The sequence below is a fragment of the Platalea leucorodia genome (genome assembly GCF_965183815.1).
Source record: "Platalea leucorodia genome assembly, chromosome: 7".
In the NCBI taxonomy this organism is placed as follows: Eukaryota; Metazoa; Chordata; class Aves; order Pelecaniformes; family Threskiornithidae; genus Platalea; species Platalea leucorodia.
The window spans coordinates 20,923,445-22,076,877 of NC_138829.1; the positions used below are offsets into that span (position 1 = coordinate 20,923,445).

Below are 1,153,433 nucleotides of genomic sequence, written 5' to 3' on the forward strand. Positions count from 1 at the left end.
TGTTTGTAGAACTGTATAACCAAGGCTGACAGACAACCTAATTGCTTGGGTGAAGACAGAGGCATGACTCGCGTTTGCAAGTTCAAACCCCCATTAGCCTTCAGAGCGGTTCAAATTAAAGGAAAAAGAAAATCAGTGAGTGCGTAATAATGCTTCCTGGAGGTGGCATTTTCTAGAGCATCCTTGAATTCTGACAGGAATTTTCTGTGCTGTGTTGAAGAACTTTTGCTGCATCTGATGTAAGTGACTGCTACTTGTCAAATGGGAGACCTGAAGTTAGGAACACGTTGAGTGTTTGAGTAATAGTTCCACAGTATTATGGCTTCAGTCTCTTATACCTACTTTTCTGTCTGGTGAATGCAATTCAGTTGTTTTTCTCTGGTAATTTCCTTATAATCCTACTATAGGTCTAAGTATTTGTGACCACTGTGTCAATCGTAGGTTTCTGAAGCAGTAAACTCGGGTGTGGGCATCATACCTTACCTCAGTATTGCTTTTTTTTAGGTTGGAGTGAGAGCACTTGTTCCTCTTAAGAAACTTAATTTTTACTGATGTTTTCCTGCTTAGAGCAATCATGAAAGGATGTGAAAAGAAAATTGAAATGTACCCCAGAATGCATTCAGTTGAACTGTGCTTTCTTATAGGCATGGCAGTGTATGAGGGGTTATCCTTTCTGCCACAGATTGCAGTATGTTGCAACAAAAGGAGGTGATAATTGATTATATCTTTCTCATTTTCTTTATACATTTGTGAGTTCAGATTTCTAGTGTTTCTCTCTGAGAGACTGGTACTTTAGGTTCAGGGTGGATTGGGGTTTTGAAGTGATGGATGGGCTTTTCAGAACTTGCAAAAGTATTACGGCAGTTGCTACACTCAGAGAACGGAGGTGGGACTATTGGTACTACCTTGAAACAGACTACTTGCTATATTTCTTTCGTTACCTAGAGTTTTCATTTGTACGTAATTTGGCTCATTTGTACCAGTCTTTCAGAAATTAAGTGTACAAAACATTTATAATTATGTGATTTCTGTCTGAAAGTTCTGGTGAGTAGCTGTTATATTGTTTCTATATAGACTTTGTTTCATGTGGTTGCAGGTACCACTGGTCCTTGTCTAGCTGCTAAGCAAAGGCCTTTCAAGATCAGTGGCTGAATATGAGTGTGCCATATTTAACTTTTAAAACTATTGAAACAGCCACAGGGAGAGCCTCTTTATATCTAAGATGTAATGGTCTCATCTAGCTCTGTGATATCTTCTTGATTTTTCATTGGTGGAAAATTCAATCCAGTGGAAGCTTCTATTGAAGGTGTGGACATCAGGTATTTGGCCTGCATAGCTATTCTTGTGAGCGTAAAGCTAGCTGGACTCATACCAGCAGAAACTGATCTGATTAAAAATAAAAAAGAATGAAAAATAATAAAAAAGAAGCCCGCCCTAAACCACAGGTTTGTTAGGTTAGACTGGGGAAACACATATTCCTGATGAGAAGTTGTCACCTAGTGTCTTAGAGGATAGTGGGACCATGTAGTTGTAGTGGACTTAAGCACCAGACCCATAACTGTATACAAAAAGAAACATATGTCGAGATTTTTTTTTCTTTCTAGTAACTTTTCTCCAAAGGTTCAAAAAGCTTATCAGGCTTCACAGATGGCAAATACACAGACATCACTGAAATGGATAGATAGAAGAGCCTGCTATCCAACTGAAACTTATACAGCATTTCTTCTTTTATTTTCCAGTTGCTTGGTTCCAATTTTTCCACCTTTGATTTGTGAATATTTAAATACAGTAGCACTTGATCAGCAAAGAGCAAATCGTAGTACTAGAAAATGGATACAATTGGAAATAAACCATCATCGCTGGGAAGATTGTTCATTTATTTATGTTACTGCTGTGTCTTAGTCCTTTTCTAAAAGGATGTGCTGCAAAGCAAATCTTGACCATTTACTGGTGTGGGTCTTGGGAGCTTTGGGGTGGGGCCTGGTATTGGGATCTGACAGGCAGTTTGGCACCTCTGTGTAAGTCAAATGATCATTTTGGTTTGAGCCTGGTAGGACTTCACTGATGCACTTACAGCATCAGATGGTGGAGTTACAGCTTCTCGAAGTGGGAAGGCAATATTAGGGAGCAAAGTATTGTGAAGAAAGAAAAAGATCTATTTCAGATCTGTGGTTTCCACAGCAATTTCCATTAAATGGCACTAATGTTAGAAGACTGCCTTCATCTTACATCTGTGATTCTTTTTAAGAGTGGACAATTAATGTATTATCTAGCAAAAAGCCTCCAGTGGACAGCAGGGAGTATAGCCATGCTTTATGTTCCTCTTTAGACACACAAATCAGTCTTTCAGTGTAGTGTCCCATAACTAGACACTGTTGTTGATGAAGCTTGTAGAATTACCAGTATGTCATTGATGATTTGAGTTAATTTGCACACAGCCTATTGATTTCAAACCATACTTTAATTTGGGAAGGTTTATCTATCATTTTCAGCAAATAAAAACTTTCATCAGATTGGGTTTTACTGCCTCAGATGGGGCAAAAAACAGTTACTGAAAATGCATTCTAGCTCTAAAGCCAAATCCTAGTGGTTCCATCAATACATTGTGCTACAGCTTTCAGGTTTTAATGATCAGTGTCAGTTCTGACAAAGATGTGCTAATTTTTATTGAAAGAGAAATTTCTTCCTTTTTTCCACTCAGTAACTCAGCTTGTTGCTATCACAGAACTGACATCCATGCCTGTAGGCTTTAGTAGTGCTGCCTACCAAGAAAAGTTTCCTTCTTTTTCTAACTCTGAATTTCAAGCCTTTTAGGCCTGGAACGAATGCTTTTCCTGAAGAAGTGGGTTAGTGATACCCTTCTGAAGTCTGGCTGCACTTGAGTAGGCTGAGGATGTTTCCAAAAGCTTTGATCCAGATTCCAAGTCTGGACTATTCCAGTGTTTGACTGAATTCACCTCTCACTTTCCTAGATTTCTGATGGCCCCTTCATTCTAACTAATAACACAAATTAGAAGATATAGTAACAAAGCTGCTTCATAAATATCACTTGTGCTAACTATTAGTGCATGTTGTTGTTATCACTATTTTACAGATGTGGATGTGGAGAGAGACTTCCCCTTAGTCAGCTTACCTAGTCTGACCTTGTCTCAAGTAACTAGTGGTAGAACTGGAATCCCAGAACTTCTGGCACTTTCCTGTTCATCCTTCGTTGTTTTGGACCTCTCTGCCTTGTTAAAGATGCTGATCTGTTCCATTTTGAAGGTCCTATTCCATTTTTTAAATCTTTAAGACAGAAGGCTCTTATGAGCACAGGAGGATCATGTTTTATTCTGCCATTAGCAGTGAAAAAAATGCTAGAACAGTGTTTCTTTTTTGTGAGTTATTTCACTACTTCAGCTTTTAATTTCTTTAAACTTTATGGGAGTATTCATGGAAGGAATTCATTTGACAGCAGAGAAATCTGGACAGAGAGGAGCACTGATACTGCATGGAAGCATTCCTTGACTGTCTTGCTCTGAACAAAAATACATCTCTTCAAAAATTCTGTGGTGCTTTCTCTAAGATGCAAGACAACAAATTGGTAACAGCTATCATATTCTGCCTTACAGACTGCTGAATTCAATGGTGCTGGAGATCACAGAATCACATATTGAATGACATTGGAAGGGACTCCAGAGGTCATCTGGTCCAACCCGCCTGCTCAAGCAGAGTCACTTAGAGCAGGCTGCCCAGGACCATGTCCAGACAGGCTTTTTAATATCTCCAAGGATGGCGACTCCACAACCTCCCTGGGCAGCCTGTGCCAGTGCTTGGTCACCCTCACTGTGAGAAGGTGTTTCCTGATATTCAGACAGAACCTCCTATGTTTCAGTTTGTGTCCATTGCCTCTGGTCCTGTCACTGGGCACCACTCAATAGAGCCTAGGTCCCACTTCTTTACGTCCTCCCTTCAGATATTTATATACATTGATGAGATCCCTCCTGAACCTTCTCTTCTCCAGGCTAAACAGTCCCAGCTCTCTCACCCTTTCCTCACAGGAGAGATACTCCAGTCCTTTAATTGTCTTAGTGACCCTTTGCTAGACTCTGTCTAGTATGTCCATCTCTTCCTTGTACTGGGGAGCCCAGAAATAGATCCAGTACTGCAGGTATGGCCTCACCAGTGCTTAGTAGAGGGGAAGGATCACCTCCCTTGACCCACTGGCAACGTTTCTAATGCATTCCAGGATAGCATTCACCTGCTTTGCCACAAGGGCACGTTGTTGGCTAATATTCAACTTGGTGTCCATGAGTTACCCTCAGGTCCTTTTCTTGAGGACTGCTTTCCAGCTGGTTGGCTCCCAACTTATACAGGTGCATAGGGTTGTTCTTCCTCAGGTGCAGGATTTTGCACTTCCCTTGTTGAACTGGGAAAATGGCAAAGTGTAGAAAATGGGAAAATGTAGACTGTCTTTTTCAGGGTAGCCACAAGCTTTCTATAATGCCAAATATGGTGTATATCCATGCAATAGACATGGAAGTATCACTAGTGGCAAAGCTACTGTGTATTTTGGACTAAGCAGGATGATGAAGGCCCCATGTACCTACATTTTAGTATTCAATTAGCATAGAATAAATACTTTGGATGGGTAGCATGTGAAATATCTTCATAAGTAAGAGAGGCAGATGGATCTGGAAGTATAATGGGCTCCTATCCATGTGCTGAATCACCTTTTAGGAACAGTAGAGGGCTTTGGGAGTGGTTCTGGCATACAGAAGGAAGCACTCTGGGTACTCGTGACAGTATAATGGTATAAATCCAAGTACCTCCGCTGAAGTCGACATAAGTTACTTCAGGTTTTCATTGATGTACCTAGGAGTGGTAGCTTAACTACCAAGAGCGGTAAGTCCTTTGAGGTTAGACGTACCTTGTACAGGCTCTGTTTATTATATTTAGGTAGAAAGGCTGTCAAGTGCAAGTGTAGGTGAAAGATTATGTTGACGCGTGGAGTGTCAGGTACAGATATAAAGAGGGGATAATAGATTCCCATTGAGTAGGGATTCCCTCAGTGAAGACTACAAACATGTTTTTAATGTGTAGTAGTCTCATTCCCTGTCGTCGATGTGACACTAATATTTTCACTGGCTTTATTGTCAGATGTTTAAACTGACCCAAGCTTTCCCTTTTGCACTGTCTTAACTTCTCTGGAGTGAAAAGTCTCACAGTATGACCTTGTTTGATAGTTTTGGAGCAGCGAAACAATGCCGGTAAACAAAGATGGGAGGGGTTGTTTAGAGTTTTGGGAGGATGTATCAGCTAGTTTGGATTTGGGGTTAGAAAAATATGTGGAATGTACAGATGTTGAATTGAATATTTTTAACTTGCTCCTTTAACAATGAATCCTTTCTGGTTTTCGGACATTTGAGGTATTATTGTTAAAATAATGTCAGGAACTTCACAGAAGGATTTGATTCAATGATCTGCCACCCTCTTTGTACAAACCTTAGCAGATCTTGTGATTTTTTTCAAGAATTCTACATTCTTAGAGCTCTTTTTTCATGAGTTCTTAATTCTTATATTCTTCATGAATATAAGGTCTTTTATGACACTGAGAGATAGTCTTTCAAAAATGTATCTTAATTTTTGAACTATTCCAATAAAAGCTGTGCTAGAATGAGTTGAAATCTTGGGGGGGAGTTTCCTTGGTGACCTTGATCATCTATGCTTCACTTTTTCTAAGGGTAAAGCGGGAGGAAAAATGGCACCTTCATACATCTCTCTGTAGTGAGTCACAGTATAATGTTCTGTACTATGAACTGGTTACTTGGGTTTTTAACTGACTGAGAAATAAAAGAAAGGAAATAAAACTCTTTCATATACCTAGCATTAAGTGACTTTCATAAAGAAACAGATGAGAAAAATATTTAGATACAGTGTTATATTGCTTTCTCTACATCTATGCTTATAGCACCTGTCACAAGAATCTTTTGAAATGCTTTGTAGTGCTGTGCTAATTAATATGTACTTTTAATCTCCCTTTGGTTGCTGGAGGAACTGAGGCAGGTATTTAATTTGTCTGCAATCACACAAAGAATTAATATTAGAATGATGACAGAGTCTGGGAGTTGCCCATCCCAGACTGACCCTCTACATCATGTTACAAATGTGATTCAGTTCAGAATGTTAATGTTGATATGCCTTCCTCAGAGCAAGCATAGAAAGGAGAAAAAGTAATTTTGGAAATTTAGGATACCTAGAGTATCTCAGAAATTAGAAGGTAACATTGTGAGAAAAACATTAAAGGTATGGTAAATTCAAAGTAAGGTTAGAGATGAAAATGCTGTTATGTTCATAAAAGGTAAATAGAAAGCTTTCTTAGGGTAAGTGGATGATTATTCAGAAACGAAAAAAAAGTACAAAACTGTAACAGTGTGTAGAATTGGAAAAAGGTATGTGAACAATTATGCTGACGGATACAGGGCTCCTGTTGCTTCCTTTTTTGTGTGGAAATCTATCTACATCACTAATATGGGGTTACAGTCACAGAAGAATTGGGCTGATGACATCTGGCCCCCTTTCTCATTCTAGCATTGAGTCTGGTTTTCTAGCTCTGAGAAAATCATTCAGCTTATCTTTGTGAGCTGTGATTCCCTCTTACTTACTTTCAAGCTTTTTTTGGAGAAGCTGCATGTAAATGTTCTCTTTCCATATATGATGTAGGAGGAGAAAGGATCTTATGCATTTGTTTCTCGCATGTTTCTTCTGAGGTGGAAGACCTTACAGCAGTCATGCGCCTCCGTTAGTCATGTCCCCTAGCCAGTAAGACCGGAAGCACAGCCACTTAGGACTAGTCAGTGTGCCAGTTGATATACACATGAAAAATGGAGGATCTGGCATCAATGCAGTACACACAGGTGGATTTGCTGTGTCCTGGCACTGAGAAAGCAAGCATCTTTACATGTTTTTTCTTCTAAATTTACATTTGTTCCAGGTTAGGAAAGAGGTATTCCTCTCCCATGCCTTGGTATATAATGTGATACTACTCAGTCTGAGTATCAGACTAAATCTTACTTGGAACATTTAATACTAACAACTCCTTTGGCCACTTGATCATTTCTATCTATGAAGAGTTTTCTGTGTGCAGCAAGGAAGAAAAGGAAGGAGCTGAAAGCATCCAGGCATCCTGTTTATTTGCATCACGTTGGTGAATTAACTCAGTTAACAGCAAGTACAAGGTGAAGGCTATAGATGTGATGGAAAACGTTTTAAAACTTTATATTAAGAATTATTTTACAGCCCATCTGTTTTGAGTTTTCTGTGTATTTTTAAAGTAAGATAATCCCTTAAAAGTAGTTACTACCCTTTTTTTGAACTAATACTGAAATATCTCATGAACATTCTACAGGTCTATATTCATAACAATTTATATATATATTATTTTAGATTATATAGTGTGAGTATATGCTATATACAGCTTGGAACAGAGAAGTATCTTTACATTCCCACATACTCTGCAGGGACATGGAATATATTTCTCTTTTTTTTTCCATTTTTTTCTAAAAATCAGGAATTTAATATTATTCAGTGGAATAACTGCAGTGGAAAAAATGCCCTTTGAGCTCCTAAGGTGAAAGAAAAAAGTTCTGTGAAAAACACTGGATTATTCCTAAAATTGTTCAGCAGTTTTGTGTTTAAGTGTTTGTATTGGGTTTGCATGGCAAGGTTTTGGTAGTGAGGTGGCTACAGGGGTGGCTTCTGTGAGAAGCTGCTAGAAGCTTCCCCCACGTCCAACAGAGCCAATGCCAGCTGGCTCCAGGACGGACCTGCCGCTGGCCAAGGCCAAGCCCATCACTCTGATAACATATTTAAGAAGGGGGAAAAAAAAAAACCTGCACAAGAGAAACTGCAGTGGAGAGAGGAGTGAGAATATGTGAGAGGAACAGCCCTGCAGACCCCAAGGTCAGTGAAGAAGGAGGGGGAGGAGGTGCTCCAGGCCCCGGAGCAGAGATTCCCCTGCAGCCCCTGGTGAAACCCATGGTGAGGCAGGCTGTCCCCCTGCAGCCCAGGGAGGTTAACGGTGGAGCAGAGATCCACCTGCAGCCATGGAGGACGCCATGCCTGAGCCAGTGGATGTGCCCGAAGGAGGCTGTGACCCTGTGGGAAGCCTGTGCTGGAGCAGGCTCCTCGCAGGACCTGTGGGCCCATGGAGAGAGAAGCCCACGCTGGAGCAGGTTTGCTGGCAGGACTTGTGACCCTGTGGGGGACCCACGCTGGGGCAGTCTGTTCCTGAAGGACTGCACCCCATGGAAGGGACCCACACTGGATCAGTTCATGAAGTACTGCAGCCTGTGGGAAGGACCCATGTTGGAGAAGTTCGTGGAGGACTGTTTCCCATGGGATGGACCCCACGCTGGAGCAGGGGAAGAGTATGAGGAGTCCTCCCCCTGAGAAGGAAGGGGTGGCAGAGACAGCATGTGGTGAACTGACCGCAACCCCCATTCCCCGTCCTCCTGCACCACCCAAGGCGGGGACGAAGTAGAGAAATCAGGAGTGAATTTGAGCCCAGGAAGAAGTGGTGGGGGGAAGGTGTTTTAAGATTTGATTCTATTTCTCATTATCCTGGAAATTAACAGTTTCTGTGGAGCAAGTCCCTGGCTAGGAATAGCTGGGAATTCAGGAACGAAAGGAAGAGGCTTTACTGTAGGATATAACACAGATTTTATTCAAGCTAACCTAGAATATGTTGAACTTGGCCGGTCATCTCAAGAAAATATTTTTTCTGGTGAGATTGATAATCTCTTGGAGATAGAGTCTGTTCTTTCAGTCTGTTCAATCTGAGTACTTCGTCCTTTGCAAGTCTCTGGCAAAACATGAAAAACTTGAAGTAAAGAGAAACAGGCCAAATATGTATAGAAAAGCTCTATCAGACTGTAAGGACTTTAGTAGGTTTTGCTTAAGCTTGGTTCTAACAGTAACCAAAGAGTGTCAGATAGTACAAGTAAATTGTTGGAACTGCTTTGTTCTCCCTTTTTATAGCTCACGGTTACAACCTGTTAGAAAGTCTATGTAGACATTGCCTGATTTGGACAACTAATTACTGTCGCTTAATCATGTATCTGTTGGTGCTTTGGTGTTCGCATCATCTGGAAAATAACTTGCTAGCTTCTAAATGCTTCCGCAAGATGCATAAACTGAATAAACAGAAGAGATGATAAAGAAGCTTCATGCTATTTCTTCATATGAATGCCACTATGATTGATTTCAGAAAAAAGGAAATAATTTCTCTTGAGAAGTATATTATCATTTCCTTGCATTCCTTGATGCCTTCCTTCCACCCTGCATGTGAAGAGTAGAGAGGTCTCCTCCTGGGCTATAATGCTTAATAACTAAAAGACATGTCTGGATAAACTGCTCTGTGACCAAAAGGATTTGAAATGGGTCAGATATAGATTATACTCAAGCTGACATTTATAAATGATGCAATCTGTTGGCTCCAGCTGTGGAGCACAGACAAAGCAGAAATACATAGGGACAGGGTAAGACTTCTTTGCTGCAGTGAAGGTTTAACATTGCTCAGAGGCTGGTTAAGTGGAAGGCAACCAGACAGCACTTAGTTGGTCAGATTTACTGATTTACTCATTATTATGATAAGATACAATTACTTAAAGGGAAAATGTCAGCTCAATACAGGAGAAATGGCTTGGTTTATTTAAAACTGGTGAGAAACAGAGAAAGAATAAGGTGACTGCAAGCTCAGGAGCAGAAATGTTATCAACAGATATGAATTAAAAACCCAGTGTATGAGACTTCTTTCAGTTATTGTTCCAAATATGACAATGTTATACTTTGGAAAGAACAAAGAAAACGGAAGTTAGGATAACCAACCTAGCTTGACTGAGCTGAGCAAAATGGAGGAAGAAAATACCACCTCAAAACCCCACTGCCTTGATGCTGGACAGCGATGAGACAAAAGCCATGAATTGAGATAAGACATTGAGATGCTACTGAAGATCCTTGATCAGCCCAGTTGAAAAAGAAAAGCCCAGAAGGTGGTATTTCAGGCTATCAAATGCCGGTCTGTTTAGTATGGTTGAGTGTTAGAAAGAAAATGATTAAATAAATATCTATATAAATAAAACATTATATATACATGCATACACACACACATAAATATAAATCTTAGATATAATTTGTAATAGGGAAAAAAATCCTCACTCTTCTGTTCTCATGATTTTCTTTTTTCATTTGAGCAGGTAGAAATTACCGTGTTCTGAAGTAAAAAAGAGATGGCTGCTTGATTGAATTAATTTCATATGGTTGGTCCTGCCTTGGAACAGGGATGTAAGGGGTATACCAGATGACCTCTTAGTATGACCGCTTTTCCTATTGAGGCTATGTTGCCCTTTCTTTGGCAAATGGTTTGAAAGTCAAAGCCAGTTGAGACAGTGGCAGGAGTGTTGATAAGACAAGAGCCAAGGAGGCACCTGGAACCAGATAAGTGTTCCTCTCCAATGCCAGGAGCTTCTGGGTCTGAGCTGAGCAAAGGTGAGAAGAGCAAGGGCCCGTAGGAGAGATGGAGAATGGTTGCTTTCAGAACTTCTTCCTGTTATCTTCTTATGCTTGGCACTGGAGACTCTTGCCCCTGTGCTAAGGTGGGCAGTGGGCAATGAAGGGTTTGGAGTCAGGAGAATAACATCTATTAGCTTCAGTGGAGGCAAGCAGGGCAGGGAAACCAGCTGAATTTCCAAACTCTGGTCTGACTGAACCTCCATACTGAACCACTTCTGAACAGTCCTTCTAAGATCTGTAAATAAGTCCATATTTAGAACATGAAAATGCTAGCAGAGTCATGCTGTTGCAATACTGAAAGGCATGAATTGTCATTTATTGACCTCCTTTACCAAACTGGAATGTGCGCAGATTGCCCTTCTAAGATGAACATGAAGTAGTTACCAGAATAATTGGCCTTTGCTATTAAAACTAGTACACCTATAGTCATATAAGGAGATTATGGGAGTTTTAATTAAGCAAAATAGTGAAGACATCAGCAAGGTTTCCAGCTCCCTTAATTTTATTGTAAATTTTGTGATACTTGGCACTACATTACAGTATTGGCCGCTGAACCAATAGGTCCCGGCCTGAGAATTTCAGCCACCATTCAGAATAAATAAGCTTCTACCTTGTGTGGACAAGGAAAAAGTTTAAAACATGGTGTTACAGGAATACAGGAGATAGATAGCCTCGAGGGCTGTTCAAAATTGCTGAAGCCAGTCGCTGCTTTGTTAGCTTGCATTTTAAAGCAGTTTTTGATTTTTTTTTTCCCCTCTATGGCTACGTCGCCAAGTAAGTATTAAAGATTGAGAGATCAGAAAGAAACTAACCTGTCCACATTTTTTTTTGCTTTTTGGAAATATGACTTTAAGGATTTTTATGATCTGGCTCATAACCTCTGAATACTGCTTCATTTTCCATCTTATTTAAAGCACAGCCTTTCCATTAGATCATAATCTTTTAGCATTCTGGGAAGCTGGCTCAATGTTGATTTAAAGGTGAATTCAGTCTGCAGAGCTACCAAATTTGTTTCCTCTCTCAAATGATTTTTCTGTAATAATTTTGCAATAACCTGCTTCTTTGGAATGTTTACATCTTCTAAATGAATAGGCCAGTTGAATTTGCTGCAGCTAAACTTTTAAACATCATCCAAGGAGACATATCTTTCCTTGTTTTTTTAATCACATGTTTATTTCTTTTTTTAGAAAGAGGTAATGAGGACAAAAGTACAAAAACCCCAAGTTGTTGGATGATGGTTTTGCTCCTGTTTCAAAAATTACAGTTTCTCCATCCAAAGATGCACTCAGCAGTGAGGGTCTGTTTTTTGCTGGTAGATATCCCATTGAAATTCCACTAAGGGCAAGAGACACCAGTTGAGTGGAATGGAACAGAATATGTGGCTGCAGAATCCAGTGACAATTATTTTGGGTTTTTTTGAGACCTGGACCTGCAGTTACCTGCAATTCAGGTCGCTATTCTGTAGCTGTGTAATCTTTCAGTAAAGATAAAATGTGGTTTTCAAAGTGAAGGAGATCAGAGAACAGGAAAGAAGAATCTTCACAGCAGCTCTAGAGATGGGGGCATTTATGTGGCTTGTGAAGAGAAGTAGCTTAAAACCATTGTAAGAATTATGCAGTGGAATAATATGAAAGGCTTCTGGAAATGTTTCAGATTGTTGTTCCTTCATGTCACTGCTGTGGGTGGAAAGGCAATAGTTATAACTGATACCAGTACAGTGGTTTAGCATCAGTGTGCAGAAGCATGACAGTGATGTATGGGGTTTTTTTAGTAATTCCAGTTTTCATTCCTGAACAGAACTGTTTTTGATAGAGCCTGTCTAGAACCAGCAGTAAATTTTTAATGAAATGCTTTTACACTATGGTTGCAAGAGAAATATTTAATGAGAAATATATTCTAGAATGTTTTGCCTGGATGAAATGAGTACTTTTTGTCTACTTCTGCAAGTGAGAGCAGATAGATCCCGAAGAACCCAAGTGGTGTATCTCAGTGAGCTGATCAATAGAGCGCGTTTTTTCTTAGTGTCAGTAGACTTTCCTGATAAGTCCTGTTTGCCTGTCGGGGGCATATACACTAAAGAAGCCATTTAGCAGTTGCTGGACCTTTCTTACAAAGGAAGTTTTCCTTTAAAGTTGGAGCTGTGGTAACTTCATTGAATTGGGTGTTCTCTCAGCTTTCTAAGTGGTGCAACGGCCAACATATTTCCGTGCTAAAAGCCAAGAATTGGCTTGCGAATAGTTACTGCAGAACTTAAAACTTCTCTACACCTTTGACAAGAGACACTGATGAAAAAGGAAGCAGAAAGGAGTTGGTGTTGGCTGTGGAAGCTGGGCGAGCTGCGGCTGAGCTGGCTGGCCCTCATCTGTGGGAGCACAGAAGAGGCTCTGCAGCTGTTGGAAAAGAGCCCTGCTCCTGTCTGCATGACTTCTTCTGTGTGATGTTTTGGTTTAGCCAAATGTCCTGTCTTTAGACCAAATATTTAAATTCCCACATAAAACAGCTGAAAAAATGGTATTTTTTTCCACCATCTTTAAACACAAATATATAAAATATTTACAGATTTGTAGTCTAATATTTGCTTTTTTAGAAAAAAAACATTTCCAAAGCTTCCAGTGGTTTGAAGACCTGTTGCCTGAAAATCTATAGATTTCACTTAAAAGCACTTTGGCTTGAGTGGTGATGCTTTTTTTATATGTATGTGTATATATGTGTGTGTGTGTGATTTATACATATTGTAGTAATATATATAATATATAAATGTATATAAAAACAATTATATATGTAAAAGAAAGATATCTATCTATATAATTTTTTTTTAAAGGAGAGGTGGTAGAGGTACTATTAGTGTAGAGGAACATAGTTGTAGCCACAAAACCTGTGTAAATTATTATTTCTATGTGCATGTGACTGTATGCTTTGATGACAAAAGAGACTTTCAGCCTTATCCTGAGGTCTCAAATATTTCTCACTTCATTTGTGGGTGCTCTGGATGTGTAAATAGCACTGCTTATGGGTAACCTGTCTCTGTAAGGAACCCATGCACCTGGGATAAGCAAAGCTGCTTTACAGAAAATTGGTTATGATATTGGTACAGTGCTGTGAACAGTGTAGACAAGAAAGAAATACAGCCTGTTAGAAAGACCCCTCCTCCCCAGTGACTTACAGTTATCTAAGGCCATGGAATAATTTTTCTTCTTCTTAAAGAAAAACAAAACCAAGAGGAAGAATGAGTTTTCATTCCATTAACACAATGTCTGTTTTATTTCTAGGGTCTCTTTTGGGAAAGGATATCCTGGCAGAATAACTGAGTGACAAGAGTGAGTGTTTAAACCCCTAGAAAAATAATGTGTCCCTCATGAAAAATTCTGACCACAGAAATGTTGACCCACTACATTAAGTTGAGAACATGATTGATCCAAGGGTTAGATGACGTGAAAACATGTATACACTTTGTGTTAACCTTTCATGTCTGTGAAGGACAGATGATAAGCCCTTTACCCTACTGCCAAACTGAAAAGGGATTCACACTCTCCACTGGTTCCACTCTAATTAAATGTGGATTTTATGTAAACCACAACCCATACTTTTTATGAATTCAGAAAATGCTGGTTTCATTTTTCTTGTCAGGCTACAAAACTAGACCATGACAGATGAGTTTGAGCATTTGCTGATCATTCATCTACAAAGCATAATAGTTTGATTCTTTCACTTACAGCTATTTACAGAAACAGAAGTTAATTAATTGAAGCATCGATGCTCAGCAAATTCTTTTTATTTTTTCCCCTTTAGCCAGATTTCATTGTATCCTAAGAAAAATCTTTAAAAACATGATACAAATGAAAGATCATAGACACCATTTCCTATCGAAAGGGCACATTTATTTAGACTTAGTGTAAGAATAACACTGGCTACATGTACCCATACAAATATACTGTAACTCAATCAAGAATGCAATCAACTAATTTGGTGCTATTCATGCGGCACCTAAATAATTCAAATTAATCAAATCCCCTAGAATCAAATGGAGCAGTCACAGCTATGCAAAGCTAGTGCAAAATTTAATTTGTGCTAATCTGCCTTGGAGAGTGGAAGCACAAAATATACTAGAATATTAGCATCAGTTGCCTGTTTTGGAGTTCAGTTCTCTCTTTTTTTCTTCCTCTTATTTTCTCTGTGTCTTACAGACATGAACATATTTAAGCAAATGTGATTTTAAATTTATTGTTTACATTCTAGAAGAGTAGAAAAGTCCTAAAAAAATGTTAACCTTTTAGCACTATTCCATTAAGGGGCAACTATGTTGCAGGAATATCAGAAAAGGAAATTATTTATTCACAAAAATGAAACCAAGCAACCTGTGTTTAGCAATGTATAGGAATGAAATCCATAAACCAAATTCAGATAATAAATAGAAGATTTTAAAATAACTGCTTTCTTCAGTGATCCAAGGCATAGCAGTAGAAGTTGAAATCAAGACAAATCCAAGTGTCAATTTAAGGGATGAATTTAGCTCTAGATTATTTCTTTCTCAGGTTCCTTTGGTCTGAAATAGGATGTTATATACCCAACACTCCAACAAGCACACTGCTCCCCATGTAATATTGGAGGCACAGTATTGGTTAAAAGAAGCAGAGCAATGCCACTTCTGTACACATTCAAATGTGTATACAAATTTTACATGAATACTTGGTTCCAAGATGATTGGTTAACAGTCATTGTCAATACTTTTCCTTTAATAAAGTAGGGATTCTCTATTAAGATTTTTTTTTTTTTAGCTTATAGGTGAAGTCATTACATATTTTAATAGACTGAAATGTAGCAAGTGCAAGTTATTTCTTATTCCCATGAGAAGCAAGGACCTGCATAACTTAGCTTAGACACATAAGATACACAGGAGAAGTGAAGAGGCATTTTTAGAGTGGTAGCGGAGGCCATCATGATCTGTTTGATAGTCCCAAGCTAGGGACTGGTGTTGGTATTAATGCAGACTCCTTCGCTTACTTACAGAGTGACACTCTAAAAGGCCCAGTGGTGCAAAGGACCCTTTGTGGTAGAAAAGTCAGGTCAGTGTAAATACTGATAGGCACAGGTGACCACACGACTTGACAACAAAGGGTAAGTTGAAGGACTAGTGTGATCAGACATGCCTTCCCTAATGTAAGCAGTAGGGAAAGGCTCACTCAGTGTGCTGCACTGTACAAGTCATCTACCACCAGAAGCCCCCTTTGGCCTCCTGCGTGAAGCAAAACCTCTCTGTTTCTGTGTAGTCCATGATGATCGGTGCAGGAAAATAATCTGAAGTCTGAAGCTATATTGATTTATTTGAAATGGTATGAACAATATTCTCTACTGAGTAACACTGCTTGGCTGGCAGATATGTCCCCTCCCTTGTGGTGAGGGAAGGATTTGAAGAACAGTCTTCTGCAAAGGTGGGTAGGTTCTGCCTCACCTGTGAGGAGCAATGTGGAAGATGAGAAACAAAGCACAAAGGTGCATGTTTAAAAATGTGACATACCAGGAAAGGAGTCTGGGATCATGGGCTAATACGCAACAAGAAATAGAAATGAGAGGAGAAATGGGCTGTGAGAGGCCATGTCAGTGAAGAGAAAGAGTAAGGGGGATCAGTAGAGAAATGACCAAAGAGAAGTGACATAGCTGAAGTAACACTCTGCAGGACTGTTTCAAGTGCCTGTAAGGGAGGAAAGACTGTCTTTAAAAAGGCAAGAAATAATATTACTGCTTGAGGAGAGTTTGGACAGATGCTTTAGCTGTGTGGAGAGAATAAATAGGAAAGGCTGGACAATAGAGACGTTGCTTAGAACAGAAATACAGGATTTATAGTGCGATCATGGTGGCTTAGAAAAGTTATGGCATAAAATGAAATATTGTGATGAGAATTATGCTAACTTTCTGCTTCTACAAGTTTTATAAGATGAAGGTGTTGATTCATCCTAAACCACAATGAAACTTTTTTTTTGTGTGTATCTATCTGCAGCGGTCTTCCTACCTGCAGCCCCAGGGACGTAAAGCCACAAGAACATGCCTAGTTATCTGTGTGCTATTTGGGCTGTGAAGTTTTGCTTGAACAAGTAAGTCAGTTGATTTATTTCTCATTTCTCTTCTGCATATTAATAGTTATCAAAGGCAATTACAAGATGTTTAAAAAGAAAGATTCTCAAATGCCACTGCATCACCAGAGACTGGAACCAGAGTCTGAGAGCATTTTTTTTTTCTAAAAATGCACAAGCCAAAATGTAAGCTGCTATATATCAGCTTAGGTCTGTAGAAGCAGTTTTACACCAAAGGATAGTCTGGCTCTTCTTCCCTGCAGTTTGGTTGATTCCATCCTGTTTTCATTCAAGTGTGTGCTTCTGAGAGGATAAGCACTGAGCTGTACTTCTTAAGGGCTGCAATCTCTTAAAATATAAAATAAATAACTGGCTTTGGGATAAACATTTTATTTCTGCCAGCGGCATAATGCTTGGTCTTGAAATGTTATCATCCAAGGAAGTTTTATCTTGAAAAACTTTTCATGCTGTCTGGCACTGAACATCAACCCAAGTAAGATCCTGGAAGTACTGAATCATCTGCAAAAAAAATGAGAACTGAAAAGTAGCAAGAATTCAAACCTTTCCCTAACCATTGCTTTGAGCAAAGGCAGGGTCAGGTCTTGCATATCTGTCATTAGAACAGGCTAATCTGAGACATTCATGCAGCTGAGGCATGACTGTATGCTCTATCTGGCTCCATTTGTAATATTGCAAATCTGTACAAGCAGAAATTTGGAATTTGCTGTGTTATCATTAGAATCCTCATTATGGGAGCATAAGTGACCACTGCAGATAATGTTACAAAACTGTTTCTACTCTAACATTTCAAATTTACTTTCTCAGAAGTGGGAAACTTTATGCCTTTTATGCTAAAGTTTTCATGCTTTAGCACCGCTGGAAATTTATTTATTTATTTAATTTTACTTGGAAATGAAGAAAGAAAGATCAATGGTTTTGGAGAAGTGTAGAAGAAATATATATTTATTGTACATGTACCTCTGAATAAAGTAGGTACCCTGAAGTTGTCAGACTTACTTCTCCAATAATTTGTTTCAAAAATGTTTATTCGACTGCCTCATTCTATTTCTCTACTTTTTGCTGACTTCCTCCTCCAGTTTTCTGTGGCCTGCACAATAACAATAATTAATCAGCTCTATAACTGCAGCCTTTGAAAATCCTTTGAAAAAGACCTTTCAGGCCACGTTGCTGGGCTCTGTGACAGGGTGGTCAGAGCATATGTCTTCTGAGGTGAGTCTTCTCCTGGATGCATCCATAGGCTCAAAAAATCTTTCTATATAGATGTCTTCCAGTGAGGGGAGTAAATCTTCTGTCCTATTACCATATTTTTATGCATATAGTACAAATTGCATCTGATCCACTCTCATTTTGAAGTACTACTTCTGCTTGAAGTATCCTCAGATAACCTGCACCCAAGATATGCTCCATTAAATCAGAGGAATGGACATAGGGCAGATGAAGCCATGTACAGGACTGTAGTACAGGAAAGCCTACTTGGACAGAGGAAGTTAGCTATAGGAAAGCAGAGACAGGGTGTTCCTGGGAAGGAAAGGACTCTTGAGGTAACTTTCGTATTTTGAAAATGGAAATACAGTGGAAACAGAAATACAACATATTTCTGCTGCATCACAGATTAGTTTTAATACAGGTAAGTTGAAGCCTATACATGTGAAAATGAAGGGGAAAGGACAATTTTTAGGCAAGTACATTGGTGTCTTAAAAGTAGCTTGATCCCTTCCCCTTTTCTTAGTCTTTTGCTATGGTGCAACCACGTCTATGCAACCATTTAGTTACACTGAAATTCAGTCACTACATCATTTAAATCAAATCTGGAATTTCCAACAAATGTTCACACTGGATAAAACACATCAAAAAGGACAAATTAAACAAGGCCAGCTGTGGACTATGGCAAGCACAGTTTATTTCTAGTACTGCCAACGAAATGCCTCCTGTCAGAGGAAAAAGGATAAAAGAAAACCGGGTCTGGATTATTCTGAGCTTTTTAGCTATTTTTCACAATTCTATCTCCTTAAAACAATAAGGAGTCATTTTATTTTAGTGGTTTGGCTCATGTAAAATAATGGTTCAAATTATGTTTCCTAATTATGCATTTAAATGGAAGAAGATTGTAATTTAAATTCTCATTGACTGCTAACAAGTTATTTAATAAGGATAACCAGAGCTCAGCTGCGCATATTACATAGTTGTTGCATGATTTAAGATCCTGTGGGGTGACTCTCCAAGTGTTTTTCTTTGATAGCAACCAAAAAGTTCAAATTCTCACTCATATTATATGAACACTTTAAGCTGTTTTACGGATTGAAAGATTGTCAAAGGCATCTTGTAAGAGTTCTTTCTTGTCATGTATTATATTGAAGTCTGTAGTCCTTGTATCACTGTAATACCTGAGCATCTTCCAGAACTGCATTAGTGACTTGTCGAACATCTGCTGTGTGTAGTTTTCTTTGCTATTCCTGCTGTTGTTCAGCTGGAAAGTAAATAGTAAATCTTACCTTTTTGTTCTCTCCAGGTTCTTATAATGTTGCAATCACTATGGTAGCTGAAAGCCTGAGGCTGGAGTTACAGGATAATGGCTTGATATTTTAGGCTAATCTCAGTTTATTTTTGGTGGGATTCATGTGGTGCAAGCCCTACTAACAAAGCAGCTGTGTACTGGCTCAAGATTTGCCCAGCCATCAGAAACTATACGTTGCCTTCACTGTGAGGAACTGTAGTGCTAGGTAGGAACTGTGCCTTGATATTTGTCCCAGCCTTCAGGCTGGCAGTGGGCAGTCTGGCTGACCTGTATATTCAGGAAATAGTTGGTTTGAGTAGTTTGAGTCAATTTTTAATGTTGCTTCTTGTCTCCAGATGTAAAAAATTTTGTACTAATACCATGTTCTTTTGATTACAATTTAGGATATGCAATGTTGGATCCTGAAAATCTTTTATGGAGGAGGTTAAACTTCCCGTCTAAGAGATGGGAAGGAATACATTTGCTTTGTATTTCTTGATCTTTATTGCTGAGGTGGTAGATTGGTTCCTGTTATGAACTAGATGACCTTAAGGACAGCTCTCATTTGTAGCCACAATATCTAACCCCAAAGGATCTTTGAAAGGGGGAGTGGTTACAAATGTTTAAAGGACAGTAATGCCACACCTGGCCAGCTGTTCCCACTCAGAGCCAGCTGTGGAATCTTTTGTGCTGAGAAAGTCTTTATTGTCTAATTAGGACAGCTTTAAGAGGAAAACTGTAGGAATGACCTAGCTCCCAGGGCCTAGCTTTCTGTGGGTATTCAGAGGGATGGAGATAAATCAGGTCTCTGAGAAAATCAAACTGATGAAAGCCTAGGAAAACCCTGGGTTTTGCCTCGGAAGACTCCGTTCAAAGTATTAGCTTTCTCTGCTGCCTATCATTATCCTTTCTAGAGGAGACTGGAGTTAGTACCTATATAACCTAAGCAATAAACTGTCAGTTTTTGCTATCTGTGGTACTCTTTGGGAATGTAATTATAGGCTCGGCTTCATTTGCTCCATGTGTTAAAAGAAAGAAACTGTTGGGTTCTGGTTTGCTTATTTTATTCTTTGTGTGGTTATAACACTTGTGTGAGCAATACTGAACTGCTATTTCTTAGATTTTTACCACATATACAAGATACTTTTGAAGCATATCCAGAAGGTTGCGTGAAGAATTCTTAAAGCACATTTGTGAATGAATGTTTCAGAGCAAAAGTCAACTTTTTACAGTGTTTGCCTTTCAAAACTGCTTCCTTTGTTGCATATCAAAAGTAAGTTAAATCTTTGCGATCTTTCAGTAGGATTAATTTAATGGGTCATATGAATGAGTGTATCAGGTGGAATATAAGTGATATTTGTCTAGAAGGCAGGTGATGATCATCATAAGATCACAGAATAATTCAGGTTGGGAGGGACCTCAGGAGACCTGTAATCCAACCTGTTGCTCAAAGCAGAGCCAGCTATGTGGTCAGATCAGATTACTCACTCTGCTTAAATACCTTCATGAAAACAACTTGTATAGGCTTAAATATTTTTTTAACATTTTAGAAATGTTCAGTTTACTGCAAAAGGAGGAGTATTCAACAAGATTTCATGGAAATCTATGACCTAAAACTTGAAAACTTTTTAATGACATTTGTGTGTCTGACATTTATTCAGTTCTTGGTATGGAGAGAATCAGGTGCTGTTCTTGGAATGAAGCATATATGTTAGTAGTTAATCCCTGATGTATGAGAAAGAATTTAACACTTAATATTGGCAGAGTTTTGTCATCCGAAAGAAAATAATTGCTTTGAAGTGGCCAACGTGGCAGCAGAGTCTGTTAGAAAGGGTACATAAGATGCCGATAATAATTCTGGTGACAAACTTGATGTCATGTGTACATCATTAAATTAGAAAAAAAACATTGCAAAATTGAAATCTAGTCTGAAAGTTTGAAAAGATTTTCAGAGTCATTCTGGCTCCAGAGCATCCTACAATGTTTTTTGTTCCTGAAATATATTTTTGGCCTCCATACTGTTGTGTGAGAAGTCCTCTGCCTCAGATCACAGATGTTAGCAGTGAACTGAAGCACTCCTGCAGCATATGAGTTAAAGGAACCAGGGAGCAATTCAAAGTGTTAACTCTCCAAGGGTGCTGGACACAGCATCCCTAGGCAGTTAATGGAGAGAGATGGGATGTCACGTAAGTTCACTGAAATTAAATTTGTTACAGATGATGTGAACACAGCTCCAATTTTTTTTCTTTCTCCCCCCTCATTGCAAGCCACTGTCCAGCAGCCCTGGTGGTAAGAAGCTTAAATTTCTGTTGTGCTCTTGAAGTCAGCCCTCAACAACATGATGGCAGAATTACAAGTGCGTTTCTGTGCCAGATGGGACCTAACTGATCATATAATTGAAACAGTGAGACCACCTGGATACACAATGCTGTCAACTATAAAAAAGGCTACTCCTAATAGTTACTGGTATAAACAGACCAAAAAACTTTTACTGGCATGTTACTTTTACTGGCAGTATGGTGAGTGTTAAGGAGAGTTTTGTTCCTTTAAAACCTGTGCAAATTCCAGTTGTGGCTGTAGATTAATGCTTGCTCTGGAAAGATGATTTAGTGGGTTCCTGGCGTAGCTTTTGGTTCTCCATTTACCCAAACACCACCCAGTCACCATGACATAGCTTTCATTTTCTCTTGTGATTTGAAGAAGAAGTTATGCATAATCCACCTCTTATTAATAATCCAGTCCTCTGAGGTACCAAATACTCTCGTTTCGCATTCATTTCATATTTTACAGGGCCCTAAAAGTTGATGTAAAGGAAATACGTTTTGGAACACCTATGTAGGTATTATGATTTTTTTTTTCTTAAAGTAGATAAATTGGTCCCATAAGGCTTATTGTGATTAAAAGCTTCACTGCTTATGGTGAAATTCTAGAGCTACCCATATTGCTGTTATTAGCATATAAATGCTCTTATCTGCCAGAGTTGGACATAATCATGAAATATGCCATCATTCTGGGATGAAGTTGGGAGCTGCCTGGGGTCCCATAACATTATGAGAATGAAGTAGCAATACTATTGTCATGGTTGAAGAAGCACATTCATTACCAGCCCCTCTTTTTTGAAACCGGTAATTTTACAGGAAAAAAAGCTTACGTGTTAGGTAAAATTTCTGAGACTTATTTTAATGTCAGAGGTGACTTTTTTTTTTCCCCAGTACAGTGATTTTAATACCTTTATTTATTGTAATTTTTCAGTAGCAAGAAAAGCTGTTTTAACTTTAATTATTCCAGATTCTTTGCATGCACATGGAAAACAAATAGCTTCTTAATAGTCAAATTGTTAGGGATTTAATCTACATGTAAAAGAAAGACCTCTGGAAAACTTTAAGAGATTTATGCCATATTTTAACTGTGTGGCTAGTTTTTCTGTGGAGCTTTTTAGGATCCACTTTCTTCTTATTTGCTCTGTATTTGTGCAGTATTGACTACTGCTGCACAAGAACCTCTGGCTGGGATCAACTACAGGGCTTCGCAGGGAGGCAGAAGCTGAAATAGCCTTTCAGCCTGCTTCTTTCTTTGTCTGTGAGTATGTGGAACATAGCTAAGAACATCCTTGATGGAGTTTTTCTGTGGACGTAGAGGAAGGCAAAATAGGACAAGCATCCTTCCACACAGCTTTATTTTCCAGAACCACTGGGTGCGTTTACGTTCTGCCTGTAGTATTGCAATATTCATGCCTAAGGAGATCTAAAGGAGATCTACACTCCACTAATGTGTATAAAAAGATAGATTAAAAAAATCTGGATCAAATAAACTAAACTGTTACTTAAATTGCATGTTTCTTTGAATTTCTTATCGTTAGAATAAAACCTTTTACTATGCATATTTTTGTTGTCCCCAAAGGCTTATAACGCCATGACAGAGGCTGTTTTTGCAGGACATGTAGCCTGTGTGAAACTTCAATAGAAATCGTAGAAGAGAGTCTGATCATGCAAGGTTTCCAGCTCAGTTTGCAGACTAACAGATAAAACTGGCTATACGACAGATAAGCATCAAACCTTTGAATTCTTATCTAAGATGAACCTTTTGAGGTTCTGTCCTCACCACTTTTCTAAGGGGTACAGATAGTATCAGCTCCATCAGTTCCCAGTCCCAGATCAATCACTGTTGAGCCTGGGTTTATTTTCAACAGTTTGTGGAGGATCCCTTGATAGCATGCATCCTGTTCATTATTTTTGACCCACGCTGTTGAGATTGAATCCATATGTTTATTAATTCCACAAGAAATCTGCTTGAAATCTAAGGTAAGTAAGTAATTTATGAGCTCTGGCTATATTATGGGAGCCTTTCTGTAAGAAAATACAGTATTCTAAAAAAAATTGCTCACTTATCTTCATAATCATAAATTATTTCATACCTAATTACAAACAGACAGTCTGAATAATTGTCTTCATTGAGAAATGTTTGACACTGAGAATATAATGCCTTATTTTATAAACTTTTTAATGTGCAGCCCATAAATATGTCACAGCTAAGGAGTACTGCATCTTTAAGTATATTAAATGCAGTCTTGTGTAACCAAACGTAATAGGATTTTTAAATGAATTATAACTGAAGTATTTAACAAACAACTTTTTAAACTTTCTACATGTGTAAAGCTTCTTTAAACTGACCAATTCAAATTATATATCTGAAAAGAAACAATGTATTTGGTAGTATTGAAACAAATTAGTATGATTCTTGTCTCATGTACATTTAAGAGCAATAAAAGACTTTCAGAGAAAATGGTTTTAATTCCTTTAAAAAACACCTGTTAATGGGTTTTAGAGCAAAACCAAAGTCAAAGAAATGTGAGAAATGAGAATGCCTGTGCTTTGTTTCAGTGAAGGTCATGCTAACACCTTTATAGCTGCTTAAGTTCTGAACCTGATATACAATGTACTAACTTGCAGTAGGCTTCATTTTTAACAATCATTCTGTACTTTTATATTGAAAATCATCTAATTCAAAACTTCATCTTGAGTTGTTCTGCATTTGTTAATAATGCCTCTTTTTGAGGGGATGGAATTTCATATAAAAGACATGGGTGACATAAGCCATGTAGGAAACTTCAAAGATTCTGATCCAAACAGCAGGAGAAGTGTGGAGGGGGTAAGGGAATAGAAAGGGAGGTAATAAAAGACAGAAATGTTGAATTAACTGAAATAAACAAATAAGTATCTTGTACTCCAAGTACTAACAACTCAGGCTAAATGATGTATTCAAATACATTCCGCTTTAAGTATTCAACCATAATTTCATCTCTAGTCTGTTTTTTTAGGAAGACGACTAGCTTTCATCCAAGCTGCATTGTTTCGGTAGTTAATTATGGCTCATTTCCAATCTGAATTTGCCAAGCTTCAGTGTTCCCCCCGCCCCACCCTGTTACAAAGCAGCAGTTCTGGTAGCAGAGTCCCTGTTTTGTTGTTTCATAAACATGCAAAACGCTGTGAGAAAACTTTCACAACTGGAATTAGGTTTTCTTCCTGCCCTTGAATCATACCTGCAGCAGCTGTGTGCAGTTGCAAAACCTGCTAAATAGAGAAATGATGTATAGGCAATATATTGTTCATACTCAGACTAATATGATTCCACAAGAAACGGTGACTTAATATGTTAAAATAATCCATTTATATGCTTATAGTTATGCCTTTCCTGAATAATTATGTAACCAGATTTGGACTACAATTCAGAGGCAGCTGGTAAATTTCAATTTTATAAAAAATTTATTTGTGAATTTCAGTTATATTTGATTAATATTTGGGAGGAAAAAAAAGGAAGTTCCTGAAAACATTGAAACATTTCATCTTCGCGTACTTGAAAGGATCTTTTGCTTTGGAACCACAAGCTTATTTTGTTTTGACATTTTTCTACCACAAAATTCCTAAACTTTTCATTTTGAACTTGAAACAACTTTTCATTTGAAAATGTGATGAGATAAAATAAAGAAGGTGAAATAAAAGTACCAAGTGAAGCAACTCTTTGGTTTGAGTTAAATAGATATTATATAAAGTGGTGTTTTCTGCAGTCATTTTTGTTTTTTTCAGCATTGTTGAAAAACTGTTCTGTTTCAATTGACTTACCAGAAAATGCTGGAGAGTTTATTCAGAAAGAAAGAAAAATTAAAATCAAACCCCATTAATCATTGTACACAGTGTCTACAGTGTCTATGCTGTAATTTTGTTACTCCTTTTTGTTTTATTGCATTAAAATTTAGGCATCTATCCATCAAACATCTTAAACATACATGGAGCTTAATAAGATATTTGCTCTAAAAAGGTGCTGAAGTCTGGTGTGCTGTGACCTTAGCGTGCACCCAGAAGTCTAGGCTTCATTATGAAGGCTTTCAGAAGGGGGGAAGTAAATTAGATAGATTGATAAACCCAAGTATAGGTTACCTAAGAGTCCAATTGATTTTGTCAGATATGTTGAGCACCTGATAGTTTCTGGGGTTGACCGCTGGCTGAACATGAGCCAGCAGTGTGCTCAGGTGGCCAAGAGGGCCAATGGCATCCTGGCTTGTATCAGGAATAGTGTGGCCAGCAGGACCAGGGAGGTGATAGTGCCCCTGTACTCGGCATTGGTGAGGCCGTACCTTGAGTACTGTGTTCCGTTTTGGGCCCCTCACTCCAAGAAGGACATGGAGGTGCTGGAGCGTGTCCAGAGAAGGGCAACGAAGCTGGTGAAGGGTCTGGAGCACAAGTCTGATGAGGAGCAGCTAAGGGAGCTGGGGTTGTTTAGCCTGGAGAAGAGGCGGCTGAGGGGAGACCTTATCGCTCCCTACAACTACCTGAAAGGAGGTTGTAGTGAGGTGGGGGTCGGTCTCTTCTCCCTAGTAGCAAGCAACAGGACGAGAGGAAATGGCCTCAAGCTGCTCCAGGGGAGATTTAGATTAGATATTAGGAAAAATTTCTTCATGGAGAGAGTGGTTAGACATTGGAACAGACTACCCAGGGAAGTGGTGCAATCACAGTCCGTGGAAGTGTTCAAAAAACAGTGGATGTGGTGCTTAGGGACATGGTTTAGAGGTGGACCTGGCAGTTAGGTTAACGGTTGGACTTGATGATCTCAGAGGTCTTTTCCAACCTTAATGATCCTATGATTCTCTAAGTCAGAGCTATGTTTGCAAAAACACTGTCAGTAGCTAAAGCTGAGGCAGCCTTGTTTAAAAAACAAAAAACCCAGAACAAACATCTTACCTTAGGTTTTCCTCTGTGCTTTTGTGACACAGCCTACCATACATCAGGCATTGAAAGAAAAATTAATTTTATAATTAAATACAGTAAATAACATATTGAAGGAAATGGGCGTATGTGCACCTTCCTTCCTGAGCCCTGCAATTCTGCTGTTGTAAAAAGTGTTAGTGGATTACGGCAAAATAGGTGTGGTGGTTGGTTTCTTTAGCCAACAGTGTTTCTGTTTTTCCCCCCAAAATACTAAACCCAGAGAGGGAACATTTTGTCTGCTTGCATCTCACTTTTTAGCCTGTGAGCTTTCTGGGTTAGGTACATGGAAGACGAGAAAGTCTAGTGGTGGACATACAGCTGGACTGGGCTGCTGTGACAAAAGACAGTTGCAATTCTGAATTCTTTATGTGTGGATGAAGCTGAAAGAAAATGGTGCTGGCTAATGTCTGGTGCCAGATGGCTTTCTGCCTGTTTCAAGCAAGAGCTCAGATGCTAGACCACACATTAAAATGATACTTCTGGTTATGTTCAGTTTTGGGTTCACATCGCAGTGTTCTTTAATGCATGTCCATTATTGTATTTTTTTTATTTCCATTAAAACTTGTTTCTCTTTAGTTGCAAAATGGTCACGTCCAGTAAGGCATTCTAGCATTCAAATTCCATTGCTGTCATGGGATGTTTTAAATTACTTCTCATTTCATAACTTCTTGAATCATCTGTGTGCAAAAAAATGTCCCTTTTAAAATATTTGAACTGGAAAGATCAGAGATACAGCGTGACTTTTTACAACATAAATTAAGCAGTGTGATTCATCAGCTGCATTGAATTCAGTTGACTTTGGTGGTGGCCTACCTGGAAGTGATTAGCAAATTGATATGGTAATTGGAGGTAAAGAGGCAAACACTCAACTTCCCCTGTGCCTCCAAAGGGCTATGGAATACAGCCAGGCAGTTGCCTGCATTGTTTATCTGCCTGCCTGCCTGCTTTGAAGTATTAAGTCATAGCAGCAAAGAAAATTAGGAATACGTTCTTTCTAGATTATGTTCAGAGTTTCCCTTTGTCCTGTTTTTATTTGCATAAAAGACATAATATCCATAAATGCCACATTCTACCAACTACTAATTCTCTCATAAGGCCACTATGTATCTCTCAGATCTGTACTGAAAGAGAAAAAGGTTCAGAGCAGTAGTCATCTTGCCCTGATCTTTCTTATGTCAGCATTCAGCACTGGAGATGTCAAGGCAAGATAAACTATATGTTATAGGCCATAGTAGAAGCAAGTTAAACATGTGCTCAGGATAAGGTTTGTCAAGGAAGAGAGTACTGGCTGTGCTCTGACTTCACACATATTCTGTTTTAGCACTGAATATGCTATATTCTCAGACATAATGCAGGTACTGTCCTGTTAACATTAAATATCAATGACATTTTTCTCCTACAAATCTGGTGCCTAATTTTATAGTATTGCATCACTTTTCTGCCTAAAATATCAGGCCTATTTAAGTAAGCGGATGCTTCCAAATGAAACTGGAGTTTGTGGTGGTGTTTTCCAGACTCTTGTAATTACCAGTTTCGTGTCCGCCTCTGTAAGCAACAGTGAACTCTGCTTCCATGACTGACACTGCCTTGGCCTCAGGAATGTGTTGACTAATCTGAGATCAACTGGAGTAGAAATTCAACAAATGAAAGCTGTAAGCTGTAAAGTAAGATTCAGGAAAAAATGAGGTGGCTAAATGAAATAAGTGGTAATGGGGATCTCTTTTTAGATGTCTTTTTTTTTTATTCTGCTTACGTTGGTACACAGAACTGGATGCAGCTGATAAGCTCCATCTTTTAAAACAGAGGAACCAAGTTCTCCTGTAGCCCCTTTTAAGAGCTTGACATACGAAGTGAGCTCAGCACACACTGACAAGGAGGAAATTTCTAGAAACAAAAATAGAACAGTCTAGGGTGTGAGAAATGCAGGGTCAAAACTCTCCTTTGCAGGCCATGAATTCAAATCTGCCACCTGTGAGAATACTGCAGTTACCAAACTAGGCTGAGAAGAAATACAGGAAAGCGCTATCCATTCTCTGGAAAGTGTTTCACTCTGTGACAAGGGGCTCAGGCAAAGGGTTATCACTGGAGCAGAGAAAACAAAAACCTGTGCACTGAGACTTGCTCATTCACTGGAAGGGTTCAGATGAGTTCCTCCCAGCACTGCTTATACGTTTTACTGAATGTAGAATATTCATGTACACCAGTTCTGTAAAAGATGTGGTAATTGAGATGTGAGCCATTTTAATATCTTCTGTTGATGACTTTTGGGGCTTTTTGGGCTGCTGCCCCAAGGTGCCTCACTGTCCCTGTATATTGAGTGTCATGGGTGCTACAGAGTAGCCCAGTCACCTACAAAACTGTCTTTGTAGTGGTTACAGAAGATGCCTATGATCTTTACTGGTTCTTGCTCCATGTGATACATCCATGTATTTTTGGAGATGTAGGTCCTGCAATCTAAATGAATGCAAGTATCTTGTGTCTGTATGGGCAGAGAGGTTGACAATTATTATATGGGAAGAGAAAAAGAATATTAGAGAAATGTTACCTGTTGTAAAAGGCTTTGGTCAGGGTTCTCAGAACTTGTCTTTATTTTGACTGTTTTGAAGCCCCAGCTGGGAATACAAGAGAGGAATATACTTGCTGCTTGTAAGCTGCATCCTAAGTAGATCTGAAGACAAGGGTAGAGAGCTAGTGGATGTAGATAAGCAATGTTTATTAGGAAGCTAAAATTAATTTATTCATAAATGGGTCTATAAATTAGCATTGCTATATACTGTACTTACTTTCTCATATATGTCTCGGGTGATCTGAGGCAGCAATTTAAGCCATTGAGGGCTTGACAGAAGAGGAAATCAAAAGGTATTGATAGTTTTTCCTTGTATGCTGAGACAGAAATGTCCTTGCTTTTTCATACTGTTTTTTGAATATAAGGTACCACTGTTCGTAATGCAGTGGAAATAAAATTAGAACCTATCAGATGGTACAATTGTTTGGTACAAAACTGTGCCAATTTGTACCAATTGCTTGGTACAAAACTGTAGCATACTATTATGTTTCTCTATAAACAGGAAAAAAATATACTTTTTTATGTGTTAGCTGTTCTAGAAGGGCCACGTGTTTTAGAAACAGCAAGTGTGTGTTTGTTGTAATGAACAGCCATGTGTATCCAGGAAAAATTTTCCTGCAAAGTTACTGCATATTCTGCAAAGGACCCTGCATAGTTTTTTACTGTTCCAGAAAGGAAAATGGAAGAAGAACCATTTGTGCTGAAGGACATCCAGACGGAGTGAACCTTTTGCAAAGACAAGGATTTCAGCAACATGCATTTAGACTCTATCTTATAGCCTCTGGGATTTTTCAGGTGTTTTTCAGGTGTCAGGAGCTGGAAATAAATCTACTGGATGGAAGCTGGGCTTATGTATGTCTAGGCAAAACACACCTCCTAAATCACTAAATTTTCCAAAGTCATCAATGCATGATGTATCTGCTATGGAAGTGAAAGTGTCAGTGATTTCTTAATAGCTGATTTAAATGGAATTAATTTTTAAATGGCATTCATGCTGTAGGTGCAGTGAGAGGGAAAAGCAGAAGCAAAGAGTGTAACGGATGTTGGAAGTCAGGCTAAGAGACTGTATGGCTAAAGGAGATGTAGGCCATCAATTACTTTTTTGCTTTGAAAATCTTATGGCCACTGTTAGAATACAAAGGTGCTTCTTTTAGTTTAGGAGAATAGGAGCTGTGGAAACAGAACAACTCCGTGAATCAAAAATATAATTAAAGTGTTTTGTAACCTATTTGAATTCCTGACTATGGGAAGTCTTTTTGGACTGCCCTTATTAGTTCTGTATGATCATTTAAAAACATGCAATGCTGAGACCCAAATAACTCGGTAAAGGGAATTCGATGAGACAAAGTGCTTTCCAGCCCTTCAATAAGTGTAGTTGTTGACTAATAGTTTTGATTAAAGCTGATTTACTTTCTTTGGGCTGAAGTAAAAATGCCTTTAAGAGGCTTGATTAGAAGCATTTGGATTTCATCTCCAGGGGAAACTACTGCTGAAGACGAAGAAATCTAAGGGGCACATGGGGTTTGCATTTTGTTATGGAATAAGCAAAACCAAATGTGTAAAACAGATGGGGCATGCAAAAGTTAAGCACTGCAGCACCTAACTTTTGAGCATCTGGCTCCCTGAAAAGCAAGAATGCCAAGTTACACTTTTCTGAAGTGCTAAGTGTCACTATAAACAGGATTTAAATTAGGCGGTGGAAAGCACATAGATCTGTCCAACTGAGAAACAGTGAAGAGAAGGGAGTCTGTCTAAAATTCTCTGCTTCTCTGGACTAGAGAGACCTCATCTACAGCTGCCAAAGAATCCACCAGCACCAAACCTTCCTTGAAGCTAAGTGGATACAGTTGGTTTTGACAGACTTGTTTTTTAAATTTCAGCTGTAAGGATTGAGTTCATCTTCTACATCCTGCCCAAATACCGATGCTCGTGAAAAGCAGGTGACTGGCATGTCAGGTCTTTGTTAACTTGCAGGTTCAAATTGATACTTCTCACCTCTGGATTCTGCATTCCTTCTGTGGACTGTGGGACTCAAAAGTTAATGGTTGCAATGCCTAATTTATATGTGTTGAAATCATCTAATGACTTCAGTTCTGAGTCCAAATGCCATACTGTAAGGGTCTTCTAATGAAGACCATCACACCATCTTTCTTTTAAAGTGAATACTCTTGCAGGCACCCAACACCCTTACTGATCAATAGTCAGCCACTCTATGCACTTTCTCATGATGTTTTGCTTCTGTTGTCAAACGTAAATCTTGAATGATGTACTAACCGAGGAGATATGTTCCCTGTCTCAGTTCTGGTAGCCTTTCATTACATTTCTAGATGCAGGAGATATTTTTATTTCTTTGGTTTCATGCAAATTGTTATGTTAGACCCCTCAGCATTATACAAAAGACATCTCCAAATCCGGTATTGTAAGTGATAACTCATATTGTTACTATCAATTTGCTTGGGCTCTGGATGCCCCTGAACATTGCACACTCTTTATTGAAGTGTATTTCTAGTTGTGCAGAACCATGTTGGTATTTGTGCATTCTGGGAAAATGCCGCAGTGCTCAGATGGGTACTCTGAGGAGCTGCCACGACAGCAGCATCAGTAGACGATGTTGCAGTGCCCATCTGCAAGAGAGCTTAGGGAAAGGCTGGCTGATTCAGACTCACAGGCTGATAAAGGAAGGATTCCTAAAGTTGTTTTGTACCTTGTATGAGGAATGAGTACAAGATTACAGGGTGGGTCCAAGAAGGAACAAGAACATAATATGTATTTCTAAATCAAAGTGAAATGTTATACTGGAAATCCCTTAGGTAGCTCTTACTGAGCTATTATGTCTACAGTGTAAATTAGTGTGTAGCTGTGTTATTTCTGGAAAGGCACTGTGCTGAAACCTCCTCTTGTTAATAGGGCTAATAACATCAGGAGCAGTGTAGTAGTAATGTGTGTTTCCAGTTCCAGAGATAGCTTGGTCAGCAGCGGGAAAGGAGTAAGGCCAGGAATGGTAACCACAGGGCAAGCAGTTTGGGAAACACTGGCCTAGAGGTTTGCTTACTGAGAAAAGCACAATAGAAATAGACAAATTCCACACTATGAAAAATGTTAAAGCATTTGCACTGAAGGAAGACCACATACATACTATCTTGGATTTGATTGCTGTGGTTCATTCATAACCAAGTAATAGCTGAGCAGTGAACGGGCACAAATCATCCTTAGAACATACAGTATCATTCTGCAGCAAATTATCAGGTATGTGTTAGACGGTGTTTAACCTATGTAAATGTGCAAGTTCACATCTTTCATATAAAAAGCTCTTCTTTTTTTTCCCCTCTCTGTATCTTCTATATAACAAATAGCTTGGATTTAGTCCTTCAGATAAAAGTCAGATACTTTTAACTTAATCCAGCGTTAGATCTACCAATCAGTTGAGTCCTCCGTTTGTACTACTGTGGAACACGAAGAGATGAGAAGGACTTCCAAGGCCTTGTTTAATAGAGCTCCCTAATAAATCATTGTTAAAATCTAACGTGTATCTATGGATATTAGGGGAGCTCTCATTTCTTTCTGATACATATCAGAATCAGAATATGTATCAGAATGTCTTTATCGTTCTGACATTTTAAAAGAAAAACTTGCAGAAATGAAAGTTTCAGCAAACAAAAGAGAGATCAAAATGGTTGAAAAAAGGAAATGCCTGTGGTAAAAGAACTATGTTATGAAAATATTTCAAACTAACTCAACCATCCGAGTGTCCTACAGAACAATGGAGAAAAGAGAAAAGGAAAATAAATCAGGAAAATATAAACTTCAGATTTTAACTAATAGAAACATCTAGAGTCTAATTCTGTGCCTGTTGAAACAGTCAATTATGCTGTTATTGCACAGGTAAGGGCTGTAGGGTTTTTGCCATGACTGACTAGGGTGCAGCAATTAGGTGTGTTGGTGGTGTCACATTGCCAGTAACCCACTGCTCACTGCCATTTGAGTATGGCACGGCCTTTATAGCAACAAATTCAATAATTAACTGGTATGGAAAATGTTATTATGGGAGCCAGCACACGGATTTCTGGTTTCTCTCTTAGTGCATAGTGCAAGGTTTCTTTTAAATATACAGCAACACAAAGTAATGAAAGGAATATCACTGTCTCATATCATGTAGCTTTGGGAAACATAGCATGTTCTGTGAACAGGGAAAATGCAGTTTGGGGCCTGACTGACTGGGAAAAGTCACAGTGCACGCTTTGAACAGAAAGCAAGGGCTGGTCTCTTAAGATCACATTAAATGGCTCACAAACTTCCCATTTTCACGAAAATTGACAAAGCTTGCCTGTTGATTTATTATTCATATAGAGAGTACTGCTTCTTCAAGAAGATCATAAATACAATTTCTCTGGCCCAATCAGCCTCTCTGGGTTCCTGATGAAGTGATAAGCACAATAGAATTCAGGAGGATTAAAGGATGAGGTGGAAAATGAAAGCTGAGCTGTGTTTCTGCGTGTTGCCTCGCGTGAAACAGCCGCAGAGAGATAAGAGCCAAGTAGTATGAAAATATCTGCATAAACCCCCTTGTAATGGAAGCCTGGGGCTCTGTCAAAACTCTCTTTCCAGGGTGAATGATTCAGATTCTCAGTTACATAGATTTGGGAGGTTAATCCTTTCTTAAAGAATTCTTCCACTTATATTTATTTAGAGAGTATGATCACTACATATTGAAAAAGATACTAAAATCCTCTTCAGATTAGGCTATTTATTTACTGATATCTGTGGAAATCTTAGGGCTATTACTTTTATATGTATTAACTCCCTGGTGTTAATGTAGCTCTTGACTGAAAAATTTTAATAAGTGCGTAGGAAGATTATTTAGCTGGGATGGAGAACAGACCTGGGGATCAGGACCATTTGCTTCTCTGTTCAGCTCCCTGTGTACTTACTGTGTGATATTGTCACATTAGCTATATGCACCTCTGTTTATCTGTGTGTAAAATGGGCATAATATATTTCAAGGGTTTGGTGAGATAAATTATGCTGAACACTCTTTTGAGATGAAGGGCTGTCAAAATAATTGTAACCAGTTTTATCGAGCATCTTTGCTTGGCAGTGATCTGGTTGCTTGGTTTCATAACTGATCCTAGATGAAATTTGAAGCACTGTTGGGCTGAGGCTCTGTTGTATGGTCATTACTGCTTTATAGTATGGCTTGCAAAGTCTGGAAAATGTCTGCAACTGATAATCTGAGAGACAATTGTTTGTGGAAAGGTATTTAAGTACTACATCCAGATTATATTAATTTTTCCATTAGAGTGTCACAGCTGGAGGATGAAGACTTTTTAAAGCATTGATCTATTTTTAAGTTTACCAAGCCTCTGACAAAATCCCATCAAATTGTCCCTTTCCTAACTCCAGCAATACCTATCATATTTGATTTCAAGATACTGTAGTTGCTTTGTAGCCTGAATTAAGGGTGCATTTCAGCCTTAGCAAATAAATGTTGAACTCCAGAAAGAAGAGCATGGACTGTAGGAGAGAGGTGTCCAGGGGAGGCCCTGGGCAGTGAGACTATTAGCTGGGAAGCTTGCAATATCTTTAGAAAAGGATCCTTCTGTTAAGCAGCCTGGGGAATCTGTCCTGAGTGTATCTCCTCCTCAGGTTTCACTGCAGTACAACATCCAGTTTACTTTGCAGGTGTTGGTAACAAGGAGACAATAACATGCTGATAGAAAACGGATCTCTTATTACTGCTGTCCTATTCTTCACAGGCAGAGAAATCTCCCTGAATAAACCTTCTGTGGGATTTTGAGACATTATTAGGATCATAACCCATGAGTGCTTAATCTCTACTCTTATATCTGAGATCATTGCTGGCTTCTGTTTTGTTGGTAACTGTGTATTAGTGTTTTGTTACTAGTGAGCAGCATAAAAGCATATGAAAATGGAAAGAGGCATTCCGTACTGATATTTTGTTTAGACCTAACTAAAGACTGTTGCAAATTACTTCTCAAAATTGTAAATGAGTTCTTCACAGAACTCACAACCTCAGCTGATATTCTGGAATCTCTTTTCTGTGGCCTAATAGCCTTTCTAATAAAGCTAATGCAAAATTTCTATCATCATCAGCTTCATTGATGGAGGATAAAACTTTGTTTTTATTCACACTGATATTAAAAATTAATAGGAAATTTGCCTGGTGAAGTCTTGAGGAAGATCAGTCCTTGACAGTGTTCAGAGCACAAAAGTTTTACTGTATTAATTTACTGACAAGTTGTGGATGTCCAGCACTTTTTCAGAAGGTGCCCCACACCTTGCAGAAGTGCATGTTAAATAACGACCTTTGCTTTTGGTCTCAGCAGAAATAGTAGAAACCGACAAGGCAATTTTCACTTTTAAACAAGCACAGTTCCTAAGGGGGGAAACCAAGGTGGCAGCCCTTGACTTGCCACTCAGAGAAGGGAACTATTTTTCCCAATGCATAAACTAGCCTTTCGGTTCTGCAAAGAGGAGTCACTTTTCAGGAGAATACCTGACTAACTTTAGTGCATACCATGCTATTCTTTTAGCTCAGTGAAGAGTTTAAGAGATCTTCTAGACATCTTAATAAGACTCAGTTCAATGATGTAAAACATTAGCTGAAAGGTACATCGATTCCAGTACACTTCAGTAGAAACAAAACTAGATATAGGCTGAGGACTTCGCCTAAGGAAAGCAACATGTCAAAAACTTAAAAAGGGAGAACAGTTTTACATGGTCATATGAAGTGTTTTATACTGCCATTTTATGCTGTCTTATACATGGAATTCTGATGAAGAGTGGGGTACCTGGGGACCGTGCTTCAGACCAAGTACAGATATAGAAAGCCTCTCTTGCACCCAGGCACTTACTCTCTCATTAGATTCTTATTTATTCCTGACACATCTGACTAGATATACACCTATCAGATGTAAAATTATATTAACCTGCTGCTCACTCTCTCTACTACTTGCTGAAGGTCAATGCTAATGCTTTATTCTTTTTTCATATTAAAAAGCTACAGGTGTGATAATAGACACGTTCCTAAAATTCTTTTCCTGATAAAGCATTGCTGCTCTTAGGCTGGTGCTGTTCAGCAAAACAACTGGAGAAAGGACAAGAACTGAGCAATTGTACTTGTGAAGAGAGCTGCCCATGAAGCTGTGTCTTTGTTAAAACACTAGAAGAGTCTGCGGAAAGATTTGAGAACTCCAGTTCAGCCAGGAAAAACATTGTTAGTAGACATGTCCTTCATCTTGTGAATGTAGCTCAGCAAAGGCACACTCATTAGTTGGATGATGGTGGTGGGGATAATTATTTTTCCCAAAGCCAGATGCTTATTTGATCTTCATTACAAAGAATTCTCCTGTATTTGTTAAACAGAGCTGGCAGGCCTCAATCCTCTAAAAGATGAGGTGCCAGAGACAGATCACTATGGGGGAGAAAAACACCAACAGCTTCCAGGAACCTAAAGCCTCCGTTTGATCCAGCCAGACATCTTTTGGAGGAAAAGGCCTCTCTTACAGTATTTTGGAGAGATCTGTGTCCTCTGCCTGCTGGAACATGGAATCACAAAGCTAATGCTCGATCCACTGTTTTTCAGCTTTTCAGAGATTGAGAAAGCTTCGGTTAGAGTTTGGAAAATACTTTTGGTTTTGTTTCTGTTTCATCAAACACAATTTACCCCAGGCATGTGTTAGTGGCTGCAAAATGTTTAATGTGTCAGACTGCAGAAAGATGGTGGGGGAATATTAAGGGTATCTCTTTTCTTCTGTATGGATGTAAACTAGTAGGAAACTTACTGAAATCTTTACAGTTATGTTACTGCAACACTATGAAAGGAGAAACAGTTTCCTCAGGAGATACTAATAACTTCAGTGTGGGTAAAAATTTGAAGTTGAAAGTTGGCAGTATCCCTTTAAAAGAACAAAAACTTTAGTAGACAAGGAAAGTTTAAGGCATAAAAATGATATCACTGTGAAAACAGCCATCACTATTGGGTGGTATCTGATTGTCAAGTAATCTGCTCACTGGCACCAAAATGGGAAAATTTACCAGTCACTTCCACAGGAATGACATTGGCTCCCAGATGAGATCAATGCAGACTGCACTTGTCATTGATCTCTGCAATTTACCTCAGCTGATCTGCTGCTGCATTTTGTGCTTGACTGACATTTTTTCATATGAGACTTGGTTTTACAGAATAGATAGTTTTTCTCACATAGTTTGCAAACAAGATTGTAACCTGCTCTCTTGATTAAATTTTATCACTAGGCAGTGACAAAATGTCCATAGTTGTTGTTTTTATTTTTTAATTGCCTGTGGAATTTTGAAACTCCGCCACTTTATTTCATTTGGACATTGCCCTTATATAGGCACAAACCCCCTTGTATTTTATGGTTAACTGGTGAGTCTAGTCGCAGAAGACCTAAAAGTGCTTTAAGTTTTAGTTACATGTCATTCCAGATAAGAGTAACGACCTAGAAATATGTTGTAAAAAAACAACTGAAATTAAGATTTGCTGCATTAAGACCAATGATTACATTCAATAATAAAGATTTCAGTGTTCTATCAATTATCCTCCAAGGTCTCCACAAAATGTATAGCTCTTGCTGCTTTCTTGCAGCATGTCCTACATGTGTATGTATTTAAATGAAGCACCCAAGTACTGGATTCTGAGATAATATATGGAAATAATGTCACTTGAATGCATATGTAATGACAAAATATGAGATTGTTTCTCAAAATCAGCCCATTGCACTGAATTTTATTGCAATGACTAATAGCTAAGTAAACCATTTTAATAGGATGCATCACGCTAATGAAACTACTATGAAGGTGTTTTGCCCCTGTGTTTATATAGCATCTAGCGCATCTGAGTCTGTATTCTAGGTGCTATGTTCATGCAGTTAATAAATATGTGGCATACAAGTGTTTTGAATTAACTTTATGTATGTAGATATAATTGCCTGTCCTTGCAGCCTTTAGGAGACCTCACTGTAACTGCAGACATATTATTACCTATAAAAATGAGCAATGATGGCTTTTTGAAAATGATGCTTAAGTCTGTGCTGTTAAAGCTGTCGTGAAAATTCAGAGTGTCCGTCCTGATGTTCCACACTTTGAAACACATCAGAACTCACACTGGTGTCAGTCCAGCATTTTGAAAAAAACAAGCCTTTGATCTTAGGAAACCAGTCTTAAAAAATGTTGGCTGTTTCAAAGTTGACTCTATTGCTAATCCTGTACTCATATAAGTAATATATACATGTATTTAATGGCAGACTAGAGATAAGATTAAATGAACTAAACCAAAAAAAGTCTCTCTGCAATTCTCACTGTATGTGCAGATTGCATATGTATTTCTTGAATTTGACTTAATATCTGAAGAAATAAAATGCGCAGGTAAAAGCTGTTGCAGCTTCCACTGAAGTCAAAGGACCTGTGCAGAAAACAAACCTCTTAGGTAAGGTCTGTGATTTAAAGGAACAAAGGCAGGACAAAAAATGCTGCTACTATGGCTGGATCTCTTCCTCAGCTTTATTTAAAAATGTTTTTTTGACTTTATATGAAAACAAAACACTGAAAGGGACTTCTCAAGAACACTAACAACTACCTATTGTTCATATTATGAGCAAGCTGACAATTATAAACTTCATTGGGTGGCACTGAATATATCACCTCAAATGGCAAAGCTGTACCATCATCTTAATTTATGTGTAGCTTGATAGCATATATAGACCTTTTCTGGTGATCATCCTGTGCACAGCCATATGAAGACTAGTGTCCCACTTCAGGGAGCTTCTCATGAGACATGAGAAAATTGATACCAGAAGCATGTGGGGAGTACAAGGTAAGGTAATAAGTGATGCACATTAATTAAAATGAGCAGATTCTGCTGATAAAAAGAATTTTTGTGGAGAAACAAATTTAATTAGACTTCAACAGTCCCACTATGTTTAGTGAGCACAAATAATGCTATAGAGAAATACTCACATATGTTCACGTGTATGTGTATAGCCATTGAGTGCACTTATGTACAAAAGCAAGCACATTTTCTGGTGATGCTTTAATAATGTTTTCATGTGGGAAAAGATATAATCAGACTACTTTTGATATGAAGTAGTCTGTGAAATGCATTGTGTGTCATCAGTTTCTACAACACAAACTTTCATATTTTATGAGCTGTACAGCTAATATCTGTACAATATAGACATTAAAATGCCACCTGCTGACTGGAGGTTTTACATTTCCATATACTGTTATTATAAACAAAATACAATTTTAAGTGACAGATATATTCTGCACTGATTTATGTTCTGTGTAGCCCTGTTGCAGTTAATATGCCCAATTCATTCCTGGTGCAATTCCACTAGAGTCAGAATGGTAATGTCAGTATAGCTACAGTAGGGATGAACTAAATCCGGTAGGGTTACACTAAGTGGATAAGATTATTGAAATAAATATCCACTTGTGCATTATGTCATAGTTTTAAAAAATCAAATCAAAATTTGATTCTGCAGTTCTCCTTACATACAGAAGAATGATCAAAGATGTCTAACAGGAGTGCTCTTGTGAATGAGGGCAGCAGCTTGGACCCTGATCTTAGGAAAAATAGTAGGTTCATGCTGTGTCCCAGATTCAGCAACTTTATAACAGTATATACCTGACAGAAGAGTAAAAAAAAAATTATATGGTCCCACTGGCTCTAACAAGACTACGATTTGACTCTGAAGGCACTCATAATTAATAATATTCATACGGATGTTGCATACCCATAACTTTGGAATACTTGCCAGAAATAAATGAATTCAAATTGCTATTGGCAATTAAATGGAGAAAGGATGCTATTCTAGATCTACCTGCCATTGTGCATGGGCTTCATAGATTTGTATTTCTTGATTCAAAAAGGTAACACTGATTCAAAATAGCTTTTCAGTCTTGCCATTCTCACTTGATTCCTACCTAGCTCTAATATTCATCTCTTCTGTGATTTTGCTTTCCTTCCCTGAAATAGCCTCTATATTGATTTTGAATTTTTCAAGGCATTTTTGGGGGCCCAGCTTGTTTGTATGAACGATCCCCTCTCTGAAGTGTAGATGCCACCACACTTGTTTCAATGTGATATCTCTCTCCTATAGTGCTGGTCAGATTTCAGTCTTGATGACTTAGGAACAGAAGCATGCCTGCCCTTAGCCTAACTTTGCAGTGTATCTTTAGAGGAATTAAAAAACATCCTCTTCTTGAGCTTTTCTGGAGTGGTCTGTTCCATGAATCAAGTATCTAGCGTGTTGTCGTGGTTTAACCCCAGCCGGCAACTAAGCCCCACGCAGCCAGTCGCTCACTCCCCACCGGTGGGATGGGGGAGAGAATCAGAAGGGTAAAAGGGAGAAAACTCGTGGGTTGAGATAAGAACAGTTTAATGATTAAAGTAAAATAAAACAGAACAGTTAAATAGGCAAAGGGAAAACCGTGCACGCAAACAAAGCAAAGCAAGGAATTCATTCACTACTTCCCATCGGCAGGCGGGTGCTCAGCCATCCCCAGGAAAGCAGGGCTCCATCACGCGTAACCGTTACTTGGGAAGACAAACGCCATCACGCCCAATGTCCATCATCATCATCATCATCATCATCATCATCATCATCATCATCGTCGTCGTCGTCGTCGTCGTCGTCGTCGTCGTCGTCGTCGTCGTCGTCGTCGTCGTCGTCGTCGTCGTCGTCGTCGTCGTCGTCGTCGTCGTCCCCCTTCTTCTTCCCCCAGCTTATATACTGAGCATGACGTCATATGGTATGGCATAGCCCTTGGGCCAGTCTGGGTCAGCTGTCCTGGCTGTGCCCCCTCCCAGCTTCTTGTGCCCCCGGCAGAGCAGGGGAAGCTGAAAAGTCCTTGAGCGGTGTGAGCGCCACTTAGCACCTATTCAGCAACAGCTGAGCACTACTTAGCGAGAACCAAAGCATCAGTGTATCCTCGACATTGTTCTCATCCTAAACCCAAAACACAGCCCCATACCGGCTACCAAGACGAAAATTAACTCTATCCCAGCTGAAACCAGGACACATATCAGAATATTATTTCTTTAAACTTGGTTGCATTTTAACATTATTGTTCAGACGGCTAGTTGACATATCATTACTGTTTTGAATGGGGATCAATGATTGCCTTCAGCCATTTTTCCTGAAGCTGTTGCAGATCAGGTGGGTGAGAATACACAAGTGTTGCACCAGAAGTGATCTGTTATGCACTGACAGAGTGCAAACCACTTCCAAATGGGAAAGCTCTGATATACTGTCCCTAGTTTTCACTGCCCATGAGCCCATTATCATCATCAGTGCCATCTGAGGTCTTCTGAAAAAGGTGGCTATGAACCCAATATCAGATAATGTATTTTCTCAAATTCTGAATTTGTATTTCTGTGGATTCTGCTGCATAACCCTTTCCACTGAGGAGTTTTGTCTCTTTAGATTTGGAGTCTATTGCCAGCTTTACAGCCCAGTCTATTCTCTTTGATTGTTTACAGCTGGGTATTAAGTAAACCATTGACACAGTATACATTCCAGCATGTTACAGTAATTCCAAAATAGGAAAATCCTTTCTTATAGTGTGACAACTTTGCTCATTTTGGTGTCTGGCTGTAAATGAAACCAACCAGATGGTCCTCACTGATCTGTATTGTGTGTGAGACATCTCAGTGCTTTTATGTCAGGGCACAGATTTGTCTCATCTAACAGTGGCAGAGAAGCAGCTCTTTTGTGTGTTTATTTGATGTTTGTGGTTCAGATGGCTGGCAGCGTGCACAGTCCAAGAATGGCAGTCCTCCAGATTTAATATGATGCTGAGGATGACTAGTAGAGGGAGTTGAAATGAACCGAGGAGGAAACATGAAAGTTGTGTTGTGGTATTTTGTTAAAATGTTATTTTCACACAGAGCCTGGCCAGAGTTAGGGAAGAAAACAAATGATCTGTCAACTGTTTTGTCAAGATCCCAAGCTAGGGGAGGACTGGTAAGTGGAAAAGCCTGTGTGCCCGGTGATCAAGTGTTCTCCAGCATGCCCATCCTTGGCCAAAATAGAGTGGACTTGAAAGACTTTGAAGGGAGCATTGAGCAGCTTTGCTTTGTCAAACAAATTAGGAAGTATGATACCATAATAGGAGAGCATGTTGAACAGAAAATAAAAGTAGTAATCTGCAGAAGAGGATTACTGGAGCGTAAGAGAAAGGTGAAGTTCAGTTTCAGAGAGGAGAAATTTTGAGGTCTTTTACTTTGTCACAGTAACTAATATATAGCCATGTCTTTTCAGGCGTGATGGTTTGTCATGGAGACAAAAAACCCACTTCCCCCAAAAGCCTGGAGGCTCAATGGCTGCATTGTAGAAATATTTCTGCATGGTAGACTGTCTTTATTCTCTTCCTTAAGCACCTGCTATTGACCACAGCTAGATATGAGACACTGGAGGAGGTGAATGTTTGGTCCAAGCCTGGACAGCCTTTTCTGTGTTCTTATGTCTTCAGTTGTCACTTTTCTGCACCCTGGAAATAGCCAAGTTAAATTTCATTTGGAAGAATCAGTATTCCTTGCTTATTATCTGTTTAATTACAACTGGAAGTAGTTTTTGTTATTACCTTTCTAAACTCCTAAGCAGTGCTATTTTAGTATATAAAAACATAGAGCTGACTATCTCAGTGACTGGGAAGTTATCTGCAGTTTAAAGCACCTATAAAATCTCTAACATTTCTTCTATGTTTTAATGATTTTCTGACCAGGCTGGAAAAACTGAAAAACAGAGGCCAACCATGGGAATCTAGAGGACACCTAAATTGTGATGGTTTCTTGACTCTGGGCTTTATATTTGAATCTGTACTTGTTGCAAGTAGAGACAAGTAGCTCCCAATTTAGACCTGTACAGCATCCATGTAGTTCCTGTAGCTTTTGATTTAGGTACATAAGACACATTGTCATCAGAATTAAGCTTATAGTTGAGGAGGAAAGGCGCAAAGAAATAATGAATCATTATTTTATATCACTTTTTAACCAGAGTTTTCCAGGGTTGTAAAAGAGGTTGGTTATCGTTAGCCTTATTTTACAAATGAGGAAACTGAGTCATGGGAAAGGGGTGTTCTTCCCAGCAGCCTAGAGGTACAGTTGGGAATAGAACGTAAGTCTTTAAACTGACATGGTTTGCTTTAACTATATCGTCTATATTAAGATCAGAAGACAGAGTTTTCCTTCTGTAGTCAACCATACACATCATAAAAAAAATATTATAAATGCCAGTTGTAATGTTTCTTTATATAACTTGAGACACTCTAACCACTTCATCCCAAACTCAACAAATTCTAGCAATATGTCAGCTACTGGTCACAACATCCAGTCACAACTGTAACTGTAACTTTATTCACCTGCCTTTATTGTAGATTCTGTCAGTAAAAATTATGGGCTGTTTACTGAATCACAGAAACTTCCTGTGGAAGGGGAGAACTCTTCACTGTGAGAAGAACTGGCTTATCTTGGTAGACAAGAGGAAAAGAGAAAAATTTGGTTTTAAAACCAATTTTTTAAAACCAATAGGTGTTTGCCGCACTACCCATTTCCTATTTGTAGTGTGACTAACTGATTGCTAATAGCATTTGGGAAAGTGTGTTAACGAAACTTGCACTCATGTTCTCTCAGCAAATAAAACAGAGAGCAGAAAGGCCTTGTGTGGGCCAGGCTGGGATGATGAATGTGAGAGATGAGCCTGAGCAGAACAGAAAACTCCCAAGAGCACTGATGGCATGAACTTTCTTCCCCACTCTTGCTTTAGACAAGTGAAAACAAATAGGTCTTCCTTAAGAGTTCAGCTGGTATCTTTTTCTTGCCAGGACGATGCTCTGGCTTGTGATTCCTTACCAGCTTTATTGTATAATTGTGCCTAGATTTCTGCCTTTCATATTCAAGATAGACTATTGTTCTACTGGCCAGCTGTTACTTTGATAAGTAAATGTTCTTGAAAGAAGTGATAAGAAACAACTTCTGATTATTTTTTTCCACATATTCTTACACAACTGAAGCCTCTGCTATTCTGCTGCACTCTTCACAAACATAAATTAATGTCTGAACATTTAATCACTTACCTGTGTCTTTTATGTGGGCTTTTATGTATGCAAGTGGAATTTGCTACTCAATACCCTGTTTATTGCAGAGATACTTGGGAAGATTCAAGGCAAATGGGATAACTCAAGTTCAGCAGGGAGTCCTTCCCCTTCTGATCAGGATCCTCATGAAGAAGAGAGGAAGGATACATTTTCTCCTTTTTAGTAGCCTATCAAAATGACAGATTTTTCATGTGTTTGCTGGTATACAAAGTTCACAGTTAAGCATTGTCAAGTTCCAGTCAGCAAATTATCAGGCCTGACTGGGAAGGCAGAAAATGGGGAAGGGATGCCTTTTTTTAACAGTGCACATTCTCCTTGGGTTGCCTTGAGTCACCTTCAGCTGTCTAGCCAGTATGTCTCTGAGACATAGACTGAGGCTTTGCCTCATGCTGTACTACATCTATTGGAGATCCACATAGTAGGTGCATGGTTTTACTTCAATGCATGAGTTAGTTACATTCAGGAAATTAGCTCTTTTCAGTGCATGGAGCCTTTAGGAGCATTACTGTGTTTTAGGGTTAATACCAATGTTAGAAAAAAGCCCCACAGTCCACAGAGGAGAAGATGCTCCTGAAATATGACTGTATTCATGGTCACAGTCCTTGCAAGGATGTGTTCTGAGGAACGGTATTTTTTTATACATTTTATAATGGGAAGATGAGAAAAATCTCAATGATTTTAATTGCTAGGGAAAGTGTTATAAATGATACATAAAAGTTTAGATCCTCTAATAAAGGGTAAAATGAAGTTATAAGACTGACTGGCAGGAGAGTAGAAGACATTTATACAGGAGGGACACAGATTTTCACCTAATAAAAGAAATCCCTTTTTAGTTTTCACACTCTCTGAGTGTTCTCCAGATTTGCATTGGCATTTCTTTCCCAGGCACTAATGTGCCGGTTGAGAGAACATTCTTGGTAATGAATGACATTGAACTGATGACAAAGCAGAAAGTGAGTATAGTAAGGGAAGAAAATAAAAAGGCTAGCACAGTTGTTAAGATGAAACACCTGCTGCGAGTGCCGTGAAAGGCTGCTGGGGAGCAGGCAGCTTCTGAACAAATAATTTTCCAAGGAAAGCTAAAAAATCCCTGCCTGCCCACAAGGCCTTCTTTCCTCCCTTTCCTCAGTCTCTTTCCTATGGATTACAGTTTTCATGCGTACGTTTTCTTTGGTACATTGTTAACAGCTTGTAAAACCGAGGTTGCACGTAAACAGTTTTTGTTTCAGACTGTTATCTAACCAAGATTTCTTATTCTTTGTGTCCCATCAGTTTTCAAACTAACATATTCTTTCTGAGCATGTCATATAAAATTCCAGCAAGCGCTTTTGTGAATCTGTAAGATGTGTTAACATCTGTTTTTTGAGTCTAACCAGACTGTTTCAAGTGATAGCTCCAAAGGCCTTCACTATGCTGGCTCCCCAGTACCACAAAAAGTCTTTTCCTAGGAAGCCAATAATAGCATCTTTAGCAATCCATTGTGTCTCAGCTTAGAATTCCCCCCTTTTACAAGTAATGGGATTCTTTCCTTTGCAAATGCAAAGAAATTTTGACAAAAGATGGCACTGATATCCTCTGCAACCTGCCCCCAAAAAACTTATCCTTGGCTGGCACTTAAACTCAGATACAACTTGCATGGCATTTCCTAAGTGGGCCTGATACCAATCTAATGATGGGCCTATGGGGGAACAAACACGTACTTCAATGTTGAGTGTTTCAGGCACTGAGTTCCACTAAGGAGCATTTGGACTGCAGTCTGCTGAGAGGAACATTAGGAAAGATCAAGGAGACATGTGACCTCTGGTACTCCAGTCATCAGCAGAATTAACTTTGGCTTCTGGTATAATGTAAGGCATGTTTTGGTGCTCATCAGTCACAACTAGTATTTTGCTCACAAAGGAAAGAGTGAGAAGGAGCATTTTGACTGCTCTATTGCTGATTTGAAGATCATGCCCATGGAACTTGGCCTAAGTGCCAGTAGAGGTTTACTGGAGTGACTTTACATTGGTCTGTGCTGTTGGTTTTCCAAAAGACTTGAACTCTTTATTAGAATCTCTGAACATTTAGTGCACATAATCTTACTTTAACTTGGGCTGCTGCTCTCCATTCAGCAAGTTCATCAGCTAGACTGCATTGTTTTTTAGTCATAAACAGGAATACAGTGGATATCACCTATGCAGAATATTTGGTAACTTTTTAAATTTAGTTATTTTCCCTCATATATTTAGGTAAAACAGTACGCTGAGCACAAAGGTGCTCTAATACTGTGGGAAGTATTTTATTAATAACAATGAAATACAGAACTATATTTTCAAACAATCTGGAAGAGGATCATTCCCAGACCATTGTGACTGCTCCAAGGAGCTGACAATAAGATATGTTTAGATTCCTTTAAAGCACAGGCTGCTTTAACGTGGTAGCAAAAGGTTTTATACTTGTTGAACTTGTGTTTTCTGAGTTTTCCAGGTGGCCTCAGCTAGAGCCATATGAGAGAGGCACTATAGCATATGTTCATTCTCTTAAGACTGGGTCATCCATAAAAATGACTAGTGACTACATCAGTGGACAAGCAAAGAGCTGCTGATGTCATCTATCTGGACTTCTGTAAGGCCTTTGACATGGTCCCCCACAACATCCTTCTCTCTAAAGTGATGAGCTATGGATTTGATGGATGGACTGCTTGGTGGATAAGGAATTGCTTGGATGGTTGCATCCAGAGGGTAGTGGTCAATGGCTCAATGTCCGGATGGAGATCAGTGATGAGTGGTGTCCCTCAGGGGTCCCTATTGAGACCAGTACTGTTTAATATCTTCATCACTGACACAGACAGTGGGATCGAGTGCACCCTCAGCAAATTTGAAGATGACACCAAGCTGAGTGGTGCAGTTGACACGCCTGAGGGATGGGATGTCATTCAGAAGGACCTGGACAAGCTCGAGAAGTGGGCCCATGTGAATGTCATGAGGTTCAACAAGGCGAAGTGCAAGGTCCTGCACCTGGGTTGGGGCAACCCCTGGTTGCAATACAGGCTGGGGGATGAAGGGATTGAGAGCAGCCCTGAGGAGAAGGACTTGGGGGTACTGGTGGATGAAAAGCTGAACATGAGCAGACAACGTGCGCTTGCAGCACAGAAAGCCAACCATACCCTGGGCTGCATCAAAAGAAGCGTGGCCAGCAGGTTGAAGGAACTGATTCCGCCCCTCTGCTCCGCTCTGGTGAGATCCCACCTGGAGCACTCCATCCAGCTCTGGAGTCAATACAAGAAAGACATGGACCTGTTGGAGCGGGTCCAGAGGAGGGCCACAAAAATGATCAGAGGGGTGGAACACCTCTTCTATGAAGAAAGGCTGAGAGAGTTGGGGTTGTTCAGCCTGGAGAAGAGAAGGCTCTGGGGAGATCTTATTGAGGCCTTTCAATACTTAAAGGGGGCTTATAAGAAAGATGGGGACAGACTTTTTAGCAGGGCCTGTAGCAACAGGACAAGGGGTAATGCTTTTAAACTAAAAGAGGGTAGATTCAGAGTCGATGTAGGGAAGAAATTCTTTATAATGAGGGTGGTGAAACACTGGAATGGGTTGCTTAGAGAGGTGGTAGATGCCCCATCCCTGGAAATGTTCAAGGTCAGGCTGGATGGGGCTCTGAGCAACCTGATCTAGTTGAAGATGTCCCTGCTTATTGCAGGGGGGTTAGATGAGATGACCTTTAGAGGTCCCTACCAAGCCAAAACATTCTATGATTCTATGACTCTATGATTTTTATGATTTGATGAAATATCTCTCACATAGTTAGATCTGGTGATTTTAATAGATCTGTTCATTTAAAAGATATGCATTAGTGACGTAACTAATGGCTTACAGTGCTGTTTCATTGTAAATTTTTCAGGGAAGAGAATGTATATTTTGTTTTAAGAATACTTTGTATATTAGTAGTTCTGTTTATACAACATTCTTCATAGTATTTTGTAAAGAAGTAGGGTCAAATTCATTGCTGGTGTAATTCCAGCAAAGTTACACCATGGATTAATTTATTCTGAAATTATTTTCAGAATATTCAGAATTGACCTATTTTGACCAGATAATTTCAGAATTACCATTATTTCGTTCCTCTCATTCTTAGTTCCTGAGTAGGAAAGAATTAGTATCATTGTATCTTGCTTATTTGCAATAGATGAGTAAGAAGGTTTATCTGTACTTTCTTGTGCATTAGAATTTACTGAATATTTCTTTTTATGAAAAGTTTTGGTTTTCGCTTGCATCAACTGTGCTGTTTTAGCCTACCACCTGAGGTCATTTCAATTATATCTGACAAATGAGTTACGGTAACCAAATGAATTACATTTCTTTTTCATAAGTAATTACAATGCAAATTGTAAGTGTTATGCCCAGTTTTCTGGAAATGAATTGGGCAGAGGTCTCTCTTTTCTTTAAATACTTCTTGCAGGAAAGATACGAATGATTATATAGAAACTAAAAGTCAATCAATAACAGAAAATTACATTTGAAAAGCAACTTTGTTCCATGCAGCACTGGATATTAGTAGTGGCTATGTGTGTTTCCAGCAGGCCAAAAAGACAAAACAAAAAAAATCTTCCAAAGAACATTTTATAATCTAACAAGAGGAGAAGAAGTCTTGGTTTGGATCAGATAATGCACTTACAAGCTCCTACTTGTATCTAAACATACTAAAACTATTCCTATATCCTGGGTCTGGGAATTCATATGAAAAATTTTTATTTTAACATTAGCATTTTCATTGTGCATCCTAGTTGAATCAAAATAAAGAAAAGAAAGGAGGGGGAGAAATATGATGGTGTGTGTGTTTGGAGAGTTTAAAAAAAAAAAACCACTTTCCTAAAATATAGCATTTTTTAAAAAATGTAGTTTCCCTAAACATCGTCAGAGAATATTGGCTTAGTAGAACCTCTGGCAGAAGAGCATTGCATAATAAACTACAGTGTGTTTCCTGCAGCACCTAGGGTTTTCTTTGAAATGTGTCTCACTGAAAATCAGGTCATGTTGTACTGTCCACAAATCATAGCTTCTGGGACCTTGGCTGTGATAACAATGACATTGGTGTGTATTAAATTGGTTACCATCAGTGTGATATCTAAGATGCAGGCAGTTAATATGAAATGTTTGGTTCTTGCCAGCAGAACCCATATTTGTTGCCAAAGAGTAGGTAGTTTATGAATGTTTTCATGAATGTCCTGTTTCCATTTAACAGTTGTGTCCTGTTGGGAAGTAGAGGAAACGCTAATAGAGGCCAGACTGACTCCTTCATTCCAGCTAATTAGCTCTTTCATTGAAGTTGGTGTAAAGGAGAGAACTAAACCTGAAGTACAACGAAAAGTTGCTTTAAAGAACTGGGATACAGCCCTTAAGAAACACAGTTATGCTTCTTTTCTCAGAAGTGACATTCAGAGGTACGTATTTTTGAGGCTTGGGTTAGGGACAGTGATGAGAGGAGTTTAGCTCTTGACTGTCTTGGAACTTTGAGCAATAGCCTGGCAGAAATGCTGGGTGAAGTGAGAGCAAGTAGGGGCATGGCAGAATGATGCCAGTGAAAGCGAGCCTGTGCTGATTTCAAAACTGCACCTTAATTTGGGGCAGAATATTCTTCCTTAATCTGCCTTCCATGAAGACAGAAGTGTTCTTCATGTTGTGTCAATTTGCAGAAACCCTGCCTAATGGCTTGCATTATAATTTGAATTAATTATGCCCTGATGATACATCATGAGGAATCTGATAATAAAAACAAGCCCCTCTACTCATCTTTAAAACCATCCATCAATTTACTTGGCCAGAAATTCTTCCAGATGTTTCATCATCACTCTGTGACTTTGAGACCCATTTTAGTTAGGAGCTTAATGAAGTAACTAAATCCCAAAGATACTAGGAACAGTGGCAGAAATTTTCTTTTTCAGTTCCAACAGACTTAATTTTTTTTTGGTCATTTTGTAAGATTCCTGGACCGTGTGGATTTAAACAATACATTTGCTGGTCTGAACTAAAGCTGTGGCTAAAATAAAGTGTGCAGAACAAATTTGGTTATAATATAGCAGTGATCATGTTGTGTTACATGTAGTACAATGACAAAAGTGTAGTATCTATAGTAAGACTCTTGAATCCTGCTGTTTCCCTGAAATCTGCCTGGACGTACTGTTTTGTTTCTGGGGCAAGGGATGCAAGGCTAGAAGAGAGTACATTCTGTACCTTGTGTCTTTGTGAAAGAATAACTGGGAGTCAATTACTACAAGGAGAATGTTGTGGTAACATGTATACTTTGGCCTATTTCAACCAGGTTTCCTAATAGAGAGGATGATTGATACCTCTGATGTTAAGTGTACCCCTAATATCAGAAGAAAATTAAGTAAAATACAAGATTTGACTTTTAAAATAACTATATTTGCCATAGTTTAAAAGTGATTCAGGTGCCTAAAAAAAAATTCAATGTCTTTGATAGGACCTAGATGTATGAGACATCTGCACAGGGCTAGTCGGACATCTGCACAGGTTGCTATGTCCACGTGCAAGGGGATAGCCTGCATATTTAAACTCTCACTAGATACCCGTGTTTGAAAAGGAAAAATTAAAACTAAGCAGAGGAGAGACTTTCACAGTACCTAGGGACTACTTAAAAACCATTTGTGAAGCAAATTAGAGCTCTTGGTTTTTTGGGGGATAATTACTGCCGTAAAAGACAGAAATGTCCCTGACAAGCTTCATTTGAAAGAACACTGCTTCATACTAACAATAACTTGATTTGGTTACCTGAATCTATTAGCAGTATAAGGAAAAAACCTGAGTCTGGTATGCAGTGTCAAACTCCATTTGAATCAGTCAGTGAGGAAGCAAGGAGTGTGATGGAAGAGAGAGATGAGGATGAAGTGTATCCATCTTTCTAGCCTCAAGAGAAAACCAGTGGCATCAGAAAGCTTCCTGTTCAATTTCTGGGATATCATTAGGTTTTTTTGGCATTGGGAATTAGCTGTTAAGGCCATTCTGCAAGGCCAAGAGGCCTTGAAGGACTAAAGTATTGGTTGCCTTTATCACAGGCAAGAATTTGCCTCACTCTATGTTGTTTTAAATTCGACTAGTTTTCGAATGCCTTTTGCAGGGGAAAAAAACTAAATTCCTCTGATATTGGAGGACTTTTCCTTTTTTTTACTTGTCTTCATCAATTTTAGTGACAATTTTCAAAAGGCAAAGGCATGATCCCATTGATAGGCTCCACAGTGTGTGCACACAGTGTAAACCACTATCATTCTCTGTCGGTAGATTTTTAAGTCCTTTCTTTAAAAAACAAAACTATTTGGGTAAATGTAAATATATTTCGGAAATTTTGAGTAAACACCAAATCCCTTACAAGCTGGGTGGTTCCTACTTTGAAGAACAGGTATCACCTTTTAAATCTGAACTTATCTACCTCCCTTGCAAATTGTCAGTACTCGTGATTGACTGACTGATTTTTCTTGTTAGAAATCATGAGGCTGAGATTACAGGAAAAGTTTGTTTACCCTCAATAAAATCTTTCTGTATTTGTTTCAGTTGCCTAGTAGAATAATTTTTTGTCCCTCTATTTGGATCTGTGACAAAAATCTTTGTCATCCTATGTTTAGGCCTTGGCAAACTGGGAATACGGCTGTGGCACTTGAGTTTGTTATTTAATGCTTGTGCTGTTCTTAGTTATACTGATGAAGACAAACAAAACTAATCTCATTTCTCAGAGAAAAAATAAATCTTGCATACTCCAAAATAATTCCAGCAGCCAATACCTTCCTCAGCCTCCAAAGTCACAGATGTTGTTTTCTCTGAGTTGTCAGTTTTATCCAATTTGGTAGGAAGATTGGTGCAGGAAGCTATCTGTGGAACTGCACAATTTTCTGTGTGCCATGATGACCATCCAGAGAAATACCCTTTGCCCAGTGCAATATTTAGAAAGGTAACATTTTGAAAACATTTTTTGCAATACACTTCTTATTGAAAAGTATTGTAGCTAATAGCTTACTAATTGCAACCAAAGAAGATAAAGGCACAAAGATCATCAAGTGAGCAGGAACTAGACCTTAGGGTTTTTCAGTCCCAGGAGATGACCTAATCACTGAAGTATTGTTTTTAACACTGTTAGCTTTCACATAAGTGTATGGTTCAGCATCAGCCTCTGGCATATTGGTACTTAAAACATTTATTATGATTCTAAATAGTAAAAAGCTTCCTAAAACGAATCTGCTAACAAGTAGGATTGTCCAATCAAACTGATATTAAGTACTGTAAGGCAGAATTTTGAGAGAAAATAATCTGTTCTTTTTACGTTAGCAAGATAACAGCTCTTCTCTAGCCCCAGGTAGGCTTCTAAAATTCAGATGATTCATTTAGTTGAAAAAACACCCTGACTTTTTTTTTTTTTTTTTTTTATTTTCTCTGGGATCTCAGTATAAGTGGTTACTTCCTCAGCATAGTGCATGCCTTTTCAACAAGACCACTGTAAAGTTGCTCAAAGCAAACTTGAAAGGTTGTTATGAGTTTTTTTCATGTCATAAATCATCTGTGACAACAGGGAAATGATCCTTAATATAAGGATGACTCAGAGAGCCTAAATCAAACTTATTCTCTGAGTTACTCTCTAAAGAAACCTGTCTCAATTGACTACAGAAGAAGCAGCAACCTCCTAACATGGGTGTTTGCATGTGAATAGTCTCCCTAAGTGTCCAAAGTACTTTTGCAACACGAAACTGAAAACATAAACACTCGCACATTGTTAGTGTTGATAAATGACTTGCAATATTTGAGGAGCTTCAGACTTTTAATGTTAATGGATAGAAAATCAAAGATGCCACCTTTTAATAATTAAATTCATCATTCAAAACCATGAAGTTCATTTCAGGTGGAGGTGTATATTGCCACAGCTCCAATGAAAGCTGATTTTGAATTCTTGACTGAGACCTGTATTTTCCCTTCCTAGGTCTGTTCTCTACCTATAAAGTAACACGTAACTAAAAGAATTGAGCAGTATATGTCTCTATAATTTTACTCCTATAAAATCTTTTCAGATATTGGAAGAAGAAAAATTTGACATACACTTTTATATATATATGACTTAATTTCAACAGAAAACATAACAAAGTTTGTGAAGTGATTTGTGAGTGCTTTTGTTAAAACTAAACTTCCTAAGAGTATCTTGGTTTTGCTTTATCACCTTCATTCTTGGTGATGGATAATGTGGCTGAAAGAATTAATTTTCCTAATATATACTTGTTCACCCCAGGCAATTGCTGAAGTATTGGTTTTGCATTTGTGTTTCCTAGCAGAAGGGCAACTGTAGAACATTTTCCATAGTACCAACTATTACAAGTTAAATTTAGAAATAAAGGAAATACCCAGTTCAAGAAATTAAATTTTAAAGCTTATGCTTATATTTTAGTAGCACACAATAGTCTTCTTAAAAACACTGAAGAAAAAGTTACCATTTTAATTAGAGTAACATATGAACTTCTAATTGCCAGTTGAACAACTTTGCCTTTCACACTTTGGGTTGTATCAATTGATCACAGTTTGCTTTTGCCATTGTTGGAGCTCATCTTGCCAAGGCCTGTGACAACATTTTACTTTTCAGTGCTCGTAATGTTCAGCTTTCAATTCCTGGATGACATCCAAAACCACAAAGTGACAGTTGTTTTCCAAGTTATAAACACAGTTTTGAATCCATTAGAGTCTCTTCTGCTGTTTCTTGTGTGACTTCAGCTGCTGTGTCACAGAAAGAATGAAAGTTCCTTTGCTCCTCAAGAATGTAATACGTCACGGCTCATTTGAAGTAGCATCTCCACAAAGCAAACCTTTATAGCACAAACTAAGTGTAGCATCCTCGAGTGGCATCTGGCAGTTTGTGATATAGAGCAAATAAGGTTGGAGGTTGTTATTCCCCAGAGCATTTTATGCAAAGGAGCTTAGACTAAGCAAGAATGACTTAAAGTGCCATGGGTTTCATGCTGGAGAAGGCTGGCGTTAAATTCTGTATATCTGCAGCCAAGTTCGTAAAATGCATTACAATCTTTTAATCTCTTCCTTTTATCAAAATTAATGATAAAAAAAGGAGAAGAAACCAGCAGTGAAAACAGGTTTTACATGTACTGAAATAGTATATAGTACTGCTGGAAACCCCATAAAAGTGGAAGGAGACCTGGTCTCTGCTGAGCAGTAATACTGCATTTCTGTAAGCCTCTTGATCAGCTCTTTGAATTGGTGAAAAGACACTCCATCTTCTATTTTATTTAAGTAGAACAAACAGAATTAGGTAGAATAACTGCCACTGACATGTAGGGCTGGATGACTATGAGTAATTGGAGAAAAGAACTTTAGAACTGTAAAATTAGTCAAAGAATTAGGGAATTACCTTTCAACCTTAAATTAACCCTAATAAATTTTTTTGTGACCCAAGTATCTCTAAAACATTTCCTTTTCTGAAAGAAATTGATGGAAGCTCCGTGGAGTCACTTAAAAACAGGGAAAATAAGGCTGGCAAAAATCCATTGTAGAGCATAATTCTGTTTTGAGAAAGGAAATTCAATAAAATGCAATTCTTTTCTACTGTGGCGAGTGAAATAAAATGGCAAGTATTGCATAGTGCAAATATATTAGTTATTGTCCAAGATTCAGATGAATAGTTGTGGTTCTCAAACTGAGAGTTGGAAACAATCTTTTCTTCCCTTTGTCTTGGGCAAATATAAGTAATAACCATCCCAGCTTCACAGCTTTATACTGATAAAGTATAAGTAAAAATAACGCAGACAGAATTTGTTCGTTCTTAACTTTGTGCCGTTCATAATTCTAAGTTCTAAAAGAGAATTAACATGGGACTGTGTATCTGCCTTTTTCCGCCCTGCTACAAAGGGGTACTGCATCTGGCTGGGACAGAGTTAATTTTTTTCATAGGAGACCATATGGTGCTGTGTTTTAAGTTTATGACTAAAACGGTGTCGATAACAAAACAACGTTTTAGCTATTGCTGAACAGTGCTTACACAGCATCAAGGCCGCCTCTTTTTCTCACTCTGCCCCCCCAGCAAGCAGGCTGGGGGTGGGCAAGAGGTTGTGAGGGGACACGGCCGGGAGAGGTGGCCCAGCTGACCAAAGGGGTATTCCGCACCGCGTAACGACACACTCAGCAATAAAAACTGAGGTGTAGTTCTCTCTTGGTTTCAGCTGGGATAGAGTTAATTTTCTTCTTGGTAGCCGGTATGGGGCTGTGTTTTGGGTTTAGGATGACAACAATGTCGATGACACACTGATGTTTTGGTTCTTGCTAAGTAGTGCTCAGCTGTTGCTGAATAGGTGCTAAGTGGCGCTCACACCGCTCAAGGAGTTCTCAGCTTCCCCTGCTCTGCCGGGTGCCCGGGGGCCTGGGAGGGGGCACAGCCAGGGGGGCTGACCCAGACTGGCCCAAGGGCTATGCCATACCATATGACGTCATGCTCAGTATATAAGCTGGGGGAAGAAGAAGGAAGGGGAGGGACGGACATTGGGCGTGATGGCGTTTGTCTTCCCAAGTAACGGTTATGCGTGATGGAGCCCTGCTTTCCTGGGGGTGGCTGAGCACCCGCCTGCCGATGGGAAGTAGTGAATGAATTCCTTGCTTTGTTTGCGTGCACCGTTTTCCCTTTGCCTATTTAACTGTTCTATTTTACTTCAATTATTAAACTGTTCTTATCTCAACCCACGAGTTTTCTCCCTTTTACCCTTCTGATTCTCTCCCCCACCCCACCGGGGGGGAGTGAGCGAGCGGCTGCGTGGGGCTTAGTTGCCGGCTGGGGTTAAACCACGACAAGTTCTAACAAAGCAGTCATTGTTCAGAGACTGGCTGGGCATCGGTCTGTTTGTGGGAGGTGCATCACGTGTGTTCTTTTTCTCTTCACTTATTAAACCATTTTTAAATGGACCCACAAGTTTTTCTCACTTTTGCTCTTCCTGTTCCCCCCCCCATCCTGCTGCAAGGGAGGGAGTGAGTGGCTGGGTGAGTGCTGGGGTCCACCCACCACAAAAGGAGTGAACTTAACAATAAACAGTTTGGAGTAACAAAATGGTTCTTTCGGTGATGTAATAAACTCAACACAAGATAGAAAAACGAATAAATATGAACTCTGAAGGAGAAGAACAAATAACTTATTTTTGTGAAAGTCTACAATAAGAAAGCTGGTTTGTACCTTTACTTCCAGATGAAGTACAATAATCTTGCTGAATTATAGTATTTGTTCTCTTTCAGTTCAAAAGCTGCCTGAAAAATATTGCCTGGAAAAAATAACAGTACCTTTCTGAAAATAATTGCATGCTTTTGTGGATATCTGCAGTGCACCAATTTTACACTGCCCAGGAAGTTTTATCCTTTGCATAAGAATCCCATTAGGTCTTTGTAATAGTGTGCGGGTGGTCTGGAAAGAGTGAGACTCCAAAGTGTAGCATTGTCTGGTTTCAGAGATATAAAACCATTCCCTCTTACTAAAGGAAATAGTGAGTTACAAGGGAAAGTCACACCCAAACTAGTAGAAAACTACCCCTTGCTCTGCCAGTTTATTCTAAACTTAGTAAGTGGTCATTGGTATAGGTATTGTTAACGAAGGAAACTACTAAAACATTCAGTTCCAACAATAAAAAAAAGTCAAAACCCTCTACAATTGAGTTACCTTATAATTTTTCATCTTCATGCCTCATAACCTGAGGGAAACAGTATTATAGAAAGATTAATACTTGATAAAACAAAAGTATTAAGAATCCAAGCGCCAATCATCTTTTTCTCCAGGTTCACAGTTGATCTGAAGCAGCATCTTTTCTGTAACACAATCCTGAAGAAAAAAACCTTGATCTTTACTCAAATATTGCACAGAGCCCTTTTGATGTGTGCAGGTACTTAATGATTTTGTTCCAATTTGACTTAGTATGATTTTTCCTGAGACAGAAAGGAAAATAATCTCTAAGAAAATGGTGCTTTTCACCAAAGGAATAAAACCAGGATTGAAGGCAAGGATTTCAGCCTTGCACTAAGAATATATTATGAATATAAAGAATTTTTACTGTGAGACGGAGTGAGAAATTATGTGACAGAGTGGATCATCTGCATTTTCTATAAATAGACAGCCATTTCCCCAAAATAGAGTCTTAAGTAATTCTAAAAGCTATTTAGAATTACTCCTCAAAATGGAAACTATTACTTTTTCACTGGCAAGTTATCCTTTTCCCGGGGATATTTCAGTATAATTGTTTGATTAGGTAGTATAATCTTATGCATTTTTTGTTGATAATGTGGTTGGAATTTTGATCCTCTATTTTATTACTGTATTGCTGTGGCATTCTGCATTCACTTGAAATAATTTCTGACTATTTTCACAAAGAGAAGTTTGACTGAATACTGAAAAAAACTGTTAGAATCATTGTAAAGCATGCATCTGATCATTAATTGTTTGTCACTTGTGTAGAAATTGTATTGGATTCACCTACAGTGTGGTGTCTGACACAGGTGATAGTACAGTGTATGAATAGCTTAGAGAAACAGTCATATTATTTGCAGCACCTGTCTGAGTAGACTATGCCTGCCACTCAAGGGTAAAAGCAAATCTTAGAGTTTGGACTTTCTGTTGAGGACTACATGTTGGTATAATGTAACGCTGAAAATGTGGAGTCTGATTTGATTTTCAAGCATCTCACAGTCTGGAGATGCTGAGATACCTTCTTATAGAAATACAGGACTGAAAGAAGTTTTCCAGGTCAGTATCGCACACTGCTGCGTAAAAAAAAAAAGGCAAAAAACCCCACCAGCTCTTGTGTGCTTTCATAGCTAATACCTTTGAATTGCTGTTATTAATAAAAGTCCACTATTTTCTGTCACTTCATAGTGTTAGATAGAAACTGTCTCTCTCATTAGGCCTGTTGTGAAGAAGAGGGTCAAAATGCATTTCAACAACTCTGCCGTTTGCTACCTTGCAACATAGAGTGTTTGAAGTTAGCATATCTTATCTAGAGTCATGGTAAGAAACAAAAGAATGATTCATACAGTGTTGCAGAGATCATCTCTGTGTTTTTGAAAGGAAAAAGAAGCATGAATTATTAATACAGCTGTCAGATACTTTGACAATACTTTATCTCTTGTAACTCTTAAATAAAACAGCCAGTCATTTGCTTGCATTGAATAATTACTCTACTTTGTACCAGTAAACAAACAACATTTTTGTGAGATATAAGAATTTTTAAAAGATTGGAGTTTATTTACTGCAAGGATATTGAGCTGTGACAAAAAAGTCTTTGTTTTTTCTGAACATAGACAAAATAAAAAAGTATAATCTTCCATGGAAAGTAAACTGTTAGAGAACTTTTTCTCTGTGCACTAGTCAGTAACTAGCTAAGCTTCGCATCTTAAAAAAATAAAATCTTTGGAGAAATAAATCCCAGGCAACATTGCTATGGAGAAGGTCTCAATATGCTGTTTGGCTTTAGCCAGGCAAAACCCTATAAAATGGGGTTTTTTTGGCCCAAAGAACAGAATTACAAAAGTACTTGGGTGCCAGAAGATGCACCCAGGGAGAAAATCCATGGGATTTTTCCAAAACTGATGAAGTTGTTGCCTAACTCAGTGAAATTAAGTCTGGCTTCAGAATGGCATTCATTAAATATGATGGAGAAGGTACAGTGATGGTGCTTTCTTTTGCCATCAGTGATCTCTCTGTCAGTGTCAGAATTGGGTATTATGCTACCAACAAACAGAATCGCACACTCATGGCAATAGCGATTTTGGATGTTGATCTGTGGTTTGCCGCCTTCTTTAAGAATGATAAGCAGCAGTAACTGCTAAAGTCTACCCAAGGTCTCTGAACTGTTTAGAAAGCATGATTGAAACAAATTGACAAAGGAGAAAAAGGTCAGTATAGAGTGCTTAAACAGGTACTGTAATTCTGCATAGACTGAGTGAATAGCTGTAGCCAGAACAAATGAACAAGTTGTAAAAGCATTAGGCATTCCTGAAGACAATAAGAAACTCCTGAATCAGCAACATGGGTATTGAACAAAGACCCTTTGTGTAATTTTTATAAATGTGGCACCAGTATAAAGGAATATATTTTGTTCACATCTCCAAAATGACTATTTATTCCTGAGTTTATGTATTCAATTAAACCTAAACATCTCTACTTAAATATAAATGCAACAAGTGTAGAGTTTTCACTCTGCTGCACTCTTACACCTATGAAGAGAGGAAATCTTTTTGTGAAATTGAAATTTAACTTCATGGGAAAAATACACAAGCTTAAATATAATATACTTGCTCCAGAGATTCTTCTTGGCCAGTTGATGACAGAGGAAAACTGAAAAGTATGCTGAACAACTGGTTACTCTTCATCCTTTTATATAACCAGCTCATTGCACATGTTTTCTTTTTCTAAAGTTACTTGATGTTTAGTCATGAGAAATTTTTGTTTGCTGGCACTGTAGTTAAGAACAGCCAAGGGCAAGTTAACAGTTTTCTTTATTGATGAATTTAGAAGACACAAAAAGTATTACTTTGTGTTGAATGAAGTATTATCTTCATCCCCCAGTGAGAGCTGTCATTTCAGCACTTTTTTTCTGGTATATATTTCCTTCTGTTTTTTTTTTTTTTTTTTTGATTAATGAATTGAAAGAAATGTTAAAAGTATAGTTCAAACTGAAATATGAAAAATACTTAACATCACAGGAAAATATTTTGTTGCTTTAACTTCTGTTTTCTCCATTTGAGCTATTTGACAAAATTCAGAAGAATGAGGAAAACATGTTGATGGTTCTGATTTTTTTTGCTAAAATAACCTCTTTAAACCAGAAACTTTCACTCAGGGTCTCTGTTGCTTCTGTAGATTAGTCAAGAGACTGTGCCTTTGAATAGTGATTTTCCTTTACTTTCCCTTTGTTAGATGTGCTATTTAACAAAAAGGTGATTTGCTGGTAATCATGTTTTTTGTTTGACACTGCTTTCAGGCCATGAAATAGACCCTTGGGCAGCGGAGTTTGTACAGTATGTGTGGGAGGAAGGCAGAGATAAAGATGCTCTTTAGGAAATCAGAAAGTACATTAAATTGCTTCTTGCTTCACCTCAGTTATTCTCTTTCCTTGCTCTTTGCTTTGGTTGCCAAGCCTGGAGGAGAAGGGAAGAGGGGGAGGAAAAGCCAAGTATTTATGAATATTATTACCTATTAATAGTTCAGTTTAAATAATGTGTAGCAATGGCTACCAAAGTGAGAAACATAGAGGCTTAAGGTAAGAAAAAAACATCAGCACAGCATCAGTGGCAGCAGCTCATGGCAAACTTTAAAATGCCTAATGAGTAGCTGTCAAAGCAGAGAGTCAAAGCAACCAAGTGCTTGTGCACAATAATGGACTAATCTGTGTAAGAGAAGAGGGTTAGTGTGGGTTTGGGGAAAAAAAAAGGACAAGAAAATACTGCCTTTGAAAAAGAGGAAGATTAGTCACTATTAAAGAGGAATATTTATGAGAAGCACCCTTTGCCTTCGCCTCTCACCTGTCCTTATACCCCTAATATAACCAAAGTGGTGTATGTTGGCAATACACATATACTATATGTAGGTGACTAGGTTTTTTCAAAAGCCAGTTGAGCTGCTTAACTCATTTTCACGTTTGCAGGAATTTCAAAGCAATGTCTAATTCATGCCCAAATTTTCTGAAGGCTCGGTGACTGAGTCAATCAGAAAGCTGCTTCAAAGCTTCCTGAAGTCAAATGGAGTTTTTCTGTTGGCTTTAGATTAACCACCTACACAGGCTCCTGAAGAGTTAAATCCACTACAGGGTTTAAGAGGCTTGGCTGTAGAACAAATATGTCCAGTAATTTACATAAGCATCCTTGTGGTTCAGTTCTGTGCCCTTGCTTCAGCCACAGAAAAGATTTGGCTAATCTGGGAGGTTCTCCTTGAGCCACACTCATATGCACCATTTCCCGACTGCTGTGCAGTCCACATGAAAGGAGAACAGTACTTTCATCTGATGAAAACAATTTAGAAAGAATGAGTGGAAGAGATGATTGCTAATCACAGAATCATACAGAATCACAGAATGGTTGAGGTTGGAAGGGACCTCTGGAGGTCATCTGGTCCAGCCCCCTGCTCAAGCAGTCTAGAGTCTTTTGCTAAGGTCCATGTCAAGATGGCTTTTAAATATCCCCAAGGAGGTAGACACCACAACCTTTCTAGGCGACCTGTGCCAGTGCACGGTCACCTGCGCAGTAAAAAAGTGTTTCCTGATGTTCAGGTGGAAAATGCATCTGTGCATATTAGAGGTGGTTTGGCAGCCATGAGACATGGAAAGTAACACCTTTCTGTCTTAGGTTTAGCTGTCTGTCTTTTGGGATTATGAGGAGACTTCATTAATGTAGTTTAGCCTGGGGACTGTTGTCTAGGATGCAACAAATCACATCTCCTTTTCCATGGAGAAGAACTGCTGCAAGTGATAGTGTGTGACATTGCAATAGGAAGAGAGATCCATGATAAAATACTAGCTGTTTACTGAGGAACAATCTTAGGTATCAGTATTGCTGAAAAAGGGCATTTGCTTTTGGAAGAGTGAGTACCAAAAAGCCCAGTTTGATTCTCATCAGTGATGGTAACCGAACAGAAGCTGCTGCTGCTGATGTGCCTGTGTTTTTTAGCATGTTGCAGGTGAGCTGCTGCATTGACTGACTGACCAATGAGTGTCCTCACATTTGAAACCATCATTAAGAGTGAGAAAATAAATAAAGTATCTGCTCTAACTGGAAGTTAGCATCTGTGTAAAAGCAAAGACATAAACTAAAATACTTATTTGTCAGCAAAATTATTTCCTGTTAAAATCGGCAGATATTGCTAACAACAAAGGCAAATCACTAGCAAATTATATGTTTCCTTAGAAAGCTAAGGATTTAATGAGAGAAAGCAAAAAGCAGTCATGTTTATCCTAGGAAAAGGGTTAATGCTGCCATTTCTGCTAGGATTAGAATAGGTGCTGCAAAATCTACAAATTGTCTTTGATGTAATGTGATGCGAGTATCTAAATGTTGCAAGATTCTCAGATTTATGTAGATCTGTCTCCCTGCTTCGTGGGTTATTTGGAGATAAATGCTAGCCCATTTTTTTTTTTTTTTTTTTTTTTGTATTATCAGAACATAACAGAATCAAGAATTGCAAGACCTAGAATGAGAAACATTTTGATGGACTCAATCCCATTTGTTAAACTGAAATGCCATCACAAGGAAATAAAAAAATTCCCCTGTTGTTGAATATCAATTACTTGTTTATAAAATCATTAACAAAAGGCTAACTTTATGCCTGAAAGCTCTAAGTTCCAATAAATAGCTTATAGTAGTAGGAGATAGCTCTATTTTTTTTTTTTTTTAGGTATTTTATAAAGGCTTTCAACTACTTACAGCTTTCAGCAAGAAACTGGTTTGAGTCAAGGAAACTATAATTACAAAAGAAGCCACTGAACCATCTTCTTACAAAAGGAGACTCTGGAAGGTACTGTGGTCCTGTTTTATGACGCTAATCTTTCAGTCACATCTGCATGGATTTGTTTCTAGGCCTACTAGTTTGAATTCTTAATGTGTACAGTTCTTTCTGCAGAGTCATTTTTATCCACCACTTTAGGATAAGGATCCACCTTATCCTAAAGAAAGGATGGTTGACAGCTTGATATATGTGAAGAAAAGCTTTGTTCACAGGGAAGTACAATTCATGATTCACCTCACATGTTAGAAGAGATATTGAATAAAATTCTCAGTACGTATAAAATTGAGAGCCATGTGGGAGCCACATCAGTGTGTAGAATTTGCATAGACTGTGGTGGTTTGGTTGTTAAATACTCATTTTTGGGACAGGCTAGTGGCAGATACTGGGATACATGCACCAAAAGCCAAAACTCTATTGTAGCTTATCATTATGCTTAAATCCTGGAACAAACCTCTTATGAATAATTTCCTTCACATACTTTCTGTATATCTTTATTATCTTTAGAACACACAAGAGAGGGCTCCCATGCTGAATTCTTCCTTTGAAAAAGACTGTCCCTGTCTCAAGCCAACAGCTGCCTTACTCCCTGCACTGAAAACTGGAGACCTCTCCAGGCTGACCACTCCTATTCACCTATCCATTTGTCCACGTCTTAAAGTCTTTCATTGGTGATGTCCCCTGCTTGATGTTCAGAGTTATTCATGAAATAGCGAGACTAAGGTTCTGAGGTGACTCACAGTCACAAGGGCTTTTGTGTTACACAGGGATAGACACTTGCTTACACTTCAGGGTTTGATAGCTTCCAAATGTATGTCTTTCTCCTTATAGTTGAAATATGGTCTTGGCCATCAGAAAGCTCTGGAAATTACATCCCTTTGACCTGGAATCCAGCTGAGATTTGCAGATGATTGTTCAATGTGTTAATTACAGCAGTATGTCAGAAGAAAGACCCTCTTCAAAACCAGCTCCCAGAAACACCCATACTTGAAATGGGCTTGCTAACACCTACAGAAGTAAGGTGGATGGCACTGTCTCACAGGCTGCTTCCTGAGCATGGGTGACTACCTTACCTGGGTTTTATCTCACCTCTGAATGAGTTCTGTTGAACTATGAAGAAACTTGTAGGCTCTGTCTGAAAGACGGCTGTACCCTTGAGCATGTTCCAGGGAGATGGCAGAGCTAGCCAAGCAGCCCTTCTGGGTGTTTTCAGACAAGATTGCTTTTGGAAAGGACCATGTTATGTCAAATAGGAAGTATTTTCAGATTATATTCTGAGGAGGATTCTTTCATCTCTCTCTCTTTTTCCATATCTGTGCTCATACACATACTTTACATTATAAAGACATATTGTTCAGTTATCTAGGTATCCCATATTTGTGGCTGCAGTAGTCATCAGTGCTGCACAGCGGCACGGTCTCTCTCCTGTCATCTGCCGCAGAGTACAAGTAGCAACACAATGTGCTAATGAAAGCATGATGGCACAGGGGCAGTGAGGATAGTGCTTTTGTATGTGCCCTTCTCAGGAGCTCAGGCCCTACCTTTCAAATTCCTAAACAAGGATCTGAAGGAAGTGCCAGATCTTGTTGATTGCTCGTTATCAGGGGCCTGGCCTGCCCCAGACAATTTGCAGATTGCTTACAGACCACTGTCATCAGGCCTCCAACAGTATCCCTGAAATGCCTAGTTGCTTCCTGTGAATAAATGTGAGGACAAGTCTTTCAGCAATTTCTGTTCAAACATTTATATTTGTTCAGGTGAACTTCATATCAAAATGGAGCCATAGTAATGATAATAAGTAATAACCATACTTTTCCATAAACCACCATAGAACAGACATTTTGTCTTATCTAATGCTGTAATTTAGGCCATTTAAGAAAAGTTATGATTTCATTGGCATTTAGTTTCCAAGAGAACATGGAACTGTTAAATATTTATACAGATAAGTCCATGGCTAATGTATTTCTCATTCAAACATTGCATGAATTTTAAGTGGCAATATGAATTTTATGCTGTAGGATATTGTACTGTTGTACACAGTTGGAAAAGTACACAGTCAAAAACACAAAGAACTGAGCCCTGAAGAAATGAATACAATTTGAAAATCATCCTTTCACATTTTTAGTGTGATTCTTTCCTTAATTGACTGTATTGAACAAATTGCTTTGTCTTTATGCTAACAAAGCCAGTCTGGTTTATTGCTGAATTTATAGGTCAAGTTGTATTTCTTGGCTCAGGATCTTAAGCATATACAATCCTGCCCACATGTCTAAAAGCTCAAATATGCTGAATTGCCATGAAGGCAAAAAAGGGCTGTCACGAGACTGTTCATACCATATCTACTGTCTGCCTGAATTATTTCTGAACTAGAAGCTTCTGGTAGTGGCTATGTAGCTGTATAGCTAGGGTTTTCTTTTACTTCAATTCATGCAAGGTTACGTGAAATTCAATAAGTTACTGCTCTCCTCCTCACCAAAAAAAAAAAGAAAAAAAAATCCAGAGAAGAAATGTAGCTTGTGTGAAACATGAAAGGAATTTATTAACTTCTCTCAGTTTAAATTCCTGAGTCATTGAAGCTTCTGAATCAGAAGTCCTCATCACCTTCAAGAAATTTAAGAAAAGATGTTTTCCATGATAAAAATGTCTTGCTGGGAAAAAAGCCATCATTCTCTATGTCTGTTGCCTCCCTGGGAGTAAGAAAGCATTTAGTGTGAGTTATTACAGCTCTACATCAGAAAATGGTTCCCCAGCTGCAGTCTTAGGCAAGAGATGCTTCTTCTTAGAATGAAATAATTTGGGATTCATGAGCTACCTCAACCCTATCAGACTGGCCACAGAGCAACTCAAGCTTCTTTTTTCCTACTTTATCTACTTCTCACAATGGTCAAAACTGTACAGCTTGATGCCTGCATGTGGAAGCTCTGAAGACAGGCTGCACATGTGCTGCTAGGTTAAGGGTGTGCTGTGGTCCCCTGCTGTAGAAGGCATTAAACATTCTCTGTTTAAATACTAGCCTGATTGTACTATAGAGAAAATGAGCTCAGGATATCTGCTGGTAGACAGGGTTTCACTGCAGTTGGTTTTGCTTATGCACTGTATGTCCAGGACATGAGCCTTGTCAAGGTGCCAAGTATGAATGGACACTTTCTGCTGAGAGAGTTCCAGAAACTAATTATAATCTGCAGAGCATAGACCTGCTCAGAGAATAAAAAAGTATGATCTGTGAACCTGGATATAGGCCTGACAATGAGGAGACATGAGTTTCATTGGTGGTACTGCTTTTGAATTAGTATCTGCTTGCCAGATCTGGTTAGATAAAACCTGGGCAAAATGGAAGCAATTCCTGTGAAAAACCATTTTGGATAAACCAACTAGAAATCTAGAACTGATGAAAAACCTACGCTGATTGCATGAATAGTGGGCTTCTCAAAAGAATGAAACCACTGGTTCTAGCTGTCCTTCCTGGAGAGCATGGACTCCACAGTGGCCGTAGACTAACCTGCCCTGTCTGCCAAACACTTCTCAAACACACAGGTGCCTTGTAGGCAGTCTAAGCGGTCTGCCCTGTTTAATAATTTTGAGGGTGTATTCAAGAAAGGGGATTTCTTCTGATTCTTCAGGGCATGTTCTAGCTGCTTTTAGCTTCTGTCTGCAGGCAGGAGTCTTATGACTGCTCTTAGCAGACAACTCCATGTGACAAGATAAAGAGGGAGATTGGTGACTTTGGGGAGGCAGGGGGGAAACTGGCTATAGGGAAGAGATCCTCACCACACACAGATGAAGTTACCCTATAAAAGGGATTCCCAAACTCTTGTTTGGACTGTTGTTGATATTTAAGGCTGTAGTGCATAGTCTGCAGCTTGACTGTTTTGCAGTAAGCATTATTTTCAATCATTTTCTGTGCCGAGTTTGCAGTTGAGGGTACATGACCGGCCAGAGGAGTGGTGAAGGCTGACAGGAGTCTTTTGCTCAAAAAAAAAAAAGAACCAGCGTGCTACATAATTCACTGACATTAGTCCAGATTGAGTGTAAATATCTCTCCTGAGAAATACTTTGTTTACAGCAGGATCTGATTTCAACTTCCACAGAATATCAAGTCGGTGTGGGTTACATGTATTTTGCACACCCAATAAATGTCAAGGCACTGGAAGTTATTGTAGCCACTTGTAGCCTCTTATCAAGATATTACTTTTCAGACCACCCTGCACTGCATTTGTGCCTGAGTTTTCTCATCCATATGATGGGAACAAGTCCTTACTAACCTCACAGTGTGTTTCGGTTCATTCGTTACTGTTTGGAAAGACCAGTGAGACCATTTAATAGATGGATTATAGAAGGACAAAGTCTTAATTCTTGTTAGATGGCTACAAGTTTAATTATTCTCACTCTACTACCTGAGAGCTGTAGAGTTAAACTTTAAAGGCTCCAATTATTCCGGTGGGGACATGCCGTTTATAGCTCAGTACAGTATAATTTTTCATGCAATGATCTTTACTTTGAGATTTAAATCTAGTTTTCTTTAATTTAAATTTTGCTGAAAACAGCCATATTGCTACAAGCGTAAATTAAGGTAGATGAACATTAATGATGTCAGTTCACAGCTGTTCTTAACTTAAATAATTACCACTCACTCCCTATGATCAACATTTTAAATGCCTAAACTATTCAATTAGAAGCACAAAGCACTTGCTTCTGTTATTACTATTAAAATCAGGCCTTAGCTGAAGTACCTGTAACATTCATGTTATAGAAAAATATGATTGAGGCTGTTGATTTATTAACCAATTTGGTTTGTGTTTGATGGCAGTTCTGAATATGTGTAGCGTTGCAAATGCATTTAAAAAACCATTGAAATTAATGCTACATTAATTACTGATTCTATGAACACTCTAGCATATGCTGCTATTAATTGCATCCATTATCACAAAATAAACATCTCTTTATAAAAACAAATGATGCTTCATCTTAATATTCTTGATTTTGATATCCTCCTTCACAGCTGTTGCTACTTCTGTTTTAACATTTTTGCTGTAAAGAGCCACCTGTTAATTATAACAGATATTTGGGATGTTTTTATCCTTAGGAGAAAAAAAGTTTAACAAATCAAAAATATAATGGAATCTTAACCCTCTGAATCATTTACTAAAATCTCACTAAGATTTTTGCAAGAATTACCCTGCTTAAATACCTTGAGGTTTTTTCTCCTTTTATTTGAATAATAAATCAAATAATCAAATGCAGTATCCTGTTAATATTTGTACTACAATAATGATGTTTGTGTTCAAGAAACGGTTTAGACAGGTAGTAAGGGAAGTATTTGCTTAAGGTAAGATTGCTAGTTCTGTTCTGTGGACAAGAATTCCCTTGACCGTAAGCCCAAAAAACTTGTTTCAAATGGGCTATATAACTATCTGAGAAAGTAATTTTGGATTAAGTTTTGCTTTGACCTAATGAATGATCGCTCCCTACCCTGTAAACCTGCCATTTCTTAGCCAGCCATTACCATGGTGAAAATCTTTAATCAGAGAGAACAGCCTGGCTTTTAAAGTGCCAGTTTCCTTTGAAAAGTGTCTCATTATAAATCACAGTATAAGGTTATATTGATTTTGTTTCAGATTTATTGTCTTTCAGTTTAGATTTTCTCAATTACAAGCAGAAAGTTTTTGCTGGGGGAGAGGACGAATCTCTTTATAATTTTCATCTTTGCAGACTCAACCTGGGTTTGCAACTTTTATGTTTTCTTTCTGCCCTGCACTTCACCATCTGTTAAAGATCCAGCTGGACCAAACCTGGTTGTGAGTCACTGTATTGTTATTAACCCCTCTCCACAAATGTCTTAAGTAATCGTATCTGAGGGCAGGATTCCTGGCAATGAGAATGTAATTACCAATTCTTTCGCTGATGTGCAGTAAGAGAGCGTATCTCCTTGTCCTTTGGCCATTAGCTAGGGTGAGACTTAAGCATTAGCTGTAGTAAAGACTTTGGAATTAATGCACAGAGAGATGTAATTTGTGATGCTTGGTGGTGCTTTAGTTTCAGGTGGTTCTCAGAGTGGCATCCACAGGCCTGACTTAGATGTCTAAACTGTACAGTTTATGGGGTAAGTTAGACACTTCAGATGGGATTCACAGATGCTTACAATTTGGGAGGAGCCACCCATGATATGTATTTTGAAATGTGAAGTATAAGCTTAGCTTTCTGATCAGACTACATGGCCACCTTCTGAGGTGGGGATACAAATTCAAAATGAGATCAAGACTTTCTTCCCTTTGTAGGACCACAAATAGAGCCAGTTCTCACTGAATATTAGAAGCAGGATGACCTGCCCTGTCTGCGCTATTTCCTTTGACACTGAATGGGGACATTGCAGCTATTTCTTGCAGTAGTCTTTATGTCTAAATATTTATCTTGGCAGCTTTTGTTTGTTTGGGGGATAGCTTCTTTTACTCCAGAAAATAAGTACAATAAAATCAATTGGCAGAGAATATCATTGAAAGCTATCAATATTCCTAAAAAAACCCCAGCTTTTATCATATAGTCTAATTTTCTTACAGCCCTCCTTCACACATACCCCAGTCTTGCACTAGTTCACTTTTCAGAAGAATGCTGCCATTGCCCAGCTCAGTTTTCTGGACTTTCCTGTTTCAAACTAGTCCGTTCTGCTTTGCCATTCTCTCTTTATATCCAAAATGTATTCAGCATACCCTCAAGATCTGCAGCTTATGGTCACAAGCACTTGTAATATTGCTGCTTTTTTATTTAGTAGCATAGCAATTACAGCAGTCATTCAGGTATTCAGTTTCAAGGCTGTCCTCCATCTGAAAGGTTTAAAATCAACATTTCTTAACTCCAGATAAGTGTCCTAGTCAGCCATTTCTGTGCAGGGCGTAAATGCTCTCTTCCTGTTGAAGTAGTGCCATTTAGAAGAGCTAAGGGCTATGAACCTATTATAGACTGTTACGGAGAGTCACTGGACAGAGAAGAGTGGTTGACTCTAACCCTTGCTCCCAGGACAGCTTTATGCACTTTATGTTAAGCAATCATTGGCTTTATCACTGAAATAGGTTTTGGTGCTATGATGAAGGCTGAGGACTTCTCTCTCTCGAGTGCCTGGACCTCCTGTGTAAGGGGATTATGGCTTCTACTAAGTTCTTTTTCTAGTCCACTGAATCTTGAACTCTTTGTAAAGCACTATGCCTTCAAGGAGAGATCTCAAGCATCCTTCATCCCACATGACAGTGCTCTCCTCTCCCTTAACTTTTTACTAGCCTCTATCATTTTGTGTGGGGAGGTACTTTCTTAAGAGAGGAAAGAGATGAGTCTGAATCTCCTCATGTGAAGATACTTGGGTGCTGTGCTTTCATTTCACTTTCATCACTGTGTGCCAGGTAGTATTTTAATAAAGCTACCAAACCAGGTCATTCAGGGAGCATGGACATTTTGGGGATTTAACATGAGATCAGGTCTGAAAGAGGAAGGGAACTTCTTAGCAGAACCCAGCAAACCTTCTAGCAAAAGCTTGTATTCCTAAGAATTTGGGCATTTAAGGTGTTAAGTGAGGGTTATGAAGTTCACATATTTTAATGAGTTAGGCATCTTTGTAATTTCAGCTACTTATGTTCTTTCAGGGATTTAGATCTTTGTCAAAAGAGATCTCTTGGACTGTACATAAAAGAATCTGACTAAGAGAACATCATTTGGCAAAGTCACTTTTCAGATTTAAAATATATCTCTATTCTAATGAGAGCTTTTGACTAGAGATTTTTTGTCTGCTACCTGGGAGAATGGTTCTGACTTCTCCCTTTTCTTCACATCGCCCTTGTTTAATGTTCTATTTCATTTCTTTTAAAATAACACTACCTGAACTGTGGTGTTTATTGTAAATTCTTTTTTTCATCACAAGTTAAGGTCTTTGAATTATGTTCCCTTTGGGGAGAGCCAAACTGAAGAAGTAGAGCTTATTTGTAAGAGAGATGCTCATCTGCTGGCAATTTCAACATCCTCGTCAGTAATTTGGAGCCAAAATCCATGTGTCATTGATATATTTTGTTTTAGCTTTACCAATATTTGTATATATGAAAAAATAGAACAAAACCTGGGATCGATATGATGAAACTGTTACTATCTATTAGTACCTAAAGATAATAAATGGGAACACAAAATAATTTCTTAGATTAGTTCAGTTCAACATCACTTCAAGTAAACCTCCTCTTAAAAAGGTTTGCTAAGCTTTGTAGAAAAGCAATGAAAGTACTATTATTGGAGATGTTTAAAATTAGGCTGGACAAAAACTTCAAAGTATATACTGAGATAAATTATGCATCAGTAGGTAGATGCACTAGATGAAATAATACATCTTTTTCTTTCTCTGATGTGTCAGATCCTGTGATTCAAGTCTTTTTTGCACCAAGCTGACTAATTTAATCAGCAACTGTTATTATTATATGCTACTCCATGTATCAAATGTAGCTTTTTAATTTTGGCCTAATAAGTCATTCTGCTACATTATTAAATACAAATTGGTTGCTATGAGATACAGTAAGTGACTGTTCACAGTAGGCATAGACAGAGAAGCTAGCTCTTATGTAATTAAGTCAAAATTATAGAACCCTGAAAATGTACGCATTTTTGGTGTATCCCAACATGTTTTAGCATAATGGAAAAACATAGCAATTTAATCAGATATCAGTTAGATAACATAATATGACATTGCTCTCTAAATATATTAATTGGTGTCTGACTTGATACATCTGACTTGTTATATATAGATTAAATGGTGAAGTAGTCTTTTTTAGTAGAACTAGAGTCAATTTATAGTGGAATGGGCTTTGAATTAATGTGCTTCTATTTTTTTTTATCTGTTGCCATTTTCTGCCGAGTATTGTCTTTAAAAAAGGTATTTCTTGGATTACTGTCATACTTTTGGATCCTGACATCACCTACCCATACCAGGGTTATCATTAGGAAGTCAGTGCTTAACCTGAATGGTTACTTGCTAGATCTGACATAATATTATATCCTATTCTATTCACGGTTGAGAACGGAAAACAATCGGTGACAGAAGACATTACTCAGGATAGCAGAGAGGACTAGCAATAGCTTTCAAAGTATAGATTATGTACAAATAGAATCTGATCTTCTGAACAGTCATTCAGTGCCCAAAGTTGTGTTCATCTATTTCTAGAATAAATAGCTGTATATATACACTCTCTCTATGTACATGTATGCACATACATATATATATGTATATATAGCACAGATACATATTTGAAACTGTTGCTGTGGATCTTGTCCTGAGAATGTTGATGGTGGTTTGGTATTTACTTTCAGCAATTTTTACGTTTCTGTTGCCATATTTCTGCTGCTGTCATGTGCAGGACTGCCTTTGTGTTTGGCTAACAACTCAAAGTCATTTAATTCTTACTCTACAAAAAGGTGAAAGAAAGAATTTTACTTTTCAGATGTGTTTTTCCTTTGCTTTTCAGAGATGAACCCTTATTACTGGGCAGGAAGATACTTTACCTCTTATTTCACTCTCCTTTAAAATCCAACTTTTCCTTGACATAAGCAATTACTTTTCATTATATTGACTTTAAAGACACTTTTAATTATGCTTCAATATTATATTACATATGCGTAACTTTAAGCACTTCAGAAAGAATGGGGCGACATCTCAATTTTTTAATTTATATCCCTCTAAACCAATCACAAGTTAAAGTTTTAGATAATCAACATTTAATTGGACATATTAGTAGCAGTAATATGTACATGTATGTATTGTGCCAGGGCTTAGATTTCCTGCAGTGCAGCTGTTAAAAGATGATGTGGTGATACAGGGCAATGTCAATGCTGTAATTTATAGAATAAAATAAAAGCCTATTAGTAGCATTTATTTTGCCATTAATCCCATTTATTCATGGAGAGAGGGAGCCAGGAGAGAAAGATTTCCCAGTGTCAGACAACGAGTCAGTTGGCAGTTTAAGTTTGTTCACTGGAGACTCTGTGCTCTCCCATGAATCACAATACCTTACTGAGCTCATGCTGTGTAACAGTGTGTAAGCACTATGTAGTGGGACGTGACCGTATACGCCTGAAGCAGGTACAATATATGCTAACTACTAGAAGGTATCTTACACATGCAGTATGTATTGTGGAATGATTAATATCTATGCAGCACTTTATATTGATTTGCCTGTTAAATCTCAAAAAACACCTTTGTGACACTTGCTTGAAGTTCAATTAACTTACAATATACGTCTTTTCAGGCTGTAAGCACAATTCAATATATTACTGAAGATACTATTTGAACAAAGAGGGCTAAATGGATTCCTTTTTGCATCCTCTTGTTTGTTTTCAGAGGTACTAGGGAGGATCTCATGCTGTGTTTGTGTTACTCTAACAACTCCCCTTGTTCACCTTCTGGTAATTAGACATCTTCATTTTAGTAAAGTTTTAGCATTTAAAATGTACTTGCTCATGTGTATTTGATTTACTCCTTTAAAGCTCTCACTAAGATTTTTGTAAAGTTGAAAAAGGCAAGGTCTGTGGAAAGACGTAATGTCTATTATTATACAAACAGATGCAGCTGGAAAAAGAGCCCTTCTTCCAGTCTGAAACAAAAGCAGTAACATTCAAGGCAGTATGAGTTCAAAAGCAGAAAAGTGCTTTCAGCGTGGCTGAGACTGTGATAAACTGATTACTCAGACCTCCAGGTAACAGACTAGCTGGACTATCAGGGGAATCTTACACATTTTTAAAAACTAGTACAATATCTAAATAGACTGAGGAAATGATCTAGCAGATTTCATACCACTGCTAGCACTATGACAACCAGCAGAGAAAGCTACATAAAGCAAACATCTAGAAGTCTGGATAGGGTGGGAAGGTAGTCTGCCCTTGTATAAGCTGTGAGGCCAGCTGTGTCCTATTATCCCTACCAGCTGCAGTAGACATGAGGAGTAGATAAATCAGTAGTGGAGAGGTTGTTTTGGTGTGTAGCTTTTAGAGAGCAGAAAGCTTGGAGTAGCTGTGGATTTAGTAGATGCTTCTCATTATAGCTGGTTGAAGAAGAGCTACCTCAGAGAAAGGCTGATGATGGGCATGCTGGTGTACCAAGAAACAATAGCATGTTGTTTCTTAAGATAGGGCTTTAGTGCTGGAGCTTACAGTTTCCTGTTAGTAGTCTATTCATTAGTGATTGAAGGTCTGGGGAAATCAGCAGATACTGCTCTAAGAGGTGAAGCATACTAGAAGTCTTTGCTGAGAAGGGATGTTGCCGAAAAAGGAGCAGGCACAGGTAAGGGGTCTGGGAAGGGAAAGAAAAAAAAAAAAAGGAAAAACAAAACAAAACCAAATAACTCCAACTAAGAGATGTTAGTTTCTTCTAGGATGCTGAGTGGGTCACAGCAGTAGCTACCTCAGGTACCACCAAAGGGCAAACTTCCACCATTTTTATGGTGTACTCTGAGAGGGTTGTACTTCCTGATGAAAATTAAGTATATAGATACAGCTTCTTTGTATGAAGCATTACAGTTTTCAGATAAAAACAGTTTGCAAAGATTGAATACAGCATATGAATCTGCATGCTTTTTAAAGTTTGGAAGAGACTACTAGCTCATGTAGTCTGGCCTATCCTGGGCTTTCAAGTTTTCAACTCCTTACCTTAAACTTAAGAACTGTAGCACCTGTGAAATTAAAATCTTTGTCCTTTTAATGGCAGGAGTAATAACGGAGTGAAGTACGCCTAGATAACTCTGCTAGTGACTAGTTACCCTCACTTCTTCCCTAACCCTGCTGGGATGCATTGTTGGGGAGGGGTGGGGTAGGGGGGGTGGGAAGCTCTTCCCTAAACAGGACTTTTGAAAACTTTACAACCCTGACCATGTGAGTAAGGCAAACCAGACAGACTTCTGGAGCAAAACTGTGACTTCCTTCTTAGTAACACATCAGAGTGACAGTTTGCTAGTATATTAGTGCGTCATCCCCAGTTTGGACAAGTTCCTTTTTGAAGAAACTGTAAACATAAGAAAAACAAACACCCAATGTCCCTAGACTGTGCAAGGGTAGCCATGGAGGGATTGGCCCTAGTTTTTACAGGTGACCTGAAGCATGAGATTTAGTTAGAACTATGGTCTCAATGTGCTGGATATACTTGGAGCCTGCTGAGGACAATGTATGGTCCTTTCCTAGTAATTTTCTGCTGTTGGACACTATGGATTTCAAAGAGTTGGAGGCTGTAGGGGCCATTGTGACTTTCCTGCCTAGCCAGCTGAGTGCATGTGTTAAAGAATTCCCTCCCAATGCAGGATTAAAAATCTTTTGAAAAGAGACTTCCACTGTAAATGTTCAAAATGATGCATGTGTATGACTTCTCTGCTGAGTGTCTTATGTTTAATCTTATCTATTGTTGTGATTTAACCCCAGCTGGCAACTAAGCACCGCACAGCTGCTTGCTAGCTCCCCCCAGTAGGATGGGGAGAGAACTGGAAGGGTAAAAGTAAGAAAAGTCATGGGTTGAGATAAAGGCAGTTTAATGGGTAAAGCAAGAGCTGCACTCACAAGCAAAGCATAACAAGGAATTTATTTATTGCTTCCCATCGGCAGGCAGGTGTTCAGCCATCTCCAGGAAAGCAGGGCTCCATCACCCATAACAGTTTCTTGGGAAGACAAACACCATTACTCTGAATGTCCCCCCCCCACCCCCTTCTTCTTCCCCCAGCTCTCTATGCTGCGCATGACATCATATGGTATGGAATAGCCCTTTGGTCAGTTGGGGTCAGCTGTCCCAGCTGTGTCCCCTCCCAGCTTCTTGTGCCCCCCCCAGCCTGCTCGCTGGTGGGGTGGGGTGAGAGGCAGAAAAGGCCTTGACTCTGTGTAAGCACTGCTCAGCAGTAACTAAACCATCCCTGTGTTACCAACACTGTTTTCAACACAAATCCAAAACATAGCCCCACACTAGCTACTAGGAAGAAAATTAACTCTATCACAGCCAAAAGCAGTGCATTGTCAAATAACGTTTGGGGAATCTGATATGGCATGTGCACTCTACTTGTTGCAGTTGTGTTAAATTGCTGGGTTGCTTTCTAAAGCTTGCACAAGTATGCTTTGGACCTTGCTAATTGCTATTCTGGCACATATTGCTTGTTTTACATTAGCCAACAGAGGAACGTTGACTTCTGTCTGGGACTAGTCCATCAATTCTCAGCATCTGAAGTTTTGGGAAGTCTAATGCTTTGGTTCAATGCAGACTTCCACTGCCTGCCTCTGATGCCTTCCTTTTCCTGTTGGGCAGCAAACTCTACCTTCCCTTTCCCTGTCTCTAGCTAAATTTCTGTCTATGCTGAGTCAGGTGGGAATACTTCGTTGTTTAAATGTTTTACTGAGCTCAACAAGATTCTCTTGAATCAGGTTAGAGTAGAGACTTCAGAATGACACCAAATTTTTATTTGGTGTAGAGTTTTATGAATGGAAGCACTCTAGCTAGTCAGCAGTATATAGTCTGTCATTTGTGCCTCTCCAGGTATTTTCAGAATATGTTAGGTATTGTCAAAAGTAACAAAATAATGATCGATAATTCTTTCTTCTGTGTGTGCTTCTTGATCCTTCTTGAGGGGGAAAGATAGTACTGTGGTTGCAGTTACTAACCTAAAGAACAAAAATGACACAACTACAATTTTAAGCATCAGCACTGAGAAACCATGTGGGTTCCATGCTGCCGATAAGCTTACTTTTTGCGTATCGCTTTCACGTTGAAAGAGAAACTAAAGTTTTATAAAATGTTATGAACTCAGAGCTGATTTTTTTTGTTGTTGTTGTTAAATAAAGGTTTGTGGCTTGTCAGTTGACCAACGTTTTTAGTTTACATTGGCTTTCTGTTTTCATAGCTATGCTAAATCCCCATTAGTGTTTTCTGCAGCATTTTTCAGACATCCTAAATGAAGTGAAGCATGACCAGTCCACCTTGCAACTGACCTTTTTTGCCATGGAAACAGGATTGAGTTGCTAGATGACAAAGTGGTACCAAACTTGAAAGAGCACAGGAAAATACTTAGCATGTAGACAGTCATAATTAATTGCAACAATTCATATCCTTAATATTTTCCTATTGGAACAAAGAAATTATTTCAATCAAAGGTTATTTTCATGTGCTTGGTATGTAAACTCTGTTTATTCTTTCAAACACTGGAGTATAAGAACCACTATGGTGAAAAAGGTCCAATGGACAGAATCCTATCAGACTTTTTTTTGAAGAAAAGATTGTAATACGCCTACTAATACGGAATACATATTAGAATCTTTATGAGAATCTGAGTGAACAGTAAAATCCTTTTGATGGCTGTACTGCTGACAGGGGCACCTTTCTATTTTCCAGCAGTGTCAATAATGCTACCTTCTGCTTTGCATGATGATGTTTCTTCAAGAATCTTGGTGACTTTAAAGAACCCTAGCCACAGCACCTTTGAAAGAAGAGGCAAGGTGCTGCTTCTCCAATTTATGGAGTCTTAGGAGCTTAATTTGGGACTACTCATGATAAAACTTTAAAAATGTATTGTTTTTGTCAAGGAACATGGGTTTAGGATGCTTCAGGTTTTGGATGGCATATCACTGAAAAGCAGTTCTCCTATAGGTGCATCAAATTGTGCATTCAAAGTCTTGAGTCTGTTTGTTTAGATCCAGTGTGTCTGTCTACGTAATGTGCTGTGCTCTGCAGAAGTTTAAGGTAGCTATAAAGAACTGTGTAACTATGTTTAAGTTAGGTGAAACTTCATGCTATCTGTGTATACATAAAAAAAATAAACATGCATGCATATCTATAAATACCTCCCCCCGTTTGAATCCCAACCCTGGCTATGAAATGTCATGCTAGACTTTTTCTTTTCTCCGCTGCAGCACTGTTTTTGTCTCTTTCAAGACCCTCTAGCCTCAGAGCTGTCAATTCCTAGCTTCTGAAGCTGCTAGATTTCCTTTTTCCCTATCTTGTCCCATACCCTGGCTGAGTTCTGTTGCCTTCTCCTCGTCCAGGACAGTAATCACAACTGTATTACTATTCCGGCTGAAATGCAAAGAAACGAAGCTCTACAGAAGAAAATTGTCTCATTTCTTTCTTTTAGAAATTGTTGCTGCATAGCAATTGTGAAACATTTGTCGGTTTCTATAGAGAAGTCTAGTAGTGACTTTCTATAAATATAAGAAGGTGACAAATATCCTTAGTGCTATCCATTATTTATCCTCTTTCAAATCTTACAATAGGCATATGCCACATTTTTATTGTTACAATTTCAAAGGAGAGGTGGAGGGCAGTCATCTCCTTGTTATCCTCTTGATAGCTCCAAACCATAACATTACTTCCTGCAAGCTCTCTGTCAGTCCTAAGACCTGAGTATGCAGAGGGTTTGATTAGTCTGTCATTATCTTTACTTAGTGGTTTAAATTATAATAATTTATTAGATTACTGCTATGTCATTCATTATGAATTCACAGTGTGACTTATTTCAGTACTATATGTTTATTTTAATTAACTTGTTTAATATATGTTGATGGAAGAAGTAGGCTTGGGAATATTTCATTAATATTTTATCTCGGGAGAAGTTATTTCAAAACCCAGTGTGACGGTGAGAATAATTATTAGTGTTTCTTCAGTATATCAAAACTCTAGATATTTGGTCAAAAAAGTCCTAGAACACAAGCTTTGGCTGAGTGCGTTGGGGAAGAGGAACATTTTCCTTCTAAATGTGATGCATTGGTGGTTATCAGTGCATATGGTTTGATAAACTGTTTCTCCATAGCTTCAGTCCTAATGTTCTTCAAACTTTGGAATGAGCCCTAAACAGAAACAGTAAGCATTTACAGGTAATGGTATCATCTTCCAGAGCATTTTGTGAAAATAAGGTGCAGATTCACACTGGCTAACCTCATTGCCCTCATGTAGGAAGCCATCATATCCTGTATTTATAGTCTGTGCCATCTGGACAGGTAATTGGGCAGGGTAGATTTGCCAGAAATACAAATAAATGGTGGTGGGCTGAGTGGGTGGGTGGTGTGGTGTGTATTGGGGCATGGCAGTCTCCATGGACGAGCCCATGATTTGGTACTCCTGCCCCTAGCCGCTGTCAGGATTTCCAGGCAGCACATGCAGCATCAGCCAACTCTGGGCTCTCACTGGTGACTGGATTTTTAAGAAGGTATTATTTTGTAGCACTAGCTGTTACCCTGTGCCTAATAAATGAACTATTTGTGTATATAACTACCCATACTTTCTAAAGTTTAACTGCAGTAGTGGAGAGACACAGTTCAGCCCTTTGTGTGGTACTTTTCTAAAACAAATCTGTGGTGCAGTTCCTCAGAGTCGTACTTCTGTGTCTGGCACTGTGGAGTAAGTCACAGGTACTGGCCACCTTTGGCAGTGTTTTTTCTGTGCCTTTTTAGAAACCTCTGAGAAGTAGAGGTCATTGCAGGAACAGTTTGTACTGTTTACTTCGAAAACCATGCAACCCCCTTTAATGACCAAAATCCCAGGCTACTCTGGCTAATTTACCCTGCTGCTTCATCAACAGTTAAAGAGATGTCTCGGTTCATACTGATACTGAGGTTATCCAAGTTAGATTTAAATGAGATAATTCAGCTGTAGGAAGAAGGGTAATTTAACGGATGGTGAACTGTGAACTCCATACTTCTGTAATTAGACTGCTACCAGTATCTGAGTTAGCTCAAGAAATTGTAGGATACATGGAAGTCTACATTATAATGTATATAATGAGTGTCTCAAAGAGCATAGAGCTCTGGACTTTCAGTAAAGCCCATTTTTCCGTAGTACACTATGCTGAACAACTAGGTAGAAGTTTTGAATTGTTTTGTTCTTTACTGCTTTTTTAGTTCATTTTTCCATGGATATGTGACTTTAAGTGATTAAACTTTGTTTGTATGTGAATACGAACAGGCAAATCTGTTTCTCTTGAGTTACCAATTTTACACCTTCAAAAATTATTGAACCTACTGAATCATTTCAGCCGAAGTTGGCAGAAGTAGGTGTCTCAAAATAAAATTTATGTGTGCATACAAGACTTGTGAAAATAGAGAGGTAAGGAAGGAAGATCCTAAAAATGTGTCAGTGGAGAAGTAGATATTATGAGATTCCGAACAATTTGTCCATGTAGATTCCTTGTATGCCCTGTGTTGGGAACAGCTTCAGTTGGAAATTATGTTTTCTTAAACACCAAAATCTGTCAACCACAAGACTTTAGGAAACTGCACGTAATTAATTTTTTTGCTTACAGAAGAATGTGAGTTTTGTGTAGCACCTTTGAAGTGGGATTTTAAATCTTCTTATTGGTATATTTAGATTTCTACAGTATTTCTTATTTCAGGATTTAAGAGCAAAATTTCACTGAACACTAAATGTATTAGTTTCAAGTCTTAAACTTTGACAATTGTATTTATATACAAAGGTTAGAACATCTTCCTCCTCATCAAAAGCTGGATAATGACCTGGTCAAAATGAGAAACAGGTGCTGATATATGGTGGTAGAAGAGGCTATGGTTAAGTTTTATGGTTGTATGATCAGATCTTTAGGAATACCTGAAAGAATTTTCTAAGGATCTAGACATTTCAGAAGTGCCTACAAGCCCTCTTTTTAAAGATGAGTGATCGAGTAGTTGTGCTTCTGGGAAGTAATGTTATGTCATCAGTTGCTACATCCAAATATTGGAAGCATTTGAATCAATTTCTTTAACTCTCATTGCATACAATTTGGGTATGTGAATTGTTAACTTTTTGGTGTATCTAGATGAAGAAAAGATTTATTATGTTTGCCTGCAAAACCAAGTTTCATAGTGTGTTTTGCTGAAATAAGCTCATCATCCTAGAAGAGGTTTTGTTGATCTGGCTTCTCTCTTCTGCCCTGTATGATACATGTGTATGTCCCACTGCTGCAAGGTTCAGAAGATCAACATGGAAAAAAAGCTCCTATTTGTACTTTTCTGACCTCCTCAGGAAGTTTATTTTGTTTAGGTTGTTACATTTTGAGATTTTTAGATGGTTGGAATTTTCCTTTGTTTTCTGAACATGACCCGAAGGTATCTACAAATGCCCTGTGATACAGGTAGGTGAAAGAAGCAATGATTACGGTAACAAAAGCTTGATTTAGGGTAGCAATGGAAAGGAGCAAATTTACTGGGGGAAGTGTATAAAAGGAGACTATTGAATAAGGAGAAAGATGTGGCTAAGTTATACCTCCAGTGTCTGTCAGAGGTAGTTATGTCTCAGGACTTGGTCATAACCAAAATCTATTAGACCAATAATCCTGCAAGACTCAGCAAGGCAGTGTTATTAAAACACTGGCCCAGAGGACAGCGCTGTAATGTTCCTATGAGAAGGTACAGGAGGCAGCTTAGTAAAGCTACCCCCCTGTGGGGTACATAAAACTTTGGTTTCTGTAAATGGCCATGTCTAATTGGATTTAAAATTAAAATGCTGCTGCTTCACTGGGCTTGAAACTGTGCCTAGGGATCAGGGAAAATGTGGACAGAAAGAAAAGCTTGGCTGCTTGCTTACTTTCTATAGTCTGCTTTTCTCTTCTGTATGTCTCAAAGTACTGTGTGATGTCTCACCTGAATTATGGTGATTGGCTTCCATCTGAATCAGTGCAGATGGACCAACCTGCCAACCCTGAAATCTTTGAATTTATGAAATTGCAGATTATGATTTTCCCAAATCAGTGTTGCATCTTGACATAATAAAATAAAACTAGCAGTTTCTTAACTCAAAGGGTTGTGTAAACTTTGAGGCTTTCCTTTTGATGTATTGTAGAATCCCTTGGTAGCTTTGGTGCAAATGAACTTGATTTCATTTTAGTTGTGTACAAATGGACTGGATGCCAAATGCCTGTGTCTTTGTGCCCTGGAAGGGTCAGTTGCAACAAAACAGGAAGCAACTGTGACCGAAAATGGGAACGGCAATTGGTAAACGTTCACTTTACTGAATGCTCAAAAAGCCCCAGCAGAGCGTGAGTCACACTGATTGGAAAGTGACTCCAAGGGGATGCGAACGCTATTATGAATAATAAATGTATATTACAAATGGATAAAAGAGGAATTTAATAATGTAAATCAAAAACTGGAAATTGCAGAGAACTGATAAGGGAAGGACAGAAGGTGAAATTTATAGTCAGCAGAATTAAGAAAAATAAGAGGATTAAATATATGAAGAACAAGATAAATCCTGACAATTTTATCAGTATGTTGCTGGGTGACAATAGTGGAATTGATCACGCAAATGCAGAAAAGGCAGACATGTTCAATAAATATTTGTATTTGGGGAGGAAGGGGGAAGGAACTAGATGATGTAATACGCTTTGCTTTCCAACAGTAATTAAGGAGATTAAGTCACAGCTACTAAACTAGACATTCGTAAATCAGCAGGTCCCAATAACTTCCTTATTACAACCTGGCAGAACTGCTCTCTCTGGCAGTTTGACAATTAAGCCCTTTTTTCCAGTCACTTGATACTTTTTCATCTTTTCATGCACTACTGCAGATATTGAGTAACCACTCAGCAGTTCTCTAGACATTGTACATAACCCATTTAAATCTCCCATTAGTAATACATCATCATTCCTTCATATGTTGTTTAGCACATCTCATACCGAGCTATAAAATTCACCTTTCTCCTCATCCATCACACTGTCTTTGAGCTATAAAATTGTATGATAGTAGTATTTGCATCTGGGGTAGAAAAATGTGTAACTAATTTTTTTTTCATTCACTGTGTTTAATTGTACTGCTATTTTTGCCGAGACCTCTACTAACAATAATGTCTGAGAATCAAAGGGAGATAAAGTAGTTATCTTGTTGTCCGTCTGGCTTTATGGTCTACTAATGTTTCTGGTCTATGTTTACCGTGGCAGTCAGCTGCAAGTTTGTAGAAATTTTGCTCAACCTATTCATGTTCCAAGATAAAAGGCAAGATTTGTTGCTAAGATAACAGAGTTTTTGGTATCAGTATTGTTGTTGCTATGATTGTTATCTTTCATACTCTCTATATACAACTTTGAGCATTCCTTCTCCTTAGCATGTTACTGGTAGTGCATTATTATGATATTAAGACATCTAGTATAATATTGTTACCTGTGCCCTCAGCATAGTAAGGGTTCAGGCATATTTCTGACTACCATGCAACCTGTTTGGGACTCTTCCTGGCAAGTATCAACCATTGGAAACCCCTCTTTAAATAAGATTTCTTCGTTTCTTCGGAATAGCCTGTTAAGCCAGGCATAACATATCATATTAGCCTTTCAAAATCAGAGGAAGAACACTTGGTTGCTAGATCCTGGAAAATGCTACAATACCTTAAAGAAATTGCATTTGCTGTTTACCAATGCCCTGAAAGTATTCTTAACACAAGTCTGTCTTTGGATATTGTAAATAACTGGCAACAAAGTTATTACAAAGTTTATGGAAACAGGCGAGTAGAAGTGAGAAGAAAATGAAAATAATTCCTCATACTGCTTATGGTCAAGCTGAGAAGCTATTAGGTGATCGTAGCAAGCTGGTTTGTGTAGTGCAACTGTATTTCTGCATGCTGGATTCACTGAAAAGTGGATCTAGTAGCTTCCGCTTCCTTTTCGTATCCCAAATATAAATATGTTCTTAGAAATATTTCCTATGGAAATGATTTTTCTTCCTCATTTTTTTTTCTCCATCTCTCTGAGCCTCCCTCCCCTGTCCCTTGCTGCCTCATTTTCTTAGTTGTTAATTCCTCCAGAAGGAAGTTTTGGGCTTATTTCCACCAGACCCCTGGCTGCTCTCTGCTGTTTAAATGTCCATGTACCTTGTATGTGATCTCTCTCCTGCTGAGGTGATAAAACAGAATCAGATGATGACTTCTGTAATACATGCCTAAACTCTAGACTGACTTGTAGTCACTGAGAGGCATAGTGCTTTTTTGGGCCAGACTGGGAAATACGAAATCATAGTCACGTATTTGGGTTTCATTTCTGCTGCTCGTTACTGACTGCTGCTGAGTTTATATATGATGGTAGTCAGTTTAGAGGAGGAGTGGAAGGTAGATTATCCACAAGGTCTGTCTTACAGCCCTTACAACATCCCTTACTTACTGTGCTTCTCTAGCATCAATGTGGGGGAAGGTATGTAGCTTTTTAACAGGGTTTAGTGGCTGGCTGCTCTCACCTGTTCATTTACTCTGGTATAGGGCTGTCACCAAGAGTAAGCTGATAGAGTGACAGTATTGGTGACAGAGTTAGTTACGTAACAAAGAGCAATAACAAAGTATAACAGTGTAAAACAGAAGTACTAGAGCTAGAACTTGGACAAATTCAGTTTGGAAGTAATATAGAGGGTGGGTAGGTTAGTTACCAACTGAAAAAATCTATTTCCATGTTTTTTAAAAATTCTTTTTTTAAGTAATGTTTTAATTCAAAGAGGAATTAACTCTGGCCTGTGTTTGAGTGGAGGTCAGACTAGATGATATTCATGTTTAGCTTCATCTGTGAAGATACTTAAAGATCTCTATTTCTTTTACAGTATGAATGATGCTGTTTACTAGATTGTTTTCATTAACAGATTCCTTCTGCTTGCTAGTGAGACAAGTGCCTTTCACCTTTTCTGCATACTTTAAATTTTTAAATGATTTTCATCTGCTTCAGTTAAATGTTGGTATGCCTGAAGTATTGCCTCCAAACCATGTATGTATTTTCCTTTATGCTGGCTACTTGTGGATAACAGGACTTCAGTCAGATATATTCAAATAAAAGTGGCATCTTGTTCTGTGTCTAATGAAGTATCTGTTCCCTTCATCTCTGTCTGGATGCTTTTTTCCCCCTCCCTATCCTGTTTTTCCTTCTGTCACATGAAAATCTTTCTCAAAATAGTCCTTCCTGTCTTCCTGGAAACTAGACTTGCATTCTTGGTGGGGTGGAGATGAACAGATTGACATTGGTCCTTTTTTAAATAGTATCACCATAACAAGACCAGGAATTCTGAAAGTGTTTAGCAGTAGAATGAGAAAATACAAGGATAAATATATCCACTTTTTGTTAATGCAAATACCTCTCCAGTATTTATTCCCCTAGTGAATCCTTCCTCCTTTATAGAATGAATAGAGAAGGACTTTTTGCTTTTGTTTGCACTGCAGATCTGTTGTGCAAATGAGATCTGTCATGCACTCTGTATTAGTTCTGTGTACATGATACCTGCTGTTGCAGAAAGCTTATTAGCAGGAAGGGCAAAAGAAACACATTCAGTAGAATACCAACCATGCTTTAAATAATAAGTGTGGAGCGAGGAGCACCAGAAATAATAGTTTTATCCGTGCTGTAAACTTTATTTTAAATATCCAGTGCCTTCTAAGGATAATACAGGATATGCCACAGAACCCATTTTTGTCACATTAAATTCTAGAGATGATGTTGAAGAGATGTAATATGTCATAGTCCACTTGGTATCACAGCTGCTTGAACGATGGATTCAGTAGCATAATTTAGATTGACAGCTCTAGGTGAGAATATTGTGTATCTCTGCATTGGTGGTATCTTGAATGGAATTTGTTTTCAGGCATGTTATCTGGTAATATTTAGTATGTTAAGTGTGTTTCAACTGTGTGTTAGGAAGTGTCGCTGACATTTACTGCATGTTTATTCTCTTATTTTTGCTGTTTTAGAGTGAAGGAATGGCCTAAAGCTCTTAGTGCCATCTGTGGTGCTAAAGAGATGACTTCTGTTATGGTTGGGATTTCCACATACCCCATTTTGTAGACATGGATATTTCAACCTAATTTCTAATATGTTATGATTATCCAACCAGAAGGTGGTGCGGTTACGAATAACTGGTGACCTGTCTTTTTCTACCAGTATGGGATTGAAATGGTGAAAGGTATTGCTGCCAGACACAGGAGAGCTTACTGTCAGCAGAGATTCAAAGTGGCTAATTATAGACGTATGCTTTTAAGCAAAGGAGGCTGTACTGTGAGTGCCCTTCCAAAGGCTTTCCTTTGCTCACTAAGGTTGTCTCTGTCTTGCTTGGTTTCAGCTATTCATTTATGAATGAATTCCATCAAGGCACTGGTAGCTGTGTGGGTTGTTGAACCTGTGTTGATGAATACATGGAGCTGTGCATCATCACTTGCACTTGAACTTTCAATGTCTAACAGATTCACTCAGTTTAACTTAAATTGCCTAGTCAGAGAGTGGGATCAAGGTTAGTGTGCTCTCTCATCCATCTTTTCATGTCCATATTGCTTTTAATAGTCTGCCTGTAATACAGCTGCTGGCATCCACAGCGAACTTGGAACACCTACACATACTTTCTGTTCTTGCAGTGGATTATGTTGAGACATTTCTAGTAAAGGGCCACGCATAAGGGATGATGCTATAGGGCAGACAGACTGCAAAGAAACAACTATGCACTTGGGTACATACTAAGCTTTCTTCTAAGGTCATCTCAAAATGGTGCTTGAATGCAGGATTGCATCTGTATACTGTACGTACAAGACAAGTCTAGCTTTGGTTGCAAAGGCTAAAATTGTTCTTGTTCCTTTTTGAGGGGCACGGTAATGAAAAAAAATCCGTTCAGACGCCCCTTAGAGAGGCAATTAGGGCATGAAGACATTCTCTTGGGACACAGAGGGACTGACTCTGAAAGATTAGATGAGCTTCATGGACTTTTTGTCAGGCTGTATGGCTGTGTCATCAGACCTGCATTTATATGCAGGACTCTAGTGCAATCTGGCCATTTCTATCAGCTGGATCTGGACTTTGAGGGATAAAAAGGAGGATGTTGCATCCCCCCTCCTCCCTTTATCTCTGCTTTACTCTCACTCCTGTGTTGCCTGCAGTATGCCTTGCTTCCCAACAGTGAATCTGACTGTGACACCAGTTGATGCAGGTTATTAGAAGGTTGCAATTTTGGAGGAGGCATATGTCTGGAACAGCATTTGAAAGTACTGTCCAAATGTACACTTGCAATTTTCCACTGTTTTTATAGCTTTGCACACTCGTGCACACAGCAAAACAAAAAGATTAATGCTATTGGATTAATCTGGTATTATTATTTTTACTTAAATAATAGTTGTAATTTTAGAAATAATTGTATGAGAAGAAAGAAAATGTATGGAAAATTGGATAAAAAAGAAATTGTAAATAAGTTCTCTTTTGGAATAACCCGGAGAAGAGGTGCTATATTACTATTGTAGTTCAGCATTTGTATCCTCCAGGACACAAAAGTAAAAGCATTTCTTATGCACAAAGAATACTCTGCACTCAATATACTTAACAAGTATTCTTCTGAAGTGGATAACCTGAGCTTTGTGCAAGTAAAGCTAGTAGAAACCCTATGTAGCTGCAGCCTAATATACATATTTTAAATTGTCACTGCAGAATGTAAATGAGGCAGGCACCATTTTATGGTATTTTACTTCAGCTTCTGATATTTTAAAAAACTTTTTTTTCCTGGCTAATTTTAACTTTTGTTAAACTTTAACTGTTTGAATTGAAAGTTGGTGTGCTGAATTTTTGCCTCAGACTTTTTATTAAAAAGAAACCCAAACCCACAAAAAAACCAAAACCCAAAAAACTTTAATCAAACCAGTTTTGGTGTTTGAGAAAATAAAATTAAAGAATATTACTATGCTTATACTGGAAGATTTCTCACCTATAAAAAGCTCCTGTACCTCCTCACTTGAGCTCAGGATTACCACAGTTATACTGCAGTGGGAGTTTGTGCTCCCCCCTACTCATGGCACTAGTGTATATTTCCCATGGTTATGCCAAGTAGACTCAGATCTGTCTTGGAGGCTCTTTACATTAGTTCACCATGCCATGTAGATGCTCCTGCTGGTCAAGGTGTGCATGTTGGGTTACACTGTCTCCTGTGATGGTTAACTATCTTTGCATGTAATGTTTCAGCAGCTGAAGCCAAGGGAACTGACTTAGTGTTTACAGTACAAGGGAAGGTTTTTTCACTAGACCACGCTTGTCCATGGAAATAGAAATGACGTGTGAGAATGGGGTTTCAGCAGAATCCTGGCAGAACCCAAGACTTCTTTTTGACAGAATAACGTTTATCTGGTGTCCTCCATGATGTGTTGGTGAGAAAGCCAAGAACCTAGAAAGGTCAGTGTGCAGGCTTGGTGGCCTAGGGTCTGGAGCTCACTTGTGGTATCCTACCAGGTGAACCACCGAGGAAGTCCTGGGACAGTACTGGTTACAAGCCTCAGTCCTCTGGCTCGCTGCCTTGGCCAGGCCTGGCAGTTCACTTGTTTGCTAAATCACTCTGTGAGCCAGTTCCTGTGTTAGGCTGTGCCCACATCACTTGTTAGTGTGGAATAGCAGAGGGGATCTGGAGAGCCAAAGAGGTAGTGCTGAGGACCTGATGTCTCCTTTATGTGTTTCAGTGGTTTTGTGTTGGATGATTCCTGTCTGGGTGCATTGTACTGAAAGCCCTTTAGCAGTTGGAGTCCATTACGTATGCTGTTGGAAATTGTTCTTTGGGTTTACTTTCATCTCAAACAAGAGCAGTTTGAGTGTCAGGACCTCTTCATGATGCAAATAAAAGTGCTAGCTATAGGGGATTGATTTCAAAAAGATAACTATGGATTTGAAGCAAAAAAGTAATGTTTGTGTACTCTAGGACTGCCTAATCTACATTCCACAAAGAAGTGTCCAATGCAATACTGTTTCTCTAACAACTTCTGTTTCTCTCACTGTTTCTCTAGCAGCTGAACCATGTTGGCTTAAATTCTCAAATTAAAGCAAATCAGTCTAAGGTAAAGAGAAAGCATGGGAAATATTGAGTCCAAACAATTTTGAAAAGTTATAAGCAACTGCAAAGAAGGGCTTAAAATAGAATTAGACAGACCTCTCTATTTTGCTATCAATGCTAAGTATCATGATGTCTCGTTTAATATTTAAAATATTTGTATGTGTCAGGTACAGTGGTTGGGTTGTTTTATCTTTTAAGCTCCTATTAAATATGAGGAATTTTCTAAAATCCTGTGTTAGATTGTAAAGCCAATCATTGCCTGTTTCTCCTAACCTGCCATGATGTTCGCTGCCATTCAAGGGCAGGCCTTCTGGCAGACATTTTTTGCTGTTATATGTGGAACCCCTCTTTGTTTTGAACACTTTCAGCTCCGCCCACAAAGTGACACACTAAGAATGTCTAATTCTTGACAATTATGATTTCAGTGCCTTTTCTACTGCCACAGAGAGATCTTTCAGAAAGCCATTGTTCGGATGCACAGTTCTTTATCTGAAGCACTGCAATCATGTTTCCTCTCCTATTAGTACATCAAGTCGTTATATGTTTATTCTTAGAAATACGTAATACATTGTTTTGTTGCTATGATTCATATTTGTTAGAGAAATAAAATTGGACTTTTAATGAAAATCCTTTTGTGGATATAAATAGAATTATTAAAAATTATTTTTTTAAGCAAGTCAGTATTTCAAATCTGACCTTACCCATCCCTTCACCCAATTTGCCACTTAGCCTGAAATTTTCACTTGTCTTGAAACAGGAGCGTTCTGATTTATGTCTGTCAGGGAGCTGGCCTACTTCCAGCATCTTTATCTTTGTATGACATAAAGAAATCTTCTTGTACCGTGGCAAACCACTGAGTTTCCTCAGGAGTGTCAGACCGATCCCAGCCGCTTGCTTTATGCTTTCTCAAACTACTTATTCATGTGTCTTTCTCCAGGCCTGAAGACTCATACTGCAGTGGAGAACAAAAGACGGGTGTTGCTGTACTTTACCCAACCACAAACTTCTTCCCCCTCGCATTGTTCCCGTCCTTCTCTGTGCTCTACCTTTCAAACCAGGCGTGTTCGGTAGCACAATGCACAAGGCAAAGTAAATGTCTAACTTGATTTTGTAAGGAAAAGAGATTTCTTTTTTGTATTGTCTTTGAACTAGGCCAACTGCAGTGTTCAGAAACTAGAAAACAGGAGAATCCTTTGTAGTGGTATTTTTTAAAAAGAGGTCATCCACAGCTTGGCATCACTCCATGCCTCTTACATATGGAACTGCTAGTTCTACTTTGCTTAAAGAGAATGATGGCTCCCCTGCCCAAAGGCAGCAGCTCTGATGCCTTGCTGGAGATCTTGAATGCTGCCTCTAACCCTGGAAAGTATATGCAATCTTGTTTTGCTTGATTTGTTTTATGAATTATATTCCAAGGCAGTATGCGATACCAAAACCAGAGATACAGCCCAGTAGTTCTGGGTATTTGTATGACCATATTTCTATGCCAGTTCTAATAGTACCTATAGGTCTTAAGGAAATATCATCTTACAGACAGTATAGTCCAGACTCCAGTTTGGGCAGTTTCCCATTTGGGCCATGTGAAACAAGACATGTTTCAGAAACAGAAAATATCTTATAGGGAGCAAGTGTCAGATGGACTAGAACATGAGTTGGATCATCTTTTTTCTTATTAATTTGCAAGATCGAGTTATCAGTGCTTGTTATAGTAGTTTTTGACTGCTTCCCTTGTGGTGTGTCATTTTCTTTGCCCCTTCAGGATTAAAACTACAGATATTGACACTTCTGAAGTGAAAACAGGTACATATGAGTGATCTTAAAATATAACTTGAATCAGGTAAATGATGTTTTAGAAAAGATTTCTGTTTTGTGGCGCAAGAAAAGCGTATGCTATAGTTACTCTAAGGCTGGACTAAAAACCTGGCTATCTACTTTCATGCTAAGTTTAAAAACCACCCTTTAGAAACTCCCACTCAGTGGATACTGGGGACAGCTAAACTTGCCCTCAACAGCATAAATTTTCTTAGGTGCCTCGTGCTGTGCTGCTCTGCATACTGAGAGTTGTCAGCTCCTGGATCCCACCGAAGCCTGACTGGGATTCAGAGATCAGATATTCTGCTTGCATTTTCTGGAGTGCTTGGTGTGGTAGAGTTCTCCAGGTACTCTACAGCCAGCTTCAGCTCTGCATAGAAATGTGCTGAAATTACAAGGAGGGAAGATTGAAGAGACTCTGGAGATAAAGAGGTCTAAATAGAGCTAGGTATGAATCGGGGCAGCTGCAGATCTTTGTAACTTACACCAGATGCATTATTGTGAAGCACGGAAGCATGCCAAGTCTAGCGTATGACATGGACATAGTTTTTAATTTAACCTGTTACAGGGATGCTATTTTTGCTGTATGTGAAGCCCAAAATTTCTATAGTGAAGAAATTATCAACTGATTTAAGCAGTTTTAAATACTGATGCTGCTGCTGTGTCTGGTGATTCTTGTGATTACAGTCCCTCTTCTCTCCCATCTTATGCAACTACAATGCAACAAGACAATTGACTACTAGCCTTCCTTCTCAATAGGAATCAATTCATATGCAACCACGTTTTGTTTATTGTCATTTTAGCCTGCGTAACTACAAATGCTGTTATTGGTCCTAAAATTCTCACTTCTCTATGCTAGTGCATCAATACTTCAATATTTTTATTTCCTTGCTCATTTATTAGAGGGTGGCAGAACATATTAAAATGCTCCACCAATAAAGGAAAGAATGACTATTAGCCTGCAGTTACGCTACTAAATTCTCAAGGCAAAAAAAAAAAAAATCAAAGAAAATGATTATTTGTTAATAAGAAAGTTATTAAAAACCTGACTTAATTAGTTTGCCTTTCAGAATTTCTTGCTGTGTGTTGTCTTGTATGTTTCAGCAGCATTTCATAAGTTAGAACCGACTCTCACTGCATGCAAGTATTAAAGAAGTTTTAATGGTCTGGATAATTTTCAGAAGAAAATTAATTAAAGAAACCATTTTCCTGGTGGCTATCAATCTCATGGCTCTCCAAGCCCAAGCTATACTTTCCTTCTCCTTTGCGGCATACTAATGTGCTACCAATTTACAAGAGAGTAATTGCATTTTCATGCCCATGGCTTTTCATGCATTCCATTTTAGAAAGCTGAATGGCTATTTTTATTGATAAGGCAAGAAGTTAGAAGCATCTCAAAAAATCCTCTGTTGACCTTTTATTTTCCCTCCTTCTCCTAAACTGTCTAACTAAAGAGCTGCTAGAAGTGTATTTTCTAACAAATTAAGTGCTGTGACATCATTAGGCCTTTGAGTTTAGTGGCCCTGAGTTTTAATTAAATGTCAAACAAATACCATTCAATTCTGCCAACAAAAACAGAGTGTTATTTGCAGAAAACCTCAGCTTGTCACCACTTTACCTTGCTTGCTTTCTCTCTGCCTAGCGATATGCAGTGACATGCCACAGAATAATTCCACTGAGTATATTAAAAACAAAACAGTTACTGTGTTGTGCATCTTGATACCTCGTGGGTATCATAAGGTGACTTGGATTTTATCCTGGTATCATTTAGTTAAAACTGATTTTTTTGTAGTATCTGCCATCATAACTCTTTGCTGCTATATAATCTATCTGCTTTCAGGGAGATTTTTTTAATACAGTTTCCAAGCCACGTGACATATAGTCTCCCAAATGGATGGAAATGGTTCCTGTCTTACCATGCTTTGAGCACTGTGTTAGATAGTTGCCCCTTGTAAAACTTGTTCTGTCCTGATGTAACTGGTGTTGCCCATTGCTGGAGATTACTTCTTGGACTGGGAGCACTTCTGATACGAGAGACTGCCAACTCCTACGTTCATTACATGGGTAGCAGTCAGTGCAGGCACTCTCTAGGAGGAGATCTGAAACAGGTTTGTCCTGGCAATTGGAGGAGAAAGTTGTGTTTGGGAAAACTTGATTTCCTGTCAAGTAATGAATAGTGCTCATGGAGTCCATTCTGTTCATTAACATGCAGTAGATCCAGAATCAGGCACTGACCCAACCTGACTGTTTAGATCTCCACTCGTCTTTCATTCCTTTGTGTTAACTTTGGTGATTTTTTTTTTTTTTTTCTTATATGGAATAACACTGTTTTACTTCTTGGCATCACCTGAGGACACTCTCTCTTACCTGTCTGCTCAACAGTGCTGTGTTAGAATCATGACCTAATGGAAATCATATAAGCTTACCAGAGCTTAAACATTACTTAGGGTCAGTTATGTCTCACTTGGTCAATTGTGCTAATTTCTGAAGGCCAGTTAATGGATATATTTGATTCCTGTATTTCATTGCTTGGCTAATCTGTACAAAATGAGATGCAGAGAAAGCAATTTTTTCCAATAATTATTGAAAGCATGGTTCAGCTCTCAGTTGCTCTGGTATACTGACATTAATTTTAGTGCACTTACTCCCAAATCATGCCAGTCTAATTAAGACTTATACAATATTCTAATAGTACCTAGATTTCAAGTATCCTTTCTCATCTGTACACCTCTAAGCACATTAAGACAGATGAGCTTCCTTATTCCCTAAATTTTGGTTTAAAATTCCAGTTTTCCAGGGCCTTTGCTATCAAAGGGTTAGCTGGGATCCTCCTCTCCCCTCATGGATATAGGGTACCATATCCATGTACTTCACCTTTGGGAATTTTTCCTGGACTTAATCCTCTGAGAAGACAATGACAGTGTTGAAGGCTAAAAGATGGGCTGTAGCAGGTAAATAAATAAACTAAGCCCCAAATAAGAAATAGTTGAAAAGGAGAAAAAGGAAATTTATGGGCAGTGAGGAAAATGACAGAGCTGCACCTACCGTGACTGGCAAAGACACGAATCACTTTGGCCTTTTGGGTTGAGTTTCTGTTTCCCTAGGAACCTGTTACATTACTGTGAGAAGGATCTCTGAACCTCTTAAGTTCATGGGTCTAGTGCAACCACATTTCTCAGAGGGATAGGGATCTTGCTGCCATGAATTTCCAAGACTTGTTATAGCAGCAGGTGGTTGGGCAGAGGAGGAAGGCCATACTCATACAATCATATCACAGGCTCTCCTCTTTTCTCATTTTTGTATTGGTGGTGCTGTTCCTTTTGCTGTCGACACTGTGCAGGCAGGCTGGCTGGCTGGTCCACTTATCTGCTCCCCCAAAGTACTTCATGCAGTAATTGCCTTGGTTTTATTTGGGTTTTGCCTTTTTTTTTTTTTTTTTTTTTTTTTTTCCTCCTTCCACCTCCCTTTTGTTGGCTGGAAGTGTCCTGAGAAAGAGGGTTGGAGATTTTGTTTTTGTGGTCATCCATAGAGACTGTAGTTTGCGGAACCTGCAAATGAAGATCATCACCTTGTTTCTGCAGATGGGGAAGAGGAGGCCTAGTGAAAGGAAGGCCAAGATACAGATGTATGCTACAGAGACATTTCCCCAAGGCCACTTCTGGCAGTAGCCATTCTCCTAATGGAGTGTTGTACAGGACTAGAAGGTCATAGCTCCAGGCTTTGTCTTCTGGCCTGTACGTGCAACCAGGTGGCCCTGCAGTGTGAAATATCTGTTACAGGATAGGAAGAGAAGTATCTTCCCCTCTTGTTTTGATTTCTGTGAACATCATGGATTTCATGACTGAAAAGCTGTATCTGAGCTAGCTTTAAACAAGCACAACATAATTAACTCTGCAAAGAAGGGCTAATAAGCTGAATAAATGTGTGCCTTGCTCTGGGGCACAAAACAAGCATCCTTAATATCAAATTATTATTAAAAACCCCAACACCCTACCAAAACATTACTCTGTCAGGTTTGAAGTACTGTTTCATTATTTTGGGCACTTTGAAGTGGAAAATGACCAAAAAAGTAATTGTCTCAGAGGCCCAAAGGAGAATTGGAGCAAACGTGCAATTTCTCCGCTTCAGAGTGCATGAGTCCTGGGGAGCTGGACAGGAGCCAGCTCACACCAGCTGGCCTACAGCCAGCCTTCTCCTTCTGCTGCCATTCAAACAGTGTGAATAGACATGGACTGCCTCTCCCCTGCATGGATTAATCCCAAATGGACACAGAGTACTGATTAGGTATGAATTTTACTAACTTTGCTTTGGATAGCATTGACTACCATATTTATATATACGTGTGTGTATAGACATATACAGGATTTAGAGACATGCTTATGTGACTGTGCAGTGCCCTTTCCCCAGTGGAAAAGGCTACTCTTTCATATAATAGGTGGGACAAGCTCAAAAGGTAAATCACATTTTCAACGAGCTCCTCAAAAACTAGGTGTCATCTTGATTCTCGTTATAATTCAGTTACCACAGAAAGGCTGAATTGGAAACCTCATAACAAAATATATTGACATTTCAAGCCTTTTTCACCCCCATTATTTACAGTTTCTTGCCTTGCTGAGTTTTACTGAAACTCTTATTTTGCTCTTTTGTTGAGCATCTGAAAACTACTGGGCTGAAAAATACACTATCTTTGCTGTCTGTAATTAGCTCTTAAATTATTCCAATTCCCAATGAAATGTTTTTTACACATGGAAAAGAAATTTATTAAAAATTTAATAGAAGCTTTGTAAGTACATTCTCCTTTGCAAAATCAGGAAGAGAATTATGGCATAAAAGCTTTGAAATATAATTTTCCCCTTAAAAATGAAGCATAAACCTTATATAAAGAGTAACTACAACCTGTTCATTGGACACAGTTTTCCATGGCTAATACAATTACAAATCACAAATAAATGTAATAATAAATGTTTAATAGAGGGCTGGAAAGAATGGTTCATTTGGTGGACTGGAAATATGTGTGCTACTGGTTTTTGCTATGTTCCACTTTAATCTAGCTCAATCTGAATCAACTCAATACCAAATACTGCTGCCATTTTAGGGCCAGAGTTACAGGCTGGACTCAGTTTGCAATCTAACAAACAGCTTTATGTGTTTACAAAACCACCACTACATTTTGCACTGTTGTTAGCAATGTTGGTAGAAAAGCAGAAGGATAAAAAACCCCTGTACATAGTCCTTTAAGCCTGGTATTTCTTCCAGTTTAGGCCTGACACTGCATCTGAAAAAGATTGCATGTTGGCACTGTCAGTATTAAACATGGGGAATGAATAGAAGCTTTTTCTCTTGGAAACCTGACATTAGTTAACTCTGAGAGTAAAGTAAGTATGATGATAAAATTTGTGACTAAATAGAAGGAGTCAAAGAATTCAATTCAGCTACTACTGATGTAGCTGCAGTTTAAATAACTTTCCATTAACTTAAGGACACTTGCTGTAGAAATAAAATTTCAACCAAACCATATGGCTGAAATTTTAAGAAGTTTTTATGTAGCACCATATTTTTCTTGTGTGCCCATGTTTAGTCTTCACTGTACCAAGCTGTTATCTGCAAAATGTCATAGTGGATAGAGATAAATGATAAGCAACTTAGTTTTCTGAGAGTTTTATAGCATTTTTATAGTGCCAGTAATCATAAATTGCACTGAAGTAAACAGCTAACACTTGTCCAGACTGATGTTAATACAAACGTGGAGACTGTGCTACTTTACAAAAAAATCTACTTTGAAAATGGTATTGAAAAGCCATTAGATGTGAGAAAAAATCCGGTTGACTAATGGTAGCTTGGGCTGTGATCCAGTGTTGACTGAATTTGACTAGGAAGGGGTCCTCATGATGTGACTGTTGAGCTAGATGCAAGGTTAGTGCCTTCCTAGGAACTTGGTCCTTAAGCGGGGTCCTGGGTCTGAGCACTGAGCAGACCTTGGATCCTGACTTAGAATTCCAGGGCTCAGGGTCCTCTCTAGCAATAATTTGTTATTGATGTCAGAGTAATGCCCAGAGCATTGCAAACTTAATACTGCACCCAATACCCCTTGTCAGCGTACAAGCATATAATAAAACAAATTGATGCATGCTCGTGAAACGTTTAAAAAAAGTCCCTTGCACCTGGAATTGTAAATGAAAGGTAACATACCCACAAGAATATTGTGTTTGCATTTGAGTGGTAGTTCACTGAATCCCTAAGTGAAAGCCTGCCATCAAACAAGTCACTTTAAGTCTTGCTGTTGGCTTTATAGGGCCTGTGACTTCACTGCGGACTTTTTTTCAGGGGTATGATGCTAAATATAGATTTTTTTCACAGATGAAACCTTGAGAGGGCTTTTGGGGTTTTTCTTTCTTTGGGGGGCAGACTTGGGGGTTGGTTTAATTGATGAAAAATGTTGGTAATAAATTGAAGGTTTTACCTGTGGAAATACTTCATGACCTATCAGCAGCTGATAGTCCACAATGCTTTCTGCAAGCTAGTCTCAAATAAGTTATAGCTGTCCAAGTAATATCTCTCTTTAAGGGTGTTTTTTTCCTTGTGTTGAATATGAATTCTCCCTTCTGTAACTCTCATAAAGCACTTAATGTTTTCTGGGTTTGTTTTTTTGAACAAGTGAAGAACTTTCAGCATTTTTTTTTTTGTTGCCTCTCACTACATTTCATAATCCCTTTCTTTAACAAAAAGAAAGGAAAAGTCCCCAAATGACCACCAAGTAGCAAGCCACTTGCAGAACTGTATGAATTACAAACTACTGTGATAGTTAACCATTGAGCAGGGTTTTTTTTAAGCAGCATTTATATATTTTTGTCACTGGCAACCATTTTCACTTCTACACATGGATTGTATAATTTCTTAGCTGAGATAATCAGCCAGACTTTTATTTATTATATTATTTGATAGATAGGGTGGTGTTCTGGTTAAGCTATTAGTTTGGCATGAAGCAGGTTGAAGTTCAATCCTAAATTTGCCATATACAGTATGTCCTGGACAGACCACTTCATTTTGATGCCCCTTAGTTGCCTTGCTCCTGAGTGTTCTCAAAGCACAGGTTTTTCCTTGCTGTGTGCATGAACTTCCACAGCAGAAAGGAATCTTCACCAAAAATAGTTTTAGGGCATGAGTGTGTAAGCTCAGTAACAAAATACTTTGAACTACCATTTTGGAAAAGGGAATATGTGCATGTAAGATGGTTAGGTAACTGATTTCCCTCCACTGTATAATAACGGGTTTTTTTGCATTGCTCCAAGAGGTGATTTTTTTCCTGTAATAAAAAATACCTTTGTAGCATTAGGGTGAAGTCTTGACGTAATGCTAATCAATTTATTATTTATTTGTTTATTTTGTAATTTATCTTTCTGCAGACAAGACTTTATCAGCTTCTGCTGACTTTGTTTTAGATCTTAACAGATGGATTTTCAAATTCCTGTTTTAACACCTGAACCTCTAGCTGAAGTATCTTTCTTGTAAGATGTCAAGACCTGGTGGCCCTGTCACTGTATCCACTTTGTACTGAACTGTAAGTGCCTTCCTCATTTTCTGTGGCTATCTACGCACCTGGTCACTTTGTTCAAGACTAAAGTAAGCAATAAAATTGTGTGCTGCTGACTTGTGATGTTCTTAGCTCCTTCATAACAGTAGGAAAATGCTTCCATTCTGCTTTTATAGGCTACGTGTTTTCCCCAATAAGTAGTTTATTGATCTCTAAAGGTGTTTGTTTTGCTGTATATTTTAAACACGTGCTTTTATGCAAGGATTTGTTGGTTGTCCATTACTGTTGCAGAGAATCTGAATGCAGATTGTGTTCTCTTATACGTTTTAGTGGTAATAAAGCAACAGTCTTATACAGCTGCATGTTAATCCAGTCAACTGTGCAGATGGACTGTAGCCTGATGCTGATACTCTGAGAGCCTTTTGAAAAACCTTCACTGCTGCCTTTCTGCTGGGGAGAGTGATTTGTGAATGATGATTAAATATCTAAAGTCATGTTGTATGGTGTCTGGGGGTTCACTAGTCTACCAAACACAGATTTCACTGCTGTTTCTTTCTAGAAAGCTGAAAAGTAAATATTAACTTAGAAATATCCCTCTGCCTCCCAGTAAGACAAATCTGAGTCAAACTGCTTCTGCCAACGCTGGCTGCTTTAGCAGGCTGCAGTGATTGCTTCAGATACTATTTCCTCTTATTTCATGACTCTTCTTTCAGTGTAATGGGGAGTGATCCTTTCCTTTCTGATACCGGCTTGTGTTATAGTTCAGGTCTGAGTGGACACTGGTGTGCACCTGAGCATGTGGACACATGGTGCACAGTGACAGATTCTTGTACAGTTCTTGGCCATGATAATTTCCAGAAGAACTCTTTTCCTCTCTTGCTGGGATCATAAGGCTGAGGTGAGACCATGTCTTCCACCTGGCACAGTCAGAAATACTTGCATTTTCATTTGAGGAAATGGTTGCACTCTTGCTAGGGGCATACCTCATAACATCCATAGCATTGTTCCTTTAATTTATGTTAGTGTTACTTAAGAGTGATTCAGCTGTGGTCATCTGCTTATTTTACTAGAAAAGAAGGGTAAAATTAACAGCTTTGCTTAAATCACGTCAGATTAAAATTTGTTCTGCAGTATGGGTACTTAAGAGTGTCAAAGGATTTTTATGTTTGAGTTACGCTGTCCAGTACTTGTTGCATCTGCTTAATCTTAGCAGCTCTCCCTCAAAATCTATGGTGAGTCTTGAGTACATGAAATGTGGAAGAAGCCATCTCAATAATAAAGCATATTTTAAAATACTTGGAATTGCATGCTAGTGAAAGCAAGAATATTACCTGAAATGATCATGATATAATGGATATATCTCACTGGTTCAGTATGTATGGTATATCACTCTTCCTCAGGCTCTATTAGAAGTGATTAAAAAAAAAAAAAAAATCTCTTAGATGCTCTGGACAAGATTCAAAGGTAGTGAGCTAAATTCACTAAATTCTGTGTACACTTCTGCCCCCACTATCTTTAACTTTGTCACAGGTTGTTATGTACTCTACGCTAAAGTCTGAGTCAGATATTGTTTAATTTATACACATTGGTGCTGAAAGAAGAAAAATTGTTTTAGTCTAAAAATGTTAGGTCAAACATTAGGAGTTACTGGGAAAGGAATAAAGAAAAAAAAATTTGTAGGTCTGAAGTCCTCCTATGTTTTCAGAAGTGTGTATAGTATTTATTTCCCTTTTTGAGGAAAAAGAAATGAGAAAGTTATGGAGAAGGGAAATAAGAATGATCAAAGATGTTAAATGATTTCTGTTTGAGGATTAATTGAATAAACTAGCGTGCCTCAGGCTCAGAAAGAAATGATTGAGGGGATATGAAGGCTTATAAAATTCGGAGCAATTGGGAATGATTGTTCTCTGTCTCTTCCAATAAAAAAACCCTGTTTTTATCAGTTGAAACTAAAAAAAAAAATTAAAAATAGAAAAATAAAGATAATATGCGGTTCCTGTTACATGGAGAGGTAACTATTTGCCAACAGGGACTGTGGATGCTAAAATACAACATACATCTAAAAGTGATTGGGCAGATTTCTGGAAGTAAAAGCTATTAAGGTCTATTTAGGACAAGGATGTCAGCTCTACTTTGAGAAACCCTTGTGCTACAGATCTCTAAAATTGAGAAGTATTCTGAGGAAGAATCACATAATGCCTGGGGTGTTGCCTATGTATCTTCCTGGTCAACTTTTTCCTTTAGGGACATTTATCCAGCCTTTCAGTTTGTTAAATCATGATTTTTTTCCATGTGGAAGCATGGAAGTAAGGAATAAAAGTACATCTGTGTATGTGGGAGAAAAAAGACTCTAGAAGTACTGTTTTCTATGCCTTATTTCATTATTGGCAAAATGCATATATATTTTCCGTAATAATCTTGACAGCTGACCACAACTATCTGTGACTTATCCTTTTCTAACAGGTATGGGATCACTTTCTGTGTGTAAACATAGAGTTTATTAGTCTTTGTACAATTTTCTTTCATAGCAGATGCTAAAACAGCAATACTATGGTTCAGTATAACCACAGACAGAATATATGTTGATACTCAACAAGATATACTTTCACATTAGACTGGATATTTGCTTTATGGCACATCAAATTTAAAGGGATATTCTACTAGGCATCAGTCAGTCACTGTGGAAATGCTAACCAGTATATTAACGTAGTAATATGGCAATTTTTCAAAAGGAAGAGAAGTCCTGATGCAGAAACATGTACGTAACACTAGAGATATAGGTGGTCACAACTCTACTTATCTACTTGTATTTAAGCATGTGCTTTGTGGTTGACTGACTAACAAATGAATTCAGCTCAAACTGCAGGAAAACTTCAGGTAGGCAAAACGTAATTTAGCCCCTTGTTTATCTGCAAAGCAGCTCTGGATCTTTAATGACCGCAGGTGCTCAGGGTTTTGATTTTACATCTCATATGGATATTTAGTTTATCATTAACCACATGATCTGTCTAACATTCAAACATAATTAATTAGCATGATAAATAAGTGGTGATTTTTAATTTCTTTCATCTGGTGAATGTGTGAGTGACTTGTTCAAATGCACTAAGAAAAAAAAATATGCCATGGTACATAATAGAGAAGCAATTAAGCGTGTTTGAGCAAAAGAGACTTGCTTATATTCTCTATGGAGTGGCTCTCATCCTAGTGGTAAGAATTTTTTTTGTCTACTTGTGAAGTAAAAATAGCGATAAGAACAATATTCTGGTGCTGGTTTCACCAAACTTGTGTTTTTTTAAATCAGTCCTAATCTGTTCTAATTGATTTGCCCAACTGGACTGATTGACACTGAAATATTGTACCTTTTTTGGTGGTGAAAAAAGTAAACAAAACTTTTTCCAGGTAAAATAAACTGCAATTTAAAAAATGGATGCTGTCACAATATTTCAGTTATTACAGAATTTATTATTATATATCTCCTAGTGGAAAACCTTCCAAAGCTTAGAACAAGGAAAACGTACAGTAGCCTTTCACAACACCTGTCATCCTAATGATAGGTGCTGTAAACTTTTAGCAAATTAAAATAAATATTTTTTTTTTTTAACATAAGGAGAGAGTGCAAGCTGCCAAAATTCTGATAGGTTTCACAAATATCTTTTGATATGTGTTGACATCTCCCCAGCAGGGTGAATTGGGGGAAAAAAAAATAAAATCATTAAACAATGGGGTTAAGGCAACCAAAATGACAGACAAAATACAAGGAGGCAAATGGTAGCTGAGATCAATCAGGCTGCAGGTGATCCTCAGTGCAGCTGACACAGCCTTGTGTTTGATGGGCAAAGTGATTATTGTGGAGTGGCCTTTCTGGCTACAAGGGTTTGGCTTCCTTCATCAAGTACCCCTTCAAAAAGGGAAGGACCTTCTGTGCTAGGAAGTGCAATTTATCAGCATCACAATAATGATGGCTTTTGTACCTGCAGGATGATATTAGGCAGGAAATACAGGAATCTGAGCTGCTTTTTTCCTTCTGTTCTACTTTAAAAAAAAAAAAAAGGAACATTTTTCTGCTGATATGATCTACCTAGTCATTTCAGTCAGTTGGAGGCATAAAGTTTTGGGTGCCAGTTCCCTCGCTGCTGTGTTATAGAGTTGCTCTCAGTTACTTTTAGACCTGTTTTTGTACCAAGTCAGAGCCAGTATTTGATTAACAGGAGACTTAATCAAGAACTAGGTTAGGATCTCTTGGTCTTCCCATGTACAAACTCGATGGAGACTCATGCTGTTAATAAACTTTATGTTTTGGAACCTCTCTTTTCCTGTAGCCTCAAGATGGGATATTCCTTATGGATGTTTCTTCTCCAAAATGTCTCATAACAGTAGACCGCTGCTCTATAGACCCTATTGCATTGAATTTTTTGTGAATTTCCTCTCTAGGATTATGTACAACCACCTCTCCTGCCTCCCTTCAGGCATCCCTCTTTGTAAGGACCTTTTGGAATTGTCCCTCTTATGTTTCCCTATCACTGCCCTCAGGGAAAGGAGTGAACTGTTATTTCTTCCTAGATCCCAAAAGACATAATGAGCTTTACACTGCAGAAAATGCAGCTACGCATAAAGAAATGGTAGTTCAGTCAGGACAGGTTTTTCTTACCAGTATAAACTCTCTCAATCTTTTGTATACCTGCTGTGAATGCCTATTGTTTTGAATATCATGATAAATGACAGCCATTATGAGGTTTGACCCTTTGAATTGTAGACACTCATAAGTACAAACTGAGTGTTTGTTTCAATGTGTGTAATGACATAGCTTAGAAGAAATTGAATTTGTCTTTTACCATGGTTTTATCTTTGACCATTGCAAAGAGAACACTTAAAAAAAGGTAACATTTAGAAATATCAATCTGATAATAAAGCAATAAAAAAAAACAATAAGAATGTACTGAATTACATGCAAATCAGTGGATATATCTTAAATATGTCTGAGTCACTTTAGAAGATGATTTTTAATCTTTCTATTCATAGGAATTTTTGTTCCCACTTTTTTTTTTCTCCTTTCACATATTCCTTCCTTATTTAATTATTCTTTTCTGGCAGAATAGCCCCTGAGACCATGTCTAACTGATATTTTCTTAAACCTTGGCACTTAAAAATGACCTCTCAGATTTCAGTCACTTACAGTGAGGAACACAAAATGAAAAAAGAAACCCTATGAAAAAAATAAACCCTGAATTTGTTTCTGAAAGCTCCTTGGATATCATGTATCAGAGCTTGATGCAATCTGAAATGTCCCCGGGACCATGGAAAGTTGGGATTTCTGACAGAAACACCAATTCAATCTGAACTTGAATATTGGTAATGACTCCCTTCTAATGAAGCTTTTACTGTACTAGAATGATATTTCAAGGTTACAATAATAGAAAAATACCTTTAATGTTGAACACAGTTGAGTCTGGCAGAAAAAAATAAATCTAGTCTTTTAGAGTCTGATTCTGTTTTCATCTAGTGTTAGTGTAATCAGCAACTAAAGCAGTGTGGGGAAAGATGCAAATCCACAGACGCGTGTCTTTGTTCCCTGCAGACTTCAGGAAAATTTAGTTTTCCCAAGGGATCTCCAGTTTTCCTGTGTATCTTGAGTTTCTTCATTGCACATTTTGCACTGTCTTTCCTGGGTTTAGCCCTAAGCTTCTGAGGGCTGAGAACTGTCTCGCACAAATAGGTTATTATGTCTGCTAGCATTAGAGGTGGAAAACAGGCATGAGAGAGACATGCAACTTCTCTTTCACTTTATTTGGGCTCCTTCCTAAGAAAATAAATGTTATTTCTTTCCTCTCCCAAACTCTCAAGTATCTTCTCTATGTAGAAGCTCCCATGTATACGTCTCAACCTCCAGTCAATCAACCAACTAGCTTGTGGAACCTGTTTTCAAATTTTTGGGTAATGTTTTGGGTCTCTCTTACTTTTTCATCCTTCTTAGTGTCTGGCATCTAAGCCAGGTAGCAACTAGGGTCTGTCAGACAGTTCTATCAAGTTCATATCCTTGTGAATTCCTAGGAGAGGTATTTAGCTAGGCAACTCCCAGATAGAGAGGAGATATGCTAGATATCTCCTGATATGCTATATATCTACTGCTAGGTATGCCTGTTAGATATTCCACAGTGTTGAGACTGTGAAGGTTGAGTGGGAGAACTGGAGGGATGGACCGTAAGTAGTTGGAGAGGTGTATAGCATCTTGTAGACCTGCACTTAAACAACTGTCCGCAGGATTTCAGTGTTGCATTACTCCCAATTAGTGATTTGGAGCCTATCAAGAGGACATAGGTGTCATTATTCATGATGCATATGGCTCTCAATTACTATTAAAGTTACTATCATTGGTGAGGAGAGCATAATAATGATAATGATTACCTCATTTTCAACCTGATTTTCTAGAGATGTGTAAGAATTGGGAGTAGCCAACGATGTCCACTTGGGCAAATGCCTTGTAGCAAGAGTGCTCCTGCTGGAAGAAGGGTATCAGATTGTAGGACACGTTTTGAAAGGTATCCTCTTTATTCAGAGAACAATTTCACTCTTTATTTCTTATCCAACACCTGGAGACTAAAATGGCTCAACAGTAGCTTCTAATCTGCTTTCTCCAGAACAGTAACTTCCATAAAATATTTGCTGGATGTTATGTTGGATGCTGCAACTGCTGCAGCCTAGTTTGATATCCATGGGAATTCAGGATGGCTGTAATTTCCTCCATTGTTGAAGATCGTTTTGAGTTGCTCAGACCACTTCCTTCTAGTTCATCTAATCTTTTCTCAGGGGTGCATATGGCCAAATGAAATTCCTCACTGAACTCAGTAGTAGCAACAGAAGTAGCGTGATTGGGAATATGTATGCAAGAAGGTTCTGGGGGTGAGGCACAGAGGTATGAAATAGCTAGAGTAGCGGAGTATGCTCCTGCAAAAAAAAAAAATACTAAGGAATCAGGATGGACAAACTCGTGTGCACTTTGTGATACGCACATTTCAGTAGAAACACAGGTATTCATGTGGTACAGCTATAGCCTGTAAGGTTATGCTTGAAATGTTTTCTTTCATCAGTATCTTCCCATTCATAGGTTCTCAAAATATGTCAGTTGAGTTGGTATTTAATCCATTTTAATAGATACTCTGTTAACTCCATTTAACATAAGTTTTTTAAAATGAAGATTCGTGTTATGTTAAATCAAATGGCTTGTAGAAATCTGCCTATCAACAAAGTGGATATTAGCCATCAAATCAGTAACCCCAATTCAGTAATCCTTTGTTCAGTAATCCTTAACAAAAGCCACCAGTGTTTGATTGGATTTATTTCTGTGAGACAGCACTAACTGATATTCATTGCTTACTAATATTCTTAGACCTTTTAAGAATGGCACTCCTCCACTTCTCTGGAACTGCCTCAGTTTTCCAGGATTCCTTAAAACAAAATATTACTGGTATACAAAGCTCCTTAGCTACAACCATTCTATCTATTGATGAGAAATTATCCAAGACTGTTGATTTTTGCATTCTTTTTGCAAAAATCCTTATTTTGATGTTTAAAATGCTTCCTATCAAGTACAGTTACAGATAGCAATCTTTTTGTCCTGTCCATGACAGCATATGAGCTGGATACAGACACCTACTTTGCTCCAGGTACAAAAGAGAACTAGCTAATGCACACACTTCAGCTGTTCCTGAATTATTGAAAATGTTACCATTTACTCCAAGCAGTTGACCTACACATGGCCAAAATAGACATTTTTGTTCTTAATTGTTTAAAAAATGTCTTTTGATATTTCAGATTTGTTGGGCACTGATATTTCAATGATTTCTTTAACCTCCTGTATTAGTCACATGGATTTATTTTTATCTGTATTGTCCATCATTAACCTTTTTTTTCTGATTCTCTGTGAAGTAACTTTTTTTTTTTTTTTTTTAATTCTTCGTTGCATCTGTATCTGTTTTTGCTCAGCAAAACTACGTGGCTGCAATAACTTTTTCTGTTCGTTTGAAAGACAAGCTTTCACAGTTTTTCCTGGGATGGCTTCAGATAGTCCCCGGGTTTTGTTAACAATTCCTTTTGTAGGTTCGCTGTCAGTTATGCAGACGATTGGTTTAAGCTAATGGGAATAAAATCAAATTGTGAAATATCAAAATCCTCCATAAAATGGATTTATCTTTCTCAACAAAACTCTAGTGTGAAAACAAGATTTTATTGGAAAACAGATGCATCATAATCTTAGACACAGTTTTGGACATAAATTAAGGAGTAATGTGCTGTAGTTCATTCCCGGTTCAGTCTCTTACCGTGACGCCTAACTTACAAGTGGGTGACTTTCTTCAGAAGTCTGTGCTTCTAAGTAATTTGTGTTTTCAGAAATCCTACCATGGGACATAGTGATGCCTTGATACTGAGAATCTGAATTTCTAACTTGAATAACAGGGAATTATTGTCTTATAGGATTAGTTCTTCAGGAAATTTTATTTAGTGTTAAATTAGATTGTAGAAGAATGCTTTTTGTTTTTATGGATCCAGAAGCAGGGTTCAGCAGTTTTCTTGTTAAATTACTGTCGTGGTTTAACCCCAGCCGGCAACTAAGCCCCACGCAGCGGCTCGCTCACTCCCCCCCGGTGGGATGGGGGAGAGAATCGGAAGGGCAAAAGGGGAAAACTCGTGGGTTGAGATAAGAACAGTTTAATGATTGAAGTAAAATAGAACAGAACAGTTAAATAGGCAAAGCAAAAGCTGCGCACGCAAACAAAGCAAAGCAAGGAATTCATTCACTCCTTCCCATCGGCAGGCGGGTGCTCAGCCACCCCCAGGAAAGCAGGGCTCCATCACGCATAACCGTTACTTGGGAAGACAAACGCCATCATGCCCAATGTCCGTCCCTGTCCCCCCCCCCCCCCCCCCTTCCTGCTTCTTCCCCCAGCTTATATACTGAGCATGACGTCATATGGTATGGCATAGCCCTTGGGCCAGTCTGGGTCAGCCCCCCTGGCTGTGCCCCCTCCCAGCTTCTTGTGCCCCCGGCAGAGCAGGGGAAGCTGAAAAGTCCTTGACCAGTGTGAGCGCCACTTAGCACCTATTCAGCAACAGCTGAGCACTACTTAGCAAGAACCAAAGCATCAGTGTATCCTCGACATTGTTCTCATCCTAAACCCAAAACACAGCCCCATACCGGCTACCAAGAAGAAAATTAACTCTATCCCAGCTGAAACCCGGACAATTACGAAGGGCACATCAGCTTTCTTGGTCCCTAGATACAAGACAGAAATAAGGAATCCAAAGAAAGGCTTGAAAAAATAAAAAGTAAAAAATAAGTATGATAATGTAGTGTTAGATACAATATGCTGTATTTCTATATCATCAAGTAAATAGAATATAAACAAATCTGTAGCAGATCTATTAAAAACATGGAAACCTCAAATGTTACAGTTTAAAGAAGGCGGTGTCACTCTGCTGCCGGAGTTTCCTGTGACTGTTTCCCAAAGAGCCATCAATTGAATTTTGTTGTTTCTGTGACAGGCTGTCTCTCCTATACTACTGGAGAGACGTGGAGCTGGGAGAGGTGTATATGGAAGTCTTTTCCATCGCTTGAAGGGAACTGTTACAATGCGAAAGAGCCAGGCTTGTCAGAAGATTATCTGAAATATTTGTGTACAAAATAAAAATAACTTCCAGTCCTTTTATGTTCAGAAAATTTTACTTCTCAGAGAGGGCAGAAATGATGCATGCCATCCATACTCCCTGACTCAGTGTATCCTCTTTGACTCCTCCCTCTTCTGTATACGCTTCACTTCCAGGCAACGTTCAATCACACCTGTCTTCCTTGTCCTTACCCTCATGACATACCTGCTTGTTTCAAACTCTTTCTGCTTCCAGTCTCCTCTGTAGCTTAAAGAGTTAACAGTAGAAATGCTTGATTCCAGAAATTGCTTCATCATCTTCAAAATGGAATATAAAAATGTGCTTCAAGCTTCATCCTATTTCTTGAAGAACCCTTGTCTCTCTGCATCCAGTAGCATAACTTTCCCTACAGTATTAGCATTTGTTAGAATTTTTCCATGTGAAGGGCAAACTCCTGGTTTAGAACGAACACCAAGAAGTTTAGTCTGGGAAAATAGTAAAAAATAGCAGGTGTGATGACCTGGTCTCACTGGCAGATAGCAATAAAAGAGCTGGCATTATGAATTAATGAAGGCTGCTCTATGTAAAAGTGCTTGTACCAAGGTAAACTGAGATGCAATAGTCTTCTAGCATCTGGTTGTAATGTTTCATCCTTGTACTCAAGGCCATCATCTCACAAACTTATTCCTTTCAAGTTAAGATTTCTTGACTGGGCTTGCATCCTATCCATTCTACTAGTGATTCTTTGGCATCCATCTGCTGTCATCTTGCACTATATTTATGCTTTATCCCATGTTGTCGCATACACACCGACTATCTAGATTTACAAGCAACTGTTGAACTAGAATGGTCTTTTTTGTGTCTTTTGATGTGGCATCAGTAGCCACACAAGGAGCAGAACTGCATTCTATCATGATCTAGGACCATCCCTTTTTGAAAAGCAACTTACCTTTCCCTGTTAATGCCTTTGACTCTCTGAGTTGTGGTCTTATCAGTCCTTCATTGAAATTGGAAAAAAAAATCGTTTTCTGACTTACCTATTTATCTTGAATTTTTTTTGTGGTAATGCATGTTTCTCCTGCTTACTACTTAGTGGCACATTGAAAAATTTCAAAGTGCTTTAAAGAGTTATATAAATACATCTGTTGTGTTTTATACAGAGACAATAAGACTGGTATTTGCAGATTTAAATATCTAGCAAGGGGTGCAAAAAATATGGGGTCCATACTAGGCTTTCTAAATAGTTGATATAACTATCGAGGATTTTGCTGGGAATTTGCCTGAGCCGGGTGACATGCATAGGCTTTGGCACCTGACCCAGTATAGTCATGTAATGATGTTTTTCATCCATGTGCATCCTGTATTGTTTGCTGACTGCTTTTAATTTGAGGTTACAATTGTGTGATTTATGCTATGCAATACAGAGCTATCTCAGCGTTCTGGTTACCTTGCAGTATATGGTAGCATTTCAATGCTAATGTAAAAAGAGACAAAGAAAACAAAACAAAAATGTTCTCACCAGCTTTGCTGAACTGCAACATTATGCCTGTGTTTTCCCAAGTAATGAAACTTGAATTTTTGCTGGGCAGGGAAATGGAATAACTTAGTATTTGTCCATGATTATCAAAAAGAGATACCACTCAGAAAATCTGAATGCTTTTATAATTTCCTACATAATAAATCACTCTTGTCCTATAGTTCTGCAGTGTGCGGCACAGCATTTCCTTCATCTTTGTGACGATATGCTGCTTGATAGAACAGAAATCCAGAAAGTGGTGAGAAAAGCACCTGGACCATCCTGTCTGCTTGACTGTTTATTCTTAGTTAGGATAAAAATTGTTTGCTGTCTAAGATGACATTCTCTGTCATAAATCTTGGATGGGATTTTGATTCTTTGCTGAGAATGACCTGTTTTCTGCCCAGGAAAGTCCTGACTCTGCAATGCATGGCAAGAATGTGCCACAAACAAATGAACTCAGGGCACGCAGGAAGAGACATCTTGTACAGCCAGGGTTTATTTTCAAAGCTGAAAGAGTAACATAGTGTAAAAAAATCTTTATCCTTTCCAAAAAGCATCTTCCTTGTTCAAAGTGAAATAACTGGCATTAATGAGCTGGAATGTACCAAGTCAGGAAAAACCAGGAAAGGACTCGAAAGTCGATATTACCTTCCTACGAGCTTCTGAGCCATGCAGAGCAAGCTAAACCACAAGGCTGTTATGGTACACAGTAGTGAAGATAAATGATCTAATTGCCTCTTGGGCTATTTTATTTATAGGTACATAATATCTGTTATCTATGCCTCTTATCCTTCATGCATGGAAACGAACAAACAGTTTTGTTCTAGTTAGATGTTTACTTCAGGAAAGAAATCAAAATGTAAATCAATAATGGGCTGAAGGAGAAGATGACTGCATCAGTTTCTGCTTCATTTGCATGATATTTTCTTGCTGTATGGCACTTCTGGGTGAGGATTCTTACTGGATCAGGAGTCCCACTGCAATTTGTAAGTTATTGCTCAGTGTCTGTGGCATGATCTGATCCTCCCTGCTTATGAGGTGTTGTTTTAAGAAATAGACGTGGAATTCTTTTTCAGCAAAACTTAACATCTGAAGCAGAAGCATCAGTAGTATTACTTAATCATGGAAAAACTTATACAGGTTTCTAAATTTTAAATGTATGATATAGTCTCAATTACCTTAAAGTGAGTAATCCCAATGACTTAATTAGGACTGCTCACATATTCCTAAATTTAAGAATGGGTGTAAATCTCTATAAGATTAGGGCCTGTTTTTGTTCCTGTATATTCAGTATGTGTAGTGTTTAATTGCATTACGAAATAAAGGAATGTTTGAGCCATCAGTAAAGTTTTTGTCCCTTAACTGAGGCAGTTGTTTCTGTGCAGAGATAATTGTTACAATAAAAAAAACCACAATTGATTTTAAACATGTTAAAGAAAAGAAAGATTCTGTAATATTTTTTGAATATTAGAGGGGGGTGAAAAATCTCTCCCAAACAAATTGTTTATGTAGGTGGATATTTACCATAGTGCAGGTGGATATTTACTGTAGTGCTGTAGTTTTCCTTGTATGCACCGGTAGGTTGTTGGGCAACAGATGATTCAGATAATATTGTTTTTTTTTAACCCCCAACTGTGTATCTCAATTCCATTTTTTCAGCTTGCTTACAGTGTAACTTAGTGCTATATAAACTTTGCTAAATTTATTTTTAAAACCAAAGTGTTGGCATTACTAGACTACAGCTAGTGATGATGGCATTTGAGTCAGGTGGGTTTTTTTAACCACATGATTAGTGCTCTTCCTATTTTTTCCTTTATTTTATTCCCTTTTCCTTCTTTGTAACCATTTTTCTTCTGGATTTGTCATAATTAGTTATTGCATTGAACAAAATACTGGATTAACTCACCTTGTGTCTTTAAGAGATGTTTGAGATAACCATACACACTGGGTTTCTATTATGGACTCATTTCTGTAGACTGAATCACACATCCAAAAACTGGGAATTTCAAAATCTTACATTAGAACCAAATATTTTCCCAAGCTCTGTAGCCAATAGCAGCTTGTATTGTCCATGTGCTGCATAGGCTGTGAATAGGGGATGCAGGGGACTGAAAAATATGCCTGATTCAGGCGTGAAGCCAAGCAGTTATTGCTGGAAAAGATCACAGGTTTTGACAGACAAAATACCATATGCAAGAAGCATAAGCAATTTAATGTAAAGGCTCAGTAGTCATGGGCAAGAGATTTAAAAAAGTAAAAAAGAAATTCAGAATGTAAAATGTAAGAAACAGTCTTGTAGAGAGACAAATAACAGGCGTTGCATGTTTGCATAATAGGCAACATGACTTCTCCAAAAAGTAGAATAAAATGAAAGGAACACCCCCACTCCCCCAAATTAGCAGGTGAAGCTGATATGACAAGTTCGATTTGCTGGAAAGGCAGACATCACAAACAGAAAGATCTACCTTTCAACCTAATTGATGAGGAAATAATATTCTCATTGTATAATTTTGGAGATGTACAATTTTGGAAGATGTCATAGCTACTGAATAAATTGTTAATGGCATAAGCTAGGTAAAGCCCAACAACACATCCCCTCTTCTTGGGAAGGAAGTAAAACAAAGAGATAAATGAAAATATTATAAAGCAGTAATTATATGTAATGTTAATTCAGAGCTTATATGTATTTAAGAGGAATTTCTCATATGATCTCATGTTGTGAACTTTTAATGCAACTTTTCTTTCTCAGGATAAAAAAATAAAAAATAAGCTGTATGATTCATAGTTCATTTTGTGAATGTAAGGTTTCCATAAACTGTTTTGTTGATTGACATTTCAGCATGAGATGTACAGGTGTATACTTTAATGTTGCTGCTGAATTAGTGTTGAGTGACTGGCTGGTTTAGGGTGTCTGTGTTGGAAATATCTAAGCAGCCTACACTTTCTGCAGGCTTTGGGGATCAAAATTCCTGTAGGCTGCTTGCCTGACATATCTCAAGTTTTTCATCTGCAAAAGACCATGTCAGAAGTTCAGATATCGTCTCATATTCTCCATTTCAGGAGAAGAGAAGGAGTAGGCGTTCTTAAAATGTGCCTACAGACACTGAATATCTTAAATGCTAACTTAATTAAGGTTTTTCCCCAAACTGGCTCTAGTTAAGGATAACATGCCTCAGACTTTAGCAAGTCATGTCTGAGGGTTCAAAAGCAGGTCTTTCACTTGGTTTTTGTCTGAAGAATTTTGAGATAGCTGACTGACTTGCAAACACAAGGTATGAGGGATAAGGCTAAGATGTCTTTTTGTCACAGCAAAATAGATATTTGAGTTTATCAGATTAATATGGGCAAGTCATTCTGCTATCTAATAAAGACATTTTTTTTTTATTTTTAACAGTGTCTTTCTGCTTTAAAAGGGCTTTCTAGTACTTTACTGGAAGAAAACTGATTACCTGGCAGTTCCTCGTCCAACTCAGTAAGCATCAAAAGATACAGATTCAACTTGATAGTTGGGATCAGTCATGCTTTCTGGCTTCAGTCTGGAGTGAGCCACTGGAATGAAGCGCTGAATTGGTGTTTGAGGTGGGGCAGTTTGTATGGGGGTATTGGGGATGCTTGGGCAGCATGGAAGTATGAAACTTGTGTTGCGCTGATTATGGTCAAGCTGAGTACTCCAGAGGTATTCACAGCTTTACTACCTGAGCCATACTCCAAATTCTTATGCAGTGCCCTTATACAGTTTCTTCTTGCAGGCTTCTGCAGCCTCTCAGGAAACTGGAGCCCTTTCATTTCTAGGAGATGACTTCTGACAATATGTTGGTCCAGAGGAGAGCTGTTTAAGATACGTATGGCACTAATTTGCTCATTTGACTTGGAAATTACATGCATTGCAGTAATTTTTGGTGAGTCACCCCAGCCATAACTGAGGGCCAGAGGGGCAGGAAACCATATAAGTGCAAACTAAATACACATAAAATGTGAAGCAAAATTAAGCAGCCAGAGCTCTAAAATCGTGAGAGGCATCTTCCCCTTCCACAGAGACTTTCAGCAGGTTCTTGGTTAAGAAGTCATAACAGTAGATGCCTTCCCTTGACAGAGCACTGTTTTCATGTATAGCTGTCAATCACATTGGGTCAAACACTTCATATTGTAAGAAAAATGAGAATTATGGAGTTGACCAGGTTTTTAGGTTGAATTTGGACTTCTAAATGACTTGTATTCTCAAAGGTTCTTGGTATATGTTGCCTCCCAAATAATTAAGGCTTTTGATATCGTGGGTGTCAAGGTCTCTGTATGCCTAGGAGCAAAATTGCATGGAATGACTGGCACACTGAATTCACCCGTGCCAGAGTGTAGTGCAGATGTAACTGGAGTGAGCTGTTGACAGTATAGCTCCAAAGATTTAGATGCTACTTATTGTCTTGTTCTGAGGTAAAAAATATTTGATCTGTCTCAAGTCCTGGATTTCATTAAGTTTGGTGCATCATCTTCACTAGGGTTTCTGAATAACCAGGTGGCCATCATTTTAGAGTTGTTTATGAAATACCAATAGTATTTATTCTTCACATTAATGATTTAACTAATTTAAAGATGAAATTTTATTTCAGTTATTGAGATTTCATCTCATTTTCGCAGCTGTGTTGCTCCTTCTCAATCAAATGTTTAAATGTAATTCATATTTGATAATGTTTTCTTTATCTCTTATTTTTGTGTGTTAGAATAATGTTTATAAAACTGGTAAATATGATGGATTATTTCAGTAAATGGGAGGGATGGAGCGAATGTTTGCCACTTATGCAAAATGCCTATCCAGCTTTCTGTTTTCATTCCCAAAACATAAAATTTTTGATATCATAAAAAGTTAGCCTTTGTGAATACTAACCGGTGGTGCATGAGCTTGTTTAAACTTCACTGTATGCTTCAAGTTTGTATTTATATTTGAGGTCGAATATGTGAATCCTTCTGAATGTAGTGTAAGGTTCCCCAATCTATTCTGGGAATAGATCTGTGAATTTCTGTGTCTACTTGGTTGCCGCCAAATTTTCCTGCATTTTGTACTGCTCAAGTACAGTGGTAACACTTCATTGGGCAAAGCATCTAGCAGGGAGTAAGTTTCTGTCACAGTAAATTTTTGCTCACACCGTAACATTCTCTTTGATTGATCATACATTGATATGTTTCTGATTAATGAAGTTCCTGTTCTAAATTATAAAGCAATTTAAGAAAGCCTTTTGACTTCACTGAGTTGTATCAAAGACTTTATTAGTATTATGTTTTAATACCTGTCCATTAACAGTCTTTAAGCAGAATTTTAAAGTGTAGGTCTTGCAAAAATCCATACAGGCAGATATTAAAATGTCCAAAAATAAATCATGTAGATCTAGGAGTAAGTGCAGTATATTCTTAAAACCTGACTGTGTCTTGCATATTAATGGGTTATATCTTGGTGGCCTACCAAAAAGGAAAAGACACTGTGATTAGCAGCAGTGGTATGGAATGTAGTAAGTAACAACACATTCTCCATGCCATAACTCCTCGGATGATGTTTGTCATTTCCCAACAATGGAAAATTGTCATCGGATGAGGTAATCTAGACAGTTTGAATATCTCCATGAAGACAAGCAGAAGGTAGTGTTTTGTCTTAAGCACCAGGACTTCAGAATTACTTTGCTAAATTCTCCCAATTTGGTTTTCTGAAGAGAGTTATTGTTTTGCATTCTTTTCTTCTGGACAAGTCAGAACTGTGGTGTCAGAAAATATTGTTTCTTTTTTCTCCTATTTCATAATCTTATGTGAATCATTAGGTGCAGATATTACACTCCCAATATTCTTTCAAATAGCGTCTTCTGAAGGTTCATTGTATAGACTTTTCAGGGAGAAAACCCCATTTCTGATGGTGAAGACTGCAGTCTTAAAATATTCCTCAACTACTGCTTTTTACTGAAAAAAATAGTTTATTATAATTGAAATTAATGGAATAAAATTAAGAAGAAAATATTTTAAAATCTTAAAATAGCAATATGAAGTTTCGCAGCACTACATTTGGATATTTTTTTTTTTTTTTTATATATTAAATAGCCCAATAGAAATCTCTGCTCAATGAACTTCAGGATACAAATAGCAGTGAATGATGCCTCTGAAGTTAAAAGCACTGCCTGGGAAAATGTGGTAACACTATAGGTGCGATTATGTATTATTGAAAACAGTGATGCTAGTCCTCCCTTTTTGACATTCACTTTCACTGTATTCCCAGTCAAATATTTCTCCGAAATAATTACCTGGTTAATCAGAGATAAATCTCAGTGAGGGCTGTTTGTTTTTTTTTTCTTCTTTTTAAAATGTAAAGACTAATGGGTTGTTCAATGTTGATGATGAATGCAAAAGTGTATTATTCTTCCTAAATACATACATATGTTTTGTATAATGCATTTTAATAAGAACATAAGGTCAGACTGCTCCTTACACGCTTTTAAAGGTTGTCTTTAAGGAAATGGGGAGAGTAGAGACAGGCAGAAAGCAAACTGTAAAATTTGCTTCACTCTGACTGAGTTTCCAACTGAAGATGGATATTGCCTTGACTCTGTACAAAGTTAACTACATCAGCTGTGGGCATCTATTGAAGATACTGGGCTGCTTTGTTAGCTGCATTGCTCCAAGGCTTTCTTTTTCTCTAGTTCTCCATATAGCAACACCTATTGAAAATTTCACTTTTTATACAGGTTCCTTAATGCGTAGTTGACCAATAAGAACACTGATGCAGTCTCAGGCTATGATGTTTTTCCAGTGAAGTTCATACAAGTATAGCCAAAGCATAATGTCCTACAGCTTTCCATCAGTCTTATCATTTTGACTTCTGAATTTTTCTTTTGCCTTCGGGGAAGTCTATTATCCATGGACATTATCCATGTGGCTCTTAGACTCCTGATATCTAGGCACAGCGATGTACAAAGGAACAGCATTAATTTGTGCTTGGCAGGTCTCTTCTGTGTTCTTATCTAGAGGGCACAAGCTAACACAGTACTAATTCCAGCTTAATTTTTGTAACAAAATTTCATTCTCAGGACTTAACATGGTTATCCCAGACTGACCAAAAGCTGAGGTTAATAAACCTCACTGCTTTGAAGGTTTCAGATTTATTATATTGGAATCAATATATTTTAGCAGACCTTGTGAACCAGTTACTACAAGTTATTCCAGCAAAACGCTGCAACTGAGAAGTGTGTGTATGAAACCTGTTCTCAGTGAACATGATGGCAACACTTATTGTGGGCTGTAATATGAGGGCATCTCTTTAAACAGACTGCAGTGAAATGTGCATCTTGGGAGCTGCCAGTGCTTTATGAGGATAATCTTGGCATATGGTTACGGGATCATTAGTCACACCAAAATTTTCATGAGAGGAAGCTCTATGATTGTACGAGATTCTTAGATGAGTGCAGAATTTGAGAAAGCTGATGATTCATTCCGATACCAAGGAGGCAGAAAAAAGGGACATCAATCTTTGCTTTTTGCAATATTTTCTATGGCAAGAAGTAGGCCAAAAAAGCCAGTTCACGGCACAGCGAGAAGAGATTTAGTCACTACTTGAAAATCATGGGTTTTGGCACTGCATTACACTAGCCTCATGCTTCTGGGCTTCTGCTGATCATCCAGAGAAGTATGAAGATAATTACTTTTTCCTCCTTGAAGCCTTCCTAGAAAAATGGTGCCAAACTGGATTTCAAAACTTATAGAAGTTTTGGGAGAGAAGGCTAGGACATTTGGAAGACTGCCTGCAAATTAAATAATAGCACAAATTCCGGCTACCCAAACAAGAGACACAAACGACACACACAAAGATTCATTTGGAATGCTGCAGCTTTTCTGAATGCACTTGCCCATCCTTTTTCACAATTTTAGATGGAACTGAGCTAAAACCAAAGAGTTTACATCTCCAAATAGTTCTTAGATGAGATTTTAACTTGGTTCTTTGTCCCTGCAATGAATGGAAGGAAAATACACATAAAATCAACAGGACATTTGGGATGTTGTAAATTCAGACCCACGTGTTGTGACCTAGCCCTAGAAGTCACTAAGGAATCTTAGCTCCTTTCCCTGCAAATGGCTGAGATGACATTCAACAAAGTGGTCTTCATATTTGGGATAGCTGAAAAACAATCCATACTGTTTTAAAAAAATAAGAGCAGCTCCAGGTGAACAATGGAAAATATTTTGGAGTTATCCTGAAGGTTGTATAAGGGACTGTAAAAATGTGGCCATGCCCTCCGGTTACCACTCCTGGGACTCTCCACCTCCCCATGGTCCCCCAGGGCAGGGAAGCCTCTGTCTGAAGTGATGCTCCGCACAAGCAGAAGCAGTGCCTCTGCCACTCCAGGTAACTGCGGCTTAGAAAAGTTCCACCTGTAATTTCTCTTTCAAAAACAGAGCCCTCTCTGATTGAGAGATGAAACGAACTCTCAGGCACTCTCTGAGATTCTACATGATGTATTATATCTGGCTGTCATTATTGCTGGTTTTTGGCATAGTAATTAGTGTCTCACAGAGCTGTATAGTCAACTTGGGCTCTGAGGAAGACAGAATACTGTGCTTAGGGTAATTCTGAGCTCGTTTAAACACCTGGAAGCAAGAAAGCCTTTGTTTCTTGTTTTTCTTCAAATAATAGCCTAAGGGAAAGTGTCCCTTCAACCACCTTTCATGTGTCAAATGAGGTGTTTGACACCAGAGACTGTTCACTATGCATATTTAGTATAGCTAAAATAATATTTTTTGCAAAATTCCACAAACTTATTTTTTGTGACAGTGATGACTTTGAAGCTCATCTTGTCTTTGGTGATGCAGTCTTGCTTACTTAAATTCTTCCTTGGATAATTACTTTAGTACTGTATTAATCATCAGAATAGCTTTCCACATTTTATGATGTGCTTTTTTTTTTTTTAAATGACATTCCTTTACAAATAACAAACCAAGTTTACACTGAGAGAGAAAAATACCAGACAGACATGCAGTGAGGTAAGTAGGCATTAAGATGAATTACAAGCATGCAAATACACGATGTTTCCAAATAGATTCATATAGTAAGGCTGAAAGTGCTTGTATTGTCCTTAGGAGAAGTTGAAACACTTTAGGCTAGGGTAATGGTTTATGAATAAGGAGTAAAGAGGTAAATCAAAGAAGGAAAAATAAAGCATAAAATTAGCAATCCAAACTAATTCAGAAAGTTTGCTTTTTAGGCAGTCAATTACAGCAGTAACTGCAATGTAAAACCTGAAAGGGGGAAAATCCCCCAACTTTAGCAATCTGTTGGACTTCAAACCAAATGAAACCGTGCTGCTCCGTTCACCTCCAGTCTTTTTCTACTAGGTTCATACATTTCTTTCCACCTTTTCTCAACTGAGCCTTGTCAGTGAAGCTGTTTTGTTAATATCAGTAATTAAGAGGCTGGGACTTGGTGTTCCACCTACACCCAAGGTTTAGTGAGTTTAGAACAGTTTATAATTTATGAAATGGGTAATTTGAAACTTGGTTGTTGTTTTACAAGCCTAGGAGGTTTAGTATTAGCCCAGGGGACTTTGCTTCTTATCCCTGAACTTTTTTTCACTGGGAAAAAAGGAAAAAAAAATTGAGGCGTGGCAAGCACTCAAGTTAGCCAAGTCCCTCTGTGATTACAAGCTTCTTTCAATGGTGATTAAAGTTCCCTGAAATAGCATCCCACTATCATAAACGCTAAATAAGAGTCTAAATATGCCTATTCTATCCTTGTATTGCTTCCCCTTTTCCATAGACTGTGGAGGCTGGCCTTTGTCTTTTGCTTTTGTGTTTTGCTTTGCACAGCAGTGTGTTGAGCTGCCTGCTGTCCATTTGGTTCTGTCATCCAGCTGTATCCTGTGTGGTTTGCCTCCTTGACGTGCTGCTCGCTCTCAGGCCAAAGAGCAGTTTTTAGAAAGTGGGCATTCTCCATCTGGCAGGTGCATCCAAACAGATGGAGTTCCCTTTGATTTCTTCTGGCAGTGCAAACCTCTTTTGCATCACTTCTGTCTCTGGATCATTTTGGTTTTGATGGGGTCCTGTCAGTTAACTTCAAGCAACTGCTGGTAGCAACTGACTATGTGTGTTTCTGCCTTTTTGAAGGTCCAGAGCAGGACTGAGAACCCTTAAGGATAACTTTTCTGGCAAAATATTCAGTGGGTCGTAGTGTGCAAGCACATATGAGGTTAAGAATTTCTGTGGCCTTGGTAATTTAGTGCAATGTGCACAATCCATTTGTGCCTTGATGTTCATTTGAGATCAGGACTCAACTGTACTAGGATATTACCACAACATAAACAGAAGTTTTTGTACTAGAGGGATTAAGCAGATAAGGTAAGAAAGGTAAAGAGGTTCAGTGACTTTGCTTAAAGTATATAGCAACAGCAAAGCTATGAAATCCTACCTTAACTGATACCAAAGGAAGTTTTGCTATTGATTCACTGGGGTTAGATATTCACTCTGTGTACTCACCTCTGATTCTCAGTTCAGTGGCCCTCAATGTCATACAACGTGATCTATCAATGGCAGCCTGCCTGGAATGAAATGCAGCAGCTGCTTAACACTGCCCAGTTTAACGCTGCACACGGTTCATATTAGAAAGAAAGAAAGATGTCCTAGCCAACTGAAACTGGAAGGAGAATTTTAGCCAAAAAGAATGTAATTATCTAAATTAGAACTCTGGCCAGGATTACAAGACAAAGACTGTCATGGGAAGTGTGACAACCAGAACTGATCACAGCCTTGGTTTCACATTTTCACTGTGCCACTGCTTCTGATCTCACCTAAATCCTTTCTCCGTTTATTTTCTTTAAACCTTGTAAAATGTTCTAATTTTACAAAGACTGAAGTAATTGAAAGCTTCCATTGCTCATCGCTTTCTCAGACAAACAGGACAGGCATCCTCCCAGTGTTATCATAACATCCTGTGAAGCAGAACAAGTACTGGAGACTGATTTTCTAGGGGAGAAATGTCTTGTAGCTGCATCTAGAAAAGTGCTAGTGCTGCCTTCTCAATAAGACATTATACATGGGTGATGGATTCATTGCTCCGGGCTATCTTTTGTGTATATTTATGTTCCTGTTCTGAGGGTTATTTTTTCCCATAAGACACATGTTTAAAAATTACCATCTTGCTTGTAGTTTTAAAATTGATGAGTAGGAAACTAACAATTCTTCTAAGGGAGAAGTGCTGTTTAGTGAAGAGAGTGCAGCTCTAGGGAGCTTTTATTGTTCTGTGACCACTGGGTGACAATGGCTATGGAAGTTCATCTTTCTGTGCCTTGTTCCCCTACCTTTAGAATGGCCATAATGATCTTTGTAACATACTTTGAGAAAACATTAATATTAAGCACTGTATAAGAACAAGTTATTGTAATTAAAGTCTAGATCTTTTGTTAGCAGAGGTAATGCAATATTTTAAGAGCAACCTAAATGAAATTCTGTATTTCTTCTGCAAGGATCAGACCTCAGTTCAAATAGAAAAAGTTTATTTCCTCCACTCCCTACCTTAAGAAGGGTAAACTGGTGATTACAATAATAGTACACTAATTTTTAGTGTTAGCAATTTGGCCACATCTGTTGACTGAATGCTATTCTGCTTTTCTGCTGCAGAAGTCAGTATATACTGAGTACATGATCTCTATTTCTTACTCTATTTATCTGTTATAGAATGCACTTTCATCATCGTGTATCTACCTTTCTAGTCATATGCCTCAACATCCAATGTGTTTTCTTATCCAATATTAAACATCTCGTTTTAACGCAGGTGAATAAATAAGAGGTTTTCATACCAGAAGTTGAAGAAAAAACCCTGTCTGTGTGCAACTGTTGATCATACATAAAGTTCCCTAAAGATGTTCATGTATTACTGTTGACTCTGAGGGCCTGCTCATCTAATGAGAGCCAATATAAATTTGACCCTGTTTTTTATATATGTATGTTCACTTTAATATATACATATGTAGGCACGCACACACATGCACACATGTATATGTTAAAGTGAACATACATATATAAAAAACTGGGACAAATATATATTGGCTCTCATTAGATGAACAGGCCCTCAGTCAACACATCTATACATATGTATATATACATACTTTAACCCAACAGAGCTATTTGTCATTGTGAATTTATCAAATAATGAAAGAGGCAGGGAGATTTAAATTTTGTATTGCCATTTTCTGTGATCTCAGCTTTCATCTTCAACTTTGTATTCATAACCTGTCCTTTATTTTTTAATGAAAAGATTGCAAAATACTCCAGAAATCACTTTTAACATCATAAGATAGAAAAGGGGATCTGCATAAGTGAGAGAGCTGAGAAAGATAATGTTAATATTGTAAGATAAGTACTCTGGTTAGCTGTTGTCCAGGAAACTGCTCTCCTCCCAAAACAGTGTTGTGTGAATAATTCCATGTATTTTTGAAGAATACATACAGTTTCTTTTTGCTGATAGAAATATGCAGACATATCAAACATAATGTGTTGATACTCCGTCTCAGAAAATTCATATAGTCCTCTTTATGTGTTCTTCTGCAGAGCGCTCCCCTCTCGTGATCCTGCCTCACAGCATCTGTCTACCTGTAATTACCCGCCCAACTTTATCTGATGTTCTCTTTATAGAGTTCTTTGGCATTGATAGATAGTTGTCATGGTGTTGCATAGTATTGCGGTCAGAACTGTTTATACTTTCAATAAAAATTAGTGCAAAAGGGTTAGGTCAAAGATTCCAGACTTTCAGCTGTTGTAAATAAAATTCTATAGGTTAAAAAAAAATAAATACAACATGAATGATACTGGTTTAACTGTCTGAGTATCCCTCATTCTGTTTTGCAAAGCTGTTTAATTTCATTTTCCATTTAGCAAGAGCCTTCCCTCCTGAAAATACATTTAGCTCCATCTGTGTGGCAAGTTTTTATTCAGCTGATCTTGGTATGATCAGAAATTCAGTTCAAACTTTCAGTGAGAGGTCTGACTGAGCAGAACACTTTTGATCTGCACTGAACTGTGTGCAGTTAATAATAATACAACATAATAATAAGACATAATAATAAAAGTTATTCTTCCATCATCTCTTTGTGAACACCTGAAATCACTGACTTGTTATGCAGAGACCAGCTTTCAGTCAGTGACCTATAATGGACATGACCTAGCAACCAAGCAGGGAAAGTTTTATCCAATTAAAAATCCCCTGAGTCATCCAGTCTCTTTAAAATGAAGAATCTAAATAATAGATTGTATGAAGATAGATGACATTCTCAGCATCTACTTTGTTTCAGTCTTCAACACAAAGAGAAAAGAGAAAGAAGACGGGAGTCAGCTAAGTGAGATAAATGTGAATGAGGATCTGGGCATGCGAGGAAACAGACTTAATAAGAAGCAAGTAAAAGAATGCTTCAATAATTTAACGTATCTATAAATCAGTGAGGGCCCAGTGACATTTAACCAACAGATCATAATGAACAGCAACAAGAACTGTGATGATCCATCAGCTGTATTGCAGGATGGCTAGAGTACAAGTGAACCATCAAGAAGGAGTGAAGCAAATGGTAAGTATGCTGTAAGAAACTTTTAAGTGCAGGAGGCAAAAGCTTCCCCAAACTATAAGCCATTTCCCTCACACTAAGAAATACTGTATTTTGCATATGTGTAAAACTTCAATTGCTATGTCAATTACAGAAACAAACTCTAAGCATCCCTTAGTACAGCCTAGAAGTTTTTTTATGTATACCTTTAATCTTTTGTGGAAAATGTTGAGATGTTTTTCCTAGAGGAGCAACGAATATGCTCATGTTATTTTTTAGTGTCATTTCTATGTGCAGCAAGTTGCATCTGGTTGGTTTTAATCTAACCCTGCTTTCGGGCTAGAATTTATCTGTCTGCATGCAGATAAATCATCTCCCCTTCTTCTCACTAGAAAATCTTTAGCTGAGTTCTTATTTGGTTTGTTGAATGATTTGGAAGAATGGTTTCCTTCTCCAGGCAGAATATCCATTGCTCAGTCAATTCGCTTCTATTTGAAGAAGCAGCCTTTGAAGGAAGTGAAATTACAAACTGGGGAGAGAATTTCAGAAAGATAGGGTATTGGCTTATATACAGGTTATTGGCTGGATGATAGATGGTGGTTTTGCACAGTTCAGCTGTAAAGGACTTCATATGCCAGAATTAGCTGTCCTGTCTACAAGAGAACAAAGTATTTCTGACATAGTAGAAAGTGACATATGAGTCAAAGAAATAAAATATTTGAAGTATTAGAGTAGCTGAGATTTTTGGCCAGTAATTTTAGTGGATAAGGTTTTGAATGTGGTAGTGATTTTCTTTTCATAATCCCAGCGTATCATGGCACAGATGAAATGAAGGGAGCAGTTGGAGTTGGATTGCTCTCTGAGTGTGGGAAAAGAGAGTAGAGCCATCTCCATATGGATCTGTTGTCTCTGGAAGTCATTCCTCTCTTAACTGAAAAGAGCCTCAATGTGATGACCTTAATGGCACGCTGCAGAAGACCACTACAGGATGGGGTTTCTGGGAAGAGTTTAGGACCTTCATTGAAATGATTTGATGCTGTTCTACTTCTATTAGATTGAATGCTATTTCTGTTAGATTAAATTGAATAATAATTGCAATTATTTTTCTTTAAATGTAATTGATGTTAGGATTTCTAGAAGAGTGTCTTAAGCCTGTGAATGTATTCTACAAATGAGAAACTGAAACAAGTTTGATACGTTAAGTAAATATATATATATATGAAAATACATATTTCATAAGGAGATAAAAAAGTATTGTTCTGGGAATTAGATGGAAATCTGCAGTGCCATTTTAGGGACTTCTCAGAGAAGCACTAAACATGAAAAATTTCAGAAGATTAGAGCTATATGTCTCTGGGTCCTACTAATTGTAATCATGATAATGATCATGTGCATTAACTATATTGTTATTCTGAGTTATGTAGTTGTAACAGGGCTATAACAGAAAGAAAAGTTGAATATACTTAATTTCTAAATGATCTGGTATGCTTTAGTGCAAATGGCTTGAGCTCTTAAATAGCTAAGTCTGTTTTTAAAAATGTAAATATGTATCTTTGAACCTGAAAGGAAGAATTTCTTTGAGATCTTTATATAGGTCATAAATAAGCACATAAATTCTCTGTGAAGGTGTAGAAGACAAAATGGACTTAGGCTGGAATTGAAGAAACAGAATGACACAAAGTGGAATTAGGCTTGTGCTCTGCTGAACTTGGAGATACTGGTGTGCATATTCAAAATTAAGCTGGGTTCCAGTGCTTTGCTGAATTTGATCTTGATATATGGTCTGAGGTGCTGAACTATGTGTAAAGGGATGTCTGTATGAAACACTAGTCCAGTTTTTGGGACAATGGGCTCCTTATCCCTGACTGAGCTCATTATACTTTTACTTTCATGATGGTAATGAGGAACAGGTAGGGATAGACTCCTCGCTGTTGCTTTTTTGAAAAGCTTTTAAATGTTCTTATTTGTTTCACAGAAAAACAATCCTGTTTCAGATAAATGTATTTCTTTCTAGTGCATAAATCTTAGATGCATTTTACTAATGAAACAAAGTCTCAGTCAATTTCTTTCTTTTCTTAAAGTCCATTACAGTTCTCATTTAAACATCGTGGCAAATGATTCATAATTACTTCAGCTTCAGGAGTATTCATTCTTTACCTTGCCTAGAATTACAATGAAACATTTGGGTTTTTTCTATTAAGGATAAATTAATTTTCCCCTGGATCAGGTGCATTTAATTTTAAATCATTTATTACAGTTGCTTTTGCAAATGTAGGTACAGCTTCCATGATTCAATTTCTTAGACAAGGCCAATGATTTTAGTATTAATTCATTCTACATATAGTATTTGCCCTAATAAATTTCTCTTTTTTGGTCTTTTGGTTACAAGTGACAAATTAGAGAGGGATAGATTTTAATTTATTTCTTTATTCATATTTGCTATAGGACAAAAAAATTGTAAAGCCTTTATATTTGTGGCTCACTGCCAATTTAATGGGGCAGTGAACTATTTAACAGGGTTAAAATTCCTCCTTAAGCAGTCAATATGTAATAACGAGCACTGAATTATAAATGGAAATATGAAGACCTGCAAACCTCTACCTGGCAGGTGATTCCCTTTTTGCTTAAGAAAAAGATAGAAAAGAAAGGAAAGAAAGGCATTTCTGCAGGTTGTTAGGATCCCAAATTGTACTCCTCATGTACTTTCACATGGACTTTTCAACATGGCTGCAGCTTCTGCCTGGAACTTCTTGCTGCCTGAGCAGTAACAGCTTAAGGTATCCACAAAAATTGGCTTTGATGTGGTTCTTGTATTTCCCAGTCCTCGACTGCTCCTCTTGACATTTCCATGACCTGGGTGGTATTCCCTGCAGCACTGAAATGTAAGGACTAAATAGAGCATATTGTAGGCTTGAATGAATCATTACTTGAAACTTCTGCCAAGATAGGAAATCACAGAGAAATGTTGTCCCGTGCTGAAAGACATGCGGCATGGAACTGACAGCGAAATTATTTTGCCCAAGTGTGGGCTGGAGCTATCCAGGTGATCTTAAAAACGTCTCAGTGACAGCAGCCTCATTGGGCAGGATTGGATCTCACCAGTGCTGTCACATTAAGTTTGTCAGATTCCCCTCTACTCCTCACTTCACCTCTTGCCAAAGGAACATTTCCTATCCAGGGAGAATACACTTAGAAAGCAAACTTACAGCTGCATCTGCAATACCTGTCTTGGTAAAAACATTCTCTGCTCAACACCAAATAAGTTTTAGGAGCCTTTTAAACTATTCTGTCTCTTTTTTTGTGATTTAAAATCTGCAAATCTGAGGATATAAAACTTCATTGCAGGTTGTTCTCCTTCTATTTCCCTCTTCCTCACTGGCAGAGAGTCTGCTTTAGATCCTCTGTTTTCTTACTTCTCTTCCTTGCTGTGATTTAGGCTCACTGGAATAGGAGTCCCCTTGCTGTAGACCTAATCAGACTGTACTGAAGCGTCCTGTATGCACAGAACTGGAGTGCTCCCACTGTACCTAACGATCCACCACACTTACTCTTGGCCTCCTACTCTGGCTCTGTTCTCAGAGCTGACCTGTTCTCCAGTCTGGGAAACTGCAGAAGGATGTGCCCTATCTCAGACTCAAGATTTCCCCACAAGGCGATAGAAATGCATCACAGTTGGTTCTTGTTGCTGAAGCCTCAAGTCAAGCCTAGCTAGGAAGGAGACAGGTTAAATATAGCCTTATAATTCCTTTTGTGACTTTGACACAGATAACCAAACGCAGAAGGATTAGAGAGTGTACATACAATCTCTTCAGCAGTGCATATACACAGAAGAGAGTGTGAAGTTAGTATAGATGGTGGAATAACGATTTTGAGTATTTGTAAGCAGAGTGTACTTGCTTCCAGCCTGGCCATGACCTCACCATCCAAGATGTCCTGTTTGTTTCATTAGGGCTGATGGAATAAGGACATTACTTCATGCAGATAAAGACTGATTATTTTGATCTTTAGAGTCAGCTTGAATTTGGATTTGAATCTCCTCTGGCAAGCACCGTTCAGCGACTCTTCCATATTTCTGTTCGCCCAAACCTTTCATTTTTAAGAATTATACTTCCAGGTGGATATACTTCACCCATCATGTTAATTATTTATTGCTCTTTAAGAACCAAGCTGTTCAAGTCCCTCCCTCTGCAGTTCTCTGTAGAGAGACCAGTCTTCTGCATCTCACCGTGTGAGACCACCTTGGTGAATACATGATTTGCTGAGGGAAACAGAAGTGCTCTCTTAGATGTTTTAATTAGAGTCAGTACAGGCAGACATGTCTGCATTTAAGGTTGCCCAGCAGATAAAGCTACATTTATAGAAACTTTTAATTCTTTTAACGGTAACGGCAAATGTAGTGATTTGTTGCTTTTTCTGAATTTGGGAGAAATGAACTTCCAAGACAGATAGGAATTCATGCCCTTTTCATACATTTTAAGGGGTATTTTTCTTTCGGGTACTCTTGGTCAGATTGTCACAGGTGGTCATTGACACTGAGCTAGATACTCACAAGACCTTGCATTCCCTAGTCACAGTAGTGGCTTCTCAGCTAGCAAAGTGGCAGGGCTAAAAGAATAGATGTTTCCTTGTCAATTGTAACTTTGGTTCCCAGGTATGTAAGTACAATGGAAACTCATAAATAAAAATGAAAAGAACACAGAAGGCTTTGAACCCCAGCAAGATTTCTCATTCAGGTAGAATGTAGGTAGAACACTGAACTTCTTATAAATTCATATAAACAATTCAGACATCCCAACATCTCAGAATGAGATGCTGTACATGGCACTCGAGTGTGCTAGAAATCCCTGAAATGGCATTTGCTGTGGGATTTAGGCCATTGTAATGATAAGAAGTCCAGTGCACCCTGGAGCATCACAATAATGATCAGTATATAGTATCTAACCAAGAGAATGATTGAGACTGGAAGGGACCTCTGGAGGTCATCTGGTCCAACCCTCCTGCTCAAACAGGGCCACCTAGAGCTGATTGCCCAGGACTGTGTCCGGATGGTTTTTGAGTATCTCCAAGGAGGGAGATTTCACAGCCTCCCTAGGTAACCTGTGCCAGTGCTCAGTCATCCTCACAGTAAAAAAAAAGTGTTTCCGGATGTTCAGATGGGACCTCCTGTGTTTCAGGTTGTGCTCATTGCCTCTGGTCCTGTCACTGGGCACCACTGAAAAGAGCCTGGATCAGTGTTCTTTGCAGTCTCCCTTTGGGTATTTGTACACATTGATGAGATCCCTCCTAAGCCTTCTCTTCTCCAGGCTGAACAGTCCTAGCTCTCTCAACCTTTCCTTGTAGGAGATATGCTTCAGTCGCTTCATCATCTTTGCAGGTCTTTGCTGGACCCTGTCCAGTATCACAGAATTATAGAATATCTCAAGTTGGAAGAGACTCATAAGGATCATGAGTCCAACTCCCAGTAGCTCCATCTTTCTTTTGTACTGGGGAGCCCAGAACTGGACCCAGTACTTCAGGTGTGGCCTCACCAGTGCTGAGTAGATAGGAAGGATCACCCCCCTCCGCCTGCTGGCAACACTCCTCCTAATGCAGCCCAGGATACTCTTAGCCTTCTCTGCCACAAGGGCACATTGCTGGCTCCTGTTCAACTTGGTGTCCACCAGGAACCCCAGGTCATTTTCTGCAAAGCTGCTTTGCAACTGAGTGGCCCCCAGCATATCTGGGTGCATGGGCTGGTCCTCCCCAGGTGCAGGACTTTGCACTGCTCCTTGTTGAATTTCATGAGGTACCTATCAGCCCATTTCTCCAGCCTGTTGAGGTCCCTCTGAATGGTGGCACAACCCTCTGGTGTACCAGCCACTCCTTCCAGTTTTGTATCATCAGCAAATCTTCTGAGGGTATAGTCTGCCTCATCATCCAAATCATTAAATGAAGATGTTCAACAGGATCAGACCCAGTATTGACCCCTGGGGTACACTGCTAGCTGCTGGCCTCCAACTAGAATTGATGCCACTGATCACCACCCTCTGGGCCCAGCCATTCAGCCAGTTTTCAATCCACCTCACTCAGTATGGGCTTATCCAGCCTGCACTTCATCAGCTTCTGTGTGAGGATGTAATGGGAGACAGTGTCAGAAGACTTACTTGAAGGTGAGGTAGACAACATCCACTGCTCTCCCTTTATCTACCAAGCCAGACGTTGCAGTAGAAGGTTATCAGGTTGGTCAAGCATGAACGGGTGTTATTGCCTAGACAATTGCATTTCCAGCAGGCAGAATTATTGGCAGCATGTGTGAGAATAGACTTAGGGAACTGTGACAAAAGGCTGAGACACGATGTGACTTGGGGCCTCCTGTCTTTGAATAAAGTTAAAAGTGAAATAAGTGCCATTTCCCCCATATTAATGGTCATATGTCTTTTTCTTGATGTTGATAACACTTAGATCAAGATAGTCCTTTCTTGAAAAAAATTGAAAAGAGAAAATACCTTTCTTATATCTAACTAGAATATTCACTTCTGTTGTAGGATACCACAATTAACATTTTTAGCTAGTTTGTAACAGAGGAATTAAGCATCTGGTTTCTTAAACTGTTGTAGCTTTTGGGCCATTAGAGCTCTAGGAGCAGGGTCATTCAGCCCTCTTGTCGGGGATATTCTGCTTTGGGTAAACAGTCAGCTACTCCCTGGCCTGAAGAGATAATAGTTCTGCAGTTGGTGATAAGGGCACTCAAGATACTTGGATACTCATCCCAGTTCAAATGAATATTTAAGGATTTTATACAAAGCAGACAAGCCTCAACAAGAGAGAGAAGATCCTTAAATATTCATCAGAATAGGGATTAGGGCTTGGGTCTCTCTGGTGAATGCCCTAACAACTGGTCTGCAGAACTCTCCTTTTGCTTTCTCTATTGCTCCCTGAGTAGCTGTTTCTTACAAAACAGAACAGCTTCATAGCTAGACCACATAGACTCATAATTAAGCACAGGCTTAAGTTCAGACTTAGAAAAAGGAATTAGTACATTGGCCTTCTATGTGCCAGCTGAAGACTTGAATCCTTAGGTTTCTGGATGTGCAAGGAGGCATGTCTTTCTCAGGTGCTTTGTGTGGGATTATATGTGATCTGAACCATGGTACTCTACAGTCAAATTGTGCCCAAAGTCTAGAAAAGTCTAAGCTGTGCATCCCATGGGGCCTGAGGAATTACTAAGTACTAGGTACTACTCTGTGGCTGAAGCACTGATAATACTGGGGCTTTAAAAGGGAAAGAGACAGTAGATTTTCAAAAGTCATGTTTCCTGAATGATGGCTTTTAACACCCAGAGTGGGTTTTGGGCCCTTATACCCTTCTTGGAAATCTGCCCCTAACGTGTCAGGTCTCTTTAATGGAAAGCATTCTTAAAATATAAGTACAGTGTCAGATCACTTTCATCTTCTGGAAGAAAAAAAAAAATCAAAGGAAATAAAGACTTTTTTCCCATTAGTGACATGTTTATTATATTTCTAGTAGAACTTTTGTGTCATGATTGCTCATTAAGAACAGTGTCTAGGACACAGAGCCCTTCCTGGAGTTGTAAGATTTTTCTTTTTTTTGGGTTTGTAGCTAATCATTATGAGCATCTGAAGCAGAATGATAAGCAGGAACTGTCTGGGTAGTGATGTTTTAAAAAAAGAGTAGTGTCACTGAGTAGAAAATGAAATGTCAACTTGACCCAGATCTTTTTTTCATGAAATGGAGCTTCTTACAGTCACATTAGTCAAGATATCATTGATTACATGAGTCCTTATTAAAATTTGTTAAAAGCTCACACTTAGCAGACAATTTTGTTGAAGATTGCTGGCACAAAAGCACAAATCCTTCTCACTATCAGCAAGCAAATTTCCATAAAGCTTTTTTAAAAAAAAAAAAAAAAAAAGAAAAAGGAAAGAAAAAGTAAAGGAAAAAAGCACCATTTTAAATGTTATGCTGTGCATAGCTACTGTTTGGCAAGGGGGTGGAAATCAGCAGCTTTAAGTCATTCATATAGCAAACTCTTACATCTGTAATTACAGTTTCTCTCCCTTCATAAGGTTTTGGGACATTTATCTTCATTCATATTGTCTTTAGTAAGATTGCAAGCTGTGTGGATCAGGGGCCATGTCTCACATTTGTCTGTGAAGTATGCAGCAGAATTTGGCTATTTTGTAAATCAACTTGAATTATAGGGTGCCCCCTTAGAGGTAATATCTTTCATCCAAGAAAAAATATTGAAACCTGTCCTTGGCCTTTATGTAGCCTGGTTAAGCAGAATTTCTCATGTCAGTGAAAGTTTCACATGAGTCAAGGTGACATGAAGATTTGATAAATAAAATTATTCTTCTGTGTCCTGGAGCTACATCCGTTTCCTTCTTATACTGTTGTGCCCAGGAAGATATGATGAAAGCAGTGGTAAAATTAAGTGTTCCATATATTACTGTAGTAAATCCCACATATATTTATGTTTGTGTTTCAGGGAAAAGAAAAAAGTCTGTCAAGCAGCGATACTACCTTTGTGTATGTGTTTCAATTCAGTTGTTAGAAAAATGCTATTGTAAAGAGAGATTTATGAAAACAGTGTTTTGGAGAGAAAAAAAAAAGATGGAGAATTTCTTTTAACTTTTTCATAGAGAACAACTGTCTCCTCATGCTCAGGAGAAGACAGACAGCTTAACACCGTTCTGCTTTGTAATTTTTTTTTTTTTTTAAACAGATTATACCCTATATGAATGATAAAGCAGCATTTGATTGATACTAAAAAAAACCCCAGACTTTTTGTATGGGTGCAGCATGTGAAACTTGAAATGTAATGAACCAAAACGGTAAACCAAGGGCAAAGGAAAAACACATTTCTGTGTAGACATTACAGTGTTTCCACATTCTCTGAAAAATTTGGACCACATGGTCCCTTGGCACACTTATTTTTGCATGTTGCTTAGGATCAAAGCTATGTTTTTGCTGGAGGTCTCCTGATTGCCTCTGCTTACTGTGCTTTGGTAATCACTGTGGGGTGGCCTTGGACGCTTGCTTTCTGACCCTCCTCACCCATCCTATCTGTCAGTGCAGGGGCTGTGTTCACAGCCAAGAAGATGTGGCCAGGACATCCTTGTGTCTTGCAACCTCGAGCTGAACTGGGGCCTCTGAATGCAGGACAGTACTGTATGCTGCCTATTGACCTGGGAGCCTGGAGGATTTAAAGCTACTTTAGGACCTGTACATCACTATGCAGCACTAGTCGCAACCCAGCATCTGCGTGAAAGCTGGTTTAAGCAGTAAAATACCAAAGACAATTTCTACAGTCTCTGGATTACTGCTCACTATGTTTTGACTATTTTTAGTATGACGTGTTACTAATCCATTGGTTCCACTGTCACAAAAAAACCCCAAAGGTTTTACCTATGGCAATTTGTTTACATATAATATGAGGAATGGAATTGACCCTTCTTTGCTGGGACAGTTTTTTATTCCAAATATTTCTTCACCCTTGCCAAAATATCAGCAAAATAATTTAAAGTAATCTGTTGAAAATAATAATAAAAAACATTTAACTGTTAAAGTATAAACAATCAAACACATTACAGACTCCCTTTTTATGGTTCTAAAATCATTTGGGCTTGAAATTAAGATTGGCAAGCCATGACTGCATTTAGTAAAGAGAAAATGAAGTATTAATTATTCTATTTTTCAGTATCCACTCTGCAGTTTGAATATCTAATCAGTTTCTTCCGTAACCCCTAACTGATATAAGAGTTTGCTGCCTTGGAATTGTTCACACAGAGTTCCAAACATGCCCTAGTTTTTTTTTGGTTTTTTTCTTTTTTTTGCATTGGCATTGAATATTCCAGCTTTCTTTTCAGCTTTGCTGCTCCTGTCATTGCCAGTGAAATGATATCAATAATCTGAAACTTTCAGTATTTCACTTCCTTTGAAGTTGTGAATAACTGATATTTTGAGAGAAGATGCTGTTCAGGGACTTTGTAAAATGAAATGTACTAAGACACAAATAAGGTTTTGACTTGGCTGGCCTACTTCTGAGATATAGGGCCTGATTCTGCTCATTGTGTGAGCAGTAGGAGAGCTACAATTGATGGTATTCCAGTGGTAGACACTTCGAGTGTTCCTCCTGATAAAGTATCTTCTGTCTTGCTTAAAACTTTATTTACTACTTGTGAAATTATGAATTTAAAATTAAAAAGTATATTGTGGCCCTTGTAAACGCACCATTGTTCCATATGCCTGCTGTCTAACCAGATGCCTCATACTTCTTCAGAATGAATGGAAATAAATTAAAAGCAATAAAATCAATACTGGTCTATTTTGTGCATACTCAGTGAATGAAAAAGTAGGCTTTCTTAATGAATAGATTCAGGCATCTGCACCACTAAGTACTTAAATGTAAACCTGTTATCTGTAGTCATTTGTTAATTAATGATCTGCCCAAGTAGACACAAGAGGGAAGAAAACAGAGGTAGAACTCTTGGAAATGGAATTAATACTCAAATACTAACAACATAGTTTTCAAGAGGGCAGTCAAGGGAATCAAATGAATAATGAAGTGTGTCTTAAAATTGCATAGGAACTGATGGACCTGTGGATAAATGCATCAGGTCAGTATGGAAATGAAAGGATGCCTGTATGGGAGGGAAAGGAAAGGGGGAATATTCAACATTATTAGCTACATTCTCTATTTTCATATCTTTACATATACAGTATTTGTAAGACACGATGTGGTGCCAACTAATCTAGTGAAATCTAGAGACATAACCTTGCTCAAAATGTGTGGTAACCCAAGTAGAAGAAATGATAGCCTGAAGCAGTAATGGAGAGAAGGGATGTTCTTGTCATTAAAACACCAGCAAAGGGGTCTTGGGAGATCTGGGTTCACCTATCAAAGCTGCTGAGAACTCCATGTGATGTTGGGCAAATTGCTCAAGCATAGGCTCTTTCCTCAGCCTCTGGAGTTCCTTAGCCTCGTGGGTACTTTTGAAAATGACTTTCCATAAACTGTTAGCAGCACTTTTGCATTTATCACAGTTTTCACCTATGTTTTTAAATTTCATCTCTATCATAAGAGAGACGGACGTCTCCTGGTTGCATTGTAGAGCACTAGTGAACTGAAGCCCCTCATGTGAGTTTCTAAGCACTCTGTGATGGTGCATGTGTATTTCCACATCCTGGAACACCCAATTCTTAAACAAGGATAAGCTGAACTTAGACTGTGCTGTGGCCTCTTCCATTAGAAAAGTCATTCCTATACTTATACTACTAATTCAGATTGAATAATTCTTATTATGCTATTCCTTGAATAACTGTTGCTATCGGTCCTGTGTGCAAATGTGCAAAGCATTTGATACTGTCCCGCACAACATCCTTTCCTCTAAAATGGAGAAACATGGATTTGATGGGTGGACCACTTGGTGGATAAGGAATTGTCTAGATGCTTGCACTCAAAGAGTTACGGTCAACATCTCGATGTCCGGGTGCAGACCAGTGACGAGGTGGGGTCCCTCAGGGGTCCGTTTTGGGACCAGTATTATTTAACATCTTTGTCAGGGACATGGACAGTGGAATTGAGCGCACCCTCAGCAAGTTTGCATATGACAGCAAGCTGAGTGGCGTGGTTGATACTGTCAAGATCCAGAGGGACCTTGACAGGCCAGAGAGGTGGGCCCGTGTGAACCTCATGAAGTTCAACAAGGCCAAGTGCAAGGTCCTGCACATGGGTTGGGGCAATCCCAAACATGGATACAGGCTGGGGGATGCAGGGATTGAGAGCAGCCCTGTGGAGAAGGACTTGGGGATATTGGTGGATGAAAAACTGAATATGAGCTGGCAATGTGCGCTCACAGCCCAGAAAGCTAACTGTATCCTGGGCTGCATCAAAAGAAGTGTGGCTAGCAGGTCAAGAGAGGTGGTTCTGCCCCTCTACTCCGTTCTGGTGAGACCTCACCTGGAGTACTGTGTTCGGGCCCCTAGCATAAGAAGGCCATGGACATGTTGGAGTGAGTCCAGAGGAGGGCCATGAAGATGATCAGTGGGCTGGAGCACCTCCCCTATGAGGACAGGCTGAGAGAGTTGGGATTGTTCACCCGGGAGAAGAGAAGGCTCTGGGGAGACCTTATAGCAGCCTTACAGTACCTAAAGGGGGCCTACAGGAAAGATGGGGAGGGACTCTTTATCAGGGAGTCTAGTGATAGGACAAGGGGGTAATGGTTTTAAACTGAAAGAGGCTAGATTTGGATTAGATCTTAGGAAGAAATTCTTGACTGTGAGGGTGGTGAGGCACTGGCACAGATTGCCCAGAGAAGCTGTGGATGCCCCCTCCCTGGAAGTGTTCAAGACCAGGCTGGATGGGGCTTTGAGCAACCTGGTCTAGTGGAAGGTATCCCTGCCTAAGGCAGAGGGTTTGGAACCAGATGATCTTTAAGGTCCCTTCCAACCCAAACCATTCTATGATTCTATAACTTAGTTTTGCCACTCTCTGGAGCTTTTGTTCTTAAATCTCCCTGTAAAGAGATACACGTGTTTGTATAGAAGTATGAAATGGTTGTCACCAAAGCCTGGGCTGAATTGTTTGAGGCAAAGTTTTCATGTGAACTTTGCTCTGTGAAGCTGGTTTCATGTGATGTGATGATTCTGGCTGAAGGGCTTCACTTCTCATGCCTACAGCTCACTTCTGCCTGGCATCAGAATTTAGTCTGTCACTTGGTTTGGCAAAACCCTTCATAGAGCCAGGCTTTCCACTGGAAACTGATCTGGTTAATAATAAACCACCTTTAAAGGCAGAGGTCTGCAGAAGGCATAGCTGTTGAATTTTAAGCAGGTATATAATAAACCAGTACTACCCCTAGACATATTGTAGTATGTAGGCTGTCATTAGATGATTTAAAACTTTGTACAGGAATTCACAAGTTTTTTGAGGATCTAATTGTAGGAATTGGATGTCTGCATTTCTGAAAGACTGGTCTACAGGTCTTTCATGCTAATTCCTGAACCTCATCCCACCCTCTTGGTTAATAAACATAAATTTTTGTGTATATGGAATGCTAAGGACAATTCATAAAGGCTGTCTCTATGACCTCATTTTATGTAGACAAATAGACAAATCTGTTGTCAGAATCATAAAGCTGTGTTTCTGACACCACCATCAAGTAGCAGAGGAATGATTATGTTGTCAAAAGATTGACATTATATTTCCCATGGTCAAATTCTGAGAGTAAAGACTGGACTATGAGAGAAAGAAGTCCATTTTTTTCAAACGTGCACTTGTATAATGGGACCGTAACTATATAATAGGACTATAAAAAAAATAAAAAGGGTCAAATCTTTACTGTTAGAAGCCAAGACATAAAATGAAAATAGAATTTCAGATTTGATTGGTTTGGTTTGGTTGGACTGGTTTAGTATTCAGGCTTACCTGATCATTCTTGTGGAATTGTCTTTATTTTCTCAATAGAGTAGGGGTATCATATCATTTTTCTTATGTTCTCTCTCTTTTAATCCACAGAAGAAAAAAGCAAGAGAAATAAATTGGTGTTGCAATATCTTGCTGACTATTATTCTGAAATTTTATGAAGAAATGGAAAGTCAGTGATAATGATTCTTTTCACATTCTCTTGCCTCTTCTCCCAGTAGAGTAAAATAAAAAATCATGTCTTCAAAGTCTGATATTCTCATGAAAAAGTTAAATTAACTAAACTTAAATCTTTTTTTGCTCTGTGGGGAAAAAAATCTGAGATGGCTTCTCAGCAAATTATAGCTCTCTAGAGCTCATTCTCTATCCCCTTTTTATCAGTTTAGTAAGAAAAAAAAAGAGGAGAGGAAGACAACAATAAATACTCTATGCAAATGCAATGTAAGAAAAGTGTTATGATTATTCATAATAATGGAATAGTTTCAGATGTTAACTTGTGAACGTCAGTGCAGTTACCCATCTTTGCCTTGTCATCTGTATGTGAGTACTAGATTTTTTGAATGTGTGATAACTCAAGGGTGGCTAGGGAAGATGGGCATACAGTGTAGTACCATCTGCAGCAACAGTGGCTTTAATATCTGGAAAGAGAAACGTCCTTCTGACTTGGGTAGTCTGCTGTGGGGTTGCTCCTGAGCAGGTGCAGATTGGAGCCCTATTTAAGCTATTCACAAGTGATGGATCTTTGAAAGTTCCCCAACAACTGTGATTGTATAGAAATACCTGAAACTAGTTCACCAGACAGTGAAGGATATTGTTTTTTTTTCCCCTGTGGTTTTTGTGGGTGTTTGGAAACTGGTAAGATCAAAGGGTCTGTGTACTGCTTTAAACAATTCTCTTTTGGTAAGATGCTTTAATTAACAGATACAGATGTGTTAGGTGTATCACAAAAGTCTCAGGGAAACCATGATGCAACCATTTTGCCAGACTTTTTCCACTTCTTATTCTTGTATCTCGCGTGATTTGTGAGCCCTTATAACAAAGATCAAAAATACTCTTTCATTCTATAATTTTGATGCTTTAATTTACAGTGCAATTTCTAGAAGCTGACCTGGTGGCCAGATCTCTGCAATGTCCTCCCATAGGCAACATATAGGATCATCTTTCTCGTAGCAACTTTTGTGAGTTAGGAATGCAGGTGTATCCCTTGCACAGCTATTTGACAGGGTGTCCAGTGTCACTGAATCTGTATGGGTACCTTTCTTACTTCCCCAAAGTACTCTCGACTCTCACATTGTTTTCTGGCCTGCTTTAGCATAGAGAACCATGTTGTAGAAGCCAGGACTTTTGCCTGGTTGTGCAGCTTTAGTGGAGAGGTAAGGAAACACCCGCCTTTTCTGGAGTCAAAGGACAAATATCCTAGTTGTCCTGCTCTTCGAGGATAGCTTTTAAAGATTTAATTAAACAGCTCTGAACTGGAAAGGGGAGAAGGAATTTCTGAAAAACCAGTAGATTTGTGAAATCTAAGGCATTTTAACATAAGAGTGAGCATAGGGTGAGGATAATGTAAATCATAAAACCTCATTGAACCATACTGTGACTACTTGCACCTTTTAGGAGAAACCATATTACAAATCCTTGACGTTCCACTGTGGTCTGTAGTATTAATAAAAAAGCCTTGCCTGGTTCTATTTCTAAGCAACAAAGATTAGTCTCTAGGACATGCAAAAAATGTGTAAAGCTGTGCGGTATAATTTTACACCTGGAGCAAAAAGAAATGTGTTTAAGAAGTAGGAAGATGTATTGGAGACTGCTTTTTCTGCAACTTGCTAATCAGTTAAGATTCTTTAAGGGAAGGAGAGAGGATACGAGAACAAATATTTATCTAAACCTACTGTTAAGAAATACAGTAATCAGTTATCAGAGCAATGCAAGTGAGATTGACTTTCTTTTTTCCCCAAGAGAACTGTGCTGTGATCCATGATTTTTTTATAACCCCTGTTGATGTTTCACTGCCTCCAGGTATTAAATGGAGGCTTAATAGAGCTTGTGGCAGGCAGAATGACTAATTACTTAAGCTTCTGACCCTGTTCTGCTCTGCAAAGATTGAGTATCTATTGACATGGGTGCACCCACCCCTGTGTTTTGACTATTGATCATCCTTTGGCAGCCACTGGCTGATGCAAGCACTACTGTAATTGTAAAAATTATGCAATTGTGTGTGCTGAAATTATGCATCAGTGAAGAACTGAACTAAAAGCTTATCTTTCAAAGAGTCTTGGGATGCAAGTTTGCCCTTCATTCGGACTACATGTGGCCATACACAAGTATTTCCCAAATCAATCATCTCTATTTGTCATATCACGAGGACAGGCTCTGCTGCGCTTGTCCCCCACCTGAGATTTCTCTTCTTTGTTAATGGTGGGGTTTGTGTTTTATCATGAGTCTCCCCATCCATCTGAGATGGCACCAAATGGAATGAAATGAACACCATCAGTGGATTTTTCATCCTTTTTAGAAAAAAACCCTTGTTTCTCTGACTGCTTTTTATGAAAAATAGCCCCATCAAGCTTAAAAATGAAATCTTTCTCTATGTTAAAAAAAAAGGCATGTCTTCATTTCTTTTTAATGATTCATTACTGGCAACATCATAGAACTTGCCATGCCAGGATGTTGTTGTCTATGACTAGCAGCTTGTGTCGACCAGTGTATTACAGGTATTTTAGAAAGTTCTTATTAGTTTACAAAGAAGCATTTCATTTTTTCAATGCAAAAAATATTCAAGGGGATGCATAATTTTACTCCTGTGTTTGTCTCCTTAGCTCCTGACTTTTTGTCATAGAAAATGGGTATTTGAAAAGAGGAAAACTTCATGTCATGTAAGACATATCTGTTTTGGATGAAAGTATGCTGTCTCTCTTACAGTATGTGAAGGATTGTCTTTGACATTGTGTTCAATAAGGGATTGCTACAATTCCCCAAGTAGTTACTGAACATGCCGTGTATGCTTCCAGAACATTACCAGACTCTTCAACTAGAAAGGCAGGAGGCAAAAGTTTTGCAAATCCTCTTCCAATGAAGTCAAAGACAAATGGAGCAATGTTTGTCCCTTTGTGAGCCATGAACGAGCATTCCACAGAATAAACGGATCATCAGCACCATGTGTCATCCATTTTTTTTGTCTGTTGAAGGACTTTCATATATTTTGGATAGCACTTGCATGATAAATAGTGGGTATATTCCTTCTGTAGTTGCTGCCAGTGATCGTATTCTGTATTCTAAAGGGCAGGACTGCCATCCTGAGAGAGTCAGACAGGCTGGAAGAATGAGCTATCAGGAACCTTGTGAAATTCATCAAGGGCAAAGGTAAAGTTCCGTATCTAGGAGGAAATAATCCCGTGAACCAATACAGGCTAGAGACTGGCTGAGGAGCAGCTGAAAAGGACCTGAGAGTCTTGGCAGACAGCAAGCTGAACAGTTTGGTGGGGGATGAGAGACAGCAGATTATGGATGGGCAAGGTTTCAACGCATACATTGAAACAAGGGAGATTCTGACTGGATATAAAGAAAAACTTTTTCCGTATGCAGAGAGTGAAACATTGGAAGAAGTTGCCCAGAGACGTTGGATTCTCTCCATTCTTGGAGGTTTTCAAGACCAAACTGGATAAAACCTTGAACAACCTGGTCTAATCTCATAGATTAGATGCTTTGAGCAGGAAGTTGGACTTGAGACCTCCAGAGGTCTCTTCCAAGCTGAATTATCCTATGATCCTATTTTAAATATCAGTAAGTTCGTGGATGCTAATGCATTGGGTAATATACCCTCTGTTTTCACTTTTGTTATTGCTTCCTTGTTCTGTTAGATAAAATGTATTGCAGTAAGCAATACTATCACTGGTATGTTGAGTGTCTAGCAGTTACTCAAGAGAGGCAGTGACCAGTGCTGAAGGACCTTATGGTCTTTGAATAATTTTGCAAAGCTTTGTATATTCTTACCTGCAAGAAGAATAAAAGAAGTTGTTAAAACTCTCTACCTTTCATTGCTATTTTAAGAACTTGGATGTGTTTCAATTTTCTTGAAGACCTGAAGCTGAAGATTTGTTGCCTGTTTTATAGAAGTCTTTACAAGACTTTATGGATGCATTTCACACTGTGAAAAATAGAAGTAAGAAAGCGTGACTTGCAAGAAGTCATTTAAAATTAATAGAATAAAACAGAAGACTGGTCTCTTCTGTAATCCAACATTTATGCACAGATTTCAAATAAGGAGAATTGTTTTCCACTCTCTGCCCGTTTATGCTGCCTCTTCTCTTTTCACCACTTCTCCTCTGCTCTCATTTGCTTTCATTTCATATTTTGGTACAGAGTTCAGAGGAAGGGAATAGCCTCAGGCTCTGATGTAAATATGGGCCAAAAAATATTTTTCCAATAGCCCGAAGTCAGTGGCTTCTCACAGGCAGAACACATAAGAGTTCTTTTAAGAGAAAAACCTTTCACTTTAGTAGTTTCAGTTTGAAGAAGTTTAAGAAGTACAAATGGACAAATTTATTTAAAAATTATGTAGAAAGCTATAAGCAAATTTCTTAATAGAAATCACATTTCAAAATCAGTTCTAGTATTGTCTACAAATCTAGTCCAGAAGGTAACATTGCTCTACTGAATTCATCAGAGTTTTGTCCCATCACTTTGGACTTGTAATGAATGTGACTCCATTGTGAAAAGTCAGAAATGGCTATCAAGTGTCCCTTTGACATGATTTCTGCCAGTGAAGCAGTCAGTCATTGGAACACCTGAATCTCAGACAATCTGTTTAAAGATTGTCTGGTCTCATTTAGACCATTTAGTTTGTGTGGGATTATTCATTAAAAAAAAAAAAAAGTTCAGTGGAGTTTTTTGTGGTACTATGTGAATTATTTTTAATAGACTGATATCTATCAACTTCCTGATTTAACAGAATCTACTTTCAGGGAATGTTCTTATAATAAAGCTGGAATAAATGATGAAGTTATCCTTTTGGTTCTTCTCCCCTCTAACACAATGTATCTCTGTTCTTTTTAGCTCATGTATGTATGTACGCTAAGAGTTTTGCCTAACTGAGTCAGCAGGAATCTTTTTATTGACTTTTCTGGTTTTTGGAGTAAGCTTTTAGGTCTAAGAGTCTTTCCTTACAAGCCTGACCTTCAAGCTCTGAAAATTAAGTTTCTCTCTAACATTCTAAATACATTTAGTGACAGGGAATCATGATGAAGCAGTTTCAAGGAATTTGGTTTGGGGATCTCAGAGGAAGGACTGACTGCTTAAATGAAATATTGTTTCAAAAATAATTCACTTATCTTTCATTATTTCCATGGTACAAGAAAAAAACACTGTAAAGAACTTCCATTTAATTAAGGAACTCTCTATTAATCTCCTATAACGACTGAATAGACATGTGTTGGTTAAGATACTTTGTTTCTTTTAATTCCTAATAAAACATTTCTGTTTGAATAAAATACTTGTATTGGTTCCTCTTGAATTGCAATCCCTGTTTTAATGAAAGGTTGGTCTAAGAAGGCTGGAGGCCTGGAATGCTCTGCACCAATGAGTCTAGTCCTCTGCTAGAGCAGGAGAGAAAAGAAATAAATGGTAAGCTAGAATGGATTTATGGAACTTCTATTCCATACAGCCCAAGACCTTCTGATAAACTTTTGACTTATACTGTCACCCTGCCCCAAGCTATGACTGTCGTATGTGTCAGGAAGAAACCAGGGAGTCATCACAGTAAGTATTTTAGATCCCTGGAAGGTATTTCTTTCTAAAAACCCCCAGCGGACCCAAGGAAGCAGGCCATGCGTTATTTTAGAGTATTTAATAAAGTCATATGAGTGAAAATATTTCTGCTGGATGCCGAATGATGTTGCTTTAAAGCCACACATAAGTAAAAAAATCGCAGCTGCATTTCCAAGTATTTAAAGTCGCTAGGCAAACCAGTAAGTATTATGTCCTGTGACACTCATTCATGCACTGGTGGAAAATGAAAAACTATGCAAAACAGCCATGACCCAGAGATAAAATATGTGTTAAAAGAAGTAAAAATCCCTTTTTGTTCTTCCTGGGATATCAGAGGAAGCTTGAGGTGTGGGATTAATTCAATGTATTATTTATAGTGCTAACAATTGTTGATTGAATAGTCTCAGTTTTCCCTGTTTATACACTATCACAACCCCAAAAATTTCTACCACAGACTTGACTTGTATCTCTTGAGCTCTCACAGTTCAATGCTGGAAACAGCTTCAGAACCTCACTTCTCCTTGGAACCGAGTAGTTTGGCGTTTATAATCTCTCACTAATAACAAATGACTAGTATTCACGTTACAGGGATGTTTATGTAGGAAGGACTTAGTGTGGTAGCCGAATTGATCAAAACTACTTCTTGCATGTTAATAATTTGAACCCACACTTTCTCACAAGCTGAGGTTTTTGGTTAATGCTTCTGACATTTCAGTCTTAGTTCCAGCCTGTGCTCCACATTCATCCTATCCCTTTCTTTTCACCTTCCCAAACTTCATGTCCCTTTTCCTACTCCTCTTTTATTTTAATTGGGCCTCAGCTGTTCCTTCATGCTGTCAGTTCTGAAATGTTCACCCACCTTTCTGTGATGCTGCTCTTTACAGATGTTTTCAGCCTTGCCACCTGAGCCTGACTGAACAATAACTAATTCATCTTCCCATGTAGGCTCTTTTGTAGGTATTATTTCTGGGATCTTCAGTCATATTATGGAAGGGAAAATTACACCTTGTCTCTCCCTTTCATATTTAATAATACATTTCAAAAAGTGATTCTTAGAGTGAAGGTAACATTTCAATTGCATTAGACTTTAAATGAAATAACACTTATTAAACAATAGTACTCCTAATGAACCATATCCTAAGGTCCTCCATATTTAGTCAGTCTTTACCAAGCAAATCTTCCATCGATTTCAAAGTAAAAATTGTTTTTAAGAAATGAATTGAAGGCTATTGCATATTCTCATTCTTGTTATTATTAAAATAGGATAGTATTTTTTACAGGTTACTAATTCTTTGCAAATCCACACTGATTAATAATCAACATTCATCGTCATTGACGATATTGTGGTTTGTATGGACTTGCTACTCTTAATTTAATGGAGGTAGGCCATTTTTTCTCTTTACTTCAGAAGCAGTGATAACCTGTATAGCAATGGTCTTTAGCTAAATATTTTCGGAATTCAGGATTTGGAAGAATCAGCATTTGGCTTTATTCCTGTAAAGAATCCTCAGAACGAAAGGGGGAAAAAAACCCCAACAAACCAAACATATGTGGTGCCTTTGGTAATAAATCTCATTGAACAAATCAAGCTGTGAATAACCAAAGAGGTAGAATTAAACATTTTTTCCCTTGAGAGACTGGTCCTGTAGGTCAAACTGGAACGTGTTAATGGTGCAGTTTTGGAAGGCTGCACTACCACCATCTCTCTCCTACTCTCGATGTGTCAAGGCTCCAGGGACTGTCAGATTAGCCACTTTCATAAGCAGTAAAACTGATACATGCAATTAAAATATCACTGTAAATATAATAGAAAGAATAGCAACACGCTTCTCTCAGCCAGGGTGCATGGTGAACTACACAAACAATTTAAATTCAAGTGCTGTAATAAATACAAAAGGAAAGTTTAGTAAGTTTCTGTAAAGGAAATGTTTTCTATAGTGCTGTATATAGAAACCAAAAACATACCAAAACTCTAACTAAAAGCTTATGTCATAAAAAAATGACACTGAAAAGCATTAGAAAAAAAAAATGGCTTTAGATGCCTAAACCCATGTCTGACAGAACTCAACAGTGCTGACTCTGAAATGACTTCACCTCATGAAGGGTGTTTGGCTTTGGTCCTGTAATTCCAAAGAAGGGTTTCTAAGTCTTCATTAAGAGTACTGGGGAAATGGGGTGCCAGAAGACATGGTTGCATGGTACGTTGCCTTTGAGAGATGCCAGCCCAGGAGGCTCCTTCCCGCTGACTGTTGCCAGCAGACCTCCACACAGGGCTGCATGCCTGCTGCCCCAGGGTATGGTATTGCTGGGGCACCAAACAAGCCCTGGAGGTGGGAGCTTCCTTGGCTAACTGTGCCACCAAAAAAACCCCACTATGTAGAATTACTGCCTCCACCTGGGAGTAGTGAAAAAAAAAAAAGGAGTCCAAGGTGAGCTGCTTCAGATAATTAGTCTGGAAATACTATTAATGGTAGTATTAAATCCCACCATGTTCCAAAGCTGAAGCATTTGTGTTGACTTGAGGGGAGGGAGATGCCTCACTCAGCTTGGATATCTTAGGTGAGGGCTCTGGAGATGAGTGTATAGGCCAGGTCTGAGGCAAGAACGTGGTCACTGGTACCTTAGATACCAAGGAAAGCTCTTCAGTCAAGCAGATGCTGAAAATTTAGGAGACTCTGGTGATCTCATTGGAAGTTTGAATCAGTCTCTGATTCAGGGCAGAAAGTGTTTGTAGATACTTTACTGTGGTAGCCTGGCTATTTGTTAAAGTGCTGTTGGTGGGCTGGTCCTTCCTTCAAATGAGCTCATACAACCTGGGCACCTATAACATCACTCACTGCTTTGATTAGGAAATAGATGTTAAATTCAGCTCTTTTGTCTAGAAATTTATTTTTTTCAGTAAGTGTTTTGGTGTGATTCATGTAATTCTGCTGCTGTTTCTGTGAGGGAGAGGGTGTCCTGGAGTTACCACGATCCCTTTTATACACATCCAATATGCCTTCCATCTGGACTTTTAGTCAAGACTCAGTTGTGAGGGTAAATATCAGTGAAGGTATTTCAGTTACTTCTGGAGAAGGAAAGAGTGATATAAAATATAGGGTTGGGATCTAGCACAGAAAGGTGATTTCCCCCCCTCCCCCAGGACACCTGTATTAGAGCACAGGTAATATACAAAATACACAAAATCAAAGAAAACTCAAAAATACTTGTCAAGGATATCCATTTTGTACATTCATTCTTTTTTTTTTTTATTTCAAGTTTGATCTAGTATGACAATATTCCTATTGAAGCAGCAATGCCTATGCACAAAAACTTGTCCGCACTCAGGGGATTTCCCTGCCTTGTGCAAAGCTCAACCCTTCCTTTACTGCTTTTTTGTTTTCCTGTCACTTGATGTGGAATTAATTAGAGACCCATCACTATTAGTTTCAAAATCTATTTCTTTCCACTTCCCTTCACTTTATTCTTATTGGATTCAATGATTGGATGTACGTTTTACTTCTTTAAAGAAACATACCATTACTCAAAAGCTGGTGTTTCTTCAAGCGACTTACTCATTCTCCTCTGTAACATCTCTATCGATAGCTTCTCTGAATGCTTTTGTGTTTTTCAGAGGGAATGCTTTGTGAGCTTAAATGTCAGTGATTTCCCCAAAAGATCACATCATTGAAATCATTATATTTCCCAGGAATTTAGATTGTGGTTCCTGACAGAAAAGAGACTGCAAAAATAACACCTAATTAATAAATCCCCTTTAATGAACATATAGGGCTTGGATTTGTCTCTTTAATGACAAAAATAGCGTGAGTGTTATTAAAACTGAGAACATGGTAATTGCTATTAAGGTTAACATTTTCAGAGTAATTATTTTTGTGTGAAAGCATCCAAACTTATTGTGGTCAAAATTATTTACAATTTTTTAAAATGAAATTGATCATATTGAGTTTTCTGGCTGACATGCTCTGATTTTTCTATTTTGCTGACATTCGGTACTCAGAATTAATTTTTAAAGATATAGTGCCTTGCCCCACCCCAAAATCTCTGAGTTGCTTTGTTGAAGCAAGCAAGCAAGCTAAAAATCTTTTAACTGATCTAAGACATCTTTTCAGTGCCTTTGCTCTGTGTACATCTCTGGGGACACTGTGGCAACTGTGTAATAAATTTGATGGTCATGAATATTATATATTGTTTTACTCATCTGCACTATAATCCCTAATTCATCTGTGATGAGATTTCTTCGCAAATGCACCACCAAAGTGCTATAAAAATATTTTCTCTCTTCTGAATGAAATTAGCTGGTAAGAAAAGAGCTCATTCAGCCATGTGCAATATTGGTGTATCTCTGGAGGTCAAGAGCGAGCTTCTGGCAAATTTTAAATAAATCAGGTGTTTGCTTGTTAGAATGATAAAGCTGTGCTCCTTTGAATTGTGAGTTAATGAACTGTATTTTTTCCATAATATTATGTCAAGATACCTCGTATTGTTTAGATAAGTAATTAGATAGGTACTTTAAGCTCCAGAATAATGACGTTACCAGTCATGACCACAAATAGATGCATGCTGTATACGTTACATTCTCCTTAAGTCATTTGAATTTAGGTATGTGCCTGTTCGTGTTAGGATTTATTGAAGGCAGTCTACTTTACTGTACATCTTGCAGGTAAAATTCTAATGTCTGGATGAGATGAAATGAGCACAAGTGGAACAGCATACAAAAGAAGAGTTTTGTGGGTGACTGTGGAGAGGCTAGTCTAGATTTCACTGAGAGAATTAGGTCAATAAATTTCCACCACATGCCAGATTTTTTCCGCTTGTCTTTATCAGTACTGCAGTTAGAAGTGAGTACAGGTGAGCAAATCCTACGTACTTCCACTGTGAACAATAATAAACTTTATTCACTTCCTTCTGATTGATCTGAACACAAAATAGATGTTTACCTGTTGTTTTTTTTAATTTACTGCTACACTGCTGATGCATTATCTCCTTTGTTTTGGATTGCTGTTTTTTTTTTTCTACTAACTTTTGTGGAGATTTCACTAAGCTTTCAGAGGCATTTAGGTTTTTTTGGTTTTAATTCTTTTAAAGACTTTTTTCCTTTCATCAGGTTTTTTGGGTTTTTTGGTTTGTTTTTTTTTGGCTTTTACAGCTCTTCATGTAACACTTTAAGTAATTGCCCTACTCTATTTAATTGGCATGACAAACAGTAGAAAGTTAATTAACAACAAAAAAACACTTGACTGCAGGGCAAGTTAGTAGAATGGTAAAGAAGTCATGATTTACAGTATTTGCACAACTTTCTTTATAAAGCAATTGTTCTTCATTATAATAATGCCAGGAGAGCAAATAGAAAAAGAAAAATGTGTTGCATTAGCAAACAATTAATGAGCATTTGTAGCTGAATGGAACCCACTTTTATGTATTATTTCATTAAAAGTTTACAGGATCCATGAGACCAGAGAATAAATAAAGGTAATGATTGCAAGGTAATGGTCTCCTAGGGGGCATGAATACTGAACAAATGTGTTAGTCTTGCCTACTTACCTAGGCCTTAAAACCAGGGGCTTTTTATACCTTAATTTTTCTACTCACTCTTTCATTAAAAGATCAAAGTGTGCTATTACATAAAAGACAAACTGGCACAGGTATTTCAAAATTATCATTAGAGCTATATTCTCTATTGTAGCTTAACAAGAGCTCCCCTTTTATGTTAAATCCCCAACAATTTAAATCCTTTTTTCCATTGTGAAGGATAGCTCTTTGTGTCCTTGCAGAAAGTAGCAAGTCTTTTGTAGAGGCTGATAACTTTTGAAAGAGTGATCAGCATTTCCTTGGCTGTATACCAACCTACACTTTTTATTTGGCAGTCTTCCACCAAAGCTGTACCAGCAATCTCAGTGCTTGCATGTACACTTGGGTAACGGGGAGGCTTTTTGCCATCTTCATCATTGTTTCACATACTTGGCATTTGTAGCAGACCTAGTTAGCACCTTCTTCCTTTCAGCTGCCAGAGAGGTTTGATAATGGTTTCAATACAATACGGCTGTCTTGGTTCCTTATGTCATGAAAAAGTCACGTAACCGATGGGCACACAGACTGTCTGCAAGGACAGCTGGAGTTTATGTAAAGAAACATACATATGAGGATCTTGGGAATTTCAGGATGTTCCTCGAATCCAACAGTTTAGATATGTACAGAAACAGCCGCTGATGCTCATTTTCTTGCTGTGTCTTTTTATTCCTGCTTGCCTGCCTGTATTCATCTGTTGGTTCTTGTCTTACATTTAGATTGTAAGTTTTGGGAACAAAACTGCCTCAGTTGTGTGTTGCTACAGGGCCTAGCACAAAGCAGTGCCGGTCCTTGGCTGAGCTTATTAGAAACCAGAAGTACACATAAGTAATTGTCAGGTTTCTAGTAAACCTCTTCAAATCCCATTATTGCTGCTGCTTTACCATCCCCATTTCTAAGTATGTCCCATATGGTCTAAGAATTCTTTTTTAACTAGGCTATAAACTGCTCCTTGTTTTATTAAATGGCTCTAGAATTTGATAAACATTGTTTTAATGAGTGTGAGTGTGGTTACAGCAAAGGTTCAGGCAGGGGACTTGGAACATATGAGTGTTATTTGTGGCCTTACCACCCAGGTGAGATGTCTTGCACATCTGTGAAATGGACACATCCACACTTACTGGATTATTGAATAGGGCGTTGCTACGTGAGAAAACTTCTAGGCTGACCGGTCGTCTGAAAGGGGTGTTTTAAAGCATGTAAAGGACTGTTATGCTATAGTTTTGGGTTCTTTGTAGTGCTATAATTTTACTTCATGACAAAATGTGAGTAGTTTTTCCAGCATGCAGGCTGTCCATATCCATCCTTTTCAGTTATACTGTACACCCCACCTCTCTTAAATTAATTTTTAGTGGTGAATTAGGCTAAGAATGGTGCAGATACCTGCTCTAGCGCTGTTGCTCACATTTGTCATGCTCTTGGGGTGGAACAGCAGACATGCTCTTTGCAATGGATCAGAGGAAGCAGCACTCAGTCAGTAGATGTAAGAGGATCACATAGCAGACTGTGAGTCCACAGCAGCAGTGAGTACCAGCCTGCAGAACATATTCGTAACAGCTGTCGTAACCATGCGGCTGAATGAGCGGCTGAGACAACCTTGTTCATTTAATTGAATGCATTATCCTAATATGTTCTCTCTGGTACAGAGGTGTTCCCGGATAACTAATACTGATCTCCAGTGTGTAGGATAACAGTCTGTGGAGCCTGTAATTTGTGAGCAGAGGTGGGTGAGGGATGGTGTGATAATGGGGGGCGGTGAGAAATGTGTGTGGCTGAAACATGCTGCATGGTCCCAACAGTAGTGTCTGCATTGCCTGACTGGAGGTCCCAGGGGAAGGTCAGAACTACAAGGTGCTCTAAGGTTCTCCTGTCACTTTCATTGGACGGAGAATCAAGCACAGTAGCCTGGAAGATTGAGACAGGTCATGGTGCCACTTTTGGAGCATTTCATCAGAGCCAGATTTGCTAGACCTGAAGATGAAGTCTTCTGCCTTTCTCTTTCATTGTTTGGAAGGGGTGAATGCTTTTACAGAGCAATTTGTACAGAGGTATTTTTGTTTGTCCAAATTGTGGAGCCACGAATGTCAATACCCAGAATTTTGTACTGCCTTCATGTTAGAAATCATTTACCCCCAACTTTGCTCCTGTGTAAATGGTTACACAAGGCAAAGGAATACCAGGAATAGCTAGGGATGAAGAAAAAGTGGAGGCATTCAATGCTTTTTTTGCCTCAGTCTTTAATAATACTGATAGATCTTGGGCTGCCCAGTCCCCTGAGTTGGAGGACCACGAGTATGGGAACAGTGACTTTCTTTTTGTGGACACTGAAATTGTAAAGGGCCAGCTGTATCAGCTGAATGTTCACAAGTCCATGGGCCCTGATGGGATTCATCCCACACCACTGAAGGAGCCAGCGGATGTTATGGCAGGACCCCTCTCAACCATCTACCAAAGGTCTTGGGAGTCTGGGGAGGTCCCTGCTGACTGGAAGCGAGCCAATGTTATTCCAATCTACAAAAAGGGCGTGAGGGAAGACCCAGGGAACTACAGACCTCTTAGTCTAACCTCTGATCTGATCTGAATTCTCTCAGTGCCAGGAGGCACACAAGGCGCGAACATCGTTCTTCCACTTCGATCGGTCTGTGTCTGCGTGCCGTGCCGCTTCTCATTCCTCTCAACCTCCACCATCCGACGCCAGGTCGTTTTTGGACGACCCCGCTTTCTTCTCACCTCTGGAGTCCACCCAAGGGCCACAGCGCAGTCTTCTGTCGTTTTTTTCAGGACATGACCGATCCAGTTCCATCTCCTCCTCCTCACTCCGTTACTGATTTTCTCCATCCCCGCCATTTCTGATGCTCGTCGTTTCTGCAACTTTTTATTTATTTTTTTTTCCGGGAGGAGATAGTTGGCCTCCTGCCCAACCCCCATGACTTGGAAGGCCAGTGGCTTTTCTGTCAGGGTGGTCTTCCCTTAGGCTGCGTTGGTTCGCGGCACCTTCTTCAATTTTATCCGGTGCACCCTCCAGAGAGGGATCCCCTATCCACCACCCAGGGGACATGCCTTCTAGCCGTGCAGCCCCAGCCGAAGGAGTCTAACCTCAGTTCCTGGAAAAATTATGGAGATGATCATACTGGGTACTACTGAAAGGCATTTAAGGAATAATGCAATCATCAGGCACAGTCAACATGGGTTCACAAAGCGAAAGTCCTGTTTAACTAATTTGATATCATTCTATGATAAGATCACCCGCCAAGTGGATGAAGGGAAGGCAGTGGATGTAGTTTTTCTGGATTTTAGAAAGGCTTTTGATACTGTCCTTCACAGCATCCATCTGGACAAGTTGTCCAACAGTGGAATGAGCGGGTTTATGGTGTGCTTAGTGAAGAACTGGCTGAAGGGCAGAGGTCAAAGGGTTGTAGTGAATGGGGCTATATCTGGCTGGCGACCGGTCACCAGTGGTGTTCCTCCCCAAACTGGGAGGTGCTGTTGACTGTCTTGAGGGACAGGAGGCCTTGCAGAGGCATTTAGATGGATTGGAGCATTGGACAGTGATTAATGGGATTAAATTTAAAAAGTCCAAATGCCAGATTCTGCACCTGGGACAGAGTAATGCCAGGCACAAGTATAAATTGGGAGAGAAGCAGCTGGAGAGCAGCCCTGCAGAAAGGGATCAGGGGGTGCTGGTCAACAGCAGGCTCAATATGAGTCAGCAGTGTGCCCTGGCAGCCAAGAGGGCAAACTGCACCCTGGGGTGCATTAAATACAGCATAATCATCCCGTCAAAAGAGGTGATTGTCCTGCTATATTCAGCGTTGTTGTGGCCTCACCTTGAGTACTGTGTGCAGTTCTGGGCCCCACAACTTAAGAAGGGTGTGAAGGTCCTTGAATGCGTCCAGAGGAGGGCAACAAAGCTGGTCAAAGGGCTGGAAGGAATGTCCTATGAGGTATGGCTAAGGACTTCGGGCTTGCCTAGGTTGGAGAAAAGGAGGCTGAGGGGAAACCTCACGGCTCTCTACAGCTTCCTGAGGAAGGGAGGTGGAGACGGAGGTGCTGAGCTCTCCTCCCTGGGTCCAGTGATAGGCTGCATGGAAATGGTTCAAAGCTGCACCAGGGGAGGTTTAGACTGGACATTAGGAAGCGTTTCTTTACCGAGAGGGTGGTCAAACACTGAACAGGCTTCCTAGAGAGGTGGTCGGTGCCCCAAGCCTGTCAGTGTTTAAGAGGCTTTTGGACAATGCCCTTAATAACATACTTTAACTTTTGGTCAGCCCTGAATTGGTCAGGCGGTTGGACAAGATGATTGTTGTAGGTCCTTTCCAACTGAAATACTCTATTCTGTTCTGTTCTGTTCTGTTCTATTCTATTCTATTCTATTCTATTCTATGCTACTTCTTCTGGAGCAGTACTAGTTGCTTTTTTGCAGTGTGTATAATTGTGGTGGACGGAAATAACAGTCAACAATTTAGGATTTTGTCATTCAAATACCAAAATTCTTAATTCTCGCTTGTATTTATCCATGCAAATTCCCTGGGAATTTAATTAGAAAATGACTGAGAAAAGTCAAGGAATCTTTTTTTTTAAGGAACTGTTTGGTTCCTGCAAGGAATCTCTCCCTAGCTGGCTAACTTAATATGTATATGGGATTTGGTAGCACTGAGACTTTAGTCATGATGAAACACTTGTTCATTGATATAATCTTTGCTGTGTAAGAATTAAAAATCTGCTGCACATTTATGAAGGTTTTGAATATACTCATTTTATAGTTAGGCATTGTTATTCTTAATTACTAAAATAAAATAAACAGAAATCATTCTAGACAATGAATTATAATGAAGAATTTAAAATGTCCAGTATTAGAAAGAATTACATTTTGTCATTGAGATAAGTAACACTATTATCTCTTCTTAGCTTTACATCTTTCTGTTCTGTGCAAAGTATTTGAGACCATCCAAACTGCAAAAACAAATGCAAATAAATTTATCAATACAGTGTGGCCTGGTAGCTGATACTTCTTTTATGAGTTTGTATTGGCTCTGGCTGAGATGGAGTTAATTTTCCCCATAGCAGCCCTCATAGTGCTGTGCTTTGTATTGGTAGCTAGAAGGGTGTTGATAACACACCAGTGCTTTGGCTACTGCTCAGCAGTGCTGGCACAGCATCAAGGCTCTCTCTCCAACGCTCCCCCCTCACCAGTAGGCTGGGGGTGGGCAAGATCTTGGGAGGGGACATAACCAGGACAGCTGACCCAAACCGACCAAAGGGATATTCCTTACCATCTGATGTCTGCTAAGCAATAAAAGCTAAGAGAAAGGAGGAGGAGGGGGAGTGACAGAGTGGCTTTGGTGGTCACCGGGCATCCAGCCAAGGTCAACCCACCACAGAGTTAGAGAAACGGGCCTGGAAGTCTCATTCAAAGAAGAATAACCCTGGGTCTCCCCCTTTGTCTCTCACTGACTGTGAGGATGTGGCCAAAACAGTAGAGTGGGATGTTATCCTCATTTAGAACATGCCAATTCCCTGGTTTGTAGGTTCATGTTAAATTTAATTACCAAAAGGATGTGTTTGTCTTTCTTTAAAGACAAATACAATTAATGTTTAGCGAGCAGCCTCTATTAGGTACCTACAGTGCTGGTGTTTTGTGTTGGTATTTTGTATGAATATGTATCATAATCCTCATTTTGAAAGGAGATGTGTAGCAGAACAGTTTTTTCTGGTTGTCAGTTAATTCTGAGACTCCGCAGTAACACGCACTTTCACTTTATTTCCCTCTGTCTCACAGTACTGATTTAAGAGTTGGCACTTAAATCATGGGATTCATGAAGGATGAATTTTAAATACTGGGGAAGTTTGAACAAGGGATGTGAAAGGTCTGGACAATCTTTTGAATACTCAGGAAGGAAATTCCAGTGAGGACTGAAGATTAATTCAAATCTAAGCCAAAATTCTCCTGGATGGACTCAATTGAGCTGGAGGCTTTGTGCAAGTCTGGATTTCTACATTTTAATCAAGCCAGAACCCTCAGAAGAAGATTTAATAAATTATAAGCATAAAAGGAAACTAACAGGGAGGTGGTGAACTTCTCAGAACCACTTAACAAAGGCACCTTTAATATTATTTTGAATTGGGGAATCACCTTATACAAACTGGTTCATTTTGTATAAACTGGTTTGCACTTTTTTTTAGTTTAATAGTTGGATGAACCTAAAAGGACAGCTCTTTCCCCAGTCTCTTGTACATCTAGATTTGCATCCAAAGAAGATGGATGCAATTTATTTTTTTTTTAGGAAAAAAATTCTTGAGAGGAGCTGTAGACAAATGCTGTTCATCTGAAATGTTGGATTTTCACCAAAATATAGCCTTAATCTTATAGAGTTTAGGAGATTTTTATTTGTGTTCAGGCAGAGAAACTGAGCTCCTTGTGGGGGAAGGAGGTAGTATTTCTTTGCAGACTTGTCCATCTGATTTTTTTTCCCAACTGGCGGTATGACTAGCTTGTTGCCTGGAAGAAAGAGTAGTGGGATTGGAAAGGCATGGACATGGTTAAGTATCTTTATAAAATTTAAGTCCCCTGACATTTCCTGATGAAGCATGTGGTAGTATAAAGTAAATTAAAACAGAGGCCAACTTGGACAAATGTCTGACAGGCATCGTTTGGTGGTTCTTCTTAATGAGGAGTGACATTTCTTTCTTTTCTTTCTTTTATGCAATTCATCAGGGCAAACCAGCCCACAGATCTTTGCAATAACATACAAAAAAATTTCTAACCCCAAAGACTGTGGCAATTCAAGCAGCAATTGTACAAGCAAAGTGACAATCTATTGTACTTCTTTAGAGAGTTCATTTTTAGTGTCAGTTATAGCATCATAATGTGCATTGTATTATTGTTCTACTTAGACAGTGAATTGCTGATGTGTATAATGATGCACCTGTTAGTCAAGAAATCCCTCAGAAGCCAAACGGTGCTATAAAATTGACATACTCCTGCACCGCCAGAACTGTCAGGATGTTTCCTCTGCATTATGCAATATTTTCTGCTTTATGGCCATTAAAGGCAATAATAAAACAGCTGTCGCTGAGTGGTATGTTGTCAAATATGGGTGAAAAGCAGTGAGATGATGACAGCAATGTGATGTACAGTGGAATAGCTAAGGATGGGTCAGTGTTTTTATTATCAATGCTGTTTTTTTTTTTTCTGTGTGTGTATGTCTTTGCCCTAGGCAGGAACTTGCCATGCAGCAGATAAGCCCTGGAGCAATGACCAACTTTTGCGCTTGCAAAATTTTCAGTAAATCTAACTGTATAACTTTATTTAGTTTCTGGAAATAAAGTTTTGTGACAGACTGCCAATGAATTTTGCAACTTTGTGGATCTACCACTGGTGCTGACAAGTCTGCTGACTTCTTTGTCTCTCCGATTGTTCAACTGGACTGCCTTTATTACCATGGAGAAGAGGTGAAGGGAGAGGGCAGAAAGACATTCAGTACATCTTTAATCACAACATCGTAAAGAATCTATGTGATACGTATTTGCTGCATTTTGATCAGACCTTTCTTGGGGATCCCAGGAATGCTCTGAATACTAGGGAGCATTGGAGCGTTCGCCCACATTCCTGTAGCATCTCTCCTGGCCACCTGAGTTTGGGATGAGGCTGCCTGCACTTCTAAGGAAGACCTCAGGACCTCTGCCAGTTTTCTGGCTCTGTTTGGAAGCTTTTTCACTGAAAGGGCAGAGGGGATAGATGATCATCTGAGACCCATTCACTGCACAAATCCCTGTATCATGGAGGGTGTGCTTCAAGCACTGGAGGTGTAAAAGACTTGTCTCCACAGATGGCCCAGGAATACTCCTGTGGAGATGAAATGTCAGTGGGAATTACCATGACCTTGAATGCTGTTCTATGGAGCCATGTAGTGTTTACCATCAGCATAATTTGAGGATCACAAATGTTATTTTAATATAATCCAAAGAGATAGGAAAGTAATATTTCTTTACATGACTACTGGTAGTAACATTTTTTCATGTAGCAAACACATACAAAAGCTACTGCCTGTCAGAAATGTCTTAGTACTTTCTCCTACTGTTACAGATATGTCATATAGATAAATAGTTCATCACAAAAGATTGATAAGAGTCAATAATTACACCCAATTATGCTAAGTTTCACTTCAGTGCTGTGGAACAGGACCATGCCTCTCTCTTTAGATCATGAGTCAGCATCCTGGTTGGTTTGGTGATCACTTGTTAAGATAAGGAGCAGATTATAACTGGACTAAGACCAGAGAGCAGAGATGAACAAGTGATTAAATACTTTTTGATATAAATTTGACTTTCACTTGTTTGAAAAGAATAAACCAGAAAGGAAAGAACTGAACTTAGACATGAAAGCCCATTGCAGAGATTGTTTTCTAGCTAAACAAAACCAAGGGCTGTTACCATAACTGTTTCAGCTGGCTTCAAATTAGAAAAATAAGATCTCTGAAATACACAAGAACCTGACTATGGGAGGCAACAGAATAGCATGATCTTTGAATGTAATTCAGCAACAAAAATTGTCAGTTAAGTTGTTGAAAAAGGGTAACTTAAACCCTCATTCAGAAATTAAATGTATTTCTTCCAAAACCAAACTTCTCCCTAGTTCTTAGGGAATAAACTGCATCTTTTTTCCATGGGCTATGCAGATGGCATTCCCCCAACCTTGACGATTTAGCATTTGAGTTCTTGGAAGCCATGTAGGTAACAATCTGGGGGCTAGTGAAGCCAGAGACTTGTTTACCAAAGTGGCTTCAAGTTGTAGAACAGCAGATTAAAGAGTCACAAAGCATTAGCTCAGGTAAGAGTTCTCAGATATGTATGGCTTACAATAACTGAGAATCCCAAATCTCTCAAAACTGTAAGTTACACTGATATTTTTTTCTTCTATTTCTAACCTTCCATAGCCCCACCCCCCTATTTTCCTATATTCCTTCTCTCTACCCCTGCATGGGAATTTGTTAGACTCAATAGTATTTGTGAGAAAATTTCCCTGGCTAATTTTGTATCAAAGCTGCAATGTACGCTGTAAATTGGTTTTACAGTCTTTATAACACCTCTGGCTACTCAGCGTGAGAATATTTGCATTTCTGATAAAATAAAATAATACATCGATAAAGATACTTGCTGGTAGGAACAGCATGGTTCCTGTGTGGTGGGTGATAGAAACCTTGAATCTCATTTTGCCTTTCTTGGTGTGTCTAAAGTGGATGTATCCTAAGTAAGTTCTCTATTCAGTCATTCAGTTATTATTATGTGCATTTTAAATATATGCATTGCTATGAGTACTAAATGAATAGATGACAGAGAACAATTTCTTATTCCACAAAGAAGAGGAAAAATTTTTCCTTTCTTTGCTTCCAAATAACTTCATTTGATTTAAACTACTATTTAAGAGGACTCTCAGCTAAATCTTAAGTTCCAGTCCATGTCTGAGGACAATTATGATTATTTTGGTTTAATCCAACTCATTTTAACTAATTTAATTAATTTAAATTTATTCACATTATTTGAAATGCAGGCAGTATCGCGGGATCAGCAGCCATGATTCTCATCTTGAAATCAAACAGTCCAAATATTCTGTATACAGACTTAAACTCAAACTGCAGCCAGACTTTTTTTTTTTTTTTTTTTATGTTGCTTTTTGACAGGACTGGATCACCATGCATGTCTGTCTTGCTGTCTAGTGATTGGGACATTCAGTTTGAACACAGAAGAGGTAACTTTGGATCCTGTTACACTGCAGAGCACATTAACCCCAGCTCTCCTGCTCTCTGGTTATGAGCTCAGATTGCTGTTGTGTGGTCGCTGTTGCGTCATTTTAAAGCAAATGGAGAACCATACCCAGTTAACAAGAGTCCAAGCCCTGGACCCTGAAGGGGAGGAGGTACACATTTTCTGGAGATGGTCAGAAGGATATGCCTTTTGACCAGAGGTTTCCTCAGTTCATCATGTAGTCTACTTTGGACCATGTTTGAGATATCAGTGTTTCTCTATTCATAGTGCAAAGTTTGTAGGTATGTAAGTCAGCGTTCTGGCAGAGCCTGTATACTTATGAGTTTGGTAGAGAGCTAGGGTACAGTAATCAGAAGCAATAAAGGGGAATCCATCTGTTAAGGACTAAATTTTCAAAAGGACCCTAGATTTATGGCATGGCCTGCAACAGGAAAATAGGCTTTAAATTTGGGACTGAAACTACTTTTTTTCCCCCTAATATTTCAAGATAATTGGTTTCCTATTAAATCTTTTTTTCTATAGGTTGTTGATGCAGACAATTGTTTGTTCTGCTGGAAGTTGTTAGAAATTTCTTTTTTTTTTTTCATATTTCATAACAAAAGAGCAAACTTCTTTTAAGGTATCTGAGCCTACAATGTTTCACGAGTATATGGGGCAGGAAATTGTGTTGGATAACACCCTGAGTAAAAGATAGCAGATTTGACCAGTGATTCCTTTTTTAGGGATAGGACACTATAAAACATATAGGAATTCGTTTTTTAGAAAGTGATGGAGTGATTAGTTTCCTTTGTATTTAAGGATTATCTCCTTTAGTCTTAAGGATTAAAATGGAGTTCCTAAAGCCCTCTATGTTTAAAGACCTCAGCTTTTTGGCCTTCATGACATTTTGTGGCAATGAGTTTCATAAGCTAATTAGATGCTGCGTATGAAAGTATTTTAATATTTTTGTACAGTTTTCTGTTTCTATTTCAGTTTCATTGGATGATTCCTTTTTGTATGAAGGCTAAATGGTATATTTTATCTGGATTATTTTCCTTTTGCTTCTAATGTTTCCATCTTATAATTTTAAGGGGTTCTTTCTCATGGCTCGTTTCAACTGAACTGGTAACGGCATGTTTTAGAACACTATTAAAAAGGTCAAGGCCTTGAAATAACATAATTTCTGGTACACCTGTTATAGCTGCTTGTACACTTACAAAGGCATGAATTTTAAATGGATGGTTCATGTTCCTCAGGAGACGAGTTTATTTTGTTACCTTAAAACTATCTTTCTTTTTTTTCGCCCAGGGAAATGAAAAGTATAATGAACCCCAAGAATGCTGTCTTGATTACTCTTTTAACATCTCATGACCTTCATTGATTTTTCAGTGTACAGTTTATTATAGATATTACAGCAAACGTGGCTAATTCACCTGACTGACAGAAACTGGCAGAGGCTAATTCATTCGTAAAAAAACCAAATGATATTTCAGTGTTTACAAAGGAAAAGAAGGAAAGAGCACAACAAGAGTTCTGGTATACTTCAGAAAGCATGGTGATAATGGGGCATGTGCTGTGTTGTGATTTGTGAAGCTAGCTGCGATGATTGGTGAAGCTGAGAAGCCACTGTGGCAAGCTGCTCTCCTGAACTGCATGTCACAGCTCAGCTGTATATAACACAGTTTGAAATTAGATGTGATGTTTTGGGGCAAATATTAGATAAATATTGTTTTATTGACTGCTTTGAACATATTGTAAAATAACGAAAGGGTGCTTAACTTCCAGGGAAAAGAAATTCAGTGTAAATTATTTCAGTTCAACTATACTTTCCATAACGAATTGGCCAGTTATATATAATGGTGAATCTTCTTCTTTGTTCCATGTCCAAAAGAAGCTAAGCACTCACTGGAAATATGAGTTAAGATTTGTTTAAAGACTTGGTGTTGGCCCCTAAATGAGTTGCCAGGGGTGACTGAGCTGATTAAATGGTTAGAAAGGGTTTTATTAGGAATTTTGTGTTAGAACATATATATTAGACTACCTTTTCTGATTGTCTCAGTTTTGAAGCTTTAGATTTCAGAAGACTTCCTGTGATACCTAACATTTTCTAGGTCTAATCTCTGCTTGAAGAATAATGGGTAAAATTTATTAATAAAAGGAAATTGCTAGCAAACAAAAAAACCCCTCTTCTCATAAACCTTTACGCGAGGATTTTTTGACATAAGATGTTATTTGGGAAAGCAGTCTTGAACTTCTCGAACTCAAGAAAATCCTAAAGGCAGAATATGACTCAAGGAGATACTGTTTGAAGCAGTCAGTGATTCAAGAGATGATGACATGAGCAGTGACAGCTGGGCATTTGAAGAAATCAAGTGTCATCATGACAGGTACAAAATCTGTTTGGTCATCTGTGACCCAGGTTCTGTATCTCTCCAATAAATTAAAACTTATCCTTCATAAGCATGTTTTTCAGTATTTGGTGCAGAGGGTGATATCCTTCAATGACAGAGAAATCCTCTTCTATTTTTGCTTTCACTGCAATCACTTGTAAATGGATAAAGTCGCTGAATGCACCCTCCTTGCTGTCAACCTTTAATTAGGTGTGAAACCATCATCTCACAGAGTGAGCTTCCTTTGCCCTTAGAAGCTTTCTTCCTTTCACTTTGAAGTACCTCTGGCAAGACATGTCCCTTTCAGTACCTTCTGTTCTCATCTGACTCTCTCAAAATGCCTGGAAACATCATTTTTTGTCCTCCCAGCTTGATATTGCCTTTATATTCCTTTTCATCGTACAGTGAAATATTTGTTATTGAATAAACTGTTTTCTGAATTGATGGATACTTTTCAATTCCACATACTGTGTTCACTGAGAATTAAACAATCATTTGGAAATGTAATGAATATCCTATGATTTCTAGGAATAAAAAGGGAAAAATTGAATAAAATAGTGAGTGATTTATATATGACTTGTTAAGCTACATTCACCACATACTGTAACAACAGGACAGCAACAACTGAGGTGATACCAGCAACATGGGCAGAAAGCAGACCTGGACTTCCTTTTAACCCTGCAATGTAGACCTAACTTCAGAGGCTGGGACAACATCCAGTCCATCTCCCAGCTTCCCTACATTCACCACCTAGAAGCTATAAGGACTGATAGATCAGGAGACTACAAAAAATTTCTACCTGCAGAGGCTGTATTACTCTCTCCATTTAGGGTATGATACAAGCATGGTGAAATATAGAGGCATAGGAAAAGCCTAAATCGCCTAAAGGTAACGCTGTGCCTGGTAAATGGTATCTCATCACAGGCCCTTGAAATAGTATAAATGGACTATTCTTTATGGCAAGAAATATGGTTTCAGCCTAGGGAAGTGCTCCCCACTGCACACATTTGGTATTTGCAGCTGTAACAGAATTAGACACTGTGAGCTGCTGCTAAAAGGAAGCTTTACAGGATGAAACTATCCCACTGGTTACTGAGGAATCAGGATGCTCCTTATCAGTTGAGGCAAGGTGAATTAAATCTTTGCACCTGTGTAACAAAAAGTGGTGGAGTCTAAAAGGAAAGCAGAAAAATGGACCCCAAAATGTGTTTCACTGCTCCATCTGTAGTCATTTAGCACCCTCTGAAATAAATTTTCTGAGCATGCAAGTTATACACATTCTAACTAAATCAGATAGGAGAAGTGAAATGAAGAGAGCATCAGCTCTTTATTAGAGGAGCAACATGCCATTGTGGAGAAAATGTAAACCACAAAAGTAATGAAGCTGTTAATCCATGCCAAGACAAGGGTTTTTTTTAAATACTAAAAAGAATCATAACACATTTTTTAAATGCCTTGTACCATTTACCACAGTATCAGGATTTTCATTCCTTCTGGTCTTGCACGTGTTTTATACTTGTCCTTGAGTTAGAAACAGTGTGGTTACACCTCCAGAGGGGAAAAGCAGTGATAGAGTTGTGATTCTTGACTGCGAGGTTTGATTTATGCTGGTGATTTGCAAATATTAGTTGAGTTTTATGATATCCAATTTGGGAACTTAGGGGTTAATAAGAGAAAACATTTTGGTGAACTGTTCTTAGTAATATAATCACAGTGTGAGAATTATAATGTGAAGTCCAAAGCCTTATCTCAGATTACACAGTGAGTCAGACTGTTAGGGTGAGAGATCTCCAAAGCTATCATAATAGATGAGATTATTACATGGTGGAGCTGAGTGAATCATGTAGTATTTAATTTAAAATCTGAACTGTCACTTTATTTTTATTTTATGTAAACTTTACTGTGATTTCAGTAGGTCTTATAGAAAGTTTTTGCAACCATGATAAGCATATACTATTAATTTTACACTAGCTTTGTATAAGCATAGAGCAAGGACTAGGTGAATTATAGTTTTCTAGAGAATTACCAGTTTACCGGTTTACTTGCTGCTAGATGAAGTAGATCATGGCTCTTGATACAGTCATATTCTTGTTGATTCCCAGTCTTTTCTAAGGAGGAGTGGTTCAGCTGATTGATATTATTTGATATTACTGTTATAAGTACCCAGAGATATCAACAGAAAATAGACCTGTTGCTTTGATATCAAGGCAGGTATCATGCTCAATAAGAGAAGGCTTAAAGGCAGATACCAGGTCAAAGGTGTACTGTTTATTCTCAGGAGAAGGTTGGTAAGTGATTCAGCTGCTACACACCAGGGGAAGATGACTTCTGTGCATTGCCTCACCTTTGTGGCAAGGCCATGTGGCTTGTATCAGGCAGACGAGATAATCTGGCGTCCTTTCTGGAAGAGCCGTGATGTTACATGCTGCAACACCAACTTGAGCCAGGCTTATGGTTGCTCTGAGAGATTACAATCTCTGGCCATTGCCAGCTGAGTATCACTTCCCTGTAGATCTCTCAACTTGAATAAACAAGAAAACCAAAGGCTGGAGGGTAAGCTCTATTCAAGCGAGTTGAAATGACAGTTGCAGTCAAAAGCAGAATGAGGAACTGAATGCATAAATTACGCTATCCTGCTTCCGTGCTGATTATATGCTTGACCTGCCTTTTCCAATTTTGAACTTCCAAAGCAGTTTATTTCTTTTTTTGTGTTTTAAATTTGCTCACACCTTTACCTTTTCTAGTTGCAGTTCAAAAACCTGAAATGGTGTTTGGAAGATTACAGACTCATCACAAGTTCCTATCAACCACCAGAAGCTTAGTCTTGATAACACTTGTTTAAGCAAAATGTATGTGTGAGTTTTTCTTACATAGAAACCTCCTTTTTTGTCACTTAAAAATTATGTTAGTCAGGGAAAGTCTCATAAAACCAGCTTGTTGATCGTCTATAAGTAATGGTGTTAGGAAATACATCATAGACCTTTGTGAACAGGTCTTCTACTGGTACTCAGAGTTGTATAGCCTTTTGAAAGCTAGTGTTGGCAAGACCTGATAGATTCATTTCCTAAGTGCTTTCATGAATTAAGTGACTCTTTCTTATTGCTGATAGCAAAATACAGATGCCAAAGAGGAATGTTTTCTTTTGCAGAAATCATTCAGTGCAAAGAGTGTCTACAGTTCGTATACAATAAAAAAATGTTTACCCTGTAGACAGCTCCAGAGTGAGTATGTTAAGATTAAGACCTGCATTTGCTTTATACAATGATCCCAGCAAAAAAACAATGTGAGCAAGATGTATAGAGTAGTACGTTTGGCTTCCGCAAAATGAGCTGATGAAAAGAAGACATGCCCAGCATATCCAAAGGTAAAGAAGCAGAAGTGTGCGCAGTATCCTTATGCTCTCAATATTGATCTACAGAGGGTCTAATGTAACATTTTTTTTTCCTACTGTATGAGATCTGCAAAATGTTTCTGTTCTATTTGACTTCTTAAATACTTCTGAACAGAGGTGGTATGGGACATTTCAAAAAGTGTTTGATGAAACCGAGTCCAGCCTCCGATTCTGGTTGTGCCTTGGGTATTTTTGTGTAACCAGCTGTCTTCTGCATGGAAGCTTGACCTTTAAACAGGAAGAGGCTAGGGAAAAGGAGGCGGGCTCGAATGCCCGTGTGTCATCGTGATGTAGTGTGTTCAACTCACGTTCGGTTCCAGGAACTACGAGTTAGTTCTGAGTGCAAGGCTAGATGTCGTCAGGATGTAGCCTGGAAATCATGAAGAACTACCATTAGGAGATGACATGAAGGAGAAGCATGGGAGGGAGTCTGAGATCCTTTTCAGTTTCCTTATTATTTTTTTTTGGTGGTTACTTAAATCACAAGCCTGAGATAGTTCTTGTGTACTCTCATAAGCACTGAATCCAGAAGAGATCCTGTATGTGTCTGCTCAGTGCTTGTGTTGGAGCGTTGGCTAAATATGCTGCTCCAGATCTGGGTTTTTGAAAGCAGAGATTAAATATCCAGATTTCTAAAGCCAGTAAGTTAGTTTCTGATTATTAAAACTAGTGATAAGCCAAAAGTTTCAGAGCTTGAATTCCATTTAGATGGTACTTAAAAACACACCCAATAAATATAGTGAAGATGAGCTTTGTATTTTCACGAAAGAAATGTAACAAAATATTGAGCACAACACAACAGGGCTAAACCTCACAAGTTAAAATACTGACAAAACACCTCTATAACTACTTTGGTAATGGTTTGTTTATCATGTCGTAAAGACAGTGACTACTTGAGGTCACAGCTCTTGTTTTCCTGGCCACAAGGTTTGCTGCCAAAATCATGTAGCCCTTTAGTATAAGGCATTGTCAGGCTATTTGCCAAATGAGAAGCCAAAATCTTAATCTCTATTTAGGTAATTTATAACCTTTCCTGCTTCACAATGAAAGGTGTGCCTTTTAAGAAAAAGAAAATTTACTTAGAGCAAATCAGAAGTTGAGAAATACCCAAGCTTTAACCCCTTCAGCATCTAGAATTATCCACTCTCTCAGCAGGTAAATAATTCATAGGTCTCTGTATTACATGAAGGGCTGATCCATATATATGGTATATAAAATATACCATAGCAATTTATATTTGTAGAACGGGGTCATATATTACTTAGTTTGGGAAACGTGAATTTTTGTGAAATTCTGCATCACCATTTCCAAATTTCCATTTTTCCCACATATGCTACTTCAAAATTTGGTAGAAAGGCATCTTATTTTTGTGGCTCCTAAGTATGAGCATAGCTTCCGTAAGTTAAAAATGTCCAGCAGGGAACCTGGCTCTCTCTTTCATATTAAAAATATCAAAAAAATGGCACTATAGTTATAATCTCTTTTTTTCTTTTTTTTTTTCAGTGAGAGCCCTTTACAAAAGTCTGTAGCACCAATTGGAAAGAATTTTCTGCCAAAATGGATTTAGCAGTGGTGTGCCAAAGCCTGTTCTTGTGGTGTTGCTCTGAAGAGCTTTCTGATGCCTTCAATACAGATACAGACCTCTTGTGAGTCTAAAGCTTAAAGCTTAGGAGTCTAAGGCTCCTCCTCCTCTCTGAGTGGGGTCACCTAATGGGGACATTTGCCCCTATTCTCATACATGTGTCATGGGCATGTCCCAGTCAAAGGTCACGTAACAGACACAAGTCCACAAGTAGGGACAATAAATTTCCCATTCAGTAGTCTGGAAGACATGCTCTGGCTGGTTGACTCTGTCCCACAGAGGAAGGAACTGGAAAAGAGCCTGTTACATGGAAAATATGACTTCCAGCACTATTGCAGGGACATGGAATACCCTAGTAAATCCATGCAGGACATACCTGCATATATATATATATATAGTTATATATCTCTTCAGTACAAAATTATTAACAGCTGTCTTTAAAATTACAATGTATATACTGAGTACTCACTGCATTTTATTCTGTTCCTGAAACTATTTTCTGCTTGCTGATTGCTAGCTTCAGGACTCTGATTTCTTTCTAGCAGTTGCACACCACTTTTACTATACTGACAAAAGCAAAGTTCTCATAATTTCCTCTTAGCAGGTTCAGGTTCTGGTATGCCTGTATGCAAGGTTAGAGGTATGCCTGTATGAAGTGGGAAATGTTATCCTTCGTTGTGCTAATAACTGATACATTAGTCTGTTACAAGTGTAAAACTGTTCCCTATTGTTAACTTCAAATATTCAAAAAATCATAAATTAGCAAAACTGTTAGACTGGCTTAAAATGAGAGTACAAATGCTAGCTCTGGCACTTTTTTTAAGGAGAGAAGGTCAAGAGCTCTTTTTGAGCTCTTAAAATGCATATCAACCACATTTTTGAGGTTTTACATGTTACTGCTCTAAGCTAAATTTTATTTCTTAAAAATGAAGTCTCAAGGCTTCACCTATAGCAGCACTATAGAGAATGTTGGAAATTTTTATATTTTGCAGTGAAATATGCATGACTCGGTTAATTTCCCTACTTTTGCGCTCTTTTCTACCCAGTTCTTCTTTCTATAGTTACAGGATGGTGTGAGAAATGGGTAATTGACAGATCTGCTTATCAACAGTATTTTGTTTGGAATGGGTGAGAGTTAAAATACTTGATCAAGTCAATCTGGGCAGTACAGTGGTCATGCTAGAGAGGGTGTCTACGCAGAGGACCAGCTTGCTCTGTGTATCTGCAGATGACTGGAGTTTGGAACAATGGAAAATTATCAAGGGCTTAGTGAAGACAAGAAATGCTGGAAGTAAAAAGGCAGGAATGGGAAAAAGAAGGACTAGTTATTATAGTGTTAAGGTGTATACAGACTCAAGTGAACTGGGGACCATGAAGAGAAACAATGATTTCTCTGTACACAGATATTTTTTCTAAAAACTTGGTAAAAAAAGATGAAACAGAATGTGGAGTGTCAAATTCAGGATTTTTTTAATGATTTGTGTATTTTCTGCTAATATTTTATTTTAAAAGTATATTCAGAAACGTTGCAAAGCCTGCTTCTAGCCTATCAGTTGTGAGAACTGTAAAACAGAAGATCATACACATAAGAAGATTTTTGGAGGAAGTATGTGTGCAGTCAGAGACCTGGCTTCCACTCATGCTACAGGTCCTACAGTGCCGATAGTCCAGCGACCAGATTCCTGAAAGCAGCCTAGTTAGTGGACCAGTTTTGTTCAGCTCCAATAATATGTCTCAAGATTAAAGATAAAACTGTAAGCGTTGGCAACCGTATAGTTTTATCTTTCTGCTGTTTCATGCAATTTGATAAAGAAACTTGGCAGGTTCCTTCTCATTTTTCTTAGCTTGGCTTAGTGGCTCTTATCTGTGTCAGGCAACCACAGTACTATCGGGGTGGGTTAAACCTGGCTAGACGCCAGGTGCCCACCAAAGCCACTCTGTCACTCCCCATCCTCAGCTGGACAGGGGAGAGAAAATATAACGAAAAGGTTGTGGGTCGAGATAAGGACAGGGAGAGATCATTCAGCAATTACCGGCATGGGCAAAACAGACTTGACTTGGGGAAATCAGTTTCATTTATTACCAATCACATCAGAGTAGGACAATGACAAATAAACCCAAATCTTAAAACACCTTCCCCACACACCTCCCTTCTTCCCAGGCTTAACTTTACTCCCAATTTGTCTAGCTCCTCTCCCTGAGCAGTGCAGGGGGATGGGGAAAGGGGGTTGCAGTCAGTTCATCACACCTTGTTTCTGCTGCTCCTTCCTCCTCACACTCTTAGAATCATAGAATCATAGAAATGTTAAGGTTGGAAAAGACCCTTAAGATTGTCAAGTCCAACCATTAACTTATCACTGTCAAGTCCACCACTAAACCATATCCTCAAGCACCACGCCTACCCATCTTTTAAATACCTCCAGAGATGGGGACTCAACCTCTTCCCTGGGCAGCCTGTTCCAATGCCTGACTACCCTTTCGGTGAAGAAGTTTATCCTAATATCCAGCCTAAACCTCCCCTGGCGCAGCTTGAGGCTGTTTCCTCTCATCCTATCACTTGTTACTAGGGAGAAGAGACCGACCCCCACCTTGCTACAGCCTCCTTTCAGGTAGTTTGAGAGACCAATAAGGTCTCCCTTCAGCCTCCTCTTCTCCAGGCTAAACAACCCCAGTTCCCTCAGCCGCTCCTCATCAGACTTGTGCTCTAGACCCTTCACCAGCTTCGTTGCCCTTCTCTGGACACGCTCCAGCACCTCCATGTCCTTCTTGGAGTGAGGGGCCCAAAATGGAACACAGTACTCGAGGTGCGGCCTCACCAGTGCCGAATACAGGGGCACTATCACCTCCCTGGTCCTGCTGGCCACACTATTCCTGATACAAGCCAGGATGCCGTTGGTCTTCTTGGCCACCTGGGCCCACAGCTGGCTCATGTTCAGGCGGCTCTCAACCAACACCCCCAGGTCCTTTTCTGCCAGGCAGCTCTCCAGCCACTCCTCCCCCAGCCTGTAGCGTTTCATGAGGTTGTTGTGACCGAAGTGCAGGACCCAGCACTGAGCCTTGTTGAATCTCATACAGGTGGCCCTGGTATGACTCCATACAGTTCTTCCCCTGCTCCAGCATGAGGTCCCTCACATGGGAGACAGTCTTCTATGAAATTCAATGATGTGAGTCCTTCCCATGGGCTACAGTTCTTCATGCACTGCTCCAGCATTGGTCCCTTCCATGGGGTGCAGTCCTTCAGGAACAGACTGCTCCAGCATGGACCCCCCACAGGGTCACGAGTCCTGCCAGCAAACCTGCTCCAGAGTGAGCTCCTCTCTCCATGGGTCCACAGGTCCTGCCAGGAGCCTGCTCCAGCACAGGCTTCCCACGGGCATCCACTGGCTCCGGAGTGGGGTCCTCCACGGGCTGCAGGTGGATCTCTGCTCCACCGATAACCTCCATGGGCTGCAGGGGGACAGCCTGCCTCACCGTGGTCTTTTCCATGGGCTTCAGGGGAATCTCTGCTCCAGCGCCTGGAGCACCTCCTCCCCCTCCTTCTTTACTGACCTTAGTGTCTGCAGGGTTGTTCCTCTCACATATTCTTGCTCCTCAAAATGGCTGCAGTTGTGCAGGTTTTTTTTCCTGTTCTTAAATATGTTATCATAGAGGTGCTACCACTGTTGCTGACTGGCTCAGCCTTGACCAGCAGTGGGTCTGTCTTGGAGCTGGCTGGCATTGGTTCTGTTGGACATAGGGGAAGCTTCTAGTAGCTTTTCACAGAAACCACCCTTTGGTAGCCCCCCTGCTACCAAAACCTTGCCATGCAAACCCAATACATTCCATCCCTCACCTCCCTGAATCACATATGTAAGAATTTTCATTAAAATCCACATTTATCACACAGTCTTCATGATCTTCACAAACTTCACTCACATAGAAAAAAGAATTCGCCACACCAAAATCAAAATAACATCATCACAACACCAGACAAAAGTGGACAATTTACACACAATCCACACCTCGTCCCTTCACCACAATTACAAACAGCAGAAATTCCCCACGATCATTCCACTTTTCACTCTCCAGCAGTGTTCAGTCCATGTTTTGCCCATTACCTCTCCCAGTCACTATCCTTATCTCGAATATCTCATGCCCCATATTGGGCACCAAAAAGGACTGTGGTGGGTTGATCTTGGCTGGATGCCGGGTGCCCACCAAGCCACTCTATCACTGCCCTCCTCAGCAGGACATGGTGGGGAAAATAAGATGGAAAAAAGCCTTGTGGGTCAAGATAAAAGCAGTTTAATAAAGCAAAAGCAAAGGCCATGTGCATAAGCAAAGGAAAACAAAAGATTTATTCTCTACTTCCCATCAGCAGGCGATGTCCAGCCACTTCGTGGGAAGCAGGGCTTCAGTACACGTAGTGGTTGCTCCGAAAGACAAATGCTGTAATAACGCATGCCCCCCCCCCCACTTTCTCTTAGCTTTATTGCTTAGCAGACATCAGATGGTAAGGAATATCCCTTTGGTCGGTTTGGGTCAGCTGTCCTGGTTATGTCCCCTCCCAAGATCTTGCCCACCCCCAGCCTACTGGTGAGGGGGGAGCGTTGGAGAGAGAGCCTTGATGCTGTGCCAGCACTGCTGAGCAGTAGCCAAAGCACTGGTGTGTTATCAACACCCTTCTAGCTACCAATACAAAGCACAGCACTATGAGGGCTGCTATGGGGAAAATTAACTCCATCTCAGCCAGAGCCAATACAAGTGATTAGTTTCTGAAACTGGAAAAGGATGGGATACAGATTATTTTAATAGTTGTTTGCTTGTTTTGTTTCTATGTAAATCTTTTATTCTCACTAGCATCTACAAAACCTATAGAAAAGATTTATTCCCACTTAGCAGTTCCCAGGTAATATCTGATCCCATTTGCACAACATATGGGTGACAACTTTAAAAACTTTTAAAATGTACTTCAGCGAAGTACATCAGTAATATTTTTACCTTGTTTTGGCTTTGCTGCTAGCAGCAAGTTACATCAGAGTTGCTAGTGTCACGGAGCCAACTAGTGGGTGAATTTTTCGTTTCAACATAATCTTATTCATGGTTTGTCTGCTCAAGTAAACATGGCTCTTTTTGCTCTCAGGCCACTGATAACATTCATATAAGGTCAAATCTAGTGAAAAAGGAAACCTGTGTCCTAAAGCATAGAGAAAACATGCAACATTTTTTCAGCATGTTTTGACCTCTTATTTTTCCTCATAGCTTTATATGCTCTGTATAGGAAAGCCTCATACTACTGTTGCTATTCTTGCTGGCAAGTGCAGTTGTTTCAAGATCCTTTCCCTCACAGGACTTGCTGTTTAGTAGAAAAGCCCGACGCAATGGAGTTCAATAGCTGCCCTTTCCTTCAGACAATTGAGCTTTCTGTGCTGACAAGTGTGCTGGGAACTCTTTGACCTCCTCTTTCACATTCCCTGTTGCACAAATAACACTGAGTTGTGGCTTCCACACATAATACAGTGGCTGACTTCACCAGTTGCTGAAGCTTCCATTATCCCTCTCAAGCAAAACCAAAAAGCACTGTGACTTGGAATCATGGAAATTACAAATCTGATCTTCAGCTGTAAAAGCTGGCACAACTTTGCTAAGGCTGATGCCAGTTTACAGCAGCTGAGGTTCTCAACTTGCAGGGGAGGAAAGGAATTTCAAGCATTACAATCCATCTTAAATATATAGATATAGTTAAGGATGAAAGTGACCGTTTTATAATCTAGTTTGTCTTAGAGTAGGACTCTGACAGTAGAATTTAAATTCTACGATGATGGGGGTACAATAAAATGCTCTGTATTTTTCCTTCTCTTTCTTCACTTGAGCAGTAGCACAGCTATAGTGTTTGTGGTGTTGGACAGATAGAAAGACTTGAAACAGATCTAGTTTGAGTTTGAGCCATATTTTGGGGAAGGATTGTTTTTTATTGATCCATACCAGTTGCACCTTCATCTCGAATGCAATTATATTTCCAGCTGGAAAATATTATAGCCTTGTAGCTACAATATTGTAGTATTGTAGCTTTCCAGCTACTTCTGAGCAGGAAAATGTTGTTGAGGCTATATAATCTAGTATGGTTTTGCATTCTAGTAAAAATGAGAGTGTGGGATCTCTTATTTTTTCCCCAAAATCCCACAGAAGAGGAACCTTGAAATAACAAGTAGCCTGATGAGATGGGCACGAGTCTTAAGTGTAAGAAGCTGCTCTCTGACTTCTTAGGTGTGCATCCTAATGGCCTCCTTTTAATAGTGCAAAGAATCTAAATGGCTTTGAAGCCAGAAGGCAGGAGCCTTGTTCTGTAGACTGCCCACGTTCTACCTTAGCAGCTCAGCAGTATCTAATCAAATCTCTAATTCTGCAGCCTTACCATGGAATTACAACTTCATAGTAAATATATGAGTTCCACTCTGGTTCTCTTTACCCCAAAACTGACATCTTCTTGCATCCATGTTGTATTTCACGCTCCGCTGCAAAATGTTTCTTCCCAGCAATGCATATGTAAGTGTGTATGTGTCTTGGTATCAGTATCATTGTAATAGTTGTCTCATTTCCTCATTAAATCGGGGCATCAGAAAATATGCAGCTGTAACAAGATTAATAGGTCAACTATCCCTAAGCTGTTTCCTGCATGAGATGAAAGGAAGTTGGTGTGTATAGTTAGGATAGTTCATTGAACCTGAAAAAAATGCTGTGCTACAGCTGGCTTTTGTGTGATGGATGATACCATAGGTAGAGATGAAACCTTGGATTACCATGGAGTCAAGTTGCTGTCTCTGGCAGCATCACAGGTACCTGGAGTTATGAATTTGATGACTGTGCTCTTCTAATGTAAAAGTAACAGGAAAAAGAAGTGAACATTTGAAGTATATTGAAACCACAGCTGTTATTAAGAAACTACTCCCTGCTACATTCAGAAACTGCCATTGCCCAAATGCGTCACGAGACAATGAGGCTTCACAGTGTTGGGTTGCTTCCTGCTGAAAGCAAGACTAAACTGAACAGGCAGAGGGAAAGAGACAGTAGATGAGAAAGACTGGCAGAGGCAACGGCTAGACCTCTTTGTTCAGTTACTTGCCAGCTATGATGGCTGCCTCTGAGGCTTAGCAAACCCCTAATTTCCAGTCTACTTTTTCTAGTGGCTGGCTACACCTTCAAAGTTAACCTGCAATAAGTTGCCAGGGAGTATAGAAGAGAGAAAAAAATTGCCTATAGATAACCTCTTAGCCTAGATATGAGTGCTATGCAGAGTTAATAATGACCATTCTGACCACAGAGAATGGAAATTATTCTAATAGAAAGAAGAAATAAAACTATTTGTGTCATTTTGAAAGACTATGATCTAGAATAACAATAAAAATGAAGAGGCTGAACACACTAATGGCTAAAAAGGAGAGAGAAAATCTCCAATAAGCTAAATTCCTTTTGACGTTTCTAATGTTCTGCTCCAGTTCCCAATAATCACTAGGATTATTGGTGTATGATTCCTGCAAGCCTTAAGACAATATGTCTGTTAAGGATTTGCTCCCTTTTTCACAGCTTTTATTTAATCATGTAAATTGCTATGAAAAACGGATAGTTGCCCACAATGTAAAGGGAAATAAAGAAGAATGCAAAACAACCCTGCAGACAAAAAAGGATGAAAACAGCAGAGAGCCTACGATGAAAGTTCAGATTGCGTCTCACTGGAGATGAGTGAGATAACTGAGCTGGGTTATTTCCAAAGGCTCTCTCTCCAAAGACCCAGGTTGTGGTAATTTGCTTATGGTCTGCCACTGGCTTTGATGCCATTCAGCTACTGCAGTTGCACAGTTTGCAAGTGTTCCCTCTGAACTTAAATAGGGCAATCCAGCACAGAGGGGAAGAGTAGCTTTGTTAAAAGGCAAATTGTGATACTTAGTTCATCATTGTCATTAACTTCATTTGTTCCAGTGACACACAGCTGTTGCAACCACGTGCATGTGAGCTGCTGTTCAGCTAAATACTATATGAACAACTCTATTCTGAAGAGAAGTGTGATATGCAATTATGCAGTATTTTAGGACTGATTTAAGAGGGTGTTAGACATTTAGATGTTTTGAAAACCACTGGAAGTTCCAGTCTGTATTTTCATTAAGGACCAGAAATAACTCAAAGGTCTTCAAAGTTGTTCACTGATTTTCAGTGGGCATTAGCAGGCCGATGTCTCTGTCACTTGATGGGTTAGATCAGTTGTTCTGCTGCTTCAAATTACTTTTATCTCTCTGATTATGAGCACCTATCTCACAACTGTCACTCATTTCTAGGGGCATCATACATATTTGCATGCAGGTTTCTTATGTGTGTCTTAAGTCTGAGATTTGGGCTCTTTTTTCCTCAGGAATAAAATATCCATTTAACTTAGAGAATAAAAACCAGACCTTCCAGGCTGTGATGTTTGGCATTTCTCCACGTTTATGACCTTAGACAGTAGTGAAATACAGTTTCTACTGGACTGTATTTGTTTTTTCTCAGTTTCTCATTGTTTCAAGTGTTGTGTGATTCCATATGGTTTTGTTAGTTTTTTTATAGAAAGTATTATCATGCACTTTTCCATGATTTCCAGCACAAGGAACTGTGCTTCTGAGGCTTGAGCCACCAAACCTTATCTAAGCCAATCTTTTGACTTTGTGATTTCTTGGATTATTTATTAATTTGAGTAGGACTTCTCAATCTTTGCTTTCAGGTTTATGTGTGCATAAAGACCTTTCTCATACAAGAGAACCAAAAGTGGTCTTAGGCTTGCAGTAAAAAGAAGCAGGTAAACTTATAAGAATATGGGCCTGTGGTTTGTGACAAGAGCCTTTTTCTATGTAAGTATACTTTTATTTAAAACTGACTATTTAGAGATGAAACATTTTACTCTGATTTTTGAATGTTTAATCACAGAAACCCTGGGATTTGGACAAGTGTTTTCTGCCCAGAATCTTGGCTTTGCTGCCTTTTATATTAAACCCTATTACATCAGTATTTCACTTTTTTAGCAAAGCAGCAGGTGGAATATTTGAACATCTGCCCGTTAGCCATGAAATCACACCTCATTTATTGAGGGGACTTACCCCATTAGCTTTCAACCCATTTTGACAGGGGCGCTTGTCCTTTTATACACTGTGCTGGAACTTGATTTAAGTCTTCTATACATTAAAATTTGCACCACTGAAGGCTTTTGGAATGCAGCTTTCACTAAGCTGGTTTTACAAAGGTCACTATGCTAGGAAATTCATTCATTGTCTTGGAAAATTAGTTTTGAACATCAGGTGCATATAACGTCTACCAAACTGAGTCTTGTTATGCAACTTTATTGATTAACTGCTTTTGTTAATGAGCAGCTACAAGTATAAAAGTGGTGCTGAGATATGATGCTAATGACTTCATACGTTTTATGAAACAAGCAAACATGAACTATAAAAACTATGATGCGTAGATAGAGTTGAAGAATTGTTTTTTCAACAAGAAACAACTCACTCTGTGTACTGTCCTGAATAGGCCTGGCCATTCCCCTCTCGTAATGGGATTGACTCCTGACTCCAAGTCTGCTCTTGAAATGAGATCAAATGTGTGTCTTCTGATGAGTCGTGATCTTACATCTTTGGGGAAGGCTGTTTGCTGAAGGTTGAGTTACTGTGATGTTTTCAAGGAGGGGGTTCTGTGGAGAAGAACAAGGGTATGAGGTGACCAGAACAAACAGCCAGGACTCCTGTGATGGCGTATTTGTGCTGAAATGCTCAAATTGCCTGTTGAAATAGTTCTACTTGTCACCATAAGTGTTTTGGGACTTTCATGTTTTGCTCAAAATTTTTAGGGAACCTAAAACTTTTTGCATAAAAATTACTTTAATGTAGGCCATCTCCCAAATACATGGGAACACTCAGGTGTGGTTGCTGTAGTGTGACGAAATGCAGAGGCCGCAGTACTGTAATATACCAACTGTTGCAGCTGTGGGATAAGCAACCAGCGTAGTTTCACTATACAATTCATCTGACATTAATGAAAAGGTATATAAAAATGAGTTGCTTATAGACACCTTGACTTCTGTAACTTAAAGGGATCTTGAGTATACCCAAAAACCTAAGTTGCCAGATTCTTGAGTGCTGGAGGTAGTAAAAATAGGCTATGAAGACATGCACAGTACAGGTATCCCATTCCAGCTCCACAAAGCAGAGAGAGCTGATCCTCTGAGCCCCAGTGCAGCTCTGCACTGTGTGCATTTTGTACCTGGATTTGCCAACCATTGTCTGCAAGCTAGTGATCTCTGATTACCCAGTTCTTGGCTGGACTTCTCAGCTGGGGCACAGCTCCTGGTAAGCGTGACTAGATTGCTCCCAGGACTGTGATGGCTTGTGTCCATCTGTCTCAGGTGTCTCTGCTCCTTGCTTTCCCACACTTCTTGGTCTGGGGTTAGAGCCGACAGAGCCAGATTAGGTCTGACACGTTTGGCAGCAGTAAAAATACCTTGCCCTTTGCCTCCCCTGCTTTCTTCACTGTGTGGTGTCTCAGAATGGGTGCCCAAAGGGCCCGCTGCATTACTCTCCTTATTTACTCCCTGGTGCAGTCTGTGGATAAAAGAGGACAGTGAAGAAACTTATGCAGAAGTTTACTAGTTTTGCCATATGGAAAAAAAAAATCCTTTCCAGGTCCTTAGCCAAGCCCCTGGTTTCACAGCAAATGAAATACCCTGTGGTAGAGGCAGCTAAATGATGGTGGTTTACAATTGTGAAGGTCTAGAAAAAAGTACTACTGCTGACAAGCTTAACAAAGTTTGGAGAAATATTACAATATTGGCAAAAGTTGCTTGCTTGTGAAAGCTGAACTTTACTTGTTTTTATACATTTCTGTGTTCTTCTAGTGCATTAAAAGGTAGTGGTGAGTGTATTTATGATATAACTATAAATTCTTCAGTTTTGACTAATGCTGTATATACTTGTCATTAGAGATGAAGTTGTGCTGTATGCTGAGTGTTTTTCTTTGTTCAGTGACATCTCTAAAATAGGGAAAGCTAAAATGTTCAGTATAGAAAATATCAATGCTGTTTACTTGTAAGCATAAAACAAGATTATATTACAGGCTTCAAAACCAGAATTTTAATAGAAACATAGGAACTCAGGTAAATAAACATTTTAAATTCTAGTTAAAGTTTGGAAAGCAAGCAGGCTGTTCCTATATAGATACAAATAAAAACAGAACAGAATTGAGGGGTAATAGTAAATTTAGCACATTGTGTACAGATCTATAGTATTTATAATTTCCTTTATAATAATATAATGCTCTGAAGTAAAGTAAATCCATTTAAAAATAAGTATAGGAAAAATTGTAAAGAAATGAACTGTTGCATCAGTATCTTTACAAATCTTGCTCAGAGTTGGGAAAACATATCTTACTAGGTCTCCCCCCAAAATTTTCAATTTTAGGGCATTCTGCTTGCCCCATTCCTTCTTTCAAAAGCAATGAATTGCTTTTTCTGTTTCCTTTGGACCCTCACATCTCTAGATCAGATTACAAGGCAATTCACGTATTCAACCTCAGCTTATGCAGTAGAGTGCAGGGAAGGAGAAAGAGGCATCTTCTACATATAGATTGTGAAGGTGATTCAAATGCAAAAAGCAAAATGTGGCACCTTGTCTCTGCTGAGCCTGGTTAAGATCTTTCTTTTTTCCAGCCTCAGCTAGTGCCCTTGGGTATCATTCAGGGATCATTCCTGGTGAAAACAGCTGGATAGAAACAATTACAACCAATGCAAAACAGAAGTTGGATTCTGGACTCGATGATGTCTTGTCCCTCTGAGCAGCGAAGCGTCATCTCTAACCCTGCTATTTCATAGACGACAATAGTACAGTTGATGGAAAAACACACAAAGTCAGTGCCAATGATAGTCCCATGCTGTTTCTGTAGTCAGTGTAAGTAGGGCGGTGCAGGTGCACAGAGGAGGGTATGCTGCCTTCTCTTAAGAGAGAGAGTGGATGTGATTTTCCAGCTCCCCCACATGTGCCTGTTTGAGATGCAGCAGCTGGAAGCCCAGTGCTTAACTGAGAGGCCCAAGCTGTAAGCAGGGATCATTGTTCCTCCTCCTTTGTGAATGCTGCATGAATTTGCATGATTGCAAGTACCTTCACTGCAGGGATGACATGCTATGAGATTTTAATGCTTCACTGAAATTAGAACATTAACTCTGATATTGTTTTGATGCTTTTAAATTATTCTCTTCTGAACCAATAACATGGAACTCTATCGATCCATAATTTGAAACTATTTTGAAGCAAATAAATAGTTTCAAATATTGTTTAAATTTTGAAGCAAAATTTGTCTTTCAGAGCTTTCCCGTTTTCCTATATTTTAGGGCCAAAAATCCTCATTAGATTATAGAGTTTGCATTCTCTGTGCTGTGGAATATTGAATTGATCCCAGTTACCTTTGCATAGAGTTCATCAGCTCATGCTTGACTGAAGTATCTCTTCCAAAAGAGTATCTGATCTTGATTACAAGAAAAAAGGTGGAGAATCCATACCTGCCCTTAGTAGTCTGTTAAAAGGATCATTCACCTTTGCTGTTAAAAATACAAGCCCAGTTTAAAATGAGAACTTACCTGGCTTCAGCTTCTACCTCTTGGATTTTATCCTGTATTTCTCCAGAAAATTAATAAGCTCACTTTATATGTTTGTGAAGGAAATAAATGTACTTCTGTATTATAACCAAAGTACTCTTTTACACCAAGACATTTGTAACCTATTGCATGTAATGTGACAGAGTTGTAATACCTGTGACTTAACTGGCAAACTAAACCTCTGTGCTGCTGGTGGAGCAGTGGAAAAACCCACACAGCAGCTTGCCAGATTTAATATCAGTGACTCAGATGTCTCCTTTGTCATCTCTTAAAGGACCATTAGCTCAAGTTACTTGGGCCTGCTGGATATATAGAGATGTTTAATGTTCCCTTCGGTTGCTTGTATGCTGAAAATTTTTCACCCAAACCTGTGAGAACAGGGCAACCTCAAATATCTTTCCAAATACAGAGCAGTTGTGAAAATCTCTGCCATCGTATTAGCAGTTACACTCTCCATCTTCTAATGTGGCTGCATGATTGGCTTTTGTTCTTTGTTTTTAATATTCTTTTTAAAAATATTTTCATTCTTAATCATGCCAGCCATGAGTCCTCTAATCCCATCAAGCTCCCCTGCCAACTGCAGGTACATCGAAATGTCTAGCTTATTTATTACTGCCCTCTTCTCCCCAGTGTGCACTTTTTATTGCACGATGTCCCTTCCCTCTCCACACCCTTTTTTTGTTATTGTGCTATTCACTTTGCCACAAAGCCAGGATGGGATTTTTATCCACAAACGGTCCTCTCTCAATCTTGGAATGATGTTTTGGCTTTCTAATGAATTCTTCTGACAGAATTTCCCATGTAAAAGTCACATTTTCCTGCCTATTTTTTTCTGACCATGAATTTTTGCTGAAGTTTTTCTTCAGCTTTGGGAAAATAAAAGTAATTAATTCAGTAATGACCTTGCTTCCTCTTACTAGCCCCTCAAAATACTCTAGAATATGCAAGATCTTTAAAAGTGCTTTTCACAGACACTTCCATCAGTTCCCACTCATACCGATTAGCAACCTGACTGGTTGTGTTTTCTGGGATTTGATCTGATTTTTCTCTTTACTTTGGCTTAACTTGAAAGGGCCCTGATTCAAAGATGCAATTTTTTACTAAATAGCAAAAAATAACATGCATTTTAAAAGAGTATATATATATATATATTTACATATATATATTTATATATAAGTCAATAATATATATACATAATACAATAACAACTTGAAAATGTAAATAATTCTCTGATTTGAAGCATGGGATGCTCTGGGGTTGCAGAATTGATTATCAGCTGCAAGAGCTATCAAAATGGAGATGCACTGGCATTATGGAATCTGAAGCAAAAGCACTAAAAATAGATGAAATTCTAAATTTTATTCAAAGAATCCAAGGAGAATACTGTAATAAATTAAATAATCCATGTTCTGTGGGGTTCATGCCTTCTACAGATTGCTAAACTGGAAAAGACAGTTATAGTGTATCACCTAAACCAACTCTTTCTCTACTCAGGGTTGCCCCCTTCAGTCTATTTACAAAGGTTTTGTCTAATACATTGTGAAGTGAATCTCTTCTGGGACTTCCGTAACTCCCCCAGGAACCTAACAGCTGCCATCATTAACATATTTCCTTCCTTTGCTTAAGTCCTCCTCCCTTCCCCATTTCTCATGCTTCCACCTTTCTTACCAAAATTTATTCCCCCCTCCCCCCATTAAATATTTGTGTCTTACAGTTCTTGCATGCAGTGTCCTCTTCATGCAGGTTCATTGATAGCAATTTTCCCAGAAAAACTGGGATTTTTTTGCTCTGAAATTTCTGGCTCTGTAGATAGATGTTGGCCAACATTTACACTCAGCCTTTTTTATTTTTTACTCAATTTTGAAGACCTGAATGCATATTTATTCTTTTGCTTGTATTTCTCGTATTTATGTCAAGTTATAATCTCCAACAAGCAGCACTGGACTCTCTCATTATTTATTGTTTTGATGCAGAGAGCAATTAAATATAATTAACTGGATGATTATCATTTGCTGGTAGAATTTGCTAAGAATGCATATGCTCCTGCAGGGAGTTACTGGCTATTTCCTGCACCACTGATCTGATGCTGTTTGGAGAGAGCCTTTTTTTCCCTCTCTATTTACTGCTTCACTGATCTGGGGAAGGAAAAAAGTAAGTGTATGAAAATAAGTATGCCCTAGCTTGTGAATAACTATCTCGCAGAAAGCTACGGGATAGAGTTTCATGTTGGCTTTGTTTCAGTGCTGAGATGCAGAAACACTAAAATATTCATAATTGGACCATGAAAGAAAGGTAACGATGCAAACTTTTTTACTGCCCGTGTGATACTAGGGAACTCATTCAAGTCAAAAGGTTTTGGTTTATTTTTGATTTATTTTCCAAGATGTGTTTGTAGATGTGAGATTCTACGTCAGTAAGATGCTCTTTAAGTGCGTAGAAATGACAAATTTCCTGCATTAGGAATGAAAGTCATCCTTTTTCATAAACCCAGTCTAGTCTGCATGCCACTAAACCCTTACTTAAGCCTTAAGACATTCTACACACGAATTTAAGTGATGCTTGGCTGAGGAATAGGTATTCTGCGCTGTGGTTTTGTAATTGCCACTATTAAGCTGATTCCTCAAAACTGATGTTAATATACTGCTGTTTGCCATCACACAAGGTGGCAATTTGAGCTTCTGAGATATTTAGCAGCTCATCTCATCTGAAGGTAAAATTCCTTTCATTAACTTGCCACTTGGTCCTCCCTGTTGGAATTCAGACTGGGGTCCCATTTAACATTTCATGCCCTGCCTTGCTAATAAAGTGTGGCAAAGCATTTTCTGTGCAGCTAAGCTGTGGCCTGATACAAAAAGGATACAGACTTTGTTTTGATAAATAATTATTTGAGGGTCCATTTTATTGTCGTCCAGAAACACACTCAGTTCGTTTTTGTTTACATTTAGGACTTTTGAGAACTGCTGTACTACCAAGCTTCTGCCTGTTAGATCGCTATTTTCAGTGACCAATAAACCTTTTTCTCCACCCATGTTAGAAACCCATCTAACTCTCTTCTTAGTGCACTGCTTCAGTGAGATTTCTCTGATTGATTCTCATATTCATGTAATGCAACCTTACCTGTAAAATATTTTTCCCACCTTTGCTTTTGAGAATGTCTGACCCCTTTCTTGCAGACTTTCAGGACTTTGTAAACTTCTATATGTTTCTGTTCTTTTATATTCTGCAATGTTCACTAAAAATCTCTTTGGATATGCTGGCAAGAACCACACTTAGACAAAAAGAGCCTTCAGATGACTGTGCAAATGTTAGCTAATTATGTCTCCTGTCATTCTGTGAGATAGGCTAGTTTTATCATCTGCATTTGCACAGATGGGAAATTCAAACACAGACATTTTAAAGTGATTTGCCCTCGGCCAAGCCACATGAAGCAGTCTCAGAGCTGAAAATGGAGCCTGGGAATTGTTGCCTCCCACAACCCAGAGCAATTCACCTATGTTTTGGACACTAAATGACTCTGCATAAATATATCTGGTGAAAGTGCTGTGAGTTTTGTACAAAATATTCTCTGTTTCTGGCAACAGCAATAGCTATCCTGGAAAGAACTGAAGATGCATGCATCTTAATGCCCTAAGGGACAGCTACGATAATCCAAATTGCTGTGTAATATAGCCTATGTATTTCACCCAACACTTCTTGCATCTGGCCCCCAAACACAGAAGCTGAGCCATAGCTTAAGCAGGATATTTTTTAGTGTAGAGGTTTTATGGGGTTATTTACAGTCCTTTCCCTCTCTTATTGCATGACAATAAATAAATGCACCTACACTTTGTAGTTTTTTAAGGCAAAGCTACTGAAAGGAATATTCTTGCTACGTTTGTGTGTTTTTTTAGTAAACATAAGTACACAACATTATATGTATATATTTTATATATATTAAATGTGTATGTATAAAGGATTCTAATAGTCATTGAGTCATGTAGCAGTTCTGAGTGAGCAGGAAAGCAGCATGTGAACATGAGTAGAGAAGGCTTAGGGGGGACCTTATCACAGTATTCCAGTACCTAAAGGGCAGCTACAAAGAAGACGGAGGCTCTCTCTTCACAGGGAGCCACACAGAGAAGACAAGGGGCAACAGGTACCAGTTGCACCAGGAGAGGTTTCATCTCAATATAAGAAATAAATTTTTTATAGTGAGAACAATCATTCACTGGAACAACCTCCCCAGGGACGTGGTAGAGTCCCCATCTGGAGGTGTTCAAGATGCGATTGGATAGGGTGCTAGATAATCTTATTAGGGTTCCACAGAAGTTGGACCAGATGATCTTTTGAGGTCCCTTCCAACATGGGCTGTTTGATATTTCTGTGAGAAAGCTGAATAGTCAGAGTTTCATGGGAAAATGTACCACTTCATAAAGACTGAGTTTTATCACATTTGTTGTGCAGGCAGAACATTTAAATGGCCCAGATGTGCTAGGCAGCTCTTGTTGAGTTCCTTCAGAGCTATTTTCAGCAGCATTTGACAGAAAGTTGCTTAAGGTCTTTTGTTCATCAAAAAGGTACACTTAGAACCAACTTTCAAAATGTGTTAAAAAGTTTATGCCAACAGACTAGCTTGTATTTTGCTGTAACTTCAGTGGGTCCACTGTATTTCTTAAGGGTAACTTGGATCGGACAATGCTGTTCAAAAATCAAGAGTAGGATTTTAAAATTATTTAGTTAACATGCAGGGAGCAGAACTGCTTTATACAACTAGGAAGAGCAGACACAACACGCATAGAGTCTACCACTTGGAAGGTGATCCATTTTTTCAGCTGTGTTTGTTTTATTTTGCAGGGTTTTCTAGACCTGAATTCGCAGGTCGCTTCAACAGGCTGCGAGGGGCCAAACCCGATCTGGGTGCTCTCAATATAGACCCTCAGTGTTGCGTGTTCACCGGTTTCACAATGCTCTTCAATTACTGTCTTCATGGCCAATCTACATAAAGTATCTGCCAATGCAACTGCTGATTTAGACAAGTAGCCAAGTAAAACTAGCACTTTTCTGTACCTATTTTTCAAGCTGGCATCTCTATGTTTATTCTCTTACCACCTTTTGGTACTTCCATGCCATGTTGTCCTTCTTTCTGACCACATCTTACTCTCAGTAATTTTCCCACATTAATTGTGTTGTAGAAGAGGTAGGCAGAAGTAGAAGATTTATTATCTGTAAGATCATAAGCCTGCGGTCCACTTGCTGAACTAAAAATTCTTTAATTTGACATTTTTTCCTGATATCATCTTGATATTTACCTTTGGGGGGTATATTCATAGTTTGTAATGAAAAATGCACTTTCAGTCCAAGCAATTGAGAGAGGCAGTTTGTTCTCATTACTTGAGGGAATTATTAAATACAAGTTTGAGGTGTGCCCATCAATGACGTCATGAGGGATCTGCTGTTGTAAGAGGAAATATTCTGTGAGGTTTATAAACCTTTAATTTAGAGTTCTCTTGTTTCTTAGAGTTACACTTTTAAAATACACACAACAGCTATGTTCTGTATATTTAAAAACCCCTAACCTGTTTAGAAATGTGGTGTTGGGCATTGCCAGATGGACTAGCTCCATCAGTAACAGTTTAAAAAAGTTTCACCCATTTTAATCTTATTTGGGTTGTGAGAATTATTCCTCCTTTCTCTCTTTATTTCACTGTATCTTTTTTGACCTGTCTATTTTGTCTGCCTTGACAGATAAGTTGTGAAATCTTAAAGGCAATCTCTGAAAGGGACCTGCTGGAAGCCTGGCTCCTATAGGAGGTGCTCAGAGCAGGCATTTAGAGTAACCTGAGAAAAATTGCTCTTTAAAGATTTCCCATTGAGATAGGAACAGTGCACATTCTCAGCCCATCAAAAGATAAAATTTTTGAAAAACATTCCTATGCTGAATTAGGATGAAATGCTGACATTTATTAATTAAAAGAAAATCACTCCTGGACAGAATAATCTTCCTGTTCAGAGAAGTTTACAGGTTTTATTAAAAATTAAAATTAGAGCTTTCTTTTTTGAAAGTGTCAGCTGAAGCCTTGACAAGCACTTTGAGACTGTATTGCAGAAGATAATTGATTAAATTTGAACTTCAGAAAACTTGAAAAATGTTGAACAGTGTTTTCCAATGAAAAACACATTTTCGTGAAACTCTCCTGACCAGTTATATCCCATACAGTATTCAGCTGCCTGTTTCCATGGACAGCATAGAGGGATGTGGTACTCTGATTTTACAATAAAGTCTGTTAGAAAAACAATAAGAAAGAATATTTTGGGGAAAAAGTGAAAAAGAAAATGAGGGGGTAATTTTAGAGCCCTATTAATTATGGTTATCCTGGGAGGAGCACCCAGGTAGCATTTAAGTTACTATCACCATGAAAAAATATTTTACTTCTACATTATTAGACATTCATTTGTAAGGCCTCTGTTATGTAAAGTATCTGTCAGCTCTGGTGAAATCTATTACAGGTATCTTTATAGCTTACATTTCACTTATATGTGCACAGCCTTTGATCTAGAAGAACTACATTATTGCAAGGGAATATTCTAACTATATATTTCAATTTTTCACATTTATAAACCAATCTAAATATAAATTCAGCATATGGAATCCACCTATAAATATGACTCCACATATCTTTCCAGAAGGTATTGGACTTGGAAAAGTTACTGTTTGTCAGACAGGTACGTTCCATGAGTAGTATTTGAAAGTTTCACATACTACTCAGTGTTTTTCATGTCTGTCGGACTGCTTAAGACCTGCAACAATCTATATATATCTTGTTCCACCTGCTGCTCTGTCATTTCTGATAATGGGTTTTGAACTTGCAGGACATAATCGATCAGAGAATTATTTCAAACCACTGCATTAGCTTCTTTGGTGAAAGGTGTCAGATGTGGATCTTAATTCCATCCACTGTTTAAAAGAGGGATGTTTTGAATTTGCCTCTTCCATTGGCCACAGTTGCAATGTTGTCTGAGAATTGTTACCCTATATTTAAAACTGAAACCTAAAAAACTGCAGGATGCAAAACGCCATATGCAGGACAGCTATTGGCATATTTTGATGTTCTACTAGCAACCACTGCACATCTATTACATTTTTTTTTTGCATTCTCAGATGTTATAAATCTTCTAGTGTTTTTTATTCCTGTGTAGACAGGCAAAATTAAATTCCCCAGTTGACAATGACACTGCAGCCATTTCCCACTCTAAGCAGCAAGACATTACATGAGTATTGAATATACTTTTACTTCTGTGTTACTAATAAACGTATGTTCCCCATATACATAGAATCAAATCCTTTTCTGTTGCTTTTCAATATATTTGTAATACCAGTATGTGCTTATTTCCTAGGTAAAGGTGATTTTTTCTGACAAAATAAAATCTTTCTTCCCTCCCATCTGTGAACTTTTGCCAAAATGCACAGTGAATTATTTGTTGCTGTTTTAAAGACGACAGCTTATTTGATTCCATTGTTCTCTTTACATCCCCCTGTTCACTATGTGTTTTCTCCCCCTGTTCGCTATGTGTTTTTCAAAGTATTTTGGGGAGCTAAAATCAGAAATGTCAGAATAATCACAGTTAAATATTGACAAAAAATAAAACTTTCCTGATTTCTGGTCAGATCTGCCATTTCAGGAGAAGTATTACTGGGTTCTCTTCCCTGCTTATCAAATCTTAACCTATGGCCAAGACAAAGTAACAAATCTAGAAAAGTCGCAGTCCAGAAGCGGGGAGGAGCATAATTACAGATGTGCTTTATAAAATTAGTGGGAGGCATTGTTATTCCAACATTATTCATGACCCCTACAACCAACTTACCAAAAGGGTTGGAACTGAAGGAAGCTGACCTTTTAGCAAAGAATGTGCTTTTTGCCTATATCCTGTTTAATGATAGCACAAACTTAATTGAGATAGTTTTCAAGGTCAAAATAAGCAGAAGGTAACTCATTTGAGGGTCACCTGTCTGTAGTGGATGTGATACAAACCTTCCGATTGGACATGATAAATTAGTTCTGCGTAGAACCAAATAGCTCAGAAACACTGGCTGGAAAGGGAGAGAAGAAGAAAATAGGGGAAAAAAAGGTCTGTATCAGGCAGCATCAAGGAGCAACATTAGAACGTGCCCCCCTCTGCTGTTACATGGAAGATAAGATAATAAAAACTTGCCTAATGGTAGCTTTGCTGATTTCTACCAGAATTAGAGTTAATGTGACGTATCCTGTAGCATCTGGCAATGAAGTTACACCTTAGATGATGTAGAGTGTTACTGTGCTCTCAAGGTGTATGGTAAGCTGGCAGAGCTATTGTAAGTCCCAGCTAGCGAGTGGTCTGAAATGGCAGGTGCCTCCAGGACTGGTGGCAGACCGCTGTGCAGTCTTTGCTATTGAAGGGACAGTGTCCAGTCCACACTCATGAATGATGGGGCAAGCAGTAACCTCCGTTTGCATACTACTGGTTTCTTACCTAGGAAACAAAAAGCTGTGGAGGGAATAAACTATTCCTGTGTGGTGCCTCATTAGTTTGCTCTCTCCTCCCTTCTTGCTCAGTGATATCCCACTGATGCTGGAGTCCCTTTATGCCTGTAGCATTCAAAGCAGGAGTCACATCTCTCTAAACACAACAAACTCCCAACTGGGAAAATATATGCCCACTCCTCAAACCATCTGTACTCATATGTGGATAGAGATAGATTCAAGAGATTTGTTACACATTCATGCGTAAAAGTGGAGAATACCTAATTCTGATGTGCTAGAGGAAGCTGCTGCAGTATTATAACATTCCTAAGAAAAATTATCACGTTTGTGCAGCCTGTATTCAATATTTACAAACAGAACAGAGATGGAACATTTGATCATCTGGCAGTGGACCAAGAATGCTCCCCCTGAACTGTGAGCAGGGATATCTTGAAGCCAATAAAATAGACATATAAAGTGGGTTCTGCCTATAAAAATGTGTAAGTAAATAAGGCCATGGGAGAGTATAACAATCAGGGAAAACTGACTGGCATTTTTTCAGGCGGTACAGTTGAAAAGAAATTATGGGACTTGTGGATAAACAAGCAAAATCCACATGAAAAAAACCTTACAGATGTTTTACTAAATAGGCAAAGTTTGCAAATAACCCTGAAACTGTTTGGAGAAGATTAACAAAATAAAAGAGACCGCAGTATTAAAAGTCAAGAACATAAAAAACGCGTGAGCTAGCAGTGCAAAAATGTGTAGAATAAGAGCCATGCAGAAGGCAGTATATTTATTGATAATAAGAGACTGAGTGAAATAAAGACCTTAATATTGGGATTCAATTGATTCAGCCTGACTTATAGGGGAAGATGTATTTGTGAAAGCAAGAATAAAATTATGTGTATATTTGTTCATAAAGAAACATTTATATAGTGTTTGTTATGAGAGATATTTGACAATTAATTTTACATAACATTTTCCATATTAATTATTGTTTTTCCTTGTATTCTGACAGTAATAAATTACTTGTAGGCTAATGAAAACTGCCAGAAAGAACAAAAATAAAGCCTACAAAGGAGCTTGCTGCATATCTTTATCTCCAGCAGCTCTGACAACAATATTTACATATAATTGGACTTCTGGGAAATACAGAGATTCTTTGGTGGCAGTCTGAGGAGCTGCCTGAAAGCTGGTTAATTACTGGTTGTTTTACAATGATGGGATTAATAGAATAGGGTTTCAGTGATAGTAAAGTCTACCTTTCGGCCCCTTCCTTCAGCACATCAGCAGTCTTTCCTTTTTCCACTTTATGGCAGTATTTAGGGTATTTGATCGGCTGGCTCAGAGTGAACACAGGGGAGTGGAGAATGCAGTAGGGAAGGCAAACAAACCAAGAAAATAGCAGTGCATTCAGAGTGACATATCTGCTGCTGGCACTGAGGACTGAGATGCTCACAGCCATTTCAGCTGTTCAGGGTTAAATTTGCCAGACGTATTATCTCTTCCGAGTTAGACTTTCCTGTATTTGTGATGTTAAAGTCTAAGAAAAAAAAGGATTCAGAAATTGTTTTGTCCTGCTGCAGTTAAGGCAGGATTTTTAAAATTGACAAAGAAATGTATTATTAGGCACAGTAATGTCCCATTTGAGAAACAGTGTATGCTGATGCAATTAAAGGCATTAAAAGCATTAAAGACATTTTCAAAATTGGTCTTTGACATACACATGCTCACTTTGATTGCACTCAAGGTCAACTAGTCCTGTGATGGCAGCAATCAAAGGTTCACTTGCTTCTGTGCCCTGCAGCACTTGCTCTGTGATTAAGCTACTTCCTAGGAATTAACTTGCACACTGGAGTAAAAGGGCATCTTCTCCCATGCCTCTCCACTTCCATGCCTCACTGTGCTTGATTTGTCCTTTAATGTTCTCTTAATGGCATCTGTAGGTTTGCCTTTGCAAGAACTGGGTTGTGGGTCTAAACAGATCAACTCTGTCAATAATAAATTCAGGGTAACACAAGAATTGCTCACTGGAGATTGATGTCAATGGCATATTTTTCTAATAAGAATATTGATTTCACTCTGCTGTAATGATAAGACTATCAAAATTTTAAAGGCCAAGAAAATTGCAACTTGTAAATCTCTGTGTTATATGTTTATCGTATGCAAGTGCTTTGTGCTTCAGATTCCAAGATCCAAATTAGAAGTACCACCCTTTATGGCATTTATCATGTTGTAAACCACAGATTTATTGGATCTTTACAATGCTTTATTCAGGATGAGGCAACAGCAGCATTTAATATATAGCATGAAAATTGATCATTGAAAGTTACAGTGCATAAATGTTTCCAATCAAGAAGTGAAGACCTCTAGCATAGTACATGGTGTCCAAAAATGCAGAAATATGCAAGTAAAGTTTGCAAATTAAACAGTGATGATGGACTAACTTTATGTTGTGAATGACAATTTGGGCTGAAAGCCAAAAATTAGCCAAAACTGAGGAATTAACAGACCAAGCAAAAAGATAAGAAGTGCAGTATGTGATATATGTGTGGCAATGCACAATCCATCTGAACAAAGCATGACTTTGTAGAGCGTTTATAATTTCACCAAAAATTCTTCTCTCTTGTCTATAACAGGTGATGTTATAAATTTGGTCTAGGATCAAGACATAGGTATCTTTAGTCTCTTTGCTTTGGGTTCTGCCTGTCTACTCCAGTCATACATGAGGAGGCCTAGGTGATGCCCTACGACCTGTGTAACACGGTCCCAGCTTGTTGCATGTGGATAATGTTCCAGGACATGCAGATGGTGTGCGTTTCCTTAGCAGTGGGAAAGAAACAGTTGAATGACTTTATTTGATTTGAGACATGCTTTTGGGGTGAAAAATATCTTTTCTGATTTCACCATTTCCTTTCTCCTGTGAATTTCCTTTTGTAGGTAATCACTTGTGGCCCCCTCAAAGGGCCTTTTAATATTGAGGGCAGTGTTATCCTGACAGTGACAGTGAAACAGAGGAAGGGAGAATTTAAACCCGTGTTTCTAGTATTGCTTCATCTCACTTACTACTTTTCTCTTCTTTTTATGCAGCCAATTTTCCACATATGTCAAGCCTTGATCCATTATAATCGTATCAGCTGAAATTAAATGGCAGTTAATATTTATAGGGAGATTTACAACTTCATGATTTATCAAGCACTAAAAATTATTATAGCAATCCCATAATTCCATGTAACAAAGCTACATCTATCTTCTGTTTCGGTAAATCCTAGAAGTCTGTTGCATTGTGGAGCGTATCTCTGACCTGGACAGCCAAAATGAAGTTGGCTCTTCATCAACAGAACACACTTGTCACCAACAAGACACACTTGGATTAAACACCAGAGTTTATTCATGTTTATTGTGCCTGAGGTATTTGTTAGATCCAAAGAAAAAATAAACCATGTAAGACCCAATTAATGAGCACAAGCGAATAACTCATTTCTAAGACAATGACCTAGTTGCCAAAAGCTGGGAGCATAAAACTGGAGAGAAATCAGATAGCACTGTAAGGTCTATTATGAGCTCCTTGTTACTTCTAGACCAAGTCTACAGTATGGTACATGGTGTCTGTACTTTCCCAAATCTATTAGGCTTATCCTTAATTCACTAAAAATGTGGCCTCCACTGTTATGAAACATGTAAATTGCTTAAAAAGTGTACTTGAGTTGCTAAAGGTATTTTACATTAAAACAAGATTGACAAATTTGGCCAGATGCATCAGCATTTTTCCTTCAATTCCCACTGGTACTAGGTAGAGTCATAAATAATATATAATTATTAAAATATGCTGTCAAGAGTTTTCAAGAGAGTAGATCACCACAGATTTATATATGCACATCTGCCAGTTTACTTCAGTTCAGGGTGCATAAATAAAGGTGCATAAATGTGCAAAGGGGTATAACATGAGTAAGTGAACAGAATCATCCTCATGGATAAAGCCTCCTCCTTTGATTCTGCAGTGTTCTGCGCGTCTCCTCTGGGCTGTATATACCACTCTTACATAGGCATCTCCTGTGGAATCATACCAAATTAGGCCTTTAGAGGGGAAAGTTTTTTCCAGAGAGACTTGTTATTCCACAGTGAATGATTTTCAGCCATCTGCATTGTTGAATGAAGCACACTTTGTTAGAGGTATTAAAATATTAGCATCTATCAAAACCAATACCTAAATAAACCTAGAAACTTCTCTTTGTGCTTGCCCCATAATTATCATGTAAAGGAATACTTAGATGTTCATCATACTGGTAATTAAAACTCACTGGGGTGCTAGCAGTGGCTGACTTTTGGGTAGGCATATGTCAAAGGCATTGTGAGCAGCAGCCTGAGTTACTTGTTTCTTGTGTGATTTCTTAGTGACGCTGTAAGATGGTCCCTCCATATGCAGAGGCAACTCTGCATGGTAAGACACTGCTTCTCTTATTACAAATTAGAGAAAAACATTTTCACTTGTGTACAATTAAGGATGGACATGTAACTGCTGATGAAATACAGTTCATGCCATCCTAATTTTATTTCAAGTATGAGTAATGAGTAAAGCTGAAATACAATGGTTTGGTTTGGTTTCGTTTGGTTTGGTTTACTTTGCTTTGCTTTACTTTGGTTTTAAAAACCAAAAATGTGAATTCTGATATTTGGCTTCTTCAGTGTTCAGGTTTTCCAGTGAGAAGGGAGATAAAGCACTATGGAGTTCAAATGTGGAAGCTGTTGTTCTGATGTTGTACATTTCTAGCCTCCTCCTTAGGCCATAGCTTCTCCTTCCATAGCTATCAGGACTTAAGATGAGCCCGGGTGAATACTTAGAGTTAAGTAGTGATAATTGAAGGGCAGCTTAACTCAAGCGGACTGGGCAGATATGCAGCAACTGAATAAACAGCTTCTCTGAAATATTTCAGGTTTTTGACAAAGTAAGAGCTGACCCATTTACATTAGGAGATGGGTTTGGTAAAAAAAAAACAGTCGTCTTCTATGAGTTATAGCTATGCTGTTGACTAGAGCTTTATGAAGAAAGTTATTTCTATGCTGGATGCTGCAGTGTAGTGCGAGATACCTAAGCTTACTTGGGTCTAGTCATACTGATGTCAGAGGCTTGCTAGCCACAGCAGCTCACAGCTCAGTGAAAATACATTCAAATTGCATAAAGTCAGATCTATAAGCGTTTCCCAAGCCTTGACCAGAATACATCTTTATGCTGTAAGAAAAGAATATGAAGGTACTGCAGATATTGCAAGGGTAGGTGGAGACTATATTCATCAGAAACACAGGTCGGTCTATGCTAGCTGGTGTCAGGTGTTGAGGACACCATGGCAACCACTGTAAAATACCTCAAATAAAGCAGATGTCTCAGACAGTCAAAAACGTATAGCATGCTTTTGTCACTGCTTAGCATGAAAGAGTTAGGGAGGGTTTGAACACAGGCCTCGTCTGTAAGGGCAATGGCAACTAACACCACTGAAATATTTTAACAGTTTATTGGAGATACAGAAAATAGAAGTCAAAAGAGTTGAAGTGGTAAGGCAAATCTTAAAAGACTTTTATTTTAGCAATATCACTCATCCATCCTCTGTAGCTGTCAACATTTTTACAGGGAATCCTCTCATTTCCATTTTACCATTTCAAAGTTTTTTAATGATGGCAATAGCCAACCTTTTTGGAGTTAAAAAAAAAAATCATTGTAGAGGGCTAGAAGAGCCGCTTGTTTTTCATTCAACTGACTTTAACAGGATTCTGTTTTCCTGAAGAAAGAAGGCAAGTGTAAAAAGAGGTTTAAAAAGAAGGCTAAAGAGAGAAAGAGTAGCTTTTATCTTTCACAGTGACTTTTTCTTAATCTTATTGCTAAGGTATCACAGGTACAAAGCATAGCTTTTTAATTCAGTCTGAAATGTGGCAAACCTAAGCTCAGCAAAGAGTTATTTAAGCCGTTGTCTTCATTTGACATGCTTTCTGACAGGCTTAGAGGAAAGCTGCGGAAGATATACTACTGGTCAGTTCAATCGAACCATTGTAAAAGTGCAGGGGAAAGTGAAGACAGAAAGAAGGCGGCAAGTTAAGACAGTCAGAAAGCCAGCAGGAGGGAGAAAAGGCTCCAGCTTTACATGCTTGGTGGTACTGAGGATTTAGTTAAAACCTGAACTGGCAGTGAGGTCATTTAAGCCTGACTCCTTTGTCTCGTCTGCTCAGACCATCACTATGACGATGATAAAAGTCCACTGATATTACAACGGATTGTGGGGTCTCAGATAAATTTGATGACAGCTATCATAGAGAAACTAGTTCCTTTCAGCTCATTCCTGGTAACGGTATAATAGTAGTATATCTCCTGCTGGCTGGCTGGTTAAGCTTAAGGAGCCAACAAAGTAATTGTGGGTGGATTCACATACCTTCTCTGTCTTTTCTATGGTAGTAGAATAAAGTGATGTCCCTTTGCACACTTGTTTCTCATATGTTTAACTGGAAAATATATTGCAAAGTAATTTCTAATTATTGGTCATGAAACTTCAGAACATATTTACTGATTTTACAAACATTGAAGGAATATAAAGACAATCTGGTAAGCTACAGAAATGTGATCGCACCATGGCACATACTTGGATGCCATGAAGCATTCTATTAGTATTCTTTGAAGCTAGAGCAAGATATTTTATAATTTCCATTCCAAATGAAAATTAACTTAGCAAAACTCAAATGAACAGAAAATGATGTACTAAAGAGATTACATGCAGAGGGCTGGATCAGAACCTTAAATTAACTAAAAATAACTCAGTAAGGTGAATGAAGAGGACTATCGATATCAAATCAACTTAAAAAGAAATTGGTTTTGTAATGCCTTTTATGGTATACTTTTTAATATGTGATAACCATATTGGAAATTCATTAGTATGCAGAAAACCATGGGAACCATATGGAAATGCATCTTACAAAGGACTAGCACACAATAAATTTTACAAAAGGCATAAAATATCTTTAGGATGAATGATCACCCTGAAAGTAATGTGCACTAAAATTGTAGGAGTGGTATTCACTCATTAGTTGTATGAAGCCATTAACTGCACAAAATCATTCTTTTTTGCATAACCATTTGTCATATAAAATCATTAGCTCCCTCATAAAATTGTTAGAAATGTGAAATGATTTTTCAGAAAAAATCATTAGTTACAGGGTATTACATTATAAAAATCAGTGGCATATTACTTCATCATTTTCTGCATAAAAATGTGTCGGTTATGCAAAATCATTTATGTTGATAAATAACTTTTTAAGTAGCTTTATTGTCTAATAGTCAGGCTGTTAGCTGTTCAGTTTCAATAGTAATTTTTATGGCCAAGACATTTATTAGTTATGAAAAACTCTGAAATGAACTAGAACAAACATTACTATCCACCCTGCTAAAATTGACAGTTTTAAAAAGCGATCTTGTTCCCTGTAAATGTGCTCTAAGAGTTTTGAATAGTGGCAGCTGTTCCCATTTATTTACCATAATTTTGTCGCTGTTTGAATTCTATTCACTACAGCTTTCAGGTTCTCATTCTCACATCTTAAGCTAGATTCAGGTAAAAGCTTTCATAACAGTGTTTTTGGTCATATCATGGATGATTTTGTATAGACCCCAGTTGTGCTAGGAAGAGTGATTTACACATCAAAATGGAACACGTTGTCTCACTCCCTTGCACAGTAGTCAGAAAACTTTTAGAGCACATTAGGATCAATTTATTTCTGGATGTGAAATTTGAAATTTGAAAGTTGTGCTTTAGCAGGAACTGATATCTGTGAGAGCCACATGAAGATAGCCAATACTGTGGAGAAAAACCCACAGATTTCTAGCTCATAAGACCTCTGCTGGGGAAAGCAGCCTTGTTGAGCATAGTTTGTTCAAGGCCAATTATTTGCTTTGATAAACTGCCAAGTGTGCTGGTTTTGGCTGGAAGAGAGTTAATTTTCTTCCTAGTAGCTAGTATGGGGCTATGTTTTGGATTTGTGCTGGAAACAGTGTTGATAACACAGGGATGGTTTAGTTACTGCTGAGCAGTGCTTACAGAGAGTCAAGGCCTTTTCTGCCTCTCGCCCCACCCCACCAGCGAGCAGGCGGGGGGGCACAAGAAGCTGGGAGGGGACACGGCTGGGACAGCTGGCCCCAACTGACCAAAGGGCTGTTCCATACCATATGACGTCATGCTCAGCACATAAAGCTGGGGGAAGAAGAAGGAAGGGGGGGACGTTCGGCATGATGGCATTTGTCTTCCCAAGTAACCGTTACGTGTGATGGAGCCCTGCTTTCCTGGGGATGGCTGAACACCTGCCTGCCGATGGGAAGTAGTGAATGAATTCCTTGTTTTGCTTTGCTTGTCTGAGCAGCTTTTGCTTTACCCATTAAACTGTCTTTATCTCAACCGATGAATTTTCTCACTTTTACCCTTCCGATTCTCGCTCCCATCCCACCAGGGGGGAGTGAGTGGCTGTGTGGTGCTTAGTTGCTGGCCGGGGTTAAACCACAACATCAAGTAATAACTTCAAATAGCATTGTGTGCAGTTCCATAGAAGCAAGAAAACTGTTTTTTCACCCAAGGTTTCTATAGGCTAAGACTTACTTACTATTGCCAACCTATGGGGCAGGGGTAAGAGAAACAAGTAACATATCATATACTAACCTTGGTGTTACAGAAGCAATCCATGTCATGTCAAACCCACTGAGGTTCCTTGAATCTCACTTGTGGTGGGTTGACCCTGGCCAGCAGCTAGGCATCCACCCAACTGCTTGTTCACTCCCTTCGCCAGTGGGACAGGGAAGAAAATCAGAAGAGTGAAAGTAAGAAACAACTCACGCGTCAAGATAAAAACAGTTTAATAAGTGAAAGAAAGAGAAAAAAAGTGATGCAAAGGCAATCATTTGCCATGCCCCACAAGCAAGACCAATGCCCAGCCAGTCTCTGAGCGATGGCTACTTTGCAAAAACTATATCCCCAGTTTCTATTGCTGAGCATGACATTACGTGGAATATCCCTTTGGTCAATTTGGGTCAGCTCTTCTGACTGTGTCCCCTCACAACCTCTTTCCTGCCTCCAGCCTACTCACTGCAGGGGCAGGGTAAGAAACTAAGAAACTTGGTCAGAGAAAGACTTGATCCTGTGCAAGCACTGTTCAGCAATAACTAAAATATTGGTATGTTATCAACACAGTTTTAGTCACAAATCCAAAACATGGCACCATACGGGCTGCTATGAAGTAAGTTAACTCTATCCCAGCCAGATGCAGTACATCACTACATCAGCTGTCTAGCAAAACTGTACCTAAAGAGACAGCAAACAAACTAACAAAGAAAAAAATGCTGAAAACCAGAAAAAGCTTCCCCAAACCCCGACCCCCAAAGCTATGTTGCAGTATTTTGAGGAGGCATGCTGCTGACTCAGTGATACGTTCTATTTCTGGCAAGAATTAAGAGTTTAAAATAGTGTTTCACTCTATATCATTTGGTGTAGTCTTTAAAGTAGAGAACAGTAACGTCAGCCAAAATTCAGTATTACAGAAATTTTTTAAGAGCACACAGAAATACTGGTAGTTTACTCTAGGTGGGTAACTTCTGGTTAAGGGCTAGGATCTGGACCAGCTTTAGTTTGTAAGGTTAAGAATGAGGGAATTTAAATGGGGTGATGAACAAGTAATGACTAAACTGCACAAAAGTAAATTTTCTTTCAAAAGATATTATGTATGTTCTCTTCCATCCTGTCTCACCCTGTTTCTCTCAATAAATTTATTATTCTTTTTAGGTCTTGATGCTGCATCCATCCCTCTGGAATTTCTGAGTTGGTGGTATTAGGCTTAAGAGCTAAAATGGTGATAAAGTATTGCTTCATTGAGATTATCTATCTATTTACACAAAAGCAGAGCACGGGTGGCCTATAGCCCTTCATGACTCTCTGTTAAGGTGCCTTTTCATTTCTGCATGTGCTTTCATGAGATATTCTGTTTTAAGTCCTCCAGCTCTGGATTGCTGGGTCCGTGGCACAATCCACCTGTGTATTGTGAAGAGATTGATTTACTTGTCACAGTGTGACTCTGGTCTTTCCAGCTGTGCAAATTCTTGGTAACAGAAAAAGCCAGATCCTGGAAAGCAATCCTGAGGCAATACTTTCCTCTCAGGATAGCAACTAATTGGAATGTAAGTTTTCTTATTGTTATGATTATTGCTGGTGTAAGAAGGATTTCGGTCCCATACAGATATGTGCAACCCTGCATACATAATTGCTTCAGCAAATGAAGGGGAAAAAATGTGGGAGAGAGCGAGAGAGAAGGAGACAGGCAGCATGAGAGAGGAGGCATGCAATTCCTCACAGGCTCCCAGCAATTCATCCTGAACAGGTAAATGACTACAATGTGCAGAGTAGCTGAGCAACTCCACTTAAAGTAGAAAGCATAAAAATCAATATGCCTTCCCTAAGCTATTAAAAAGTACTGCAGTTGTCCAGGTCATTATATAGCAAACAGGTACTGCATTTTTCAATACGAAACACATATTACAGAACAAACAGGTTCCCTTATTTCAGTGCTTGGAAAAATCTCTTGCTGTTCTAACTTCTGTGGCTGGTGTCTAGCCACACACCTGGCTGTTGGTTGAACAGATATGCAATCGCTTTATCCATCTGAGCCTGCCTCTTTCACCTCAAGGCATTGGTCTTGGCTGATATATTTTACAATTCTTATTGTCTCTCTCATCCTCATTCCAGAGGGCCACATTTTTAAAGAGTCTTTCAAGTGACCCTTATAATTGCGATTTTTCTCCTCCAGCTGACACCTATATCACTTACAGTCCTTTCCCAATTAAATTATTTTCCTCACTTAAAACCTGAAACTAATATTATAAATGTGATTTGAGCTCCATTAGGTCTTCAGTCTTCCTGAATTTTTCACAACCTGTAACTTGACCAGACTATAATTCATGTATTTTCTAAGAGCCCCTAATGATGTCCATGAGGACAGAAAAAATTTTGAAAGAATACCTGAAATACGGTCCTCAGTACTACCAAATTATGAATAGTACAGACAGTCTTAACTGTGGTTTCATCAAGAAAATAGGGTTGGAAAAGAACTTGAAAGGACATTGCAATTCATTCACCACTACTGCTGATAGATATTTGTCTAACTTGCTCCTGAGAGCCTCTCCCCCTTTCCAAAGGATATTCTGTAACATTCTCCAGACAGTTTTTTTCCAGTGTTTGAACCTTTAATGTTAGCAAATTCCCTTCTTTGGTGCAATTGAAGCTCATTGTTTCTTGCCTTGTCATAAATGATCCATAGTCTGTCTGTGTTCTTCCCCATCTGTCATATCAAGTAACTGTCCCACACATCTCTCCAGAGAAGTGGAACAACAGTTACAGATTTGGAAACCTCCCATTTCAATTCCTTCTTTCTTTTTTTTTCTCCCACATTTTATGCTGCTGTCTTGGTTTAACCCCAGCCAGCAACTAAGCACCACACAGCCACTCACTCACTCCCCCCTGGTGGGATGGGAGCGAGAATCGGAAGGGTAAAAGTGAGAAAATTCATCGGTTGAGATAAAGACAGTTTAATGGGTAAAGCAAAAGCTGCTCAGACAAGCAAAGCAAAACAAGGAATTCATTCACTACTTCCCATCGGCAGGCAGGTGTTCAGCCATCCCCAGGAAAGCAGGGCTCCATCACACGTAACGGTTACTTGGGAAGACAAATGCCATCATGCCGAACGTCCCCCCCTTCCTTCTTCTTCCCCCAGCTTTATGTGCTGAGCATGACGTCATATGGTATGGAATAGCCCTTTGGTCAGTTGGGGTCAGCTGTCCCAGCCGTGTCCCCTCCCAGCTTCTTGTGCCCCCCCGCCTGCTCGCTGGTGGGGTGGGGCGAGAGGCAGAAAAGGCCTTGACTCTGTGTAAGCACTGCTCAGCAGTAACTAAACCATCCCTGTGTTATCAACACTGTTTCCAGCACAAATCCAAAACATAGCCCCATACTAGCTACTAGAAAGAAAATTAACTCTCTCCCAGCCAAAACCAGCACAGATGCTTGTCATAAAATAAATGCAACTCAACTGGACAAGGCTGTGAGAGGCTACTTTAAGGTCGCCCTGCTTTGAAGAAGGGGTTGAAGTGCATACACTTCAGAAGCCCTATCCAGTCTAAATTATTGTATTTTTTTATTAGGAACAGCACATCCCTGGCATGTATGCCAGTCACAAGCCAAATTTAAAGGTCCTGCAACAAAACACAAAGGTACTGAAGTCTTTCAGAGTCAGTCCCTTGAGTATTTGTGCCTTTGTGCCACAGCTAAATTATTGTCCTTTATTTTTTCTTAAAAGACTGTTTCAAAACAAATCAATGATGTACTCTGTTTAAAACTACAAACCAGAAAACACCACCCCCCACCCCCCCCAAAAAAAAAAAAAAAAAAAGCATTAACTTCAATCTTAGGCAGGTACTCAGCATGAAGACTTCAGCCTGAATACTCACAGGCTGGAAAAATTACAAGCAGCTAAAAACTAGTGCTTATAAAGAGAAAGTGATAGGCAACTTCAGTAATAAATAATTCTAAGCCCCGCCACTATTATGAATGTATTATTTCAATGACAATAAAGTTTTAGAAAATAAAAATACAAAACAATATCTGTCCTCCCCTCCCACCCATTAAACTAATCAGAACATGTAACACCTTATTTTAAATGCATTTTAAAGACATCTTCCATTTCTATGTGGAGGTTATCAGCTGCCTTATTCGCAGTAGCTTAGGTTGAAATAAGTAGTTGTCTAATGTTGCTGTGGTTGAATGCCTCAGCGTCATATCTATGCATGCTGTGAAAGCAGTGATAAACAAGATATATTTTTATTGCCCTGAATGTTCTATGTGTCAATAAGGTATTTGTTAGTCTAGAAGAGGGTTCTGCAATGAGCCTATATGCCCTGGAGTGCAAAACCTAGCTTGGCCGGGTTGCCCATCCAGCCCAGAGGAGAGGCGCATCAATCACACCTGATGGAATTAAGTACAGATAGCTCATGGCTTGTAGGATGTTATACTGTTAATATCCTAAGAGTTAAAATAAATGCCAAGAACATTTCAGTCACTTTTATTTCGGGAATTATACTGTGATTATAATCAGCATGGTAAGCAACACGACCTTCATTTGAAATGCTTTGTCATCCTGCAGTAGTGCACTGACTGAGGACTGGCTTAGGTGAAATGCAAATCCTCCCCCAAAAATCCAAATTTTGGTACATTAACTGTGCTTTCATGGGAAAATCAGACATACCCATGTGGGCCAAGATCAGCACACCATTCTGTAATACACTCAGGTGTTCTCTGATAGGCTGCAGATATAGTCACAGGAATTACATGGGTTTTAAGGACCTGTAGAATGTGACTATATGTTCTACAACTTTTTCTACAGCCTTTCCCTGGTTAAACTTCAGTTTTTTCTTCCATCAGTCCTGGATCTATAATGCACACAAACAGGAAACTGAAACTATTCTTTTATATATCCGAGGGCCATTAAACCACAAAGTACAGAGCCATGAAAGGCACCTTTATAATGAAGAAATTTTATCCTTATGGGCTTTAAAGGGCTTTGATCCCTTGCTGTGGTAAACTAACATTTGTTTGTTAATGTTACTTGAGCTAGGTTAATACCACTTAGCTAGGGGTTTGGTTCTTAGTATTCATGTGTGGAATAAATTTTTTATCCTATGCCTTAGGCATCTACATTGAAGAGTTAACCAATGACTCTGTTCTTGTAATCCGAAGTGTGTGTCTGACACTGCTTAAGGGACAGACTGGCTTCGGCTCCTTTCACCCTTTTTCTTTCCTCTTGCTGAAGAAGAACACAGTGAAACCACTGTGAAAATTACATGAAAAGCTCCCTGCCTTGGAAATCAAGCTCCCAGGGGCAATAGTGTAAGGTCCTGAATTGCAGCTCTCACGTGGGTTTCTTGTATTTACGTAACGATTCAGTGTGCATTTAGATTCTAAGGGTCAGTGCCCCAACTTCTTCAGATATTGAGTGCTTTTACTGGCATCAGATGCACAGCATTAAAATAGATTTCCATTCAGTTAAAGTTCATTCTCATCCCAAGTTAACTTGACACCTTTTGGAGTAATGTGGATTGAAGGTAGTGAAGGTCAATCCTGTTAGATAGCAGAAGTGGCATGTTTGAGAAAGATAAGCAATACTATTCATGAGAGAGTGGATTAAAATATTAAGTAAGAGAAGGTCAATGAATGTTTCAATGAGACCCAAAGTTTTGCTTCTTGTTCAACATGTTGGAGGTGCATGTATTTACATTTTTAGGCCCAGTAGCACAGGGACAGTGATTTAGATGCCTTTTTCAGAATGTGTATTCTCCCTTCAGTAAACAACTTGGGTGTCGTTGTGCTTATACAGTTGGCATTGAAAGGCTTAGAGTTCTTAGAAAACGATGGTGTGCTTAAATAAATAGTATTTTAGAACTCCACGTTATACGTTCATGCTCTAATCCAGCCTGTAGTCTGATGGGAGGCTGTGATGTGAGTCACATCAACTGAATCCCAGGATCTGCTTGGTTACTTTTAAGTGCAGGTGGACTAGGGAGAGTCCGTAAAAGGCAGAGGCCACAAACACTTCTTCTACATGTTTCAGCATACTTGTCTCTGCTTGGCTTCGAAATCAGATCTGTAGTTCCCTGACGTCTGATTAAGTTTCTGGTTAAATTGCCAGCTGTGGCATTGTCCTGCAAGAGCTGGATATTTGGCTGTAGATATTTCCAGTGCGGCCAAATGCAGATGCTGATATTTGGCTTGGAAATGTGACTACATTTAACAGCTAGTAATGTCAACATGCAGTCATGCGATATAGCTCATTTGTCATGCAAATCAAGAGTTGCCAAATGCCCTTCTTTGCTTATGTGAGCTGGCTGCTAGGAAGATGTGGCAATTGTCTTAGCACAGGTTCTTTAGCCTTAATCAAGAGACATTTTAGACGTTTATTAGAAATGCCTGAATCCAGGGTCCCTGCTCAGCTATCAGTGTTACTTTTTTGCTATTGTAAAGCAGGAAGCCCATAGTTTGCCTCCTTAAATTCGTTTTTTGAAAAAATAAAGTTGCTGGCGGAGATGAAGCAGTAGGGGTTACATTAACTCCTTTCAACCCAGCTCAGAGTTTGGAAAAGAAATACCCTTGCTCCAGGGTGGTAAGGATTAACACTATGAACAATACATTTTATATTTGGAAACACATGCTTGCTACATACATGTACCTTTAACATACAGTAAATATACGTAAGGTCACTGAACATAATTGCGGAAAGAACCTGCCAAACTTGTCAGTACAAGCTATAAGGATTTTAAGGAGGACTATTACTTGCTGTGTTTCATTTACAAATGCACAGAGTCAGCAATTAGTGTTTTATGCTTCTGATGTTTGGCCTTCCTCCATCACGTGATTCTTAACTTATACGGTAAAAGGCCTACCACTTCAAGATCTATGAGCCCATTTATGAGCTGGATAATGATATTTGTTCCTAGTGTTTGTCACTGTTTGTGAGCCTGCTTTAGCAATTTCTCTGGGACCACAAGTTATACTGTTTGTGCAATTTGCCAGAACATCCTGTGTATGGTAATGAGATGCAAAAACAGTTAGTACAAACACAAACCAAAGATTTATGTGGCCAATGTTATATGGCTTCTGTTTGAAAAACAGTTTCTCTGTATCACGGCACTGGCAGTCCTGTGTGTACCAATCACAAAATGCATTTTCTAGCATTCTCTATGTAATGTAAAACACATGCTTTTATTCACCAAAAAAAATCTTTGGATAAAATAGTGTTTTCTTTCAGAGAAACTTTACAGAAATTGGGTACAAATACATAATTACGTAGAAGGCAGTATATTAATACATTATCAAATGGCTGGTGGGAGGAGAATGTTTTGCTCGGTGATATTGGCAAAGAGGAGAACCAATACCTAAAATGAAAGCACTTAAAGAAAAATTTAAATGTTGCCAGTTTGCCAACTTCAATAGCACTAAATTTTGGTAATGGGATATTAATTCTCATAATGGGTATATGCAGTGATAAGCCAAGGGCACCATGGATAAGTGGTGATTCCAGCTTCTTCCAGCTCTTTCTTACCTTCTCTTACTATGCTACCCTTCTCAGAAGGCTGGGATAGATATATTTTTTTGTGAATTGAATACTTACTGCTGAATGACTTGTGTCAAGAGGGCTGCAAAACAATAGCAAGTTTCATTGAATCCTGTTACCCCCGTTCACAAGAACATATGCTGACTGTTTAGCTCAGCCTTGCTTTTCAAGTCCGTATTAATGGTATTTTATGTAGTTGGTTTAGACAATTGGCAGAGGTTAACTTTAAATTTACGTGATATAATCTCTGCAGCTAATAATGGTAAACAAAGTTCTTTCATCCCCAGCTTTGACTATGAGGTTCCTTTGCAGACGAATATGTATATTTTTCTAGTTTACTTAGACATTATAGCTATTTACAAGCAGGTGGGCATAGTGTATACCCTCACTCCATTAACAAATTTCTCCTGGCACTGTGTGCTGTACCCATGTTTTATTCCACCTGGCAAAGGCTATTGCACAAATTGAGGGACTGGTGACGAAACTGATTAGTGACTGGAAATACTTCAGCATGAGGAAATTGAAAGTTTGGCACTGCTTCTTACAAATAAAGTAAATGAGAGAGTATAGAAAGTCATAAATGAAAAGGCATATTACTGTTTGTCATGGAGAACTGCCTTTCTCTCACCAGATTAGCCCAACACACTGTTTAGTCAGACTCTATGGAGGTGGTTACAACCAATGTTTCTATGAATAAGAGTATTGAATTCTATAGATTTCCAGGATAATTTCCATAGAAACTGCTTGGTTTTATACTTATTCACTTCCATACCGTTTTGCTGTAAGGCATGTGTATAGCTAACGAGCATAATAAAAGTGGTTTGCATGTACAGCTTTATACTCTTGTACCTCCTGTACTGGATCAGAACTGCCATCAGCTGGGCCTTCCATAAAAATTTGAAACTCTGAGATAATCAGGCAGAAGGGAATTTTTGCCTATAGATTTTGCAACCTTAACTTGTACAAAGGAAATATTACTGAAGAGGTATAAGATTCTGCTAATTACATGGAAAAACAATACAGTCCTTTCTTTGCTTCCTGAACCATGCTTTCCATGTTGTTCTCTGCTATTCTTTCCTCTGCTATTCTTTCCTATTCTTTTCCATTGATCAGACTAATACACCTTTGGTGTGCACTGGCCATTCTCCCCCGCCTGGCTAATCTTTTTTCCCAATAGAGGCTATAGTGCCTTGGCAGCTGGTGGTTGATGAAAGGGAGGGTTAGTCATGGCCATATCTGGGAGCTGTGTGACATTCCTGGAGGGTAGGTGGCTCTGGTTTGCAAAACTCCATCCAAGAATAAACTTCGTTTTATGTTTCACAACAACACAAAAAGGGGAGGAGCAAGGGAGCTCATAACATCTATAATTTCAGGTGGAATATGATCAAGTATAATAGTTACATTCAACTAATAAAATAGAGAAATTTCCAAGTCTTATTCTATCTGGAATTTTCTGCTGAAATTTTCAGTAGGAATTAATTTGTGTTATTAAATATATTAAATACTTATTAAATAGAATGTGATCAGATCTTCCTGTAACACATTTCTGTTGTCCTCTTAAATCTAGCTTATCTGTCCCCAGATAGCTGAAAGTTCTTGCTAGGCTACTGTCTTCTCTACTTATGATCTGGTAACTAAGCTTAGCCTAAAATTTGCCTGGTGCCTGAATGTGGCGACACTATGACACCTGTATAGCTTCTGGAAGTGCCTACCCAAGGGGAATGTTGGGGAAGCACAGAGGCTGGGCATGGGCTGCCAGGAGGTCAAGAAGCCCTAGCCAGCATTCAGCTGTCCCTGTTGGCTCTCTCCAGAATCAACCAGTATGTGAGCCAGTGCCTGGGCAGTGTGGATGACTGGAATTCAGCCTCCAAATTAACAAGATGATAAAGACATACACCTCATTTTTCATCGTTTTCAGCCTGTAAGTGAAACATTTCTTTTTCATATAGGAGAAATCAAAAAGAGAAGGAGGCTACCATAGAACTTACTAAGTTACAGTTCTGTTTCTCTTCAGATGAGCTGCTAATGACTATTTCTTCCCTTTGTTGTCTCCTTTCTTGGCATCTCCTGCTTTTGCCTCATTTCCCTCCTCTGCTCTTCATTCTTTACTGCCTCCTTCTCCCTTCTTTCTATGAATCATGTTCTTTTGCCTGATTAGTGTCAGTCTTTTCTGTCTCCGAGACATTGCTTTTATAGTTACATTATAGGTATGAAGTCTACGGTTGTTCTTGAGTCCTTCCTTTCTCTTTTTAACATGTTTGCTTGTTGTGCTAGACACAGCCATGCTCATCTTCAGCCTCAGACTTGAAACATGCCTAGAGGAAGTAAAAACTTCTAAAAGAAACAAACTTTTAAATGACAAATCCAAACAAATTTGCATTAGTAGCAAACAACCTGTGCCCCAGAATAAGAAAACAACAAACTAAGAAAGGAAATACTAATAACACACAGGTTAAGCAAACAGAACAAGAAAGGGAAAAATAACTGGAAATAATGATCAGTTTTTGAACAGCTTTGATCCCTCTGTCTCCATCTGCAGCTTGCAACATAAACAGTCTTCATGTTTAAAAACGTGATGTATCAAAGGCAAAACTCTCACCTAGATGTATTGCCTTGCTTTTTCAATGGTCCAAAATGCCAAAATGTTCTCTCCTGCACATATGACACAACATCTGTGGACCTCATATGGTTTTTTTTCATTTCTTTTAACTTTTGTGAAGTCTAGGTTATTTCCTTAAAAAAGTTATACCTTGGGAGTAAGGCAGCTGTTTCAGCCTTTTTTATGTTTGTTTTGGAATTTACTGGACTGTATTTTAAAAGCTAAGTAAAAAGCTTAAAACCTGTTTTTAATCATAGATATTCCAAGAAAACCTATCAATAGTTTTGAAACCTTTTACATTATTGAATACTGTATTATTAACATCAAACTCATGCCTTACAGCAGAAATATATATAAGAAAAAAAGTCCATCAAATCATTTTGTGAAAATAAACTGAAACCAAAGAGCCTGACAGTAGGAATCTCAAATCTAGTATAATAACAGAAATTCTATTTATGAATTCATAGCATATATTTAAACATAAATATTATGTAAGTAGCCATTTATTTAAGGCACTTACCAGTTTAGGACATTAATAAGAATGAATGAAGCTGCATATTAAAGTTTAAAGCTATTTGTTTTATATTGCCTCATTAGCCTAAAAAATATCTTTAGCTGCCTTGCTAAGCAGGGGACCATCTCTGAACACCCCAAGTCCTGATCCCTTGGTGGAAACATAGACTAAATGAACAGGGTTATATAGTTTGGGTGGAGCCTGAAAGTTTTTGGATCTGGAGCTTTAGTTCTGCTTGTCATGGAGACTGTAGGTAAACCAGCCCTAATCAGCTGAGCTCTCTCCAGAACCTGCAGAGCAACAGGATAGCCACACCTAGGCTTTTGTTTGGAAGAAGAATTTTAGGTTAGTTTAATGTCTAAAAGAGGAATTACATTTATTAATAACATTATGCTTTTTAAAAAAAAATCATTTACTCATACAATCAGTGTGAAAGCAGTAAGTCTAGTTGAAAACAAAAACTAAGTACCCTGTTGTCTTAGGCCTTTAGTTTAAGACATAATGACTGCTGTCAGGAGTTTGCAATCTAAATAAACGGAACAGAACAAGGGAGGCTAAAAGGACTCAAGTATCCTGAGTTTTATTGACAGGAAGTGTACAGAGATTAAATTATTTGACTAAGGACATATCAGGAGAGGATGATGATTAGTTTAATGAATGCTTTTACTGTAAAATAAGATCCCTTGTACCTCAGCCTCTTCATACTTCAGTCTGCTTTGATCAGTGGATATCAATGCCACTTTTTAAGACATTTGAAAATAACTCGTACAGGAGATTGTCTGAGAACATCAGGCAGGTCTGATGGAGGAATACGAAAGTCCTAGCCTGCAGTATGTCATGGTTCAAAGGTCACAGTGCTAAAAATAACTTCTTCAGTTTTGTTCTTTAAACCTTGAAGTATGCCAGTCATTAGTGTGATGCCTAGGAAGAAGCCTGGATTTAGCACTTACGTATTTCGTCTCCTCATCCATATAAAAATTAATGCACTCTTAACAGATTATTTCATACACAATTTTGTGTTCAGGGAAGAACCAAGAAACAGTCCTTACGTATTTCTTCCGTATTGTTTGATAGGCATAAGAGCACATGGCAGGGAAAAGAAGCCAGACCTGCAGCAGCCAGTGGCAGAGCAGAGGTGGCTTCCTTGGGGGGTGGCTGCCATTACTTCATGTGACATGGACACATGGTGAGGAGATGCGCTGGGCTGTCACAGCAGGGAGTTCATTCTCTTACCTTCTGTCTAGGAATCTGTGCCTGCCTCTGACTGACTTCGCTCTGTCCCATGTTGCCTCTGAAGTGCGATGTTTCTTTCTTTTAGAGATTCTACTAAAGCTGCTCTTCTTTTCTTCCTATCACCTCTTCTCCATTACCCCAACACCTGAAGAGCAGCTGTGGTGTATAGTGCTATAATAAGCCTTAAAAGAGACGATTTGTGAAGGGAAGAAACAAATGGGCCTAATTTTCAAATAACCAATTGCTCACACATGGCAAGTGTTCAAGGATTGAGATGCTGAACATGTGCAGCTGTGATTTGTTGCAGAGTGAGAACTGCACAAATTTCATTTGCAAATGTATGGCTTCTCACAGAACAATCTGTTGACTGTCAGCTGCAGATGACTTCTCCTTGCTTTACAACTTTCCATCCATAATTTTGTAATCTCATGACTTGACAGGACTACAATGGCCAGATATTTCAGGTGCTCAGAGATAGTAAGTAGTGATTTGAAGAATGTTAGACTTGTGGAAGAGGCAGATGCAGACAGTCATATCCTATCCAGGAGCCTAGTTGACTCATGACTCTCCTGTATTATCTGGCAGCATGTAGTATGCACCTTCACAAGGAAGAGAACTTTTCCTTGAAATATGGTATTTCCTGACAGAAAAGGAGAAAAAGCAAACCAGAGTGTTCATCAGTGACCACAAGGATTTTGTTGTAGCTGATGCAGAATGCATTGCGATGTACTCCTGAACAGGAAAAGAAGGAAAATTCAGAATTCCTGAAATGTTCCTTTTCTACCTGTGTGAGTAGAAGAGAGTAGTGGTTGAATAAGCTTGTTAAAAGATCCTCATCTTCTTTGCGCATTTCACAATGAGATATATCTGCTTTGTCTTAGTTTGTGGGAAGTAAGATTGCAGTGTAGGGACTTTGTATTTCCAGTGGATCTCAAGACACCAAGAAATCAGCAAATTTGGGGTTGAAACTAAACTGATTTAGTTTCATCTGAGCTATTTTGGGGTTAGAATCAGCTGTTTCCACATGGATAGTAGTTCCACAAACCTGAAATTATTTTTCCAGTCCACTGTAGAGGTTATCTGAAGAGGTTACATCTGTCACCTGGAAATATTCAGCTGTTAGTGAATCATGTGAATGTCCTCTTGTTTTGCACTAGAAATAGCTACGTCTGGAAATGCCTCAATAGCAGGGCTTGTGAACCGTTTGGCTGTAGTGACACTGATTTCTGGTTTCAAACACAGGGACAAAGGATTTTCAAGTAGTCCAAACCTTAAAAATTCAGTTCTCTGTTAGAGAGCAAAAGCATAACAGAGAGCTGTGAAAGTAGAAACATCTCAAAAAGACTTATCAGACCTATAACAGCCCCAGGCAGTTCAACTCCATCAGCTTGTGAAGTTGTCTTATTAGTCAGTGGCAAATGATGGCATTCCTGATCTAGGTCTACTGTCAAGCTGTCAGCAGGCTGACATCTTAACTTCATGATGAAAATAAATATAAAAGTAAAAAAAAAAGTCATTCTCACTTATTCCTGTAGTTTTTACCGACTCAAAGGTTACAGAACTGATGGAAGATAAAATGAAGCAAATGACTAAAAAAACCCAATGTTCAATCAAATTGATATAGGCCCACAAGAAAACAAGTGGAAATCATTATTTTAAATGAGAGGTTTGTGCAAGGCTATCAGTAACTTTACCTGTGTAGGAAAAATCAAAAGTAAATAGGACAGATGTATGTAATTTTCTGCAATTCAGTTTGTTATGCAAAAGTATTTTTTGAGTAAGAATCTTGTTGAGAAAACAGAACAGAGGCTGAGCTACATTTGGAGATAGTTGACAGACATAAATACCAGAAATGGAAAGTGTGGTGCATTGACCCTGGCTGGATGCCAGGTGCCCACCAAGCTGCACTATCACTTGCCCTCCTCAGCTGGAGGGGGGAGAGAAAATATAATAAAAGGATCATGGGTTAAGGTAAGGTCAGGGAGAGATCACTCACCAATTACTGTCATAGGCAAACCACATTTGACTTGGGGAAAATTAATTTATTACCATTCAAAATCAGAGTAGGGTAATAAGAAATAAAACCAAATCTTAAAACACCTTCCTCCTACTCCTCCTGGGCTTAACTTTACTCCTGAATTCTCTACCTCCTCCCCTCCAAGTTGCACAGGGGGATGGGGAATGGGGGTTGTGGTCAGTTCATCACACGTTCTCTGCCACTCCTTCCTCCTCAGCGGGACAACTCCTCACACTCCTCCCCTCCCATAGGAGACAGTCCTCCATGAACTTCTCCAACATGGATCCTTCCCATGGGCTGCAGTTCTTCATGAACTGCTCCAGCGTGGGTCCTTGCCACGAAGTGCAGTCCTTCAGGAACAGACTGCTCCAGCGTGGGTCCCCCGCGGGGTCACAAGTCCTGCCAGCAAACTTGCTCCAGCATGGGCTCCTCTTCACAGCGTCACAGGTCCTGCCAGGAGCAGGACCTTTTTTCTCTTTCTTAAATATGTTATCCTAGAGGTGCTACCACCATTGCTGACTGGCCTGGCCTTGGCCAGCAGCGGGTCTGTCTTGGAGCCGGCTGGCATTGGCTCTATCAGACATAGGGGAAGCTTCTAGCAGCTTCTCACAGAAGCCACCCCTGTAGCCCCCACCGCTACCAAAACCTTGCCACGCAAACCCAATACAGAGAGCAATTGTCTAGTCTGGCAAAAGTGATATAGCTAAGCACAATACTTTGAATTTGACAGGTAAAAATGACAACTGGGTTAAAAAGTCTAGCAGTCAATGAGGTAAGCCTGTGAAAGAGAATGGCTTTTTTAAGGAACTGGAGGTATAACTTAGGATATTGGAGTTACATTTCTGACTCTTTGCAGATTTCCTTGGATAAGGGCCAGATTTCCTCAGGATATGATCTCTGTCTTGAGTTTTTGTACTAATCTCTTCACCACAAAAACAAACAATCTCTTGCAACGCATGAACCTAAAGAGCCATAAACCTCTTTTTCTTTACCCTACTGTTTTTATTTATCATGAAACATGATTAATAATAATAAGCATTGTGTCATACTTTGTTTTTGAGAGAAGTCCTGGGAAGTGTCATTGTTTGGTCTGTGAAAATTAGCTTTTAACAGCCAAGGCAGAATAAAAAATAATTACCTCCTGTTGCCTTTTACGTCTTTTCCTGTAGTTTTAGACTAATGACTTTCAGACTTTCTCTTCTGAATTGTAGCAGGTAGATCAATCTGTTGTTTGTCATGCTGAATGACCTAATACTTAAATAATTTTACTGTTTTGAACAGAGCAGACTGAAACAGAGCAAATAGGTCTTCTAAAAGATTTCAATATTCTTTATGTTTAACCAAAAGAGCTTAAAAACTGGGAGAAATCCTTTCAGTTATAGAAGGAATTCATTTTTCCTATTACCTCTTTCTTGAAACTCTTCTGCCAACATATTTTGAAAATAAGGCTTTCATGTACATAAGGGAGTTATCATTTGGTTAGAGAACTACCCAAAAATCAAAATAATTGAACAAAATATTTGCTGAAGTTATTTCAACATTCTTTGGAGAAAAAGCAGAAGCAGAGACTAGGAATTTTAGTCAAAGCTAACGGATGATCTGTTGCAGAAATTTCAGGGACTATTTCTAATACTTTGCTCATTCCCACTAATTGCCCTTTGGGATCTCACCAGTTTTCCTTTGGGACAGTACCTGATGCTTATTAGATCCATTTGAATTTCAAGAACACCTGGGATCAACAGGAACGTATTTTCTTATTGTCTGTGAAAACAGGACAGAAATAAGCATTTTTGACATTGTCGTGGTTTAACCCCAGCCAGCGACTAAGCGCCACGCAGCCGCTTGCTCACTCCCTGCCCCCGGTGGGATGGGGGAGAGAATCAGAAGGGTAAAAGGGAGAAAACTCATGGGTTGAGACAAAGACAGTTTAATGGGTAAAGCAAAAGCTGCTCAGACAAGCAAAGCAAAACAAGGAATTCGTTCACTACTTCCCATCGGCAGGCAGGTGTTCAGCCATCCCCAGGAAAGCAGGGCTCCGTCACGCGTAACCATTACTTAGGAAGACAAACAGTACCACTCCAAACATCAGCCCTCTTCCTTCTTCTTCTCCCAGATTATATACTGAGCATGACGTCATATGGTATGGCATGGCCCCTTGGGCCAGTCTGGGTCAGCCCCCCTGGCTGTGCCCCCTCCCAGCTTCTTGTCCACCCGGCAGAGCAGGGGAAGCTGAAAAGTCCTTGACCAGTGTAAGCACTACTTAGCAACTACTTAGCACCACTTAGCACTACTTAGCAAGAAGCAAAACATCGGTGTGTTATCAACATTGTTCTCATCCTAAACCCAAAACACAGCACTATACCAGCTACTAAGAGGAAAATTAACTCTATCCCAGATGAAACCAGGACAGGGGTGTGTTTTTTTTTTTCTTCTTCCACCACAACCAATCTCTTTGCATTTGGTTCTTGGATATATTTATTCACTGAATGTGGCTTACAATATGAACTGATACAAACTTACACACACATGCACAGATATAGATGAATCCTGACACCGTGGAGCAGTTGGTATTCCTACACTTTCAAAAGAGGAAAGGCATTCTTCCCAGTGCTTGTTTTGTTTGATTTCTCTGATACTTCCATCCATCAGAGTATCTTAGCTTGAAGTAACAGGGCAGGCCAGTATTTTTCTTCTTCAGAAGAGACTTTTTGGACAGGGAGTCTGCTGATACTCTTTCTAAACACCTGAAATGACCTGAAACGGATGCAGAGCTTTAAGAATCAGAAGAAATTCAAAATCCTCCACTGCACTCACATTCATACACCAGTGCCAACAAATAATTTTCTGGAAATCTGTTGCTTCAAAGGAGAAGGTTGCCTACCTCTTTGGATGTGTCGCAGCCAGAGGCAACCAACAGGGATACCACCATGGATATGCCACTATCAGCTTGTAGATCCTTTGCCTTCACAGTCACCACACCGCTGAACTCATGCAAGTCTTTGCTCACCAAGCATTCTCCTCCTTCAGGATGGCACTTTGTGAAAAAAAATCTTCTCACCTTTTCTATTTTAAAACTACAAAGAAAACCACTCACCTAAGCAGCTGTTTACTTAGTTAAAAAGGAGATTCACAGTGGCTTTTAAAATGCCATTTAAAGTGATCAAGAAATGATACCAAATTCGTTTTACTTGTTTATGAAATTTTAACACTGACTGAAGTACACCTGTATTCATTCTAAATCAACTGAAACTGAACAAAATTTTTATTTTCTTCACACTGGGACAACAGCATAGAGGTGCATTACGATCTAATAAATATACAAACGTATTAAAATAGTACACAGTAGGGACTTGTTGAAAGTCCATCAAGCCTAAATCTTTACTCAATCAAAATATCCTGTTTTGGGATGTAAAGGGGAAAATGGCTGATACCAGTGGTAGTGATTACAATCTCACTTGCAATTGTTAAATCTATTTAAAATTCCCTGAATTTACCAGATTTATGCTAATAAAAAAACTAGCAGAAGTGAGATGAGAACTAGCCCCAGCTGGTGCTCAATACCTCTTAGCATTAGGATTTTGATTCATAAGTGCACTTGTGACTTCCATGTTATGTTTTCTCTACAATAGGGAGATTCTAAATCATCTGCTTGTGTTTCTTTATGAATAAATTAGTCCTCTCCCTCACCTTACAGAAACCCAGAGGGGGAAACAAAACCAAAACCCACCACACTTAATAGAATCACAGAATGGACCATGTCCAAACCGCTTTTGAATATCTCCAATGACGGAGACTTCACAGCCTCTCTAGGCAACTTCTGCCAGTGCTCCTTATGGTCAGACAAAGCTTCCCATGTTTCAGTTTGTGCCTGTTGCCTCTTGTCTTGTCACTGGGCACCACTGAAAAGAGCCTGGATCCCTCTTCTTTGCACCTTCCCTTCAGGTATTTGTACACATTGACGTGATCTCCCCTGAGCCTTCTCTTCTCTTCTTCTAAAGGTCCCTTCCAACCCAAACTATTCTATGATTCTATGATTCTCCAGGCTGAACAGTCCCATCTCTCTCAGCCTCTCCTGATATGAGAGCTGCTCTAGTTCGTTAATAATCTTATTGGCCTTTAACATCTTCAGGTCTTTTATCAACTTACAGTATATTGACACTTTAATTCTTCAAGCACTGAGTTCAACTGTCCTCTAAGAAAGAACAGTGTTTTGTTTTGATACATAATTTGGGGAGAAAAAAGAGTCATCATTTAGGACATATTTTACAGTAATGAAGTCTGACATTCTGAGAAGACAACATTGCTTTTTAACTTTTGCATCCAGGGCAGAAAAAGGAACCTCAGAGGGGAATGGCAAATGTTATTTTTTATTAGTATTATCTTATTACTCCCATTACTTTTCACTATCATTGCATTATATTGACTCTCAACTTACAGATTTTTGGGATGATTCAATATTACAAAATACAAAGACATATGTGAGTGTCTACATCCAGATAGTCCTGCAGGAAGGAGGAGGAATGTGTAAGGGCAGGTTTCTCATTAGTGGGAAGTATTCAGAAGTTCTCTTATACATGTGTGTTAATTGCCCAGATTTCTAAAAGAGAGCCTGCTCTGAAGGCTGCTACTTTTCTTATAATCCTGACTAGCTTTTTATCCCCGTCAGCTCAACAGTGAGACTAGGAAAGTTTACTCAGTTTCGATCAACAAACTCTACTGTAAGTCGCAGACTCTGTTGTGAGCATGCTACTTCTCAGGACTGAATTGACTCTGACATCAGATAGCATAAAGGCATATTGAGGGGAGGAGGCGTCAACAACAGCAATTTCTCTTGTGCTTTTTTTGGTAGTAGACATCTTGCAATTACCATCCTCTTCCATTCTGATATCTTCCATCAGCACTAAAGTTACTTGTTCCAAGTTGGCCGGAGTCTGATCTTAGCATAATGTTAGCAGTGGTGCTGTTACTATGAATTCTTGCAACTAGAATAACTGAGAATAAAAACAAGCCTTTATATATCCTAAATGTTTCCTGCTAAATGTGTCACACCATTGTAAAACAGTGATGGCTTTTAAAAACAAACTAATCACCTTAAATACAAATATTATGTGAAGTTGTGACATTAACTGTCTCTTTGCATAAGCCTCAAAATAGACTTCCATTAGCAGACTCTGAAACTTGATCGCAGAAGTAATGAATGATCAGTCTCTTTAATTTATAAATAAAAGAGACCAATTAATTCTTAAATTTAATAGGCATCATTATGGAAGATATGGAAGAAAAGACTTTAAAATTAGCAAAATGTAAACCACCAGTTTTGTATGAATATGTAAATGACACATTAGTATTGTTAAAGGAAGACAGGAATAAATCTAACAAATTCATAAGGGACATGTGAAAGGATGGCATGTTACTATTTCTTGGTGTAATGATCATTAAGAAAGATGATTGTCTTTCACAGTTCAGAGAAAGGATACCAATTCAGATGCCAATTTAAATTATAAATCAAATCTCCATCCTACAGTTCCAATGTAAAGTAGTCAAAACACTCGTTGATTAAGTACTTAAGAGTTGTGAAGCAGAATTCTGGAAGAAGGGGAACTTAATCATATTAGAACTACATTGCTAAACAACAGTTTTCATTTACAACCTATTAAGAAAAAATAAAATAGAAAGAAATGTTCAACCTGAAGCCACAAAGGAAAAGTAGTCTCCATATGAAAACAAAAGAATGCCTGATACACAGTACACAACAATGATGTTCAGAAATGTTCAGTCTTAACTAAGCCTGCAGCTCCTGACGGGTATGGGTAGTCCCCAGTTCAGGAGAAGTTCTGGCTCATTTTGTGGAGGGTTGGTTCCTTTAGGAAGGCATAAAATAGTTACATTTGAAAGTGAAGAACATTTTTTAAGACAAGATAAATAGCAAGTGTTGTGTATGGAAAGACTGAACAGAAAAGCCAGTTACCACACATTAAGGTCCTACCAGAAAGGCAGGCCGTTCTCTGCAAGTCCGAGGTTCCTTTTTTTTACTTCTGCAGTTACTCTCAAAAACTTGGGTGCTCCATTGCATCCTTCTTGTAGGCTTTCTATGGGACCACACTGACGGGGAAGAGAGAGGCAACTCTTAGATCTAGTGTCCTAGTAAGATTCTAGTGTCCCATAAAAGCTGGAAAGAAGCATACCAACCACAGTCAGTGTCTTCTGGAAGACTCATAGCAAGGGACAGTCCCTTTCATTTTAATAGGACTTTTTGCTGTATTTGTATTGGAGGATTTAAACTTTGCCTTTCAAGGTACATAAAAACTCCACTTGAGATGATGCAATCCTATGGTTCTTGAGGCAATATTTCAGGCAAGTGTAATGCATCAGCATCAGAGATAGAAATCATAGAATCATAGAATCACAGAATACCAAGTTGAAAGGGACTTCAAGGATCATCTGGTTCAACCTTTCTTGGCAAAAGCACAGTCTAGACAAGATGGCCCAGCACCCTGTCCAGCTGAATCTTATAAGAGTCTAATGTTGGGGAATCCACCACTTCCCTGGGGAGATTATTCTAATTGCTGACTGTTCGTTCTCATTGTGAAAAATTTTCCTCTTGTGTCCAATTGGAATCTCCCCAGGAGTAACTTGTACCCATTACCCCTTGTCTTTTCCATGTGACTCCTTGTAAAAAGGGAGTCTCTGTCTTCTTAGTAGCCACCCTTTCAATACTGGGACACGGTGATAAGGTCTCCCCTAAGCCTTCTTTTCTCAAGGCTGAACAAACCCAGTTCTCTCACCTTTCCTCATATGGCATGTTTACTCTTTTTTTTTTTTTTTTCCCCCTTGTCTTTTGCCCGTTACATAGCAGTTAGAGGTCCAGGGCCAAAACAGGTCTTCTCTGAACTTCCTTAAATGTTCCCCACTAATATGGCCCATTATCACAAGTGGCAGATGAGAACATGTTCCCATTTTTTCATTCAGGATTTTCTGATTTATTCTGGGGAACTGATCAACCTTAGAACAACCTCAGAGTACTGAGAAGACAGCTAGGTTTTCATTAACAGAGTTAGAGGAGTCTCAGCAGACAACAGCGATTAGTTAAATATCCTTGAGCAAGATAGCACCATTATTAATGTTATTTGGCAAAATTAGTGTTGGGTTACCTGTCTCTAGAGAAAACCACAGTTGTAAGAGAAAGTACAATGTTTGTTGAATATTGCTAGTCTGAAATCTTATCAAACTTTAAGATTAAGGCTAGAATTCTGGGCCAGTATTTCTGTCTTGTGTAACATACTGGTATTTTTTTTTGTAAGTAAGTGAACTGCATGCTTTCTCTGGTGTCCTAAGCAACAGATGTCTCATTAGCACCTGAGCTATGCCAGCTTCTGTGGAAGGCTGCAAACTGATTAAACACATGCTCCATTTTTATCTCTTTATGAGTCATTACTTAAAGGTTTTATCACCAGACTGCCACACTTAATTACATGTAGCCATAATTAAATATGAATATCCATAGACCTGGCTTAGTTTTCCTATAACTTCAATAAAATATTTACCTGTTTGCTAATAAAATGCTATAGGAAAGGAGAGAAATAAAAAGGGAAAGAAGAATCCAACAAGAATTATCAAATATATACAAAATATCTATCAAATATCCTTGTGAACTAATTAGAAAAGGCACTTTTTTCTAAACAAGGATGACATTATGGGATAACAATATAAGGCAGAAAACAATGTTTTGATATTTAAAGATGTCATCTGTTATCCACCACACAGATCTAAGCTTGCAGAAATCACTCTAGTCCTTGGGAAACTCACTGTGTGAGTCCTCTTGGAACACAATTTTGGGCACATAAAGAAGTCTTTGGTAACTGTCAGCATGTATCTACCAAGGCTAAACAATGCCTAACAAGTATCTTCATCTTCTATGATAAAATTACCAGGTCGGTGGATGGGTAGAGAGCAATAGGTGTCATTTAACTCGACCTCTGCAAGGCTTTTGATGCTATCTCCCTCAGTATTCTTGTATCCAAGTTGGGATGCTATGGATTGGCTGAGTGGCCAACTAGATCATGATAAACTAGGTCATGTTGACCAGAGGGCCACAAAGGTAGCCGTGCACTGGAGCACTTGCCCTGTGAGGAGAAAGAACCAGGGCTCATTCAGCTGGGAGAACAGATGGATTCAAAAGGACCTAGCAGCAGCCTCTCCCAGTACCTCAGAGGAGGTTGCTGTGAAGAGGAAGCCACACTGTTCATCATAGTGGGTGGAGTGAGGACAGGAGACACCAGGCATAAGGTGAAATGAAAGACCTTCAGACTGTGTATAAGGAAAACTTTTTTCACCATGAATATAGCCAAGGAGTAGCACAGGTTGCCCAAGGAGTTTTTGCAATCTCCATCCTTGGAGATTTTCAAGACTAAACTGGATAAAGCCCTGAATAACCTGGTCTGATCTTATAGCTGATCCTGCTTGAAGCAAGAAGTTGGACTAGAGACCTCCTGAGGTTCCTTCCAACCTGAATTTTACTATGATGACCCTAATCTTTGCCCATTTAGGAACCTACCAGGATATGTACTGATGCAGGTTTTTGCTCACAGAAAGCTATGAGACTAAATGCTTTGGTCCCCCTAAGAATGCTATTCACAGAGGACTGTGAATTTTAAAAAATACCCAGGTTAAGAGTCTGGGATTTGACAAGATATGCAATTCAAATGACCTTACCTTGGTACATTATGGGCACATAATGATTAAGTATATCCAAAACACTGTTTCTTTAAAAGATTATGGAAAAGGAAAGGCACATATGGACAGTTTCTAGTTTTTCAAAAGTTCCCCAGGTAGGTATTATACCTAAAAAAAAAAATCTAATTGTTAAGGTAAGAGCATATTATTTCACTGAGTTTATTTCATCAAGAACATTGGTATGGCAAGAGCTATGCTAATGTTTTTTTAACACTTATAGGCTCAGAAGGCACAACCTGAGCTGAGTGTTGCACAGTTCATTAAATGTGCCCTGCTGTCTTTTCTAGCTGACCTGACTCCTGAGTAGTTTCCAAACATACTGATAACGTTGCTTTTTTCCTCAGGCTCTTTGTCTCGCCGATAATACCTCTTTTGGTAATATAGTATGTCTATTGCACGTCATCTGTTGAATGTGCTGTTATTCCTTTCTCTTTATGTAGGCTGAGCTCTGAGAAACTTTTTCTCTGAGTTTCAGACCAACTTCTGTTCCATAAAGCTGAATTAAGTTTATAGATAAAACAGCTTCTGCTTTTTCAAATTCTACTCCTAGTCCATGAAAGCTGTCATTCTAATCACAGTGCATTCCCTTTCCCATCTCCTCTTGTTATGTGGGTTAAAATAAACCGTCAGTCTCAGAATTGTGTATTAGCTTTGAATTGCCTCATTATAGCAACACCAAAATGGGATATTTAAAAAGAAAAAGAGAAAAAAAACCCCAACAAACCCTGAAAAACTTTCCGTCGCTGTTCAGTAATGATTTAGACAGCCCTTTAATCTAAAGCCTCTAGACAGGATCTAAACTACAGGAGAGTTCTGCAATGGGTGGAATAATATTATAATGCATGATGGGATGTCATACTGTAAAAAAAATGGAGTTTGGGGGGAACTAGACAGAAAGTTAAAATTGTATTAAATCTGGCTCTGTTGAAGGCAATGGGAATTTTGTCCCTTCCATTGTAGGATAATTTTTATTAACTGTTGAGTTAGTGTTTTTGAGTTGATGTTTTGAGTGAAGAAATACATCCAGATCCCCATAGTCTGGAATGCTTCAGCAGAAGCGAGACTGCAGTTTGATCATAGATACAGTCCTGGATTAGGAGTGTTGTGTAAACTGTACTATGTCAGGAGAGGGGTGCAGACTGCTGGGCAGACTGACTCACCGAGTTCATGCCCACAGTAAAGCAAGGAAATGTTTGCTGCTGCTGGTCTGTATTAGCAACAGACATGCTCAACAGTGTAATTTTGGATGTAGGAAACTTGCCCTGGTATGCACAAATTGCTGAAACCACTGCTAATAATCTCCATTAATTTGTTTAAGAAAAAGAGCAAAATATCCTTTTCATTACTTCACAAGAGATCTGAGACCGAAAATTAATACATGTTAATTGCCTGAAAGATAACAAGGATTGTATATATGCTTAAAACTAATTATTTGCCAAAATAATTTCAATATTATATTCTCAAAAATATATTCTTGTGCAGTAGGTAGATGAAGATATTGTTAAATGCAAAATGGTTTGGTTTAGTTTGACTTTTAGATTCTAGCAAGAATAAAGAATAGGATGTTTCATAGTGTAATAATTTTCATGATATACTTTTTCTACACAATGGCTTTGAGTTCACAAATACAGAAGGGCATCTTTGAATTGGTGGCGGTAATTAATGTGAATGAATTCATATGTAAACTGGTGTTTGTTAGGAAACTCTTAAATACATATCTTTGACATCTTTACAAGCTCTTTAAACTTTTCCTGGAAAACATCAGTGGTTTAGATGATATTGACACAGGCTGTTAAAGACAGTCTGAGTATAATTAAAGACACCTGCCAGCATTTCCTCATGTAAATGTTTGAAGTTGGGAAGGAAAGAGCTGATTTGAAACATCTGGGAAAATGGAAGGGAAAAAAGAAAAAAGAGAGAAAGTGAAAAGCAAGCTACATCATACGATCACTCTCTGTGGAGGCTGCCTGCTTGACTGGTAGCACATCCTCCCGTAGTGCCTGGCAGTTACAGGCTTCCCGTGCTCCCCATGGGGGATTCAGGTTTCAGAAGGTGCAGGGAGTTGTGTTTCCTGGATCTTTGCCTGTCCGAGTATATGAAGCATTTTTCTTCTCCAAACCACAGAATCAGCACTGATGTCTTCAAAAGGAAGGCTAAGAGCTTTTTTCCTGTTTTTATTACACTGGGACTTCTTAGCACAGTGCATTGATTTTATTTAACACTTTTATAGGCACAGATAGTGGCTTTATGCTGAAGCTCTTAGAGTTTCATAGCGCTGTCTCAGTGCCTAACTAACTTCTATTGGCACTAACACCATGGCAGTTATGCAAGTGAGGTGAGAAGAGAATAAACGATATAATGAAACTAATGAATAAATGGTTGATAATAATTTAAAACATCTATGAACTGCAATACTTGACAGCATAGATGTCTAAGTGCTAGAAGATGTATTCCAGATATAATTCCTGAGAGTGCTTTCTCACCCCTGAGGGCTAGAAGAGATTCTGAATGGTACAGTTCAAACGTTAGAGAGAAAAGTCCTGCAACTTAGAAAATATGTGGTCATCTTCAACTTAGAAAATATGTGGTCATCTTCTTGGATTAAATGACAATATCCATTAGATATCAGGGAAAATGTGTATCCAGGATTATACAGGACATAAAAAAATGAACTTAAGGAGGTTGGAGACAATAAAGACTATTCTGACATCCCCAGGACCAATCCAAGACCTTCCAGAGAATTTCTGTTGAGCATGAGGTCATATAAATGGACATTTCAGACACATGCAACCATGTCCTTGGTGACTGCAGCCACAAACTTCATATGATCATGGAGAAGTACTCTGTCATCACGTGCATCTAAGCTGTGTAGACTCAACAGGACAAATTAACTTGGTAGAATCTCCAGTCTTTCCTAGCCAGACTACTTCTAGTACCTGAGGTAGATCGCGCAGAGCTACAACAGCTTTGTATGATGGGTTTCAGGCTCTCTGCTATTAAAATTGAGTAAGACTATGCCACATTTCTGAGATTATGATGATGATTAATTGATTATGAGACCATTGAATATGGGCATAGACCTCCTAAAAATCTTCACATATTGCCAAAGATAGTATCCATTTATGGGAAAGAATAAAGAAAAAATGACAGGCAATGACAAGGAAAACATGGGTGAATGAAAGACAGAAAGTAGAAAAGTATATGTGTCCAAGAGATACTTCAAAGGCCTTTTCCCTTTAGCACTATGAAAGCTAAGCTAGTAAATTGCCACTTTCCTATCAAAGTAAATAATTTCTGCTTTTTGAAATCTGTTCCTGTGAACATATTTTACAGATATTTTTCTAAATTGGTGCTTGTGTTGCAGACAAATCACCTTCTAAGGGCTGAGAAAATCTAATGATCTCCTGTAGTTAAAACAATCCCTCTTCTGGTGATATCATTAGTATTAACAGTTTCAGAAAACTGCCCAGCACTTAAAAAAACTGTTTTCTGTGATGGAATCATTGATTCACAAATATGCAATAAATACAGGTTACAATAATGCAATAAATGCAGATTGAAAAATCCTTTTAAAAAAGGATGCATTACTTTTAATGCTGTGCAACAGATCAGAGGGCGATTCTTCCTTTATTTCTGTATGTTTCATAAAATATTCATGTTCAAGGTGGTGTGGTTTTGGGGAAAAGGTTTTATTCTCTTCTCATATTTGCTCTTGTCCCACAGTTTGCCTTTTGGATCATTTTGAAGCAGTCTTTCACAGAACAGTCAGCTATGCTGAAATGAAAGGAAAAAAGATAGCCATGCTCATCCGTTCTTCCTGATATAAATATTAAAAGTGTTGAGCTTGCCCCACTGGAGCACAAAGAACACCTGTAATGGTGACATTTACAAAGCAGCCAGTTCAAGTGTCAGCTAAGGTGAGCTGTTACGGAGTTGTACAAAGAGGAAGTGGAAGAGCAAACTGTCAGTGTTAACCAGGAGCAGAGCCATGCTGAGATTACATTCCCAGATTTAGGTATCATGACTCATTTTTTGCTCCTTCCTCCAGTGTTTTGAGGTTAATTTTCCTTTTCATGAAAATTCAGTGTGGTACAGAGGAAACAGAGATGCTATCACTCCCTCATCAGTCAGAGTGGCCTGGGAATTTTACTCCTGTGACTTGATATCATTTAGAATAATCAAAGTGAATGGATCGAGTACTGCTCTGTGGTGGCACAGCACACTATGCACTTGATCACACCCTCTTTTTCCTAGATGATACTGGAATCAATGTACTGGGGAAAAGTTCCTTTTCCTCAGTCGCTGTCAGTTCTGTCATTAGGAGGCTGTTCCTTCATAGGGAGACATCACAATGCAGCTACCTAATGTTGCTATTTTAGGTTATGAATTAGGATGGATGAACAAATAGATGACAAATGAACCCTCCGCTGAAGACAGGGTGAACTGCTGAAATTTACTGGTTTGGGTTGGGGCAGGGGAACAGAAACAACATAATGAAGTGCTAGTTTATCAAGCGTATCTGGTTAAGATACATAGTAAGAACTGAATGAGTGATGATTTTAACCCCTAGATTAAAAGTCTGTAAGTCCACAGCTGAAATGTGCAGACAAATGATTCAGCCACGCAGTGAAAGAAAGAACAGGTGCTGGTAAGGGAAAACCCAGGCTGATCTATTAACCTGTTGGTGTTAAATCAAGCTAAAAAAGCTCTTAGCAGAATCAATTCTGAGCTTGATTGTGGGTAACCTTTTCTCCATTGCTATGCATACCTGGTGTAGTTCTCCCATTCTGTACCTGAGTGAATGCTAAATTCAAGGGAATTAATGCATCTGAACTGGCCTCTGTGCTAGGATGAGAATACCTAAAGCAATCCCAAGAGAAGCTGGTGACAATAAACACAATCAGAACACTGTGTGGTTTCAGTGCTTTAACTTACTTGTTATGATTTACTCACATATGGTTAAGCCTCACATTCAATTTACATGGGATAGTTAGCATGGGCCCTAATATCAGAAATTAAATATGGATCCTTTATCTGGCCAACAGCATGGGCCCAACTCCATATTTCTTCACCTCTGCAACCTAGTCAATGGACTCTTCCTACTTTTCAGCTGACTATATTAATGAACTACCCTTTAAGAAGCAACTTAATGAAAGATAAAAAGGGACTGAAATCAAAATTAGCAAAATAAAGGACCGAGTTATATGTTAAATGTCTCTGAGTCAGAAGAGAAAGGTATAGGATAGAAGTATAACATCCCGTAACTGCCCATTGTGCAATCAAAGGGAAAAATTTACAGGAATATTTCCTGCATCTCACCTCTTCCAGTGACTGGTTTCTTCAAGTGAAAGACAAATCTGCAGGTGCACGTGCAGTATTGCATTTCTGCACAAAATTATTGCATGGCTGTAGGAAAGCTTAAAGAAAGCAGCTCTGGAATATATTGTTTGACTTGGTAGGAAACTTCTGTAGAGATTACTGTAAAAGGAAGAAACTGAATCATCAGGATAAGAATGGGAGAAGGAGCTCTAATTCTTTGAACAAGTTGTGTCAATACCAAGGATCTTGGTTTCCAAAGCTATTAAATGGAAATAAATAATAACACTGTCCCTCTTTGTGAATACTGTGAGAACTACTGATGACAAGAACACAGTAGGCTAATAGTAAAGGTATCAGCAGTATGATTTCTGAACGTGTGGTAGTGACAGTAATGAATTCAAACAGTTAAATATATGCATTTTCAGATACTACAGTAATGAGTGCTTCACATAACATTATAGATTGGCAAGCGCACTAGTAATTGTTCTAGAAGTGGTTTCGTTTCATCAATTGTTCATAAACTATTCCATGTGATTAACTGACTGTTCACAACCAAACACTTGTATTTAATCCGTACTTTAAAAAATAAAAAAATCATGAAGATCTTTGTCATATTGATTCAAATAACAAGCACATTTGAGAATGTTTTGATGTGCTTCTGGCTATTTGGTGACAGAGTACAGGATTAAACATATTAAGAAGCCCCAGTTGTCGAAGAGGTGGCAGTCACCCACCTGCTCCTCTGCCTGAATGCTCACAAGTCCATGGGGCCAGATGGGATCCACCTGAGGATACTGAGGGAGCTGGTAGAGGAGCTGGCCAAGCCACTCTCCATCATTTATCAGCAGTCCTGGTCAACCAGGGAGGTCCCAGATGACTGGGGATTGAGTGCACCCTCAGGAAGTTTGCAGATGACACCAAGCTGGGGGGAAGTGTCAATCTGCTGGAGGGTAGGAAGGCCCTGCAGAGGGACCTGGACAGGCTGGATCATTGGGCCAAGGCCAACTGTATGAGATTCAACAAGGCTCAGTGCCGGGTCCTGCGCTTCGATCACAACAACCCCATGCAATGCTACAGGCTAGGGGAGGAGTGGCTGGAGAGCTGTCTGGCAGGAAAAGGGCCTGGGGGTGTTGGTTGACAGCTGCCTGAACATGAGCCAGCAGTGTGCTCAGGTGGCCAAGAGGGCCAATGGCATCCTGGCTTGTATCAGGAATAGTGTGGCCAGCAGGACCAGGGAGGTGATAGTGCCCCTGTACTCGGCATTGGTGAGGCTGCACCTCGAGTACTGTGTTCAGTTTTGGGCCCCTGACTACAAGAAGGACATTGAGGTGCTGGAGCGTGTCCAAAGAAGGGCAATGAAGCTGGTGAAGGGTCTAGAGCACAAGTCTGATGAGGAGTGGCTGAGGGAACTGGGGTTGTTTAGCCTGGAGAAGAGGAGGCTGAGGGGAGTCTTTATCGCTCCCTACAACTACCTGAAAGGAGGCTGTAGCGAGGTGGGGGTCGGTCTCTTCTCCCAAGTAACAAGCGATAGGACGAGAAGAAATGGCCTTCAAGTTGCGCCAGGGCAGGTTTATGTTGGATATTAGGAAAAACTTCTTCACTGAAAGGGTAGTCAGGCACTGGAACAGGCTGCCCAGGGAAGTGGTTGAGTCTCCATCACTGGAGGTATTTAAAAGACGGGTAGACGTGGTGCACAAGGACATGGTTTAGTGGTGGACTTGGCAGTGATAGGTTAAGGGTTGGACCTGATAATCTTAAGGGTCTTTTCCAACCTTAATGATTCTATGATTCTATGAAATGAATTATTCAAAGAGAATTTTTGTTCAACTCTAAAGGAAATTAATTGGAAAAGTTAAAACTGTATAAACTTGAAGCACAAATGATATTGAAATATGTAGGAAAAATGCTGAGAATGCTTTATTTGTTTATGGGGCAGAAAGGAACAATACACTTTCGGTAGTCTGCAAAATAGGCCCAAGATCGAGACACACACTTATGTACTCAAGTGTAGGGCACAGGGGTAAAACCTGTGCGAGGGAAGACTTCCTACTGTATCACAACTAACATTAAAAAGTGAACAAATCTCTTACCAAATAATAGCAATGTTGCCAATTTACTGCTACTCTTTGGTTAATTAAACTTTTTTGATTGGAAGAAAAGGAAAGGGAATGTTTTTGTAATACAGATTACTTCTTTTCATTAACTTCTTTTTTCTTGTCTTTATTTAACTTCAGTGAAGCACAAAAAGAAAAAAAGAAACAAGATAATAAAAATATTAGAACATCTAAAATGAATGTTTTGAAATAGGAGTGTTTTGGAATTGATATGATCAGGAGCAAGACATAACTGGGTTTTCAGTTTTATAAAAGTTGTCAAATGTCCTTGTTATATCAGAAGTCTCATAAAAATTGACGCCTTTACTTAAAACCACAGTGATCTGTGTACTGTGATTGTGTGAAGATCCTAGCTTTTCTTGTTTTGACATTGTATTTACAAGATACAAATCTTAATACATAAACATATTCTACAGCAGGTGACTAAGCATTCCAAACAAAAAAGAACCAAGCATATCTAGATTTTAAAAGCAGTATTGTGATCTTTTCTAAAACCTGATCGTTTCTCTAAAAATCCATGAATTAGCAATATTAATTTCAGTCCTTTCTGAAAATTAACTATTTCTATTTTATAAACATTAAGACTTTACATGGCCAAAGGATACAGAGTTTCTCAGTGATTGCATTAGCTGAATCCAAACAGTGAGTAGTAAAATGCAGTGGAATAAATGAAAATGTCTTTTTAAATTGAGTATGTTAAATGATGTCTTAAGTAGCCTCTTTATTCTCCTGTTATGAAGTGTCATTTGTCCATGAAAAATCATACATCTTTTCATAAATGCACTGGAGTTAATTTGACTTGAAACAAGAGTTCTTTGGTATAATGAAGAAGACTCCAAGGAAGCAGATGCAGTAAAACAAAGTCCTGCTTAGAGGGTCTTTTACAATCTCTGCATTTGCATGGCTACAGAAGGAGAGTTTCATACCTTCCGGGGACTTAAATTTTGATACAGATGGTCCTATAGCGTGCAGCAATTCACATCAATGCCTTGAATTTTGCCTCTTTTTCTGCCTTGGGCATATCCAAAAATAGACTGTTTTCCTCAAACGTAGTCATTATCTGAAAGAGTTGGACTTTTTTATTGCAAGAAGACATTAAAGTTCATGAACATTGCTCTGCTGGATTCCTGTCTGAACTGTGTTCTTCTGTTATTAGCTAAGCCATGCCATACAGCACCTGTTCCTTGATTTGAATGGGCATGCATGCTTTTGCTGATGAATGTACATAGAATAAGTAACTTAGATATATGTTCTCTGAATTTGAGTGCACTAAAACTCCATCTCTTGAATATGCAAAAGGACAAATTATAAATTTGTGGATTTTGCATGAAAAAATCCCGAACACCCCCCCCCCCCCCCCAAATCCTTTTATTTTGTTTTGTTTTGTTTCTCTTTTTGTACCCATATGTCTGGGTGTGGTATGTTTTTAGTATTCTTAGCAGAGAAGCAGACATAAAGCAGATCCAGAATGTGATAGTACTTGACACATGATTCATCAAGAATAAACAGTGGCAGATGGAAGCTTGCAGATAAACTCCCATTGCCTGAAATAAACTGCCTGGACTCTCACATATCCACAGGGAATCACACAAGAAGGTTACAGGGAGGTCAAAGTCCAAAAGATGAACATATCCATGAGAGGTGATTGAGATTCTGCTTTGGCCAGGTCTAACAATTAGTGTTTTCTGTAGGATAGTACTGTGAATCTCACATACTTTTGACATATTTATAATATTCCAACTCCTGAAATCCTGTGATTTTTACATTATTATTTATTTAAAATATTATTTAAGTGAACGAAAAATACTTAAAAGAAAAAGAAAATAACATTTTTTTTAATCTCAATAAATTTCAGGGTGATCTCATAATTTTTTCAGGCCTGACATGGTTTTTGAATACTTGATGTCAGCAGTGCTGGGAAGGGAAGACAGGACTAACATTGTTATTGTGACAGGATTCATCCCTTTCTGAGCTTATTATCCTGATCCTGAGGTTGTGTGGGTTAAAAGAAAACCCTCCTTAGGATTGTGATATTGCCTTAAGCGAACCATGGTGAAGGTTCTTGCTGTACTGAGTGTGGTCCCTCCCTTCATCCCTTTGCATCCTCTGATGCTATGATACTTAGCAGGTGAGCTCAGAAGCAGCCTATAGTGGAGCTGCTTGGCTCTAAGAGCAGCTGTGCATGATAAACCATTGCCTCTCTCTAAAGGCTTGTTTTAAAGTCCTTTCTAGCCAACAGGAATCCCTTTCTGGATCAGGTCCGACATCCAAATTCTGCAGTTCCCATTCAGGCTAATGCCATAAGTGGAATGACGCACCTGAGTCACTCTGTGGAGTAAAAATAGCAGGGTCAGAACCCCAGACAGTGAAGTTTAAACGATGCAAAAACCTCCCCTCATGAAACTGAATAGAAACCTCCAAATAACCAAACCAGATGTTACAGCTTGTCTTCGGATTCATTTATTACCCTGAATTTTTATAGGAGGATTTGGATTCACCCTTTTCTTTTTTAATGTCATCTAGCAGTGATTATGTTTAGTCAATAAATTTAAGCATAATCTACACATGTTTATGACAAGTTGATATCCAATCTTGTAAGGTATAAAAAATTAATTACATTTAAATATTCATTGTTAGAAGAAGCTGGATTTCTATTTGTGATAACAGAAATCAGTATGAGCAGGCAGACAAAATATATTAGGAAGGTAATTCAGAAGAAAAGGAAAAACAATGCAAAGTCTTTACATGTGTCTGATTTACTAAAAAATGCATAAGGATAAGAAGCTGGCTTTGAGAAAAAGTATTAGTTCAATGCGGAAATCAGACATACCCAATTAGAAACACCTCCCTTTTAAGCACAAGGCTCACCAGCTTGTAAATGAATCCTTGGTGGTGTTTCCTCAAGGAGCAAGCATCTGTCAGTTGTTATCTCTGCAGTGCCCCCTCAAAGACTGCAGCTATGCTCTGGGGCAGCTGCACTCCCTGCAGCATCCCATATTCCTGGTTCCCCACTGCTGGAGCACAGTGTAGCTCCCTCCTTTCCAGCCACTTGAGTTTCTTTCCATGGGAAATCAGGGCAAATGGGGGGATTTGGAACATCCATGTTTCTTCCCATTATGCAGTTAGGACACAGCTAAGAGGCATATCTGGGTACCAGAATCACGGAGGAGACACAGCTCACAGTATTGACACAGTTATAATTGTTGATGTAGGAAGTAACATAAACGTATTCTAATATCTTAAGAAGTCTGGTTTAAATGCCTGGAGACAAGGTTATAAAGATGTAATTTATCTCATAAAGGAAGAGTGGGACTCCAGAGGCTCAGGATATGGGAATGAGACATAAAGACTTCCACCATTCTGCTCTCCGATCTATGCTTATTGATAAAGTGAAATATCTTACTCGCTGATGGTTGTGGGATGACCGCAGACCAGACCCCAGCAGAAGCACAAGAACATCCTCTAGCCTTCTCACAGTTCAGAACCCAGGGTAGTCTCAAAAGGGAGAGTTCAAGGACAGAGAGAGGCATGAAAACATAAGATGTGTTTCTAATTATGTCCCTCCAGAGCAACACTGAGCTGTATTTGGAGGGCAATATGAGGAAACTTGTACAGCTACAACTTCTATATTTTGTAGATAAAAACACAGGACTAGCTGTCTGGAATTTTTCAGCAGTGCTAGAATCACACTGTTTATTACAATTAACATTAAAATCCTCATATAGTTTCCTAATTTATTTGCCAAATAGATGAAAAATTATCTCTGCAATTTATTAACAACATTTTTACATGCTATCTCAATTAAAAAAGTCATTGTAGTTTAAGTTGGTGTCATCAACAGTGATTGGTGTACTTTATGGATTGATCACTTACTAAAAGAATCCACTTCTAATGAATTTAAAACTCTTTAAACAGACTTGGAAAATCAATAACAAGACAGAAAATGTCATGAAAGAAGTTTCTGTTTGTCTTCTTAAAATATAGATGCTGGTTCCTGCCTGTAGGCTTTTGTTTACTGTTGACCTAATATTACAGTTACCAAAAAGTAGATGGATGAAAAGGAGATGGTAAGAAAATGAAAGGTTTGGTAAAATGGGAATAAGTGGAAGAAACTTTATTGTACTCTAACAATGCATAGCACATACTCTAGAAATGACTGTAAGGAGAGATGGCCTGACCCAGACAAGTGCCTTTAGCAACTTTATTCATCAGAGAAAGAGGCAGTTCAGCTCATGCTTAAGACCACCACCACATCTCATGATTCCAGTCTCTCCAGAATCATGTATTAAACAAAGGTATCTCCCAGTGATACCCCCAGTGCAGTATGGAAAAAAACCTGAATTTCTGCCTTTCCTCCCTCTCTCTTCCAGATCTGACAGTATTGCATCTAACAGCTTGTAGAGGTCTTAGGAATGCAAATAGACAGCAAAAGAAAACCATCAAATCAAATTACTTTTCATCTTATACTCTCTCACTTATTTCTCTTGCAACTTGTATTTAGGCTTTTTGTCCCCATTTTTAAGGCTTGCCATGACTCTGCTGTAGTTTAATCTGTTATTCCCTCCACAGTCCAACCAGGACACCTGTGTTCTATACCTCTCTTTTAGTAAACATTTTTATCTCCTTTCTTACTTCATCTCACAATCTTTCTTTCACCTGTGAACTAGCTTAAGCTTCTCCACTGCTCTCTCCCTCGGACCACCACAAGGACATGGGCTTACACATGGTTACGGAAGACAGGGGACAAGTCACTGCACATCTGCTGAGCCTTAGTCCATGAGCACACCACTAGTATGGACTGACTAAGCTTAGTGGAGTCCACTTTCACTGTGAGCTAAACTTGTCTTAGTCACAGCTGCCTTTTGGGTTTAAAATCACCACAATTGTTCAGACAGCATTGCCTACCGATTGAAACAAGCTGATTACTTTTCGAAGAAGTATACTTGTGCTTTTCAGTATACAGATTAAGTTTAGTGTAATATCTGCATTTTAATTTTGGATTTATAAGGAGACTTTGCCATTTATATTTCAACCACTGTAAATATTTCAACCAGTAGTGAGGTGGGGGTCAATCTCTTCTCCCTAGTAACAAGCAATAGGACGAGAGGAAATAGCCTCAAGCTGCGCCAGGGGAGGTTTAGGTTGGATATTAGGAAAAACTTCTTCACTGAAAGGGTAGTCAGGCACTGGAACAGGCTGCCCAGGGAAGTGGTTGAGTCTTCATCCCGGGAGGTATTTAAAAGATGGGTAGATGTGGTGCTTGAGGACATGGTTCAGTGGTGGAGTTGGCAGTGTGTCGTGGTTTAACCCCAGCTAGCAACTAAGCACCACACAGCTGCTCACTCACTCCCCCACCGGTGGGATGGGGCAGAGAATCGGAAGGGCAAAAGGGGAAAACTCGTGGGTTGAGATAAGAACAGTTTAATAACTAAAGTAAAATAAAAATAGAACAGTAGTAATAGTAATAGTAATAGTAATAGTAATAGTAATAATAATAATAATAATAAAAACAAGTAATAGTAGTACAATAGTAATACAAAGCAAGCGATACACTGTTCAATTGCTCACCACCTGCCGACCGCTGCCCAGCACATCCCCCAAGCCACGATCGTTGCCCCTCCCCCGGCCAACTCCCCCTGCTCATATACTGACCATGACGTCATGTGGTATGGCATAGCCCTTGGGCCAGTCTAGGTCAGCCCCCCTGGCTTCTTGTGCACCCGGCAGAGCAGGGGAACCTGAAAAGTCCTTGACCAGTGTGAGCGCCACTTAGCTACTACTTAGCGCTACTTAGCAAGAACCAAAACATCAGTGTATCATCAACATCCTAAACCCAAAACACAGCCCCATACCGGCTACCAAGAAGAAAATTAACTCTATCCCAGCTGAAACCAGGACACGGTGCTAGGTTAACGGTTGGACTCGATCTTTAGGGTCTTCTCCAACCTTAACGATTCTATGATTCTATGATTCTATGAGATCATATTTTAATGAACACTGTTGATGCACAATGGATGCTATTTCAGAATATAGTCTAAGCTAAATTAAAATATGACAGGACTGGTGAATGTCTTTCAAATATTTCTTGAAATGAAAACAAAAGAAGGAAATATTTGCCTCTCCTTCTTATAGGAATTCGCACCCAAGTGGTGAGGCATCATTATCTCTTACCCTAGAAGTTTAGCTGATAAAAATGGAGGAAAAAATTGTAGTCTATGATGGTAGGCGGGACACAAAGTTAACTACTGGAATGCTACTGTACTGCAGCTGTAATAGAAAATGCCAGTAATCAATGGTGACACATGAAAGAATTATCTCGGCCAAGAAAATACAACTGTATTCTCTATCTTGGATAATATTCATCCTTTTATCTGTTAACAGAATGAATTCCTAGACAGGACATTAAAAAGGAGGTTGATGGAACACCCTTTTCCCCCAGAAAAGAGAAAGAAAGAAAAGATTGCCAACTAAAATATAAGCAAAATTTTCTTTTTTTCTTTAATGAGGTGTTTTTTCCTTTGAACATCTGAATAACAGAAACATTTATTTTACTTATTGGTAATCTGAAAGACGTTTAGCATCTTGGTATTAAAAAAGCAATAGAAAGGCCTATGTGTCAAGGCAAGAAGAAGGAATATGTAACATTAAACAATACATGGGTCACAGATATCTGAAAGAGAAGGGGTGAGGGTCTAGGCAAATAACTGGGGCAAAACTCCACAGGTTAATTCACCAGAATTGTATCGTTGAGCAAATCTCCATAGCTGGAGTTTAGAGGTGTTTGTTTGTTTGTTTTGTGGGTGGGTTGTGGTGTTTGTTTGTTTGTTTGTTTGTTTCTATTTTGCTTTTAATTCAATATTTAAATGGATCTGAAGTTTATGGAACTTTTGGGTTTTGTTTTTTGTTTTTCCCAGGCAACACGAGCATCATTTTTTCCTTGCTGAATGAAAGCAAGCTGAACATTATCCATATGTGCAGAAACTCATGCTAAAGAGTAAAGTTACTGATGCAACACAGCAAACCAACTCCCAGAGTCAGCACATCGAACCCAAGGTCCTGCCACAGAACCCAGCTGCTCTCAAGGTCACATATGGCAAAAACAGAGGTAATAACACTTAAGTTTTTGATGCATGCAATGATGATTTGGTCATCACTAATATGACCAATACCTGCTTTCTAAGGCAGCTGCTTCATGAATAATCAATGAGGGAGCTGTGAATAAGAAGATGGATTGTAGCTGATGAGTTCCCTCTGGGCAGGCATAACACAGTCAGCAGTTATGTATAACAAGTATCATATAATACAAGAATACCACACTACAGGCGCATCACTAAAAGAAGTAGATAATGCCAAGGGCAGCTCTGCATGGATTAGTGTATAAAAAAGAAGGGTGACTCAGAAATGTCAAACCCAGATGTGAGTTTGTTTAAGTGTGTGTTTATGTATGTGTACTTTAAAGAAATAATGCACCATATATAGAAAAGGGGAGAAGTTCCCCGCAGCAAAGGAACCTGAGAACACATTGTATTAAGTGCTATAAATGTGTAAGGGAACTGGCAATTACTAGTTTTCCGCAAGGATTGCTGGGATTAAAGTGGCTGATATATATTTGTTTGACATGTTTTTCAAATGAAAAGACCAAGTGAAAAAACAGTGGCAACTTGTTTCATTCATTTTATCTTCCTCAGTGAATATCCGTGTCCTGTGTCATTCATTTAAATAAATACAGATACTTCTTTCACATACTTTTAAGGGCCATGTGAAGAAATTGGCCTTGTAGCTAAAGCACTCAGGCAGGACTCAGGCATTTGTCTTCATTTTTATAGTCTTCCTCTGTGACCTCTGACAGGTCACTTAATGTGGTATCTCATTTTAGCCATCAAAATCTAGGCTGAATTGTTGTTCCAACTCTTTCTGTTAGATATTAGACACAGATAGTCACTTGCAGAGGGTAATTCACCCTATGGATTTTAAGGTATTTAGATCATTATTTTAGGTAACGTCTTTTTCAGATCCCACCCTTGCTCCAAATGCTCTCCGGATATTTAGACACGAGTGGCATTGCATGTTTATTTGAAGACCTGTAAAAAGGGAATAATAGCAAGAACACAATGATAACAATAACAAAAATATTTGTTGTCACATTGTGTATCTAGATTGTTAACTTTCTATATATAAAGGTTATGTCTTAAGTTACATAGTATAATAAGGTCCAGTCTGGATTGAAACATCTAATTATTGCTGTCATGTAAATAATAATTTCATCATTTTCATCCCACAGCAGCCACGATGGCCCTAGCCATTTTCATAAACTAACTAATTAGTTTTTTATAAAAGTGATATGATCAACAAGAGAAATACATAAGTAGAGAGGCCACTTGATTCCAGGATCTAAAAGTTCATTAGAATTGATTTACTCTTCACGTCTGCTGAAGTAGATGGAGAATGTATCAGATCAAATCAAACTGGCTGCTGAAGAACAGTCATGTCTTGAGAGGAAGACAGAAATAGTTTAAGGACATATATTATTAATTACTTCAGGAATAAAAAGTTAGAACAAATTTACCCAAATTGAAAAAAGAAATAAATTCTAACTAGACAATAATTATGTAAGGTGGACTTTGTCCAGGATACTGTGTTAACACCAAGTTTTGAAGGAAAGCACCATAGAATTTTTTAATGATTAGAACTGATGAAGAGATGAAGTTTAGAAATGATGGGTACATGGAGTACCTCTTGAGAGAATGGATGTAGAGAGCTGATGAAGAGCTAGCTTTTCTAGTTATAGGCAATTTCATTTTTCAAAAATGCTGTAAGAGAAAATTATGAACTACATCCACTAGTGAACAATATTTTCTGTAACATGATTTTATACATCATAGCTCTCTCAATACAGTGGTGACCTGATCCAATTCTATAAAATACAAAATACCTCCAAAATATAGGGTGTTCTGTAGTCATCATGCACTTCACAAATAGTATGGTATATTTTTCATCTTGTAATATCCAAACATCATAACACTCCTATATCACAATGATGACAGTACTATTTCACAAATACGATCTCTTTATATGTCTTGGGCAGGGTGAGGAGAGAAATTATTGTAAAATGGTTCAGGCATAATAAGAATAAGAATAATGATGAAAATCCAGAGTTATGTAAAAGTATATCTGCTTAAAAAAATTCTTATACAATTAAAATCTTCTGTGAATCCACAGTTAATTTTATTATTTATCTCTAACTTTGGTTATGGTTTTCATTTTCGATTTCTGCATTATCATTGAAAATATATAATAGTAAATGACCCAGCCTGGCTACCCACTGCCTGTATCTCTCTTTAAAGCAGATAATACATAAAGTGCTATCCTTGTAGTGGGCTCAAAAATGTTGGCAGTAATAAGTAAGTGCTATATGGCTTAAATGTGCTTTAATGTGCCCTGCTCACCCATACTTGTTTTCTAGCACTACTGCTGGCTTAAGTGCTCCAGCCCTCTCATGCTATAAGCACAAGGACAAGGAAGAGTGTCCGTCCTTCTTGAATGGAGGCCAAAGATGAAAGCTGCTTTCATCTTCCCTTCTGATTCCCTTCATCTGTTTTTAGAGTTAGGCAAATATAGATTTTAGGAAAACTCTGTAGATGACTGAAAGCAGTGAGATACAGTATGTCATCTTCATTACTGAAAGAAATAGGGGGAAATGTAAATCCATTTGTTGTTGCCCAGACGAATGGGAAATTATCTGGGTCAGAAGCTATTGTGAGCGTAAGAGACCATCATCATCCTAAAACAAAGAACTTCAGCAAGGAAACTACAGCTGAGTGTAACAAAAGGGAAGAATAAACAAGCAGAGAAGAACCACAAAAGTAAGTGTCCATAAATGGATCCTTTGAACAAGTTAATAATTAATCTGACTTTTATCTTTAAACACAGAGTTCTTTTATTTATTGGAGGAAATGCTACCTGGGAGATAATGTGATGATAAGAGTAATCCAAATGTTTCCAGCAGATGGTTTAAATACTATCTGACATGTCCCTGCCTGCTAGAAATCGATACAAAGTGCTGTAGTCATTCTTTTCATTTTCAAGTTATTGCCTTGCTGTCCCTCCTCCCTCTTCACCCCATTTTCTCATACATTTTGAATATTTTATAAATACAAGAACAACACTGAGGTCTCTGTGGAAAATGTAATTGCTGGTAAATGAGCCCACTGTTTCTATCAACGAGGCACATACCCAGACACGTAGAAACACCCATACATATTTTTACATGTACACACAGCGTAGGCTTCAACAGACATCATCTTTGCACTTTCTGCTGTATGCTTTTTTATGTTTTTGTCAAAATGATGATCTCAGCCCACAAAGCTGATTTATTATTACTAAATTGCTTTAAGAAAGGGAGCAAAGACTCTTTGTGGCTGGCTTCAGAGACCTACCCCAACCTCTGCATATTTTAACATCCTTTAATTAGAGGTCACATGCTTAAGCTGGAATATAGTTATGAGCCAGCTACAATCCTGAGTGACAGTAATCAGAGGCTTTTTTTTTACCCACCTTATATGCAGAATAAACCATTGTTCTCTGTATTGTATCAAAAGGCTGTTTTTTCATAGGCTGAGTTAATTCTTTATGTAAAAGGAAAAATTAAAGTATTGTTAGTTTAATTGTCAGTGCTTTACTTTTAGCTTCTCCTTTCTGATACTTGAAGTTGTGATAGCATATGACTCATTTCATTAAGGGCTTACATACCATTTGCATGGGTTCTACATAGGAAATTCAGTCCTTAAAACATGAAATTCACTCCTTCAAGTATGACAGTCACAGCTCTGTTACAGTAAGAGACACTTTACTGGGCCCTTATAAGACATGGTGAGAATCTAACTTTTTCAGTATGCTAGACATAAAAACCACATGGCTGGTGACTTTCAGTTTTGAACATGAGTTTAAAATACACCTTGATTTAAAATTCATTATCAGTTGTCATACATATTAAATATTCCAACTATGAGCCTTCCTCTTGATGCACCTAATGCACATGGCTGAGTCTTGCAAACCAGTGATCACAGAAAGGGCGTCTTCCTGAGCCAGCACTTCCATTTGCATTGATAAAGTTGCTTTTGCCATTGAAAGCTTGCCATAATGGAGCCTAACATCTGGATTTAGAATCATTTTTACCCCTAAACGTAACTGATACGATACAGAATGGTATATGAGACAGTCCTTTCCCACAGTTGAGCCCATCGCTCGGGGAGCCCTGACATGGGTACGCCATCACCATTGCACACAGTGGGGACATCTGGGTTTGTGCCTTTGCTGTGACATGCCTTGGCACACCCTCAGGTGCTGGGGAATTCACCACCGTCTGTGGAAACCCTTGCAGTGCCATGCTGTCCTCAGCCCAGCACCGCTGCAAAGGAGGCATACTGTCTCTGTGCCTTCCCACCTACAACAGCTGAGGCAAATTTAGCCCTGAATGCTGGTGGGGAGGGTGGGAATTAGCCTTTTACACTCCTGGGTTTTAAAATGTGAATATTTGGTTAAGTTGTAAAAATCTACCTTCTGCAGGATTTATAGAGCAGTGGCAAAGTAAACAGACTATCCATTACAGGCTAGCCATTCCTGTCTCTGCAGCAGATGTGTTAATCTCACAGCTTTCAGGGAGTAATGCATGACCATTAAACATCCCTGCACAAGTTCTGCTGACCACCTGTCATTTCTTTGGGCAGCTATTAATGGAAGTGACATTACAGTTTATGAGAAATCAAATTACAAGACAGTCAGGAAATTAATGCTTCAGCACTTCATTATAGGAGCAAAGGGTAACAACCTATCCATTCTTTTAATTAGTTATTCACCTGGATCTATTTCATCTCTCAAACCAGTGTGTGATGTTGACGATAACTTTACTCGCAGCTATCCACAGCACAGGAATGTCCTGAGGTTCCTGAAAAAAATTGGTGAACACTACTAGAAATGTTTAATGGCTGACTTTAAGAAGTAGAAATCCCCTAAAGGTTCAGATAGCAGCTACTGTGTTGGATTTACTAGATATCTAACAAAGCAACGTATTCACTGCCTGAGTAGAAGAGGTCATTAAAACATTATAAATGCCTTTATTGGAAGTTAGGAGGGACAGATCAATGTAGCAAGGTTCATGTGGAGAAGACAAAGCAGCAGTCAACCACAGATGAGAAAGATCGCCTCTGGTGTGCTAAGATGTTTGGTGCCTGTCGATTCTATGATTCTATGATTCTATGATTCTATTCCTGGTGCCCAGGGCAGAAGAGCAGAGTGCAGGTCAGAGCCCTAAATTAGCTACCCCCAGCTGGTTAGCCTGAGTGAGGAGCGTAGGTTTGGAGAAGGCGTGATGCGGTGGTTTGGTGAATTCAAAATTGTATCTGAGCAATTATGAAGCCTGAAAGTAATGGCAACACTGATGACTTGAATATTGAATACCTAATTTTGCCATGTTACCTGCATTATAACAGAATGAAAATTACAGTAATGTCAGAAGAGGTATAAACAGAGAGCATGCAGATGGAGTTTGGTTGAGTTCCTTTTCCCAAGAAGAAAATATATTGGCGGCTAAGAATAACCTTTTCATAAAGAACTGGACATTTACTTTTGAATGCAAATTACTACAGGTCACTGAGCTGCTTCATTCGAAAAGAGAACAGTGTGTCACTGCCTGCTCTGTTTAAATATGTGAGGAGAAAGATATGAATTGGACATGGCATTATAATACTATTTAGGGAAGATTACAGAATGTACAAGGAAGTTAGATTACATTAGGTTTCTGCAACTTCACTTTGCAGCTAATGACTTTCCTCGTTACAACCAGCAGGATGATTATACTGATATCACATAATTTAGTCATGGTCAGCTTCTCTTAGTATGGACGTGACCAGAAGTTGTGCAAGTGTCCATTTGTGGCATTTTTCTTCCACCCTAAAAGTTCACGTGTTTGTTATAGATATTACGTTGGGTTTAGCACATGTTTTTAACTGATCATAAAGAGAATTTTACAGTTAGAATCTGCTGTTTATAAAACAGAAGATGTTTATACCAGCCCTATCTTCATCACCAGCACCGTGATGATCATTTCTTGCCATCAAATCAGCTGTCTAAGGAAGATCAGGTGTGGAAAATGAGCTCCCTCCTGTGTGCCACAAGTATTTGAAAAGAGAGTCACATTTAAAGATAACTCTGAAAATCTCTCTCCAGGAGATGACATGTGACATGTGTTGAAGAGAATATGAAAACAAAACCACAACAAAATATCTCCTGTGTGATTCTGGAAACCTTCCAAGGGAATTCATGGAGGGATTTTTGTTACAGTTGCTGCTGTCAGGTAAATATTTCATTTACTCTTACACAGAGTATCAGTTAGCAAATTGTCAAAAATATATATATATATATATATATATCAGCTGAATCTTTCACATTTACAAGAAGGTGGATGAGGGCTTCATAGATTCCTTTCATGTTGCTTTAAGTTTTTATTTCACTTGAACACATTTTGAATACTGATGCTCCAAAATCCTTCTTTATTGATTATTTATCTCTTTTTTTGTTGTTGTTGGTTTTTTTTTTTGTTTGTTTTTTTTTGTTTTTTTTTTGTTTAATATGTGTACTGCTGTAGCATTCTGTGGTGCCAGGCAGGTTTGAGGCTTCACTGTTAGATGTAGTGTACAAATAAAAGCTTTTCAATAGCCTACAGTTTAAGGCCCAGATACTGTAAGCAATTAGAACAGAAAGTCTTCTAGCATGATAAGCTTGATATTTAAGGATGCATCTCACATTGTGTGTTTTTTACTTGAATAGCTCAGAGCCACTGCAGTATGAGCAGAAATGAGGAATACTTGTGCGTTTGGCCACATGTTCAGTTTTAGCCTTTACGTACAATCACGTGTTATCTCTGCAAGGCTTTCCATGTTTCCTGCTTATGGCATGAGTTGGATCCTTTCCACTGGTAGGAGTAGTTCTTATGAGACTCTGTGTGGCTCCAGCTGAGAAATGTGGTCCCCTCAACAGACATAACATTTGTTCCTGTGCCACGGTGTTTAAAATGATAAACCAAAAGAACGTGCATGTTTCAGAAGAAGTAAGTAATGTTATTGCTCTTCTACAGATGGGGACATGAAACATATAACCTGGATTGCCTGAGGTAACTATTTAAAGTAAATGGAAAGAACTCTGTAGTTTCTACAGAACCTGTTGCCCAGACTCATACTGAAAGTAGATCTAAGCAAAGACCTTGGATTTCCAGCTTTCATCACAAGCTGCTTTATCTTGAGTCTATTTTTCATTTATAATAGTCAGGAGTCTGTATTGTATTCCCACTTAGATGTGAGTTTCAGCAAATAGGATAAAGAGGTCCAATGTATGTCATCCAGTTGTGTCATCATGTGTAAAGTTTATTTTTTTAACTTAAGATGGAGTGATTACTCTATTCATTTCTCTAGATGCTTTTTTATGAGTGTCATGTATGCAGAAGCTTGCCATCTGATTTGTTTTAGGAAAATCTCAAAGACAGTTCTGAAACTGTACTTTGGAGATATTATATGCAACTGTGTTTGCAGTAAGTAGACAAAGGTTATATAGTTCTTTTGTTCTTTCCAAGCATTTTTCATCCTTTTCTGCTCCATGTTCTTTAAATATTTTTCCCATTTAGAGAGCTTTGGGAACACAGCTCATTCCTTGCAGTGCTAATTAAGTTCACTCATTCATTGTAACAATAGTGGCAAACAGAGATGAAAAAGCTGAAATCAACTGTCCCCTGGCATAGAAACTAAAATGTTGCTATGCTTAAAAATAACTGTTCTCCTCATCTCCCCCGGTTCTCTCTTATTTTAAGATCTTAAATCTACTTTCTGAAAGAAATGCAATTCTATCAATACTACAATCTAGACAGCATGTAGACCATTAACAGCATTGTGCAGTATATGCTAATGTTAAATTCAGATTCACAAAACATTTTATTTGGGCTAATAATTAGATTAAAATTATACCAGCAAAGCCCCTCTTTTTACCTATTAATACATGAAATTTAATTTTTCTGCTTGAAATCCATCAGTTCCAGGACATAGCCCTTACATACCTTTTGACAGTAAAATTACAGACATGGAAAATTGCTGCAACTTTACTTCTTACTACTTGAAAGACTGCTATAATTCATGAAACAGGCAGTTTTGCAATCCATTTATGGTGAACTACATGGCTAATGGGTTATTGTTTCAGGGACTAGGGATAGTTAGAAAAAATATTACTCCCTGATCTCCATTTTATGTGCCAATGGAAACAGGAGAAGGAATTTATTTTGAAATAACCAAACTTCCTTTTCTTCCTATTTCCATATAAACATCTTGGTTTAATATTGGAAAATAAGCATGCTGGGGGAAAATCTTATCACTTACAAGGACCATATCTTCTACCAGAGACAGTATTTTAGGCAAGTTTTGGGGTTTTTTTTGCTTCTGCTTATACAACAGTATAGGGCTAATATCTCTGAGATCGCCCAGCAGATGACAGGTACCATACAAGTCTACTACTACTCTCCAGATTATTCTGTAACATCTCTGAAGGCACTGATCTGCTATTTTAAAGTCAGATATGTCTTTCACCAGTTCTGTTAATACAGAACAATCTTTAGTCCATTTTCTTTCCTCCAGACGCTTTTACAAATCTTGTAGCACATATGCAGATATTTAGTAGGATTCTTTCTACTCCTTTGCTCCCCCAGCATTCTTCTAGGTGCTGTGTTCTTCTAGATGATGGGTAATCCATGCCAATGCTGGGTTTGATTTTCCATGGAAATTCCTTGCCGGTTTCCCTGAACAGCTTTGCGCCATGAAGAACTCTCTGTGTTTAAATGCTTCTCTCTAATCTAAGTGGAAGCAAATTGAAAAAAAAGGTCATGCATTAATGTAGATATCAAAAGTTTTCAAATCTGATTTTCAAAACTATATAAAGAACATTCTACTTTACTGGTACCTGCACTTTTCTGTGATCATTGCAGCAGTGAGTGAAAAAAAAACTAGCTTGACTGGAATCTGAGTGGGTAACACTGATGAACCCCATGGGTACATAAAATACTCCAAGGGATACTCCAATACTGGTTTTCTTGCGATGACAGTCTCTCCAAATGACTGAACACAGTCTAGCTCTACAGTCAGAATATTACCCGAGTCCTGAATAAATAACGAGGGTCTTTCCAATTATCTACTGGAGAGCTGAATAGTAAAAAATATTTTCTAAAAGTGATTAGTTTGCCTTAAAAAAAAATGTTTTCTTTTTCTAAAGGGCAAAAAATGCAATTATATTGTTTTCCTCAAGCCTTTGACTTACACCAGATGTCTTGGAGATAGAGATGGCCTATGGTGTATCTCCAGCTGAAAACATACTAGGGAAAGGTTAGGAGAAATGATATATAAAGGCATGCAAATGAAAAAAAAAATTAATCACAGAAATGTAGAATTTGACTAGGACAATATGCTAATATTAGCATAATTAGCAAATGCTAATACAGTGTAGAAACCTAGATGTGGGCTTTGTGTATCTTTCATAAGACAGTGTCACTCATTCAGTAGACCAACCTGTGTTTGTAGATGATCAGTAATGACTGCAAAAGATCGTGGCCTTATGAGTTACCAATACCATTCTCTGCTGCTCCTTTTCCCCCATCTTATCTTGGCCAGCTGCCGTACAGGCTGAGGCCTGTCCTGCTTAAGTTACAAGACATAATTCATAGAGCTGGTAAACATCTGGTGTGGCAAAACTTTCTCCTGCAGACTTTTGAACTTCCTTTGCTTAGATTTATGTCTGAAGACTTTCCAAATACTTTTTGTTGTTTTCTATAGCATTTTATTCTTTTATGTGGCAGGTTATTTTTAGATTTCCTACATTTATAAAGCCGAAGTCTAAAATTGAATTGAACTGTTTAAAAATAGTAACAAACAAATAGGACACAAAAATTCAGGCAATCTAAAGCTCTGAAAATCAGCCCTCTGTGTAGTTGTGTATGTGCAGCAACACTAACACTGCATCTGACTGAGTGAACCTGAGTGAATGAATATACTGCAGTTTGAGACCTGTAAAGCACTCTCTTTAGAATAAAAAATATATGACTGTTCTGGTTTCCAAAAACCCTTTCAAAAAGTTACAGTACAATTGCCACTCAGCTGTGGACTGTCGTTCACTTACTCCACTTAGTAATTTACATTATAAAGATGGCTCAAGGCAGTTCACATCGGAATTATTCCCGTGGAGTTATGTTTGAGATAAACCTTAGCTAGAAATTTAGAGCTACCAGTGCAAGGCCAGCTTTCAATCAGTGATGATGGATATCTAGGACAAGCAATGTTAGACTGATTTGCTATTGATGTCTGAACAAAAGCAGATCAGAGTCACAAAACATGTCCAGCTAGACAGTGTCCATTAGCTGTATGTTCTGTTATTCAGAGGGAACCTTTGGAAGGCTCACATAGAAATAAAGAAGCAGAAGGATGAAGCATGTGTGCTAATATCAGATTTTGTAGCTAAAAAAATGGCTCCAGTCCCATAAGAAACTCAGCATACATAGATTTCTGCATTTATGCAAACATCTACTTAGGTGAATGAGTTAGCCTGGGGAGCCTTCCTCCCAGGATCAGGGCCAGAATGAACTGCTGGTGAGAACAGGTGGTATAAATACAAGGATGCAGAAGGCAGAAAATAGGAGAATCAATTATGCCAATTTATCATACAGAAAATACTGGCAAATCTTTTGACTGCAATTAATACTATCAGTGTGTCAGCAACAGCATCTTTGCAGTTGCATCCAGACTTGTTATTTAAAAAGGAGAAAAAAAATCTTTGAGTTATGTCTGGTGACAGCATTGGAGAATTTATGAGCATGAGTCAGATGTGGGAGCAGGGGAGAATGTTAGTTATGCGATGCAGGGAAGGATGCTCTTGAGGCTAGATGTATGTAGATTGGTTTGTGTTTTTTACTAAATTCTGCCAGATGCACAGTGCATTTCAAGAACTGTTTTGGTGCATTTGGGAATCTTCTGTGTTATTGCTGCCTGGTTTTTGTCATAGTAGAAAGTTGTTGGTTTGTCAAGGCCACAACACTCCATCAAAGGAGGATGGCTATGCTGTGTGCTTCTCATCTATCCAGCTCTGAGAACAAATACTGCTTCTGCTTTTCTTTCAGAAGAATGAACCACTGCAGTCATACCTTTATAATGTTGAATTTACAGGTCTCCTGTGACACAGGCTGTGTTTGAGGTAGCAAGGTGACCACTGTCAGATATAGCTTCCAGCAGTGCCACTCAACAGTTAAGTCACACCTCTTCCCCTGCTTCTTTGGGCCAAAATCAGGTACATTCCCTCTTTTCCAATGCTCCTCTTGTTTGCATTGCTTAAGGGCAACATCTGTACAGTGAAGCCCAACCAAGTGGGAATTCTGCAGAGCTGGTGCTGCACTCATACCTGCACCCTGTTCTCTGAGAGGTGACACATTTCTTCTCACCATAGTATTTTATCACAGTGCCTAGAAATACCTTGTTAAGGTCAAGTCCCTATGACAGGGGAATGAAACAAACATTGGGACAAAGGTGGGAGTTACAGCCTGCTGCAGCAGTGTAGGCAAGCTCCTTGTCTGCTGCTGAGAAAGAGCAAGACCGGAGGAGGCAGAGACATACCAAACTTGAACAGACTGTAATGTTATCCCGAGTGGATTTGATTTACCTCTGAGAAATGCCCGAGGGGCTCTGTCTTAGATGCTTTGACAATGTTTGCATATACTGCCTACGCTGCAGCAGGGTTTGGTTTGAATGCTCCCTCTCCAGCATAGTTCAGCCCTCCGAGCAGCGAATTTCCAGCTCTGGCTACAGGGAAATGGGAGGGAGAGAAAGAAAGGTGTGGAAGAAATTCAGGGGTTCTGTCTCATTCCCCCTTCTCCCAGCAGCAGATCAAGGGGCCAGTGGCTGATGAATGCGGTCAAGCTGCTTTCAGCATGGAGCACAGTGTTCAGATGGGGGAAATTGAAGCAGATCAGTCAGCGCTTTGTTTTCCAACACCAACACTGTTATGTATGTGCATGTGAGACAGATGAGTGAGGATAATGAGAATGGGATGGAACTTTTCTGCTTTCCAGTGAGGGAAAAGAAAGAAAACCAGGCAGGTAGAATACAATGCATCCTCATCCATGCTGATTCCTTCATGTGTTGCTATTACAGGAGACTACTTCTGCTCTAACCATGATTTCTTGTTATGCTTTCTGTTTGCATGGCATAAATACTGCACATGGAAGTTGGGAAAAATTCTTTCTAAGAACTGAAATAGTTACACACCCTGAAAGCACAAACAGGTATGGCTCTGCCCCTGAACTGAGGTTCTTGTACAAGAAAATGTGTGTTAGCCCTGCCCAGAGAAAGAGGAGGCAAGGGGGAGACAGAAAAGGTAAGGGTATGCTCTAGGTTCAGGTCTGAGCTGCTCCAGTGTACCGGATCAGAATTTCTCCTGGGCTTCTCAAACATCATATAATTTGCACATCTGGTGGCCTGTGGCAACCTCAAAGTAAGAGGTGGGTAAAAAAGTGTGTGAATGGAGAATGTCAAGAAAGTTAACTCAACAGCCTTAAGAAGGATTTGGTGATGAAATGGGCAAACCCTGACATACCACCTGTTCCTAATTCTCAGGAACTCTTTTATGGGAAATTTCACAAGGGTCTTTCATTGTGAGTCTAGCTGGTATTGTAATTTGTAATGGGATGGTTTTTTTTTGTTACAGGACCTAAATGACAATAAATGTACCACTATCTAATGACAATACCTCCACAGATGGATAATTTTAATTTTAAAAGAAAATAGGATGCATAGTCTTACATTCTTGCAAAGATTCCTTGCAAGAGAAGACAAGAGAAAATGCCATTCAGACCTTTCTATTGAGTTTATTTACACAGAAACCCCTGTGTTTAAACTTAAGACATTTCCATTCAAAGAATTAGTTTATACAGTGTGCATGCATCAGGGCAGGAGTAACATTTGTGGTTAAAAGGTGTACAGCTGGAAGGTGGTGGTATTTGCTGAAACTCCCAGGATACTGGGCTTATTTATTTTAAATGAAAGAGGACAAAGAAATGTACAAGCAGAAAACCATGGTAAAAGGAACCATTCCACATAAAACACTGTCAAGTACTTTTTCTAGAAACACTAGTCACTGCACTGGAGTCACAAATTCTGGAACAAGTTGTGTAGCTCAGTGGAGTAAAATTTCAAGATGCCTGTGACTAGTGGGATGACAACTTATAATAATTACCACAGTACAGAAATTACATGAATTGTCAAAGACCGTAGGAAGGTCAGTGGCAGTCAGGAACAGCCTAAAGTTAAATCAGCAGCCTAGTATCCTGCCTCCCAGGCTTTTGGTCCAAGTATGAGATGCTGCTTCTTCTCAGATGTACTTTCTGTTTACTTTCTCAGTGTATCTCTGCAGCCAAAATAACCAGGACATTGGCTTCTTACTTACAAATAAAATAGTTTTCCAAAAGATACGAGATCTTACAAGGCCTATCTGCCTTATCAATACCTTCTGAATCCAAAGTAAGCATGGTATCAAAGTGAGCTCCCCAAACAGACTCTGGGTAGCACTTGTTTGGCAGTTTGTTAATTAATTTTCAGGTGATAGAAATCATTGATTATGTATAAAGTCCATGATGTCCCATCTGAAAGGCTTGGTTGCAAGAATTGTATGTAAGGTATTTTAAGGTTCTCTCATCTCTAATACTTTCATTTGGAATAGAGGGGGAAAATAAGTTAAAATTATTAATAAGTGGGTTTGGTTGTCATGGGAACCAATTGTCTCAGGTGCTCTGTTCCAATACAGCTATTAACCCCTAGTCCATATTTATTATTCAAGGGAAATAATTGACTTGAAAAAGGAAAATTGGTTGTCACAAAAAAGACAAGTCACTGTGCTAAATTTGATTCATTTGCATGCAATGAAAATGAATTAAGGAGGATGAATCTTCTTCAGCCCTAAAATGATTTACATTTGGGTTAGTGCTCTATTTTTCTCAGCTCTCAATATTATAGGACATCAAAAAGAACTGGGAATAGCAGATCTGGAATGAAATACAGTACCCTATAGCTACCATGCTCTTACTTAGATCTTTATCATGCTTTTTAAGAATTTCACCCAACTCTTAAAGCTTATTCCAGTACATACCAGGTAGTAAAATCCATAAGAAGAGCTCACATTATTAGTAATCTGATTTTTATTTTTTTTGCATCAGCCACTATTTATTCAAGTTGCAATTGTGAGGTTGCCCCACTTAACTTGACTGAACAGAATGAAGGGGATTGCTCAGTGGACATTTTAAAAGAATTTTCCTTGATGCAATAATATTTATTTCCAAGGAATCTACCTATAAAGTTTTATTCTTAAAATATCAGCAGTCCAAGACTGGAAAGCAGCTTTTTGATTTTTGATTTTTTTTTTTTAATCATTCTAGTTAGCATTTATTAAAAATGTCATGTATTATCTCAGGGATGTACTATATGAATCCTTCTCTAGAAAGTGTTGGCCTTCATTCACTTTGTCTGTTTTTCCCAATACCCAACATGTTCTAACACGCAGTCCAACATCCACAGCCACCAATTTTGTTACAGGTGTGCTGGTTTTGGCTGGGATAGAGTTAATTTTTTTCATAGCAGATAGTATGGGGCTATGTTTTGGATTTGTGCTGAAAACAGTGTTGATAACGCAGCGATGTTTCTCCTTATAGCTGAGCGTGCTTACACAGAGTCAAAGCCTTTTCTGCCTCTCACCCCACCCCACCAGCGAGCAGGCTGGGGGGCGCAAGAAGCTGGGAGGGGACACAGCTGGGACAGCTGACCCCAACTGACCAAAGGACTATTCCATACCATATGATGTCATGTGCAGCATAGAGAGCTGGGGGAAGAAGGAGGAAGGGGGCAGATGTTTGGAGTGATGGCGTTTGTCTTCCTAAGTAATGGTTACGCGTGATGGAGCCCTGCTTTCCTGGGGATGGCTGAACACCTGCCTGCCGATGGGAGATAGTGAACGAATTCCTTGTTTTGCTCTGCTTGCGCACATGGCTTTTGCTTTACCTATTAAACTGTCTTTATCTCAACCCATGAGTTCTGTCACTTTTACCCTTCCAATTCTCCCCCATCCCACCGGGGGCGGGGAGTGAGTGAGTGGCTGTGTGGTGCTTAGTTGCTGGCTAGGGTTAAACCATGACAACAGGTTCCCTCATTGAATCCACATCTATTCAACTTGGCATGGGATTTGTGTTTTGGATGATGGCTGCTACTGTGCTGATTCTTCTTTTTCAAAATAATAACAACTTCTACTTTTCATTTTTTTTTTCCCCTGACCCTAGACTAAAGGCAAGTATTTTACTTTTCAGTTTCAGTGATGTTTTAGCAGTCACAAAATAACCATAAAGTATGCTTTTACCTAGGTTACCAGGAATTAGAATGAAATGATATCCTGGTTGCTTGAAATAGAGGATTTTGGAGTGATTAGTCAGGAACTTAATTTTTTGGCTTTAATTTTTGCTAATGGAGTGCTTTAGAGAATCAAAAGTAGGACTTGGTTATCTCATGTTTAGAAATATTGAAAACTGCATATTGTGTTTATTTTTAAGAAGATGTCAGACTTTCCCTGTATGTATCTAGAGAGAAAATAGCTACAACATATAACAAATAACAAACAGAAATCTTTATTTATAGAAGTTCCTGTGATGCATTTGAAGTCTTGGGATAAACGGTGATATAAATAAAAGTACTGGCTAGAGGAAGATGAAGTAGAATCTGGCACTTACTACCACATTTCCTATTCTGCCTGGTCCTCTTTTGCTCTTCTCACTTAATAATGTATTTATGTTGGATAACCCTTAATGTGAACTAGCTGTTTCTGAGAGAACAAACAAAAATCACATCCCTAAAACATGACCTCCTCTCTTTTCTCCCTGTTTTTGTTTACCCTTTGCCTATTGCACATTATCACTGCTATTACTTAGTGTCATCTACCATTGACATGGTAGGCAGATTCATTTATCAACCTGAGAATTGATAACACTTTGTAAAGTATTCTCAGCAGTGCAGACAGCCACTAATCTTTTCTGCCACGGAAGGTCCCTATACTCGTAGTACTGCTCTCCTTGCAATCTTTTTCAAATCATACATTGCATCTGCTTGCAAATATTGCAATTTATCTATAGGTGGCAGCAGACTTACACTGTAAGACTAAAGCTAGAACTGTCAATTATTTTCAATTACTTGTGCATAATCAGTTAATCTCTGTAAAGACAGTATATAGGACAAAAAGGGCGTGGAGACAAATACATGGGTGGATTAGGCCATAATTTTAGCAGCTGAGAAAAAAATAGAAAAAGAACAAGAGAGAAAAAGATTTGAAAGGAGGGAGAATGTTCATGCAATAATAAAGTTTACTTTGCAGATCATAATAATTTACTGTCTCCTTTTTACAAAGCTATCATTTGGGAATTAACCTACATATTTGAATACCATCTCTTTGCAGCTGGACTCCACAGAGTTTGAACAGAGCTCTGCTGTTGATATTTTGTATTTTTCTTTTCATTGTAACATATTTAAGGCAAAGCTTTTCTTAATCCTGCCACTAGAAAACCACTATGAGAATATTTATGATGGGATACCTTGTGCATACATTATAGAGTAAGTGGACATGCTTCAAGGGACCAGTTAGCCTCTGTATTAGGTTTCAGTGGCTGAAAACGATCATTGAATGTTCTATTGCCATGATCTTATTATCTTCTGGTCCTTCCTAAGAATCATAAAAGAGATTAAATTCAATTTATTGAAAGACAGGCCATTAAATCCTTGATACGTGCTGCATTGCGTCCATCAGATTTCATAGTGGAAAATGGATTTCTTATGGGAGATAATAGAAGATAATGAAGGTAAAAACAATTATAGAAACTAGGGTCCAGTGATTATCAGCACCATCAATATTTGCATATTAGGCCCTAAGGACTTACTCATAGGACATCTGGTTTATTAGTGAACTTACATGAACCAAAGAGAGTTTTGCTATCATTTGTTATTGTTTTTAAAAACCTATATGAAAGAAGAAAAGTGCACCTTGAAATTTTTAGGCTTCCTGCACTTCAACCAAAACTGGTATCAGGTGTCTTGCAGGGTGAAAATAACCAAAGTACCATTAAATTACCTGAGACAAGAACAGGATAAAATGTTTGCCGTTTCCTTCTCAAGTGATTTATTGGCAGTGAACTGACACCAAAGAATTGGAAAGACTCAGTTTTGATTGGGTGTGTGTACACACATAAGGAAAAGGTCAGGGGCAGAATCAGTCTAATTTGTATTTTCAGAATAGTTTAAGCTCATTTTACTCTGGTAAGGTAAGACTTTCCATTCAAAATCTCAGCCTTCTCACTACTCATCACTCCAGGCAATTCTCATCTCTTTTTTCCTCATGGTTCATGTTGAGAAAGCCTAGTTTGCTTGTACAAGCACACTCACTGGTGTTGGGGTCAGTCAACGCTCTTGACTTACTCTGTCATCTGTGATCCTTCTTGTACAAACAGGTTAGGCTTGTTCAGCATGTAGCTATCTGAGGCCAGAGGACAGGGAATAATAAGGTAAGAGTGCTTAGGTAAGAACTACCCACCCGTCTCATAACTGAGACACCTCGTGGACATGCAGAATTCAAATCTGAAGGTGCTAGGAGCCTTGAAGGTCACAGCCAAAAGCACACCTACAGGCTAGGTGACAGCTGAGGGTCAGGACTCTGGGTTTAGGAAACTAAATTCCCACTTTAGAAGCCTAAATCTTTTTGTGTTTGTGATCCTTGATTACCTGTTTGACATTAGATTTGCAAGGATTGAGTCCTTCAGTTTGCTGTAAGTGAAAAATTCTTATACCAGATTTTTGGTTTAGAGGTCTTAGGTATCTATGTGGCCCAGGTATAAGATTTTATATACTTTATATAAATATCATTTTTATATATATTATATATATATGTTATATTTTTATATTGTACTTTAACAATAACGTGAGACTCTATAGAGACTATGAACCTGCCATTAAAGCCAGACACAGGTATTTTTGTTCTTTTTTGAACAGGTTTTCCTCTTGAATGTCATAACCAGAGCAGAAGATGTAAGGTGGCTTAGAGGGTAATGCAAAGAACTGAAGGTTGAAAGAAGGTAGGTCAGCTCAGCCAACAACATGCACAAGTCTTCATGGGCTGGTGTCTCAAGTGTTTACCTTCGTTTGTTTTTCTGTGTCTTTCTGTATTGTTAATTCTTAACTTGCCAAAAAAAGCACGATGATCTTCTTCCAATATCACTTTTTTCGTGATTTGGTGTGACATTCATTCTACTTGAACCACAGTGATAGGACAGATACACTTTTCACATACTCCACTGAAAAGAAATTTTCCTTTTGAGAAATCTATGAAATGTCATGGTCTGCAGAGATGAAGCTTCTTAGAGTAATGCACTTTATTTCATTTTATATCTGTTATGTAAGAAAAATGAATTAAACTTTATCCAAGAGAATGAGTCCATTCAAAACTTCTACTCTACCCTGAGAAGTATCTTGGTTCAGTGGCTGGAGTCCTTGGAGAAAGCCGGTGAATAAATCTTCATCATGGAGACGATAATGGAATTTTAGTAGTTTAACATTTAGAAAACCTCCACCTTTATGGCATAGGCATAAGTGCCTGTAGGGGTTAGAGGTAGTTCTGAATAATCATTAACACTGGGAAATGCAGTCTGTAGCCAGTAGAACATAGCTTCCTTAGATGAAGTTATGTGTTTACCACATAACATATATCTGCAAGATTGTGCCCTTTCTCTCCTGATAGCTTTCTCTCTCCATTTCATTCCTCTCTGGGAATATCCATAAACTTTAGAGAAATAAAAAATTAGGTATTAAAAGCTAGATACAACAAAGATACTAAGCTCTTAGAGTTTAGCTCCTGGGGTGCCTTATCTTTAGGTGTTTTGACCCCAAGGTGCTATGTAGAAGAATCATGAGTCTGGTGTATGCATTTTCTTTACTGTATTCACGTGCCTCAGATGCAGAGGGATGCTTCCCTGCTATCTGAGATCCAAGACTATTAGAGATAGGGAAAAATCAAGTTCAGTTTTCTGCTCAGGCTGAAAAGGTTCAGCTTATTATTCTCACTTCTAAAGGAGTGTCTCAACTACCATACTAGGTTTTCAGTTGTCCTCTCCAAAAGCTGTTCACAAAGCCCTGGCAATGCATAGGAGTGATCCTCTAGTTAAAGTCATGGCACTGTGCTAGCCCGTAGAGATGGCCTCTTCTGCATCTATGTGGGAGATGTTGAAGATGTCTCCAGAAGTTTCTTGCTTCTTGCTAGTTGGATGTCAGCTCAACCAGTTGATTCAAAGCATCAATTCAAATGTGTAATGTACCACAGCTGATTTTAAATGAAGGGGGACAGGTTGAGCTCACACAAATTTGCTTACAACAAACTCTGTGGGGGGATAACCTCTGGAAGACAGGAGATATAACAAATTAGTGGGTGACTGTAATGTCATAAAGTTGTGCAGCTGTTTACTAAGTGAACATCTGCCTTAAGCCTTAGTTTTCCTCTCCTAATACAGAGAGGACTTCAGCAGTTCATAAGCAGATTCAGCTTTCTTTCACTGCTGTGCTCCAATTAGATTGAAAAATATCACCTGCCATCCTCAAGGCAATCAGCTTCTTCTCACAAAATCTGATAGTTCTAGTTGATTATTCTGCTTAACTCTTCCTAGAACTAGATGATGGTGTCTAAAAAGAAACAGCTGAAAAAAGTCACTCAGCAGGGGGAAAAAAAACAACATGGGAATAGAGCAGATAAAATGGAAAAGAATGCACAACAGTGTAACTGTTTGTAGGTGGAGCTTTATCAGCTGTTTTGGTAGATAATATTTGCAATTAGTGCTATTCATGTACTATAAAACCCATATTTCTTTTAGTGCTTTTTATCAGTTTTTATAATAGTAAAATAAAGAGTACTTTGCAGACAGTAATGCTTTAGCACATTGAATGACAATAAGTTTCTCAGTCCCCTCTTCCTGTGAAATCCACAGGATATGTTTCTTACATGGCCAGCTTTGCTACTGCAGAATAGCTAGTAGCATGTAAGGCAAAATCTTCAAAAAAATTAAAGACATACAATATTTTTGTTGATACTTTTGGCCTTCATAAAAATCCTTTGGTAATATTTTCATATTTCATGAATAAGATTGGCTGCTTTTTGGTAACTCTTCAGCTCCAGATAAAAACAGAAGAAAACACATTTCCAGGGCCAGGGATAAGGACATTTTTTGTATTTACAGGCAGATTAAAAAGAAAGGTTAATCCCTCATTTCTTCTTCTGTCAGGTTTTTGCTTCAATTTCAATGTCATTTGGGAGAGAAGAAAATCTGTAGTGAGATAATCTGGAGTCTTGGGAGAAGAAGAATTAGAAGAAGAGTTAATTTGGTTATGCAAAAAGGTATTTCTTTCTTTAAATATCCAAACAAGCTTTGGAGTGCTGCTACCAGGGGTGAAGGGTAAAGAATGTGAAACATCAGGAATAAATAGCGTGAAAAAAGGTAAGCATATGAAATCAGACAGTAATTTTTCATGTTACCTGGGATGATCAGTTCCTTCTTTCTCCAAGTACAGGGTAAAAAGAGATTCCAGTGAAACAGAGAAGTTACCTTTCAAATGCAGATCATGCAGATCAGCTTGCATAGGGGATTCAGAGATTTCAGGCCCGGCTCTAATCATCACAGCCGCTCTTGTCTAGTGAGGCTGTCCCACCAGCTGTCAGCATATTGGTTTATCTCCACAATTTAAGAGTTCTCTTTTTGTCTTTCACAGCACACTGATGAAATATAACTTGCAAAGGCAGGAAGCAGTGGAGTCATAAATGCTCACTTTTCTTAAAGAGCATGTGTCGGAGTAATTGCAATGGCTGTGATGTAAAGAGAGAAAGAGTGAAAAAAGGAATGCTCTGAGTAGGAAACACTGTCCTACACTGGCCAACTGTGTACTTCTGTAACATGCACAGAATTTCATAAGCATGTTCTTTTTGTCAGGAGCAATACAGAAATTTAGGGCCCAGGCTGCAAAGAAGTTGAAGTGAAACGTGAATAATCCCAGAGAAATCAGTGCAAGTAAGCCTTCCCTCAGACCTTCAGGATTAGGCTGATAACAGCAAAGTAATATATCTCTTATAATCCATGGAGCCTATTAAAATCAGAAATATTTCTGAAACTTAAATGAAATCTAAACCTCATTTGTTAGATTTTATCTAACAAGGAAATCTTGAGTTATTTATTAAACCACGTTTCTTGGTGCTAAACAGTCACTATTATAATTTGTTAGCTTTGATAATGTGCCCACTAGAAAGCTTTTCTGAGTTTTTGGAAAGCATGTTAAAGTAAAAAATCCTCTAGATAGATAAACAACTAATAGAATTAAACCCACAATATATTCTAAACGAAGCAAAATTATTAGATAGAAACTGAGGTCTTACTGAGCATTTATTCCAGTTGTTATTGGAATCTTAAATATTTTTAAATGCTTTAAATATTTTTCATACTTGAAATGAGACACAGACTACTGGAATTTGAGACAGGCCCATTGCCTTCCCCTTCTGGCTTAATTCCATCATGTCAAAGACTATAATAATTGCTGGACTAACACTGAAGGATGGATATCCTACCTTCATCTCTTACAACTTCAACTATATCAGCAAACTACAACGTTCTCTCTCCTCTGATGTATTTCGTTATAAAACGTTTCTTAGCTTTTATTCTCTCTCTAAAAAGCCGCTTCCAGACCATCTATATTACACGGGGGCCCTGATCCCACTGTGTCCTGAGCCACAGTCTTGACTTGTAGAACAAACCCCCCTAAACTTCTGACGGAAAGAATTTTTCATTAAGGAAATACCCTTCTGCTGTTTGATATATCTGGAGTGATCTATTTTAGAGAACTAATTTTAAAGCAGTGGATATGAATCCTCTACCTCACTGCTACTCAAAATCATGAATCATACCCCTAAACAAAAAAACTAGAAGGTTGTTTAAGCCAATTGTGTTCCCCTTTAATAAAGACTGAGAAAGTCTAGCTCCTGTAAAATGACCAGAATGTTTCTTTGAGAGAATTGTTTGAAGATTCAGTATTTTATTTTTCCTTTGAAAACTTCAGAGCTCTCTAAAATGAGCCATAGGTAACTGGGAATCGGATTAGCTCTAAATTACACCCCTATTAGAGAAAGACAAAGGCCAAACCAATAATGGGTTGCACCCTCCTCCTTTTTATTGAAAAATGAAGTGAAAGCATAAAACCTGTAAGAATGGCCATGTAGCCTGGATCAGACAAAAATCCAAGAACCTAAAACCACCACAAAAACCAGCCCAGTCTCTTTTCCCTGAGAATGGACAAAAGTAGATGCCTAGAGGAGTATAAAAGTACGGCAGTCGCAGATGATACATCCATTTAATGCTTTCCAGACTCCAGGCATTTTCAGTTCTGGGGGTCTGAGCTCTAGCATAACTAGTATGCTCAAAGCCCCTTAACAAAGCAGATGTGCTTGCCATGTGTTACCAAAATAGACCTTTAGCTCCCACCACACTTTCTGGAAAGGAGCTAGACAACTCAACGACCTGTTATATGGAGAACCATTTCCTTTGGAAGTTGCCTCCCATTAGCTTCATCCAATGCTCCATTGTTCCTGTCTTGCAGGAGTGTACACACAGTTGATCACTATCTATTATCTCATGTCGTTCATGATTTTGAAGACCTATACCATATCCCCTTCAGTCATTTCATTTTAAAAAGGGAATCCTAGCTTAGTTAGAAAGAATCTGCCTAATTGTTTTTTTGACTGTCAATATTGTTCTGTTTTAAACCTTCTTCAATTCTGCTATCTTCTTTATAAGATGGAGAGGAGCAACAGAAAGTGTTCAAGATACTGTGAATTGATACAGTAGTAAAGTAAAACCACAACAAGCAAACACTGTTGGAAAAGAACAGAGAGAGATGTCAAAAGTTATGAGAAACCGTTTTATTATCTTAGCACTGTATCTTTATCCCTTTCTCATATGTGGGAATACCTCTTTGGTGTCCTGAGGACCAAAACATTTGGATTAGTTTCTCTTTCAGCCAAATAGCTAAACCAAACCTTTAAACATTTTTTTGATTCATTAACAGGACTGAAATTGTTTTCTCTACCTCAGAGGTCATAAGAAATTACTTCCTCTGCGTGCCATCTGTGAAGGTATGATTTCTGGAGCAGTCACACATGTAACAAGCTGTACCTCCCTCCCACTGGCCATTTCCTCATGCTGCTTCCACCTGTACAGACACGCACTGCCTGCAGAGAGGTTTCTTGGGTGTTCTCAGCCACATGAAGAATAAGTAAACAGAGCCAAAGCACTTCATACTACAGTGATTCCAACAGAAGTAGTCAAGAAAATGTGTACAATTTTAAATTATGTCAAAAAGAAACACAGTGCCTTTTCAATAGTGTGCATTGATGGTGCATATGCCTCATATCTAAAGATTCACTGGATATTTTCTGTTTCAATGAAGACATTCCCGAAAGATAGACTGAGTAAAGCTAAGCATACCTGTTCTTTCTTCTGTTCTTTCTCCATATGTGAAAACATTTGCCTAGTGTCTTACCATTGGCAGCTTTGCTGTTGTTGTTTTTGACATATATCCTCTTGTAGGCTTGATGAATAGAAATGCATGAAAATAGTGTCATATGGCCTAAAAGTGGAGTAACGTCAAGCTGTAAACAATAGCATAAAGTGCTATTAAGTCTGCACTGTAAACACACACAAGATGATAAAACGAGCCAACTGATGATATTTCATGGATTTAAACTAGCTGAAGTGAACTGATCCTCCTCCAAACTCAATCACAGTTCTCTTTGGAATTGTTTATAACATTACTAAATTCTAGAGAAATACGGATAAAAGCCTGTTTTATTTTTTCAAGTTGATAGTATTGCTTTAAAAATAAAACTGAAATATAGTGACTAATATATATTTTCATAAATGAACTTATAATGAGCTTTGAAAGCAAACTTCCCGCTACCATAGATAATTTTATAGTGATTGTAGGGCTATTCATGATGCTTCAAAAATAACAGCAAAATATATTACAGGAGCTTGTAATTATGAAACACTCATAAGCAAGGTGAAGACGTTTACATATAGATTGCAATTGAAAATGGTGATGGCTATATGAATGCTTTATAATGTTTACACAATATCATCTGTTTAGCTCTTATTATATTCAATTATTTTAAGATGAGAGATACATTTTTAGTAATTGTCATTGTATTACTTGATTACAAGAAGCATGTGTTTTATATGAAAGACAAACACAGTATTCCTTAGAGAAAAACCCACATGAAGGAAGATGAAGTGATTGTGATTTTCTCTTCTGAAGGGAATTAGGTTATTATGATCATTTGCTGGAGAAGCTAGACCATAACTGGCTAAACCAAGGAACTGTGCCTTACTTATTAGTGTGATCTGATTTTCTAAAAACTTCCTGAAGCATAAATGTTCATGAATTTGCAGAAGTATAAATGGAACAATTTTTGCTGCAGTGAGTATAAATATGAACTGGCTGTTAAGTTAACTGGGGCAGAGAATTTAATCAAAAAAATCCCTTATTAATATATCTTGATCTCAGAGTGAAGTATTTTTTTGAATTCACCATTTCAACGGAAGTTTTTTGCCATTGCATAGGATGACAATCACATTAGACCTTCTTATTCAATGTAAATATGTAGGACCTCCCAATATTCTGACAATGCTTCAATAAAATGAGAAAAAAAAACCAGTGGGCTATTTAATACAGTTTGGTTTATCCACCATTCTTAACCAGACTGGGGGAATATAAAGAAAAAGAAGAACATGGGAACAGCAGATGAATGTTAAAAAAAAAAAAAAATTAAAATTCTGTAGTGGTGAAATAGTGCATATATTAATATAATTTTTTACATACTTGAAATATTTTCATTGAAAGAAATAGATCATTCTACCAACTAGGAATGATAGTATGGTCATAAAAGTTCAGCTTGTCCTGAAAACAAAACAGTGTTGGACTGCATAAAAACTTCACATTCACTGTGTTAAATGCTGTAGTACTTTTCAGTATATTTTAAAGCATTATCACCTTAACTGCAGTTTGAAATGATCATTACTTCATTAAAGAATATTGAGGGGTAGAACTTTTTCCCTGTAGAAGGCTGTGAGACTTCAAATTTTGTCACAGTAAAAAATGGCATTTCCTGTTCTCTTTCTATGTTCTTGGCGCTTTTTTTAATTATGTGAACTCTGAACATACCATTAATGATGGCTTTGTTTAAAAACTCTACCAAGTCCGCTTACAAATGGAAGACTGGTGGGTGAAAGTAGTAGGATTTGATTTTCCTCTTCTGTTCTTTTGAGGAAGAAGTTAGGTTTTCATTAAAATATTAATCATAGAATCACAGAATGGTTTGGGTTGGAAGGGACCTTAAAGATCATCTGGTTCCAACCCCCCCTGCCATGGGAAGAGACACCGTCCACTAGACCAGGTTGCTCAAAGCCCCATCCAACATGACCTTGAACACTTCTAGGGATGGGGCATCCACAGCTTCTCTGGGCAACCTGTGCCAGTGCCTCACCACCCTCACATAGCAAAGAATTTCTTCCTTGTATCCAATCTAAATCCACCCTCTTTCAGTTTAAAGCCATTACCCCTTGTCCTATCACTATGTGCCTTTGTAAAAAGTCCCTCTCCAGCTTTCCTGTAGGCCCCCTTCAGGTACTGGAAGGCTGCTATAAGGTCTCCCCAGAGCCTTCTCTTCTTCAGGCTGAACAACCCCAACTCTCTCAGCCTGTCCTCATAGGAGAGGTGCTCCAGCCCCTGATCATCTTCATGTCCCTCCTCTGGACTCACTCCAACAGGTCCATGGCCTTGTTATGTTGGAGGCCCCAGAGCTGAATGCAGTACTCCAGGTGGGGTCTCATGAGAGTGGAGCAGAGGGGGAGAATCACGTCCCTCAATCTGCTGGTCACGCTTCTTTTGCTGCAGCCCCAGGATATGGTTGGCTTTCTGGGCTGCAAGCGCTCATTGCCGGGTCATGTTGAGTTTCTCACCAACCAACACCCTTAAGTCCTTCTCCTCAGGGCGGCTCTTAATCCATTCTCTGCCCAGCCTGTATTTGTGCTTGGGATTGCCCCAACCCATGTGCAGGACCTTGCACTTGGCCTTGTTGAACTTCATGAGGTTCTTATGGGTCCAGCACTCCAGCCTGTCAAGGTCCCTCTGGATGGCATCCCTACCCTCCAGCGTGTTGGCCACACCACACGGCTTGGTGAAGTTGGCAGACTTGCTGAGGGTGCATTCAGTCCCACTGTCCATGTCGCTGACAAAGATGTTAAACTGTGCTGGTCCCAATACTGACCCCTGAGGAACGCCACTCGTCAGTGAGTGGCAAGCCTACATTAACATGTATAGATAAGTCCTGGCTCAGAATAGCAGCCAGTAGACATAAACTCCCTCATGCATACATATGGATTTCCAGGTCAAGACATGTTGTATATGATATTTACCTGACATTCCTTATCCATCTAGGTATTGTCTGTAGTCAGTAGAGAGGAATATGTGGCTCTACAATGTGATTCAGATCCCAAGGGGACTAAATTGCCCTTCGTAGATACTTGTCCAGTTCTATTAGTTAGGATGAAAGCAAGGGCAAGTAAGTTCCAAATTTACACATTATATGCTTTACAGGAGATTAGCCTTGTTTTTTTAGAAACTAACTTTAGGCTCTGGGTGTCATTGTGAGGATGAAGAAATTTAATCCTGATGCAAGTTAACTTTTAAGCACTTAAATACGGTATTGGATTTGGTCTCAGGTCAGCTATATGACAGTGACTCCTAAGGTACTCCGTCAAGTTAGTTTGGTTTGGTTTTTTTAGCAAACATCTATGACAATGAGTCAAATACTACGTTGTGGCAGTCAGTTCAATATCAGATGAATGGCAATCCACTCCATTTCTTTCCTAGTCTCTGATATCTCAAACCAACCATGCTTGACTTTCATACCTCATGCCTCCAACACCTGGCACTATTAATGCAAAAACATTTAGCATACCAATAAATGCATACCTATCACATTAGCTATTACATTTTGTCCCTTTTCTTTTTCTGTTTCTTTCCTTGGAAAGCATGCAGTTCCTCCTGATTCTCTAAGACATTTATTAAGATCCTTAAAAGATGAGAGATGGGAGGCATCGGGATAAGTACTGTAGACTTCATGGCCAGAAATGCAATGAGGCTCTTGAGAATATTTCAGGGCATTACTTTATTCATGAGCTAAAGACAGTGACTGCTGAGTGAACAGTGATCATAAAAGTATACCCAATGGGTTTGAAGCCTCTTGCAAGGATATACTAAAAGCTTTTAATATTCTCTCAGCTTGTAGCAAATCCCTTCATTATTTGGTGTGTTAAATGAATGCGAAGTGCACTCATCTAAAAATCTGTCTGTCTAAAAATAATATTTTTTGGAAGAGCTACTTGGAGAATAGAAAAGAGGAAAAAAAAAAACCCTCACATACTTTGACAGAAAGTTATTTTATTTCATATGCATTAGCAAAACTGGAGTCAGCATAGGCGTTTTTTTTCTTTCTTTTTAACATATGGGAACAGTGTTGCAAGTTAGAGATGCTGTCAGAGAATATGGTGAAAGAGAAATAGAAGAACAGTTACCGTGATACAACAGCTCTGAAAGAAAGAAAACTGCTGAGAATGGTATCTCATTTTGCAATAACCCTTGTCTCGTGTGGGTTACCAATGCAAAGTAGGATACCATCTGGAAATGGATACATTTAAAAATACTTCTATGCAGTGAATTTCTTCAGCTGATCTCAGAGGACTTTAATACATATCACTTTAATGCAGATAAAATTAAAAGTAAACTAAAAAGAAGAATGCTTATTTAACTTTCAAAAGATCATTCAATAACAATCAGGTTTGTGGAGTCATGGTCTTTGGCCACCTTCCTCCTAGGTGTACCATGAAGGACTGCTATTACCAGGAGGCATTTTTTCCTAATGAGTTGCTGCAAGACATGTTTAGATTTGGGTCACTGAAAACAGGGAGTTGCCAAACCTAATGGCCTCTGGATTTAGTGATATCAGTGCTTGTAAATATGTCTCTGTCTACCTGCTTTTAACCTGGAAAGAAAATATTTGTCTGGTAACACAAAGAGAAGACACTTAGACTATCCTTTGCCTCAACAGGTAAGCTCCGTTTTGTCAAAAAGCCTGAAAAAGGCCTGTCCTGTATTATTATTTAAATTTATTTCAGCTTTGAAAAAATGATATATGCATTTCTGTTCTAAAAGGAAAGAAACTGTGGTGTCATTTTATTGTTTTTCACATAATCACTTATCTACTTAAATTTGACAGCATGATGGGATCTTTTTGCCTTCAGAATTGTTGGCATTCTTCAGCTTAACCTGCAGTCATGCACAGTTCAGAAACACACAGAATCACAGGCACTTTAGAGTTAGTAAGCACTGGTTGACTATGTTGTGATCTCTGAGCTCCCTGCTACACCAAGGTGTACATGACCTTGCGGTAAAATATGGACAAGTGGTTTAGTTTTCAGTTCCTTCAAAATCTGCCAGGAGACCTTCTCTTTAATTTACTTCCTCTGAATTCTGAATGCAAAGGGCATTTGTTATTATTTATCTGTGCAGTGGATTTTCAGAGTGTTAAGATGCAGTTACAGGTTATTTTCTGTTGCTGAGTCTGTAAAGTGGTAACGGTATGCTATCCCCATAGCTCTGTGGTGTGTTAGTGCTGCCTCTCCACAGCTGGCAGGGCATCTCTGTCAGAGCAGGATGCAACCAAGCTTGTGTGTTGAACAAGCTCCTGATTTTTTAGTAATGTATATTGCCTGCTCTGATGCTAAACTCATCTCACACTTGGAAGCTGGGCTGTATACTAAGATGCAAGACCACTCAATAACTTTATACTAATCTAAGAAATTAGGTGGTGGGGAGAATGGTGCAGAAAAGTTGATTTCAGTCCAAGAAAAGGAGGTGGTATTAAGTCCTGTATGTATACATGGAAGGGGTTGTGTTTTTGTTCCAGAGTGCCATGTGGTCATACACAGCATAGTTATTGTGCTATATATTCTAGCATAGGCAGAATAATTTTCATGTACCCACATTACTAGGGAGTGGGATATACTTCAAAAACAGCACACGTGTATGAATTTAGACCCAGATCCTCAAAGACATCCAAGTAACTGATTCCCACCAAAATAAATTATAGCTAGGTACCTCAGTGCCATGGTGCATTCCTACCCTTGATGACCTTTTATGGGTTTCAGTAAAGATGGCATTTGAATACAATACTGATGTTCAATTTACATTGTTTACAGAATGGGTCTTAATACACATGATTAATAATGGCAACTGTAGACATGCAACATAAGGGTTATTTATCTACAATATCTTTGTCCATCAGTAGTTACAAAGAACGGAAGTAGTGGATACTGTGAATTTCAGACTGACTACATAATATATTAGTGCTGACTCAGCAACCCAAAACACTAGAACACTGGAGAGCGTTTTATATCCTTGCTTGAGGTCATTGAGAAATACAATTCCTATCTCTCAGGAAATTCCATCATTTACAAAAATTTGATATGAACCCAAAACAAAATCAAACCTTAACATTCTTTACCATAACAAATACTTTTAAAAATTAACCCATTCTCATCAAAAGGAAATATTTTTTTAATATTGATAAAATTAAGGATTTTCAGGCTGTATTATTGAAACCCAGGAAGAATTTTACTTTCATGTAGGAGAAAACATGGACTGTGATTAGGATAGAAACATTATTTTTCATCTCTGATGTTATAATTTGGAATCCCACAGATGAAACACTCTTTGACCAAAAAAGAGACATCTTCAATTAGTTACTGCTAAAAGAGACATTTTCAGTTATTTAGGCCTGTAGTCTTAAAGAATTTAGGTCAGTTTCCAATAGCATTGTTTTTTTTTAAAAGCATAATATATTTAATTTAAAGGAAGCCTTTAAAGTGAAGACAGAAAAGACCAAACTTTTCAGTTACTTATGCCCTTATCCCCTTTTCTTCACTGGAGTTTCCTGAGGTGAGAATTGGCTCTAGAAATGTCAACTCATTTGCATTTATGTTGGACTATTACACACCATTAAAAATATGGATGCACCAATGTTCGATAAGAGTCTTAAATATGCATTTGTTATTGGCCAGAAAATGAATGAAATGTTGGCCAATAAAATGCTGATTCAGCAGTGACAAACAGAAAGCCAGATGTTATTCACTTCATCATCATAGCAGAATTCAGGGAACATATGGAAATGAGAGTTTTAAATATGTGAAGAAGTCAAAGGTGCAGCTTTTAGGAAACCACTTGACTTTTCATTTTCTCTCATAAATTCCTAGTGTACATCTAGGAAAAAACATCTCCTCTCTCTAAAATTTCCAGAGAACATCCATATTTTATTGTAGCAGATTTGTCACTGGTTAAACAAACTTGCCTAAAGCGAGTCTCTATGTTCTTAGCCTCTAATAACATGACGGAAGTATAAAATATTAAATGCACCCCACTATTCATCTGCAAGTGAATGAGTATTTCCAACAGATAATATTCAAATCTGATGTTTTTAAAAACATGCATTAAACAAACTATTATTAGTTATTGCACTTTGAATGCATTCTTTACTTAATCAAATAATTCTTCAGTGTCAGTCACTGTTTTTAAAATATCTCTTAAATAAGTAATAACAGTTACTAGTTTGATGAACTTCAAGGATAACTTCCAAGACTGGTGCTCCCATTAGCCTCCAACATTTGCTTTAGGCTTTAGAGTAACCTATGTTGCTTGGGATATTATATAAAGGGAGACAAGAATAAATGTTTTTATATACTTACTGAAAAGTAAAGAAGGCTCTCTTGGCATTATAGGCAAAAATGCAAGTAAAATAAATATTAAAGTAAATATTAAACACCAATTAAATGACAACTAGGTTTTTTTAGATCAGTTTGAATGTAAACTTGGTATTCGCAAAAATTAATATGGAGATTTTAGAAGACTGATGTGATTCAAAGAAATTGTAAAAACTTTATGCTGCAGAAGTCTTGGAGAAATGTAAGGGCTTCTGTGCCCTAACTGAGGAATGGAGGTAACCACACAGTGCCACAGGATTACCTGACACTTTAGGAGCATTAACATTTTGGTACTTTTGCTGATGCTCATGAGTCCATATAAAAACAGTACTGCATCATCCATATTTTTCTCTTTCCTCAAGAGAGTTCGGGTCAGTTTTCTGAAAATGGAAGACTTTACATGGGTCTTTTCATTGACCTGTCTGCAGTGCAAACATTTTTTTTTTCTGAGTAGGTTCAGTTAGACTGAAGGTAGACTTCATTGTTTTCTATCAGCAGTTGGTATATGCAAGTATATGCATAGAAGGGCATTGTCTACTGACTTAAGCAGAAAGTACAGCTTTTTGTATAGGCCAATAAACGAATGTTTTATTTTTCAGAATGCCATGGTTTCATACCTTCTATCCATAATCCTGATAAGTGTTGTACCTATTAATAATTTGTAAAGCAAAGCTTTCCCACATGGAGAGCCTTAGAAAATTATAAAGTCTAGTTTTGTGTTACTGTTTGCTAGTCTTTCCATTTCAGAGGATCTCAAGGTATTTTATATGGGAATAGGACTATGAGGTTCCCATTTATAAATGCTTAAAGTCAGTCTTGGAAAGCATAGCAAAATTAATGTTTTCTTTTGTTTAAAAGAGCAAGGAACTAATGGAAGAACTGTAATTTTCCAAGAAAAGTGAGAAAAAAACTGTCTACTTTGCTTACTTTGTCTTTTCTTTGTTTTGTTTTTGTGGTTTATATAATATTCAGTGCATGAATTATATTGATGTGATTTGCTAAGTGTGTTTTCTTTTGACAAAGATATTTGAAGGAGGAGATTATACAATTGTAAGGTCATCTTTGTCATGTTCCCTGCTTCAGTTATAATACATAATGTAAAGAAAATACTTCTTTTTAGTAACTTCTAATGGAATAGTTCTCATGATCCAAGTAAGAAGTTTGGCAGAAAATGTCAAAACAGGAAGTATGTATGTAATGCCTGGACTGTCCACAAGTCTGAGGTTTGGAGATCTTAGCATCTCCATGGGTGGCTCAGCACATCTGGCCTTTGTTAGTAGTCTGTAGGGACTCTCAATTCTTTTCTCCCAGAGTCTTACATTACAGATAAATGAATTCTAAATTATAACCAAGTTCTCAGGCAATTTGTTTCCTTTTTTGTAAGGTATTTTGGGAATGTCTATTAAATTAACTAACCTGGGAAGACGAAAGCATGCACACACACTTCTATACTGGAGATTAAATTCAACATCAAATTAACAGTTTGTGGCTAACCTCATCTCTCATATGGATGAGTTCTTGTGACTGCTAGAGAATTCAAACCAAAAGAAATTAGTAAATGTCCCAGCTTTAAACAAAGTCATTTTACAGTGACTCTTAATAACTAAATCTGTCGGAAGTGTATTCTCCATGTTACAAAATGCAATGTTCTAGCTAATGCTAGAACTAGCACAGACAAAACTAGGAGGATTCATATTCAGATAGGTGAAGTTCATCTCAGCTAGAAAAGATCTCGTCATCTCTTTCATCTCATCATCATAAAGAGATGAACTCTACATCTCTTTAACTGATTTACTAATAGATACACAATTCCTCTAGTTATGTGCCTTACTCTCTTCTACATTACTGCCTGCTAAGAACAGATATCTATCTATCTATCTATCTATCTATCTATCTATCTATCTATCTGTCTATCTATCTAATCTATTGATCGATGTATCTATCTATCTAATGTATCTATCTAATCCAGTAAAAATATGTTTTACAGGTGAGAGAGTAAAGGATAACCCATAGTTGGAGACAAGACAATAATTTTAATTTGAGACTTTGAGAAATGTGTGTTTGGCTGGTAACAGTGAGGAAATTTCTTCTAGTTGAAGATTTGTAGAAACCTACTAAACAAAGGTGATGATGTAGGACCTAGCTGGAGATATCAGAAGAGAACTCAGTGATAGCAGTGGTGTTTCTTGGAGGTCTGGTAAAAACTATTATTCTTTTACATTGCTGCTACTTGTATTCCAAGGTAGCGCATCAAGCACACATATTCACAGGCTGCATAATATCAAAAAATCATCTGAGATCTCATTTTATTCTGCAGTAAAGAAAGGAGCAACACTATTATGTATAGTGAGAGATGAAGAAGGTGAACAAGTGATGGCATTCTTTGCTGTGTATAACTGCCTCAGTGTTACGGAAGTCCTGGTTACACATCACTAACATGCACATGCCTGCTTATCTACCACAGATCCACTGAACAAAACTGTGACGATGAGGAAAAGTCCATACACATGTCAATCAGATATTGCTGGGAGATGAATTTTCTTCCCAAGAAGAAATAGGCACTTTTTCATTCAACTGTTCCGATAAAATTAGTGGTGGAAAAGAAATTAATTTTGAATTGTTTTTCTTAATCATGTCTTCTTTATAGCACCATACTACCAAGCCCTTAAAGCCCATGGAAGTTCTTAGTACCAAACTCTATCTGCTCCTTATTTATTATTATCTTAAAATGAATGTGTTACAGTTACAGTAAGGTTTTATTAGACGTAGTTTCTTCATATGTGGCTCAGAAGTTACTCTCAAGGAAGAATTTCTTTGGAAATACACAATTAATTGTTTTAAATTGAGGGTTAGTTTCTTTTTCCTGTCTTTCTTTCTTCCCTTTTCTACAGCAATTGGTTTAAAAATACACTATCTGTTAACACAAAATGACAATAAAGCAAGGGAAAATAGAGTACTTAGACATGATTTCATTTTGAAGAATCATTGATTTTTCTGTAAGACTTTTGCTAGTTTTTTTGTTTCCTATTTGCAAAACATTATTTTGTAACACATGCAGATTTCTGTCATCTTTGATGAAAGTTTTATTGGTTCTTTCACACATAAATAGACAGTGTCTTGTCAGTCAAAATTCCACACTGAGCATTAGGCTAATATCAGAATATTGTGGAAAATACAGAGCTGCTTCTGATTCTCAAGAAAGCTCCCGTACACTTCTATGTTGCCATATCAAAATCTGCATCTTTATACTGACAAACTGTCAGCTCTTGCTACTTGATGTCAGGTGGAAAATTTTGGGTAGGAAACCACTGTTTCTAGAATACTAGAATTACTGTGTTATTGCCCTCACACCTTTCTTGTTTTTATAAATTGATATTTTTACCCTTGTCTGTCATGAAAATTATCCCTATAGTCTTGTTGACTGAGAGCTCATGGAAGATTTTCATTAGAATACACTTGATGTACCTACCCCAGAACAAATGACAGTTTAAAATAGCACTTGTGCAGGTATCAGCTGAATTGAGTATTCCAATTTACTAGAAAACATGAATTTCTGAATGTCTGAATAATGCTGGAAAAATGCATCTCCAAAACTTTTACTGCCATCCTTGTGTTGGATGGTGTTGACTATGGCTTTGAGTTTTTTGGGGGGTTCTGTTTTTTTTTTTTTTCTGACATGAAACTCTCTTATGCTGCCTGCCTGTATATCAGAAATGTTTCCTAGTTCAATGTTCAGACGATGAGGCATCTAGGAAAAAAACAGAGAGAAAGTGTGAGAGTGAAAGACTACAGGTAGAGATCAATTAAAAGTATTTAGAAGTCAGCCTAACTTAATTTAGGTCTGCAAAAGGAAGCAATTATGCTGAGAAGGTACTTTCATTAGAAGCACGATAGACAAAAATGATGGGGTTTATCTGCTGAAATGAGGGACTGTACATTTGAGAAAGATACTTCAGACTCCCTCTAAGATCAGTGAGAAGGTGTTCAGTGTAGTTAATCACATTTAAGGTTTGATTCATCCTTCAGTATATGCTTGCTTTGGACAGATAATTAATTTCTTGAACTCTTCCGACTATATTAACTGGATCTCTATTGGCTGTAATGGAACCCAGTGCAGCTAGTTGAGGTATGGACAGATATGGTATTACAGCTGTCTGAAATTAAGTGGGATGAATTCTATTGTATCGGAACAACTTGCACTGTCTAGGGTGAAAATGAGGTACAGAAAGAGGAATATACCAAAGATCTAACTGAAAACTCTTATCCACATTGGGAGTCCATAATCAGAAGAGATGAAAACCCTAATCACCTTTTCACCTTTAAAACTGAAGCTGATGATTGATATATATATGTAGACACATATGTATATAGATATACATATATAAAAGAAATTGCAGAACATATTGTAGTGAGAGCAGAGAATAGGACTTAACCGATGATATCCTTTCCTGTCCTATGTTATATTCAAGTAAGCCTAAAGAAATTGGTTCAGAGTTGTAGTATGAATATTCATCTAAGCATAAGTTAAAGCCTTCCCCAATTCTTATTCAAAACTTGCTATTTCCAGTAAAAAAAATCCTGCAAGTAAATTTAGAGCGAGAATACACTAATAGTGTGAATACAAGTGCTACAACGCAATCAATGAATGCTATATTTTATCCTAGCTAATACTCATGGAAAAGGTTTTTTTAAATATATTAATGGCTAATTTATTTGTGCATTAGCTGACTACCCTTATAATTTTCATCCTAATTGTTGCTTTTCATTCCTTATCAGAGCTGGTCAGATAACAAAAAATCCCTCATGAATATTTTAATGAATAAATAGAGTGAGTTGCTATGCTGTTATTCTGTGTACCTTATTGTATATTATTTGACAGTATTCTGACAACTGACAATTTGCTCATGAAAATGAGTGCAAATCCCACCAGTGCAAGTTAGTGTGATTGTTCATCCAAAAGTCCACACCAGTAACATATTCTGAGCTTTCTCTAGTTTTCTCTTGTTACATGCCTGTTTAAAAAGATTCACATATCCACTGGGCTCCAAAAACAATACTATGAGACTTAAGTAAAAGATTAAATATGATGAAGGAATACCCCAAACTAACTGATTGTTCTGAATTGTGGAAGGCTACAATTAATTTAGATAATCTGATCAATGATTAAGTATTTACAGTATGAATAATTAAGGCTGCAATCAAAGCACAAAGAATCATTGAAGTAAAGGAGAGAGCTTACATGGTTAAAGAGAAGCACATTTTTAAGCTCTTTGCTGGTTTGTAATAAAACTTGTTTACAGATTGTGGTCCTGCTTGTCAATGGTGCTAGAATTAATAAGCAAGGGAGAGGGGGAAGAGGCAAGAAGCTGACAATTGTTCTGTGCTGCTTCTGTTTTATACAGATGTCACCACCACTACTGATTGTACTGGGGCAGGTTGGGAGTAAACTCTCAATTAAACGTATTATCCACAGCAACAAAAAAATCAGAAAATCCAAGTATTTGAACAAACACATAAATACAAAACAGCCTGTGCTCTTATTTTAGGAGCCTGGATAAAAGTACATGCAGGTAAGAAATAGCATTCTGTTTTACCCACAATATCTCTGGCTTTTTCCTTTGACTCCTCTATGTCTAATTATTTTTGTTCCAGCTGCCATCTCATCATTGCTAGAGCTCATAGTTGCAATAGTTCCTCTTTTGGGATAAATATTTCAGGTTTATTGCCCTTTGTGAAATGGGATTTTTAAAATCTATAAACTATCATTTTGTTCTCTAATTCCTTAATTTTCGAGAGAACAGTCTCTTTAATGTCTGCTTCTTCATCTTTAAATGTTAGGGTTGGCCTTGGATTTGATTTAATCTCTGTTATAACTTTATAAACCTTGCATGGATTGCTTTGATGTTCCCTTGCATCCAGTGAGCATACATTCAGCTTTTTCAGTCTTTTTCATACTACAAGTCTTTGAAGCTTGATATAATTTTTTTTTTTTGCAGTAAGATGTACTCAATCAGCAACAATTATACTGTTGCCAAGATATGGTACCTACGCAGGGTGAATACACAGAAAACCAACCCCAATCCCCAAGCCACATGTTTAAAAAAAAGATTGAAACAAAAAATGGAGTTGCCTATAATATTAAACAAATTATTGTTATTTTTAATATACGTGAGCTAGACTTTTGTATTTGATATTTATTTGAGATATATATCTTTAAATATATATATATGTCATGAGTCATTGGAACAGCTCATCTTGAGAAGAGGTAAATTCAGTTGTACTTGCAATCTGTCTTTACATCTGTGATGTAAAGGCTTGCTTCTAAGAATTCTTTTATAAAGAGAAAGTGACACATAGGCAAACTCAAAAGTTCCTGCAGGACCCTATTTTCTCTCCTATGTTAGACTGCTTAGTGATCTGTCTATCTTATTTCCTACCAACTTCTCCTCTTCATGTTTAACGTTAGGTGCTAGAAAATGATCCAGGCATGCGAAAGCTGGTTTATATACCACATAAGTGACAAAACTATGTCAATTTACACCAACTGAGGATTTTTTTTGCAGTCTATTTCAGATATTCCTTCTCCATGTTAGTTAGTCATGGTGGTACAAAGACATGAGCATATAAGAGAAACTTTTAATAGCTGCACATTGTGATGCACTATTGTGAATATTAACAGAATTTCACCCTATTGTCAGCATGAAATTTTTCATGATGGTGAATATGCATTTTATCATGATGGGAACCAAGACTGGCCCCATCAACTTCTACTCTTGGAGTCTCTGGAGCATCATGAAATACATGATGAATTTAAATCTGGTCATGGCCTTAATCTGTCTCTCTTCTAAACATGATGGTGTCTCCTCCTAAAAGTTTACAGAGAGAAAACAAAAAATCCTTTATATATTAGAACAAAAAGGCATCTTATCTCTTAACTTTGACCTTTATAAAAAGTTGCAGAATGACAGAATGAAAAATGGATCTTTAATTCTGTAATTTTTCAAGACTTCCCCCAATTTCAGAAGAATTGCACAGTCTCATTTCTCCTGTGGTGACTCCAGGTGCACAAATACATCTTCACTAGCCAAAAGAAACAATGGAAAATAAAGAAAAAGTACTCTTTTTTTTTTATTAAGAGGAAAATGAATATAAGAAAAACAGTTTTTTTTTTTTTTAAATTAAAAAGAAACAAAAGAAACAAAATGAACATGAATAAATTACTAAAAAATAAATTACAGGAAAAAAGGCATCAGTTTCCCTAGCAGCATTAATGGCAGAAGCAGAAGAGAAGAAGATTCAGAAGAAAAACAGTTGGAGCAATCACTACTTAGAGATTTTCTAATTGATTGAGGCTTTCCCTTAGTGTTTACAAATTTGGTGGGTAGCTACCAGACAAAGCTACAATTTCAAACCTCATAGGTCCCCTGTTTGGTAGAAAACACACAGAAGGTAACTGCAGATTAAGCCCCAGTTCTGTAACTGAAAGGAAAATCTGCTGCAAGTGTAGTGAGATTCTGCACCTGCCTGTGTGTACCACTGGCCTTAGGTGCTTAGTAAAAGCACGTTGATGAACAAGCTTTGTTGAGTATGAACTGTGCTCATTCTAGGAAGCACTAGAAACCAAAGCTGCCTTTCTCTCTGCTGCTGGTCACGTTTTTGTCTACATAACTGCTGTTTAAGTCAGTGACTACAAGCAGTTTATTTAAGGGAGTTCGGTCACCTGTACAAATAAAGGAGTTCCTAGCAGTAGATGAATTGTCTGTTAGCTGCCTGCTTGTCTGCTGACTTGAACTGACTTCACAAAGTGTCGATTTCATGCAAAAGTGGTGGGATAGGAGAACAACAGTAGGACACGAATTTTCCTTAGCAAAACCTTTGCAATCCGCATTTGAAAGGCATTGTATTAGCACAGTCTGATACAGTAGCAACATATTTGCAAATAAAAGAGATATCTAGGGTTAGACATTTGAACATACAAGTGACAAAAAAGCACTATAAGAAAAAGTACCTTTTCCTTCTCACTTTATAGCCTTTTCCTTTCATTGGTAGGTTAAATGATTACAACTTTTACTTAATAGAAGGTGATCTTGTCATTAAGGGCCTGATCCATGTAAAAGGGGACTTAGGTAGCACTTACCTGCCCAGATCTGAAATACATCTGAACTCTCATGTTCATGTATCGCCTGATCTTAGAAGCTCTAAGTGCCTTAAGTTTCTAGAGTTTTTCTCTTTTAATGCTTTCAGGGTGCTACGTATCTAAAAATGTCCCTCTTGACAGGCCTGACGTAGCCAAAACTTTTTCACACACAAAGTAGAAGCAGGCTAAGAAAGATATGACTAGTATTGCTTGCCTTAAACTCAGATGTAAGGACATTAAAATATGTGACAGTATGTAGACCTTTTTTAATATGGTAACACTATCAATAGCAGAACCAGCAACAAACATTTTGTAATGCAGATAAACAAAAAAGTGATATATAACTGCAAACAGGCAAATGGAGATTTGTGGTATATTTGCTCCAACATGGTAGTTTGTGCAAGTAGCAAAATCTACAAGATTAGAACAAAGGAATTATAATGAGAGATGTCTGACAGAATCAGGATAACTGCAGAACAAGCAGAAAAGATGCTTGGTGAAACCAGAACAAGTCTTGCTCCATCCTCCAAAATTGAACTATGTCAAAAGCAATATGAGATCACCTCTTTTCTTTTATGGAAAGTGTTGAGCAGAACAAAACATGAGTAAGGAAAATGGAGAAGGAAGACCACCCATACTTGGGCCACACTTTCCCTCATCAAAGAGCTCTCAATCCTGGCCACCTCCATCTCAGTGACTAGGTACCTTAGCCATCCGCCCTAACTTGCCCTAACTGGAGGTGTGTGGTATTGTTCACCTTCAGCTGATTTAGGATAAAATTATTAAGGATTAACTATTTGAATATGTAGTGATTATGATTATATTGACCACGTGTATTGTCAATGAATGTCAGTCCAGTAAAGTGTTGAAGTTTGAAACTAGCCTGATTTATCAGTCTTTTGAGCGCTTGTATGAGAATGGTCTCTAATATATGCAATATACAAATACACTCATTCTGTGGCACAGTCTGTCTGCCTTACCGATTTGCTCTGTAATGGAAGAGTTGTTTCTTAATGTACTTTCAGAGTGTGCAAAAACCTTTTCTAAGCTGATACTTTTCAGTGCTACTGTAACACAATTAAATAAGAATTATTTATTATTGTATTAAGAGAATACTGAAATTTCACCCAAGGCAATTATTTTGTAGATTTGAATTCTATTATAAGGACAAATAAATAGTTCCTGTTTAAAGACATCTACAAAGACCTAAATGGTTCATTATAAGAAGTCTTTAAGATGGGGGTATATTCCTTTTCTGGCTTTTTTTTGTTTTGCTTTTAATTATATATTATGCTCTGACAAAAGCAATGTAGTATGTAGATGTGTTTTAGCTGTGCTGCAGATATCAGCATATGAGTATATTTAGCAAATCCAATAACACTTCACCACTCATTCTCAGAACATTTAAAAATGTATGCAAGTGTGAAGATAAATGCCCTCAGAGAGCCTCTTATCTCCAGTGGTGCACAGTAACAGGTCTCTAGCAGTTTCAGGCAGCATGGTCCTTGTATTTTTCAGATCAATTTTTCTAATGAAATACAGCAAATTATGGATTAGAATTGGTGAAGTATAAAAGAGTGAAGGCTCAAGATCATTTTCAATGATTGTTTGGGTTTGTTTTTTTTTTAATTTTATATATGTTTTGGAATATATACATAAGGTGAAGTCAGTGCTGAACCCTTTGAAACTCATTGTGCCCAAGTGGGAGAGAGCTTCATCTACATATTTCCCCTGGGAATGGACTAGGCAGCAGGTAAGGTGCTGATGGGTGAGGAAGAGCCTCACATCTCTATAGATGTGTCTTCTAACATTACAGAATGCAGAGTGGCTGAAGAAAGGTATATAAAAGGGACTCCAGTGCAATCCCACCTCCTCCTTAGCCCTTGCTTGCAAGTTCTGGCAGCACAGTGTTGCTGAAAGAGCTTTGGATGAATACAGATGGTCTCTGAAAAGGCGATTGTACAGCCCCCTCTGATTTGAGTGGAAGCTGCATGGTGTAGGCTGTAACTTCCAGAATTAGTCAAAGTACTGCAGTGACAGATTCTTGAACCAGTCTCTGATTATATAATGTGATAGATTCTGGATTCAGAGATGCAGGGACTAAGTTATAGCTAGTCAAGTACACACCTAAAGGTCCCATTTAAGGAAAATGCATAAGTACAGCTTTAAATCAACCATATAGCTGAGATCCATTAACATATGGAACTCCTTAAGTCTGTGTCTAGTATTAAACAAGTACTTAAATATTTTGCCAAATATAGATAGATTACTTACTTTGGAATGATGAAGAGCTTTGCTGCAAGAGCACTTTGTAGAAAGAAAAGACAAAGCCATTACTTCCCACATTGCTAATGTGCCATGATTTGCTTCTGAGAGTATTTCAGTCTGCATCCTGAAGGTAGTAAAAGGCTTCTTAGGTCTGCTGATAAATGAAACAAATATCTCTGTTCTAGTAAGAATTAGAGCGGATCATTATGAAAGACCTTAGGAATTAGGAAAATGCCTGGAGAGCACAGGCTTGACTAGGGATCTCTGTACGCTGAGTTCAATTAGACCCTGAATTTAATATTGTGTTTCCTCTGTCAGTTCTTGTCTTATTCTATGTCCTTTTCCTTCTACTTCCTCATTCTTACCCACTTGAGCCCCCTTATTCTTTCCTTTCCTGTCTTGGATTTGAGAGCTACTTTTTTCTTAATTTCTTTCCCTCACCTTTCATAACAATTTTTCTCTGAATCTGTGCCAAATTACTCATAGTCTCTGCTTAGTATTTAATTTCTTTCCTTGCTAACCAATGTCTGCCCTACTTTTGCTCCACTAATTCTGTCTGCCCATAACAATAAAAGTAAAACAACACAGCATGGGCCTAAGCACTGATCCATGATCCTCAGCAATGGTTACTAGCCACCAAGATCCCAGGCACAGTTTGGCTCAGCCCTGCTTGTACTTCTGTGGGCAATACGCAGGCATGATTCAGGCCATAGCAAATGCCAAGGATATTCTCCACAAGCAGCAAGAACAAGGCCAGACCAGTTTCATTCCACTATTCAACACTATATAATTTGGCTTTGACCCCTCAAACACCTCCACGCACCCTTATGACACAGATCAGTGTATGTATCACGTGCCCAGGCTTTTTTTGCTGATGGGTTGCCATACAGCACACACATTATTTCAGATGTTCTGAACTGACCAAATATATATTTATATTTTACAGTGCCTTGGGGCTTCAGCAGTACCACATGGGGCTAACAGAGGACCCAGGGCCAAGCTCTATATGTAATGTATATTTGAATACTCTGCTTTAGAAAGCGCATTATGGCTGTGAGACAATCTGTGCCACTTGATCTCAAATGAGAAACCGTCTGTCCTTGTTTCAGCTGGGATAGAGTTAATTTTCTTCCTAGTAGCTGGTATAGTGCTGTGTTTTGGATTTAGTATGAGAATAATGTTGATAACATGCTGATGTTTTAGTTGTTGCTAAGTAGGGCTTACACCAGTCAAGGACTTTTCAGCTTCCCATGCTCTGCCAGGTGCACAAGAAGCTGGGAGGGGGCACAGCCAGGACAGCTGACCCCGACTGGCCCAAGGGCTATGCCATACTGTATGACATCATGCTCGATATATAAACCAGGGGGAGCTGGCCGGAGGGCAGCAATTGCTATTCGGGGACGAGCTGGGCATCGGTCAGCGGGTGGTGAGCAGCTGTATAGTGTATCACTTGCTTTGTATATTATTATTGTATATTATTATTATTATTATTATTATTATTATTATTATTATTATTATTGCTACTACTATTACTACTATTCTATTTTATTTTACTTTAATTGTTAAACTGTTCTTATCTCAACCCATGAGTTTTCTCACTTTTACCGTTCCAATTCTCTCCCCCATCTCACTGGGGAGGGGGGAGTGAGTGAGCAGCTGTGTGGTGCCTAGTTGTTGGCTGGGGTTAAACCACAACACCGTCCTCAGCTTGTTTTACATACTAATGTAGATTTATCCTAAGGACAGCCAGGGATTGGCTTTGCAAATACATCTTGTTTCCCCAGCTGCATCCTTTGTTCATACACACCTAGGAAGAGTGATCTGCCAGAGGCTCTCCGCAGGAGAAAGTGGCTTGGAGCAAGCTGCTTTGCTGTTGCCTTCTGCTAGAAGTCGCTCATAGTGGTCATAGCGATATATCTCCAACTAGTCACCCTAATGCTAAACTTCACAGATCTAAGTAGATCTGTCACTGAACAAGCCCTGCCGCCTGAACATAGGGTTGCAGTTAGGGCTATCAGAGAACAACTTTGCAAGAGACATAGAAATGCAACAGTCAAATTGCATTGATGCTTATCTAGGGACAGGAAGATGGTTATTGGTGGGAACTCTAATTTATGTGTAAGGATATTCACTGTTGCCTTACCTTTGCTTGCGCCTGAAAGGAGAGCTTATCTCCCACCAAAGACCCTCAAGCTCAGTCTTATTATTTTTGCTCCAGTAAGGACTACCCGAAAAAGCAGAATTGGTTGCCAGGGAGTCTAACTTTACTACATTTTAAGAGAGCAGCTTTTTACTCTAATAAAAATTATCTATTATTAGTAGTCAAACACACACACACAAAAAGTGGATTTTGAAGTTTTCACTTTTAGCCTCCACTTAAGCTTCAGCATTTCATTGTTATGACTCCCTCTAACACATGCTTATTTTATCAGCTTGCTCATTATTTTTATGAATTTTCACAGGTGAAATGTGGTTGCCCACTTCTCATTTTTCTCCCTAAAGTCTCAACACAAAGACAAAATTCACCAGTTTAATTTGAATGAACATCCTTCTTATAGTTTCAGGGCTCATTTATATTGTTCCCAAATGCATTAGTATTGTACCTATAGGTATAAGAAGCACCAGTAGATGGCTCTGTAATTCCTGAATTATAAGCAAGGAAACAAGGGAGGCTTTGATAGCTTTGACTTTCGTGAGCAGATTTGATTTGGTGACACCAATGACAGGAATGAACTTCACGCCGACTTGCTGAAATGGGACACTTCCATTTGTTATGTCACGCCGTTTCAAAATGGCCAGTGTGTCCTCGACCCACATCGACCTTGAGGACTTCCGATGGAGCAACGGGAATGCTGTCATCCTGTACAGGCAACAGCTCCAAATAAATTGGCAGCAGGATGACACCCAGCTTATGGGAGAGGGCAGAATTACTAAGCATTGCCATGCCCTGCTCGCTGCAGAGTGATAAACATGAAGATGTGGAGGCTGCTACAGATGCCTGAGCCCAGTGGTACCGTACCCTGGGAAATGGGAATAAATCTGAGCACAGCAGAACTATGCTGAACATATGCCTGCACTGAAATTAACTACCAAACCCTCAGAAAAGGTTGTTTCTGTTTTGCTTAAAAAACAAATCTCTCTGTGAATGGGATAGATAAAAGCAGGAAGGAAATGCACTGTAAAAAAATCCTGCTTTTATTAATCAAGGAGTTTAATCATTTGTTACAGGCAATTTAGATGAAGTAGTAGGATTTCCTCTCTGCACAGCCCCCATTCCTGGGCGCAGGACCAGGGTGTGCTTGCAAAGGGGATTTTAAGCATGCTTGAGTGCTCTGGCTGAGGTCTGCTGGGCCCCCTCTGTGTATTTTTCCACAAGTTAAACTCCTTTGAGTATTTGTAAATATTACTGTAGAAAAGGGGATTTTGAAAATTTATATGTGGGACCCATATACATGCACCCAATACAAATGTTGGCTGTATCTAAATGTAAATGAGGAATCTAAGTTAAAAGCATGGGCATAGTGGGAATCCTTCTAGAGTCTGAATAAGAGCAGAGAAAAATTCAATGTCTAACAAAGCAAAGATGTTTCATCTGTACCAGCTGAGATGATTATTTGTACATTTTAAGTAAATCCAAAACCATACGAAAATAACATGGAAAACGTTAAACTTAACTTTATAACTGCTATTTTCTCCCTGAAGTGGGAATTCTACATGACAAATATTTCATTTCATACTTCATAATAAAAATATATTATTATTAACCCCCCCAGAAAATCGTCCTACCTGTACTTCCGAAGGAAATTTATTTTCCAGCTAGTCCTAGTGTGTGTTTCAATGGCACATAAATACTGTCTCTGCTATTGTTTATCTGCTTTAAAAACAGATACAAGGTGTTTTAAAAAGAAAGATTAATCCATTTAATACAAATAGCAAAAATATGCGAGGATGTTGCTATTTAAACATCAACATTAAATGTTATGTGTTTATGTCAATAATTCACACATAACCAAAATAATGATCTGCTATGCTTTTTTATAAAAACAAGATATTCTCTAAGCCCCTTACTAGCTTCCCTTGCCATTGGCAATGGTTTTCAGAGTAAGGAAATTAAGATCACAATGGAGAAAATTCATATAACACTATTCTTTATTTTGCTGCAGAGAAGCCGCATGTGGAGAGATCATTCCTTTTATATAATGCAGTAAATTTCTGTGACCTTTCATTTACTTAGAAAAGGCTAAAGTATCTCACAGCATTCAGTATTCAGCACTGGTATTATCTCAGGAAACAATGCTCTTTAAATAATCTGAGGCACAAGTATTATTATGCTTTATAATGTACAAATACAGTCATATCTAGCTGGGTAAAACACAAACCTGAATTTAAGGCAACCCGTACCTTCTCTAAATTTTTATAGCCCAAACCATATTTTAAATTTACCTTATTAATGACCAGTAAATAAATTTTGTTTCTATTGAGAATATTATTATCAGGGTAAGCTACCTTGATTTACATTACATTCACTACCTAAGTGCAGGCAGTCCTAATGGAATAGCTGATGTGTGGCAAAATACTTCCCTGATAGCTATATTCAACTTCTGCCCTATGGCAAGTCTGAGATAATTCGATTGCAATATGTGAGTCCAACATGATTCATAGATTCAAATACCTAAAGAATGGGGGGGAAAAAATACCCTCATGTTCAAGTAAATACAGCCTATGCACCTGCTTAGTTGCATACGGTGGTGATAGGCACTTATGAAAAATGTTATATTATTTGGTAATACTAGTTTATTAGCAACATTTGACTTCTTCATCCTCACTTTGTCATGTGGCAGATCAGTATCTGTCTGAAATGAGACTACTTCTCTATCTTCCAGCTTTAACCAGCATCATAGAACTGACAGAAGCTGATAGAGAGATGCTTCTTCATTCATTTCTGAATTATAGAATTATCCTTATCCCCATTCCTGTCCTGGATCAGGAGCGTGTTTGAACATTGCAGTCATATTACATTTCAAAATTAGAATTCAGAGTTTTATGGCCTGTAAAAACCAGTCTCAGAAAGTTAGGGAGAGAACAGATTAAATAACTGCCATATATAATACAAAAAAATCTTTTCAATATTAACACTATATTTACTAGCTCTAGATTTTTTTCTGGGTTTCTCGATCCATCTACTGTAGGGGAGTGCCTGTGTATATTAATTTTTTTTATTCTAACCACTAGCACATTACCATGATGTGAATAATACAATTCATATTAGTTGAGATAAAAGCAGTAATTTTACTAAAGAGTTAAGAGAGAAACGCCAACATACTGAATTTCTAGTAATTTTAAGTTAAATGCTAGAAAATAACATCCGTCCTTCTCTGCAATATACAATATTAAGACCAGATTTTTTCAAGGTTCTGAATGATTACACTTAATGCCACTTATCCATATTGGTACAATAACTGCTGGAGAATCACAAATCATTTCCTTCTCACTTATGCTATAACTTGTATATAATATACACTTAATATAAAAACTGTATAGTATATATGCCTTCAAACTAATATATAGTTTCCACTATAGATATAGTGGAAAAGGGAAAAAAAGAAAATGAAATTGAAGACACAAACAGAAACCTCTCAATGGAGACCTTCCAAAGGTTTTGGAATTGTTTATGGGTACAACAAAGAACATTGGCAAATATCATTATCTTATCAAAAACAAAAACCATATGCATAGACACATGCATATACACACACACTTACAAGCTAGTTGATATATTGTGATGTGATTGTTTGCCCTGATTGTTCTGGGGGTTTGGTGTGTGGTTTTTTTTTTTTTTTTTTGACAGAGAAGGTTTGGGTTTTGAAGTTTTCCTGCTTCCTAAACTGGCTGTATCCTTATCCTCCATCAAGTAAGATTGGAGAGAACTCAAAGCAGATGGTATAAAGTAACTAGAGTGAGAGATGAAGCAAATACTTCAGAAAGAATTGCGAGAAAGCCGTTCTATCTGCATCATGCCAGGACACTTCTCAGCCCACATCCACACTATAATTAGGTATCACACGGGATCCATGGCTAGTAATGCTTTCACACGACAAGCTCAGAATGATTTAGTACAAAATTTAGAAAATGTACAGATGGACATCTTTACTTTTTGGCACATTAGGGAGTCTTTATTTGAAAAATGTTTTGATATATATTTTAAACGCTTTTAAATGTATACACATATAATAGCATAAAATTGTAAATATCTAGTAATTTGCCTTCAAGTGTATCTATTTTTCACTGCTGTGTACATGTGCTCTGCTTTGTATAAAAGCAAGTTCATGCAGTATACATCTCTTAAGATCATTCTTGACAATATTGGGTGAGAAAGCAGCCTTTCCCCATAAAAGTTCTCAGTAGATGCTCTTTAAGGAATACTATTTGTGTAAATGAAAAGTATGTTTCTCTAGGGGACTGATTGTACCATTGGCCAAATGAAGAAAACCACAGACTCCACAAACCCTGCTAGGAATGAGTGGCTAATGACAACATATCCCTTTATGAGCCAGAAGGAATTATATATCCTATCCAGACCTCTCCAACAAGGATTGTTTTATTGATTTCAGGAAGCTGAGTGAATTGAATGGCACAAATAAATACATTATTAACATGCAACAGCCTCAAAAAATATAGGTTTAGATCAGGTCTCCAATATTTGCTCAGTTGAAGGATGCATTGGCACCTTACCAACAGCCCAGAGGTTGCATATAATTTATATAAAGTAGATCAGATTTCCTCCCCTCTCATCTGTTTGAAGGTAGGATGAGATGTACAGATTCATTTGTTCAAGCAGATGTTGGTGGTTAGACAAATATATGTAAGGAAGTCCTTGGGTGATTGATAAACAACTGTTCTTACAGGTCAATATAATGTGACCTTGAAATCAGGAATTTTACCTTTCCTTAGTTACAAACAGGTATCTGAACAGTGACAAGGTATACTGCTTTCATTTTGTTTCCTATTCAGTGTTGAAAATGCTGCTGTATTTCTTTCTGTATGAAAAAAAAATTAATGAATCTAGAACTTCTGAATCAGGAACAAAAAAACCCCTGTACATTAATCAAACACTCCAGTTCTCTAATGGCCACCATTACTAGAGACTATCTTCCCCTCGTCCACCTGGGCTTTGGTAGAGAGACATGATTATGAAGAGTATCAATCCATTTGACAGTAACAAGCATATTGAGACACATTGTAAACTGTCACCAGTATGAACTAAGGAAAAACATAAGAACAGCAAAAACAAGCTGCAACCTTCAGAAAAAAAATTTTAACTGTATAAGCATAGTTCTTTAAAGGAATAAGTAGAATTTTTATATGACGTTTTTATGAATAGTAACAGTTTTGGAAGTTTGAATTATACCAAACAGACCATTCATTACTAAAAGGGATCTGAAGAGAAGTGATATGTAGAAAGATGTTCTTTTAAAAGCTATGGGTTTGATCATTCCTAACTCCTAAATTAAACAACACAGTTGAAAATACATGATTTTGTATTTATTCAAAGAGTAAACACTCAAAATGTAAGAAAGATAGATTGCACTTGTACAAAGCTAGATGATTGAATCCTCACTTTAAGTAAACTGCTGAACACAACCTTAATTATTAATTAGGAATCAGCTGAACCTAAGATTAATTATAGAACAGCTGCTGCTGCAGACCCACAATCAAGTGCTCTTGAGTGAGCAAGGGTACTTGCAGTGAGAATTTAGGGTGATAAATTCTTCTATGCTACTGAATTGTTTGCAAGTCTGCCCAGAAAATACTTCAGAAAGTGTCAAATGACAGTTATAGTATGAATCTATTGCTTGTAACCAAGATCTAATAAAGAGAGTGAGCAGCAGATGAGGAGTTGGTATAACAGTAAGGGCAAGTATCTTCGCAATGATTGAAATAGCCCTTGATTGCTGTAGTGCAATATATCCAGCCATGCTGAAAGAGATAAGGAATGCTTCTTAGTACCAGACAACAGTTATTTGAAGTAATTGCATGTCCAGAACAACTTCTATCCAAAACCACAGGAGCACTATGGGGTTATTTTGCGTCTTAAGGTTTACCAAAGCGGTGTCCAATAACAGACCACAATTCACTACAGGAGAATGCCAACAGCTTGCAGAGCTCAACAGGAGGAAATACTCATAGGCTTTGCTAGCCTATCTTAAAAGCAGCAGAGACAGCACTTAAAAAGAAATGCTGAGTCTGAAGAAACAAAATGGTCCTACTCTACTACCCGGTAAACTCTCTACCATATAGAAGTGTGCTCAAAATTCCTGTAGCTGGAGATCTTATTTTCTTTCCTCAAATCTCATTTGTTTCCCTTCTTGAACTATGTTTTTAATGAGGAAATGAAAAGCCCAGTGTGGTAAATCTCATGGTGCATTTGTTAAATGGAAATAATTGGAAAAAGAGGATCACAGCAGTCTTTGCTTGGGCAATTTGATATAAATGTATGTGGAAAGGTTGTATCTAAAACTTCACAAAATACATATATGCATGTATTTTACCCTCAGGAGAAGGGGGGAAACTGAGAATAGTTGAAAACTGAATGTCTTTGAGAATTGTTTTCTTACTGTAAAATTGAAACTTTTTCAATTTTGGCTATCACAGAACCAATTGGGAGAAAACCAGCAACAAGAAGATAGACTTGGCCAGTGTATGGGTTTCAGTGTACCTTTCAAATGAATAACAGTACTAAGTGGCAGGCTACTACACAACTGGCAACCGAAATAAAGTAAGAAAGATGAGTATTCTAAAGTGACTGCAAATGCAATGCAGATGGGATAGTATGTGGTTAAATTGGGTGGAAGAAGGTTAGCCAAAATACCTTCTAAGATGGGCCAAAATGAATTCTAAGCTCCTCCTTATATGTTTACAACATCCAGGGTTCTTTCTTTTCTATCTGCAGAAATCTATACAATTTAATATCCTGGTGCTCTGCATATTAAATAACAAGCCTTAAAATTCAAGGCAGGGTTTAATGCACTGACGATCTATGCATAAAACAATGTCAACTTTGGATTAAGTGATATTAGCTCCTAATGTCTGTGTAGTTGCTCCCAGTTAAAATTAGATCTGGTTTTAAGAGCAGATCAAAGCATTTCAACTACATTTAGTGTTTGTCTTGGAAAGGAAGAACAATTTTTATGGTTGGAGAACTAGGAAAGGTATCAGATATGTGAATTCTGCTCTAACCTCTGGACAGGAACACACAGACTGCTAACTCAAAATTGGAAAACTTCATGAAAAAATATTCTTCTCTGCATTGCATAATGCCTTTATAGGCTTATTTGTTTGCTTGTCATGGTAGCTGCTATACAATACCTCATAAGATCATGTCTGTTGTATGATTTCACATCATGCATGATAGCTTACTTTCATCAGTACTGGGATTAGTGCTGTATATCTAAATGAGAATTTCTTTTCTCAGCCCTGTTGGCTTAAATATTTCTTCCTCAAAGGTTTTACCAGTGCCTGTCTGAAGAATCACATGAATAGAACTGAGGTGATGAATAGATGAGCTAAAAGGCTTTCACAGCTCTGGGACCCAGATCCTCTGCTGCTATGCAGTGTCATAGCTCTATGGGTAGTTTCCCCCTGGAATTCAGAGGGGTCAAGATTTTGCTCATGGAGACCCTTGAAATACAGTCCCAATGGAAAATGATCTTCCTTGACACTACAGTGCATGTTAGCATTTTGCTATGATTGTAATTGAGATTGCTGGCGTAATTTATAGGTTTAGATTCTTCAGTATAGCAAACGTTTTGGTGTTATGCAGTACATTTGTCACTGCATTTATTTCTGTGTGTTTTATTTCCCTCATATGGTCTGCATATTGTGTCAATTATTTGAAGAAGTATAATACACATATATTTGGAGAGAGAGAGAGAGAGTATATGAAAGTTTGCACTAAAAAGTGTGAATTTATACAATATATCTATGATCATTTTGGACTGTAAAATCAAATATAAGAATGAATGACAAAGATTTGATCATTTCAATTTTGAAACTGTCACTGCCTCCACACACTCTGCTGACTTATCTTTCAATAATTTACATATCTCTGTCTAACTTTGGCAAAGAAAACAATTCCTTAAGATAAACTTGTTTGAGATTTACAAATAGAACATCTCTAAGCAGCTTCAAAATCGAAGTCTAATTTGCTGTGATTTCAAAGCAAGAAGGAATGTGGTAAAAATAATAATTCATAATAGCAATAGTAACAGTAATGATGATAATGTTAATAATAATAAGCATAATAATCAAAAGTATTTATTTGTATTTCAGGGGAACACATTTGTTCCAATGAGAACTCATGATGTACTGAATTAGACAGTACTTGAATACAATATGGCAATATCTGAACACAATAGAACAAGATTCAATTTTCATGAGTATTCAAAGTCAAGATCAACCAAAAACTGGACAGTTGAATATAATAGGGCTGAGATGGCATTTAAGGATCAGATTGTTCTGCTTATTTACTCTCTATTGCTGGAGGAGCCTAAGTTCCCTATGGCCACTGGTTTTTAATGAGGAACTATAATAGAGACCTATTTTTACTTTCATAATCAGAAGCACGTCAATCGTGGCAGCACTGTCATATTTTGTAGCTCATATTTTAAAACAGAAAGTAGACAAGCATTTGCCTTCCTAGCAGCTTGATGTCATAGGTACTTTCTGAACACATTTCTGAAATGTCAAAAAAACTCTGAAAGGATTAACCTGAAACTAGAGTTAGCAGCTTTTTGTTTAAAAAGGTGCGGGTACTGTTCGTCACGTCTTTCTGAGAAGCGATTCCAGAAATTTGCATAGGCTCTGGGGTAGTAGAGTTCAGTTGTCTCATCAAGATTTAGAAGACTGAAAGTTACATTTCTCCAGCTTTCACAATTGTGTTGTAAGACAACAAAACCAACAACAAAATGATTAGTTATCTTACTTTGTCACAGATACTCACAATTGTTCTTTTGAAGCTACTCTAGCATACCCCTCCTCCCCCTGCCCCGAAAACTGGACATCCGAAATAAAGAGAGAATAAAATGTTCTTGTTTTGTGTTTAGGGCACACACCAAGCAGAGGGATAATCTGGATTCTGTTCTCTATGCTGAGGACTGTTTATGCATTTTCAAAGAAAACATGTATTTGGCAAAATACATAAGTGTCCTGAGCTGGGAGAGGAGCATAGGTCTCTGCTTCCAAGTATCCCCATTAGTGTAGAGAAACATGGTCTCAGGTGATCATACTGCTTTGTATATTCAGCCCTAAAATCCTGATTTAATTTCTTCACCGTGACACACTTTTCACTGAAATGGGGGATAACTTGATTATGCTCACCAAGCCAGTGATGAAAGCACACACAGACTGTTACTCTTTATATCCACAGCCTTCCTAACTTGATAAAAGCATCCGAATCTCTGGCTCCTGGATCTCTTGAAAAGGCTTTAAACCTCAGATGGCTGTGGTAAGAATTAGGTCCCTGAATTAAAGGTCCCTCTAAGAACTAAATAATATGCCTAATGTGGGGATGTGCACTTAAAATTCTCATTTCCATGCAAAGTTTTAAAATTGCACTATGAGATATCATGCTTTCTTTCCCCTTGGTGCAGTAATTTAGTAAAAGGAAACAGAGACCAATGCGCTGAATTAATAAAGTGGGCAGATAAAAAATAAGTAGGCATGGGATTGAGATTAAAGTGGAACATTAAAAATTAGTTTCTTTATCAGTAACATTTTGTTTTATTTTTACTTTCACTTTCAGATTCTTCTGGCTGGAAAACTGAATGTTTTGGATTCTCTCTGTAAGTGTATAGACCACTGCTGAGCTCTCGAGGAGCTGTGGCTTCTGGAAGGGTCTAAGTCTGGTAGACCAGCTGCCAGAAAGCAGTCTCAATGAAGGTGAGTTGGCAAATAATCAGACAAATTTTGAGAACTTAATCAAAAGTGACTTATCTCTGTGAAACTCCCTTAACTTGATGAACAAGCAAAGTCCAGTGACCCCCAAACCAACTCACTTGCTTTGTCAAGAGCACTTTCCATGTACAAGTCATGCTGTGAGGAGAAGTTGTTGAGAGTACAACATAAAAGAGAAAATCAGTTCATTGCATGTACTTGCCAGTTATGTGAGAAAGCATGTTGTTCTGCTGCATGTGGGATACGGAAACAGAAATTCTCTCAACCTCCTGGCCAGAACGAGGCTCTAACCACAGCTTTCACAACTAGGACCGCACACTTTCATTGCTTGGTGTGAATGTGTCAAGAAACAAATGAATGTTAAGTCTCCCAGACAGCCAGTACATCTGGCTTTTATCCTTCTCACTGCCTCACTCAGGAAGGAATATGGTTATTTTTAAATCTAAGTTCTGTGTGTGGAGCCAAATAAACATAATTCTCTAGCTGGTTCAAAGATGATAGGAAAAGATTTTAAATGCACTAAATTGTATAGGCTTATTTATCGTCTGCTAAATCCTCTCCTCAAAAGAATCAAAGGCCTCATTTGTTCTTCAAGCACTCATTACAGCTTCAGTCACCCTGTCAGAGCCTCAAAAAAACCCCAAAACATGTGATTTCATGTACCAGAATTCAAATAGCAAATTACAAATATTCTTCATGACCAGCTTGTGAATACTTTATGATACCTAATGTATAAATTAATTGGGACTTTTCAAGCAGCTGTAACATTCAAACAGTTGAATAGAATTCCCACCATGATGGTGCAGCTAAATTATGGCCAGGAAGCGGGGACCAAAACTCCCCAAAACTGCTGTTGATTGGTTGTCCAGCTCTTCCTGTGACCAGAGTTTCTTTTGCTTTTAATCTTGTCTACTTAAATATTTTGGGTGTTTGTTTTTTTGTTTTTTTGTTTTTTTTTTATATCTACGGTTACTATTGAAAATAATCTCTTAATAGGTGTTTGGGAAAAGATATATGATTTTGGTGGCCACCATGGAAACTCAATTACCAGGACTTTTTGAAGGTGTTAGCAATCAAGTCATTCATAACCCCTGGTCCTACAGCTTCAACAGGCGTACTTCTCCCTGAGTCACCTGTGCATGACTGATTTGCAGCTAATTACAGGTTGTGTGATTCACTTGGATATATGTTTATATACTTTTGCCAGTCTATTTAATGAATGACACTAAACAAAAAAAATGGCCTGTATAGTCTTCTTGTTTAAACAGGTAAAAGGGTTTCCTTTTTCTATGAGTATTTTGTACATTTGCAAAATAAGGCTTGGTCTGTATTTTGAATGACTGAAATATCTAAAGTTTTGCCTGATTAGTTTAAATATGAACACTTTAGATGATATTAGTACTTAAGAATAGAAAACTGTAGTGGTTCAATTATTCCTTATTTCTTGACCATTTTGGTTAGTGTTCTGTTTTTCATCTAGTCTCAACAATGTTATTAACTTTAGCAGGTATAATAGAGAGACCTCATAGTATACTAAGTAAAGATCTTCTTTAAACATAATTTTAGCAAAGTAAACCCACACAATTATGTTAATATTATTTAAACGGTTGTAACATTTAATATGTTTAACAATTCTTTCTGGATCTGCCCAAATGGAATTTTCAAATAAAAAGCAGATGAAAACAAAATGCAATATAAGAATTGAAAACTCATGGTAAAAACAAGAGTCCAAAGCTCAGAGCTGTATTTTTACCTTTTCTTGTAGGGAAAGTATGTTTCTCATAACTTTGCCAGTGTTTGAGAACTCCAAATCAGAGATGGTTTCCTTCTTTTTTTTTCTTTTTTTTTTTTTTTTCTTCTGTGAAATTGTAAACAGAGTCAGAGGCATGTAAATGTTTTATCCTCTGCTAATCTGAGATGGGATCTGTGGCAGTTTGCCTGTTCAATGGTATACAGATTTACAGTATATATTGTAAATCACATTAACTTGTCATTATATAATTAGCTACATCTGCATCAGACATAACTAATGCTGGTTATCAAAATTTGTTCCTTGTATTCAGCCATTCCAAAATATTTCTATTCCCCTCTTCACTTTCTGCTCCTCGTTGACTTATCGATCATATCTTTGTTAGATTATTCTTTTAATGTAAATCAGAAGACTACGACTTTTATTTTCATGCTATGTATTATTATTCTGGTTTTCATTAGTAGTCCCAGTCATTTAAGTGAAAACAGGTGAGATCTTTCTGGAAAGGAGAGAAAAAACAGTGAGGCTTTGTGACTGTAGGCTAAGGATTTTTTTTCTTTGTTTGAATATGCTATTCATTTTTGAGATCCTAATGATCAGATCCTCAGCCCAAGTTAAACCCCTTTCTGCTTCTCTAGTTGTGCACAGGGTACATGAAGTCAAGCTGAAGGAGCAAGTGGAAGTTTTTTTTCTTTTCAAACAAATCCCCTTCCCATCTGGTATTAATCCAGAACTCCCACCCTCCATCATACTGTGGAACAGTTTTGGACCGGGGCTAGGATGAATGAACACTTTTTTGTCCCCTTCCCTACTGTCCCCCTTACTCCCTCCCCCGTTGTGAGTAGAAGCCCTGCAGTATTGTGCACCGGACTCCCAAAGCTTGGTAATGGAAGGGAAATCCTTGTCCTACTGAGAACAAGCTGTTTTATCCATGCACAGGTTCCTCATGTAAGACCATACATGAGATTTCTTCACACAAATAATTATTGTCCCTCACAGTACTGGCCAGCTTCAGCTCTAATTGAGCTTTGGCCATGTGAATTTCTTCCTTACCATGGTGAACAGCCTCTGTAGTCCTCCCATGTCACCTGACCTTGCTTCCACTGGCCATACATTTTCTTTTTTCACCTTAGTTCTAGCAAAAGATCCCTACTCAGCCAAACCGGCCTTCTACCTCACCTGCTTGACTTCTGACATTTTGGAATTGCCTTCTGCTGTGCTCTTAGGAGGTGGTGCTTAAAAAGTGACTGGCATTGATGGACCCCAGCACCTTCAAAAGCTTTTTCCCAGGGGACTTTACTAAGTAGTTCCCTGAGCAGCCTGAAGTCAGCTCTCCTCATATCCAGAGTTGAGGTCTTTCTGGCAGTTTTCCTCCTGTTACCATGGATTTTAAACTTGACTACTTCATGGTCACTGTGGCCAAGGCAACCACCAATCGCCACTTCACCCACGAGACCCTCTCTGTTAATAAGGAACAAATCGAGGAAGGCACCTTTCCTGGTCAGTTCCCTTAGTACCTGTACCAAGAAGTTATCATCCAGATGGTTTAGGAATCTTCTGGACCTGTTTGTACCAGCTGTGTGATATTCCCAGTTGATATCTGGCAAGTTGAAGTCCCCCATAAGGACAAGGGCAGATGACTTAGAAGCATCCCTTAGTTCCTTAAAGAATAACTCATCAGTGTCGTCATCCTGGCTGGGTGGCCTATAGTCGACTCCCACAACGACATCTGCTTTATTTGTCTGTCCCTTAATCCTTACCCAGAGGCTCTCAACTGTGCCATCACCAACTGCTAGCTCCATGCATTCCAGCCCCTCCACCACATACAATGCCACCCCCACACCTTGCCTGCCCTGCCTATCCCTCCTGAAGAGCCTGTAACCATCCATCAAGGCACACCAGTCACAGGACTCATCCTATGATGTCATACTTCTGGGACTGGGCCAAGGCACCTAGCTCCTCTTGCTTGTTCCTCATGCTGCGCGCATTTGTGTAGAAACACTTCAAGTATGGTTCATTGTGCCCATTGCCTCGTGGAGCAGTCTGAGGAATCTCACTAGCACGCAGCTCCTTGAACTGTGGCGTGCCATCCCATTGCTCGTCACTGACTAGCCTGGTATTGTCCCTTTCTCCCTTCCCACCTAGTTTAAAGCTCTATCAATCAGCCCTGCTAGCTCCTGAGCAGTAACCCTTTTCCCCTTCTAAGAAAGGTGCATCCCATTGGATGTCAGTAGACTTGGTGATGAATAGACCATCCCATGATCGAACAACCCGAAGTTCCGCCAATGACACCAGCCTCGGAGCCACGTGTTGATCAGCTGGGTCTGCTTGTTCCATTCAATATTCTTCCCTGCTACTGAAAGGATCGAAGAAAACACTACCTGAGCACCTGGTCAGGGTTGCCTCTGAGCCTGTGAATGCTGCATGGAAAGCCCACAAGGGGTTCATATACGGAAGTTTTTGGAGATGGTTGGGCCTGATTTTAAGTGGGAAGTAAGACAGATGTATGGAGACTGTAGTCTGCATAGATGAGGCACCTGCTTTAGTTAATGCATAAGAATAATCACATCAACAAAACAGTAACCAGTACATTAAAAAGCTTTGTAAAAGTCCTGATATAGTCTAAGTGAAAGAGATTACTTTTTAAAAGAATAATGATTTAGTATTATCAAACCTTGTTAATCCCATGGATAGCTGAAAGCTCTCATTGCAAGAAAATTCCAAACTCTAGACCAGACATAACTCTATTCTTCTCCAGATTCCTGGCAGGAAAGAAAGAAATATTTCTATGGCAAGTCGATTTTCCAGTGAAAATCTGCTTGATGCTGCTCAGAAATTTGGAACGTGAAAGAAAGTGTTGGAGGGAGACGTTAGTTATCAGAATCTGCATGAAATGCTCAGAAAGTTGTAATGCAATTCATCATGTGGATCACTTTGACATGTATGTGGTCTTTATTTATACATGAACATCTATCATACCAGATATTTTCCAAAGCTCTGTATACTGTTGTGGGTACAGATTTTACACAGATACTTCTTGTGTTCATTGCCCTCTCATGAAGCACAAATACCTTTCTCTCTTAAATATACATATCTCTTACAATTGGAGTCAGTACTGCAGTCTAAATGCCTGGGCTATGTCAAATGAAAAGCTACATTCTGTAAATGAATTAGTAGCACTTTCTCCTACTGCCTTCCTCAAACACGTGCTGTTGAATGCTCAGTATTAACCTGTAAAACATCTTCAGTATTTGCACATTTTAGATAACATAACAAAAATGAATACTTATAGCAATATTTTCCTGTTACTGCTGAGGGGTGGAATCCCAGCCCCAAGTCACTGGCAAGGTTCCCATTTGCTTTATGATAGGCCCAGATTTAACTAATGAGGGCTGCAATCCGGGAGACTTTGAAAGTAAAGTCTGAGCCTCATTCCTCTGCCGTCTGGGCAGGCTTTTCCACGCAGCAGCCTACACAGTGATGAAGAAACTCTTTGTCAAGCCAGCTGGCTCTGCCTGCAAGCCCGCTTGTGCTGCTGAGGAAAAGCTTGTCTCTGTGCCTCAAAGGGATACCAGCCTTTTCACTTTTAAACAGTTTTTTTCTTCATGGATTTAAGTGTGTTTACATTTCCTTGCCCAACTGCTGATTCTGTATGCTCGCTGGTTTTCTCATATCTGGCTTGTAGATGCTGTTCATATTTATAGCTTGTAGACAACAACACCATCAAGCCTCATACTCTGGACATTCCTTGGCAGAGCTTTTCTGACAGGTTACTTTTCCATTAGGGGCTTTTTTTCATTTTGGCTCCACTTCTAAACTCTCCACAGTCTGTCTGGATGCTGGGAGTGCACTTCAGACAGTCTCCAACAAAATCTCTGGATTTGTGCTCACTTCTTCTCAGTGAGATATTTGTAAACATAATGTTTTCTAATGTAAGCTCACAGTAAAGTTCACACAGTTCTTTACTGAGACTGAAGGGAAGTATTAAGTGAAATTTAATGCGAATGTATGTGTGAGAGATTGGAGAGGAACTAAATTTTGCTGTGAAATTGTGCTTCTATATTACAGGGAGGCTCAAAAATTGGATTCTCTTCAGTTCCAAAATTAGCACTTGTTTTCTTTTAAAAAAAGGCCAACATGTGGCAAAATGAAAGATTTGGAGCTCTGGTACCTGCCTGAATTTGTGACTAATCTGAAAGTCTTTTTGATTTTTTTCCTGCCTCAGACCATAGGGTTTCGGAGCCTATTTTACCTAGCCAAATGCATTGTTGAAATCAGTTTTGTCTTAGGATAAGAAACTAATTTTCAGATAGACAGCTTCACAAAATGTAATGTTCTAAAGGTTTTTAATATTCCACAGAAATAAACTGAGCTGCAAACAGAATTCTTATGCCCCTTGGGTACAAAATTGACACCTTTTTTGTTCATTTTCTTCTGGAGGAAGAACAGAAAACTACTCTAGAGCAATGGTTAGGGCATTCAGCTGGGGTGAAACAAATAATTTCTTCTCCCATGGCTTAGGCATCTAGTTCTTATGTTTAGTGTCCATAGTCTAATCCCTGGGATAGGTGCTACTCAGATGCCGGTCCAAGGGTAAGAAGTGATTACCTTTCTACTTTCCATCTGAAATTGTTTTCTAGACTAACGTTTTTCTGAAACTGATAGATTTCAGAAGAGAAGAGATGAGAATGAATCTTCGATTCATTGCCATTTTCTGAGAGAAAAAAAAGTGTTTTGTTGCAGAATTCCTGACTATAAAACCCTCCAAAAGTCAACAGTAATTATAAAATACTGAAAGAATGTGGTGCTCATAGAGTAAGTTGTAAGATAAACAAAAAGGGTGGAATATAGTATGAGAACAACTGCATGTTCACTGCATGATCTTATATGAAAACAATTCAGTTTCATTAATCTTTCTCAGAATGAATATGTCTGTTCCATAGTAATTTATGAACACAATATATAACCCAGTTATTGAGATATTTGTCATATGAATATATTGGTTAAATTTAATAGGGGGTAAGCAGAATGTGAAGACAAGCCATTACTTTGTGAATGCTTTTGGACTGGAATGAGATGATGGCTGAGTTATTACCATGAAGGCTTTGCTGCTTGCCTTCAGCCGCCTAAAAAACTTCGTTCCCTATTCAGAATCAAGCAGCAGGGAACCAGCAGAGCTAAAGAGCTACAGCACTTACTTACAAAAGAGGATACTTCATAGATATCTAAGCAGATGAACAAAGAGAGTTTTTGTGATATCAGAAACTGCCAGACCTGCCTGGTCTATGTCTAAGGGACAGTAGATTATAGCTATTACAGACATGTGTGGAGTACTTGGGTTTTTAAATAAAATTAACTAAATCCTGTGTTCTTTCATTAAAAGTGAAGCTATTTTGTTTTAAGAAAGTTGTCTTGGCAATTAATTCACCTCTGGTCACGGACTCCACGAGGGGAGAACTGCCAAATAAAATTGCTTTTGTTGGTAAGCAATAATGATATACAGAGTACTGTGGCCAAGAGCCTATTCTAAAAGTGGGAAAATCATGTCATTTTTCCCCAGGACAGGTTAAAGCATTTTTGGATAAGGACCAGAGGAAGGTGAATGATATACTTATCCTTGTAACCCTGAGAGAAGTGTTACCTCATGTTTGGAAAAAAAGTACTGCCAGACAGAACAATTTAAATCAAATAACCCCTGGTCCACTGAAAATCTGAAGCAAACCTCAATTAAAGTGTCAAAATACCCCAGATATCCTGTTTTCAGAATCTCCAGTCTGACTCAGCTAGAAGTGGGGAAAAAGGTTAATGATTTTTTTCCAATCCAACTCTGTAGGGTCAAAGAGCTTCATTTGCCTCCTTATTCTTAATCAAATGGAAGCCATATTCGAACCATTGAAAAGCTTGTTCAAATAGCTGAAACCATTTTAGGCTTCTTCTACTTGTTAACTCAAGTGAAACATGCTGTGTGTCCTGCTTAGGAATAGAAAATTGCACCTTAGCACTCCTTAAAGCTACTGCTAATTGTCGCAGGGTTGTTATCTGTTATATACTGCTTTAGGTAGATTTTTCTACTTATACTGTACTGCTACTTCATAAAGAGCATAGCTATTATTTTCCAAATCACTGTCTGGTTTCTGCTTCTAATTCATCCAAGTGCATCTGAAGTCACATTTTAGTTATACTTACACTTGAAGTGCAATATGACGCGGCAGACTAAAGTCCCACATCTAAATATTATTTATTTTTAGTAAACCGCTACTCCAGCTCATAAGCTAATTGTTACTGTAATGATAGGAGTACCGCAGGAATTCTCTGCCAAAGTTCATTTAATTTGCATTTTAAGATACTAAATCTTCTTTCCATTAATAGTGCTGATACAGAAGTTTGACAGACAAAATAAAAACGTGGGCGTGTTTGTGGATACACTCTGAAATCCACTGTGGCATATAAAAGCAAATGAGAATCCTCTCCTTGGCACCATTATCCAAATGCCTCTCCAGTTCTTTTCTGTCTGAGGTGAAGGCTGTGCAGATGGTTTGGCATAATTCACTCAACAAAATGTTTCAGAGGCAGGGAGATAAAGCCCATGTTACTTGAAACTTCATCCCTTTCTTTTTGCAGTGTGCTGCAGGAATTTACTACCTGGAATACTTTATTTCTTAGAATTTTAACAACTTAGTCTAATAATACACCGTATTTTTCCAGCAAGTATATAACTTTGCTTCTTCAAAAGGCCTCTTAGAGAACACTCTGTAACACAGTTATCGCATCTGCATTTTGAAAGAAGGAGCTGCAATACAGGTCTTAAAATGTCATTGACAGCATCACATTTGTAAACTTTTGTGTGTGCCAGCTTTGTATCAAAGACATCTAATGAAAGCACAAATGAAAGTAAAGAGTTACCAGGAGAAGGCAATATCTACCTGCATTAGGAGACGTGTTTGAACCCTTTTGAGAGATGTAATTTCTAAAGAACCATAATTGAGGACGAAAATCAATTTGTCGCAAAGTCTCTTTTTTCACTCTTTCTTTAAGTGCTATTCTTTTATGTGTCTTGACAGAATTTACCCAGCTGTTTTCTTGTGTATCTTAGATAAAATGACCGTATTTTCAAACTGCAGCCAAACAGAACAGTTTTCTGATGGCATTTTTACAGGGTTACAAAAGAGCCTCACAAAATGTGTGATGGTGTGCTTTTAAAGTTTACCTCAACCTCCGTATTATCAGCTTATGATTCAGCAGTGACACACACATATCTCTCACGGGAACTGAGGAACTGAGCAGTAGAGGATTTTTCTTCAGGAACTTGGGATTTTGAATAGGATTCTCACATTTTACAGAAAGCTTTGAGATCCACCCTGAGCAAAAGAGCAACATTCATAAAGAGTCTCTTTTCTTACTAGTCAGGGTTCTGCCACATTTACTGCTTTGAAGTATCTTACTCTGCAAGTAGTGCCATTAAAAGCAATGAGAAAGACAATCTGAACCTTGAAAAGAGAAGGGAAAACTTATTGTCGTTTTTAGGAAATGAAGCTGAGAGCTCAAACAAAACAGCTGGTTTAGAATCTGCCATCAATCCTATATGTAATGTATTATTCAGCTCAGCACTTACAATTTTGTTTAGATTGTACACTTTCTCTAGCTATTTTTTTTATATTTCCATACCTTACCACCATATCTGTCTGCCTGATGATTTTTAATGTTCCTGTTGCTTCATAAGGTATTGTTTTAAAGCCAGCTTACACATGGAGAACTGAGGCACAGAGAAAGTGTTATGACCTAGGAGAACTATAACTATTACAGTCGTGGGTTGTAAGTAATCTTGCCTAACATTAGGTAGGCTGATTTTTTTTTTTCCTCACATGGGTATCCATTAACATTTGAGATGACCTTGGGTATTCTACTTAACCTCCATCTGCCACCTTAAAGGGTTGTTCCTGTCCCATAGGTCCTGTAACTGTCCTGTCCAGAAACCCCAATAATATATCATAGATACTTCAGGTGATCTCAAGCGACACTGGACACCAAGCTGACACAACTGAATCAAGCCCTAGGTGTCTAACTGATCATGGTATCAAAGCTCTCTTGATCCATCAATAGCTATCAGTATCACCAGTGGCATTTAGGGTTGCAATTCATCTTCCCAGATGTGCAAGTCTACAAATCTACCACAGGATGAGGTAAATGACAGTGTGAACCCTATTGAAATCACTGGCTTAGTCTTCACTGACTAAAATGGAAGCTTGGGCGATGATGGAGACACAGATAAGATAAATGCTTACTTGAAGTCCCTGACTGCTGATCTTTGTCTGTTGGCTGGTTTGCACTTAGTTGTTTATTTCCTTTATTGTTTTCAGTACTCTTCATAAAAAATATATATAGTCTGCTGAAATCAGCGGAATTTGGTGTTGTTTCCTTTGGTATTTTTAACTCAAAAGCTCTTGGTTTGCTCAACTGCTTTTCAATGAGACAAAAAGGACCAAGCCTGACCATTACAGGCAGACAGGCTGTCAGTGAATCGAGCATTGGATGTGATGGTTAATGAGGGCAAGCTGCCCCTCCATTATCTCAGAGAAGAGTGTTTTTTAGGTTTATGTTATCAGTGATACATGTGTGGCCATGTTTTAGTCAAGAGAGAGTATGGATCAGTAGGTAGCTGCATTCTCACCTCTCTCAGCCAAACTGAGAAAGGGAAAAATGATTCTAAATCAGCATTATGGAGTTGGAGCTATGAGAAAAAAAACCTGAGAAACAGAAAGGTGCTTAAAAGGGTACATGTGTCTATAGTGAGTGATCAAGGAAAAACAAGAGATGCTTCTGTTAGTCAGAAAGGGAATGGGGAGCCTGAAAGGCCAAGTCACTTAGCCATCCAAGACACATCTTTTTGTTTCCAAATTCTCTTGCCTGACTTTTGTGGTCTTCCCCCAAATGACCCCAATCCAATCAACGTTGGTACTTAATGATTCAAAGTGCCTCAAAACTGTGCTACTTATTTCAGATGAATGTTTGTGCCAGTATCTTCATACATATGACCATGCAAATTCTTCACATTGTTCTTCTGAAAAATTGCCTCATAAACAGTCCTGGTAAGAGAGGCAGCAGGCATCTTAAGTGAAACTTATCATGACAAGTATGCAAATAATGTAATCAGGCTCAACCAATATAATGTCAGATTACAAACCTGATCCAGCATCTTTGCTGTCACGTGTGATTCAATGCTTCTGGACTTTGTCAGCAAAAAATAAATCACGGGTCTGAAAAACTTGATGATATTTCTCAGACATGGCAAGGATATATGCACAAAAGTGACTTCAGATCTGATTTATTAAGAACTCTTTTTGTCTCCAGAGGACGACTGGAACACATGCATTTTTATTCTTTTCCTCCAAAATGCTCATTTATGGAAGAACATGTTTCAACCCCTAAATGATTATTCTATGCTTGTCAGTTTTAGATTGCAGCACCAGTTACGTTAATGATTTCTGAGGTGATGCTGATGCCTCTGAGGCTGCCTGGCAGAATTGCTAGCATAAAACTAATGAGTATCCCAGCACGACCCTGCACTGTTAGAAGATGAAGGGGAGGGGGGAAATAAATTAGAGACCTGGGTCTGTGGAAAGAATATCTGTAAAGGCACTTAATGGAGTCTAGAATAGAAAATTAATCACCCATAATGATTAGGGTTTGTGAGAATATATGATTTAATTCCATTTATAAATATTTCTCACCCAATGATAAATGAACTCTGAGATAGCTTGTAAGCAAAATCTGAATCTGATATAAGCTTTAGAAGTGCACAGAGTAGAGAGATATTAGACCACAGCAGCTTCTATCTGCTGTTTTCATTCTACATCTAACAGGCTTCACATAATCTTTGGGTACAAAATGATGTGGCAACACTGTAAAGTGACTGTTGGAACATACATAACCTGAAAATGCTTGATATAATCAAAGTGAAAAATGGTAAATTAAACAGCATTAGTCTGAAGCAGCCTATTATTAAACTATTAGGAAGCTAAAGACATTACAGATTATTGTTTATAATTCCCCAGCCTCTAAAGTCTTATTTAGCATTTCACATTTTCCAGGTCAGTAATATGTTGATTTTTTCTTCTTAATACAGTCATTAACCCCTAGCTCTTCTTGTGAGGAGAATTTACCATATTTTAAAGCTACGGCAATGTTTGTCTTAAAAGTAACTATCAAGCAAACAAAAAGGAGACATTAAAGCTTTAGTCTGCTTTGTCATTTGAGTGCACAGGTTAATGAGAAATCATTTTTATAATTTGTGTCACAAATTTCTGAAATTCAGTGTAGTATGTTATGCAGCCAGTGAAACTGCATGGTCATAGTCATTCTTTCTGGCATTAAAGTCTCTGCATGTGTGAAATGGTTTTAGAAGAAAGATGATAGCATTGTTCCAAAGACGGAAACAAATTCATAATAATACAAATGGCATAAATTCAGATCTCCTGGGTAGTACTTCCGAGTCTGACACCTCTCTCTGAGATTGACAGCTACTGATCTTGTGTAATTTTTCTTCAGAGCTGCATATTATTAAATGAAGTAGAGATTGCATGCTATTTTATGCCTGCATTTAAGGGCTGCAAAAGGAAAAAAAAAGAAAAAGTGAGAAAATGTGTGGTAAAGTGATATATTATAAAAATATAGATTAGATATTAATCAAGTCTATTTTTAAAAAATCAGCAGCTTAAAACTTACACAATACTGGAGACTTAGTCATAATAGCACTGAGCAAACGAGGAACAGAAAACATAGAAATAATATGCGAGTTTCATTTCCCTGGGTGTGGGGGGTGGCAGAACAGTTAATTATTTTGTTTTCAAATTGGCGTGAAAACAGGGAAAAAATAATCAACATTTTCTATGAAAGAATATTGTGAAAATTATAAGGGTTTTTTTGGTTTTGACTTTCTAAATTTATCTTATTTCTTGCACTTTCATAGTTTTCTTCTAAAAGAGAAGCTGGGATATATCCCTTCTTTTCAATTTGGTAGGAAAGTTAATTCTGACCAAAATGGTTGGATTAAAAGTCCTGCAATTTCACAAATATTAGAAGTTACACGGTGGAAATAGCCTGACAAATTTTTAAAATTTATCCCTCATTTAATCGGATAGTGATCTGGTTTATCTATTCAGATATTTTGTATTAAAATTATATTTTCACCATGTTAAAATAATTATGAAGGTAAGAATACTTGTAAGAAATGTATGGGGTTTTTTTTTGGTAGCATTCTTTTTCAATTAAAAGTAAAATGCTCATAGGCCTGTCCTGATAATATTCACTCCTCTGGTTTTTGGGAATCCTGCATTTGGGTTGAGACAGAATTGCCTAAAGACTGACATCTTGTAAGGTGAATCTGTATTGAACATTTTACGAAATCTATATTTTGTTCCATTATTCCTTTTTAGTATTCGTATCAGTGCTTCTTTATTCAAGCACTTAAGTAGAGGTAAATGTAAGCTCATGTGATATCTTGCTTTTGTGAAAGGTAACTGCAATGGATTCATATCTGGGTAGCACTTCATGAGTCAGCAGAGCCTACCAAAATTAATGTGGAAGAGGGTAGGTATTTAAATGACACAAGGGCAAGACAAGCAGTACGAAAGGAAAGTGAATTGTTCTCAGTGGAATGGGGATGTGAATAAGTAGGAAATTTGAAGGTACTCAGGTGAAATTTGGAGAGAGTTAAATAAGATCCTGATTCACAGCTTGTAGATTTTACCTTTGACTTCAGTGCATGGAAGCTTTTAAAAGACTATTTAATAATCTAAGGCTTCTGGAAGAGAAGACTCTTGTAGAAAAGTCACTGGAATCATAGGGAAGGCACAGGAAAAGTTAATTCTGGATCAAAAGAAATAAAAGAAGAATCGCTAGGTCTAAATTTGTCTTACTTATGTTTAGCTGTATAGAAGTTCAATATCTGGTACTAAGCAGTTGGTTATTTGGCTTTCAGCATATCAACAGAGGTAACAGGTAGCTCATTCTAAGTATCCATATGTGTGAGAATTTTCTCTGAAAATAATACCTTTTAGAAGTTCTCCATAGACAAAATTTAGATGACTTGCTGATGACACAAAACTAGGAGGAGTGACTGAAAAAACAGTGTTGTGCTACCACCCAGAGGGACCTCAATGAGCTGGAGAAATGGGTTGATGGAAACCTCACGAAGTTCAGCAAGGGGAAATGCCAAGTCCTATATCTGCGGAGGAGCAAGCCCATGCACCAGTACATGCTGGGGGCTGACCAGCTGGAAAGCAGTTTGGCAGGAAAGGACCTGTGGGTCCTTGTGGACAACAAGTTGAACATGAGGCAGCATTAGGAAGAGTGTTTTTAAAAGTGAAAGTCTTAAAAATTTTGTCAGTTTTATCTCCAATACCAAAAGTGCCTGTTATATTAAGTCCCTCTGTTTCCATCAGCTACTGAAGAATTAGTTACCAATACACATAAATTTAGATATGTGATGATTTACTTGTGATTTTTCACACACTGCCAACTGATAACTTTACCTTGCAGTCCTTATCCAGTCCTGTCACAGTTGAATGCAGCCATCTATAAGATTACATGGAGGAAATAGAGTCTTAGCAGAATAAAGGAAGAGAGCTCAAAGATAGTCCTATCCAAAAAGCGATTGGAAAAGTAAAGCTGGTAATGCTCTGAAGGAATAAAGGGAGCTTACCTTGAATTTCAGTTGCTTCAACTCTTCCTTATATAATGATAAATCACTATTTATGCTTTGGGTTGACAGCTGAGCGAAAGTGTGTCAGATATGGCAAACACATAAAAAGTTTTGTGCAATAGAAAAGTTTGCTGTCTTGCAAGTAGCAGGTTCTTTGGAAATACAATCCTGACAGGAAGTCATGTAAGAAATCCTGTACAATACCTATTGTATCTTTGAATATCCCTTACATGAAAGTTCTATTAAATATACCCAGTAAGATTCTATATGCATTTTTTAACATCATTTAGACCAGAAGCTTTAAACTTTTTTTTTTTTGAGCCGTATTGTTAAATTCAAATAGTCGAGATAGATAGATAGAATTTTTCATTTATTGTCAAAAGGTGCTTACAAAATCCTCTAGAAAATAATCAAAATAATAGAACTGCACTTTGAGAGGTCAATTTGCAGTATCTAACCTCAGTTTATTGTTTTTCAAATTTATTTATTTGTTTATTAAGAATCACTAGGATTAATATATTTTTGTTTAAAAAAGTAAAGTAAAAACTTACACATGTATACTACAACATAGAACCATTACTGAGTTAGAAAGCACATTGACATAAATAGCATTTGAAAGCATTGGCAAGGTTAGATATGAAATAACTTCAAGAACAAAGAATCTGTGCCAGACATCTTATGTTAAAATTATTAACAAATATAACAAAAGAATTCCTGAAAACACTTTACACTGTATAAGTCATTCTGAAGCAATAGATGTATATCAGGTTTTTGTGGTGAATTAGTTGCATACACTGAATCAACATATTTCTGCTAGGACGTTACAGTTTTTTGTCATAGAATCATAAAATCATAGAATGGTTTGGATTGGAAGGGACCTTAAAGATCATCTGGTTCCACCCCCCTACCATGGGCAGAGACAACTTCCACTAGACCAGGTTGCTCAAAGCCAATTATCTTCATCTCTCCTCAGTGGAGAGTCTGTGAAATATCAGTGGTCCTTACAGAGGACATCTAGACATCTCAGATACAGGGCTCACAGATAACTCCAGAAAAGGATTTAATTACATAATTTTAATGGTTTATGTTATTAAATATTATTTGCTTCAGGAGACTGTTCTCATTTGTTTAATGCACACACACAAAATGTTCTGGCTGCTTTATGTATATATATGTATGTATACACACACAGGAGACAACATTTCTGCTCTTCCATGATTACAGTTTGAGCTGCTGGTGTATTTCCACCTGTATGTAAGTAATGGTACTGAATATAGCAGAAGAATACCCACAGGAGCAAAAACTTGCAGAATCTCACTCTAATAAAGGGATATATTTTTTTTTATCTCCAGCCTAATTAGGCTAAAATAATTCTGTAGCAGGAAAGAAGTCCCAGTCTAGCAAAGAATGTAAATACATTAATAGTTTTAACCATATGGAAATCTCATCAATTTCTATAAGAATATATATACACTTTAAATTTCTTCTTTCACTTGCATCCTTTCTGGACTACAGTTTATTCAAGTGTGAGACTTGTTATCCCTAATTAAAGATAAATTCATATGCTCTGATTAACAGCTACTTTGACATCTGTACATCTAAAGCAAGCTTAGATCTATGTTGCCATGGAAGCATTCTTGTGGGAAATACTGGTTCCACCCTATTCCAACTGAGTCATGTCCTAATTCCCTGGTCATTGCACTAAGCCATTGGGAAATTCCCAGTAAGTCATATCTTCAAAGGCTGGCATCAGCTTGTGAAAAAACAACCCTTTGAACTTTTGCTTAATCAAGAAAAGGGGATGCAAAACTGTTTAGAACATTTGTAAATCTACTGAATAATATATACTACTATAAAACTGAAACTTTATGATAGCTGGATGTTACATGGAGTGGACCTGGGAGAAGGTGCATTACTAGTAAATGTGGAATTGGATGGTAATGAAGTTTGAGCTGGGTGATGTTTTTCTTTTAATTAACAGAGAGTGCAATGGAAGTCATTCTAAACTAATTCTATGCAAAGATATTTATTCAGTTCATTTAAAATATTTCCTAGCAAGGAAGTGGGCATAGGAATTCCTCTATACTCATACTGCCCTGCAGGCTTCCCAGAAAGACTCCTGGTATCTTTGAATTCACCCTATAGTTTGTGAGCCACTAAGTTATTTTCATAGCTGTTACATTGCTGTTGCATAGGGCAATGGGTTACCTATACAATGAGATTTTGGAATTCAGATCTGAATTATACAGTGATTTGAATTTCTCAAATGCCCCCTTTTCACCGTTATCTGAATTGTCTGAGAATTAAGTAAGTCCTGTGGTTGCAAACAGTAATAACCGTGTGATAACTAAATGGCGGGGGATGAGAGAGGGCATTGCGGATGACATGATGAATGGTGCAAAATACATTATACAATAGTTTTCTCTCAATGCAAGAACCAGCAAAATGTAATTCAGTTGAAAGCTTACAACAGGAATAAACACCCAATTGATTGCATAGCTGAACAGTAAAATTTACTTTTGAAATATAATGAAGTCAAGAAGTCACTAAAACTTGAAAAAATAGAACGCATTTAAATGACATACAATATCCAGCACTTCATAGGCTAAAAAATAAAGCTGCAAATTCTTCTTTAACTGTCAGGAAAAGATTCCTTAAGAATCCTCTAAAGCATCTTTACTCAGCTGTGGTCAGAAAATACGAGAGTAAATGGACCATGTTGCCTATTCTAAGTGCTTCAGTGAATTTACAGTTTGTTATTTGGGATTTCTGGTTTTGGAAATTAGCTAGCACAGCGTATTTCTTCTGCTGTTTTCTTCTCTTTCAAAACTCCATGTAAAAAGGCCATCAGCTATGCTTATTAAACTTAAAATAATGACAGTCACTGTACATTAGGTGTTACAGAAAACACTATAATAAAAAAAAAATTTAGAAACAGTGTCCCATCTCAAACAATTCAGTACATTTTGCTTAAACAGCAATCTGATATGCACACAGGTAACTTTTCTGATCTCAGTGAAATATGTTTCCAGACTGATACCTTTCAGCAAACAACAGACACAGCCATGCGTCAACACTTGAGCTTCAGTTTAAAGCCTGCTAGAATAACTGGAAATAGACCTAACTCACACTATAAGGATTCAGATCAGCCCCCACATCTCAATTTCCTCCTAATCAAAGTGAGGAATTTTTTCTCATTAGTTCTGCAATATCTCTGAATATACCTACTAGTAAAAAATAGTCTTATGCATTCACTAAACCAAAGTGTTAGCAGCTTTAGACCTTAATTAGAAAGACAGTATGTGTTTTTAAAAATGCCTTGTTTAATTAAATAGGTCACGAGTATTCAGATTGAGTAGTGTATTCTTCTGCAGTCCTTGTCTGGGTTGGGTCAAAGTTTTGTGCCGTGGATACAAATTAATGTTTCATAAAGCTATAGGAGACTAAGAAATCAGTCACTGGATCACCAACTCAGCTACCTGCTCTGAAAAATCTCTGATTACCTACTCCGCTTGGTTTCATTTGTGTTATTGCGGTCCAAGACAGAATTTGCCCTTGGAATTTCTTTAAGGTAGAAAGGAATTGTTCACATAAGAGTCCCTGAGCTGTGCTCAGCTGTGAAAAAACAGCAGTGAGGAAAGGCTCATCCTTACGATTATGCATGGATCCTCTTATATTTCAGCCTGTAATGGCTGACTTTTGATTTATCTGTACAGAATAGCTGGTGTTTTAGAGCATGCACCTAGAAATGCCTAGAGCATTCTGTCTGATCCCACTGTTATAAGCAAATCTATAGAGGAACATAACATGGATAAAAGAATTGCTCTTTCCAAAAACAATTGCAAAACTTCCAGACTCGTCTTTTCATTCATTATGGTCAGTTCATGCAAACATGTGTGGACACATACTGTGCACACACAAAACTCTGTATCTTTCATCTTGACTAACTCTTATCATGTACTTTGCTGTACACTGTGTTAAGGAGTTGAGGAAAGAAGGGGAGAGAAGGGTGAGTCTCATGCAAGCAGTAGCTGCTGCCCATGAGAACTCTCTATAACACTGTTGGGTGTAAGGCCATGAGAGCAACAATATGAGAAAACCAGCTTGAGAACAGTAAAGAAAAATTACGCCTACAGAGTCTCTGGGAAAACACTGCCTCAGCAGCCCAAGTGAAAGGGTTACAGTACTGTAAATAGCAAGTCCTTAGTATTGCTAAGGCTGACGCACTGAGGCACCAAGGCACCGAGGCACCTAGGGCACTGTGAAACAACTTCCATGTATAAAATAACAATAAGTGCTTTGCTCCACTGTTGTTGGAACCTCACAGCAATCGCTTTATCAGGGATAGTAAGGAATTAGAATTGTTCAGACTTACTGGCTCCATTTCAGACAAACCTCCCAGACCCCAGAGATCTACAGAAGGTCTGTAGCTTTTCCACTCACATCAAAAGACTCATGGAACATCAACAAATGGTCTGCAAGCCGACAAAGAACATGTGTTTCTCTCTACCAAGGGAGCTTGTTTTCTCAGTGAAAGTCCAGATAATCAATTCTTTTATGTCCCAGAGGAGAGAAAAGCTCTTATTGCTAGAATCACAACAAATTAACTATGGAGCAAACGTACTATATTGTGAAGGAATGTCCTTGCGCTCATCGACCAGCACTGGAAAACAAAGAACAGCAAGTGTGACTTAGTGATGTCAAATAGGAGATACTACATCTGCTTAAAAACTATTCTTGGGAAGAGTCTCATTTTAGTTATGCTACGTGTAAGACCTCAAGATTCACTTGCATGGCCAAGAACAGCACCTTTTTCTAAGTCCCAGTACACTGAGCCTAGTCAACACTTTGAACCTAGGCAGTTGCCTGACTGCCTTCCAACTCATTTAAGCATCATGAGAAGGAACTCAGATGTGATGATCCATTGTAGATCAGTGTTATGTCTTCTTTCTTCTCCCCCGTACACCCATTCTTTCCCATGCAGACACATCTTTGTGTGTGTGCGCTGCAGGGGTGTTGCACTGCAAGATAACCACTTAGCTTCGGCATTGTTGAAAACATAAAGAAGAAAGAATATTTTCCCCTAGCCTACTTTAGATGACATAAGCAACTGACATGAAGACCATCATAACTTCAGAGTTATTTCCACGTTTAAATGTTGAAGAGTCAAATATGCAAAGAATAGCCTGACAAGCATATTTGGCAGAAATTTTTTGTATGGATTACTGTTCCATCTGTAGAGTGAGGTAGCCGTTAAGCTATGGTTAGAATACAACTCTAAGCTTGAAACTGAACTTCTGCACATAAAGAGAGGGACAATGGCCTATACTATCTCACAATCTGGTCAGAAGAAGCAGTACAACCCATGAAGAATTCTGGTTTATCCTCATGTCCATTGTCCTTGACTTCTCTAACTCCTTATCCAAAACCAAGGTGTCAATTCCCTGCCACGTATCTATTCTTCCCTCTTTAGGGTAGATGCCAGCTGTGAAGATATGTACCTTCTTTCCAAGAAATTACGATCCAATTTTTTTCTGATACAATATGAAAGATGAGCTTGTGTAGAAACTCATCTCCATGTATATGCAAAGCATAAACATTTGTTTTATCATAAATAACTTAATTTCATATACTGGAAATGCCTTTTTGTCCTTAGATCAGTACAGAAAGCAATCCTTCTCCACTTGCAGCATAGAAATAACGAGCGTTTTTCTCTCCAGTCCTTTAGATTGTCCAGTATGTATTCTGTTTCATTTCATCCTTTGTTTTTGATCAAAGGTATATATAATTTTATATCTGCATGTTATATATCATAGTGACATCAACAGGTCCACTGGAGAGGGAGTGGGCTTGGATTCAAACCATTTGCCTGTCTCAGAAGCTGGTAATTTTCAGCATTTAGTGCTTTCCAAGATAGTAGAGTTTACATTGTAAAAGTGCTATTTTTTTTCTGATGGTGGAAAATTACTAAAAATTCTTACACTCTTTTTCTGAAATTACTTTTACATTGGTGTTTTTTTAGAGGACAAAGTACATACACATGCCTATTTAATAGGTCTTGGCATGACTGTATGTGAGTTTATATATGACACACTGATATGTACACATGACATCTCATGCAAGTACTCTGAGGATTTCAAATGCAGCTTTCATTACAATGAAAGCATTCTTGTCAAAGGCTATTATGGCTTAAATCTCCTTGTTCCTCTATGAAAAATATTATTTTATTTGTATATATGCACGCACTCGTGAAGGCCCAGATTCATCCTATCAAACTTTATTTATTCATGTTGGGAGATCAATAACCTGGGATCCCTCTATTCTTAGGCAGAGCTTGTTCCCATGTTCATAAAAAGGTTACTGTTTCTATAGAAGCTCTCATTCATATATACAATTTGATGAAATTTTCATTTGTGTGACTTAACGTTGTGATAAGATGTAGAACTAAAAGTCAGGTAAGCTGGTGCACAGAAGGCTAAAGAGACCACTTCTGGCCCCCATAAAACCAAAGTTTATGTATCCTCCTGCAATCCAATGATTTGACATAAGTCCTGAAATGACTTGTCCTGTGCTCTAATAAGTAGCAGAGGCAAACAGTCAGATTCCTTTTTCAGGGGACAGCATTTGTAACACATATTCGACCCAATGTGACAGACACACAAGAGAAACATAGTACTACTGAGACTGACTCAGGTAGTCTGTGAACAGTTTATCTGAAATTGATTGTCACAAAAGTGTGTACTCTCATTCATCATCTACTCATCAGAGGCTAGCATGGGAGTCTCAGTGAAAGAAATAATCAACAAGGATGATTAAAGGATGCAATTCTCTTTCTCAGTTCAGGCTTTGGCACAATAAAGAGTTGCTAATGGATAGAAGATATGTTTTGAGAGATCACATGTGTCTTAAACTACTTTTCTGAGTGGCCAGATCCAAAGATGTCTTGAGATGTTATTTTTGGTTTTTTTTTTTTATTTTTAAGGGATTGTCTTCACCCCTAAGTTGAGATCAAACTTCTAACTAGAAAGTAGATAAAGAATCTCAAATGTAATAATACTTTTTACTGTTGCTGAAGTGAAATACGTATATATTTTACAAATAATGGGAGAACAGAAAGTGTCAGATGAAGATATTTGTCACTAAGTATCTGATTATTACTGGGTTTTTCAGGTCAGTTTTTAATTCAATTTGACGTATCCTTTATGTCTAGAATTTACAGGGAATATAGAATATGATTGCCTCATAAGAGACAATGTGTAATACAGGAAAAATCTTTAATACTGGAGATACTGCTGTCATATTAAGCACTTCCTTAAAAATCTTTCCATCCTGGTTTTCTCTCTCCGCCCCAGAACCCTGCCAAAAGCAAATCAATTTAAGAATACTTTTTTTCTTTGACAGGCTCTAAAAACCAAAGCAAAGTAAAACAAACAGAAAGGTCCTTTTTCATATGTTATGCATGAAAACACAGAGAAATATTAAAAAACAGAAAGTATGTACATTCGTGCTTGCTTTCACAGAAAGAGAAGATTCCCTCATGAATTGCTTTCCTGTTGGAGGACTCTGTTATCCTTACAGTCTGACAACTAATGTCACCGTGCACCAAGTTAATCTATCTCTATATAATGCCAAACAATCAGCAGTAGGAAAAAAATATCATGTAGCAAATGGCAAAACAACAAATCAGACAGCTACTGATGATTAATTTTTCCCTAGAGTTTCCCTAAGGTGGTCTGTGAGAAAAGAGGAAAAAAGTTCAAGCTCTATCATTCTTTCAGAGAAAAAAAAAGTTAATAAATGAGTAAATAAAAATCTATAAATTTAATTATTTCTTGTATTGGTTTGTAAAATGCACTATATTTTTTACTACTTAATTCTCATTGATCTGTTAGGGAATAGGGAATAGGGAAAGGGAAAGAAGTAATCAACCAAGATGATTCCAGGCACAGTTCCTTTTCTTTTCTCAATCTGCCATTGCAGCTTCTGTCCATCAAAGGCTCAGGCTTAGGAATTATGCATTAACAATCTGATCTTGAAAATCTTAACATAAGTATTATAGAAGAGAGTATTTTGTTCTCAAACAGGGTTTGTTTTCTTTTGAAGCATGTCTAGGGTCATTAGCAGCCTATGGCATTAAGCTCATAGATCACATCTAAAACCTTAATGTTATTCTCAGAGCAATTATTTTCTGAATGCTATTTGGAACAAACTTCAACTCCTAATTGTCTAGGAGGAGCTCTCAATCGAAGTATCCATTCATTCAGATGTCCCAAATGATGAATATGCTAATGAAGAACAAATAGGGAAAGACTCTTGAAGTGAACATAACTTGTCCTTGCACAGATTTCATATCATCACCACAAGCCTGTGCAGGGATAGAATAGTGCTGACATTCAAAATTAGCTTGCCTGTTTATCACAAACTTTTTGCTTCACTTTTACTACTCTTTTAACACTTCTTGGTCTCTTTGCACAAAGCAGGCTGCCTTGCCCCTGAATTTACCCAGAATAGTTTATAATTTAATAGTCAGTGACACCCTTTGAAAGGGGAAAGCTACAAATTCGTATTGCTACAGAGGGGTGGGGATTAAACCTTTCTTTAATTTTTTGGGCAAGCATTCCAGCACTACTGCTGCCTGGGAATGGTGATCTACTGCATGTTTTGGGGTGCCTGACCTGTTAGCATGTGTTCAGTACACTTAAAGGGGAACAAGGATCCTAATTCCTCATAAGAATTAGTCATCTGTGTTCCAACACTACTGAATGTAATGCTAAGCCAACTCTGCTGATGGTTGTTTGGGTGAGTTATGCTGTGAGGCAAGGTGCACTGTCATTCTGATATGACCAAAGATGGCAGATCAAGATAAACAGTTACAAGTCCCTCTGTCACAAAACAAAATAAATGCCTGAATGCACAACATTTTGGTGGTTTGTCATGCAATCTGACTGGACTGCCTAGACACTCAGAAAACATCACCAGGGAACCAAAGTAGGTTTCTACACAAATTCTGATCTATTACCAAATTGATGTAACAAATCAGCTTAGCACCTATCCCAGGTTGAAGCCCTTTTGGAAACCTCAGCCTACTTGCCACTTTGCAGGTGGCAGACAAGAAATTTAGTTCAGTAAGTTAAAGAAAATTGAGTACTCAGCATGAGTTATCCTCCAAATAGCTGTAGATACATAGTTCACTTAGAGCTAGTCATTTGAATTCTCTCCTGTGTACTCATGATATGTAAATGAGAGGACTTATCAGTTTTCATCTAAAATCACTGAAATGAAGGGGCTGTATGTGAAGTATGCTTAGAAACTGCAGAAATCAAGAATCAGAAAAGAACACTAAGTCCTGGAGGGAGAAATGCTAACAGTAAACTTCAGAGGAAAACTGGGGATCTATGTGTAGCCTTATTTTTGTGCTCCACAGAAGTCCAAGAAGAAAAACTGTATGCAGTGGCAGTGAAATCTTCACCTTAATTTAAAGTCACATTACAGTGTGCCAAAACATGTTTGATCTTCATAACAGGAGTAAAAAGATTCTTGAAATATAAGAGGCAGTTATGTATTAAACCCATCAAAATAACTACAATAGAGATTAGGCTAAATGAGTTATCATTTCACTCACAATTGTTCAGAAAAAAATCTGAACAATTCTACTGTATTCCTTCATTTTTAGTCAAAAATGGAATTGAGACTATTACCAAATATACATACTTTACTAAGTAAATAGCATAAATTGCTGAGGAGCTCAAATACTGTTAAAAAAGCAAGGAGGGTATGTAACAGTAATTGAATTGAGTTTGTAAATTTAGAAAACTATTTGAAGTTTTATCAAGTAATCATGTCTTCTTAATTCTTTCAATAAATTCCTGTCACAAAATTGTATTTTTCCCAAATGATCTTTCAGTTGTGCTGGTTTTGGCTGGGGTAGAGTTAATTTTCTTCATAGTAGCTAGTATGGGACTATGTTTTCGATTTGTGCTGGAAACAGTGTTGATAACACAGGGATGGTTTAGTTACTGCTGAGCAGTGCTTACACAGAGTCAAGGCCTTTTCTGCCTCTCACACCACCCTGCCAGTGAGCAGGCTGGGGGGGCACAAGAAGCTGGGAGGGGACACAGCTGGGACAGCTGACCCCAACTGACCAAAGGGATATTCCATACCGTATGATGTCATGCTCAGCATAGAGAGCTGGGAGGAAAAAGAAAGAAGGGGGGGAAGGATCTTCAGAGTTATGGTGTTTGTCTTCCCAAGTAACCTTTAGGTCTGATGGAACCCTGCTTTCCTGGAGATGGCTGAACACCAGCCTGTCAATGGGAAGCAGTGAATGAATTCCTTGGTTTGCTTTGCTTGTGTGCGCGGCTTTTGCTTTACCTCTTAAACTGTCTTTATCTCAACCCATGAGTTATGTCACTTTTACCCTTCTGATTCTCTCCCCCATCCTACTGGGGCAGGGGGAGTGACTGAGCAGCTGTGTAGTGCTTAGTTGCTGGCTGGGGTTAAACCACAACATTGGTACAGAGTAATATTTACTAATAGTACTAAAATGATGAATGTTTTGAATACTGATCATTGTTTAACACTGAACCGCTTTCTATAATGATTATAATTTCACAAGAGTCACAAAATCTTGTTAAAGGTCTCAGTGGTCTGCAAAGCCAGAAGGCTTAGAAGGTCATTGGAATCACTTTAATTATACATGGTCCTCTTCATTCCATTTAGATTTGCAGATAATAGCTTCGCTAACTAAATAGAGCCTTAGGATCATATTGAGTTTAATATCAAAACCTCATTGCTTTAAAAGCCCTGTTCTAAATTTAACTTTCATACTTATCAAACAATACACCTTGATGCAACTTTTCAGCTTTTTCTTTTGAATTATATTCAATAATCATCATACAATTAAAATCTCTATAATATTTTTTTTCCAGTTTCTACCAGATGTGCAAAAACAATAATTAAAAATCCGTGCCCTCTTGTACAAGGGAGGTATTAAAAATCCACAGAATCACAGACTGAATGAGATTGGAAGGGACCTCTGGAGGTCATCTTTTCTAACCCCCCTGCTCAATCAGGGCATCTAGAACAGGCTGCCCAGGAGCACGTCAGGATGGCTTTTCAATATTTCCAAGGAGCAAGACATAATGACCTCTCTTGGAAACCTGTTCCAGTGTTTGACTGTCCTCATAATAAAAAACTGTTTCCTGATGTTCAGATGGAACCTGTTATGTTTCAGTTTGTGCCCATTGCCTCTGGTCCTGTCACTGGGCACCACTGAAAAGAGCCTGGCTCCCTCTTCTTCGCACCCTCCCTTCAGGCATTTATATATATTGATGAGGTCCCCCTGAGCCTTCTCCAGGGAGAAGTCTCAGCTCTCTCAGCCTTTCCTCATATGCTTGAGGTCCTTAATCACCTTCACGGCCCTTCACTGGACTGTCTCCAACATGTCCGTGTCTCTCCTGTACTGGGGAGCCTGAAACTGGACCCAGTATTCCTGGTATGGCCTCACCAGTGAGGAGGGGGAAGGATCATCTCCCTAAGCCTGCTGGCAACACTCCTCCTAATGCAGCCCAGGATACATTTACTCTTCCCTGACACAAGGACACATCGCTGGCTCATTTTCAACTTGATGTCCACCAGGACCCGCAGGTCCTTTTCTGTCAAGCTGCTTTCCAGCCAATCAGCATGTAAGTTAACAGAGAAATGTTTACAACTTCTATGTTATCTTTGAGCATCTGCCTAAAACTTTGTTAAAACATCATTACACATAAAAATATGAAGCTATTAATAAAATTATTTTGACGTGGTGTCCAAGTTGAATAAACAATGAAATAGTGCTCATTTGACCATTAGAAGGAACATTTCAAAGCAGAGATAAAATCTGAAAATAAGTTTGCAGGAAATGGTATCTCTGCTGCTGCATTTCATGAGATTTTTCTTTTGGGTTATGTGTGTGAGAAAAGCTTTAAACTATCATTGTGTTTACCTTTTTAGCGTCAAACTTTCTAATTTGACTTGATGTTGTTCTTTTACCCTTTACATTGTAGCAGTGACATTCTTTTGGTTTCAGTAGTGGCTTTCTGATAATTTAGCAATTCCTTTTAACGAATTATGAAATAAATTGACCTGTAAGCAAACAACTCTCTAATCTATTATTCTACTCCTTAACAATTTCTAATCACTTTAGTGGCATCTTCCTTCTTGAAACTAAGCAATGTTTTTTATTTCTTTCTTCTTTTTACTAAGTGTGCAGATTTATTAATTGTCACTATCTGCCTCTCTCAAATTATTGTTTCAGCTAGATTATTGTATTTGAATAAGTAAAAGATTTCCCATTTAGAATATTTTTTACAAATATTGCTCTTTGTACAGAGAAAAGAAAACAAATTAAGAAATATTCTCTTGACCATGAACAAATTTACCAATTAATGCTCAGCAAAAATCTTTTCTCCTCATAACTCCTTTTTGTGTAGACAAGTCCAAGCTACTCAGAACTAGAAATAGGGATCAAAAAGAATGGGAGAACTGGAGGACAACTGAAATTAAAAAACAGATGTACAAACAAAATCAGGTTTTCCAATATTTCATTGAATATTTTAGCTTTGATCACTGACCAGGAACTTGGGAGTTCTCTTATAGAATCATCTGTGGGGATATACCAAGTGAAAAAGCAATGTTGCCAAATCTGTTATTTCTTTCTTTCCTTAAAATCTCTTTGGATAATGAAAAGGTCTTTTTTAATGTCACTGATGAAATTATGTTGTTCACAATATAAATACTGCAGTCATTTATTTTCCTCCTTTTAATGTATATATCATTGCCTGTGATACCAGGTAACAAAACTGTTGTAAGAGCTAAAACCTGTTGGCCATGCCTGTGTTAAGCTTTTGTTTTTAAAAGGACTTCTGCTGTAGTGTTTTGATGTCAAAGACAATTGAATTCATTCGTATCACCCAGCACAACAGAATCTTTCTATTCCCATACTAAACTCTGGGACAGTATAAAACCATTGCTACCTAATGGTTGATGCTTTAAATGAAGATGTCTGAAATTGTGTGTAATGTTTGGCAGTGACTTGTTTGGAAACCACAGGCAGTCACCAGTGCTCCATATCTTGGTTTATCCTCCTGTCAAACAGGATTATTATTTACTTCCTCAAAGGCTCAGTAAGATTTAATGGATACATATAACAAGCTTTAGGACCTCCAGGTGAACATCCCTGTACAGAAGAGTAAAGTGCTACTGTGAGGCAGACTTTGGGAAATGCAAGAGGGCCCTGTGCCAGAGCAGTTATACTGGGAACTGCCAAACCAGACCAGAAGCCAAAAAGTCAGCTGTCACCAGATTTTTTTGTGCCTGGACTTGACTGTCAGATACCCCATTCCCTAGCTTTACCAGGATTACAGCTCTCTACCTTTACCTCCCCAGTGTCACATCTCCTCTGTCCTTCAGGTGTCTGCCCCACCTGAACACCAACTGATGGGAGCTGATGACGTTCTCTCTCTGGTTAAAACCATTATGGTAGTGTGTTAGGGAGAAAATATTCTCTCATGGAAAGTTTTCATCTGGTTCCTGTAAGAGAATTTCAATGCTATTTTGTCTAAGTCCTGTTGTTCCTAGATCGTGCTTTTCCTATTGCGCTTGTGGGCAGCTCCTCCTCTCATTGTATGGAATAAAGTTTATTTGCCAAGGACCTATTGCAGGTCCTGCCCTTTACAGGAGATTTAAGCTTGTGCTGCATTTGCAATAAAAAGAGCTGTGTAGAAGGAGAAAGTGTCATCTTTGTAGAAGGATGAGATATTTCTGCAGTCAGTGAAGGACATTAGAGGATTTTTGCATAGAGATCTTGACAGAAATTTCTTCTTTACTTTCAGACATTACCACCCAAAGAGATGCTCATTTCCAGTGAGTTAGCATTTCATTGTTGTGTAGTTGTTTAGTGTTTCTTTCCTTTGACAAATGGTACCTTTTCAACTAAATAAAACAAGTTAAAAATGAACTGTATGAGAAACTGGTTAGCTAATATTCATGTGAAAGCTTCAAACCTGAGTGTAGAAATAAAGCTAAACTAATGGAAACCAACTCAGGCAAGTTAAGCAAGTGAGGCTGGAATTCACAACTGGACTTGTTTTGAAGATGCCTGTGTATCATTACAGATATGCTATATGTTTATAAGTGTATTTATTCAAATTGCTTCTGCTCTGGTATTCATTTGCCATGAGGGCCAAATCACTGAGAGAAAGAAGGTCAAATTCTGTCTTCAGATAGGCACGTTCATTTCCTGCTTCTTTAATGAGAGCTGAACTTTCAGAGCAGTTCTGCTTCCCAAGTGTTGACAATGCAGCTGAAGTCTTGAAGTAATAGAGTCTCAGGGGAGGCTTTGTTCTTCTGAAAATTTCACATAAACTTCAGCTGGGGTGATTCAGATAAACTAAAATCAATCCCAGCACAAATATCCAAGCTTAGTGTCATCTTTATGATTATTTATGATTATTATCCTGGAAGCAGCACTCAGTCAGCCAGGCACCCGGCAGCAGCAACGGTAAGTCCTGTGACTGGGAACTAGATTGGGGTGGAAAACAGGGTTTCCTGTGCCGGGGAACCCGATAAAGAGCCTGGTGGGACCCTCACGCCAAACAAAAACCGACTGCTCTCATGAGCGAGGCAGACGGGGCTTGGTTGTTACTGGGGCAACCGCGGGAGATTCAAACGGGCCCCTAGGGAGTGCAGCGAACAGGGCGGGCAAACAGGGTGTGGCACAGCAGAAAGGACGTGGCGCGGCAGTTTGCGCAGCAGTTCGCGCAGGCAGAGCGAGCAGGCAGCTGGCGAGCTCTCCTTGTGGTCTACACCCTCCCGGAAGAGACTTAGCCATGGTTTCCACTCGGACAAGAGCCATTGCCAGAAGGGATGTGGTGATGCAGACGGAGCTCCCACTAAAACATGCAGCCACCCAGGTCTCTGGCTGCAGGGAGTGCCAGAGCCTTGCTCTCGTGACGGAGGGCTCCTGAGACAACACCTGCGTGAGGTGCGAGCAGGTGGAGGATCTGCTCAGCATGGTGGCAGAGCTGAAAGAAGAAGTAGCAAGACTGAGGAGTATCAGGGAGTGTGAGAGGGAGATAGACTGGTGGAGCCACTCCCTACCATCCCTAAGACAATCACACCAGATGGAAGCATCAAGAGAAGGAGAGGCTCCCCTGCCCTCATGCCACCAGGCGGAGGGAGGGGACCCAAGAGACGGAGGAGGATGGATGCAGATCCCTGCTCGGCGCAGCAGGTGAATCCTCTCCCAGCTGACCTTGCTCCCCCAGGTGCCCTTACACAATAGGTATGAGGCTCTGGAACTCGAGCGCCAGGAGGATGAAGATACGGACAGTGATCCATCCAAGGGGTTGACTAGGGGGAACCAGTCAGCCCTGCGCATTACAACGGCCACTGGTAAGAAAAAAAGAAGCGTAATTGTCATAGGTGACTCCTGAGGGGAACAGAGGGCCCGATATGCCGACTGGACCCATCCCATAGGGAAGTCTTTTGCCTCCCTGGGGCAAGGATAAGAGACATTACCAGGAAGCTCCCTAGGCTGGTAAAAGTGTCCGATTATTATCCACTAGTAGTTGCTCGTCAGCAGTGATGAGCTAGCCAAGAGAAGTACAAAAACGATCAAAAAGGGACTTTTGAGAACTGAGGCGATTACTTGAAGGATCAGGAACGCAGGTAGTGTTTTCCTCCATCCCGTCAGTCGCCAGGAGGGATATGGAAAGGAACAGGAAGACCCACGTCATTAACGTGTGGCTCAGAGGCTGGCGCCAGCGGTGGAATTTTGTTTTTTTTTAATCATGGGGCAGTTTACATGGCACCAGGCCTGCTGGAGACAGATGGGGTTCACCTGTTGCAAAGGGGGAAAAGGATTCTGGCTCAGGAGCTAGCAGACCTCATTGAGAGAGCTTTAAACTAGATGCGAAGGGGGAAGGGGATAAAACCAGGCTCGCTAGGGATGAGCCTAGGGATGGCATGCCTGTGTTGGAGAAGAGATCAATAGCCCAACTGAAGTGCATTTACACCAACGCACGCAGCATGGACAATAAGCAGGAGGAGCTGGAAGCCATTGCGTGGCAGGAAGACTATTATGTGGTCGCCATCACGGAAACATGGTGGGATGACTCACACAACTGGAGTGCTGCAATGGATGGCTACAAGCTCTTTAGAACAGATAGGCAACGAAGGAGAGGTGGTGGGGTAGCCTTGTATGTTAGAGAGTGTTTTGACTGTCTAGAACTCAACGAAGGTAATTATAAGGTTGAGTGATTATGGGTAAAGACCAGAGGGAAGGCTAATAAGGCAGATATCCTGGTAGGAGTCTGTTATAGACCACCCAACCAGGACGAGGAAACAGATGAAGTATTCTACAAGCGGTTGGCTGAAGTCTCACAATCCCTAGCCCTTATTCTCGTGGGAGACACCAATTTACCAGATATCTGCTGGAAATACAACACAGTAGAGAGAAAGCAGTCTCGGAGGTTCCTGGAGTGTGTGGGAGATAACTTCCTGATGCAGCTGGTAAGCGAGCCAACCAGGGGAGGTGCCCTGCTGGACCTGCTGTTTATGAACAGAGAGGGCCTGGTGGGCGATGTGGTGGTCGGAGGCTGTCTTGGGCTCAGTGACAACGACATGACAGAGTTTTCAATTCTTGGAGAAGTAAGGAAGGGGGTCAGCAGAACCGCTACCCTGAACTTTAGAAGGGCAGACTTTGGATTGTTTAGGAGTCCGGTTAGCAGAGTCCCTTGGGAGGCAGTCCTGAAGGGCAAAGGAGTCCAGGAAGGCTGGATGTTATTCAAGAAGGAAGTCTCAAAGGTGCAGGAGCAGGCTGTCCCCATGTGCCTTAAGTCGAGCAGGCGGGGGAGAAGACTGGCTTGGCTGAACAGAGAGCTTTGGCTAGAACTCAAGAAAAAGGGGAGAGCTTACCGCCTTTGGAAGAAGGGGCAGGTGACTCAGGAGGACTACAAGGATGTTGTGAGGTTATGCAGGGAAAAGATTAGAAAGGCAAAGGCCAAGCTGGAACTTAAACTGGCCACCGCCATTAAAGACAACAAAAAAAGTTTTTATAAATATATCAGCGACAAAAGGAGGGCCAGGGAGAATCTCCCTCCTTTGTTGGATGCAGAAGGTAACCTTGCCACGAAGGATGAGGAGAAGGCTGAGGTACTTAATGCTTTCTCTGCCTCAGCCTTTAATACTCAGACTGGTCATCCTCGGGGTTTTCAGGCCCCTGAGCTGGGAGATGGAGATAGTATGCAGAATGAAGCCCCAGTTGTCAAAGAGGTGTCAGTCAGCCACCTGCTCCTCGACCTGGATGTTCACAAGTCCATGGGGCCAGATGGGATCCACCCGAGGATACTGAGGGAGCTGGCAGAGGAGCTGGCCAAGCCACTCTCCATCATTTGTCAGCAGTCCTGGTCAACCAGGGAGGTCCCAGATGACTGGAAGCTAGCAAATGTGACACCCCTCTATAAGAAGGGTCGGAAGGAGGGTCCAGGGAACTACAGGCCTGTCAGCCTGACCTTGGTGCTGGGAAAGGTCATGGAAGAGATCATCTTGAGTGCCATCACGCAGCACGTGTGGGACAACCAGGGGATCGGGCTCAGCCAGCATGGGTTTATGAAAGGGAGGTCCCTCCTTCACTAACCTGGTCTCCTTCTGTGAGAGGTGACCTGCTTGGTGGATGAGGGAAAGGCTGTGGATGTTGTCTGCTTGGACTTTAGTAAGGCCTTTGACACTGTCTCCCACAACATTCTCCTGGAGAAGCTGGCTGCTCACGGCTTGGATAAGTGCACTCTGCGCTGGGTTAAAAACTGGCTGGACGGCCAAGCCCAGAGAGTGGTGGTGAATGGAGTCAAATCCAGTTGGCGGCCGGTCACAAGTGGTGTTCCCCAGGGCTCAGTGTTGGGGCCGGTCCTGTTCAACATCTTCATTGATGATCTGGATGAGGGGATTGAGTGCACCCTCAGGAAGTTTGCAGACGACACCAAGCTGGGTGGAAGTGTTGATCTGCTGGAGGATAGGAAGGCCCTACAGAGGGACCTGGACAGGCTGGATCACTGGGCCAAGGCCAACTGTATGAAGTTCAAGAAGGCTCAGTGCCAGGTCCTGCACTTCGGTCACAACAACCCCATGAAACACTACAGGCTGGGGAAGAGTGGCTGGAGAGCTGCCCAGAGGAAAAGGGTCTGGTGGTGTTGGTTGACAGCTGCCTGAACATGAGCCAGCAATGTGCTCAGGTGGCCAGGAAGGCCAACGGCAACCTGGCTTGTATCAGGAATAGTGTGGCCAGCAGGACCAGGGAGGTGGTAGTGCCTCTGTATTCGGCCCTGGTGAGGCCGCACCTCAAGTACTGTGTTCAGTTTTGGGCCCCTCACTACAAGAAGGACGTTGAGGTGCTGGAGCGTGTCCAAAGAAGGGCAACGAAGCTGGTGAAGGATCTAGAGCACAAGTCTTATGAGGAGCGGCTGAGGGAACTGGGGTTGTTTAGTCTGGAGAAGAAGAGGCTGAGGGGAGACTTTATTGCTCTCTCCAAATACCTGAAAGGAGGTTGTAATGAGGTGCGGGTCATCTCCCTAGTAACAAGTGATAGGATGAGAGGAAATGGCCTCAAGCTGCATCAGGGGAAGTTTAGGTTGGATATTAGGAAATACTTCTTCACTGAAAGGGTAGTCAGGCATTGGAACAGGCTGCCCAGGGAAATCGTTGAGTCTCCATCCCCGGAGGTATTTAAAAGAAGGGTAGATGTGGTGCTTGAGGACATGGTTTAGTGGTGGACTTGGCAGTGATAGGTTAATGGTTGGACTCGATGATCTTAAGGGTCTTTTCCAACCTTAACAATTCTATGATTCTATGTTTCTATGATTTGTTTTGAACAGTAGGCCGTAAGGATATAGTCAATATTGTTATACTGTGTGGCTATATTGAATTTTTTTAACATAAGCAAGGGTTCAGCCCTTAAACTAGAAATAAATTCATTATAGGGTGGGCTATAAACAAGATGATGATAAGATGTTATATTTTTATCATAACACCCCTCTTTGTTTTGAACTGATGAACTTAGGAGTGAAATTGGCAGGACAGGAAGAATCATATTTGGGTGGGGGAAAATAGCTTTATGATCTTTGAGAAACTCTTGTGTTTACCATGGATAGCAGTGTCCAAAGTGTAATTTGATAGGCATGCCACACTGGTGGATTTGCTCCTGTATAAACTGTATGACTGGAAGGAACTTTTAAATGTGAAGTTAGCAAATGCTCAGTAGGAGTATACTGAAGTCTTAAGAGTTATTCTCTGCAGAGTCACCCTCACCGAGCTCTCTCTAGCCCCTTACAGCTACTGTGTGACAACCTGCCAGCAGGACTTTGCATTCTTCATCCCCGGACTGCGAGCAGGAAGCTTGGGTCTCCTTCACTGCCTGGTTCTGCCAGAATTGTGAGGGGGCAAGAAGAGATTGTTTCTTCTACACTCTGAGTAACCCTACTGCTGGCAACAGGTGCCTATGGAGGCCTTTTGGCATGAAGAGACAGGAACATGAGGAAGAGGAGGATAAGGACGTGTTGAGATGGACAGAATTATTCTTGGGCATTGTGGTTGGCATGTTGGGAAGCAATGGATACCTAGCATAGGCTGCAGGGGCAAAGGACCAGAGGAGAAAGGGGGGAAACTCTAGAACAAAAGAGAGCCCCCCTTATCTTCTCAGAAATAGTTGCGAAACACATAGATGTCATCAAATTGTCATGGCCATAGTCATGAAAGGAACAGAAGTGGCACAGATCTTTCCTGTCTGTGTGATCATGAGACAAACATTCCTTGGAGGGTAGTGGGGGAGGAAGAAATTAATCACAAAGTAATAGGCTGACTGCCTGTGCCACAATTGTAAGCATGAGTGGTCTAGGAAATATTAGATCAAAAGTTTCCTAAGTTGTCAGCATTTGTGTTAACCTAAAACAGATTCTTCAAATGTAGATTTTTATATTTGAGGGCAGCCTTACATGGAGAATGACATTTGACTCACAAAATTTAAAAGGCCTCTAATAGTGGGTACCCCAGGTCAGCAGCTGAGTAAGTCTTTACAGGAGAAGGAGCTACCATCCAGCTTGTCCGCATCATCTCTTTCACCAGTCACTACATCCATGCAAAACCTTTTTACATCTGGATTAAGATCTGAATTGGTAAATGGCATTGAAAAAATGTAGGCCTTGTTATGATTTCAGGAGACTGTTTCTTTCTTAATTTCCTAGGTTAATGTATTCTCCTGATGACAGAGTAAGACTATAACATTGATGATAGAACCTTTTTTTTTTTTTCCCTTCTTTTTTTTTTTCAGGGAGACGATTTCACTAAGCCATTTATAATTACAAAAGAAAATGCAAGCCAAAGGCTGACAATTTCAACATGAAGAGCAGCTGCTTTAAGTCCCCTCACATTCCTCATTGGATGATGCTTCAAAAGCATTTCCCTAATCTTTAATGGCTCTTTTCAAATCAAAACACCAATTCTTGGGCATTTGAAACTGTGCAGATCCACATTTCTGCTCAAGAGGAAGATCTTCTGCCACATTTTTCACTAGTTCATCTTCATGAGCTTTAGTACCGTTTTTGGTGTATGCCAGGCAGACCACCATCATTTCACTGACTTCAGTGATGTGAACATGGTAACAGTTTCCCATCTGGAAAAGCATTTGAGGAGTTTATACGTTTGCTCAAATAAGGACAAAATCTTTCTAATCCTCAAACTGCTCTTGAAATGTTGAATAAAAGAAAAAAAAAAGGGGGGAGTAGACATTGGTTGGGTCAATCGAAGTATATTGTGTCAGTCTTTTTGAATCATTTTGCTTTCATTTGATCTTTCAGTTTCTTTCTTGTATAATAGGTAAGCTACAACTAGTAACCACTAGAAACAGGATACAATTTTATATTGAACCTGGAACTTGGATTTTCTAGCAATTTCAAGCCTCCAACCAGCAGTAGCTTGTAATAATAAAATAAGAATGTAGTTTTTTAAAAGGTTACAGCATTGCAAATTTAACCTCAACTTCAAACCCACCTCCACTAAAAAAGGGATTATTTGTGGATTGTAAAGTTCAAACATATTCCTCCCTCGCTTTTGTGCATGCTCGTTTTTCCTGGTCTGACTAAAGAAGTGTAGATAAAGGCAGAATTGAGTTAGAATTTAATAAGCTTTTAAAGTAATGATACAAAAAGGTAATAATTGAGCTTGATTTATCACAATTCCACTGGGAACAAAAATTAAAAACAATTTGTATTTTACATATTTCATTTTTCCTTAGGTTCATTATTAGCCCCAGACTACTCATAGGAAGGATACTGCTTTACCTCGATATATCTCCTGTGTTCATTTACAGCAAGGCTGAGAAAGGGTGCTGAAAAAACTCCTGGAAGAAGACAGGATTGCAACAAAACATTAAAAGAATAAGAGAAATAAAAGAATAAGAAGACATGGTACCCAATAAACACTTACGAACCAGCTGATCACCAACACTGCTTTATATTTCTTTCAGGTTTGATGACTTGTCATTCTGAAAGCATTTTAATCTTCAAACTTCCTATTTTGTTCTCCACAAGGAAGGAGAAGTATGGTATCAACCAAATGCTTCATCACTTCGGTTCCTGAAAAGTAGTCAGGCATTTAAGCCACTTTTGCTCACATAAAATGCGGCCGTATTACTTTCACCAGGTGTCCATGAGTACCTAAATATTAACAGTTAATTAATTCAAGTCACCTCTCCCTTCTACATGTATAGATGACATGGCATTCATAGAGGATTGTAAAAGCAGGAAGACAGACGAAGCCTGAAAGCTAATAAACAGCCCTTATGGAGAACTTCATAAGTCCAGCTGAATGTTCTCAAAGGCTGAATTAAAAAATTATATTAGTGAGGAGAGATAGGGTAATTTGTTCAAAAATTCATGCCCCTTTTCCTTTCCCTTGACATTTATAACATACAAAGTAATTGAAACCACGGTCGGGGCAGTTAAGGTAGCTCTGTGAACAGCAGTAATTCAGCAGGTGGTAACAACACTAATTTGGAAAGGAACAGAACTGACCTCTTCACTTTTTTAAACTCGGGATTTTATTTTATTGTTTTTGAGAAAGCTTCAAAGAGAATGTAAAAAAGCCTCTGTGATACTTGGAGAAATATAGAATTAATTCCCTTATCACCCAGATGCAGCCTTGATACCAAAGTAATGAATGCATTAGAAAGACTCAAAGATTAGATTTTCTTTACGTTTCTAATCACAGACACTTAGTTTAGGTAGCTTAGATCCACAGTTTTGGATTTGTAAAAAGCAAACAGCTTATGGTTTCAGAAAGACCTTATGTAAACAAAACCCAAATGAGGTTTCCTTTTGGCTTGGAAATGAAAGAGGACCCAATCTGGAACATTAGATCTCTCAGCAAGCACAAGTGGCCCATTTTAAATAATTTTACTGCACATACAACTGCACTTAGGTGCATGCAGCACTTTTCCAGACATAACAGAAGTATATCGCCAGAAAGTAGAAGTACAGATATTCTTGCAGGATTTCAGTTCTGTAAACATAAAGGCATACCAGGTGTTCGTGACAAAATTTATTTAACACCAAAAAATCTAGTATTAGTTTGGAAAGTTAAATCTGTCATTTTGAGTCTGAGTCATAGTCTTTGTTTATTTGACATCTTTATAGCACAAATCACTCTGAGTGCCTCTCAATAAATTCAGTGTCATTGCAGCAAGTCATAAGGAATGCATCATTACCACCATTTTACAGATTTGAAGACCAAGCACAAAGAGCTTAAGAGAGCTTCTGTTGTGCAACAAGGACTAAAAACATTATAACCAGTTGAAAGACTGCTCAAAAGATTGTACTATCTGCCTGTTTTGCTGTAAAGCTAGACTCCAAGCTTCACTGTAAATTTATATCCATGAAACACTTCATTCACAGTTTAACACCACTTATGCTAACAATACTGACTGATACTACCTAATTTAATAGTTGGAGGCAGTGACCTTACCAATGATTTTTTACAGGTTTTTTTTTGTTGGATTTTGGTTGGGGTTTTTTTTTTGGTTGCTGCCATTAACTTATTGGCAAAGTATTTTTCTCCTGTTCTATTTTTTCTCTGTTTTGGCCCACTTTCCTTTCTGATATTATCTATATTTAGAGGTGATTTTTTTTTCCTCCTCCCCTTGCCTTTTCCCAGAGAAGAACTATGTTCATTGCTGATACAAATAATCTGTGTATGGACACATAATTATCTGTTTTTTACTTTTATGTTTCTAGATGTTGGGGATCCAATTTTTCTGGATCAATATATATGTCCTAAATGAATTAAATATAAAATGAACAGCAGTCTGCACTTCCAGACTGTTGTTCCAGATATTTCTACTTACATGGTTCATTTGCAGCTGCAGCTGTAAGCTTTTGCTATAATGTAATTTTGACATTACAATTATTTCTTCAGAAATCAATGTTGCTGCCATGATAAATAATAAAATTACCTCAACAAGGTAAGAAAAGTCCAGGGCATTTCCTCTGGTTACAGGCCACTTGTGAATATATCTACCTCCCTGTGTTTGCCTTGACAAATGTCACATGAGTGATAGAACAGATGAATTTCAATGAGATTTAGATCTAGAAGTGTGTGGGAGGGGAGAATATTACCAAATGTTTTACAACAACATATGTTAGTGACTAATGGTGTTACTCAAAATCATAAATAATGAAAGAAATTGATATCGCGAGTACAGTTTGTCTAGCATCTCTCAATTACACAAGCGCTGGATATGTATCAAGTTTATGGTATTGCGTAAATCTTTATTAAACACTATAAAAGGTTTACACTTTTGTAACAATATGCAAATAGACCATTTAATTTTCTTACAGCCCTATCAAAATAAAATCCCCATAGAGTATCTAGGCAGCATTAAACAAAAGTCTTTCAGGAGTTTGCTGCTGACCCTTTTATAACTGCTAGGCTTCCAAGTACTGTAGGGAATACGAAACTTGCTGCAGTAGCTTCTCCACCGCAGCAGGTAATGATAGATGAAGTTTTGGAGGACTGTGTATTTTCTTATAGTATGTGTTAGTTCACGATGAACATACTGTCCACATGGACATACTTTTTCTTAGCTGGCAAGTGGGATAGGAGTTGTTCCGAAAAAGCATCAGGAACTGAGGGGTGCAGGTCCAGATTGCTGTCCAAAGGCTCTCGCTATAGTGCTCGGGTGATGTAGGTTCAGTTGAAGCTGAATTTCATGGATACTTCCCTATTTGTTATGTTAATCACCTGATGAAAGTAACTCTTTGTCCTCACTGACCACAGGGAGCTTTGGGCAGCTAAACACCTGCTCTTGAAGATACTCTACAGGGTATTATCTGTCTTCCTCCTTCTGACAGGGAGTTGAAAACCAAACACAAGCTGCACTCAAGAAAAGGTAAGGCCTTTCATATCAGAAAAAGGAGGAGTGTGTTCTAGGAAAAAAATAAAATCATGGCAGCTTCAGAAAGAATATGATAATTATCTGCACTGTGTATTTTATCTAATGATTGTTAATAATTTTCACTTCCAGGGAAGCATCCTAACCCGAAGGACACAGATATTACTGTTTCCCCTGCCTATATTTTAGACTGGGTTAGTTTAATGTTTGCACTGCATTTAAAGTATGTTATTAAGAAGGCAGACTGCAGATACCCGTATTCAACACTGCTCTTGGGCCGGTCATAGAGAATTCAAGTACAAAGTGGGAAGAGTGCATGGATGTGAATTTAAAAATAGGCATGTCTTGGATCCTGAGAGAGTAGTTAACCTGAGTCACTCATTTCTGGACTGAGCACTGTTTCCTCTAGACAAGTTGCTCTGAAACAGAAATTGAAATGCTGAAGGGCAAGATAGTGTTCTGTGTTGTGAGTCTTGTGAAGAGAGTGACACCTCTGAGAACCTCTGAGTCAGATGCCTAAACCCCAAAGAGAAATGGGATTTAAAACAGTTTCCTGATGTTAGCCTCACTTTCTCTTGGTCTAGTTAGTGTCTTGGGCAGTACTGCATGTTTTTTATTTCTTTCTGGGGCACCTCAAAAGTACCTGTGTTTTGCTTGTGTTACTATCGTTAATGTTTCTAGTCAATTTCTAGTCGAGAACAACTTAACTGAACCAAATCTCCACTGAAATAATCAGAATTGTCATGAAGTAAAACTGGACAATAGCACCCATATCAGGTTTGCCCAGTTCATTACTCCAAGATGATGATTACTCTATCCCTGCTCCTGCTAAACACCTAAATAGATGTGAAATACTATTGGCCTAATGCTTCAAGTCAAATACATGTTTAAGTGCACTGCTGGATTTGTTCCAGAGTCAGTAAATTGAGATTTCAAGATGGAAGTGCTACAGAAGTGCAAAGGATTATAACTACTGCTATTGAACAAGTACATTCTGTTCATTTATTAATGTATTTATATTTATAACTTTTAATGCAGTTTCCCCTGCTTGTCCTAACACTTAATAGAAATGTTTGCTAGAGTAAGGGGACAGTAGACTGAAAATCCCTGTTTTAAATATTAACTAAAATTCACGCATTTTGAAGCCACACATTTGAAGAATATCTAACTATAATAAAGCAATTTGTTGATTGGTAAGTTTGCTTTCTCCTCTCAATATACCCAGTAACTATTATACCTTTGTTATTTACAATCCATTGGTAATACATCATTCATGCATCAGCATTTGTTTTACTACTGCTAATAGTACCTTGTTTTTCCTTAGCTGCACATATCTCCATTTTGCATTTCAGGTTCTATGTCTTAACTTTAAGTCATTCATGGCCTTTTTTACTATGATATGTGAGTCTATGCTTGTGAGTGCATGTGCATACATATGGCAACATATTTTGTCAGTTCTTATATTTTCTCCATTAGCTTTAGAAAATACCTTTTGGTCTCTATGCAATACAGACATTTTATTTTCTTTATACACAGTTGAAGCAGACTTGTAAGCAACTCTGGAACAAAGATTTACTGCAAAATAAAAATGGTAATTGTAATTAACATTTAGATAAGACTCATCAAAGTGGTTTGCAAGCTTCCTACATATAAGAGTAGTGATGAAATGCAGCTCCTTCCAAGCTGTGTGCTCAAACAAGACGGCTGGCAAGCAGCAGAGACCAGTGTTACAAATGCTATATATTTAAATAGCTTTTTTTTTTTTTAATTCCTTCTACTGTATAGATTCTGGGTGTTGGTTTTTCTTTCCAGTAAAGTTGAAACAAATTCACAAAAGGAGTGTGAGTAACACTTTTCTTTCTTCTTCTACCTTTAAAAAACTTTTAATTCTTCTTCCAGCTGCAGTGATTTGAAATCTAAAGGTCTTCCCTTTGAAATATTCTTTTCCTTTAAAAAGATTTACAGACTAAAATAGGATTAATACATAATGAGAAAGTAAAAATCATAGAGAAGTGCAGATTGTATTATAACTTGGAGAATTTAGGGAGAATTTGGGTAGCAGTCTGAGGGCATTGGAAGTTAACATATATTTTATTCCCTGACCTAGTCCATATGTTTCCAGTTGTCTCCTTTTATATTTGTTATTGGACATCATCCTTCAGGAATTCTATGTATAATAACATTATAGTCATTTTGAATGTATGGTGTGAAACTTCTTTTCTGGTTGAGTCATGAGTTTGTAGGTTTTCATTTTCCTAAATTTTTTTTCCATTTCCTTTTGAGTGAGTTGCTTTGATCAATAATAATAATAAAAAAAACCAAACCAAAAACAAGCCAGAAGATCTGACTCTGGAAATGAGTTCTGACTGAGATTTGAGGTGACAACTGACAGATCCAATAAAATCCTGAGCTGATTTGTGTGTGCCTGGATGCATTTGAGAGATCTGTTAGCTAAGCTAAGACCATATGAATTAGATAATTTGAAGAGTACCTATTTATTTCTTTCAAAGGGGATGAGTAAGGGGAGAAAACATCATAAATAAACAATGGAGTTTGATGAAGGTGACCACTCCTGACGTCAATGAGCGTCTTTCCTTCCAGGACATTCAGGTCACTCTCTAAACTAAGAGAGTGGTAAGATCAACTGAGAGGCAGGTGCAATAAAGGAATTGGTCATATTTAATGGGATGTAGGTGAAATTTAAGTTCTAATTAAATATTCCTCACTTGACTTCAGCCTTAATCTGGCAGCTCCTAACTTCCACAAACATCTTGGGATTCATCTCACCAAATGTAGGCATTTTTGTCTGCATTACTTGTCTAGTCTTGCTTTACAGTCAGTTGAAATAAACAGATACTTCTAGGTCACATTTGTCTCATTGTAAGCCTAGTGTTTAAAATAGATCAGATGAATCGCACTCCAGAGAGGTCCATTTCTCTTCATTGATTATAAAAGGAGCCTAAATGTCTAATGTTAGGGGAGATGGAGTCTGTCCCTCAGGTCCTTGCAACAAAGGATGGTGCCTTGCAGGCACCACTCAGCAAGCTCTGGGCTAGGTGCTTTGTCTACCAGGGCAGTTTCTAACCGTTCTGGAAACTGCATAATCATGTTGGTGTAGTCTCCTGACTACACTCTTTTACCTGCTGGTATTCCCGCATTTGGAGTGAAATGTTTGGCATTGACTTGGTCCCTGCCTGGAACTACAGTGCTGTTATAGAAATAACCTCCAGTTTTCACTTGCAGGTTCTCCAGATGTTGGGAGCTATGCTGCCGTTAATGCTGGACTTTCTTAGGCTTCTGGTTTGCAGGTTCAAATCTAGACCACTGATGTAGGCTTTCAGGGTTCTTTCACAGGGACACTTGGGCACCAAATCTTTTTCCATGTCAAGTAAGCTACCAGGGAGTCAGAAGTCGCCTGTACACCAAACTTAGAGACACAGTGAAGTTGTGGGGTAAATATCAGAAAGGATCTCCAAAGGTAACAGAGCTGGGAACTGCTTGGGTACAAATGCCTTTCAGGGCTCTCAGAGCACATGCCCAGAAACCATTGCAGAATAAGCACAGCAGTCCATCTACCTCAGGACAGCAATCATATGGACAATGGATGACGCTTAATCAACTGTAGGGTTAGACTGAAGGAGCTGAAAAAAGAAAAGGTGAGGGAAAAGAAAACTGGATCTATGTACACACACAGGCATGCCAGATTCACTTTTCCATATGCTAACGCACTGCTGGCCATGAAACACACTTTCAGACTTCATCACAGTCCAGCACACATAAGCATGTCCTGCATTGCTCTCATGTGATGCTCCTACATCTGTGCCTGGAATTAATCAAATATCTGAGTTATGGAACAAATTCCTGACAAGCAAAGATATCTAGAGGCTGCATCCCAGCTGTTATTTACCTCCAACTCTTGATGAGTCTCTTCAGAACGGAGAAGGACATTACAGTGTTTTGGAAGTGATGAAAATTCATAAAAGATAAATGTTTTAGATAAAAAAAAATAGAATTCTACAAGTCAGTGTTTTCCTCCCGATGGACTTGTAGTGAGGAGCTGATTCTTCAAGCACAGTAAGTCATCAACCTTCACAGTCATGTTTGTGGAAGAAATAAAGTCTGGATTGGATTTTCCATTCTTTGAGATGCCTTTTATTTTCTTCTCTAAGTTGAGTAATGAAATTCAGACTATGGCACATTGCTATCTGAACCTGCATATTGAGGAAAATTCATGCTATTGAAAAAAAACAGAACAATACCTATTGTTAAATACATTGCATTTAAAGCCTTCTTCATAGATATAAGTAAAAAGTCGAAGGTCACAGGCTTTGGAAATTACCTTGCACTGATGTTTCTTCTCAGCACAAAACTTCAACAGAGCGGTTACTCTACTTGTTGGGGTTTTCTTTTTCCTGAAGGAAAATATTTCTATTGATATTTATATATTTATTTATATATGTTGTGGTTTAACTCCAGCCAGCAACTAAGCACTACACAGCCACTTGCTCACTCCCCCCTCCCCTGCCCCTGGTAGGATCAGGGAGAGAATCGGAAGGGTAAAAGTGACAAAACTCATGGGTTGAGATAAAGGCCATTCAATAGGTAAAGCAAAAGCCGCACACACAAGCAAAGCAAAACAAGGAATTCATTCACTACTTCCTATCGGCAGGCAGGTGCTCAGCCATCTCCAGGAAAGCAGGGTTCCATCAGACCTAAAGGTTACTTGGGAAGACAAACACCATAACTCTGAAGATCCTTCCCCCCCTTCCTTCTTTTTCCTCCCAGCTTAATATGCTGAGCATGACATCATACGGTATGGAATATCCCTTTGGTCAGTTGGGGTCAGCTGTCCCAGCTGTGCCCCCTCCCAGCTTCTTGTGCCCCCCCGCCTGCTCGCTGGTGGGGTGGGGTGAGAGGCAGAAAAGGCCTTGACTCTGTGTAAGCACTGCTCAGCAGTAACTAAACCATCCCTGTGTTATCAACACTGTTTCCAGCCCAAATCCAAAACATAGCCCCATACTAGCTACCATGAAGAAAATTAACTCTCTCCCAGCCAAAACCAGCACACCCTAAGTTTTCAAACTTTTTATTCAACGACTAATACGAAATATATTTCCATATAAAATGTAAGAGTCTAGTAGTGGTGCATACCTGAGTAGTATAGAAGGATTTAGTTTTGCTTATCCAAAGTTTAGGTGGTAATTGAGCAACATGCATTAACATGCAACATGACATTAACAATATGGTCTGACTTGGAAAAAAAAGAAAAAAATACTTGTAAGGCATATCAAGATAAATCAGAAAAACTTTGCATTGCAAACAAGAATACTTTGGCTGACCAAGGAACTGAGAAGGTACAGAGTAAGGTAAAATACAGACTCTAGAAAGTTAATAGATGTATTCATATACAAAAATTAGGGTTAGATCTGTTTCCCCTGGAAAAATCCAGGTAAGTATACAGCCATCATTCTTTAATACTTGTAAAATAACAACTGACAAAGCCACAATAGCTGCCGCAAAATCCTTTTTTTTTTTTTTCAGGTTTGAGTTTTATAAGTTAAAGTTTGCCTGCTTTTTCCGAATAGATTAGGTGATCTAATAAAATCTGTCACTTCTCCTTTCAGATCTTGCCAGTTTTGGTACAAATCATTATGAGATGGAGCGGCCACTCTTTCCTTTCTGAGTACAAATGGTTCTCCTTTAAATTTTTCTGATTTTAATTTATAATCACTGATTCTTGTTATTTCTTTGCTATTTTGCTGAAGGTACATTTTCACTGCCATGTAGTTCTCTCTTTTTATTATTTTTGAGAATTTACACACATTTAACCTTTACGCTTTCAGTCCACAAAATAATTTTGTGACTCCTGTACTTGTTCTTCCATTTTTGAATATCTGATAAAAAACACTGACAGCAAAAATCATCCAAAGTTGTTAGCCATGAATTCAGAATTTCAGAAGCTTTTTGGCCATAACACCATTTCACTTTGAGCTGATTTTCCAGTACTTCCATAGCCTTTTAGCATCAAGACTTTTCAAACCACCTTTAGATATCAGTAGAGAAGGTGTCGGTGGCATGAATCCCTTGTTAGAGGTGCACAGCTTTGCTATTCTAATAATCCCAGGCTGCTCAGTCATATGCCTCTCTAGTGTAAGCCTGTGCCTCGCTGTTATTTACCATTCTTCTCATCTGTCACCTACTTTTTTTTTTTTTTTTCCAGCAGAAATTTCATATTTATTCCTGAATCCTGGATAAAAGAAATATTGAATAGTGTCAGATTGAATACCATCTCCTCTGAAAACATTCTCATTCAGTGATGAATCCTCATTGACACCTACTTTTGGAGATCCATCACTTTTTATTCCATTTAGCATGTGCTTTATTTTGATGCAGTATAGAGGTAAGTTTTAAAAATCTGAATGTCAGATGGTTTGAGTCAAAAGTCTTACAAAAATCTAAACATATTCAGTCTTCAATAATATCTTTATCAGCTAAACATGTAGTCCCATAAAAGAATTAAATCAGGTTTGTCTGACAAGGTTTATTTTCTGTAAAACCATTTTGACTGGCATTAATTATATCCCTATACTCTCATTCTTTATTAACTGATTACTGTATTACCTCTTCTATTATTTTGTCCAGATGGATGTTAGACTAACCAGCCTGTAAATACCCTGGTTAACCTGTCTGTCCTTGCTGTGTCCTGGCACTTCCGTAGCATTGTTCTATTGTTCTGGAATATTCCAAATATTTGAAGAATATTAAAAGTTAGGATTTCTTGGAATTTTTTTTTAAGCTGGATCTGATATTTGTGTTTAGCAGCTGTTAAAACCTCTTCAGTTTCTAGTAGGCTGGAATATACTTCATCATCCTCTTAAGGGAAAATACAACATCCTATTTTTTTTTCCATGCAGTGCAGACATATTTATCAAACACATCTGCCAGCTCTGCATCAATTTTTAACAATTTCACCATTTCCAATTAGTACACCTACAACAATGTAGGATTATTTTTTTTTCCATTCTGCTTTAAAAAACAACTTTTCTTTGTGGTTAATAATCAGCAACATCTTTACTGTTTTGGATTTTTTTAATCAGCTTTCTGCACTTCATAACTTTTAATGTATTTTGTCTCCTATTTTCCACTTTCTTCTTTGTTATACATTGCATTTTTAATTTCTTATGAATGCCTTCATAGCATCATTGAATCAAGTGCAATTTTTAACTAAAGCTTTTTTTTTAATTTTGCTCTTCAACAGATCTCATTAGCTGTGGACAAAACACAGAGCTACAGAAAAGTGCTTAACTTCTCGATGCCTTCTGGTGCAGCTGGAACTAGGTGGAGTGATGTTATTTTGTTATCTGCAAGTTTCATAGTCAATGTATGGACAGCTGGATCAGAAGTCTCTTCACCTTTAATATAGGCATGCTGTAAATGTACAGGAGATATTGCCTCTTTTTGCCATTGTGCTTCTGTGTTCCTGGCTGTAATCAGCGTGGCTCCGCAAAGACTGCTGCTTGTGAAGTATCATTTAGTAAACGGCAGAGTGCAGGACGAAGAGGTGTCAAGATGTACTCTGTGGAAAACATTATGTCATGCAAATTTTTTAACTCATTGGTTAATTATAGAAAAATTTTTTTTCGGTCTTAGCTGATCATGTCATAACCTTTCTTATTTAAAATACAATGTGCAAAAACAATTAAAAAATCCATCTTCCTGGCAGAATACTGTGAGGATTTAATTCAAACTTGGTTTTGCAATGTATCTTTCCCTATGATCTGGAATCTGAGAATCTTTGATACCTCAAATGCTTATGATTAAATCATTACTCTACTGAAGTTTGGTTTTTTTTTTTGTTAATCAGTCATTATGTTTGAATGGCTGTAGAATCTTTACCAAAGATCCACACTTTCAATAGAGTATGTGTGTATTATGGCCAGGAACCTGGGAAAGCTGATACTGAATTGATCTTCCTTATCTGCACTGAATAGTTCAAATTCTGTAAACCCTGGGGTAATTTCAAGAAAGAGTTAAAGTCAATTTCAAATGAAACACCAGCTGGATCCTCCATTCAAACTGAAAAATTCAATTGCAGTTTCACAGTGAAACAACTGTAAAAAAGAAAAACTACAGGCCTTTAAAAGCCCCCTAGTAACTGCATCTCAGATCAGTTCATATTAAAACATTTGTTTTCCTTACCTTAAATCTCTGATTCCATTTGAAAAGAAGACATGCCCCAATTTAAACCTTCCTATTTATTTATTTATTCATGGTTTTTAATATTGGGAAGGCTATAAATTGCTTCTGAACTATGACATTTTCAATTTTATACTCCTGGTGCAGACCATCAATGAGAACACCTCATGCTCTGAAATATTCAGCTGTTTTTTTTTATATTTTGAAGCTTCTCACCTGTTTGTTAGTAGTCCATTTAAATATATACATAATACATATCCATACATTATGTATATACAGTAAAAGTACTCCAGACAGATTAAGACAGTTCCTTGGGTCCTGACGTATAACCTGCCAGTACAGGAAGATCTGACCTGCACAGGTCAGCTGCACGCTACTGGATCTTTCTGGCCTTTTCTGGACAACACCTATACTCCCATGTCACAAGGTAAATTTTTTCCTATAGTAGTTTAGGAACTCATTGAACATGACAAAAAAATCTTTTAGATCTAAAATTCTCATTGTTTATAATTCCGATAATTTCCATTAGCAGAGCAACTTTCATCCAGATAGATTCCAAAGCACTTTGCAAATTATGTCTAATAGGAACACCCATTAGTGAGTGGAACGGCTCAGCTGTTCCTAAACATTTAAACTACTCAGTGAATGACAGTGGTGGAAAATAATTCATCAGACTGAAAATGGTTTGTGAAAATAGGTGTTTAATTAAACAAGGAGTTTGGTTCAAACAGCAGCCCTTGTACACCAGCACCTTACCAGAAGTTCTATAGAAATTTCAAATACCGAAGAAGTCACCTAGGATAAAAATGTGTCCTGTGAGACTGGATTTCTCCCATCATAAATGTGAACCTTCCCCTCACAATTTCCATCAGCTTTCAAGAATGAACCTGATCTATTTTAGAGATTTATCATTCATGGTCTAAGCAGGTGCAATTTTTTTTTGTCTCATGAGATCTGACATGAGATGTGCCCAACAAGTGCAGGAAAGCATGTTTTGACAAGAGTATAAAGTATTTTTATGGCTTGGATGTGTTCCTACTGGTGTCATATACCAAGGGATAGTCACAAATGCTTATTTTTACCCAGGCCAAGTCCCACAGGTTCCTGCAGAAGGTAGATTCTGGTCAATTAGATTAAATTTCTGTTATGAAACATCCAGTAGGGAACCAGTTCCCAGTATGGTCTCAGAAATGTGTGCCACACTAATGGCTAATATATAGAAGCAATTCCATTCATTAATACTGAAAAAGCTAACTGCAAAACACAATATATTTTTTATGTTCAGTGCTACATCAGTGATAGCTGCTAGTAATTCTATTAATTTATTTCACTAGAGAGAGGTTTTATTCAATGTATATTGTCAAGCAGAAAGCATCACTAGTCTTAGAATAAGTGAGAAATGAGGATGTATAAAACCACTGCTGCACAGCTACAGAAGTTATTAAACATGAAGGAAGGTTAGCAGAGTCTTTTTATGGAAAATGTACTCTTATCAACTTGATGAAGTTATCTCAAAACCAACAAAATTCAGGCTTTCTCAAGTTTGGGAAAGCTAAGATTGAATGACTGTGAGGGAAAATAAAATAAAAGCGATTTTTAAAAGAAGTAAATTTGAAACAGGAGCCCAGTTATAGAACAATGTTCATGAACAGCAGGGAAATAATTGCTCAAGGTCTATAAAGCAACTCCCTTCCCTGACTGGAAGCTTTATAGTGTTCAGTTGCTAACTGAAATTTCTTTAGTGGATGGGCAACTGTAGCATGTTTCTGCTTTGGATATGGCAAATCTTACCAAGATTTAGCACCCGTAGCTGTGAGCTTTAATGATGACGCAAGAGAGAAATCCCTTGGGAATGGAGACTGAAAGGACTTTAATCTCCCAGTACTGTTTCTTCCAAAACAGCATTTAAGTATCATAGAAAAGTATAATATTTGTGTATTCAGCTCTATCAGTAAAAGAAGACTTGGTCTTTATGACAAAGATTCTTGCATTTGTCACACCTCTAAATTTGTTAAACATGGGAGGACAGCCTCTCTGTTTCTCATGAACATCAGTATCCCTATACAGAGACATGCATGTGTGCACACCCAGAAAGACTAGTGAGAGACATGAACATAGACAAAGGGGACAGCAGAAATCAGCTGTTATGAAAAGAATGACGGCACAGACTATTTTGCACTGGAAACACTCTATGGGTCAGATTAAGAAGTCCTGAAACAGCAAGGGTAATAGTATTGATTTGGAAGGAATGTCTGGTTAATTTTTCACAAGGCGTAGATTCCTCAAAAATCAATAACTTTCTGCTGTATCTTTATTCTTCTGAATAAACTGTGTCTGTCTAAGAAACTTGATTCCTAAGCTCAATTAGATTCATAAAACATTCACAGACTTACACAGCACAAGAGAAACACAAGCTTTCCCAAGCAGCAGTGAGCATTTAACCCCAAGGTAGGACAAAGTGAATTATTCTTGCTTGATATAGGGTTGTCCTTGCACAGATGTGATTTCTTTTTTTCTTTAGTGCTATAATTTTCTTTATTTTTGTTGGCAATACACAGACATCTACTCATATTTTTTTTAAAAGTTATGCTTCGTCCCATGAATATTACATTTACCATATCACATTTTACATTTTTAAAGCATGTGAAAGAAAGACAACTACTCTTACAAATGATACAAGCAAGGATGAACATGGCATTTCTGCTACAGTGGTCTGGCAAATGCTCTTTGAAGGAGAGATAACACAGCCAGAAGGACAACAAAAGGAAGAAGTTGAGAGAGATCAATGCAAAATCAGAGAGTTTTACCTAGAGGAGGTTGGAGCAACTCCGCTTTGAATAACACTCCGTGAAACCTAGCTGTGCTATGTTAGCTACTAAGTTAATCTTTCTGCATCTTATTTGTTTAGCTCCATTGATTACTGAGCCCATGGGGAAATAAAGCTCTTGAGATAAGCATCTGAGTTTGCATGTCTAAAACTAAATCATGTAAATACCTTTCCTCTTTCTTTGGAGAGATGCTGACTATGACTACGCACCCATATTACACAACTCCTCATCTCAGTTACAGTTTACCAAGTGTATTAAATTTGCCTTTGCATCATACAGTTTGTGCTAATCTGGCCTCCAAGCAGATTTTATGTTGTGTCAGGTGGATGCAAAAATTAATCAAGACTTATATCCTTAGCAGGAGCCTCTTCTGCTCATATGAAAGCCCATAGCCAAGAGTTGCATCCTGAGCAGGAGCCTTCCCTAATCACATGAAAGTCAGTCAAGCAGTAGTCACTGCCATTCCTCTTTTTAAAGGCAGTGAATTAAATGAGTTGTGAACAGCACTCCCCTTTCCTCCTTAATCTGCCTGCCCCTTCTACCTCAGAGTCAGTCTATTTCAAGCAATGAGTGAAAAAGCTGGCAGACAGGACAATTTCACACCAACTGAACCCATTTTCTGCAACAATTTTGATGTCTTCCCCACACCAAATTTGTATTTTAAATGTTTTGCAGATATTCATACATATTTGGTTCCTTTTGTTATAAAAAGACTATCTAGAAGGTCTGTAACCGATATGCTGTGGCAATAGGGAGGGAAGGAGAAGTAGTTAATTAGCATTAGAATGACACCCTCTCCTCCAGACACTGAACAATGAAGCGCAGGACTGGGATGCAAACCTGCGGTAGTGGATGTCACCTTGGGTACTGTTACTTAATCGCCATGTCTGCGCAGGCACAAACACATCCTTACCTGTAGATGTAAGGCATGTTAAAACATACTTTGAAGCTTGAGAGTGGATTCAACAGTCCATGTAGCTACAGCAAGCTTGGAGAATTGCAAACTAAAGAAGTTTTGGGTTTTTTTTCCACAGAATCAATGACAGAGAGTGTATAAAAACCTGGATACATCATCAAACCTTCTTATTCTAAAATTATTTCTGATGAAACATTGCAGCAGTGAAGACAGGTAACCTCAGCAGCAGAGATGACTCTCTTCACAGAAATTTCCCTTGTTTTAGGTAACTGGCCACACTGTTGGTCAGAATGTACAAAAGTTACCTCTAAATCCTAAACTATGTAGTTCTATTTTCTGTCATTAATTCAGTGTAGTACCATCTGAGGGTTGTTATGGTTTTTTGGGCATTTTTTTTTCTTTTTTTTTTTTTTTTTTTTCAGAAAACTTATAGCAACATCAGGAAAGAAAAGAAAAAAAACCCACATTAATTTCACTTTCAATTCCACCCCCCCCACCCCTCTGCCCCGGATTCTGATCTTTCAAATTTTACTTCACAAATTTTAATGTCCTTTAAAAAAATTCTCTGTGGATGTGGAACTGAAAAAGATAACCCTAATGCTTATCACCCCCAATACTTAGTTATTCTGCTTTAGGTGGTATCTCAAGGACAAACTATAATAGGTTAAGAGCAGGAGATTGCATACGCAGTGGAGTATGTCCGTATCTGACTGGAGTACATCTGTAACTAAGTAGATTCTATAAGACTGAAAGGTTGCTTGAAATCTTACAATAATAGATTTCCTCATGAGCTATCTGTAATCACCTAAACCTTATCTCACTCAAGTTACATCGGGAAACAGCCTTTCTCAGAGTTAGGTGGCACAGTGTTCCAGCTCGAATCCATGCAAAGAACAGTAAAACAACTTTGCATTCTACTGCCATCATTAGAGAAAAGCCCTCCCACAGATGAGCCATTCTGATATATTTTTATTTCAGTAAAGTATTGCACTGACTGTGGGAAAAAAACCCTTTGCATTCTTGCTTCTTAATGGGAGAATGGTGGAAATAACTTGATATTCAAAGGTACCAAATTCCCTGTGGAATAACATGAGGTCCTAGTTATCTAATTAATCCCAAATAAAAGATCTCTGACCTCCATAGATCTGCACTAAAGATGAGTGTATCCTTAGGAGTAAAATTGCCACAAGTCTTACTTGAAGTTTCAAGATGGAATGAAGCCAAAGCCAGTCAAAACCCACCAAGTTTCCTTTGGTTTAACGTCAAGTCCATAAGTTTCCTGTGGTTTTCATGAGAGCACATACATCAGTCTGGGATTAGCAAAAAGAGCATCCACATTTTTGCCCTTCTATACCTTCTGCTGCATTTTATGCTTAGAGCAAAATTTGTGTTACCCTAAGGTTACATTATGAACATTTTGCAGCAATCTACTGAGAATAACCAGAATATATACAGAAAAAAATCATACTATGGTATTTTTATAACTGCATGTATTTTTTCTATACTTTTTCCAAGTACCATTTGAAATCTCTCATTGTATGAAAGATTGTGTCTTTGAATTTCAAATAAGAGAGGAAAATGCATTTTTGAACTCTAATTTGTTCATAACCATTGTCATTGAACAAAGACAAAGCTAGTTTTTAAACCATGTTCTATAATAACAATAGGAACAAGAATAACATATGCTGAATGCATAAGTGAAATGCCAACGACTGGAAGATTAAGGCTTTCTCTTGACTTCATGCAAAACATTTCACAGCTGGTATTTCAGCAGAAGCATGCTCAGTGAGAAACCTTGTTGCCAAGGAAAATGTTTCATTTTAACAGCTTTTTCTCTTTATCGGGTGTTTGTTTCAGAGTACAGAAGGGTTTGAGGAGAATATCTTGGTTTTAAGAGCATAAAAAAGAAAGTGATTCCTTTAACAGACTTACTCATTTCATCTTTTTCTTCCCTCAGTAAATTGCATTTATTTTCTTTTCTAAAAGGAAGAGCACATTGAGTGTAGAAGTCAAAGGACATGGAAAAGATCAGGTTTTGTTACTGGTGGTCAAATTCATCAAATATCAGCACGTGCAGGACTTGGAAATCAATAGTCCCCCTTCGTCCTGTTCCATCCTTCCTCCCGTCTCTTCTCCCGATCCTCTCCATTACAAGTCCACTACTTTGCTGTTGCTCTTGTCTTATGTCATGTTTGCCTATCAAAAGCAAACAAGATTCATTCTTTGAATCTTTTCTAAGTTGAAACTAGTGATGCTTCAGAGTGGTTGGTGAGGTGGGATAAGCTTCCTCCCAAATGAATCTTTAGCCAATGCTCCAGCTTAGCAGTTATGGTAACAAGAGCCTCAGCTTTCAGAGCACCAACTGCTGGCCCTGTGGCGGCCAATGTTAGAACTTGATTACTTTCTATAGGGTCAGTATTCACCCTGAGTTAATGGTCAAATAGTAAATATACCAAAACTCTCTCAAGACTTTTGAAACTTTTTGGTAGAAAACACATAGTGTTTTTCTATGGAATCTATTGTATAGGATATGTTATTCCTTGCAAAAAATGTGAAAAACTAAGGCTTCTGCAAGTATTTGCAGGCTGTTTTTACCTAGTTAGGAGTCTTCTTCAAGCTAACTGGCATAGAAACTCCAGATGGGACATAACAGTAGTGGAAACTTGCTACAGCTCTCCCTATTTCCCTTTGTGCTCCACCAAGAATAATTTTCTAGCTGATGTAAGGCATAGTGCTGGACTTGGGAAGGGGACATTCAGTGCTTCACTGCTGTAGTTTTGATCAACAGAGCTTTTCTGGAGTGCCCAAGAAATCCTTTAGGCATGGAAGGGCCCAGAAAAGACAGTGAGGAGCTGATACACCACAGGCAATACTACAAGGTTGCTCGGGTTTTAACTTTTTTTATTGCTTCTAGCTGCACGCAACGTCAGAGGGTCTCCTGGGAAACATGTCACCAGTGACATCTGAGGGACCAGCTTGGAGGCAGCTGCTTTAAAAAATTCAGCCTCTAGGAATTGCCATAGTTAAATTCATAAATGGATCAACTCTATCATTTAGAAGATCCCAGATGCAGTGAGAGTTAACATAATTGTAAAGGACAGCTACACGAATGAATATCTGAAGAACAATAGAAACAGCCCATGGGAATGAAAGAGCTGGTACAAGAAGATTAAACTTGAAGTAAATGCCAAAATGGAACAAAGGAGAAATATGCTCCAAAACCACTTTGTGACGTATATAACACTAATCAAGAATACACACTTAAAAATGGTTTGGATTATTACCTGTGATAAATCAAGCTGGTCCTCATGTTTATGAGCCTCAGCTTTGTACAGCTTCCACAACAAATACTGAATAAACCCTACAACTGTATTAGTTTACTATTATTATTGCAATATTTCTAAAATGTAGCCTACTCTCATTTTTATTACACTTCTAGATCAGGATAAGTGACAAGTGTAGGCTTTTTATGATTTGCAGAACCCAGCCTTGTAGGAGATAAGCTACCATTGGCTCCTGATCTTCAGATATACGTTAATTTATTATAGTTAGAAACTATACTGATGAAAATGGTGTTCATGATGCTAAGGTCTGAATATTGGCACTATTGTGCAGACAGAGGTCATACAGAGTTCTCAATAGCTCCTTTCAGTGCTCCTTAATCCATACTTAATCCTCTGGCTATTACAGGCCTACAGTCTTCACACATTGCTCTGCCAACATACATCAATCCTGGTCTGTGAAGTGTCCTCTGTTATTCCTGTTCCACATTTTTTTTAAGAGAAAAATGGATGTCATTCTTAATGGTATAGTGAAATCTGTAACGTGGATAAACTGCACCCGCGGGATCAGATTGAAGCCATTAAAATTATTTTCACTATGGGTCCTAATGCAGAATTGGAGCACTAATCTCCAGAGATAAAGGGCTAATAGCTGATTTACCACTTTAGCCCCTTTGTTTGCTCTGTAACTTTCATCTATTTCCTAGACCCTTGAGCATTCAGAAAGTCTTGGCAACATAACTGCATTCAAACGTACTGTGTCTGGCTGATAGCTCTGAAGTGTTCAGAACATACCTTCATTATCCAGACTGGAATTAATTGACTCTTTGTAGCACAGATTATATTGATATGAAATAGGCTATTATACAGTAGGAATACAGCATTTAAAAACCTTGTGGAATGAACACAATGCTCACTAGCTTCTTATTGATTTCTCCAAGCAGGAATTATGATCAAAAACTAATTTCAAGCTGAGTTAAGTTTCACTAAGATTGAATAAAGCTTTCTATTAGTTCAATTACTACACACCAAAGAGTGAGATAGCATTCAAAGAATGACACTTTGTTTGGAGTGATTTCCAGATCACTGAGATTCTCTGAAAAACAGCTGGTAAGATTTACCAATACACATTCAAGAAAACCTCAAAGCTTGGTGCACCACTTTAAAGTTATTCTTTTGCTGCTTAAAGCTGGGAACTTTGACTTTCATTGCTTCGTGTTATTGGAATAGGTGGAAGAATATAGATATTATGTGCCTCTTTTTACATGTCTGTATTCTTTTTTCTGCATATGAAATAAGAGATTTTAAATATTTGGAATATCTAAATTAGACAGGCAATTAAAAGAGAAAAAGTGTCATTTTTTTGTTTTCTTAGGGTTGAAGTCTGGCAATGAATTTAATGACTTCACTATATCCTTAAGGGATACTGAGTGTGAAGAGCAAACACCTCTGGAGATGCGTTTTGAAACATTGCACAAATCATGGTCTCCTGAAACAGTGGATGTAAACTGTTTTGATGGTTCACTGAAAAATGTTTCAGTGGCCATTTGGTATAAGAAATGCTATTTTCCTCCCTTTCTATTTGTCTTGGATGGAACATGTAAGGACTGGGAAATTGATTAGTGGTTTGGGAGAACTCTCAAGAAAAAAGCAAAAAGGACGAAAAGGTCCAGCAAAGGAAATGCAGTTTCTCTCAGTCACCACAAGAGCCATGCTATGATCCATTTGGCTTTGACATTTTTCCATCAAATATTTCCAGATATCTGCAATAGCATGGTCTCATTGTCAAGAAATATGAGTATGTAAAGTACAGTATGTGGTTATGGGAATAAAACCCTGCAATGGCTAGACAGAGTTGATCTTGGTACAGAAATGTTCAGGGTAAAATCTGCAGTTATGCGATTGTAACTGTATCACAAAAGATGTATTTGATGTTAGATATGTCCTCAATAAATTTCTCCTTTGGACCAAACTAATTTCTTCTTCTGAGGTATAGGTAGCATACCCAGAGTTTTGATTCTTACTGTAAACAAAGCTACGGCTAGTCAGAACATGCCAATCTTTCATCAATAGCATTTAAATTACTTTCACAGGTCACAACAAACCACAACGCTCTTCCAGGCTTTTCACGAATTAAAGAAGTAAAGTTGCATCTACAGAAAGATAAGTAAATTATACGCACCTAAATCCTTAATGTGAAAATGCTTGTTCTTAACTATGGATCTGTTGGAGATGTTCCTAATATATCCAAATTTCTTTAAGTATTAAAAATATGTTTATGTGAATGTTATTGTTTATGTATATTATTGACTGAAGCCCTGTTGTTTACTTAACTGTAAAACAGTTAAAGGCTCAAGGAGGAGCAAGGCAAGCTGCTTTATATTGCCTGTCAGACATCTCACTCTTCCCTAGGAACATAAGATGTATCTTTAGCTGGAGAATGGCCTTTTTTTCATGGAAACTTAATGAATGAAAGCTGACCAAAAGAAATAATGAGTCTTGAAAAATAAAAATAAAAATTTAAAAAACAAAACAAAAAAACCCCACCCCAAACCCCAGGAAACAGAAAATAAGAGTTTATAAAATCCTTAGTGAGATGGGGGTAAAGGTATTGGACAAGTTAACTACAAAGTTGTTATCACAGCTCTGTCTGCTATTTCAAGTCTACTTTCTGTATAATCACTGCTATTGAGCTGATCAATGGGAAAAGTGAAAACAGGCCAGAAGGGACCACTGCACAATCTAATCTGATTGCCTCTGCGCTCAGTATACAATTTTACAGTGATATTCCTTGACACAGACTCTTGTGTACTGTTTACTGAACTGGGTGGAAAGTAGGGTAACTCTGAGCACCTGGAAATTTTAAGAGGGACTGAAATTAATAAAATTAGGATAGTAATTAGAAGTTGTTTCTAGTCACAAAAGAAATAAAGGTCTGAACCGTCTTCCAATAGGAATGAATAGTGAGAACAAACCCCTCTCCCAAGCCATCTGTAGGCAGTGTAATGTGACATTATGAATTACATGTACAAGGCACTATGAAATAATTGCCTGCTTTTATGGGAATTGGATTCACTGACCTTGGAGGTTCTTGCTAGTCTTATATTCCATGTCTGTCTTTTTGATCACAACAGTGGGAAGGGTGCTCAAGCCCTCGGCCCTTGTCTTCTGAGACTGAAACTCAATTTATCTTTATTACACAATCACCTAACCCTATAATTTGATTTTTTTTCTCTTCTCTGTGGACTGATTTTTCATGTGTTCATCTCTCTTTTTTTTTTTTTTTTTTAGTTTGTGCTTTGGCAAAGGTTTTCTTATGAGTTCCGTTTTTTTCACACAAGGTTTTAATGTTTTTCAACCCAAAGTAGAATATAAATTTAGTAATATTTGAGTCAAGCTTCTAAACTCACACAGACCAAGTAGATTCAGAATCAGATGTGTCAAACATATCATCTCTATTTTAACACAAGGTATTATGATATCAGGTGGACACTTGGCAAATATAGAAACTTCATTGTACAGCTAGGTGCATTTTAACCAAGTCTGAAACACACAATTAATATGATATGATGGAAGGGTTTCACATAGTAACTTTGCTATGTCATGTTGGTAGCACAGTAGCAGCTAAGTAAATATGGATGCTTAATGGAGTATGCTGCTAGAGCATTGTATATCAAATTAATGGCCCTATTTATAACTTGCATTAAATTTTCCATCGTCTTCTTTTAAGACCGGAGGCTATTTTTTTTAAGTTGATATGGAGTGTTCCTTTTTTTCACCTTCCTCTCTCAGTCCTGAGATTAAGCACCACATTTTGAGCTGGCATAAATTGTTATCACCCTTCTGAAGGCAATGAAGCAATTCCAATTTACACTAACTGAAGATCTGTCCAAATGAAATGAAGAACCTGATCCTTAAAGGGAAGTAGGTACATAGCTTCTCTGACTACAGTGATAGCTGGGAGTGTGAGAACAGTTTAGGATTTAGGCAGAGGTGGCTTATTTGTACAACTAACTTCTGTAATTAGTGGTGAAATCTTGTTTACATATCTTAGGGAAAGCTGTCCTTGTAGGATCATACACAAGTTGCCAGGCTGTAAAAGATAGGATGCTAGCAATTTTAAATCAGTCACTTTCTTATGTTGACAGTAAAAAGAAAAAAAACAGCCCTGAGTTTTATACTCAGGGAAAGTGTCTGTTCATGTGCAGTACTCATATTCTTTATGAACTTAAAGAGCCATGCCTAGCAGCAGTACAATTTAATAATTCATTATATCATACCATTACAGTACTATTTTCTCCCATCTGCAAAAGTCTAGGTATCAGCACTGGAAATACCATGTGATATAAATGATCAAGAATATTTCAGAAGTAATAAAAAAGCATACAAAGAAAACAGTTCTGGACACTTACTTGACTTCATATAGTTTCTTCCTTTACATAACAAATTTACTGAATAATCAAAACGGGTTTATAGGCCCTTAATGATGGCATGAAATCCCAGGGTCATTTATCCACAATCAAACAATGTGACCTTTACATAAACTTGAAGTCCTGACAGTCACAATGACTGCAGATCAGCTTACGGCATCACTGTACCATAGTAGCAGATGTTTGCAATTGTACTTGTTCCACCACCTCTCTAATGATGTGCAATTGTCTTCAGGGAGAAGCAAAAAGCCAACTTAATTTAAGGATCGAAAAAGTGTTTGTTTGAACAAATTAAGAAAAGATAGACAAAGCAGACAGTAGGAGATCTCTAAATAAGGCAAACCTCCAGGGATGAATTAGTTTGACTATATCTTTCATTAAGCTTACAAAGAAATAGAGCTGCCAAAAGTACATAATAATATGAATTAGTGTATCTATTCATGTTTTGGCTGTTTCATCTCAATCAATATTAACTTACTATTAAGTCAACATAAATCTAGCTGCTATTCTCAAATGTGTTTCATAGCCACTTCCCTGCAATGAAAGATGCTTTCATTTTATGCTTCACATAGCACAAAAGGATGCATTTGCATGATACCTTCCTCATTTCACCTCACCTCCCAACATTGTTATCATTTTGATGACTTTTTATCCTGTTTCCAGTGATACACAGCCCACAATTGTGCTCACGGACCAGAGGCGAAGGAAAATACATCAAGTTAACAGCAACTTTGTTACTGATTTTTAAGAAGGGAAAAGAATGGAGGGGAAAAGTAAAAGGAAAACCTTCTTTAAATAATTCCATTAGCATTTTTTAATTTTAAGACTATAGAGAGGTTGTTTAATCAAAAAAACATTTGCCGTATGGTGTAGTAAAATATCAATTTATAGAGTTACATTCTGATATAATTTAAATGCAGTGCTTTTAGATTTGTATTTCATTTTTCCCCCTTGCTGGTAACCTTGCTCCAATAGTCTCTGTTAGCACATTAGGGCTGATTGAGAACCAGATTAATAACGCTATGTATCCTCTTACTTTGATTTCTCATCAAGCTGTAACCCAATGTTCATTAGTGTCAATGTTTAAAAAAAAAAAAAATGCTGAAAATCTTAGAACCACAGCAGAAACAAAGTCAACTAACATAATAGAACTTTGAAAACAGGCAATATATTTTTCCCCCCAAATCCAATAGCCCTCTCTACTTCTTGTTCACTGCACAGCATAATCCTGCAAGACAGCAGATGCCCTAAATTCGACACAGCAGCATTTCACCTACGTGGATCTCTGAGGACTGGAAATTCCATGTGAGGCTTCCCTGTACTCAGAAATATTTCCTCCTGTAATTTCTTGGTGGGAATTTGCTGGCAACTTTTTTTGGAGTACCAAAAATCAAACCAATGCTTGAGAAAGAACAGGTGTTGATAAGCTTTTTAAATACAAAAACTGTTGACAAACTTTGAAAAACTTTCTCAGTTTGATCACCAAATATGGAATGACCTTCTGCCAAATGGTCTACATAACTCCTTCCCATCCCTTACTCCTACAAATATGTATATTTAAAGTGTGCGCACACAGTTGGGTGTGCGCAATCATAAACACTCAAATCTATAATGTTTCAATTAACATTTTACAAGTCTTTTTTACATTTTGTGTTCTGATATTTACTTAAGATAGAAAAAGCTATGAAATAGAAGTCTAGCGAGGCTCTTCCAGAAACTGAATTAGCTGGAGGAATTGTAGGCCACCACATGAAAGCTGTAAGGCTCCCTGAATGCATCTCCTCTGTCTCACCTCCACCACTTCACAATGACTAAAGCACTCCTTCATATACTCTTTTATACGCAGTATATTTAATACATGAGAGCAACAAATTAGAATAATGTGCCCCAGAAAATAATGTTGCTAATGGTATAGCCTTTTGAAACAGCCAACACGCTGACTTGAATTGCCACAGCTAACCTAGGAAGTAGACTGCACTGCCTGATACAAAGAAAGGCAAAAACTCTCTGATGTCATTGCCAGTCTAACCAGGGAGAGGGAAGAAGATAAGGTGGGACTTTTTCCTGACTGCAAATCTGGAAATGGGTCTAACTCTGACATAATATTGGTTTAATAAAAGTGAGTTCAACCGTAATACAATTCTAACATAGTGAGCAAAGCACACCAATCAGTCCAGCTGAGATTTCTCAGTGCTAGTAAGTACACAGAAATATCTTACCTGTGGAATGACTGGGATTCTTGAAACACCTACAGTTTTCACAGCATGGGGAAAATATTTCTTGCCCTTCTTCAGCTCATTCACAACAACCAGCCTTCTCCAAGAATAAGAAGTCATCAAGGACATCAGTTCCTTCTTTCAGTGGCAAAACACACTCCTTCTTCCAGTAACACATAATTCAATGCACTGATAAAGCCTATCCAATGCATTTGATTTTATACCTGTGCCAGGCTTGGACAGATCATTTATAAAGCAAGGCGATGGTTGTAAAAAAGGACATTGCTTTCTCATTTGTCTTTAAACTGTTTGAACGTTAGACTGTTGCACTGAGTTTATGAATAGTCCAGCATTTCCACACAATATGCATTATATGCATTAAGGTACCAACCCAGTACAATGCATAAATATGACTTTGACTTTAAAAACGTGAGTTTACTCTTTGAAGACATATTCAGCAGAACTGGTCAGAGAATAAGATTTTTCCTGAAGTTTACACCTCTGATTTCCATTAAACTGCCTGAGACAACTATAAGCAAATGACAACAATAAGCAGAGAAGGTCCCCCAGCTTCACGGAATGCTGTTGTTCTTGAGGGGTATTTTAACTTTCTTCAAATTTAAGGGCAGTCACTCAAAGTCTGTATTCTTATCAGCCTAACCTAATCTCAACACTTTAGACTTCTGGATGCTGATATGTCAAAAAAAAAAAAAAAAATTCCTCTTTTGGCTCAAGGTGTTCATCAGCCATCTGGAACTGCTTCCCTAGTCTCATCCATTATGTTAATGAAATGTAGTATTTGTTATGTTTCATCTACTGATGCTAATACATTAATGTGGATGTTACAGCTTGAGCCCCTGAGAAGGAATTGGCTTCACATCACTCACTGGCTTGAGATCACATCCCATTACTTTTAATGGCCCTGTGGCATTTAAGGTCACTTGGTTCTTAATACAGCAGATTTCTGTGATGTCAGTAAAATGGTAGCTACCCCTCCTCATTTGCTTATCTTTCTTTTTCTCTCCCCAAGAAATTATAATATTTCAGACCATTACATATCTCATTTGTTCTATGAGATTCTATCTAATTTCTTCATTTACTTTCATGTCTTTTTACTGTTTGAGAATACAATAGCTGAAAAGTTCTTTCTCTATCCTAAAATAAAGCAGGGGGAAAGCAAGATTTAAAATATCAGGGAATTTGTTAACAGAATTAATATGGAGATTTACACAGGAGCTGAAAAACAGTTCAGTTCAATATTTCATGTGTCTTTGATTTTTGATACGTGAATGAGACAAATTCAGTCTGATAATATCATACCTGTGTAAACAGCCTTTAGTCACTCAAGTGAGTAAGTTGAAATCAATATGTAAATAAGCATTACGGCTCTGTCCTTGAAAAGCATAGTTTGAAAGTACTGCAAACTCAGTCAGTCACATTTATAACTACGAAGTACCATGCAGGATTGAGCCCTGTCAGCATAGGACAGCAGACTTTGATGGAAACAATAGGCATATTCCAATCCACTACCATTTAACTTTTAAATGAAGACTCGCTACATGTCAGGGATTTAACATGCTTGCTCAATATTCCAAATCACCTATAGTGTAAAAGGAAAGAAATGTATAAAGTACAATTAAAATCTGTCATTTAACATGGATAATTTAGATATGATTTTCCTGTATTAAAAAACTGCTTGCCAAATTCAGAATGGAAATGAACTTTAAATGCAATATAAGCTTTCAGTGAGCTTTATGCAGAGAACTATCTGACTAGAAAATATAATCAAATTGTTTTTTTCAGTTATGGAAATGCATTGCAATCAGGCAAGAAAAGTAAAACATGCATCTGTATTGAATGAGGTAAACATGCAAGTTATTAATAAATAACCTCAAAACTGCATTTTTTTCTTATTCAAGTAACCTTTGGCTACTTTGAGCAATCCCAGGGTCTGGAGCAGGGCTATTTAAATGAGAGGGGATAACAAGATGAGATTCCAGCAACTATTTCTGTAAAGATGATAGGCTTGGTAGAACATGTCAGTTCATAATTTTTAGCATTATATGAGGCTACAGCATAAGACTCATTTAATAAACATACACGTGATAATTTTCAAAATGAAAGAACTAGCTAGATCTAAATTTGTCCATGCTGAGGTTGGTTCATCAGATCATAGATGATCAGATGTAGTATCATGCAGTTTTGAATTAGGACAGGTATAAACATATTATTTTCCTCTTTTGGGCTATTCCTCCATTTTCTTATTATACATCTGTATTTATCATCTTGAAACAAACCATAATGTTTTGCCTCAAAGTAAAATGGAGACAAAAATATATTTTTGCTTTCTCCATTTTATCATAAACAATATTAATAGATATTCATTTGTATTTTCAACTTAAACCCAAGATGAGAATGACAGATAGAAAAAGTTTATGGAAGAAATGATCTCCTTTCGCATCCTGGAAGAACAAATTCTCTTCACTGGTATCAGCAACTGTGAACAAGCTACACAATAAGATTATTCTGTAGGACTAGCTCTCATATGCCCTATAGCTGATTCAAGGATGGATTAGATGCTGGCATTTTTTGCATATTCAGCACACCCATATTTTTTTACACCAATGTTCAGTTTAGCAGGGAAAGAGGAGAGGTTTTCTTGAATTTTAGCTCTGCTACTCTTTATCTGCTTTTTCACTTTCTTGCTGCACATCATTGTTATTTTCATGCTTTCTGAATGCAGTCGCAAGGGTGGCATTTAACTTCATGGCTAAACTATCAAATTCAGCATTGTTCTTTACTCAGCATATCTTATTTAGAGTTTGTTTGTGTGGCAGTATATGATCTGCACTTGCTACCTGCAGCAATATCTAATTACAAACACAGTTTTCCTCCCACAGAGTGCTGGAGACTTTTGAACAAATTATGCTTTAACACTGACATCAAATGAGCTTGCAAAATTTAAAGCAGAAATGGTTTCAGAGTTTCGCAAGGGAAAAATAATGCCATTTTTATTGCTGCTGTTTACTATGTTGTTATTCACTGATGCTAAATGTCAGGTATGAAAAGTCACCAGTACTAATTAACAGTTTAATTAGAATTGCAAAGATATCGTGTAATTGTGCTCTTATTTCAGTCAGCTGCAAAGGTCCGCTACAGATACAAATGAAATAAGAAATAAAGTAAAAGCAAACTATTTTAAATACATTCTTCAAAGCTATCATGTTGAAGTTAAAACATACTGATTAATTCTTGACTGGAACATTTTACAGAACAACACATGCATAGAAACAGAAGATTCCCAAATATCATGGCACAGCTGGAAAGAAACAGGCTAGTAACACACTGGTTTGAAAACAGGCTAATTTGATCAGAACTAAACTAATAGCTTTGAATTTCTGCAGCAAGTGCAGTTTGCAAAGTCGTATTAATCTCACTGAATTCAAGCTTGTATTGTACTTGTTCACAAACAGAAACATTCATTAATTCGGATTCAGCTTGTAAGTTACATATAAAATCCAAATATTTGAGAGCTGGAACATTATTTCAGTTTTGCAAGAGGAATTAGCTTTCCATTCTGCAATGTACTGTGAAATAGATTGCACCTGTGCCAATAACTGTAGTGAATACAGGAAGTAAAAGCATAATTTTTTATATCTCAGTTGTGTACCGCCAGTTTTTTCATCTGCTCACAGTGCAGGATGGGCTGTTTTGGTCTGTATTAGAAGTAGAGGATCAAGTATCAGCATCCTCTGAATCTCAAGTGTTCCCCATGCCAAAATGTGGGTTTGCCTCCAAGTAGTGTGGATACTCAATAAGTCCAGACTTGAGAATAGGCTGAGAGTTATGCTTGAAAGCCATGTAGACTTAGTCAGAAGCAGGCTGCTTTGGTTCCTCAAGTAAGTCAAGTAGTAATATATATTTTTATTTGTTCAGTCATGTTATAAACAATATCCTGTAATGAGCCATACTGGGAAGCATTACACTACTTTTACTTCTGATGTCATGGTATGATTTTAATTATCTGTGTCAGATTTGAGTGAAAATGGACTGATGTGGAAATTCAGCAGTTCTTCAACTCCAGTTACAGATAAAAGTTTTCTGTCTGTTTAGGAAGGAGTAATGAAAGATAATTTTATACCAGGAAAATGAAAAAGCTTGGCAATTTTAAAACAGGCTTAACATTTTATAAAAATCCAGCTTTTGTTTTCTATATGCACGATGATGCTATGACTGTTCAATTTAAAAACAAAAAAAAAAAGAAAAATGTAAGTCTGGGTATGAAGATCTCTGAAGAATTGATCTGAATTGCTGATTCTGTCTAAAGACAGAGGAGATAGGGAAAATAGTTTGTGAAAGAAGCAAATCCTGAAGCAGGTTCTAACCTCTGCTTGCAAGCTGAGAAGATCAGTTTTCAATGAAACAAGGCTGCCTATCTACAGATCAACTTAGGAGCAGATTTTGAAAAACTGCCACAGAATATGTACCGGACTGAAGAAATCTCCCTGAAATCATACTGCAGCCTGTCTGGATGGATGGGACAAGGCAGATTCTGCATTTTCACACCTGTCAGTTTGCTCAGAAGAGTGCTATGCCCAAACTGTGGTAAACACATTGCTATTATGTGAAAAAGGATCTCTACTCAGAAAATAGGTCTCTAACTTGTGTTTGGCCCTCATCTTGCTTTTCTAACTTAAGTACTGATTCCTAATGAGGTTGACATATGTTGTAATTGGTACACTTGCTACTAATAACACTCCTTAAATCTATCTGGTCTTCTTCCAACAACCAAATTTTAAAGAAACTACTGGTGAAACAACTCATGGCTCATGGAGCAGAACTTCTGTGGAGGGAAGGACAGGGCTGGCTTCTCTTTCCAGTGAAAACAGCCTTTCAAAGTCATTTGTCCAAGGATCATCTGGGAGTTGTAAGTCTCTTATTACAAAAACACAGATGTTGGGACTGGAAATTAATTTTGTGGCTTTGTTTGTCACCTTCTGGAATGGAATTAAGCCAGTGCCCTGAAGACTGCTGTCTGTACAGGCTAGTCTGTTTTCTTGTTTGCTGGTTTGTTCTTCCCTCCATCAACATCCATGCAGCATGAAAATGAAATATATCCTCCCTGCTTCAGTACCACTGAAATCCACTGGTGTTCCTGCTTTAATGAAGTGGGAGGAAGTGAAGATCTGGGTGTGTTGAAATCTCTGGCAGGCATACCAGTTCCTCTTTACTTGTTGCTACCTTTTGTTCAAATAAAGCCTTGTATACAATACAAAGGCAGTTTGAAATGTCTGCATTCCGTTAATCAACATCAGTACACATCACAGCAGCTTAAGCAAATTGTTTTTTCAGTACATGACTCATTGCTGCATGTGAGCAGTGCATGAGAATATACTGTCAGAACTGCACCTAGACAGAGAGCTGCAGAGAACGCCCCTACTTTGAAAACACCTCATTCTCATTCTCTTTCTTTGCAAACAGTACTAAATTGAAGATTATTAGCTGCATAAAATCCAGACAGGGAATTTCAAGTTGCTGACATTGTGGCATTGAATATACAGAGCTCAGCAGCAAGACGCCAGCAGCAATCTGAAACAACCTTCACTAGACCCCCCTGTCTAATAACTACAGATTCAGAGCATCATTGGATGTGCAACCTCCCAAGGTTATTGAATAACAATCCTATTTCTGCTAATAGTAGATGCTCCTAGTTCTCTTATAATTAGTCACCATGGAGTTTTTATGAAGGTTATTGGGTTGAAAATTATTGCTGTGATTTGTTTTAAGGAGGAAGGAAAACACACACACACACTTACACAAACACTCACACACACATAGAGCAGAGGAAATTATCCTTCTACCATTCATTAGCAATAGTCACAGTTACCTCCGGCATTTTGTCTGTATGTTGAGGGCCTTTTATGCTCTGCATCCTCTGAGTGATTATTGTGCTGGGAGAGGCTGGGACCTGAACATCTGCAGCTCCCCTAAAGCCCGTTAAGTCAGTTCACTCTGCATGATCTGCAATGGCCACCTAACTTAAACACAACAGATATTCCTGGGTCTAGCAGGGAGAACATTAAATCTTTCCTCCAGCAGACAACGTGACAGCGCTTCCCGCTGTGGGTGAGCGAGGCTGTTCTCTCTGCATTGTAAACTGCAAATGGCTGGAGAGAGCAGAGTTCCTCCTTAATCAACAGTGATCTTTCTCATTTCTTTGGTTTTAAATAAAAGTTTCACAACTTTGCCTGGTGATTCAACAATGGTGTGGTCAGCAAGCTGGCATGACATCAGATTGATGCCGTCTGTTTTAGACTTCCCCCTAAAGGTCAAAGGAATGAGGCGTGAATAGATAAACAGGCTCATCAATAATAATATCTTTTATTTTCCAGACTGATGAGCCGTAAGTCAGATTGTTAGCACACTGTGATGTGTGGAGGCAGGCAGGTTTTAATACCCATAAAGACAGCTGTATCTGCAACATGGGAAGCTTAAATTTTAGTTTAAGTATTTTGAGGATGAATACTGAAATGACAGATTCCACAGTGCTTCTACCATAATAAGCACTGAAAGCCGTACACCGAAACAGCACTGACTGGGTTTGGGTCCCAACTGGTCTATTCTTTCACTGCTGAAGAAAAGTAGAGCTCAGTTCTGGCTCTCTGTAGAAATCTGACAAAAAAGTGTTGACTGGGGGGACACATGCAGCGCTGCAATAATAAGTGCTCTGCACAGTCTCAGGGATGTGTGCTTGCTTTGAATGCTCAGATCCATGCAAACACATTGGCATCTGTCTGCCACTGCCCTTGCCTTCACCAGTGACTGCATCGCTTGCATTTTAATGCAGAGATCCTCTGCAGAATTCGCGTAAAAGTAGCACACAGAGTTTGTGAAAATTAGTTCAATTACTCTCTCTTCTGGTCCTTCCAAAGTCTCAGAAAGAAGCAAAAAGTAGGATTTCTGGCTCAACATCAGGAAAAAACACAAGCTCTTTTTTCCAGTCAGGTAAGGCTCAGTGTTTTCAACATTTTCTGTTTGCAAAGGTCTGTGTCATGTGAATAACCATGAAGTTATCCAAACACAGATGCGTAGCTCTGCAATAATGTCATTCATTTTCTAAAACAACCAGAAAGAACCACACATTTTCCCAGTAGATAACTCAAGCTTCTTTTCCTATAGTATTCCATTATTGACAAGATTTCTTCCCTAAACCAGAAAAATTAAACTGTTAGTACATATTGCAAAATTCTCAGCCCACCTTTGCTAAACTAAACATATTTATGTTTCAAATGGAAAGCCTCTTAAAGACACTTTTAGAAACATATTTCTGTGATTTGAGACACAAATTTCTTTTCTCATCGCCTGAATCTGCATTCTCTCTTCAAAGGCTGCTATTTTGCATTCAGTTCCAGTATGCTCAGCTATTGTTTCCCCCTATCGCATTGTTATCAGATGTTCTGCAGGTTGACAGTTATTACTGTGTGCCAAGAGAAAATGAAGTCAGCACAGTTACATGTGCTTTTTCCGTGGCCAGTATGCATGATATCATCCTAATCAGTGTATCACTCAACAGTCTTCTCACCTCGTTTCCAGGCTTGATTTAAGATACATTTTGAAAACACAAAATCAGTGCATGTGACATTCTGGTCTTTATCTGTTCTAGTTCAGAAATAATTTTAAAAGTTACATATTTCTGAGGCTAGTTGTGATTCATTAAACTAATGTTCTGCTTCTGGCAAATGACCTGTGTCCTATGAAAGGATATAAAAAGCAGAAAGAAGCCAGACTTGATTTTTTTTTTTTTTAAATGACACCAGAAAGATAAAATTTCTTTATGAAATGTGAGGAAAATTTATTGCTAGTATGCAATACTGATTTTGTATTCAAAAATATTTTTGATTTGTATTTCATCATCTTAGGCAATGCCTCTAGATTTTCTCATCTTTCTTTAATTCTTTTTTTTTTTTTTTCCTGATAAGGTAATTTTCTTTTTCTCTGACCTGACATTAGTGTTCTCATATGTCAATATATGTCTGCAGTCCCTCTGTGGGAAGGATTAGCAAGGTTGTGCATATTTACACATGCACAATTATTTTATTAACTTTTAAATACATATTTTCTATTAGAAATTTTACATTATCATTTTAACTTAATATGTCATTGTATATTTTGTATTTTTATTTTTATTTCATATATATACACATATATTGTGATTTTGGAACAAGACAGTTTTCAGGTTCTTGGCTTTTCTCACTATATGTGTGACTAGAAACTCTATGATTTTCTTTAAATGAAATTATATGTTATATACTGTCTGGAAGCTAAGAGGCATTATGAAAACATCAAATAATATGAAATCCAAAATAGAACCATTTATTGTCATTAATGAAAGTTAGAAGATGATTTTTCAAAAAAGACTAAGTTTTCTCAAAACAAAAAAATAGCATAAGAGGAAAAACAAATTCATATGCTTTCACTAAAATAAGACTTTTTTTTGAAACATAAAATTATTGATATTAAGAAATGTATAAGAAGAATACGCATCAGCTCACTGAAGTTCTGATATATCTTCTGTGCATACTAATATAAAGTTGAACTATCTGGGAATATTATTTCTACTCATTCTTCTCCTACAGAGAAAAAGTCCGGTTTGCTTCTTTCAAAAGACTACTTAGATTTTGAAAAATCTTTGAATGAAGATGGTAAAAAGAAGCAAGTAAAGTAATTAGTAGGAGTAGAGAAGAGTAGAGAAGGAGTAGAGAAATTAGAAATTTTAATCTTCAATTCAAAGCAGCTCCACTTTTAAATTCTTAATGTATTAATGGTAAATTTAAAATAAACTGTAAAGATTAAACAAACTTTTCAAGATTATCAGGTAATTTCAATTTATTGACCAAGTAATTTGATAGCTTAATTTTTCTTTAATATTTTTGTTTATATCTGTGATGATTTCACTGCATAATTCAATATGAAAGGGCATAGATAAAATTAAAAAATGTGAAATATACTTCCCAATCAGCTCTGAAATAAAATTTCACTTTTGTGTGAGTAACCTGAGCAGAAACTTATGTCTGCAAAATTTCTTTCCTACAACAGTGCAAGTATTAGTCTGTCCAACATAATAACTAGTTAGGCATACATCTAGAAATCAATTTAATAAATATACAGAAGCATGAATGTCCTTTTATATTAGGAATCGTATCCCACATTTAATATAATTGGAGAAACAATATAAGTTACCAGGTGATTATGTGTTATTATTGTAAATAAATCTACATCTTAGTGGAATGATAGAAACTGCACTTATTGAACTTAAATTTATCATTGTTTATAACTTTTTCAACTGACTACATTAATCAAATTTAGTTTTAATATGTGCATTCGGTCTGCTAAAAACCCTACAGTTTTCTCTGTTAAACGGCTTTATTAAATAGCTTTTGAAAAAAAACAAAATTTTGTGTTTTCCAAATAAGACTTTTCTTTGATAAATAGACATAAGTATATGGCTAGGAAATCAGTTTTTTCTAACCTGAATGAAAATAGCATTATTTCTAATTGTGGATAGAGAACATTAAAAAGAAGAATAAAAAAGGAGGAAACTGCAAAAAGTGTCTACTGGACAATAATGAAAATGTTATTTTCTGGTTTGCTTTTTCTGTGAATCAAAACGGTAACTCCATTTTGAAAATTTCCTATAAACCAACAAATACTGTTGTTAATACACTGGTTTTTTTCAGAATATTGTTTAAATTCAAATACAATTTTAGATTAAAAAGAAAATTTAAAATCAGTTTTAAAACAGTAAATCTTTCTGTTTCTGAAATGGACCTTCTAAATTTCTAAATGTTGACATAGAAATTTCAGATATTGGATATTTTTTCTCTTCTTTTTACTAAATACTTTTAATAATTGTTTCTCCAAGATCATTTTCTGTTTAAAAGGCTCTGGAGTGAGTGCACTGGAATTAAATTTTTATAATTTTTTAAAAAAACAAAATTTTAGCTTCAACTTATTCAAATAAAGAAATTAAAAATAAAGTCTTCTATAACAAAAAAGTATTATTAAACAACACTGTACTATCAGTTTTCATTCTGATGTCACTTGATAATGAAATGTTAACTGGAAGAATTTGTGGCTAAAAAGTGACAGATCTTCCTATCAACAGGCTTTCTTCTGTAGAAAATGGAACACCTTAGTGAAGAAAAAAGACAAGCTCCTCAAAGCAAGAAAAAGCAGGGAAGTAAGATTTTTCACACTGTTATTTATTTTAGAGCTCATTTGACCTGGTTTCCAGTCCAAAGATCAAAACCAACTAGTGACCCATTGGAAGTGCCCTCCTTTGTAATGCACTAGGAATATTGGGACCTGATTTTTTCTTTTTATTACACAGCAAATCATCATGGAAAACCTCACCACCTCAAGCATTTCTAAGCAAAGACTGATCAAAACCTTACAACAGATATTCATCGTCACTGTAGACTGGAAGACAGACAAGAGAGCCTCCTCTTCCTCCTTAGTGCTGCCAAGGGCCTGAGGGCACCCATAGGGCCTGACTGCCCTGGTGAGTCCCCCATGGCCCCCATGCACTCTCTGCCCTGGCTCCAGGGCTCCACTTCAGCTTCAGCTGATGATATCTGGGAATGGCTCAAGGGAGAGCAGGGCCACAGCCTGCTCCTGGCACCCAGTTTGGGTGAGACTACACCAGCTGGGAAAAAAACAAGGAAGGGGAACAGCATTACCTGACTGAGCATGAACTGTGTCCTTTGCCCCCAGATGCAGAGAATAGGCTCTGGCCTATTTTATTTGTTAGTGTAATACCAGCCTGAGACACCTCAGGGACTATTTTTCTTGGACTATTTCTTTTAGGCACTGTGCAGAGTAAATAATACTGAGTATGTAAAAGTCAGATGATTGTCATTATGGCTAGATGACTTTGTTTATTCTGGGAATAAACAAAACGTTAAATTCTAATATTGGGATGAGAAGTTGAATTTTTAAGACTTCTCAATGAACAATTTTTTTTTTTTTTTAAATAGTAGAAGTTTTGCTTTGAGAGTACAATTTCATGGCCCCAAGACCTAGAAGAATCCTGACAAATATTCAGTGTTTAACTATACTGTTTAACATGAGTCAAATGATTAGATTCCTACAAGCAATCAGAAAAATAAGCATATCTAGAATTTGAAACAACCTTTGTAATTGCTATGCATAAGATCAGTCACTGCTAGCTGCTGAAGGTGTGTTAAGCGCCTAAGTATAAATGAGGTACATTGCATTCTTAGCCCTTACTCACAGTCTTTCTTGGTAGACTAGTAGGCTACTTTGCTCAGCCTCCCAGGCTTGCTGCATTAATGTGGGCCTAAAAAGTCCTTTTAAGCACTTATTTTCATATTACTTTTCCTAATTTCTTTGTTCAGTAAAGAATTCAAAATGACATTTGCTGCATCGTGATCTATGCTTCACATCAAATGATTTAAGACTACCATCATTTCCTTTCTTGACTTCAAGTAAGAAATATAGAATACTTCACCCACACACATTGTCTTTCACACTGGGTTCATAAAACACTTTGCAAATGCCATTCTGTTGATTTATGTAGTTATTTAGCTATTGATCCTGTCTTACCCTTATTAAGGTAATGTCCTGGTTTCAGCTGGGATAGAGTTAATTTTCTTCTTGGTAGCCGGTATGGGGCTGTGTTTTGGGTTTAGGGTGAGAACAATGTCGATGATACACTGATGTTTTGGTTCTTGCTAAGTAGTGCCAAGTAGTAGCTAAGTGGCGCTCACACTGGTCAAGGACTTTTCAGTTTCCCCTGCTCTGCCGGGTGCACAAGAAGCTGGGAGGGGGCACAGCCGGGGGGGCTGACCCAGACTGGCCCAAGGGCTATGCCATACCATATGACGTCATGCTCAGTATATGAGCGGGGGGAGTTCGCTGGGGGGCAACAGTCGCTGCTTGGGGGACATGCTCGGCATCGGTCGGCGGGTGGTGAGCAATTTGCGGTGTATCGCTGGCATTGTATTACTATTGTGCTATTATTACTTGTTTTTATTGTTGTTATTACTATTACTACTGTTCTATTTTTATTTTACTTTAGTTATTAAACTGTTCTTATCTTAACCCACGAGTTTTCGCCTTTTGCCCTTCCGATTCTCTCCCCCATCCCACCGGTGGGGGAGTGAGCGAGCGGCTGCGTGGTGCTTAGTTGCCGGCTGGGGTTAAACAACAACAGGTAAGAATTGAGATGAGCATGCTAAGCTGAGGACTTTCATAATTCTTGTTGTTCTCATTTTGGTCTAACTTAACTTTTTTATGACCTTTAACAGAACCAACTACTTTTGATTTTTTAAATCTCTGAACTGTTGATTAACTACTCTTTTCTTTCCTAGGAAAGTGAAAGATGTCTGAGACTTATACTGTTCAACACCTTACTGGAAGTACAAGATGTTAACGGGTCAAACCATTGTCACGAGGGAGCTATGTCAATGATATTTTAGGAAGATTGTTCATCTTTCAAAGATTAGAATTAGATAATACTATAGTGAAATCTACAGTTGAAGACAATCAACAACAGATGAAAAATTCAGCTAAGTATGTACAACTGAACCACATTCTCTGTTTTTGTCTTAAAGCAAATGCAGAAATAAAGGTAAATATGGTGATATAGGTTATGCAGGTGAGTTGATTAAAATGAGTATCTTCAGTCTCACAACACAGTCACTGGCACCATGAAGAGAACTAAGAAGTGCCAACCCTTACTGTCTTTGTGTAAATCGCTTTGAGGGAACTAATTTCCTTGAACTGCCTACCTCTTAAAAGGCTAAAGTAGTCACTCAAGCACCTTTGATAGGGGATAAAAATGAGCATGTTCAATGGCAGTTACCCATGTTCAAAGCTAGGTATGTTATACTGTAGTTTCACAATCAGTTTAAACCAGATTAAGCTGGCAGGGCTGTAGAAAGAAGTAGCCTCATCGTTCTGCACCTCTATTTCCGCCTTGTGTCAGCACAAGCATTTGCCTTCCAGCTAAAACTAAATAGTTGGGTTTTTCTGCCATGTTAGTTTTAAGCAAGATCAGTTCTCTGACCTGGTTCACTGTGCAGCTGTACAAAGCTTCCCCAGGAGGGGGAAGATGGCAGGGAGGTGAAAGGGGAATGATAGAAACACTTCTCTTGGCATCAGTGACAGATGCTGCTGCTGTGAATTGATTGTGAAATTACAGCATAAGATGCAATAGGTTGCCTACCTCTATTGATTACAGATGGGACCTCACTGACCGGCCTTGGCTATAGGGGAGTAGAAACCACCCTAAAGATGCCTGTATAGAGTAGCTGAAAAGACTTTCTTTAAAACATTACATTTTTCATATAAAAATAGATTTCTTAATGAAAAGGAGAGGATTTTCTTCTTTTTTTTTTTTTTTTTTTTAATCTTAGAACACTTCCAAACATGCTGTATACACAAAGCTAAACAGGGTAGTTTTTTAATAGACATCAAGAGAACAAAAAGAATTCATTTTCAGAATACTAAATGGATACATATTGTACTTATATTTTAATTTTAACTAAGCACAAGGGAACTAAATACACCCTCTAAGTCATATAGAAATATGGGAGAACTAGACCCATGATATATCTTGTCTACAGTTTCTAACAAAGGCTTGAGTCCTTTGGGATTCATATGGATTGATAAAAAAATTAAAAAGGAAAAAAGTAATAAACTGTAATGGAAACCATGTTTCTGTTCTGTTGCCAGAAGGGATTATAATATTCTGAGTACTATATACCTCTCAGAATGAAAAGTGGGCACAAAAAAGGAGGGAAAAAATAGCATGGGGGAAGGGAGGAAAACAAACTTACCTTTTTTTTATATCTTGCAACATTAATGATTCGAAGGTGCTCATTTGATATGACAAATAGATCTTTCATCTTTTAGCTCACCAAATGGTGAAAAAACTCAGAGAACTGACACAGTATTTTTAGAAGAGGAAGAGGGAGAGAGGAATCTCCCAATGGATTGAAAGCCTTCACTTAGTTTGGAAACAGGACATTTAGATGCATTTTCCAGAGATAGGGGATGGTGTTTGGGACACTAATTTGCTTCTCTGCCCTCTAAAGACTTTGCAGTAAATTTCCTCTGCCCATGACAAATGCTCCTAAGTACAGTAGAGCTGATCCAGTTCCAGGGCCTTCAACATGCCAGAACAATAGTGAAATTCAAATTCTGCCACACATTATATAAAACTCAAAGCTTTCTGAGGATGAATTTCCATCATACCTTAAATAAAATTTGTCTGAAGTGATCAATAAAGCCAGGCAATGAGTTTGGCTAGCAGAAAGGTACTGAAAGTTATAACAATACAGAGAGCATTGTTCTGTTTTAGATTAAAACTTGATTTTTAGATTACCCTAAATCATGAGCTTCAGGCAGTAGTCAGATATGAGGTTAGTTGAACTAGCTTGGATAAGATCTGAATTAATTTGTCTTTTTAGTCCCTTTGCTTTGTGTTATAATAGGTCCTGTTGTCGTTGTAGGTATGAACATTATTTATGGCCTCTGAAAAATACCACTCCTAACTAATCTTACCAGGTAGATGTAGTCAAGTATTCAAGAATTTTTTCAGATACCTATTTTCTTCAAAACATGTTTGTTGTTCAAACAAGTTGTGATTCTCAGTGTATAATGGCCCTGGCTCAGCTTTTGGTGTTGTAGCTATGACTGGGGGAAGCCAAAATCCCAAATTTGAAGCAGGCTCTTCTAACTTCACCTCTCAATCGAGAAAAAAAATCCTTGTGTATCCAAATTCTAGTAATTTCAATTATTATAATCCGCTTGATTTCAACTGTTTTTAAATCTGACTTGGTTTAGAATTTAAGTAAGTTTTCATCTTGCAATAGAAACAACCACTGTCTGCTTTTATGAGACTTCTGATTGTATTTAAGCAAAGACTTCTCTGATTAACTGTAATGGAAAAATAGCTATTCTCTGAATAAGAAAATGGTTCTTCTACACTTCAGCAGAGGGTATCATATCTTTCTTAAGATTAAGGTCCACTTGTTTTTGTATCAAATATAAGATCTTATAAGTACACAACTCAGAAATAGTCACTCAGAGTTGTTGTCTTATAATCTACTTACATTCTGCTTATATAGACTACAATCTATATGTGCATTCCATTCTCTTTTACCTTACTCATCTTGAGTGCCATTACGTGGCACATGCGGGACAACCAGGGGATCAGGCTCAGCCAGCATGGGTTTATGGAAGGGAGGTCCTGCTTCACTAACCTGGTCTCCTTCTATGACGAGATGACCCACCTAGTGGATGAGGGAAAGGCTGTGGATGTTGTCTACTTGGACTTCAGTAAAGCCTTTGACACTGTTTCTCACAGCATTCTCCTGGAGAAACTAGCTGCTCATGGCTTGGATGGGTGTAAGCTTCGCTGGGTAAAAAACTGGTTGGATGGCTGGGCCCAAACAGTTGTGAATGGAGTTCAATCCAGCTGGCAGCCAGTCACAAGTGGTTTTCCCCAGGGCTCGGTATTGGGGCTGGTCCTGTTTAATATCTTTATCAATGATCGGGATGAGGGGATTGAGTGCACCCTCAGGAAGTTTGCAGATGACACCAAGCTGGGTGGAAGTGTCAATCTGCTGGAGGGTAGGAAGGTTCTACAGAGGGACCTGGACAGGCTGGATCGATGGGCCAAGGCCAACTGTATGAAGTTCAAGAAGGCTCAATGATGGGTCCTGCACTGGTGTCACAGCAGCCACATGTAATGCTACAGGCTTGGGGAAGAGTGGCTGGAGAGCTGCCTGGCAGAAAAGGACCTGGGGGTGTAGGTTGACAACCGCCTGAACATGAGCCAGATGTGCTCAGGTGGCCAAGAGGGCCAATGGCATCCTGGCTTGTATTAGGAATAGTGTGGCCAGCAGGACCAGGGAGGTGATAGTGCCCCTGTATTTGGCACTGGTGAGGCTGCACCTGAAATACTGTGTTCAGTTTTGGGCCCCTCCCTACAAGGACATCGAGGTGCTGGAGCACATTCAAAGAAGGGCACCGAAGCTGGTGAAGGGTCTAGAGCACAAGTCTTATGAGGAGCGGCTGAGGGAGCTGGGGTTGTTTAGTTTGGAGAAAAGGATGCTGAAGGGAGACCTTATTGCTCTGTACAACTACCTGAAAGGAGGTTGTAGTTAGGTGAGAGTTGGTCTCTTCTCCCAAGTAAAAAGTGATAGGATGAGAGGAAATGGCCTCAAGCTGCGTCAGGGGAAGTTTAGGTTGGATATTAGGAAAACTTCTTCACCGAAAAGGTAGTGAGGCACTGGAACAGGCTGCCCAGGGAAGTGGTTGAGTCTCCATCCCCAGAGGTATTTAAAAGGCGGGTAGACATGGTGCTCGAGGACATGGTTTAGTGATGGACTTGGCAGTGCCAGGTTAATGGTTGGATTTGATGATCTTAAGGGTCTTTTCCAACCTTAATGACTCTATGATTCTACGATTCTATGAAATATTTTTTTTTCACTAAGCCTTGATACCCTCATTTTAAAATACACAGAAATTTTTGGGAAATTATTCCAATTAAAAACTGAATATATGTCTCATGATTATATCTAAAAATTGTTCTTCATTAGTTTCATAAACTTTATAACTTTGGGAATCTCAGATTTTGCCTGTAAATTTTTAATTGTTTTATGCCATTCCTCAGACTCTAACAATATGACTGAAAAGATCACTTCTGCTACTTTCCATGTCCTTCCACACCTGCCCCTGGACAATTTTCATTAAACAGGATAGATACTAGCACTGTTTTCAATTGCAATTTGACATGATTCTCTCTGCATAATTACCAGAACATAAAGGATATCAAATAGCAGTGAGAGCATATTTGATAAGCTGTGATTATTGTGATTTTACAAATGATAAATGGTGGAGAAATGCTGAGATATGCCCTTTTTAAAAAGTAGCTGGAAAAAAGACTGCAAGTAGAGACAGTGTGCACATAGAGTTCCTGGAGTGTGTGGAAGATAACTTCCGGACACAGCTGGTGAAGGAGCCAACTAGGGAAGGCGCACCGCTGGACCTGTTGTTTGCAATCAGAGAAGGACTTGTGGGTGATGTGACAGTTGGAGGTCGTCTTGGGCACAGCGATCAGATAATGAGACGAGTTTTCAATTCTTGGAGAAGTAAGGAAGGGGATCAGCAGAACTGCTACCTTGGACTTCCCAAGGGGACACTTTGGCCTGTTTAGGAGCCTAGTTGACAGAGTCCCTTGGGAGGCAGTCCTGAAGGGCAAAGGAGTCAGGAAGGCTGGATATTCTTCAAGAAGGAAATCTTAAAGGTGCAGGAGCAGGTCGTCCCCATGTGCCGAAAGACAAGCTGGCAGGGGAGAAGACCAGCCTGGCTGCACAGAGAGCTTTGGCTGGAACTCAGGAAAAAAAAAAGAGAGTTTATAACCTTTGGAAGAGGAAGCGGCAGGCAACTCAGGAGGACTACAAGGATGTCATGAGGTTATGCAGGGAGAAAATCAGAAGGGTCAAAGCCCAACTAGAACTTAATCTGGCTACTGCCATAAAAGACAAGAAAAAATGTTTCTATAAATACATTAGCAACAAAAGGAGGGAATCTCCATCCTTTATGGGATGTGGGGGGGAAACATAGTGACAAAGGATGAGGAAAAGGCTGAGTTCAAAATGGTTGGACTCAATGATCTTAAAGGTATTTTCCAACCTAAACAATTCTATGATTCTATGATTCTATAACCTCTGAAGTGTGATACTTTGGTTAAGTATCTTACTCACAAGAGGAAGAAAACAACTATTCTCCTGGTAAGATAAGTCATTATTCAGTGGGAAGCAATACCAACTCTTAAAAAGAATCTTTTAAATCTGAAGCTTACTGAGCAACAGAAGCTTCAGGAAAAAAGAACACTCAGAAAGCTTTTGTGTGATTTTTGGCACAAAACCAAAACAAAATGTGGAGCAAATTATGGTTGATATAAACGGTAGAATCTGAGGTTTGTCTGACATCATTTATGGAATTTTAATTAATACAGAGACTAGCGAAGCTGTCAGACTACAGAGACCGAAGCAGAAAATTAGGAGCTTGGAAATACGTTGTGTACAGCTGCATTTTATGTAATCTATTGTGGATGCTATCTCTTTCCTTAATATGTTAAAATAAAACTATAAAATTAAGGTTTGGTTGCCTCTATTGATAGTTTTCCTTCTCACAGAGATGCTTTGGCTTCCTGAACATATATTTAGAGTGTAACGTGTATAACACACCAAAAAAATTAATGATGATATTTTTAAAATGTTGAATTATCTAATCTTTATAGATGAATTTTGATTTTTATTCTAAACTGATATGATGCCATTTGCTTTACCCTACAAAAACCTTTAAACTTATAGGGATTTTCGTTGTTTAGAAGACATTAAGATAGCCACTGTGACTTTGAAAAGCAGGTGGAAAATAATTCAAAAAACCAGATCCTATTCTCATTTGTGTTAATGTGAATTGAGCTTACAATGAAACAAATGGGAAGGGAAAAAAAACAACCAAGGAATAAGATCAAATACCAGCACAAGATCATGTAACTAATGAGATCAAATACTGATGTTTCTTCTTATTTTCTTTCTAAACCGTGGATGTTCAGTTTGTGCAGTGTCTGAGCCCCTCAAATGGAAACAGAGCCTGCCATTAAAATGTGTTTGTCCGAAAAGCAACGCTATCTCCTTTTCAAAGGCAGTAAACTACATGTTATTGTGTCTTCTCAAGTACAAACAGTAAATTTGATGTTGAAGCTGAGCCTGGATACAAACAGAGGTCTTCTGAGCTCATCCTTAGTAAGGTGTCAGCTTGGGAGAAAAGATGGTCTGTCCCTCCATCAGTCAAGCTAGGTTGATTTCTGGCAACAGGGAATCTATCCTTGCTTACACATCTTCGGGAAATGCATGCACTTATTCTTAAGAAGACAGTAAATTACACCAGTCCCACTGGGAGTACGCCAGCAATATAGTTTATTTCTTGTCTTTTCATTACAGTTAATCTGCTGCTTTTTATGTTATAAAAACCTAATGTACCTTATTTGCTCTTTAGATAATTCTCCAATGCCAAATTAATGGCGGTGGGAAATGACAGACAAATTCACTTTGTTTTTAGTCTTGTAAATCCATGAATCTGAGGGCAAAGAAGTCAAGATTGATAAGGTGTATGCAGTCTCTAAAGTAAATGAAGATGGGGATGCAGTTTGAATCAAAATTAGTTAGCTAGCTGAATTAGTTAACTGGCTTGACCAAGTTAACTAGCCTGAATATTTGGCTGGTGCAAGAAAATTAAGGAGAAAATTAAGTGACAAAAGCTGAAAAAGAAAGTAGAAAAGTATTCAGTACTCAGATCACAGGAACTGAGATGGGTGAGAAGATCATGTCACATCTTTGAGATGAAAAAATAAAGAGGAAAAAATTACAAATAAAAAGGGTGTGCAAATTTTGTAGATGAAAAGTCAAAGGCAGAAACATAAAACATACAATGAATGGATACAATCAGGGAAAATAAACAAAAGGTTTGAGTCAAGTGGAAATAGCACCCTGAAATTAGAGCCATGTGTGACAAAAAGATGGAATACATGTAAGTTAAAGAAATACTTTGCTTTGTAAAACATTGGATATATGTGAAAGTGGGTCTTATTGCTAAGAAAAAAATGGCAGAGAAGAGTGAAACAGAATGACAAGAAAGGGTGACTATAGAAATTAAAGGGCAAAAGTACTGCTTTTACTTAGTGTCAACACATGGTGTTAAATTGCAATGGAATAGAACAGCACACTGGTTGCTATCATATGCAACCAGTGTATCAGCATAAAAGAGTGAAATATTCAAAGGTACATAGGCTGAATATAGACACAGACAAAGCCAAAAGCCAGCAACAATACAATTATGGACAGGAAAAAACACATTTAGGTCTTTTCAGTATCCATTCCACTTCTTAGTGCCAATTACAGGGATAATATGTGGAGAAGAAGGGCTTCTTCTTGAACTTAGGTTGCATGTGGCTTTTTGCAAATAGCATGCTTTCCGCTATTCCTACCCAGTAAGCAGGACAGCTGAAACATCATTTGAAATACATAAGTGACCAAAAGATGGGTGAATGTGGCATTTGGTGAAGGGGAAATAGAATAAACAAATTCAATAATTACAAAGAAGCATATAAGAAAGAACCTGGAGCAAATAAGTAAAAACCTGGAACTACAAATAATGAAAACCATGGAACTCCTCAGAGTTTTTCCAACTGATTTTAGGTGTCATCAGTATATAGCTCAGAAAGGTCCCCTCTTCCATGAGAGACTTAGTTAAAGAGGAAAAGATTTTTAGACAGCTGAGCTAGATAAAAGTAATGGAAAGTGCCATGGTAGCATAGGAATGGAGAACTACAAGATTAAATGGCTTGATTAAACACAGATATGATAACTCAAATACAGAACAAATAACAATAAGGAGTACTTCTCAGTTCTTTTAAAGCCAGATCATGAAGGTACAGACGGTTACAAAATATGAAAGACTGGTATATTATGCACATAAATGGCATTCACAATCCACAGGACAGAGAGCAGAAGGAGACGCTAAAACAGGCAAAGGAGCATACTTTGAGTTCAGATAGACATCTTGAAATGAACCATGTCAGAAACAAAGAAAATATGCCAGATCTGGTTGGTTTTCCTTCTCCAGCATGATGGCAATATGAATAGCTTACATTTTCAGAGAGTGGAGAGAGCAATAAGGATTGTTAAGATGACAATGTTCCTTAAAAAATCTGTACTGCAACTTCCACTTCTAATTATGCTCTGCTTCTGTTTTACAGGTAGTATGTATGTTGGGTAAATGAATGCTTGAACCTGGACAGTCAGAGGACACAAGCAGCTTAGAACCATTCGCATTTGTGTGCTGAAGGCACATTTGCAGACAATATCATGTGAGTGGCATTATAAGCTTCCAGAGGGAAAAGAGGTAGTAGAGGAAAATCACAGTATTACTTCTTGTCAGCACTTGCTGGAGACCTGCATCACATTAAGTATCCTAATTAGGCTGGAGCAAATTTCAATGCAATATGCTCCATGTATTCTTGTCCTTTTACAATAACAGACAAAGTAGATACTTGTTGCAATACTATTAGGCCTATATACATTTCTTGCTCAATTGGTCATGACCTGTTGAAAATCCTCTCTTTCGCATCTTGAAACGCATTTTTTGGTCATGAGTTTTTGTAATTTAACATCACTGGACAGTCGTTTTCATACTTGAAATGAAATCTTGAACGTATTTTTAATTCTTAACATTAATGCCATGGGAAAAAAGATATTAAAGTTCAATTTTCAATACTTACGTATTTGTTTTTACAGTATCAAGCAAAAAGTGTCATGTAATATATCATGCCACCTTTTTCTTTTAGGCAAACTTTAAAGATTACCTTGACTTTTTAGAATACAACGTAGTGATTACCACCCATGCCACATTCAACCAACATGAAAAAGCATTCTCTAGGTTTTATTCATCCAGAACTGTAAAGAGTACAGAATGAATAATAACATTTACCTGGCAAAGCTGCCAGTGATGCATAGGGTGGAACTGAATTCAACTTGCTTTTGAGCAGGTGATGTGCATGCCTTCACACTGGGAGCAGAAAATCTTTCAAGTTGGAGGTGAACTAAAGAGCTCAAAAATGGATGCAGTAGATATGAGATAAGAAGAAACTGCTCCACAATACTTTTATGACCATAAATATGTTTCATCATTATGTAAGGCTGAATTCCCCCACTTCAGTATTATACGTTTAGAGCTCACATAATTCCACGAAGAATGACATGAAACTGAGGTGCTTAACTTAAACTACTTTGTGCCAAAAGCTTTCAAGATTAACTTCCGTGCACTACAGTCAACACAGTTGTTTTTTAACATTAACTAGCAAAAAGAGAGCGCAGACATAGCTATAGAAGCAAAAATAAGAGTGCTCCTAGCTCTAATAGAAACAGCATGGGCTACGTAGAGGACAAACACGGGGCTTGAGAAACACCCAGGGCTGCTGAACACTTTCATCATAGGTAGCTGTTTTTTTTTTTTTCCTGACACATAGTTCTCCAATTAGTGCATCACCTTACAAAGTGTACAGTTTTTCTATGTAATCTTCCAGAACATTGCTATTTGGGATATTTACTGAAAGCCATATTTCAACACCTTGCTTCTACAAAACCCCACCAGGCTTTTATAATCCATGATCTAACATGTGACTAGAATTCATGGTGCACATTTTGATGGCTATTTTGAAATTTATCAGAAATTGTGGGATCTAATTAGTTGTAGAAAATGTGCATGTTTGACAAGTGTACAGAAACCAAACAGCAACAAACTCTTAAAACATGTTTTATTTTACCTTATCTAGAGACACCTTCCTTCATTTTATACAATTTCTCTCTTCAGAGGTACTGGTATTTTAACACATTATTCAATCCCACTTGGAGATTTTGAGCATACATAATAATATTCTGTGAATGTTTTTAATCTCATTATAGTTTGTAGTGGAAATTTGATAACTGGAAAATTCTGTGTTAGTATTTTGTGAGGTCTGAAGATTTTTCATAGCTATTTGTAGCTATTTGCAGTTCCAATGATTTAAAGCCACATAAGACATTGCATTAAGCATCTAAGACCAATTGTTTCAACTACTGAACCTCAGTACCATTTCAAATCAGCAATTTTGTATACCTAAATGAAAACTTTTTTTCCTGAACTTTCTTCTTGACAATCGATGTACTTATCCTTGCAGTTTCCTCTGAGACTGGCAAATTCTATACTTTCCCATTTTACAGATGAAGAAATGCAGCATAAAGATCAAATGTCTTGTCCAAGATCAGACAGACAGTCTATGGCAAAACTATGAACTCTAAATCCCAGGATACCACTGTAGTCATTGGACCACTCTTCAATTTTTACAGAACTACCCTCTCTGTCAAATATCAGCTTTAAACTTGTTGACTTTTGAAATTACTTGTCGCTTGAAAATGACAAAGATGTGTGAAATGCTTTACAATATTGGGAAAATTGGATGTTATTCAATTTTCATCACAGTGAAATGAAAGCCTTGAAATATGAAAATGACAGCATTTCCCTCTAGTGGCTTTCCCAATATCTCATAGTGTCAGTAAGACAAATTTTTTCCCTTAGCTTTTATCTTTTGGCCTGTTCTTTCCATACAGAGTTTTTTCTCTCATTTAGTAACTCAGTTTTTAAATTTCTTCCTAATAAATCTTACTTCTTACACTCTTACTTTACACCAAAAAAAAAAAAAAAAGAGAGAAAGAAGGAAGGAAAATGTTATCAATTCTTTTTTAACTGAAACACATTTGAGTATATTCATTCCCATCCCACATACAGTTCAAAAGAAAAAAAAACCAAACCAACCACGCTGAGGAGTAGAGCTCTAGCAGCAGTTCTTTCCATTCCTCTTCTGGTTTCCTCCTTCCTCAGTTCATTGATAATCACTGTACAAAGGCATTTGAGCATCCTTAAAGCATCCTAACTTTCAGGAAAAAAAAAGCATTGTAAATAATTAACAAGATCAGCCTTTTTCAGGTACCTAACGTTGTAAAAACAAAGAAAAAGAAATGAAGAATGTAAATCCATATGCGTTGGTAATTTAGGTCTTCATCTTTTTCTTTATGAAATAAGAAATATACCAGTGAAAATGTAAAGATTATTTTTTTTTTTCTAAAACATGGGTAGGCTAAAATAGAGCGTTTTTTTTAAATTTCAGGATGCTGGTAATTCAAAAGGCAGAAAAGGTTTTATAAATAGATGATGCTGAAAGCTTGGCTGTTGGTTGTTGCTGTGGGTTTTTTTGTTTGTTTGTTTGTTTGTTTTTCATTTGTGTGTGTGTTTTGTTGTTGGGTTTTTATTTTTGTAGTGTTATTTAAAATTTCCAAAAGGATTCAAAATGGATTGCTTCTCTAGCATTATGAAATTGATATGTATCAACAGATAAAGATCATAACAACCAATTCTTCCCAGGAGCTTCCTCCACCTTTATTACTGTTAAATCAACAGTTTTCTAACTCATCAGATTATTTCTGTCTGAATCTGAACACTGTTTTCTGATGCAGATCAACCACCTACCACTGGTTTTTCCCTCTTATTTTTCAGTAAAGAGAGGAGATCTGGACTGACTTAACAATAACTTGATGCCTCAACAGGCTCTGCATACCAGTCTATTGTAATACAAGTATTTCTTCATGCTATTTGTTCTATATAGTGTGCTGTTAGAGACAAAGAGCTTTATTATGGCACTGAGCTTGGTTAGGTTTAGGGATCAGTCTGGACAGGGTTGACAGGAATATCAGCAGCTTCAGAAGCAAAAGATAAAGAAAGGAATCAATGACAAAAACAAAGACAGGAAATAATTCCACAGGAATCACCCACAGGAATCACCTGATAATGACCATCCGTATTCAAATTTAGCTGACTGGTGGGATGAGAATCTGGTAATATTTTAATTTTATTTCTTAACAGTAGTATTCTCAGAAATATTAAAGCATCTGCCACTGATTTCATGTAACACTCAAGGTGACTCTGGGAAAAGTCAGATACAGGGATCAAATGAATAATTGTTATCGGTATAGCACAGAGAACAATCCCAACAGTCAACTGTTCGAGTATAAGAAATTTATCTGTAGCTCCCTGTGCATTGCAATACAAAGTGTTGTCCAAGGTTTGTTCAAATCAGACCTCATTGAAAAAGGCACCTGGCAAATGACTGAAAGGAGCCATACTCATTATGAATCAAAGTGACATACATAGACTGTTTATGGAGAGCAGTGTTTCAGAGATAACAAGGTAGCTTTCTGCGCTTTGTCATTTAGATAAAACACTGTCTAAGATGTTATGGATAGTGGCAACTACAATATTTTAATGAGCTACTCCCTAGAGTTACTAGAACATTCTTTTGCAAAACCAGCTCTTTTGATTAAGACAAAGCTATTATTCTAGATGGCCCAAAACATTTATGGTTATATAAGAGAAAATACTTGGAACCGTCATTAATTCTGACTTTTGATTGCATTCCAATTTATTTCTTACTTTCTAACCTTGAATGATTCGTAGTTTTGGTCTCCTATCTAAAGGAAGAATACATAATTCCTTTTGAGACTGTTCTTTCAATTAGCCTTTGGTGATAGTTTAAAATTTAAAAGGTGTTTGTTAATTTGCTCCTGCTGCCTACAGAAAAATGGAGAAAGACAGGATGAGGTTCCTGCAGCTGTTGCAGCCTCCTGTTGGCTTGTTTGACAAGATTTTACTGGTGCAGATGGGAAATAGTCTATTGCAGAGATGGATATTAGTACAAGAACCAGAAAAGAAATACACCTCACACTGAGCCTGATCAAAGATCAAGAATATCAGTATGAAACAAGAATAACCTTTAAAAAAAAAATCATGCCAGTCTGGTCCTTATGAAACATACAGAAAAAAGACATCTCATACTGGGCCTGATCTAAGATAAAGAATGTAAACATAAAGCAAGAATTGCTTTTAAAAAGTTAAGTGTACCAAGACAGTCTGGTCCTTAAAAAACCAAAAAAAACCTACAGAAATTGATTTGATTTTTTTAAAAATTGAAATAAAAACAAAACTTCAAGATGTTGATGAAATAAGTCTGGAGAATCTTCAAGATGATGAAGGAACTGGCAAATTAAATTACAAGTAGAATAAAGTTTCATGGTTCTTGCCACATGTTGTTGAGGGGCTGGTAGTGCAATGCATACTTGAGCAACACTAAGAAGCTATACAAGATGAAAATCACTGCCTGCATATCAATGGCCTACTCCTGCTAAAACTCCTTGGGGGCAATAGACAATTACCTAAATCAAAAAGTTGAAAGAATTTCTAATAAATTAAGTCATGCTGTCAATAGTTTAAAAAGTGAAAAGTATTTTGAAGATTCCTAGGGGTAGGATGACACTAAGCATTGGCTGTCATTTCTACTTAACCTTACTAAAGAACACAGGTAATGCTAAGTATCAAAGCAGTTTCCAACCAGAAGAGCTATCTTTTTTAATGACTCAATCTCTTAGCAATTAAAATATATTTTCTGATATTTATTCTATTTTCTGGGTAATATGGTTGAAATTTGTGGGTAATGTTAGACAAGCTTCTGATAGACAAATACTATTTTTTCCATAGCCAACTTTGTTTCCAATTGTTTCCAATTGTTTCCAATCATCTTGGATCCTTTTACTGATCCTCAGCACATCTGTACATATATGAGGAATAAATTCCTTCTTACACCTAGCTTTCTAGAGAGAGCTATATCTACTGAAGTCTTCTCAATGACCTATATTTTATTCTGGTATAACTTAGAAACACTTGGTTGACGAACCCGCCCTTTTTTATTCTCAGAGCTAAAGGACCAATTTCTAAAAGAGATGCAAATAATCACAAATCTTTGTAAGACATAGGACTAAATAGGTGCTTCCAGTTCCTTTGGGGAGGGCTGTCTTCATGGCATGAAATACACCTCTTTCTTCTATCTCATTTTATTAAGTTCTTTTGGGTCAAGGCTTGTACTACATCAGAAAACAGCGTAATAGCGAAGGGGGAGAGAAACAGAGATGAAATAAAGTTTTCATAAGGAGTCTCCTTGATGCATTTATGCAAATGAAATATTTACAAACTGGTGACTCATGAGCACTTTTGGAAGTGAGAAAACTCTTTATAAAGTAATTTGTTGCATTGCACTTTCTGATTCCAAAAGGTCAACTTTCTTAAGACCTGTATCTCGGTCTTCATTTCCTTCTATACCGGTGTGGCAAAAATATTTTTTTTTTTTTTTATCAGCTCTTGGAGAGAAAAAAAAGGAGATCTTAAAATTTTCAGTAGGTTCACAGAGGAAAAGAGAACGTAAAGGTCTTTTTACACTAATGAAACTCTGGGAGTTCAGGTCAGTACAGAAAGCACTTTGGAATGGGAATTGAAATAGTTTTGGAGAAACTCTTATCCCTCTTTCTTTTAAAGGTGTCATTGTTACCATATTTGGTCTGAAATATATTAATCACATACTCATTAGTCTGTCAGTTGTTCGGTGAGAGACAGCAAGTTCTTTTCAAAGTGCATGGTCCTTCATGAGAGTCCATAGATTAAATTATTTTTTAACCTCTCTCTTTCCTGTTTTCCTGACATTTGCTTAATAAATGTTGAAGCAGTCCTTATGATCTGTAGTCTGTACCACTAACTTCTTTAATAAAAGTGAACAGGCTTTTATTTTACTGAATTATTTTCAAATGGAGCAGTTTAGGCCTTTGTGAGAACTTCCAAAGGAGATGGGCAGAACAATTATCTTCAGGAATTTCCTAAATTCTTTTCAACCAGCTGTTTTCTCTGTGCATAAGAGAAGCTGGGTTTTGACAAGAATGTCAGGTATTTTCTATAACTGATATGAAGACTCTTTCTTTAGTAAATTTGTGAGATGTGTAAATCTGAAATTATCAAAAAATCTTTCATTTTGTTCTACAGACATTCTTTCTGTTCTTTTAATTCTTTATATTTCTTTTAATTAAAATTAATGTTGTTTTGAGAGTTTCCCACAGACAATGCCAAGTAGCAAAGCATTAAATATCCTTAGGAAACAGTGCAAAAGGAAGGAGTTTCCCAGGTCTACTTCTGTCTTTTAATAGCAGTGGTAAGGATCTGTTTTTCTTTCTGGAAACAACACACAAAGATACAGGGATAGCTAAGAAATGCTGAGGGCTACGCTAACGTGAATTGCCTTGCTTTTATCAGTGGATGAAATTGTACATAAAAATGGTAACTTCAAATCAGTGAAATCTGCACTTGCAATTCCTAGTGTTGATATTTTATTCTAGTCTTAATGTTTATCAACACAATGAAGAATGGTCACTGTTCAAGGACCCTCTAATGTCCATAATTTATTTCATTTCAATGATTACTCCTCTAGTGGTCTTCAGAATTTGAAAATCACAGCAATTACCATATTAACAATTAAGAACTAACAACCTAACATTTAAAGTTTTCAAATTTAAATAGACCTGTATTAGATAAGTACTTGAAACTTGTTGCTTAATGGGAATGGATTCAGAGCTAACATTAGATTAAATAAGCATAGCGAACACTTTTCCGTCTGGTAATGCAACAAAATGTGTCAGTATTTTTTCAATAACAAGGAAAACAGTTTCTGTAGTGATATCTATATGTATCAGAGTTCAGGGAAGTACAAATCTCTGTACTTATTTTACACATAGTTCAGGGCAGCTGAGTATGGAAAAATGCATTAGCTTCTAGGAGATTTTTTTTGCCAGAAATGTTGAATATTAATTAAGGTACTGGAAAAATACAGTGCTACAGGCAGTGAAAAGATAGCTATCTAATCTTGCCTTTTAGTCATTGTTCATTATGATCTTTCTGTAAGTGAGGTCTGAAGATTTACTATCTGGCAGGAGAACTGTGATTGTTGAGAAGCCATGCTGTGGAAGCTTACAGAAAGAGACCGAAGCTCCTGCACTTTACCTGCAATGAGAGGGCCCAGATTAAAGACCTTGAGAGAACAAAAAAAGAATCCGTTCTGCACTGCTAATAATGGGGACCAGACAGGAATGACAGTAGGCAACTGCCTGTGCCTCTCTGAAATAAAGTGATAGGTTTATTACTACCTTAGAAAAAAATCTAAACAGAAACAAAGAAATGTAAATGTTCCCACAAGAGGGGGAAGGTTACATTTTCCCTTGTTTTTTGTTTACAAATAACCCTGACTCATGTTTCTTACGCTCCTTTTCTGTCTTCATTTCAACACTGAATATTACATTTACTGAGCCTCCCCATCTGTAAATTTTTTTTGTTTTGAAATACTTTCATTCACTGTTTTTGTTTGTGTTAGAATTTGGTTAGAATCACTGACTGAACTCATCCAACTTTTGCTTTTCAAAAAAGTGACGCAGTTCTAAAACATTCCCAGAATCTGCAAATATAGACTTGATCTTGGTTTTCCTAGTGTCTAAGAAACAAGTATTCAGGCAAAACAAAAACTCTTGATAGGACCTAAACAATTTATCAATTTCTTCGTAATTCCAAAGAAGCATAGGAAAGAAACAATAACAAGGGAATAAAAATGCAGCATCTAAGTGATGAGGGGGTTAAGGGAGTAGGGGGAAGAAATGGGGAAAACTGATTAAGAAAAAAGCTAGTGGTTTTCTATTTAAGAATAAATTTGTCCTCGCCCAAACACACACACATGCAAGCACAAAAGATTTGAGGAAAAGAGGACAAAAGCAATTTTTTAATTTTGGCTATTTCCAACGGAGAAGGGAAAGAGATGTCAGGAATGAAACAAAAGCTCAATCTGCCCGCAAAGGAAGGAAAAAACAAAACAAAACAGACAAAAAAATAAAAGCTTGTGCAACCCTTTGCTTTGGCCAGATGAACTATATTGAGCTGCTCCAAAAGAAAGTTTAATTTTTTCTTTCTCCTGGACAGAAGCAAATGTCAAAGTGGTGTGTGTTGGTTCAGCACAATGCAGCTGAGGAGTTGTTAATGGTCTTTATTGTCCCACAATCAGTCGAAAAAAAAAAAAAAGGACCTCTCAGTTTTTGTTAGGATTTCCAACTGTTCAGCAGTCAAGAAAAAAAAAGAGCTTGGTACTTGCTCTTCATATGTGCATTGTTGGGAGCTTCTGGTTCAGCATTCTTAGTGAATGCCAGTGGCTGAAGAGCAACATAAGCACTGCTGTGTGTGCAACAAGTAGACCATAGACTCTGCGCTCAAATGTGAGAGCCAGGTTGATTCCTCTATTAGCTCATTGACTTTAAATCATTTTAGAGGCCACTACATTTTGAAATTATTCATTTAAATTGTGATAGATTGCATCAGTTTATATGCAGGGAAACGATAAGGAGGAAGCCTACATTCACCTCTCAATAATGCAGCCTCTCCCAATATTGTGCCTCAATGATAATAGGAATACTATCCCTTATGGCTTTTTTGATACTTAAAGACCATTAGAGCTTGACAGCATGCTATGCACTGGTAAACATTATTGTTTGACTGATGAGTCCACTTTTTTGAGAGAGTGACTGTAGTACTATGAAATCAGGTAATAGAGAGTTCAGGCACTACAGGTCTGCACTTAACTGTAGTTTATTATATTGAAAAGTTATGATATAATTCAAGTACTTCCCTTTCAGCACACAGTCACTGGTACAAACAGCCACTTTTTGCAAAGATAGAAAAATAAATGTTTGGAAGAGGCCTTCACAGGTCAGGTAGTTAGACCTCTGGCTCAAAGCAGTGCTAACTTCAAATTTAGACCAGATGATTGCTCAGGTTTTTCTCCAGCCAGATTTTGAGGATCTTCAAGGAGGAAGATTTCATAATTTATATGGACTACCCTTTCCAGTGCTTAGCCACCCTCATTGTGAAGATTTTTATTCTTATGTTCAACAGGAGATTATCTGACTAATTGAATTAAGCAGAAATACTCAGTGAGGGTCAGAGGAACAATGACAGGATGGGAATAACCCCTGGGTCTTACAGCCCACCAAAGCTGGCTTTAGCTGACTGGGAAGGAGAAATACTCTGCCTCCAGATGTGCAACAGATTCAGCTACATGTAAGTTTCCATTATTGTAACTGGTGACAGTTTCCTCTTGTGTTTTCACTGTATACCTCTTGTCCTGTCACTTCCCAGGAAAAGGTTTCCTCCCTTTCCTTCTTCTCTACAACCTTTCTATAGTGTTGTCTTTTTCCCCTGCTTAAACAAACCCAGTGCCCTTAGCTCCTAAGCATTTTAATGATCCTCCACTTGATTGTCTCTAGTTTGACAGTGTTGTCGTTGTACTTGGGGAAGGCCCTTTTGCATGCTGAATAGCAGGGAAGAGGTACTTCCCTCAACTTACTAAAATACTGCAAACACAGATCTGTATGTAGTTAGCAAGAGTGCACTGCTGGCTTTTGCTCAGCTTGCTGTTCTTCAAGACTCTTCAGTCATTTTCTGCAGAGCAGTTCACTGTGCAACCATTCTCCATCCTGGACTGATGCAGGTGTAGGGCTTGCATTTATCTTTGCTGAACTTCATGCTCAATAGAAGACTAAGCAAAAATACCAGTATGGAAGGCAAGCTGCAAGCTTCTTAGGACAGCAGCTGTCATTGGCAGATGACTGTCCCTAACTCCCATAACAGAAGAGTGTCCTTGACTACTATATGTGTCGTCTTCTCCTGTGGCACTGGAGCTGATTCATCAGACAGGTGTGGCTCTCCCCTATGCCTGCCCTACCAGAACTTGCTCTTTCACTCCTGTTGCCAGAGCTCTATAGTTTTTCCACATCTGCAGGTAGAGAAGGAGTCTTCTGGTGGCCAGAACTTACCATCTTTCAGATTCCACCATCGAGGAAATCCACGTATCTTGACTGTAGCTTCTGGTAGTCCCTGTTCTTGTGGGAAGTGGAGCTTGGATTCCTCCTCTCCCTTCCCCACCTTGAGTCTTTGCAAAAGACCTTTTGTTCTCCTGTTCATTCCATTTATGCTATGCAGTGTGCTCACCACACCCCTCACCTGGCAACTCAGTGATTCAACTAGAGCACGCACCTACCACTGATGAGGCTGTCATCGCCACCAGCTACAGCCTCAGGGGAGAACTATGAAATCAAATTGCTGCTGAATAGTTAAATAGTCACTGCTTAACTAGGATCTCCTCCCACTGATGTAACCTTCCAACCTTTAAGTAGTTTTTCTTTGTTTTGTTTTGTTTTGTTTTGTTTCCAAGTACATTAAGGTGCACCACATGTAGGACACCATAGTAGTATAAATGCACCATTAAACTAAGAGTAAAGAGATATTTCTAGCTCTGCCTCTTAATTCCCGAACACATACAAGGGAGTGAATATTTCCCTTCCACACATGCAGGCTTCTGGGGATTGGATTTTAGTGTGTCTCTATACAGTGTCTAGCCCTCTGGGGCTTCTGTCTTAGAACTGAACTTCAAGGTGTGACTGCTTTAAGTAATCAAATTATTGCATGTGTTTCTGAACGCAGCTAATTGCCACCTCTTTAACACTGATACATGACATCATCATAATTTAAAAATACAGTGGAGAATAAATAAAAGAATCTGTGGATGATCATCAGCCAGCTTACTTTAACATTTAGCTGATGAGTCTTTGAGTATGTTTCCCATCAGGGTAAGTCTCTAAACGAAGAGCTGCACAATGTCATTATTGGTGAAGGAAAAGGCAGCAGCTGCATTTAATTAAAAATTCATAATAGCTTAGATTGTAAACATTCTCTATTTTACTTGGTTGTATCTTTTGCCCCCAGAGCTCTTGACCAAATCTGAATTTATTTGGAAAGACTGAATGCAAATGGTCCAGCTATTTTTGCACATGATGAGGATTAAAAATATATCATTTTTTGTTGTAAAAATATTATTCTATTATAAAAATATTTTCTTGAACAGCTATATAACTGGAAAGGCTGTTAATAGAAAGTTGAGATTTCACTTGGCATCCAAACAGTCTATGTTGAGGAGACATGGCTGTCTATGTTCAGTATTCAGTTCCTGAATTAGGACTGAAAAATTGAGGTCTGCATGTAAACACCCATTCCTCACAAATAATTTATTCTGTATTTATAAAGTTTTACATAAAGAGTCGTTGTGTTTTATATTCAGGTATAAATTAGCTTGAAAAGCGGACGTTATACAGACAGTAGGCTGGGCTGAATAAATGTTAGTTGCTTGGGATATGGAGACCCTGAGAAATAGGAAAGTTTGGTGGCTATAAACTACATGATATTCCATCCTTATGGTCCCAAAAAGCTAGAAAAATCTTGGCGAATAAGCTTCTGTTGCTAATTTAGTTCTGTAAACAGATTATAAAACTCAATATACAGTTCAATAAAGTACTCAACAGTCAGAAATTTTCCTCATTAACAATGTACATGCAATCTGTAAAGAAGTCTTCTATGCTCCTCTTCACTCCAAAGAGAGGACTCAGTTCAAGGTCCTTCCATCTTTTTTTATGGCTTATTCTACCACTAGGTGAAATATCATTACCTTTGTAACCATCCACCCTCTCCAAGAAAATGAGGATGCTTCTCCAGAAACAAGGCTATTTAATATTCAGCATGATCTTTAATGTACTTCTATGTAAAATTTACTTAATCTACCATAAAAAGGCAGAAAAAATATAAGAGAAAAAAAAAATTATGCCTCATGTTATCATTTTATATATTTCATCCAGTTTATATCTCTTCTTCACCATCTTCTGAGTCCCTCCTTATTGCTCTTTGCTCAATAACATTGCAGCCTGTAAGATGTCTCTCTTGAACACAATGTGCAATAAAGGTGTAATAAATTTACATTAACAAAACCCAGTAAATCTGAGGAGACAAGTCAAGGTCCAGAACATAGAGATAAGTGTTTACGCACCCTTGCACAATGTGGATGTAACACTCAGCAACACTTAAAAGAAATCATTTCTCATTCAAAATTCATTGTATTGTAACTACAGATTTAGTAACATACTGGCAGTTTCTATTGATTAACCCAGGGATATTGTGGAAATTTGAAACATACTGAAAGTGCCTTTAAAAGGAGATACTGATTTTATTTGGGAAGAGTGGTACACAAGCCTGCTAAAAAGAGGTGACCAGTGTAATTCTCTTACAGCAGTAAGAGGTGATGAGCCGTAAGTTATTGTATTGTATGTGATCTTTTATGAAAATATTTTATATTTTAAAATCAACCATTTAACTCCCTTATAGCAGGTTAGGATGATAAAGGTTGTCATTTGCATTGATGGAGGTGAAAAAGAGAAGGAAGAGAGATACACGCATTTGATTGAACAACTAGAACTTGAGAACCCCATAAATTCAGGAGTAAGACAACTAGTGGCTATAGCACATTGTCAAGCATATACTCCTTATGACTCATCTTGAACTTGCCTGATACTAGTTGCTGAGTCTATAAAATACATGGATTTAAACAAATACGTGGTGACTTACTGCACATCCAGGCACATGAACGTTTTTGAGCATTACTGCATTTGATATCTTGTAAAATAATCTGATATTTGGAGACAAATTCTATTATCATTCCACCGTAGGAATTCCTTAAAGAAATATTTCATTATATGAGAGTGGTGAGGCACTGGAACAGGTTGTCCAGAGAAGTTGTGGATGGCCCATCATTGCAAGTGTTCAAGGGTAGGCTGGATGGGGCTTTGAGCAGCCTGGTCTAGTGAAAGATGTCCCTGCTTATGGCAGAGAGGTTTGAACTAGATGATCTTTAAGGTCCCTTCCAACCCAAGCCATTCTATGATTTTATGATTCTTTTCTGCAACTTGCTTTTTGAATTATTTTTTCTATCTCATTATCTCGTTTGACACAGTAATAGATTTTCTTGAAATTACTTAGAAACAAGAAACTTGAGAGACATTTCACAGAATTAGGACTTGAGCCATCATGACTTGATGATTTATCTTCATGTAATTTATTGGAATATCCATCTCTGCTATTGTTATGCAGTTGGTTTCCATAAATTATCAGAAATAGTCTAATTTCAGTTATTGAGAATAAGCTTATAAAATTCAGAGGGCAAAGATTTATACTGATGTTGAGCATATTTGAATGAACCACTGTCTTCAGCAATAGTGTCACTGGTAAAATCACTATATGAGTAAAATCTTTCCTAAATATTTTCCATATATGCATATATATATATATATATATATGTATTTATATATGCATGCATACCCACAAAGAAGCAAACAAAAACTTCAAATCAAGGTCAATCTCTACAGAAAAATAACCTTATATCATAAAGGAATCTGCAGTTATTTGCATTTACACCGTTTAAAATTTTTAACAGGAATTTTCTTTTTAAATAAGCATGTCCTTGAAAGTTACAGACAAGGACTCAAATTTTTGGCCTGTCTGGTGTTATTTAACTAACTTCTTCCCTCCACCTACCATCTTCTTAATGTGATTTGGTAATTTCGTGCCTCTGGAATGTCAGCAAGAGTAATAAAATAACAATTTAAGAACATGTTAAAAGCCTATCTAAATGGCACCCTTCTTCTGAAGCTATTAAAAACAGAACTCACAGCAAGTCCTCATGTTGTTAGACAGCTCTGAAACTTTCATGCTTAAAAGGAATTGTTGTTTTGGCTCAGGGGATATTCTATAAGATGAAGGGCCGATTCAGACCTCACAGACTAATATCTTCTCATAGCAGATTATACAGTTTATCTTTTTACACTCTTCTAAAGAATGCCCTCCCCTTTACTACTCTTCCTTTCCACCCTGATTTTTTATAGCACAGATGTTGACATATTTTATGATTCAAAAGTAAATATTATTACTCAAGGAGAAATCTTACATGGTTCAGAGTCCTGGCATAACACCCAAAGGTATATGTGTTGATTTCAGTTTTTTGGATCTGCCTAATGGGTTTCCCAGCATTGGAAGACTGATATATCCTTCTTTTTTTTAGTATCTAGAAGGGGGAGTGAAATAATGGACAGAAAAAAGTGGGAGAACGAAGGTTATAATTAGGAACTGTAATTACTGAGAATCAGGTGAGGCAAAAAATTAGGCAAGAAATTAAGGTTGTTAATGTGTCTCACTCCTCCCTCCACTTTGGGGCATTCAGCTGACAATACTGCAGATGCGTCTACATTAGCATTATAGTTCTGATCAGGGAATGTATTTTTGAAATTAATTTCCTGATTGACCAAATATGTAATAGTTTAGTTTGCACTGGGGGTGGTCTCAGAAAGCATGGCTGGATGCCTTTCAGAAGGGAGTAAAGAGAAAGACACAATCCAGATGCATCCCTACTGAACTCCACCGTAAGTGTGCAGTCAGTCCATAGCAACAGCCTAGAAATAGGTCAAAGCACAGTACCTGTGAATATTAGGCTCTCAACATCAACTGCTTTGCTGTATAGATCCATTCCTATTGGTCTGCATTATATATGTTGCCAGTCCACAAGAACCTTGTTCACCCCCAGGTTCCCTTCAAGAGTAAACTAACTGGTTCTCCCATCCTTTCCCTACTCCTGCTGCCTACCCCTCTTTCCCACCAAAAGAAGGAGACTGAAACAGAGGGTTGGTCTCCTTAAGGACTGAAACCAAATAGCATAGAAAAGACATAACAATACTTTTGAACTTCAGGCATAAGCAAGGAAGTTGCAGAGAGAAAAGTGGCTTAGGCAAAGATATTACTACGTGTTTTGTGTCCTTCTAATTTGTCCCTGTACAAAGCACTACTTTTGATGACAAGGTGATTCTGTAATACACCATGGATATTTGTCTCAAGTCTCTTTCTGGGAGGTCTTCATCTGACTAGCAGTAAAAAGTGCCGTTAAATCTTGAAAATACATGGTGGGGAGTCTACACCTTTCTATTGGTATCTGAAAGAAAATAAGTAGTACCTATCCCCAAGACATATATCAAGACATCTTTGGAAGAAATGTCTACAGAAAAACTTGCTTCCTAACCAGAATTATCACGTGATTTATTCAGAGAGCGCTTTAATATCCAGGACAGATTTGGTAATACTTCACCTCCTACAAAAAGAAATGATTGTAGTACACACATGGAGATACTACAATGAGGGACTTAATCATTCTGAATTAGAAGGGATAAAATACCTCTATGTTTTGGAGAGCTTTCCAGTCTCTGTAACTGGATATGGCTAATTCCTCACAATTTTGCCACCTTACTGATAAGATTACTAAGAAATCTTTCTTTTCTGAATAATTTGGTGAAATATTATTTCTCTGAATAAAGGAAAAGACATCCCTGAAAACAGATACCCTATCATAACTTTATTGCAATTCATTTTTTTGTGGTTACATCTGTAAAATCATTGACATTTACACTACAGTGTGATGAGAGAAACTAGCTCCTGAGAAAGGGTTGTAGCTTTAACTTGGGAAGCCTTTTGCATCACAGCCATATTGCACTCTAGGAGAAGAACATAACACCTTTTATCTTATCACCATCAGGTCATCAGCCACGCATGACACCTGTCGTACATCCAGCATAGCCTGTGTAGTGTTGTTTGTCCAGACCTCAGTGTCTCTATCCTTGTTTCATAAACACATGGCTCTGGATTAGGGCCTGGATCAATGGGGTAGAAGCCAAGGCATAGACATGACAGTAATGCAGCTGTAGTGTGGGTCATGGGCTGATTGAGAGAGGGCCTCAGCTTAAAGAAAGCTCCCAAGCAAAGGAGAAGGAGCTCTATCTTCTAGCTCTTTCCTCACAATGGCTCTTCCCACCAGCCATTCTTGTGCAGACAGCTATACCCCTAAAGGAAGGGGAAAGTGCGCTTCATGCCCTGACAATGGTTGCTCCAGCTGTATTGAGCTAGAACAGCATTACATCCTCTTCTGGTCCTCTTCCCAGCATGCTAGCAACTGTCCACAGAAAGGAGAATACATACTTCCTCATCCTTTGACTACCACTAGCTGCCTAAGTCCCACATCTCTCCTCTTCAAATGGGTAGCTCAGCTCCCTCTTCTCGCAAGATTGATATCTTGTTCCTTCTCACAAGGAACAGGATATCACTAGTAAAATGATACCTATCAGCATCATGTCACCAAATGTCCCAGAAGTGAAAAAATAGGGATTTTCATGACACATTTGCATGACCCATTGCTTCTCTCCCCTGACACTTGCCTACCTTCTCCAACTGTCTCCCTTTCAGAGATGGTCCTACACTACATTTCCACTGCAAATTGTGGTCTCACGTGCCATCTCTCTATCAGAAGCTAAAGTTATTTTGGCAAAAAGCTACAGAAAATGCCATGAACTAGTAGACATACTATAATCAGGGTGACTATCAACACTGACTCCTCCTATCTGGAACTGAATGAGATTGCCCATCTCCTGTCCTGAGCAGATTTTACGCTACCTGTCTTGGCAGACAGGGAAGTTGTGAAAGATGTTGGTGTAATGTTGTCCCACAGTGAAGCATCCAGCAGTCGTGTCCTGTTTCATCTTGTTTCCTTCCTTTCTCTTCCTTCCCTGGAAGATCAACTTACTGAATAATACTATCTTGCTCTGTGCCAAATCACTTCTAAAGAGAGCATTATATCAAACAAGGAAACTTCCTAGAATGCAGTTGAAATTTTGAACAGATTTTCAAGTGTTTAAAAAGAAGGAGCAATGTAGAAGAAAAATGGGAAACACCAGGACTGCTAAAGCCATTTTGTGCATTGTCTTGCTTATGCATTCTAAACAAGTCTTCCAATGGAAAAAGTATCGCTAAACTCAAAGGCCATATTGGGAAACCAAACAACAATTCCAACAGAGTAGTTGTTTCCGAAAAGATCCATTGTGTTTCTTTTACAGTATATGTGGCACTTTTGAAACTTCTACCACAGCAGTTTGTCTAATTAAGCAGCAGCTATGTTCATCATTGGGTATGGGTGCCTGGAAAGCCCTTCACTCCTCAAGTACAAATACTCAATCTGTTTTTTCTGTGTTTGATGGTCACGCAGAGTCTACAGGTTTATATTAAGTACAACTGCAAGCCAGCTTGCGTTGCTGGCCATTGTTGTTTCCCAACAGTGCAGGATCTTTCCTGTGTGCAACTCTTAATTCAGAGGATAGGCTGTGCCGCTTTTGAAATCTGTTCCTTGTCCCAAAGTCTATATCTGATGATGTCATCTACAGCCAAAGATGTCTCCTGGATCCCTGTACCGGTTCACAATATTAGACAGCATACATAGCACAACCATGCATAAAACACCCAGAATGCAGCTTTTTGCAATTCCTTGAAGTCTGATCTAGTCCAATTTCTCTTTTCTTATCTCAGTGGCCAAGATACTGAAATTTGTGTCTGACTGATAAATCTGGAATATTGGCACTGGCCATAAAAGCTAGTAAAACTGCAAAGCTGGGTGATTGCTTTCACTCTATGTATTTTATAAATTATAATATTTATAATTGTGATGTGTATAACAAGCAACCCTTGAAGCCTGGTTTCTCTCAATGGCATAGACATAGGCAGCTTTTAATCTAAGTTTAAATTGGCACTGACTGCTGCTCTAACCTTTTGGAAACCTATGAGCCCAGATATGTTCAAAAGTATCTTATTAATCCCCTCTGAGTTCCTGCCAGGGTGGCACAGCAAAGTGCTAAAAACGTTTGGTATTTTCTCATGTGAAGTTTTATTTACAGACAAGAAGAGAGGTGAAATGTGTATGTGTTGATTTGTGGCTGACAGAATGTTCTGAGGGAAAGAAAAAGGAGGAAAAGCCAGTGGGAGTCAGACCTGGCAGAGTTGTATCTGTATTGCATGGAAGAGGATGATCGAAGCATGCAGTGGATTTCTGTTATAGCACAAGATGGCAACAACCAGGCTCAGCTCAGAGGGCAGACAAGTATGTAGACACTGTGGTTAAGTGGTGCAATAGGATTCCAGGGCACCACTGTAATAGTATTTATGTCTTAAGAAAGGTCATGAAATAAGAGAATGTCTAATGACTTTTTGAAGTATGTTATTTCTGGAGAGCATTTCCAAAGTGGATTCTAATTAATAATCCAGATTTCTGAAGAGAGAAATCTCCAGAGCTTCAATTTGATGAAGACATAAACCTGAGAAGTCAGTAGGTTTCTTTTTGCAGGTACTCTCTACAATGTCTTGAATGAATTGCAACTTTATGTGTGTAAAGGAGCTTCAGCTTTCAGTGGTAGGAGAAAATTTAGTTGACTTAATTCCTTTTCTCTAAGGAAATTCAATTTGTTTCTTAAGTTTTACATAAAAAAATAAAATGTGAATAGTTATTATACTTCTACACTACTTTCCATTTATTGACTCATTTAATCCAGCAGTTTCAATGTACTTTACATATTCAAAGCTTTGGGCATGCATATGCAGGAGGCAACCAACTAGACTGATTGACAGGAGCATTAAAATAGACAACAGACATGTTTGTAAGAATGTTTTATTAAATAGATCCCCATTAATAGAGTTACATTTTACTCTGATAAATTAATTGTTTTTGTGAAGCTTTGAAGTGTATGAGTTTAAATCAATCTTACTCTTTGCAAGTCATGTAATTTTAATGAAGCTAAATGTAAAAGAAGTTATATAAAACAATAAATATATATTATTTTAGGACAACTATGAAAGGAAGGTCTTATTTGATGATGGGAAAAAAAAAAGTCTTCATTTGAGTTCAATATGTTTCCTTTTCCTGATCCATTTTTTACTTTTCTTCTGTCCTTGTCCATAAATGGATTTTTATAAGACATTCAACTGACTGCCAAAGTCAATAAGCCAGTCTTTGTTTCAACTACAATTCTTCATTCTTCAGTCCAGGGGGTTAGAAATAAGTGATAATGTACATTTTGAGCTGTAACTCATAATGTTCTATACATGCTAGTTGACACTAATAGACTATTTACATTTCTCCTGAAATATGTCTTATTTTCTTGAGTAGATCAATAGCCAAACCTGCATATCTGTAGCAACATGAGTTTTGTCCTGTTCTAAAAATATGACCTGCTTTAGTGTTGTGTCTTATGAAATGCATGCAGTGGTAATGCCTATGGAAGGTGGAAAGGAAGCAGAAAAGGAAGATGTGAACAGGTCTGCTTTAGAGCTTAGCAGCTTGTATGTTTGGCCAAGTTATCTTATAGCAAAGAAAGGGTTAATCGATGGATTACAAATATCCTCCACCCAATGGTTTCCTCCTTCTTGCATCAATTTCTCATCTCTCTCATTTTAGTGAGGACAGCAAGAGAACTATATTTAGCATTATATTTAACTTCTCCTTCAGGATGTTTTGCTGTACACAGCTTTGATAAAACATTGCCCTCCTCCATGCTAGTATTTTAAGTTCTTCTGTATTTTATTTATTCAGTAGAAATACAGCTTCTGGATTTTTGCCATACATGGATATGGTGATTTTCCATTGATTCTCTCCTGCCTCCAATTCCATTATTTGCAAGTTTTCTCACAGGGAACATGCAAATGCCAGAAATTTAATTTCAGAGAGTACAATACTAATTGTATTGCTCAGCTGATACATTATTTTTAGCTTGAATCTCTTTCTTGCAAGGCAACCCTCTAAAGACTTACCTTTAGTAGGTACACCAGGTTTTCACTCTATGTATAACTCAACTCTCCAATTTGCAGCATACACTCACCTATCTATGGGAATTGTATCAGGCATACTCGTGACTGACTTGATAGACTCTTAACATCTGTAGCTGTGAAGTGAAAGCTGCGTATCAGTTTCCCTTTAAAATGGAAAAAATAAGTGTGGAAGAGGATATGTTTCTAAAGCAAATGTTAGCAAATGGTACCTTTTTCCACAATCACTTCTTTATGCAAAAGAATATCAATATATTTTAGTAAGCAAGGATAACTCCTTTAAATCTCTGTGTATGTTACAGATCCAAGAGTTAAAAAGTCTGAGGCAAGTCCAAGTTCACTGAAAGGTTTCAACAAGTACAGATTGCTAGATATGCAAGACCATAACCACCCCTTACATCCCACAATTACGACCTCAAAAGAAAGCCTTGTCAAAAACTGGTCATAGTAATTGCCTATGTGAATATTTTCACTGCTTAAACTCTGCCACTTATTCCTTTGTACCACACTGGTTGCGTGCCTGAGATCACATTAAACTCAGCTAAGCACAACATGCAAAGGAAAAGTGACCCTCAAAGGTCCCTTTCAAGCACCCCTTCCTTCCCTGCATCATTTTAATGTGGTTGCCATACGGTTCAGGGGCCATTATAAGGTTGTGTGTTTGTCTACTCCTGCTGTAAATGTTTCTTTTATCCCAGGAAGATAAAAAGACTGTCCCCTTATATTAACTGCAAAATTACCCTTTTTTTCCATAAATGTTAAGGGGGGGTGGCAGTATGGAGACAGCACTTTGACAGACTGCTGAACACCAGTCTGCACCACAGGCATGTAGCATTGGACACACTCAGCGAAAACACTACTACAGAAGAAGAAAGAGAAAGAATAGCAGCACAGCTAAAAGTGGAATAGTTGCAAAAACTGGCAGTAAAATGGCTAAATTGTGAAAAGCCAGCAGACCTAGGAAAGTTTCAGATTTAAGGAAGGTATACATAAGATACATCAGATGACTGAAAGCAATGGTAATACCCATCTTGGAGAATGAAGACAGTGGCAATCCAAATGAGACAGAACCATTCTTTTGTGGCAGTACAGGGCAAAAACACAATGAAAAGTATTGTTAAATGAATAACATTACTGTTTCGTATCAGTCTGAAGTGGCATTGATCAAATACTCAGCTTCCAAAGTCAGTGGGGAAAAAGAAAATGAGTTTTTAAAAATATTTCTTCTTTCCATTGAGCTTGGGTACATTTGGGGGGGAGTTTTACAGGAAGTAAAAAGCATAGAAGTCACTTATAGCTGCAGAAACATTATGCTGTATTGTAAGAATATGTGGAAAACAAAATATTATCTCTAACAAAATATAAGAAAAGGGATTAAGGAATTGCCATCTTTTAATTATTTGCTTAAATTTGAATGCTCATTAACTATGTAATAGGATGGAAGAGTTTAATTACCTAGTTTATAAAAACAACATCACTGACATTTTATGACAGTTCTTGACAGTTCTTCTAGAAAATTTTTGATTAACTTGCACTGACAAATCCATGATAAAATGAAGTTGCTATACTGGCAAAAAGGACAACATAAAATGTTGAAATGTAGCAGTAGTGAAGTAATCAGACTATTACATATCTAGGAAATAGATCAGAGCTAACAGCACTGTCAAGAAGGGAGTTAAAAGGTGCGTCTTCACCACAAAGACAGATATTGTTAAAATTATGCATTTTTTATGGATCACAAACCTTACACTTTGCTGCTAAGTGAAAATTCATGAAACTAACATTGTTACTGTGGATTAGATACAGTTGCATTAAAGGTAACAGGTACCATAAATATGGAGGCAATAGAAACAAACGTTTGAAATGCCAAGTAGGGTTAAATGATTGTAAGGCAAACAAAAAGTTAGAATGAGAGTCAGATATGAAATTGCAGTACAGCATGGCCTACAACCAAAAGTATTACAGTAGTGGGACAGTTGAAGACAGTAATAAGAAAATATGAAAGTCAAATAGCAAGCTCAGTCAATCTTTCTGAACATAGATATATGCCGAAAGACACCGGAGAAACAATTGCTGCAAGTTAAATATGTATGCCATGTAAAAAATGTTATTTTCTGCTGAATTGTCCTGTTTGATAATTTCAAGGTTTTGTTTTATGGAAAAAGTGAATAAATGTTCTCTTTTCAGACAATTCATGATTTTAAGGCTTTGCTATGTTCCTCTCAACCATCTATTTGAGACTGAAAAGTCCTACCTGGTTTTTGTTTATTCTTCAATCATCCCATTGCTCTTTTTTGCACTTATTCCAGTTTTGTTTTTCTAAAATGTTTTGAATATAACTGCACACAATATTCAGTATAGATGCTATGGATTCATAAAATAATACTCTATAGTTTGCTTTCATTTCAGTTCTAATGAATCTCAACTTTTTATTTACCTTTCTGTTTTGACTTATGCAAAATACTGCCTACAATAATTTTAAGATTTTTTCTGAATAACTAATTTAGATTTCTGTAAGAATGTATTTTATTCCATGTGAATTATTTTGTGTTTATCAGCATTGACTGTGTTAAATTATAAGATGAATTTCACTTAAAATTGAGACACCATTCTGGAACTGGTCAGTCAACTACAGTTTTAGCTATCCTGAATAATTTTTAATTTTTAATTGGTAGCAAACCTTGTTATTTCACTATCTATCCCTTGTTTCACATGGTTTAAAAGTTGAATAACACAGATTGTTACCGCCTACACTGAGTTCCTTCCCATGTTAAAACCAAGCATTTGCATCTACTATTTTTTTAGATCTTTTAGGTAGGAAAAAAGACACATGTTCTATTTCATGGCATCTCCATTTCTTGAAGAGCCTTTTAACACAGCCCTTTGCAATGGATTTGAGGGACATATTCAGAAAATAATATATATATTAAAAAACCCAATTATATCTACACTTTAGATCTCCTAATATGTCATCTGGAGTACTATGTCCACTTTTGGATCGCATGGTTAAAGACTAAATAAAAAGAGACTAAAACCATAAAAGAATTGTAAAAAAAAAAAAAAAAAAAAGAATTGTTCTTGCTAAATTAAAGGAGAAGGATTGAAAAGGGAATGATAGCAGTCTTCAGCAGCTTGAGAAGGCTGTTGGAAAGTGAAAGAAAGGATCTGCCACCCAAGCCCTGTCACACAGGATAAGCAGTAGAAGATTTAAAAATGAAAGGAGGAAGAAGTAGGTTCATGTATGGGATGTAGGTGTCAAGGTATTGGCAGCAATGTGGCTACAGGGTGGCCTTCATGAGAAGAGTCCAGGGGCTGCCTCATGATGGACAGTGCTGGTTCCAGATGATTCTAATGGACCCACTGCAGGACACTGCTGAGCCCATCAGCAGAGCTGGTGGTGCCTCTGGGAAAATATATTTAAGAAAGGGAGAAATGCTGGACAGGCAGAGGAGGAAGGGGGGATAAAGAGCAAGAAAAAGCAGAGAGAACACCAAAGTCAGAGGAGAAGGTGCTCCATGGTGGAACAGGTATTCCCAAAGGGACTGCAGCTCACAGAGGACCCACGCCAGAGCAGAAAAGAGTGAGAAAGAAGGAGGCATCAGAGAGAAACCTCTCCATCCTGACCCTAACCCCAGCACCAACTGTTGCTGCACTGAAGGGACTGAGTGTGAGCTGTGGTGATAACAGGGCAGGAGGAGAGGTGGCTGGAGTGAAGTTGAGCCTCAGAAAGGGGGAAGAAAGATGTTTCTTTTTTGGTTTTGTTTCCTAATACCCAAATCAGTATATATATATGAATTGATCATAAATTAACTTCCCTAAGTCAAGTCCATTTTGCCTGGGACAAGAATTGGTAAGCAATCTCTTTGTCTTTATCTTGACTTTATCTGTCTTTATCTCTCACTCCTGCTCTTCCTCTTTCCTCCCCACCCTGCAGGGTGTGGGGAAGGAGGGAATGAGAAGCAGTGTGGGTGTTTGGCTGCTAGCCGGGAAAATGCACACCAGTTAACTTTTCTAAAGATAGGGGTATAAAACATGGGAAGAAAGTGAAATCTATCCGGAATATCATTATTTTCCATTTGGGTAGGTAAATATTATTTCTCGGGTACTGATCAAATTGTGTCAGTCATCTTAAACAGAATACTTCAGGGGAGATATTGTGTGTCTTTGTTTTAGAAAGTCCTAAAGTACCTAGGTTTCTTTAGCATTATTTGCTTTGGAGCTGTCTGATATCTCAGTTTACCATCAATAAAGTGAATCAGGAATTTATAATTTTCCATGTAAGTGACCACTTGGTTTTCAGCAGAAAATCTGTTCATGGAAAGTTTAGTAAAAAGGATGTTAGATATATTAGAAGTGGTAGCCCTGTGAGCCGATACAAGTCAGATACTGCCGGGAAGGAAGGATAAATTCAGATAAGGAAAGTAGATCTTAAAAAGAAGATGATCAACATTGAATTGACTGTTATTCAAAGGCCATTTCCCCATTATTTCTCTTACTGTTCAAGCATGCCTTCCCTCTCTTCTGGGTTCAGTTTGCTGTCTTTTTCCTTAGATATGTTTTCTTCCATTCTCTCCTGAGACAAACCTCCTTTTAGTGATGTAAAATGCCAAACTCAAAGGGATTAGCTCCGGTTTACACAGACTCGGGTCCTTCCATCCCCTGCAGCCTTTAGGAAGATTAATTGGAGTGATCTGAATTCTCCATGTCCCAGTGAATTATCTAAACACGGAATTACCTGAACATGGAAAAATAGTTTCTCCAGGGATGCCTGAAAAAGAGAAATACACAGACACAAATCATAAATTTATGCTTTCCACTGAGAAAATGTTCACTTCTGTACTTCAGAATAAATAAACTTTTAGGTTCAGATTGTATATCCTTCAGTTGCAGGAGAGCATTCATACATGAAACCAGTGAGACACTCATGTAAATAAGGTTACTGCTACATTTTAAGGTACCCATTTTAAAAACAAGCAGAGCTGACTAAAAGTTTCTCAAAAGAGAAGACAAAATTGAATTTTGAAATTTGAGGAAAATATAAGTTTTACTCAATATTTTTTTTGAAATTTTTGCATTCGTGGATGTAGGTGGAGGGAAAAGGTGATGTCTGAATGGAGGAGAGGAATTAAGGGGAGCACGTTGCTCTTTCTGTCTCACTGTGACTTACACTCCTGCCCTCACACTCAAACCACCCTGCACTGTGTGGAGTGGAAGGGAGGAGGTGCAGAGACACAGGGTTTTCAGAAGGGACACCCTCACCAGCAGTCTGGAAGATACCTCTTCCCCACAGACAAGTTACAATGAAAAAGATATTGAGAAGGATATGGCCTCTGGCTTCTTCTGAAGTTGTAAATTTTAATGATGAGAGTAGTCCCTAACAAAGTCAATGACCACTCTGAAAGATAAACATATGTTTGAGCATCTTGCTGCATTGGGGCTGAAGTGGGAATAAATGTCTGTGTGAAGGCCCTCCAATTACAAGAGAAAAAAAAGTACAAATTGGAGTTACTGGTAGCCTTAATGACTTCTGTCTCAGTCAAAGGATTTAGCCAGCCAAAGCAGGAATTTAGGTATCTAAATCAAAAATACGATCTAGAAATACACGTCTACTTTCTGTTCAACCCTCAAAGATCCTAAACTCCCTAGGAAACACCTTGCCTGACTGCTTCTGCACATGCTTAGCCTTTGGCACAGCTCACTGTGTACTTTTGCAGTTTTAGCAGCTTGGGATGCCTAAATATAACCTGCATTTGGAAATTCCTTTTCTTCAACTGTCTGCAGATATCTTCATCTGTCTGCACCTTCTTTTTCTTCATCTGTCTGACGCACATGCCTATGCTTCATTGATAGACGATGATCCTCACAAAATACTGTTGCAGCCATAGTCTATGTGTTTGTGTATGTGGGGGAGGCAAGGAGGAAGGGGAAAGCCTTCTCTTCCCTTATCTAAGCTGTTCAGCAACACACACAAAATTAACAAAACCCAAAAGGGAAAAAAGAGAACGCCATTGTAATCTTGGACCTTGGGAGAAAGTGAGCTTGGGTTGTGTGGTGGGAGCACCACGGCCTTGGCTTGATTGAGAGCTGAGTAACTGCCCACAACGAGCCATAGAATGGTGCAAACATTGGGTTTGATTGGCAGTCTGTGAAGAAATCTGGCTATAAACCATCCAGTAATAGCAACTGGGAGGAACACTGTTGCGCAGATATCTGCCACAGTGCAGAAGTGGAGGATGGGTGCATGCCAAGCTACTGCAGAGACCTGGTCTGACTGTCGCATGGCTCCCAGGCTGGGCTGTGCCTCTGTGTGTGTGTGTGCGCGCGTGTGTCTGTGTGTCTGTCTGTGCATGTGTCTCTGTGTGTGTGTGTGTGTGAGACACATTCCTTGCATGATCCACTTCATGGTGGATCAATGGTGGTTAGCAGTGCCATACTATTTTGTGTTTCTTCCCCTCGATGACAGGCTCTAGGCCCTGCTCTTGGCACTTGTCTTTCCAGCTGATCTTAGCCACTGCTGAATATAGGCACACATTTCTCTCCATGTGTGACCTTGCTGATTGCCAACGGCTGCACCATCAGATGTTATTTAGAAAAAATAAAAAAATAAAAAAATTGAGAACCAGAGCTTTTTCTTTCCCACCCAAGACCATTGTCTTTGAAGCTGATGATCTCTTTTCTTAACCATTGTCTCTAATTGCATGCTGACATGTCATCATCTGTCTTGCAATACTATGTATTCTAGACAGAAAACAAATCATGCTGTGTATTTTAATACATTGGCTTACATCTATAATGTTGATCACTGCTCCAGAAATGTGTCCTTCTTCTATCTGTTTTGCTTTCTTCAAAGTAACTTCAATTTTACCTGAATTCTTTGGAGATATTTTGAGGGCAATATTTCTTAAATCTGTTTTGGGATCATTATGCTTCAGCACTGTTCTTTCTAGCAGCATCATATCTTATTAGTTGATCTGGACAAGTTATTTTTCTTTAATCTTTACTGAGCTGCATTTGACATCTATTACCATGGGTACTTCAACAAAACAAGAGCTGCAGTTCTGTGACGGTGGTCCAGCACAGACCTGCATGGCAAACTGCTGTAGACCAATACAGACCATTTAAAGATTCTTGCTCTTAGATAATGATAACAGGTACATGTCAGCTCTTCAGCAGTCCTTTAGTTTTTAACACTGTATGCATGTGCTTCAGCTGTGCAAGCCTCCAGCCTTTATTTGAATGCAGAGCCAGGAAGATCCTATTCTCCTGGATCTACACACTACACAAAATATGATCTAAAGTGCATAAAACATCTTTCATTTTCATGTTGTCTGTTTCTGAATCTAGTTTTTATTTTCTTCCAAATATTTAAAAACACTGTTAATGACCATCTGTGACCTGCTTTTCCTCCTATTTATTGGTTTCATGGTATATTGCTGTAAAAGTACATTTACATTTCTCTTAGTAGCAATTGTTAGTCTGAAAAAAACCCCAAACTTTAATTATTTTCTTAAGTAGATACAGCTCACTTACTGCTTATAGTGTTTTTAAATGCATATAGTTTAAGGTGCTTTAAATTAAGTCACTGTTCTTTCACAAGAATAGTTCCTTTTCCTGTTTATTACATGGTACCACTAACTGCCTACAGGAAATATTGTAAATCTATAAGGCTAGAAAGGAATAGAGATATGCATAGTATTTAAAGAATAAACAAAGTCTTTGCCTGGAAGAAGTTATAGCCTAAGTTATATCAAACAACAGATATGCAGTACAGAATATTCATGTTTATGTATAGTTCTTAGCTCCATTATTGCCTAGTTAGTATAAAAATATTCGATTCAAATTCTTATGCTTTTTATTGTGCTGATTTTACTACTGTAGTTGAATTACTCCTCTATACTGACATATGTGAAAACGTGATCAGTCATAAGAATTTTAACAGTTCAATTTTGGCCATTAAGAGGCAGGAGAGCAAATAAGCAGAAGACTATCTATAAACAAAGAGTGTAAGCAAACAAAAAAATTGAAAGATGCTATTTGAAATATGAAAAATGTAAGCAGGATGCCTATGTAATTAGTAATTAAGTGTTGCTTGACCTTCTAGTACTTTTTCAACTCAAAAATAAGCTAATAATGTATAATTTTATGTTGGCTCTTATTATTAATAAAAATCAGTCAGTGTGGGGCTAGAAACAGGAATCAATGATAACTAAAGAACAATTCTAAAAGAAATAAAAAAGAGAGGTCCACAAATGTTTTAATACTTTTATACTGTTATTAAAAATTCATTACTTCAGGGTGCAAAATCTCAGAGCTAGATGGGATTATGAACAAAATTCATCATGTAGGAAAAATAAATAAAAATCAGAGAGAATTACTGATTAGATGACCAAAGCCACAATTTCTTCATCAGGAAAAGAACTATTTTTAGTGTAAAACCGATCCAGATTCAGTGATAGAAGATCACTGAACAATTAAAACCAGAAAACAATTCAAGAGAAATGTTAAACATAAAATATGAAGATTTTACAGAAAATAAATAAGATAAGGTAACAGTATCCAATGGAAAAAAATCTATGCATGCCCATTCAGAGGACCGCAAAGAAGAAAAGAATGGGAAACTCAACAATGGAGCAGACCTTTACTACAAATAGAAGCTAAAATGTTAACATTGTTAAGTATTAATATTTCAGGACAGAAAGAGACATTCTAAAGATATTTTATCTTGCATTTTTAGTAATGTGAAGATGAAGAATTTTTTTCCTGTCCTCTATTAACTGAGGCAGGTTCAAATACCTACCAGCGATACACGTGCTTAACTCATGACACCTGTGCAACTTCTACTAGTTATTGATACACAGCAGAGTCCCTCCAAGACCAGCTGTATTTACCTTTGTTTTTGTGCAATCCTTCCAGACCATGCAAAGTGATTGCCTTAAGCTGATCTCTGGATCACCCTGAAGAAGACAACCTATCATAGTCAAAACCTCAGAATAAATCTAAGCTCCTGTTTGCAGAGTCTGAACAGACTGAGCACTTACAGGGCTGGCCAGAAATAAAATTGAGGCAAAATAATAAAAAATGTAATATAGCAAAGTACGGTAACATAGTTGATGATAATCAACATGTGCTTTCTAAGGAACTGATGTATTCAAACAGTTCTGATTTCATGCTGTGCTGGGGTTACAAGTTTAAATTATAAAAATAATTAGTTGTACTTGAATTTTGGAACTTGATTTAGTACAGCATTTTTATTAAAAAGTTATGATACACTAAGACTAGAACACATAGCTGAATAAATACAGGCTGTCTGAGGTGAAAAACAAGGACAGAAAGGTAGTCGTACTACATAGTCTATATGATGCAGTTATCTAAGTCAGACAAACTGTATTTTAACACAACTGAAGCATGATCGTATAACTAAAAGGTAAAAATACAGTTAATCCCTTTCTCATGGCCATCTCTATCCTAGGAAGAAGTAACCTTGAACAGGTTTTGTGCTTTATTTGGCAAGAGAGCAATAATTCCCAGCAATACAGTAGCTAAAAGGTGCTAATATAAAACTTGTGCAAATCTGGGAGGTTCTGAGTGAGAAAATGATTTAATTCTGTGTACAGAATTTTGTGAGAGCCAGACTGAAATGTCTAATTTTGCCTCTTAAGTTTTAAAAGGATGCTGAAAATTTTCAGATGGTACAGGAAGAAATAAAAAAATTAATCAAATTCTAGAGAAAATTACTTGTAATGAAATGCTGCAAAGGAACTGAGACATTAGTTGATCAGACAGTAGATGCTATAATATGTTACCAAATGCAACTGCATCTTTCTTCTTTTGTCCTCTAAACACAATTTGCTTTTTAATAAGACAAATTGTGCTTGAAACAAAGGCAATTTCTTTCTCAATTCTTGTTTTATATACTATGAATCTTTGCTAAGTTTCACTTAAGTTTTCACACAGTGCAGAATTCCTGGTGCTAGTTCTCTTCTCAGGAGTAAAATTTCTGTAGAAAGGATGATACAGAACATGGGCCAAGACCCCCTATGTCCCTGCAAGCTGATATGAGTCCTTATTTGCTGTCTCTAGTGGAGCTGGAGTGCTCAGGACTGCAAAGAAACAAGCCTGTGGAGATCAGACACTAGTTTCACCAAGCCTAGGGAGTTAGAGAGCACTTTTAAAGAATAAACAATGCAATAGTCCTAGATAACCAGGAATGTGTGCAAATGAAGAAAATTCTAAGAAGTCAGGACTAAATTTGCTCTCAGTGAAAGCCAGAAGTAAGAGATATAGTGAAAAATTATTAAAACTGTGTTGATTAGCCATAAAGTAAAATAAAAAAATATATAAAGTTACACCAATTAACTTTTATGTGGCAGTCTTAAAACTAAAAAAACATTAATTCAGAAATATTGCCATATCATCCTTTGTTGTTTAGAAGGAAAACCCAGAATAATGACAAGGTCAGATACAGATTACAATATATTAGTAAAATCTCATCCAATTCTTAATATCAGTAGATTTTCCATTTTAATTAGGTTTTAATTTTTTTTTAGGCAAATCATTTGACATTCACAACCTGATTGAGATGAAAGGGTTACACTAGCTTTACCTTATTCAGCTGACAAAGCTAAAGAGCAATAGGTAAAATAGGATGCAGGAAATGTCATTTTCACCCTGTAGCAGCTAATATAGATATTGAGAAGTCTGTAGATGAAACAAGTTCTGATATATAGTGGGGGGAGACTTTGAGCAGCATATTGTTAAGTAACAAGAAATCCTGTTAGGTTATGAGGATCATGGCTTTCCTGTCCTTATCATATCACTCCAGTGCCTACTCCAGTAAAAAAGCAGGAAGAAAAGTACTTCTCTGCAGATCAGAGTTCCAGTGACAAGTTTGACAGACTGGTTATTTTTTTATGGACTGTCATGAATAAGTTGGATTCAGTAATGGATTTATTAAAGTCTTAAAAAGAACACCAAAACAGAATAAAAATTAAGGATGAAAGAGGTATAAAATCGTTCTGGCATTTCCTTCTCATTGCTTAACCTGTCAGAGAAGGTAGACAGCATCTTCAGCAGGTTTCATGACAGATTTCAAAAATTCATTATTTTTAGCATCAGAAAGGCATGGGATAAACCTGAACAAAATTATATAACAAAAGGCAGATGTATTTCAGAGAAACAAATTTAGTCAAATCTTGGACATACTTTCTGGATTTCCTTGGTTTAGAATAAAAACCTAAGAATTCATGAGAATTAAGTTTAGCAAAATAGATTTCTGATTTTATTTGCATTTTATTAGTATAATCATAATGACTTACTATTACTTTGTATCGAAAGGTCTACTTTTTGTCACAGTAGGGAACAAGACAAGAGAGAGAGAAAAAATCTATATTTATCTAGTAATGAGGAAGAAAGTTAAGTGAAAGTGTGTTTGAGGTCAAGTAATGGACAAAGAACTAGACCAACTCTAATACCTGAGCTTTGTCTATTTTTCACTTGAATGAAAAAAAAAATGTAGTAAAAATGAGAAAAGTGATACTGACTCTTCCTATCATTTTTTCAGGCACAGCTTAATGGAAAGCTCTATTTCATCTGTCATCTCAAAATGTAGGTTTTAGTATTGTTTTAAATAGCTGACTTGTCTAATTTGTTTTAGATGCAAATGCAAAAACATCTAAATGTTTTGGTATGATGATATCAAATTACTGTTAAGCCAAAAAGTATTGAAAACCAAATAATTTTTTAAATAACATTGAAACATTAAAATTTACAATAAAATAGTATATTTATGTATATTGCATAATAATCATATGCATATGGTAGTAAATATTATAAAACAGAAGAATAATTTTATTATTTTCCCTTTGAACATGTCATTGGCACTGATCATGTTACCACAAATACAGTTTAGTCTCAATCTCTTTATCGTCAGCGTTTCATTTTGACTACATCTATTATCATATTCATATTCTTATTTTAATTGCAAACATCCAATCAAAATCCCTCCTAAAAATTTTGATAAAATAACTCCTTACCATCCTTGAAAGGAATTGAAAAAGTAGAGTAGAATTATAGCAAAAATCTTCACAAGGTACTTTTGTACCTTCTTAAATGTGACAATGAATTAGTTAGATAGATAGATAGATAGTTAAGCTAGTTAGACAGCTAGTGGGCAGAATCTAAGAGAACTTTATTTTTTCACTGTTGGAATGACTCTATGATGTGTTAAATTAACTTAAAAAGGGGGCAAGCAACAGGTCAAATCAAGCAAAGACAAACAAGCTCTTGGAGCTTTGATAAAGCAATTAATTCTATGAAAAAGAAGAAAATAGCAACCTTCACTTCATTAGATAGCCACACAAGAGAGTCAGTCACTGACAGATAATACAGGGAAAGAATAATCAGAGGAGGATTTATTTCAATGAAGATATTTTTCCAGGTTAAAGAAGTTAATATAAGATACAAAGCTGGAGAGCTCTTTTATTTTTCTTGAAATAAAGTGGGTTAAAATCAAAGTTCAAGACCCAAAAGCAAAATAGCTTTAATTTTATCAAATAACAGAGACTTTTGAATATTTTGTCTAAGGAAGGAGCATAAGACTTGAAAAATAGAGCATTTGGAAACCAACGAGTTCCTGTCTGCACTTACAAACTCCATTCATGACTGGGAAAGTTTCCCTATGTTCAGAGACTATTAAAACATGATTACCTCCATTATAAATTTGTCAGAAGTTTTTTATTCTATTTCTCAATTTCTATGAAGTCCATCCACACAAGGCAGGTGACTGATTTTTCCCCTTCCAAGAGCAAGGGTGTGGGGAAGAGTGTAACACATTCAGTCAATGCTTATTTGAACTGACTAAGAAAACCTTTAGTTAATTAGATGAACTGGGAAAGAGGATTGCACTTGTAGTACTTGCCAGAAACCACTAATGTTATTTCACAACAACTGCATTTTGTGACTAGATGGTGCTGACATGAAGCAAGCCAGTATCAGCAGTTCAGGGTGCCCTGCCTGGCTGCGTGGAGGTGAGATTCCAGTCCTTTTGCTAGCTGGGTGAGGGTTCCCACATCTTGGGACTGTGCTTTAACCACCAGAATACTGACTTTTAGAAAATCTCTAATACTATCAGGAAAAAAATCCTTCCTACATCTAAGAACACTATATTTTACTTACTTGCTTAAGACTCATACCTTTATACAGCAAAAGAAAAACTTGTGGTTTGGAATATTTTTTTATCATAGATGAATATGTTAAGAGAAGCATTCCCAAAAGCTCTACCAGACATCCTGGTTAAGTGAGACAGCTATGAGGAAATGACAGTAGCTGCAGCCTGGGCAGTTGGTGCTCTAGGATGCAAAAGGCTTAGATGCTGAAGACTGGCAAGAGATTTGATCTTTGACAGGCAGAAACAGTGGCTACCTCACATACAGGAAATTGAAATTGGATTCCAGTGACATGCATAAAAGTCCAAACATTAACCCAGGTTTGCAGCTGGCATGCACGTTTAAGAACATATATTCTGCCTTTCATGGAGTATAACATTCTCCTTCAAAGTGTTCAAAGACTGTTGAAGAAGGTCTTAAATAAAAGTCATCCAAAGGCAAGTTGCCACTTTGACTGGAAGGATGGGGGACATTCCCATTCAGCTGCCTGCGGAGGTCTCTCATGGTAGGGGGAAGAGGTACTTGCTGATTTACTGCCCCTCTGAGCCACAGCTACCTAGTGGGGTCAGGAGTGAAGCAATGCAGGAACTTTGTGCTAGTTCTTCCACATAGACATGGGGTGAAATGCTTCAGCCTTTGGATCTGGCAACACATATTTCCCTTTGAAAGTGAGGTAAATCCATATGACCACAAGACCAGAAAGCAGCGGGAGCATTTCTGTTGCAGTGGACAGAATACTTTGATGCCAGTACCTACCAAAAACAGATGGACAAGGAGGTACAGAAAGACCTTCTTGGTTTTCTCGTTTGCTGACTTAGACTAAAGTGATATCAACAGAGCAGGGTTAGGAGTGGAGACAAATGAGGTGACCTCATTAGACATAGGCTGTATGGGTATCCTGCTTTTCCTTCCGTGGTAGTGACCACCACTGCATCTTGCTCTATGACCTGCTTGTACAAAAGACACGGTAAAGTAGACACAATGTATTGATGTGCATGTTTGTTCTATGGGCTGTCAGCTGAACCACTAATTTTGAGATTCCTCTAAGGAAAACTTCAAAGGAACCTGAATGTTTTACCTTAAAGAGGATGAAAGTAAACTGAGTGAAATGATTACAGTGCTGCTGAGAACAGAAATGGTGAAATAGGAAACCTATAGCCAGAATATTCTAATTTTCAGTGGGACTTGGAAGAGTATGCAACAAAATAATTTCCTTATTATTAATCTTATTTTATTAGTTAGGTTTCTGTTAATCTTCAGATGGAGTATCTGGCTGCAGGAGGTATTCCCCAGAACTGGACCTAATTGTAGTCTTGACTTAGCAGGTATAAATACATAACTGCTCCATAGGAAATAAGAGTAGTTATTTAAGATTTATACAGTGAGTGATGTGTGACTTACTGAGCCCCAGTCTTGTGTTTGTATGCGTGTATACAAATACAATTTCAAAAGAGACAAAAATGTGGACCTGGTGCAGCAGCAACATGAGTTACTCGGGAGACTTATGGTTGCAGTCCTTAATAATTTTTATTTTTAAATATTTGATACTTTCATTGTAGGAATTGAGCAATGAGACAATTGAAGTAGCTTGAGAGAGTTGAAAGAACATTATCTCACTTTTAAGCAGAAAAGCACAAAGTGGAATTTGTCAGTCTGCCTGGGGGGAGAGGAGGGTGCAGAGAAACAGGCTGCATGGCTTCTTCTTTGACCAGAACTTCTATTCAACAGTCTTTTCCTGAGGAAAATATTGTGGGAACAGTTATATTTGCATGAAAAGTCTGAGCTATAATGGAGGAACATTTCCTACAGAAAACTTTTCATAAAAATACATCAACACAATATCTCACAGAAACACTTCAATGTATTATGTACATAAAAGCTCTGATACTATAGGGCTGTTGAGATTATCAGGTTTATATACTGGGACAAGAATCTCTGCAGGGTTGCTGCAGAAGTTGAATTTTAAATGTAAACTATTGTGTACATAAATATAAAATCTATTTGTTATTGTACAGATGGAATTAAGCTGTTAATGCTCATAATATAGAAAAATATTACCAGAAATTAAGCAGACATTTCCTTCCACATCAGGCAATCATTGAAAGCTTCACAGGAAAGCTTTTATTAGTATTCTGTCGCAGGATGTGTAGTACCATGAATTAGTTTTTAACTTCACATCAGATGAACGCCTAAGCCAAATCATTCAATGGAAGGTGATTTTCTAAAAAATGAAATTCCATGGAAAAATTTCACCAAGACCAAATTTCTCAAAAGGAAAATAACTTTGCAGTCAAGGAACATATTCTAATAATGCTAATTTCACAATTAAAATCTAGCAACAGAACTGATTAAAACATAAAAAGAGATTGGTTTACACTGGAGCTTTATTCAAAAAAGTTAAGCTTATTTTATGTTATCTTGGTGTTCAGGTAGACTTTTCTCCAGAATGGCTGTCTTTCCATTACACAGGCCCTTTTTTAGGAGGCAGATGGCAGCAGATTTCCTGCTTCTTAAGAATCTGATTTCCAACACTATTGTTTGATCTGCCAACTAGGTTTTACATTACATAGTGACATAACACAGACTACCAAAGCAGTGTTTTCTCTAAAGCAAGATTGCCACCTACTAGAAGCCTTATAGTCTTGGAGAAAATTGATTGGACAACACTCACGGTAAGAAGATAAAGTAAATCACTTGCAACTTCATTCATCAAGGACAGAAAAAAGACAATTTAGTTGTATCATCTCTATGTAGCCAGAGAAAACAAACCCTTTGCACTCAATGTCAGTCACAATTTCCTGTGAATTAAAAACAGTGAAAGAACTAAGTACCTTCATTTAAAGCAGGGGAGACCATCACTTTAGCCCTTTCATATGAAGAGGAACTGGGAGCTCTCTTCTACAACAGTAGCTCTTTCAATTTCAAGCACCACACAATGTTTCCTCATGTGCAAAGTTATTTCCTTTTGAAGATGCCTTGGCTTTAATCTGTTCTCATGAGAAAACTCCCCACATGAATAGCATCCCTTGAATCTAATAATTTTCACCACCCTTGCCTGAAGTGTTAATGTTGCTCGTGTGTTCATTCATCGTTAGGTGATTGCATTTCTATTATATGATGCATTCTGCATGTCTGCAATATTAAAGTGGCTTTATTGCAACCACAAAGGGACACAGGAGCTCATTGATCATTTCTTTCAGTTCTTTCTAGTTCAAATTACACTACATAAAACTGAAATATGTTTATGACCATTTCAATAGAAGATGGTTAAATTTTGTGTTGTGGGTAAATGGTGGAAGACCCCTCAAAAGGCTAAAATATATAAAATGTACGTTTTTATAGTCCCAAAGGAAGACATCATGGTGTGATAACATAATATTTAAATGACTTCCTGGGAAGTAAAACACCTAAACTCTTAATCTAGGGATTTTCTCATTGGATCACAGCTGGTTTTATGCACCCTTCATGGGTTCGACATAGAATTTCAAACTATTCTATTAATTTTTTCTTATCTGATAATACAAGGCTTCTTCTATACCAAGTAGAGAGTTCTTTTTTGTACAAAGGGACTAATCATAAAGATATAAAGTAAACAAGAAGACATGCAAACTGCATTTGCAAGAGTGCTTCCTTTATTGCTCCTGCATTGATCATTTCAAAGAAGAACTGAGCAATTAAATTGTCCTCATCAGTTGACCTGGAACTACTCATGTACCATACCAGCAGAAGAGGCATCTTTGAAAAGCAATGCATTATTTCTTATTTTCCATTTCACACTATTCCCATGTAAGATTTTAAGATCCAAAAAAGTGGAAGAACATATGCAAAACTGAAAAGCTCTTAAGCCTTCAGGAAAAGGTTGCTGAAGGCAACATCTTACAGAACAATGCTTCTTGATTCAGAGATAGTTTGCTTTAAACCTTTCTCAAAATGCCTGGAAGTTTTAAATCTTGAAAGACAAATGTGTGATGACATCCAGGGGAAGCCATTACTTGCAGGTATAGGAGGCCAATCTTCCTCAAGACAGATGGTCACACACCAGGGTTTTCTTCTGTATCCTGACCTTTCCCCTATATTATCATTCCATAAGAATAAATAAATGATTACCTTTTCTGCTGGTAAAATCTGATTTAGGACTAGAAATAGATTTTATAAAGAGATGTCACCTTTATAACAGACTAAACAGAAAAGTGATGTACAATATGAACATCTCTGATGTTCTGTAATATACATATGGAGACAAAATGATCAGAATTTGCTTTCATTGGTTTTCTTCAGTAATTGCTCCATCCCTCATTTCCTTCTCACCAAAAATAAAATATAACTATTTTCCTCATATGAAGACAAATGCCTTTATGAACTGCTGTGCCATTAGATTGACAAAGCCCAAGTGGGCTCAGTACAGTAACACTGTTAGATGAAGAAAACTTTATTTTACGAATCATATTACAAAAACAATGAGTAAAAATCCTGCTTATGAAACCCTGACCATATCTGGGATGTCAACATTTGCTTCAGTTTGCTGAGTAACCTACAGAAAACAGAATGAGTCTGACTAACAGTTTAATTTTAACGATAGAGCTATTTGAGCTATATTTTGGCTGGGAGAGCTCTGCATTCATTATTATTCTCTTCACATCTGTTGCTGTTCTCAGCAGTGAGACCCAGTGACCCTGCAGGCTGCCTCCTTCAGATGCCTGGAAAATTAGCCATTACTTCAGAACTTGCCCTTTAAATTTACAGTGAGCAGACTTTATCCTACCACTAAGCCCGCTGATTTAAAAAGATGGTACTGGAGAATACAAAAGTGCCAAAACAATTCTGTAATATTTGAGATCTACCTCTCAGGTTAGTTAGGATGTGAGATACTTAGTAGTCAGCTCTAGTTTCTTACAGAAATTCCTGAGAGGCTGGCTTTACTGCCAATGATTTGGAGTCTTTTTTCTGTCTTTCTGGTATCTTTGTGTTGGAGTTTTGTCAGCAAAATGTATCCTCCAAGCCAGTTCATCCACAACAGTTATTACTCAGTCAGGTTCACAGGATGAGTAACAGTCCCTCATAGCATCGTTTGTCACCCTTTGAACTCCCTTTCTCCCTTCAACTCAACTGACATTCCAAAATGGGGGTCTACAACTTCCTGCTAGAAAACAGCTGTAAAATGCGATGAAGTTCTCCATCCAGCAGATGAAGGGAGTAAAATTAACTTTTTCAGTAATAGCAGCAGGGAGGATACTCTTCTCTGTTTTGTTAGACTAAACTAACGAGCACTGCCTCTCAGCTCCCACTGACGCTGGTTGAGTCTGGATGGGCTTTGGTGTAGCATAGAACAGAATTTGACCTGGAGACATTTACATGCCAGACATCAAGAATGACTGAAAATCTGCAACTGAGGCTCGAGTATTAGAAAATATATATTGAATTTCTGTATGCTTGCTCCTGCTACTTAATCCCAGCAATGACCATGGTGACTGTTGCAGAATAATGACCTCAGAGGTCAAATGCAGTAAAGCCTGTATGTCAGAAAGCAATGACTAATTTAACTCTTCTCAAGCTGCTTTTTGCAGTTTCCCACAGTTAAAGAATCAATATAAATATAGGTATTTTTATAAAGTAGCATACTATGTCTGCAGATAGTACACAAATGAGTTTTAAGTAGTCTATGTAAACCAAATATTGTGTTTTATGATATGATACATCTCAGTGTCAAATATCCAGCCTGCATTATACTTGCTGTATGATTATATAGCACGCATTACCAGCTAAAGGGCTTTGGTACTGTTTAATCTCCAATAAAATTATTTACCAATGTCTTCTGTCCCATTAATCCAAGCAATTCATATTCATTTCAGATTTCTCTATACAAAGCAGCCGTGTCTGCCTGTCTAAAGGGTTTAAGCTTACATGCAATAAAATGATATTACATTTCACTCTGATTGAAAAGTTGTGCTATCTAGGGGATTATGGAAACACTGCAAGTGGCACCAATCATCAAATAAACTCCAAGGGGAAGAGGAGGATTTGTCCTTTTTTTCTCTATGAAATATGAAATAAAAAAAGAATCCTTCAATTCCTTCCCTCCCCCAACTTTGTCTTTCATAAGCTCTAATCATCTCTTGGGTTTTCTCCAAAGGTTTTATGGGCCACTGTATGAAACATGCTGTCATACTGATCACTGCAAGATGACACTTTAAAAATATAAATCCAGAGAGAGCGTGATAACCTTCATTGTCAAATGGAAGGCAAAAAGGTGGCAAATGCACTCAAGTGAGTTTTTTAAAGCTAAGTAAGAAGGTGACAGAAACACTGCAGAGCATGTCAGCCTGGGCTATGTCTGGTGGTTGGAAGGAGTAAAAGAAGTCTAACACAATTCTTTTCAGATTTTAAAATATTGCAGACAATGATAATATTGTGTCTAAAGGAAATCTTCAGTGAAGAACTTCCTTTATTTAAAAAGCAATAAACAAAGAAGAATGAATTAAACCAGTATAGGCTATTACTTGTCATCACCACCCTCAAACTGCAGTCTGGCTTAGAGATGAAAACATCAGGCTCTTCAGAATTCCTTTTAATGTGGGAAGTAACACAAAACTATGTTAGCATTCTTGGATAACAGAGAGAGGGGGAAGCCCGGAGAGCAAACCAAACAAATGGATCATCTTCTCTGTTGGAGTATATTGGCTCGAAGCAAAAAACACATTGCTGCAAGACAAAGAGAATCAGTCCATGATGTATGAACATCACAGCAGTGTTTATATAAACTGGAAAAATGAATGCTAAAATAAAAGTAATGAAAAATATACACCAGTCTTTATGAAACTAATCAATTTACTTAATTTTCATTGAAGTTTTCTTTGTTTCCCTTCTTCTCTTTCCTGATTTAGACCCTCTAGGCAAGTAATATGTAATATTTAATGGGATCTGTGTTAATGCTAATTGTTTTCCAAGCAACTGTGATCTTTAAACTGATTTGATTTTATTGCCTGCTTTATTAGTTTAATAAGAGTTAATTCTCCTTTTGGGTGTTTCTCTTAAACTATATAATCCTCAGATGAATGAAGTAATGTCTTTTGAAGTTGAAAATCTAGCCCCAAGAGCTAGATTTTTAAACTAATTTTTAATCAGCAGCTTTATAGGTGATTTTTGTCCCAGCTTTAGTCACAATGGTGGATGTATGAGGGACCAGTTCTTTCTCAGTATGGCACCTCAGTGCTAAACTCCAAAGGAAAAAAAAAAATGTACAGGCACAAAAGATGATGTAAAGCAGTTTCCGTTCACCTACCAATAAGCCTCCTTTTATCTGAGCTAACCTTTCCCAAGGCTGGACGCAGCTGTCCAGGCAGCGGGCAGCTGCTTCCCTATTGGGTGATTAACAGTGTACTTAGGGAAAGGGGAAGAAACACCCCACGTCACAATCCCAGATAAGTCCATCTCAGCTCTTCCATGTATTTATTTGCAGTGTCATCCTTTTATCCAGTTTTCAAAAAACTATGACTTTATATTTGGTGGCCATATTTGGCTACCTCATTATGCATTCATAAAGACAAACATCAGGGCATGTGTATTGCAATAACAGGTACATATTTTGCTCACTTTTTTTCCTGAGCAGATAATTAAATCTAACAAGAGCCTTTCAAAGTAATGGATGATCTTACTCAAACTTTCTCCAGTCCCACAGCCTGAACCAAACCAATGAGCCTTGGTAATGACTACAGAAATAAATGAAATATACCCATCACAGAGAGAAATCTTCTGACCTTCTTTGAAACATGGCTCCCCATGCAGTCAATGAGTTTATGACATATCAGTCACTTTGTATCATTTGATGGACCTCAGACTCCAGATATATAAAAAAAAATAACCTCTGAGGATGGGAATGCTTTTGCCAATGCCAGCTATTTAGCTAAATAAAAGACTTAAAGTATAACTGCTGTTGTAATAAAAAAAAGTCATACCTGAGTTTTTAGTAGTCTTTTCTGGCTTTATACTTTTAGCAAGGATGAAATTCTAGAAAAATTCAGACTAATAAAAAAGCAAATCCCTCTTGACTCAAGTGTTGATCATCTATGATCAAAAGTATATTTTGAAAACAAATTCCAGGGGATTAGAAGTCTGAACTGAATTTATGTTATAAAACCTGTGATTTAACAGGGGTCTTCTTTTCTGGTTTGATTGTAAATGCATGCAGAAAGCATCGACTTTGCTCCCTTTTTCTGCTCTCCCAGGAGTTTTTCCAACTTTGTTCAAAGGCTGGAATAGGGAGAAAAAGAGGTGTTTTAAGACACTCTTAAAAGCAAAAAATAGAATTTAAATAGCCATTCCCAAAATTGTTTTCTTACATTTTTAAATAGAACTAAGTTATAGCTACAATGGAAATGATATCTTCAGAAATAATCATTCAGGATTTTACAGTGTATCAGCTCTAACTAAAATCTACATGGATCAAGCTTCTGATAATTTCTTCCACCTTCATAAACCAAAGTAGTTGTGTCCCACTGTAGGGTAAGCATTTGAAATTAAGCTTAATTCTCTGTTTCCCAGGTTCTCTGTTCTTTATCAGGCACAACAAGAAACAACAGAAGAGATGACATCTCATAATCTGTAAATCTGTAGGAGTAGATAGATAGCTTTTCTTAGCATTACTGATTTAGCATTGCATTTACAAATCAGTGGTTTTGCTCCCTAGCAATACATCTCCATCCAATTCAGTTCTGTTCATCAAGAATGTTAGACATCAAGCAAGTAACATATGAAAGCAGGCCTTTTTCAGGCTAGAAACTACTTCAACATCAGCCATCAATCTAAAAATAAAATAAAAATGAAAGTTAGCAGTCTTCCCCTCCCAAATCAGGAGATTCCAAGTGCCTCACACAAATGTTGGGACTTAGGACACTTGGATGTACTAGTGAAAAAACATGAAACTGCCTACTTTTCCCTAGCCCTTTAAAACAGGACTGAGGGAAAATTACCTGTCCGGTCATCCTCTGCTAGTGCCTATTCTTCCAAAAGGTCTGTTTTGTTCTATGAAACTTCACTGTTTCTTTTATTTTCTTAAGATAATGGAGAAGTCCTGCGAGAACAATATTCCTAATACAAACCAACCACAAGAAGAATGCCTGCAAGCAGCACAGTGCCTTACTGCAGTGTGCCCGCGGAGAGGGGAGCTGGTTCTTTCCAACTTCCAGGGGAGAGCTGTAAAATGTAATGAAATTTCCCCTTTGGTGAGGGATGCAGTGATCCCATGGAGTCCTAATGATTCTTTCTGCTACAAGGAGGATTCTTTCCCTGCAGCCTGAGATATGGTGCAGAGAGGAGGAAGTAAGGGCTGGAGTAATGAAGAGCATGAAGAACACAGATCAAGAGCAACAGTGTACCTGAAGTTTTAAATAGATTTTCGGTTGACCGGGTTTTGCTGTCTCTAAAATCGGGGAAGTATATCTGTTTTAAAGCCTGAAAAGTGTTTTCTACAATTAGAACAATATAAGCATATAAACCATACTGTCATATATCCTTTTATTTGGATATCCATTATTTGTCTCATCTGGCATTAAACTATTGTTTTGCTGTATTTTGTTAAGGAAGCTACATGCTGGGTTCTAGTCTATGCATAAAATGAATGAAGGTGAAACCGAAAAGCATGCAATATACTGTACCAATACCCTGAAGCAAATGGGAAAATTTGAAAGCCCTATTACACAGCATGGAAACGATCCTAAATGTCATGGATGATGTGTGTGAAACAGAATAATAGTTGATACCAGTACTTTCAAATCATTCAGTTCAGCTAAGAAATGATCTGAGAACACAACAGCTGACAAACTTAGAGCAACAAACTTTTCACAGACTGAATACACAATAGACAGTTTAAGTGATAAGAGGATTTAAACAACCAAATCCTATTGTTTCAAAAAGAAACCTTTAAGTACCTTATTAATTTTAGTTTTATAGCTCTAGCAGATGTTGTATTTACAGAGATTAACTCATCACTAAGGTACTAGCTTCACTAAAGTGTTATTAAAAACAAGTATTTTTTTAAATTCCAAAACAGTGTCGTTTCCAAAACTGAAGCAGATCTCTGTTAAACATATAATTTTTTTGTAACTTTGCAGTACTACAGGGATCACAGTAGTGGCCTTGAAACTAAGCCTGTTGTTCTCTACTTTTCAATGTTTATTTTGTGGTTGCTCATTCTGCCTGACGACTTTTGAAACATCCTGATATTTTGATCATTTTCAGAGTATCTTCAGATTTTGACAAGGAGGTCAGGGAAGAAATAGTGTATTCTTTATCTTATTAAAATCCACCTAGATTTTTACAGTCATCAGATCTGTCATTCAAAGTCCCTGTTTAGTGTGATTAGATAGAAATGCTGCTAAAATTACTCTTTACTCAGTAAAAACTGATCATGATTTTGAGAACTCACTTCTGTATGTCATGTAACTGAGTTTCTAGAAAAGACGCAGACAAGCTAACTTCATATTTAGCAACTGTCATCTAACTGTTTGCTAACTCTTTTTGGACTAGGAAAAATGCAGTAAACAGGAAGACCATGTATTCAATGTTGTATTAATATTAATAATGTGCCCTTTGTAACATTTTTGTGCATCAGAGATTTATACCTTAGCAAAAACCACATATAATCTATGATTAGAACCCCGATGTCTGACATGATGGACAAAGGTTGCCTTCTGTTAACTGCACTGCCTCTAAGAAAGGATCTCTGAAAGTTGATGCAATTGGTTACATGACCTGTGATATGTATGTATATGCAATCCACTATGTATTTCCATGTATTCTGTCTAGCAGCTGCTACACTGTGGATAACAGCTTATAGCAAACTCTAATAATTAGTTCTCTAAAAGAAGTACTAGAAATTTGGGGAACTTTTGTGCACTCAAGATCAATGGTCCAAGCTTCAAATTTTATTGATGAGAGCATTATAGTGGATATAATGGACAAGACAATTGTGTAACTGAAGATTTCATGACTGGCAAGCGAACTCATAAAGGGCAAAATTATTGTTGATGGAACAATCTTTAGCATGCTTTTTCCTTAATTTTGATAGGTTTGCAACCTGTTAACCTCTACTGATTTGCTTTGATAAACCAAACTACTAGTTTAGTTTGATAGCATGCCTATACATATATTCATATTCCTTCTATATATTCATAAAATACATTCATAAGCATTAACTTCCCCATCACCTTTCCAGCTGATATTGGTACGATCTTCCCATTAAGAAGTCAAGGGATATAGTCAGCTTTTATGGTGGATAACATAACAGGATACAAATAACTTGTTATGCAGATCACGAGACTTATTTTAGAGTTCTGTATTTATGAAATGCATTCATAAATACTTGGAGATGGCTTCTGAAATGAAATAGTTGCCATCACAAGCACTGCTATTTTGATAGACACTTTTCAAGAAACTGGTGAATTTACAGGTTGACATTTACCAATTTAGGTTGTATAGGAGAAACATATTTGAAAATCACTAAATGGTATATAGAACTGTCTATTTCTATTGTCATTCTGGTTCACTCATACAGAATATGTTAGTGTTTACAGACCAGACAGTCCATTTTCAGCATTTTTAATTTTCCACAGATTTGGCCATGAATCGATCCTGGTTGGGAGATCAGTTGTGAAAGAATTAACCTAGCAGGGTCAGAAAAAGAATGGAATAAAGAACAATCAAAACTTGAGAGAGAAAAGAGATGCTCCTAAAAGTTCTCACATTGCATTGAACATTGCAATATTTATCATTACAGAACTCAGAAGAGTTGTGCTTTTAAAAAAAGCTCTATATTTCCTTTCTTACATATTGGAAATTAAAGTACAGGGGGGTAAGGTTCAGATCTTAAAAATATTGAGACAATTTCTAGTAATTTCAATTGCAATTCCTACCAACCCTTCCTCAAGTGCAGAGAAAAAATTTGCAGGCAATATGGAACTGAATTATTATTTTCTGTGGCCATGTAGACAACTAGATGCTCCCCCCTTACACACAGAACATATTCATGTTTAGAGTTTCCCATATAAATGAGATAAGAAGTGCATCAAGGAGTCTAAACTAGTGCAGTGAATCAGTAAAAGTTCTGTTTCTTCATAGAATATGAGCTATAGTCTCAAGTTTGTTCTCAGTCCCAAGGTTTACCAAGTATATTTTTATGTATTTCTACATACCAGTTCCAAGAGACTAATTCCTGCAGAAATGTCTATGGGCAGGACTATAAGAAAACTGCTGGATGGAAATGTTCTCTCTAAGATTTCCTTTCCTTTTCTGGAAAGTTTTGCATGCAATAACAAACTCTTTGACAATCCCTACCACTCACCACAGGATCATCAGGATCCATGCTGCCTTCTGGAGTGCAGTACCTGTTGCTCCTCTCCCCTACTCTCATTTAGTAGCCTACCTTCTTGGGAGGAATTAACTTGCTTTTATGAAGAAACAGATGTTGTTAACATCTGTACCTTATACATTATGACATGTTTAGTTGAACTTTCAAAATCTGATGATCCTACCATTGCAAAATTTCTGGTAAAAGCCTTCCTGTTCCAAACCCTTTTTAAAAGAATGCTTTACTTCTGATTTCCTACCCATTCTTATTCATTGTGTGACATGAAGGATTCTACTGTATGCCTTACAGACCATACTTTATTAGAGAGCAAACTTGCAGAATACGAATGAGTCTGTCATAGGAACCTGCGTATAAAATAACAGTGGACTTTTTTTCCTCCTCCGCTAAGATATTATAGTCTCCAATAATACCAAGACCAGAGATGTATTAAGAACAAAAAAACAATGCAACTAGATTCAGTAAGGTTTAATTTTTTTAGTAAGGTGGCTAGACCAGTAAGCAGAAAAGGCAGTATGAGTTAGGGAATGGTAAAACTATTAGCCTGAGGGCAAGGAATTGAAACTGAGAATGTGTGCAACAGAACCACAATATTGTTCTACCCATGCCTTAAAAAATGGACATGGAAGATTTTCATAGAATCATAGAATCATTAAGGTTGGAAAAGATCCTTAAGATCATTGAGTCCAGCCATTAACTTAGCACTGCCAAGTCCACCATTAAACCATGTCCCTAAGCACCACGTCTACCCGCCTTTTAAATACCTCCAGCGATGGAGACTCAACCACTTCCCTGGGCAGTCTGTTCCAATGCCTCACTACCCTTCCGGTGAAGAAGTTTTTCCTAATATCCAACCTAAACTTCCCCTGGCGCAGCCTGAGGCCATTTCCTCTCATCCTATCACTTGTTACTTGGGAGAAGAGACCGACCCCCACCTCACTACAACCTCCTTTCAGGTAGTTGTAGAGAGCAATAAGGTCTCCCCTCAGCCTCCTCTTCTCCAGGCTAAACAACCCCACCTCCCTCAGCCGCTCCTCATAAAACTTGTGCTCTAGACCTTTCACCAGCTTCGTTGCCCTTCTTTGGACACGCTCCAGCACCTCCATGTCCTTCTTGGAGTGAGGGGCCCAAAACTGAACACAGTATTCGAGGTGCAGCCTCACCAATGCCGAGTACAGGGGCACTATCACCTCCCTGGTCCTGCTGGCCACACTATTCCTGATACAAGCCAGGATGCCATTGGCCCTCTTGGCCACCTGAGCACACTGCTGGCTCATGTTCAGGTGGTTGTCAACCAACACCCCCAGGTCCTTTTCTGCCAGGCAGCTCTCCAGCCACTCCTCCCCCAGCCCGTAGCGTTGCATGGGGTTGTTGTGACCGAAGTGCAGGACCTGGCACTGAGCCTTGTTGCATCTCATACAGTTGGTCCCAGACCAACGATCCTGCTTGTTCAGGTCCCTCTGCAGGGCCTTCCTACCCTCCATTTTGTAGATAAATCTTTGAGCTTCATGTGTGTTTGGAGAAATCAGGACTGAAATTAATACAAAATAGTTGGCTTGTGTTTTTTTATCCAAACTGCATTGTTCAGTACTGCACATCTAGGGAACTAGTGAAGGGATTGGTTAAAGCAGGCTTCAGCATTCTCAGCTCTGCTGCTGAAATGCTGTATAAATTTTAGAAGTCACTAACTCTGTCATCTATCTCAATTTCTCAAGACCCTGAAAATAATCAGTTTCTCTCATTTATGTCACTACTGAAAATGTTCACAATTATAGACTGTTTGTTCAAGATGTCCTGTTACACCAACTGGATTTTATTGTTTGTTTGCCAAGAACAAATAGTACAAAGGGCTGAATGCTCAGTGCATGAACAGTCTTTGGAGTTTAGTGTAGATATAATCAAAAGATCAAAGCTGTTGCTTTGCTAAAAGTGAATGTCTGTGACAGTGGTTCATTTGTTTCGTGATAAGTCATTCTGAACTGTAAGACTCTGGAAAAATCCTGTGCTCTGACAAATTTCAATTAGGTTAATTACATTCTGCTTCCCTAAATTCCCCCTGCAGTTTCAGATGGAGACAGCTTGCTTAATTTCCTTTCCTAGCATGTTGTATAGAGTTGCTGTGTTTTGGTAAATAGTTGCTACACTGCACCCAACATGTGGCTGATCTAATCCCTTCTTCTTCAGTAGCTGCACAGTGTGAATTTTGCCTTATTACACTGGGAAACCTTCTGTCTTAGGCAAGATGAAAGGACAGATTCCCTTGGTGCTTTACATTTCCAAAGTCATGTAAAAGGGTTTAAGTGAAAGTGAGAATCCAGCCCCGAACCCTTTTTCCTGGAATAACTGAGCTGAAGAGAATAACTCTGTGTGTGTGTGTGTATGTGTGTGCACGTTTGTGGTGGCAGTGAAGGAACAAAACAAGGTCAGTCAAAGATTTTGACATGCATTTTCTTTAATTTTATCTTTGAGATGCTTTTTCTCTGTCTTGTTTGCAAAGAGGAGTTAATCTTGATTGTGGTTAGGGAAAGTGCAGTCACATTTCTCTCATTTCTTTGTCTCAGTCATATAACTTGACATAGGTCTGACAACTCTCCATCTTTACTTTTTTTTTCCTATATCAGTGTACGACAAGAACTTGGTCTTAACATAGAGTATATTTTTACCAACTCACTAAAAACAGCTGCATGTTAGCTATGCTGTGTGTCTGTGTTGTGGCAATCCCGGCTCTATGTACAGTTTCTTCCTTCTCTACCAGCACTTTCTGTGGGTGGTATGATATCATGAGGATTGAGGCTAAAGATATGTTGAAATAAAGTGGGACTGTACATCATTATTCACACTAAAATTTGATGTGCTTTGTAACAGGATTGATTCAGGGGCTCAACCAGCAGTTCCTGATCTTGATCCTGAATGTTAAGTGAAAAAATCTTTTTTTCCTCAATGTAATCTTTAAAGCATTATATTTGGTGGACTTATAGGCCTTTAAGGCATTAAAAAATCCTGAAAAATCCAATCTACTCCCGCAAACCGCTCTATCCTGAATTTAGAAGTGATATGCTATTTTATGTTCCACTGGATTCTTTTAATATGTAAATAAGCATTTTAAAAAAAAAAGTACATCAAGTATGCTTTGACATTTCTTTTTAAAATTAGAAAATATGGATGGAAAACAAAGTCTGAGGCATTTCATAATACATGGTAGGTAAGATAAATAAGAAAGTTGTGTTTGTGGATAGGCTGAAATTTCCAAATTATTTTAGTAACTCATCAAAACATCACCAAGTCAGGCAATATAAAGGCAATGTTCAGATTCTGATATAAGAAGTGTATCCCAACTTGTACCTGGCCACAGACAGTAACATGATTTGACAGCTTCTGTAATGTAATCTTATCAAACTTCCAAAAAGAACACTGAAAATGTTTTATTTGGATTCAGGAGGCTGGAATACAGCTGGTTCAGATTCCAGGTCAGACAGTTTGCTTTGCTTTTAAAATATTGGGGCACTGTTACACAGCCATATGGACAAAGATTAATGTCTCAGTTCTTTTTTCCTTTTTTTTTTTTTTTTTACATTTAAAATATGCATAGATAATCAAACACCTGTACAGTATCTGTGTTTCCTTTGCGTTACAGATCACGACCACATCTAACAATTTCCCTAGTACCAAACCCTGCTGATTATTAATACAACTAAACTTGTTGAATAGTCACATTTGGACCGTTGTATTTCAAGGTCACTGAGAGTGAGAAAAGGGTCAGGCGCATGCACTACAAATCCGAAACTTACAGTAAATGGAAACATTTCTGTGCAGGTAGGTCCATATATTCCAGACATCAAATAAGTAAACTTTACCAGTATCTCCTTGATCTGAATCCTATCAGGAACTAGAACTTGCAATTACCTATTAAAGAAAAAAATAACAATGATGTTATTTGAGGCATTCATATGAATGGTGACAATGTATTTATTGTAACCAGTCTGTCATATTTTGTTTGAAACTTGAAATTTATCCATTAGCTCAATAATTGAGAATGGATCAGAGATCTTACAGAGCAACAGAGACAATTAGCTATCCTAGTATGAGTTCTGAGTGGGAATTAAACCTGGCTGCTGCTTATCTTGTTAATGCACAAACTGTTCTACTTTTTCTTGTCTTCTTAATTTATTTAATTTATAATTTTTACTTTTCTTGGCTTCTTAATAACCTATCTAACCAGCATTATTTGCCTTGTTAGCTAGGAAACTTGTGAAGAGTGTAAGAAAATCATGGGTGGAAAGAGAAAATTAGTTTTTTAAAGAAAGAGAAAGGGGTAAAAAAAAGGATTAAAATTTCTCATTCCATTTCTCTTTTTCTTCTCTAAAACAAAGCTATTAACTTAACATCAATCATTCTTAGCAGTAGAGGCAGGAAATTATTTTGAACCTTTTTAATATACGCAAAAAGTTCTAATATGAGTTTTTTCATATGATTATCACACTCTTGTCTTACAGAGACTAGAGTGAAAAGGACTGAATCCTGTTTAGAATGCCTCAGTTCCAAACTACTCTTCTATGAATAACAATAAAAGAAGAACAAACAATTAGCAAGATACCATAAGTTTCCTTAATTTTTCTACTGTGACAATTCACTCATACAGACTCTTCATTCCAAACCCTGAGTGTTCACACCTTTTTTCTTACACTGCTTCAAGCTTAGAAAAGACTATAGGTTTTTACTCTTTTTTTTTTTTTTTCTTCGAGAAGACTACCAAATCCAAAATTCCTTGGAGCTTGGGAAGGACCATTTTCTCCAGGAAAGTGTAAAAATTGAATTAGAAAGTTGCCCACTCTTTTCAGTAGCATAATAGACAGTTATGGGAACAAGCAAGAAATGCCAAACAACAAAAACCCCCAGTAATATTTAGAAGAACGTTAGTGGACAGTTCTGATTTTTTAATTTTTGTCCCATTAGTTTAAAAATAAGTTTCATACTTAATTTTTCACAAAAAATTCTATCCCTTTCACGTCTATGTTCTTTGTCATATACTTGAAAAATATTCTATTATCAAAGACAAAATTGAACAGTTTAGAAAATGTTTAACTTATTTAGTAGTAAAAATGTATAATTAAAAAATCACTCATTATTTTAAACAGTTAAAGATACTAGTGGAAAAAAAAGGAAAAGAATGAGCTATCCTACAGGACAGTTGACAGTAGAATTTGCTTCTCAGGCAAAGCTTATCATATATAGCATCTTTTGGGTGGTATTTTGCTGAAGCAGACAGATTTTTTTGCACAATAGAAGAAAGCAGGAATATAAGATTCTCTTAACTTCATATGGAAATGATGAGACATTTCTTGCAAAACTCTGCAGATGTTGTTAGTTCATTATTTTTGTTTTTAACAAAACAAAGAGTGTCCTAAGAACAGTCCACTCTCCATATATCTCCATTAGCTCTCTGTTATATTTATTAACTACATGAAAAAGGCAAAAAATAATAAGCGAAGAATTATCTAGTACTTTCACCTCAAAGCTTGATTGGTACAACAGCAAACAAGCACTGTCTGGCACCCACATATGCTCAAAAGCCAATATGTTTTAAAATAGGAGCAGTAGCAAGTCAGTAGATACTTGCTTAAAATAGCAAGTCAGTAGATACAGGGGTAAATTTCACATGTGTACAGCTGAAGGTCAAAAAGCCAAGAGGTTAAAGTCAACTGAGAAGACTAAAAAAAGAGTACATTGAGAAGAATGGGGGGAAAAAAGTGTTTAGCTCTCCTCCTCTTTTTTTTACATATTATACTTACATGCCATAATCTACTACATGCCATATTTTTATATTGATTTTTACTGCTCTGCTATAAAAGCATGTGCATCCAATGCCCTGGGTATAATTAAATACATACTAACTAACATCTCTGTCAATTATCCCTGTGTTCAAACCAACTCACTCCTCAGCAGTGTAACTACAACAAACAAATTAATTAACCTCCTGAAAAAAATCTCCTTGAGGATCCTAAACCAATGTCCTCTGGGGCTGGCCAACATGCATCTCTTTATGATCTCAAGAGAAAGGGTAAGATGCGTTCTGAGGAAAATGTAGGGTGGGTAAGATATGTTACTGAGGGCTGACTGGCTTGGACTGTTGCACACTGCCAAATGAAACCCTGGCACAACTGATAATGTCTAGGGAAACAGAGACAACTTTGATGTCATCTGAAAGACCAGAGAAATATCATAGCCTAAAATCTTTCTACAGATTTTTTTCAGTGAAATGAGTAGGCACCAGCTTAAGACGAAATAAGCAGCACTGAAACAACAACCCCAGTGTTTCCAAATTTTCCTTTCAAATGAAAAGGAGTTTTTCTACTTTTAAAGAAAAGAAAAGCTAGTTTTCTTTACTCCATGACTGGCTGACAGTAAGGCCATATTAATGGTTAAAGAAAATACTTCTCTGCTTCTTTAAAATTTCTTTTCAGACTTCCTCATAATTGCCATCAGCTTCATAAAGGAAATCATATTGTTATATTGATTAACAGTGGCTGCATTTTCCAATTATTTCTATAATGAGTTTAGTGGCAATGACCCAGAAAATGGACAAAGACCTCACTTCAGATTAATGTTAATTTGATGTAAATTGTTATTTTTTCCCTTCTCACCAGCAAATGATGATGATAGATCCCCACTGTTAATTAATCAAAACTTCTCAAAATAGAGTTCACCAGGTGGAAATAATTAGCAGTTAATTGTCTCCTGTTTATTACTCTTCAGAGATGTAAACAACAGTCTGGATTCATTTGACAGTATCTACTAAAAGCCCTTTAATAAATAAATTAGAGGCACAAATGTTGTTGTTATGGTATGGATATTTGTGGTTGTGCATTTGTTTTATGAGACAATTTAATGGACAAAGAATCAGCAATTTTCCCTCTAGAAAAACAGCATTTCAGCAGGTGCAAATATTTGCCTTCTGTTTCATCTGTAAGATTTCTTTTTGCTTATTTTTTCTTGACTGAATAATTAAGTGGTAGAAAAAAATGAACAGAGTGTTTTAATGTGAAATCACACAAAAGAAGGAGTTTTTTGTCTCATTTGCACTTTGATGGCTACAGAAGTTTTGTATTTTAGAAAAAAAACATTCTTTACTCAGGCAGAGTAGGAACTTAAGTAACAGATGTATCATCAATATCTTGATGATAATGATGATAGTGGTGCTGACTATTTTTTGGAGTTGGTGGTCAAATGTCCCGTAGGTGCCTTGATCCTGTTATCAATTTATACCCAAAAATTAGGTACTTGCCTAATTCAGAGGAAATTTTAGAAACTAGTTTGCTATTATATTTACAGTAAAGTAGATTAACCATCAGATTAATAAATAAGGTTGTTTATGACCTCTGTTTTCAAAAGAAAGGAAAGCGATTAATCAAAAAATTACAGTTACATTAAGTTGATCAACAGTCATCAGTCTGCAGCTTGTTCTTAAAAGTGTCATTCTAAAGCCACTGAGATTAGACTCTTTCCCCTTAGAGCTTGGTTTGATCCTCAGATGAAATGTAGCTCATGGTTTCCGATCAGGCTAGAGCTGAGATTCAAATTCAAAATCTGTGTTCACTGAAGCTGCAGGCTTTGTCCAAGAACTTCTTTCTTACTCTCTGGACTGTTTGCCACAAGCAATAGGAAGTGATTTCTTGCCATTTCCACTATTACCATTGCACAGAGAGTATTTCAGTTTTTCCAGTTTGTATCACAAACAATGTTTTTTAAAATATGAGTGAGAAAACTCACTAAAAATTGAACTTTGGTAGTTTTGTCAGCAAATATTATGGATGCCTCCTTCATTTTTACTATTGTCAACATGGTAAGTATACCCAAATAATTGTGACCGACCTAGGTTTTAGTATTTTTAAAACCCAAAGAGCTTCTATGAATTTTATAATAAAAAAGAAAATCAGTATTTACATGTGTGTATGTGCAACTTAGAGGAGAAACTTTCAGTGCTGCAAACTTCCTCATATCTTTGCCATGTAGAACAAGCAATTAATATAATCAGAAAAAAATGTTGAAACTTTAAAACATCTCTTAATTTTTGTTTAGGAACTATCATATTTAGTTCCAGACAACTTTATTGTTTTCTGCAAGACCTGATCTTGCAGTAAAATATCTGTCTGGTGCTGGCATAATTTTCTCTCAGATGTCTACATTGTGGAGTCATTAGATAAGGTTCATTGATTATTTTTTGTTTCACTGTGAAGATTTAATATTTGATTTCATTTCTACCTATAAAGAAAATGCTGGATGTCTTGAAAAAAAAATAAAAAACCACACTTGTGCTTGCTTTAATCAAACATTACAGTAAAACAAAAGGATAAACTTAAGCTACCACTTAAAGAACTTAACTGTCAGCTGGTGATAAGCTAGTGTCAGGGCAAGGTCAGGACTCTGTAAGAGGGAGATTTACACTGTTTTGCCCCTCTGGATCAAGGTGGTCAACTTTCAACTGCAAGATTAAGCTAGCAAATTAGAAACACTATGGCCTACCCTAGACATGTTTTTCTGTATAATATTTCTCATTTACTGTTCAGATTGGAGTTTTCTTACCATTTTGTCTGTCAGAACGAAATTCCACTGAACTTTATCTCTCATTGATTATTTTGAAAAGACCTTTGGAAAAAATCTCTTTAATAAAGAATATATTTCTCTACCAAAAAGGACATAATTCTTCCATCTGACTGGGTAACATTCTTCAAATAAATCAACCTGAATTCCCTAAAATTAATTTTTAATTTTTTCCTCTACTGTGATATTTTGTGGGTTACTTTTAGCTTTAAGAATTCCAAAAAGGCCATTTAGCACCATTTTAATTAGAATTTTTCTTTATGACTTTAAAATGTCCTGACTGTGATCATATATTTGTTCTACATGCAGATAAAGGACTCTTTTCTTAATGTTGTGTGTTAAACAGCAGGGAGTAACAGCTGATTACTAGGTTTTTATACCTGTATATGTTTATATACACACCTATAAACTCACACATACATTCATGTGCACACACATATACGTATACACACATACACACGTAACCCACTGGATTGGTATAATGGCTGTAATTTTATCTGCAGGTGTACGCTCAGAATTTATGTCATCACTCCCCTCTACTGAAATTAGAGTTTGAAGCTCACATGGTGGCACGTTTTATTTGTCAGTCTAAATTTAGCATAGATAATACTGAAATATATACCAAAAACTGTTTTAAGAAGTACTACTGACATCTAAATGATACATAATTCCCTGTCATGGCATTCCACAGGAGAATTTAATAATAAGATTACTCCAGTTTTATTATTTTCTCCTTGATTTTTCTTTCTCTTGTTTTATGCTTTCATCAATCTCAGCCAGAAAGTAGAAACAAAAACCCAGGTGGATTTGCAAGCTTTGCTTTTTGGATTAAACAGAAACATGTAATATTCAGATAGTTTTTTTCAGCCTTGGAATTAGAGACCTTGAAATTGGAACTGATTTTACACTTTCCTATAATAATATTTTTATGAGTGAAATTGGAAGAGCAGCACTCAATGGGAGAAGAGGGAAAAATGGAGCTGGCTGCTGCTACAGGGATATTTATGGGGAGTTTGATGTTTTGCTTGGAGAATAAAGGAGAGCTTTTACTGCAAATACCTACATAAGGGTCTTTTTGTTCTGCAGAGCACATTCTTTTGACCCTCCTTCTTGCCTGAGTTTCCCCCTCCCCTTCTACTAAACAGGAAAAAAGAGGCTTAATCTTTTAGGGATACAGTTGACCAGTTTTAAATGTTGGCATTGTCTTTGGCCAAGCAAATGGAAACCTTTTATTTTTATATTCACATTAATAATATAAAACATTTTATATAGAGATTTCTGCAACTTGCAGAGGTGATAGGTAACATATTCCATACTTAACAGGTAAGGAACTGAAACAAAGGACCAAGGTTATCCTATAGGCTGGTAATGCAGTCTGTACCCAAATACTTCTTCCTGGTCTAGTGTCTCTACCAGTTACTGTGCAACTCATTTCTCTTTGGACCTCCCTCTTACAACAGCTGGAAGGGCAGATCATGGATTACCCCAGAGTATTGGCCAGGGGCAAGGAAGAATTTGTATGAGCCATCGATAGCATGCTATTTTGTTCCATATAAAAATGATATTCTATTATTAATAAATAATGCCAAAACAAGCACAAAATTGACAGAATTGATGAAATTTCATATGAACGTGAAGGGCTCAAAATTCTCTACCCACTTCTGTCAGCTTTGCGTTTCATATGACCAAAATTTCACTTTTATGTCCCTTCAGAGATTTGAAAAGAAATGCTGAGACTATCTGAAGTAGAAAACTAAAACAACAAAAATGCCACTGGCCTAGATATCAGCCAGAAGACTCCCATTTTAAAAGTTTGAGACTTTTTACAGGCATGTTGAGACTTTGCTAGACAAACAAAGAGCAGTGCACACATACAAGGATTCTGAGGACACACTGGGGTGGCTAAATTAAAGTGTCAAATGTGGTTGGTACAAGGTGTCAGAAGTGACAGAAGATACAACCTAGAAGACCAAAATGAAAAGGATGTCATTAGCCTCATTGGAATAATTTGTCCCATGCACTAGCATGACTAGGGCTCACAGATGCACAAGAAGAAGACAGGAGCATCTCCAGGGTACTTTCACAGCAATAAAGGAAAGAGAAACACCTCTTCTCATACAGTGCTCTTAAGCAGTCAGAATGGTTGGTCCTCAATCATTTTTTCTGGAAGTCCATTCATGTTTACATCAATATCACCGAGAGAAATGTTTAGGTTAAGCCAATGTTCCCCTCCTCCGGAATTCCTGTTCCAAGTGCTCTTTTAAAAAAAATCTTAGGAGCCAAATATTCTGCTGCTTTATATAATGCTAATTTACCCTAGCTGAAATTTGTACCCTTCATAGCAATTTGCACATGTTAATTCATGTCTCGTCTCTGACATGTTAATATTTTATATACATTGTTCATAAGAATAATGGTCACAAAAGTTGCAACAGAATGAAAAAAAGTCAGTTATTCTGAGACATGATGTTCTGAAAATAAGGGAGTACTTCTGAATGCTTTGTGCAATAAAAATCCTTAAAAAATCCAGCTCATATTTACGTTTACTTCTGAAAAAAGTTCTGGAAAGGTACCAAAAGTTGTTTCTAAAAAAGCTGCATTTGGGGTCTCATCAAGACAAGTCTTTGAAATTAAGGGAAGACTTTATATTCCTACTGATAGGTTTTGAAGAAAGCTTACAGAAAGTAAAAATTAATGAATGAGAGCATTCACATTAGAGACATAAACTGATGATACTCTGACAGTAATATCCAATAAAAATAATCAACCTACCTCAGTAAATGAGCATCATGTACTTTATATTTACTTGAATAGTAAGCACTTTGGACTAAGACCCTCCGCAGTACATGCATACAAATGAATGAATGAATGAAAAAATGAATGAATAAATAACCTTGTCACATTTGGCAGGCCAAAGAGGATTCACTAAACTTAAGCTGCGAATCATTTTGGTTGTGCAAATGTAATAAAATGATATGCTTTTGCCAAACCGTAAATAAATTCAGCAGATGACTTGGCTGTTTCAAATGTACTGGAAATGCATTTGAAAAATAAGAAGGAAAGAAGAAGGAAGTACTTTCCCTGTGAAGAGCAGGATTGGTAGACCTGTTCCTGTATGCTCCCCCATGGCTTCAGCTTTTCTCTCAAACACCATGAACCTACAGTACATAAGAAGAGGCCATGAGTTGAATTGACATGAAGGTTCGTAGGTATAACTTATGAATAGCAAGTGTATTTTGTGCGAGTTCTATAAATACAGCAAGAGACGTGTTTTTTAAACTGTTTCTAGCCTTCTCTAAACATCAAGTGGAAACAGTTCATGTACTGTGACTTTAAAAGCTGAAAGAAGTTGGGGTAGAAGTGCAGGAAATCAAAGACACTTCATCATCAATGTGGTGTGAAAGCTAGGAAAAGAGGAATAAAAGACCTTGTGTGACAAGTAAAAGAGAAATTGTTTTTATCAGATGAAATAAGAAAAGAACAGCAAGAAGACATCTGGTTTTACAACATGCAAGTTTCTCATAGCACTGAGTGAATCCTTCAAAGTGCTAGCTAGACCTGTGCCCCCATTTAACACCTCAGACTGCATTACCATGTATCTTGATTATTTCCTCATTTTGACTTTACAATTTTGTGTGCCTGGTAGAGCGAATTTGGACAGGTTTTCTGGTATCTAGCAGTTCAGCAGAAGTGGTACCAGCAGCTCCAATGAAAACAACAGATGTCTGAAAGTCATGGGGAAACTATCACTCTCTGTGGGCATCTTGGACGTTGCTGACCTTACCACATGTGTGATATAGAGTCCAGAGCCACCTACTGATCATCTGCAGAGTATCCAGAATACCCTTTCTGTGCAGATCCACACCATATTCTTGTCCAGAATTGCTAGGGAAAAAAAACCCCAGAAACATTATGGAAGAAAAAGAACTGAATAAGACAGGTGTTCCATAAGGATTTGAGATGAAAAGCTGGGGTGAGGGAGTAAAGAGCTGACTGGGATAAAAAGTTTTACCACTGCTAATTTATCAATTCTAGCCTAGGTTGTTAATGATTAAACATAATTTCTATCAACCTGACCGTGCAGTGGACTGTGTTGAATGAGACAGTGGCTCAGCTCACAAATGTGAAGCTGTATCCCCATCACATTGAAAAAAAGGAGCCTGTCAAACAGGCAGGGTTTCATTGTCTCAGCAGAGAGATCACAGTAACCCTAAGACGATCTCAAGCTGGTCACATATGAGCTTTTCTGGTAGGAGAGTGGCTGGAGAAGCTTGTGTTACTACTTCTGTGCTGTACATGCTCTTAATTCTTCTTCCCCAAAGGCTTATCAATCTTGGATATTTGCTGAATCATAAATCTGATATAAAACAAAAAAGGTAAAAATATAAAAGAAAATAAAGGGGAATAACTGCTTAATAAGAGGATGAAATTCAGTAGAGTTAAAAACTCAAAGCCCAGTTAAAGGCAGTTAAAACTCTAATTAAACTGCAGTCATGTTGTATTCAGAGTCCAATCATGTAATCATAAGGACAGAAATTTTATTTTTATGAGATGGGGGATAAAAACCATGAAGACATCACATTTACCAATTTATTTAATGCAGAAAGCAAATTCTGAAGAAGGTTAAGGAAAGCAACAAGATACATGGAGGCCTCAAGCTTTCTTACACAGAAAGAAGTTGGATGTAGTTCCTTTTTTAAGTCACCTTCAACTTCAGATGTGGGGCCTTGAATAACATGTTTAACTTGAAAAATGTAGGAGTACCCCTTCTATGATTCATTTGCCTTGAGAGAGTGCTAGCTCCTTCATCACACAGCCTGGGCTGGGTGGTGCGAGAGGAAAGGAGCCAAAGTCAACAGGATAAGGAGTCAACAGCTCTAGTGTACAAAATAGAGTTATCCGTTACCAGCACAATTTTTAAAAATAACTTAAATAGCCCAGTGTGTATCATAGACAGTTCACAAATAATTTTAACCTACACACTGACAGGTTATGTGGATTTTCACATGCTAATTTACCAGTTCAATAAAAAAACCCCCAACTGAATAGCCCAGTGTGTGTCCTTGTCTAGTTCCCAAGCAACTTAACTTACACACTGACAAGTTATGTGGGTTTTTACAATGCTTATTTACCACTTAAAATCAAAATGTATCTACCATAGTAGTCCCTGTATCAAATTACATGCAGAGTGTGCTTCTTGTAACACTCAATAAATGATCTCATATGTGTACCATAAACCTTCGCTCTGTTTGCCAAAACTGAAGAAAAAGAGAAGCAATGCAGAAACTGATCCTTAACATTAATATTAAACAAAAGGCATAGATGGAGAATGGCAAAACCAATTCTGCCTGCCTCAGAAGAGCAATTTGCACCAGAATGACCTCATAACAACATTTTGAGTCTCCGTGAGCTTCTCAATTAAGAACATCAGAGACTTCTTCAAAGAAGGGTGTGCAAATATAACGTCATTAATGTAAAATGCTTGAATCAAGGAAAAAGAAAGTCTAAAAGCAAGCTAATTAAAGACAGCCCCCGGTTTGTATTTTTACAAGTTAAAAGCGTATATCAAGCTAACCCACCAATTAATTATTTTAAAAAAGGCAATTTTTAAAAAAATCTTGTCCTAAAAGACTTCTGTTAACAAAGCAACTGAGAATTATTTTGTAGGATGGAATTCTGCCTGTAAGCAATTTTTTACAACTACGAGGAAAGCCAGAACCCATAATGATAGTGAAATGATTACATCAGTTCATTGGTCTGAATGGAAGGAACTGAGATAAAGTATCTACTTAAAGGAAAAAGAAATAATTATATCCATTCTCCTCCCTCCACTCCCCCAAGAAGAAAAAGAAAAAAAGGAAACTAAAAGTCAGTAGTTAATATTTGGCATAATACAGAGTCCCATCTGTTTTGAACATATACATTTCTCAGAAAATTTTGGACAGTGAAGGGTAGCAGTAATGCCCTGTTTCACAATAACAGTATGAAGAAACGTTGACACATTCAAACATTCATCTATTCTGATTTCAGTTTCAGTAGGCTGGGGAATACTAGAGATCTGTTTGACTGATTAAATACTGAGATGCTATTTTCCTCTGAATATGGACATTTACTTATCCTACCTTCCTATGAGATATCAGTTACTTTGTAGATAGACAATTTTCTTAAGGAAGTTTTATCATTTCAATCCAGATTCTTGTTTCTTCAGTCAAGTTACTAATGCATTTCAGGGTGCAGGATGTATTTGTCTATATATCTATATCAAGACTACATGATGTGCTTGTGGCTGGAATACAAACAAAAATAAAGCTCCCTCAAAAACCACTCTGTGTTATTCTGGGAGACTTTGAAATTAGGACATATTATGCCATTAAAAAAGAAAGTGAGCATAATTTGGTAATAAATAGGAAATAATTTTATAATTTGTATTAGTCCTCATCTACAAATAAATTAGAAAGAAAACTAACAAGTCAAGGTTTACCTGTTAAACCAGCCGGATTGTGAAAAAGGTGAACATCACAGCTAAAAAAAGTAAATGCAAGATTTCAGTGTTGCTTCCAAAACCTCTCCCTGAGTTGGAACAAAAATGGCATCCTCCTGATTTTAAAAGACGCTTGGCTCTCCTTTTCTTCTAGTGTCTAAAATTGCACTAGAAGTAATTTAACTACTTCTTCATTACTGGGAAATTTTGGAAGATAAGGCTATAGGCAGATGTTCATTCTGTAAACAGCTATGCTGGTTGAAGATGTTAACAACCTTCAGCTTGCTATCAATTCTCTTTCTCCCATACTATTGTTGATGGAGAGATGTGTGTGAACATTACTGCTTCAAGCCAAACCTGAAAATTCAGTTCAGTAATGCGGCTTGAGTTAACCCATGTGATTCTACTTAGCCAAAACAAACACCTTTCAAAGACAAAGACTGCTCCCAGGAAGAGGACTCTTAACAGATGTAGAACTGTGACAGTGCCTGTTATATACACCTGTTCCTTCCCAGTACCCTAGTGCCGTTTCTACTGTTTCTTTTTTATTTCAGAGTTGCATACTATAGATTTAAGTCAAAACTACACTCAACTCATTCTGAGGGTGTCAGTAAATATGCATGAAATTCAGTAGCTACAGTGCTATATTTAAAGAATGTTTGTAATCTCTAACCCTTTTCCTGTTCAATATAATTCAGAGGATCTGACTCAATGTCTCCTAATTCTTCATTATGCTACTGTAAGGAAAAAAAGGCTGTGCTAAAATCAATAATATAATGTTACTGACTCATTCTATCTTATGCCATTTCATGTCATTCCAAAGTGACATTGAAATACCACTAATGGAACAGTGAACCTATTTTGCAATTATAGTAATAGCAACAGCTACTGGTTGGAACAATTTGTGAGAGAATTTGGAAGGCACTAGTGCAGTTATTAAGCACTGCCACATTCTTTCCAAGCTGCGATGATGGTATTAATTTAGCTCTATTCACCTCACAATAATAATTTCCAGATAAGCCATTTTCAAACCCAATGGTTCAGGCTCAGCATTCCTGGAAGTAACACTGAAGGGCAGGACTGGCTGATGGGACTGGTCTTGAAATACTTGCATAGAGAACTAGCTTCATAAATAGTTCTTTGAAAAACAGTGTGCCCACATGTTAAACTGATTATCATCAGGAAATGTGCATGAGAAGAATGCATTCCAGCTGTCATCTTGACTCTGCTTTGGGATAATGTTTTCTCCTTCTGGACTAATTTCACCTTCTAGAAGTATCTGTGGTGTAATAAACAGACATCTCCTAGCTGAAAGGTCAGTGAAAACACAAAAAAAGAGCAGAGTTCAGTGCTCTCTCCAGTGGGAACCAGGACTCCACACAACTAAATTCCAGTTCCGTCTTTGCAGCTGTTGTGTGGGCATGACAAGTCACTTTTCCTGTGTGTTAGCTGGCATTTTCTTACCTGCAAAATGGATTAATGACACTGACTTGTTTTGCAAAGAACTTGTAGAATCATAGAATCATGGAATCAACTGTTAACCTATAAGTTTAAAGTTTTTTGTAGGATAAAACAAATGGCATCATATCAGTTTAGAATAATAATCAAAATTCATCTGTAAAGATTAGATAATTCAACATTTTAAAAATATCATCATTAATTTTTTTGGTGTGTTATACACGTTACACTCTAAATATATGTTCAGGAAGCCAAAGCATCTCTGTGAGAAGGAAAACTATCAATAGAGGCAACCAAACCTTAATTTTATAGTTTTATTTTAACATATTAAGGAAAGAGATAGCATTCACAATAGATTACATAAAATGCAGCTGTACACAACGTATTTCCAAGCTCCTAATTTTCTGCTTCGGTCTCTGTAGTCTGACAGCTTCGCTAGTCTCTGTATTAATTAAAATTCCATAAATGATGTCAGACAAACCTCAGATTCTACCGTTTATATCAACCATAATTTGCTCCACATTTTGTTTTGGTTTTGTGCCAAAAATCACACAAAAGCTTTCTGAGTGTTCTTTTTTCCTGAAGCTTCTGTTGCTCAGTAAGTTTCAGATTTAAAAGATTCTTTTTAAGAGTTGGTATTGCTTCCCACTGAATAATGACTTATCTTACCAGGAGAATAGTTGTTTTCTTCCTCTTGTGAGTAAGATACTTAACCAAAGTATCACACTTCAGAGGTTATAGAATCATAGAATCATAGAATTGTTTAGGTTGGAAAATACCTTTAAGATCATTGAGTCCAACCGTTAACCTAGCACTGCCAAGTCCACGTCCCTAAGCACCACATCTACACGTCTTTTAAATACCTCCAGGGATGGGGACTCAAACACTTCCCTGGGCAGCCTGTTCCAGTGCCTCGCTACCTTTTCAGTGAAGAAGTTTTCTTAATATCCAACCTAAACCTGCCCTGGTGCAACTTGAGGCCGTTTCCTCTCATCCTATCACTTGTTACTAGGGAGAAGAGACCGACCCCCACCTCCCTACAACCTCCTTTCAGGCAGTTGGAGAGAGCAATAAGGTCTCCCCTCAGCCTCCTCTTCTCCAGGCTAAACAACCCCAGCTCCCTCAGCTGCTCCTCATAAGACTTGTGCTCTAGACTTTTCAGCAACTTCGGTTGCCCTTCTCTGGACACGCTCCAGCACCTCCATGTCCTTCTTGGAGTGAGGGGACCAAACCTGAACACAGTATTTGAGGTGCAGCCCCACCAGTGCCGAGTACAGGGGGATGATCACTTCCCTAGTCGTGCTGGCCACACTATTCCTGATACAAGCCAGGATGCTATTGGCCCTCTTGGCCACCTGGGCACGCTGCTGGCTCATATTCAGCCGGCTGCTGACCAACACCACCAGGTCCTTTTCTGCCAGGCAGCTCTCCAGCCTCTCCTCCCCAAGCCTGTAGCATTCCATGTGGTTGTTGTGACCCAAGTGCAGGACCCAGCACTTGGCCTCCTTGAACCTCATACAATTGGCCTTGGCCCATCAATCCAGCCTGTCGAAGTTCCTCTTTAGAGCCTTCCTACCCTCTAGCAGATCAACACTCCCGCCCAACTTGGTGTCGTCTGCAAACTTCCTGAGGGTGTACTCAATCCCCTCGTCCAGATAATTGACAAAGATATTAAACTTCAATTTTTGTTCATAAAAATAAGGTGAATATCATTATTAACACACACAAGGAAATACCCTGTAGTTACTGGTGTCCTATTAGAAGACTGATTAGCTTGTATAAGCACAGTTTTCTATCAAGGACTGACATTCATTGTGCATTAAAACTGTCTGAGTTTTTTTAGGCATTCTGCTCTTTTGGACATGAGAAATAAGAATCTTAAAACCAGGCATTGCAATGAAAATTTATTGCATTTCTCAGAAAACCCCAAATCTATAAATAGATAACTCTAAGATGGCCATTCTAGTGGCAATTTGTAGCTTTACCTTTGCAGTGTTTCCTGGGATGCCATTGTCTGTAATCTGATTATATTGCTCTGGCAAGGGATAATTTTGTGATGAATTACATAGTCAAGATGAGCATGAAGTAGGAATATCGTGTGGGATGTTACTGAGGTTAATGAGTATTATATGAGCATGCATCGAAGAATTTCAGAATGAGCAAACTGGATATCCTAATACAGTCAAGTTGATGGGCAAACTGCTGCATTCTATTGGTGAGATTCAGACCTGATCAGCTGAGTGCTGTAGTCCTTATATCCACAACTGAATTTATTACCTCACTTTGTGGATCAATACTCCTTAGGATTACTGCTCCAAAATAAAAAAAACAAAAACAAAAAACAAAAAAAAAAAAAAAAAAAAAAAAAAAAAAAAAAAAAACAAACAAAAAATGAGAAGAAATAAGAACACTTTTCCCAAAGATCCTTAAAGTTACTTCTCATAGGAGGTCCAGGTTCAAAAAGAAGCTGACTTTTTTATGTTTTTAAATGGAGAGCTCCATCTGAAATCAGGTCAATAGTCTACAATGCCACCAAAGTGTAAAGCTGGTAAACATTTTCACAAATACTTAGGGATCATTCACACATTCTTTACTCTTCACTAGCTTGATTTTATAGTGGATCATATTCAGTAGAATATGTATGTATTTTTGAAAAAGAATGAGTGAGGTATCTCGATAGCATAGCATTTTAGCATTCATATTGTCCTATGTATGAATAATAATTTTTTCAGCATAGTAATGTCTTTAAGTGTGGAATTTTTCCTGAGAAAGATAAACCTTACTTGTCTCTTTTCCCTTTGTTATGTAGCTTAAAGACAAACAAAAATATTACTTTTATTGATACTAGAAGAAGAAAACAGAGAAATCTTATTCTTCCAGTATTTAAATCAGAAAATATTTGAACAGATTTTGGCTTTTCACTATAGGATTTAGGTACTAATACAAGTCCAAACATTTGAGTTTCACCCACTCCTATTGGAATCTACATTGTTCATTAAAGGCCATATGGTAATCTACTTACAAGGGCTGTCTAGCAACTCTCTCCTTGAAAAGGGTCAGCGTAATCAATAGGACTATTTGAAGTAGAAGCCATTCCTTTGAATGTATTAAAGTAGCAAAATCCAGTCCTTATTTAAAGTCCTGTCTAGATGTGTTTTTAGCATTCTTTACCGCCAAGTCAATCAAACAGATAAAAGCATTGGCAGAATAGGTTTAACAAGCCATTTAATAAAATGAATTATTTCCTCTGTCCCTGAAGAAATTAGCATTTATTCCTATATAAATTCTGCCTTCATAGTGATTATGTCATCTGTCATGTGAATGGCCTAATGCATTCTGTAAAAATGACTTCACATTCCTTCACGCTTCTTTGAGAATGACCAGTGATTATGGACTGCTACATACATAGGCAATTAATAACCAGAATTCATTTTAAGTGTTGATATCTGTGATAGACATAGCTAAATAAATCTTGTGTGTTCAGTTCTTTGTATACCCAGGAAATCCAAGGCACTGAGCTCACTTAATGTGCTACATGAATCTGTTCCCTACGTACGCAGGTCAACTGTGTAGAGTATATTTATCTCTTCATGCATGGTTGCCATTTTTCCTACCGGTTGCTGAGCATTTTTAAAACAGGGAGTTGTCATGAATACAGAGGCATAGCTGTATCTTATCAGCCTTTCACACAGGATATGGTACCAACCATACAGGTTAATTCTGCACTGGTAAATAACTTAACTTTCCTCTTTGTTCCCTGATCTATTAATTTGCAGGCTGCATATCTAAAAGCTCATGTCTAGGATTGTCCCCACATGATGATGCCTAACCGTGATCCACAGGGTGATGAACTTTAGAGATTTCTCCAAGAGGCTGCAGAGATTAGGTCATATCAAGTGTGATTTCCTCTACCATACAGAGACCTTCAGGACAACTCTTGCAAGCATGACGTGTAAAAAGACCATATGAGCCTACTACCATATTCGAGGTCACAGAGCAAACATATCATAACATTACATCTTCTTTCCCTTGAGGATACACTTTAGAAGTGTGAAGATAGCAACAGAAAAAGACAACTCAAGTTATCTGAGATATTCAGCAACCCTACTTGGCACAGAGTTTTTCAGAGACCACTCTCAAAGTGAAGAACCTTTCTGGCTCTTCTATCTAATATCAGGACACAGTTCTAAGTAAAAAGCAATCTCTGAGTAAATATATACACCAACTCTATCCTACTTGTCTTGGCAAGAGATCTATGAAGCTGACAGTATGGTTCCACAGAAACAGATTTCTGTAGCTAGCTTTGCAAGTTATTCATTATGCAGTGTCATATTTATTTACATTTGTGGATACACCCTGTGTGTCCCAAAGAAAGCCTCTAATAAAGTAAGCTTTTTCTTGACCCTAACTAATATAATTTAAATTAAGTCTTCCATTCTCCCTGTCCTTTTTATGTGAGGAACTCAAGACATTTGCTTTTATCATTTTGTTTGCTCTACTTATACAGATACCATGTGTAATTAAATAAAAATTTTTGTCTGTAACTAACAATGATTCTACTTCTCCAAGACCAAGTACAAAAAGCAAATATTCCATAAACTCAGGTTTTTGGTATTACTTTAATAATTACAATCAGTTAAAAATGATATAATACAAAATTAGTGCCCATTTTAATAATACAGGCTAAAGGACAAAAGGGAAAGAGCTTTGACTGGTTGAGAGATATAGGAACTAAGACGCAATTATGAGGTAATCTGGGTTTGGGCAAATAAAAAAGTTAATGTGGTAAAGTAGCAACTGTGTGTGTATAGTCTTACACTGTGATGTCAGCAACCCTGAACTGAGAATAGACTATCACAGGCTATGATCATTCTCTGGGGAATTCACTATAACTAAATGAGTCACTTAAAATTCACATTGATTTACTTAGCAGAAACTTATTTGTCAGGTAATACTGTAAATGAACCTTCAACCTAAAATAAGACATTTTAAATCTCTCTCTTTTATGTTACCAGTTCATTAAAAGGTTTTATGGCAGCATTACATTAATGTAAAGTGGACTGATCTCCTCCAGTGAAAGAATTGCAGACCTTTCATTGTTGATGCTATAAGCTTTAATTTTATGATGGATTGTTTTTAACTGTTCACAAATATGCTAGAGATACTTCTGTTGTTCAGAGAAACCAGCAAAGGTACTTTTTTCAGAGAAACATGCTCTAGATATGTGTTGCACATTTGTTATTCATCAGTTTTAATCCTGAAATACATTGAATCTGACTGAAAATGCTTTATAGACTGATACCTTCCTGCAATTTTATATTTTTCATTTATGGACGTACTTGATACAGTTTGCAAATTACATAGTATCCATAAAATAGGTAAAATTTTCACCAACTTGAATGTTATGCTATCAACTAAAAAAATGCAAGTTAAATACTTGAAAAAAGAGCTGATAAATTAATAATAAAAACATAAGAATGAATAAACTGACTAGCATGATTGTAGCATTTCCTGGAACACAACAACTACTACTTCTTTAACAACTGACATTTTAATGTTTTTTACAGCCAGATATAAACACATTTAGATTTATATTTTACAAAAGAGATGACTGGAGTCTGCTTAGTCAAAGACTAACGTACACACTAATGTAAAGTACTTAGTAATGTATGTACTAATGAAATACTAATTTATGCATGTTTTCAAGGGTTTAATGTGGTACAGTAACAAAGCTGCACAAGAATGACATGCCACAGTTATAATAACTTGTAAAGAAATGAATGCATTTTTCTGGTAAGAAAGAAAGGAAGGAAGGAAGAAAGGAAAAGGAAAAGGAAAAGGAAAAGGAAAAGGAAAAGGAAAAGGAAAAGGAAAAGGAAAAGGAAAAGGAAAAGGAAAAGGAAAAGGAAAAGGAAAAGGAAAAGGAAAAGGAAAAGGAAAAGGAAAAGGAATATTGTTTTTACTAAAAATATGCTAATAATATTAAAGCTTTTCAGGCAATTACAAGGAGCTATACGGATCCAAAATCAGCACCTCTTGTCCCCTCCCATTTTTTATAGGATACTAGCTATTACTTTCTGTTGGCTACAAAATAATCTTAGCAAGCAAGAATTAGTTGCCCTGTTACTTCATAGGTACCAGGAACTGATTAATACTCTGTTTTAGTCTGATTTGTTGTATGTAGAGAATATAGACTTTCTTACAGAAAATACAATGTCTCTTCAGTATCTACTACTGCCACAGGTTTCTGACATGACAAGTCTACCCCATCTTCCATAATGCTGTTCCAAAATTTAAGACTGTTATTCCGAGACTTGCATCTAATTTAAAGTGCAAAGTTGTACAGACAACGGATATACATATATACACACACATATATGTATGCTCCAAGGTTGTATATTTTTTCCAGGTATTTTCATGACCTTTTATTGAATTGTAGTATTTTTGTATTCTTATAAAACTGGACTAGTTGCTGTCTTATCAAAGGCTACATACAGAAGAAAACTGAGTTTCCTGTTGCTACCTGATGTGTTCCTTTCTCATATGTTCTGTGATCTGCTTCTGTGATCTTAATTTTATCTGTTGTCTTAAAAGCTTATGATTAAATGTTTACTCCCAGCCCCCATATGAGTAGGCTTTCCTGTTGTGTACTAAAAGATTAACTTGTGGTTAGATTAACCTGTCATGTAAATGGAGAATCAAAGAGTGCAAATTTAGGTGTGAATGAAACATGCAGGACTAAATGTGCCCAAGCCCATCTGCTAGATTACCTTTGTCAGGAGTGTACGTACGGCCTGTCTTCAGTCAGCACGCAAACAATAGTAGAGATGTAAAACAGGCATTAAGGGTAGGAAGATGTGCTTAAAAGTGCCCTTGAACCTCTTCTCTCAGCCCTGGGTTTCTAGTACACAGTGCCTCAAACTGTGCAGGGAGGCATTTTTTTTATTCCAGGATGACCTATTTTGACTATATCTATATTAGGAATATGTTAATTCGGCTGTGATCTTTTAGCTTTCCATCATTTAAGTTCTGTCCACTTTGTGTATTCTACTTATGTATGCCCAGTGCAGTCTATCTTGCAAGCCCGAAAAAGGATCTTATACTCATACTTGTATGACTGATAAAATATTGAATAGTATTGCCCAGCAACTGATTTTGCAGAAGGTTCTTGTATTACCAATCCCAAATAATCATTAAGGACTAAGTAAAAATCTGTCTGTAGCTAATTTTAATCTTCTGCAAAATGTGCCTATAGTGCAAGTTTTAAAATCAGGATTTCACAATTGATTGATTTTGGTATTAAATAAAATAGAATAGAGAAAGATTATATTTTCACAGCACAATCATATCTCAATACCCTTTTTTTTTTTTAATAGTCAGATTATAATCTTTCTCAAGAAATCTGACAAGAATTATTTTATGAAGAATATTTTCAAATAATTTCTTGCAAAATGTTCTTTATAAATATCTACAAACTGAATATCCTTTTTAGTTACTTCCTTTAGGGATTCACTTAAAAAAACAGTCGATATGCAGGCCACATGTACATAGTGCTGCTGTTGTTTAAATGTATCTTATGATATAAAAAAATCAGAATTTAAGTCTGCAGAGCATAGAATTTTTCAAATTGGTCCTTCATTTTCTCATTAGCTATGTACGACATCTTCCACTAAGATGAGACATTGCAGTCTTATACTGGTTTTGTTTGTAAACCGTATAAATGTTGAGTATTATGAGGCACTATGGATGATGAATTTCTGGTAGAAATTATGACAGACAGTAGAGTCATTAAAACCTACAAAGTAGTACTAAGTCCTAAGATGAACAAACAGTGGAGAATATTAGGAGATAATTAGAAGTCAAAAGACCAGCTCATGAGTTATTAGTTAAAGTAGAAAAAGTATAATGGGAAATGCGTTGTTATTACACTTAATTCAAAGACAAAAATAATTTGCTTTCCCACATTTCTTTATATACTTATTTTATCCTCAATGAATCCCTGTGGATAAAATTTAGTACTTAAAAAGGAGAGAATTCAAGCCCTGTTGATGTTGCATTTTATACATTATATTTCGGAAATATTTGTTCTATTCATTTTGTATTAATTTGGAACCCTATTCTGAACAAACTTAAATTGTCCTTTTCTGTTGACTTATTGACAATGGGTCTTCATGCAGACTTTGTGTAAACACTGAAAAAAGGGGGTGTAAGATGAAAACAGTGTTTATTCTAAACTTAATATGGAATATTATTGAGTGGCATGATAAAGAAAACTGAGTACAGGGTTAAACTAAAAGTTATAAACTGAGACTCAATGCCTTCTCATCCCTAGCAGTTCCTCTCCTTTCGGTTTTGAAACACAGAGTGAATATTCAACAATTTTAAAGTCTCAAGGACTGTCACTATCATCTACAATGTCGGCGATTGAGTTTCAGCAGCCTAAGTGAGCCTCTGGCGCTGCTGTGCCTGTGAAACTAAAGATATTTTCTCCAGCCATATTTTGGAGATATAGCAGTTCCCTAATTTTACCTCATCATTCAAAAGTAGCTGATTTCTAAGCTAAAGTTTGAGATCCTACCTAGTTTGCTGCTAATGAGTTTGAGAATGGACTGTGTGTTTCACTTCGATTCAAAGCATATCTAACTTCACTGCAATTCGAAAGGGAAAAATGAAGTAAAAATGTAGCCAAACAAACACCACCCAACACAATGCTTACCTCAGTAGCTCCATTGTGACAGGCAGCTCCTTTTTGTCTTTTGCTCCTTAGCAAAAGATTCTTGTTGCTAAGCGGGGATTTATTCACTCTCTGTCTATTGTTACTTCAGTATTTTTCTTTAAGACCAAAAAATCTGCTACCTTATTGTTCTGTCACCGATTAACAGAAATTCATGGAGCTCTAGTAAGCAGGTGGCAGAAAGTGCTATAAAACATGCCTGTACAGATATGTGTTTTTCCTTTGTTTTGCATTTGTATCCAGCTATTATCCATTCCAACTCTATGTTGTGGATATATATCTATTTTTTAAAAAGTTATGATTTGATGGCAGTTATACTTTCATTGTCAGTTAGAAAGAAAAGGCACTTTTCCCACCTGTAGTGAAGAGAGCAGGATACTGTTTTGAAGTCTATAGATAACAAGTGGTATTTAAGAGTTTATTATTACTGTTATTAGGAATGGTATTCTTTTGGCTAGACACTTTTATACTAGATCATTTACTAGTTCATATAATGTCCATCTTTCATTTATTTTCCAGCTGTGTTTATGTTACCAAATATTCTACATTTTACTTTTGTGACTAAGCAAAAAAAACCAACCCTTACATTTACTTAGCTTTTGTTATTTCTGATAGTAAGAACTTTTTGAAACAGCTTTGCTATGTTCACTTAAAATAGGGTACATGCAAATTCAAAGAGAAACATGGGGTCAAAACAACAGATACTTGGGATACTCAAAATACAGCGTTGGTTCAAAGTTTTTCTGCTCAGTCTTTATAATTAAAAAAAGCTTTGTTTTCAAAATACTGCTTCTCCAGTGTTTCAAAAGCAGTGTCTGAATTTGTCTTCAAAAGTTTACGCATAGTGCAAAACTGTGAACATTCAAGGATAGTGTTGTCCAGTTGTCACAAGTCTGGAAATTAGTGCAAATATCATCACTTTACCCCACTGATAAAGCCCTTAATAATAAAAACAAGTCTTCAGTATTCTGCCTGCCAGGCATGTCAGCTCTGAATTAGGAAAAGAGACATTGTCTTTCAAGTTTTCTGATGCTAAAGTGTTTTTAGACATTGTTGTCTCATAATAGCAAGGGAATATACTGAAAATGTACTACTGCAGCCCAAATCTTTGTTCCAAAAGAATTGAATTTATTTTGGCAACACTTGTAAATATGTTCAGTCTAATGGAGTCAGCCTAGAGAAAACAAATGGGATGCGGGTTATGAAAGAGCTACTTTCTCTGTATTTTGAATTTTCTCGTTTCAGGGAAGTAGTAATAATTAAAACCCAAACAAACTGAAAATCAAGTGCATAGAGAAAGCAGAATGGGAGGCAAGGTGATTAATCACACATCTCAGGCTTTTCAAGGAAGCCAGCTCTAAAACTGAAGCAGTATCTGTGAGGAAGTATTTTATATAATTACATTTAAACCTGGGATAGATCCTACAAAATGTGCATTTCTTTTCTGCTATTGAATCAAGACATTGCCTCTTGAAACAAAGCATCCAAATAAGGTTCTTTTAATCATTTAAGTAATTAAGCTGTATATTATTCCAGTTGTCTCCATTCATTGCTTCTTTCAACATCATCTTACCCATAAACAGCCTTCTTCTAAAAATCGATATATAAGCTACCTAATAAACAAGATTATATAAGCATCATTCATTACATGACAGCAAGTCTGTCCAGATGAAAGACTACAATGTAATGCTCCTTTAATTTGGCCAGACTTCTTAGAGATGTTCATATCTGTTCTGTCAGTAGCACCATCTAAAACCTACAACACACCTTCCATCATTTTCCTTCCATTGTTTATCACTAAGACAAAAACTTATTTAATACTTATTGTTTATCACTAAGACAAAAACTTATTTAATAACATGCAGTTCATTAAGCCCTTTAGAATGGTGGCATGGAGACACTTCCTTGCTATTCTGGGTCCAAACATCAATGACTTAAAATTCCTGGAAAACATTTGCATTGTTGCAGAACTCTGAGACTGAACACTTATCTGCCAATGAACATCCAGGCTGATTGGTATTTTTGTCCTCAAACTGTGCTTGAGGTCATTATTAAAAATGAAGTGTGGACGGCTTCCATGTTTCCTCTTTCCATAACGACATACATGGACTGTGGCAAAAGCGTCAGACCTCTTACAGATTACTCTGGGCAATTTCATCACACTTTTTACAGGATGATGAAATTGTCTAGAGACTGCCTTGAATGTTGTATGAAAAAACGGGAGCTGGGACTGGAACATGGGTGACCTCACACCCAGTTCTACACATGGTCTACAACACACTTTCTTTGTCTGACTTATTTTTTGCGTTGAATCAAATCACCAGCACTCTTACTGTATTGTACTTTATATGCATGCTTCTATGTTGAGAGATCTAAAAATGCACAGGCAGTTCTGCAATACAAGTACCAAGGGAAAACAATATTTTCTCCTCTGTGAATGTCAGTTGAAAAACATTTTAAGACAAATATTTAAAATATTTTCATTTTGCTCAAAGCATTTAATCATTTCCCTAATTATTTTACCTGGAGGTTCAAGAAATGAGAGCAAATAAACTGTAAGAACTAGGCCTGATGTGTTCCCCCCAATTTTTGCTTTAATAATTAATACTGGAAATGAGAGAAAATAAGAATGCAATTGGTATGCATAAAGGCTTTACTTGTATTGCAAATCCAATATAACAAAATATTTCCTGCAGATTTTCTGTTGCGAGTAAGTATTTATTTAGAACAAATTCTCTGCTATCAAGGTAGAGAGTCCTGCTTGAGGCCAAAAGAAAAATAAAAGCCATGAGTCAATCGCAGCCGTACCAGTAATATACTCACACAAGTAATCCATTTGAATCAATGTGACAATTTGTTTATGTACTATTCATTGTATTAAAACACTGCAGAAATTTATCCAAATATAGTTTCCAAAGCTACCCTCTCATCAGTTTGCTAGGCAACTTCTAATTAAGGATGAAGAAAATGCATACATCCCCATCACGAGTTGAATATTACTTTCATGACAGTTTCACATGGTTATAGGCAAGTACAGGAAATGCAGCAGTGGAATACAGCAGGATTGCTTGCTCTACTTCCAGTGGCATAAGTGATGCATTCTGCTGTCTTTCCAACCTCCTTTTGCCATCTGTGAACTTAACAGCCTGTGACGTATCCTTTTATACAGATAGTATTAAGAGGTTAAAGACAGAAGAGAGCTAGTTATTCTCACATTTTCTTGTGGAAGTTCATAAATCATAGCCTTAAAATAATGTGGAAAATGACTACGGTATGAAAGACTTCTGCAATAGCTACATTCTGAAATTAGTAGAGGTAATTTGTATTTGTCTAGCCTGGAAATGACCTTTCAGGTGTGGATATAATTTCCAAGGCAACTTAGGCAGAGCAGGACAGTGGCATGTGATATTTCCACCACTCCCTGTTGTAAATTTAACCCAAAAACTGAGATTCGTTGTGAATATGATTTCTATGACTGAGCAAAATAAAGGTAACAAATTTCTGAATACTTCCAGCATTTTTTCTGGTACACAGGGCACTACGTGTCACATTCATTAGTGTCTACGGCTTGCATTAGCTCCTCCCAGAAATCTGTCCAAGGTGTCTACTTGCATAACAAGTCATTTTGCTAAGCCTGATGTACTGTGGAGGGGAAACAAAAAAGAAAAAAAGAAAAAAAGTTTTAAAATGTTACATTTTAAAGAAAACTTAAATCTGTTCTGCAGTCACAGAACAGAAGATCTGTATTAATTCAGTGAAAAGCTGTGAGTTTTGATCATCTGGATATTCAGGTCAAATTGCTGAACATTTTCACATAGAATTTTTCCAATGCTGGATTCACAAAAGAGAAGGAAATTCCTTTCTATACCATATGTCAAACATTTGCCTAAATTCTTGCCTAAATCACCTGAAAACTTCCTCTCCCTTAAGAAACTTAAACTTCAGTGTCTAATCTTACAGAAGACTATAACAGTCAGCACTCCATAGGAAATTTAATAAGACATGGAAGGAAGATGGGTAAGGACAGAAATCAGGATAGGATTAAGGGAGAAAAAAAATACCACTATCAATACTTGCATGAATATTGGAACAGGTTGCACAGAAAGGTGGTACAGTCCCCATCCTTGGAAGTTTTCAATATACAGCTGGACATAGTCCTGAGCATCCTGGTCTGACTGAACCTGATCTGGCTCAGTGCCAATGCTGCTGTGACCAGGAGGCTGAACTAGAGGCCTCCTGATGTCCCTTCCAACCTGAAGGAGTCTCTCATCAGAGTTAGCTATTCAGGTAATTCTAATCCATTGATTTTTTTCCCTCTACAATCCAGAGTGTATAAATTGTCATTTGGTAGACAAAGAATAAAAATGTATTGCTCCCTTTATGGTTAGAATTCTCACTTGGGAGGACTATATTTTAGTTCCAGCTTCATTATGTGTTTATTCTAGGAAAACAGGTATAAAACATTGTAGCTCGGACACTTGTTCCAAACACACCCAATAACTTTGGGCTGTTCCTGAGAGGTAGAAGCTGTGGATTTAAATACTCTCATACAGAAAACATAAGTCTTCCATACTTTAAGAAATGCAGTTGTCTATCTAAAGGAGCTGTCAGATAAAATATTAACAGCAAGAAATCCAAAATAAAACATAGAATTTATTAAGCAAGAATTTTTTTTACACTTCATTTAATCACAAAAATGAAAAACAAAATTCCATTTCATCTGAAGTGACCGCTGTCTTTTTTTTCCCCAATTATAGATTGAGATGCTTGGAAAATTTACATTAGAAGGTGTTAGCTTATGAAAGATGCAGTTTCTACAAGATTTTGCCGAGGGAAAACATTTTTTCTTTGTTATTATTACTTATCTCCAGCAGTAAAATTAGAATAAAATATTTTGTTTCACATTAGGAGACTTTCTGAATGGTGGGTTGAATCAAGATCTTTTGTTAGGGAGGGATCAGGCACTAACTTATATATCTCAGTTGTTGTGATGCTTCAAAGAACTTTGAAAACTGGATGTTTCATAGATATTACATCTTGTATCTGTCATTGTGCATCATCGGCTTCTTATTCTCTTATGAGAGGTGAATTTAAAAAATCCTATGATTCTTAAATATCCTAGGAGATACAACAGTCTGAATGCTTATTCTGCATCAGAAATGAGAAAATGAGGGACCATTATTCCAGCTTCCATAAAGCACTAGGATAACCTGAGCCAATACTTCAATCTTAAATCAGGCTGGAATAGGACATTTTAGTCCCATTAAAATTTTGAAGATTTTTGGTTGATGACTTTCTACTTCTATTAAAAAAAAAAATTCCTATTCCAATCTTTTATCTCTTCAGCAGGGAAGCCTTGAAATATTAGAAATTTCTAAAAGAAATAGAATTTTAAAATTTCATTCATGGGAAGGTAAAAATAGAGCCCTGTCTCTAGAGAGTGAGCTTTCTGGGAAAAAGTTCTACTGGCAGAAGTAAGGAGCTAGGGAAAGACACAGAACTTCACAACAGTTATAAGAGTTAATCAGTAGTTTACAGGCTTGTAGCTTTATTAGTACTGATTTTAATAATGAAAGCATTATTGCACCCTAAATGTCCTTGCAGTAATCTTTATTTTGTAATAAAGCACCTTCTCTACTCTCATAGTGGCCCCTTCCATTCTTATGCTAAACATTTATCAGTTTTTATAAGACAAGTTTTGCAAATCAACTGTCAGGGCACTGGCAACTCCTGGAAGCACAAGCAAATGGTAGACGTATTTTGTAAATCAAGCCATCAAAATCTGTTTAGATTACCTTCAGTAAATTGATGAGGGCAATCTTTATAAAAAGTAATTTATGAAAGATTACTTTTTCTTCTAATTTCCAAACTTTGTACAGAATAACACAGCAGGAGTGGTCCTGAGCCAAAAGGTACTTAATTATATTATGTATAGTGGGAAGAGACAAAAACCAAAAATCCATTAATAAATTCTCCCCAATCATTCTCCAGATGAAGTTCAAGCCTGTACTTAAAGCACAAAGGAGCCGACACAAACTCTCAATAAATTGCCTTTTATGAGGGAAGGTAACAGCTTCTATGTCATTCAGGTGTATCGCTCTCTTAAACCAATGTTTCTCCCTCATACTAATCACAGAAAATTGATCCCCTGGCCCATGTGTAGACAGTCTTTTCATCAGCAGTTAAATCTGTTTCCAAATCTTTTGTTATCACCCTTGGAAAATCTGTAGCTCAATTGTAGTGCGTGGTCAGGCAGGAAAAAATGTTCAACATCAGTTGTAGTCTCCCTTTCTCACCCCGAGTTGTTCCCTTCAGCTACAGAAGAAGTTGCAGACCCACTTGAAAACTACAGCCCACCCATGCTGAAGTTGCTAGGAGTGGAGAAGCCTTTTGAAGATCGCTAGCCATCAACTCTTTTGAATAACATAGAAAGAGTTACAGTGTGAGAGCTTCAAATGTCTGCCCAGACACTACTTTTCTCCACCGCTCTTTCAGGACAGCATGTAAAAGTGAAATATTAAGTACTCAAAGGTTAGAGAAATACTGAAACATTTAAGAAAAGCTTTTAAAAAGTCAGTTTCCTGTTTGTAGGACATGTCAGAACAACAGGTCTGCAGATCAAAATAATTTTCTGAATTGCTGCCACCAGAGCAGCCTCCTACTTCTGATGAAATGCCCCAGCCACAACTGGAAGGCTCACTTCTTCGGGCACAAGCATTAGATTAAAACATGTAATGCATGGCTGAGACATCTTTACACAGGCTACAAAATTGTTCAGTTTTCCAAGTCTGACATGTGATGTCTATCTGCAAATGATTGGACAATAATCTTGAAACTTAACCTTATGTACTTATTCTTGATGAGTCGTTGAGAATGATGAATGATTATCAAGTGCTTATGACTTGCCAGTGCCACAAGAAAAACAGTGGATGAAATAAATGGTGCTATTTATACCATAAAATGTAAAGACAGTATTTCTTAGATGTAAAATGCCCTAATATCTAAAGCAGCTTTATCTCATATATGATTTATTTATTTAAGGGGGATTTAGGGTTTTTTAAGTGAACATCTTCAGGTGCTTATGGAGGCTGCATTTCTTCAAAAGCTAATATTATTTTCTCTTCAGTGAAAGACAAGGAGTTTACTGAGACCAAGGGCAAAACTATTGTGGTGGGTTCACCTTAACTGGATGCCAGGTGCCCACCAAGTTGCTCTATCACTCCCCTCCTCAGAGGGACAGCAGGGGGAGAAAATATAATGAAAGGCTCGTGGGTCAAGATAAGGACATGGAGAGATCATTCACTAATTACCGTCACAGGCAAAACAGACTCGGGGAAATTAATTTAATTTATTACCAATCAAATCAGAATAGGGTAATGAGAAATAAAACAAAATCTTAGAACACCTTCCTCCTACCCCTCCCTTCTTCCTGGGCTCAACTTCACTCACAAATTCTCTACCTCCTCCCTTCCTGAGTGGCGCAGGGGAATGCGGTCAGTTCATCACACATTGTTTCTACTGCTCCTTCCTCCTCAGAGGGAGGACTGCTCACACTCTTCCCCTGCTCCAACATGGGCCCTTTCCATGTAGTGCAGTCCTTCAGGAGCAAATTGCTCCAGCGTGGGCCCCCCCCAGGGTCACAAGTCCTGCCAGCAAACTTGCTTCAGCATGGGCTCCTCTCTCCACAGGTCCTGCCAGGACCCTGTTCCAGCATGGGCTTCCCATGGGGTCACAGCCTTCTTTGGGCATCCCCCTGCTACGGTGTGGGGTCCTCCACGGGCTGCAGGTGGATCTCTGCTCCACTGATAACCTCCATGGGCTGCAGGGTGACAGCCTGCCTCACCATGGTCTTCACTGCTCTGGCGCTTGGAGCACCTCCTCCCCCTCCTTCTTCACTGACCTCGGTGTCTGCAGAACTGTTTCTCTCACATATTCTCACGCCTTGCTCCAGCTGCAGTTTCTCTTGTGCAGGTTTTCCCCCCCTTCTTAAATATGTTATCACAGAGGCGCTACCACCGTTGCTGACTGACTCGGCCTTGGCCAGCGGCAGGTCTGTCTTGGAGCTGGTTGGCATTGGCTTTATCAGACACAGCTTCTAGCAGCTTCTCACAGAAGCCACTCCTGTAGCACCCCTGCTACTAAAAAAAACTTTGCCACATAAACCAAATATTACTGTACAGTCAACTTCTGAGATATGAGGATAGGAACATCTCTTTCTGATGTCACGAGGAGAAGAATCACCAAAAATGGGCACAAAGACCTTTCTTTGTAATCAGAAAGCTTGCTAGACAAATTCTCAGTGATTGACCAAGCAGAAACATGGGATGCCTGTTTAGTTTAAAATCCATTCTGCTCTATTAATCCAGAGAGTAGTCTAAAGGTACCTGGTGTTTAATTACTTTAGCTTTCTTTCTGGAGAGTAAGCCTGAAGAAACAAAGTTATGAATAATTAGAGAGGCATACCAAAACAGAAACGAAATAGAAGGACAGAGTAAAACTAATTAAATATTGCTCCTCTTCAGTGGATTCTTGGGACACATAACATCAAAATGACATATTTTGTTATCTTCCCATTTTTTCTTCTGAAGCATACAGAAGTGGGAAATAGGAACAGGACACACACCTGTAACTGTGATTCTCAAGTAGCTGTGTTGGTTTTAACATATTCAGGAGGATATCTTTAATCATGACACACCTATCACAGGTAAAAATGAAACAACCCATGAGAATATGGTGTAATGCTGAGTTGCAGCTAGTGTGCTTCTTGTCTTCACAATTTTTCCTCATTAAATAAATGAGGACATGAAAACAACCCAGTGATCACAAAACAAATGTGCTATATCAAGCTCTAAATGCAGTCACACAATGATATACTTTCTATCAAAAAGAAAGAAGGGCAGGGACAAAAATTTCTTGAGAGGCACATCTGGGGGGAATCTATCATTCCTTCACTGCCTTTAGAATCTGCAGTCTGAGCAGAGCCTGTAGTGATTACATGATGGGGAGATTCTGTGTTCATGTTAAGAGAAGAAGAAAAAAAAAAAAAAAAAAAAGTGTTTACCTAAACATTCACATTCAAGATTTGCTGTGAAATCTCTGCAACTTATACATCACCAATTCAGTGACACCTAACAACAGCAGAAGCATGTTAACAAGGCTGTATAAGCCGAGTGTATAATGGGAATGCTGTCTAGAATCCCAAGGGAGATAGCAGAGCTATATCACTGAGATAAATCAGGGATTCATGAGAGGAATGCCTCCCATGCTTTGTATTTGAACAACCATTGCTTCCATGTCATATGGTTGGCATGCTGCTCTGCTGTTCAGTTACAGAAATGTATGTTTGTAGCCTTTCCACTACGAACTCTGACCTTTCAAACATGCTGGCAGAGCAGAAAGATCCAGCAATACAGCAAAAAGGAAAATTTCTGAAAGATAGCAAAGATATCCTGGCTCATATTTGGTGATGCCTGTGAACTAAACAGTATACATACTACACATCTGGTTACAATTTTATCCACACCAACAAAAGTAGTTCTATAGATTTTTAAATGTGTGCAGCCTACAAGAGTTGGTTTAATGTTTGGCACATTTGATAGTTAGGAAGAAAAACACTAACTGCTTCGGACACTGTAAATAGATTTGTCTCAGACCTCAGTGGTGGATTCATTTTAATGATTTGGACAATATGAGTCCAATGACAAAGCTCAAGCTAAACTTAAAATTAAATTAAGAATAGGAATTGCTTACTTTTTTTCTTAGTAGATTTTGGTTTGGTTTTCTTTTTTAAATATCTCCAGTGATGTTATGAAGAAGAGATTTTCACTGAGGGATTTGATCTTGGCCAAACTTTCCTTATTACAAACATCTGCCTTTCCTATACTTTGCCATAGCAAATTTGCTACAATTAACAGGAGAGGGAAAAAAAGGACAGAAGCAGGCATACACGCTTCCTTAGAGCTCAAAAACTAGCTGACAGAAGTCAGCTTAGGCACTTCAGAAATATACACACTATATTTCTGCATAGAATATCAGACAGTTAAACCTTTGTTTCAAAGTCCACTTGCTAGACACCCGCTGATGAAACCAAAACAGGAAACAACATAGTTTTTAAATATTGCATATATAAATACAGTTACTTTACATCAATATATTTCATACATGGATTATATCTTCCTTTTTACTTTATTTGCTTTTCACCTTAGCAGAAGTGGAGTGCCAATCAAAAAAAATAAATCCAGGACTTCGTGTTATTTCCCTTTTTTCTCTACAAGCTCCTCTGCTGACACCAATAACAGCTGCCAAATTACAAACGTGAAACACACCTCTGTCTCAAAGATCACCTTTTCCAAGAAAGAGTAAAACAGGTTCTGAGTGTCTTTAGCAAAACATCTTGTTATTAATTTCCACATAAGAGGTGGTCAGACATCACATGGGCAATCCCCACACAAGTATTAGGAAAAAACACCAGAATGAAATCTGGAAAAGTAAATTGCCTTAAGAATTTACACCAATCAGAAATCAAGGTAAAGCAAAAAATCATCACCTGCTCACAGCTCCCTTTCTTCAAAATCTTCTTCAGTCAGGACATCACATAAAACTAACAAAATAACAAGCTCTTCCCAATACAAAACACTTATTTACACCCACACACTCATATTGTTTTTACTCCTCCACCATTTCCAAGGTGTTTTAGAAAAGCCCCAGTCTATACTCATTTTATCCTCAAGTACATTACCTTACTCGCAAAGTTTTAATTTCATGTCCCACATATTTTAAAAAATAGTTCCACCTGGCAAAACACCCCTTCTTCCTCTAGGAAGAGCTGGATCTGGTTTTTGCTTTTCTTAGATATCTCTTATGCCACAATCCTCTTCCAGTAATAAGGATTAATTGGAGCCACCTGCCTATATTTCCTTAGGTGCATGTGTTCACTCTGTTCCAGGCATCAAATAACCTTGTTATACTTGCAGATAAAAAATTTTCAAGCTATTAATTTTGCAGTACTTCAACACATAGACAGAAAGTATTTACACCCAAAGAGGAAAACGACTTAAAGAGCGAAATATTCCCTCTCCTTATAAAACACAAACCATAGAAAAACAATGTTTAACGAATGATGACATTAGATTATTTTTAGAAATATTTCTGTGAGCTTTTACCAAAGATTTTTTCCCTTCTTTTTTTTGACTATTTTTGGAAGATGTATATATTCATCATATAGTTTAATTTCTAGCTGTGAAATCACTTCCTCAAAACACTTTTCTTACACTCCTTTCATTGAGGAGATCCTTTCTAAATTGTAAATAGCTGGCAAAGGTAAAACTACCAGATTAGTGCTGTATAAAGACAGAGATTTATTTATTTTCACAATACTCTTTTGTAGCTTATCCACCCTTTGGTTAAATGGTTCCTACATATACAGCGTATAATTTGTACTCTTACAAATTACAGTAAAGGACTACCACAAGATGCTAAATAAAAGATAAAAATCAATATAACTAATATTTATATGCACATTTTAACACATAGAATAAAAATAACTAAAATAGAACGCTAAAGCAAAAGAGAAGTTTGGAACCTATTTTTCAAGTTGAATATATACACACTTTGAATTAATAAATATCTTTTTATGCTATCTTGTATGATACTTCCAGTACTTGAAAGAATCCAGGAACAGATATTTTCCAGAAACATGCAGCAGTGACTTTAAGAATTAGCATAAACAATTAACCTACAAAAAAAATGTCAGCCCCACCATCAAAATGAAAATATAGCTATGTGAACATATTAACTAAACATAATGAAATTTATAAATAATTATAAACACTTGATAAGATACAAGAAAAGGCAAAATTATGGTTGCATTAACAGAACGAATAAGTAATGATATTTCTATGAATAATGCTGTTTGCTTTATTATTTTTTAGAATTATCTGTTCTGATGCCATTTGAGGAGAGTCCTGGTCATAAAGCACATTGTCCTGTCTATCAGTTCACAAGAAAATCATGACCTAAAACTTCTTTGGGGTAACAAATAGTTGGATTTTAACAAATATGAGGCAACTGGAAGTAACAGACTGTCTAAAACTTCCAGAGCTGAATAAACAATAAAATGAGACTAAATAGAAAAGTGTTATTAAAAATACAAAATTAATTAGTATATTTCAATAACCAATACCTAATAAACTCCCACAAACTGAGAGTAACTAATGCAGACCACATTTTTTTTTTAAAGAGAGAGAACAATCAATAACTCCCTCCTCAAAACTCTAATAATTCAATTTTATTGCTAAAATAATATAAAACTAAAGCTATTTTTTACATATATCTTCAACATTTATGTTTTTTTAAATTGGGGATTTTAATTATAAATGATGGAATTTGGACAAAAAATATTTTTTTATTTTTAAGTCTGTTTTTGTCAGTCAACATGGAGTTTATACTAAAATTGTGAAAAAAAAAATTAAAATATTTTTCATATGAAATTGTATAAAGCTGAAAACATTTTCTTTTTTCCCCACCCTCATTTTTAATTAAGACAAAAAGATCAATATAATAAAGTTTAATTCCTTTTTTCTTCATTCTGCAAAATAAAAATCTGACCTCTGTAAACTCTCCCCAAAAATAGGTTATTCCTGTTACTGGTCAATTTTATTAAAAAAGAAGCATATGCTAAGTATGGCATTCAGACCAACTCTTCTTGAGTCATGCTTTGATAGAAGTGCTAGCAGCCGACATCCAGCTGACTCCAAGGCAGGCTAAGTACACCAGCAGCCTGAATGATGGATGTCTTTTAGGAAGTAACAGGAACGTGGAGGCGTTACACCACGAATTATTCCTACAGTAGCTTTCTCCTTTTTCTAGCCTTATAAAGATAATGTGGACAAAACCATTATGACTTATTTGAATATATGAACAGAGCAGGGAATGGTGAATACCTGTTACTTTAGAAGAGGTAGTTTTAATAAAGAAATTTAAGCAAAAGGAGGTCTGAAACAACATCCTTTAAATTTCAGAGGGCAAAGCATTTTCAAGTAAAATCAGTCCAGAGTTCCTGATACACTGAAATCTTAAGAAATGGCTGAAAGACACACCGCTTGATATTTCAGCAAATAGTTTCTCTGAAATTAACAGAAAGCAGCAGGTGCACAAATGAATGAACTGAACTAAGCAGGCTTTTTTTTTAATCAGAATGGATGAAAATGATTTTGAACATCAGCAAAGTTTCACTTCAGGGATCTCGGTAAAGGACCTGTGTAGGTTTCATAATGGCACCTCTTTAAAATCAAGGCAAACGAGCACTTTCTTTTCTGTCTGCGACACATATTTTTGAAATCTGTCTGCTATTTCCTCCTCATGACCTGTATTGAGAATAAAATATGTAATACTTTTATAAGAGGTTATCTAAACAATAAATGATCCTATTTCACCACTAAATTACAATGCAGACTTTTTTTTTTCTATTGTCCTCTTAGTACACTCCTTTGGGACATAAAATTACCGACTGGAATAAACATCAGCTCTCTGAACAGACACTTAGCAGTAGTTCAGGAGCACTTAATTTTGAAATCCCTTTACAAAAAGTCCTCACACTCATTTGTATCCATCTGCAGTTGCTGTCCTTCCTGAGCGCTGTGACTAGTTTTACTGTGGCACTCCAGCAAGAAGAGTACCCATGGAAGATCATTACAATTCACCCAAAGACAAGTCATACCTCTAGAATGTTGCTAATCTTACTCTGAGTTTGCAAAAATTATTCCAATTACGTTGATCTTTAGGTTATGAAAAAAATAACAAAATAAATTTCTATACTTATCTGTTTCCTTCTTTCCATGTCTGAGAGCCAATCTTTCTGAGTTTAGCAACACTACTTTTGCCAAATTTAAGATAGCTTTGTGGAACCTAATACCCTTCAAAGCTGACAGCACTTTTCTCTCTTTTTTTTTTTTTTTTCTCTTGACATACAGATGCGGCATTGCACACATATGTAATAAATGTCTACACAGCAGTATACGTTGTATACAAGTATTTTAATTTACGTACATCAACCTGCACGTAATCTGCTAATACCAGTGAAAAGGAACTCTCAAAAGGATTAGAGGATTTGTTTTGCTTATTATAGGAGCAAGACTTCCAAGAGGAGGGATTTGAACTGAGTATTTCCAAAGACATAGAGGACATTATCCAGTCACTCACTTTATAGCTATACCCCAAAGTCTTGGATCCATATCTTTCTTAGACATCTACAGTCAATTCCATTTGGAGTTTTTTTGCTCTAGATCCTTACTAGTTTGCCAGCATATAGAAGATGACTAGACTTTTCATAGTTTAAACACATATGCTAGCACTAACCAAAGAAAATCCTACACTTGATCAAATAGTTAAATTCATAAGAATTTTTTAATTTAAAAAATTAATGAAAATGCATGAGTTTCACTAACATTTTTCTGATAATATTTTTCAGTCTCTGGAGTATTTTCTGTGGAAAATTAGCATAAGTGAGATTAAGGAAGCAGAAACAAAACAAAAAAACACATAGCCCAGGGTAGCTGATTGCCAAGGAATGATGATGTCTACCAGCGATGTCAGAAATTCAAATTCAAATTCTGCTCTGACTCGGTGAATGTTAAAGTCCTTGTTCTCTTAACAAGTGAGAGCCATGTCTCTTTTATGGTTGGAAGAAGACCATTTCTTTCTCATTGGAATTCAATCAAATGTAATTATTTGGTAAAGCAGTAATGTTTCATTGAGCAGTCAAGGTTTCTTTTCTGGATATTTTTATTATGGACAGTCAGACAGGCATGTCCAACTTTCCTCTCAACGCTGAATCCTTACACAGGGACAAAAAAAAGTTAGCTAAATTGGAAAAGCACTGAGAACTTGTTAAAAAGCAAACCAGTGGATGATGAACAGCAGGGGCCAACAAGAGACTCATTAGTCATACTATTTCCAGACATAGATTGAAGCTGAATTTTAGAAAGAAAAAAAAATCAAATCACACTTGTTGCTTTGACAGTCAAAATTGGGCTGAAACCCTACTTTGAAAAGCACTTTTACAGGTTTGCTGGCACTGTGGTATGGGCTAGTAATTTAATACCTGTCAAAGTATTTATCACTTTCAAAATCTTATGGATAATTTAAAAGAAAGGAATAAGAGTGAAGATAAAATAAAAGTATAACTAAAAAAAATATTTCCAAAGCCAAGAATATTTTTTGGCTCAATTTTTTTTTTGGCTCAAATTTGATTTAATTTAGTCTTGCCACAACAAAATCAGAAAATAAGTATGAAATCATATTAGTTCTATCAGTCCTGAACAAGGCTGAATGGCTAGTTCCTAAAGCTCTAAGTTTAGCAATAGATAGCATGGGCAAGATTTTTCCAACATTATCTTTCTTTTCTGCTACATATGATTCTTCATACTTTTGTTTTCATTTTAATTTTATTACATACTCTTTTGTCAGACTATATAGCTCATCATTTAAGCACTAAAAGGAGTGATTTTTTTCCATAGATTAAGAAAATTATTTATTTGATATGCGCCACTTCATTGAAAAAACATTTCTTCAAATGGAATAATAGTTCCAGTACCATGATTCAAACAAAGACTCATCCTGTAGTTACTCAAGTGGTTGTTTCTTCAGAACTAATTCAGGAAAGCTGCTTTGAGCCTTCCCTTTATCTTGTTTTCCTCTATCTGGAAGGCAACAGGGCTTTCAGACAAGTCTTGAGGGACATAGTCGACTGAATTAGGGACCTGACACTGAATGCAAGATAAGTGATATAGAATTTCAGCAACAGAAATAGGAGGCCATTAACCTAGCTCAAATCAAAATATATAGAAGGGGAAATCTGCCTGAAGGAATTACATCCTGCATAGCAATTTGGAAAGAAAATGTATACAAGTGTCATGAATAGTAAGAATTGTGACTTTGCATTTAGCATTTCTACTGCCTTCTGGATTATGTGGGTAGCTTTGAGAATTTCATATTGCAGGTTGAACTATAACCTCATCACCACTATAACTGGTGTTCTGCCCTTAGATCCAGTTTTGCATCTAGAAAACTAGATATTTTTGCAATCTAAAACATGTTTGAATCTAAAGAAGAAAAAGCTTTTTCAAAGGTGGGTATTTTTAAAATATTTTAATCTAGCTGAAAAACAGAAATCTTGTGAGTTGCCTTTCCAGAATATTTTTGAAGGGAGCATTTTTCAACAGTTTTCTTTCACCTAGCATTAAGTCCTATTTCAGAATTACCCCACTAAGTGTATTCTACCAAATCAAAATTTATTTATTACTCTCGTGTAAATCAGGGTCATAATCTAATTTTTTTAATACTTTCTCTTTCAGAAAAGATTATCTGTATCTCTCTGCATATCTCCATATATGCACACAGTTCTGCAATGGCATACAAAAGGATTTTAGGAAAAAAATCAGGACTTAGTTGTTTACCACAAAGCAAGAAACAAGTTCTCTCCCTTGGTTAAGATTATTTAGAATGTGATCAAATCTTCAATATATTTTCAAAATATTTATTTAATCATGGTTAGTCTGGGGACTCAAATAAAAGTTAAAGCCAATTTAAAATTGATAAGAAAAAAAAAAGGCTTAGATAAATACCGTAGAAGACAATGAACAACTTTATTAAGATGTCTAAGCAATATCCTCATTTGAGCAAAAAGATGATGAACCACTAACCATTGACAAAACACTAATTTCCTCTTATTTTAAACTAGCTGAGTAAAATTTTGAGAAGCAAGAATTATGCACATGCTGAATGTTTTCAAAAGTTGTGTTGATATATTTTTGGCTGCCATTGGGAAAATTATATAAATACCAGACAAAGCTGGGTGTCTATATCTCATTGAGTTTATGTCAGGTGGAAGATTTTGGAACATAGTTTCTGCTTCAGTTAGTTATTCATATTAACCGAATGTAGGATCACTAGGAATATCTACTTACTCACATCTCATATTCTTCAAAAACTCTTTGAAGATGAAGTGATAACCTTACAAATCAGTCTTTATTTTTCCCCAGTATGATTTCTATTATTCTCAGAAATGAAACAAACCAACACAAACAACAGAAGTACTAGCACATAATGATTGATATACTGCTTGTAGATCTACAGTTAGGACTGAATTGAGATGTACGTTAAAGTTTAGACCAGAAGGATGGCTAGCAGTCTTTTCTGTTTCAAAGTTTCATTAGTTTTTACAGCATAATGCAATTCAAAGTATTTTGAATCTTAAATGAGGCTTCTAACATTTATTATTCTCTAGGAATACAAAAAATAAACAGTGAGAGAATTTTAGATAGGAAAGAAAATCATGAGAATGCTTATCAAATCCCTATCGTATTCAAATATACTGTTCACATAGGTATGCAAAGATGTCAATTTAAAATACAGACTGTAGCTTGAGATGAATCTAATTAGAAATATTTCATTTTCAGAAGAGCCTTCTGGAATCCAAAATTTTTTATTCATTTTAATTCACTATGAATCAAGGGAAAGGTTTATCACAAATAATTTTCTGATCTATGAATCACTTTCTGATCTGTGCATCATGAGGAATAAAAGTACAATCTTCTGTGCAAATCAAGAAGCAATCAGTTATAATGTTAAAATCCATCTTAAAAGCTATTTGAGAACAACTAAGTGTTGAGAATGAGGCAGTGCTTATACATGTAGAAACAAAGTAGAAATAATAATGCAACTAACTCTTGCACACTTAAGTAGTTTTACAGAGGTAAAGTTAAATGTGACAACATTCAAGTCTTCATCCACTGTCTGACGTTTCTGACTGAAAGACAGGATTTCATGTAGAATTGCAGCACTAGTGTAACTCTCCTGCTTAAAGATCGTGCCAAACACAGCCATGGCACATTTTCAGTTTCTATTGATATTTTCAAGTGCAAACTTTGTCAGTGTCATGACTCACGAACTTGTCATTCTCTGGGGAGCTGATGTGTGCGTACAGCTCTCGGGGTTCCAACTGCCTTGTTGTTTCCTCTTCTATTCAAAAATAATCTTGATACCAGAAATATATACATGTGAGAGTGAGCCAGAGAGTGCATAGGTGTGTATGAGCATGTAAAAGACAGGGAAAGAGAAAAAGTGGAATGTAGAAAGACAAGGAAAAAAGAAGCGTGATATGCAAGGGAGTGCGGCATGGAGGGCTTATTTATATCATATAGTACATAAATATATATTAATAGAAGCATATCCAAATAGAATCTGAATATCTTCTATCTGAATTGTGGCAAAGATTTGTGTTACTGAATTATTATTATTTTTTAATTTGACAAAACCAGGGATGTATGTCTGAACCAGATTCTTGATCAAAGTAAATTTTCTTCTGTGGCAATACACTGATTCACAGTAAATGAGAATATCATCAACTACACTATCATTCTCATATCTCCATTCAAATGACTGTACTCATAGTCAAGCCTTTTACTCTCTGTCCTGGTTTCAGCTGGGATAGAGTTAATTTTCTTCTTAGTAGCTGGTATAATGCTGTGTTTTGGGTTTAGGATGAGAATAATGTTGATACACTGATGTGTTGATTCTTGCTAAGTAGTGCTAAGCTAAATAGTTGCTAAGTAGTCCTTACACTGGTCAAGGACTTTTCAGCTTCCCACGTTCTGCTGGGTGCACGGGGCGCTGGGAGGGAGCACAGCCAGGGGGGCTGACCCAGACTGGCCAAAGGGTTATTCCATACCATATGACGTCATGCTCAGTATATAAGCTGGGGGAAGAAGACAGAAGGGGAGGACATTCGGCGTGATGGCATTTGTCTTCCCAAGTAACCGTTATGCGTGATGGAGCCCTGCTTTCCTGGGGATGGCTGAACACCTGCCTGCCGATGGGAAGTAGTGAATGAATTCCTTGTTTTGCTTTGTTTGCGTGCGCAGCTTTTGCTTTACCTATTTAACTGTTCTATTTTATTTTACTTCAATCATTAAACTGTTCTTATCTCAACCCACAAGTTTTCTCCCTTTTCCCCTTCTGATTCTCTCCCCCATCCCACCAGGGGGGGAGTGAGAGAGCAGCTGTGTGGTGCTTAGTTGCTAGCTGGGGTTAAACCATGACACTATCACACTTTCCACATATGTGATTCCTATTTGGCTTTCTTCTGAGACCAAAAATTTGCATTTCAGAATTCAAGAATTGACTAAGACTGTCTTAGAATGTCCGATTTTGATACAAACCCAATAATACTCTTCTAGCGGAGAAATCAGAAATTTAATCTTGGACTGTCCAGCTTAATGGAGCAAAAAAAGACCCAAAACAAAACCACAATATAAAGTCATAAGTCTTCCAGATGCAGGAAAAAAATTGAGGTTATCCCTGGCTGCGATTTATCAATTTTATTCTCTAATCCTGAAGTGATTAGGGTTATACAGTCTAGTAAAGAAAACTTGTCCCCAAACTTAAATGTTAAAAAGATTCTCTAATGTCTTACTAAATAATACCTACCTGATTAACTAACCTCTATCTGAATCTTCCCATCACATACTAAGCAGGTCACTTTTTAGTCTGCCCTTTGTAGCTACGAAGAGGAACTCATGTTCTTGAAGATTTAACTACTCTTTACAAGATTTTTTCTAGAACGATTAAACTTCTTCCAGCATTTCTTCATAAGCCTAACTTGTAAGCCATTCATCACTCCTGCTTTTCTCCTCTGTGCTTTTTCCGGTTTATCTGCTTGTTCTTAAAAAGCCACATCCCAGTCATAGAAGTCCTTCCGATTTACAGTCTCATTCTGTGCTTAATAATATCTCCTTCCTCTCTTTAGAAATTCCTTTTATGGAAGTCCATCTTCCTGGCTGAAGTTTGCATTTTTAATCTATTCCTATTATTCTGTTCTACTTCTACATTCATTTGCAGAGAATTATTAACTTGATACTTTTTGACAGTTTCAAACATATACCTACTTAAAAATGTTTCCTTCCCTTTACTTAGATGCATCTTTCCCATAGCACAGCCTAAAAGTCCTCTTAGTGTTTATAAAAAAAAAAAAAAATGCTTTCAGCACTGTCCTCGATAATTTATTGGTAGTTTATAATTATAAACATTATAAACAGTAATTTAATAATATAATATAAATATAAATTAAATAATATAATTATAACATTATAAACAGTAGCTTGTTTATAATGCTTATTCAGCAGGCATTTTCCTTTTACCAGAAGGCCATGTCCTTCACGTATTAGACATCTGAAATAAGGTGCATCAGTCTTAGTCTCTCTTACTATGATTCTACTTTGTTGTATTTCTCTATTTATATTTATTTGAAGGCTTTCAACAGGTCCGCTTCTCACTTCCTTCTGAGCTTCAGAGAAAACATAAATACTTTAATCGTACAGTAAAAAGCTTTCTTTTCTCCTTACCTGTCTTTCTGTATCTCTGATTTAGGCCACCAAGTCTCTGAGAGGCCAATTAAGCTTTGTTTGTACACTAAGACTTCTAGTCGTTATTGTTTGCTCTTGATACACTTTGCACTAGTGTATAGATATCTAATATATCAGGCACATTCCCCCATTATTCTTTTTCCTATGAGCTACCTAATAATGTCAAAAATATTATTATCTTAAAATATGAAAGAATTTGTAGTTGCTTACCCAGCAACCACTGGTCTGATGCAGCTAAAATTCCTCACATATGGCTCTATCTTTCTGTCTTTGCATCATTGTATTGTGACTTTTCATCATAAATCAGTTTATTTGGTTTATGTTACAGCAATCCCTTACATAGCAGTCTCCTTGAAACAGGTCAAATCCAAAAACGCTATTTTGTTAGGACAGCAATATGTATGTGTGGTTAAGCATGCTTGCATTCCTATGTATATAACTTACAGAGATATTACTTAATAGCTTACAGAAATATTAGTTGTGCTAGGGATATTTCTTAATTACCTCTCATTCACCCTGGTTTCTGTAAGAAGCACTTACCTATTAAAGCAGGAATATAGTCTCTAGTCAGCCCTAAAAATACATATGATATTAATAAATTTCGTTTGATAAATTTGAATATCCCAAGTATCATAACTGTGTCATATCTCAATATAATGTCTTTTGAACATTCCGTGTTTGAAAGTATCACATATGTCCGAACTTCTGTTCATTTTTTACCTTAAAACTTACAATATATATCTTGTCTTTATCATCTTTCATCTCCACATTCTGTTCTATCCTTTTGTGTAGAGTCTGTGCAATTCTGTTTCTGCAGTAAATTAACTCTGGAAAAAAATGGTTTTGTTTTTATTAGGACAGGGTGAATGCTGAAAAGCATTTTCTGCAGACACTTACTCAATTTTACATAGAAGTTTTATTTGACTGTACTTCTGCTTATTCCCCACAAGTATTCCTGGAAAAAAGCTTGCCAGTCATAAAGTAATCAATCATAAAAACCAAACATTAATTGAGTATAGGATTCAAAGATTCTATAAAGCAGTAGGAGTGGAGGGATATAGTGATGAGATATTGCAGACAACCGAGAAAAATTGGCATTCCCTCTGCCAGGGCCCCGAGGGCACCGATGGGTTTGACTGCCCCTGCCAGCCTCCTCAGGGTCTCCCCGACCCTGCTCATGGCCCAGGACGCCCTGTCAGCCCCTGGGGCCACCAGCCCCTGCCCCAGTAATGCCACAGCAGGGCTGGTCTCCAGCTCCCCACAGCCCTGCCCTGCCCTGCCCAGCCCTGGGCCTTGCTGAGCCAGGCCCTCAGCCCATCCTGGCCTCGTCCTGTCCCTGTCCCCAGCAAATGCCCAATGCCCAGGGGTGGGGCTGCCCTCGGTGCCCCCAGCTGTCCTACTCCTGGCTGGGGTGGTGGGATGGGCCTCGGCTGCCAGGCCCTACCCTGCTGTCGCATGGGAATCCCTGCAGAGGCCCACAGGGAGCCCTGGCACTGTCCCCTCAGGTGCTGTGTAAGGCGTCTGGACTGGGGCTATGCAGAGCAGCCATTTTGTGGCTTCCCATCACAGAGGCACAGCTGCAAGGTGACAAGGATGCTTTGAACTTCAGGAAACCTTCCCTTGTTTGTGTTATTCCAGTCATTGTGCTGTTGCTTTTCTCTGTGCATATACACTGTTTGTTAGTGTGATAAACAGAGCAATCTCTTTTTCTAAGGCTAAAGAAAAAATGTGTCTATGGGAATGAAATTGTTTCAGTCCTCAGGCGCTGAGCATGTTGATTGTGAAGAAAATCTTTTTTTTCCATGGATTTTCTAAACCACAATAAGAAGACCATGCTAAGGATCTGCCATCTGGATGAGAGGTTGATGCAGACACATTTCTGGGCAGGCACAAAAGTACTTGAAGACTACTTTAGTTCTTCAGTACAGTCCTGAAGAGCAGTCTGGTCTGCGGCATTTTAATGTGGCTGTTCCTGCAATTCCAAACACAAGCTGCATCTCTAATGTTAACTTCTACAAAGCTAATAAATGAGACCATGAAAAGTTTTTGAGCAGCACAGCTAACTTCTGCAGCAGGTCCCTAGTTTCACTGGCTTTAGTGCTGTTACAGGTGGTCCTATTTTTGTATGAACGGATTGATCTAAAGCAATTCCTCTGTTTCATTGGCCTTTTGAAAGCTTCCTTTCATGTTAGATATGAGACAGAATTATGTTTTCCACCTATCTTTCAAAAAACATAATGAAGACCGTGCAAACAAAAACTGGAAGGGATGAAAGGAGGGGATGAAAACTCCTGTTTGAGTTTTCTTTCATTTCTCATGATAACTTTATAGCGGCAGGGCTTTTCTGTCTTGTCTCTGACTCACTTATTAAGGAAAAGAAGTAGAAGCTGGAGAGAAAAGAAATGCTAAAGAGGAACTGCACTAACTGCTTTCTTCTAACACAGAGCAGTTTGGAAGTGAGAGTCAGGAGCAATGCAGACACCACTAACATGCTCCTTTGCCTTCCCAAAAACTCAGGAAGGGGGGGGAGTTGTAGCTGGAGAGCAGTGCAGGTTCCAGTACAAAGAGCAATTTGCATGGCCAAAGGCAGATTTAGACAGAAGGCAACAGATATTCAAGCCCACATTGAATAAATAATCTGTTTCTAGTTGTCAGAAGAAAAATACCATTGTACAAAAGGGCTAAATTTGGGCTGGCAAATGGTCACATCAGCCTGTATTAGAAGAATGTATGCATTTTTTCAGGAGGAGCAATCAACCTAAATTGTAGTTTAAAGATAAGCAATTAAGCAGTGACATAAGTTGGGTTTTTTCTGTTATAATTTAGTAGTAACCAGAGTTTTCCTGCTCTCTCAAGTGCTATTAAACAAAACATATGCTATTAGCCATTCTATTCCACTTAACAATCACAATGGCCCAAAGGAAAATCTGTATGTGCCCTATTTTTTCCTTGTACCTGGTAGCCAATTGCTAACCAAACACCCCCAGCCCGTGGTTCTTACTCTCACATGTGCATCCTGTTCCACTTGTGCATTCCTGCAATTTCTGTTTCATCATCTTTCTATTGCAAACTGACAGGCTTTCCTCGGGATTTAACCCTTTACCTTTAAATTATTCTCTTCCTTTACAATAAGCTTTCACCGTGATAGAATAAATATGTTTCCTTAACGAAGCAGTTACAATATTGGCACAGGTTATATTTGGAAATTCTGTACACTCTGTGGAGGAAGTGCTACATATTTCAGAATTTTATATGAAATTACTTGGTTCCCAGAAGCAGATTAGGCTCATACTTGTCTTGTGATTGTTTCCAAGCCTTCCATCCCAGAGTGCATCCCCCTTCTAGGAGTTCAGCTGGAGAAGTTACAGAGTTCAGCTGGCTGAGTCCAAGGTCAGCTCCTTTGGTGATAAGAACTCTTGTGAAGAAAGCTAGAAGTGCGGGTCTGCCCCTTCTTTTCCTTGGGAGCTGCTTGTAAACTGAGAATTTAGCACTCCCCCAACCTGTGCTACATCACAGCTGTGTAGCATCTATGTCTGTGCCCAGTCCTGTACCTCCATGAACATGATCCGGACTTGCTGGTTTGGCTTCTTGGCTTGGCCTTGGACCTGCCTCACTGCTACAAACTTGCTGATCAGTCTCTGGACTCAATCCTGACCCAGACTTGCTGTTATACGTCTTGCCTTTTTGTCAGTGAGGTCACTGCTCCCACCTGCACTATTGTCGCACTCAGCTCACGGCTCATCTTCCCTTGTGGAGCAGAACTATACTTCCTATCTTCCAAAGCAGAACTAGGATGAGGATTTTTTCCTGTGACTTCTACACATATTTAAATATATTTTTGAAGGTGACGTTATCAGTTTATCAAGCAAAATATCCACTACCTTCAGTTCTTGTTTGTAAAACAGCAATTTAATTAAGAAGGTATAGATCCATTAGAACTTAGTGAATTTCCATTAGTGGAAACAAACCCTCCACTGTAGGTACCTTTAGTTTCACAAATGAAGACATTATTATTATAAGAATCTCAGTCTGGTGATGTCCACATAAGTAATTAATGGCAGCCTAATAGTTTAAAAAGGAACAAGTGTAAGTCAGTGAAAAAAACATGTTTTCTTTCATATCAGACAGATAGGCAGTATGGCTAAAGAAAAAATGGGATTTTTAAGTCCAAGGAGCTTTTTTACTATGTTTTCAGTGTCCAGTTTCCCAATACCTAAAGGTCTTTGGCCTACAATAGGAAGGAATCATATCAAATGTCTTGCTGAAGTCCAAAAAGATTAAATTTACCTCATTTCACTTGTCTAGAGAATCAGTTATCTCATCAAGTTATCTTATCTGAGAAAGAACCTTACCACATATTAGTCCTCCAGAGCACAGTTCTGCTGTTCATGAGTTATTAAAAAGACAGCAATGTTCTTTCACTTCACCCAGTCACGCTTAAGAAATCTTAGCCACTTTAATAGTTTCTGGGAGGCACTATGAAAAAGCAAAGCTTCAGAGGTGGAATGAAGAGAGCTTATGTAAAGGCTTGAAAACTGGAAGACTTACAGTCTTTGCAAAGTCAATACCATTATTCTGTTGTAGAGTTATACCATTAAATAACAACTTCTAGTCCAGATGTACTTCATATTTAATTATCATTAAAGCAAATTTTACTGTTGATTTTGGATTTATTACTACTTGGGAGTGACTTCTGTGTTTGGAAAACATGTATGTCTTATACCTTAAAAATCAGTGATGCTTGAGAAGTGCAAACTGTTTCTTTAACTTTTTCCACATGTACTTAAAAAATCTTGCAATGATTAATAAGTTTTCTGAAAAACACAAGGTTGGAATTGTCCCAGTGGCTCTAAGCACCGCATAGGAGAAAACACTTCTCTCACATTGCTGATTCTGGCCTAAATTGTCCACAATCAAAGTGTTAAACCTATCTGTCCCATCACTAGTTTCTCAATGTCAGTTATGAGTTTAGATTGCTCTCCATCATTCTGCTTAGTACTTACTAGAATTTCTCCTGCACCTATCGTATTAACCTTATTGATCTGTGGAGTTTCTGGAAAAAGTGGTTCATAATCCTTGCTCCAGAGAAACCATGTTTGAGTTAATACAGAATAATCAATTATTGCCTAATTACGACTCCTGGTTAAGCAGCAGATTTCATATCTGATCTTGCACAAATGGAGTTTCTCATCTGCAAGGTGAAGGCAACAATATTTCTCCAGCTCACAGAGGCAAGGAGTTTAGATATATTAAAGCACCCATTACAGTTGTTAAGGGTATTATAAGCAAGGGAGATATTAGCCCCTTGCACCTTGTAAATTATTTCATATGTAGGAACAGCCTTGACTGAACTGAGCAATAAAGCTGATTATTGCAATCACAACAGATATGTCCATTTAATGTTGTGGTTTTTTTTTTTTTTTGCTTGTCCTTATTTTTTTACAATGCCTACTTTACCCAGAGTTATTTATGTGAGGGGACTGAGAACACAGGGCAATAGCATCTATACAGATGTGCAAAATAATAAATTAGTCATGGTTGAAACCACCTATGGATAAATGAAATTATTGACCAGCAGTGGTTGCCTGACCTGTATCCATCAAAATGTCAAACCATGTATAGGTAGGGAGCAGGGACGCACCCTAGAAAGAACAAGGAATGCATAAATCTCTGATGCTGCTCCATACTGCTTCAGGTAATTGTGACATAGTATGCCTTACAATACTGTACACGTCACCAAAAATTGATTAAAAGCAGCACTAGCTCATTGCTTATTTGTTTTTAAATTAGATATCCTATTAGCTACTAAATAACCTATCCTCACATTCTATTGAAAATAGTTTGGAGTAAATGAGTGTTTTATGACAGACTTTCTGCTGTGAAGTATTACCATTGAATAGTTCTGTAGAATTTAAACACGAACAGTAGTGAATAAAAAATTCTTAGCAAACCTAAAACAATTAACGCAAAAGTAACAGCCCTACTCCAAAATTGTAAAGCATGGTTCAAAAATTCAATTTAAATGGTCTTTTTTTTCCTGTAAATGCATTCTATAAATTATTCCTGTAATACTCTATAAACATTTGTAATATTATGTTGGTTTAACCTATATTGTATTCTGTAGGGCTTTTCCCTACATCAGTGTTATTAACAGGAAATGTCAGCATCTCTAGGTCGTCAAGGTTAGCTTTCTACCTTCACCAAAAAGAATATTGAAAACACACTACATAGCCCAAACTTAACTATTTCCGTGTTGTCTTTATTGGTAACTCAAATTACAATTGCCAGAGATTATATAAAGTCCAGCTTTTTTCCAGCTGTTCCTTATCTCTGCAATATTAATAGCAGAATTTTTTTCCATCTACTCTATAAATAGCAAACATTCACAAAGTTTGTTCATCTACAGTTTTAGCATATAGAATCTTAAATTTATGCATTTTCAAGGCTGTTGCTAACGTTCCAGTGCCTTACTTTCAGAGACCATGGAAGTCAACAGAAAATTTTTCATTTACTTCAGTGAAGCAGGGCTCAAAGTCCTTATCTTGTTAAATATCATCCCTGCCATGTACTAGAATATATTTATATAGAAAGAAAGGGACTTTTCACATTTATGAGGTTCTTCATTTGGTTAAGTGTGGAAAAAGGGAGTCAAACTATAGGAGATCCATGGGAATTTTTGAGATGTGGAAATGAGAATACCATTACAATTTTAATTCTGCGTACTTTTAGAGCATGTCCACCTTCTTGAATTCAGAAATCTGACTTTATTGGATTAACCCCCCTTTAAGATGATTTTTTAAAAATTTCCAATTCTAAAAACCTGTGCATAGCACATGGATTTAATTTTCTGCTTTTATATTTTTAATTTTATTTTCTCATTTTACATTTTATATTTTCTGCTTTTCTATTTTAGTCTGATATTCTTGTATTGTAAGTAAAAAACAATGGACAGATCGATGGACAGACACTGAAGAAATAAAATTAATATTAGCTCAACCTAGTCTTTCATACCTATTTAAAAACAAAACTACATTAAAATAAATATTAAACATTGATCAGTAGAGGTACCATACACTAGGAAAATTATATTTCTAATTTCACTTCCCAGTGCCTTTGCCAGATATTAAAACCGTGTTCCTTTAATATCACTATTTAGGGACTGAAATTAATTATATTATATTATATTCTGCAATGTGTTCCTGCAATGTGTAGAGGACTGCTTCCTCATACAAATGTTAGATGTGCCAACCAGGAGTGAGACACTGCTGGACTTGCTACTTACAAACCAAGAAAACCTGCTTTGTAATATCTCAGTTAGTGATAGCCTTGGCTGCAGTGATTACAATACTATGGAGTTTGGGATCCTGCTGAGCACACTGAAGGTTAGTACTAAGACAAAGGTTTTAGATTTCAGAAAAGCAAACTCCAGCTCACTCAGAGCTCAGCTGGGAGGGATTCTGTGGGAAGCTTCCATGGAGGATAAAGGAGCTAGTGAGTGCTGGGAGTTTTTCAAGAACACTCTCCTGGAAGCACAAAAACAGTTCATCCCCTTTCAAGGTAAGGGAAGTAGGTGGAGCAAGAGACCCCTTCGGCTTAACTGCGAGCTGAGTCTGCTCAAAACCAAAAGAGAAGCATACCAGAGATGGAAAAGAAAATGAATATCCATCGAGAACTACAAGGGCATTGCCAGGATGTGCAGAGATGCAGTTAGAAAAGCAAAAGCTCAGCTCGAATTGAAATTGGCCAGATATGTAAAAAAATAAAAGAAAGGGTTCTTCAGGTAGGTAAAAAAAAGCAGAAACAGACAGAAAATATTAGCCCGCTTTTAAACAGGAGAGGTGAATTAGTCACCAATGATGCTGAAAAAGCAGAGGTTCTAAAATCTTTCTTCACCTCTGTCTTTACCAGCACTGTTGGGCCCCAGGGCTTGGGAACAAAAATCCAGTTTGAAGCAAACACAGACCCACCGTCAGTGAAGGAAGAGTTGGTATGTGAACTATTACAGGAGCTTGACCTCTACAAATCGATGAGCCCTGACAACATCCATCCAAGGGTGTTAAGAGAGCTGGTGTCGTTGCAAGGCTGCTGTCCATAATCTTTGAGAAGTCGTGGAGATCGGGAGACATCCCAAAAGACTGGGAGAATGCTAATGTCACCGCCATCTACAAGAAGGGCTTAAAGGAGGATCCAGGAAATTATAGGCCCATCAGTCTTGCTTCAGTCCCTAGGAAAGCTATGGAATGAATCCTCCTGAGGGCTATCACAAGTCAAATGAAGCACGTGATTGGGAAAAGCCAGCATGGATTCACAAAGGGCAAATCATGCTTGACAAAGCTGATCACCTTCTATGACAAAGTAACCTGCTTGGTTGATGTAGGGCAAGCGGTGGACATTGTCTACCTGGATTTCTCCAAGGCTTTTGATACAGTTTCCCACAGCCTCCTCCTAGACAGACCATGTGTTACAGTCTAGACAAATGGTCTGTGCGGTGGGTGGGGAACTGGCTGACAGGCCGCACCCAGAGGGTGGTGGTAAATAGCTCCTTTTCAAACTGGCAACCCGTCACAAGTGGGGTCCCCCAGGGATCGATATTGGGCCCAACACTGTTTAATATCATCATAAGTGACCTGGATGATGGGATCAAGTGTATCTTGATGAAGTTTGCCAATGATGCCAAACTGAGGAGGGAAGTAGACACTTCGGAAAGGAGAGTCACACTTTAGGAAGATCTGGATAGGCTGGAAGAGTGGGTTAACAAGATCCTTGTGAAGGTCAACAAGAAGTGTAAGGTCTTGCACATGAGGAAACATAATCCAGGAGTGCAGTACAGGCTAGGATCTACCCTGCTGAGGAGCAGCTCTGTGGAAAGGGATCTGGGGGTCCTGGTGGACAACAAGCTCAATATGAGTGAACAGCGTGCTGCTGTGGCAAAGAAAGCCAACAGGATGCTGGGTTGCATCAACAAGGCCATCACTAGCAGAGCTAAAGAAGTCATTATCCCACTCTACTCAGCGCTTGTCAGGCCACACCTGGAATACTGTGCTCAGTTTTGATTCCTGCTATAAAAAAACGATGTGAACAGGCTGGAGAGGGTCCAGAGAAGGGCCACAAAGATGAACAAAGGACTGGGTAGGCCTGCCATATGAGGAAAGGCTGAGAGAACTGGGTTTGTTCAGCCTTGAGAAAAGAAGGCTTAGGGAAGACCTTATCACCATGTTCCAGTATTTAAAAGGCGGCTACCAAGAAGATGGAGACTCCCTTTTTACAAGGAGTCACATGGAAAAGACAAAGGGTAATGGGTACAAGTTACTCCTGGGGACATTCCGATTGGACAAAAGAGAAAAATTTTTCATAATGAGAACAGTCAACCATTGCAATAATCTCCCCAGGGAAGTGGTGGATTCCCCAACATTGGATATTTTTAAGATTCAACTGGACGGGGTGCTGGGCCACCTTCTCTAGACTGTGCTTTTGCCAAAAAAGGTTGAACCAGATGATCCTTGAGGTCCCTTCCAACCTGGTATTGATTCTATGATTCTATGATGATTGATTAACTGAAACAATTTCAGTTACTTAAAAGCCATTTTAGTAATAAAACATGATGTGATTTGGGGAGGTTTTAGTTATACTTCTACAAGCAACAAAAGGAGAGCTAAGGAGAATCTCCATCCTTCATTGGATGCGGGGGAAAACATGGTGACAAAGGATGAGGAAAAGGCTGAGGTACTTAATGCCTTCTTCGCCTCAGTCTTTAATAGGCAGACCAGTTGTTCTCGGGGTACCTGGCCCCCTGAGCTGGAAGACAGGGATGGGGAACAGAATAGAGCCCCCATAATCCAAGGGGAAATGGTTAGCACCATGTGTCGAGGACTAATCAGAATTGTCTCGACATTGCCGTTCTACCGCCATCTTCTGGGTCTGACATCCAGCCCCCGATGAAACCACCACAGCCCATGCAGAGACCAGGACACGAAAGGCGGGACCATGGACTGCACGCACGCCTGCGCAGACACCAGGGCGCGAAAGGCAGAGGCCAGGACGCGGAAGGCGGGGCCATGGACTGCACGCACGCCTGCGCAGAGACCAGGGCGCGAAAAGCAGAAGCGCAAACTGCATGTACGCAGACCTGCTCTGCGCATGTGCATGGCCCTATAAAAGGACCGCGTGCGCCTTTTGAGGTCCTCTTTTTCTCCTCGTCCTTCACCGTGCACCTCCTTGGAAGCTGCTCCTGCGGACACAGAGGCTGGACCGACTGGACCTTTGATCGACGGGACAACGCCGGACTCGGAGTGGCGGTAGCTAGTTCCCCTACGTGGCTCTTTTCTCACCCGCCTGAGCACGCTCTTTCTATTTTTCTCTCTTTTCCTCTCTCTCTTTTTTTTTCTTTCTTTCCTTTTTCTTTTTTTTTTTCCCCCTATCTCCCTACCCGGTCCTCACCCCTTCGTTCGCCAAAATAAAGTCAAAAGGTTGTACGGCATTTGACCTCGTTTGCGTCTTAATCTCGTCCTTGGGATCGTATCGAAACCTCTCTCGACATTGGATCGGGACATTTAATTGGCGTCACGGACAGGATGCCTTGAGACGAGAGTGTCATACAACCTTACGGTGTGCTGAGCGAGTGTGTGTGAACGAGACGTACGAGCAAGTACGAAGCGAGTGCGGAGTTCCGATCCGCGGTTCTGCTCTCCCGCGAGGGAAGCAGCCGGAGACGAACGAAGCGCAAGGACGGAGTGGATGTTGAGACCTTTGCACTGAAACGCGCGTAGCAGTTTGTGATTTGAGCTCCTGAGGGCGTATAGGGGAGACTTGAATTTTATAGTGTGACCCCCTCAGGATGATATCCCCTTTGTAGGCTCTGTTCTGTCCCGTAGTTTGTGATTTGATCTCCTGAGGGCGTATAGGGGAAACTTGAATTGGTGGTGTGACCCCCTCAGGACGATATCCCCTTTGTAGGCTCGTATTTGTCTTCTAGTAGTGTGCGGATTGGCCTCCTGGGAGCGTATAGGGGAAACGTGTTTATTTTAAGGTTTGACCCTCCCGGGACGAACTCCCCTTTGTAGGATATGGCCGCCCAAAAGGCAGGCGATTTTTGTGAAGAGGCAGAGAAATTATACGAGTTTTTAGAAACGTACCGCTCTCGCCCCTCACCTCCGGGACGAGATTGGGCACGGGACCATTGGTTCCAACTGCAAAGTGTTATGGACCGAATAGCGGTTTTGCATAAAGAAGCTAGAGCGAAGAAGGGAAAAGGGAAGGCTGTTGTTTGTGCTGTGTTAGGAGCGTGTCTGGCAGCGGCGGTGGAGGACAAGAAACGAGCGCCCTGCCAATCGGAGGCTGTGGCCGCTGCGTTGCAAGCGGCGATAGCGCCGCTGCGAGAGCAACTACTAGAGACCAAACGGGCGCTAGAGGAGGAGAAGCGCCAAAATATGATTTTGAAGGAGGAGCTGAGGGTTCAGTTCCTGAGGGAGGCAGACACCCTCGCTGAGGCGGAGGTAATGTTGGAGGAGAAAGGGGTACGCCAAATTTACCCCCAGAAAGACTTAAAGCAATTAAGGGAGACGGTGGATAACCGCCCCCATATGTGCCCGCTGGTAAAAACGGAATATATATATGAGGACGATAGCGACAACCGTCCCCAAGTTGTAACCAAAGAAATCCCTTTTACCGCCACCGAACTGGCTAAACTCCGAAAGGATTTTGCTAGGACGGCAAGGGAGTCCGAAACCGAATATGTGTGGAGGATATCCCTGTCGGGGGGGGACGGGATCATGCTATCGGAAAAAGAAGCAGAGGGGTATTGGGGCCCCGGCGTCTTCCTCACCACGGGCGATCGCCGGGCCCCATGGTCTCTGACCCAGAGGGCAGCATATTGGGCGGGGGGGCTGAACCCATTAGAAAGGGGGGATCCCCTAGCTATAACTGGTTCGGTTGAGCAACTGCTAGAAAACGTACAAAAGGCAGCATGCCTGCAAATGATGTATGACCGGGAACTTAAACCAAATTTAAGCTCTCCGATGTTGTTACCGGTAGACCCCGAGCGGCTGACACCGCTAATAAGAGGACTCCCCGACTCGTTAAAACCTATCGGGATCCAATTACAGGGGAAAATCCAAAATGTGCCTCGTGAAGAGCGAATTGCAGCTGCCCTGGAGGGAACAGTAACCCCCGAACAGCGGCAGTGGGGGAGGAAGGTGTGGACCTGGGGGGAGATAGCTCAGGAACTGATAAACTATGGAAGGAAATACGGGCCAGTAGGCAGAACTTACCACAAGGTGGAAACTAGGGCCGTGCGGGCAGCGGAGCCGGCAAATAAACCGCTGGCTTTTTCGGGGACTAGCCCCGACCCAACAAAAAGGGAAAAACCCCTGCTCCGACAAGAATTGTGGCAGAAGGGACTGCAAAAGGGTGTGCCCCGAGACCTAATGGATGGGCTCCCCACCAAAAAATTAGAGCTCCTGGTGCGGAGGTGGTCCGGGCAAGGACCCTCTCCCAAACCAAACGCGCCCTCCGTGCCGGCACTGGATAAGGAGGAGGGGTTCAAGGGGGATGAAAGGGTGGCGGAAAACTAAGACCTCCGCCCCCTCAGGGTGAGGGGGGAGGCGGGGGGTGGATGTTTATTAGACAACTCACCTGCAACAATAAAGGGGACCTCCTCATTACCGTCGCAGTAGGGCCGAGGAAGAGGCCCATGACCTTTTTAATTGATACGGGGGCCCAAATTACAGCAATAAAACAAAGCGAGGCAGAACGGTGCGGCATCTCAACTCCTTCTAAGCGCCTGATAGTATTAAACGCCCTAGGGAAAACCCAATCTGTGCCCATGACCCCGGTAACCTTATGGCTACCAGGAGATGAGAGTCCGGTGAACACCATGGCAGCCATAGGACCCTTTCAAATGAACCTCTTGGGCATAGACGTTTTAAAGGGCAGACAGTGGCACGACACCCAGGGAAATTCGTGGTCTTTCGGCGTCCCGCAGATCAGGCGGCTGGCCGAAGCCCCCGGCGTGGGGGTGCGCCTGTTGCAAGCGGCGCCTGCCCTCCCCCCTTCCAAACTGACAAGCGTGAAACCCTACCCGCTACCGATAGGAGCAAGAGATGGAATCATGCCAGTGCTGGAGGACTTAAAGGGGAGGGGGATTATAGTTCCCACCCACTCCCCCTTTAACTCCCCGGTATGGCCTGTCCGAAAACCAAACGGCAAGTGGAGGTTGACAGTAGATTACCGGAGGCTGAATGCCAACACAGGCCCATTAACAGCTGCTGTACCGAACATTGCCGAGCTTATAGCCGCCATTCAAGAGCAATCACACCCTATTATGGCGACTATTGACGTTAAAGACATGTTCTTTATGGTCCCCCTGCAGCCGCAGGACCAGGACCGCTTTGCTTTTACCTGGGCGGGGCAACAGTACACCTTTACACGGCTCCCTCAGGGATACAAGCACTCCCCCACCTTAGCCCACCACGCTCTAGCACAGGAGCTGGAAGCAATTCCCATAAGGGCGGGGGTGAAAGTTTACCAATATATAGATGATGTACTCATAGGGGGAAATCAGGTGGAAGAAGTTGGGGAAGTCCAGAAGGACATCATCACCCATCTAGAGAGTATAGGATTGACAATCCCACCTGAGAAAATGCAAACCCCTTCAAGTGAGGTGAAATTTTTAGGAATTTGGTGGAAGGGAGGGATGACATGTATCCCACCAGACACCCTTTCCTCCCTCGACCAAATTAAGATACCCGAATCGAAAAAAGACTTACAGCATGCGTTAGGGCTGCTTGTGTTCTGGAGAAAGCATATCCCTGATTTCTCAATTATCGCGAGACCCCTATATGATTTACTACGGAAAAGGGCGCAATGGGAGTGGACCCCGGTCCACGATGAGGCGCTACGGCTGTTGGTGTTCGAGGCAAATGCATACCAAGCCCTGGGGCCTATCCACCCGACAGACCCTGTGCAGATCGAGTGGGGGTTTGCCGCAACCGGGCTATCGATTCATTTGTGGCAACGGGGGCCAGCAGGGCCCATCCGGCCCATTGGCTTTTATTCTCGGAGTTTCAAGGATGCAGAAAAACGGTACACCATGTGGGAAAAGGGGCTGTTCGTAGTCAGCCTGGCTTTACGAGAAGCAGAGCGCACCATTCGCCAGCAACCAATAGTGCTCAGAGGTCCTTTCAAAGTGATTAAACCAGTTTTAACGGGGACACCTCCCCCTGACGGGGTGGCACAAAGAGCTTCGGTGCGGAAATGGTACGCGCAAATAGAACATTATTGTGGTATTTTTGAAGTTTCTGAGGGCGCTGCCAAAAATTTAGTTATCCAAGAGGGAGTGGCCCCAGACCGGGAAAGTGACGTGCCTCCTTCTGCTGTGCAGGTAGCCCCCCCATTTTCAGAACAATTACAGAACGCTTGGTTCACTGATGCCTCTGCTAAACGAGAGGGCAGAACTTGGAAATACCGTGCTGTCGCCCTACAGATAAGGACCGACCGAAAAATAATTACCGAAGGAGAAGGCAGCACTCAAGTAGGGGAATTAGTGGCCGTATGGAGTGTCTTTCAACATGAAGCCCAATCTGCCTCTCCAATCTATATCTACACTGACTCCTTTGCTGTCTTTAAGGGGTGTACAGAGTGGCTCCCCTTTTGGGAACAAAATGGGTGGGAGGTTAACAGAATACCTGTATGGCAAAAGGAGAAGTGGCAAGATATTTTAACCATTGCCAGACGGGGGAACTTTGCGGTAGGATGGGTAGCCTCCCATCAGACGGGAGAAAATCCGTCCGGCCATTGGAACAATAGGGTTGATGAGCTGGCCCGCCTCGCCCCCTTGCAAAGTGATCCAGTAGCAGAGGATTGGGAGCGACTCCTGGAATGGTTGCACCTTAAGAGAGGGCACACTGGAGCCCAAGACCTCTACCGAGAGGCTCAGGCCAGAGGCTGGCCGGTTACCCGAGAAAATTGCAAAACTTGCATTTCGGCCTGTGAGCAATGTCGTATCCGCTTAGACAGGCACCCCCTGGAAGACAGTCCCCTACATTTGAGAGAGGGAAAAGGTTTGTGGGAGGCCTGGCAGGTTGATTACATTGGTCCGTTCCGTAAATCAGAAGGGAAGTGCTATGTATTAGTGGGTGTTGAAATAGTATCTGGCCTAGCACAGGCTAAAGCCTGCGCTAAGGCAACAGGGGAGAATACGGTGAAGGCCCTGAAAGAATGGTTTGGGACCTTCCCTAAACCGCAGTTGATTCAATCTGACAATGGTACACACTTCACAGCCAAGATGGTCCAGGAATGGGCGGCTTGGGAGGGGATTTCATGGGTATTCCACACTCCATACTACCCTCAAGCAAATGGGATTGTGGAGAGAACAAACGGCTTGCTGAAGCGCTTCCTGAAACCGCACAAACCGGGGTGGGCTGAGCGGGTAGGAGATGCAGTGACTAGCGTCAATAGCCGTTGGGGAACAAACGGATGCCCAAAAATTACGGCGTTTTGCCCACTAGCGCCTACAATCATGCCCACCTCACCTGGCCCTGACCACTCCGTCAACCCATCCTGTTTCCCCGGACAACCCGTCTTAGTTGAACTCCCCACCGTGGGAGCAGTACCACTAACATTAGACACCCCAGTGAATAAATACACGTGGAAGGCAAAAGATGCTTGTGGAAAGATCCACAAAATTCATGCTAAATGGATTGTCCCTTCCTTCTGACCCGAGAAGCGAGTTTGCTTCTATTTTTGTTTTCCAGGAGGAAGCAGCTGACCTGGACACACACCACCCGACGGAGACTAGACAGACGCCGATTGCTGCTTAATCAGGATGCGCGCGTTATTGGTGGCTGTACTAGTTTGGAAATGTACCTGTAACAGTGGCGGAGAGCTAATTCCTTCACCCTCCCCTGACCCGTTTGATCCCTTCAAGGACAATGAATTTGTATTATTAGCCAAAGCTATAAGCCGAGCTTTTAATTTAAGTCATTGCTGGGTTTGTGGGGGACCTCTGGGGCTGTCGAGTTGGCCGTGGACGTCCACACCCCTCACCCCAGCCCAAATTGTGAGTAATTATAGTGAAACCACGAATGACACTTGGGGTGATAGTGGAACATGGCCAGTTCAATTTCCTGCTGTGGGGCAATATTGTTTAAATCGTACTCAAAAGGGAGGGGTCTATGTGGGAGAAAGCAAGTGCCAATGGACACTTACGAACAAGTTGGTAAATGCAGATAGGGGTATCTCCATATGGGCATGGCTTGATAGTGCCGGACGCAGTCGAGGGTTCAAAGGGTACTGGGCAAATAAAAATGAAACGTTAATTTTCCAACAATCTAGGGACCACGCTTACAAGCAAACCTGTGAATGGAAAAGCAGCTTTGGGGCCTGGTATTGCACCGGCCGGATGAATAATAACCCAACCGTCTTTTTTAGCCCTGTGGGCAACGACAAAACAATGTATTTCCAGTTCCCCGGGGATGCAGCGGGACCATTCGCCAACGGGGCCACAGCTAAAAGGGGCCATTATTGGATTTGTGGACATACTGCCTGTAAACGACTGCCAGCGCATTGGTCAGGGGTCTGTTATGTGGGAATTATCCGGCCTTTATTCTTCCTTCTTCCGCAAACGGGTGGCTCTCAGTTGGGGATAAGATTGTACGATAATCTGGAAGATGGAAAGATTGCCCGCCGCAAGCGAGCTGTTGAGGTGAACATAGGTGGAACACAAAAATGGGGGGAAAATGAGTGGCCTCCTGAAAGAATAATCCAACATTATGGGCCTGCCACCTGGAACCCCAGTGAACCGATATCAGGGGCAAGGGAACCAATCTATAATTTGAACCGTATAATCCGATTACAAGCGGTTTTAGAAATTGTTACCAATAAAACCGCCAATGCTATAGATCTTTTAACTCACCAGTCTCAACAAATGCGCACGGCAATCCTTCAACACCGTATGGTTTTAGATTATTTACTGGCTGAAGAAGGAGGGGTATGTGGGAAATTAAATGTTTCTAACTGTTGTTTAGAAATAGACAATGTAGGCGAAGTAGTCCTCCAATTAACCAAAGACATTAGGAAAATAGCCCACGTCCCCGTCCAGACCTGGAATGGTTGGAATGGTAATTTATGGTCCTGGCTGCCGGGGGCGCCCTGGGTGAAACAGTTGCTGTTATATTTGCTATGTGCATTTGCCACTTTAATGTTTTTACCCTGTATAATACCCTGTTTTGTTCAGCTAATACGACATGTGGTATCTAATATGCAGTTCATACCTACCACCTCACCCGAGGGCATACAACAAATCCGTGCCGTTCACCGGGTAGAACCCACCACAATAACCATTGTTTAGACCTCAAACAAAAAACACACCAAAACAACAACAACAAAAAAAAAAAAAATTGCATATTCCTACCCATGTCATACTCACTAGTTGTTCTATACTTCTTATAATGGTGAACTACCTCGCGCAATGGATTTCTCAGGGTTGTTGAACATTGTTAAACTTAGAAAGATTAAGGAAAAAGGAGTGTTTACATTGGACAATGTTCCTGTTTGTTTGCAATTGAACACTCTTGCCATGTCCCATGTTCCCTTTTTCTCTGCTTCTGTCTCCACCTCTGCTCTGTCCTCTCTCTCTCTCTCTCTCTCTCTCTCTCTCTCTCTCTCTCCCTCCCCCTCTCCCTCTCCCTTCCCACCTCTCTTACCACTGTGAAGACTGCAATGTCGAGCCACGGGGTGGTGTCGAGGACTAATCAGAATTGTCTCGACATTGCCGTTCTACCGCCATCTTCTGGGTCTGACATCCAGCCCCCGATGAAACCACCACAGCCCATGCAGAGACCAGGACACGAAAGGCGGGACCATGGACTGCACGCACGCCTGCGCAGACACCAGGGCGCGAAAGGCAGAGGCCAGGACGCGGAAGGCGGGGCCATGGACTGCACGCACGCCTGCGCAGAGACCAGGGCGCGAAAAGCAGAAGCGCAAACTGCATGTACGCAGACCTGCTCTGCGCATGTGCATGGCCCTATAAAAGGACCGCGTGCGCCTTTTGAGGTCCTCTTTTTCTCCTCGTCCTTCACCGTGCACCTCCTTGGAAGCTGCTCCTGCGGACACAGAGGCTGGACCGACTGGACCTTTGATCGACGGGACAACGCCGGACTCGGAGTGGCGGTAGCTAGTTCCCCTACGTGGCTCTTTTCTCACCCGCCTGAGCACGCTCTTTCTATTTTTCTCTCTTTTCCTCTCTCTCTTTTTTTTTCTTTCTTTCCTTTTTCTTTTTTTTTTTCCCCCTATCTCCCTACCCGGTCCTCACCCCTTCGTTCGCCAAAATAAAGTCAAAAGGTTGTACGGCATTTGACCTCGTTTGCGTCTTAATCTCGTCCTTGGGATCGTATCGAAACCTCTCTCGACATTGGATCGGGACACCATGCTACACCACATAGACACACACAAGTCTATGGGGCCAGATGGGATCCACCCAAGGGTACTGAGGGAGCTGGTGGAAGTGCTCACCAAGCCACTTTCAGTCCTTTATAGCAGCAGTCCTGGCTAACAGGGAGGTCCCAGTTGACTGGAGGTTAGCAAATGTGACGCCCATCTACAAGAAGGGCCAGAAGGGGGATCCAGGAAACTACAGGCCTGTCAGCCTGACCTCAGTGGTGGGGAAGGTTATGGAGCAGATCATCTTGAGTGCCATCACACAGCATGTATGGGACAACCAGGGGATCAGGCCCAGTCAGCATGGGTTTATGAAAGGCAGGTCCTGCTTCACTAACCTGGTCTCCTTCTATGACAAGGTGACCCACTTAGTGGATGAAGGAAAGGCTGTGGATGTTGTCTACCTGGACTTCAGTAAAGCCTTTGGCACTGTTTCCCACAGCATTCTCCTGGAGAAACTGGCTGCTCACGGCTTGGATGGGCATAAGCTTTGCTGGATAAAAAAACTGGCTGGATGTCAAGGCCCAAAGAGTTGTGGTGAATGGCGTTAAATCTCGTTGGTGGCCACTCACAAGTGGTGTTCCTCAGGGCTCAGTAGTGAGTCCAGTTCTGTTTAATATCTTTATCAATGATCTGGGCGAGGGGATTGAATGCACCCTCAGTAAGTTTGCAGATGACACCAAGTTGGGCGGGAGTGTTGATCTGCTGGAGGGTAGGAAGGCTCTACAGAGGGATTTGGACAGGCTGGATCGATGGGCCAAGGCCAATTGTATGAGATTCAAGAAGGCCAAGTGCTGGGTCCTGCACTTGGGTCACAACAACCTCTGCAATGCTACAGGCTTGGGGAAGAGTGGCTGGAGAGCTGCCTGGCAGAAAAGGACCTGGTGGTGTTGGTCAGCAGCCGCCTGAATATAAGCCAGCAGTGTGCCCAGGTGGCCAAGAAGGCCAATAGCATCCTGGCTTGTATCAGGAATAGTGTGGTCAGTAGGACTAGGGAAGTGATCATCCTCTTCTATTCGGCAGTGGTGAGGCCGCACCTTGAATACTGTGTTCAGCTTGGGTCCCCTCACTACAAGAAAGACATGGAGGTGCTGGAGCATGTCCAAAGAAGGGCAACGAAGCTGGTGAAGGGTCTAGAGCACAAGTCTGATGAGGAGCAGCTGAGGGAGCTGGGGTTGTTTAGCCTGCAGAAGAGGAGGCTGAGGGGAGACCTTATTGCTCTCTCCAACTACCTGAAAGGAGGTTGTAGTGAGGTGGGTGTCCGTCTCTTCTGCCAAGTAACAAGCGATAGGACAAGAGGAAATGGCCTTCAAGTTGAACCAGGGCAGGTTTAGGTTAGATATTAGGAAAAACTTCTTCACTGAAAGGGTAGTCAGGCACTGGAACAGGCTGCCCAGGGAAGTGGTTGAGTCCCCATCCCTGGAGGTATTTAAAAGATGGGTAGACGTGGTGCTTAGGGACATGGTTTAGTGGTGGACTTGGCAGTGCTAGGTTAATGGTTGGACTTGATGTTCTTAAAGGTCTTTTCCAACCTAAACGATTCTATGATTCTATGATTCTGACTGTGGACCTGTGTAGGTCTCTTTTTCATTCCTTTATGAGTAACTGGACATCTGTCTTGTATTCATGGACAATGTATTGAAAGTTTCTTGAATTTTACCTTACTTTAGCCTGGTATGAAAATCTCATTATATATCCTTGGTTAGTCTTCTGCTTATAAATTTGTATACATCTAGTCAGGGTGCAGAATCAACACCATTATGCTTAGGTGATCTGTTGCATGCAAATCCCAAATGGTGAATACACAAAGCCAGCAGTTTACAAATAAGCTCCACTGAAAATTATTCTTTCATATCTCTCAGTGAGTACCTCTGAATGTCAAAGATAATAGAAAAAAACCTTCCAAATCAGCTCATGAATGATTCACTAATAATGGAATAACGTACATTAATAATGGATAATACTGATAATAAATGCTTCAAACATTCCTAATTACCTTTTGCAGACCTACAATCAAAGCTGCTTTCAGTCTGTCACCCCCCATGCTCTCTGATTGTAGTCTGCTAGTTCCTCCACTCTGAAGTAAGACTCTTTTGTTTTCACCTGGTCCCAGTGATACAGTGGTACACAGGAGAATTTAGTAAATTGTACGGGGTTCATAGTCACACAGAACTTTTTTCCAGGAGCTAAGATCTAATAAGCATTACACTTCATTACAAGAGAGGGAGGGGAACAAAGAGAATAATGCTGTGTGAAAAACAACCCAAACCCTTCTCTAGTAGCTGAAAGGAATGGATGAACCTAAGAATGTAGGGAAGGAGGAACAGGGGCAATAGTAGCCATTGCTTAGTTATGTGTTCAAGTCAGAAACAGAGAAGAGGATAGATGTTCATAGGAAGTACTTGAGCAGAAATGAGATGACCAGGAAACAAGATATCTTGATATGAGTTAAGACTAAAGCATCAACAAAGAGTGCTAGTAAATGTGCTAAACTGAATTTTTGTAATAAGGTATTATTTGAGCTCAGTGTTAGCAAAACAGTAAAAAATAAAAAGGAGGGGGTGTTCTTTCTAATTTAGTGTAAAATCTATGTGAATATGTACAAAGCCCTGACTTCTCCAAGGATCACACAGACTACTGTTCAGTTTGTTCCTTAAGCATCTGCTTATCTATCTTTTATCCTTCAGCTGCTGTTCTTTTGAGATTTCCTAGTGTGTGTTTCCTGTCTATAACAGGTCTTCAATTTATAAACCAGATTACTAAATGTGGAGTAGTTACAAGTAAATCTCTTGCTTTGTAGTACCTGCACTGCCTCTTTAAGTTTGGAAATAAACTCTAGTCCCCATGCTCTGGACGGACTCTCTGCTTGAATTAAGCACCTTGTAATCTGCAGGAAAAACACAACTATAATAATCAGGCAAACAAATAGACCATATAATATTAATAAACTATTACAGGCATCTCCCACATCCTTCACAGTTGACTGTCTAAACAAATCAATACAAAGGGAGAGATCTAGTTAAGGCTGGATGAAAATCTAGTGCATCTTTAGAGCAAGTCAAAACATAACAATTCAACTTTATTATGTATAGTGTGGCTCATACAAATTGCATTCCAAAGGCTTTACAGAGGTAGATAATGCTCTTCCAGAGTAAGCTAATAATAATAATAATAATAATAATAATAATAATAATAATAATAATAATGGAAAGAGAGAAATTATGTCCACAGTCACATCCCTCTTTCAATGGTGTAAATTGAAACTAACACTACTGAAATTAATATGTTTTACACTGATACAGCATTACTTGGAGATTAGAATCAGGCCCTGGTTAGGTAGCAGAGAAACTATGTATTTTCAGTTGAGAATTACAATGGAATGGTAAGACAATGAGGCAGAAAGACACAGGAAGACCGTTTTCAGATAGCATGAAAATTAAGTGAAGAAAGAAAGCATAAAGAAGCAGCAAAGCAATATGGACAAAGTCTGTCAGTGTTTTTAAATTCAAGAGGAACAAACTGAAACTCTATATAAAACAATTGTTGGAAGGATATATGTGAAGTTCTCACTATAACGCTGTGGAACTCAATGGGAGTTTTTCATCAACTTCAGAATTTCACTCTCTGTATCACAAACCAGGGGCCTGTTGCTGGGGTACAGAGACTGCTCAAGGCAGCAGAAAAAGAAATAGACAAGAAGTGAGAAAGTTTAAAGAAAGATTTTAGCTGAGATATATTGGATTACTTACAGACAAAGCAAAATTAGGGAGGCATAAGATACGATATTTCTTCAGTACGTAAGAGCAACAGTAAACTTCTCAATTCTGTGGGCTTTCTTTATCAAAAAAAAAAAAACCAACAAAAAGCAAAAAGTAATATTTTTAGTCATCTTTGAAATAACAGAGTGATATTAAAAGGTTGGAGGTTGAAGTAGCCCTACCTTCTCCTATCAGCTGGCAGACTTCTTGCTAACACCCACATATTCTGCTATGCAGCCCTTTATTCAGATGTGGCCACCGGAATGCATGTATCAGGCCTGATGCCTGATTCTGCTTCACCATGACATACTTAGACATTCAAATACACAACACACACAACAAATACATTCTGTAGTTACCTACAGAATAATATGAACATTTGTAAGTGTGTCCTCTTTCTGGAGATATGACACAAGTAAAATATGTCTGTCTGACAAGTCTAAGAGGCAGGCCCTTAAACAGAAAAGAGAAATTTCAAAACTTGCATATATTTAGGGATAATTCTTTTTTTGCAATGTTAATTTCTTCTCTCTTTGGGCAGTAGCTGGTTTTTAAATTTGGGTGAGCTGATTATTCCTATAGCCATTGGCTGAGGAAAAAAACATTATGAAATGACAGTGAAGTTTTTCATCATTTATTTCCAGAAATTCATGTTGCTTTTGCCAACCTTTTTTCTTGTAGTACTCTCTTTTCCTTGCTCAAGGTGGAAAAGACACTCTAAGAGGATCTTAAAAGTTAACAACTACCCATCATGCTTTTTGTACAGCATCTGCCATTCTAGCAGTGTGATGAGCCTGTCTTTGACAAGCTTATGGTTTTAAAAAGTCTCTGCAGCATTCCCTTAAGAAAGAATGCATTTGGGAGATCAATACTTTTGCCTGTTGGCCTTGTTGAACAGAAACCAATGCATGTACAAAATCAGCTCAGCAGATGTGATTGTGAAGACTACCAGGCCACTACACAGACAGAGGAATGCCTAATTGGGCCAGCTATCTGTATAGCTCTAAGGTGTGCCATTAAGCACTGCACTGCACTTGGTTCACATAGGGTTTGTGATACCTCAGGCTGTGCAGTGTTAATCTGTGTTGTGTTTTAGCCAATTTATGTTGCTCATGCGAAGTTAGGGGTACTCTATCTATTAGAACTTTTATTCCTTGTCCAGGGCATTAATCAAGTGAAGATGACAGCTATGCCCTGCTCAGAGAATTCTCCTAGCAGCCCCCAGGCATCCTACAGAGAAAACATTAACATATGACTAAACTTTGCCAATATTTGGCACCTCGATGTTGTTGCCTGGCCTGTTTTCTTATGTAGATGGTATTGTCAGCTTTCCAGGTGGAGTTGGAGACACTATTTAATTTCACTGCATAAGGGAGAGAGAAGTCCATTAGCATTCATAGCCTGTCAGTGAATATTGTGGCACTAGCTACTATAAACTGCAAACGTGCTAGATTGCTCAGCAGAAACTGAAGTGGCAGGAGACTGCAGGTAACAGGGTCGCATGAAATTTATCCTCTTTATTCCTCAAAGAAAGCTACTTCCCTTCAGGAAAACTCACAAAATGCACATACTTCTCCACAGCAATCATTGAAAGCATAGTAAAAGGTTATGCTGAAGTAGAGCAAAATACAATGCTTGGGCTAGACTCTCAAAGGGAACTTAGGCACTAAACTACCTTTTTAAAAGCCAAAACACCCAATACATCAAAATCTTGAAAGTGGTTACTTCCCTCAGAACCTGCATTTCCACTGAACTGTGTAACACCTAAGAGCTGCATTACATCACGTCCTAGCAGAATTTGCAGAGCAAGTATTTCCCTGCTATAGCCAAGCTAGTAGACATACTGAGAGAACACCTGATGATGAGTGAAGAACAGTTTGTTTTGCCCAGCTTGTTTTCCTCATATGAGATCAAAATTCTAGCTTCTCCATATATGATATGAAGGAAGGATTTCATCTGGGCTCTTCCATTTTTTCAAGAAAGTTCTTGAATAATTGAGCAGCTGGAATCCTGGCATAGGTATCTTTCTCTGTTTCTTCCCCAGTGAAACAATTCTGCTTTGTGCAAATTTTTTAAGTATTCAATAGGCAGCAGTAGAAAAGAAAGACCAACTGCATAGCTTGGCAGCAAAGGCATTCATGTGCGAGAGTCAGGCTCAAATCCTTTCTCTGGTGATCATTCAGTCAGTTACAGAAAGCAAAGCAGCTTCAGTGGGACCAACTGACAGAGACCTGCCTGAGAGTATTTTGAAAGTCGTGTTGTGAAAACTTTTTCCTGAGTGATGAGAGAGAACAAATCTGTCCTGCAGATCTGCAAAGAGGAAACAGACCAATTTCCTGTGTTCCAGATGACTGTACTGGCCACTAAAATGCTTGGTAAAAGGCTGCCAGGACCCTTTGATATTTTGAGAAAGAAATAACGTCACATAGGTTGCTAACTCTGCGATGATGTTCCTCACTGTGAATCCTAAATGTGAGAGGCATTTCGCTACCCGCTGCTAGGTGATCATTCCCTTTGGGGATGATCCCACAGTACTTCCTACAATTTCCTCAGCATTTCTCACAAAACATGTTTCTATCTGCTCGACATGTTGTCAGTCAATACCTAACCATGTTTGTGCATGTACAGAAAGCATAGACCCTGCAGTCAGACCAATGACTGTGCAATTTATCTCTTTCCACTGTGTCCAACACCAGTTTAGCACCTCTGGATTGCAGCTATTCTGAGCTGCTCTTGAGTTTGAAAGCCATATAAGACTTTCTAAATACAAAGTGCACAACCTGGGGTTGGGAATTTCACTATCTATTAGGAAATCTAAAAGTTTGTCATTGTAGTGCTGAACATTTGTTCTTGCAATTGTTCTTGCAAATTGAAGCCCATAAAGAAATTCTTAGCATTGCAAGACATACTCTGCTGGGTTCTTTCATAAATGATACCTCTTTTTTAATGAGAGGAATGTTTAGATTCCAGAAAATATAATTAAAAATGAGGTTCTCACACTGTTGTTATCTCACAGTGAGCATTTCAGTAAGACTCCTCAGTGTGGAAAGATGAATCTGACCCTTTGCAGTAGGATATAATATTTAATTATTTGACTACTGCAGCTCTTACATTTCTCTACCAGTCCACTAATGAAAATATAAATATATTTATTAATTTAGTACACTTTTACGTATGTAAAGTGACATTAGGATGATAACATGTTACTGGGCATTTTGTCTAAATCTGAGTGAGGACTTGGAAAGTATTGGTGGCAGCAATCTACAGGTGGTAAATCAGAATGCCTTTAAAGTGTACTAAACTCACTGCAGCTGTAGTGCCCCAAAGTTCATATTTTTTTTTCTGATGTTAATACATTATCTTCAGTGTTTTAGCTTACACTTGCCAAATCATAGTCCTGCCAAGCCTAATGCTAATCATAGCTTAGTTTACCTAGCTGTTCATATGCACATATGCACTTTGTCTCCCAGTTTTTCTCCTTCTTAGAGACACACACAAAAATAATACACACACACATAAGCTTTACACATGGGATTTTACTACCAGTGGATAGAAGTATAATTCTGTACTAATGGCAAGCAGCCAATGCAAGTCTACATGATGCATCTTACTAAAAACTCTGACATGCTGTACATCCCTCCTGATAGATCAGTTCTGAGTTCTCCTGTCTGAGACGTGGTCAGGGCCAGCCTCTCCTCGTCGAACATTCCACAGAGTTCCTTTGTTCTGCTGGAGAAGCCCCTATGTGATGGTTCAAAACTCTTAACAGCAGGTGTTTCAACTTACACTATCAATACATAGATTAATGCACAAAAGACTCCCTTTCAATGTTTCCTTTTGCTCACATTTCTATTTCAGCTACTCATTTTCATACTATTTAGACAAGTTCTCTACCATCTCCTAAATTTGAGTCCTAGTTTTATTGAGGTTAATCTCTTTGGTCTTCTCTGAGAGTTCAGAAATGTTCTTTTCAGTCACAACAAAGTTTCCTTTTTCCAACAAAAACAAAACTAGCCTCTTCCCTCTCTTTCTGGATGTAATTTTTAATTATCTCCTGGGTCCTAATACTGAAAGTAGGATTAGTAGTCATTTTTTTGTTGTGGGCTGACCAATAATTAGTACATTGGAAAATGAAAGAGATCCAAATTCTGGTAAATATGATAGCTGTCTTAAGCTAAATTTAATGAAGTATGTGGATGCCAAAGTACAGCCTCAGCGCTGCTTTGAATACCTAAGTCCAAACTTAAGATTTCCAAAACTTTTTAATCTGATGCAAACTCTGGATACACCTAAGTTTTTCCTGTACATAAACCAAGTGTTTATTTGCGGCACACTCACTTGAATTTTCACAGTGCTTTACAGCATAGTGACTGCTTAAAATTATTTCCCTTGGTATCAAGAAATTAGGGGTTTTTCTATTGCCTCAGAGATAGCTCAGGGTGGTAAGCATTCTCACATCAATCCATCTGAGCCCTGCACAAATGATCTGTATAATCTACCCAGTCTAGATATGGTATTTACTAATTTAGTGGTTAAAGCAGACACCCTGAAATTAGTGACATCTTCAAACAAAGAAAGGAATTGTACTTCCCCTCTCTTAGAGTCAGCAAATGGAATAGAGGAGAAGCAGCTGTTCTAATCATTAGGATATTATGTAAACCAGCAATAGAAACAGTGATCTAAAGGAGGCTGCAGCAGCCATAGCACATTTATTGGAAGCCTTAATCTGGAGATATGGGTTATGTGTTCTCACTATTTTGTCTTTTCCGTGTCAAGCTCTATACTGTCCTTGCTAAGAAAGTTTTCTTCTACAACACTTGTCACAGTTTCATCTGCTCAACTAGAATAGTCTGCATGTTCCCACCTCTTCTGCCATCCACACCTTCATTTTTCTGGCAGCCTTTTGCTTTTCTGACTAGAACTGACTACCAGTTTCTTTCCATATCATTGATTATCTCATTATTTAAAACATCATAATAAATAATCATCTAAACTGGGACTTAGACAGCTGAAGTTAATTTAAGACCAAGACAACGTCTCCATCCATCTGGACTGTCTATATCTATAGATGTTTCTATTCAACTGGTGCGTCTTTATTTAATTTGGGTTCTTCGGTTGCCCATCCATGTATAAAAATGCTTATTCTGAATAGATGAGTGAAAGTCTTCCCTTACTGTAGACTGTAATCCTGTCTAGCTGAATAGTCACCCAAATTCTCCTTAAATCCTGTGAAGAAACCCCATATGGTATAAAAGGCTGGGCCTACATGAAACTTCATCTGATGATGTCATGATGATGACATACATTTTTTGCATAAAGTTTGGGAGTTAGAAACTCCAGGAAGTTAAAGACACAGGTTCTAGATGTAGCTCTGTCTGAGAGAAATCTTTAGGGCTAGGGTATTAACCATTAACAGATCAAGGTGATATGATGAACCCCTTTAAAAAAATGCAGCCACTGTAAAGTCAGAAATTCAAGAGTCATGAGACCACACAGAAGAAAGGAAGACTTGGTTCTACCCCAGGAATTAGGACATTATCTGGGAATGGAGTGTATGTGTGGAATTCGTATCTGCATTCCCTAGATGGTTCATGCATTTTTTTTTCTGTTAAACCATCACTGGGTAAAAGAAAAACAGTCTTGAAAGGGGATGTGAAATATCCCCTAGAAGAACCATACATAACAAACCTGTTGTGTAAAAGAATTAGGAGAGCATAATACAGCTGTCTAGATACAGCTCACTGTTGCATGGTAGGAATTCCTGTGTTAAAGAAGAAAGGAAGAAAGCTGCTTTAATAGATTTCTGCTTACACAGGATAAAGGGATAAATGAAAAAAAGATGAATAGAAATAAGAGTTCTGGCATATTGTGTGTATTAGGAAGAAGCTCTAATAAGATATTCTCTGTCAGCCAAATTACAATACAGTCCTGTTATTTTCTTTTTGTTAGGGAAAGGAGGTCTGGAATGAAAGTGTTGGGGGGAGCGGGTGATAATGCAGGAGACTCTTAACCTTGAAACTTTTCTGAATAATTTGCTTTTCACTCTTGGCTGCTCAACATTAGTGCAGTACAATTATGAAGATGTAGACATCACAAGGACACATGGCACACAGCCTGTCACAATGAGTTAAACTTGAGTACCTGATTCCCTGCGCAACCATGGAGAGAGAATGAGCCGCCTCATCAGGAATTCAACTGTGTCAGTTTAGGGGGAGGTGAAGATGGGAGGAGTTGATCCATCAGGCTCAGACATGACCCTAAGCGACCTTCTGTTTTCTACTTTCATTCAGGCAGTAGAAGCAGATCATAAATGGACCTGTCAAGTCCACAGTCAGATGACCTCTGCTAAGAGACAACCTGGAAGATACTTCAACCTCTACCTAAATACTCTTGAAATACTTTTTTTCCCAGTGCAAATGCTGCAATTTGCTTGTTTTAAAAGGTTATCAATCACACAAAGAAGCAAATTGGCTGGAGAATGGAACATTTAATTATTTTGTTTTCACACCATTAACAAATTTAAGTTGAGGTATACTGCAAGTTTGATGGACCACTAAGCTGTGTGCCTTCAGGGTCCTTCATTATCATGTTAACCTTGCTGCTCCTTTTTCCCTGACATAAGCTTTAAAGACTTTTAACAGAGAATAGGTGCTACTGATTAGTAAATTAAATCTGGACTTTTAGTGATCTTTCGATATTATTACCATTTAAGAATCCTTGCAGTGAGAACTTTGGCAAATATATTGAAATACTTAGTACCAGTATTAGAGAACAGGAGTCTAGTTCTTAATTAATTAGTAAGTATGTTATGTTTTCAAATACCTATGAGAAATAGGGCCTTTCTTACCACATTTCGGAAAAATCTAATTCTCATCTCATTTAATGGTGGTGCCATGTTAAGGTAACTTCATTGACCTCATTAAGGACTCATTAAATACAGTGTTATGAAAATATCACATTAGCAAAAATAGAAAACCTGCTGGGGGGATGATATAACTTTTCCATTACTATTTTTCCAATGCTTTTTCCCATCCAGATTGTTTCAGCCTAGCATACACACCCTCCTTCTTTCTCTCTCCATTTGTCTCTTTCTCTCTGTACATGCCTGTACATATATTGCCAGCCTGTGCATACATTGTCAGCATATATATATCCTGGCTAGCTATAGCTTAAAATTACCATATTGCCTGAGCTACCCACAAACCAACAATAAATCTTGTATAAACATGTCATTCAAATATTCAGTCATATGGTAAGCATCTTTGTAAAGTAAGCTGAAATTTTATGTTGCATCTACTGTTACAGTTGCTCTGATATTTATCTTGACTTATAAAGTAAAGCAACATTTTGAACTATAATGATCAAAATTCAGCCATAATTTCTGAATAAAAGGGTACTTACTTCCTTAGTTTAATCTTTTCAAGATAATCAAAGTGCTGTTTGGAGATATTTAAGAGGTGACAAAATGTCACATCAAAGCTTCTCAAATAGCAAGTAATCATACTTAAGAAGGACTATGTTTCTCCATAAATTAACAGGAGTTGGGTTTAATGCATTTTGTAGTACTCTTTGCAACTCAACTCTGCATCTGTTCCAAGAATGAAAAGGAAGTGGTTCTAGTGAGGGTGAATATGGAATGCAATAAAGGTAGGAAAAGAAGAGAAGAGATTTCTTAATTATTAACTAAATTAATGTAATAAATTTTATTATTACAGATTAATTATTTTTTAACCATGATACTTTGCATACATGCATTTCTTGTATGATGTTTTTTTAACTCTTCGTCAATGGGGATAGTAAGGACACTCACTGTTTTCTTCTCGTGTGCAATCACTTGCATGTAATATTTATTTATGTTTAATGAACTTTTTTATTCACAGCCCAAAACATGTAATGGGGTGCTGGACACTATCAGAGTGTGCTTTTACTCTTATTTTAGGCTTGTCATAATTTTCTGGAATAGTGTGCTTTGATGTTTCCCAGCCAAAGTATCCTCTATGCAAGTTGCATTAAAATTCTTACAAAATCAGTCACTAAATTACACAAATAGATTTCCTAATAACAGTTACAAAAGTTTATAAAAATATCGGTGAAAGAAATATAAGCAAACCACACTTTGTCTACTGATCTCAAAATAATACCATCTAAATCTCCACCTCTTTAGATGACTCATCACCACTCAGCCTAGCACTTTGGCCAGGAATTTGATATACCTCACATCTCACATTCAAAGGAAAGAACAAGCTGGACTACAAATCAGCTTTATCCCATCACATCCTTATCATCACTCCACTTCCTTGGGGTTTAACATATTTTAAAATTCTCCCTTCCCTACCAGCATTATCAACTTTCAACATATTGCTCTTCCCTGGGCTTATCTTGTTCTTTGTTTTTCTATCACTTTCCTAACTTGTATATGCAACTACACTCACCTTTGTGTCTTTTGTGGTCATACTGTTCACATGCTTATGTAAAATGCTTACACACTGTGCCTAGCTATGCCACCACTGGCATCACAAGACAGAGAAAGGGGCAACCTTTCTGATAAGTTGTTTTGGAAAGTGAAGATGTTGAAGTAGTGATAGTTGTAAAAGAGGGCATCTCAGTACAACATGGACTGTAGTGTATAACTAGAAGAGAAGATAATTAAATCTTTGCTTTGATCACAATACCTAGGGAAATAAATTGCACTGCCTTTAGCAATGAGCAGCTTATGCATGGCAATATATGTAGTTAACACAAAATCAACAATAATCAAACAATCTATGAACAGATTATATGGGAAAGCAAGTCATATCGTTTGTAGTGAATGTTTGACCTGGTAATTTAAAAATATTTCAAAGTAATTTACCATTAGTCAGTCAAATCACTTATTCTAATAATCATTTATTCAATAACAAGTATGGAAAGTTTGTGAAAAATGAGATACTAAGTTTTAAGTTGCAGATATTTCACAAATAAATTAATGGTTTAATCTTCCAGAGTGACTGTTCCAGTGAAAGTGAGAGGATGTTTTCTGCAAAAATATTCATATTTATTTGGAAATCTACTTGAGGAATTAATTAATGTATCCAGACTGCTTTAAATACAACTTTGTTAGTTTTAATTTTACCATAATAAACTTGGTTAATATTGCCATTTGGAAAACAGGAAGACTTAAACTGTAATTCTGAGAGCATTCCACCCCCTTTGTAAAAAAAAAATATGGTATTTTGTATGTTCAATGTGAGAAAAGAGGGTATAGACATATATTGGGTTGCATGGCAAGGTTTTGGTAGTGGGAGGGCTACAGGGGTGGCTTCTGTGAGAAGCTGCTAGAAGCTTCCCCTGTGTCTGATAGGGCCAATGCCAACCAGCTCCAAGATGGACCTGCCACTGGCCAAGGCAGAATATGTGAGAGGAACAACTCTGCAGACACCGAGGTCAGTGGAGAAGGAGAGGGAGGAGGTGCGCCAGGTGCCAGAGAAGAGATTCCCCTGCAGCCTGTGGTGAAGTCCATGGTGAGGCAGGCCATGCAGGTCCCCCTGCAGCCCATGGAGGTTATCAGTGGAGCAGAGATCCACCTGCAGCCCGTGGAGGACCCCACACCGTAGCGGGGGGATGCCCAAAGAAGGCTGTGACCACATGGGAATCCCATGCTGGAGCAAGTTCCTGACAGGACCTGTGGACCTGTGGAGACAGAGGAGCCCACACTGGAGCAGGTTTGCTGGCAGGACTTGTGACCCTGTGGGGGACCTACGCTGGAGCAGTCTGTTCCTGAAGGACTGCACCCCATGGAAGGGACCCACGCTGGAGCAGTTCATGAAGAACTGTAGCCTGTGGAAAAGGACTCATGTTGGAGAATTTTGTGGAGGACTGTCTCCTGTGGGAGAGACCCCATGCTGGAGCAGGGGAAGAGTGTGAGGAGTCCTCCCTCTGAGGAGGAAGGAGCAGGACAGATAACATGTGATGAACTGACCACAACCGCCATTTCCCGTCACTCTGCACCGCTCGGATGGGAGGAGGTAGAGAATTCGTGAGCAAAGTTGAGCCCAGGAAGAAGAGAGGGGTAAGGGGGAGGTGTTTTAAGATTTTGTTTTATTTCTCATTACCCTATTCTGATTTGATTGGTAATAAATTAAATTAATTTCCCCAAGTCTAGTCTGTTTTGCCTATGATGGTAGTTAGTGAGTGATCTCCCTGTCCTTATCTTGACCCACGAGCCTTTCATTATATTTTCTCTCCCTGCTGTCCTGCTGAGGAGGAGAGAGACAAAGCAACTTGGTGGGCACCTGGCATCCATCCAGGGTCAACCCTCCGCAAAAGCATAGAAAAAATACCCTTTATCATGTATTAAATTCAAATGATAAGCTGGTTTAAGGGGCTCAGAGTTGCACCATTCTAGAAGACAAGAAACAAGCACTGCATTTTTAATAACTTGTGCTCTTTGGTGCTGTCCTCTATATTTCAACTTTTAAGCTTTATTTTTACACTTCTTGCCTCCCTCCCCCCGTCAAATGGAGCAAAAAGTACCCTTAAGGTATATAAGAAACCACAAAAACGTATTCAGTCTTGGAGTAATCTAAAAAAAATCTGTATATAGTTCCAACAGAGCAGTTTCCAAGCCAAAACTTGACTAGTGTATATTTAACTTACCTAATGAAATATACTGCGGTTATATTATTCTTACTGAAATAACTGTGCACTGCTCAATTCCACTGCCTCTCTGGCAAATCCATTTCGCTTCATGTAGAAAAGATGCTGGTATAAATTTTTCTAATTTCTATTTATTCCTAATTTACTAATTTTAACACCTCCCTTCTAGTTCTAACCTAAAATAGACCATCCGGTCTAATTTTAAAATAAACTCTAACCAGCTTAACTGATTCAGTCATGTCATTTTTTAATCATTGGGAGCCTATTCCTGGCAAGGTGGTTTGGTTACAGGTCTAAACCCCAATGCCAGTTAAAATAAAAATGTGTAATCAGAGCAAAAGTATAATTTTGAGGTTCAGACCACTTTGGGATTATCTCATACTTATGATATCTTGCTTGCACTCTCAGTGAAAAAAATCAAAAGGAAGAACTTTTGTATTTTGTAGGACAGATAGCACTTGGACTGGATACTGTCACAGTGGAGTGACAGCTCATGCTTTGCAGCTGCCAGGATCTAATTATACTGCCTGGGACCAGAACAAGAAATTGCACAGTTGTGTGGAATCAGGAAGACTGAAAATGTACCCCATGTAGACCTGAAGACTTGTGTGGATAATAAGGAGTGATCACTGAAATTTTCTAATGGTATTGGAGCAGGGATAAGGTAAGGAGAATGTCCCTGAGTGCAGTTATTATTATAATTGACTTCAGAAGTGCCAAATCATAATGTACCTAAACTGTCGAGGTAGGAGCTGACCAGATCCAGGTTAGACTAGTGGTCAAAGAAGCTTGCAGTGCTCTCAAGTTGTGTTCCTAAAGGGAAGTATTTTGTACAGTAACATTGTAACGGAAAGTATATGAAGAGTGTGCAATGGCAAGTATGTGAAGAGTGTCCAATGGGAAGACAGAGTCAGAGACTCCCTGCTTTTCAGAGGTATCACTGAGCTGCAGGATGTAGTAAGGTTCCTTATTCTTTATTTTCTTGCTGTCCCTCCCACACTGCACAGGTTGAAATTACAAGGGGGTTGAAATTACAGGGGGATTACAAGGATGTTCTGAGGATATGCAGGGAGAAGATCAGAAAGGCGAAGGCGCAGCTGGAACTTAAACAACGAAAAAAGTTTTTATAAATATATCAGTGACAAAAGGAGGGCCAGGGAGAATCTCCCTCCTTTGTTGGATGCAGAAGGTAACCTTGCCACGAAGGATGAAGAGAAGGCAGAGGTACTTAATGCCTTCTTTGCCTCAGTCTTTAATAGTCAAGCTAGTCATCCTCGGGTTTTTCAGGCCCCTGAGCTGGGAGATGGAGATAGGATGCAGAATCAAGCCCCAGTTGTCGAAGAGGTGGCAGTCACCCACCTGCTTCTCCACCTGGATGCTCACAAGTCCATGGGGCCAAATGGGATCCACCCGAGGATACTGAGGGAGCTGGCAGAGGAGCTGGCCAAGCCACTCTCCATCATTTGTCAGCAGTCCTGGTCAACCAGGGAGGTCCCAGATGACTGGAAGCTAGCAAATGTGACACCCCTCTACAAGAAGGGTCAGAAGGAGGATCCGGCGAACTACAGGCCTGTCAGCCTGACCTCGGTGCCAGGAGCAAATCATCTTGAGTGCCATTATGCAGCATGTGCAGGACAACCGAGGGATCAGGTTCAGCCAGCATGGGTTTATGAAAGGGAGATCCTGTTTCACTAACCTGGTCTCCTTCTATGACAAGGTGACCCGCTTAGTGGATGAGGGGAAGGCTGTGGATGTTGTCTGCTTGGACTTTAGTAAGGCCTTTGACACTGTCTCCCACAGCATTCTCCTGGAGAAGCTGGCTGCTCACGGCTTGGATAAGTGCACTCTGCGCTGGGTTAAAAACTGGCTGGACGGCCAAGCCCAGAGAGTGGTGGTGAATGGAGTCAAATCCAGTTGGCGGCCGGTCACAAGTGGTGTTCCCCAGGGCTCAGTGTTGGGGCCGGTCCTGTTCAACATCTTCATTGATGATCTGGATGAGGGGATTGAGTGCACCCTCAGGAAGTTTGCAGACGACACCAAGCTGGGTGGAAGTGTTGATCTGCTGGAGGATAGGAAGGCCCTACAGAGGGACCTGGACAGGCTGGATCACTGGGCCAAGGCCAACTGTATGAAGTTCAAGAAGGCTCAGTGCCAGGTCCTGCACTTCGGTCACAACAACCCCATGAAACACTACAGGCTGGGGAAGAGTGGCTGGAGAGCTGCCCAGAGGAAAAGGGTCTGGTGGTGTTGGTTGACAGCTGCCTGAACATGAGCCAGCAGTGTGCTCAGGTGGCCAGGAAGGCCAACGGCAACCTGGCTTGTACCAGGAATAGTGTGGCCAGCAGGACCAGGGAGGTGATAGTGCCCCTGTATTCGGCATTGGTGAGGCTGCACCTCAAGTACTGTGTTCAGTTTTGCGCCCCTCACTCCAAGAAGGACATCGAGGTGCTGGAGCGTGTCCAGAGAAGGGCAACCGAAGTTGGTGAAGGGTCTAGAGCACAAGTCTTATGAGGAGCGGCTGAGGGAACTGGGGTTGTTTAGCCTGGAGAAGAGGAGGCTGAGGGGAGACCTTATTGCTCTCTACAATTACCTGAAAGGAGGCTGTAGTGAGGTGGGGGTCGGTCTCTTCTCCCTAGTAACAAGTGATAGGACGAGAGGAAACGGCCTCAAGTTGTGCCAGGGGAGGTTTAGGTTAGATATTAGGAAAAACTTCTTCACTAAAAGGGTGGTCAAGCATTGAAACAGGCTGCCCAGGGAAGTGGTTGAGTCTCCATCCCTAGAGGTATTTAAAGAATGGATAGATGTGGTGCTCAAGGACATGGTTTAGTGGTGGACTTGGCAGTGCTAGGTTAACAGTTGGACTCGATGATCTTAAGGGTCTTTTCCAGACTGAACGATTCTATGATTCTATGATTCTATGAAATGGAGAAATTATAAAGTCCTTCATACTTTTCTTCTTAATCAGGTAGGCAGAGCACATTTTTCTTTAAAACAGAAATCATGAATCTAAGCTCCAGAGGTTAAGGACTTTTTTTTTTTCATATCTTGGATCAATAAACGTATGCTAACCAGCAGGAGGCAAGAGATCACCTCTTTTCAGAAGGACTCATCAGCTTAGACATCACTGTATATTAATGTTGCTATATGGCTTTGAGATTGAAACTGTTGTCATGTCTAATCAGCTTGAAATGAAGGCAGGGGAGTTTGCATCAATATACTTGCATATCCTAATATTAAACAGAGGAGTCTGAATCCAGACAGCTATCTCTTGTGTAAGGAGGGGGGGAAAAGAAGGATATTCTTTGCTTTTCTTTGAAGCAAATGTATGGAAGTAAAAAGTGCTAGGTCTTTTCTGTGTACAATTTGTTACACTTAGATAAGAATTTTGCTCAGTAGCCCAGATGGACTTACAGGTAGAGGCTATCATTTTTTGGTTTAAACTTTATTAATTTGGGATTTTATCATAATTTTTAAACAACTGACTTCAAGCTGAATTAGGTGTTTCATTTTTCTCTCCTCTACAGTTGTGTGTTATACATATCTCACTAAGAAAGCTTTGCTATGTATATTATTCTAATAGCCCCCATTACTGGACTAAATGCTTTATTTGAAAGGGTCATGTGTTTTTAGACATCATGAAATCTAGGAGCAAATGGCCTTTATACAGTCTCTGGATTGATTACAAATATTTTGTTATCTGAAAGGTCTTTCACCTTTTTGCCAGGAAGCTCTTGCTTTCTGCTTATCTTTATTTGAGGCTTAAAAACAAAACCCATAAAGGTGAATACTCTTTAAAAATAGATTCCTGCTCTTAGGCTTTGAAAGATATGTATCAGTGTTCCTAGGAAGAAAGCACAGGAGGATTTTCAGTTTGTTATTGCAAAAGTATTATAAATGCTAATGACTATTGCCCAGTCTCTCTCTAGCCTGGTTATTTTATGCAATGAAGGTTGTCTTGTTCTTTAAATATAGTCAGACACAAACAAAATTGCCAAACTAGCTATGGTTTATGTCAGTGCTTTGAATTTGCTTCTGTCACTGTTCACTAACAATGTAACAGTAGCTGAGACCAGATGCTCAAATAAACAAGTGCAAAGAACAGCTCATATGTTATTTCAGATTTGATTAGTTTACATTTATCTTCTTGCTAAAATCCTTTGGGCTTCATCTGTTTATATCTAATTAAAGAAAAAGGAATTGACTGAGAGAATGAGGCTTTGGAAGGTGGTTTGGTTTAAAATCATAATTACTGCCAATACTGGCTTCATATTACTTAGCTAAGATTAATTCGCTTTTCTTGAGGCCATTTACATTACAGGCTTAATTCTGATGCTAAGCTTCTCTCAAAACTTGTCTCTAGTTTGCAGAAGTGACCCAGTATGTTATTCAAATTCAGCATGATTCTTCATGTTTATAGTTATCTCATTATCAAATTTCATCTAGCTAAAAATACCAGTTTCATCACAAATAACTTTCCTCTAGTGTTTGAAATTATCTCTTTACAGGAATGTTTGGGTAATACTGAAAAAATGGTGATAAACTTATTTTCCAGATAAGGGTTTCTGAATCGTAATACAGTTCATCACAGCTTAATTTACAAAAGAAACCATTACTTACCCTGAGACCTAAGTAACTTAATTTTCAGATTCTAAGCAATCATATTGCATATTTCATTAAAATAGTATACAATTAATCAATAACCTGAAATATAATGCTTTATAGAGTAACAAGATTCTGTCTAAAATTCTACAATACCTGAAAAGAGTCTTGAAATTACAAAGCCATTTTACCTGAAGAGCTCTCAGTTTAACATGTTGCTTTTCAGATGAATGTGTTTCAATTTTCATTATGATTTTCAGTATTTTGCTTAGGATTAAGGAGCCAGGTCCAAATTTAGCCACTGGCATATAGTGGGGCCACTTCACTGATTTGATGCCAGGAATTAACCTAACTATAGGAGGTTCATCAGTGTTTAAATCGGATTTTGGTCTTCATATTCAGAAATCTGTAAGTATTTAAAAGGTAGCCTATGGTATTTCATTGTCATCACTCCTTTCAATTCTGTATTGATTGAAGGTTAGAGCATTTCCAATATATTTTTTATGTACAGTTTTTAATATGCACATCATTTTTTCATTTTAAAAGAGGAGCTATTACTGTTTTGGGGTTCCATACATTATTTAATACCTGCTTATTTTAACTTGTTTCTAGCTAGAATTTGTTTTGCCTTGGTTCACACATATCTTTATCTTGAACCCAGGAATTACATACATATATTATCTCTTTACTGCATCCCCAGTTTGCATGGTTTGATACAATGTGAAGTAAGGGATTGGTCAGTAAGCAGTTATTCCTGACATATATTTTCCTTTATAATGAGAAAGATCAAATTTTGTATTGGTTTTATTTTCCATGACCACCTTCTTTTATTTTGGTGATAAGTCCTACTTTTTTAATCTATTAATATTTCTCCAGTCAAAATTCTTTTTACATGAGTTATAAAGGTTTTCATGGCCATATAAACAAAGATTACTTTGGTCTATAGAAATAAGTATATGCTACCAGTTTAGTGGCATTTAAGCATAACTAAAAAGAGCATATCTTGTCTTGTTACTTTTGAGATTCTTTAGACAATGCATAAGAATAAGCAATTTTGAACTCCATTCTCAGCTTGTTTACTGAGGCAGCAATATGAATTCTTTTTGTAATAACATTTTTGTAAGAGATGTGTTTCCTTTTTGAGTATGCTGAGTTCAATAGCAAGAGAAAGAAACTCTGCAGTAAATTACAGTTTCTTCATACAGAAATTCCTTTATAAACATTGCTGAGTAATAATCAGTAATAGGTGAAGACTTTGATGTTCTACTTCCAATTGTATCCACATTCTTTCTGCTTTTCAAAGAGATAGAATAAAAAAAAATAATAATTTTCTTTGTCCTACTTCTTTCTCTATAACCTCACAGCAATTCATCCTAATGTATTCAGCAAAGTTTCCGTGACAAACAACGTGTATCATTTCAGCTTTGAGGGCTTGGGAAAGGTATTTTTCTTTTCTGTTAGTTAGTATGCTTTGTTTTAAATAAAAATACTTTCTTCATCATGGACCTTCTCCTCTCTTTCCCCTTTGAAAGTGTCTCAGTGAGGATCATCAGGGCATGGCAGAATAATTTCAAATCCTAACTGTGCAGAAGTTTGGAAAAAAGAAAATACTTTTGCCTATATCATTTAATAAAATAAATGCTTTAGTCCTTTCAGTTGTTTTCTTATCATAAATGAAAAGGCTTGTGTTCACCTGGTTTACATCTCTACATCAGGGAAAGCCTGTTTGAAATGTAACATCAGGTTTCCGGGGCCACTTGAGTTGCCTTAGGACAAGAAGTTTCTGCAATCCAAACAATCTTTAAAAAGGTATTGTTATACATATGCTAGTAATGGATTACTTCACATTTGACAGCAATATGACAAACCGTTATTTGGAGTGCTCTGTGGTCTGCCAAAGTGTCCTTTGTTTTCCTTTAGTTTTCCTAATGTAGCACAGCTATTTGCAGAATTAACATTTCTAAAGTCATAGTTTTAAAGCATCTTGTCAGGTAGCATGAGAAAGGACATGAGTCCTGCAGAAAAGGACAGCTCTCTTTTATGAGTGCATTATCCATACACTTGTATGAGTACCCTGCTTCCTTCTATCTTAGTTACATCGACTGCGTTTACATCATCTACCCACATAGCAGCTATTTAATTATTGTTGTTGACGTTCTTTGCCATCCCCTAATTTAGTATTTAAATTCCTAGCTCTAAATGTGGTAGTTTCAGAGTTTCAGTAGCATCAGCAGAGCCAAAGCTAAGCCAAAACAAAACAAACAAAAAGAACCCTGCAAGATTCAATTAGTTTTCTCCCAGATGCTGCTGTTCCTCTCACACACTGTTAAAAATCTGCTCAGCTCATACAGTATAACTGGCACTGTCTCATCAAAGACGAAAGTAAGATGCAGTTATGCAGAAACTGTATGCTCAGCTACATAGGATTGCATGGGTCATTTCTTATCCATATGTATTCTTTCAGCACCTGGGGAAAATGTGAAAGAATGGACTGCACAGGCTACAGCGTAGAATGACAGAATGTTAAAAACAGGGATTGTTTTTAAAAGAAAGAGGAGGAAAAAAATGAAGATCTAGTTTCAATCTGTGGGAGCCAGGAACTACAAGCACCTCTCTTAAATAAAAGAGAGGCTGAAGCGATTGTCATTTCATTGATTGGAAACACAGCTAAACCGCATTGCTGGCTCGTATTGATTTCTTTAGTAAGTACCACTCAAAGTTGTCTATAGGTGGTATGATGTCTTCTTTTCCACTGACTGTGGAACAACTGGAGAGATCTGCAAAGATACATAGCTTTCTCTAGAAGATCACAAAATGAATGAGTTGTTTTTAGGTAAAATTCCAGGATTTTAACATGTGCATGTTTGTGTGTGTGTGTGTGCATGCATGCGTGCTTCAATGAGATATCCACAAGAAACTAGGCAGTTAACTCTTTAAAATTAAAGAGAGCAAGGGTCTAAGGACCATTTGAAATTTCTAGTTGAAGTCTTCAAGCATATTAAAGGAATGTAAATAAATACCCTTTCAAACTTGGCTCATAATTCTTTGACTTTTGAAATATTTTTAGCTAGTAGGTTTCTTTAAAAAGGGTTGGAGACCTTTTGTTCGTCTGTTGATTCTGGTGAGTTGAAAAATGTATCGCATGGTTTTATCACACAGCTCATGTCCCAGTCAGATGCTGTTGCTGAAAGTAAAATAAAATGTATTTAAAATAAAATCAAAAGTGTTTTAAATCCCATCTGACTGCTAGAAGATATGGCCATTGACCTGAAAAATAAGCAACCATACTACAAATAAATAGTTTAAAAAAATTTTAAATGCCTAGATTATAACCTTATGGGTAAGAAGTTTATCTTCAAACCAGTATCACACTGAGTTTATATATTTGAATAAAAGCAAGCATTGACAGTCTGGCAACTCATGAGCACAGGGGAGATGAGAAGCCTTCCAAACTCCTCCAGAGCTAGGATGCCTATGTGTACTGAGAAGCTTGGTGAGGAGAATATATCCTCCTGAATATATCTCCATAATCTCACTTTGATGGTATCAAGTATGACAGTTTTGGATTGCTTAAAATAAGTCTCTGCCAATATTCTGTTTACAAATGTCTCAAATATAAGCAAGGTTTAAAGATGTGTGGCCACAAGTTTGTTCTGTAGCCTGAAATCAGAGCCAGAATCCAAATGCCATGAGTTAGGGAGCTTTTTCACCTAGCTGCAATTAATCATAGGCAGCTGCTTATGTCCTGCTGAAATCTATATTTATACCACTCTTAAACAGGACCTGTAAGAAAGATGCCTCCCACTTACCTTCCATCTGCAGAACCATAATGCAGATACTGAAAGCTGTCTCCCGTGAGACCTGTTGACATTATTTTCAGCCACAGCACATTAAAAATTCAGTAATAACTTTGGCTATTACTGTTTGGCCTGACATGAGGGCAAAGTATGATGCTGTTTTCAGCATTGATACTCATGAGTTAGTTGAGGGAAAAGAACCTTAAGTCTCTAAACCATGATGACACCAGCTAAAACTCTGCAAGCAGAATGAAACCATAAGCAGAGATTTTCTGGCAGACTACTAAGACCCAAGAATTCAAAGACTGAACAGAACCTAAGCGGCAGATGGAGAGAGATTGCTACTCGCTTCCCACTACTTTGCCTAGGAAGAGAGGAATTGCTACTGACAGCAACTGGGGACCATCATTGCATTTATTTTTTTAATAATAGCCAGATAATAGCTGAAAAAAAAAAATCCTTCTTTATCAAATTGCCTAGACTGATAAAAGATGGTTCTAACTCTAAATATTAGACTGCAGGCCACTTGCTAAATCTCAATGTTTGGCAATGTCATGAGTAAGAAGCTCTAAAAAAACCTTAGGTTCTTTTAAATTCAAATAAATTCTGAAAGGTTTCTGTAAAGAATGACCAGGGATGTACTGATGAATACTTTATTTTGATCCACAGTTCATATGGAAAACTTTTTTTAATCATTGTATATTGTCTGTATACGATCATATGTTAACATATTTCAGTTGTGCTATTTCTCATCTGATTCTCTGTTTAAAATAAAGGACAACATATGGTCTTGTCTTTAGTGCTAGTTAGGGCTAACATGATTTTTTTCCCTTGCTCTGAAAACAGGTTTTTCTTATAAACAATTTTGTTTGCTTGCTTGAAGGAAGTCCTAGACTTCCCAGACATGTGTAAAGCTGACATTTTCATGATAAGGTAGGAAGTTGGTAGGAAGGTGATGATTTTTAGTGATTAATTTTCAACCTAGCAAATTCAATTTCCTGCTTTCAGCAAGTTTGCATTTATTGAATGCTAATAGCTGAAACATTGTAAACAAATTAGGAATGGTTGTGGATTTTGTTTTGAACTAGCTGTGGTAGAAATTTTGCTTTTTTGAAGTTATAGGCTTGAATAAACTCACTAATCTCTTGCCCAGCTCCTGCCTAAATTCCGGCCACTAAATTCCTGCCTGAATCTACCTAATTTTATAGTAAGACCATACCCAATGTAAAGTTTATTCTTTATATATTATATATATATTCTTTATATATTCTTTGCGAATAGTGCAAAATATATTCTTTATATATCATGTATGTTATTCTTTATAATAGTGCTTAGGATCACTGGTAATGGAGTAAAACTTCATTGCATTAATGTCTAGACAAACAGAAAAAAGTAGGTTTTTCTATCTCCTAGGAAGGTTATGCCTCTACTTGTGTGCCCTCCTATTGAACACTGGCAGAATTTCTGCTCCTCCCTAGTTTAAAAAAAGAACTGTTCAGCCTGGAAAAGGACATTTAAGCAGGGGATAGATGTCTATACAGTCATGAATAGCATAACAAGCACAGATCAACACTTTGATGCCTCTTTGAATAAAAGAACTAAGGAGTAATGAAAATAAAAATTGACAGTCTGAAAGGGGGAGAGTTAGATTGTGTGATGTGTGTAGTTAGTCTTTGACTGATGCAGGAATTTGTGGATGATAACAATTTCAAAATCATCTGAACATATTTCTGAGAAAAAAAAAAAATTCATCTAGGGTTATTAAACACAACAGTTATTAACCCTGAGTGCTGTGACACCCTGCCTATCTCATGGAATTCCCAACTCAGCAACTACTGTGGGGGGCATTGAAGAAAATACTGCTACAGCCTATCTACTCTTTTCTGAGCATCTATTATCATCCATTCTCTTGTTGGAAACAGAAGAGTTGGCTAGATGGGCCTTTGTATTCTGACCTGGAATAACTGTCCTTTTATCTTATTTTCCATTTATATTCTTATTTTCCATTTATATTCTTATTTTCCATTTATATATATATAGGACTAGAGGAAATGGCCTCAAGTTGCGCCAGGGCAGGTTTAGGTTGGATATTAGGAAAAACTTCTTCCCCGAAAGGGTAGTCAGGCATTGGAACAGGCTGCCCAGGGAAGTGGTTGAGTCTCCATCCCTGGAGGTATTTAAAAGAAGGGTAGACGTGGTGCTTGAGGACATGGTTTAGTGGTGGACTTGGCAGTGCTAGGTTAACGGTTGGACTTGATGACCTTAAAGGTCTTTTCCAACCTAAATGATTCTATGATTCTGGATCATCACATACTTACAGTGAAAAACAACACAGTATTTGTTAGCATCGTACATAGATGATCTGAGTAGATAGTCTATTGTTAATGTAGGTATGTGGACACACAGAGGAAGCTGTACTTTCCAACTGTCCAGAAGATCATGAGAAAAACAAATATCTGCTCTCCTGTGCAGTTCCCACATCCATATTGCAACTATATCCAGACAGTCGAGCATCTCACTTCAGCTACTGTACTGAAGGGTTTCTTTTCCTTCTTGATATTAGATTAATTTCACTGAAATTCGGTCATATTAATATGAAAATCTAATTAGCCTTTAAGAGGTGCAATATCTCTCTGATAGTACTACAGTTATCCTAGGTTTCTTTTACAGATCTAGAGGAGAAATAACTTAGGAGGAAGGCATGCCTACAGTGACGGTTGTCCTCTCAGTGTATACGGTCTATTGTAGCTGACTGGGAAATATTTATGTATGAGTTAGTGATAAACAGCTTTGGTTGCCTGCACGTGTATAGGCTGAAGACCTCTGAAGTTTATGAAATGTTGTTAGCATATGGATAATTACAATGCTTTATTTTCTTTTACAGGCTTGTTTTAAGTGGTATTAATTGACAATACATTCCATAGTGGAAATAAAAGATGTCTCATTCAATTAGATAAAAAAGAGCCTTATTCTAAAGCAAATCTTTTCAAGTTTATTTCCGCAAAGAGTGTATGTAACTTTCTGTGTAGAGGACCTTAGCACTCAGCTGTTTTGCATAGTCAATACAATATATACCTATAAATGCATTATACCACAGGAAATCTTTAGAATAATGAACTATTCCAGGTATTTGATTTATGAAATTGGAATAGTTTGCTCTGGTACTAAGAGACTGTATTTATTGAAATCAAAGCATGTGTTTCAAATAACCTTATTATGGTAACTAGGCTGTTTGTCATGGCACCTGTCTAGCCATGGATATTTGTAATTGTCCTAAGCCTTTTCCCACAGCTGGACTGAAGTCATTTAAATCAGAGAGCTTTGTCCCTTCTGCAGTCTAAAATGCTTTATTATGGAGGAAGAGAAAGATCAGGGAGTAGTGATTCTAATATCCTGTCAAAATGTTATATTTGCAATTAATATATATTTGCTCAAAAATAAAAATTAAATTGGCACGGGACTTAGTGTCAACCCTTTTAAATTCATGCACAGCAATGTTAGTGAGTTTCTTGTGGCTTGTTGGTTTGCAGAAATGTGAGGATTTTCCAGATATGACTGCATTTGTTCCATCTATTTGCAGTAATATTGCCTTATAGCATAACAAAGATAATTAATCACATGGGAAAAGTAAAGCCAAAAGGAAAAGTGTCTGTGTGTTTGCCTGCATTTTATCCTCTGAGGACGAGTTCAGTTACATGTACATCAATATATCCATCCACGTACAGCAGAATAGTCATAAATACTCAGCCAAGAATAACAATGTTCCAAGCGGGAAGGAAACATGAAATTCCAGGAGAAAGACTTTTTTTCCCCTAGACCTGTATCCATTTTTGGCACTCAGTAAATTTATTTATGGCCCTTTGGGGCTACTCCTGCATTAGGATCTTACGAAAGCCTTGCCGTTTGTGTTGTGTTAGCTTATCATTTGATGTGGTTAATATGATATAAAAAACCCTGTAATGATTTACTGCTTTGGATGTTTCTGCCCAGCCAAAATATGAAGCAAAGATAGCCAGACAGACAAGAGATGAATAAGAACTCTCCCTTTGTGCCTTCAACACTGTCTTACTTCAAAAGCTATTTTAACTTTTCCCATATTTGAAGAAAGTCTTTCTGAAATTCTTATTACCATCCAAATAAGGAGAAATCCCTAATGACAGTATGTAATTTTTGGCAGAATCTTCTACTTTTATGTTATAGAAACCAGCTTGGGGGTTGAGTTTTTTGGTTTGGGTGTTTTGTTTTGTTTTGTTGTTTTGTTTTGTTTTGTTTTGTTTTGTTTTGTTTTGTTTTGTTTTGTTTTGTTTTGTTTTGTTTTTAACTACTTTGGAGTTTTGAGAAGGAGCTAAGTGATTTAAAAGCAAAGGATAGAAATTTGAACTCTAAAAAACTAATGAAAAATCCCAGTCTAGATCTCATTTTATCCCTTACTCCTGCTCTGCAAGTATAATTGAGTCAAAGAAAGGACTGCATAGGGGTACAAGAAAAAGTGTGAACTATACTGCTGATTCTCTAAACAATCATGGCAAAGTATTGTTTGACTCTGCCTGGGAAATAAGTATCAGCTTATCTTTGAATTTTGAAGCTAAATCTACCAGTCCAGCCTAGGCTTCTTCTACCATTCTGATGATATTCTGGCCATAAAACTCTTTCAGAATTAGTCCAGTGGTACAGAAATTTTATTCTGGCATAAACTTTGGCAGAACTAGCTCTGGCACCATCAGACAATCTTTCCCTTGATCACGCTGGAGGAAAAAATGACATATATGCAATATAAGCTCAGAACTGATTAACTGTATGTTAAATGCATGTGTCAGCTAGTGACATCTTTTAACTTGAAAAGTTGTGCAGCTGGCAGTACAAGCCCCATACATGAGCTAAATTTTATTAATGCTAATGACATTCTTGAATGGGTATGGTTATGAATTATAAAATCCAGAATGCTTGTACTTTAACCAAAAATAGTAATACCATGGATATTAGCCAGATATTCTACCTATTCTGAAGAATAGCTTGCAGCTGAAGATGGAAATTCATATATATATGTATAAATGTATGTATACATGCATGCATAGATTTATAGAAAAACAAAAATTAATATTTAGCATGGGAAAAGGAAATGGAACTATGTAATGAATTACCAAATGTATAATAAAATGTGCTGGAATATATATTGCACAGGAGAGAATTACAGCTAAGTTTGGTTTAAATTAAAGCTGCTGGGTAACTAGACTTCACTATACTGATGTCTTAACAACTGTGTACTTTGCACTTTCTTGTTTGCTGTATTATCTGAATAAATGAAATCGACATTATGATTTTGGTGTGAAGTATAGCTACTGGCCTCAGGGTCTAGGTTGCCTGTATTAAAAATCAGACTTTTGCAGAGTATGTGATGAAAGGTACAGGAATATTCAGTAAGGGGATAGAAAATAGTACATGATTGTTATGATGCTCCTTCCTACACATACATTATTCTCTAATGTAAAGTCTGTGCACTTAGCATGCATAATTCACTCCAGGACTTACAGAATCATGCAATATTAAAGAAACCTCCAGAGACCATCCAGTCCAACCTCTTACTTAAAGGAGGATCAGTTAAAAGAGGTTGCTCATGGTCTTGTCCAGTTAAGTTCTGAATATATCCAAAGATGGAGATTTGACTTCTTCTAAAGGTTGACTACCTTTTGGGGAGAGGAGAGGAATCCTAATATCTACTCAGAATTTCCCTTCTTGCAACTTCTGTCTGTTGCTTCTCATGTTATCACTGTTTACCTCTGAGGAAAGTCTGTCTTTGCCTTCTCCACACTCTTCCATTGTATAGTTGTAGACAGCAGTAAGATCCCCCCTGAACCTTCTCCTCTTAAGTTCGAACAAAGAGTATTCCCTTGGCCTTCCCTTGTATGTCATGAGCTTCAGGCCCCTGACCATCCTTACAGTCCTGTTGTAGTACTGTATACTATCTGCTTTTCAAGACTTTGTGTATCTTGTAGGGTTTGGGAATATTTTCTAGCCTCCAAGGCTGAATATGTGCCCTGGCACCATCATTATAAAACATGAAGACAAGACATGGGCATAACCTCATCTGTCCCTCCTTCTTTCTGCAGTACAGAACCTGGATATACAAGTCAGAAAGAAGTTACTGTGTATTTTGGCAGGGTGGTATTTCAGGTCTCATGACGGCGAACAGCTGCACCACAACCTAGAAGTACTTGGTTCAATTAAATTTTTAACATAGGCTGTTTATTTTGTCAAGGCAACCTCTGAAGTTTAACTGTCCTTCTATTAACTATACTATTTGCATAATACTTATGCCTAAAGTACACATTTAATTTAAGAATGCGAAATGTTTTGTTGGCATCAACATTGTGGACATTAATGGTGTTTTTTCATGACTGGCACTAAGAACTTGAAGAACTATTGATTAAGAAGTTCAAGATTTACCCAAAGCATGCTGCACTACAATTTACCCACGAATAACTTGTAATTCAGTCCCTGATGAAACCACATTGAAGATTTTTGCACATCTCTGACTTCAGATACTTTGCTGTGAGTAGCACTCAGATATTTTGCAGAACAGATACTAAATTGTCAGCTATAATTTACATTTTGTCATTTTGCTCCATATCATGCTTATTTGTCTGTCGTGGTTTAACCCCAGCCGGCAACTAAGCACCACGCAGCCGCTCGCTCACTCCCCACCAGTGGGATGGGGGAGAGAATCAGAAGGGTAAAAGGGAGAAAACTCGTGGGTTGAGATAAGAACAGTTTAATAATTGAAGTAAAATAAATTAGAACAGTTAAATAGGCAAAGCAAAAACCGTGCACGCAAACAAAACAAAACAAGGAATTCATTCACTACTTCCCATCGGCAGGCGGGTGCTCAGCCATCCCCAGGAAAGCAGGGCTCCATCACGCGTAATGGTTACTTGGGAAGACAAACGCCATCACGCCCAATGTCCCCCCTTCCTTCTTCTTCCCCCAGCTTATATACTGAGCATGATGTCATATGGTATGGAATAGCCTTTGGGCCAGTCTGGGTCAGCCCTCCCCCCGGCTGTGCCCCCTCCCAGCTTCTTGTGCACCCGGCAGAGCATGGGCAGTTGAAAAGTCCTTTACCACTGTGAGCGCCACTTAGCAACTACTTAGCAAGAACAAAACGTCAGTGTATCCTCGACATTGTTCTCATCCTAAACCCAAAACACAGCCCCATACTGGCTACCAAGACGAAAATTAACTCTATCCCAGCTGAAACCAGGACATTGTCTTACAAAAATAATCAAGCTGCATGGAATCCTTTTGAAAGCAAATTCTTCTGCCCTAGAAAAAAATATGAGAGGTATCATCCTTCAGGGAGAAGCTTTAAAAATGCTTTCTGGCGCTTTTCAAAAATATGTCATTTTTCAGTGAGGGTTGTTTCTTTTTTGATAAAGAAAAGCTACTCCATTTTCCTCAGTAGGAGTTAGCATAGAGCCAATATGCACAGCTCCCTAGGATGAGGAGAGAAATGAAATGTTTTCTATCATTACTATTCTGAGTACTATATTTATAAAAATGTTATGTGTATATATATATCTATATATATATATTTGAACTAGAATTGAAATACTCATCTGTGCTTGTTGAAGCCTCCTAAGTATTTTTGGCAAAGAATACATGCTCATGGTTAGGGGCCCATAAGGATTATGTGTCTTCTTGCATTTGCAAAAATAACGTCTTCAGAGGATTCTCTTCATCTTCATGTGTGAGCAGGTGATAGTAACTACTGCCTAGATTTGAGATTTCTATCATCAGGTATCTTACTTCAGCTCCAACCCAGATCCCATCGTAGTGGTGCTAGCTCTGGCAGCCTAGGGCAATAAAGACCAATCCCATAATCATTTAGGACCTTTCTAACGATCTCTAAGACACTCCTCAGTTTTAAAGAAGCAAGGGCCATAGCTTCTTCTGCTGTTTCCAAAAAGCTTTGTACCACTTGTTTGATCCTTGATGAGAAAAAGCCACAGGACAATTCAGCAGTGTGAAATAGGTAGTGGTGACACGTAAAATCGGAGTAATTAATTGATTCTTGGTGAGATTCAACTGGATGCAAAAAGTGTGAGGAACCCACTCAAACAGAATAAAGTGATTTCAAAAGCTCTGCAGGATGATGTCTATAGCACTGCTTTTTGGAATAGAATTCAATACTTCTTGGGAGTCTGTTGGGACTTTGGGGAATACTGTAAATGTAGAGTGGAGTTCTACACTTAGGGTATCATGCAGTGCAGACATTTAAATTACCAGTTGAGATCACATCCAGTAGTATTTCCTGGGGCAACAGAGTACAGACTAGGGTTACTGATCTAAGAGTTTGTGATCTGGGCAGAACCAGAAGGTATACCTTCTGCTTCTGCCTGTGTCTAACATAGACAGTCAAGAATCACCACCTTCCCCTTTACCTGTGTCCTCTCCCTAAAAGAAACTATGTTGTTGCCACCTTCTGGCCAAAGCACAAGATATTCTTGAGAGATGTGAAGAGATTAGTACTATCTGGACAGGGGATTATTATGTCGTGACATAAGCCCTTCAGAGACAGGTGTTAAATCAAGGATATTGGAAGCATGCCACAGGATATTCCTCAAAATTTTGAAAAAGAAAAGATATTTAAGAGAGGTCCTAATTGCAAGGAAGCCTTTGGAGTACATGAAGAATCTATATACATCTCAGGCTGCTTTATACACAGAGCTTGTATCAGTGAGAGTGTATATGCATTCATGAACAGAAATTTTTACAGTTATAAAACACATTGCATGAAAAGGGTTGCTGTGAAAAAATTCTCTTTGTGTGTCTGTTCTGCCAAAGAATATGTATATTTATGTTTATGTGCTTATGTGTGTTTGTGTATGGGCTACTCCCATTCTCCTTCTCCCACATGCACAAAACTTAAGTTTTACCATTTTGGCATTTTTCCCAGAGAAGCAGGACCCATCACCCACTAAGCATCCAGGAAATCATGAAAAGTTGGCACCAACTGAATCATAGCATTCCTTTTCTTCGTGTAACTACCAATAAAGCCATTGGCAAGTTAACAAACATCTGAAGGTGAGGTCAAGATTCATAAAAATACCAATGACATTCAGATGAAGTAAATTAATAGAATTTGTTGGAAAAAAATTCCAGACATATTTTATATCATACAGCCATAAAAAGGAAACAATGGATAGGAGGCCTCCTAATGTAATATGGAATGAAGCAGAAATTCCTTTGTACAACTAACAATGTAATCACATAGGTGAATCTAATTGTCTGTGTCTTTAAAGAATTATCTCAATATCACTTCCCACCATAAGATACATAACATACCTAATATCTCAAGGTTAAATACCTAGTCCTAAACTGGACACCTGGTTGCCCCAGTTTCTGTTCAATGGGGAGAGGCACATTCAGAGCATGACTCAGATCACATACCAAGTAAACTGGCATCTGAAACTGCTGATTTCTCTCCATTAACAATGCAGACAGCCTACAGCAATCATGCTCTTAATTTAGTCATGTACATTAAAGCAGCTAAGTAGAATGAATCTGGGCCATGCTGTCTGTGTGCATGTAGCCCTGGAGTCACTGTCATTTGTACATGGTTCCCTACATACTTCATTAATGTTGTTCTATTCACCAGGGCACATTTGCAATTTCACCCTTTAAATTAGGAATCCATGTTAAAATAGAGAGAGAATATTGCTCACTTATGAACATGGGACTTGCAAGCAAGCACACAAATTCATAGCAAATAGCTCTAATATAAATAAAGAACAAGCATATCAACTGTATGATTACGCTTGTGGGTACAACGAAAGAAAATGAATATAACTACATTATGTCATGCTCAAAGGACATTCACACTTGTATGGAACTTTTTATCTTATTAGAGAATAACACATACTACTATGTTAGCTAGCATGTGCTATAGTTTTTTTTACAGCTGATCAAGTAAAAGCAAAAACCAATCCCCAGTATTTATATATTATGTATGTGGCAGCTTCATAGTCTATGGACTAAAACATTTACTGTTGGCTTAAAACATGTATAAGACATGAAGAGATGATGCAAGGTCAAAGTAGAACAAAATATAGGTTACATGCCTCTCTTTATCACAGTATGTCATAACAGGAGTTGGTTATTAGTAACGCTTGTTTTGAGTTTGTATTTATTGATCCATATTTCAACGAGATGTATAAACCTATCATCAATGTGTTTATAAGGCTGTATAAAGACATGCAAAAAGAATACCTGCTGCTGCTTGTCTGGTGTCTCTCCTAATGTGCCAATGGATTAATCAGTCAGTCCTGCATATAGCAACAGCCTTATTGCAATTATCCTAAGTGTCATTTTAGGGTAAGATGAAAAATCTCATAGGATCTATGAGAAATCAAGCTGAGCAGCATTTCTGATTGTCATGAAAGTGTGTGACTGTCACAGAAAATACCTTGATATTCTGTCATGGATTCCTCCTGGGTGTTAACAATGCTTAGCTAAATATTCCACAGGGGCTGACCTGGTTGTGTATGAGGTTTTGTTTATCTCTTCGTTCAGTCACATGCCATTTGGAAGATTTGCTTCTGGTTAGTGCTTTGGATTTCAGTGTAGAGAATGGAAGCATCCATACTTTTGTGACTTGTGCCATATCAGTAAGCATTAAAACATATCTTTTTAAATTCAGGTGATGCAAACACGTATATAATAAGGTATCTCATAGTTGTCGTCATCTCTCAAAATTAATAGGGGTTTAACTATACAGATTAATGTTTGAAATTCTCTTTTGGGAGATAAGTAATTACAGAGTCTCTTCTTGGTCAGTCTGGCCTGATTTAGTAACCCCTTAAGTTTATGTTAAACTAGCTAGTGAGGATGTTTTCAATCCTGATCATAAAGAGCAAAAGTGAGATATTCAAGTCCTAAAAAACCCTCTGTGGACACAACTGACAATTATGATAATTTGGTTTCCCTATAGATACATGCTCCTTCCCATCTCTGCCTCCACCCCAAGCACACACACACAACTCCCTTTCATTCCCAAGTCCCTGCCATCCAGATTCCAGCTACCTTGAGTATAACAATATTCTTGGCTGATTTGTCCCCTTCTCTTCCAACACCTGCACCTCAAATCCTTACACCCCAAGATCCTTACACTCCAGCTGTAGCTGCTGATAGACACTGTACCCTCATTGTCTCCTGTTCATTTTCTCAATCAGGTCCCTGTACGTCGTGGTTTAACCCCAGCCAGCAACTCAGCACCACGCAGCCGCTCGCTCACTCCCCCGCAGTGGGATGGGGGAGAGAATCAGAAGGGTAAAAGGGAGAAAACTCGTGGGTTGAGATAAGAACAGTTTAATAATTGAAGTAAAATAAATTAGAACAGTTAAATAGGCAAAGCAAAAACCGTGCACGCAAACAAAACAAAACAAGGAATTCATTCACTACTTCCCATCGGCAGGCGGGTGCTCAGCCATCCCCAGGAAAGCAGGGCTCCATCACGCGTAATGGTTACTTGGGAAGACAAACGCCATCATGCCCAATGTCCCCCCTTCCTTCTTCTTCCCCCAGCTTATATACTGAGCATGACGTCATATGGTATGGAATAGCCCTTGGGCCAGTCTGGGCCAGCACTCCCCCTGGCTGTGCCCCCTCCCAGCTTCTTGTGCCCCCGGCAGAGCAGGGGAAGCTGAAAAGTCCTTGACCAGTGTAAGCGCCACTTAGCACCTATTTAGAGACAGCTTAGCACTACTTAGCAAGAACCAAAGCATCAGTGTATCCTCGACATTGTTCTCATCCTAAACCCAAAACACAGCCCCATACCGGCTACCAAGAAGAAAATTAACTCTATCCCAGCTGAAACCAGGACACTGTATCCATAGTCAGTGATGCCTAAACCCCCTACAGTCCATGTGCCTTTACCTCGCAGTTTCAACATCTTCACATATATTAACTGAAACCACTGAGGTCTGTTCAGCAAACCTGATCTTCTTCAAGTGCATCCACAGCAACTTACTCTACATAAATTAACTTGGCTTATTACTGTATACAGAGAAGGGGTAGTCAGAAGGAGGAGAACCTTACATAGCTAACAGCCACAATATGCGGACTATGAACTGCAGGCAACCTTTGGCTCCATTCACCTCCTGTCCCCCCACTCCTTTTCTTTGGCTCATGATAAATGTTACATTCTTCATGTGGTTGCCCAAGAGGAGAATGGAGAGACAAAGGTTGGTTAGAATTCTTATACTGCTTTCCTCACTTTCTCCCTCTCAGAGATAGATTCCTGATCCTCTCCAAGTCTTCTATTGTCTCACCCTATTTTTAGAATTGGTATGAACGCACCTTTGGACTGCTATAATATCTCTGCATTCTTAGGAAACACATTTCACATACCTTTGTGTCTGTTTTCCTTCCCCATGCTTTAGGCTGTTAGCATTTTAGACAGATGATATCCTTCAGAAAGACTTGTTTTATTCTGTGTTTTTAGAACAATAGGGCTCTGGTCCCATACCAGGAGTTAAGTGAAATACCAATAATAATTGATGATATTGTCATACTATTTTTGCATGATCTAATCACAGATGAACAAGAAAAGGGTTGGTTGCTGCTTTATCACTTTATTCTTAGGGCTTATATGAACACCAAAAAAAATTGCTCTAGAAAATCAGGGTAAAAGATCCTTCAGAAGCTTTAAGAAAATCCACTTTCCTTCTTTTTTATGGATGCCTTGGTCCCTCACATCCTTTTGTTCACTACTAGAAAACTGTGAAGGTCAGCTTCTTACCTTACGGAAGACGAGAAAGGGAAGTGTCCCTTTTGTACTTATAAAAACACTTGCAGATGTGAGTAAATAGTAGCAGCATTTGTGGCTACTGTAGGCTGGAAGTTCCTAGGGAGACATATCAAGAGGACAAAGTCAGTTACAGTGCTATCAGCAGCAGGTCCAAAAAGCAGCAGGAGGTTTCCTGTGCACCAAAGCTCACACTGATAACTAGCTATCTAATGAAGCAGCTGAGAACACAATAGTTATTTTTTGTCCTCCCAGGAATTTTCTACTTTCTAATTCTATTCAGGTGTCAAGATGAGGGAGAGTTTCCAGTGGCTGAATTGATGTAGGGTTGGAAAGGACATCAAAAGAAAACAAAATTATATATCAACAGAGTACAAATTCTGATTTTGCTCACACTTCTTGAATTTAGTATATACACATAGATAATTGTTGTTTCATTAAGTGGAATATTAAAGGCATTGCAGGATCTTGCCTTTATTTCTTAGGATCTGTTATCTTGAATGTTGTACTGAACCTTCTCCACAGACAAGGAAAGCATTATTCCTGGAAACCAGTACTCAGCTTACTGCAGACTTCTGATAACAGTAACATGATGCTGCAGTATTTATTAATGAAGTGCTTATGTACCTACATACTACAACTGTGAGTGTGTGTGTGCGTGCACACATAGAAAGAAAAAAAGCATATCTGAAGTACATATGTTTGAATGATCTTGTAGGAACTGTAAAGCTGTATTTTTTTCCAGTTTACTGCATGGAAATGAATAGTTCCTATGGCATTATCCATTTCCTGTACTGTATGCATTGAATCAGAAGAGAATGCTACTCTTTCTTCTCAGCCAAAATGTGTCAGAGCCACCTAAAATGTTCTGTTCCCATTAATACCTGCCTTGGTGTGCAACAGAGTTTTGTAGCTTCTTTCCCACCCAGATGCACCAATACCTTGTATGAGACCCTCTCAGTGCATCTGGAGCAAGTCTGGACTATCATACAGATAAATGTCACATATTCAGATTGATTGATTGCTGAAAGGGTGTATATGAATATATCATATCAACCTTCCCAGGTGAAAACAGCAAAGAAGGAGAGGTGAATCCTGAGAAGTACTTACCTATAACACTTCAGTGACAATGAAGAAGAAAAATGGCATTATGATGCCTTGATACTGCATTTCTTATAGCTCAAGCATGTTTTCGATCAGCAAGGGTAAGAAGTCTGGAAAGGGGAATATAGCATCTGATTGCCTTTAGAGACTGTCTCCTTACAAAGGCAGAAGTTTTGTAATCAGGTAAATCCAAACTCAGAAGTTTCTTATAACGGGGGAAAATGTATCTATTTTGCCTGTAGGAAAGTTGGTGCATAGAAATCGTGTTATCTTAATAATCTTTTTAATTCTTTGCTTCCAGTGTTAAAAGGAAAGAAACCTTCCTTAACAAATACTATCTGAGTTGATTGTATTCCTGCCTATATATGAACTCCTGATGGGGAAAAGAGCAGCTCCCGTACCTCCAGTCCAGATCTCTGTATCCCAATGCTACTGCACCACATGTATTAACCAAAGTCCCATCTACAGGACAACTCCATCCCACACCAGATGTGGTCTCTAAATGTAACTGTGATGGTATGGTGGCTCAAAGGAAAGGTCTAGGTGGGTCAGGTGTCCCATAATTCTAAGAATCATAATGTCCATGACAATATTTGAAGCTGTGCTAAATCACATCAGTTGAGACTTTAGACTCTATTTGGATGAACAAAGTTTGCAGACAATAGAGTTACAGAACAGGAAACTCCTAGACAAATACATGCAATTTGAAATGAGTTTTATGATATTTTCTCTCTCTTTAACACAGTCTTCTTATCTGTCTCCCTCCCTCATTAGTTTCCTTCCTTATCTTTTTAAGGTGACTTTATTATTAGCTTTCCTCTTTTCCTAGCACAATATGATCTCCACCAGGTTCAAGATCTGGCCGAGCCAGTCACTTTAAATATGCAGAGCAAAGCATGATGGTCTTCCTAGCAATAGCAAACACTTTAAACGTTAGAGTGGAAACATTCGCTCACACACAATACATTTTCCTTCAGTTTAGTGGGTGGCACATAATGTCACCTCCCGCAGAGCATCAGGCATTTGTTTCTGCAGTGAATTGCTCAGACAAAATGAACAAGGATAAGTAAAATTCTCCACGTAGTGTGTAAGTATGCAGGCAAGTTCAGCGCTATTCAGATTATTTGGGCCCAACTCAGAATATTGTCATTCCTTAGAAACAGTCCCCTCAGCTCTGCCATGGAAGCCATAGGCAGCAGCAGGTTATATCACATCACTGGAACAGCCTGGCTCTCCTAGGGCCCTGGTTCATGAGCCTCAAGCCAATGCCAGCTGCATTTCATTAGAATAAATAAACAGGGGGTGAATGCGGAATACCGAGCAGATATGGTAATGGATGATGTCTGTGCCCACTCCTGTCCAAAGAAAATACATTGCAGATTCCTTGCTCTCCTCAGGGCACATCTCAGCACGAGGTCTGGAAGGCCAGGAGGGGCCACAACCCAGCAGCCATTTGCTTTGAGGCAGCTCGGGAGAGAGCAGTGCAGGGTATGAGGTGCTGCTGGGGCTGCAGCTCTTGGTGTGAGCTGCCACTCTGGGCAGCTGCCAGCACAGAGACAGTGTCTGCTGTCCTCACCAGGGAGAGACAGACAGATAGGGCTGCAGCCAGGGCCCTGCGGGCCTTGCAGTAGTCAGTACTGCAGTGGGGCGGCTCCTCTGCATGGGGCTGCGCAGGGCCGCTTGGAGGTAGTGTGGCTGTGGTTTTCGCAGCCACATGGCACCAACCAGGGCTGCTCAGGCCCAGGGCTGTGGAGCGGGCTGGGTGTTTCCTGCCGGAGCAGCTCCAGTCAAGGCGCTGAGTTGCAGGGAGAGGCAAGAAGGGTGTGCAACAGCCGGGAAAATGAAGGGGAGATTGAGAGGGTCTTTGAGGAAAATCTGCAGGAAAATCTAAGCCACACAAAGCAAGGGAGGAGGGAAACTGGGGACTCTGGTCACATGGGCAGTGGAGGGTGGCTGCTGCGGTGGGGAAGGCTGGGAGCTGATGACTCCTGGCAGCTGGAGGAAGGTTCTTGATTCACCTTCAAACCCATTGCTGTGGGATAGGCTCAGTGTCAAGCACTGGGGAAAACAAGCAAGACCTGTCAGGGCCAGCTGATGAACAAACAAAGTGGAAAAGGTGAATGGTAATTTTAGGAGACTCATTTCTGCAGGGAACTGTGGCAGCAATCTGCTGACCCGACCTGGTGTCTCAGGCTGTTTGTTGTTCACTTGGGTCCATGAACCGGGATGTTGCAGTGAGACTGCCCAGGTTTGTCAGGCTGTCAGACTGTTACCCCTTCCTTCTCTTCTGTGTGGACACCAGCAACACTGCTAGGGGTAACCCAGAGCATGTTAAGAGTGACTCCCTACCTCGTGGGGTGTGGGTAGAAGGCAGGGGAGCCCAGGTGGTGTCTCCTCAGTCCTTCCAGCAGGGGAGCAAAGCTCAAGCAGAAGTGTACTCATCCAGCAGGTCAATATCTGGCTGAGGTTGTGGGCCCTTTTCAAGGAGTGACAGCTGCTGAGCAGGGATGTGGTGCATGTGACCAAGTGGAGCAACAGTGTCTGTGCAATCAGGATTGTTACCCTTTTGAGGAAGGCTGTAAATTAGGTATCCTGGAGTAAGATCACCATATCTTGAAGAGAAGTAAGGACATAAGGGATAGAGAAGATAGGTCCTGGGGAGAGCACGATAGAGAGTGTGTCACACCTTCTTTGTCAAAACAGCTTGATTTGGGGGTCATCTCAAGTGTCTATACACACGTGTGTAGCATGGGGAACAAGCAAGAGGAATGAGAAGTCCATGAACGGTCACAGAGATAGCTCTTTGTTATGCAAACATGGTGGGATAGCTCTCCTGGTTGGAATGTTGCACTGGATATCTGGGCTCTTCCGCAGAGATAGGGTGGGAAGGCAAGGAGTGGGGGCTATAGTCTATGTAAAGGGGTCACTTAAATGCATGGAGCTTTGCTCTAGGGCAGGAGATGAAGCAATGGAGAGCTTGTGGGCGCAGGTTAGAGGACAGACCAGCACAGATGATGTTGTAGTAGGTGTCTGCATACATCCTGATCAAGAAGAGGAGGCAGAAGAAGCAAGAAGATTTCTGGAAGGTACTGAAGAAAATCTCATGTTGCAGGTGATGGATAAACCAACTAGGGGATGACAGTCTACTCACAAACAAGAAAGAACATCTGGATGATGGCTGATGTTCTCCAAGGGCAGCCTTATCTGCAATAACAATGAGACTATGGAGTTTAAGATCCGGAGAAGAATGAGCAAGATAAAAAGCGGAATTACCACCCTGGGTTTCAGAAGAGCAAATTTTTTTCTTGTTTAGGAACCTGCTTGGCAGGGTCCTGCGGAAACTGTCCTGGAATGCAAAGGGACCCAGGAAAGCTGGCTAATCTTCAAGGTTGATGTTGAATGTGACTTGACATGGTCATGAGAAACCTGATCTAATTAGACCTGTTTTGAGTAAGGGATTGGATTAGATGACATCTGGAGGTCTTTTCCAATCTAAATTATGATTCTATAATTCTGTGAGATGCGGCAAGCTACACAATGGCTCCTAATTTACCACCAGGACTCACACTTTGCAATGTACTTTATCTGATAAGAAAACATTTTCTAGAAGATGAGAGAAAGCACTGTCTGAAGCACTAGAGCCCTGTGGTCTCATCTTCCATACAATCAATCTAGCTGTACTTGGTAACCGCTGCAGACAGGCACCGACAAAAAATTCTGTTTTATCACACTGCCAAAAGTATTCTTGTGTTTCAGTAAGTCCATCCAGGAGGGGGAAGGCAGTGAATGATATGCCCATTTATCACTAAGATAATGTTATACCTTCTGGAATGACATAAATGGCAACCTTGTGGAAGTGGCTTGCCTCAGACTTATGTCGATGTAAATAATAATTTGAATTTTCCAGAACACTGGCGATTTAATAAAAAACTTGTAGCATAGATTCACCCTACACAATCTTTTGCATTTATTTGAGGTACCCAAGTTAGAAGCATAACCATCAGAGACTTTCTTAATGAAGAAAGACAAACTAACATTGGAATGACCCTGTGGACGTGCCAGTCTCTTTCTGTTATACATAAAGAAGCCTTTGGTGACTAACCTCTCCTAGTTTATATGCCTAAATTAAGTGTGTCTCAGTAGATCACATCATTGTTGCTCTCTGATCTCTTTCTCCCCTGGGAGAAGGAGGTCCACAAGCACACACTAATCTTGCATTTAAGGGCCATGTATTGTTAATTTACAGTTCTTCCTATAAACACTTGTCTCTGTGCTGGTGCATGACCACTCCTGTCCAGCTGCATGCTCATAAAATAGACATTTCCTCTTACACATGGAGTTGTGAGAAAAGCATGCTAAGAACATGCTTAACTTCATCAAAAGAATGTAAGAAGCATAATTTTTTTTCAGTTAATAGATCTGAAGTTAGATCGTATATTTTAGAACATTCTAAAGGAGGGATTAATTATATTTTCCATGGAAGCTGATCTATTTTGCATGTAAAGTAACTATCCACTAGTCCATCAGGAGAGCCAACGCTTCTTTAGATTCCAGTAGCAATGAGTGAGATTAGGATCAGACTGATAAAATTTTGAGCCCTTTCAGGCAGGTGTGAGAATTGAACCTAGGTCTCTGATTTCTCTTACATGTGAGTTATTTGTTTCTCCTTCCTTTCCCCCTTCTGGAAAAAACTGATTCCTCATTTTTGTATCTGAATGAAACGATTAGTTGCTTGCCTCCTGCAGATTATACAGCATTATCAATCTTAAACAAAGCTGGTGCTATCTGCCAGATAACATTTACACATTTACAAGGATTTAAGCCATGCGTGTCTCTTAGATGCATTCTGTTAGCTGCTAGTAAGGGCCTCTAATTAGCATTTAGTCTTTTGTGAACCTCAGCATTCAGTACCTATTTCTTTTTTACTTGGAGAGCTGAAGTGTTTAACTCTGCCTTGTGATAATCTCTTTTGTTCAGAGAAGTTGAATCTTCAGCCTGTTTTACTGGAGGATTCCAAGCTCTGTGTAGACTCCCAGCATGTCCCAGAAGCTTCAATACAACTTTTCCAGCCACAAAGACTTTGAGGATTATATTTTACATCTATGTAGCCGCATGAGGAATGCAGCTACATAAATACTGCAAGAAGAGATAGGATAAGGTATAAATTTAGAGTTCATCAGCACCTCGCAAGCACTTAGTAACATGCTACCATGCAAATAGCTTACCTTTTAGGGAAAGCAGGATGTTCTGAGTATCTGTACATCCCATCTATCATAATGACAGATTTTATACAGGATTCTAAATCATCTAATTACAGCTCTAAACAAAACCACTGTTATATAGTCAGCTCTTAGATGCAGCTTCCTAGAAGACTAGAACTCTCACATAATCCAAGCTCCTCCTGCAAGTCATCATGTGTTTTTGTTGTATCATGAGTCTTTCTAGTTCAGGTTGCTTTCTAAAGCCGATTTCCTCATGAATCTCCCTATTCCTGTCAAAAAGACTCTTCTCTGCCACTCCTATATATTTCTCTGGGGCTTGACCCATTTGTGTGCATGTTACTGCCCGTTATATTGCTAATTTTCTTGTGTTCCATCTTCCTTGCTGGCAGTCAAGAAAAACAAAAAGCAAACTAGTTCACCAAGATTCAAAGAACAGTATCTGAACACCATGCAATACATTTCTATTATCTGCAGTCTTACAACATATGAAAAGATGGATATACCTGTACATTTCACAGTGCAGTAAATTTCTGAGTAGCAGTTTCATAGTTTATGTAATAATTTGATATTTTCCTGATCATAGAACTTTAGAAAAAAGGACTGGAACAGACCTTCAGATAAGAAGACCTGTTGTTCTCTGGGTATCCAGCCCCCTGAGCTGGAAGACGGGGACAGGGAGCAGAAAGAAGCCCCCATAATCCAAGGGGAAATGCTTAGTGACACCACATAGACACACACAAGCCTATGGGGCCAGATGGGATCCACCCAAGGGTACTGAGGGAGCTGGTGGAAGTGCTCACCAAGCCACTTTCAGTCCTTTATAGCAGCAGTCCTGGCTAACAGGGAGGTCCCAGTTGACTGGAGGTTAGCAAATGTGACGCCCATCTACAAGAAGGGCCAGAAGGGGGATCCAGGGAACTGCAGGCCTGTCAGCCTCACCTCGGTGCCGGGGAAGGTTATGGAGCAGATCATCTTGAGTGCCATCGCACGGCACGTATGGGACAACCAGGGGATCAGGCCCAGTCAGCATGGGTTTATGAAAGGCAGGTCCTGCTTCACTAACCTGGTCTCCTTCTATGACAAGGTGACCCACTTAGTGGATGAAGGAAAGGCTGTGGATGTTGTCTACCTGGACTTCAGTAAAGCCTTTGGCACTGTTTCCCACAGCATTCTCCTGGAGAAACTGGCTGCTCACGGCTTGGATGGGCATAAGCTTTGCTGGATAAAAAAACTGGCTGGATGTCAAGGCCCAAAGAGTTGTGGTGAATGGCGTTAAATCTCGTTGGTGGCCACTCACAAGTGGTGTTCCTCAGGGCTCAGTAGTGAGTCCAGTTCTGTTTAATATCTTTATCAATGATCTGGGCGAGGGGATCGAATGCACCCTCAGTAAGTTTGCAGATGACACCAAGTTGGGCGGGAGTGTTGATCTGCTGGAGGGTAGGAAGGCTCTACAGAGGGATTTGGACAGGCTGGATCGATGGGCCAAGGCCAATTGTATGAGGTTCAAGAAGGCCAAGTGCTGGGTCCTGCACTTGGGTCACAACAACCTCTGCAATGCTACAGGCTTGGGGAAGAGTGGCTGGAGAGCTGCCTGGCAGAAAAGGACCTGGTGGTGTTGGTCAGCAGCCGCCTGAATATAAGCCAGCAGTGTGCCCAGGTGGCCAAGAAGGCCAGTGGCATCCTGGCTTGTATCAGGAATAGTGTAGCCAGCACGACTAGGGAAGTGATCATCCTCTTCTATTCGGCACTGGTGGGGCTGCACCTTGAATACTGTGTTCAGGTTTGGTCCCCTCACTCCAAGAAGGACATGGAGGTGCTGGAGCATGTCCAAAGAAGGGCAACGAAGCTGGTGAAGGGTCTAGAGCACAAGTCTGATGAGGAGCAGCTGAGGGAGCTGGGGTTGTTTAGCCTGGAGAAGAGGAGGCTGAGGGGAGACCTTATTGCTCTCTCCAACTACCTGAAAGGAGGTTGTAGTGAGGTGGGTGTCCGTCTCTTCTGCCAAGTAACAAGCGATAGGACAAGAGGAAATGGCCTTCAAGTTGCGCCAGGGCAGGTTTAGGTTGGATATTAGGAAAAACTTCTTCACTGAAAGGGTAGTCAGGCACTGGAACAGGCTGCCTAGGGAGGTGTTTGAGTCTCCATCCCTGGAGGTATTTAAAAGAAGGGTAGACGTGGTGCTTAGGGACATGGTTTAGTGGTGGACTTGGCAGTGTTAGGTTAATGGTTGGACTCAATGATCTTAAAGATCCTTTCCAACCTAAATGATTCTATGACTCTAAGAACGATTCTTACCTTCTACTCCAAGTCAGGCTCAGCTATCAGCTGTATCAGAAGATAACTTCTGACAGTGACTAGCTCAAGGAACTTTGGCTACCTATTTGAACAGGTAAACATCTAAAGCTTCTAGGATATGCTTATATTTAAACACACAGTTAGCTTTTCATTACATAAAATGATTAAATGAATAAATATTACCAAAAGTAATAAAATCTTTTGTCTCTGCCACTAAAGATTCCATAAGCTTATCTCACTTCTTTGTGGAATGTGTGAGAAGCACCTTTTGATTTGCACATTGTATTAAAGTTCTTGCAGTGACTTTCAGGAAGATGTTGGGGTCACTAATTTAATGAGTACATATATCTGTGTCTTTATTTTTTCAAGTGACATATCATAAGTCAGTTGCCCAAAAGGCAAGAAGATTATTATCATCTCTGCCATAAACATGACACTTAAGCTATTCTAACATAAGTGGGATCCCTGCAAGATCAGAAATTAGAAGCTAGGGTCACAGGAAAAGTTCTCCAGTTATTTTATGTTAAACTTTCACAATATTGTACACCAGAGACTGGTAGCTTTGAAGGTCATTAAAACTCTTTACTTCAGTGAACTGTATTATCTATGAACAGTAAAACAGAATTCTGGAAACGCTCTGAAATTTCTAAAAGTACAGAAACAGAGATGGGTCAGATGACCCTAGGCTTGGGTCACCTGGCAAAAAGACAGCTAGTTACATACTAGTATACTTTGATTTTTCTTTAGCTGTGTTGACTCTGGACGTCTATGAAACATGCTATTTACATTTAAAAAAAAAAAACATTCAAACTTTTTGAAGTGTTTGAATTAGGGAGAAGCTGTAAGAATGACTCACAATACATACAGATCAGAAAATGAGTCTGGGAGTTGAGAATTTTGTATTCATGGACTCTACACCAGAAAAAAAAATGCATACTGCTGATTATGCTGTCTTCCTCAAATGCTAAAGAGGATGCACGTATTTTAATAACCGAAGTTTATGCTTTGACTAAAAATCAAAGCTTTCAGATGTCTGTATCATAAGAATTACCGTAAATAATTCATTTAGACCCTAAGGTAAAAATCAGGAGTGCAAACATTTAGAAATAGTGATATGAAGATTCAGGAGTCCTGAAATCTGTTAAATCTCTTTTCCCTTCTGTGAAAAGTGCCAGTATTGTATTGGTCTGATTCTATGGTATATATCCCAGTCCATTGCAGTAATTCATATCTAATTGTATGTTCCTGTTTAGTCAATCAATAAATAGTCATCTGACAGTCTCTCTAATCATATCATGTGATGTTACTGGTAACTGAACAGGCTGCCTCTCAAATGCAATGTTGTTGGTCACTCTCAATACTTCTGGTGGTTTGTTCCAAAGGTTTTAAAATCTTTCATTCTTCTTGTGCTAATAATATCTTCTAGGCTTTCTCATCACTGTGTTTTCACTCCAAGATATTAGACTACCACATATACAGGTAGAGGAGTAGGAATCATTTAGTGTACCCATGCTGAACTGGCCATGGCAGGCTTAGGTCTGTCTAGCTCTATCTTGTATATATCTTCACATACAGCCTATTTCCTATTTATGTACCTGGTCCTGGGAAAATATGAACAATATATAGCTGAGCAAGTAACTAACGGTAAATAATTTTACAAAGAAGTTTGCATATTTTTTAATTGCTGCAAGTACCATCTAACTGTTTTTATCTTAGCTTAATTTTTTTCTGAGATAATAATTGTGAATATAAATATCTTGAATAGTTTCAGTATGCCATGTTTGCTTGACTTTCATGAGATCTGAAATTTTAGACAGCACTTGATGTTCTTCTCAGCCATATTTATAATTAGGTAAATATTGTGAATAACTGGATATGTCTGTACTTTTAAGGAGTATTCTGCTTAAAATTCTTGGATTCAGAAGTAAGCCCTCCTGCCAATAATCCACAGACAATCAACCCAAAAAGGAGTGAACACAGTTCATGAAAATTCATTAAAAATTTAAAAAAAAATTCACAGATTGATTGTTTTTGTAATATATAAAACTTTTCTAATTATAAACACTTCATAAATTTGTGACTTGACAGTAGCAAAATGGATGCTTAGAGGCAGCAACCTGAGAATGGGTGTTATGGGAAAAGACTGCTAGGACACAAAAAACTGATGGTGGAGCTAATACTGTGAATGGTCATTTTGTGTGGGTGCAGGTGCATAGCACATGGAAGAGTGGAGAAAGCTGCATTTCCTGCAAAGAGGGAAATTGAGTCTTTGTTCTTTCCTGGGGGAAAAAAGTGCTATAAGTTACTGTGACTCTATCCTTTGTTGTAAAATAATTTTGATAATGAACATACTGCAGTAACTAGTGGATATCTATTGCAAGAAGTTACCAAAGCATTATATCTGCCTGTGTCTGTAGATACATATGCCTTTGAATGGTTCATTATTTTTGTAAAGTGAATGATTCAGTGACCTTGGAACAAGGATCTATGTGTGATGGGGTTGTGCTAATAAAACATTAGTTATGCTATTAGGAAACCACAGCTTGAAGGCTGTTGAAGAAAAACAGAGGATTGTAACAGAGACTCCCCAAAAGTTCAAATATAGGATAATTGCACAGGCCTGGAAAGTGCAAGTAAGGAACAATACTAGAGGCGCCGTGTCTATTAACACAGATCACAAATGGTCATTTCCTGGTCATTAATGAAATGAAACCTTGAGAGCTGAGTGGAACTTGTTTCAAAGATAAAAAGGAGAACAAAGAACAAGCATTACACGTATATGAACCTTACATTACATAGTAAATTTGAATATACCATCAAACTGTGAACCAGTGAGAAAAGAGCAAATAAGCATAGTGTTAGCAAACGTATAGAAATGCCCTAGGCAGACCCAGAGTGAGGAGAAAGCATCAGCTTCAATGCTTCTCCCACAGAAGAACTTGAGGTGTTACAAATTTATCGTAACCCCATGCTTATGCTTGTCTTCAAAGAAGATTGATACCCCGATTTTAGGACCCAAGGGGTAGCAAAAGTGTAGAGATAGTGCCAGAGAAAGAGGTAGATACTAGAAAGTTTGTGGATATCAGTTTTAACTCCATCATTATTGGGAATGAACTGTAATAGTTGTATAATCATAGAATAATTTAGTTTAGAAAAGGATATCTGGAGGTCGTCTAGTCAAATTACCTTAGTCAGAGCAGGACAAACAGATATTATTTAGGGCCTTCTCTAGTTTTGAGTATCTCTAGGGGTGGAGAATTCACAGCCTCTCTGGTCAACCTGTTACAATATCTTACCACACAAGGTGAAACATTTTCTACTAACATATAATCAGAATTGTCATGTTGGAAATTGTGCCTGTTGCTCATCCTGTTATCACTGTACACGTTATCTACATCAGCTTGTGGTGGGTGTCTTGCGTTCTGTACAATTAAGGGGGAAGTTGAGAGAAAACAACTTTAACTCAGCTGAATCAATGATTAGGGTGCAATCATGCTTCAGAAATCTGAATGCATTGCCTTCAGTTTCCAGAAGCACCGTTTTATTCATGCTTCAGGGCAAAGCATCTTCTCATCACTGCATGCCCAGGAGTCTATTTAAATAATACAAATAAGTCCGGTGGTGATGAATAGCTTACCTTTTATCCATAGCTATAATATTTTGTCATCACCACCTGACTAAATTTTCTCTTATACATTAATGATGGGCAGAGCTGAAAAGGTTCAGATTTCATGTGCCACTTCCTACCTGAATCATTTTTGAATCAACAGTATTTTGAATTGCAGATCTCCTTGGGAACAGTTTTTTTATTTAGAAGGAGCATAAGGCATCCTATTCCAGTTCTTGGACAGACAAGTAGAGTGTACTATGCTGTTTCTGCCTAAAGCAAGTCCCCAGAAATATAAAATGGTTAACTAAATTTTTGAGAGTTTTCAGAAAAATGGGGAATTGAATTCAATTTCAAATTAGTGCCTTTCTTAAATCGTTGCATGTTTCACAACAACAATCAATAGAAACCAAATATTTTTAGGGAAAGCATGTAAACATTTCAAATCACTTCTGTAAGGAGAGCAATGTCTATGTTTCTTGCAGCTCAGAGAGTGCTTTCAAGTGAAAACAGACTTGACTGCTGGAAGAATATGGAGCCTCAAGATACTATTTTGTCTTCTGAAGCTTCTGTACACTTTTTGACCAAAGAGGCTGAAAAAGTTGTTGCACACACAATTATCCCTCTGATCATTCCCATTGGATTACATGAAAGAGTGCTTTGTAAAACAAACTGAAGGCATACATACACAGTTCACAAAAATCTCTTACTGATTTTTTATCTAATTAAGCAAGAACATAATAATATTTTCATGGATACAGAAGTATTTTTCATCTGCACATCTGAAAGCACTCTAACACACCTTAATTAGAGCCACGAAGATGGTGAAGGGTTTAGAGGGGAAGCCGTATGAGGAGCGGCTGAAGTCACTTGGTCTGCTCAGCCTGGAGACGAGGAGACTGAGGGGAGACCTCATTGCGGTCTGCAGATTCCTCAGAAGGGAAGGAAAGAGGGGCAGGTGCTGATCTCTTCTCCCTGACGGCCAATGATAGAACCTGAGGGAAGGGCAGGAAGATATGCCAGGGGAGGTGTAGGTTGGACATTAGGAAAAGGTTCTTCACCCAGAGGGTGGTGGAGCATTGGAACACGCTCCCCTGGGAGGTGGTCATGCTGCCAAGCCTGACAACATTTAAGAAGCAATTGGACAATGCCCTCAGACATATGGTGTGAATTTTGGGGTTGTCCTATGCAGGGACAGGAGTTGGACTCGATGGTCCTTGTGGGTCCCTTCCAACTCAGGACATTCTATGCTTCTATGATTCTATGATTCTAATTAATTCCATTCCAAAGTTCCATTTCATAGATAAGTAAAAGGAGAAATAAAGTAAAATGCCTGGCTAGTGATCCCACAATTGGTCTTAAATGGGACAGAAGTGAGGTATTGTTGTTCCAGTCCAGAGACAGCAAAAGATATCTGAAATCATCATCTCTGGTCATGTGAAAAGGAGGTATTTGCTTGGGCACCAGGAAATCAGAAGTTCAATAGTAAATGTGAAATGGGAAAAATCCCAAGGTTTTCACTTTTTCCAAGGACACAGCTCACTTCTTCCTGAAGTGAAGAGAAATGCAGACAGGCTGGAACTTATATTTTAAAAGCTAATTCTAGTTCAAGCTCATCTGAAGTGAACTGCCTTCCTGAACACAACACCCCCAAAAAAATTCTTAAAAATGAACTGAAACACGATCAATAAATAAATAATCTTCCCCAGTAACAATAAAACCAAATGTAAGTAAACCAGGTACTGAGAGTACAGCTGTGAGACAGAGTTTTTATTTCTCTTGCTTTAATACTTTGAGTGTAACATGGCTGTAAACCAACAGGCAGTCATAAACACCAACACAAAGAGTTTAAATCAATATGAAAGAAAAAGTTTTCCAACTGCAGCCTTTGTGATCTTAAAAACAGCACTAAGAGGCAGAAGGAACCCATTGCATTCACCATACAATTTTATGAGTGTCACAGAAGTTAAGAGTGTCCTTGGACACATCAGCAGGTAAATCCTCTTCATTTGTATGAAAACCAGTAAGGACATTTGTAATTTGCAGCAAGGGATCTGGGCATGGTCTTCAGCTTTTCATCAATGAAGAGCCTTTCTGTTGTTTAGGCACTGTGTGTGGCAGAATTTCCAGTTGTTTGTTTACATAAGAAAATTGACTCTGCTAAAGTTTATGATGTGCATACTTGAATTAAATCTCAGACATCTCAGATTTATTTCTCAGATCATATTTCCAACAGTAGAATTTTTGTGTCTTGCACTCTTTCCCCACTTCCCCAAGTCAATGGCAATGCAATCGTTTAACGCTTGGCCTCCTGAAGACAGACCCATATTTTTTTTAACTACCAGTGAATGTGATGTCATAGCTACCTAGCAGATGAGCTGCAGCTAATATGACAGTAATCACAAATCACTGGCTGGGTCGCACAAGTTACATTCTTCCTCTTTCCAACTTAATTGTTCCAAAATTTTAATAAAGTATAAGTCAATTGTATTTTTATGGAAGAAAGAAGGTTTTTTTGCTTGTGGGAAAATCCAAAGGACCTGTTCTCCTGAGTTTTATAGTACTGAAAAACACAGCTGAAAGAAATATGTTGAGGAAATTCCATATACATGTGCTCATTTTGATAAACAAAGATTCCAACATTTAGTTTCAGCAACAAAACTAGTCTGAATGATCAGCCCTTCTCACCTCTATGATAACAAATTTACATCTGTAGAGGAGATAACATATTTTTTAACTGTCTGTATGTCAAACTTTGAAGTAATTCATTTTTGTGATTTACCAAATCTTGAATTTGATAAAGTTAGGAGATGGGTGTTGTTCATGATATTACTCTTTGACTGATCTTTGATGTTTTTACTGTTCTTTCTAGAAAGGGCTAGTAATAATGCTGATGGTCTTTAGTCCAAGACAAGTTTCCAAGATTACTGCTGAATTGCCTGGGTTACTTGGATTGTTAAGAGTTCTGCTATTTGATTTCAGCTGTAAGAAGCTATTTCAAACCTGTAAACTAACAAAAACTCCTTTTTGACTGTCAGGAGATATTCTCACAGAGGCATAAATCACAGTAGTTTTAGGAATCTAATGAGTATAGTATAGAGGAACAAAGTTAGAAAATAAAATCTTGCTATACTCAATGCAGTTAATATGTAATTACTATTATACTTAATATTTGTATAGAAATAAGCTACTTTTGGTCTTCTAAGTTTTCATCATTGTTGCTCAACACTTGTTTCACTGGTGAACAATTCAATAGTCATATTTTTTTTCTGAAAGGTGTCAATGTTTGGATCTTTCTCTGACACCTATAATCAAGGTTGTCAAGGTGGATGGAGGAGAGGAGTAGCTGGGGCAGAATTGCACAGCTGTTGTTGAGACATACTCAGATGCAGAGTTATTTGCAGGGTCCATCGCTAATGGCATACATTAGCTTTAATGGTAAACATTATTTTGGGGAAAAAAAAGGAAAGCAGTTTCAAAAAAGTCTATAAATCATTGAAAACTACAGAAATTCATTTAAATGACACAGGTCCTAAACTGTCACCATCCATATAAAGAAAACTGTCAGATTTAAACACGAATGATCAACCTGTTAATTTAAGGCCTTTATTGTGTCCAGGTTCTTAACACCTGAAAGCAAATTGTTCTGTAATTTAGCACTAATGATGATTTGATGCTGTAAATGTTAATACTATGTAAATGCAACTGCAAAGTTTTTTTTTATTTTAAGAGCACAGACTCAAAATACTGCTCTGTCACAAAGTGAATCTTTCATACATTTTGTAATGCTAGTTAAGTAAAAAACAACCAACATGCTTCGTTGATAGAGCTACGCTGTTTAGTTTGCAAAATATGACACTTTGAAAGATAATTTAAGGCTACTCAAGTTAAAAGCTGTTTTTATCTTTGAAGGTACCAAGTATATTTCACACATGCATCACATTATTTTGCTATGCATTATGGTCCTTTTTCTCATCATACCATTGTGTGTGTTTATATTTAGTGGAAAGATAAAATATTCACAGCATGGTATCTACCTGAAAAAAACAGTAAATGTTACTGTATGATATTGAAAGCACATACAAGATCACCTTGATAATTTTTTTGTCATTCAGACGTTATGTGACAAAGTTTGTCTTATATACATCTTAATAGTCATGAGCATATCTGTTATTTTTATATATTTGCAAAGTTGTTTGGCCTCTCTACTACATTTTAGTTTAAAGGAACATTGTTAACCTACTAAAAGTGGTAATGAAATTTACGTGATCTGGCAAGTTATGTGAAACTACCTGTACTCTTTACTCTGAATTTTAACTATATGAATGAAAAGAAGAGGAAAATTCCTTACCAGCAATTTCATGTCTTAAAAAGAACAGCCTCTTCTACTCCAAACAAAATTATGGTAAATTTAAGGCTGTGACAGAAAAATTCAAAGGAAACAAAGCACATAAGTCCCTGGTGAGATAAAATTATGCATGTAAAATTACTTTCATTTATTCATGTTGTATACCAGAAAGGTTATCTGTTATTAATTTACATCAATGCATCTTCAAGAAGCACTTGAAAATATTGTTTTACTTGATAGAAAATTAGTTTGCTTTCTGAACTCTGAACTCACAATAAATTATGAGAATGGTCTGAGCAATTTATTTGGTGAGCTGATCTTTTAAAAGTACATTTTCAACATTTTCTTCCGTAGGATTTCTTCTCTCTTATAGGTGAACCTCAGAGTTGGCAAAAGGTGGTTTCCACAGGCACTGGAACACGCAAAACTTTATTCAGCCTATATGTCCCTTTAGCAAATAATGATCAGATGGAATCCTCAGGCAACGTGGACGTTTTGTAAAGCTAAAAGTCTCTATTTCCTAACTGGTAAGGAAAGGATAATGACAGTGGCTGTCTTGGTGGAGTGCTTTTTAGGCTTTTGAATTCAAGGTGTTATATAAGAACACAGTCTTTTATAATTTAATTTCAGATCCCGTCCAGAATAAAGAATTCATGGTGGGCAAAAATTGAAAACAGTGGCTGAAAGGAATGAAGCTAGTACAGAAACATTTAAAGTGCAAAAATGTTCAGATCCTGTTCACTATGATTTTCAGAGTAATTGCAAGTCATTTTTTATCCTTTCTAAACTGATTTGTTCATCTTCAGTTAGTGTTATTGCTCTTACTGCATATATTTTTTGTTCCTCTTGCTTTTGCTCTGTCAGTAGCACATTATACTTAATGACGCATACCTTTTTTTTATTTTTTCACTGCATAGGACACTTTAGTATTATACTGGAAAAGAAGTGCCATCCCAATGAATAAATGATGGTAATTTTAAAATATAATAATTTAAATATGAAATAGGAATGCAATTGCTAAGAAGAGGAAATGTTGCATTTACTATTTTTAGTCTTGTAAATGTATGCAATATAAGCTTAACACACATGACCATTATAAGAGGGTTTGAATTTTAAATTTGTTCTCTCTTCTTTGAAGAAATTGACCAAACCCCCAGTGACATGAGTATTCAAAACCGTACCTCATATTTTTAATTGCCAACATAATTCAGAATTTTTCTACTTAAAATCCATTTAAAAAATGGACAAAGTCTAATCATAAACCTCATGAGAGCAATTCTTTCCTTGTTTTAATAGATTAGATTTATTCCACTGGTGTAACTCGGAACATGGGACTACTAATGGTTATATCCATTCTTTTGCTGTACTGAAGAAATATGCTTGGGGAGGTCTAGAATAAAGCATAAGCAAAATAAACAGTTGCTTAAGGCAGGCTGCATATGACTAATTACTGAGACTAGAGATCTCATAAAAGAAAGTCCTGTTTGCATAACTCAGTAAAACGAAATTATTTTGTTCTCGTATTTGAGAACAAAATATCTTTTCTTGTTGTTGTTGTTCTTTCTTGTATTGCAGAGAAGTTTTCTTCTGCATCTGGAAACACAGGTTGGTTAACATTGCTCCAGAAGTTGTCCGATCTAGCCAGGTATTACAGATATGTTCTTCATAGACATCTTTCTTTGTTTATCATGTAGACATGTTGTTCATTTATGTTAGTAGTCCTTGACACAAGTGAGCACGCCTCATCATCAAATTGATACGTAAGGTGGATTCTGAAGTCAGGTGTTTGAAACTAATTTTAAACATTTTGCATAAATCTGAATTGTAAATAAAATCACATTCATTTCACTGTATCAAGATAATGACAGACTATGGAAGTGATACTTTCCTCCCTACTCAGATTAAAGTTTATTTTTATTTTAGAAATAAATACTTTTATAGAAGTAATACTTTTGAGATTTGCAGGTCTGACCTTGCCTTGAAGCTTTCTATCTGAATGCTTTTGAAAGACACAGTTTTTCATCCTGGCTTAAATCTCTAGGACAGAATACAGCCCATTGGCTTAGACTTGATTTTCACACTTCGCTCCCACACACTGACATACACACAGAAATACATACACAGAAAGGTTGGATAAATTCCTTATGTTTAGAAGCATTGAGAACGGTATACTTTCTGCTAATTTAAAGGGAACATTTTTGCTGAATGTGTGAGGCAAAACCAATCTTACTTCCATGTCATAACATCTTAGCAGGCAGGCAATGCCAACAGACTTTTGCAGTTGCAGCTTAGAGATCCACAGCCAAAACACTGCAAGGACATGGAAAAGAGGCTGAACCTTGAGATTCACATTTAAATAAAAATCTTTCCTAAGGTTTGAAGGTATTTGGCTTATCTAGCTTTTGCTTTGCAGTTCTCCAGTAGAGCTTGGTTTTGTTTGCTTTAGAAATACAAAAGGCTTATTTGAAGTAGCTGAGACTGGAAACTCCAGCTCCACTGAGCATGAATGCTCAGCTCTGAGGCTTAGGCAATACCGTCCCCAATAGAAGACCTTGGATTAAGAATGTCTTTCTCAAAATTATTTTAATGGTTAAAACTCAATTTATTTTTTTAATTTGATTGTCAATTTCTATTAGAAAGATAAATTCCAGCAAATAGCAGGCTTTTCTGGGAGGTGGGAGTGAATTCACAATTACTCTTTAGGCATTACAAAAGATCCTCCTGAAAACAATGGGCTAGATCCTGTAGCTGTGACAATATATCAAAGCAGTGCATAAGAATATGGTATGACTGCTTGTAGAAAGGACAAGTTAACAAGTTGTAAATTAGATGTAAAGGAATCCTAAGAAGGCATGGTGGCTTTGTTTGGTTCAGAGAGTAAGATCGTGAAGAAATGTTTCAAAATTAGTCTTACACTTGGTTCCATATGTTTATTTCTGCTCTTTAACGTTTGGTTTAGGGGACATTCCATCAAAATTCATGTTCACTTAAAAAATAAGTGTAGGCTTGCTAACGTGCCTACAGATTTACAGGAAACTTTAAATGTAGTTTGATTAAACAACTTCATTTATATGAAGTGCAGCACCTTTTGCATAGTGTCAAGTATCTTATGAAGTCACAGGGGCTTTAAATAAAATTCAGTTGTCAAAAACACAGAGGAAATATCCTGAAGGTAATAGGCTCACTTTGTCAGGATTTTGGGAATTGAATGACAAAAAATAGGCTTTGGGTCTTTTAATTCTTTGGATTTGGTGAGAAAAATTTAGAAAGGTTAAACAAAGGTTGAATGAGGTCCTACAGCACCTTCAGAATGGTGTTATGCTGCTCGTGTGATAAGGTTAAGCTAAAAATTCTGCTGCCTTTCTTTATAACAGGCTGCTCATTTAATGTTCATTATTTAAAACTAAAGAGGCATAAAGGAAAGATATAAATTATCATTTGGATGACAAATTATAAACTAAACTTAATAGGGACTTAATAAATTCAAGTACGAATTGGAGATTAAATACATTCAACAGACGTTATTCTCTAATACACACCATACTCCATTAAAAACATAAACTGAAGAAATGAAGTCTAATGATGGCTTTTGAAATTATTGAATGACATATACTAATCCTTTTTAATCCTAAACTTTCCTACTAAGAAATTTGACTGTTTTAGTTAATACACACTAAGCAGGTCTCATTTACTCAGAGCTGGTTAATGGACCAAAAGATGATGATAGAAAACATCCACTCCTCATCTTACTGTCTGTCTGCTTCCCCTCCCTCAAGAGAATTGGTCAGCTGCATTCCGCAAGCTGTACCCTCCTAAGCTTCAGTACAATTTTGGTAACTGTCCTGGACCACAGTTAGGAGACATTTTAGAGCAATGCAGTTTTGAGTGAGCTAATTTATATCAAATTACTGCTGATGCACTTCTTCCTTCAAAATGGGAAATGGACTAACTTTTCTAAGTTAAAATCTTTGGAAAATCTCCTTATACCCTTTGTGTACATTTTCCATCTTCTACATGCAGTTCAGTATGGGAATGGAAGGCAGTAACAGAAGTCCACAAAACAATTAAAATTACTGAAATTTCATGTGAAAGCTTTTCCATTACCATTAGAGAAGCAGCCTGGACAAAGTTTGTGTAAATATTTGACTACTGATCTGGACAAAATATTGATCTCATTCCCTTAAAGCCAAGAAAAGGCATTATATAAATTTAAAATTATGTATTTAATATTCTGGATCATTCTATTACACTGATCATTCAATTTGCTACTATATATTTGCAGCTTTATATCATCATCATAATTACTGAGAATTATTGAATGAGAAGATACCTGCTTGCCTTGCTAATGATTAGTTTTCACTTTTATAAAAAGGCACCTTTCTAGCCTTTTTGTTTTAAGTGAGCAGGTTTTCAATATTTATTTTCGATTAGTATTTTCAATATTTCAGTCCCTGTTCTTAGGGAAAACTGATAAAAATCCATCTGAAATACATATAGTTGAACTGACAAACTAATTGAAAATCAAACTTTCTTAAAAATGTAATAATTTTTAAATTTATAAAATATTATGTTGTTTTGGAAATCCTGAAAATATTTTTTTTACAATGTCCAATCTAGGGATTGTCTAAGTAATCAATTTTTTATGAATGCCTTCTCCTGTCTTTTCTGGTTCTGTATTTCTGTAGTGTGTCTCAGTCTGAGGAGCTGACCAGCATCCAAAGTATCATTAAATAATAAATCAGTAAGCAGTACTCGCCTCATCATACTCCAGGTCACACAAATCCAACATTTCTGAGAATTCTCATTAACTCTTGTGGTTTAGTAAACTGTAAATATACTTTGTCATTGAAATGAAGGAAGAAGATGCAAGGAGAAAGATCTCTTTTGTAGGTTCCACTTCTCAGAGCAGGATAACTTTGTCCTGAGAGGGACTAACACCATTTCCCTTTGGAACTGTTGTTTCTCTTCACATGCTGATTGTATTTTACAATGTGTTTGGGTTTATTGTGCTAAACATACATTGAAACTTTATTTATTGTTCTTAATCTTATCTGATGACAGAAGGAGAGAAGCAGAGGGGAATAACTTGTGTTGGACATGTCTTGGCAGCAGCTGACAGCAGTCACCGTGTGGTGTTTGATCCTGAACCATGTGAACCACTGTTGAACTACTATGATCTGTTTTGGTGATTCTGGTAAAAATTCTATTCAGTAAAGACAAGCAAAAAGGAACTGCGGAAAAAAAAGGAAAAAAGGGCCATTCTTCAACACAGGAGTAGCAGTTTAGGAGAAACACATTACCTGCCTGTTTCCTGTACTTGCTACTAATTCAGGCTAAATACTTCTTTGGTTCGCCCCTTTTGTGTCATGAAAAGGCATTCATTACTCTAAATGCAGTTTCAGGCTTTGTGTCAGCTTGTAATAGTGCAGTTTATCAGCACAGCAAGAGCGAAAAGCACAGAAAAATTAGGTTAATCAATACCACTGCAGTGTGTTTGACATTACATTCAGGAAAAGTTTAGCATGTCATTCCTAACTACAGGCATAATCTGCCTGAGGTCTGTGTATGCTCTTGATGTGAATGCTGGTTCTTCATGCAGATCGAGGGCAGAATATAGCCGTAAGCTTTTGCTAATCATACACCCCCTGCAGACCACTAACACCTTGGATTGTAAAAAATGCAATACCACTGCTTCCAATATTCCTCCTCCTGAAAAAAACTTACAATGTTTCTGAGTCTCTAACTGGCAGACCTAGGCAAAAATCCCTAACCAAATGTTGTGTTTAAAACCTGCGCTTATGAGCAATATTTTTTTTTAACATTTAAAACTATTCATTCAGTGTTTGGGGAGTGGGGATTTGTTGTTGGGGGCTGGTGTTTGGGTTTTTATGAGCATTTTGGTACCTTTACACTGGGTCAAGGTGGGAAATGACAACCTGTCACTGGAGAAAGTATTTTTGAGGCACTTCATTAGCAAGAGATGGGTTGTAGCACAATATGTTTACAACCACAGGGAACTTAGGGGGAAAAAAATACTCTTTTTGTACTGCAAAACCACAGGGCTTCCAAAAATGTGCAGATTCACTTCTGTGATAAAAATTCATGTGAATCACCTTATTTATGGAAATACAATGTTCTTTTATACTGAATGGGAACTTGAGCAAATGCTGGTGACGGCTGTGATGATGCTTTGTGATGACAATGACAAACATGACACATTTTTGTAACACTGAAAGTTTATGCCTGTGTCTTTCATCTCAAAACTTCCCATAGCCTTGTGTGTTGTAATCCCCTGTGAAGTAGGTAGTTTTTATCTTTAACTTATTTGTTAAAAGCCACGAATTTTCTTGAAGTTTGTTCAGAACAAGGACTGAGCACCGTGGGTTTTAGCATTGTACAAAACATTGGTATAGTTTAAAACATATTTTATATCAGTTACTTTAAATAAGATGTTGTTGAAGATACATCATCATTTACTGTAAACCCTCAATAAAAGATTCCTTTGTTTAAGAGATCATAGAATCATAGAATGCTTTGGGATGGAAGGGACCTTTAAAGGCCATCTAGGCCATCCCCCCTGCAATGGGCTAGTTCAACTCCTCTGCAATAAGCAGGGACATCTTCAACTAGATCAGGTTGCTCAGAGCCCCATCCAGCCTGGCCTTGAATGTTCCCAAGGATGGGGCACCTACCACCTCTCTGGGCAACCCGTTCCAGTGTTCCACCATCTTCATTGTAAAAAACTTCTTCCTTATATCCAGTCTAAATCTACCCTCTTTTGGTTTAAAACCATTACCCCTTGTCCTATCGCTATTGGCCCTGCTAAAAAGTCTGTCCCCATCTTTCTTGTAAGCCCCCTTTAAGTATTGAAAGGGTGCAATAAGGTCTCCCTGCAGCCTTCTCTTCTCCAGGCTGAACAACCCCAAAGATGCTGTGTACAGTTTATACAATTAATAGTCTGAGATAAAGTTCAAAGCCTCAGCGATGAATATCACTCAAATTTACAGAAACCTGCAGTCCAGATACGTAGTAAGCTTAAAGAGACATTATTTCATTGAAATCAATGGGGCTATACAGACTTGCTCCAGCTCAGAATCTGTACTGGAATGTTTACCTAAAGCTAATTTAAAAATCTTTCATCTTGAAATTGAGTAAGGTAGTTCATAAATACGGGCTTTCCAGCAAGAGTTTTGGTATGAGTGTGATTTTTACTTCAATGAGGACAAAAGGGCTACTCCCTGCATAAATCGGAGATAAAACAGGAAGAGGAAAAAAAGACAATTAGAAAGATTACACTGGTCAACTGATAAGGCTTGAGTACAAGTGAGATATGTTCAGTGAATTAACCCTGAGCTTTTTATACTAAGAGTGGAGTTCTGATGTGCTATTAAAATTTCACAACATAAGGTTTATTTCTGATGTCTTTTTCTACTTCCATGTTTAAAAAAAAAAAAATGTTAAAAACTCCCCTCCCCAACTTTAGATGAATTTATTTTAGAGTCAGAAGGGGACCATTATAATCATTTAGTCTGAACTTTTGTATAATGGCTGCCACATGTTTTGAAGCAAAATAATACTATTTCCTCCATAATAATTTGTATTTTTATGTCTGTTATTTTTTTGCACAATATTTCTACAAAGTGAGATATATGGATTTCACTGGGGACAGTGTCTCACCCTGTGCTTTAAGTTGGCTGTGTAGAATAGGTAGCATTTTGTGGGATAGGCCTTCCAAAGCCTTCCAGTGCTTACATCTTACATACTAGATTGTTTGGTCTCTGAGCCTGTAATCATTTATTCAGAAGCACATTTAAGGGCTTATACATTTATTTGTAAAAATGAGTCTTAAAGAATTGCATTTTTAATTGGTATTTTGAATGATTTAGTTGTGGTTTTGTCATTGACTACTATCATTATCATAATTTTTAATCATGGTAGAATACATATTTCTGAAAAACTGGAGGGCAAAACTCAGGCTGGCAGCTCTGCAACATCTCCTTATAGCCAATTCCTTGTATTGCTTTGCTATATTAGTCTATCATTTGACATAGGAGGAAGGACAGAGGCAGTTAATAATATATATTAAGATATTTCTCCGAAAGGAATCGGTGTTATTCACGCTTGCAGGCCCAAGTATAATATGCTCATTACAAATGCAAACTCGAGAAGGAGTCTAGCTGTGATTCTGGATGAAATTATTTAGAGGAATTTTGCAGTTGTAAGCCAAATGTCAAATTCGGTGAGAATCCAAGGGGATAGTAATACGACAAGGGTGGCAATAAAGGTGCTTTGGACCACAGAGTGATTCACCTAGTCTTGGGGCCCCTTCAAGTGTTGGCAACAGTGCAGTGGATGCTTGTAGGCAGACCAATGTCTTTGAGTACTTTATTCTGGCAGCTAATAATAAATTCACTGTGTATTTTATCAGTCCTGATATTCTCTGGGTAATGGCCAAAGTGAAAAGCATTTATCTACCATGTGCATCTACTTAAAAGCTGGAACAAATCTTCATTTTTATTAAACAAGTCACTCACTCATAGCCTTCGTTCTTGCATAGCAAGTGCAAAAGATTTTCTGGAGCATTTCTGTGCAATTATGCTCTTTCCTGGAAAATCTACATTAGGAAGGAGATACATTATTAATATCAAATGAAATGTTGTTAACCACCTAAAAGCCAAAACTGAATGAAATTTTGTAACTGTGCCTCTCTTTTAGACTTAGCATGTTCATCACCTTTTTTGTACCCTGCATATCATCCAAGTTTGTTTAAATGAATTTTATACTGCCATATGATGTGATGAAGTAAATAAGGGGAATGATAATCATCATGACTGGCTAAGTATGAAGATTGGAAAATTGAGATTGGACCCATTTGCTAAAATCCAGGGGGCTTTTTATAGTAATAATAATTTTGCTGAGTTTTCAAATGATAAAATTCAGAAATGTTAAGTACTATTACCTTATCAGACATGATTACATGGGGAAAAAATTGTGCTGTGAAACTGAAAACTTTTGGAACCTGATATTGGGTCCATGAAAAGTTGTTACCGGAGTTGTATGACAATTTGGCATGGTGTACTAAGTGTATATTGATCATTTTGAAAAGTGGCATTTTTGATTTGTAGAGATTCATATGAAACTCTAGTTAAACTTCACTTCACATCTGCTCACACCACCTGAAAACTCCGTGAATGATGCAGAACGGTTCTCTATAGTTTATTAACACAATATGTGAACAGATTATTGGAATGTTTCTCAACATTGTTTAATAGCAGATTGTTTGACAAACAGGCAGGAAGACATGACTGGAGACAAGCATTTTCATATAACTTCTGGGCTTATTAAAAATGTGTTTTGAGCTATTTTAATTAGGACATTATACTTCTATGGCTAGAAATTGGAAGAACAATGTTCGGAAAGAACAGGCTAAAAACATAAAAGGATTTTCTTATACCACAGCAAAATCTTCTGGGTGTTTAAAATAAATAGATGCAAACAGCTCTGCTCCCCTCTGCTTGAGATATAAATTAATAAAGCTTATCTGAGTGTAGAAGATTATTTTTATCTTAAGGTATTCCTTCTTCCTACTATTAGGATTAAATAATATTTTAGTTTGAGAAAACTAATTTAAAGCCCAGTATTGCTGTAACATTGGGTACCTCTGCTTTGCGAATTGACTGCATCAGATGCATCTAAAAGATGGAAATTTGCAAATTTTTAGGTTGAATGTGTTCTTGTAGTATTTACCAGGAACCTAAGTGGAGCTCCTCTGGGATGCTATTGAGAGCACCACATGTGCATTATGGGCAGAAGATACCATCCTTGGGAGGAAAGCATACTTTCTCTCAGGACCTCTAGCAATTTGTTCGCTGTGTATGCAGAAGTTTCTGTTAGTAATGGCAAGACAATCTGAGATACAGAAATTTATTTCATATCATCTATTAAGCATAGACATACATTGCCTCTGTATGACCAGCAACTGCTGCAAGCTTCGTTGCTAGTAAACAAGCAATGGTGATAGAATCATACTGGTCTACAACACATGAAACCCTGATCTTTCTGGCTTTGCATCATACCAGTTGCTAATGTAGATTAGTCCAATGATGACAACTGGTAAATGGATGTTCAAATGCATTTTACTGGATGAAGTATAGAATGAAGTTTGATCTCTTATGAGGAAATTGAGGCTAGCCCTGTGGAGAAGGACTTGGATGTACTGGTGGGTGAAAAGCTGGACATTGAGCAGACAATGTGCGCTTGCAGCTCAGAAAGCCAACCTTATCCTGGGCTGCATCAAAAGGAGCGTGGCCAGCAGGTTGAGGGAGGTGATTCTGCCCCTCTACTCTGCTCTGGTGAGACCCCACCTGGAGTACTGCATCCAGCTCTGGAGTCCTCGGTACAGGAAAGTCATGGACCTGTTGGATTGGGTCCAGAGGAGGGCCACAAAAATGATCAGAGGCATGGAACACCTCTCCTTTGAGGAAAGGTTGAGAGAGTTGGTGTTGTTCAGCCTGGAGAAGAGAAGGCTCCAGGAAGACCTTATTGCACCCTTTCAATATTTAAAGGAGGCTTATAAGAAAGATGAGGACAGACTTTTTAGCAGGGCCTGTAGCAATAGGACAAGGGGTAATGCTTTTAAACTAAAAGAGGGTAGTTTCAGACTAGATATAGGGAAGAAATTCTTTATGATGAGGGTGGTGAAACACTGAAACGGGTTGCCCAGAGAGGTGGTAGATGCCCCATCTGTGGAAACATTCAAGGTCAGGCTGGATGGGGCTCTGAGCAACCTGATCTAGTTGAAGATGTCCCTGCTTATTGCAGAGGAGTTGAACTAGATGACCTTTAAAGGTCCCTTCCATCCCAAACCATTTTATGATTCTGTGATTCTATGAAATTGAAATGTGTGAAATCAGCTGTTCTTATGAAATATTCTGACTGCTAAAGGGATGTGGCAATAGTCACAGTTTGAAAAAGACTATGATTTAGTCATCATTTGTTCTTAACTATCTTTTATTCTCTTTTTCTTCTTTATAGGGTCAGTATCCACTGTGATTTCCTGCTTGACTAATATAGCATTAAGTAGCATCTTCTACAGAAGATTTCTCTTTTATATTCACCCTGGTGTTCAGGCACCATGAGAAAGGTTTATAAGCTCTAGCACTGCTTTAACCGTGACACCTACTTAGTACTGATTCATGTCTATGTGGCTTCAATCAAACATGAAGTGACCTTACATCCACTTGCAAAAGATTATGTAGATGTGCCATTATAATATTAATGGTAACCCAGGTCATTACAGAAGAAAAGAATTATTCAAATTCTTAGCATGAACTACTGTGATTTTTTTGAAAATCTTGAACATAATGTTGTTTCTAGTGTCTCCCAATGATAAATCCAAAGGGGATCTCCTGGTAGATGAGGATCTTCAAGTCATATAACAATTTGGCTTTGCCATTTTCAGGCAACATAAACTGTCACGTGATCTTGATCTTAACCCTGCACAGACTTTGCCATAGTATGTTCCATGAGAGAGTAATTCCTTATCCTTAATAAAGGCATCCTGACTGGAAGTAATTTGATCTTCACTGACTATGAAAGCACATTACAGATGTAACTTAATCAAGACTATCTTTTGATAGCTAAATCAAGATGAGATGGATCCTACTTTTGCTGAGTTTCTCAAAACCTTTATAAAAAATTTTCCTGATAGAGCTTAGTCATTCTGTATTCCTTTCTAAGATAAGGACTTGAAAAGTATCTGATGATAAGTGCTGTGGAACAATGACATTTTGATTCTTTTTTCTCCCAGAATGTTGTTGAAACATTCCCATGAGTTTCTACTTTAGCAAACTTAGCAGGGGGTGGTAGGATCATTATCCATACTGAAATATCAGAGCAATAATGTAGTATTGCCATGGACAGAAACACTGGACATAAAATAAGGCAGTTTCCAAAGCATTATGAAGACAATTGATGTCTTCACTGTTTTGCACTGGCATCACACACAGTTCACTCGTTCACCTATATGCTGTTGGTTGTATAGATCATTGTTCTAACCTCCTGTTAAGTAATAAAGATATGTGGTATGTACATTTGTGAGTATAAATCCTGTGTATATGGAGTACATATTTCAGAAGAGGAACACACCGTCTTTCATAGAACATCTGTGATCAAATCAAGAGCTTTAAGCACAGTATAATAAAGTTTTAAAGTACTGCAATCATATATATGGATATATAAATATGTATATATTTACACAGTACTTAAACATCTTCATTTGATCACAGCTGTTCCATTTGGTGTGCAGATGTACTTGCATTTTAATCTGCAAAACCTCAAGTTTGTGGAAACCTTGACTGGTGAAAGTATGAAAAGCATATTTCAAGGTTTTATCTTCCCTTTGCTTAAGAAATGCTATGAAACGTGATGCGAGACATGGAATGTTTCATCAAGTTGTATAAATAAGTGAAAACATTTGTCTTTCTGATCCTCTTGAACCATGTAAATGCTGTCAGGATAAAATGGCTATTAAGAAAATGGAACATAATTAGACCTGACTTATTCCAAATACCCTCTGTATAACTCAAACTGAGGAAGCTTAATATTTAAGAGGAGGCAATTAAGATAGCAGTCTTTTTTCTTAACATTTCTCCTCAGTGTTTCTTTGTCAAGCAATTTGGGTTGTTTATATTCAGTATAGCTTCTGTATATAATATGACAGGAAAATGCTGGCATTCACTGGGGCACTGGTAGTTTAATGCGACTGCTACTACAAGAGAAAGGTCTGCAATAATTCTGCTACTCCTCTGAAAAGAAATCTTTAAATCAACAGAGGACTGAAATTCATTCTTTTTGTCTGAGTTTGAATAACTAAGACAGTTCATTAGTTTTGGATTTCACTTATTGAATCGTTGTAAACAAAAGGAGAAATACATTCATCAATACAAAAATTAATCTAAACAAAACATTTCATTTTTTTCTAATTTAAATTGGAATTTCCAATCAGATTAACCTTTCATTTTTATTTAGATTGTAGTCTGCTGAGGCAGGAAACTTTATATTGTGTCTAGCATCTGCAAATGTCTATTATGGAGGCTCCTCTCTGCTACTCCAGTAAAACTGGAAATCTGTTTTTAAGTACATATTTATATATCTTCATGCCAGTTAGAATGAAACTGTCAAGATACAGAAAGTCATTTTTATTCTTTTCTTGATTTGACAGGTTACTTGCCAGGCCAATAAATTTTGAAATAAAAAAGATAAACATCCCAAAACAGCCTATATATGTATACAGGTCACTTTACTATACCTCAAAGTCTGAGGGGACGAAATAGAATTCATTTTACCTGCTCTACTGTGATTTTCAATTAATACCTGTAATTTATTATGAAGTTATAGACTGTAATCTGTAGTATTTTAGGTACTGTTTAATTGTAGATCTTTTATCTCAACTGAAATTATGCCTATTAATTTTAAGTCAAATGGTGGGGCAGCATGATGATTCTTGTTAAAGTTTTGAATTTCCTTAAACATTTGTACATCAAATTAAGTACAGACTCCTCTGGAGTAATCGAGATACTTAATCTTGTATTTTTCAGCTACAGGGTAGGTTATTTAATTCTGGAGCAGAACAGAGTTTCATTACACTGAGCATTTTGTGCAATTTTTCGTTTCCTCAGTTTGCCACATGTCTCAATTTCCTTAGTGCAAGTTTTTTCATTTGCATCCAAACTTGTTAACCAAAAGTCAGCTCATATCCAATTGAATACATCATAGTCCTTTGTGGATGCAAGCATAATACATGAGGCAACGGGATCAGACAGAGTAACCCATCAGAACAGATAGACTTTGAGGCTTAACTATACAATATACAACAGTAATGACAGACATCTTTACTGAGTGTAGCTAAGCAAGGTAAAACAACTACATGAAATATGAGACATTCATTGGTGTATTTGCATATTTTTGTCCTTTGGAATGACAAGAATGATGGTGAAAGAAGCTTTCTGTCAGCTGTGATGGTTAAATTCCTCTGTGTTGCTAAAAGAATATCTTGTAAGCTTTCATATGCTGCCTACCATGCCCTCAACTTTGCTTTCTTGGGACTAAGTATAGGACTGGTAGAGTAGTGAGGTTACACATATATCCACTCTTAAGCTTTTAAACGGAGACAAAATAAACAGAAAAAAACAAAGAAGAGGAAACGAAAAAATACACTTTGCTCTGATTCCTCTGATTACTTCCCTGACCAACTAGGAAAAAATGTAATTTTCTTCAGCATGGCCCATTTGACAAAAATACGCTTACAAAGGATATGGGTAGTGCATTTATGCAAATGCTGACTAGGTAGTGAGACAGGTGGATAGTAACTACTCATGTTTTAAGGAGAAGGCAGTGATATAGAGCTCAAGCATATTAATTAGAAATAAGATCTATCAGAATTATATGTTGATAAAATCATGACCAAAACAAGGATTGTGGCTCCTTAGTGTTGCTGCTGGGATAACTGTCCTTGATTTTATTTAGAAACTCCAGCTTTATAATGTCTGGTTCAGTTGATAGAATAGATACAGTTTCCTTTCCCTGCTGAGTGATTTATGATTCCTATGCTACATGTAAGAATCATGAAGACGCTCTATAGCTCTCCGTCTAAACTTCTTTCCAGTCCAGATAAAGAAACTTGAGTTGGAATCATTCTTCACCTGCCAGTAGATGTATCCCTCACAATGAAAGAGGGACAGATAACTTGCAAAGAATGATTTATTGGCTGAAGTTAGACCATCTTTCATATTCGTGAAAGCCAATGTGAATTTTAAATTCTCTTCAGAAGTAGTTTTTTTTCCAAATAATGTTTTTGAATTTTAGAGTTAATACTTCTTGCTAGTATTCTTCTATCCATTACTGTAAATTAATTATTTGAGAGATTTGATCAATTAACTAAGACACATAAAGTTTTTTTTTTTTTTTTTTGTCTGATATAGGATGAGTTAATTTTACTTTGAAGGCACAATTGCTTATTCACAAAAATATTTTAAATCTTAAAAAATGAAAATTTTTTCTTTGTTCACATATTCAAATGATAATATATTTTTCTGAATATTTATTAACAGAAATTTAAGAGTTGTTCAAACACATGAAATAATATTTCCAAATTTGCTGTTTGGTATTGGGTAATTTCTTTAAAAAATATTTTACTTTTCAGAATATTGGAATATCCTTTTTGTCTCATGTTTTTCGTCTCTGTTGTGTGCCTTCTGTCTTCCTATACTTGGCTGCACATCTAATTCTTTTTCCTGTAGTAACTAAGCACCACAAAATTCTGGGTATCTATCTTTAAATACATTTTGGAAGAAGAGAAGATGTTTAAGACACTGAAATTCTGGAAGTTCTGAATGTAATTTAGCTAGTATTTTCCTCACTTTCAATAGTTTACGTAATCTAAAAATAGGTATTGAATGTGAAAATCTAAAAGCCAAAGGCTGATCTTTGAATAAACCTAAAAAAGGCTGAGTGATCTCTTACTGAGATTTCAGGAGAAAAATGTCCTCAAAAGTACCATGCCACCATTTTCTTAGAAAAAATAATACAATTAAAATAGTTGTTTTATCATGCACACGGGATATGTGGGTAATCTGACATTTCAATCACTGGAACAAATGAATGACATATAAATGAATGCTCAGTGAGTACAGCAAATACAGATAGCGGTATGCATTCATTCTAAAGCTATGCTGAGAAATATAAGATAAATTAAATTAGTTTTAAAAATCATGGTTTTTAATCCATGGAAAGACAAAACTACTTTTTTTTCTTCTCAGCTATTGTTGCTGAAATGAATAGAAAACTGTATGTTTGCTTGAGAATCCTGTGTCTTGCATGTCTCACCTCCTTCTGCATCTTTTGACATGGTATCCTTCTAAAGCTCTTACCCTGAAATGCCTCAGCCAGACAAGAATCATGATGTGGCAGTGAGGGCACCCCAGCGGTATTTGGCAGGACTGATAGGTGCACAAGGGTCTGCGAAGAATGTTTCAACAAACACTGAGAAACAAAAGAGCTCAAAGATGAGATGATACAAAAGAACTCAAAGATAAGAAACATTGCAGTTGTGGAATAATGGGAGGCAGCACCACAAACCAGCCTCTTATTTTATGACCTCTTCAGCAGTGGATGATCTGGCAGAATGCATCCATTTTATAAAATCAATATACCTGTTCATGATGTTTGTAAATGCAGTCCTGATATATTAATTTTGGCCACAGTTATTTATTGTGTCATGCTAAATTGAAATTCAACTAAAGGTTTTTTTTCGTTTTAGTTTGTGTTCTTTAACTTAAACTTACTGGGTGTTTGATAGGTGGTTCTTAGGCTCTTCCTCATAAACATAAAGCATAAGGTATGTAAATAAATCTAGACAGAAAGATTCACAACATAGCTGTGCTCTACGGAATGTAAAATATGGATTCAAATGCCTCTCTACAGCATGGACAGTGAAAACTACTTATTTCTTGAACTTAAAGTAAACTTCCGGTGAAATCTAAGAAGTGAAGTATTTCAAAGCTCTGTGTAAATCCTCTTTGTGATTAGGCTTCCTTGCTCTATACTTTAGGTTTCTGAGACCAACCTCACTTGTCCAGTTCAGTATGAGATAAAGAACAAGAAAAGTGAAACTTTACAGATGTCTTATCCCATCTCCAGAGCAGATACTATCCAAATTAACTGAACTCTAACATTTCAAAGTATCTAGAAGCTGGGAAGCTTTTTATTCAGAGCAAGTCCAGCTACATTTTACATGACTCATGGAATATGAAGGAAAAACTGCAGTCAATACTGTATTGAATAATCCAGTTTAGTAAGCAATATTCTGACAGTGCTTAGAAACATTCTCAAAAATGCCACCATGCTGCATCTTTAGTTATAAAATGTAAAATAAGTTTGTTGCAAGTCTTTGCAGTTTTGTGCAAATCTTCTCAGATGAGGATATCTGCATTCATTATGATTTATTATAAAGCATTTTACTTCTACAAGAGCAGCTTGCCAAGAAAATACAATACTTGTTGAATCAAAATTAGAGACTGACCTTCAAAAACATGAAATTAACCTCTTGGTGCATGAAATGTTAGAATCAAATTTAGTTTTTTTGATGTGTATACTGGTTTTTTAACTTCCTCTTTTCAGTTTGTATGGTTATAACAATGTGTGTCATTCACACAGCTAGAAGTCTGGGGAATGCTAATCTACAACACTGGTTGGAGGACAGGGCTCTGCCTTAAGTGACAGATGAAGAACAGTTAACGATAAAACAAAATGAAGACATGACTGATCCAGGAAAAGACAGAAAATCCACTAGGCATCAACCTGGTGAGAAAGTACAGGACAACAAGCAGAGGACTTTTTTCTTCCTTTATGTTGTTTAAACAAGGATACCTACTGAGCTAGGTGGGCTGAAGAGCATAGGAGATGGTGAGATGACCTGGCTACAGAATTGGCAGAGTGCAGTGAAGGAGTTGCCCTCAACAGTTACCTCTCAGCTCATTTAAGCGCAAGCATTCACCTGTGAAAGTTTGCAGCAATGAAGGTGTGAGAACTGGAAGTGATCGTGTGCATACAAGAGTCTGAGGTCGTGATGCAGAAGAAGAAAGAGGAGGCAAATTGTTACTAAGATATAAGTCTGGAGTTCAAAGAAAAATGAAAATGACATTCAGGAGATCATAAAGGAAAAGAGAAAATAGGACAATCATCAGAAAGAAGGATGGCAGAGAGGAGGAAAGACAGTTTTATACCAACATCAAAAAAGCAGGATTCTATGATTAGGATTTTTTTTGTCAAAAACATTCAACATGCTGTTGTCATAAAACAGCAAATAAAAAAAAAAAAAAAACCAACAAAACATTTAGTAGGCATGGTATCATAAAGTATCATGCTTTGGAAGTGTCTGTCTTCCAGAAGCTACCTGACAGAAACGTATAAGATTTGTTTAAAAGATATATTTCTATTAAAGCTAGCAATTCATCAGCCAGAAATCATATCTGATGAAAAGACAATATTTAGTTAATCACAATATGAGTATGAGACACTGAAATGCTGTGGCTGTGGAAAAATCCAGTATCACTCTTGCACCAGAGAACGTATTTCCAGAAGACACTGGCACAATTCACCAATGAGACTTCACACGCAACCTCATATATAATGGGTCTGCTATACTGAAAAGCTAAATGAAAACAGAGCTAGTGCTTTCTTTTAATAGACAGATTTATAAGGCCTACATTGATAACCAGGAGGCTGGAAAATCTGTCTTATTAGTGAAAATTGAAAGATAGAAAATTGAAGATTATGTGGAAAAAGTGTTTGCACTTTAAAAATACAACAAGTGGGTATGCGCCAGAAAGAAAAAACATAATTTAATCTAGGTGAAAGATAATGCTGGTATAAGAAGAAATTGATATAAACTGATGATGCGTACAAACATTCAGGCAGTAAACTAAAATAGTAATTAAAATTACGGAAATAAGAATTTGGAAAGCAAAACCACCTCTTAGTTAATGTGGTGAGGGAAAAACCTAGCTAACTTTAAGATGGACCCTGATGGATGTACAAAATCAGCTAAATTGTGTGCATATCTACAACATTGGGAGACAGGATTAGTGATCCAAGATCCCACTTGTAATCCTGTGTCCCTGGGTTTGAAGGTATTTTCATACAATTTAAGATATTGCTCTTGTAACATACAAACAAGCCTGAATACTTATAAATGGAGAAATAAAAGTGACATCCTTAAGGATAAACATGGGAGACTCTTCATCCAAGATATGTCACTGCTGTCATTAAAGTTGTTGATGTACTGTGGCGTCCCTGTCTCTGTGAGTGATCATTGTTGTGCAGTGTCAGTTCAAGACCTACATGACATTAGTGAAAAGAAATCTTTGGAACATAAATCCTTTGGCACTGGCACAGCATATAATACCTTTCCTGATTTTTATTCATTTCTGACTCAGGAAAGGCAGCATTTTATTTCACTGCACAGTTTTACTGGCTATTTTGAAGTACTAAACTTTCAAATTTCTGGTTTCTCCAAACAAATTAAAAATAGCATGGGGCCAATACTGATGAGGTTCTAGCTCAAGCCAGGAGGAAAAACTCAAAACTCTCTATAGAGGATAGGTTTTCTGGCTTGTAGTATCAAATAAACCTATAGCATAGATTATAAGATTTTATGGTGTAAGGGACAAATACCACCATGGGACACAATGGGAGTTGCACTGCAAGATCAGAAGAGAATGCCTGGCAATACTCAAGCACTGTGAGCATTATCAGGTAGTGGGCGTTGGCATGGTTACATATAAATTTGGAGCACCTGCATCTCCAACAAAAGGGCTACATATATAGGGGAACGCCTCTGGTTTTTCTTAGACTGAGTTGAGCAGTTTTTCCCTGGGATGTCTGCCATTTGTGTCTGTCGGTAAGTATTTGTATGCAGGAGACAGAAATGAAAGTAGGCAGACACCCCAGGACCTTGCCTTCAAGGTACTCTATGTACTTTGCCTTCCAGCATCTTCCAAATGTTAAAGTGTTAGAACTTCAAAATAGTCTTTCCTAACCTGGAGTCTGGATATGTTTATTAGGTATCTTACCCAGGGCTTCCTAGTTCATAATCCCTTGGAAAGAGTCCCTGCTCTTGTCTCTGTAAAGGTTTTCATTTAGCAATCGTTAACCATCTTTCAGCCTTCTCAACAGTCTCCTTATACCTACCAAGATAGTCAGTGGAGTTTGCAAAGAAACTTTCCCTATGCATCTTAAGAAGAGTTTCTTAGCAGCTCCTCCTCCAACTCCTCACAGGCTTCTACACCAAACACTTGATGGATTTTCAGCTGGGCCACCCGATTGAAGTGTTGTTTAATCCCAGGTATGCTGGCCTCTAGCCAAGCCCCAAATAGTTCAAACGGTACAGTAGATATTTGCACAATTAAATATATCTCCTTTTGGTGGTCTATGGGGGCACACAGCTGGAGAGGATCATAGGCCAATGTGCAATAATTCAGAAGTCCTCTCTTTTAAGTGCCACCAGAAATCATAGGCTTTCATGCACTTCAAAACACTCCATAACAGACTTCATAGCAGTTAAAGATGAAACTACAACTGTTGTGTGCATGAGTAGGGCATGAGAGTGTAAAAACATATTTTTAAGCCCTTCGGAAAAGTGGTTAGCCCCATGTATAAACCAGTCCTCAATCAACCTCACACAGAGCTCTTGCAGATCCAGCTACTAGATCCACTGAGAAGTAAAACAACCTGCCCAAATTAAATTTCATTCTTGTGAGGAGAACTTGCATAAAAATTACATACTACCTATGTTTTTATGGAATATGGATATATATAAATGCATAGGCCTTCTGCCCAGAAATAAGTTGGGGAGAAATGAAGATGTTATATTTCTGAATGTCAGAAGCAGCCCAAAAAATGCATTTAGTTTCTATTTGCTTCAGCCTATTGTACCTTACCACTGACCTCAGGCCTTTTTTATGTCTTCTGAGCTAGTTCTACTTAGATTAGGTACTTCATTATTATTAATTTTACTATTCTACTTATTTTCTTCTTCCTACTGACTTTAAATATATGATTCATAGTCAGATCAAACCCTAGTAGGTATTACTTCCCTTAGCCACAGCCTGGACAATACTTGAAGTTAAACCTGAATTTTAACTTCGAGAAATAATGAAATCAGTGTTAGCAGCAGCCTGTCTGCCTAGTAATGCATTACCACCAGCCTGCCTCTAATTTGCCTGTGTGCATGGGACACCTACAGTAGTGTGTGAGAGGCAACAGATAATAATTTATATAAACTAAAATCAATAGTGGTTTGAGTACTGAGGCCAGTGGAATATCCTCTGGGCAAGTGGGAATTTTAAAGACTAAGGGCTTAGTCTTAGCTGCTTGGCTTCTTTCGTCAAGGTAAGATTTAAAAATATTAATTATAATTTATGAAATATTAATACCTGGAAAGCTTTTGAGTGGAGATATTATATTTCTGTACAGTCAAAATGAAGACTTCTTCAGGTTTCAAAGTACAATATCAATATGCTGAACTTTTTCAGCTTTAAAAAGCTTTTTATTTTCAATCTCATTAAAGGGAATTTTTTTTCTTTTTCCCTGAACATTTTTTTTTTTTAATAATTAATTTATTACTAAGAAGCATCATTTCTGATATCTTTGAAATTTGTTTTCTGGCCCAGAACCAGATTTTTTTTCTTCAAAATCAGAAGGGAAAATGTTTTTCATACTGTACTTCTATTACAATATAACTTTGTCACTTCTTTGTGTGTGAAGTTTGGAAAATTCATGCTATCCTTTACTTTAGTAGGAGCACTGGTTCTCAGGGCTATACCTTACAGTAGGTAAGAATTTGGCTAAAAGCCTTCATGAATATATTTATACAGAGAGAATGAACATATGTGTATATATATATATATTTCTGAAATTTGAAATATGCACCCACCTGAAGGACTAAAAAGTCCCTATTATTGTAATGGCTGCAGTGCTGCATTTCACAGAGCTGTTAATGACATCTGGATGCATTGAGTGACTTATTTAAAGTCATTCAGCAAGGAAATGGTGGTGTCCCAAAGCTTCTTGCTGTCACCATTAGACAGAAAACACTGCTTCTCTCAAAGGGTTAAAGTTGACAAGCAATAAAAAAACCCTTTTCTTAAACAGTGAGCAGATAATAATTCATGCTAAAATCTACATGTTAGTTTCAAGACACATACATTAGCCTCCCACAGAATTATATTATAATTTAATTTGTTCTTTTCTGCCCTGACATCTTGTATTTTAGTCCTGTTTGCAATTCTGCTTATTCTCACTTAACCTAGACTGTAAATGCTTTGGTGCAGGGAATGTATCTTTATTGATATTGTGAAGTGCACTGTTTATCTGTTGTATGGTGTGGGTCTTGTAAATCTAAATTAAATGTAGTTCTGGTCACCTTGGTATTATACATTGAATATTTTCCATGTCTTGCTTTTATCAAGCAGCACTTATCTAGAAAATAATTATATCCATGTGACCAATAGGCAATTGCTAACAGATACTGCCATCTCATATAAAGTGTTTTGTTTTGGATCAAGCACAACTTTTACTTTCTGCACTTTGTTTCTAAGGATACAGTCATGAACAGGGAACATTTTCCTCAGGAGCTCATCTGTTCCTGCTGCTTATCCCTCACCTGAAGTCATAATCCTTTCTTTGTGGCTATAATCATCTCTGCAGAAACTAATTGTGATGTCACAGGCATAAGATTATGACTTCAGGGGCAGAAGAAACAGCAGGAGCCGGTGACCTCTAAAACACGAGGCATCTCTTTCCATGCAAAGATTAACCAAATGAAAAATGGGAGAGAAGAGAAATGTGCCTATTTTCTTTGAGAAGAAAATATTTGTTCAGATTCATAAAAGGAATTAATTGACTTGCAAGAGCTAATTTTAAGTTAATTTCTCTGTGATTATATCAAGGAGAGATATTATATTCAGTATCAGCTGAATTATTAAGTTTGGTTTCTAATTTCTCATTTGATTAAATGACAAATACAACTACTGATGCAATCAGCAACTTCTCTATCTTTTCACATAAAGCTGGAATCATGTTACAACTAATTTCCTCTCCAGCTGACCTTTACTGTGAACTCAGTTATAAAATGGGTCAAATTTTTAAAGGTTTCTGCTTTTTCACTTTCCCTTCAGGTAGTGAACTGATCAGAGGGTCTTATATTTGATAGCTTTCTAAAGGAATGTTTGCATGAATTCACAGCTTGTTAAATGACAGCATTAAAGAATCAGAGTCATTTTGTAGGTTTTTTTTAGTTTGTGGAATAGTCAGAAGTTTGATAGTGCAATATTGTTTGTACTAACCAGATTTTTTTTCTTCAGTCCTATTCTGAGAAAATGTCACTCTGATGGCTTAGACTGGTATAAATGTAAGCAGCATTTTAAAGTTTCATAGGGAAGCTTCTTGAGATCAATTCCTACTGAAAATGCCTATTTATGGCATGTTACTATTGAGATTAGGACTACAAATGTGGTTCCATCACCATGATGGATTCATCCACAGATGATGGATCTGTGCTGCGACTGAAAGGAGTGTACCAGCTAACATGTTGGGTTTGGTGGTCTGCATACTAATGTATCAGGAGGCTGAGTGAAAACAGGCATTTATTTTAGATAGGATTCCTAATTTTTTTTTTCTTTGGGTCCACTTCAATTGTAGAGAAAATCTTATTTGCTATAATCTGTGTATTTTGGTCCAGGTAAATGACACTCAGGGAATGACTTTTTTTGTTTTTTTCACTTTAGGATAAGAATTTGTTCCTGAAGTAGGACTTTCTTTTTAGTATGATATTCGTTTATCCTGATATTTTATTTGTGAATAGCTTCACATCTACTTTGATCAGAGATGTGAACTTTACTTAGATGACCGCTGACTGTTTATTGAACTGTAATGCTCTCATGAATTTTGTGCTTAGGGATGCTAGCCACCAACAGGTTACAATTTTAAGATGTTTTTCACTGAAGGCAGCTCAGGGAAAATTGTGGGCCTGCTCTGGGAGCTCAGATAGACCATTCTGTGTCAGTTTTGTGATCTGTAAATTGGAGAATAAAAGCACCATTTTTTTTGAGGTCAGTGGCTGCAAACATGCCAATAAATAGTACTAATGAGAAAACAATACTGAAATGTTACAGTACACTCTTGTAACGGATTTTCAAATGCCATTCCCCAGTTGAATGTGGAAATGGTAATTTGTATATGCAATCACGATCACTGCCCCAACAAAGTAATTGTATAACTGACCAGAGAATTTTATACTCATAATTTTGGGGAAACAAACAAACAAACAAACAAACCAACAAAACTGACAAAACAAAACATATCTCCCCTATAAGCATCTGCATGTGCTGAATTTACTACGGTTGGTTAGTTCAGAGTTATGAAGAATCTGCATTATTTACAAGAAAAGGGAAGAAAAAATGTTTTTTATAAAGCATAAGATTAAATTATGTAAAAATATCATTCTATCATTACAGCATTTTTCCAGGTAGTACTGAAAAAGCAGGAAAGCATGAGAAACCATTAGGCAATTAAAAGAGAATCTTACTTTGTCTTTCACAGGTACTGTAAGTGGCAGAGGGTATTACAGTTTTCTTGAAGAGTATAATAGTTTAATAAAAACCTGCATTCCTTAATGGCACATAAATTAAATATAGTCTTTTTACAGATTTAACATGCAAACATATTTCTTTTGATAAAAGTTTTAATTTCTTCCCCTGTAATGATCCAGCCTATTTTGCACACTGGTGGAGAGTAAAATTCTCTGAGCATTTCTCCTGACCTTTTACAAGTTCTAAAATTACTGCTAACAAAAATTTGTTTCCAATTTACTCTCACTAATTATGATTATTCCAGGGCAGAGCACTGTAGACATAATGCTTGTTGACATAACAGCACAGATGAGCTGAATAAGAATACATCTAACAACATTACTTGGAACAAAGCTACCTCTCTTTATGACCCTGTTTTTCGATGCATAGAAAAACAACACTGTAAGGATTTTAAAGTTTTTATCAGTATATACACAGTAAATGCTTTTATGGAAAATCTTATTAAACAAATTCCAGGCTGCAAGGAGAAAATAAAACCATTATTTAGTTCCCTATTCTACCACAGCTTGTGTATAACTTTGTCTGAGTGGTGCCTTTACCTTACAGCAAGAAAAACATAGCTTCTCATATCTCTAAAAATGGCATCGTTAAAATATTTAAAAATTTCTACCACAAGCCTAGTAAAAATTTGAATCCAAAGGAAAAAAAAAAAGTTTATTTTTGATCAGCTCTAGATCTCAGTGCAGATGCCTTAGCTATTTGAGATAAGAAAAAAAAATATTCCCATGAATGAACACAGCAGAAATGTTCTATCTTCTATGACATTCAAAGAATTAGTAAGTATCTTTGGAAAAACATAGAAGGTGAAATATCAAATATTGTTTATAGACTCCTCTATGTTATGAAGCAAACTGCTCCAGGGCTAAGGGCATAACCCAGCTGCAGAATACCACTGGAAAAAAAGTTATAAAACCTTCCTACTTTATTATTGTTATTATAATATATGTTTCACATTATTTACTAGCTCATTATAAGTTATGATGAATTACTAAAACTAGGCTTCACTTGTCAGAGCAAATGAAGAAAATATATTTTGTGATGTATTATCTTCTCGCATTTTTGTCGTTAAACTAATTCTCAAATTTAGTAAATTGCAATAGATTTTGCAGTTGTTAAGTATGATTCAGTGAGTTTCTTCTGTGTTACGGATTATATTAGGTACACTCACACATCTCTGTAACATACTATAAACATGGCTTTTTAAAAGACATCTTCTTGAAAGCTTTCTAAAATATAATTGAGGATTCCTCCATAGGTTTATTTTGCTAAAGAATAAACTATAAACTACCTTCCTGTTCTTTTTAGAGCTGTTTAATAAAAAAAAAAAAAAAAGTTTTATTCTTTGTTTAACATTTAATATCTAGAGCAAAAAGATCCACAATAAAATAAAGACAACAGAAGCAAAACTTCAGTGAGGATTTAGGGCATCTTGAGATTACATAGCAGCTGCTCAGACCCATTGTAGAACTGGGAGGTCTGTAAATTCTCAGCCTAATAATCTAATTCTTGCAAAGATGATGGGAATTGCCTAACTGTTGACATCCACTGGAGGGACATTCTATTTGTCTAACATAAAGGACTTGATCTTCAATTTAGAAGATGAGTGAGCAGCACATGATCCCTTCCAGTCTCTTGTAGTCTGTACAAAGTCAGGTTCAGAGAATTAGAAGTAAAAGAACTGAAAACAATGTGTATTTTTTATTATATAAAGATGTTTTTGAATAACTTCCCAAATTTTCTTTCTTTTTTCTTTACATAACTGCACTAAAATAAAAAAAAAATGTTCCTTTTTAAACATTGTGTTGCCACAGATATACTGATGAATTCCTGTAGTGTATTAAAAAACAATCAAAACAGTCCTCCATGTAGGATATAAAAATGCACAGGCAGAACATTCAATGTAGCAGAGTACAGAGCACCTCATCTCCCTTTAGTTAAGACTCTTCCCCTTTGAATGCACTACCTCGAAATTTTCCTGTACTTAACATCTCCATTCAGAATTTGAGGCTTCTCATCTTTTGTATATCTAACTAGCAGAACAGTCACCTTTATTAACTGATTATAAGTATTTTACTAGTTAATACCTTATATTTAGCAGTGTATAGAAAGACTCTATTGGTCCTAATGTCTAAATATATTTATGGCCTTTGAGTTTATAACCTCTGACAAATACCGTATTCCGTTTGGAAATCCCCAGTTCATTTTGTTCCTTCAGTTACAACTTCTATTAGAATATGAGAAGTAGCAGTCATACAGCCAGAGGTGGTAGAATTGAAAACTGCCTTTGATTAGTTTTTGTTTAAATAAAGAAATTAAGAGATTTGCTCAAGAGATTCAGTTTCATATACTTTAAATGTTTTCATTTCCAAGAAGACTGTCAATATGCACCTATCTCAGAGGTTTTAAACCAAAAATAAAGTTATACTTTGTAATCCAGTGCTTACTGAAATATGGTATGAATACCATCAAACACATACAAATACATAAATATTAATATTGATGGTAACTATCTAAGTTGTAATCTACCAGCTTCCTTTCCCAACTGTGAAGTATTTTACTTATATTTGTTTCCTCCTTTAAAGATGCTTTCTCACGTGAATCGCGGGGCTCTCCTGCTTGCACTGTTTCTGTGTAAACCCAAAACTTACATGGATTAGCGTACTTTAAGAAATGCAGGGGGATCATTCTAACTCATTAACCTTTGAACTTAACCTTTCAGTAGGTTGTATTCAGCAATAAATTCCATTATATTTTCAATAAAGCAGTTTATGACTTATGAGTTAGATATTATTAACAACTTTGTATTGGATGAGTTTAAAGCTAGTACAATTATTATAAAGTTCATTAGGAGGAAATTTAAGTTTCCAAAGTTGCTCACAAAGTTTTGAAACACAGAGCAGTAGCCCAATGACTTGTCATCTGTTACATTTCAAATTCCTTGCCTGAATACTCTAACGTATGATTTTTTTTTTTTCATTTAAGATACTTTGGTGAACAAAAGCACAGTAAATGGCTCTACTGTACACATTCATTTTTCTTCTTTGACATATGAAATACAAAACAGGTCACACTAATTAATCAAACCTTTTAGCATACTGGATGGGGTTTTGTTTTCTTTCTTTTTAAATGTTTTATTTCTATCCTTTCAGTAACTCCTCCTGATGATCACTGCTCTGGCAATATGACGTGCAATTTACATTCTTTGAGTTACAAATTTGATTAGCAAATCATATTAGTCATCTTCTCTTAAAGGATAAGTGCAGACAAAGAGACTGGAAGTCTGAAATCCCTATAAAGTACAGTCCAAAAAGTTTGTATTTGCCTTGATTAACTCCTTAGATTGGTGATACATATTGGATTACAGCCACTTTTAATAATGAACCTCTATTAAATCAGTACAATTAAGAAGAAGAGGATTATAGTCTATGGCATGTGTATTTATCCACCTAATAAAACTGTTCATTTGATAAGGTTATTGAAATTTCAAAACAACTACCATAGTCTGTATAGGTTATATTACAATGACCTAATACAGTGGCTACTAAGTGTAGGTCTTCACCACAGAAAAAAAGGAAACACAGACACAGACACACAAATGAATACAAACATAAAATAAATTTTAATCACTGTTATTCTTGTATCCACCAGGGAGAAGCCCACTGGGACATACAACTGTGCACCACCTTGACAAATAAAGGAAAGAGCTTTTAGGGAAGAATGGGACCAGCTTGCTCAGTGTGACTTTTTGTCTAAAAAACAGCCTTAAATTTGTGGAAACCTAGCCATCTGCTTTTGATACGTGTCTGGTTTCTCACATGCAGTTCAACTTTTTGTCACAATACTGCTAGCAAAAACAGAGATATAAGTCACATGTGCTCAACTTATTGGTACTACAAAGCCCACAGAATAACTTATACCCTTTATATTCCTTTCCTGATAAAAGGAATGGTCCATTCAAAATAAAGACAAGACCATTGGGACAGATACTTTGACAATGTAGTTTGTCTTATGATGGACTTCAAACACAGTTTCAGTCAGAAGCGCTGCATTTTCCCTACTTACTTGCACCTTACTTAAATTAAATTCCCAGTAATCTGAGAGAAATCCACTAATATTTTGCAATAAATTCCATTGTTAATACATGATTGAACATTGCATCTCTTTCTTAATGTATGACAATTACAGGAAGTTCTGTTCTAAATAACACAATTCTAATGCACGAGAACATCGAGAGTTCAATAGTCTTAAAAATTTCCCATTTCCAGAAACACATTTTTATCTTTGTTTCTATAGCTAGAACTTAAAAAATAAAACAACCTCCCCCAAAAAACCAAAACACCCAAACCAAGGAAGAGTACCTCATTACATAAATAGTTGTACAGTTGTTATTACTTTAATCTGTGTAAATGTTTAAAATAATTTATAACTTACAATTGCCAAATACTTATTTTCCATAACATATCATTTAAAACCAAGACCTTATCATATATTCAGTCCTGATCCGTGTACAATTATACTTTTCTGCTCTGTTTTCTGTGAAAGCCAATAAGATATCTTTAAGTGTGATTCTCATGTTCCTTAAAGTCCTGATCTCAGGAGTTTTTACTTTAAAGTTCTGCTCCTCAGAGGTGTTAATATATTCTTGTGGAAGTTGCCCTATATGTATATTTTTTTTCTCCAGGCTCACGTTAATGGTGATGACATGTAGGAGGGCACCAGACAAAGCTCTAGAGGGGATAATGTAAGTTCCTTCTGGGTTCCCCAGAACAGAGTGCTGGACATTTTAGTTACAGTGCTGAGCAAGGTGGTGCAGAATGACAGCATATGCAGAAGATTTCCAGAAATGTTTTTGTGATCCCAGTACCATGTCTACTGTTTTGATTCCTTCTTGTGCTCCTAGATAGAAGCTTATCTGCCCCTTTGATGCTGTGTCAGCTAGGGGTGAAATGAATTGCTCAGGCAGTTCGTAACACATTTAGTGACCAGGGCTAAACCTCTTTCAGGAGTAGGGCTGCTTGTGAGGAGTTAACACAGAAAGCGCCAGTAGATGGTGCTCAAGGCTACTTAGCAGAGACCGTGGCTTCTGTAGGACAGATAAACCTCTTCCTCATTGCGTGCTTCAAAGTGCTTCCTGCTGCAACCCTTATCTCAAGTTCTTAGCAAATCCCGTTCCAGTTCAGATGCTGGAATCTGATGCCTCCGAAATTTTCGAACCACTTATCTTTCTGGCGATGAATCTCAACTACAAATCTTAGCACATTACAGTTCAGAACACCCTCATTTTCATCCAGGTCTACACCTTAGTGGCTTATGTAGATCTCAGTGACGTAAGGTTAATTCTCCTTTGACTCACAAGATGTTATTTTTTTTTTTTTTTGTGACACTTAATCGACTTCTGCGACAGTAGTATGGGGTCCTGTCACATGCCTCACCTCTGGAAAAGTCCATGTTGTGGAAAGGAAGTTTAGGCATTAAGTTTCAAGAATAAAAGCAGGAGCTGGAAAGACGAGGAATAGAAGTTGCTGCACTAATGAGGAAAAAGTCACCAAAATCATAAGTCAGAGCTGAAAGTTCCTGGGCAGAAAAGTGTAGGCTACCATGATTACAATGAGATGGCTGTGAAAAGAGGAGGAAAAAAATGAGACCGTCAGATAGGAACATAAAAAGAAAAAGGCCAAGGGTACACAGTTAGATCAAAGGTCTCTCTGTGCTGGCATGCTGTTTCTGACAGTTGCTAATACCAAATCTTAAAGAGGCGCACAAGAACAGAGCAAGTGCATAGTCCTACTGCCCCAGAGTATTCTTCTCTTCAGCCATTTCTGGCTCAGGGACTTTTAAAGCCAGATATACTGTCAGTTGTCACCTTAAATCAGGAGATAGGGCAACTGTGAGGCAGGCTTGGAAGTACAGTCAATGTAATCCTTGAGAAAACAGAATGCCACTCAATGGTTCCATTTATTTACAGTAAAACACAAGATCTTCTGATCTAATTCCATTTAAGGGAGAGTTGGAACTCAGATTTCCATTTTGTGGTTTATGGCATCACAACTAATCACTGCCTGGCTGAATCCCCTAGCACAGTGAGAACTCATCACCTACAGCTACATAGCATTTATTCTCTCTGTCCCCTTCTCCTCTCCCCCTCCTTTCCTCTCTGATGGCATCTGGATATTAATCTTTATGGGAGTGGACATTTCAGCTAAAATAACTCACCCCTTTACCACCTACTCTTGTCTTTGCATCTTTTTTTATAAGCTTGGTGTTCCTGAGCTGTTTGTTATCCTCTACAAGTGTTGGAAATTTTATAGGACAATCCTTATTGAGTCTAATTTTTTTTTTTTTTTAGATCTGTGTCAAGATGAGCTGGAGAAAAAGGCATTATCACAAAACTATTAAGTTTAAACAATAGGAGCCACATGACATGCCTGGATTCAGTTTTCTGTCCTTTTTCTTTGTGTTTTGCTTGTTTGTTTCTCTGTGTTTTGTTTGGTTTTATTTCTTTATTTATCCCTGTGGATAGGTACAGATTTATTCCTGATATAAACAAGGAATCATTCCTGTGGGAGCGATCGCGTGGCCCTGCCCTTGGGACATACCTTGATAACAACATTTGTTAAGGTAGGAATGTGAATGTGAACAGTATGAGTGAATAAGTGAACTGACACTACCAGAAAAAGCTGTATATGCTTGTGACCCATATGTCCTATGGGAGGTGGGGATGTATATGTGACTCTGTGCATGCATCTCTGTGTGTGTGTGGTTAGAGCTTTGGGGATTAGTAACAGAAGGCTGTTTAGGTATTTTTAATATTTTATTAACATTTTGTAAGCATCCAGTATAGTCGTTCATCTGCAGTGTTACTGATACTCAACCAAAATGTATAGCTCACTGATTGCCAATTTGTTATGCATTGCTAATACATGAACAAACCACTTTGATTCTGATTTGATTTTTTCTGACATGATGGAGCAGTTTCTCCCTGTGACAACTCCCAGTACTGTCATTCCAGTTTTGTCTCTGACAGTTGATACTGGTTTACAAAGTTCAGGATTTGGTAAGTCCTGTGGCCCTGTCACTCAATGCTAGTAGAAGCCATCTAGTTTCAAGTAATTTTTGAAAAATCTTGTTATACGGGATGATAGCTCCTGAAGTCTGGTGTAGGTACCTCAACATAGGTGATAAAATCATAGGTGATAAAGTCCCCACATCAGTCAGCAATTCAATATACAGTAAGGCTGCAGAGAAAGGTCTGCTTACTTCTTTTATATGAGACAGACACAAAATAATGTATGGTAGATTAGTAGCCTCTAGTGTTCCTCTCTTAAATGAAAGAATGAAATACCTCAAATAGTATGTAAAGGAGGACTGTCCCAACCTGCTGAAATAAAGTATATTTTTTCACATGCTACGGAATTAGGCAATGACATGCATTACTATTTAATGCTGAAGCCAAGATCTGTGCTGTATTCAACAAGTCAATATGCATATATATAGATGTGGATAAGAAAAGTTATAATTAGAAAGTGGTGAAGAAAAAGATTTGCAATGGAAATAAAAATCTCATGAGCAGGACATGTCTTAACTCTTAGAGATTTGGCAAAGATTTCACTGAGGGAGATGATCTTCTGCCCTTTGCAAGGTCTTTTGCATTTTCCTATGAAGCATCTAGTATATTCAATTGTGGAAGACTTATCAGCATATTACAGAAATAAGGGTTTTGACTAGGAGTGGCAAGTCCTATTAAAAGAAAAATAAAGGAGAGACTTAAATATTAAGAGAGGAAGTAAACGTGATGAAGGCAAGATCCTAAGTGAGCCTCTCTGATATAAAGAAAAATATTAAACAGTTATTTCTCAAGTGATAAGGAAGACAGTATCATTACACAATTTGTTTTCATTTGCATTCCATAAAAAATGAATCAGAATATAAAATTGTTAAAAGTGTTCTCTAGCCTTGTTAAGGAAGGTACAGCAATGTGAGGTCACCTTCAATAAAAGAAACATCAGCTAAGGGCATAAATATTGCCTTATATTTACATGTTATAGATGCTAGTTTGCTTGATGTTAATAGGTAGCACCTTTACTTTTACCTTCTGGTTGAAATGTTTGGTATAATTAATAATTAATTCCCTTTTTTGTAAATGGATACGAATATGGAGAACCATCTAGCTTGACTGTAGGAGATTTTCTTTTTTTTTTTCTTTTGCACACGTTTCACAATTCCAGAATGGAATAAATCCTCCAAAGTTCAAAATACTTTTTCTTCCCATTATAAAAAACAGATCACTTATTTAAGGCCCTACTGTAGCATAGGAAGATATTATGATGGGTCCAGGCAAACCTATATATTGTAGAATACACTGGATTTTCTACACCAGCTGAATCTCCAGTCACCCACTTTTATAGAGTTGCTGGAAGCCCAGAGGTCTGAAATGGCATCAGGCAGCTATGATTCAAGCCCTAAATTTCCAATGTCTGTAGAATAAGCCTCGAAATCTAGTTTGCACATAGGTACAAAGAGAAATTTTAGATTATATGTGTGTCTTAACCTGGAGCTGAATCTCACCCTTTGTTTGTGATAACCTTCAGCCTTCTAATTAATTTAAGTGTTATTTGAGCTATATATTTTCCATAAAGTCTACTAGTAACTTTACTGCTTTGTGTATGTGTATGCTTTCATCTTTATTATATTGATTTTTCAAGTTCATATAAAAACATTTCTGAAATTTATTATTCTCTTGCTATGAAATGAAATAAGAATACAATATTACAAAACAAGGGCAGCAGCACTAAAAAATTCCATACTGACTTGAATATAACACCTGCAATACCTACACAGTCATATATAATTGTATGGTATTATAAAGAAGGCTGTGCTCAGGAAAATGTGCAGTATGAAGCATATTTCTCCCTTTACTGATAGACTATGTGTCTATATTTCTGCAAATGAATTTTGCTTTCAGCAGGGTGCCTTTGGCATGTCCTCAATTAGTTCTTAATAACCTTATTCTATAGCAAAGATATTACATATGTCATTTTCTGTAAGAAAAATATGGCTGAAGAAAATAAAAAAGAAGAAAAAAATTATGTAAATTTTGATATAGTAAAAGGGCCAATACAGGATGTAATATCCAAATCCACTGGAATACAAGACAACTGAAAAAATATATGTCATTGGCTTATTGTAAAAGAAAAGTAGTAGGTACTCAGATGAGAACCTCTTTTCACAACAGCATTCATTCCCTGGTGCCATCAGTAGAACTTAGAAAAAAAAATATGCTTAAGGGCCTATCCAAGGCCCCAGCTACGCTGCTACAGTGCAAAGCAGTATTAGAGACACCTAACAAAGATGCAGACATAACACAGTGCAAAGCCATATAGAAATAATAGCTAAAGTCCCAGAAGCATAATAGATATGACTGTATTATTTCCATTTGTGGACCTCATTTACTTGAGAGACACAGGTATCCCAGGACACCTCTGTGAATTTTATTCTGAACTGAGTCTGAATAAGATGTTTAAGTGATTTTTCAGCATCTCAGTTTCTCCATATGTTTAAACTGTGATCATGATATTTATATACGACTCAAAAGAGATTGGGAGACCTAAATCACTGAAGTGTAAAACACTTTAAGAACTATAGCTAAGGCTGCTATATTATTATCTAGTAATTCCAAGGAAAATGGATTAAAAATTATAGGGTATGAGGACAGTGAGGGAAACAAAGATAGGGATGGTTAAGGAAGTTGATTTGATATTATTAGATGAGATTTTTTAATAATAATTTGAGAGCATGCATGTTTTGGTAGTCAGGGAGCTCTCACTTCTACCTCAATTAGAAATGGTTGCAGGCAGTTACAAAGTTCAGGGCAATATTCAACTTCATTTGGGTGTTTCTTTCTCTTTAGATTTGCTGTGTCTAGTTTTACAGTAGTTTGAACATTTGTAGTAATTACAATGTATCGTAATTCAGCATCTTCTACGTGGAAGTCACAGCATTCCCATAGTGAAATGAGTCCACACTCATGGGAAGAGGCTGTTTTAGTGAGTTTTGAAAGAGAATGGGAAGAGCATCATTGACATAACATTTCAGGATAGCTTTTTCGCAGAAAGTGAAAAGACCCACTTAGAACTTACAACTGAGTTATGTCTTTGGGGCCTTGTTAATATACACTGTGCAAAACGCCAAAACAGATTGGAAAACCATATAGGAGTACAGGGAACAGAGTCTATGAAGAAGTGACACCTGTGAGTGAATAACCATATGGTTTCAGACTGGGATGTGATTGAGATGGATCAACCAGCAGGAGAGGTGACAATCCAGGACTGCTCAGAGATGCAGGATTGGTCAGACACAGAGACATTAGGTGTTGGCATCAATCAAGAACACAAACCATTATAAATGTTGGAGGTAGACATTCTGATATTGCTCAAATGTGTTAAGAATGGAAGAGATCAGTTAGGTCACTGAGCTCAGTCCCCCACAATAAGTAAAAATGCTTAGTTCAGGTAAGTCTAGAGAACTTTTAAGTTTTCTGAAGATCAGACGCCTTGCTTGAGACCCTCACTGTTGTAGGACTAGTTTTTTGTGCCTCTTTACTACTAATTTTCAGCAAAGGGTTGCTTTTATTCTGAATACTTCCTCAACCTAGACAGGGGTTATCAGTGACTACTGTGCTGATAAAAGGCATGGATATAGCCAGAGAGACTTCCTATCATAAGAGCTCTTTTCCTGCAAGTTGGTCTTTTAAGAGAGGTGATGGAACCTCTGACACTTGAGGTATTTAAAACTGCATTGAACAAAATGTTAAGGAGCATATTGAAAAGAGCAATACTATACTAATAGATAAATGTAGCAGGTGACCTGTTAAATCTTTTTAAGCTTCACTGCCATTTGATAGCTCTTTTAAAGCAAATCCTGTACTTCCAAGTTCCAAGTGAAAGAAACATTGGATTGGAAAAGATCTCTTGAACTACTGAATCTAGTTTCCTACTCTTGCAGACAATGAAGTGAAATAAATCCCATCAAGTGTTCTCTGTTGCAGCAAAATTGTTAACATATTAGGGAAGATGATTGTTGTCAAATTCCTACCCTGCCTGAGGGTAGTAGTATTTCTAATAAAACATTTTTTAGAATAAGATTGTCAAACCAATTTAGTAATTTTTAGATCTTGGAACCTTCATCAAAAACTTCATATAGACTTTTGCATAATCAGTGTTCATTAGAGCCTACTACTGCTATGCTGTATAGAGGAAGCAAAAATTTGGCTGGAAAAATATAGCATAGGTACTGCTCAGCTCTTACCATCCAAAGTTTATCCAAGGCTATAGCAACCGTTATTTAGCAACTATAGGTAAATGGTTTTATTTCATGGAAGAATAAAGGTTTTCTTTCACACGCAAAATATACTGATTAGCACTTCAAAATGGTAACAAGATCATTTAATTCTGTGCACTTGTTGAGAGTGACCTTACTAGGGAGATACTGGTACATAACTCCCAGTGAGCCTGTCAGCAGAATGTCACTAAATATATTGGAAGCTCACACTCAAGCCTGTTCAGCAAACCACATAACCAGTGTGGGCCTCTTTTCTCATTTCAGTCAGGCTTATTTTTCACCTGAAGCAGGTACAGAAAGATAATCTGACCTACAAACTGTAAGAACACATCTAGGCCATCACACTGAAAGTCTAATTGATAATTTCTAATTGGTAATTTTCTTTGGTTTTGGCATTTAAAATGTAGATACTGAACTATTTTACAGTTATGAAAGTGGTAAGTTCTGTTGTCATTCTGTTAACAGGTGGGAAGGAAAGAACATGTATTTTATGGACTATTTTATGAGGTGTCACTAACAGAGCAGTCTGTGTTCCTCTCTCTTGAAGTAGCAGTGTAGCCAAGATTAATGTTTTACTGAATACCTGAAAGAAAACCATAAATCTTGGTTGACTTTCAAGGATTACCTCCTCCAAGCTCAAGAACTGCCCATTCCAACATGCCAGAAGTCAAGCAAAGGTGGCAGGGTGAATGCATGGATGAGCAAGGAGTTCCTGACTAAGCTCATACATAAAAAAAAAAAAAAAGGCACAAGAGATGGAAGCAGCGGCATGTGGCCAAGGAGGAATATAGAGATACTGTCCAAGTGTGCAGGGATGGGATTAGGAAAGCCCACCTGGAGCTGAACCTCATGAAATTCAGCAAAAGCAAATGCAAAGTCCTGCACCTGGGGAGGAATAATCCTATGCCCCAGGACAGACTGGGGCCAACTGACTGGAAAGCAGCTTGACAGAGAGTGACCCAGGGGTCCTGGTGGACAGCAAGCTGACTATGACCCAACAATGTGCCCTTGTGGCAAAGAAGTTCAACAGCATCCTGGGCTGCTTTAGGAAAAGCATTGCCAGCAAGTTGAGGGAGGTCATCCTTCGTTTTTACTCTGCAGTGTTGAGACCCCATCTGGAGTGCTGTTCCCCAGAACAGAAGAGAAATGAATATACAGGAGCTGGTTCACCAAAGGGCTGCAAGGATTACTAAGGGATTGGAGCATCTGTCATAGAAGGAGAAGCTTGAGAAGTGGGCCCATATAGACTGAACGAGGTTCAACAAGTCCAAGTGTAAGGTCCTGCACCTGGGTTGAGGCAATCCCAGACGTGAGTACAGACTGGGAGAAGAACTCATTGACAACAGCCACACAGGGAAGGACTTGGGGGTCCTGGTGGCCAGAAAGCTGGATATGATCCAGCAATGTCCACTAGCAACCCAGAAAGCTAACCGTATCCTGGGCTGCATCAGAAGAGGCATGGCCAGCAGGTTGAGGCAGGTAATTCTCCCTCTCTACTCTGCCTTCGTGAGACCCCACCAAGAGTACTGCATCCAGCTCTGGAGCCCTCAGCACAAGAAAGATGTGGACCTTTTAGAACAGATCCAGAGGAGGGCCACAAAGATGGTCAGAGGGCTGGAGCACCTCTGCTATGAAGACAGGCTGAGAGACTTGGGGTTGTTCAGCCTGGAGAAAAGAAGGTTCCGGGGAGACCTTATAGTGGCGTTCTAGTACTTAAAGCGGGCTTATATAAAAGAGGGGGAGAGACTTTTTATAAGGGCAGATAGCGATAGGACAAGGGGGAACAGTTTCAAACTGAAAGAGGGGAGATTTACATTAGATGTTAGGAAAAAATTCTTTACTCAGAGGGTGGTGAGGCACTGAAACAGGTTGCCCAGAGAGGTTGTGGACACCCTGTCCCTGGCAGTGTTCAAGGCCGGGTTGGATGGGGCCCTGAGCAACCTGGTCTAGTGGGTGGTGTCCCTGCCCATGGCAGGGGTGTTGGAGTTCGATGATCTTTAAGGTCCCTTCCAGCCCAAGCCATTCTATGATTCTATGATTCTATGACAGGCTGAGAGAGCTGAGATTGTTCAGCTTGGAGAAGAGAACCTCAGGGGTGGTCTTATGTGTGTCCTGTTTGAAATATTTGTCTTTCTACACAGAGTATAAAAACTGAAGAACTGTAACATGCTGGTTTTATTATCTGATGGTATTTTTGCTTCAATGCAATAACTAAACCTTATGTACAAGTCTGCTGAACACCGATATGAAAACAAATATTACTATTGTGAACATGCTATCTTTTGCAGTGATGAGGATTGTTACATTTTCTTTGGGCAACATTCAAACCTACAACCACAAAGCATGTTCAGAACTTTAGAGACAGAGCCTTGAGTACAAGTCATTGTGAACTTGCAATGCAAAATGCCTGCAATTCCTTCCATTCTTCCACGTGGGAGAAGATCTCAAACTAGCATAAAAACTTTGGCAGTATGCGCACAGCTTTGGGCTTGATGCCTGCTATGATCTCCTGCTTTCCTTTGTAGAGTCACTTAACCCATAAGTAAGCAACATCACAAATCATTTCCAGCAATCATCTGAAGTGGGTAGGATTCAATAAAAATGCAGACAGACTGGAGTCCAGGTTTGTAGAAACAAGGGAGGTTGACAGAGGAAATTATGTTAGGTCCCAGCTTGAAATCATGAGGCAGCATAATCCAAATAAGAAAAAAGAGGATGAACAGCACATATCCTGCTTCACATCTCAGTTGAGCTATCACGTAAACCAGGACTGGGAATGATTATTGCCACCACTATCCCCAGCTGTCATTGCCATTTTTTTGTGAGCTAAATAAATTTGGGTATAAGCAACATATTTGTAAAATATACATAATTTGGAAAGGCTTGTTCTTTCCAAAATATTGTTCTGTGATCATGTTAGGTCAGTTACGCTGGTTGTTTTAAATGTAGATATATCTATGACTTATTCTTCTCCACTTCTCCAAAAAAAATGCACTGTCTTTGGACTCAAGAGAATGAAGAGACAGAATTTAAACCTATACTGTCTGCTTTTTGCCCATGTAACAGCCAATTAGGGGCCCCAACGGGTCTCAGACAAGAACCAAATTCTTGCTACTGAATCTTCAACTTTTTTTAGACTCACAATTCTGGTCTCTCTAGGGGCATACAAGGAAGTGGGTAAAACTCAAGCAATCCAAAATGTCATAAGGGAGATTATTATACATATGAAATCTGCATATTTCTTATATCTTGTAAGCTAAAGAGTACTTCTTCCTACTTATTAAAAAAAAAGATTCAGGCATTATTGCTTTGATTAATTCTGAATATTTTCCACAAGAAAACCTATTTTATTTCATAACACTGCAGGCAAAACTGAAAAACCTTGTTTTGTTTCCATCATTTTGCTTGCCTCCTCAGGCATCTGTGGAAGTCAGTCCTTTCACAGAAAAATAGCAGTAATATGAGTACTACCATTAATGCAAAGTCAATATTTCATTGATGTCTAAAGAGAATGGCTATAAAAACATTATTGCATGTATGTTACTTGCTTTCTTGCTTATAAGAATTTTTATGTTCTAGCATCATATGCTAACAATTGTTCCAGCCAAAATGTTACCATCGTGGTTTTGTTACCATCATACATTTGTGTGTTTACGCTCAATGCGCTAACAGAAAGAAATTTTTTTTTACTTTTATTCTGGCAGTCACAGTATAGGCATAGAAATACCAACTAGGGTATAATCTGTTCCATATATCATTAATTAGATAATACATATATGTTGTTTTGACAAAAAAAGCGCTATTATTTATTCTAATTTCTTTGAAATTAAAATAATGAGCAAATGTCACTTGCAGAACATTTAGGATTGACTGTGACCTAAGACACAGAACAAATCAAGAAATATTTTAGTCCAAGCCTGAGATTGTGACACTCGAAGAAAGAGAAAACACATTAGCTTAATTGAACAGGAAGTGCCTGAAAGAGAATAAATAGAGAAACTTCTGTCAGGTACTTGTCTCTTTTCTGATAAAAATATCTTCCTCAGAAAATCTAGCTTGAAACAGATTTACTGTTTCACTTGGTGGATATATAGAACAAATAAATATGCTTTGGGTCTTTCTTTTTTCTTACAGCTTTTCTTTATTCTGCTATGGCCCTTTTTTCTTATTTTTCTTTCACACTGTTCTTATTATTGCTACTTCCATGAGAGCCAAAGGCAACAGACATTCATACATTAGTTATTACACTTATAAAATAAGGTCTCCTAAGCATACATGTTTTGGCAGATTTCCTTGTACACTCAACTCATCATTAGGGGATCGTTTATTTCCTATCAATTTTGAATCTGTCCTATATGATTCTTTCAGTAAATTTGAGTTTGTGATGCAGCTGAATAGGATAGAATTATTATGAATTAAATAAAAAATTTTGAAGTGTTAAAATATATCGGGTTCAAACCTTATTGAGAGTTACTTAATTTGTGGATTTAGCACCTAGTTAGGTGTTAAATGGTGTTAAAAAAAAAGTCAGTAATAATCTGGTTACTTTTTAGTACCTAATTATTGCCACACAGGAGACTAGGCTAAACAGTGAAGAAATAGAATGCCTAATAGATTTCAGAAAGATTTTTTTTTTTGTTGCTAGCTCCTTTTTCTTGCTACAGATAATATTATTATTCTAACAAATATCAAAAAGTAGTTAAAAAGAACATGAAAAATATGGATATAGAAAAGAAATATAAGGTGACAAGGAGCAGATGTTTAATTCCTTATCCCTTAACTGGATTGTAGCTCAGAAGTGAGATCATCTCTGAATCTTTTTCCATAAAACTGGATCAGTACAGAGAGCACAATCACTGAGAAATGGAGCCACAAGGCGGGTTTTTAAAGACTCATTTTAAATCTTATTTTGGGTAAGGTGATGCAAGTGGGGCTCACTGTATGTCTTTTTCATGGAGTTTGTGTGTCTTATACATAGAGTAAAAGGAGCAGATTTCTACCCTGTTAACTGATTCTTCAACACTTGACAAAAAGCATTCAGGAGAAGGATTTACCGTCCATCTTACTGGAACAGGACTAAAGCAACACAGGAATTTTGGGAAGCAAATCCATTTCTGCTGGGCACCTATTAGACAGGTCTTCCAGGGTGTTTCATTTGTGTAGAAAGTAGTGTGGGGTGAGGAGGGAATGATCTTGTCCTGTTAGTTGCTCAGGTTTTTTTAAGTTCCCATTATCGTCTTCCTATTTGTGCATTTTTTTTTACTCTGCTGTTCTTTAAATGAAATACAATAATCATAACTAGAAGAGTTACAGAGGGAGCCTCACAGTTTTCTATGATTTTTCAAGTAAATAGGCAACAGCTTTGTTTTGTTTTCATGCATTATTCTATCATTGTAAAGTAATCTCTCCTAAAAGGTGATTATAATGGTATTTTTAAGAAATTGCTTTAAAATTATGATTGATATTTTATGACCAACATAAACCAATATTATGTGAGGCTGACTTGTTTTCTTTGCTTGATGGCTTAATTTGGATCCAAAGCACAGTTTGCTAAAGAAGAGATAAGAAATTCAAAGTTGTATCATATGTACATACTGAAATCTGAAGAAAATGCAGAATGCAAAATTAAGCATAAAGAAAGCAGATAAGAATGAAGCCAGTGAATTTGAATAAAGCCATTTCAACACTTGATGATTGCTGGCATGTTCTAATTACTGTATCAGGACATCTGAAGAACAATCAATAGAACCAGAATAATCAAGTAATTGCCCTGATATTTAAGCTCAATGCAAAGACACTGTATAAGTAACTTAGTTGCACTGCTTTATTTATTTGTGTTACATCTTTATGGGTTGAATCTTGAAGCAATTGTGACAATTTTATTGAATGAAATACCTAAACTCTTATGTTTATCTTGAGTGATTCTTATTCTAAACATACTGGCATCTTTATCACTCAAACATGTTCAAGGATACTCAGAATATGAAAAAACTGGGGAGATCTTTCAGCATGCTTTGAAGTTTGAACATGTTAACTTGTTAAATCAGGTTTCTCTTCACTGGCTCAGCAATAAAAAGGCAGGAACACTATAGAGTGTTATCTCTGTAGTGACTAGGATTTCTATAGGAAGGGAAATTCAGGCTTAACAATGCAATGTGAAGCTAGTTCAGGGACTCTTAAGCAACATATAACAGAAGACAAACTCTCAGCTGGTAATGAATTTCTAGTGGAAAAGGTGATCTACAAAAGTTATTGAAAGGGCATATAGCTGTTGGTGGTTTAGGACCTTAATATCCATTTTAATAATAAATTAGTTAAGTTTAATAATAAATAACTGTGTCTTTGGGGTAAGGGATCAGTCAGAGACTAGCTGATATGTGGTTATTCAGCATCATCACATTCAAAATGTTCCAGGAATTCATGGGCTGTCATCATCCCAAACAGAAAATAGTACCACAGAAATCATGCCTCTAGTCTTAAATCTAACCCTGTTTTCCTTTTCTTACAGAGCTTTACAGTGACTACTTTTGAAAATTGTAGCCATACTTTTTTATTAATTGCAATGGAAAACCCCCTTAGTCAGGGCATCGTAGTAAACCTGCGTAAATCAATTGTCAATTCACTGTAGAAACCAATCTGCTACCTATCAAACATGTCAGTTATCTGTGAGTCTATGAATAGTCAGTGATTCAAGTGCGTCACAGTCCTTCTCTAGCTCAGTACACCGCTTTCAAAACTTTTTCCTTATGAGCATCATTTATCATTCTGTCTTCTCTAAAGAAGGGCAAGTACAAGTTAGTTTGAAATAAGAAGCTTGCTTATTTTTCCAGTTTTCTGGAAGCTGATGGAACCTTTTGTCCTCATGTAGATCTGTTAGTCTATCGCCATCCATGGATTTATCCTACAAGTTACTCTTGTGTCTGTTATATTGTTTGTATGAAAGCACAAGCTGTCAACACTCATTCATTGTCAGTGAAGTAGCCTACAGCCACGGAAAATTATTTTCCTCTGTATGATGTGCATGAATTACATAAGGTAAATGTCTTTCACTGAAACAATTTGTCCTAAGTTACCTGTTAGGAAAAATAATACAAAGTGGTTCTTTGAATATTACAGATATAACTACCAACTTTCTGTGACTCAACATATAGTGCAGGCAGTTACCTAATCATAAATGTCAGCATAGCAAGCACCTCTGAAGCTTCCTGTGTCCTCTGCTCACTCCTGTCCCGTGGCTCATCTGCTGCATTCAGCTCAGTGTGGCCTACGGTCTTAGACCTACAAAGCATGAAGGGAGGTGAGGAGGCTGAAATTTACGTGCTGCTTAATATACTATTTCAGCTTTGATTTATTATGTAATGCTATACAGAATAGGTAACTTCTAAGTTCATTGATGAGCTACCTGTAAAATAATGCTGACAACAATGTAGGGCTATGGAGAAGACTAGTTAAGTAGAGGCATCAACTGTGTTTTTATTTTGGAGATAGTTATTGGGGTTTTTTGAAGCTTATTCCTATGAACTCTTCAGTATATTGGGACATTTTTAAACTGTCTTTTCAAGGATTTCTGTCTGCTAATGGTCCCTCATTCTGCTTCCTCCATCTACAAGATAAATTCAATTTCATGACTGTTTATCAAATCTGTTTAAAAGATTGTGATCTTTCTTTGATGCTGTGGAGAGTTATCCATGCCTCTTAAAGCTCTGGATTTCATTGCTGCTCTATCTTCTATGTAGCACTGCCATAAGCACTACTTATGCTATTGCAAAGTCAATTGATCCCTTTTCTTAGCAGAGTACTCCTGTATGAGTATATCAGGACTTAAATGGGCTTTATCTCTTTTTATGTGCAAATTGATATATCAGTTTTAACCTACTATTTCATTTCCTCTGCTGTTTGATGACCATTTTAGAGACTAGTTTTGCACCACTACAATAGCAGACAATCCAGCCAGCCTATTTTAAAAATAAAGCAGTGGATTTGTCTGCACAATAAGGCCCAGACAACAACATACTAGCACTACATGCATTTTGGATTGATGGATTTTGTCCCAGCTTCTATCTGATGCTTGGTGCAGTTCACAGTGTGGACATTAACCATGGCACCTCCTAGGTATCTAGATTTTGAAGAGGTTTAAACATGACTTAAATGTTCAATCCTGTGAAAACTATAACACTTTTGAGAATGTGCACAAACACTCCGATTGATAGTCTGAGAACTTTAAGGGCGAAATAGATATTCAAGGTGCTTAGAGCAGAGGGTCGAAGAACCTCAGCTATGGCATTTAGGTGCCTGATTTGTTTTTTAATCTAACATTTCCTTGCTTAGTAAGGGTCTGGTGTCAGCAATGAAACCAGACATAATGCACAATAGTATTATGCAAGACCACACAGCACCAACAATACCTCTTAATCTACCTTGCACCTATTCCAAGGATATGTTCTTTAAGCAGGCTGCAAAACAAAAATTCTGAATTGTGTTAGAATGATTGGCAGCTGGCAGAGAGGCATGGTCATTATTGGCTGGAAGCACCAAATGAATTTTCACCTCTGTTCCTGTGATGGATTGACCATGGCTGGATGCCAGGTGCCCACCAAGCTGTCTGTCACTCCTCCTCCCTCAACTGGACAGGGGAGAAAACTACGATGAAAGGCTCATGGGTCAAGATAAGGACAGGGAGATTACTCACCAACTACCATCATGGGCAAAACAGACTTGACTTGAGGAAATTAATTTAATTTATTACCAGTCAAAATCAGAGTAGCGTAATGAGAAATAAAACAAAATCTTAAAACACCTTCCCCCTCTCTCTCTCTTCTTCCTGGGCTCAACTTTACTCATGAGTTCTCTACCTCCTCCCCTCTGAGCAGCGCAGAGGTATGGGGAATGGGGATTGCGGTCAATTCATCACACGTTGTCTCTGATGCTCCTTACTCCTCAGGAGGAGGGCTCCTCACACTCTTCCCCTGCTCCAGGGTGAGGTCCCACCGATGGGAGACAGTCCTCCACGAACTTCTCCAATGTGAGTCCTTCCCACGGGCTGCAGTTCTTAACAAACTGCTTCAGTGTGGGTTCTTTTCCATGGGGTGCAGTCCTTCAGGAACAGACTGCTCCAGCATGGGTCTCCCACAGGGTCACAAGTCCTGCCAGCAAACGTACTCCAGTGTGGGCTCCTGTCCACAGGTCCTGCCAAGAGCCTGTTCCAGTGTGGGCTTCCCATGGGGTCACAGCCTCCTTCAGGCACATCCCCCTGCTCCAGCGTGGGTCCTCCATGGTCTGCAGGTGGATATCTGCTCCACCGATAACCTCCATGGGCTGCAGGGTGACAGCCTGCCCCACCATGATCTTCACCATGGGCTGCTGGGGAATCTCTGCTCTAGTGCCTGGAGCACCTCCTCTCCCTCCTTATTCACTGATTTTGGTGTCTGGAGGGTTGTTCCTTTTACATATTCTCACTCCTCTCTCCGGCTGCAGTTGCACAGGTTTTTTTCCCCTTCTTAAATATGTTATCACAGAGGCGCTACCACTGTCCCTGATTGGCTCTGCTTTGCCAATGGTGGATCCATCTTGGAGGTGACTGCCATTGTCTCTATCAGACATAGAGGAAGCTTCTGGCATGTTCTCACAGAAGCCACCCCTGTAGCTCCCCCACTACGAAAACTTGGCCACACAAACCAAATACAGTCCTGTATACCACACTGAGAAACTGAAAAGTCAGCACATCAGATCACTGCATATAAGACCCTTTCTTAAGTTATAGCAGGTGAAAAGTTGACAAGCATATACCAGAACAAATACACTTCAGGTTCAAAATTTAATGTTCAGCTTTTGCTTTGACAAAAAATAGATAAAAGTTTGAAATGAGTGGTTTTGGTGTGCAGGGGTCAAAATCATTTAGAAAATCACCTGGGACAAACAATCTGCATTGTCATTTCTAGTGGGGTCTCCATGAATTTTCTGGATGGTCTATGAAGTCAGAAGCACAGAGATCTGAAGCTGCAGCTCTGTATACAAGTTTAAGAAATCATATTACACATCCCTTTTCATGTACCATTGCATTAAAACTTGTCATAGCATGATATAACCATAGTTAGTGCCTGACAGTTAAATACATGAATGGGTGCATTAAAAAAATCTGGATTTGTGAACTTGGCCCTTAGTTGTGGGTAGAAGCTAAAAAGAATATGCCATAGTTCTGTTGTGATCCATGATGGTAGTTCAGCTGTTGCTAATTGCAAAAAATGTCTATGAGGCGTTTACAATATTTGGTTAGAAGGATGGAATCCTCGTGAGAAAAGAGTCAAAACCCTCCCTACCTTGAGCATCATTTTGGCTCACAACTTTGTGGTGCTTTCCCAGCTAGTGGGTTTAATGTTAGTCTTCGTCACTGTAACTGAAAACAAAAGTTGTTTTTATTTTTAACTGCTTATACCTTGGTAGAAATGTTAACCTGGAGAAAGGGCCTGGTTGTAGAAATGCTGAACTGCTGACCAGATGAAGTCAATAGCGACTGGGAATTCAGCACTCTCAAACAAAAATCATAGGGGTGAAATTTTGAGCCCTGTGAACATAAACTTCAAGGGATTTCAATGAAACCAGGATTTCATGCTAAATCTCAGAAAGTAGGTACCCAAGATGAAAAGTGCCCAAACTAAGAGGCCCCTTTGGAAAACCAGCTTTTGAATGACATACTAGAATTCACACAAGGAGTCATTGTCAGAACTGAGATGAACTCATGATTTCCTGGCTCTCACTGATTAAAATTACTTCTTAGAACTGGCTAGCATAGCAATAAAAGCAAATTTTGTTCTGCAATCATTTCTGATACTGTGTTCAATTTTATATATATGTTCCTTGGGGGTGAAATTAATGAGCAACACATAAAGACTGCTTATTCACACTTTATGCAGCTGCACTTATGAGAGGATTGGGAAAGATGAAATCCAGTCTCAATAGAGGGCCGTGATGTGATGTGGCCAGACTTCAGGGGGTTGTGGCTTTTATTTAACCTTATAGGCTGGAGTAATAGCTGCTGAATCTCTGCATGTTCTTCATAAGGATTTCAAGTGACTTGATCTTGACCTAACATTTTGCAGCTCTTTTCCAAGCCTATTCCTAAATTCTTTGCCGCAACTTTGTTTGAAGAAGAATCAGGCCTTCTTCCGTGGCTTTTGTACAGGAGGGGTACATTCCTACTTCTGATAATTCCTTTATCAACAGTTTCTGTGTAGGATCTACTTATTGCACTTCTGTGAGGTTGATGACTTCAGGTAATTTATGGGCAATGCACAGAAGATGGCTTAAAAAAATTTCCTCTGGCACTGTCTATGTTATATGGATAATAGTGAGCTTTCATACAGTGTTGCATCCTATCATTCACAGACCAGATATTAACATATGTAAGACTTATCAGTTAAATGAGAGCTGTGGAGAGCAACCAAGTATCAGGGAAGAGTGGCATACAAACGTGGTTGTCTGCCCAGTTTTTGCTCCGTAGGTTCTGTGTTGCACTTAGTTTAGATAGGCAGTCTCATTTTTTAGCAAAGAAAGGGGGGAAAAAAACCCCACACCATAAGAACGTTTGCTGAGAAGGAGCTAAAATGAAATGAGACCTAATCATCCTTTTTTTTCTCTAGTTATGCCCTTTTCACCATGCAGGCAAAGGGGTATATTGCATGATAAATCATAATATTGGTGATTTTCAAATTATTTGAGAGAATTTTGTTAATTAATATTAATTTTTTTCAGAGGCTGCCCTCTTTCTTATGAAAGACACACACAATTCCTTTCATCAGGAGTCTGTCTTCTGAGGTCTAAATATTACCAACTTTGTTAAATCAAAATTTCTCCTAAAAATCAATAGGATTTGGACTGCAGAAAGCCTGGAAATTAACCACAGAGCTTGGCTGTAAACTAGAAGGGCTGGATTATATACCCACTAAGGTACAGTAACACTCATAAAAATGCTTTAAATTTAAAATTTGTTTTGTTAATCTCAGATGGAGTACTCTCTTATTCACAAGCCACACTTTGCTGTATTTTTACATAGTCTTCTCTGATGATAACTGTGGCAGGATTCCTGTGTGGTAAAATAGCATTTACAGCATATCTACATGATATTTTGCCAGCTGATGGGAGTTCAGTCTGCCCCTACTTGCAGTTAGCTCGACATCATACAAACACGGATAGCTCATCTCTAAGACCAGGCTAATATTTGTGTTAGCTCATCTCCAGCACAGCTACATCCCTTCAGTACCATTATAATTACAGTAATTTCATGACTTCCAGTACAAGAGGAGTTTGGAGATGAAGAGCTGAGTGAGATCATGTCAGTACACCAGTGTAGGCATGTCCAACGGTGTTAATTAGGGTGGGAAATCCTATCTTCTTAATACAGTAGATGAAGATGAGGAAATATTCTTAAAGGAGGAAGGTGGTTGAAGAATGATAAATGTATTAAAATAGAAGAGGCTGATAATCCCAAGCTAGTCAGAAGCAAGAGCTATACAGAATATTATGAATAACTTCCTCAGAAAGAAAATAAGTTTACTGTATTGATCTTGAAGAGAATTACACCATACTTTCTTATTATCCTACTTGCAGACTTCTTAGGTGAGCTCCCAAAAATACCAAAGGTAATTATAAACCTCCTCTGTTATGAGTGCCATTTGATTCCAAAGAAAGACACCCTGATGAAGAGAGAGTTAGAAATATAGCTTTAGAAAAATATTTGTTTCACCTCACAAATAGATGGTATCTTTTAAAATCCCTGTTGGATTGTCCCACCTACTGTGTTTAACAGTAGACTTTCATGGTAGTATAAAAGAGGAACTATTTATGACTTCCCATGTTAACCACATTGCAAAATAATCACTTTATAAGGAAACACCTGACATATTTAAAAGAAAAGTATTCCTTCTATAAAAAGTTCATCTAAAATTTCCTGTGTTTGACTACTCCTAAGACTAATCTTCTACCCCCTGCTTTTATATAAATATTCAGAAAAAAAATCGGTTATTAGAACTGTTCTTGCTGTTGGTCTGTTCAGTTAAGCATGTGCTCTTATTGCTTTGTGATGAAGATTAATTTGTCTTATCTCTTTATTTTGATGACTTATTTGTAACACACAGAAACAACCCCCCTAAAAAGTTGGGAATCTAAGATGGCCTTCAAAAAATCAGCAAAACAAAATAGATCACTAGAACAAAAAAGATTAAATTCCTGAAAGCTTAGAAGAGAGTTGCTTGAACAGATTGTTTAGACATTTTCTTGTTGTCAACTTCCATAAAAATCAGGTGAAATAATTTTCCTTCTTTTTTGACAGCTGCATTTTTATTACACATTTATTTCATTTTTATTCAGCAGGCATTTTCTTTACATTCACTTTTGTGGGCCCTCATAGCATATGTAATGCCATTGGTTTTGGAAGGTATATATCCCATTTGGGTTGAGGCCCACTGGTGAAAAGGAATGAAAATAGTTTAATATAATTATTATACAGTTTTAGTGTATCTAGAAAGTGCTGTAAATTATATTTTTTTGATAACTGTTATCTCCAACCAATACTTAATTTAATAAAAAATTAATTAGTTCATCTTAGGATACCAGATTTTGTTGCAGAGCTGAGCTCTGGCTAGAACAGAATAAAATTGATGTGCTTGTTTAGATTATTTACTTGTTTGAAATGGTGACTTTCTTCTGTATTCTGAAGACATAAAAGGGATCAGATTCATTTGATTACTTCTGAACATCATAATTATGTTTTCTTCCTGGCAACATGAATGTAGTAAACAAATATAAGAAGGCTCCAGGAGAATGCTTACACACTACTTCCTATTGGAAACGAAATAAAGACCCCACTGAACATTTAATGTCATGAGGTAATGTTGAACTCTCCCCTCTGTCTGCAAAACAGACTAAATGATGCCTTTCCAATTAAAAAATATACAGTGCTTCGTAGCTTCCTAAATATTTTCAAGTATGGCTAAGTTATTATGCAAAATCTTCTATATCATTAGAAATATAAGCACTCCTAAGAAAATGAGGTTTCTTAATCGCAAGCTGCAGAACATGATGGTTTCCAAAACCTGGTGGTAAAGTATACTTAGATGTTTATGCAACAGGCAATACTGAAGTTGTAGCAATACTAAGACAAGCTGAAAGTAAAAGAACGTTGGTACTTAAAGGTGAAAGAAGAAAAGCTGGAAGAGCCTTGTAGAGCAGTTTGAACTTTAGATAAATCTACTGGACAAATTTCCATCACTTCCCAATATCCTGTTTTTCTAGCACTACATGGCAAAGAAGGACTAGTAGAGGACTGATTTATGGCTGTTGTGTGTAGTTGTGCTCTCTGGATTCATTACAGTAATAAGCAATAGGGTTGTAATGCTGATTCAAATCCTAGAGGACTTTGGTTAGATCTATAAATGAGCAAGCTTTTAGCAGCTCAGAACTTCACCCTGTACAGGCAAGTGGACTATGAATCCTATGTGACACTACCCAGCAATGACTTCTCTAAACCCTCTATGATAGTCACAGGACTGCATATTTGGTTAGTCTCTATATAATCAAAGTTCACATGTTTATCAATTTGTGACTCTGTTCCTTCCACATGGTATGGATCCTTAACACTGACTGATGACTGAGAGTTTAGAATGGATATCATCCTTCAGTCTGAGTTTGATTAAATATGAAGAGATTACGGATCATTAAAGAAAAAAGAAAAAAATCATTGCATTTGGCTCCTCCTGTCCTTGAGAGGTCCTCTGCTACAAGTTACGTAATGATAAGAAAGGAGAGAAATAAGTCGTCTAAACATCTATTCCACTACCAGACTGTTTCTTTCTTAGTTTGTCTGAAGGGACAATGTTTATTGAGTTTAAGAATGCAAATTCACCTACAGCACATCTTTTACTTCAATAGGAGTATGGTCTCAGAAAAGGGGAAAACCCAACAGAATAGTAGCAAGATTTTCCCTTTAATTGTATTTTAGCTTTAGTTCTGGGTAGCTCAGGTGAGCAGACTCTACACTTATTCTTTTCCATTGTTAGTATTGGATAAAAGCACTTCTCTTAATTGAAATGGAATGATGGATCCTTAGAGTTTATTATTAGGACTAAAATCTTTCAATCCATTATCAAATTTATGAAATATTTCAAGTATTTTCATTTCTTCAAAACAGATTATGAAACAGAAGCCAAGTCAGGGAGAGAGAACAATGGTGGATTTTTATTCATAGCTATCTTTGCAAGAACTGAATTTCATTTTTAGTGTGAGTGTCAGTGATTCATTTTCTCTCTCATTTATCTGGTTTTCCTTCTGCACAGCTTTGGAAGAAAGATCTGCACAAGTGACATGGAAATGTGTATGTTATTTCTCTCACTGAAAAGAAACAGTAGGAATTGCGTATATTCTTAAAACTAATTTCTTGTTTTCACATGGGAAGGACAACTTTTTCAGAGGTTACTATACAATGTGACCTTTTTGTGTCTCACAAGTTTTCAATTAGATTTTGAATCTGAGCAGATCTTTAAAAAAGAATGATTGAGACAGAAATGTCTTATAAGCAGAGAAATAAGGTTGAGGTCTCACATAATCTCACATCCAAAGATTTCATTCATGGAAATGCATAAACAAAATAGATTAAAAAGTCTTTGAGACTGGAAAACAGAGAACAATTTATCTAATGGTGTTGTAGTTTTATTTATTTATTGATTATATTGATTTTCTTGTCATCAACCGTGAAACAAACCATGTTCCTGAGTCAGCCTCCCCAGCAACACCCCAGGCAAAATAACACCTTCATTAAAGTACGTATTTACAACAAAGAGAGTACTTATAGCGTACTCTAATTCTATTAGACACATTTGGGAGATGACTATGTATTATATTTTCTCCTGACAGTGTGGTGGTGTGTTCCCCCTGCCCCCCCGACGTGACCTTTTCCCATAATTCTGATCAAGTGATAACCACCAGTGGTGCCCATGATGGGTGCATCTGGTCTTGATGGTTACATCTAGCTCAAGACTCAGGGTGGATTTGGGGGAGACAGGGATTTGGGGGAGACAGATAACAACATGATAGCTAAGGGCTAATTTATGGTAATGTGCTGGTCTGTGCCTGACTCAAGCCAGATTTGGAAGAAACTGGCATCTGCGGTCGGTATGCAAATATGACTATGTCAATCATCTTACCCCCATAAACAGTGAGCAGCCTAAGAGCCCATTGAGCTCTCCTGCACGGTGGCGGGCCTCTCGCCTGGATCTCCCCTTGAGTAGGGATGCCTCTCAAGGTTACTCCTCAAAGTTGAGAGAATCCTTATTGCACCATCTACTCAGTAGGTGAACTAGGAACAAGTGCACAGAAACTTTGTAATATTAGTCTAAGTAATACAAAGGATTGATTGTGCATATATAATCCTTTAGACATAAACTGTTGACCAAGTCTGAGGCTAAGTCTGGATCCAGCCACACCTAGACTCCTCTCTGAGAAGGAGTTTAGAAAGCAAGGGAATCCTTTCTGAACCTCGTGACTCAACAGGAGAGTCTCCCTGACAGTCTTGACTGACCCTGTCCCTTATGCAGTAAATAATCCAGTGAACCTTGCCATCAAATCTTGTTAAACCACTGTCGCATTTACTATCAAACTTTGTTATCAATAAACACATTGTTGCTTCTCTTTTACGAGTGAAGTGCATCACTCCATCCTCAACAAATTGGTGTAGTCAGCAGGATGGCAAGTAGCATCACCAGTTATTTATGGAGGCATGGAGTGAATCCAAGTCCCAAATTCTCAGAAGAATGGGCTCGTGAAAATTGGCATAATTGGGAAGCTGTTGAAGGGCACCTAAAAATAACAAAGGGCCGCACAAAGGATGGAAAAAAGAAAGGAGTTATCTGGATACCTGTTTAGAAGCTGCATATCAAGAAAGAGAGAACAGAAATAGAAAGGTACAGGACCTAGAGAAAGAAATAGAAAGCAAAAAGGCAACGGAGCTGTTACTGTCCTTAAAAATTGAACAACTGCAGAAACAGTAGCAGGAAGAAAAAGAGAAAAGTCAACGGCTGGGAGAAAAGGTCAAGATGATGCTTATACAGGCTCCCCGCCCCCCTGACATCCTACAGATTAGGAAACTAATAGTACCTCCTGAAGACTGGGACAGAGATATCTTGGGCAATCCCACTGATAGCGAACCAGAAGATGACCCTTTGTTCCCCACAGATCCTCCTGAATATGAAGCCAGACCCGTTGTTAAAAAAGAAAGAACTGTGGGACCTCAGGGTGGTCATCCACACCATACTACGAGAACCATCCCCTGGGATCTGTTGCAACTGACAAATTTGCAAGAGACATATAGCAGAAACCTGGGTGAAACAGAAGCTGAATACTTGTGGCGAGTATGCCTAAGCGGTGGCGACCGAATAATGTTGAGTGAGGATGAAGCAAACAGCTATTGGGGTCCGGGAGTTTTCTTAAATTTAGGACCCAACCTGACAAATACACCCCATTCTATCACCAGCCGAGTAGCTTATTGGACTGGAGGAATAGACACCACGGAGCAAGGTGAACCCTCCATAATCCCCATTAAATCTCTAAGAGAGCTTTCTACAGCTATCACAAAACCCGCTTGCATATGAGCCGTGCACAAACGAGGACTCCATGATGTCCCACTATCTGCTACAGTAGATTTCACATTAAAACCACTGATTAGAGGAGCCCCGGCAATTCTTAAAACGTATTTAGTTGCAAAACAGGATGGGACAGAGTGAAAATTGGCTAACAATGATAACTCAAAGTGTTGAAAAGTAGAGCATAAATGCGTTTTCCTTTCCTTCCCTGCCTTCCTAGAAGACAGAGAAGGAGAAGACTTAACATGGAATATATCTCAAATTGTGGGGATCCAATCCTATTTTTGCTGACTGTAGGGTTTTCTACCTTATGAAAAATCAATGAGACTTGACAGAACAGAAATATGAAAAAGATGTAGATTTCAGATTGTAAATTCTCCTTGTAAGGACTCCCAATACACAGATTTCATAAGTGGGCCTTCATCACAGCTGAGACTGTTATAGAACCAATGTTACTCTGAACAGCTGCAAATACAATGGGTTATTATTTGTATTTATAACATACCAGTATGACTTGATGGCTTTGGACCTAAAAAATCTGCATTTCTAACTTGCTGATTCCCATGATTATCACATACAGTAAGACTAACAATCCTTTTCGGCATATTAATTTTTGTGGGTATTCATCTGTTATTCTAGGTGTTTCTACTGTGTTTTCCACAGTAGTCTCTAGTTTCTGCAGAACTTTTGTGTTGCTTGGACAGCTGTCGTGTCACACCCAAACAGACTCTGTAATATGAATGCAGAAGATTGTTTACAGGCATCTCTAAAAGGATTGAAATCTTGGATGGTTGCTCTTTATATAAGAATTTTGGCTGTTGTCGAGAAATGTCTTTTCATAGATGACTGTTGCCAGTCTAAATGACATCACTGTTAAATATGTTTTTTCTGTTACACATCTGAATTTACTGAGGTAAAACAAACACATGTTTATACTCTATGCTGCACAAAACCTTAACACTCCAGAGCCTACATTTTTATTTCAAAACATGAAAGTTCTTTACCCATATGGCTGCAAAATTAATTTTTGAATTATGAATCAAACACATTTCACACAGCGCTATCTTTTTTTTACATCCTTTTGCTAAAGAGGTTTTCTTTGCAATGTTCTTTTTCTTTATATAAAGATGAATTAGAGGTGACAGGGAATCTATAAAAAGAATATGCTATTTAGCATGGTAGACTATGTTTTATCAGAATAAATGTTGATATCCTGTCTTATAAAAGTCCATCCATCATTGTCATACATTATGAATGAATACACTAAATTCAGTGTATTTTTAATTAAATAGAATCCTTATAGTATTTAAAATATAAATTCCAAGAACTCTGGTGACTTTTCCAGATAAAATTGAATATTTTTCATCACAATCAGGCTTAACAGGATAAGCAATTGTTCTTTGCCTTTTGTGTTTCTACCCTTCAAATGCTTACACAAGGTAATCATATACAGATGGTTGTTATTTGTCTAAGGTAATCATATACCCGTAGTTATTTGTTTAGATTACACAAGCCCAGCTTTAGTTCTTTTTTAGTTCTTTTTTTTTTGTCATAAGCCTGATTTTTCCATCATCTTACTCATTCCTGTTGCTCTGCTTCTGGTTCCTTCTGATATTTTTCTACCTGTTTAGGACAGCTAAAACTGAATAAAGCATGAAAGATACAATTTAACAGAAGTATATAGAAATGGACTATAAACCTTCAGAATATATAATCAAAAGGAGACAAAAATACCTCTTGCCAACATTCAGGATTCCAATGCATTACAGAGAGTCATGTAAAAAGTTAGCTTTCTGATTTACTGCATATATGTCCTTTACTGAGTGTAATAAAAGAATCTCCTTTAGTCATTAATGCCATGCAGCCTAATACATACCATATACTGTCCTTGATCCATTGCTGAAAGGTCTGGCAGAAGATTAAAATGTTTCATGCAAATGTCAAGGTGCCTGTGTCCCTGATGGCTTGCCCAGTAAGTAGTAGGATAAAATAGGGTAATTGTTGTTAGCCTTCTCTGAGTGCAGTTGTTCTTAATAATGCCCAGAAATAAAGCCTGTCACTTTTCAACAAAATAAAAACTGTATAATAATAGGAAGCTGAAAAACTAACTCTTCAGAGTTTCACTGGGCTAGGGCATTAGTGTAGATAGGTGTAGTTTCATTTAATAGGGTTAACTTTGGTAAACTGAGAGTCTGACCCCTATGAGCAGATTTGCAACATATAAGCAAAAATTAGCTTGAGTACTGGACATCTTTTAGAAATTGCTAAGAGATGGCATTTGGGATTACATCCAATTTTTGAACATAATTTATAAAGTATGTTAACTAAAGAAAGGTTGTTTGGACAGATTCAGTAGGGAGGGGTGATATTTATTCTTTCATTGAAGGTCAGCTCTGGGCAAGTATGTTTCTTACTCCTGCAAAGAGTATTCAAGTGAGAATTAGGTAGTACTTGGAACAGAAGTGCCAAGAATCAAATTCCAAGGTGGCTCACAGGAATTTATTTCTGAGATCACAGACACAAAAGAAAATCAAGTGTTTGTGCTCATCTGCAGAAATGTGATCCTGGAAGAAGTCAGCTTCCAGAAATGAAGTTGCAACTAAAGAAGGTTGACATTAACCTTGGGCTAGTCTACTAAATTTACATGAATTTTGCCCTTTATGGGTAATTGTGACTGATCAGACATATGTCTACAAGAGCTGTAGGAATAATACAAGCTTTGTAGGGAACAAGTTCTTGATATGTAAATAGCAGTCCTTCCATATCAGATGTGCGTTTCATTTAAGAAATATGGACACATCTTGCTCACTGTGGAACGTGGAACACGGAACACAGCAGCCAGTAAAAAATGTACTGCTGAGGAAACAGGAACATCAGATGAAGCAGGACTGGGCAATAACATTAACAGATTGGGTATAGGAAATGTAAGATACTATGTTTATTACGCAGAGGTGTTCATTCTATTGTCTCAGTTTCATTTTAGTGTGAACAATTGTTCCAGCCTCTGGCATGTCAAGTAGAGAAGAATAACTAGCCAAGCAGCACTTGTGGTTTCAGTGACACAACACATATTTCCTATGTGTTATTTCCTACCTCTTGTTTTTCACAGTTGATTTGTGTTAGAAAATTCTTGCACTCTGCCCCAGGGAGAGATGCACTTCAGAAATTCCTTCCTTCATGAATAACTACCTACCTAGTTCAAAACTGTGTCTACAGCCATGGTCATTATTATATATGTCAGAGAAAGGTGAAAAACCTCCTCTTATTAAATGGTTTTCAAGCATTTTGTAGCATTTGAAGTGCGCATAAAAAATATCTGTACTTCAGGAGTCCAAAACTAATATTGCCTTCTTTTGATTTCCTAGGAGGGACTGGTACTCTGCAAAGCTTACTAACTTGGTATGTACCCTACCTGTATTACCCAGTTTGGGAACTGCTTCCCTAGATAAAAATCATGAAGCAATTTATCTATCAGAAGCTCCTCCCTGAACTTGTCTGTTAGTGATTACTTTACATATTAGGGCATGAGAGTGGTATTTTTAAAATATACCTCACTCTCAAAATTTTACTCACCTTTCTCTGAAGCTGGATCACATCTGGCAGAAATCAACAGACTGTCTAACTCCTACTATTATTTCTGTTGGATTAAGAAACAAGTGTCCTGGTAAGAAGCAATGTGCAAACAAAAAGTAGAAACTTTTTTATTTAAATGACAGGCACATATATATTCTCAACAACAACAAAAATATCATGTTACTTAACACTTGATGTCACTCAAAATTTGGGAAGATTTGTCGTCTTTGCGCGTGTCCTCTGCACCTCTCCTAGCGAATATTGCCATTACTGAGTACTATAGCACTGAGTTCCTCTGGTGATTTGTATAGTATGTCAAAGATACATTTTAATGTCTTGCTTCTTACTTTCACTGGTAGGTTCTTTCTCCTTGCATTAAAAGAAAAATCAAATAGGAAGAACTTGTTTGGTTTTTTCACACTATCACCAAGACTGTGTTGAGTAAGAATCCTGAGATGAACTTCAGTGATATCTCATGATGGCTGGAGAAACAGCCCAGCATACAAAAATTGCGTCATGCTGTAGAAAAAAATTTTGTCACAGGAATGAAGCTGATGTAAATCTCTTCTCATCTTCTTCTTTCCCTTTCCCTCCCTCTGTCTCACACACATTTAAAATTTGATCTTTATCTCTTTTCATTAATTCAGGCTGTCATTTTATGTAGAAAATAGACAAACATTCTTTAATTTTTTTCTAAATTTGAAGCTCAGACTGCATGATGACATAGTGAAGTCTACCATTTATGCATTACACAGAGAAAAGCTATGTTCATTTTATTTTTTGCCATCTTTCAATTAATCACATGTCCTCTTTTCATCAGTTATGGGAAAAGGGAAAAAAAAAAAGTATTTTTTTTTTAAATATACATTTTTTCATTTTACTTGTCTTATTTAGTCCCTCACTAAACCTGGCTTGATTTTTTTGAGTTTGTTTTCATGTAAGTGTTTTCCAGTGATTATTTTTCCTGTCAGTGTATCTTTGACCGCATTATCATTAACATGGTGCCGCTCACACTTCTCAGTCATGATCATCACCCAAAGCTCAGAAACGAGTGACCAACAGTCCTGCTCGAGGTTTTGTGTTTGCATTAGACCACATTCCCTCTTCTTTCAAATCTGTCAAGACTTCAGGTAATGGACTCATGACCTGTACGTAAAGTAATATTCACACCTATATTAAAGTCCTGAAAACAAATGTGAACTGTCAGAGAGAGGCAATTGGATCATCAATGCTTTCATTCTCAGGTAGAAAATATCTTCTATTATTTGGCAACTGTCAGTGAAACAAATGCTTAGTGTGAAGTGTGTTTTATATCTTATCAAAACTGTTAATTCAGTTTCAGGAAAAAAAAAGAAAAAAAGAGTCTTTAATTAGGAGGCTAGAAAGCAACTGCTCTAATGTATTTTTGTAACCTTTACAACAACATAGAAAACATTCAAGAATAGGTTGCCCTCAGAGCACAGCCCCATGGAAATAAATAATTGTTTGTTCACATACATTAATAAGGTTCAAAGAGACATTGATTTATTAAATGATGGGTCATTAGTAGTGGAGGCAAAGGCTAAACAAGCTCACATGGAAAGTGTATTACTCTAAAAGATGACACTGTAATTCTTGTTATCACTAACATATGTAAATCAATTTAGACTGAATTACTGAAAGTTTGACTGTATTTAAGATATGCAATTTTGTACACTATTTCTAACTTTAATGTGTGCATAGTTAATATAAGCTGGCATGGTTCCATTCTTTCCAACAGAACTCTGTTGATTTACCCCACCTTAAGATCTTGCTCATTAACAGCAGTTATCCTCCATTTGTTATAATAATATTAATACATGACTATAAGGAAATTTTTTTAAAGAGAAATATTTAAAGAGTCCTTGATACCTTGCTTCTCATAATGCCTATGGAAATGTAGGTTGTCTAGATATAAACACACTCTGAAAATGAGAGTAATTGTCCACCTGGAGAGAAATTGCAATTGGTAATAATGCCTGTCTAAAAATTTTAAAAAGCAATGAAATGTTATGCTGAGAAAACAATAATTTAGAAAAATGTCACCAAGTAGATTGAATATATCTTGAATATATTCAATTTACTTTATATCATTTGCTTTCATAAAAATTGTGTTTGCTTTGGTTTTGTTTGTGTCTAACTATGATCTACCTAGAAAGTAAATTAGGTCCCTCTTCAGGCAGAAGCATCAGTTATTTTTCAGAGGTACTACTTTCCAAAAGGAAAATAAGCCCATTTGTTAAGAAACATTGTGGTGGGGGAAAAAGAAGAGGAACAAAACCCAAAGGGGAAAGCCAACTGATGGTTTCTTAGGTTTACTCCTACATGCTGATATACAAATACATTCACGTTACGTAAGTTAATTTTATTATTCTGAAAACATGCCATATTATTTTATGGATGATAAAATTACTAGTTTTGAATTGATAATACTGGACCATAAGTACTGTAGTAGCTAATTAAACTGAGTAGCAAAGAGGGAAGTAAAAAAAAAAAAAATGTATCTAGAATTAGAGTTATAACATATGTAAGTAGAAATATAACATGGGTATACAGAAAGTGGAGTTTTGATAAAAAGCATTCTGCAGTGTAGTTTTATACTGTGACGTCAATGTTTTTTGGCTACCATTTGAAAAGCAAAGCGTTTTAATATTCTTACCCTCTGTTCATGCATTAATATAATATTCATACTCCATGGTGATAAACTTCATCTCGGGTGAATATGTATATGTAAGTTATAAAAAGAATGGGTTTGAAAAATGCACAACTATTTTTTATTTAAATACTGGCTGCATACCTCATTGACCTATTATGAAAATGTGACTCATTTAGCGTACCCAAAAGATTAAAATAATACTGTATAAAGGACAATACATTCAAGTATGTTTAAGATACATATTGTAACAGTTGAGTGTACTTAAAATATATCTTTAAGTCAGTGGGAACATTTAAAGCTTTAAAGGGCAAAAATATGTTACCACTTTGCCAAAAACTCTACATCAGAGAACAACACAGCAGCTCACCATAAATGCGTGCAGAAGGAATATGAAATGAAAGAAGGGGATGAGGAGGAATGAGCAGTTGGTTACACAATACAGTCAAACTTCAAACAGCTATTACTCAAAACGTTTACATTTTCAGTCAGCTGCATGCTATCGTATTTGAACAGAGAGTTCATTTTCATCTGGAATGCTATTAATTTAGGGAAATGATAACACTAAAAGAGAGGCTGAAACATTATTTTGTGTTCCAGCTTCTACATCCCTCTTCCTCCCTGTCAAACCTGAGACCATCTGACATCAGAGCACTGAGGTTTTTTGCTTGTTTGTTTTCTTGTGCAAAACCACATTGGGGTACTTCCCAATTAGTGGAACCGTACCAGGTCCCACTGTAGAGTTAATCAGCAGTGATCCATCACAGCAGTCACATCTGGCCTTGTACTATACTTTTCAATATATTTCAGATGTTTTTAATGCATGCCTTATACTTCAACATAAACATGTTCTGAATTTTATGAACCTAATAAATTTAATAAATTAATTCAGCCTATAAAAACATAACAAAAGCACAAGAAAGTATTAAGAAAAAAATTATGTCACCTCATGTGTGAATGTAGTAATAGTCTATTTCCACTTCCATTACATTTATTGTACGTTTTTAACATGCTATCTACATTATTTCTGAATGTCTCTTAGTCTGAATCTTGCTTAAACAAACTTGGTAAAGATAGCATGAAAAGTGTCTTTGTTGTATCTTAGTTTTTCTTGGCTCTGTTAGACACAGCACGAAAGCAAGAAGTATTTGGCCCTGTGCATCTAAGTTGTCATTTGGAAATTTCAAGTTTTGGTTTCTTTCCTGCATGCTGAGGTTTAATTTAAACCATGTCACCCACCTTGAGCAATGATGTCATATCCCTTTGTGATAGCACTCTGAAGTTCTCTGAAGTTGCTGGTGAGTTAGTGCCATTCTCTCCTCTCATAAATGTTGAACAAGTGCAATAAAGAAAAATCTAGCACTCGTTCATGGAGCAAACTTTGTAATTTATAGGACAAATGCCAGAGTCAATGTTTAATCCTCCATTAACATAGAATGAAAAATAATTAAAAAAGCTTCCAGAATTTAATTTTAGCTCAGTTTAGTCATATAATTATTATGGTTGTTCTGACTTCAGGCTTTCAGTTCCATTTCCAGGAAACTGCATTTCTTGCTTTACAATAGCAAGTATTGTGGTTCCTGACCTACTCATGCCAGCTTTCAAAGTTTTCAGAGATTCATGGTGGGAGAAAAGACTTTCCATGTTATTTTACCCTTTTCCCTTTCTAGAACTGGATTACTCTTTATAATGGACACTGCAGAACTGTGTTCAGTGTAGCTTCAAATGGCTGATCAAATGGCTTCCATCACCACCTACCATTTAACAGATGTAATGACATATGTAAACTTTGTTTTTCAAATGTAGTAGAAACTGTATTCTGAACTTTCGTTCAAAGGACTCATTAATACAGAAAACCAAAGTAAGAGATCCATCTGTATCTACTTGATACTTCATTCCTGTATCTATGGGAATCATTCTGATTTATAATCTGATACAGATGATATGATGAGACAGAAGAAGGAACAGAGTGGAGGCAGACTGTGATGGTGGAGTAGGGACTGGTGTGGTTCAGAAGAGAACCTCTATTGCAAGGTGGGGAAAACTAATGTAAACTCGACCAAATTGTATTTTAGCTATATGGCACACAGAACCAAGTTTTGTGAGTCTTCCATTACGTACCATTTCTTTGTGTTAACAGTCTCCATGAACTTCTCTTCACTGGAAAAATAAGATTAAAGGGTTAAGGTATGTAGTATAAGTTACTTTTATGGATGACAAAGAAAGATGAACACACCCTAAGAAAAGGGGGAAGAATGGATTTCTTGAGAAATTTTGGGTTATATTGACTATAAATAGACCCTACAATGTGGCAGAGATAAGACAACCAACTCTGAGATGGGTAGAGTTAGGCGAAATGCTGGCTTAAGCAGCCAAGGCCCATACTGACCATGTACTGCTAGATTTTAACTGTGTTCAAAAACGGTTACACCCTCCAAAGTTTCAGATGTCTAGAAAATTTGAAAATATTTTGGGAAACCAAGTTTTCACAAACGTCTTTTATATCATCATGATTGTGGAAAAAACCCCCACAACCTATGTCAAATATTGAATAAATACTTTGTGATGCTGTGCGTTGGATAAATATTTTGGATTTGAGGCATGAGGAATGTTTCTGTTAACATGACAAACCTCTAACAAACTGGTAAGTAACAATGATGAAATTTAGATTTATACATTTTATTTTCTCTATATACAACAAGGTGAAATCAATCGTTATAGACTATTTTATACAAGCCTGTCAACTCCAAGAATGTTTCTATAGCAGAAAATAAAGACTGTGTCCTTTTTCTTAGCTTTTAAAAATCTTGCTTACAGGTATACCACTGAAGATTTTTACATATTGCCTTTGGTTTTGCCTGAAAAACAGTAGTTCTTTGTGTAAATTATTTTGCCCTATTCCTTCTCCAATGGAGATTTCTGCATATGAACTGACAGGTGCTAGAAATATTGTTTATGCCTCTCGCCTGAGAAGCATGCATTGGGGATGGTTTTGCTTTTTTTTTTTTTTTTTTTTTTTTTTTTTTTTTTTTTTTTTATTCTTGTGTTGTTGTATATATTACTTACCTTGGAGAAAATAATTTAAAACATTTGGTTTAATTCCCACCTCTAACATTTTATTCCTAAGGAAAACAAAACCAAAACAAAAAAACCCTCCAAGATTCTTTATGAATCTTTCCTGGTCTGTGAAAGTAGTATCTTTTACACTGATACTTTTGATGGCTGTGTTTAGTTACTTTTCTTTGAGCAACTGGAAGCTTCTCTTCATTAAAACAGAATGTATCTTTCACCGTTCCAATTAAATCAAATCTTTTCCATAGAATCAACTCAGCAAGTGTAAGGGTATGGGTTTCCTGATTTATGACTACACCTATATTAAACAGTTTTGCACTGGCCTAATTTTGTTCAGTGAAGAGTGCATCAATATAATTCTGCTGTCAAAAATATAGCAATTTTTAGGTGTGTAACTCTTTATGCTAATATAAAACTGTGTAGACTACGTAACCATAGTCCACTGTAAAATGTTCAGATTACTTCAGCATGATAAAAGAAGAACCCATGAAGGAAGAGAGAAATCCTGTTTCTGAGAACAGAAGGAATGTACTTCAAGGGCAGGGAAGTATTTGTCCTTCCATCCTCATGCTGTGGTGGGAACAGTAGTAAGTTATCCCTTGTTTCAGTAAGTCTGCTTTTCAAGAGTGGTAAGACTGTTCAGACAGAAACAAGACATTCCATGAGGGTTGTTTTTCTTTGTCTAATGTATGTCTCTTGTGTTCTGTGTCCTCTGGGACCCAAGTAATCTTCCCATGACAATTTTAATTTAGTATGAATATATAAAAATGTATATACATATAAATGTGTACATATATAAACACAGACACATATATACTGTATATACCCATATTATATATGCATATATTATCTATATGTGTACATATGTATAAACACATATATCCATATATATTTGTATATGTACATATGAGGGCTTCAGGTCAAAATACCTCAAGTTCTTGGAGGGCTGTTCTGCCTCTGACTACAGTGGAGTTCTTACAGAATGATGATGAAACTGTATCCTGATGTTTGAAGGCACCAGAACTGTTTGAATAGTTTTGAAAGGTATTGTAAGGTGGGGGATGCCAAAATTGGCACTTTGTCATTCCTTATTATTTACAGGGAACAGCCTCTGCACCTGTCCCAGAAATCTCCCCCAGATTTTGACTTAGCAGAAACTATTTTATTGGTTCCAAAATAAAGCCCAGGAGCTAGACAATCTGCAGACCAATACTCAAGATCAAAGCTTTTCAGTGCATACACACCCCCAGAGTATCTAGGGAGCACTGGCTTTGAAATTCAAGCTTTATTGACCCTGTTGTTCATGAAATTACTTGTTTCAATGTATTTTTTTCCAGGAATATACTACTTATTGCTTTTTGTGATGTTCTAATTAATGTTCACAAATGTTATCAGATGAAGGGGAATAAATAAGGAGAAAATATTCTTGCTATTAAATAGTAGCTTGCAGAAGTAATAACATCAAGCTGCCAACTGTGCTTTAATATGTGTCTTTATCTTCCATATTAATTTGTTTACATCCAAGTGCAGAATACCTATAGCTTAAGTAAGTTCCTTTTTCGCTGCTGGAAATCTTTTTTACTTCATCATGTAAATGGAAATGTTTTCACATCCTCCCCCAAATATTTAAGTCTGCATGCATGGCAGGATATTGCCTCTGTATAATGTATCTCCCAGTACAGTATAACAGGCTCAGCCTGGGAATATGTGTATGCCCAGTATGCCATGAAAAAAGAACAGAGATATCAGAAACAAAGATTTCTTTAGTTGTTTTTTTTGGGGGACAATGACAATGCTATTAGAGAGACATAAAACTTACTAACGTTCCAAACAACATTTGTGAAAATGTAAAAACATTTACTTTTTGTATTGGTAGCCATTTTTCATCATATTTTTAGTTGTATTTCTGAAAAAAACAACAAGAAAAAAAGCCCGCTTCTCCTAATAGATCATTCATGTTCTAATAAAGAAGAGACTATTTAAATTGTGCATTATATCATCAAATGTTAATACCAACTGTAATGAAGCAAGTACATGTACATTCCACCTACATAAAAAGAATAGCAGTCAAATGCAACCTTTCATTCCTGCTTACTATCTATTAACATCTACAATTACGTTAATCTTTTTTTAAAGGAGTTATTGAGTTTTGTTTATTTTTAAAGTATTTAAATACCAAAATAAGAGGAAAAAGAATGAAAAAAAAGGAACAGAGTATCTTCTGCCTTCATTGTCTAGATGGCAGGAGGTCTTTGAGAACAAAGAGATTTAGCTGTCAGTGAAGACAGTACCTAGCAGAATGAGGCACCTGTCCCAAACTGCACAGTAGTTTTCTTTGCCACTTTGTTTTCATGCTTTGTTTCTCATTTCTGTCTTGTTTGTTTTCCTCCTTTGTTTGCTTTTACTGTCTAAGTGAAAATGCACACCAACGTACATAATTTGCATGTCAGGGATGGGACACACTCTATCAGCACATCACAGACGAGGAATTAAGTAACACATCTCTCATTGTATAATCTAGAAATCAGAGCTGAAAGGAAACATTTAGTGCTCTGTTTTTCTGTCTTCCTGCTGTGCAATCTCAAATCCCTCTTAATAGACTCCAAAATATCACTCAAGCAGGCGATGCAGGAGATTGAAATCTATTAAGCCAGGTAACGCTTCATTTTCCACAGACCTCTAGATGAGAAGAGGTCATTTAAAAAAAAAGGTACTTTTAACAAAGGTACTTTTAGTCATGTAGTTAACATTTGAATGTTAAATGAAAAATGCTGCCTCTCCTACTCATCACAGCTCACTTCAAAATGCAGATTTTTTTTTTTAAGGATAAAGTTATAACACTAATATTCTAATGCACACAGAGTCCTTTATTTTCACATAAGGACCGATTAGCATGCTGTCCCAGTCATTACTGGATGAGCTGTGCGACATGAATAGTGTTAGGCATTAGAAGAACAGGACAAGAGGATCCCCATGAAGTTCAACAAGGAGAAGTGCAGACAGAACTCCACGTGTCTGTACAGGCAGGGAGCAGTCTTGCAGACAAGGTCCTAGGAGCCTTGGTGGATAAGTTAATGTGGCTCAACAGTGCATTCTTGCAGTGATAAAGACTAACCACAGCCCTTGGGCTGCATTAGCCAGAGGGTGTCCTGGTTTCAGCTAGAATAAAGTTAATTTTCTTCCTAGTAGCTGGTAGAGTGCTATGCTTTGGATTTAGTATCAGAATAATGTTGATAACACACTGATGTTTTAGTTATTGCTAAGTAATGTTTATACTAGTCAAGGACTTTTTAGCTTCCCATGCTCCCGTGCACAAGAAGCTGGGAGGAAGCACAGCCAGGACAGCTGACCCAGACTGGCCAAAGGGCTATGCCATACTATATGACATCATGCTCAGTATACAAGCTGGGGGAAGTTGGCTGGGGAGCAGTGATCGCTGCTTGGGGACAGGCTGGACATCAGTCAGCAGGTGATGAGCAATTGTATTGAACATCAATTGTTTTGTGTATTCTTTTATCATTATTATTTTTTTTTTCTTTCTCTGCTGTCCTATTAAACTGTCTTTGTCTCAACACACAGGTTTTACTTTTTTTTGCCAATTCTCTCCCCCATCCCACCAGGGGAGAGGGATGGTGAGCGAGCAGCTGTGTGGTGGTTAGTTGCCGACTGGGGTTAAACCACGACAGAGGTAACCCACAAGTTGAGGATTGTGCTTACTCTCCTCTACTCCCCACTTTTGATCTTGCATCCTGAATAGTTTGTCCAGTTTTAGGCCCTCTGTACAAGAGAAATGTCAACAAACTGGAGAGAGTTTAGTACCGGGCCACCAAGATGGTTAGGGAGCTGCAACACATGACCTGAGAAGAGAAAAAGTTGACCGAATTTGTTTGGCTTGGATGAGAAAAGACTGAAGAGTATAAGTAGTAGGTATACTTCTATAATGCTAATAGCAGTCTTCAGCTGCTTAAAAGGGGAGTTATAGAGAACATGGACCCAGACTCATTTTCGGTGCATAATAAAAGAACAGAGTACAGTGGTCACAAGTGGCAGCAAAAGAAACACAATTGGGCACAAGGAAAAAATTCTTCCCCTTGTCAGTGGTTAAACATTGGAAAAGGTTGCCTGGAGCAGCTGCAGGATCACCATTCTTAAAGACTTTCAGCATTCAGCTGGGCAAGGCTTTATGGTGTCTGATCTAACTTTGAAGTTAACCTTGCTCTGAGAAAAAGTTTGGAGCAGATGACTTCCAGTGATCTCTTCCAATCTAAATTTTTCTTTGATTCTGTGTTCAAGAGTTTAAAACTTAATTTCAGAAGACTCTTTTGGAGGTTTTTTTTTGGCCCTTGTAATGGTCAACATGATCCAGAATTGCCTTGTTTTTCCTTAAAAAAATGAGCTCACAAAAACTTGGGATAAATACAGAGCACCTTTCAAAACTGAATTTCAGAATATCTTTGTTTTAACTGATATTAGCAACTCTATCATGCATTTCCACAATCACCCCAAATAATTCTACCACTGGAATTTTAGCTATGATCTCCTGCTTGATTAGAGAGGATAAACAGGAGATAGTTAATAACCCTGCTCTGAAGAGGAAGGCATTAGGTATCTTGTTTATATATTTTCATAGATGGTTTTCATCAATGTTACTACCTAAGCATCTCACAATCCTCTGTTGGATTGAAAATCCACTGATCACAGGAACTGCTTTGCACAAGAAGGCAAAAAAGAAGGGTAATTCTCTGTATTTCAGATTGCCACATTTATAAGACTTGCTGCACTTCCCCTCACCCCTGTCCCCCCCTTTCTCCCTTAACGTTGCTTTTATGGTCCTATGTCTTCTGTTGCTAAATAATCCAGGGTAGAATTTCACAGTTCTCCTGGCCATTGGTTACAACTTGTGCATTAAATACTGACTGAACACAGGCATCTGTTGTCTTTCTCTTATAGAATTTGAGATCACAAAGTATAAACAAGATATTTTTTAAGTAAAAATAATATTTATTTGAAATAGATAGGAGAAAGCAAAGAAATAAAATGGGAAAGTCTACGAGAATGTCTATCTCATGGTAATGTGAGCAGTCTGAACTTTTTGAATCGTATGTTAATGAACCTATCTGTTTTCCTCAGGTTGGGTTCAATTATTTTAGAGCTTTAACAAGCTATTCTTTGGTCTATCTGCATTAGCTGAGCAACTGCTTCTTCTGAGATATTCTTTCCCTCCTTAGGTTTTTAATCATAGAGCTTCCATTTAAAATAACCCAATATATACTGATACAATAAGTGTCTCAACAACTTACAAAACATATAGTGAAAATAAGCTGTTATTAGCAGCTTCCAATTTCTCTAACAGACTGATAGTAAATGGCTATCTTCTAGGACTAAGAAAAAAAACATGATAAAACAACAGGTTTTCAGAGTCACCATGCCTGAAGCTGCTCCAATTTGCACAACACCTTCAGCCTGGGGCTGTGTCAAGGTCTATTAGCTGAAGTCTGCAGGCCAAACAAATACTGAGGCCAGTTCAGATAAGTTTCCAAACTTTTGAATTTTAACTGAGGTAACCATGAATTGATAAACTGCTGGGATGTACACATGACTGTTAGGTTCAAATATTGAGGGGAGAAAATATTTCCTGTCAAAAAATGAAACAAAAATTACATCAGGATTTAAGATGATTAATATTTTTCATTGTATTCCTCTGTGAGGTGACAGTTATTGAACAAAAAACATGTTTGCATAAAACTCACTTTAAGTGATTTAACAATAAATAAAGGAGAATAATTATTTTAGAAGCTAAAGAGGTTTGAAACCATTTCAAGAATGTTAGTGGAAATTACATGTTACTTATAACTCTTTGTGCCTCCTCGTGTTGGTTATAAAGACTTGTGAAGTTGGGATAGTTAACAATGAGATAATCTAAATCATTTATATGGTAAATTAATGGCCAAGAAACCAAGATGGAACTATTCCAAGACAGGTAGTTTGGGCTACTATCGCTGAGAACAGCAATTTAATTATTTTTTAAAATGGTTGCTCCTAGGGTGATCCATTATCTTAATTTTCATTTGGAGTAAATTTTTTTCCACAATCTACAGTTTTTCTCACACTCATAAACAAATTTCTTTTAAGCAAAATTATTCCTAACCTGTTTATTACAAAAACTAGATGATGTGTCTCTATATTGTATGTAATATATATACATTACATATGTTATTGTATATGATATTGTCTATAATGTATTGTTTCTAAAAAATATACAAGAAATCAGTGATGTGAATTTGGCTCTGTATGCCTGTCCTATTTAATTTTCAGAGATGTTGTATTAACATCATAACATATTTGCATGAGTTGCATTAAGGGAAGGCATAAATAATACTTTTTCTGATAATAATTCTTTGTTGTCTCTTTTAATATTCATGATAAATCTGTTTTATTTGTCTCATTATGACAGTCTATAGTTGAAAGATTTTTTTTTTCCAAATTTATTTAAACTTTATAGATTTAGGCTGCTCAGTTGCACGGAGAGGTCTAAGCTATGGTGTTTGCATCAGGATCAATCTTTTTGAAAATATTAATATATTTCGTTCATTTTCTGTTCAGATCTGTCTTAGTCAGTAGTGACCTTCAGCCCTAAAAGCGAGCAAACTTTGGTTTCTCCTCATTTTGACTTATAAATAACTTTGGATATATGCAACAGGGTCGTCTTCGGTTACTTCCTCTTGCTGCAGTTTTGTCTCTCAGAAAACACTGTGCAAGACAATAATATAGTTTCATGCAAATTGACCTAAACACAACTGTTATGGTATGAATAAATGACTGTACTGGAAAGGCCTTAGTGCTTTTCATATAGTTAAACAGCTGGCATTGCATTTAAACTGATTACTCAGCCTGTGATCTTCCTTTTGAAAGGAAAAAAAGGAAAATAATTTCTTTCATGTACCAATACCATCTTATCTTCTAGCTCATTCTGCTTTCCACTGGTCTGGTCTTTTCCGTTTTGCTGTTTTGTTTAATTTCATGATAAATTCAAAGACTGTTAATTCTTGCAAACTGTTCTCATTTTCCCAGATTTCTTGGGAAAATTTTCCCCTAAAATCTTGAAATATATACTTCTACACTTCTCTGGTGTCAGAAATGTGTAAAGTTTTTTTTTTTTTTTTCATTCTTGAATGTAAACGGTCCTTTTTTGTCATGAAAAAGTAACAGGAGATGTACTTACTTGTAATTCAATAGCTGTTGAAATAGAACAGATGTGATCTTTGTGATTGTCATCTGATCAGTTGTCCATGCTTAGTTAAAAGAACTGGTTAACATTCTTCAATGGAGATTAATAAACCCACCCACACCCTCCAAAAAAAAAAAAAAAACAACCAAAAACAAAAACAAGAAAAAGAAAGATTAGAAAGAAGTAGGAAATTTAAAAATTCCAATGGGGAAGAAAGTACACTATTTGCTCACAGATAATGTAAATTCTCTAATGGTGTGAAAGAAGATGCATGATGCATAAGAAGATGCATGACCAAGAAAGCACAATGAAAAGAAAGAAATATAGGGTGAGAAAGGGTCGTGTTGTATTACTCCTATTTTTGCCCTCCTGAATGCATTTTTTATATGCTTTTTACCAAGGTGAAGGAAGGTATTTTCTATTAGATGCTAAATGGTTATAAACTGAGATTAGAAGCCTAATCATTGGATCAGAGAAGGGTGTGATGAAGCTCCTGTGCCAAAAAGCCTCCACTTATTTTATAGTTGGGTCAGCTGGTCTAAAGAAAATTGCTCTAACTTTTCTACAGACTTTGCTTTCATTTTCCTTTCTAGATTTTCATTGCTGCAGTAAGCTTTATAAACCACATATATTTGACATATTTTTATTTGAGAAGCAATTGCTTACCCTATCAGTGATGCTGTGAGAAATGAGGAGAGTCATGGAATACTTGGACCTTAATTTTCACTTATCCTTAGCCCCCTTGATTTGCTCTGGCTGTGTAAAGTGGCTTTAAAATTACATTTACCATGTCTTAAAGGCTCCTAATCAGTACCACTGCCAGAGAAAAGGGGCTTAGTGTAAATGAGAATCAGGACTCCTGAAGAGTGTTTGCACAGCAGGTTGTCACTAAGGTTATTTAGCTGCAGCTGCTTCTGCAGTAGAGGCACATTTAGAAAATTCACTCTTAAATGAAATTCCAACTCCCATTTTCTTTGCACCTCCTAGGATGATCAGAAGCCAGAGCATAACGATGCAACACAAAGCTTGTGGAACTGTAAGAAATATAATGTATCCAAGTAACCTCTTTTTTTCCAGGATGTGGTCCTCTTACTGGTTAGCAAGCCATCTAAGTGTGTTAGAACAAAATGTTGTTTTGGAGTGCTTTTAAATAGCTCACCAGTGCTAACACTTATTTTCTGTTATAATGTTCTGGAAAGGTCTAATTTCTGCTCTGTACTGGGCATGTAGACAACTAAAGTTAGAGATAGATTTTAGTGATTTCCATATGTAAGTGTGGTCTTTCTGACGGAAAAAAAAAAAAAAAAAAAAAAAAAAGAAGTAAATAAGTTAAGTCCACAACTTCTTGTGACTTTAATTCAATATTGGTTGTCTTATTCTTGTTTGTACCAAAAAGATATAGAGGAATTGGGGGAAAAAAAAATCTCTTTCCTATTCTTCCAGTACAGGTTCATAATTCTTCTGTGTGTGGCTGGAATCTGGATGGATTGTTCAGTAGGTTACAGTGGCAAATGCAGTTTTGCCAGGAAAATGTCTTTTGACGAGCCTACAAAAGATCTGTTTGTAAAGGAAGTACACAGTCCTTGGCAGAAGGATGCATTGGGATTGTATAGTTGCTTTCACAAAGGACAATGTTCTGAATCTGGTAGGTTTCTCTTCTGAAAACTAAAGAGTTCTTCATGAGTAACTTTAACAGCCAGAGAATAACATTCTACTCTAGCAGGAAAAGTTTACTATTCTGTCCAGAAAAGCAATAAATTCCCTGTGGGTTGAAAGAACATAAAGGTAGGGGAAGATCAGATTCATCCATGCTGTAATAAAGCAATATTTGCATTTTGTGTTCTCATTCAACCTTCTATTACTGAAATATATTGATATTAGTATACATTATATTTGCAGAATACATTTATGAACTTGTTCCTGTTTCTTCAACATTTGTTTCCTTATATTTTCTTCTTCTGTCTATTGGTAGTGGGAAGGAACAAACATAGATAATTGCTTTCAAAAAAAATCTTCCTTTTCAGCTTTTCTGAAGGTTCAATCAGTTCACAAACATCTGTGGAATCATTTGTCCTTGAAGAATTTTCATTGAGTCTTTTGGAGCTACAGCCGATGGTTTGGCTAGACAAAATTTCATGTGAGCTTCCAGGCTGTTATACATAGTCTGATTTTACAGACGCCTGATCTTAGTACAATCTTACTGGATTAACCTAAGTGTCTCAAGTAACATCATAGCCCTGCAACTGCCATTTGGAAAGGCCGTGCCTTAATTTCAGAACATTTGTGGCAGATATTTTTCTTTTGTATTCTTTCCATAAAGCAAACAAAGTAAAAATGATTTAAGTAGCCACTTTATTGAAATCAGAAGGATGAGATATGTGGATCTAGTATTTCAGTTTTTCTAAGTAACTTTTCCCACTCTACTATCATAATAAATCAAAATATATTGTTATATATTTGAACCTTTGATAAGGTCTAACTGCCCTTCTTCTTTATGGCTTCTAATACCCTTTCATGATTAGTTCCAACAGACATTCAGTTAAATTGCTGAAGTCAACTTTCTCAGATTTTTATGCCTGTTTTCCCAGGCCAAAGCAACTGATATTTTGACGTATTATGAAGTTTGAGTCAATATGTTTTTACTGTTCACTGGCATGTGCATTTATGCTTGCAAGTTTATAAGTTCTGTTTCTACAAATTATATTTTCTTTCCTCATTCTTTCTGTTTTCATTTTCTTAAAAAAGCTGAAGCTAGGCTGCATGATCCAAACATCCTGTCCATCATTCACCAAAAACAAAACAACTGAAACCAATCCCAACCTGCCTTTGATTTAAATGTTTAGTTTGACTGAAAATTCTGTCAATAGCAGAAATATTATGAAATGAACTAAATTATACATGCAAAATGGATGAGTAACGTGCTTGAGCATTTAGTAGTAGAACACAGAACCTTTGTACTCCAGCTACTGGTTTATTCCCAACCCAGACCTATAGCAACCATAGCTAAAATCTAGTGGATTTGTCATAATGGACATGGTTTACAAATAGACAGAAAGGAAATAAAACCAAACAAGAGCAAAAATAAAATAACAGCAGTGCAGAATACTATACATGTATTGAAACATAAAAATAGTATTTTTTAAATTTGTACATCACTCCTTACTATTTCTTCTTTTTGTTGCATCCACACATTGGGAAGCTGTTTACTGAAACTTATCCATCCACTATCCGTTGCTCGCTGGCACTTTGAATCAAAACCCACTGACTGCATGATCAAATGTTACAGTAGAATTTTATCAATGATTTCCATGGGACAAAATTTTCAACCTTAATTTTTTCAGAAGCTTTTGTAAAACCTTAAACAGCTCATAAGTTCCCCTATTTAACTAAGGAATAAATGTACTCTCTGCAGCTGTTGAAAATAGTTTCATGAGAAAAGGAAGTTTTGTTTTCAATTGATGTGTTTAAAATAAATATGTTGGATTTTTCATTGGCTTTTCAAATTAAATCGTTTACCACAGCCATAGCAAAATGATTATAGAAATACTTTATTTAATGACTTTTAGAGGAATATAAGAATTAAAAGTCAAGTGAATATCTATAGTAAAATTTAATCTGGGAAAAAAAAAGTGGAAAAAAAATTGAAAAAAGTAATTTCAATAGAGAAAGAAGGCTATTTGTCAAGAAGAGTTGTCCTGCTTTTGTTAACTTCTGAAGCAAATCTTATTCATCACCTGATCTCTGTTAGTATGATTTCAGTACTTGTAATATTAAGTGCCCTAAGCATTTTGCAGACTGGAATAAGTTTGACTTTCCTATCAAATTAAGGTGATTGAGGCTGTCAGTCATCTTTGTTTACGTGACTGGCTATGCAAAGCCCATATGACATAACACACTGGTAGAATCCATTTTGTGTGGTTGCATCCAATGGTTGCAACTGCAATCCAAGCAGAATAAATACACATCCATTTTTTTGTGCAGGAAACAATGCTGGCATTTTTTTATAAAGTCTAGGTATGTGAGGTTCCCTCTGTGTGGAAGACACAGTCACACTACGGGTTCTGCTGGGGAATATGTGCTGGCTGATACTAATAAAATTGTTCTTAACCATGGACGCAGGCTTTGTTACTGCAAAGAAAAGAGGGTAAAAAAATGTCAAGTGCTATACTGTAATCACATTTACTTGTAGGACTTTCATTTTATTCTGTTCTGATCAGGCTTAACAATTTTGGAGAAATGCCTCAGAGTTCTGTTTTCAGAAACTGCTATTTAGTATTCAGAAGGTTGCTTAATGCCACTGCCTTCTTGTGGGTAGAGCTGTACCTTGCTGATATTTCATCTGTGGTGATGACATCTTCCTTCAAAAAGCCAAAAACCTAAAGAAGGGTGAATCTGTGGAATCTGTAATTGATTGTCTGCCCCAGTAGAAGAAACCTGTTTTGCTTCCACAATTGATATAAAAATTAGCAGATTTACAACATCTTTGCTTAGAATACAATGTAACGGCACATTTCATTTCACTCTGAGAACACAGAATGACTTACAGAGATCAGGGAATTACACTACAGGGTACATAAGCCCTCTGCAGTGACAAATTTCTCTCCTTGTTCAGGTGTTATAGGCACATTGGAGCCTCTTAAGAAGGATAACAGTTAGCACTGAGTTTACTGGAACTTGTTAAAATTTCTTTTGTCATGACTGGCTCTTTGTTTCTTTCACAGATTATCTGCTCTATGATAAGTATGTACACAAAAGATCGAGAATAATATATGGCTTCTTTCAAGGCAAGGCCAAAATTGCAACGTGGAAGTGTAGATGAGGCCCATAAAACAGCTGTCACAGAAGTACAAACAATGCATCCAAACAAAAAAGGTGTTCTAATCCAGGAGAATAATTAAAGAATCTTCTTGAAATCCCATACTGCAAATAAAAGGATAACGTAAGAGTAATCCCAGCTTTCAGTTTCGTGATGTTAAATTTGAAAGTAATAAGCATGAATAATAAAAGTAACAGTTACTCCAGCATAAGTATTTTCTCCCCAAAAACCTTTACAAAATATACATCAGGCCATAAAAAATCAAGGTTTTTTTTACCCTAAAAAAGAGGAAAACAAGCAATACTGAAGACTACATTGACGTTTTATAAATAAGTCCATATCCAAATTAAAGTCTAGTATCATTTCATTTCAGACATTTGACTAAAATCTAGTCTGAATTAATCTCTTTTAGCCATGACATTCTAACTTTCCTTTTAAATAGAGGAGGGAAGATCCTGTTAATTTCATATATAGTTCTGTGCATCTTTCTTTGTTTTGGGATTTTTTTTCCTATTCGAAAAGCAGATTCAAATATGCACATATTAAAATTCAGTCTAAGTCCACTGGGCTAACTACTTCTGTTCATCTATTTACTTTTATTATGAGGGATGCCTAATGTTTGGCTGTCTTTTGAGTCTGTATTTTCAAAGCTCCAACTAGATGATGCAGCTGAAATCTTAGTAGTTTTGTAACAGAGCATCATAACAAGAGTCAAGTAATTGTGGGGTCAGATCTTAGTTGTCATATTTTGCCTCAGTTCCACATCTGTAATACAAAACACTTTTTTTCTTTTATCTTATAATTTGTTATTTTTTTACTAATAACGGAAGATATTACTGGAAAACGGGTATCTTACTATGTTTCTCTATAGTGGCCTTCAGCTTTATCTGGGAGCCCAACATAAGCCTCTGTGATATAGACACACGTAGAATCATAGAATCACTTCAGTGAGTGGCTAATGATGGGCTGTAACAGGAAAGTCTGATATTTATGATGACTGTAGGCAGAAATGAGCATTCTTCTTCTCAAAATAATTAATTCTGAACCACATGTGGAATCAATTGCTGAGTTCAGACAAGCATTCAATGGACGTTCTCACCCTCTTTTTTCATTGACGAGGATGTGAGCAGACTAATATAGACATCAGAATATCTTCCCAGCTCAGAAATTGTTGACGCACGTTGGCAGGAGCACAGCAAGAAAAGCCAGCAGTATAGGCTGGGGGGATTTCCATCACTAGCACTGTCAGGTAGCTCTTCTCAGCCGAAATAAATTTGTTTAAATTATATGTATACACAGTTAAAAGAATGTACAATAAATTGCATCTGGCTTAGAAAACTGTCACCCAAGCTTCAGCTTTAAATTATCTAAATCAGCTCTGTCCATCCCCACTGTTGTGGCGTCTGCTAACAGACCTTTAAATACAATATTTCTGATAAAGACTTAATGCTGTGAAGACATGTGGGAATATTCTAATTATGTATCTGTGAAGGAGATTTTGTCATAACCTCTGCCACTGGAGTTTTGTTCTTAAACATGAAAGCAACAGGCTTGGACATGAGGAATCGGGCAGTAATAAAAGTACTTCCTTCCCCATTAGCATTGCCTGGTACAGAGGACATATTGCTAGGTGTGAAAATTAGCAGTTTGCAACACTTTCAAATCTACTGAGGCAGCCCCTGAAATGTTCCTTATATGGCTGTGATGTGGAAATACAACTCTATACTTATATTGATATCTCAAAAGCTGTTTGCTATTGAGTTCAGAGGCATGAAGGGAGACAGCAGTGACTGCCTGCCTGTTCCTCCTCTTCTGGATGAATATGAGCCGGCAGTGTGCCCAGGTGGCCAAGAAAGCCAATAACATCCTGGCTTGCATCAGAAATAGTGTGGTCAGTAGGACTAGGGAAGTGATTGTACCCCTGTACTCAGCACTGGTGAGGCCGCACCTCAAATACTGTGTTCAGTTTTGGGCCCCTCCCTACAGGAACGATACTGAGGTTCTGCAGCATGTCCAAAGAAGGGCAATGAAGCTGGTGAAGGGTCTAGAGAACAAGTGTCATGAGGAGCAGCTGAGGGAACTAGGGTTGTTTAGCCTGGAGAAGAGGAGGTTGAGGGGAGACCTTATTGCTCTCTACAACTACCTGAAAGGAGGTTGTAGTGAGGTGGGTGTCGGTCTCTTCTGCCAAGTAACAAGCAATAAGACAAGAGGAAATGGCCTCAAGTTGCGCCAGGGGAGATTTAGATGGGATATTAGGAAAAACTTCTTCACTGAAAGGGTTGTCAAGCATTGGAACAGGCTGCCCAAGGAAGTGGTTGAGTCTTCATCCCTGGAGGTATTTAAAAGATGTGTAGATGTGGTGCTTAGGGACATGGTTTAGTGGTGGACTTGGCAGTGCTAGGTTAATGGTTGGACTCGATGACCTTAAAGGTCTTTTCCAACCTAAACAATTCTATGATTCTACGATTCCTCCTTCTCTTCCTTCCCTTTTCATCACAAAGCATTTTTATGGGAATGAGGGGAAGGACAGAAAGGAGTAAATTTTTTGGCCATCTTCCATTAATGTGCTTGAATTGTCACCAAGAGTCTGCAGAAGAGAAACAAACTCTGTCCTTTCTGCAGCTACAGTAAATTCGTAGCCCTTGAGAACCTCTTGGCATTGCCCCCTGCACATGGCTGAGTCAAAAAATTTCAACCTTCCCTTAAAGAACCAGCAAACAAACAAAACCATATTTTTTATCAATTACTGAGAACAAAGAAACTGTGTCTACCAGGAATTCTGTGTTTTGTGATTCATTGAAAAGCAAATACATTACCATCTGCATATATCAAATGTTTATGTCTGGAAATAAGCACTTTCTCAAAAGACAGCAGTGAAATTTAATATTGCTGGGTTTTGAAAGGGCTGAGATTCTGTTCTTCTCCTCTCAAGGGCCTTTCCCATTACAAACCTGTTATAGATTCTAGGACAGTTAAAAAGTTTGGAAATGTAAAGCTCTGAAAAGCCAAACAAGTGAGAGGTCACTTAGTGATAATGTAAATAATGTAGCTACCAATATATTTCGTTAGATGAAGTATTTCAAAATTTCAGTCATTTGCAGTAACTATATGTATTACATGTACAGCTTTATTGAAGATTAGGACATATATAAAAGAAAGTATAAGAGATTTTGGAGAATATGAATGTATTTGACAGCATCTTTACCATAACAGGAACAGCAACATTAAGAAGTGAAGAAGCAGGGTTCCCTAAGGCACGCTACTGTGCTCAAATACTAGAAATTGTTTAGCACAGATACATGTCTTAAGTATCAGCAAGAAAACACTTCAGCCAACCTTCTGCTTTTTACTGTGCATTTTGTTATATAACATAAGTTACTCTGCAGGGTTTAGAATGATAGTTTTCTTCAGCAGATTTCAAAGCAGTACACAAAAAAAGAGGCAACATCATTTTCTTCTTTTTCGTATGGGAAAGTGGAGAAATGGAAGGTCAAATACCTTGCTGAATGTGAAGAGTCAAGATTTCACCTCAACATTTTATGTATGTACTAATCAATGAAGATATATGTGCAGCTTTAGACACAGTGAGACCCAACTTCCATTTGCTTTCTGGATTTAAAACACAGGTGAATATTTTGTGAAGTTCTTTGGTAAATAGTAGTTTATACTTCCTGCTTGCTCTCTGACTTTTGCTCTCATCTGAATTGTGTTTGAAAGGAAAAACAAAATATAGAAATTAATTGCTCTGGTATTTGACATCAGGCTGAAAACATGAAATAGGATAAGAATTGATGAGAAACCTGGAAGAGGAAGGCTGAGTAAATTTGAATCAGGGACTGGGGTTCAAGTCTTATCAGAATAATTGTCTTGTTACCATATCATCAAACAAGGTCACACATTCTGCTTCGCTTCAGTGAGGACTTCTGAAATATGATGGTTATCTTAAATGCTTGTAGAATGTTGGTTGAAATTGCTTAAATGCTTGAAAAATTCTGTACATAAAATCTGCAGGTATATTTTTAATAAAATCTGCAGGTATATTTTTAATGGCTGATTCTGATCCGCTTAGCCAACAGAATCAGCAAGTGGAAAAGATGCTATGGACAGTAGATGCACTGCTACCCGGTTTGCTGCTACAGATAAGTGCATTTTGAAATATGCTATTCCTTTAAAGCTTAAACAAGGGAGAAAGTAAAAAGGCTGAAGACAATAAGAACATGATCATATGTTTTACCTTTCTCTTGGTCCCATGCATTCTTTTCTATTATCATTGAAAGCTTGCCCAAAGGAACAATACAATATAGAAAAAGATATAATTCTAATAAAATAGTATTTTTGAAGTTTCCAAGATGAAATATTTGCTGTTTAGCCATGATAGCAGTGACCTTTATTCTCCCTGAAATGATCAAATATTTGTTTGATAATTCTTTTTCAGGTATTTATTTGATAGTTCTTTTTTTTTCCTATCCTTTTCCCTCTCCATCCTCCTAGAAATGCCACCATTAAGCTTACAGTACAATTACATACAAAGTTTATTTTTTTAGTTTAATTCTTTCATTCTTTATGTTGGGGTTTTTTATTGGTGATGGTGCGGGTTTTTTTTGTTTGGCTTGTTTGTTTGGTTTTTTTTTTTTTTTTTAATGAAAATATCTGCCTTCTTTTTATTTCTAAAGGAATTTCTTCACAAAGATATTCCCAAAGATTTCTTCTTATAGCCAGATGTAAATGAACAATTTATACAGTATTAAAAGAAAACTTTCTCAAAGTTTTGTAAGAGAGAGTAAAATTGATTTAATTTTAAATTAATATAATCTATAATAATTCCACAGCTGAATCCATCAAATGCCAACCATTTATTGCCTACTTTTATGCATTTTAGATTTTGTTAACTGCATCAGATTAAGGAGTTAGTTAGTTACTTTTATTGATGAACATTATAGGAACATAGCTAGAGACTGATCAGGTGACTAGAATTCTAATGCATGGTTAGATGAAGATGTGGCTCAAATCTTGCTGGTATTAGAAGCAAACAGGAAGGCAGCAAAAATTGAACTATACAGCAGGGTTGTGCTTCCCCTTCCAAAAAAATTCCTCATTGGAAACAAACCGGAACATTTTCATGTTAGCCCCGAGAGTGAAAACATAAAGCATTCAGTAGGGTAGCAGTGAATGCATAGGTAAGTTGATCCACATCCTCACATGTTGAGGAAATCCATAAGTTTCCAAATAGTGGAACTGGAGGGATTATTATATGAATACTACTGACAACAATGTTTTTACTTTAACTTGAAATATTTCCTATTACATTAAATGAAATCTCTGTTTTACCTCTTAAATCATTCCAGTGAATAAAGCCAAATACCATAGTAAAGGAGAGTTAATGTGGCTTTAAGTGATTATGGATTTCTTCTTCAATGAACTAAGTAGAGACCGGAATTATGTTTATTGTGTTGCAGAAGAGAACTTTTCTCAAAGTCAGTGTTAAGGTCCAATTTTTAGGATCTGCCATTAGTAAACTCATTATGTGAAAGAGTTCTACTAATTTTGGGGAAGTGAGAGATAAAATCTCTCTCTATATAAAATCTCTATGAGGTTAAAAGCGTTGAATTCAAAATAGGCTTTATATCACTGACATTACATTATTCCATCTAAGTCCTTACCTCATCAGAACCATTAGATTAAAATGACCAATTTATTACAAACAGCAACATTTCTACAATACACAATCTTGAAACTTGACAGAAATGTATGTGAGAGTGAAGAAATATTTGTGGACACATCTGCATCTTTCATTTGTTTTTCTCAGTCAATAGTTCTCTCAAAGTGGTGACATGGTTTTGGTAATTAATCATAAATACCATTAGTTAAAAAACACCTAAAACATAGGCTAAAATTTGTTTATTTAGAAATTGTTCTGATTAACAATGTATTCAGAGCAATAAGGACAGGTTTCTAAACAAATCACCAATTAATGTGCAATAAACTGTGTTCCTATAGCGCAGAGCACAGCCTTAGCACACCTACTATTCTTATAATTGTATTCCAGCAGGAGAAGAATCCAAGAGTTCAGGTGTTCTCATCCCTAAGAACTAACTATTGATCAGACACACTTCCTCTGCAAACCGTGTAATACCACATAAAGGTCATCATGGACAGCACAAATTGCTTTTATTGAACAGTATACTGAAGAGGCCTTTAAGACAAAAAAGCACCTTTATGTTATTTTGGCAGGTAGTTGATTGTTTGTGACTGTATAGTTCATAGTTCTGAAGTCTGAAACTGTAACTCTCTGGCTCGCCTGAATACCTAAGACTATTTACTTTGGGAGTTCAGTATCTCCCAAATGAATCAGGCTGAACAATCTGTTTACACAGAGCAATAAAGGATGAAAAGACTAATGAAATGCACCTGCAACATGTTTTCTGAACCCCCACACAGGTGAAGGGAGTCACTCTTTAGAAGACAAACATACATTCAACTGTGTCAGATGCTTTAATTCACATTTTGTTATTTGATTGTTAATAACTGGTATATCCTGCTTCAAAACAAGTGATTTCACTAAAACAGTATTTATAGTCATAGATGAGTGTACCATAAAAAACAAAACCCAAACCAATAGATGTAAAAATCCCCAACCATATTGTATTAATTAGGAAAATGAAGTGTTTTGATGCTTCTGAAATTTGAATTTCATTCAATTTCTTCCTTTGGTAGAAAAGTTATTCAACAAAATTGAAATTGTTCCCATACAATACTCAGATTGGACAGAAAGGATAACATTCTATTGAAAAACCCCTAACAGCATTCACCAAATCTGAAAAGGCAAAAATGTGTGTTTTATAAGAGAACTGTTTGATGCTGTGTTCCACCATTGCTATTGAGACTGTTCCACCATTGTGAAACAGCTATTAATGAGCTTGTGAATCTTGCTATATGGGGGATGTCAGTGCCTAGCGTCATTACTTTTATAAGCCACAAAGGATAAGTCATCCAAGGAGATTGCTGGGGGACAGCTCACTGTCTGAAGACCAGCATGTGTTCAAGCACACTGGAGACAGAGCTCAAATGTAAACAATCCTGACAAACTGATTTAAAAAAAAAAGAAAAAATAAAAGAGCACCATTCAGTAAGGAGGTGTGGAAGGATTTCCGTCTAATAGGCATAATCAGCTGAAGAAATATAGGATGGGCAATAAACAGCTTTGCAAGAATGTTGTCAGACATTTGGAGACACTCTATAGGAAAGCAGTGACACTGGTCAGAAATCAAGAAAACAGAATATATGGGAAAAGGTTAAGAGTTTGGTTTATATAAAAGGCAATGAACAGAGTGAGGGCTATGTTGTAATGCTTTTCAGACAAGTATAAGCCTACTGCAAAGAAAAAATAAATAGTATGTTTTATATCTCCCTAAAGAATGGGACAAAAATCTTTAGTTGTAGCAATATGAATTCAGATTAAGACAAACTTTCCAACTGCGGAAATTATTAAGCACCAGGCCTATATCTAAGCAGTGTCGAGTCCTGATATTCATTACTGCAGAATACAATTTGAGACAGTAATTAAAGTTTTCTTTACAAGAGATGTTGAGGCGGCTCTGAGTTCATGTGCAGCAATGGCAATTGCTATAACTAAAATGGCAGGCATTATCAGTTTTAAACTTTCTAAAACCAAGTGGATCACCACCTGGGATACAGAAGATACTTGTCTAACAATATCAGATGGCACATTTAAGCTCATTATGGGGGTTTATCCTTTCTCATATGGCATTTTTTACTCTGGCAACAGGTTACTATATTATATGCTATCAGGGTATTCTGTTCTTGTGTCACACTTTCTGTGCTGCTAAATGATGCACAGAGAGATTTCTCCAAGTCAGAAGGTGAAAACATATATCCTTCAGAGAGGAAATGGCCATCTTTTTTCAAATTGTGAAAGCATAACACTAAATACTTGAAGAGTATAGAATTCCTTGTATCATATTCAGCATTTAAGCATTCTTGAGACCATGAAAAAGCTAAAGCACTCTGCAAGTTAAGAGCCTGTCTAGACAGCAAACGAAGACAGAATAGAAGATCTGTTGCCAGTGATGGCTACTGTGGCTTTTCCCGAGAATGGGGATAGTGAAGACGTGTAGAAATCCCCACCAAGAAAGAAAATGAAGCAAAGCACAGACACTTGAAGGTAACAGAGGGAGCTGCAGAGAGACAAAAATGGCTGAGTGGCTGGTTAGGGAATAAAACAACAGTCCCAAATCACTCTGCTGGAAATCAGCTGACAAACCTGGTTAAGTAATTCTATCATTCAAAAACAAAAGCAGCAGGTGAAGTGTGATTTTCAAGCTCTGCCTTGCTGTCTAACATACACAGATGTGAAATGTGGAGACACATAAAGATGTACATTGCTTTTTAACAGCTGATTGAAACTATCTACAGTCCAAGTACAGACCTTCACGTCAAATACAAACTGAATTGGTTGTTGCTCTGCTGTTGTTTTTAAGATTGTTGTATCTAAATGGCAAACTTGAATGAGGAATTTATTTTCATATTTACCTTCAATCTTAACTTTCCAGAGGTCAGCAACATGTAGTATTTCAAAGGAATTTAAGTTTAATTCATGCTGCAGTAATCAAACATCACAGATGGAAATCTGTATGCTCTGACCTATCTTCAGATATAGTAGAATACTCTGTTTTCATTCACATTGTCGAAGATGTTGTATTTTGGGTAAATGTTGCTCTAAACTAGATCAAAATCAGGCCTGGTGTTAATGCTGTTCATATCCTTTTTTTTTTTTTTTTTTCCTATGAGGTAGATCCAATAAAAGCAAAAAAAAAAAAATCCCCAAAGCTCAGAGTTCTCTTTCTTGTGATCATAAGCAAACTGGTGAACATTAGAGAAATCTTTCTATGTTTGTGAATATTCCTATTCTACACTTTCTTAAACCAGCCAAGTTTGGAAGCAGAAATATGAAAGGAAAATACTTATCAAGGTTTCTAATTAATATCACCTGAAGCCTGAAATTATAAAAAAAAGAATTGTAGCTGTCCAACAAAAACAGGTTCTTGTTTGCCAAAGGTTGTCCTTTAAGAAACAGCTACAGGGTATATAGAGATATAGTTAATTAGATTTTAAATCATTCAGTTAGTGAAAAATAAACCTAAAGTCCTTGATAGGATTTCAGTTTTGGTATTGATATCCCTATCTTTAGCTTCAGAAAATCAAATACTTTGATTCGCTATGGTATGATTGCAAAGTTTAAACTTCTGAGTAAATGTGAAGAAAATCACTGTTTATAATACAATGTTGTCTAAAAATCCAAAGAAATAAGTCCTGACACCAGAGGTCTGGAAGAAATACTCCTTTAGGAAAGACTGAAAGAGTTACTGGAGTGGAGAGTTTGTTAAGGAACACAAATCAGGAATATTTTTGTATATTTTTTGCCCACTGTTTCCATATCTAAATTCTTCACTTGCAATTCAGAGTAAATAACAAAGACAGTTTTTCTGATAGTGAGAGTCTAAAATAAATGCTTGCAGAAAAAGTTGGCAGCTTCATTGTTTAGCAACTTTCAGCAGTAAAATAAATCGTAGCAGCAGCCCAATGCTGGCCTCAAAGACCTTGTTTTTATTCTCCTTTGCACAAAGCAACCTTCTGTGCTTGCTGTGCCTGAATCCTCCTTCTAGCTAGAACAGAACAGAGAAAGAAAAATCTATTTCAGGACAACTCTTGATATTTCAAAATTTGCTTTTATTTTTCATTCAAACAAATGTCATATCTATCATTTGCTTGTAAAAAAAGAAGTGTGTGAGGTGGCAGTTCATGTAGTTCTCTCCAGTTTCATTACTAAAGGATACTAATCTAGGAAATATGAAATGTACTGTGGGATTCAGTTTGTCTAAGTTCAAGGATGTGTTTCATCTCCAAATTAAGACATGTGGGATTCATGCCCACACATGGATGTGTAGTGCCATTTGAAATACCTGCTGCTGACCTCCAGCTGTTTTTCCAGAATGATACAGAACTCCCCTCAATCTTTTGTCACTTCTGCCAAGTGTGAGCAGATTTTTGGATCTGGATGCTCTGGGGCACCTCAAGTACTCATGTTATGCACATATGTGGGGGAAATGAATCAAACCCATAAGGAGGTATTAATTTTGAAGTTAAGATACTTAAATTTAAGTGTTTGCATGTGAACCAGGTATGTCAGCTTACACTATGGTTCATGGGGTGCAAGTCACTGCAGTCAGGGATGTGCGGAACACTATTCAGCTCACTCCAAAGTAGATTGGGCTGAACTGAGCTTCTGGTCTTTACAGACCACTGGTTACCTTTGTGCAGCTATCTAAATTTACATTTTACTCTGAAGAGATCAGGTCAATACAGTCAATGGAGTTAAGAGAGGAATTCATCTTATCCTAAAGCAGATGGCTATATACTTTAGACTCCGCTGTCTGTATTGACTTCCATTTACTAAAATGGACATCCATGATCCTGTCAGAAGTAGATGGCTAACCCTGTAGACATTAAATGTCAAAGGGAGGAATCCCACCTCTACATTTAAGTCTTGAATCAGAAGAGTGTTTTCATTCATACTAGTCTCTATAGAAAAACCTGAATGTAGGTTTCTTCACATTGCAGACCAGCTGGTATATCCATGAAAGTCTCCATTCACATAGAGTAGCCTTTTTTAAGGAAAGTTTGAAACAAGTAATTCTCAGGCAAGGACTTTGTCTTTGTAAAGCCAAAGCATGGCTTTTCAATGTAACTTTTGGTGAAAATCTTTCACTTAGGCCCACTAATATCCTTCTCTTGACATGTCTGAGTAGGCCTCTTAAAGAAGGTTTCTAATAAGTTTTCTTCCTTAATATTCCAACAAAAATGTAGAAATTCTGAAATTCACAGTTTATAAGATTTTCCTTGCAGAGATCAAGCCTAAAACCACTGAAGTTTCCAAGCCTTTTAATTGATTAAAATAGACTTTAGGCAAGAGTTTAAACTTTGAGTAATATTGATGACTATTTCATTTCAATTTAAGAAAGAGTAATTGCTTCTTTTAATTAAAAAAAAGAGTATTTTTATATAAAATATTCTATCAAGAGCCACAAAACCAGCATTTTCCCCAGATTAATGGACATACACTTCTATGATCTTCTGTCATTACCCTTCCAATTTTTTTTATCATTTCCCTGCTGTAGTCGGATATCTATACTGACAGTAAAAGCTAGATATGACATAAGGCATCTAATTACTCAGTTTTAACAATGGATATACCTTATATGAACAACATTCTTGTTACTGGAATAGAATAAACATATATATATATGTGTGCATGCATATAAATATGTATAAGTAAGCAGAATGATATAAATGGTTTTAAACAGATTTCTCATTTAAAGAATAATATTCAAATCTTCTTGAAATATAGTATTTCAGAGGAAGATTTCAAGAAAAAAAAATGACTTCTAGATGTTAGTGACCATTTTCATAACATGTAATTTCACTATATGTCTTATAATTGGAGCTGAAACCTTATATGGCCTGAATACCTTTTAAAATATTCTACCGATATAATTAATTTTAACTGGATACAATGGGTTTATATTGCGCTACAGAAGTTTGGTTTTTTGGATGCATAAAAAATGAGTGTTGGCAATATAATAAAGACCTGGGAAACAGTATGCATGTTTTAGATTGCAAACCAGTGCATGGTTTAAAGGAAAAACATAGGCAAAATTGTGTTGGAAATGTTACAAATGAATGTCCTTTGAATCCTATTTTGCATACAGTGGGTCTTTAAAAGGAAATCTGCCAGGGGAAAGCTGCCTCCAAACTACTGAAATTGGTTCTGAGAAGGCAACATATCATGATGAATAGGACAAAAGTGTGATTTAGCTATTACTCGACTGAAGGTTTTCATGATTTTTCTTACATCCTGAAGACAAACTACAGAACAGACACCTGAAGGATAAATTATGTCTCTATGTGACACTTGATCATGCTTCAGCTAAGAATTATGAAGACTTTGTTACCTGCATCTATATTGAAAACTATTTGACTCTTAGTTTTACTAGAGCTGACTTATTTTTTTATCATAACATGCAAAATTAAGAATTTTCAGTAATTGTATCCTATGGTATAAGATGTCAAATAACAACTTAAGGAAATATTATACACAAATAGACAAGTAGCAGGAGGCCTCGACCACTGCATTTATGAGATGATTGCAAAAAGTCTTGGACTTGTAATGATGTAGAAAATAAACTGGAATTATTAGTGACACAAAATAAATGACCTAATGAAACAGACCCGTGTTTACTTTACAGAACTTCATAACTTGCTCTGTGAATTAATTTCTTTCTCTTTGAGAGCTAAATTTGGAGAATAATAGAACGGCCCTGTCCTGGCTAATGCAAAGTCACATGCAGTCATTCACACTCCTCGTCCTTCTTCTTTCATGAATATATCATTGAAGAAAGACCCTTCTATAGTTAAACGTTGACTGATGCACTTGTTGCGGTTACCCACTCTAAGCCACCCTTATTCAGGTCATGTCCAGATAATGGCAACGGGAAGCAATGAATGAATGTTGTACAGATATTTTGTCCTTTAAAATTTTTACCTTCTTTTAGAGTAAACTTCATGTTCTTTTAAAAAAAACTTTAAAATTGGGTGATGACTTTTCAAAGTCTCAGAACATCTGCCTAATGTTATTCCATCTGTGATAAAAGGCTCCAAGGAAGTTCTGTGAACTCTTTCACTGACCTTCTCTTTTGAAATACTTACAGTTCTATCTAAAAGTATTTTCGTTGCCTAGGACCAAGCTATCTATAGACAGTCTGAATAAATGGATGGCACATAAGCACTTTAAAGGTACTTCTTCAACAGTAAAAAAGTGTGTGTGATAAGGTTGTAATGATAAAGCTGTTTAACAATGCATATTGAAAATTACTAGAACAAAAGTAATAATTTCATTAATTTGTGCCTTCCATCATGGACTAATGTTTTACTGCCCCAGAAAATATCAGAGAAGCTGTAAATACATGCAAGAAAGATGGGGTTGACAGGAATTCAGTAAAAATTTGTGAAGTAACAAAACAGTGCATTTTCTGTGCAGAAAATCTTCATGTACACAGAAAAGCATACATCCTTCTTAAATATGCCTCAAAGAATGTTCAGCAATTTAAAAGAAATTGATCATACTGATGCAATGGTAACTCAAAATTCAGTGTGCAAAGCTGTGCATCAGAATCTGTCAGCTTTTTACAAAGTCAAAACTCAAAGACATTTTTGGTCAAACCAGTTAGTTAACTTTAAGCTTAAAACCTTCTAACGGATAACTGCTGCATTTATTTATAGCTTAGGGTCCTCAGTCTTATGCTGTATTATAAACCAGGAATTAAATTAATAGAATTTGCAGCACTGAAATAATTCTGAAAAATATGGTTTCTGCAGTTTTGACCTATCTTGATAGACTGAAGGGAGGATGATGAAAGCTGCAATCTTAATAAATCTCCTGCAGCTAAAGGTTTGAAACTCACACTGTTTCAAATTAGTGAGGACAGCAATATTTATTTGCTGCTGAATTCTAGCCAGCGTGACATTTCAGCGGGAAACACTTTATAAGACTTAAACTTATGACACAGAAGTTGCAAACTAGTACTTAAACCATGCATAAGTAGGAAGGTTTGTATATTGAACAAAAAGACAAGTAAAATTGATGATCATTTCTGTCTTTGATCTTTCCAGAATCAGAAAGGTACACATTTTTGCAAAATATTCTGCAGTTCACAAAATGGACTACAAGCAAATGAAGCCTGGAAAGGACAGGAAATAAAGACAACATATACATTATTGTCCCTGCATGCTCAGGGGCAATTGAACAACATTACAGTTCATCAAATCCAGTGCTTTCCAGCAGGATGTCTATGTAAAATAACAACTAGGAAGATGTGCATCCAGGTGACATTTTTCTTGTTTGTTTGTTTGTTTGTCTATTTGTTTTCTTCTTCAAAGGGGAGTTGGATGACTAGCTAGCAGAAGGAAATGGAGAGTAAAGCTATCAGCAGAAGAAGCAGTTACCAGGTGGCTTGCAACCACCTTTTAATGTGGAACTTCATAATTTAGCTAGTTTGAGATTAGAAGAGAAATCTTCAATGAAAAAGAAGTATTAGTGTTACAATAGAAAACATTATTTCCTTTATATCAAAGTGATTCAGTAGTTTAGGGGCAGAGACACTCCAGGTGGATATCTGCAGTCACTTGAAATTATGTTAACTGATGATGTCGGGCAACGTAAAACGGTGTAAATACAGTTTATATGAATAGGAATTAATCAGAAGTTTCCCAAAGGAACATTTTTTTTTTTATAGAAAAAATAATCACAGGAAGATGTCACATGCTGAACCCTTCTGGCAATAGTTTTAAAGATCTAAGAAAAGAAACATTGCAACGCTTTGTGATTATAACACTTTCCTTTTAATGCAGATATTCCTTTGATGTAATAAAAGGTGAAAAAATGTCAAAATAAAATATTTCAGTAGGCTGAAAATAATGAAAGACCCAACCCTAAACAATCATGATTTCACGTTGTGAAACATTTCTACAGAAAGCTATGCTTTGTTCTTTTTGAAAAAAAAGCAACAAAAAAAATTTCATATGACTCAGGAAATTCAAAACCAGTTCAGACCTGTCTTAGAAATGAATGAAAAGTACAGGTTATTGTCATTTGGATGACACATCCTCTAAATTTGGTGTGCTGGCCATCTTCCAAAATGGATAATTACATTCTGCTTACCTGATATTCTCCTGCTGTTTTTCTTGTAAGATGTATTCTTTGTTACATCCTGTTCCAAAATATTGTTAATGATGCTGTCTTCACAATACTGTTTTTTTCTTTTTTTTAAAACATTCAAAAATACACTTCCTATTGAATATATGCTTTAAACAACAAACAGTAACAGATAATCTCTGACACCCAAAAATGACTAATTCTATAACAACAGATCTACCTGTCTCTTTTTGAGCCTTCAGTAGTATGAAATGAACTTTGGAAAAAAAAAAAATCCACAGCACCTGTCATGCCATAAAACTCTGGTTTTGGATAACCTTAAGATCAGCCAAGAGCAAAAAATGAAATCTAGAGAATTCTTCTTAACTGATGCAGCTAGTGTAAAGATTATGATCAAAGATTAAATTGTACATTTACCTACTACAAAGAGAAGGATTTAATTCTTGTGTAAACTTTCTTTTCTGAGGTTTCAAGCATTTGAAATATCAATGGTACTATGTAATTATGTAAACAAATAAAAATCCAGTGCCTGCACTGGTTAGTTCTCCCACCTACTCCTTATCAGTATTTGTACTGGCTACTAGTAAAATTCAAAGGTATAGGAGGAACCTTTTACATATATGACCTTTATTTAAAGTTTATAATTCTACTTTTCTAATAGTTCCCTATAGTGCTATCTCAAAGAGCTATTTCATTTCTACAGTTCTATGTCCAGCCATGTTCTCTGTACACATCTCTCTATCACTAGAAATTTTGTTGGACTGGTTTCCATCTTCATCTTCCAGGCAAAACATCCAATGCCTGTATGCCCAAGTATCTTCTCTGGTAGGCTTAAATACCTGTTCTGGAAGACACAGGACTTTTGTGCCATTCCAGCACTTTCCAGCTACTGGGATTTCAGCTATTCTTATTATCCCACAATTCAAATTCTAATAATGAAAGGAGTTAGACTTCATCGCTAAGATTTAGAGTACAGATGTGTTGATGGAGAATCACTTGCTAACTGTAAATGGAACAAATCCTGGCCTATGGGATATTACAAAATAAATATGGAGAAATAAATAAGCAGGTTGTTCTCCAGGCAATCGACCAGAGTCCTTTTGTAGAGAGTAGTGATTAGTGGTGTTTTTGGTTTTAAGGATGGAGAACTTGAATAGCATATTCCCCTTCCCCCTCCCCCTTCCCTTCCCTTCCCTTCCCTTCCCTTCCCTTCCCTTCCCTTCCCTTCCCTTCCCTTCCCTTCCCTTCCCTTCCCTTCCCTTCCCTTCCCTTCCCTTCCCTTCCCTTCCCTTCCCTTCCCTTCCCTTCCCTTCCCTTCCCTTCCCTTCCCTTCCCTTCCCTTCCCTTCCCTTCCCTTCCCTTCCTGTTTCAGCACATGTGCCTGTCAGAACTTACCAAATGAGCCATCTATTATAAAGAGAGAGATTTGACTGTTGTTTTTAATACATGTAAAATAAAAAATGTTTACCTGATTCCTAAATTTTGGCATATGTCCTCAGAGAAGGTGTATCTCCTTCCAGTCAGGATTTTAAAACTGGTATTTAATTTTCATTTTTCAAGTCTATTTAGAGCAATGTGTTCTTCAAATCTTTGGCTTGCCTGGCTTTCATATGATAATCAGACCTGCCATATGTTTAAGAGATTTGCTTCTCACTTAACTGCTTTAACATGCAGAAATAATCAGCATGACTCAAAGCCAAATTCAATAGCTTGATGAATAGAACACTCACGAAGCAACTGTCCATCAGTTTTTCATACTGTGACAAAATGGTTTTCATTTTACTGCAATTATTTTGAGCCGTTGTTGTGTGTTCACAGGATTCTGTTTTAAACTTCATTTTGAGAACAGAGCTGAGTTAATCTCAATGAAATAACTATTGCACTCATGTATATATTTTGCTTACTCTTTCATGGGCATGGTAAACAAAACTCAAGTTTCTATAGACTAAAATACTAATTTAAACACACTTCAAATCACATATATAGCCAAATTAGAGACAATATAACACCTGTCCCAAGTCACCATGTTATGGTGCTTAGATTCGTGTCATAAATCAAAACCTAGTGTAGATATGTTTTGCTGAATGAGAAACCTGACCAGGAAGTGCTTGCCAAATCAAATGTAGCTTCCTTGTGTTCTTACTTGACTATTGGTTCAATTTTAAGCAGTGAAAAGAAAAAATGGATACAATTTTGGACATGATTTACATACACTAAGACAGATATTTAGTGTCTTCATTAGGAAAGCCTAGGTAATCCTTTTTTAGGCTAGAAGGATACACATTGCATGCCTAACACAAAACTTGCTGAATCTTAAAAATAATTGCATTTGAGTAAGCCCTAAATGAGCTTCACCTGCTGGTACATCTTAATATAAAATAAAAACTTATGATTTTCTCTAAAAGTTGACTTCATTTCTTACCCTGTTTTCATACAAATTGTAGGAAGGGAAGGCAATAAATGTAACTAGAAAATATATTTCCATTAATCCCATAGCTGTATATAATAATTTTTATTATAATTGTTAATAATTTGAAGTCTGAATATTTCTAATCAGCTGTGAACATAAACTCTATTTACTGTTTTCTACCCATTTACCTGGAATTAAAACTACATTGTTTACTCATTAGCTGCACAAAAGTCTAGGTTATGTCATATCTTTCTATTTTTATCATATTTTATCAATATATTTATATGCACATATATATTGTATAATTTTTACTTAAAGAAGAAAAATGGCAATATTTTCACCTTACCAAGCATCTTAACACAAAATTATACATGTATTATAGATTCAGAATTAATATCAACATAGAAATACCAGAAAAATCTCAAGAGAGAAACCAAAGATTAAGAACTGCTTAAGTTTTCTGGGAAAAGGGAACTAAAGGTTATATTAGAAAAATCTTCTATAACTTAGCTACAATAAATACGGAAGTATTTTTCTCCAGGAATCTGATACGTTAATATCAGAATTGTTTCTTTCATCAATTTCAGTGATTTTTTGGGTGTGTTTTAGCAAGTAAGGTAAGTTTGTTTCTATGTATATAAATGTCCTTGTATCCTTTAAGTAGGCATAAGAAAAAAAATGGCATCAGCTGAATTATTTCCTATTGGAGTTATCTTTTATAATTTCTATCACGTCAGAAACCAGGTAGAGCTGGTTATATAGCATATAAGCATATATATAAAAATATATATATAGCATATAGATATATATCATGTATGTAGCTTTGCTTTGCTTATTTTGGTGCGCTTTTAAAACAGAATTTTAGAGCACACAAGAAGAGCACAGGGAACTAATTAATACGAGAGTTAATCACAGTCAAGTGACTGAGTGAGAGTGATCAGAGCATAATTACATTGAAATGTTAGACACCATCAAGAGTTGCAGTCACATAAGACTTCAGGAAAGGAGGTGCTGGTGAAATGTGACAGGTCCTAATATTAACATGAAAGGTTGCTATGTCTTAGAAGTAACACGAATGTCACTTAAGGAAATGATAATACCTGTGCAGGAGAGGTAATATAGTTATCTCACATCTTCCTAGTTCAGGTTTTTTACACCTTCTGCTGAAGCTGCCAGTGTTGGTCGCTTTGACAAGCACATTACTGGAGTGCATGAGGAACCATGTAGCCCTGTAATATGGTGTTGCCATTGCTTGTAACAGGTCTAATGCTTGTAGCTTTGTTTTATTTGGTTTATCTGAAATAATAATTTCTCCAATTGACCAGTTGTCTATATCTAATTTGTTTTAATTCTGTTTATCTTTGTATGATACAACTACAGTTTTACACAGATAGCAGTAATGAGCAGTTCCAGGTAGCATGAGATGTTTACAGCTAACGCAATGTAGTGTAGAGAAATACAGACCTGGTACAATAGCAGTGGCCTTGAGAAATGCAGCTAAAGGTTGCCGAAGTATTTGAACTGCATTATTATTCTTTGTACAATGATCATTCTTTAATTAGAATTAAGATTTCCATTATACTAACAATAAATTCATGGCTTTACTTATACATATGTAAGGTGTACTCCCTGCTCCCTTTTTTACACATAGACAGGATTTTGAATGTAACACATTTGTATACATTCATATACTTACAAGCTATATGTATATGTTTAGACAGATGCTAGATACTTTGGTATAGGGTTGGGGAGAAGGGTAGACCGTATCTGAGTTCTTTGCATTTTACAGAAAAAAGTAATTTTTCACTCAGCCATTATAACTCAGTCCCATTCTGTATAATGTTTATAAGTTTTTCAGTTTTCTGCACTTGACACATTTTAGTTGTTAGAGAAGTAATACCCATTACAAAGAATATACAAGATTTTAATTTTTTCAAGATGACATGCGCTATCGTACTTATCATAGATAATTCAGTCACCATTCAAATTGTTCCTCCAGTTAATACAACCAAAGCTTCAGGAATAAAATGATTTGCCTTATTGGTAATGCTAATTTCACCTTTTCCTTTGATCAAAATACCTAACATTGTTGGAAAATCAGTTATTGTCTATTAAAAGAAAAAGTTATTTAATCATTATCGATGGTCAAAATATTATATGAGATAAAAGTGACATTATAGGAAAAATCCATTTTCATAAAAATGCCTTTCTAATCTAGCACTTATATTTGGTGTTTCTTTTGCCTAGAGGGGACCCCTTGATGATGCTGATGATTATTTATATTTATATCTATCTACATCTACATCTACATCTACATCTACATCTACATCTATATCTATACTTTTGCCTAGAAGATTTAGATCATTTTTAAAGTAAAAGTGTTCATAAGATTTCTGTGTATCAGAAATATTCTGCCTTTTCCCTTTTTTTTTTTTTTTTTTTTTTTTTTTTACTTTAAGGCTGAATAAATAGGAAAGTGCCGTTTTAAGCAGATAACATTAGAAGCTTGCATACTGCAAAGTAATTAAAGGACATAATACCCATTATACAAGATCAATATGCACTTGAGATCAGGGCACTATCTATTCCTGAAATTATATAGCTCACGCTGATTTTTATCACATTTTCAGTATTGATCCGATCAGAAGATACTTCACAGCTTGTTGTTTGCAGAGGTTTGAAGACTTGCCTGTGCCTCCAGAGTGAAATTAAAGTCAGGTCTGTTTGCATGTCTCCATAAACTGCTGTTAGCAGGTCTCAGTCACAGATTCTTCAGTAAACAAGCTGTGTATTTATTTGAAATGATCAGTCCTGGCTGTGTTTTAACAATTTCTAACAAACTGGTTTTCATGAGAAATTCTTTGATGGGAATAGTGAGTGCAAGAAACATGTAGCTATAGGATATTACTTTCTTTTACATGTTGTTTGTTCTTCTGTGTATGAAGAAGCTCTTTACAGTATTCTGATAAGAAAAATGCTGGTGGGGAAATTTTGGCAATGATTCTGAATTGGCTTTACTTCAGCTAGATATAGTTGGTATCAGCAATTATTTGAATGAAAATAACTGAATTAAGGGAATGACAAGGAATCATTGCAGCGTTGCTTAAAAACACAACAGCCAACAGAAAAGGCCAATCTCATTTTCCTTAGTTTATTGGAATTAGAAACTCCAGAAAAACACCTGCAGACTTTCATTTGCACACAGGTCCAAGATATCCTTTTCACTTTACTGCAAGCCAAATTTCTTGCTCCTTCTGTCATATGGGAGGAACAGGGACTTTGGAGGATGGCTGGCAGCACTTATAGTGGGTCATTGGCACGGCTTAAAGGTTGGACTCCAAAACTGCAATTCTAAACTGCTAAGCTTCCACACAGCTCTTCAAGTGCACAGATTCAGGTAACTGTAGTCAACTTTTATTCAAACACCAGGGGAAGTTTAAAATTTTCTTCAAGATGTGAAAAGGGAAGACTGACAATACTGAATAACATGGTTCTTACCTTGTGCTTAAACCATATTGGGATTTGTAAGACAGACAGAAGTCGTGGCATGTATTTGTACTAAGGATCTGTATGCAAATTTGTTACATAAAAGAGGAATAGAAGAGAAAAACGTATTTCTCTCTTCTCCCCATGGATCTGGCATTTCAAAGGTTAGATGTCAATTTGAGAGAGCTGGGTTCAAGTCTGAATTTTGAGATTTTCTGACCACCATAACCATGAGGTATTAAGCTATTGAAGTGGGTCATCCACCATCCTTGTAAAGGGCTCTGGAGTCACTGGATCAAAGTCACTGGCTTGAGTGCTGATTGCAGTTGTTGCAGAGGTGAAATAATTACAGAAAAGGTTCCCTATAAAATGTATTCACACTCCTCTCAGAGGAAATGAGGTGTTTGTGTGAGGCAGTGGGAGGAATGGTACTAAAACCCAAGCCAGAGACGTAGGCTCTCATGTCTGGACACTGTGAATCTTGAAGTTTTTTTTTTTTACGTGAAGCAGAACAGCTTCCTGAGAAGGGAGTGGGAGTAAGAGTGCTCCTGCCCCCATCTTTTCTTCAGCCTGCTAATTAGGACACTCCCGTGGGAGGTGAGATGCGGGTTTTGGTGTCCTACACTCCCACATCATAGACAAGGTCTCTGATGCTCCAGCATGAAATGAAAGGATCACAGTAACAGATCCTCCTCCAGCTGTCTCTTATGAAAAGTGGTGACTCATGTTCCATTTAGAAAGAGAGGTGGAAGATACCTGGTACAGCAAGAAGGCCTGGTGAACAGAAATGCTTCTCAGTAACACAGAGTTCATTGTTTAGCACAACCACAGCTTCTTTGGGTTTCTCTGTTAGCTGGTTTAGGAAGTTCCCCACTGAGTAAACTGTTCTATATTTTTGGACCCTATTCTGAGCTGTCTGACTTTCTCCAGGCTGATCAGGGAATCCAAGTAATTTGGTCAGAGACTGTTGATTGTGTTATGAGGATTAGACGCTTCTATCCCTTTTGGTACCTGAGGCTGTAACTCTTAGGTATTTTTTAAATTTCTATATTTATTTTTCCACAAATGAGTAATGGAAGCTCTTGAACTTAAAAACCCCCATCTTTTTAAAAGAGATAATACCTTGTCTTTTTCTACAAGGAATCACTCATTTCTGTGGTGATACATAACCAGTATTTGTATTTTATGCATTATCTGAGGCTTTCTTGTGATAGTTCCAGAAGTCTGTTTTTTTGGTCAGAATCAAAGTTGCAAAAGAACCCTTTCTGATATTATTTTGGCATACTGACTTCCATCTAGAATCCTCAAAAATCAAAAGTGTTTTCAAAGAGGGTAAACAGTTTGTTGTTGTTGTTGGTTTGTTTTTTTTTTTTGTGTCAGTAGCTTAAACTTGCATTTGGCTTGACTTGCTGGTAGATCTGATTTTAGTTTGTCCATACTGAATTTGTCCATTCTGAGGGGAAGATACAGCTTTTCATTAAGGGATTGCTTCTCAGATTATGTATATCAATGTTGTTCAATTGACTTTAGCATTATGCTGATCTGCACAAACTGAGGATCTGGCCCAAACCTTAGCTTGTACATTTTATGACCTAGAATCTTTTTTTTTTTTTTTTTTTTTTTTTATTTTAATCTCAAAAAGCTTAGTTATATTTTGTCTAGATTTCTAGTTATGCAAAGAACGGACATCCAGTGCCTCTAGTGCTGCCTAGTCGTTAGGAAGTACTACAGACAGCAAAACAAAAGATTTGTAATTTACCCCCATGACTCCTTGCATCTTAAATCTACGAGATTAAATGCTTAAATGTTGCAGTGTCTACAGTAGCTTAACATTCAAGGAACATTTACTCGGTTGAATCATGTAAGTGGCTTAAGGAGGTTAATGAAAATGCAAAAGAGACTCAAGTTTGTTAAATAGAAGCTGGAGGGTGTTTTTCAAAAAATAAAAAGTATAAGATCTTAGATATTTAAGAGGACAGTGCAAAGCTCCTTTCCTGACCTATTTCACTGTAAAAGAAGAAAGTAAAGATCATCATCCTGTTTTAGCAGTTTGGACTTGTTTATTAGCAAAGATTTCATCAAATTGTGGTTTTTTTTTTCTGTGTAATAAGTTAAATAAGATACATAGCATGAAATGTAATGCACAAAGACAATTTAATAAAATAAAAATTCTGATTATGCTTATGTTGATACATTGAGATCTAATTGGAAACCAAGAATGATGTGATCACCATCCTATTTTATGAAGCTAATTGTGGAGGTTCTTATTGAACTTTTACTCAATTGTGAGAGACAGGGATTTGGAATCAGCCTCTCCGCTGAAATCCCAGCTGCGCTGCTATTCTGAATTGCCCTTGGAAAAATGTGAATTTGTGCCTTAAACATACTTCTACAGTGAATTGATTCAAGAGATTTCCCTGTTCTTCATTAAACCTGACTATAGGTATAAATTCCTGAAACATAATGAAGGAATAAAAATGTTTCAGAGGTTTCTCATAGAAACCAACTATGAAACCAAGTTGCTGCCATGTCTTTCAACAAATGTGTGTAGATGAGTTTAGATATAGCCTATTTGTAGACTTACTGCTATAAGCCACTGCAAAGATCAGATAACAGTCCAAAACAACACTAAATAGCCATGGTGTTTTTAGTCCTCCTTTAAAAAGTATTCTCATTCTTGGAATGTTTTATTCCCAGAATGAAAAGGTCTTGTCATCGTATTTACTTTATAGTCTAAAATATCCATATACAAATCTCTGGACATCATAGTAATTTTTTTCCTTTAATGATGTTTTCACTTATGTTATGTATAATTATAAAATAACCATCACACACGCACGATGAAAATGAAATCAGTTTAATTATTTCTTAGATGCAAAAAAAATCACCTCTCAAGAAATAATAGGAAACCAGAATTTGCCTAAAGGGTTGGATTGATTGTGCACTTAGTTCAGTATTAGCCAACATCTAATCATAAGATGATAGATGTTAAGATTAGGATTATTTACCTTCTGTTGTAAAAATACAGACAAATATTTTCTGATTTTCTGCAACATGATTTTGGAATGTCTATATTTAGATAAATTTCATCAAACTTTTGCAAATTAAGTGGGAATTCAAGAAAATAAATTATTTCTAAACATTTGTTGGACAAAGCACTCTTGATATGTTATTGGTTTTGCTAAAATTCACCAGATATAAATAGAATATAGTCATTAAACTAAAAGTTTTACTGAGTCCTTTGGAGAACTGGAATATCTATAGTCTACTTTTTGGATGGAGGTCTTCCAACTTTCCTACATGTTCTAACTAGACTAATTTAGCTTCTCACTAATATTCTTTTCTCAGGTGAGATTCCTTCATTTTGGAACACTCATTAATGCTGTAGGCAGAAACTATGCAGGCTACCCAGGTGTAACTCTTTTAAAAATACTTAAGTGAACATTTACCATTTCAGGGTCAGTTTGCATTCTGGATGAATACTCAGATCTCCTTTTTTTATACCTACTGACTTACCCAGCCCCCCAGTTACTACCTGCTTGGAATTCAGAATCACATCTTATATCTCACCATTTGTGCGGATGTTGTATGTCATCACTCCATGCTAATAAACATCTGTGATCCCAACTTTTCTTAATTCTTAGCAACTGTGTAAACAAAAATGCAAAGGATAATCTTGGAGGGAAAAAATAATAAAGAGGGGAAATAAACCCTTTCACCTGTGAAACCTCAGTCTGGGCTGCTAGAAAGAAATAGGTTTAGCTTGGCTTCTATTCATTTCTTAACTTACATCCCAAAATTGTCATGCATAATTTGATCCAAATGGATTGCTTTAGTTTCAGGAGGGGAAACACACAGCTCAACTAGCGGAAAAGAGTGAATCACCTGTAAGCCATGGAGAAGTCAGACACCCCCCCCCCCCCCCCCCCCCGCCCCGGGTCAAGGTTAGGGTAATTAGCTGGTCAGCTCAAACTGTGATTTGCCTGAGGAGAAACAAATGAATTTGGTTTCCACATTTTCAGTGTGACCTTTGTTGCATTCTTCCTGAATCCAACAACCTCTTCCTTATACATGACTGAAAAATAATTTTCCCACTACTAGAATAGTAATATTTCTGTCAAAGACAGCAGTGGGTATCAGCAGTCAGCTCCATTCATGAATGTCTCTAATTTCTTGCTGGTCTGCTACAGTTTTCACACTTTTTACCATTGACATTGCAGACTAAGCCAGCTGTAACTAGATTATGCATGCCTTTTATTTTTCAGTTCCCCATAATTTTCTCAGTAAATACAGAAACCTGAGTTATTTGCTGCAACACATTGCCCAAGCTTTTGTAACACAAGCACAACATTTATTTGTGATTCTTGTCTCTTTCTCAGTATTTTTTTATATTGTATTTTTAAATGTTATATATTTGTTGTTGCTTTATGCATATGTAAAAATGCCCTATTTAGCAATTACAGACATCGAATCATTTAATTGCCTCCAGTAAAGACACAGAGGAAGCTTCCAGCTGACCTCATTATTGTACCTTAGCCAGTGTCCAGAATGATCACACCAAAGGATTAAGTTCAGTCTAAGCAGTCTGTTCTACTTGGTGCACTAGACTGCCAGAAAAGTTCAAATTAGCATTATTTCTGTTTGTGGTTCTTTAGTCAGAATCTTCTTTACACATACACATGTATGTACATACAACTTTTTTAAGTGTGAGAAAGCCGTAAAATATAAGATTACCTGCTTTGAGCTGGAGCTTGGCCTGGATGCTCTCCAAAGCCTTCTTCCAACCTAAATCATTCTGTAATTTTCAGATAGTAACAGATTCTACTGACTCTTTCTATCTTGACAAAGCTTCCTTGAATCTTTTGAATTGGGAACAAATATTTCTGTGATAACTTATTAATATCCCCACCATTCATTCCTTTCAATTAGGTACATTTTCATGCATTAAAAATGGTAAAAAGACTTCTTATGTATTTAATGTTAGTATTCCCATTAATAGGATAAAGATCTTCTTGTGCTTTGAACTGTACACATATGCAGAGACAGCCTATATTCTTATGCTAAACTAATTCTAAGGGCCTGTTTGTGGAACTGGAGCTATTTAGGCTTTGGCTTATATGGCATTTCACCCAAGGGAGTGCAACTATGGCATTAAAGAATGAATAGGTAATATAAAGTAACACATGGGTCTGACTGTCAATGGAGATGGACAGTGGAGAACAAAAGGTATTGAGTAAACCAGTTAAGATCATGTTGTTGATTTAAACTAGATTAGCACAGGATTTGGTTGATACAGCATTTTGCCTACATTTAAATGTGCAACATAGAACTCACATTTATCAAAGGAAGAAAATTACTTAGGTCATATTGGGTAGGACTTGTAGGGTTTATGAATCTATTATAGAAATTAAAAGAATTTGAGAAACCCAGCATCCAGCAGGTTTTGCTTTCCTCTATGATGAACCACACTGGTGGATCGTTACTACCACCTTGATTCCCAGACCTTGTCCAATTGCACAGCGTCCAGAAGAGCACCCATAAAGCACTTGCAAGGCTTACTTTTATTAAAAAAACCCACAAACTGCATTTGTGCACGTGAGAAAAATAATCTATTTGGGGGGAAAAGTTATTTAGACCTTCTGTAGAGAAAGATTTCTATATTCCTATTAATCAGTCAGTATCCTCAAGTCAAGTCTAACCTTTCCAGATCATGCCCTGTGGTTACCACTCAATTGGCTGTTTATTTGCACAGCTCACTTCATTAAGGTACGAAACCATGAGCTGCCTTGAACTTTTACAAAGCAAGGTGCTTGTATATCAGCAAGTCTATGTCATTTTCAGCCCTGTATAATTGTATCTTGTTTTCTTTGCTTTCTTTCGGTAAACAATCTGTCCTTTTCCATTTCACATTTTCATGCCAAAAATATATCACAGTCTCTCGAAGTAATGTCTAGGCAGAACTTCAGGGTAAAATTTTTTGTTTCCCCTTGGGGGAAAACATGTGAACACACAAATACATATATGCACCCATTATCAGCTACAGCCTGAGGCTTCCCATCAGCCAGCTTAAATTGCTTCAAGGTAGATTTTCTGTGCTCCATTCTTATGCTATTTTGTTATTGGTGATTTGGTGATGAAACAATATTTTTTGTCTCTATTTGTAATCTTTAAATCATTCACAAAAGGTCTGAAAAACTGTCCAACATATTTGGCTTTAAATACTTTAATGCTGCCACTAAGTTTGGAGGAAGCAACTCTCAGTTTGAAAGCAAATGACGGAAAGCCAGTATGCTTACATTGTGATTATCAAGGCAAATTCAATACACATTTAGATTCCATGCCAGCCCATTCAGAAACATTTCAGCTCATTGGCAAACTGGCATTAGACTACATTTAGACCTCATCAACAAGCCATTCAATTTAAGGTGCAGTACTTAGTTTTCGGATAGGATGCACTAGGACAGAATGATCTTACTCAGTGATATTTATATACCACACAAAGTACATCAGGCACTTCAGAGATCAGAATAAATATGCACTTTTATTCCTAAGGAATTTGTTATCACAGACAGCTTATCTGGTATGAAGATATCTTTCCTGTCCCTTCTGCTTTTACAAGATAAAAAGGAAGGGTTTAAGCTGTTTCCCTCAGCTTACCATAGTGCTTTGAAACAGAGCAGTGTTTTGATGTCCAGATGTGATGGCCACACCAAGACAGCAATTGAGTTATCTGCCAGGGCAATGTGGCTGTCTTGCCTCACAAGATCATTTGTGATACCATGATCAGCGTAATCAGACAGATATTGTTCTCTATGCTGTATTTCCCACGATTCTGTTAAGGCATAAAAAACACAACAAAGTGGCTGGACTGTAGCTACCAGAGATGTCAGAAGCAAGGCATCATGGAGTAGTTATGTTCCAGTGCATTAATGTCATTTGCATGGTACAGGTCCATGGGCAGGGGGTGAGAGTGATGATGTACCTCTCTGTAGCTACCAAGGGATAAAATAGCATTAAACATATATGTATGTGCTCTGCTTGTGCCATCTAGGCATGCTATGATCAGCTGATATCATACCATGTTCAGACATGGAGCATTTGTGGTAGATTGGCCCTGGCTAGCAGCCCAGCACTTACCCAACTGCTTGCACACTCCTTTCTCTCTGGTGTGATGGGGAAGAAAACAGGAGGATCAGGTGCATGAAATCTCGTGAGTCAAAACAAAGATAGGGAAATCACACATGAAGTACTGTCATGGGCAAAACAGGCTTGATTTGGGGAATTTAACTGAATTTATTACCAAGTAACATAACTATGTAATTAGTGATTTGGGTATTGGGAAAAAAAAACCCAACCAAACAAATAAAATAGACAAACATTAAAGCACTTGGGGAAAAAATACCTTTTCCCTCCTTTGCCAGGCTCAACTTCACTCCCGACCTCACTTCACTTCAAATACTTTTCTGTTCTCTACTTCATTCCTTCACCCCAGACACCTCTCCTCCTGCCTTTTTCCTCACTGCAGATCTCAGTCCCTTCAGTGCGGCAACAAGTAGCGCAGGGGCTGGGGTCAGGACACAGTGGTTTCTCTCTGCCTCTCCTTCTTTCTCACTCTTTTCTGCTCCAGCACAGGTCCTCCATGGGCTTCAGTTCCTTTGGGAATATTTGCTCTGCTATGGAGTACCTCCTCCTCTGACCTTGGTGTTCCCTCTGCTTTTTCTCACTCCTTTTTTTCCCCCTCCTCCTCTGCCTGTCCAGAATTTCTGACCTTTTTAAAAGACATTTTCCAAGAGGTACTACCAGCTTGGCTGACAGACTCAGTGGTGTCCTATGGTGGGTCTGCTGGAGTTGGCTGGAACCAGCATTGTCTGGTACAGGGCAGCCCCTGGAATCTTCTCCCTACAGCCCCCTTGTTGCCAACACCTTGACACCTACAGGAAATGCAGTCCTACACGGCAGATTTTTTCTACCTGATGCTCCCTGTGGCATTTAGCTAGGTGCACTGATGCAAGGCCTCCTGTAGACGGGCCAGACGGAAGTCTGGGGGCTGACCTGGGTCAGCTGTGCAGCTCTTTCCCTGCCATTGAGGGCATGAAGCAGGCTTTGATTTTGCCTAAGTTTGGATGCCTAGTGACTCCCAAACTGCTACAAGTCCTTCACCTGAGGAGGCACTATTTTACTGTCATAACTGTACAGGTAAATGTTTCAAAAAGACTGTACGTTTTGCCTACACTGCAGACTTTCCAGGGAATAAAGTGTGGACCCCAGGGTGCTCTTAGAGCCAAAACCCAAGTGCGCAACTTAAAACTGGCAAATAACTGGCTGGAAAGTGAGGTGTAGTAGATGCTGAGCTAGCTGTGAAACAAATCATATTTCAAAATATTAATATGGATCTAATTGAAACACAGAAACCAGTTATAGTTTTCTATTTAACATTAGTGCATCTTAAGCCTAGTACTGACTACCCTGCTGTAAGCTAATATTTATAAACTGGATAAGCATAAAGTTAGGGGGAAGCTGAAAGAATTGTACTGGCTTAGTATATAAAGGAGAAGACTAAACAGGGATATTAGAGTAGTCTTGTAATATCTATGTCCTATGTAAGAAACGAGGTATCAGAATCAAGAGAAATTTAGACTAGCAATGTATATAGTTGGAAAATGGTACCAAAAACTGTAACAAACATCCCATGGAATTTTGAGAATATTTGTGAATAAACAGTTTGGTTTCTAGGCTTTTTTTGATATGCTGTTTTTCATCAGAGCTTAGATAATTCTTTTTAATGATAGACTCAAGGACTAAATGTAGCAGATCCTCACTTAGATTATGTTCTAGACAATATTTTCAGGCTCACTTTCAGCCCTGAAGTTCACTTTAAAGAGAAACATAACTATTCTCCTGTGAGTTTACACCTTCAAATATATAGATTTATTTATTGTTAAAAAAAGTAAAAAGTATGTTTGAGAGAAAATATTTTCATTCAAAAGTGGGCACTCTTTCATTCAAAGATAGGTGGCTTGCAAAAGATATTTATTTACTGTCTGGAGACAGAGAAAACGGCATTTACATTACAAATAGTTTGAAAATTCATTGATGACTTACAATTTTCAGTTCTTTCCCTCTAATTATGATCATTAATGGAGTACCAATTAATGGCCTTTATTCCAAAAAGTGCACAAATATATGTTTAAATCCATCCATATTCACTCAAGAACAAAAGCTTGTTTTAAAAGGTGAGCTTAAGAGACTAACACATGTTTGTACATTTACACATCTGCTTGAGAGCTCTGCTGAGAAGCAGTCTGGAAACTATATGTAAATGCATGTAGAAGGTTTGTATAACAGTTTCCTTCCTTTATATTTTTAATAGAAATCTCCCGGGGATATAACTTTCTAAATAAAGCTAATTAAAAAAAAGTTCAAATTAATCAAATCAAAAAAATGACTGTAATTGGTCAGTCTGCAGTGGCTTCCTGTGACACTGATGGATACAGAGGCATTGCTGGAGATGTCAATACAAGAGTTGACAAAGCCTGCCAAGGAGCCAGATGCTGTTGTCAAAAAGAGATAAAAATGATCTTCAGTTTCATATCTGTTTTCTATGGTTAACATCAGCAGTACACCATCACTGATTCTCTCAGATTAATTAATCTAGTGGGAAGAGTCTCATAAAATACATTTGTACAAAGTAACATCTGGTTTAGGTTTCTTGCCCTGTCCTCCCTTTAATTTCTCATAAATATCTTTTATTTAATTTTGTTGTGAGTATTTGCCTAAGTTTACTGAGACAATAAAGATGTCAAAGATTTGTATTTTTTGAGTGAAGGCTATTTCCAGAGGACAGTCCTCTAATTATCTGCACCGTGTGCTCTATTTGTTTTATAAAAATTTATTCAGTGACAGTAGGTTTCCTCAACATAAAGATCCTTTTCTACTCTTGAGCTGGCTAAGTAATATTTGTGAATTGTTTATTTGATTCCTGCTTTTCCCACACTAATTGATGAATACATTTGTTCACAAATGAAATGTATTCATTATTGGACTACATTGCAGATGGTTGAGTAATATTAAACAAAGAAATGATCTGCAATATTTTTTCTTGTTTAACTGTTAATCATAGCTGACTCTCTCATCTCACCTTATTTGACATCCCATTTCACCCATCACCCAATCCACACTTACTTATTTCTGTTGAATATGAACCACATAACCACAAAAAAAAAAAATTGCAAAAAAGTTTCCCAGATCACAACAGGCTTTTATATTACAGCTCCAAGGCCTTTCTTTAGTATGTCCAAATGGTCTGTTAGAACCTCAAAGCTCCTTCAAACTAGACCCACCTCCATTCCTGCCTCAGGTGAACCAGGAACAGCTTCTCCAGACCATAGTGCACACCATGCCCTTGGGCACACTTCCAGCAATGATGGATTAGGCGGCCCTCAGAGAGTCTAGTAGTGTTGGGCTAGTGGACAGTGGGTTAGGAGATAAGCACCAGGCTTCATAGTATTCTTCTCTTTTAAAATACTTCAGCTATAGCCAAAGCTTACTGATATTTATAGCTTGGGATCTTCAAACAGAACAAGTGTCTGGGTATATAGCTAAAAGCATTTGACCACAAAAGTTTATTTTTAAGAAAGAAATAGGGTTAATGGACTATGTCCTGAGAAATCTGACTTCAGCTCCTGTGTTGGCTCAATTATTTTTTCTAAACTATGCAAAAAAGCCCAGTGTTTTGCATCAGCTGCGCTCTGTAATTAATTAAAACAGTAATGTAGTAATATCTTTTTCCCCTAAAAAGGAATGCTATACATATTCCACTCTAAATGGGTTACATTGTCTTGAACCAATGTCCTGTAGTGTTCCTATGGCCGTATCTTGATTTAATTTCATGATGGGAATATTTGAGCATTTTACTGATCATGACAGCTTGAAAAAGAGGAGGAATAACCTTTCCATTTAGAAGAATATCTGTCTTCAATCGACTAGTGATAGTCTGCTCTGTTGCTTTTCTCTCTGATATTTAAACTTTTTCTCCCATTTTTTTTCCTTAGTAAAGCCACTGCTTTCTCTCCCTTTCATTGATGTAGTCCAGACTTTGAAGAGCTTAGGAGTCAGTCCAATTGCCTTTGTTTAGGAATCAAGAAAGATTTCTTCTCTCTTAGGTAAAAATGGCATAGGCATGATGGATTTGCTCAGCTTCTTCAAAGTGTAAGTGAAGCAAGGGTATATACTTCTTGGAGAGGATTCAGGAACTGTCATTAGTCACCTATAAGAGTATTGTGCCCCTTGTGAATAAAGATCAAATAACCAATTTTAGTAAGTAAGGGAATCCTGGGATTTCATCAGTAGACCTTGAAAGAAGAATAGAGAAGAATCAGTCTTTATAAATGAATGTCTTCATTTGAGATCCTTTCACCTGTTGCACATCTGTAGGATGGTAGGATAAAAAGAGACTGATGAGAATATCTTTTGGAGCAGCCCGAAGACAACCCTATTTCTGCAATGTATTATATGATGTAAGTCTTGTAACTTGATCCTTTTAAAGTCTGGAAAATTAAGTTAATACACTGAATCCTGCTGCTTAAATTGTTCCTGTTATTTCAATTACCTGTATATTCAATTACTTATTGAATTGTATTTCGGTCAATCAGCTTTGGCTAGGAACTCTCTGTCACCACTGTACTGGCTCTAAGCTTTTTTAAGCCCTATACTGGTGGGATGGATAAGCTTATTTTTATGAAGGCCTCTCAATTCCAGAGGAGTACAATGTAATTGTTGTAGAGTTTCAGAGAAACTGCAAGAAAAATTGTTAGACTGGGACCCTGAAATCTTTTGAATCAGGCAGCAAGCTGCCTGGTGAAATTAAAATCAGCTCCGGTAACTCAGCCAGTAGAGGGAACTCTTACACAGTACAAAGTCAGGCCAGGAATTCATCGTAGAAGATTAACGGACACAAATATGCAGAAGCGTGTACATTGCAAAAATCTAACAATGGTTTTTGGCTTCTTTGTATGTGGCACCTTCACCTTTGTGTTTTGATCCAACTGTGATTTAAAACAGTGAAAGTATGACTATGCTAGATATCAGACTGTAACTATTTTCAATTCAAAAGTCATCTCACAAGATTTAGTGAATGTTTAAGGGGAAGAAGAGGGAACATCTGTGACTAGTCTTTTCATTAAAGCCTACAATTCATCTTTGAGAGTGGCAAACCACTTTTTTCATTTCCTGAATATTTTTGTTTTAGAGACTTTTTGTTTTCAGAATGTGATTTTTTCACTCTGAAACTTTCAGTGCTGTGACTATGTGACTTACTTCAAGTGTTTTGTTCCCTGTGCTCGGAAAAAACATTGCTGACTAAAGTGAGAAACAAGTATTATTATATTGGCCCCATGGGCTAGATTTACAGCAGTGCTTAACATCATCTCTGCAGGTACTTCCAAGAGACATCTAGATTTTTGTAAGTGGTTTGGGGCATTAAGTACTTTAAAAAATATTTTCAGCGAACACTAAAGATTTGTCCCTGTCTCCCTGTTACTGTGTTTTATCTAGACCCACTGTTTGACCACAGCTATCACACATTTATAACTCTAATAGTTCATTTTCTGAGCTATTGGTAATCAACTGAGTGATGACTGTTCTTCATTGTCTAGTCAACCCAGATACTGCTTCAGGACTCACTTATTAAGAGTTTGCAAGAACACTTTTAGTTTTCACAGCATAAAAGGACCTTTTCTATTTGTATCTGATACTGGTGTCAGCCCTAAAAAGAAGTACAAAATTCTACTTTTATCAAAGGCAACTATTCATGGAAGAGCCCTTATAATTAGGCACATTGCCATCTATAATCCTGCATCTCATTCCTGTCTGGCAAACCAAATACAGTGTTTACTTTTTCTTTTGCATGGTACTTAGTATAATTTCTTTCTGTTATGAGCTTTGGTGGCCCTAACCAGGTACTTTTGTTGCTTTTTAGTCTTGTCTTTCCTATTTCCTTTTCCCCCAGTTTGGGCAGTCTCTGCTTATTTTGTGGCTGGTAGTTGTGGCCTGTTTTCTGATGGTTATGAATGTGTGTCAAACTTTTTTTGAGTCCTTTGTGGTGTCCTTCTTCCATCTATGGCAACAGAACAAGAGAGGTATGCACTACACTGGATTCTGTTTTCTCATTGCTGTAAATTCAGAGTAACTTCTCTGAAAACACATATTCATCCAGTGTTCAGTGAACAGATATTTTGTCTTAGCACTTTCTCATTTCCTAAAGAAAGCCAGTATGTTCCCATACCAACTGGCTGTGATGGATGTTTTGACATGTAAATAAGTGATTTTTTTTAGTCCCTCTCATGTCACTCAATCACTAAGGGTGATAATTATCTTTTTCAATGTTTCCATGGAGTTCAGAAAGCTCTTTTCAGCAAAGAAAGTTGAAAACACAGCATATAGGTCTCTCCTTAAAATGAATTTTGTGGTTTTAGAAGCTATTCTGTATGGAACCCTCCCTGCTCCATTTTCTCTCACTTGGGCCATTTTGTTGCATATTTCCAGGACTTAAAGTAGTAACACTTCAGGCCTTTTGGCCTCATAGGGGCAGAGGCACCATAAATGACCTGTAATCCCAGCAGAAACACCCCAATTCAGGCAGAATTGTGTCTCCATTTGCTCAGTGGTGCACCCACACTAATAATCTCCTCCAAGTAGGTACTTGCCTGCCAGCCTTCTAGATGTTGCTCTGTAATTTCCAAACTGGAACTTTGCATCATTTAGGGCTACCATATGGACATGCCAGACCTGATAACTGCTAGTCTAGGCATCCATGTCGACACGTACATCATTGTACTGTCAGTGAGAGTATGTTTAAACCAAAACTTGAGTAAATTGAAGCAGAGATCATCATACTTAACTCTGCATTGAAAAAGGGAGAGTAAAAGATGTTTAAATGTAATGTTTTCACACTAATCATGAAGATACATTCTTTTCACTTACATATAAAGAAACAAAAAAAATATCATTGAAGCCAGTCTGGTAAAGCCAGATTTAGCCTTCATGTGACAAGGTTCTTTGTGGTCCTCGCAGTAAATCTTACATAGCTGATTAGAAAAAAACAAAAAGGAAAATTGTATCACTAGTAGCACAGTGGGAAAGAGCTAGGAAATAATAGAAATCACACCCCATTCCCCCAGCAGCCCCCCTCTAGCCCCAGAAGATCAAAGTCTTTCTATTTCAGAACCAAAGCTTCTTTATATTAAATACCAAGAAAGTATGTTTAGATAACGTTAAGGGACTGACTTAAACCATAAAAGTCAGGAAATTCAGAATTAAGGCTGGCACTCTGATCTTAAATTACACAGTGGAGAAAGGCAAGGGTGGGGATGGGAAGGTGAACCCAGGCACAGCAGCATAAGCTGAGGATGGAAAGTGAGACCTATCTTGGTGTATTCCTACTTGTGCCACTGGAAACCTAAAGAGTGTGTGGTTTGAGGGGTTTATTAATGTCCATTATGTCACTGCTTGCTTTTTTTCTGGCATATTGGCCAAACAAATAGGTATTTTGGCAGCTGCACAAAGTTTTCAGTAAATGCTCATCAGAGATCAGCTGTGCTTTCTGTAGCTATCCTATTCAGTCAGCGGAGAAAGGGTGATTAGTCAGGCTTGTTTTCTTTTTCTTCTGAAATTCATGCTGCTCTTAGCCACACTGGTATCAAGTTATAGCTACCCTATTCTGAAAGCTAGCTTTAAAACTTTTTTTTTTAATTGAAATAGCAGTTATATCCTTATAGATTTTCCTGTGCAGCTTCAATAAGATTCAGTTTTTCTCTTCTTAAATTTTTGAGTAGACTGTTGTTAAAAAAGCTGAATCTTTTCACCCTGAATGTGGCTTCATTTCAGTCAAGACTAAAGTGATTCCTCTATATAGACACATACAGTCTGTATAATCACAGTATGCATGGCTGGGATCATTCAGAACAAAAGAAAAAAAAAGTATAAATGCCACAGTATTTATTCACTATGAACAAAAATTTACTTTTTTGCATCGAGAAAAAAGTCTACTCATCAATTATAGTTTTAAATAGACATTAATGTGTGCTGATAAGAAACACTTCACCTATCTGTAAGACTGAAAGTGGCAGCTCTGAAAAGTCTGTAACTGTTAGAACTTCTATTTAAGATTTTCAAATGTTTATTCCTGGTGCTCCTGGTATTGTATGATGGGTGTCAGAAACTAAAATTCCTCTTTTATTTATTAAAATCAGAAAGAACACAGATTGTAATAACTTTAAATGTTAAAACATTGAAATATTGTTTCAATATATATGTATATTAGAAACTATTCAAAAGATAAAAATAGCAACACATCTTCCATTTCTTTCATAGAATTATTTTTAAATGGAAATCATAGAATCATAGAATCATAGAATGTCCTGAGTTGGAAGGGACCCACAAGGATCATAAAGTCCAACTCCTGTCCCTGCATAGGAAAACCCCAAAATTCACACCATATGTCTGAGGGCGTTGTCCAAATGCTTATTGAATATTGTCAAGCTTGGCAGCGTGACTACCTCCTGGGGCAGCTTGTTCCAGTGCTCCATCACCCTCTGGGTGAAAAACCTTTTCCTAATATCCAACCTACACCTCCCCTGGCATATCTTCCTGCCCTTCCCTCGGGTTCTATCACTGGTCACCAGGGAGAAGAGATCAGCACCTGCCCCTCCTCCTTCCCTTGTGAGGAAGCTGTAAACCGCAATGAGGTCTCCCCTCAGTCTCCTCTTCTCCAGGCTGAACAGACCAAGTGACTTCAGCCGCTCCTCGTACGGCTTCCCCTCTAAACCCTTCTCCATCTTTGTGGCTCTCCTCTGGACACTCCCTAGTAGCTTCGTATCCTTCTTGTATTGTGGCACCCAAAACTGCACACAGTACTCAAGATGAGGCTGCCCCAGGAAAATACTGAAATATAAAAAGAAAAATAAGATGGAAGCTGTATACCTTACTTTTCCATTCATTCTTCATGATCTTAACGAACCATTAGATGAAAGATGATGGGACACATCACTTGGCCCATTCCTTTTTGGTTTGCAAGGATAGCAGCTGAGTGTTGCTAGGTGTTCTTGCAAAGAATCTTAGCTCCTATCAGTGTTGCCTTCTTCAAGAGGACAAAGTGCTGAACAATCCCAGGAATGTTCATTTACATTTTGAAACAAAATGTTCATTGTTATATAAATTCCATTTTTGCATTTGATCTTCACTTTGTCCACAATGAATTAGCCAGCGGGATGGTCTTGGAAAGAAGTTAGTGTATTTGGAAACTAATCAGAGAAATTGTAATCGTGAACAAGTAGGAAAAGCATAAGCATATTTGTATGAGAGATCTGATTTAAGAGAAAATAAATCTAAGCAGGGTACAAACACAGAACACATGAGCAGAGCATGATGGTGTGGAAAGAATGATATTTGTATAGTATGGCAATATTTGAGATAGATATATAAACATTTTCACTTTTCCAATCCAGATAAGAAATTGATATTGACAATATCTACATACTGTGATTTAAAAAAGTTTTGGAATGCTTTTCTGTTGATTTTTTTCATCAAATTTGGAATATTATCATTTGAGTTAAAAAAGAATAACTAACTTACATTTCAAAGAAAAAAATTGTTTAAAGCCTGAAGCAAATCACAGAATTACTCTTATTTCCACTTAAATATATAAAAATGAAATGTTTCTTCAATTGCTAAACTTCTGTTTGATTCTTTTTTAAATTTTTTTCTGCTCAATTAAAGTAGATTAACTATCCTTTTATACTTTTATGAAATACAGATTTCATTTTCAGTGTGTAGCAGTGAAATAAAAATAGGTGAAAACATTCTGGCTAGTTCTGCATGGAAGGAAGAATAAAATGTTGGCTCACACAAACCAGTAGCCAATATCCCACTGATTCTTGTCAAAATTTTGTCCAGTTTTCCTTCCACCCAATCAAAACTTTTTGTGTATAAACATTTGATTATATAATACAAGGTACAGATCCGAAATTCTTTAAAAGAATTAGTTCTTTAAAGTTCTAAGTACTAAAAACATTTGAAAGGAGTCATTATTTTTCACCAGAGACAAGCCATAAACAGGATTATATGTTGATATACTATTGCACAAGTAGTACAAACACCAGCTTCACTAGCTATAAGGCCAATCCACTTTAGCAGTGTGGCTGCTGACCTGTTTTTTTTTTGTTTGGTTTGTTGGGTTTTTTGTTTGTTTGTTTGTTTTAATTTTATCTTATTATTGCACTTTTAAATGGGCTAGCTCTGATACAGTTCTGCATCGTTCCAGGCAGACAAAGCATATGTGATTCTTTGGACCTATGAATGGGTTCCACAGCTGAGCTAGAGCACAACTCAGCTCCTGTTTTCTATTTCCTTTGGACATAGGTGATAGAACGTAGACCATGGCACGTAGCAGATGTATACTAGCACACAGGCATATACAAAGCTAAACATATTAGCACTGGAATGATTCTGACTGCTCCAAATGATGTCTGACTGACTTGTTTAATATTAACATGGTAAAATCATGCACTGCAGAGGAAGTAAAATACAAGTCAAAGACATTTTTAGCATAAACTGAAAACTCCATCCAGACAGGATTATTCTGATTAAAAGTCAGACTTAGTGCTGTGTCAAAAAAATGAATAATTAAAATGGCCATAAGGTTAGCTTAATTATATTTCACTTAAATGCATATAGCTTTTATTTATATTTTGGTGCCTGTCCAGATTCTGCTGTTACCATTTTGGAATCTGTAGCTTAGAGATCTCCAGAGTAATTTTTTTTGCCTTTGTTTAAATAGGTCAAAGATATCCATCCTACATATGAAAAACCTGGATGCTTGATTCCAGTATCAGGCAATTCATGCTGCAGAAATGTAAAGTTCTTAAGATAAAGGTTATTGTGGAAATGCTGACAAACCTTTATGTGATACTGAAAATAGGGATCCTGTAACCAGAATTAGGTTAACTACCTATTATCCTTCCTTATTATGATTGGCTTCATCAAGTTAAGAAAACAATAATGTGAAGCTACCAACATACATGCAATTGATCTTCACTGCTTTAATGTAATTAGTTCTTAATTCTCTCACTAGGTCCTCTGGATCTGCTTAAATTTTGAAAGTGATTCACAGGGATGCCTTAATTATTACAATATGCAGCTTAATGCAGGTTCTACAGAATCTCAGCAATGAACACCTACAAGTTTCCCCCTCCATCCCTTCTCTTAGTGTCTGTATTCAATTTCCAGTTTTCTAAAATCCAAGCGTGCAGTCTCAGCAGACCCACAAAGCAGGTTAATCATTGTTCTATTACAGCACACACACATCCCGGACTAACCATTTGGTTGATTTATGTGAAGCATACACTTTTGTCCTTTTTTTGTCTCTTTTCCACTGTCTTGGTATATAAACTTGACAATGTCTTTGCAATAAATACTGTATCTTCTTTTTTTATTTCTTTATTACAGATTAGATCCTGTATGCTTCAGCAACACCCTTCTTCAGACGAACTGGAAATGGAAACAAAGTATCAGAGACCTATTGAGCACATTACTAAGCAAATCTGATTTGACTGAGAAATTCTGTCCAATACTTAGTAGCACCATGCATAGTGCAGTTCCATATTATAGCAGCCAACATATAGAGAGCTTCCTATTCTTTACGTGGGTTTTGCTGGCTGCTTATTAAACCTGCAAATTAAGGACATGTCCGTTGTGTCAACCTAGCTGTGTTTTCCCTGGAGTTAAGAGTATTCAGTACTTACAAATGCACCTCTTGTATGCAGCTCTTGTCTACTAACAGAGTAAGGAAAGGTATTTCTGTTATTTGAAGTGATACAGGACTAAGAAATACTAGTACATGCAGTTACTGAAACAAAAGACAGAAGAGGATAAAAAATACAAAATAGAAGGGTTTAGAGAAAATTTGTCTCAAATATTTAATCAGAAGAAAAAAGAGTGGTAGAATAATACAGTGATCTTACACTTTTCATAAACCCCTCCCTCTTATGAATATGAGAAGAGGGCAGCTAAAATACATCAAGGGACAAAATAGCCTAGTTAAGAATCTAGACTTGAAAGTTAGGAAGCCTGGGGGTCCCCAAGCTGTGGTCAGCATGTGTAGCAGAGCTCTCCTGAAGTCGCACACCCCATGATGTTGCTCTTCCAACTGCCCCATTCGCACTGGTGGAATGTCATGAAGCCATGCAGCTTCCCAAGGCCACGTTTCAGAGAAGTTCATAAAACTGATGCTACTTTTCACCAGACCAGTTTGGTTTTTACAAAAAAAGATGTTTTTAGCACAAAAAGAATTCTGTTGTTTTTTTGTTTTTTTTGTTTTTTTCTGAAACTTCCTGACCAAATCTAGCCTTAAACAGATGTGCAGAACCTGTCTTCTGTTCATTCCAAAGCTTTGAGATTTATCTTTGTTTTAATTATGTGGTGTCATTTTCAGATATAAATGTTTCTCTGAAATTCACAAGGACCTACCAGAGATCCATCTTGTCCTTTATCATATATCTAGCAAGGGCCAAGATCACATCCTTCAGCAGAACACCACAAAGGATAGCTATTAGTTATGATTATGTCTAACCGTAACAATACAGTGTACTATTAAGATTAAGTCTGATAACTGAATATCATTAATATCTGTACAAGCAACCAATCCACTCAAATAACATTGATGGCTTCTGTAGTTTCCTGGGAAGAGGTTACAAAGCGTACTCTCATTTTGAGTGAAAAATGTTTCTTTTACAGGCTTTGAATTTTACTCCTTTTAATTTTAGTATGCCCTGTTGTTTTTGTATTACAAGCTAGGGAATTCAGTAGGACTTTAAAAAGCTCTCTAAACCGTATGTCTCTTTCTTTTGCTAACTTCTTCATTACTTAAATTTCCAATATCCATTTTTCTGGAATGAGGGGTATATATCAATTAAACTGTTGACAATACCAAATATAAAAGAAGTATATGTTACAATTTTGTCATTCTTTATTCCTAAGTACTTATAATAACCATGGGAATTGCTTGAAATTATAGTAAAAGATACTACAGCAGATTGTATGTCTTCTTATTTTTTTAAGAAATGGTCTCTTCCATTTTGAAAGTAGTAATAATGACTATTCTCTAAAAGTGTGTGTTGGTACATATCACTTCATGTCACAAAGAAACTCCATTTTTCCTTTGAATGGCTTGGTGTAAGGCCCTAGGAGACTAAACCCATATGATACTACAAAGCTAGAAAAACATGATTCAAGGAATCAAACCTAATTTAGCTGGACTAACTCAAGTTTTATGCTTTTAGCTATGATGCTAAACTGAGCCAAAATGTTATCAGGTCATATCATACATGAATTTTTAATAGCAATCATTGTCATGCAAGTTCAGAACCACTTCTAAGGGGTCTGGTGTACTGACAACCACTCTGGTACAGTGACAAATATAGAGTCTGTATACTGAACACTGAATTAAAATAAAGTGAATAAATCTATAAGCAAATATATATAGTTTGAAGTACAAAAGGTGTTATTAAGATGCAAAGAGGAAAAAGATAAAACTACATTGGGAGCGTAAAAACCAGAGTCAATATTATACCAAATGTTTTAAGGAGTAATTTCCATTTATTTCAAAGCATTTCCAATTAGTTTTACCAGGAAGAAAATCCTTGACATTAATTAGTTCTTCTAAAAGTAAGATAATCTCCAATAATTAAAGAGTTAGAATTAATCCTTTTTAAAGACAGAACATCCACCTTGCGGACATTAAATTACTCTTGAACACCCTTCAAAGCAAAGAAATTATTTAACAGGGACTTGTTCTATTGAAAATTGTCAAATGAAGGAATTTCCAAATTTAATTTTATTTGCAATGATTTGAAACACATTATATCAGATTATCTTTAATATTATTTACCATAAATATAAATGCAGTGAAATCGGGCTCTATTTATAATCATGGCTATTGTAAAATTACTGTGCTGTTTTGTTGGCACTTAGAAATGTCAATTCTGTAATTTCAGTAAATAGAATTTCATACAGGAAATACAGTCTGCGTTTTAGACCAATACCACAGGAGATTAATAAAGTTTTTCAGTAAGCCTTTTCTTCTTCAGTTTTCAGGTGCCACCCTCTCAATACTGTGAGCTTACTTCGGTGTGCTATGCATGAAATAAAACAGAACTTATGTGGAAACCTGTGAATTTACCAGATACACACTTACAAATTATTTCATCTTGTATAGTTTCACCATTGCACTGCAGTCTTCCAGTTCACTTTCAGAAGCTGCCACATATATCAACTCCTAAGTCAGCTGCTAAATTTAGAGAAAAGATAAAAATTTGGAAATACAACTGTTACAAATGTGTGTGCTCTCTGGTGAAAAATAAGAATTTAAATAAGTTCACTTGAGCAGTAAAATGTCAGAACATGCCTTGAAATGAATTAGAAGGATGATGAGCAGCCTTATTGCTGGATACAGGTTTTTTATTTTCCTTCCAGATTTCCACAAATCAGTAACACAGCAAGCAGAGAGCAAGCGAACACATGCAGCAGCAAACTAAGCTTTGTCAAAAGCCTGTAAGGAAAAACAAAATTAACATTGGGAAGGTAGGTATAGCTGAGGATGATCAAGCACCCCTCACAGCTGGGAGATAGAATTTTTTTCTAGAAAAATTTTATCATTATCAAATTCTAAAATGACTGAATTACTAGATACGATACATTTGATGACATACTAGCCCTAGAAAGATGGCAAGGGGCAGATATTGGAAATTTAGGATGGAGGATATTATCCCTCTATTTTGAAGAGGAATAGTGATTTGGGATAATTTGCTGGGGGGATAGGGGGTGTTCTGGTTGGTTTTTTTTCTTTCTTTCTTTTCTTTTTTCTCTTCTTTTCCCTCGACTCCAAATTCTAGGTACAACGTATCTAAATTAATCTAATTGGTATGTGGTAATGGACACAAATCCTTTTCAAGCCAAATAAAAGCTTAACTAGACCATGAATCGGGCCCCACATTTCATTTCCTATTACATTTATTAGATTTGGATGAGCTTTTGGTAATGAATCAACCAGCAAGTAAACTCAGCCCATCCCTCTATTTACATCTTACTTCAAAAGATTGATTTAGCTTGAATTTCTCATGGGACTATGGCGGTCTAGTCTGAATGTACATCAGTTAGGAAGTTAAAATCCTGATTCCCAGAACCCTCCTTGTATAGGTTATATACTCATTACGTCATAATCTTTCCTGCTTCTTCATTCAGCCACAGCTCAAGCATATTACCTCGGCTCACGGGCAAAGTCTAAACTCCTAATAGTCCCACTGGAACTTGCTTAAGTATCCTGGGTGAACAAGACTCCTTTTCTTTGCCTTCTGAAAATTAAACAAGCAATGTACACTTGAAAGCTTCTGAATTCAAACCTCAAATAACAGGTCTCTGCATTTAAAACATGGCTTGTTGGTTCATCTTACTTTTGATTTCTGCATCCTTTCCTGGTAGACATTAATCTTCCACTCTTTAATATAAAATGCTGAAGGAAGGAAGGGGCACCAATTAAGCCTCTGTTATCTCAGTAAAGGCAGGCAATTTCTTCGCAAATTGAATTAAGGATTGTGGAGGGCAGCCATTTCACTATAATCCAAATTTGTTTCTGTAATTAATAAAACATGCCTCTGATGCTGGCCAGTTAAAATCAGAATCTTAACTAATATTTGACCTTAAGGAAAGATCATTATTTCTAATACATGGACAAATGTATTTTCAGCAGTGTTTATTCAGTAATATCAGCAACTGGTGGTTTGTTTTTTTTTTAATGTGTAAGACAATATTTTCTTAAAAAGAAAGATTACACTAGATGGTAGTATAAACCCTCATAAATGGATAACTTTCTCACAGGGAGAGACAGCGAATGTAATGCCTAAAGGGCACCACTGGGTAAATAATGTAGCATTAAAAATGTGAATCTATGCTTTGATGCAAACTTTACTTTATGTTTGGATGCTGGCCCATACGAAGAAGCTGAGGGTTTGATTTTCTTTCATATGTTGGAGCCATATTAGAATGAAAATAAAAATCTTCCCTTTTTATTGTTGTTTTACTTTTTCCTTTATATTTTGTTATAAGACCAGAATCTTGATTGAGCATGTTTACTAGCACCCCTATCCTGCTACACATTTTTAGTTGTCCATATGGAGGTGTCAGATATAATCTAAAAAATGGCAATAGTATTAACATTCAGAGTTGTTACTCTTGTGATAACTGTTTCACAGAAAAGATAACACACCTCACTCTGTACTAGTGTGTTATTGTCACACAAGGTGCAGAAAACAATATGCTTATGCAGCTTCTGAGATGACACTTTTAACTGTGGGATAGCATCACCAGCAATGTTTAAGGAATAAAATAGTCTCCTATCCAGTCAGCTATCCTTTTTTTTTAACATTTTACCAATTTTTTTAATCCATTGCCTGAGATCTAGAGCATTTGCCATCAAATACATAGAGAAGCATGACTTGATCTGTGTCAGAAATTTTAATTTATGAAGTAATTATTTCACTTTTCAGTTCTGTTGACTCCAAGTCAACAAGATTCTTAATTTTATGCCCAAGATTCTTAATTTTAATGTTAACTTGATGATTTAGGTTTAACATTTATTAACAAAGATCATAACATTTTTATGAAAACATAATAATGTAGCTTACATGATGTACATTTATTTCAGTGGACACTGGACTGGACTTAAAGTGATGGATTTTTACTCATATTATTTTAGAAATACCAATTCAATTTATATTTCATTAAATGGGGAACATATGTTTAAAAATAAGTAGATAACTTTAAATGAAAACTCTACAGATTAGCACTGAATTTTGATACGTTATATTCTCTTCATGCATATTCAGTTAAACGACATAAACTCAGAGAGTTCATAGTATCCTTGTTTTCCAAAGGTCTCTAAAAATAAAAGACCTAATCCGCTACATAATAGCTAGAGGTTTATTCTGGAGTAATACTAAAGATGTCAACAGAATTACACCTATATTGGAGTAAAGTCATGGTGATTCAGGCCTGAAGAATTATAAAGCCTATTAAACTTGTGTCACTAAGCAAAAGGTCTAAATATCTGAAGAAATAACTTTAATATAATACCGCAAGAAACACACAGACACACACATGAGTCCTCAGAGCTCACTTGGAAGTTTTCTCTTAATACAAAGTACACAGCTATCCTTTGTCATGAAGGAATGCAGGGTGACATTAACAGTACAATTAATAAAACTACAATGGCCAGCATTTACAGTACAAAAAACTTTTGTTCAGGGAAAGAAAAAAATGAATGCAGAAATGTAAACTAAAGGGGGAAAAAAAGAAGAAAAGGAAAAAAATCTACCCACAGAATACAGTTACTGGAAAACAGAGGTTTAATTTCTCAGCCAGTATAAATCAGCACAGCTTCCCTGGCGTGAACAGAGTATTGCCAGTAAACCCAATAGTTGGGAATCTGGACTAATAAAGAAAAAAGGTTGTTATGGAGGAAATGAAAGGATTACAACAATAGAAGATTCAGAAACACCCTTTATTTTACTGCATACACATCTGTGCCTCTTAAATATATGGGTGGGCATTTGAAACCAGATGTAATGTTTAGATGTTGGGTTTTTGTTTTTTTTTTTTTTTTTAATTTTTAGTATTTGGAAAACTTAAAAACATATGGTCCAGGTGGAGAACTATCAATGTTCTTGAAAATGTGGAAAATGCTTGAAGAACATACTTTCTTCTCAGAAAAAGGCAAAGTGAAATAAAAGTGCTGTAATGAGTATCCTATCTCTGCTCTGACAAAACAAATAAATCAAAACATGATCGTATGTTGGCAGAAAAGACAGTGTCATATCATTTCCAACTGCCATAAACATGATCTGAATTCTGGATAGAAAGCCACAGTAGCCTTGCTATTCTGGCAGAATATTCCTGTTGTGTGTCTCAGTGTTCAACAAGAAACTATGATAAAAATCAAAGACCAGGGAGTTGCGGAGAGCTTGAAATAAAGGGTTTCCTACTGTGAAATGTTTACAATTCTCATTGCAGGGAAGAAAATTTGGCAAGAAAATAGGCAAGCAAGCAGCTATTTCATGGTTAATAAAGATAATGTCAGATTACACCGGTAATTCTAGAAATAGTTTTTATTTCTTTCTAGGATGTAATAAATATCCAGCAAATGTCTATTTTCCCAGGTATGTGCATACACACATACAAGTTATGCATTAAATAACAAACAATAAAGATAGAAGAAGCCTCTCAGGTGATTACACTGTCACTTACATTTCTTACCTAGTCTGATTCCAGTTATTACGCTTATCCTAAAATCTCTCATTTAATTAGAAAATTATATTCTTCATTTTCTGAGCTAATAAACATGCAAACACATATGCACACATGTTTGTCTTCAATACTGTTTCTTCCCTACACCCACTGAGGTACATTTGGCATGCCAGCTTTGTAGTGTCTGTGGGTTGGTGGTACCAGCAATAGCTACATTTATGAATATACGTGCTTCTATTCTCTTCTATTTAAATCTTCAGGATTTAAATATGTGCTTGTTAGGAAGCAAGGCTCTGAGGAAAGTAATAGCAGACCTTGCACAGGTTGTATTGTGCTCTTATTTATTCTCATATAAATTATTACTATTATTACATTTGTTGTTCCTTTCTTCTGTTTACTTCTGGTCTGAAAGAAAACTTCCTAGGTTTATCTGTCTTTTATAATAGTAATAATCCCACGAGTAAGGCAGAAATGGAGAGCCACTGCCACCCAGCTGATTGCTCTAACTAGCCGGCCCGACATGCCATGCTCAGTGCTACATCACTCTTTATGGCCCTTGGCTCCAGCATTCTTGGATCCGCATTGACTCAGATACAAGAGACATGAAATAACCTCATTCAGACTAGTCTATAGCCAAGCAGTTAAATTATATTCTCAGGAAGTGAGCAATAGGGGTTTGAAACCTTTCAGGCTAAGGAAAAAATGAAAAGCAAGACTCCTGCTTACAGAGTGCATATTTTTTTCAATATGTTGTTATGCAAAAGATGCAAGACTATAGTTGTAATGCACTGTATTGGGTTCAGATTATAGGTCTTCAGAACACTTATAAGGATATTAAGCAGGTTGAGGTTAATCTACCAATGACAATAAAGCAGAAACTTTATTCCCAGACGGTATGTGCTCCTGGTACTCAGTCCCCACGACTAGTATACCTTTTAAATACAGCTACTGCAGATGAATTTCTTAGTATTAAGCAATTAAATTCCACCAAAATCTCATTTTAGGAAATGAAATTAGGAACCTTGAGTATAATTTCTATCCTGTTCCCTGTTCATCCACTGATCTGCTAGGTAGCTCCAAGCAAGTCATTGCGCTCTCTGCTATCTTTTGTTGTTGTCTATACAGACAGTTTCAAAAAAAGCAGGAGTGATTCAGTGCTGTTGTTTGCGAAATGTCCAGTTCAAATGATCCCCAACATAGATACTACTGTGATAAAAGTCTTTGATGCTTTTTCTGTGGTTGCTGCTTAGAACATGATGCTCCCACATTTGGTGAGGTACTGCCAAAGCCAAGTATGTCTGTTGGCCAGTTGGACAGTATTAAATAGAAAGAAACATCCATCAATCAAAAGAGTGGAGAAAAAAAGATTTATACTGAAGACCTTTAAATTGTTTCCATTTCCGTTTTGATCTGACTCATCTAAGTGTGGTGTTCTGGCCCACTGGATGCTGTTTGATCACTTGGACGACAGCCAATACATTGTTGTATATGTTTGAAGTTTTGCCTGCTTGCCAAATGTATCACTACAGCCTCTTAGACCCTGTACTTCTGCTAGGCACAGCAAAGTGGCCTGACAATGCCTGTCATGGTTGATGGGTGCAACGCAAGGCCAGCATAGCTTTTTAAAGTTATGTACTCATTATTTATTGTTTCTCACTTTTCCTTTTTCTAATGCATTCTTTTACAGCATATAGCTCAATGGAAACATATGTCCAACTTGTAGCAGCAGTTACAAGAAATCAAGTGGTGCAAGGCTGTATTTTTAAAAAATAAAGGATATACTAACAATACTATAAATACATTATACAAATCAGTGGTTCATCAGTATCTTGAATATATTGTTCTCTGTAGTTTTTATGTCTCTGAATGCAGTGGTCAGGTTGCTTATATTTGTCATGCTTTCATTACCTCTGTCATCTCTGTTTATTATATACACCCATAATTAAGAAGTAGGCATAATTGGTTTTTTTTTCTAAATGTGCTGGTTTTGTCTACGATAGAGTTAATTTTCTTCCTAGTATCTAGTATGTTGCTATGTTTTGGATTTGTGCTGGAAACAGTGTTGGTAACACAGGGATGTTTTAGTTACTGCTGAGCAGTGCTTACACAGAGTCAAGGCCTTTTCTGCTTCTCACCCCACCCCACCAGCAACTGGGCTGGCGGTGCACAAGAAGCTGGGAGGGGACACAGCTGGGACAGCTGAACCCAACTGACCAAAGGGATGTTCCATACCATATGACGTCATGCTCAGCATATAAAGCCGGGGGAAAAAGAAGGAAGGGGGGGACGCTCGGAGTGATGGCATTTGTCTTCCCAAGTAACCACTATGTGTGATGGAGCCCTGCTTTCCTGGAGATGGTTGAACACCTGCCTGCCGATAGGAAGTAGTGAATGAGTTCCTTGCTTTGCTTTGCTTTGGTTGCATGCACAGCTTTTGCTTTACTTATTAAACTGTCTTTATCTCAACCCATGAGTTTTGTCACTTTTATTCTTCTGATTCTCTCCCCCACCCCACTGGGGGGCGGTGAGCAAGTGTCTGTGTGGTTAGTTGCCAGCTGGGGTTAAACCACGACCTAAATAAAGCAAAAATCTGGAAGAAACAAATATTTTCAGTCTTAAGACAGTGAAAGTGTTCAGCTACATCTATGAAGAAAGAGCATGACTAGGAAAAACACTAGCAATGGCTGTGAAAACATATGTGAACAAAGCTGAGATTCAACTCTTCCTAAATTCATTCAGTTTCTACTTTTATATGGCCAAAATATCAAAGATCTAATGCAATCACTGAAAGCATAATACTCTCTTATGTCATACTAAAAGCATAGCTGGCTTTTGCATTCATGCACCCATAATCCAAGCTGCAAAACATTTAAAACACAGGGATAAAAGACAATCCCTGCCCCAATTAACTGTTGTTTTATGCATAAAACCAGTGGTAGGAGGTGGATAAATACAAAAACCATGAGACAATACTGGCTAAATCAATATGCAGTAGGAATGAGTACATCAGCAGCTGAACTGATACTGGCATTTTTCATAAACATCATGATGCAGAATGTTAAGGGGAGAGGTGAAATATGGTAACAGTTAGTTGCTCTGAAAATATTTCTGAGAAACTCCTCCCATGTTTGAGAGGCAGCATGAAGCTTATTTGAAAATATAACAAATAGTGGTGCATCCATCCAAGGTGTGAGCTGACATTTTATCATAAATAAGATATGATAGCTGGGTGTTTCAAGGTTGTGAAGGTCCTTGAAAATGAAGGAAAGTGGATTATGCTTGATTGTAAAGAGATGATGAAGTAGCTGATGGAAGAATTTAAAAAGGGAGGGAAAAAACAATGAAGAAAGTATAGTGGATGAATATAAGTGGGTCAGCACTTACCAGTGGATGTCAAATAAGAGAGAAAACATTGCATTAATTGAAAAGCTAGCAGATGAGTAGCTAGACAAGAGTTTTAGAAACTACACCTTAAACAAGTGCAAAGAAAATTAGGCTCTGAAGAGCCAGAGTGAAATCAAAGACAAAAAATGCCACTTAAAGCAGGCTACTATCATGGAAAAAGGACATTATATTAGCATTTCTGCTTTAGAGCCTCTGCCGGTACTCTTACCATGAGATGATGTAATGGGAACAATTTCCATTTGTGAGATAAGAAAATTGTACTGAAACAATAAGAAATTAAAGGCTTATTTGACTGTGAATTCTGCCTGTGCATTACATTTTCTGTAGGAAAAAGCCCTGCAAGAGCAGGAGTAAGCAATTGGAAATGAAGGGTGAGAAGAAAGAGAAGGACATTTCCTGTTCTTTAAAAGACTAACTGTATTACACAGGCAAAAGGTGACCAGGAAAGGGCAGACTCAAGAAAACAAAATCATACAAGTTTTCAGGAAGATCTTGGTTAATAGCACTGAAAGCAGTTGATCAGTCAAGGAGTGTAAAAGTGACATAATTGTACTGAATTTGACTGTGTTTCAAAACAGTAGGAAGAATGGCCTCATGTCAGGCAGACAATTGATTAAATAGCTTTAATCCCTCTTAAATTCTGTTGCTCTTAGTGTTTTTTGTAATTCAAATTGAAGGAATATCTAAAAGGAAATACAGTTGCCATATAGAGTTTGTGGAAGTCATTATTAATAGGTTTCTTTTGGTTATTTTTCCATTTGTAACTTCAGTCCTCTTTTTTAATTATCTAGCAAGCACATGATAAATCCAAAACCTTCTTTCTCTCTCTTTTTTTTTTTTTTAACTGCTTTTAATATGTATTTGAAAATAGGGAGTTGAATATTGGTCTCCTGATTCCAGCAAAAGGATTTCTACAAAAAGTGTTTCAGGATAAAGCATGAAATTAATATTTTAAAATTGTAGAATAATATTAAAAAAAAGACATAAAAGAGATGGAAATTCCTTTTGGATTCCTGCTTTTGGAGTAGCAGGTCCATAGCAGGCCCACTAACAACCTTACGATTACCTCTGTCTTGTAAGTCAACAAACTTTTCATCTTTAGAAAAGGCTGTGGAGGACAGGCCTATAAAACTAGCTAATTGAGTATTTACCAAGACTATATGAAATGTGAAAGAAAAACAATTTTTTCATCAGAACTCTTATGAAATTACACTGTTTTGGACAAGCAGACTCCTTAGAAAAATACACTGCTTTGGATATATCAATACTCTTTCATGTGCAGGACAATAAGCATCCAGAAACAGCCAAAAATCTTTAGAAACAAAAAAACAGAGCTTTAGTGTGCTGTTGAAATACTAGAAATGCAGAGATACTTGCATGGTAGCAGATTCTAGAGGTTTGGGGTGGGGTTTTTTTTTTGTGTTATCGGCAAAAGTAAAGGTACAGATTTCCTGAAGGTTTTTGTGTGTCTAGAATGTATGTTCAGTAGAATTTGCAGTAGGACTGACAACCCTAGCTTCAATGACAGTCTGGCACTCCAGCTACTGAAGTAATTTTATTAGTCTCATTCAACAGAACTTCTATACTTTTAGTTACTTAATTATTTTTGGAAATCTGGTCCAAGGTACTTTTCATTAGATACAGATCTCGCAACTGCTGTCTTTGTCATCTCAAAATCAAAATACTGTAAGTTTTCATGCATCTTTCATTTCTGTATTTCAACACTATTTAAATATAGCAGCTAGTCCAGAATACATACACTCATTTGTTATTTGAACACTTCTTGCCAGAAAAACCTTACTATATGTTGCTGCACCTGTTGCCTTTTAAGTTCCAGATAAAACTAAACATGTGGTATTTAAATGTTTGAGTCCTACATGCCTTGAAAACCAGCAATCTCAGACATTGCACCAGTAAAGACTGAGGTTTTAATTTTATGTCATCCTTTAATTTTATTTCTTTGGATCTGAAAAGTGCATTATAAAATGGCCAGTATTGACCAATTTTGTATTTTACTGTATAGAACTTAAATTATCCTTTTTTCCCCAAAACAGATTGGAGAATTGCAATTTTCAACAGTTTTCCGTCTATCTATCAATATATCTTTCAGCAGTCTCTTGAACTAGCAATTCTCTTCTGTGCCACTGGGAAGTGTAAATTGTCAATGTTAAAAAGTGACTACAAATGCACTTCTCAAACAGCAGCTGCCCTCTTCTCAGCTAAAGTTAATTCATGGAGAGACTGTCATGTTAAGCTCTAAAACAGAAATCACACTTGATGAGCAAAAATGCTAAATCGACTAATTGCAGCTTATTGCTTGCTGGATGCCAACTCTATTAAACAGTTTCTGTAACTCAGGTGCTCTATAGCTGAGCAAAAATAAAGTACATCAGCATAGGTATAACCTGTTAAGTGATCACTTCATGTAAGTTTCCAGAAAGCTATTACAGCGAGAGTATTGGATGTATTTAAGGGCTAAGCTTCACTACCTGGTAGCGGTATGGAATGTGTTATATTGGAGACATAGAACATTTGCAATAACGTGAAATACTACATAAAATTAGGAGAAAGGACTCTAGGTAAGCCTCTAGAAACAAACACAAAAAATAAAATAATTTTAATTTCTAAGCTCCAAAATCAGTTTCAAGAAATGCAAAACAACATGACAATTCCATGTTCATTTCCAGAGTTTCTCTGGTGCCTCTTACTCTTATTGTGCCAAATGCTTTGTCAGGTTTTGAAAGCACTCTCAAGAACTGTCATTTTCCTGCATATACAACTTCTTAGTTCCCTGTTTGTCCAGCCTAATACTCTTGCAAGTCTTTGACATTTCTGCAGCTGTTAAAAACTGGAGATGCTGATCTGGACTATATGGTTTTGCCTAATCTCTCAATTTTCAGGTTTTATCTGTAATAACATCTAATCTACATATTTTTTTTTTCCTTTTTGTATGTGTTAGTTGCCCTGTACTGGACAAATTGAATTGAAATGGCTGAGGAATAGAAACAATAGGTGATTTCCTGTCAATCAGCATTTTTTTAAAAACTATCATCATTTTTTAAACATTGTTTTCTAATACACTATGGCAACTAAATGACGTACAATACCAGAGAAACAGTCCAGCAGCAATTCACTTAAAGGGAAATTGTAAAAGTAAATTATCCGAGCAACAAACCTCACAGTTAAATATCATGTCTCAAAAGTATCAAAACATGTCTACCTTTCCAAATTAAACAAGAATAAGGATCTGAAGTTTCAGTATTTCCTTTTTTTTTTTTTTTCCCAATTTGAGACAAAAATGTTGAAATCTTCCCTATATGATAGGATTAATTGTCAGGAATCACTGGAGAGTAAGTGGGATACAGAGTGTAAGAATCTTTCTTTGTATGTCCTCTCATTCTTGGGCATTACATTCTTAAGGCTACTCTTTAAAGTACTAGTCATATCTTAGGATCACCAAAAATTTAAAGTACAGAGAACAGCTGCTTTTTTAGTATGGTGAGATGCATCTTGTGAGGATAATGCAACTCTATGGATCTTTAAAGGTAGGATACATTTGTGTCTATTTTTCAGGCTTCATTCTTTTTGAGGACCTTTGGGACAGTGCTCTCACACTGTGATTTAGCTTTTCTCCTGCTTGTGCTCTCTCCTACATCCTAAATAACCCACGGAGAGGTAGTCACTGTCTTGATTAGAAGATAAGATGAGAAAATATATGTATAACAGTGAGACCAAGATCAGGTACAATTAAGCACACCATAAATTGGCAATTCAGTTAAAATTTCTCAGTTGTACTTGTTGTCTGAAAATTACTCTCCTCAAAAAGTCTGTAGAAAGCTAGTTCCCATAGTTACTTCATGTTCCATTATTAAAATTCAACCCAAATGAATTCACTGCATATATATATATATATAAAAATACATATAATATTTGTGAAATGTCATGTTAATTTCTTTGACATTTTGAAGTCTGCACAACTTCAGTGCTGAGTAGAAGCATTTTATTAATGTTGGTTCAGAATCAGACATAGATGAAAGCTTAACTCACAACCCTGATACTATAGCAATAGGTTAGTCCAGCTCCACTGAAATAACTGTTTTAACAACAGATTAAAAATAAAAGAAAACCCCAATTGGAACCAAAGAAAATCATGTAAAATTAATTATTTTATCTTTCCTTTCTAAGAAGATCAATGTTTTTTAAAATTTATATCTTTATATTAACCATCTTAATTTTTTTGTTTTGGGGTTTTTTTGTTTGTTTGGTTTGGTTTGTTTTCTACTTGTTTGGTTTGTGTTTTCTTTTTGTTTTTATTTCTGTAGATTGTCCTGTACCAGACAATTTATTTTCTAATTTTAACAAAAATCAGCCTTTGTCAATATTCAGCGAAAGATGTCAACATATATCAATGGATATATCTCCAATGTATACTTCCCATTTCATTGGCTAAACAGTAATAAAAATTGTTATTGTTATTTTTATTCTTCATTTTTTTTGGTGCTTTGATTCCCAAAGCATCTTTCTTCATGAAAGTTCTTGCAGAAACACTCCGTCCTTCACCTATAACTCTACTCATTATTAATATTAATATTCACTGACTTGATACTCTTGAATACTTCAAATTAGGTAGCAACATGTTTCCCTACAATACTCTAAATATGATGAATTACCAACTTTTAAGTGACAGCGTAAGAGAAAATATTTGGTTATCTATCTTCTCCCTTAAAGAAAGGATGGTTGTGCTACTTCATAAACTTGGAGAACAGACAAAACTCTTGTTAAAGGCGCACACACACAGAGTATCGTGTATTTCCTCTGTGAACTATTTACTGGCATTTACATATAATTTCTTCCTCTGCTAGGAAAATAAAGTATTACATTCATAACACTTGTTGTGACCCTTTTATAAGTGATTTTACCGTAATTTTGGGTTGCTTACCTCGAGAAATGTTATATCATCTCATTGTTTGAAATCCTCTGCATGCTTCCCCCAAATTTTTTTCTTATGTACCTTAAATTGTACACTAATAAAAAAAAAAAACAAAGAAAGAAGAAGAAAGAGGCTGCATATCTCTGTATAAAGGGCTATACAAATATCCCGGCAAGTAGCAGAAGTGAGAGTAAAAATGAAAAGTTATGAAATGATGGAATTAAAAGAAGGTCAAAGGAACTATTGTAGTCTTAGATGGAGCAAAAATGAATCACTGCAAAGATTGTTTTTGTAGTTTGGCTTTATTTTATCTTAGAACACTGTACTATGCACGTTTTAATGCTAAAACATTGTCTTAGATGGCCCAGGAATATAAATCCTCAAATTAACTTGTGTGTGATAAAGAGCTGTCAATATTATTTATGTACATGTGGAAGGCTGTTCAAATGTTTCACCACCAGGGATGTCTTTTTACCAGCAGGATTTAGGTAATATTAATAGAGCAGGATTAATACTTTAGTGTTCTATAACATGCTCGGGTGAAGCTCTTCAGGCTGCCAAACCCATGTTGAATATGTGTGTTTTTAAAACAGATGATACACAAAAGTAATTCAGTACAAAGAATACTTTTCGTTAGTGTGCTCAGAATAGCATGAACATTCCGCAAGACCAAGGAGAAGTCTCTTATTTTACTGCTTCTACCATATCATTGGCTGGGCAGACTGTGCTCCAGATTATCAGATGGCATAAGACATTACAGCTTCAGTAATGTCAAAGTTCATAAGAAGGATCCTTCACAAGTTTAATCAAAGGGACCCTTCTTTAACACATGGCTTCTCTGATGGTTCAGGAAAATGGATACCCCATAGAATGACTTTCAGAGGTTAGCATTATTGGCAAAGAGGGGAAGTGGTGGAAGAATGGAGATATGTTTGATTACTTATGAATAGCAGTAGACAGCAGGAATTCCTGTTTGCAAGACACCCTCTCATTCTAGCTTAGAAAAGAATTTTTTACAAGCATAATTTTCTCTCAAAATATATACTGAAGGTCTTGTTCTTATAAAAGAAAGAAAGATGCAATCACTGCTTTTCATAAGATTTGGCTGGAATATGTTTGGGGTTAAGATAATAGCTGCTTTGGAGGGCTCAGCTGAAACAAATACTGAATTTTTATTAAGTTTATTCCCTATATATATTTATGTATATATACACATGGAAAGCAGTTAGCTCATTAGAATAACCTGAGCTGGAAACAGTGCAGTTTGGAATTAAATCAATGCATGTTAATTTTCATCCTATAGGTCAATTCATTAATTAAGTTAGGAGATTAGATTGTTTTAACTCCATTAAAAAGAGGAAATATTTATATTTCACATAGAAAAATCCATCCATTATGAAAATGCTGTAATGAAACCAAATATGTGTTACCAGGTATGTGGACATGACAATTATGCCTACTTGGTATTATGAATAAAAGTATGACATTAAAGATCCAGTTCTCCTTTTAAATAGATGTGTTTACTGACTCTACACAGTGTCAAAATAAAGCTTATTACCCTATGCTTGACATTGGTATAATATTTTTTTTGTCTAAATGATGGAAGATTATGAGAAAAAACTGAAAAGTAATTAAAAATAATGTGCCAGGCTTAAAGCCTATTTATTGTGTAACACTTTTTGCATTTACATTTATGTTTATTGTCTAACACTTTAAAAGGGCGAGTGCACGTATTCCTCAATGAACCAATTATTAGAAGATCACCTTGTTATGAAAGAATAAGTTTCTGCATTTATCTGAGAAAGAGTGATGCTATACTCGATATAAAACAAAGTTCACAACAAAATAAGGTGTGAGTACGCTTACAACAGCCAGGCATTTAAACACTTTACCTCTCTTACTGAACCTTCCTAATATTTTGTAAGTTTGGGATTTTTGCCTCATATCGTGAACACCTCGACCAAAAGGGTAAACAAGACTGAAATCACAACTAAAAAAAAAGTTCTTATAAAGACTCACAGAAAGGAGAAGAAGGAATAGAAGAGTGTAATAATGACACTGGCCCTGCTGAGCTACCCAGTGTCTAGAAAACCCGTCTTTATATTTTTCTATTAAAGATGAAAAAATATTTGCCATTATATTAGAAGGACAGATTAATCAATAGGTAGGTCAGATTTTCTCTGATTCTCCTTAAATTAGTAAGGCAAGTGTGTACAAGCATCTATTTGTATATGCAAAACCACAGATTTGCATGATAGAAATAATTTCATGACCATGTTTTTTGGGAGCATGTATGGTAAATCACTTCACATCAGTCTAATAAAGCAGATTATTTATTTTTCATGTGTAACTGACCAGCCAACAGTCACCTCCTTAAAACTTCAAACCTCTTTATTTTGCCATCTTCCCTGTCACAAGTGCATTTTCCTGAGGTAACTGTGACATACATACATACGTGCATACATACACACACAAATATGTGTGTGCGCAATGATAGAATATTTTAGGAAGCTATAAAAATATGTTATGTATGTCAGTCTTTTAAAGCACTGCTTTCATAACAGTAGGAAGAACCAAAATTAAATACATCTGACCAAATCTGTAAACAATTTAGTTACCTGCAAGTTTTCAATGTTTTCAATTTGCAGTAATCAGTAATAGTGTCTGTCTTATTTAGCATACATAAAAATAGTTTAGAAAGAGAAATTAAAAGTTAACAGTTACATTTACAAATTATAACAACTTGGAAGAATTTGTGAATACCAGTGAAAATGCAGCAATACATCACATAAATAAGAACAGATGAGATTCATTGGCTAAAGCATTATAAAATGAGACTGACCCTAGAAAAACTTCAGCTCAGTATGATGATCTGAATAACAGATAATACTTAATGATATAAGTACCTGGGAAACAGTAATATTAGAACAGACCATAATGTAAATGTAAAACAAATTGAACACAAGTTTATAATGAGATATTATTGCAGTGAAAACAACCAGTGCAATAAGGATGCTTCATTCAACAGAGTAAGAGGACCATTAAGTGAAGTGAGTGTACAAGGAAAAAGGGAGAAATCCTTTTACTAGTAAATCTTGATGAAAATGAAGCAACACCAAGGTAAATATAACTTTTGATATTTGACTATAGCATCAGGATTACTGCCATCCAGTCTTACATGCACTGTTGCAGAATATATCCTTCTGAGGTACAATAAAAAAGGTGTGATGGTATTTAAGAAAATGCATTTGACAAACGTAAGTTTCTGGATGGTCTTCATGTTAGAGGATATCAAATGTACACAGAAAGAGTTCTCCTTGAATATTAAAAATTGATGATAAGGGAAAGAAGAAAAAAATATTAAAAAAGGAGATTCAAGTATTCTTTGGCATTGGATGGAGATTTTAGCCAGGTAAAATGTTCCTTAAGTTGTGTGGTGAGATATTTTTCTTTGGCAATGAAAAAACTCTCTCTGTTTGAACTTAAATGACATAACTGCATTACTTCTGTAACAGGCACAGAAGCTTCAGAGCTTGCATTTTGGAGTCCATTAAAAATGTTGAAATATTTCACCCTGAAAACATCTGTATTAATTCTCTTCCTCCACTCTCCCTTCTTCCCAAATGTATTAAAAATTCAAGAAGTTTGAAAGCAGTATTCTTGTGGCTGTGCAAAAGCTTTTATTGGCAGCTTTTGCGTTTTCTCTTTAGCAAATGGATTTTTTTAAATCTTAATGAACTCTGGATTTGTGACCCACCCCATTATTTCTGCTAAAGAAACAAACCATCTGGACAACACTTCTGCAGGTTGATTTGTGTTTATTTAAATTAACAGTAGTGTATGTCATTTTCAACCATCACCAGCTCTTTCCATTCAGGTGAATTCTCTGTAGTCCTTAAACTTTATGGCTTGAAGTATTAAAGCTATAGTGAGCACATTGAAACAATTACACTGAGGTAAAGGTGGTCATAAAATCAAGACTGTGTGCCCCTCAAAAGCGAGTGAAAAGCACTCATGGAAACAGAAGGAGAAGACAGGGCAAGTTTGAGGGGAACCAAAATCTGCTACCACATGCAATTGAGAGGGATGCATTTTGGGAATACTTTGACTACTTTTCATTTAGGATGATGGTACTGACATAGAATTAAGAACTGGTATGATAGTACAGAAAGTACTTCTTTCCTTTTTTAATCTTCAGCTGTGCCATGTTCTGAAACTTTTCCATATCTTAAATACAGGGGATTTAGTACCCCCTATCCTGTGTCAGATCATTAATGCAGGCCTAGCACAATAACTGAACGACCATATAGATTTGACCTCAATTACTGAGATGTTACTTTAAGATAATTCACTTTTTTTCAGATCTTCTTTTCTTGGTTTCTGCATTTTATCTTTCTGCTTTCCTTGTGTTGCCTATTCAGAAGAAATCATAACAAACCTTCTTATATTCAATTATTGGAAGAAATATTCTGCTGCTGCACATAGCACCATGCTCTAGCAGTCATAATGCCAAAGCTCACAGACATTTTTCCACTATACTACTCTCTGTTTTCACTTTCATCTCCAGGACTTGTGAGAGAAATGCTTTTCTCTTGTGTCTCCTATACATTTGTACACACACATAAAGGCTTTTTAATTACACTGTGTTAATAAAGTGAAAATAAGATAGAAATTAACATAAGCTATAAGGCTTTACTGAAAGGTGTGAGCACATCCATGCAAAATGTTCAGATGATAAACTCCAGTTCAGTTCTGCCAAAACCATATACAAAACCTGCAGTTATAATTGGTCATGAAATCAGGAATTGATACTGAATACAAATTGTTGTGTTGTTTTTTTTTCTCTCACCATCTATAATGAGATTTTTACACACGCTTTATACATTCATTTTACGTGCAGAATATCCATTATCAGTCCATGCTGACACATTTGAAAGGGAAAAGAAGGGAATTTGCTAGCTCTGTTGCGTTCCAGAAGGTGTTGTGCTACTCTCGGTAGTTTGATGACTAAAATGACAGGATTATAGCAGGGTTGCCCTAACTTCCCTTGCTGCCATATTAACTACTCTTCTGCCATGATAATGTGGAGGACTGGAAGAGGAGTGGAGCCAGCCCCAGGTGGGAATTCTCCTAACTTTTCTGTAGGGGCAACTTTCTTTTGTTTTTCCTGCCTAATAATGGAGATTGTTCTGAATTTCCCCATGTGCCATCAGAGGGCTGACAAGTTAGAAAGACTTTCCCTTTCTACATGCAGAGAATATTCTCAAACAAGGAAACAAAATCATGGCAAACGGCCTAGGAAAGTGAGGAAGTGCATCCTAAAATAGTATGAATTTTTTCCAAATTTTATGTGGAAAAAATCCCAACACACTAAATAAGTTTATTGCTCTTTATTGTAAATTTTGCCCCTTCTGTCCTCAATGAAGAATCAGAAGTAAGGAGAAAAGTACCATGAATTTTTTGTTCCATTTTCTCTTAGGCCCTCTTTTAGGAGGGTGATGTACCCCATCTATGGGAGTAGTTATTCTTAAAAGGGAGTAAGGAAGTATGACACCTACCAACTTTGCAACCTGATAGGGTTAAACTCAACTCTGGTACAGATGAGCAGCAGCCAAATGAACACAATGGAATTAGTTCCACAAACATAAAGTCTGAGATTGGCTCCAAGAGACTGGTTTGCTTAGATGGGCTACAGAAAATTCAAATTACTCTGTTACAGCCAGAATTTCACTCTTTCAATCTTTATGTTTATCTACTCCAAGCCTCTGAACATTGAAAAGTTCCCCTATCACTCATCAAATCATGTTTCCAAAACAGACAGGATTCAAATGTTGATCTGTTTTCACAGTTCAAATTATTTCCTAGGCTGTCTGATGCATTCTGCGGCTAGATTTCACCATCAAAGGCCATTGTGGAAAACAAGCCTTATATTGCAGAGGCAAAAAGTTTCTTTAAAAAAATAAGTATTTAGGTACTGAGATTCCTGAGTTTCCAAAGGCAAGGCTTCATTTAACAGATTAGCCTCTATTCTCAGTTCTGCATTTTGCTAGTGACTTGACAGCTTAACAGCTGTTGCCAAAAATTTCAATAAATCTATGTGTTTTGAAAAAGGAAGCTGAAAATACTCTACTTTCCTCTTCAATTCGAACAAAACCAAGGCCATTCAAAACCATTTTTGCTCTACAGGAGGTGATGTTAATCACAGAAAAAGAATAATTAGATGCTTTGAACCATGTGCTTCACATCTTTCAGTGTCTTTTTCAGTAATCTCCACCCAAGCAGTAGGGGTGATCCTTCTGTGAATTTTGCTAGAAATGGTGTAGATTAGAAAGAACAATTCAAGGCTATAAGTTCTAGATGCTGCTAAATTTCTTTCTTTGAACTTGGAGTGGGGTATCTCAACTTCTCACTAGTGTCCAGTGTACATTCATTCATTTAAATGTTTTTTTTTTAGAGGCAGCTGCTAGCCAACTTAGATGGCACCACATGTAAGGAGGCTGAATTGCTAGCTATTATGAATTTCTGCTCTTGGTGCTCGGATCTCCCATATGGCATAAGGTAAAACTATGAATTTCATACTAGGTACAGGCACCTAGAAATCAGGCATTGCACTGAGCATTGGAAGTGAATTTTTAGATTTTGGTTTTTTTTCCTCTGTAGCCCTATTTTATATTTAATAAAAAAAATGAAGATTGTGAGCAGAAGTACTCTGTTGCTTTGGTAATGAAATCTATAGCAGTGTCTTCAGGATTAGCAAATATATATGATGAATTTATATAAATAAATGAAACCACCATATGCACAAAGCTAACATTTCTTGCTGTATTCCCCAGTGTAGTCACTACTTCATGCTTCAAACTAACAACTCTTCACATAGCTACTGCCAATATGCTCAAGGGTTTAAAATCAAAAGGTCTTTGTAAACACGGAAACCAGCAGAAATGCTAAGCCCCAAGGTAACAATAGCTTAAAAAGAAAGAACAATATCATAATCTCACACCCGTGACTGCCACGTTTTGTGGGTTTAATTACTTGACTTGACTTTAATTGAGGTTGTCCTTGCACTGAGAATTTAATTAAATAAATAAATAAAACAGTCTTGATGTCCAGACTGTTTTTTGGCTAACTACATCCTACTGTGCATTCCCATAGGCAATTCACTTAAGACTTTAGGGCTTGGACATAAATCGATGATCTGTTTTTCCTTTATAAAAATATGTATTCTAATGATGGAAAGATTTCCTATCCCACATGAATTCTTATTATAAGCCTTCCTCCAGGGAAGATGGGACGCTGAATGATCTGCAAGCTGCAATGGATGAACTGCAAAAGATGAGGAAGGCATGCCAATCCTTTAAGACTACAGCTAGACTTGGAAAGAGCAGAATGAGACTTACTCAAAAAGAGAAGTATGAGACTTTGGACATTTAGAGTCTTCCTTTAGGGAGAAGCCATCACAGACTTAATAAATGTAAGCAAGTAACTAAGTATGAGTAAGAAATACAAAACCTGATATACTTGTTTAGTTGTTTATCCTTAAAAATCTCTGAATCATCTTCACTACTTTACTCAAATATATGCTTTAAAAATTCTGACTCCCTGTGAACACAACTTAAAACTCTTACTGTATTTCTGGCATTTGAAATAGTATTGAAATAAAAAGAAGTTATTTAGTTTATTATTTGTAATTCAAGCACTATTTTGCTGTATGTTTACTCTGACTTCAGCAAGGGTGAGAAAGTACACTGGACCTGCTGCTTCACATACCTTGTTGCACTAATGTATTGCATGACTTCAGAAATAAACACCAGAGTATTATCTGGATGTCTTCAGGATTTGGTAGAGGGGCAGAAGATGTAAAGTCCTGCTTCCCTTGTTGTTCAGGAAGAGGCCTTCAATAGGACTCAAGGGTAAAACTCTGAGGGTAGGTGTGGTTCCTAGTCTCTACCTAGGCTTCTGAACTAAAAAATTTTCAGAAGAGAGTATCATTTTTTTTTTATTAACTCAAAGTAGATATGGGCTGAATTGGCTATACAACAGCATCAGATAAAACTAAGGATGATAAGCTGCCTTATGATCTCACTTAGTTCTAAATTGAAATAGGAGTTAGTGAAAGAAACAAGAGCTTCCAAGGCATTATCACTCTAAACATGTTATTTATGTTTTACATATGTATATGTATGTTATAAATTCTACTTTAAAATAAAATTGGTCATGTCATGAAAAGCCTATTTTTAGTGAAAGAAAGGAAAGAAATCTTAGGGTGATTAATCCAGTTGCAGAAACCATCACTGCTTTCTGGCTAAGATGTTTGGGCCACACCTATAGTAGGCTGATAACAAAGTTTCAAAAGAATCAAGACTGTCGGTTTCTCTCTCTTACCATTCTTCTCTGATAAAAATTTCTGATTAATAGTTTGACCTAACCTTTTTACCAATGTGTAAGAAATGAGTATTTCAAGATAAACACTCATCCAGTAGAAAATACCACAAATTGGCTGGGTCACTAGCACCTTGTACCAAATGCAATCATATACAGACATGGAGATAGAGCTTAAAAGCTTATATGTCCTGAGCATCATAACCTTTTGGTACAGTGGAGAGGCTGTCAGCAAGCTATAACCCAACACATCCTCTCAAGTGTCTGTGTCTTGTCTTTTCTTCATTGCTGACTTCCATCAGCTGAAACATTAAGTGCTTGCCTGAAATATTGCTGCAGTTATGTAAAGCTTTTTAGGAAACATCACTTCAGACAGATGTTTAACCTCCAAGCCCTGAAGGGATAGGTCTGCCAGTTGCCAGGCTTGTCAATTAATTTTATATTGACAATCATGCTAATGTAGTTTGACACAAAGAAGAGCTTTTGCAGCCAGCCAGCTACATTAGATAAACAAGGCAGATGAGTGCAATTCACTGCAAAATTCATCTGAACACACAGCACATCACAGTGTATGTCTCATAAGTAGCACTGCTCAATTTTGTCTCAGCTACCACCCCAGATGGCACCAGAACTAGTGAAAATCATTTTTTTACTCACCTGTGAACCTCTGAACTGTTTCTTTTTCCCTTTCTTTTGTTGTCATAAGTTACCACAAATGTATACAAGAAAAATGAGAGTCTAATATAGCTGAATACTTGGCTTACAATATGAGCTGCCAAGCAAGATATGTACTGCTGAGATGTCCCTGATACAACTGCTTTAAACTTGAGGCATCTCATTCAAATCAAGTCAACAAAGTGGAAGCAACTCAGAGAAGAGCAACAAAGAATATTAATGGGTTGGAAGGAATGATTTACGAGAATACTTTAAATAAGCTGAATATGTGCAACTTGGCTCAGTAATGAGGAAGGAGTGATGAGGATATGATAAAAGTCTAGAATTACCTAACAAGTAAAAGCAAGGACAACAGTAGTTGCAACATGAGAGAATAAAAGTAGATATTAGATTAAAATAGAAAGGGTCAGCTACACCAGATTCCAAAAAATATTTGACACCAACGAGAAAGTGTGGAGTAGTTGACCCAAGGTAAATAAAGTAACATCAGCTAGAACAGTTAGAGTAAGGCTGAATATAGATGCAATCTGGAATCAAACAGGTATCGTCTAATGAGTAGCTTTAAAGGTAAGTGTCTTTGTCTCTAACTTCAAATTCTCTGAGTCTCATTACTGAGAATTATTATTTCTAGGTTTGGAAGTGATCAAAAACCAAAAGGTTGAGAGAACTGTTGGGGTTTTCTGTTTTTGTGTTTTGTCCTCCCTCTTTCTTTTCGACTCTGATTTCATTCTAAGCAAAATTCTCACTTTTAAAAATGATCTGAGCATGCATAAAGGTTTAATTCCATTTAAGATGTTAAATAATTATGAGAATAAGGAAATTAGAAATATTTTCCTTTCATGAGCCTGCAGAAAAAAATCCAAAATTCTAAAACTGAATATTGTGATGAATATAAATGAGCCTAGTATAAGACCTATGAATATGAATTCAAACATTAGTCCTTGACACTTCCCATCAACAGTATACCTTTATGAGCTTGACTGTGAGCCTGATTGTGTCCTGTTTTTTCACAGTCATGTAGTGCAGCTGAGGGTGTAAACCCCTCTACCTTTATATGTACCTCCTGATTAAAAAAAAAAAAAAAAAAAAAGAGAAACAATTTGACAGGATAAAAAGTCTGGGAAAGTATTGCAGGTTTTGTGTGCAAGCAAAACTTCTTTTTTCTCCCTGGGCAGACTGTTGTAATCCTTAACCATGGAGAAAATTGCTCCATAAGTGTCTTGAAACATATATCTCTCATGCTGTAAAACAGAAAGAAAGACTTGATCATTGTTTTTTATCATTTTGCAGCAAGTAGGAAAGGCAAGATAGTAGTGCACGCAAGTGGCCCTTTAGCTCAGAGAGTGATTAACAATGGATGATACAGTGCCTGATGCACAGTGACAATGATGGCAACAAGGAACAGGCAGCTGCTTACGAAAAGAAGATACTCTGAACTAAACCATAGATGTTTCTAATGAAAATACTTTCCTGTTTATATCTGCAAATATATCGTTTCCCCTTCATTGTATCTTAGAGCATAGACTCTCAAGACAGAGACTGGTTTTTTTTCAGTTCTTATGCACCATTTAACCCAGTGGACCAGGGCTTTGGTAGCCTGTGGTCAACAATGTTGAGCAACTACCAAACCTCAGAAAAAACTTACTGCCTCCATTGGTCTCAGTTGTAACAATGGCAGCCCCAGTTTTAACTTTTTAATTACCTATGGTCATGAACAATGTCAAGGCCCCCATCTACAACACATTCATGAACTGCAAGCTGGGGCCATTTATCTATCACAGTGCAGCTCTGGTCTTTGTCTCAGCCATGTATATAATAATAATAATTACTAATTTTTAAAAATGTTCCTTTTTGTTATTCTGTTGTAGAAGAGTAGTTATCTTAGTAAAACTGATATGCAGATTTGGCTGATTGAAAAGCTGGACAATATATCAGAACATGTTAGGCAGCTATCAGACAAATTAGTGACAGAGCTGAAATTATCCACAAGCTTTCTTGGAAGTCCTAATTCATTAATTAGGAAGTATTCAAAAATTGTATTGAAATAAATAATTCTTGATCTGAGCATTGTTTGTAAACCATTCTGTCTAAATATTATGGATTTTTACTAAGTTTGCATTAGGCAGCACTGCAGGCAAGGGGACTGGGACCAAAAGAAGTGAAATTCACAAACAAAAATTAAAATTTTTGTCTTTTGAAAATAGCCATGGAATTTTGTGAAGAGGTAACAGTGATATATGGAGAAAATCTAAAGCTTCTCCATTATTTTAATAAAGAAGTCAGAGGGACAGCTGTGACTGTATTGCACATCTTGAGAGACATAGATATCCCTGCTATACAAGGGCAGCAAGAAGAGGAGAGGTTTACTGATCAGCAGTGATAGGTCGGCCTGGAGAAGCGATACAGTGCTATAGTTTTGTGACAGTGTTTGGAAGAGGTAGGAGGATGGAAAAGTCAAAATTATCTGGAAAAGAATAGATGGCTGGAAGTGAGGTTAGAGGTGGTGAAGCTGAAATGGGCCAGATATTACAATCAGTGTGCCTGGAAGAGAAAGTAGAATAGTTAGTCGTTGTGGGATATAATTAATTTTTTTATTGATCAATTAAGTTTGAATATTATCAACTCCAATTATATACTATTCTTTCTGCTCCCTGAATTGCTTGCTTATATTCTTAAACAGTCGGAGAGAATGTGCTTTGATTTGCATATTCACAAGGCAAAGTAATCTATAAATGCAGAATCTGTAGTTTTGTTGATTAGTTGAGTAACTTTCAAGCATTTGTGGTGGAATGTATTACTCAAGAGTATTCTTCCTGGTAGAATGTGTTTGCCAGTATAGTTTTCTAAACTGAATACATAAAAAGTTATATCCAGATTATTAAGGTAAATATGTTTGGAATACAAATGCAGCATCAGAGGTTATTTTCTCACCAAGACTGCCCCAGCCATCCATTTGGGAGTCCATTTTAATATTCAGTCTTCTCTTGTGCCTCAGAAAAAATGCCAAATATTCATAGTTCAAAGCCTCAGATAACCCATAGTATTTCCATCCACTAAGCGGTAGCAAGCTCTGAGCAGCTCTTGAGAATTCTCTGTCCCTTGCAAATAAAGGCAGAATTTGTTGTAAACTTGTGGATTTCTGCCATCTTTTTCAGAGGAGCTAGGAATGAATTGATGAGAAGGAAGTAATAAAGTGAAATGTTTGTTAAAGAAGCTTGGTTCTCCTTTTGTGCTTCTGCTTTTAGGAGCAAGCTTTCTACCACAACTTAGAAACCAGACATTAGAATTCAAAGCTTTCGCTCCTGGGGTCATTTCCCTATTCTTTATTCTTCTCTTTGTACTGGCAATGAATTTGCAAACCTCTGCCAGACAGACCTCTCAAACCCTCATCATTCTTAAAAAGAAGTCCAGTGTTGGCAAGTTCTTACACTGGACAAACATGTCAACAAACATTGACAGTGCTGCCTCCAACTAGCAGAGCACACTAGGGCTGTGTTTACTCGAACTTGCCACTACCAGGCTTCATTAAGAGTGATGACATTTTTAAGCACCATCTCTGTAGTTACTATGTGATACAAATCAAACCTAGCAGCCACACAAAGGCCTTTGTCCCTGCTAAAGGCATGTACCAACTTCTGAGGTTAAAGATATGACCACATTTTCTGGCTGAAGGAAAAGAACTGCAAGGAACTGATCCTAAACTGAAGAAAGTGAATAGAAGAGTTCTCCTTTGATACTAGTGAGTTTAGATTCAAGCTATAAAATATGGCATTTACACTGCTTCCCCTTGCCAACACACACAAAAATCTAAAGTTGATATACAGAAGGCATAGAGAGCAATACATAATTCTAAATTATGGATGTGACCACTAAAAAAAAAAAATTAAACAGTTCCTACCGTTACCCAGGAGCTTACTTTCTGAACTTGACCCTGCCTTTGCAAAACAGAGAAAGCCACCTTTGACCTGTAAAGCCATCTTCCACATTCTTCTTCAGCAGGAGCATTGCTTCATGTTTGTCTTGTCAACTCATTGAAATATGTTCTTATATATGAAGATAGATATGAAGGTCCACATTAATTCCATTCAACTTTAGGCACATAACGTGCAATATTATGACATTGAAATGTCTAATGTGTGCATATATTTTGAGCAGCAAGTTGCTAGACTCCTCCATTCAATGTGCAGAGGGAGACACTTTCAAAGAGTGAACTATATTGTAAGACAATGGACACGATTCACTTTTTCTCTGGAGAAGGGGGCTAGACTTCAAGGTAAGGTTGGTATCAAGGTGAAATTAATACAATTCTACAACAGACTTGTAAAGAGTTTTAAAAGGAGGGACTTTTTCCTTTTACACTCACCTATTTTTTTTTTTTTTGTCGGGGGGGTTGGAAAGGAAGTTTCTTATAATATAGTTATATATCACCTTCCTTGAATATGCAAGTAAGGACAGAACTCCACTGCAGCACTGGTTACAGTCCCAGGAAGCACCACATTAATTTAGATGTATACCTATACTGTGTGTGCTTTTCAAATACCTTCTACCTGTTACTAAATTATCTCCAAGAAAACAATATGCAAGCTTCCATTTACTAGGCTTTGTGGGTAGAATTGTTAAAAAAATTGGAGGCCTTTTTCTGAGTGGTTTTATTATTAGCTGTTGTTTTCAAGTGACAGATTTAAAATAGCTTGAAAAGTTGGAAAAACACTTTTTAAATGTGAACTATGGAATTTATTACAAACCCAGAGAAAACAAGTACATTTACAATGTGAAAATGACATAGGCTGCTGTTTTCACACATATGTGCCTCTGGATAACAGCCTTAATTCCTATTTAGGCACCAAACCAGAACAAGCATATTTTCAACAGTACTGAATATCTGCAGGGCAATTATATCAGAAATTACACTGAGATAAAATCTCTCCAGCAAGCATACATTACATAAAAATAAAAATAGCAACCATTGGCATCTAGATTGGTATGTACTGATTCCGTTCGAACATGTAAGGCCATATCTAAATCACTAACTTTAGTATTCAGGTATGATTCAGCCAAATAATAACACATGCCTTTAAGTTCAAGCATATACTTGACTAAATCTTTATTCAGAAAAGCACAAACTTACACACTTCTTATTTTCAAAGTGATATATTTTGTATGTTATGTTACTGACTGATGACCAAAGTGCTTAAGCAAAGTCCTTAAGTGATGGAAAACCTAGTTCCAGTTACATGAAGGAACAAGTTTCCTATAGAAATATTCCCTCCTAAAGCATGCAGATTGCTTGCTAAAAGTAGGGAAAGAATTTCCAAACCAACACCTTATGTAATTTTGTAATCCATTTGGCTCTGCACAGATTTCAGTAGGGCCAATGTTTGCTTTTTGATGATATTCCCTTATATGGAACAGCATTCATCAATTTTGGTGATTTTTGCAAAACTGTTACTGCAAAGTTTTATCCACTATTTGCCAATGTTGTCCTTACTTTGTTAAGTTGTTTTTTTTTTTTTTTTTGTAAGTAAACAGGATTTAGTTTTGTAAAATTATCACTTATTTATGGCATTTGCTGCAGTTCTACATTTGCTGTTGCTTTTATTTTTCGCTTGTTTTTTCTTTCTGTACAAAATTGACAGTGGCCAAAATGTACTGATTTCTAAAAATGCACTGGAAAGAAACATCAGGGGAAGGAAAGAAAATCTCCATACATTTAGGGACAGAGTAACGCTATCACCAACAGTGAAAACTTTATAGGACTGCACTTTATTAACTGTCCATTTCAAGCTACTAATAATTAGCTCAGCACAAAATGATCGCTTACCATTCAACAGAAAAGGTAGCATTTCTCCAGAAGGAACTTTGTTATTGGAGACTGTTTTTATAAATGCATAGTTTCCTTAATTCCAGTATAATGATCTTTCCTGACTTAGTTATTGTTGTTTTAAGTGGCTAAAATAAACACTCTTGTTCATGTACTTTCAAATGAAAACATGAGTGTTCATGGCTTTATATTACTGAAGCTTTCCCTTATTGCCCCTACCCTCCCACCGCTTTCTTTTTTTTCAGACTACAGTCTCTAGGTACTTTGATAGTTTATACTTTCTTCTCAAAGTGAGGTGTTGTAGTAAAAAAGGTCCTTTGGCAGCTACCAAAACATGTCACATATTGACTGTAACCTTTTCAAAAGGTAATGCTCCAAGGAGCTTTGATTGTGTAAACAGTGCATTCTGTCCTGAAAATGAGGACATTGTAGAGGAAGAAATGACATGAAGGCATATATATTTTTTCTAACTTCATTTTAATACTTAAAGGTGCCTCTTTAAGACTACTGTGCTGTACAGTTGTATTGCTAAGACAAAGTACTACTTTTTCTGTGTGTAATGTTGTTATGAGCAGATGTGTTAGAGACATTGGTTATTGTTTTGAACTCAATCATTTCCTACGTTGGCTTAAGTCAGAGCAGAGCAACTATTCTGTGGGGGTTGCAGGGAAATGGAGGTCCAGAACAGCGCAAACACACTATTGTCATTGGGTGAGGACAAGGGAATCTGCACAGAAGGGAGTGAGGCACACATCAAGCAGGTTTTATTTATATTCAGTGTTTGCTAGGATTTGGGTTACTTCTGTGAAACCCATACCATAACTAAGAGATGATCATGTTTGGAAAATCCTGTGCAGCAAAGCTGTGTCCCAAGTTTTGATCACTCTAAGTTAATTCTGCAACTTAAATCTTGGGATACAGATTTTGGATAAAATTTGGATGGTGAAGCATTTTGTTACATTAGAGAGTGGTTTAATTTAAGGAGGTATTCCTGTTTTTTCATGGAAAAGATACTGCATCAACTCTGAAGATCTGAAGTCATCACAAGGTGGGAGGATGGAACAGACATCTGCAAAACCCAGCTACTGCTTGGGTCTTCTAGATCATCTTTTACTTAGGAAAGACTTCCCTACCTAACAGCCTATTCTAAGATCAGTGTTAGAGCCTGCGAAATTCAAGATTCTTTCTGGTTAATTAACTTCAATTGTATTGTGGCTGGGTCCAGGTTAGCAGTTAAGTATCCCATCAAAACCCTCTAGGAAGATATGGGCTTAGACTCTTACTGATATATCCTGTGGAAAGATAGTTTGTCTGTAGTGGACTATTGTTGTCAGTTATTGCATTTACCCTTTCTTCCTTCCATCACCTTTTTACATTCCACAATGAAGTGTTTTTTTGTGGAAGCCTTATTTAATTTTGTGCTTGTGAGTAGATAATTATAGTTACATGACACACTAGGTCATCTAATTTAAATTCTGAAGTCTCAGCTGTAAGAATCGAGATAGTATTTGTTTAGAATTTTGCTAAGATCTCTTTGATATTAAAACCAGACAATAGTGGAGAAGAGGCCTATATCTATGCTTATCTAAACCCACTACTATAATATAAATCTTTTCTCCCTTAAATTTCACACAATGGCATTTTAGAATTATTTGGGAGCTAGGTAAGTGACACATGGACTCATGAATATGCTTTGACTTAGAAAACTTTCCATAGTTTGAAAAAATTTTGATTGAAAACTAACTCATAAAAACTCAATTTTGAATTAAAAAAAGTTTTCAGATTTTATTTTCCTGTGAAAATATCTCTGAAAACTGGATAAAAATGTCATAAAAATATAGCCTTCTCTTGATTTATGCACTTTGTCAGAAAGTTTTTGACCAGACCTATTTTCAGTGCAGCTTGTTTGGCAAGCAATTATGGTCACAATATGTCATGTAGGCATTACAGATGACAACAAGAACACTTTGTTCCTAAAGTCTAAAATTAAAATATCTTCAACCAATGTAGAGAGCCATTATGATGCTGCTTAGGTGTCTCTCAATATCGGTTTGACAAAAACTTTCTTCTTATAATGTCTGACGTAGTTCATGATCACTGGATATTAGGTGCAACAAAATTCCTAAAGAATCAGTAGGAGTTCTAGTATCCTTAAAAAGTCTTAAAGATACTGTTTCCAGCCAAACAACAACAAACAGAACAAACAGTAGTACAGAATGCTAAAAAGCTTCCCTGAATATGAGGTCTTTCCTTAGAGGTGCTTAATAAAGAAAGGTACCAGGAGATAATAGGAAAGATCTTTGTGAATTAATTATTGGTTGAAAGGAAGTAAAGTGTAGCATTAAATAACAATGTTTTACAATGGAAGATTAGCAATAGGGTCTCAGAACAGTTCAGTGCTCAAAGTGCAGAAGCGGCTCATACAAAAAACTTAACAGATAATTGAAAAAAAACATGATATAGGTCTATAAAAGCACAAGTGCTCTGAAGTTGAAAACTTTATTCTTCATTTCACAATAATAAAGAAATTAGTGTAGTCCCAGAAAAATTATGAGATAGCAGCTTAAAATCAAACCAAAAGGAAATAGCTTCCCTCCTCCCCCCTCACCTCAAATCAAATATATAATACTTAATAATCATTGGATCTTGTGAAGATTAGGAAGGTTTTAGCAATTGGGTAGACAGTCTTAATGCTCTGTTTTTCTCCCCTCATAACACCTGCGAGAATCCTTCTGGCATGTCAGTTGCAGGAAAATGTTCAACATCTGCCATATCTTGCCAAATCTCTTTCTTTTTAGTAGTGGACAACATCACACTCTTTAAAAATTTTGGTTCTTCTAGTTGTATATGTAAAATAAAATCCCTTGCTTTCTGCTCCCACGATCAATGAATGTGTCTATTTTAGTCATTTATTACACCTTCTATCATCATCAAACAGTGAATCCATCCAGATTCTCTTCCCTTGAATGCAGAGCAAAATGGAGGTCTTCTGACTGGAAATGGGGTAGCTGTCTTCTCTATTTAAGGGCCTTTCTTTTGATAATTCACCTTTTTTTTTTGAACTGCTAAAGGATCAGGGGGCCCAAAGTGAATAAATCCGCTTGAGGAAACCAAGATCTTCATACCAGTATTCAAATAGAAGTGGGAATCGTTTTTCTAATGGTACAGTAGTAAACTGTGTATTTCCTAATTAATTCCCCCCCACACACACATTTAGTTCACATACCTCCTATATTAGGAATAACCTTTTCCTCTAATATCTGAATGTTGTATATTTCTGCCTTTGGCTTTTCACATGTGGCTACCATCACTATTTTTGTCATTACATTGTCTTGCACAACTATCTTGATCTTAAAATTAACATTCCTTTTGTTCATGGCTACTAATTCCTTCATCTTCCACTGCAAAACCATTTGCTGTTCTTACAAGGTTTCCTGTGTACTAGCAGTGCTGTTCTGATCCTCTTTGTCAAGTTCTATATTTGTAACTCCTTGAAATTGAACTATTCCACTGCAGTTCTTATATCTTTGTCCCTGTACCAGGCATTGATCCAGGTTATATTTGACACAGTATATATGACTGCATATATGATAGTTTGTGGACTCTGATTTCGAGCACTATATGCCTTTCTTAATTGGAAGTGAAGACTTCTGTAGCTCGGCTAGAATAGCCTTCATTACTTTTTACAATTGACATTGCTAAAGCAACACATCAAAGACAAGGATGTTGGGATGGGTTGGGAGATTATGAACTGTTAGGACAGAGAGTTTAAATCAAATTATCGAGTGTTATTATAGATATCTTAATGTGCACTTTGCACTGAGATTAATGAGGTATATGTATTTAAAAAAATTATTTCCATGTTTGTATTTTGAGACTGTTCGTCAGCTGTGACCTAGTAACAGTCTTTCTTTCCATGTCTAGGTAACAACTTCATATGTCAGAAAAAGCTAATAAAAAACCCATTGTATATTCTCTAGAAGTAAATTGTCTAACTTCCCAGTTCCAAAGAAGGAAATTTGCACTGATTCTCTTTATTCCATATCTGATGTAGAGTTGAAGAGACGACTTAGATGTGCCGGACTATTCGCTCTATCCTTTTCAAGATGTTTCAATTCTTGAAGAGGCAAAAATGTGTCTTTCGCAAGATCTCTGTTGCGCATTCCAGAAAAAAAAAATGAAAAACTGAAAAGGCAGAACACAAATTTCTAAGACAATTTATTCTCACCAGGGCTGTGAATAAACTTGTGGAGCTTAGAGTTTTATTACTTAGGTAAAAAGGTCGTACAGCACTCAGTAACACTGGTTTTATGCACTTCTTTAAATAGTATAATTAAACTTTCTACAATAACAGGCCCTGATGTTTCTCCCATCTAGCATCTCCTTAGCATGCTTGAGGACTATATCCACAACTGCTAAAAATTATTAAAAATTGCCTGTTTTATATTAAAATGGAAACACTAGGCTGAGCTTCTTCCAGCCTGTCAAAATGAACAAGGTTTCAAAGGTTTCAAAATGAACAAGGGACTACATACATTTTACTACATCTGGTGCTTACAAAGGCAGATGAAATCTGGATCTTCAATACTGCCTTCAGGGTATTATTAAGAGATTCTAGATAACTATGTCACACAGAAACAAAGGTAACTGGAGTACATTAGAAACAAGTTTTCCTCCAACGTTATTCTGTGGGAGAGAGTCAAGTGAATAAAAAACACATCATGGTATTTATGCTCTTCCTCCAGGCTGTTCTCATACAGGTCTTCCACAGAATGTGTCTCATTGGTAGACTATAGGTGAAATAACTGTAAAACTAAAACACAGTAGGAAAAAAAAAAAAAAAAGAACAAAAATCCCAAACCAGATGCAATCTGTTTCTTTGTAAAGAAAATGGGATATAAAATGTGTTACATGTAACATAAAGCATTTCATAATGAGAGTGCCTCAACATATAAACTTGCTTTTTTTCCTTGACTAGCAGAACCTGAAAAAAATTATTGACAATATCTTGGGATGTAAACTGTGTTCTGGTTCTTCCTACTTTTATTTAGACTGGAAGATACCCGAGATACTACTCTTCCAGTGATACAGTCTTTTGGTTTCCTAATGTAAGAAAGAGAAAGGGTAGAGCAAAAATAATTTTTTTTTCATGCTTGAAAAAACTTTTCATTTTTTTGAAGGACTTAGAGGTTTCTTTCATTCAAAACATAATTCTTCATTGCCAACACTCACAACAGTTCAAAACTGTTAGAATATAAACAGGCATATGAGAGATGGGAGAAAATCTGAACTTTCTTGGGTCTTGTGTCTTTCTTTCTTTCTTTTTTCCTGGCTTATTCCTCTTACTTTAGCTGTTTCATTCTAACCTTTTTTCTCCTCAAGTATGGTAAATGTCTTTTGAACATACAATATCTTTTTTCTTTTTATCCTTTTTCTTTAATAGGAGTTGTCCTAGATTTGAAGAACCACTTGAGCCACTTAATTGTTCAAAACTCAGTGATAAGACAATGCAAAATGTTCTGCAAAGCTTTTCAGAATCTAGTATCTTCCTAGAATAGCTCATTTAGCCTTAGTATTAGAGTAGTGGTGTGGGGAAAGTTATCAACAGATATTTTCCAATCACGTGTGATGCAATTTTTTTCTCCAACATACAACCCTGTCAGTTCACTGTGGCAGTGGTAGCAGGATATCAGTTACTGTCTATCTTTTTTCTTCTACTTGCTTGTAATGCAAAGTAGCAAAATAGGAGTATTTTGTAGGAAAAAAAAAAGGTCAGGTTTGACCAAGTGCCCCAGAAGTCTTAATCTAATATATCGTCAGATGTAAGTTTTCCACTTTGAATATGGGGTTGAGTTTAAAGCAGGTCATCTCAAAATCTGAACTTGGATTGGATTTCATTTTGGAATTTGGAGCTCTCTCCACATCTTACAATCCTAGAAACCACTAGACTAAACTCCACTTCTTATTAATACATTCCTAGCCTGCAGCCTCGTCTTCTGTTTCTGTAATTTATACAGTAAGTCAGCTACCATTTTAAGTCACTTCCAGTATGTTAGTTTTCCTATCATCTCCTCGGTTGTCTTCAGAACTCACACCCATTCACTATTTACCAAGCATGACTTACAGTTTCCAGCAGTTCTCTACCTTTATCATCAAATTTTTATCACTGGATCACAGCTGAACCCAGGGGAGGAAGTTGTTATATGCTACTGAAATAGACACTAGCTCTGCATTTTCAAAGAACAATGTTACCCAAATGAAAGTTCTGCCCTGCAAAGTAATGACTAAAAAAACCAAAACAACCCCAAACCAACCAAAAAACAACCCAAAACCCAACGCTCATACAGGAAAAGTCTTTACAGTTCAGAAGGGATCGGAACTATCGTACATAGTTAACCTATGTGGAGCATAACATTAGCAGTATGTTTTGTTAATCAGGACTGTGTGATTTCTTTCAGAATGAAGGAATTATTATTATTGCCAACAAAGTATTTCACTCCTTTAGGTTTATTCTGAATACTGTCAGTGACCTTAAAATGTGTTCACCTGAATAAGATATGAACATGCATAAAACATGATTTCATTTTCTTTATATTGCTTAAAGGATTTCCCAGTGGCCAGGTAAATGAGTATACATATTTTGAAAAGCACATACAAGAAGTGACCAACAATAACCTCTGGTTCTCTTGCTTCTATTAGCTGAGTTCTCTAAGCAGTTTTCATGTGTTACTTAATTAAGACTCATACATAGTCTATGAGATTAGACAGTGTTATTAGTTCTTCTTTATACCAAGGACCTGACACTGAAGGAAAAGGAAAGACAAGGAAAGTACAAGGAAAGTAATTTTTTTCATGACTAATACCACATTAAAACAAGGTATTACCTGAACTGACCACACCATTTCCTTTCTATTTTGACTTTATAATAAGCAACCAACCCATTCTACATCATTTGCTAAGTTCTATGTTCACATTTTCTTAAGAAAGAAGAGAAATACAATGGCCCAGGTTACAGCCCTGACCTGGTGGAATCAGGGAAAGGGGAGGAAGGGAATGGCTGTGGGCTGTGACTATGATCTGCGACCAAAAAAAAGGCCACATTTACTATTAGTGAAGTAGGGGAGGAAAAGAACTCAATCCACAGCTTCCGCATACCTTGTAAATCCAGCCTGGCTGGAGCAGACTGTGAGACCAAAAGGCTGGAAGGGAGCTATTTACAGGAATTTATTGCTATTCAATACCCTTCACTTTCCAAAGCAGGCAGAACCTGGAACACACAAAGAATTTGAAAAGCTCTTGAACTTTAGGAACATTATATGCTGTTTTGATATTTCTGGCTCAAGTTTAATGACAACTCCCAGAGTATTTTTTTTTTTATTTCCACTTTTCTCAAAACTAATCATAGATTCATGAAAGGCTATGACTCTGAGAAACTTTTAATGTTTAAATATCAGTGCAAGGGGTTCAAGATGAAAGTACCACCAAAATGCAAAATGGAAGCTGGATTATTTTGTCCAGCTTTGCCACTCTGCTGTTCATATTTTCACAAGGAATTTTCCAATACACTGAAGAGCCTTAGAAACCAAAATTCCACTGAAGCACACAGTGGTTCCTAAGCCATTTAAGTTTTTTTGAAAATCCTTTTAAAACTGTTAAATATCTTTTGAAAGTTCTGATTGGAAAAATGAATCTACAAATTTTCCACAGCTGTAGAATTTTAGTAACATACTATTCATCTGCCTATTACCCTAGAAATCCCATCTAGTGCCTGAAAATATTTTTGTTTCATTGCTTTTCAGATGTAAGAGTAAGCAGCTTTTAAAACATATTTCTTCGTTCTGAGTCCCTTAGAACTTTTTTTCAGATTTCAGCAGTTTCGATTCAGGAAATATGGGATTAAGATTTTCTGGGGTTCTCCTGTCCCCTAATTTCTATGCTTCCTTCCCTCTCCAACACTGTCTGCAGCTAATCTATAATAAAGGTTAATTTTGAAAAGCCAGCTCCATAATGTTTACACAATGAAGTCAAACACTGAATGAAACACACTTGTAAAAACAACAGCAGCCTTTTCCTTGTGCAATATAGGATGTGGTCAATCATTTGGCAATTCAGTTTTGGCACATCATGAACTATTTATTTGTTAAGCCCAGTTCTTGAGACTGCAAAAACTCTGGTAGGTTATTTCCTTTCTTTTCTTTTTTTGTTCCTTTCTATTCCCTCCACTGGAAACTATTAAATTTGCAGAGCCTGATGTTTATTTCACACTGAAACATGCACTATTGTATCGATAAATATTTAATAGTACTGGAGTTCAGTGGATATAGCCTCATGTGTTTCTTTTAAAAGGTGTTTTATTACCTGGTGAGTGCACTGTGGTCAATTGAGCAAGAAAAAAACAAACCCAAAACATAAACTTTCCACTAAAAGATGACACAGGGTTCAGTTTCAGTTTGAAGAGGGTGTGGAGGAAGCAAGTAAACATATATTTTTCTGAGACTCTCAGTCTTGGCACTGCACAGGCAATTCTATTTGGGATAAACATCAGGGGCATTACATAGATCGTAAAAGCATTTGAGCTGAGAAAGACAAGTGCTAGAAAAGATAAAGTACTAAAAAGGAGCTTTCAGGAAAAGCCCACAAAAAAAAAAAAAAAGAAAAAAAAAAAAAGAGAAAAAACCCCTATAAATTCACTTTTCCTTGAACCTGTGCACCTTCTGTGATAGATCTGCTGTGGCATATGCATGCTTAGACTGTAAGACTGGTTTAAATGCTCGTGCAAAGTGATTTCAAGTCTTTCTGGACAAACATTTGTTGAAATGAAATTTTAAAGATGATGTTAAATTATTTAAACAGATCTGCAAAACTGTTAACATGCACTTTACCTAATGTTGCACTTAAAACTACCTGGGATAACTTTGGCAGGAGAGGACCAAACTATAGCAAAACAAAAAAAACCCCCACTGATAGGCAACAATAAAAATTACATTATTGATATTCTCTTCTTTACATTTAATTCATATTCTAAACATCTACAGCTCCACTAACTGTCTAAACAGGCTTGAAAACTAAATTTTACCTTATCTAATTTTAAGCGTTAATATGTCTGAGCAAATTATAATTTCTAGCAAGAATGTTAAAGATTTCTTAAGTGGTTATCTATTCCTAAATTCAGCTGCAAGTCATACTCAGGTGTAATTTGATAAATCTGAAAAGTTGTTCATGTTTCTTAAGAAATCTCATATGGGTTAGTAAGCAAATACCATTTTTACAGAGAATTAGGACAAAACTCATGAAAAATTTGACATCAGAAATCTCTGTCAAACATGATGAATAAGATCAGTGCATGATACCTTGCAGGCAATGTTGCCTTCTTATTTATAGTTGAGACTCAGCAGCTATTAAGCTTACTCAGTTATAAACTAAATATTTTAAGACTAATTGAAGAATCATTGAGGTTATTACCTCAGCCTCGGTGGATTTGTTTGGCAAAAAACATATACTGCTGTGCCTGAAAGGTGCTTGGTTCAACTTCCATAGAAAGAATAAAAATAGCAAGAGGTCAAACAACCTGATGCTCTGATGGGAAATGATACACTTGAAAAATAAAGCTTGGATAAAAGTAATAAAAAAGATGCTTAAAACCATGGTGCCAGGATGAAAGGAAAATCAATCAGCTTGTGATGAATATTCTGAGCTCTTCTATCTTTTACTTCATGGAGTTTTAACTGTAGGACAATGCAAATAGCCTGAACTCAAGTTTCTACTACTCAGTCAAAGATCACGCTTGTATATCAGTAATCAGGGATCACAAATATCAGAAAAAAAATGCACACATTCACAATTAGGACCAGCGTCCTCCTAGGAACAAGTATTGATTGAGCATACTGTGTTAAATATGGGGAAAACCTCATTCACAAGTATGTCATGAGTTAATCAGTCTAGCATATCTGAGTTCCAATGTCTTTACAGATTTTAGTTAAATACCTTACTTAATTTAGGTGTTGAAAGCCATAGATTACTTTGAAATGCATACAGGCTACAAACAGAACTTTGGGGCATTAAATTAAACTTCTGCTGGGCACTAGAAATACTGTCCAGAAAATGACCTCTAAATAAATGAAACGGTTTCCCTATGTCTATGTTCATACTTTGCTCAAATCCTCAATTCACCATCACAGGCAAAGATCTGGCTTTTTCTCCCAGCATTAGTCAAGTGCAAACTTGAACTTGATGACCAAATGGAGTAATTTGCAGTGATGAATAGTGTCTTTTTGTTTCTCTTTGGAAAAAAAAAAAGAAAAAAAAAGCAGAAAATTGATGGATATCTGCACTTCTTATTTTACCTGTACTTTCAGGGGCTTCCTTGTCATATTTTTAGAATAATTGTGTTATTTATTCAATTTTTATTGTATAAATCTGCTTTATCTTGAGATCACTAGGAAATAGTAACTGGTTCCTGCAGCTTTAAGTCTTAATACAGATTAACTTTCTAAACAGATACGTGAATATTGCTTTGTCTCTCTTTTACTTTAGTTCCAAGAATGGAATCAGGATCCCTTGTGATTGTGTAAAACTATACTGAAGAAGCCCAAACATGGTTGTTAAATGTCAGTCAACAGCTCAATGTGCACCATAGGAATGAAGCTAGAGAAAAAAGTTCCCATTAGTATTTGCAGACTGAAATTATTAAGTTAAACATCCACAGGTCAGAGGGTGCTTTAGAAATTGTGCTGTACATTCCACTGCTGTGAAAAGTACTTCTATGCAATTTTCATATACAAAAAGTACCATTTTCACGCAGGCTGAATAGTGGGGCTCATGTGAGAAGACAATTTTGTTCCCAGAATGTGTTAGTTTTATTAGGGAAATTATACTGTTTCAGCTTCCATTCAAAACTATGACTTTCAGTAACTTGACCCAAAGAAGGCTTTGCCTGCTTGTAATCAACTTTTACCTTTAATTTGCAATGGTTGCAATTCAAAATCAGATAAACTGATTTCAAGTTCTTTGGTTCCCACTGACTATACCAAAGGAATGTTATATCTCACAGGAAGCCATCAGAGCCAGTACCTCACATGACTGAATTCTATGACTTTTATGGTTTTCACAGAGAGATTTATCCATTTTTTCTGGCTTTGGTTTTAGCTGAAAGCAAATGCTGCTATCTTCAGTGTATTTCTGAACAGAATGAAAATATGAAATACTGTAAATCGTTCAAGGCAATTTTTACCCACAGGATTGCTAGAAACTTTAAACCAGAAGCTTGGGTTTGTTTTGGTAAGCATCTGCACTGAACCTCTGAACCTTCAGAGATGAACCTGTTGCAATGAAGGATGTGTGTGTTTACACGATAGCAAGAGAGAGAAAGAGATTCTCCTAAATGTCTGCCTCACCGAGCAGATAAAGTACCTGTTACTTTCTTTTGAGAAGGACACCCCATAGGCCAAAGATTAAAAGAGTAAAACTTTGAAGCTCAGTGAGCAGAGATTAGTTCCAGTTCTGTGTTCATGTAATTTTTAAGTTATTTCTGATGCATATATGAATCCTCTCTTTTGACTGTACCACAGTTCTTTGTTATTGTCGTTAATTTTAGCCCCAATTGTAATTACACATTTTTCATTGTTAGGTGCTTTAGAATGCAACTGATAAGCAAAGGGGTAGAAAGAGCTTCTACAGTGGTGGTGGCAGGAAATCTCTGCAGGGACTGGTGGCATTGAAAACATCTAAATTCTGTATTTCAAGTGAAGGCTAAGTTACATGGACTTTTTGCAATGCAATGGAAGAACAAAGTGAGAAACAAAAATATGTAGTTGAGAACAGAAAGGAGATCTGGAAATGATATGAAGGAGATGACAGTGCTGAGACCTCAACATATTGTGTTTGCAGTATATATTGATACAGAGAGGAGAACTCAGCAAAACATGCCTGAGCATCATATTTCACTCCTATATCTGACCTAACAATGTGGGTTATAGCAATCCCACGTTGGCAAGAGATCTGTTTTTTTCTTCTGATGAGCAGGCCACATCCGTGTCTTTCTTTACTCTCTAATTACATAGAAACTCTGGTTTGCAAATTTGTATTTTTACTCTAGATAAGATTTCTACAATCCCTTTTCTCAAGCTAGCTTTCTCTTCCAGCTCTCTCACAATCACTGAAAATACAGCATACAGCTGCTACATTTTTCTGTTTCCCTCTTGGCCTGGTGAATAAATCATCTTTAATTCTCAACATTGAATTAATCCCTCCTATGTCATAATTGTTTTGCAAAACTTGAGTTTGACCTTGAAGTCTTTTCCATATATTTTGCCCTTGGATGCAGCCTGATCTAATTACCCTCACTATTTTTTGTTTCTATTTGTTTAGCTGTCATTTCCATAAACTGAAATTTTAGATTAAGTGATACATAAATCTCATAGACAATCACAGAGATAATACAATTTACCAGATCATACTATTATCAGAACTGTCCCTGGAATATCCAGACTTTTAGTGGATGGGGTAAGGTTCTGCCAAACAATTTAGTCTTTTATAAAAATTTATTTGAAATCAAATGAGACACAAGGAGCTAAAAAGACCTGATTTAAAGTCATGTAATAATACAACAAGAGCAGGATTTCTTCAGTTCTTGCAGTTCCAAGCCAAACCAGATACTGTGTATGAATAAGGAAAAAAACATATCAGGAGGATGCGGAGAAAGAAACAAGTAGAGGGAATAATCATTTCCAAAGCCATATGAGCAATGTGGGCTAGGTCATGTTTGAGCTACGACTACAAGAAATCTCTCACTCTCACTTTTAATAGAGAGCACCAGTCAGTTCTGGACTTTAGCAATGGAGAAGATTACTTCTTTATTTTCTATAACACTGTTTTTCAAGGGAGAGAAAACACTGAAAAAGACCAGACATAAAGCAAAAGTTACTTTTCAAACTGGTACCCAGAAAGACAGATTAATTTAGAAAGTTTCAGGTCTCAGTTTGAAACTGTTCTCAGTTTCTTGTCTTTCATTAAATTGGAAGCAGGGCTATTTTGTGTTTGGTTTTTTTTTTTTTTTTTTTGATAATGCTCTGAGCAATTTGGCTTAAATCAGTTGTATCTGTACATGCTCAGTCTTTATCAGCTGATAGTATGCAAATTAGCTGTCATATCTGCTGGCAGTCAATACAGTGGTGAATAATTTCTAGTCAAATAAGGCTTTTCAAAATATTTTGTGTCAAAGAAGCTTAGTAACACACCTTGCATAAGCTGATTGCACTTCACAGAAATAAACCACCTTAGATAGCCTGATTATTCCCAAAGATTTTGTCTTTAATATTACTTAGTTTTATTGATTCCTGAATACAAGATTCTTAACATCTGTGAAAAAGTAACTTAGAGGTGAACAGCATCTTGGCTCTTTTCAGTGTTAGATATAGTTCATCCCTGCATGTCTATGAAGTTCTCTAGGATTTGGAGCGTATGGTAGATCTTACTTTGATGATGATGATGTTGACCCCCAGTGTCTGGAATCCCAGAACTCGCCCTGTGCTCCAGAGTTACGCACCTGGAAAGTGAAGATCTTCAGATCTCATGCTGCATCACTGCATGACAGATGCTCCCAACACTATATTGTTCGTTTTTTTGGGGGGGAGCAGAGGGAGGGCAGGGGAAGGGTTGATACGAGTGAAAAATGGGCTCGTTCCTTAGGGTAGCTGAATAAGGCCATGGAGATGCCTGTGTCTTCTTGATCTTATTAGAAAGAATGTGTGTGGGCAGGAAGAGATGAGACTGAGATTTCTTGCAACCCTGCTCTCTGGAGGATCACAAATCTGGTCATTTAAAACGGATTTATTTGGTTTTATTGCCCTTGTATTCTACAACTCCAATTTGTCTTTGCTCCTTTCATATTATTCTTGACCCCTTGGTGAAACACCCACATAAGTCCAGATAGTTCTCTTTAACAATTCAAGTAAGCCTTCTTTATTAATTTAAAAATTCTGTTGTTCTTCCCATTTTTTTTTCTTTTTTTTATGTTTATTTACCTAGAACTTTTTCTCATACCCTTTCCCTTTCAGCTATTGATTTATAATTTCTCCAGAGACATCAGTAATGATGGAAGAAGTTACAAGGTCACTTCGAAGAATAATATTTTACATTTTGTTGAAGATCTCAAAGCACCTTCCTAACAAATGATCTAAGCATTATTGTTCCCCTATGCATCCAGGCAATATTGCTGTCTCCATAGTACAGATAAAGCAGAGGCAGAAAGTGACCTACCCAGGGTAACACTACAAGCCAGAGAAAACATTTTGAATATTAGCAAAGAATCCAGACAGTTGGTCTCAGAAGCTATCCAGGAGACCATACTCTTTTTATTTAAACTGCCACATCACTGTGGAAAAACATTTCATCAGAAACCAATCATTTATTGCTTTGCATCTGAAAGGGGAAAAAAAAAAAAAAAAGACAAGACAGACAGACAGACATGGAAACAGACCACTGAACAAAGTAGTAGAAAATCTCACCATTTCTTTTGCAGCCAAGAGAAGGACTGGGAGCAAATGCTTAGTCTATTTTCTGCTTACTGTGGTTTCCTTGATGTATGTTTTCTCAGTGTTGGTAAGGAAGGTGGTGCATTATCATTGCCCAAAGCAGGCATATGTTACATCTACAAATTGTTCATACATGTGGAAATGACATCTTTGCAGATGTGGGTTTGCCATGGCAATGACAGGGTTTAGCCCTTGCCTCCCGTTAGCATCAGCATGAACAGTGAATCAATGAGCTACCTCAAGCTTAAGGGACACAGATTAAACAAATTGACTGAAAATTATACAATAGTTATTATTCGTCCTTTGTGTTAAGTGCATTCCTTAAAACTTATTGCCCTTGTATTTCCAAATATTCCTGTGGAGATCCTTCAGCAGGCACTCCAGTGCTCTGCATGACACCAACTCCGCTAAAAATACGATGGTGACAAGGAGGGGTGGAAAAAATTGTGCTGTTGAGAGTCAAGCCTAAGAGTTAGAAAGAAAAATGACAAAAATGTGTGAAGGAAGAGGCCAATCCAGCAAGAAGACAGGTATGAAGTATTGTAAATATGTTCAGCCCACCACTCCTGGCCAGGAGAAGACATTGTCATGTCCTTTGATGCTAAAAGTTAATGTTTGCATTTGATTTAGGACCAGAACTCTCTATTCATTTTAGGTAGGCACTAGTTGCCAAAGGACTCCCACTCTGTATATTTTACTTCTGGCTCAGAAATGCGTTTTATTAGTCCATAAATTAAACTTATGGAAGATCTTCAAGCTTCAAATTCACTGGGGGGGGAAGGGTAGAAATTTTGAGCTGGAACACAGAAATTTTTTCTACTATTATTCAGAACGCTGCTACCACTTGTAGGGGGTAAAGAATGGGAAAAGGTCTACTTTTTCATACAATTTTAGTAGCACAGCTGCATTTTGTAAAGAAAGCAGCAGTCATTAGAAATATAAACAGTTTGAAGGAATTACCACATTCTGACCTCAGGAGCTTGTGAGTCTTTCTGTATTTTCTACTCCCTCTCTGAGATAACAAAATTGTTAGTTAAGTCCTCAAAATCTTATCTTTAATTTAAAAAAATAGAATGTTGTCTTGATTTTTTTCTTTTTTCTTTTTTTAATTAATTTATTCATTTATTTTTATTTATCAGATTTTTAATTTCATTGCTTTTAGAATACCTGTTTGCAAGCTTTTCTTCACAACAGTTGGGGCTTGGAAACAGGCCACTTTCTAAATGAAGGGTTTGACTACCATTAAATAAAGCTGGGAATTTTACAGAAAAGCACCTGACCACACATAAATAATGTGACAAAGATTACACAGGAAACCTGAGATAGAATATAAGCCCTCAGCCAATTACCTAAGAAAAAAACATTGATAAAACTCTCAGCTGTGCTTTAGTTTGTACAATCTTTGTGCATGTCTAGGCTACACATATCAAATAAGTAATTATTTTAGATCAACATAATATGTTGTGCTGTAGTTTCAGATGTTTTGATTACAAGCTTTTGTGAATTATTTTTCATTTTGTGTTTGGACAGCTAGCACCACAGCATTCTACTGCAGTTTAAGGGTAGGGACATTTGTACTACTGCAGTATCACAATTACTACAGCTGCAGTTGGGCTGTTGAACCAGACCCACTAAAACAGTTAGCATTTAATTGCATTGCCATCTAGTGGCAACCACTGTGAATTCTTTGACTCCAGCTTCCAAGGTCTATTTTTGCACTGTTGCCATCTGACTTCTGTGAAACCTATCATTGCTCTTTGCTAACAGAGGAAAACAACCCAGATAATTAAGTTGAGTTAGAACTGTGGTCTGACTCATTCCAGCTGACTTCCTTTACTAAATTACATTTTGACTACATTTCTGTAGAGTGTGTAATGATGGTTCCAGTGGTTCCTCAAACCATTTACAATATAGTTTATGAAACAGATAACAAATAATACAGGAAGCAGGCACCAGTGGTAAAAGCAAAATTTTGGGATTCAGTGACTTTGGTTCTCTTCCTGCTTTGATAAACTGTATGACCTTGGGTAAATCACGTAAACTTTTTGATCCTAGTTACCTCTTTCTAAAATTGGGCTTGGTTTACTTCTTACTTTAGGAGGGTTTTTTGAGATTTAATTAAAGAATGTCATGCTAAGCACTTTTAAAAACCAGAAAATTAAAGAGGCTAGAGAAATATGGAGTATTGCTATACTTAGCATTATTTGTTTGCTGGTGTGATGCATTTCCCATTTTATTGATGGACTGTAATTGCACATCTCCCTCAGATACTACCCAGAATAAATCCTTCCAACATAGCTGGGAGGAACACAGAGCATTTATGTTTTCCAGTCATGAAACTTCTTCCATTGCAGTAAGATCAGGACATTCATTTCTTAATGCTCCCAGTTCCTGAGGGCAGTTTATGTTCTTAGTTCATTTTGCTTCTCTGTCAGAGACCTGTCTTCCCATGACTGTCAAATATTTGGAGCAGTCTTTTTTTTTGCATTTTTCTCAGGCCAAAGAACTTCAAAACTACATAGATTTATCCCTTCTAATAAACAGTTATTTATTTCTTTGCTTTTAGACTAGTAAGATCAGCTGCAGCAGTGGCAGTATTAGGTGTCATTAGCCTAAACCTTGCGTTTGTGACAGGATGTCACATTTGATCATGCCATCAGAAGTTGAGTGCTTTTGCTGACTCATGAATTCATGCTGGAAGACATGCCAGCTCATGACTTAAATCAATGGCACAAAGAGGAGATGGTCCTACAAAAGCTGCAAAAGCAAAGGAATAACATCCCTCTCTGAGAGGTAAGAATATAATAGTCACAGCATCGCTATGCACAAGAAGGACACACAACTCCTAAATAAATTACATGAAAGTGCAGAGGTTTTGGCATTGTATTGCACCTGGGGAATAGGTAGGAATGAGATGACCGCTCTCATCATAAGTCTGAGTACACTTGCATTAACCGTGCCCCTGTAATGCAGCTCCCAAAGTTGGAAGAAACTAGTAGGGAAAGTTTAAGGGATAAAGCTGGCTGAGGAGAAAGCTTACATGCAAGGCTTGTGTCAACCATAAAGAAAACCCCAAAGAAGCAACTCTGAATTCTGACAGTTTGTGAATATTCTCACACTACTTCATCACATTTAACCAGCCATTTTAGCATTTAAGAGACACTGATTCTGAAAGCATGGTGGGGACCATTCTTCTAACCTGTCACCCTATGTATCATGAAGTGAAACAGACGGATTTTTTAAAGCTAGACACTGATTGACCCAGTGATGGTGACAGTGTAGTTTTATGTCATGCTAAGGTTTTCTAAAGCTATGACCATTTTGTACTTACTACATGCATTAACTTAGATCCAGAAAAGAATAAGAATCCCTAAAATATAGGTGCATGGCACTTGGATTTCAGATTACGGTGTAGAATCCAAATGCCCAAATCAGATATCTGTAATCCCCATTTGGTGCCTCAGTGGGTAGGATTTACATGCCTCAAAATGGCAGTGCAGAAAGCCTACAAAGATCATACAGTCCAAACAAAAGCAGAAAGAAGACAGAAAGGTGTTGATACTAGCCTTCACCAGAGCCTGCGTAGAGCTTCTGGATGAGAGCGCTCTAGAAAGTTCTGAGATCCAGAAGAACCTACAAGCATTTTCTGCAGAACAGATATTTGCACACATACAACTCCAAGTGACAAAATCCTGTTGCCTTTTTTCCTTTCTTCTTATCATTCCACATTTCTAAACTAACAAAGTCTTAAAGAAGAAAGAGGATTGCAGAGAAGAAATATTTCCTACAAGCTAGCATTAACTGTATTTTCCTGAAAAATAAGTCTTATTTCCTCAAACTAACAAGAATAATGGATCTTCCATCCAAGAACAATGCAAGACACTGACTTGAGAACCACCACCACTTTTACGTAGAAATATCCATATTCATGTATAACACATGAATCTTCTCAATCAGTTTAGAAGAATCTCCTAAACTATGTCTCAAAGAACTTGGTAGAAGTTTCTAGAGCTTAGTCATAGGTATCTAGACAGCAGTAACCTCTAAAGGGAAAGCATTTCCTTAACACAGAAACTTTCAATCCTTGAAAGATACGGAAAGTTATTCAGTTCTGTGTTTCAGTAAGCTATTACATTATTTTGGGTTTTTTTCCATTCTCTGAGGTGTTCCCTTAAACCACCACCCCCAAGGCATTGTGATTGCAAAGTACAAACGAGCTGTGGGTGCTTACTCTTACCCGCTCAGGATCAACAAGGTATCTGTAAATTTAGACCCAGTTACTATCTTCTTTTCCTAAGCTTATGATTTATTTTTTAAAGTTGACTATTATGTGTGTGTGACCCATACACATGCAAAAAATGAATAATTCTTATTTTGCTCATGCTCGAAATCAGAGCAGTAGTGTTAAATGAGGGCAAATAAGACTGGAGTCAACATTCCTTATGAATAGGAAATTTATGAATAGTTCAAAATTAATCATAGAAAATGACTAAATGCTTAGATCTTTGGGCTATGTAAAGTAGAACAGCTATTAGGATTCTCTTGGGTTTGGTAGAAAGGCATTTGTGTAAAAAATATACATAATCTTCCCAAAATAAAAGGACTCATTCAATCCTTAGGGGCAAGATTTAAAGCCAGCATTTGTCTCTGTGATTCTCTGCTGGCTCTGTTCCTTACTGGCAGCATAGCTTCTCTTAAGCATAGCTGCCAGTGTGACTATTCAGTATTGTTTGATTTGAACTGCATTAATTTCTGGCTGGAGTTTTTGGGTGGAAATCCAGAATTCCTGGAAGGCTTGGAGGCCAGCAGCAACAGCAAGCATCACCTGATATGTTGTGATGCCAGCTCCAAATTCCCACCGCAAGCAGTTAGTTTCTAAGAATGCTAAAGAATGTAATGAGCAATTGGTGGAAATTACCTCTTTTTCAGCTAGAACAACAAAATCAAAATTTTTTAAATGAACTGACATTATCTCAAACATAATCAGAAATTAGACATTTTAAATGCCTAGAGATCTGCCTAGCCTGTTCTGTTTTATTTATACATTTTGTGGGCTAATTGAGAGTAAAAAATCCTCCTGAGCATGCCATTGCATTGTAAACTCTATTGCTTAGATTTTCTGATCACAGCTTTCCATCCCTCTCAGACATGTCACAGCCTTGAGGAATTATGGTCATTTAACCAGCATTGAGCATTTCCATGTTCAGCCTTCAAGCAGTGATACCAAAACTCCTGTTCACAAGTGATAGATGAATTCACTTACTCTATTGCCTTCCACATAGTGATACTTTAGAAACCAGCTAAAGTTCACCTTTCTCAAAAAAGTGGAGTTTATCAGCCCGATGACCTTCTAGAGGCTTTTTTTCTTTTTTCCTTTTTTTTTTTTTTTTATGTCAGTTTATAACAAGTGATTCAATATCAGTATAAACCTGGAGATCCTGAGAGAATAACAAAGGATTAAACTTGGAGCTGAGATATAGTTTGCAGAAAACATTTGCCTCTAGAATGTTTAAAGTAGACAATCTGTGATCAGCCTGCAGATACGCTGCACAACTTCAGAAGCTACTTAGCTATCTGGCCAGTAGCAGAATAAGACATTTCCAAGAAAAGCTTCTGTCACATTATGACCTTAACTGTGCTGGGAACTAGTGAGGAACTAGCTACAATGCAAGTTTCAATTCCTCTATATTATGTCCCCTGGTGACTTTTTTTCTTTTCCAAACTTCTTCATGACTTACTTTAATCCATTTCCAAAATAGACTAGAAAAGTGCTCCTATTACAGATTATATGGATACATCTACACTGCCATACAAAACCAGTTTTTCAGACAGGGCTGGAAGTCTATCCGCATTATCCACATAATGAAGCATGACTCTGGTCACTGCAGAAAGATCTACATGGTAGATCTACACGGAGGTTTTTTTCAGGTGCTATTGCACTTAAAGAATACTCCAGACCTTCATTCACACCAGGGGCTTTTTATATGACTTGATCATCTCCACCTACTTCTTCCCTTTGGAAATGTCATTTGATCAACAGAGGTTCTGGCATTACCAGAACCAGAGACAAATAAGGTTAACTGGAGCTTAAATTCTGACTGGGTTTGGACTACCTACGTGTCAGTGGATATTTATAAATCTGAATCTCAGGAGTATCCCTTGTTTTATAGGCATTGTGTGATCCCCAGTCTCTCAAAAAGATATATGTAGGCATTATTCAAGTGTGTGAGGCAAGAGGAAAGGAGGGTATCCAGTTCCAGTAGCTATGCTGCAAAATCCATCCTCTGCTGTTGTCTCATATAGAAAAACCATAAAATCAGTTGTTAAACTAAGGCCCACAATAGGCTGAAACATTCGTTGAGAAATTGAAGAAGGTGGTGACTGAGCTTGCAGAGCATAGGATTTTAATCGATGAGTTTTAGGAGAACTGTCATATTTAACAAATGCAAGTTAAAAAGAAATCTGGTGGAGCATAGCATGAACTTCAGCTTGAATGGTTCAGAGGAAACAGTTTGTGCAAGGAAATGTTTCATTATAAACTCTACAAATATGAAAGAATTGTAAAGCCATGCTTCAAGTGGGATTTTTGGATGGGGTAAGAAATGACTTATTTTTTGTTTATGCTTTTGCCACTGTGGGGAAAACAAAAAAGTTTTTGTGAACACAGAAAAAAGCCAAACAGAGCAGTCATTAGTTGAAAAGAGAGGTTTTTTCATTTTCTTTTGACTTCTTCCAGTCCCAGAGATTTGTTTTATGTTATATCTGAAAAAGATCCATGAGAAAAAAAAAAAAAACCAGAGAGAACTTTTGCATCCGTTCTGCCATCAATACTTGAGGAAGGGGAGGGGATTTACATGTATAACTCCTTATTAACATTAATGGGAGCTATGTGGGTAAATCCTAAATTCATCAAAACGGAAGAATTGTGTGTCATAAAAATTTAAGTGGAAATTATATAGGGAGTATGCACACATGCACTGACAATAATTTCAGTTAATAGGGTGTGTTTACCAATGCAGAGGTAGTTTGTTTTATACAGGCATAGGTAACACTGCAAAGAAAACATGAATGTGACTATAATTAAGATACTTGTCTGGGCTTTAGACAAGTTGATATCAGTCTCCAGTGTCATAAAAAGGGACCAATCTCATTTCATGTAATCTCTCAGTGCCTCAGTCACGTACCAATAGATATAATAACCTTTCCTTTCACTCACACTTCATCCTTCTTGACATTTGAGATTGTCAGCTCTTTGGGATTTGGATATGTTTTAACACAGGCAAAAGCCAATACATTTGCAGTCAAATGTAAAGTAATCTAAATTAGGTATAATGCATCTGTGCCATTTAGGAATTTCAAGTTATCTAATGAACCTCAAGACTACGCTTATTGCTGTGAACCAAGACTTTTTTTTTTTAATGAATCTGTATTTTGGAATTTAATTTTCCTGGAGTTTCTTCCAGAATTGTTAATTTACATATGCAGCATTTGTCTCACCAAACTGAAACAGTGGCTTGCCATGTCTCTCATATGGTCTTCAGAAGTGGATTTCCTAAAACAGCTGTCCACCTGAGTTTCACAGGAAAGGAATATGACAGGTTCATAGGACAATTAATTCAGGCTGGAAAGGACCTCACGAGGTCCCTAGTCCAATACCTTGCTCAAAGCAAGTTCAGCTATGAGGCCAGACCCGGGCTCAAGGTTTTATCCAGTTGGGTCTTGAAAACGGCCAAGGCTGGAGACTGCACAGCCACTGGGCAGGCTGTCCCACTGCCTGACTGTCCTCACAGTGGCAAAGCTTCTTTTTACATCTAGTCTGAAGCTCTGTTGTCTCAGCTTATATTGTCTCTCATTCTCCAACCCTGCATTGCTGTGAAAAGTAACTCTGTCTTCTTTGCAATCCTGTCAGTCCTTGTCAATCTTTGTCAGTATTGGGGGGCTGCTAGGTTGTCCCACCACAGCTGTCTCTCCTCCTGGCGGAACAAACCCTGGTACCTCAGCCGATCGTCACAGGTCAAGTGCCCCATCTCCCAGCCGTCTAGTGGTCTCTACTGAACGTGCTCTGGTTCATCATGGTCAATCTTTCTTCTTTGTCTTTGTTATTGCACTGGGAAAACTACACAAAAATTGAGTACTGAAAGGTTTGATTTTTACTCACAGATTTTACAGGCATTCTGGCTAGAGATCTGGGGACAAGTTGATTCTTGATTTCACTTTAATAAACTCTTTGGTAAACTGAGGTCTCCTAAGGCACCTGACATTTTGTGAATTGAAGCAGCATACCTGAGATTAGATGCATTGTACTCTGTCATCGAGATTTTGCTTCAGTATTTTCTTGTATTGCTTCCTTCAACGTAAATCAAGAGTAATTCAAAACAAAAGGCAAGATGTGCTTTTTGTACATAGCAATAGTAACTTCAAAATACCTTGTATGACAGAGACTTTCACATACTCCTGCATAACTAACTGTACATATACCATCAGCAAATATTCTCAAAATAGTATATGGGGCAAAATATTTTACCAGTTTTTACCAGCTGGCCCACTTATCTCAAATACAAGACATTGTGTTTATGTCTTATCTGTGATCCAGGAAAAAAGTGTATGCACAGATCAAACCTGAGTTGTATATTCTGCACATCAGTGGGAGTTCTGGACCAATGGAAGTTCTGTACAATGAAGACTGACAGTAAGAACTGGAAAAGACAATGTTGCTATACCCAAGGTTTGTTTCATATCACTCAATTCAACAGGAAACAAGGAAACAGTACATGTATAAAATTATGCACAGAAACATTGACACAGCATATGGAAAAACAATAAGGAAACCTGAGTGCTTGTCACAACTGCTTTCTAGCTTTCTCCAAGCCACTGCTGGAAACTTTCAAAACATCTGTACTTTGTTTTGTAGGAGAGGTGATAATTTTAAACCTCTTTGACAGTGCTTGAACCTTTTAAATTTTTTTTTTTTTTTGAGAACTGTAACTGAAAAGAAAAGAAAGTGAGATTCTACCACATTCTCAGTTTACAGAATAAGGTGCCAGTCTGATGGAACTCAGCAGTTAATGGCAGCCAGCAGAAAAATTGTCTTAGTGATTCAAAGGCACTTACATGCTTTAATGAGAGAAAAAATAATGGGCTAATAATAAGGCTACAGTATCTTTTTTTTTTTTTGAAAAAAAAAGGTATTGTCTCTTATTTAAAGCTTTATAGTTATGACCTAATTTACATTATGGTCTGATTTATAAACGCTAGGTGAAATCCACAGCCATGTTATAACGAGATTACATTGCCTTTACATCTTAAAACCAAGTAACATGATTAATCTTACATGACATACCTGAAATATGTTAAATCCATGTGAAACAGATGGATACAAACAATGGCAGTAAAAAAAATCTAGATTGTTAAGGATTTTATTGAAATCCTGAATTCCAAGAAACTTCATGTGTGTTTGAACAGGGAAAGTATCTGCAAAGCTAGAATTTATTTTAGCTAAATGACCCTAAGGTGACAACTATAACAATTATGTAACTATAGCTACGGCTCTATATTGCCCTGTCAGACAGAGAATGACATGAAAACTTATGCATTCAGAAGGTGACCAGACTATTTACCCAGATTGCCACTTCTATGTCAGTTTTAGTACCAAATCTGCCTATCTGAGGGTCAGGATCAACTGTGCTAGTTTGAAGTAATATAAATTTAGCATAAGCTATTGTTTGCACCAGAGCTTATGAGCAAGCTTAACAGTCAGTGGCACAGAGGGGCCTGAAAGCTTCTGTAAATATCTGTTATTACAAAAGTAACAACATAAAATTCCGGAGTCCAAAAGACTGTAATAAAAATCATGCTATCTTCCAAATCTTTCTTTTTAGATTCTCCTCAGTCAGTACAGTAGACATAGAGCAATCAAATTGCTTTAAACTTTTCTCCACATTTGGATATGTTAGTTTTATACACAGAAACATTTTATATATATTTGTGTAACTTCAGAATATAACTAAAAACCCCACATGATTCTCAAATGAAACCATGAGTTACTGCACCAAACTTTATCTGCCTTGATAGCACTCTTGGACACTAGTGTTTGCTCCACGTGAATTTCTCCTTTCTGGGAAAGATAAGGCCATATCACGGAAAAAAAAAAAAAAAAAAGGGCAAGACAAAGTGTCCTGATTTTGACATGTGTGCCAAAAGTGATACCCCTAATGGACTATTGAACTGGAACTTAAACCCAATCTAGATTGCCTTATTTTTTGTTCAATGAGTGTCAGACAGTTGAAAAATCATAGAGAAGGAAAGAAGTGTAAAGATCAGGATGTTCTATTTATGCAGGCTTTGATCTATTCCAGTAAACACCCCCTTGACAAGAAGTTATTTCTCTGTGTCAAACTAATTTGAGAGTCTGAATTCCTACTTGAAGTAACAGGTAAACACAGACCACATTAGTTACTAGGTTTTGTAGGTTTTTTCTTACTTTGTAAGGTTATATCAGCATTTGGGGGGAAACAACACATTTTTCTTCATCAATGGATCAAGTATTTCCTTTTTTTCCCCCTCCTCTTCCTCATCCATATATTTCTTCCTAACCTTTCCCATTATTCAAACACACTTCCACTATTATTTGTAATCTCCTTAGGTGTTTATTAACTTTTCCTGGCCTTGAAACCATCGGTCTGTTGATTTCACTGTTATTTTTCCAAGAAACTTTTGCCTAAGTGCTGCCAATTCTTTTGAAAATAAATATCTCACATGGCATTTCATTGAGGGAACATAATGCCATTGACCAAATGAATTAGTTGACGAAATTATATTGTTTCTATTGAGAGTCTAATAGATTAACCTCTGACCTTTCCAATATTTAATAGTTAAAAATGTTGGGATTCACAATGCCCTTTTGGTTCATTTAACAGTTGTTTCATGCAAGCGCTTTTCCATAGAGATTTTAGTTTCAATTACAAGATGCTGGAATTCAGTCCTCTTATTCCATCTAGTAACTATCACTTTCTGGAAGCAACTAGGATTGTCATTAGACAAACCTTAAGCTAACTTTCCTTAATAGGATTTTATACACATATTTTAACAGATTAATTTTGTGTCTGCCTTTCAAGAAAGTTAGACACATTTAATGATTTATTCCATATTGATTGATCATTTACATTAATCCTGTTTTCAATCCATGTAGTACTGCTGTCAGGCTGTTCAAGGCATCTCTTCAAATACCTTTGTCATGCTGAGATCTTTACTGCAAAATTCTGGAGCTTCAGATCTATATGAACGTGATAATCAGTTTCAAAAAATAGCAAAAAAAATTTCTGTAGGCCTAAAAGGATGAAATTTTAGTATCCTTCTGTGACAATATAACCTTAACTATCTTTCTAGTGTTTTGCAAAATAATTTTTGACAGCCAGTAAATACTGGTAGTCAGCTGATGAATAAAAACACCTCAGCTGACTCTGAGTCCAAACAAAACATGAATGCCTTTTGAATCACAGATATGTTTTGAATGTTTCATGAATATGTTCTGAATTTTTCATTCATGCATGCTAATGAACAACATCAAGATAGTTTATTCTTTCAGCCTGTGGAAGTGTTAATCCACTACAGTTATTTCTCTAGGCACAAGCTTGCAGACAAGTGGTATCCTGTCCACTAGTGGAAGGATTGATAAGAGTGACTAGAGTGATGGCTTGTTAAGATTGCCAGTAATTTATTAATTACAACATTGCTACCTAAAGCTCGAGGATCAAGGAACTTCTCATGGAAGCTAATCTTGTGATTGCTCAAATGAACTCTAGGGAAGGGTAACCACAGACATTTTTTGCATTCTGTAGGTATAAGACATTAGGAGATGGTGTACATCAGATGCACAGCAGCAAAGAGCTTTTGATGTGTATTTAGGTGTTGGAAACCTATTCAGGATTTGGTATCATATTATTTTCTAATATCACGTGTGTTATTTTAACACAGAAGGTAAAGGTTGAGGTGATGAAAAGCTGTCCCTTCCATGTAATGTTATATAGTTGGTGAGGAACTCCTGTTGAAACACCAAACACATTACAGAGAAAAAAAAATTGTTGACTCCACTAGAATACCTTGCATGCTTCCTGAAAGCTAAAGTCATAAATTATTTATAATAAATAAAGCAATTATATGAAGTTACATTACTGTAAAATAAAATTATGGAGTATAGATGACACAATCTTCTTATATACTACAGTCTATCCCAGGTCTGCTCATAATTTTTTTCTTTCAGTCCTTCAAATATGTTAATTTTAAATATTGCAAAGAGTTGTTGAGGTTATAAGATAGTCAAAACAATTTATTTGCTCCATCACAAGACTGTTGTCACAGTTGATGCAGAATGTATACCCCGTTAATCAACAATATTACACAAGTAATAGTTATCTAGGAGACATTGAAAGTTATTTCTTGAGATCATTTGACTAAGTAAAATGCTTTCAAATGACAACACAATTAATTCTTTCTATAGCAGTAAATGCATTATTTTTAGATAAACCTTTTGGAAGCTCAAGGAAATAACACTGACCAAAATGACTGATGTATCTGAACTATCTTATTTCATACTTAACTGGTTTTCAAAAGAACAATCTTATAGTAACATCTAACATACGATATATAATACAACACAACCTTTTAGGATTCTTTACAAAAAGGTTAGCTCACTTCGATAAAAGCAAAAAAGAGGGGAAAAAAAAAACCAAACCAAACTTTCAAAGCCTCAGGTTAGAACATTTGGACTATAGACTAAAGACTGAAATAAATTAATATTTAATTCAGCCCTTCTTCCTTCTAATGTATACACACTGCTTAATAAACTTTTGGTTGATAGGAAAACTTTCATGTCCAGTCACTAATAGAATTACAGGTGCTCTACATAAATGTTGAAAATCTCATGGCACTTTGTGTTCGACGTGCACCATTTCCCCTATCCTGTACTACAATTGAACACATCATATGCCTGCTGCACCTTCATCTTATAGATGGATGCCTTCCATCATGTCCCTTTTATTTTATTTATGACTTACCCTTGTTGACATAGCACAAGCTAACCTTTCACATCGTTTTGGCATACCTCATCCTTTCTGTTTATCACTGGAGCATAAGACATAAAGCATAGAAGCTACTATATATGTTAAACAGTTGTAAAAGGACCTAGCTGAGGGCCACTGTTAATACCAATTAGCCATTTAGGTTAATACAGTGCACAGGAGTCCATAGTCTTACTCTTAGAGGTTTTGGCTATGTCAAATGCATCAGAACTGATGAATCTACATATCTGAACTGAACTCATATGCATGATGAATCTGGATATCAGTGTTGCTAGTACTGACTGCAGCACTCAGTCACACAGGCAATGTCTACTCTAGATTAGAAAAAGTTATTGATCTTTGTTTCCATCTTCCTTTTTTATTCTTTTTTTTTTCAGTATGAAAATGCTATTCAGAGATGAAGTTTCCATTTCTTTTCTTTGGAATGGCCTTTTAAATTGAACAATATTAAAATAATCTGTTTCAGAGAATGAACACATGCACAAGTAGGACAGTAAACCAAGAATTTCATCACATAGCTGGATAAAGTTCTATAGCAAAATTGACAAAATAATACTTCCTCAACTCTGTGTGTTAGCCCTCAGGGTCTTGGTTCTACAAGGAGCAAAATTTAACCTCAGGGAGCAGAACTATATTGTACACATATGTAATGCACTAGAAGTGAAACAGCAGAGCGACAGCTCTGATACATGCTGCAGGGCAACATCTTACAATGAGAATGGAATTGCTCTGCATCTGGAATTTCAGGGAAATCAAATAACTTACTGTTATGTGGCTGTGAAAATCTCATCATTTCTGTTGTTTTCCACTCTATCCCTTGCACATATTTTATTAAAAATGATTTAAGTTCATCCTGGAGTAGCCACAAGCCATTTAGGCTCTACACCCAGATAGAAAACTCTTGACAGTTCAGCACAGTACTTTTATAATGTAAAGCAGACTAGAATATGGTACTATTGTATTGCTGTGTATTCTTCTGTTTCTTCTTGCTTTGCTATATATTCTATACCTTCATTTAAATGTTAATCTACTCCTGCAAGTGGGCTACATAGAAGAAACATAGTCAAAATGAAGGACAGTTAACTTCCATGCAAGACTAATACTTGGACAATCTTCCTTAGAATGCAAATAACACTCAGTTGACTGGGTTTTTGGAAGGGATGTTCCAAATATAATTTAAGATTTCCTCTTGGAGCAATTATTTTGAAATGCCGTGATTACAGGCACAGCACTGTAAAATGTATCAAAAGAAACAAATTTATTTTGAAGCATAGATTTAAGATTGCTGCTATTTACTTTTTGCATTGTGACAGCTTTCTGTCAGATATATGTATGATGACTTCTGCTCTAAAAGGATAATATCCTATATATAAGATGAAAGACAATAGGGATATACTGAAGAGAGAATCATAGAATTATAGAATAGGTTGAGTTGGAAGGAACATTTAAAGGTCATCATTCTGTAATGACCAGGGACATCTTCAACTAGATCAGGTTGCTCAGAGCCCCATCCAGCCTGACCCTGAATGTTTCCAGGAATGGGGCATCTACCACCTCTCTGGGCAACCTGTTCCAGTGTTTCACCACCCTCATTGTAAAAAATTTCTTGCTTGTATCTAGTCTGAATCTACTCTCTTTTAGTTTAAAACCGTCACCCCTTCTCCTATCACAACAGGCCCTACTAAAAACTCTGTCCCTAAAGGGTGAGAGAAAGGGTGCAGAGTAACATAGCAAAGAAGTTCCTTTCAAGTTTTATTTTGTTTAGGCCAGTTTCACACTGTTGCATTTAGTGTGATTGGAGAGTGAGTCATGCTTGTCAACTTTACTGCAGCACGCACAAGAAATCAGAACCAAATATGTAACTTGCTCTGAAAATTTTCAGCTGCAAGGTAATGGATTCTTCTGTTTTTCTTTTATCTACCTTCATATTAAACACCAAGCATGAAACTGAAAAAAACCCATGCTTCTCTGTGTTGACATGTGCAGTGCAGCAGGGGAGGACTGTTCTGGGGTTCTAACTTCCTGGAAAACAGAAATTCAAAGTTCCAAATTTATTTTCATTGACCCCCACATTATTAATAGACTGCTAATGGGTTCCTGAATACTTAAGTATTTAGAAATAAAAATTCACTCTTTGATGCTCGTTTGGAATATGATCACTTGATTCAATGTTAACCTATATGGCTGTTAATCTTAATGGACTAAATTCAACATAGCATATGTAGGTCAACAGGCAAAACTTCCATTGAAATCAACAGCAGAAATAAATTACTCTGGTATAGCATGTCAGTCTGCATTTGGTTTGCTGATACATGATTACACTGAACTATTTGCTTCATTTACTTGTATTGATTGTTACTATGAAATGCTTACTAATTGCACATCAGATTTCTAAAAGTGTCTAATTGCATACTTTATATTAGTGTCAAATTCCATACATTGACTATCTGTAAACTATGTTCTAGGGAGTTACACCTCTATGCCTTGCCTGTTTTTTGTAATATTATGGGCCATATCATTAGCTCTATGAAAGCTGAGTTTAGAATTGCAGTTGGAGGGATGGAGAAGAGAAGCTAGCTCCATTTTCAGGGCTTGAATGCTAAAGGCAAGGTCAAAAGCTTTTTATTAAGAATGTGAGATCCAGGTCCAGACTTTGAACACTACACACTCAAAGTAGTTTGTGTCTCAGGTCTGAGTTAAGAAAAGGTTTGCCACTATGTCTAACACTTCAATAGCTAACCTATATTTATGTGCTTAGATCTCAGAGCAGAAATGAAAACTCAGTCAGATCCCGTAGATCATAACCTAAGCTAGAACTCATTCTCCATCCCTGTCTTCTTCAGGGAGGCGGGAGATACCCACTCTCAGTGGACTCAGGGAGGAAAATTTCCCTGATAGGGCTCTGGTTATAGGACTACTGTATGAGAGTCAGATGATGTCATCAGCATTCAGTAGCAATAGCTGCGAGGCTCCAAATTCAGTGACAGAAATATGAGTTGGGTTTTCTCACACAATTAAGAAATTTAGGTGTGACTCCACCCTCCATCTAGACCCCAGTCAGGCCTAGAGGAAAGAATTGTCTGGTTAGGGTGAAACCACTCAGACCTCCACGAATTAAACAAAATTGGGAAGTGGGTATTGTACAGGTTTTGTATTCTGTGTTCTTTTTAAGAGCAATTTATAGGTATTGCAATTTGATTTCTATTTTATGTATCCGAATTTCTCTCTTGATGTCGCTACTTGTGTTTGAACTGAGACCATTATTTACAAATAGGAGCAAAATGTATAGAAGGATTTAATTTATGTGCCCAGCCTATTTATGGATGTTCTCTTTGGAAAGTGTTTTTACTTCGACTCAGTTTGTACCCAGTCTTTTTTCAAGCAATATTCTGCTGAAGTGGAAGGAGGTTTGTGAAAGGTATGAGTGAGAATAAAATGACGAGAAAGATCCAATAGAATTACTTGAAATTTATCTGACCAATTTCAAATCTGGAAGCAAAGCTTGAATCTTAGCTGGTTCTTATTTTATTCAAATCACTTTGCTAATCCCTATAAAAATATAAATCATACGTTTTAAGTGTCTAGAGTTTTGTCTGCCTTGCTAATGTGCTCTATCTGGAGACTGTTAAATCATTCTGCAATAATATTGTCCTGGGTAACTTTGTGAGCAATGTGAGTTTGAAAGGGTCTGATGGTCAAGACTATATGAAATGTGTCCAATAACCACAGAAATGAGATCTAATTGAGGCAAACACTGGAGTAATGTGTTACATCTGCCAAGCTTCCCATTATAACACCAGGTAAAAATTCTCCCTTGGTCATTAGTTGGCATAAGAGTTCTCAGGTCTGAGGGAAAGTAAAACATCCAAATGCTCAACATTTTTTGAATCACAAGAATATACAGAAAATAAGTAACTTTTTTCTCTGCTTCTGCAAACTTAAGACAAGAGATTTATTTCTTAAAAATAACATTTTGGTAGTAAATAATCCAAGCCAACTGAAGTTTTGCTCTTGTTGAGGCCTTGAGGTAAGAAGTTAGATCAGAAGTGATGAGGAAAGTCTGAAATTTCAGTTCAGACTTATTAAATATTTGAGTGTACATATTATCTGTTTATGATTGTATAACTAGCCTCTCCAATGTTTTTTGTTTGCTGTCTGGGTCTCTTGTTACTGGGAGTTTCAGGAAGAAGAGTGATTTAGCAGCCATGAGGTCACTTCTCTGCTGTGACCTCTCCTTGCTCTCCAGCTGGAATCATTGGGTTGGTCTGGTCCTCTGCCCAGGTCTTCAAGTGGAAAGTGGTCATATCCCCTCTTGTCTCTGAAGTGTGCCAAACACTGCCATGAGGTGGAAAACAATCCTCGTGGTTTCAGTGGTGCTTCTTTTAAAACCTTTAACTGCTTCTTGAGCTACATTGCTACAGAAGTGACCGCTGCTACACAACTGACTATTGGGAAAGCACAGAGGGCAGTATATTGCACCTACTGCAACAAGATGAAGTATAAACCAGAAACCACAAATCATGCTCATGATTGGGAAGCAGGTGAATATTTTTCTGCCAGATTCCCAGAGAGTTGTAAAGGAGGAAGGAGTGACCAGGTGACGAGTTCCTCTATGCTCAGTCAAGAGTCATCTGGATTGCAAGCAGAAAATAGAGTAGACTTCTTTTTCCCCGCCTCTTGAAAATGGAAAATACTTGGCTGCTTTTTGCAACTAATGTGGAACTGTGAACATTTGGCTCCAAGCCAGATCTCAGAAAAGAATTGCTGAAATAAAGCTTTCTCATATGGTATTTCTTTGACATAGGCAGAAGTAGAAAAAGCTATAAATTTTATGAGAAAAATTATTCTGTGGTGATTCTTACCCCAAACGTGAAGGCCTATGTATTGAAGAGAGCCTTTAAGTACTTATCCACTGTACGAGAAGCTGGGGCTTGATTCCCAACCACCCTGATTTTGCATCTGTCCTCTTGGATAAGGTGTGAGGCAGTCGCCAAAGTGGGAAGTATGCCAGGAATCCTCACCACCTGCCACAACAAGGTGTTGTGACTCTGATCAGCTCTGTCTTCTCTAGTTTATATTCACAGACAAATCAGCACTTTACAGTGTGGGAAATGGAGGAACCTACTTTTACCCAGGCTGAAAAAGAGGATCAGTTCCCCGAATCTCTGAATTGTTGACAGTTCACTTGTCTCTGTGCAAATTTTATGCAACAGGTGAGGAACTTCACATAGGAAGTATTACTAATATTAAACACATTGCTATGATCTCCTTTGAAACATTTTTTTCTAATCAGATTTCTGATTCCCTGTGCTCAAACAAACTTATTTTGGAATTACCAGGGAAAAGGATAGTGAAATTTATAAAAGCAGAACAAAAAAGCTGGCTGCTTACGGCTTGGATAAATGCACTCTGCGCTGGGTTAAAAACTGGCTGGACGGCCAAGCCCAGAGAGCGGTGGGGAGTCAAATCCAGTTGGCGGCTGGTCACGAGTGTTGTTGCCCAGGGCTCAGTGTTGGGGCTGGTCCTGTTCAATATCTTCATTGATGATCTGGATGAGGGGATTGAGTGCACCCTCAGTAAGTTTGCAGATGACACCAAGCTGGGTGGAAGTGTCGATCTGCTGGAGGGTAGGAAGGCTCTACAGAGGGACCTGGACAGGCTGTATCATTGGGCTGGGGCCAACTGCATGAGATTCAACATGGCTAAGTGCTGAGTCCTGCACTTGGGTCACAACAACCCCATGCAATGCCACAGGCTGGGGGAGGAGTGGCTGGAGAGCTGCCTGGCAGAAAAGGACCTGGGGGTGGTGGTTGACAACCACCTGAACATGAGCCAGCAGTGTGCTCAGGTGGCCAGGAAGGCCAACGGCAACCTGGCTTGTACCAGGAATAGTGTGGCCAGCAGGACCAGGGAGGTGATAGTGCCCCTGTATTCGGCATTGGTGAGGCTGCACCTCAAGTACTGTGTTCAGTTTTGCGCCCCGCACTCCAAGAAGGACATGGAGGTGCTGGAGCGTGTCCAGAGAAGGGCAACCGAAGTTGGTGAAGGTTCTAGAGCACAAGTCTTATGAGGAGCGGCTGAGGGAACTGGGATTGTTTAGCCTGGAGAAGAGGAGGCTGAGGGGAGACCTTATTGCTCTCTACAGCTACCTGAAAGGAGGTTGTAGCGAGGTGGGGGTCGGTCTCTTCTCCCTAGTAACGAGTGATAGGACGAGAGGAAACGGCCTCAAGTTGTGCCAGGGGAGGTTTAGGTTAGATATTAGGAAAAACTTCTTCACTAAAAGGGTGGTCAAGCATTGGAACAGGCTGCCCAGGGAAGTGGTTGAGTCTCCATCCCCGGAGGTATTTAAAAGACAGGTAGACGTGGTGCTTGAGGACATGGTATAGTGGTGGACTTGGCAGTGATAGGTTAACTGTTGGACTCGATGATCTTAAGGGTCTTTTCCAACCTTAACAATTCTATGATTCTATGATTCTATGATTCTATGATTCTATGAAAAGCACCCAGCAGAGGCTAAAGGGTGGGAGATTTATGTTTATAACTAGACATGGGGGGAATCAGAGAAACAACAATGATTTACAAAACCTATTCAAGTACATAAGGAAAAAGATATAAAATATTAACGAAAACATTTATGGGAGAAATCAGAAAAACACTGTCAGAGAGATTTGGCTATGTGAGTCACCTTACAGGAGAAGTGGGAGCAAGAATGTCAATGGTTTTTAAGATTTGAATGGGATTACAGGTTATGATTTTTCCAAACAGCAGTAAAAAAACTCCTATGTTTCTGTTTTTTGTTTTTTGTTTTTTGTTTTTTTTATAAAAACATACTAGAATATAAAAGAATTCAAGGAACCCTCATTACTTATTTGAGATATTAGTCGAAAGTGAGAACTGATCTCCACTTCACATGGTGACGAGTAGTAAGATCTTCTAGGATAAGTGAAATGACAAAAAATATTTCAAGTTCCTAAGCAAGACTGCCCTTCAGTGGAAGTTATGAGGACAATATAGTTGCAGTAAGCTTTGATAAGCAGGAGTGGGCAGCTTTGGCCTGCTAGAGGCGATGGAGGAAGTGAGCTGCCCAGAAAAGGCCACTGGCGCAGGATGAGCAGCCATTTCCTCTTCATGTCAGCATCACACTACCTTCAAGGGCTCTGCTGATTTCCACTGCAAACATGCAAAGTAGAGAACTCTTAAATCAAGGATGATCCCTTACTTTTCAATCTGCTGGCAGTCAGCACAGATTGCATGTACTGCAAACACACATTTTGCACTATTTTTACTTTCCGAAAGAGATATAAGGCAGTGCTCTGAGCAGCCTTCAGTGCAGCTAACTAATCTTGAACACCCAGCAGGGATGTTTGAAGTAAACAGTTGCAAACAGAGCTGCTTGAAAATTTTCAAGTGCATTTTTATGTAGATTAATATACTTTACATAACACTGAATATATTCACAACAAACTACTGGTTTTCCTCTTTTTCTTCTTTTGTTTCCTTCTTCTATTCACCAATTCCTGCCCACAAAAGCAAATGCAGAGAAAAGAAAGAATGACCAACAAAAATAAAGTTAAAATAAAGGAAAACTATCAAATCAAAAAAGGAAATGTTTTCAAAATCACAGCAGATTAAGACAAATATTCTCAAAAAATCAATGAAAGAACATTGGCAACATTTAAAAAATGTTCTTTGTTATAATTTGGGTGGTTTTATAAGTTTTTAGGAAAGTCTAAACCAAAAAGCAGGCAGACAAAATGTCCATCTTCTTGCTAAAATATAAATGCCTATATAAGTGCCGAAAACATTTTAGCAGTTAGGCAAATCAAGCATTAACTTCCAAGGTAAGGTTTTTATTGTCTTTTGGAAATGCATCTCATTCTCTCATATAACAAATAACCAGATTGTTTTGAAATCCAAACAAAAGAGGGAAGACAGCAATTAAATAAATGCAAGTGACTTGCCTGAACATAAATATTTCCTAAGCCATGGGGCTATTGCATTTCACAATTGGAGGAGTAACTCTTTTTTGCCTGTTTTTTTGGAATACAAACCTTTATGTATAGATTTATTGTTTTGTTTTCCTTTAATGTCTTCTATAAATTCTGCTGCATTTCTTTCTGTCCCTTCCCTCTCTCCCTATCCTTCCATTCTTTTTCAGTCAAAAGCACAGGACTGGTTGTTAATAAAGGCAGAATTTGGAGCTTACTTTGTACTTCTAAACACGTCCCATCTCCCTGAGACCAGATCTAATGTATTCCCTTGTTGAATTTGGAATAGAACCATGGAAACTGAGCAACTTACTTAAGTGTTAAAGAGTTGCCATCTCATTCAAGGCATGAACCTTGAGTTTAGTGTTTGCATCACAGCTCCAACACTGAGCTCTTATGAACCCACACTACTCTGGAGTGGATAGTAGATCTTAAAACATCTCAGTAAAAAACCTGGTATGTCAAATATTTTGTCAATTTCTTTAATGTGTGTTAAAAAATATTATTGGTTTAGTAACTAAAATATTAAATTACACTCATCCTTCACAATTCATTAGTCTACTTTCAGTTGAATCCCCATGACCTTGGAAATCAGGAAAGCTGAAAATTTATAAGAAATCTCCTTTTAGTTTAAGTTTATAAAAATGATCTCTTGCCCTACACATCTGTAAAATTTAAGATGAGTGCAATTTGTATACTTTAAAAAAAAAAAAGTCAAAATTGAGTGAAATGTTCCATGGTTTTCAATTGCTTTCAATTACCATTAAACCTTTTTGAGAGCAATTTGCATAATGTTTCATAAACATGTAGGCAGATTAACCTTTTTAGTTAATTTATTCATTAGCAGTAAAAATTCAAAGCACCTCTTATGAGAAAATAATGTCTTGCTGTTAAATTACATGGAAACAAAGCAATTGGCACATAGTTGCCTAACTTCTCCCTGTGTCAAAGCACAAAATAGTGGAGAGAATAAAGTTTCGCCTGTTAGCAGAGTGTTGATTAAATCGCCTGTTTGTGAACAATTAGTAGTATTACAAGACAATTAGGTGAAGTATTAATTAGAGATGGGTTAGAAGAGTCCTGCCTGAAGCAGGTACCTGCAAATATGGGGGAGGAAAGAATTAAAAAGGACGTGAAAAGACAGAGGGTTTGCCTCTTTCCTGCCTTAAACCTCTTATAATCTCTTACATTAAGTCAATGGAAAATGTGGTAATTTAACATTATTTTTCTGTCACTTTGTGGTCCCTTTGCATGTCTGTAACTGTCTGCTTGAGACAGAAAGGTGTGGCCATGTTTCTTTCTCCCCCAGTGTGGTCTCCGTCCTTCATTTTAACTCCGACTGAATGAATTCTTCAAATGTTACATCATTGTCTGTGATTGGGAATGAAAAAAGTGGTTGAAGTTTGTACACTTATGTAACATTTTATTAGCCAGGTTCTTAAGGTATTTTCTGTAACAGGAGATTCCCATGAGCTGGAATTGAATCATTTGCAGACTGACCTTAAGGAATTGGCAGGTCTATCACTTTGGGTAAGATTATACAACATTTGGTGACGTGGGCAAAAATAGCACGTAGAGGGCAGCTGCTTAGCTGATGAAGATAGTCAGAGCTTGAATGGGTAGTTTGACAGTTTATACTAGTTTTGGACCTATCCTTACATCTCTTCATTAAGGAATAAAATGAAGCCATTCTGCACATGCATAAGTGCAGACTGATCTCCGCTCACACATGCTCTGTCATATGTAGCAATGTTATCATTTGTCTTTACATTGTATCCAAAACAAATATACTATTACAATGAGTAGCCCCATCTTTATATTCTTTACTCAGATATATAAGTGTGAATATTTAGATTGAGATATCTGTTATATTATATAGCTCTATGAAAGTTATAATAACTTCCAATTTAAAATCTCAGGACAATCAAGCTGATATTTTTACACTTTCCCATATCCTTATATGGGTTTACATCTGGAAGAGATATACTGATCAAGATTTCAAAGTTAAGGAAATTCCACACACCTTTCTGGTGACTCAAAATAGGCAGATTATACAGGTAGCATGAGAATGTAGAAATCACTAACTGCATGAGTATGCAGAAGTATTAAATTACCTAATAGTAATTATTATTCATTGTGCTCTTGCACTGCTGTCATGTGCTGCTAATGGAATGTGGTTGACTTAACTCATGTAAGTCAACCACAAAAGTTGCAACAATCTCAAGCCAGTCTCTGGAAAGAGCTCATAAAAATAAATAGATTCTCAACAGAAATTTAAAACAGATTAAATGTTTAAGGATGATTCTTTAGCTTTTAAACTGTTTATCAATTGTCTAGATGAATTATCTATTAAAAAGCTCTCCTCTCTTCCAACAAATAATCCCAACCAAAAATATAAAAAAATTAAACAATGTATTCATAAATTGGGGTCTAAAAGTCTGGGGAAAGGCACAGAGGTTTTTTTTAGAAGGGTCCCATGTGAATTTAACACTATATTTGCTGGGTTTTTTTAACATATCTTACCAACCACTTAAATTGGCTTTAAAATAAATAAAGTTTGTGGCACAAACAGAATAATCCTGGGCTCTGTCTATATTTATGATCAAATAACTATCTCACAGTAAAAACCTCTTGTCACAGTTACTGGAGAGCAGATTCAAATCACAGATGAATCTCAGTTTAAAACCTCTTTGATCTTTATGCATTCTCATTCAGTTCAGTTTAGTCCGCATTCAAGCCACTGTCTGAACTCCCATTAATGATTATACAAAGGAGGGAAGACATTTTTCCAAGACATGTCTGTCTTCACTAGGTTTTGTGTTCCACTACAGACCTATGCAAGTGGTTATATTGCATTTCAAACATGGAGGTGAGACTCTACCCTCACCTTATGTGCCTTGGTTTCAGAGTAATGTGCAAGTGTAGTTCTTAGATAATAACTGGGGATTGCTGAAAGGCCTGCAGTGCAAACTGAAGTAGACACCTACTGATTCTCATATCAATAACACGTAGTTAACAAGTTGCCCAGAGAGGTTGTGTAGTCTCCATCCCTGGAGCTTTTCAAGACATTATTAAATAAAGCCCTGAGTTACCTGGTTTGATTTCATAGCTGACCCTGTTTGGACTAGAGACCTCCTGAGGCTTACTTTATAATTCTGTGATCACAAGGCCCTTCCAAGAAGGGCAAGAGAGATTTGTGACCAGCAAAACAAATCAGGCACTTGCATCAAACAGAAGGGGAAGGGCTGTATCACCTGGTTTAAGCCCTCAATGAAGCATCATCAGACATGATTTTGCTATGTGAGAGCTGCACAGATGGTTTAAAACAAACAAGCCAGACAGTTTTCATTACACACCCACCCATGTTTGAACTTTTCCTAGTATTTTTACTTGATATAAGAATGATCATGTTGTTGCTGGTGACTACATATCATTAATAACAATCAAGCTAGGTTGTAATAGAAAGACATTTATGCCTTTTTCTTGTTGGCATTTCAGATGCCTCTTTGCCTCCCTGTTTTTGATAATGATGTACAAGGCACTCAGCTCATGGACAGGAAGCAGGATGGGGTTTTGGTAATAGAATAACTAACCACATCTTGTCATACTTATGCTCCTTATACATATTACCAAAGCCTGTCCTGTGAGAATGAAGCAGCCCCAAACAATGCTAGGGCAGCATGGAAGTTCAGGGATTGACACAGTTAAATAGAAACCCATCAGGAAAACAGGGTTTTGTATATTTGATAGATAATATGTTCTAGGAATGACTATCAGAGACCTGCTGCATGACTAAGAATTAGCAACCAATGAGCCTAAAAATAGAAATAGTCTGCCATATACAAAAATCACTATGCTTACCTTTCTGCAAGAATGGTAATGTAGGATGTGCTTACTAAGAAAATACCAATTCCTTCACATATACACCTACAAAGGTTGTCAGACACCCTCTCTAGACTAAATGGATGTTTCACTCAATGTTTTCACCAGGTAATAGATACGTATTCTTTCTATATCTATATCAGACACATCATTCCCTACAAAGTGCCATGAAGTAGCTGAAGCAATCACCTCAAACATGATAATAATTTTCAATGATACGATCCCTGAATATTGAATGTAGGAATGTTTTTGTATAAAGCCTACTTCAGGAATACTTTGCTTTGACTTTCATCAAGAAGTCAGGTTGTAAGATCATAAAATGTTGAAGTCAGCATCAGGTAGGGTCCTAATCTTCCTGACAGGATCCTAAGTACAATTGTAGTGTCAAAACCCCTTAAGGAGCAGTTAATATTACAACTGTGGCACTTCAGTTCTTTATGGGAAGGAGACTGAAGTCAAATGGAAAGCAAAGCTCACTCTGATTAATAAAAGGGTTAAATACCATGTCAAATGGAAGAAAATTGGCTTAAAACACTGGGGGAAAAAACAGAAACCTATTTTAATTTTGAAGCGCCTGCCCTGAACAATTGCATATCCACCTTGACAGGAAAAGCTTCTCTTAATGTCTCCTCTCGGAGTAGCTTCCATTATTCTCCATCCGTTAAGCATAAATCGTAGGAAATTAGACATGTTTCGAGGGTCATAAGCTCATTTCCCTCTTACAGTAAGTATGGTATAAAGTGTTTAAATGTAATGCAAACTAGTGTCTATTTAATCCAACGGCATTTTATAAGCATTATAATGCATGTGTTTATTTCAATGCCCAACTTCAAATGCAGACTCCTCCTGTTCTCTAAGGAAAATACAAACTGGAATGTATGTTTGGGCAGGAAATATCAGTGTTCAACCAAAGAGCTCTTAACAGACAATACCGAGCAAACATGATGGAACTACAAGAAAAGAGATGATCCTGCTATCATAGATGAAATGGGCTAGTCAGTTATTTTCTGAAACAACTTTATTTTGTTAGAACACATTAACTTACTAAATTTCAGCAAATACAGCATTTTTGGTCAAAACAAGATGATTGTATCTTATGGACCACAGAATAACTTACAGTTCAGTGGCTTCTGCTCTCACAGAGCATATGAAAGATTGAGATTCAGTCTCTTTACTGCCTAAATAAACACAGAACCTGGACAGGAATCTGTGTCCTGTGCTCCAAAGTGCTCTAACTCCTTAGTTATTCTAGATTGGCATCGTACCCATTAGAGTTGTTCCATGAAATATAAATAGGTATTAATTATTAAATATTCATAAGGGAAAGTAATTAAAACTGTCCTCTGTATATTTGCTGAGCTTTCCTGTCACTGGACCACAGAGCAATTATTAATCATGCTGTCCTACAAGTCATCTTCAACAAGAAGTATGCAGAGAGTCTGTTTTTTGTTGTAGCCTGGTGATATAGGATGCTCATAGTTCATGCCACTAAAAGCTCAAACAAGCACAGGCAGGACTTCAGTCCAGACCTCCACTAAGTTTGTAACTAATGGTTGGAGTACCAGTTTGTAAGTACCCGAGGGAAGGGCTGATACAGGCACCTGTCTCATACCTGTGAGTGCAGAACTGGGGGAGGCACTTAACTCTGTTTCAGTGGAGTGGTAGAATCCCTCGCTTGTACACCACTTTCATGAAGTTAGGCAGTGATAGAACTCCATTTTTAGGTTCCTAATTCTTCTCATAGGCAACATGTAGACATGTTGCTATTTTAGAATCACAAAGACTGCTGGATAAAATGGCTTCTTTCCTTGACACGACTAAATGACTGACTAGCAATTGGTTTGGATTTTGCAGTTGTATCTGTTTTATTCTCAGTAGATTAGGTAGCTTTTGGAAATCAATATAAATATGAAAGCTTAAAATTTCCTGAATGTTTAGCAGACACAATTATACCCTTTGAAAATACGGTCTATAATGTGCTGCTTATTATTTGTTAAATCTTTTACCTGTCACAGGAAGTTCTTATTTTTTATATATTATACTTAGAAACATAAGCACACAGTTCAGGTGCCCACAGAAATGCTGCTTATAGTTATTTGTTAATGGCACACAGCGGTATAGACTAGTGGCAGGACAATCTAATGGTGTGCATCATCTCCTTTTGGATTATTTATGAATAATCTGCATTTTGGTCTACGAAGACTGGAGCAAGGAAGCAGAAGCAAAAATAAATGCATAAATAACACCCTACTAGGAAGTGCAAGGTGGTGACCTTGGCATACTGCAGCATGTGGCACGGTCAGGGGGTCTGCATATTTTAACCAGTCCTACAATTATAAGGCTGTTCAAGTTTCTCTCTCCTTCCTGTCTCCCCTCTCCTTCCTTTTTCCCTTCCCCCTGTTCTTTCTTCTTTTCCCCCTCCCTTCCTCCATCACACCCTTCTGTCCTTCCATCCTCCATAGACCTCTGAATTAGCCAGATACCTAAACCCTCAGGTTTTCAGTGTGAGACATGAAAAAAAGGAAAACCATGAGCAGCCACTTACCTTAAGGATTTCAAAAGGAGCAGAGGAAGCTCTGTACATAGCAATAGACATCTTGGAAGTTTAAGGCTTCAAATAGTTTCAGGTTTTGATCTTGACAGAATTTGGATAGTCCTGTTTGTTTATCTGAATTTTCTAAATAATTATATATTTAGCAGGTGCATTTTTATCTTGGACACCTACCTTCTTATTATGTGGTAATCACTGTTCCTTGGTGATAGTGTTTTATTTTACTGTGTCTTCTCTGTGGGTAATTCTTGGGTTATTAACAGATGCTGTAAAACAGTGTGTGCGCACACATGCTCGTGTGTGTGCACATGCATGTGTGTATCTTACTTTGGCTTTGTAATAGCTCTGACTGAATTTACCTCTAAGGATTTCTAAAGTGATTTAACATTCCACTTTCTACAATAACAGCATATTTCAACAGGAACACTTAATTATTCTAAAGGTTTATTTGGTTTCATACTCTCTTTATCTGTCATGTAGCTATTTTATGCTTCTTCCACTTATATAAATTTAGACTGTGTTTGGTTTAAGTTTATATAAACACAGAATAAAGAAATACCGAAAATATCCATTAGCTTAGAGTGCTACATCAATTTAAAACTTGATTTAGATGTTATCCTAAATGAAATAAATGGAATTCTGCACTAGGTGAAGCAGAAGAGGCTGAATATAGTGAAGTCACTGGATGCTAAAATTCAAAACAGCTCAAGAATTCAGGGTACAAATACAAAATTAGGACTGCTGAGCTCTCGGAGGGAAAGGAGAAGGGACTAATGTTTTATTCTTCCATTACTGGGTGAACATTTATGTTATTATTAATAGGCCAACTTGAGCAGTTGATTTTAAAACTTAATACCTCAGGAAAAAAAAAAAAATCACACTTTCTGTAATGGGAGTAAAATGGAATAAGGGGAAAAAGGTAAGAACGTAAGGATTTGGTTCTAAATGGTGAAAGCATAACGCTGAGGATAATAAAAAATTCTTCAGCTATGTATTAAAATTCTTCAGCTACGTTTGAGACTGGAGCCATTTTTAACCATGAGTTCATTACTGTTAAGGACTGCAAGGCCCAGATTTTGCTTGAAACAGTAAAAACCAGTGCAAAATAAACAACAAATAATCATAATATCTCTAGATGTATTAAAGATCTATATTCTGGTGTTGGACTCAGGGACTGGAAGACAGATGAACAGGAGCTAAACTCCATATTTTCCTTAGACCATGTAAATATGATTGCTCATATTCAGCCCTCAGCAAAACAGCTTACATAAACTGCTTGAATCAACCTTCATTTATTATTGTATTGGTTTTTTTCTCACGCTGAAAAATTTCTCCAAAATATCTATTCTTTATCTCTGTACGTATTAACTATAGTTCCTTCTGGCAGGATGAGTAGTATGAATACTTGAACTAAACAGGGATACTCCAAATTCAAGACATGATTCTGGCCTGCAGGTTTCTGATATTTATCTTCCCAATTTAAAGTAGTAGTCTGAGGATCTTCTAAGCGTTGTGAACATGGTAGACTAGTGTCCTGAACTCCTCGTTTAACATCAACATGTAACAAAAAAAAAAGCTCTTAAGTTGCTTTCAACCACAAAAATCCCAAACTGAGCACAACAGAAGCAAGCCTGGTGACATGTGTAACACACTACTGAATATTAAGGACAGCTTGAGAGATGCTTTTTTACATGGAGGCATGTTTTGTGAGTAACTCCACCAAAAGCAGGAGGAATACTTATAAAGCAAACACTATATCTAAGTGGTTGAACTGCTTCCCAACTCTGTAACATCTGAATACCTTCCACTTAACTGGGTCACAAAGGCTGCAGCAATTTATAAACCCTTTGGCACTCCTCTTTTGAGTTGCAGAAACACTTCTTTGCATGAAGTGTTTTGCAGGCAGGAGCAAGGTTGGTTTATATCAAGAATATGCTTGTGTTTCAGGTGGAAGTCTTTTATCAAGGTCAAAGATTTGGCAGTGCTCCCTAAATGTAATGAAACACCAGCTTTCTTCTGTATGCTTTGGAAGTTTTTTCCACAATCAGTTCCACCAAGATGTACATTATTACCATGTCTCAATGCTAAATACTGCCTATAAGTAAATTAAGACCCTCTTACACACTCACAGTACTAGAACATAAAACCATGGTGCTGTCCAAAGAGGCAGTCCTCTCCTCCCTCTTATCCTTGGGTACTTCTCACCTCTTCTGTCAGCAAGAGCTTTCATGCAGATACTTGGTCCCAGAATAGGATCCAGGAACTGGCATGGCTGAAAACTAATCTTTGAATCTTTACTTCCCTCCCCACCCCTCTGCCTCTTTGGTCAGTTTAGTTTCTAGCCATCCCAGATGTGGGTTTGTGAAATATGTGTGGGAAGAGGCACAGACTGTCCCTCTTCATGGCTATGGAGATTTATGCAGACTTCAAGTGATCATATAACCACAGCTTAAATTAGGTTAGTTTTCACTGAGCTCCTGCTACAGGCAAGGGCAAAAGAGTGACTCCTGTTGTGATTTACCATATGTAACAGGTTAACACAGGATGTCTGAACCACTCTCTGGAGGAACCTAAAACTAGATACCTGAAGTTAATACTCCCCTTAGTGTGAATATTCACTTTATTTTCATCTCTCACATGTTTTAGACAAACCTTGATGATTAGTCTGGTGTAAAGATAGTAGAATCTGTCCCAGTGTCCCTATGAACTCATACTGGCAGCTTGTAAAGGGTGTAACCTGATTCTGACATTTTTCCTTTCTGCATTAGAGGAGTATACATCTATTTTTGTCAGCTATGTCAGAAATGTCCAAAGATTCACCTTTCAGAATGAAAAGGACCCATAAATACTAATGCAAATGACTGCACAACATCAATGAAAATATTCACACCTCAGTTAAGAACCAAATGGGAAAAGCATGTCACGAAACACTGTTGTGTGCTGTGGCTGGAGGTGTCCTATATAATAAAAAAATGTAATATTGCAGTTTCTTACTATCACTGACAGTCACTAAAAGTGTATTGTATTGTGTATTTTTTAAATTCTCTCTGTGGGGCAAAAAGGTGGCATATTCCTTGTGTTGGAGTTCACTTTTTGCACTTATGCATTGTTTCACTTAGGCTGTATACAAATTGTGCAGCCTGGGAGAACTTCTGGGCTCCCAGTCATCCTGCATCCTGACTAACATCAAGGTGAGTCTTGGACTTGTGCTACTTGCCCTATCCTATGTGCCCTGGTTTCTGCAGAAATGAAAGCCAGGTAGGGGTACAGACAGGAGCTACAAAATGCTTCATCTAGACCCTCAGCCCAGATTGGTATTTCAGCATATGCTAAACATGGACTCTCAGGTCACATTAAAACATGGTCCTTGTATAATCGATGGTATTTTTTCAACAGGTTCTCTGATTTGTACTTTTCCCAAAGCAAGACGAAAGTTTGTATTAAATGTGTCATTTTCTACCATGATGTTTCAGCTATCAATACTCAACATAAAAGCTTGCAGGATGATCTTTTGTTTTAACACATAATACTTACACTTTTGCGATGCAATTAATTTGGGCCTCAGTATAAGTTGGTTTGTTTCTATCAACTGCAAACAAGCACAGCCTTATTCTAAACATGTTTAGAATTTAATTCTTTATTTCTAACCTTACAAGTAACACAAATGCACTACATCTGGGATACTTCTGGTAGGCTGCTAATATGTGCTGACTCTATGCATGAACAAATTGCAAAGTGAAATGTGCCCCTCTCCCCTCACCCTCACTCAGACACGCAGCTTTATACCAGTAACAATGATATCTCTGATTTCAGAAGCTAGACTTTTCCCTATTTGGGTACTCACTACAGAAAAGGAAGTTTAGATGTTGAAAGCCCTTCACATCAGACCTGTGCAGAAGGCAGAGGATTTTTCAGGAAGTTACAGTTTCATGAATCTAAGGGAGAACATGCTTTGAAGTAGAGCAGGCATTTTCCAGAGGATATTGTGTTGGCTGTATGCCTGTTATCAAGGAATTCTACAGGATGCATATTCAAAAAGTTTCCTGAAGGGAAAAGCAGAATGAGTTGGGCTGTCTGGGCAGATTTGAGTCATTTACCTGGAGTCAGGGTAACATCTCAACCTTTATGAAAGACGTGCAAAGTTAAATTTTTCTTCCCAGGAGGATAAAGGAAAGTTTGGCTAAAAGTTAGGACTAAATGTCAGCAGCTTCGATTGTTCTGTTAGCTGACAAAAAATAAGAGAAACCTATTTTAGAGAGGGAATGAGAAAAGAGTAGGGGGAAAAAAAAGATAAATGTGTAAAAAGGAAAATGTTCTGAGGGCACATGTTCCTAACAAACTTTAATTTGGATGACATTGTAGAAACATGTCCATTTAAAAAAGAAAGAAGAAAATGAAGCTGGTGAATGTAACAGCCTTCTTTTTTACTAAATAAAGAAAAATCTATATGAATTTTAATATAATGACTGATACAACAGAAACTATTACTCAATTGACAGGTCAGTGTGACAAGGCCAGAGAAAGACTTGAAGTATGTGGATTGGGGAGTTTTCCAGGGCTTAAAATGCAAAAGCAAGATGCATATTTATTTTATTGTGTGGCCATATGTTTCCATTAATGCAAAAAAACCCCCAGAGAACGCTGCTGAAAGCCAAAGAGATAACAGGAAAAATGTTGGTAAGGTATCTTTGAGGGAAAATTAAAATAAAACTTTTGGACCAGATGGAGACTTAGAGAAACCAATATGTTCCCTAATATATATCCTCAAACATTTTCACTGGAAAATTACCAACCACTTCTATTAGAGTCTGGCATTGTAAGAATTTTGAAGCTGCTGGTTCTGCTGGATTTCAGACTCTCTCTGATGCTGGAATAGTTTATAGGGAATGGAAAATTTAGTGGGAAACAGAAGTAGCAAGTTCAGACCTATTTTTATGAAAAAAAGAAACCATTTTCATGGAAATATTCTTTTGTAAAAATAAACTGGAAAAGAAAAAATAGAATGTAAAGATATATGAGTATAATTACCACTAAATTGTATATTAATCAATGTTTCTGTCAATAAACATTCCAAAATCAATGCAAGAATCTGAAAACTCATTTCTATATGATCTAATAGACAAGAAAGAAACCTGTAACAAGTCAGCTTCTGTCAAGAGACACACTAATCATTCTGCCTATTCTGTTAATGAACTCAACAATAGCCAAAGGATTGGAGATAGTAATTAAATGCTAGGTAACTGCAAATGTATAATTAACACAAATGTGTCTGTAATTAAGTAAAGCCTATCATGTGATGGCAGACTCAACAGAGGATAATAAAATTCAGGTTTGAGAGCTGATAGGTCTGATGAGTTTCTTATCATTTACCCTGTGATGCAATATGCTGTGGTGTTGGTTTCCCAGCATTAGGAGGATAGGGTAGTAGCCAGAAATGAAATGGTGGCTCGTCCTGTCCTCTCTGCTTCATACAGGTCATGGGAAACCTTCTGGGGGAAGGAGAAGTTTGTGCCTTTTCTGGGTACTAAGACCATGAAGATGGGACTACCATTTGAATTCAGGTAAGTATGAGGAAAGCAGTAAGCTTGCAACATAGATGCAGACTGAAAGAGATATATTCGTTACCTCTGGTTTTAGACATCTGCTATGCATATAGCTTCTTCTGAATTGTGTACCCTCATCTCTCTTTATAATAAACAGGGAAAAACAGACACTCTTTAAGGATGGTGTATTAATCTAGCCACATATAAATGAATTGCTTCTATAATGACATGAATCATGTTGTAAAAGCACTTCTGTGTCTCCACTCTAAGAAAGACAGCTGAAGGGGGACTAGAGTAGGTGTGGGTGTTCAGTTCTGGGTGGATCAGCCCTAGCCTGACAGTAGCAGTTGTCTCACTTATAGCAACAAATAAATCTATCACCAGATCTCAAAGGTGATGAAGAGCAAAATGCTTTTCTACTGACCTAGATAATAATGTGAGGCTTGCATAAGACGGAACTAAACATGATCAACTGCAAAGTGGGTGAAACAAGAGGACCCATCTTGTGGGGACAAGGAAGGAAGATTTATCTTCAGATCTTTATTTAATTTGGCTCATTGCACATCTGTGGGTTTGTGCTGTTTAAAGTGTTGTTTTCCCATTCCAATATATATGCTCGTGACTTCCAAAATATATACCTTATTAAACTGGAGACTTTTGATACCTACTAGTGTCTATACTTAAAAAAAATAAAATGTGGGGAGTAGATTTATACAAAGTTTTTGATGACTTAGGGTCTGGTCACACCAAATTAACTCCTACCCTGACCTGGCTTCTAGGAAAGATTCTGTCTCTGTATGAGGACCTCAGTGAGCCTAAGCTCCTGTAAAGATATCTTTGCTGTATCAAGCCTGATTGAAATAAGCTTTTATGAAGACAGAATGGGATCCAGAAAAACTTGGTTCTTGCCCTGAAAAAGACTTCCCATGAGTTCTGGGTGATTCTCATAAGAATTTAGGCACTAAATACTTAATGAGCATTTCAGAAATGCTTTTCAGAGCTCTCTGATATTGTGAAAACTTAGAGAGTCTCCACAACCAGCTTCTCACGGCTCCAGCATTTAGCTCTTCATACTGTTAGGGATGGGAATAATATTTCTACTTTCTGTCTTTTCTACATAGATCATAAACATTCTGGGGCATGAATATATGTATTATGAACTGTTTTAAATATTGCAACAACAAAAAGCCAAACGCTAATTACCTATATATGATACATAGAGTTTTAAAGAGATACTAAGTTGTCTTTGTTAACTAGTATATAGTTGTATTAGGTTTATGTGGCAAGGTTTTGGTAGCAGGGGAACTGCAGGGGTGCCTTCTTGGCTTCTGTGAGAATTAAGTGTGTATATATAATTTTTATAATTCTTTTCTTTTTAACATATTCAGCTAGAAGGAAAATGGTTGTAGTATTTCTGGGGGGTTTATGGACAGGAAGGGACCTCTGGAGAGTGCCCAGTCCCACCCTTCTGCTCAAAGCAGGATGCTCAGGACCATATCCAGTCAGGTTTTGAATATCCCTCCTGGCAACCCTTAAAAGAAGAAATTTTTTTTCTTATGTTTAATTTGAATTTCCTGTATTGCAATTTATGCTTGTTGCCTCTTGTCCTGCCACTGGACTTCAATGAGAAGAGCCTGGCTCAGTCATCTTTACAGTCTCCCATCAGATGCTTACAGACATTGATAAGATTCCCCCCCCCCAAGACTTCTATTTGTTTGCTTAAACATGATGGAAGTTATTTTACCTAAAACTTTCTTCTGGGCAGAACACGTTATTTTTTTAAAAGATCATTTTTGTTGCAGAGCAATGAAAATATTTTTCACCATTAGTAATTCTTTTTAATATCTTAACTATGTGCAAATTTAAAAAAATTGTGTATAAGAATTTTTATTTAAAACTGTTTTCAACATTTAAAATACTTTTTATAAACAACTTTTTTCAAATCTCTTCTGAATATTATAAATTGTCTCTATCAATTCAAAAAAGCTTCTCTTAGATTAATAAGAGAGTTATCAAAAAGCTTCCAGTATAATACATCAAATGATGTTTTCACTGATCTAAATCTCCCCTAATTATTTGGCCAGTTCTTAAATCAGGATCTGTAGAAGAAATTTATATTTGCCTATATGTGATTTTGGAGGTGAACTATGAGAGATCTGCACTTGCCATGTTGCATGTGATTTATTTGTAGGCATTTTCTAGAGGTTGCAATCATTGTATGTCTTGCCAGTTCCTCCTTCTTTTCAAGAGTTTTTGTAATATGTTTAGTATGGTAAGAAGTATGGAGATATCAAATCTAGCTTCAATGGTTAAGATACTTCATTAGCTGCATTTGTAGATGCAGTTGTACCAATTATAGAGGAATGCAACTCTCAGCCTTAGTTCAATTTCTGTTTCTGAGCAATCATTAGCAATCATTAAAGTATTTGATAGTTATAATTCAAACTTCAGTGAAGAGTTCTGATTGCTTACATAAATCACTATTAATTTTAGCTTGAGTATAAGCTAATAAACATGTCTACTATACATTCTCTTGTAGCATAACTTCAAAGTTTATCTTAGGAAAGAGTTTTCAACTTTTTGTGATTTGTTTAGGATTATAAAATTTGAATTAATGACTTTTCAGACAGAAAAGTTTCCCTTCATAATCTAAATTATCCTTTTTAGCACTATTTGTTCAGGATTCATCTATATGACATTTTGAAATGTGGACATTTCTGAGATGGAAATGAGTTGTTATTGGACAATACCCACAAGTAACACAACAGCTTTGACCAGGAAGCAAAAATGAATAAATTTGCAGTAAAAAATTTAGTGTGAGTGTAGCTCTGCAGAATAAACTCCGTCATAGAAAAAAATAATCTACAGATTAAAACAAAACAATTCTGTTTTATTGCCTGACACTCACCCTTCTCCCTGCAAACAGTAGGGAATTTTTTTTTCAGGTGTTAGCAGAGCTAAAGACTAGACTTAAGAATCAAGATGACAAATATCTTAATTTATACAATTGGCAACCATTCTGTTTGAGTGGACATGTACAGGTTTGTACATGCATATATCCATAATTCCTGACAAGATTTTCTTCAAGCGACAGTGATAACACTTGCTTTCAGTCAGTTTCAGAAGCAACTAGCCAGTTCCATGTCAGTCATCCAGATTTTCATTATTGTTTTACCCTGTAGCCCAGCTCTTCCACCATGTTATGTCACCATGTTTACTGGGTTCTTTGCATTAGAAAATCACTCGTGGTAATCAGCAGGAAATGCATTTAGCAAATAAAGAATTAAGTTTCTGAAAGAAAGTGGATGTGTAGAAATTTAATCATCTTTCTGTATATTGCTATTGTTTTATTTAGAGCTGTAATCATCCTTACTAAAGGAATAGATCAGAGATTAACTAAATCACTAAAAGCCTATCAGTTCAGCATTCGGGAGTGTTATATAGGCCAGGTTAGCAACAATATGATATATTTGTTGTGCACATTAATAGAAAATGTTAAATAATGACAATGAGGTAAAATTCATAACTGCATATACATATGAGACACTTTCAACATCATTACTTCTGTACAAATACTTCCAAAACACTCTTTCAGAAATAGTGTAGCAGATAGATCCATTAGTGTTTAATTACCGGTCATGTTAAATTACTAACTTAAACCAGTAAAAGAGAAGAGAGAGCCAATAGATGCATCCCTTTTAAAATGAGACTTTTCAATCTAGACATACTGCTGAAATAGTTTATACGAATATATAAGGGGAACAATCTCATCTGTTCTATGCTGTCTCACAAGGTAAGAGAGAAAGTGGCATTTTTATTTCTTACAGTGGCCAAGCATTCAGCAGGTTCCAACATGATTAAAATGATAGTCATGGCACTGTTTTTATTCTGTTTCACAAAGGTAGGCATAAACGAAGAACCAGTGTCTAAACCAAAATTTATTATTTTAACCTCTGCACTCCAGCCATTATCAATGATGCTCTGTTACTCATTTTAGGCCAGAATCTTCTCCCACAACAAAGTCCCAAATCTTTTCTTGTGAAATTTATAGAAGGAAAAAGAAGTATTTCTGGGAGAAGTATACACAGTTCAGGTTTCCGATATCTTCCAATGGGAAAAAAAATATAGCATCAAAAACTCCAGCTTGTAACGTAACTGTGTTCTCTGGAGACATATTTGCTCTTTAGTCATTTCTATATTCTAGTTGTAGATTGTGTAGGTGTATCTAATTTAGCCTTACATTGATCCTAAATTAGCTGCTTTTCATTAAAGAAAATCCCAACATGCGAAGTGCAGTACTGCAACAGGATTGTCAGCTTTCCAAGGTACGTGGTCTAGAGCTTTGGCCTGGACGTAGGCCAGTGACCAGGGTCAGGGAGTGAGCTGCACTAAAATTTTAAACACACACAGAATTCAACAGCTTGGCTTAGCAATGCTTCTAGTTTCAATATTGAAATATTTCTGTATTGCATGATGTTTGCAACAAATACTAGGAGTGTTGTTTACCTTAGGATTTTGACGTGGGTTTTTCTTTCAGGATGTGGTGGATTTTTATGGAGTAGTGTGGTAGGGGTACCTTGTTGAAGAGCCATTCAAGATCTTTGGAGGCCATCTCCTATTCTGGGTCATATATTCTTTTTGGGAAAGGGAATAAGTGGGAAACATTAGAGAGAGACTCAGTAGCCATAGTAAGTTTTAGAGTATTTCCATTTGTTCCTCTCTAAGCTGCATGAAAATTGCAAGTCAATCACCTATGCATGTGAACCTCAGATTTTGAAAGGGCTGTCTTTCACATACTTTCATCACTAATATCTCAAAACTAAAGGCAAATATGCACATTCAAGTGAACAAATCACAAACATTATCCCATCAAGTCATAAGCTGTACTTACTGTGTGTTCTAAAATACTTGATTTTCCAGCTGCTCTATTAAAAATGGTCAGTCTGCCAATGTCCATACATACAATGTAGTCTCATAATCTAGGAATAATTTGTGTCCAAAGGTTTTCTGTGTCAGTTCCACTGTGAAGGACCTGAACCAATATTTTTGTTGAATGTGGTTCCTTTTCACATTATTTTTCAGGTCTATGACGTTTTTTGGCTAAATTAACTGACAATATTTCTGGTTTGAAGAAAAAAAGTTATCATTCCTTAATGAAAGAGAATTGCTAGCTGCAGTTTTTACTTTTTGATTGCCAAAACTGAATCCAAAACTAACCGTGTGATTTATGAAGACAGCCTTGCTCTCTGGTTCTTTTTCAGGCCCACCCTTTACTCTCTGAACAAGAATCTCTAAAGCGATGAAACATCAGAAATCATTTATTTATTCTACATTTTTAATAGAACACTTTTATTCTAAAATCTCAGTAAACTAAAGATTTTTAGACTTAATTTGTTCAAATAAGATTCATTTAGTTTATGTTAGTTGGCTGACTGTCATACCAGAAATGCTATCCAGTTATGGCCGGCCTGGAATGACTATTCTTTTAATAGGAGCCATAAATTATTATTAATTTATAATCCTCTTTTACGTGGCCAGAAGTGAATCCATTAACATAACAGATCAATCTTTAAGTTAATAAATGTTGTCTTTAATGTACTTCTCTCTAGTGTGCAACTAGGCATGCAATTAAAGAGCACAGACATGCACTTGGTGACGGAACAATCCCTTCCCAACCCTAAAAATGATGTCATGATCAATTCACAGGGAAGTCACAGTGAAGCCATTTTTAATGGGACACTGTAAAAGCTGTAAGACATGAACACTGACCTGTCACAGTGTACCCAAACAAGCTGTCATTCACTTTTGAGGATTTTATTTTGTACTTTTCATCATTACAAATACTTTGTTTTATTTGAAAACATGGCATCACTTATTGTGAAATTCCCAGTCACCCTTCTTAGGATTGTCTTGTTTTTAATGTTCTGTTTATGTCAGCATCTGCTATTTTACAGTTTATCATCTATGGATAGAAACTGATTAAATTCCTACAAATACCCTGGGAAACATATTGTTAGGAGTCCAAAATTCTTGAGGAAGATATAACCAACCAAACAGGCTTTATTGTCAAAACACACAACTTTTCTACTGTATTGTTCACTGCAGTATTGCTCAAAAGTCACATTTCAGCCTGCTCTCAACTTAGAAATATCATAATAGATCTGTTCATTTCAGTAGAGCTGTACTCATTTATATTATCCAAAAATCTGGTCTGGATCTGTCTGAAATCACACTTCATAGCAATTTCTTCCTTCTTCCAGTCCCCTGGAATATAATTATTGGTAGCAATTAAAATTGCTTCAATGTGGTGATTTGTAGTACAATGTTGCAGAGTAACACATTTTCAGTTTACAATAAGAAGGAATACAGTTCTGCAGGAAAACAAACATATACAATGTATTTTTCCAAATATATCTGTTCTTGACTGTGTTACAGAATTCCTCCTGGGCAAGTAATTTAATCTTTTTTTTTGCCTCAGCTTTCTACCTGAAAAATGGGAATAGCAGTATTTTCCAAATGCTTTGTATCAATCTTGTCTGATTAAAATATTAGCTCTACTGTGCAGCAACAGTAATTACATTGTACTCCGTAACCATTTCCCAAACTCAGCCAAAAGTCTCATAGAAATAAGCCAAATAGCAAACTTTGGGCCAAACATATAGCTTTTTCTTACTTTTGAAGCTTTGATGGAAAAAGTGTAGTAGGATTCAACTCACTTTAATTCTTTTTCTGAAGATAATTAATGAACAATTACAATAAGAAACTAGGAAACACTTATGAGATTCACAGGGGAAAAGAATAGTCGGAGAACTGTCATCTGGCCTCTGAACTCATCTGTGCAAAACAGTAAGACACAGGTATCTGTCAATTCACTTTACTGATTAGTTAAATTCACTTCTTCCAGACAAAGAACTGTGAAGCAATAAATCTATGTCTGTTCTTTATGCATAGACAGAAACAGGGCAGAATATGTGGGAATGATATGTTAACTTGAACATCAATCTGTCATGTTAATGGATCTATTGCTTTCCGTATCGGAGAAGGCCATACTTTAATACGCTACCTTGACCAGATTTTCTTCATTTAACTCTTCATGGTGCAGTATTTGAGGGTACCATTGCAAATGCTTCACGTATCAATGTAACGAAAGCTGTTTGTCCTGTACACTATTTCTTTGTCCACTTGATATGCTGTGGTACATCAATCAATCAATAAGGTTAAATAACGTTACTTTCATAAAATCTTGGATGCTTTAATATTAATCTTCTGAAATTATTTTTCCAACTAGCTATGTTTCACTGCAGTTATTTCCTCTACAGGTTAATTCAGATTTCAGACCAATAGAGTTTTACTGACAGAACCAATTTGATTGGGGCATTTCTCATTCCACCAAATAATGTCTGCGCATAACTGAATTTATTTGCTTTTCAGTAATTATCCCTCAACTGCAAGAAAGAATACGGGAGACAAAACGTTAAGTAAAAAAACAGTCACATACTAATGTCCCTAGGTGGATAAGAAATGCACAAAAAATCTTAACTAATGTTCACTGGAGTCAATGGTAGCTTTGACATCTGTTGAGTCTGGACCCAAATTCTCCTGTTTTCTGACCACCAGTCCTCCTGTGGCGTTTCATTCTCCAATTCGCCATAAGCGTATACATATACGCAAGTGGAAGCAAGGCCTTGGACACTGCAGAGTTGGCTTTAAGATAGTTTCTTTACTCACAATACTATTTGCGTTTTTAAAGCCATGGAACTGCAGGGCAATTCAGACATCAGGCAGAATTTAGTTATGTTCAGAAATCACCTCAGTTCTTACCACAGTCAAGATTACTGTGTGTGTATAACACATTGACTGTGGCTCTGCTGTTCTACATTGCAAGTAACACTTGCACTTTTCAGTCAATATGATCCACAGCTACAGGCAGGTAGTATTTTTGAGCTTTCTTTCCCAAACAATTTTCAAAATGAGGTATTTTGCTCTACTTTCTTATAAATATATCTCAGAATAGTTTAGGAGGGACCTCTTGAGATCATCTAATCCATTTATATGTTTAAAGGACAAGAATCTGTAAATTTCAAGAACACACAATAAGTAAATAGAAAGACCAAAAATATTTCAAATATGTTCACTATGTGTGATGAAGAAAAATGTGATATTAAAAAAAAAAAAACAATCTTACAATTGAGAATAGCTGGCTATGATGAACCCTTTCTGATGAGGATGCAGATTACATATGGAAGACCTATGCCCAAATGACTACTGACTTACATATCAGCCAGACCTAATGACTTACATTTTGTAAAAAATTCCCTGAAACAATTCTGTTACATCATTAAAAATTTGTCGTAACTTACCTATTTTTGATATTTCTTGCATGAAGTTGTTATGCTGCAGGAAAGGTTTTGATTTGCATTCTGGTTCTTGAGCCAAGTTTATAGTAGACTGACTCAACATACTCCAGTTCATGGGAACATTCTTTCCTGTAGCACTGAAGTGCAACTCTGGAGTCAAATTTGACAGCTATTTTAACAGCAGGCAGCAAAGCTACACAGCAATTTAGAACAAGAATTCAAGAGAAATGTCATGGGTGTGGTCTGAGGACTTACATTGGAAAAAAATTTTGTAACTGTAAATTGAAAAAGAGTAGAAAATTCCAATAAGTAGAATTTGTGAGAAGTATTTTTACTGTCTAGCTAGATTACCTTGTGGTTAAGGCCTATGGCTAAAAAAAAACCAAAAACAAAAAAAAACCCCAAAAAACCCACCAAGAAACAAGATACTTTTAAACCTAATTATAAGGTCATTTTAAATTAGAATGTTAAAATACTATCGGTACATGAAAATTACTCCTTCCTGTATCATGGGTTTTCAGACTTGTAGTAGCTGCTGAAGGAAACCTTGTAACTCAAACCCTTCCTTTTTTGCCAACAGCTGAAAAAATCATACAAAACCTTGAAATGACACAGATGTCAATTACAGGAATGGTTTCTTTCAAGTGAACAGCATTAATGCTTCTGAGGATACTGTCACATGAAAACCTACACTCTGCAAATGCTAGCCTCTTATCCTTCCATAGGATATTGTTGTCCCACTGTAATACAAAGCAGCCTTAGCATCATATTGAAAGTTGGCACACTGAGGAGAGTTCATGAGTACAACATTGAGATGTAGCTATATTTAAATTTATTAAAGGTTGACAAATCACTGTTGTTATAGTCCATGTCAATATATCACAGCACCTAACAATGAATTGTTAGGGTAGAAGTGAAAAATTATATCTCTGAAAGGGTTCTCTCACATAATGAATTAGCTGAGATATGAAATATCCCAAGAGTAGATTCTTAGGGTCTATCTGTTGATAAAGAAGCCTATGGAGATTTGATTGGGGGGGAAACAGTGTAATATTCTCTTTTTACATGAGAAGCTGAGCCAACAGGACAAATTGAGGACTATTTGGAGACGAAACATAAATGCAGAAGGCCAATGAAAACATAATTACAACAATTGGCCTAGAAATAACAACAGAATTTATGAAGAACAGCATGAGCAGGGTGGGCCAGGAAGAACTCAAGGTCCCATTTCACATTCTGCCTAAGTGTGGGAATTAGATTTCCTCACATAGTCTCATTTCAACCAGCCAGAAAGAGGGAGTGGAATTCATGCACATCCCAAGAGTAATGGACTACAGGGTGTTTGAAATATCATAGATTCGCTGGTATCAAACAAACAAAGCAAGAAAGACAAATTCTTTACAGGAAAGTGTCCAGGTGCCTTCCCAGAATTAAAGTTTTTACTGCAAGAATTTACATGGCAATAGTGCAAACATGAAAGGAGAATAGTGAATGGTGGCACTGGTGTTGAAAGGGAAGAAAAAAAAAAATATGAAAAATAGAGCAGTCTATTTAAGTTTTCTCCCTTTCTCTACCTTATGCAGAAAGATACTACAGTGATGAGAAACAACAATACTTGGAAAAGTAGATTTCATAATACAACAAAGTTTGTCCATTGAAATTACATGGTACTGTACTTCAAACTGCATGTAATAACAAACTAGTGCTATTTCTTCTGGACAGTACTATGAAAAAGACTATAATAAAGTATGTTATAAAAATATAAACATTTGGAATTACATATTCAAAAGTCTCTGGGGATGGCTTAAGGATGTTCATCTTCTGGCACTCTGTAGCACAGAAAATCTTCAAGTAAGCATAAAGTTCTCTGGACTGTAATTAATCCTCAGCATTTCAAACCTTCCCCTTCTAAAATTTTATTTACAAACAGTGGGAACTAATTTCTTTTTGCCATTTAAAAAAAAAAAAAAAAATGATGGGGCTTCCTGAGTCACCTGTAGGAGAAGCAGCTGTCCTTTACCACTTATTGTGGAAACTAGATATCCTGAGGGCTCTGGCTAAAATTCACATGGAACCAGCTGTCTTTCTCAAAGAGGATGGGTCCTGCCTAGCAAGCAGCACAACATAGTGCAACACAGAAAACCAAGGAGTAGGAGAGCTGATAGGAAACTCACAGGTTTCCATGGAAGAGCTGATGAAACTGATAGATTCTCACAAACTTTTTCAGTTTTAATGGGTATAAATATTTTCATTTAAAAAAAAAAAAAATTCTGAGCAAACTAGGTAAAGAATTTGGGGTCTAGCTTTTCAGAGGTGTTCACTAAAATTCAGTCTCTAGGGTGCCTACAGATCAACAATGACAATTGTCGTTTAATTATAAAACTGTCAGTTCAAGTACTGGAGACTCTCTCCCTCTCTGCCCTAGTCCCAACTTTTATACCACTACATTTTTTCGCTGTTCAGTGAGACTGTTACCTGAACTTTTTTATTAGCTTGGTTATCTACCTTATATGGATGTTCTTCAATATCTTTGAAAAAAGTTTTATAGACTCCATTTCAGTGGTCTTTCATACTTTATCCATTCTGTCTTCCTTTGCTTCATCTGAAGAATTCCTAAACTTAATTTGATCTTAATATGAATGTGAAGAAAAAATAAAATAACAGTCGTTTAATATAGTCATACAAAAATCTATTTTATTTGTCTTACATCTATGTATACTAGTAAGTATATTTTAAAAATAATCAGAAAGTGTTGAGCTGCAAATGAAATAAGTGGAAATAATGGATTCATGTCTGATATTCACAGAGAGGAAAAAAATTTGGAAAGATGACCCTGTATCTCAGAAAGGTATAGACACCAAGACCCAAATAAAAAGAATAATAAGAAAAAGAAGTTGTGTCTTTTATTTCAAAATACCACAATTTTAATGTTAGCTAATGATTTCTGGCTTCTGATTTCTTAATGCTGTAGTTTATGTTACTTTTTGAGAAAATAGTAACAGCTTGGCTAATCACTAAGTAAATTGCAAAACATGAACTTATGAAGAATATGAAAACTTATTTACAACATGCTGTTGATGTAAATGCTCTATTCACAGAAGCCAAAAGACAAGACTTGCCCTGCAACATTCAAAGTATCCTCTGTCAGGACTGTTTCTTGTGAAGGGAATTCAATTTCCATGCTGTAGTTAATCCTTGACCTTCCATCCACGTCTGCCAAGGAAAGTGACACTTAGCGTCAATTAGAGTGATGTGTGTTGTGAGTTGGACACAGCTCCGCTGGGACCTGGACTGCAATCAGCAACAAATTACATGGAAGGCTTTGAACAGATCAGATCAGATAATCATGAAATTTTAGCCATTAGACATGACTTAGCCAAATTTGAACTAGTAACTGATAAGATAGTGGCTCCATATTACTGCTTCTGTTACTCTACTGACAATTTGCTGAACCATCGAAGATGTACCTAGGGTCCCATGTCTTCAAAGACATGCACATGGGTACTTCAAATTTTTTTTATTGCATAGATGGTTTTTTTTGTGCCATTGTAGTCAATGTGCATTTTGTTTACAAACCCAGCTAAACTGAATTCAGAATCAAAACCAATCAGAAAACAATGTAATTATAAAGGGCTACGTATTTTAAATGCATTACATAGTATTTCCTCCCCCCCCCCCCAATATTGCCTTTTCTGCTGCAGTTCAATATAATAGCACTAGAATTATGTGTACAGTTTTGGTCTTCTATATAGTTACCACTGACTTTAGCATGAATTAACTAGAATTAGGCTTCAAGTACTGTATATGTCATCAGAAATTCTCTAGGCATTATCAGTAGGCATAAAGTATCTTTCAGTTTAGCTCTTGGTAGTCTGGGATAACGAACTTAATGTTACTGTTAAAACTGAAGAGTAAGAATCATCTTTATAAATAACATATCACTGGACATACAGGATCATTTTTACAAGAAAAGGAATTATTTATTTTAAAGAATTAGAAACATAAGGAGCCATCTGAGAAGGATTTGCCAACAGAGCATTAAAACAGCACTGTGGAGGGCCAGAAAATCTGGAAAATCATTTGAGAGGATAGGAAATGTAGTCGAGTATTGTATACGAATAAGCCAGGAGAAGCAGTTCCAGAAATAATGTATGCTCACCTGTAGGAAAGACTGGATTATGCATAAGGCTAAATACGTTCCCACTCCAGCTCTGAAGGTCATTATACTTACAAAAAAATATACAATATAAAGTATGAAAAGTAAAAATGTGTACATACATCTGAAATATAAATGTTTATACATTTTTACGTGGAATAAGGATTTGAACCCATATGTACTGAAAGTATAAGGGTCCTTTTTAATGTGCAGAATTGTGTAAACTACACTAAGTTAATCTTGGAGACAGCATATCACCAACTTCTCTTTGAAGGCATGAATGACTGGAGGGAAAAGTTTCATATTAAGGATTGCCACTGCTCACCAGGGTTTTTCTTCTACCTATAAAAGGGACCACAAACAAGATGATTCCTGTGAAGCTGTGACCGGTACTAGACACCTTTCCATTGCAATACACAACCTTTCTCTTTGTGTGGGCAAGAGTGAGGAAATACCCATGGTTTCAGCTCTTTAGGTCAAGAGAGAACCTGAGATGGGCTGACTGGATTCCACAAGGATGAAAGGACTTGGTGGGTGGCATCACTACTGACCTGGGGACTCAGCTGGGCACAATCTGAAAAATCCACCAAATCCTTTCCTGAACAGAGAATAACAAGAATATTACAAGACCAGTCATGCCATAAATATTTGTGGGAACCAAATATTCTTTTATTTAATGAACAGTGAAGCTGAATGAATGAATGAATGATCTTTTCAGCGGTCACCCACATTTAGCTCCAGTTCAGGAGTTGGTTACTTTAAATAAAATATTAAGACACTCTTTAATGTAATGCTTATTTTATATCACCTAAAGTCCACTGAAATCTGTAGAATTATTCTTAATTTATATTGGTATAAACAACTTTAAAAGACATCAAAATCTCAGATTCTTGTCAGATCTGGGCTTTTTGGTTATGTTTCTTCAGTGTGTTTATGCCTACTAACTGACTCTCTGTTATGCAATTATAACTTTGCTTCCTTTAAGGAATTTTGGACTTTGGTAAAAGCATAGAAAAGACATGCAGCTACTGAATATTCAGTATAAACATCCCCCACTCGGTCTAGAAAAGAAATTAAATCAATCCTTACCTAAAAAAGGTTCTGGATGCCTTCAGCCAAAGAAAAATATCAGCTGATAATTCTTTGAGGATTTTTTACTAAAGGAGAGAAGAAAGCAAGTAGAATATTTTTTAATGGACACTTCCTGGAAGAGTTAGGGTAGGTTTAATAACCTTCATGATTTTGCATATTTGATGACCATAGGAGTAATAAGGTTGTTACAACAGTAGCTTTATCAGCTTCTTAAATAGCTGTAGGAGATGTGCAATGAGTGTGTTATTGTCAGCCTACTGTCATTCTTGAAAACCCTTCTAGTTAGTTTAAGAGAGCCTGACAATGAGCGGCAAGGCATGAAAACTGAAACGTAGCAGTACCCTTGGGAAAGCAGACAGCAGAAATGAAGATCTGTATATCAGATATTTTGATACCAGACATAAACACCTTTGAATTTTTTTCTTCAAGTGTTATATTAATAAATGGAAATCAAAAAAGGGCACCCTCTGGGATCTTTTAGATTTTCAAATTGTTTCTGGTGACTCTGGTGAGCTCAGGGGTCATGAGGCATTGTCTACTCCAGATGGAAAAAAAGTCTGAAATCCTCTACGTTGAGACTGTAGCATGGAATATACAAAGGCCTCTTTTGAGAAAATATCTCTAGGGTTACTTATTTTAAATGAGGTTGAAAAATTTTAATTCAAAGAGTAATCCACCTCTCTTTTGTGGTTTGTTTGTTTTTTTTTTAAAGTTGAATGAATCATTGCTATAAAACTATTGTCCATGGCCACAGCACCATGGAATGAATTTCATTTATGCACTGGTTAATTTATTCTGTATAACTGAGTGAAAGGGGATACAGAAGTTTATACTATGTTCTGCTTTGAAGCATATGAAACAGACATAACGTCTGAGAGATGCAGTTTTAATGATACAATACATTAGAATTCATTATTCTCTTAGACATCTGTGTACTCTCTTATGCATACACAGAAATGCATACATGGGTAGAGCAGACAGTGTCAAATGAAAAAAAAATAAATTACTTTGCTGTCAGTGCAAAAAAACCAGCCCTTATCACTATGCTTTGCATGGCCAACAGAGTGCTGAATTATTATCTCTTCTGTAGACATAAAAGACTAGATCCACACAGAATACATGCTGATTATAAAAAGTGGCAGTGTTTCTCTGCACCTGCTGTATCCCAACTCCGTAATGGGATTAGACTCAGTAAAGTCAATCCCACATGAAGCACATGAAAATGCTGCATGGACTGTAGTAGTGCTAAAAAGGATGAGAACTATTGATCCAGAGAATCTATGCCAGGTTTCAGTACATTCAGTGTCTACAAGTTTTTTCATAGCACATGTAATTGGAGATATGTGAACACTGTTTTGACATTGCAAATATTTTGGAATGGCCTTCCTTTTCTGTTTACAACAAATACGAAATTGCTCTCAAATTGGTAGCCTATTGCAATTAGTTAACAACACTTTCTAAAATAGTCCTCATTTCTGTAACTCAGATCTGAACCCGTTTCTTTCAAAATATCTCAAAAACAGAAAATTAATCCAAAACCATGTAAGAGTGGTGACTTATCAGACCTAACTGGATATGATTCATTTGTTTATTTTACATTTTTAATCAGTAGGTTAGCTATACATGACAAGCAAATGTATTTCTTGGGCTGGATGCACATGTGATATTCTTCCATACTGAGAAATAGAACAGTGAATGCAAATGCATCTCAATGCAGAATGGCTGCAAAAACAGAGAACTGCAGTTATCAGTTAGCAGGTTCTGCTGTATTAGCACAGATTTCATTATTAACCGAACATATATTAAAGTACTTTTTAATGGGACATTAACAAGTGCTTGTATATAATTGTATATATCTGTAGTTTGCTTTTGTTTTAAAAGCCTCTCAGACACTATTGCTTTGTCAGAATGTTTTCTCTTCTTTGGAAAAATGGTGCTATTTCATTCTGAGCACAAGACAGCTTGACCTACTGCAAATATTTCTAACTTTGTTGCTTGAGCCCCAACTAAAGCCTGTCACTGTAACTGTTGACACTATTATACTCCGTGGGCCTTTCTTATGCACCTTTGTGGTAAAGGATAAAAGAATGTATATTCAGGCAGCAATAAAAGTCCCCTGGCATATAGAAAGTCCCATCAAAGGAACAGCAAGGTTGATATCTGTGACATATATGTAATGAATATGTACCCCCGTGTGGTAGTTTCAGTGGAGGTGAAACTCCAGGCTTCTCACAGGCTAGGTGAGATACATTGCATCTGCTTTACAGCTGGCTCAGGGTGTCTTGTCAGCCCAGCACTGGAATCTGGAGGATAAGGTATCTCCTTCTGAATCAAAACCTGTTTCCTATTGGAGCAGCAGTCTCATGGAGGTCAGATGGGGATGATAGCAAGAAGGAAGGGTTCAGAGAAGAAGTCAGGAGTTCTGTCTGAATATATGGGGCTAAAATGCCAAATACAGGTCTTGTAGCTTGGTAAATAGATTTCTTAACTTAGCCAGTATTGCGAGTTTACCAACTAAGCACCGAGTTTTCAGGGAGTTACTATCCAGTATGTAGATCAGAAATCAGTAGCTTTCTGTTCTGTGGTCATTTGAGAAGGGAAAAAAGGTAAACAACTGATTATTTCTCTTCATCCATTCTGATTTGCCACATTTAGCTAGTTTCAGTTTTTTGATGCTTATTAGCATTGCTTAAGGGAGAACAGAGAAGGGAGAATCAGATCAGAAATTATTAGGTAGCACCAAATTTTGGCACATACTGCTGTCCATCATTTTTACTGGCACTAGGACAAGGAAAAATCCAGAAGTTTAAAAAAAAAAAAGTGTGCATCATTTTGCTGCAGTCACAATTACTGATCTGCAAGTTGCAGATCAGCAGACAGTGGTGAGGTGTTGTGACCCAGCGTATGTAAATTTTGACTGCGATGCCACTGTGGTGATAAAAAGCAGTTAATGTTGACCAATTGCATAAATGGCTCAAGCACTCTCCATTGTTCATTGTTGAAATTCAATATACTTTTCTACTTAAAATGAAAGTTAAAACTAACAGAGGTCTAATTAGATTCACATATTAACCAGTGATTTTTATGAGGTAATAAAATTGCCTGTCATTTACTAAGGTTGAAGGATATATTGTCTTTTTCTAAATATTTTTGAAAATTACTCTCTCCAGTTTTTAATGGGAGTCATTGGTGAGCAGGTGGATAAGTGTGGGGAAAAGATATAGCCATGATTTAAATTGGTAAGTTTTATGGAAAGATACAAAGAAAAAGACCTCATTTGATATCTTTGCATGCATTTTCATTTCCCTATGCGTGTTATGACTGAGGAATATTTTTCAAATGAATTCTCTTTGGTTCACAGAGAATTTTAGTATTTTAGGACCAGCTGTATCTAGAATAACTGGTTCAAATGTTTTATTAGTATTCTTTCCATTCACAAATACACACAATCTTAATATACAAGCATATCGATCTTCCCAAATGTGTAGTCAGAATCAAATTATCTGGGCTTGGAGACCTTTTCTGTTATGGAAAGGGTCTTTTCCTGGCCACACACAATGGTGCTGTGACTTAATTACAAAATGTAATTACAAGTCAGTCTGTGGTTTTTGATTTCTGGACTAGGTCTTGGTGCTTCTCATTGCACCTGGAAAAAATTCCAGAAACAGATAGATTTTAGCTAAATTATTAAGTAACAGTTGTTCTTCAGAATCTGCATGGATTTTTTTCTCTCCATGCTGGTGTTATATGAAAATTCTGCTGGAACGTATTTCTTGGGTGGTTAGTTTGTACTGAAAATTGTATTAAAAACTCATTCTTTTAGATATGACAATTACCCAGCCTCTGTGCTACTGCATATTAAAAAGTTAATGCAATATCACTTTGATATCAACACCTTATATTTTTACATTTATACTGGGAACAAAAATGAATCTGATATAGAATCTATTCAATTGTCAGTAGGAGTAGGCAGCTATGAACTTGATCCCTGGCTTCCAGCTGGCTAGGTCAGCTAATCTGACTATCTGTCTCCAAGACATCTATACTTATATGATCACTATTAACAGGAGCTACAAAAAGAAGAGTGCTCCAGAGGTTAGACTAAAAACTGCATGGGGCAAACCTGAAACATATAAACGCAAATAGACTGTTTCAATTGTCTGTTGCTACAAAGAGTACTTTAATCCCCTAGATTTGGGACATGTTTGGACATATTAATTCAATCCCATTTACCATGAAGTCATGAAACCCTAATAACACACATTTGACTTCCTAAATATACATCCACAGATTTTTTGAGACAAAACTACTCTTTTCCATGAGAACGTTTGTTCACATAAATATACTCAAATGCATAAAATATCCTGAAAGCTTAAATAACCTGTTTAAGTTCTGGATGGAGAATTAACCAGTCAATCATTAATGACTGTCAGCTATAAATGGAAAGTCACAGGGCTGAGCTTTTCAAAGACAGGCACTTATATCTAAAAAGCAAGATAGCAAACTTACATCCTGTTTGTGACCTAAAGCAAGGGGACTACAGATCCCATCATTTAGCTTGCAAACTCATTTTCTTGCTACACCCTTAGCCTTCTTCCCTTTGAATACATCATTTGTGCAGTTACATTAAATGGTTTTTTTGAACACATGCACACGCACAACGCAAAGAGTGAGGTGGCAACCCTTAAAAATGGTAGATCACAGGAGATCACCAGGTGTAAAATACCAGCATTTCAAACAGCATTAGGAATGGTCACAGGAAGGCCTAATCTTTCTCACTGAAGTAATTAATTGGATTTCTAAATATTTTGGCTTCAGATAAAACTTTGAGAACAGGAAATCTAAAACAAGGTCCATTTTTGGTAAAAGACATATATTATCTTACTGTTCTCAAGCCAAACTGGTACTGGAAAGGTGCAGGGTTGCTACATGTGTTGTTATGAACTGGCTCAATGAGGAGTAAAAGTAAAATACCAACTTGGAGAGAAGTTTCTTCTGCTGGGAGCCTTTGACCCCTCTTTGGGATGGCAAGCACACTGCTTCTCAATAAGGTGACTATAATGGTGCAATCTAGCCTTAAATCATTCCATTAATCAGCTTGAGCTGACCTCTTCATAACTCATCTCTCTCTAATAATTAAATATGTGCAAACTTAAGGAACTTTACTGAGTACATGCATGTGTGAGAGAATTAAAAAACAAGAAAGTAGAAACGAAGGCTAATTTCAGGAACTGCATGGATTCAAGGCAGCTTGGTCTTTATTTAAAGGGAAAATTGTTAAACTATTACATATTTATCTACTTAACAGCAAGCAGAATTGAAAGTCTGAAGATGACTTTGAAGTTCCGTTGATAAATTATCTCCAGACTCTGGAAAAGTATTGTAATATAGCTGCCTAATGCTATATTAAAATTTCAGACAATAAGAAAATTGTAGCCATCTGCATACTTCTGTCTTGGGGTGGGGGGTGCATGTGTGTTGCAAAGGTAAAATTCTCATAGTTCTACTGGACATTCACTTGACTTGAGGAAAATTCAGACTGATGTTGCTGCCTGGCATGCTACCTACACTGCCAAGTATCAATAAAGCATCTTCTTAGTGAAGGTTGAGTACTGTATTATCTGCTTCATCTGCATGAAACTCACTGGACTACCACAAGTCTCATTGATATGATTATGTCAGGAGGGTTTATGATAGCTAAGGAAAACCTATGTTTTTTTTTTTATATTAATGGGCCTCTTGTGCTTAACTGAAAACAGCATGCATGAAATGCTTGCACTGTGCTTCAAATCTGCCTCAGCTCGTACTAATGGCTCAGCTTGGAACTGTATGGCACTATACACATGGGTTTTGCCACAGGGTTTTGAATCCTTCTGTAGTAATTTATTTTCTTCTGAAACTACAGTCACAGTCTAACTTGATATAAAGAATGCATTTTTGCATTTCTTCTTCCAACTCAAACTGTACTTTCTGGATAAAATTGGAAATCATATCACACTGGGAGTGAGTGAGGGACTATAATTCATGACTCACCAGCTTAATCTCCTGTATACAAAAGCTGCTCAGTACAGATGATCTGTGGATCATGCCAAGCCTCCAAGACAGAATGCACATAACAGGCAAGGCAACAATAAATTGCTGTAGTAAAATTAACTGTGCTTGTGTAGGAAAACAAAATCATCATCATACACTCTCTGCAAAGAGAAGCAATATACTCACTACCTTTGGTGCTACAGGTATGAGGGCTATATAATACAAAAGAACATTTTTGAACTGAAAGAATGACCTGTAAGATTCAGTCTTGCAGAGTCTTTGATGGATGCTGTAAAACTTTCTGAGAAAGTACCTCTTTGCAACTAGTATTGCTCTTTTTCCAGCGTCAGTTATTATACGTTTTAGATGTGAATGCATAAACAAGTTACTGCAGGGCAGTCTGGCATGTGTAGATCACCTTCTTCAGAGGCCCTGTGCATAATCATACCTCTACTACATAATACTCTCTACTAGAAAATGGTAAATGCAATGAAATACCCCTCTTTCATTGTGTGGAGCCCATCTTTTTGTCAGCTATGCTATTTCGTGATACCATGGGATACTGCAACATTACTGTACAATAGATGACAGGTTGCTTTTGAATTATGTCTACCTCATTTTTGTTCATGTATTGATAGACTGATTCTGACAGCAGACATTCTGTGTTTTCTAGGAATACTACATTTTGTTTATGCACCACATCAGGCACTCTGCCAAAGACTTAAGCTGCAACCTCAAAACCAACATTATAATAACAAGAATGTTTTACACCACATTGCACTCAGCCTCAGCAATCATCTTATTCCCTTTAATGGCAATTGCTAGTAACAAGACTGAGACAGCATGGAGTAAGCTCATGTTAGGAGATCATTTACACTTTTAGTTGCCAAAAAGTGCAGTTTGGTCAAATGTCATGTTCTAGAGAAATCCTGCAAAACGTAATGCTTCTGCTTCTCTCTACACCACCATGAACTAAGAGTAAACCAGAATTTCTCACATAACAGGTAGCTCCAAGAGTAGCTGAATTTAAGGAGTAACCATTTCTGTGGCTTTCATTTATAATATCTTTCTCCCATATGGATTCTCTGGTATCTTACAATAACATTATTTAGCGGAACTTTTCCATCAGTGAGAAAGGCAGTGCCTTTTCTTTTACATGGTTGCTTATTTTCACTAAATTCTTAGGGACTCAATTTCTTTGTGAAGCCTCTGTCAAGTGTAAGGAAGATATGAAACTGTTAGTGACAGACAGACAGGCAGAAAGGCAGCTCAACTGAACAAGGTGCATTTTCTGGAGAAACTGTTTAAAATAACCTCAAATCTCTCAAAAATGTTAACTAAAATACCCAAGCATAATTCTAACAAAAACCATTGGCAGGGTGCTAGAGCACCAGATAGAAGAATAGCAAATCTCCTGTCCTTACCTCTGACCAAAGCTGGATTTGCCTTCCAGCAAGCCTGAGGAGCATTTCAGCAATACATCTCTACTGCTTACGTTGCAAGAGTGATTGTAGCGACTGTAGTAACTGTAGTTCTCACGACACCAGCTGCTCAATGCACGAACCACAGCCATGCTGTGGTGTCTTGCAACGGTGTGGGTTACACAGGGCTCTTCAGCTGACAGTGTAGTGACCAAGAGTGATCACAGGAGTGGATGATGCTGTGGTCAAGCACCAAGGCCTCTTTCTGTTGTATCAGAAATGACAGTGGGTTAATGCAGTTACAGTGGGAAAGACCACAGTCAGAGTCCTTTGGGGACCATGAGTCAGTCTGCCAGTCATGAAGTGATATTCCTACTTTTCCTTGCAGAATGAGGCAACCCCTTTTCAAGAATGCTGGAGATACCATCCTTATGCTATGTTCTTACTTTTTAACCTCCTCCTGCCCCCATCCAAAAAGCTTTTTATTCTCTCTTGCTCCTAGATCCTAAGCATTTTGTTTTCCAAAATTCTTCTATTGTATAGCTCTCTTTGACAACGTTCATATTGCAGAGCTGGTAGAGAGTATGCACAGTACTCACAGCAACTTCACCACCCTTACAGCCCAGACTGCAGGGTCCCTTTGTACAGCCCACTGTAAGTGACTCCCTTGGTGTCAATATGTGCAGCCTCCTCCTCCTCAACAGACCAGCAGTACACAGGTACGTACTAGCTCGCAGCTTAGCAAGCAGACAGGTTTTCACTAATGACTTACAAAAGGTCACAGACCGTGGAGCACACTGCAGAGTATCTGTCCCGTTCTGACTTTGGTGTTGCAGTTTCAAATCTAATGTGAGACTCAGGGTAATGTTTCCCTATGGCTGATACTTTCAAGCACTGAACATCTCCTGCTTTGGAGAAGATAAGCCACTGTGAGGCAATCTATAGTATTTATGAGTCTCTTCCCACCTCAGCAACTATATCTTTTAATTCTAGAAATAGATTTCTAGAATTTTGTATGTAATTCTGGAAATATATGCACTGAGAGGTTCAGGTCTTTCTCTAAATTTATTTCAGTAATGAGGTCTGTTGAAGTAGTTTCTGTGCCTTAATATATCTTCTGTTAAAAATGACCACATGCTATACATTTAAGATACTGTGGTTCACAAAGAAATCCATGTCAAATAATATAGCTTTTTGTTTTCTTTTAAATCAGCTCTATTTATCAAATAGGTAATGTTCCAATTACAAGATGTTTTAAGAGTACACCTGCTATATAACTTCAGAACACAAGTTGTAGCATATGCCAAGTCTCTACATATGGTGAAACTTTAAACAAATACTTAATAGGATAATAACTCACAAAGGAGTTAAGTGTCCTGGTTGTACATTTTTTCCTTGTGCAAACTGTTAAAGTTCTGTTTTGTTTTTTTTTTTTCTTCACAAGGGCATGTCATTTTGCTAATGGATTTAACACCACCATTTGGTCCAATTTCCTTATGTCTGCTTCAATCAGCACACAAACCACTACACAGGAGGAAAAACATAGAGATTCATCTCCTTCATTTCAGGGCGCTCAAGGAAGCAATCTGTTATTTCTTTTCCTTTGAAAAACTGTATTTAGTGATGGGTGAAGAGACTGAGGAATAGTGTGCAGTGAGACCTTCCCTGGAGCAGAGCCGAGTCCAGAACCATTGACATAAATGCAGTTTCCATAAAAACTACAGAAAAATACATTGCCTTTTCCCATTTTTTTCATTTTCATCACAGTTTTGTCTTTATTGCTATTTACTTTCTTGCTTCTTTGAACTTTCTTTATCTCCTTTCCTTAAATTATAAATTTAATTTTCACTCTCACAGTCTTTTAACTGTCTCCATTTGGCTTAATTGAGATATGTTTCTGGGAACTGCTTTTTTGAATGCAAGATGTATATTGCTTTTTGTTCATCAGTTTTCTTTTTTTGGTGGAGTCCTCGTCTCAGAGCAGATGAGTGAGCAGTGTAATGCTCCATATAGCAAACCTGATTAGAACAAAGTAATCAAAGTTGATTACCTTGCAAGTCTCATCTTTTTATTACATATTGTTTCTGTCATGATCAGCTCAAGGCTTTATCACTACAAAAGGTGCTAGCATACCAGAAAAGTTTAATGGTCCGTCGAGTCTTTTAACTTTAATACCCAAAACTTAAAAGATATTTTATCCTATTTTAGTGGAACACTACTTTATTATGTACTATGGAAAAAACCCAACAAAAAACAACCAAAAAAATCTCCATTGTAAAGTGACTGAAGTAAATAATTATTAAGTGAGATCAACTAACAACTGAAGTTGTTTGAGACAACATATTTTGCTGTCAGAAAGTGGTGATTCCTCAAAGACACCTTTCTTTGCAGGAAATGCCATGACTATTCTGAAAGATATGTTGTTTTTTTTTTTCTCTAAAGTTAACAGAAAAACATAATCCAGTCCAGATTAGGCAGTTTAGTCATTAACCTGGAAGGGGATAACCTTTTTGAAATCTTTGCTTTGTCTGACTCAGCAAGGACTTAATCTCAGTCCCCTATATCAGAGATGGATTTTTAATGTTCTTCAGGAGAGGATCTCTTTTTATCTGTCTTGAGATTTCTCTGTATATTAATAAGGGGAGAAATTTGGACCTAAATCACATCATGAGTGATTCTTTTGTCACTATTCTGGAATATATTAATATTTCCTTCTCTTTCTAGAAGATTATTTTCAGGGTGGAAATCTGATTTCCTGCAAAAGTGTATAGTATAAGTCACTAGTCACTGCTTTCTGAGACATTTCCTACGTGTCTTCTACTATTAGGAGAGATGTGTTAAATTTTTACTCTCTCATGCTCTGCTCCATTAACACTAAAGGCTACAAGCACCTACATGGCCTACACTATTCATTATTTTTATATAGTTTGTACTATTCAAAAGAGGTTTTTACATAGTTTTCTTAGTGATACTCTCACCCTTTGGACTTTCATTTTCTTTTTAATTTGAATTTTACTGGCTGTACTGCTTCTGGAAGGCAGCTTCCAAATCCCTGTCTGTGAATAATTGCAGAAATCAAGTAGTGACAGTAACGATGCTTTTGTATGTATCCATCCACAGAACAGAAACAAGACCATATGACTTCTCTGGCCAATCTCAGCTTAATAAAGTATGAATACCAACACTGTCTACAAAAATTGTGATAATAAAAAATGTATTCTTTTTAGTTGTTAGAATGCTTGAAAATGACTGACTAGGAGGAAATTGTTATCTTTTCATAAATAAGAGGGAAAGATGCTAAAATAGTAGACTATTATTTGAATATGTTTCACTGACATGAATGCTCATTTAATATGATTTAAACCATTCATTTTTTTGTAATTTCTGATTTTATATTCAATTTTAAGTTATATACAAGAATGTTTTTGATGCCAAAGCCCCCTACTATTTTAAATAAAGGGGAGAAGAAGCTCAACATTATATTAATTTTCATATATGAAACCGCTTCAGAATACTATTTTGATTTATTAGTAGATGCAGATTTCATATAAAAAGTTTGTTCAAAGGAATATTCACTATTTTGATTATGTGAGATCATTGAGATCATATTAATCAAAGGAATATACAAGAAAACAGCACCTGATTTTGTTATTTTTAATTAACTGTCTGGGTATTTGAAAGAACTTTAATAGCATTATGGAAAATATACCTGATAGTAATTACATATTTGCAAGAATGGTATCAGGATGGTATTTTAGTAGTATAGTCCAATGCAAGTGAGTCTTGCTTTGACCAGGCAGAGAATCTACTCTGAGGGGAAAAAAAAAAAATCAACTCATGCAGAAGTCCCTGAAGCTGCCTTTGAACAGTGCCAAAATGAACCAATTTTTCTTAATTAAAGACTGCGAGCAGATCTTGGTGCTTACATACAACATGGTTTGTCCCAAGTACTGTCCTGCCAAAGGAGGTCTATGAAATGCAGCCTTCCATGAACACTTAGTAGCTGAGCTGCAATTATTTTACATCCTCCTGATAGACAGGGAAATTATTTGTGTCATTTTTCATTGTTACTCCTACCCTCTAACTTGTCTTAGTTCTTCAGATTGTTATGTATCAATGAAAGTAATAGAACTATTTACCAGATTTTTAAAAATGCCTAGGTGTGACCTGTTGCAAAGAAGATCTCAAAGGGATGGGCACTAGGCTGTTTACACATCATTTCTAAGTCAAGACAATTTTTGGTAGGCAACATTACTAACTAAGGCTGTTGCATGGTCTATTTAAGCTGATTGATGATTCTATTTCTGTTGATTTTAAATGGTTTGAATATCACAGAAGTACTCTGACATCCTTAGAAAAGGTCAGGAGTTTAACAAATTGTAGTATTGTACTACTTTGTCTCTGGTGGAGGTGACAAGATCTGGATTTATCAAGACAGCTAAGGGGGCATTAGCCTCCTATGCTGCTGTCTAATTATGGTGTGTATAGTCTCAATCATGTGACAGCAACAGTGCATTTGGTAGAATCACCCTGTCCATGTTGGTCTCCGTTTAGCTATTCACCTAAGGGAGGCTAATTAATGTTTGTTGCAATGTTTTCTCTTGAAGTAGATCATATATGCAAGACAGACTTCTTTCCACAAAACGTTTAAAGGCATTTAGAATTTTTTTGTAGTAAAACGGAGAGAAGAGTCCATATTATTGGTCCCACGGGAAAGAGCTCTAGCAGGCAATGTTAAAAAGTGAAGAAATGAATAATACTGGCCATGAATACATTTAGGCTGAAAACCAGTAAAATTCTAACTAACTGCCTCTGTAGTGAGGTTCTGAACAGTTTTCTGTTAGAAAAATGATATAAAACAAATAAACTATTTTCAGGATAGACCTTGATTCATGTGAGAACTTGCAAGTGTCCTGAATGTTTTATCCTGTGTGTGATCCTAACTGTGAGTATCCTTTGAGTGGGAGACTAGCAGTCAGGAATTAAAACTGCCACTTAGTATTGTACTTTACTTCTGCAGTCATTGTTGGTTTTCCCTTTCCCTAACCACAGTCATAATTTTACAGCAGCTTGGATGATCTTTATCTACCTTTGATCAGAGTGAGTTACTTCATCATTCATAAATTTATGTCAAAACTTTACAAAAACAAATTTAAACTTCTGTTTGGCTCATAAATGATTTAAATATTGCTGGAGGTACTCACTGTTTGAAGAGAGAATTATGTCACCCCAGTAATACAGTTTTGCTCCATGACTATATGACCTCCAAACAAGAAAATTCTATTTTATGTAGCAAATATTTCTGAAATGAACATTTCTATAAATATTTTACACATGAAAGTGAATAAAGGTTTTCAAGTAGATGGAAGTTTTATTCAAGGAAGTATTTGTGAAAAAGTTTTATTTAATACTTTCTAAAATCTAGATTTCAGCTCCTGTCAGATGATAGTTTTTCATGTAGTTGTTGATTAATCACCTGTAATCTACTTCAGACCTTTCTCTTTTTTTTTTTTTGTTTCCTTTCCTTCGCAATGAAATGTAAGGATTGAAATATCTTTCATGTTATACTAGACCTTTCTTTTAATTAGACATGCAATCTGTTCGGGCGATGCACAAAATTTGAAGCAGCAAGAAAAGCATGAGAGGAAAAATTATTTAAATATCAATATCTCTGTGGGCCAAGGCAAAGGAGTCTCTTTGAACAGATGGGTATCTTTCCATACGCTTAAGCAGGCGAGAAATTAGATTAGAAACGTAATGGGAGCAATATCTGCATATTCATGTTTTACAGACAGGTAGTGAACCCTTCAGAAAAAGGTCTCGCCTGCTGCTCAGTCTTTTCTTTAAGTGGTTACATCACTTGCTTAAATTACCTCTTCCTGTAGATAGGTCAAATGCCACAGGACATTTGTTTGGTCAGAGAAGATGATAAAAATAGACTGATATACTGATATTTATGCCATTGAGAATGGGTGATATCCTTCTTTCTTGAAGGAAACTTTTTAATGAGCTTCCAAACATATACACATTCCATCCAGCAGTTCAATTTTTTTTAGAAGTCGCAGTTGTCTATTCTCTTTATTTTTAACTTGTATCCATATATCATTTCTTGCCCTCTGCTAATGTTGCAGACAAACTAATCCTGTCTTTTTGCTTCAAGTATTTTACAAAATTTAAATCACAACAAGCACATAAAAAAAATAAAATTGGAAGTCTTGAAAGCAATATTTGAACCTGCAGCCTTGCCTTTTTGGAGACAGAGTTTCTATCTCTAAAGTTCACCATCCATAAGTAGAAAAAGAAGCTAAAGCTCTTGCTCCAGGTAGATGATTTGGAAATGTTCTGCAACCAACAAACAACTGTCACTCTGGAATTTACAGTGGGGATGAAAAGTCCTCCTTGGAAAATTAAAGGCCAGATTTTAGCACGTGTTTTCATAGGTAGAACCCATGGATTTTAATGACTGGTTTTCTGTTCACTAGCCTTCCCCTAAGAGGAGAAAAGCTGGCCTTGTTACGATAGCTACTGGTAGGAAAGCCCATAGCTTGACAGCTTGGCTAGATGTACTACCATGGCAGCATATGGGTTGCAGAGATTCCTGCTAGCAGCAGATGGGGGAGGTTAGCATTTGTCTCCCAGGAGTTTAATACCTGCTTTTGTTTTCAGGTAAGAAATTCTTTTAACAGTTGATTGCATATTTTATAACTATCCAGGAACATAAACCCATCTAATTTGGCACCCACAATGAATAAGTAAGTAAATTATGTGGCTGAGGAACAGGAAGGCTGAAGATCTTAATACTGGAGTATAAATACTTTTAGTTCAGATTCCTTTGAATCCACATTGGTAGGAAATAGAAGGCTGATGTCGTTTTGTGCTTGGTAGAAAATGAGCTGCAGGTCTCTGTGTTCAAAATCAACAGCTGTCTAGACCTCCACATGCAGAGCTGCAAGTAGTACTATCCATACATGGGCAGGAAATATCATCTGAGTTGCAAAAGATGTTATGACTATAGACATCGAATTTCTGGTTCAATTTTAGAGAAAAACCTTTCTAAAATCTGGAAGAACAGGATATAGAAAACTTGCCTTGTCATTTCCCATGTTGTTCATGAGTGAGAAGTCTTCAGTCTTCCTAAATAAAAATCTTTCTTTCTAACTTTAGCTATCTAAAATTTAGATATCTAGTCTAAGCAAATAAGTTATCCTTTCCTGTACTCAATACTGATCAAAGTTCTGGATCCAAAGGGCAATTAATCTAGTTTTAAAAACAAGCAACAGTTAACTGAGATCAGCTGCTCTTTGATGGTATTTTTCTGTTTCCAGTCCCTATTTAGGGCACCTACAGTTCTAGAATAGATAAGGAAGCAAACTTGTAAATAACCAAAGTTAAGTGGGAGAAGTAATAGTACAAGACTGTCTGGCCCCTATCGTTTGTCTGAAACTTAATTTCAACTTCCTCCCCCCACAAGATCTCCTTTGTTTTAGTTGTATTGTTATAGAAATAAAATATGGTTTGCAAAGAAAGTATAGATATATTATGAAAAATAACAAAAGACCAAGGATGAATATACTCACAATAAAAAAAGTTTGAGCTGCACAATCAGTCAGTCTTGTTCTAGAGGGAGTTGTATACATGGGCCTGTCTAGCTAATTTAATATAAGACCCTTATCTTCTTCACATCACAGCCTCAAGCAAAATGAGAAAGATAAATAATCCAGACCAAGTGGTGCTTTTACTCTCCATAACAAGCTGTGTGTAATTTAAATCCTTGTTTCCTTCAGTAATTACATCAATAAGGACAAAAATCAGAGCTTGGACTGAAATACATGTTACCAAGTTGGTAATCTGCCATCCTTCACATCCCCCTGCAGAAAATAAAGTTGTGAGTCAACTATTCAGAAACAGAAGATATCATCCCAGAATAACTATCTGGAGATGGACCAAGTATTATCTCATCAGAAGTTAATGCAACTATATTTAAAATTAAAAGCCAGAAACAACAACAGACGGAAGGAATGCAGTCAGCAGCAAAAAAGCATTGCTGTTTAACTGTAATTTTGATTCTGCACCTCTCCCCAGGGTCCTCTTCCATCTTACACTACATCAACCAGTTGGCTCACAGACTGCTCTGCACATGGTGTAGATAAGCTGCACATGCTGCTGTGTGTATTTGGCACACAGTGGGTCACACTGCATGGCTGTTCAGATAGCTCAGAGTTAGTCTAAGAACTTCATATCTCTCCCCCAGTCTTTTGGGTTTCCCTTGCCATTAGGATGCCTTCAACACCCTTCATACAGTTTAATTTCAGCCAGAACCTCTCCTGAATGTAGAGAACTGAGAGATTCCTTGAGTAATTTTATGAATTATTATAAAAGGAACAGTAACATTATTATTTAGTCCTTGCAAATTTAAGTCATATTAAATAAAAGGGAAAATACAATAGTTGTTCCATTGTTTTTTAGGGAGAACAAGATTTTCAAGAAAGTCATAATGTCTTGTATTAGACCAACTTATAAGTGAAGGAAAAGCTGATTTTTTGTCCCTACAGATCTTACTTTCCTCAAAGAAAAACAGAACAAGAAATACATACTCTAATGTTTTCTGACAATACATTACATGGTTGGAGGTGAAGGGAAGGAGATTGGTAGCTTTTTTTTTTTTCCTAGAAAATCTGATGTTGAAATACTTTCAAAGGTATATAGACAGAGATACAGATGCACAAGGTATTTTGTTGGGTTTTTTTTGAAAAAGCAAGACTTCAGACTCAAACCAAATCCCTTTTAGACTTCTAGATAGTTTTGGAAGCGGTCCTTAGGTTGTAACATAACTTAACAGTTTTGGTGTGTTTTTTCCATATCTTTTCCAACACAAAGTATTCAAGATCAGAACTGTCTGAAATCTTGGCTAATTTAGGAGAACGGCCAGGATTTGGACTGTGGAACCTGTATGATAGTAAATCATCTCACAAAATTTCTTCCTCTTTTGAATCAAGAAATTACAAAAACAACTTATGAAATTTTGTCTTTGACATTCATCTCATTCCCTGACTTACTTCTGACTCTTTATTTGGAATGACACTTCCTCATCCCATTTATTCATAATTAGTCACCTGTGATGAAAAAAAAAAAGAAAATGCTGATTATAATAAGAGACAAGTTAAGGAAAAAATGTATTCACTTATAACTGAAAAAAAGATACAATTAAGTGAAGCATATAATTCATTACTGTTTATCAGAGGCATTCAGAAAGAATTTTCTCTTGAAACTCCAGAAAAATATACTCTTGGCCTTGGTAACCAAGACAAAAAGATGCAAGAGGGTAATAGGTACAAGTCTATTGCCCACTGAAAAAAGACAGACTGACAAATGCACTATAAAGGATAAAATCAAATCTATTAAAAGGTGAAAAGATTAGAAGAAATAATGGCCATGCAAGAATAATGATAACATGGAGGATACATTGGCAGAACAGGAGTCACTCCACAGTCTGAATCTATACCATGGGTGGGGAGGACTAAAATCCCAGTGCTGTTATCTGACAAGTTCTGGCTCTCGGGTACTCTTCCTGCCTACAGATTTAGTCCATGGAGTAATTATGGCTATGAGCAAGTGTAGGTTAGGACAAAGACATTTTTAGAGTTAATGGCAACATCTTCAAAAGTCTATCTAAAGTTAAGCATGTAAGTGAAGACTGTAGATGCCAAACAAAAGAGAATCTGAGTTTGAAAATGTTGAGTTAGAGATTTAGTAAAAGATTAGCCTCACTATTCAAAAATGGATAAGTAATTAAAAGACTCAGTGATGTACGGTTTCACCTGCCTTTTCCAGAATTCAAGCCTTGTACACACTGAATTTTTAATGCAGAAACTGGAATCACACATATCTAACAACAAGGAATATTAGATTGCCACACTGTACAAGCTGGCATATCCAACTCAAAACCCATTAGCAGAAACATATATAATTAACATGGGAAAGAGTGTTGTCAAACTTCTTTCTACCCCTACTACAAACCAACACCAGAATTAAAACCATGCATGAATCTTAAAAGGAAATTGCCTGTTGTAGTCAGTATGTAGTATTAGCAAGGTTTTCGTCTCTTTGTTCTTTTTTTTCCAGGGATCACTTTAAACGTTCAATGTGCTGTAATTTGTGGTTCTATACATTTGGCGTAGATCTCAGCTCAGTAATGATGAATTTTCCTGGCAGACAAATACTTGGTCGAATCAGATCATGAAAATAAGCTCTTTTGGACTGAGGTTTGCATGGAATTGTACCGGTATGTGTGCACTGACCCTAGGTTGAAAGAATGTTTCATTTCAACAGTTTGAGTGGAAACTGATAGTTTCTGTTGTTTTCAGAGCAGTAGAGACATAAGAAAAGAGGGTTTTATTAGTTTTGTTTTGCTTTAAAGGAGCTCAAGAGACATCACAATACTTTTGCCAGAGAGAAAATCAAGAGAGGAAAAGTGCAAGCACAGTTTTAGCTTATATAACGTTTAACAGGATTAAATAAAAATGCTAGTGATGCAGAGGGTTTTACCCTGGTCTCTTCCAGCACTAAGCTTTCTTGACTTCACATGGCAAAGCAATTCACAGTGAAAAGAGTTGTGAAGATGCAAAACATAATGTTTTCTTAAGGCATACACAGTGGTGGCGAGAATAACTGCATTGCCAGTTCAGCCCTCTAAAAGAAAATATATCAGCAAATAGAAACATCTACAGTGGAAAGAGACGGAGGCTGAAGATTTTGGTAGAGGATTAGGATGTGTGGTTGATCAGTGTCAAGATAAGAGGAATTTTATGAGCTGCCTTGAATTCAGTATGAACCCGCTAGCCTTCCTGCTTGTTCACCCTTGTTTGTAGAGATGCTTAACGGAAGAAATTTATCAACCTCACACTAACATGACCTATTCGGTGAACGAAATGGAATGAATAAATTAAATCAACTGATTTAGTCTCTTTCCATTTACTTCACAACATGATAAAAACTTCAATATTTATAAAAATACTTGATTCTTTGAACCAATGGTGGCTGTAAAGCTTTTTAGTAGCGGGGAGGCACTGAAAAAAAGAATGCTGGAATTCTGGAATAAACTTGTTTTCATGTGCATACATATAATGCAAGTTTCAGAAGTGTATGGTACAAAAGAACAGAATAGGTTATTCATTATCAAGGTACTACTAAACAAGAACCTTTTCAGCTTTTATGGCCATTACCTTATAAATACCTTAAAACTTTCTCCTGCATGCTCCTTTTCTCACTTGGAGTAGCTGTATGCCCATATAGGTGAGCTTGTGGATAACCAGCCAGATCCTCACTGCATGCCGTGGAATAGGTGCATGAATGCACAAGATCTCTATAATATGTACAAGCCTCAGTTAAAAAAAAAAACAAACACAAAAAAAACAAAAAACAAAAGGAAACAAACAAAAAAATACCTGTGGAAATTCTTATATTTTGTAACTAGTTGATTTTGTAACTAGTTGCATGCTTGAGATCTTGCTGACTGTCTTCAAATTTAGAAAATTATGCAGATATGGTAAAAAAATGTTACATCAAATATACAAATGTATCATCCAGTGGAGGAATAGGGAATATAGGTAGCAACTTTTTCAGTGCATCCAATGTTACTCTGGGTCTAGCAAAGAAGAAATAGTTGCAAACAAAACAAAAAATCTGTTAATAATTTAAATAATTATTGAATTTTGTATTTTATGTTTGCAAATGAAAATTGTTTTATCTACTGATGTTTGCTCTGAGGTATTTGCTTATACAGGTTTCTATATGGAGAACGTTTTCTTTTACTATGTGTTGGCCAGACACAGACTTTATTTTTTCTATTTTCAGAATGATTATTTACCTCCTGAAACTTCAAAAGCTACAGCCCATATTCTGGGTATCATATCATAAGAGTAACACTCCTAGCAGTACAAGTGATACCATTGTGTTGGGCTGCTCTAAGGGTTGAACCTGCTGTGATACTGAGTCAGGGTACCACTGACACAGGGAAAACTGACTGCCAGCGACACTCTGACTTCTACCTAATTGAGGTCAGCTCACACCCTTGATACTTTTAGACAAAGCAATTCCAATTTAATGAGGGATATGAGCTGAATTAATTGAAGTGATAACAGCAAGTTAATTTTATTTCATAAAGTAATAATAATTGCTGAATTTTTAAATGGACAAATAGGGACAAAAAGAGGGACCTGTGTATGTGGATAATACCATTTCTTGTATCTGTATGTGTTCTACAACATTATTTCCACAGAAGTAATTGAGGATTCATAACACTAATTTTAGACCAATTTTCCACTAGTTTTACTTGGTGAATAGATTTGTGGTAAGGGTCTATCTGAGAGAAAAAGGTTATCCTTTTTCACAAGCAATAAAAATCTTTCACTTTTTTTAGGTGACTGAGAAATGGAGGTTAGGAAAAATGAAAACTGAAGTATGACACTTATGCATAGTAGCATGTTTGTGGCATAATCAACAATCTTGAAAATGCCTTCTTAGCAATAGAAATGAGGCAAACAAATTCCTAGCCACAGAATTGTTGTTGTGCTGTTTGTTATTTTGAGCTTGACATGAGTCTGATGTTTTTCTTAGAGATTCACTTTTGAATCCTGCATTAAGATGCATTCAATCTTTCTTTTTATGTTCTTTGGGAAAGAAATAAAAGCTAAAAATTGGGATTTGTGAAGGTTTGTCTCATGACGTTCTAAGGAATGATCCTTGTATTTTCAGTCCTTCATGTATGCAATATTTTTCTCTGCGAGAATAATTAATAAAAAGTACTATAATCACAGCTCAGATATTTCACTCAGAAATAACACAAGGTATGTTATTCCCCTTCATAAAATACCAGAAAATTATATCACATTACCAAAAAGAATTAGTAGCAGTTCTGTCACCTCAACTGACATTACAGAAAATTCTTTTTACAATAAGCAAATTAGGTAAAATCAGATGCCCACTAAAGCATTAATAATGCTGTACAGTGTTATTTAATTTGGACTTTTTCCAACTCTGTATAATGAGAAGAGATTTGTTGGTCATGAATTAACAGGATGGGCAATTAGTCTGCTCTTCAGTGTAATTAATCCTTCCTATCCATCTGTCCCAAATCATAGAAGATCCTTGAGATCTATTTCAGTTCAGCAGAATCTTGCCTTCCCCAAAATTTTTAAAAGCATGTTCTGAATATTAAATCCTTTCTTTTTATTCACTCTCTGCTGTCCTCCTTGTGTCTCTGGGGAACCAGGAGCACAAGGTGTGGGAATAACTATGATTCTCTTAAGCTGAGAGAATTCTCTCAGCTGCTAGCTTAGTTGCCACTTTGGAGGCTATATCTCACCATATATCTGCTGAATATCCTTTCCTGAGTAACCAGAGTCGCTGTCCTAGTTCAAAGTATGTTACAGTCACAGTTGCTTCTGACCCTGTCACCCTGTAGACTGCCAGGTGAAAACCACTCGTGGCGGTGGTTCTTCAGGACTTTATCCAAATTCTCTGTCCAGCAGCAGAAAATAAAGAAATTGTGATAGTATGACCAGAGAATTGGTCTCTCATATGAAGTAGCACAACTCCCAGAGGCTCACTGGTTACACATGCATATACTATGAGAGTGATATTCCTATCAGTGGCTGTAGACACTGGCCCTAAGGACTTTTTTGCAAGGGAGACACACCGCTGGATCCCTAAGACTATTCTTACCATAATGGCATAGAACCTTGCAGGTGTGGCCAGACCACAGATGGGGCCACATAGCCCATCCGCACTATGGAGTTTGTGAACTCTGGAAAAAGGAAGAAAGTTTTCATCTTGAATTTCACCAGCAGTAGACTGTTTTGAATTTGCTGAATTTACATGAGGAATATTTACTCCTCAGATAACACTGCCCTGGAGCCTATCGTCGTGGATAAGACTGAATTACACCTCTAAGATCACCTTTGGACAGCCTTACTGACCCAGAGCTACCCAAAGATGCATCATTTGCTGATACCGCCACGACAACAGCAAGTGTAGGAAGACAGGTTGGGGCAGCCTGCCTTAGGGGTCCTAAATTATAATTGACACATTTTGAAATACAGATATTTTGTCTGGCTACTAGTTTCTTTTCCCTATATAAGCTAGAAAAATTGATGAGTAGTTGTTTAGGAAGTTTCATCTATGAATTGTTTAAGAAAACCTCCAGGCTCTCACAAACATGAAACTTCTTTAAGCCATCAAAAATCTAAATAAATAAATGATTTAGATTCCCAGTCCTAGTGTATGAGAAGCTCTACAGATAATTTGACAAAATTAATTATTTAAATTCTCATAACAGGTAGATAACTTTGAGATAAGTTTGTATGCTACATTTTCAATACTCATCTCAAAAAGAAACACTAGGAGAGAGGCCTACGGGCTACAAGCTCCTGATAAGATCCCTTTGTTTACTAGCAGTTCAACTATATCATCTTATTTTAAAACAGATCTTTATAGTGCATAAATAAACAACAAATACATGCCATTGTTTTTCAGTCAAATTGTATCTAGTTCTTATGCTATAAGAACTATGCTTCTTATGCTATAAAATATCTCTAAATTTTGTATGCAAAGGATATATTAAGTTATATTTCAATACGGTGCAGAAGCAGCTGGTGTTGAAAGGCAAAGCAGGAGACAAAAAAACTCGAAAGCTATGCTAAACCTGTGCTAAAATTGTGTTCTTTTGGGGAACAACAAGATTTGATTGCACTCTATGAAACGTTTTCCTCTTGCAAAACATTGTGAAAAAAATGAAACTTTTTAATAGAAACACCTCTGTGTCACAGAATTTCATTTAAAAAATAAAAAACACCCTAAAGATCAAAAAAGAACAATGAAAATACAGACATCTGAAATATTCTCAGAATAGGATGTTTCCACTTTTCATTTCAAAATTGCTTTTTATTTCTAATTTGTTTTTGCTATTGCACAGCAGAATAAAGATAATAATAAGAAAAGATAAATTTGGCACATCAGGCAATACTTAAAGACCAGAAGATGAATTAAATAAAGGCAAAAACAATATGGAAAATAGAAACCAGGAAATATATCCTTGAGTAAATACAAAATAACATAGACCAGTGTTACAAAGGTTAAGAGCACAATATCTTACAATTAATAACACATGTAAAAGGATAATGTTATGAAGAGTTTTCAAACAGGTTTAAAAATGCAGTAATGAAAAGTTCTTTGGCATTTTGTTTTAGTCTTCATAAAAATCGTTATGATCAGATGCTTAACACAGACTGTCATTGGTGAATTCTACAGAGACCTTTCCTGAGTCTGCGATTATTCAATATCTTTATTAATAGAGTAAATGACACCTAAACTTTGCATTGTAAGATTCAAGGACTGGAATCCAAAAAGCAATAAAATGATAAATGAGTCTAAAACACAGTAGAGGAAACTCAATGGAGACATTACAAAGGATCTACACTGAGGAAGAAACAATCAAATACCCTTATAAAAAAGGGTATCTGAAAAATGGAATACGTTAATGGGGAAATATTGTTAGGTATTAGCAAAAAGTAAATGGGAGTTTGAGAAAGAGGTGTCAGTGCAATGGTACTTTTATAAAATTAAATAAATAAAACACAAATGTTATTTTGTAACAGAGGAATGAAAGTATAGTAAGTCAGTCCTCTACCACATATAATTATCTTTCTCTACTCAGACTATGCACGGCCTCAGTTACAATATTGTTTCCAGCACTGGGCTCTTCACCTGAAGCAAAAATATAGAAGAATTTTAAAAAAGAGCAGTTTAAGAATTTAGAAAACATGATCTCTAAGGCAAAAAAAAAAAAAAAAAAAAAAAAATTGACAGACATGTATTTGCTTAGTCCAGAAAGAAACACTTACACTGCAGTATGATAATGCTTGAAACTGTAACATATTATTATACAAATATAGTAGTCTATCATTAGCCATGTCTACTACAGTAGGACAAAAAAAGTAATCAACATAATTTTGAGGAAGAAAGATTTACACTGTGTAAGAAAGCTAGACTTTATATGAAGAAAGCTCTTACTTTCACTATAGCTAAGTGCTGGACTAACGGAGGACTGACAAATCTTGATACTGGGATCTTTGAAAGCAGAACAGATAAAATATGGTCAAAAATAGTGTAGAAATAATTGATCCTGCCTCAGATAAGAGGGGTGGCATATCTGACATCATAGGATCCTTCCATTCTAATATTTCTATGATACTAAAGATAAGAAGTAATATTATTACTATGTTACATCTAATCTTGAGCACCAGAATGGAGCTTTATGATTTTATCAAGCAAAGAATTTTGAATAATGTTCTTGGTGGATAAATGTATGCAGGAAGAAATTTTAGTTATTTATTTCCATTTCAGGAAGAAGAAAAGAAATCACAGAATTATTGATTAGGGAAAAATATATTTCCTGTCATTCTAATGCAGAGAATAGGAAGCTGTACAAGACTACTGTATTTGAAAAGCAGAGAGAAACACAAAAAAAACTCAGAAAAAAGAACCAATACATATGGATCCTTCTGAACAACCCACTAATCTTCTTTCCTAGAATATTACCTTAAAGTGTTAGAGAAGGGAAGTTTACCTTTTCTGTTCTTGTCTGGTTGTTTTCTATCCCATATCTCCCATCTGCAGAGACTGACTTGTAGGAATTTGCAGCATAGAGCATTTTGTGAAAATGTGGACTCCACATGTGCAGCAAAGAAGCACAAGCACGGATTCTGCTTCCCTGACTCTTCCACATTAAGGCTCTCTGGTATTCTTCCAGCTACTCATCCTCCCTCATACATAATGTCACTTTTGATACTGTGTAGAAGGAGCTGGGAAAAGATAGCTGCTGCTGAAAGCTGAGGTATCCTTAATGCTTGATTCACTGTTACTGCCAGTGGAGTTTAAGGAATTACTTTTCCAGTGATAAATCTAATTTTTTCCTGGCCCTGCATCGTTGGCATGATGGAAAAATATACTCTAAGACCACTCACAATTCACTTCTCCACTTTCTGTACCCCTTTCCAATATTCTGATGATTAAACTTGTTTTGGCTACTCCACACTATGGTTGCACTTGAACCGGCAGCTGGGTGGAATTGTTCTTGGTGAGGTGTCTGTCTCTTCACTGCTGCACTCTGGGCTTCCACTGAGCTGTGCGATGTGATATGAAATGACACGAGTTCCCCAGCCGCTTGTACTTGTAAACCTCCTGGTCATGTGTAAATTAATTGTGTTACTCAGGTTAGTGATGCTAATGCATTAATATCACATTTGAAATGTGTGACAAGAATTTGAAAAACTTAAGTAGAACAGCCCTTCAGCTCCTACAGCATGTATAATGATAATAACTGTAATATGGAGGCAGCATTCAACTGTCTCATGATTAGAACAGAGGAATAGTGATGTGATTTTTTAAATTTTGTTTGTCACTTATTCATTTACTTGAAGTGTAACTTGGTTAGTTTGCTTAACTTGTTCTCAGATTGCTTCTACCCATATTTACCAGAAATCAATTTTTTTGTAAAGATGGTTTTCATTTACTAAACACCGACCAGTAAGAAACTTTTGAGTCTAGATTTTTGATTTATCTTAGTTTATTCTAAAAGGAAAGGCATTTACATAACTCTAGTTCCAAACTCTGAATATTTCCAAAGTTAGGGACCTTTGGGTCTATGGATTTGATTTAGGCCAATTTATAATTTTATCTTTTGTCAAAGTATCCAGAAATATCACCTATAACATACTTAATACTTACAACTTTACAGTCTTCCTGATGTTAAGGTATCTCTTTTCCTATTTGTATTATTTCCATATCCTGCAGTTACTCTGGAGCTGAAGCTCGTGACTGTATCACACAAAGGCTCAAAATAAACTTACCAAGTATCTTGAGATATAGGAACAACAGAAATTTTGCATACATATTGTTTCCAGGAGTATATCAGGTGAAGGGGCAGTGAGCTGTATCCAGATACAAATATTTCATGTATCTTTGGATTTGTTCACATCTGAATCCAGTAAACACAACCTATCAAAGACAGTGGGACCAAACAGGTAGTACTGTGAAAAGTAATTTGCACAAGTTCAAAATCAGGATTGCTATTTTCTTCACATGTCGTGAAGCTCGCTGTCATAAGCGCAATGCCACATGAACCAGAGCTGCCTTGCATGGGATCAGTAATAAGAACTACCAGACACTGGGCTGCAGTAGGATAGCTAAAATCTTCATCTGATATCAAAGGGGTTTTAATTTAAGCATATATATATATATATATTTTAATAACTCTTGCTGAACAAGTCCTCCATCAAGTGACAGGATATTGAATCGGCACTCCATATAAAATGAGATATGACACGTTAAAAAAAAAAAAAGTATTTGAAAGTAGAGAAAAAAATCATATGGGTAAGATGAGATTTTCAAAAGCATGAAGTGTAGGTCTCCAATTGCCCTGAAATCAATATTAAAACATTCAATGACTTCCACAGAGGCAGATTGAGTACAATACTCTTCACATTTGTAATTCCCACTCACAAGTATTTCTCTTATATCTAAGAATAAAGAAACACAGAATAGAATCATAGAACCGTTGAGGTTGGACAAGACCCTTAAGATCATCGAGTCCAACCGTTAACCTATCACTGCCAAGTCCACCACTAAACCATGTCCTCAGATTAATTAATATTAAAACATAATATGATAATGACTATTCAGTTACTCCAGGATTTTCTTAGATTTCATTTACAAAGTATATGAGTACACATGGCTACAAAATGTTTGCCACATCCAACCTATTTGCCTGGTGCTTGATAGCAGTGTAATTGAAATGGTGACCAAATAGATAATTAAACCCTTTCAAGTACCTGAGATGCTTTTTAATAAATTTCTGTTCTACTTGAAAAATACATTTTCAAAATGTTTCTAGCTTTAAACTTGCTTTAAAATCCTGTAAATCCTGCTTTAATATCCAGTAAATATTGCTGAATTACACAGTGATTTTCTAGGGCAGACGGGCAGATGGGCAGACAGATATGCTTACATATCCCTCACTGACAAAACTATAATGACTTCTGAAGTGCAAAAACCATTTAAAGCAACAATTATGAAAAAGCTGCAAAAAATACATAATCAAACACTATAGGTGAGGCGATGTAGATCTGTATATTTTCAGCTGCATCCCCTGCAACACAGACAACTATCTAAAAGATGCTTATTGACATAGCTGACAGGCCAGTGTTAATAATACCTTCTACAGTACTATTGTTCAAAATGTGTTAGTTAATTACACGGTATGCACATGAGTGTAGATATGGCCCCTGAGATTTTAGCTTTCATTATACTGAATGTCAACCTGAGATTTAACAGAGCAAAATAGGACAAGATATAATTTGGATATGATGTGAGGTGACAGGGAAGCACTACCAAAAGAATCAGGATGCTTTTCAGGAAGGACAGGGAGTGATGCAAGTGACGCCTTCTGCCTCTATGGCACAGAGCTGATATAAAAATGTATTACATGTTCTATCCAAGATGCCTGTGTAATAAACTTCCATTATATCAAGCTAATTAATCCCATGTGAAAATAATGTATCATATGAGAGGCAGAAATTAATTAACAGGAGGAAAAACTGTTGTACTTCTGGCTTATACCTGTGGAATATGGGTCACAAAACCAATCAGATCCTGGGCAGAGAAAACTGCAGTCATAAATAATAATCCATTCAATGCCCCTCACACAGGAAATATGAAAGACTCAGAGAATGTCAATAAACTAATTGAGTTTGAACAAAAACAGGGTGAAATTTCAACAGAAAACTGCAGACAAAATTAGACAGTATCTAATTATAAGGTTTTAATGGCAATATGATTAACTACAGTGTAAGAAATATTAAACACAAAGTATCAACTATAATTGTCTTCTGAAACTTTGCTGATTGGGAAGTTTGAGAGCAAACAAGGAGAAATTTAATAATAAGAATAAAAGAATGACAGAAATCAAAATAGAACAAGAAAATTACTCCATCAGACTAGACTGACGTTGCACCTACACTACTGGCCTGTCCCTAAAGAATGCATAGGATAATAATTTTTTTCCTCAGATCTAATTTTGGTCTACAGATGATGCCTCTTTGCAAAGGTCAAAAACACACACAAGCCAATGAAACAGTGCATAGGCAAAGCATTAGGACTAGTTCAACATGCAGTTTGGTCAATAACCTGCAACGTAATCAGCTTCTACTGAAGAAGTATCTAGAGCTGCATCACCTGTAGGAGTCTCTTACAAGATGTCTGCAAAGAATCTGCAGCTGTTGCAATCTAAGATCAAAGGATTTTTGGCTCTGTTCTGTAGTTCTGTGTCATGATACATGAATACAGCTCCTCTGGACAGAACAATTGATGTGACTTTTTTACCTCTGTAAATAACTCTGTATTTTCCCATAGAGTTTTTTTTCCAAACATGGTGGCACACTAAACAAATGTTTGGCTTTTTCACTCATATAAATCCACTAGACCTATATAAAAAATATAGAACTTCTTTTACAGTTAAATATAATATATTGAAATTTTTTAAAAAATAAACTAAATATAGACTCAAACTTTATAGGTTTAATTGATCGTAATCCCATCAATATACAATTTGCTGTATAATCATACCAACTTGTTATTCTCACAGATTGCTTTAATTAATCAAAATGCATATCCCTAAAGTATTGAAAATGAGAAGACCAAGGGCATCTGTGTTCAACTGGAACCACAACAAATGATTTGACATTTAGTGTCCTATTTTAACATCAGTACTGAACAAAGTGTTTCAGGATGGTATTTTCTTGTTACCATGCTGCAATTATAAGGCAAGAAAGCTTTGGCCCCTTGTACTATTTTTACAAAATTAGGAAACATTTGTTAAAAGAAAATCTGCTATTATTAGTAGTAATGGTTGTATCTTTGCTACGTTTCAGATTGAATTATAATCACAGTCTTTTATCTATCTGAGAGATTACTTTTAAAGCCTTGTTCAAAAATTCTGTAGAGTTGTTTACCATTGTACAGCTGTTGTGTTTCATTGATAGATGAGGTAATTCCTGTTTATCAGTTTGGTAAGCATTTTGGGAAAAAAAGTGTTGAATAAAGATAATATTGATATATTAATTTTGAAAGGCTGTGTAATACAGCTTCATAAAGTCATATAAATTTGAGGTGAATAGCTATTAGCTCATCTGGTTTAGTTCAGCCACAAATAACTCAAATGAGTTTTGCATTATTTCTATTGAGTCCCCTGGGAAATTTTTCTGCGGATATAAATTTCAATTACAGAAATTGCATCCTGATAGTCAAACTAAATTTTCCTTCACTTGATTTCGTCTCACTCCCTGCTCTTATGTTCTTGGGTCTAGCTGAGATAATTAATGTCCTTTTGTAAAAAAAAATAAACCCTTAATTATCTTTTTCTTTTTTATTTCAGAAAGACAAAGTTAAGACTTGAGCCCTTCTTACTAAGGATGAAAACTGGATAGAGAAGGGGAGATAACCAAAGCACCAATGACCTCAGCAATTGGTTTGAAAAGAAGCAATAGTCATGAAACATTAAGCAAACAGAATGCAGGTAGGCAACATTAAAAGCGAGGGATTACAGTTGAGGTTTTTTTTGAATCAGTAACAGCAATCTGAAAGGCAAATATACTACTTCTCCTTAGTTGTCCTGCATCTGCATGTCATTGATTACGAGACCTTGATCTGTGTCACCAGAAGCCAGCTGTGAAGGAGTTAAGACATGAGAAACAAGAAGTTATCCCAATTTTTATAATTCTCCAATTAGCATTTAACAAGGCTACTTGCATATAAAGTAATTTTCCATACATCTTCTAATAAATATTCTTGATTTTCTAGGTAATAATCTCTCTCTCTCTTTCTCTCTCTTATCTGTCTAGTTCATCAGCCCTTACTGTTTCCTAGTTTAAAACTGTGAGCTTCTCTCTGTCATGGTAACAGCGCAGCTCTGGTTTCATCAAAGAGTTAGAGGTGTATGTAACAGTTTCAGGGTTTTGTCAGCCAGGCACAGCATTAGGACTACTATTCAGTACCCTAAGTGCTTTTCCAGGTGAGATGGCTTATAAATGGAGTGTAATTGTTATTAAAATATTTTGTAGGAGGGTATACAACATATTGTCTTTCTGTAAAAAGTCTCAGATTTCCCTCTGTTTTTCAGCCTCCATACAGCATTGCAAGCATTAATTTTTATTCCTGTCCCCATTACCTAGATCTCCTTGGACCTTTCTGCTTGCAAGGTTGCACTCTTATATTGAATACTTAAGTTCTGTCTTGTTTCTCTGTAAGTGTATTACACTGCATTTTTCCAGGGTGAGTTAAGTATCTTAATTCACTTTAGTCCCACTGAGGTCAATGGTCATATTTTCAAAAGAGCTCAAGTCTCATATAGGCATCAACATGAATTGTTTAGATTTTTCAAAGTACTCATGGAGTACAATTTACAATGATCTTCTCAGTGGAACTTGAGGCTTTTTGATAATCATGTCTTAACCCCAATTTTTAAATCACTCTGTTCTATACACTGACTAACTATTCCAGAGCATTTTCTGTCTCCTAAGTTTTGACTTGATGGGTATGTGCAACACCACAAAATTATTCTTGAACCATGTGTTTTATTCCCTTTTTCAAATATGAAATTAGTGTACTAAATAAATCTGACGCCAAACTGCTTCGTTAGTCTTTCTTCTTAACTTTATGCATTACAACTTATTCTCTACTTTTGGTTAGAGGGTATAGCTATTTCCAGTTGACTGCAAGCTCTTTTTAACTTCAGTCCATCTGATGTCAGCTGCTACTATAGTTTCCTAAATATCCCATTCTTTCCTTAATTCTCAGCATGTCTTAAATTAGTATTTATACCAGTGACCCAAAAGGAAGCATCAAGAGCTAGTGGAGACAAAACCCATCTCAGGATGCACCTGCTCTTAACAACATTCTTTTATATCAAATAAAGGAATTTGATAAGACTGGATCCAGATCCTGGCATATTTCATTTGATTCACATGATTATTTGCACAATGTTTCTTTTTAAAAATCAGTTATGGCTAATTTTAATTTAGGAAGCAGGGGCAGTTGCTTTTAGGTTTAAAGAAAGAAAAGCACTTGGCTGTTAAATTTCAGCGGCTGCTCACTCTGAACTTCATGTTGATCTGTCAATATATTATTCCAGGGGCTTTTCCTTAAGCCATAGCAAAAGGATCTTATGAAACAGTACAAAAAACCCTAAACAACCCTGATGAGGTTTGGGTCATGAAAGAGCTTGGGTCAGATAGTTCAGTTTCAGTGAAGCCAAATATTTGCTGTGATGTTACACTGCAACACAGCACAGCAACTTCAAGATGTAAATGTCACTAGTAACAAGGAATGTCAGTCACTTCGCTGAAGCTGGAATCAAAATGCCCTGTGGTCCCACGGATAAAGGGCTTGGGATTTGTGTTCTGTCAAAACTTTCCTGGAGCACAGAGGCCAAAACAAGGTTGTGCTGGGGAACATGCCAGGAAGAAATCTGTGTTTACAGATCCAGATTCTTCAGAATTGTGTTTGGCCAACATTTTCAGGACAGGTTCTCCAAATCACTATAATTGAGAAATTCAGTGTAATTTGTCACAGTTCACCTGCTTCATTCAAAGTCTTTTCACTTTCAAAATGAGAAAAATAATTATCCTAGCATCTTCTATAACATTGTGGCACAGTATTTATCAAGTTGTACTGCAGCTTGCGTGACTTAAGTTCCCATTTTACAACCTGACCATCGAAGAATCCTTGTTTGCTTGAGTTTAAGCCTTGATTTATAGCTGTATTGCAAGCTGTGCCCAGTTTGTTAATCTACAAATAGTTTTTGTGTTATTTGAGCTGGGAAGCCAAAGACAGTCAGAAAATTAAGAAAGCCACATCAGTCTCTTGGGTACTTTTGGTAAGAGAACCTAGGATGCTGTATGGCTTTCTAAACACAGATGAACTTTGACAATATGCATTGCTGCAGACAGTATCTTCAAAGGACTGAAGGGATATCAGCTGTCACATTATAATATCATCCTGTAAATTAGTTAAATAACATTATAATCATTTTTTTAGCTGAGGAAACGGGGATAGAGGTAAGCAGTTTATAGGTTCATGGTTTTCTATAAAAAGTCAGAGTTCAAATCACAGAGAACGTGGATATTGTGCCCACATTCTGTTAGATGGGAGATAGGTTTAAAATCATCACGAAAGTAATATTTTTCCATCATTTACAGCTTCTCCCTAGTTTGCTGCACATGAATCCAAACAAGGTCTCAAAATCAGAATTCCGAAGGGCACATGAGAAGCAGGAAGCATCTGACAAATAAATTCTACTTGCATATTTATTTGATCTTGGTAATAACTCAAGCCATTTAAATGGCTTAAACTTCAAGGCAATAGTAATATGCCTTGACTGGTTATAGGTGTCGGTATATAAAGGGTTAACTTAGAAATGCAGTAAATTGTATCAATCCTTCATTGTGATGTTAAATAATACAGCAGACAAGAATCAATACATATCAATATATTATAATGCATTTTTATGGTGAAATCATTTATTTTTCTTCTAACAGGGACAATTTCATTTTGGCAAGACAGTCAAGAATCTGCAGAAGAATATATGCAGAGGATAACCAGGTGAGGCAATGACATTTTAATATTCTCCCTCTTCATCTAACCTAGTGTATCTGAATGCAAGATCTGTCTGTATCATTTAGCATTGCTCAAAGCCCTGGAAATGGTGTATAGTGACTTTGAACAGAGATACCCTCTAGTGGTTACATTTTCAATACAAAATGGATATAATTTGCGCCTCAGAATGGAGTATTTACTTAAGAACTAAAGAGTTTAAAAGAGCAATCTCTCTTTTCCTTTGCCACTGTATCAGCAAAGGGAAATAACCTTGGGTTTCTCTGATCTCTGACGTGTTAATTGCACTCCTTCTTTTATCACTTCAAGTACAGCACTGGGAGGCTTCATAGTCTCTTGGCCCTGTTCTGGACAGATATGACAAAATTTAATCTCCTGAAATAGATGCACAATCACCTCTTGACCTGTTTTCAGTGAAAATATTTTTGTCTTCATTTCCTTCAATGTCAATACAGAGTGGATTGGATATAAATTATTGCAGAAATGTTTTCTACAGTTGGAGGAAAAGGCTCACATCCAGGGCACTGGATTTTGCTCCCAGGTCTGTCACTGAATCTCACCTTTGACTAGACATTTAAACATTTCATACCTCAATTTGAAATAGGTGTAATAATGATTGCTTCACTCACAGCATTTTGCCAAGCATTAATTATGTATGTGTTAAATCTGTTTAAGCCTGAGCAGAAGGAAGTACAGATCCACACCACTGCCTGTAGTGCCTGTTCAGAAATGAGGCTTTATGAAGAAATGTAGTCAGGGATCTTTTTCAGGATACGCATATTCCTAAAGTTGTCAGAGGATCTTATCTCTCTCTGCTACATACATAGGCAACTTGGTCCTTTCTTACCCTGGCTGACAGAAATTACTTCAGCATTCAGCAATGCCTAAGAGAGAGAAGAAAAAGGTAGTAGCAATCCTCTATCTTCAACTAACATATTAAAAAAGTTATCATAGGAAAACAAATATCCACAGGTCATTAGAGTGACCAATGCACCCCAATCCTCAATGCCCTGCAGGTACTGTAAGGTAGCTTGATTAAAATAATTTTTCACTTACTTCAGTGTACTCCAAATGCCATACACATATTCACTTAAAGAAGTCTACATGTAACAATTGATCACCTTTGGTGTCTTGTCTGTGTGTGAAAATAGTGTGAAAACTCCTAATTTACAATTTTGGATAATCCAAAGATATCATCAGGCAGAAATCAGTTATTTTTCTATTCATAAAGTTTGAGGGGAAGAAATAAAAATATGGAGGAATAGAAGGAGGGATTTTTTTTCATTGGAATGGAACCAAAAATATCAGCCAGCCCTCTTTGTTCAGGGCAAACAATAACAAAAATATGACGACTCAGCCTCTTGTCTGGGAAAGTAACCTATAGCAGGTTATAGATTAGGTATAGATTAGGTAATAACAAAAAAAACCCTCATGAACCTATGCTTATTTTAAAAGTGCAATAACTATTTTTGGAAAAATTATTTCTGAATTTTTATCTTGGCCATCCTAATGATAGGTGCATATGTTTATTTGACCTGTAACTTCATGCATTCTGCATGCACTATGTGTGCCTGTTTATTGTCAAGTAAGTATAGTTACCTATCAAACTGAGACCTGAGGAATCAAAAGGAATAAATATTAATATGATGTTTAGTGATTCTTTGTTATGTGCTGTTATGAGTAAAAAACCTTAGTCCTTAAACAGATAAGCTCAATTCTACTTTGAAAACTCTCCTACTACTCTGCACCAGAATAGGTCACAGACACAAGATTTCAGAAAAAAGTAAGAGGCAAACCATGGTGAAGCCCTGTACTTCTTTAGCTCACATACTTTTCAAAAAAAAGGCTATACTATATGCGTGTGTGTGTGTGTGTATACTCACATATATAAAGTATGCAGAAAATATATCAGGACAGATAATTTTGCACTAGCAAACAAGAAATACTAAGTATGAGTTGACATATTGTTTTGCATCTGTGCTTTACAAAGCTATCTTCCCTGCACTTCCACCTGCTGTTAAGCCTGTCTTACCCTGTACAAATGAGCAAGCAGCCACAGTTTAAGACTGGCCCATTAGGGTAAACTGTCTGGTTTTTTCTTCAGCCATAGAAGGTACAAAACTGTAGGAGGTACAAAAACAGACATATCATTTTCAGTCAAGAGGGTGATAACCTCCATAAAAGATCTGAGTGTAGTACAAGTTTTAGCCACCACAGATAAATCTGTTTGATGTCAGTAATTATATTGCCCTCGATGGTAGAAAGAACTCTTCACTGTTTTACAGTTGTCTGAAGGGAATTCTGCAAATTTCTGTGTTCTGTATAGCTTCAGCTTTTTACAGTCTTCCATTTCATTCTTCATGTCAATCAGGGTGGAAACTACTTCCATTGCAGCAGAACTGCCCTAGGTAAAATACTCCTTTACAAAAGCTTCTTTGCATTAATTGTGCAATAAAATGAGATTGTTCTTCATATTTTTCTGAAATGTTGGAGCTGACCTCTGCTTTATGAGGCAATCTGGAAGGTAGGTATAGAAGAATCACTGAATGCCATCATATGTCCGCTCCATGAGCACTAAGCTAACCGGTGTAAAGCAGCATCAGTTCAGAAGCTATGTAAGTGTGTTGCTAAGCCTACACTAATAAGGCCTACTGAGAGGCTACAGAGTTGGCATGCAGCTTATACTCTTTCAACACACGAATCAAGCCTTTTCTGCAATAACTTTAAAGCCTCCCAACAGATAAGTCTTTACCATTAGAATACTTTTCTAAGAGGAAAATATGGATTTGAGACTCCAGGCAAAGGTTCTGGCATAGGAAGGACAGGCTGTAGCTCCTGCTGCAAAGACTGGTTTTGAGGGGGTTCCCACAGCAGTCCTCACTTTGCTTTGGCAACCTCTTCTCAGCCCCCCTCTATCTATGGGTCTCACATCTTTCCCCATCCTAATCCAAATCTAACCTTTTTGTCTGGGCAAATGTTGGCTCAGCCTTCAGCTAGGTTTAGATTTAGAATTAGGGCTTGGGTTAGAATCACAGAATCATAGAATGTCCCAAGTTGGAAGGGACCCACAAGGATCATTGAGTCCAACTCCTGTCCCTGCATAGGACAACCCCAAAATTCACACCATATGTCTGACGGCGTTTTCCAAATACTTATTGAATATTGTCAGGCTTGGCACCATGACTGCCTCCCAGGGGAGCCTGTTCCAATGCTCCACTACCCTCTGTGTGAAGAACCTTTTCCTAATGTCCAACCTAAACCTCCCCTGGCATATCTTCCTGCCGTTCCCTCAGGTCCTATCATTGGTCACCAGGGAGAAGAGATCAGCGTCTACCCCTCCTCTTCCCCTTGTGAGGAAGCTGTAGACCGCAATGAGGTCTCCCCTCAGTCTTCTTTTCTCCAGGCTGAACAGATCAAGTGACTCCAAGTGACCAACAGACCAAGCCGCTCCTCATACGGCTTCCCCTCTAAACCCTTCTCCACCTTTGTGGCTCTCCTCTGGACACTCCCTAGTAGCTTTGTATCCTTCTTGTATTGTGGCACCCAAAACTGCACACAGTACTCAAGGTGAGGCCGCACCAGTGCAGCGCAGAGCGCGACAATCGCCTCCCTCGACTGGCTAACAATACAGTGCTTGATCCAGCCCAGGACACGATTGACCTTCTTAGCTGCCAGGGCACGCTGTTGGCTCATGTTCAACTTGCCATTGACCAGAACCCCCAGATCGCTCTCCATGGGGCTGCTCTCCAGTCTCTCGTTCCCCAGCCTGTATGTACATCCAGGGTTGCCATGTCCCAGGTGCAAAATCCAGCAGTTGCCCTTGTTAAACTTCACATGGTTGGTGATTGCCCAGCGCTCTAATTTATCTAGATCTTGCCGCAGGGCCTCTCTGCCCTCGAGAGTGTCAACAGCTCCTCCCGATTTTGTGTCATCAGCAAACTTAGATAGTAATCCTTCAAGTCCTGCATCCAAGTCATTTATGAAGACATTAAAGAGCACTAGTCACCCTACTAGTAACTGGTCACCAGCCTAGTGTAATCCCCTTGAGTTACAGGTGTCAATGCCTATTCTGAAGGCAGAATTTGGGCTCTGGATCTTATGAAAACAGAAATTCCTCTTGCTCTTGGATTAGATGTAGTTGTCCTCCATTTTTAGCAGTTTTTATTTGCTATCTGAAGCAAGCTTTCCCCACTTTGTATGTGTGAGAGGAGAGGTGGATGGGGAGGACAGATTGCACTGTGACTCAGTGACAGATGTGTCTCCCTATGCACCACAAGGGAAGCCAAGGTCCATCATCCAGCATTTGGGATCCTGTTGTAGGTGCTTAACACTTGGATGTTTGACCGAATAGTTTGCAGGTAGATAAGCCTGTTATAGGAATGCAGGTGTCCAGGGCCCCTGTGAATTCACTCCCCAATGAGACTGCGTGATTCATTTCAGATAGTTCATCTGAATTACCTTCTTATAGCCGCAGCTGGCATCACTGACATTGAAAACCATGGCTGAGATTCAGAAGTGTGGCTTTAAAAATGAAAAATGCCCAGTTTCATTATGTACCCCCAGGTACCCAGTTACTAATAAGTTCTTCAATATAGTAAGACCTTAACTTTGTCAGGTATTATTTTGAGCTACATTTCTTCCCCTTCTTTTTTTTTTCTTTTTTTTTTTTTTTTTTTAAATACAAGAACACATTTCTCTTTAATCATAATTATTCCAAATTTTTGACAAAATATTTCCTTGCAAAAAGTTAATATGTTCTTAGACCAGCCTTTTAAACATGATTCATTTAACAATTGTGATATTAAAACTCTGACTGGGTAGTTTAGTATTGCTATTGCATAGGAAACGTGCTCACTCATTTTATTAGAGACATGCCCATAAAAGAAAACTTTATAAAGATGTAATTAATTGCACACTTTAAAGGTCAGCATTAATAAAAATCAACCTGTAGATTATTAAACCCATAGAGAAAATAATTAGTGATACTTTCAGGTGTTGTTGCGACCAAATCTACTGGAATGCAAGAATAATTCATTTTGTCTGAAAGATACAGCAGATTCTTCGTTCTCTGTGACAAAGCAAAGACCTTCAGAACTTAATGTGGCTACCTCACAGTTTGAATTATGAGGTGACAGAGAAAAGTGACTTCATAAATTTTAGTCATTGTAGCTGCTCACCATGTATCCTTCAATGTTTCATCAAAATAATCATTTTTTCCTGGGTTATTATGAAGCTTCTTTTATTCCAAGAAAGAATTATGAGTTTTGGGAAACTTTTCCGTTCTTTCTATTTCTCTTTTTTCCCCGCTTGTCATCATAAAAGTGTCACTAGAAGACATAAATACAGTAATAGTGCAGGAAATAGCACAAACATCATTAGTACCTAACTTTTCTATTAAGAAGGAACTCAGAATTGCTAATTATTCCAATCAAAATCTTTGTTAAAATTAACCTCCTCATTTTCCCACTGTCTTGAAAACTTCAAGTCTACCCACCCAATCTTGCTCCCTTTCTTTTATTCTGTAATGGAAATAAGCTGTTGGATGTGTATGGCTGATTTCATTTATTGTTGATTCAGAGTAAGAATCTCGTGCACTTAATCTGTGAGTAGTCCCAGAAGTCAAAATATGGAGTTTAGGTACAGGAAAGGTTTCCAAAGAAACATAATCCCAAAATACATTGGCCCTGGTCCTTATTTACATAAAGGCCCCTTTACACATTCTGGCAGCAGAAAGGAACCCTAAAGTGTATTTAAATAAAATTTATGCCCACTCTAAGGTTTTTTTATGCTGCCAGAACTGTGTAAACGAAAATCAGGTCCATTACTTTGGACTTTTATTTTTTTTTTTCTTTCAAGTGTTGCACTGTATGTATGAAAAAGCATTTCTTTGTATCTTTATAACTCCTACACTATCCTGTTCAAGTACATTAATCAATTCCAACAACACAAATCTAGGGTTTAAAAGGAAAATAATTTTTGGAGTTAGAATAGGGAAGAAAAGTTAGGATTATTCTGTTTTAAATACAATAAAAATAGGTGCATTTTATGAAATGCAATCAATTAAAAATGACTTGCTTTGTTTTTCTTTTAGTATTGTGAGAAGCTGTGATGGGCATGGTAAATATTAGAGAGATTGGTTTTGGAGTGGGAGGCAAAAGGGATCAGCTGAAAGATGGTTGGCAGAAAACCAAACCTGTGACCATTCTTAACTGTAGAGCAGTTATAGCTGTTTCACAAAGAAAAATGAAAACCAGAATGAGTCATGTTAAGTATCACGTGTAGGATGGGTGTTCACTTCTCTTGAAGAAAATGTGTTATGGAGGTAAATTTTTAAGGACTCTTTTAGATTTGCTCTTATAGGACATGCCTGAAATTATGTCAAAGGGAGACATCCAGTGAATTGCTTTAAACTGTAGTACCTCTGGCCTTTATTGTTAATTGCAGACAAATGATGGCATTTCTGTTTGATTACAGCCCGGTTCCTGGGCAGGTTGCACATAGCCCAAGTTCAAGGATTTGTATTGTCTCCCTGAGAGTCCTTTCTCTAGACTATTACCTGCAATTCTTGCCTTGGCCTTGCCCCATTTTAAATTTGTTTTTCCTTGCTTTTATGCCAGGATTCCAATGGATTCCAGCTTTTCCCTCTGCAATAAAACCCTCTTGTTTTCATTCCCAGTGGAACCTGAAGCCATAGAAAACAGAAGACAGCTTACTTCTTTATGAAGAAACTTTTTTTTTTTTTTCTGAATTAATTTGTCACTAGATGCAGTAGATTCCAAGCCTATATTATCCTGAAATTTCCCTGTTATTGTTTGAAACCTATAGGAACTGAAAGTCTTCAGTCCTCCTTGGCAGTGTGCTCATACTTTGAGATTATTTTAAACTCCCCAAGCACTATTAGTAAAGCAGTGGGTCCTGTTGGTAACCTTGATTTGTACCCCTGTTGGAAAGAGCTCAAAATCCTGACTCTACCCTCTCTCCCTTTTTTATCCACTCTTCCTGTCTTAACTTCTGGTTTCCTCCGATTGCTCATTATACCTAAAACCCTGTGGATGTACTACCAGACTGTACTAACAGAGTGTTTGTTATGGCAAAGATTCTTTTGGGACAACTCGCTGTCCATGAACATCAGCCAAGTTTGGACAAAAAAGAAAGTTTTCTCCAACCACTGAAGTGGATAACATAGTTTCCTGGATTCAGGTATAATGAAAGTGAGTACCTGGGCTTTTTAACCTGTTGGTGGCTTGTGTTCATCTATTTGACCAGCCAAGGATGCAGTAAAAAGTAGATTCTTAATCTCATTATCCTGCTTGGATTTTCTTCTGACATTATTATTAGAGGTCTCACAGCACTGAGTGAAAAATAGATGCTGCCGATTATCATGAAAAGAATGTGGAAACTTTGCCTCTTAATACAAATGATTTTTATCTTCACAGACAGAGACTCACAGAGAAAAAATGCTGAAACGTCTTGGAGGAAAGCCAAATGGCAGTGTGAGGTGGAAGAAAAAGATTAATAGTCAGACCAAGAGCAAAATATTCAGACATAGTTATCAAAATGAGGTAGCCTTATGTGCACATGTAAATCAGAAATATCTAAAATGTAGAATCCTCTTCCTCTATCATATGAGATTCCACTATGCTTTGCTTAACATGATTCTATTTTTTTTCTTGTCTCCCTTTGATCTTTTGTACAAAATATTTCTTTACTCTGCTTGACCTCTAAATATTTCTTTAGTCTGCTTGAACTTTATTCCATTTTAATCACCAACTTGATTCAAACCCACAATCCGTAAAAACTATTTAACATGTGATATAGTTGTCACAAATGACTGAATAGTTCTCAGGTGTTTTGAATGGCTAAAAGTTCACAAGCCACATCCACAACTGCAATTCTCCCTTTATCTGACAGAACTGATAAAGGCCTAGGATTGAGTGGCTGAGGAGCCTGGGTTCCCATGTTGCTTTAACGTGGTTTGCAAAGTTTCTGAAACCTAGTGAAATTTTTTAGATAAGCTGGTACTGCTCTTAGTATACCTCTTCTAGAAGAAAAATGTCTTGATAGACTTCCTTATACTTTTAGTTATTTTGGAAATAATTCAGCAAAACATTTGTCTAGCTTATTAAATATCACATAAGTAGGGTCTGTGTACATAAGAATTTTGGCTGATGGGTGGAAATGGGATTTTTATGATTGACCAGATCAAAAATTGTCCCTAGGATACCTGACTCTTTTTTCAGTGCACTTCAGAATGCTTTTGTGAATGATCTTGTATTATTCTCACTTATGCATGGGCAAAACTGAGGCACATATAAGATAATTCATTGCTCTCTCAGTCCCTCAAGGGCTTCAGAGATCTGCTCATTGGCACACTGTTGTGCTAAGCACAGCTCAGAGCAGAAGTGAGAGATGCATCCACAGAGACAACTAATAGATTCAGCCAGACTAAGGAGCACGAAGAAACAGTGAGACTATTGATTAACGTGGTGGGTGGTTTTCACTGATAGTGGCAGCCTGAGCTTTAAAGTTTCTTGTAGGCATCATGGTACAAAACAGTTTTAAGTGTGCTATAAGTGGGAACATGCTGAAGTAACTTTGTGAATCTTTATAGAGAATAATTTCTAAATGTGAAGAAAGGATGAAAGCACCTAACTGAAATGTGGAGAGGGGACATTGAAGGTGGACACGACGTCACCCAAGTGGATAGTCGCAAACCCAGAGACAGTCAGGTCTGCAGATTGTCTCCTTGCTTCGAATCCATCAGGCCACATCGCAGGACTCTCCCTTGACCTTCACACAAGAAAACAGAAATAACCAACGGACTTACCAGAGCAATGTTTAGGTGATTAAGGATTTCTTCTGTTTCAGTGACATAATAGGTACCACAGCTAATAGGAAATGAGCTATGGAAGTCTGGAAATATCAGCAGAGTGAGAGTCAGAGTACTGAAGACTGAGTGTGGACCTAAAGCACCCTGCTCATTCTTCAGAATTACTTATCATCAGTAATTTTCTAGGCAGATATTAGAAAAATAGAGCTTAAAGGTATATTGTACTCTGTCCACTTCATAATTACAGGACTGCAAGCACTGTATAAAGCAAACAAACCAACCCCACCAAACCCAAACAAAATCTTCTTCAAAGGCACAAAGGTAATTGGTCTAACAGCTTTACCTGTCTAGAAGGAAGCATACTTTCTTAGCATGATAGGTGGACTCAGCCCAAATCATACCACAGTTTTGGCAGGTTACCTTGTTTACAGTGTATTTGTTCTGATGCCAAAATTGAATTGTCATCATTTTATGGCAAGAGATAATATTCCTTGAAAGTGTGCATAGGTTACAATAAAGCAAAATTTCTTCCTTGCCATTAGGGGACAAGGAAGACAGTATTAAAATACTTGAGAACACAAGGCTTTACAAGTCAAGCTAAAATAATAAGGATCTTACATGAACTAAACAGAAATGGATAGAGAGACTACATAGCAGTTTAGACCCTAAGGCCCTCACTCTTTTGGCAACTATATCTGGCTAGCTCTCTGCAAGCCAGACTTGCATACATGGGTAGCAATTGCAGAAGGGAGAGCCTGAGAATCCATGTAGACAGGAGGTGGTTGAGGGGGGACTTCTGCATGCAGGATCAAGATTGCTAATCTGGCTCACTGTGCCAAACTGCTGAAACTCTAATGGATTCAGAGCCCTTTCAGCATGCTTTTGGAGACCTGAATGTTCATTACCTCCTACTACAAATGCACCATTTTACCGGGGCAAAGATCTTTTTGTGATACTGAGCTGAACCAGAAATCAGATCCTTTATGACAATGTTTATATATTTCCTACAAGGCTTGTTTCCCCTTGTAAAATGCACATCTCATTTTCCCTGATGAATGACATCACAGACCTTCATAAACATCTTTCTTTTACTATAGTCCAGGTGTAGTTATTCACCTGAGTCAATATATCCAGCACAATTAATTGAAATAAAGCTATAAATCTTGAACAGCTGCAGCTTTTTGGGGAAAAAAATGCCTTATAGACACAGATCTATTGTCACCCCCTGCACAGTCACATTTTCACCTGCACACATAAACACACAGACACTCATCATATACCACTCTGTAGCCATTCTCAATAGCATTCATTCCACTTTTAACCACCTGTCAAAACAGCCATTTAATTAGGTTAAGCTGTCTGGCTTTGTAAAAAGGTTTTACTGTACTCTGATGTCCTTGCTATAAAATTAATAGCTTGACCAACTTCTGAGGGGACAGGTTTTTGCACTTGTGAAAATCAAATTAAAGCCACCTTTGCCAAACAGGATAAAAAAAAAGATCTTGGTGTCTGAAACTTTGAAAGCAACACTTCATTTATTATAATCTTTTTCTAGTGCCAAAGTACAAATTATGTAAAGAAATGGAACTGCAGCTGCAAAGAAGCCAAGACTGTAACATGTAGCACATGTCACCCCTGCAGTTGGTGGGGCAGTTGCAAGATGATGAAGCCATCAAAGGACTTGCACTTTACTCCGCACAACCTATTTGTTGTCCAAGTCACTGAGCAAGAAGGAGACTCTCTTCACTTTACTGTGCTCTCTCTCACACTTGGGTAAGTCTCATTCCCGTGGCTGTCAAGGTAACTTTATGCTGGCCTTGTGAATCACAAGCTCCTTGAATACCAGCTTAGCTGGTAGCGGAAAATACTCTGGTGATGCTGCTCTGTCAGAATAACCTTTTTTGTCAAGTGACAGCACTCAAAGAAAGAACATGTCTAAGACAAAGGGAGTGTTGTTAAGCTGTGGTTGCGTCCTGGTAACTCCTAAGGAACACGGGCTCTTGCCTGCAGAGATAGGCTTATTTCAGCGGGAGCAAAAATGTCCAAATTCCTACATCATTGATTCTACCTTGATCTGTCTGATTTCCTTCATACCTGTGAGGTTCTTAAATACAATTGGAGAAAATCTTCCATTTATTATGGTAGTTAATACTGATGTCACTTGTTAATACTCTTATTACAGTACTATGCCGAAGGTCTATTTAGTATGCGGGCCAAGTTCTATAAACTTATTAAAAAATTAACATGATCCCTGAGGCTCTTACAATCTAATTAAGACACAGTTATGAAAGAGATGATCAAGTAAAGCTCACCTGACAATGCATATGCAGGTTTTTAAATTTTATTTTAGTTTTGTACTAACTGGTTGCTTATATGCTTTGACTGGTAAGATTTTGGCCATTTTTTAAATTTTTATAGTAACTGTGTGGTAAGAAATTTATTTTATCTAAATGATAGCAGACCCTTAAAAAAAAAAGGAAATATTATAATTAACAATAATTCATCTTCTAATAGTTACTCATGGGGTTTCTTTAACTGTTGGTTTGGTTTGACTGCTCACAGCAGAATGGGCCACTTGGGATAAGAAAAATCAACTAGGTTTTATCAACAAGAAATTTCAAACATACAGTGCACTCAAATACTCAAGTTTGCACACAGACAGACTATCCTCAGGTGTACCTGTCCAACAGCTACAATAATATATAATTCAGGTGAGGTTCCAAATCTACCTGGAAAGCTTAGTATATGAAAGCTTGAAGTATAACTTAAACTTAAATATTGTCCAACTTTAGTACAGCTGTGAAATAAGCTATTTCTGACCAAACTTCTGATTCTCTGGGTACACTTTTACTGGGACCCTTCACTTTTATTCTTCAGTGTAAGCCAGTCTCAATCAGCAGTTTGCAATCTACCTTCCAAAGTCAACAGAAACTGGTTTTAACAAGTGAACAAACCACCTACATTTTATTCGTTCTTTTTAAAAATTAAAATGCAACATTTTTTATTTCTGCTAGCTTTTTATCCAAGCTTCCTTCTCTTTATTTTTCTTTGTTATTGCTGTTTTCTGCAAATTTGTATGAGACAAGTGAAGTATGTCTTTATTTTCCAGTCTCATATTACACTTCCATGTGTGGTTTTCTTAAAGCATTTCTGGCTCAACAATGCTGCTCTAGCGCAGCAGAAGCTGTGGTTTACCAAGAATGCTCTCTGGAATGTGCAATCATCAGGGGTAATTCTGCAGTTTCTGTGTACCTACCAGTTCTTTTTCCGATAACCAGAAAATGGGATGCAAATAATTGCTTTTTTATTTTATGCAATAATTCTACTTAGCTGATATCAATTTTCTGGATTCAAGTGGAGTTCAACTGCACCAAGTAGATCTCATTGCTTTAGGCCTTTACTTGCTTGTTTTATTTGTTGTAGAACGGCTGAACCCTTTCTGCTTTGCAGAGTATTTTTTGTAGACTGTTATGCTAGGACTTCTCACTTGCTGGTTTTTTGTTTGTTTCTAAGATGTTAATTTTATTCAGTTTGATACAATATTTAATAGGGACTTCTGGAAAAAAAATTCACATTCCCCCCTGCGCCCCTGCTCCTAAGCATATACCACCGCAGTTTACCTTTGTATCAGGTCTGATAATCATGCAGCTACAGGGCAAGTTGGTTTAGTGAGCCAATTTGATAGAAAGGCAAGTACCAAAACTGTTCTGGTACTTCTGTGGAGCAACATACCCTCAATGACTTTTGTACCTGCAAGTCTTTCTAAAATTTCATAATAATCTGTATAACTTTTGTGTGGAAGAGATTTCCTGCAGATTTTCCTGCAGCATCATTTCCTGACAGCACAGTGAAAGTGCCAACTGCAGCTGCCCTTGACCTGACCTTCCAGCATGATGTACACTGAACATACTGGCCACAGTGGAGATGTCCTTCAGTTGGCCACACTTTCTGCCTTGCTCTTTAGTATCCATGTGTGCAGCACCCAAGATTTCAGTCCAACAAGTTTAAACTCAAGACTCAAATTTCTAGCCTAGATTGTCCAGGTAGAGAGCTTTTGGACACCCATTCTTATGTCATATATCTCTAAAACAACTAAATTTTTATTTTCTTGCTACCCTTTTGCTGCAGTTTAGTTTCAAAGTAAGCAACATATTTCTAAATTTGTCTTACATGAGAGTTCATCTTGCTTTCAGATAAACGTTGGATTTTGGTTAGATTCCCCTCAGAAACTAAGAACTGTGCTGGAAAGAATAAACAAGACACGGATTTGTTAGGATGCTATTCTAATATACTTCATTCTCAGCAGCTCTACTGATCACACAGGGAGGGTGACTGAAAACCCATGTCCTAGGGGCATTTTCTGTTCTGGATTCTGATAGAGACAATGCACTACTTACCTAACGGTGCATGAATATAAGATAGCAATTAGACTTAATATAGCTGAATTTATGAGAGCAAGCAAGCTAGCCTGTGCCTGAGCTACAGACTGAAACTCAATTTCTTTGCATCCCCTCTTCACTTGCCCAGACAATCAGCCCAGTGGTGCATAACCTCCTTCATTCTTTTCATCATGTAAAAATTCTGTGCTGGGTGGTATGATGACTCAATATCTTATTCTTACTATTTTCTTATATCCTGGTAGCTGTTGAATTACTGCTGCTAAAGTTTTAATTTTGTACTGGCTCATGGTGTGATTATTAATGCTTGTTCTTCATCAAAAGTGTAATGGATGTGAACAGTAATTGCATAGAGTTAAAAGGGGTTAATTGGGCATGCAAGCTTCTCTGCAGGTCATCCGCTTGGCTGTACAATCCAGCGACACTGCAAAAAAGCATCTTCTCAGTAAAAATATGACATTTTTGTATAACACACAAAGCACACTGACATCATTCTGACAGGTAGAGTACTATGCTAAGCCATTATTATTGCCATGCAGAATTTTTTATAAATAACTACGAAGTACTTACTTAATTCATTTTCTTAGTGGTTCTTTTTACCACAATGATAGACAGATAGAAAAAAAGTTTGCTTTCAGAGCATATGGCATATATTTTGTAATTCAGTGAATGCAATCCAAAAAAAGACTGTATGTGTCTGCGTGTGTGTATGACAAAAAGATGGGAGAAGAAGGAAAGAGAGAGAGAGAGTTTCTATTCATTTGTTTGATTATCTGTAGAGTCTTTTCTCTGTCACATTCATTCACCTAATTTTCACTTTATAGTTTTGCAGGAAAACAATGACTAGTGTCTGAAAATCATAAGACACTGAACAAGCACAAGGCACAATCCTATATATATTTATATATATACCTGTAGCTGCTGCTACCTGAAAGTTTGCGTGGGCATTCAGCCTATAAAGGATGCATGTCTCAAGTACTGTGACTGATGGCAAAGAGGCAGATGCCAACAATCCTCCCAGTGCGTAAAGCATCGTGCTACAAAAGCAGTTGACATTAATGGACCTTCTGTGGCACCCTTGTGAGTAAACTGTTTTACAATGAGAGTGGAAGACTCGGATTCTGACCAATGTTATATACTAAAATAAAGTTCCATCTTCTGTGTCTCTCAGAAAAAAAGGATATATTATCTAATGATGCTTAAGTGTTGGAGTGATTTTAAGGCATAATAACACTTCCACTTTTTAGCTGTACAAGAAGTATGTCTATTTTATTAAGCTTATAAACAATGTTGCATATGGTTCTTTGGGGAAGGAGGGATGGGACTGATTTCTGTATGCATATGTGTAAGCAGCTGAGTCCTGTTTGTTTATTCACACATTCATTTTCCCACCTGACAGCCAACCAGATGAAAAAGGTACAGATAATATCCAAAATATCTGCACATACAACGTGACTCAAACCAATGAATGTACACAGGAGACAGGACTGCACCGTCTATGCATGTTAAAAAGGCTTGTAATATAGTTACAAAAGCTCTGTCTTTGCTAATGAATTCCACACTAGTGTAACTTAACTACCCACTGCAAACTTCTACTGTTTGATGCTCTTCAGAGGGGCAAAACAAGTTGATGATCCTGTTTTTATCACATTTTCAAATGTGTTCTCATAAAAATGCCCATCTCTGCTTTTATAAAAAAACATCTGCAGAAGGGATTTGAACCAGAATATTCACATTGACAAAGTTTTGTTGATTCAAATTTCTTTAATATAAATAAAGTCTTACTAATGGGACATTTAGTTCCATCCAAGGTAAAATCAGTCAATGTGCTTTTCATAAAGTAATTTAAAATATTTTGAAACAAAAAATGTTAGGTGCATTAACATTACCCACTCATATGCTGTATATATTTTTTGCTTGAGTAAATAATGAAATAAATATTAATTCATTGGAGGAAGCCCTTCTTGCTTCACTGTATGCTAGATTTTATGTTAGCAGGATTTGGTATATGCATCAGCAGGAAGATGCAACTCATAATAGCAGCAAGTGTCATTTTACACACTTCCTTTAATCCAGTACTCTCTGAATATTTTACAAACAATGATTAAAGCTCACAGCCTCATTGGACTTATAACAAGGTAGTACCTACCTATCATACGGCTGAATAGAATTATGTTTTAGAGAAGAGTGAGGAGCCTGGTCTCAAGCCCTGCTGTAATTAAGGCATGCCGAGACAGCTCTGAAGAAATTTTTCAACAGTCCTACTGGGTATAGCTCCTATTGTATTAGAGGTGGAAGTCAATGGTTAATAAAGTAGTTCATAAATCTGTAATCTCTTATCTGGGTGTAGAAATGATGCAGGTCCTTAAAAGTATGTAGAATGTGGTTGTGCTGAATGAAAGTAAAGGGATCCGGTCAACCTCATATCTAGCCAATTACTAAATATGATCTAAAAGTGGTTCTACAGACATTTACAAGAGCCTGGCTGCTTCCTAGAACTTGCAGGGGGATTATTTGTAGGTAAATCAGATATTTCTGGCTGATTTCTGGCAGGTCATAATCCCAGTATTTTTCTGCTCTGACCACTTTGAGGTTCAAAGATCTTAGATATAGAAACTTTCCTTCCCTACAGAGAACATCCATTCCATCTGGACTTATACAAGTGTTAAAAGAGTAGAAAGATTCCTTGTGTGCTCCTCCCAAGCTGCATGCACACACAAAGAACTGATACTATCTGGCTGCAGGTAAATATTGTGCTTGGAGGAACAGGGAAAGTAAAAAAAGAGGTGTTTAAAAGTGTTTTCTGTTCTGTTCGCCTACCAGAAAAAATCTGCAGGACTGGTCCCCTGACAATACAAATAGCAGACTATTCTTTGGTAGTGTTGTGCATATATTGACACATTGCACCTGTCTGAATGTGGAAGCTGAGCTCCTGCTGTGGGTGAAAAACTTCCAACTAACTTATACTTTTTTGGGTGGTACTATGAGGAAAGTAAAAGACTCTAAGAATCTTCCCTTGAAGTAAAGTTAAGGTTATAAAGAAAATAATTACCTAGCACTGTTTTTTAATGCTCAGGTGGTAGTGACACAGAGAAAATGTAATTCTCACTGAGGTCTGCAATATGATCTTCTTTGGCAACTTCAGTTCAAATCTTTAAAGTCTTTGTCCTATGTATGAACTGGAAAATTTGTAACAAAAATCATTATTTAGTAAAACAGTCCTAGAGATTAAAATGAGATTAAGAGATTTGGGAGACTAAATGTTGGAGATTGTTTTTATTTTCCAGGTACCAGCTGCAAATTCAGAAGAAATTTTGAGACATGCTGAAACACATAGAGAAAACACATTTTTCTTTCTGGACATATTCATCTTCAGACAAGTGTGGGCAGAGAGACTGTGTCACACCAAGCACTCAGATGGGCCTCCCAAGGTGTCGAGAACAGGAGAGCACAGAAAAGTCTGCCCTGACATATGCTGTGACAAATCTCTCTCTTTCCTTGGAGAGGACTAAGGTGAGTAGGGGTGAAGAAGAGGAGCTACTGTTCCCTTAAAACTTCTGCTTCATCCATATCTGGGTTTTTTTGGTTGGTTGGTTGCTTTTTTTTAAATTATGAACTCCCAGTGGATTTACATAGTCCACTCTGAGCTGTATATGTAGTTATGCTGACTTGGGCTGTTTACACAGTCAGGTACACAGTGAAACTTGTCTTAAGTCCTACCCTGGAGAACCAGAAGATGTGATGCTTTGCTGAGATGTTCTTTAGGTAAAGGTCAGCAAAAGTCCTACTAGAAACCTTGGGAATCCTTTAAAGTAGTTCCTTAAGAGAGTGAACTCTTTACTGGACATGGGATTCCTTGTGAAACTTTCACTGCTTTTCATAAATTCAAGATTTCAGTGAGGTGAACTTTCAGCTGCACCAAAGCAGACTTCTCTAAGTGGTTATTCTACCTCCAGAGGTGCCTTGAGACAGTAATTCCTTAATGGTACAAGATGGGGGCGGGGGGAAGCTATTAGGCTCAAGCACAAGCTTATTTTCAGGTTTCAAAAAGCAGAGGGTCTGAATAAAAGTAAAATTAAAGCTCTCATCACCAGCACAAGACCAGGAGTATAAGAGAATAACATGACAATTCCTGGAGTTATTCTGTGTGCAATATGCACAAATAATTGAGCACCAGCAGCAGGATGTTGCCACTAAAGCATAAAGGTCTGCCTCATGCTGTTCCTGGACTTCTGGCTGCGGAGTGTCTCAGGTGGCAATGCATCTGTGCACATCCTCCTGTAATGTAGGAATCCTAGTAATACATCTTAATGGAGCATCCTAATAATACTTCTCACCTGGACTTAAATGTGAGCATCTTGCTTTGTATTTATGTGAGCCTTATTTCCAGGCTCCAGTAGAGTTGCAAAGCTCTTCAGAGCCAGGCATAACAACTCGATGTGACATTTAAGCAAACTCTGTACCACGCTTGCATGTACCCTGAGTGGCCAGAGACTAGCCTTTATGTCATTTGTACATTCTGAGTCACTTTTGTCTGCCTTTGAAACTGGTGTCCATAAAATGAAAGATTAATGAGATCATCTGCAGCCATCCCTCACGCAAATAGCATTCATCCCTTCATCATTCTGCCTCTATAGAACTGACATTTAGCCTGCTTCACACAATGCTGTCTGATATTACAGATCGTGCAGGGTCACTTCCCCCACCCTCCTTATCCTAAAGCTCACATGCCTGCACAAAACTAAGCAAGACTCAGAATCAGCAGGGATTTTTGAAAAGTCATTGCTCTGCATAAAGCACTCAGCCTAAATGATGAAAAGTCAGAAACAATCATTGTGCCAATGCCCAGCTCTTAGTTCCAAAAGAGTTAATTTCTGCTTTCCTGGTAACCTATTACAACCTATTAAAACACACTCTTCGACAAGCCACAACAGATCATCAAAATAATTACTGTAAGCAAACTAGGTTTCCAAAATGATTTCCTAACTTTTCAACTCTTTCTTTTTTTCTGAAAAATGATACAAAATATAATTTCTACGTTGGACATAAAAGGAAGTTTTTCAGAAGAAAGAGAGAGAGAGATAAGGGGGGGAGAAGAAAGGAAGCAAGCAAGGAAGCAAGGAAATAAGAAAAAAAGAGGGAGGGAGGGAAGAAGGGAGGAACAGAGGGAGGAAGGGAAAGTGATGGACAGAAAGAGAAAAAGAGAGAAAGAGGAAGGAAGGGAAGGAACAGGAATTGCCTAACTTGCATTTGCACGCAAAGCGCATTCTGTAAAGTACAGGAAACTGGGTCGTACATATCCAGCGAACTTATGTATTAAGTGGTTTATGTCAAAGAAGAAGTTTCATCTAGCTATATATTCTCATAGACCGTTTATTTTGGTTATGAAGGAAACTACAAATCTGCAACTCATAACTCATATAGCTCCTTTTTCCTTAATTAACTATTTAACTAAAAACCATCTGGTAACCTGCCATATGCAATCAGCTCATTCTTCAGATTTTCATTGCAAATTCCTTGTTGTTATGATATCCAAAAGACCCTTGCTATAGGGGGAAAGGAAATTAATCCATGTCCCATTGTTCCTTGCTGCATAAAACTAAATCCTGTGCTTCTTCCTCCCTCCTCTGGGAATTTCTGTAGTACAAGCCAGAGCATACATTAAAGCAGAGATGTTTTAATGGATCATTAGCTTTCTTACTGGAGGCTTCAGCAAAGGAAATATTCTGCTGTGGTCACTGGTGAGCACAAAATATATTGAGGGATATGACACAGATGTTTTTATATCCAAGTTATACTGTACCTCTACAAAATCCAATGTGGAGAAGCTAGAAAGGGACTAATTTAAGGGGCCTGCTATTTAGAGGTTTTGCCTTGGTGGACAGCAGGAAGCTCAGGTTCCAGCTTTAATTCAGACCATAAAATTGACTTAGAGTCCCCTCTGGTTACCAGGTGTTCTTCTACGTTAACTGTCTTCTGGTTTTTTCAGGTGTTCTCTCTCTCTCTCTCTTTCTCCCTGTTCTTTGAAAATAGAGGGGAAAAAATGGCTAGTCCTAATGAATAACTTGCAATATTCCAAAACAGTTATCTTCATACAACAGGAAAGCCATATCTCATTCACCACTATCCATATGACCCTCACCATCCGTACCATCACATTGAGTCTTTGTCATCATTGGACTGTGATAGGGAAATGCCATAGTTAGCATACCAGACATGGGGATAGCTGGGGTAACTTGCCTAAAAGTATTTAGGAAGGAATAGGAATCAAATGCATCTTGAATCAATTTCTGGAGAACTAATTATCAGGGATGTTCTTTGCAAATCATAACTCCAGCTAAAACAAAGTAGAGGATGAAAATAATCCTGTTTGTTTGTTTGTTTACAAGTAGAATGTTTAGCTGTTTTGTACACTGAATGTAGGAATTGAATGCTGCAGCTCTTGGCAAGTCTGCAGAGCTGTGTCTTCTTTTTTCTGCACGTATGTTCCTCTGCCCTGTTTGAAGGAGGCAGTTTGACATACTGAATCAAATAAAAATCCATAGACAGACATTCTAGGCAAAATAGACAAATAAGAGAAGGGACAAGGGCAGACCATAATAAACAGAAAAACAACCTAACTCTAAGAGTATTTAGATTTGAAACCTTATTTCTCTGTCTGCATGTGCATGTGACAGACAATAAAGTAAATGCAAAGAAAGGACAGTAGTGAGAAAATAAGCTGCAAATTTGTAAGTCAGGAGACTGGATATTAGAATAGAGAGAAAGTAATGATAAAGCTTTGGGTGGGGCAGTCTCATCATTAAGGACTCTCATTTCTCTTTCATCTCAGCTCCTGTTATAAAACCCAGTGAAATGGATCTTGGAAATTGTAAAGCCAATTGCTGAATTGGTTTGGGGAAGATGAATACTGTTGTTATTGCTGCTCGTTCTCGCTCTCCCATACTCTGTCTTGCTCACTCACTGAGTCCATATTTGCAAGGCAAGAAAAACATTCCTCAGCTACCATGAGATTATATTTTTTTACTACCATTTGACATTTCCATGGCCTGTGATCACAGTGGAATTTTCTCCATAAAGTGATATCATCTCCACATGACTAAACCAGAGCTGAAAATCAGGCTCAGGAAGAAAACAAGCTAAACATACTTGACCACAGCCTTGTATCAGGAAGGGAGGTGACCTGAGACCGCCAAGCAAGGGGAGCAGGTGGAAGGGAAAGACTCCCAACTGGAGTATAAATGACTTGGTTCATATTCTTTTAAATAGTTTGTGTGACCTCTAGTGGCCTTTGCTGCCTTCTGTGTCCCTGTGCCTTCAATTTGTGGAAGTCACCTGCACCTACCGATGCAGCAGCATATTTACATGGATGTTAGATATTACTAGGTTTCTGTTGCGGAAGTGCAAGTCAGCCAGGGGTTAGGGATATATATGTCCACAATTTTTCCTTAAATAAACACAGGAAAAAAATATTTTTATTTAAAATAAACATAGCAACTTCTCCTTCCCCCCAAACAACATCTCCCAAGACAGCATCACAGAATGTTTGAGGTTGGCCTAGGCCAACCCCCTGCTCAAAGCAAGGTCATCTAGGGCAGGTTGCTCAGGTCTCTGTCCAGTTAAGTTTTGAATATCTCAAAGGATGGAGACTCCACAGCTTCTCTGGACAATATGTTCCAGTGTTCAGACAACCTCATAGGAAAAAAACTCACTTTTTTAATGTTTAAATGGAATTTTTATATTTCAATTAGTGCTGATTGCCTCTTGTTCTCTCACTGGATTCCACTGACAAGACCTAATGCATATTTTTTTTAAGAATGTGAAGAACATATGATACGCACAGTAGAGACAGATTAAAATAAAAGATTTAAAAACTCCTCCCCCACCACATATTTTTGCAGAATGGATTTTTTCCTCCTTTCTTTCTCTCACTCCAGCAATTTCCAGGGCCTCTGAGCTGTAGCACACTCCACACAGTCCTCACTCTGTGTTTGTTTGACTTGGCTATGTATTTGCTTCCTACTGCTCTCAGGTGCCTCCTCATCTCTGCTCCTGCTGGATGCTCCCAGCTTGCCCCTTTTCTCAGTCCCTGCTGACCCCTCACACATCCCTCACTTCAACAGGCACTTCTGCTTTTAAAAAGACATAAGCTCCCCCTCTATCTCCAAAAGAGATCCAGAATTTTGCAGCAAGGAGGAGTCAAACAGGTGATTGTCTTCCCTGCTGTTCAGCCACATTTTTTAATGGAACATAATATAAATAACGCCCTGCAGGAGAAGAACAAATAATGTATTTCCTGACTGTTAGGTATAGTTGGTAAACATTGCTGCTGGCTTTCCCGTATGCTGGTGTGCTTAGATTAAGCTGGGAATTTTTCCAAAACTCCCAGTGAAAAAGATGTGTTAATCCAAATCAGAACAGTTTATTTTACAGAGTTAGTATTGCATTATGTTGCGAGCAGCAGATGGTGGGAGTACTTGTATAGTAAGGTATACACAGACAGATGATGTAATGAAGGTATATCCATTGCTTGTCCTAGAATAATTTTATGTTATAATTTAGATGTTCATAGATTTAGATTTGTAGCTCTTTTACACTGCATGTCACTGTCTTGTCCCTATTTTACAGACAAGGAATCCAGTCAAAGACAATAATAAAGATCATTATACATTATCACGTCAATACATTATCATACACACTAATCCTAAATTTTATATTAGTGTAACAGTTTGAGTGACTCGGCTAAACCAACACAGAAAATAGGTAAGAGATACAGGATGATATTCCAGCATTTTTCTTCTTTTTTTTTTTTTTTTTTTTTATTTTTATGTTGATTTTAACCACAGGGTCTGCCTCTGCTAATGAAAGAATGAAAGATTTAATCCCCCAATATACATCACTATGTCACCAACCTTGATTGACTGTAAATAATGAGGATGACGGTGAGAGTCGGATCATATTAGAACACCATAAGAAAAGCTTGGGGGAATACGGTTTTCCCATATGTATAAGCAGGAGCATTTCCTGTAGCCAACAGCATATATGAAAGTAGGAATTCTTTTGCAATCACAGAAAAGTTATATTGAAACAATCAAAGAAGTGAAAAAACAACCCAACATTGATCCTAATAATCAAAATATATTTCATGCCACCAGCTGTTCAGCTAGCCTAGACATTTTGCAACCTCAAGGGATATTAGTTTTGGCCCTTTTGGCCTGTGTGATTGAATTCTAATATTCAGGTGTCTGGGAAAAGATGGCTGGTGCTAAGCTGGTATTGCTCAGGCTGAGCAGATGGGATACATTGTGTCTGGGAAGCAGAACCTGATATTTCTTGTTAGTTATGTTTGCACTGTGTTGCAATTAAATAAACACAGTAAATATACACACCTAGGTTTTTTGTTTTCTGGTGTTTTTTTATTCCTAAAGAAAGAGCTGATTCCTCACCTGTTTGTGAGAGATAAGCTATAATGTACTGTTAATGTACAGTTTTTATCTCTGCTCAGCAATAAAGATGGTTTATAAATGATATCTCTGCCATAAGGTAAGCAAAGATAATAGACCTGATTTGTACACAACATATGGGCCCTTGTATCCAATTAATTTCCTTTTTTATTTCTTGGATTTGCCTAAGGCCTGTGTTCTGTTTGTTTAGGGTTTAATCCAAAAATTAATCTTAAAGACATCTCTTCAAATTGTGCATTGACCCTGTTATTAAAAAAGTATAATTCAGACATCTGCTAAACTGTCCCCAAATATAATCTTAAGAAAGACAAAACTAACACAGCTTTAGCCAATTATTGTGTTAATTCTACATCGTGGAGCTTTAGCATCTGCATTTAATAGAAATGTGTTATAATGAAAATATGCAGTTTAAAAACAGCTTCTGAAATTTAATCACTTATCTAGAGGAGGAAGTTTTTTTTGTTACTATATAAGCATTAAGCATGCATTTTGGATCATGCTGGGTTTTTGAAATGGCATTCTTTGAGACAGAAGAATAAAGTTAAATTAGTATAGTTCAAAGAAAGCTACAAAATACCTTAGTGGGTCTACTTTCTGCCTAATGGCTGTGAGACTTGCCAACATCCAAATCTGTGATTCCAAAAACTTCACCAAGCTGTTTCTAACCCTGGAAGAACCAAAAGTCTCTCTCAGGAAGGAGTTTGACCACTGTGTTTGTGGAAATTAGAACACAATCTCCTATGAGACAGCTGTACTTCAAAGAAAAGAATTAGCCCTTCCATAGTTTCTATATCAAAGAACTTTGGCACATGGATCAGCATTTGCAAATGGATTCAGTTCTGTGTTGGATTTAATTTAAGTCTTAGTCCTAACATGATCAGCAAAAGTTCAGTAATAACTCTTATGTGCTACTGCATCCATAACTACCCCAACAGGTGAAGATGCTGCAGTCACGGCCCACGAAGTTGTCTGATATTACGTCTCTAATGGAAGTTAAAACTGAGCGGTGGTTACAGATGATGTGTCCACTGGAATCCTATCTCAAACTAAAAAAGAATGAGTTAGCTTAAACTATTTTCAAGATTATTCTGATTAAAGCAGCTTTGCTTTTGAAATGGACAAAATAAATTCATACAATCTAGGTCAGCTCAGTTCCAGAAAAAATAACTGAATTTTATTTCTTTATGAAATCTTAGTTCCACTGAAATCCATTAGGACTTAACACAAAATTTCTTTGTATGAAACTCTTTTTGACTTCCAAGGGATGAGGATTTCATCCCAACTTTTTGCAGTGTCAGATTTTGCCCGACAAACAAAACTTAAATTATCTTCCCTTTTCTTGAGTGCAAAATGAGCCAACTGCCTGCTTTCACACTTTCTATTTGTAACTGCTCTAGAAACTGAAGCCTGAATGCAGACTGTGATTTACAGTTCTTGCCACAAATAAGACAACACATTCCCAAAACTATGTTTTTTCCCCTTTCAGGTTAGTAGAGCTTGAATAACAACCCCATCTACCAGGCCTGAAGAAAAATCAAGAAGGCCTTACCTCTTATATATGGAGGGTCTGGTTTGATACTTTGCCTAAGGGGCAGATTTTACCCTTCTATTTCTAGGTGCCAGGTGACTAAATGAAATAAGAATTGGGTTCTGAAGGAAAAAAAATATTTACTCAGATTCTTTTAAATTTTCATTGATCGTACTTCCAGAAAGCAGTGACTGAACAAGAGAGTGTCATCTCACGTATCCGTTGCTAATGAGTGTTATGAAGAAGCCATGTTCCATTAACTCATTAAAAGATTTAAAAAGAGACAGCTGAAGGTGCCCAGGGTGCCCACATCCCATCTGGTCTCTGTCTCCACAGACAATGGTGCCACTGTGGTATACATTTCCTGCAGGTAGCTCACCGAAGAGAGCAATGAAACCTTGCTAAAGGTGTAGCTGGCAATATTATCTCATTCTATGAGGCTGAAGTTCCCTCAGATGTTAGGAGACAGCATCCTGGCTGAAATCTCAATATTCAGAATAAATGTAAAACTAAAGTCTGGTATACTTACAATCATTTGAGATATCATAACACTCAGGTATCTGTGAAATGACATTAATATAGAAAAATTTAATGAAAATTCCTCTTGTTGTTAGATGTATGTTGTAGGATCTGTAAATCTTATTAAACTGATTCCATTCCACACATCTTGAAACTACAAAGTGGAAAAGGAGAATTTGAAGATAGCGGAAAAATCAGTTTAATTTCAATCAATTTGAATAATGTCAGCAAACAAATCAGATTTGTAAGCACTTGGGGAAAACGCGATGATGAATATTGGCCAACTTTGACCATCCAGCACAAACTGTAACAAGGTAACCTAATTTCTGTCTATGATGTTGTAACTGTCAATACAGATGGAGAAGCAGTAGAAGTCATACCGTTTGTTTTCTGTGAAGCTTGTGTCTCACATATTTTCACCACCAAATTAGGGAATTATAACAGAACCACTGCAAGGGAGATGCAAAACTGGTTCCACACTCAGAGTTATCAACAACTCACAGAGCACAAAGAGGAATGAAGTGGCAGAACGGGAACTTGCATGAATGTAGTGATGTTTCATATTCATATTCATATTCATGACACACAGACAAGAAGATAGTTTAGAAGGTTCAGAACATGTGAGTTCAGAAGCTTCTTACAAACTTTTTTGAACTGAGCATCAAATTGAGTTTTTAGAATAAACAGATAAAATTAATATTAATAAATAGCCAACCCATGCAATATTAATTTATGAGTTCTACAGGCACTCAGAAATGAAATTTCTGAAATGTAGTAAGAAATACAATAATTTTAAAATGTGCTTCATGGAAATGAATACAAATAGTTTAAAAAGGTACTATCAGGGGCTAACACAGCTAAGGACCAACACGTATGACTTTCATGCTGGAAGACAAAGTATAAAAATAAATAGAATTAATAGTGAATATAATATACATGGGAAGGTCAGTATAATTTCTGAAAATGAAATTTTGGGTCTCACAGAGTTACCAAAGGTCTTTCAAGGACCACTTAACACATGGATAAAGCATGAGGAGAAGATTCTATCACAAGCTGAACAGTGTAATGCTGTGTTGTGAAAAGGAAAATGCCAAACTGGAGCAACAGCTGTAAGAGCATTATAATTCTGATTTCCTTAGCACTGATAGCATCAATATTACATGTAGTTTTGTTGTGAGGCACTTGAAAAAACAAGCAAACTTTTTGGACAGAGTCATCAGGAAAGAAAAGAAGTGAAAGAAAAGATCTTAGAAGCATGAACGACAAGAAATGACTGAAGGATCTGACCTTGCTTAGTCAAGAAAGACATGGCAGAGGTTAGAAAAACTAGTAGTTCTTAAAATCAAAAAGGTCATGTAGAAACAAATAATAAATGTTATTTCATTCTCCGTGTCCAGAGCTAGTAGGATAAGTAATAATGGATTTAAGTTTCAGTGAGAGTTTAGACAAGTTGTTGGGAAACCTTAACTAAACTCCAGATGCAATTTCCTGGGACATAGTATTTATCACTAAATATAAAGCACTGAACAGACATCTATCTGGAATGTCATGAAGCAGAAGAGAGGGAAGGATTAGAGGGCTTAGAACATCTTTCCCAGACTAATTTTCTATGATTCAATAATTATATCCACGTGTTTCATATTCTGTTTCAGGAATTTTAATCTAAGCACCTAATCTCAATAGTTGTACAATAGTTCAGTTATGACTTTAATTATAACATTTCCAACAAAATAGTTTTGTCTGTTTTCTCATCAGAAAGCACCGATCCAATGCTTGTTGGGAATTGCTACAGTATTCCTCAAAGACTAGGTTGGGCACCATTTATCCCAGGCCATTATCATTCCAAAGTGCTGATTAATGTCATGCCTGGTCTCAGTTAAGAGCTGGTAATGAATGGCAGGCATTTTTTTCCATCTATAACCTTGAATTAAATATGTCTTTCAGTTTACAGGTTAATATCAAATTTAAAGCTTTGTATGTGGAGACATTTTACATTGGAATGTACACATTTAATAATCAAATGGGGAAGAGAGCACCTTACTACTAAGGGAGTTCAAGAGATGGTAATAGGCAATTTGAGAACAGGTGGCTTTGCATTTCCAAAGAATAAAAAAGAAACAAAAAAACCCAGTCTATAATTTAATAGGAAGAATGTCAAAACTATCTCTAGATCATTACAGGTGAACAAGCATTGGGAAGAGACAATTATTTGGGAAGGGAAGCCCTAGAGGATCCTGAGAAATGACGGGCTTGAAGAGTTCCTAGGAAAAGATCTACACGAACAGAAACAAAACAAACAAGCAAAGCTCAGTGTAGCTTAGAAAAAATATTTGATTGTCCAAGAGGAAGTCCTCAGAAAGCAGTTATGCAGTAAGATGGAGACCCATGTTGAATGAGAGAGTGTCTAGCTGAATATTGGCAATAGACAGAAAAATCTGATGTTAGTATAATTCAATAAAGTAGTGTCCTTTTGTTATATGTCCTTTACAAGCATTGTCGTGGTTTAGCTCCAGTTGACAACCAAGCACCACACAGCCGCTCACTTACCCACTCCCCCGGTGGGACAGAGGAAAGAATCTGAAGAGCAAAAGTAAGAAAACTCGTGGGTTGAGATAAGAACAGTTTAATAATTGAAAATAATAATAATAATAATAATAATAATAATAATGATGATGATGATGATGATGATGATGATGATGTAATGAAAAGGAAAACAACCAGATAGAGAAACAAAACCGAGAAAAAAAAAGTGATGTCACTGCACACCACCTGCTGACCGACACCCAGTCAGTCCCTGAGCAGCAATCACTGCCCCTGGCCAACTCCCACCAGTTTATATACTGAGCATGGCGTCATATGGAATGGACTATCGCTTTGGCCAGTTTGGATCAGCTGTTTTGGCTGTGCCACCTCCCAGCTTCTTGCACACCTGGCAGAGCCTGGGAAGCTGAAAACTCCTTGACTAGTGTAAGCACTACTTAGCAACAACTAAAACATGAGTGTGTTATCAACGTTATTCTGATACTAAATCCAAAACACAGCACTATACCAACTACTAGGAAGAAAATTATTTCAGCTGAAACCAGGACAAGCATCTATAACATTGTTGTGTATTTAAAGGTTTAAATACTTTTTATTTGCATAAATCTGGTTCAGATTGTGGCCATTAAAATACATAAGGTTAACAGCAAGCAATTCTACATCAACAGATGTGGTGATCCTTAAAATTGGGTTCTTATTAAGTTCACAGCTTCCCTAAATATTGATGCAAGAAATTCAAAAGCTAAAAAAATCTATTCTTCCATTTAAGCTGCATGGATAAGAGACTATATCATGAGATTAAGAGAGAACATAATGTTTTTCAGTAGTTATTTTGTGGCACTGTAGTGAGCAGGACAACTGAAGCCTGAAGGTCCCAAAGGAATTGTTCAGGAGTTGTTCAGGGTGCAGCCAAAGTAGTTTGTGTTCCTACTGCCCAGCCACTTGAATCTCAGTCTATTAAATGAGCAAAAATAAGTGTTTTGAAGGTACTATCAAGGAGAGGGGCTCACTTTACTGAACAGGTAAGAGAAAAAGAGTAAGGTTCAACCAGTGCATTTCTGCTGGAGATTAAAAGATAAGATAGCACAGGGAATTTGCAGAACAAAAAGTCCTTTGCCTGACTAAGGACTGCTTTACCCAAGAGAACAGTCACAGCCAGAGCTGTAACTGCACACAGAGAAACAACTGGTTGCTTTTGATGGCAGTTAACCAAGACATAATGTGTCTGTTGAGAACATAGAGTGTAGCATATAGGACCGTGAGGGGGGAAAAAAGCCACAATAGACAGAAGCTTTTATAGTCCTGGAATACATCATGAAGAATGTGGAGCGTTATTAAGACAATACACTTGGAGGAATTGGCTGGGGAAGAGCAGGAATTTATCCTTGAGTGGGAAAGTGTAGGGGGCCTCCCACTAGTGGGAGTTACTACTTAGTTACAGGCATGCTCCCTGAAATTATAACTCTTCTTCCATGATAAACCTAGAATGGCTAAAACCAGAGAAGCTGTGGATCACAGATAGAGCTGCCACTGTCAGCAAGTCACAGATAAGGACTAGGATCTATTCACTGCCATAAATACTGTGAAGTTAGAAGAGTTATGGGGTGAGGATCAGCCCTGCTGAATGAGACTCCCTGCATCACCAGAAGATTTTATGTGCCAGAAAAAAACCTCTTTTTACGGAGAAGACCTTGTGTGTTATTGAAGGCCTAAAATAAAAAAGAAATTCCTCATGGAAAATTGTGTCTATGCAGCGATGTACCTCAAAGATGAGAGGGATTGTCAGAGAGAGACCTGTAGACTGTTAGACACATGCTACACTTTTACAGCTAGCACATCACTGTTCTTATTTAAGGTCAAGAATGTTTCTGACGTGCTCAAGAAATGATTCTTCTTCATCCTAGCAGGCAGGGTGAAGTAAGGACTGCTGCAGCTTCTGTGACCAGACTTTAAAAGCTGAAAAGAATATTTGCTTCCAGGAAAGTCCCACTCAGTCCTCCCTCAGATGGTCAAACAGCCATTTTGAATGTTTGTCAAGGTCATTACGAGTGCACTTATGGATCTGGCTAGATGGAGAAAAATACCCTGCCTCTAATCCTGGCAAGAAATTCTGCTACCTAATATCTTAAAGAAAGTGCTTTGTCCTTTCAGATAAGAACTGAAAAGACAAATTTTATGATCTTAATTTTTAAAGAATTATAAAATGATGACACTTGCCTTCTGTTATCCAGAAATAAATTGTTTAATAGACATTTTCATCAAAATGCTTAAGGCTAAATTGAAAACATATGAAACCAAAAAGATTGCAATGGCAGGATAGTATTTCTTCACTTACTCTCTGACTACTACAAGCTACTTCAGTAATCTGTGTGGTTCATCAGTTTAGACACCCATACAGAAAGAAAAAACAGAAATCTTCAGATCTCAGTGGATATTTTTTGTGAAGCAGCACTAGGCTGAAGAAGGAACTTCACATATTCAGAGTGTTATATATTGATTTAAAATCCACATTACATTTGATGCAACCAAGTATGATCAAAGGCCAAAGAACCTGGAAGAAGTGGTACAGCTGGAATAGTTGCAAGAATTCTTTTGAAGGAGAGGACTTGGTGTTACTCTTAATCCTTGAAAACTACTTTAAGATGCAAAATTCTTGGGAGGGAAGCCTTTAAGGAAAACAACATGTTAATGAATCTACTTACAAAGTCAGGGAACGACACAGTCAGGCTCTACCACAAACTATACACTTCAGTAGTTTGAAAGCCTGTTACAGATGTAAAGAGATTATAAACATGGTTTGTAGGAAAAAGAAGGGATCCTAAACCTCTATTCTGTCAGTTATACTCACCAACAATGAAAGGAAACTCATTCAAGAATATAAGTCTGCTCCGGGAGCTAGTTCCTTCTACAAAGGCAGAACCAGACTTTGCAAAATCAATAGAAAAATGTTTTTGATAAAATAACAGGCTTTGTAATTAAGGACTGAAGCAAAATTAAGCAGCCCCTGAGACACAGTAAGAACATTTTGAAAATGCATTTTCCATATAACTTTACAAAGGCTCATCACAATGACAATATTTCATTTATTTCCTTTTTTCAGGGTAACTAATTTACTAGAAACCTAGAACCTATTCAACCATCGCAATCAAACTTCCATTGGGTTTGATCAGTTTATATTGTCAAATTCCGCTCAAATTGTTCAAATCTGCATTCACCATAGACAATTTGGGAGATCAGGCTAGTGCCTCCTGGACTGTTCAGTGCAGAATTTACATTTCTGAAACCAACTAAACAAGAGATGCCAAGACTCCATTATTTTGCCCATGATTATCTTGGTGGCAATCATTTACAGAAGCAGCTCCAAAGAATACATAGAACAGGTTGGAGTTGTCTTTGAAAATCCAGATCCTGGTTATTAGGAGGACGTCTGATGCATTCAAAGTTAATCACCTGGGCCACCAGCTTGGGGACGGAATACCTTCCTAGTCCCTAAGTGAAAGCCATAATGGATTGGATACCTGAAAGCCAAAAACCAATGACTAAGAAAACTCTTTGGACCATGGAACCATGGTGAGGAGTGTGAATCTTGGAGACATGACACAGGAACTTATTCTTGTTACCCATTTTTTACAGGAAGTTATTGCAAGAATATTTTTGGCAAAAATAAATGCGGGATTTGCCTTACATAACTGTAGGAATGAACGAAGCAGTGAAAGTAGGACGCTGAAGTAAAGACAGAATGGAAATATGTTGTTGTGGTTTTGATATTTTTTTTAAAAAAAAGTTCTTAGATATTTCTGTGGATTGATGGAAAACGTGAAAATTTCAGATTCTTATCTTCATGTCAGATGCATCAAAATACTGACATACGACTATTTCCTTTGAGACAAGAATTTACTTTTTCTCCACATTTCTAGGCTTTTCTTCAGTGGAATAATTTCTGATTAACAAGGAAATCAGTATTGTATCCTCTGCTGGAAATTATTTGTTTTGATAACTCTTCTGATTTTATCACCAGTGGTATGACTGACACTTTTGGTGTTTTGTCATCTTTTAAATTAGAATCAAGCAAAAATATGTAATTGATGTATTTTTTTTTCTACATTTAAAATTATCTGTGCAAAAAGGTTTTAAAATCTGTCTGATTGCCAAATATTACTTAGCAAAAGCAAAACAAGGATCAGGAAAAATGTATATTTTTAAAAATTTCCTTATTTTTATACTTAATTTGGATAATTCATGGCTTGATTCATAGCCTTTGTAATCCATGGACTTGGTAACATTTCACTGAATTAGCTCATTCCATGCCAAATCAAGACACTCCAAGCCCCCTGATGCAGTAGGGGCATAAGTGCATTTCTTTTCCTTAGAAGATATGTTAAATTTTAAAAATCATTTAACATAATTATTTGTTTGTGTTTCTCTAGAAGTGCTGTTATTAGTTGGAAGTTTAAATAAATTAAAAACCAGAAATGTAAACATATTCTGAAGTACAAGAAATGGCCTTGCATTTAAGGCTGTATTACACAGTATAGTATAATGAAAAAAAACTTTCAGGAAAGCCTCAAATAAAACTTTCTGTTGAGAGGACCCTCAAAGCATGGGTTAATTAAAACCTACATTTAAATCTTACCATTTTGCGCATATCTGTTTTGCTTAAGTTATGACAAAGTATAGGCTATAATGTTTCTACACAAAGACATCTTTTTAAATGCAAAGAGGCTTTCATAAATACTGTCCATTTTGTCATGTTTTAATAGGAGAACAAGGTGATGCACTGGGTGAATTACATCCTCTGATACTATTTCCTTCTTTTATTTTTCTTATCCTTTCTGTTTTTAAAATTTTCAGACCTCATCCCTAAGTGACGCTTACACAATCCATCACCCTGTTTTTTCTAATATGTGACAGTGCTGTTAACTCTAAATGCAACTTGTTTGATTTTCTTGCTTTTTTATCATAGTAATACCCTGTTTTTCCCTATTCAGCTTGGTGTAGTGTAATTCCTTAGATGATTTTCTTGCAGCATCACTTTACCATTTTTGGATTGCTTTATTCAGAAAACAAACATTTTTTGTCTGGTGTCTGCCTGTCAGATTGTCAGTCACACTTGTTTGGGTTGTTTTGTTGTTTTTTTTGTTTTGCTTTTTTTCATATCTTGGTTATTTTTAAGCAAGTAAGAGAATAAAAGGTCTCAGAGATAGCCAGGTGTTCAAAAATGTGTGAAAATTGGTGACTGGACAGATTGCAGAGACTCTGTAAATGCCTGTTCTTAGGCAAAGCTAGGCAGAGCATAACCAGCTGGACAATCTACAGCCCTGCACTGGCTTATCGCTACATCACTGCATCACTACTCTCTCTCAGTCACCTACAGCATCTTTTGCTTGTTCTCCAGCTAGTTCCACATTTAAATGGTGGTAGGTAATGTGGAAGGAGCTGAAAGCACTGTGCAGGCACAACAGAGATATTGTACTAGAGGTGTGCCCTGAACCAAAAGAAGGGACACAGTGGAAATGGACACGAAAAAGGAGGGGACAGAAGAATGGAGAAGGATATGGGACATATGAAATAAATTTGTAGCATGTCAGCTTCATTACTTGCTCATGCAACAATTTTATTGTGGAAGGAGAACCCTGGCTGGGAACTTGTACTTTTCAGCAGCTTGTAGTACATCTTGGGTAAGAATTCTGCGATATGTTCACTTAAAGACTCTACAGAATTAGAGTTAATTAAAAGAAGCAACAAAGACCAAGGAGGAAGAGGAAAGAACAGAAGTATGAAGAGAAACATATACATACAGACTTGTAATATTTCTCTATACTTGAAATACCACATCTTCCACATATAAACTATGTGAACACTAAGCAGAAGGGAAATTACAGAAGTATTGAAAGGAAAAAGTTGCTAATAAACAGGCTTTTTCTTTGAGAAAAGCAAAGCAATTAAAAGAGCAAACATTCAGATGCAGTAACATGGCTGATAAATACTTAAGAATAAGAAACGCTTTAGAAAATAAACCATAAAAAACCCTTGCCAGATAAATTGACAAGATGATCTGATGCTGTTTATAGTCATATTTGAATGGATGGGAAGGGCACAGAGGTGTGACTAGAATACATTCTTCCACTAGTTAAAAACAGAATTCTCCCAGCTTAAAAATACTATTTTTGTATCATATCTGGGCTGGAAAAACAAGTCACATTCAAGAATAAAAGAGAAAAGGCATATGGAGGACATCCAGCTGAGCAATGATCAGAGGCAAAGCAGCATGTTCAGGAGTTTGTTTTTGCTATATTAGAAGTCTGTTTTGAAAAAAACTTTAAATTGTTTCATTTGATCATTGGAGAAATGAAAGCAATACTGGTAGGCTTTGCCATCAAATTCATTGGCATTTTTTTCTTTAACTTTTTTTTTTTTAAATTCAGCATATGGAATTTTAGAGCTGAAGTACAAGCATGCCTTCAGTTATGTTAGCTGTTTGAAAATTCAAAAGAAAATGGTTATTATGAAGTTTTATTCATTTCAGCACTATGTATTCAGTGATGTTTTATTTAACAGCAGATAGTTTGTGAACAATAAGTAGCAATAATGAAATAGTAATATAGAAAATGCTTTCTTTTGAGACTATGGGTTTTCCTCCTTTCAGAGATGAAGTTTTTCATTGTTGTAAAGGCTAGTTGCTTTTAACTACCTGACAACCCTTAATTAGATTAAAACAAAGCCCTTTATCACACTGTAAATTTACAAATAAATCAAGTAGGCACACTTGATACTGTAAGAGAGACAAGGTCTAATTAGAAGTCCACCAAAAAAGAAAGAGATAAGGGAAAGATTGCCTTTCAAAAAGAAAATAAGAAGTCTTGTCATTGAGTATGTCCTTGACTTAAGTAACGGGAACCAGGCTGTATCATCTTAGGAAACCTACTAAGGATTCTATTTAAGTAATAAAAATATGGAATATGCCCTATACAACAGAGATCCACTAAAGCATCCCATTTAAATATGATATAACTTCCTTTAATATCTCTTTAGTATTGCATTTGACCTTCTGCTGGATTTCAGATCCTTGTGCCTTTACATGAGTGAGGAATTGGCATATAAAATACAAACACATGAAACTATGCTTCTTAGAGAAGTATTGAGCGATCTGGAATATCTACTCTCTTAAGAATAAGTAATGATTCACTAAATTTTTCACTTAAAGGGCAATTTCTCAATGCAAGACTTACTTAAATAATCCATTACTTTAAATGTTGGTAAAGATTCAGAATCTGTTCAGAAACAAAAATAAGCCAGAGCATGAGAATAGGACTTTAAGAAAGTCTTATGAGAAATGTAATCTCATTAGAGAAGCCAGCCATCACACTGAGAAGGATAGTGTCTTCTAAAGTGGAATTGACAGCTCGTAAAGATTTCTCAGAAACAGATTTTCCCTATCTAAGTTAAGGTTGCTGAATCACTCCAGAAACTATTACCTACTTTGGCATGGGTTTCCACAGTACATTCTCTTTCAGAAGGCTTTATTTAGACTAAACCATAAACCTTAAATTGTAAAAAGGTAGTAGTAGAAAACTAAAAATAACAATTTTTTAAACCATATTTTTAATTATATCTTTAAACACTTTAGGCCACTTTATAAATACTTGTACAACTAAGATAATGCTTTTTATTCTTAAATAGATTCTTTCCTACAATAGTCCAGATACTAAACTAGGTTAGAGAGGATGTACAGGGACTTTATTACAGCATTTTTAACAGACGTACTCTCTGTCCTAGCCAGTAATGTCAGTAATACATTATTTCCATTGCTAGCAATAGACCACAGGATTTGTACTGAGTTTATGAGGCCTCAGGACTATGGCTTGTCAGACTTACCTTGTCTGACCTTGTCTCTTTCTGCCTAGAACTTTGCTTTGACCTGGTTTAGATGTATTTTTCTCTAGTAACCAGATGACCATGTTTAATTGGTTTTAATATGGCTTGATTTCTTATGGTATAACCATAGTTTTACATACAGTTGTAATAAGTAGTTGTCCTGTATAGAATGAGATATTTGTGACTTTAATGTAATGAAGCAATGTAGAGAAATACAGGCCCGGTATTACAGCAGAGGCCTAGAGAAGAGGAGACACAGGAAGCAGTATAGAGGAATACAGTCATGGGATGATAAGAGATGGGCACAGGCTGGCACTGGAAAGCCTGTGGCTATAAACAACTCATCAATGGTTAGTTAAAGAAATGCAGACTTGGACAAAACTGATTTTAAGAGTATCACAAGTGCACCATATGTAGTAAATTTGGATGCAATGTGGACTTGCAGACCAATGAAGAAAAAGCAAGGTGTAAAAGCGGATTAGCAAACAAATAAAAATGACCCCAGCAGTTCTTAAAGTGAAGAAGAAACCAACAATATCAACATTATAGTCTTCCCAGTGAAGGAGTTGGGGTGATGGTGATTCACCATATGTTAACCCAACAGATGGAAGACTCCTGAGGGGCAGTGGAAGAGTAAGCACAACACCAGAAAAATTCTAACTGTATTATTATTATTGAAGGAGTTTTTTTAGGTTTGGTTTGGTTTGGTTTGGTTTGGTTTTTTTGGTATGGCAGTATCTTTTTCTTTATATTCCTTATTTTCTTCTTTTTCTATTATAGTTAGATGTTGACTAACTCTTTAATTAGACTGTTAAGATTTCAGTTATACTAATAATGAACTCCTGGCTTTACATATAATTGTTCCTTTTTACCCACAATGTTTTTAAGAAGTGTGGATATTGTGATGATATAATGCCATTGTAGTTTGTATATCCTTATTGAAATCCTGTGGATTCCATATATTAGATTAAAGAAATCTCTTTGCTAAAATGGTAAACCATATTCTTATCTCCTACTAAGATGCCTCTAGACGAATCTACTGTTTTTCAGCAGAGATCATGGTGAAATAATAAAAATGCCTGGCTTTTACATAGTGCTTATCCCAAGTAGGTCAGTAAAGGATGTATCATCTGTCCCATTATAAGCAAGAATCAGCAGGCATGCAGACTCAGGATCATTAGCATTTTGGTGTCAGAATTACTATTTTCTATACACTAGATGACACTGAAGGTTAGAATTTTATATGTGGATCTACAGAAGAAGCCATAACTGACCTAGATGGCCTTCTACATAAATTATTCTAATCTGACAGTGGATTTAGCATGGTTTTGGCTGAAGATATGCTTCAGGATTCAGGATTCAGTCCAGAACTTGTTAAAGCTGTTAGAATAATTCCCTCTGAAGAAGTCTGTAATGTGAGCCACAGACCATTCCACCCCTTTTTAAACTCCCATGCAATCCACATTTTGCTAATATTTTTTTAATAAAGAGATTCATTCAAGTACTCTTAAAGGATGTGGATCTCCTATTAAAAATATGAATATAAATTATTATATAATATGGAAAAGCTGGAGCCTTTAGCATTAACCCTAAATTCCCCATAAGATCCAAAAGGTTTGGCTTTTGTTAGTTCAATTCATGGTCCTAACATTTTTTTAAGAATGCAATGAATGTACTTAGTGAATAGAAAATGGAGAATATGGAGCTAAACTCAGAAATCAGGTTTAAGTCTCCTCTATGCCATTCATGTTGCCCAAAGGTCTCAGAAACACACTACAGGTTATTCACCAGGGATCCATTTGGTGATATACATGTCTCAGATGGAATGTTGGAGACACGTGTGGCAGGTAGTGTGACACCAAGGAGAGGTGACAGACATGGTGATGGTCCATCATGCTGCTGTAATCCTGCCCCTTCATAGCACTTGCTGAGGGTTCTGCATTAGCTGTGCAGGTGGACATGCCTGGCAAACTGCTCTTGGGTCACCATCTTGCCCAACTGCCCTGAGAAAAACCTACACATGGTAAAATATGACATATTCTCCACATGATCTACTCCAGCTGGGATAGTCAAGCAGGAAAAACAAAAGGAAAAAACCTGTAGGCAAATCCAAGAGAGCATTACCAAAGACCTGTCAGGGCTGGAAGCAGTTAATACACCAGAGGACTAGTATTTAGCACGACTAAAAGACCTTTCTGAAGTGGATGGCTTCTAAAACACAATTTTAAAATAATTATGAGAAATATCCTGTGAATAAAATTTTGAAGGCCCTAAAGTTCTTTAGAAAATACAACCATATTTTACAGCAAGCAGTAAATTCTAACATAAGGATATTCATGTTATTTCAGGCACATAATACTCTGTACTCAACAGAGTAATGCTGTTAGTGTTTTACTCATAACTTTCCTATTTTCTGTAGTTATTTCATTCTACTTCTTCATCTTCTGTCAAAAGCTAAATCTAAATGAGTACGTCACCTTTTAGAATCAATGTAACAAAAGCGTTCATCTGACAGTGCATTTCTCTACAATTTCAAATTAAGATCAGCCGTTGAAAAACAGATAAATCTTGTCTCCTGATCAAACTCTGTTTTCTGGATTATTGGGGCTTGCAGAAATTTATCACTGAACAATTTACCTTCTATAACAAGGCAGAGGAATGTTTGCTGTGAAATCTTTTTGTTTTGTTTTAATCATCAAACATGCAGCTTTCCAAACTCACTGCCACTCAGCAGACATTGGTATCTTTGCAAAAAGATGTAAAAAGAAGTTGGAGTGATTCAAATTAAAAAAATAAATAGTTGGCAAATGTATATAACAAATATTTTCAACCCAGACAAAAAATTATCAATGGCCTATTACTTCAGGTGCTTAAAATAAGCAACAACCCTAATTAAATCCCACAAATAGAGAACATTGCTCAGATAAGGAACTTTTGTATCTTTATATTTACTACATTTATGTCTGTATACCCCAGATCTGAACAGAATTTTTATGTTTTGGTCCATATCTATTTAAAATACATTTTGCACTGGCATAGTTTTTGTCTTTCAGATCCCTATTTCTTTCTCCCCTCCTGCCCCCACCCCAAATATTACATTAGCTTTGAAGTTCAGGGTAATCTGTTACAGAAACTTCAGAAACTAGAAGGAACTTCATTACTTGTATCAGTCCATTTGCTAGCAGGGATGATCTCTAGCTAGAAAACAATCAAGTTTACTAACAAATTCTATGATAATATGAACTTTTAATGCTTTTGTATTTCTGAGTATGAAAGATTTATTCAGCAAAATGTATGCAGTATTATGGGTTAAAAACAAATCCTGAAAACCCATGGTAAAATACTTTCAAAATTGTGAAGGCAGGTATTTAAAAGAGAGGAATATCAGGTTCATAGCTCTGCATTAAATATCCTGCCCTGCTTTGTTTCCATCTTGAGCAACGAGTAAGGCAGAAGTCCTATCAAAAACAGAGTATGTAAACTAACAACTAAAAACTACAGTAAAATGCATGTGAACATAGAGGTTCTGAATCTTCAGAACTACAGTATAAGCATGGACAAGAGTTGTTTTAACTACAGAGTTAACATATTTGGCAGAAGGAGAGTAGCTGTAGTACTACAAGGCATGGAGCCTGGTTAGCACAAGGAAACAGTGTATACTCTGTGAGGAAGCCCATTCTTAGATCATTTCAGGATGACTTGCCCTTTTTTGATGAAATGGGCGGAGACCCTGTCTCTCATCCTTTCCTCCTCACCTTGGGAGAAACAATACTTATATCACAATTTATGACGTCAGGAAGGGATGGATAGGTTTGTAGATCTAAAAGAAAATGGTCGTCTTTTTACACCAGACTTGTCTCAGAAAGGGGCAGTATAAGTAATTGGAGCCATGTATGGAGTGCAGAGGATTTGGCTTGTAGGCTACCACATGTCCAGGCACACAGTCATTGTCCTGAGCCCTGCAGGTCCTGCTCCTAGACCTTGAATTTGACATGTGATTGTTCATGTCTTTTAATTATAGAGTCAGGATACCTAAGTTGTGTATGAACAACAGAAGCAAACTGGGCTTTTCATATTTCAAGTCAGCAGCCAGATGCACATGGAATGGTAGGGAACCAAGGAGAACGTACTGCTGCAGCACTGTTAGTGCAGCAGGGAAGGCTGTTGCTGCATGCAAATTTCCTGCAAGTAGAGAACCTCTGAAATGAAACACTGGAAGAATATTTCATAGCAAATTTCTAAGTCTTCCTGTAATAGCACATCAGCTGTGTGGCTCATCTCAGCATGATCTTTTTGGAACAGTTAGATATATGAATTGAGGAGGATGGGTGGCAATGAACACTGCCCATTTGGGCTGCTACATGCAAATGCATCCCCTCATGTATGACAGAGGCCCTCATTTTGGGCATCCCACAAAAATCCTGGATAACAAAGGGTTCTTCATGAAGCAGAAGCTGAAGAGTGAGTTAAAAGGTAGTTCACATGAGAAGTAAAAACTGTCACATACAGGGAAAGAAAAAATAGGCCTCAGAGAAGAAAATGACACAGAAAAAGTCAGCTGTAATGCTAATGGTGTAGAAACATCTGAATTTTTCCCTTCTTGTTCATATTATTTTAGTTACATACTGTCTTTTCCCACATTCTCCTCTGTCTACAGTTTATTCAGCAACCACACAGAACTGTCCTGCTATAAACTGACTCCTCAGATGTTCTGTGTGCATTGGAAAGTGTATTTCAGAAGGTGCATAGTATCCACTTCCAGGAGCTATCTTAATTTTCTCTGTATTATTCAAGTTTTAGTGCACAGGCTGTCAAAGCACATACATTATTGAAAAGATGCTTTCACCAGTACTGACAATACAGTTCTTCAAAAAACTTCCTGCTATTCTACACCTTTTCTCACTTTCAGAAGCTTAAGTAGAACTGAGATGACGCATAAATCCAGAGCAAAAGATCAGTATGGGACTCAACCTAGACCAATCCATATTTATATATTCAGAAATATATAGCATATGTCTATATATATGTTTATGTGTATGTTTGAGTATCTAAGTATACATATAAAAAAGATGTATACGGTGTGCTTGCGCGTACGTTCGTGTGTGTGTATTCTTATGTGTGTGTAAAAACAGTGAGAGGCAAATAGTGCAGTAGACAGGTACAGAGCAAATTACTACTACAGCAGGCCAAAAATGCAGGAAATCAGAAAACAGCTTTTTTTTTCTTGTTTTAATCTTAAATGTAAACACTTATAAATTACATTATCAGGTGACGCAGCAAGCAGCAATCTGTCCTCTAAGCCAATCGTGCTAAAGAAGGTTGATGTGGCATAGAATAAATGATGCAAATGCAAAGGAAATTGTGATTTTTCATAGTCTGGGTATAAACTGAATTGATATCGCAGTAGAAGATCATTACCTCATGACAAATGGTTCACTGTACTGCCAGCATTTCTGTAGCTTAGCTCTGCTGGGTAATCTTCATCACAGTTTGCAGATGTAATAGTTCTGTAGAAACTTTTTCCTTGTATTGTGACAAATAAGTAATAGTACTAAGTGCTTAGTTTCAAAAGTTAAGAAAACAATTAATTGGACAAGGAATAATGGAGAAAAGTAATAGTCATCTAAACTGGAAGTAGGAATGACCACTAACATAATCATCATATCTGCTGTGGTTTGGAATTTCATCTGCAAGCATCTTACTAAAATTTGCACTGATAAAAGGAGAGTCATCAAAAATGTGACCTTCCAAACTTGCCTTGTTACACACCCCTTCTTGAACATAGTGCTGTACCTGGAAGTCGAGAACTTACAGGAAATGGTGATTAAAGGCCCACAAAACAACATAAAACTCAGATCCTTCCCCACTTTTGTAGGCATGGGTTGTGTATTTTCTTACAGACCACCAAGTGGACACACAACAGTGAAGGTACCTTACTAGGGTCCTCTACAAACAAAAGGTCCTATATAATGCTGCAGAGGACCTGTAATTTGCTGCATCCCTCATAAAATGATCCAGCTCTGCATCTGCCAGCTTCTGTAGTCAGCAAAGAGGAATGTCGTGACTCCAGTTATTTTCCTTCTGTTCTGGACATTTTGTTTTTTGAGGGAGATCTCTGGAAGTAGCTGTCTTCCTGATCACTAGAGAAGTGAGTCTGATGTACCTGAGTAAGGAAGAAGAAACATTTGTCCCCTTCTCTTTGTGCAGCTACTAGTAATAATCTGTAAAACCAAACCTGTAAACACAAGGTTCCTATAACCATAAACCTGAGTTTATCCAGTCTTTCCAGCTCAACTTCCTAGCATGACTACTGTAATTAAATGTTGAAAAACAATGAATTCAACTTAAAATTGATAGCAAAATTCTTTAAGATAATTTTTTTCTTAACTCAGTATTCTTAAATTTTGTCTTCTGCTAAAAAGATGACATAGTCTTACCATTGCTAATTGTAGCAGAAAATAATTAAAATTTGCTCTGTGTTAAATTTGCTCCATTTTCCACTTGTTCGTAATGTTAAATTATAAAGAGGAAAACCAAAACCAAAGCAGAAAGGTATAGAAATATAGTTAACTATTAATTTGTCATGAAGGCAAGTATCACATACAAAGTAGCCTATCCCTCAAACTTTTCATAGATGACAAAATAAATCAGTGCATGAAGAGAATTCCAAATGAACAACATGACCAATTAGATCTGAGAATACCATGAAGCTGATGCTATTCCCTGTAATCAGGCAAAAAAAAAAAAAAGAAAATATTAACTTCAAAACTAACCTACAACGCAAATGTAAGTGAAAAGCTACCTAGACTCATTTCTTGTGAATGGGACTCATTTTCTTGCTTGCTAGGGACCCTTAATATGAAAAACTTCAATACTTTTGTGAGATTTTTTTTATTTGCTTAAAATACTGAACTGTTATTAGAATAATTATAGTAATTTGGAATATCTCCCCTTTCTCAGATTTCCATTTGTTTATTTTTTCTAAAAGTCATATATGTTTGGTAAGTCATACGTGCTTTTTGTCAGCTAGGGGTAGTGTCTAGTAATGGTGAGAAAAGTTTTCTTGAAAATTACATAGAGTCGATGTGCATGCCCTGCTTCTGCAGTCTTCACTTACAAAGACATGCTAATGCCTTACTTGAATAAATGAAATTGTTCACATTAACATATACTGCAGTACGTGAGTTCACAACAACTCTTAAATTTTCTTAACATGTTTGTTTAATGGGAAAAAATTCTTAACATTCACATTGTAACTCAGAGAGCAATGAACTACATACTGGTTCCTGAACTGTGAATGCACAAACCAGTTTGTGAAGGTATATGAGGTCAGGCTTACAAGACTGTCATTTAAATGGTTTGACTTTCAAGTCAAACCAAAGTTTGACATTCAAGTGAGTGTGTGAGAAATTTGGAAGGCGTTATTATATAAATAGAAATATAAAGCCATCCTAGTTTAACAGTTGCCTTTTTTTTTCTTTCTTTTTTTTTCCTTTTTTTTTTTTTCCTTTTTTTTTAACCACAGTTAAAGCTTTGAGAAAGTACTGTACACTTTCTGTACATACTCATTTTATCACATTTTCTTGATTCTATTCATTGAAAGGGATTGCAGTAATTTCTGACAATTTAGTTGTTTTGGAATATTGTGCATGTGTTAGAAGTGGATGTCATCTGAAGAGTCTGAAAATTGTAAAGGAAATTTAAAATTATGTCACAAATGTGTCTGTATAAAGCATGTGTATGTGTCCTTTCTCATGTCTGTAAAATGTCAGTAAAGAGGAGTATCTCTATATTCTGTCCATCATTATTACTATATTTCATCTTCACAGAATAAAATCTGCGTTTTCTTCATCACAAGCAGGCAGTTTCAAAGTATGAAGATTACAACAGTCCATCTTTAGACACGTTGTTCTAATTCCCATCACAAAGAATTTTATGTATCTGTGTGATCAACCGCTCAAAGTCTATAAGAGTGGAAATATTGATTTCACTCAAGAAACATACCATTTTAATAGAATCTTTCTGGCAATTGTTCTTGTCAAGAATGGTTGTGTTCAGCTTAGCACTCTGCCTAGTTCATCACGGAGCCTTCTTGCTTTTGCACAGAATGTGTTAAAGTTGTACACATACGTGCATTTATAGAATCACAGAATCATAGAATCGTTAAGGTTGGAAAAGACCCTTAAGATCATTGAGTCCAACCGTTAACCTATCACTTCCAAGTCCACCGCTAAACCATGTCCCCAGACATTTGAGTTGGATTTTCGATAATAGCTTATACACTGTCTTCATTCTTCAAGGCATTCTACACTTAAAAAAACAGGATAGTGTATCAGCATGACTTGTTCTTCTTTTGTCACTTCCTTCTGTATTTGAATCCTTTCTATACAGAGGAAAGTAAATAATAGACCCAGTGCACAGGGTCAAGATTCTTCTTATTCTATATAAGATGTCCCCTCCAAAGTGTAACTATACTGTAAACTCTTAATATTCATACATGCATTTTTGCAGTCACATATGTTAGCCACAATACAGAGTTGTAAGTAGAAAATGTGTGCGTTTAAGTGTAAAAGAATGTTCTTGCTATGCTCAGTGGCCTGTTTGTGGCTTTGAATGTCCATATCTTGTGTGGCTTTATGTTGGACAGTGTTGCTCAGTACATATTTCTCTCTCCTGTCATTTTCTGTAAAGCGTATTTCACTGCTCCCCTAGCTTTTCAAAAGAGGTATCAAGCTTATAACATGATACGTAGGCCTACTGCCTTACTCAGTTGATGTACTTCATATGGGGATACACAGTGTGACATATTATACAATGTGTTATACTGGATGTTTTTAATAATCCTTCTGACATATATATTACTCCAATAAATAGTCTGATTTATAGTTGAAATCAGTGGGGTCAGGATTTCACCATAAGAGTGTATTTATTTGTTTTAGGAATGCAAATTATTGATAAAAAATTCACCAAGTCTCTACTTGTGTAATAGAAGTATTTTTGTGATTTTTAGTTTGACCCTTCACTGACAGTGGCACTTCAAGTAGAATTCAAGTATTTGTTTCATACTTTAATGACCGAAAGTAGTTTCTCCATGTGGCACCATAATTCTTCTTAGATAGAAGAACTCTTTTTAAAAGGAAATATTGAAAGATGCTTACTGAACAATATTGAAAAATACTCCTCCATGCGCTTGCTTTGGGGGTTCCTTGTAGCTAAACCCTCTATACCCAATCCCAGGAATTTATACACACACACACATGTGCATGAACAGCTCCAGATAACTGAGCTTAGAACTATAAAAAGTAGCTATAAAGACTGATCTCTACTAAGATAAATCATTTGGGGCTATTAAAAGATTATCTGATGAAGTAATCAGTGTTTGTCAACTTTTTTTTTTGAGAGAGAAAACAAAATCATCAATTGAAAATGATGATGTCATTATTTTTGCCAGAAATATATAAAGGATCATAAATATATAAAGGATCATTTACTTTATTCTCCACCTTCCTGTAGTAAGGCAAGAAGGTTTGGTTACCAGGGTCTAATCTGGCTCAGAAGAAATGTCAAGTTCAGGGAAGCATATTAAGGGTGGGGCTAGACATGGAAGTATTGCACAGCAGCTCTTGGCAGTTTTACTTGATATTCAGGGTTAAGACAGAGAATAAGATAATTTATAGAGTAATTGTGACACTCAGAAATATTACATTTCTAAGCTTTGAAATGCCACAGCTTGTAACATTCAATATTTCAGGTTCTGGCAAAGCCAAAAATTAGTTCTTGTATATGTAACTAGAAGAGGGGTAATTTTTATTTCTAAGTAGCTAAAGCATCTCTTTATATATACTGTATATATTACCATATATGTTAGGTATAAGATATAAAAAAAATTATTAAGGCCTAAGTCTGAATGTTGTGCATTCTGAAAATTCAAGAACTTGAAAAAAATCACATTTCATTTCAAGGAAACAGATTAAATAGGTAATAATAGGTAAAAGGCAGGTTTAAGATTGTCAGGGATGAATATTAAATGCATTTATCAAATGACTATGCATATAATGGGTCACAGCTTCCACATATATATATTTGTTATAGACATGTGTAGTTGCTTAAGTGTACCTATTAATTGCAAACACTGGAATATAATCTGTTCTTAGTTTACAGTGATTCCCTATATGCATATGAAAATGAGATAATCTTATAAAGATAAGATTAAATCTGAGAAATTGAAGTAACAAATGGTTTAACGGTTTGAGACAGAAGATGAAAGTATTTGTCTTTTAGAATCTGAAGAGAAGGTAGATGTACAGTAGAACATTTGAAAATATTACCAGGAATGAAAGTACAGAAGTTTGATATTTTTGTTTTTCTGTTTTCCCTTTCAGATATTCACATCCTTATTTTAATTAACTTGCTCATATAAATACAGCAGGATTGTTGTATTTTTTTAAATAACTCTTTACTGAATATGTCAACAAGATAATATATAGTGTATAGTGAGGTTTTGAAGTTAACAATGCGTGCAACATGGCAGATTGCAGAAAACAGATAATGCAGACTTCAAACCATCTATTTTTCCATGTTAAAGGCAGAAAGTATACCAAACACAGAACAGAATCAAGTGTGCGTGTCTTAGTTAAAATCAATTTTGTGAAAGATCATGTTCAGATATTTGGGACCAAGTGATGATAACAATTTGTTTAGTAGCTTATCTGTTTCTGAGAGGATCAGAATTCAGCTCTCATGAGGCACATTTCCACAGAACCCCAGTATAATAAAACCTTGCCAAATGTCTTTTGTACTAGTTTTCCAGATGGACTACTAGCCAGTGTCCTTTTAAAGAGCAAGACATTCTATGCTCTACAAAAATTTAATGCCAAATGCTTCAATATTGCCTGTATTATCATCTGGGATATGAAATTCCCTGTTCAGTAGACTTCAGGGAAGGAGTGATCATCAGCTTCCTAGGATTATCTCTGTGTTTAGAAGAGAGCATCAGGCAGGATTTGATGAGGCTCAGAGCCCATAACTTTTGATTTTGGCACTCATTTCTGTTTTGTTTTTCCACTGAGCTGGAAACATAAGTCATGAGTAAAACCATTATTCTCGTGTTCTAATAAAAAACTTTAATATCTCCATGTTATACTTTAAGGTGAAGAAGTACTATAAATGGAGAATTCAATGGGAATTAACCACTTCACTGTCAAAAGCTGAGGCTGAACTTTCACTTCAATGTTATTAATAAAGTGCCTTATGTAGACCCTTAAAACTATAACAACAATACAATATGCATAAAGTCCTTTTGCTTGCAAAATTAAAATCGATACATTTCTCAGAGGGAGAAATTTTCGCTCCAGAAAAGGGAAAATGATTGAGAGAAAAATATAGTTGAACTACTCTAGTAGCAAATAGCATATGCTATTTCATTTTTCCGTTTTACGTGACATTCATTGTAGTCCTTTATTGGCTTACAGGTAAAACTGCTAATATCTTTTCAGTCCAAAGTAACCCAATCCCTAAATATTCTTATGAATAAATTCAATACTAATGTCTCCAATAAGAACCTGTTAACAAAAAGTCCATGCATTCATCAGGTGTTTGCTTCTGCCAGCAAGCTACATGCAAGGAACACTTGTTACAGTGACAGAATCTGTGAAAATGAGGATCTGTTTGTAAATAAACAAGTCTTCGGAAGGAACCTAAGCACCGGACACAGCAGTGCTGTGATACTGCTTTAACATAATTTCACTTAAACTCTTATTTTATTCCACTCACCAATCTTTTATGTACATTTATGTCAGCTATTAGCAATATAGAATGGAAGATGGGTGAGATTTTGTCTGTAAACCACTCATTTGCCCTCAGGTCAACTGAACCTGTTCAAATCAGGACCTGGAACTGAACATTTTGGATGAGTTGTGTATGCACCCGTTTGGGACTTCTGCTCTATAGCCTTTAGTTAGTATCTGTGGCCAGATATTTGCACTAAGGGAAGATGACCCCATTTTTACGAAGTCCAAGGAAAAACCTACTGATATTAAACTTTACATTGCCAAAAGATCATTGTCTATTTGTAACTCTTTTCCCAAATATTTTACCTAGTGAAAATTACCCATTATGTACTTGTCTAGATGTGTCCTGAAATGAAGCTTCAGCTGTTTGTGTGAATCTTTGAAACGTCCCAAACTCTCTTGTAGGTTGAAATACATTAACTCTTTTGCAGCTGGCTAGCAATAAGAACTGGGAGAAACATTCTTCAAATGAAACATATGACCTTTTGGTTGACTACAACTGTGAATTTGTTTAGATAAAACTCCCAGTTCTATCCACAAATTTTGGTATAAGTGGCTTTTTACTTTTTTCAGAAGTGTATTTATAGAAAAGAAGCTTTGTCAGTATCTCATACCAATATATATATTATTCTTCATATTGAAAAGGAGCATAAACTATGCTATCTTTAATATCATTTTGATTTTTGATCTAGGTAAGTGAGTAATAGTCCACAGATAGATATATATACATCATCACCCAAGATCAAAATGAACAGTTTGTTAATGCCTTCAGTTTTCACCCTCTTAGGACAGTATCCACATTTATTGTCATCAGTTTGGGCTTATGGATCATCCACCTACAGTACAGCTGAACTCCCTGAATAAGTCATTTGCTACAAATAAGGCGCCTAGCTCATCTTGAAACTATGGTATCCTGAGGCCTAGAACAGAAGACGTTCATCAAGGAGGACAAAGATTCCTCCAGCATCAGTCATTGAAGTACAAAATTCTGGTAAGCATGTACTTTCAAAGGATGCCTTTTGAAATAAAACATACAGCTAGTTATTTCAGTGAAATTAAATACTACATCCACACCCAGTGGGAATCTCTGGCTCTACTTAATTTCAAACAAACTCCAGCATGCAATGGAAGCGTGCAGAAGCACAACTATTTGCTGTTTGTCTTGTGGGCTTTGGCAGCTAAAACATATTAAACAAACAAAATGTAAGTATCAACCTTCTCATCATAATATTCAGTAAATAGGTCACAGAAAAAAACACTTTGCATAGACGTTTCTACCTAGAATTACACCATTTGAAATCATATGGCAGCCTTTTATTCAGCAAAATCTCAGTGACTTTACTATTACAGTAGCCACACAGGTTGCCTAAAATACCTGTTATAGCTAGAGAAAATAGCAAATATACAGAATATAGAGTGGAATTTCAAAATGTGATTATAAAAGGTGTTGAGGGGAGGATGCAGTTCCTTATACAATGATTGTACTTTGCCATCAATCATAACTGGATTCATTTTGCCATTGCAACAAATGAGTGTTATCATGTGATTTGAATTTGAGAAACTGCACACTCATCGACTGCTGAGTTTCAAGAATGGTTTGAGTGAAATGAGCAAAGGAAAGGATTAAAACCCTCTCTCCCAACATATGCAGCCTCATAAAGTGAAAGGCTAAGCATTCCACAGTGAAAGTGCTTCAGCCTTTACTTCCAATCCACTTCTAACAACTTCTCCTTCTTCCTAGTTGGCCACTGTAAAAAGTTTTCTCTTTGGTTCCCTACTCCCTCAGGACAGTTTTGTCTGTATCTTTTGTTTCTCCTTGTTGTGAACTTTTGCTTGTCCTCAAGCTCAGGAGAAAGTGAGCCACATTAAAAAACAAACAAACTGAAAAAAAAAAAAAAAAAAGGAAGAATTACATTCCACCACTGAGCTGGCAAGAAATCCAGAGTTCTTGGCAGTCACAGAGTCAATGGAGTGGCTGGAACATTATATAATTTTGAGAGCAGCGTCATGGTTTTAATACAAGCAGGATGTTTTGCATAGTGCATGTAAAGCTCAAGGACTCAGAAAGTATTCCATCTAAAGAATCTGAGGGAATAAAAGAGAAAATTCTAAGCCCACCTACTGCTTATAAAGCACAGATCATTGTGGAAAACTTCCAAAAGCTTAAGATAAAAGAAGGGTAATTCAGAGAGATGGTGTGTACTTGTGTTCTCAAAATTCCTCAGCTAATCAAATGCTTAGTTAATGTTCGTCTCTATACACTTGAATGGAAAAGAACCCCCAACCAACCAGGATTTATACACAATTTTCCCTGCTGAATATATTTCAGTTCATGATAGGCCTGGAGGCCTTTCTAGGAACAAATAAATTTTTAAAAGATCTTTCTTATCTGTTTTCTCTGTTTGTTTGTCTTTTTTTTCCTATTTCTCCATACTGAATATAACTCAGTCCCCTAAATCAAACAGGGCTTGAACCATAAAAGTCAATAGCAACCTATCCATTGGCATCATATTTTGCATCATGTTTTCAGCAATTTACACTTTTAGATTCTGAATTCTACATGAATACTTCAGAGCTGGGAGCACTCAGAATTTCCCTAATTCAGGCTTTACCTGAACATGCTGTGTCAACAAATGCTGCTCTATTAAAGAGAGGTGCAACCTAATGACAGCTATCTGTTACATACTGATAACCTTCATCTCCCACTGAGAAGGGTCAGAGAACGCCTAAAGCTTCTTAATCATAATGAAAAACAGGAACAGTTTCTATCATGAAAGTGTATAGTATTGGGGGACATTGTCAGAGTAGCTTTTGTGAATAGGAATCAAGGTCACTGAGTTTGACATTGAGCTCTGCCTACCTTTCCTATTCCAAGTATATTGGGATAAAACTAATCAAACAAGAATGTAGCCTTTTTGGTAGCTCTCAGAACTCCAGCTTTCAGTTGGAGATAGGAAATGCAGAACTGACAAACGGGAACAGAAATATTTCCAACTGTTTGAAGCTAAACTGCAACTGCTGGGTTCAGGTCAGAAGGCTTGTACCTATTTCATCTGAATTGTTTTTGTTGATTCCTAGTGACCCTGTTTTAATATGCACTTATTTTCCTGTACTACAGAACACCTAGAAACTTAACATCCCTCAGACAACTTCGACAGCAAAGTGGTTAATGTTTGAAGAATGAGTCATTCTTTCCTTTGCCATGACATTGGGTTCTTATTGTACAACCCTGTACAGTACTTAGCAATATTTTTTAAAGATTTAAAAAGCAAAGAGTTACAAAACCATTTGCAATTAACTTGAAATAGAAAAGATAGCACTTTTTTTAAATCCCATTATATAGTACACCGTATAAATTACAGAGTATTCAAATGCATAAATGCATCTGGGTAACATTTATCAAATGTAATTTTTTTCATTGTTGTCAGGGGGTTACTTTTTCCAGAGTTTTTTCTTTTTGTCCTAGACACCCCCATCTCCCATCACTATCACGTATGACAGTGCTCCAGGTCTGAGACATTGCTGTTGCAGTATCGCATGTTGTTGGGGATGTGGCAGTCTGTGTAGTTAATGCCCCCGTTTGGGGTATAAATGGGCTGCAGTCTGAAATCTCCTTTAAGGAGTTGATCATTATTTAAGGAGACAATCTGGAAGCTGGTTTCCGTCATCTCCAGGATGGAGTTGTCCTTCTTGGTCCCTGCCTCGCAGTAGTCATCTTTCCGACGGCCCCGGTTATATTTCCACTTCTGGGAGGTGTAACGGCCTTTTTTGTGCATGTGCCAGCAAAAAATGCTGAGCAGGACCACAAGGACAAATATCACTGCACCCCCAATCAACCCTGCCAGCAGAAATGGGGAGCCCAGGTTCTGAGAAGTCGTCTGCTCATGGCTGGAGGGGATGTTGCTGCCATTGCTCAAAAAGGAAGCCTTGGTTGTGGCTTCTGAACAGACAGTGTCTTCTCCGGTTCGGTAATTGTTATAAGTATCCAGTGGAACCAAACAAATCCGATAGGTGGATTTGGGCTCCAGATTTACCAAGCTTAAGTGTTGCTTCTCACCACTAACTATTCGTTCCTGAACAATTCCTCCTACCAGGCTATGGCCCATTTTAACCCACGTGAGTTTATATGCCATCACGGTAAAGAGAGACATCCAATTAACTTGGATGCAAGTGTCATTCACAAAATGGATGGAGAGTTGAATCCGTTCCGATATAGGAGGTGTCACCCTTTCTCTGTCCTCCCTGTCAGGCACAGTGGGGAGTGTGGCTATGGTGGGAGTGAGAGGATTATATTTGCTACTTGGGGGAGGAACTGATGAAGTGGGAACTAATGTAGTTGGCATGGCTGTAGCTGGGACTGGGGTGATAATAAGTGGCAGACCAGGGGTGGTGGTGGGGCATGACAACATATTCATATTGAGCTCCCTGACTGCCATACCTCGGACCTGCTCTGGTCCCTGGCACATAAAACCGCGTACATTGATGGAAGCAGGAATAAATTTGAGCCATTCGGTGACCCACTTAATACTGCAGTCACACAACCAGGGATTATTCCTTACAGTGAGTTGCCTCAGGTTGTGGAGATTATCAAATACCCCCTTCACCAACATCCGAAGTTGATTGTTGGAAATGTCAAGCCGTTCCAGCTTGTGGAGGTTTGAAAAGGCTGTAAGTGGTATATGGGTTATCTGGTTGTCCTGCAAGTAAAGCCTTAGCAGGTGTGTACCTGGAAGATCGGGAGGAGGGTAGGTCAGTGAATTCCGCACTATTGAGAATTCCTTGAGCTTGGAGAGGTGGCTGAAGGTGCCTTCAGCTATGCCTTTATTAGTAAGGAGATTGCCATCCACAATCAGACGCTCCAGACTTGTAAGATTCTGGAAGGCCAAGTCTGAAATGACAGCAATTCGGTTTTCATCTACTCGAAGTTCTTGTAAGTCCATCGGAAGGCCTACTGGTACGCTGCTTAAGTGATTCTTGGACAAGAACAGAAGCTTGAGGCTGATGGCTTCCCGGAATGCCCCATCCTCAACACCAACAGTGGAGATGGAGTTGTCATCCAGGTGCAGCTCTTCCAGCTTCAAAAGCTGAGCAAGGGCAGCCCGAGAAATGGTCTGAATGTTGTTTTCCTGCAGGTGGAGAACCCTGACATTCTTGGGCAGGTTCATGGGGAATTCATCTAATTGGTTGCCATACAGGTAGACTGTGTGCACAGACTGGACATTGTGCAACTCTGCAGGAAATCCAGCATTATTAATTTGGTTATTATGGAGGTAGAGGACGGTTACACCCTCCGGTATCCCAAGAGGCACTGAGGTCAAGCTTCGCTCATTACAATAGACAAAGTTTCGGTCACAGCGGCACACTTTTGGGCAGGCCAAAGTTTTGGAGACCTGCATGTAGAACCCCAGGGAAAAGATAAGCCATGATTTCATGAGAACAGCCCAATCTGTGGGCCACATTCTAGTCCACGAACCCATTTCTAATTTAAAGAAATGAAGTACTAAAGTATTAAAGAACTAATAGCAATAATAAAGCACAGGTAGCAAAATCTCAGGTCATTAAAATGGGCTTCTATTTATGTCCAGTGTTCAGGCCAGAGTTAAAGTCCTGGAAGCTAAGTATAAAATAATCCTTTTATAATTGGCCTACCTCCTACTTTTGATAAGAAAGCCACAGCCTTATTAGCCAGGGTTACAAAGTTTGTTGCCTTCCTCCATGTGTTCTGAAAGAAACAATAGCCGTGTTTTTGCAGGTGAGCAACAGGTTAATTTAAAGCTACCAAAAGTCGTCTGTGTATGAGTTGCTTGGAGGGATAATATTTCCTTTCACTGAAGTCTGTTGGTGTTACACTCAGCTTTCTGAAGCCAGCAAAGTCCTCATATCAGCTATCTGCCAGATCTGGCCTGCCTGTAAAAGAAAAGAGAAAAGAAAAAGCTGAACAGCATGAAAGGTTTAATAGGGAAGATCAAGCCCATTGGAAGACTATTCTAAGGCTGTGCTCTTTGTGGCTTTCTGGAAAAAAAGGCATTAATATTAAACATTAGCTTAATATTACTGTTAAATAGTCTTGAAATAGATTTGATGAAAAGTCATTTAAGTGATTGAAGGACTTTCAGTGACTTCATTGAAGGCTAGATCTATTACTTGTGTTTCCATATTGTACCTCCAGTCTTTGTCCTCTCACAGTCTGTTTCAAATCCTAAAACTACAACATTTTACAAACCTAAAACTAAACTATTTAACTGGAAAGTTTTGCTCAGGTTTTTTTGCTTTTTGTTTTTTTTTTTTTTTTTCAGAACCACTGACTTCAATGAATGCTGTTCACTGATGCCTGACAGAGTAGACTCTGGGCTGTATTATTTAATCACACTCTATGTTTTTTTCATTTCCTACCAGACTCTGGAATGTTCTGCTTCTATTTCTGTAATGCCATTATGTATATTCTCCATCTTAATGCACACTGCCAGATTATTGCACCTCACTACAGTGAATTAGCTACTTATGAGGAGAGTCTTTTAAATAAGTATGGTAATCCACAAATACAAGATACCCTGCTGTAAGGCATGTATTTGCTAAAACTATCATCTTGATATTGTTTCTGATGTGAACTGTGCTGTCAACAGACTTCAGAATTAGCTTTCCACTAAACGAAATGGGCTCGCATCTGCTAAATTAATGTTTTAGGATATCAGCTCAGACTACAGCAGTTTTGCAGAAGAGCACTTTCTTTGAAACCATAAAGGTCAGATACTTCTTTTAATTCTGCTACATAGTTGTCTGTGAACAGCTTCAGAAACAAATTTGTTAGTTTTAGTATAGATGAATTCTTAATGTATATTTTCAGCTTTTAAATGTACTTTTTAACTTTTACTTTCCCAGCTACTATTTATTATTCAGATCTGTAACCAAACAATTCAAATCTCTAAAGCATGCGATGAAAGATACTGTATCGTATGACGTTATCTTGTCTTTTTATATGTTGTTTCCAACGACTGAAAAAAAAAATGCTACATTTTACATACTTGAACATAATGAAGGATATAAACTTTCACAAGTACCAAGCATGTGTCGATCTCAGGGTCTTGAATTGCCATTACATAAGCACAGTATTGTTCTAGATTTTGTTGACCCAGATCAAAACACATTGGCTGGGATTTCAGGAAAACAGAGTTTCAGTGAACAGAAATCATGTTTAAAAATCTCTTTTCCTTTATTTAAGCAGTTTAAGCACCATGCAGGTAATTCAGAAAGAAATGTAATTCAGGAGTACATGAAAGCTTGTTCTTCTGCTACAGCTGTGCAGTTTATAACATGTCCCAAATGTTGCTTTTGGGAACCTCATGGACTGACAGGGTACAAAGTCTCTTTAGGAGTCAAACTGTTATAACCCTGCAACCTTGTACTTGTAGATTACTATATTTATTTGGAACATCATCAGGTATCAGCCTCAAGGCTAGAACAATTGGAGATAAAAAGTGAGACCCTGAGAAGTCCTGTAGCTTATCATTATCAATTCAAATGGTAAATGTACCTATACTGTAATGCAGCCTATACTGTGTGTTGGCCTTTTCTAGAAACAGTAAGATTAGCTACCCCACTGTTCAAGGTTTTCTCTCTCATAGTCATATTTCAGTCAAGAGTGGTTTCTTTTCAATTATGTAAGATGACGTGATACTGTAGAGAAACTCTAACAAGATTACATTCTAACATGAGCCTAAGTGTGACAGTTTATCTGCCTTTAATATGGCCTGGCTCCCATCTAGATCATACTGCTCTGATCCGTCATGACACTGTCTTTTTAAAATAAGAAAGGATGTGCAAAGCCTCCTCTGAGATGCTTGGGACCCCACAGAAAAATAGTGGTTCTCTCACTCTCTTTCCATCATCAATGAGAGACAGTCTATACCTCCTAACAGGGCCAATGCCCTGCACTGAGCTCTCATTTGATTTTAAGTCTGATTGGTGATTAGGTTTTATTTGACTCCCGGGTATGATAGAAAGCCCAGCTGAGGATGTGCAACCACAGGCAGCTACAACTTCTGGTTTGCTGGGAATCTCCTAAGGAGGGAATGTCTTATTAAAACTGATTTATGCATTCACCTTATTCTAGGACTCTGCCCAGAGTACCTCTCACCTAGGTAAATGTGGCACCTGAATAAAAGATTTCAGTAATGATTCTACTAAACTGGGTTAAATGCACAGCACTTCTTATTAGATATTTCAGGTAAAAGAGCTTTGACCGGACAGTCAGTTAAGCACATCAGCACTTTGGAAGCTGGCACTCTGGTGTTTATCGTTAATGGATTTTGCCCTTGAAAATCCGTTAAAACTTTTCTATTGTCTTCTCCCCTTATGATGGTGAGAAAGGGAGTCCTTTTATTAATGCCAGTGTCCTAATCTCCAGCTTGCCAGTATCCTAATCTTCAGCTATCAGTCCTTAATAAACCGATACTATAAAATTCAGTGCAGAAAATATGCACTGGTAACTACCGTTGATTGCATTAAGCAAGAGCACAAGGACAAATCTAATTAGATATTTATGACTTCAATGTTGACTGTGGTGTAACAGAGGGAAGCAATGAGGAACCAAAGATACAATGGAATGTGTTTAAATAAATTATTTGGGAAAAGCTTTACCTCAGTAGTCTTTTCCAACTGTTTAATAATAACTCATAGTAGTGGTCATCGTTGCAGTATTTTTCAACAGATGCAAAAGTGAGTTGTGTCCCTGTGTTAGAAATCTCTACCCCAAAGACATTGCAAAGACTGAAGGGCTGAACAACCTGCTTGATTTAAAAAGAAAAAAAAACAAACCTCTGCGAAGGAGAAACATCATCTGCAAATTCCAGAAGGCTGGGAAAGCTGAAACAGTTTGTTCTTCAGCAAGTTGCCAACACTGAAGGCAGGTAGAGTAATGGAGCTTTCTCCCCATCCCTGCCACGTTGGCTTCCTAAAGCAAGCTCTCTATTTTCAATATTCTTACAAGAACTGAACTGAGTCTCTCTGTGAATGAACTGATCATTTACAGAACTAGAATTTTGGAAGTGGAGGAGTTAAGGGCACTCAATATCCTTAGCTTTCATGATTGTAAATCTTGGGAATTGACTCATAAACTATGGATGGCAGTGACTTTGCTTACTGTAAAGCTGGAAAGTTCTAAAAAACAATCTAGGAAGTGAGGATGACAGTAAGGGAATTTGTCACGGTTAACTTAAAATTAAAGAAATCAACAAGCAAATACCTCAGTAATAACATACCTGCCCATCATCACCTTGGTCACTTTTGTTTCTATTTCCTTACCCTGTACACTTGATTTCTATCATTTCTCACGATAGACTCCTTGGAGCACAAGCCATGTCTTCCCAGTGTCTAGGACATTTCCTCTCTTACTGATGCCAGGGTATTATATCCCATTAGGATTTAATGAATGACATAGTAAAGTTGAGAAAAGCACATTGAAATAGATGAGAACATATGCACAGGTTTTAGGTGACCATGTCTGAAAATTTGGCTTAGTGGCCTGAGTTCCTGACATCAATGGAAATGTTCCCTTTCACATCTTAAGAAGAATTTCTGATCAAGGTCTTTATCTCACTGTCTTTTTTCAAACCTGCCTTATTTAAATACTCTTTTGGCATGACTAATGCTAGCTGGAGAAGAACAATTCTGTTTGTTTATTGGATAAAAATTTCAAATTTGCTTTTGTTCAACGCTGCATCTGAACAGCTCCTTTCAGATATTTTGATTAAAAGTATGTAAAGGCTGAAACATCTGGCTGCAAGTTGGGAAGGTGAAGGTTTTATTAGTCTCCCCTTCACTGGTCAGAATCATCCACACAGCTTCAAACTTCAGTTACCCTGCTGTGCATAGCCATGAAATAATTTAGCTACAATAAACAAACATGCTTCAATAATTAATATATTACTGAAAATTCTACTTAATCATAAATTTGTGGTATCTAGGAAAAAAAAAACAACAACCCACTAGCAGCCTGCTTATGGAACTCTTTCCTTCCTCACTGACCAATATTGCCTCAGTGGCTGTGTCTATGGAGTCTAAAGAAGCTCCATAGTTGCCCTCAGGGCATCCTCCCCACCTGTCATGCTGCAGTCTTCCAAACACGTAGTCCCAGGTATAGCAGCCAAGGTCTCTGTGGCTGCCTGAGAACTTATTAATGTTCAGGGGAGATAACAGAGAATCAAGGGAGGAGATAGCATATGGAGCACAGCCTGTATATGAATACAGCCCTATATTATAAGCACAGGAGTTTTGTTGTGCTCCTGAAGTCAAGTTGTCTGTTTTCATTAGTCTTCCCATGTTTTATACTAAGGCTATTAATTTTTTAAAGGGAATAAAATTAATAATGCTTCGCTATTCTTTCCTTCAAGGAATCCTGAAAATAATAATAATAAAAAAAAAATCCTAAGAATCGAAGTTTTTTCTCTGATATTCTAATCACTCAGCACCACTTTTCGTAGTAGTTCACCCATTTATCTGAACCTGAGTGCCACACAACATAAATAGAAAGGCAAACAAAACCAAAATCAAATGGTCATATCTACTCTTTTCACTACTACCAGTCAGTGACTCTCATTTAACACAAAACCACTAGGCATAAATTTTCTTGACTTTACTGCAGACCAAGGTCATAATCAAGTCATAATCTTACACTACATAATTATAATATACAGTAAGTACAAGGCTATTATGTCCAGAATTGAATGACAACGAGAAAACAAATCTAATTCCATTCCACTGAAACCTAGTAGAGTTCCTAGTGCTTAAGAAAAATGCCCCTGTATTTCTATGATCTGGTAACGAAAATAATTATGGAATAATACCTGATAAATCCCTTTTTTACACATAAGTAGAGTTCACATCTACACATGAATGAACATCCTGCTTTTTTTATCTGATTAGAAGCCTGAGGTGATGCTTTACTGCATATGTTTCTCTATGGGTTACTTGGTTTTGAACTTTGTGTTGAAAATTTAATATGAGGCTATAATGTCTGCATCAAAGGCACAGAGCAAATGACCCAAAGGAACCAAAATGCTTTTACAGGAAACCCTTTTGAGCGCTTGCTGTTGTGACTGCTTCATACTTATGGGTGTGTATTATGTAAGAAGAAGAGGTAAGGAGGAAGAAAAAGAGGCGAAGAGGAAGAGGAGAAACCATCCTTGGTGCCCTCTTCTAAAGTGAATATTGATTTCAGGATAATGATCAGTACTGGAAGGAAACCTTCAAGTGTCTCTGTACACTGTTACAGACACTATGAAGTCTATATGGACAGATTTTGGCAGAGAAAGACACTATTGCCTTTGCATTACTGTTAGCAAAATGATTCAGCAAATGTACACAAATGAGCTCTTCCTTCATGTATTCTTTTCTGCTCTGATCAGGATGTTTCTGGTTTTGCCTCTCAATTTGCACTTATAGTTATTTTCAAAAGCTCAGATCAGGCAGTCTGCTGGAGGCAAGTGAAACGGATTTGTATCTGCCTTGGTGGGGGCAGGACAAAGTTTAGAGAGTGGTACATCTTGCAACAATGGGTGTAAAGACGTCATTTGCCATCCTTCTCCCCCTTGCTCTTCTCTAACCTTCTGCTCCTCCAAGCCTTTTATCTCTTTCCAGCTACATTCCTGCAAATTATTAAGCAGACACATTTCCAAGAAGGATGCGGACTTCAGGAAATCCCTTTTTAAAAGGCATGATATTATAATCAACAAAAGCTTTGTCTTTGGAAATTTGGGTGGTGTACTGGTTCTTGTCAGTCAACAGGAATCTGACAAAGCCCAATTCCTGACCGCCGGGAGGGGGAGCTAAGGCAGCAGGAAACTTTCTCTCCCCTGACTAAACAAATAAATGAATAAATGTGGGACTCGTTTTCTTCCCACTTTGTCAGTCCCCACACACATGCACACACTTCTCCTTCCTCCCAGATGTCTGGGATAGCCAGTGATTTCTGACTTGTTTGACAGCGTCTCTGTTATATGCCTGACAAACTGTTTGAGCAGTATAGCATTTTGTTTCTGGGAAAATTAATATTTCTATATTCTAAAAATGAGCACTATTCCCAGATTGAAATTTATGCGCTTCATGATTCAAGACTGTTCTTTACTTTTAAGTTACTACAGAGTGCAATTATTGCATATGTATGAGGAGGCATGCAAGCAGTGGTGGTGGTGAAGAGAGTTAGTAGTGGAAAAAGAGAAAGAGGTTTGTGAGGGATACAGCTCAGTTACAGCAGATTTTTCTCCTTTTACAGATTAGTAGGAACCAGTGGCAGGTCAAAAGAGAGAACAAACTACAAGACATAATCACTAGAGCGACCACTGTACTCCAGGAAGCAGGGCTGAAAAAGCTGCAAGAACAGTGGCATTAATGCTTCAGGTGGAGCCATGAATTCAAGGCTGCCGTTCATCCCGCCAGGCACTGTGCTGTGCCACACATCCTACGCAGCTTCTCAGACGCTGAAGTACCGAAGTTCAGATGGAGAGAATGCGGTCTGCCTAGACTAACGTATGTTCATTCCTGCATTCACTTTAACAGTTATTTATTTATGACAGAAGGAAGTTATTCTCAAAACTTGATGTTGCATAACTTCATCAAGACTGTCTCACCTGTGATAATTAATAAACCTCTGATCCCAGAAACATTTTTGTTTCCATTCTGTAACAAAACTATTCATCTCTGCTTGTGCACACAGATGCCCTATAGGTTAATACAATTTTTTGTCATAGTCAATGTATGTCAAGGAATATGACTATTTTTAGTAATAAAAAATGGTATATCTCTTTCAATTTCAGAAATGAAAGACTACAGAACATCTAATGGAAAACATCAAAGAAAAAGCGCATTTCCTACTGCAAGCTCCATTAGTGAACACTGTTGTGTTATCCATGCAAATTCATCTTTTGGTTTGTCATACTACCCAGTCCAATCTGAATGCCCATCTACATGGATTAATCCTGCACAGACCTTTGCTATTGATCATTTCAGCTTCTGGCAGAACGAGAAGGAGAGTTCTAGAAATGGAAAACTGCCACTAAGGACTTCCTGCCTGTGGAGTCCTGAATTATAATGTAGGAATTGTCAAAAACAACTACTTCAGCTAATTGTAGCTGTCAGAGTAAAAAGTAATGAGGACACACACGGCAAATATAAAAGCAAAATCTTTAATTGCCTGCACAAGCAGGTAGGACTCCCTCATAGAACACAAGGGAGAAGGAAACGTGCAGAACTCGAGGTTTTTAACTAATGTGAACTTCTGAGTTGTGTAGGACCTCAAGGCAGCCCAAAGTCATTGATAGCCGAATAATCTGTTTATAAGGAAATATCCCTGCTTTCATTGTAAAATTGCTGATTGTTGAAAATTTACTCCAGATGGTGACCATCATGATATTTTCACTCCCCTAGGCAAAGAGGAACAGATGATCACCTCCAGGACTCATATTAAGTGGAGTATTGCACCTACTAGCAACGGGCTATTGGTGTCTCTATTAACCTTCCCTCAAGGCCTAGTCTAATTTTTGATCAGTCTAATGCTGCACTGTTCAAAATTTAACAAATTTGTCAAAAAGTGAGAATGATCAGTTTAGCATGGTGGTGAATTAATTCCCTAGTCTTTCATCCCCAAAGATCTGATCTCATATCTTAGGCGAAATAGTTTTGATGGATCTCATCTAGGACTCCATAAACTCAGCAATGTACTATGTGATGATATAAACCTGGACTGAGAAACTTGGAAATGGCAGATGAAAAGAATCTTACATGAGGAGCTATCTCGAACATTTCAGCAAAATGTATTTTCATTAAAATATACAATTTCATTGAAGCCAAAACGTTTCATGGAGGTTTGTCAGTTTTTATTATGTTTTCAATAGAAAATGTGCCTGAGGTCCAATGCTTTCTGATCATTTATGACCAGAGGTGGAGAGAGAAAAAAGAATAGAGGAAGAGTAAAAAATTGACTTTTTTACCCAAAAAGGTAAGTTTTAACACAATTTCATTTCATGAAAACATTCATAAAACAGTGTTTACATACCACATTTTAAAACCATGAAAGCTGTTGTGGAATTAGCTGCCTCTGGACAGCTGTACTTAACATGGTAAAAGGAAAAGAAAGATATTCTTTGTTTGCTTTCTTGACCCTTTTCCAGAGGGATTACAGCTCTCTGTGACAAAAAATGGACATGTCTGTTTGAGAAAAACTAATAATACTAAACTAATTTAAAATAATTCCCCTTTCGGAACACAAATGTTCTGTACTACATTTAGCATAATGCATTTTGTACCAAGAAAAAATGAAGGCAACCTGCTGTTTCTTTGCAAGCAAATCAGTCCCTGCCTATAAATTATTCTACACTGTGAAGGAAACAGTTTGCTTTTATCTAGAGATATGTGGGCAGCCTAGCAAAATGTGTGTGGATAATTTGAAAAAGCTGCTTTTAGTGACCTAAGTGACTAAACATTGTTTCTGTGCAGGCAACATCTTGACACATTTTAAATCTGTTGCATGGTGCTACATCATTGATGAGATTCTGCATGGTGTCATATTACCTTGTAGGGTATCATTCATTTAGGGTCTTAGGCAAATGAGTGAGGGCTGCTATGTTCTTATCTTCCCTATTTGTAGCATATGGCCCAGGGAGAAAATATGGCACTAGCTGCCCCTCAACCTCTGAGGCACCTTGATATAAATAAAGCTGAAAGTATCATCATACGTTCATCTTTCCAACAAAGCCAGATGGAGATCTCTCCTTCCCCTTTTAATATTACTTATCATGCTGCTCCTTCACAGTACTAAGAACTACTCAGTAAACACTGTTAAGGAGCTATCAAGAAAAATTAATAAAGTTGTTTGCACCCTAACTGCTTCAGAAAACCTGTCATGTATGGTGTAGTCAGTTATGGGACCACTGAACAAAATCATAGAATCATAGATACATAGAATCATTAAGGTTGGAAAAGACCCTTAAGATCATCGAGTCCAACTGTTAACCTAACACTGCCAAGTCCACCACTAAACCATGTCCTCAAGCACCACGGCTACCCGCCTTTTAAATACCTCCAGGGATGAAGACTCAACCACTTCCCTGGGCAGCCTGTTCCAATGCCTGACTACCCTTTCGGTGAAGAAGTTTTTCCTAATATCTAACCTAAACCTCCCTTGGCACAGCTTGAGGCTGTTTCCTCTCATCCTATCACTTGTTACTAGGGAGAAGAGACTGACCCCCACCTCACTACAACCTCCTTTCAGGTAGTTGTAGAGAGCAATAAGGTCTTCCCTCAGCCTCCTCTTCTCCATACTAAACAAACAACCCCAGTTCCCTCAGCCGCTCCTTGTAAGACTTGTTCTCTAGACCCTTCACCAGCTTCGTTGCCCTCCTCTGGACACGCTCCAGCACCTCGATGTCCTTCTGGTAGTGAGGGGCCCAAAACTGAACACAGTACTCGAGGTGTGGCCTCACCAATGCCGAATACAGGGGCACTATCACCTCCCTGGTCCTGCTGGCCACACTATTCCTGATACAGGCCAGGATGCCATTGGCCTTCTTGGCCACCTTGACACACTGCTGGCTCATGTTCAAGCGGCTGTCAGCCAACACCCCCAGGTCCTTTTCTGCCAGGCAGCTCTCCAGCCACTCCTCCTCAAGCCTGAGTACAAAAGATGTTCCCCAGCTAGAGAACAAATCTTGCTTATATGACACAGTGCCTGTAACAGGCAAAAAGAAGGTTATCAAACAAATTTTTTAAATCATTGCCATCAGATAGCCAGTTAACAGAAAAGGGGAAAGATATTAAAATGATAGATGAAGAATGTACAGCTAAGCCTCTGAAATCCCTACCCAGCTAAATAGCTGAATTATTTATCAACTGTACAATATCTCAGCATCAACAGTGCCTGACAAGGGTCTGGGGATCTGGATTTGTTAGCTTTTCCCAGCGATCCAATTACACTTTTCTTACGCACAGATGGAGAAAGTGCAATATTCTCACTACTCCAGGAATGACACTAGCGCACTTCATACAGGAAACACCTTGTGCTCCCGCATTTCATCAGAATAAAAAAAATTATTTTACAGCAATATAGAACACTAAAGATACAGCAGTAACTATTTTATAGCAGTACAAAAACATCCAGTACGTGGTGGCATTCTTTCAAAATCCATGGTTTGCCTGGACATAAGTAGAACCAATGATTTCCCTTAGAGTACAGAGAGGAAAGAAACACCAGAGGCAGTAGGGGAGAACAGATTACTGTGGATATGGACCATTTATGGATATTTTTTTTCCAGTTAATTTTGTTTGGTTTTGCCAAATTTTTTGCTCATTTGCATTCAGGATTTCAGTAAGTCTGTATGATAATTGTTTTCAGTGAGAGGGTCCTGTTGTCCTTTTTCAGTATTGATGGCCAAGCACATATCCTAAGAATGTACACATTAAAAGCATTGAGGAAAATATGACAGGTGGTGGGATTAAAGAATTTGTTTGGTGCAATGGGGATGTGAATCCCCAAGTCCCAATTCTGACGGAGAGCAAACTTTGGCACATTGCTCTGGTTTGGTTCTCCTTTGGTAAAAGGGTACAATACTACCTTTCCCCAGCAGTCAGATTTCCCATTTAACTTCAAAGTTCCTTGAGACAGGGAGGCTGCATGGGACTGCACAGAACTTAACATAGAGCAGATTCAGTTTCAGGTACAAGTAGAAATAAGAACAAGCTGGAAATAGTAAATAGACATTTCTAACCCAGTGATTCTCAGCCATGGAATTAAAACCACAAGAAGATCATGAGAGGTCTTAAGGGCTCACAAAGTAATAAACAAAGGCAGTGTCAGCCAGCAAGAGCACTTCTCCTGCAGGATGAAGGAGTACAGATTACATGTTTAAACACTGGCTGCAACAGTTTACATCAACCAAGAAACTACTAGCTGCCTTTAATTTCTGGCAGCAGCTCAGTTCCCTGGGGAAGAAAAGACAGAGCAGAAGAAGAAATGGTGTTTACATCTGCAGCTATGATTAAAGTCACTTCTCAGTCTTCCTCCTGCTCTACCCTTTCCTTGAAGGAGCAGAGATGCTGCCAACAAAAGGGGTGCACAAAGACAAAGCAGAGCCAAATGGACATCATATTTCCAGAAGCTGGAAGTGTGCTGCTCCAGCCAATTTTTCTTTTGCCCTGTGCTGATGGCTGCAGGACAGAATATTCTGCGTGAATAGTTTCACATGCTACACAGCATCACAAGTCTTCTGACTGTGAACAGAGGAAAGAGGATACAGTAAAGGCAATAAGCCTAATTTTCTCCACAACATATGGGAGTGACAGGAAAGACCCTGAGATCTATGTGTGTTTTTGTAGAAGCAGCTCACAGCAGAATAGACCCCTGGTATTCTGTCCTAAAGTTTCTGTCATTGTATTTTCTCAATAACTGCTCTAAAACTCTTTTTAAAGAGCTCTGTCAAGCTTATTTCACTTAGGAAGTTCAAAGCATTCATGTTGAATGAGTCCTGACAAAGATAGAAGAGAGCACAGAAAGCAATTCAGCTTTGTTTTTCCACTTCTCCCCTTTGCCTTTGAGGTCTGTGTGTGGTTGCATCAGTGAGATCAAAATTGCCAGCAGGCCCATAAACGACACCTACCAGCAGTAGAGCAAAAAACATAGTCCTCTACCATTAATACTTCACAGTGGGTGTTCTTTAGCCCTGTGCAGACAGCCAACAAGAGACTTGCGCACCACTTAAACTCTCCTAATAGATTTTAAGTGGGTCCTAAGAGGTGCAGAAGCCTGGAGTTGGCCTTCAGCCCAAAAGCAAATTCCATCTGACGTGTGTCAAAGCATTACAGGCAACGGACTCCTTATCAATATGTGTCCTTGTGCTACTTTTCAGCACAGTCGTTATTGCAAGGAATCAGAGAAGTACTCTTATCAGCATTTTGTGCTTATACAAAATTAGACATCTCAAATGAGTTCAGGAAGGCAGAGAGGCAGTGCACAATAAAACCTGAGGACCAGAGGGAGAAATATTTTAAAAAAAAAGAGTGAGATAGAATTTTAAGCTATTCTACAGGCAGCAAAATATGCCTCCTCAAAAATGCAATTATTGTTTTCTTCTGTTTGCAGAGCGTTCTATCTATTCAGGTCACTGCATGAATCAAATAAGAAAACAATTTTTTATGTTTTCTGTGTAGACATCTGGGCACTTTAAATGGACCTCATATGAAGACCTGCTAAGGGATTTGGGGGTTTGCTGATGGTTTTTTGCTTGAACTAAAAACTGAGGTAGGTCCCTAATACAAGTATCTTTGTAAACATGGGAGATCTTGGATCTTGCCCTATGTCTACACCAAGATTTTAGATACTGGAGGCACAGGTTCTTTACTTAAACTTTTGTTAATAAGGCATATATTTGTTGTAACCCACTGATGTCGAGTATAAAGCCAATGTTAACTTTACATCCAAGACATGGTATTTTCAGTAATTTTACCTCTGCTGGTCTGATCTGACCTCTACACAATCCTTTTGTATAGGGGGCTATAAGATAAGGGAACTAAAAAGCAAATCAGCTTTGATGGCCAGGGAAATATTCCTATTGCACACACACATAACAGCAGGCATAGTCTTGCACCTTCCTGTTTCCTTTCATATTGGATACATACATGCAGATGTGGAAGGATACCTATGGAGCAGACAAGAAAAAAAAAAAAACCAAACCAAATCCTCTGCTGTATGGATAGATGAAGGGCAGCAGAGCCTACAAGCAGCCTGGAAAAATGATTCTGAGAATTGGAGTAACTGCAGATTTTGCTTTGATTACACAAAGGAAATTTTCTTATAGTGCAACGCCCTCTTTACTCCACCTCTGTCTTTGAGCTACTGTGTCTATGTTGTGTTACTCAGGACATACAGTCTAGACAACAGAAGTGGCACTGAGGATTAGAATAAATATGAAGGGGGGAAGTCACCTGAGCCTTCACACACATGCACACCTTCAGTTTGGATTTGGCAGGAATTTATCAAACATTTCACTCCAGATCTGTCTAGGCCTCTCTGACCCATTATAGTAAATAGCTGACCTTAATTCAAAAAGTGGCGTGAAATAATAAAGGTCAAAAACTGAAACAGTTGCAGCTGTTCCAGAGGATAACACTTACTGACTCCTAAGAGCTTGAATGAGCTCAGGCCAGAGCAGTGGAGTTTGTTTACTGTATAATATTATTTTAGGAATCCTTTCCTTGCTACTTCAATCAAAATGAACTGCATTTCCTAATACCATACATCCAGAGAGATACTGCCACATGCTCTGTCCAAACACAGGCTTAAACTAACCCACCCTGGCACCAATTATCTTCAAGGCTTTTGAGCCTCTTGGGAGATATTGCCCTCCTTTCTTCCAGTGAAGCAGAAAACCATCTTGTATGAAAGAGAAAGAAAAAAAAATCTGGTTCCACATTCACTGCAAATATTTTAAGCATTAACCCTCCTCCCCCCAAAAAATTTACTCAAATCTTCTGTGTAGGGTTTATATGAAGGAGGAAGGCTTGCCAAAGCAATAGTGTTCATTATTATTAATAATAACCAACAATTTTTGAAGCACAGATAAGGACTGACTAAGCATTGAATGTTTAAGCACATTCACTGTGGCTGTTCTGGTCACTTTCTGAGTTCACTTCCCACAAATCATTGAGCTACACTATAAGGAAAGAAAATTTAAGGTGATTTGCGTAGGTACCTCTAGAAAATGTGAATTCACAGGCATCAGTCTTCACCTAGGAATTTCCTGACTCCCACTGCCTGGCAACAAGCACTGAATTAGGAAAATTCCTGTATGAAAATCATATTTTTAATACCAAGAGCCACTGAGATTCATTAGAATTATTAAGATATCTGTATAAAACAGATAATACAAAGTACTCCTATACACAGCAGATAGTGAAGTGAAATTTCCTGCTACAGGTATCTGTGGAGCAGACAGTTTTGGCAGGTTCAAAAAAGGATTCCACAATTTCATGGTCTTTAAACAGGTTCTCTTAAAGAGAAGAGGAAGGTATGCACCCTCTAATCTGTCTAGTTCCACCGTTTCAGGCACTGCTGGGGGCATGCAGGGGGAAAATGGATGACAAAAAGCAACTCCAACAATTTCTTGTCTTTGTTGGGGACAAAACACTGAGCTAGATGGACTGCTGGCCTATCTCAGTTGGGAGTTTCATATGTTTTAGTGAGTCACACTTTATGGTCAGAACTAGGGACTGAGCACAACAGCAGAAATGTAGCATGCACAACCCTGTCCATTACACTTGCAGAGTATTTGACTCAGAAATTAAATATGGCATGATCCTGTAATGTATCTGATAGCTTAAAAGTCATCAACACAGCTCAAATTCTGCATTTTGAAACTCTGGATAGCTACTGATGACCATAAATACAATATTAAACCTAAACTGACCAAACAATGTAATCTCAAGCAATTGTTATTTACTCCTGAACATTCCAGATGCAACAAAAAAGGAAAAGGGAGTCTTCACTGCTCTATTTTGCTTTTGAGGCCATAAGCTTTTAAAGTGAGAACAAAAATAAAATGGCAAAACAATGATGCAAAAATGTGCTTCCAGGGCTGCAGTGAGTTCTAGTTCCCTAAATAGCAATGTCCTGCTTTAGCTCTAGAGGACTGAAAACTTTATAGAATGAGGTAGTGACCACAGAAGGAACTGAAACATATCATCATGTTTTGGACTCTTCTCTTCAATGACCCCTGAACCTTTCCTGTAGAGAAAAACCCAAGCCACAATGTCTGTGTATAGAATTGCACTGCCTTGAAGCTCAGACTGTTTTGAATCTAGAGTTTCAGTTTGAACAAATCTGTAATTTTTATTTCTCTAAGCTTTGCAGAAACATCATTAAATTATTTTTTCAATTCCATTTGTATTCTTTGTATGATATAGATAGGATCTTTCTTCTCAGTCTCCTGACCAAACTTTGGTGAAAGAGGTCATTAGACCAGCCGCTACATAAAGTCTAAATAAAGTCTGAACTTGCTAGGTTATGTCTTTTCCTTTTGAACTGCTGGGAAGATTGTCAAACAGAGTCCTTTGTAAGAAGGACTTGCTCACAAGCTCACTTCACCTCCTTTGAAATAAGATATTTTGAAAGAGCCTCATTTTTCACTAATCTATAGAATCCATAACTTTGGTTGTGCCTCAATGTAAAGAGAATTTAGCAAAAATGTTAGCTCTTTCTAAATTTGATACTTTTGACAAATATAATTTCAGAATAAATATAGTGATAACAAGAAACAAAAGCAGAGGATATCCACACCTTTGCTTCTTCTGATCCTGCACTCAATTTCATCCCATCACCATCAGTAATACCTCAGCATCCAGCCTGATCAATCCCTCCCTCCTTTTGGTGGATGAACACTTCAAAAACTTCCACTCCTCTCTGCCATTATTACCTAAGTAATAGCAATCACATTTTTTAAAGTCTTTTTTCTTATCAAACACTATTTTTCTGCTGTCTGAATGTGCTAAAAAACAAATTCCAGAGATGGTCTCTTGACAGCTATGGTATTGGCAGTCAGTAAATGCTTGGTAACAGCAAACAAGGCTTATTTATTTTCTCCTTCTCTAAAAAATGCAGTTACAAATTTGCAATCACAAATGAGAATTTCCTTTCCATGTTGTATTTGCAGTCTCTCTCTGAGAGAGTTAGCTCAGCTTTTGCATCAGCTACTGCAGCACATCGTGAAGATGATCTTACAGTGTTAACACAGCCGTGAAGGTTCAAGCACCGCTTTGTTGCTGAAAGATAATTATATCCCGCGATCTGTTGGGCACACTCATACTTGTCATTGTATACATCATTATTCACTTTCTGATCACCCTTTCTAATCCAGACTAGTCCAGTAGTGTCCAGCCATCAGTCATTAGAATGGGTGATGAGTATGGTGAAAAATGAAGTGGCAACTTAAGGCTATTCCTTAGAAGTAGTACAGTCTGAAAAAAACAGTGTAAAGAGGAGGCAGTTGCATGTGAGACAGTCTTCTTTCTCTTTTCTGACTCCAGCACCAAACTTTTGATTAATTACTGAGCCAGGAGCAGCCAGGCATACCTCTAAAAAGAGTGCTTGGAGAGACTAGTATCACTCTAGTGATAGAAAAAACTCTACTCTTCAGTCTCTCTTCTTTGTAGACACTGTTTTTTCTCTGACAAGCTCTTTGGGTGAAAACCACCTTACTGTTGGAAGCAGTATGTGAAGACAGGATTGAAAATGAGACCATCCTCCTAGTGTATGGCAAGTAGAATATCCCTGCACCCAGAAAAGCTCTAAATAGTGTTGTTTAACTGCTTAAATTATTTCTTTTTCTAAGAAATGCTGTGGTGGCCCAGCCAGTCATTAGCATTCACATTTGCAAGCACTGTTCACATCCCTATAATCACAAAATATTGCATCTTAGGGAAGAAAAGCCCAAGTTCTTCCAGACCCACAGGTTCCAGGAGAAGGAGCCATAAAGCAAATACATATCTTAAGATTCACAATAAAATCAAAACTGACAAGGTTACAAGTCAGAACCTATCATCAGGCATAAAACCAGTGGATGTGTTTCTTAAACTCATTGTGAGCATTAAGTAAATTAATTATCCCACCTGGTGTCCCACTTGAATATTTATGATAACTCTATATCTCCTGAGCATAACAGAAAGTAAATTTAAGCCAAGCACCTAAAACAGCATTCTCCATAAAGCTGCGTGGGTAGGCTGTCCCAGATATCTCACTACAAAGGTGATGAAAGTAAACAAGATAAAGTGTCCTCTGGTGGCTTGTGTTCAACAGGCAAAGAAACAGGGTTTGTGGCAGTACCACAGGCTTCATTGAGACAGTGTAATGGCATAAAGAAAGGAAATTTTCCTTTTCTGATACTTTTTTTTTTTTTAAACTTGTCAGGTTTTGGATTTCCATCCTCAAAATAAGGATTCAAAAGGCCAGGCCTCATACATTTATGTGCCGGCTTTGTGAAGGTATTTTTTGGCAATACAAGATACAGTTAATTATATTCACCCCAGTGCTCATTTACACGTCAGTTTGGGATTTGAGAGCTCTGCCCTGGAACAGAAACACTGACCGTGTTTCTGACCAGATGGCTGCCAGCAGGAGACAGGCTAATTCCCTGGTTTGTTTGTGTGTTATGGGAACGGGGGACTGGGACTGACCTCCTGGGTCATGGAGTCCAGATCCCTGCTATCGCAGGCAGCCCTGTCACTGAAAGGTAATACGTTAGCTAGGAGCTGATGTATGGTTTGGTCTTCCTGCTGTGAATCCTTTCGTGGCCCTTCCCATATTCTCCTGGGAGATAAGGCCTTGTGCTTCAGCTGCTTTTGTTCCCAGGGTTAGCTAACGATCCTTTGCAAAATCATGGCTTGACAAACATTATTAGCCTCCTCCTGGAATTCAAAAAGCATTTTTATTTTTCAGTTTAGATTGAGAAACTGAGACATCACGGCTGTGTATTTTGGGTTCAGCTGTGGACTGCATACAGCATTGTGGCAGAATATAGGAACTACAGAAAACCTTTAGTCTCCTCAGAGGAGACTGCTCTGACACAGCCAATATCAAAAGCAGCTCAGACTTCTCCAAGAAATGCAGGATAAGACCCAGTATATGGGATATAAGAGAGTAAGACTGAGGGCTTTAGGGTCTTATGTAAGTGTACTACATTGAGAGGTTATTCTGAGCTTCCTTCAGGAGGCCTTCTTGCACCCTTGGAACAGCCCAGAATGAGGACAACTCAAAGTGTGTCTTAAGTCTCCCTTGGCCTTTGGGATCATTGGTTTTGCAACTCTAAAAAAGGCAATCCTAGATCTTCCTCAGAGTTAAATAAAGTTGCTTTAGGGTTGCAAAGCACAAGTAAAATTAAAAGTTACAAGTTCCTGTCTCCTAGTCTGCATTCAATCAATGAAACCAAATGTTCTCTCTGCTTAGACATCCAGCTTTGAAGACGTGGCTCTTAATGGCCTGAGGTTTGACTGTTCCAGCTTTGTTATTTTGGTTTGGTTTTTTTCCCTTCAGCCTTTACTACCAACCTCAGACAGAGTCATTCAATGCAAATATAGGGAAGAAGACTTGTGTCACAGTGGGGAACTCAATTTAATGAAAGCACTTGCAGAAATTCTTTTGTTTATTGAAAGCATGTAAATGGACAGTATGATTTACAAGGTTACAAGGAAACAAGTACACAGCTTCCCCTGATGCTGTGGTTAAGACAGCTTGGAAACTATTGTGCTGTGTCACAGAACAGCACAAACACACACTGCCAAAAGCCACAGCAACTATTCAAATCCATCTTTGTTTTAAATACCGACTATTAAAGTGACCATGCTGGTTTTACCTTGTCTCTCTAACAGTGGGTGACAAAAGTCCTTTTAAATGTTGAAAAGTTGCAAGTCTGCCTTTTCTGAATTGCAGAGGGAATTTGTCTTTGTGGTTTTTGAATGGCACTGCAGAGCCAAAGCCAAAAAGTATAGCTGCACATACTGTGTCAACTACGCACAGTGGAAAGCAAATATAAACCTGGAATATAGAGACCCACATGAACAAAAGTGCCTAGATTTTATGGCATCCACGTTTTAATGTAGCCTGAATGAGACAGGGTAGAACTCATGGAAGTTATTTTACTTCATTAGCAAAAAATATACCTCATGCTGGTAATGCCAAGATACTCCTCGTAGGCAGACTACCCCAATCTCTTGATTCAACAATATCATGCGGACAACTTTGTGCCAAAATTAAATAAATCTTTGTGTGTTTCACCACTTCTTGCGCTTCTGTTGACATAGGACTGAATAAGCCATCTTAGTCTTCAAACTGAGACAAAAAAATCGCAATAGCTAACTGAAAGTATCACCTCTTATTCTGTTCCTGGAGTGCTCTTGATTCAAATATCATGATTTTCTGAAATATATTAATTATTTGGAATTATACAATAAAATATTCTGCAAATTACAGCAATGAGATGGCTTATTATTGAAAGTGTCCTTATTATTTGCAGTTGGTCACATTAGTCATATGGAGAGCTTCTGGTTTCATGTTCAATGCTCATAATTCCTAGGATTGATTTTCTGGTGGAAGTGTTCATAGAAAGATAATGTAAGACGAACTCAACACAACAGCTTATAATTCACTTTTGAAAGCCTTCTCAAAACTCATGCAAATGTTCTCAAACACCAAGAAAAAATGAATGCAAATGCATCTCTCCAATTTTCAGGCATTTCTTCTTCCAGGGCCAAATTCTCTGTTGATGAAAACAAGTAATTTTATTGTGCCTGCCCAGCAGAGAACATGCTGTACAATATTTTGACATGTCAAACCAAAGTCTGACTAAGGGATTACACAGACATTTTAAGAAATGAGTAAAAAGGAGCTGTATAATTCTTAGCACCTTACAAAGGTTTTTTCAGGTTTGGTTCTAAACTTATCGAAGACTTATGGAGAAATATTTATTTTTTAAAACTGGTGCCACAATTGGGTAATAAAATTTGAGAATGTGAACATTCTTCCTCTCTTAAAAACCAAACAAAAAAAGCCCCCATTCTGACCTTCTTTCCAATGTTGTATGAAAATATGTTAGAATAACATTTAGTTCTGTATGCTTTCTCAACAAAATTAGTTTTGGTATTGATAGTAGAGTACAAAACAGACTTTACTGTGAATGACAGTTATTTTATTGCTTATTTTTAAATATTCAAGTTCTATAATACTTTATTTCTCATATTTATTTATTTTATATTTTTGACGGGGAGATGGGTTTATTTGCACTAGGCTGCAAGACTATGTGCTTTATTTCAAGAGAAGCCAGAAATGATTAAAATTGGTAAAAGAAGGTGGTCTATAATAAAAATACAATTTTGAGAAACTAGTACAAAATCATAGTCACGGATTCTTTTCCCATGTATTAAGCTTCATGGCTCTGATTCTATTTTACCGCCTTTGAAGTCAATGGAAAATTTCCCATTAGTTTCAGTTGGCCCTTTGTTTTATTTTCAGAAGTATTTTCTAAAGTTTGCCATTTCCAAGTTCCCATGATTTAACCTTGGGTGTGATCTTGAAAGAATTTTTATGCACATGAGTAGACAGAGTTACTGAAGTCAATGAGCCTGGAGGGCTGGACCCAGCATCACCACTTATAGTGCTGTATTCTGCTAACTGCATAGAATGACAATCACATCACTTGATTTCTCCATCCCACTTTATAATTCAAGATGTACAGCTCTTCAGCTTATGCAATAGTTATCTTGCTAACAATGGCAGCTCACTAGAAAAACACAGTTAATACTTTGTGGAATGATAAGGACATAAAACTGCAAGAGAGTGATTTCAGTGCATTAGGAAAAAAAACAAAAAGGCAATTTTCTCCAAGTTTCTTGGGACTGTTCTGAATGACATTAAATGTAATAGGCTTGAGAGCAATATTTTGAAGAAAGTATCTGAAACTTTGTTTTACATAAAGTCAGTTGATTCAGGCATGCAATTATTGCTGCATCAAGGGATTTTTTAAAGACCTGAATAACAAACAAGATAATGGGCTCCATCAGTTTCATAGGATATTTAAGTGTCTAATTCACTTTTCAAAATGAAAATTTTCTGGTGATGCGATGCACCACCACGTACTGTGTAAAATCTAGCAGCCATGGTTTGATTTAATTTGAAGTAAAGCTAAAAACACCACTGCATGTTACAGCAGCTTTGCTAATGATCATCAGCCAAAACTTTAACTTATTCCAGACATTAGTCTTTTTTTTTACTTTTATCCTCACATCTTTCTACAAAATCAATGCTATTTTATTTGCTGTCAGTTAAATTTTCTAAAGTGCTTTTTCTTTTTCTTCTCCCTCCCTCTCCTCCCATCTTAACGAAGATATCATTGGTACCAGTAAAATTCCAAGGAAGAACCCAACCAGAACCATGTACTGGGTATTCTTTCCTCTGTTCTGTAAAAATAAACTAAGTTCACACACACACACAGACACACAGACACACAGACACAGACACACATCTGTATTTCTACCATTTCTTTCCCTTTCTCTCTTCTGGGCATTTGTTCTACATTCTTTCTCCCTCATCTCCCCACACCCCAAGGTGAAGCACAGTCCACTCCAAGAGGTTTCTGTGGATTTCAGCAAGGGTTGACTGGTTTCTGACTGCTGTTCTCTCCCTCCCATGACTTACATGATTTAAATGGTGTCCGGATTTTTGAAAGGACTGTATTTGGTTGGCAATTGAATACTTCTTTGATTATTAATTGTTCAAAAGAGAATTTCTAAGGGTTTTTTTTCCTCCCTCTTAAATATCAAAGTAATTGAGTCTCCAGTAGCTCCAACTAAGTTCCCCTCAGATTCGTGAACTGAACTTTTTGTTTCCTTTAGTGTGCTGATATTTTTCCAAAATGTCATCAATGAAAAGAGCATAGAAAATAAATCCATTTTTCTTGCAGAAGGTCTTCTGTGCTAAATAAATGGATTTAAGGATGTCCAGGCTGTGCCCATAGGAGATAATAAGAACATTTAGCACTTACAGTAAATGCACTTTTCTGCTAAATGACTTTTCATCTCTCAAGTATAGTAGAAACATTAAGTAATGAAGCTCCAGTCCAATAGAAAAACAGCAAATGGATAATTAAGAAAACAATGTACATTAGAAAACCTATAAAAACCCAGACACGCAGCTAGGCCAGTTCATTAAGTTCAGTCTAACTTGATTTCAGCTCTAACTGTAATAATATCCAGCAGACACCCCCCTGCTGAGAGCTGAATGTGCAAAGAATCTCTTGACCTACTGATTTTAATAAAATGCTTGTTTCAAATGCTTCTTTTTAATTAAATGTCTGAGTTTGGGGATGGTCGGTACCAAAGAAGGAGTACTGGATACCCAGGAAGTAGGCAGTACATAACTGAATATATTTGCTTATAATAAGTTGAACAAAGAAATTGTGAAAATTACTATTAAACATTGGTACGTGATAATTTATAGGGAAAAGGTTGCAGCAGGGGAGTTCAGGAATCAGGAATAAAAAAAGTAGTCAAGGACTCAAGAATTATAAAAAGAGCACATCATGAAACATCTCCTATGTTTAAAAGTAAAATATCTACAAGTAGACTTCTCTGCACAACCATAATTGGGACCAATGCAAAAATATGTAAACCAGAGAAAAAGAATTCTACATCAATAAGGCCTCTAACCAGAATAGAAAAATTCTGGATATAAACAACATAAACTTGTGATAAGAGTCCTGGATTACCTCGTACATTACTACCTCTAGGGGTTCAAAGAGATTAAATAAAACTCTTTATTGCACCATATTTGTTTCAGGGCTTTTGTGGTCTTCTATGGGAGAGGAAAAGATATTTATCCAGCTGCCTTGATGAATAATTTAGGGTTTGGGACATTTTCCTCTATTGGCTGCTGGACCACCCCTGCAAAGGGGAGAAGGAATGGATGCACCTTGCCCTCTTTTCCCTGGCACTGTTCTCCTGTGCTCCTAGCAGCAGCACAGTCTCTCAAGGGCGCACTTGGTATGGCTGAAAAAACATTCTTTGAGTTAAATCGATTGTCAGGTCTGGGTTTAAAAGCAAATGTTTTCTCGCTCCTAATTTTTTTTGGAGAGAGGGAATTATTTATTGTCCTATCTAGTGTGGGTAGTGTTCCACTTCCTACACTCACATGGGGGCTCACACGGGGAGTTCTCTTTAATAAATTCACAAGTAAGAGGTTGCTCTTACTTGTGAATCCTATGTTATTCCTACTGCCAGAATTGTTTTAACTTTTCATCTTAAACTGGGCTTTAAAACGTATTTTCTGGCCTGTAGCATATGATAGTAGACAAAACAAATGATGTGGATGATTGCAAGGCTTCTTCCAATATTTTTCTTCCAATACTAAGGATACCAGTGCAGAATCAATATTCTCCTCACATCTCTGCTGAACATACCAGGCATACAATGCTGCCACAAAGGGTTTGCAAATCCCAGGTTCTCAGATGATCTACACTCAGATGATCTCAGCTCTACGATAATTCCTGCTCTGTTGCTTTAAGGTAACTCTGGTACTTGCAAAATTTAGAGGCACTTTAGATTGCTCTAAACCATTCTAGCTGGTAGCAGCCTCTGCACAGTCATTTGCCATCTGAGAGCAATTGTAAGCAGATGCCAAGCGGTTGCCTCTGGTAAACGGTTGGCACAGGCCTATCTGGCCCCCAGGGCAACCCATTTTTTGTGGCCAGGCTAGTGATGGAATTGTCAACCGGGAATAAGCAGTACTACTTATTCTTCTACTTTGTTCTGCCAGAGCAAAGCTGGATTGCAAGAACAGTGCTCTATAGGGTAAGCAATACATACATCAAAAATTATTGAAGTATTCAGTGTTTTGGATATGAAGAACTGCTCAAAGGATGCTACATAGGTGTCTAGAAATTAATCTGGATGACCATGCAGACTGTTTCCCCATGGAGAATGAAGAGGGAACTTTCTTTTTCCCCACTTTTTTTTCCCATAAGAACAGGTGATGAGACTAGTGATGAGGATACCTGGGCTCTGGTTCATGTGAGTCCTCTAGGAGGGATGATGCATTACTGACAGCTTCTTCCTAGCCCATGAAGCTTGCTGAGTGATATTTACTTTCATCTCTTGACCACTGAGACTCTTTAGCTGTCCAGTTGTTAAAGCCGTGCAGAATCTCCTATCTCACTTGCTTCACTGACAGCGTCAGCAGAACAGGATGAGGCCATACATCAGATGGGGGGTTTTATGGGAACAGCTCAAGTATGTCACTAGTCTCAGTGAATGGGTGTTCAGCACACCTGCCTCCTCTTGGACTAATGGTGAGGAAAGGATGTATATATGTGAAGACTCTGGCCTTCATCCCCACCCCAACTATTGTGGCCACTGTCAAAAATGAAGGATGTCCTCAGAACATTACTAGCAGCTTCTGACAGATTGGAAAAGGTGTAGTCTGTACTTTGTCTGAGAATACTGATTATAGGCTCCCAAGCAAGAGAACAGAAATTACAATGTTTAACACTTTGCATTACAAGCAAATCAGAATTTGAATTGTTTGGGACAAAGCCATGGGGCTATCTCTTGACTAATATCAGATATCTGCCGTAAATAATACCGATGTGAAAGTTTCTGAAAGAAGAGCTCACAGTAATCCTTTGTAAAGGAATTGCTAGCCAACCTAAATATAGAATTTGCAATTAGCTCCCATTATAATCATTGAGTCAAAACCCAGATGGGAATAATAGTAATGAAAAATAAAATTCTTTAATCTTATTTAACAAAAAGTTAGAGGCAACTAATACTAGGACTACGTTCCAAAAGCAACTGTTTGAATACTTTATTAAAGTTCCTCATTTTCAATCATATAATCATAACAAAGTTAACATCTGAGTATTTTCTAAATGCCAAATTATTATTCCTACCATTTAGAGACTGTGATTATATAAAGAAAATAAGATTTTAATCTCAGGAAGGACTGTCGAAAATTAATGAAACTTAGAGGTATGGCAGTCAAGCCCTGAGTGAGATCAGGAAGTTTTTCAGACTAAGAGCTGTTAATAGTGCATGCATCACAGTAACACTTGTTTTATGTGCCTTTTTACACTTAAAAGCATGTTGTAAACATCAACAGTCACCAAAATTTTCTGTAGGATAAATAAAAACTGTAGACAAACTAGTTGAAGCAGAAAACTGAAAAACTGTATTTTGGTGATTCTGAGCAACCACAGGTAGCTTGATTTCTAATAGGATTTTAGATGCTTAGTACTAGACCGGTATTTATTTTTCAGCAGTGCATGTTTTCTGGTGGAAAATCCTGAATCAATTACATTAAAAAGGTTTTTACTGTACTGCTCTCATTAGATTTTTAATTGTAAATTGAATTTTAAAACTATTCAGATATGGGTGATATTTTCATTGTTTATACAAACCAACATCTTCCTACTGCTGACCTGGGACCAGATGACTCTGAAGGTTGATTCCAACCAGTCTCACACTTTCTCTTTATCAGCTACTGCACCTCCTCTTGGCCAGGTTCTTACAGCCCACCCTCGCTTTCTGGAGCCAGGAATGGAGAAAAGGTGGATCTCTGTGCATGCAGATGTGGATTCAGTCTTCCTTCTGGGCATATATGCTAGCAAGAAGGTGCCATAGCCACATTCATATAGCCAGGTCCACGTGTCACAGTTACCAATGACAAACTAGTTTTAACTAAGTCTAAAAGAAAAATTATTTTAGTAAAGCTGAAGTGAGATGCCTTGGAAAATCTCAAGAGTTCTATTTATCATTACTATTAAAGAAGAAAACACATTTTAAAGTTATAAAATTCAACATAGTTCCCAGTTTCACAGATTTTTTTGAGGGACAAATAGAAAATAATCAGGATTTAGAGCCAGGACAGTGCAGATTTGCCCCAAAGCAGCAGGGGTCAAATGCAATTAGCCCTAGCTTCCACATCAAAGTCAGACAGATCTATAATAGTTTCTGCATGACCTGCTCCTAGTTTCAGCCTATAAAAGCTTAGATTGGAAATACTGTTCTGAAAAGAATACAGATTGTAGACATGGTATTAGATTAATATGATTATGAGAAATTATTTGGTTGAAAAACTTGGAAATAGAATACAAGATCCCTCCAACTTTGGCATATTATTTCAAATCTATCTCAGCTGGACCCAACAGCTGATGGCAGCTCTGTATGAAATAAGTAAGTAGATTCCAGCACAGTTATCACTGGGCAGGTGTGCACAGCAAAACTCACAGTTCCCATTTGCAATAGCTGGCTCCTTGTGAGGCCAAAAAAGCAAATAAGCATGGAGATGAAGTTATCCACTTACTCACTGAAAGGTCCCTCTGGGCTAAGTTCAGGAGCAGAGTGAGACAATATATATGTGTGGAAGAAGGGTAAAAGCGTGGCTCATGCTTCCATAGTGCTTGTGCTGTGTTTCTTCTATGAATAATCAGAGACTTTAATTGTTCAAGGCTTTCAGTCTGATAAACCAGCACTACAACAATGGTGAAAATAAATCTTTTCTACTCATTAAAATGACAAGATGGGTAAATACAAAGTATAGGCATCTTAGTATATTTTCTACTCTATATTAAAATAACAAGACATTTAAATAACTTTATTCTTATCCTTCTTAATATGGTATCAAAGAAAAATTAATCACACGCATATCACCCTTCACCAAAAAAATGACGGGAAAGATTTCTCTATGCTGCACACAGATTTATATATGATCTCCATTAACATTAATGGGAGCCTTCGGCTAAATCCTCAAGCCCTGCAGCAGACATCTACCCTTTATAATTTAGGGAAGAACTGAAAAGGTAGTGGAGTAAGACCTAACAAATATGAAAAAAAATCAGCAGAAATCAAAGAGTAACTGGAATTGCAATAGGGGACAGCAAAAACACTGCAGAAGTTTGTAGTTTCCAGAGGAATGGGACTCTTGGCTTTCAAGAGTCCTGAAAAGGTAAAAATAGAGTTGGTGTAAAAAGGAGTGCCAGAAGTCCAAGCAGCTTAGGAAGCTCAGTAGCTTATCGTCACCTCCAGGAATAGTGGCATATGCCTCCATGATGGTGCAGAATGGAAGATATGATATTACTTCCCAGGGATGAATCAAAGTGGTACTTTCCACCTCTGTACTGTGTTTTGTTAGTGAGTAATTGGCTTCTTGGAAAGAAATGTATCTGTCCTTGTTTCAGCAAAGGAAACATGGAAGAAGATATATATGAACAACCCTGTGCTTTTTCAAGCAAACAAAAGTCAAAATAATATTTTAAACCAGATGAACTCTTGTTATAGCTGGCTGTATATTAAATGCAGTTTTGCAGCATCAGAGTTCATTCTTTGAGTCTTCCTGTGACTCTTCACACTGTATGTGCACTGAAAGAAAATGAGACACATTCACAGGGGTAAATATGTCAGTCTTGGCAATCTAAGCTATTGTATCTTATAACATCTTCTGTTCTCTTATTCCACATCTTGTAAGTTAAATCCCATATCAGATCAGACCCGCTACATGGCAGTAGAATTTGATGTAAACAGAAAGCAAGATTTAATGGAATTATGCCAAGAATACTTTTAGACCAAACTGTATATAACAGAATTTCTGTTAGTGATTTGGGTGACAGAAGCAGAAAATCTAATCAACTTTTTTACTATGCTATCACCTTTGAATTCAACTATAGACAAACAAATATCAGAATGTATCATTTCCATGCAATAGGGGGCTGCAAAAATATAGATATTAAATGAAATAGTAATTTGAAAGGCAAAAAAGAAGGTGAGTTTAAAACAGTCTGACCCACTGTTGCTGTGGATCTCCAGTATACGATGTGAGAAAGTATTTTTTACACCTAGAAGAGCTGTGCTGCAGAGCAGGGTACTTATGCAGGGCAAAGACAAAATAAACGAAATATTTCATTTACCACGTGCTCTACAGAAAGGCCAGCTTCTTAAGGAGCTGAACAGGAAGAATTACATTCAGGCATTAATTTAACATGTAAAAAACCTGTTCTCTGAGTTGTGATTAGCATTGTGATTCTAAGTTAAGAAACTCAGATTTGGTCAACATTTGTGTAGTACATTATCTGTGTTGCCTGTTCCCAACAAATGTGCAAGACCCTTCTGTATTCATTCAAGTCACTAAGCAGAGCTTGTTTTTTGCTCCTCTTTCAGCTGTAGTGAAGTTTAGAGGTTCATCCATAACTTGTATGCTTGACACTGCAAACAGTTAGGCCCTCTTGCAAACCAAGAAGCCTTGGCTTACTCTCTATCCATTCTAGCTGTCCTCTTACTTTGCTTTCAGTCATATCTATAGTTAGATGTATTTCTTTATGAATCAAGAATCAGCAGAGTAAAATGGCTACAAAGAATGACAAAGATTGTCTTTCACAGTAACAGATGTAACCTAAAAGTTGCACAGAATTAAATAGAGAAGAACTGTGATTTGGGATCCATACAGGGAAAGGAGTTATAGTCCCCAAAATAAAAGAAAACTCTCTACTGAAATAGCTAAAGGGTGCTTTTCCCTCTTCCCTACTAAACTCTGCTATTACTGAAATTAATACATTGATGTAGATGGACTTTATCAGAAAATTCTGAAGGATGACATTTTTAAATACATGAGTTCTAAATTCTCTTTCTCTTATAAATGAAAAGTAAAGAACTATCATCATTAATGCCATCATTTTGAAAAAGTGATGAGAGTTTTGAATAAAATCTGAAATATGTGTTCTGAAATTTGTCTGCAAGAAACACAGTGTATGTGTGTATGTATGTATATGTGTATATTTTCCTTTGAAATTTTTTCCCTTCCTTCTAAATTCAATACAGGTTTACCCAGAGAAATGGTATCAAAGGGGTTAAAGACATAATATTAATGCTATACTACACTGATGTCAGAAATTTATGGTAGGTTCCAGTACCAGAAGCTATGGCACAGGAGAGAATGTTATTTTAACAGCGTGATTCTCTATGAAAGCCTGTCATCTTCTGTTCTTGAACCTTTGCTAATGTACTAAGGCGACATGCCCAGATAGAAAAGGAATGTTTTTCAGCTGTTATGTGGTGGCTATTAATATAGTTACTGCTATACAATAAATATGCTGCTACTGCTTGCCATCATTTTAAATTGACAAAGACATAGGAATCTCTTGGGACACCATTGTTTCTGAAGGGCCCCATCCTTCATTCCTTATTCAGATGAAACTCTTAATAACTTAGCTCAAGATAAACTTTCCTTTTAAGAATTTTAAGCCCTTGAGACCATCCGGGTACAAATACCATGCTGTGTCAGGCAACATTTACTGTGACTGACAGGGCATAATGCAACACACAAGTTCAAATTTTTCTGCATTGCTGCTCTCATACTGCTTTGATATTTTTCTAACATGCCTGACAATACCATAGGCAGATCCAGCACATGCTCAGCAGCAGGAAGACAGAGATGAAATTCTGAACGTTATAACTGATTTACCATTATGTCTCACTAGGAGCCCTCACAACTCAGTGGATGAATAAAAAGTTTAGCACTTGTTTAACTCTTCCCAAAAATTTCCTTTCCTTCTGCTACCACTTTCCCAAATCACTCAACTGTATTCCAAAGATTTCCTTACATCTTTTTCAAAACCAAATGAAAAGCAAAGAGAAACTTTCTGTCTAGTAAAGAGATTTTTTTATGTATGGCATTTGACCAGTTGCACATGGTTTTCTAAGAAAACCAAGAAGTTCTTGCAACATCATGGCCAAGGACTATAGAGCTAATTCTTTAAGGCCTGATGGACAGTTTTATATAGTTGTTCATTGCTTACACACATGTCCTTCTAGGCAAATTATCAACAATGCCTGTTCTTGAAAAGATAATTCTACCCACCCCATTCATCAAGAAAGAAATCTGAGTCACCAAGATTAGCAGATGCACCTTGATCGTCCCAGTCACCTGAGCCAATTAGGTCACCTGAGCCAACGTGGCACTTCGAGGCATCGGGTCACTCACAGAATCAGCTCAGTGATCTGGGAGAGCAAGAAAATTTTGTGGAATCAGCAGAACTTATACAAAAAACATCTACAGAGAAATATTTACATCTCTGTATTTGAAATTCCTGTATGTCTGTAAAAATAAAATACTTCTTTAATGTTAAATCAAAGTAGCTGTTAATGCCTTTTATACCAAAATTAAAATGTAACATGAGTGTATACATTACTGTTCATATTTGAAGTAGTGCTACAGTAGATGTAAAACTGGTTGTTGTTCATACCTACTCATACATAATTCCTGCTCAGAAAGTTTACCACCTACCTTTCATGTACTTTGTTGCTTTCACTCAACCTGATCTGTTTTTCTGCCAAAAGCACATGAAGTAAAACTTGAAAATTCACTGGAAAATGCAGAAGTGTAGCATTATTTCCCTTACACATAAAAGGCAGAGAGAGAAGGGGGGCGGGGGGGGGGGGGGGAAGAAAAAAGAAACAAATCCAAAACTGTCTCCCTGACTGCATCACTGCTGGAAATGAAAATTGAAGAGACTTTAGACAATGTTGAACAAGATCTCAGCAGAGGAAGCAACTAATCACAGAAATAGGTGATCTACTGGTCTGAGCACAGAACTGCAATTTGTATGAGCACATGCTGTAGAGCTAGAGGAGGCATCCTGGGTCAGTGAATCCAATTCCCTGCTATCATAAGTAATCATGTCATATAATCCCATTCATATCATTTCAGCTCCATCTTAAAACCCTTTTTATGAATTTGCAGAATAAATGCATTCATAGCTAGTTTATATTCATTTGTTCTTGTGTAACCTTGTCCTTCAGCAAAAATAGCTCATCCTCCTCCCGCCCCCCGTTTATTTATAGAAAGCAATCATACTTTTTCTCAGCTATTATTTTGCTAGGCTAAGTCCAGCTCTTTCAGTTCCCTCATGTAAAATATCTTGTTCATTCTTCTAATTATTAAAGCATCTGGTCTGTGTACCTGCTCCAGTTCAAACATCGCTTTTTGAATACTCTCTACAATGTTTCTAATAGTTTTATGCATTCTTACTATTAACCATTAAGTTTTCATTACCTACTGGAAATACTTCACTTCATACATACTAAGGTGTTTTCCTTCTCTCCTTCTCCTTTCCTTTCCTTTCCTTTCCTTTCCTTTCCTTTCCTTTCCTTTCCTTTCCTTTCCTTTCCTTTCCTTTCCTTTCCTTTCCTTTCCTTTCCTTTCCTTTCCTTTCCTTTCCTTTCCTTTCCTTTCCTTTCCTTTCCTTTCCTTTCCTTTCCTTTCCTTTCCTTTCCTTTCCTTTCCTTTCCTTTCCTTTCCTTTCCTTTCCTTTCCTTTCCCCTTTCCCCTTTTTCCTTTTTCCTTTTTCCTTTTTCCTTTTTCTGTCATGACCAAGTTACACAAGTGTTTTGTGATTGATTCATACATCCAAGTCTCCCTTCCCATCTGCTGTTTTCTTAGCCTGCAAGTTAAACTTTTTGTTAATTAACAATATAAATGTATCAATACCTAACATTTTTGTTTGTTTTGCTTAATTTCATCATAAATCTGTTATTTCTGTGTCTTAGAACTGTCAAAGATTTTTCATATATTAGTGCAGCACTATAATGAGAATTTATCTCAAATTCATGTCATTGGTTGATTTTATTTCTAATAAACTAAATTCCTAAATGAAAATGCTAATAATTGTCAGCTCCAAAGATAACGCTAGAGGAATTCTGATAATAATATCTCTAGAGACAAATTACTCCTTTTTTTAGCTCTCTTCCCTTTAGTTGTTTTACACTTAGAAAACTAATTTTTTCTAAGTTACATAAGTCTCTGAGTCTCTTCCTCAGGCTAAATAATTTCATCATCTCAGATGTTCTCATGAAGTCCAGATAGAAAAGGTGCACTATAATTTTCTTCTAGAATAACAGTTATCTTGTTAAATACAGCTATCAGGCTAGTCTAGCATGACTCCTCCCTCTATCTTTGGCTAATGCAAATTGCATTCCATCCCATTTTTCACAGATATCTATGTTCTTAAATATTTGTCTCAAGAAGTGTTTTAAATCCTTGATTATGACAAAGTCAAAGAACCATTAGCCAGAACAACAAAGATGATCTCTTCCTTCTTTTCTTCTCCTTCCTTTTCATATGTTCTCTGATTATGAAGGATGCTTCAGGAGTTATTGTTTCAAATCTTCCAGATTTCCAGGGTGAAATTTATGTGTCCTTAACTCTTGCTGCATTCTCAGATGAAGGAACATCAGTTTTTAAATACATGTTTCTATTAGCCTTTCTGCCTTTGCAATTTTCAGTGTCATCTTCACTGAAAACTCAGTAACAGAGTTCTAATCCTGATACTGAGACTAATTTAACTTACTTGGAAGGAGTTATAAAAACTTCTCTCTTCTTTTGTTTCCCTACAATAGGGATAACAGAATATATGTCACTTACAACAGGGTTAGGAGGTTCAATTTGCTTATATTTATATGTTGCTTTAGAAATAAAAAGCACTGTCTATGGCATCATGCTGTCCCCAGTAAATGACACTGTGATCTCATAACCTCAGTGTCCAAATGCTAACCCTCTTGGGTCTCTTGCAAGTTCTGATGGATGAAAAACTCTCATATTAGGTATTTTCTAGGAGTGCATCCAGATTAAATCATTACAGTCTATCTTTTTGCTGTTGTGCTATGATAATAAGTTATTATATTGTTACTATTATCACAGACTAATCCTGCAGTGGCAAAAATTGCTAGTTTTATTATAGTAACTTCATAATTCATGAAAGCAAATAAGAAACAGAAAATGCTAGATGGGCTGAAAATTCTAATAAGAAATGTATGCAGCACAGATAATATTTATGTGCAGGTGCATATATATATGTGCATGAAAAATCTTCATAAAATATAGCTCAGTAATGTAGACTAGTAACTTAGATAAATGCACTTTAATCGGTACTAAACCTGGTGAGTAGACACTGAAAAGGTTACATGGTATTAGACAGAATGAGAGGATTAGTGCTAAAAGTATATGAAAAAGAAGATATTATAACTTTTTAAACAATATGGTAAGTGGCAAGATCCTGACTAGAAAAAATAATTGTTTCATATGGAAAATGTATGCTATACATCACAGAAGGGAGAAGGAGGGCAAGCCAGACCTGTCAAAAGTAGTGGCCATCACCAGACACTTCAGAAAGTCCTAAAGACTAAAACGCTAGAGAGATCCTAAATTGTAATTGTTCACATGTTTGTAAACAAGTTTCTAAGCTTCTACCTAGCTCCTGAGTGATTAACAGCTGTCTTATTCACTCCCTTATAAGGGTACATATCCTCATATCCATAAGGTTTGGGGTTTTTTTATTTTGCAACTAAGAATGTCCTGTTATCCATATAAATAGCTGATAATTGTCCTGATCATAACTTTTTGACTTTGTGGATATCCTGTGGCACTGAGTTCAGCAGGATGGCTCCTAACTGTAGAGAATACAATCACTTTAGTAAGTATTTGTCTATTTTTATAGTATTCTTTATACTCCATCTGATAGAATGAAAAAGACACTTTGGAATATTCTATTTCTCCCTATCTACCTAGTAGCTTTTGTATTACAATATCAGCTCCTTTTGGGTATCTCCCTTCTGAGCTAAAGGTTTCTATTTTGTGTAGCATTTCCTCACCATATTAACAAATTTAGTTGTGAAAAAATGCATATTTCCTTTGAAAAAAAAAGCAACATAACCAAACCCAGGAAACTCTCTCTTGCTGTTGACTTCAATTTTGAAGAAATTGAGATGTCTACATTTTTATGGGACATTTCATACAAAGATCATCTTTCACTGCATCATCTTTAAGTGTTTTACAGACAATAGATGATTCACCAACATAACTTTGAACAAACTTTCTGGGATAGGTCAGAATTTTTAATCAGATAGGATCAAAGGTTAAATGACTTGACCAAGTAAGCTCAGTGAGTCAACAGCAGAGTCAGAAGGAATAAGATCCAGGATTGAAATCTCATCTTTTTGAAGCCAACATAAATTTCCCAACATTTCCTGCAGAGCCAGGATTTCACTTCAGTTTCTGTAATATGCTTTTCTCTCCTCTAATCACTAAAGCACAATTGCACAAAGTTACTTAGTGCACAATTGCACAATTGCACTTCAGTTACTAAACTTTTAAAGGCCATTTTGTTGGTGGTACTGGTGATAATTTTTGCCCACTCATGTACTTAATTTCACATGATTTCACAAAAGTGCTCATCATGCATTATTTCAGTAATATAAGCTTAGGCAAGTAGCATGATTTAAAATTTACTGACACTATAATCTCTTCAAATAATTCTAGCATAGCATTAACTTATTATAGGGAATGAAAATGACAGTATAATACCAAAATTGAATCAAGTAAACTATAAATGAAATTTCTGTAGAAAGACAGATCTTATTTCAGGCTATTTGCACCAAAGAACATGATGATAATGTACAATATTTGTGTACTTGATCTAGAAATGCTGCAACAACTTTTGTTTATTTGTATGGGACACATACTAATAAACAATGATAACATCTTTTGTCCTAAATCTTTGGAAACTGTGAAACAAAGTAAATGAAATAAAACTATTGTATTTTTGATCAGTCTGGGGAAACTCAAATTGTCCAGCAGATTTAAATCTTCCTTCTTCTGATAGCAACAAAGCTGTTCAGGTATTTGCTTAAAATAACTATTTTTCATTCTTTCTTGTTTACTATTACTATACTTGATAAGCTTATCACAAAATTTTGCAAGCACCAAAACACTTTTAATGTTTTTGCAGCAACACTCAAAAATTAGTAGAAGCTTAGCTCGGACATCTTCAATACTTTCTTGATAACCCTAATAATTTTCTGATGATAGCAACTCTCCAGAATTTTGCTCAAAATGCTTGAGAAATATTTGAAATTAAGGAAGTGATTCTTTGATTTAATACTTATATTTTTAACCAATACAGGTGGGCATATTTTCCAATGCAGTTTTACCAGTGACATTCAATCTGGACAGCTACAGTTCTCACATTACTGAGATAATGTTATTGCTATTAATAATCTCAGAGAACCTCTGAGTTTGAAAGCATAGCATAGAGCTGCAAATGGCTGCATAAAGGTCATTATTTTTTATAGCTATAACATTAAAAATACTGGAAACTCCATACACATGCCTTTGTTCTGCTGTATGTTTACCTTCAAAAAGCCAGAAATGAATGTGACAGGAAGAATATTTGCAGGAAAAATAACACTGTATAAGTAACACTCTAGTGCAAGCTAAGCTTATGGCAATATAAATATTGATGTTATTAATGCCACCTAAAGTATCCAACTATAAAATATATGTCCCTATCTTGTGTACAACATAGCTGTTTATGTCAGCAAGCCATTACTTCTGTTGCAATAAGTTTTATTTTAAAATGATTTATTGCACTGAAGTCCATCAGGAAGGAAAAGGAGCTTGAGGAGGTGCACAATGGGAGTAAGAGAGGACGAGGAAAAGAGAGGAGAACCAGATGCACGCAGACTTCAATAACATAAATGATCATAGTATCTTTTCAGAGGTTTCTACAGACCACGATTTTAACTGTTGGGTGCAACATATGTACTTCTCTTATGTGAACGTGGTTTCCTGAAGTGAATGGAAATTTAGACATTTGTATAGGGTTTAGTAAATTTGGGCTATGGATATAGGATCTGGAATATACATATAACATCTTATGAATAGGTGTCTGGACAAAAACTGCCGGTGTTCAATAGACTCTTGCTGTTATTTCAGTTCCATGTGTTCCCATTATCTTCTTAATTAGTCACCCGCAGCTGCAATTGAAGACAATGATGTTGTAGTCAGTGCACTCGTTGTCAAAGGAGAAGATAAGAATCCTATGGTAAGACTCAACGCTGGTCATTCCTTTCTGTTATTCCAAATGACCAAACTCGGTTAATTAATTTATCTTAAGTGATTAGAAAGTTTCCTTATGCCAGTTGTACCAGCCCCGTCGCTGCAGGCATGTTTTCAACACTAACACATCAGTGCTTTGTCAAAGCTAATTTTATTTTTGCCTAGAAATGAGGCTTCCATAACTTCTTGGAGACTGTGTAATAATTTTTGCTTTTAGAAAAATGTCCTGATGTTCCGCTTATTTGAGACAAAGGCTAAAGGAGTAAAGATGGCATGCCAGCTAGTGAGACAAGTATCATGATTTTCAGTTTTTCAGAGACTACTCAGCTTCTCTCACTGGTTTTTATCTGATTATCTGGAGACAAACACTTTTAAGAAAGGCAGTTTATTAGGGTCTGTGAAGAATTCAAGCCTGAATGCTGCAAGTCTATATGGCACAGAACTCGTACGTATTAACTTAGATTCCAGGTGTCTGTATAATATTTTTTTGTCTGGCTTTGGGGTGCATGCTTGTCTCAGTACCCATGTTCCATCGGTGCACTGAGCAGGAAGAAAAGGAACATATCCCTTTCCAGGTGGTTTGTAGGACTTTACAGTAGAGTTAAAACTAGCAATCAGGTCACAAGTTAAGCGTTCATATGTGGCCTTTTGTTGGATCGATGCTCTGTTGCATGAGAAAGGAAGCATAAAGAGCTCATATGCATATTAAAAGTTTTAGTAATTACTCAATGATGTGCTAGAATGAAGTACTAATTAGCCATAAAGGAAATGGAAAGGGTAGTCAGAAGTTACCCCACTCCTTTGATGCCAGTGGGAATTATTTCTATTGATTTTGCTGAAGGCCAAAACATCACCTAAGTCTTTGACTCCAGGAACTTTGGTTACTTATATTAAACAAAGACTTTCAGCTATTTTGGTGCTATTAACCACACAAGTACCTAAAAATGGATTATATCCAAATCAATCAATTACATATAACAATGGGCTGGTATTAAATTTCAGGGGTTTATGCAGATCAAAATAGTATTTAGGGCAGGAAATAAGTAATTTTGCATCACTTTAGATACCCTGTTTCACCAAATCAAAATGTTTTGTTTGAAATGTATTTAAAGGTTTCTAAAATTTTCAGCCAATTCTGAGCATAATATCAAAGAGAAAATTCATTACTTTGTGTTAAATTTAAGAGGACTGAATTCATCATTAATATCTGACATTCTCTTTCATTTTTTGCTAGTCTGGAAAGCTAATCTAGAGATCAGCTCATCTAGTTGACCATACATTCCTTGGTTCAAATCTTAAACTACCATAACTCATCTAATGATGAGATAATTAAAGCCAAGAAAATTATGTCAGTACAGACCAACTGAGGAGCAGACCTGCATGTTCAAATTACAGCGTATATATTGTAGTATCATCAGATACACCAAATATCAAATCAGTAACTGGATGTCATACATTCAGCCCACTGGAATCACATTCAGTAAAATATTACAGTATTTTCTCTCCAGGAAACACTTGAGAAGGAAAATTTCATATTTCCTTCATTTCCTTCTCAAGTGTTTCCTGGAGAGAAAAAAAAAAAAAAAATATATATATATATATATATATATATGAGAAATTGTTAGGATAAGCCTCATATTGTGAAAATTATTCCAATAAACATTCTTTATTTGGGAAATTAGTTTGGGAAGTTTTAGTACAGAGACATGTTGTGCAATTCAAGCAAATCAGGATGTTGGAGACATGCATAAAAGCTTTCCTTTGAAATAAATTTTAATTCCTTCCATGTCTCTAGAAGGAAACTGCTTTTGACAGATTATATTTTGCCACTGTTTCATTTAATAATTCATATCAACATTTACCAAGGGAGATTGGTCTTTGCTTTAATTCTCATTGTATGCCAGCCGACCTGCTACCTATTCTTCTGACTTTTATTACTTATTGCTATTGTTTTGTGGACTTTGCAGGCAGTACTGCTACAATTAAACAAAAAAAGTCAGCATGAGAAAATCTTATCTTCAGAAAGGGCTTTTATTTCAAACTGTCTCAGATTTATATTTTTAGGTCATACTATATTTTGAAATGAAATCCTTCTCACTAAAAAACCTAACCATATTATGGGTGATGCTTCTTGATCCTTCAAATGGAGATAGCTGCCAGCCATTTCTGTGTGTTTAAATATATGTGGAGACCCTGCAAAATGGTTATCATGTTCAAAACCTATTGACTTTGACTGGAATTGAAAGTATGCAGAATTTTGCAGAACTTGGCCTCCGTTGTGGAAAAGGAACTGCTTCCCAAATTTATTTTTGATCAAGCTGGAAATAGAAGGAACCAATGTCATACATAGCATAAAATGGAGGCCTGCATTTCACAGGAATAATACCTTAGTCACTTTTGGGGAAGGAGGGGAAGGTAGGGGAGAAATCAAAGAAACTTGGCATAGAATGACTGCAAAATGAGTACAGCTGCATCATTCTTAAGCTTTGGGGGCAGGGGAGAACAGTCTTAGACATTGTTAAGTTCAAGTAATGTGGAGTCAATTCTCCTCAGGAGCAACACTCTATATGCACTGAAATACTCATGAGAAAATATTCCTGACTTACATTGCTACAATGGAGAGCAAAACAGTCAGAAATCAGCCATGGCTGCCTATAGTTCTCTGTAAAAAGTGATATATACCAAAGTTGTAACAGTAATAGTAACTTTGTTACAGTATTCTTCAGATTTTTGCTGTACTCTCTGGACAGTCCTACAGTGTCTTTCTCCTGTTGACACCAAATTCAGTTTGTATACGGAAAAATCAGATATTGTGAAGTTGTATCTTTGTTAGGAATTATCTGATTATAGTAACAATTTTAATGCTTGCACTTGGGCTGGAAGTAGACAACTGTTTTGCTGAATTTATTTTTATTATTCTCCCAGGCCCCACCCACTCAAGTGGCAGAATGGCCACATACTAAGCACATGTATGAGTTTCTCTACAGGATGGCATGCTGATCATCAAAATAAATCAAGAAACTTTGCTCGAACAATGTGATAATTTTGCTATTTATGGAATGACAATTTTTTTCACAGTTTATATTAAAAAGTAGAGGATTCTTTTTCATTTCCCTATTACTTAGTATTTTTAATGAAAATCTAACATGCTTTAAAAAACTGAATTTTTGGACATTCCCTTTGGACTAAATGTTCTACTTTTGATTCTGTTTTCAAAAATGTTGTGGATTTTTGCACTTTCTTTTTAAACTCTACTACAGATATATGTGGCATGTACAAATAGGTAGCTTTTTGTAGCTACCCATTTGATTTGTCAATGCACTGATATCTATGCATTGATTCATAAACCATCAGCACCCTCTACTTCATGCACTTCACACAGTTCTGCACAGGTACTGCATTTCTGATTATTTACAGCCCTAAATATGTTTTGAAGTGAGGCTGTCAATTGGTCTGATGTAAGGATGCTCATCTTTCTGCTTTACCCTATAGATGAAGGATTGCAACAAGAAATAAGTGTCTTCATTTTCAGTTATGTAGATGTAAAACAATTCCAGATTTCAGAAGAATAAACATGGATTTATACTGAAAAAAATCTGTGGTGAAAGTGTGACCAGTCACACACTAGTTCTTGCTATTTCAGGTCTTATAATTCCTTTTCCCTTATTGGTAGTGGTGGGTCATGAGAAGATTTAAATAGTGAAAAATTGTCAGAAAGATCCTCCTCTATTTCAGGCCAGTAATATGAGATATAGAGATGTTTAGTTCACATGATTTTATTTGCAGCATTATGATGCATATAAGGGAAAGAAATAAGGATCACCATATGACTGTCAGCAATTATAGAGCACACGTACTTATTTATAATACGGAGAATCTTCCTACTGGAAATTGCCTGAAAAGCAAGCAATACACTGGGCTGATGAATTCAACTTGTATAATTACCTGGGAGAAAGGAACTAGAGTGAAGAAAGGGGAGATTTGCTTCTTGTCAGATCGGCTCTATTCTCATTTCCACACAGTCTAAAATGACAGCTTTGTACCTATATCTATTAGTGAACCTGTAGACTCCTTCCTAAAGTAGCTGTCTCAGATAAGAGATGTTAAAATAGATAGAATCGTAGGACCATGAAAGTACAACCCTTTAATCTTGGTGGGAAGACCTAGGTTTCAATATATCTAGGGGTTTAAGCATTGGAGGTTAAGACAGTATTTAGAAAGAAAGAGAGCGAGCAAGGGTGAGAGAGAGATGCTGTATATTACATTTCTAAAAGAATGATCCATTGGGAGTCACTTTTGCAACACTGTTATTTGCAGTTGGAATATGCAGCACATTTGATGTCATTTAGCTAATTACCTATCTAGCTTGTTCATATGTATAAAGTCCGCGGAGTTATAAATATGATCCATGCACTCATAAATAATCGTGGGTACAAACCACTGCCCTGAATTTCATGTTCAGAAGGGAATTTAAAGCTTTGCGATTCTGACTGACCAGGTCTCATGTTGCGTATTAATAATTCTCTGCATGAAATAAAGCCACTTGATATCATCAAACACTGCAGAATTCTTTTGTAATGACACCTTTCACTAAAGTTTTACAGATTGGAGTTAGACTACTACAGCAATGAGCAGAATATAAGGTCAAATAGAACAGAATAGAAGGTGGCTCATTATTATTCAGATTGTTTTATATCTAGTTGCAAAACACTGCACTAGTTTCTATAAAGGAAACAATGACTAACAAAATGGATACATTTATTCTTAGACATTAATTGCCTCTGGGGTACTACTGAAATTTGTACTGGAAAAAGGCCGCTAAATCATGTATTCAAAGACATCACTGATCACCAGCTAGCAAACCTCCACAGGCTTTGCTGCCCGTTTCTGTTTGGAGACAACAGTGTAAAGTCTCACTGTAGATTCTGGAGGTAAATATTCAGCAGCAAAGCAGCAGTACTCGATTATCTCCAGTAACATTAAAGCAATTTCCTCATACTGTTCTTACCTTTCTTAGACAACACCATCATCAGAATACGCACAACTATAGGTTTAATTGAAATTAAAAAATGGCAAATTGATAGAGGACCTCTGTCATTATTCTTCCCAATCCTGCAGTAGAGAGTTTCAACAGCAAGAGAAATTATTTAATTCACTAAAAGTGATCACTTTGAATTTTAATGCAAGTGCCAGAAGTCTATGCTTGCATTAATAAAACCATAATGTCTGTGGTCCTCTGGCAAAAGAAGACGAAGGTTAGGCTGGTAAACTTGTTAGAGCCATACTACATGCCCACGACGGTCACATGCATGTGAAAATCAAGCTTCATTAGATATAGTAATGGTAGAATGCATGAAAAATATCATGGAAAACATATCATTGACAACAAGTATAGCAATTGCAATGAGATGGATATAAGAAACATAACTGAAGTATAAATAGATGCCTCAATAAATTACATAACCATGTTCACATATGAATCTGAAACTCCAAACTGTGCAGCAAATAACTGGAGCAGTGTTGTAAACCTGACCTTAGACAATCGTATGCCCAAGCATTTCCTTAAATCACCAGTTAAATCAAGAAAAAAATATTTACTTTGTGTGAGAGATTTGGAGAGCAGGGGTCTCTATTGATTCAGAGGCAGCTAGGGCACAAACAGCAGAGTGTCAGCTCCCAGACTACAATCCTTTCCCCTTATTGCTAAAGAAGGAAGGCTGGCCTACAGTCATGGCTCTAACAAGGAACTCAATAGAGAAGTTTTCTGTTTTATGTTGTGGATATTTAGCTGCTGTAAACTGGTTCAGCCCTGATTTACGCGAGCGCTACACATCTAATATCAAGCAGCTTTCTGAATCTGCTTGTGCGTCAGCGCTCGTTTGATTAAATGCTATTATTAACTATTCCTTCTATCTTTCGTTTGCGTTGCCTCTTTTTATGTCAGGAAAAATAGTGCAGAGTTTGTTTCTGATAATGTGCTTTTTACAAGGACTTGTACAGTGTGACTTAGGCTCAGTTGTGCTTTGTAAGAACAGAGGAAGATGAGGACATGGAGGTGAAAGAGCAGTTCATCCTCCTTACCTAATAAATCTTTTCATTTCTGACAGGGACTGGAAAAATGAGGCTCTGTTAATAGTGGTGGGTTTACCTGAGTACACCTTTCATCTCATACAGATCACTGTAGACTATGTCTGGATTTCAAACAGAAACAGAAAGATTTTGTATTCAGCAGGAGAAACCCTGTACCGTTCTGTCCCCTCTTAAGTTTTAAAAATATTGCACTTTTTTGTTATTTGTCTTAGACTATTAGGAAAGATGGCTCAGAAGCTGTAACATTGTTCCTGTTCTCAGGAATGAAATGTTGGCTAGTAGGAAATAATTCAGGGTATTTTAGTTTTCACTTGTACTTCTAATAAAGTCTAATAAAAACTTGCAAATCTGACAAAATATGAGTTTTCTCCAACTCCCTAAGAATAATTACGTAAAAAATATTTGGCTGAATTTTAGTGCTTATGAAAAGGGAAGACAGCTACTACTGATTGAAACATCGCACACGAGTTCCCCGGAGCAATTCTGCCAATGCAGTTCAGTCCCACACCTGTCCTAGAACTATTCACAGAGCTAATCTATGCGGTAGTTATTCCCATGTGGGCAACTATCCATGAGAGGCTTGACTGAGACCAGCCAGATTCATCTGACTTGTGTTTTATTACTCACAGGAAGTTTGATCTGAAAGAATGAAGGGCTAACATGTTAACTCATACGGTGCCACCTTTCCACTGAGTTTTTTCTTCTCTTTTACGGTTATGGTATCTGAATTCTAGTCAGATTCTTTACTAGACTTTCTGCAAGATTGCAAGTAAGCAAATAAGTAGAGTTACATATTGTCCCAAATACTATTACCACCAGAACACTTGTGGAGAATGCTGAAATCATAAAAAATTTGCACACCCTTTCTAACAAAGCAAGGGCATATATCTTTAGTATAACCTTCCCCATAAATTATCTTCTTCCTTCATATTAAGCACCCAGACTTGGTGCTGCTGATGATTGTGGGCATTTGATGTGCCTGGGGAAAGAGAAATGCCAACCCTCCCATATGTACACACATGCAGGGAGTTTCTGCAGACGCTGCCGGTTCAGCCCTCAGTGTGCACCACTTCTTGTCCCCTTGCTGTTTTTAGAATCCAGTGTTGAATTCTACCTTGCCTTCAGCTGCAAAGGGAAAAAGCATACTGCAAGCTCAGACCATAATGTAGAGTTTGATCAATGTTTGACCTAGCCAGTGATTTAATCAACAGGACAGCATGAATGCACTGATGATGCAGAAGCAACATCACAATTCTGTATATTGCAGTGTACGACGATCGTTTCCTTCAGCATGCTTCTTATAAGCAAAAATAATAAAGACCCACTTTAGTGCCATTTGCCCCCACATTATTGTTCCCAGTGTTCCCCTAATTCAGTCTTTTTTTTGTTACATAATGGATCTTTAATCTCTTTCAGCTGAGAGGTCTAACGGCAAGAGAAAATGAAATGACATAAAAGCTGCCAGGATCTGTATTACATATTTTAAATAACAAATAATATTCATTATTCCCCTTTGATTTATCTATGTAGAGCGAACTTTCTCTGTATATACCCATGCCTGAGAGGAAAATTTGAGACTAGTTACTCACTAATTGCTTTATTCATCCCATCTTTTCTCTGTATTTGTTTTTTCTTATGGTTAACATGCACAGTTTCTAAGGTCACAAAAATGAGGACATGGAATAATATTAAGAGGGAATACACCAAAGCTCACCAAATCAGACTCACCAAACCGGTAAGGGTTCTGTTCTAGAGTTAACACACTCTGAGATAGCATTAACTCTGTCTGATGATTCCCACGTGTTATGCCCACCACAGAAAGAACTGGGGGAACTTCACAGATCCTTTTCTCCCCTCCCAGCTCCTCCTAGATTGTGCATTGCCCTACCTCTCTCTCTCATGGCAGTCGACAGTCTTCCTCTCGGATGAATAACAGCTTAGGTGGTCAAAACTGTGATCATTAGGAAACTCTGATTTCCTGTTGCACAGGAAGTTGATTGTTTGTCTCTGCACTTCATTCAGTCCAGACAATTTTGATTACTCACTTTCATCCTGTTTTTTCCCCAGTTATTTTCTAGTCACTTTCCCTTTCCTGCTTTTATCTTCTCTCTGCACAATTCTGCAATACTCGAGCTGCAAAAATAATATGGGAAATATTTAAATGAAAGTAAAAGCTTCCATCAGCATTATTGCTTGTTTTAGTTTTGATAGTATCTTTAGGATACTTTGTGTCCTCAATGCACCTGACATGACAGACATAACAAAATGAACTCCAGCTTAAAAGAGAGATCCTTCTTAGCTGAAGAGCTAACTAAAAATCCTGATTCAGTCTGTGCTGCCGCATGTATTTAAAAAATAAAGAGAAAGTGAGAGAGAGAAACAGGAGAGAAGTATGCTGCTACCAGAATATAAATACATGCCAATAAAAGTACCTCAGGTGGTGGAAGGGAGTGTAAATTTCATAGCAAGACTACAGGTCTTTGCACCATTTCTGCTTCTAATAAGCAGGAGATACTCTTTTAGCGTAGCATTGCAGGAGTTAAAAAGAATGCCTTTCTGTCAAACATGGCTATCATTCAACACAAGACAATATACAGGGCTATACTTAAACACCCCTTCCCAAGATCACCAAATATTTCTTCACAAGACCTAAGTAGCTTGTGAACTGATACTGATGTTATCTGAAATTCAAAGGTGTTTATTCTCCTAGTGCTTAAAGAGGATCATCTTTCTGCAGCTGGTTGGCTAGACTGTAGGATGTCTTCTCTCGGTCAGCACATGCATAACCAGGCAATCATTCGGCAGCTTGTAAAATATGATTGCATATGAGATATTGATGGCCTAAGGGAAGTTCTGAATATCAGAGGTTCATAATTAGAATACCTATGCATTTGATCCAATAGAGTTTCCATCAATGTCACAGAGATGAGTGGTTATGAATTTCAGAGTCATCTCTGCTCGTACAGACTGATTTATGCACTTTCAACTTTGGACAAATGAAGGGCGAAGAATTAAAGCCAAACCTTTCTACCTAGAGAGCTCCTTATCCTTAGAGGGGTTCTGAAATTTATTGCCTCTCCCGGTGCTCAGAATCAAGCTCCACAGTTGGAAACTCATGACCTGTTTATGCTCATGCCATCCATCCGCTTTCAGTCATTCTGTCCTCTTATCTGTAAATCCAGTCACACCATGTAGGATGTGTGGATCTGCTGATAAGAAATTTTTGCAGGAAAGAAAATCTAGGCAGATCAACAGTTCTGTTGCCAGAGCTGCTGGCAGCAACTCTAACATCTCATTTATTCCAGATTTATAAAGATCCACTGTGCTGATCTGAGGACAGAGCTGAGTGTTTGACTTCTGTGATAATAGACTATCTAGTTGAAACATGTATTTGGTACTAAATATTAAGTTAAATAGATACTGATAAGATTATCCAGTGTGGGACAGAAAACAATCATCTTGTTAGCAGTGAGTTTTCCATAGTTCTGGGCTGTAGGTTTGGGTTTCCTTTAGTTTTGCTTTTGGGTTTGGTTTGGTTTGTTGGGTTTTTTTGTTTTGTTTTGTTTTGTTTTTCCTTTTATTTAATATTAAATCACTGCATTTTACTGGAATTATACATAACTAAAAACTAAGGCTCTAGTATGAAGACAGGGATTCAGAACCCTGTAGCCAACACTCAAAAAAAAAAAAAAAAAAGAAATCCAATTGCATCATTCTTTTTAAAACTGTATTAAACAGAGCACTACTTGTGAAAACAATTCTCTATTAACTATGGAGGGAAAGCTCTAGGGGAGAAAAGCAAACAAACTAGAAAAACTCATATAAAATTTCCATTTCAAATTTCTACAGTATCACTGATTGCCCTGCTATCTAGTTAAATAATAAAAAAGGAAGATGTTAACTAACCTTCAGAAGGAAATAGATTTTGCTAAATGATCTTTTGCCATTTTAATTCTCTCAGAAATCTCTCTTTTTTTTTTACATTTTGTTTGTGTGTGTGTCCCTGCATGCATGTATGTGCATCTTTATCATTATGAATACACAATACCACATGAATAAAAAAGATATTTTGATAGAGCCCAACATGGATAAAACAATTAGAGTAACCTTACTGCCAGATGCTCTGCCACAGAAGCTTAGGCATCTCTGGGCAATTATAAGGGACTTGGCTCTGTCTGTGGCATTCAAAGTGCACATTTAAAAAAAAATGAGAGGTGTCCATTATGCTTCTTTCTTGCCTAAGTATTTTCAGTTACAATGGTAGACACTTTTCTCTCTGAGTAAAGACTGTTATTCTGTTGCACAACTGCTAAAGAATAAGGTTCTGAAATTAATTTTGTCAAACAGCGAAAGTAATTTCTCAGATAAAAAAGAAGACTTCTACTGGCAAAATGCATTTTACAATTTACTGCTGAACTGCTGCAAGAAGAAGCTCTTCACTGAGCAGCATGGCACAGGGCCAGAATGAGCTATTTCAAAGATCACTGTTGGGCATATACCAATTTGATACACAGGATTTAGCAATACAGTTGGGAATGACTCTGTGTGTACGTGTTCATGTTTTGTTAAATTTTAGCAGTCTCTAACCGTATACTCATCTTCAGTATGAGGAAATTTGTTGTTAGACTGCTAAATTTGTTTTAAAGATGGAGAAAGTTATCAGGCTGGATAATAGCACTTTTTACTTGTTTAATTTACTTATTTTGTGTTGGAAATTAATCTTCTATGGGCAGTTCAAAGGATAAAATGTCTCAGATGAAATCTTTGAAAACATTTAAATTAAGAATGAAAATTTTATGAGTGTACTAGAGAGATGACTGTGAGCTGTTGGTTAGCCTTATATGTCTTTTCCATCTCCAGATTCTCTTGTTTGATGCATAATGTGGGGGCTTACAGTAATGGATCAGTACAACATGATGCAATATGCATATAGAGCATTAACATATTAAATTGGAGTCCTCCAACCACCCTATCAGGTTCATACTAATTCAGGTGTCAAAGTGATTTTTTTTTACATAATTATAACGAATTATGAAATAAACACCAAGTTTTCAACTGATATGGCTCAAGAAATAATGTTTAGTCTAGGAGTATTTGCGACTAACTCCAAAGCTAAGTGGTTAAAGATAAGAATAAGGTTAAACCTAGATCAGTCAATGAGGTGGCCTGTGAAACCAGACGAACAAGATTGCTAAATAGGATACATTTATTTAGATGCAAATCTCTCAGTGACACAAGAAGCACCACCTAGGAAAAACTTCCTAGATCACAAATGAAATTATAAGGTACTACTAGCAAATATTCCTTCATTTAGAGACACCTCACATGGTTTCAGGTAGCATTTCAGGCATGCAACAGGCTCACTAAATCCACCTCACTTACTAAAATCATAATTCATTAAATGATATGCACACCTGATGCCTAGTCTAGAGGTAGTTTTTATAGAAGTATACCTACGTAGGCTTTGTCTGTGACAAACACATATACTGCTACAATCTTAATACGGATGCAATTCTAGTAATTTAAATGACTTGTACCTACATAGCTTGTTTTCCCATACACACATGAAGAAACTACTAATGAAAGCATATATACATTAGTATAACCAAAGACACACTGTTGGGGTTGTATCATCTTCAATTACAGCTAAATGACATCACTTTTGGGTATTCAAATTATTACTCACATGAGTAATCTCTAATCATGAGAAGAGTGTCTGTGAAATTAGCTTGCCAGTGAAAGAGAGAAGGATTGAGTCTGGAATGAAATACATTAATTTTAAAAGCCTTTTTTTAGCTGTGAAGTTCTATTTCATCAGCACAGGTAAGTTTGCTATAGATTCTTTCCATCAACCTTGGGAGCAACACCTCTTGGGAGCACCTCTTTTTTTTTTACCCAGTATAGAAAATTCCAACACACTGGAGGAAAAATGTAAGTTTTTCTTCTTGTTTAATTTGATTTGCAGTTCACCAATAATTTTGAATAAAAATTAATTATATGTGCTTTGAAGGGTCTGAGGGAGACTTCTGTCATTATAGACCAAGTCACAATCACCTATATATGTAACACATACACAAATTATGTATATGTATGTATATATAAAACCTGCATTTATTCTTCAGAATTGTATATTAAGTCTGTTGTTCTGTTAGTAAGATGTTGATTTAAAATAATACTTATATTTTGTTGCATTCATTTCCAGTTACATCGTGAATGTCATACCCATTTTAAAACAGCTTTAATATTGCGTTTCTTTTTCTCTGTAGGAAAAGCATGCAGGAAATCTCAAGAGAAATATTTGTAACTCTGAATCTACAAGCCTGTGCCTGATAATCCTATGACTGCAGTTTGACCATGGTTTGGTCCTCTGCAACCTGTGTGAAGATTAAGCATCACTGAAGTCTCCCAGCAGTGGCAGGACACACTGCAGGAGCACTGTGTCCTTTTCCCTCATGGGCAACCCTTTTCAACATGGTGTCTCTTGGCTAACTCTTATGGAACAGCTCAGCAAAATATGAGCAACTCATGCGGGTATGTGGTGCAGGACTGGAAGTACTGTCAAGAAAAGCCTTCTCTTTAGTTTAATTTTCCCTGTTGGTTTTGATGAAGGAATGACAAAAGCTGCCAGCAGGAACTGGGAGTGACACTGCCACACACTGATTTCAGTTCTCAGAAGGTGCTGATGAGGCTTTTCATTCAGAGCTCTGACCTTTCCTGCTCTTAATGGGTCATGTAGTACTTCCTTACAGTTTACAGTATTTACTACGAGAAGTGTCTAGCATCAGCCTGCCCAGACCTTTGCTGAACACAGAAGTGCGTGACAGTGAACAGCTAATGAATCAGAGAGACGGAATCCCAAAATCTTTTGCCTGTAATTCTCCCTCAAGGTCCCCAACATTAAAAAAATGATGTCAGTTTTGTCTGGATAAAGATTGTGGAGTAGTTTTGGATTAATTCAATCATAGCTACCATGTTTTCAGGAAGGAACTGATTTAATGTCTATATGATTTTGCAATTTTAAGATCATTAGATTACCCATGACAACTTGGCCACAATAAAGAACCTTGACCAAAGAGCAGAACTTCTGCCCCTTCATCCAAACATTTTCACTGTGATATAGTCCAAATAAATGATGATAAAAGAAACTAAGTGACCTCTTCTGTATTCTGTGGCTCAAGATATGTCCCTACCTGGGCCGGGATTTGTAAAACCAGACTGCAGACCTTTACAGTAATCTACAGATTATTGTCTGAACTACCTTTCAAAATAATTCCTTTTCTTCAAAATTTTTTTACTTCAGTCTTTAATCCATAACTGTCGCAGAAAATTACAATGATAATTTACCTTTTGAATAGGTAACTGGTGATTAAGTGTTATGCAAGTGGCCTATTGACTTGAAGACCAAGCCAGAATATTATCTGTGACCTTTAATATTCTGCTTCATAAGGGGCGGATCCTGCAAAATACTGATGAGGGCCTGTTGGAAGCAAGTCACCTCTCACCTGGGGCCAAAGTAAAATCATGACTTTGCAGGACGAAGTCTAGCAATGATCTGATCCTGTACATCAAAAGCCTATTGAGTTTTGTCTGCAAGGACTGAAGGATCCGTTTCAATGACAGTGTACCTTTGAATGATCAAAATTCTCTGTGCTGTATGCTTTTATAAATATGTCCTTGCATTAAACTAGGCTAGAAAAGGTTTGTTTCACAGCAAATTAATAAATAAAGCAGTTATAGCTTGAAGTAAAATATACAGAAGACTCTTTCTAGGTAGAGCTGATAGATAGCACAAGATTTCTTTTTAGAAGGGATATTTTACGGACCTCTTTAAGCATCATTAAGTTTTCAGAAATGCTGAATAGGGCATGATGGATTTGTTTTAAGTTGTTGCTAGCATTTAATTTTGATTCAGTTCAAAGGGCTACATCAGAAAAAGGAATTGAAGAGGGGGTAAAAAAAGACCTGTTAGCTGGGTAAATCATCAATTAAAAAAAAAAGAAGGTATAAGAAGGTCCCAACACCTTTCACCAGTGGCTGAAAATATCAAATTAAATTGCACTGTTCCTGGGACATATTGTTTGATGTGACTAGAATATAATTTGTTAAACAGAGAATAGTTTTTATTTCAAACGCTTCTTTTCTGAGTATTACCTATGGATTAAGGTTTGGGTTTCTTTTAAATAAATGAATAAAACATGCCTGTCAAGAAACATATTTTAATGATGATTTTTTGTGGTTGTTTTTCTTTAAAAGAAGTCAATTACTTGAAAGGTGTAGGTTAACACATAGCTGTAGGGGAACTAAAGCTCATATCTTCAGTGTATGTTAAATTAGCCTTCTTTACAATAATAACTATATATTATTCTTTTCTATTGTTTTTTATAAAAGACAAAAAAAAAAACCCAAATATTTGTTTCACCAAAAGAAAAGAAAAAACCATTTTTATACCTCTGGGGCAAGTTCCAGCTCTTTTGGTTTCTTGAGGAAATAAATAAAAAGCATCAGCAGAAAGACTCCTAAAAAGACTGCCCAAGGGGGAGGGAAGGAAACACCTAAAAACATCATATTACCAAGCGCTGAGGTAATCAACTACAATCTGGGAAATGTCAAACAATGGTATTCACCTACCCAAAGATACTGCTGATCAAATCCTCAACTGCCATTTACAATCACTAACTAAAACATGGAATATAGCTGTGGATATAAACAAGAGACAAATTAGTATTGGGAAGCTGGGTTTAATAATTCCCTAAAAGAGACCATCTGTTTATAAAGACCCCTTTTCCTTGATCTCTGACATGTATTCCTAATATAGACACAGCTGGATTTTTTTTTTTTTTACATTTTTTAAACACCCTGCTACTATAAAGTCTACTTATAGTATATCTGGTCTGAGTGTTCGTCTCAAGTTTCAGTTATTATGTAAGCTCTCAGGGGCAATAAAATTTCACATAGAGTCAGCCTGCTTTAGAGTAAGTATTAAACCATCAGACGAATGTAAATGCAATTCCTTTATTATTGATGTTCAATACCACTGGATACTTTTTATTTTTCTGATTTTTGCAAATGTTCATCATATGATCACTAGAATAGCTGCAATAGATTCAGAGTTCTTTTCAAGCTCTGGATTCATGTTTGGAACTGGAGTTTGGTTTTCTTGGTTTTCTTGTTTAAAACACTAGGAAATCTCATTGTCCATAATGGATATGACATTGATAACCTGACAAGCTAGGTGATTTGCAGGTATAAAAGACCAAAACAATTTATAGCCTGTGTTTCCAAACCACTATGGTGAAGAAAAAGGGAAAAAAACACCATTGACTATACACTTCTCACAGATAGAGGTCACTAATGGACTGGATTTGAATCTGTCTGGTAAAAGCCTGAAAGTTACATGAAAGTAATCTACTGAAAAATGAACTAATTTTGAGATTAAAGAGGTAGCAGAAATGATTAAGAAATAAAGCTCTCACCTTCCTGGAAACAATATTATCTTAAGTGTGCCTTCTTTCTAGTTCTTTAAATAGAAAGTGCAGTACAGGAAAAGCCTGATAGTAATACTTGTTTGAACTCCTTTTTGTTTTCTTGACTTGGTGAAACTATGTCTCTCCTTCTTTTCTGCGAGAAGGGTAAGGAAGTCAGCCCTAATAACATCCTACATTTTAGATATTGCTATTTTAAGCAGTTAAAGGCAAGCACATTCTTGATTCTTGAAGGAAACCATAGCCTATGTAATGCAGATTCCAACTGGGAGGGTGTAGGGTTGCGCAAAGGAGATACGTCTACATCCTAAATCAAACTATCCAGCAGGCCAGGATATAAATGTGACTTGTAACAGTGGCTCAAATTAGATCCAGACTCTCAAAGCTAAACACAGATAACATCACCTTATACAAAATATAGGTTGTATGTGTATGTGAGGAGCGACTTAAGAACGCTGAGAGCATTCCAGCACCACTTCTTCCTGCTACAGCCTTGGACTTTGGAAAACACTGACAACTGTTCTAGTCACGGGTAGTTTTACAGATACTGTATTTACACAGCGCTCTGACTTGCTTCACCTACAATACTCCAGGCCTGCACTGTCTTACTTTTAACTGCCTCACTACCATATCAGGATAGAGAACAATCATTTAAATAGCAAACCTCCTACAAATAGTAATGATGTTTGAAATCTCTCCTCTCACATAATTTTCAGGAACAGGATCAACACTAACATTTTAACATCACTTTTGTCACTTAAGAAATGGTGACTTTTAAATAACATCTGTTGTATCTTTTTGATTATGCAAAGATTATGTCCCAGTGATAACAGGAAGAAAGGAAAGAAAGGTGGATAGAGATATAGGTACAGTACCTTTTAAGTATTTTTTTAAAAATGCCAGGATGGATTTGTCTCTTTCCAAAAATATATATACCTTAAACCAATTCATGAATTTCCTCTGAAACTACAAATACATAAAGGTGCTCTTGGAGAAAGACCATGTCAGTGAATGAAGCAAGGAATTAAGTCCATGGAAGTTTGTGGGGGTTTTTTTTGTCTGGTTAGTTGTTTCTTTTAAACCGAAGTAGTGATCAGTCTTAACCTCTAAACTGGTTTATTTTCCCTGTAAGCACTGTAAAGTTAGATGCAGTAAATAAACCTCTCTTTGACACACACCCTGTCTTTCTGTGTGCCCGTGTGCCTGTGTGTCTGTTTGTGTGTATGCCTGTGTGTGTGAGAGGTCTGACTTGCCTTAGTATCTTTTCCTGCTCCTCATGCAAGGAACCTCTCCCTTTCTATTTAGCTGAGCTCTGCATTACAAAAAGCAGCATCTGAAGAAATCTAATCAGTACCTTCCACACACAGTACAGGAATTTACACGGATTTGTGCCTTGGATTTATTAGCTTATTGTAAGCCTTAAAACAGATTTCCTCCATTAAAATTAATTAAAAGCTCCTGTTGACTGATTCCCACTCGGAAAAGAAGGTGGAGAGTCTTATTCTCTTACTTTGCTGCTGATTTCTTTATCTTTTGTGGGGATTTATCTCATGCTGTAGAGAGGTCTTTTCAGCTATTTGACTTCTTTTTGTGATGTTATTTTTTTTCCGCACATTCCCCCCCTCCCCCGCAGTATTTGTCATTATTTTGCCAGCAATCGCCGTCTAACTCATTAGGTCTATGAGGGGCTCCTTTGTATTCCGAAGTCCTGATCCCATTCTCTTAACCTCGCCCCCACCCACTCACCACCAGCCCCGCTCCGGAGGCTGCTGACGGGGATCTGATAGATCCTCCTGCTGGGCGCAGCTCCCCGCTCTCCCCGTAGATCTCTTAACACTTGCCAGCGCCGAGCTAAGCCGACTGCCTCTTCCGAGCAAGACTCACCTTTAAAGGTCCCATTTCTCAAAACCACCTCCCAAATAATACTAATGGTGGTGCCGGTTCCCCTGCAGTAGGGGCAGTTCTCGGCTTTCCCTTCCCCACCCGGCGCCGTGCGGGGGCCACGGAGTGGGGGCCAGCCTCGGCACCCTCCCGCTCGGCACCGAAATGCTGCCGGGGATCCGGCACTCCGCGGCAGCTGCGAGCTCCGAGTCCCACTCCTAACCCACACGCTGGCATAAAATAACCCCGGGACGCTCCTAACACTTGCCGCCGGCCATTCATAAATTCGTGCGTGTGTGTGCCCGGCGCCGCACACTCGCAGACATGGGGGTCTAATGAGGCGGAGGCGATGTTTCCGACACACAACCTGATCCCGGCTCCTTAACTTTGCCTTCTCGGAGAAGGCAAAGGGAACCGCGGCTTTAAATCGCCCGGGGCTTGAATTACCAGGAAGGAAAAGAGAGAGAAATGAAATCCCAACTGTACCTGGCGGTGTCTGGGAATCCCTCGCCGGCACCGATCATAATCCCCCTCCGCGCCTCTGGCCCCCCACACCAAAACTTTTCCGCCGCCGCCGCTCCTCGGTGGTGGCCGCCGCCCTCCGCGCCGCGCCGCGCAGCGCGGCCGCCCAGCGCCGCTCCCAGCCGGCCCCGCGGGCCCGCTCCCCGCCGGCCGCCGCCGCTCCGGAGCGACCCCCGCGCCTCCCGCGCCTTCCTCCGCCCTTACGAGGCAGCGGCATCGTCCTCCCCCCTTCTCCGCCACCTCCTCCTCCGGCGCGCAGCCCGCGGCTCTGGCATCCCCAACGCACTTTCTCTCCTCGATTCGCTCGCTCTTCCCCCCGCCGTTCCTCCTTCTCCGGTAAAAAATAAACCAGAAGGGACCGCGGGTACGCCTGGTCTTGGGGTTTCTTTCTTTCTTTTTTCTCTCTTTCTGTCCTCTGGAAATGATGAAGGGATCACATGAGGAGCAGGCACGGAGACCCAGGACCCTTGAAAGTCGGAGAAGGCATCGGACACATATGTGTGAGTATGTGTGTGTGTGTCTCTGGCTCTCTCCAAGTCCTGCGCCTGCCTTCAGCCGGGATTGCAGGCTGATCTTAGCAGTAATGATGCCTCAGATCTGACTATTCCCTGCTAATGTAACTCGTGCCTTTTTTTCCTCCCTGCCTGACACCCCAGGGAGATGTTTACAGTAATGAATTCAGTTGATAGCCATCTCTCTCTCTCTCCTGGAGTCCCTCCCACATTTCTAGTTTAAAGAATGCTTGGAAGGCAGGGCTGCAACCTAAGGCTTTCCAAGAGGCAAAGTCAGGCTAGGTTTTCTCTTTTTCTTTCTTTCCTTCTTTTTTTTTTTTTTTTTTTCCCCCTCCCGCTTTTAACCCATTGCTTGCTGAGGGCAGTTTAGCGAGCTCCGTCCCTTTTGGACTCGCCCTCCCCCCCTACTCTCAGCGGGGGGAACCAAGCGGGCGGCGCTGCCTGGGGGGTGTGTGGGCTGCGCAGCCCCCGGACCCCCGCCCCGCCTCACCGCGGAGCCCGCCAGGCCGGGGCTGCGGGAAAGGAAGGTGCGGGGATCGCCGCCCTTGGCGGCGGGGCTGCCTCGGCCCCTCTGCTCTGGGGACTTTCGGGGTGTATCGGAAGGGAAGCCGGGGAGTGAGCTGAAAATCTCCCCGAGCTGCGGTTTTAACTGGGAGATGCCTTCGCTAGCAATAATTACAGCCGTGCTCTCCACCAACATGGCGATATTTCATGTGCAGCCACCGACAAGCCCGCTTCCCCCGCCCCCTTCTTTCCCTCTCCTTCCCCCCCTGCGAACTTTTAGGTAGGCAATAAGAGTACGCAATAAATATAACGCAGAATAAAAGAAAGTCCAACCCTCAGGGAAGAGACGGACCTCCTTTAGTATTCCGTCTGATTTCTATCATCAGTCAGAAAGACTTCAAAACCGCTGGAGAAACCGCCTTTTGCCCTAAAGCGCTAATAACCTCCGCCCCCCCCCCCCCACCCACCCCCTCCCCCGCAATGTCTCCTGTGCACATTCAGTGCGTGTGCGTGTGAGTGCTGGTGTGTGTGTATATTGCATCCCGGGCTGTCCGCGCTTGTTTCGGGGTAACCCTTCCCCCGCCGCCCCGTTCCCTAGTAAGTTACTGCCTTGTCCTGACAAGTCCGCTTAAAGGCAAGACTATTTAATACCGAGAAGCACTTGAGCGATAGGATACAGCCGTCAAGGTAGGACGTGGGGTGTGCGAAGAGAATTTGCTTCAAACTCCTCCATTACTAAAGAGACTGCACAACACGGCTTTTGCTGCGAGTTACTTTAAGAGAGGGGCTGGGGAGGGATGGAGGAGAGAAGAGGAGAGCTGATCAATGCCATGTGTCGAGGAAACAGAAAAGGCAACTGAAATGCCTGGGGGCTTGCTTCCTGCTCACCCCTGGCTGCTCACTAGCTTGCATTTTCTGCTCAGCCGTACCTCAAAAGCTGAATCACTCGCCATCGTCTCCGCACCTCCTTCGCCCTTCGCTTTGGGGGGGCTAAATTATTCACGATTTCAAAGGCTTAATAAGCCGTACCGAGGAGCCCGTCGCGGAGCCCCGGAGAGGGTCAGCCCAGCCGCGGGGTGCTCGGCGCGGCCCTTGCCCCCCCGCACCCGCCCCGCCCTCCACCGCGTGCCCTCCAAGGGGGCTTCGGAGAGCCCCCGCGCATTGATAGCCCCGAGCCGCGCTGCCTGCCCGCTCGGAGAAGAGGTTGTGCCCTCACCTACGCGGATGCGCGGAGTGATTGGGGGGGGGCGCGAAAGGGGGAGCGCAGGTAGCTCGGCATTTCTCAGGGGACTCGGCGAGGGGAAGAGTTGAGGACGAGACCCCGCTCCCCTCCCGGCACCGCTGCCTCCGGGGCCGGGGTCTGCTCTAGGCCCCCGGGATGGAGGGGAAGGAGCCCGGGGTCCTCCGCGGGGCTCAGCCGGCCGGGAAGGAGGGGGTCTGGCATGGGTCAGACCCGCGGGGAGAGCCTGTATCCCCGGCTCGGAGAAGGGGCTGCTCTGAACTCCAATCTCTGCCTGCAGCTCCCAGCTGGTCCCGAGGGATGAAAGGATCAGGAGCCCCGTAGGGTCCAAAGGCGAATGAACAACCCTTTTCAAAGGCTGTTCTGGGTCTTTTTTTACTTTTTAAGACGTCTTTTTCTCTCTCTCTCTCTTTTTTTTTTTTTTTTTTTTTTTTTTTTAAGGCTCTGCATACTTCTCAGAGCGCTGCTTTGAGCATCATTTATATCTCTTCCCGAAGCTGATGGACATCCAGTGTATTTTCCCGTGAAAAAAAATCCCCCTTCTAAGTCTTTCTCATCTGTCCACCCATCCCTTCTTTCTCCACGTCCCCGATATTAGCAACCTGTCGACAACATTTAAGGCAAAACAGACCTTTGTCGATCACAGGCATTTCTGCCCTGTATGCCCCCAGCCACGGAGAAAAGTGGGAACGCTGAAAACTTCTGCAAGGCTGCTGCCCTGCCCCACAGGCTCAGAGAGGTCAGGCAGAATTATGCCTGTCCCCCTCCCTGCCCCTGGCCCCTCAACCAGCCCACACTTCAAATCAGAGAAAGATACTTAGGACACACTTTGGTCAAACCAAGATCGTGTCAATCCAGAAAGTGACTTAACAAGCCATTACCTGCTCCTGCGGAGATGGGTCCTCCTCGGTAGGTCACCCAAAGCCCACCGGGTCCGGCAGGTTGAAAGGGGAGAAAGTGGCAGAACAGCTGGGCTCCGGCATGGTATTATTTTAAGGATGACCACCAAGGTCTCTGTTTTCCATAGCTGCCAATGGTCACCATCACCCAAGGTTTCTCTCAAGGAAAAGAGGAAGGAAATTTTCTTTCCAAGCTGCTGTCCAGCCGGTCATTTGACCCTGACACCCACCGATGACACTGAAGAACACCCTGCTAAAGCGGTTAAATGCCTCGTAATTTCCTTTCTTCTCTTTCCTCCGGCGGCTCCGGCGCAACGCCACGGAGCGATCTTATCGCCGTGTGATCATTATTCACCGGTGACAACCAGAGATGCAGAGCTCCTAAGTGAGGGTGACAGATTTCAAACGCGGGGCTGCAGCGTACTCAGCCTCAGACATATTCTTCCTCAGACTTTGCATAGCAAGCAAGTCAGGGGCTTAACCCTTTGCAGCCCTTTCTCTCGCCCGGGCACCGCGACCGCAGCCCATGGGGGAGCGCTTATTTGAGAGGAACCGCAGCGCACACGGCTGCTTGGCTGGGGACTTTTTATTATGTGTCGTTTTCTATTCTTGGTTATTTTCAGTTGAAACAACTCAGAACCGCCAACTCTGGGGAGCAGCTAGAGAGCTGAATACTTCTCCTCTGTGGTTAGGGGCTGGAAAAATCCTGTCGGCAAAGCAGATCTCTCGGGGACTCACCTGTGGTCCCTATTTTGTCACCGAATCTGGTATGCAAACTGTCATATGCATCGCATGAATCCCTCTCACACACGCATATACAGAGCTTCTGCACTTTCCTCAGCATGGTGTGGCTGAAAGTACAGATCCGAAAGTGCTATTTCACTCAGACCTCCGGATTCAACTCGTTTACAGGTTGTTAATAACAGCAGAGAATGGAGCAAGGAGAAAGAAATTTATTTCCATGAAAAAGAAAAAAAAGAAAGCTTTTTTCACACATGCACTTTGTAGTCAAAAGAAGTATTTACCACCAGCAAACTCCAGCATGTCAGAACATGTTTCCTCCGAAGCAGAAGAGAGCCTTAAAATCGAGAGAAAAAGCATGTACAATTCAAAGATGAAATTAAGTGCATGAAAGCTTTCCTAACTCAGTACCACCAGCTCGGAGCCTGATGTCAAGACAACGCTGTAGCACTGTACACGAAGATATAGAGAGGGAAACAAGGAAATTAGCAAACTTCATTTGCTTTCTAATATTAATTTTTATATATTTTCAGTAAATTATGATGTTTCTCTCACCCTTCTCTACGCGGTCCCCCCCCCCCAAAAAAAAAAAAAAAATTAAAAGAGGGACTTCTAACTGCAGCTGAACGGCACTGGGAGCCTGGACGTAGGATGAACTGCTGGGAGCTCCTTCCAGAGCCCCAGTGGTCGCGCAGTAGGAAGGACAGGGAGGCAGGTCGGTGCGTGTGAAGGGGAATCTGAGTGCTCACTTCATTAAGTGTGTAAGATAGGGCTGGACAAGGAAGGGGAAGAATCCTACAATAAGGAAACGGGCAGAAAAAAAAATATTCTCCTCCCACCCACATTTCTAAGTTTCGAATATAAGCACAACAGGCAAATAAACCTCCTTTGAAGAACACCCCCCAGCCCCTCTCCAAAAAAAAGCAGACCCTTTAGGCGTTGCATATATCCTTGTCCTATTTATAACAGCGGGTGACATAAGTGCAGCGCGTGATGAGACCTGATCGGCCGAGGTCTCCAGGGAGGAGGACAGCTGCCGCAGGTGCGCAGCGGGAGCTCCGCGGGCGCGCAGCGGGGCCGGCCGCGGCCGCGGCCCCGGCCCCGGCGCGGCGCTGCCTGCACGTCCCGCGGCGCGGCCAAGGTGGCAGCAGAGCACAGCGCTAGGACGCTCGGCGACCGGCGGGGAAACTTCCCCCGTTTTCTCCCTCCAACACACTCTGTATAAACTGGTAAAACCTTCCCCCCCTCCGCCTTTTAATCTTGGATATAGTCTGTTTACTTGGGCTTTAAACAATTCCACCCCGCCCCCAGTTGTGTGAAGCATGTATTTATTTATTTTCAAACTGCTTTGCATGGTTGAAAGGCTGTAAACTGAAAGGAGAATGTAGAAATGTATTCTCTTTAAGTTATCTGTGATCAGACAAGACGGCCAGCCTGGAGTGATGGCCCACTGATCCATAATACAACCTCACTTATTTTAAAGAGACTGTGAAATGGGGTAACATTAAGAAAGATTATAAAAATGAAAGTGTCTTTTTCATAAATGTCCTTTTTGTTTCCAGCCATATTGTTAGAATGATTTCTACAGTTTGCAAGAGAGAGGGCAAAAGGAGCTGGAAGTAGTTCTGTAACTGGGAGGCTGGTCTAAAACATACTGAATAATCTCAATTTTTGTCAATAATGTCAAATCTTGAACCAGGCCTTACGTTCATGCAGCTATTGGAAGATAAAAATCACAAAGTGAATTAATAAAATTTTGGCAAAATCAGTTTCTTTTTTTTTTTTTGTTAAAAAAAAAGGATTTTGGGGAAGGGAAAAGAAGGGAAAGGAAGGGAAGGGAAGGAAATTATATCAAATTCTAGACAAGACAAAAGTATGAATGTGTTCCTTTCCACTTTAATGAAACAAATGAAGCACTTTAACTAGAACTACATTAGATTAATACACCTAACGTATATTTTCTCTGAGCTCTCACTTCTGTGGTGAGCTTAAAATGAAAACACTATACTGGTTCTAAAACAGACTTTGGCAGAGTTTGTGATATGACTCAAATGGTAAATTTCTGACATTTTGGAGGGTAGGGATTGGATTTCATTTCCAAATAAAATTAATAATAAAACTTAAGTATGTCATTAGACTGTCCTTGTTTGTTATGTTTCTCATCAGCTCTTCCCTCCCCCTTTTCCTTCAGCTCACTCTTACCTTCTTTTTTTTTGCTTGCAAATGGTATCACCTTGTAATAGTATGCATAATGCTTTGGGTTGCTGCACTTCATAGCCCTGACCTAGTAGAGGCTCTCCCTTCTTTCCTCCAAGGGATTTCTGCATTTAGCTTTTGACAGTATCATGATAAACTATTTCTATGGATTGCCTTTGGCCATCCTTCACTGTCTTGTCCCAGGAGACACAGGAATCTGGAAGTCTTATAGATCTTTTTTTTTTGTCTTTAACACTAAGGAGGATGTTCCAAGGTTTTCTGTTTGCTGCCTCTTTGTCAAGTTGATTTCCAACAAAACCAGGAAATAAGCTGGTCAAAATCTGTTGAAAAACTTGTTGTTTTGTTTTTTTTTTTCATTCTGAATACTTCAGAGACTCATGTCAAATTTTGTTCAAATCAAAATAGATCCACAGAGGTGCCATCTGATAGATATGTTGGAAATAGATAGATAAATAGGTAAGAGAGGAAGACTGGTCTGTAAAATTTTATTATGTTTGAAACAATAAAAGGAATATTTTTCTGACCATGCTTTGTGACCAAAGTAAACTATGACAAATTGCACTGCATATTGTTCCATCTCATTTTAAGCAAAAAGTCTGCAGGGAAGACAAAATTCTATGTATAAGTTGCTGGTGGCTCATCTTAATGTTCATGCTGAAAACAGTTGCACAAATATAGAGTAATCCAGACAAAAATTAATTGCATCTGATGAAATTCAGGTAATTGAAATGGCTAAATCATAGTGGACACAAGAATCTGGCAGTCATTAAACATTGTTATGCATTGGTTCTTTGGTTTTTTTTAAATATGCAAAATGTAAGGGAAAAATAGAATGACGAGAAAAGCAACTGGCTGAAATCAACACCTGTAAGAAAAAAAAAAGTTCATTTATGATTGACCTATCTGCTTACCATGGTGGGAGTGGAAGGCATAAGTAGAACCTCGTGAATAGCATACAAACGGCCTATGTAAGTTGCTTCTTTAACAGATTCTAAGTAAAATCATTATGGTCCTTTTCATCGTCATAGCCAGCTTTTAAAATAAAAGAAATTTTTCCGTCTCTGGTTCTGTCACTGAACCTTTACCTTTCTGGAAAAAAAAATCCCCACACTTCTATCAGATGTACTCTAGCTGCACTACGCAGAACCGAAACACCACCTTAGTGAAAGTTACACAGCATTCATTAAGCTGCCCCTTATGCATTCATCACTTCTTTTATTCTAAGCCGAGAAGGCTAGAAGGCAGACTATCAGTCTACTCTAGAAAAAGCATCACTTTCTGATCACAAGGACATCTGCCCTGTCTCCCAAGGGACCTCAAGAGCTCACTCATTCTAATTTTCCACTGATTAAAAAAGCAGATTCATTTGTACTTTTTTATCCACAGGTTCAGCAAGCTAAAATCATTCTTTGACTTTTGCCTCTGTCAAGTCTGTTTCTGTAACTTTTTGTATTATCAAGAGGATGATTACAATTATGGAAGAGTCCCTCTAAATGATCTAAGAGGATCCAGTTTTCTTTCAGCTTTAGAATTAGGAGGATTCATAAAAGTTGGACAGGAGAAAATTATTTTAAAACAATTAGCTTGGTCAAAGTCTCTCAATATTATTTAAAGAGATAACATGAAAAAATTGGTACAATGTATAATATAGACCCCAGGGCTCATAGCATAGTTCTTACAGCTTTATAGCTGCTTGATTTCCATGCAGCACTTTATGCAGGAGTATCAAGCTTTGTTCTACAATGTTTTAAAAAACCTTGAGCTCTGACAAGTGTTGTTAACCTTCTTTCAATTCCAGTATAAACTAATTATGTGTAATAGGATACAAAGGAGAATGTAGATTTTTCTATTGAAATTTATTGATTTTTACTTTTTCTGGATTAATCCCTTGATTATGATAAAGAGGTAATGCCATTTTTTGAAGCCTTTTCTAATTCTTCCTGTTTATTTATTTTAGAACATATTGTTGTAAAAGGGATAGGTGAAAAGGAAAACTGGTTTCAACTACCTAAAGAACAAGGTATAAAGACATTACCCTGACCATCAAGGTCAAGAATCAGAGGCTACATGATTACACCTCCAAACTCAGAAATAAATGAGCAGAAGTCTTTGCATGTTGCTGCCCCAGAAGGTCTCCTTTCCAGGGGCTATTACTAGAGGGCAGAAAAGCATGTCGCCGTGGTATAGACTGATCACCTGAAAGGAAAGCAAAAAAAAAATCCAAATCAGGCAGTATGACTAGGCAGATAGTATCTGTTTTGTATCCTGATAAATTGGCAGTAAGCTTCCAGGCCTCTGAGAGGATTTTGAGGCAGTGAAAATATCTTGTGAAACCATTTGTCTTGCTCTTCAGCAGTGCAAAGCACCCACGTCACAGATTTGTGGACTGAGGGGGACAGGAAGGTTGTCACAGCACTCAACAACTTTTCATCAGTTTCAAAACACAGGGCACCAGCTTCATTTTGTTCAGTCCTAAACTTTTTCTTAGGATCTAGTAAAAAAGAGCTTATGCCACTTCAATAATCTCTTTATGAACAGGAAAGCACGTTTTTTTAGACTTAGGGGAAAAGTTGTTAGAAGGAACAAGGATTTCTGATGAGATCTACTGAACCAGTGAATGGTTCAGTATCCATCCAGGTAACCATGGCCTGTTGGCAGAGAGATAGAATGGATGTGCTTTAATGAGGGGTGTGTGCTCTGTGGAAGCAGAAATGCACCGCTGAAAGGTATGAGGCTACTTACTACATTGATGCCATGAAGAATATTTAGTCACTAGTACCAGTAGATTTTTTCTTAATTTCATTTCCATACTACAGCAGAACTGGGAAAGGTACTAGATTTATTTCACTGTGTTGGATTTGCATGGCAAGGTTTCGGTAGCAGGGGGGACTACAGGGATGGCTTCTGTGAGAAGCTGCTAGAAGCTTCCTCTATGTCTGATAGAGCCAATGCCAGCTGGCTCCAAGATGGACCCGCCACTGGCCAAGGCCGAGCCCATCAGCGACGCTGGTAGTGTGTCTGTGATAACATATTTAAGAAAGGGGAAAAGAAACTGTGCAACAGCAATTGTAGCTGGAGAGAGGAGTGAGAATACGTGAGAGAGACAACCCCGCAGACAGCAAGGTCAGTGAAGAAGGAGGGGGAGGAGGTTCTCCAGGCACCGGAGCAGAGATTCCCCTGCAGCCCATGGTGAAGACCATGGTGAGGCAGGCTGTCCCCCTGCAGCCCATGGAGGTTATCGGTAGAGCAGATATCCACCTGCAGCCCGTGGAGGACCCCATGCTGGAGCAGGGGGATGTGCCTGAACGAGGCTGTGACCCCATAGGAAGCCCACGCTGGAGCAGGCTCTTGGCAGGAACTGTGGACCTGTGGAGACAAGCCCACGCTGGAGCAGTCTGTTCCTGAACGACTGCATCCCATGGAAGGGACCCACACTGGAGCAGTTCATGAAGAACTGTAGCCTGTGGAAAGGACTTACATTGGAGAAGTTCATGGAGGACTGTCTCCCGTGGGAGGGACCCCATGCTGGAGCAGGGGAAGAGTGTGAGGAGTCCTCCCCCTGAGGAGGAAGGAGCAGCAGAAACAATGTGTGATGAACTGACCGCAACCCCCATTCCCTGTCCCCCTGCGCCATGGGAGGGAAGGAGATAGAGAAAATTGGCAGCAAAGTTAAGCCCGGGAAGAAGGGAGGGATGGGGGGAAGGTGTTTTAAGATTTGGTTTTATTTCTTATTATCCTACTCTGATTTGATTGGTAATAAATTAACTAATTTTCCCAAATGGAGTCTGTTTTGCCCATGATAGTAATTAGTAAGTGATCTCTCCCTGTCCTTAACCCATGAGCTTTTCATTTTATTTTTTCTCCCCTGTCCAGTTGAAGACGGGGAATGATAGAGAGGCTTTGGTGGGCACCTGGCATCCAGCCAGGGTCAACCTACAGCATTCATTAATGGGATACTGAAAGAACCTGTCTAGTGGGAAAACACATTTGCAGAATTGCACCAGGATTGCAAATTTAGGGTGAATTTAACTCAGCTAGGGGTGGTTGTTAGGAAATTCCACTCCTTTTGGTTTTCCATTTTGCAGTCTTCACAATTCTCAAGACCTTGAACAGTCCCTGGGGAATGACCTATATCAGCTTTGTATGTACTATATTCACTCAGCCTGTGAGAGACTGCTAACCATTTTGTATAAAGAAAAGAGCTGTATGCAAAGGCAGCAGCACATGGGAAGGTTTTCCTGGATCATTTATTGTTATTATTATTATGCTGAATTAATAATTAAGAAATGGCAATCTGCTGCTTCTTTGCTTTTGACTCAAACATAGCCTTCCTCAATTCATGATGAGTTTTCTCTTCAGTTACTTCTGCTTACTTGGTGGTGGTAAATTTCGTTTGAAATCATCCACAGGCTTATTTAAACACACCACACATACAATGTCCTAGGCAGAGTAGTTACAAAGAAGAGTCAGTAATATACCCCCAGGACAAATTGAACCTTTTACTTGCGACAAAAAATGGTCTTCCTTTCTGTGCCTCAGGCAACAAGAATGCTAAGAAGTTAAGCTAGTCTTTTGGTAGAGTTAGAGAAGGCAGTGAAATCCTCCCTGAAGAGAATGAAGCAGCTTGAGTGTGTAATAGTTTATTGGTGACTTTTAGTGAGTCTAGACAAAATGAGTTAGGGAGAGGGCAGTTTTCAGGAATTAACTCATCTCTTTTATTTTTGAAGCACATGCATGGTTGTCACCATTCGTTCAGCAGGACAGAATTCTGCAAGCTCAGAGACAAGCTGAATTTTCATTATAGGAACATCTTTGGAGTTAGTTTTGTGCATTTGCTCAACACAACTTCTCTTAACCACTATTGAACAAAATAGGGTAGTTGCATACTTCCATTGTCATTGTCCTTGGATTTCTCCGGTGTTTGACTCGTTGTTGGCTATTGGACATTGTTATGGCCAGTCTTGGCATCCTCATGATTACTGGCTTATTGCTGGACTTATTGCGAGGGAGCAGCAAGAGGAAGGCTGCTCCACGAGGGAGGACGAGCTGGAAGCTGAGGGTGACCCCAGGCAGAGGCAATGCCTTCAGGCAGTTCTGCAGCAGAGAGGTAGGGTGGGAAGAGCAAGGTGCTGGGGACAGGGTCCATTGACAGTCCCAGACAGGGCAGGGTAGAGAGTCAGGCTGAGGATCCACGCAGGAGTGGAGACAGGACTGGAGAGAAGGCTATCACATATGTCAAGGGTCCATCCAGAAGACAGGACTGGACAGGAGACTTGCACATCTCCAGCAGTGCTCAGGACAGGTCTGGGTGCTAGCCCCGAGCTGACATGGAGCCCCCGCATTGATGCAGATGGGGCAGAGGGTGTGTGTGGGCTCTCAGGGAGGATGGACCCAGTCAGGGCCTATGGGTGCCCCCAGAACGCTGACACTAATGATATTAACCACCAGCAACTGCATACTTGACTTACTAAAACCAAATAATGCTTCATTAGACAAATACATAACATCAGGTCTCTGAAGGCCCATTTTATAAGCTCACAAACAAACTTCAGTTCTTTTCTCAAACAGCAATGATTTTACCAATGCATACTGGATAGTCTAATACAGCAAATATTTGAAAGATATGATAATTCGTCTACATGTGAGAAAGTTTTTAAGCTCATTGAAGATAGTATCAATGCTTCACTTTTCTTAGTCTTTTTCATTGCTGTTCATGAAATTGGACAGTCTCACAGAAAAGATGCAGTATTACCATTTTGAACAGTTGTATTATGATTTTCCTTATAATTGATGATAATTTGACAGAGCTAATTTCTAGACTAAGGTGATTGCTTGAGACACTCAGACTTTTGCATTCACCTAAACTAATGTGGTTTGCACAATTATTGCTCAAAGCTCTTTGCTGTGCTCCTGCAGGTACTTTTTGCCCAGCAGGTATTACTGAGATGTACTCTTGAACCTTTGCAGTTGATAGCAAAAGATGTACTAGCACTGACAAGGGTCAATTTTCAGCTTCCCTTTTTATGCTAGGCTGTAAACTGGTAACTATCAGGAGTTGCTGCCCATCTAAGAAAGCTATTCCCGTTGAGGGAAAATGAGGAAAGAGATGGGCAGACAACTGCAGGAAGTAACAACTTTAACCAGCCCTGCTTGATCCCCCACTGCAAATGAATCAATAGTCACAGCTCTAATTTAGAGGAAAAAAAAAAAAAAAGATCTCTAACTTTCATGAACACAAATCCTCAAACTGGAAAAAAAGCCAAAAAAACAATGAACCCATGAACCAACCAAGACAAAGTAAGCGAATAAGATAATTACTGGAAAAAAAAATTCATCATCAATATGGTTTTAGATTTCCACATCATGTTGTAGATTGCAATCATGATTTCCACTAGAAATGCAAGTTTTGAATTTCATGATTTTCAATTGTGTGACTGAGAAACGATTGGAGCTAGCAGTTCTTTTGCTTTTTTTTCCCTCTTTTTTTGTCTTTCCATATTCTAAACTGGCCAGAAATGCTGAATCATGTTTGTGTCATGTGATATCTGAGCTAAGGAGCACATTGCAGTACCTGTACACTCTTCATTGCCCATATCCTCAGGGCCTGGTCTACTGTTGCTTACCTTGTGCTCTGATAGAATTGATTTGATTTAGCTAGGATTATTCTAGATTGGCAGGGGATAATTATAATCTCCTAGGACATCTGTCCTCGGAGACATGGGGGTAGATCCTTTGGGAATATATCTTCTGTATTTGTACTAAAAGAGAGGGCATGAAATTACTTGCTGTGGATTTGGTTACTATTGCAAATCTGAAGTTCTATACTTCTGAGAGATAAATGGACAAAAAATGTCTCTTGCTTTTGCAGGGCAAACTCTATTGAGTCAGCTGAGTCAGATCACACTGACTGCACAAATTTCAATGCCATGAATCAAAGAACTGGTATAGCTATGCCAACACACTGCTACTTCTGGCCATGCCATTGTTTGACACTTTAGAGAAATGTGCAAAAAATCCATAAACCACCTGGCTAATTCTTCAAGTTACATATCTTAATTAAAAAAGTTATGGATGAAGAAGCAAAAGTCAGGGAAACTTATGATCTTTTTCTAGCTGAGTGCTCAGATAGACACATTGTATTTAACAGTACCTGAAGAAGCTTCCTTTTGTTTCTCACCAGTTTTCTAAATGCTCATATTTTATGAAGCATGCACATACTAATCCACAGACATACATGACTGGACTATTAAGACTCATTAAATGCATTGATTTGTCTTCTTTCTGTTTTTTAACAGTCATTAATGATGCACTATGACTTGTCTCCCAATTTCTTCATCTGTTTTCATCTATATTCCTCATATTTTATCTTGAACAAAGAGTAGTCTTGTGTCATTAAGGCTCATCAAAGTCACAATTACATTTCACTTATCTGCATTGAACTGTCTGTCATCTGTTAGCATTTTGAATGCTCTATATGTCTTTCTGCACTTGTCTGCATTCTTCTTCGTTATTTACTCCTCCTCGACCATCCATTACTGATTGCTAACTGCTTTCTGCTTTTAATTTTTTTAATTACCAGCTGTGTTTGTAACCTTCTAGCAGTTTCAACCCAGAAATATTGGCAATGCTTTTTTTCCAAATTTACCAAGTGTTTATACTCTTAACACTAATGTTTATCTACAAGACCAATGTGCCAAAGCAAGGCAGGATAAATCTCAGGATTGGGGATCTGTTATATCCCACAGCTGTCTACATGCTTTTTCCTAGTCTATCTTTTACGCTCTGGATGCTGTCCTTGACATAGCCTAAAACTCAAAAGCACTCCAAATTCCTTGTTGTAAGTAATTTCTTTTGTGATGTAAAATTGTCAACTGATAATGACTAGATTGGTGGCCGGGGCGGGGTAAGGACTGTTACTGGTGGTTTTCATTCCTTCTTGGTTTTATTATGCATCATGTTTTATTTTTATTTAATTAAAATATTTCCTTAGGTTTTTCTTTTCATGTAACTAACTGCTTACTCTTGTCATTGAGATTTTTTTCCTCCTAGGTACCTGTTTCATCATTTATTACATCTTATTTTAAAAAAGAGTATATGCTACCAGCAAAGCTGTCTTTTCAAGTATATGCAATACCTGGGAAAGCTGGGTCCCAAAAGGTGATTTGCAACTTAGATGAAGAACCCAAATTTCAAAGGCCTGCTTTGAAAGAAATAAATGTCAAAATCATTAATTATGGGCTGTAGAGATACTGTGTTCCTTACCTGTAAAATGGGAAAAATGAGCATCATTTCCTTCACAAGGAAATCCTTCTCATTAGTAGGTGAAGGTTATCAGACAGAAGGTTCATGTAGAAGGGTAAAATAGTATATACTTTATACTATACTATATATACATGGGTTGGTTTACTTGTTTTTGCTTTTAACAGAGATTCAGGGAGATCTAACTATGGCATCATTACATCATGTAGTCTGGTTTCAGAGGCCTAAGAACTTTATTTACTTGAGTTCAGGTAAACAAAGCACTATTTAGTGCTTAGTAATTCGACTAGAAATAATAACAGGCCAGAAGAAATCTGCTGAGGCTCAGTTTACTTTCATATCTCTCTGTAATTAATTTTTCTACTTTCACTAAAACAGAAATTTCTGATAGTGTGTGCAAACTGTTAAATAGCACTAAAAAGAGCAGAAGCTATCACAAAAGAGAAAAATACTTCATTAGCTTTCTTAACTTTTCATATACTGGTTTAATTTCAACTAATTTTGTTAAAGATATACTTTATATCCTTATACCCTCTGTACCATGAAATTAAGCAAAACAATTTTTAACAGGTGTTATATTTTTAAAGTAGCAATGTAATCACCTAAGGGGTCTATGTAGCATTGCTAGAGTATGCCTAATTTGATTTAAAAATGTTTGTATTAAGCTAGTAAGTTTTAACTGAGAAAGAACATATAGCTTAGAAAGATAACCAAACTCTTGATAATCCATCCTGATGGTTAATTGTCTTCAATGTTAATTATATGTTTGAGTTTGTCTGTCTTGAATTTTCAGCGATTGGTCCCTGCTACTGTTTATACATAATTTTCTTCATGCAACTACTTATAAATAGTGATCAGATGACATATGAACCTTCTCTTAACAAGCAAAATGGATTCAGCTCCTTAACTCTCTTAAGTAATGAAATATTTTTTTCCCCTTTTCCTTTCTTTTGTTGGTTACCAGTTCCTTGTCAACCACAGCATCACGCACCCACACATCCCAGCTGCCACTGTCTCATTTTCTATCCAAAACAGCAGAATGCATCACCTGTTATCAATACTGCCATTCATTCTCAACAAACAATCAAGAAATAGGTACTTATCCAAGCTACCTCCTGGCAGCTATCCATGTTTGAAAGACTGAGGAATTCTATTTCTAGTCTATTTCCTGATCTTCATCAGCATAGAGCATAACATGGCTCTGGAGAAACTTCTGAACTTCCACTAGAAACAGGAAGTCACACAATGGGAATGGAACAAGTTTGTGGTATTGCTGAGGTAGCTGGTGAAAAAACTCATTTCCAATTGCAGCAGCCAGAAGGATTTCCATTCTCCTGGCCCTCAGGGCCACGGACAGGATTTTTACATCTGACTTCCCATGTCCTCTGCTTCTCTGCTGCTTTGTCGCAAATTCTGTCATTTTTTTTGTCCAGCCATTTCACAGCTTGCTTGTTCCTGCCATTTAATTTGCCTTGTTAAATGCTATAGCACATTCAAGCCTTTTGACTGACTCTTCTTTGTTACCATTTAATCACCTTTGCTAGTTTTCATCTCCTTTCTGCCAATGGATTGACTGCTCCACTTCTGCCACTTGTGTAGTTGAGGTTGTTATTGTATTCATCTATACTGAGGTATACTGTGGATTAACTCTTACTATTAGTTCTTAACTTTGACTTATTTATTTCTTCAAAGGACATAACTCTTCTCATGCTGCCTGCTTTTCTCTTCTTGTACTCCTTTTCCCTCCTTTTTTCCCCTACCCTTTAATTTCTTAAGTTCCACTTATCTAACCCCAGAATCTCAAGCCCTAAATCACTAAGTGCAATGTAATAAGCACAAGTGACTGTGCCGTTATAACTTTAAAAAAGAAAATGAAAAAGGGTCAGGCAAAATGCCCCAGTTAATCTCTGCTCCTGTGTTTTATACAGCCATTTTCACCCCTGCAGGACAGATAGTAAATGCTAGCAGCTTTCAGCTTTGCCCCAACTTGCCTACAGGCCAAGACAATGGGAAGGGGAAGATGAAAAGGCCACACACCATAGACATGCATATCTTCTAGAAATGACATATTATTGCTTTTTCTTTTCTTTTTCCTCCCCACAAACTGTATCTTCCCTTAAAATTTTCTCCACCTGTATTACCACTAGTGCTTTGTTGTATCTAAATACAGCACATGGTATACCAGGGACCACTGCGGTCTTCATTCTCAGTTCTGCTTAGCAATGGCAGGTGAAAACGAAAAATTCCGTTCCAGCTTATATAGCTGACAGCATCATTTAGAGCTACTATCAGCTCGACTGGTTATTGCTACAGCCTCTCCACCTAACAGTAACTGCTCAAATTCAGTGTTCTTTGGCTCTCCTACTCCTGCCACACTACTACCAGGGAAGTTTATGAGAGGAAACAGGCTGACAGCTGTAAGCTAAAGAGATACTGAGCTGGCGGCAGACTTTGACTATGTTTGGGACCTTGTGGCACAATTCTTGATCAAGAAGAGAGTCTCCCACTCTGTGGAGTTACCATTGAGAGTATTCCTCATGAATCAAATTGTGGGGAAAGAACTTTTGACTGGAATGGGTCCAGCAGTGTTTTAGGACACATATCCCAAGTCCTTCCCATCTTCTGATAACAATAAGTCTATGCTGTGACTGAAACTTAATAGATACCTTCTGGACATCCACCAGAACACAAAAGCATTTTGGAAAAAGAATGGATGTGACCTCTTTTACATTTTGGGAATGCAGCGGGCAGATTTTTGTCATGTGTTGATGTAGGATTATACGGGCCTTTTAAAATGAGGCAACCCTTGCTGTCTTCATCCAAATAGTCTATCTGGCTTACATTGTATTTTTTGCACGTCTGTGACTTCTCTCTTCTCATCAGCTCTTCTGTGCAAGGTGAAAGAGTCACAAGATGGCTGGTGGCACCACACTTGATTTGAAAGCTATTAACAAAATTAATCCTGTAAAGAAAAAGATGCAGGGAACAGTCTATAATTTACACTATTTGTGCAGCCTTCAGTGGAAGTGTGAGAAGAAGGCTGAAATGAAAATCAAAGATATGAAAACTAAAAAGCATGATGTAGGGATGGAGGAAAGTTTGGGAGCAGTGGATATCTGAAAGCTCTTTCATTTTCGTTTTGATTTGGTGTATTGTTAGTCAGCAGCCTGTCTTTTTTTTTCATTTGGATGTACTTCTCAAACCATAAAACAAAAGGACAAACCAATCACTTTTCAGTGTTAAAAGCAAATTAAGGTTGTTTACTTTCTTAGCTTTTGCAATGCAATATTTTGTGAAAATAATTTTTCATTAGTTCTTTCTAGCATAAACAGAGATCTTCATGCAGACATATGTATAGTGTACATATATATATGTTCATATATATATATATGTACAATATATACAATATATTTTTATAGCCAGGGATCTGCCTATACTGGAACAATCTTTAAGCCAAATTCAACATTTATACAATTCTGTATTATCCTAGTGTATTTGGGTTAAGCAAGTTTGCAGCTTTTTAATAAAAGATCAGACACTTTCCCTTCCTTTTCTGCACAGCCTGTACATCTGGGAGATGATTTTGGAAGTGCTAAGAAGAGGAAAGATCACTTCCTGGCATGTGTCCTACTTCAGCTGAACATGGCAGCAGGCTCTTTTCCATTGCTTACCTGGTGTTAGTGCTCTGCAAAGTGATCCCCTCACCACAGGACTGTCTCCGGCTCAGGTTAGTGGAAATTGTTGAATTATATGTCAGCCCTTTACCAATCCCAAATCCAGCTGGACAGTGGTGAAAGAGCAATGCCCTTTTTGAGCCAGAATCATAGAGCATGTACTCTAGATGTCTTGCTCAGTGGCGAATCAGTGAATGCCGGGTGGGGAAAGAGTCTCTTGGTATTGTCAGGATGGAAAATCCCCCTCTCCTCTCTTCTCAGAAGACAATGATTAGCTGAAGGTAAACCCTCAGGGACTCAAGTCTTTCAAAAGAACCCATACAAGTCACAAGTCATCATGGCTAACAGTAAATGCCTTGCTGTGTTGAAACCTCAAAAACTTCCAGTTTTTTTGCAGGCTCTGAACTCTCAAGTCATAAAAATGACATCAGTCTGATTGCCTGCTTGCCTTTCCCCTGTGTTTTGTTTCTAACAAGAGCAGTACTTATCTTCACAGCAATTGATGATATCATCCCTTAAAAGCTGGAAAAGACTTACAAATATTGTTGCAAAGGTTTGATGTCTTCTCAGGAATGGCCAAACCGGTGCTGTTTCCTTCGCCCTCCCATTCTGGATTTCTGTAAAGTAGGCAGGAGTTGTTCTCACTGATTTAATCCTCAGTTTCAGTTATACCTGTTACAAAGCAGATGGCAGATGTTCTACATCCTCCACATCTCAGAAAAGGGTTTACATTGATAGCAACTGTATTAGTTTTTAGATCTCATAAAAACATGCAGATGAGTGCAGCATGCCAATATTTTTGGCACTGGCAAGAGAAAAGTTGAATTATGAACAAGTTGCTGCTGTGATCTCAGCATATCCAGTGATTAATTGTGTACCTACTGGAAGCTTGTGCACATTTCTGAAGGTTTGTAGCAATATTCAGGTTTAGCATTGTTTTTCATAGGTATGCTTGACTTGCAGCTGAAGAGTAAATAAAATTTTAAAAACTGTAAAATATATATGGCCAAATAGAGGAATATCATTATGTCACTGGATATGTATTTACACAATGTAGAATAATGGTTCCAGAGAAAGTTTTCTGGCCTATTGGGTGAATAAAATGCATTTCTTAAAGCATTCCAATAGCATTTCATAGTATTACAGGGGAAATGGGCTAATTACTACTAAGGACATTTAAATGAGTTTCCTGTGTATATTTACCTGGGAGACTCACGCTCCTTGACAGAAATTTTCAGCAATTATTATCTAACCTCCTAAATAATGTCCCCTTTAATTCTAATGGGAAAGAAACAGGCTGGAAAGTCATAAGCAAAGCTTTACTTTAATTTAATTCGCTTACTTAACAAAAGATAAACAAAATTTTAAGACAGCTCACATTTAAAAAAACAAAACACAACAAACTCAAAGAGAAAGAGGCATATTTAATGGGAATTCAGTGAACCAGAGTTCTGAGACCAGAGATCACAAAGATTTGTGAAATATGGTTCTGATGGACAGAGATATTACGAAGACCACGACCAATATGTACAGCTTGGCTGGTACAAATGCCTTTGACATAGTAATTCCAAAATGTGCCGTGACTGGAATAGCTTATTTTCCTTGGTGGGAAATTAGCATGAATCAGAAGAGGAAAACTTGAGTTTATTTAGAATGATGTAATAACTCTAGTAGTATCTTGCACAAGTGCTAGAGAGGTATATGGGCATTCAGGACAAAATCCATAATGAGACAACTTGACACCCAGGACATCTCTTCTCTTCCAGGGGCTTCCTTTCTACTGTTACTACAGTACTGCTTTACTCTAGTTCAACACATTGCTGAAAGCAGGGTCAACTCATTGTCAGATGAAGTTGCTCAGGACTTTATCCTATCAGACCTTGAAAATATCCAAGGATGGAGACTGTACAACCTCTCTGGGCAACCTATTTCATCTTGACTGCTCTCATGGGGAGAAAGTTTTTCCATATATTATGTGAACTGCTCTTCTTTCAGTTTATGCTTCTTGTCTCTCATCCTCCTACCACACATCATTGTGAAGAGGCCGGCTCTGTCTTCTCAACATCCTCCATGTAAGTGTTAGGTCACCAAGGCCACCTTCTTCTCCAGGCTGAACAAGCCCTGGTCCCTCAGCCCCTCTTCACAAGGCAAGTGATCCAGCCTCACATCATGTTGGCGCCCCCTGCAGAACTCACTCCTCTTTATCAATGTCTTTACTCTGTGGAGTGGGCCAAAATTGGACAAAGTAGTCTTGTAGTGGTCTAATGAGTGCTGTGTAAAGGGGAATAAACACTTGCCTCTGTTTCCTGAATGTGTTCTGCTCCTGTTCATACAGCTCAGTATGCAGCTGGTCCTTGCTGTTGCAGGTGAACACTGCTGGCTCATGCTCAGCTTGCTGCCCACTATGACCCCCTGGAGCTTTTCAGCAGAACTGCCTGCAACCAGTCCATTCCCAGCCTGTAACATTGCAAGAGACTCTGCTTCCCATGTGCAGGAATTTACATTTGTCTTTGTTGAATTTGATAAGGCTCCTGTTGGCCCCATTCCTTCAGCAGGTCTGAGTCCCTCCAGCCTCAACTGTATCGACTGTTCCTCCCCTTCTTGGTATCACCTGCAAACTTGAAGAAAAAGCACTTCATCACCTTCTTCAGGTTATTGTTAGAGATGCTAAGCAAGACAGATACACATGCAACATTTGCGTTTCAAGAATTCAAGTAGTTCATTGTTTTTTTCTGGTTCTAAGACTTACAAAGCGTCTCTTCTAACTGTTCTTAAGTCTGACCAACTGAAGTGATTTGAACTAAGGGCAAATTGATGGGCTGTATTATAACACCAGAAAATGTCTTTATTTCACTGAAAATGTTAACTGAAAGAAGACTGAAAGATTGCGTGGTTCATAATACTGGGCAGGCTTTCAGCAAGGGGATTTCAAGAAAACCTCTGGTTCAGCAAATGCATAAAAGCAAGTCTTTTGATTTTCATAGCTGTACAGCGTGGTGCTGGCAGCGTGAGCTTGATGTGTAATTATAATTTCTAACAATGAATTCTATTAAAATTGAAATAAAAGATCTTTGTGAGGAAATATGAGCTCTAAAATGTGAGTGTTACATTCTACGGATTGTCATTATTTTGAAGCCTTAAAATAAATAAGTGTTTCCAGAAGCAAACACAGGCTATTCAGATGCCAAACTCTTTTGTTTTCATAAGTGTCCCTTTGAATGCATTGAATTCAGCATTTAGTGCTTGGCATCTAATTAATTTGTTATCAGGGAGGAAGTCAAGGAGTGATTCAATTCCCCATTCTCATAAGTACCAGAACCTGTTTTTAAAACTGTGGAGGCAGAGCACTAATAATAACAGGTTTCTCAGCTTAAATACTATTTGCCTTCCAGCTTCACATCATACCTTAAAGAAACCCTCCCCCAAGCTCAAGAAAAAAAAAAAAAAAACAACAAAAACCAAATCCCCAAAAAACCTTCCTTAGCAAAATATAACCCTGAGGATTTTTTTCCATTACTAAAGTAAATAATATTGTTCTTTTATTCTGCTTTGAGAAACCTCATTCTCAGTACATTTTTAAGTTAATGGAGATAATATTCTGGGGAAGATGAACCAAGGGTTTTGCTTATTTCCTATGACTAGACTTCCAAGAAACCAATTCATTTTAACTGGAATGATGGAAGGACAGTTCTGTTATTCACCTTTTCAAAGTGCAGAACAGGCCTTGATTTTACTGAGTAGGCTCATCAAATTTACATCACCATTTAATTAAATGTTTGTAGCAATAATTGACCTCAGGAGTAAGTCATCTGGTAATAAATAGATTCCACTGTTTCTAAATAGTATTTTACTGACTCTGAGATGCTATTCATAGCCTGGTAGCTTTGCCACAAACCTCATTAGCAATTTACTTAAATGCATATTCTATTGTAAAATTGACAGAGAATCAGAATGAAGTTTAACAATAGACATTTCAGTGCATGGTCCAAAACAGAAAATGAAACTTTTCTTTTCAAGGACAGATCAAAAGTGAGATAGGAAAAAAACCCAGACAAACAACCCAAACACTGATTTATTTAGTTTCTTCATGTTTTTCTATTTTTTTGACCTGCTTAAACAATTGCTTAAAGAATTCTGTGCATATCTCAATTTGAGTTCAATAATGTTTCAAGCAAAAAGGCAGGAGCTTTTTATTAGTTTTGATGAAATACAGTGATAACCTCGAGAAACCAAAACGGACATACATTTAATGTCCTCCCTCCTCCAAACTACCGATTTATTACTCTGCTTTTGTTTAAAACTTATGAGCTAAGTTCAGAGGTGATGTGTAAAGTGTGTAATTTAGAGTCCTGTATGCTCAGTTAGACACCTTAAGACCTACTTACACTCACTTACTAGAGTATAAGTCAGTGAAATGGAGTGTAAATTGATGTGATTTACATGTGGAGGAGCTGGAAGAGTGAGAAGGTATTACCTATAACAGGGAACAGACTTTTTATGAGCACTTTCTAATATTAAGCTAGTTTTCTTGCTACGCCTCTGTACCCCTGAATAAACACGTTTGCATTTGCCTGCTTAAGCTCCTGTGCATTCAGTGAGACTTTCTGGGCCAAAGTCGCTGATGATATGTAAGAAGTGTGATAGAAGTTATGTGCTGAAGAGTGAGTATGAGGTTTATAAATAAGTAAGTAAAGGCTTTGGTTCATATTCTTCTTTGTAGTTAGCTGCAAAACCAGCAGTTTTGTAGTTACTTGTAATGACTGAAGATTTTCTCATCTAAGGTGCTTGCTCTACCTTCTATTGGGAAGATTTTTACATCCAATGCACACTCCACGTTGTACCCTGGTGCCTTGTTTGACAAGCTGGCAGGTAAGAGGTAAGCTCCGTCATGTTTTCTGTGGGATAAGAACATGCACCTGGCAGCTACCACGTTGCTGTAATTTCAGACTCTTACCCTGTGGTAAGTTGCTCTTTTGCCAAGTGAGCTATGTAAAGCCTTGTCAGCTCCCAGAATTGTACCACTTGAAACATGTCTGTTGAAGCATTACCAGTACAGAGGCAATTCCTGCAGGATAAAGAACTGTAAATCTATTAATCTCAATTTCTACTGCCTTAAAAAAATCTACTAATAATACACCAATTTAATCATTAAAAAAAAAGAAAATCCTGACCAAAATATTACCCTAAGATCATGGTTATACATAAGCAAGTTTAAAATGAATCTTAAGCATAATGAATATATATGGGGAGAAAAGAGAAGTAAGAGGAGTAAAGGAGGTATAAACTATCCTAGTTAAGACTCTGGGAAGACTTTGGCCTGGACGCCTCTGGAAAGTTTTGCAGCATATGTCAGACGAAGTGTGAAAAATAAAACAGAAAAATCTATCCAGCTTTTGCTATGCTGGCAAAACCAAACACATTTGTTCTGGCCAAAAAATGTTTCAGCAAGTGTAGTTCATTTTGCTCAAAGAACTAACATGGCTTTTTTTTTTTTTTTTTTTTTTTTTTTTATGCTACATTTTTATAGAAAGCCTTTAGCAATTCATTGTAGTGATGTAGTTATCTATTTTAGTATACAAGGTGACAAAGGCATTCATATAGGTATAGTCTATATGTAAATTTTTTTGCTAAGTATATTAGTGTGATATACAGGTACAGTTAAACTTTATATATAGGAAGAATTAAGCCTTCATATGAACTCTAATTTTCCTGTTCAATATGGCTTTTTAAAAATTTTTTTTAATTTTTCCCACAGCTAAACTGTAAACAGGTAGCTAAACCACAATAAAAAAACCTACTCTGTGATTAAATTGGTATTTCAGTTTGCATTCAAATCTTGATTTATACTAAGAATATTTTTCAGTGCAACCAAAAGCTTTTTCTGTGTAGGACTGAATCCAACTAATGCTTTCTGAAACTTTAGTCAAGACAAGGCAAGTTGCTTTTTGTTACATATTAGAATGAACCTATGTCCCAATATTAACTCAACCCACTTCCTATATAACTAGCTTTGTCTTGATTAGAGTTTTTGAAGGTGGTAATTAGTTCCTGCTAAGAAATAATATGAAAATTTTCATCCTTTTCTCTATTTTTTTTCATTGTTTTCTGAAAGAAATCTTAGAATCACCCTTGAATTTAGGTATACACTTTTCCCAGATAGTAATTTTTGCTCTAAAATTATGTACATTAGGGTAACCCACCTCATCTGTTAAGTCCTTCCTTCAATAACAAAGACATGAAGCCATCAAAGAATTTTACCTCATTGGTAGTCACAGTTACAGTCCATTCTCAGCTCATTGTTAAACTGTACCTCACAAATAAACAAATATTTCAGCCTACTTGTTTCTATTTCAAAATAGCAAGCATTATATTTTAAAACAAATGTTTTAAAAGAAAAAATAAAATCCAGACAAAACACAGCACTAATTCTGAGATGAGAACTAAAAAGGAGAGTTTGGGAGAGCTTGTAACTTAACTGACAATAGGGATTTATCGTGTTGCTCTTTGTTAAAACAGAAAGATGAAAGTACAAGGAACTAAATTTAGAAAAAAGAGGAAATATGCCTGCTAGCATACATAGAATATCCCCAAAGAGGATAACGAATATGAGGTCACTTGGAGAAACTGCTGATGTTCATGTGAGCAAATCTTTATTTTAAGGGAAACTGACTCAGCAAAACAAAAAGTTATAGCAAATGTCAGTGAAAGAATTTTCTATGAACCAGCAAGGCATTAGAAAGAGTTTGTGTGTGTAAATGCAGCTGAGGAACCAGCACACTGTCCCCACAGGAGCTCTTTCACTGGCTGTGATCAGCAGGACCACTTGGAACAGGGTGAGACTGGGGCCATCTGCAGGGTAGCCCCGGCTGACCTGGGAGCTCATCATAGCATAGTCATATGCATGGAAGTGTTGATTTACCAGCATCACTTTGACATTTGAAAAGTCTCACTATGGCTGTGGTCTCATGCACACATGTTTTTGAATTAACTAAAGGGAGTATAATTATCTATGCTATTTATGTGTCTCCAGTTACTGTACTATTTTGGTGTCAGCTGTAAAGCTAGGATAACAGCACTGGCCCAAGGAGATACTTCTCTTGCCATGATTCTGCTGAGTGTACAAGGAGAAGCATTTATATTCCCTTGTCTTTCTGCATTTTTGCTTTTTATAGGATACTTGGGGACATGATATTGTGCCCCCAAGATTCACAATTAACATGGCAAAAGACAGAAAATAAATCAGGATGATGGATTTTTTGAATACAGTCACAGGAGATATAAATCCACCTTGGCACAGACTAAGACAGGAGTTCAGGAAGTGGATTTAGATTGTGAACTCTTGTGAGATGAAGTCCAAAAAATACTTCATAAAGAATTTATTACCTAGATTCAGTCATTCTTCTTTTTCTTTCTCCTGTTTCATTTAATCAGTTTTCTTGGGGAATTTTGGGCTGAAATTATACCTAAATTGTAGTGGGTTTTTTTATTGTTTGTTTGTTTGTTTGTTTTTAATTTCTGTTTGACAGACTTTTGGCAGTTAAATTTGAGGATATCAGAATTAATAAAACAAATTAAAAGCTCTTTGCCAGCACCTTCATCTCCCCACACTTTTAGTAAACATCTTCAATATTTTTTTCACCAAATTCATCGCCATTGGTATCAGGCATGGGAACAAATGTAAACCTGCTTAACTGCCTTTAAACAGTTACCAATATTATGTAATTTAAAGTCAACAAGGTTTTGAGCGTATTAATTAATTTTCTGTTTTGTAGAAGCCTTAATAGCCTTTCCATGAGTAAATGAGGCATTTTCTTCAAACATTACCCTTATATCTAAGCAGTTCCTATATATGTGTAAAACGTTCAACATTAGCCAAATTCATCTGCTTGTTCAAACCAGGATTCTTTTTTTATAAAGGGAATGCATAGCTATTTATAGCTGTTTATTGTGTAGTTCCTTATTGACTATGATCTTGACTCACTTGGGAACAGTTTTTAAAAGCTATATCATTGTCTTAAAAAGCAGATAGGTTGCAAGTGGGATTTTCAAAGGTACCTCAGTTTTCTAAGGTAATTCTGCACATTTAAGAGTTGAAATATTTTATAGTATCTGATCCCTGAGGTTTATACTTTGACATAATCCCAACATTTTATCTATGCTCTTCTGTTTTGAAGGGCAGACTGGTGTGCAAAGTTTTTGTTCATGGGATGTATATTTTTGGGGTGGAGAAAAATACACCTTCAATAGCTCACAAAGCCACACTAAAGTCAAGGACCCACATTCTGCTATGGTTGAATGATTATATCTTCACCGAAGTAGAAGGTGCTCCAGATTGTCAGAAGTGTGAAATGAGAACAGGATCTTTCCCTAACATGCATCACTGTGAATTTTAACACCATACATATGTCTAAAATCCAAAGAAATTCATATCTATATTTGGCTTTGGAAGCAGATGACATTTGAGTGAGCAGTGTTCTCAACCAAGAAGAATTAAAAATAGCAGATAAAGATATCTAATGCAGAGTAAAATCAGATACAAATGGCATATGAATCAGTGAACAACTCAGGCTATGACCTCTTTGATTGATTCATGAATAGCTTATGTCCTCTTGATCTTTATACTAAGCACAGTTATGCCTGATTTTATGGTGCTACCTGCACTGAAAACAGCCCGTTCCCTGATCACTGACAGGTCTCTGTTGCGTCAGGTTTTTGCTACTGTGTTCATCAAACAAATTCACATTTGATATTACAGAATGAGAAAAAGCAATCCAAGGCAGTAGTATTAATGTTAAACCTCACCACCTGTATTTCAGCTTCGTCTGTAAAGGTAGCTATTGGTATTAAAACAGAATTGTATTGAAGTAATGACTTAGGAAATGCCTAGACCAGAGTCACAGCAAGCCAGGACGAGAAGCCTTTCTAAGGTCTTGTCTATTCAGTTAGGAGTTATTAACTGTCCCACACAAAGGGAGACCTCATGAACATTTCTTGGAGTAGAAATACTCACTGAGATCTTTAATAGAAAGCAGGAAGGTTCTGTGTTTCAAAGGAAGTGAAATAGTCAACGGGTGTGTATTATCCTGAGTTTCCTCTTCTCCATCTTTTTCCCTTTGTAAGATTTTGATGGTTACATTTTGGGCTTGGGCCCATGCCACTTAGGACGTTGCTGAAACTTCCTTTTTGTATCTGATATCTCAAGCAACAAAAGAAAACCTTGTACTATTAAGAAGAATGTACTTCCTAGACACAGTCCCAGAGCACTCTCCAGATCCTTTTTCATTTTGCCTGTAATATCTGCTTGAAAGATGTAACATGATTCTCAGGAAAGATGCATTTTCTATAGGCATTAGCAAAGCCCATTAAAAACTCCATGGAGTATTTTTCACTTGGGCATGCAGAAGAGCAATTTTGTAGTTTGGAGTGCTCCATCTGCATTGTTTTATTAAACAGAATGAAAAGAAACAATCAAGCTCCATAAAAGCACTTTTGACAAAAGATTCAGGCAGGTATGGAACCACAGGCAAAGCCCTCCACTTAAGTCAGTTGCCTGCTCCCTACAGGGGCACTGGTTTCACAAGAAGAGAGTGGTGGCAATTGGACTTTTTCTCAGTGAGGGGTAGCTGCTCTTTAGCTGGACTCTGTACTGGATGAAGCTGGGTAGGATCCTGAGCAACTCAGTCTTTCAAAGCCAAATCTAACTTAGATATTTGCCCTGCTTTGAGTGAGTATTGGACTAATGGCCTCTGGATGTTCTTTCTATCCCAAATAACTGCATGATTCTAAGATGGTGTTTTGGTTTTCTTTGGTCCAGGTTGTGGGGCTTAAGACTGAGGTTTGGATCTCTCTGTTTCTACAGGAAAAAAATTGTAGTCTTAAGAATAACTTCCTTAGGCTAATTCAGTAACTTGCAGACTCAGAAATAACTGAGTCAGTCAGTAAAAAAAGTAGGAGACAGCAATCTTCAAAACATAAAGAAAGTGCATTATATTTTACCATTAAAACTCACCTCCTTATCCTTGGAATTCCCTTTAAAGACAATGAGTGGGCTACCCAAGTAAATCAGATCTCAAGCTATGGTTCAGAGCCTCAGAAATCAGAGTACAGCCTGCCTGCTGATGTAGTCTGGTAACCCAGAGGGCAGGCTCTGCCCTGAGAGCATTGCATGGAAGCCATTCATTCAGTATGCTCTCACTGTTTTCAGAGGGTATCTTGGACATCCTGGTTAAGAGGTGACAAGTGGCTTCTCTCTTTCCCTCCTTGACTGTTCAGACAGACTTAAATGGGGTAAAATGAATGACAGTGGTGACATCTTTCAGTGTTTGCCTACTTTGGATAATCATTAGTTCAGAGTTTGGCTTGACTTGGATTTGAACTCTGATTATCGCCTCTTGGTATGTTATAAGCTGCCTCAAAAAGATGACAGGATAAGCGTAAAACTCTCCTACCAAGGGCAGAAGCAGAAGACAGCTAGCACAAGGCATATGCTGTGGCAGGAACAGCTGCACTAAAAGCTGTCTCTGTTTGGGAAGGAGCTAATGAGAAGTAACTCAGAGAGGGAAGGAAGAAAAATGAAAGAGATACTACACGGTTGCAGCAATGATTTTTCCAGTTATGTTTTAAAGACCAAACTGCGTTAGTCATTTCACCAATGTTCGCATCTGGAAAAAATGGAGAAATAATGCATGAGTTGCAGGAAAAAGTTAGAAATACATTTATAAATGTATTCATTAGAATTATTCTACAAAGAACGTATAAGTGAATGTTGAAGATTTGACACATTTTTAAAACTCCTGAAAGGTTCATTTCTGTGGTCAATGTATTTCTGATGTTATTTCTGTCTTCTGAGTACATTATCTTCATAATCTGGTTAAATAAACTGTGGCCATGAATCCAAATTTTTATTTTGCTGATGTGTCTTTGAGCAATGCTTAACATCACTACATCTGGTAATTATGAGCAGAGCAACATTAGTTTTTGGGTTTAGGGACAATTAAAAAGGGGATCAGTTGTAAGATACATAAACTACAGATAGATGGAAATAGTGATTCTAGTCACTGTTCCCTTCACAGACAGGGACTCTGCTCTCACTTCAAGTTCTTGTGACAGTAAGTACTGAAAGAATGAAATCAGCTCAGAATTTCAGTGTGGCAAAAGCTGCATCTCAAACTTTGCTCTGAACTTCTGATCCCATAGAGATAACACCGTTCTTAGTACTGCTGAACTCCTAAGCTATAAGTAATATTCAGAGGGTCATCACTACTCTGTCTTCTCAAGAGAAAACTTTCTATTTTGTGCCCATGAGTAAACAGATAGTATCTGAATATTACTTTTAAACAAAACTTAAGAATCAGTCACTCTGCTTATCTACATATCTCTGGCTATATTCTGAAGGGTGGAAGAGAAGAAAATTGCTTAAGTACCTTTGAGGCTATTGCTATTAGACACTAATGTTGCTCCTTTTGGCACAATGACATAGATAAAGAGAGATAGACAGCAAATACCAACTTATCAGGGACTTCAGCAGAGAGAGATACTTATATACAACACATTTATATAAATCATTTCACCTCTTTGCTTTAGTTTCTCTGTCTATTAAATAGCTCTGGTTACTCTTATCTATCAGAAAGGGTCTTCGAGGGATCACCCTCATGAACTGTGCTAGCATGCATTCAACACTAGCTCAGCTATTTAGTGACTAATAACACTATAATTTCATAACTGTGATTGCAAAAATGTGGTGAAATTATGGTTCACAAAGATACAGTAGAGAGGGTTTTTACAGTTATTTAAAAGTATGACTTCTAAAAGTTATCTGCTTTTTCACTGCTGTTCAATCTCTACAGGCAGATGGATTTCCTAGGAAAATCCCTGTTGCTCAGAGAGAGGATCATGTGATCTCATGCTGCAAATATCCTCTCTCCTCTAAGCCAAGAAATTTTGACCCACTTACAATTCAGGTCAGTTTATACTCAGGACAGTTGCTTCACTGGACAGCTGGTTGTGTGCAGTTGTCTTGAGTCAGTTTTCTCTTTAATTTGCCTTAAAGTTCTCTCCCTTGGGATAACTCATTAATGGACTAGCGGACAAAACCCATTAGGTTTCACCACCAGTGGCCATAACACTTAACTAAATATGGTCAGGAATAAGGATTGACTTGCCTGAAATAGTAGCACAAAACTGGTGGGACAACAGGATAAGGTTCCAGGCACTTTATGGCATAATTCTCTTCTAGTGGATTGTAGACTCTGATGACAGTAAGGGCAAGAACAGAGCTCTCATATCTTCTGAAGGGAAATTATCTTAGTATATATAATCTTTATACAACTTGTGGGAAATGTATGTTCACTCGTCTCACTCATCTTAATTTTGCTTTTTTCCTTGAATTTTGTTGCAAGGCTTGAAATAAATATGTATCAGGACTTTTTAAATCAAGACTAGGGGGAGCAGAACTCCTGCAAACTGTTAAATAGGTGTGCCATTGGCAGAGGAAGTCTAATGCTTTGGTGCACTGGGCCTGTGAAACAGAAACAAGAAGTTCCATTGGTGATTAATGAGAATTCATGACTGATTTTTAGCCTGAATATCAAGGCTATAAGTACAGTCTTAGGACCTTAATGACTCGGTAAATTAAGGTACCTCAGCTCCCTCTTTATGGTTTTTTTTTGCATAGCCTTTCTAAGATTTTTTTGGCATGTAATCTTCTGGGTGCTGCATATCATTGTGTAAGAAATGCAAAATAAGTTCAGAAAGCAGGAACCACTGCACTGTGGTGTTTCAGTCACCCTTGGTTCCTGTTTCCAACATAGAGATTTACAGCCTTCCTTGACAGACTTATCAAGGTTCTTTTCTCCTAAGGAAATAAAATTATACGCATCAGATTTCCTTTCAGGGTGAGGTTTCTAAATAGCATCACCTTGCTTTTTACATAACTAGGACTCTGGGAGTGGCTTTCTTCTGTGCCCTTTGATACTGGCATACTGGCTTCACTGGGCTACCTTCTAATTTGTAGTGATTTTGGTTAGAAGAGATTCAAGTCTGTTGTACCGGAGATTTGCATGAGCAACTCTGTTCTGTATGCAACACTGTGGTTTAACTTTTGATGGGAAAGTAGAACTCATGGTGTCTGACCTATTTATCACGTTTTTGTTCTGTTTTTTGAGATAAAAGTGTCGTATAGATGAATCGCAGACAGCAGAGTATGTGTGTTTGGTTACTGTGCCACTTTTGGTAAATCAAATAGAAAAATCTTTTGTAATCGGCTAGCCTTTAACTTAATAACATTTTTGATAAATTGCTTGTATACAGTAGGTCATCAAATCCAAACATTAAAGACTTCAGTTTGACACTGCAGGAATGAATCACCTAGACACAAAAGGCCAATTTTACAATTCTTTATCTGGAGTAAAGAAAAAAAAATCGTATCCGTTTCAAGATCTGCACTAATGACCAAATAAAGAATTTTAGAACTGGCCTAAGGACGCTAAGGATATGCTTAAAGTGTAACTGTTCATTGCAACAACATTTCCAGTTCCTTTACCTGTGAGTTTTAGCACTCTGTGGATCATTGTTCTGTAGTTTATTGTATGGTACCATTAGGAAAGTCTTCCTTATATTCTTTTTTTCTCTTCTTTTCCTAATTTATTCCCACATCTTGTACCTTTTCAGCTTCCCCCACACACACCCTCTGCTGGAGCTGCCACACTGCAAAATATGTCAGTGACAACAGGTTTGACAGCCTTTGAGGTGGTGAAGGATCTGGCTGGAGAAAGCCTCTCCAGCATGCTCATCAGGTTAGTAGGGATAGTGTAATGGATGGCAATGTCTTATACTCTTGTCAGCCAAAAGTGTAAAATGGTTGCAGCTAAACTTTTCCTCACAACAAAACAAGGAAAGACTGAAGAAACCTTCACTAGATAGCAAATTGAAAGATTATAATGCTTTCCAATTTATAAAACAAGACTCCCTTCAAAGTACTTTTCAAATACGCCTGCTTCTCATTTCTGTCACTTTTACACATAAAGAGGCCTTACAGTGGCTGTAAATATAATTTATTTGAATTTTATAGCCTTTTATGCTGCTTGAACACTGTGCTGAGGCTTCAGCATAAATATGAATTAAAAGCCAGATTGTGCCATTAAGGCCTTCATTGGCCTAATTTAGAAATTCCCCTCTCAAAAAGGAGATCACAGAGGCAAAAAAATTTCACAGGGTAACCCTGACTGTGTAAGAGAAATATCTACTTCAGTCTCCCCAGGACTCAAGCACACCCTCTCTTCAGCAGCCGTGTGTGTGTGTGTACACGCAGGCAAATGTGTGTGTACACCTACCTCCTTCCTGTACCTTTAGGTGGCCAGCAACTACAGAGACCCTCTGCAAGGAGATGATATTAAAAGAGGTATATTTGGCCCATTTGTTGCAAAAAGGTGGAGGGATGCTGGCTGTAATGTGGTGGCAGGCATGGAGAAGAAGCCATCCATCTCAAGGTCAGCACCTCAGCAGCAAGAATCTACGAGCGACTTCAGTTTATGCTAATATGTTAAAACAAAAATACAATTTATCCCATTTCAGTTTGCATTAAAACATGCTCTGTTCTCCTTGCTGCAAAGGTAGTAATCATAATAACCATTGGCATATAAGCAGGATAGAGAATAGTGAGCATTTACCATGTTTGTTGTCCCTTTGATATCACACCACCAAACGTGACTAAACATCCCGAGGTTGAGAGAAGAAGATAGTATGTGTTCACTCCCATTGCACACCCTCATAATAGCCAGGTAAAATATGATTTTCACAAGCTCCTTTTGATACAGGTAAAAATAATTGTATCTTATTTAAACCTGGTAGTTGAAAGACTCAAAGTTAAGTGACATTTTCTAGGTCAGAAAGTGAATCAGCATCTGTATTTGCAATGGAGTGCCAGAGCCCTGACTTCTGTCTTGTGCTCCCACTGCTAAATCGTATCTCATAGAGCTGAGCAGTGGTGATGAATGTCCTGTGGAATTTGCTTTGCAAAACAAATATTTAACTTTCTACAGATCATTGAAGACCTGATAAAACTCTTAAGTGTCACCCAACCAATTTCCTTTTCTTTTTAATCGAAGAATCTTTTTATTCTTTTTGTCTAAATGGATGGTTCAAATAAAATTGTAAAGGCCATTTATAGTTATCTTCAAATATCATTCATGAAAACAGGCTTCACAAAGACAGTGTTCAGAACAAGGATCTGAAGTAAAAATTCCCATTAAAAGCATTAGTAATTTCAAAAATACAAATCACTTTTGCAATGAGCCAAGAGAGCCAATGCTTCCTTCTTGCTTTCGGGTGTGGAGAGGTGAATGGCCAGGAAGAGGGGGTGATGTGTGCAGCTTCTGCAGCCTGGGTGCTGCTCCCCTGCAGGCTTGTGGTGCAAATTCCGTGGTGGGGAAGGGCAGACCAGGAGCCAAGCAAGCACTCCAGAGAGCAAGATAACAAGATAGATATTTTCTTCCCAACAAAGGCACGGGAATGCCGGCACAAGCTAATAATTCATCCAGGTCCAATCTCCAAAATTGAAGAGCACAAAAGGCATTCAGCTTGTGACAGGAAAGGGCTGGGTTTTTTTTTATTCTTTATTGTTTACAGTATCTTCTTCTGAGAATTGAAGGCTTTCTTATGTTTGGGTAGAAAAGCAAAGACAGCACAGATGCTGAAAAATATATCCAAATACAACATTGGTAGGAAAAGCCAGTCTGAAAATGCCAGCATGATGGAGGGATTCTGCAGAGGGGACTTTACACAGTGGTTTTTCAGCCATTTCCAATAAATTACCTAAATATATTACCTACATAATTTGTTGTTCATATTAATTTTGATCACTCTGTCTATAGCAAGATTCCAATTTGATATTTTTTTTTAGTTTAAGATCTTATAGATTTAAATTTGAAATAGTTAATGCCAAACTTTATTACTCTTTCACTCCTCCCTAGAAAGCAAAGGAGGCCTTTTACAAGTGTTGACATATTTAATCTTGTCAACTTCTGATACTAAAAAAAAAGTTTAAAAAAAGAAAAGCAATCAAGGCTTAGGAACTATTAGGAAAGGGACTGAGTGTGAAATGGAAAGCATCATTGTGTTACCATATATTTTGCTGGCGTGCCCATAGAGTCAACATTGAATTAATTTCTAATCTTCTTATACTAAAATGGAACACAGTAAAACAAGGCAAGGTGCATTGAAGGGAGAGAAGGCTGATTAAAGAAACAAATGGCTTCTGTAATGAGAACATAGAAATAGATTAGGATTAAATAAGACAGAAAAGATACAAATAAGGGGGAAATTACAGAGATCTAAAGCAGCGTTATTTGCCTGGGGAAGGCACGTTTATATGCAATAACTATTCACTGCTTCTCTGATACAGGAAGCAATGGAAATCAAATTAAGTTTTCATATAGTAGGTTCAAACAAAAGAAAATATTTCGGGGATTTTTTTCTACATAAAAAATAATATTGATCTGTGCAACTTGTTGCTACAGTATGTTTCTGATGCCAAAAAATTACGTAAATTTAAAAACTCATTAAGCAGGCTCAGAGAAGAATAATCTAGCAAAGGCTAATAAACATATGATACGACCTGCTACTCAGGAAGAACTTGAACTTCATATCAGAGAAAGCTGTTAGATTATACTAAGAAAGCACCTTTTAAATAAAATTTGTCATGTTTTTGTACTGTTCTGTAGATGACTCTACTCTTCTTACACCTTTCTTGGTCAGAACTGAGGGCAAGGAATAGGACTATGTGTATCTTTTGTTCTGCCAAGGTAAGTTACTCTTTTTCTGGAGAACAAAAAATCTGAACAAGCATCCAAAATTTAGTAAATCTAAGTATTTTGACTGTCAGAAAAATGTTTGCCACTTTGCCATGACTTAAGGTAAAAAAGAAATGGTAAAAAGGCAACCTATCCATTTACAAGACAGAATATCCTGTTTTCCTCCCACACCTATTCATATCTACTTGCAGTCATTACAGGTAAGAGCATACTGCTTGTAAGGATACTTAAACATATAATTACATTAAAGATATAGTTAGTAAAGTAGTAAAACAGGCAGAATCAGATAATACAAAAGTAAGGATTATTTTTTATTGGACTATGTTTAAAATGAAATTTTATTGTTATTTTTGGACCAACTCCATTGAAAAGATTAAAGAATACCTTCTTATTGTTTTTGTGATGTTTTACCCTGGGATTATTTTGTTATCCTGCTTGCCTCAGTCAGTTTGCCTAACTTTCACCATCTAGTCATCTAAAAGAGCAATTTAGAAGATGTATATTTTAACAAAACAAAGTAAGTGATTTTTTATTATGCTCTGCTCTGCAATGAAATGATCTCTTCTGCTCTTGCTTTGCAGCTAATTATACAATCTCCTTCAAATTCTCAGTAAACATAAATCTGCCTTTTCAGGTGATTGATACAGAGCTACCCTGATTTATAAAAATAGGGCACACCTAATCCTAATAACACGTACCAAAAGGAATTAAATAAGAAAGCAAAATGAAAAAGAACAAATCTTCAAAATGTGAGGAATAAAACTGGAAGGAAGAATTTTTGTTAAACTAACTGAAGCTAAACTAAGTGTAGCTGGAAAAAGCAGACAAGCTTTTATACAGAAACTGTTCTTTAGGCCTTAAGAGGAAGCCTTTTTCTGTTCTGTCTCAAAAAGCTGGACTATTTTTTTCAGTTATCACTCATTTCAGTGACAAATATTTCCTGTTCCTACAAAATCTGAATTTCTCCTAGCCTTAAGCAATCGTGTCTGTGACGATGCTACTGAAATAAGAAGATCCTGAAGGACCAGCAGACTGATAGATGGCTAAGAAGAGGTTGGAGCCATGAATGTTTGTTTAGGAATAGATATCCCTCTGTTACCTGTATGGAGAGGCAGTGATGATCTAGCACAGTCAGAACTGGATCTGCTCACTCTGAACAGCTGGGAGAGCAAAGGTGAAGCATGTACTATTTAGTGTAATTCTGTGTGTTAGAAAAATTCAGAGTTTCATGGGAATGATGCATCACCTTCATTCGTCAGACTGGTCCTCCTGTGATACAGATTGTGTCTGAGTCTGTCTGAGTTTGCTCAGTGTTTGAGATAAGGAAAGACTACGAATCTTTCTAAAATCCCTTAAGAAACCAAACACCTGAACGGCAAACAGATGACATAAGCAGCAGTGGTCAATAATTTAGAAGTTTATCTCTCTTTTGTACAATTCAGTGGGTGTTTAAACATTGATTTTCTTGAAATCAGGGTCCAGCTCCTGGATTCTGAATTAATTTTTAACTAGTGTACAGAAATAAATGCTTCATTAAATTGCTGCTACTGTATTATTTGTCACAACCCCAACAGCACTTTTTGCTGTTGCAGAGGCCTCAATTCAGCAGCGCCTCATTCTCCAAGCTCCTTTAAATCAATAGCACTATCTTCAGTCCCCCATAAAATAACAAAAAGACTGTCAGCCTCAACCCCACATAGGACTGAAAGATATGGAAACTCATGTGATCGTTATTTGCATTTAAGAACAAAATAAGGGTTGAGAAATACTCTTTTAAAGCTGAAGTGTTATAGTTTGTTGTTTACCTAGGGCTTTGTGTAAGAAAGTTCCTTTGCTTCATGGGCTCTCTGTGGACTCCCAGGTGTGTAAGAAATCCTGACCTGCAGCCTGAGGTCAAAGTCTGAACGTCCTCTTCCTGAAGTTTTCAGCTTTGCATAGAGCTGCTGGACTAGAGTGTATTAATGTGATGTTCACTTTGCCCTCATTTTCCTTCCATTAAGGGAAAAGTGGATGTTCAGTAAATTTGCCAGTCTGCTCTGCTTGGTGTTACTGGACTAGGTCAGGCAGTCTGAAGTTTTGTGAAGTGCGTTCCTTGCAGGAGCAATTAGAACCTGACAATCTTTTATTTGTTCTTGTCACTTGCAGGCTTGTTTTAAATATAATACAACAACAACAAATACAACAGGGTGATTTTTATTACACCAAGCTCAGTTAGCGTTGCTATGTCAGGTTAAGTTATATTTTTAAGAGGGAACCACTAAATTACCCATTTATGGTTCCAGTATGGTAAATTATAAAACCATTATTAAGATAGAAAACGCTACAAAAATAATACTATCCTCTATTTTTTCGATTAATTCTAGAATGTCTCTGCTATATATGAATGGACAGAGAAATAATAGCCAATATATGTCCAAAATATATAGATGAGTTTGTATGCAGCTGCTACACATTTGATTTAAAAATAAAGCTGCTTACATACATTCTGTTGCATGTTGTTATAACTGTAAATGGACAGAGTGGACTTTGCATGTGAAAGCACAGTTGCACATCAACAGGTAGGCCATGAGACTATATTGACCCTTTGAGGACAGTGAAAATAATGTTAGTGATTTGAGTGGTCTTTTCGGTTATATTCTGGATATATGTACCTATGTCACCAGAGATGTATATTTCAACTGCAATAGTAGACAAAAGTATTTACCACAAAATGAATCATCCTTAAGGCATGACTATTTTGCTTTCACTTACTAACCAAAACTTGCTTGGTTTTGTTGAGGAAGCTTTTACACAACTTCACTCTCGTTGCAGTAAAATAAAAATGAAAATGATTTAATTTTTTTTTTTTTTGCCTCCTTGCATAATTTTACAAAAGGGCTTGGTGGTTCATGAATGGTTTCAATTAAGTAAAAATATGTTTAATTTGTATAAATCAATAATTTGAGATAATTATGTTTAGAAGTTCAAATGAACAGAATGAACAGAGGAAAATGCCTCTTCTAATCTTGATATTGTTTTAGGTTGAACACATTTCATTGTTGACATTTGATTTTGTTACTGGTTGAAGTTCAAATTACAACCGTGGAGGCATATTTGTTTCAGGTTTAAATTTCTTTTTGTTTTAATGTAACTGTCAAGTCATGAAAAAAGTCAGACCATACAAATGACAGTTTTAAATATAAAAATCTTTTATAAGACAGTTAAATTTCATTTGTCTTAGCTTCAAAGAAGAATGGGTTATTTCAAATTTGCAAAGTCACTAGCAACTAATTTTGTATCTGATTTACTTCATTTGTAAAAGCAAGCTGAAGCAAGCAATTTCCTGCTAATGATGTTCACAGTAAACATATCCCCAAATTTCACAAACTGTCAGAAATATTAGGTTCTAAAAGCTAATTTGAAATACCTGATGAAGAAAAAGCTTTTCTTCTAGTTGTCTGTTTCATCTGATAACCTTTCTAAATGCTCTGACAACAAGCAGGTTTAAATGTTAATTTTGTGTCTATTCAGAATGAATCTTTTGAAAGAGTTAAGAAATAGTTCAGGAGAAAAAAATCTTGAGGAAATCATATTCTGTTGAAATTTATGATTCTGTCAAAACGGCATTTCTTATATTGGGTCGAATTTGCAAAGTTTCATTTTGTGAGGGAAAAAAATAATCACCACAATGTTAAAAAAATCTCATTTTACCATTTTCATCACAACAAAGTTTTGCTTTAGATTTTACCACTTGCATTTTACTTTCTAATTCTGTTGTGTTTTATCCCAGTCTGTAAATTACACTTTAAAAGTTTAATCAGCCACAGTAATTAACCGTCCCTTGTGTCACCCCTGCTAAAACTTACCTTCCTAGATGGTTTGGAGTCTGGGTGGTTTGTTATATGTTGGAAATTCTTCACAAAACAGAACTTCTAGCTCCTGCAGAGCTCTAAGTGTTGCCTTCAGTGTAAACAATTTTCCTAAAAGCTCCTTCCTGTCCTATGCTGATTTCCCATAAAAGAGCGACAATTCTGCAAGAGCCCACTTGCAGTGTCCAATGCTTGGTGCATCTGAAGTAGAGCTGAGCAGCCCAATTGAGGAGGTCATAGACATACATCTCAGGCAATTCAGGACAGACTTGGCTTTCCAAAATGAAAAGGGTACACTTGCACAGTGACGGCCTGGGCCTGTGGGTTATTTTTAAAGTAAAACCTGAAGTCTGCCCACTTCAGTGTAAGGAAAGGAACAAACAGAGGTCCTCCCTCCAGGAGGATGCTCAGAGCTGGAGATCAGGAATGGCAAGTGCTCACGTGCCACTGGGACCCACACCTGAGGAGAGATGGGTGACATTTCTGATGTGCTCCTGACCACAGAGTGTCCCTGTTGGCTAATTCTCATCTAGTGATCGCTGAGCTGGAGGACACTGAGTGGCTTCAGCCCTCCTGACTGCCTTTTGGCATGCTGCTGTGAGGGGTCTGGCTCTCTGAATGCACTCTGCGGGGAGTTTCTGTGCCCCATTTATTTAGTCACCTAAGTCCTTTGTAGGCTCTGGTCTTTTGTAAAAATAAAGCTGAAGCTGAATCTGAAGATATTTAGGGCAGGGCTATCAAAAATGAAGCTGTTTAACAAAGATCATCTCTTGTTCAGATATCACAGTGCACTGTTTTGCAGTGAAACTCTTTACTGAATTTTAATTACTTGGCAAATCTAAAGAACAAAGTTTTGCTGGCTTGATTTTCAAAGTTGTGTGTATTTGTAGTTTCAGTTAGCTTCAGTGCTTATATACTGCTGTTTATGTTAAGTATTCGGAATTGTTATTACATTTATATTGCTCACATGGTCACTTTGTCTTTTTGTTTTGCTTTGTTTTCTACAGAGGTATATACTTTTTTCCTTTAAGGAAAGAATATATATTACATGGATGCACACAGCTCACTGTTTTGACTGTTGCTGTGTATTTCCAACAATATGTTCAGGCTTTTTTTGAAAATTTTGATGTAACTGGCTGCCAGCATCAGAAAGAGTATTTCAGGACTAGTGCTTGAAATGTATTTACTTTTTCCAGTCCAGCTGAATAATGAAAATATGCTTAATTATTTCCAGCCTCTTTAATGGTGTACAGTGTAATTAACTATGATGTGTATTTCCTGACTAACCAGAGAAAACTGTAGCACCAAGCTAATTGGACACAATAGTACCTCTGAAGAGCAATAAAATAAGTTTAACAGTTCCTGCGATTGTCATAAAAGTAGTATGAATACAGTATGTAAAACAAAATTAGGAAAACTGTGAAGATGATCTTCATAGCAAGATGAATGCCTAACTGTCAGTTCATTCCAGAATCAAGTGTGTCTTTGCCTTATTTCATTCAATCCTCCTTCCTTTTAAGTGTAGCTGCCAATGAGAATGCTGGACCTCACCTCTCATAACTCCCCATGTCGCCTTCTGCTCAGGCAGAAAAATTTTTTCCTGTGGTTACTTGGATTCTCATTAATCCACTGTCACAAACTCTCAAGATTTTATGACACAGCTCACTGATATTTTTTATTTGTCCTAAAAACTTAGCTTCTGGAGTCATACTAATTTTTATGAATTTCAGCTTTCTTGGCAGAGGAAAAACATCTACACAAGTCTGAGAATGGATTCTGTCATGTGCTAAAAGGTAAAAAAGAAACCAGGCAAAGAACAAAAAAAACCACCCCAAAGTACATCAATGATATCATAGTGATCATCTGAAGGATTTAAAGCTAGTTTCATCATATTGGTGAAGTCAGCCTCCAGCTCCTGAATTTTGACTGTTTGAGATTAGAAAAAACTATTATCCTAAGTCCCATTGCATCAGTGTCTGAGAAAGTCTGGCTAGCCTTCCTTGGATTCTTTCAATCTTTTAGTAATCTCATCAAAAGAATAAGAATAAGAAAAAGAAAAAGAAAGAGAAAAAGAAAAAGAAAAAGAAAAAAAAAGAAACAGAAACAGAAACAGAAACAGAAACAGAAAAAGAAAAAGAAAAAGAAAAAGAAAAAGAAAAAGAAAAAGAAAAAGAAAAAGAAAAAGAAAAAGAAAAAGAAAGAAAAAGAAAAAAGGAAAAGGAAAAGGAAAAGGAAAAGGAAAAGGAAAAGGAAAAGGAAAAGGAAAAGAAGGAAGGAAGGAAGGAGGAAAATAAGGAAGGAAGAAAGGAGAAATAAAGAGAGAAAGAAAGAAAGAAAGATAACGAATGAACAATCGAACTCTCCCCACTAAACTCAAGTATTTCTATCTTTTTACTTTTTCTTCATTGCTCTTTCCCCATTTTTGTTATTTTGGGTTTTAAATGATCATGGTCCTCATTTTAAACAGAAAGGCAATTTTGCCTGAATCCACCTAATGAAGCATTATATTTACATTTTTTTCAAAGTACAGCCTAAATCTTTCTCGCTGGTTCTGTGAAGTATTTCAGGGATTGACTTCTGAGACACAGTATGCAGCAGGGTCAGGAAAAACTCAGCTGGGTTTAATGCCAGAGCAAAGTTGGTTTTAACTGTGGAAGTGAGAAAGTGGCAGAAATTTTCTTGTTATACACTGAATGGATACAAGACAGGCAAGTGAGTTGCTTCTTTGTGTATGTCAAAATCCTCAAAGCAGTTGAAGATGGCAAATTTAATTTTGCCCTTCTCTACTTCAGTACCAACCAAGAGACTCCCTTGTGGGAGGTGGCAGGTGCCTCTGTCACTGCTCCTCTCCCCAGGCCAGGAGGCTCAGGACAGTGGCATCTCTCTTACAGCTCCATGGCCACGGATTTGATGTCACGCAGTTGCCTTTCAAGAAGAGGAGAATATGACACTACATTAAGATCCTTCATTTAAAAGGCATAATCATTGTATTTGTTTTTTTGATTACAAACATAGGCTATGGTCAGTACTTTCTCCTGGGATCTGGGATATAAATGGAGTGTTAGGAGTAGAAAGCACATCAAAACCAAAACACAGCTGAAAAGTTCTTTTAAATCTTAGCACCTATGATAATATTAGTGATCTTTACAGTACAATCACGGGGAACTGTGTCCATGTTCCATGCTTTCTTCCAGGCAGCCCCATGCAGTCGCACCTGTGACAATGATGGTGCTGGAAAAAATTAGCAGTGGCATGATCTATGATGGGATCTGTTTATGTCTAAGAAAGTGCAGCTCTACAGGCCATAACTACAGTGAAACTGTAACCTGAGACTGCTCAGGTGCGCTCAGACATGAAATGAGACTGTAAGCTCCTGAACCCTTGGCAACAATACCATTTCCATTGATGCTATCACCAGTTAAACTGTACCCACTGGGAAATAATTGTCCAAAAAATACAAATATAGAAAAAGCCACTGTGAGTGCAATTGTTCACTGTAAACGGAGAGATTAAAAGCATTGCAAAAGAGATATTTTCCCCATACATCCCATTGAATCTGCACTTGTATCGATTAAATACAAAACGCTATGACATTTTCAGACTTTTACTTAAAATGGCTCACAACTAACAAAATGAGACACTTAATTCTGCTAGCTTTGATACACAGCTGTTCAAATAAATTAGGCATTAGGGAGATGACCTGCAGGACTATTTGCACTTGAGCTTTTCTTTCTTAAGGGACTAAGTCTGTGTTTTCCTTTTAATTTCTCTAAGAAGAGCTGTAGACCTTGTGCCCTCAGCACAGAGAAGATGGACAGCACAAAAACTTAAGCATAAGAGGAAACAGACACAGAACTGAGTTTTTTTGGATTTGTGTGTGTGTGTTTTTTTTTTTTCCCCCCCCAAATCCTTCCCTGCCCACTGCAGTAAGAGGCAGCAACAATATCTTATAGTGACAGGGCCCTGAGGATGCTAACAGGCTTTAATGGCCATGACCTGCCTCACCTGGGGCACCCATCCCTGCAACGGTCCCAGGAGCCCCATTTAAGCTCAGGTTTGGGAGCTTAGTCTTTTCCAGAGCTGACCTGTCTTCAGCTGTCAGTCCTGTGTTCTGGATGGACCCCTTCTATGGGTATTTTGTGTTGTCTCTAGCCCTCTCTCTGCCCCCAGTGTTTTTGTCACTGACGGCTTTCTGCTTGCCATGCTGGTGGCTCTGTTGGACTCTGTTGCCAGCACTAGGTCTGCCTGCTGTGTTTGGTTCCTGTCTCTGTTGGCTCCCTGCTGCTGAAGGGACTGCTGCCCCTTGCTGTTCCCTGATGTGCAGTACATGTATGCCATTTGATCCCTATGCAGTGCTTTGGAAGATAGTGACAATCTTGATGCCTTTGCTGTTGTGTTCTGGAAGAAATTTGCCTTTGGTCCCTTGTTTAATGCATCACTTTTGTCTTGACCATGAAAGGAAGAATGATTTTTCTTAAGTAATCAATGATTACGTGATAACTTAAAATGCTGTGGCCTAATTTTCAGACAGTGAGCAAAAGCTGTTTCTGCTGGTGTCAGAGGCAGATATGGTGTTTGACACTGCTATAACTCAGCCCCCTACATGTTAAAGTCCTGGCCCAAGCCTTGGATAAGTTTAATAACTCCAGTTTTTCCAATTGCTCTGCAGAATGTTTTGTGCCTTTTGGAGGTAACTAAAGCACAGTAATTGGGCTGTGCTGTTAACCTGTTCCTATAACGGGGGCAAGAAACAGATGAGTAAGAAGTATGTATATTGAATATATGCTAGCCAGGAGAGGAAAATTTTTGCTGGAGGTGCAGGATGGACTGCCTTTGATCCTATTTGTGCCTTCACAGCAGTGAAAAGGGGGCGGAGTGAATATGTATGTCTCAGAACAGGTTAACTTTGCCTGTGTAAGTTCTGTTGCATCAGAATCTCTACTAATATAGAAAGAGAATTTGAAGCAGTCACTGGTATATTGCATCCTTGTGCATCTAGAACTAGGGGATGGATTTAGGTCCTTTGCATTTTTCTGTGGTGGCATGGAAAGGAGATTAATTTATCCACTTCCCACACCTGGTTGAAGTGAAATATGTTATACTAGTCCAACAAAGCTGAGGCAGACATTTGAGGTTTACTTATTAGCCCAGATTTAAAAACATTAACATATCCTAGTTTTCATTTTGCAAAACCTATTGTACATGTGGAAGAAGGAATTGCTCAGGTTTTCATAGTTCACAGTGAAACATTTGTTCAGACTGGAACTGGACCTAAGGAAATGGTTTTTTTCTCTGGGGTAGCAGCTGACACTCAATCGCTGCTAGCAATGCTTACAAGGAACTATTTGTGCATTGTCCTCATTCTCAGTCCAGGTTTTGACTAGGACTGTGAAACAAATAAAGGTGGGACAAACAACTCAAAAGAGAATTTCTCTCTGTACAAAGTCTCAGTTACATTTCCCTTCTTAAGTACAGTAAAAGATGAATGTGTGAAGGACCCTTGGTATGAGCACATACATGTGATATATATGAAATGCTTTTCAGTGAAGGATAAACAAAGTACCCTTATGGCTTACTTTTTTTTGTTGCAAAATATACTTGTATACTATGTTGGGAAGGGTTCCAGTGACTCTGCAACCACACTGGGCCACAGAGGGATACCAGTATATAAAATAGTTATTAAAAAAGAATAGCTTATACCACCACCTCCCTGGCTAAGATTAGATACCTTTTTCACCTGTTGGTTATGGATAAAGAAAAGGGGACTTTGAGCTACCTCACTGACAGCATCTTTCATGTCTCCATTAGGTTTTATGGACATATGACATAAACGGGGGCAGCTCACAGCTCCTTAATTTTTAGCAAGTTATAGTTGGTGCACACACATGGCTGAAGACAAGACTAGTTAATGTCAACTTTAATTCTTATTCACCCTTCACCTCTCCATTTACATTGTGCATCATTCTCATTTACTCATCTGTGCTTAGTTCTAATTCTTCCCTCTTTTTAAAAATGTTCTTTTGTTTCAGAAACAAAGATTAATTAAACAGATATTAACACTTATAATGCAATGCTATTGTGCAAAGTAGGATACATTTCTAATAAAACCTGTTGGGTAAGCCCATAAACCCAGAAAAAGCTGTGTGAACAGTTATGTAAAGAGGACATGTAAGGGTTGAGCAGTTTCCAGAAAATTTACACTTCTGGTATGCTCTTGTCTGAGTTTCAGGAAGTATTTAGGAGAACAAAGACTTGATTTGATCAGTTAAAAATGTGCATATAATGGATTTGTCTGGAGATATCTGTCACGTACTGTTGTTACTGAAGTCATGTTCATTAACAGAGGCTTTTCAAGTGTTAGTACGTATTGATTAATGACAGGATTAGAAGGATCACCAACCACTGTGACATGCTTAGTGACAGACACTTTTCTGCCCTCTGCAAAGGTACAAATTAAACTAAAATGCTTGAAACTGAAGATTCTTAAAGAACAATGAAAGTCATTGTAGCTGTGCCTCTTCTTTGCCTGGCAATTGCCTTGAGTTTTTAAACCTTGGACGTACAGACTTCTTGTGCAATGTGCTAGGGAGGTAGACACCAGGACCAGGCTTTTCAACAGTCAAGACTCTAACTTGGGGAGGGAACATGGGAGAAGAAGAATATAGATTAGGCACCTTAGCTAGTCAATAAGAAAAACAGAAAGAAGGCTTTTGTTTGATTCTGTCCCTCTTCCTCTTTCCACTTCTAGGCTGAAGTCTCAGACTTTTCCATGTTTATTCAATCTTTTCCTTTGAAATGGTGCTAGGGGTGTGGGGTAATGATGACCTTCCTGACATTTATTGACCGTTATGGTAAGCTAGTCTGGCTGAAACTCTGAAATGGTAGACTCAAATTCAAGTTCTTGCCAGTCTACGGACATTCAGATCAGCCTTGTCCAACCTCCTAAGAGAACAAGCTGTTTAGGAGAATGGTAGTTTGTCTCGTTCTTGCTGCTTTCAAATCAAGTGGGTGTTTTTCTGAAATCATACTTCAGTTGACATAGTGCATTTAGCTCTCTGTCAATGATAGCTAACTAAAATTCCTTAGATTATAGCATGCAGACAACCTAATACTCACCTCTGGACTTAAAATCTGTTGTCAAGAGCCTGTGACTTGTAGGTCAACTGCTAATCCTTACTAAAGTGTTCAATAGACTATGATTTCACCTTTATTGTTTGTTCTCTCGCTGTGTACATTGTATTGCAACATGCTTTATATTATTTTCCTAGTTGTAGAATTTATCATTTCACAGAACTGATAGTACTCTTCTTGAGATTTACTATGGGGCTTGGAGTCCTTTTCACATATTGACAACTTGTCTGACATAATTGTGATGGAAGAAGGTTGGTTTTTTGACCTTTTCTTTCTTTTCAGTCTTGTTTGTGGATCAGATTTTTTTTCTTGCATTGCAATAACATGTACAAGCTAGTAAGTAGCAAGCATACTTCCTTGACCTTACTGGCTGCTAATTATTGCACTACCAGACAACTTATTGTTTTTGGTTTTACATATTATTAGCATGCTTTTTTTTCCCCCACTTTGTTACAGAGACCATTTATAACAAACGCTGGATAGCCGCCTAGTTTTATTTTTTTTGTGTATACAAAAATAACAGAAAGATGTGTGTAGGGCTTTACAGATGGCAATGGTCAGATCATGTGAAATCGGTTGCAATGACTGGTTGGAAAGTTAAGTGAGATGCTTTTTCTAACAATGGTATTAGTATGCTGAGTAGAAATGAGCTTTAGCTTCAGTGGTAGTAAAGAGTATTTGTCTGTTCTTGGGAAGGACCGCAAGAACTGTAGAGACATCAATAACTATCAGCAGTATATCAGGTGCAGGCTTGAGGTCTTGTGATAGGCTGGAGATAAGGCTGCAACAGGCAGTGCATTGGAGATTCTGGGAATGTTATATACTACAGTACACCTATTGTTTGTTCACACTTCCAGTTTTCTACTAAGTACAGTTATGAAGACCCCAGAAAAAAGCAGGTTAGAGGAGGTGGCACTTAAAGCCTCTGTGTCTTCTTTCTTTTCTCCCACCCATTATGTTCTACAGCCAGAATGTAGTATGCCTTTTCTCTAGCGACAGAGTGTGCTGGTTTTGGCTGGGATAGAGTTAATTTTCTTCATAGTAGCTAGTATGGGGCTATGTTTTGGATTTGTGCTGAAAACAGTGTTGATAATTCAGGGATGTTTTAGTCATTGCTGAGCAGTGCTTATACAGAATCAAGGCCTTTTCTGCCTCTCACACCATCCCATGACCCCAGCTGGCCAAAGGGATATTCTGTGCCATATGACAACATGCTCAGTATATAAAGCTGGGGGAAGAAGAAGGAAGGGGGTGGACATTTGGAGTTTTAGTGTTTGTCTTCCCAAGTAACCATTATGTGTGATGGAGCCCTACTTTCCTGGAGATGGCTGAACACCTGCCTGCCGATGGGAAGTAGTGAATGAATTCCTTAGTTTGCTTTGCTTGCATGAATGGCTTTTGCTTTCCCTATTAAACTGTCTTTATCTTAACCCACAAGTTTTCTCTCTTTTACTCTTCCAATTCTCTCCCTATCCCACCATGGGGGAGTGAATGAGCGGCTGTGTGGTGCTTAGTTGCTGGCTGGGGTTAAGCCACTACACAAAGGATGCCTTTAAAAAAAATTAAAAAAAAAAAAAAGAAAGGAAAAAAAATGTGTAGAATTTCTGTGATCCTCTCTATGTATTTATATCTTAAAGATTTCACTTTCATATAAAATCTCAAACTAGCTGTCCACCCACTCTGCTGGGGAGTGATGTGTGTCAAGCGAAGCATCTCCAGCCCACAGAAGAAAATGCTATCTCTGTAAGCATCTCTTCAAGACAACCTCCTGATAGGATAGTCCCCTTTCACCCTCTCACTTTGTCTGCAGCAGTTTTCCCACCCAGTCTGCTCCTTTTCATGTTTTATTTTCTCAAGGCTTTCACATCTTCCATCTTTAACCTATGCACACTTTTTCCAGATGTGTGCAAACACTGCCTTTTCAGAACACAGCTCTAAAAACAAAAACGTTCCAGGGGCTAATTTATCTCAGAACATTGATGTCTTTGTGTGAGCAGATACCACATGAGTTCAGAAGCTTGGGGAGGCCTCTCCTTCCAGCCTTCCTGGTAATATGAGTCAAAACTCTGTGTACTCAGCATGAAGAGGAAGCCTGCTTCCTCTAGCACTGGATGGGGCAGAAAAATATCTGCAGCTGAGCTGATATTAGTTCTTATGATGTTTCAGTTGTTGATTTTGAGATTTTGTAATTTTATGATTTGGTAGAGCCGTTCTGTAATAATTACAAGGTGTGCAATGCTTTGAATCCCTCTTAGCAAAATGCTTGAAGCTGATTTCAGTGACAGCTTGCAAATTTGAAGTCAGAATTGGATCCTGTGATTTGGTCTCTCTTCTCTGATGAGGTGACCTGACCCTTATAAGAAAGTGAAGTAGTATCTATTGAGGCTGCAGGAGATCATGGCCCAGGCTTGTGGAGGTACAAGGCTTTTTAATAAGCTGCTATTTTATCTACTAGTGGAGGAGACTGGGAAAATTAAGGCACTGAGATGAATGTATGAATGAGCTAGTTCTAGGCAGTAGCATGAAGTTTGTCTTTGAGAACGCAAGTACATAAACACCAGTAAGATGAGACCAGAAGTTCAGGGATGCCTTGAGATAAAGCTCCTAATAAAAACGGTTGTGTGCTGGGAATTTATTCTGAAACTCCAAGTATTCTGGAGAAAGTGTAGTCTTCAAATTAACTTGATGAATCTTAAATAATTTACTGTTTTGCTATATGTGGACATGCTTCTTCAAGGCATTTTAGTTAACTTTTGCTTTAAGGCTGTTGACTTTCCTTGAAAGCTAATCCAAGCACTTGTTTTGTTCAAACAATTCATATGTTTTCAGATTATTTCTTAGACCTTTATGGAGAGAGTCTGAAATGGCTCTTGGCTGTTTTAACTAGTAATTATGCATTCCAGGAAATATCTAATGGCTCAAACCAAGCCCAGTGCAGTTGCAGTAGAATGTTCATAATCTTAAATATCTTGGAAAGATACATGCTGTAGTGGGTCATGACAGCTAAAACCAAGGTCCTTTCGGATATTTTTCATTACTCAGTAAGACAGAGACTTAGCATTACTTGAATAATGTCAAGAATTATTTGTCAGTAATTTAGTTCACAACTGACACAAACACTTATTGAATAGTCTTTCTACATATGATCCATCCTAATAAAGGCATAGTTTGAAAGCAAATGTACAGAACACTTCCTTTCAAGCAGGCTTTTCTAAATGCAGATGAAAAGTGTCAGTTTACAAGAAATGTTTTAGCAATAACAGGACAAACATATTAGGTAGCACATGTATCTCCATAGTTTTTGATCCATAACTTTATATTGTGACAAAATGGAATTGACTTTCCCTACCCATACATTCCTTGATCACAGCTCTGAGATTAACAATAAAGTGGAGCCTTGTGTAGGTAGATGGATAGGGTGAAACCTAGGCAAAATACAGTATTTTCCCACTGGGTGTTTCTCTGCAAGTTGCCAACCCTTCGTGAGACAGTAATTATCTTTCGTCTCAATCAGCTTGGATCAGGAAAGAAGCAATAATTGTGTTCATCATATCTTCCTATGTGACGCACAAAGTAGTATAGTACTTGTTCATTTTAATTTAATTTTTATTACCTGAAAGTTTTTTCATATGTGCTTATGAAATAGAATGAAAATTTTTCTTTGATTATACACTTGTATTTATTTTGTTGCATCTCCTTTGGATCTTCAGAGTTTGAACCTGAGACCTACTTTTTATCTTCAGAGGTTTTTGGGTGACTGTTAGTACTCTTCATGCATTAAATGCAGGAGATGCTTCAACACTTTGACAGGAAGTGTGAGTGACATTTGATTAAATAGATAGATTAGGTTAAATTACTAAAGTTTGTCTTGTCAATTGTAAACATTGTTTCATTCCCTCTCTGCAGATGAAGGACAGTTTTATATACTGTATACCATCAGATCAATATGCATTGAAGGCAGCCAGTTAAAGAAAAAAAGTAAGAAAGATTTTGTGTAATTGGCTCACTAAGGACTATAAATGAAATTATGGCAGCTTGTGATTACAGTGGTGTAAATTATCCACTGTCTTATTGATTATTAAGCATAAATGGAAGGATAATCTAATGTAATTACGGGATTACTTGCAGGATTTAAACTTCCTTTTCCAGAAGACTGATTTTTTCTGGCATTTATTTAAGAAATGTTCAGAAGTGCTTGTTCTTTAAAAAAACCCACCACTGGATTTCCTTGAGAAAGAGGCTTCACTTAAGGATGTTTTCATTCCTAGTCATGTTTGTCATGTCCTGTCTGTGTAATTAATTTTTTTCCTCACTTAATTGGGCTATTCACTGTGTTTCAAAGGACTAAAGTTTAATTTCTTGGTTTAATATTCTTAAAACTGTGTTCCTTGAATTAAATTTGCATTTTAACTGGTGTTTTCAAAGCCCAGAAGAAATCCATTGTGAATGGTCAAGGCCAACATGAAGCCAAGCATTCACCTGTATTTTAGCTACTTTTAGAGAGATGTGGTTAATCAGGGATAAGAAGGATCAGTTTCTGGAGGAATTACTAGGAATGTGCTGGAATATGACACAGATTAACCTGCAGGTTGATAAAAACACAGGTACTAGATTTCCCCTATATTTTCTCTTCAGATGCATTTGCACCAGAGAAGTGGATGGGATGCTGATTTCCCAAAACTGCATGTCAGAGTCTTTTATTGTTTATAGTTTTTACAGTTTAATGGTTTGTAGCTATTAAGGATCCTCCTTTCTGGTTGCATTCCTGTGAGCTGAAAAGGTGGAGGAGGGATGTGGTCATGATTCAGAGTGAGCAGGTAGGACCATCTGAGCATTGTTTCTAACAGTTTTTGCTGAACAGTTACTGTCCTTACACATCACCTTTCCTTGTGGTAACTGCAAAGCTGACCCTGACCTTTCAGCATTAAAAACATAAACCCAACAAATGTTATTGTGGACTCCTTAGGATCCTGGACTATCAGACTGTTACTACAGTTTGGCATTGATGCTTTCTGTGTCTTTGCTTGCTGTAATTTCATTCGTTACAAGAAAGGTTGAACTTGCTTGGTAATAGAATACGATATCTCCAGGGTTATCAGCAGGCAATAGTCTGTTTTCTGGGAAAGAAGTCAACAGGACTACCTTCTGACTGGTTTTCAACCTGCCTGGCAGGTTTATTGCAGAGCATCCTTGGCTTTAGAGACACCCGATCTTGCATCCTCAAGCATTCTCTGGTGTATGAATGTCTGGAAGCTGGTGTTACCATGCTGATTCAGACAGCTGGGAATGAAGGAGTGTCTGTGTGGCTGTAGAAACATGGAATCCAGCTCTCATGGCTGCTGAGATTAGATCAGTCTGAAGGACAGGATTAGGAAAGTGGAGTCTGTGTATGTGCAACAAGCACCGTGTCAAAGCCGATTGGATCATCTTTATTTTTCTGATGTTGCAAACCTAGACATGCTAGGGAACATTACATTGCTATAAAAATACATTCTTTACTACACCTACCATTAAGCACACTGTCCTCTAAGGTTTGAAATATTTTATCTAATATGCCAATTTAATTTTAAGTTGACTACTTGGATAAGAAATTAAAGGTTATGTATTTTCTTTTCTGTACTAATGAATATATTTTCACACTAAGAATGATTGATTTTAAACCTTGTCTGCTCCATTAACCTGTGATAGCACATAGCATTAATCCAAAACTTCTTCAGTACTTGATTTTACAATTAAACAATAAAAAATGTTTGTCTTGCAGGAGAATATTGTTGGTGAGTTAATAAATATTTCAGATGCTGAGCCAAAACTCCATCTGGAAGCATCTGAGAATGAATGCCTGTAATATTTTTTTTTTTATTATTTTTTTTGGCATTTTTTTGGCAAGAACAGAAGTGATAATAGAATTGAGAGTACCATAGTCAGATTGCTCCTGGGGGAGGGGAACAGTGATTTGGTTTCTATGTTGCTGCTGCTGTTGTGAATCTGCTGACATCCCTGAGATCTCATGGGGTTGTTTTGAGTTTGAGGGCTACAATTAAGATTAAAATCTAGTTCATCATCACAGCATAGTCTTAAAGGACTGGGCCAGTCCTGGCTGTTCTGGGCCAGAATAGGCCCAAGGAATGTTTCATCCAAATTGTGATTTTATGCTAGGGGAGGTAGAGAATAACTGGCTGGGCAATAAACAATTCCATAACAAGTAACACAATTTATTACTCCTGAAAGTGGTTTGGCATAAAGACAGGTGGGTGTCACTGTCACTATTATACTTACACTGACCAAGGAGTGGACACTTTGAGTGTCTAATATGATAGCCATCTCCCATGGTGACCAAGACTGGGTCCTGATTAAGAAACTGGGATCCAGTTTAACATTGTCTTTGTTCAGTCCTGTTGGACAAGCGACGTCTCTCACTGTTCCTTAATACTTTCTTATTCTTTCCGTTGTCAGTAAGTCAAGTAATTCTTACTTGTCAGTCTTGAGAGAAGTGATAGGTTTAATTTTAGGACTTGTCAGAAAAACAGCAATTTCCAGTTTTCCACTAGAAAGTACTGTGGATTTTTTTTTTTTTCACTGAGTAGAGCTTTCTCTGAGAAAGTTAAAAAAAATGTTTCAGATAGATAGTTTTTACAGGCAAGAGTCTAGGTGGAAACAAGTAAGTATAGAATAAGTACAGAATCTGAAAACCTCTGGACATGTGCAAGATATGCAGGAAAAGTAGATAATATAGATCACAAACAGTCAAAACGAGGCATGCTGTTGCTAAAAAGTGAACATCAAATCAGGCGTATGAACAAAGCTGCAGTTTGGAAGGTACAAAGGTAAACTGTAAGGATTAGGCTTTCAGACATGAGTACTTCTGAGCTCATTGCTTTAGTGATTGCTGGCCCAATTGAAGAGAGCTAAGAAAACAGTTCAGGAGATAACCTACAAAACTGAAATGAAACAGCAGTGTTTTATATCACAGAAGATGGAGGGAAATATGCCAACAGTTTTTAAAGACATAAAAGGTTGCTGAGAAGGAGGTTGTAATCTGTTATTTGTTTACGTGGAGGGTGGAGCAAGAAGTAATGGGCTTAAACTGCACAAAGAAATGCCTTCTCAGATCTTTCTTAACCCCTTTTGTCTATGGTGATATAGTACTATAAATATTCTAAGCTACATTAAATAGAGCCTTCTTTCAGATAAATGTGAGAAATCAAGGAAATAGATTTAAAACAAACAAACAAACAAACAAAAACCCCAAAAAAACTACCACCCCGAACATAGCACAACACCACTAAAACAGCAACATGAAAGTCTCCTGGGAAATCAAAACTATGTGGTCTGGGAGTTTTGAAAGGCAGTGTTTTGAGTAAGGAGGTGAATATATTTGTGGAAGAAATCACAGGACTTGAATAGATGCAGAGAAGCAAAAAATCAGGACTGTCCAGAAATGAACTCACAAGAACAGGGTGAAGCCTTTTGAGTTAATATCCAGCTCAGAGACTTGGAGCAGTGATGAAGCTACTGTTGATTTGCTTTGTTATGTTCTCACCGGAAAAACTCCCTCCTTCATTTAAGAAGAGAAATTAACAATAAAAGCCTAGTTCTTTTGATACAATCTTTCTTTATAAGACATAAAAAATGAGAAAGATATAATTTATTTATAATTACTCTGGTCAATAAGGAGTATAACTTGATTATTAAAATATTCAGATATTTTAGCCCTGACTTGGAACTGGAAGAAATTTCCTAATGAAAAGCACTTCTGGGATTTTGTTTTATTTTTTGTGTTTTTTATTGACATACCGTAATTAACTAGTTATGGCACAGAACTACTGAGTGTACTCAGTATTTTGTTATATCAAACAAAGATGTGGGAGTAATATCTGGATCAAAACCTTTTTAGAGACCCTTACTACACATAAATGTCTTGGGCTTACAGCAGTTGATAACAATTTTGCATCACTAAGATACTTGGAGAAAAAGATATTTATTTTGAATGAGGCAAAAATTGATAAACTGCATATAATTAAAAATGTGACAAACATGATTAACTTCTGTTCAAGGATAGGTCTGATGCACATTGCAGTTAACGTTTCAAATGTCCCCTAAAATCGAATCCTGAATTTTTATTTTTGCAAAGTGCCAGTGATAAGACTGATCCTAAATTTAAGTTCTTTTTGCTCTTCTGTCCTCTATTTCTACTTCAGGATCATATATAAATCCTAGCATAGATAATGTAGTTTACTGTATAAATTATATTAGATGTGTTAAAGCAGGTTACTTCTGTGTTTCTGAATAACGTTCATATATGTGCTCATAAACATGAGTAATCAAATCTCATGCTTCAGGGCATTGCTTGATCACTTTTTATCACAAAAAAGTGATTGTAGCATAGCTTCCTAGAAAGCATTGTACAACTGACTTTTGTTTTCATCTCTTTCATAAGTGCTTCATTCAGTAGAATAATGGATTAGAAAGCCTGTGTTTGTAAACAAATGAACTTCATTCAATATAAAAGACTATGACCCTCAGCAGATAAATGCGTGGTCACTGACAGCCTTAGAGACAAACATGACTATCAAAGTTATTTGGGATGTTCTTAAAGAGATAAGGGAATCTATGAAATTAAAGTCAGGGAGAAGTTTGATGGTGTTATTTCTAGTTGAAGCTAGTATTAATATTCAGTTCATTTCACAGGACAAATAAACACACTAACAAAAAAAGGAGTATTTCCAACCAAAAAACCCCACCATTAAATTCTTAAGAAATATATAAATAATATTGACAGCAGTATTGTTTCCTATTTGGAATTCCTAATTTAGAGCAGAATGATAACTTACAGGATATAGACTGAAGAGTTGTGTGTGAGAAAATCATGAATGGCTAAGTTATCACTCTGTAGAATATACCATTTGTCAGTAAGACCACGTCACACGTTTAGAATTATAACATCCCTTTTATGATGACTATGAAATGATTTTGGTTATGACACTAACTTAACATTTTATGTAGTATTAATTTTTTTTTATAAAATTATCACTAAACTAGCAAGTCGGCAAAAGATCCTATAATACTGAATTATTATTATTAAGACTTTTTATAACCATTTACTTCACATTTCATTTTTTGCCTAGCACACATTAGGAAAGATCACGACCTATCTCTTTGCTAGACTTGTCAGAATTTCTATAATTTTTTTTTTACGGATATAAGAATTGTCTTAGTGGAAATATCAATCCTAAATCTATGTCTCCTGCTATGGACAATGGTGGAAATAGGAAGTTTAATGCACTCCTTCCTACTCCTACTTTCACAATACACCTAATTCCAATATTTCATCACAGTAAGATATTTCCTTCTGACCTCTTTTCATGCTTTGGAACATACTTGTAGTTTTTTATCGGTAGGTATCCATAAAAGTCAATTTTTATATTAATAAATACATAATCCTTTTCAAGAATACACCCCAGTAATGGCTTGTGAATTCCACAGTTTAATTATATATTATAGTCATGATGATGTCTGTGGTTGAACAGCCTTATTTATAGCTTTACTGTCTTAAGTTTGCTCACAAATGGCTTTGTCAAGCAAATACATTTTGCGGTATAGCACCAATGAGGAAAAAAATAAACTAAAAGAGATCATAAGCAATTACAAACAAATGCAGCACCAGCCTCAACTCCTTGTCTCAGGTTTCAATATATTCTGCTTCTCAAACATATCAAGACTGAGAAGAGATTTCTCTTAAGACTTGGACAATGACTGAAATATCCTGTTATAAGATTGGCTGCTGAAGGAAGGTTTTGAAGCCTAGAGGAAGACACATCAGTCTTCATAAATATTGGATGGAGAAATGGAGACCTCATAATCATGTGGGAAATCTTATAATTTAAATTGTTTTATCCAGATGTTGTTAGTTGTATCTCTCTTAAAAATAGTCTTTCACGGGTTCTTGTCCAGAGCAGCTCTGCTGGCCTCATATCCCTCTGACACTGCAGCTGAGCTTGTTTGGCAAGGGAGTTCTTCCAGCTGGTTAATTCCTACCAATTGGTAGGACTTTGTCATCAGATGTAACCCCTGATATCCATTGACAAATTTTACTGTAGAGCAAGATTATTCCTTGCTGGTGACGAAGTGAGCTGGGACTTCTTCCTCGAGTATGTAGTTGTATTTAACTGTATACGTGTAGACTTTACATTTTGATGCCTCCTGGAGGAACAGCTTGACTGGGCTCCTGTTTCAGTGCTCAGGAAATTCCCCCTCAATCTTTGTGGACTTACCAAAAGAGCCACTCTCCCCTGGTGCAGATAAATGGGGTCTCCCTCTCCACTCTCCGTGAGTGCCATGTTGTTGCCCACACACATGAGGGTGGCTAAGAGTCACTCGCCACTGTTGATGCAACAAGGGTTTGAATCATACAAGCAATGTTTGCTTTGTGTATGCCCTGTGTGTGTAGTAGGAGGAATTGGGAGTGCCTGACTCATGTTTTGCCAGCAATCAGAAAGTTTTCCCTATATCAGAAACAGGGTAACTTCAGAGAGTTGAGGTCTGATCATGTCTTTCCCACTGATAGCAAAACTAGATTATTCACTGGCTCTGTCCTTTCTGGCCTTATTATATGGCTTCAAATCAAGTGCTAGCAAAGGGCTATACTACTCTCCATCCATTGTATGACAAAACTAGATAAATCAGGCCCTGAACTGTGAAACTGTGGTTATCTTGATAACTGTTCAGTGGAAACTCCATTCATTACTCTATAATATTGTCATGCTTTCCAGCTTTTCCTTCCCGACAATCACCTAAATATAAGAGCATCTTTTCTTTCAGTCCCTTTGAAAGACTGATTTATTATCTGCTGCTCTTGTTGAGATTTTTACTTCAATTGCTATAAGAAATTCACTCCTATGGCTAATATTGTGAAGTATTAGAATAGATTCATAGATATTTAAAGCTAATAGCTACCTGTTAGTCATGGAAATATGATCAACAGTGATCATATTAACCTATATTTAATTAGAATTTATCTTAAAAAAATGGTTAGCTCACTGCCAAAAAAAACCTCAAAACAACTATACATTGTTTCTATTTACAGTGTATATCTTCAACTTTCCATCAGTAACTTTTTTGCTTTTCTCTGTTAGTCATTTATTATTTTTTTTTTCTTTAAGGTCCTTAAACAATGTAATAAGAAACCTTCTTTTTGATAAGCAAAAGGGATGGACCTCCCTATACATCCCCTCACTCCATTTTTTCAGCCTCTTCTGTGTGTTTTCCTCAAAGTTCTGTATAAATAGTAGATCTTGTTGTAGTTTGATATCAGTCTTACCAATCCCTTACCGGGGGGGGGGGGGGGGGGAAATCTTCAATTGTACTTGCCACTCCTCTACTCACATTTTCTAGGAGTTCATTACATCTTCCTGTGGCATTATGACGATTTGAGAAGTGTGTCCACATCCTTTACTTGTCTAGACAGCTGGATGGAAAGCAAAAGAATCATGCCATAAGGAATTCAGTCATGTATAGTGCTTGAGCGGACTGGGACCCAGAATTTGACTGTGCTTATGAATGTTGCTGTAATATAAATAATGCTTAGTAAGTCTTACCTGGCTCCCAAATCTGCAGTCTTGCAAAAAAGTAACATGCTTTTGTCTGGTAATCTTCCACTCGATGAGCCCTTTCTGTATTTCTTAAAGATCTTTTTAATAGGTTAAAAAAAAAAAATCACAATTTCGCAGGCTTTATTTTTCTAAACAGCCATTTTGTCTTTTGTTTCCAATCCCAGTCAGGTATTACGTACTGAAGTTATGACTCACTTTTCTTAGTGTGTTTTTTTGGTGTTTTTTTTTTTTTTTTTTACTAGTCTTTTTTTGACATAAGGGAGAAATTAGAAAAAAAAAAAATTCTGCTCATTACTATTAAGCAATTGAAAAGCACAAACTATATTACTGAAATTTCCCTGGATCTAAAAGTATTTCGGGAGGCATGTAGAAGTGTTTAAGATTCAGATGTCTGTCTCTTTCCTTCAAAGACATTAAAAGAAACAGACTGACTAACCAGTAGGTGTTGCTTAGTCACAAAATCCTACGTGTAGTAATCATAACTCTAGACTATGATTCCACCGTCTATTTTCATTAGTGCTATCAACTCCCCTGCACAGCAGGATTTTGAGGCAAACTATATCTTGTAGAGAATTTTCAAAATAAATATGTTCTTTTCACTGAAGTGTCAAAGTTGAAGAGTTTATAAGACCATGATGATCCTTAAAAACATAATGTGAAATTATCCAAGAAGATGGTGGGGTTTTGGCATACGGAGCTCCTACCTCAGTTAAAATTAAGCATCTTATTTGACTTTCCTTCCTTCCTCTGAACAAATTCTGTGAGATTTGACACTGAAGTAGTCTAGGTGAAAATTATATTTCCTGGTGGAATTGTCATGAAAATTTTACTTTGGTTTTCTAGCATGTAATGGTTCCACAAGTAATATGCTCTACTGGAACATTTGAGTTTAGTTTTTATATAATTAGCAAGACTTTTTCTGTGATCATATGTGTTGTATACAGAGATGCTCAGGCCCAGGCAAGGGGTTGTGTGTCCCAGAACCTATCTGAAAGATGTCTCAGAAGTACTCTGAGTTTTATGGACTCCCAAGCAGGAGTAGCTCCATAGAGGTGTATTTCATAATGTATTTCTGACAAGCAATACAGGATTTTATATGTAATTCAAAAATAATCTTATTTTAAATCAATATTTAAACTCTAGCTACAAAATTCAAAATGAGTAAAACATTGGTATGATCTTACAAGTTTGAGTCATGAGATTAAAATTCATTTTGCAGATTGGGTAACTAAGCACAAAAGTATCAGGTATGTGATCCTAGAAAAGGTGGAGTCTACTGAACTCTCTTTAAATCAGGTTTGAGTTAGGCCTTGTCATGAACTTTGTGGGCATGCTCAATATTGTTATAAGTTATTCAAACTTATGGAAAAAAGGTCTGTGCTGCAGCTAGCAATAGAATTTTTCTTGAGGAGGAAACAAAACAACTATCATTTTATTCCCAGATGGGCTTTCCTGAACTTCACTTCACTTTGTTGTGTGTATGAGAGATCACAACAATCAAATGGGCTTTGGCTCTCAAAATATGAAATAGAATCAATGTCATAAAAGATTTTGGCTGTCACATCCACAGCCCTAGTTAGCATACGCTTGGTTGAATTTAAGTACTGAAAAGGCTGGGAAGCATAAGTAATTCCCCATAGCTGTGCCAATTGTGAAACAGCCCTAGTTCAACAAATATTAGAAAACTGGAATTACAACAGATGTAGCCAATGTTGACTCACAACTATTTTAAAGATATCTAAACCTCTGACTTTAAAAAGGAGTCAAACATAATTTCACTAGGAAAACACAATGCCGAGTTGCTAATCACTCCACTTACATGATGATGTGCAGCTCTTGGGAAGCTTTAAGAGTTCCCAATGGGGACTAAGTCTGATAATGGGCCATGAAATAGCCCATGGGATTCTTAATGGGATGTGGGATACTTTGCTTGCAAATTGCCTGATGAAATTCAGTCTGTGGTCCTTTTGACTGGCTGTCATATTATGCAGTAGTGGTTAAGTGCCAACTGTGTAGGAAATTAATTGCTGTCTTTCCATTAAATACATTCTCAGTGAATGGACAAGGGTCACAACTGGTGAGTTTTTTTTAGACCCTGCAACTTAGGAAACTAAGAATGAATGGGACCTCCTGACTCATTAAATCCAATCCCATACTTCTGTAGACCATCACATTTATTTTGTAAACCAATCAAATTCCATATTAAATCTACTTTTTTGTGCTCAACTAAAGAGGCATTTCTATAGAAGAACAGTTGGATAGTGAGAACATGATGCAGATGATTTTTTGACCATTAGAAATCTTCTAGTCACATAATAAATGTGTTCTGTGTGCAAACCACTGATTTCTCTACTAGCTTAAACTTTTACTTGAATAACTCTTAATCCTCCATAGCGTTTAACTCATTTGCTCTATTTATACATGGCAAAAATAGTTTCCTCAAAACTCTTTTTTTTTGGTGGGTTATGGAAGTCAAAATCTTTCAATTTTCTGTATCTTTTTTAATTCTTTCAGTCATGTCAGACTTTTAGTTAACCTTTCAAAAAACTGGTGATAAGAATACATATCTTGTATTATAAATGAGATATTAGTGCCTTCTGTTTCTTTATTGGAAATATTGCTTGATACTCACTAAAATTATTCTTTTTTTAAGGTATCAACTCACAGCTTGCAGTCAGTCTCTGATTCACTTTGTTTTTCTTAAGGTTCTTATCTGCTGGGATTTCAATTCTAAGAGCTCTCAGTTTTAGTGTAGACAGTCTTGATCCAGTCCTGAAGTAAGACTTACTGCATGACCTTGCATTTAATTGTATTGAAACACATCAAATTAAGTTTTACTGCAATTCCCAAGGTCATCCAGTCCTTTTGTGTGTCATTCTCATCCTTATTTAGCAAAAATATTTACCTGCTACTCAATATTGGGAGTATATGCGTAAGTGACAACTTTTATGACAGAGAACATGTAATCCTGTGGGTGGCTTCATTACAAACTTAACCATAAGGCTATTTCAGTATCATAACCAATGTATTTATCCAGAATGAATGCAGGCATCGTTATATATAGTGAGGCATATATGTAACCATATAAGTGGATTTATATACGCATGTACATTGTATATATAGTTGTCTCTCACTTCTTACATTCCCAGCTATAAACTCCCTCTTGTAATTTTGTGGCTTTAGCTTACATCTTGAGCAATATACTTTGCATGTAGCTGTGCTCTTCAGTCTACTGTACATTTTTAAGAGTTGTGTTGTAAATTATTTGACTGGTTTTCACTGTATATTTTGACTGATGAACCAGAAGAACACAAAGCCAGCCTTGGCACATAATAAAATAGCTAATAATGTATTTTAGATGTAAATATACATAAGGATAATAATGCTATGTTGATTGTTATGATGATTTCTTTTGCTGAATATGATTAAGAGAGGATTTTAGCTCTAAGCTATTTAATGTTTTCCTTACTGAATTAGAAAATAAACTTTAATCCTAGTTGGTGAAGAGAAAGCCAAAATATATGTAGTGATGAATAATGTAGTGGTTATAATAAAAGGAACAGGTCAGTGACATAGGCTTGATCTACTGGTGACCTGGATACAGAAAAACATTATTCAGTTGCCAAATGTAGGACCCTTCTTATAGGAACAAAATAATTAGATTACATTTTCAGAACAGAGGGATCTTTGATGGGAAATAACAAGGTTCAAGTCTGTGTAGAATGAAAAATAGTATAAGTTCCTATAACCTACTGGACATCTGTGTGATATCATCCCTGAATGCCTGGAGATAAATCAAAAGAAGTTATTAGAAAAACATTACAAGAATTGTAAAATGGTGACCTTGAAGTTTCATCTCCTCAAAGATGATCTGGATAATAAATATGAGGGGTTATTTCTTACTCTCTACCTTCCTGATGGAGATCTTTTTGCCAAAGTTCATCAGAAATCAGTGATTTATTAAGATCTAGCTGCGTGCTGGAATGGACCAAAACAGGATCTACAGTGATCTTGCTATTACTTGGTCATTAAGAGAGCAGAATATACCAAAACTCAGTCAACCCTATTTAATCTTGAAATAATGCTAATATATGAAGAAAAAACTTTTTACAGGACTGATTTTTAAATATATATATTTGAGTATTGCATAGTGTAGCAGAAACAAAAGAAACTACCACCCAAAAATAGTATTGCTTTTTAGTTAAGGAACATAATGACAAAGTATATTTAAGAAAGGTATTAGTCATATGTATGTGCAACAGTATCTTGGCAGGTAAAAGGAAGCTCTCTGTGCTCCCAGAAACTCAGATGGAAGGTGATTGAACCATGAGGTCTCATCCCTCTCAAAACAGGGGGAATAGACTGATAATTTCAAGAATGTGGAAAAGCAAGCTGGGAAGTAGCACGTAGCCAGAGACTTCAAAGGAAATCTTTGTAACCAATCAGCTGAACAGGTGCTTAAGGCCAAAAAGGAGAAGAAAATCTGTGGATGTTCAAAGTCTTACAAGAAAAAAAATTGATAAATTTTTCATAGGGAAAGAAAAACATGCAGCTTGCTAATCACCATAGTAAACAGGGAGTTAAGGCTCAGATTTTCCCTTTTTCTGTAGATCTCTGTGGCTATTCTGTTAAAAATAAAACATTCAATTTAGATTTAATAAATAACCTCTCACTGACTAGTCAAGTGCTTGATATATCTGAAAATAATTCACTTATCTGAAGCCTAATATGAACTTTGTACCTCAATATCAGATTGCTCTTTATAGAAAATTGTATGCTGTGTGCTGACTGGGCTGCTTTCAGCACTCTCATTATGTAGTCTTTTACACTTGTGAAAAGCAGCACATTAAAATGTTGGTTCATTTTACATCCATATCACAATCATCATTTGTATGGATGACTACTTAGGATTCAAGGCAAGTAAGAACTGGGACATGCACAAGCCTTGTTGTCCTGCTCATCTGAATAAGTTTATTCCCTCAAGGCTACAGAAATGTTCAAGAAGTGTTCACTCAGAACAGAAGTTCTGTGGGCTGCGTGGGGGCAGAAACTACCAAGGAATGTTTCATATCAAATTTACACCCAACAGAGTGGTGATGAGTAATTGTTAGGTGAGAAGTTGCTATAACTTTGTGTTAGCGGTTCTGAGTTCAGCTACGAGATAGCTGACTAGGTGACTCAGGAAATTAGTAATGGCTTATACAATCATTTTTAGGTCAACAGTTTGTATATATTGAACTTTATTGTTGCATCACTAGCTGATGACTCTTCTGTGGCCTCTGAATTAATTGTTATTCTGTATTTGTTTTAGTGGATGGATCACTTAAGGCCTGCCATGGCAGTTACTTTATTTGGCATAGCTGCTTCTTACTGCAGTAGAAGCTAAGACCTGAATGGGCATGGACGATATAACTGCTCTTTCAAAACAAATGAGATGCGTGCAGTGTAATATGGAAAAGGTAGAACTGAGAAGTTTAAAACCAGCGGAGACAACTGAACTATCTAGTCTGATACTCCCTGTAAGAAACTTAAATTCACCAAGTTTTCCCTGAACTGACCTTGGTATCTTGTGTGAGTGACAACCAGGAAGACATTCAGAACAAGAACTACCCGTGTAAGATACCTTCTCCACTCAGTGGGCTACTGGAAGAGTGAAGGCTCTTTATTTTGAGTACATTATTAAAATGCTTGAAGCTGGATGACACAAATCCAGGTCTGTCAGAATCTGAAGAATCGTGTTTTTTCCTTTAGCTCCTTATGTCCAAATCAAATTTCTTCCAGTATTTTTTCACTTTCTCCCTAAGAATTGCATGCTTTATTTCTAATTGGAATTTGCCTGACTTTAGCTTGCAGTCATTAGTTACGATTGTCTTTTCTTAAGAGTTTGGATAGGTCTTTATTACCAAGTATTGCCTTCCTGTGAAAGTTACTATGTATCATAGGTAGGTTAATTGAACAATTGTAAATGTTAGTGATCCATCAATGAAGAATATGCTGTGCTTGAATTAGAACTAAACAATAAGATTGAATTTTAAATGCTGAACATTTCCTTAATGCTTTGAAATTATCTAGTAATTTTAGAACATCTTGTCTAAGGAAACTTGGTTATGTACAGATAAATAAATGATAGCAAATCACTGATACTTAACTTTTTACACTGCAGTCTCCATTTCTGTTGCTACATCTGAAAATAATTGATAATATGTTAGTGTTATTGTGCAATAATTAGGTGTTTGAGATAATTTTAATGAGTTTTATTAGATGATGAAAAAAAACAGAAAAATATGTTCATTTTACAGGCTTTTTTGTTTTTGAAGTGTTGTCTATTTTTATAAAAACTTGAAGTCATACTGTTGGAGTAAAGAGAAACAGTTCAAACTAGTGATATGGCCAGGCCTTTTTCCAGAATTCCAATAAAATATCTTCTGCAAAAAATCACTGCTTTTATTTAAAAAGCAGTGTTTTCTTTTGTACACACTGTATGTTGCTTAAGAAGCAAGCGACAGCAAGACAGGCATTTCTGATTTTAACAAAGGCAAAAGTTCTGAAGGAGAGGTTTTCTGAGGTTCATAATTCAAATTTTCAGATTCAGTATTCTTTATTAGCCCGGGGGTGGGGGAGAACTGATAGCTTTGGACATCTGTGTACTTCAGACATCTGGACCTCCTGAGGACCACCCACTTCCACTTGCACACTATATCTGAACTGGATATTTTAGAAATTGTGTTCCTGGTTCTATTTACACTTAGAATTTCCATGAAAAGGCTTAGATTAAAGGAATCAGATAAGACCTTTCTCTTACATTTAGATTGCATCCAAATGCGTCTTCTGCCCACAAAGAAGGCTCAGCCCAATATTCTCTGAAGACTAAGTTGGTTCTTTCCTTACATATTCATTATACAGGTATTAAATCTGGTTTTGACATGACTGCAGGAAATCATGTTTTCTACTCTCTTTGCAGTAGTTTCCATGTATCTTTCATTCCAGTGGGTTCTTTGTCATTTCAGTGTGCCTCAAAGAGTACCTTTGCAATCTCATGAACACACTATTTACCAAATCATTAATACTGAACATGTGTCAAAACCAGCAGTAAGTTTTCCAAACCACATTTTCAGAGGTGGTAAGAAGACAGCATTTTCTTCAGAAATTACTGTTAGACAGGGCTTTAGAGGGTGGTTCTGCACAACTGCAAAGGACAAAGAGATGTTAAAAATCAAGACTGCTATATGCAACATCAAAATAGCATGAGGACAATATCTTCATCCCCAGTGCTCTTCTGCCCCCTCATCCTCTTTCTCTCTGACAGCCTGTTCCTTTGTGCTGATTTCTTACTTGTAGAGATGGGTGTTGAGCCCATCCTTACCCCCACCACCTTTGAAAATGATGTCACTTTCTTACTTGTCAGGGAGAGTTCATTACAGAGCCCTCAGTGTGACTGATGAATTTGAGCAGATACAGTTGGAAAGGGAAGAAGAAAAAAAAAAAAATTGGCGAAATAAGAAACTTCAAGAAATAGGCTGACAGTTCAGCTCATAATAGGAAAAAATGAAAGTATAATGGAAAATAAATGCATAGCGTAAACCTGTTGCCCATATTCTTACAGCTGTGGAAGAGCTGCATTTTTTTCCTTGATTCCACCTTGAGTTGTTGTTATAGATTGGGGATAATTTTAAATAATATTTTTCTGATGTCAGGTATCTCCAATTATATTACACCATGTGGAACAGTGTGAAGACACTGTTGAAGAGGGATTATTTTTTTTTTTTTTACTATTAGTGTTCAAGAAATTATATTTTTTAAATATCTCAACAGTATTACTGTATTTCTGTGATAACAGGTGCTTGGATGATCTTAGAAGCAAAAGCTGGATTTTGTGCACATGTGGGGGCATGTGTGTTGTCAATATGTGTGTGTGTTCATTTTAATACTGATTAGAAACTTCAGTGTCTATTGAAGTCTTGGAATCTGAAATAATTTTCTTTAAGGAATAGATATCACATAGGTAATAATATTTACCTGAATTAATGGTGCTAGAAGTAATGGGAAAGCCTCATTTTCACTCTTTGGGGTACTTCTCACGCTGGCTTATCTGATACAGACGCATAGCCTAAGGAAAATGCCCAAAGACCATCACTTAGCTCTGCAAAAACCCTCAAGCAATCTAAACAGGTCTAGATTTGAATTTTGACAGCACTAGAAAGTGCCAGCACAAGACCAGTGTATCACCTGACCCTCACTCCATACTTTAACATGAATGGCTAATGGGTTCATGAGCATCTGGTACAGGAATGAATTTGATTCATCACTCCATCAATATTGATGCTCTAGTTACCTTTTGGTGCTATTTACATGAGTTGGGAGGACAGAATTTTCTCACTTCTGAAACATAGTACACTATGGCCTTTGGGCAGTTATATGTTAGAATTACATCTGAATGCAGGAAACTAAATAAAAACAGAGTTTGTAATTCTTCTGTCTCAGCACATGTTTAAATTTAAATACAAATGTAAATGCTTTCCTAAATAAGGATGTCTTTGCTAATTTGAGCTATAATGAAGATGACAAATTTTAATGAATGGTGTGATTTCCCTCCCCCCCAATGTATTATTCAAAACAATTTATTTTTCATTGTTCATCAAGCTGTATTGGAATCAAAGAAACTATAAACGTCTTCCTGCTAGAATAAGATTTTATATGCAGAATATTTAAAGCTTTTTTTTTTTTTTTTCAGTCTACATTTAAAAGTCTCAGTGGATAGAGATTTGGTAACTTTTCTTCATGAACTATTGCATATTCTAGTAGAAGTGACTGACATGCTTTTTTCCTCTCAGTTGTGTCCCATTAATATTAGTTTTCCTGACTTTAAAGCAGTACGTAGGGTAGACTGTAAATTCTTATACGTAGGCTTAACAGGTATAATAGTTCTTCTTGCAGGATCTAGACCTTTAGCCTAATAGTCTACAGGTGTATGGAAGTTGAGTAGAATTTCAATTCTAATATTTCAATTCAAAATATTTCAATTTTCTTATGTCATCCCCTACCCGATGTATACATGTGAATGTTCCCTGTGTAAGATTCTTGTTAGTACAATATTAAATAGATCACACTTTAAGAGGTGTTTATTATTACTGTTATCACGTATTTAAAATGATGTTAAGTGAGCATAATTTCTTCCTTGTAACTCTGCCTCATCAGAAGATGTCTTTTGTTAGACCAGTTACTAGAATTGGAAGCATCTGACAACTTTGGCTGTATATAAACTTATTTGGCTCTAATCTTAGACCATTAATTCAACAACAGTTTCCCTGCTGACTAAAACTCCAGGGCCACACTGCAGATGAGAACTCCCTGTGTTACTGTTTGTGGCTGCTGTGAACTCAACATACCTGGAAACATATCTATTATCCTCTGGCGTAAAAGGTAGCACATAGGATATGATAGAAACATCTCTCCAGAAAAAAGTGTGAATATTTCAAACATGGAAGAAATTTTTCTTTTCCCTGAATGTTTTGCACACACGTGCTAAGGTGTGTTTACAGCAGTCAAAATCCTCAGACCTAATTTACACTCAGTTTGAAAGCAACTAATACATGATCAGACAGGAAGCTCTACCCTGCTGTCACAAGAATATGTTGCTCACATGTCTTAATTTAGAAAGCTGTTTTTTTTTTTTTGTCTAGAGGCAATAAGGTAGTTTTCACACTGGTATTAGTATACAGTGAGGTTTAAATAGTCCACTTCACCCTTTTCTGTGTATCATTTGGCTTCTTTGTGAGCAGTGCTGAGATCCTTGGTAGAGTGGGAAGATCCTCAAATTTACTATGCTTCTGAAATTATGCAGTTAGTGCTATAGGTAACTGACAATTGCTATATATACACTGCTGAAATGTACGCACAAAATGCCATTTATTTGTTTTCTTTTGCACTTTTATGAAGGCAGCAAAACGATTTCAACCTGAAAAAAACCCCAACAAAAAACAACAAAAAACCCCCCACCTATACCTCTCTGACTTGCAAAGCTAAATTCGACTTGCCATTTTGACTTCTTTATGAATCACTTTGCCTGTTTGAGGCTTAGTGTGCTTCAGTTCATAGCACTGATACACTTCTCATGAAATTGCTCATTTCATATTAGCAATGCAGGTACGACCTCTTGCTGTTCCAGAGGAAAGAAAGATTATTTTTTCCCACCTTTTAGTCCTGAAGAGTCTGAACTTTTATGTCCTTTTACTGAAAATTTTGATATTCAGTGGAGTCTTACAATTTTTCTATTTTCTTTGAGAACTTCATAAAAAGTAATTTGGAGTTAAAGAGAAGGGAAGGAGGAGCCTGTCCTTCAGAAAAGACAGGGTCTTCAGATGAGAGGCAGATCTTACCAAGGGCATGTTCCATTTGGCTTGTTTCCTAGGGATAAGATGAAACAAGCCATGTTGCTTCAGGCAGATGAAAGCTGGGAAGGAGATGAGGGTTGGTTCTGACCCCAGTTCCTGCTTGTCAAAAATGTGTGATTTGTTCTCTGTTCAAATATGTTATAAAGAGCAGAGGAGGGTGGGTGAAAAATGGAGGAAGAACGCCAAAAAAAATCAACCATTTTCTGGCAGGTTAGCCATCAAGTCTCATCATGAGAATGACTATTATGGTATGATACCAACCTTGCAATGTGGAATGCAAATATGCCTTTTGCTGAGAGTGTCTAATTTGTTTTAAAGGGCCTGTGCTCAAAGACACTGTCCAGGAAACAGCTTAATACTGCAATCTTAAGGTAAAAAAGATTATTTTAACAGGAACTTAGTTCTTTAACTTTAATAAACCTTTAGCACCATCGTAAGGAGCAGGGTATTAGAAAGTAAAATGTGACAGGTATATCTCATTTGGATCTCCTTTCTAATTTAATTTAAAAAATGAGAGTGCTCAGACCTTCCACAGGATGTTCTTTCTGAGAGAGTTCTTTCTGAGAGAGTTCTGACAGATTACAAACTTCAGGGTCACACCCCAAGCATATCAGATTGCCACTGTTCTCTATTCATATTCAATAGTCCTTATTAAATGAGATGCATCAATCTCAGCTGGTATCTGAACTACAACTCTTACAAGTAACTGGGGAAGAAGGTTATTTGTTCTGAGTATAGTTCCCTCTTGGGAGAGATACAGGTTAGTGTTTAACAATACTTGTGCATTTAGAGTTTGGGCTTGCAGTCTGCTTGAACAAAACTTCTGCTGAAGTCACTACCTTGTAACTTAAGAAAAGACATAGTTGTTATGTTTAACATTTGTATCTTGAAAACCTGTACAAATTGTCAAGCTAATAAGATGAACAAAACCTTTTATCCTGGGAGAAATTTCCTTCTCCCCCAAAATCTCAGGGGCACATGCCATCTTTGTCTCTTATCTGTTTATGGTCTCTATCTTATCCTCTGCACAGATTAAGCAATCCAGGTGAAGTCATTAGGAAGTAGGGATATTAGAAAAGTTTGGCTAGAGCCAGAGTTTGTAATTGTATTGCTGCCTGTTAGAGCTGTGAATGATAACTTTGCCCAAACTCAAGCACTGTTAGAAAATGTTGGTAGTTGAGCATATCCATCTTTAGTTCCAGCATGTTCTGCTGTATAATCTCCTACAAGTTCTTCATGTACCTTGCTTTGTTTATATATCTACCTACAACTTGAAGAGAAAGGGCAGGAATTTGGTGGAAAGACATAGTAAATAGTTAAATATTGGCAGTCAGAAAAAGAAATACCAAACATAGCTAGAATAGAATATCTACATACCCACCACCAATAAATACCTCTCTTTTTTTTGTGACTCACTTAAATTGTGTAATATGTCTCACAAAACTCAGTCTCATTGATATTATTAAATTATATCTTCATCAGGTAAATTATGTCATCTTAGGGGTACCAATTGCTTTTGAGAAATTAAGCATCTTGTTCTATGCAGAGCCTCTCTAGCTATGCTAAACCTTGGAAATGTTGCAAGCATTTGCATTTGTCATGACTGCTTCTTTTATCATAAGTTATGAAAAATAATATCACAAGTCAATAACTTTAGCAGAAGCTCTATTTGCTCTCTGAAAGCCACATGAGAAAAATAGGTGCCTAATTCTCAGAAAGAGTAGTTCTACTGGATATTTCCAAATTTCTGCAAGAGAACTAGTGCATTCAGTCAACCTCATGATACTGAAAAACAGTTCAAACTTCAGACCTGAAGCTCAGACTGAATCTAAGTTTCAGACACTTAGGAAAAATAATAAATTAAATGTGCTCATGTATTAGTTGAAAATCCTCCTACTTAAAAAAGGACTTAAACACAATATCATAATAAAATGAATAAGTACTATGGATCTAAGTAAGTGTATGGATTTGAACGTTAGTTTGATGAGATGATATAACAATAGTGATGCATTAAACTGTACTAAAAAAAAAAAAATATCAAAATTCCTTACAAGAAAAAATACCTTTTTCAGAAAATTTTTGACTGTCTAAAATATTAGTTAATCTCATCTTTCAATCAAAATATTGTATTAATAATCTCTACGGAGGCTCTTATATCTGGATTTGAGATCAGATTGTGGAGCATTGATGTTACTTGAATCATCCATATTTTATGGAATCCGTGTTCTCTAGAAACTTAGGAAGTGCCCAGGTAAGATTAATCTTTCAAAAAATTAATACTCTGGATTTTTCAGATCAATACAAACATGGCAGGTTATTTCTCCCAGTTTTAAGTTTATCTATGATATATGCACTGGTAAATAATAACATGCTATTGTCTCTGCCATCTGTCTAGGGACAGGAGACGTCACAGCTTGTGTGCTAGAGCCATGAGGAGACATCCTATCTGATGGAAAGAGGCGTTCCAGGTTGCATGGTAAAAACATGTAACAGTTAGTCAGAAATCATGCTACCTACTTTCTAATTATGGCTCCTCCACCTACTAGCTGCATATCATGGGACAACTTATTTAACTCCAGAATTAAAAGGCACTCAAAGATCCATGTTGATGGAAAAGGCTAGGTGTACATACATACTAGAAGCTGTTCCACCCCTGGTGTGACTGACATTCTACCACTGTAAAACAACACAGAATAGCAATGGTTCTTAAGGGGAGATGCATGCCTTGGTAAGGCACCATTGAGCAGATAAACACTGCCTGAGCAAGGACCAGAGGGCAGGCTAGAGTGGCCAGGTCCAGTCCAGAACTAGGTCAACCAGAGCAGCTGGATCTCTGGAGGGGCAAAAAAGGTGGCTGGGGTAGGAGCAAGGAGAAATGAGATGGTGGTGTTCACCCTGGAGAATGAGGTGGCAAGGGGAACTGGATGCAGTGTTTTGCATGTTTATTTTCCCCACTGAAGAAAGCCTTCAAAAAGTTTAGGGATGGCTGTGCTATACGCTGTGTGTATGTATACTTGAAAGGGATACAGGGAAATAGATTAGTTTTCTCACATAGGATGGAAGTGATCTGCTGTGTTGCTTGCATCCTTTACCTCTGTGTAAGTACAGTGTGCTGTGCCTAGGTAGACTTCTTTAGCCTATCTGAAGAAAAGTGGTTCTACACTTCTATAGACACTACAGAAGGTGCTGTCAGTGATGTGATCCAAGGTCTTTTTCACTCCGTTAAAAGAAGAAAGTAATACTTATTATCTGATTATTTTCATGTGAAGGTCAATCATAATGACTGAGGAAAAGGATGATATCTAGAATTTGTTTCTGTGAAACTGATAAAAACTTGACCTAGAATATTGATTTGTATAGTTGTGATGGCATCCATTTTTGACTATTGACTAAATACATTACAATACAACTGCATTACTAAACACATAAAGCAGTCCTAGTAAATTAATGAACAAGAAAGTGCACATACCATTTTGTTTTACGTGACATATATCATCTATAGTAAAACTGGTTTTAATGGTTAAACTGATCTAGGTTATTTCACGATTGGAAGACTAATAAAATTTTTGGCTTGAATGACATGTGCAGGAGTACATGTCACTCCATATGTGTGAAAGTCTGTACTTATGCTGAATATCAAAACACTACACTTTTGAGGTAGCTCAATAAAACTACAAATTTATTGAGTCTCAACATGATCTTTCCCTAGCTAAGAATGTATTTCTTTGAATTGACAGTAAATTTACTTTTCTTAGATACATCTGTCACCATGGGTGTGCAAGGTTAAGTCAATATACTTGAGCTTTGTTTTCTAAGTGAACCCAACGATTCCTTTTTCATATACTGAAAGCTAATACACAGAGGTAGACCTTGAACTATGACAACCAACAAACTAAGCATAATAAACCAGGACTTCATTATTAATTTAGACAGCAAAGCAACATCCAAGGACCAAGTGGTCTCATTGCATGTTTCAGATGAAAGGCTTGGAATGTCTTATGTATCAGAGACTGGGGGACAGCCCTTTGTAGACACCTGGTACTTTGCCAACAGGAGCAACACCTGAGCCAGCTACGTACTGCTTCTATTGTTCAAAACTTTGCTAATCACAGAATAGCAAAAGAATACAGAAACCTAAATTTGGAGGGAGAATAGGCAGTCAGCTGCAGATGACAACATGGTAAAGAACTGTCTTAGCTATAAGAATTTATGAGAAGAACAAAGAAGTCTCAGCATCCTCCTCTCAACATCACTAGCTGCATCAGAGCAGACAGTCTTTGCCATCAAAGTCTTTGCAAAACACTGCTTACAGTGAAAGTGTATGTGTCAGGGCGTGGGGAAACTGAGGGAAGGAAAAGGAGTCTACTGCACTGGTATAATCACCACAACTAAATCTGCTCCTAAGTTGTATTTTCTCCTCATGTACCTCAATCACACCCTGGTCCAGGCAAGGGAAAAATGGATTACAAAATCTAAAGAGAAGATATCTTCTATTGGCTAAATATTTTTCTCCTGTTTTTTTTTTTTTTTTTTTCAACTAGAGGAAGATGTCCCAAAAGTTGTAACTGCTGTTGTATTTCGGGCTGCACACTACTGTCATTTCTTTTCTGATCTAGAAGAAAACTGAAATTGATGCAGAAAGAACTGAAATGAAGTTTTAGGGAATCAGACAGAATACAGTTGAGATTTGGAGTACTCTGTGAAGAGTATTTAGCACTTTCAGACAAAACTGTCTGAACATAACAACAAACTACATTATTGTGAAGGGGGAGAAGCTAACACATTATATTTATGTTATATATTTTTAGGTAGAATAGTAGGTTTTTGAGAGAGTGGAAAATACTAGGGGCATTTTGTGGTACCATTAACGGGTATTTTAATGTTACTTTGCTTCCATTGCATTTCCTTGGATCTCTTATTTTGGACCCAAACTAGGCTGGGCACTGTAAAAATTTCTCAAAGGGATTAAGTGAGCTTGGTATCGCTGTTCCTCTCCAGCTTCCCAGCTGCACTTCCAGCTGATCATCATGCTAACCAACCCTATATGGTACATCATAGGCTTTTGTGGCAGAACAAAACTGCTTTTGTAAACAGTGTTGCTGCTGTACAGCCAAGCACTAGTCTTCAAAATGAACTTGGGGCTGCTTTCCCAGCCCTGCATGTCCTGTGTGACCTAGTGCTGGCTCAGGGTGTCACTTTGCATGGCTAACTGTCGGGCAGACAACTTCAGTATGTTCCGTCTGCTCCTTAAATGAAGGTTGAAGACATCTGTACTAACATTACTGAGCAAAAATAGTTCTCTGTCCCGAAGTACTTAAAACACTGGGCAAAGGGAGAACAAAAAATATGAAATGAGTAGTGTATGCAAGTAAAAAAAAATGGTTAACAATATCTAACACAATGGAAAAATTTCTGGTAACCAAAATCAGGACCTGACGATTGTTTTGTATGTTTCTACTGGAGATTAATTAAAGTGGTATGTGTATATCCTGAAAAGTAGATTTCTGCTGATGCAGTGGCTGTCCACTGCAGCATCTTGAGTGAGATATTATCATGCAGACATCATAATCTCTTAAAATGTTTAACGATGCTTGAGACATGATGTGGTTGTGAATGATGCTAAAGAGTTAAAAAGTCAAGAAATGTTAAGGACACTTTAATTATTAACTAGATTAAAATTTCTGTTTTCTTGTATATAAACATGCATGGTCACTTAACACTGGCAGATATCTAATGGCTTGTTGATGCTACATTGGAGAAAATAATTTTTTGGCTGAAAGGAGAAAATTCTCCAAAATCTAAAAGCAATGGAAGCTGAAATAAAGAATGAGAGCACAAGGTATTGTACAGAAAACACTAGAAAGAAAAACAGTGGTTTCCTGTTTTTCACTTTATAAACAGTTGATTTAATTTTTTTTTTTTTATTTGGCTCAATTTTGAAATGCTAGTTCAATTGGAATCCTGCTGTCTTAGACGAAGAGTAGCCACGCACACAAGGCAACTATGGGTTTGTCTACATGAAGACATTCAGAAAAGCTTTACAGTGCAAAGTGAATCTACATAAGTACCTTTTACTTTCATTCAGAAATCAAAAGATCTCTGTAGGACTAAATAACACTTTGAACCTGAATGATAACAAATGCAAAGACTATCATACATTTTAACTTGCGCACATTGATTTAGGCTTTAGTGGGTTTGCATTAGCTTTCCTAACCATTCCAGTGTCAACAAACTATAAAACTGTTAAAGAGCTTACTTTTTTGGTGGAGAGATGATGGCCTAAACAAATTCTACAAAGTTAGCAAATGACTTAAAGTGCTATGATGCAGATTGAAGTCTCCTTCTATAACATTAAAACTCACAAAAACAACTTTACCTTCCCATGCCAGTTTTTCTCACTAAGCTTAATTAATCTGTTCCCATAGGAGAAAAACCCATCACGATTCCACTATGTCCTTGAGATAGGGTTAGGATTGGGGACTACAGGATGAAGAACAGAGCAATTGAGGTTTACAGTTGTTATATCATAGATTTTATAAGCCTTTTTCCTAACTCTTTTTGACAACCTAGCAAATGCAATAGATTCTTTTGGCTTCAGGATGAGTATGCTGAATGTAGCTAATGCCAAAGATGTCTAAGGAACCAACATCTGTTTCCTCTCTTCCCAGGTGTTTCTTCACTTTGAATTGTTTGTTCATTCTCTGAAAGATCACTTATTCCCTCTTTCTGAAGTGCTTTGTTATTTGTCACTCAAAATGGTGATTTTATTGAGGAAAAACAATGCAAAAAAAGCAAGCTTCTTAATACCATTGCTTCCTGAATTCCAAATCCCACTTTAGGAAAATGCACAAAGGAACACAGAAAATAACAGGGCATACAAGGCTTTTCTAAACCGCAGCTATGGAAAGGATTTCCTGCTTTTTGAACAATTACATGCTAATCCTAATTCTAATCTTATAATGCTTCTGTATAGCAAAACAGCTAACCTACTTCAGACATGGTTAACCAGGTGGGGTCATCTTCTCATGTCAGGAAAGGGTTTATAGACTAAAGAAAATAAAAATTGCATATAATCAAAATTACTTTCTATCTGTTCTTGTATCTGCCTTATGTATTTTTCTGCCTCTTTTCCAATACTTTTGGAGTAGCACTAAAATGGGTGATTTAAAAAAAAAAAAAAAAAAAAAAAAGTAAAATGTTAATTGTACTCATGTTTTAGGGTCTAAGAAAACTGCCTGAAGAGATAAGGAAGTATAGGTAGTTTTCATTCATGTACAAAGGGCTTGGATTTTTTTTTTTCCCCTTAAACTTCTAATGCACCTGGACAATTTTAGAGTCAGAGGACTAGGTAACAGAGCAAAACAATGGGTGATCTGATTTATTGTGGCAAATCTTACGTCCTGTGTTGGTTGTTTCTCCTTGAAATGCTAAAGGTCTTTTACTCAGTCTTTACAGAAGAAAAGCCAAGTTGTGCTTGAGTTATTTTCCTGTGATATGAAGGGTTCTTTCAAACTTTCTTACATTGATAACATAAGAGTTTTGTATAGATGCCAATATCAGGACAATGAGACAATCCTGGTCTGAAGAAGGCTTTGATGGCAACCACAAAGGTAAGTGGCACCAATGGGTGTCTGTGGTTGGTACTGGTCAGTGTGGATAAACGGACCTGGGCTTTGTAAGCACATGAAGCTTCAAGTTGCTTTCAGTACAGGTCATCTCAGGGCTAATGCTGATGAAGCACTACATACTTGAAGAGGATATTACTCAATTTAGGTGCTCCATATTCAGAACTATGATCTCGAAGCACCCAGTCCTGATAATTGCAAATGTGCTACATATTAAAATTAAATTTTGAGCAAAGCTGTTTAATTCCCCGAGTGCCAAAGTGTCTGCCTCAGCGCCACTGACATCAAGATGCTAACATGCCTCATAAATTCTCTGTGGTGCCAGAAAGACTCAGTCTAATAAGCATATATTTTAAACAATCTCTTGCCCCCAACTTATGGCTGAGCAAAATAGCCAGGATCATTCAAATAAAAACAACAACAACAAAAAAAAAATCAGAGTTTTATGTTGTTTTCGGTGCTTTTTTTCCTGCTGGTACCCAGGAAGTGACAATAATTCAAGAATTAATTTTTGGCTTTCCGTAGTATGTTGTGATTTATACTAGAATCAAAGAATTCCTCAAGCAGTGTCTATGCTGATCAAAAGAAGGCTGTACTCTTCCCTCACCTTGATGCATTAGGACCAGGCAGAAAGGAATACCAAATTAGTAGACTAGAGAGGCAAAGAGTGAGAGTGGTGTATTGACCTTGGCTGGTTGCCAGGTGTCCACCAAGCCACTCTATCACTCCCCCTCCATCAATAACACAGGGGGACAATAAAATGAAAAGCTCATAGGTTGAGATAAGGAGAGGGAGATCACTCACTGATTACTGTCACGGGTAAAACACACTTGACTTGGAGAAATTAATTTAATTTATTACCTGTCAAAATCAGAGTAGGATAATGAGAAATAAGAACAGATCTAAAAACACCTTCCTTCTTCCTGGGCTCAACTTCACTCCTGTCTTCTCTTCCTCCTCCCCCTGAGCAGCACAGGGGGATTGGAAACAGGGGTTGTGGTCAATCACATGTTGTCTCTGCTACTCCTTCCTCCTCACTCTCTTCTCCTGCTCCAGTGTGGTGTTCCACCCACAGGAGACAGTCCTTCAAGAACTTCTCCAATGTGGATGCTTTCCATGGGCTGCAGTTCTTCACGAACTGCTCCCATGTGGGTCCCCCATGGGACCACAAGTCCTGCCAGAAGCCTGCTCTAGCACGGTCTCTCCCACAGAGTCACAGCTCTCTTCAGGGCACAGCCACCTGCTCTGGTGTGGGGTCCTCCATGGGCTGCAGGTGGATATCTGCGCCACCGTTAATCTCCATGGGCTGCAGTGGGACAACCTGTGTCACCATGGTCATCATCATGGGCTACACGAGAATCTCTGGCGCCTGGAGCACCTCCTCCCCCTTCTTCTTCACTGACCTTGGTGTCTGTATAGCTATTTCTCTCACATATTCTCACTCCTCTCCCCAAGCTGCTTTGCACGGTGTTTTTCACCCCTTCTTAAACATGTTTTCACAGAGGCGCTACCATTGTTGTTGATGGGCTCAGCTTTGGCAGGTGGTGGGTCCTTCTTGGAGCTGGATGGAACTGGCTCTGTCAGACATGCGAGCAGCTTCTGGCATCTTCTCACAGAAGCCACCCCTGCAGCCCCCCTGCTACCAAAACCTTGACACATAAACTCAAGACAGTGAGCAGGAATTAAAATGGGTAAAAAAGGCCCTAAATGTCAGGTCAATAAGGAGTCAAGAAAGTGTCAGCTGAATTATTTCATATCTTAAGGCACAAACATTTTAAAATTGGATTACTTTCTTTGCTCTTTAAATGAATTTTAGAAAAGCCAACTTCCAGCTCTTCAAGGAGTTAATCAACAAGACCTCCTGGGAAATGGCCCTCAGGGACAAGGGAGCAGAATAGAGCTGGCAGGTCTTTAAGGGTGCTTTCCATAGAGCACAAGAGCTCTCAATCCCCATGTGCAAGAAATCAGGCAAGGAAGAGAAGAGGCCGGCATGGGTGAGCCATGACCTGTTGGTCAAACTAAAGGGCAAGAAGAGAATGCACAGGCAGTGGAAGAAGGGACTGGTGCCTTGGGAAGAGTATAGGGACACTGCGTGGTTGTGTAAGGACGGGATCAGGAAGGCCAAGGCTCGGCTGGAGCTGAACCTGGCAAGGGACGCTAAGAATAATAAGAAGGGCTTCTACAGGTATGTCAACCAGAAAAGGAAAATTAAAGAAAGTGTACCCCCTCTGATGAGCAAAATTGGCAAGCTGGTAACAACAGACAAGGAGAAGGCTGAGGTACTCAACAACTTCTTTGCCTCAGTCTTCACTGGCAACTTCTCTCCTCACACCTCTTGAGTCAATGGACCGTTTGACGGCGATCGGGGGGCAAAGGTCCTCCCACTGTAAGTGAAAATCAGGTTCGCGACCACCTGAAGAACCTGAATGATCCCAATGAGATGCATCCCAGAGACCCGAGGGAATTGGCTGATGTAGTTGCCAAGCCACTCTCCATGATATTTGAAAAGTCATGGCAGTCAGGTGAAGTCCCCAGTGACTCGAAAAAGGGAAATATTGCACCCATTTTTAAAAAGGGTAAAAAGGAGGACCCTGGGAACTACCAACCTGTCAGCCTCACCTCTGTGCCTGGGAAGATCATGGAACAGATCCTCCTAGAAGCTATGCTAAAAGGCATATGGAGGACAGGGGGGTGATTCAAGACAGCCAGCATGGCTTCACCAAGGGCAAGTCCTGCCGGACCAACCTAGTGGCCTTCTATGATGGAGTGACTGCATCGGTGGACAAGGGAAGAGCTATGGATGTCATCTCTCTGGACTTCTGTAAGGCCTTTGACACGGCCCCCCACAATATCCTTCTCTCTAAGTTGGAAGGATATGGATTTGATGGGCGGACTGTTTGGTGGATAGCAAACTGGCTGGATGGTTGTATCCAGAGGGTAGTGGTCAATGGCTCGATGTCCAGATGGAGAACAGTGACAAGTGGTGTCCCTCAGGGGTCCGTACTGGGGCCAGTGCTGTTCAATACCTTCGTCGATGACATAGCAGGATCGAGTGCACCCTCAGCAAGTTTGCAGATGACACCAAGCTGAGCGGTGCAGTTGACACGCCTGAGGGACGGGATGCCATCCAGAGGGACCTGGACAAGCTTGAGAAGTGGGCCTGTGTGAACCTCATGAGGTTCAACAAGGCCAAGTGCAAGGTCCTGCACCTGGGTTGAGGCAATCCCTGGTATCAGTACAGGCTGGGGGATGAAGGGATTGAGAGCAGCCCTGTGGAGAAGGACTTGGTGGTACTGGTAGATGAAAAGCTGGACATGAACAGACAATGTGCTCTTGCAGCCCAGAAAGCAAACCATATCCTGGGCTTCATCAAAAGAAGCGTGACCAGCAGGTTGAGGGAGGTGATTCTGCCCCTCTACTCTGCTCTGGTGAGACCCCACCTGGAGTACCGCATCCAGCTCTGGAGTCCTCAGCACAGAAGGGACATGGACCTGTTGGAGTGGGTCCAGAGTAGGTCCATAAAAATGACCAGAGGGATGGAACACCTCTGCTATGAGGAAAGGCTGAAAGAGCTGGGGTTGTTCAGCCTGGAGAAGAGAAGGCTGCGGGGATACCTTGTTGCAGCCTTTCAATACTTAAAGGGGGCCTACAAGAAAGATGGGGATAGTCTTTTTAGCAAGGCCTGCTGTGACAGGACAAAGGGTAATGCTTTTAAACTAAAGGAGGGTAGATTTAGACTAAACACAAGGAAAAAATTTTTCATGTTGAGGGTGGTGAAACACTGGAACATGTTGCCCAGAGAGGTGGTAGATGCCCCATCCTTGGAAACATTCAAGGACATTCTAGATGGGGCTCTGAGCAACCTGATCTAGTTGAAGATGTCCCTGTTTATTGCAGGGGGGTTGGCCTAGATGGCCTTTAAAGGTCCCTTCCATCCCAAAGCATTCTATGATTCTATGATACACGATTCTGCAAGAGACATGTGTGGTTTTGGGGTATATATCTTGTTTCAGAAAATAATTAGACTAAATATAATTGAACAACAGGTTAATACTAGTTTTTACTCTTAAAAAAAAAAAAAAAAAGAACCAGTATTATTACTATAATGAGTCATAGATTTACTGGATGGATAAAGAACACATCATAGCAAGACTGACCAGGATGTTAGAAACCAACCAGGAGAAGGCAGGAATCACTAGAATGAATTTTAGCTGGAATACCCTGTACTTTTGCAAATAACCAGAACTCCTGATCTAGTGATTCAGGTAGAAGGTCAAAAAAGCACTCAAGCATTAAAAAGATCACTTACAAGATTCCTAAGAGAAAGTTTCTGAACCTGTGTAGGAGTCTTACATCATGACAAAGATGTTTTCCACATGTATATCATCTGATGGCTGAGCCCATCAGAGTTGAAGAAGATTGTAAATAAATTGAAGTGAAACATTTTGGCCAAAGCATTGACTATTTTTTTTTTTTTTTTTTTCAGAAAAAATGCAATCAGTGATTCTGAAACATGTTGTGAACTTAAGTCAGCTTCACTACATTATGTATTTAGGGGAATCTGGAAAATTTAACATATTTTAATAAATAAAAATAAAAATAAACACTTTCTAATAAAATATTTTGCTTTCTAGACTTAAAAAGAAATTAATAAATCCTCTAGCTTTATCTTGTAAACTCCTAACAGTTATTTGAACTGTTATAAACAGTCCAAACTGAAGTAATGTCTTGGTTTCACCACTGAACAAACCCTTTTTTCCACTCTTCTAGAACTGCCCTAGAGCAAAGGCAGTTATTGCAACTATTCCAACTGTACTTATAGGAGTGGAAAACAGTCCTGTAAACTTTGGTTGTGATCAAAGCATGATCAAATGAGGTGTTAGGAGAGGGGTCTAGAATCCCTTGTATGCTGCTTAGCTATGGATAGGTGCTCTTTCAGGTTTATTTGTGAGGGCAGTCCTTTATTATCTAATGCATGGTCTGCACTTGCATATTTTATGGACTTAAAGGAGACAAGTCAGGAGAGGAGCAATCTTTAAGTCTCAAGGTTATAGAAGCTGCAAAACTCAGATTAGCTATTAGCTCTGAGCTGGAGCTATGCCGTTGCTAACAGAAAAGCAGCAGCACGAGTCACTGAGGTGAAGGTTTATTAATTCTTTCCTGCCTTCACTGGGTTTACATGGGAAAGATAATGGTCTTGAAAGTTAGAGCCTTGTAAGATAAGAGTAACTGATATTTTATATGCTGATACCTGTATAACTTTTGATACATGCTACAAATTCCTGTTTGAGCAGCAGCTAAGGACAAGTCACCTATTAACCTGCTGCTAGTTATGCAGGCTCCAGATTGATTGTTGACAAGATTTTGCTGTGTTTGGGGAAAAAAAAAAAGTAGGAGACTGCCATTCTTTTCTAGGTCTGAAGAGCCACAGGGACATAAAACAAATCTTACACCTATGCTAAAAAAAGCTGAAACTTACCTGTAATACAGACTTCAAGTATATTTTGCTGGGGGGTTACGAACAATTGTAATCACTAATTAACTTAGCTATGCAGATAAAAAGCTGTTTTGTCAACACAGGGCGTTTCACTGAGGAGTGGGGAAAACTTAGGGTGGATCATAACTTGCAGCTCTCAAAAAAGTTTTTGCTGGTGTGGGATAAAGTTCTACTTGTCTATACTAGCAAAATGCTTGCAGTATAGACATCTGATAAATCACCCATGAAATAAAATGATAAGAGGGAATGTTTGTGTGCACACACTAAAGTACAGAGCTGTGAATGTTGCATTGTAGTTAGTATTTATATTTTTTGGATGAGCAACAAAGTAAAAGAGTTTATGGGAAAGGGGGGAAAGAATTATCGACTTAGCCTTTACTTAGAGGTAATTCATGGTATTATAATATTATTTATAATATTATTTGCTTTCTTTATAATATTTATCATATTTTTCATGGACAGTGAAATATTTTCCTGACCCTGAAATTACAATGTACAGTCTCTTTGCAAACTGATCAGGAACTATGAGAATTATGTTTCTTTACAGTTGTTAACACTTAAGTTTTACACTGTATAATAGTTTCAAAGAAAGAAAAGAATTAAGCTGAGTTTCAAGAGGAAGTGTAGAGTTAGACTATAATTATGCGTAATTTTGCTTCCCCATCACTTTTTCTCACTATATTTACAGTGTTTCAGAATAAATGTGATAGGCAAGGAACCAAAAGGGGAGGGTGTAGATAATATACCCATACTAGTTGTTAGGTTGTGAGAGGGTAGGCTGGCATAATTTATGGGCTGAGAGAGTGAGAGAAGATATAATTTACATCACTTTATTCTTCTTTAAACTTAGTTACACATCAGATCTGAGCTTGGCCCAAGGACTAATTTGTCAGGTAAAATCTGTTCTACAGCCTTCTATCCCAACACTATCATTCATAATTTTGTTTTTGTTGTTTCTTTTTTGATTTGAGCCTTTGTAGGCTGTTATGGTATAAACTCATTTGCTTGCCTCTTATGTTATTCAAGTTCTTAATATGGCCTATATATATAGAAGAAATGTGAGAACATGATGTTACTTACCGGAAAGAGCAATGATGGTCTTATTTATATGCTATATCACTGCCTGGGAAGAAAAAGTTCAGTTAAAGTAATAAATACTCTACAGTATGACATCTCAGTAACCTCAGCTTATACATAGCAAGGGTTATGGGTGAATCTGTAATAGAACATTGAGGGGGGTGGGTGGGAAATATTTAGATGTCAATTTAATATCAGTCACATAATATTGCAGTATATTGAAGGAAGAGGCATTACCTTTTCCACCTATGTGGATATTTCACTCTTCTTTTGTAACTGCTCTGGTTATAGAGATATTTACATAGTTGCACATTCTATTTTTCTATGTCTGGAAATACATTAGTGGTGAGTAAACTGTTTGAAAAAGATGAAACGTTTTTCTAAAGACTTTATCTCAAACAGTTGAGCATAAATGTTTTTGGATTTGGTTTCATCTGAGATGTGCTGATCCCATTGGCTTATTGGAAATATTTATTAGAGGAACCAGTTTCCTCCCTGTGGTGTGTGTTTGAAGATTTATGAATTGAGATATTAGAAGAAGCAGTTGCTGGATTGACGCACTGCAGATAATTGCACTTTTCTCATTGTATATTTAGATACGTAACTACATACATGGAAGAATGACAAGGTTTCATTTCTCATACAGTTTTTTAACTTCTGCTAGGACATGAGATCCAATTGGTACCTTTTATGAAGCTATGGGTAGGTATTCATTAAAACAAACAGTTAAGAATAGATGTAGCCTGGACTTTGATCCAAAGCCTTGTGAAATAAGTTTCAGTTTCTACATTGAGTTCAGTGGACCTTGGATTAGGCTTCAAGGTACTGAAGGTTTGGGAAATGTCATATACACTGTTCAAAAAAAAAAAATTAATGAAGCTGTAATTCACTTTCTTGGCTTCCAGTTTCTACTTGTGTCTTGGAAACTTGTCCTGATATATCCTCAACTGTACAGCCTCTAGTCATGGTTGCAGGGACATACACAAGGGGTTGCCCTATGCTGCCCTCAGTGTTTTGGGATAGTGACAGCTCAATTTTTTTTATTACGGACTTCCTGGAATTAATTATTATGAACTGTCCATACCACTGTATTATGAACTGTATCAAGCCTCAAAGGAACTGAGGAAGTCACTTCATCTGTCACATTATTCACTTAATTTTAAAGATAATATACACATCTCTTGTCAATTTGTTTATAGGACTTAACCCATCTTAAAATGGGAACATGTTAACCTAACGCTGTTAAAATCAACTTAGAAATGACTAATGTCAAGTCTTTAATCAGCTTCAGATTTTTGACTTATATATTCAAACCTGTTTCTATTTCATATCAACCATATGTATTTGAAAGAACACACCTGTTGTTTGTTTTTCTCCCTCTATGGTAATTTCTGAAAAATGGTACTATATGCATTGCTTGCATTGAATCTGTGTAAAAAATATGTGAAAAAAAGAACAAGCAGGCATGCTTATCCCTTTAGAATAGTGAAGATGATTGTTATTGGACTGTCATTTCTCTTTTCAGTAAGTACTACTTCAGCAGAGTCCAGGGGAAGAGACTGTGGGAAACTCCAGCTTCTGCTGTGCTTGGTCCTGATGCAGGGGCCACACCACCCACTGTCCACTGGATGATCTCCTACATCTCCAGAGCCCCTTCTCTGGCTCAGAAGCAGGAGGCTGCCCTGGGAAGCCTCCAGCTCCCTGTTAACAGCTCTGCTCCCACCACATCCCTGGAACAAGGTGATACTCTTCTGGCAGTACATCCCTGTTACTCCTCTATAATAACTTTAACAGAAGTGAAGGGGAATGGAAAGGTAGCTGAGATTTCTGAGCAAAACAGTGCTGCTTATTTTAACAGAGTTCTATAAATATTTTGTTAAATCTGGGTTCTCTATTATGTTATGAATCCTGAGAAGGAAGTTCCTACTGTAGTGAGTTTATTAGGAGCAAGAGCTATCCCCCTGTAAACTGAAGATATACAGAGCACAAAAAATTTTTCCACTGATCTCATTTCTGAGTAAATATGGGCAGGTTTTTCTCTCATTTTAATTTCTCTGCATTTAGAGTGTTTTTGATTCCCAGTGATCAGTTTTGAGACTGACTTACTCTGCATCGTTTTCTATGCAGAGCTTACTTAGCTCTGCCAGACTGTATCAGATTAGGAACAGAAATTTTAGGGGATGCCAGCCTAGGGGATGGCAGAAGCAGAAGAGCTCTTGTGCACCTAAACTCTGCACAAATCTGAGGAAGTGCACCAAAGCATTTGTTAGGCAAGTCTTTAGTCACATGGAGGACTTACCCTACCTAACTTCAGGCATTAAGGAAAAAGTATGGATCTTAGTTTCCTAATATCCCATTAAAGTGGAGATGACCTCTCTCAAAGAGTAAATCAGCTTGAAGATCTGAATTGCCTTTTAGAATTGCTGCTTGTTCACAGAGCGAGCCTAAGGTGGCTAGGCTCCTGGTTAAGCTCCTGAGGTTGTATGGGGATGAATTTGGGTTTACGTGTGCTACTACTTTGTAAGTAAAGAATGCAGTCATCCTGTCAGAGCTGGATGTCACTGTGCTAAGGCAGTCTCACAGAGCAGGTCTCAGGCTTATCCTTATGTGGGCATCTCCTGACAGGTTTGGCTGGTTTTGGCACATACATGTTACACACAACATAGCACGTAAATCCAGGCTGTGAATCCAGAGGTGTTTAATTTTGGCTATCATTAGGAACCCAAAGCAAAGAAAAAGACCACTTTACAAATAGTCTCTTCTCCTCAGCATTTCTCAATGCTTTTTACCCTGTTCAATGAGGTGGTTATTGTTAATTCCACTTTAATGCTCAAAAATACCATCATTGTTTAGGTAAATACACAAACGTGATCTACTGTTTGTTGATACCTAAGTAAGCTTTGTAAAATCAAGCAGTTTGGAAGTTGAGAGTTAGGAACATCCACATTAAACTCTTCCTTAATCTGGGATGAAGTCACCTTGCAACATCAGAGAAATGTTGTAAAAGAGCATGGCTCTGAACCAGTATGTCTTTTATATACCCATTAGATCATATTTCCTCTCCTGTTTCACAATAGATTTTTAGCAGAGTAAAGGACCTGTGCCTCATGGGCATCTGAACTGCACTTTTTGTTTAGATAGTGGAAACAGAAATAGCTACTGCAATCATCCCCAAAGTTTATTTCTGATGATGCCTTGAAGAACTTCATGGTTTATTTGCAGATCTGTATGAATGTCCACAATAATTAAAAAAAAAAAAAAACAAAACCAAAATGAACCAACCAACCAAAAAAAAAAACCAAACCCAAACCAGAAAATTGGTTCTGAAAATTGTCTTTGGTTTAGGGCAAGTAGCAGCTCCTTTTCTAAAGAAAAAGTCTTATCTTTTTTGTTATTCACTCACACAGTTTGTTCAGCTTATTTAACTAGGAAGAAATTATTAGAAGGCAAACAGAGAATTCATTCAGTTCAGAATGCTTATCCATGCCTTACTGAACTATGAACTTACTGAGCTATACTGAAACGTGCAGTACTATAAATGCCCTCATTGTAAGTTGGACATAAATATTGTCTATAAATACTGGCTCCTGAATAATATGCTTTCTTTAAAAGGTTCAAAGACGTACTGTATTTTAAACTGTAGTAATACCAGTGTTGCTTGAGTTACAAACATCTGTTCAGAACATTTCTTTAGTTAGCACTGCTTCTTTTACAAGCAAAAATCTGAAGAAAACATCAAGCTATAGCCATTACATCAGTTAAAGACTTTTCACACCTCTGTAAGGTACAAGTTTATACAAGCTTTCGCAAATCAATAAACTTTAAATGAAAGCCTGCCACCATTTTGTGCACAGAAGCATTTCCAAAATTCACTTACTGCAGGTAAAAAGAAAATTAATGTCCTTGGCTAAGAATCGGTCTTTTAATTGTGTGCGTAAATAAAGTATTTTTTCAATCTCTTCTTGGCTAGATTCTGTCTCATTAAGAAAGTAATATAATGGGTAACATTATCAGAAAGCTACTGATAGAAGACATCAAAAGTTTTGGTATCAGCAAAGTTCTTTTCAAAACATCCCTGGAGAAAATCTTATGAAGCGTATGGAATTTAAACCTTTACAGTGAACACATAAGGTTAGACACCGTCTTACTTCGATTTCACAAGCAGAACTACAGGATAATTTTGGAGGACCCTGCAACAGCACTTCTGTAAAGATAGAGCTATGTATGAGTCATAGCATAAACTTATTTGCAGTAGGAACGAAAGGAATAAAAGGGATCTTACTTGTGTTAAGTAATATTCACATTCCTGGTATAGTAGTGTGCCTTTCTCAGAAATGACAGGTGGATCGTGAGGGTTGATGACATATATTAAACAGCATTAAAAGGGACTTGTGCATATCTACTATATTTACATTGATAATTCCTTCTTTTGTGCTGTTCTCAGGAACTACCATCATAATATCTAAACATATATCATGAACGCTTTTTGTTTCTTCATATGACTTGAACATATTTCCTACATATGTTTTGCTTTCTTTGGTTAATAATATTCAATAAAGTTTTTTCATTTTATCTCTTTAAATTATTGCAGAGAAAGATCTCAGGAGAGATGTGTTTTACCCTTCTTAGTGTGTTCAGGAGCTTTGGCTAGGTCAACTGAAGATTAAAGGAGAAGCTAAACTACTTCTAACTAAATCTCTGAGGCATTTGCGATTAATTTCTTATTACTTTTTTTTTCTAATGTGATGCTTTTGTCTGTTATTTTTAATTATTTTTTTTTTTTATTATGAAGCTAACAAGGGCCATCACTCATCTTGTTGGGGATAGATGCCATCTCTTTATGTCATAAAGGAACTTTCTAAATTTATGTTCGGATATGATATACAGTAAAGTCAGGTTTAGCTAAACTGTGCACTGAACTGAATTGCCCTTTCAAAGCAAAAAGGATTGACTGAACCCTGCTATTCAGCTGGAATAGCCCGAGACTCATTTCACCATAGAGTTTGTGCAATCACAACAGGCCAGTCCTCAATAACAAAGCTAATTCCTTTTTTTATGTCTGTGTAGTTCTGTTATTGTAGAGGTTAAAATTCAAAGGTGAAAACATGACAAAATTTAGCTTTGTCTTGACTAGAGCATTGGTATAATGTTCTTTGTGAACCAAAAGGAAGCTTGCTTAGGTTAAATAAGAGTTTTTACTGTTATATGCCAATAGATGAATATCTGACAAAGACAATGGCAAGGGTCAATGAACAGAGTTACTGTTCAGTCAGAGTACATGATGTGCTGTAGACTTAAGACAAGTGCCACCCTGTTACTTCACAACTATTAGATCAAGACAGGTGCCATGGTCATTCTAAGTCACCAAATATAGATGACACCTATTCCCCAAATAGTCTTCCGTTACTTCCTTTGAAGATTCACTGCAGAGTACATGTGATATAAGGTTATTTGTAATTACTGCTTAATTTTTTGTGTGTTTTTTTTTTTTTCCATCTTCAAGTTGTTTTATTAGATCTCAGATTTCAAAAATGGAGCTACATGCTATTCTAAAATTCATATAACGAAGAACAAGATATTTGATTCCTGCAGTGTTGTTTTTTTTCTTGTTTGTGCCTTCTGAAAGATTTCTCTGGTATTCAGCTGAACATTTGTTTTATTCATTTAAGAATGGAGGGGTTTTTGTTAACACTTTGGTGCTTTACAAAACCAATGACCTTATGTGGTTTTTCTAACATCTTCAATGGTTAAGTGGAGAAGAACAGTGACTTCTCAGTAGTAAAATAAATCCTCTAGTTTATATAACACATTTTGTGTACAGAGATTTTATGAAAAAGTTCATAGAGAGGGTCAAATTCAAGGATACAATTCCATGAATGGACATCAAGTTTCTTTGTAGTATTTTTTCATAATTTAGCTCTCTGTAAGTATTGCAGACAGAAAATGAGGTATGAGTCAAGCACTGTTCTGCATTGCTGTCATTTCTCTCCATTTTCTGAAAGACTCACCTCCAGAAAAGCTCTATCCGGCTTGCTGAAGAAACATTAACCTTCGCATAAACACAAGTTATTAAATTAAAACATGCATTATTTTCATGTTGATAATGCTGATAATGGAAATTAGTTTTAACCAGGGCAGCTACTAAGTTAAATGCACAAGTGGATTTTGTTTTGTTCTTCTATAAATTCAAAGCTATTTGTTTAAGGAATACTTGTTTAATTTTATGCTTACCTATTATCAGTTTAGTTTTCAAATGCCATCTTTATTCAGAGCTAGGAATACCATACATACTATAATAATTGATCATTCTCTACATTTACCCAGAACACAAAGTGATTGTCTGACTGCAGACATGAACTAGGGGAGGTCACTGTTCACAACAACTGGGGGGAGATGGAAACAAACAAACAAAAAACCCAACACAGCCCTTGACCTTCTTTTTCCTATGGGGCTTGGTATTCAAATTGTAAAATTTGCTTCAAAGCATGCTTTTCCAGATTTTGGGATTTTTTTTTAGTAAGATCTGGAGTCCTATTCAGAATACTTGCTGAAACAAGTTTAGATCAACTTTCATTGACATTTTCACTTATGAATGATTTCTTTTACCTAAACAGACCTCTGTATTTTCAAGCATTATTTAATCAGAATGTTTCAGAGGTGGTATTCATCTCCTACCAAAAAAGAGATCTCATCTGTTGAAAGCTTTTTTTTAGTACAATAAAATTTGTTTCATGAATCAGAAAGTGTTTGTTTTCTGCATTTGTGCTTATCAACCAAACTGTTTATTTTTCTCCCCAGCTAATCTTATTTTCATATTGGAGCAAATATCCCATTTCAACTACTGGTGGTGAAATATTTTTCCTAGAAGCATAATGATTACTCCTTCAATACTAGAAGAACCTTCCTTAAAAGAACAACACTAAGATACTACAAGTCAGTTCTAATGTTTCTAAAATATTTTTCCTCTCATTTTTTCTGTCCTTTTTTCCTACCCCATCTCATAAAGACTCTTCATGTGACATTTGCACTATAACTTAATAGCTGAAGAAAAAATATAAAAACATTTTCAAAACTCTCCAAAGTTTTTTTTATTAGATTTTTATAGAATAGGTCCTTGTACAGAATATCTGATGGTTATTTGTGGTTTGATGAATGTATTGCCGTAATTCATTTGCTACTAGTAAGAAATTCAAATATCCCAAATATTTGCAGATATATTGCTTATTCTTTACTATAACATCACAGTAGTAGTGTGTGATATTATGTAGTCCCTTATTGTAAGTCTGTGTAATATAAGTATATAAGCATATATTTGCTTAGTTAAAAAAAAGTCCAATTGAGTGTTCTTTATGATCTTGCTGTTACTCATCATTCTATATTCATCACAGAATCATAGAATCATGGAATCACTAAGGCTGGAAAAGACCCGTAAGATAATCGAGTCCAACCGTTAACCTAACACTGCCAAGTCCACCACTATACCATGTCCTCAAGCACCACGTCTACCTATCTTTTAAATACCTCTGGGGATGGAGACTCAACCACTTCCCTGGGCAGCCTGTTCCAGTGCCTCACTACTCTTTCAGTGAAGAAGTTTTTTCTAATATCCAACCCAAACCTCCCTTGGCACAGCTTGAGGCCATTTCCTCTCGTCCTTTCGCTTGTTACTTGGGAGAAGCGACCAATCCCCACCTCACTACAACCTCCTTTCAGGTAGTTGTAGGGAGCAATAAGGTCTCCCCTCAGCCTCCTCTTCTCCAGGCTAAACAACCCCAGTTCCCTCAGCTGCTTCTCATAAGACTTGTTCTCTAGACCCTTCACCAGCTTCGGTGCCCTTCTTTGGACACACTCCAGCACCTCCATGTCCTTCTTGGAGTGAGGGGCCCAAAACTGAACACAGCACTCAAGGTGTGGCCTCACCAGTGCCGAGTACAGGGGCACTATCACCTCCCTGGTCCTGCTGCCCACACTATTTCTGATACAAGCCAGGATGCCATTGGCCCTCTTGGCCACCTTGACACACTACTGGCTCATGTTTAGGCGGCTGTCAACCAACACCCCCAGGTCCTTTTCCTCTGGGCAGCTCTCCAGCCACTCTTCCCCAAGCCTGTAGCATTGCATGGGGTTGTTGTGACCGAAGTGCAGGACCCGGCACTGAGCCTTCTTGAACCTCATACAGCTGGCCTCAGCCCAATGATCCAGCCTGTCCAGGTCCCTCTGTAGAGCCTTCCTACCCTCCAGCAGATCAACACTCTCACCCAATGTGGTGTCATCTGCAAACTTACTGAGGGTGCACTCAATCCCCTCATCCAGATCATCAATGAAGATGTTGAACAGGACTGGCCCCAGCACTGAGCCCTGGGGAACACCACTCATGACAGACCGCCAGCTGGATTTGACTCTGTTAACCATCACTCTCTGGGCTCAGCTGTCCAACCAGTTTTTAACCCAGCGTAGAGTGCACCCATCCAAGCCGTGAGCAGCCAGCTTCTCCAGCAGAATGCTGTGGGAGACAGTGTCAAAGGCCTTACTAAAGTCCAAGTAGACAACATCCACAGCCTTCCCCTCATCCACTAAGCAGGTCACCTTGTCATAGAAGGAGACCAGGTTAGTGAAGTAGGACCTCCCTTTCATAAACCCATGCTGGCTGAGCCTGATCCCCCGATTGTCCCGCATGTGCCGCTTAATGGCACTCAAGATGATGCGCATAGAGACATCACATAGAGACAGAACAAAAAACATGACTTTGGACAATTTTTAGGCTCTCAATTCAATTAATCAAAATAGGATATTTCCCATTTTTTTTACTCCTCACTGAAACTCAAGTTTACAAAATTGACACTACTTCTCTGTGGGTGAGAACTCCCTAAAAAGTAGAGCTAAAATTAGCTGCAGGTCCAGAATAACAAGTTATCTTCTTTTTGTAGTCCTTGCTATAACAAGTACATGTAAAGCTTTCACTATTTAAATGGTGCTGTAACTATTTCTTAATCAGCAATTGTTGAATATAAATATTCATTAAAGTACAATTTTTCTTTTGCAGGTACTCATCCTTCAGTGCTGCCAATTTTATTCTTGTTATAAAGAGCTATAATCAACACTGATCAGTCACTGGTGTGACTTTCCTCTTCATAATATGCTAAAGCACATGGTTGATGTTCCAGGATGATTACCAGCTCCCAGAAAGCTATTTTGCCACTATTTACAATAATTAATGAAAGTCACATATGTAGACCTATCTATTTTTATTAAACTCCAAATGACTGTGCAGTGCAATTTCTGAAATATATGGCACACATCGTGGAGACAAATATGATTATAAACAAAATTATTCATATATATGCAGTATTTACTTTTCTTTTACCTTTTGGAGTCTCCTATCATATTTTCTTTTTGAAATAATACCCTGAGAGATATTCCTAGGGCAAAAATATAACAAAAATTATGAAAACTAGTGCATTTAGTTATAGGCAAATCTCATTATAATGAAGACTTCTCCTGACAAAATCACTGCTTTTAATCAAGATTCTCTCAGGCTTGAATATGATTCTGCTTGTCCCAAATAGGAAATGACTTTACGTTTGTTTTATTTCAGACTGGTCTTTTCTAAGAGCACACTGAGGCCAGCCCAGGTCTCAATCCACTCACTGGAAGGACACTGGATTTTTCAAAACATCAGATGTGCAGCAGGGCTGTCTGAAACCTAGGTGTTCTGTGAATAATATCTCAATAATTTCCATTGAAGCTTCCCAGCACTGGAAAGAATTCAAAATTTGTGTTAGATTAAAAACAAAAATCATGCCTCAATTCAAACTTATCTGAATTATGTGACAATTGTCCTTTGGAATGATGTGCAAGTATCTTAATTTTAATTGATTTATTGATTTTCTTCTTTTTTGAAACCTATGGTAAAGAAACAAATTGAGTTAAAGTCAGAACACATATATCTTGATCAGTGTTTAAAGAAATTACGCAAACGGTCACATAAAAGGCAAAAGTCACACCCTCTTGAAACTTCAAGCTTTTATCTGTATATGTTTTATCCATATATGTTTTATCCATATCTGAATAATTCTGAACAACCCTGAGTTCAATAAAAAGATAAAATAGAAAAATTTTTTTTCTGCAGGTAGTTTGTATTAGCAGCCAAATAAATAAGAGCCAAAAAAATGAATCAGAAAATGATGGTACAGTGAAGGAATAATATGGGAGGTTACCATCTTATAAAATCATAGAATCATGGAATTATGGAATCATAGAATCGTTAAGGTTGGAAAAGACCCGTAAGATAATCGAGTCCAACCGTTAACCTAACACTGCCAAGTCCACCACTATACCATGTCCTCAAGCACCACGTCTACCTGTCTTTTAAATACCTCCAGGGATCAGGACTCAACCACTTCCCTGGGCAGCCTGTTCCAGTGCCTCACTACTCTTTCAGTGAAGAAGTTTTTTCTAATATCCAACCTAAACCTCCCTTGGCACAGCTTGAGGCCATTTCCTCTCGTCCTTTCGCTTGTTACTTGGGAGAAGAGACCAACCTCCACCTCACTACAACCTCCTTTCAGGTAGTTGTAGGGAGCAATAAGGTCTCCCCTCAGCCTCCTCTTCTCCAGGCTAAACAACCCCAGTTCCCTCAGCTGCTTCTCATAAGACTTGTTCTCTAGACCCTTCACCAGCTTCGGTGCCCTTCTTTGGACACACTCCAGCACCTCCATGTCCTTCTTGGAGTGAGGGGCCCAAAACTGAACACAGCACTCAAGGTGTGGCCTCACCAGTGCCGAGTACAGGGGCACTATCACCTCCCTGGTCCTGCTGCCCACACTATTTCTGATACAAGCCAGGATGCCATTGGCCCTCTTGGCCACATTGACACACTACTGGCTCATGTTTAGGCGGCTGTCAACCAACACCCCCAGGTCCTTTTCCTCTGGGCAGCTCTCCAGCCACTCTTCCCCAAGCCTGCAGCCTTGCATGGGGTTGTTGTGACCAAAGTGCAGGACCCGGCACTTAGCCTTGTTGAAATAGTACTACTATTTGAACTTAGCCTAGTTGAAATAGTACCAGTTAATCCTTATGACATCTGGGGCACAGAAGGAGGTTGACTTTGATCGCTTGAAAATGTATGTTTTCTGTGGAGAATGTAGCCTCTGTTTGTCTTTGTGGTCTTTGGTACAGATTATTTCCTTTTTTTTCCGACCAGAATGGTTCTGTTTTATATTCATTCTGCACTGATGAGAAAGAGTCTTTGCACTTCAAAGAATAAAGAAATGAGTCATTTATCCACTTATGTTTATGAAGGATTTTGAATTTGAAATGGTTACACTTTTAAAGTATGTAAACAAGGGTAAAGGTGCAAAAAGCAAGAGTATCAATTCAAATGAAGACAGAAATGTAAGGTCCTTGTTTGATGGCTTGAATGAGTGGCTAAGAGCCATTTTAACAAAGATCAAAATTAAAACTGAGCAGGGTAGGTAGTATTGCAACCTCTACTCCAGCAAAAGAGTGTTTTTGAAAGGCATATATCTACCTGATTTTCTGATAAATCTTAATGGCTTGAGTAGAAGGTAAATACAATAGCACATAGTCAGGAGGGCCATGTGATTTTGCTTCTGACTGGGAAAGAGGTCTAAAATCTCTTTCAAATCCTTGAATAGCTTGAGAAGTTAGTCAGAGCTTTGGATATATACACGCACATATGCATGTATGTATATATTTATACATATAAACACAGTACTATTTTTTTCAGTTATTGGATCTAAAGTTTTAGTGTGATAAATAAACACAGAAAATGTACTATCATTGACATTTGCTGCAGAGTCAAATATTCAGAGAATGATACATGGCATCAGTGTTATGATGATGTGTAATATGAGGTACTCCTGACATTCATGACTGACTTAGTAGGTTCCTACTAGGGACAATGTTATTACAAAGAGATTTGTTATAAATGTTGATAATATCAGTAAAAATTAAGTAGTTAAATAGCATATCTAGTAAAATAATGGTATGGTAAAATTTAGAAGTTTTCTATCTTATACGGAACTGCTGTGATGGAAAATTTCTCTGGGGACTGGAAGCTTGAGGACAAGTCGTGCATAAACTAAAGCAGCTTATGGGTAGCAAACGGAATTTCTGGGACTTAGGACACAGTGCAATAGAAATGGCAAATTAAAACATTTCCTGACCTGTGTCAGCTACATCACATAATGTATGACAGAGGAGCTCTCCCTATTTCCTCCTCACGTATATCTTGTCTGCTTTCTTAGGGAGAGAAATATGCAGTGACAAGGATGGGAATAATTATGTCTTTCAGGGGCTTGCGATCTAAGTTACTATTCAGGAATATTTGCTGATAGATAAAAGCAACGAATCTTTCCTCTCACATCGGTTACTTAACCAAACACCTTTCTTCCCATAGTTCTTTGTATCTGTTGCATCATTGTATTTACTTAGCCAGTGGGTAAATCTTCACACCTGATTTTAAACTGGTGAGTGAGATGCTGCCTAAGGATTAAATCACCACTTGGTGAGGTAGAGAATTTAGGGGCTATGCCTTTTATTTAGGCACCTTGGCTGAAGTGTCTGTGGATCAGAGAGGCACAGGGAGTAGTTGTGGCTATATAACCAGCTGCCAAAGACATTGCAGAAGCATTTTGGTGGCATGATTTACTGATTTTTTTTTTCCCCTTAAGTATATTATACTGTAAGCTATACATAAAGCTTATAGATTACTAAATACAGTATACAGTAATACAGCTTCAGGATTCCCCTTCTGAGAGATCTCTCGTTCTGACCATTGCTATCTGCCATACTTTGCTATAATATCTTCCATCCACCTTGGAGGGATTACTGTGTGAGGAAGCCACTCCACTTGGGGACTACAACAGGCTTCATCTGGAGCCATTCACAGCTGAGTAGTACATGGGTGCAGTTCTAGCTTTGTGGTCATTACCTAAGATCAAATGACAAACAGTCAGAAAAAATATGCTGAGGTCGTATCAGCCAGTTTACCCAAATGGTAACTCTAACCTTTTTCAGAACAAGTTTTACTTCCCTTTTGATTCAAAATCCTTTTTTATTTGGTAAGAAAAGGAGGAGGGAACAGTTACACCCTAGCTTAGGTGGTTTCATAGCCATTTCTGGGAACTGTGATGCATATATTAAGACTATACTACATACATTACAGTGAAGCAGGCAATACTTGAAAGTTGAAAAATATATATATGTACATGTTTTTAAGTGTATTAAGAGATGGTAAAATATTTTTGAACTTCAATTATTTCAGGAAAATTTTAGAGATTATGTCACTTTCCTCAGGAAAAACAAAATTCAGGCAGGCCATGAGTGGAACTTGTGTGGGTTACTACTGTTACTGTCAGGAAACTGTTAAGACATTAAAATATTTTTAAGCCAGTATTTCAACCATCTATATTTTATTGTATGTTAAATGGAATTTGGTTGTTCTTTAAGCCTTGTCCCAGGTGAGATGATAGCACTTCAGGTTACACATAGGCAGGACCCAAAATGAAGGCAGAAATTGCAGAAGCGTCAGGAAGTGGCTTTATGTATCACTCATGGGGAATGGATGACATCATCGTTGCTAATCAGTGAAAATATTTTTGCCAGTTACTTAAAATATTAGTATCTCCTGAATAAGATGGTTCCTATGTGTTATGAATCCACAGCTACCTTTCACCGAGTGTCAATGTCTGAAGACGTGCCAGGTTAATGTAGTATGCCAAGTGCCATTTCTCAAAGTAAATTCGAATATAGGATCCCTTCTTACAGTAGGCTAGAAAAGCAGCCACTAAAGACTGTATCTAGAAGAAGGGACTTTTATTATAATTTTTTATTAAGAAATCTCATGGGAGCTCTTTATTTGCTTCCCCTCTGAGCCATCAAGCTGTTCCTTCCATTTGTGGTCTTAGGGCTAATTACATAATGTCCCTAATTTATACTCACTGGTAAATCAGATCAGAGCATTACCTGAAGGGCAAGCTCTAATTAGAGGAATTTCAGAACAAATTGTCTAAAGAGCTTGTTTAGTGTGACTAAATGCAAGTGATGGGCCTCTCCCCCCCCCCCCCCCCCCCCCCCGCCTTGAAAAACATGAATATTTACCTTACACAAAAACCTCGCAGATTAAAAAAAAGAATCCTGGCAATGACAGTTTTAATTAAAGGGATATAAAACAAATGGCAGTGCTACCCAAGAGACCAAACTGAATTCCTTATTTGTGGATATATGCAGATGAATGCTGCATTTTCTTACTACTCTTCTGATATCTTAGAAATAACAAAGTGGACAGTAAGTGGCTTATATCTGAATATCACTTATATAAGTGAATGAATATCATAAGTGGCATATATATGAATGGAAATGATGATAAGTGGCTTATATATGAATGGAAAAGAGGTACATGTGAACCCCTGATTCATATTGTGTCTGCTGCATGTTGTCTAGGAACAGAGAAAAACAAAGAAAAGTATGCAGTCATTTCTCCTATATAGCCTTGGAAAATATATGGTTTCATCTTTAGAATGGCACATATTGTTTTAGACGTTATCAAAATCCTTGCTGAGCAGTAGAAAGGACTGAGTAGAAATGACCCTCTGTATTTTGGCTAGGGAAGGATGAAAAGCTCCTCAGTTTATATCACCAGAGTTAAATAACCTGGAAGTGGGACCATCCCTGTCTCATGCAAACTGTCTTGAATAGTTGTTTGGCGTTCATAAGGAGAACAGCAGGCAGCAAAGAAAAGTGTGAAGTTGAACAAAAGAAGACATGTAACTCTTCTGTTTTTCTGGTGGCGCAGATTCTTGTTGGCGACTTTGGAATCAGATTCATCCAGCAAGACGCACCAACAGAGGAAAAGTGGTGAATGGAGATTTAGGAAATGAATACTGACATTTTAATACTCTATCTTTTATTGTGCTTATGGAAATGTAAATTATTTGTTTTACAAGAGAATGAAGAGGGTGATATATTACCTTGCTCTGTCCTATTCCTGATCCCTTTGAATTCCTACTGTACCGTGTGAATTTGAGGTTGTCTGACATTGTATAATTAAATTTCTTGTCCTGGGTTGACCTTGAATACATCGACTCCATTATCCCACAGCAGCTAATGTAATGTAATGTCAGCCTTCTTCCTGAAGCGATATCCCACTTCTGTGACAGGATATCATGTAAACTTTTTTTCCCTGAAGAAGATACCCTGAACTCCTTTTTTTATGAGCTTCTTGTATAAAAATAACAAGAATTTGGAACCAGTACTATAAAGGCTATTTTAGCATATACTCACTTCTTGGGCACATTAAGGTAATGTAGTAATTATCAGCTGAAATAATAGCTCCCCTTCACTGCCCCTTGATTAGAGACAAGAAGAAACAAATCATGTGAGCAGCATATGAAGCCTGCTGAATTGGTTTTGAGACACTTTGATTTGCTCTCAGATGGATCTTTACAGCATTTAGGAACAAGCACCTTTCTAGTCTCCCTAGCTAAACAGCTCTGTTCAGAAAACATTAACCAGCTGAAAGTGCTATATATATTCCTACCGGGAAATCCTCCATTACAGAGCAGCAAATGCTGATAGAAGTAGGTGACTGCCAATGTTTCTGTAATAAAAGCAGTAGTTCGTAACACAGGCAAAGTGAAATAAAGGAAAACGAAATCCTGATGGGCTACAAGTTACTATACGGTGCCAATCTCCCAGAAGGCTTAAAAAAATTCTCAGAAGGAGACAAATATGGTAAACTTTTTTTTTTCTTTTTTAGAAGAAAAACACTGTTTGTGCTTTTCCTTTTATAAGATAGGTTCGTTTCTCCAGGTCTTTGGTTATAGCATTGGTGGACATATCCTGAATAATATTATTTTGACTGAAGTTTGTTCCCTGTGCATATATAGAGGTACTAAGAAGTGCCCCAAAAACTTTTGTCTTGGACTTTGAAAGAGTTGAAATTTAATAATGTACAATCTGCCGTTATCTTTAATAACAAGTATCCTTGAAACCCTGTATCCATATCCCAGCTCTGTTAGCAGGTTTGATACAAATACGTAGTTTCTTCTAGTTTTAGGATGCATGGATCCGTCTCGTGCATGGAGGAACCATATAGAGAAGCTGTCTTAGGTGTGTAGTGTACAGCAAGAAACAGTTACTTATTATAACTTCTTTTTTGTTTTCATCCTTCCTTCGTAGTGTGCTCCCTTCATGACTGGCCAGCTCTGCAGTTTCTAAACGTGGTTTGTGCTAGTGTCTGAGAGGCTATGATCTACCTTGACACAGGGATCTATGATTATAGGGAGAACTTGGAGGGAGTAGAAGATAAGCGGAAGAAATATCACCTCCTCAAATTGTATACTTTCTTTTAATTGTTTTTGGAGTTCAGTGAAGGAGTAGCCAGCACATGATGAAACTCAGTGTGCTATCAGAGCATCGTGTTGTTACTAGTGAGCCTTTTCTGCCATGTCTGAAATATCTGCTTAGAAAAATAATTTGTGGAGTGCTATGAAAATAAAATAATTTTAATTGTTGAAAGACTTATTCAACTTGCTTCAGTTAAGTGGCTACTGGAAGTAATGTGAAGAAAGGTGGTGATAAAATGTCACATTGTGTGGGATAAAATGTCACATACTGGTGTGGGAGTGGGGACAAAGGTGGCAACAGCCCCTGGGAAAAGATTTATCTCCATACTTCCATCTTTCAGAAGCAGTGGTGGTGCTTCCAGCAACTCTGTGCCAGGGGGAGGTGGAAGCCTGATGGAGCTGGTCCCCAGAGGCAATGTTGCCTGGGTGACTTGGAGGCACAACCTGATCCCTTGCAGCACGACCCATGGCTGAAGTCGGGGGGAAACTCAGCCATTTCCTACATAGTAGAGATGCACCTACTTTTGTATAGACTGGGTAAAACTGTCTATCATCAGCAGTACACCGCTAGGTATGTTTTCTGCAAATGGCTTGGAGGCTGACTCCAGGATCAGGTTTGTGAGGCACAGTCAGAGAAAGGTCCTATGTGTTTTGATTCAGGTATACACATTCTACACATGCACTTGCTGTTCACCCATGCAAGGCCAGAAGAATGGAGGTTTGTGTCTCATCCAGGTTCAAAAGTCACATAGACAACTAAGAGAGAGGAAGCAGAGGGTTTGGTGAAGAGTGGCCGCTGATATTTTAGACTGAACATGACAAGCTGCCAAGAACATCTAATGTGAATGCCCTATCCCTACCTTCCATGAGTAATCACGTAGTTATCTACATGAAGACACAAGTGTGTTCCCCTTGGCTTGAGGATAACAAGAAAGAACTAAAGATCCTACCATGTGGTCAACTTTAAATCTAGAGGTTCCATATTTCTCTGGAATGATCAGGACAGCTTGGACGCTCTGCAAAGATTATGAAGATTTGTTTTCTTACTCCTGGTGTGAAATCAAATAAATCCTTTAATCTACCTATGCCTGAATTTTTCTTCCCCAAAGATGATAATAGTGCCTTTCTCTTCAACATTTATTTCTCTTATCTGTGTAAGTTTCTGGTAAAGGAACTGTCTGTTTATTGGTACTTGTGCAGAATCCAATGCACTGGGGCCCAATTCTTGGTTCATGCTCTAGGCAATACTGTAATATAGGTAATAGTAATATCGATATACTTTTGAGGAGTATAATATGTATACAAAAACTGCCTGGAGTGAAGTAGATGATGAAATTATAGTGAATGGAGATTTAAGACTCTGACACCATGGAGGAAAGTTTTACAGGCATTTTAAAGTGATATTTTAAAGCAATGATTTCAAAGATTTAAATAGCAGCTTTGCTGCACACTTTCATTTCCATTATGTGGCAATTAGCTATTATTAGATATTTTTGTCTTTGAAAAACATCTTTCTAAAATGTGTATAAAGGGCATTGCTGCTCAATGGAATAATGCTACACGTAAATTTCTAAAATACATTTAAGATCCCTATCTCATAATCATTCATAGTAATTATTTGTGATGTTCATAGTTGGAATAAATACCAACAATTGCCACATAAATGACAGTTTGAAAGCAGAGGTCTCACACACTAGTCAAAATCAGGTCAAATCTTTTTTTGACTGCTTCATCCATTAGCTAATTCAATGCACACAGTCAATAGGTAAAGCTTGGCTTCACACACCAGAGATTCTGAGCAAGGGAGAGTGGCAGGAAGACATTTTTAACTTTATAACTGATTCACATTCTTTCTCCTAAGTGCTATATTAGGACAAGTGAAGTTTGAATTGCTTGACTGAAAATTTATTTTATTTGCTCAAGCTTGAAGTTAAAACTGTGCTCTTCCTTGACTCTCTGTGCCTGTGAAATGGCCAGAGTTCATAGCCCATAAAATAGACCAACTTTTCACTGGCATCTTGTCAATATCTTGTAATTTGAAAAGATCAGGGAAATTGGAAATGTGTAGTTTTGTTTCTTCTTGGAAAAAGATGTTACAGAAAACTAAAATGTTAATTCTGACAGGAAGAGGCAGCATTTGTTTAGTTGTGGATTTATTTTTTTTTTTTCATTTTAAAATGAAAAGTAGTTTATTTTCAAAGGGAAAATATTACCAATATTTTTGATTGACCAAAGATTTCAAGAGCAGCTAAGGAGTTTACCTGCAGAACCAGATTGCCAGATGGATACCCCAATATTTAAAGGACCCTTAATCATCAAGTTTATTGAAAAGATTTGTCACTAAATTGTATACTGTATTGAATAGAGATTTAAGATTATGGTATTCCATAGTACACATAATATAAAATTTAATCCATATTTTCACTTTCCCATACACTTTAGGTGAATGTTCTAATGAATGACTGTATCTGAATAAGTTGGCTCTTCACTGCTGACCGTGGTTCAAAGCTCCAAACTTATTGTTATATATAATATACCATCCCCTTTCTTTCAGCTTCTCTGTGAAGCGTCTAAGAGCTTTTAAATGGGTATAGGAAAGAAAGTGCCTTATAGAGTGTCAAACCTGGCAAATTGGAGGCCAGATAGTAACAACTCATAAATTAAATCCCTGGCAGTATTCTGAGAAGGAATCAATCTTCAGGAAGCATCAGTTTTCCAAATAGCAATTTCAGAATATGTCTTTAATATGCTTGTGGAAAAAAGAAATCTGATTATCTTAAAAGTAACTGTCTGTTTACATTCAGCTGTCAAAAAATAAACACAGCTAATGACCTTTCTGTTTTATCAAGTAAAACTACAGTTATTGTGCAGACTCAGCTTTTTTCTTATGCATATAATAATGAAGAATCTTTACAAGTTACTAGGTTCTAAGAAGTTTTTTTTGGTGATTTTCCTGTCTGCTTTCAGAGAGGTCTTATAATGAAAATCCTAGTCAAAATACAATCATAGGAATGCAGAACCACAGAATAATTTAGGCTGGTAGGGATCTCTGGAGGTCTCTAGTCCAAACCTTGCTGAGGGGAGTAAGCAAATTTCAAAGTTAGATCAGACTGTTCTGAGTCTTACTGAGTTTTGAATATATTTGGGGTTGGAGAGTCTACAACATTTCTGGGCAATCTTTTCCACTGCATATCCATGCCTACTGTGATTTTTTTTCCTTGCACCTGATCAGAATTTCTCTTGTTTCAACACATGACTTGCAGCCAGAAAAGTCTGTCTCAGCCTTCCCTACAATCCCCTCTAGGCAGCTGAAGACTGCAATTAGATCACCCTTAATTGAGCAAGCTTCACTCCCTCACATTCTCCTCATGGATCATACACTCCATATCCCTGTTGTGCTTGCTCCAGTTGGTCAATATGTATTATGTATTGGGGAACCCAAAACTGAGAGAAGAAAATGTGACCCCAGAAGTGTCTCAGAGAGGGGAATACTTGCTTCAATCTTCTAGTCATGCACTACCTTATGAAGGGCATCTCTGAGCACTCTTACTTGTCTTTTCCTCTTTGTGACACTGGATCCACCCCCAGTCAGACATGACTTTACCAGAAGCCTCTCAGCAACACCTTCGCTGCTTCACCTTTTGCCAGGTACCTCCACAGGTCCTCCAAGTGACCTTTTGTAAATAAAAGGAAGCTACAGTCCTCCAGCCTCCACTATCTCTTTCCCTGTCTGCCCCTCGCTCAAGCAGAACCTCTGACTCTCCCTCCTGGCAGCTCCTTCATCTGTCATGTCTGTGACTCTACCAGAGATCATCTCCCAAAGGTGAGGCCATAATCCTCAGCCCTGGCCTTGGAGAGTTGCTCAGCCACACCCCAGAGCCTGAGACCTCGGGAACTCCCTTGTGGCCTGGGCTGCTGCAGCATGAAGGGTGACGCTGTAGCCTGTGCCCAGGACTGTGCTCCCTGGCACATCTCCATCAGCCTCCTTGGGCAGTCAACCTCTATCCAGCACCCTTGGACTCAATGGACACCCTCAGCCTGTCCTCTCTATTGTTTTCCATGGGTTTGTGGAGGTAGAGGCAGATGAAATCTATCTTTAAATTTGAGATTCCCCTTCACCCCAGGACTGAATAGAAGCAGTAATAAAATAGAGGGAAAAAAAAGAACTTCATCTAGTCGAAAGGAAGAGTTTTTACATGTCTGAGTGAATTCTGGCTCTCTCTGAAGGAATAACAAAGCTCCCACTGACTTCAGTGGAGTAGGACTTATCCTTGTTATTTATGGATAATCCCTTCTCTGGTAAGCATCTGGGATCTGAAATAGCCTGTAGCCTCTGACATACAGAGTAGAAATTTATCTTTATGTTTTATGAAATTAATATAATAAAAACAAATGCAACTTTTTTTTTTTTCCCTTGAGGAAATGTGCCTTTAATAACTGGATGGCAAATATTTTATATGCAAGTCTTATTATACTAAATAGAAATTGTAAATTTATTAAGTTGGCTATTGAACATAACTTTAATAACAATTGATTACTAAAGACACTTTCATTTTCCTATCATTGAGTATTCATAGTTCTTACACACTCCTGTTAATTGTTCTGGAATATAATTAATCAATTTAAATTAAGTTGCTCTGTGATCGATAATGATGTTACTGTGCCACATGAGATTCAGGAAATGTCCATGAAATAGGGAACACAAAATGACTGTGAATGTATTTGGGAAAGACAAGGAAAAGAGATAGAATCATACAATCATGGAATCATAGAATTTTTTAGGTTGGAAAAGACCTTTAAGATCATCAACTCCAACTGTTAACCCAGCACTGCCAAGTCCACCACTAAACCATGTCCTTAAGCACCGCGTCTACCTGTCTTTTAATTACCTCCAGGGATGAAGACTCAATCACTTCCTTGGGCAGCCTGTTCCAGTGCCTCTCTACCCATTCAGTGAGGAAGCTTTTCCTTATATCCAACCTAAACCTGCCCTGGTGCAACTTGAAGTCATTTCCTCTTGTCCTTTCACTTGTTACTTGGGAGAAGAGACCAACCCCCACCTCACTACAACCTCCTTTCAGGTAGTTGTAGGGAGCAATAAGGTCTCCCCTCAGCCTCCTCTTCTCCAGGCTAAACAACCCCAGTTCCCTCAGCCGCTCCTCATAAGACTTGTACTCCAGACCCTTCACCAACTTCGTTGCCCTTCTCTGGACACACTCCAGCACCTCCATGTCCTTCTTGTAGTGAGGGGCCCAAAACTGAACACAGTATTCGAGGTGCGGCCTCACCAGTGCCAAGTACAGGGGCACTATCACCTCCCTGGTCCTGCTGGCCACACTATTTCTGATACAAGCCAGGATGCCATTGGCCTTCTTGGCCACCTTGACACACTGCTGGCTCATGTTTAGGTGGCTTTCAACCAACACCCCCAGGTCCTTTTCCTCTGGGAATCTTTCCAGCCACTCTTCCCCCAGCCTGTAGCATTGCATGGGGTTGTTGTGACCGAAGTGCAGGACCCGGCACTGAGCCTTCTTGAACCTCATACAGCTGGCCTCAGCCCAATGATCCAGCCTGTCCAGGTCCCTCTGTAGAGCCTTCCTACCCTCCAGCAGATCAACACTCTCACCCAATGTGGTGTCATCTGCAAACTTACTGAGGGTGCACTTGATCCCCTCATCCAGATCATTGATAAAGATGTTAAACAGGACTGGCCCCGATACAGAGCCCTGGGGAACACCACCTGTGACTAGCCATCAACTGGATTTAATTCCATTCACCACAACTCTTTGGGGTTTGCCATCCAGCCAGTTTTTTTACGCAGCAAAGAGTACACCCGTCCAAGCCGTGAGAAGCCAGTTTCTCCAGGAGAATGCTGTGGGAAACAGTGTCAAAGGCTTTACTAAAGTCCGGGTAGGCAACATCCACAATATATCCACAGATGTTTTGCAAAACGCAGGAGTGACCACTTGAGGTCTTTTCTTAATACCTTTCTCTAATGGAACACAAGGGATTTGTGGGAACACCATTTTTAAAGCTAAAAGACAAAGTGGAATGAATCATGCCCTACCCATTGACTTTCTTGCAATGCGAAAATCTGTAGAAATGTGGCTCAGTAAAGTTCAGATAAAGATTAGATTCACATTAGTAAGAATACAAAAGAAGGTAGGTATAACATCTGAAGTTATTCTAGCTCAGATGATGGCTACAAAGGCTATTTATTAATTATTCTGGTAATAAGCCAAATACACCCATGGTAAGAAGAAAAGAAACCACAACTACTGTGATGGATTTCATAAACCATTAGTCATCGTTTATGTTACCTTTCTTTTGATTACCCCTACTTGAACAAAAGGTAATGTACTGATTTTGTCAGGTAACAGCAAATTTTGTGAGACTTTTCTTACTGCTAACCTAAGCAAACACAGACTATTATCTCTGTAGACTCTCCCCTATTAAAAGAAAGGTATCAGGTCAGCTTGTGGCTTCATAGCGTGGCATACATATATCAGCTGCTTGTTCTTCCTTCAGTCATATCATTCATCTGTGGAAAGTTCAGCCAGTTTAAAAACCCAGATTTCCTTTCGATGGAAAACAGTGCAGGAACAGAGGTGATCTCAGAGCTGATCTCATCCCAGGATAAGGCTGGGACATGATCTAGGAATGGACCCAAACTCTGAAGCTCAGAAGCACTCCTGGGTCCTCTGGACAAACACAGCCTTATCTAAAGCTGTATATAGCAACAGATGCTCTGTTTTGAAAGGTGTTCTTCTGAGACTAGAATTACAGACCTGTGGTCTTACGGATTTCGACTGAGGCTATTGAAACGCTCAAAATGCCTTGATCCCTTTTGCACCTTTTTAAAAATATTTTTTGGCTTGCTAGAACCTGCTCTTGCAGACTTCCGTGTTCATGCATGCCCAGGTTACAGCTAACCTTTAGAGAATTTAGCAATACACTTTTCTATACCAGTATCTGCACCAAATTTCAGTGTACTAATAATTTACAATTATATTCTGGACTGTTGTAGTAGAACTCTTAGGAAAGAACAAGAAAAACAAAGAAAACAAAAGCCCTACAGATTCTAACGACACGGCAATATTTTATGTCTTACATAAATATAACACCAAAAGCAAAAAATTGCATTCTTGAAATGAATGGTAGTAGATAAAGCATTCTCTATTTGGTAGAAACTGGACCTACCAAATAACTGAGTATCTGTCCACTTTCCTCCATTCCTCTTGATGCATTGCAGCCTGTGAGACAAGCCAGTGTTTAAATGACAGCCACTTCATAACCAGATGCTATTTTCTAGGAGAGTTTGGTGCATTAAATCCTGTTTCAGGAAGCAAAATTCCAATGAACCTGTATCTGTGACATTTTTGTTTTGGAACTTGGCAAGTGTGTGTTCAGGAATATTCTGACAGCTTTATAACATTTTAATGCATGATTTTGATACAGGCGCTTTGTTAGAAAGCCTGTTCCAAAACCAGTGGGTCCTTGAGGGATGTTAATTAATAGAAATGAATGCATTAATAAGGAAGGAGGTTTTCATTTTACAAAATCCTTGTTCGGACTGGCCAATCCAAGGAATTTAGATCTGATCAGAGAGATTTCATTTTAATTCTATTGTGGTGTTTTAAGCTTTCTAGATATTTCACTGAGTTGTTTTTACACCTGCTTTTTGTAACTCTCTTCCATGACAGTTTCTTAAGTGTTAAGTGCCAACAACGAGAACAAAGAAAACAGTATAAAGTGGTATTAATTTCTTAAGGCTAATAGTGTGCTTAAGAGTAGCTTTAATTAGGTGGATCTGTAAAGAACATACTGATTTTTTTTTTTTTTAAATAAAAGTTATTGCAACAGTTTAACTTTCATTATCATCATCAAAAAAAGTTGTTACTTAATCAAAACTGCTTTGAGCTTCAAGCTTGACTAAACTTAAAAGATTTAAAGCAAAATTCTGCCAGGTTTCATCTGAATCCTTCTCTGGCATATAAAACTTGGATGAGGTTTTGATACTTCTGGAGCATATTGAGAAAATAAGTCCAACCTTCAGATTTGTAAGAAAACTGTCTTGTGTTCTTTTTCAAGGATTATCTTTCTTAGTCTTTCACTGACTTTATATGACCTCAAACAATATAAATCACTTCAACATTTTTTATGCTTAGTTTTTCCTAAATATAGGAATGATGTACTACATTATCAGGGATGCTATGCATTTAAGTAATTAATTTATTTTAATTTTTTAATTTAATTTTTAAGACATAGCAGTAAATGAGCACTACAATTTTATAACTGTAACAATTTCACAGTGAGAAATAAAAGTACAACAGTATCTCTTCAGATAGTCTTTCTTATTTTAAAATCAGTTCACATGAATCAAGCTTATACCCCCTTTATTTTCTCTAAGTGCTCATTCTCTGAAGCACTTTGTGTGAATAGGTTTAGCTGGCTAGACTGTTGGTGAAACCTTCATTTAACGTTTATACAAAATGAGCATTCACTACTGGCAGTGTTAACACAGGCAGCCAATCAGAGATTGGTAACAATTTTGTGCAAATTAATTGACCAGTATCACATCTAACAGTTTAAATAGCAAATATAAAGTGGGACAGAGTTTGACTTGTTTGAATAGTCCTTTTGTTTGCTACACTTAGGTTCCCACAGAAAGCTGCTATTCAGGGTAAGCGAGAGTACTGACTGAGGGCTAACCTGCATTTTCTACAGACAAGAAGTTTTCACGACCAAGCTGTAAAAGTTAAGGAATAATAATTAATTGGATAATTTAAAATATGTATCTAATAAAAAACAGTAATGGCCAGAAGTCTCTCATAGGCAGAAAAATTAGATCATTGCAGAATGATTCACTGTGAATTATTCACACAGCTGTAGAAATGATTCAGACTGACAGATTGATGGGTAGAACATGCCCATAAAAACAGGATATTCCCCACTCTTTGTTATCTTTTGTGTGTTACACATTCTATGGCTTTGACTGAGATTCTACAAGTATGTACAAAAAAAAATGAATGCTAGCCAGCAGATTGATCTCTGATTTTCCTGCAAGCACAAGATTAAAGGATATGACCCAACAGGAGCAACTGGCTGAAGAAAGAAATGGAAATTACATTCTCAGTTAGTAGTGGAGTTATCAACTGAAACACATATGTACTCCTTGCCTTCAGTTTTATGAGAGATGTGCATAAAAGTTCAGTCAGTTGCTTTTTTTTTTTTTCCTGGACAAGTAAAAAACTTCTTAGTAATAAACAAACAGCCACAGGGAATGGGTCATCTTTTTTTTATTACAATCCAGAGCAAACTTCCAATGGTTAAATTAGTGTGACAAAATAGGCTGTGAAACTTCAGTGACAGGGGCATAATATTTTTCTGAGATAACATGTTTCGGAACTGACATCTCCCTGCTTCTTCATGTAAGAATAATAATATTTCTGTAGTTTTAGATACATTTTTTTCTGTTAAAGTTACAGTAATACCAATCTCAGTCAAGTTTAACCTGATGAATTTATGAATAGTTCCTTTTAATTTTTAGCATGAAGAACTTTCCTTGATCTAAAAGTAGCTTCTGTACTGGCAGTTTAACTGCTTAGTGACTGTATATGTTAATAAATGGAACATAGTCTTCAAAAAGACAGAAAATAAGTCTGTCATTCTTACTTGAATATGTAGCTGCTCCTTTTAAAATACCACAGCTGGTACCCTTTGATTAAGTAATGCCTATCAAGTGGATTACTGTAAACGGAAATTTTATAGTGCTTGTATTTGGATAGGAGAAGCTAGATTTGCAGACACATGTGCACTGTGTTTCAGCTGCACAATGCAAGGAAGGTTTTAAGCAAAGAAGCATCATAAAATCTTTGACCTCTTGGATTTTTATTTGTACTCTTCTGAAGCCATCCCAGTAAGATTTGATACTGAACATGGAATCAGAATACATTTTGCCTTTATTTTTTTGTATGTTATGGTGTACTAGATACCTTCTAGGGGAAAAAAAAAAACAACAAAAAACAGAAGAAAAGTCTAGTCTCATTCCTCAAAGAACTATCAGAGTATGTTCTTCACCCTGTTATAGCTTTTGAGGTGGATTATTAACTCAGATAATTTCACTTACATAGAGCTCCTAAAGGGTGTTACGTCCTTTTATGGACAGGAATGAAGAAATGAGTCCTATCTTAAAGATCTTGTGGTCTCTTACCACGAATCTAAAAATCCTTGGGCCATGGAATACAGTAGTTTCAGTAGATAATCATATGCATGGACCTCAAGTCCAACTTTTCTCTAAGACATGTAGGCGGCAAGCATCACTTCATTTGCAATTTAAGTGCTCAGCTCCAATAGTGATTTACAAATCTTGTCTAATTGCTAAGGAGTCTTGAGATGCATAGATATCTTTGTTCATAAAGTTAGCATCCCCGTACAGCCTGATCCAGTAAGTATTTACACATACAGAAAGTTAATTCAAAAATAGCTATCCATAAATAAGAGTGGGAGGAGACAGCCAAGATCTTTTGATAATACACTCATGATTGGAAAAGTTGTGTGGGAAGTACTAAACTTGGGTTGCCTTCTCACACTTAAAAAGCTCAAACCCATATCTCCCGCTTCAGTCACTAAATTTTCTTCCAAAGTGGTTTTCAAAAGAGTTTTCTGGACACACTTTCCAGTTCTCTTGTCCAAGCTAGTTCATTGCATGACAAGGAATACAGAAGTCATAGGGCCAGAAGGGAAAAAAAAAAAAAAACAAAACAAAAACAAACCAAAAAACCACGATCTTGACTCTATATTAGAATAAAAGCGGCTTGGTTCTGCATTTTTAGTACAGTAACATCAATAAATATCACTGGCTATCAGAATGAGAATCCAGAGTCACCTCCATGCTCTGTCTCAGGAATCTCATTTGCAGTTCCTGTAAAATTCAATGGTGAATGAGATAAAAACTGAGGTCTTTTGCAAAATGAAAACTTAATCCTGAGAAACAGAGGAATTCACTTTCCTTGCAGTGCCTAGGAGAGCTGCACACACACTGAATAATGTAACAGCCGGTGTGGGTGGGTGTGCATGTGCAGGCAGAACATCCCAGTGCCACTGCTGGTTCACAATGAAAATTCATTCCCAGACATGTCTTTTCCACACAATCATTTTAACGTGTTCTTCCTAACCTGAACATGTTGAGCACAAAGAAACTCCATGCATCGTGCTGTTTATCCCTGACCTTTCCTGTTGGGTTCAGGGAGGTACACATGTCTTCTACTTTCTTTTGGAAAATTCTAATTAAAAGAGAAGGGAGAGATTTAAATGTGTGAAATTTTAATAGAGTTTCCCAGTGTAGCAATTGTACATTATGTCATCTTGGATAAATTTTGACTGAATTAGCTTTTGCAGAATGCCCACCAGACCTGCTTTCACAGGCTGTTTTGCCATCTGCACTATTAAAACATCCCCATTAAGTGTGCCTAGGGTCTAATCTTTCGCAACCGATTACAAATTGTCCATAATGCACAGCCTGAAATAGAATTGCAGGAATTAATTTTTAAAAATTAAACTTGCAAATTCATTATACCAGAAATAAAAGGATACATCTAGTTATATTTTTAACCTGGAAAGGATGAAGATTATGTTGGTTACAGACACTGATAATAAAAATCAGATATTAATAAAGTACAATCATTTGACTCATGGGTGTTCAGAAAAGTTTTAATGTGTTTATATTGCAAGTCTGCAGAAGGTCTTGTATTTCTCTGGAAGTCTGGTTGGAAAATCCCACTGAATGTGAGTCACTGCCCTCTCTCTGGAGTTAAATGTTACATATTCATAAACTAAACAAAAATTGCCAAAAAAGCTACTTTGCAAACCAAGTATCTGTTCTTCTAGATATATGAAAGGGAGAAAGGTTTTCTGTTTTCCTGTATTTCACTTAACAATGGTCTTGTTATAAAATATTCTTCCTCATTTTTGTCTCTGAAAAAGGAAATAAAGTAAAGGAGAGTCTAGAAGGTACTGCCTGGAGACTGGACATATAGGTTCAAATCTTGCTCTGTGACTATCACCTTATCCCTGTTCAGACAAGTCATGTATAACCTGCCCTGCACTTCAGTTTCCTCCTCAATTATCCTTACCTATCTCATGGAAGGTATGGTTCTTGTATTAAGACAGAGGGTGATAAACAGTCACATGGAGCTAACTCAAGGTCAGCTTTGAAGCTGTTTAAGTTAGTAAAGTCAATGGGTTTCTAGAATGCATGTCTATTATTCTTCCATTAATGATGAATTTCCTGTTTGGGGGTCTCTTCTGCAACAAAAAAAGGCCACTGTGGGATTCTGCTTAGAATCTGGATTCCTAAAATAAGATTTTTTTAGCCTGGTTCTATATATATTTAGAAGTAAAATATGGATGGAGAAGGCAAAGAAGTAAAAGTCAGGAATAGTTCAGGCATTTTTAAATATCAGAGCTGTGTAAAACCACCAAGGGTGTTGCAAGTCTTGGCTTGAACTGGTATTCCCATGATTTCCAGGCTCATTTTGGCAAAACTGAAACCTGAAACCCTATGAATGTCCTTTAGTTTGAACTCCTAGTCCTGTCAACCTTGAGGTTTCCTCTGCAACACAATTTACATCAAGAGAGTGCACAAAGTCACAGCAGCTGGGAGCCCTAGCCACTGCAAAAGAAAATGGGCATATGTCGTCATGGTTTGACAACAGAGTTTTAGAACTATAATGCTTCATTAGAATTCAGACATTCAGTAGAATGCCTACAAATTACGATTTTGGATGCAGGAAACAGTTCTTTTGAAAATTACTGATTCCATTTCTAGCATGCTGAAAGAAATGGCATTTTCTGATGACAGCCCTAGTAGCTACCCTCTGGAGCTGTATGCTGTAAGTAATCTTATTCTGCACTTTTTCTCCCCTCTATGTCCTTCTTTATCCCTGAAAATGCCTCAAAAGCTGAATATATGAACATTTATTTCCTCAAAAAAGATAGGGAAAACACTCTATTCAGATTTTTAATGTAAAAGGCCAATGCTAAAGCTGTTCTTGAAGGGGTAAAGAGAAAGCAGATCCCTCCCAACACTGAAACAGCATCCTTGCATTCCTCCATTTGGATTTCTCAGGCTATCATCAGTATTCCTTGGAGCATTCGTTCCTTGGATGTCTTAGAGCTGGGAAGTTTGACTGCCATATCGGGGCTCAGAGTCAGAACTCCAGACTACCTTTTCTTTTACGACTAGCTAATATAAGAGCAGCAATGAATAACAATTAAGAGATAGATAAGTATGCCCTCATCTAACCCTCTAATGGATGTCACCATTCTATAGTAGATGAATAGTGCATTGATCAGCATGTGCCTTCTTACCTTGTGCATACAAAGACATTGTGGTGGCATATTTCCTCTTTCTTGTGCACTTTGCACACCACATCTATCAAGAAGAAATATGGGCTGGGCAGCTCAAAAGGCAAAAGAAGCTGTTTCAGCAATAGGGGGATGACTCAACAGGGAAATGACACAGGGAGAATTCAATGTTTATCTCTTCAGAAGGATGCAGACAGATAGCTCCTCACTCATTCAGAAGCACTAGGTGTGGCAGTCCTTAACTCTCTCTCTCTCTCTCTCTCTCTCTCTCTCTCTCTCTCTCTGATCTTGTATCCAGTCTAAACAGCAGCTTGTAACAATGTTACCAAATAAGGCAATGCATTTAAAAAGTCCCAATGAACATCTGCATCATGCAGCTGCCTCTCCTTCAATAAGGTCTAAATACCAGGGAGGGAGCTTACTCAATACTAAACTTGAAATAACCGGACTGTAACTTGTTTGAAATGACTGAAATGGACACATAAAGAATCCATTTCAGGCTAGTGCAAGGCAGAGCATTTTTTCAGAAATACCCATCAGTTCTGATTTATTCACATTATTTTCCAGAAGGCAAAAAGGTCATAGGTATTCCAAACCAGACCAGCAGCAAGAGCACAAGGGAAAGGGGATTCTGGAGTTTGGGGTAAGGCCAGCATGTGAGCAATGCTCAGGATAACTGGTCTCTCTAGATTCTCTAATATCAGTTCTTTCTAAGCCTCTCAGGAGATGGTTTGCTTGTACTAGGATCAATATTTAGACTGTCAGTAGAGGAAAGCTAAAAAGAAGCAGGGGAAACCAAGCAAGTGGATGCCACAACACGTTGATTCATACTTTAAAAATTCCATGGTGACCCTGGTAAATCCAGCAGCAGGGATTTTCCGTGGGTTCTCTGAAGAGAAAGGAAAAAAAGTCCTCTTTTGCAGCTATTGCCTGGACATGCCTTGGAGCTGGGCCTTTCCCAGGGCTGCTGAAAGCTGCCTAATCCTGGCTTCCACCTGCTCCAGCACATCACATTTTGCAGCTCGGCAAGACTCTATCTTTAGCCTCTCAGCAGTGGGACATTTTAGGCAGAAGAGGATTAAGCAGGCCAGCAAAGATTTAAGTGCAGCCTGCAACTAGCCACAGATGTATTATCTGCATAAGCTGTCAGTAGGGACAAGAATATAAAATATGATTGTTCCTTTACACTATTTTTGAGTAATTGGTTTCTGTTAAGGCATGAAGGAAGAGTTTTTCTAGCTAAATAATAGTGGTATTCATTGCAATAAAACTTCATTACACCTTGTCTGTATAATTTAGCAGTTGTTTGAACAAGGGGAACTGAGCCTTATAAAGAAACATGAGGGAAAAGATGACTGAAGAAAATATGCCACACCAAGCATACTACTATAATGTCAAAGTGACATATGTCTGACAAATCCAGCTGGCTGAATCAAAGTGTGGGCATGAGGAACTTTTAATATTGATTTGGGTTTCACTTATGTTTTGGATTTTGCAGTATTAAAACCTTTGTCCCTAAAATCACAATGTTTTACTTCATTAGATGTTGTTGTACGGTTTCTTAATTGTGGAGTCATAGCAATGACAGGAACACAATTTTATTCCATTTTGTTTTTTCTATAAAGACTTGAAAGGGTGTTGGGATTTAGAAATTATTTACATGAATCCTCAAGAGCAGGTGGTTTAAATTGGAAGGACTCTTATTACTGTGACTGGGTGCACTACTCATATGCAAGCATCTTTGCTTTTGTGAGGATGAGGCTCCTCACATAAGATTCTCTCCTCTTTGGAAATATTCTTCTTCTTTTGGAACTGAGATGTGTCCTCACTCTGAACTTGGGTTTGGCAGAGTATTTCCCTGTACCTGGGATCTCTGCCAGAAAAGCATGAAGACATGGGGTGGGACAAGGGAAAGAATGGGCTAGCCTGAAGGAGAGGCTAGCAGCGTGTGGCCAAGGGTTACAGAAACTCGAAGTATAAAACCTTCACTGAAGCTTAATTTTAGAAAAATGAAAAATGATTTAGGTGACAATTCTTCTGACCCATAAGAGTGTTCAGATGGAGATGTGCTGGGCTGGACTCCTAATTTCCGCACACAGCAGAACTCCACTGATGGTAATTGGGGTCTTACATATTTATTGTGGTAGAAATTATATTCTAATTAAGATTCATAATTTTCTCTTTTTGTCTTCAGACTTGCAGGGTGAAAATCAATTATTATTTGAGGTGACATTTTTACTACATTTTCCTCAGTCAAGTTTGAGGGATTTTTTTTTTTTTCTTTGTAAATTTTAAAGAAAATACTTCTATCTTGTGTGGAATTATCAGGTAAAAGAAAAAATGTCTTATGTTCTGAAATAATTTCACCTTTCTGTGGGAACCCACAACTCAAAACCAGGCTAATTTTAAACAAGTACTTTGTAATGAGGAGGCAACTTTTCCTGGTCTGAAGAGAGATAGGGTTGAAATAATATATGCACATCTATTTAAAAATCATAATTTGTTAATATGAAGTACAGTGCTGACTGTGTTTCTTTAAGCAGCTATGACAAAGTCAATTATTTGTAATGAGCAAAACAAGTTAGAAATGAGGAAAACACTCAAAAGCATTGAATAATATTTTTTCCCCTCAAATAACTAATCCTTTGAGCAATAAGACTTCAACTTCTGTTTAACTTGCATTTGGCTCCTTTATGTTGGTAAATAATAAATCCTTTTATCTGTTGCTTCCATTCCCAATAGAAAATAGTTAATTTATGAAGAAAAAATTGTTCTTGTTACAGGGGTAGATGAGTTAATTTGTGAAGCCTGAATTATGCAGAAAGACACACTTGATTGATTGGCTAAAATTCCTTTCTGCTTGTAAATCTATACATTTTAAGACAGTTGGTTCACTGTTCCAAATCCTGTCAAAGTAATCTTGACTTTTAAGAATAAGTGCTCCGAGCTGCACTCAGGTGGAATTCGATGTGCAGCTATCACTTTTGTGAATGGACATAAGCCCTGTAATTGCATATGCGCTTGTCCCCTGGCTACACACAAATGGTCATGGCACTTGTAAGAATGATTTTAACTGAAATAAACCTTGTCTTTTTAGCAACCAAGACTGCACACAGACACTGCGTCATCTCTGCCTAGAAGAGTGGTGAGAGCAGGAAAACAGGGCGTGACACCAATTGTTTGGCTTCTACATGTGAATGTTATTGTTCAGCCCTTATGAGTCATTATGTGCATGGTTCAAACTTAATAAAAATAATAGTTGTTGCTTGAAGCAGTGGATTTTGTCTAGTGAGACCTTCAGGGCAAGTAATCCAGGGTAATCCAGAGCAAACACTGTGTAGAGCTGCCCTATCTCCTTACGTTGTTCAACTCTGTCTACACCTCATGCTGGAAGACTTGTCAGAGTTGTCTGATTTATTAGTTACTGTAATTGCTGGTATGACAGACCAGCTCCTCCTCCTCTGAGAGTGCAAATGTCATTCTGTAACAGGCAGTCATTATTTAGGGAAGTACAGGGGGCTCTGGAGATCTGGAATATGTTTAGCAAGACATAGTTTATCAATTTGCATAAAGTTTCCTCATGTGGTGTGTAGTGGCATATTGCTTCACTCGCTTAAATTAAAGACAAGATATCCATGTGAATGCTGTTGGCATAGTAATAATTTTCTTAATTTATGATGACCTTGGTCAAGTCACAGATTTAGTGGATGCCTCAGGTAGTACTAACATTCTTCACAGCCCTATAAACACTCAAACTCTTTCTTCTAATGCTAAGACTCCCACCTAGTTCCTCATCAGGCTCTTTATATGAGTATCACACTTGAGTTAAAGCAGAAGACCCGTGCTGATGGATATTAACTTCATCATCATCTCTCTGCTATACCTCTAAGCATGCAGAAAGGGAGCGAGAGAGTCAGGGATGGGGACTCTCCTTTCTAGTTCTCTACCTTTCTTGTTCTAGCATACCTTGTCAACTTTCTTTATAATTGCATGCAATTTATGTATATGATTTGAAAAGCAACACCAAATTCTCCTTTCAGATCCATTCACCCATAAATCCCTTTAAAGTGATGTTACTAATTTGATTATCAAACAACAAAGCAACAAAATGCATATCTTATTCTGTGATCCTATGTATAAAATCTTCAGTAAGGAAGCTGTTGATGGTCTATATAACAGAGAAACTGAAGCTGGCTACCCAGCAAAATCTTTCTAAGAATAAAGTTTTTAAAACCTTGTGGAAAAATTAATTATGGGAATGGCAGCTGTTACCTACAAATAGACAGTAAAATGGTTTTCCAAACTGATAGTGCCCCATTAAAGCAGGAAAGAGCTGTGTGAAGACATTTTTGGATGAAGAATTTGGTCATAATTCTTGAAACCTCAGAAGAAAGGAGAATAATTTGTACATTAGCCTCTAGCCTTCTGAGAGTAAATGTGGAAAGAGTTAGATTGGAACTTCAAAGTATGTTCTTGAGTGTGTAGTGCTGAAAATTTTGTATACTGAAGGAAGAATATCTTAAAAATACAGTGAAATAGAAAGGGGGCTTTTGTTTGTTTGTTTGTTTGTTTGCTTGCTTGTTTTAATATAAAGTCTTTTTCATACCCATGCAGTTTTGAAATTGCTCACGGAGATATTAAGGTCACTGAACAAAGACTATAAGCAAGTATACTAAATATTATTGCTAGACAGGTCAAAACAAATAGATGATGACTTCTGAGTTTGTTTCAGTTAAATGATTGTCTTTTATGTTTATATAAATACATATATGCAGACACACAAATATACATATTTTTTATATATATATATATGTGGTGTGTGTATATATATATGGGGGGGGGTCTGTGTGTGTGTGTGTGTGTATGTATATGTATATATGGTGTATCTATCTGCATGCATATACCTGAGAAGAAAACAAAAATTTCAAAAATAAACCTAGGAGAAAAATTCTCAATGTCTGAAAATTGTCATTGATGTTAATAGAGTTGTATTTCAACACATCAGTGGAAAACCTAGCCTGTATAAATCATTAAGACAAATTTTCAGAAATATTGTTGCATTCAAGAAGATATTTAATCCCATATTCAGTTTACATCAACGTTAATGTAAAAAAGATACTGAACTGGAACCCATCAGAATGTACATTCAGTGTCCAAATTTACAGTTGCAAAAAAACATATAAACAAAAGTACCTCTTTATTGTTTTCCTAAATTGCTGAATTTGCAATTTAAACATTTTGTCAGCAAAAGCTGAAGTTCAGAGAAGAGCAGTCTAGAATAAATAGCAGAACATGTCCTATGGTGATGTTCTCACTGAGTAATGGAGCACAAAGCAGAAATCCCTCAGGTTTGCATCCACATACCATAACATAGACATGACATCATGATGCTAAAAAGAAACAAAATCTCTGATACTATCCATGCTGAGCTTCCAACAGGTTCAGGACTTATCCTAAAAACATGTGATAGAAACTCCTGTTAGGATTAATAGGAGTTTTCCTTTAAAAAAAACAACCTGTATTTATATCCTCTGTATGTCTATCTACACCTTCATCTAAATAGCAAGATATTTGGCTTTCTTACAGAGTGTCAAAAATATATGTGATGGAAAAATGTCTTTGCTTTAAATGCATTTTGAATTATATTGGAAAGAACAAGCAATACATCAGAGAAGATATTTTATTCAAAGCTCATAGAGTGCAATGGAGACACAAAAAATTATATTACAATTCTCACTATGCCCTGGGACCACATATTTCTAAATATTTCTAGTTAAACTGAAGTATTCCAGAGTGGGAACATTCATAGAACAAACACAAAAAACAATTAAGATTTTAATCCATAAAATGAAATAAATCCATAAATCCCAGATAGCTGAAACATGTTTTCAATTAATCATCAGTATTCCCCACAAGAAATGATCTGACAGAAAAAAGAATGACCAGCCTGCATTCCTGGTTTTTTTTTCTGAATGATGCCTGAAATTTTGACTTCAGGTTCTTTAACTAACTGAAGTGACACCTATGTAGCTCAGAATGGGACTGACACATAATTTCAGTCACTTTAACTGAGCGTAGATTCCCTATGTTTCCACTACAGTTAATTTAGAGAGATGGACACTCTAAACTTGTAATTCAGGTTCAGGGTGAATAGTCTATTATATTTGACGGACTACAAGAGGAACTTAAGCTTAGTAAATTCCTAATTTAAGTGTCTCTTAGGTACTCAAAGCAAGGTTTCATAAATCTCAACAAAATGCTACCATTTTACAAGAGTGAAGGGATAGATGCTGTCTTGTACTTTATATTTCAGTGATATGGAGAAGCACAAATCAACTCTGAACTCTGGTCTTTTCCAGCTTGTATGAAAGGTCTTTTGATACTGAAATACCTGGATTTTAGCTGAAGTTATTTGTCATTCACATCTTCTCTTGCACTTTCTAATGATCTTATGGAGTTTATTTTTTTATTAGCAAAACCTTTGCCACTCTCCTTCAAATCTTTAAATGAGTAGCAATAGCTTATATACATTAAAAACATGTACAGTTATCAACCATAGAAAAAAAATTATCATTTTAACATATTAAAATAAACAAATAAGCACTTGTTTGACAAAACCACCCCAAAACCTTGCTGGAAACTAATACATGATATGACACGTGGTTTATTTTTCATACCAGTCTCTTTTTTGCTATTGTATATTCAAGTTATAGCACTTGATATTAAATTGCACACAGTCTAAAACACAGAGCTCCATAGGCTATAATGATCCGTCACTGCTTTGCCCAGACTGAAGTAAACATCATACATGTGGTACTCATTTTACATAAATTTCAGTTTCTGATAGGTGGTTACTGTCACTCGTTCAAGATAACAAACACAAAATTATGGGAGAGCAATGTGGTGCAAAGTAGCCTGGAAGTTATCCACAGAGCATGTCTTTTGTATCTCAAGTTGTAATCCAGCTCACAAGAATGCCTTTCATGTATGAAGAAAGAGGTTATTATCCTATCAGTATACAATCTGTTAATAACAAACATCAGGGGAGAGCAATTCATTTGCCCTGACAGCTTTGTTGAACAGGCTTAGAAACTGTTCTGAATAGTGGAATACATTAAGAAAAAGATGTTATTTATGGCAGAAGACAGGAAAGGGAGCTTTCCTCCTGGAATTTAAGAAACTTCAGCCAGCCAAAACATAGCAAAATTTCCAAAATATGTTTGCAAGATTAATGAAAGACAGACCTCCTTATTTTCACCTCAGATTTAAAGGTGAAGGCCATGTCACTTGGTGACACAATTTTCAAGGAACAATATTGAAAATCTATCAATTTTACTCATACAAAAACATAGGCAGATAAGAGTTCCTATGAAAAGCTAGTCATTTTATTGGTTGACCTCTGATTTAATTTTATTTCAATATCGTTAACCTGAATAACTCATTTTATTCAGCCTGCACTTCTGCATGCTCTTGTCCTATCTGGCCTTTCTCAAGAAATATTATGGAATAGAAGATAAAGGCAACTTGCTCATGCCTACATGGGCCTAGAGGCATAGTCTGCTGATGTAATGAACCTCCAGATTTACTGCACATGATTGCTGTATTTGATATTATATTTGTATTTGAAATTGTATTTTATATTTTGCATCTATTTTATATACATAATATATATATATACACACCTATATTGAAGGATATTTTTGTTACTGAACACCCTTTTCTTTCATTATGACCATGATATTGCCAACCATTACACTTAGAGCTAATAAAACAAGAAATAAAAATGAAAATAAAGTGGTTAAAAACAATTATGCTGATCATTATTTTGTGGTACCTTAAGAAATGTTTGCACAAACACAGAGATGTATCTGAACAATTCAGAAATTCATATTTTCTAATTGCGTGTATCTTATACAGTGGGATTTACAACATATGGTAGATTTGGAATAGATTCTTGTTAGTTGTAACAAAAAAGTTCTGAAAGAGTTCCGCAAAGGATACTGTGTGGTCCTTTGATCAGTAAAAGGAGGTTCTCCTTGTTTTAAGCTTATGTACTTCATAAATAATAGAGGTGGAAACAGAGCTAGAGAATTCCTTCCTTCCTCTCCCTGCCCATGAGCACTAAACCTGAGAATAAAATCCAGGTTTCCTCCCAGTCTGGTGCCTTCATTACTCTCCTCTTAGGGAAGCTGCTACCATGTGCGTGGGTCATGCAGTTACAGGTGGGTGTCCGAGGTGCTGCTTGGCGAGGCAAGACCTGGGCCAGCCATACAAGGCTGCTGGGCTTTGGCAGCTGCTCAGAAAATATGTGTATCGAAGATGATGAGTATGATATAGACTTTTTCAAGCTGGGTAAGCACTTCAAACAATAGCACAAAAATCCTATTGTTGAATCTGTCTTTCCTTGATTCCTTGTTACATTCCTGTCCCGGTCTCCTGTAATTTTTTTGGAAAGAACCTTTTTTTTTGTACTAAGATTATGTACCTCCCACCTGCAATTTTATAAATCTGAAATAATAACACCTGCAACCTACCTTTAGTGAAAAGGGGCCTAACAATTTTTTCACTATTATGTTGTAAAATACATTTATAGTACCTGCCCTTGTTATTTATGTTTTAAATTCACATGCCATATTTTCAAAGAAGTAAAGTCAGAGATTAAAAAAAATCCCATATGTAACAGTTTTAGTTTTCCATTTATGAAGCAAAACTACTGTCCTTAATACAAAGGATAACTCAGCAATCCAATTAAAGTATTATTGATCTGTTATGGTCATTACACATTGAAAAGATTGACTATGAGCTATTTTCATTTTAATTATTTATTCACATCTCATGGTGCTTTTTTTTTTTAATGAACTTGTCAGTTGATGAAAAGGTACTAACTTGCAGGCTGAAGTCCACTATTTATGTAAAAAAGACAGGTAGAAGCAGAAAACCACCATTTTCATTTGTTAAGAGAAAACATTTTCTGTAAGGATCCAATGTTTCCTCTCTGCGGGACTAACAAGGGAAATCCATGTGGGGTAATTCACTGAAAAAAATCCAAGAAAGTGTATCATAGTTTTTTGTGAAGAGCACAGACACCAGACAACATAATGAAGTTAATTACTATTCAGCCTGGGATTCTGACTCATCAATCAAACGATGAACTTCCCTACTCTGTATTGTCTTAGTATGTGTCAGCCTACTCAGATGAGAGATGGAAATCCTTGGTAAAGAACATATTATCTGTGAATTGATGGCCAAACAGGTATGTATTAAATCACAAAGATTGAACTAGTTGGGATAATCCATTTTGCATCTGTTGCTATCCGATAGATGGGGGGAGGAGTGGATGAAAGATTTAAAGATGAATGATTTTCTATCCCAATGGTATTTTTTGTTATCAGTCTTGTATCTTCTGGATTAACAGTTCATTAATATTAGACACAGGGATGCCTTATGGTCCAAATTTCTATCAAATCTCCCACACAAGCTGAAGTGAAATCCAAATGTGCATTCAAAAATTCACATTTTCATTGCCAGCTGGTGACTAAAAGGCACAGTTTTCCAAATCACACGAGTAAAGATCAAGGATGTCAGGGTCCGAGGACTAAAAATCTTTGCCCACAAGTACATTTTTTAAGTGCAAGTGATTTCTTATGAAAATAGCAGTGCTTATTCTAGGGCTCAGGCAATTAGGAAAAAGCAGGAATTAAATTCTCCAAATACAAGAAAACACCCACCACCACAAGTCCACACACAAATAGACTTTTATTCTCATTTCAGCTTAAATGATTTTTAGGTGGCCTTTCTTCACAAGTGTGATCTTTCTATAAGAGTGAGGAACAACAGAGTGACCAACATTCCCCTTTAAATTCTGTATAATAAATTGGAAGTTCTGAGCGTGACATTTTCTCAACAAAGAAGTCTGTAGAAGTTGGAAAATCCATTTGGAAAGACAAAGTGACAAAGCAACTTTGAATCAAAAAGACTTGTATTAGTGGCATTTAATTCAAGAGGGATGCATAGGGCATCCAAAGCAGGAGAGTCATTCAGAGAGCTGCCGGGCTTTTCCCATGTTGTGACTACTCATGGTGTATTTCTGTTCTCTATGTGCTCCAGAGAGACAAGCCAATCTTCACACCACCATTGGAAGACAGATTACAGCTATCATCTGTGGTATAAAGTTGAGGAACCCAAGACTGAGAAATTAAGATTTGCTCAAAGCGTCACAGTGACTCAAGCAAAAGGCTGGATTGAGAAACAGTTCTCAGCCATTACTATGCTTCATCACATTTTCTGTCTGGAAATTTGCCTTTATTCATGGTCAGGAAAAAGTCATTGTGGAAAGAAATATTCAGAATAGATGTTTTTTCCAGATAACTATGGACATTCAGGAGAGGCAGGCAGCTATATTCACACACATGTACAGACATACAGCCCCACACCCACAATATTAAACTGTTTTGGAATGTGCTAATAGTGTCTTAACTTTTCTCTAATGGCTTTCATTTTGCACTCTCTGCTGGGTTAAAAACTGGTTGGACGGCCAAGACCAGAGAGTGGTGGTTAACAGAGTCAAATCCAGTTGGCAGCCAGTCACAACTGGTGTTCCCCAGGGCTCAGTATTGGGGCCGGTTCTGTTTAATATCTTTATCGATGATCTGGATGAGGGGATTGAGTGCACCCTCAGTAAGTTTGCAGATGACACCATACTGGGCAAGAGTGTTGATCTGCTGGAGGGTAGGAAGGCTCTACAGAGGGACCTGGACAGGCTGGATCATTGGGCTGAGGCCAGCTGTATGAGGTTCAAGAAGGCTCAGTGCCGGGTCCTGCACTTCGGTCACAACAACCCCATGCAACGCTACAGGCTTGGGGAAGAGTGGCTGGAAAGATTCCCAGAGGAAAAGGACCTGGGGGTGTTGGTTGAAAGCCACCTAAACATGAGCCAGCAGTGTGTCAAGGTGGCCAAGAAGGCCAATGGCATCCTGGCTTGTATCAGAAATAGTGTGGCCAGCAGGACCAGGGAGGTGATAGTGCCCCTGTACTTGGCATTGCTGAGGCCACACCTTGAGTGCTGTGTTCAGTTTTGGGCCCCTCCCTACAAGAAGGACATGGAGGTGCTGGAGTGTGTCCAAAGAAGGGCACCGAAGCTGGTGAAGGGTCTAGAGAACAAGTCTTATGAGAAGCAGCTGAGGGAACTGGGGTTGTTTAGCCTGGAGAAGAGGAGGCTGAGGGGAGACCTTATTGCTCCCTACAACTACCTGAAAGGAGGTTGTAGTGAGGTGGGGATTGGTCGCTTCTCCCGAGCAACAAGTGATAGGACAAGAGGAGATGGGCTCAAGCTGTGCCAGGAGAGATTTAGTTTGGATATTAGGAAAAACTTCTTCATTGAAAGGGTAGTCAGGCACTGGAACAGGCTGCCCAGGGAAGTGGTTGAATCCCCATTCCTGAAGGTATTTAAAATATGTGTAGATGTGGTGCTTAGGGACATGGACTTGGCAGTGTTAGGTTAATGGTTGGACTTGATGATCTTAAGGTCTTTTCCAGCCTTAACGATTCTATGATTCTATGATTCTATGATTCTATATGAGAAGATCCTAAAGAGCCCTATGAAGTGTCAGATGTATAGAGGTCTCCTGAAAATGAACTAACTTCCTGTATATCTGTTTACTAGTGGGGAAGGAAGGAAGTTATGCCAAAGACAGAAATATGAAAATCCTTGTGTTTAAAAATTGTATGAGCTTGTTCCAGAGAGTCCCTACTAGCTTTGAAAGGGCACCTGAGGTTTTATTTTCTCTCAACATTTCATCAGGAAGGTCATCTCTTTTGCCTTAGTAAGACTGGAGAGATCAATGGGGAGAAAAGTAGCTTGAAGCTACTTCATAAGCCATGAGGAAATACCAGCAGCTAAGGTATATTACGGGACTTTTTCCTTTCAGTAAGTTCTCGAAGTCTTATTCAGTGTTTTTCTTGTCCCCTGCTGAGACCCATGCTGCCTCTATGAGCCGAGGAAAACTTACCGGTGACATCAGTTGTCATCATGCATGTTCATGGGCATGAGATTTTGTTTCCAACCAAAATGAAGACAGAGAAAGAACTGCAAATACTAACTCACATGGATGTCTGAGCTAGTCTCTATGGCTTCCTAGAAAGTTAGAGTGTGAGCAGAAAAAAAGAAAGTTACTGATCATGTAGACCAAATAGCAAAATAACTATGACAGATATCATCATTCTGATGCATAATACATAAAAATGCCTATCATGGGCTGAAATGTCTTCCACCAAATTAATTTGAAAAATACAGAAAGAAAAATGTTTGGTTTGTTTTTTTGAATTGTTTCTTAAGAAATAATGTTAGGCTACAATTATGTTAGTCAAAATAATTTTTATTCATCAGTATCATCTACTGAATTAGTCACAGCTATTTGAAAGGTTTTACTTCAGTGATGGGTTGTTATTATTTATACAGTGCCAGCAGTAAACTAAATGTTTAAGACCTTCACCTTTTGGAATGAGGAGGCAGTAAGGACTGTTTTTCTAAGTGAAAATAATCGTATTTCTTTAGATACGTTGCCTAAAATAACGTTTTATCTTTCAAAAACTTAGGTTATGGCTCATGACAAGCCAGTCCTTTTTAAACAACACACCAACTTGAAAAGCCCTTAATGCTTGCTCGTTTGCTTTTATTCCACTGTTTCAATATAACAAACAATATTTCTGGATTTCTGTCCATTGCAGCTATTGTCTGTGCATGATTATTAGACTGCCTTGACACTTTTGTACTAGAAACAAATGACCTAATCAAGAGGATATAACAAGTCTGGATTGCTCAAATGTTTTCAAGAAGTTAAATCAGGATTCCATTGTAAAGTAAAAAAAGATGTGTTTTTAACTAGAATTGTAAGTGTTAGAAAATATTGTAATGAAGACAGTTCTCATAAGGCCCTGGCACTGGTAAACTCAATGAAGAAAAACCCACCAACTAAATTCAACGTGTCTGGATTTTAATATAACCTTCCTGAGATGCATATAGCTATGAAATACTGGGTAAGGTGGCAGGGCTACATTTTCCTTTCTACATACTCTTTTTTTATGTTACTGTCTGTAGGGGTTTGTGAGCCAGACGTGATTCAGCATGTTACAAATAAGTATGAGCTATATTCTCTAATAGAGACATTACCTTTTTTCCTATTTCTATTTATAGTTTTCACATATAATAAAATAAATATAATAAAAAATATAATATAGTATATGATAATATGAATATATAAGAGGAATAATATATTATGAATATATTATATATTATATTTATTATATAGAGATATATTATATATTTTATAGTGTATATTATAAAGAATATTTTATATAATATGAATATAATATGAATATATAATATAATAATTCATATAATAAAATAAATCATTCAAACTTAAATGTATCTCTGGGTTTCAGGTTTTTTTAGTTGGCTGGTTGTTGTTGGTTTCGGTTTTCTTGTGCTTACGACTATTACATTTCAGAAGAACAAACAGATGCGAGATATCTCACAAGAGAGTTTTTATCCCATTATATTTCCAGTTCTGTTCCCAATCCAGATAGCTGAGTAATGAATACATATCCAACAAAAAACTAATCTTCCAAATATGTCAGGGTTCAGCAGAAAGGGCCAGTTTATTTCATACACACCATTTTGATATCTTTAAGATGTTATGATGCTAAATCCCCTCAGACATGCCTTAAGCTAAGGTTTTCCAAAGAGCCTCAGGATATAGGGAACAGTTGCCTCTTTTCTTTAGTTTCTCTGAGCTGTATTTGGCTTAGCTTCAGAAGACCTTATTTTTCCCTTTAGAAGTCCCATGACCATAAATGTTATGTCAAAGGGTTTTGTTTTGTTTTGTTTTAATCTTACAATTACTAGCTACAAATTCAAAACATCTTAAAATGAAATCGCTTTTTGATTCCTGATTTGTGGGAAATTTTTGAACTTTTTGTAAGATATGAGCACACTAAAACATATCAGCTGTTAACGTGCTAACATTAAAGTTACTACTTAAAGTAGTTAGTTAACTTAAAGTTACTAACATTAAAGTTAATGAGTATTTCATATTTATTTATATTTCTGATAATTATGCTCAATGTTGCTAATTATTATTATTGTTATTATTAACAATAGGGCTTAAATGTGTCTGAAGAAAGTCTAGGCTAATTCTATAAGAGATTATACAAATGTGAAACTGGAGACAAATCTTAATTTTTACCAAGCCCCATAAAATCATGTAAAATGGAGTTTAAAGTCTTTACATATTTTGTGACTTGTATACTAATAGAAGCCAATGGATTGGCCCTGTTGTGGAAGACAGATGTAGAATAGTCCTCAGACTCCTGCACGCTGCCTTGCCAATGTGCTCCGTCAAGGACCACCCCACATTTCTGTGGCAGAGTAGAGGCTCTTTCTTTGATTCTAAGATCACACCACTAATGCATCAGCTAAATATTATCAAGGTGATTACACCTTTTCTGTATTTTTATCATTGCTTCCAGAAGCAACAACAGCTTCCTTCAGGCACTATGCAATAGAAAAGTACGCATAATACCTGCCCTGAGGAATCTGCTATACATAATAGCTATGTCTAATGTAGATGTGAGTTTATGTTTTTTTTCTCTCAGTTTGGGTGATATTTTTTGCCTCCACAGTTAATAAAATGCCTAAGGACAGAAAAAAGTGACATTCAATTTTCTTGGCTTTGGCTACCACATTGTTGCGTCTACATATGCATGCGCTCATCTACGACTGTTCATACCCACCCTTCCACCCACCCATGTACACGCAAAGCTAATCACAGTGTTTTTAAAATAAAATAATTCGTTATTGCCTAACCACAGTGGTAACCCTGCCAGCTCATTTGGTTCACCATTAATAAAATACATGGAATACCCCACTAGTGAACCCTTAAATCCACAGTATTTAATCTTCTGGTAGTTGAGTTGTGTTTTCTTCATTGTGATTCTGTGACAGTGTTAACAGAATTTGAGTTCACAGAGTTCATGATAAGTCAAGATCATGAAACACTGCAGACCAAATGTGCTAATCTGCTCTGGAATGTTGCCTCATCCCATCTGAAAAGTCTGTATTTGTGTTGAAAACATAACAAAGAGAACTTCTGCTTTCAGGCTCACTGAAGGTATTTTAAATACTCATCATGTTAGGGGTCTCATTTATCATCAGTGCATTCAGATACCAATTTTATAAATGCACATTTCTATATATCACCTAGACACTGTAGATTTTCATCTCTCACTTTCTCCACTCAGGGAATCAAAGAAATCGAACAATCAGCTTTTTTCTTTATTTTTTTTTTTTATTATTTCCTTCCTGCAGGGCTAGCTCTTTTGCTTTAAATCTGGGAATCAGAGTATATGAGCTAAAGCCAAATCCCACAGTTGGAGTGCTTTTAAGACTTGGAACAAGTTAAGATGTATGTTTTCTTATTTATGAAAGAAGTAAAGAATGGCAGACAAAGGAAAGATAGCATAAAGAGAAACTGCACTTTTGTAATTATAATGTAAGTGCATAGTTGCAAACTGAGAGCTCTCTGCAGAGATTGTATGATATCGTCCTTTCCCACAAAACAGGAAAAGGTAACACTTCAACAATGGTTAGAGAAGCTGAAATGCTTTGCAAGAAACAGAACAAACTCATCCTTCAGTGCGCACTCCTTAATGGAATAAGCGACTAATTACTTTCTCCAATAACCTGTTTTCAATAATGAAGTTTGGGGACAATCTTTAACAGCTTTCATTACTAATATTGACAGAGGTATGGCTATACTACAGGGGCACACACGAGCACATTTCCACATTCACACTATGTTAAAAGGTGATTGCAAAAGTCTTGTAAACACAAGGAATCCAAAATAAGAAAATGCAGGTTTAATTCCACCTGCTTAGGCACATCCATTCTGCACAGTTTTAGATTTTTTGATCCCATACTGCCTCAGTCACTGCTGAGGATGAATGATGTACTATAACGAGCAACTATTTTTCTCTTTATAAATTCTTACTGATATAACTGAATTACGGCACAAAATTTAAGACAGAATTCATTATTTTATATTTTTAGCCTTACATGTCAGGGCTAGATGCTCATCCAAAGAATATGAATTTTCTGTTGTTCTTGTACTCAGTGTAGATCAAGCTCAGAGTTGCAATTTCCAGGAAAGCCATCTTCTGCAGGGTGAAAAGTAGCTTCTGCAACAAAAAGTCTACCAAGCATCTCAAAACTGTGGTCTAGTGAGAACTTATAAATGGAATGCAAAGCAAATTGGCCAAAGGTGAAAACTGTATTCTTTAAACAAGAGTTAAATTTCAAGTTCATTGAAAAAATTAGATCCAAGTTAAAATCTTAAATATATGAGAATGAGGTCCTTATTCTAAATGTCCATATTTTTAAAGACTTATTCTATTCTTAATGTCATTTAGAAGAAAAAAAAAAAAGACAAATGGTGAAATCAGTGTCTTCAGCACAAATAGCTAAAGCTGCAAGAAATTGAAAGCATATTATAATCGGAAGTGTCAGATAACCTAAAAGCTAGGAAGTTTAACTAGTTCTGCATATTATTTTTAAGACATTTGTTTACCATCGTAAGCATATATTCCCATAATTAAGAGATTTAAATTTCTTGATTTTTTGTCTAATTCAAAAAAGAAAAAAAATAAAATGCTGTCGCTTCCCAGTGAAAACTGTTAAGAGAGAGAAACAAAATAAAACCAGGAGTCAAATTCCTGGAGCACACTACACATGAGGTGATTTGTAATTGTAATTGTAATTGTAATTGTAATTGTAATTGTAATTGTAATTCAAAATTACAGACTACAGAAGAAATTATTATTATACACTATAAAACATAATCACTTATGTCAAGAATGGGACTATATTTTTTCACTTTTACACCCAAATTTGCAGTTCAAAATTTGAAGTAGTTCTAAGCTACTTTAGAAAGTAGTAAACTAAATTGTGTCTACTGTGTATGAATGTACTGCACATTATGACAGTTCTTTTTCAATCTTGCACTCATCTCATATACAGTGAGTGAGAAATCACACTACATTCCTTCATCTTTTACACATAGAGAGAAAGGGACAGGAAATGGACATAGCTTATCTACAGTTCAGCTGTATTGTTGTATTGATATAGTACTGTACTATGAGAAGACCTAGCATCATTCACTTACAGGAAGATTTAAGTATTTAAGAATTAGTTGTTAAAGAAGGTTATTCCACCCATGGTTTCTGAGTACCTTAGAACTTTCCTGGATGTCAGAAAAACCTTACATTTAGGATCATAGAATCATAGAATACTTTGTGTTGGAAGGGACCTTAAAGATCATCTAGTTCCAACCCCCCTGCTTTGGGCAGAAGCACTTCCACTAGATCAGGTTGCTCAAAGCCTCATCCAGCGTGGCCTTGAACACTTTCCAGGGAGGGGGCATCCACAACTTCTCTGGGCAACATGTTCCAGTATCTCACCACCCTCACAGTCAAGAATTTCTTCCTAATATCTAATCTAAATCTACCCTCTTTCAGTTTAAATCCATTACCCCCTTGTCCTATCCATGATAAAGAGTCCCTCCCCATCTTTCCTGTAGACCCACTTTAAGTACTGGAAGGCTGATATAAGGTCTCCCCAGAGCCTTCTCTTCTCTAGGCTAAACAACCCCAACTCTCTCAGCCTGTCCTCATAGGGGAGGTGGTCCAGCCCCCCTGATTGCCTCCATGACTCTTCTCCGGACCTGCTCGAGCAGGTCCATGTCTTATGCTGGGGGCCCCAGAGCTGAACACTGTAGTCCAGGTGGGGTTTCATGAGAGCAGAGTAGAGGGGAAGAATCACCTCCCTTGGCCTGCCGGCCACACTTCTTTTGATGCAGCCCAGGATACGGTTGGCTTTCTGGGCTGCGAGCACACATTGCCAGCTCATATTCAGTTTTTTGTCCACCAGTACCCCCAAGTCCTTCTCCATGGGGCTGCTCTTAATCCACTCATCCCGAAGCCTGTATCCATGTTTGGGATTGCCCTGACCCAGGTGTAGGACCTTGCACTTGGCCTGGTTGAACTTTGTGAGGTTCGCATGGGCCTGCCTCTCTGGCCTGTCCAGGTCCGTCTGGATGGCATCCCTTCCCTCTAGAGTATCAGCCACACCACTCAGCTTGGTGTCATCTGCAAACTTGCTGAGGATGCACTCAATCCCACTGTCCATGTCCCCAACAAAGAGCTTAAATAATACTGTTCCCAATACAGACCCCTGAGGGACAGCACTTGTCACTGTTGTCCACCGGGACATTGAGCCATTGACCACAACTCTTTGAATGTGACCATCCAGCTAATTTCTTATCCATTGAGGGGTCCACCGGTCGAATCCATGTCTCTCCATTTTAGAGACAGAGATGTTGTGTGGGACAGTATCAAGTGCTTTGCACAAGTCCAGGTAGATGACATCAGTTGCTCTTCCCTTATCCACCAATGCTGTAACCCCGTCATAGAAGGCCACCAAATTTGTCAGGCACGATTTGTCCTTAGTGAAGCCATGTTGGCTGTCACCAATGACCTCTCTGTTTTCCATGTAGCCTTAGTGTAGTTTCCAGAAGGATCTGCTCCATGATCTCGCCAGGCACAGAGGTGATACTGACCAGCCTACAGCTCCCCGCGTCTTTCTTTTTTCCCTTTTAAAAAAAGCAGGTTATGTTTCCTCTTTTCCAGTCACTGGGAACTTCACTAGACTGCCACGACTTCTCAAATATAATGTATAGTGGCTTAGCAACTTCATCTGCCAGTTCCCTCAGGACCCTTGGATGCATCTCATCAGGTCCCAGGGACTTGAACTTGATCTTCTCTTATGGTGGGCAGTACTTCATTCTCCCTGTCCCTGCGTTTGGATTCTGTATTTCATTTTTTTTTATAATCCTGTGTGGTATGGAAAAGGAACTATTGAAATCACAGAGTGGGCTTAGATTTTTAGGTATGGGAATGGAAATAAAAATCTTCTTAGATAGTTCCCTTTTAATTCTTAGAAGAGTTTTTGATTTCTTTCTTTTCCTTCCTTCATTCTCAATTAATTTATTTTACTTTGAGTTTTTGCACAAAATTTTTGGTGTTCTTGGGAAGCTGACACTTTGTTGGTGTGGTTAAGTTATGAGAGCCCTTGTTGAAAAAGTAAACAGAGTTACTTACCTGGTGTGACATTCGCCAGCCTTTGGCTGCTTTTGGCTCCTGATGGCCATTCTTTACCATATTTTCAGAAGTCTAGAGTAAGTCATTTTAAGGCTTGCTCTTAAATCACATGAACATTATATCTCTTTCACATGAAATAAAAACCAAAGCAGTAGCCATTGCTTTTAGCTTTTGTCTTAACTAAACATAAGATCGTACCGGAAAAAAAACACCCTACTATGATTAGAATTCAGACTTTTGAAGTTACAATAATATTGTCTATGTTACACCTGATGTGGAAATAGTTATACTGGTTTGATGTATGTTGGTTCAGTACAGTTTAATTCTCCTTTGCAGGGAGTTTCAGGCTCCTGAGATATTAATTACATTTCAAGTCTTCCTGGAACAATTTTCTGTAAGAAAGAAATTCATTTTTTTCCCACGGAGTAATCCTTCTTGTGAATTAAAAGTAGCATTTAGAAGGAAGATTGCACCACATAAATTGGACGGTGTTATGTTTAATATTTTATTATTACTGTTTAACAGTTAATATTTAATATTAATATTTAATATTTTACTACCTATAGGTTTGACCAATGCCAAAAATAACATGCTTATAAGAGAGCAGAAAGCAACCCATTTTAGATGTCTAAAAAAACCCACTTTCTAATTTAAAAATAAATAGATTTGACTCATATAATGAATTTTAAAGGGATCCTTTCTCAAAAAATGTTTGTGGCAAATAGATGTTTATCAAAGTTTGAAAGTAATAAGAAACTAGATGGTACAAAAAAGGAGGGGGGAAAAAGAAACAAAACCTTATTTCACTGTGTTATTTAAGTTGATGTGAACTTCTAACAGCTTACTTTCTCTGACAGACTTGATTAGCTCAGAGGAAGACACTAAAAGGGATATAAAAATGGAGGGGGGAAAATCAACCCCCGTACCACTGGGGAGAGAGAAGAGAGAGTGTCTATCAAAAGACCTCCCTTGCTGTCTGGGCAGCATATGAGTAAACACAACAGCAGTCACAAAACTCGTGGGAAAGAAAACAAAAAATGTTTGAAAAACTGGCACTCATCATTGTGAGATCCATCCATTTCACTAGAGGTGTGGGGTACAGGGGTTAGGAAGTGAGGAGCTCAGAGCCCCACACCATGCTAGGAGAAATTGTGACTATAGGAAAAAGAGAAATAAATTCAAAGCAATTATTGTGATCTGTCACTTCCTAGTGTTGTCTTCTTTCTAACCAAAAGAAAGACAAAGCTACAGGAAAGATTTTGGGCCAGCTATGCAATTGTATTATAGTGCTAGCCCTTTAAAAGTTATCATATAATTATTTTTGTAAGGCATTTTTATTACAGTGCAATAGGCTTTCTCCATTATGAAGTCCAGAAATTGTCACTATTTAATATTCTGGTTTTAAAACAAGCATTCATTTCAAATTTTTTAGAAAATCTTAGTAAGGAATGTACTGTTTTCTGAACTAAGACTTAGTTAAAATCCCATACAAAATAAACAAAAGGAAATGTAGATGAAGATTTAAGGTATATAATACTGATCAAATTCTTCAGTCATTTTTTGAGCAGAATATTTAGACAAAATCCACACACGTCATTTCCTTACAAAAGGCTTTCCTACTGTCCTTAACAAAACATTGACTTTTTAACAAGATTTTAATATAGGATTTCACCAATTTGCTGAGAAGGGTAAGCCTTATGCTGTAAGATAAAATCTTTGACAGCAGTAATCTTTCATGCATAAAATCTAATGGCTGAAGTCAGAGCTTTGGTATAGTTAAGTTCTCAAACAATATGTTTAAAAACTGGAATTTCCTAGCTTTAGCTAATGAAGCTTCTTATTCATGGCAAGGGAGTTGTGTCCACTTGTGAACTTAGCCCCAGGTATGGAAAGAAGGCCTTTTCAGTTTAGTTTTATTGCATCAATTCTCCCTGTAAAGTACTGATATATTAACATCAATATAGTGGTCTAACTTGCCATTTTACTTGGTTGCATAGTAATTGACAAGTATTTTTCAGCTTTTAATAAGCTTTCCAGCACCCAGAGATTTTTGTCTGAAGATAAGTCTGTAATGACCACATAGGTGTAAAACACTAATGTATCTTCTGGCGTTCATTGTTAAGTGTACAACTCTCTGTTTTACCTTTGAGTTTATTCTGGAAATTATGCATACTGCATAACAACAAAATAAAACTGTAACTTTCAATTGAACGTACACTGAGAACAATTTTACAAACAGTGCTTCTGATTTTTGAAGTTTCACTTTTTGGATAACTTTCTACCTAAATTGTCTGAAGTTAAACATCAAAAAATAAAGATAAGTTTGTTTTATAAGTTTCCCTTACCATAGTGAACAAGCTGGTGCACCTCTTTGCAAAGTTTAAGAAAATGACTTTATGTTCTGTCTCTCCAAACCATAACAATAGACTATCAGAACAATAAATTACTGACTTTAGTTCTGTTCTTAAAGGGATATTGTCTCCAACTTAAAAAATGAAATAAGGCAAAAGAAAATTAAAAAGTAACAGAAGAGTAATTAATACTAATTGCACCTTGGCTGTCAGCCTTAACTGACACCAGCAAGCTTCTCTGCCCAAAATGGCTAAGAACAACCTAAAATGAAGTCCAAATCCAACAGAGGACCTTTGGCAATGCATCAGCATACATTTTCTGAGAATAACTCTGACCATTCAGCAAATAAAAGCACACAGACATGTGAACATCGATGTATGTGCACGCATGTGTATATGCACAAAGCTCTGAAAAAAACCCAGTCAATCCTTCCATACATAGCTAAACTTGCAAAAGCCCTGATTTTGATATGGATATACCAACAACACTGTCCTTGCTTTGATACATCCTACTCATGTCAGGGTTCAACTCTGGTGATAAATGTGTACCTCTGCAGTGGATGGCTTCATAGACAAAAGGTTCCTAGAATGGGCAAAACTATAATGAAGATACCTACACAGCAGGGGTTCCATCACTATATGAATTAAAATATATTTCCCTTCCAGTTCACCTATCCAGCATCTTTCATACCAGTTCTGCTTAAAATATAGTATTCTAAGGATGAAAGAGTTAAGAGTTGACTACATTTGAAGGTTTTGTAGACATTCGACTTTACACTTCAAATACCTTCATGATAATTCCTATATGACACACATGGTTACACCCACATTATCATAGTGCATAAGAATGTTGCAGGATCTTTTAAAAAAAAAAATTCTCAATCTCATATTGAATAAGCATTTCCACAATAGAATTGTAGAGTTTTATGCAAACGTCTTCTACCCACCCACATAAAAATTTGAATTAAAATGGGTAGAGATCCAGACAGGCTCTTTACAAAATATCAAGCTCATGAGGTATATGCAGATCAAACACTTCTCTTAAACTAGACTTCCAACAGAGACAACAAGAAGTGATAAAAAAATTCTAATAAGCTTCCAAAACACAACCCTGCAGTTATCAAAAGTGACATTACCTGTACAGTAATTAAGGTATTTAATTTATTCAAAGCAGTTCAAGATTTGCAAATAGGACTAATGTCTGACTAAAAGTAGAACCCCAGAGGCAAAATGAAATAATCAGAGGCTAAGAAAAAAATAATAGCTGTACACAAAAATTTTAAAAACCTCCTAGATAATATTCATGACATGTTCTAGTAGGAGATTAGAGTTCAATGTTCTCACTGTTTTCTCCAGACAGTACTAATTTGTTTCCAATTAGTAGAAAATGTGCTGCAACTGACTTAACAGACTAAAGTGGTCACAGGAATATTGTCTCTGCTTGTGATCTTGCCACAGAAATCTGTTCTCCCTTGTGCTACCTTGTTCTGAAAAATTATATGCAGTCAGTTGTCTGCTTGCCACGTACTCAGTCTTTTTTTTTTTTAATAGGATATTATTTGTGAGAACACGCATTAATTTTGACATCCCTTCAACCACATTAGATGCCACTACAGAAGAGAGGATTTGCAGCTGCTCTGGTGGAAATAATAATGGAGTAATTGAAACCGATTATAATACTGTACTTAAGCCACTTGCAACAGTCTGCGAGGATCTTGCATGGGAATTATATATTGAGCAAAAATTAATGGACTTCTCAATGTGTTTTTTTTTTTTTTTTTTCCAGGCAGTTGTTAATGTCCTAATCTTTAATAAGGAAATGATTTTTGCACTGTTGTAGGAGTAGGTAATTGTTTCTTTAGGAGTATAATCTTTCTGATGCCTTTGCAGTGGCATGTGAGTCACCCTCAGCACTGTAGAAAAAGAAGCCGCAGAAGATGGAAAGAACACAGTTTCTAAAGGACAATAGTGGATCTTTGCATTGAGGTGATGCCATTGCTTGTCTTTCCAAATAAAAGTTGGGAAATTCTTCTAATTCTTTCTCTCCCCCTCTTACAAAGCTGTAGTTAAAAGATCAGGAAGTTGAAGAAATGTTAACAACTCAAAAGAGAAACCAATTCAAGAAACAAAAATTAAAAGAAAAATAACGAATATATACTCAGAAGATCCCCCTTGTGGGTACAACTCCCCAGCCCTTCAGCTGCACAAAACATCTCTTCAGTAAGGCAAGGATGCACCTAACTCAAGTGGCATATGGAAAAACTCACTTCTAAGCCAAGAACCTGGTCCCACTGGGCAGGAGATTCATTACCACTTTTCCAACATACTTTGTGAAATCAACTAGGTAATGCAGGGGACAAATGTCAGATAGATACTGGAAAATGAAGGGCTGCACATAGAATAATTAGAAAGCTGACAGATGTGAGTGTTTAAGGAAAGAATCAAAGACTAAATGTCTTGCCAATTTATGCTAAATGACAGATAACATTATTTTTCATTATTTGGCAAAGTGGTACAGTGATAAGACACTGGTATGAAATGTCCAGCATACAGCTGGATAAACACATAACGCAGTGGGTGAGCAATTGGCTGATGAGTCGGGCTTAAATGGGTACTGTAAATGGGGTTACATTTGGCTGGCGACTAGTCACTAGCTGGGTTCTGCAGGGCCAGTGTTCTTTAATGTCTTCATAAATGACTTGGATGCAGGACTTGAAGGATTACTATCTAAGTTTGCCGATGACACAAAATCGGGAGGAGCTGTTGACACTCTCGAGGGCAGAAGAGGCCCTGCAGAGAGATCTAGACAAATTAGAGAGCTGGGCAATCACCAACCAACCATATGAAGTTTAACAAGGGCAAGTGCCAGTGCCAGATTTTGCACTTGGGACATGGCAACCCTGGATGTACATACAGACTGGGGAACGAGAGGCTGGAGAGCAGCCCCATGGAGAGTGATCTGGGGGTTCTGGTCAATGGCAAGTTGAACATGAGCCAACAGTGTGCCCTGGCAGCCAGGAGGGCCAGCCGTGTCCTGGGGTGCATCAAGCACTGCATTGCTAGCCGATCGAGGGAGGTGATTGTCCCACTCTACTCTGCATTGGTGCAGCCTCATCTTGAGTACTGTGTGCAGTTTTGAGTGCCACAGTACAAAAAAGGATATGAAGCTACTAGGGAGTGTCCAGAGGAGAGCCACAAAGATGGAGAAGGGTTTAGAGGGGAAGCCGTATGAGGAGCGGCTGAAGTCACTTAGTCTGTTCAGCCTGGAGAAGAGGAGACTGAGGGGAGACCTCATTGTGGTCTACAGATTCCTCAGAAGGGAAGGAAAGAGGGGCAGGTGCTGATCTCTTCTCCTGACGGCCAATGATAGAACCCGAGGGAATGGCAGGAAGATATGCCAGGGGAGGTTTAGGTTGGACGTTAGGAAAAGGTTCTTCACCCAGAGGGTGGTGGAGCATTGGAACAAGCTCCCCTGGGAGGTGGTCACGCTGCCAAGCCTGACAACATTTAAGAAGCATTTGGACAACGCCGTCAGACATATGGTGTGAATTTTGGGGTTGTCCTATGCAGGGACAGGAGTTGGACTTGATGATCCTTGTGGGTCCCTTCCAACTCAGGACATTCTATGATTCTATGGTTCTAAGCTTTACTTTTGCCATTGAGTAACTGTGGGTCATGTTATAGGCAGGTCACTTCAATCTCTGTAGCTCAGATTCTACAGATCTAAATTAGGAATAAAATATTCTCTCTCTTTTTTTAAAAAAAAAAACAACTTTTAAATAAAATACACAACTCTATCAAATATGAAACATTAAGTCATCGTGACTATTTCTTAATTTTTTTCCTTTCTTACCATCTGGGATTCCATGGAAAGAAAGAATATATTGCAGTTAGTTGAAGATATCAGTGAATTTAGCAATTTATTACCTTTGTCATCAAGTAAAGGCTCAGTAATATTATGTTTTGATTAAAAAAAAAAAACAAAACAAAACACTGTTTCCTTAATTTATTATTGTCACTGGGAGATGAGATTAGATTTTACTTTTTCATGGTCCTGGTTTTTGTCACTTCTTGCATAACTGTTATGCCAAAGTTGCCCTACATTTTCAATTAACACTCTCATCAAATGGACAAGGAACTTCTAGCCTCTATGAAGCCTTAGTCTGAGCTGCTTGGGATTCTCAAATTTAAAACAAGTTTCTTAAGGGTAATCATCCTGTATTAATTACTCATTATCTCTACCTCCTAAATAGCAGCTACCTCCAAAGTTTTGTTTTTTATAAATCATCACTTTTCATTGAAAATGCATTTAGTAACAACCTTTCTGATCACTTCTAGTTAGCATATTACCATCAGAGAATAAAATATACTTTTCCTAGATACACATAAATAATAAATATGTTATTTTTCAACTTGATGTGTTACAGCTATAGGCCCAATAAAAAAAAAAAAAAATGTTAACAGCCAGCATTAATTTACATTTTTTACAGTTGTTTAGAAGACTGACAAAAATATAATATCTGAAAATCAAACTCTTGTTATCAGATTGTGTGCTTATTTGCTTTGGTTTTGCTCCTTCATTTTGCAACTCTTGCTACTGCCATTCACAGCAGGAAATTCAGCTGAAGTCAAAAGACTAAGCAAATAAACCAAGCAGCTGCTTTAGAATACTTCAGATATAGGGTCAAGTCCTGAGTTACAGGGCACATGAGCTAAAGTAAGGAAGGTGAAAAATCAAAACAGTATAAAAATAGTGATGGAGGAAGATTGCTAGTTGAAGACTAAGAGTCTAGTTCTGTTTTTGGGCATGTACGTGTGGTTCCTATTTGACTGAGAAGAGGCCTGAGGCCACAGTTTGGCCCTGAGTGATTTGTGACAGATGGTGAATAACAAGTAAACTCTCTAAGCAGAGATCAAGGGCTTTGGGTAAGCATCTCTGATTCTTCCCTGGGAAGATGCAAGGGCTTTGTTATAACTTGTATTTCAACATCCTTTACCTGTCATTAAATCTTACATAAACACAGAAAGCATGAGGATGGAAGAAATATGTTAAATAAATATAGGCACAGATGCTCAAACACTGTTGCTTCTGACTGCTGATCATTGTCACCTTCTTTAAGAAGGCACGTAATATAACCTGACATATGGACATGGTGGAAAAGGGAGACAGCTGACAGTTTATGCATTATACCAGAGTGATCAACCCAAAAAACAGCATAAAACATTTTGCTGAGAAAGCCCTTCATTACGCCATTGCCTTAGTATGATATTATCAATCTATTGTTGTACTGTGCTGAGATGCTTCAATGTGCCTCCATGAAAGGAGTTTACTGTAAAATAAAAGCGTATTGGAAATGAAAACCTCTTAAAAAGTAATAGATGCTGTATCTAGATTTGAGTCTGGTTTTAGGGAAAGGCAGCTTTCGGAGAGTGCAGAGTGCTTATTTTAGATTATGTGTTTGTTGTAGACATTGACTGGAAACAGGTACATAGATTTGTGAAAACATACTGTTTACTGCAAGTTTTATGCCAACATGTGAACCCACATCCTAGCTAATGTTCTATTAGACTGTGTCGTTTGATTAAAATATCACACATTCAGTAAAAGAATAGCTTGGCAGTCTGTAATGTGATGTTCTCATGTTAACTGCAATAAAACTACTGCTAAATTGATGTTACCAGTTTCATACTGCACCCACAGTATTAGTTTTGACTCTAACTGCATGCAGGTGGAATTTAATGCATAATATTGATCTGGAGGATTTTTTTTTTCCCTTCATCTGTATATTAGCTTCTAGCCTTGATCTTAAAAGTCAAGACAGATGTTCGGTATTATTATCTAGCAGAAAGGGTAAAAAATCAATTTTATCTCCTGGTGCTTCTTTCCTTTGTTTTCCAGTGCTCAAACAGTGGGGCTGTAACAACCATCAGCATAAAATCATTTATTAGCTGATGTTATGACAACTTCTGGCAGATGAATATATTACTATATGTACGTTGATGCTCCTGAAATCAACTTTCTGATTAAAGATATGAAAAGAGTATGGCAACCAATCAACTGTTTTTAATGGAGTAATGATTTCATAAAGCACTGCATTGCAGAAGAAGGGTAATAAGATCTAGCTAAGAAAAACCTATGTATGAGCCATGCATTTTCCAAGACTGATGGTGATAAATGATAGTTACTCATTATAGTTTATGGATTTTAAAGGTGACCAAAACAGACAAAAAAGGACAGTTTCAAAAATTTTGCCTGTACTTTCCAAAAGATAATGAAATTAAACAAAGGAAGGATTCTCATCTTTACTAACGCTGTGTTAAGTTACCAGAAAAGCTTTGATTCATCTTTAACTTGAGTTCTAGATGTAGGTAATTTTCTATTAAAATGTATTGATGAGTCCTCTAAACTTCATTGGAGGACTTCCTTATCTCACAGGATGCCTTTGGTCTAAGAAGTAAAAACTTGCCTTCCCACCCTACTTTCAGGACAATATTCAGCCCTAGCTGAGGATTTGTGCCACTATCCCCTGGTCTTTCCTAACCTTTTAAACCCATTAATCCTTTCCTGCCATGTCCTCTATAATTAAATTTGTTAAATGCAGGCCTCATTCAGCCCTTCATTAGCCCAGTAAATCTTTTTATGTTTGATTATTTTACACAGATGTAATGTAGATCAGAATCTAAGGGAAATCTTCACTACTGAAAGCAATGCTGAACTCTTAGTTTTTCCTCACCATGTTGATGGTTCTGTGCTCATACATAACAATTTCTTGTACAATATTGTCTACACAATATAGATGAAAATGTAATAGAACAAGCTATCAAGCTACACTAGCAGTATTTATGCAATGCATTTATTCCTTTAAAAAGATATCCTGCAGGCTGCTGACCTACCAAAAAATCTGAGACCAGGTAAAGATTATAAAATACATGTGTTATACTGATGTCCCTTAAAACAATATAGTAAGGGGTAGTTATATTGAAATGTGCAGAATTTTATACCTACTTAAACTCACTGAATGGCCCTGTAAATGACTGCATATAATGAAATCATCAGAGGATTAGTGGTTTACATATTTTATAAGATGGTATTAAAATGCTCTTAAGACACTACCTATCTTTCTTAACCTTCAAATAGAATCCAATCTACTTCTGACAGTTTCAATATTCCTATTAAAAATGGAGCGAAAAATCATGAGATTAAACATCATGGAATGTAAAATAAATGCTATGCATTTACTTTTATGTTTCTTTCTTTCCCCTTTGCTTTCTTGTTTCTCAACATTCAAGGTTATTAAAGGAAAGAATTGAAAGAGATTTTTTTTTTCAAATGGCTGATATATTTGGGAAAAATGATAGCAAATGCAGTAATAGAAGCAATAAATAATTAAAACAACTAATACTAGAATATAATGACCTGACTCCACAAGTTGAAAATTATGAAAAGTTAAATGTCAAGCTACATTGCTGTGCTTCTGTTTTTCTTTCTGTTTGTTACAATTCAGCTTGTATTTATAGAGGTTTGACTGTCATTTTCTGCTTATAATCAATATATATTTAAGTTCTTTAAAAGCATTTAGAAAGTTTATGTTTATAGACGCATGAACATGCATTATTAAGTATGACTTTCAAAAACAAAACTTTTAGTTGTTTATACATCTGCATAAAATGTTATAAAACAGGCCCATTGTTTTATCTTCTAGGATTTTAATAAAATCCTAAAATTTTAGAGAATGCATATTTTGTATTTAAAAAGCAAATGTATTATTTAATGTTTGTTAAGTGGTTTCAGTCAAGATAACCTTCATGGAAATTTTTTGAGAAAAGAGTACCAAATTATCATTTTTGCTATATTTTATATTAATTAACAGAAACCAAGATCAGAAATATAAATCTCTGATAAATTCTTTGTTATATCAGACGAAGATAATTTTGTATTGATTTGTGTAAATTTTAAAGCAATTTCTCTTAATTTTTGTCACGGTATCCTGATTAGCATAAACTCTAACAATTTAATTCAGATCAAGTAGGTAGATAAACCCTTTATTTAAATACCTGCACATCTTAAGCCAATTGGTCATGCATTTCTGTACCTCAAGATTTGAAATGAATCAATTTTTCTTTAAGAAATAAAAAACAGAAGCTTTAGCAGCATGGAGTAGATTACTGTAGTGCACGGAACTAAATATATTAAACCCACACATTTTAATGATGTTTACATATGTGACAACATATCTATGGAAATTATTCAGATGTGAGTTATAAATATAAAGACTGGTGTTGAAGCCAATTGAAATCCCTACCAAAGGTAATTCTATACCTGGGAAAATAATAATTTTGTTGTGCAGCAAATTCTGTGTTTATGGTGAAAACAGCACCAAGTAAAAAAAAGATAAGGCATAATTCTTCCCTCTATGCTGTTGCCATGCTGTCTCTCATTTTTTTAAAAGATAAAATACACACAAGCACACACAGGCTATACTTGGAATGGCCAGAATATTTAGACTCCTCTAGGGTTGTTATATGCAGGTACCATACCAATGAACCTGCTTTTCTGGTGGTCTTGATATCCTTTCTCTTCTCATCTCATCTGGCTGATTTTTTCCATTGCTTCTCATCTATGGACAATAGATAGTGAGTTTAATTATTTTCTATAACTCCATCTGTTTTAAGGAAGGAACAGAAAACTTGGACTGTAATAGAAGACATTACTGTTTAGTCCCAGTGAGAACATGTCCCAGTGTTTTACTTACACAGGTAAATAAATCCAGGTATTTAGCAGAATAATGTTATCCTAAACAGTAATTTGCTTATATCCTCAGCTTTAGCTGGGTATCACACAGGTCTTCCATAGTAGCTGATGGCACAGTAGAAATAATTCTGTTGCAAAATGAACATGCAATTGAGAAACTAATTTTGTTTCCAACCAAATAAACTTAATATTCATAAAATCCAAGAAAAGAGAACAAGGAACTGCAATAATGGGTTTCAATTCATCCCCCATGTCCACACAACTAAATATTAACCTACAAAGGAAATGTGGTTGACCTATAATAGTAACAACACTTCCAGATTTAGATATGTGAAGTTATTTGTCTTCAGTCAAACTGTAAACTATATGTGTCTGATAATCGTCTATCAGGGAGGAAAAAAAAATCTGGAAGACCAAATAGAAATGCAGTATAAAATTAATTGTATCATATTCATATAACTGTGTGTATTTGAACAGGTGGGTTTCTGAAGAGCGTAATTTAAGGTAGGACTTATGAGCAGCACTGAACTGCTGTCATGAAGCTGAAAGAAACTAGTGTCAGAAGAACAATAAGTGAAGATACAGAAATCACAGCATATCAAAAATGAAGAAAGTGGAACATATCATTTTTGATATGTTTCTGTGTGGACTGTGTGCCACACATATTTCTGGAATGGTATTTTTGGATCTGAAAGCATATTTTTTTCCCTTAGGAAAGCAATGCTTGTCTTAAAAGGATTGCTTTGCCTGAACTGTTTTCTTTGGAGCTTATATTTTTATTTTATCTTATGAAATTCGGGCCCAATGCATAGGGTGAGATATATATATATAAATATATATATATTTTAAATCTGACAAGTTTAAAATTTTTCCTTGAAATGGAAGGCCTGGACTGACCTGCACTTTAAGAACATTACCCCTTAATCTACATGCCTACTACCTCAAGAGACAAGCATTGTTTTTTTCATATATCAATTGACTTCAAATCATGTTCAAAAAAACCAAACATATATTCATAAAAAAAACTATAATGAAAACAATATCCCAATATTATTCTTTTTTAAACAACTGTTATGATCAGAACGGTCTGAGGAATATTAGCCTATCTCACACACTAAGAGCCTAAGCTCTGCTTTCAAACAGCATGTAGGCAATTAGATGAAAAGGGTCTGTTGCAAAGGGCCAAAGTCTGAGATGATGCACATTCCCCAGATCTCCTCAGCTTCCATGGAATTGCATCACCTGAAACCCAAAGCAATTCTAAACTCCTGGAAGCATCTGCTTGTATGCTATATTTTCAGCTCATGTCTGAGTGGCTTCATTTCAGCCTTGTGATGAGGGAACAAAAATAAACTAAAAGACCATAGTTAAAATTGATAAATTATGTAAATATCACATATAAAGTAAAATGTTGTTTCTGAGTAGAGAAATGTTATTGTCAAGAATACTACTGTGCATGTCTACTTGTGCTCAAAACACTGCTCTTTTCACTGTTGTTTGGAGTGAACAGTACTGCCACTTAATATTCACCTCCTGGGGAAGATCCTGGCATTAACGTTCAGAAGCTGAAAGCTTCACTTTTAAACACAAGAAAAGGACTGCACATAATCAAAAGAATCACTCTCCATAGCTATTACACTGTTGTTTAGGGATCTAAATGGAAAAAAAAAAAGAGTGAAGCAATTAGGGAATTAATTTAATGATAGTTTCCCCAGACATTTCTGTATGTCCCTAAATAAATTGTTTAGAATAATTGCTAATTGTTCTGTGTTGCATGTATAAAATAACTTAAATGGAGACATAATTTATTTTAGAAGAAAATAAGGGATTAAAACGAAAAAGAAACCAACAATCTATACATCCTAGTTTGTCAGTTTACCTCATCAAACTTATTTAAAATTACATGGGTGGTTCCCTAAATAATAAACATATTGAGGGAGGTGTGGATGTGTATGTACATACAAACAAGCTGCACAGTTACTGAGTAGTAGTTCCATGTACTTAAGGTTTACTGAGTTTCTGGCTATGATTGCATAGGTGCTTTTTAGGTGCTTTTAGAAGCATAGGTGATTATTAATGTAACTAATACTAAGTGACAGAGAAAAACTTCAGCAGCAAAAAATGTCTAAATTCTTGGCTTTTAACTTACTTAAAAAGTTTCAGGATGATTTTAAAACACCACCTGCTTCTGGTTCTCCTGCCAGCCTTCTAAAGGATTTGGGACAAATCCTTTCTCTGTGTATAGCTATTCTGCCTTTTTGCTGAGGTATGATAATAGAGTTTGTGATTGAGCTCTGAGGATGCCATAGAGCTAGATGCTTTTACACCACAGGGATCAACTTCTCAAAGTGACTCATACTTCTTTTCCCCTCTTAAGGAGAATGACAAAAGATTAGGCCATCTGCAGAGATGTCATGTAGCTCTGTAGTAGCTCCGGGGATCCCTGCTGTAGTGAAAAACAGTAGTAATAGAGTTGAGGTTTGTTTTTGGAGTACAAACTGATTAAAAATGTGATCCAGCATGGTGGAAATTCATATTGAAATACAATTCTTGCTTTTCATTCCAATTCCTTCTTATTTATTCTTCATTCAGCTTGACTCATGTAACTTATGGAAGAAAACCCCCAATATTTTCAACTGAAAATGTCATTAAAACTTTATTTATAGAACGTATAAGTCATGTAATGGCATATAAAATAGGTAACTACATGAACTGATTAATTAACTAAGCAACCAAACAGAGCATTCATTCTCCACCTTAGTTTAAATCCAGGGTAAATCATGTCTTCTGTCTTCCCTCAGGCTATAGACGCTTCTCAGAACTGTAGGGTACTCATAGAAACTCTTTTTCTCTTTCATTTTGTGATTTTTTTTGTTAGTGTCCTTTTCAGATTTTCCAGGGAAATGAAGCATGTGTCTGAAATTGGGCCTCTGAGGACTATTAATGAGGCACCTAAAAATCAGCACAGGTGGGCTCCCAACCACATTAAACAACAAAAATGACACACAGAAGTTCTTCATACGTATTGCAGGGAAATACCTTTTAGCTCAGTTGTGAACTTCAGTTAGAAGATATCTTTGGACAATTAATCCTTTTAAATTCCACTGAATTTGCTTCATATATATAGTCCAGTCTACTTAAAGTCTCTCAGTTTTTCATTAATACAGTGACACACATAGCAAAATACTTCAAAATTCCATGTTACCACGCACTAATTAAACTAACTTGAAATGCCATAGCATAGACATATCTATAAATGTGGAACAAAATGTCCACATATATTTTTATCTGAATTTAACCAGAGAAATCCCATGTATGTCCCTGATTTTTCAGGTTTTTTGTTTGAGGAGAAATGCTGAGTTTTTAGTAAAAATAAAATACGCTCCCCCCCCCCCCCCCCCAACTCAATGAGGTTTAGAATGAGGGCCAGAACCCATATATATCTAGGAAGTCAGAGGTCTGAGGCCTTTCTGTGAGTCTGTGAATGTGTACCTAGCTGTCTACAAAAATAAGAAAAGTGATTTCTTTTTGTTATTGTCCATTTACTTTAGGTTTATTTCTGAAGCTTTTTTCACAGTTCAAACTTATAAAGCATGTAAACTACAAAAAATCAAAATATCATTTTGATTATAAAAATATAATTTTGATTATATCAAAACATCAAAATTTGATTATCAAAATATCATTTTGAAAATATCTAACAGACAGTTGATCAAGCCATTATGATTCACTATGCAGTTGGATGGAATACTACCTGTCTGGACAAAACCTGTTTATTTTTGTCTGTTATTTCTTTCAAATTTTGTTCTGAATTATTGCATATTGTATAGCATAATATCCCACATCTAAATCATATCCTCGAGATCTACAGCAGAGCACCAGGGACATACAGGAACTCTTACCAAAATATCATTTTCCCCAAACAAGTGCTCTGTGACCCATAACATCTGGTTTTATTTTTTTTACTATCTGTTGCATTAGTAATGTACAATGCCATCCTAATGCTTTTTCTTAACAGCTTATTCAACATCTGTATTCCAGTTATGATTATCTTTGCCATCTTCAATGTTGTATTGTTTCTTTCAAGGGGTACTAATGCCAGAGACAGCACTCATGAGTGTCATTAATTGCATCCTTACACTTTTTCAGGGTCAAGTGTGTTTAACAAGTCTTCTGTTGTTAAACAAAATCACTGGTAATAAGAAATGGAATTTAAAAAAAAGAGTAAAATAAGGAAACATCACTCTGCCTGTTCTGTGGCTATTTCTCGTTCCTCTTTTTCTGATCGGCATAGCAAGAGTTTAGGTTACAATCCATAACAATGCAGTGTTTTCCCATCCAAGGTGACTGCAAATTGAATTCTTCCTGGCAGCACAAATTATTCACCTCTTAAGTTTTCCTTCTGACACTGAAATCAGTTGCACAAGAAAATGTGTCTAGCAGCCTTGAAATGGAAACAGACAAATTGTAAAGAAGTGTAGCAAGGCATCTAAGTGCTTCTGCCGCATCTTGCTAACAGATGGGATCTGTAACACCAGTCACCAGTGCTTGTAACTCCAGTGCAGTTAAAGAAAAGGAAGCATTCATCAAGCCATTCAGTTCTCATTCTTCAAATAGAAGGCTGTTTACATCATGTCAGCAAATGATTACCCTCTGCTGCTGTTGTTGTGCTACCTATTGGAAAAGGTGAAGAGGTTATATTTTGAAATCCCATGGAGATGTTGATTAAGGAAACAAAGGAAGCTGGTTCTTAACACCCAAACTCCCTAAAAATAGGAAGCAAGCATCATCACACTCACATCTCTGACATAAGAAATGCGTTCTTCTTGGAGAGAACAATGAATTCAAAGCACAAACTGCTTGCATGTATCAAGGGAGAACCAAAGAGTCTAAGCACTTTCCCTTCCCACTGGGTCATGTCTTTGCGTCCTTTCTTTGGTTTTATGTACTTATTCAGCTCTTATCTGAGAGCTGACCTGGGACAGCATGGATCCCAGATTTCCTTGTCTTCTTCTTAAAGCTTCATTAACTGTGCCTTAAGAAAACAAAGCTATATAACCTGGGTGGAAGTCTGCAAAGGTGTAACTTTGTAAATGAGTCCATATTGGACCATCACTGGAAAAAAATAGGGATCTATAAACTGAAAAAGATTGAGAACTGCTGTTTTAGGTATTGAATTCCCACCAAACAAGTTATAGTAAATTTGCAGCCAATACAAGTTGGCCAGGAGTGTTGATCTGCTGGAGGGCAGGAAGGCCCTACAGAGGGATCTGGACAGGCTGGATCATTGGGCTGAGGCCAGTTGTATGAGATTCAGCAAGGCTAAGTGTTGGGTCCTGCACTTGGGTCACAGCAACCCCATGCAAGGCTGCAGGCTTGGGGAAGAGTGGCTGGAGAGCTGCCCAGCAGAAAAGGACTTGGGGATACCGGTTGACAGCTGGCTGAATATGAGCCAGCAGCGTGTCAAGGTGGCCAAGAAGGCCAATGGCATCCTGGCTTGTATCAGAAATAGTGTGGCCAGCAGGACTAGGAAAGTGATCGTCCCCCTGTACTCAGCACTGGTGAGGCCACACTTCGAATACTGTGTTCAGTTTTGGGCCCCTCACTAAAAGAAGGACACTGAGGTGCTGGAACACATTCAAAGAAGGGCAACGAAGCTGGTGAAGGGTCTAGAGAACAAGTCATAGCAGGAGCAGCTGAGGGCGCTGGGGTTGTTTAGCCTGGAGAAGAGGAGGCTGAGGGGAGACCTTATTGCTTTCTGCAACTACCTGAAAGGAGGTTGTAGGGAGGTGGGGGTCAGACTCTTCTCCCAAGTAACAAGCAATAGAATGAGAGGAAATGGTCTCAAATTGCGCCAGGGCAGGTTTAGGTTGGATATTAGGAAAAACTTCCTCACTGAATGGGTAGAGAGGCACTGGAACAGGCTGCCCAGGGAAGTGGTTGAGTTTCCATCCCCAGAGGTATTTAAAAGATGTGTAGAAGTAGTGCTCAGGCACATGGTTTAGCAGTGGACTTAGCAATGCTTGGTTAACAGTTGGAGTTGATGATCTTAAAGGTCCTTTCCAACCTAAACAACTCCATGATTCTATGATTTTTTTAAAATGTCCTCAGGACTGCTAGATATCATACAGTCTTTGCAGGGTCTTTGTCAAGAACAGGACTTAACAACTCATGAATTTTTGAGACGTGGAGCTAGAGTCTTTGGCTCTCAAAGAAGACACATTAAGTGACTCTACTGTTAAAGGTAGAACTTGGCTTATTTGAAAGTATCAGATGTATCTGCACACAAAATTATCATGGTGATTTCCATGCTTTATATTAGTCTGGGCTGTCTCCAAGACTTTTTTTGTTTGCATTTCACCATTCTTGAAGAAGACTGATTTTTCTTCCTCAGAGATTTAGTCTAATATGTGGCCTTAGACAATTGTTTAGAAAACTATTTCATGGGTATGCAAAACAGAAAATAGTACATTCAGTTTTATCAGGATCAACAGGTCTTCTTTGCTTCCTGTTCTAAACTTCTATTTAAACAACTCAAACCCTCCACCTGTGTGATGGCTTTATTTCACTTTCCTTATACTTTTAAAGTTTAGTAGACCTTTAGTGCCTTTTCTGCCTTGTAAGATAAAATTTATTTTAAAAATTTATAACTACTATTAAAAAACCACATGCATTCTTATTGAAGGGTAAATTAAATTTTAGGATTTCAGGACTGTTGCTCAGTAAGTGGATATTATACCCCATAGATTATTTTCTTTCTTCTCATTCACATTTATTTCTAGTCCACCAGAGACTTCATCCTGTCTCAGAGTGGCAAAGTTCTACCAAGTACTTTGTATTGAATTTCTTTTACTTCAGCTGTGCACATCTTCATTGAGACTGGTTTCAGCTTCTTGCCATGCTTTATGAAGTGTGGTTGCCTTTCCTTCTTACCTTGTGCAAGTTGTACACAAGTAACTGATATACCCTGAGTTCTGCCCCAATATCAAGAGGAAATGGGCTCATGTTATGCCAGGGAACATTTAGATTAGATATTAGGAAAAATTTCTTCACAGAGAGAGAAGTTAGGCATTGGAACAGACTGCCCAGGGAAGTGGTACAATCACAGTCCCTGGAAGTATTCAAAAAACCACGTGGATGTAGTGCTTAGGGACATGGTTTAGAGGTAGACCAGGCAGTTAGGTTAACAGGTTGGACTCAATGATCTCAGAGGTCCTTTCCAACCTTAACTATTCCATGACTCTAGGTTTCTATAATATCTATTTCATCCCTATGCACTTGAGTTGCTCCTACAAAATAAAGTAGATCCCAGCACTTAAATTCTCTTATGCTTAGTTGTGTCCTACAGGAGAAAGTTGGGTTCTGTATTGTTTCAGTTTCCAGATGTAGTCCTTGAAGAAGCTAATCTGCACATGAAAGCTCCAACATAATAAATAAATAAATAATTACCTCTGTGAATATCAGGGGTGAAATACGGCTTCCTTGAATGTTTATATTTATAAAAATGTCTCAGTTTTACATTTAAAGAAATTGATCAACCACATCTTATCTGTGTGGTCAACACAAAATTCACATTTTCATTTGGAAAAAAATGAAACTGCATCTAATATTTTTCTCTTTATTATGACAAATTAATGTTATAATGAAAAATAGTCATAATTTTCAAGTTTTTTGGGGCATCAGTGCCTGTAGTTACTGTGTCTGCATACAACATGTTCTCTAGCTGTTTCCATAATGTTTTTATTCAGAAGATTTTAACCAGAAAATACTATGTGTATATGAGGAAGGTCTCATATCGATGATACAGATCCAGCTCTAGAACAGATACAGTATATAAGACTATACAGAAATACAGGAAGAGAGTAAGACTTTCATATTTAGTTGATATGCCCAAGGTGAAAAATGGAAAAAGGAGAGATAAAAGAATGGCCTGGTATGGCATTTCCTTCTGATTTGCCTATATGGCTGAGCAACATCCCCACATCACAACTAGAGTCACCCCTGGTAATTTTTGAGGCAAGAAAAATGGACAAGGTCCTTATCTAATAATTATACTCTTAAAAAATTAAATAATTACACTCAAAACCCCAACACTATTAGGAAACACTAATGTCAGAGTCAGAATGGAACACCTAATTTCAAAGACATAACTTTAAAATTACATGAATCAAGAATATTAACCAAAAATATTCAGTGCATTGATGAATTATCCGCCTGTTATACAAATCTTTCATCCTTCAATTTTGTTATATAATGTATGTTTTTGTTATTTGACATAATATATTAAACCTAATACTGTGCAAAAAATGTGAACCTCATAACAGCCCATCTGAAATACCCATAGCACTTTGACTGAACATGATTGCAGACATGGTACGCAGAGCAGAACAAGCATGTTAAACATGAAACTGTCTGTTTTTACAGCAACACTCTAACCCTATTAACCAGAAAGATTTTGAACAACTGGGAACTAATGGGAATTAATACAATACAATACTACTTTTCTTATTTCTAACCAATGTTTATATGCTATTCATTTCGAAGTTCTCCTAAACTTTTCTCTGTTTCTGATTCTAAACCTCAGGTGCAATGGTAACTTACCGCTAATACTGTAACTTCTGCACAGGACTCTGCTAGTTTTTATGATCCTAGGTTAGGTAATTCACACCACTGTTGATGATGTTATGAATGGCTAGTGTAAAATGAACACACGATTAACTTTAACTAAGTCGCAGACATTGACAATAAAAAGAAAATTGTAATTTGCACTGCATAAGCCTAGGTAGTTAAAGCAGACCCTATTGAAAACAGGACTGTTTTGAGCATATTTAAAAATTTTAACTTCTGCCAGGCAAGTATTTAAAGACATACACCTAAGTACATATATATAAATCAGCAGGTACAAATGCAATATCTGTACAGACATGAGTATATAGGTAGTAGGGCTGTTTCACAATCAGAACTTTAGCAGTATCAATGGGGCAACAACTATATGCCAATGTTGGCAGGTTAATGTATTCTTTTAATAAGAATATAGCAAACTTGTACATCTGGAACCAGTATACCACCTGAATTAAGCCCGAGGTTACGTAGTTTTGGATTTCTGACAACAGTTTTCTTTCATCTTTTAGCTGGATTTTCAACCTCCTCAAAGGAGCCTAATCAGACCTAGGATCATTGTTGAGTTCTCAAAACCCTTCCAGAAGCCATTTCAAAAGTTATTCATGCTACACAGCAAATCACAAAGAACTGCAGATTATTCCATACCAGCACCTGGGGACTTTCTTCCTTACACCTGAGAAGTTAAGAGGTGGAATTAGTTCATACACTACTTCAGCATCTACAGAAACATTTAGATTCAGCCTCAGGTGCAGTACAGATGTGACTTAGTTGGACACTGCAGTCTTTCTCTAAGTCACAATGACAGACCCCTTTCTATTTCTATTATTTAAGCAAAAAATTACAATATGCAGTACCAATATAAGTAACTATGTCAACATATCCATAGAAGAACAAAGGAGAATGCAGCATTTTAGTAATGAGGTGAGCTAGAAAATCATTGTTAATGAGAGTTTGTCGATACATGGAGAATGTTTCTGTATCCTGTATCAGGACTGAAATCAATTAGCATTATGGTAAGAGAACCATGAGAATAAGATAAAAAACAGACCTGCAAGGGATTTCAAGAGATGATCTGGCTTATTCATTCTCCCAGGCCATAATTGTTACATCTTTGCCTTTCCTAACAAAAAAATTGTATAAAAGGCAATAGCTAGGAGCACTGCAAATCACAGCAGAGATGTATCAGCATGTTACTGGCGAGGAGAAAGACAAAGATAAAAGTGGGAAACTGCGGTGAACAACTTCAGGGGCTGGTTCTGGGCCCTCACTTGAACACAGCCAAAACTGCCAGCAGGCCAAAGTGACTCAAAATATTAAGCTAAAAACTAAATAGTAAAAAAAAAAAAAAAAAAAAAAAAGTACTTTGCTATTAGAAATATTAAAACATCACTATTTAAAAATTAATTTATAGCATAAGAACTAGAATGCTATGTAGTATTTTTATATAGTATATGACAATTATGATTATCATATAATATGTTTTGTCATTTACCATACATTATAATATATTATATCTTTTAATATTAGTATATTAATTTAAAATGTTTCTGTTAAAATTACTAAAAATATCTTACTGTCTGAAGATACTGAAATCTACAATTTGTTCTGTAAGAACACCTAATCAGCCAGGAAACTGTACAACATGTTGCCTTGTTTGTCTTAATTAACTGTTAATGGGTGAGAAGAGTATGACCTTATTTCTTGCTTCCCACCTCCCTGATCTTTTCACTCACATCTAGCTCCCTTGTCTCTCCAAATGATGCTGCTACACTCAGGGCAAAATCTTCCTACTCTACTGCTCCTGCTATTTGGAACCACCTTCCTGTAATTCTTTACCTCATTAAGTCATAAAATTATCTGGAAAGATCTGTTTTTTTCAGGTCTGTGAGATTTAGCTTTTCTTTCTTTCTATTGACCTTCTACCACCATATTATCCAGTCTGTGAGTGCTTATGCCAAGACATGGAGATCTTAATGCCATATTTTACATAGGCTTAGTGTATGGCTTTAAACCTAAATTAACCTCTTTGCAGAACAAAGGAAAAAATAGTGTATAAAAAGTGTATAAAATGCACCCCTTACAGATATCAGCCTGTAAAATTGATTCCATTTTTCGTCATGCACAGAAACACTCTGTAGTATAAATTAAGGTAAATTAGGAACCTGTTGATTTGAAAGATGTTACCTAAATTAAATCAAAATGATGTTGTGTTACGATCAGAATCATTGAATATTTGAGAATATCTTCAGTACATGCTTCCAAACAGATTCATTATCAGAATTTATGGCTTGATTTTCAAAGTTGTGCAGTCCCACAGACTAACAGATATCTCAGTTACCTGTGCACTTATCTGGTTTAGTGGATAAATAACTTATTAGGTTATTCACATAGTAAATTATTTTGTATATATACTTACATGGATTCATTGCTTGGTTGTGAAATTCCCTCTAGTATTTATGGACATGAATAAGGGTTTCAGTTAATTAGGAAAATCTATTCTCTAGATTCTCTAAATTTCTTCTTACAGAGAAACTTGAGTTTGGTTTTGTAGCTGGGGTACTAGACTATGAACTTTCTGATTATGGTACTGAACTTAGTGCATTTTTCTTTTTAAGTATGAAGCAAAGGAATACAGCATTCTTAACAATCTTCCTTTATAACAGTTCCCAGGGTTTGGAGGAAATGGGTCACTGGTGTTGTTAACAGTATTGAACAGTTCACTGATGCGAAGAAATATATTTTTTCTTTCTGACATGGCAAAAGTAACTGAATAGAAAAGCTCTTGTTCATTGGCACTTAACCATACTGTCTTCTACCAGTCATGCAACAAATACATTTAATATTTTTTCAAAAGGAATCAACAGAATAATACTACTAAACAACCCAACTTTTAATGCTGTGTTCCATTCCTGAATCTGTCAGTGGCTTACTGCTTAGCCCTGTAGATGTAGTTCATTTAGCCAATGTACAATTTGATATATTGAGGCATTTAGAGTTTTGATAACATAATTTGCTTAAATGTTTATGCAACATGGTGTGTTTTGATGTTATAAAATACATAAGAACATATTGTACTTAACGGTAGGGCAAGCAGCAGTATGTTAAGAAAGCTGTTTTGAATAATACTTTGCCAAATGTTAAAACTTTCATTTTCACCTCTTTTTTTTTTTCTTTTTTCTTTTTAATTTGGGATAAAACATAGTAATCAAAAACTGAAATAGTCAAATTATATATTTGTGTTTGAGAGAGCCGTCTGTTTCAGTGAAATGGTCCTTTAGTGGTGTGCTATGCACTAGTCTTACAGAACATATTCATTCCAATGAAAAATAGATATCAGAGAAGTAAAATTTCTGAACATTCTTATATAATGGCACAATCCTGAAAATTTCTAATGTGATTTGCTTTATATGCTTGATGGATTGAATATCAATTACTCAAATATGTAAAACTATTCATATGCTTATTTTGTTCAACATCAGAATCTCAATCCTTATAACACTCTTAAAATTATATAACTCCAAAACTGTCGTTTGATATTTTGTCTTTTGTATGAAGGCTAACTATCACTAACTATTCAGTTTAATGGATGATAACTGAAAAGTGTTTCTGAAACTGACTTTGCAAAGCATTCAGGACTAAGCAATCTGTTACCATAGTTATTATTTAAAACAATATATATATCATTATAAGAGTATTGCTTTAAAAATAAAAACTGAATGAATGCTGACTTACATTTGATCAAATATGAGCATCAAGGTATTATGTAAATGAGAAAAAGTGAAGCAGACCCCGATTTTCTCAAGGAAAAGAGCACACCCTTGGTACTATGCCAGATTTACTTCTGTAACCCAACAAAAATGATAGTAAAAAAGTAATTCAGAACAGAAGTTTTTATTTTCTCTGTAAGATAAAGGGGTAAGGTAACAGGATAATGAAGCCAAAGATAGCTGAGGGTGATTTTAGAAAGGAAAATATGTGTCTACATCTGAGCTTTGGTGATGTTCAGGTAATCTAGATCCCAAAGTTTTGATCAGGATTTATTTCTAATCACCTCTGTCTTTTGGTTCACAATGTAAACACTAGATGAAGGTTTGGGATAATTCCTAAACTATACAAAGAATTTATACGATTATCCTGGTGATGCTTAAAGACCTAATGGTAAGATCATATTGATCTATTTGTTTTAGGGATAAATGATTTTCAAATTTCTGAGCATGAAAAATCTTTAGGCACACCTACAAGCAAGGAAAAGAACACAATTCAGACAGATTTTTCAAGTTCCACAGTTTTAATCTTTATCAAAAAGCAATCACATTCAAAACATGTCTTTTTATTATTTTTTTCAGTAAAATAATATTTCCTAAACAGAATTTGTTGTTTAGTAAGGTGAATGCATTTTACACATTCCTCTGTTTATAAGTAAATTTCTGTCAGTAAAGTCTCTATAAGACAGTCAGCAATTCAGTCATCAGCTTCATTTTAATATTAGACTACAGTTCTACAGTGTTGATGTTTAATTCTCAAGAACTCTATTACAAAAAAATTCTCCCTTAGATGCAAGATGAGTTGGGAGAGACTGTTTTAGAATATTTTATGTAGTAGGTTTTTCTATTTAGTATCAGTACTCATACAGTCCTTTGAATAGTCAGGAACTTTAATGACCTTCTATAGAATTTGCAAATAAATATTTCAAGTAACATATTGTTGCATTGTTTAGAAGTTAATTATCAGGTAATAATAGTGGTCATATGGAATAGTATCTGTTAGCATGAATCACCATAATTTTAAGCACTTGAAAGGCTCATGAAGAATTGGAAATCCCTCAGAACAAAGTAGTTCTTGATGATTTTTCTAATAAGCAAAATTAAAAAAAAAAAGATCAAGTAAACCATTGTTTATTTTTCCTTTAATTAATATATACATCTAAAATATGTATATAACTAGTGTGAAGATCACACAAAAAATAGTAATATTTAACTGTTGAGGAATACTGAAGATGCAGATGCAAAATAATATTATTCAAGAGGCAGAAGGATTTAGTTACATATCATAGTGTCTCAAGCTATATGCCTCAGGGTGATTGACAAGGTGCCTGGTTATGCGCCATGCATACAGTTTGGCTACAGTCTTTGCACCAGTGACTAATACTAAACTGTAGGTGATCCTACTTCTTATGCATATTTGAACATTTTATAGGCTGCTTGTTTTTGTCTTTGTCAAACATTAAATCAGTGTGAGCAGTTTTCGTGTAACAAGGGATAAGATCTGCATGAAAGAACTTAGGTAGTCTTCAGATGCATAAGAGAGAAATTTAAAGTTGTTTTTTTACCAATGGCCTTTGGGTAGAAAAGCTTAATATAGACTCAGGAACCCTTCTGCCTGCATGGTAAGACAATGTTCACAAACAGGCCAGTGTATCTGGTCTATCTTGATATAACAAAGTCTGCAATGACGGCATGCCTGCCTTGACCACTGGCTTTGTAGACAGTGGTGCAAATCTTGTGTACATTAACCAGATATTTATGAGGCATCACAAGGTGCTTTCCAAAGTACACACAGAGCAATGTCATTGAATCTACCACAAGCACTCTGTTCTGCTCATAGGCGTAACAGAAGTGCTGCCCAAATGCATGGGGCAGGAAGCACGTAGCCAACCAGAGCTACGCAGTTTCAGAGGAAATAGCAGATGGAGAGATTATAACTATATACAGTGGAATTTGACCAGGACACTGAAATTAACACATTCAGCTCTTCTGAAAAGCATTATGCAATATTGAAAAAATGCAAGCAGTTGGGATATGTTTCACATCTCATCCAAAAATATCGTACTTCTAACACCATGAAGCTCCCTGAAACCGTAATGGAAAATATATAGGCTATTATCTTAGAAGGTACTAGAGGTACCTAGAAGTTAGCATGACTTAAATGATGTTACTCCTAATTTATACAGGTGTGAAAGAGAAGAAAATTAGGTCTTGGGTTTCCTTGCTTTCCTCCTCAGAAGGGGCAACAACTTCATGAAGTCCTAGCTCATTTGTTAGGCATTTCCAGAGCAGAGCAAAAGTTGTGCCAAATGTTGCAATTCACATGTGGTCTGAGCTCAGAGACTGTAATATTGTTTCATTTACAAGGATATAAAGTTTACTGTAACTTGAATCATGATCACACAGGGGAAGACCTGGTTCTCTATTCCCCATATTCTGAACCTCCTTGATACTGCCTTAAGTACTTTCAGGTTACGTTTGTTCAAACCATGCTCTGCAACATAGATTTTATCATGTCTAATTGGAACTACAATGCCAGTGCAAACATGTAACATTACATATTACTTTTAGGAGAAGTTTAAAAAGACCGTGTAGTTCGGTTTATATTAACTATAAATTAGTTTGAAAGCTATAGTATACCATAAAACCAGAAATACATAAACACCTTCTGATAATACTCTGAATGAAGTAGCCAATCTGCCTTTACGGATTAACTGTAAGGGAAGAATTAATCTTGAGTAATCTTTTGTTGTTTCAAACAGGGATTTTTTCACTTTTTTAAGGTTTTTTTATGTAAAAGATGTTAATGTTGGGGATATCTAAAGAACTGAGGCAATGAAGCTTAATGAAAACTGGTGTTAGCTGGATATTTAAATCTCTAAAGACCGTTTTGATATTTCCACAAAAAAACAGTCCATGTACATACATTTCATTAATGCTTTAGGCTGAACAATTAATTAAGCTTTTAAATTTAGTTTAATAGCCATGTCTGAAACTGAAATCTAATTAATGTCATGAATGAAGTTAAAAATATGTATTTTTTCATGTTCTTATAAATTTAAAAATCTCTTTATATCCTGTTAGGGCATTTTAAACAAATCAGAACAAGGGGAATGATGACCTGAACTTAGACTGTGGTTTCATCATCTGTAAATCCACTGAATAATCCAACAGTACATATTTGATCCAGATCAGACAATTACATTCTTGTCAAATTAGCCAGGGTACATGTTACGGCGTTTTAATGCTGGCATTATGCCAGCTGTAGAAGGACAGGTGATACATGACTTGGCATAAAGGCTGCTCGTTCAAAATTAATGCATCACAATTTTTGATCATATTTAAACCAACAGAGTAAATTAGAGCTTGTTAATATTTTGTATCAACTGGTCAGAACATTTCCAAATCCAAATTCTAAGTGTTTAAAAACTGGATTTGCTGCCCTGACGACCAGCACACAAAAGCAGCAACAAGAAAGGACATCTTTAGTGGCCTAACCCACCTCCACCATCAGAAAGAGGAGGCACGAGAGGTAGAGAAGTCACAGAGAGCGCATGAGAGCTGAGTTCAATGCCCTCATATAGCTCTGAGGTTTCAAAAAATATATTCCTCACCTTTTCAGAAAGGTTTACTAATCCTCCTGCCATCTTCTCTTCAGGGTGAAATATTTCTGAGGCTTTTCTTTTGATGCTTTTCTACTTTGTCTTAGAAAAATAAAACTACAAGATAGTCTGACAGTTAGGGCAAGTATGTGGGACAAAGGTGTTTCTGTTCTTGTACCAGGGAATGCTTGCTTATTTAGGAAGAAGTGAAACATCTTTTTTTAGAGGAGAGTGACTGACAGGTTGTATTTTATTTTTTTTATATGCTACTTAGCACATTCTAATAAGATTTGGGACATATGTATATGACATATTCCAGGATATAATTTGATTTACATTAGTAGTGGCTCAGCTTTTCTTCTCAAATTATGACTGATCTGAATCATGAATCTTCCATAAGAAAAGCTGTACATCCACTTACTCTTCTCACTTGGTCCTCCTCTCCTCTCGTCTCCGCGCCTCACCTCGCCTCTCCTTCTCAGAATGCTATAACACAGGAATATTGTGGTACAGCCATACCGAATATTGAACACAGACCTCCTGAGCCTCTGCCTAGTGTTCAAAGCTCAAGACTACCCTGTTGTCTATAGAGTCATGTGTGAACTCCGACTGCAGCAATCTACATAGGATTTTTGTTTGGCCTGGCAGACTATTTGAACAAATAGAAAAATCTATTGGGGGGCCAACCGTGTCCTGAGGTGCATCAAGCACTGCATTGCTAGCTGATCAAGGGAGGTGATTGTCCCACTCTACTCTGCATTGGTGCAGCCTCATCTTGAGTACTGTGTGCAGTTTTGAGTGCCACAGTACAAAAAGGATATGAAGCTACTAGGGAGTGTCCAGAGGAGAGCCACAAAGATGGAGAAGGGTTTAGAGGGGAAGCCGTATGAGGAGCGGCTGAAGTCACTTAGTCTGTTCAGCCTGGAGAAGAGGAGACTGAGGGGAGACCTCATTGTGGTCTACAGATTCCTCAGAAGGGAAGGAAAGAGGGGCAGGTGCTGATCTCTTCTCCTGACGGCCAATGATAGAACCCGAGGGAATGGCAGGAAGATATGCCAGGGGAGGTTTAGGTTGGACGTTAGGAAAAGGTTCTTCACCCAGAGGGTGGTGGAGCATTGGAACAAGCTCCCCTGGGAGGTGGTCACGCTGCCAAGCCTGACAATATTCAATAAGCATTTGGACAACGCCGTCAGACATATGGTGTGAATTTTGGGGTTGTCCTATGCAGGGACAGGAGTTGGACTTGATGATCCTTGTGAGTCCCTTCCAACTCAGGACATTCTATGATTCTATGATTCTATGATTCTATGGTCTGAATCTGTACTTTTCTGTAGGTCATGGTTCAGATTGCATGTTTAGTTTGAGGCCGTATCTTGTTATAAGAGATGGCTTGCTTTCTGAGGGTTAGACTCGATACAAAACAGCAACAGGATCAGCGGGCTACAATGAGCCCCTCCATGCTGCTTTCTGCAGCCCCAGCTGAGAGCCTGGACCAGTATGTTTCAGTTACAAACTACTGCTAAAACCTCTGCAGACAGATATTTAAAAAAAAAAGAAAGGTTGATGCCAAATACTGTAAAACTCCATTTTAAAGAAGAAGATTTTACTTTTCAAATACTTTGCTTTCCCCCCTCCCCCCCAAGTGTGTGAAATGCTCACTAGAACAATACATAGTTCAAGACAGAATTTGGCATTTCTTCTTTTCTTCCTTTTTCCAGTTGCTTTAAGCTATTAATTTTTCTAAGTGCAAATATTCATAAGAATTGCTGTAAATTCTTTCCACTCCAACAATTTATCTGTATATCACTAGTGAAGAAAGCAGAAGTCACAGCAGCTGCACCTGATTTCTCATGAAAGTTCATTTCTGTGCTTGCTTGCTTGATGTACTCTACTTCATTAAATCAAAAAAAAAAGATGAAATATTAAATACCATTGACAATTACTATATTTGGTTTTTGTTGTTATTTGTTTATTTTGAAATGAAATTGAAAGTTAAATATTTAGAAAAAAATAGTATCTGTTTACACCACGCTTGGCTAATCAGGACACAGATCTTTTGGTCTCCACGAGTTAAAATTTTAGACTAACCTGATCAAAGAAATAAGTTTACAAAGATTCAAATAAGAGCATAATAGTCCTCTTTGGTTCATTTATTACCAGTTCTCAAGTAGTTCAGTATGATTATCTAGAAAGCATATTAAATATATAAATTTCATGCAGATTTTAGGACATGAAAATGTCTTTTATTTGAATGAGAACTGGTCTTTTGGATTTACTCATTTCTGTATGCCCCTGCATAAAAGTATAAATAAGTGAATGTGGCAAAATGACAAAACCATGAGAACTCTTGCGGACTGTTCAAGGGTGTCCCTCAATCCTCTCTCAGCATTCCCCATTTTCAGCAGCAGTGTTTCAGCCACTTCAGTTAAAAGTGATACCAAACAACTTAACTTTGTTAAGGTTTGCAATGTCAATTCTGTTATGCAATACTTCAAGCTTGTAAGAGAGTGTGGACTAACCTATGCATTGCTATAGCAATGACAGATTCATTATTGCTCTTCTTATTAAGCTTGTTTGAATATAGTGCCAAACCTTGAACATGGTGTTCAAATGTACATTCTCACTCTGTGTAGCTCTTTCTATGCCAAAATCAGCTTTTAGTTTTACCTTGTCTTCCTTTAAAAGGTTCTGTTTCAAGAAAAGTCAATCTCAGAGTGTCCATACTTCAGTTATTAGAGATTCACTTCTGAGGCAGGGGGATAGTAAAAAAAAAAAAAAAAAAATAGAAAATCTTATTAATTTGATTCCTTTGTTAGAACAAATTAGAGCACAATTTTGGTTTTGTTCATTTTAAAGGCAGCTGGTTGAGATCATGCAACATTATATTAATTAGAACACAATTCCCCCAGACCTGCTGTTATTGCAACAATTCATTAAACAGTCCAGGTGTAAAATATGAGGGATTTGATTGCTCATGGGATTGGTAAGAACATATGGAGTTTTTCACTTTTAAGTTGTTGGTATGAAACCAGCCTAAGCCAATAGTGTGCAACTCTTGAGTTGTTACTCTCTAATGACGCTCTGTAGCTCAGGGGATATGCCTAGGTAGTTACAATCTCATTCTCAAGTGTCTAACTAACAAAATTTCTGAACATTACCTTGACATTTCCAGCTAATGCGATGAACAGTAAAAACAAAAATATAAACTGATTTATTTTCAATGGTCCAGTTGACTTATATTGGGAAACTTGTAGAAATGATGTTCTAAACTTATTCTTTCAGTAGGAGAATATGAAAAGGATTATTTTCTAACACTTTACCATCTTCAGCAAGCACTGCTTTCAGAAATAAACCATCTGTGCTGGTTTTGGCTGCGGTAGAGTTAATTTTCTTCATAGCAGCTAGTGTTGGGCTATGTTCTGGATTTGTGCTGGAAACAGTGTTGATAACACAGGGATGTTCTAGTTACTGGTGAGCAGTGCTTACACAGAGTCAAGGCCTTTTCTGCCTCTCACACCACCCCACCAGCGAGCAGGCTGGGGGTGCACAAGAAGTTGGGAGGGGACATAGCTGGGACAGCTGACCCCAACTGACCAAAGGGATATTCCATACCATATGACATCATGCTCAGCATATAAAGCTGGGGGAAGAAGAAGGAAGGGGGGCGACGTTTGGAGTGATGGCGTTTGTCTTCCCAAGTAACTGTTACACGTGATGGAGCCCTGCTTTCCTGCAGATGGCTGAACACCTGCCTGCCCATGGGCAGTAGTGAATGAATTCCTTGCTTTGTTTTGCTTGCATGCACAGCTTTTGCTTTGCCTATTAAACTGTCTTTATCTCAGCCCATGAGTTTTCTCTCTTTTACCCTTCCAATTCTCTCCCCCATCCCACTGTGAGGGGAGTGAGCAAGCGGCTGTATGATGCTTAGCTGCTGGCTGGGGTTAAACCATGACAGCATATTACACATCACGATTGTTCTAGCTAGCTGTCTCCCTGAAGGCAGAAAAAAAGTATTTCAAGACAGAAGACCTCACATAAGGAAAGGCCCAATATCTGTTTGTCATCGAGACTTAGTATTTTCTTTTTCTTGGTAAGGGTAATTTCTTCTATCAAAAGGAGTAGAGTAAATCATGGTATTGAATTGCATCATGTTCCAATGGCCTGGGAGGGTCTGATCTTCAGTTAATGTAAATGGAGTTGATGAAGCAATGATACATAACTGAAAGAAATCTAGGGGCAATACATACATAAACAAATGATTAACAGCAGGCGAGACCAATTCTAAACTCATTGTATTTTATGAAAAAATATTTACACCTCTCTGGAGAATCCTTGAAAGGGTTTTTTATGTCTAGTCTGCAGGTCTATTTTTTAATTTTTCTAAGTCACCAGGCAAATGCTGCGATTAGGAGTTCTGCTGCCATCTGATTGGGATTGGGCCGTCCTTGCTGCTTTGAAGTAACATAAGTTACTGTGTAGCAGGTGGTCTTCCCTGCTGTTTATAGTGCAGCCTAGGGAGGTCTGTCAGATGTAACAGCTCTTCTTTATCTGCATGGAATTTGGGTAAATCACTATGCAACAGATGGAAAAATACTCACGTACCACCACAGTCCCACCTCTTAGTAGCAGCTTGTAAAATTCCACAAACATGCCAGAGTCCCCAAAAGAAAGATAAAAAAAAAGTCCGATGGGTATGCTTCTGAACTGCTTGAGGATATTCACTTTGTTTATACGTAGACCTAAACCTGGTAATGTGGAAAAGAGAACGAAACTAACAAACAATTTAAATTATCACAGATGTTTTGTACATATATTTTACAATTACATTCCAGATTTCTGCAGGAAAACATTGGGAAATTGGAAATTATTCCCTAATCACCTGTGCTAATTCAAAATACACTCCCTTCCCTCCCCTTCCCTTGATTTTCTTTTTCCTTTCTCTTATTCTTTTCCCTTTTCTCCTTTTATCTCCTTTCCTTAAAATTTGACACACTTCTCTAATTAACTTTGTAAAAAAATTATTAGTAAAACCAAATGTTGTTAAGATTCTTGCCTAAAAGAGCTTTTTTTTTCTTTAATGAGCCTGTTGATAAACATTTGCAAAAATCTTCCTCATCCAAGATTTTAAGGAGCAGTTTCATGTTTTAAAAGATGCCAAGAATTACAGATGTATAACATGGATAATGCTTAAAAATTACATATTAAAAATCGTGAACAAAAATTCATTTAAGGGGAAAAAATCTAAGCAAATTAACTACTTTAGAACAAACATTCTCGATGCTGATGGTTCAGATGTTCAAAACAAACATTTTCCTTTTGCTTACCAAAGCAGTGGTTTATTTAAAAGCAATAACATTCCTAGCAGACTAGGTACTGAATTTCCACTGAATATCTGCCTTTTCTGTGAGTGATAAACAAGGAAGTGACTTCTTTCATAAATATGGCATGACCACATATGTATACTTATCAACAACCCATGTTTCTTCCAGTTTGATTTCTTTTCATTTTTTCCAGGTTCTTTTCAACTCCCATTTGCTTATAAAATGGAAACAAAAACTCTCAGAAAGCTCTGCATGTCCATTTATCAATAGCAAAAACTTTATCATCTAAAACGCATGAGAATATTAACTCATTAATTCTGTCTATGTCTCTAACTATATGATAATTGTAGATAGGAAAGGTGGTTCAGTCCTGTAGGAATTTAATTCAGTCAGGGATTGTCAAGCTTCTCATTTTAATTTTATTTGTGGAAGGGGTAGATGACAATTCCCTGTCTCACAGGAGAGATGCAATTACACAATGTGCATTATGAAGTGCTCAGACGGTTTGATATTGAGTAGCATACAAATATATTTTTGCATTAATATTTGACTAAAAGAGTTACATTCACTTTTAAGTTCACACATGTCTATGAAGTTATGAACATTGCTCTGCCCATCTGCTTCACTCAACAACTTCACATAGTTTAGGAGTTGAAGTCAGTCTACTTGAAAAAGCATAGGACAGAATTAAACTAATAAGGTGGACTTATTTACCTGCAATACTACTTTGCTGGGTAAAAAAACCAGGCTGGATGGCCAACCCCAAAGAGTTGTGGTGAATGGAATTAAATCCAGTTGATGGCTGGTCACAGGTGGTGTTCCCCAGGGCTCTGTATCGGGGCCGGTCCTGTTTGTTTAATATCTTTCTCGATGATCTGGATAAGGGGATTGAGCATACCCTGACGAAGTTTGCAGACAACAAGAAGGTGGATGGGAGTGTTGATCTGCTGGAGGGCAGGAAGGCCCTACGGAGGGAGCTGGACAGGCTGGATCGATGGGCTGAGGCCAGTTGTATGAGATTCAGCAAGGCTAAGTGTTGGGTCCTGCACTTGGGTCACAGCAACCCCATGCAAGGCTGCAGGCTTGGGGAAGAGTGGCTGGAGAGCTGCCCAGCAGAAAAGGACTTGGGGATACCGGTTGACAGCTGGCTGAATATGAGCCAGCAGCGTGTCAAGGTGGCCAAGAAGGCCAATGGCATCCTGGCTTGTATCAGAAATAGTGTGGCCAGCAGGACTAGGAAAGTGATCGTCCCCCTGTACTCAGCACTGGTGAGGCCACACTTCGAATACTGTGTTCAGTTTTGGGCCCCTCACTAAAAGAAGGACACTGAGGTGCTGGAACACATTCAAAGAAGGGCAACGAAGCTGGTGAAGGGTCTAGAGAACAAGTCATAGCAGGAGCAGCTGAGGGCGCTGGGGTTGTTTAGCCTGGAGAAGAGGAGGCTGAGGGGAGACCTTATTGCTTTCTGCAACTACCTGAAAGGAGGTTGTAGGGAGGTGGGGGTCAGACTCTTCTCCCAAGTAACAAGCAATAGAATGAGAGGAAATGGTCTCAAATTGCGCCAGGGCAGGTTTAGGTTGGATATTAGGAAAAACTTCCTCACTGAATGGGTAGAGAGGCACTGGAACAGGCTGCCCAGGGAAGTGGTTGAGTTTCCATCCCCAGAGGTATTTAAAAGATGTGTAGAAGTAGTGCTCAGGCACATGGTTTAGCAGTGGACTTGGCAGTGCTAGGTTAACAGTTGGAGTTGATGATCTTAAAGGTCCTTTCCAACCTAAAAAATGCTATTCTGTTCCATTCTATTCCGTTCTATTCTATTCTATTCTATTCTATATAAACCCAACTTTGCACGATGTGTTTTATTATAATGGATGCACATTATATTAATTATCACAGAGCTCTATTATGTAAGGGAGATGTCTGCTATTATGTTATCTGATACTTGTATCTACTTCTTTCCAACGTTTCTTTATAAAAGGGAAGATTTTATTTTATTTATTTTTAAATTAATTACCAGGGCTAGATTTCATTATATGAATATACAGAACTAACACAATGTGATCCTGATATCTCATTTAAATCTCTAGACACCATCATACTATAAATAATAACATTACAGTAATAGTAATTTAGCTTATATGGAAAGGTAGGACAACAATTAATTCTGCTTTTCACATATGCAGGAAACTTTTCATCAGATAGAGAGATTCTAGAACTGAAGTTTATTTCATTTGCTGGTGCCACTGGAAAACAAAATCCTTTATCAGCTACTTGCAATGCAAAGTCCTTACTGGAAAGTAAACCCTTCCCTTTAGGCATTCTCTCTCTCACTGAACTGTTTCCATTAATTAAAGGTAGCACAGAAATAGCTCTGTGTTGTCTAAGAAAAGATAAAAAAAAAAAAAAAAGTGAGTGAGAAAGAGATGGAAAAATGGAAGTGTGTTAGCAATTTCCACTTCTTTGGAATGTTACTTATGTTTCCTTTTTACACTGCTCGCTTCCGCCAAAAGAAAAGAAACTAATAAAGGGATGCCCCATCAAGCATCCTGTGTGTCAGAGTACACTGTAAATTTCAGAGCTATATGCCAGTGAAAACACACTCTTCAAAGAAAAGCAGAATTGATCAACAGTTGTGGGCTAAAATTAACAGCTCTTCATTTTCAACTGAAAACATAACTGCTAAGTGCTGATGCAGCTTTATATTTGATGTGATCTTCAATTTAACATTTTCTGACATATTTAAGATTAGTACTTGAGGCTTTGGCAGGTAAATATTAACTTTCAAAGGCAGTTAATATTTTAATTTAAGACTACCAGTCTGTGCTGTCTTGCCCTGGAATAATTATTTTTTTTCCCCTGCAGAGCCCAGTGTACACAAGATCACCAGATCATTGTTATAAGAGGCAGTACCACCCAACAGTTAGAAAAAAAAAAACTACTAAGAGGGTGTTCGGGTCACTGTAGAAATCTGGGGAAGCTACTTAATTGTTTTGGCCCTGATTCAGTGAAAATTTTAAGTATGTTTTTAGTGTTTAACTTGTGCTTAAGCCCTTCTGATTTTTCAGAGTTATATATTCATGTTTAGATTGCGGTCTTGAACAAGGGTACTTCCCTATAGCAAATCACTCTATTATAGTATTTCCATCTTTACAATGGTTATGATCATTTTTATTCTATCAACACATTGTGAAATATAATTACTGTTTCTAAGATCATTTGACATCTTGGAGCAAATTTTAAAATACAATTTTAATATACAGTTCAAAAGCTAAATGATAATTTTACAGAGAAAAGAACCTAAGTAGTGTATGTTCATTTTGCAAAAGTGAATTTTCTGTTTTGCATAAGCATTTGCATTGCATTGGGCAGAGACACATTCTGTTAGAAATTCTCAAAATTTAACACCATGTACTTGAACATGACCTGTTCTACTACACTGAACACTATACTTCATGTTAAGTGATTAGCTAAATATCTACTTCTGTGCACAAAAAATCAACGTCTTTGACCTTATGACTTTTTTTAGATATCTTGCACAGCTGGAACAGAATGAGTGCTGAAAGACTTTCTGAGCAAGACAGACAGAGTTTTAAAAGCAGAACACACAGATGTATTTATGTCTTATGCATCCTATTCTGTTGTGTATAACTTCTTAAACATATTCCAGCTCTGAACCTTGTTTTGAATGTCTGTCGTTGAAAAAAATAAAAAAGTCAATTAGAATAGCAGCTGCAGTTGAAGTAAACAGTCATTAGGCATGTACTGACACTGTCTGTGCATCCAACTTGAAAATACTGTTGTGTCTGCACTTCAGCATTTCAGCGTGATGTCTAATGACTTTTTTTCCCAGTTTCAGGGCCTCTAAAATATTGCTGAAAGCTAAAATCTTTCCTTTGCTTGAACTGCTAATTAGTTTTGTGTATATGGGATTTATGAAGTACTGAGTGTTTAAATCATATCTCAGATTAGATCTGCCTGGAACTGCTCTACATTACAAAATAAATAAACAAAAGCAGCATCCTAGAAAATACAAGGTTTGTGACTTACATCCATGCAGATCTTATGGATAAAATTAACCTGTAAATCTTTTACCCAAAAATTGTTGATTTCCCCAGTCCTCTTGTTTTAATTGTATTTCCTTTGATTAAATCCTTTATCCACCCTTGAATGGAATCATAGTTCTGGCCAAGAAATAATGAAAACAACACGCAATGCCAGGGCTCCCCATCTCCCTGGCTGTTTTGCTGACAGAGAAAGGTTTGTACAAATCTTGCACAGCTTCTGTCACCTGATATCTGAGATCATTGCCTAAACAAGGGAGAAAAAAATAGCCACTTAATGATAAAGCTTACAATTTCATCTTCCTTAGATTTTGTAGACATTGTCTTATTAGGAATCCAGTCTGTCAGGAAAAACAAAGTCTACGCAAAGAAATTTTTATTGGCTCTGTGTTATGTTACAGTACTTTTATTAGATGGTGACATTCCTGAGACAGCACCTGCTGCGTGGATTTGGGCTGTTAGCCAGAAAAGAAATAAAAAAGAAATGTGTGGTTTAAATCTGAGTGGCAATGGGCTTGCATTACTGTGACAAATACCCACATGACTGAACGGTTGGAAAGTTAGAGTGAATCACAGTTATATGCATTGGGGATAAATATATGTATAAGTGGCATTGTTATCACCATAGCTTTCAGAGCAACAAAGATATAAAATGTCTCTTCTGCATTTGTTCTCCTTTCCCCTGTGAATGTGACTATTGAATGATATTTTCTACCCAATATGCATGAAAAGAGTGAACTTTTTCTTTCCTTCATCTGTGGATTTGTTAGCACACTCTGGCCCATTCTACTGCCAAAGCAACAGAATCTGTAACGAGAAAAAAAAGTCAAATTCTGTTTTTCCTTATATCCCTGTAAATCTGGAATAGCTCTAGATTTACTGCTGTATGAATGTGGCTGAATGCAGAATTATGTCTAGAAATATTTGTTGGTTTCCAGGGCTGCTCAAAGAATAACTGTTCTCCATGTGTTAAAATTCACTCCCCAAAGCCAAAGGAGCTCGCGAATCCAAAGAAAATGTACTCTTCAGACATGATATAAAAGAACATTTCTCATTTGTGAGTTCTGCATTTGATATGCTGGAAGGGAGATCTGGATATATGATCAAATCTAAAAAGCAAGCAGTAAAATAAATAAGCTCAAGAAAACAAGCAGATACTAAACTAGACGAATGTAAACCTTTTTTATTCTACAAATCTGGATGTAGAATTTTCTTTCTGAATTTATATTGTTTGTGGATGCCCCCACCAACCCCCTGCAGTACAGGGCAGATGTCATAGAATTCATGTTCACTGATCACAGACAAGTTAATTCAGAAAGACCGTAAGACTGATCTGGTCCCTCATGCAAAGAGGGAGCTTCTGCTTTAGAAAACAATGTCTAGCAACAAGATTGTAATTGAAAAAAACAGTAAGTAGTGTTCTGTCAGCTTCTGGCATTCATCACTCTCTCAGAAGAACAGTATTTTGGCCTTTGAGACATCTGTCTGTTTAAGTTCAGGGGTGTTGATTTTATGGGATTATTCCAGATGACCATAACTTGATGTGAGGTAAGTGCAAGTAATTCCTCAGACTTTTAATGGGAGATGAGTAAGATACAGATCAATTGTTCTCTGTGTGGTAGTCACATTCCTCTGACAGGTATAGGATGAAAGCAAAAATTTCATAGTTTGAGTAATGGTACTTAATGGAAGCCTATTGTTATTCTTGCTGCAATTTATTTAGCAGCTGCCTCAATGTTTTGGGAACTTTCTAAACATTCAAGAAAATTCCTACACTGAGAAAACTCATAATGATTGGAACTCATTGAGAGGTCCTTGGCTATGTTCAGAAAGTATGGTTAAGCCTCCCTTCATAAGAAGTGTTATGAGGTTGGAGGTAGAATGAAGGCATAAACTTCTGGAATATTGATTAGAAAAATCTTATGCAACTTGATGCTATTAAATTGTGGCCAGTTTTGAGACTAGTGGAAAAGTATGTTTGCCTGGGACTCTATTCCAAACCGTGGGTGGTGTGGCAATGTACATAAAGGAAATGCTAATAAAGGGTTTCCTGATGTTCTCCCTTTTGAGTCCTGCTAGTGTGACGGTTTAATAATGTTAGAGTAAAAGAGAGCTTTCAGTAACTTAAAATGACTTCATCTCTTCTGCTGATAACCTTTCTTTATACACCGCCCTGTACCTGTCTCCCATCATAAAACTGTTCTTGCATTGTTTTGCATATGCCGTTCCATCTTCTTGTTATGTGGTTTGAAGAGGGGACAAAAATAAGTGGAGGTTCTATTCTCCATGTATTTGACATATTATTTAAATATCTTAGCATCAGCATCAAAAGGATTGCTTCTGAAACTGGATCAGATATGAGGGGTCTTAAGTTCCAAAATTTCTTCCTGAAAAGAACTGACTCTGAGTAAGTACTTGAGTCAGTCCTGTTAATTCAGCTATTGAAGGCAACAAACTAAGATGTCTTTTATGCTCATGAGCTCCTCATCTGCATAATATAGTGGATATTAATATTGCTTCATTACTAGCGAAATAGGACATCTTCCTGTTTCTAAATGTCAATAACATACAAAATTAAAAAATGTTCTCTATGTAATCTCTCCTTCTGTTTATTTCTGTTTATGGTTGTCTGTAAGTCACAGATTTCTTTTGAGAGCATCCTTCTTAAAATGTTCCAAGCTTTTCAGGAGGAGAAATGCCTGTCTTCTTTTTCCTTTACTTAAATGCTTTAAGTTTTGGAGAAAAGACTGTCTCTGCTCTGTGGCTGAACTGTACAACCCAATCCAGAGTGGAGACTTTTGTCCGTGATTGGGCCTTTTATTTCTTCTCAGCCATATTAATTAATAAGAGTAATGATGACCTTCCTGACTGACAGCTGAGTAGCTTATTTCACTACAGTCTTTTCACACAAGGTACACATGCAAAAACCTTCCGATGAGCATTTTGCAGAGTGTACATGGGCATGTTATCAATCAGTGATGAGCAAACCTAAAACAATTCAGAAAATGCTGCACTTCCCTGAAACTTGGGCAGTCATTCGTGTCTAGGCACAACACACATAAATCTCTTATGTGTGTGTAGGTGGGTATGATTTCATAAGGATTAAGACTGAAGAACTGGGCGCCCTAGGTTTTCCAGCTGGGCTCTGATAAACTGCCTGAGATTGATACATACCTGGATCTCCTGAGGCTTTTAGATTAGACTTTCCTGGAAAATTTCCAGTAGCTTCCAGGAAGCATAGCCTTGTGGATGATGCAGAGTGTCAGTACTTGGCATTCCTTATGCTCACCTGAACTTTCTGTATCTCGGTTTATGCTACTGGAAGAGAGGGTTATTGATTAGTGGTTTCCCATTTAATATAGGAAGATTAGGTTTGTTCTGGTTTTATCTAACTCTGTGAGCACAAAAAATAAGAAGCTTCATACAAGACTTTGAGGAGAAGGCTGAGGTACTCAACAACTTCTTTGCCTCAGTCTTCACTGGCAACCTCTCTCCTTACACCTCCCAAGTCAATGGACCATTTGACAAGGATCAGGGTGGCAAAGGTCCTCCCACTGTAAGAGAAGATCAGCTCATGAGCACTTGAGGAACCTGAATATAAGTCTATGGGTCCCAATGAGATGCATCCCAGAGACCTGATGTAGTTGCCAAGCCACTCTCCATGATATTTGAAAAGTCATGGCAGTCAGGTGAAGTCCCCAGTGACTCGAAAAAGGGAAATATTGCACTCATTTTTAAAAAGGGTAAAAAGGAGGACCCTGGGAACTACCAACCTGTCAGCCTCACCTCTGTGCCTGGGAAGATCATGGAACAGATCCTCCTAGAAGCTATGCTCAGGCACATGGAGGACAGGGGGGTGATTCAAGACAGCCAGCATGGCTTCAGCAAGGGCAAGTCCTGCCGGACCAACCTAGTGGCCTTCTATGATGGAGTGACTGCATCAGTGGACAAGGGAAGAGCTATGGATGTCATCTCTCTGGACTTCTGTAAGGCCTTTGACACGGCCCCCCACAATATCCTTCTCTCTAAATTGGAAGGATATGGATTTGATGGGCGGACTGTTTGGTGGATAGCAAACTGGCTGGATGGTCGCATCCAGAGGGTAGTGGTCAATGGCTCGATGTCCAGATGGAGAACAGTGACAAGTGGTGTCCCTCAGGGGTCCGTACTGGGGCCAGTGCTGTTCAATACGTTCATTGATGACATAGACGGCAGGATCGAGTGCACCCTCAGCAAGTTTGCAGATGACACCAAGCTGAGCGGTGCAGTTGACACGCCTGAGGGACGGGATGCCATCCAGAGGGACCTGGACAAGCTTGAGAAGTGGGCCTGTGTGAACCTCAGGAGGTCTTGTGCCTGGGTTGAGGCAATCCCCGGTCTCAGTACAGGCTGGGGGATGAAGGGATTGATAGCAGCCCTGTGGAGAAGGACTTGGTGGTACTGGTAGATGAAAAGCTGGACATGAACAGACAATGTGCTCTCGCAGCCCAGAAAGCCAACTACATCCTGGGCTTCATCAAAAGAAGCGTGACCAGCAGGTCGAGGGAGGTGATTCTGCCCCTCTACTCTGCTCTGGTGAGACCTCAGCTGGAGCACTGCATCCAGCTCTGGAGTCCTCAGCACAGGAAGGACATGGGCCTGTTGGAGCAGGTCCAGAGAGGGCCACAAACATGATCAGTGGGATGGAACACCTCTGGTATAAGAAAAGGCTGAAAGAGCTGGGGCTGTTTAGCCTGGAGAAGAGAAGGCTGCGGGGAGACCTTGTTGTGGCCTTTCAACACTTAAAGGGGGCCTACAAGAAAGATAAGGATAGTCTTTTTAGTAGGGCCTGTAGCAATAGGACAAAGGGTAAGGGTTATAAACTAAAAGAGGGTAGATTCAGACTAGATATAAGGAGGAAATTTTTCACAACGAGGGTGGTGAAACACTGGAACGGGTTGCCCAGAGAGGTGGTAGACACCCCATCCTTGGAAACATTCAAGGACATTCTAGATGGGGCTCTGAGCAACCTGATCTAGTTGAAGATGTCCCTGTTTATTGCAGGGGGGTTGGCCTAGATGGCCTTTAAAGGTCCCTTCCATCCCAAAGCATTCTGTGATGCTACGATTCTATGATTAAGTATCATGCTCATTTTTCATATAATCCTTGAATATTGTGATTTGATGTTGGGATGACACTACCATAGACAGTGGCCGTAGTGGTATTTCTGTTCTCTATCAGGGCAAATGATGGTTACTTTAAGAATATGGGAGAGAAGATAAATACTCAGAAGAATAGGATAGCTAAGACAAGAGTAACGGTCCTTATCTTTGTTTAGCATATTATATCCAACCTCTAATTCTTTCTGGAAAAACCCTTAGTATTTTGGTGGGTTTTTTTTGTTTGTTTTATTTTGTTTTGTTTTTTCTCTGTAGGTGGGTTATCCCTACTGTTATTGTTTAACACATTGGTGTTTTTAATAGGTTTGTGAAAAATGCTGACAGATGTTGCATTACTCATTTAAAAACTCATAGTACTGAAAGAAAGCTCTGCTGAGCCATTGCTGATATGGCTTTTATTTTTGAAGTAGTCCTGTTTGGATCAATTCCCTTGTTAACAACAGCACTTTGCTCCCGTTGCTCAGTGTTACCTGCTGAATTTCACCTGTCCATGGCAGGGGGGTTGGAACCAGATGATCTTTAAAGATCCCTTCCAACCCAAACCAGTCTATGATTCTAAGAATAATGCATAGTTTTCTTTTTATCTCCATTTCCTTCCCAGACTGCGATAATCTTTTTGACCCCTCTACACAGTGGTATTTGCATTGCTACAGGTCACGTAACCTGAAGCCCTTACCTTCAGTCACCTTTTTTACCACTGCTGCAAATGAGAAACAATGTATTTACTAATTTGGTAAAAGAGACTATGTCACTGGCTACCTCACAAGCATGTGCTTCTTTAGAAGGCAACACATTCACTGTAAACACATTTATTCTGTATTTGACACATTCCCAGTCTTTATGCTGTTTATTGTTGTAAACTGTTTACCTCAGAAGCAATGCATATTTATATGGAGATTGGAAGAAAATTAATGCTTAGAAATGTTGCGTTCATCATCTCTCTTTGCATTTTGAGTGTTGTCTTTTATTCTGGTCTTTAAAACAAATTCTGCATGAAAGTGTTAAGTGGGGATGTTATAGATCTCAAGGTACCATCTTGCAAATAATTTAAAGAGTTCTGATGGGTTAATTGTCATGAAAAGGTAGAGAGGCTGTAAAGAAGCTCATAGAAGCAAGGGCTGCTATAAATTCTAGGGAGAATATGCTTTCAGGACAGAAGATGCAGTCCTTGTTGTAAGTGTAAGCTCACAGTGACTGTCAAACTTCTCTAGAGAAATCATGAAAGCATGGTATTTAGAGAACACACGGGATCGGTAAAAGTTAATTTCCACTTTTCCCAGAAGGAGCACTGGGACAGAAAAAAATGAGTCCCAGGAGAAGCACAGGGAAATCTTGTCAGTACAATAAGAGAAAGATCCTATCAAGGTATAAGCTCTTATGAATTAATTCTTCTGCAGCAGTGTTCAAAATGAACCAAACCTCATGCCAGGGCTTGAGGGCTCTGAAATTTCTGAGACTCTGAAGTATCTTCGAAGGTAAGACTCTAATCTTCCTTCAAGGAACGTAACTTTAAAATCCAAATTGCATAGATGTGTGGCTTTGGGTGTGAGCAGGGAAAGCAGGGCTTCTTTTTTCCTGTCTAAAATTTTGTAGATCTGCCTGTCTGTGGAGCATGTAAGAATCCTGTTTTCTTCATGAAGCACTACAGTCACACAGCGTTTTTAGAAACTGCAGGCATCTAAAATAGTATCACACATTCATCCTTGTTCTGTGTGTTATCTCCTGTCCCCCTGCAATAAACTTTTTCTTTTATGAAAAGGGTTTTAAAATTCAAGTTTAAAAAAGAGAGGATTTTTTTCTTAAATGGTGTTTTTTCTTAAATAAATGTTTCTCTTTCCCATTTAAATTACAAGATTATGCTTAAGATGAAACGTTGGATGTTGGTCTTAATGCTGACTCTTTTGTTCTGCTGTAGATCAGGAATAATTCAGTTAATATTAGTGAAAATACAGCACTATCAATATGAAAAATGCAGCCTACAAAAGTAGCTACTTATGTTACCCTATTTCTCTGACTTCCTCCCCACTCCTGCTCTGTAAGGAAAAGCAGGAGGGAGCTGGAGAGAACATATTTCAACACCCATTATCCTTCCCTGTTCATCTCCAGTGATCTGTCACTTATCACATTTTCCATCCTTGAAGGCATATGGTGAGTATTAGTGATAACAGTTGCAGCATGTTGATCCTGGCCCTACACACTCTTGTTTGACACACTAGATTGTTGAATGACATTTACCTTGACAAAAAGAGTTACATGTGCCTTTTCTTTTTCCACTTTAAAACACATCTAACACTTCCCTAAATACAAGTGAGGAATAGAGTTTCTGTTTGGTTTGTAACTGATTTTCATACTATTCAAGAACGAGATGAATACTATCTGTAAGATAAATGGACAAAGTTGGGCAAGTGTCACCAAAACAACTGATTGGATTGCTTTTCTGCTATCAGAATATCTGTAAAAAGACTGTGATTTCATCTGGTCTTTGTAGTTTGGAATATTTTATAAATCAGTAATTATTATTCAAAGGCATCCCCTGTGCTGTTAAATTAGATTTTGGGCACACTGACTTATGATTCAGTGTAATATTTCTATGCAGAAGATAAGCACAGAGCAGGACAAAAACTAAGATAAACTGTATCACATGAATCACATGGCAATAGGGCAATGGAATATGTGCACATGGGAGAACTTAAGGTTTCAAGTCAGTATCAACTTTCCTTGCAACTCAGTCTGTGATCTCTTTCTGGCCTTGACCCATACTCTAGACTAGAAAAGGGGCACACAGTCAACAGCGGTCATAGAATATAAAAATTATTAATTTAAGATTCTGTCAGGGATTTCTGTTTGGTTTTGCTTTCTATTTATTTAATCTGCCTCTATGGGAATAAAATATCTGATCAATTTCTGTGACCATAAAAAAAATATGCAAGAGAATTAGGATTAAATTGCTGTAGTGACTTGATATATACTTATATGATGTTTAGGAGAAAATTGACTTGTGCTGAAAAGGTGCTTCTTCAATAACAAGGACTAATGGTAATCAGAATGAGAAAATTTATCTTGGGTTACACAACAGAGGTCTGTCTCTCTGGAATTAGTATAGAATTATTTCCCTCAATATACTGATTAATGCTTTTATCAGTCCAGTTTTAAACTGCATAAGCTATGGAGTTTTTCCTCTTTTCTTTGGGTCATTAGGAAGTTATTTGCACTGTTTTATCACCAGAAAACATTGATATCCTTTAGTTCAGGTTGTTTTCTCACTTTTAATCTTCTACTCTTTTTTGCCAAGTTAAGCAAATTTCGACAGAACTTTTGGACAGATCACAGCTCTCAAATTTCTTAGGGTCCTTATAGCACTAACCTTCATACTGCTGTGTCATTCTTTTCTTAAAAACCCCACAATCCTATTCATTAAATTTTTCTTGCCGAGTTGCAAAAGAGCTTTGAAAAATGAATGTTGGTTTCCATTAAAAGCATTTATTACTTACAGTTCTCATTTGCTCATCTCAGTATTGAACCTTTGTCAAAGGAAAAAATGGAATAAAACCCCTTAGACTGGGTTTCTAGCCTTGCTCATGCAAATAGCATTATCTCACACGATAAATTCCATTGACTTCAGGCATTTTTGATTGCAAACTATAGGTCAGGTACAGTCTTTGGATTTTATACTTTATTTGAATGGTACCTACAGATATCACATAAAAATTACTTGAGAATGTATGTGTACATGTGGACAGAGTTTCAGTTTCATACCTTTTGCAGTTTCCAGTAAGACATGCCCTGTGCTGCCTTCCTCTAGAGTTATGGAGTCTCACTGCTTCTGAAATGCAGACCCAGGAGGTATGTTCAGCTGACAGAATACCAATGTCTGTAGATGTTAGTCAGCTGTCTAGTCTTGCTCCTACTCAGTGGAGAGTGTTCAAAGGAAACCACCTACAACTAAGACAGTGAGTTATGTAAGATTAACGTCTCCACATACAGCATATCTGATTTTGGAAAAAAAAAATGTTGCCCATTTTTAAAAATAATAGTGGGCATTTCTGATTTTTTAAAATATTTCCTCACTCTCTCACTTGTATGAGAATGGAGGCAACCTTTTCTATAAAGTCCTGTATGTCAAATTGTGATACTTTATCTAATCTTCTAATAGTTCAATTGAAGTAAGTAGGGGCAATTAATGAAAAAAGTTACTTAAATTAGAATATACTAGGTAGTAGTAATACTGTGACTTCAGCATAGCTGCTCTCCTTTCTCTTTGATGGATACATTTTAGACAAATAGTCATCAGTGCTGGCAATTTTTGCAGTGAAGGGGAGTTTTGGGAGGATCCAGTGAACTTTTCCGGTGTTTGATTCACAAATGTCTTAACCACATAACTCACTTAAGCTTGCGTTTTCCTCAGTTGCAACTTTCTAGACTTTTTTCTTTTTTTTTTTTTTTCATTTGAAGGCCGTTTACCTCCTCCCTCTTCCCTGCCACACAACAAAGGCATCTTTGTAGTGGAATGTTTAAGTTTTAGACAACATATGTTCCCAGGATGTAATTCTGCCATGATAACTGCCTTGATATCTAATGACTTAATTAGATAATCATATAATTGCAAAAATTAAAGAGCTTGTGCAAAATGGAATAAATCATTCAAATTAATTTTTCTTGGAGAGAAAAGGGTAAATTTTGAATTTCATAACCTTAGCTTATCAGCATCACTAATTAGACCCTGCCTTTTAATAATCTTCCATTAAAATAGCTGCTGAGAGGCTAGCCAGATATATTTTTTACTTAGTGAGCCTTTATGTGATGAACACAAACAGTGAAAAACCTTTTCTTCCTCTCCCTGGGAAAAAAAAGTATATTCCATTACCTCTATTGCCTTTTTTTCTTTCTTTCTTTTTTTCTCTCTTTTTTTTTTTCTTTTTCTGGTTGACAGGAAGACATTAATTAAGACTGAGTTAATATGATTTACAAGTTAATTTGAGAGTGGGTGGGCATAGGTTTCTATTTGCAGTCCCATTTTCCATATCACAGGAGCTAATTCCTAAAAGTTTTGCAAAGTCTTTCATTACTCAACAGTCTAAATTGAACTAGTCAGTTTTGCCGGGGGAAGAGTTTTAGATTTGGCCCATGTCAGACACAAGGTATTCCAAACAGTTGCTTTGCCCTGAGTTTTTATTAGCTATGACATAATCAGGGGTGTTATCTGACAGTTAGTCAAGCAATCTATTATTTAGGATTACTCAGTAGGTTCATTACTGTCACTGCATTAAGCATATGAGTCTTGATTGTTGAGAAGGATTTTTAATCTAATCATCTGATATATGTTTTTATGATGTTTACTTTATCATTAGAATGATCAGAAGGAAAAAATGATGCGGGAGCTACTTAAAGGAATTTTGAAAATCTAAGGGATCATTTGTTTAATCAGCATTAATTTCAGAGAGTGACTTTCTGTAGTTTATCATGAGCACTAGGTAGATGACCACATCTTTGAATCTTCTCCTTGTTATAAATGTCAGAGATGAAATAATGAATAATGTAACTTTCTGAAGCTATTATCTGCCTTTTTTTTCCCTTTTCTTTATCTGTACAGCCAACATTTTTAAGCCTGAATGCCTGCATTAGGCTCCTCCACATAATGTTCTGATTTCATAGATGTTGACAATTGGATCAAAACCTCTATATCGTTCAAGTAACAAACTAGTTTTATATTGTGTGTACATTATTGGTTGTCTTTCCCAAAGTCACCAACACTACTTCAGGCATATGTAAACTAGCAGTTTGGATAGTAGTTGTGGCAGCACAGAGCACAGTCAGGCTGTGAAATCTGCCTGGGAAAATGAATAAATATTAAGATGTTTAGTCAATGTTAGTATCTGTGCTACTGAGGTTATATTGCTATCTACAGTGACTGCCATGTAATCATGCCGTATGTCACACAATCTGGCCTTAACTTCATGTTTGTGTTCTTTTGGTGGGTGAGGTTCATGTTCCTTTTGGTCTCATCCAAGAGTATCAATATGTTAATAAGGAAAGGCACTTCCCTTGGAGCTATTATTAACAAGGAATATAATTTATGATATATATTAACATATTCAGATAGAAAGTGACATTTGCTGCTACAGATGTGGATTTGCTGGCTCTAAAGAAAGGAGCTGATTTTTGAAGGCTGCTAGGGTAATATTTCCACGCTCACATCATAAACATTTGAGAGCAGCTTTTTGAATCACCTGATTACCCCAAAAAGGAAACTTTAAGAAAATCTCACCTTAGTTATGAAGTGTTGATAAGCTCTGACTGGTTCTGAAGGCAGGTGGTATCTATACACACCCTTGTATGATGTATCTAGTCCTAGCAAAGCAAACTCATGGCTGTACATTTCAACTTTCGTTTAGAAGATATTGTTGTTTTAACCCAGCCCTAGCTGCTTTGGAACCACTGAGATTAGCAAAACTGAAAATCACATATCAGAGAAAATAATCGTTCACATTATTTTAAATGTATGGATTTAAACCCAGGCTTTACAGACTCACTCGGGTCCATGTCTCGCTGAAGTAAAGTATTGGATAATGCTAGTCACTGGGAGATGTTTCATCATTTCCCAAATGGGTCTACAAAGCCACAAAGCTAGTGGCAATATGTCCTCTGTATCTCACACGGCCTTAATAACTGTAATAATACATTAGGTTCTGCAAGAGTATCCTGGTTTGAGGATTGTCATTTCCCTGGAGATGGAATGCCCTCATCCATCAGGTATTTACTAATCACCCTTAACATGGATGTAAAACTAAAAACTGAAGTCTAGCTACTAGGCAATTACTAAATACAGATAAATGTATAAGAATTAAATAAAATCATGCTTAAAGTCTATTTTTGCTTTAGATTTTAATCTAAAGGGTCTGACCTGCAGTTTATTGAAATTAGGAAACTGTGCTGAAATAAGGCAAAAGTATTTTTTTGCACGTGGAAACTGCCACAGCAACATTCAGAAGTGTTGTATAAGGCTAATTGCAGTGAAAAGTAAAAGCTGATACTATGGCTTAGGGTCTACTCCCAATAAACTATAGCATGAAGTAGTATGATGTGGATGGATCCACACGTTTCAAAATCAAGTACCTAGTTTTGAAATAATTTTACCCTTTTGGTCTTGTGCTTTAAGATTTAATATTGTTCAGAAAGAAGCCACTACTATTTTCAAATAACAAGAAAAAAAAGAACATTTCTGAGTCTGCCGTAAATTGTTATTTCTTTTTTTTACTAATTACATAGTAAGCTTCATTATTTTTGTTACAAAAATCTGAATCTTTCTATATCATTAAAATGACAGCAAAACAAAACCTATACAGTCAGCCTGTATGCATGTTAGTGAGTAGCACTAATACATAGTTATATGTGAATCATCCAGTCTGGTGTCTTGCATTATTCTATGAATGTTTTAGAATTTTTGTTGAAATTCTTTTTCAATTAAATTTGTTGAGCAAAGCCCATAATAGATTCTGGATTAAACTAATTCACCTAAAGCTAGGCATTTGATTTTTGTCTTTGCAGTAAATCAAATGCCTAATTTTACACAAGAAGTATTCCAAAGAAATCAAAAGAACTACTCATGTGGTTCAGACCTTAATTATTAGCTTAGCCGTATTCATTTTAGAATGTAATAGACCAAATCCAGCTTTCTTTATTCATGGTAACTGGCAACAAGTGTTGATAAAAATGTGTATAAAATACTTGCTCAAGACTTCAGTATTTTTAAATTTCAGTATGGTTATTTAAAGTTACATATATTTTCTTTTTCTATATTTCATAAAATACTTGCAAGGACTTATAGGTGATCTTTAATAGGGAAAATAAAAAACTACTGTAATAATGAAAACATATTTCTATTAAATTTCTGTGTATTCAAAATTATTCAGAAAAATCTTACTCTTTTAAGCCCTTCTTGCAGATGCAGTCTGACAGACAGGTAGACAGATGGACAAATAGAATTGGCAGATAGGTATCACAGTTTATTTTCCTAGTGAATAAGTGGATTACATTCAGAAAGCTGGATATACAAACACAGGGGATGGAAGAAAACAGATGGTATGCATTCCAATGCCTGGTGGCTGTTTGGGCATTAAACATTTGTTTGAATCAATTCTCTGTAAGTAAAGAATCTGTATATTTTAATATCTTCAATTAAATGAAGACCCAGCAAGTGGGGAAATAATGAAAGGTGAATGAATTTTACAGCTTGTAATGTCATTTAAAAGACTTAAATGTTCTTTATGCATTAAACCCAGTAAACTATCATGGCAAAGACTTTGTTTAAAATGAGGATCACATAAAGGAAATTATAAATACTTAGAAGTAGAAATAGGAAAAGGTAAAACTCCCAAGCAACCTTGCAAATTCCAAAATGGTTTATTTTTCCATGAAGATATTTTGCACCAGTCGTTTTTAAGAAACTCTCTCCCATTCCTGTTGACTCCATAGAAACATTAGCATGCAGGGCTGCTTGCAGATGGGTGGTGGAGTGTAAGCTTTTAAGTTTTATATTACTGCTATCCTAATGGCAGAATCAATGACATTATACAAACCTGGCTCACACCCATCACCTGCAATTACAATGAGTTGCTGTTCATTGCATACGTGGTTGTTGTTTTTAAGTCACTGAGGATTAAGAAAGAGAGAAAAATGTACTACAGTCCAAAGTCATGAAGGGGAAAGTGTGTGAGAGTCACATACACTGTATATTTATTTACTTATGATGAGCCCCAGCCATGAGCCATCAGCTTACAGTTTCTCTTACAATCACCCTCATTGGCTATTCATGAACAGGTCATGAATAGCAGGATTATATCACTTTGTTTTTGCTTCCTTAATAGGAGCTATTAAAGAGTCACTTTTCAGATTGGTATTATTAACTGTTTGTTAGGCTATATTTTATGAATAGTGCTTTCCTTATTCAGAAGAGGAGAACAGCATAGAGAACTGGAGATGGTTTGAGAAGTAATATGAACATCAAATTATTTGTAAGACAGGAAATAATTAGTATACATTGGCAAATGTAGTTTGAATAAAAGTGCTGAATACCAGCCTATTGCAGGAACCAGAGCAGTTTAGATGGTTATTCTGAACAGATCTGCACCTCTAGTATCCAAATTGCCTATATTGCTTTTCAGGTAAGTATGTTTTAAGGCCCCAAAAGGTCATTTACATCTTAACCTAATGACTAAAAGACTATAGGGCAACGAATTTCACCAAGTGATGCAGAATTAAAGCATTAATTTAGTACTGTTTTAAAGAGACAACCAAACACACCCTAACTTCATTTTAAGTGTTGAAACCACTTCATTTCATGGCATAAAAGATTGACTGCATCCCTACGTGAGATGTCCCAAAGGTTCATTAAACATGCGTAGCATGATCCTAGTCTGAATTTGTGTAGCACTGTGTCATCACTTTTTGGGAGTATTGTGGTTAACTAAGGACTTAGAACAAGCAGAAAAACTTAAATAAGACAGAGCAACAAATCCTTTGCTATTGTAAATATCAGGTAATTTCTTGCCAATAGACAACAAATTGTGGATTTTCTTGCCCTCACTTGTTTAAGAACTGAATTTCAGAGCCTCTTTTCCAGGTATGTGTAGTCTGAGTGATACAAGGTAAAATAAAATGTTTGTTTGACTTATTAAGTTGCTTAGGATTCCAAATGTTGGCATCTCACTCACAAAAGATGTGTCAGAAATGTTGATGAATTTATGCCAAGATGATTATGTTAGAAATAATCAGAGATTTTTTCAAAGGTCTTTAAAGCCAAAATAGTCTTTCCATTTTTTATTCCACGTGATCTTCCTATGTAGCATGCAAGAGGTGCAATTGTCAATTCAAAAAGAGAAATTTTAATCTTTTTTTTTTTTTCTTCACAGTACAATTTTATGGGACTTTATTAATTATTTTTATCTTCCTTTTGTTCTCTTTCAGAACAGTAAATGGATTATTATTAAAATTTCAGCATTTCCTTTCAAATTGAAGATCAGGTGTTAGCCACACTGTATTCATAACATTCCTTTACTTTTGAAATCTAAAATTTATCGCTGCTGGGAAAAAAAGGGAATAACAGCTACAGGAAACACAAGAGAAAAGTTTAGTGGGGAGTGACAGATTTCTGTAGACATTGAATAAAAGGGTTAATACTTAATTGAATACTTAATTTTAATTAAATAAGAAAACAACATTAGAGTTACAATAAACATTACATCAATCCACCATTCTTAAGATTACATCCAAAAAACTCTCACGGTATAAAAACCATGGCTGTACAGCTGTCCCAAAAGGCTGAAGGGCAAAAGGAAACATGCTAGGATTTGACTAGATGTATTTGTTTTCATGGCAGTTAACAGTGATTATGACAACAAACCTCAACTATTCAGCTGCTCGGTTTTTTTAGTTTTACATAATACCATGTTTGCTCAAGCACTGAAAATAATAGAGGTTCACCTAAAATTAAGAGATCAAAACCCTTTTGTCTTCTTTAAATGTGAAATATCGACAGCTAAATCATATTCAGTACAGATTATAAGATCTTAGGATAATTCAGGTTGGAAGGGAGCTCAGGAGATCTCTAGTCCAAGCCCCCGCTCAAAGCAGTAGATATGAAATCAGTGCTTGTATCTAGTCTGATCTTGAGGACTTCCAAGGGTGAAGACTGCTTAACCTCTCTGCACTACCTCTTCCAATACTTGATTGTCCTTATGGTGAAAAAAAAATTCCATACATCGAGTTTGAACCAACCAATCACCCCCCAACCATCTTGACAGCCTTTGCAGAACTTGCTTAGTTCATTGACATCTTTCTCATAATGAGAGACTTAAAACTGGATACAATATTCTTGATGTTGTTCTTATCCTCAGAATTGACAGGTAGAGATGAGCACAAAGGTAGATTATCAAAAATGTGTGTCCTGGTTTCAACTGAAATAGAATTAATTTTCTTCCTAGTAGCTGCTATAGGGCTGTGTTTTAGATTTAGTATGAGAATAATGTTGATAACACACTATTGTTTTAGTTATTGCTAAGTAGTGTTTACACTAGTCAAGGACTTTTCAGCTTGCCATGCTCTGCCAGGTGCACAAGAAGCTGGGAGTCATCACAGCCAGAACAGCTGACCCAAATTGGCCAAAGGGCTATTCCATACCATATGACATCACGCTCAGTGTATAAGCTGGGGGGAGTTAGCCAGGAGGGGGAGGGATCACTGCTTGGGGATGGGATGGGCATCGGTTGGCAGGTGTTGAGCAATTGAATTCTGCATCACTTACTTTGTATATTACTATTATTATTATTATTATTATTATTATTATTATTATTATTATTATTATTGCTGCTATTACTACTACTATTTATTTTATTTCAATTATTAAACTGTTCTTATCTCAACCCACGAATTTTCTCACTTTTACTCTTCTTATTCTCTCCCCCATCCCACCAGTGAGGGGAGGAGTGAGCAAGCAGCTGTGTGGTGCTTGGTTGCTGCCTGGGGTTAAACCTTGACAATGTGTGACAATGTAATTTTGTCTTTTGGAGGGGGAAGAATCTCTGTATTTACAAACAACAAGGCAATAAACCTTTGTCAGCAAACATCTTCGTGATATTGTAGAGTGTGCACAAATGTGTTTGAAAGAGTGTTATAGGCATGTGTAGTCAGATGGACTGCTAGGACTCTCCACAAGAGAGACTGACACAAAACCTCAAGAATGAGGATAGACATTCCTTCTCAATAAGATGCCATTACAGAAAAAAGCATCAATAAGAACGATACCTTTTCCAACCCAGTCGGTAACTGAAGCAAGATTGCAAACAGGATGATTTGCACAGCATGATCAAAAGAAAAATTATATGTAACACAAAGTTCAAAATCTGCTGATTTCTCTTTAAAACAGTGATAAGAAGGGTACAGACTTCTTTTTTAAACCATTTTTTTTAATTCCCTGATCTTCTCAGAAGGCAGCACAGTGGATGTGAAAAATATCTCACTAGCTTACAGAATCATATGTATATATGCCCATATAAACTTACTCTATATCCTCGTTTTTGGGAATATCACAATTCTTGCTTACATTTGCAATATTACAGGTATTGTGACAAATCATGTCATATATCTGTGTAAAAAAGGAACATGACCAGGAGGAAACAACAGCTCCTAAGATGGAGTAGTATACTAGTGCAAAGAGGCTATTGTCTCTTTCCATCAAAACATACTTTCAAATCTGCACATCAAAAAAAAAATTGTAAAATTTCAACACTCAATTCAATATCTTTAACTTGGTGAAGCATCCAAGACAATGTATTTTCCCTTTAGCTTTGTTTCAGACTCATATACGGATTTGTATTGCCCACAGAAGTTGCAGAAATGGCAGAGTAACACAGTGATTGTTTCAAGAAAATGGAAACTGTGCCAGGGGGTATTCATTCCTGGATTTGCTTGTGCAGTTTTCCATTATCATCTGCAGTTTATGTTTGTGAAATTGTTTAGATTATATGATATCTCTATCAGACAACTAGCTAGAAATTTCCCCACGTTCTCCCATTAGAAGCACAACAGAAAGCCTATCTATAGGAAACTAAAAAAGATCTCATCCAACCATATGGAACAAGCAACTCAGAAATGTGCTTGCACACCTAGAAGTCCAGAGATGGATATAAACTTAAGGTAACAGGCCTTTTTTTTTTTTTTTAATAAAGAATATAACCTCAAATTTTAACTTGTACCTCCACTTGTGAATTCTAGTTTTTTGTTTGTTTGTTTGTTTGTTTTTTATTATTATTTTCGAATCATGTTTTGCACTGGGGGAAAAAAAGTCACCATACTCACACAAATACAAAACTAGTATCCTCTCAACTATAAATCCAAATGCACCTATCACTGCTTACAAAGAAAGGACACAATAATTTTTTTTTACAGGTTTGACTGGAAGCATAAAACCTGGGTGTTTTCTGACAATACTTAAGAAGAAACAATAGAGCTCAAGTTTCCTTGTTCTTATTAATTATACCTGTGCTACACGTCAGTCACTGTCAAATTTTCTTCTTTGAAAAGGGTTTCCAGCCCCGTAGCATGCATGAAAATGTACCTGTCTTTTCAACCAATCTCTGCCTGCTCCTTGTAAATTGATACCTCTGTTTTATTAGCCTTAGTGCAACACAGTCTTTTGTGGTGAAGTTATGCCTCCCCTCCTCCTTCTAATGAATAGACTCATTGTTGAAAATCTAGTGGTTAAACTTTTATTAATCTTGGCTGTCTGCAGAGATGTAGAAACATGTTGGCTAGTCAGAAGGGAGGCTCCTTTTCATGTGGCATTACAATGCAGATAGTTTTCATGAATTTCTGTTCGAATGCCAGACTCAAAACAGAACATATCCATCCCAGTCATTTTCCTGTGACTTGGGGCTCTATGGGTGCATGCCTGGGAGGCTGATTGCTAAGCAAGTTTAACATCATCTTAAGGGAAGAAAAGGGGGAAGTTATTTAAAAGAACTAGTGTGTAAGTATAGCAAAGGGCTGACTAAAAGAGCTAATTGTCAATTATAAAAATGGATGTGAGAATTAAAGACACCTGAGCCAATAAGGTCCAATATTTGCATTTCTGGAGAGGAGAGAACAAGTAAAAAATTTGTAAAGAAAGTCAACAAAAAAATTTGTAAAGAAAGTCAACAAAAAAATGCTGTGAGAATTTGAAAAAAAACCCGAACAAACCAAACCAAAATACCTTGTGATTATCTTTGTCTAGCATTATTCAATTTCACTTGCCAAAACAAAAAATTGATAACTTGTGAATGGGAAAGTGTATTTTTAGTGTGACTATTTTGTTTCCATTTTACAAAATCTTTTGTTTTATCTCTTTTCCCTCACTGTTCTTATCCCTAAAATAAATCTACTATTCAGGATATTGGCTTGCATTATATGAATATCATGCACTCAGCAGGGTAGGATCCTTAAACATTTTTTCATCCATGAAGTACAATCATGCCTGAGTGGAACCTGACAACTTTTCAGCAGAGCACAGAAGCTTGACACAGTAGTCAAGAGCAAGAAAAGCTGGATCAAGCTGAGCATCTCCTGAATGGTTCTGAGAGCATTCACTTACAGGACATGTGAGATGCACTCAGTTTCCTTCAGGTTTAAGAAGTTTCTTCTAGGAAATGTCATATAAACCTTGTCTTCAGTGCTGTTATGTCACTGTTTTCCCCCACACCTTCTTCTTTCCCAGACTTGTATTATGCGTTCGGTTAGTTTTAAACTACTTGTGACAGGAAAGAGATAATGTTTTCTCCAACTATTTGGTAGGAATAAACAGGGCAGTTCAGGACAGCAGATTTCAAAGGTGGTATCTGCTTTTTCTCAGGTGAGTGTTAGAGTACGCACATTTTTTGGATCTCTTTGACCACCCATTTTCATTGAATTCGATTTGTTTTGTAATACTGAAAAGCTATTGATTTGACATTTCATTATGAGCTTGTTTGCACTGCAATAAGAGGGGAGAAGCTGCAGAAAAATCAGTCCCCACATTGTGTCAATGACAGTCTTACTCCAATGCTTATTTTTTATACCACTGTGTAGTTAAGATATAGTGATAGTCCATCCTGAAATGTAACCCAAACCCAGCTAGAAGCGTAGGTGGCTTGAGAAAGAAGGGCTTAAAATTATTGCTTGCAGTCTGAGCAATACCTACCTAAGTGTAGCCATGTTAGTCTAAATTTATCATTCTCCCTTTCTCTCTGCAATCTGAGATGCATTCTGACCCTCCTGGTGTTATTGGGTTTGGGGACTGTTGGCACAAAGGGTTTGTGGGTAGGCAGTAAAGAGGAAAACAGCAATGATATGTGTATACAGTAGAGGGTAAATGTGTTACACAGCTGTTGTTTTGCTTTGTAAAAGGTATGAGTAATCCTTAGAGGGTGAGACCTAGGAAATACAACAGCCATGGTCTGAATGGCCTGGTGCCACCAGAGCAATTTCCTTCAAATGCTGAGTCTATTCAGTGTTAACCAATAGCACATGAATCATCAGACCAAATTCATTTCAGATGTACAATTCTCTTCATTCTATACATTTGATCACTGGCTGGGATTAGGTGAAACATGTAGACTGATGGTATACACTTCTCATAAAAAAACCTGCATGTGGCCATGGCTGGCGAGGATGGACGTAAATCTTCAAGAGCAAAGAGAAGCAGTGGAAATTGTGTGGTTGTGACTTTGAGTTGATACTACAAAAAAGATTCCGTCATAAAGAGGAAGTTTAGATTTAAGCTAGCAGAAATGTGACAAAATGATACATACACCCTACTACGGACAGTCACATGAAAATAAAAACACTACCATTTTAGTTGTGGTCCTTACTGCATCACATTTTCCCAGAGATTGTCTTGAAATGGTACTTCTGTATGTAACAATCATGACTGAAGCTTGTCCTCTTTTTATCCTGCAGCAGTGAAATTGGGTGATTACTTTGCAATCCCTCTGCCAGTGCTTTATGAGGCCTTAATCTCATTCTAGAGGTTATAGACTAAGGAATATATTGAGTACACTAGGTAAATAACTAGAATTGAAGTAATTAAACAAATAGAATAAGTGGCATTTCTTGCAGGCAGAATTTTAAAAAGAATAGTAGCATGAATGATCATAAACTGTTTCAGAAGCATGGACAGGAGAGACAGAGGATTAAGGCTGTGGTAAGGAGGTAAAGCAGAGCAACGCTGTGGAATCACATTGGCTTTTTCTGAGCTCTAAAGAACATCTTTCCCATGTGTATGTTCCAGTTCTGCATGCAAACAATTTTATTAACATAAGGAAAACTCAATCAACTCTGTGTGTAGGTAACTAAACTTTACTCACATATACTCCATCTGTTAAAATGGAATTTTGTATATACATCCTCCATGGTAAGTGGGTAAGTTTCCAAGGCTGTCAAATGGCTTTTAAAATGTCTTGAGATGTTGAGGCTAGGAGCTTGAATTTTATATTTGGATGTTGAGCACTATACACTATTCTGCTGGCCATCCCGAAGAGCAAGAGAGCCAAATGTCATCCAAGGACATAGTATAAACACACAAGGAAAGGATGTATAAGAGCATCTAATGTGGGGAGCAGAGGTTGTCTGTACAAATCTGTGAATGTATAACAGGAATTGGAAATGTAGGAACTGAAGCTGAGTGACTATCAGAGTTTCAAGATACATAAGTTGCATAGGCCTTATTCCTCTTGACAGGAAAATTGTTACTATGCCAAGTCTTTTGCTCTTCTTGTTCAGTCCAGCTGGGGGCAAACAATAGGACCAAGTAGCCAGATCCCTCTGAAATAGGACTCCTGAGATTCTCAGTATCCACTTCAGAGGATACACAAGGACCAGACAAAGACTTTTCTGATTGTGTTTCTATTATAGTCAGACACACTTTATATTGAGGACCCCATAGTTTCCAGACCTTCTAGAGCATCCCATGGCTCCTGGTGTCTCCCTGAGCTGACTTTTCTTTCTAAAAGGGCAGATGAAGGAATGACATGTATCTGAGTTTCTACCCACACTGTATGAACTTGCATTGCTGGTGTATCACAGAACACATCTGTCTTGCAGAATGCAGATAGTGTCTGTCTCTTAGTCTACATCTTACCAAGTTAGACCATTATCACCGATTCTGGTGGGTTGTGTGAAGTTAGGCACTCAGAGGGAAAATCAGGAGAGAGGAGATGATGATGTAGGAATTGACAAGACTGGAAGTGCCAGGAAAGGCTTCATTTAGTACCCACATCACCAATTCACTGGAGTGAGCATAGTGACCTTGCATCACTATAAGGTGGAAATTTAATTCTCTCTCTGTCGGAGACTATAGTTTGTATATATCTAAATCTATCAAGCTGACTACAAGTTCCACATGTTTCAGATTGTAAATAATGATGGTTATCACTAGACTAGAGTTGGACTTAAAAAAAAGGCCCTGCTTCCTATAAAATCCAGGCTTTGTAAACAATTACAGGAATATATAATTATACAGAAAAATTAAAATGAAGATTGCAATCTTTTTTCCTCCCCATATTTTTCTTCTGTACTTTGTTTTTTAAACAGTCTTTCTAACAGAGAGGAATCCTTTGAGAAAGATTTCTAGTGGATATGAATGACAGTAATTCTATTTGCTAAGGTTGACTGATATAATGGCCAGCATTTTAAAATTAACTTTGATGAGTACTTCCGTCTAGAGCTGTTAATCCCTTCTTAAGAGATTAATGCAACCCTCATTGAAAATCTCTAGGCAGGGATAGATTTGATTCCTAAATAAATTAAAGCTAAATCTAAATTAAATTAACAGCTGATTTGAATATGAAGGTTTGGTAAATTGCTCATACCACACCAGCAAAGTATTTTGTGTCTTGATATGGTTCAGGGAGTAAAATACTTTCTGTCTTGTTGCTTGATTCTTCTTTTAAGTTGTTGACTGTTTGCCGTTGTGAAATTCTAGTAAGAATCAAAATACCAGGCAATATTTTTAAAAAGAAAGGGGGAGGACGTGACACCAGATTTACAAAGGTACTTGAGCTACCATGTATATAGATATGTTGTTAGCAGCATTTTTAAAAGATATGAATAACTTTTTTTTTTAAATCACTGGTGTTCAAGGCCCAGCATAAGAACATGTCTTTGAAGTAGCTGGCTATTTGAAACTTTACATGCTCAAATCCTTTTGTGAAGCTGCATGAATACCTCTGCTATGAGGACAGACTGAGAGAGTTGGGGTTGTTCAGCCTGGAGAAGAGAAGCCTCCAGGGAGACCTTATAGCAGCCTTCCAGTACCTGAAGGAGGCCTACAAGAAAGATGGAGAGGGACTTTTTACAAGGGAGCATACTGATAGAACAAGGGGTAATGGCCTTAAACTGAAAGAGGGTAGATTTAGATTAGATATAAGGAAGAAGTTCTTTACTATGAGGGTAGTGAGGCATTGGATCAGGTTGCCCAGAAAAGTTGTGGATGCCCCCTCCCTGTAAATGTTCAAGGCCAGGTTGGATGGGGCTTTGAGCAACCTGGTCTAATGAAAGGTGTCCCTGCCCACAGCAGGGTGGTTGGAACTAGATGTTCTTTAAGGTCCCTTCCAACCCAAATCGTTCTATGATTCTATGATTTGACATAGAATTACAGCCAAAAAAAGAATACTGCACTTTTTTAATTCCTTGTCAGTTTTTGAAGTATCACTAGAAAGTATGACACAGGTGTGTACCATGCTAATTTTTTTAAAAGGGCCTGATTTATTTTTTTGCAAAGAAAGCAGTTGTAGCATTTATGGATATGCACACTATGTGAGGTGCAAGTTAATCACATTTTAGGGTATCACCTGATCTTTACTAAGTAAACCTCTCTAAGTGCAGTAGAGCAGAACTGATTGGGTCCGTTACAGTAATTTGTGCTTTTCTCTAGGAGACACTAAACTTCCTGGACTTTCAATAGGTTCTAGTAAGGAAAATTCCTCTCTGGACATAAATTGCACACTTAGCAGCTGAGATAAGTTGAACATGGTTCTCGCTGGCTCAGTCAAAACAATATTCCTCTCATAGAATTTTAAGTATCCCAGATGAACTGTGTTCAAATTTTAATTCTCATTGAAGCTGAGGAAATTGCCTTCTACTTATTAGTTCAACCATAAGATAGCTTCACTGTTTCAAAACCACAGATATGGGTTGCTATTTTTGCATAGCAAATATGATTGTAGTAAGAACTGTCACAACTTTTATACATAAATTGGTTTTCCTCAAGATCTTTTACTGAAATTTTACTTAAAAAAAAATTAAATAAAATCTATAACTGTTGACACTGTAAAGTTTTTTTTTTTTCTCCTTCTTTTCCTTATTTTGGTTTTGGAAGGTTGTCGAGGACTGTTATGGAACCAGAATTATCTCGACATTGCCGTTCTACCGCCATCTTCTGGTTTCGACATCCAGCCCCCGACGAAACCACCACAGGATGCCCATGCAGAAACCAGGACACGAAAGGCGGAACCATGAAGTGCACGCACGCCTGCACAGAGGCCAGGACGCGAAAAGCGGGGCCATGAACTGCACGCACGCCTGCGCAGAGACCAGGGCGCGAAAAGCAGAAGCGCAAACTGCATGTACGCAGACCCGTTCTGCGCATGTGCATGGCCCTATAAAAGGACTGCATGCGCCTTTTGAGGCCTCTCTTCGCCCTCTGCTCTCTCTGTTTCTCTTCTCGTCCTACCCCATGCACCTCCTTGGAAGCTGCTCCTGCGGACACAGAGACTGGACCGACTGGACCTTTGATCGACGGGACAACGCCGGACTCGGAGTGGCGGTAGCTAGTTCCCCTACGTGGCTCTTTTCTCACCCGCCTGAGCACGCTCTTTCTCTTTTTCTCTCTTTTTCTCTCTCACTTTCTTTTTTTCCCCCCGTCTCCCTACCCGGTCCTCACCCCTTCGTTCGCCAAAATAAAGTCAAAAGGTTGTATGGCATTTGACCTCGTTTGCGTCTTCTTAATCTTGTCCTTGGGATCATATCGAAACCTCTCCCGACTTTGGATCGGGACAAAGGTATACCTTTTCTTCTTACTTATGCTTTTGCCCTAACCTTTCAGAAGAGACTCTGAAAGAAAAGGAAGTAGAAAAGAATGAAAGTCAAAGTGTGAAAAAGGAAGATTCCAATGCATATGATACTGTCATGATTTAACCCCAGCCAGCTACTAAGCACCACACAGCTGCTCGCCAACTCCACCCACCCCAGTGGGATGGGGGAGAGAATTGGAAGGGTGAAACTCAGAAAACTTGTGGGTTAAGAACAGTTTAATAATTGAAGTAAAATGAAATAGAATAGTACTAGTAATAATAATAAAAAATAATAATAATAATATAATACAATAATAATATACAAAGCAAGTGATATACTATACAATTGCTCGCCACCCACCAACTGATGCCCAGCACATCCCCGAGCAGTGATCGCTCCCCCCGGCCAACTCCCTCAGTTTATATACTGAGAATGACATCATACGGTATGGAATAGCCCCTTTGCCAGTCTGGGTCAGCTGTCCTAGCTGTGCCCTCTCCCAGCTTTTTGTGCACTGGGCAGGGCATGGGAAGCTAAAAAGTCCTTGACTAGTGTAAGCACTACTTAGCAACAACTAAAACAACAGTGTGTTATCAACATTATTCTCATCCTAAATCCAAAACACAGCACTATACCAGCTACTAGGAAGAAAAATCAACTCTATCTCAGCTGAAACCAGGACAGATATAAATTTACATTAACTTTTTTAAAAAAATGAAATTTCTTGCCTTTTAAAAACCTGTGGAAATAACCATTTTTTTTTTTCATTTTGTTGGTGTTTTATATAGAATTGCACTTGCAGAATTTAAGCATTTTAATTTTTTCTCTTATTAGTTTTACTTAAATAAAAAATAACTCAAATCTCATAAAATGAAATAAAAAAGATTTTTCTATATTTTGTCTGTTAAAATGTATGTGACTTTTATTTGCTTTTTAAATTTTTTCTTTTTTCTGTAAGTTTTTTTTTCCTTTCTGGCAGAGTTCTAATTATTTCATAGCAATTGTCCTCTGCTCCTGGCTGATATGCAATGCACCATTCATGCATTGTTCATGAAAGCCTTTACTGTCATCCATGGTTCTTGTCCAAAGACAAGAAAAATTGAGAACTAATGTCAAAAAAAAGAGATAAGTGTGACATTCTGTAGAATTTTACTTATTCAGTATTGCTGCCTATGAAGTTAGAGCTAGTTTTTTAAAGCATAGTAGTTTCTTTTGATTTTATTCATCACATAGTGGCTAAAACTAGATTCTTCTTACCAATGACATTGTGCCCACTTTGCATTCTGTGCCCTGCAGATGACTTGTTTTTTGAGTAAAGATTTAATTTTGAATATTGGCCTATCCTGCCTTAGTGTGAGACTGTCTGTGTGTGGTACGAGTGATGGTGGTTTAGATTGGGTTGACTGACAAAATTTCTGTGAAATAGAATAGTTTATATTTATTTATAAATATGGCTGATGATATTTATACTTTCCTGGAAGAGTTTCAGCATGTAGAAAAAAATCTGAGAAACCAAGAACTGACTATACTTTTTCATACTCTGTTATTTATAATTAATTGTATTTAAAGAGAAAGAGCTAGGAGACAGAAATTAACAGCAATACTGTCTTAAATTATTAGCATACCTTAAATAATGCCAAGATAAGCTGCATGATATATATCTTGTTAGTTCCAGTTTTGCATATAAGTGATAGTTTACATCATAGAATTATTTGCTCCTTTTAATCCAATATGTTATTGGTCAGACAACTCTGTGGTTCAGTAGGGGAAACTGGCAGGAGGAATTTTTTTTAACCCAAGGACTGTGTTTCCACTTTCAACCTGCTCCTCCCACTACTACTGCTACAAAAAAGAATGCTCTACTGCTCAGAAGTCAGAAGGCACAATATTAATCTCTGTGAAAAAAAATCTCAGCTGAATATTTTCTAAGAAGGTTTAACTTTAACTCCAGCATCTGAGGAGCATATAATGAATGGCTGGTGACCTATTTTTTGCTCTTTAAAGCTTTATGAATTGTGCCCTAAATCTCAAAGTCATCTACAACATGCTTTCTAAGAGAGTTTAAAAATACAGTATTGGAATGAGGGCAAGACTAGTGTCACATCATTCCAAAGGAAAATATTATATTGTACAAATTTCTGGGATAACAGTAGTACGTTTTCTTGGCTTTGAAATAGAAGGCCCACTGAACATTTACTGTTCAAATGTCAAATGAAGAGTTTCTGAAATCCCACAAGTTTCATCTTCACATTTTTATTTCATAGTCTGATGAAAAGACATACAGAAATGGAAAAGGTTTCACAGCTGATACAGAGATCTTTTCACCCCAGACATAGTTACAGTTTATGAAGAGTAACTCAGTGTCCCTGTTGTATCTTGCACAGAGAAAGCAGGGTGAGACAATAGAATATATGGAAAGTCAGGCTGTTTTAATAATTTCCTGATGGAATTGCAACAAACCAATGTGATTAACAGATTGAGATAGGCTTTCCCAATGGTTATCACCGCTTTTGGCATCATGTCAATTAGGTAAACACAACTATGACAAAAAATCAAGTGTCATTGTATCTGGGTAAAGTAAAAAAATGGAAGAGTGCCTTTCTTTTACAACTCTGTTCAGCTGTTCAATCCTGTCCTTCAAAACACAAATGCAATGGGACTTAAGCAACTACTTGCAAGTGAACTCGGTTAGTTTTGCAGCGTACAGACATACTTCAAATACTTTACTGAAAGAGAAATGTTAGGTAGCTGTGTCATATCAACAAGAGAGCTGTTGTAAAATTTTAAGGGGATAAAAAAAATTACAGCTAAACTAGATTAAAAAAAAAGTGATGAAATAAATTACAAAACAACAGTAGGGTTCTTTTTATCCATTTTAAGGAAATGTGTTCATTTAGCACTTGAATGCAAATGTGCCTCCTCCATATGCCAAGAAATGTCAAATGAATGGGGTATAATTATTCTGATACTATTCAAGTATTATTCTGTGCAATCTAAACACAATCTTATGTTTTCCATGAAATAATGTTGTAGATTAAAAAAAAAATCTTCCTAGAACTGAATTAATCCAATGTTAATAGGTACTGGATTATTATAACAAGTTATGTATGCCTTATGTGTATTTAAAAGTAAAATAAAAAACAACATTAGTAAAGAATGTAAGACTGACAGTTCAAAACAATGAATTGTGTCCTGTCTGTCTAGATCAGGGAGAAATTGGGGTATAAGAATGATAGCAGTGTTTAGTGCTTTCTATGCTCCTCTGTACCATTCGTCAGTTGTCCCAACGTTATAGACCTACCTTAACTCTGAGACCACTATAAAGAATGAAGAGCATGCAAAGAAGTTAGTTTTCTAAAGGTCATTGAGTCCTCCCCGCTGAGATCATTAACAAAGCAGCCAGTATATGTCGTAGTGATAAAAACCGCAACATAGGTAATTGGCACCTTCATCAACACATTATACATCAAGCAGACTTTGCAGGACAAAATAGTTCATATATTCTTCAGATTTTCTTATCATATAGTTTACTTAAACATAACTGGTGTGAGATGGGGTGCTGGCTAACTCTTTACGTTAGTTATGCATTTCTTCCTAAAAACATGAGTGAATACTGTGGAGACAAGATAGATTTGTACCTCCTGATAGTGTCAATATCAGAAGGAAAAGATATGAGCTTTTCATGTAGTTTTTTTCTTATCTGAATGCTATCAAGGAAGTTTCTCATTAGGAGACCCCTAATATCTCTCCTTATGTTGTGTTTAGACACTTCCATACATTTAGGGAAAAAAAAAGGTCTTATATTGTCCTACCAGACAGTCTGAAAATTAAGTGTATCACTGCACATATTCCTTATACCTCCACCAGCTCATGTGCATCATGAATAGAAGTGAAGATATTGATCATGTTAGAATCCTAGGAATAAATGTACTAGATAAATATAAAACTTGATGATGATGATAACATCTTTGTTCATATTGAAAGAGTGATGGACAGGTTGCTAATGCATTAAGATTTCTTATTTGATGGATGTGCCAGTCTGCAAGTTGGTGGTTCAATATTAACTTTAATAGAAAGAGACATCTTACTGCTGTGCCTCACCTTTAAAAGGATTACCATAGCTGCCTATACGCAGCACTTAAATTGGACTGAAAGAAGTGCCATATCCATCCATCATTGCCAAATGATAGATTTTCATCAGTTCTTAACAAAATTGAGTTGCTTGGACAGTCTGCTGAGATAAATTTAATGCTCTTTGGGAAAAAGAGTATTCTTGGCCTTGGCAGCTGAATATCTACCACACAAGAAGTGTTCATAGAGCAGCAATTTACTGCATAGTGAAACCCCTAAATCTAATGGCATTGTTCTTTTCCTACAATATTTTAGTTGCTTTTCTTCTCACTTTTATATTTACTAAGACAACATTATTTCTCCATGGTTTTAAATATGATTTGATTTTTTTGTAAAATGTACCTTAAAAGAAGGTAAAAAAAGGAAATTATATTTTAGCTCTGTCTTTAACAAATTGGTGTTTATTCCTCCATCTGAAGTTAATCATAGAAAGAATACCAGGCAATAAGTAGAAACTTGTGATCTTAAAACTGGACAAAAAGTGGACAGGAAGGCAGACAATGCTATTTGTCCTTCCCATTCTCTTCCTCTGGCATGAATTTAACATATTCAAAAAAACACACACCCATACACATAAAAACAAGCTTGAACCAATTACAAAACCCAAGCATTGGATCTTTATTTAATTGTTAAAATAGACTGTTACTCCATCCGCTTCTGTATTTCAAATATTTGCTGGATCTAGTAGAAATTAAATATCCCTCTTACGTTTAAAGAGGTTATCCCAAAGTACTCCCATCCCCAAATGGCAGAGACATAATGTGTGGCATATCTTGTAAGGAACATGGGACGTCCAGAACAATTCTCCAAGCTAAAATAATTCCATTATTCCACTACGTTATACCAGGAATGACCTCAGTGCTCAGACTTCAGATAATGCAGAAAAGGGTATCCAGCATACAATGACATAAAGGAAGAATACTTCCAATAAATTTAATTAGTTAGTTTAGCTAAAAATGTGAAGGAGGTAAAAAATAAGACAAGGTCTTATGCTAAATGTTCAAACATTAGATGCTCCATCTAGTAGAGCAGAATGGGGAGGGGAATTTTCAAGAAAGTGTGGCAAAGAGGTAAGTTGTAGTAGGCCTTTGGGTCAAAAAGCCAGTGTTATTTTTCTACCGTGCTTTGAAAAATTTAAATTTAAAAATAAAATTAAGTATTTTAAAAAATTAATGTAATATATTACTATTGCCAGCTATAAATCACAGTATCTTTTGATATGTCCAAATACGACTGGAAACATTAAAAAAATGTTAACAAATCAAATTAATGTGCAAGCAAGAGGAGATAGGTCTCTCTAAATTACCAGAATTTATGCTAACAAATTGTATTTTACTAGATTCTGTCACTGAGATGTATCTGTTGGATGTGCAGAACTTCAAGACCTACACAATGACACTGTGATTTTGTTAATTTTAAATCTGAACAAGTTGGTTTTTTTTTTAAATATATTTTTTTAATTCCTTGTTCTTTCCTGGGATACATATAACTCATGTTGTGCCATATCCCACATTAAGGTCCTGGAAGGTTTAGAAGCTTACAACAGAAGAGTAATTTAGTAATGTATGCTATATATAGAAAAGACAATTCAATGGAGCGTGGATTCTGAAAATGAGTTTGAGTTATCAGAAAATGTCCTACCTTATTATTTCACATATATTTTCTGATATGTCAAACTCATTTTCAGAACCCATTCTTCATTGAGGTATCTGTTGTTTCTATAAGCTTTAACCAAGAAAATCTTCCAAGCATGCTTCTTTCCTGGTAAGCTTGTTTGCTAGTCTAAATTTCTGTATTAAAGGCAGTTACATTCCTGCTGAAGTTTGTTTGGATTAAGACCTGTTTCCAGTAAAGTTTGAGTGCACCTTATTAATCATCAATGGAAAAATGATGCTTCAACTAAGCTACCAAAAAATACCTGGATCGTCCAGAAAAAGAGCTGTCCTCATTCATTCCGTACAAGTGAATGAAATTATTTTATTGTTGCTAAGTGCAAACACAAAACATGGAAATTCCATGTAGTTTAATCAATTGGGAAAACAATCTTTTCTTCTCCGAACAGTAACTTCCACTGTTACCCTTATTCGAACTTAAATAAAAAATATTAGTTGTACCAGCACTTGAATAAAGCTCATACCAAGTCTGTAGTATACCTGTTCCATATAATGTTGAATGCACATAGTCAAATCCACCTCCTGACATCAGCATCTTTTGACACAAACCTTCAATGCTACTGTGCATTATTAATGTGCAACTGAATGTTAGCAAACATTACTGTAAGGGTTAAGACATAACATGAACAAAGAATTTAAGAGATAACAGGCAGTTAGATTTATACCAGGTTTTTCCTGAAATAAAAAATGCCTGTGAAGGTCATTTTTTAGGGATCTTATTTATCATATCAACACATTTGGTGCAGAGATGCAACACTAAATGTACAAAGGTACATGATGGTGATAAAATTAGAAGCGTGACAAAGCTTGTCAATTGAAATCTATAGTAAATGTTTCCAGGATGGTTTTAATTTTACATCTGACCATGTAGGAACTGGATAAGAATCGCTAATTATTACAAATGTACACATCTCAGTAAACAAGTTTCAGAGTGTTTGTTTCTCAATTTTCTTTCCTCATCTGTTTGCAAAATCGATTTGCATCTTCAAATTATATATATAAATTGTAATATAGAGATTTCAATACTTCTATTTAATCAAGCAGCTGCAAACAGTCAGCAGTTTACTCTTTGTTTATGATTATTCAAGCTTTTATAACCCACTGATTATGAGATACATCACCTAAGGAGCAAACCAAACTAAGTAAGTAGCACATTTCTAAGTATCCCCAAAAGCAAGCCAGTACGCATACAAACTATAACTCGTGAGAACAACTATTAATTCTTTGATATTGACTGCAATAAGTGGAATTTGAAGTAGTTATAAGAGAAACAACTGTTATTTTGATAAATAATATACGTCTGCTGTGTTTGGGGATAAAGACAAAGCTTCAAAGACTATGTGATATAAAATGAACAGTTTGCTGTAATCAGCTTTTAGTGCTATTAGAAATAGCTTTTTACAACCATTTTTTCCCCATTTTTGTACTTCTTACTGCTTACCTTTGTAATTATATTATGCTTTTAAAAGGACACGATTCAGAGTGCAGCTCCGAAAACTTTTTTTTTTTCCCCTACATATCATTAGTTATCAAGCTTTTATACCATTTCATGTTTTTTTGTAGACCAGTTAGCACCATCAAGAAATGCCTGTCCCATCAGCTTCTGCACAGCACTCTGGAACAACTAATAACAGACTGTGAGTTGTTAAATACTCTTTTTCCATCACAGGCTAAAAATGCTGCATTACATTTTACAGATATTCTGGTTCTCGATGAACAAGTTCTGGCTTTGTGTTGTTTGGCATCACATCAGACAATCCCTTATAATACCTTCAAGGGCATTTAATTTCTTTTACATTGATTATCTGTGTAGAGAAGACAAGAATTAATGATCCAAGAGAACACAGGATACATGCCACAAACTTGCATGTATACTCCACTGTAGGAGTAGAGTATAATTCAGAAAAAGCAACCTTTTTATTTAAAGGAATCATCTATTCTTCATTTAAAGGTGGGAAGTCTAATATTCCTTTTCTCATTTCTTTACCAAGTGCATAAGCAAAGGATTTTTTGGTCCTGCAAAAAGGATCGAATTCAATGATGTTGTTTGATATATATAAAAACAGTGTGAGAGACAGCACACACACAAACATTACGTCTTACACACCTGATATGCTTAAAAACTAAATGCTATAAAGGGAATATTCATTACAAAGCAATTAGAGATATAAAGGCATGAAATTCAACATCTTTATTTATAGTAGAGATAACTTACGGTTTGTTGCTTTTTTTCTCCTGCTGTTTCAAGAGTGCTGAACTTAGTGCAAAAACAAATGTACGTCCAAAATGAAAATGCACAAAGAATGCTACATGTGTACATATATACACAACAATCTTTAACTATTTGTTTTAGAGGCAGTATTTGTAAGAGTAATAAAAATAAAAAGACAAAACGTCCATCTGTGACAACGAATGATAAATGACATTCAAAATTTGGTGACATCAACAGAAATTCTTCCATTAATTCCACTGGGTATTATATTACAAACCTAATCATTGTCATTGTTTTTTTAAATACAAGTCACATGGATTTCTTTCCAACGGTGACTTATCCAAGTATCTTTAATGATCTGATATCTTAAACATCTGAGGAAGTGGTAGAATTTGGAAAAGGCATGTAATATAGCAGAGGATTACCAGTATAAATGGGAAAATTTGCCTCTAAGGGTTATTTTGTGGATGACAATATTGCATTAAAAGCACCTTAGTTCAGCCAGGATATCTTTTGTGAGAATCAGTATGTCTCAAGCAGTGAGAATTGCAGTGAGTGGCAGAATTATTTTAGATAAATGCATAACCTCCGAAGACTTAGCTATGTTACCAGTTTGTCTTTACAGTGTGAAATCAACTGAGCATATAACACCTATGTGCTTTTACAATCCAAACAAAACAAGTATGAATGCTTGTAAGTAATTTGCACAATGATTTTTATTGAAGGAACAGACAATTTCATGCAGAGTTTCACTGGAAGTACAGTAGGACTGTACTGGTATTAAGGTGTCTTTTCTCAGTTGCTCAGAGAGTAGCAAAAGTATGTCAGACACAACAGAGAAGTATCAGGAATCTACTAGTGGAATACAAACAGTTAAATATAAATTACAGGTCATCATTACAGGTCAAACATACATCTGGGCCAGATGAAGACAGGTAATATTTTAAGTAAGCATACTTTCCAGATAGATAAGAATAAAGACTGTATAATCAGTGCCAGACTAAAAATCTATATGAGGAGCATTCATCAGTTCAAGCAAGGGATTGAAATTTGTTTAAATCCTATGTACAGGGACATATATATGACCATCCTCCCTTTTTTCCCCGTTTTTTTAATTGATTTTTATTTTAACCATGGACCTCTTTAGGCATTTTGCTTACACTGTACAAATAAAATACTATTTAAAATTCCGCCCCCATGCCATATGCATATACTTACATTTCCTTTGAGACTGACAGCCTTAGCAGATTTTGCACATATCTTCTACATTCTGAAACACAAACCAGTTTACAAAGCTTGCATATTCTCTTGGAAGAGAAATCATAAAGGTTTATGACATAGTTTAACTTTTCTGTGAATTCTCTCCTTGAAGTGAAGCTTCCTGAAATCAGGCCACGCAGAAATTGCAGTGCATTGCCTCTAAAGCAAATCCCACCTTTTCTATAGCGCTTCAGTTTCTGGTTCTTGATATTGTGATATTAAAGACATCAATTATGCAACAAGTGAATTGAAGCAACCCCCCTAATAAAATAATGCAGTATTTTATTTCAGCTCTAACCAACAACTCTCAACAAGATCTTTCTATGTAAGGTATTGTTGAAAGCAAGCAAATGAGCAAATCCTCAAAACTCAACTTCATGTAATTTATACGTGTTGTTTTAGACCTTTATCAAGTAAGGATCTAACAAAGACAGGATGATCATATTCTTAACAGCAAACAAAAACCTTTCCAAAAGGAGAAGGGAAAGCACAAAACCTGAAATCTAAGTAATTTCAGAGTACCATAAATGGAAAAAGAAAGGGAATTTGAGGGAACATCAAGAGAAACACCCCCTGCAGTGCCACAGTGCTCTGAAAAATGCCAGAAGCGTTTGAATGCTCCTCACGGGTTGTACCTGTGAAAGGCCCAAGTCTTTGGCATGCACCCAGGCAAAATTTCCTCCTCCCAATGCCATGATCATCTCCTGTTGGAGACATAGCTGAGACAGGATAGGTATTTTATCATATTACATGGTGTTCATAAGACTGAATCGAATAACGACACTTCCAACAAAGGGAGAAGTTTAATGGTTTTCCCTTTATCAAATGTGACTGGAGGACAGACTTATAAAAGTATTTAGATATTAAGAGGCTCAGAAAAATAAGCATTTCAAGAACAGCTAAGCAGACAATATTCCATCTATATTTCTGTATCTAAATGTCTTTCATTTTCTATTTTTATGGCCTTCAAAATCATCCAGAAAATAGGAAACAGCAACCTTAAAAAAGTAATGTAAATCTGTGTCTTTGTAATTTTGTCTCTCTATGAAGTATTTCAAGGAGCGTGAGTTAAAGAGCAGATCAGAGTGTAATAAACCCATGAACAACGCTCCTTGCATTAACACTGCAATGAAGTGATGTCCTTCAGATAAGTTGCCTATGACTCCTGTTGAAATTTGTGTCAGATTACATCGCAGTTTTCCTGGAGGGACCCTTACTGACTTCTTTAAGTCACATGGTACTTAGTGCAAGTCAAGATGAGATAGTGGTGGGCTTTTTGGCCAGAAAAGTCATGATTATATCTGTCTTGTTTGTACTGTAGGTAGGGATACCTTCCAGAGTCTACTGAACCACATCAGGTCATTACTTGTCTGTTTGGCTGGTTTTCTCTAAGACAAACCTGCCCAAGAGAGGGCTAGTCACAATAAGTCTGGATGAAAATCCAGCAGGGCCAGTTTATCTCAGGGCTAAGAACTGTTTCTGGTCTTCTTTAATTTAGTAATACAGACATAGCCTGTTAGTTTTAACTGTCTTCCCTTGCCATTCTCAGCGCTTCAAATTGGAAACACAGATGGAAAAGCACTCAATGTATAAAATAATTTGCATCTCATTTGTTTATGGTTAAATCATAAAGCAAAGTAGCATGCAAAAAGTCTTCTGGAAGAAGGAAAAAAGACTCTGAAATGGAAGAGTGGAGCCAATGAAACAACTATTTCTTAGCCTGACAATTTCCACATGGCCCCCACGAAACATCACACTTGTGAAATGATATGAGTACTTGACCTCCTTGTTTTTAACAGCAGAAGGGAGGAGAAAGAGCAGGAGAAAAGAAGATAGAAAGAGCAACTTCTCTGAGCCTCTCAGCATTTGTCTGGACCTCCCATTTGCAAAGACTCTATGGCTACCCTTTAGGAAGTCAGACATGTCCCAGTGGTGTATTTGTTGGAAGGGTACAAGAGAAAAACAAGGCTGAAGAACAGATTCTTTGGGTTATGTAGTATCCTCTGAAATTATTAAGATATGGGGACAAGTACAAGGAAGGAAAAAAAAAGCTACAGAACATTACAGGGAAGCTGGAGTATATGAAATAAAAATATCGAGAATTTCCAGGTGCCTCTACTACAATTCAAGTTCAAATAGGCAATGAAAATGCACTCTTTATCTGGAACCTGGTGCAATTTCCTGTGTCCTCTGTCCTATGATGTCTGCTGCTTTATGACCCAAAAGAGTTAAAGATTTGCAAGCTATGGAGAAGTTCATGCAGATCTTTGTCAGGAGCCATGTCAGGCACAGATGCAACTTAAGTGCCAACGTATCAGCCAGTGAAAGACTGATCATAATGTCTGCTCTGCTTCCTCCTCCATACATGGTCTAGTCTAACAACTCTTTCATTTCCTTTGCTAACATATGTGGTCACATAATTGTGATATCCCTTTCAGCATAACCTGAAGTTCAATTAGTTCTGTTATTGAAGAGGAAAAGTTAATAGCAAAAATGGATGGTAAAGAACGAAAGATACTTTATTTAGATTGGATGTCTAAACTTGTCCTTAGATACTGGAATATCCTCTTTAGATTTATAAACAAGACACTAGAGAAATCTAAGAATAATATTTCTCTAAAATGAAAGTTGAATACGGACTAAAAAAGCTAATGTGATCCTTGATGCATAAATGATTGACAACAGACAATTCATATCATGATAATCTTTGGTACTATGTGTAACAACTCCTAAAATGTTGTGTCTAGCTCCAATGTTGTCATCTTAGGAAGAATGATGAAAACTTGGAAAAAGGCCATAAAAGACTCCACAAAGTGATCAAAATATTCATTATGACAAATACCTTTGTTAGTTTAGCAAAGAGGGATTGACCCCCTCTTTAAAGGATGACCTTTAAAGGTCTCTTCCAACACAAACTATTCTATGATTCTATGGTTCTATGATAAAATGCTAATTGATGGCTTGATCTGTCCTTCAGAACAAACTTGTACATCTGTATAAATATAGACACCGGGAACTCAAATTTAATAACTGTTCATGAGCTGAGGTGACAAGAGCATTGCAGATCAGAAAAGCTGGGAATTGAATCTCTCTATACTTTTAAAGACTATTATACATCAAATATATGTTATATGAAGATACAGAACATTGTATTGAAGCTATTAACCTTCAAATATTTTTTAAAGAATTGTGGTAGACCCTTACTAAAGGTTTAAATCAAGTTGGGATATTTCTACACAAGATACAGTATTTCTAGCAAGTAGGAATGGAACATGAGATAATCCCAGGGCATGTTTTTTGCAGGAGGACAGACTAAACATTGGCCTTAAATACTACTGCCTTCTGGCTTTCAAATGCATGAATCATCAATCTGAGATTCTTTTTAGTTGACTCAGTTCATTACAAGGCAGAATGGGGGTTTAGTCTGTACCATCTGAATACTGACACAGTGTAGAAGCTATCAATAATGTTCATAGTTTACAGACTTTGCTACTGCATTTCCCAGCCTTGATTTAATAATCTCTGAGTGGCCACAGATTTAGAGCATAAACATTCAGGTTTTTCAATATACAAACTGAAGCTATGAAATCTACATGTCACTGCTTGTAATACAGAGAAATAAAGTTTATATTCTTTAAGTTGGACAAGGAGTATCAGTTAGATGATCCCAGAAATCTAAGGTGTGCAGAGGTGGAACAGGAATCAAGAAGGGAATTTCTATGGTTTACCTATCTTCATTCATTGTTAATAACAATCTATTTTTCTAATTAAAATTCCATACAGAGTGTATAAATGGCTGGAATGTCAAACTTTAAATCACTGTCTAAAGCAGCTAAAGAATCCAGTGCTTAGACTGTAATTTCTAAAATGGTTGTTTAATGTCTTTGGAGTAGAAACTAAGGAGGATATGTTTAGACTGATGAGTGTAATTTTTCTTGTCCACACATGGATAAGTCTGCTAAGCATTTTCTTTTTCCTTGAAATATCCCAGTGAAAGGATGATCTCTAGTAGTTCTCAGGCAAGTACAGTACTCTCTGAAATCTCTTATTTAGCAGAGGGAGGTCAGGATAGGGAGTTACATATTTTTTTAGTGGCTTATCATAAGTGTACTTCATTGCTTTTCAGGGAATATTTCTTGAAATGCCAAAGCAGGTGTCTTAAAATGCCTCATATTTTGTGCAGTAACCCTCACTCATAAAAACCCTGCTATGCATGTTAAAACTTAATAGCTGGAATATATCATATTAACACACCAAGAGCTATATTGAAGTAACATTATGAAACTGAGACTTACACCCAGTAAAAGTCAGGGAATTTAGTGTAGTGATTTCACTTGAGCTTTACATCTTTTTGCACTGTGTCTGAGTGACACGAGAGTGTGAAATCAATTCATGATGTTGAATATTTGAAGGTTGAGACTACAGTGTAAACAAATGCAGGTAAAGAGAGCATACATATCACAAACTGATTGCTAACTAGAAGAAATGCAGTGGAATTAAAAATATATCCTTTTCTCAAAGCTATACTTACCTTTCTGGATGAACATAAATCAAATGAGTTAAAGGGTTAAGGCTTCCAGGAGGAGGGAACACCTAACATAATTCTCCTCCTGTTCTATACTGTTGATAGTTTCCAGTGAACCAGAAAGTACAGTTGCCTAGAAAAAGGTGGTTACTTATTTTCTTGGCTTTAGTTTTGTTCAAAGTTTATATACTCAGGATAAAATTGATAAAAGGAACCCAGTCCTTAATGGTTGGAACAGTGTGTGCTTGGGGGGTGGGGAGGAAGGAGTTATCACTGACAATAAGAACAATTAAAACAAATGCAGCTATAGTACTTTGATTCACTAAAGGTAATTAGTGAGACACATGATTACAGCTGTAGTGTTTCCTGTGGAACTCCTTGTTTGTGCCTCATCCTTCCTAGCTTTTTGACTTAGGCAGAGTAAATTCCACATAATTCTATATGTTCCTGTGATACAGTCCATTTGTGGGTTATTCAACAGACATGCATCCAAGCTGTGCAGGTCTTAAGTAGGGCTACAGTAATCACTTATATATGTTAGAAAGGTAGACAGTAGTGAGATGCAGGAATGATCTGTTCTGACCCAGGTAGTGGTAGGGGAAGGCACAAACAAACATAGCAGCCAAATAAACCATAGGCTCAGTGTCGGGCACCATTTCATGATGGTGAAGTTTAAGGAGTATCAAGTAGCCTCTCTAGAAAAGCATCAGAAACTTCATCTGTTGAGTAATATTTAAAGAGATTAGTCGAAGCTTTAGAGAATGATTAGTTGAGCAGCTACCAGTGATATGGGCAAATAAAGTCTTTAATTCTCTCATTGGTTTTAGTCCGATTAATGAACATTCTTTAGAGACTATTTCTATATTTTAACTCTGAGTTAAAATCTCAATCCTTATCATTTAAATAAGAAAGGTACCAGGCACATGAAACTATGCAAGACATTTATTATTTTTTTTTGCCAACAGTATATTTGCACAACTTCTTTGTCTTTTGAAATATATCCACTTGCATTGTAATGACTACAATTTCATAGTCCTTTCAAATGTACTTTTACATTGAACATCTTTTTAATAATCCACCATTTTTTTCTCATTTCCTATCACTTTCAGTCACCAGTACTTCAGACCTTGATGAGAAGTGCTCTACAAATGCAAATACATAGATAGATTCTTTCACATCCCCCACAGCTTTCAGTCTCCCATCTCCCTTTCTACAAGGAGACTAGGAACAAATTTGAAGCCAAGGGAAAGAAGAGGACAATACAAATACTAAGAAGAAAATAGGTGCATGACATTAATAAATCTATGCAATAGATGCAACCTATGCAATAGATGCAGATAATACACTATGATTTGGACTAACCCTTTTTCTTTTTTTCTCCAAACTGTTTGCCCAATCTTCCTTTAAAGTGAGTTCAGTTAAACTCATTAACTGAATCAGGATCTGCTTCTGGGAGTGATCTAAGTTTCAGCACCAAGTGAATTTTTATGACTAAATTATTGCCCCTGCTGGAAATAGTGTAGGTTTTTACAATGGAAATAGTGACAGGCAAACTCTTAGCCATTGTAATGTTAGTAGTGAAACTGTGCAAACGCAAAGGCTTTACTGGAGTTCCTGAGGGAATTACAATTACATGATATATATATACCTTCCTGATTAAAACCTGCCATCCATGTTTTAATGAGGAAGCCTGGGAACACATAAATCCTTTTGCCAACAGACCTATAAACAGTCTGGATTATTCGGACCAATTTTGACATTCACAGCTGAAGACGTCTCAGATATTAACATAAATTGGGTCTTCAGAGTAATGTACTACTCACACTAAGAAAGGGTAAATGATATGAGCCTTGTGCTGCGGCCAGGACCATAAGGAAAAATCGATTAAAGTTTAAAGAAAGAATCATCAAAATAGTGAGAAGAATTTTCTCTTTCCTCTATTCTCTGTCAAAAATGAGGCCTCCAAGAATCTCAAAAGCAAGCCTGTTCCTGTCAGAAAAATACCAATCTAACGATGCAGAATAAAGAAGCTCAGATAATTTGTAATTAATGCATATCATTATTCAAAATTTATAAGTATTAACCACAATTACCCTGACTTCCACAAGTTATCTGAATTCATGTGACTGGGCCCATTTCTGTAGGAGGTCCCAAAACACTCAGAAATATTTCTGGTTCACAGTAGAAGCTACAGAAGTTTTACAAAACTTTATATGAATTTTAAAAAGACAATAAAATACAGACAATAATGAAGAACTGCATTATTCTTCATTCACATATAGGAAAATTGAGTCACATGGTATTTCTTGTAAGTGTCAGGGGAAAACAAACTCAGAAGACAGGAGTCCTTAGTTGTCCAGTCAGTCTCTTATATCTAGACCTAATCTGTGTTAAAACCTCCCAACTAATGCCATTTTTTCCTTCTAACTGGGCAGTGAGGGTAAGGGAGCTGGAGAGAGCTGTCTGTGCTGTGATATAGCAAGGCCCCTGCATAGCACTCCCATCTCCTGGTGTGGTCAGTTCTGCATTTTTAGCCAGTACTTCTGCACAGCAGACACCTTCTGTCAAGCCAGATCTGGAAATTTTGTTTGCACTTTTCAAGGTTCTGAGGACACCCATAGAACTTGGCTGCCCTGGCCAGCCCCCCAGGACACTTACCCATGGACCCTCTGTCCTGGATCTCGATCTCCATGTCAGCTCAGGCTTGGGCACCCGTGGTGGTCTGGGCAATGACATGGGTCAACCTGTGTCCAGCCCTACTTCTGCTGCTCAAAATTGCTGGTAGGTTTTCCTGGATGGACTCCGGACTTACATGCTAGGTGCATTGTCTCCAGTCCCACCTATGCTGTGGTCACCCTTGGTTCCTCTTTTGTCCTGCCTTGTGGAACAGCCCCCCTCTTGCTCCTCTGTGGCAGAAGTTTTTACTTTCTTTCCTCCTCCCCTCCTTTTTTTCTTCATATTTGTACCATGGCTGCTCCAGCTTGGATTTGAGCACTTTTTTTTTTTTTCCTTGCTTTTAACAATGTGAAGTCTTCAGACTACGATTTAATGGGAGGCCAAAGGGCTGCTAATAATACTTGAAGTCTGGAGTTCAAAAGTCAAGTGTTTTTAGACTGCCATCTGGGTTCCAGAGAGAAAGAAAATTCAAGAAATCCTACCTACTTTCTCCCTTCACCTTTGCAGGTCAGCCTGCAATGTTATAATAATAGTACTACTTATGTTTAACCTAAGCTCCTTCAACTGAGGGATATAACTGACTTCATTTCTCTAGAGAGGTTCAGATTTGAAGGTGATTTGCTTAAAGTCATAGATCAACAGAACTGAAAATGCAGCTGTTATGCTCAGTACAAACCCCATTTTGTAACCCCTAGTTTGTGCTCAAACTTCCAACTATGTCTCAGTGTTCAGTCACAACACCTAGCTTGAAATCTTTGACTTTCCTATGCAGCCTTCATCTGTATTTGGCGGAAAGACGAAAGATCTTTCAGAGGACAGATCTGGTTTCTTTCTTTCAGTAAAATATGAAACATAGGCTCTGATGTCAGGCACATTAAAGGCTTAATTGTAAAATGCTCCACTATAAGCAAGAGTATCAGACCTGCACTGCTCATTTTTTCATGTAGCACAGAAAGAAATTACCTTTGGAAGTACTCCTCCCATAGAGGGGAGTGTACAGTGGTCAGAGATCAACCTTGAGACCTGTTCATTAAAGTTCGTGTTATCCTAGGAGAAAAGTCTGCAAAGGAAGAGATTCCACCACTCTATCTCTAACTGATAAAGGGTCATCTGCAGAGAAAAATTAGGCAGAACCAGGCAAGTAAGGCGCAAACTGAAACAGGTATTCCAACTTCTTCCTCCTTTCTTCTGGGAGGTCTCAATGTCAAGACAAAGATAATTCATTTCAGATTCTCTTAAATCGTCAAATTTTAAACTGGATTTAGTAAATTTTGAGATTTTTTTTTTTTAATCTCAAAACAGTGGTTAATTTCTGGAAATCAAACATGGTGCTCAGCACTTATGCTCAGCAACGAAAGAGATCAAATGATTGGTCAATTGAATGATAGATCCTTCTATCTATCTATAGATAGAACTTTCTCTCTCTCTCTCTCTCCCCCCCCGAAGGACTGAGTCATAGAATCATAGAATCGTTAAGGTTGGAAAAGACCCGTAAGATCATCGAGTCCAACTGTTAACCTAACACTGCCAAGTCCACCACTAAACCACATCCTCGAGCACCACGTCTACCCTTCTTTTAAATACCTCCAGGGATGGAGACTCAACTACTTCCCTGGGCAGCCTGTTCCACCGCTTGATAACCCTTTTGGTAAAGAAATTTTTCCTAACATCCAATCTAAACCTTCCCTGGCATAGCTTGAAGGCCATTTCCTCTTGTCCCTTCACTTGTTACTTGGGAGAAGAGTCCGACCCTCACCTCACTACAACCTCCTTTCAGGTAGTTGTAGAGAGCAGTAAGGTCTCCCCTCAGCCTCCTCTTCTCCAGGCTAAATGACCCCCGTTCCCTCAGCCGCTCCTCATAAGACTTGTTCTCTAGACCCTTCACCAGCTTTGTTGCCCTTCTCTGGACACGCTCCAGCACCTCAGTGTCCTTCTTTTAGTGAGGGGCCCAAAACTGAACACAGTATTCAAGGTGCGGCCTCACCTGTGCCAAGTACAGGGGGACGATCACTTCCCTGGTCCTGCTGGCCACACTATTTCTGATACAAGCCAGGATGTCATTGGCCTTCTTGGCCACCTTGACACACTGCCAGCTCGCAGTCAGGTGACAGAATTATTAAGAGGAATCATACAGGTTTTGTGTTACTACCAGATCCTCTTCCATTAAAAATGTAAAGTCAGAGGAAATATCAAAATAAAACCCAAGTAGCTGGAAGTAAATTAATTTCCAACTTTTGAATGTCAAAGTTGCAAAAAGGGAAGGAGAAAACGGGAAGGATGACAGTAGGGTTCTGTTCATTATTTTAATGTTCATGAGATAATGAGCTTGAAATCTTCCTTTATAGATATAAGACCTGCTTGACATGCTGTTATTATAAAAAATTTGGTAGCTGAAGAGACTGTTACCTAGGGAAATTTACATATGTAAATTAGCATAGGGTGAACATGTCATTGCTGGATTTTCCTGCTTTCATTGATAGTTATTCACTGTAACAGTGTTATCTGTGTACAAATTAACAATTTTGTGTGCAGTTCTCATTTTATCAAGGTTTATTAATTTAATAACTAATCACTCTGAGTCCCATGGTACTTTGGTTATATGGAGCTGGCCGGTTCCCATAAACTATCAAGCCTATAATTTTAATTTTAAGTAGAGTTCCTATTTAACATATCTGAGAAGTAAATTAAATGTCAGGTTGGTATTTGCTGTTTGAGGAGGATTATATAGCTGTGATGTGTAAAACAATTTCCCAAAATTTAGCACAGAAATTAGATTAATTGAAATTGGTTTGAATTGCATTTTATTACCTGTTTCACCAATACATAAATTAGTTTCACAATGGTATTATGCAGTCATGTTTTGTATTAATGATTACATATATTTATATATAGGTTGTTTTTTGGTTTGCTGGTTTTTTTTAATTTTTATTTTTAGTGACTATTATAAGAACGACAGTTCCTCTGCAGTCTCACCAGAATTTAAACCAATCTAGATAAGGTGAAACAAGTGGCCAATCTTGGGAAGAAAGTTGATATAAATTGGGATTTCTCTCTTTTCCAAGCTATAAATAAGGTCTGTCTTGCTATGTGTGTTTCTCCATTCCTCCAGAGAGTCACGCATTCTCAGTCAGGGATTTTCTCATCCCTGTAAAACCGCCTGAGGACATATGAGAGACAACATTGACAAGCATCTCATGGAGTAAGACTATGGACCATAGGATTGGTAACTGTGGTATGAATTTTAGGTTCTGACTTGCTCAAATGACAAGAGGAGAAGTTGTTCATAGGGCCAAGTGTTCTCTGAATGTAAAGGAAAGCAGCAATGGGAGTGAAATTTGGAGGAGGCAGGCTTTAATAGTTGTTTCAGGAGCCAACCACAATTTGAACAAGCGATTCTAATGAATTTATCTCACTGGACATGAAAACCCCCTCTACTATGTGCTCATAAGCAAAATCACCATTGTGCTATATGAACTTTACAGTTGGGGAAGAATAAGGAGGTATCCCACTGTGACCTCATATAAAGCAAATGTGCATATACCGAAGCAATAGGGACGTTCTCAAAGGATTTGCAGCATTGCTGTATGCCACATGCAATTCCCTCTAAAATGAACTTTCTTAGGGTATAATTTCTTCCTGAGAACAATGAATTCAGTGTGCATGCAGGGCAGATTCAAATTGTCACCCAATGAATTGCATGAAATTGCCAGCTCAACATACAGCAGTTGTTACCACGTGTGAATATATATTGCTAAATGCTTCTGTGGTCAAGGTCCTTCAGTTTCACAATGTTTTTGTATGAGAATACTATAGTAATGATACAAAAAATGTGATAAAACTGAGTTAACTCCTGCCCTCTCATTGAAAGAAAAAGCAAAGTTTTGAAAACGAGATAACTGGTCTTAAACAGCTAGGGAAGAGGATTGCATGGAAGAAGACGACTTCCTTCCAGATCCCATGGCACTGAAAGGCTATATTAGTTTCACATTGAAACTATTTGGGTCAATTGCATTTCCAGACTTTAACATCCCATGGAATTGCCTTGTCATTGTGACAACCAAGAGAAAATGGGATAGGAAAAGGGAGGAAATTGCAAAGCTGAGAGGAAATTAGATCAACTTTGCATGTCAGAACTATAACTTGTTGCACCCTGGATCAATTACCAACATGAGATGAGGTTGCTTCTCAACAGTTTAAGCCAGATTTTTTGGAGGTGAAGCAGGAGCTGGAAATCATGGCTCCACTGATTGATCCAACCACAGATTACCAAGTCTTTCTTTCTCCCTGTCTCTCTGTTCTTCAGTGAGTACTGGATTAAAAAAATAATATCTTTTAGGAGGGGAACTGAGAGAATTATGCCTCAGGATAGATAGCAATCAGGGGATCAGCTCACAGCTCTGAGAGATGAGATTCTATATTCAATAGAAAATGCCAGTTTTGAGTATCAGTCTTTCTTATATCTGGTTCAATCAGCTTGACTACTGACTATAAAAAATTTCTTTTTGCCTGGGATTTTTGAGTCAATCAGAGAATGCCTGTCATATATGTCTTCAAAGCTGAGCTTCCTGGAAGTACCCAGTAAACATACACATATCTTTATCAAAAAAGCCCTTTTCCAGATACCTTATAAGTCCAGTGTTAAATTGCTTAGGCTTATCAAGGCTTAGGTAATTTAAGCATAGTAATCATCAGAAATGTAGACTCCTAGGAAGGAATCTCATAAGGTTATGTGACGATTGAGTGGGGGATTGCAAGCATTATTTTTGTCTAAATATGGACCTCGTTGCTTAAAAATGTGGTTAGACTACTTTGTCCATCTAATCTTTTCTCATAGCTGCACTGACATCAGACATAAGACAGTTACACAACAGTTACTCAATAGAACTATCCCTAATTTCAGTAGATGTGTAGTGAAGTAATTTAACCACTTTTTTCTATTGCAAGAATATTCTCAAGCATTATTGTGACATCTTCAAATGCAGTATCTATTTAAAAAAAATTTCAAAAACAACTGGCTAGTTTTTTTTAGGTTTTTGGATTGATTTATATTCTTTTGTTATTCTGCATGAAGCATTCTGTCAAGCAAGTTAATATTTTGTTTTCTTTAATTTCAGTGATGTTTCAGTGATGTTTCAAGTCTTTCCTGTACACATGTTCTAATAAACACATTAGAAAAATGATATATGTTTTCAAAAAAAATTTCTGTGTGATTCAAAATAGAATTTACTGCTGTTATACTTCTTCCATTTAGTTTACACAGACTTTCTTGAGAACAAGTTGTAGTTATTTTAAAGATAAAGAAAATGGATTCTAATATTTCTTGTATGAATATTGATGAAAACAACTTTTAATTCAAATGTACAAATAGTCCCTTTGGAAGAGCACACACTATTATGTAATCAGACATGAAAAAAACCTCCATGTGATTTATACGTCTCATGCAGATTAGCTAGTAAAGATTGGATTTCAGATATTTTCAATCATTAGGCATAATGTGAACAAATTCAAAGTGGCTCAGTAATCACAACCGTAAAAATGCCTATGAAGCTTCTGTTTCATTCTTTAATGAGGAAAGATGCAAAACTCCTTAGATAAGTGATACTTTGCATATTGTTTCTGCTATTCTGTGACATATTTTTGTCTGGGAACAGACATGTCAAGTAATATGATTTTTTTTTGGTGTTTCTAAAATAGGTGAAATCATCTTTAATCTTTGCCTAAGTTGTCATTGGCTACCATAAAGTTTTTTTTAAAAAACTTGTGTTGTTTTTCTTTATAACTCTCTTTCTATTGTGTGCTTTCCAAAGGTCTAGCAATGGGCATATTCTGCTTCCTGTAGAACCATGTCAGCCCAAATTAAGAACACCAGAAAGATTAGATTTAGATATTTCCTTCTCAGTTGCCATTCTGTTGTTCTCCAGTCAGCAGGGTCAAAACTGCTTTTGAAAAAATGATGGGAAAGTTCAAACATCTTTTCAGAAACTCTTAGGGCAGCATACTGTATTGACAGATTTTCACTGAACATCATATAAATAGTCTCCTGCAATCAGAACTATACTCTTGGCCATTAGTTCTATTAGAGAAAAACAAAACAAAACAAAACAAAACAATGGCTTTAGATGTCAGGGAAGGTAAATGATAGATCACAGCTGAGAATTTTTCAGCTGATGGAACAGCTGCCCAAATAGATGGGAGGAAAATTATGTACCTGCTATTCATTTTCAAACAGTAAATAATCATAGAATCATAGAATCGTTAAGGTTGGAAAAGACCTGTAAGATCATCGAGTCCAACCGTTAACCTGACACTGCCAAGTCCACCACTAAACCATGTCCTCGAGCACCACGTCTACCCTTCTTTTAAATACCTCCAGGGATGGAGACTCAACTACTTCCCTGGGCAGCCTGTTCCACCGCTTGATAACCCTTTTGGTAAAGAAATTTTTCCTAACATCCAATCTAAACCTTCCCTGGCATAGCTTGAAGGCCATTTCCTCTTGTCCATTCACTTGTTACTTGGGAGAAGAGACTGACCTTCACCTCACTACAACCTCCTTTCAGGTAGTTGTAGAGAGCAATAAGGTCTCCCCTCAGCCTCCTCTTCTCCAGGCTAAATGACCCCCGTTCCCTCAGCCGCTCCTCATAAGACTTGTTCTCTAGACCCTTCACCAACTTTTTTTGCCCTTCTTTGAATGTGCTCCAGCACCTCAATGTCCTTCTTGTAGGGAGGGGCCCCAAACTGAACACAGTACTCGAGGTGCGGGTTCGAGTGACTAATGTTCTAGTGGCACCAGTCATATGTTAGCTTACCATCCTGCCACTCTGAATATTTACTTAAGTAGATTTTATTAGTGGCCACTGAAAATTTCGGATATTTTTACTCAAGCGCGGTCCAGATAATAAAGAGAATGAGAGGGGAAAAAAAATTGGTAAATATATTGTCCTGTAGGATTTAAAAGCAACAATTAAAACAAAGTACTTTTAGTAGAAATAAGGAGCTGGATTCTTTCAATTCCAGACACTTGTAAAGGCAGAACTTCTATCTGGCTGTGTTTGAGTCTTCATCTGTATTTAGGTTCACTTTTTGGGGGGCTCATTTTACGTCGTTCTTTAAGTTGCCACATCCTATAGTGCTTGTCATCTAACCAGCAAGCTATTGAGGCTCAGGTCTTCCCATTAACAAGCTAAGAGAACTCTTTACCTTAAAATAAATAAGTGAATAAAATAAATAAACAAAGAAAACAGGAAAACTGTCATTAAGGAAACAGAAGCACAATAAGAACTGACACAGTTGGACTGACTAGATTAACTGGGAAATAAACTTGCAAGTTCCTTTTTCTGCTCCCAGTTTTCTGAAGTTATTTGAAGTGTGCATTTTTCTGCCATATTCTGTTTCGAAAGCGGATGGATTTCAGAGGCAGTTGACGTAACAATATTCTGCTTGCTTCAATTATACTTAAATTCATTGACCAGTCCTCTAACATGGTCATATACTAGATTCAATAGGACTATTCAGATATATATATTTAACAGGTTTTGACTCCAATATTTAATTCCTTCTTTCACCAAAGTACCTAGTTAAATGACTATCAATTTTAATGAGTCAGAATTTCACTCATGGCTCATGTTGTTAGTATCTTTTTCCTTTGTGTCTGTTATATACCTTTTTTTTTTTTTGATCATATCACTTGCAATCACTCTGACACTTCTTAAAACCACTTATGAAAAAAAGTGTGGAGAGATATTGCAAAAAAAAAATGAGCAAAAAAATGCAAGAAAAATTATTAAAACTTTAAATATTTGTAAGAGGGACAACTCTGCAATTGAGTGAATAGAATATTAGACCAAAAAATTTACTAATGAACCTTTAAACTCTCTATGGAGCTTTAAAAAAAAAAAAGACGTAATAATAACAGATGAGCAGTTAAAAGATATTAAACATGGCCCGAAAAGCTTAGCCATAAAAGGTAAAAGCAGCAGTTACTCAAGTTGCCTGAGATAATTTCTTGCATTTAGTAATAGCATAACTCCCCTTAATTTCTTAGCCTTGAGACCTGGCACATGCTGATAAGGTTCAAGACTGAGCTTTTCTCAGGTTTAGATTTTCCCCCAGCCTCTTACACCCCCCCTATTCCCTGTAATTTGCAGCTGTTTTGAAGAATTTTCTTATCAGCTCCTCCATGGGAAGACAAATACATGGTAGTTTGGATATTTAAATTCCTCCCAGCTCTAATCATTTCACCCTGTCAGGAAAGAGAGCAGAAATAATAATAAAAAAAGTTAAAACTTGAGACTGTGAACCAGTGTCAATTCTAATTTCTTTCATCTGTTTTTTGTTGTTTTTCTGCCTCTCGATTTTGTTTCCCCAGATTGCAGATTGTTTATACTGAAGAAGAAATAAAGTCGTGGTTTGAATGATATCCCTCTGCATCTCTCCAGGTGCTCACCCAACAGATACATACAGATCAGCACTCATTCTTCCTTGTTGTCTTAATAATAATAGTAATAATACTAGTAATAATGACATTAAACCACAGAGTGAGGCACATGATGTGAGTTTTTGATGGCTGATATCCTCCATGTGATCATCCAGAGGCCTTATTAACTTATTTCAATTAGTATGTCAAGCATAAATTTGAAATATTGCCAAGACAGAGGCAGGGAAAATGCAAACCCAAAGTTTTCTTTCTTAGGTGGGATTAGATTGAGATGATAATAAAGCTGCCAAATTAATCTGAGTGCTGTAGCCAGAAGAGGTGATGCCCTTCTTGGCTGAATGGTTTTCTACTGGTGTCCTGTCGTAATTTATAAAACATAAGCCATAGAGCAATGCGAACAAAACAATGTCTGGAGGGGCCAATGTAGATAAAAGAACCCAGGAAGATTTCTGCTAAGTATGAATACTAGCATGGGGTCATTCAACACCACTGGGTTTTGGATCTTCCCTCTCATAACTTAACCAAGTCTGATCTAATTGGGGAAGAAACAGGGGACTAATAGGGTTGTACTAGCAACAACAATGGTTTAGGGTTTTTAGTTATTTCTAGGAACACCACATCTTCTGCACAGCCATGCAGCAACTACAGTTATTTTCTGCAAAATTAGGAACGTACACAAGACCGTTTCAGATTTTTGTGGGTTTATTCCCTGTTTCTCACATGTGCATTAGCACTATTCTGTTTTGGGGATTTTGTGGCTTTAAAGGAAAGTGGATGAAGGAAAGTAAGGTGGTCTCTGCTTTTCTTTCCAGGTGCTCATATAATAGAACTTAAAATAATTCATTGAATCATAGAGTCACAGAATCATAGAATGTCCTGAGTTGGAAGGGACCCACAAGGATCATCAAGTCCAACTCCTGTCCCTGCATAGGACAACCCCAAAATTCACACCATATGTCTGACGGCGTTGTCCAAATGCTTCTTAAATGTTGTCAAGTTTGGCAGCGTGACCACCTCCCAGGGGAGCATGTTCCAATGCTCCACCACCCTCTGGGTGAAGAACCTTTTCCTAATGTCCAACCTAAACCTCCCCTGGCATATCTTCCTGCCATTCCCTCGGGTTCTATCATTGGTCGTCAGGAAGAAGAGATCAGCGCCTGCCCCTCCTCTTCCCCTTCTGAGGAAGCTGTAGACCACAATGAGGTCTCCCCTCAGTCTTCTCTTCTCCAGGCTGAACAGACCAAGTGACTTCAGCCGCTCCTTGTACGGCTTCCCCTCTAAACCCTTCACCATCTTTGTGGCTCTCCTCTGGACACTCCCTAGTAGCTTCGTATCCTTCTGGTATTGTGGCGCCCAAAACTGCACACAGTACTCAAGATGAGGCCGCACCAGTGCAGAGTAGAGTAGGACAATCACCTCCCTTGATCGGCTGGCAATACAGTGCTTGATGCACCCCAGGACACGGTTGGCCCTCCTGGCTGCTAGGGCACACTGTTGGCTCATGTTCAACTTGCCATTGACCAGAACCCCCAGATCACTCTCCATGGGGCTGCTCTCCAGCCTCTCGTTCCCCAGTCTGTATGTACATCCAGGGTTGCCATGTCCCAAGTGCAAAATCTGGCACTTGCCCTTTTTAAACTTCACACGGTTGGTGATTGCCCAGCTCTCTAATTTGTCTAGATCTCTCTGCAGGGCCTCTCTGCCCTCGAGAGTGTCAACAGCCATGTTAATTATTTGCCTGGTTTCTAAATGGTAGTAAAAATAGAAAAAACCAAACAAACAAACAAAAATTGGTTGTTGCTTAGACCACTATAAATTTTCTCCAATGCTAGAGAAATTTTTATGGTGTCAACTGAAATCAGTGAGGCTGAAAGCCAATTTTCCTTATGCTAAGCTACAGTATCACTAACCTGGCCAGCCTGAGGTACACATCTTTTCCTCATCTGAATCATATTTTCTGTTGATATACATACTTGGTTTTTATCTGGTTGGCAGAGAAATATATTGCCTTTTAGATAGCAAATAATCAATAATATGACTGGTGAATTCCTTTGTGGGAGAAATCAGCTTGTGAGAGGAGAGGAAGGGAGGGGGTTTGTTATTATCTTTTGCTACTGTTAATTTTATATATTCCAGAACCTCTGCTATGCAAAGGGAATATAACACGTCGAAAAAATTTGTAAAACTTGTGTTCCTGGGTTTTTTTCTATGGTCTTAGATTTATGTCTGATTGACTGTGCATTTATGGTCAAATTCATATCATTTAAAGCAGCAAAATATTGAAAGATGAGATAATGTGCAATGGGTCTTAAGTTTAGAACTATATTAAAACCATAACTTACAGTTACTGGCAGAAATCTGCCCAGGAAAAATTCTTGAGCCAAGGAACTAGTACCTTTTGGTTCAGACAGTCTAACCTCATCCTTTTTTGCATCTATATAAATGAAGATCTCTAATGACTTTAAAAATATGGCATAACTAATTCTCACTCTGGACATAAAAATGCTAGTAATGAATATGTACATATTATACACATATCAGAGAAGTTGTCATCTAGCACCTGCTAAATTTAGAATAAAATGTTGGTGTTCTATACCTTAATCTGATATTAATAGACTGTAGCATCTTAGAGAAACCACTTCATTATTTGTGCTTTGTTTCCCCTGCAAACCGTTGCCTATGATCTCTAATTAGAGAGGATTTCTGGGGTCAGGGATGGCCAATTGCTTCCTTTGTACAGGACCTAGCAAACTTGAAGCTCTAAGAAAAAATTAGCTAAGCCTCTATACACTTTTGAAAAGCATCTCAGTGCTAAGCAGATGTACGTTTTGGCCATGCTTAGGCATGTATACGTTAGGTATATGTTTTATCTTGATCGTTCTCAAGTGTTTAAGAGAAAGCTATTTTTGCTTTTTCAGTTTTACTCTGCAGCATGCTTTACAGAGAAATAAATAGCCAAATCTGTTTAACAGTTTTTTGAACGCTGCTAGACAATGGGAAAATAGGTGTGTACTGTACATTTCTTTAACTAATTGCTTTCTGATTATCTGAAAAATTCTAAAGTAAGGACTTGACACCTGGAAACTGAAAGAGTCATCTAAGAAAGAGGAACAGTAAAAAAAGGCTCAAATGGTATAGAAACATATGGAAAAAAAATCAATACAGGCCTATATAAGGTTAGTCTTCCAACCACTAACTTTCGACTGGATATCTTTTTCATCTTGGAGGAATTCCAGGATGTTTGTGTTACCATGTGGAAATTTCTAACAGGAATCTTTCAGTTGTGGAAAACCTATGAAATATCCACTAAGGTCAATGTGAATCTACTGTACCAAATAAAAGCTAACTTTTCTCTTTGTATTTCTCAGCTTTTCTTAGAAATTCAAGCTCACAGTGACACATCAGGAGCTAGCATTAAAAACAACATTAATAAAAGCAATCCAAGTAGCTTACAGAAGATGTAAGCCTTAAATATATATGACAGGTGAAAGCTAGGCCAAAGACTTCCTTCCATGATGAAGAGCTCGAAGGAAGCCATTGATCAGTGACTGTGTCATAGAAGAGAAGTGGGGAATTTGACATAATTTTTTTCAAAACTGTCATCCTAATTTGAATTTTATTTTTCAATGCTTTTTTTTCTTTTTTTTCAGACAAAGAAAGTGACAAGTGGGATGTAATGCTCCTTTTCATAGGATTTTAGAAATCTTTGCATGAGAGGAACTATGGACTCATTGTGTTTCTATGTCACACTTGATTCTTTTTTGCATACAAATATATATGGGAGATAAACCTGATTGCATCCTTCTTCTTTGTGTTTTCCACTCTGTTCAACCGCAATGAGCAGCATGTCTTCAAAATGCTCTGTCATAAGGAAATGCTGAACTTAGAAATGCTTTCTGGCTTTTCCACAACTTTTTTTTTGAGGACCAGTATAAAGAGCAAAGAGGCTGATGACATCAGAACACCAGCCATTTCAGTGATAATATTCTCTTTTCACATTAACATCTTTCCTGTGTTGTCAAGGTAAGACTTTACCAGAGGATTTTTACTCAGTCATTTATCTTTTCTATGCAGCAAGAGAGTTGAATGACAGCACTATTTAGACATGTGACAAGATGGCATGTGGTATTACTAGTGTCTTGCTAAGGCAGAAGTAGTCCATAGTGTCTTGCAATTTCTTCCACAAGGCTGTGTAGTGTACTGAGTAAGAGAAGATGAAGAAAAAGGAAAACAGTTTAATTTAAATTTTAAATTTTAAATTTTAAATTTTAAATTTTATTTTTAAAAGTTTAATTTGGCTCCAGAAGGACAAGTTTCTAAGGAGAAGAAAAAAATTCCATAAATTCAGAGGAAAAAAAAAAGAGAAAAGCATTCACCTTCAATAAGACTGCAACCCAAGATTTATTGGAGTAGCAGATACAGCTTCATATTTATTTTACTGGCAGCATAAACTAATCTATCTGTTCATACACACAGTTATCTATTTGGCATGTACATATGCATGTATAAGCATGCATACACATATTGTCTCTTTATTTCTGTCTTCCTTCCTTTCAGAGTAGACTGGCACTGGAGAAATTTGCTCTATGAAATGTTAAGGATGGTAGAAATAATCACTACAATCTATTTGCTGGATCATCCCAATATTTGCAAATTGTCTTTGTACTATGTTCTTCATGATATTTAATTTAATCTGTTACTCAATACTCATCCTTCAAGTCTCTGTACTGATTAAAGGTGCATGTTCCAGCACATGTTTCAGTTTCTGAAAAATCTTTTCAGCTGAAAATTTTCCTCTTTACATTTTAAGTTTCCCATGACTATTCGATCAACTCATTTGTACTTTGCTTAATTTTCTACAAATCTTGCTGTATGATGGCCTCTTTTTGCTGGATGCGCCATGCAGGGTGTTTCTAGTAGCAAAAAGCAAGGCAAGTCTGAATTACAAGATATTTTCCCTCTATAAGCTTTGATCAGCAGATCTGTTATGTTCCCTCTGTTTATCTTAAGAGCTCAGAAAGGAACATGTGCTTCTCATTTGCAATAACATATAGTAGTAAGAGGATGCTCATTTCTACAATGAAAAAGCAAAAATAGAAAGCGTTCAAAACTGGGACACTGAAAAGTCAAATCAGTATAAGAGGTTTTCTGAATCACAGAGGGGAAAAGATGCAAAAGAGGATTTAGAATTGGATCCATCGATTAGACACAAGGCAAACAGGATTCTGCTGCTTAAGAAATGTTGACTTGTTAATCTCTCTTGCCATTAGAATGCTGAAGAGGCTGAGGAAAGCCCAGGTGTGCTTTAATTCACAACCTCCTCAGGGAAATGCTCTCAATGTGTTTATTAAGCTATGTGGGTAACAGCATTTAATAAACTATTTTCCAACATTAAAGATGTTTGCTCATCTGAGAGTGAAAGGGGGAGAGACAAGTAGTCCCTGCTCTCCTTTTGATGGCTTTATGGAAGGAAATTACTGGTGGAAAGGGCTGGAACAGGGACACTGCTCAATTGTGCCACTGCTCACCAAGCCCAGACTGGGGTGTGTGGGCTGCAGTTAGTGCACTCTCACAGTCCTGAAGTGTTGTTGCAATAGTTAGGAACAAGTTTCATTTCACAGGGAGCACAGGAAGGGGTAAGCTGACTATGTCTTATTACTCCAAACATGCTCCCTTCCCTTGCAGCCTTTGGTCTCCGTGCTAGGATTTCCAATAAGGTGCTACTTATGCTTTTTGTTTTTATGGCACTCTGTTCATGTGATGTGAGTGCAGACTTGCTAGTAGTTGAGATCAGCAGCTGAGACATCCATTTGTTTCCTACAACCTAACAAACAGCTGTTTGTTAATAACAACTTCTAACTGACATCATCTGGACTGACTTTAGACCAGTGCCATGAAGAAGGTTACTTATTCTGCAGTGACATTTTCAAATGATTCAGGATAAAGAAGAGGTCAGGACAGGAAAGTGCAAAAATTGTCAGATGTTGTGCAATAAGCAAATGGTAACACACCACCATTCATATGTGATAATGGCATTAAAATGGGGATTCTGTACTTGAACTGAGTCTTATTCTTACATGTGAACTAAATTTGCCAGTGGGAGAAGTTGTCACAGCTGCACTGAGATCACTGGAGCTTTAGAAGTCGGCAGCAAAAGGGAATCCATTTCTTTTCTTTGGTGACTTTGGTCTTAGGTCATAACATATGCTTTCTAAAACCAATGACATATGGCACACTAAGCATATTAATGGCCACAGTTTTGGTGGAGTTCCTGTGCATACAATTGGCTAATTAGTCACTAGCTGCATATGGACATGCGAACACCACAGGCACGTCAGGACTAGCTAAGCTGTGCAGATCTGTGTGCCCTGCTATTTGCACTAAAGTTCCCATAATGTCCATCTACCCAAATTTCTGAGATAGGAGACTCAGCAAAAGAGGGAAGCTTATCTGAACAGCTGGAGGTATTTGCTTTGCTTGGAGAAACAACTCTTCTGTTTGCCCCCTGAACTGGAAAGAAGTCTTCTACACAGTTTAAAATAGTTCCAGGAGGAGTACCAGCTTTTTTTTACTACCCCTTCATTTAACACATTGTATCAAACTGTCTGATTTAAACAAGTTGCATTCCTGCATCTTTCACAATTTATTTATTTATATTTCGTAAGTGCCATCTCAAATGGATTTCTGTGCAGGACAGCTAGTATTTGACAGGAATATGATTTGACAGGTTGAAAGAAATAATGAAAATTTTGTGAGCCCAAATTGGCCATATGTTATGTTTCACATATTGGACTTCATAACTAGCCTTCATACTGGAGTATGCCATGGGCAGGTATTAATTCTGCCACTGTGCTGATGAGGACAGGTCCAGGGAAATACATCAAGTTCCTTCACTGTAATTTTTCTGCAAATTGAATAATATCTTGTTCATAATTTAGAAGAAATTCTGTAAAAGCAGTAGTAGGAATAACAATAATTCACTAGTCCTATTATAGTCATTTCACTATGACACAAAATGTTGCAATGGCATTTAATTAATATACAGGTTGGAACTCCACATTCTTTTTGTACTTGCAGTAAATGCAAACTTGTGTAGATTCCTTTAACATTTGATTTTTAGTTGAACACCATAAGGAAGACATTCTCAGAAATCCATCAAAGCCTTAGGCTACACTCCACATTTTTGATCATACTAGATATTTCTAAACTGAAGATTATTCCCTTTTGACAAGAGAAATACAGCCACTGACAATAAATATTGTTTCCTGCTTTTTTGAGCACTCTTAGTGTGTATCTTTTTGATGTTTGAGTATTCATGAAGAACTATACAGTCATCTGTTGTGTATTATTTTTAATTGTGATATATGACTTTCTCATATCAGATGTATCTATCTTATCTGACTTCAACTATTTAAAAGTGAAGTGCTTTATCTAAACTAATAAAATGAAATGGGCATTCTTACGTGCAGACTCATTCTAGTTAAGATAGATAACAGCTGCAGTGGACTAAATAATTTTTAGATTATGCATTGCTCTGCTGCCTCTAGTTCTATGCTTAGCAACTTTAAATCCAGTTGAATTAGTAGAAAGGGGTTCCTCATAGGTGTTGTGAGTTAACTCTGGTACATAGCTAACCCCAACATAGCATCTTCCTCACTCCTCCCCAGTGGGATGGGAGAGAGTATCAGAAGGGTAAAAGAGAGAAAACTCATGGGCTGAGATAAAGACAGTTTAATAGGTAAAGCAAAAGTTGCACATGCAGGCAAAGCAAAGCAAGGAATTCATTCACTACGTCCCATCGGCAGGCAGGTGTTCAGCCATTTCCTGGAAAGCAGGGCTTCATCATGCATAACAGTTACTTGGGAAGACAAAAGCCATCACTCCAAACATGTGTCCCCTGCTTCTTCATTCTTCCCTGCAACTTTTATTGCTGAATAGGACATCATATGATCTGGGATATCCCTTTGGTCAGTTGGGGTCAGCTGTCCCAGATGTGTCCCCTCCCAACTTCCTGTGCACCCCCAGCCACCTCACTGGTGGGGTGGTGTGAGAAGCAGAAAAGGCCTTGATGCTGTGTAAGCACTGCTCAGTGATAGTTGATAATCTCTGTATTATCAACACTGTTTTCATCACAAATCCAAAACATAACACCATACAAGCTACTATGAAGAAAATCCCAGACAAAAACTACAATAGGGAAGGGTCTCCTGATGTTATACAATAGCCGTCATACAGTACAAAAGAAATAAGAGGGTAGCTAAAGTGTCTGTTCAGAAAGCAACATTCAGAGATAACTTTCAGAGCTACCAATTGTAAACCGTAGCAAGAAAGCGTGAATAGCTTTCAGTTTACTTTCGTAGAGTGGGTACCATTCAGTTGACTGCAGCACTCTGTGTTCTTGCTGATGATGCGTATAAGAAGAGTTGCATGGTCATGATGCTTCATGAAAGAATGGATCATAGAATCATAGAATATCTCAAGTTGGAAGGGACCCATAAGGATCATCAAGTCCAACTTCCTGCTCCTTTCAGGACTACCTAAAACTAAACCATATGACTAAGAGCATCATCCAGATGCTCCTTGAACTCTGACAGGCTTGGTGCCATGAGCACTTCTCTGGGGAGCCTGTTCCAGTGACCAAGCACCCTCTCAGTGAAGAACCTTCTCCTAATGTCCAATCTGAACTTCCCCTCATGCAGCTTCATTCCATTTCCTCATGTCCTATCGCTGGTCACCAGAGAGAGGAGATCAGCACCTCCCCCTCCACTGCCCCCCTTGACGAATTTGTAGACTGTGATGAGGTCACCCTTCAGCCTTCTCTTCTCCAAGCTGAACAAACCAAGGGACCTCAGCTGCTCCTCTTAAGTCTTGCCCTCGAGGTCTTTCACCATCTTGGGCGCCCTCCTCTGGTCACGCTCTACTACTTTGATGTCCTTCTTATATCGAGGCACCCAAAACTGCACACAGTACTTGAGGTGGGGCCACACCAGTGCAGTGCAGAGTGGGGCAATCACCTCCCTCGACTGGCTAGCTATGCTCTGCTGGATGCACTGCAGGACACGGTTGGACCTTTTGGCTGCCAGGGCACACTGTTGACTCATGTTCAACTTGCCATCAACGCAAACCCCCAGATGTCTTCCTGCAGGGCTGCTCTCCAGCCTCTCGTTCCCCAATTTGTATGTAATATCAGGATTACCCTGTCCCAGGTGGAGAATCTGGCACTTGCTCTTGTTAAATTTCATACCATTGGTGATTGCCCAGCTCTCTAGTCTATCCAGATCTCTCTGTAAGGCCTGTTTACCCTCGAGGGAGTCTACAGCTCCTCCTAGTTTAGTATCATTGCTAACCTTACTTAATGTACATTTGATCCCTGCATCCAGATAATTTATAAAAATGTTAAAGACCACTACTGGCCCTAAAATTGAGCCCTGGGGAACCCCACGGGTGACTGGCCATGAGCCTGAGGTAACCCCATTTACTAAACCTTTTGAACCCAGTCTGTCAGCCAATTGCTCACCCAATGTATTATGGACTTGTCTAGCTGTGTGCCGGACCGTTTATCCAGAAGGATACTGTGAGAGATAGTATCAAAAGTTTTGCTAAAATCCAAGAACATCACTTCTACAGACTTCCCTGGTTCAACTGGATGGGTGATCTTGTCATAACAGAAAATTAAGTTGGTTAAGCAGGACTTTCCCTTCATGAAGCCCTGCTGGCTATGACCAATGACTGCATTGTCTCTCAAGTATTTTTCAGTAACTCCCAGAATAACCTTCTCCATAATTTTACTAGGCACTGAAGTGTGACTGACAGGCCTGTAATTACCAGCAACTTCCTTCTTACCCTTCTTAAAAATTGGGACAATATTTGCCAGCTGCCAGTCAGCTGGGACCTTTCCAGACTCCCAAGACTGTTGAAAAATAGTGGAGAGAGGTCCCACAATTACATTGGCCAACTCTTTCAGTACCCTGTGATGAATTCCATTGGGCCCCATAGATTTATGTGCATCTAGCTGGAGCAACAAGTCTTGAAACAAATTCAGGGTTGGCTAGGAGTTTATCATTCCCGCCAGTCACGGTCTTCCAACACAGGTCTCCGGGTGTCCCAGGGCCTGCCATTGATGTTGAATACAGAGGCAAAAAAGGCATTAAATGTCTCTGCTTTGTCTACATCCCTATTTGTGAGGTGACCAACATCATCAAGCAACGGACCAATGCTATTTCTCATTCTCCTTTTGCTATTAACGTAATTTAAAAAGCCCTTTTTGTTGTCCTTCACAGTGCTGGCCAGCTTGAACCATAATCAAGCTTTGGCTGCACAAATTTTCTCCCTACAGTGGAAAACATCTTCTCTGTAGTCCTCCTGTGTCCTTGCTTCCAATGTCCATACACTTTCTTTTTCTGCCTAAGTTCTAGAAGAAGATCCCTGCTTAGCCAAGCCAGCCTTCTGCCCTGCTTGCTTGACTTTCAACACTTTAGAATTGTCTGTTCTGGCACTCTTAATAGATGGCTCTTAAAAACTGACTGACATTCATGCAATCTGATACCTTCAAAAGCAGATTCCCAGGGGATGTGACTAGCTAGCTCCTTCATAGAATCATAGAATCATTAAGGTTGGAAAAGACCCTTAAGATCATCGAGTCCAACCGTTAACCTAACACTGCCAAGTCCACCACTAAACCACATCCTTGAGCACCACATCTATCCATCCTTTAAATACCTCCAGGGATGAAAACTCAACCACTTCCCTGTGCAGCCTGTTCCAATGCTTGACCACCCTTTCAGTGAAGAAGTTTTTCCTAATATCTAACCTAAACCTCCCTTGGCACAGTTTGAGGCTGTTTCCTCTCGTCCTATCGCTTGTTACTAGGGAGAAGAGACCAACCTCCACCTCACTACAACCTCCTTTCAGGTGGTTGCAGAAAGCAATAAGGTCTCCCCTCAGCCTCCTCTTCTCCAGACTAGACAACCCCAGCTCCCTCAGCCTCTCCTCATAAGACTTGTGCTCCAGACCCTTCACCAGCTTCTTTGCCCTTCTTTGGACACGTTCCAGTGCCTCGATGTCCTTCTTGTAGGGAGGGGCCCAAAACTGAACACAGTATTCGAAATGCGGCCTCACCAGTGCTGAGTACAGGGGCACTATCACTTCCCTGGTCCTGCTGGCCACACTATTTCTGATACAAGCCAGGATGCCATTGACCTTCTTGGCCACCTGAGCACATTGCTGGCTCATGTTCAGGTGGCTGTCAACCAACACCTCCAGGTCCTTTTCCTCTGGGAATCTTTCCAGCCACTCTTCCCCCAGCCTGTAGCATTGCATGGGGTTGTTGTGACCCAAGTGCAGCACCCAACATTGAGCCTTGTTGCGTCTCATACAGTTGGCCCCAGCCCAACGATCCAGCCTGTCCAGGTCCCTCCGCAGGGCCTTCCTACCCTCCAGCAGATCGACACTTCCACCCAACTTGGTGTCATCTGCAAACTTACTGAGGGTGCACTCAATCCCCTCATCCAGATCATCAATGAAGATGTTGAACAGGACCGTCCCCAACACTGAGCCCTGGGGAACACCACTCATGACTGGCCACCAACTGGATTTGACTCCATTTACCACCACTCTCTGGGCTCGGCCATCTAGCCAGTTTTTAACCCAGTGCAGAGTGCACCCATCCAAGCCATGAGCAGCCAGCTTCTCCAGGAGAATGCTGTGGAAGACAGTGTCAAAGGCCTTACTAAAGTCCAAGTAGACAACATCCACAGCCTTCCTCTCATCCACTAAGCGGGTCACCTTGTCAGAGAAGGAGAGAGAAGGAGACCAGGTAGTGAAGCAGAACCACAGAGAGGAGACCAGGTTAGTGAAGCAGTCCCACACTTGCCGCGTAATGGCACTCAAGGTGATTTGTTCCATGACCTTTCCCGGCACCGAGGTCAGGCTGACAGGCCTGTAGTTCCCCGGATCCTCCTTCCGACCCTTCTTGTAGAGGGGTGTCACATTTGCTAGCTTCCAGTCATCTGGGACCTCCCCGGTTGACCAGGACTGCTGATAAATGATGGAGAGTGGCTTGGCCAGCTCCTCTACCAGCTCCCTCAATATCCTCGGGTGGATCCCATCTGGCCCCATGGACTTGTGAGCATCCAGGTGGAGGAGCAGGTGGCTGACTGCCACCTCTTCAACAACTGGGGCTTCATTCTGCATCCTATCTCCATCTCCCAGCTCAGGGGCCTGAAAACCCCGAGGATGACCAGTCTGACTATTAAAGACTGAGGCAAAGAAGGCATTAAGTACCTCAGCCTTCTCCTCATCCTTCGTGGCAAGGTTACCTTCTGCATCCAACAAAGGAGGGAGATTCTTCCTGGCCCTCCTTTTGTCGCTGATATATTTATAAAAACTTTTTTTGTTGTCTTTAACGGCGGTGGCCAGTTTAAGTTCCAGCTTGGCCTTTGCCTTTCTGATCTTCTCCCTGCATATCCTCACAACATCCTTGTAATCCTCCTGAGTCACCTGCCCCTTTTTCCAAAGGCGGTAAGCTCTCCTTTTTTTCTTGAGTTCTAGCCAAAGCTCTCTGTTCAGCCAGGCTGGTCTTCTCCCCTACCTGCTCGACTTGCGGCGCATGGGGACGGCCTGCTCCTGTGCCTTTGAGATTTCCTTCTTGAATAACATCCAGCCTTCCTGGACTCCTTTGCCCTTCAGGACTGCCTCCCAAGGGACTCTGTTAACCAGACTCCTAAACAATCCAAAGTCCGTCCTTCTAAAGTTCAGGGTAGCGGTTTTGCTGACCCCCTTCCTTACTTCTCCAGGAATAGAAAACTCTATCATGTCATGGTCACTGAGCCCAAGACAGTCTCCAGTCACCACATCGCCCACCAGGCCCTCTCTCTTCATAAACAGCAGGTCCAGCAGGGCACCTCCCCTGGTTGGCTCGCTTATCAGCTGCGTCAGGAAGTTATCTTCCACACACTCCAGGAACCTCCGAGACTACTTTCTCTCTGCTGTGTTTTATTTCCAGCAGACATCTGGTAAGTTGATCATCATCATCATAGAATCATAGAATGCTTTGGGATGGAAGGGACCTTTAAAGGCCATCTAGGCCAACCCCCCTGCAATAAACAGGGACATCTTCAACTAGATCAGGTTGCTCGGAGCCCCATCTAGCCTGTCCTTGAATGTTTCCAAAGATGGGGCATCTACCACCTCTCTGGGCAACCCGTTTCAGTGTTTCACCACCCTCATCATGAAAAATTTTTTACTTGTGTTTAGTCTAAATCTACCCTCCTTTAGTTTAAAAGCATTACCCTTTGTCCTGTCACAGCAGGCCTTGTTAAAAAGACTATCCTTATCTTTCTTGTAGGCCCCCTTTAAGTATTGAAAGGCTACAATAAGGTCTCCCCACAGCCTTCTCTTCTCCAGGCTAAACAGCCCCAGCTCTTTCAGCCTTTTCTTATACCAGAGGTGTTCCATCCCTCTGATCATGTTTGTGGCCCTCCTCTGGACCCAATCCAACAGGCCTATGTCTTTCCTGTGCTGAGGACTCCAGAGCTGGATGCGGTACTCCAGGTGGGGTCTCACCAGAGCAGAGTAGAGGGGCAGAATCACCTCCCTCGACCTGCTGGTCACGCTTCTTTTGATGAAGCCCAGGATGTAGTTTGCTTTCTGGGCTGCAAGAGCACATTGTCTGTTCATGTCCAGCTTTTCATCTAGCAGTACCACCAAGTCCTTCTCCACAGGGCTGCTCTCAATCCCTTCATCCCCCAGCCTGTATTGATACCAGGGGTTGCCCCGACCCAGGCGCAGGACCTTGCACTTGGCCTTGTTGAACCTCATGAGGTTCACACAGGCCCACTTCTCAAGCTTGTCCTGGTCCCTCTGGATGGTATCCCGTCCCTCAGGCGTGTCAACTGCACCGCTCAGCATGGTGTCATCTGCAAACTTGCTGAGGGTGCACTCGATCCTGCCGTCTATGTCATCAATGAACGTATTGAACAGCACTGGCCCCAGTACGGACCCCTGAGGGACACCACTTGTCACTGTTCTCCATCTGGACATCGAGCCATTGACCACTACCCTCTGGATGCGACCATCCAGCCAGTTTGCTATCCACCAAACAGTCCGCCCATCAAATCCATAACCTTCCAATTTAGAGAGAAGGATATTGTGGGGGGCCGTGTCAAAGGCCTTACAGAAGTCCAGAGAGATGACATCCATAGCTCTTCCCTTGTCCACTGATGCAGTCACTCCATCATAGAAGGCCACTAGGTTGGTCCGGCAGGACTTGCCCTTGCTGAAGCCATGCTGGCTGTCTCGAATCGCCCCCCTGTCCTCCATGTGCCTTAGCATAGCTTTTAGAAGGATCTGTTCCATGATCTTCCCCGGCACAGAGGTGAGGCTGACAGGTCGATAGTACCCAGGGTAATTGATCACCATCAATTGCTACCTGAAAGGACCAATAAACTGATTCTTCACACAACCAAGTGACAGCAGTGTTAAAAGAGGGGGTTTTGTCCAGTTTGAAGGGAGTTGCAGAAGACAACTCTGACCTTTTTCAGTTTGTTCTACAGGTTTCTCTTAAATTCTGCTTTCCCTAGTTTCATCCCACAACTCTGTTATATGTCCTATAATGGAACTGTTATATAACTCTGTTTTATATCCTATCAATCAGTTCTTCTCTGTCTGCACTGCTGATGCATTCCAAATTCCAACACGTAACTAAAAGAGACCTATAGGATATATGAATCAGTTACTGTGTTAGCCTATTTACATTTGTATGTCCAGCCTTCTGGAATCACTGAGTTTAGCTGGCTATTAAAGTATCACATTAATTGCTGACAGTTACTGAACGGTGCAGTACTTGACACAGACATAGAGAGAAGATTCACACTGTTGAGAACGACTAGCGGAATTTCATTACATGAAAAATCAGAGCAGGCCTTTCATGAATGCAAGAACAACCTTGTGCTGAACGTGACAGCTCTGAGGAATTCATTCAGCTACTGGGCTACTTGCATAGGCTAGTGGAATAAGAAGATACATCAACATAGGAGTCTCTTAACAAGAGCTAGATAAAGAACTTGAAGGTCTGAATCTCTAAAATGTTAAAATAACAAAACAGTGATGTGCATTAATAACATCTGTCAGTGCTAAAAACAGAAAATTGATGATCTGTTCATGGACTATGTAAATAAACTCATGTATAATAGAATTTGCAAAGCGAAAGAGGTTAGAGGACAGAGATCTTTTTATCTTCTACAAGTCTATAAAAAGCTAGAAAGGAGCACGATTATTTCCCACATAACTACCTAACTAAATAAAGAAAGCCTTGAGCCATTAAGGCTGTTCAGATTCATAATATTTTCATTAACAGTGGGGAATGTGCTTCATTTGAATTCTCAACTCGATTCAAAAAGTACAGTTTAGGACCATTTCTTTCATGCATATGTCACATGCTGACTTCAAAGGGAAAGGAACAGAGACACAGACATACAATACTCTTTAAATTTTGTTCATTTCTGTTCGCCTTCTTCTCTGGCCACAGATATTTTAATACGTGGTTCTATTCACTCTTATGTTTGTTGATATCTGATAGTCCATTATTCATCTATGATAGTGAGTGTCAGTATCCAACACGTCATTTTAAGTGTACAGGTATTAAAGGCTGAAAACAGTTTTACACATCCTATACAACATATAATTGCATGTTACGAGGTTTTTCAGGTCTTTGGGCCATTCTGAAAGGATACAAAAGCCTTACAGTAGCCATTCCCAGTGAGATTTCTCAGAGAATGAGCCCCTGAGTCAGGCAGATGTCCAGAGTTCAAGAGATTAATTAGCAGTGATGACTTAGAGGTAGATCAGACAGTAAGTACTATACAGGAGTTAATTAGGTACAGCCTGGCTTAGGTGAGCTCATCAACCTCAAGGAGAGGGGAGTTCCCCTTGATGAAAGCCACTGAATTGTACTGACCATAAGCTAATGAAGCATTTTTAGGGAAGTTCGACAGCTGAGTCTAGTTATGCTCAGAGCCTCCAAAAGCAGATTCCTTAAACTAAATGAACAAAGGTCTGTTGAGTAGGAGCCAAAATGAGGGACGAGGAAGAGAACAACATGAAAACAGAGTGGTTGCTTTGTTTCCTGTTGCTTGTTGTTTACAGATTAAAAAGCTTCATAATGGGAAGGTGGCCAGAAAACACAGTGGTTTGGGTTGTTGTGGCTGAACTAGAAAACAAGTAGCTCCCAAAATGCTGAACCTGCAGGGGGATTTGGGATTTTTTCTGTACTTACATTCAGATGCATGTTTAGTCTAACCTCTAAAAGGGCAATATCACAAATCTAATTTGTGTGTAAGAATCTATTTAGGGCTGTAAAAATCCAAAGCATTTGGATAGGTACATGCAAACAAAATAATGTAAAATACCCAGGCACAACCAAGGAATATGAAAACTAGTAAATGAGGCTGCAAAAAGATGTAAATTGGAAATATTGCAATGCCTCTCATCCAGAGAAGCTGATACATATGATATCCAGAGTAGTTTAAAAGGAAGAATATGCCCATGTCAAGAATATTTACAGAGAGGGAGGTGTATTTAATTATAAAGCAACTGTCTAAAAGAAGAAATTTAGGAAATTTTCAGTTTGATTAAATAGTATTTTTGACAACATGTTTCTATTTTCAAACCCGTCTCATATTTTTCCCTTTTCTACACTTCCAACAGATAGCACGTGTGTATAAGTTTTTAGTATTATTATTATTTTTATTACTATTATTATTATTGAACTGTTTCTTTAAAGACAATGGCTCTGCCTGCGCCTGTTTTTCTGTTAATGGTAGTAAATTGTTTTTAGTAACAGTTTTTGAAAGAGTTGAGACATTGTTCTTATTACGAACACACACTGAGAGCTACACATCCTGAAGAAAGAAAGACTTTTCAGAGCACAGTAAGTACTTAGTCAATCTATGCATTTGCCTTTCAAACAGTGTTCAGGCAACTATTTAATTCCTCATAGAAGCACTGTATTGGAATAAGATTTTCCCATTCAAGAACTTTCATCACTGTTAAGGTTGACCAATGTTATTGCCTCACCAGTTTCAAGGGTGATTTTTGACAGAGCTAGTATGTATATCTGTATCTTAAAAAGGGGAAAAAAATCATAAAAGAAGATAATATCTTTGACAAACAGGAAGCCAAAATAATGGTACGAATTTCCTGTTTTTTACCAATTCCTTTGAAATGAGCTATTATTAATAGGCTGTATAAATGGCTGCAGCTTTTTAAAATATTCCTTCACTTAAAGATCAGTGAATATCGAACGTGCTGAAATCAAATAAAAACATGAAATACTAGCTTCAGGGGAATCAAAGTAGCAGTTTGAATTCTAGTTATATACAAAGAAAAAAAGAACTATGCATTCAGTTTGTCTTGGTTTTGTGGTATTTTTGTTTCTTTTTTTTGTTTTTCTTTTTGTTTGTTTTTTTTTTTTTTTTTTAATCAGGTCACCAGCCTGCCAATCTGAGCTCTTGTGGACTTTAGAGCACTCGACCTACTAGTGAATGATAAACAGCGTTACAAAGTAATTTCAAATCAAACTAATGTAGTATTACTGCAGGCCTTGATAAAGGTATACCTTAATACAGGCATACCTTAATAAAGACTTTAGAAAAACTGGGAAAACAGGCAAGATTCTGGAACAAATTATTTTTCTCTTATAGAAATGTCTAGTTCCTTGATCAAGGTAAGATGTACTTCACTGATGTTCATTGATTGTACTGTAGTAGTGATCTTCACATTCTAAGTTAGCTCACTGCTCCCAGAGCTACCGGCTTAGTGAGAGGAAGGAGCTGTCATGAGTGACAGACCTTACTCTTTGCAGAAAATGGAATAAAAAAGACTAGTAATTACCAGTTTGCCTTGATATATTTTAAGCAATTACCCAAGCATTGAAATGTCATTCAAAATAACAATATTTGCTGATTTAACAGGTCTATCATTTTAAAAGGTGAGCAATTTCTATGAACTGGATTTCAGAACCTGAAATAGAAAAGCCTAATGAATTGCCAGGTCTTTCTCGATTTTTTGCCCCCAGTTAAATAAGTGACAATAGGCTGCATCTATCTGACCCCCTCCCTTTATTCCTTTTTATTTCATCTTCCTCCAAATTTAGCAATTACCTGAAAGCAACCACGAGCACTTTGCTTACAGAGCTGGATTTACCAGAAAGGCTCCTAGGGTCTTCCATCTCCTTGCCCTCTAGATCCCATTAAAGAGAAGCTGCACAGCATATGTCCCTCAAACCTCCTCAAAATGTATCTGGATCTGTATCTACCCTTTGATTTCAATGCTGTTGTGAATTTTATCATAAGAAATCAGACAAATAGAGCCTGAGATTCTTTTGGCAAAGATTTACATCTCTCTGGTGCTTTACATTTAGGGCGGGGGAAGAAAACAAAGGAAAGCAAAAAACATGAAAAGTCTAACCAGTTGTACTAAACATGGGGTGGGGAGTGGGGGTGGGGTGGGATGGGAGAATCCTTTGCTGACCCCCACAGGCAATTAGTTTGCGATAATTAGCCATGCAGCTTCATTGGTTGCTCTCTGCTAGACAATATTGCTGCCCTCTCAACAAGCCTACACACCATGTGTTCTAATCAGCTAATTACTGCTATATTTCTATCTTATCCTATTCCACCAATGGTATTAGAAAGTAGATAATACCACAAATCTTCAAACCAACTTTCACAATCGAATGGTCTGTGACAAATTCTTCTTTGGGCTTCATACAGGTACAAAGGCCCCTTTGCTTTGTACTTATGTCTAAGAAGTACCTCACTATGCTGAGAGATTTCAATAGATTAAGTCTGACACAGGTGACCAAAGGACTTTTTCGGAAGCTGAAACTGAAATTCTTTAATCTCTGGGGCAGTCTGGAGTGGGTGGTGGGGGAGGGTACTCAGTCACTGTTTTCTCCCTATTTTCATTCATCAGGGTAGAGTTTAGATAGCTCTCCTCTCCAGGGTCTGTTTTGAATGTTGCTATGAAAAAATTGGTGAATTTTAATTTGTTTTTATTTTGATGTATTGTAGTCCCAGTTTTTCAATTTTATACTAGCATATTATTTAGTTTCAGCTATAGAATATTTAAGCTTCTGGTGTTTGATTTAATGGGACATTTTGGCAGATTACAACCAATGTAAAATTCTGTATTTCATATCATTTATTTATACACAAGTAGTATAGAAAATGCATCATTTTTTTTGTCATTAAAATACCTTTACCGACATTTTTTTTTCCAGATCTATCTTTTCATGCTGAAACAGTTCTTCTTCCCCAGTTTCAGTGAAATATATATTGACACATAACTCCTTTTTACACCTCAGGAAGTACTCTGACTAAGATCAGTTCATGCTAGTGAAGGACAAATCTCAAAAGGTTCAGATCAGATCAATCATGCATTTTTTTACGCTTACACAAATATCAGCTATTCTGAAATAAAACTGGTCTGGCAGTTTCAGAACTGAAAAGTTTTCTCATGAGATTTTTTGGTATTTCTGAATCTACTCCCAGCCAAAAATGTTGTAAACTTTCACTTTTTCTTAACTTTTACTTCCAGTCCCTAGTAGATCACACCCCAACATTTTAGAAATTCAAAAAAGCGATCTGACACAAAATTGCTTACAAATGTGAAAGCTCTCTTGAAATGTAAGTAGCTGCTCTAAGTTGTCTGTTTGTTTGTTTGTTTGTTTGTTTGTTTGTTTGTTTTCTGTGAAATTTTTCCAGGAAGCATTTTGGTTCCAATTCTGTTTTATTTATTTCTTATCCTGTTGGCTTTACAATCAGTTTGGGCTACTGAACACACCTTGAAAGAGATCCCCAGTCTTTATTAGAATAAATTATTACTATTTTTTTAAGCAATATGTAAGTAACTATTTATTAATGATTAAAAAGGTAAGAACTAGGGGAAATCCAAAACATAATTAGTAAAATTTAGAATCTGTTTTTTGCATTAAAAACATATATTTACACATATACTTTCTAAAAAGCAAAAATTTAACTACAGCAAACCAAAATATTTAGATTGACTGTCTACATATGAAGCAGACAAGAGAGCCTTATTTGATCTCATACAGAATGTTTTCTGTGAATGTATTTGCTCCATAAAATTCTGAGATCCTATTCTCTAGACACAGAAAGAGGTTTCATCTCGGATCAGAATGTGGTTAAAAGACTTGCATAGCCTGTTTAATTAACTTCTTTCACCATTGGCCACAACTTCAATCATTTGCAGTAGCTTAAATTTCACAGGTGTGCTTGTGTGTTTGTTTGTTTGTTTTTCACTCAATATAAAACAGCAACACACACTCTTCCTGGCTTATTAGCATTCTGCCCTCTCAGCAGATTATTGCCCTTCTGTGGAGGAAAGGCTGAAGGGCTGAGTTTGAGAAGCACAAGGCAGGGAGAAGGAAGACTGCCATCTACTGAAATAGCTCTTCCCAGTCTACCTCCAAACTAAGTTATACTCAAAGGCGTCCAAGCTGAAGTTGCTTGCACCAAGAGCTGCAATATCACCGTTCCCCCAGCAGTGTAATTGCGTATGCTGCTGTCAAAGGTCCCGAAGAACCTGCTACTTATATTATGAAAAGCTGTGAACATCAGCAAACTCCTCACTTTTCTTTTTGTTGTGCTGCTTTGTTGGGTGGGGAACTCACCTAAATACATGTGGCAAAGCTAAAAGGAAAAGGCATATGTAGTGCTAACATCTCAGTGCTACTTCCTTTAGAAGATACGCATGCAAGTGTTAGAAATTTTCTTGGCACTTACACCCAAAGACATGTGTCTGACCAATATGTTAGCAGGCATGAGGCCATTTGGCAGATGGATATGAGTATACTTAGCCAACAAATATGTTCATCAACTGTATATGCTGAAGGCATAATATTCACCTGGGGAATTCAAAATGGATCTCAGGCCACGGGAGTTTCCACACCCATGATAAAGCTAGCAGATAAAAAACGCAAAGCCCAATGACTTAAGATATAAAATTTCTAATTTATTCCAAGTCAAAGTGATGTTCTTACTACCTAATTTGACTTAGAAAATGGATTTTAAAACGGGGCCTTTGAGGTATGTATTGCCATTTCTAATGCTAAGATTCCCTTACACTTTCTACTAAAAAATTACAATCAACATCATTCTGATTATAGCCTGGTTGCAGATAATTTTTATAGTTAGTTCATGTAAATATTCAATGATATGGAAAAAAAATCAGACTGACAAACAAAAAAATTTCGACAAAAGTTTCTCTTCTGTAAAGCATGTGATAATGCCTCATTTAGCTCATTTTTTGTTTGTTAAGACCAACAGTCTTCAACATAAATGATACAATACTCACTGACTTTAAAACATTTCAGCTGAAGCACAGGGTGATTATCCCATCTCGATTTTGCTTTCCATACTGATTTGATCCATTTAAGACATTATGCAGCAATATATGAGAGTATTAGTATTCACTCCTAAATGGAAAATAAACCTCAGTTAGTGAAGTGCTGTAGGAGCAGCACCAAATTTTTTCAATTGCACACTGGAAACTTGAGTAAATATAATTACTCCATCTGATTGTCCATTATTAAGCTATCTGATTTCTTACATACTCTTTCTCCTCATTACAGCTCACTAGAAAAATGAAATATGTCCTCTGGAAAATCAAGGTCCCAGACACAAAGGTTTCTTATTGTTTCTAAAACTTAAACATTATCATGAAGATAGATTTTTAAGACATTGTCATTTTCTGATGAAGAAGTTATGTTCTGAATAACATTGAACTTTCCTCAGATATATGTTCAGAGAATGAGATTCACTCCCAGTGAAGGTTAATGAAAAGACTTCAAGGCTTCCACTGCTCTTATGGGCCTCCTAGACCTGTGTTGGTATAAATCAATGCTAAAAAAGGAAATGCATTTTTATCTCCTTGCTCTGTACACATGATTCCTGTCAAGACTGACATGATGCACACTTCTTTTTAGATAAGCCCTTCCATTGTTTGGAATTATGTTTTGAGTTCCTTTTGTTAAATAACATTTGAATACTAATTAAAAGCATCTTTCATATTTCCATGCAAATCCTTGAAAATTGTTTTCGACTAAAAAATTTAATTGTTTTGTTTGACCTTACACTGTACTGCCTCTGGGAAAGCTCTCCATCATCCTTATTACAAATTTACTTAATGTGATCTCTTGTTAGCAGATGTGCTCTTTCTTTTTTTGACACTCATTATGTTGTTATTATGTTTCTAACTACTTCGTTTCAATAGCCTCACTTATTGTTTACAGTGTTGCTTTCTTTATGGAAGCAATGTAGTATACATTCCATGTTTCTATTCACACATTTTTTGTAGCTTTTAATATCATCTGTTAATTAGATGTAATCATCTGCTTTTGGTTTGCATTTGCTTTTTATACATTCTCTTCAGTGAGGGCTGTAAGTGAGGAATATCACTCAGTGCAGATCCAATCCTGGTCAGAGGTATTAATTAAATAAATTTGTTAAATAAATTCATTAAATAAATTAATTCAATCAATTCATTAAATAAATGCTTTCCATGAGAGACCATAATTGAATGTGCCAGAAACAACACTTCATCCTTATTTAATAATTTCAATTTGGACAACTTAACATTACTTATTAAATTCTATAATATAGGCTTAAAGCACTGTTACGCAAATGGTATTGTTGCTTTTGTTGGTGAAGAAAATTAGTATAAAATGTAAGGGACTAGATTACTAAATAGATTATGTTATCATCCCTAGTTCATTAAATGATCACACTCTTACTAATATACACAGAGTACTTAGATGCCTATTTTCTATCAATTTGAAGTTGTCCCTTTGGATCATTCTGCATGTATTACCTTAGGAAAATGATTTCTTCCCTATAGATGGACTTTCTAACTTTTACTCTCACAAGTGTTTCACATTGCACATAGGAAAGAGAAAGACCATTTGATACTTGTTGCCTACAACTACTGTAATATCTGAGTATGGTAATATCTTCACAGAATTGAAAGTTTGTTCACTACAATAGACAAGGCTTTGACTTACTGTTTACATTCCCTTTTTCCTAGGGTATTTATATGTTTACTTACATATTTGCCTTTGGATAGATTGTGTCATCTTGAATGAATATGACAAATTGAACAACTGAGCAGATGTACTGAGAGTTTAGCAGACAGGCATGCATTTTCATAGATGAGGTGATCCACATCCATTTCATTACAGAGATGTTGTCCAGAAAAAATGGAGAAAAGAACAAAAAGAGACCAAAACCCCCTAATATTAGAAAACTTCTAGAATATTTTGCAATGAGTTGAAGAGCTGCAATTAGTTATTAAAAAAGAAACATCTTTCAATCTAACAGTGCGTGGTTTCACATATCACAATTACTGTCACCAGGTGAATTTGGCTAAATCATACATAATCATATCATAAAATTAAGAGAGATCATGATTTAATGTTAAAGTCTGAATATGCTAATGCATCATTTTGCATCTTAAAGAGATGCAACAACAACTGCTAAATATTTTGAAAGTATTCACTTTGTCTTCTGAAAACAGCAATCCTAGTAGTCTTCTGGGCAGTTTCTGGATTACATACACAAGGACAGCAGATCACAGTAGCGCTCATTTTGTAAGTGTCAGATCTTGTGAAACTGGAAATATGAACTGTCAGTAGCAAGTTAGGGATCTTACCTCTTCTGCACTATGCATGGGAAAAATGAGCCACAAAAGCCAGCGGAGTGAGTGAGGCTCTGCAGAAGGCAATTGGTGTGGTGAGGCATGCTGAATTACTCCCTGCCTGTCACAGGGACATGAGACTTGTCTCAGCAGTGTAATACAGGGTTTTCTAGGGATCACCAAACCAGCTCTGAGGAAGCTGGGTGTTTTTGCACAGTAAAGTGATGTGCCACTGAAAGATAATCATTTGGATCTGGGAAGCAGTACAAACATGCCAGTTAATTAGCTCTGCTCTCAGTTTACACAGCTGCACTGCTCCAGGTTGAGTATGATGCTGTACTATATGGAGTAGGCATGCCCTTGGGACTCTCCTCTGGAGATACCTAACCCTGATTTCCTCTTTTGAGATAGCCACCTAAGCAATTCTTCAAAAACCATACAGTTATCAGTCCTTTCAAAAACCAGCTGGAGCAGGCGGATGTTGAAAACCCTCACTTCTATGCACAGTTTAATAGTTACCATCATATTAAAAAGAAAACTGGGAGAATTTCATTTCACTACCTACCCTGCTCATATTAAGATAAGACATATTAAATGGAGAAACTTCAACAATAGGAACTAGCTATAACTTCAGACTAATCATGCATAGTGCTCCTTTGCTTCCCACCATCGAAATTCTTTCACTTTGTATAAAATATTCCATTTCCACTGGTGCTGGTCTCCCAGCAGGTTTCCTCCTTCTTCCAGGTGAGTGCCCTAACTGCTCAGGCAGAAGGTAAAATTATAGATAGGAATGGGAGACAGCACAGTCATTTTGTTTCCATCCTTTTTCAATGATGTTAAACAAAATAAATCCTTAACAAAATTTGGTTAACTATAAACTGTATCACAATATATAAAGTGGTATAAACTGAAGCAGCCTTGCAAATTCCCAAACAAGTTCTTTTGTTACTCACATGATACTCATGAGGCACTTCAAAGTCCTGTTATGGACAAATCTTTATTAAACACTTAAGCCAAGTCGTCAGAAAAAAAATAAGATATATCCAGTTTAAATGCCTGACATTTGCATTGAAGCTCTGCAGAAATTTCTGTGCAGAATGTAAATATTGGGGAAGTTTCTCAGTTTTTATTGTCTTCATCTATAAAACTCTGTCCCTGCTTTTTTTTATGTTCTCCCCAATGCATGTGATTGATTGCTGAAAAGCATTCATGTGTTTGTAGAGGCAATGTCATGATATTAGGTGCTTTGAGCAGGAGAGGGCTCAGTGTGACCCCTGTATTGGTGGCATCAAGCTTTCTCTTGTGATACACAAACTAACCTTTAATTGAAAGAGGAAGAGGAAAAGAGGAAGAGGAAGAGAAAAAGAGAAAGAGTAAGAGAAAGAGAAAGAGAGGAAAAAAGTGGAATGGAGAGGACAGGAGAGGAGAGGAAACCAAACCCAGGAATTCCTACTAGGAAGGGCCCTGGAAATGTAAACAAGCAAGAGACAATACAAACCAAGCCAAAACCAAGCAGCTGGACTCCTCTTCAGCAGCTGGAAGCTGTGGGGAACCTTAAGTCCTCACATTCCTCATACACGTACTCTACATGAAAATGAGTCAGTTTTATAGGAGTGTCACAGAAAAATAGGCATGAAAAGCCCTTGACAGTTCACGTAGGTTTTGTCCCTTCTCCAGCCCTTATTGTTTCCAAAATCTAGGCTGGTCTTATGAATAACTTATGTTTTATCTTTCCACAGCCTAAATAAACAAACATAAATAAGTGTTATTTATACAAAGAGTAAGTCTACAGCATCTTGTGAGAAGATGAAGGCTTCTTGTCTTAGATTAAAAAATAATCACAATAGTTTGTGAACTCTGGGACTTATTTCTAATGCATGGCATTTGCTGCAATAGAGGAATGGCAAAAATTGTTTATCAAAGGATTTCCATTTTTGTTTCTAATTTGGGTGCAAAAATTTTAGAGTTCCTTTTCAGATTATTAGAAGAACCTTGCTGACATGAATTGTTTTACAACCTTTTTTTTTTAATAAATTTCCAGAGGATTGTTATTGTGCTGTGAGGCAGGATGTATACAAAACTGAATGGGACAACACAGAATATTTTTAAAAGATGGCAGACTGTGATTTTTTCCATTGACGTACTTGTAATTTTCCTTTTGCTGAGACAAACCAAATTGATACGTAAGGAAGGGAATTAGCGTGCTAATTAACTGCACATATGTTGTGATGTTTACCTATTCAGGTGGGAGAGACAAAAAGAGACAAAGGAAGGAGAACTATAGGGTATAACTTTTTTTTTTTTTTTTTGTGTTGCAATGGGGAAGAAAGAATATCTACTTTTTTTTTTTTTTTTCCTCAAACTTTTAAGAAACACTCTACTGCAAATGTTAATCCTGAAGAAATAAGTTCCAGCTGTTCATGTCAGGCCAAAATCTCTACACTCCTGTATATCTGAAAAGGTTTTAACATGATTGTGTTGATGGATTCTAGCAAAATTAACCTTCCCATGGAGTGAAAGGGTACTCATAAACACTCTGTAGCCATGAATGTAACCATTAACCTGCAAGTTCACCAACCCTCACTTTCCTGTTCTGGTAATTTGTCTCATCTCTACAATAAATTTTATTTAAACATCTTCGTTTAGTCCATTCTTTTGGAGATAGAATGGAAGAAGGGCAGGATTTTCTTCAGAAAACTATTCTTCTCTTCATCTTCTTCTCTTCTGTCTCTCTTTTCTGTCTTTTCTGAAGCCCCTACGTCCCTGCAATATGAAAAACAAAAAAGGGAAAATGCAATTTCATTAGTATGGATCTGACCCAGCATTGAAAGGCATTTCCTCAGACCTTAGAGATGATACTTCTTTTATTGCTCAAAATGAAACAAAAGAAATTAATGCTGAATAGCAGTCACTGAATTGATGGTGGCTGTCCTCCGTGATTTCTCAGATTACCTGTGCTGAGATAATGGTTGAGTGCTTGGCTCTGAATTGTTACATCCTCTAGTGTTTGAGCTTATCCACTAACTTGCATTCAGGTCTCTCTAAGTATGGGGTTTGGTGTGCTTTTGTGGCATATTCTGGTCACCTAGGGTTTCAAGCAAAGTAGAAATCAGATCCTGGGCTAGTTGTTTCCATGACTGTATAAATGTAGAGAAACCTCTTTACATATGTCCCACTCCTCATCATCCTTATTCAGTGTGTGTGAAGAAAAACCAGGATACCTGTGCTGTAGTATTCTTTCACTCTGTTTTAAATGGTTGGGGACTTCTGTGGGCTTAGTGTTCAGAAAATGGAAGCAAATAAAACCTTTCTTTCTAAAATACAAGAGAACAGAAAGATGAAGCCTAGGGTCAGTCTTTAGGACCTACATACCAGAATTCCAGGTAAGTTGCAATTTTTAGGAGTGGGAAAAGAAAGCAGGGAGCTCAGAAGAAGGAAAAGACTGAAACCGTTTCATGACCTACAGCTTCTCAGTATATACCTGGAATCAAAGTCTGTGCAAAAACAGAAGAGAGGAACTGATTTTTTTTTTTTTTTTTTTTTTTTTTTTCCCTACAGGAACAATCAAGAAGGCTTCTTAAGACAGGCTGAATGTATGCTTGGGCATCACCACTATTCTTTTTTTCCCTTTTTGAGACAAAATGTGGACTTACAGAATTCTCTTTAGTAAGCAGATTGTTTATTATACTAGTGATATCCAAAGCTGAACTTATGGAGAAGTGTAAGTTGTCAACAGCTGATTTGGAAAACTAAAATAATACAGCTAGAAAATTTCTATTCTTTAAGTTTTATCAATGATTCATGAGAAAATTTGAGAGAGGATAATAAGATATTGTTTTAGAGCTTAGCAACAGTTGAATCAGACCACACTTTAGTGGGAGTCAAATTTTAAACAATCAAATAGAACTTAACTAATATGAACAAGCCTCATTTAAGTTTTGAAACTAAATTAAAAAGAATAACAAAAAATAAAAAAGCCCTCAGACTTATGCAATAAAATCTTTGACATATACACTTCTTGTTTTCTCCAGAAATCACTCTAAAATCCACATTAGAACAAAGAACTACATGGATGAAACCTCTGCTAATCTTGAAAATTAATTACAAATCTGATGCATGAGTTGACCATTTCTATATAGCTTTATACAAAGATGTTCTATACTCTACAGTACAAGGAAGGAAATTTGGAAACAGTTCCAGTAAAGTACTAGGTATGAGGGTCTTCATAAGGTACTAATCGCTACTTCTTTACAGTCATAAAAGCAATGCCTAAAGACATTAACTCAGATAAGCTTCTGCCCAAGAACAGAAATTTGTAGAGCTTTATCAAACAGAACAGGTATTTCTACATTGAATAATTCAGCCAATGAATTTTTCCGTTCTCATGAATTATCTGATGATAAAAATTTATTTTCCCAGTTTATTTTTTTTGGTATTATTTATAAAGATCTTCAACAAAAAATCATGAAAGTTTGAAAGGAGCCGTAAGGTCATATGTTCTTTTGGGTCTCTCTGCTTGCTTATTTCTTGAAGTGTATCTTTGCTCCAGCAGTGTTTCCAGAGACGAAACACCACCCTCCTTTAATAACAACATAGTAAGGAAGTTTTCATAATAATATTTTTATTCAATTAATTTAATTCGTATTTTCAGATTAATATTAATTCCATGAATAATTTAGTTCCTTTCGTGCTACACAGTCAAAGATGGATGTAGTACTTCAGTAATGCCCAGAGAGCATATTGTCTTTTTGTCTTTCCTGTACAGAAGGTCCCATTAAGATGAACCAAAGTAGTAATGTGAACAGATGAAGGATAGAAAATATTCATATTCAGTGTGAATGCCCATTTTGGCTTTGTCAAGTCCTCTAGAAGCCAGAAATACAAATATTTAGGAATCCAAATGACTGGAAAAAGAAATGTTCCTTTTAAATAATTACCAAGTAAGGAAGAGTCTTTTTTTTTTTCTTTTCTTATCTTTTTGAAATGGCAGGTGAAAGGACATATATTATCTTTCCTTGCAATGATTCCAGAGTGTTGTTTCTTGTTCACACACTGAGTTCAGTGAAACTGTAACTTATTGATTTATCAGCTCAGACTTACTGTTTCAAAAATAAAGATTTCTCTGAGCTAGAAATTTATTCTCTGAAACGACTGTATTTACTTAGATACTACTGATTTCAAAGAGATTCATCTGTTACAGCAATGACTAGTATCATCTTCTTTAATTTGGTAGACAAAAAAAAGTGGTTTTTTTAACAGTTAAATATTTGCCAGTCATTTGCAACAGAAATCTTAAATTTGCATTCAAGTTTCAGGAAAAATTGAACCTGAACATCTGATGGAATTTAAAATACTGTTTTCTAATCAAATAGCTATTTGTTCATCTGGAAGATGTGCGTTTCTTGATTCTAAATGAAAGCGCCATATGGTTTGTCCAAGGATAAACTACAGTACCAAAATTCATGTAGTGGAAAAGCTGTTAACACTATTCAACTGGTCTAGCTTTGCAGACCCAAGAGGATCGTTTCTCATCATCAAGTAGCCTAGTAAAAGTTATGTTATATGGAGTAGTAATTAGACAAGAATATAGAATTCCCCTAATGTAAAACTTATTGGGATCTTAGCCTCTAAATATAGCAACAGTGTCCCTAATGTATGGCTAAGGAATAATGTCAATAGCGGGGTTTTCTTGCCCCTGTCCCTTTTTCTTGCCAAGTAAACATGCTTATCTATGGCAATATTCAGAATTGAACAGTACTTGCCTATTTTGTACATGCAAATATTTTCATTTTATGGTAATAGAAAAGAAGGTACCAATACTGGAGCTAGTATAAATCAGCACAACTCCAGTTGTGCTTCAGTGGTTTTGTTGGAACCTGTGGTATGTTAACCTTGGCTGCCAGACCCTAACTCAGCTGCTCTATCACTCCCCTTTCTCAACGGGACAGGGGGGAGAAAAATAAGATGGAAAAGCTTGTGGTTAAGACAAAGGCAGGGATATCACTTACCAGTTACTGTCACAGGCAAAACAGATTCAACTTGGGAAAAATTAATTTAATTTATTGTCAATTAGAAATAGAGTAGGATGGTGAGAAACAAAGACAAAACTAAAAACCCCTCCCGCCATGCCCACTTCTTCCCAGGCTCAACTTCACTCCTTCGTTCCTGGCTCTTCTAGCCCTTTTCCCCCAAGGGACATAGGGGGATGGGAATGGTGGCTTGCAGTCAGTTCATAACCCAATCTCTGCTGCTCCTTCCTCTTCACCCACTTCCCTGCGCCATCATGGGTCCTTTCCATGAGGTACAGTCCTTCAAGAGCACTCACAATCACCGTAGTTGACTTCGATACATTCAATACATTCGAGGTTTTCCTTAATATAGCCATTTCCTTAATATCACCATGTACTAGTAAAGGATGCTTAGAGGTGATCTCATCACCATGTACCAGTACTTAAAGGGGAGCTACAAAGATGATGGAGACTCCCTTTTTACAAGGAGTCACATGGCGAGGACAAGGGGTAACGGGTACAAGTTACTCCCAGGGAGATTCCTATTGGACACGAGAGGTAAATTTTTCACAATGAGAACAGTCAATCATTGGAATAATCTCCCCAGGGAAGTGATTGACTCCGTTACACTGAACACATTTAAGACTCAGCTGGACATGGTGCTGGGCATCTATATTGTCCTAGAAAGGTTGGACCAGATGATCCTTGAACTCCCTTCCAACCTGGTATTCTATGATTCTATGATTTTATGATTCTGTGATAAGAGCAGACTGCTTCTGCATGGGCTCCTCTCCATCGGCCACAGTTCCTGCCAGAAAGCCTGCTCCTGTGTGGACTCTTCACAGGCTGCAAGGGGACAACCTGCGTCACCATGGTCTTCTCCATGGGCTGCAGGAGAACCTCTGCTCCAGCACCCGGAACACCTCCTCCCCTTCCTTCTTCTCTGATCTGCAGGGTTGTTTCTCTCACATTTTTTGTCACTCCTGTCTCGCACAACTGCTGAACAGTGTTTTCTACCCTTTCTTAACTACATTTTCACAGAGGTACCACCAGCTCAGAGGACAGGCTCAGCTGTGTCCTGCGATGGGTCCATTGGAGTCAGCTGGAACTGGCTGTATCAGGCACAGGGCAGTCCCTGGCCTCTTCTCACAGAGGCCACCCCTGCAGCCCCCTGCTACCAACACCTTGACACATAAACCCAATACAGAACCGTCCTGGAGAACATTAGCTGACAGTTTTGACCAGAATGTGTTTTCATCAAAGAAGATTTTCTCAACATGCCCTTAAGTGTTGTAATTACATAGGTAGGTAAGGTTTAATTTTTACTGGCACTAATGAGAATAAGATTGAAATGAAAATAAGAATCCAACTCCAAATTGCCACTTCCTTCCCTAGGCTTCCCTTAATTCTTTTCTATTACTTTTTAATTGTAAATTTCCTGTTACTTCCACATCTTAGACAGCAGAAAGCTATGCAGGCACTGGCAGTAGAACAAGAAAGTGCTATGAGTACCTGATTTATTGACTATAAAAATAAGAAACGTGGCATAGAGACAAAAGCTCTTTGGACCTTCTAGCTGATAACAGCCCTAGCACTGACTTCAGGTTCCAAATACAGAACATTTCACATGATGGGGTGGGTCATCCATTTCACCTGAGCATCCAAAACTTTCAAGTAGTTGTTCCAGAGCAAGGTACCAAAATCAGTAAACTTCTGTTAGTTTCTAAAATAAAGTAAGATTTTCTGATTTCAGCTTTGTCATCAGGGTTTGTTTTGAGACAGGCTTGTTAAACTTGGAGGGAAAACTACAAGGCCCAGTTCTTTCTCCTACTGATCAACCTCAGCAATGAAAGAATTTTAAACACTTGTCTAATGTCTGCCCCTGATCACCAGAGACTATCATAAAGCATGTATTTTGGTTTTATTCAAGTTCAATTAATGGGCCTAAACTTAAGCATGTACTTAAGTGCTTTGATGAATGGGAAAGAAGGATAATGCTTATCTAAGCATTCATGGCATTTTTTTGATTGATACAAGTGATCATAGTCTGGGATTTCTTTTTTGTTTCCAGTTGCAGATAAATAGCAACTGTAAGGTCTTAAAGGGAAACTCTTTTCTCATTTACTTTGATGTTCTTTACACTTAATTTTCTCTGACTTTCCTTTGTTACCCCAGATTTATTCCAATGTAGCTGAAAGAAGCAGTTGGCTCTTACCAATTGAGACAGAAATAAAAGCAAACACAATTTAATTGCCAGTTTGAAAAGCCCTTGCCAGACATTTATTGAAAAGAAAAGTTCATTTTCTAATCTTTCTTCTTACTTTTTCTGGACAAGGGAGGAGGTGGTAGTGGGGAATATGATATCGCTGTTTATAAAGCCAAACGTATCTGCAACAGGGGATTAACATTCTTTTTCCTCCCAGAAACAGACCCACTTATATTCTCTTGGAGTTCTGTAGGTGCTCTTAGATAGTGCAAAAACCTTAAAGAAAGATAAATGAAGCTACCATTTCAGTGAGAAGGTTTTGAGATTTTGGCAGAATTTGTAAAAATGTGTTTGAAGCCTCCAATTCCTCTTCAGTGATATAGATAAAGAAGTTAAACCCTTAATGGGAGAAGGGATGCTGACAAAGTCTGGTAACTAAAATTAAATCAGCCAGTATCAACACGTTTAGTTGACAAAAAGGCAGGAAGAACAATTGGGGTAATTATTTTTCAATTTTTAATGGTCTTTATTTGTGGTTTTCTGTTGATGTTTGTTAATGATAATTGCCTTTCCCTGTACAGTTTATTTTTAATGAGCCCCTCAAAATAGAGCATAAATACTGTAAAATCACAACAGTAATTATTCTGATCTACTTATAAAGGAGTATTAAAAAAATAAACAGGACACTGGTGAATTTAGGACTTAAATTAAGTTTGATAAATGATTCAAAACACTGTTTAATATCACAAATCTGGGGCACAGACTTTGGTTTATCTTCTGTAAAAATGATCCAAAGCATTATCTTGAGACAACAGCCCAGCTTTCTAAACATTTCTAGTTCCACTCTGGTTGGTATTTGAAAGCCATAGTCAATACTTAGAGATGTAGCACTGAGAAGCTACCCAAACAACCTCAGAGCCAACTTTTATATCTCTATTAGGGCACAACTTTAAGTCCCATCAAAAAGGACCAGCTAGACCATGTAGTGTCTACTGATGCAGCTATATTGCTTCTGAAACAAACCGTTTTGTACTTATTCAAGGATCCTCTGAGTTTAACCATAGGTTGTAAACAAGCCCAGAAAAGAAGGTGCTCAAGCATCTCCACCAGCACTGAGGGGGCAGTAGGGCCCCTCCAGTATAGATGTGATCAGAGACAGAGAAATTTTAGGAAAGCCCTTGAGAGTGTCAGGGTAGGTTTGCACTATTAAATTAAGCAGTAAGAGGGAATGTTTTCAGACACCGGATCATCGTGTATTTTCAGAATAGTTGTAAGGATGTTTTGTGTACAGCACTCCCAAACAGTGTCCAGGTATAAATCAGGATTTACTACGGTGTAGTGAACATTACCAGCAGGCAAAGTACATTCAGGCACCCTAGACTGACAACTACGAAAGTCCAATAGCATGGATGTGGAACATTGGTCCTGGCTGGTCTCAAGGCCAAGGAATAGTCTCAGGTGCACTAAATCTACTGGTATAGATTTAGCCACAGATTACTTTAAAACAATTAACTAAGTGCACACTAAATTCCACATATATGAAAGGGATTTAGGCAATTACTCCCATTTTCTTTAAAGTTACTGAATCAATGGAAGCTAGATCTTTGGATTTAGGACCACTTTCAAGTCACTGTGATTTGTCTTTCACCACTGGCTTCACTGTGAGATTAACATCCTACTTCAGAGAGACATAGGCCAAGTTTTTTAAATGTTATTCCTTTAAAGCAAGATTTATATGAACAATATATCTGCATTAACTAAATATATAGGCAGATATGTCTGTATATATTTGTGTACATCATCAGATATAAAAAAATATTTATAAATATATAAATACATAATTTCACAGGTATGTGAAATTAGTGGTAAGAAGTTAAACATTAGTTCCCGTATCTCCTCTCAGATCCATTTTGAACCAATTGCACCATGGAGGTCATAGAGGAAAACCTTCATTCTATTAATTCTTAACGTAGTAGCTACAACAAGCCGGTAACCTCAATACTTTTCTTCTTCAGTGAAGGGTTTTTAATTGCTCTGTACTAAGGACCCACCATTCATGTCTCTCACACATGTTACCTTCAATGTTACTTTCTGTGATACAGTGGAGGAAGGCAGAGAACTCTCTCTTGTCATAACAATATGCTGCTGGGAAGGGAAAGGATCTGTTCCCAGATCTGAAAGTTGGGTAAGCACTTTTCATGCTCAAGAATCATGAAAGCCTGTTTGCTTTATACCCATCTCTATGTTGTCTTGTGTTTCCACTTTATAATTCAGCATGTCTTCCTGTGAGTTCCTTTCCCCTAAGGAGTGACAGAGTTCAATGAGTGCTAATTCTCCAAAGCTTTTTGAGTATGTGTATGCTGGGCTGTCAAGATTCCCCAGACAGAGTGCACGGTGTAACTGCTTAATGCCTTTCCATCTCCCTGCCTCGGCACATTTTCCTGAAGTCGCAGTGCACCAGCTGCAGGTTCCTGCACAGTGCTTTGTTAAGATGTTGCATGCGGCTCCACATCGCTTCCTCTGACAGATCTGCCTTACAGGGGTAGATTTCTCAGTGGTCTCTCAGTTTTGTGCTGCACAGTGGAGAGGGTATGCAGCTTTCTAAATGGGAATACATTATAGAGATCTTTTTGTTTAGCTTGGGATATTAGGAGGAAAGTCATTAAATCGTATGGGGAAAACATGACTTTGGTGTCAGACCACATCCTCTGATATAGAGTTATTTTCTAACTTGTAAGCCTCGCTTGCCAGGGCTGTCCATACAGCTATGATGTTTCCTTTGTTTTCTGTATAGTTTCTTTTAAAATTGCTAAGGATGACAGCTCTCAATAAATATTCTGCTCTCAGAAATGAAATGAAGGACATACTTATATGGTAGGATACTTGTTCACATCAGATCAATTAATTCATGCACCTATCATCACATACTCTTTTACATCCTTGTCACATCCTTTAACAATATTCCGAACTTATTCCAGTGTTTCCTTGAATTGCTTTGGCACATGGGGCTTGTGAAATCAGAGTACAGAGACAAAGTAAAAGATTTACATTTGCTATATGGGAGTAGTAGTTATGTAGCAAAAGAGTCTACACCTTTTGCAGGTCTCCTTTACACTGGCTAAGCTGGTACACAGTGTCTCTAAGGAATCCCAGATCAGATCCATGATTCTTTATAACAGGTTTCACTTTTGTTCCTTCTCTTTGTTTAGCCTTTCAAGGATGATCCGACAAAAAGGGTACATACCTTTTTGGAAGATAAAACATTTATAAAGTCCGTGGTGATGAGAATGGGATTGTAAAATAAAAAAAAAAAAAAAAAAAGGCCCATGAAATAAAGAGGTCAGGTACAAAAGAAAAAGAAAAATGAAACAAAGAACATGAGAAAGTATGGAACATAGAACAGAAAGATTTTGCAATACCAGAGCTAGGTCCATTACAACGAGAACAATTGTGAGCCGTAACATACAATGAACTACTGTATAACATTGTTATTAAAATAATTTCTTCAAATTGCTGTAAAGGCCTGAATGTACAAAGGACAGGAGGCTCACAAATTAATTGGAATCAGACTGCATTTCATTATTACTGTTGTCGCTGTTATTGTTGTGGAATATTTCAGATTATTTTTGTTGTGGTTTAACCCCAGCCAGCAACTAAGCACCACACAGCTGCTCACTCACTCCCCCCCTAGTGGGATGAGGGAGAGAATCGGAAGAGTAAAAGTGAGAAAACTCATGGGTTGAGATAAAGACAGTTTAATAGGTAAAGCAAAAGCTGCACACAAGCAAAGCAAAGCAAGGAATTCATTCACTACTTCCCATCGGCAGGCAGGTGTTCAGCCATCCTCAGGAAAGCAGGGCTCCATCACGCATAACAGTTACTTGGGAAGACAAACGCCATCACTCCAAACGTACCCCCTGCCCTTCCTGCTTCTTCCCCCAACGTATATACTGAGCATGACGTCATATGGTATGGAATAGCCCTTGGGCCAGTCTGGGTCAGCCCCCCTGGCTGTGCCCCCTCTCAGCTTCTTGTGCACCTGGCAGAGCATGGGAAGCTGAAAAGTCCTTGACTAGTGTAAAGACTACCCAGCAACAACCAAAAAATCAGTGTGTTATCAACATTATTCTCATCCTAAATCCAAAACACAGCACTATACCAGCTACTAAGAAGAAAATTAACTCTATCCCAGCTGAAACCAGGGCATTTTGAAGACCTTACAGAGTTGTAATTTGTTCATTCCATTTAAACAGAAAAGACATAGATTGCCTTTACAATTTATGTTAATGAATATAGTACTTTATTTGTGATTAGGTGATTCTGCCGCACATGGTATAAATCATAAGTCCTGAAAAGTTGTTTCTATTTCCCTCCTTGCATGTTTAGAGTTAATTCCCTTAGAACCATTCCGTAAGACATTCCTATAACTCTCCTGCTCCAATACCTCCTTATCAGTCACAATGAAGAGAAGATCCTTTTTCAGACAGTGACAACTCTTGGACAACTGCTAACATCCCTTTTTTTGCCTGTTGGAAAAAAAAACAATGACCAGAATTAAGCTTCATTTTCACAGGCAAGTAAGCAATGATAAGAATGAATTACTGCTTCAAGAGGGCCATCTCATTCTTTTCTTTCCCTTCGGCTGCCCCTTGACCCCTTTGGTAGTACTGAACCGCTTTCCAGTCTCATCACATCCCATATAACTGTCCTAGTAGTATCTTTCATAATAGAATATGCAACAGTTATGACATATATAAATGATAAATTGCAAAATAGAGGCCTAGATATGTTAAGTGATTTATTTAAAATCACCTAGAAGGACAGTGACTGAGCTAGAGGTAGACCGAGTATTGCATCTAATGCAAGGTAAAAGATTTGCTTTCTGCCATGGTACCTTTTTCTCTTTCTCATTCTCTGTCTCTCTACCGTGTTGCAGCTTTTATTTTCTCCCAGAATTATATATGTGTGAAGTAAGAGCTTTCTCTCCTCCCTCTGAGCACAGACACCAGTCTCTTTGGGGAAGGAATGATGAGTTTTATTTTGTAAAGCCTTATCGTAGCACTCTTTCATTTGTCATAAACTGAACAAATAATAACAATAAATAGCAGCAAGAATGACTTTATTTACATTACCACTAGTGTGGAAGAAAGCAGTAATTTACCACTACTTTGTAAGCATAAATAATACTTGTACAAGTCTTTTAGTTAAAGCTCCTGTAGCCAGCTGAAATGTCAGGGGGAATCACAAATAAGCTGAAGCAAATTGAGTCGCAACTAGAGTCCTTTATAGGTGGACTTTCTTAGATTTTAATATGAAGTCAGATGGTTGCTAGTGTTACAAGAGAGAGTTGAAGCACTCATTCTAGCTACTCAAAGGGTAGTGTGGGGAGCTGACATTACTGCTGTCCATTCTATCTTTGTGTGGAAACGTGTATGTATTATGGTTTAATGATTATGGTGCAGTGGACAACTGACTTCTGCCAGCTACTGCCATTGCTGTCAGTACGTTTTTTGGTGGGGGAACTTATTAATACAGCATCCCAGTCCATACTTCAGTATTGTGCTGTGAGCTCTACAGATATACAGAAATATATTACAATGCACCAGCAAGACTTCATTCTTAATCTTAGGTCATTAGAATCTGATTTGGGACTCCTAATTAATTTCAGTCTGTCAGGGCTGCTATTTGCACCTATTCCAGACCTGCACTGACATATATATGACATACGTATATGACATGATCCAGGTCTCATATCTAATCTCCTGCACTGTTCAGCCTCATGATTAAAAAGCAAGCAAAACAAAAAGAAAAACACCTTTTAACATGCTTCCTAATAGCAAAGAATTAATAGACCTTATAACAGAAAGGCAGATGTTTGGGAATAGATAAACCATAACACAGCACAGTAAAATAGTCTCTGAAGACAGCACTGTACATCAAGGCCTGCCAAGTCCTTTTCTAAACCCCATTACTGAAAAGATTGTTAAGAGTACTGAAATACACTGTCAGGACGGAGTTGTTTGCCTCCAAATTGGAGAAAGTTTACATGAAAGTCTCACACAGTGAGAAAATAGGTAGCAAAGATAGCAAAGTGAAAAGCTAGGAGACCGTAGGGGAAAGCCAACAGACTGTTCCACCAAAAAGTTGTTAGCAACTATTCAACCAAGACTTGGGAAACCTTACTCATTCTTTCACCCTCTTTCCTTTTATTATTCATTAAGTGTGAATGTTTGTACATATGCATATGCATGCATGAAATTAGTTCTCACAGAAAGGATTCAGTTTTCTATGATGAAGCATAAAATCTTACAATTATTTGAGACACCGTATTGTAGAGGTGAAACAGTTTAAGTTCTCCATACGTTGCCTTAGTGAGATGTTCCAGTTCTACTATCATCTCCAGGATTGAAAATCTATACGGTTCTTATACTCTTTCTGCTCACTGTTACTAAACAGGATTTTTAAAGAAGCTAGAACAATTAGCCACAGAAATTCTGGTGGGATTGAGGATGTAACATTCTCAGATCATTTAGGATATACAAAAAGAAGTGGTTTTTAGCTTGTGAAATAATAATTTATAACTGTGCAATGTCACATAAAATGTCTTTAACTATCATGTTTTTCTTCACACTGCTTCTCTAACTAGACTTTTTTTTTTTTTTTTTTTTTTCCATAATATCCCCATCAGCAACTAGTGAGGCCTACAGTTCCCTATGGTTCCTGCAAACAAGTCTATTGATAGTGGAGGTATGAGTTTTTCTCTTCTTGACAGAAACTTTTACCACATTTTCATGCCTTTATCTCTTCCTTTTCTTCAGACTGGTGCTGAAAAAGTGTCTGTAATGAATAATGAATAAGTTTCCAGCACTTGAACTCACTGTGGTTAATCCTTAACAACCAATGCATCTTGAATTTAACTACCAAGACAGCAAAGTCCAAAAACAGATCAGGTGCTGCCATCAAATAAAAGTAATGTAAGTAATGAAATACTAAAGAGAAAGAAGAAACAGCTTATTTCTTTGTATGTTTTATTTTGTTTTGGTTTTAATTATTATTCTCAAACTGATTCTAGAGCTGATATTTATGCATAAATTAATTGGGAAATAAAATGAAGGTTAATCCAAGAAGCCCTTTCTTACACCTCTGGAGATACAGAGGTAGGATAATATCCTTATTGTTGTGTTTGCATAGCAGTATAGGATGGTCGCATGTGACCTTAACCATCTCTTCCAGATGATCCAATGAAGTGAATAGTTTATAAACAAATTTGAAAAATGAGCTTTATAATTAAATGTAGAAAACACATTAAAAAATAATGGTTATTTGGGCTAATTAAATAGCTATTTATTAATATTTAAGACTTTGCATTATGTGGTTTTAGAATACTTGGAATTTTGCAATTATTCATTATTGTTTTTCATTTCATGGTTATCAAACTACATAAGGTTTCACAAGTATTTGAAAACTAGGTTATTCATACATTAAAATAAATGGCAGGTTCTTAATCTGTATTTAGAATTAAGGCAAGCAATATATGAAAGACAGGGAAAAAGTAAGTACACCATTTTACAGGCATAGTAATCTCAGAAGCTGTGTCTTAGATGATCTCATGTCTGCAGTATCTACACAACTTAATGGAGATGAGTTACAAAGAGGATAAATAAATATTCAAGTTCATGTAAGAACTTCAAAGACTGTCAAGAAGTTGAAACTTGTATGAGTAAGTCTAGCACCTGGACCTTGAAGTATTTTACCAAAGGACAAAAAACAAGTACCACTGACAGATTGTCTGTAATTGCACAGTATAAAATGAAAGCAGAAGCTCTGACTTCTAATTGACTGGTCTAATCTCTCTCCAAGGAAGATTCAGCTGCAGTAGAAATGAATATTCAGACATTTGCTACTGTTTTAGCAATCTTACAGTTCAAGAAGAAAAAACTAGATAGTGAGTACACTGGAATAAAGGTGCATATTAAATAAGGTGGTAAACATTTTAGAGATATTCGTCAGGAAAAAGTTCAATCAATTTAATTAAATTATGTTCTTTTCTGCAGGAGAGTCAGCATAGTGGGAAAAGCTCAGTCGAGCATCAAAGCATTCATAAGCAGAAAAGCCGCCCCCCCCCCCCTCCCCCCCCCAAGACATTGATCTAAACATGCGTCAACTATGCTGAAATTCTGTTTATCATGAAATTTTCAAAATCTGGATCAAAATAGATGTATTTTCTGTAGTCACTAATGCTGGCAATTATGTCTAGTTACTTGTGAATGCATCTTGCACAATTTGCAATTATTATACAAACTACAGAACTATCTAGGGAGTTCCTATTGTGTGCAGGAAGCTCAGCAATCGTGTTTTCTAAAAAGAGTAGCTGATTGAGCTTTCATGTGCCCCACTTCTGTAAAATTATATATGAATCATATTTTATTTTGCTTTTTGTCTCAATACCTATTTTTAATCCATTTCTTTTCATCTAAGTGATAAGAACACACTCTTCTGAGACAGAAACTAAGGCTATGATTTCAGTAGGGATGAGGGTAAGCCTGTTCAATCAGACCTGTTCCTTAATATCTCCCATTTCATCCCAGACTCAGAGATTGACCCAAGCACTTATAACAAGTTCAGAGCTTCCCCAGAGTTTGGGATCTTTGGTTATCTTTATGCTCTGTTATTATGGTGATTTTCACTCCATTCTCTTCTATACTGTAAAGTAACAGAAGGTAATATACTACTTCATAATTTTTACCTCACTCTTTTCCACTAGTACATCTCCTTCCATTCTTATGACACCTAGACAGGCTAGATATATGCACAGTTCTTATAGGACGCAGGAAACTCCTTTTCCATCTAACCTCCAACTGAACGCACTTAAGTTTACTGCTTACCCGGTTTATCAGACAGAAATATCAGAAGAAGTGAACACTTTCTTCTTAATTTTCAGTGACTCTTCATTTTCTAAACTTTCATGGGAGGTGAAAGTGATAGACTTGATTGTAATACAAAACAATGTATCTTTAAATGTGTCTTAAAGAGAGTAAACACAGGTTCTTCATCTAGTACAGCAAGTTCCAGATCTAAAGGCTGAACTCTGGAAATTTCTTATCTCCATGTTTTTATCTTTTTTTCCTCTGTATGTTTTGGTTACCACTGTTTCTGCTAGTGCTGCTAAGCACTAGTTTCAAGAAAAAATTGAGATAGCTGTAGACTTGATGGTTCATTGAGATCTTTGAAGACTTTGGTTTTATGGAAATCTCTCTTTAGTTTCTACTTGGATCTTGTCTGCCTGGCACTGACATCATTCCCAACACTGTATTCTTTCCATCTTTTATTCAGCTGTCTTTTAAGTAAAGATAGCCTCTGTTTTCCTTTGTGATCTGTTGCTGATTTCCACATCTCTGTGCACCTACAAAGAGTTTTGAACTGATTACATGCAAAATATAATTGAGCTGAATATTATTGTAAGTAATATCAGTTGATACTGATTATGTTTGTACAAGAGAAGGAAAAAAGTGATTTCAACAACAAGCACATAATTCATCAGAAGAAAAGCTGCCTTTTATGTTGTTTGACAAACTCACATCTTGGCATTTCAACACTTTTCTATGTTCTGAATATGCTATTGAGTATAAATCATTTTTATTATAGCATGCACGGTTCTTAATAAACTTTTAAACACTATTTATTGTGCTACCCATACAAAACCAGTACCTTTTGGCTAACAGCAATAGTTTGTCTCACGACAAGTAATGATTTTAATGAAAGACTATGGGAAACGTTGATACTCCAAGAAAGTCTAACAGTACCCCCTGATAGACGCTTTTCCCCTCCAGACCAGTTTGTTATACACAACTGCCTAATTCTGTCCTTTCTCTGAAAAAGTCTAATTATTTCCTCCCAACAGCTGTAAAGTAATTGTTGTTGTATGACCAGCAAATAGCTATGCAAGCAGTCAGGCACATATAGATAGAATAAAAAAAGGCAAACTGAACAACACCAAACCCTTTGATTCTCCCACATTCAAACACCAAAATAATTTTTCCATGACTAACAGACTCTATTGAGACCATTTAGTCTCTCTGTAAGTTGGACTTTGGAGGCCACATATATGACAAATTTAGCTACCCGACACTTCATACTGGATTGATAATCCTAATAGTACTTGAGTGATATGAGAGATAACAGAACTCTCTTAAACTCATCCACTTGTGGAATACAGGATAAGCATTAAAACAGTGCAGATGGGCTTGGAGTGGAGGGATTTGTTGTTTCCACACAATTAAGTTTCTAAGAGGTCTTCTCAAACCCTTAACCTAAAATACAAATGCCAAGAGGTTTCATGCCTCTCCCTCTTGGACACTTCAGGCTACAGATTCCCTTTTTTGAATAGAATTGTCTTCTGACAGATAGCAGTGGTCACCTTCTTACTCTACTCATTTGTGCAATGGCTTAGAAAACACTGATACAATTTATTACCATTTAGAAGGTATCCGAATAGGTCCTAGGAAAAAAAGAAGTCTACCCATTGCCTTAACATCAAAATGTCCTTCCTGCTGCCTGCTGATGCATTAGGATAGTAAGTGCTACCTTCAATGATGTGTCACAAACTTTCTTTTGAATCTTTTTTTGAGCTGAGAGTGAGATACCTTGAGAGACAGTGTAGAGGAAGGGCATACTGTTTATACTGTGGTCATAAAAAAAATAAAGCAACTTGACTCTGACTTCAAAGGCTTTCAGTTCAAGACCCTTCATGACATTCACATTCAATAATCTCAAAAAATCACAAATTGTATATAAAAGTATCTTAACTATGGACAGTTTACCTCAGCAGCTTCAGAGAACTACTTTTCTTAACACACATAGATAGAAAAGTAATTCATTAAACTTCTCCCACAATTTCTTCAACTCCTTTTAGACAGTGTTGACTTCACACCAGCAACTCTCTCAACTTCGAGTAACCAAGTTACCCTTTCTTCCATTATTCAGGACTCTTTTTATGTCTCATACCATCTGATGCATGTCAGTTATACATCCTATTAACTTGATATTTGTAGGCAGATGAACAACTTCTGCAGAGATGTCTCGCTATCCAGAGAAGTAATCAGATTTTATTCATATCTTTTCAGTCTTCTCTCAAAGACCTGTGTAACACTTGTTAGGATCCTATCTAAATTCCATAAGACTGTGAAGGAGGTAAAAGCTACTATGTTCCTCTAATCTGACCTGCTACATTACTTGGGCAAATCATTTTCACTGTGACTTCAGGAAAATGGTAATTTGTAATTTTATAGATGATTTAAGCTATAATTTAAACATTTATGGTGACTTTTTATTGGTAAAAACCACAAAGCATGCTTCTGGGTATTGTAAACACAAAGCATTAAATAATTAATCATTATTAATCATTACTATAAATAGTGCATGGAATTTACAATTATTGAACAAAGTTATGCATACAGAACATAAACTGACTGAAAGAAGCTTAGTCAATGAATCCAGGGAACTATTGCTGTGCTCCTTCAATGTTTTTATGTGAACAGGAAAATATATGTCACCTGAAAAAGCAAACATATGAGTTATTTCCATTGATACGAAAACAGAAGTTTTCCTTGCTTAATTGCAGTGCTTCTAGAACCTATTCCACCATGTATGAACAATTTATTTTGTCTGGAAATGAAACAAGTCAGTGAACTTATTTCTCACTAGTAGGTCCAGGTTAAGTCACATAGGTATCTACATGTAAACTAAAATCTCTGCTGCCATGCTAGTTAACCAAGACCTAATGAATAAAGTCAAAACAGCTTAGGCAGCCATTCAGCTTATCCTAAAACAGACATCTACAGTATGTTCAGCAAAAAAAGTCTGTTAGGCTGCACTGATGATATCAGCTAGCTCTTTGTTAACCACAGAGGCAGGTCTGTCACTTCACTCACATGTAAACACTGACCTGTAGTCACCTAATCTCAGATTTCTGCACAAAATTCACCCTGTCTGAGTGTAGTCCTTCTTGTTTCAGGGTAGTCCTTCTTGTGACTGCAATGAAAAACATTAAAAAACTGTAATGCTATTAGGAATCTTCTTGTTAGGAAGCTTAGGAAACAAGAAGATCACTGAGAATATACAGTAATCAAGACAGGTAATAATGAAAACGTATAAGAAAGCATTCGGTGTTGTGAATCTCCATCAGAGATATATCTGTATTTGAATGCAAAATAATCCACCATAGTCATGGAGAAAGATGTCTTTATGACAATACCTTTCCATCATTGTTATTTGAGCAGATAAAGATACAAGAAGCATAGATACTTCCTACAGTATAGATACTCTTTTATTACACATTCTCAAGTTTCTGTTCTGCGGTATGTACAAAGACACAGTACCTAAAAGTGACTCCCATAGTGCAGTATCAGTCATTTTAAAGAATTCAGCAATCCACATAAATTTTATGTGGATTTAGGCTGTGATGCATTACTTTACTTTTAAAAGTAGTACATTTAGGCCAGCTATAAAGTAAACCCAAGGCAAACCCATTTAAATTCCTGAATATTCCTTAAGAATAAGGAAAAAAAAATGTTCCAAGCAAATATAGTGTTTCAATTTCAAATTTATAAATCAATTTTCCAAAACAGATTTTTTACTCAAACATTTTACATATGCACATTCAGTGTATGAATTTTTAATACTCAAGTGAAATAGATAAACATCTTTGTGAATATATAACTACTGATCCCACAATAGAGTCTCAAACATTTAAAACAGCTGAGTAAAAGCTGTATACCTCAGGCTTCCTAAACTCTTCTTAAAGAAAAAGTCGTGTTTGAGTTTAGCAATACAGAAACAAGTATGTCAGCAGACCTGCATGTTTCACATTTTAATAACTTTAGAGTTTGTTTAAATATTCTTTGAGCCTTTCCTAGGGTTTAGCCAGAAACATCACCACACACAGCAAAAAAGGAAACAAGGCACCATTATCAACTCAGCCATCACAGTATGTCTTTTATTTTTATATTGGCAGACCTTCAATACTTGTCACATTGTGAGCATAACTCCCTATTAAATCATGTTGTTGGAACTGAGGGCATAGGAAGAAAATGAACACAACACGAACCAGCTTATTTCCCAAATCAGTTTGAAAACTTAATTATGAATTAGAAATAAGATAGTCTGTTCATACTTTGGCTATTTAGAGGACATTTTAAAAGAAAGAATGGCTGAACCCTGTCAGTTAAAACAATTACTGGCCTATGATTTCAAGCTAAATTAAAACCAGACTGAACCAAAACACTTCCTGTTACTTAGACAGTATCAGTGAAATGCGTAGGACCCTTTTAAGTGTCACATACTTCACTTCCACACTTTTTAAGCTGTTTTTAGTAGTCACTTCAGGAGAGATCAACAGAACTTGACATCTGTGGTGTAACCTCTGAGTTAGTCATTTGGTTCAATTGCCTCTTTATAGGTAACTAGTGACAGACATTTGTAATATCTGCCTGTGGGTAAATGAATTATGTCAATGAAAACAGACATTTGTAGGATGAAATTTGTCTGAAGAAGATCCCTAAGACATGTAAAGTAGACTGTTCTGAAGAACCTGGGGTTCTTTTGTGGGTGTCTGACATTAGATGAGGAAAATCCCATCTGAATTCCTAATGGAAAAGTTTCTGATGACTTCCATCAACTTCATGAGAGGTTATGCAAGCCTCTGCTGGCAATCTTGCACTAATGGGGAAGCAAAGAAGGTGTAAAGACACAGTAGTCTAAGATGAACAGAGTAGACAGTTACTAGCCTGGGCCAGTGGCACTAAAATAAGATAAATATGTGGACAGGAACTTAGAAATAGTGTCCTATCATGTGTATCTATGTAGCCCATGTAGCAGAAAAACTAGACCTCAGATATTTACTGCTTCCTGTTATTCAGAAGGAGGGAAGGTGTTGATTTTTTGGGGGGGATGGAGATTTTTTCTGTTTGTGTTGTGGTTTTATTCTCCCAGAAGTTGCAGATGAAATAATTAAATTTCCTGCAGGTTATTTTGTCCTTATACAGTAATTAGAACTAGTAACTGCTGGATAATATTTTCTGACAGTTTTTTTTTTTTCTTACAGATTCCAGTTTGAATTAGCTGGTAAAGAATTTTAAGAATTTGAAACAATCATCCAGAAACTGGGACTCAGTCTGAGAAACAACTTTCTTAATGATGTGATGTATCAGAATGAATGTGAACTTTTACTGTTTGGGAAGATTATACATGATTCTGTGACTAGTTAAAGAGGGAAATAAATTGAAGCAAAAAGAATAATAAAATAAATGGAACAAAACCCCACAGCCTTATATATATATGTGTGAAGTGATGTACTACTCAGACACTGAAGAGAATAATCAGCTGTTCCCTGCAGTGATAAGAAAAGCCTTAACAGCTGTGAACCAATTATGGCCCCTGAAACCTTCACCAAGCCCTAATCAAAAAAAGTGTTTGTTATTGTCTTCCAGACATTGCAAAGTAAACAAGACAACTGAATGCCTTGGAGGCAAGGAGGAAATTTCTTAGGCATAAAACCTCAGAACTGTCTTTGGGTGTGTTTGTATTCCTCTCAGAAGACGGAGAATTTTCTGAAATAATAGATTAAGTGCATTCCCAAAGAGATTCCCTTAAGAAATAATTCTGACATAAAGTTTTCAGCTCCCTATCTTTCTGTTACTGAACCTTTAATTCTTTTCTCCATGGAAAACTTTCATCACGCCCCACTTTACCCATCTGAGCTTACCCCACCCCTTCCAAATTCCTAAGTGAAACCATACCCATAGCCAGAAATATTCGTAGCACTTGTCCAGAGTACTTAAAATTTTGCAGGGAAAGGCTCTCATTGATCAAACCTGACTAGTATACTGCTGCAAATGTTTGCAGTGAGCTTTATTTAAAACTTGGATTAACCAGCTGCTGTATTTGGCTCCAAAGATCCTATCCAAGGAGGGTGAGGTCAGGGAGTCTGTGTGAGCATGGGAAGCTACAAAGGGCTGGGAGCTTCGAATTCAGTGTACTTGAAGAAGTAAAGAGCCTTAAATCATGGTGCAAGGGTTATTTTCTGTTGGTAGAACACAGAAACATAACTAGAATAAAGTTAGTGACTAAACCACAGTACTGAGACCAGCTCCCTGACTGCAAGCTCGTCTAAGATTTGGTTCACAAGAAGCCTTGAAACTGTTTACTCTCTGGACATGGCATTTGTGTTTGATACTTACACAATCCAACTTTATCACTTCAGGGCAGTAAACAAAGTATATCTTAGCCTGTAGGGTTAAATAATTTTTGGCAAAATTAAGTAAAGCAGAGCTGGAATGAGAGAAGATAAACAAATTTCACTTGCAATTAACTAAAATGAACCATCAGAGATACACAGTTGTTAGTGGGAAATTTGGATAATTTTTGTAAAAGATTACACCCTTTCTTGATTTAAGCTGAAAGCATGAGTCTGTGAGATTGGGTTAGCTTTCTTAAAAACATTTCACAAGGAAGTGTTCATTTCTTTGTCTAGGTCCCCTTTCTAAGTTTCAAGATCAGTCAAATTCAAAAATTAAAAAGCAAAATCTAGACAGAACAGTTGACTCTGACCTGATTTTGACATGGAACCACAAATTGTCCCCAGATTCATTCCAGTCTGGACCTACCTTTCATTCAAAGATTAGAAAAACCTCAGTAATCCTCTTGGTGAATCTGGGCTCTGGGCAGAAGTTTCAATAAAACTCTCGGCCAAATTATGGTGGTTCCTGAATTTGTAACAGAAGATCTACAAATTCCAGAGGTCAAATACCTCCAATACCTTACAGTATTTCCCATTTGTCCCTGGAAATGATTTATCTTACTTGCTGTTTGTATTGGGTAGGTATTTCAACCTTTCAAAATTTAAACAGAAGAATCATGAATTGATGAGGGTTTATCAGGCTCAAGATCTCCTGAACTGCTTTGCTGTTATAAAAGCTTGGCATGTACATGGGACAACTGTGTCAAAATTTATACTCTCCTGCACAGCTATGGGGAAGTTGGTCTGACACTAACTGCTGCTAAGGGAGTGGACCTAAACTGGGAATGCCAGAACTATAGCCAAGATAATCCAGAGGACATGAGACTATATTCGAGTGTTTTTTGTGGTATGCCCTGAGGCACTGGTCCTGCACTCATACAGACCAGAGATCTGTCAGGACGCTCCACAGTAGTCAACCATCCAGTGCCTGATTTTCATCACCAGGAAAACATGGAGGAGCAGGAATGAAGGGAATATTTAAGAGAGTGAAATAATGCAATATATCTAGGCCTCCCACTGGGGATGGAAGTGTCCAGAGGAAACCTGAATCTGAGCATCAGAAAACCCCTGAAATTTGGTATATGTTAAGTTCGTATCTTACTCCTATTTTAACTATCCCTAAATATCCAGTTTAAAAGGTGATATTAATAGGTATTATTTAAATAAGAAAGATGTGATTTGCATGGATTTAGAAGGTAGAATACTCTTCTGGTTTCTGTGTTGCTATATGAGAGACAAAACATGCATTTGAAAAGGATACAGAGTATGCGTTCACCAAGGCTCAATAGTTGGTCCCCAAAGAGACCAAGGATGTGAATTCTATGAAATTTGCTGTCAGTTCATGGAGATCACAGGATCTGTCTTGTTTTCTTGTTCCATAGCATCCATAGGAGTAACTTTTGCACCTTTCTAGAAAGCATATAGCAGCCACAATATTTCACTAGACTTTCCTAGCCATAATTCAATATAAGATAATATTTCATTTTAACTGCAGTAGAGGGAAACACAAATGGACATGTCGGTCTAGAAAAATATGAAGTATGGTTGCAGACATGCTCTTTGGATTCTGAACATAGATTATTGGAGAGGGGAAATGGTTTTTTGAACCTGTGTTTGTGTGTTTCTTAGTCTTGAAATTTCACCTCATGAGTCTCAGTGGAATGATGATTGATACCTTTATAAGTGTATGATGAATAGGAACTTCCATCCTTTGTATCCCTTTACTACCTTGAATCAAATATGAAATACTTCACTTTTGCTCTGAGAATATTTTCGTGGTAGTTTTCATGTTTACTTCTACTAGAGCTTATCAGATAAGTTCTTCTCACCAGTACTTACTTTAGCAGAAGCTCTGAGGATGCCAGAACAGCAAGGAAACCAGTCAATTCATTATACTCAGAAATGAGTGATTGTTGTAGGTCTTTCAGTTTTTAATTTTTCTCTCTTAAGACCTGTTTGTAACATTTTCTTGGTTTTGAGTATGTCAGTGTGGACAGGAGACAATTTCATTTCGTTCAGACTAACACAATTTAAAAATAAAAGAGTCCACATGTACAAAATGTATCCTATTGCACAAAGGGAAAATAATAAACAAGTAAATTCTAACCAATCTCAGCGTGTGTGTTGGAATGCTTTTTTTTAACTATTTCAATTTTAAAATCCCTTTGAATTGTGTCTCCAAAGTGCTGATGTCAAGAGGCACTGATGGATTGTTCAGGAGAAATTTCTGCTGTTGTGCAATTTAAAACATACCTTATTCAAAACAAACAAAAAAGCACAAACCTTCATATTTCAATAGTAAATATGATTCTTTTCAAGTATACTTTGCCCAGATCTGCTGATTTTAGTTAAAACAATGCCAACTATTTAATTGTGCTTAACCTATTTTTTTCACTAAAATCCAGTTCCAGGTTGAAAACATTTTTCTTTCCTGATGTGAGTATTTTTCCCATTTGGCAAACATTAATATTTTTCCTCCTTAACACAGATTAATCTGTCATGATGATTGTTTTCTTGTAACAGTTGTAAGAATTATGATTTTTCTAGCATCTTAGCAAATCAGTCTTATTTGTTCAAACTCATCTGTTGGTTATTATAATTTATTTTTGATTTGCACTCCTGACAAGAAACACTCTCTGCTCAGAGTTAGGTGCCCGTTATACTCTATAAAATACAAAAGAAAAAGGTACAGCCTTCCCAATAGACTGGGAAACCAACATCAAAGGACTTTTGAAGGCCAAAGTTAACTGCTTTGTTAAATGATTTGATATACAGGATTAATGGCTTCATTTTCTTGATTTTCTCTCTTGCTTCAAAACAGTGGAGAGAAATAGCTCATTTAGAAATAAAATTATTCATTTATTATTCATAATATCCTGTGTGATCATCCTTGTTCAACACATCTTGATATATTCTTGTTAATTTAAGAATTTTGCATTTCACTTTTATTATTTGTGCTAGAGTTATACAAGCATTGTAAATGGACCTCCTATGAACTAGTGAGACACACTTAAGAAGTACAGATTTAGATTATAAAACTATATTAAGCAGACACATCATCCTAGAATGTTTTCAACATACTGGATAACAACTATCTGCTCTTCTCCACAGATGTCTATTAGTTATTTTTTATAACAAGATCTTCCTATTCAACCATTTACTACACACTCTGTTTCAGAAGCCGAAAATGATTGTGCAAAATTATTTTATATATCTGAAATCTCCAAAACACTTTCCTTTTATTTTCTTTTGCTTCATATTTTTACCACATGCAGTGGGTAAAAATCAGAACCTCTGCTAATGTGTTCTTCATAAATTTTTAAATTTTCCTAGAAGAACACATGACTTGTTTAATCTGCATTTAAGGACAAAACTAAACAAAAGTATAATAAATCTGTAAGGAGTTTGATTTCATATCTTAAAAGAGAAAGATAAAGGTTGTTTAACACCTTTTTTAGGTATCATTTCGTCCAGATCAGGTAACATAAAACTCCAAAACCAAAACATTGTTGTTGTTTGCTTTGGTTTTGTTCTGTTTTCAAGTAATTATGAATTCTTAAATTTGCATTCAATAGCTAGATTCTTGTTCTCCCTAGTCAACATATTTGACACATAATCCCTCTAAAAACACAACCAAATCAGGACCTATAGCTGGAAGGAGCCTTGTATTCCAGCAGGATAGATTGTGATTTGGATGGTACAACAGACAGCCGGGAAAAAGCAAACAATTCTCTTCTGTTTAGTTCTCTCCAGAATGGAGAAGAGTTTGTGGAGGGATGGAGGAAAGAGAAGATATTGACTAGCTGGTAATTATGGTAGGATGTGTGTAGCTAATATAAATTATTAATGGCATAAAACTGCTGCAAATGATTTACCCTATTCTCTAAGCCAAGAGCAAGGAGGAAGAAATTTTCCTTAATATTAAGAATACTGAGATGTCAATTTATATGGCATTGCCTCCTGGCAGTGATTTCTGTCAATAGTAAATTTGTACTCTGAATATTAGTATTACTCTGATTCAGCACTCAGATAATAGAAGAATGTGATAAGTGACAAGCGTTATTGTGAATTAAGTGCAACTGGTCGTTCTGTCCTTTCGGAGTTCCACTTTGTTCTTTTTATGAGTTTAGGAAGATTATAACTTTCAAAGTAGAATAAATAAATCAGAACCTGTTGTGACTAGAAGTATCCTCCTGGAAAGAAGTGTGTCCAGTAAATTTACAACTTCATATTATCTTCTTTCCATGGAGATCTCTTCAGTAACACAAGATTCAACCCACTAATCTGAGTTATCTAAAGGAATCTAGTCTAAACTAGTCACCCAGGCTCTCTATCTCTAGTCAAGGAATAAATGCTATCAGAAAGTGTTTTGTCTGACCATGTACTTAAGATAGAAAAAATTCCCTGCTGGATGTCATTGATGGGCACTGAAATGGAATCAATTTTAAACTGGTGACCAAAATATTGATCAAGTAAAACTGAACTTTTTATTTTTAATAGCAGTAATAGTAGTGGTAGTAGCAATAATAGACTTACTTAATATAGAAACAATAATGACAACAGCAGTCATAACAGTAACAGTAATAAGGGCTAAAAGTAATAATAGTAGTCACAGCAATAGCATTACCGGTCAGTAATGATATAGTGAAATTATACTAATTATAGCAGTAATTTTGACTTGCATAATGTTGAAGTTTCAGGGTTTTAGCATAATTTTTAAGGATAAGCACCACCAAATCTAATTTCACAAGTAGCTGTAGTAGCAACCAAACAGAATATTACTTTGTTAGTCACTAGGAGGAGTTATTCTTGTTAGAGGAACACAAAGAAATCTTTATTTAAGAGAAACATGGTCTATTCCCAGACTTATAGGTTTGTCAGTCGGTTGCATTAAAGCAAAAAAGAAAGAAAGGACAAGAACAAAATGCTTTAAGTATCTTCCTTAGATTCAATACCTTTTTTTTCCAATTCAAACACAGATTGTTAATTAAAGCTTCATTTATTAAAGTAAAACAACTTCCAGAATGAAAAGATGTGTCGCAGTAATGAAAACATAAATGGTAGCAGATGCAAACTAACATGTGTTTAGCATTCTGAAAAACTTTCCCTCTTTTAAGCTGAGCTTTCCAGCTTTTCAGTAGCACCTGCCTTCCCAGCCATGCCTGGTACACATACAGGTTAAGTATCATAGTGATTCTGTCCAGTGAGCCACTGAAAGTTCATACTTGGGCACTGCCGTACCTGCCAGCCTTGAAAGAAAGCAGTGAGAGGGCTGACAGTGTGTTACAGACCTCAGGCTGCATCGTGAGGAATAGTTGGACTTTGGCTGTTCCCCCAAAAAAATCAAAACCAAAAACCTGAAATGTAGTATAGAAATGTCAGGAATGTTGTTCTGCAGTTGGGCTTGAGTTTCACGCAAACAGAAACACACAGTCTTCCAGTAAGAGATTTTATTAAAAAATCAAAGGATTTTTTGCTTGAGAAGATGTTTAAAGACTGAAGACTCTTCATTGAAACCTTGTCAGTTTTATAGTGAAAGAAAAACCACAAGATGTGACACCTTGCATATGTTCTGTATTGGAGGACTTTCTGGATATCTTTTTATTTTCCATAAGAAAATGGTGCTTATGATCCTTATGGACCTCATGAAAATACATGAATGTGGGTGCGAATGAGGATACAGATATGGTCCTCTTAGTGAATTGTTTTCCTGTTCTTTTCCTCTAACCATCTAGCTCTATAGTAGCCAGCAGTGCTATTATTAGAGCTAATTGCAAAACAGAATTATTAACTTGTGATAAATCCATTTTTAAATGCTGTTTTATTTGAATCTGGATGAAAAATAGAAATCTCTGTTTTTTCTTTTTAAATATGACATTAAATATATTCTGTGTATTTTAACGCATGTTTTAATTGTAGCAATAAAATTTTTCACATTAGTTTTTACCTACCATTTAGGTCCTGCACACTGACAAAAAGAGGAGAAAACAAAGATGTTTATAAGTTTTGAAAGGTACATATCTCTAGAAGCTGTGTAGTTTTATTCAAATAACTATGAAAAGCTAAGAAAGGTTAGGTAATTGTTTTGATGAGTGTTTCATTGATAAAACCCAAGATTCTCCAGAAAATAGAAATAATATATTAGAAGGGGTTAGTAGAACCTGCAAAGATTTTTTCAGCATCAGAAAATAAATATTCTTCAGGGATAGATATACTATAAGTCTGTCCCATTAACACTCACATCTAGAGCGTGTTTGCAAATGACCTGTATTTCAACATATCTTGAATCTTATCTGAAGTTGTCACATGTACATGAATAGTTCTCTTCATTAAGAGCTAATATCATTTTGGACACATGGCATTTCATTACCTAACACACGGTTTATTAAACATGACATTACTGAGTCGATACCTAAGCTTCACTAATAATATACAAAACTAAGCTAAAAACAAAAGCAAAATGGGTTTACAATATGTATTTCTTTGTGAGGTTTTGGAATAAGCTTGCAATCAGGACAATAGTGTTGAAAAAGCAAAATTATATTTGAGATGTAACTTAATTATTCAAATAGGATTCATGGCATAATGCCCTTTAACAAATACATGGATTCCACTTTGTTCTTTATTTCTGTGTTCCTAAATCACTATTCTCTTTTAGCCATTAAAAATTTTATTAAGTCGCACATAAGCATGTATGTGAACATGAGTGACCTGGCTAGATTTGTTTATTTATATTTTACGTTACTAACATTCTGGCTGTATCTATCACAGGATATAAAATTATTTTTCCTATTTTGTGCTCATGAAATTTTGCTTCATACAGCAAACATTCAAATCCTAGTATTTCAGATGTAGATGATTGGGGTGAAAAATAAAACAAAAATGACAACTGGTTTTATGTTAAAAAAGCACACCATTACATGATAGTAGCTAGGGCTGAAAATGTAAGAGGTTAACCTCTAAACATAATTACATACACACTCATGTATACATTCCCACACAATCACAGACAAGCCATACATAAAAATGTCTCAAATTGCTAAGAAATAAAAGATCCATTCCTGGAGCACTTGACTGTCCCACACTGTGTTACATAGTATGGAGTAATAGCTGTTTCACATCACAAAGCCATCAGGTGTTTCAAGACAAACGAAATATAAAAGCCATGTTTGGAGGGGGAGGAAGGTTGTCAAAGTTTGAATGTACCTATTGAACCTCAGTAATTGCCACTTAGTGTTTGATTTAATGAAAATCACTGAATAAAGGCAACTATTTCCTTTGTCATGGCTCATGTTCCCATTTGTGCTATACCCTTCTCTGTCTTCCAAAGTCAAAGCCAAATCCTCCATTTCTATTGGAGTATCACTTCCTTCCCTTCTCCTGCATTCATCACCTGCATCTCGTTCCCACACACTAAATGGTTGTGTTAAAAATTACTGTTTCCAGTTATCAGCTCTGAAGATAACAAACTTGCTTTTGACTCAGCCTTAGACAGACTGAAAAGACACAACCACAAATGCACTCAAAACTACATGTCTCCCTGTGCGTTCTAGCAGAAATATTTGGCCTTCGCTATAGAGGTTTTTGTCATCCAAGCTCCTTGCAAAGTGACCATTTGTTTATCGTAGAAGAGACTGTTTACATTTTCTTTTTTTTTTTTTTTTTCTTTTCTCAATAGCTAAAAGAAATTCTGATAAATCTACCAAACTCTCTATGTCAATATAGGAATGGGAGAGTGCTGTTTTCATCACACTCAATTTTTCAAATTGTTTAAGTCCTGTTCTGATGACAGCATTGATAAGAAATCAAGAGGATAAACATGGTAAGAAAACTATTTATTCAGACGTTGATTTATTTTACTGTTAACTGCTACTGAGTCTCTCTTAGTTAAGGTTTCTTGAGGGACAAGGGAACTCCTTTATTGTTTCAAGAATTAGTTTTTTAGAATTTAGAATCCTTATAACTCAGTTAATTTCTGTCTGGAACATTATATTAAATTTTAAAGCAAATATTCCTTAAAAAGTTTAGAGATGGAAATGGGATTGGAAACAAGTTTGCTGAAACACCATGAGAAAGACCTTTTTATCTTTCTCTTCTCAGGAATTAAACTGAAAAATAAGATGATACTTAACTATATTTCCTGTACTGCTGAAAATTCCTCAACTGAATTTAGGGTTTAAATTAGCTTTAATTACAAAGGTGGGGTACAAATGAGGACATATAGAGGACACAAAATTCTCCATTGTTTTTATTCTTATTGAGAAACAAAAAAAATGAGGAATGAGTTTTGGAAGAGGTGATGAAATGGGCCAGGAGGCAAAATTTTGCAAATAGTGTCCATATATATGTCATTAGGTGTTTAGGATGATGAGGACATGGCAATATTCTTACTTCACCAGCACATCCAGATCTATGGATATGACTTTCAGGTACTTAAAGTCTGCCTACATTTTCTCTTAGGTTCCAGAATGTGACTGAATCTTTTCCTTAGAAAAAAGTGATTTGGTGCTCCATGATATATAAAACTTGCCTGTAAGGGGAAAAGTTGAATGGCATAGCAATTTCATTATAAAGGCCTTGTCATAAAGGCCTGTTCAAAGCAGAACAATTATTCTGGAATAAAGATATTTCTCTTTTAAAATAAAGTGTCCACAGGAGAACTGTTCTAGTCAATTTACACATGGAGGCAAGTCTCTGGGGTCCTAAATGAATAATTACTTCTAAAAATGCAGTAATGCTGCAAAGTCAGATGGGTGCTTTTGTGAGGGCAAAAGCCAAGCCAAACCAAACTAATCCAAAACACCCAACAAAATTATTTTGAATAAATAGAAATATTACACAGCAAAAAACTTGCAACAAACTTTTGGATGTCTAAAACACAGGCAGAAAAGGCCTTGACTCTGTGTAAGAACTGCTCACCAGTAACTAAAACATCCCTGTGTTTTCCACACTGTTTCCAGCACAAATCCAAAACATAGCCCGATAGTAGCTACTATGAAGAAAATTAACTCTAGCCCAGCCAAAACCAGCACAAGGCATAATAAAACTTATCCTTCTATCTTCGTTTCTATCTCCCAAAATCAGTTTAAAAAAAAAAAGAGAAAATTTTCAGTGAAATTGGAGTGGATTTTTATAATTGTTTCTCAGAGATGTTGAATCTCTCTAGTCTGCTTCTTCCTTCTCTGTCCGTGTTCCATTTGGTTGAAAAACAGTATTTGGTCTAGCCTCGTCCTGACAGTCGGTTTATTTAAAATTAGAAGAACAAAGTATAGGCTTGGAAGAAACTTGACAGAAGAGACAGGTATTTCTAGACTTATTTTAACTACTTGATTGCTTCAGAACCCTCGGTGTAGATTCAGGTAGAGTGTTCTGGCTGTGCTGCTGAGCAAACACCATCTGTGTTAGAGACCGTGCCAAAAGCATCCATGTAGAATGTGTCTGCTGGCAAGTATTTCCAGTACTGCATAGCCTGGTAAACTACATCTGCTGCAAAGCTGCTTCCCCTCCCCACCCCTTTTTTTTTCTTTTCAGGGGAAGTGAGGAAGGTCCAAGCAAAATGAGATTGTTTTGCTGAAAAATCGTAGGTAGCCAACAATAGGAAGTTCCAACTGCTCTTCCCAGTTCTCTGGACATGTTGAAGCAATACTGTCTTTCCAATCTTCCAGGACATCCAGCAGTAAGAACGTGACATATACAACTCAATAATTTGTATTCACAATCCATAAAATGGCCATGAAATGCAGTGGGAGTCCCAATGCACCTTTCATACAAAAACCTCTCTACCCAAATAGCTAAATAGTAACCTAAATATTATTTTGCAGTTGATACTGAGAAGAACAAAATAAAAAGCAAGAGTTCTGTTGGTTTGAGTTTCACAGCAATACAGAGTTCTCTGTTCATCTCAAGACCACCATTACACGTGTGCAATTATACTTTTATTAATTGTTATAGTTAAATACACTAAAACTCATCATCTTGCTTTTCATAATCATTCATTCTAATTGTTTCTGTCTGTAATTAAACTGCAAACCAGGGTAGGATCTTTTTTTATGATGTGTGAAACAAATATTGTTGGTTTTTTTTTACATTAGAACGTATTGTGGTAATGCCTGTTTAGGAGGGAGACAGAGGATATGAAATGATGTGCAGCATAGCATGCTCATATAAAAAATTTCCTGTCCTGGAACCAATGTCAAGAATCACAACTTCTGGGGCAGCAAACCTGAACTGGATGTGTGCAGAAAACCTGAATTGTATGTGCATATGAGTGTTTTTTATTACTACTTTGTTTTTTTCTATGTATTACATCTCTGACTTTCTAGGAAACTTATTGTCTGTAGATACAACAGACACTTTAACAAACTTTTCATATGCTTGGAGAAAAGAGAAAAAAAGGCTTGTGATCTTACCTGAAGCTTTTATTCTTGTTCCTTCTTCCTTTTTCATAATCTAAAAAGTTCATAATTTAAAATTGAAAGTCAATGTTAGCAATGTGTGTGAAGAAAAATAAACAACTTTACAGATTTATATTTTTAAAAACAGTTAAATTCTTTAGGCTTTTTTTGTTTTTTTTTTCTGTTTTTTTTTTTTTTTTTTTCTTTCAGAAGTGATTAAGAAACACATTTCTCTCTATGTGCCTACATGCTATGACAACCTAATTGAGTGGTTGGAAGGCTAATGAGGGCCGGGTGGGAGGGAAATCCAGGTGAGCAATTCAAAGGAACAGCTCATTTCGCTAGTAGGCTGCTAGAAATCAAGGCAAATAGACATGGGGGGAAGGGAAAGTAGGAGGTGTATAATGAAAGCTTAAAAAACTTAGAGAAGAATAAGAAGAGATAGATGCTGGGTTTTAACAGAGGTTGTAGAATTAACATTAAGCCTTTTAAATGTTAATGTTCATTAACATCTGAAAAGGACTACCAGAAGAAGAAGAGAGTAGAATAGATCAAGGTTCTTATTTAGGTGGGTGGAATAGGGGAATACCCATTTTCTTATGTGTGAAATAGAAGAGTTTCCTAGGGTAGGCAAGTAAGAAAAGCTCTGACAGTTTGGCAGAATCCTTGATTTGAAGATCACAGCTGCAATCCTACTGAAATATTCTACAGTCGTCTCTCTTTTCTCCCAGTAAGTTTTGAACTTTACAGTGGTAAAATAGGTATTTTATTAAATTCATAAAAGCAGATGGATTAGAACAGTATGTGTGTGTTTAGAGCATAAAACCCTTTAGAAAATAAACTTCATATAGTTTTTTTTCTCTATTGAGTATCCTGGCATTATTAACCTTACATATACTTTGTGAAAAATGCCATACAAACCTAAATCTTTCACTTTTATAATGGTATGCTGACAGGCCTGACAGTGCCCCATAACATTACAATGTCTGTTTCTGTAGCAGCGATGTGGAGGGAAGATTGTAGAAATCTGTTATAAACTAAGCTGTTTAAAGCTTTATTATCCTTTATGTAACACTCAACGCTGCACAACAGGTGAAAGATACTTATCCACAAAAACATAAATGCTAAAAAGAAAATGAGGATAAAGGTAAAAAAAGGAAGATACTTCTGGATGTTGCATTACCTTATGAATCTTAAACTTCTTTTTCCTTATTATGAGAAGTGCTATAAAAGTGGAGAAAATGGTTTTATTTATACCTTACCTGAAGAATTAGGAAAATTTCTGTACAAATGAACATTCTCAAAAGTAGAATTCTGATGTATAATTAGAAAATATATACACACATATAAAATTATATATGTTATTTATATTTATATATATTATTTATATATGTGTGTTTAATTTTATTTGTTCAGTTCTACAAAGACTCTTTTCACTCGTTTCTTGCCATGGACTTTGAGTTAAATTCAAAAGAATGAATGAGACAAAACATATGACTTTACTAGTAAATAAACTTATTAGTAAAATGAACATTGTTGTTTCACACACAAAGTGCTACTGAAGGCAACATTTTAATTTTCTCATTTTAAACAAAGAAGAATGTTATGGTATTTGGGATACAGTAAATTTATCTAAAAAGTGCTTTTCAGTATAGAGGTTACTAGCACACCAGAAATGTCAAAGTAAGTACAATCAGAACTTTGCCCATATTATGATGAATCTCATTTTCTATAATCACATCTGTTCTGTCACTTTTTGCTTTGCCATTAGCTTTAGACATTTCATATTTTGTTACATTATCTCAACATTCACTATTAGCAGTACTAGTTCTTAAAAAAAAAAAAAAAAAAAAAGCAAAACCAAGCTTAGCTCTAAACTGCAAATGATTGCCCTTTTAGGAAGTGAAAATAAAATGTAACTGTGCTATATGGCTGTATCAGCTATAAATACTTGTTTGTATGTACTCTGGGACCAAAGAAGTATAAATGTAAAGTGGAGCATTGAAGTGGTTTGAGGGAGAGGAAATGGCACTTGCTGTGACAGTGCAGTTGTCTGGAGCAGACAGCACTCAATTAAAATATTATCCAGAAGACATAATCCAGCTTCTTCTCCAGCTGCTGATTTGATGTGCTCCAGCAGCTGGACAATGTTTGCAACATTTTAAAAGCCAATATAACCTTGATTCAAAATCATTTTGTTCACATAAACAAAAGCAAACATCTTGGGCCTGACCAACCAAAGCTATAAAATGCAACCTGCGCTCCTCTGTATCCCTTCTGCACCAGGGGTGGGAACTGGAACCAGTGAGATGTTTCTGCTGAAGGTTTTTTTTTAAATGATCACACAGGCATTTCTACTCTGGGCATCCAGAACTGAGAGCCAACATAGATTAATAAAGGTTTATGTCTTAGAAGTTTTTTGTCTAAATAAAACAAATTTTTCATTCTTCCTCCAGGTACCCATTTTATCTCATTACTGGGAGAATGTCTGTCTCATTCAGGTCCAGGTTATAAGGTTTATTTTAAAATATTCTACTTTCATATTGGAGTATGTCATACTTCCTTTTCTTCCTGATAACTTTTGGGCAAGGACTTTTTCTAAATTCCCAGAGAAATTGTTTGAACTGCCTAAACCACAGTCTGATACGATGGATGTTCCAGCAGTCTACCCCTTACCTGCTGCTGTTCAGTTGTCTTTCTGAGCCAAAGACCTAACAAAGTTCTACTTTAGGGTACAGTATATACTCTGATGGTATCATTAGTCCAGACACAAAATTGTTTCCAGCTATTTCATTCCCATAACCTTTTGAGATGAAATTCCTTCCACACACGAGGAATCTCACTAATAATAATACTGACCTGTTAAAAAGTCTATTTGTGTGTGGATTTCAAGTTGCTTTATATAGCATGGTTCCATTTAAATCCAGGAAAGCAGTCACCTGCAAATGCCATGGCTCCTATGCCACAGCCGATAGTCTGTACAGCAAATTGCCTCACTGTCTTATCACCCATAAAAATAATGACCAAACTTGGGAAACTTGCATGATTGGCTTCCCAGCACTGTTTTCCTTTCATGAAAAGCCTTGGAAGATAGAAACCTGTGCAAAGTAAGGGCCCAGGAGCATCAGGCAATGCTAACTTCAATGTTGTCTTTGAATATGTTTTTATTGGTTGACAGATGAAAATGTGCTATACTGGCTCACACCAGTAGCCGCTTCACGCTGCTGCTTTTTCCCAGCCTTGGTGTCTATGCCTCGACTCTCAGGTGCACAAATAATGCAGTAAAGATTCCAGCATCATTGTCCCGGTTTCAGCTGGGACAGAGTTAATTTTCTTCTTAGTAGCTGGTATAGTGCTGTGTTTTGGATTTAGGATGAGAATAATGTTGATAACACACTGATGTTTTGGTTGTTGCTGAGTAGTCTTTACACTAGTCAAGGACTTTTCAGCTTCCCATGCTCTGCCAGGTGCACAAGAAGCTGGGAGGGAGCACAGCCAGGGGGGCTGACCCAGACTGGCCAAAGGGCTATTCCATACCATATGACGTCATGTTCAGTATATACGTTGGGGGAAGAAGCAGGAAGGGCGGGGGGTACGTTTGGAGTGATGGCGTTTGTCTTCCCAAGTAACCGTTACGCGTGATGGAGCCCTGCTTTCCTGAGGATGGCTGAACACCTGCCTGCCGATTGGAAGTAGTGAATAAATTCCTTGCTTTGCTTTGCTTGTGTGCAGCTTTTGCTTTGCCTATTAAACTGTCTTTATCTCAACCCATGAGTTTTTTCACTTTTATTCTTCCGATTCTCTCCCCCATCCCACCGGGGGGACTGAGTGAGAGGCTGTGTGGTGCAGTGTGTTGCTTAGTTGCTAGCTGGGGTTAAACCACGACAATCATACACCATAAAATGTTTGGAGAAAATTTGGTGAGGAATTAATTGTTCAGCACAAGAATAAGATTTCCCATCGCATCTCTTTTTGGGATGCACTCTTTCTAGTCTAAATAATGTGCAGTAGTAAAAATAATAAATTTTGTGAAAAGCAGGCCTTGAATACAGCTCTAAAGTAAGGAATGCCTATAATGGACAGCTTCGTAATTTTTCTGTGACAGAGAAAGAAGAGAGAGTAAGTGTCTATGAAAATTTCTTATCCAAACAAAACAAAATTTCTTCTCAGTCATAAGAATAAAGCTAGCCATGCAGATTGTTGCTTCACTGAATGTCTTTTAATTCTCTGTTCATCGTTTCAAACAACATAACCTTTCAAAGATTCTCTTTTTTCTGTTAAAACCAGTGCTAAACTGAGCTGAAACAGACCTTTTAAAACTTTGGAAGTCTCAGTTACACTGCACAGTTTTTAAAAAATCATTTTCTCACTACTGTTGGTTCTTCCTGCATATCTCTATCCCCATTTATTTTGTTGCATCTCTATGTGTTTCCTTACCAGTGGTACAATCTGTTCAGCTTGGGAACCTGGGCAAGGAGTGAAATGGAGCTTTACCCTTTAGGTAGCTATATGAATATGTTCATGCTTGTGCTGTGGTGCAGTTTGCAGTTGTCTGTGTCACCAGTAAATTCATCTATTATGTAAATGAAGTATAGAAAAGACATTGTGACATGACAAGAGTTTTCTAAGTATGAATTTGAGATCACTGTGCTCATAAATGGCAATACCATGAGTGAATTATACAGACTGTCCCAGTAGGGCATTAACACAGTTATAATACCACCCCACACTACAAGAAATCTGAATGTGCCATGTATATTACAGGAAAGAAAGTGAGGTATTTTATAAATATGTTTTAAAGAAGTTTAAAAAAATTATGGAAACCATGTCCTTATCCACCACCTGTGAAGCCAGGTGCTTTATTTATTACAAGAAACTGAAAGAGGTATATATTGTACTAATAACACTTTAAAATGTCTAAAGTCTCTTAAAAAGCTCTTTCTCTGTATTTGGAGACCAAACTTGTAAAATACCAGAATTACATGCAGGGAAAATGTTGCCATCAGGAAAAAATATTACAACTTCCCACAGCATAAAGAAATTGTTCTCAAGCTTAATAATTTATAACGGTCTCAGCAATAAACTTTAAAAGTGATTCAGGATTAGTCCTGTCTTTTCTGTCCTTTCAGAGTGCCACACTTTCTAAATAAAAGGAGAATCTTTTCTGAAGCAGCAATAGTATGTACATGTTGTAATGTGTACCAATAAATGGTGATGAAGCTTTTGTGAGTTTCTCTGTGTGAAAATTTAGCATATCTGTCTTTTACCATAAACAGTCCATTTTTTGCTACACACTTGTGGTCAGTTCCTGTGGTCTTTACACTCGCATATCCTTCTCTCATGTCTTTGTGATGCATACCATTATTCTGACTTTTTCCTTCATCAATTTTAACGCAATAAGTATATACTTCCCAATGCAGCTGATGGTCTTTATTCATACCCTCCAACTCTGTGATAATGATGTCACTGAACCGATGTTCAAGATTTGCATGGAGCATGTCTTTGCAAAGAGGGTAGATTAGCCTACTCCTCATCCTTTCTTTGTATTTTAAATGGTTATACAAAGTGGCTTTGGGTAGTGTGTTTTCTGGCACATGCACCATGAAGTGAAGAAGGAAGCTGCGTTGTGTCAACAGTAAATGTTTGACAATTCTATAAGACTCTAGTATTTCATACTAAATCCTGTCATTTTATTCTAGAAAAGGCAAAAAGATAGCATAGTTGACTCAGTCCCTTGAAACAATAACTGTAACATGCCTTGGTTTTACAGTTATACAGTAGGGTAGTAACGACAATTGTATGGTACATATCTACATTTGTTTATAGGGAGATGCCTCTTTCATTTTAGTCTTCCAGAGGCTGCTTCAATTCATGCTGTCCTCAGTGTGACATGGTGACTTAGACAGAAGACTGCTGAGGTAGCACAATTATACTGTTATTTAAGTGTACTTTAAGGCCTCAACATTCTTTTTAGCAGGGAGAGGGTTGCAACAGACCTTTGTTTTTCTTATGCTAATAGTCAAACTTAACAACTTGGCATCTTGATCAAAACAGACAGAAATGTGCTGAACATATACAAGAGTGCTTACCAGCAACTTGCCATTATCAGTAGTGTCCAGAATACAGTAAAGCAGATTTGGAACAGCACAGAGCATCTGCCATCTAGGCAAAGTTGAATAAGGATGCTTTTATCTTTCTTTGTCCCTAAAAGCATTATGGAAATGTACCTATATTCAAACACAGGGAGAGAGCACAGCTTTGCTTACTGCCATTTTTGATAATGAGAGAATCTATCAAACTTTCTACACCAAGGATCCTCTGCACCATACCATCAAAAGATAAGCAAACAATATTCTCAGGTTTGTGTGTACAGCCAAAATGCTACAGAAGCCTCAAGAGATCTTCAGGACTGGCAGGATGAGAAGCTCTGGTCAGGTCATATATGATTACATGAAGATTTTCATTCCATTCCTCAAAAATTTCTTGCACTTATTCAGCTGCAGAAATCATATTAAGATTAATTTAATTTATCGTTGAAGCTGAATTGACCTGCAGGAAGATTTTCTGAATAGCTCCACTAGCAACTCCATTGCTTATATTTCTAGAAAGACTTTTCAGGAAACAGAGAGAAGCAAGCTAGTCCATCATTTATCACAGCATGGCTGGTAACCTTTTTGTTTGGAGAGGTCAATGATGCTGGCAAACTTGAACTCCCAAGTCATTATCTCCTTCTTTAATCTCCTTTTGTGGTGGTGACTGCTATAAATTGGTAAGAATAACATCAGACCTCATTGCCTTGATCAGCAACAACTATGTAACCCCATAAAGACATTGCAAATAGCTGCTGGTTTGCTAGCTGGCTCCTAAATAGAGCAGTGGAATTTTATCAAAAGTTTCACTACAGTTAACATACAAACAGCTTAGCAAAGCATGGAAGTAT

At 37.6% G+C, this 1,153,433-nt stretch overlaps 1 protein-coding gene across 1 annotated transcript; it reads right to left on the bottom strand.

Moving 5' to 3' along the window:
• Positions 1–815,824: 815,824 nt before the first annotated feature.
• On the bottom strand, positions 815,825–817,813 carry FLRT2 (fibronectin leucine rich transmembrane protein 2; the record flags this gene model as incomplete). Its single annotated transcript, XM_082317276.1, has 1 exon — positions 815,825–817,813. One exon carries the CDS (start codon positions 817,811–817,813, stop codon positions 815,825–815,827), a length of 1,989 nt encoding a protein of 662 aa, XP_082173402.1.
• Between the last annotated feature and the right edge of the window lie 335,620 nt (positions 817,814–1,153,433).